Source organism: Equus asinus, chromosome 20 (genome assembly GCF_041296235.1).
Source record: "Equus asinus isolate D_3611 breed Donkey chromosome 20, EquAss-T2T_v2, whole genome shotgun sequence".
Classification (NCBI taxonomy): domain Eukaryota; kingdom Metazoa; phylum Chordata; class Mammalia; order Perissodactyla; family Equidae; genus Equus; species Equus asinus.
Window position 1 is genome coordinate 101,732,767 of NC_091809.1, and position 1,149,685 is coordinate 102,882,451.

The window sequence follows — 1,149,685 nt, forward strand, 5'->3', positions numbered from 1 at the left end:
ATAAAATCTATTGAAAATGAATAGGCATACTACCAACTGGGTAAACACTTATAATACATATAATGACAAAGGACTCATTCAGCATATATAAAAACTCCTACAAGTAAATAACTAAAAAGGGAAACACTTAAAAATGGGCAAAACTTAGACAACAAAAAAATGCAAGTGTCAATAAGCACACGAAGAGATGCTCAGTTTCATAGGTCATTTGGGAAGTGCAAATTAAAACACACAGAGGTACCACTTCACTCTCATTGGAATGACTAAAATTCAAAAGACTGGCAATACCAGGCTTGCTGGGGAGTGTGTGCAGCAACAGGAACTTTCGTACACTGCTGATGGGAATGCGAAATAGCACAACGACTTTAGGAAAGCATTTGGAAATTTCTCAGTGAGTTAAGCACACATCTTCCTTCCTATGACCCAGCAATTTGACTTCAGGTTATTTATCCAAGAGAAATGAAAACATATGTCCAGAAAAAGACTTGAATAAGAATGTTTACAGCAGCTTTGTTCACAATAACCGAAAGTGGAATTTTACATACATATCTATCAATATGAAAATACACCGTGGGCATTCAAACAATTAAATAGCACTCAGCTTTCTAAAAGGGGCAAGCTACTGATATACGCAACGCAAGGAGGGGTAAATCCCAAAATGTGATGCGGAGTGAAGGAAGGTGGGAACAAAAAAGTGCATTGTATGATCTGAAATCTATGAGGTCAAAGGTCTGGCAAAACTAATCTTTGGTGACAAAACAGGAAAAACAGTTGCCTCTGGGGCAGGACGGACGAGTGGGAGGGATGGGAGGGAAGTTTCCGAGGTTATGAAAATGTGTTGTGTCTTGACTGGAGTTTGAGTCACATGGTATATTTATTGCCGAAACTCATCAAACTATACACTTAGGAGCCATGCAATCACTCTCTCTTAATTACGTCTCCATTAAAAAAAAAGAAAAATAGAATATTTAAACTTAATATAGTATTTTTATAGAACATATAATTTAAAAATATTTTTGTGCAACTAGATGAATAAAATAAATATCATGAGCTCTTTGAAGTAAAAGGTAAATCTGACATAGATCTGTCGTCAGGGCACACGGATTCTAGGAAGAGACACTGGAAACCTGCCATGAAGCTACGACACTCCAGAGAGGGAGAGTGAGGACAAAGCTGAAGCGGCAAGAATGAGGAGGGACGCACGTGGATTCCACTGGCGGGCACGCGATAGGAAGACACGAGAAAGCCACCAAGCTCAAGCCTTAACTACGTTTTGACATTGACTCATCTGGGTATAAAACTTAACTTCGTGTTTGCAAAAGTTGAAAATGGTGAAAGAAAGAAACTTAGAGATGGTGACCCAAATCTGGTAGATGGAGATTTGGCACAGACTTGACTTCAAAGTTCACCATTTATTCATTCATTAGGTCACTTATTCCATAACCATTTATTAAGCTAGGGAGATCCTCTAAGGCCTGCCAAAATCAGGGAAGACTGATCTTTGGGGTCAGATGGAACTTTAATTCTTTTAATTTTATTGAGACAGATTGTAGGAAAGTGGCCACAAAAACTCATCAAAAATGTAATGTTCTTTTAGTCCTTATCAGGGACAGTGAGTGAAGGCATCTAAACTTTTCCTGCACTGCTTTCAGCCTCTGCAGAAGGTGGGGTTCTTCAAAAGTGGGAGCAGTCTGGGACCCCAGGGTTGGCAAAGCTCCCGTGGGGATGGGGGAAGGTCCTGGGTCAGGCGGCCTGGAGAGGCTATGCTGTCTCCCTTAATCCTCACGAGGAGGATTCTTATCCTCGCCGTTTAAGATCAGGAGCCCAGAGGCTGACAGAAATTAGTAAAACCTCCCAAACTGATAGGGACAAAGTTGGCCTTGAAAGCCGCATCAGTCTGACCAAAGCGGAGACTGAGTCAGTGTTACCGGCCACAAACACAGCCTCTCTGACCCACCACACGAGAGAGAGACCAAAATAAAAATGGGAATGTCAGGCTTGAGGTAAGGAAAGAGTTTTATCGAAAGGCAGCCAGACAAGGAGATGGGAGTTGGTTAGAACTCAGATCCACCTCTTCAGAGGAAAAAAGGCAGGGGTTTTTATTTGAGGCCTTAGGTGGGGGAGGGGGAGCAGGTGGCCTTGCAGGTCCCACTTTCCCACCAGCCTGCGTTTGGCTTTGTGAGGCTGCTTACAGGGAGGGGAATGGCATGATGAGGGAATCTGCAGGTGGATGTCCTTGGCCATCTGCCTCCATGGTGGATGGCGGATTCTGGTGCCAGGAAGCTGAGGGGTTGAGGTCTGGGAAGCTTCAGTTTCTTGATACTCTTTGGGCATCAGTTTCCCTGTAGCAAAACTTCAAAGGACCTGTAACTAGCCAAAATGTTAGCATGAGGCTACCTGGACTCTAACAATTTGTAAGTTCTATTTGTCTGTGAAGTTCAGGGATATAAAGGTTTAAAAACTGACATTTACATATGACTGTAACTTAGAGAAGCAGAGGAGGGGGATGGGCGCTTTGGGTTTTAACCCCATATATGCTGGGTTGAATGTAAGGGAACTGGTATCAGGGCCCACATCATCAGGACACCAGACTGCTTCCGGACATCTCCAGGGTTTCCGGAGGAAGGCTGCCCTCGCTTCCCTCCGCCTCGGGAGAGTCCTGCAGAGCCCTCTGGAGAACCAGCTTGAGGGTCCGCCCCCGCTGCCTCCGCCTAAAGGAGCCAACGAAGAAGTAAATGATGGGGTTGGCACTGCTGTTGACCCAGGACAGGACAGTTGTAAACAGATGAAGAAAGGGGAACACATCAACACCATGGTAAACCCAGATTAAGAGGAACCAGTACATGCCGAAGGGCAGGCCGCAGAGCAGGAAGACCAGCACCGTGAGCACGATGGTCACATACAGCCTGGTCAGTGGCACTCGCTGGGAGCCACACAGTAACCTGGTCAGTAGGGTCAGGCTGGACCCAGAGAGAAGCACACATAAGAAAATGAGCCACGTGGCAGTGATCAAATCAAGTACCCGACACCAATGGTAGTGAGGATCCCTAGACAGGAAGCCACAGTACTTTCCCTCCAGGATGCTCAGCACCAGGGACAGGGCCCAGAGCAGGGCACATACGACAGCTGATGTGTATCTGGGGCGACGGCAGCGGTACCAGATGGGGCACAGGATGGACAGGCAGCGCTCGGTGCTAATGGTGCTGAGAATACTCAGGCCTGCGATGTAGGCAAAGGTCCACACAGTGGTCAAAACGTTGGAGATGGACATGGAGACGGAGTGGAAGACGCTGCCGAGATTCACCAGGGAATACACAATCTGTAAGGAGAGGAAGAGGAAGTCTGCTCCAGCCAGGTTGAGGATGTAGACAGTGAAGGGGTTCCTCCGCATGCGGAAGCCCAGGATCCAGAGCACGGCTGCGTTTCCAGGCAGCCCGACCAGGGTGATGAAGACCAGCGAGGCCTGGATCACCGCCACCATGTCAACAGTTTGAGGTGGGGCCTGGTAACTTCCATTCACTGGTGTGAATTCTGTCCCCCAGGCTGAGGTGGTTGGATCTGCACCCAGAAACCCTCCACTGGTGACGCTGGGAACAGAAACAAGACGTGAGCACCTGTTGCATGATCACTGACTCTCACGGCCACCCTGCGATGTGGGAATTGCTGCCCCCATGTTGCAGGACAGAAATGGAGGCTTGCAGACATTAAGGTCCTTACTGAAGGCCACACAGCCTTGGAGACCTGGACCTTGGATTCAAACCCAGTTCCCTCTGACTCTAAAAGCCTGGGCTCTCTCTGCTGCACCACAGGCCCTCTACTGACATGAGAACATTCTAGGGTCCAAACATCCCCACTCACTGTCCTAGGCCATGTCACCTCTCCTGGAGGCAGGAGGAGATAAGTGTGGACAGGCGGTGTGGATGACAACAGGCCTCTGAGTCCGGCATGGCTTCTGCCCTGGGGCAGTGGGTTCTTCTCAGGGGCAGGAAGCCAGAAGCCCCAGGCACGAGCTAGGGGCAGGCTCAGAGACTGAGAGCGGTCCATCCGCCAGGGAGAGAGGAGATCATGACTTGGGTCATGAGGGGAAGGTGACCCCTTGCTATGACAGGAGTGAGTATGGCCAGACGTCTTGAGCTAGAGATGGGCCAGGGTGTCAGCTTCATGAGGACAGGACGTGCTTTTCTCCTGTCCACTGCTGTGTCCCAGGGCCTAACTCTGTGCGAGTGACACAATCAATCTTACAATGGGTTTCTTTTTAGAGCAGCCAAAATCATAAACTTAAAATATCTATAAATACCCGTGTACACCCACCTTTTAAAAAAAAGCTACATTCCTTTCTCACTGCATTTATGATGATAGTAAGAGATTATTCCAAAGAAGTGAACCCGGATAGAGAGGTGTGGACAGACAGTCGGTCAAGAAACAAACTGAGGAGATACAATGAGAAACTGGCAAGCACACTGAGGGACAGTCCCGGGGAGACTGACTGTGATGAGGCTGTGAGAAGAGCCCGGTTCTCTCCATTTGCCATCAAATCTCATTTCCACCTTCTCCACCCTCCTCTGCGTCCTGGGAGGGCACGTCTCTGTGCCTCACCAATGGGCTCCCTTCCCTGGGGCTCCTGGTCGCTTTCAGGGAAGGGAGACCCTGACGGGAGACTGGAGGGCTGGAGGAGGGGGATTTGGGGTGTCAAACTTCCTGGCGCTCTCCCTGCCAGGCTGTGGTTTGGCAGTGGTGGTGTCACTCTACCTGAGGACAGAATCCCTGTCTGGTGGCCCTTTCCTACCACCACAGTGACAGCAACAGCCACAGCCACAACCACAACCCTCCCTGAATTCTGGTAACTTCTCCTTCCCTTTCCCCTTCAGGCCAACTGAGGTAACAGCTTCCTGTTATGACCTGTCTTTGGGGGTTTCAGTATCCTTTATAGAGTTCCCTCAGCCCTGCTCAGACCTTTGTACACAGTCCTTTTATTAAACACTCCTCAAATACCCCATTAGATTGTGCTCTGTGTTTTCCACAGGGACAATGCCAGATACAAAGAAAAAAAAGATCTTTGAATAGCAAGCGAATCTGTGACACCTGAAGTTACTGACAACAGTTTAGCTCTGGAAAGCAATGCCTGCATGCCATCTTTCTCCCTACAGTAAAATTAGCAAACTAGTTCTCTCCTTAGTTGCAGATTTGAACGTTTGGAGAGAAAGGGATAGAACAGAAGCAGAGAGATCTGGTTGACCCCATTTGGCTCTCCCACCGTCTGAGCTCCCGCACCCAGAGTGTCCTTGAGGGAGCTCCACGTCTCCTGACTCTTGCCCCTGGCTCCCTGCACGCCCCACCCTAAGACGAATTCATAAGCGTGTGGACTAAGAGGGAGAAAACAAAACCGCCTTCGAAAGAAGATAGTCCTTGAGTAGACTCTTACCCTAGCACCATTCCTCTTGTTGGAGACGGTGAGTAGAAAGAAAGAACTTTCCTGGGGAAGATAAACAGCAGAGGATGCTTTTCTAACCTCTGGAAGGAGAGGTGCCTGCGGGAGCGGGAGTGAAATCTGGTGACCAAGTGGGGTTTATCAAGATGCCGGCCAGCCCCTGTGATTTCCTGCACGAGGGGCATTGGCAAATGAGATTCCGGAGATGTGCGAGATAAGAAGCCTCACGAGACGGCTCTCATTTGCTGTGACTTCAGTCACTTATCTTGGCTGCTCCCCATCCTACCACCCCAGGCCCCCTCCCTGTGAGGAATGCCTGTCCTGGAGCCTTTGGCACCCACTGTGAACCTGTGCAGGAAGCCCACCCACCAGGCAGTGTGAGCTTCCAGAACTAAAGAATAGTGTGTTCGCCGTTCAGGGTCCTGCACGGCCTGGCTCACCTGATCTTTTTACAGTTAATCACAGAAGTAATAGATGCACATGAGTTTTATTTCGTGACATCAAAATGTATAAAATGAAATGGAAAGTCTCTCCTAACCTCATTCCCCAGTAGCAACCAATGTTTGCAGTTTCCATTCTTAATTCTTTTACAAGTTATCTGACAGCTTTGCATAATAAAACTACACTTCTATTTTTGATTTATCAATATCAACGACAGAGTACATTAAGTCCCCTTATGAAAGATAAAGAATTTAGCACACCACACACACTACTCTTCACCTTTGTCCATCTACAAAAGGGCTAGATTTTTGGATCATCTAGAGCCAACCACTATCTTCAGCCTCAGCTCCTCTGACTTCCTTTCACGTGCCTACGCTGCAGGCCAAATTGACTCACTTGTCCTTTCCTTTAAAAACTCAATTATGAAGCGTTTCAAACAAGCAGAAGAATTGATTCCCTCGTTTATTCATTTACCCAACACTATCGTGTGCCTGTGCCGTGCCAGGCGCTGCTCCAGGCAGTGAAGATGCAGCGACGAGTCACACACAAGACTATGCCCCTCACATTCCGCAGGAGCTGGGTGAGCTCCCCCTGGGAGTGAGTGTTGATGAGAAGAGTTTGAGACGCAGCATTAGGTCCTCCAACCTCCAGAGACCTGGGAGAAGAGGAGGATGCAGTCAACACAGTCGTAGGAGGCGGCTACTGAAGGAGGAGTAAACTAGGAAAGCAGAGCATCCTAGACATTGAACTGAAAAACTGGTTCTAGAAAGTGGGAGTGAGGGGCCGGCCCCGGGGCTGAGTGGTTAAGTTCACGCGCTCCACTTCGGCCGCCCAGGGTTTTGCTGGTTCGGATCCTGGGCGAGGACGTGGCACCACTCGTCAGGCCATGCTGAGGTGGCATCCCACATAGTACAACGAGGGGCACTCACGACTAGAATCTACAGCTATGTGCTGGGGGGCTTTGGGGAGAAGAATTGAAAATAAAAAAGAAAAAGAAGATAGGCAACAGTCGTTAGCTCAGGTGCCAATCTTTAAAAAAAAAAAGAAAGAAAGTGGGAGTGTGCAATAGCATCAGTCCTGCTAGGGGGACTGAGTAAGATGCAGACTGAGAACGGACCTTGGCATATGCAATACAGAGTCATCGCTGATCTTGACAGGCGTGGTTCTCGTGGACGGGGGGGCTGGAAGGTCGAAGGAGTGGGCTTCGGGGAGAAGGGCAGGTGCTGTGACACTATACCTGGGAAACCCCAGAGAGTCAACGGAGAAACTCCCACAAAGAAAGCAAGCTCAGAAAGGCGGCTGGGTACAGAACTCCTCTACAGAAAACCACAGCTTTCCTAGGTATGAAAAAGCAGTTAGAAGATACAATAAAATGAAACCTCAACTACTTCTGGAGAAAAAAAGAAAGCAGTGAGGACTGACCAGCCCTACCAGATTTTAGGACACATTCCGAAGTCTCAGTGACTCCAACGAGGTGGGGCCAACACACCCCCAGACAGGGAGGTCGGTGCAGCGGGGTTGAAAGTCTTAGGAATCACCCATACATGCATGTAGAGTTCAGTGCACGAAAGGCGCTCCTTGAAGTGGGAGGAGGTGGGGACGGGCTGTCTAGGAAACGTTAACGGGCAACGGGGAAGCCATCTGGAGTAAAGGGAGGGGGCATCATGGCTCGCATCTCGCACCATGTTCAGCTTCAGATGGATGGTATACTTAAATATAAATAAGGAAAGCCTAAAAAACCAGAAGAAAACGTGGGAAAAGTCTGTAATAACCTTGGATTGGGGAAGGTCTTCCCAACTATGACTCAAAACTCAGAAGCCACAAATCAAAATATGGATTAAAAACTATTAAAGATTAAAAATAATTTTTTCCACATGGAAAAAGCCACCGTAAGCAAATCAAACAACAAACTATGAAAAATATTTGTAATGCGTGTCTTGGACAGAAACCTAAATATATATATATATATATATATATATATATATATATATATATATAGGAAGAGTTCCCATACGTTACTAAGAAAGACGCCTGACGATCAAATAAGAAAATGACCAGCTCAGTTCCTAGAAAATCCATGTTGCTTAAACACGAGAAAAAACGCTGAAACATCCTCATGATGAGAAAGGGCAACTGAAATGCCACTGAGATAATTTCACTTTTAGATTTTCAGATATCTGACAGCTCGGCACCCGTGCTGGAGAGCGTATGACGAAGGGGCTCACGTGCTCGGCGGCCCGAGCAGAACTCTGCCGGCCGAAAAGGGAAGCTGCTCCGTGCAGACTTGACACAGACCTGCACTAGTAAGAGATGCTATGGCAACCCTGACAGTTTAGTCAACAGTCATTAAAATCATCGGCTTACCAGAAACGGGTCTCTGAATCTTCCCATTTTAAAAAGATTTCTCCGAAAACGGGAGCAGAACAGGAAGTTCTTCTGGACTGCTCAGAATGTCACTGGCTTTACAGAGGATGTTTGTTTCTCCTCGACTCGTCTGAAAGTTTTGCTCTCTCTGTCTATTTTCCAGGCAGTTACTGTGGCTGTTTAACATACTTACATAAAGTCTAAAGGCAATCAGTATTTTTAACCTGTGAAGGCGGCCCCTTCCAGCTCCTTTATGCAAATTAGGAAAAGGTGACTTCTCTGAGCTGGTGCAGCCCTGATCTTGCTTTTGTGTAAAGAAAAATGTGCTACCCTCTTCCCGGTAGTCACAGTCCTGCATGACACGAGGGTTAACCAGTAGGTTGTATTTCAGTCCCCTCTCCCCTCTTATCCTTGTACTTTGTTTGGTGTAGTGGACAAATTGTACAACTGTCCCCAGCAGTCTGCCCTCCTCATGAACACCGCCAAGACCATAGAAAGCTTTAACTTCTGTTTCCTTCCTTCCATCCTATCTTTCTCCAGTACTTAATTTTGACTCTGTTTCCCCCAAGAAACTAAATACTTACTATTGTTTTAAATAATCAGTGTTTGTTCAGATATACCCCCACAATCACAGTGTTTCTGCTCACCCTCCCGTTTCGTATCTCCTATCTTCCGTTCCTCGAAGCACTTTCTTCAGAAGTTTCTGTCGTGAGAGACTGTGGGTGGTAAGTTCTCCATTTTTTCTCCATCTGAAAATGTCGTTGTTTCACCCTCATTTTCTGAAGATGGTTTTCCCAGGTTTAGCATTGTAGGGTGGCAGTTACTTCCCTCCAGCACGTTGAAGATCCCCCATCTTTGACTGCCAACATTACTGTCGTGACATTGGCCATCAGTCAAGTTGCCATCCCCTTGTAATGATCTGCCTTTTTTCTTTCTAAGAGCTTTCCTTGTTCTCGGTGTGGTATACTTTCACCAGAATGTGTCAAGTGGCTTTGTTTTTCATATCGTCTTTGGGGTTTGTGGAGTTTCCTGGATTTCAGGATTCTATCATTTAACATTTCTGGCCAATTTTCTGCCACTTCTCTTGAAATATTGCAGAGTGGTTTAGAACACAAACTCTGGAGCCAGGAGGCTTGGCATCTCGACGTGACCTTAGACATATGCCGTAAGTCCCTTGGGTTTGGTGTCCTCATCTGGAAAATGAAGATGACATTATTATCTACTTTATAGGTTTGTTGCAAAGATTAATGAGTTAATTATATAATAGCTTAGAACACAGACACATAGTAAGTACTATATACTTCTTAGCTCATATGATGATATTATTATCTTTTTCTGGAACTCTAATTCAACATATGTTAGAGTTTCTTTTTCTATTCTCCATATCTTTTAACTTCTCTTTCTTATTTTCCATCTCTTTGTCTTCTAGACAGCTTTCTGGGTAATTTCTACAGATGTACCTTCTAGGGTACTAGTCTCTTTTCCACTGCATCTCATCTTCTGCTTAATCCAGCTATTGAATTTTAAATTCAATTTTTACCTTAATAATTTCTAGAATTTTGACTTGAGATTTGTCTTTAAATTTGTTTGATCATTTTTTAGTCTCTCGATGCTGCCCACGTTGTCGTCTCTCTTTTTATGTCTTAACTCTATTCAGCATAGCAATATTGTAACTCTCCACCTGATAATTCCCATGCTAAAGACTCTGAACGTCTGATTTTCGTTCCTATGGTTTCTTCTATCACTTTCATATGATGCCCTTGTTTCTTTGTCTGTTTCTGATTTTTGACCATGAGCTCTCACTTTCCTTGGGACTGCATTTGTGGTAATTCTTTGAGGCCTGAATTATAGTTGATTCTTGTAGAGAGGACTTGTGTTTTCTTTTGATAACTGACTGGGGGAGCTTCCCATCGTGACTTTCATCTGTTGAGATGTCCGCAGAAACCTCACCTGTCATTTGAAGCTTTAGGGAGACCACAGGTGGTGTGAATTTGGACCACAATGTGATGATGACTTGTGGCTACAAATTCTCAAAAGACAGAATTTTTCTCCACCCAGAGCCAAGCTTGATCAAGAAATTTCTTGGTAGTTTTATTTATTACTAACGAGAACTACACTAAAAGTTCAGTCTTTTGAGGTCCTAACTTTTCACGGGGCCCCCCTGTTAGACTTGCTGCCTTTGGGTTGTCCTAAAGCTCTATCTTCTAGCCCTCTAGATCACGCAGGGTCTGTAGCCATAACAGGAAAAACAAACCTCCTTCTGAGAGAAAAGGCGATCCATTTAAAGAATTTAAGCAAGGAAGTAACTGGATCAGCTCTGTGTTTAAGAAAAGTCCCTCAGGCCACTGAAAGGAAAATATATAGAATACAGCCAAAAATATAAATCTCTAGTCATCCTTCTCTGTAGAAACAACTGCACAAATACTTTGGTATATGCCCACAAAGATCCAATTATTTTTGCTGTTTCGTAAATATGTACTGTGTTTCCAATCGACAATTATTAACTGTGGAACCTGTTTGGTCTCAGGTCCTCATTGATAAAATGAGATGCTTTCCAGCTGTGATGAATCTAAAACCAAGAAATCTCTGGTTTCTGTGGAGGCTTCTCTTCTTTGTGTACCGTCCCCTCCCCTTGGATATGTTTTGCCCCAAAGACAGTGGAGACCTCAATAGGGCTCCCTCTGAGGCCAGACTTGATCCCAGGATGCCTCTCGTCTATCAGGTCCTTAATGGTGTTATGAATTCTTTCCATTAGAGTTGAGAATACAGGGCAGTATCATTTAGAAAGTCCCTGGAAAGAGCAGGGTTTTTTTGTGGAATGTGTGTGTGTGTGTAGATGATTTTACTACTTGAGCTTGCACAGATATATTTTGGGAGGATATAGCACGGCTCATCACCGGGTCTGACCTCTTCTCATTCCACTCCACGTAACTATTACCAGCAGCTGAAAGCCAAGCAGATAAATGAAACCAAAAGGGGGGAACATCCTGATGACGTCGTTTGAACTCTGGATCCAATGTGCCTGGAGTGAGGTACTCTTGCAGACTCCGTGTTATTTGAACCAATAACGTGCCATTTTTTGCTAAAAAGAATTTAATTTGGGTATCTGTCCTTTGCTTACACAGCCACAAATATGTCCATATCAAAGCATTTATCACATTGTACTTTAAGCATCTGAGGACACATTTCTCTCCTATTTCACTGTGAGCTCATTGAGACTAATGAACATGCCTTTGTGGCCCGATGCCTTGAACAGTGCCTGATCCAGTGCTCAGCAAATGGTCTTCTTAAAGTGCATGCATCTATGTCTGCAAGCATGAAAGAGTTAATGGCTGAACAGATGACTTGGAGAGGTGAGGGTTGGGAGGTCATTCTGGGCAGAGAACTTGTAAAGCTTGACTGCAAGAAACATCTGCCAACCAAAGAGCGAAACGAAACGAAGGTGAAGAATATTTGACGTGATAAAGTCCATTTTCAAATTTAGTCAACATTTAAGAAGCACAGCCCTTGTGGGAAAGAGAACTCATCTGTAGTGGAATTAGATTAGCTCCTCAATTCCCGAACAAGGTGGGAGCCTGTGGATTGAGGGGATGGGGAAGAAGGCCACTGTGACCTAGGGAATCTAGAGGAGTCCAGGAAAGTGGAAGCAGAATATGATGAGGTTGGGCTGGGGGATAGAAAAGCCACTGGGTTACAGGATCCTTTCTATAAAGGCCCCTTGGGGAGTGGGCTTCACCAATCTCTTGTCTCGTCGTGACCGGGACTGGAAGGCTATGGCTGTGTGATAAGAATGACAGTTGACTTATCATGGCCCAGCTATGGGGGGCTGGAGGAAATGGATCAAGATTGGCCTGAACTGGCTGGATGGAGGGAAGAACAGTCACAAGGCTTCAGAGAGGGAAAGAGTGGAGTGGGAGAGCAGGGGAGGGCAGGGGGTGAGACCCCCCCCCAAGAGAGCATTGTGCCCCTTCTCACTGAGTCACGGTTGTCTGCAGTCCTTGCGCAGGATATCACATGGCTCCTCCAACTCTTGATAACAGCAGAGAAGGCGGCAACTTCTCCAGGGCTCTCCCCAGTCAGAGGACCAGGTTCATCTCCGAGTCGGGGCTCCAGGAAGGACCTCCTCCTTCCGGGCAGCTCTGGCTGACTCTACCCGAGTAGAGGAGAAGGAAGGTAAAGGCTGATTGAATCCTTTTCTTCCCATTCCTTTGTGTTTTAGGTCAAACTGCTCTTGCTCAGAAAAGGGATAGGTCCCTCACACTGTCAGGGGATCATGGGGACAAGAGTTCTAGGGCTCCTAGCAGCTGTGCGATCAAGGAAGGCTGCAAGCAGGTTCATGCGACTGGGGAGAGCCAGCTCTTTTCTCTGCGTCCTCCTGTCTGTCAGCCATTCAGATCTGCTGTCAGGGAACCTGAGAGGTGGGCCTGGGGAAATTCTAGGAATGAAAGAGTTGGGGAAACCAATGCTCTCGTTTTCCTAGTTGGAATTCCTTTTTCCTCCAAGGACCACATAAGTTCATTCAACAAATATGGTGAAAGTCTACATTTTGCCAGGCACTGTTGCAGACGCTGGGGATAAGGAGTGAACATCACAGACAAAAATCTCAGTACCTGTTAAAATCACATTCAGGAGGTCCATGTACGTGTAGGCATCAGGCACAGATTAATTGATGAGCCTCTGGTTGATTTGTCCTGTTTGACAGGATTGTATTCAATTCAGTGTCGGCCGACTCTCTGCCGTGAAAGGCATGCGTCCGCCCTACCTTGGTGTTCCTTCCTTTCCGGCAGCTCCCAGCATTGTATTGACCCCTGTTTGTTTCTTTCACTCCATCAGTTTCTCTCCAAAGCTCACAGGTGCCCAGATCTCATAGGTGGAGGGGATCTGGGAACCACATTACAAACGGGTAAACAGAGGCAGGGAGGGCACGTGCCATGTCAAGGTCACATGCCAGTCATACACAGAGCAGGGAACACAACTCTAGGCTCCTCCCTGGTGCTGGGCACTGCCCCCACCGCCCCCACACAAAGCCCCTCCCTTTGACCATTGGCTGATTTTGTTGGGGTGGGACTGCACTGATAATCTCACTTTTTTCAGAAAAGGAAATTGTTTTCAAGGGAATGCTGGGCACTGTCTGAGGCTGACCACAGGAGGCAGTAGGACCAACCCCAGGTTGGTCAAGTCTGAAAGACAGTAGCAGCCAAAGTGCTACTTTGACGGACCCTGGTGGATGTGTGACCAAGAAGCATCTTGCTGTCATTATCAGAGAACTGCTGGATGGGGTTCTCTCTGCCTCTGTCTGTCTCTGTATCCGCCTCTCTCTGACTCTCTCTGTGTTTCTCGCTGTGTTGTCCTCTCTCTGTTTCTCTCTGCCTGGCTCTATTTCTGCGTTTCTTCTTTCTGTCCATGGTTCTATCTGCCACCCCCCTGTCTCTACGCCCCACTCCCAGGCCCTCACACCACCTTCAGCAGTCTCTGCTGGTCTTCATTAAGGCCCCAGTTCCTTTCCCAAGACCTCAGTGTGGGGGCTCGGAGGTGTGTGCGGACCACGGGAGAAGCGGGATGGGCAGGGCTCTCCGGGTCTCTGGCTAGTTTCTGCTGGAGCCAGAGCTCGCGTCCCAGTGTCAGGCGCTTCCCTGAAGCTGCTGTCAGCTCCAGGGTGTGCACCCAGGCCCATTCGAGTTAACACACTTTACAGAGCAGCTACTACGTGCCAGGCCCTGGGAGGGAAACTGAGCACGCAGGAGCGAAGGCCTCTGGGTCTTTGGGAGCAAGAGTGCGGGGCAGAGGAAAAGGAAGGGGAAGGGGAACGGGTCGGGGAGAGCAGGTCCCAGTAGGTCTGCTGACTCGGGAGGAACCGTCCTTGGGGTTGGACCAGGGCCACCTGTTGGGACCAGGAGTTTATGAGCAAAGGATGTTGGTAAGTCTGATGTTTATAAATACCTCTAGATACTTAGTGGAGATGGTCACAAGAAGATTCTGGTGCATTTCCACATCTTTTGTGATCTAAGAGACGTCCAGGAATAACTAGAAGGTCCCTGACGGTGGCCCTAGCCACTCTGGCCACCCTAATGACGCTGAGCCTATAATGAGGGCTCTTCTGATGGCTTCCCTGGTGTCCTGAGCCTGGATTTTGCTGACTCAGCTTGTTGCTTTCTGTGGTCGGGGGGCCAATGGAGTGGGCTTCTCCCCTCCATCCTCCACGCACGCCCCTCCTCCCCTGCACGATTATCTCCTCCACGTAACCCTGAGCTCGTGGATGGGAGCTGCTCTCCTACTGCCTCACACTATTGTCCAGGCCACCTTGTTCTCCTGCACTCTGGGCCTCAGCATCCTGCTGGCTGTCAGCAACAAATGCTGCCCTCCCCCGTCTTCCTGCCCTGGCAACCCTGTCACTCGCTCCTCAGCTCACTGGCTCTGCTGTCCTGCTCGGTGTCTGTCCCTGCTGGAGGCTCTCTTCAGAGGGCCAGTTCTTTGCACACTGCCTTGTTTCTGGGCCCCAGCGCTGGAGCCCACTATGCGTGTGTGTATCTGTGTGTGTTTAGGGTGTGTGTGTGTTTAGGATGTGTGTGTGTGTTTGTGTGTGTGTTTGTGTGTGTGTTTAGGGTGTGTGTGTGTGTGTGTGTGTGTTTAGGATGTGTGTGTTTAGGGTGTGTGTGTGTTTAGGATGTGTGTGTGTGTTTGTGTGTGTGTTTGTGTGTGTGTTTAGGATGTGTGTATGTGTGTGTGTGTGTGTGCACGTGTGTGTCCAGCCTCAGCCTGATCACCAGGGTGTAGCACAGCTCCGAGTGGTGGCCGCTTGGCAAGCTCTCTGGTCACCTTGACCTGGCCTCCTGTCACCCCTTGTGGCTCAGCCCTCAGCATGGCTAGGTTCTTCCTATGCTGGATGGATATCTATTCCAGAGAGACTGGACTATGTCATCCGGCGTCTTCTGTCCTGTGCGAACAGCAGAGCCCCCCTTAATTTTTCACTGGCTCTCTTAGGCCCTGACTGCAATCCATTGAGATCCAACTATAGGCTATTTAAAAGATATTAATTTAAAACATCAGGATACAAAAAGATTAAAGTCAAGGAATGGAAGAAGATTTACCAAGCAAATATGAACCAAAAGAGAGATGATGTAGGTATATTAATATTATATGGTTATAAGATGAATACAAAAGTTATTTTTACTATAAAAATGTTAATTACATTTTCTATATTAGTAGAAAAATATGAAAAACATAATTTTAAAAACCACTTATAATATTAAAAACATAATTAGGATTAAATCTAAAACAAATACACAACCTTATTGTAGAAAAAAATTTTTTTTGAACAACATTAAAGAATATCTAAATAAATGAAGAGATAGCATATGTTCATGGATAGGAAAATTTAACTTGTAATGATACGAATTCTCTCCAATTCCTCCATTGTATATTCAATGCAACTCCAGTACAAATCTCAAAAGGATTATGGGAAACTTTGATAAGCTGATTTTTAAATTTTAAGAGAAACATCAAGAATAGATAATATGCTTCTGAGAAAGAAGCTTCAGGAGAAAGGACCTCTGCTCTATCATGAAGCTGTGCCACTTGAGTCCATATGGCACAGACCTAGGGACAGACCAACTGACCAGGAGGTTAGAAAAGACCCCAGAAACAGATCCACTCAAATACCAAACTTTGACATATGTGGAGCTAGCGTGGGAGATAAACGGGCAAAGGAGGAACTTTTTATTAAATAAAGCCAAGAAAAAAATCGTTATTGTGGCAGAGATGGTTGGCCGTCCACCAAAACCAAATAATAAAACGTCCCCCTCGAGGTCACACTTTGAGTAAATGATGATCAGGATTTTGACCCTTAACTTCTATGCAATCCTCATTATGTGACCATGAAGAAGCTGCTTAACTCCCCTGGGTCTCCATCTCGCCTTTCAGAAAATGGGAATAACACCTACCTGTAGTTCTTATTCCAGATGCTGAACCAAAGAGGAGCAAGGAGCAAACGTTTCGCATTTCGGGTTTTGGTGGATGAAGCCCCGGATCAGGTGAAGAAGGGATAGAAAAGAAAGGTGGCATTCCACACGGCGCCACTAGGTGGCAGTCACTGATTATTGTGGGGATCCTGTAACCCTTGCCCGGTCGGCAGGAGGAACCACGTCAATGAAGGTTGGGGTGAGGTCCAATTTACAGTGGGATAGTGAGGGGAGGCCACATTATTTCTGGATGGTTATTCATGGGTGGCAGTGAGGACCGCTATTCTCGCCGGTATAGGGCAGTGAGTATGAAATCAGCCTCTGGAATGGTCATCCCCAGACTCAAATCCTAGATCTAACGGGATTACTAACCAACTTACCCTTACCAACGGTTGAGTTGCTTCACCTCGCTAACCCCGGTTTCCTCATTTGTGAAGCGGTGACATCACCCTACGGCATTGCTGTGTGGGTCTCAGAGGCGCGGTGAGGGGTTAGCACGTGGTGGAAGCCCCGTGACTGTCAGGAGTGCCCTCACCTTCCTCACCGTCATCTTTCTTACCCTATTGCTTTCCTCAACTTCCGCAAGGCCTCTGAAGCTTGCTCCTGAAACCAGGTCCCCGAGGCCAGAGGAGTCTCGAGCTGTCCGGTACACGTCCGCCCCCATGAGTCTGCTGCTCTCTGTTAGAGGGGACACCTCGTGTGAACACGGGCTGGACACTGTAGAGCCCCGTAAAGACACAGAGGACCATGACAGCTGGAATAACCCTCTCAGCTCTCACAGGGGCGTTTGTTGAGGAGCAGAGTGAGGCTTGCTGCCCTCAGGTTCCAGAAGAAAGCTCCTCTCCATTCCTTCCGGCTTCAGGAGCCCAGGGACCTCCATGCCACCCTCTTCTCCCCTGATTCCTTATAAGCCTGGCTGCCAGCAGGGTAGGCCCGCCACTCCGGCTTCCTCCGGCAGCCCCCGGCCGCTGTGGCCAGGGTGGGGCGGGGAGCGCTGGCAGGCTGGCCAGGGCAGGGCAGGAGGGTGGGTGCGGACACCGTGGTGTGGCCGGCTGGGCAGCCGAGGAGGGTGGAGGTCGGGGCCCAGAGCTGGTTCAGCTTAGGCCTGCAGCCCCCGACGGCTGGCTCCGACAGAGGAGACGCGTGGGGCCTGGGAGCCCACGGGCCTCTGCACTGAACAAGCTCCTTGCTCAGGGCCGGACTGCAGACGACCAGTGCTAGGAGCTGGGCTCGGGCCCAGTTTGCAGGTGACTGCGCAGTTTGGAGCGGTGCTTTGGGAGGGCGGAGGGGAAGTGCTTGCTAGAGCAGAACATGGCCCAGAATACAAGGATCCTTAAGCATCAATCTTCTCACCCGCCTTTCCAGTGCGACACCGGCCCTGCCTCCCAGCCTTTGTGCGCGCAGGCCTCTGCTCTTCCCTCTTCTCTGCCTCCTGAATCCCCTTCTCCTGAGGCCAATCTAGTCCCCGTTTCGGAACATCTCCCGGTTCACAGGGGCGCCTTCCTCTGCCCCACAGTCTGGCACAGCTCTGCTGCTCTAGACTGGCATTTCTGCATCTGTCCCCCAGGCTGGGACCTCCCCGAGAGCAGGACCCTGCTATCCACTCCCTGGCTCATTCATCATTCGCTCAACATTTATCGAGCACCCATTGCCTGGCACGCCCTGTTTTGGGTGCTAGAATCTGTTCAGAGAGTCAGGTCTGAAATCCGGCCCCTGACTCCTGGCCCAGTGCTCTCTCCAGCAGACCCTCCTCCCAGCCCACCTCACGCAGAGCCCAGCCCCTGGCTGTAGGTCAAGGAAGCAGCGCTGAGGGCCCACCCCCTCTCTGAGCCTGACTGGTGACCCTGCGGCCTTGCAGGCTGGGACAGGGGCTGGGAGGCACCTCTGGGCTGCCTGTCTTCCTCGTGGATGCCACCAATCAGGTGATGGCAGGGACATGCCCTTCCTGTTCCTCCGGCTGCAGCCTCACAGAGTGGCCTCGGGGCCCAGGCTCAGCTCAGGGGACCCTCGGGCAAGCCCGCAACCTCTCTGAGCCTTGGTTTCCTTGTCTCTGAAAAGGAGACAGCTGGAGTACCTTCTCCCTGAGGGGCGAGACTTCTCTGAGAGGCTGCACCTTCCATAAATGGGGGCTCCACAAGGTCCTGGGACGGAAGGAACTCCCACCCATGCCGTCAGGCTCTGACCTAGCAGAGTAGGAGCTAGGAAGCCCGGTCTCCCTCCTCCGGCACCCAGCCCTAGAGTAACAATAATAAAATAACAATAACGGTGGCAGCAACCTCTATCTTTTTGATAGTACTTACTCTGTGCCAGGCACTGTTATAAGCCCTTCACATTTATCGACTCAGAGAATTTTCACTACAACCGTATGAATGGGATACCATTATCATCCCCCTTTTCCAGATGAGGAAACCGAGACAGAGAGGTGTAGCAACTTGCCCAAGATCACACAGCTAATAGGTAGCCGTTAGAAAGCAAGAGATATTCTGTGCAGTTGTTGCACAGCTGATTGCCTCACTGACGGCCAAAGTAAAGAGGTGAGCCAACGATATGTGAAGTGACGCGTAAGAGATATCCAGCACACTCAGGAACCTTCTAGAGTGCCAGATGCCCCGTGAGCCAGGCCTCTGCTGACTCCTCCTCCTAGGCTCATGGGGCTGCCCTGCCTGGCGTCAGAGGAGGTTGCAGCAATGCTCTCGAGGAGGAAAGGGAGGGGGTGGGAGTGGGAGTGGTCCATGCCCGGTCCTCAGGACACACAGCCTTCCAGGAATTCTCCCAGGTGTGGGCGAGCCCAAGTGGCACAATCGCTCACTGTGCTTTGACGTAAAAACCACAGAGCTCACCAATGCCCAGGAATGAGTCATCGGTTCCCGCATACATTTCTGCATGACATTTTTCTCCAATACACGGAACTCTGACCACCTCTGACACTGCTTCTGACGCTTTGAAACGCCATGTCCCATTGCGCCTCTGTTCCAAAGATCAGAGCGGGGCAGCTGGGGAAACCCAGGGCTGAGGGGCTGGTCCTGACAACTCGGCCACCTGCGGCGTCCCGGGTTCGGTCAGGGCCCTCGCCGCCTGGAGACAGAGCCAGGAGGGCAAGGCTCAGGCTGCTGCGTCTCGGCTCTGAGGCTCTGCATAGATTCCATTTGGGAAGAGGCTCTGTGCCACAAATAGAAGAGGACGGCTCCTGGGCCAGATCATCCCTAAGACCCACGCTGGCTCCCCGCTCCTGGGGCTCACTCATTCACTCCACAAATGTCACTCGGATGCCAGGAGCTCTGCCAGGCATGGAGGATCCAGTGGTGAATAAAAGTTATGGTCTCTGTCCTCTTGGATGTCAAAACCAACATAAAAGACAAAAAGCAAGAAAACAACGAATAAAATAATTGCACGCTCTTCTGGGTACCATGAAGGAAATCAACATGGCCTTGAGATCCAGAGTAACCTGAGGGCTTCTCTAAGGAGAAGGCTAAGCTGAGCCCTGGAGGATGAAAATGAACCAGACTTGTCAAGAACCAGAGGAAGAGCATTCCAGGTGTAGGGAACTGTAAGCGCAAAGGCCCTGGGGCAGGAAAGAGGTTAACTTCCACTGTGCCTGTGGCAGAGGGAGGGAGAAGCAGCCCTAAGAACTGAATTTATTCTGAGTGCAAAGTCACTGAAGAGTTCTAAGCAAGGATGAGACACTAACTGTTTACATTTAAAAGTTGGCTTTTCTGCCTAGAGGAGAATGCCTTGCAAGGGGTGAGGAGATCCATTAGGAAGCTGCTGCAGGAGGGGAAGACATTGGGGTGGGGTGGCTGGGGAGAGAGGAGAGTGGACGTGTGAGCCAGAGCTGGTTGGGTTTGCCGAAGGACTGCTTGGCGGGGCAGGGGTGAGAATCAGATGTCCTGAAGGGGTGAAGCAGACCCCGTGTGCCCACCTGGATGAGTGCCCACTCCTCCACCCTCAGCCCCTGGAGTACTTCTCTGTGCTCTGTGCCACCCGCCATGCTGGTTTCTCTGTGTTCAGACACTCAGAGCTCCTTCCTGCCTGGGGACCTTCCCTCTGCCTGGGACCCTGGCCTCTTACCCAACGTGGTTGGTAACTTCTTGTCCTTTTGAGCTCAGCTCAGCCATCTGCTCCCCTAGCCAGCCAGCCTTCAACATCCACCCTGTACCCCTACCCAGCCACCTCCCCCCTCCAAGGCACTCTGTCACATCGCCCTATTGTACGTTCTTTCCTTTCGTTTTCTGAGAGGACCTTGCCCATCTGTCTGCTTCTTTTCCCGTCTGCCTCCGCTAGAACGTGGGTCGCGAGGGCGGCGGTGCCCGGTCCGTCTCCTTCGGCTCCTCCCACGGGCCGGGGTGGGTGGGCGAGGCCCTGCAGCGCTACATCTGCCCACAAGAGGGCGCACGGAACTTTCCTTTTCAGTTTCTGGCTGGAAAAGCTGGGGAGCAAAACAAGTAGAAGCCTGGTTGAAATTTCGCAGTTTACCTGGTATGTGTAGTATTTGCACATACTGTCATGTTTCGTGGTCCTTTATGTCCCTGAGACTTGAAAAGTGTCTTTCTGTGGGACTTTGAGAAGTCACCTTGGGACGGGGTGGGGGGACTCACGAGGACGCTGTCTCCCTCCCACGCCTCTTCCCCCTCTGCTGTGCCTACACCGACTTCTGCTCGAGACAACCTGTGCTTATGTCTCCACCGACTGCAGCCAGAGACGGATGATCTTCAGACACATGGGACATAAATGGACATTTCCTTGATCAAAAGTCTGCATTTGGCAATGCCCAAGAGGCTTCCCAGTCAACTGGCTAACTCTAAGAAGATGTCAGTCCAGCTTTGGAGGCTGGGGAGGGCCTAACGTAACACGGGAGCAGAACGTGCTGGTTGGTTACGATCGTTGCTGTAACGGGGGGTGGCTGTGGAGGAGAGCAAGTCCTAGGCCGCCTCAGAGGCGTGGGTGTGAGCCCCGTTTTGAAGCCTGGTTCTGTCCATTTCTAGCTGAATGATGATGACCCTGAGCCTGTCTCCCCTGTGAGGATGACAGAGCTCTGTGGACATGAAGGGTGCAGGTGATGGGGTTAGAATGGGACATGATTATAGCGGCTGCCACACGGTCATGTTTGAGACCCCCTCCCACTTGGACCATGTTTGAGACCCCCCCCCCACTTTCTTCCCACCATGAAAGACGGACTCGTGTGGAGTTGAGAGGGGACCTGAGGGATGTCTGGTTGTGTCACTTAAAAAAGGAGGAGGGTCAGAAGTAGGAACTGGGAATTGGGGACAGAAGCCAGGGAGCCCCAGAGCTAGGAAAAGTAGCAGGAGAAGGGCTGGGCCAGGCAGAGGGATGATTCTGGAAACATGTTTCTGATAATGTTCCCTGCTGTTGGCACATGGCAGGTACGGGCAGGTCGCATTTAAAGGCCAGGGATGGGGTGGACAAGTTCCAAATTTCTTTCCAACAGAAAGTGTGTTGGCTTTAATATAGGAAGCTATGGACACGTATTCATCATTAGTAGGCACTTTGATACTTTTTCAAATCTGCCTGGTCATTTTTACAGTCTCTTGCTCTTGACTCTTTTTTATTCCCTCTTTTATTTCCTTGAACATATTAAACAATTCATTTTTACAGTCTCTTGCTCTTGACTCCTTTTTATTCCCTCTTTTATTTCTTTGAACGTATTTAACAATTGTTTTACAGTCTAAATCCCAATGTCTGAAGTCTTTGTGGGCCTGATCGTATGGGTGCGCTGTTTCGGCCGCTCTCGCTCGTGGTGATGTGTTCCCCTTACGCGCCGAGGTTTTGACTGTGGGCCTCCACACTGTGGAATCCTGCGATAATTCTACACGGCCTGGGGTGAGGCACGATCCTGCCAGGAGCATCTGTGATTGCTTCGGCCAGGCATCAGGACATACTCATGCCAGACCGGGTCCACTCTAAATTCACACGACCATCTTGGGGGTTTAAGAGCGTGCTACCAGTGTCATTTCAGACTCCCACATCATGCAAGGGTCAGCCAGTAGCTCGCAAATCTCAGGGGACTTTTTTCTCCCCAATTACCCCAAATCAAGGCTGACACAGACACTTTTCCTTGTTTGTTTTTTTTTTATTGATCACCCTTTTCCTCAGGGTGTAGCCCTTCCTGAGTCCTGGCTTTATGGGGACCGGCCTCCAGTTTGCCTCCCCGCCCTGCCTGAGTACAAGGATTAGTGCTGTGTCACCCTCCCATTGCTAGCACAATTCTATGCACAAGAGCTCTGGGCCACAGGACTGTGTCGAATCCCCCAGAATATGTGACCATTTCTTCTCACGTATCCACTTGGACTGGGGTCTGGCTTCACTCCTGGCCTTAGGTTCCCCTTCCTTGAAGCCTCTGCCATTGATTGAAAAGCATGTTTTTAAAGATTTTTTCTAACATTTTGATACGTTTCCCAGGCAGAGAGCCTCAGGGCAGCCACAGCATCACCTGGGAACTCGTCAGAGATGCAGAATTTCAGGCTCCACCGAGAGCCACAGAATCCGAATCAGCATGTTTACAAGACCCCACGTGACTTCAGTAGGTTGAGAAGCGTGGCTTTCCTTTACCACGTCGTTACCCGAAACGGAAGTGGGAGAGGTGCTTTGGGATTTTTTTGTTTGAGGTTTTTTTTTTTTAACTTTTTTTATTGAAGCATAATTGACATGTAACATTATGTTAGTTTCAGGTGTACAACATGATGATTCAATATTTGTGTATATTGAGAAATGATCACCACAATAAGTCTAGTTAACATCCGTCACTGCACATAGGTACACATTTTTTTTCTTGTGGTGAGGACTTTAAATATCTACTCTCATAGCAACTTCCAAATATGCAAGACGGTGTCATTAATGACAGCCGCATGCTGTACGTGACCAGGATAGCACTTCACCTGGATACTCTAGCGTAGGGACAAAAGGAAATGGTTCCTTTCCCCTCCACCTGTTTCTCCCCGGGTCCAGTGGCTCAAATGGAGAGAGAGACTAGGATTAGTAGTGACATCTCTGTCAGCCACGGCCCTTCCCAGCCCCGCAGAGACCCTGAACTGGCAGACTCAGCCCTGGGCAGTTCCCAAGCTAGGCGTGACCCCCAGGGGGAGGGCTCAGGTCCCAGTGCTTCCTAGCCTGAGTTTTCTTCTCCCACCCGCTCCCTTCCTTACGCAGTCCCCATCTACATGACAGACCTTCTGCCTTAGTTTCCCTGCTCTGAACAGAAGCTGTAGCTGGCCCTGAACCCCAGCCCTGACCCCATCTACTCTCAGGAAGGGCCAGAACTTGTCACCATACTTCTCTCTGCAGCCGAGAGCCTTCTCTCTGGAAACCCTCAGCTACCAGCCACTCATGCCTTAATGTATTTAAAGAAACTTCCTAGGAGTCAGAGACACAACTAGACTCTTCTCTGGCCGGGAGTGCACCTGTCTGGTTACTGGTGCAGTTTTCATCCGTGTGTAGAAGATTCCCATGGGTGTCCACAGCACAACAAAGACAAAGGACTTTGTCCCTCTATATTCAAGGGTCTATTTCCCTGGGAAAGTGAGTGGACAAAGGAAGCAGTCCAGAGTCCAGTTTTAGGAACCATAAAATTAAATAAGACTACTTTAAATTCCATGTAATCAAATGTCCATTGTCCTGCTTGAGCCTGGTCTTGTGTGAACTCCATCATGTACTCAACATCCCTGACCCTTTCAATATGGCGGCCCCTTATTGAGCGCTCGTGCTGAGCCAGACGCTGGGCTCAGTGCTTGATGGGCATCATCTCGTTTAATCCCCACGACATCCCTGTGCAGAGATGAGATGAGTGCGGCTCAGGGATGCCGGTGCAGAGGTAAGATGATGAGACTTCGGTCACTCCATTGTCCACAGTCACAGGGCTGGTAAATGGTAGAGTTCAGATTAGACCCCAGGGCTTTGACACAAAGCCCATTCTCTTTCTGCTCCTCTGTGCGCAGCACCCAGCTAAGTGCCTGGCACAAAGCAGGCCCTCAAGAAATGTTTTAAAATGAATGAATGTTTCCATGTACAGACTACTGTTTATTGAATGCCTCCCTTGTTAGTTCAAATCCTAGCAACAATCCAGAAAGGGGCTGATGATTCCTATCTGTTTTAAAGATAAGCACCCTAAGCTTCAGAGAGGTTAAGTAAATTTCCCAAAGTCATGGAGTCAAGGAGTCGTTGAGCTGCGATTTGAATTCAAGCCTTTCTTTCTGATGCCTAAAGCCATGCACTGTTGTCTGTCCCATCCACCCCTCTAACATGGGGAATTTAATCTTGGGAAGGGATGTCTCAGGATTGACACGTTACCAACACCAATGTGGTGTTGGAGAGGGACGTAACTGTCCCTGTGCCTCCAGGGGACAGACCCTGGAGCAGTGAGTGAGAATTAAATGGAGGCAGATGGTGGCTGGAGATATGGAACAACTTTTAGCAAGTGTCTGACAAAGTGAGGGAGTGAGCACCCCGTCACTGGGGGTGTTGGATGGCTGTCTCTGAGAGGGCCCAAAGGTTGACGGAGGGTGACTTCCGAGTTCCCTTTGGCTCTGAGAGTCCCGCGGTGCTGTCATTTTCTCGGTCAGCCCTGGAAACCCCTGGAGAGGATGACTCAGAGCCATCCCCTCTGAGCGGGGTAGTTCAGAAGAACACAATGCTGCTTATTCTAGCTTCTGGGAGGTATTTGGAAAAGTCTTGGTTGACAGAAAGTCATTGGGGAATTGACAACTCTCGGATCAGCTTCTTTCTTCCTTTGCTGGCCGCACCCAGTCACCTTTCACGGGGGCCCGGTTCTTTTGACACACACCAAGTAGAGAATGTGACCTAGCAGGTTCCGATCTTGGGACTCAGCTGGGAAAAAATTGAAATCTCAAATAAATGGAACCCATTATGATTTACAATTGAATCTCAAACGGCTGGTCCCCTAAAATGCCCTCTTCCAACCAAATAATCTGAGCTCAGAGCTGTGAATGCCCCGAACTGTCCTTCGAAGACGTCCTAATGTGTATTGTCCCCTACCTGCCAAGTGTGCCAAGTCGGTTTTCCTGAAGTCCACGGGCCTGGGACCTCTAGCCGCCTGCTTTATCACACTGAAAATCTTCTAAACTATGAATAGCAACAGTAGCAACTTACATTCGTACAGAAGGTTGCAATGGACTGAATACTTTTGTTTTCATCCCCATTCTAGCCTCAGAAGGCCCCACGTGAGAGGTAACGTGCGGAGTGTCATCCCCATTATTCTGACCAGGAATACGAGGGTCTAAAGATGGAGAGATTCAGGGGTTTGATCAAAGGCACGTAGTTTCCAGGGAGCATATTCAGGACCTGAATCCAGATTTCTTGATTCCAAATTCAGCTACAGCTACTGACTGTCCTTCTTGGGGGAGATCATTTGACTTCTTGCATCAGTGCAGCCTCTGGGAATAAATAATTTTATACGAGGAGAAGAGTTTAGTTTTCCTAACCTTAAAAGCGAAAATGCTTCAGTGGATTATCTTAGGCTACAGCTGTCCCCGACGCCCTCCATCCCTCCTCTCTGGTATCACAGTAGAAAATCCTTTGGGGGCTCCATTGTGGTTACCACAATGTTCACACCTCTTTTCACAAGAGAAGGCAGTGTTGTGTAGTGGCTGAGAGCATGGGTTCAAGTTCTGCCTCCTGTTCAGCTGTGTGGCCTTGGACAAGTTAACTAACCTCCCTGAACCTCAATTTTGCATGGCCAACCTCTGGGGATGTGGTGATGATCAAAGGAGATAGAGTGCTGGAGAGCATAGCACAGTGTTCATTTCATAGTAGATGCTCGTGAAACATGGACTGCACATGGGTATATAAAGCAAGGGCTGAAGGCCAAACCCTCGCACTGCCAAGACTCATTCTTCCAGCACATACCAGGTGCTTCTGTGACCTTGCTCCTTGTCTCCTCAAGGCAACCCTACAAGGCCGGTGTTATTATCCCCATTTTACACACGTGGAAACTGAGGCTTACTTGCCAGCTACTGTCTTCCATACGTGTCAGAGCTAGGATTTGAACTCAGCTCTGTCTGACTCTGATTCCAATGCTCCACTGTGCGGCAGAAGGTCACTAGTATGCAGAGATTGGATAGCGTGCATTACTGATCAGGAGTGGTGGCAGGAGCCTCCAAAATGGGGTGTCCAAGGACTGGCCCTCCAGAGCTGTCTCTGTCATACTTGCTGTGCAACTGTGAGCCAGGCACATCATGTCTCTGGGCCTCACTGGTTTCATCTGCATACCAAGGAGGTTGGACGATTGTCTCGGAGACTCTTTCCGGCTCTGGCCTGCTGCGACGCTCCTCAGATTTCAGAAGGACTCTGGTACCTGATCCTGCAATGGAGGGAGCATAACAGTGGGCCCTGAATCTCAAATCCGTTTTGCCTTTTGAACCCATGTGTTTCTGCGTGAATTCAGAATCTGCCAGAGGAAAACTCCCTAATTATCCTACGGGGACTAGCCCAGCCAGTAATTACGCCTATTATTTTAAATTGTATTTTATAAGATGCCTTTCATCCAAGATCTCAAAGGGCTTCTCAAACATTCATTAGAGGAGCCCCACCCCCTCCTGTGTGGATATGAAAGGCAGAGACTGATTTTAATGTCAGCAAGAAGAGGTCGGGGCAGAGAGAAGGGGAATGAGATCCCAGGAGTAATTTCACCTCTGAGTTCAAAGGAGAAAAGAAAGAAATACGCCAGGGAAATGTTCGCCTTCAGAAGGAGTTCAGGGGCTATTCAGTGAAGAGCAGACGGGTCAGGAAATGTTCCTCCTTGTCAAAAGGAGCCTACGAGAGGCACTCTCCTTCAGTGGGGCTCAGTTCAATTTGGCTTGCTTCATTTCACTCTAGAGTTATCCACCAGTTGTCTTTGGAGCTGATCTCCAGCTCACAGGCCTGTGCGAAGTGATGTGAAAGGTGTCAGTGGATCAAGGGTTTCCGAGAGCACTCACTACGGACTTGGGAACATCAGTGTAAGCGGGAGGGCACAGGAACCTCCCAGGAGGGCCCTGATGGCTGCCTTAAACAAATGGCTGAAGCCAAGGCTAAGAGGCCCCCCCATGTAGCCAGTGGCTGCCCCAATACCTCCCTGGCAGTGGGTGGAGAGAGAATGAATCTGGGTCAATATGCTAAGTCCAGGGACTTGATTAACAAATGACCTAGAAGGACCATTTTGAGTAGCTCATCATGAGGGCCGCTTTTCTCCTTCCCTCCTCCCTGTCCTGCACGATAACCAAGCCACGTGGGATACTTGTCCCAAGTTCCTTTCCTCTCCATTCCAATGGATGGATAGAAGTGATCATTATGTAGCATGAGAAGCTTCACTCTCCCAGGGCTGGGCAAGGGGCCAGCAGTCTTTCCTGCTGGTCTGTGAGCTCGTGGAGGACAGACTCTGCCTGCCTGTTCACCGCGTTCCCCAGCACGTGTTCTGGCCAGAGTGGTGGATGCTCAGAACATATTTGTTGACTAAAGGAGCAGATCACCAGCTGCCACTCTAATTCTGGCTTTGCAAGATGGTCTGATGCAGGCCAGAGAAGGATCCTTTCCTTCCTCAGCTTGGAGACGACTAAATTCAAAGGACAACCAGGGCCACACAGCTCCAGCGACTTCAGAAGCTAAAGACATAAGTCATGTTAAGCTGGGGGTGAGGGTCCCAATGATGTGGTGACTGAGGACCCCAGGATGAGATGGTGGGGGAAGCAAGGCATGTGGTCTGAAGTAGCGAAAGGGAGGACTGTCCTGGGTACTGGGAGCATGGGGTCCTTCAGGAAGAAGGTTGGGACCTACGGGGTAAAGCTCCCAACCATTCACTGCTGGGGGCTCCCCGGGCCCATGACTGGTACTCAGGGCAATACAGCCTGAAGGGATGCGAGTGACAGGAGAGGGGGACGAGGCTCGGCCTTGCCCACGAGGAGCCAGGATGCGAGTGACAGGAGAGGAGGACGAGGCACGGCCTTGCCCACAAGGAGCCGGGAGTTTTGTTGTGGAGATTAGATTTACACACAGAGCGATTAGAGAACAAGGCAAGCAGATCTGTCACTGACTAAATTGGGAGTTTCCTGTTTGGAGAGAGAGGGTCTTACTCATTGCAGTGTTTCTTGTCGGGACTGACAGAGGTCCAGGCACTTTCTCTGCTCCAGATACACTTGATGATCAGCTGTCGCATTGGATGGTGTGAAAAGTCAATGGTCCAGATTAGAAAAGGGAGGAATCTGGAGGCCGAGATGTGGGAGAAGGCTTCAAGAGAGAGGAGGAGCTGTGGCGGCTGCTAATAAACGCCCAGGGAAAAGTGTTCCCCACCACCTTGTCAAGGCTTTCATGGCATGAGAAGCTGTGAGGTGAGGACGATCAGGGGAGGAAACTGAGTGGTTCCAAGTGGCAGACGGACTTCCCATGGTTACCTAGTGAGAAGACATCTAAAGTTTTTGCCTGCTCAGCATCCATTCCCTCCTTTTCTGGGAATGCCACCCTGTCCTCACTCTCAGTTCGTGGGTTTCACTGGGGCTGACTTTACCTCTATACTCTGTGGGTGGGCCCAGGACTCAGACCCAGCCAATCAGAGTGCTCACCTCCTGGCCCCAGGATTTGTCCTGGGATGAGCACACAACCCAAGCTGGGCCAGTGGGAACCCTCGTGAGAAGTTTTTCTAAAACTTCTTGGGAAAGGCGCTCTTTCCTTTGGGGTTGCAAAGTTAGAAGAATGTAAGCCTGGAGTGGCTGATTGTGAACCTGGCTACAGGGAGGGGGAAAGACTGCAGGGGAAGATGAAGCTAACACAGAAGAAATCAGAGCTGCAAGATAAAAGGGGGACTTTTGTAAACTTTTGATAATTTTTTCAGATATACAAGTCAATGCACTTCTTTTTTTATTCCCTCTTAAGCCACTTAGATGAAGGCTTCTGTCACTTGTAACTGAAAAAATCCTGGCTCATATGCCCAGCTGGTGAGTGATATCGTGAACCAGATCCTGGACCTCCTCATCCATCATCCATCCATCAATCATCCATCCATCTATCCAAACTTCCATCCATCCATCCACCCACCCATCCATCCATCTATCCATCCATCCATCTACCCATTCATCCATCCATCCATCCAATATACATACATTTAATGAATAAAGCAGTTGCTCAATACATAGTTTTGAATGAATTGATGAATAGCTAATTTGTCATGATGTATTTGATGACAAAGATACATCCACCTCCCTTTAATCCTGGTGGAGATTGGTCAACAAAGGGCAAACCAAGTTCCGAACTCATAACTTGGAACTCAGTCAAGGACTCAGCCTCCAAGGCAATACTGAGTTTCATCAGTATCATCAGCACACAGCCAGACGTGACCCTTGCTTTGCCAAACGTGATTCAGTCATCCTGGTGCCACAGCCCAAAAAGGAGGGTCCAGAACGTCATTGACAACTATGTGGGTTTTCCTGTTGAAGCCAATGCCAATACTGTGAGCTCTGCCGTGAAATAAGTGTGAGTTGTCAAGGAAGACTTATTTGCTCTACCCTCGTTTTCGCTCCTTGTACCGCAGTGGCCGTGTTAAATGCAGAGCTGCCTGAGAACCATGGAGACAAGTGCCACCTCTTTCAGGATGACTTTGTAACCACCCACGAGTCAGAACACATATGAGTAAACCAGTCATCTCTCTCAAACTCTTGCTTTTCCAATGAAAACTGCAACTCACAGAGCAGAAAGGATGTGCCCAACGATACATAGAGAATTACAAGGAGAGACGAGATCCAGATTCTGGACTCCTAATCTGGTGCTTTTCCTACTATGCCACTCTCCGTCCTTGGGCCACTTTCCAAAACAGGTGGAGTTTGTTTCAAAGGACTCCTTTCCTCTTTGATCAGTTACTGGTATTGGTAGGTCGGGGAATACTGCAGGCACCAGACTGCATTTCAAAGACATTCTTCACATTGTCTGCCATCATCTGCTTGTGGGCCACGTGGCACAATAAGGATGGATGGACAGAATAGTCACAGAATTGGTGGGAGGTGACCTTAAAAGTTACCTTGCCCCTCCTGATGTTTAGATTCCCTCTACAGCACCTGGTGATACACTTGTCAGATTTGCAGGTGGCAGAGAATGGGGTAAAAAGAGGTGAACTCTTGGTGCCCTCTCTCTCCTGACTCCTCCAGGACATAAATCCATCTATTGCCTCTTCTCTCACTTTCCAACATCTTCAGTCTCTTCCTTCACTCTTTCCTCTGGGTCAGCAAATATTTTGGGTCTCCTTCTCTTAAAGCAAATAAACCCGTAAAAAACCAATGATTCTTTTTTCCATTTTGCTGCGTGCCTAGCAACCTTCTTATCTTTTTCTTTTCCCTCACCTAATTTCTTGACTCATTGAAGCCTGCTGTCCACACTTCTTCATGATCCAGCCATTCCTGAACTTTTGGGAGCCTGTTTTCTCTCAGAAGTCACCAAAGACCTCCTAATTATGAAATCGGGTGTCTTTTTTTCAGCCTTAAATTTTCTTGGTTCCTTTGTATTATTTGAGATGTTGGTCACCTGGTACTCGATCTCTCTTGATAGGAGGGGTGTTGCCCTGATTCTCTTTCTTCCCCTTGGGCCTCACTTCTGATTGTATCTCTGTTTTCACTTCCTTGTCTCACTTGTTTTAAGTATCTCCCCTGGAGACTTTGTCCATCCATTGATGGCTCTGTCCATTCAACACCTAATAGGGTGCAAGGTATTGTGCCAGGAACTGGAGATTCAGAAGTAACTCACAAGCCTTCTTGACCTCAGTGAGCTTATTTTCTGTTGACAGAGCTACATAAGTTCATCTCAACATCATGTGATGACGAATAATGGAGCAAATACTTCACAGATTCAAGGAAATGAACTGAGAGCAGAAAAGGACCTTGAAGATCACCTTGTCCAATTCTCACATTTTACAGAAGAGGAAACTGAGGCATAGCGAGAGGAAGCCGGTTGCCCATAGTCCTACAGAGAGTTGGTAGCATAGCTAAGAGTGGACCTGATGTCTCTTCAAATTCATGCTTGTCAGAGAATGGCCAAAGATGACTTTTCTAGCAAAGTAGGAAGTTATTGGGATGCAAAAGAGTATTTGGAGTCTGCTCAGAGATACAAATGCAAATTTCACTGAGTTCTTTCTGCAACCAAAGACGCATCTTTGGAACTTGTATTTCCTTCAAATACTCCTGCAAAAAGTCATATAGTAGAGATCCTAGAATTGGAGCTTCTTTATGGAAAAGAAGAAAAACAATACTTACTGAACACTTAATATGAGTTATAAAACTGAGGCCCAGAAGTTAAGTGACTCATGTCAATCTTGAAACAAAACCAGGATTGGAACTCAGATTTCCTGTCCCTAGTCTATTGTTCTCTTCATGAGGTCAAGAGCCATAAGCTGCCTGAGCTGGAATTCTGGGCTATCACCTGCCCAGGGCAGAGAGGCAAATGCCTGGCTGTGAGCGTTCTGAGTGTGGGAGCCCCTGAAAATCCACTGTGTGCATTTGCATAAGAAGCTACCCTCATCTTTATCCCTGGACAGAGCCAGTGACATGGGCATGCAATTGCTGAAGCTGCATGGAACTCTGTGCAGAGAAGGGCCCTATCCTTGGTGCTTGGTTTAATGCTGCCATCTTGAAATTTTTAATACTCTATGAACAAAGGGCCCACACATTATATAGTCAGTTCTGCTCCAGATGACAGCTTTTGTTGTTGCTACTCAAAGCACTTCGCAGGTCACTCCTTTGAATAGTTCACTGCTCTCCCTGACCTTATGCCCCTAGGAAGGGCTATTGGAAAGGTCTCCTGAAGATGAGCCAGAACTAGGCCACCGGTACTTCTCTGGACAACTTCCTGGGAGAGTTTATCCTCCCCGGACATCATGGAGCTCTATTCTTCCAGGTCACAGCAGAGTGCAGGATTCATCACCTAGCTTCACCAGACTCAGAAACCAAACCGCCCACTGCTTTAATCATCTCCTTCTCTGGTTCAGGAGCCCTTGGCAGCTGCCTGCCTAGAGGAGAAGCCAGCCTCTATCGCTGGCACCCAATATGGTTCCAACCTCCCTTTGCAGCATTTTCTCTCAGCGTTCGTATATACTGAGCCTCTGGTCTGACCACAGTGTCTTCTTTTCCTTCCCTGGGTCCCCCTTCGATACTCTGGCCTCTGCACGCTTCCTTTTCCATCCCAGTGCACGGCCTGATTCTTCTCACCAGCTGATATTCCCTCTGGCTTTCATGGCCCAGCTGTGGCCCTATCTCCTTTGCAAAGCAACTTCTCTGACCACAAGTCTATATCCTGTTTCCCAACAAGGCAGCACAGTTCCTGAAGATGGAGCCAGTGTCCACCTCTGTTTTCTCTTTGTAAGCCACATGCCCCACAGTGGTCAGTGAGCAGGTGCTGGTGCCTTGGTTCTCACCGGAGGAGAAAAGGCAGGAAATCCATTTCCTAGTGAAACTGGGTCACGTGTTTTCAGACCCAGGTTGCCTGCTGTTGGAAGTGAGTCAGTGAGGGCCTCGTCAAACCTGTTTCCCCAGCGGAGACTCCGGGGCCCAGGCCTGTCCCCAGTGCCCAGGGTGACCACAGATCTCACTGGGGGCTGAGCCTCAAACGTTGGGGGAAGGGAGGCAGCTTCCTGACAAGGGCAGACGTGTGTGGGGATGCTGGGGGTAGGATGTCAGCCTCCAGAAGGGGATGCTTACCGTTTTCTGGCTGATCAGACTCTCCAGAGGTCGGGCACCACATGATTAAATTAAATGTAGGAGGTGGAAGGACTACCAGGAAGAGGAAGGAAATGCCAAATGGGAAGTGGCTGTAGGAACTACAGGTGAGTAAGTTGAAAAGAAAGCTTGAGAGAATGTGACCCACATCTTGAAAATGGTCAAAGGGCTGCCGTCAACTAGCAGAAGTAGACTCATTCTGTGCGGTTCCTCAAGGCTGAAGGTGGACCAAGGCAGGGCAGTTACAGGAGGCCGGAGTTCTGCCCACGCAGGCTGTCAAACAAGGAAAGGTCACCAGCAGAGGAAATAATAAGCTGGCTCTTCCTCGTTAGGAGTATCTACATGAAGTTTCCAACCTCAGCTGATCTATCAACTCAGCCCCTCACTTCTGTCTTTCTGCACAGCTCTGTCCCCCCATTTCTCAAAGCCATCTTTAAAACCTCATCTGCGCTCCCTAATCCTCAGGTCCTGCTCTGATGTAAATACATCAACCATCCTGGTCCCATCAGCTCGCGATGGTCTCCTAACCAATGCCCCAGCCAGCTGCCTAGATTCCCACCCATTTGCCTCCATGTTGCCGGAGTGAGATTTCTAAAATACCAATGTGGATCTCTTCAGTCCTGCTCAGACCCCTCCAGTGGCTTCCTGGTGTCCTCATGAAACGGCTGAATTCCTTACCATGACATTCAAGGCCCTTCATGGTCTGACCTGGGCAGCCTCAGCCTTGCCCTTTCTCCTTGCACCTTACACACTAGCAATACTGGATGCTTTAGATCTGTGCCCCACCACCCTCACTCCCATCTCTGGGCCTTTGCATGCGCTGTTGCCCCTCACCTGGAAGACTCTTCTTTCTTACTACCACCCCCACCCCACCCATTCCACTCCACCTGGCTCTCTGCTGTTCATCTGTTAGGTCTCTGGTGCAGTGTCGCTTCTTCCAGGAAGCACTGATGGGTTCCCCAAGTCTGGGTTAGTTTTCCATGCCATAGATTCCCTCTGAATCCTATCACTAGCTTTTGGCATTAGGTGTTGTGTGTGTGTGTGTGTGTGTATCTCGACTAGCTCCTAACATATGGGAGCTGCTCAATGTGTATTTGTTGAATGAAAGATTGTCCTTCTTTACAAGAGGCTACAGAAGGGATTCCTGCTATGGACCTTTTCCACCTCTGGGACCGTATTTCCATAGGACACACGCTTTCCTACCCTCAAGAAGGATATGTTACCATGTGCAACAGGAGCTTCCAATGTTTACTTCCTGCTTCAAACAGAAATTCGCTCCAGGCAGCAATGCAGGGGCGGCAGGAGTCTCCTCAGGGACCGGTACGAATGGAATCTGGTTGCACAATATGATTATAGAAGGAAGACTCACTGGTGGAGTGTTTGGTTTCCACAGCATCGAGCTCACTCTAGATACACAGTGGCGAGGGGTGGGGTTGATTTCCTGCAAGGGACTGTTCAGACGTCCTGCCTCCCTGGGTGTCACCTTACTTCTGTGACTCCTGAAGAACCCGGTGCTGTTGTCTCACTTGGCAGAAAGAATAGGACATCAATAGGCAAAAAAATGAAGCTTGTTCTACATTTCACAACTTATACGAGAATAAACTCCAAAGGGATCATAGATCTAAACGTAAAATGTAAAACCTAAGACTTTTAGAAGGGAAATAGGAGAAAATCATCACTATCTAAAGTTAGGAGAAGATTCTTAGACATCACATCAAAAGTGCAATCCATAAAAGGAAAGAAGAAACTGCTTGGACTTCATTAAAATTAAAAACTTTTGCTCTGTGAAAGACTCAGTTAAGAGAGAAAATGCTAAGTACCATCTGGGAGAAAATACTTGCAAATTATGTCTGACAAAACACTTGTTGTCAGAATAAAGAGCTCTCTAAACTCAACAGTAAGAAAACAAACAATCCAATTAGAAAATGAGGGGGCCGGCTCCGTGGCTGAGTGGTTAAGTTCGCGCGCTCCACTGCGGTGGCCCAGGGTTCGGATCCTGGGCGTGGACATGGCACTGCTCGTCAGGCCACGTTGAGGCGGAGTCCCACATCCCACAACTAGAAGGACCTGCAACTCAGATATACAACTGTGTACGGGGTGGCGGGGGTGGTGGTTGGGGAGATAAAGCAGAAAAAAAAAAAAGATTGGCAACAGTTGTTAGCCCAGGTGCCAATCTTTAGAAAAAAAAAAAGAAAAGAAAAGAAAATGAGGAAAAGACTTGAACACTTCACTAAAGAAGATATACAGAAGGCAAATAAATATGTGAAAAGATCTCCAACATCACTAGTTTTTAGGGAAATGCAAAGTAAAACCACAGTGAGATACCATTATGCACCTAATAGAACGGCTAAAATAAAAAATACTGATAAAGCCAGTGCTGGCAAGGATGTGGAGAAACTGGACCTTGCACATGGTCTTGGTGGGCACATAAAATGGTACAGCCACTCTGGAAATCTGTCTGGCAACTTCTCAAAAAGTTAAACACATACTTGCTGTATGATCCATGAATCTCAATCCTGGGCATTTAAGTCAGAGAAATGAAAACTTACATTTACACGAAACGTTCACAGCACAGTTCACACAAAATGTCCTGTACACAAATGTCCACAGCAGCTCTATTTGCAGTAGCCTGAAACTGGAAACAACCCAAGTGTCCTTCAGTAGGTGGAGGTCAGACAAACCATGGTACTTCCATACCATGGAACACTACCCAGAAATAAACAGGAATGAATTATCGGTACGTGTGACAATTTGGACGTATCTTAAGGGTGTTATGCTAAGTGAAAAAATTTGTGATACATTATTTGTGATAATTTTATTTGTGATACATTCTCAAATTGACAAAAATATAGAGGTGAAGAAGAGATAAGTGGTGCCAATGGCTTGGGAGGGGGAGGAGAGGGGTGACTCTAAAGGGACAGCGTTGGACAGCTGCTCTGTGGTGACGGGCAGTTCTGTCTTGCTTGTGGCGGTGGTTATATGAATTATGCGTAGGTAGAGACATACCAAAGGAGTGAGTGCATGCAGAAACTGGTGTGTGCCGATCAACTGGTAGCGAGTGTAAAATGCCACCATTGCAGGGAGCTGGGTAAGGGTACGTGAGACTTCTCTATACTATTTTTGCAACTTTTTGTGAGTCTATAATTATTTCAAAGTAAAAAGTGAAAAAATGGACCAGGAAAGAGGAGGCGAAGGAATCTCATACTTATTAAACATCTAGCTTGTGCTAGATGCCTTTAGTTTGTTCATTTATTGAATGTCTTCTGAATACCAAGCACTGTGCTTGAGAATATAAAAGTAAACAAAGGGTCACTACCTCTTTGATATTTACAGTCTGGCTCAGAAAGTTTAAGTAACTTGCCCAAGATCACACACTGGTAAGTGATGGAATTGGATTCAAACGTATGGCCCCTGACCTCAACGCCAATGCTGCCTCTAGAATTTTTTAAGTGCAATGTGGCCATCATATGTTTAAGCTATTGGTTTCATTGCTTGCCAAAAAACTATCTGTAATGCAATTGTATTGGGAGGTGATTATTAATCAAATCTTTAGAGGGTGTTTTTATTCTGTTAGGGGATTTGCTACAGAGTTTCTTTGTAAAAATGATGTTGAGTTATTGACAATTAACCGGTGCCATCCTTTTTGTAGTCATGCACTCAATAACAGAGAGAGAAAGAAAGGAAGTGAAAAAAAAAAAAGAAAGGAAAGGTAAAATTTCGCTTTCTCCTCCCAGGAAGTTTCTTCTGTGTTCAGTTATCAGGTCTGGGCTCCCCTGACCTGAATGGTTGTGGGGAAGTGATAGCTTTTCTGCTCCAGCTCCAGGATGGGAGAGTAAGGTAGATGGGTGCATAAGAGAGGGGTTGGAGGGTTCAAGGGTGCAAACGTGAGAGGGGCATAGCCCAGCCTGGAGGAGCTGGGATGGCAGGACTGGGACAACGGAGGACTGGGAAGCCCCGGCACCCACCTCTTCTCACTGCCCTGGAGGTAGCAGGGTTTCTGAAGAGGGCAGAGGGATATGGGGCTGCCTGGGGACTAAGCACAAAGCACAATGCCCCTGGAGCTGCGTGAAGGCCCAGTGGCCTGAGGAGGCATGAAAGCCACCCGTGGAGCCGCCACCCTGAAATAGATCACACACATGCTGGCTTGGCCATCGGCATCTGCACGCTATCTGAGGATCTAGGTCCCTCCACAGAATCCCTGGGCTGTGCAAGGTCCACATTCCTATATAATCACAAGTGATGGGAGCAACCCTCAAAGCGACCAAGATCGCTTCTCCTGCCTGCCAACCAGGCAGGTGGGGGCTGAGCAAGATCTGAGCTGATTTAGAAAAATTTGCAAAGTGACTCATCTTCTCTTTGAGTCTTGTGGGTTACCCTGATTTTGTGTGTGTGAATATGAGAGAAAGAGAGAGAGGCAGAGATCGTGCCCCTGTGTGTTCAACCCAGCACTGGCTTGTGTGCCACCGTGCAGGGGCAGAGCAATCACGTACGATGGGGGACACGTGGACCCTGAATTTTAGCACCCGTGCCCTCCAGCATGCCCTCTATTTTGAATTGACTTAAAAATCTTCATTAAGGACCGCATACGTGTTAGAACCAGGATGCGAATCCAGGTTTGGCGGACCCCAAAGCCCATCACTCAGGGTTAGAGTGAAGTTAATTCACCAAAGAGTGCTGGACAGGATTGCCATCAGGGCTCTAACCCCAACTGAGCAACGCCCGTCGCTGCTCCTGACAGCACACCGGAAGGGGGCGTGGAGTCCCGCCTTGTCTCTACGTGTTCCCATGCTCCAGCCTCACCAATGACACTATTCCTTAAGCCCAGTGTCGCTGTGCCAGTCACAGCTGGACTGCGAGCAATGATGACTGCCATTTGCTTTCAGGCATGACACCCTGCCTCCACTGTTTGTTCCGAGAAGAGCACCGAGTCTTTTCTCTGTGAGCTGCCGCTAAAATCCGTCTCCCCAAGTGTCCTTGCACAATTAATAATCCTATTTCCAAGGGCAGGACGTCAACCCCGTCAGGTGGTGTTTTTTTCCAATTGTCCCAGCCTTTCCAGCACTGAAGCAGAGTGTATTGTGGAAAGGTTTTGGAATAAGAACAGATTTTTGTTTTCCTTTTTTTTTTTTAATGCAAGACTTTAAACAACTTTATTACAATTTTAGAATCAGTTATTATAGTCAGAAGTTGGTTTTCAACAACTATTTCTATAAGCCAAGAATGAATAATTATTTAAAAGTTTCTATGGAAAGAAAATTACCCTTGTACAAAAATAAAGACAGCGGTTTTATTTTCACAAGGGAGTTGAGCCCATCTTCTTGCAAGGCGACCTCTGCTAGCAAGTGACCTTCAGCAACTTGCTGTAACCTCTGTGAACGAGAGTGACCTGTGGTGCTCAGAACTGTGCCCTCCATTTTGTGTCCTGATTTCGGTCGGGCATACGCATGGGCCCCTCTGCTTGCATCACCTGGGAACGCCCATCTCTGTTCCTGAGACCTGCTCTTCCCATGGTAATTAAGTGTGTTGAGATATCTGAGGGCTGACGTCACCCACTCTGAGGACGGGGTGAAACCAAGGAGCCAAACTCATTATCGCCATTAGGATTTACAACAAAATAATCCAGACAGTTCCAGTCATCAGGGGAACACAGATAGGGTGTCTCCACGGCACCCTGCAAGCCTCGGCATGGTGCTCCCTTAATCCTGAAGTTTCTCTTTCTGTTTTCCTTTCCTGAAATGGTGATGGCTTTGTGATATTTTCTGATTGTAAAAGTAATAGACACTCTTATTTTTAAAAGTGTAGAAAAGTACAAAGAAGAGAGTAAAAATCAACCATAATCTCACTATATCCTTCCAGATATATCACTGTATCCTTAATTTTTCTAGACTTATGTAGCAGAAGCCTTTTTATCTGATAGTACTGGGGCCAGCATTTAGTGGGTCAATCACAAAAATTAGTTGAAATAGGGAATAATAATAATAAATACAAATATACTTTTAATCTTTTATTTTAACTTAAAATGTGTCAATGTTTTACTCTAGCCTTTTATGTGACTGCCAGTCTCTGGAGGGAGTTCACCTTTGTCTTTCTTATGTAGACACCACGGTATTTTGTCTCTGAATTCTTCTTTTGGCTTCTTTGAAGACGAAAGAAAACATAGAAACTTTTGTGAAGCATTCTGAGAGCAGAATCTTGAATTTTTATGAACCCCCCCCAATCCGTTATAGCTACTTCACCTGTCCCTAATACCATAGCAGGTGAATTCTTCAAAGCGTTTAACTTAAGTTCGTTAAATAGCTTTTTTCTGTTTTGGCTCATTTTTTTCAATTCATATAACATTTAGTTAAATGAAGTTTACAATAACACGTAAATTGGAATAAAGAGGTTAGAGAACTAGGTAACTGATACCTGCTAAGCATGTGAGCTGTCTGGTGGGAGCAGGAGTGCGTAGGTGCAAAGGCCCCCAGGCTTCCTTCCAGAACCTTCAGTGAGCATCAGCCCCGCAGGTTTTCCAGGTGGCAGGGGAGGGTTGACTCAAAGGGTGAGTCAGCTAAGTGGTTGGTGTCAATTAGGAGAGTTCACACTGAATACAAATACACACACACACACACACACTCAAGAAAGATGAGGGGCCCAGTGGCCGAGTGATTAAGTTCTAGCGCTCTGCTTCGGTGGCCCAGGGTTTTGCTGGTTAGGATCCTGGGCGTGGACATGGCACCGCTCATCAGGCCATGCTGAGGCAGCATCCCACATGCCACAACTGGAAGGACCCACAACTAAAAATATACAACTATGTACCGGGGGGCTTTGGGGAGAAAAAGGAAAAGTAAAGTCTTTAAAAAAAAGAAAAGAAAGAAAGAAAGATGAGAGAGATCATACTATATGTACGGGCTACATTTTGGGTTACCATGATGTTTATTTACATAACAATAAATTTAGCCTGACGTCATCTTTTGAATGATGCAAGTATTGCATTGTACGGATGTAGCATCTTTACCTAATCCCTTACTAAGAATGTTCAGACTTTGTTTTGTTTTCACCTTTTTTGCACTTGTTTGTATTTTTATATACTTGTTCGATTCTTTCCTCAGGATAAATTTCTAATAGTGGAATTGCTTGCTGCATCAAAGCATATCCATATTACCAAGACTTTCGATGCATATTGCTACCAACTCTCCAGAAAATGTGTACTGATTTATACACCTCTGGTAATAACCGCCCCCCATTTTCCTATTGGCCCCATAGCTGCTCGCCCCCTCACCCAGCCTCCTGGTGAGCATAAGGACTCTCAGGAGGATAAGATTTGAAGGGTGAGGCGTGGTTTCCCCATAGAGATGCCAAATGGGCTGAAGTGTGGTACCCAAGTGGTAAATCCATTAGAGACAGCCCATGCTCGGGGGAAGAGAGGAAGCGCAGGGGACTACCTCTTCCATTCCTGGAATCCCAGGGCAGCACGGTGTGGAACGGAGAGCCAAGGATGAGGCCCCGAAAGACCTGGGACATGACAGATAGCTCTGTCACTTACAGGTTGTGTGAGCTCTAGGCAAGTCATGTAAGTTCTCTGAGCCTCAGTTTCTTCAGCCTCAAAACAGCATTATCCTGTTAGAGCATCTATCTCAGTCTGCCCCGCATTACATACAGCCTGACACGTCAGCCTGACTCTCACCAGGGGACTGTGGCCTCAGTGCAGGGAGGGAGCTGACCTTGGACTTCCGTGCTTATAACCTGGGTCCTGTTTAGCTTCTATGAACAAACCCTTGCTTGCTATCACAGCTAGGTCTTTGCCTTGTACTGAATAACCACATTGTCCATATTCTTGATTCCTGTCACGCTAGGTCCAGAAACAGCTGGAGAGTGGGGTGGAGGGTGAGGGGAACAGGAGGAGCGTTGCAAACGCCTAGGACGGTTCCACCACGGGTGCTGGTTATTACCATTACCATTATTTCAATGCAACCTGCCTGATCTTGAACTTCAGACTACAAGACCCCCCTTTCCTGAGCCTGCCTGCTGCTGGCCTCCCTGTCTGGTCCCAGGCCCTTTGTCCTGCCTCGCTGAATCTTCTCTTTGACAATGCCATTTCTTTCCACTAAAGCAGTTCCTTTAAAATAACAACTCTTGCTAACATGTACTGAGCACTTCTCATAAGTCAGGTACTGTGCTGAGCATTATGCATGTATTATCCCTGCAAACAATCCTAGAATGTAGGCATTCCCATTTTACAGGTGAAAAAACTGGCTCAGTGAGGTTTAGCAACTTTCCCGAGGTCACACAGCTAAAATGTGAATGAGCTCGGACTTGACACTGTCCACCTGCAACAAAGCCTGTGTGCTTAGTCATTGCCAACAGCTCTGAGAGGCAGGGAGGGCTGTTCCGCTGTTCTCATTTTATAGAGGAGCAAGCTGGGCCCCAGAGCCTGTCAGGATCACACAGCTCATCTGTGACACAACCAAGCCGAGACCCAGATCCCAGTGAAAGCACGTCAGCCAGAGCTGTCACCCAAAAGGGTTACCCAAGTGTTCAGGGGTGGCCTTCTGACTCCAATGGTGAGAAGGAAAGGAGGGGACACTTCGCAGTGTTGGAGGAGATTTGGGGTATTCACTTAATGGCTTTTCAGCAAGAGCCCAGGAAACATCTGTGGAAGCAGGATGAGTTGCCCTGTCCCTGTCATATGGGAAGACATCCCAGAGGGGTGTGTTGTCAACAGGCCTTGAAGGGTTCATGTGCTCTGAACAGACAGAGTAGGTGGTGCCTGGGTGCCTGGCTGTGTGTAGTCCTCACTTTAGCCCGACACATACTGGACGGCTCTTGTGAGCCAAGCAGACACTAGAGCAGGACTCACATGCTTGGTGATGTTACTTTTAAGCTACCTTACTGAATGCACGGGCTGTGTTTGCTTATGTTATTTTACTGGATAAATAAAGAGATCATGGTCCTCTATGTTTCAGACCTGTGCTCACTACCCTGGACCCAACCTTCACAATCTCCTTGCCCTCAGACCCCTCTGTCTTTCTTGGCGAGGGTCTCCTTGACCTTCTCCTCATGAGTTCTGTTGGGGACATAACTTCTTTAGTCGTCTGCTTTAAGTGTTCATAAAATTCTCTCCCATCCATTAAGTCATTTCATCCTTACTGCCCTTAGGAGGTAGATGTGCAGGGGATATTCCCATTTCACACATGAGGAAACTGAGGGTTCAAGGAACTGAGGGGTCAAGGGACGGCAAATAAGCTTCAATTCACATTGACTGCAACACTGTATTGGGGATTCTCAGGTCAAGTCCAGGGGTTCAGCAAAAAATCTAGTGCTGTGATCAATTAGCAATGTCTACCCTGGACACAGAAAAGGAGGGTGATGGCACCAATGCTGGTGAGTTAAAGGACTCAGGTTTCCTGATTCCCAGCCAGGGTTTCTTCCCACTTCACCTTCCTCAAAGAGGGCCTGTGGCAGGAGGCGCAGGTGTACAGATACAGGTAGGAAATGGAACAGAGGAAACGCCCAGTGTCATAAGCTAAAAATGATGTCCCAAAAGATATCCACATTCCAATCCCGGGAATCTGGGAATCTTACCTTATATGGTAAAAAAAGGGGGGGGGGAGGGTTTGCCGATGTGATCTTGTCAAGGATCTTGAGGTGGAGAGAATTTTCTGGATTATCTAAGTGGGTCTTAAATGCAATCGTGTGTATACTTGTAAGAGGGAGGCAGAGAGTGACTTCACACACAGAGGAGAAGGTAAGTGAAGACAGAGCAGAGAGAGATTTGGAGATGTGTCCACAAGCCCAGGAATGCTGACAGCCACCAGAAGTCGGAAGCGAAGAGGCATGGATTCCTCCCCAGAGCCTTTGGAGGTTGGGCAGCCCTGCCAACACCGTGATTTCAACCCAGTGATACCGACCTCGGATTCTTGGCCTCCAGAACTGTGCAAGAGTATATTTTTCTTGTTTTAAGCCACCACATTTGTGAAAATTCATTACATCAGCTACAGGAAACTAATATGCTCAATAAATATTAATTTTCCCCTCTTCACAATCTTTCTAAGCCCTGGAGGATACATATGCACATGTCTTATAACACCAATAATACATATTTCCATCTATATTCCATTGTCAATAGCAACGACCTCCATCATGAATAGATATATTTCGAGCAGAATCCAATGCCTGTGAAGACCATGCTTAGATGTTCACTGTACAAGGATGTTTCCTCTGTGGATTCTGATTAAGAACTAATCAGTCTGCTCCATTTCTTACCAGAACAGTTGTTTGTCTCACATTTTCTTCAGTCCGTCTTCAATAGGCCAAGGATGGGACAATAGTATATTGAACAAATGTGAGCTTTTCATTTTAAGGGAAAGATTTGCCTCTACATTTGGGGGGCGCTTTTTATTTGTTTTTTTAAGATTTTATTTTTCCTTTTTCTCCCCAAAGCCCCCCGGTACACAGTTGTGTATTTTTAGTTGTAGGTCCTTCTAGTTGTGGCATGTGGGACGCCACCTCAGCGTGACTTGATGAGCAGTGCCATGTCCGCGCCCAGTATCCTAACTGGCGAAACCCCAGGCCACTGAAGCAGAGCACGTGAACTTAACCACTCGGCCATGGGGCTGGCCCCTGTTTGTTTGTTTTGAAGGTGTTAGGGCTGTAGATTGTCCTCCTTTGGGAAGAAGCTGGTGAAGATGCAGAAGTTCAGCATACCATGAAATCAGTACACAGGCAGAGCCGGCCAAGGCCGGCAAACCGGAAGCAACACATCACAGCATCTCAGCACATTGCCCATGGAGCCTAAATTAGAAAAAAGTGCATTATGGGAGATGAAATTCTTCATAATGAAATCTTATTCATGGATGGATGTGTCTTGGGAGGTTATGAAATATGACTTGGGAGAGGTTTGGAATGTTAATATCTGAGGATTCAGAAGATGAGTGTCTTAGATAATCACAAAGCAAACATTGAATGGTGAGTCACTGTGCCACTTTTTTTAATATTCTACACACGCCACGCTCAGGAGAAAGCACCTGCCATACGAAAATGCAGAAGATATGGAGCTTTCAGAAAAATCATTGTCAAAAGAGCCTCAGCGAAGATTTTCAGCAGGCTGGACATCTTAGTGGCTGGTAGTTCTGGGTGCTCTGTTTGGACTGAACGTATGTAATCCAGCCCCTCTCCACCTGAGGAGCCTGAGGCTTAGAAAACCTAAGTTCAGTGGTTTATAGGGAGTTAACGTGAGGTAGAAACCTTAATCCTAGGCCTCTGCCCCTTTCTAGGGACCGTACTGCCTCCCAGGACGCACATCCTGCTTGCCGGTCAAAGCCAGTGTGAGCCTCATTTCCAGCCTTCCTGCTGCACTTGCTGAATCCAGTTAATCCATAAGAGGCATTTACTGGGTGGAATTAAAAGCCTGACTGCTTTATACTTGGCTGGGTAAGAAAAGAGTACCGTTTAGGGTGTTAGGCCCTACCCATTACCCTTGGGAAACAAGGTTCAAGTTGTGTTGCAGCACCAGAACACCGGGGATGAGCAGGATGTCAGCAGCCCTGGAGTTAAGCCAAAGCTTCTCTGGCCTAACATATCCTCAAATCACTGCTGTCTGCATGTGCAGAAACACTGACGGAAGCCCACTCGAGCTGATGCATCGTACATCTTCATTACCACCCAACAACAGCAGACTCCTCCATCCTGAGCAAGCACAGTATTTTATCCAGCAAGAATTCCTTTTTTTTGTATTCTGTTTTTGAGACGGCAATTTATTTCAGTAGCTGCAAAGTCCTGAAAAAGATGACGACCACTTCCTCAGAGTGACCCTGACAAGCCCTGGGGACATATAGCTGATGACATCCATGCCAGCTGGGTACCGAGGAACTGCTTAGGAAGGTTCTCGTGTGGTCAAATCACCAGTTGAGGGGTCTCTCAACAAGTGATCAGCGTGCCTTGTCCCTTGTCCTCTCCGTGCTTTGGGCCTTGGTGGCAGGCCTGGTGATAATGGTTGTCTGTAATGGACAGTCTGCATCCTGCAGCAGCTCCAGGCTCTCCAACACGTGATCAAGGGGTAGATGAAGGAGTGGCGTTAGCAATATTTACTTGTTGATTCAATCATTAGACCAATCCGTTTGGAAATCTCGCCCCCACCGGCTTTTCGTTTTCACATGGAGGGAGGTTGGAGTAACACTTCTGGCTTCTCTCTACTTCCCCCTTCCCATTTCTTTCCCCATCCCCAAAAGAGGAGGAGTGACTTACCTAATCAGAGCGTTTGGGTGCCAAGCTTGGCATACTCACGCTTCTTGTTCTTCCTTTGGGATGTGCCTGCCTGTGGGGAGCACCCCTTCTGCTCCACTCCATGTGCCCTGACTCTCAGACGCCTGTGACGGTCCAGGACCACCAGGAATTCTGCCTGGGGAAGTCTCCAATTAAGAGAGTGAAGTATTCAGATGCCCGTTGGCTGGCAGACCTAAACCCTTTTCTCTCATATTGATTTTCATCACTAATAAAGCTGGCATTTTTATCTCTATGTGTCTGACTTTTGTGTGTGTCTCTCTTAATGGGTTCTGATCCTGAGTGGAGGAGGAAAAGGTGTTATTTCCTGACCCTCACAGCTCCAAAACCAACGAAGCACCTGCTCTGTGCAAGAACTGTGCAGGAACAAACACCAGATTGAGTAGGACGGGACCCCATATCTCCAGGCACTCATTGTTGGCGGAGGACGAAGAAAAATCGGGTGACAACTAGCCTCAGTTTTAGCACTGAAAGTCCTGTGTCCTCGGAAATCCCTCATTCCCAGGAAAACTGGGATGGCTGATCACCTATGAAGGGAAGAACTTATGGGTTCTTAATGTAATAATGGGGCACACAGGACTCTAAGAGAGAACACAGAAGGAAGCGCATAACTTCCTGAAGAAATCAGGGAAGCTTCTGGAAGTGCCATTGACTTGGTAGTAGCAAAGGGGAGAGATGTGGGGTTCTAAGTGGGGGAACTGGGTTGAGCAGAACCTTTTCCTGTCCTGGCTAGCTGTCTGGTATACTCAGGAGTAAAGTTCGAAGAAGGCAAGCACTTTTTTTTAAGATCGAACAGTGAGTTAGCCAATCTGGAACCTGAAACCAGACCTCTTAAGTCCTTAAGCCAATCCCCACACCCCTCAAGATGCACAGATAGTTTTCTAATTAAAGATATCCCTTCTAATTTGTCAAAAGATGATGGTGGAATCATACATTACTCCTCTGGTACAGGAGTTTCTGTTACTCTCTGGAATTAAAATACCATGACCTTAACAAATAGAGAGAAAAAAAGAAATTCCCAATAGTTGAAGTATCTGCATAACTCATACCCACAACCTTCTCTGGAGGGTTCCCTGGGGACTGACTGATGAAGATGTGGAAAGCCCAACTCGTTTGCCTCAAGGCAGGGCAAACTGTGGTATAATTTACACTCCAGAGACCCCCCATGGCATCATTGGACTTAGACCAGACTTTGCCAAAATCACATCCTTGCTCTGCTTCTTCCCTTCTCTGTTAGCCACTGTTCTCCAGAGAAACAAACCAATAGGATATATATAGACAGAGAGAGACACACACACACACACACACACATATATTTTAAGGAATTGGCTCATGTGATGACTGGGGCCAGCAAGTTCAAAATTCATGGGGCAAGCTGGGCAGATGGAGTTTGACGTAAGAGTTGATGTTGCAGTCTTGTGTCTGAAAGTTGGAATTTCCATGCTGCAGTCTGGAGGCAGAATTCATTTTTCTTCGGGAAGTCTCACTCTTCACTCCTAAGACCTTCAACTGACTGGATGAAGCCCGCCCACACTATGTAGAGTAACCTGCTTTCCTTAAAGTCAACTGATTGTAAATGTTAATCACAACTGAAAAATACCTTTACAGCAACACCTAGACTAGTGTTTGACCAAATTAGTCAAACGCTAGTTTGGTCCTTAATTTCTGCCCACCCCATTTCCTGAAGTTAGAATCCTTGCAATCTTTGACCAAGATTCCAGGTCAACTCCAGATGGTAAATTGATTTAAAAAAAAAAAAGAAAAGAAAAGTAAGTCAAAATGACACATTGGTAGTTGGAAAAAAAAAACCCCACAAAAATGTGTATTGATAATATGGACATACCATGGAGACATTTTGCAACCTAGCCTTAGAGTCTGAGGCAGAATATCAGTCTAGCCAAGGTGACACATAAGACTAACCATCCCATGTCCTCCCTCTCTAACAGGTGTCCCTGAGAGCACGCCCTTGATAAATCACTCACACAGTAATCCTCGTCTCATACTCAGCTTCTAGGGCACCTGCACGAAGACCAACTGATGCTTTGTGTCCTGCTGCATCACCCCGTTTGTTCCAAGCTTGCTTTTGTATTGCCTCCCTTCTCCTCTAGAAGTAGTCTCCTGGAGAACGGGGGTTTCTCTGTCTTGCTTGCTGCTGTAACCCCAGCCCCCCAAACAAGACCCAGCACATAGCACATTGGCTGATCTTTTGCCCAATTGCTCTCAGCTCCCATTTCCACTCTGCTTTGTTCTGCTATGGATTTGAGGGAGCCTCAGACCCTGCAATGACATTCCCCAGACTCTCTTGCCAACAGGCTTTCAGATACACTCTGTCAAGTAGGCGTTGGTGGGAGACTGCCAGTAAAAGCGGAGGAGAGGAGAGGCTCTTTTCTTGCCTTGGACTTGTGTTAGCATCCCTCCAGCAGGCGTGGAGAACAACACCTGCTTAGGGGACATCTTGTAACTGCAGGTGGAGTTTCTTGCTCAGAGCCTAGCGGCTTTCCAACATGGCCCTGACCACCATGCAGTGTTTCCACCATGGTCTTCGCACTAGCCACCTTCAGGAAACCTCTGTGGCTCAAAGCACCAGCCCAGCCTCCCTTCCTTACAGGTCTCAGACTCTGGTAACACCATGTCCCTCCTGTTGTTCCCCCAGGCTTAGGGATGGCAGCTTCATCCAGCAGTTACTAAGCTCTGGGTTAACTTAAAGACCCTTTTGTGCTCTCTTAGCTCTTTCAACGTGGTATAGTCACTTTCCTATATTAAATTCTCTCTGTTTAAAATATCTAAAGAGGCATATGTTCTCAGGGCTGAACCTTCCAACCCCTACTGATATTTAGGCCCTCAATAAATACTTGTTGAATGAATAAATTGTAATGCCAAGCTAATATTCTTAGAGCTCATAATTCAAAAGAAAGAAACATGTCTTTTGCAGTATCCGTAGACCAAATTACAAGGAAAGACTCCGGTGGGCCCTGATTGGGCCACATGCCTCTCCTCCCCTTGGACCGATCCCTCCTGACAAAGGGATGGAGCACATTGACTGGTCAGGCCTGGCTCATGGACTCAGCCCTATGGCTCACAGGACAGGAAATTGACAATCCCACCTGAACCACCTGGGGTGAGGCAGAGGCACTTCCCCAGTGGAGGAGGGAGCCGGGCAGAAGAAAACATTTTCCCCCCACAACTGACTTAAGGTCTGTAGTTAGGGAAACAGACACACTGGCAGATCAGCACACAGTGTGGAGAAGCACAAGTGTTCTGGGAGCACAGGGGAGCATTCATTCTACAAGGCGTTTTGCATACACTGCACAATTTGCTCCTCATGATGCCAGCACTATGAAGTAGGCATTTTCATCTTCATTTTAAAGAATCTTCCTCTGGCCTCCTATGAGTGATCTCTTCTCTTTTTAACTCAAAGCCCCTCTCTGCCTAGTCACCCCAGCCTCAGGATCACAGAGGGCTCTGCCCAGCACAGCCAATCTGTCTCCTCCTCCCCCAACCTCCCTTGCCTTCTTCCTTTCCTTCTCCTTCTCACTAAAACCCCCTGAGTACCTATTACTTACCAGACACCATCCTAGGTCTTAGGGGAGCTGGTCCCGGATTCCTGTGACCCTCGCTTAGTGGATACCAGACCAAGTTTTGAAATAAGTAGTCTGTCTTCCCCTGTTTCCTGATACTTTCACTTCCCAACAGCCCAGGAACTCAGTTCCCTTCACTGCTTCCTGGGTGTCTAAAGGCCCTCGTTATCCTCTGCATGCTGGCCTCTCCTTCCAGGAAGAGCCCCTAGTCTCAGAATTACCTCTAGTTCATGCCTGCCTACTCCCAAATCAAAACGGCTGTTTTCCCAGGACCTCACAGAGAGATGCACTGGGATTAAACGAATTCTCCTTACTTCCCTCACCTTCTGTTGTGAGTTGAACTGTGGTCCCCTAAAAAGAATTGTTGAAGTCTTAACACCTGGCACTGTGAACGTGACGTTATTTGGAAGCAGGGTCTTTGCAGATGCAATCAACTTAAGATGAGCTCATACTGTTCAGGGTGGACCCTAATCCAATGACTGCTTTTATAAGAAGAGGGAGATCTGGGCACAGAGAAAGACACACAGGGAGAATGCCACAAAGGAGGTGGATGTGGAGTGACGTGCCCACAAGCCAAGGAACACAAGGATTGCCAGCAACCACCAGAAGCCAGGAGGAGGCAAGGAAGTACCTGCCCTGAAGGCTAGAGAGAGAGCGTGGCTCTGCCAACACCTTGATTTAGGAGCAAATTTCTGTTAAGTCCCCCAGTTTGGTCTTTTGTTACGGCAGCCCCAGGAAATGAACACATCCTGCTGACTGCCTTGCCTTGTAAGGGCAAATGAGTCTCTGCCTCATGGAATTTCGGGTAATGTAGGTTCCCTTCTCTGTGAATTGTCCCCACCTATTGTCCTTGCTAAATCCCTTATGATCATGGCAAAAACAAGCTACTCCATCCCAGCTGACTGGTCAGGGCAGATAAGTGGCTGAGGGCCTTCTGAGCCATTGCATAATAACAGCCAAGTGGATTCTCTCTCAGCAGTTTGAATGAAGAGGCACAGAGGCAGTGACGAGCAGACAGTGGGCACCGCGCCTGTGAAATCTTGCAGAGTCAGGGCCGGAGTCATTGTCACGTGCCAGCAGAAGCTGTGGGGAAGCAGGAACCGTGAGTAAGCAGAAAGCCCCACTCTGCGGAGAGAACAGGACAGACATCCAAAGGCACAGAGGTCTGAGAGAGAAAATAGTGACTGTGGTTACCTTGGTTCTTGGGGGTGTCTCAGTGCTCAACTCCAGTCCCACAAAGGACTTTGCAGCAGGTAATAGGGAGCCACAGAAGGGGCAAGGGAGTAGCAGAATTTCACCCTATCACTTTACTCAGTGTTTTGCCTCTCCTGCCATCTCAGCTGCTGCCCCTGCTGACAATCGATATCTTCAATGGTCAGATTCATCAGGGACTCAGTGGCCTTGGGAATGACCTCAGTGCCTTCAGCTTGGGAAATCCAGATTTTGTCTGGATTCACCACTGATCCAAAGCACCATGTAGAAGTCTTTCATTTAGAAACTTGCATGAGAGTTAACCAGTTCAGCCTCTGAAGGTCCCTTCTATGTTCTTGAACAACTTGCACCACAGCAAACCAGCCTGGCCGGTTACCATGGACACCCCTCTGTCGCTATAATTGGAGCCCAACAGGCAGCCGCTAACAGCAGATGGAACCAGTGTCTGGTCCCTTGGTGAAGGCAGAGCCGAGGGGAACGCAGCTTTTCTCATCAACACAAACAGTTCAGTGTGGAGGGCAGCGTGGTGGTGGAAAGAGGGAATAATTACTGTTATCAAACCGATGTCCTTGTTGAGACAGGGAACACATTTTGGCCAGTGGAACCTTGGTCATTATATTTCCTATAAAGTCCTGAATATTTCAGAGTTGGGTTCTGATCAACGTTAAGGCTGAGTTTTCCCTAAGACCTCAGTTTTTCTCAGTTGCTTTTGTCCCTAGTAATGGCCAACATTTATAGAACACTGTCTGTATGCACTTTACATACATTCTTTCATTTAATCCCCACAACTACTCTATGAAGTAGGTTCTATTACCATTCCCATTTCATAGGCGAGAGCACGGAGGCTCAAAGTGGTAAGGTATCTTTCTAGGAGCACACAGAAAATGAGCTTCTAAAATTCTTGTCCCACCTTGATACCCCCAAGTAGGTGGGAGTTTGAAAATATCTTTGAAAAAAATACCTTTGAAGTTTTGAAAGGCCTTGAACCTGTAGCTAGTTCCTAGGCCCTGGAGTTAATTCTTGTCAGTGACTGTATTGGCAAGGCCACAGCCTTGTCGCACAGGAGGCAGCCCTGCCCTCGTCATTGTCATTGGATGCTGTGGGCCTGGGCTCTTCCAGTCTCTAGTCTGATATCCTGGAGCAAACGCTTAAGCTCCCTGAGCCACAGTCTCTAAAGTGGGATGCTAATCCCCACTTTGCTTACTTCACAGGGATGTTATGAGTCTCAGTCTAAACGAAAGCAAAAGTGATCTGCAAACTGTATAAAGCCATAGACGGGGTTCTTTAACTCAAGTCAACATTTTTTGAGCATTTATCCTGGGTTGGGAAATGTGCTAGGTACCAGGGATATAGATAAAAATGAATGCTATAGGGTTGTTTATTCATTCAACAACTGAACGTTGAGCGGTCCCACGGGCCAGGTACTGTGCTATGCATTGGCAATGCATCTGTGACTGAGACAGGGCCAGGTTCTCTGCTCACAGAACTGCTTATGGTATGCAGAGAAGATGGATGTTCAAAATGAGAATTCAATAATGTTCCATGGGAGCTGTTAGAAGAATTACAGGTACTATGGGGACACTTAACAAGGGGTCCGAACCTGGTCTAGGAGCCCAGGAAGGCCTTCCTGAGGAAGTATGATTTAAGTGTCTTCTAGGAGCACAGAGACTACGGGGACATGGATCTGTAAACCAATAAAAACAGAGCTATGATGATGGATATAGAAGCTTGAGAGGGGAGTCTTGCTACACCTGTATTAGAGTCAAGGTAGATTTATTACCCAATCCCAAGTGTTGCTGTCACAATTTGGACACATCCAGAAAATTTTCCATAGGATTAAGTATTTAAATGTGTGACAGTAAGCAGGTGACTAAGATTCAAAATAGCAACCTGCAAAAAATAGTAGGACATCTTCCTGCTTCAGCTTCTCTTCCTGTCTCCCTCTCTCCCTCTCTGTCTCTCCCCACCCCTTCTCTCTTTCTCTCTCTCTCACATGCACACACACACACACATATGAATCTGGTTAATCTTGCAAGTAAAATATAAGATGTACACCATGGCCTCCTAACTCAACTCATATTAACAGCGGGTCTTGAGAGTATCTCATTACCAGATCTTGATGATTTGTATATAAAATAAAAGGAAGGAGTCATTTCCATGTTTTAACTCTGAAGCTTTTTCATAGCTATCCGACAGGAGATCAGGCAAGACTTCTAAGCAATCCCTGCCCTGTCCCGCAACCCCCCAGCCCTGCGAATCTGTGAGGTTCGTCGTGGTTAGAAAGCTGAGGATGCTTGGGGGCTGGTGAGATAGCCATAGAGAAGATCGGAAGAGTTGCCCTAATCCTATCTTCACCACTAACTTGCAGGGTGATCTTGGACAAGCTACTTCCTTCCCTGAGCCTCTGGTTCCCCACTTATAAATAGAGGAAGTTGGAAAAGTCCTTTTGAACTAGTTTTATGGATGTGTGGAAAGGACCCTCCACCTTAGCCTATCCCCCCAGGCTAAAGCGGTTCCCTGTGATATCTTCTTGGCATTCTTCCTGGTTAGCACTTATCACTATCTACTTCTTTCTATCTATGTATCTATCTCTGTCAGTATTTGCCCTCCCCCAAGACTTGAACTGCAGAGGAGCAGAGACAGTGCTGTTCACCACTGTGCTCATGTGTTCTAGCCTGTGCCTGGTACACACGAGGAGCTCAATAAACCTTTGTTGCCCGAACTGCTTCCCGCAAGCTCTCATCCCCACGCCAGCCCTTCTGGCTGGGTCCCAGAGAGCACTGGGCTTCCTAACCGGTGTCTATGAGAAGCTCTGTGCTGATGGATGTGTGGGGTTGACATTCCAAAGGGTCCTTTTGGTGCCACCATTGAAATAATTACAACCACAAGCCCCTGTTTCAAAAAAATGCCCCAGTCCTTTCCAGGGTGATGGGAGAAATGAGGCCAGAATCAAAAGCTCAATCAGAAGTCAGTTGCTGCCCATAGTGTGACAGTGGGGATTAGCAAACCCTAATGCGGAATGTTTTTCAAAGCCAAGAATTGTTAGACATTGTGAAGTCAGCACTTCTCAGAGTGTCTTATGGAGTTGAACCACCTTATGTCAACCATTACTTTAGCCCTAATCACCCGTCTGTTCCTTTGTTTGGACAGCACTTTTTTTTTTTTTTTTGAGTAAGATTAGCCCTAAGCTAACATCCACTGCCAACTGTCCTCTTTTTTTTTTTTTGCTGAGGAAGATTGCCGGTGCATAGGTCCACGCCCAGGATCCAACCCGGTGAACCCAGGCTGTTGAAGTGGAGGGCGTGAACTTAACCAGTATGCCACTGGGCGGCCCCAACCAGGGAATGGATCTTTTGTCTTGCTCAGTGTTGAATCCCCAGGACTGAATGGTGCTTGTACCTAGTAGGAGTTCAGTACGTATTTGCAGAATGAGGGAAACAGTGTCACCTAAAACAGATCGAAAAAGTGCAATGCAGACTGCAGAGGCACAGCTTAGCCTCAGCTGGGGAAATTAGATGATCAAACTGAGAGGGACCATCGAAGTCAGCGCTTCCTGCTGCCATGCTCAGCCCTATTTTACAAAGCAGGAAACTGTCACACAGAGGGAGAGTGATTTGCCTGGGTCACACAGTGTCATGAGATGAATTTTTTCCCCCCATTCATATGTTGAAGTCTTAACACCCAGTAACTCAAAATGTGACAGTATTTGGAAGCAGGTCTTTAAAGAAGTGAGTTAAAATGAGGTGATGTGGGTGGGCCCTAACCCTAAATGACTAGTGTCCCTATAAGAGGAGGAGATCAGGACACAGACACACGCAGGTGGAAGACCATGTGAAGACACAGGGAGGAGATGGCCATCTACAAGCCAAGGAGGGAGGCCTCAGAAGAAACAACTCTGCCGACGTCGTGATCTTGGACTTCTAGCCTCCAGAATTGTGAGAAAATAAATTCCAGCTCTTTAAGTCACCCAGTGTGCGGCACTTTGTTACGGCAGCCCCAGAAAACTGATCCACACAGTGAGTGATGTCAAAGTTAGGACGAGAAGCTGGGTCTGCTGAATCTCTACCCTGAGCCCTTTACGTGGCACCTCCCAGCTGGCCACTCTGAGCTCTCCCCAGCCCGCGCTCCTAGTGAGGACGATGACGCTGATGATGACGGCTGACTCGTATATAGTGCCTATCACGTGCCAGGCACTCCCCTCGGTGCTTCACAGACATTAACTCATCCAATTCTCCCCACAGCCCTGTGAAGTAAGCACTATTATGCCCATTTGTACAGATGAGGAAACTGAAGCACAAAGAGATTGAGCAACTTGCCCAAGAGCATACGGCTTCTCCGTGCTGGAGCTGGGACTCAGGCCCAGGCCGTCAGCTCCAGGAGCATGCTCCCACCCCCGGTGCCATTCTGCTGTGCTTTGTCTAAAGGCCAAAGGCAATCTCAAAGATGAGGGGTGAGGATGGCACTTGGAGGCCTCACTGGGTTTGCTCTCGTATAGCCAATAGTTATGGAGATTCTTATCCCAGTCTGAAGGAGCTCAGTGGAGGCATAAAACAAATGAGCAGAAGGGAGCAGGATCCTTGCTAAAGACTATAGTGTTAGGATTTGTTTGTTCTAGACTCTTCCGATGTTTTAGGGCATCGATATAACAGATTTCCAGCCTCCCTCAAGTTCAAAAACATCTTCTAACTCAGTCCTCGAAAGTGAAAGCACCAAAGCACTTCAGCCAAAGCACTTTGCAGTCAGAGACCTGGGTCTGAACTCTCTCGACCACTTACCAGCTAAGGGACTTTGGGTTTATGAAACCAGTGTGAATCTCAGTTTTTCCTTCTGGGAGATGGGGAAAGTAACACCCATGTCACTGATTAGACATAATATATGCAAACACACTGTCACAGGTGCCAATAGCTGATAAGTGATCAATAAACAGAGCTCTTATTAGTTGAGCAAATGACCATACCCAAGGCTCTCTCCTCTGTGGAGCCCTGCCCAATGTCTCATCCTGGTCCGTTCACATTAATTGCTTGCTGCTCTGGCTGTTGCTATTTGTCACCCAATTTGTCCTTCCTTGTGTCATAGAATTGATGACACACGTATCCATCCACCCATCCACACAATAAAGTTGTACTGTGTTTTCCACACCCATTGCTGTGCCAGGCACTGGGAGTTCAGAAATGGATAAGACATGGTCCCATTCTCAGAGGGGTTTGGCTTCAGATGCAACTCAGGGCTGGTGTGCCCAACAGGCAGGGGCACTATAATTATAATAACAATAAAAAATTTTAAAATTTACAATTACATTATTATAGTATTTACCATGGAAAAATCCAGCACTTTGTTGGATTTCTAGACACTTTATGATTTCGAATTTTTTTTTTTGGTGAGGAAGATTTGCCCTAAGCTAACATTTGCCAGTCTTCCTCTTTTTATTTTGCTTGAGGAAGATTAGCCCTGAGCTAACGTCTGTGCCAATCTTCCTCTATTTCACATGTGGGATGCCACCACAGCAGGTCTGATGAGCAGGCTGTAGGTCTGCAACCAGATCCGAACCCTGGGCCACCAAAGCAGAGCGGGCAAACTTAACCACTACCCCACCAGACTGGGTACTAATTTGGAATTATTTTTACAGAATAAGGAAGTCACGTTTTTCAGTTCTTCTCCAGTTTAACCTCTAAAGATCGTAACCTGGTTCGGCTTGGCAACTGACAGATTAAGGAATAATTATAAAGACCGTATTAAGTGCTGGGCTAGAGAAGCTCCAGGTTTTCTGGAGGCTGCGGCAGGAGAGCCCCTTGGCCCACTGCAGCTCCCCAAGGGCAGGTGCCAAGCCTCGTTTTTCCTAGCTGTCCTTGTAGCTGAACCGAGCTAAGACGCCCACTCCTTCAGTGCAGGCCACAGGCGGGCGCGGGGCGTGCAGGTGCGGGGCTCCTACCCAGCCCTCCTGCAGCCCGAGGGTGGGACGAATCTATTTTCTGTTTTGTATGAGGAAATAGAGCCCCACATGGTGTAAGTGACTTGCCCAAGACCGCGTAAGCGGAGAATGGCAGAAGTTTTAATTAACATTCATTCACTCATTATACGTAAAACGTTGGCTGGGAGGCTTTGCATGCTTTTTCTCATTTAATCCTCCTGACAATGCTGTGAAGCAGGTACCCTTATTTCCTCCATTTCACATATGAGGAAACTGAGGTAAAGTAAGAGATTTTGCAAGCTCATCTAGCTATGAAGTAGCCAAGTCCGGACATGCTCTCAGTGGATGGTGGGTGACCTTGGGATAACAGCCTGATCCTGGGCTGCCCGAAGCAGGAAGGACAGGTGCACACCCACCTGGGCGAGCTGCGCGCACAGTCGACCTGGGGCTGGAAGCGCCCTGGGGGCGGAGCCTTTGGCTCGCGGTTCCCTCTAGCAATCCCCGAGCGAGAAGGTCCCGCCCCCAGCCAAGGAGAGGGCAGGGATTGGCTCTCCCGAGGCCGATTGACGGCGCAGGGCGCGAGTGGGGGCCGCGGCGGGGGCGGGGCCGCGAGCAGGAAGTGGGAGTGGAGGCGCTCGAGGCGGGCTGGTGCCGGGCTGTGGCCGCCACTTTGCCGAGTCGCCGTTGCCACCGGGGAGATGGAGGGGCCGGGGCTGGGCTCGCAGGTGAGTGCGGCCGGGAGCGCGCAAGCGGCCGTGGGGAGAGCGAGGGCGTGGGGGTGAGGCAGCTCCCGGAGGGGCCTCCGCGGGCAGAGGGGCCTGGACCGGGGAGGGGAATCCTGGAAACATCGAGAATGATCCCGGGATTCTCTCCGAGGCGACCGGGATGGAAAGGCGAGGACAGCACCACGGGCCCTGCAGCCTCCACCCGCGGGCGGGGCGCCCCGTGCCTGGCAGGGACGCGTGGGGCCCGGGGGAGGAGGGCGGCCCTTCCTGGGAGAGGTGTCAGGTGACACACCTGAGTAGGACCAGCCCGTCTTGACCTTGGCCTGGACTCTGGGAGGTTCTGTTGATTTCTTTTCAGCTCAGGCGCCTGGGCTCTGGCCTCCGCCCCGCCGAGCCCTGTTTTAGTCTTGTTCCCACATCCTTGCTTACTCCTTGAAAGGGTTGAGGCTGTTTAGGCTGGAGAAAGCGGGTGGAAAGGGAGGTACGCCTTAGCGATCTGCAAAATCCCGAAGGAGTCTATTGTGTGGAGGAGGTCTTAGCAGAAGCCAGGTGTAGTTCCAGAGAACAGGACGGGCCAGTGCGAGAAGTTACAGGGGTACACGTTAGCTCCAAGAGAAAAGGAATTTTGTCCTTTTTGCTTATGGCCTTTTCCCAATGCCTAGAGTACTGACTGGTTTATTGTAGCTGTTCCCCTTATGTTTGTTGAATAAATGAAGAATATCCAGGTTCAGCCAACATTTATTGGGTGCTTAGCGTATGCCAGATGCTTTTGTCTGCATTATTTTATTCCAGAATTGAAGCATCCTTGGGAAAGTGATGTTATCCTCGTTTACAGATGAGAAAACGGAAGCTGTCTCCAGATGGAGCCAGTTAGGTAGATTTTCTGTTCCTAGTGGGACTCAGGCAGGTTGAGATGATTGGATTAGCTGGCCTCTAAAACAAAGCCTTTCCGATCTTGAGAGTGTTTCGCACGCTCCCCCTTTCCCTTCCTTCTTTCAGCAGTCACCCGTGTGGGCAAGTTGTCAGGTGTTCTCTTTAGGTGCTCCTGCATTTTGACAGGAAAAAAATGTTTTGCAAGCAGACTGGATTTTATGAAAGGGTGTAGAATCTTCACATGGAAACTATGTCTCATTTTCTTTCTCAGAGAGTCTCAAGGAAAAGTTGGTGGGAGTGATTATCTTAATTACTGCTACTCATTTACAAAAGCCTTCAAGAGTTTAAAGTGCACTTCCTCCTGCTGTAAGGAAGACAGCTCTGCCCCAGTTCCAAGACAGGAGGGAGAGGATGATTCAGCGGTTGGAATTAACAGGGCAAAGTAGAGAGATCACTGTTGTTGTTAATAATAATTGCTGTTAAATTTTTCAGTAATAATGTAAAGATCTTACCTGTATATGGTCCTCTGCAGTTTGCAAAATACTTCCACATTCTTGATCCTCACTGTGACCGTGTAAGGTGGGGAAGGATTATTATTCCAGTTTAGAGATTAGAACTGAGGCTCAAAAATTGGAGTCATTTGTTAAAGGTCAAAATAGCTGCTAAGTGACAGAGCCAAGACTTCATTCGTTATTGTTCTAGGCGCTGGAGATACATCAGTGAACAGAACAGACAAAAACGTTCCTGTGCTGGGTGAGCTTGGTTCTCATTCCAGCTTCAGTCTTGATGGATTCTTGCCGGAAATTGCCCTTACCATCTGGCCCCCGGTTTCCTCTCTGACTGCATTTTTTACTACTTTCTTGCTTGCTCAATCAACCCCAGTCATGCTGGCCTCGAGGCTGTGTAACTTACCATTTGCTCTGTCTGGAATCCTCTTTTCTTACAGACCCACAGGGCTTATTCCCCCCCACCCCCTTGAAGGTCTTGACAGATGTCACCGCAGTGTGGCAGGCCACTAGCAGCCACATTCCCTACCTCACCTTCTTCCTTGCTTTGTGTTTCTCCTCAGCGTTAAATACCATTTAACAAACTTCTTTGTCTTGTTGGTTGTCTGCTTCCCTCCATTGAGCATGGATGCTATGAGGGTGGTGGTTTTATCTGTAGTGTGCCCTCCTGTGTGCCTGGTATCTAGGACAGTGCCCAGCACTGGTGGGTACTCTGTAAATAATTGTCCAATGAATGAACTTGGAAACTTAACTCTGGTACTTCTGTTAATGTCATGAAAAATCTTAATGACTGGCTGTCAGATCTCCCTGTTTCTTTTTGTTTTATTTACTAACCTGACAGGGTAGTGATCCTCATCAGAGTTTGAGTACGGTTTTCTAGATCTTGGTTTTCTCTTAAATTAATGTCCACTGTCACTTCAACAGTACCTACTTACTATTTAGAAAAATAATTTGACTTTTGATGTCTCCATGTGAGAAATATCCTAGTTATCCGTTAACTATGTTCCAGTTATCGCTGTGTAACAGACCACCCCAAGCATAGTGGTATCAGCCAGCCATCGTCACGCTCGTGGACTGCGCATCGGGAATTTGGATAGGGCACAGCAGGATGGTTTGTTTCTCTCTGCTGTGTCCGGAGCCTCTGCTAGAAAGACTCGTAAGCTGGGGTGACTCGATGGCTGGGGCTGGTATCGTCTGGTGGTGTCTTCACTCACGTATCTGGCAGTTGATACTGACTTTCAGCAGGAACACCTACGTGTGGCCTGGGCCTCTGCACAGCATGGTGGCTGGGTTCCACAAGTGAGCATCTCAAGAGACAGAAAGAGGAAGCTGTCTAAGGCCTGGGTCTGCAAACTGGTGGAGCATCACTTCTGTGGTATTATGTTAGTGAATCAGTCACGGAGCTCAGCTTGGAGAGGAAGGGGCATAGACTCTCTCCTCTTGCTGGAGAAGTAGCAAAGAATTTGGGGGCTTTGTTGTAAAAATCACCACAGATGTATCCATATCTCTCTTATAGTTTTCATAATATCTTATTCTGCTTTTTTTCCCTCAGTGGAGGAGAGTGTTCAGCTAGCAACATGTCTCTTTCTTAGTATCCCTTTTCCCCCCCTTTTTGGGATTTTGTCTGCTGTGTTCACTGCCACATCCCTGTGTCTAGAACAGTGCCTGGCGCATAGTATGCATTCAGTAAATATCTGATGAGTGAATGAATGGAGTATAGCAGGAGTCAGGTCATATGCATCTTTTATCCCTAATTACCTGGTGATTGGCACCCAGTAGGTGTTCTTTACATTTCCCTGAATGAATTATCAATGAAGACTCTTATGAGTTTGCTGGTTCATGAGGATTTGCGTAGTCTATTCTCTTTCCTTCACAGTGTAGGCAGCTGTGTAGCAGTTAAGCTTGCACTGCCATAAAGGATGTTTATGTGGTGAAGTCTCTGCCAGTGCACATGTCAGTAATGACCGTGGTGACAGCCCCTCTTAGAACCAAACAACGTGGACTTGGAGGGAATTTTGTAGCTCTGTTGACCTGCTCCTTTCATCTTACAAATGTGGGAACTGAAGCCAAAAGTAGGGTGGATGAGTAGCCACCATAGTGCCAGTGACATGAAACCTGAGACTTTGGCCCTGTTCTCAAGGAGTTTACATTCCAGCATGGTAAAAATGAAACAACTAGAGAACACTTAAAAAATTTTTTTTGATAGCTAGAAAGTAGTTTCTAAGAAGGAATTGGTATCATGACATAAACTTTGCTTTAATCTTTGTGGTGGGAATAGGTTATTTTCCTTAACCGTTTTTATGTGACTCTCTCCAAAGTTGACCTCCCCCCCGCAGGTCCTCCTCTCCCCTGTGGCTCTTCTGGTAGGATATGGGGAGGCAGCGGCGTCCGGAGTGAAGGAGGTCACTTGCGGCTGTGGTCTGTGAGCGTTTTGATCACTCACTGCTCCGTAAAACAGTTTTGAGCTTGCACCTCTTGAATAAAACCCCACTACAATGTGAACAGTAGGATCCAAAATTTTCGTTTTTGTAACCTGTTGTGTATTGTGAGATGAGCAGAATGACGAGTGGAGCCTGACCAGGAACTCGGGGCTCCAGCTGCCCCATCAGGTCATCCCATGCTGCCCCACTTGTCGCAGTTGATCCCTCTAACTTAATGTGTTAATGTGTCATGTGGTTGGCTGGGACTTAAGAAGTTCAGCTCCCCTCTATTTGATGTACGTGAGGGCCGGGGACAGAGCCAATCAGCATATTCATATTGTTGTGGGGCGTGTTATTGTAAGATTTGACAGCATGTTTCTAAATCATATTCCTTCATTAATAGCTCAATGTATACTCATGGTAAGGCTTTGAATTAAAGATAGTAGATATAAATCTGCCTCAAATCAGCATTTTTGAAGATTTTGAATTTTTTTGGCGAGAGGCTGGGTTTTTGTTGGGTCAGATTAGATTGTCTTTGTTTTCGCTTGGTGTGACTAATGAAGAGCGCCTGCTGTGAATGAGGTGTCAGCTCTGCCATTTTCTTGTTTGCTGGTACTTATGCTCTTATTATCATCTCCATTCAGGCTTCTGTGTAGGAATCAGTTTAAGCTACTTGCTCATTTTGGAAGGGGTAACTTGGCTAAAATTTGATACTGTAACTTGAAAATTACGTAACCTGATGTCTACTGTAATATGCCGAAGGTCGCACCGTCAGCCCCTCTGGGTTGTGGCACTTTTCCTCTCCCTCCAGGCTGCCTTGTAAACAGACTGTAAGGAGTGACCTGCTTGATGTACAGATCAAGTGAGGCCGCCACTGCTAAAAATTAGTAACGTGTAAAGAGCCAAATTTGTAAATTTTTGTGGTTTTCCCTTTTTTTTAAAAAAAAAAGATAAAAGTGATTATAATAGAAGGTTTAACATTTTTTCCCATTACCTAATGGGTCACTGCGTGTGTGGCCTTGAGTGCACTTGCCTCACTTTGGAGACCATTGACTTTGAAAACAGGCTTTGAGTTTACATAATCATATTTAGGTTTTACTCTGATCTGGAATTAGGCAAAAAACGAGGATGTGAACAGAAGGTACCTCCTGTTCTCTAGTCTTTACTGCCCATTTTTGACATTTAAGCACATACTGCCTTCCATTATCCCTTTAGTCTGTCTCTGACTTATCTGCCCTGTTAGACTTCACCTCCTGGAGGATAGACACCCATGTCTTCTGTGACCGTAACATAATGCTTTGTACATCATAAATACACAGTAATTAATTGCTGAATAAATAAATGCTCCTAATTGTGGATGTTCTTTACACTGAATCGTGTGATCCTCCTCAACTTTGTACATGAAAAATAAGGCTGATGTTCTTAGGGCATTACGAGAAGCAACAAATTTATATCTGTAGAATGAGTCAATTTTCTGTGATGAAAAATCCGTATATAAATAAAGGGTTGATCTCCCTAACATACAAATGGAGACAGATACACATCAACTAGAAAAACAGTAGACTATGAAAAGGTACTCCACAAAAGAGAAAATATGAGAGCCAATAAACGTGAAACGAAAAAACTCTCAGATTCCTTACAACTAGGGGCATGCAAATGAAAAACAAGATGCCACTTTTTAGCCATCAGATTGGCAAGATTGTAAAAAGATTGATAACATTCAGTTCTCGGGAGGTTTGTAGGGAAAAAGAACGCTTACATACTTGCCGTTGGGAGTGTGAATCGGGGAACAGTAATTGGTCAGTATCTATTTATGTTTAAAATGTATTTTTTTTGACCCAGCAGTCCTACCTTGGGGAATCAATGCTATAGAACACACAGAATGTTAATTATAGGGTTATTTATAGAAGCAAAGGTTGAAATCAACCTGCATCTCTGACAAGAGGGAAATGGTTGAATACATTATGCTAGATCTGTACAGTAGAAGGATAGCCCGCTATTGCTGACCTGCAGGGCTGTACGTGATGTATTGTTAGGTGAGACAAGCAAGTTGACAAATAATTACATAATGTGTGTTTTGTCAAATACAGAAGAAGAAAATGATAAAAACTTATATGTATGTATACTGTATGCGTGTGTATACATAATGAGGAAGAATACACCAAACTGTTAATAGCATCTCAGGTGGTACAGGATTAGAGGGGAAAGAGTCCAGATTGTTAACCCTTTATTCACTTCTGTATGACTAGAATCTTTAAAATGAATATGAATCATTTTATAATTTTAAAATTCCAGTAAAAAATTAAGTTTAATTAAAAAGTAGACTAATTTCTATCCATCTTAGCTGTACTTTTTGTTACCTCTGCTATTTTTTGACACTCCAGAAATTCTGAGTATAGTTCAACTCTTTCCTTAAACTCTTGTCTTCCTCTAATTGGATATGATTATAATTATTGTGACGTGATGAAAACAATCCTAGTGTTCTTATTTATGTTTTAATCTGCCTGTCTTTATTTTTAGCTCTGTGAGAGTGTAAGTGTGTGTAAAATAAGTGTCAAGTAGTGAGGTTGATTTACCAGGTAAATCAGAACTTACCTGTTCAGAAGAGCGTCTGCAGTTCTGGTTCTGGGTAAGATGGAGTAAGCACACTCCACCCTGTGTGTTCCACTGCGTACGCTGGGCAGAATGCAAGTGGGAGTTCTTTAAGGATTCTGGAAAGTAAATAGTAGTGGGTGGATTGGGGAGGAAGACCAGAATTCAAAAAACCACTGAACCAGGAGCAGAATTCCCCTTTAATGCATCTGGGTTGTTCCCTGCCCTCTCCCCAGGCCTGGAGGAGAGCATCAGTGCAGACAGAGAACACTCCAGGAGTGCTGCTTCAGGCTCAGGGAGCAGGAAGGAGGTGCCAGCACAGGCACCTGGACTGTGAGAGAGGAGAGCTTCCTGTCTTGACAGAGGACTTCTGGTCCCAAGAGAGTAGTTCTTAGAAGTGACACCAAAAGGATGATTCATGAAAGAAAATAACTGATAAATTGCATTTCATCCAAATTAAAAACTTTTACTTTGTGAAAGAGGCTTTTAAGAAATGGGAAGGTAAGCTACAGATTGGGAGCAAATATTTGCAAACCACATATCTGACAAAGGATTTGTATCTAGAATATATAATATAAAAAACTCTTAAAACTTAGTAAAAAAACAGCCCAGTTAAAAAATGGGTAAAAGACTTGGACACCAAAGAAGATACACAGATGGCAAATAAGCACATGAGAAGATGATCAGTCTCTTTAGCCATTAGGAATATACAAATTAAGACATGGTGCGATCATACTATGCATTTACTATACTGACAATACCAAGAGCTGGTGAGGATGCAGAGCATTGAAACTCTCATAAGTTGCATGTCTCAACGCAAAGTAGTACAGCCCCTCTGGAAAATAGTTTGGCAATTTCTTATAAATTTAACATATACTTACCTCATGGTCAAGTAGCAATTCTGATTCCAATTACAGTGTGGGGAGGAGTTTTTCCCACATCACCAAGCTATTCTCCAACACCAGCTACCTGGAGATAGCGTCATATTCCACAGGGTAAAGTCTCAGTCCCACGAGACTGCCCTCCACTTCAGACACCAGTCTTGAGTCCCCGTTGTCACCTGTACTTCCGACCTTTTTGTTGTTAATGCTCTCAAGTCGATTCCGACTCCTAGCGACCATATGTACAGCAGAGCGAAACCCTCCTGGTCTATTTGTGCCATCCTCTCCCTCCCAGCACTGTATCAGACAATGCTCCGCCTCTATTCATGGCCAGTTTTCATGGCCAGTTTTTTTGGAAGTGGTTGGCCGGGTCCTTCTTCCTAGTCTGTCATGGTCTGGAAGCTCTGCTGGAACCTGTCCACCATGGGTGACCCTGCTGGTATGTGAAATACCGGGGGCATAGCTTTCAGCATCACAGTGACATGCAGCCCCCACAGCGTGGCAATGGACAGACAGGTGATGGGATTCTCTGGGAAATGAACCCAACCCGTGAGCGCTGAATCTTAACCCGTAGATCACCATGCCTCTGACCTACTAGCTATAAATCAGAGGTTCCCATGACCCTCTCGTTGGGTTCCATTAATTTACTAGAGCAGTTCATGGAACTCAGGAAACCAGTTTACTCACTAATATTACCAGTCTGTTTAAAAGGTTCTAACTCAGGAACAGCCAGATGAAGAGATGCCTAGGGCAAAGTATGGGGGAAGGGCGTGGAGCTTTCATGGTCTCCCCGAGCATACTTCCCTTCCCAAATCTCCACGTATTCACCAGTCTGGAAGCTCTTTGAACACTGTCTTTTGGGTTTGTGTGGAGGCTCCATTACATGGGCATGATTGATGAAATCATTGGCCATTGATGACTGATTCAACCTCCAGCCCTCTCCGCTCCCCGGAGGTCAGGGGGCTGGGACTGAAAGTTCCAATCCTCTAGTCAAGTGGTCGGTTCTCCTGGCAACCAGCCCCTATCCTTATGTGCTTTCCAAGTCTCGTCATTAACATAATGAGACACTTTTATGACTCTCATCTCTTGGGAAATTCCAACCGTTTTAGGAGCTGTGTGTATGAAACAGTCAAGACTAAATATGTATTTCTTGTAAATCACAATGACACATCACGCAATCTCACTCTTAAAGAAGCGAAAATGTGTTCACACGAAAGCTTGTACATGAATGTTTATGGCAGCTCTATTTGTAATTGCCCAAAGCTGGAAACAGCCCACATGGATTGTTTGAATGGATAAACTGAAACATTCATATAATGGAATACTATACAGCAGGGAAGGAACTGTTAATAACCTGCAACAACTTGGATGAATCTCAGAAGCTTATGATGAGTGAAAGAAGCCAGTCTTAGAAGATTATATACTGTATAATTCCATTATATGACTTTATGGGAAAGATAAAACTAGAGAGGAAGAACAGGTCAGTGGTTGCCTGGCGATGGGGTGGAGGTAGGGTGTGACTGCACAGGAATATCCCAAGGGAGCGTTTTGAGGTGGTGTAGCTGTTCTGTATCCTGATCGTGGTGGTGGTGGTGTGACTCTACGAATGTGTTAAAATTCATGCAACTATAAACCAAAAAAGCAATTTTCCTGTAAGTTAACTTTTTTGAAAAAGGCGTTTGCCCCTTCACAGTAACCCATTGAGGGGATATGAACTTATTTCAGTAAAACTATAATTTCTTAAACCTTTTTTGGAACTCCTGGAGAGTTGACTTAGGCACATGATTTCAAATATCTTCAATTTCCTATTCTTAATGTTTTCATCCTTTGAGGATGATTTTTCTTCCCAACAGTGAAAAGTTGTTCAGAGAGACAGGTCTGGTGAATGAGGTGTATGAATGCTACTCGTTTATTTTTAAATCCATTTTAATAGCTTGTGTCTTTAGAGGTATTTGTGTGCTTCATCTAGGTTGTTGAATTTGGACGTGAAGATGTTCACAATATTCCCGTATTATCCTTTTCATGTTTGTAGAATCTTGTAGTGATGTCACCTTTTTAAAATCTATTTGTCATTGACATCTTTTTTCTTATCAGTCTGACTAGACGTTTATCGACTTTATTTATTTATTTATTTATTTTTATTTTTAAATTTTTTTTAAAGATTTTATTTTTTTCCTTTTTCTCCCCAAAGCCCCCCGGTACATAGTTGTATATTCTTCATTGTGGGTCCTTCCAGTTGTGGCATGTGGGATGCTGCCTCAGCGTGGTTTGATGAGCAGTGCCATGTCCGCACCCAGGATCCGAACCAACGAAACACTGGGCCGCCTGCAGCAGAGTGCACAGACTTAACCACTTGGCCACGGGGCCAGCCCCTTATTTATTTTTTTAAAGATTTTATTTTTTTCCTTTTTCTCCCCAAAGCCCCCCAGTACATAGTTGTATATTCTTCGTTGTGGGTCCTTCTAGCTGTGGCATGTGGGACGCCACCTCAGCGTGGTTTGATGAGCAGTGCCATGTCCACGCCCAGGACTCGAACCAACGAAACACTGGGCCGCCTGCAGCAGAGCGCATGAACTTAACCATTCGGCCACGGGGCCAGCCCCTGATTTATTCTTTCCAAATAACCAGCTTTTGGTTTCAGTGATTTTCTGCATTGTTTTCCTTTTTATATTTCATGGATTTCTTCTGTCTTTATTGTTTCCTTCATTCTATGTACTGTGGGTTTAATTTTCTTTCTCTAGATTCTTAGGGTGAAAGCTTAGATCATTTGTTTTAAACTGTTCTTTTTTCCTATTATAAGCATTTAAAGCTAAAACTTGACTCTCAACACTGCTTGGGCTGCGTCCTACACATTTTGTTACATGATGTTTTCATTTTCATTCAGTTCAAAGTATTTTCTAACTTTTCTTTGTTTTCTTCTGTGACCTGTGGGTTATTTAGAAATGTGTTGTTTAGTTTCCAAATATTTCAGAATTTTCCATGTATCCTTTGGTTATTGATTTCTAATTTAATTCCATTGTGGTCAGAGAACATGCTTTGTGTGAGTTCAGTCAACTTAAACTTGTTGAGACTTGTTTTATGGCTCAACATGTCGTCTGTCTTGGTGAGTATTCCATATACACATGAAAAGAGTATTCTCCTATTGTTGGGTAGAGTTTTATGAAAATGTCAGTTGGATCAAGTTGGTGGATAGTGTTCTTGAAGTCTTCCCTATCCTTTTCTGATTCCTCTCCTTTTCCCTATTCAGTATGGTTTTCTGTTTACTCATTTTATCAGTTACTGAAAGAAAGTTGAAATAGCCAACTATAAATGTGAATCTTTCTATTTTTTTCTCAGTTCCATCAGTTCTTGCTTCATGAATTTTAAAGTTCCTTTTGGGCGCAAACACATTTAAGATCAGTATGTCTTCTTGATGAATTGCCTCTTTAATATTATGAAATGTTCCTCTTCATCTCTGCAAGTATTTCTTGTGCTGATGGCTACTTTTATATTCACATAGCCACTACGTTCCTTATGCTTATTGCTTTTGCATAGTATACGCTTTTCTGTCCTTTTACTTTTAACCCATGTATGTTTTTATATTTAAAGTGGATTTCTTGTGGACAGCATATAGTTGTAGTTTTTGAAAATCCAATCTAACAATCTCTGTCTTTCATTTGTTTTTTATGTTATTTTTTGAATATTTGCATTTAGCATAATAATCAGTTTGGTTAGGTGTAAATATATCATCTTGGATATTTTCCTTTTTCTTCTCTGTTCATTTTTTTTTCTACTTTTCCTGTCTTTTAAAAAAATATTGAGTGTCTTTTAAGTATTTTATTTTATCTCTGCTATTGGCTTATCACTTACACGCACCTCTTTACCTTATTTATTTAGAAGTTGCTCTTGGGATAGCGTTATCCACTTTAACTTATCACTGGCTCCCTGCAAATACTGTTAGAGCATCTCTTAAACAGTGTAGCTCCCTTTCTCTGCTATGACCAAGAAATTAATAAATGAGGAAAGTCTGTTATGTTTACCATGTAGTTCTGGCCTCTTTATTCCTTTGTACTGATCCAGATTTCCATCTGTTATTATTTTCCTTTAGCCTGAAGAACTTCTTTTCTCATTTCTTGTAGTATAAGTCTGCTGGCAATTTTCCCAGCTTTTGTTTGTCTGAAAAAGTTTATATTTTACCCCCTTTTTTCAAGAACATTTTTGCTGGTGTTTCCATATTTACAGTTTTTTCTTTCGGCTCCTTAAAACTGTTGTTCTTTTGGCTTCCGGCTTGTGCTCACTGATGAGAAGTCTGAGTTCATTTGTGTCTTTGTTGTTTTGAATAATGTTTCTTTTTCCTTATGCTGCTTTTAAGATTATCTCTTTTTTTTGTTTTTTAGTGATTTGGTTATGATATGCCTTGGTGTAAGATTTTGAGGTTTATCCTGCTTGGGTTTGTTGAGCTGTAATTTTCACCAAATTTGGAAGATTTGGGGCTATTGTTTATTCAGATATTAAAAAATATTTCCTCCTCTCCTGGGACTCCAGTTATACATATTTAACAACTTGATTCATTAGAGGGTATCCTTAGCGTGTGTCTGCCACAACCCCCCAAAGCAGAGGCCTGCTGACCTTCCTACTGTGTCAGTAGCCATGACCTTCCACCTACTGCAAGTAACAAGTCCATTTGTGCCTTCGCAGATGACCTTTGTTTTATGACAAAATATGTATTTGGAATTTTCTAATATTAAGCAGCTAATTCTAGTGACAGAATTAAGATGAAAATCTTCCCTAGGATACACACCTCTAATACTCAAAAAAAATTCTAATTAATAATATAGATATTGTTGATAGTAGCAGATGCTTCATTGTGTAATTGAATGTGACATTAATTCTCTTACTATGCCTGGTCAAATTCTCTTGCTCTTCAGTGCAGGAATCACAGCCATGGCCCCCACCTGCCAGGATTTGGTCGACATGGAGTCTGTGCACATGAAAACAAAGATCTTGCCAAGGCGAGAGAAGCTCTTCCTCTTCTAGAGGACTCTAGTAACTGTGACATTGTAAAGGCTACTCAGTAAGTCTTCCCACGCACTATTTTATGCTCGTGTTCTGCTGAATTGTGATAAAGTGCGTGCAGTGCACCTGAGCTGTTTGTTACCAGGCTCTCCCACTAGGTTGGGAGCAGCTTCTTTGCAAAAGCCTGTCTTTTTCATCTTTGTAGCCCCAGTGCTTTTGCACAGTTCATGTCTTGTGTTAGGTGCCCAATAAATGCTGAGTGAATGAATGATTTAAAATAACATTAAAACTGGACTCTGAGTTTGAAACACAAATCTGAGTCTTTTAAAATGTACTACAACCTAAATATGTAGATGGGGTGGAAAAATATCACCTCACACATTTATGGATCATCTAAACGTTTATGTACTTATTGAGTACTTTCTATCTACCTGTTGTACTGGGTGCATTAGAAACAAGGCAGTGAAGTAGAAATAGGTTTTCTGACCACTTGAAACTTATGGTGGTTTGTTTTGCTTGCACTAAAAATGGAAGTATGTTTTGAAAGTTTTTCCTAAAGATCTCCATATGTGAGTATTTGCATTAAGTTATTTCTAACATTTTCATCCTCATGGATCTGGTTGATTATCGACATCCACCCCACTTTTTGCCATTGAACATATTTTAAAATTTATTGCCTATCGGATTACATTAATTAGTAATCCATTTTCTTAGTAAGCAAGTATAAATCTGCCCATCACATCTTCTAATCAGAATGAAAGGAACTAATGGTACCACACTAACTTGATGTAATTTCTGTCAAAAGCAAAGATGTTTACTGATTAATTAGCCTGTTTGGCCTTAATGTAGACTAATGTGTTATTAGGTTAGTTAAAAAATAATTGACAATTATTTGAGTATTCTAATTAGTAATTTATCTGAACTCCAGAGGTCCTGGGAACCGCTACTTTGGCTGATGTTATTTGATATTGTTTATATTATTATATGTATGTGAAGAGGAGAGTGTTCTTAAGGTAAATTTTGCTTTAATTAGAATGGAAACATTTAAATGTTTCTCTGCTACCCGTAAAGCTCTCTTATGATAAATGTGAGAAATTAGGCTGCATTTGCAGGGAATCTCAGTAAAAACTCACATTTTTATATCTTTGCTAACATTTCCTTTAGGTCTTAGACTGACTCAAGTGGTTGTGGAAATATGTTTAGATAGTATTTGGGAAGGGCAAAAGAGAGCTAGGATGTGTGTGTATGTTTCCTAAACCACCAAAAATTCTAATTAGTGTCTACTCTTATTATATTTCTCAAATAAAGGCAATTTCTTTTCCAGTAAAATGTTGAAGTTGACATTTAAAAGATGGAGGATATACATATATGTATCATAATCAACAATTCGTTCTTTTTAATATTTTCACTTAGGGTTGTCAAACAGATATCTCTAACTTTTAAAAATGCCATAAGTGGGGCTGGCCCGGTGATATAGTGGTTAAGTTCACATGCTCTGCTTTGGTGGCCTGGGGTTTGTGGGTTCAGATCCCAGGTGCAGACCTGCACACTGCTGGTCAAGCCATGCTGTGACAGCGTCCCACATACAAAATAGAGGAAGACTGGCACAGATGTTAGCTCAGGGCTAATCTTCCTCACCAAAAAAATAAAAAATAAATTAAAAATGCCATCAAGACGGACAGACACACAGGCACATGCACATTTTGGTGAGGCAGAGATTATTTAATTTACCAGTGTGGGAAACAGAGGCAGCTCTGCCATTTGGTTTGATTTTGACCCTTGAGGGCCTATTGAAACTTGCACGTCCCTCTAAATAGAAATAACTTTCAAAGAAAGTGCTAAGTGGTCTGTTGGACTTGAGTTTCTATTGAAAAGGAACGTTGCTAATAAATGATTTTAAAAAGTATTGTAGCATTAAAAAGAGGTATTTCTCTCCTGTTTTTCACTCTGATAGTCAGTCAGTAAATCACTCCCTTAAAGAACTCTCGTCTCCGTCCTTCCTTGTCCATTCCTGTTGCCGCTCTTGAGACTCGTCTGTGTTTCTTGCAGGAGCCTCTAAACTGGTGTGTCTGTCTCTGCCTCACTCTCTTCTCATTAGCTTCCGTTCTGCCGCTAAATATGATCTTTCTTAGAACTCAAAGTCTGAGTATTTTTGTCTTTAAAACCCTCAGTGGTTTCCCTTGAACCATAGATAAAGTCTAAACTTTGCAGCACGGCGTGGAAGGCCCGTGGGTCTGCCTGCGGCTTCTGCCTCATCTCTTGCCGTACCTCTCTTCTGCTTTATGCCCCTGCCGTGTTAAGTTGCTCATGTTTCCTTGAACATCCATGCCGTTTCACATCTCTTGATTTTTACGCATGCTGTTCCCTCTGCCTAAAATGCTCTCCCTTCAGCCTGGAAAACATAGCTCGTATGTTATACTTCATCTCCTTTAGGAAGGGCTCGTCGCTCCTTCCCTTGCAGTACCTGTACCTCGTCCATATTTTAGCGTGGAATTTATCCCATTCCAAGTTTGCTTTCAGTTATCGTGAGGTCATTGCATGGGCTTAGTTTGCTTCGGGGATAGGACTGTAAGTTAGGAACTGACACCGTGTATTCCTGGCACATAGTGGAAAATCAACTGAAATTTATTGAAGGAGGGCAGATGTGACTTAAATTTTATTTGAGAAAGTCATGTTCCACTCCAGTTGGCTCTGACCAGTTGGTAAACCAGGTGTACTGTTGTTGTTTGGCTTTACGATAGGTCCTGTTTGTCTATATCTTTGTTAATTATTGTATTCCTGTGTTGGTTGAAAGACAGTTTGGATAAAGACATGGTAAAGCAGGAAATTTTGATATTTGAAATTATTTTAATGGTATCAATTATGCCTCTTTTTTCCCCCTTATTCAAGATACGGGATTTTTGAACGATGTAAAGAGTTGGTAGAAGCGGGATATGATGTCAGGCAACCAGACAAAGAAAATGTGTCACTTCTTCATTGGGCTGCTATTAACAACAGGCTGGATCTCGTAAAGTAAGATGGGATATATGTGGTTAATTAAGTGTGTGTTTATAGTTCTAAACCTCTCCTTCATTTGTCTTTTTCTTCAAGTGCAAGTATGAATGTTGAACCATCTGTAATCCTTTATTGTAATGTACACCTGAAACCGTGCCACACACATCGGTTGTCATAGCGTTGAAAATGACCTTGGAAACTCATTGGCCCAAAAAGGAAAATTAAAGATAAAGCCACAGGGGCCCATTATAAAGATAAAGTTTAGGAAATGAAAGTGAACATTTTTTGGAAAGGAAAAGCATGACGTAAACTTTCACAGGATGGAAGAGAAAGTTTCATGTAGTTTGGAAAGAAACATTGAAATATTTTACATTGTGATAATGCCAGGAGGACTAGATGAGTAGGGAAAAAATTCAGCCTTTTTGTTTTAAAACTAACTATGGAATACATTTCTAAGTAGGCATGTACTAGATTGTACAGAATATTTCCCCATCATAAAGCACTACTGCCTACCCATTGTTTTTGTTTGTTTCTTTGTTTTATACCTTAGCATATAATATATATGTGTGTATCTGAATGTGTATATATTTTGTATTATACATATTTAAAATCCTCGGTTTAAGAAAATAAAAATATACTAAAGTTTAAAATATCCTAACACATTTTACTCACAGGCAAAACTCCTTTTCTGTGGAAATAAACTGGCATATTGTTTAAACAGAATATGATATATGAAGCACAACTTGGAAATAATGAGACTAATTCCTGTAAACCACAGAAGAAAATAAATCTCTTTACCTCATAGATTCATTTTATACGGTGCATCACATCTGTGCTCCCAAAATAGAGAGCAAAACACGAAATGTCTAACTTTTCTGAAAGGATTTTGAATTAATTTTTTACTACTTACTTTTAGAATTCATTCCCACATGGTAATTCTAATTTTAAACTGTTAACAGTGGTATGATTTGACCTTTCTTCTTGCAAGTTAAATAGAATATTTGTGTGTTATCTACACCTGTTGAACACAAACCGTTTCGAGAACGCTGTGGTTAGAACATGGGCAGTGGTTGTCGCGAGTGTGGTATCTGAGTTACCGAATACCCCTGACAGCAGGTGTAATTACTTACACGCTAAGAATTGTTTCATATGTTTGACACTGTGGTGTGAATCTTTCTGTAGATTTGAAGGTTATTGTTATCATTTCTGTTTTCCAACACATTTGTTCCTAAGAAAAATTAATGTCTTTCTCAGTATGGATTTCGAGTTTTAGGTCTTATTCTTGTCTATGTCTGCTTTTAACAGGTTTTATATTTCAAAAGGCGCCGTGGTGGATCAGCTGGGTGGAGACTTAAATTCAACTCCTCTTCACTGGGCTGTCAGGTAAAGGTTTCTTTAGAACTGAAATTGCTGTTCACAATCAGAAGTGACTTGAGTTCGTTTTCTGAACATTATCGACCAACACTTTCCAACAGAATTTTCTGCAATTATGGAAACATTCCCTTCTGTGCTGTCCAATATGGTAGCCACTAGTCACATGTGAAGTGTGCATTGTGAAGTGCGGCTGGTCCAACTAAGGAATTGAATTTTTAATTTTACTTCATTTTAACCAGTTTAAATTTAAATAGCCATGTGTGTCTAGCGGCCACCACATTGGAAATTGCAGTTGTAGATAATTTGAAAGGCTTTCTTTTCCTTTTTTCCCTTAATTCAAAAAAAATGACAGTTTGAAGAGTTTCCAGAGTTGTTTTTTGTGTTCAGTTTAGGGCTCCACTATAACGCTCAAACTCACATATGTGTGTTATACTTTCTTTTTTATAATCAGATAAATATCGTTTATATTTGGCCCCATGGATAAAAGTGATAGTTCGGTGAACTGTAAACTCAGCCAGTTCTTTTCTCCGGTGGGTACTAACCATCTGCAGCTGAGGTTAATGAGTACTTTTTCGTCTTCTATTTTATCTCTACTCTCTGTGGTTAGTGGGGTTGACAGGAACCTGAAACTGAAGTGAAGGATTGTTCGTTTAAGGCAAGGAATTGAATCTTTTCTCCGTAGCCAAGAGTTTTGAAGAATCTAGGGCAAATTCATCCCCTTTGAGCTACTGAGGTAACAGTGCTTTACATGGAAAATGAACCATATTCAAGTATAAAAATAGGTAGTTCCTAGGAATAATCTTCTCACGGCATACCTGCAGTCTATAAATATGCTACTTTCGCATATCTGACTCATGATTATTTTTTGTTTTTAAAATAGCAGCAGTGAAGTCTGAGTGGTTTCATAGTTTTCAGTTTTAGCATTAGTCATGCTGGGGGTGCACCATAAGGTTTCAGCGAGATTGGGAGGTTGACTGTATCACCTGCACTCAGGGACTGCCCAGAGAGTTCTAAGTTTGGAGCATCTCAGTAAAAGTTGTGTAGACAATCTTCTAGTGTTTTAAAAATTTCACTGTTAGGAAATATTCCTTATATCTAATCAAAATCCCTCATGTGTTAGGGATATCAGTTTCTCCTGGACGTTTTTCTTTTTCTGCATGCTACAGAATACAGTATAATTTTTATCCTCTGTTTACAGACAAGGGCATTTACCTATGGTCATATTATTACTACAGTATGGCGCAGACCCCACTCTCATTGATGGAGAGGGATTCAGCTGCATCCACCTGGCAGTATTATTTCAGCACATGCCCATCATAGCATATCTCATCTCTAAAGGACAGGTATGTTTTGAAATCCATCTTCAACTCCAGGTATGGTAAATCTGAGGAGATTGGGAAGGGGGTTAGTCGTAGTCTGTCCTCATTTTTAAAGTATATCCAGATATTCAAGTGTTAGCCTCAGTAAGTCTAGCTATTGAATACTGCTATTCCAACTTCCTTGGAGCAAAAGAGACAGGTCGTTTAGCTCAGTAACATATAATAGATGTTTCTGAAACTTGTAAGCCTGTAATAGTTTTCCTTATGATCCTAGTAATTTGCAGGGTTTTTTAAAAATGTGACTTCACAGCCCGTATTTTTCTTCTGGTTGGAGGTAGAAATAGTAGTCAGATTGCTAAATTAACCCATCGCTTGCTTTCATTATTTGAGTCCAAATGGGGAACCAATTTGAATGTATGCTTCTTATTGTTCTCTAAAGTAATTCCGCGAAAAATGACTTGCCTTAAGAGGCATCCATTTATGACACAGGTTAAATTACGGGTTATTGGCAGTGGGAGTTTCACTGCCTGGGATGTGCTTTCTGATAGCAGAGTAGTTTATGTATCAGCAGACTTGCCTGTAACACGTGTGGACACGTTTGCACAAATGCTGTTGGAATGATTGTACTCTCTTTAAATAAGCACTTTCTCTCACACTTAGCCAACTGAGGTAGAATAATTATAACCTCCTGGGTCTCCTTTTGGAAAGATTTATGGGGAGGAGGTCCTTTCTGCTGTTCTTTGGGCCCCTTCCCAAGGCCATAGGAGTCTTTAGTAATTGAAGCTCGCTCTTTGGGTTGCACGCCTTAGTGTACACCTCAAACCTGGACCCATTTTATTAAAAGGAGCATATCCTCGTGGAGATATGATTTCCTTTCTTTTTCTATATTCTAGAAAATAGAATTTTTCATGTTATAATATTTGAAAGATGATATGATAAGTCCGAAAATACAATGAGTTGTCTCAAAAGATAAAGAGTTTACCATTATGGAAGAGTTTAAGTAGAGACCGAGTGACTGTAAGATATCAATATGAATTAATGTGTCAGTTAGGGTCTGAGCTAGATGACTGCTAAGGTCTCTACAATTTTAGTTAATGGTCATCATCAGTGTTTTTCTCTTTCCCTTAGCTCTCTTCCATTCACATCATCAACGCTTTAAATCATATATTCAGATTTTCCCTTTAAAAATATTTTGTAGAAATCAGTGAATTTTTACCCTATGGATGCGAAGCAGAACATTTTGTTATTCAAATGATCTTTGAACACTTCTTGTGGTCACAATGGTTCTGTTGAATGTATTAAAGAGATACTTCTGTTAAGAGAGGATAGAGAATTTTAACTGCGTTCACAGTTGTGCTGGTATATTCTTCTTTTTGAACAGAGTGTGAATATGACAGATTTAAATGGGCAGACACCTCTAATGTTAGCGGCTCACAAAGTACTTGGGTGAGTTTAATTGAATTGCCTCATTCTGATTCTGGTTTCTGACAGTTTCTTTTCCATGGATATAATTTTAAGTATCTCAGTCTATGTGAGATGACACTGCATTCTAAAGAAGAAAATGGGATTTTCCACCCTGTGACTGTGATATGAACTTTTAATGTACTTGTAGTTATAAAAGCACCATTGAAGTAAATTTTCTGTTTTCTGATAGCTTTAGGGGAAAGTTTGAAAGCTACTAATAAGAAAAAATTTCCTTAGAGGACAGATAGAGATTCCATAGCATGTACTTGTTAACATGACTTACATTTCTTAGTTTACATTTTAAAAAATGGCTACATGTTTAAATGTCCTCATAATTTGAAATCTAGCTGATAAATCTGGTTTCTGGAAAACAGTAAATTTTGGTTCTCTGACGTTATTGACTGGTCTGAAAATATTAATGTAACTGATCTATAAAAAGAGGCTGTTTATATGTTCACATCAGGTACTTACATATTTAAGTTTTTCCGTGTATTTATTTTATAAACACATGATTAATGACGCCATATAGTCCACCATCTAGTCTTCTGTTCAAACGCGTGCTCCAGGTTTCCCTTTACAGGTTGTCTCCAGGGCTGTACTTAATTTCTGATTCCGCTTTCGCTTAGGACTCTTCTCCAGCGAACTGAGTTAATTCTAATGCCATTTCCTCTTTGTTCGTGGAGTGGTGGGGCTGGGGTAGAATTTTGTTAAACATTTATCGTCTTCACTGATAACTCTGAAGTCAGATCCAGTGTTTAAAGATCTTGATAGAATAAGTAAAGTAGGATATTGTTTTGTTAAAAGAGTCTCTTGAGTAGTCATGAAGGTAGGGAAAGTGTTGGTGGTAAAGTAAAAGTATTTGATTGAATTCTGTCTTCCAGTCTAATTCTAGGATGCACAAATATTTTAGGACGTTATTAACACCTGACTTATTTAATAATTGGTTAGAAGGAGGAAATGAAGTTAGTTTTTAGTTTATCTCCTCACATATAATGTTGTACATTTAGTCTTTAAATAGATAAATAACATATCATTTAATATTGGCCAAAGTTAAACTTACATTTTAAAAAAATGTTAGCCAATAGAAGAACAAGATGAAAGTAAAAAGTTTGGAAAACAAAAACTACTATTCCACCACTATGTTGATGTTAAGATAATCATCTATAGAACAGACTGTCACTTTTCTTTTTTTTTTTGGTTTCTCCTCTTAGCACAAGGAATAAAAGTCTACGCAAAGAAGTTTCTTGGTTGCTCAGAATACGTAATGATTGGTTAACTGATACATTAGCTTAAAAGAGTCATCATTTGCATTTATCCTTCAAATCATCGTCTCTGTTAATGCCCCTTGGTATTTTGTTGTTTTGAGACAGGCCAGAACCAACTGGATTTCTTTTAAAGTTTAATCCTTCTCTCAGCGTGGTCGATAAAATACACCAAAACACTCCGCTCCACTGGGCCGTTGCAGCAGGCAACGTGAATGCAGTCGATAAACTTTTGGAAGCTGGTTCTAGTCTGGATGTCCGAAATGTTAAGGTATGACCAGGTATTGATCTCCTTTGTTATGTCTTCAGTTAGAAGATGGGGGAATTAACAGAAAGATAAGCAATACATGTCTTCGGTTACCACAGGGTGGATATGAACAATAATAGCTGGCTACCCTCGGAATAAATGTGTTGAGTCTATGATTTTGGTGAGTTTGTATCAAATGTTTAACACTTACAATAGAATGGAAATATAATTGAACTTTTTCTTCTTTCTTTTTTTTTTAAAGGGAGAAACACCTCTTGATATGGCTTTACAAAACAAAAATCGGCTCATTATCCACATGCTAAAAACGGAAGCCAAAATGAGAGCCAACAAAAATTTCAGACTTTGGAGGTGGCTGCAGAAATGCGAGGTATTTTCATATGGGGCCTGTTCTTTGGGCTATAGGAGCTTTTTGTTTGTTTATTTTGTCGTTTAAGGCATCGGGGAAACCAAGGGGTTGGCTTCGTACTGCATTACGTCTGCTGATTGTGTCTTTTCCATGCATCCCACGACCTACAGTTGGACATTTCGCACTTTCATTGGCAATTTATTGTTGGTCCTCAGCCACACGGCTCTAAAACTACATGTTGCTTTGTGAATATCATGGCATACCTCCTCGTTTGTTTAGTGAATGAATTGAAACACAAATGGTTTAGATTCTTGGAGAAGCAAAAGGAAAAATACTTTGTTGCAAGGAATTTGATGGAAGCTTTTCTTAAAGAGCTTGTTCCTTACTGATTTTTTTTTCAATAAGAAAATACATTCAGAATTTGTTGTTAGAATCAGGAGGAGTTAGACTTTCAAGGCGACAGTGTTGCAAACTTCAGGCATATGATGTCACTTCATAAAATAAAAAACATTTGGAATTTGAGAGATGAAACCCACATTTTACTCAGTTTTTAACTTGGTCTTCTGAGTGGTATTCTTCTATACTTAAAAGTGAACTGAGCGATAGAAAAAGTTAGGAAGTTTAGCCTGTTCTCATGAATGGCTAACAAAATCTAAGTCGTAATAGTGAATATAATTCAAATTGTTAAAATGGGCTATTGAATTGATTCCACTATTTTTAGTGTTTTCAGATATGATGGATAGTATCATCTTATCTAAAAATAGTTAGTAATTGTACTTTCAGAATGATTCTGAATTAACAGGCGCCAGATTTCCATGCAGAGGGTCATCATGGGTACTCCACCTGTTTTAAATTTAGGTATGTGGAGGGAGAGAGGAGGAGGCAACAGTTACTTGGCAGTCCCCTCTGCCAGCTGCCCTGCTTCTCCCCAGCCCCTTCTTGGCAGAGTGCCCCAGGGTTTTGTCCTTGGACCTCTTTTCTGTCTATTCATTCCCTTGGTGATTTCATGCACTTCCATGGCTTTAAATGCCATCTTTATGTTGACAACTCCCAAATTTATCTCTAATTCAGACCTTTCCACACTTGGATATCCAATTACCTACTTGACTTACGGTCAGTGTCCTATAGGCATCTCCAACATAACAGATCTAAATCTGCCCTCCTGCTCTTCTCCGCCCCCTCCCCAACTATTCTATCCACAGCCTTCTCCATCTCAGTGGATGGCAGCTCCAGCTTTCCAGTCATCTTTGCCTTTTCTTTGTCGTGCCATGTATCTAGTCCATCAGAAAAACGTATTGGTTAGTTCTGCCCTCAGTTTATATCCAGAGTCCGCCTCCTGCTCACCACACCCCCAACGGCATTTTGGTCCAGCCACAATGTCTTTCATGTGGATTGCTGCGGTTGTCTGACTTCTCCCTGCCCTGACTCACCTCTAGTCGGCTGTCAACACAGCAGCCACATGAATCTTTTAAAATGTAAGTCAGAGCCTGTCAGTCATCTGCTCAAAACCGACAGCGTCTCCCCCTTTCTCTCGGAATAAAAGCCAAAGTCCTTACAATGGCTTACAAGGTCCTGTGTGATCCAGCTTTTTATATACCATAAAATTCACTTAGTAGGTCTGTCTGTCTGTCTTCCCCTGCGAGAATTGAAGCTCCCTGGGAGAAGACCTTCAATTCGCTGATGTTGTCCAAGTGCCTGAACAGTGCCTAGCATGTAGCATGCACTGGAGTGTTTGTTGAATGAGTAGTGTGACTCATCTGTAAGAGTGTTGTATCTGGGATTAAAATTTTGAGATCCATATTCTTATTTCTGTTCTGAGATTATGTTGCTTATAGATTCTAAATTTACTTTTTTTAAAAAAATCTAAACTTTCTTAGTTTATGTTATGCAATTAAAATTGGAAGCATTTTAAAAGTTTGATATCATTTGAAATTATCCATCCTCAGAGTATGGCTTAGGGAAGTAAAAATTTTCTCCCTTTGCTGTTGCAAAAGCCCTGCTTTACTTCCAATGTCATGTGCATTCCAGTTAAGAGACCACACAAATGTGGGGCCTGGCTTCAGTGCAGACACTTCACGCTTTTGGTTAACTTTTCCAGAAAAAGCCTGAATTAGTAGCATCCTGAGGACCTGTTTCCATCTTTGGCCTCCATGTGACATTTGACACCAAGTACTACCCCCTTCCTGAAACTCGTCCCAGGCTTCACTGGAAACCTTTTCCTGGTTCTCATCCTACCTCTCTGGTCACACTGGTCACTCTTTCTTAGTTACCTTTGGTGACTTAGCTTTTTTGCCCGTAAGTGTTTGTGTTACCCAAGGTTCTGCCCCTTTCTCCCTGCACACAGTCCTTGGGATGTTGTTCGTTCGTGGCTTTACCACCTATATATGGACTAATACTAAGTTTTCTCCTGAGTGGTAGAGCTGGTTTTCTGACTGCCTCCTGGGTCTCTCCTAGATGTCCATAGGCATCGAAAATTCCACATGCCCTAAACCAGACTCATCTGAATTTCTGCAAACGTGTTCCTCCTAACTTTCTTTATTAGAGCCTGGCACCAGCTGGTGCCCAGGCTGAAATTCTTGTGCTTTTCTCATTAAGTCTTGGGTGTATTGATTTTTGTGTGGTCCCTTTGTCTTGCTTTTATGCTTTCTGACATATAGTACTGTTTGAAAGAAATTATTTTTTAAAATGTTATCTATCGTTAGCACTTTTCTAAAAGACCACCGTTTCTCGGAGGGCAGGAAAGCAAAACAAATATGTTTAAGCAACATTTTATAAAATGTAAGGCTTTTAAGAGATTGTTTCTAAGATTTGTTAATTTCTCAAGCTTCAAATGTATCAGCAATTTTGAAGAAAAACTCTTGTGTTGTGCTTTTGTATTAATTGTTTTTCTATAGTTAGAGGTAGTTCTTGTATTACACTAATTATTATTAGGTACTTAAGAGGTAAAATCCATACAGTTCTAACCTCTGACTCTCTCGATAGCTCTTCCTGCTGCTGCTGGTCTGTGTGATGACCATGTGGGCTGTTGGATACATACTGGACTTCAATTCAGACTCTTGGCTTTTGAAAGGATGTCTTCTGGTAGCATTGTTTTTTCTGACATCTTTGTTTCCAAGGTGTGTATATTAGACTTTGCAAGGCTGGTTATTGTATTTCCAATTTGATTGCTTATTTTTACTGTTGATTAGCTGGAATCACAGATTTTTATTGAGCTATGAATGTTACTTACCACGTGGAAACGTGCTCAGTGTTGGTGGGAGAGGGCCTTTGGTGGCGTATGACTTGGCTTAAAGCAAATTGGTCAACCCAGTAATTTGACTGAATTGACAATTGGTGGAAAATAAATATTTAGCTCACTTTTTGAATTGTTAATTATGGTGGATAATGGGAAGATTTTTGTAACTGTTTTGCATCCTGAAGCATTTTTACCCATTTTTCAGAAATTTTGCTTTTTCCTTTACTAAATCTAAATGCATTTTTAGCTAGTTATTTTTGATCAATGTTTTTTAGATGAAACAACCTAATTAAATCATAGGAGGTTATGAAATAGTAATTTTGGTATAGTTCTCTTTTTAGGAAAACATTTATCCATGATTATATGTAGTCACAGGCTAAGAGTTAGATTGCCTGTTCAAGTCAAAGCTTTACCACGTCACAGTGTAACCTTGAACAAGTTGCTTTACCTGTCTGTGCCTCAATGTCTTCATCTATAAAGTAATTTATAATTGTGACAGTGTCTGCCTCATCGTTCATACATATCCAGTGGTTAGAACCGTGGCTGACACACAGTGCTCAGTAATCATGTCACACCCCAGTCTCTTCTTCTCATTTCCCTTTCTCAGTAAAATGGCATCCAGTTCCTCATGTGAGTAATGAGTGTCATCCTTGGATTACTGTCATCCATGCTTCTTCCCTTCTGTTCACTTCCCACGTCTAGCCCTTCCTGCTTTCCCTCCAGGTGGTCTGCTCTCTCCATCTCCTTACCTGGCCCCTAGACCCCAGACCCTGGCCCAGCCTCCTCCCTGGCGTCCTGGCTTCAGCACTTGTCCCGCTGTAATTCATCCCCAATTGTACCAGGGTGGTCTCTTAAAAGGCAGATCAGTCTCTGTCGTTTCTGCCTGCTTAAAGGCCCCCTCCATGGGCTTTTCCTTATACTCAGAATAAAATCCCAGCTCCCTGCTTATGAGGTGGATGTAATTCATTCTCTCCCCTCCGGCTTCGTGGTTTTCCTCTCTTTCCCTCACCGCTCTCCAGCCTTCTTTCTGTTTCTGGAACACACTACCCTCACTCACTCCGCCGGGGCTCGGCTCTTGCCTGTGTCCCCGTGTGCAGGGTCTGATACGCATCCTTGTGTGTCTGGTGGCAGCGCTCAGGCCTCAGTCCCAGTGCCGCCTCCTTAGTGAGGCCGTTCCGGTGAACTCAGTGGCATCACCCCGCTCTGCTTTCTTCGTGGCACAGTGCCGCTGCGTCCTGGAGTGCGAGGCCCGGACGAGCAGGACGCTGTCGCTCCCGGTGAACATTTTCATCCACTGAATGAAAGAAGAAGGTGGTGGTGATGATCCAGAGAACAGGATCTCGAAGGAAATGCAGCGTTGCTCCTTCAGGCTGTGATCATGTGTGTTTCTGTGCTCTTCTTTCGCCTGCCAGCAATTTCTGGAATGCACTGCTTTTGTCATAAGAAAAAACAGAGTATTAGAGGAATCTTACCACTTGGTCACTCAAAGCAGGACAGTTGGCTGGAAATGATTTAGAATTTAAGACTAGAGTAAAAGCTCAAATTTCTGAAAAATAGCAAAATGCCTGAAGTTGTCACTATGCAGAAAACTTGTAACTTAGAGATATTCATTCATTTTCCACTAATTGGATTGACTCAGTCTCCAAATAAATTTCAGGCCAAATCACCAGGAATCATAATCATCACTTTTTTGGAATTTTTTCCTAGAGAGAAAGCAAAGGCTGGCAATATCTACCCACCTAGGGTAGGGGCATTTGAGATTTTTTTGATTTAGTAGAAACCCACGTTATAAAAAATTGATATGAAATTGTTTCTGATGACTGAGTCGAGGGCTTCCTCCTGCTAGGCTTGGCGCACGGCCACATTCAGACGGGAGACAAATGCATATGGCAGTTTCATTCACACTGCTTTTGAGTCTCCCACACTCCTCGAGAGTCCCAGTTTCATGGGGGTAAGCAGCTGCAAACTTCTACAGTTGTTAGGCTCCAGGGCGGTTGCTTATTGACCCAGGCGCTGTGTGACGCCCATCAGAAGGAGACGGGTCTGGGTAGCAGGCTCTTAGAAATAGGTGGTTCGCTGCTGCCTTCCGTCAGACCCGTTTCCACTGCAGCGTCTCAGCCAGGTCGTGCCCTGGAGAAGGCGTGGGCTTCTTTTGGCCTCTTCTGGCAGCATATTGGGTGCCTGAAGTTTGGGATCTTTAGTTCTTCTCAGATATTACTTGAGCTTAATTATCCTTATGATCTTGATAGCTTTTTTAAACCCTTTTCATATCCATCATCAACCATTGTTTTTCCCTGGTATAAATTTTAAAATAGATCCAAATAAACTATATTCATGTTAGATTTACTATATTGTTTAATGTAAAAGACAGGTTTTTTCTTTTGAAGGTACAATGTTAAGCATTTGAATAAGTTATATGTGGACTTCCAAGTTGCTTGTTACCCAAGCGAGGTGGTTACTGTTCTGATGACAGTGCCACCTGTAGCCTTAATGCATCTCTTTAGGTAGAGTGTCTGCTTCTCAAGCTGGTGGGAGAGCAAGGTGCATCTGTGTGTTTCAGAAACAGACGGCCCGCCTCTGCAGGAGAGCTTGTTAAATGTGCAGGTGAATCTCTAAGGATTAGAGTCTCTGCATTTTGGAGTTTTGGAGATATGATGTGCCAGAAAAAGAAGTACAAATAGGATATATCTCAACAGAAATAAAAATGGTTCATCAAAAATGTAAACTTATATAAAGGAATGAAGTGATGTGGAAGTTAGTTATAAGAACTAGAACCTTCACTTCTTGAGGATCTGTGCTTTAGTTTTCTGTGTGTGAAGTGGGCACGTAACTGTTACCACGTGGAAAGTGCACGCTGTTGTAGTTATTTAAGGGAATTTAGAACTAAAGTTCTAAATATGAATCATGTTTGTTTTTTACTAATATCTTACATTTATCCTTTTTTCTTTCAGGTTCTTGGTTGGATATAAGAGCCTTGTTTACTTTCCAACAGTCTTTCTGCTAAGTTCCATTTTTTGGATATTTGTGACTTGGTTCATCTTCTTCCTTCCTGATATCCTTCAAGCTTAAATTTAGATGCATATTGTATCTCATTTTGCCTTAAAAACTACTAATGCGGGGCTGGCCCCGTGGCTGAGTGGTTAAGTTCGCGCGCTCCGCTGCAGGTGGCCCAGTGTTTCATTGGTTTGAATCCTGGGCGCGGACATGGCGCTACTCATCAAACCACGCTGAGGCACCATCCCACATGCCACAACTAGAAGGACCCACAACGAAGAATATACAACTATGTACCGGGGGGGTTTGGGGAGAAAAAGGAAAAAATTAAATCTTTAAAAAAAAGAAAAAAAAAATCTACTAATGCCATTGTTAGAAATTTAGATATGAGAAGAGATCCAGGCAATGCAACTCATGTTTGAGTTTAATGATTCTGGTTCATTTAATGATTCTGGTTGAGGATGTTTAGTGTTAAAAATCTTCTTGATTCTAGAGATAATCTCGGAGCTCACTATGGAAACAGTCCATGTCAAGTATTTATCGCTCATAGGAAGGAAACAGCAGGATGACTTATTGTCTTACTTGGACTTGTGGAAGTTTGTTGTATCGCCTTGAGATTCCCTTCAAGGTCGGATAGTCCTTTTCACGTGGTCAGCAGTTATAGATGGTTCATAAATCTTCTGGGTACCAGATGGGCTGTGTGGCGGGGATGTTGGGGAAATGTGTCCTCCTCAGCAATGGTCAATGCAGTGTTACTAACCACGGCAGTGGTTCTCAATCCACAGTAAAGAGAAATTTACATTGCCACCCAAAACATATGTGAAAAAGGTTTCATAAAACAATACTCCTGCTATGTGCTTTACTCTGGTGTTTTGTTATTTACCCTATTCTAGTTCCTTGTTTAAAGATGCTGGTCACAGCCCACTTAATTCTTCGTGGCCTGCTAATGGATGCAGCCCATGGTTTTTATTTTTTTAAAAACAGCTCATCTAAGGCATGGGTTTATCACTTGAGGAGCAGGGCCCAGGCCAAGTCCAGCTTAGGGGTGTGTTTTGCTCTTAGTGTTGGTCAAGTCCAGGCACCCGGAAGTGGGGAGAGGAGGTACATCTTGGTTTATCCTATTTATAGCTCCCATTAGGAGGGAGGCATTGTCTCTGATTTTCCATCTTCCCTCCTCTTCCCAGGCTCCCTTCGCCCCTTGCAAGGACCCTCGGAAGCCATCATAGCCTTGCCTTCCTTACTGAGTAGGAGAAGAAGGAATGTGGTGGAGAGAAGGGGACCTTTAAGCACATTCCTTTAACTTCTATATTATTTCTCTTTCTGATAATGGCTTTTTTGAAAAGAAAGAATAGTGTTTATGGGAGAGAGAACACACTCAATTCAAGCATATTTTTTCATAAGAATAAATGTAAAGAGAGAGGCATGTGAGTTCTGAGAGTACATACATCTACCTTCATTATAGCACGTTTTTACTTTAATGATCCTTTTTAATTCTGAGTATTATCTTGCATATTTTTCTGATTCCTTTATCTAAATGAGGTCATTTGATTTTTTTAAAGAGTTTACTACATTTAACCTTTGTCTCCTAATTACTGATTTGGGAGCAGATTTTTAAGCACTAGTCTTATTACCACCACTTAATGAAGGCTTAGATGATATCATTATGTGATATAAAAATATTTTAATTTATAAGTGACCATGAGTGCATAAAATAACAGTACAGTAAAAACCAAAATCCCTTGTAAGAGTCCGAAGGCTGGTGAATTCTAGGGTGATGACATGATGCTGAGAAGGGGTGGCTGCTGTTTTTGTTTACCAACCCACGTGGCTGTGGAGTAAATGCAGATTTTATTTATTTATTTATTTATTTATTTTTTGTGAGGAGGTTTGGCCCTGAGCTAACATCTGTTGCCAGTCTTCCTCTGTTTTACGGGGGATGCTGCCACAGTGTGGCTTGACAAGCGGTGCTAGCTCCACGCCCAGGATCTGAACCAGCAAACCCCACACCACCAAAGTGGAGCGTGCAAACTTAACCACTATGTGACTGGGCTGGCCCCAACGGTTTTTATTTTTTATTTTTTTACTGAGGAAGATTTGCTCTGAGCTAACTTCTGCTGCCAGTCTTCTCTTTTTATCTGTGAGCCACTGCCACAGCCTCCACTGACAGATGAGAGGTATAGATCTGTGCCTGGGAACCAGACCTGGGCTGCTGAAGTGGAGCATGCCGAACTTAACCACTAGGCTGCTGGGGCTGTCCCAGTCCAGTTTTTAGATGGTGTTCCTTGGTGAATTTTTAAAATTTGAACAACTCACAGTATTTCCAATTTTGCACAAAAGGTGAGATCGTTTTTATATTGAATTATTTCAAATTTGCAGAATCAATACTAACTAAAGTGTAACTCCACTGTAGTTTGAAAACCTCAGTTACAGAACTTAGTATTCAGTTGAATTTAACTATAAACTGTTCGATATTTGTGAAGATGCCATTATATTAGAAGAACTGATTTCTGTAGCTAGACAGAATCTTGAGATGCTGGAGTTGACAGGTGAGATAGTTAACTCACATAAAGCCATTTGGCCCAGGCACCCGTGGGTCTGCTGCTGGCAAGGACATTGTCGGTTAGTAGATGGCACACTTTGCCGTCAGATCAGTGTTTTCCACAGCGAATGTTAATGCTGTTTGAAGTGCGCTGGCTGTGGACTGAGGTGCTGCCCTGTAAAGACCCATCCTGAGTATTTAGACTAGTCTTGTCTCTGTGCCAAGGTCTGGTTCCCAGGTGTCTGGGTGGCATGGGACCCCGCAGCCACCTTGTCCGTCATGGGAAGAGGTTCTGGGGCCCTGTGGAAAGAGTATGGTCTTTGGAGTTAGAAGGAGTTGGAGTTTTGGCTCTTTTTCTTACTGGTTATGGACCGTTGGGAGTTATTTAATTTCACCGTCTCAGTTTTCCTGCAAATCGGGGGTAAAAGTACCAAGCTCATGCGGTGGCTGCAAGGCTTACTACGCTGTAATGTCTCTAAGGTGCTGACCACGGTTCTCAACTGCATAATCGGCATTCTGTAAATAATACATATTGTTATTACTAATTACTCTTGTGCCTGAATCTGTGTGGAAGGCTGCATGTTGAAGTTCACGTTAAGGACAACTGTGGTTTAGCTTCTCAATCAGTTTCTTTTGCTGCATTGTTTATATTCAGCAGGTAATGTGTTTGGCATTCGTGAGGTGGGATTGAGTGAAAGAGACAGGACTTTACTGATGATTTTGGAGGTAAGATTAAGACTCAGGGAAGAAATGGTGAGCCTCTGAATGTGTCATCTGTGATTCTGACTAGCGAACCCAGTTAAATTTAAGAGGGATGAATACATGCAAAGTCCTGTTTCAGAGAATCCACGTGTACACATACATGTTGTGGTGAGAATGACGGAGCTTCAGGTCAAGTGAAAAAGAACAGGAACTTTGAAGGCTCGGTCTGGGTAGTGATGCAGCTGTCAAGGAAGCCAGTGTGCTCTCCAGTAGCAGGATGAGGATCTGAGTCTCCAAGCAGAGGACGTCACTGTCGTCTGCACTGTGAGAACACGCCTGAAGTGTGTTTGCTCTCTTTTCAATGCTGTTCTTTTAAAAGAGAGTGACAAATGGGAGCACGAAGAGAGGGCCATGACCAGGCAACTGTTGAATAAGCAACAGTGTTGTCGCTTACCCTGGAGATGGGAGCACTGCCTTTTAATTTCAAGTGTTTGGAAGTCTATCATTTGGAAGCCAATGCATTGATGGCACGGGCCCTCCGTGAAAGTTGATTGCACAGGTGAGGAATAAGCTTCTGTCGGGTGGACGTGAAGGACAGCTGCAGTGCAGATCCACGGGGTAGAGCCCAAGTCTCTGCAGAACCCAAACCAGTTAGTCCAGATTACAGAAAGGCAAATTCTAGCTCCCTGTGGAGACTTTTCAACTGCCAAAGGGTCACAAGCCAGCTGGGGAGGTTGATGTGTCTGTAAGTAGCCATCGTCTCAGGTCTGAGTGCCATAGAGTAAGCTTTCTTAGGTCCAGAGAAGGGAGGGAGTCCTCTGTAGGGATCAGGAAAGACCTGCCAGGGGAGGGGGAATCCAAGTGAGGTCTGGGAGGTGGGTAGGACTTGGACCTCCTGAAAGTGTCATTGTCAAGTAGATGGTGAAGTGGGGAGCGTTTGGGGTCAGTGAACCACACGAGGCAAGGCATGTTTGCTTTTACGCGAGGGGACGTAGTGGAATTCCCTTCCCTTGGAGGGAGAGTCCAGCGATCCTCCTGGGACTGGTTTTGAAGGTTATTCAGAGCAGGAGCCCAACGTCCAGTCAGCGCAGTGCGCGGCATCATCACGTGATTCAGCCTGACATTAGTGTGAGAATGTGTCGTGTGTGCGGATCAGGATTTTATGGGGGAAAATATGATGCAGTTCTTTAACAAAAGGTCTTGACCTATGTACTCCTTAATAGTGTTCTTCCTAATTCATTCTAAGCTTTATTCATCAAAATTCAGTTTCACACAGCTTTTCTGGACCCCGTCTGTTTCTTAAAGCCAGGCCCATCTGCAGATAAACTGAGTAACTAAACCAACAAGATTTGTTGCCGTCTACCTGAACCAGATGGGGTTGTGCTGGTTTTCGTGGGATGGAGCAGCGCTCCTCAAACTGTAATGTGCGTGTGGATCCCCTAGGGATCTTGTTAAATTCCAGAGTCTGGTTCTGCAGGTCTGGAGTGAGGTCTTTCTGACAGGGTCCCAGGGAAAGCCATTGCTGTGGGTCCATGGACCACACTTTGGAGAGCAAGGGTTTAGCATCTAATTCATGGCCACCTTTTCCACTCTTAAGTTTGGCAGAAGACATCTTGGCAACACCTTGCAAATTAGCATGTCAATGATGACTTGAGCTGGGCGGGGAGAACGGGTTTACTCCTGGTGGTTGGTTTGTTCCTGCACGTTCATTTCTCTTTCTCTGGAGCATATTTTTACTTTTCATACAAAGAATTTGTAGCACTTCAAAAGCATTTCGAAGTGGGTAATGTTTATCCTTGAAACACTTATCTTCATTTATCCATAATGTCTGCTTTCCCAATTAGCGTTTGATTTATAATCACTTTGCAGGGAGAAGCGTTTCTTTTGTTTGTTTCTAAATTGATTCTTCCTAATACAGTTACAAGGATTAGTTACTAAACTTTCCAGTAGGAAATTTTTGCAAGCATTTATCTAATATTAGGGAAATATTTTTAGTTGGAATCTCTGAACTGAGTGGCTTGTGTCTTTAAATGATTTTGTTAAAATGACCAGAAATAATTTTTTTAGAAGGTCACAGGAGAGCCACGGTTACACCATTAGAGATTAATTTATTTGGATCTTAAATGTTTTTCAGTCTTCGGGATGTTTGTTCTTCGTATATTGCAACTATTGCTATCAATATTTCATATGACTTTCAACTAATGAGGGAGGAATTAATTATTGGTCAACTATGAGCAAGGTGCGGTAGGGTTAGAACGTAGGATAGGGCCAGGGATGTGAGTACGTAAGGGAAGGTGAGGCTAGGACGCAGAGGAGGGAGAGTCTTAGGCGCCAGTGATGAAACTTGCTTACATGAAATTATGCTGTAATTATTATGTATGTAATTATTATGTATAGTGTATTATGTATGTATTATGTATGTAATTACTCTTAGTGGGAGTCGGATCCGTTCCTTAACTTGGCTTTGACATCTAGCAGGCACCCCTTTCTATTTCGCTTTCATCCTCAGTATAGGAGCCTTCCTCTACTTTTTCTACAAGACTTGGGCAACCGATCCAGGCTTCACTAAGGCTTCTGAAGAAGAGAGGAAAACGGTGAGCCTTCTTTGTGATGTGACTGGTGGTGTTTGTGGGAGGGTATGTGAGCTTCAGCGTTCAGAGGGTCCTAGCCACGCTGGTTTCTGTCATGGCTGCATCTCTAGTGCCTGGCGCCTAATAGATGCCGCGTAAACGTGGAATGATTACGTCAGCAAAGGAGAGTTCTCCACTCATACTTTTCCGTTTATTTTATGAAAGTTTTAAGAAATATTTTTATTTTCTTTTAAAGTAATACCCCACCAAGACTTGGTCAGATGTAATTTCTGCTAGCAGACCGGACCTCCTGCTGCTTTATAGTAACTGTTAGATGATTGTTTAGCTTAAACCCGCCCGCCCCCGATTTAACACAGGGAGGGTGACTGAGGATCAGATGCCCTTTCTCCTCCTCAGATGTGGGTTGTCAGATATGTGGCGTGTCTTCCATTGCTCATGAATATTTAGCAGTTGGGGGGAGTTGTTGTCTTTGTTACCTAACGCCAGTGTTCCTGAAAGAGCCCTTGTGCTTACAACTGTCAGTTCTGATGTGTACTGGTGGTTTTTGTTTCTTTCTTATGAGTGTATGTGTGTGTATGTATTTTTCTCCAGATTATAACTGGGAAATGATTGCCATTCATGGAGACAAGAGTGGGTGTAACTTTTATGCATTCTCATTTATTGGCTATGGTTGAAAGTGCAGCCTTGAAAAGTCACATTATTTGTAGCGCAGAATGATCTGGTGGCAAGTCTTCCAAATTGCTTTTCTAGCTGCCTCAGTTGGAGAGACAGCTGTGAGCATGGTCCCTAACCGGGCAGCATGCGCTCCCCAGGAAAGCGTAAATGCGAGGTCAAACTTCCTGTCTTTCAGAACATCATCACCCTCGCGGAGACGGGCTGTCTGGACTTCAGAACATTTTGTACATCATGTCTTGTGAGTGAGTCTTTTCTTTATGATTTTTTTCCCATAGTTCAAGCAAATTCTTGGTTACATTGCTCATGTAAGCACTTGTCAAACCTTCCTGGTATATTTATACACCTTTGTTTTCACCAGCTTCTCATTTTGCATTACTGCCAGAGCAATTTTCTGCCTTGGACATATTGGAGGCATGATGTTTGTAATCTGTTGCAGTAGCCTGTGGTTCAATCTGTGTGTTTTGTTTGCTTTTTCCGGCCACGAGGGGCGTGTTAACACTAACTGGGAGTCAGAGGCTTGTGATGACCATAGAAGCCACTGAGTGAAACCTCGCATTTTGTAATTGAGGAATCATGGCCTAAAGGGAAGAAGTGACTTTCCCCAAGTTATTGGCAGACCAGAAATGTGACTCGGGTTTCCTTTCTCTTATTCCAGTGCTCATTCTGCTGTCTGGTACTCTCATTTCCCCTTAGTCAGTGTCAGGAGGCTCTGAATTCAAATCCCCTTTAGTGATGGCCTAATTAAAATAGACGTATGGAAGGAAGTGTTCCTAAGGCATTCCAGAACCTCCATGTGAATTGATGATCTATTTAGGATTATTTGTGCCGTTGTCTTTACGATTTGGGAATAAAATTTTGCTTGTGATTTGTTACCACTTTGAAACCCTGATTTTTGCTTAGGCATCTCTTAATTGCCCACTTAGGTAAGGAAGCCGTTGAGGTCACTCCATTGCCATGTGTGCAACTCCTGTGTGGCTCGATATGATCAACACTGCCTGTGGACGGGACGGTGCGTAGGTGAGAGACTGACTTTTTCAGTTACCACTGTGAAGTAACACTTATTTCATTATGTGTGAGACTCATGAGATAAGTGGAAGAGTATCTAAGGGGTCCATTTTGTAGCTCTTCCTTGTCAGAGAATCATCTCTGTGGTCTAACACTTTTGGCAGACTGTCGATGTTGATGATAAATGTCGTTTGTATGATATATTGTATAGCATTGTCAGACACTTTCGTATGTAGTATCCTGTTTGATCATCAGAGCACACCTATGAGGCTGCTATTATTATCTCCATTTTAGAGTTAAAAAAAATATGCAAGGTAAGATTACTTGCTTGAGGTCACTTTAGTGGTATTAGTCTTCTACTCCAAATACCGTGCTCTGACCACGTTTCATGGCTTGTTTCTGTTGTCCTCCTTCTCCGCTTGCCTCCTTCCAAGCTCACGTAGGAGCTGGAACCAGAGGCAGCGGAGGTCTGGGAATTGCCTTCCACCTGGGGCATGTTCCTTCTCCTGATCCCTCTGAGCTGTCACGGTAAACGGCAGGGATTTGTTAGGAGGGACTTTGGAGGAACCGTGGTCACTGGAGAGGCTGTGCTTTCCTAATCTTGATGAGCAGAAGGCTGCCTCAGCGCAGGCAGGTTTCCTGGGTGCCTTTTGATGTTCTCTACTCTTCTTAGAGAACAGGCAAAGAGAGAATTGCTGGGCTCCCAAGCTTTGTGGATGCCGTCCCACCGTAAAGATGAGATGATTGGCATCGTTACAGGCAGCTTTGAATGGCAGTGGAAAAACAATAGCGATGAGTCCAAATATTTTCATCACACTGCATTTAACGTAGAGTTTTCACGTGCATCACCCTGTTTGGTGGCCACAGGCCCATGAAGTAGACAAAAGGGAAATTACCCCCCTATTACAAGTGGGAGCACTGGATCAGAGAAGTTAAACAAAGTACCTGTATTCACACGAATGTCATTCATGCACCTCGGGCTCCTGACTCTAGGAGGTGCTCCTCTCTCTGCTGGGCTTTGTGGCCTCAGGAGAAGGTGGGAGCGTGGCGGTACCTGAGGAGCTTTTGTGTCATTAACATCGAAACGCTCCGACTCCAGCATCCAGAGGGCAGCGCACACAGCAGTGGGGCTTGGTTGCTGGGTGCTTCACCCCTTCCTCGCTGGTGTAGACCTTTCTCGGGCTGCAGTGTGCCCCTCTTTGGCTGTGTCCAATCTCCTGCAATGTAGCTATTTAGTGCTGGCCCTCGGATTTGTTGTCTCTGTTCCCCTGATCAGGGCAAGACTTGCTGTCCAGAAGTGGTACTTACATAAACTCATTACAGGAAGGAAGGATGAGACAGGTGTGATTTGCCCAAAATCCTGCCCGCTTCCCTCCCTCCCACACAATAAGGGCCAACCTAGAGCTGTGTGTGCTTATTAAGCTTTGTGCTATTCAAAAAAGTGTCTTTTAGGTAAGTAATGAATTAAGGTTAGTTTGGTTAATGTGGACAGTAGACCACGACATATCAGAGCTCTTTGGTTTTGCTTTAATGGTATTTAAAAGCAAAGCAACAGGTTCTCTCTTTTTCACTTTGCTGAAGGCTTTTGACAGGAAAGTGGTTAATAAGGTCTTGAGCTGGCAGATCGTTGGAAGAAAGTTTTAAATATGTTGTTCTTCTTTTTGATGTAGGTTTTGGCAACCATCACTATTACGTATTCTTCTTACTTTTCCTTTCCGTCGTGTGTGACTGGATGATGTATGAGTCTTTCATCTGTAAGTATACATTTTTCCTACAGCAAGCTCATGCCCCCACCTATGTAGCGTTTACCCTGTAAACTCTCGTATATCACATTCTGGCTGGGTGCCTGTAAGCCCTACCCTTACTACACGAAGCAGATGCCTCTAAAACTCTCCCAGCGTTGGGAAGCTGCCGGAAATGCTAGAAGAGGGTAATCGTCAGTACTTTGGAAGAGACTGTACTCTAAGGTGACCTCGATAAATTTGAGAAGTGGTCAAAAAGACAAATTCAGTTAAGGCAAGTGCAGATTGACCCCCCCCCCCCCCCAGTGAAGTGAGGAAAAAATCAACTGTTCGAATACAAAGCAAGGGAATTGGTAAGTAAATAAAACGGGAAAAGAAAGGTTGAGTGGAGAGGTTGGGGGAGAGGGGAGGTCATCACAGTAGTTGAGGAACAAAACCCTGAAAGCACATGCCATTTGATAAATATCAAATCACAACTTAGAACTGCTGGGAAAACTGTCCCAGTCATTGAAAGGGTGGAAAGAATAACTTGGAAGAAAACATTAGGTTACTTATTCTGCATCCCTGAGAGAGGAAAATCGCTCTTCAGTAGCAGTGTAAAGGGCGTCTGGAGGCCTCCCGTGTCACATCCAGCTGTTCCAAGCGGATTGACTAAGAAGAACAGAGTTTAAATTGAAGCAAGAAGGATTTAGGTTAGCTCTTGGGGCCGGCCCAGTGGTGTAGTGGTTAAGTTCACGTGTTCCACTTTGGCGGCCCGGGGTTCACCGGTTTGGATCCTGGGTGCGAACCTACGCACCACTTATCAAACCATGCTGTGGCGGCATGCCACATACAAAATAGAGGAAGATGGGCACAGATGTTAGCTCAGGGCCAATCTTCCTCAAAAAAAAAGAAAAGAAGGATTTTGGTTAGCTCTTTTTTTTTTTTGAGGAAGCTAACACCTGCCACCAACCCTCCTCTTTTTGCTGGGCAAGACTGGCCCTGAGCTAACATCCGTGCCCATCTTCCTCTACTTTCTACATGGGACGCCTGCCACAGCATGGCTTGCCAAGTGGTTCGAAGCTCCGCACCCAGGATCTGAACTAGCAAACCGCAGGCCGCCGGAGCAGAACGTGCGCACTTAACCGCTGCGCCACCGGCCCACCCGTTGGTTAGTGCTTAGGAATTGCATGACTTTGCTTTTCAAACCTTGGAATAGGTTACCTAATTGGAAAAACTTAGAGTGCTTGTAGTTTGTTTATTTTGACTTTAATTGTTTCTGTTTGTTACTTACTTATGTGAAGGCTTTAGGAGAATTTGGCTCCGGAGGCGGAGGCTTCACTGCTGATCTGTTTCCATCCACCCTCCTGTTATGTTGGTGCTCAAGTCTTGGATTTTGCCAGTAGAGTACTAAATATTAGTTTGTTCTTGAGCTAAAATCTGGAATGGTTCAGGAAGATGTTGGAAAGTTGTTTTCCTACGTTTCTTTCTTTTTCCCTTAGCGTCCCAAGCCACCTCTGCACCCCCCCCCCATCCCCACTCCTTCCCACCGCCCTCTCTCTGGCTTTCTTTAGTTTAAATTTTTAGTTTTTGAAAGATAATTCCTGGGCTGGCCCGGTGGTGCAGTGGTTAGGTGCACATGTTCCACTTCAGCGGCCTGGGGTTCGCCGGTTCAGATCCCAGGTGTGGACATGGCACTGCTTGACAAGCCATGCTGTGGTAGGCATCCCACGTATAAAGTGGAGGAAGATGGGCATGGATGTTAGCTCAGGGCCAGTCTTGCTCACCAAAAAGAGGAGGATTGGCAGCAGATGTTAACTCAGGGCTAATCTTCCTCAAAAAATAAAAAAAGAAAGATAATTCCTCCTGCACTGTTCCCCAGCCTCTCAGTCCCCCTCCCTAAAATCCAGTATTCTAAGTTTTTTTTGTTTGGGGTTTCATTTTTAGAGATTGTCAGTTAATCTCTGTGTGAGATGGTCTGTTTTTGCCCTGCCGTAGGTGTGGAGAGGGCCTGGTTACCTTGTCAGGCCTTTCCCACTTGACGCCTTGGTCGTCGGGTCACTAGGGAATGCTTTTGTAGCTCCACGTGACGGTCACCATCTCAAATGGATCTCATAGTCAGAACGTTGTGATGCCTGATCCCAGTTCTTGTCAAAGGTCATCAGTAATCCTGAGCACTGGGACTTTAAAACCTCTTAGATTATGTCCTGTGGTGTAAGAAATAAAAGATTTTTGACAGTGCTTCTTTCTGTTGAAAGAGCTGCCCTTTTAAGGTCTGACAGTAAAGTATATTCCTGGAAAACCTCTTTAAGCTGGCTCATGGTCCATCTTGTCCCTTGGACTGGATCCTAAGGGAAAAGAGCCAGATTCTACACCACTCTTGTCTCTCCCTCCACTAAAAATAGTCCCCTTTGTTTGGTGTGTATGTCCAGCATAAGACTGTACTGATAAGGACAGAAGGAATTTTCCGTCACGTTCCGTCTTTCCAGGTTGCTGTCTTAGTGCAGGCTTTGGTTCTTCCCTCCTCTCTGTCTTTATTCTCCGGCTCTGATCCAATTTTCATGTTATGTTTTGTTTCTTAGGAGCAGTCCCACCTTACATTCACTTACAACTCTGTAGGCTAGCTGAACATATTTTGTTACTTTTATCCTGTTTATATTCTGACAGCATTTCTCTGCACTGAATGAAGACATCTTGTCATTTATCATTTCACAGAACAAATGAACTTGTGCTCCATTTTTCTAATGAGACCTCGCTGTCATCCCGCTTCTTTGTTTACCATTGACGCTGCCATTACTAGAGCCCTGCTCTCTGCCCTCTCCTGTGTGTGATCCAGTGGCAGCTGCTTCTGGCTCTGCGCGGCCTCCATGCGTTTCCTCTTTTGGGGGTCTCTTTGCAGAGTGGTCAGTAGGTAACTAAGAAAGTGTCAGCATCCTACAGATCACCAGGAGAAAGATTTTGGATCACTGAGGAAGAACTTTGTAACTGTCAGAGCTCTCTAAAGATGAAAATTATTGACTTGGAGCCATACAAGTTCCCGGCCGTTAGCCAATGACCACTTGATAAGAACGTAATATTAGTACATATTAAAGTGTTATATTGCATAAGATAATGTACATGGCCATTTGCAGCCATATTTGGATATTAAATCTGAAATCAGTCCTATGAAAACTTCAGTTTGAGGTCCTGCTGTGTTATTAGGAACCTGACCAGAAGAGAGCAGTAGAAATCCGTAAGCTGAGACGAAGGAGCCATCCTTTCCCTCTCAGCGCTGTCTTCTCTGCCTGCTGCTGGAAATTATGTTTTTTTTTGTTGTGTCAGGTACATGGGATGCATCTTTCTTTGCTGTCCTAATGAGGAGCTCTAAAGAGAGAGTAATTCGCCTTAGCTTGTTACCTTGATTGTTACTCTGTGATGATTGCTCTTAGAATGCTTCTGGCATATATTCATGAAAGTTGGTTGGGGATCAAATGAGACTCAAAGAGGGAAGAAAAGAATAGATTTCAGCACTGAAATGGACAGACGGTTGATAGTAAAGTCATGGACTCATTTCCTGTCTCAGGAACTCTGAAGTGCTGCTTTGGGAAAATGTCTAAAACTACTCGTCAAGTTGTCAGAGGCATTTATGAAACCTCAAGGTGCAAATCTACAGAGTTCTCATTTCAAAAATAATTTGCCCTTTGCGAACCGTCAGGATTCCTATAGAAGTCATTGGCTTTACACAGCCTTGAAGATCTCTTCCCTGTTTTGGCTGCTTCCTGCCTGTATTCTCCTTGCTGCTGCTCTCAGCTGCTGGGGTAGGGGTCAGTATCGTGAAGGCCATAGTGAAGTTCTCTCTTTTAATTGGCATATAAATAGAGGCTCCTGGGGAGAAACTGAGCTGTGACTATATGGATCTTGCTCTCCTTTTCTTGGAGGTGTCCATCTCATGTTCTCTCACCTGGCCTTTCTCCCTCCGCGGGTAGAGTATGGTGCCAGTGCAGAAGCACCCCCAGTAACTGCATGCTGTGAGGTTCCATTGGTATCTGGGTGTGTGTAGGATTTCCTGTGCCCACAGCGATGGCCTGTTGATCTGAACCTTTAATAAGAGTTTATATTCAGTTCTGTAATAATAGACCTATATCTTGCTATAACGTGGACAATATAGAGAATTTTCTAGGACAAATATGTATTGAATATAATCATTCTCAGTTGTCGAGTCTTTGAACAGTTCTGGCCAGTGCATTTTATGCTGAAAATGCTAATTTTAGTGATGGTTTTATGGACCTTTTTTGCTTTTATTCCTTCACTGCTGACTGCAGATGCAGTGTTATCCTAGTCTTAACTAACAGTGAGGTGCCGTTTTTCATCTTTGTTAGTTGAGCTGGCATTTGGAAGATAAAATCTTAAAGTTGAGTTCTGATCTGTGCCATCAGGTCTTGCTTCCTCTTTTCCCTAAATAGAACTGCCTTGATTTTATCTTCTTGAAGAGTGATCACTAGCTTGTTGCCTTTTCAAATAATGGGTTCCTTTTTTGTGAATTCACAGATTGGTCAGATCATTGTGCCACGACCTTCAGAGAAGATGGACTGTGGACCTACCTCAATCAGATTGTGGCCTGTTCCCCTTGGGTTTTATCTGTCTTCATGCTAGCGACTTTCCATTTCTCATGGTCAACATTTTTATTATTAAATCAACTCTTTCAGGTATTTATTTCTCTTATAGTGCCTTTGAATAAAATTTCCAATAACCTGTAGTGAGATAGAAAGGCTTGAATTTCAATTCAGAAGACTTAGATTCTAGTTCTGCCTCTGTCACTTACTCTTCGGGTCCAGGCATGTCATTTGACTCTTGAATTTCAGTTTCCTTGTCTGTAAAGTGGGGATAATAATGCCTGTGTACTCTCACAGGGTGGCTTAAAGGTTAGAATAATAAATTGTTAGTGTTGGCCCTAGGAGTTACACAATCTGGCCTCTTTCTTTTACAGAGGTACAGAGAGGTGAATTGGAATTGCTCAAGGTCACCCACTGAGTGGCAAAGTCAGGACTGGAAACTTAGATCTTCTGATAGTCCCATTCAAGAGCTTTTTCCATCATACAGTTAAATTATATGGTGTGTGAACATGTGGTATGAACTGTAAAGCTTTGTGCAAATGTGAAGTGATGGTTTTCCCTCACTTTTTCCAGCCGTGTTTGTTATCCTTATTATTATGCAGTTCTTAAGTAGATGGAAGTGAGGAAAAATGAAAGACACATCGCTAATGAATGGACATGGTAATTTCACTTCCAGAGAAGGTCATGGCCATTAGAAAGTTGAAGCTCCAGGGTAGTAGTCACCTTCAGCTTTCTGTGAAGCTCCAGTCCCTTCATGCCTGCCTGCCTTCCCCTGTGAGTGGAACCTGATTCTCACTGTGGCCATGGCCTGCCCTCATGGAGTGGACACAGCCATGAGCAGTCTGAGCCACTTACTGCAAGACCTCAGATAATTAGAGCATTACTGAACAAAAGCAAGATGTAGTCCCCTTTTATGGAGAAGTAACCAATTCTACAATGATAATAATAAAGAGAACAAAATACTAAGGAAGGGAAGTAAGCTAATAGTACTGACTGAACTGAGGTTTCTGAACATTTATCCTAATTCCCTTCCCTCTGGTATCTACAGACTCAGGCAGTAAGAGTGGATATTAGCATCGGTCATTATTGATGTTAATTACCATCATGTGTAATACTTAACATTTATATATGCTTTATGTATTCCAGAGCACTTTCCCATCTATTTCCTCACAAACATTTGAGGTGTAGACAGTGCTAAAGTGGTGTCTCCATTTTATGGGTGAGAAAGCTAAGCCTAAGAGCTGTGAGTGCCTTGCTTATGGCCATGGGGCTGGTAAGAGGGGCAGTCAGGGGTAGAACCTAAGGTTCGAGACATCAGTGCTAACGCTCTTTCTTGTTTTCTGGACTCTTAGAACAAATACAAGTATATGAGACTATAATAGCCTTAATTTTTAAAAGAAGGGTTAATATGTGTGTCTATACTTTCTAAGGCAGGAAAGTGGACTCAAAGTTTTGGATAGTGTTCAATTCAAGAATTCAGAGCAAAGTTGTTTTCTTAATAAACAGAACAACCCAGTTACTTGAAGCCCTTCATTTCCTGAGGGCTGTGGCGAGTCATGGTTTGACTGCAGCGTGCCAGCCTGAGCGGGTGACTGCTGGTTGGGACCCTGGGCTCCATGGTCATGCTGAGCGAGCTGTCAGGCCCTGTTCTGCCGTTTTCTGAGCCGTGTGGCCTTGGACAGTTAGTTCCCCTCTGTGAGCCTCTGCGCTGGGTACTTTAGATGTATTCTCGGATCCTCAAACGATCTGATGAAGATGTGGTCGTCTCTGTTTGCAGATAAGGAACTTGAGGTTTGAGTTGTTTTGAGGATTAAATGAGATAACTCAGCGAATAGTAGTGGTTTCAATAATTTGGGAGTTTTTAAGTAACCTTCCCAAAATTTATGAATTTAAATGTTTTTCACTTTAGAGTAACTTTTTTGTCAGAGATACTAAGAAGCATACACGAGTTGAGATAATTGCACTAATACTGACCTTACATTGTTTTATTTATCTAAAAATTGCATGCTGAATGTGTTGGGAGCCTAAATATGGCTGTAAGCCGTGGCTTGAATTACTAAAGCAATTATTTCACGACTCTGTCAGTGCACGGTGTTTTCTTGAAGGTTAATATAAAAATCAGACAATCAAAAAAAAAATAAAATAGCCTAGCTACCAGATTTACATAGGAGAGTCTGGTTCATCGCTGCTGAGTCTTTGCGCTCACTGGCGATCCGTGGCTGGAAGGCGCGGTGGACTGTCTTTGGGGGGAGGATCGAGTGTTTGCCCACGTCCTGAGATGCACTGCTAAGAGTGGTGGAGCCTCCGTGTAGTGGTAGTTTTCACATACCTTCCAACCTTTTCCAGATTGCTTTTCTGGGCCTGACCTCGCATGAGAGAACCAGCCTGCTGAAGCAGAGCAGGCATATGAAGCAGACGTTGTCGCTCAGGAGGACCCCATACAAGTGAGTGAGATCCATCCTGGCCGCTGAGTCCTGTGGAAGGTGCTAGCCTGGCCATTGGTTTCCCTACCTAGTGCCACTGCCCACAGCCCTTCTTTTGTCCTCTCACTTGTTATCTGCTGGAGTTGAGTCTCTTCTTTCTTGGAAGCCTCAGTGACAGGAGGTAAGTGGTGAGGTCATGAGCCCCAAGCTAGTGAGAATTTGGGATTTAGTCTCCTGGACTCAGCACAAAAATTAAGTGACTTTGAAGTTTTGCCAAGATGGGGAATCTCTCCACTCAAGCCACATGGTCACAAGATTGCATGTTGCTGGCAGGAAGCCACTGAGAGATAATTAAGCATGTGGCTGAGAAAGCCAGCCACAGGGCTCTCTGTAGAAAGCGTTAGATTGTGAGCTTTGCCAAGATTTTCAACCTGGCTTTCTATTATCAGAATTCTTTGGGTTTAATTTGCCACCTGTGTCAGGGAGAAGCTGGTTTTTCAGGTTTGGGGTATGTTCTCCCCAGAGCATTGGTTATATAAAACCTGTCCCCAGTTGAAGAAGAGAGTGTTTATAGGAAGGCCTTCATCTTGGGATGTGAATGATCAGGCTTTGAAGCCTGTCTCCCTGTCACCTGCATCGGGGTCTTGGAGGCCGGCAGTGCTGCAGAGGTGACCCGGAGCCCGCCGGGGACTGGAATGCTCGCCGCGTATCTCGTGAGCAGTCTATTTTAGAGCACACTCATGGTACAAGATGAAACTGTTAGGCTGTTAGACAAGGAAATCAGAGCCTGGGATGTGACTACTGTGTGTGTTTAGAGAGGAGAGAAACTGGCTTAATTGGGAAGAGATGGCTAAAGTGCTGGAGAGTGGAGTCGTGTTAAGCTTGTGATGATCGTTTCAGACAGGCAGTGATAATAAAGTCCCTTTCTCAGTGGTTTAAGCAGAGGAATAATATCTCCTCCACTGAAGTCTGGGAGCTTTTGTGATAGAGGTGGAATTTTAAGCTGAGCCTTGAAAGTCGTGGTGGGGCATGATGGAGATGGAAGGAAGGGCACTCCAGGCCCTGGAGAAGAGTCTGGAGGAACTACTGGGAAAGCCTGAGAGCCACTTTGAATCTAAAAATCCAAAGTCCTGCCCAAACCAAAGATTTGGCTTGTTTGTCCTCCCCTCAGTACCTTGTACTCACTCGCTAGTGCGGGAGCTGGGCCCCCTGAACCCCAGCACGTCTCTGCACTTCCACCCATCCATCCCGTGTGGTCAGCCCGCGTCCTGGGGGCTGCCTTCTGAGTAGCCAGGTCCTCTCCTGACCACTCTCACTAAACAGCAGCAGCGCACGAGCATCCTCACCCACAGACATGTTTATGTGGGGGGTTGGGTTAGGTGCTGGAAAGACAGTGCATATGCGTAAAAATAAACCTTCCTCGTAACTGGACTTGATTCTAGTATTTGGGCATTTAATGGAGAAGAAATAATGCTGATGACTATTGTAGGCAGAATTCTCCAAGAGGAAGTAGATGTTGACCTGGGCTTAGAACTGCTAGGACTTAAAAGGATAAGGGGGCTAGCTGAGGTTAGTGTAGGTTCCAGGGTGGAGGAACGGCCTGTGCAGTTGTGACCCTGGGAAAAGAAAAGCCAGAGTAGCTGTAGCAGGAAGTTTGTAAAGAAGAGTTTGGGGAGCCAGCACCTGGAGAGTGTAGGGCCTTTAATACAAAGATGAGGAGTTTGGATTTGAGCCTCTGGGTGGAGAAGTGTCTGTAAAGGGTTTCGCTTGGGAGGTGAGGGGCTCTGAACGTATCAGGGCTTTTGGAGGACCAGATAGTCTCCAAAATGTAAGATGAAGTAGAAGGAATTGAGACGGGGACATCCTCTGGAGAGCTCCTTAGCAGGTTTAGAAAAACCCCGTCTTGTTGATTGTAGTTTTTCTGGCTTGTCTGGCCTTTGAGAGAATCAAAGTCAGAATTAGAGCAGTGGGAACGGAAGGAAAGAAACTTAGTGGTGGCAGTGACCACTGCAGTGAGCGAGTGACCCAGAATGAGCTTAGTAAGTTGCTGGGTGGAAGCCAGGGAATCTCTAAATAGGGATTCAGGTCCAGAAATGGGACTTGGCTTCAGTTTTAAGGTCCCATAAACCCAAGGAACTGTCTGATTCACCTCTGCATTCCTGCGGGATCTCCGAATGAAGCTGTGCATTGTAAGTTCTCAGTGAATGTGGTTGGGTGAGTGACTGTCGAGAGCCCACAGGAAGTGTTGTAAGACGTGTCCTCTTCCCTTCTTGGCAGCCTTGGGTTCACACAGAACCTCGCAGATTTCTTCCAGTGTGGCTGCTTCGGCCTGGTCAAGCCCTGCGCGGTAGATTGGACGTCTCAGTACACCATGGTCTTGCACCCAGCGAAGGAGAAGGTTCTTCGCTCAGTGTGAAGAAAAGAAGCCCAAGGTCTCACTGGGATTTGTTTCTGTTTCTGTTGCTGCCCTGAAGTCTGCAGGCGAGATGAAGATGGAGAGTTCCCTGGAGCCCACGGGGGGACGGTGCTCTGTAAGCCGTTGGTGAGAGCAGTTCTCAGTAAGGGCATTACTCTTGTTTAGGTTTAGCAAGACGGACCGTTCCTGAACAATCTCCAGACATCTGAAACAGCTTTTATATTTTTCACAAGAAAATGCAAGTTACTTTTTTTGCAGATAATATTCACCAATTATGGGTAAAATGTGGTATTTTCAGATATTTTATTGGCTGTTTCAAGAGTGCTATTCTTTAAACTTGTAATTTTTGATAAATTATTTGTCTTTGTTTTATCTATAAATATGTAAAAAAAATATTTAAATAGATGTACCTGTTTTGCTTTCACACTTAATAAATTTTTTTTTTGTTTTTTGTAGTTGAGGCTTAATTTCTGACACTTAACGCTTCTAGAATCTTAAATTGAGAAAAGGTATGTATAGGACATAAAGAAACTGATACACAACTCCAGGAATGAGTTGAGATCACTGTTGACACCAATAAGCAAGATTTAATTTAGTTTTCCATCTTACTTAGAAAATGGAACATGGGAAGATGTAAAAGATGCATTACTGTTTTTACTCAGTACCTTCACAATACTAGACTGCTGTGATTGTAATTGCTAATTTCCCTTGTTCTGAGGGAAGTGCTGAGTCAACTTGAACTCTTGGTATCGTGTATATCTGCTCTTGGGCTTGGCTCCTTCCTGCTGGTAAACCCTTCCTTCGCTTCCACTGCTCTTGGGGTAAAAGCTGAAATTCTCGTCAGGACCTGCAAGGTGCTGAATGCTATAAACTTGCTGTCTTTACCATTCTTACCATGAACCACACTTTGTACTCTGCCCACAAGGACCTTTCGGTTCCTCGAGGATCCCTGCTCCCTTCTTCCGCAGAACCTTTGCGCGTTAGGAAACTAAAGCCTAAAGAAGGTTGTATCTTCTCCAAGGTCACGTAGATACTAAGTGGGAGCCACCCTAGAGTCCCAGGCTCCTAGAATACTGCCTGACACGGAGTCAATAAATATTTGAATTGAGTGATGGGTTTTTAAGCAGGACATGATGTGATCAGAATTGTGGTTGAAGACTGATTCTCATTTGGGGACAGAAGGACTTTTTCAAGCTGTATCCTCTCTCCTTTCCTTTCTCACCAACCAAGTAAATATCCTCAAATTGTGATCATAGACCATTTACATGAGAACCACGAGGGGGCAGGGAGGGGGGCTCACTTGTTTAAAATTCAACTCCCCCCCCCCGTACCCTCAGAACCACGGTATTCCAGCACTTCTGGTTAATATGTACCATGGAAAGCATGTTTCCCTTGTTTTTAAATTATTCCACAAATGGTTATCGAGCACCATGCTAGGTCTTGCAGGTCATAAAACATTTAATTGGGCATATTGATCATGGAGCTTGTAATCTAGAGGGAAAGCTAAGATAAAAGAAAGTACAGTGTAATGTGCAAAATATTAAAAGCCATAAGAGGATACAAATAAAATACTGTTAGAGTTTGGAGGGTGGGGAGAGCCTCAGTGAATGTGATTAGGCAGGTGTCTGTGGACGATAGGGCTTTAGAAAGGGTCCTTCAGGGGTGCTCAGCTTGGAAATACGGAGTTGGAAGTGCAAGGCATTCTCCGGGAGAGAACTTTGCAAGAAAAGACAGTGGGACAGTAAAGTATGGTCAGAAGGGTGACCACCTGGGTGTCTGGGATGTTCGAAGTGGGGAGCTTGGTCAGTAAGTTGGAGAGGTGGATCAGGGCAGGCTCACCAGGCGCCCTAGTCAGCTCAGGAGCTCCTTCCGTGCTCTCCTGTCAGGAGAAGTCCTGGCAAAGGTGGGTGCGGTCAGTACTTCCAAGCCCGCTCCCCTCCCCCGTTCACCCACTGTGTCAGCGCTCACCCCATGCTCCCTGACCCTGCTCTTGGTGAGCGCACCATTGTCCTTGTTGCTGAGTTCAGGGGTCGGCTCCTAGCCTCTCTTGCAGAACCCACCAGGCCAGCAGCATGGGGAATTGGTCACTCGCTCCTCCTCAGGACGCCTTCCTCCCGTGGCCTCCAGGGGGCAGCACTCCAGAGCTCCCTCCTCGTCTCCCTGGTCGCTCCTGGTCACCTCCAGTCTCCTTGCTGCTTTTCCTCCCCTGTCATTTAATGTCAGGATGCCGCTAGTCCTTGGGTCTCCTTGCTGTTTATCTAAACTCACTTCCTCTGCCTTGGTAATCGCATCCAGTCCCACGGTGGCTTAGACCATCATTCACCGAACGCCCCAGATTTTAACCCCAGCTCAGACTTCTTCCTCAAACTCCAGACAGGGTACTTGACACCCACTCAAACATCTAATGGAATCTTAAACTTACCGCGTCCAAAATTGAAACTGAACTTCTGATTTCCACCCTACCCCACTCACACAGATAAATAAGTTATATAGCACATCAGAAGGTGGTAAGGCCACGGGAAAAAATGTAGAGTAGGGTAAAGAGGAGGCACGTAGGGCTGGCCCAGTGGCACAGTGGTTAAGTGCGTATGTTCCGCTTCGGCAGCCCAGTGTTCACCTGTTCGGATCCCAGGTATGGACGTGGCACTGCTTGTCAAGCCATGCTGTGGCAGGCATCCCACATATAAAGTAGAGGAAGATGGGCATGGATGTTAGCTCAGGGCCAGTCTCCCTCAGTGAAAACAGGAGGATTGGTAGAAATGTTAGCTCAGGGCTAATCTTCCTCAAAAAAAAAGTCTTGTGCAAGAGTAGGATGTTACAACCTTCACAACGTCGCTGAGGGTTGGCCTCATGGAGGAGCTGACACGGGAAAGCAGGCTTGGAAGAGAGGCACTTGACCCTGTGTGTTTCTGGGGTTAGAGTGCACTGGCAGAAAACAGGCAGGGCAAGGCCTGAGGCAGAAGCACGCCAGGCAGGCGTGTGGGATTGCACGGGGAGGCAGGAGCGGCAGATCCTGTAGGGCCCTGCAGGCTGCTATCAGGCCTTTGGCCCTGCCCCTGGTGACAGGAGGAGCCATCGGAGGGTTGAGGATCACTCGGGCTGCTTACCGCCGGGCGAGGGTGGACCAAGCAAGGCTGTAGTAATCCAGCCGGAGGTGATGGCTAACTGGGGACTATAGCAGCGATGGTGGCTAGAAAGATTCAATTCTGCATATATTTTGAATTAACAGCCAGTGGTAGAGAAACGTGCCAGATCTGCCCTTCCCTCCTGTGTGTGTGTTCTGGGCTGGGATTCTGAAACTACCATCTCCTTGACAGCCGACTTGCCATGAGTCCTGCCAGTAGACTGGAAGGAGGAGGGGAGGAGGGACCCGCTCCATCCTCCTGGCCGGCTGTTGCTCTCACTGGTGTTTAAACGATGGCCTGCCACCCTGACACTGGCAGTGCAGTCAATGTCTAGATTTCTCCCCGAAGCAGCTCCATCGTGTCCCCTTAGAAGCACCAGGAGTAACCAGGCAGGACTCTCTCCTCCGAGGTCTGGCTCCTGGGCGACCCCTCCTCGAGGCATCTACGTTAGGATACTGGGTGTCTTCTCTCGGCTTCCGCGGCCCCAGGGGTGGTGGCTGCCTCCTGTAGTTATTGTTTCTGTAAGTCAGTGTGTTCCTCTTTACTTTTTCAAAAATATTAGCACTGGTTTAGTCAATTCCCTCTATTATTTTCTATTTAAAAAATTCGTGTGGTTTCTGTTTTTTGACTGGACCCCGACAGATACAGAATGTTAAAGATAAGCTTTTAGAGTGGTCTAGGCAAGAAGTAATGAAGGCACGGAGAGATCCAGCAGGCCCGGATCACTGACTGGATGGAGCGGGGTCAGGGGGAGTCAGGGATGACTTTGAAGTGCTGAGCTTCAAATACTGCAGTTTTTTTTCCAGTGGTTGAGTGGGTGGCGACGCTCTTATGAGAAGTAAGGAAAACAGCGTGGAGAGACTAGGCGATGAGTTTGCTGGTTGGGGCCTACTGTTTGAGGAACTTGCAGGTGATCCAGTGGAAAAGTCTAGAAGACAGCTGGAAAGAGGCTGGGGTGTGGATGAAAGTCATCTGCACAGATGGATGAGATTGTCACAGGGGAGTGTTGGAAAATGAAAAAGGCAGTTGCCTTCCTCAAATGGGAAGATTGCTTCTAAAAAGAGACCAAATGACAGCCGATGCAAACCAAAAAAAAGCGTGAGAGAGAGAAGGGCGGGAACACGACCTTATGGAATGTGGATTTAGGGGACTGGAGAAGGAGGAGGGACCCGGAGGAGGCTGGAGAAGAGGATGCTCAGGACAGGACAGTGTCGTAGAATTCAAGGAGAAGAGTTCATTTCAAAGGGGAGGGAGGCCATGGTCAGGAGCTAAGCAGAGGCTGAGAAGAACAACTGAGGAAAGACCAGAGAGTTTGATTAGGAAGTGGGGTGGGTGGGGGCAGGAGGGACGCTTAAGCCAGATGCTGAGACACTAAGGACTCTGGAATCCAGTCTTACAGTCTGGCTTGGAAAGGAGGGGGAGGAGGCAGTGGCTTGGGGTGAATACAAGGTGTTCTGGTCTTGTTTCCTCTTAAAGCCAAGGCGAACACAATTGTGTTCGTGGGGCCACGAGGATGTGGCTGTTACGCCATCTCTCCACGACTTCATTCCTTTCCCCAAATGCCTCTATAATCACATTAGAGACAGAACATTTGAATCACTCACAGCTATTGGGCAAAATCCTGACGGTGCTCCCTGTGACTTCAGCGGGCTGGATGGACACTGAACATTGAATATCTTGGATGTGGCACATCCAGTATCTCAGGTGTGCATTAGTCAAGGGAGTTAAGGCAATAATAAACGTCCCCCCAAATCCCAGCGGCTTCAGCATAAGACTTATTTCTCCCTCTTGTCACCGTCCATTTAGATGTCAGCAGGTGTTCTTCCATGCAGGGACCCAAGCTCCTTCCCAACTCGTGGCTCCATCATTTCCTAGGGCCTCAGTGTCCACTGGACCTTCTACATCCACAGATGTGGACAGAGAGAATAGAGACTCTGTTGGAGGTCTTGGAGGCCAGGCCTCCATTAGCCAACTCGGTCACGTGTCTCAGTCACTGGTAGGAAAGCGTGGGACGTGTAGGAACAGTGTGCCCGGGAAGCAGAGGAGAAACCACAGTAATGGTATGTCTTTGTTTTGTTTTGTTTTTTCATTTCCAAGCCCCTTTACTCCAGTGCATAGTAATCTCTTCTTTTGAATTCTAGCAGAGCTTGCATGTAGTCCGGCCTTCACTCTCTCCCCTTCACTCACTCAATGAATGTTCACTAAGTGCCTGCTGTTTGCAGAGCGCTGTGACTACAAATGTGTCCCATTCTAACAAGAGGGCAGATTGGAATTCACAATTTCATTGCGATGAGACAAGTGCCAGGTTAGTCCTACACGGGCTGTGGGAACACAGAGGTGGATGGATTCTGCCCAGGTAGTTCCGGAAAGGTTTTGCAGAGGAGATGGCATTTGACCAGTGACTTGATTAGTAGGGGCTTACCAGGCTAAGGAGTTGGGCTAGGGGTTGAAGATGGAGGCGGTTCCGTCATCCAGACATTCCAAGTAAAAAGAATAGCACTAGCAAAGGCGTGATGGGGGAGGGCTCTCGGCGTATTTGGAAAGCTTCCAGTCCACGTATAGCTGGAGCTCATGTGGAAGAGATTGTCCAAAGCCAAGTTGAAGGGGTAAGTCCAAGGCCAATTCGTGAAAGTCCTTAGATGACATAGTGTTATGGGCTGAATCATGTCCTCTCTCTCCCAAAATCCATATGTTGAATTCCTGACCCCCAGGGCTCAGAATGAGACTGCGACTGGAGGTAGGGTCTTCACAGAGATAACTAAATTAAAATGAGGTCGTTCTGGTGGGCCCTAATCCAACATGACTGATGACCTTGTAAGAAGAGGACATTAGGACACAGACACACATGCAGGGAAGGCCACGTGAAGACACAGGGAGAAGGCGCCCACCTACAAGCCGCGGAGGGAGGTCTCGGGAGAAACCAACCCTTCCGACGCCTTAATCTCAGACGTCTAGCCTCCGGCATTGCGAAAACATCATTTCTGTGGATTAAGCCACCTGCTCCTCGGTGCTCTGTTATGGAAGCCCTCACTGACTGATACAGATACGCTAGCACGGGAACCGAGGGGATGCCTTCCAGGGCATTTTGGAGTCAGAAGCAGGGAGGTTTGGGGAGTGAGGCACAGAGGGGTGAGGGAGAGGGCAAGGCCAAGGACACGGAGGTTTTTAGCTTCAGTCTCCTGGGTGGATGGATGGTGGGGCGAGTCACTGTGAGATGCAGTAGGGGAGAAGTTGCCCTGTCTGTAGTCATGTCACATGTGTGTCCTACCCTTCGTCAAGCCTGGAAGTCCTAGTGGAGGGACTTCCTAGCAAAGGGCCGAGGTGGTACATTGCCTTCAAAGTCAGTGCAGCTAAAGGGGTCTTGCTTTAGTTAATTCCGTTGATGACTGGTGGTATTCCTTGTTCAATGGATGATGACGGGATCTCATATTGTTCTAGTAAGAAGTTTACAAACTAAAAACACATTGTCCTGTGCTTCCTTCCCCAGAGAATGTACAATGTACAATATTTCCATCCTCAGGCTGTTTTGCTGGAACTGAGTGGCTGAACTACCCCAGCGATTGTCTCTGGACAATCAAACCTACTCCTACATTCTCTCCTTGAAAGTGGAGTGGGACACAACCTCTGCCAGCGATTTTATTTTCTGAACCATTCTATTAATGCCAATAAAATAGAGGAAATGATCAAATATAATTGCGTTTTGAACATCAAAAAATTAATAAGTAGATAAATAAGAAATAAAGTCAGTACAGGGCCTTGTCTGAGACGGCACATGAGCAGCCCTGAGTAATGCTCATTTTCAAGAAAGCCTTCTTGGTGCGTGGAGCATAGAAAAACCCATGGTTTTGTCTAGTTTCATAACTTTTATGAATAGATTTTCATTTGCTTCCATACCCCGAACAACTCAGAATTGCACGGCAGTGGGAGAAATGCTGTGGTTGTTACAAGCAGAAGCCCAAGAAAGCACGAGCTCCAGCCGCCGGGAACTGCTGAGGAGGCAGAGCAGACATTTTTAATTGGCTGCATTTCACTCGTGAGCCCGGCAATTTGATGGAGGAGAAGTTTTAAGAAAATTGCTAAACCCTAGGGAATTGTCCCAGAATAAAAGAAAATCATCCTCATGTCGTTTATAACGCAGAAGCAAACTCCACATTTTGTTGCCATTTCTGAGTTTTCATGAAATGGGTAATATTGCAAAGCCCGTGATGGGACAAAAAGATCGACTCCTCAGCAGTTTTATTGGTTCTGATTTTCCTTTTAGGATTTGCGATCGTGTTGTCTGCCTGCTCCGGGCCGCCACGTTCTCCGTTAGCAGTAATAACCCGAGAAGCACGGCTGATGGATTCTGAAGGCTTCTCTCCTTGGCTCTGCCTTCCCTCCTCCTCCTCCCGCGGTGGACACCAAAATTCTCACAGCCTTTGCAGCTGGTGGTTCAGACTACCTCTCAATTTTTGGAAAACTTCCCTCTATTTGAAATAAAAGATCCAGAGACGACAAGGTGTGGCTAAAACATTTATTGAGGGCCTCTCCTACCCCAGGGATTGTAAATAATCAAGCGTTTGTTACAGATTCGACATCTAATAATTTTCTTCCAAGTTCTCTTCTAACTTTGGGTTAAGAGTGGTCACTTCTGAAGAGAGATGCTGTCTGCCTACTGGGGAGAGGACGTCTGGGGGAGCGTCTCCGTCGGGCAGGGGTATGGCGAAGGCTTAGGCTGATGAGAGCTGAGAGGTGGTGCCCATTCACTCTTTCTTCTCCACCTGGTGTGTAAGGCCTCCAAACCCAATCCCTGTAGGGCCAAAGTTTTTGGCGTAGCAAACTGTGAATGAGAAGGGGATGGGGGAGAGGCAAGCTGGTTAGCACCGTTGTTTCAGTCCCTTCTGTCTGGGCACGGGCCTCCCCTGTGAGAGGCAGCCTTTGATAAACGCATTCATAAGTTAACTTTTAAGTAAATGGAACTAGGTTTGTTTTCGATCTGCTAGTAAAAAGCATCGATGCTTCCTTGCACTGCACTGTGTTCAGAGGTGTTTTCTCATTTGAGTCGATGTGATCCGGCTCCCGACTGCCTGCCAGCCTCGTCCCCTCCTTCCTGGGCCTCCCCACCCCACTCCCGGAATGAACCAGGATGCCCGCGTCGGTGCCTTCACGCTCACTGCTGCCTGTTCCTGGAATGGCCCCTCCCAAACCCACAGTCTCCTTCAAGACGCCCAGGAGGCTTGTCTCCTGAGGAGCCGTCCCTCACACCCCAAGCTGATCCCTTGCCTCTCTGTACGCTGCTGCGTTGTGTATGGTCCTCTTCTAGAGCTTTCCTCACTTGGAAATGCTATTATTTATCTATGTGTTGATCTCTCTGCTGGCTGCAGCAACATTTTAGAGCTTTGTGGTCTATGAATGCTGAGGACCCTCTCCTGCCGGGAGAAGGCAACCCCTGTCAGATCGAGCGTCAGTTCCCATCCTGTCTCATAGGGCGGAAGCTTGGCAACCTTCAGTGTGGCTCAGCGATGTCCTCTCTCTTGCTCCTCTCCCACTATTCCCCTCCCCCCACTCCCACACACACACCTGGAGATGTTGAGACACCCCACTGAGAACAGACCAGGCCTAGGAGAGAACAGGCCCACTGCCACGGCCCTAATGCGTCCCTTCCTTGTGAGGCGTCAGGAAGGAGCTAAGCTCTGCTATGTCTCCACGAGACAAAGGGATCATGGAGGCAGCTGTGGGCAGAGCTGTGAGGACCGGAAGGAACACCCACCTGTCAGTTCTGTCCCTGTGACCACTAAGCGATGTGCGACACCAGAAACAGAAAGGTCAGGAAGGAAGGAGGGAGAGAGGAAGGAAGGAGGGAAGGAAAGAGGGAGAGAGGAAGGAAGGAGGGAGGGAAAAGGAAAAAAGGAGGGAGGGAAGAAGGGAGGAGGGTAAAAAGGAGGAGGGGGAGGAACAAAGGAAGGAAGGAGGGAAGGGGGAGGGAGGGAGGAAGATAGACAGTCTTGATAAACGCAAGAGAGGCCAAGCCAATCCCTCCTCCCCAGTCACCCTCTCTGCCACTCAGGTGGACAGAAGGTGTCTGGGTTTCGGAAGAGCATGTGATGCTGTTTGTCCAGGCCTGAGGCCTTTTCCATGGCCAGAGTCAGGACACTGCTTCCCCCTCGTCCTCTCTGCCCCCCGGCACCCAGCTGCCCTGAACCACTGGGCATCCGCAAGCATCGGGTGCCCACAGATGGACAGGCCCCGAGTGGGGTCAGGCAGGGGGTTTCTTTCCCTTGTAGGGTTTTGTGCTCCATCCTGAGAGCCCAAAACCCGCTCGGGCTCAGCAGTCAGGCCTCCTGGTAGACAAGGCTCTCGGCATGGACACGACGTCCCCTCCCAGGGACCCTCCGCGGGAAGACCTCTCAGGAGAGTCTCCAGAACCACTCACCTTTGCAATAAAGTTCCCCATCTTTGTCAGTGACGTTGGTGGACTCTAGACTCTTCCCACAGATGGCGCAGCGAAAGCAGGTCTTGTGCCAAGGCTGAGGGGCAGGGGAGGGCAGGAGAGTTACATGTTTAACTGAGTGGGCAGCATTTTCTATTTCCACGTGAAGTCGCCCGACCAGCAGCACCTAAGGGAGTGCCAGTGTCCTAACCAGTCACGTATCTCATCGGGCCTGGATTAGGCTTAGAGAAAATGAGACCCTATGGACTTGACCGTCAATTCTCAGAACCCCTAAAAACAAATTGATCAAGGTGACTTCCATATGTATTCCTTCAAAACAGACTAAATAGAAAAGGACTTCCCCTTTCTAGAAGATGGAGGAACAAACTGGAGAGAGGAGGACTTGCACTGGAGTCAGTGGGTAAGGTTTACGTTGAATATAAAGTGAAAGAAGAAAAAAGTGAAGAAAGGGGCCATCATGCAGGTAACTCCACCTCCTTCCCACCCTGTGCATTTCCGGCGGAAGACAGCTGCACGGCCTGGACCATCTGCCAGGCACAGCCCAGGGCTTCTCATGACCAGACTTTGAATGGCCGGGCTTGGGGTGGACGCCGCCCTCATATTTGAAGTCAGACACTCTGAGTGGCCTCCTCCCCCATTTAGGATAAACAGGATCGTCTTCCTTCGTCAGGCCCACGTCCCGTGGGGACTGCCCTGGCTTCAGGCCTGAAACTGGAGCTTGCAGAGCGAGTGTGCGTCTCTCTCAGACATTTGATGACTCTCTGGTTGCCAGCACATTCGGGAGCAAGGATGCTTCCCACTGCTGGGAGATGTGTGCTCTGTCCCTCAGGGGTGGTGCTAGCAGCAGACTGAGTTATGCAGGGATGACAGGTCCCAGGCTGACACCTTTCTGGAAGGATCATGGACACTGAGGGCAGGGGGCCTGTGTACCTTTGTGTCTCAGAGCCGCTTAGCTGGTGCCTTCCATCCAGTGGACTAATGCCTGCGGCATCGAATTGCACCAGTTCCTCTTTCCAAGGGAGCTGCAGGTGGAGTCACAGCCCAGGAATGTGGGTGAGGGACCTATAGTGGTTCCTGGGAGCTAAGGAGGATGAAGGGTCTGGCCCCACCCATCCACAGTTCCTCCTTCCTTCTCCTTTTCTTCCTAACTGATCGGGGAGACAAGCAAATCCCGTTGGCTCGTGTAGAAGTCCTTACCTTGCCACCGCCCATCACCTTCTCAGCAGCATAGACTGACTTTCCGCATCGAGGGCACTTCTCCGACTCTCCAAACTTCGCAGTGAACTTGGAAGGGTTGCTGGTGGTGGCTGAGCGTGCCGGTTTGGGGGACCTGGTGGAGAAAGAGAAATGAATGAAACCTAGAGACCTCTGTTGGCAAACAGTACTAGCTGTGTGCCGTTAGTGAGTTACTGAACTTCTCTGTGCTTCAGACTCCTCATCTGGAAAGTGGGGACAATCATGGCGCCTTCCTCAAAGAACTGTTGAGAGGGTTCAGTGAGGTAAGGCGACTGAAGCCCTTAGAACAGTGCCTGCCTGGCGTGTGGCAAGGACAGATAAACGTTAGCGGTAATTGCTGTAAGTCTGTCCTTTCTGTTGTAAGGCACCGAGCAGGTGTTCCAGGTACGTTAGCCTGTACTACTGTCATTGTTGTTGCCAGCTTGTTATTGCTCCTGTGACTGTTTAGGTTTCTACCATCTTGAAGCCCACTGGTCTACTTTCCGAAGTGAGTGGTGAAAATATTATAGAGCAAGATGGGGTCTTGACAGTTGATACTAAGTAAACCATTGTCCAATGAGCTGATGTATTCCTTGTCAAAATTCATGTTGTTATCCTGCATCCAAAGGTCACCTGTCCCCATGTGAGCAATGACCAAGATAGAGGCACAGTAATAACCAGTGTTCCCATATCTTTTGGTGTTTCCTTGTACACTTATCGCTCTAGTCTCACCATAACCCCTAAAGTAGGCAGAGCTAGCTGGAGGAGAGCAAGGATCAAGGGGTAGCTGCCCAGGGTCGGGCAGCTCATAACTGGTGGAGCTGGGATGGAACCCGGGTCTCCAGGCTTCTTCCTCTGGGTGCAGCATCACCAGACAGCCCTCGCGGAGAGGCGTGAGCTTTGAGTAAGGAGAAGCAGAGAACGCAGTTGGCAGCATCTTTCTTCTTGAAGCAGAGTATCTCGTTGGGATTGAGTAATGAGAAAAAGTAAAACAAGCCATCACACACCCTGCGATTTTCCAGGCTCTGCCATGGCTACTCGCTCTGGAAGGGACCAGATGGCTCTTCGGATGGTCTAATGCTCTCTGGGGAGGCCATCCGTGGGACCCTGCCTCAGTTGGGCTGTGCCTCCCTGCCCAGTCCCACCGCAGAGCTGGGCCCAGGTACCAGCTGGCCAGACAGCAGCTGTAGGCGAGTGGCTGGCGGCCTATACTCAGTTCAGGGCTGGAGGTCAGTATGATCGTCAAGACTGGTAGACCAGACTGGTAGACAGAGATGGCACAGCATGGTACCCCAGCTTTTCTGGGATGTTGTTGGGGCGACCCTCAGCACTGTACTAGCAACAAGCAGCCCGGGAGACCCAGAGAGCAGTCACAACTGATTGCTTACCCCTGAGGTCCAGCACATCCCCGCAGACACACTCCCCCTGCCATGCAGACATTAGTCATCTTACAACCCAAGGGAAGAAATCTTTTAGTGACAAGCGCACAGAGAATGGCCATTCTTCCCTGCCATATTTAGGTGATTTACACAGAAGCGCTCAAAGGGGAAGAAAAGAGACCCATGTAGTTTTGCAAAGGTCAAACAATGGAACATCTGTACTTTCTGGGTCTTCTCTTGACATGCAAACCAAGAGCCATGGTGTAAAAGTAATTGCCCTTTAGAAAGGCAGATAATTTAAAGAGAGTCTTCAGAGAGATGACACATTGTTAAAACTTGGTCAGACTGGGTATTCCTATTGTTGGAAGTCAACAATAGCGTTCATTCTCCCACTTCCAGAACACGTTGCTATGGAAACAGAATGAACTGTCCTGACAACCGGCTGGCAGAAGCGGGCAGTAACTCACTGTTGGAACTGGAGGCCCAGGTGTTCGCCTGTGTCCGTGCTGAGGCAGCCGGCGCCTTGTCCATAGCCGATCCCCTTGGGGCCGTACCTGCGCCCATAGCAGATCTTACAGTAGATCTCCGACTCGTGGGCTGCCACCGTGGTGCTGTCGAGAGCCTTTCTGCAGGCCACTGCCGAGGAAAGGAGGGTCAGAAGGGTGGGGTTGAGGTTCCTCCCCCAATCCCTGTACCCCTAATGCCATGCAGGGGCCAGGAGACCCAGCACGAGGGCCCCTCCGGCCAAGAACACAGCTTTGATTCCTGAGCAGAGCAGTTCTGATTTCACAGATGAGGATGTTGGGGCACAGAGAAGGGAAGTAATGTGCTCGGTGGTACCCAGCTAGAAAGAGGTAGACGGCCAGCATTGGAACGAGCGTGTGGTCTCAGACCAGCTAGGAATATCATCCCTGAATGGGAACATCCTGAATTCCTGAGCATCTCACCCCAAATGGCATGGGGGAAGTGTACGTGAGTGAGAGGAACTTACTTTCTTAATCGTATTAGAATCAAGATTGAGCAGTTTCTCTCCTTGGTATGGCATTTGAAGAGCACTGTGATTTCAAGGAGGCCATTACCACTCAGGCTAATTTTGATCCAGTTCTGGAAGCAGGGGACAGGCTGAGGGGGGCAGACCTGCCTCATCGATCCTTATCTTGTACCTGCTCGAGCCCCCTGGTGACTGTGTATTACCTCATGTTAAACTGTCTCGCATGATGGAAAGTCCCGCATGAAGGCAAGCCCCTATTGTTCCAGAGAAGATTCATAGAAAGACTTTTTTTTGCCAATTAAAAAAAATAAACTTTTAAAGATGTAAATGAAAGTGTCAAATACCTACTTATACTATTTAATTTAATAATATGTCAATAATATATTGATTTGGAGATGTTACTTTTTTCTAATCTCACGCAAATTCAGGAAACAATTGTTTTCAAATTCCTTCTCTTCCTCCTCGGCATCAGCCTCTCCTTCATCACTGAGGGTCTTTCTGAGGCAGCCGACCCAGCTCTCCGGAGCAGCTCATCTCTGCTCTGTCTGCCTCGCTAGAGAGGAAGCCGTTTGTACCTGAGCAGGAAGATGAGCAGGAGGCTGTCACCTGGAGACCATATCTCAACAAGAAGCTCCTATCAGCATAACCTTAGGGCAGCTTCAAAAAATACATAGGATTTCCACCACTTAATAACTTGTTGTACTGCTTTGTAACAATGATCCTTAAAGGTTGTTTATGGTGATACTCAGCGCTTATAATAGTGAGGTCACATCCCCTGGGACAATAAAATAATAATACATATGCATTCCATTTATTTGCCTCCTTTTTTTTTGACCGGTTCAATCAAGTGACCTCCATAAGCAATCCAGCCCTGAATGAGGTGTTTCAGGCTAATACGCCTTCTTCAAACGGTATCTTGTTAAAAACTGATTGAGTACGGGAGTGGGAGAAGAAGATAAGGTTGTAGATGAGGTCGCCCTGGCCGGGGGTTGGGGATTGGCGGTTGTGTAGCTGGGGAGATGGGCTCACAGGAGTTTATTAAACTCTGTATTGTGTCAACGTTGTGTGTGTTAAACATTCTCTCTTAAAAAAATGTTAAATAAAGTAATTGAGAGAAGGTTCTATAGCAGGAGAGACTTTATAAGGCTTTGAATGCAGGGCAAACCCTTTTTATGAAGAAATATTTTGGGGGGAAAATGCTTATATTTGAGCATATAAGGTATATATCCATTTCTGCCCTTCTCGTTGCTGTCAGCTGCCAATCTCCAGAACAACTTCTCGAATCTTCATTGGTATTCTAGATTCTGAGTTCCTTGAGGGCAAAACTGTTTTATCTTAATATCCCCAGAACAGAGCACAGGGCCTGGCCAAGAGTTAGTTCTCTGACAACACCTGTTGAATGAATGAATGAGTGAACAAATGCACACATGCGTGCATGAATGAAGATCAGTGACTTGGCCACGATTGTACAACAGTAAGTTGCAGAGCCAGGACTGGCCTCAGATCCTTGACTCCTACTCCAGTGCTCATTCCCATCGCTCCAGGACGGCCTATGTCCTGTCTTGTCCTGGCCAATTCTACAGCCGCTCCCTGGCTTCTGACCAGCTTTCACACTCGGGCACAGGAGGCTGTGCTGTCTGATACCACAGCCGCTTGCCCTCCACATGATGTGCTCCGACTGCGAAACGCGCACCAGACTTCAAACGCTTAGTACAAACAAAAGAGGATGTAAAACATCCCATTAATAATTCGTATATTGATTACACTTTGAAATTATAATTTTTGGATATATTGGGTTAAATAAAATCTTTGAAAATTAACAACCTATTTCCTTGTACCTTTTTAAAACTACGGTTACTAGAAAATTGATTACATTCGTGGCTTGTGTTACATTTCTTTTGGATAGTGTTGATAGCGAGGATGAAGATTTGTCTAGAAGTCGGGAGAACACTGGGCAGGAGACAAGCTAAGGTAGTGCCTCTCTGAACCCTGTTCCAGCACAGGGTGGCCTGTGGACAGGCAAGTCTTGTGATGATAACCCAAAAAAGTAAGCTCTTCTCCAGGATCCTTCTGTCCACCACTATAGGAACTCACCCTGTTCAGATTCCCCTCCTACTTGTGAGTTCTAAGGAAAATGTCAAAGGGTGAACCACCAAATGCTTGAATCCCTTCCAGCAAGGCTCCACCGAACAGGGCATCTTCCCGCTACCTGGGAAAGACAAGACCCCGCTCGCCATTGAAAGCTGCCCTTCCATTTCCCGTTCCCGCACAGATCTCAGAGTTGATCAAAGGAGAATAGAGGCCCAGAAGGCTGATTCCAGATCAAGAACCCCAGTTTTCTTCTTGTAACAACCAGTGTGGTAGGTATAACCATCTCCATTTTATAGATGGGGTAATTGAGGCTTGATGGCAAAATGACTTGCCCAAGGTCATGCAGTTGGTACATGGCAGAGCCCAGACTCAAACCCCAGTCAGTTTTACTCCAATTCCACTGTTCTTTCCAATATTTGTCACCCTCATTCTTTTTGAAAGAACACTGGATGTTTTTGGACAAAAGCCAGAAGGTTATGGAAAGAACTGTCTTGGGCAGTCACTTCTGGATAATTGTAATAACAATGAATCTGATGGATATGTACAATGACTTGAAAATAGCTATCCGTCATTAAAACCCAAAGTAAGTCAGCCAACCCAACCACTCAGAGCAGTATTTCCCCGTTTGAAGCGAAGTACGTTTGCTGTGGGAGGTAAGAGATCACGGAAACTCCTGTAGCAGGTAAAACATTACTATTTCTGGCAGCTTGAGGGTGGAGTGTCTTCCTGCCCTGACAGGTGGAGCCCAACCCTTGAGGTTCTGTTTGAAACAGTTTGGGGCCATGTGACGCCTTGCAGCCACTGGGCTGCGGCATGGGCGTGGGCTGAGGGACTACGTGGGGTGGGGTCTTCCAAATGCCCAGTAAAGCAAGCCCTGAAGCCAGACCCCCTGGAGGGAAGCAAAGAAGGTAGGTGGCAGAAAAGGACTGTTCCCCCAAAACAGAACTCGCTGCTAGGAAACTCCAGAAGGCAGTTGTGCCCAGGAGACTGGCCTGGGAGCCTGAAGGTACGGGTTCTCCTCCCAGCTCTGCTGCAGATGCTTGCGACCTGGGCGTAGAGGTGGGGAATGGCTGTGCAAAGTCCCGTGACTCAGACAAAGCCTGACTCCCAGGCGGACCACGGGGTCTTGAAGTTCCCCCAGTGTTAACATTTGTGAATCTGTGTCTGGTGGGTGATGGTAAAGATTCTCTTTCTTAAGTCACTGGTGCCAAGGCCCCTAAACCCTTCCCTTTCCAACTATTACAAAATTGGCACGTGTTGCCCCCTGCCTGACACAAGTTCTTTCTTGGGAAAGACCAGTTGCAGCTGGTTCACTGTCAGCTGGCCAATGGGAACAACACAAAGAGCCAGATCCATCCTGGCTGCAGATAAGTGATGGCTTCCTTTCTCTGCCAAGTCACACTTTGTAAATGTCGCCACTGGGTCAAGGTTTTCACCACTGAGAGCCGTGGCAGGCCAGATGGTTCTGACTTCAACCTGCAGGGACATGGCCTATAAGCTGGGCAAGTGGTTGGAGACAGAGTGTTCAGGGGGCGCCATCTCTCCCTTAGGTGGGGACCCAAAGCAATATTTCTAACACGTAGCTGAGGCTACTGGTTCCTGGATCATACTTTGAGAACCACTGATGCCCAGTCTCCGTGGCTAAATGTGAACTTGGAAACGCCCTCTGGAGGCCGAGGGGCCCTCATGCTGTTCACCCAACTCACTGCAGTGGAAACACGTCTTGTGGAAGCTCCTTCCATTGCACTGGATTTCTTCCGCGTGGTAGACGGTCTTCTCACACGCTCCGCATTTCGCTCCTCCGCCCCAGTTTGGCATCTTGAAGACTCTCTGACCGAGGTCAAGTCTAATAGGGTATAAAGCAAATACCTTAAATTTAGGGGGCCTCAGGAGTAACCAATCCCCAAGAACAGTGGTCTGAAGACCACGATCCAGCCCCGGTGTTTTTGGTGGGTCATTCATTCATTCAGCAAATAATTACCGTGTGCCTGTCACTGAATCACCTCAGACACTTGGATGGTTCGGAGGAAGTCACTTTGCTACTTTGAGACTCAATTTCCTCTTCTGCTAAATTTCAACAGCATCTGCTCCTGTGTACCTCTCAGGGTTCTTGAAAGGAATGGATGAGCTAATTTTGTGTATATAAAATTATACACAAATATTAAGTATTACTATTTTTTCCATCTAAGGTTTTAAAAATTATTCCACCAGAAGTGGGACTAGCCTCTGAAAATGGTACTATCTTCTTATCTAGCTCAGTGCTTCTTGCATCACCTCGGGTCTAACTACATATACAGATTCTGCTTTGGTAGATGTGGGGAGAAGACAGGCTCCAGGCCGTGCTGATGCTGCTCGCCATGGACCACCCTTCAGGTAGCAAAGCCTTAGCTAACTGTGCTGCGAAAAATACATGATATGTGAAATCTCCTATTCAGCTTTATTCCTCCTTTCCGCTAGGCCCAGGCAGTGAGCCATATTGGCACCACACTAGATTGGTGGTCTAGAAACCTGCCTTCTGCATTCAGGGCTCCCCACAACCTGCTGTGTGCATCGAGGGGAGCTGCATGGCTTCTCTTCACATCTGTTCCCCACCTGTCCTGTGAAGAGAGTCACTCTTTTCCTTGCTGCTTTACAGTGTTGTTCAGAGAACCAAAGGACACGGTGTGCCGGAAGGTACGTGACAGAGCTCACAGTGTCAGGTGTGACCACAGGAGCCAGGTGACAATGCGAGGTGTCCTCCTACGTCTTCCAGCACATTCTGCTGCAAGGAGCTGCTGATCCTGGGCCATCATTGTCTCCTTGTTAGAGAATTATGTTTAAGAGATACTAGACAGGGAGGGGCATCAGAAAAAATAATTTTCTCTTTCCCTCTGTGTCTGTGTACGTAAGCATGACTCCAGTTTTCGGCTTGCCCAGAGCAGAACTGACATAAGCCATCAATAATCAGTGAAATTTCTGAAATCCTGCCAGCCCCAGGGGGGGTCTGAATTTTCACTGGGATCCTTCGGTTTCTAAGAAGCCTGGTGTGTCATCTTGTCATTGACGCCAAGCACTATCGGGCCATTCCAAGTGGCTGCTCCTGACCTTCTCTTTCCCTTCTGGGAAGACAGTCACCTTCTTATAATAGTTAGCGATTAACACTAAGCCCTCCTGGGTCAACTGGTCCGGATTGTGTCTCCCAGCCTCAAAACAAAGACAGCTTTTGCTAAGAAACAGAAGGTAAATAGCAAACAGACGGCAGAATCTGATACTAGGACCAAAGGGAACGTCTCTATCTAAACGTCCCTGCAGAGAACTTTCCCACCACCAGAAACAGTGTGAGTTTAACCAGGAACATCCTATCATTCCTCTCATAGAAGCAGGCTCTTCTCTTTGTGCAGTAAAATTTTAGAAAATAAACTTTTAACTTTTTTTGAAAAAAGAAACATTTAGTGCTTCTATTTCTGTAGTTCAGGTTGTTTAATATAGAGGAAAGAGTAAGGGATTTTGGATTAAGAAGCTTGCGATCAAGCCTGCATTCATTTATTCATTCATTCATTCACTCACCATGCATTTACCACCTACCTATCTTGTGTCAAGCCCTACACTAGGCATTTGGTGAGGGATAAAAGGAAGGAACACCTATAAAAATGGGTACTTGGTATCCCTGCGGTTTGAGAAGCCCACATTCTAATGAGTAAGATAGGCAGGAAGCAGAACCCTCTGCCCCAGAGGAGAGCCGTGTGAGACGTGCCATGCGTGCCGTGCGTGCAAACTCCAAGGAGGAAATGGCCGCCCGAGCTTAGATTGTGGATGAAAGCAGTGAGCTGTGGGAGCTTCACAGCAGACGTCACATCAACATGGGGTTTTGAAGGGTTAGTAAGAGTTCACCAGCTAGAGAAAAGGGGGAAGGGCATTTCAGGAAGAGAAAAGAGCACACAGAAAGGCATGGAGGCCTTACTATCCCCAAAAGAGCCCAAATTGTTCATATTTTACTCCACTTCCATTTTTAGTACTTTTAGAGTTGGAACAGATTTTTAAGATTGACCAACCCCCTCATTTACAAATAAGATGAGGCATAAAAAGTAAATATTCGGTGTATTTCCCTAGCCAACTTCTTTTTCTAAGCTCCATCCTGCTCTGATTAAAGATGATACATTCTCTAGAAAAGAGTAGAATCATATCATTTTACTCATGTTCATTTTGATCCTGAGCTTCAACACAATATAATATCGAGGAGAAATGTTCTTCGAATCCGGGAATGTGACAGTGACACTTGCGAAATTAATGATGTAGAAATTTTCAATGAAAACAACCTTAGGTCAAATTTCTCATTTCAAATTTTCAGCGGAGACTTCGTTGGCATGTCCTGCAAATTAAAGAGAGAGAGATATGCCTCTTGGGGGTGTGTGTGTGTGTGTGTGTTTTCAGTAATTACCTACATATGATACCTTTCAAAGTGAGGATATGATTACAGATAATACCTTCTTCACACGGTAATGGATCCCAGCACAGGTTGTTTTTAAGTGATCATAAATATCTGACATACATTTATCAGGACTTGAAACCCAAAATAGAAATCCGTAGGCATTCTATCAAACAGGTGCTCAGTCCCGTTTCTAAAGATGGAAATGTAGCTATGGAGGCTAAGCACAGAAGACATCTCTGATTTCTTCTTCCATTGCTCAAAGGCCCGAAAGGCAGAGAGCGTTGTAAGGCATCCTGAATTGGAAGACACAGGTTCTAATCTTGACCTCGTGACCTTGAACTTGGGTGGAAAATGGTGATAATATTATCTCCTGCACGTTCCTCATAGGACTATTGTGAGGATCACGGAAATATGATGGGATTTAAAGCAGCGTTGAGAAGATATTCAAAGACAAGGCATTGTTCCCTACTTTATTTCAGGTTATCCCAATAGCACCAATCTGCTCATTAAGCTTTCAATCGCTGTGATTTGAAAGCGCAGTGAGGTCCTGGCTTGCGTGCATAACCTTTTCAGCCTCCTGCATTGCTTCGGAATTCCTCTGTCTCAACACTCCCCTGGCCAGGCCCAGACTGTGAGCTTATGCTGGCAAGATACCAAGGGATGGGCCAGTTGTTTATCAGTGTTGCCTGGCACAGGCAAGGGTCACCGAAGGTAGGACACCAAATATAGGCTTGCCCGTCACTCGGCCCCAGTTGTCACCTGGGTCACAATCTCCATCTGGCCACCTGGCACTACTCCCTGGGCCGGTCCTGGAGGTGGCTGTGTTGTTGCAGATGAAGTTGTGGGTCAGAACAGAAATGGGGGACAGTGTGGGATCTATGAGGATGAGACAAAATGCAGGGCCCTGCCACGTCAGCTAGGGAGAGGGTGGACTCCAGACTTTTGGATCCAGTGATCCCAGATCCCAGTGAGAGACTACCCATGTGGATTTCTTAACAAATAATGCTGTGGAAGGATCATGCTGTGAATGTGCTATAGTTGGGGCTGGGAAGAGCACTGGCTCAGATCCGGGACCCAGAGTTCTAGTTCCATCTTACCTCTTCAAAGCTGTGAGATCTGGGGAAAGCACTCAAGCTCTCTGAACTTCAGTATCCTCTCTCTAAAATGGGCATAACAGCCCCATTTCTTTCACTATTGCTGGGAAACTGCGGCAGTTCAAGCATGTTGAGTCACCTTGTAAACCGTAGCGTGTTACGCAATGTAAGAGCTAATTAGTTCTGCAATAACTCTAAGTTGACAATCTCAATCTGGAGTTTCAAAGCATAACCGTATGTGTATCTTGGGCACGTTCTTCTTAATCTAACACCCTTTCTGACTTTCTTTCTTATTAAACTACCATCTGTGGAGCTGAAGGTGCTATCTTAGGGGAAGAGTGCATGGGGTAGGTGAAAAGGGCACTCAGTGACCCAGTTGCTTCCTTGTGGGGTCGGTTAAAGAACCTCGGTGGGAACCTTAGGCCATGAGTTTGAGCAGAGAGTTCAAGCGACAATGCCCTTTTTAGCTTAGTGTTGGTTCATTTGGTCATCCTAGCAGATGCCTGATTCCACATAATGAGTTAAATTGTCTACACTGGCTGAGGCAAAGGTTTTGGATCATAGGAACACATATCTGGAATCTAAGTGATCATCATAATCATTACTAACATCATAATGTTATTATGGAAGCTCAAGCGTCTGGAGCCCAGCTCCTGGGCCAGCACTGTGGCGTGTCATTTAATCTTCACCACGACCCTTCAGATAGGTTACAAAATTTACTGGAGAGATGGCGAAATGGAGTCTTAGGGAATTTACAGTGCCCAAGGTTAGGTGGCTAGCATATGCCACAGGCTCGATTGAAACTTACGTCTCTCTGACTCTGAAGCCGAGTTCTTATATTAACGTTAGCTATTGATCCTGCCCTGCGCTTCAGTTGCTTTATGTACACTATCTGTAATGCGCACAACAGCTCTGAAGAGTAAATTTTGTTACCCCCATTTTGCAGATGAGAAATCTGAGGCTCAGAGAACTTAAGTGACTTGTCTGAGGTCACATGGCTGGTAAGAGGCAGAGCTGCAATTCAAACCCCAGATAAGCTGGCTCTATGTCCCACGTCCCTGCTTACGGCACACTGGAGAGGGGACAAGGGTCAGCAGCTCCACTCAGCAAATGTCCCAGTTGGTGGGAATAGAGATCATTGATCTCCTGTCTCTCCACGGGACAGAGAGGGTACTCGTGGGTGAGAGAAACAGGGAGACCGAACTCAGTTCAGCAAAATAAAGGGCTCCTCAGGCAGGGCAAGGGCTCCCCGAGGGCTGGAGGGTTCTCTCTCACTGTTGGTTTCAGCTCTGCCAAGGAGGGATGTCCAAGTGGCTGCAATGGAGTGAAGCCCCTTCAAGGGTCCTTCAAGCCCTGAGACGGATTCCCGGATCTGAACGCTGACTGGAGCCTCGCCTTGCAGAAACGCTGCTGAGTGGCACCCCTTCTCAAACATGTCTCTGCTCTATTCTCTTAATCCAGGCTAAAGAGAGGATGGAGCAGAGTGAGGGGCACAGGCTTTGGAGAGAACCAGGCCAGGGTTCAGAAAACACAATCTGTGGGACTCTTGGTGAATTGCTCAAAATCTTGGAGCCCAGTGTCCTCGTGCGTGCAAAGACAGGGTGAGAAGGCTTGTCTCAGAAAGTTGTTTTCAGGTTAAATGAGATAATAATAGCTATTATTAGACAATTATTACTAGATGATACACAGCAGATGTGTAACGATTTTAGTTGCTTTTATCACAACTTTTATTGCTAACTTTTTTTTTTTTAGGAAGATTAGCCCTGAGCTAACTACTGCCAATCCTCCTCTTTTTGCCGAGGAAGACTGGCCCTGAGCTAACATCCATGCCCATCTTCCTCTAGCCCATATTCCTCTATTTTTTTATACATGGGACGCCTGCCACAGCATGGCGTGCCAAGTGGTGCCATGTCCGCACCCAGGATCCGAACCAGCGAACCCAGGGCCGCTGAGAGGCAGAACGTGCGAACTTAACCGCTGCGCCACCGGGCTGGCCCCTGCTATTGTTATTTTATCTCTGGTTTTTAAATCCATTTTCTTAAAACAAGCAAATCTCTCCGTTTCTTCTCTGCAGCCCTTCTGATTCAGATTGTGAACCAGCTCTGTTCCTCAGCCTTTCAGAGCATGCTGCACCCAGAACAAACACAGCCAGGCCAGGGGGAGTTGGCCCCTTCTGGGGATCAGGGTGCCCCGTGGCAGGGACGGCAGGCCAGGCAAGGTCCTAAGCCTGTGCCCTGGGACAGCCACTTCCTGGCTTTGGCAGCGCTGATGCCTAACACCAGCTGACCTCCCTGGTGATCTGGGCTTTGAAGGGAACCAGCGAGCCCAAGCAGTCTCTGTGGCCCAGGGAGACCACGCCCTTCAGCCCCCGTGTAGGACACTCAAGGTCAGTGGCTTCCTCCTACGCTTCTGGACAGTGAGACGAAGTCCCCACACAAAGTTCTTTCCACGACGCCTGGGAAGCATCCGGTGCTTATTCCCAGCACAGAAACAAACCCATGTGTTAGCTCTCATCCCTTTCAAATAGAGACACGGTAGACACACCTGCCTGTTAAGCTAAGGCTCTCACACGTGGGTCATGTTACATCTTTTCTGAAATTATCTCCAAGTGTGGCTGCCTTTTACTCCTAGAAACTCACTTTGTTCTCTTTTGCCCTTTATAATTTCTTTTTAAAGACCGTGTTGCACCCCAGTTTACATCCGGGCTCTCCACTTTCTAGCCACGTTGACTCTGAGTAATTGCTTTGTTGCCTTGAACTTTCATTTCTTCCTCTGAGAACGACTTCTCGCAGGACCTTTCGTGACGGTTAAATAAGCTAATATTATTCTGTGACTGCACAGATCACAGACCGTGATCAACCCTTTCCCACCATGAGGTCCACTCGGAGGCTCAGAAAAGGCTTCCATCCTCCACGGCCCAGGAGACAGTCCCGTCTCCCTTCCTGCTTTTCTTCACTGCGATGAAGAACTGTAGTTTTTCACATTTGAAGGCATCACATGTCTCTTTGGTTGTGACGCCCAACCCTGGATACAGTATTTCGAGAAACCTGAGCAGCACGCTTATAACTGGACGTCCGCCTGCCTCGGGAGTTGGAGTTTATGTATTATATTCCTAGTCTGTGTCCTTCCTCCTGTGAAACAAATTCATCACCTTCTAACTCCTGGCCAGCTTGTGGCCCACTCTGACCTCTGGATTTCCATCACCACACTCGAGCCGAGCAGGGACGTCTCCTGTGGCTCATAATGTTGGGCTCTGTGCCGTTGCTCAAATGCCTTGTGCATTTGTGTTTTCCTACTATGGTTCTTTCCTATACTTTAGCTCATTCATGTGATTCTAACACATCCCTTTGGCTGAGTGGCTTTACCTTAATTTTACTATTCAGAAAATGGAAACTCAGAGAAGTTGTGTGATGTTCAGAGCTGCAATTTGAACTGCTTCTATGACCGAAGCTCTTTGTTTTTTTCTATTTCCTCCTTCAGGTTGCCAGGATTTCTGAATTTGTATTCTACCAAGATTCTTTCTCCACTTCTTCCAAGAGGGTCGTGGCAATTTGCCTGTTGAATGATCCTGCTCACTCTTGCCTTCTCCCTCCCTCCCTCCCTCCCCTCCTCCTCTTGTGGGCTGCAGAGCACCTGTCTGCCAGGCCAGAGAGGGCACCAGGCCCTAGGGGTCAGCTGCACTCCCTGCCGACAGCCGAGGCTTATGTTAATGATGGAGTTGTTTAGAAAGGAACCAAAGCCAAGCCAGAAGCATCCGTCGCTTTTTCTGGGTCATATAGCAATTTTACATACATTGGGGTGAATTGGAAGTACCCAGTATTGAGATTCAGTCCCCAAAGTAAACTGAGGGCACGGGCTCTCCCACACTCCCTCCCTTCTTGCTGTTCATGCCCACCCTTCCGCGTCAGTTCTGCCTCTGCCTCGCCTGGCCCCACCAGAAGACGGCCCATACAAGCTCATTAGATTGCGTTGAACTGTGCTGCAGAGAGACAGGCTTCCTCAGACCTGTCACTGCCTGCTTCCTGGGGGAATTCCAGCCCCAGCTCAGAGACGCGAACAGAGACTAGCGGCGGCGCTGGCGTTCGTCTCCAGGCAGCATCTCTGCTCAGACCACTGCTTAAAACCACTTCTCGTTCTCAGTCACACCCCTGCCTGTCATTCACCGGGATGTTAAAAAAAAAAATCCTTGCCTGAAATTGAGAGGACACACTGGGAATTACCCCTCACCCCGGGCCCCAAATCATCTTCCCATTCAATAGAGCCTTAAATGGGTTGTCAAGGTAGCAATGTCTTTTCTGGATCCTATGTTGATTAATTTAAAATTTCGAAAAGCAAGCCTGTTGCTGAACATCCTTGGGATGTAAAATCTATTTTAAACCAACAAATTTCGTTGAGTATTTGCTATGTGCAAGACAGGATGTGGTGAATTATAGAAATCTCAAGTCATTCACCCATACCTTTTGAATAGCACAATTCTTTCAATTTTGAGCATTGGAAAGCTGGCTTCTGCTGCATTCTGTCTATTACAACCACTTTAGAACCCTGCGGTACTTTACAGTTTAGAAAAATGTGCCTACATCCATACTGATCTTTGCAGAGGAGATCAAGACCCCGAGGGCATGAACTTTGTGAAAGTCATACATCCGTTCATCATGCGATTCTAACACTAGAATGCTGGTCTTCTAACTAAGACGATAGGAAACGTTATTCCACCATGAAAATAGTTTTAGACCAAAAATAATCCCTTATTCATTTCTCTGTTTGTGAGGTTCCCTTGAGCCCCCAAACCTTTTAGCGATTTTCTGAACAACTGCTAGGTCCACATCAGAATGGAGCATAACTTGAGCCTCTTCACAGAACCAGACTGGATGCTGGTGTTTGGGACGTGAAACACACCCTCACTCTCTGGGACCTTTCCTGGTCCCAACCAGCCAGCAAGCCAGCCCACCCCCAGCCGAGTGCCTACTTCACTCCACTTACCTGCTTGTGTGGTCTCTGTCAGCTCAACTGAGTAAGGGGGGCTCTCGTGCTCTTTAAATATATGGAGGCTGTCACCAGCCTTGGCCTGGAGGGAAGGGCGGGAGGGAGGCGAGGGGAGAGGGTGAATGAGACATGAGTAACACAACTGCTATCAGAGGCTGAAAATAGCCCGTGACCACAGCCCTCAGTTTTGTTCCCCCCACACCAGCTGTGAGGCCCTTGGAGAACAATATTGTTTGGGTTCTGTTTTAATTGCCAATCGCCTATGGCACCAGGGGATCAATGGGTGGAATGTAAATTTCCAATCAAGTGGTTGTAATGGAAACACGAGCAAAGACGGATTTTTATCTAAAATCATTTTTCCAGGCTCCTACTCCCCTGACCTTCCTGGAAATCAATGCAAGGTACCTGCAAATGAATCATGAGCCATATCTGGGAGCCCTCTGGAACTCCGAGACACAGGTCACTATGCTTGTGAAGAGAACTCAGAGCTAAAAATAAGAACGATGGATGTCTGAAATGATACTTACATAATCTCTTCAAAGAAGCTCAGGGGTAGAAAAGCTCAGCTGATCATCAAGCTCCTGTCACTTCATGGCCCACCATCCTGTGAAGAAAAGTTTTCTCTCAATAGTTTTGAGTTACTTTGTTCACCATCTTTTCCTACTTAAGAATTTAACATGGCGGTGCGTCATATTTATGAGAGGTTTTGATAAGTCTCAGCGGACCCACATTTTCTTAGGAGGTCTGATTTCTCTTCGCCTGGTGTGCACATATTTTGGCTTTGATCAAGCATCAGGACTCATCCGAATCATAGAATTTGATCGCTGACGAGAAGCTCAGAGATTTAATAGACTAATTCTTCATGTTAGAGCTGAGGGCACTGAGACATCTAACTTGCTCAAGGCCAGAAACGAGTCATTGGCAGGTTCCAGATTGAAATGCAGGTCATTTGTCTCTCAGGTGATGGCACTCTTCACGTGTTGAGCTGAATGTTGAGGTGTATAAGATCCAGCCCTTCAAATCAGCCATGTTAACCCTTGAGTTACATGCCACAAAGCAACTGGTTGAGTGATGCAATACTTCATTGGAAAGAAGGTTGTGGTAATTTCACCAATATGAACACACCGCAACCTCATATGAGATATTCTTGGTCTCTGTTTTCATGCCAAAGGGTGTTCATCGTAGAAATGGGGAAATGGTGAGTCCTCTGGAATGTTAAAGATAGAAGAGACTTTAGAAGTCTTCCAGGAGAACAACTTTTAAAATTTTGCAGGTTTTTTTAGAATGATAATACTTTTTTCTACAGATAATCTCAAATGGAGCATGAATATGTAAAGCAGATAAACGAGGGAGTCACTGCTTGAGATAAATAGGTGGTTTACAGTCCCACTCTCATAGCCTTTCTCTGAATCCCCAAAGAGCTTCTAAAATACTTCTTTGGGACAAAATTTAAAAGCCACAAATGCAGCCCAGCCCTTTCATTTTGTAGGTTCAGATATTAAGGTCCAAAGAAGGGATTTGACTTGCTCATGGGAAATGCAATGTTTGTAGTAGAATTATTTTGAGTCAGAAAATCTGGGTTTGACTCTAACGTTTCTGACCCTTAAAAACATGTTTTCTAATTACACAGGCAAGGCAGGAATGCATTTTCATTGTGAAAGACTAAACAATAAGGATGCATTTAGGGTAAAACGTGAAAGTTCCCTCCACAATCCCACTCTGCTTCCCAGGGTTAATAATGGACAGTATTTTGTGTTTTACCTAAATTTGGTAATCTTTTAAAAGGGGATTTTAGCCCATTCACATTTATGGTGATTTTGGATACATATGGACTTGTGCCTTTCATCTTGTTTTATGTTTTATTTTTATAATGTTTCTTTTTTCTTTTCTGGCCTTTTATTGGATTTAACAGTTTTATTTGTGCCATGTTTTTCTCTTAAGACACAATAGATATGCATTTTTGTTGGCGTCTAGATTTAATTGGTAGCCATATTCTGTTTCTTCCATGAGATGAGAAACTTATAAGAACCTCAGCATACTTTCACCGTCACCACCTCGCTCTCTTCCTTCACCTTGACCTTGCAGTTACACACCTGCCCACCGTCTCTGATGTGGAGATCATCTGGGGTTTCAGTTCCAGGTTGTAATTAGTTTTGTTCATTATGCATCAGTAGTTATTTAAACCTAATTATAAATTTTACTCCTTTCTTCATTTGACTACTGTTTCTTGTATATTTTTTGTATCTTACGTTTTAAATTCTGTGTGTGTATGTGTGTGCGATAGAATGTGTTCTTGATGAATTCATTGAGAGAGTCTATTATAAATGAACTAAATTCTCACATAATTGAATAGTTCTTTGTATTATTTTGCTAGACCAGCAGTAACAAATACCACACATTGGGTGGTTTAAACAACAGAAATTTATTTTCTCACAATTCTGGAGGCTAGAAGTCCAAGATCACGATGTCAGCAGGGTTGGTTTCTTCTGAGGCCTCTCTCCTTGTCTCGTGGATGGCCATCTTCTCCACGTGTTTCCATATGGTCTTCCCCTCTGTGTGCCTGTGTCCTAATGTCCTCTTCTTGTAGGGACACCAGTCACGTTGGATTAGGGCCCATTCAGATGACCTCATTTTACTTTCAAAGGCCCTATATTCAAATACAGTCGCATTCTGAGGTCCTGGGGGTTAGGACTTCAAAACATAAACAGGGAGAGACACAATTCGCCCCGTATCAGTCTTAATGTTGCCTTACACTTGAATGTTAGTTCAGCAATCTCTAAAGTTGTGCTGTCCATAGAGCAGCCAATAGTCATATGTAGGTATTTAAATTGAAACGATTTAAAATTAAATAAAATTAAAAATTCAGTTCCTCGGTCACAGGAGCTATATTCCAAGTGTTTAATACGCACGTGTGGCTAGTGCCTGTGTATTGAACAGCACAGATACAGCATGTGTCCGTCAGAGCAGAAGTTCTATTGGTCAACACTGTTCTAGAGCTTCTCCACCTGAAAAATGAAGCAAATCTCTTTTGGATTCTGTGAAGAATACATAATACGAAGCATGTGTTGGGCACACAGCAGGCTGCTCAATCAATCCTAGCTGAAGAGTGACTCAACAGTAAGTGAACGGTGATATTAGGACTGGAACCCCCTGTTCCTGCTCCTTTCTTCCACCAGAATGACCGTAAGTGAGTAAGACATTGCGAAAACATAGGACACAAAGAAGGCGAGGCAAGGGAGTGAGGTGGGACAATGAAGGCAATCTGAAATACATATCTTAAAACTACCTTTATACCCCAAAACTGAGTAAATATTATTCTATTTAATCCTCTCAATAACTTTTTTGTAAAGAAGGCATTATTATACTCATTGTCTGAATGAGCACTGAAATAAATGCTGCTCATGAAAGCTAAGCAGTCCCCCCGAGGCCACACAGTTGAGTCAGCGGTGTGTCAATGGCAATGTTAGGACTACACTGTACTGCGTCCTCTTCTTGGTTCCCCTGGAATGACTAAAAACTAGAAAGTCATTGGGAAACACAGATCCCCAAGGGGACAGGGAAATTCAAACCCAGATCGAACTCTAAAACCCTTCTACGACAGTGGTTCCCAAATTTGTTTGATCATGGTCCCCTCAGTAAAAGCAATGCGTACACACACGTGTATGTATATAAACTATAAACATATTCTTGTAATATTACATGCATTATGAAACGTAGTCAAAACTAGGCACTAAAAAAGATAAAAATAAATATAATAAAAGTTCTAATTCTTTTTCTCATTCCCCAGTATTGTTTCACATGTTGCCTAGGGTGCTGCCCACCTTCCACTTTGAAAACCATCGCTCTAAACCACACCATGCGAAGAGGGAATGCGCTGCAGAAGAACTTACAGCCCTGGGAATCTCAGCTTCCATCTGCGCATCCTAGCCACTCTGAAAAGAACATAATTGGACCATAATGTGTTCAATGTCAGCCACGTTCTTGGAGTAACGAGGCCTTTTCACTATTTCTATGCACCGCTGGTCTGACATTTGTCATTGGCTCTTATTTCAAAGAGAGAATTAATTTAAAACTACCATTCCGAGCTTGCTCCTGGCCATGTGTTCCATCCATGAAAGGCAGAGAAATGGGCAAAGCAACACTTAAATGCATCAAGATGGTTCTTTTTTCCCAGGAGATAAAAAGCGAATACTGTCATCGTCACTGAAATGAAGTGAGATTTGGTGAAACAAATAGTTGATTTACTTGCATCATCCAGATTTTTTATTGGTCTCCTTGTTTTTATGGCCATTCATCACTGGCTGATTATAGTGATGAAGTGTTCCTTACATAATGGTCTTCCGGTTAAAAGCACTGCCATGTGTGTGAGCCTCCCTGGGGTGTGATCTCTATCCTCTCTGTCTCTCTCTCAAGCAGTGGGAGGGTATAGGTGTTTAGTCCCCTTTTTCCAAATGAAGAACCTGGCTGAGGAGGTTAGATCACACAGCTAGTAAATGGTCAAGTCAGGACTTGAACCAGGTTCTCTGCTCCAGAGTCAACGCTCTGAGGGAAATTTTAACTGATCTGGTCAGCATTATGTAGTCGGGAGAGAGGACACTGGAGGTCTGAGAGCAACTGCAGGTCTGAGCACCTCCACAGCCAAAGCACCAACTCAATCTCATCTTGTACTGAGAGGCTGGCAGGGCTTTACATCAATGGTCCCTCGGGTTGCACCAAGGCTGTTCCTACATCTGCTATTCAGCCGATACAAAGCCTCTAGGAGAAGCCCGAAGCAGCACAAGAACCTGACGTGGGAATCACAGGGCCGGCAAATTGACAAACGGGAATCAACTCACAGAGGGTCAGAAGTGGACCAGTGACTTGTATTCTCAGGAGATATTTCCATGGGTTGAATAGAGTCCACGACTGCTCACCTGTGTCGACAACAGACACTTAAAGAATTCTCTGGAATCCATCCCTTCTTCTTAGCCCTGCTCCTCTTATTGCCCTGGCTCAGATGTCCTGCCTAGCCGTTTTCAGAAGCCTCCCTCTCAGTTTTCCCCACCTCTCCTCCACATCTCACACTGCGACCAGAGTTGTCTTTCTAAATACAGATCACCAGAGTTGTCTTTCCAAATACAGATCGGAGGACGGCGCCCTTCAGCTCGAAGACCGCTGTTAGCGCCCCCCTTCAGCTCGAAGACCGCTGTTAGTGCCCCGTTACTAGGAGATTATGTTAAAGGTTTTTGACGTGGCATTCAAGTTTCTTCATCTTGCCCCAAATTAACTTTCCAACTTTTTCTCCCACCACCCACTTTCCATTATCCTATCTGTCAGTCTCTCCAGTCTAATCGCTGGTCTCCAAAAATAGCCAGCCGTCTCATGCCTCCCTGCTTTGCTCATGCTCCATCCTCTGCCTGGAATGTTCCCCGCCTCCTTAACCTGCCCTCTCTGGCGGAATCTTCCTCATCCTTCCCTCAGCCGGTCAAACGCTGCCTCTTCAGCACCGGCCTCCACACTCACCCCATTCCAGGTGGGATGCGCCACTCTCTGCAGCCGGCCCCCAAAACACTCCCTTCACACTTCTCAGCACAGGGTACTTCAGCTGGGTGTTCACACGTCGTTTGGGCTCCTTCGATGATGAACTCCTTAGGGGAATAGAGAGCATCTTATTCATCTTTGTGTCCTCAGTGGTGGCACCTAGTAGGCATTTGAAAATTTTGGGTTACATTTATTCATACAACTGAGTGGGTTTGAGAGGTCTTGGAAGAGCTCAGTTCCTACCAGATCTGAGATAAGCAGTAAGAGAGAAAGAACAAAATTACTTATTTAAGCGTATAGCCACTCCATGTGAAATGTTGACATAAGGATTGGGCACATTTTTAGAACAGTTGGAAGACTTTTATTGGTTTTTCCAAAAAGTTCACACTGTGCCTAAAGTGGAAATAGCACCAGGTTGGAATGGACAGATATGGGTTTCTGGTCTTAGCTTTCCTATTAACCTAGCTGTGTGCCCTTTTGTTTTATTTTTTAAGGTGTGCTTTTTGGTAAGGAAGATTGGCCCTGAGCTAACATCTGCTGCTGATCTCTCTTTGTTTTCTCTCTCCAAAGCCCCAGTGCATAGTTGTATACCCTAGTTCTAAGTGATTCTAGTTCTTCTATGTGGGATGCCACCACAGCATGGCCTGACGAGTGGTGTGTACGTCCACATCCAGGATCTGAACCTACAAACGCCAGGCCACTGAAGCAGAGGGTGTCAACTTAACCTTTACCCAGCTGGCCAGCCCCAAGCTGTGTGCCCTTTGACAAATCAGTTCCCCTCTCTGATTTTTTTGTTTACAAATATTCATGCTGGACAAAATGACTTTTAAGGTGTCTTCTAATTCTATGATTTGATGATTCTTATTTTCTAGTTAGGAAGACTAAGTATTTTCCTTTGAGTGTGATGGCCCTTTGGTCACAGTAGAAGATACTCTACATTGTCATAAGAACGCCTTTGTCCTACTGTGGTCCCATTACATAAAATTTGGGTGTGAGAAAGACTACAAGATATTTTATGAAGTAAAAGTTCCTGATATAGGGAAAAAACGAAAGAAAAACTAACAAAAAACTCCTTACTGCCTGGACATCAGAGCTCCACCCCCTTAAAGTTGAAAGGCCACATGTGAGGCTAAGGAAGAGACCTTAGGAAGATGAGTTGATCCGCTGGGTTCATAAAGACGGAAGAGAGAATAAGCGGTCAGTTCACACCTGAAGATAGTTTGGAGAGGACGGAGAAGATGCTCGGCTGTTGAGTTTCAACCTCAGGCCTGTAGGGAATTCTACATTCCCTGCATTCTACAGAATAACACAGGTACAAAGAGAGTGAAACTCCTCCAGGTGGTGAGTGCAGCTGTGTTGCTGGCTCCTACTAGATACCGCAACAATTTCCTTTTGCATAAGAAGAAACCTGAAAACCCCACAGTGTGCTGAAATGCTATTCTACCTGTTTTTTTTTTTTTTAACAATAGACTTTATTTTTTAGAGCCGTGTTAGGTTCACAGCAAAATTAAGCAGAAGGTACAGAGTTCCCGTATACCCCTTCTAAGCCTCTCCCCCCACACCCCTCGACAGCCCCCCCAGTATTAACATCCTGCAGGTACATTTGTTACAATCAATGAACCTACACTGACACATCATTATCACCCAAAGTCCATGGGATTCACTCTGGTGTTTTACCTTCTATAGGTTTTGACATGTCTGTAATGACGTGTATCCACCAACATAGTATCACACGGAATAGTTTCACTGCCCTAAAAAATCCTCTGTGCTTGCCATGTTCATCCCCCCTCTCCTGAATCTCTGGAAACCACTGATCTTTTTAGGGTCTCCATAGTCTTGCCTTTTCCAGAATGTCATAGAGTTGGAATCATACAGTGTGCAGCCTTTTTAGACTGGCTTCTTTCACTTAGTAATATGCATTGAAGGTTCCTCCATGTCTTCTCATGGCTTAATAGCTCATTTCTTTTTAGTGCTGGAATGGAATAATAATATTCCATTGTCTGGATGGACTACAGTTTATTTATCCACTCACCTACTGAAGCACGTCTTGGTTGTGTCCAAGTGTTGGCAATCAGGAATAAAGCTGCTGTAAACATCTGGGTGCAGGTCTTTGTGTGGACGTAACTCTTCAACTCCTTTGGGTAGATATCAAGGAGTGTGATTACTGGATTGTATGGATTAGTTTTGTAAGAAACTGCCAAACTGTCTTCTGAAGTGGCCGTGCCATTTTGTTTTCCCACCAGCAGCGAAGGAGAGTGGGGTCACTGTTCTGGATTTGGCCATTCTAATAGGTATGTAACGGTATCTCCTTTAAATTTGCACTTCCTAATTACATATGATGTTGAGCATCTTTTCATATGTTTATTTGCCATCTGTATATCTTCTTTGGTGAGGTGTCTGTTCAGGTCTTCTGCTCATCTTTATTCAGGTTGCTCACTTCTTTATTGTTGAGTTTTAAGAGTTCTTTGTATATTTTATATAACAGTCCTTTATCAGATATGTCTTTTGCAAATATTTTCTCCCAGTCTATGGCTCGTCTTCTCACTGTCTTTTCAGTATCTTTTGCAGAGCTGTTCTCACTTTTAATAGACCTATTCAAGCAAAATTCTACTTTTAAATTGCTTTAGCAGAAATCCTACTTATCCAGAAACTTCTTCCTAGCCTATAGAAATAAATGTTATTTTATCTGTATTTCTTCCACTTACGAATTAATAGAAATGAAAGTTAGAAAAATCATCTGTGGTCAATTTGCGTGTGTGAGGAAGATTGGCTCTGAGCTAACATCTCTGCCAATCTTTCTCTATTTTGTATGTGGGACACCTCCACAGCATGGCTTGATGAGCAGTGTGTAGGTCTGCACCTGGGATCCGAACCTACGAACCCTGGGCCACTGAAGTGGAGTGAGTGAACTTAACCACCATACCACTGGGCTGGCCCCTGTGGTCAATTTAAGTTGTTACTTGCAATGTGTGTTTCAAATATCCATTGAGGGGATGTCTTGGGGTTGGCAGACTTCAACCCAATTTCTTAAACCTGCTTTTACTACATCTGAAGTCGTAGGCCAAGGGGTTTCAACTAACATTCCATAAACCCACAGGAGATAAAATTTATTTCTCCTTGAGTACATATAGTGTTATAGCAATGTCTGTCCACCGGAATGTGAACTAAGTAGATAGTGAGATGCTTCGTGAGTGAGGAACAGTTTCCTGAGAAGATTAGCTGAAACCTAAGAATGGTTTCCTGTTTCCTGGAAGATGAGAGGAATTTCCCTCATGAGCATTCGAGAAAAAGTGGTCAGGGCAACAAGGAGCTCTAGTCACAGGATGACATAGTGCTGGAGGAAGTCCAAGTATACGGTGTGACAACTGCGGATCTTTTTATAGATGTGGATCCTTTTATAGATGCTGAGAGATGGTGCTGGTGATTGTGTTATAGTTATTGTTGACTTTGGTGATATTTCAAGTCTATGAATTCCTTCTAGTGAGTCGTCCCCAAATGCTAGAATTTGAAAGTGCTCCAAGAACTCTTAGAGACTATAGAACCAGTACAATTAGACCACAAAACTCGATGATCATGAGATCCTGTAATATTTTCAGTCTGCAAAGAAAGATTTCATTATGTGTTCTCTGCTGGATGTATGAAGGCAGAAATCACGGGACCAATTTCAATTAAACATTTTTTTCCCTTATAGATCTGATGCTAATTAAAAATTAAATTTCATGTTCTATTCTGGAGATTGGGAAGAAACGTTCACAATAAAGATCATGTTCTGGGGAGTGATGAATCTTAAAAACATGCCCTGTGAGGAACAGCCCAAGGAACCATACACGTTTTACTCAGAGAAGAATTGATAATGGTGGGAATATGAAAACGTATAGCCAATCTCCAATTATCTGAGGAACTTTCATATATATAACGAGGGAGAAAATTGGTTCCAAGCAAGGGAAAAACTAGGACCACTGAGGGTGGACAGTGCAGCTAGGCTGATATTGTTTCAGTGTATAAGACAATCTTTGAGCTATCCAATACTTAGTGCATCCTTTTTCACTTTGTGGCAATGAAAGAAAATTAAAGAATTTTTACAGCCCACTACGGAAAAGTATAGTTCAATGACGCCTATGTGCTTGAGGGCTGAGACGTTTAGTATCCTGGCAACGTGTAACCCATTCACAGCACAGTGATTGGGAAGCTGTACAATAATAGGATCAGTGGTCTCTGAAAAGAGTAAATTCTTCATCACAGGAAACCTTCAAATAGAGCCTGGAAACAACCTGGATGGAGGTGTTGTCATGGTAATTTTTAAAAATTACTTTTAAGTTTATGTACTTTTTATTGTATAGTTTTTTGAGTTCTAGCAAATGCATAGATTCACATAACGACTACAACCAAGATACTGACCAATTCCACCACCCTCCAAAAATTCTTTTCTATTGCCGCTTTATAGTCAGACCCACTCCCATCCCTAACCTCTGGCAACCACTGATCTGTTCTCTATCCACATGGTTTTGCCTTTTCCAGAATGTCACGTAAATGGAAGAACACAGCATACAGCCTTTGAATCAGATTCCTTTCACTTAGCATAGTGCATTTGTGATTCATCCCTGTTGTTGACTCTACCGTGGTTTGTTTCTCTTTATTGCTGAGTAGTAAGTATTCCATTGTTTGGCTCTATCACTGTGTCTCATCCATTCACCAGTTGGAGAATATTTGGGGGACTTCCGGTCTCCAGTCCAGTATGTAAGGAGCTTGAAGTTGTCACTCCATCCAGGTGGACAAACTGCTGCCCCCCAAATTGGAGAGACAGACAGGTGGATACAAAGAATCACAATTTATGGGAGCAGAAACCCACAAGTAGAAATCTCCGTGGGAACCAATACCAGGGTTCTTTTACCCTGTACATTATGTCTGGTTTTCAACAGAAAATTACAAGGCATACTAATAGACAGAAAAACAGAGTTTGAAGAGACGGAGCAAGGATCTGAATCACACTTAGATATAGCAAAAATGTTGGAATTGCCAGTCCAGGAATTTGAAACAACTATGATTAATATACTAAAAGCTTTAATGGAGAAAGTAGACATTATGCAGGAACAGATGGGTAATGTAAGGAGAGAGATGGAAATTCTAAGAAAGAATCCAGAAGAAATGCTAGAAATCAAAGATGCTGTAGTAGAAATGAAGAATGCTTTTGATGGGCTCATTAGTAGACTGGACACAGCTGAGGAAAGAATCAGTGAGCTTGAGGATATGTCAACAGAGATTTCCAAAACTGAAAAGTGAAGAGAAAAAACACTGAAAAAAAAATGGAACATAATATCCAAGAACTGTGGGTCAACTACAAAAGGTGTTACATATGTGTAATGAGAACGCCAGAAAGAGAGAAAAGAATAGAGGAAATATTTGAAGTGATAATGATGGAGAATTTTCCACAATTAATGTCAGGCAGCAAATCACAGATCCAGGAAGCTCAGAGGACACCAAGCAGGGTAAACGCCAGGAACATGTCGGGTATTTCCAGTATGGGGTGAATACGAATAAATATGCGGCAAACATTACTATACAGGTTTTTGGATATAACTCTTCATTTTTTGAGGGTAAATACCTCAGAGTGGAATTTCTGGATCATATGGTAAGTTCTTGTTTAACTTTATAAGAAACTGCCACCTTGTTTTCCCAAATGTCTGTACCACTTTGCATTTCTGTCAGCAATGAATGAAATTTCCAGTTGCTCTGTGTCCTCATCAGCATTTGGTATGGTCGATTTTTTGTTTTAAAAATTTTAGTTGTTCTAATAGGTATATAGTGGTATTCTAATGTGGTTTAAATTTGCATTTCCTTAACTAATAATGGTGTTGAGAATCTTTTCATGTGTTGTCATATATCTTCTTTAGTTAACTGACTGTTCAAATATTTTGCCCATTTAAAAAATTGGATTTTTTTTAATTGTTGAGTTTTGAAAGTTTTTTTATATATTCTGAACATAAGTGCTTCATCAGATATGCGATTTGCAAATATTTTTGCCCAGACTGGTTTTTAAATTTTTTAAAACATATTTCAGCCTTTTGTGAGTATAACTTTTTCATTTTGATGGAATCCAGTATAATAGTTTATCGTTCATGGATCACACTTTTGAGGTTGTACCGAGAACTTTTTGCTTAACTCAACGTAACAAAGATTTTCTCCTTTATGTTTGACTGGTTTACATTTTCTATTTAGGCATATAATCTATGTTTTTATTTCTGTATAGGGTGTGAGGTGCATGTTGAGGTTCACTTTTTTATGTGTTTTGGTGTTCAATTCTTCTAGCACTACTTGCTGAAAAGACCATCCTTTCTCCACTGAAGTTCCTTTATATTCATGTCAAAAAACGCAATTGCGCATGTTTTGCGTGGGTCTGTTCCCAGACTCTCTATTCTGTTCTATTGACTCAGGGTCCTACTAAAATCTCTGGAGAATGCTAACTTTTGTTTGTGCTATTGAGCGCATCCTATGAATCTCTTTTTATTTCTAGAACTGTATTTTTTTTTATTAAGGTTATAAAAGTTAACATCCTTGTGAAATTACAGTTGTACATCATTATTAGTCATGTTGTAGGTACACCACTTCACCCCTAGTGCCCTCCCCCCACCCCCCTTTCCCCTGGCAACCACCGATCAGTTCTCTTTGTCCATATGTTAACTACCACCTGTAAGTGGAGTCATACAGAGTTCGTTTTTCTCTGTCTGGCTTATTTCACTCAACATAATAGCCTCAAGGTCTATCCATGTTGTTGTGAATGGGACGACTGGAACTGTATTTTTAAGGTCTAAAATTTCGACTTTGCTCCCTTTCATAGTTTCTATTTTTCTAGTGAGAACACTTACATTTCTGTTCACTTCAGGCGTGTTCACTTTTACTTCATGGAGCCTGGTTATAGTAGTCACTTGAAACTCTTTATAATTCCAACGTCTGGGTCCTCTTGGGTTTGGCATGTGTTGATTGTCTTTTCCTTTGAGAATTGGGCAGATTTTTCTCTTTTCTTTCTTTTCTTTTTTGTGAGTCAAATAATTTTGAATTGTATTCTGGAATTTTGAATATTATGATGTGAGACCCTGGGTCCTCTTAAAATCCTCAAGAGAATGTTAATTTTTATTTGTTTGCTTGTTTATTTTAGCAGGTAGCCTACCTGGTTAGCTCCATACCTCGAGTTGTGTCTTACCTTCTGAGAGTGGTGGTTCCCACGTCAGTTCAGTTTTCAAATGTTTTGCTGTGCTGTGCGTGTCCGTCCAACACATCACGTTGGTTCAGGTGTTAACCTGTTACTCGGGCAGCGATTTATAGAATAGTTTGGTACTCAAAGCCTTTTCTGTGCTTCTTTGGGTCTGTTTTGTGCATGCATAACCTAGAGGCAAGTCTGAGACTAGCAGTAGTTCATACACAGAATTGAGGGATTTTCTGCTCTAGGTTTCTCATCCTCAGCATTTCGCTGGCACTCTCTGGCTCCTAGCGGTCCCTTTTCCCAGCTCTCTGGCTAGAAAGCCATTGTTTCTCTCAGAGTTTTAGCCCACGCACTTTCACACCATTCTGAGCACCTGGGGTGATTTCAGGGCAATGTGAAGAGAAAGAAGAGAGAGAGGAAAATAGTAGGAATGCTTCCCACACGCTTTGGACCACTGAGACTCCTTCTGCCAATTCTTGTAAACCAAGAGGTGCTTGTCTCAGAGTTTTTGGTGCTCATGCCGCTGATGCTGCTACAGTGACGGTGAAGCTTCAGGACTAGGGCTGGCGTGGAGGACTGGGAGAAAAAAAAAGAACAAAAATAGAAAAATGAAAGGGATTCCCCTCATGCTCTTCAGCTTCAGCGGCCGCGTTTCGTCATCCTCTGGCTAGAATGGGGGTTTCTTTCATATTTTTTGCTGTTTATACCTGTAGCACAGTTCCAGGACTCAGTCCACCCTTGGATCAAAGCCAAGAGATAAAGAAAGAGAGGAAAACCCTGTAAACTCGCTGCCATACCAGTCATTCTTCAGGTTCTGACTTCCGCTCTCAATCTGTTTGCTATCATGTACTTTTCAGAGTCCTCAGGGATTTGCTTTTGTATTCTGTCTGGAGGTTTTAGTTATAATCCGTGGGAGAGATAGGCTACCTTCATTGCATCAGGAGTTCTGTAATGACAACTTAAATACTGGATGACTGCAATGATTCTCCCACACCGTGATCCTTCAAACCCAGCAACAAATCTGAATTACCTGGGAAACTTTAAAAAACATAGATGCCAGAGCCCTGCTCTAGCCCCGTCTCTGAGGATGGAGACCCGAGAATCTGTAGCAGATGCATCTGGGTTTCTGATATAGCCAACCTGGCACTGGTTTGGGGGCGCAAAATTGGAGCCCAAGCTGGAGGTTTGGGAACCCGTGGATGAGATGATCTCCAAGGTCCTTTCCAGCCCTGAGAACTTCGGGCTCTATAGAATCCAGAATATCCCATTCGTAAAGCCCCTTATTAAGTGAGATGCCAGTTTACTTACTTCCCTCAAATTTTCACCCGGAACTCTAGATCGCATGGATCATCTCAAATAATGTCACAGAGCAGACAAACAATATAGAACTGATAGGCAAATCAAGATGTTAAAACCAACAGTAGAACGAATGGACCCCCAACCTGTAAGATTAGTTTCTCAGAAATTACAACTTTTTGCAATAATAGCAGCTATAAATTGTAAATCTGCTCTGTGTGGTGATAGCCAGGAGGAAGGCCATGTATGCTCAAGTCAGAGGATTAGTGGTTTCGTTAAGAGCCTCCTTTCCTCCGTTCTCACGTATTTGACGAAATTCTTTTGGCTGAGCACGGTTTCCGCTTATGTGCTAGGAATCAGCAGCGAGTTTAAATATGCATTTCATAAAAAGTTATTTCTAAGGGACCTCAGAAATCACTTCCTTGAGCTCACTTCTATAATGAAAGAAGAGGAAACCAGCCCCGAGAGGTTAGGTACCTTTTTTAGGGGGTCAGAGCTGGGACCAGAAGCCAGACTTTGGCTCCTAGGTCAAGCATTTTCTATCTGACTGAGCTGAGTCAAGTGAGATCTTGGATGCAGTCTCCTGGCATCGAAACCAAGCTGGGTCAGACAGCTGCAGTGGGCGTGGCTGAGTTCTATGCAATGCATTTGTAAAGGGCACTTTGACCTAAAATGTTTCAGCTCCTGGATTTGTGGCTATGAAAACAGTGGCAACCAAAATGACCCACAGCTGGTAAAGCGCCAGCTTGCTGGCACATCCTATTCTCTGGGCCCTGGGAAGTAGACAGCCCCTGGCCGCCACTAGAACTTCTCTCACCCCATTTCCTCTTAAAATTGTCACAGTGTACCGTAGAATCAGGGTCTAATCAGGGAAACAGAACCACGATGAGTTATGAAGTAAAGGCTTTAGACCTTGCACAGTTGTGGGAGGAACTGGGGAAGCGACGGGGAGTCAGAGGGTCAGGGCAGTTGCCCACCAGTCCACCTGAGGAGCCGGGCAGTCCTCTTTTGGCCAACTCAAAAGCACAATCATAACATGGAGGAGTCTTGAGAAACATTGTTCTGGCTTAGGCAACGTGATCCAGTACAAATCATTACAGGTAGAGAGCCTGAAATAGAAACAGCTGTCACGCCTTGGGAGCAAAGCTCCTGAAGCTCTGTTCTCATTTGTCAGGAACAATCTGGAATCAGCCTATTTCCCCACAGTCTGAGCACGTGTGACGGCTGTAGTGTCATGATGGAGCTCCGGAGCGTGGTGGTCTGGAATTAGTGCAGGCTTTGTCGCCGGGCAGATCTGCACGCAGGTGCTGGGAGTGCACACTTGCTGTGTGGTTGGGACGTGATTCTTATGCTTCCTGAAATTAGCTTCCTCATTCGTAAAATGGGGCCAATAGTAAGCAACCAACAGTATGGTTTGGAAGTAGGTGTAACAGTAGATGCTCAATAAAAATTATTCTTTTTTTCCTCTAGTTCCACCCTTTCCCTAATACGTCTAGGACATGTCCTGTTTCTCAGAATATCTCCGTGTAGAAATGCCGTTATTGTCTCAGAGTGGATTTCGATAATGAGTATAGGTATACAATTTATATTCGGCATTCCTGGCATTCCACCATGATGGAATTCAGCATTCTATACAGATTCCTGCGTCAACAAGTTTGGATTTGTGTGGGCAGTGAGAAAGACCAGTGACTGGCAAGGGAAACACCTGCGGTGAAGCTCATGGCTTTTACCCCACAGGAGAGAATTCAGGAGTTAGAAGTCTATTGACTTGGAATGGTTTATAAAAGGAGTGGGGTGGACGTCAGTTCCCCTGGAAGCCTTCAGTTTTCCTGTTAGAGGAGATTAATCACGAGGGTAGAAAGAAGAGGCAAGTCAAAGCTGATATCAAAGTTGGAGACAGAGAACCACAGAAACAGAACTTGGAAAGCATAGTATTCTGGAACCACTCATTTTAGGAAAATATAGACCTACACATTCAATGGCCTCTGAGGGCATCACTGTATCATAAGTGGCCTAAACTCTTTGGTTGTTGAATTTGAATTTCACAAAACAATAGTGCTTATGAGTTTCTAAAACATGAAGAAGGAGTTAATTATAGTCAAAATATTCTATTTACGAATCTTGGGAGTGGTACTACCATTTTAGAAATGTTTTAATCAATAGTAACTGAAATAAAATTGTTTTCGCTAAGGATAAACTTCTAGAAGATTCGCACACACGGGATCTTTTCTTGTCCAAAGCAGGATAATAAGCATTGTTTTAAACAACCCGTGCTAAGCATATGGTAAAAACTGAATAAATTCTTTTAAAATAGAATTCAGTATACACGGGGCAAATCAGACTCGGTGCCTAACTCATGGGATATGGAAAATTCTCTTGAAGCCTTTCAAAAGTGCAGTTAACTACTTGACTGTTGGAGGACACTGATAACATATTCCCCACCTATATTTTTCTACAAAATGTTGACAATCATGAGAAGTCCTCATTTATTTACTGATTTGATCGAGCAAGTAATTGACCTGAAGGCACTCAAATAGGACATTGAGATGTAAGCCACTTCTTTAAAAGTTGATTCAAAGTTTGATACTTTTTTTCAACCTAGAATAATAACACTTTTCCTTCCAGCTTATCTTATATTTGAGGCCCTCAAGATTTGAAAACTACCAGTCAGTGATAAATACTGTAAATAATCTGCAGTCAACCCGCACTCTTCTCTATAATTAAGAGGATTGCTCAGACGGCTTATCTGCTTAAGTTCTGAAAATCTCTTTATCCTTTATCTGCAAGAACCCTAATCACTTGAAAAGGACAAAGCTGAGGGAACTTGTTTCAAAGCCAGGTTTAAAAATTTTTTTTTGCGTCAAATTCTGTTGCTCTAATTTCCTGGGTTCCTTTCATCTCTTCCTTCAATTATTTCGTTTTCAGGTATTTTGAATGGCAGTTTGCAGTCACTTGAATATAGGTGAGTTGCTTGCATTTTCTGGTGAGATAAGCATTCCTTAAGGCCTTTTCTAGTCACTCTTTGTTTGGCTGGATTTCACCGGCGCAGGGAACAGAGAAATAGCTGGTCTGGGAGTTGGGAAACCTCGCCTCTGGTTTCCCTCTGTGACTTGGTAAGAGCCCTTTGGTTACCAGGCACAGAGTGATTGACAACTTTAAGCAAAGGAAACTTACTGGAAGGATAGCAAAGGCCCACAGAATCAGCGGATGGCTAAAACTCAGGCTTGCACATGGGCGGGGGCCATTGCCTTTCCAAAGGTTGGGAAACAGGAACCCCAGCTACAGTCTTGCATCGGGAACAGAATAGTGAGAAGGCCACCGCTAGGATGAAACGGGACATCACATTCCAGGGAGGTTGGCCTAGTCTGGATGACAAGCCCACTCTTGCTAGGTATGGGTGGGGCCCCCAGTTACAGTCCGCTGGGCTCCATGCAGTAATTCCTTAGGAAATTAGCAGGCAGTTCGGGAAAAGAAATTGCACGCTGTGCAGACAGCTTTGTCTATGACTGAGCTACTGCTTGCATCTTTAAAGCTGCTTCCAGCTTTAAAACTGAGTGGACAGTGCTTCTCATGAAAGCCTTTGGGGTTACTGCAGCCCTGTGATGATTGCTTCTATGAATGCCTATAAAACCAATGAACAATAAGACAAACTGGGAGAAGACGTTTATGAGTGCTAGTGGGTCATTAGCTATCTATTGCTGTATGGCAATGGTTGTATTAGTTATCTATCATCGCATAACAGTATTTCCACATATCAGCACCTTACAACAAAACAAATTTATTATCTCACAGTTGCTATGGGTCAGGAGTCCAGAAATGGCTTAGCTGGGTTCTCTGCTTAGGGTCTCATAAGGCTGCAATCAAGGTGTCAATTAGGGCTGTGGTCTCTCATCTGAGGCCTGAATGGGGAAAGATCCGCTTGCCAGCTCCCTCAGGTTGTTGGCAGAATTCAGTTCCTCGTAGCTATAGGTAGGACTGAGGATCTCAGTTTCTTGTTGGTTGTTGGCTGCGGGCCGCCTTCAGCTCCAAGCGGCTGCCCACAGTTCCTTGCTGTGTTGGGTTCCTCAATATAGCCACTTGGATTCAAAGCCAGCAAGGGAGAGAGACCCCAGCGAGATGAGTACTATCATTTTATGTAACGTAAGCACATAATCATGTATACATGATCACCCCTGCTGCCCATCACCTGTACTGTATCCTATTGGTTAGAAGGAAGTCATAGGTCCCACCCACACTCAAGTGGAGGGGATCACACAAGGGCGCGAACACCAGGAGGTGGGGGTTAGGGGACAACCTTACGAATCTGTCAGAGGGGCAGAAATGAGTGGGACAGTCCCCAGAGCTGTCTCGAAATCTAACAGACCTCACTCTTTCTGTGCATCTGGCTTCCCCAAACCTCAGCCCTGGAGAGCGGCTTCATGTGGAGAACTGATGAGGGGGCCAGAACAAAACCTTGGCCTCCGGTCTCTCGAGCTCAGCTACAGGGGCTGGGAAGGGATATAGAGCTTCATCTCCTCAGAGCTACTGTGACTCTGTCTGGGTTGGTGTTTCTCACAGTTGTCAGAGTCCACTTCAATCTATTGGTCTATATCTTCTGTCTACACTTACCATTTGGCAACTTACCTTCTCTTTATTGAATGGAAATGCTTTCTTCATTTATTCATGTGCACATACTGCCTTCCTCAACTGTACTATTATAAGCACTTTAAAGGCAGGAGCCTTTTCCTACACCAGGAACCACTCATGCGTCCTCCAAGTGGGATAAGAGCAAAGGCAGAGGTACGCGGGAAGCAATAGCTTATACTGGTTCTCCACTGGTGTGGAGGAAGAGGGGGTCTCCAGGTCAACGTGAAAATCTGCCCTCTCTTAGCTGTACTTGGTTGTGCAAAGAAAACACAAAAGCGACGACCTTACAAATGCTCAGATTACCCTGAAACAATGTGCTTGGTTCCTACTAGAGCTGCCAGGCCTGCATCTGGAGGCACATGGGTAATGGATAAAGAGGGCCAGTAGGCGTGGGTTGAGGCCCTGCACACCGGAGCAGTTGACTCTGGATTTATTACTCTAATCTCTGTGAGCCTCAGTGACCTCCTAGTTCTGGCTCGCAGAGAGAATGCCTTTAACAGGCACAGCACGGTGCCTGGCGCATAGCAGACATGTAGGAAATAGACATTACGAGGATCCCATACGACCCTGACCAGTGAGGGCACATGTCAATTCTCAAGTTGCAATTCATCCCACAACAAGGGGGCCAGGAGACGCACACTGAACACATTGTAGCTCGTTCCTACTCTTGGAGCTCAGGGGGGTTGTGTGGCAGTTCCGAGTGTGGAGGAAACTGGAATGCCCCCTGCTGCTGTCCCATCCCCGGAGCTGGGCCACTCAGAAGTGTGGGACGAGGACTGTGGCTGCGGGCCCTCCTCTGCGGACAGCAGGAGGCCTGGGGTCGATGCTGGCCGTGCCGGGGAGGGGAGGGAGCACCCACCTCCCGCCTTCCACTCCTAATCACCCAGGGGCACCCAGGGAGAGCACATGAGACTCAGTTGTGTGTCCTTGGCCCAGCAGCAGCCTCTCCAAAGCCATTTTGCTTCTGAAAGTGGAGCCATACAGAGGATGAAAAGGGGACAAGAATGTGGGAACAGCTTATAAACTTTGCATATCTGAGGGAACTCAGGACTTCTTACCAAGAATTTGCCCCTGAGGTTAGATAAATTTTCATTTTCTCCCAACAGTGCCTTGACTGGCCAAATGAAAATGCGAAATACATTTTAGAAAAGTTTTAATTTGAACAACTTATGATTAAAAATACATTTTATAAATAATTTTTCCATAGACCTGATTGAGGATCGTTGCCAACTTTACAAAAAGACATATTGTAACAACAACAGATTAAAGAAATTACAAAAAATATAGCTATTGCCTTCTCACTTAAAAATATAACATTGTACGTCACAGCATCTTCTTTGTGCAAAGTTTAAGACAATGCTGCGTTAGGCATGTCACATATTCACTCAAGGAGATGTAAACTTTAACACAGTTACTTTGCATAATAGCACAGGCACAGTTGAAATAATGAATACTTTCCTCCCAGAAGTTACTATACCTTAGTCCAACATTTTACTTTTATTTTGCAGGACTGATGGCTGAACTTAGCTTAATACAAATATATATATATATATGCGTGTATATATATATAAGTACGAAAATAAGTGTTTGGTTTGAAATTAAGTAAACTCCCAACGTATCTACAGTATTTTCAGAGAACGTGTTCTCCAAATCTTCTCCATTAAACAACGCTTTAGAAAAGTGAACGAAGCCCAGTCTGTCCATTAATGGGCATCCTCCGTTGAGACTTCCAGTTTTCGCTGAGGGACAAAGAGTGTTCCAACAGAGGTTTTACTAGCACCATCGGAATCCGTGCAGGCTGAGCCTGTCGGCTTTGTTGGTCCACCTGGGGTTCGGAAGAAACTTTCCACCACTAATTGTGACCCTTTGGGTGTCACAGGAACAGGCTGAGTGGAAAGAAAAGAATGGAAGAAAGAAGTCAAACCCACATAGATAGGCATGCCCCGGCAGTCTTAGAAGATTGGACCAGGCACACGGCGGGAGCCTCGCACACCTTGAAATCGGCTAGGCAAGCCTGGGTGAGTTTTACATTCTCAATTATTTTTGTTAAGGCGAGAAAAAAAACCCACGATGACCCGACAATAAGGACTCCTTGGGCCCTCTTCCTGGGTTTGGGAAGACGGCAAGCCTTCAACCTCCTCACTCTTCCATCCCTTCCCAAGTAGAAAAGCGGAAGTAAGCTCCCCTGAGAGTGATACTTGGACTTGATGACCTAAGGAAAAACATGAATTGAACGGAAACACTCTCACCTGTTGTGCCCCTGTCACAGCAACTGATTGTCCATTCGGTTGGTTGTGGCCTGGCACTGGCGAGTCGTACCGGGTGGCCCGTCCTTGCTGAGTGCCCGTGCTGTCTGGGGCGACACTAACAGCCTCTATTCTTGGAGACACGGGAACGGTCCCAGGCCCGGGGCTGGCGGACACCTGCACACCGGGGGGGATGAGTCCCAAGTGCTGCAGGGTTAAGTTGACAATGGCTGAGCTTGGGTTCTGGACGGGAATGGCGTGGCTCGAAGTGAGAGCCGGGCTGCTCCCAACAGGGACAGCTGCCACGGGAGTTGGCGAGACCATTAGCTTGAAAGATGTCACAGGGAAAGAGGGAAAATTAACACCAGTGAGTTCGGATGATGTCACTGGAATAACACCTGGAAAGAAAAGCGGCAAAATATCTTACAAGCACAGGCATTTGTCCGAGAAGCTCGAAAGGCTGAAGTGAACTCGAGAGTGACCCACGTTGGAAGGGTTGTTTTCCACGCACTCACCTGCGATTGGGGAGCTGTAGATCCTGTGGCTTGGGGAAACTGTACCTGAGTTTTCCGTACTAGACAAAATGGACTCTGCCCCGAGGGATGGGCACTGGGCGAGAGGGATTAGGTATCCTGATGGGAACAAGGTCTAGAAAACAAGGAGGAAGGGCTTATTTTACACACAAATACAGAAAGAAAGGTGATCGTGTGCCTCGGCCGGGACTAATATCCCCTGGTGGTGGTTTGTCCCATTAGACCAAAGCCCCCAACGGGATGGGCCATGGGTGGGCCTTACCCCTCCCTCCCATTCCAACACTTCTCCTGAATAACACCAACCATGTGTGTCTGAAATGCCATGCATGGTCTTAGGAAGCGTCCTAAAGCTGGCACTGATCTGCTTAGGGGTAGGACTCACCAGCAAGCCCCCCGCCCCCGACACTGCCATCCTAACTCCTACTCTCAGACTTCTCGCTATGACGGGGTGCTGTCAGGACCAGGTTCAATGCAGCTGGACACCACAATGGCACTGTCCTGTCTTTATCTGACTGTTCTTGAATTATGTAGAACGGTGTTTCCCAAAAAAGTATCCTGAGGGACCCTAGTTCCATGGATGCAAAGAGGCTCTACTTGAATCACGGTCAAACGTGTTTGGGAAATGCAGAATTAAACCAAGGAAAATGGTGTCTTTACTGGGGAATTTCTGAGGGACTTTCACGAGGGTATGCATTGTAAATCGCCAGGGGGGCATCAGCATGTCGCATTTCCCAAGCTACTTGGTAACTAAATTTTTAGTCGTGTTGGTATTCAAGGAAAACATTTTAACAAATGTTGATTTAGAGAAGGGGGTTGCCAAACCATGGGCCAAAATCCACCTCCGGGCTGTTTCTGTAAACAAAATTGTACCGGAACACAGCCACGCCCATTCACGTATGTAGCCTCTAGCTGCTTTTTAATCTTTGTACAATGGCAGAGTTGAAGAGAGCCCATATGGCCCGCAAAGGCAAAAATAATCCAGTTCTTCACAGAAAATGTTTGCTGACCCTCGATTTAGAACAAAGGAATTAGACAACTAAAGATTTTTTTCTAGTACTTTAGGTTCTAATGATACCAAAGAGAACACTCTTATAATATACAAATGAAAGGGCAGGGCACCAGAGTTCAAAAACTGCAGATAAAAAAGAGAATTAATTAACTCACGTTAGAGACCCAACCGTCACAGAGAACAGTTTTAGGCAATAAAGGTATATTCCAAACAGAAATGGCCAGAACGTTCGGTAGTGTGTGTCCCCCGTGGCTGCGGGATTGCTGTACTTCACCAAACAGAGACAGCCTGCAGGGGTGGCTGTGCTGCCTGGGAAGTCGGCCTCAGCCTTACACGGGCAGGACTGAAAAAAGCTAAAAGCAACTCTTGTAAACCAGGGGCCCCTCCTCTTATCTTCCTCCAGATCTTTCTTCTCGTCATTGTCGAAACAACCGTCTACACTTTGATCTAGCTGTTAATAGGCACCATCTTTTCCTTGGGAACCAGTGAATTCAGAATCCACAATGTACCACAAACTTTTAATTTTGTTTTTTAGACGCTTGGTACTGTTCAATGCCTTTACCAGTAGGTTCCTTGAAAGCTGCAGGAATAGAGAATTTTTAAGGGGTGAATTCAGGCATTTTACAAACAGCTGCTCTTTGCTGTTTTTAATCATACTCTTGTGGTAAAAGCTTTTCTGGCTGCTGGTTAAACTCTTTAAAATCTTCAGTAAAATCTGTAGTACTCATAATTATTTTTCAATTTCCTACAAACTACATTCATCACAAAATCTTTCAACCTATAATGCCAATTCCTTCTATCTAAAAATCAGAACTATTAAATTAACAAGATGAAGGAATCTGACATATTTTGACTCGCATGTCATCTCATCTGGCCGACAGTGGCCTCTTCCTCCCTCTGCCTATCACAGCATCCTGTTTTGTTTTCACTATAGGTCTTATCATTCAGTACCTGATACCTTTGTGTTTATTTGTGTACTGTCTTCTCTCCACCCCGAGAAGTGTAGATTCTTAGTAAATGTTTGTTGAATGAGTTAACACATGCTCTCTTACTTTCTTGGTTCTGCTCGGTCAGTGCTAAAAAGAAATCGTCAAAATGAAGTTGTAGAGATGAAAAAAGAAGCAAGGGGACGTGGAAAACCTATCCGCTGGAAACCCTAACCCTGAACAGCTGAGCGAGCAACAGGAGACCATTATCAAATCATACCCCTTCGCCCAGAGATTAAGGACCTCCCAGAATATCGAATCAAGCTCGAGCCTTGTGATTTTCCCCCAGCATGTATATTAAATGCCAAACGATACTATGCTTAGATAATAGATGTTTTGAACGGTTACCATGAGGCCATCCTCAGGGAATATTTGACAAACTCTAAAGCCTCCTTAATAATAGTTACAGATAATACCCTTCAGCTTATTCGGTGCCTTAAAAGGATCAAAAACCCCTTTATGTAGATGGTCATGTAATAACCTCACAAAAGCTGTAACATGGCCCCGGGGCAGGTCCTCAAAAGCAACTGGCACCAAGGGCAGGTGCCAGGTTTGATTTGATCCAGAGCATGGTGCTTTATACCCAGTGGAGGATCTGGAAAAACTGTGGAACAAATTCTCTATGGATGTGGAAAGCAAGATGTAGAGAAGTAACATAACTGCACAGCGGGGACAAAATGAGAGATTAACTTCTGCTTCCACAGTTAGTGGTATTTATTTGGTAATAACGCCGTTCCTACGTTAACTGTCCTAAGGGAGGAAAATGAGATCATGTATGTAAACACGCCTAATGCTTCTGATGTCCAGTAGGTGGGTGGCATCCGGTAGATGCTAATTTCTTCCTGAACTAAACTCCACCCAGGAAACAAATTATCTAGAACATCAAAATCCTTAGAAACCAATGCATCAAATATACCTACAATTTGCCAAGGTCAGTTCGATTTTTCTATTTACACAAAATAGAAAGTTTGGTTTAAATCTTAGGTTAGAAAGTAAAAACACGGGAAGCAATTTATCTTCGAGGCAACAGATGCCAGTTACATGACATCAAACAAACATTAGGTAATGACTCAGAAAGCAGGAGTTACAGGAACCCTATGCATCCATCCGTTCGTTTGGGGTTATGTCTGCTTGTAAATTATTTCAGACTTTCACGACAGGTGTTTGCATTCCAGCATGTGACAGAGAAATGGACTTACGGACAACCACCCACAGTGCTTTTAAAGAAGCAAATAATCCCTTCCTCCAAAGGTTAAAAATGTCCCCGCCACCATCGCAGCCAGGGGATTAGTTGTCTGGGGCCTTGTTTGGACTGTGGATACTAAGGAACAGTTCCTCATTTCCTGAGAGGCTGCTCTTTGCTCTGCTAAATGTCACAAGCCACCAAATTCTCCTCTAATCAATTGGGGACTTTCCAAAGCTGTGCACAGTTTAAGGCTGTACTTACCGCAGAGACGTTTTCAAGTCCTTTTAGGTCTTCTTTAAATTTCTTTTTGGAAGCACTGTCCTCGAACACGCTTGCCCTCTTGGAGCCTCTTTCTCTAGCAGCCTCCCTGTCTCGGTTCTTTGTACCTTGTCTCTCTGGCACTGGCAGCAAGCTTCCAGGTCTGGTGGAGGCACTGGGCTTTGCGGTATCCTTGGCTGCCTTCTCGGTGGTGGCATCTGCAGGGTCTTTTGATCTTGTAGCTTTAGAGGAGGGAGTGGAGCAGACTGTCGGGCTTAGACCCTGGGGTGGCGTCATGCTTTGGGCATGGGCAGGCTGCAAGTAGATGGCATAGGGTGGGCCCGAAGGGGCCTGAGGTAGGATCACGGGCACCGCCGATGACAGTGGGCTGGGGAGCAGGGGGACCACCCCCAGGGACTGGGTGAGGGATGATGCCGTCAGTTCCAGCTCAGCATTCACTGGGGTGTCCAGAGGGGCCACTGGTTTGCAAGGCCCAGATCTTGCCAGTTGTACTTTCACTTTGTTTCTAGGTTCACTAAAAGACAAGATTTAAAACATGATACCACGGAAACACATTTTCTCTAAAATTGTTCTAGCACTTGAGATTTCCCCAAATTGAAGCCACGCTTTTATGAAACTAGCAGGTAGTTTCTGTAATGATTGCATATGAGTTATAGAAAGATTATCTCACTGGTTTCCAAGGCTAGTGCCTGTTCTTACATAAAGTCAGCAAGCCTAACGAGGCAAGGTCAGAGGAATGCGCCCTGCCACTAAGGAGCATTACAACCCACCTTGATTGCTCTTCTAACTGCATTTTGCAAATAGCTGCGAGGTCAGCCATTTTACTTTGGAAGGGTGCAGAATTCTGAGAACTCTCAGCTGGTAAAAAAGAAGAGGGGGGGGGTGGTTAAAGCAAAAATGAATCATACAGATGAAACATCACTAAGTCAAAAGAACAGAAACCATGCACCACCCCTCAAAATCACACAGCTATTAAATGACAAACCCCACAAATTACTTCTTATCCTTTAATTCATGTGTAAGTTAGGCTTCAAGAGGTTTGGGGATATGGATATTGAAACAATTCTCTAACAAGTCCCGTAGGGATCAAGTAAGTGGAAAAAGTCGGATAAAAAGGAATTCTTGGGGCCGGCTCAGTGGCACAGCGGTTAAGTTCGCACATTCTGCTTCTTGGTGGCCCTGGGTTCACCGGTTCGGATCCCGGGTGTGGACATGGCACCGCTTGGCAAAGCCATGCTGTGGTAGGCATCCCACATATGAAAAAAAAAAAAGTAGAGGAAGATGGGCGTGGATGTTAGCTCAGGGCCAGTCTTCCTCAGCAAAAAGAGGATTGGTGGCAGTTAGCTCAGGGCTAACCTTCCTCAAAAAAAGAGGAATTCTTCTGAGTAGACCCCTGATATGATTGAAAACATACCTTTGTTGGTCTTGACAGGGCTGCTGGGAGCAGAGTTTATCTTTCTCCGATCACTTTCTATGCTCTTTACCAGTTTGATAAGAGATTGGTGTCGGGTAAAGTTTGGTTTCCCACAGGTGGAAAAGAGGTTTTTGGCACAGTTCTCTTTCGAGGACCGCCTCACTTCCAGATCAGAGGAGGTGAAAGTAATGACTGGGCTGCAGCCTGCAGTAGAAAGGGGCAGTGTGTTAAGTGTAGTTCTAAGATGGTTTTAGGAATGGAAGTGGTCACAGTTACAGAGGACCGACTAAGTGCCTGACACTGTTTTAAGGGCTTTACATACAAAACCTTGTTTATCATATTGAATGAATTGTGAGGTAGTATTTCACACCTTAACATCTCTGAAACTACTGTCTCTGATAACCAGTGGTGTGCCATAGTGTAATTCTAAGTGGTTTTTCTTTCTGATATACAAAAAATCATGCATCTTAAAATCAGTGGAGCCTTAATCTGATGAAATATGGTGACTCTCACTGCTACGGACTGAATGTTTGTGTCTCCCCCAAAATTCATATGTTGCAACCTAATGCCCAAAGTGATATCTCAGGAGGTGGGGTCTTACAGAAGTGCTTAGGTCATAAGGGCCGAGCCCTTATGAACGGGATTAGTGTTCGTATAAAAGAGACCCCACGGAGCTCCCTAGTCCCCTTCCACCATGTGAGGTTACAACAAAAAGATGGCTGTCTAGAAAATGGGCCCTCACCAGACACGGAATCTGCTGGCACCTTGATCATGGACTTCTCCACCTCCAGATCTATGAGAAAGAAATGTCTGATGTTTATAAGCTGCCTAGTCTATGGTGTTCTGTTACAGCACTTTGAACACACTAAGACACTCTCAAGTCCACCAGGTAGGCACTTCTTAAGAAATGCACCCCCATCTCAGAGACATTAACCAATTGACTCAAGGTCTCTCAGCTGGTAGACTGTGGGCCTGGGACAGGAACCCAGCCAGTCGGGCCCTAGAGTCTGCACTGTGAATCCCTGTGCCAAAGGACCTCCCTCTGAGGTCATATCCCAAATCACAACCACCTCACAAAGGCGCCACGGTGGGAGGGTGGGCAGGAAAGGGAATGGAGAGTATCGCCAAATGTGCATTAATTCCAAATAGTGAAGCAAAGAACGAAAGGCAACAAGTACATACCACTGGGATTGGGGCTGATTTCTGGGCCTATCCACTTAAAAGCTGGTTTTCGGCCTCTTTCCTCCGTCACATGAACTTTCTTAATAAGCTTCAGGCTGCTCAGAACATTAGCTATATCATACAACCTCCTAATTTTCGCTGGGGAGAAAGAAAGCATATACACCGCTTAATGGAATAATGAAAGATCAGAGGACTTCACTTCAAAAGGACTTCATGCATATTGAAGAAGCTATCCTAACCATCAATGTCAGACAGAGAAACGTGGCTCTTCTTCAGCTATTCCAGTGATACTGCTTTCATTAAGACAAAAAATAGTTTTAAATATTGAAAAGACTCAGTTACTGCTGGTCCTGAATTTTGAAAGGACAAAAGCACATGTTGAAAAAAGAAAAATGACTTAATGAGATCACCCAGTAGAGAACCACGTCACAGATTTTTAAGTAAAAAGTCACCATTGCTGGGCATCTTCTAATGGGGATTCAGAAGAATTGTATGAATGAAAGGAATAAAGCATCGCTTCCCTGCTTGTGATAGTTTATAACAATAAGGTTACTTAATAACATAAGCATGGAAAATCCAGGATCCATCAAAATTTATAAATTTTTATATTGTTCTTGTGTAATATGCAATGCATCAATTTGTTAATTCTTCAAGTCTTACATATCTTAAAAAGTTTTGTTACAAAAAGTCTGCCTTTACTTCCAGCTTGATAGTACAAAATAACACATCAAGCCCCTTCTTCACAGAAACCTCATGCCAGAAGTTTCTGAATTACCTGGGCATGTAGCAAATTACACATATGCAGTTCCTGGAATAGCTTCTAAGGCTCTGAGTAACCAGCGAAACAGAGAGCCGAACCCTGGTGACTCTGAAAAAGTAGGCAGCCCACCAGTAGCATCAGGACGTGTGTTCTGAAGTTGCAGATCTCCGGAGCCAATTACAGCATTATTGCCCTTACTGTCTCCTTAATTTTGTCTTTATAGAGACACTTTCAATGTGGGGATGTCTGAATATACTTTCATGGGACTTGTACAGCTTCACAGGCATGGGGAGGAGTCTGTGTGGCAGCTCCCAGACGTTCCTCACAGCCTCTGCTGTTGCTGGGGGTGGTTCTTCCTCACCACACAGCCAGGTCCCTCAAGTGACCCGTGTTCAGGCTGGCCTCTGGCCCTACTGGGAGGTTTGTTAACGCTCTCAGGAGAGATGGGCGTGCAGCAGGCCCCTCCCCATCTGCTGAGCACTTCCGTCCACACCCTTTCTCTATTCCTCTTTGTGGGGGTTCCTGCAGAGTCTGTTACGGAGGCAGGGGCAGAGTCTGCGTTAGGAACCCAGTCAATGGTCCCTTCCAACTTAGAGCAGGCAGTCTGGCTAAAACCGCTCTTTCAGAATGGCAAACCAACTGTGCTGCAGGTCGCTTCTGGGCATAATTTTAGAAGTTGTTTATACCATTACATCTGAGAGTCAGTGGAAAGAGCGGAGACCTGGGTTCCAGGCCCACTTTCCAATTACTGCTCATTTAGCCTTCAGGCACCCGGGTCGATCCGCGTAAAATGTGGGCAATGTTACAGCATCAAATGAGGTAACTTTTGAGGAACTGTTTCTAAGCCAAAGTGTCAGACAAATAGGAGAAGTTATATACATATCTTTGAGTTCTATAAGTCAGCAAAAGCAGTACTATCATGGCTTCTGGGGGAGCAGTGAAGACAAAAGCATAATTAGAGATGATCTGTTTATATAGCGAATGGACTTGGAAATCAGTTTGTAACTGATTTTCTTCTTTGCGCATAGGTCCAAAAGTCCATGGCAGTCATGACACTTACTTTTAAACTTGCTTTTATCCAAATCTTCCACATGGTCCTCCCCAATTAAAATCTTGGCAGCAATTTCTAGGCTTACTATCTGAGGCGTTGACACCAAAAACAGCATCACGAATTTCTGGCTCATCACTCTTAAAGACTTCTCTTTGCGGCTGTTTACAGAAGCTTTGGAGAAGGATGAGGATTAGAGAATTAAAATTCATGAAGGGACATGCGACTTCTAAAGTAACAAGGCTAAAAATACCACAAAGTGATCATACGGTTGACAACTGCAGCGTTTTAACGTGACAGGCAGCTGTAGCTTTAGAGCAGCGTTCCCTGAGGACCCTTTTCTTTAGACCCACGAGGAGGGCCAGGCAGCCCGTGCTTTTCAAGGCCATCTCTCACCTGCCCGAAATTCCATTCCGGGGAGTTCGACAAAACACACGTCTGGTTGTCCATTTTGGCCAGTGTCGTCTTTGATGATATGATCCTCTATACTGCAACCCTTAGTAAAGTCAAACTCTTGTTCGTATTCTTTCTTTTTGATCATCATAATCTGCTTGGCGTACCTGTTCTTCTCCGCGGTGCTCTTCAAAGCCTGCAGGGTTTGGTTGAGATTATGTCGCCCGTGCCAAGTGTACCTGTTTTTGGCAAGGCGGCTCACCATGTGTAAACTCTCTAGGACGTTCACGATGTCGTAAATGCGTCGACGCTCCACCTCTACAAAGAACGAGCGATTGTACGTTACAACAGGATCAGGTTTTGTCATACGTGCAGAACAGAATAACTGTTTTATTATGCTATATATGCTGGGTGCTATAGCTTTCTTTACGCTCGACAAAAGAGTGTGAAGATGAGAAGGACAAGTCCCTGCTCTCAAAGGGGACAAACAAGGTTAATATGAATCAGAAAGGGGACATTTATGGAGGGCCTACTATGTGTCATACAGCTTTTGGAAATGTTGACCCTTAACTTGTGAAGTAGGTATTATTATCCACACTTTAATGATGGGGAAATACAGACTCAGGCCGGCTGAGGAGCTCATCCTGAGGCACAGAGCCAGTAAGTGGCAAGGCCAAGTCTTTAATACTTTAAATCCCACACTTTACAACTGTTTCTTATATTAGTCCCCAACACACACATACACACACACACACACACACACACACACACACACAGCTGTCATATGATAGGGACAAGGTGCTGAGATTTCTTGCTGTTCCTGGACCCTGCCAGATATGCCCTTGCCTGAAGGCCTTTGTCCTGGGCTGTCCCTTCTGTCTGGAATCCCTCTCCCGCGTGCTCACAGCCCTCTGCCTCGATTCTTTCAAGTCCTTGTCACCGAGTCACTGAGGCCGGACCTGACCACTTAATTTAAAATTGGAAAGCACGCCCCCAGCACTCCTGACCCCCCTGCGCCCTGGTCTACATCTTTTTCCACAGCACGTGTTACCTTCCAACATACATTATCAACACCGTCTGCATATTATCGATTGCCCCCACTAGAATGCAGGTTCCCTGAGAGCAGCGATTTGGTTCTTTTTGTTCAGGATGCTATCCCAAGCTGCTACATTTCCTGGCACCCAGTAGGTGATCAATAGATACCTGCTCAACTAAAGGGTACATCCCACATGGCTACAATGCAGTGTATGTGAATAAATGAATCTAAATGGCATGTTCTTAAAATGTAAAACAAAGTTGATGTTTATAAACAAGTATTAGAAAGGCAAAACTTTCTTCACGCCTGGTGGTTATATATTAAAACAGCCTGCATATCTCATCGTTTCAGATTATGATATTTTCATGACCCTGAAGGTACCCCCAATTTGCTACAGATCCCTTTTTTAGCTATAACTAGATTTGAGTCTATGATGTTAGGAGTAAAAGGGGGCAAGAGGACGTAGTAACTTTTGCCAAACAAAACACTCAGCAAACACTGGTCCTCAGAACAGCGCTGAGCTGCAGGGAGCGTCTGCGCTCTGCTCCCACGCACAGAAGGTGATTTTCACCATAAACGGGTCGAAACTATTCTGCAGCCTGGCTCTTCAATGAGAAACAAGATGAGCTGCAGTTGTAGCTGTTTATGAAACAAGTCATCAAACAATGTTGCCTTGCTTTAAAGCTTCAGAGCTTTTGAAACGCAGTCAGAAACAATCTCCATGGTGACGTTTTGCTTCTAAGACTCACTGGAATTGGAAACTATATGCCTTTATTCTTAAATTAACGGGGCTTTAGAGAGTTATAACTTCCCTGTGGCCTTATTTGTGTCATTACAAACACTGGCCAGACGAGTGTGGGTCTGAAGGAGTGTCTATAAAGTTCCTTTAATTAGCAACGGTTTTGGGGAGCTCTGTGCATACTTACTAAGGTCCCCGGCCACTTCGTCGAGACAAATGTCATTATTCAGAGCAAGGTTGGGATACTTCGGATAGCGCTCTAAGAACTTAAGACACAACAATCCTAAACTTTTCTCCTTTCGACTCGGTTGGGATTTCTCATATTCGTCTCCAGATAAGTGTTCCTACAAAGGAAGCGGTAAATAATGGCTTATTCTGAAATAAAGTTTGACAGATTTATTCAGGGCACCTGCAGTCGATAACTGATACATATACACGTGCTTTGCATTAATAGCTGCAAAATTTGGGGGCGGGGGGGAAGGTGGGGAGCCAGTATAAACTGCTTGGAAGATCTGAAAGGGAAGCCTGAACTGAAAACGAGCCAAAGGTTCAGAGTTCTCAGGGCTATGTTTGACGGGGTCCAAACCTTTCCGGTGCTCTGAAGGAGGCTGGTAAGTCTGTGGGTGGCGATGATTTATATTGCCGGCACTTCCCCAAAAGCTTCCAGCCGCCCCGCAACCCCAATCTCCACCGGCTCCTCTGCGAACCTACGTGTAAAGAATCTTTGGCCTCAGGTAATTCATTTCTGTTGTCAAACAACCCCCTTTTCTCGTCTCTGCTGCGGATCTCAGGGCTCGCGGCACTGATGAGCATTTTCAGGTTGGCTGTTGGCGTCCAGGGTTCTCCCTGGGCGATTTCCTTGGGTTTGGTGGGCGTGGTTAAAGGGCCGAAGTCCGGCTGGCTCTCCGGCAACGGTAAATTCACCGCCGTGGATGCTTTCAGAGGTGTTTTCATCAGTCCCCTTTTATGTGGCTCAAAAAAGAGATTTTCCTGGTTTAAAACAAGTAAATCATTAAATCCATTGTAAAACAGGATTTCTCAGATAGCTTTCGACTCTAGAAATTGGACAATAAATAGAATATTGCTAAGGAAAAAAATGCCTCATCAGGTTGTGGAGTTGTTTAAATTAGTAACTGTATTCTCATGAGCACTTGGCACTTATTGTCCATTCGAATAGCTAAACTGCCCATTTTTAATTTTGCAGCAAAGCACAGACATAAATTTTTTCATGCTCTGTTCTAAGAATTTAAAAAAAAATCTTTAAGAGATAATTTTTAACATTTTATTTTGAAATAATTTTAGATTGGAGAAGAGTTGCAAAGAGAGTATAGAGAGTTCCCAAATGCTGTCACTCAGCTTCCCCTAACAGGTCTGACAATTTTCAGTGATCCCTATCTCCTAGGAGCGACTTTTATTCATGACGCTGCAATAAGTAACTCCATAGCAGAAACCATGTCCCATCCGTCTGTGTATCCAGCTAGCACAATGGGTGCATGCAGTGGTGCTCAATAAACCAGCACTGACATGGGAGAGTCAGAGAGCCAAGGAGACAAGGGTGAGGGCTAGCATAAGGTCAGACTTGTTGGCAAAGTCCAGCAGGGAGAAAATCCAGAGTGCCGAAAAGCAGGATTTCTGACCAGAAAAGTCTATGCCTTGAATATCTAAGCCCTTCGCTTTACAGATGGAGAAAACGGAGCCCAGAGAAGCAAAATTTGTTACCCAAGATGACGAAGCTAGTTCCCGAAAGAGGCGGGGCTGCCACCGAGACAGAAGAGGGTAAATGAGCAATTCGTAAATAAGACTCACACAGATTATGTTTCTTCTACTTTTAGACACTGGGGACTTCCTTCTTCCTATCTGTATCTATTTTAAAGAAAATGCTTGGAATGGCAATAAGTGAAAGAATAGAGAGACTCACTAATTCCTCAGTGATTTTAGGAACAAAGATTAATGGGACTATTTTATATGTCTATGACTCCTTAGGATTTAGCAAGTGCTTTTCCATTTGTATTTTCACCAAATCCTGTAGCCCTATCTGCAGAAGAGGATACCCAGGCTAAGATGAGGTCGCACAGGACTTGAACCCAAACTTCCTCAGTCCAGCTACGGTGCCCTTACATGGAAGTCAGTGTGATGGAGCCAATGGGGACCCTCCTGGGCATGTGCATCTGAGAGTACTGAGCCAAAAATGGGACTATTCTAAAAGGTGCTGTCCTTTGCCTCAGACTATCAGAAACAACAGCAATTTTCCTATTTGACTAATATCTAAAACTTATAGGAAATTTGCATGTATCATTTTTTTTAACCTATCAGTAGTTGGACACTAATCAAGATACTCCTACTGTCAATTCTTCTGTAATTTTACAAAATATTTATCTCGCAAACAGTGTTTGTGCCCCCCATAGTTAAAGAAGCTGGTGATTTTGTAGAAAATTATCTTAAAAAGAAATCCAATCTCAAATCACATCAAACGCTCTTTCTGAATTCCTGCTGTTCAAGAATTCTCAGAAATATTGTAATGCAACTAATTAGTAGTATTCTTAAAAACACCTTTTCTCTCTGCTTATCTCTTTGAGACTTCCACCAAATCATTAAAAACTAGAAAGGTTACTTTAACTCTGGGCAACTCTGCCCCTCTTCAAAAATTAAATTTCCCTTCCTTCTGGGTTTTTACAGAGGCTCCCTAAAAACAGAAGCAGCATTAAAAAGATAACAGATATTGAAACTTATGGGGTTAAATCAGGATGATATTGCATTTATCACTGCAAGGATGAATACTGAAGTTAAAAAGGTACCTTTTCGTCCTCCATTCTGTAAATTTCTCATACATTTAGAGTTTCTTTAAAAATGAAAAATCTGGAGTTCTTCCCAATATTCGGATGGTTCAAGTAGTCCAATCAATTCTATTAAAAAGTTTAATATCTTTAAAGAAAAAAGGAAATGGAAAAAGTTAAAGAAAAATAAAAGCAGGAGAGCTATTGAAAATTCCTAGAGGGACACCACAGGCTACTGAAACAAAGACTAACAAATACTGACAAACTAAACGTACGTTTTATTCCCTGACCAGAGATAGCCCCGCTGGGCAGAGAACTCTATCAAAGGCCAGTAAATTCCTCCAGGAAACCGATCCGCCGTCATGAGACTTCAAGCAAACCACAGAATTTCCAGTGACAGCCCTCTTCCACCTTGAGAGAGGGCAGGCCATTCTGCGGACCCCACCGAAGGGACTGTAGCAAGGCACGAGCACCCACCTGTTCACAGATCAGGGCTCGGGACTATGCGCCTGAGCCCAGGTTCCGGCCGGGCAGACACCACCCCAAGTATCTGGATAAAAGTCTGCATCTGGATGCCTGAATTTCTCCCCTGACACACACGTGCATAGGCTCAGCAGTAAAGTTTTGGGAAATAGCTTGATAGGAAACTTCCAACTTCAGTCCTTAAGCTTCAAAGGTAATCTGGACATTTAAAGAGCGCCTTATGATTAAGTTTTCTTTCTTTGAAGACTTCCTTAAAGATGCAAAGCGCTATGTATTGGCTGTTCGGGTGGTCAGTTCATGCCACGATGTCGGACCCCTCCAGGAAGGCTGCATTTCCCTTGTAAGGCAAACAGGTACCGCCGCCCTGCCGCCGCCAGCTCCGCGCCGGGCGCTCTTCCCCCTTAGCCCGGCCAACTGCCCCTCCCCCCGGGCCGAGTGCGCGCGCCGCCTGCCAGGCAGTTCCGGACAGCATCCTCGCGGTTTCCAGGGCAACGAGCCTCGACCAATCAGAGAGCAGGCCGCGGGCCTACGATTGGTTGGCGGCGCCAGGGGCGGGTCCAGACCGTCCGCCTTCGATTTAAAAATTTGGCGCGGAAAGCCGGACCGTGGCCGGCGCCGCCCCTTAGCTGCGCGGGGCTTGAGCGCGGGCAAAGCCGCGCCCGGAACCACGACATCCCCGCCCCACCCCCTCGCTCGCCCCCTCCCTTCTGCGCGGGAGCTCAGCTCCTCCCTCCACGGCCCCCGGCGGAGCGAGAGGCGGGAAACGGCCGCCGCCGCCGCCGCCCTCCCGAGCCTTCTCCCGGTGCCGAGCCGGCCAGGCACCGCATCCCCTTGCGTCCCGCTGACCTGTCAGTCCACCTCACGGTTGGAGCCTGCGGGAGCTGAGCGGGGACTCCTCGGCACCCCTTCCCCGCTCAGGCCCGGGAGCCCGCGTGTCGGGCCGTCAGTCGGTCCCTATGCCGCGCCGAGGTGGGTGCCGGAGGGGAGCGCCTGGACCGGGACTGGCGGGCCGGCGGGCGGGCAGAGGGAGCGTGGCCGTCCAGGAGCAGTCAAGCCCCCGATTTGAAATTAACCCGCTCCCGGCGCGAGCCGATCCCGCGGGCTGGGAGGGCCGCTCCCCTCCCCCACGCCCGCTCTTCCCGGCCCCGGAACCCGCGCACCAATCCGAGCCACCGGACCGGAGCCGTCGGCGAATCAGGGTTCAGGCGCCGCCCTCCGGTCCCGCCCCCACGGCAGAGTTGGGGGAAAGTTCAGCAATTTTCTTTTCCTTTTTTTTTTTTTTGCAAACACCCCCTCCCCTCCTCAAAGTTGGGGAATGAAGTTTGGTTCGCCCGGGACGCGCAGGCTGGACGCCGGCGCCCTGCGATCCCCAGCCTGGGGCCGTCTTTTCCCTTGGCCGGCCCCAGATCCACTCACCTGCCCTTCGAACCCCAGCCGGGACGCTTTCCCCTTCCATCCGTGGCCTGCATTACTGTGCGGCCCACCGTCTGCTCCAGGGCTTCTAGAAATCGGTGTGTGGAGGCAGAATCTTGGCCAACTGGTGCCCAAACTCGATGGGCGCGGGGTCTTGGCCGAGACGTGAGAACTCAGGAGTGGGAGCAGCAGGCGTAAGGTTGAAAACTCGCCAAGCCTGTTTCGGGCGTCCGCCCGTCTTCTCTCTCCTGGTCTCCCACCCGCTCCTCCCTATCCCCTCCCTGTGGTCTTCCCTCGCTTTCCCCTCTTTTTCCGGTTTCCGAGCCTCGGCAGCTTTAGCATGGAATATTGTAGAATTCTAATTTAATAGTAGGATTGGGAGGCGTTCTAGTCCAGCCCCCTCGTTTTGCAGACGGGGAAACCGAGGCCGGGGCTGATCGTTGGTGCCCGCGTTGGCTTGCTCCGCGCTTCTCTGCCTTAGAGCATTTCTCCTTTTCTGAGGACCTGTGCTGGGCTTGCGGGACCGCATGTATTGCCCAACCGCGCCTAGACTGGGGCGCCCATCTCTCGACTGTTTGGTCTGAGCTGTTCCCCCTGTTTTGTAATCTCGCGTCTCTAAACCTCCAGCAGGGCCCAGGGCCGCGATCCCCCGGTCCCGTCTAGTACTTATGTGTCAATGAATCACGCAGTGCTGACTTGCAGCGCGGGACATTCTTAGACTCCCGCATGCGATGTCAGGGCGGGGATGCTGAGATACTGAAGCCAGAACCGCCGTGCGGCAGCGACAGGCTGTAGCGCCCGGGGGTCCGGGTGGCGAGCAGTAGCTCTTCCCCCCCCCCCACCCCGCCCCCCGCCCCCAGCAGAACGCACATAGAGTAGTGGCCCCGAACGGTTAGCGCCATGGTGTCCCAGTATACCCCTCGCTGCCAGCCGGGACGCTGGCCCTGCCCCGCTTCGGGCAAGTGTTGCCCAAGAAAGCGCTTCGACCTGAAAGCCGGCCTTCTGCGCGGCGCCGCCACCCGTAGCTCTCAGAGATAAAATACAAAGCGAGGGTCACCGGGGAGGGCCCCACCTCCCGCCCCCGACAGCACTGAGCAGCTGGTTCTTACTGAGCCCTGGGACACCTTTTCTGGAGCAAGGTGTGGTTATAAATGCATCAACATAGGGTGGGCAGTTGGTGCTCTGCTTTAGCCACTATCTGTTTCATAGTTTGTTGCCACCACCGGCCCCCGTCCCCGCCCCCGCCCCGCGTTTGTAGGAGTGCTGCCTATTCAGCTCTGCCCAACCTACCTTGAGTTTTTGCAGCTCAGGAGTCCTCTTTAAAGGGACTCTTTCCAGAAGCAGCCAGTCCGATGCCACCGTGTTCACTCTGCGGTGACATGCGTTCACATCTGTGTTCTACAAAGCCATTCATGCCCCAGGTGTCTGAGTGCCAGGTACCTGTAAGGCAAATAATGCAAGGAGCAGCCACCTCGGGTGACACTGCACAGATGGCATCTCGTTTAATAGTCAGCGCAGGTGTTAACCAGAAGGTGGAGCAGAGCATTTTTAAGTAACAAACCCCAGGTCTCAGGGTGGGCGGTGGGGCTGGGACTTGAAGCTGAGTCTGTTTCCTCGTGAGGGCTTTCCGCTGAAAGCATGTTCTGCACTGTGCTGGTGCCCGTCTTTACTCCCTTCATAGGATAGTTGTGCCCCACTTTACAGAGAAGAAAACTGAGGCACAGAAAGGTTTAAGTGATGGCCAAGTTAGCGATAGAGTCGGGATTATAATCTAGGTGTACCCGCTCCCAGTTCATACATCCCATCCCACTGCCTTTGAAAGTTCCTGTGAAACGGAGTTGGTGACACCTTAGACCAGCCCTTAACCTTCTAACCCCTCCCCCACCAGAACAAAACCTAGAAAAAGTGGGATGTGTAATTCTTATTTTAATGCCAATTGTCCTATTTTATTGAAGCATGTGAAATTATAATCCGACTCACTGACTATGATGGAAAGTGGCGCTATTAGCAGTGAAATGGTGTAGTTTTGAAGTCTTAACAACCCTTTCGTGTAAAGTAATGAAAAAAGGAAGCCAGCTGAAGTGATCCTACTCAACACAGCCTAGTGTCCATTTGAAATTCAGCAGAAGTGTAAAGGGAAGGTATGAGAGTATGGAAAACTCGTGTTTACTGCACAGCCAAGAAGGAAGGATGAGGGGACTCGTTTGAAATCTTTTTCTATTTTCCCATCAAACATGGTTTCTAGTGATTGGTTACATAATCCAAGGGAATATTCGTGTGTTTGTTTCTGGTCTTTTGCTCACTGTGCTGTGTGATCTCTGTCTCTGGAGTTAGACCAGTTTTTCGGCTCTATGCTGCCCCCCTTATGACTTACACAACTTGGAGGGCGAGATGTTGGCGAACAGGTTCAGCACTAAGCCATGAAAAAAGATATGGGAGGCAGGGGAAAGACGGGCACCGTCTGAGGTATACATCAAAGGTAACATTCAGGATTTCCGAATCTCGTCCTTTTCATCATCCCCAGAGCCTCCCACAGCGGGCGTGGAAAGCGCAGGCCCTTCCCCCACTGACGGGGGCAGGCCCAGGGGCTAAGGAAGGCGTTGCTGTGGCTGGTGGGCTCCTAGACCTTTTCCTCTTGCTCTCTCACCGCCCCCATCTCCCGCGTGTGTCTCTCACCAGCTCTACTTCCTGACCCGGTGGGGCAATGCGGGATTGTACTATTTCTGCAGCACGTGTAGGCACAGCCACCACAAAACAGCTGTCTAGAGCTTTAAATGGCACAAATCTCCCTGTGCTGGGTTGGAGGGCAGCTGTTCGTTCACAATCAGCTCTCAGCTCTCCCCGGTCCTTTAAAGTTGGCTACTCCGCCTGAAAATGAATCGTGCTCGCTCCAATGTGGGCAGGGTTTAAAGAGGGCGGATATGACAAGGGACACAGGAGGTGGGAGAGCCCGGAGCTGGCTTGTGCTGATGTGGAGCTCGACTGGGTCAGAGACTGCGACAGTGGTAGCCGGGCTGTGTGACGTCCCCAACAACTCTCCTGTGACTTCCTGTATGAAACTCTGCTCACCTGATGAGCCTGGATGCATATTTGCAGCCCCGGACTCAGCTGCAGCAGCAAGATTTGCTGCTATTTATCGAGCCATTACTGCATCTAAATTTTCAAAATGCTTGGCAATGATAGAACACAAAATACTGAGGACCTTTCGTAGAATTAGTCTGAGTTCTGTCCTCATTGTATTACTATGTCATCTGATCTTAAAATTGCCATAGAGCTGAGGATCATGTAGTCTTAGGGCTTATCTGTGGATTGGAAGAACCCATCTTTCCAGGTTCCAGAACTTTAGAAAAGTATATATAGAGATTCCTGGGCATGGGGGCAGGAATTTATTACGTGGAAAAGTCCCAGTCAATGCAAGAATCCCCAACCTCCCCTTTGCTAGAAGTCTGGTGACGGCTATCTGTGCCGACCCACTTCAGGCAGATTCCTCATGTCCATCCTGGTCATAACCGTGTGTGTGCATCTCTGTTACAGACACCCCACCCCCACCACTGTGAGCTCCTGGAGAGCCGGAGAGGGCCTTCCTTCTCTTTCTCCCCAGTGCCCAGCTGGGTACCTGGCCCAGAATGGGGGCTTGATAAATGTTGGTTGATTGAATAAGGTCCTAGTGTTGTGTGTCATCTCGTCAAGCCCAGAAGATAGCTTATCTTTTAATCTTTTTATCTTCAGGGCCAAGTTCAATGCCTGGCACATACTTGGTGCTCAATAATGTTAGAAAAAAAATGAGCTTGTAATTACCAGCTCTTTAAAAGCTTCTTTACTGTAGCTGAGTACTGTTTCCACATCCTGCCCATGGCTTCTGCTTCCCGTATTCATTCACTCTAACGTAGATTCCTGAATGTCTACTGCTCTGAATGAGGTGCTTCGTGCACACAGGTGAGTGAAAGAGGAAAGTCGTTGCCCTTTGGGAAGTCGGTCAAGCAGCAGAACAGTGTCTGGCACAAAGTGGTAACTGCTGGGAGTATTATTACTGTTGTCGAATTATTTTTTTCCTACAAATGTGACCTTTCTCTGCAGCTCTTTGATTTAGCAAACATGTCTTTTTTCTGTGTCCTACCTCTATAGTACTTTTCTTTTAGTTTTCTGTAGGTATTTTTCTTCCCTGGAACCCAAGTTCTGTGCATTCCTTTCAGCCTACATGCGTGGGTCACTTGCCCTGAGCCTGGGAACTGTGCTGGGCACCAGCTGCAGGACACAGTGGCTGCCCTTGGATCACGGCGACAAAGCCCGCCTTTCGCTCACCACCCTTCCTTCTCCCCCTCTCTTTTTCTTTCCCAGGGACATGGCCTTCATTTGGTCTGATTTTCTGAGTCTCTCAAACTGCTGCTGCAGGGTCCTTGGAGACAGCTCGTTTCTCCTGGAAGAATCGCCAAAGTCAGCTTCAGCAGGTTGGTTAAACCTCTCCAGCTCTCTGTTGTCTTAGATTCAGGAGCTGGGGAGACAGAACAGGCCTCTGACCGGTTAAGTTGGGCTGGGGCATCTCCCCCATAGGGTTACAGGTGGGCGGTCACCAGAGGCGCTTCTGCCTCTCACTTGTGAATTCCCCTTAAAGCCCCGGTTTTCAGGGTCTGATTTGAGCTAATATTCCCCACGAGACGCAGATACGTTATGGTGGCGTTTAGCTGCCCACTGCACTGCTTCATCTCACAGTAAGAGATGAATAGGATGTACAGAATTAATTTTGTTGACAAAATACTTAGGATCTTCCAAAAGCAGTAGATAGCTCTCCTCTCAGCTTTAATTGGAAATGCTCAGTAAAAGCTCCCAGGATTTTTCAGTATGGCAGTTGGTTGGAGTAATTGTATTTGAATCTGCCCACAAAACAGAGAGTTCTACATATGCTGTTTATAGAGCTAAACTTTCTTACAAATTCAATCTTTGCAATTAAAATTTGTAATTGTTTTAAAATTAGTTTGAATAATATGAAAGGACATTACTTTTTTATTAAAGAAAGGAAAGATGTTTGTTAACCAAACTTTTTGGATGCTGGTCATCTCGGCATCATTGTGATGATAATGTCCTATCTGTGTCATATCATAGATGGTTGCTTCTTAGCGAAACTCAGGGTCTGGAGAATGGAGAGGCAGCTTCTAGTCAGTCATCTTCTTTGAGAGAGGATGGAATGTGGATAAAAGTTAGGACTTTGGAGTGGAATAGACCTTGGTTCAAAGCCCACCTCATCGTTACAGCTGTGTGACCTTAGGCAAATTACTTAACTTCTCTGAGCCTCACTTTCCCCTCCTCACTAAAATGGGGATCAAAATTCCCACCTTGAGGTGTCGTTGTGAGGATTAGATGAAAAAAATGGATGTAAAGTGCTTAGCACAACGTTAAGCATATGATGGAAAGTACTCAGTAATAGTTATTATTATATATTATTATAACCCAAACAAATGTAGACAAATCAATATTCATTTTGCTTTTATTTTTTTCTGGTTTTAATCACTCTGGGGAAAGAGAGTCCCAGTAACCAGGTTGTTTGGACAGGAAATGGTTCCTCCTGACCACCGGAGTCTGTGTCGTCTGCCCCTTGCACCTCCGCCGGCCCCTGCTGCAGGTGCCCCCGCGGCCACACTCAGCTGTCGGGGGATGTCCAGTGTTTTTGGAAAACTTACAACTAGAGGCGTGTTTTATTTTTTTTCTTTTAGGACTTAATTTATAGAAATGCTTGAGAAAGATCCATTAAGAGGAAAAATACTCTAAGATAACATACTCTTATCTCTTAGTAGAATTAGTAAGTGCATCGTAATTTAAGGCTTCCCGTCTGGTTTATCGGCTCTATTAGTACATTTCGACCTTCCGGCTCTTTGCTCTCCTGTCTCTCTGCTCGCAGCTCACAAACGTCTTCATTGCTCTGAGCACAGCGCTAGGCATAGAATTGGATTCAGCTGATACTTGCCACCTGGCTTAGAGAACAAGGACTCCAGCTCCAGCCCCAGCTGCGGCACCTGCTAGTTCTGTGACCTAGGGTAAGCCACTTACCTCTTTGAGCCTCAATTTTCTCCTCTGTGAAAGGGGCTGGTAACGTCTGTGATAAAAATACTTCATTGATGGTGTGGGACCGACCGAGGCAACATAGGCAAAAAAACAATGTTTGAAAACATTAATTGCTATTGGGTTATAAGGAAATAGTCTTATTAATATGATCAAATCTCTTGCTAGCTTGTTGATTTCCTCAGTAGGAGCTGTCATGCACTGTGTGATCTTAGACAAGTCGCTCAACTGCTCTGAGCTGCAGTTGTTTCCTCGGTGATATGGGGAGAGCAGACTTAATTACTAAATCTCCCAACATCGTATGATTCTGTGCTGACACTGAGCTTCCCTTGGAAATTGGAAAAAGCACAGGCTTTGAAGTCTGACAGAGTGGGGTCAATACCTCGCTTCACAGCTTGCTGCCTTTTTGTCTTTCTGGACCCTTAAAAGTTTGTCTCGCAGGGTTCCAGGTATTTTTGAAAACTAACCACAGTCCTGCTGAAGGGCAATTTTGCCTGCAATGAGACGCCAGCTGTGAGCAGAGCTCTGCAGGACAGAAAATGGGTCAGGCCAAGGTTCGGGTCTATAATTTTCAAACTCCAGTGGCCCATGTGATAGAACCAGTTTGCTTTTGCGTGTTGAATTTTCATTGACTGAATAACAGTGCTCCGAGAGCTGGGATGGCCTTTTGGTCCCCTTGCTGTGGGTTGTGCGCTCTCCAGGTGCAGCTCAAGCACCTCAGACAGGCCCCTCGGCCCCCGGCCCAGGGTATGCCACTGGGTCAACAGGGCTTTGAAGTCCACACACTGGCTGACGGATCAGCAGCCCCTGGGGTCATCTCCACAAGCTTTGTCACTGAAAATTAGGAAAGGCACACAGAAGCTGGCATTGCCCGAGAGGTGAGAGGAGGAAAATGATGTCGTCTTTGATGAAAACAGTGGAGAAATTCACCCAAATTCACAGTCTGACTCCATCAGCAGGATGTGGGATTGTTGCTCCCTACTCTCCCTCCTTGTGGCTCAAAATCCATGCAGTGAGCTGGTTTATCTTTCACCTGAGCCGATGTGTGCCAACCAGTGCTTCTGTGGGGATCGAGCCGGTGAGAGGATGCTGGTGCTCTGCAAGGTCCAGAAGGAGCTTCTGATTCACCAAACATGCGTAGGCCACGTTCAAGAGCATTTTAGTGCTGAGTGTTACTTATTTCTTTTTCCGTATTCTCTCTTTGGGGCACTGGTTTTCCTGTCTTCAGCATTTACGGAGAGCGCCCTCTGGGACAGGCGCTTAACGTGATTGTCACATTGTCTCACTTAATCTCCACGGCATCCCTGAGGAGGATGATGTATTGTCCCTGTGCTGCACATGAGGAAAGCTCTGGGAGGTTAGACCTGGCTGAGGGGAACACAGCTGGAGGCGGCGGAGTGGGGGCCCCTCGCTGTCTGACCCTCCAGCTCGTGTTCAGAACTCCTGCTGGTAGAGTTTTGTTCGGATAAGGTGCTGGGTAAGTAGGAATCAGGATATTTGGTGGACTAGCAGGCCTCCTTTCCTGTCCTTGCTCCTCAAGTTCAAAGCCTTACAGTCACCTCCTCTTCCCCTTTATCCTTGTTCTGCATATCCTCTTGGGCACAGAGTCCTGTCAATTTGTCCTTCCCAGTGTCCCTTGCATTTCTTTTTCTTCTTACCCTCATGACTGCACACTTGGGTTCTTGCAGTAGCCTCCCAGTCTTTCCCTTTTCCATCCTCTCTGCTCACCCTGCCAGATTCATCTTCCTATAACACTGCTTTGTCCTATAATGTTGCTTTTAAAACATCCCAGGGGCTCTCTGTGGCTCACAGGATAAAGTCAGTACCCAGGGCCTAACATCGAGACCCTCCCCTTGCAGCCAGGATTGACCTCAATGCTGCCTAGAATGCCACACGTCTTTCCAGCCAGCCTCCCCTCTGTTAAGATCTCATCCCGGCCCAGCTGACGCGGCCTGTCTTCCGTGAAGCTTCCTCTCCCTGGCTGGCAGGGCTGACGCCCCCCTGAGCATTTTGTAACATTTAAACAGCCCAGCTCACTTACTGCTTCACTGCACTGACGGAGGTGCCGTGTCCTCTCTAATCCCAGCGTGAGGATGGAGCCCATGGGTGTGTCACGGTCCTTAGCTGTGCCTCGCACATGGGACCCTTGCCTGGTTGAAACAGGGAAAACCAGATAGTGAGAAATCAGTCACTTATTTTTACTATGTGCCAGACAGTGTCTTAATCCTTTTATAGGTAATAATTCCCTTAATCCTTGCAACTGTCTGAAGAGGTAGGAGATGTTATGGTCCCCGTGACAGAGATGAGGAAACCAGCACACAGCCGGCTGAACTAACTTGTCAGAGAATGAGTGATGGACCCAGGGTTCAGATCCAAGCAGTCTGCCTCCAGGACCAGGCTCTCACTGTGGCTGCCTCTCCGGGACTCCTGCCTCTTCTCCGTGGAAGGTCCCGCAAGCTGACAGGTGTACTCTCATAAGAGCTACCCCGTGGGCTTAGAGACTTATCATCTGTGGCACGTTCAGGAGGGTCTGGGAATAAATAGGATGCAGCAATTCTTTAAGCCATTACAAGAAGCCTTGCCCACCTCGGCAATGTGCGTTGGGCTAATTGGTGAGCTAATGTAACTGGCTCCAAGTGCTGGGGTTCCCGGGTGACAGGTGCTATGTAAAAACAAAGCACATTTTCTGTGTCCTGTGTGACAGGGTGACTTCATTCCCCAGTAGTCAGACTCTGGGCGTGGGACTCCTGAACACTCCGCTTCTGGCGTGAGATGATTACGCAGTTAATAATCCTAACTGGCCTAGTGCACGTGCCCTCTGTTGATCACCCCCATCTCATAATTAATTTTTTAATTTTCCCTAACTTTGCAACTCAATCTGTGCACCAGAGCGACTGCAAACCCATATTTATCTAATTTAGCAAACATTTGCATGTGCTGCAATTAGGCTCACTTGTTGTGTGAGCAGCGTCCTTTGCTAATTGCGTAATTCCTTTTGCATTTAATTGTCAGACAGCGTCCTTCACTTTTTTGTGTCTATGTGGTTTGCTGCTTGTGGAATCTCAGGCTGAGGCGCCTGCAGTCAGAGAACTAAAGACATTCTGGAGCTGGGAGGAGCAGCCTTCCTTGCCTGCAGGTGAAGAAACAGAGGCCCAAGAAAGCAGAGGGCCTCGCCTATCCAGACAGCTCATTACTGAGTTCCTGCAAAAGTGGAGGGGTGAATACATGTGCAAAGAATATGTCCCGAACCACCCCAGTGTAGACATTCCATGAGTAATTCAAGCCGGTCTTGACAATTAGCGTGGAGCTTGAGTCTGGACAAGATTAGGCTGGGCCTGAGAGAAATCAGGTTAGGGGCAAGGAAGACTTGGGATGTTCTGAAGTTATAACCCTTAGCAATTGTTTTCCAGCTGTGGGCCGCCTGTTGCCAGCAGATGCTTCATTATAAGGAAGGCTGGCGAAACTCTTTTCCCTTCCTTTTGTCTCTTTTTGTAAAATTTTTTATTCCTCTATAAAGCTAGGTTAGAAGAGGGTGGAGGGTTCATCCAGGATTTGGGGATTAGCATGGAAAGAATCAGAATATTAGAGCTGAGTGAGAACTCAAAGATCTTCTGGTCTATTAGCTGATTTGACAACGAAGCCCCCAGGGCCATATCTAGAGTCACAGAGTCAGTTGGTCGCAGCTCTGCGACTCGAGTCTGTGTCTCCTTGCCCTCATTCCAGGTCTCTCACTACAGTGCTCTGCTAACGGGGAGACCAAGAGGACAGGTGGCCCTGACTCCTCGCCCCTTCCCTCCCTTGGCACTGTTACGTAGTGCCTGGGAGAAATAAGCTGGGGCTGCAGGGATGCAGAGGCTCAGACCTTGATCTTGGCCGGGAGGAAAGGGCTGGGGAAGGGATCCACCACGTGGGGAAGGCACCTGCACCCCATGGTGGAGACTGTGAGCTCAGAAAGGATTTAAGAGAAGGCAGCGGAGCCTAATACAGTCCTGGCCCAGAGGAGGGGCTCTACGACATTTGCAGAGTGAACGTGTGTGCTGGCAAGGGGATGGGGGTGAGGCGATGAGGACAGAGGGCTAAGAGCTGGCTGGCCTTTGCCCCCTGCAGTTTCTTTGCTGGGAAGGCAGAGGAAGCCAGGAGAGGCCCGTCACAATGGACTTCACCACTTCATCGGCCCAGGTCGCGATGCGGAAGCACCGAGAATCATCGGAGCTGGAAAGTATAGTCCCCTGGTGTGCTAGGAAAGAAGAGGAGAAGGCCTTTTGGCCTCTGCCACGTCTCTTGACTTGGACACCTTCCCACTGCTGCTGACAGCAATCAGACACCTGCTCCCTGAGCCCATGGCAGCCAGCATGCCTCTTCTACAGCACTCGCCACCCTCTCTCAGGTATGCCCTCTGTCTCCTGGCTCCTAACATAGTCCCTAGGGAATAGTAGGTACTCAGTAACTGCATAGTGAATGAATGGATGCATGAATTGCACACTGTTGAAATGTGTGCCTGTCATCCGGTCAGCGCAGGGAGAACATACGCAATGACCAAGGTAGGGCTGGAAGCTTTTTTTTTTTTAAGGAAGATCAGTCCTGAGCTAACATCTGCCAATCCTCCTTTTTTGCTGAGGAAGACTAGCCCTGAGCTAACATCTGTGCCCATCTTCCCCTACTTTATATGTGGGACACCTGCCACCGCATGGCTTGATGAGCTGTGCCATGTCCGCGCCCGGGATCCAAACCGGCGGATCCCGGGCCGCCAAAGGGGAATGTGCGCACTTAACCGCTGCGCCACCAGGCCGGCCCCTGGGAACATTTTAACAGCCTATGTAGATGGGCCAGAGCAATGAGATTGAATTTACCTAGTGCAAAGTAACACAAAGTCTACCTCTAGTTTCAAAAAACCGGTTGCCCAAACAAACAGTGGATGATACTTGAAAGGGTACAGTCCATATTCAAAAAAGCCAGTAGGGGATGGGTCTTAGTGGGCCACAAGCTAATGTGAAATAAGATTGTGACAGAGATGCTAAGATGGGACCGCATTTCCTAAGTAGAAGCTGGGTCGAGATCGATGCATTGGAGCCTCCCTGTAGGTTTTGGGCTCGCTCAGGTCACATCTGGGGCGTGATGTTCATTTGGTCTAGGACTTCAGTTTACAAAGCGTTTTCCCAGGCACCATCTTGTTGCACTGTCCCAACGAGATGGTTTACGTACTGGCAAGGGCAAGCCGACTTGCTCAAGGTCCCCTAGCTGGCGGGTGGCAGAGCCCAGCTTTCTGCCCCCTTGTCCATACTCTTTCCGCTTCATCGTGCCGCGTTATGCAGACCAGAGCTCCTGCTGTGCAGCATCTAAAAGCAAGACCGGCACGACGCTTGTCAAGCGCTGTCAACAGGGGACACGCTCAGATGGGCACCTCGCCATCAGGCAGCCCGACAGTGATGGCTCAGAAACCATGTTTCCTAACGCAGGAGGGCTGTGACGGGCCAAGTCACACCCGCAGCACAGTGACGCTGCTTGTTTCAAAACTGACAGTGAGCATGGAACGTCACCTCACCTCTGAGTGAGCCCAGGAAGTGACAACTCTCCATGGCCAGGAATCTCAGCTCCTCAGATTCCGTGGAAAGGAGTAGCGAGCTGGTCCTAAAGGAGGAAGAGGAAATGGAAACGAGCTAAACTGTCAGCTGCCTAGTGAGTGTCTGGCTCAAGACTCCTCACGTTTGCTTGATCTCCTGTTTTTAACGCAGTACCTGTCTCTGCAGCCTCTCTGCTCACCCTGGTCACCATTTGACTCCTCCGCCCCCTGGCGTTGGGTTGTTATCATAATCCTTCACACCCATCTGGCTTCCCTCAACGGTTATCTTATTCACTCTCCTAAAAAAAAAAAAAATCCTGTGAGGAAAGAAGAAAACTGCACAACTCACTTTTGTGTGGAGTCTAAAAAAGTCGAATACAGAGAAGCAGAGAGCAGGCTGGTGGTTGCCAGGGCAGGGAGGTGGGGGAGTGGAGAGATGAGGTCAAAGGGGGCGGAAGTGTGGTTATGTAGGGTGACTTAAGTCTAGAGAGCTAGTGTCCAGCCCGATGGCTGTGGTTAATAATACTGTATAGATACTGGAAATATGCGAAGAGTAGAATTCAAGAGCTTTCATCACAAAAAATGACTATATGAGGAGATAACATGTTAGCTCAAATAATAATCATTTCACTATGTTTATGTGTATCAAATCATCCTTTTTATCAAAAGCGAGAGAAGAGAAAACAAAAAAAATGCAAAAAAAGCCTGTGAGATGGGAAGGGCAGAGATTATTCTCTCATTTCACAATGATGCACAAGACTGCCCTTCCGTCCTTTTGTCCATCCATCCGTCCATCATCCATCCATCTATCCATCCTTTCATTCATTCATTCATTCAAAAAATATTTATTAAACTACTCCTGTGTGCTAGCAACTTTGTAATGCTCTAGGGGAGCAAAGATGTCTGGGAAGCTCTTGAGAGAGCTATCAACGCCTGCAAGAAAAGGAGGGAGCCTATTTTGGGTTTATAAGCAGGAAGGCCATGCTGGCAAAGGAAGGGGTGGTGGATGTCATTGCAGACCACGGCCAGCAGGTGGCACTCCGGGTCCCACGAAGCCCAAGAGCCCTTCCAGCCTTCCAGGCCCAGCTTTCATTTCGTATTCATTACGGTACTTAAAATCAAATTCTAAGTCATATCATTGAAAGGCTGCATTCAATTTGATTTTAATTCAATTTATTTGCCGTTAATTGTTCCGTGCACTTCTAAAAATGGTCAAATTAAATGTGGTCGTATCAGGGCTTTCTGGGTAAGAGAAAGGCGTCCAGGGAACTCAGACTCCTGCATAAACTAGCACCTCCAGTGAGTGGTTCTAGGTCCCGGTTCTGTTCTTAGGAAATGCTCGTGAAAAGGTAATGCTATTGGGAAAAGATCCGGAAGGACATCCTCTAAGATGTTAATTGTGGTATCTCCCAGTGGTGGGACTACCAATTTTTTTTTCTTTTAAATACTGTGTGTACTTTATTTTTTAGAATGAACAGGTATTAATTTTCATGCTTGTCTTCCGTTTTTCATTGAATAAAACCTACAAATGGAAAAATACAAATCTTAAATGAACAGCTTGGATTCATATATTTATACACATGCAGAATCTTCACTCAGATCAAGATCCACATTACCAAGACCCCAAAATCTCCCTCGAGTCCCTTCCCAGGATCCTCCACCCCCCGGCAGGAGCCACTCCATCACCATGGCTTAGTTTTGCCTGCTTTTGAACTTCATATAAATGGAATCATACAGGATGTCCTCTTTTGTGTCTGGACTCTTGTTCAATAATATTCTTTAAGTTGATGTGTATAAATACACAAAAACTCACCAATCTGTTCTGTTGCTGTGTTTATGTAAGTGGAAGTCTATTCTTTTTCATTGGTGTGTAGTATTCCATTGTGTGACTATATATTGCAGGTATGTATTTTTATGATCAGAAAAAAATTTACTAAAAATGATTAAATATAGATATGGAAACTGCTTCCTTGCTGGAGGCCAAGGAGACATTTCAACTGCAAGGTAATCCTCAGAGTACATGGGCATGACAGCCAGGTAGGAATCTGCTTAGGCACAGGTGCCCAGGGTCTGCAAGAGGATGAGGATTAGCTAATTGTCGGTCAGCAGGTTAGGCTAGTTCTGGCTCTCCAACTGGCAGGTCACTTACATCGCTTGTTCTCACTGAGCCTCAATTTCCTCATCTGCAAAATGCGTAGCAGTACCAGATTTAGAGGAAAAAAAGAAAAGAGAGAAAAAAAATAGAACATCTAGTTAAATTTGAATTTCAGATAACAATGAATAATTTCTTAGTAGAAGTATGTCCTGAGTATTGCCTGGGACCTACTTATCCTCAAGAGTTACTCATTGTTTATTAGCAATTCAGATGTAGCTGTATTTTACCTGGCAAACCCCAAAACAGGTATAGTGATCATCCCTGCTTACGAGATAACAATTGTTTGTGAGGAAGTGTTCATAGGCAGAAAAGCACGTGCAGATGAAAGAATCTGGAGAGGGCCAAAAAGGCAGAGGAGGACCCCTGGGTTCAGAATTGAGCCCTGTGAGCCCCAGCAGGATGGGGACCTTGCCACCCTCGCCCGTCACTGCAACCCCAGTGCCCAGTGTGATGAGTGACTCTGAGAAGGAGACACGTAAATATCACCTGTTGAACGACTGAATGGATTAGATTTCCAGCTCCTGCACTTACTCGATTTTGGCTTTAAGTAAGCTGTTTGATTAATCTGGGTTTCTGTTTTCTTCGGCATTCATTCAACAAATCCTTCAGGGAGCCTAACTCTGTGCTGGGGAGAGACGCATGAACTGGGGAGGTTTCTGCCCTCCTGGAGTTTGTCACAAAGAGGGGGGAGAGAAAGTAAACAAGTAAACAAATGGATGAAAAGACAGCTTCTGACAGTGATGAGTGCTGTGATGGAAAGACGTAGGGTGTGGTACCGGAGAGGGTCAGAGGTGCTGTTTGCATAGGGGTTGGGGAGGCCACTCTCAGGAAGTGATGTTGATTAGAGACCCCAAGGCTGACAAGGAGCTGACCCGGTGAAGAGCCCAGGGGAAGGGCATTCCGAGCCGAGGGAAAAGCAGGTTTTCTTATCCAAAAATTAGGGGCGAGAAAACCCACCTCTCACCTCCCAGAGCTGTAGAGGGTAAAAGGAAGGAAAGCTGATTTGTGACATTTCCCAGTTCCCTGCAGGTAGAAGGGCTTAGGAGCTCTCCTCCTGGAGCCTCACCACCGGGCCCCAGACCACCTGGGGCTCTGGAACATTCCATTCTTTTGGTGCAGAGCTGCGCAGGGTGCATCTGGACTGAACTGTTTCCACCAGCTGTGGCGAGAGAAGGACAAACACTGACAGTGTTTAAAAACTTTGATGTTGCTGTGACATCCAAGCACATATGGTGTTTTATCATTTTTTCCCCATTTCACTTTTCTATTGTCAGTCTGTGATGGACCAGGAAAAAATAAAAACCAACCAGTCCTTCATCACAGATGGTTCGAGAAGCATCAGTATGGTAGCTATGGAGTCAGAAAAGCTGGGCTTTATGGCAGCTCCATCTCTTGCTAGCTGGTTGACCGTAATTAAATTGCATCATCTCTCTGTGCCTTGGTGCCTTCACCTATGAAATGGGCATAACAGTGCCCACCTGTGACGGCTGTGGGATGTCAGTGAGGGAACACGGATAAAGCACCCAGGGCGGTGAGTGTTGCAAAAGCGTTGATTCTCATTATTACTACTGCTGGTATCCGACATGACTCATTCATTCGATCGACAAATATTTACTGAGAGCCTGGTATGTGCTAGGTCTTCTAGGAATGGGGGATTAAAAAAAGTGATAAAAATCCCCTCCTCTTAGTTTGTGTGGGGAGAGATGATGAATGAACAAGTAAAACAAGTGGTAAGTCCGATGGTGATTTCTGTGGTGGAGACAAATAAAGCAGTGATTCTGTGGCTCAGATGCATCTTTTTCTCCTGAAACAGGACCAGTTCCAAAGGCGCTTGCGAAATCGGTTCTAGATTGTGTCACCTGTCCCTTTCAACGGGGGTGAGCTTTTTAGGGTCTTCATATAGACACAGTTGGTCCGCATTTTTCTTGGATCCTGTATTTGCAAATTCACCGACTTGCTGACACTTACTTGTGGCCTCCAGATCACGGCTTCTGCGATCAGCCGCTGACCTGCGCAGAGCGGGGACGCGTGAGGTGCCCATCACGCTTGTTCCCAGCTGAAGCGGAACAAGGCCAGCCCTGCCTTCTTGTTTCAGCTACTTTGTGAACAAGCGTCCTCTTCGAAGTCGACTCAGGGTCATGCTTTTTGCATTTTGGTCCTTTTTGATGGTGATTTTGCCGCTTAAAACGTCCCCCAAGCATTGTGCTGAAGCGCTGTCCAGTGTTTCTAAGCACAAGGAGGTTGCGATGTGCCTTACAGAGGAAATATGTTTGATAAACTTCTTTCAGGCCTGGATTATAGTCCCGTTGACTATGGGTTCAATGTTAATGAACCAACAATATACAGTATATTAAATAAAGTGTCTTTAAATAGAAACGCATGCAAAACAAGGTATGTATTGATCAGCTGACAACAATGTTGTGAGCAGAGGCTCCCAGTGACCTACCTGTGTGCTTCTCCCAGGATGAGTGGTTCAGAATTCGTAATGCAGTGTTCACGGTGACTTCATAAAACTTAACTACTCGGGATAACAAGAATCGATCGTAGTCGGCCACAGTGTTTTCCAGAGAAGTACGGTCAGTGTGCACGGTTACTAGCAGGGTGTAAGAATGCCTGTTTTCGCTCCATTTCTGCCAACATTAGATATTATCATTTAAGAAAATTTTTTTTAATTTGATAGGTGAAGAGAGTATCTAATCTAACTTGTGTTTTTTGACTCGTGGCAAGGTTGAAGGTTTCTCTTAGTTTGTTAATGTCCTTTGTGACTGTCCATCACATTTCAGGACAAATTTCCTCGAGTCCTTTGTGAGAGGAAGAAAGGATGGAAGTGCTTCCGGGTTGTCCCGATTGCAGGAAGCCAGCACCAGGCTGCATGTGGCGAATTATTTTATCACAGCATTTTCTTCAGGTCCCCGGCAACCGCAATTAGACTGAGTCGCAGGCGTGTACAAACATGGTGCCAGGCTGCCCTGGGGGACACAGCCAGCTCTGTCTGACACCAGTGCTTCTGCTCGTAGCGGTCAGAGAAGAGCCTTCTGGTTGGATGGCCTCGGTTCAGAAAGAAATACCATCAGCTGGGAGATCACTGGCTCGGAGATCTTGGGTCAGTTTCTTAACCCGTGCCTCAGTTTCCTCATCTGTAATGATGGAGACGATACTAGTAATACTTTACCTCATAGAATTGATAAACAGATTAAATGAGTTAGTGCAGGAAAATCGCTTAGAACAAAGCCCAACACGCTGTAAGAGCTGCACAGGTGGCTGTTGTTGTTAAGTACCACGAGCCGTGGGGAGCACACAGTCCTCGTCCCGGAGAACGTTGCTGAGGAGACAAGACGTGCCCCTGTGGGGTGATGCTGGTGGGCGTGGGTGAGTAGAAAGCGCTGGAAGAGGCGTCGGGATTCAGGTCCTGCTCTCCACTGGCTGATTTCTTGGTCTGAAATCACCTCACCTCTCGGGACCTCAGGGCCCTCGCTGTAAAAAATACAGACAAACGGCTCACGTTTCCAGTGCGTTCTCACAGCTCCTATTCAATCTGCATAGCAGTCGTGTGACACCAGCCTCAAGGTTCCCCTTTTACCCACGAGGACCTTGCAGCTGAGAGGCCCAGGTGACTGGCCTCTAGTGAGAGGAAGACCTTTCCGCTGCCCGCGGTGCCCTTCCTGCCACAGCACCGCTGTCTCCGGTGTAAGATGTAGGGTTTGGAGGCCTGTCGGGTCCTGCCAGCCAGGGGCCAGTGACCGTCTAAAGAACGAGGTGGGGTGAGGGGACCTCATTTGCTTAGCAGGCTGGTTCTCGCTTGGTGAAATCTGCAAGTTCATCGATGCTTCCCCTCCTCTCAGCGTCCCACCTCTCTCGGTGTCCGCTGAACAAGTGACTTTTGGCCACTCTCTCTGCACCGACTTGTTTTCTGCCTGCCTCCGTGAGCAGAACCATCGCCTGCTGTCCTTGTCACTCCTTCTTGCTCCTCTCTGCGTCTTTCTCGAAGCTGCAGTAAATGAGTCTTCTCAGGAGTCGTTCTGTGCTTTGAATGGTTAGGCAAGTCCTGACTTTTTGTCTGCAGCCATCTGGGCGACAACTTCTGTGCCTGCTGCCCCCCCAACCCAGCCTTGCTCCCTCCTTCACCTCCTGCTCTCACCCTGTGCAAATTGAGCTCACAGTGGCTCACACGTCCTCATGGTGCAATCCATACCCCTTGGCAAGGTCAGACACTACTTTGCTATTTGACACTTGCAAACCAAATGCCCTGATTATCTTTCTGGCTCAGTCCTAGGTGGTAAGTGTGGTATTAAGGTTTAGTCTTTTTGCTTCCCCTCCAAGTCACGGCCACTGCATTGTCACAGGCTTCCTATCCTAATCCCATAGAGTCAGAAATGAACTTGATTTGCTCATGTCGCTACCGTTCCAAGTGGCAGTTGTACACACATGGCCTTCTCAGCTCTGAGGCTGTCACCTGAGCCTGTCCCAGGGCCTTGGCTTGTCACGGGAGGAAGGATTATGTGCGGTGTCAACAGTCCTTTTTTTGCTCCATTTTTCTCATTGATTAACGCTCTTGCCCCACAGCTGGTGGCAGCCTCCTCTGCCGCCAATTTCCAGGCAAATTTAGTGCACAAACTGAGTATGTGTGGGAGTGGGGTGGAGGGGGTACCTGGACCCTTCTAAAAAATGCAGCCACTTGGAAAGCCTCAGCTGCGTCCCTCTGTTTCTTGTCAGGTAACTTCCCTCTTTGCAAACACTCTGTCCACTGCCTGCTCCGAGCCGGCCACAGGACTGCCCTGCCTCCATCAGTGGAAGCTCTCTCCTCCATCCTTTCTAACTTGCTTCCTCTTCATGACCACTTAGAACGTGCCGTGGCTCTTTGACTGGAACTCCTCCTTCCTGTCCCTTGTTTAATGAACATGTGCTGTTTATTGTTCTAGGTCCTGGGGATGTAGCAGTGAGCAAGACGAGTTCCTGCCCCATGGGGCTGATGTTCTCGTGGCCTGTGTGTGTGTGTGCACACTTGTGTAGAAAGTGACAGTCTGCTAGTAAATAAGTAAAAATCAGAATGCTGCTAAGTGTCATTTAGCTGATGAACTGCTACTCATCTTCTGAGGTCCAGACCAGGGGCCACCTCCTCCGTGAAGACTTCCCTGGCCTGCACTGCTGCCTCAAGTCTTTGTCCTTGTTCCGTTCTGTGTATAGGCCTTGACCATAGCTGTTGACCCGCTACACTGTAATTTCCTTCTCTATAGGCTCGTTTCTCACCTGACCATGAGTTTCTTGAGATCAGAGGCTAAGTCTTATCTTCATTTTCCCAGCGTTAGGGAGGGGGCCTGGCACAGTAGATGTTTAATAAATGTTGGTTGAATGAATGAATGAGTGAATGAATGAAGCAGTGGGTGGATGCTCCCTGTGTGTCTGGGTAAGTGGTTCTGCCAGCTCATTCTCTTAGTGGTTACAGCCAGATGTGAGTGCCATCCGTCAAGTGGACACTGACTTACAACATCTGAAAATCACAGTATGATGATTGTCACGTGCTCAGCCACACCCAGTTACAAAAGGCCAGGGAACCCCAAATGGAACAGACCCTAAGCCCGAACTAGGGCCAACCATCCTGCTTAGAACCTAAACTTAAGCCCAGCATCTGCCGTCTATTGGAATTTCCCACCAAATTACAGTCATCTCCCTGTGCCCCGCCCTACAAGCCACATCTCACTTGGTAAACGAGTTACGATGGAATCACACCTATGTTTCATTCCAGAACAAAGTGAAGAGTTTGAAAATATTTTCAACCCTGCTTAAGCCAAGGCTTCATTTCCTTGGCATGCTGCCCTCCCGAGAGTCTGGTTCTAAATGGTTATATAAACAATGCCTCGTTTGACAAATCATTACAGCCACAGAGGTGGGCAGGACCATGACCTTGTTTTGAGAGGGAAACCTGACGCCAACCACCCTTGCCCCAAGGCCGAGGGTGGGGTCACCAGTGATGCTGCTTAGCTCCTCGTCCTGTTGCTTCCAGGACACAGTGGAGCCACTATCTCCCTCAGTCCCCACCACGGCCTTGAGCTGGGCACACTAAGGATATTATCCCCATTTTAGTGATGAAGAAATGGAGGCCAAAAGAGGTTAAATGGCTTGCCCAAGTTCACATACACACTTATCCAGGTGGTAGAGACAGGGCTCAGACTTGATTTTGGGGGGTTCCAAGTCAACTTCTCTTATCTCTGTGACTCAGCTACACCCTCTGAGCGATGGCCAGCTGGGCACCACGAGCAGTGCTGATCACTGGCATTCACAGAATCTGGTTCCCCAAACAATTCCATCTTCCCCAGGTGAATTTGTACTCTGAGCTAAAGAAAACCGTTCACCTGGTCCAGTGGGGGACCATTGCTTCCTGTGCCATCAGTTCCCTGCTTTTCCTCCCTTCCACCGTCAACACAAGAAAACCCCGGGTTTTATGCACAGAGCCTGACACCGGGGCAGGGGGCGAGGGGTGGGAGAAACGCCGTCTGTGAGATGCTGCGGCTGCAGAGGTGTGGTTAACGCCGTCATCCTGGAATCCCTCTCTGGCAGGGGCCCACGCAGCCATGCTGGCACCCAGCCCCGCACCTGTAGTCGCTGCTGGCGTTCCCTCAAGGGCCCCCGGGGACCAGGGACAGGGGAGAATTGTCCACTGCTCCAGCGGGAGATTGGACATGCCTCCAGAGGGTTGTCTTTTGAGAAAGCAGAGAGCAAAGAAAGCCGTGAACTGGGGTGTTGCCAGCGCGAGTGGATGCGTCCGTCACCCACAGGGGAGGAGGCAAGGGAGCCATCGAAGTCCCAGGCTGCTGACAGCTGAATTCCCTGGAAGCCCTCACAGTGTGTGTGGCTGAGGGGCACTCCCATGGGCTGTAAGGAGGGTCAGAGAGGGGGAAAGGCTGTCTGCCCCCAAGCTTCTCCCTGGGAAGCCTGTAGATCCCTGGAAACGACAGACAGTCACAGTGCCATGGGGCGGGAAAAGCCATTAGCACGTCCCCTCCAGATGTCCCTGCGTGTCCCCTGGTGCGAGATGATCCTAGCAGTCACATGGAGAAATACTGATTGTTAAATTTATGCATTTTAATGTGTCTCTTCTATTTATGGCAAGTCATATAGGTTTTCAATTGATAGCCATGATATGAAGCTTTTTTAAGAAAAGAAATTGACATAAAAAAGTGAATTGGCTTAAAGAAAAATATTAAGAGAAGTAGCATCCTGTAACAGTTGAGAGAATGAAGTCTGAAGCCAGATGGCCTGCATTGGTTCCCAGTTCGGCCCCTGATGGCTGTGGGCCGAGAGGCGAGTACCTCCGTGCTGCAGTTTCCTTAGTGTAAACTGAGCCACTTCGTAAGGCTGCGTAGACGGTGAAGTGGGCCAATGCCTATAACACACTTAGACCATTTCCCAGCTCACACTAGGCGCTGTGTGAGTAACTGTGAAGTAGAATCAAGTGGATTGAAGATGGAAGGGGTGGACAGGACAAGTCATAAGGATGTGCCAGGACAACTGAAGGTTGCAAGAAAGGTTGGCTTCTGCAGCCCTTCGTGTGAGCACGGGGAGCCCCGAGCCCCAGAGAGCAGAAGGCTGTGTCGGAAGTGATACAGTGGCCCGGCCCAGTGGAGCCAGGACGGGACCCCTGCTCACCTGGCTTGCTGTCTGCTGCCAGCCGCAGGGGTGGCCACTTCTATGGGGAAAGGCCGTTTGTCCCATAGGCCCCTCCACAAACTGGCAAACAGAGTCCTCAAGGGAGGTGATGCAGACGTTTCCTCAGAGGAGTCCTAGCCACCTTGAGCCCTCAGATGGATGCAGCCCCAGCACCCCCCCACCGTAACTCCCTGAGTGATGGTAAACTGACTGCAGCTGGAAAGCCATACTATTTGAGGAAGATCCCCATAGGCTGGGGCCGGGCCGGGCTCGTTCGCTAATGGAGCCTTCTGGCCTAGCACACAGGCTGGCACAGAGAAGCCTCTAGAGGAATGTTTGATGACTGACTGACTGACTGACTGACCAACCGAATGAATGAATGAATGAATGAATGAATAAAGAAATGACCCTCCACCATCCCCCCGCATGGATCAGCTGATCAGCTGAGCAGAGGGCAGGGGCGTGATCAAGGGCCCGCTTAACTGTGTGTGTGTGTGCGTCTGTGGGTGAAGCTGTTGGGATACGAGTCTCAGGGGGTCCCAGCACAGTGCCGGCTGTGTCAGACACTGAGCTGTGCCCTACGCGTCATAGGTGTTCCCCGGGACCTTTGGAATCTCAAAGGTCAGCATTTCCCGGAGTGCTGAGACACAGTGAGGGCAGGGGAGTCTGAAGGAGGGAGTGGGGGTGAGACAGCCCCGGGGCCAGGACAGGGACAGCAGGAAGGATGGTGTTTACTGAGGCGCTTAGCTGCGAGGGCCAGAGCCTATAGGCACACTTAGCGTTGGTGATTACAATCAGCTTGGCATGAGCAGCTGGCAGGGCACAGTACTCTACAGTTTACCTGAGGCAGGCACGATGGGGGATCCTCACCACCACATGAGGTCAGCAGAGCAGTTATTATAGTTGTCACTGAAAGACAAAGACAGCCCAGAGAGGTTAAATAACTTATGTGAGGCCACACAGCTATTAAATGGCAAAGCTGGACTAGGTTCCTCTGATCCCACGTCTGGTACTGCCTCTACCAAACCAGGCTGCCTTCTGGTTGTCTTCATCTGAGGAACGGCATGTGACGGCAGTTGCCTGTGCTCAGGATTGTTTTTTGATGAGTCAGTGACCAAATAAGTAGTGGGAATGAGAGACCTTGGTGGGGGGGGTGGGATGTAGGAAGGGTGTTGGGGGGGCCAGAGGGTCCAGGAGGAAGAAGAGGCTGGAAGGAATTCTCTGAAGACAGGCTACCTATTTCATGACTATGTAGTTGGCCAGGCCAGGCCTCGGCTTGAGCCTCCCCTTGCTTTTGATTTATCAGAAAATTTCTTATTTAGTTCTTTAAATACTCAGAATAGATCCAGAGTCCTCACAATTCTCTTCTAGATGCCACGTGAGCCAGCTGCCCCTTATCCTCTCTCCCGCCACTCTCCAGCCCCTCCAGGACTTGCTACATTGGCATTTTTGCCATGTCTAAAACATTGCAGCTAGTGTGGGCCTCAGGGCCTTTGCACTTGCTGTTCCTGTGGCATGAAATACCTTTCTCTCAGGCGTTGAGCCATGCTCTTCAAATGTTACCTCCTCAGAGAGGCCCTCTCTGCCACCTTACCCCTTGTCCTGTTTTGTTTTTCTTCATCACACTGGTCACTCCCTGCCATTATATTGTAGATGTAGTTGTTTCTGTCTACTAGAAATTAAGCATCCTGGGGCAGGGAGTTCCGCCTGCTTGTTCATTGCTGTCCACTCAGTGCTCTGCCTGTTGGATGAATTCCTGCATTTTGAAGCTTTCCCTCTGCGGCTTCTAGGTGTGCCCTGTTCTCAGGAGCGGGGGTCCTGGCCGAACTTGCTGGCGCCCACGACGCGTCAGGACTGGCACTTTATTAGGTTCACTGGGTCCTTGGAGAGACGAGGCACATTTGGCAAGAAGCAGCCCCAGCCCCAGAAACCTCTGTGCAAACTGCTGTGTCCCGGTGTGGAGGCAGAGCCCAGCTGGGCGGGGGCTGGGGGGAGCAGCTTGAGGCTGGTGTGGACCCACTGGCCAGAGCAGGTGGGGTGGGCGGGCCAGGAGAGGTCAGGGCTGAGACAGGCTGGTGTCTGGATCCGGACAGCAGGGCTCGGAGAGCAGGTCGGGGCTTGGGGGTGGCCCGAGGGGAAGTAGGCCACGAGGAGACAATGGGAAGGGGTCCTTGCTGTGCGTTTGGGGGAGCTGAGTGGCCAGCATGTCTGGGACGATAATGGGGCACTGGTGCACATGGCTCCCTGTTGGCATCAATAACTTAGGGCTTCCCGGCTGGCCCTGGCTGAGCCCGAAAGGTCCATTTCCTGGCAGGAGCAATGACAACAACACTATTGAAATATGTGAAGAAATTTCTTGTCTGTTATAACAACCATGTGCAGTACATTCATTCACTCAGTCAACAAACGCTATCTGATCCCTTGCTAAGAACTAGGCATTGTAGTTGTTGCCTTAGTCACATACAGCAAACGTCTACATCTATAGGGGTAATACTTTTCGCCTAAATGGGTTAATTATTTACTAAAATACATCAATTGTTTTATCATCAGTGCTAAGAATAGAGCTCGCATAGTTAGATGCTCAATATTTTTGAGTTGCTGCATTAATATATAAGTTAATCAGTTTCACCATTTAATAAACAAGGAAGCAGCCCAGAAAACTCAGATGTGGAGGTCTGACCCCAGGATGGCCTTGCCCTGGAGGCCAAAGGGCCCTGGTCCAAAGCACAGGTTCTAAGACTTTGGGGTTTCACACTGGTACATTTCTTAGCTAAAAATGCCAAAAAACATTAGAGGGAAGAGATCAAAAGTTGGCAGCCTTTCATATTTCCAAGAAAGGAGATGGAGAAAGATGTCCTTATTTCACAAAGGCACATTTTTAACCCTTCAACTGGATGAAAGAAAATCCCAAAATTTTGAAAAAATTTGAGTACATTTTGACTCTGGAAAAGCCACTACATTGTTCTTTATTTTTCTCATTTCACTGAGGATTGGTGAAAACGCCGCCGTCATCACTGGAGGGGCAGGCTGGGGCTCAGATGGGAATCTGGGCGTCCCAGCCTGGAAGAACCAGCCGCCCAAGTTCTTGCGTCTCTTTTTCTCTCCAGGTCTTCTCTCGATGTCTCCCTCGCTTCCCTCTTTCCTGCAGGTACACAGAGGCGCATTTCAAAGAGAAGCGTGCCACGCACCAGAATCGGATCTCAGACGGAGAAGAAAGGCATTTCTCCTGTTTCAAGCATGGAGTCCCTAACTCTGCGAGGACAGGGGGAGCATCTTCCCACCTCCCCACCGACCCTCTTTATTACGCTCTCAGTATTCATTTATGAGTCCTATTAATCACATGCAATAACCGTCCCCATTATTAAGTGATAGAGACGCGCATTCCCTCAGCCAAACAGAATAATTATTTACTAAAGTGAATTAACATATAGAAAAGCCTCAGTTCTATGAAACTTGGCATAATGAGTTTATCAGGCTTACAAGAAGCCCAGACAGGCTTTTTTTCGGTGAAATAAATACACTGATTACGGCAAAGCTCATCCACGCTGGCATCGTGCCATTTGCTATTTCTTTAATAAACACAGCTCGAACTGTGTATCTGTTTTTGATATAATTTATGGAAGCTCCGCTTCGCAATTAACAGTCCTGGTGGGTGGGGGCGGGGATAACATGTCCTCACCAGCCTCCTCCAGCAGGTCCCCAAAGTTGCTCATTTGGGGCCATCTTTGTGATTTAATAGGCCTGCCAATCAGTGGGCCTGGCGCTTGGATCTGATCTGTGTTGACAATATACTTGTCATTCGGAAAAGCATCTCTGAGGCCTCAGCCTCGGCAGGGAGGGCAGCCAGTAGAGGGGAGACAATTATGCAAATTTAAACTCTCTGGAGCCCCTGCCTCGGCCTGGCGAGAGGATAGAGGTCTGCCTTCCATCCCTTTCTCTAGCAGCAATAGGTTCTCTTGCCACTGTCTTCCAGAGGGATTCCTAAGTTATTTAAGCATCTTGAAAACGGCTTCATGAGCACATGGTTGGAAAACTGGATTTATGGGTAATTTGGCCTGGAAACTCAAGTTTTCATGGCACCCACGAAATCACTCAATCTACTAAATTTATCTTTAAGAGTGATAATGTCAGATGTTCGCCAAGGGACCTTCAGATCGTTGATTCATTCATCTGACAAGCAGGTATTCTCCCGCGCGGTACTGGGAGCTCATAGAGCTTATGGTTTACCTCGTTCATCCATCTAAAAACATATACTGAACATCCGCCATGTGTCAGGCACCGGGGTGGGGAGGAGGACAAGGCAGGTGAGGTTCCTGCTGTCCTGGAGCTTGCCCTTGGAAGGGTGGGTGAAGGTGTGTGACAGCCGTGACTCCTGTAGCCACAGCCTTGTGTGGTTCCCAACTCTTGAGTTTGGGCTGGACCTAGTGACTCACTTCCAAGAAAGAGAATACAGCCAAAGTGTTGGAACGCCGCTTCTGATTAGGTCACAAAAGACAGTGCCTTCCCTGCTTGCTCTCCCCCTTGCCCTCTGGCTCTCTCTGATGAAGCAAGCCTCCGTGCTGTGAGATGCGCCATGGAGAGACCTCCTGGACAGGGAACTGAGGGCAGCCTCTGACTCACGGCTCCTGAGCAGCCGAGGCCTCAGTCCCAGCCCGGAGGGACTGAATCCTGTCAACGACCACATGAGCAGGCCAGGAAGCCGGTCCTCCCAGTCTGGGCTTGAGGGGACTGCAGCCCTGGCCCATGCCTTGATGGCAGCCTCTGAGACGAAGCCAGAGGACCCAGCGAGCTGCCCTGGGATCGCTGACCCACGGAAACCAGGAGATAGTAAATGATGCTTTAAGTCACTAAGTTTTGGGACAATTTGTTATGCAGTCATAGGTGATAATATGGGAAGGAAGTTATAAACTGATAAATGAAGAAGGAAATAGCTGGTGATAAGGCAGGGCTGAGCATTCACAAAGGGTGACCTCCTGAAGAGCGGCAGGGTGGGTGGGGTCGCGGGGTGGGACGGGCCCTGAAGGTCCAGGGCCCCAGGTGAGGCTTCTGTGTGCTCTGCATGTCCTTTCCAAGGGGCATCCAGCCTTGGTCAAATCCCCCCAGTGACGGGGCATTCACGTCTTCCCAGTTACTCTGTCCCATCTTTGGGTGGGAAAAGTATTTGCTGCTGGCTGAAATCTGCATGCCTGTCCTGGTTCTTCTCTTCGAAGCTCCGTGCCTGCTCTGGCCCTTAGAACCCCTCTCTCCTGCACAACTGTGCAGCCCTTCCCTGACGCCCTCTGGTTCTCTGAGCTGGCTCTCCTGTCCTTCCCCGACTCCCGGCTTCGTCTGTTCTCATATTGCTTCAGCCTTTATGATTTGACTGCCTTTCAGACTACCCTTCCTCTACCCCTTGGGTCTCTCTTCACAGTCTCTGCTTGCTCCTGTGGTCTTGGTGTCCCTGTAGCTTGAGTTAGAAATTCTGCAGCCCTGGGGTTGGTTGACGGCCCCCAGATGCATCTTGGCAGACCTCTCACTCACACAGCAAGCCTTTCTGTTAGCTGAAAGCAGCTCATCTCCTGGCTGAACGTGCCTGGCTCCTTGGCACTCCCCTCTCCCCGGGGATGTCCTTCCCTCCTCCACCAGCCTCAATTATCACCCTGCAGACAGCTCCCTAGAGGACGGCTCCTGTCTAGCTAGCTACCGGCTGGACATTTTCCTGTGACAATCCTTCCAGCCTCTCGAGCTCAGCAGGCCTCCCTTCCTGTCCTCCAGCCACGTCATCCGCTGTGCACTCTCACAGGCTCCGGCCCCTTCCCGGCACCATCCCCTCTCCTCCGCTGCCTGATGGGCCAGAGTCTCCTGCGTTTTCTGGTGTCTCAGGCTCTAAACTCAGGGACATCCTGGGCTCATTCTCTTTCCTCCTCCTTCCATACCAGATCTGTTCTCTAGTCTGCTGATTTTTTCTTCCCAGCAGCTCTTTCCTCTGCCCCTTCCTTCTGCCACCCTTGTGGCCCAGGGCGCGTCAGCTCACCCCTGGACTATGACAATCCCTGTCCCCCGAGAATGTATTACATGGGACAGTGCTGGGCGCTGGGAGGGCAGTAATGGGCAAAGCAGACCTGGCATCAGTCCTTACGGAACTTACAGGTTAGCTTGTTCATCCATCATCCATTCGAATATTTACTGAGCACCTACCATGTAGACTTTTTCTGGTTGACCCGGATTCCTAATAGTTGGGGGTAAGTTCTTTTCGGTTTAGTTGTACCAAGGGGAGCAGTTTCCAATAAGTAGCTTGACAATTGCTTTGATAATCGGTAGCAGTAAACGAGAAGGACTGTCAGAAAAGTCAGGCACGCTTTCATCCTCCACCCCAAAAACCATGGTTCTGAGTATTTCGGGGCTGGAGCCTTATCTACGACTGACTGACTACCAGAAGCCGCTTGGTGACATCCCAGGAACAGCCAGGACTGGGGAAGCCCCCGTAGGGCCTGCCTCTACTTTCTTCAGATAGTACGAGTTCTCTTATCCCAGCCTGTCTTCTTCCCGTCACCTGTAGCTGATCCGCCCGCATCATCCCAGGGAGCCTGGCCACTGGGGATGGGGTTGTCCTGGCTGCTGAGTGGCAGCTGAGACATGCAGGCAGCATCAGAGAGGTCTGTGTCTAGACAGCTACCTGTGGGCTCTCAGGGGAGGACTCCAGGCCGGAAGGAGGCAGGGAGGCAGTGGGGAATGACCTAGTGCAACTGCAGGCTGCAGCTGGGTGTATGCTGGCCACGTAGGCCAAGGAAGGTAACAGCGTATCAGGGTTAAGAATATGCAGATTTTAGGGGTCCCAGAGCCTTTCCCACTACTTAGTGGTGTCCTTGGGTTAGGGATGAGTTTCTCGGAGTAGCTTGTATTCCCTCATCTTAAACAGGACCAGTGGTACCTACCTCAGAGGACTGTTGGAGGTTTATGTGAGATAACGTGATGAAGCGCCTGGCACGGAAGGCCAAGACATGGTAGCTACTCTTTACTATTATGGTTGGGCTACTGTTGAGGTTGGGGTCGGGCAGAAAGAACCAGAAGATGGGAAGGATCCAGAGTCCGCAGAGAGAGTTTAAGTTCAAGCTGGGGAATCCAAGATCCTTCTGCAAATACAAAGAGCAGGGTGCAGCGATGAAAGTGGGAGAAGGCTCAGGTCAGGAGTGAGTGGGAGGTCAGAGATGTGGGGAGGCCCTCGGCAGTTGCCAGGAATTTTTCTGGATTCTCAGCAGCTGCCTTTATTGGCTATTTGCTGAGGAGGTCAGACGGAGGGGACAGAAAGTGGGGCATCTAAATTGGAGCATCTGAAGCTCGTCCCCTGGCTCGGGCCAGAATTGTTTCCAGAGCAAAGCAGAAGCTCCAGATGACAGTCAAGCAGTCCTTAGATGAGAGACTGCAGAGCCATGGGGGCAGGGAGCCGGGTAGGCCTGTCCAGACCTGGTCCGCAGAGTGGGTACCTCCAGAAAGATAGCTTCTGGGCCCACCTGGAAGCCCTGCACCCCCTCTCCTCCTGTGCAGACTGTTCAAGACTGTGCTCATCTCACCTCTTTCAAGGATGTTTGTCTGACAACTCCAGCCCTAGGCAGGACACCTCTGCCCAGACTGCTCACGGCCCTTTCTCTCCATTCCCGCAGTCCTTGCCTAGCTGCCTTAAATGCACAGCGGCATTCATTCCTCAAAGCATCCATGGGAGGTAGATGTTATCCCCATTTTATAGAGAGGAAAAGCGAGGCTCAGACAGCTTAAGGAACTTTGCCAGCATCCCTCAACTAGGAAATGGCAGGGCTGGGATTTAGAAATCTAGCTAGGTCTGCCTGGCTCTAAAAACCCAAGAGACTAAGACGTTCCTGTTACCATAACTGAGTAACAAATTTCTCCAAAATGTAGTGGCATAAGCCAGCCATTTATTTGGCTCACATAGAAATTCAGAGAAGCCCGGCTGGAAGGGCTGTTTCCGCTCCACAGTGTTCAGCGCCTCAGCTGGCAGACTCGAAGCCTGGAGGCTGCAGTGCCTGGAGGCTCGTTCAGCCCGTGGCTGCTGGCTGAGGCCGACTGGGGGTTGGGTCCTCAGCTCTTCTCCATGTGGGCCTCTCTGTGAGCTCTCTCTGTGTGGACGAGTTTGGGCTTCCTCACAGCATAGTGGCACTGCCTCCTCCAAGCCACAAGTGACTATCCAGAAAACACAGAAGCAGGCAGAAGTCATCTGTTGGTTTTTGTGACCTAGCCTGGGAAGATGGGCAGCGTCAGCTCTGTTGTGTCCTGCTTATCAAGGCCGTCACAAACGCCCATCGGGACCCTAAGACAGGGGACACAGACGGCACACTTTGGTGGAGTGGCAAGGTTTGAAAGGAAACCTATGACCAGAAATGTTGCTGTGGCTGGCTACTTTTGTAAAATACAGTCTGTCCCATGAAGGAACCTGGAGGAACACATCTGTGAGCGGCTGAGCTCATGAGAGCCAACCTTGTCCTAATCTCTGTAACACTTGGGGACCCAGCACGTGGACACACAGTCAGTTGTTGAATTAAATGAATAAGTATAGAAAATCCAAGTCAAGCTGTTCTGAGCATTTTATGATTATCCTTCCAATTTCCATTTACTGCTTTCTCTTTTGCCTTTGCAGGCGAAATGTGTCATTTCGTGGTCGTTTTGCTTGAGGGTTTGTTTCTTCCATCAGAGATTCAACAGGACGCATTTCATTGTGGGCACCTGCTTCACGCCTTGCCTGAGCGTCTGGGGGAAAGCGTTGGAAAGCCCCTAGGGCGCGTCCTCAAACTTCCATCAGAGCCTGCGGCTCTTAGGACAACATCGCCCTTTGGCTTTGCCCAGCCGTGCCTCAAGCCTGGTTTTTTTGTTTTTTTTTTCTCCTTGGGTTTTCCGTGGACCGTGCATGGAGGTGACAGGGGCCTCTGAAATTGTAGTCTTTAAGCTTGTCATCGTACTAGTTTATGGCTCGAATCACACAGGGAGAGTAGGGGTGAGACCCTGGGGGGTGAGACCCCAGGTGGTGATTTTTTGCTGGTATGTGTGTCTTTTGCTTGCTTGCCTTTCTTCCTCCCTTCCTCCTTCCTTCCTTCCCTATTCCCTCCCGCCTTTCCTTCCTTCCTTCCTTCCTTCCTTCCTTCCTTCCTTCCTTCTTTCCTTGCTTCCTTCCTCCTTCACAGCAGCTATGGCCTATTAACCCAGTAGGCACAGCCCTGGCGGCTTCTGAGGAAACGACTGGGGAACCAGGCTGACGACTGGGGCCCAGACCACGGTGCCTTTTCCATGTTCACAGAGCGTCCAGGATTTAGAAATCATTCAAGGGCCACATCTAGACAGCCATGAGGTTCAGCAGAGCTGGGAAATCTATGGTTCTCTAGGAAAAGTAAACTAGAATTTAAAAATTTTAAAATCATCAGAAAGAGTAGGCTCATTATAAAGAAATTAAAAAATACAGATAATCAAAAGAAGAAAACAAATACTCAAAAAACGCCACAAACCAACCTTGGTCATACTTCCAGCAACTTTTCTCTGTATGTATATATACACACAGGTACCAAATATTTTGAAGAAAATAAACACGTTTTATATCCTTCAAACTGGTGAAACACCCCCACCCCCATATTTCCACCTATAAACATTCCCCCTTGACGCCCACTTTGATGAGTGATTATTTGTTTTATGGGTGTACCATGATTTATTTGACCATTTCCTATTTTAGGACATTTAGATTTCTTTCTCCCGTTGGAACTGACAGTGTGATGAACATCTCCTATTGTTTCTTCAGTATATATTTCCGAAAATATATTTAGTTGAAGATATTTCAAAACAGCTTTTGAAAAAGCTGAAGAAACTGTCTTCTGAAAGTTTATACCGTCCTGTGTCGCTTAATGACCGGGATTCGTTCTGAGCAATGATCGTCAGGTGATTTTGCCGTTGTGTGAACATCACAGAGTGTCCCTCCCAAACCTGGATGGCAGCCTACTGCACATCCAGTTTATATGGTACTGTCGTATACAGGGTCCATCGTCGACTGAAGCATTGTTATGCTTAATGTAACTTGAATGTGATTTATATAATCGCAGCAGTGTTTGGGGATGCTAAGAAATCATCATCAACACCCAGTGATTTCAATGCGACAAGCATGATAAAGCTGTTACAGACGTCATCGCAATTAATCTCTCCACTGACCTGATGAGAGCGTATTACTATCCCCATTTTATAGATGGGAAAAATGAGGACCAAAGGGACTAAGTAACTTGCTCAAGGGGTATACAGCCAGGAAATGGCAGAGCTGGGATTCACGCTCAGCTCAGACGGATCCCAAAGCCCATGCTCCCGTCCTCACGCTGCCCCGCCTCCCACTTGCATATTCATAAAACCTCTCTTCTCAGAAGCACCTGAATTTTTCCGACTCCCGAGCTAAGTGTTCTTGCTCCCTTTGGCTGCTGTTTTCGTGGGCTGAAGAGGCTCTGAATGACTAACAACAGTTTTTGATTAATTAGATTTTTGTTGCCAAGGAATTAATTTGGTCCTCCCCGCGCCCCCGCCCCTCCCTTCTTGCTCCAAGAGCACACAAGAAAATGATTTTAGCAGCGGGAATAATTACAGAAAGTGTGGTGTTAACTCGAACGGAATGCAAATATTTTCGCTTTTGTATTGTTCTCCGGGACCGCCAGAGAGGAAAGAAGAAGGTGAAGTTAGCCTCAGTCCGCAGGAGGAGAGGGCAGCCCTGGAGCTGGGGACCTCACGTCCCTCGCTTCTGTGCGTGCCCCTCTGAGGACCTGAAAGAGGAGCAGTCTCGGGATTGAGCCCGGATTATAGCGGGAGGGCCGGGGCCCGCCGGAACCATTGGGCAGCGTCACGCAGAAGAGAAAGGCCCAGCAAAGGCACAGGTGAAGTCAAGGCCGTCCTTTTTCTGGCACTTGCCTTGCCTCCTTGTAGTAATTTCTCTCTGACGTGCACACGTACACCTCAGCCCCATCGCAGGTTCACACCGGTGGGTTTAAACTTGGAAGGCTGCGGGAGACGCTGGTGAAAAGGCTGGAGAGGGAGTGGCTGTGCAGGGGGCCTCTCTCACCCAGGTGGTCCAGGTTGGCAGGGAGAGGGCTCCAGCGTTCGTCCCCGTTACCGGCCTTGTCTTACGCTTTCTTGATTTACTCCATTGTGCTTGAACACCTCTGAGTTGCTTCCTAGGAAACGATTCAAGAAGACAAATTGTTTTCATTTTTGCGAGTCTCGACATTGCATTATTCTGCTCTCATCACAATTGATAGCTTGGACATAAGATTCTGGGCTGAGAACTAGTATCTTGAAGGCATTTCTGCTACCACACCGCTACTCAAAGTGTGGTCCAGGGACTGCTGCCAGTCTGCAATCTATGGCATCCATCTGTGATGAGAGAAGTACAGAAATTGAGAGAAAGCATTTCAAAACTTTTATACTAATTTGACTATGTCATTTTTTTTCTATTGAAATTGATAATAAAATTTGAGGGGCTTTTAATTTGTATGTCGTTTTTGAATTTTATTTTTCGAAGTAATTCCTTTTTAGTCTATTTTATGAAGGCAGCAGTCAGTAACAGGTTGAAAACAAAGTAAAGTCCTTCACTGCATATTTGAGAAGTGCTGTTCTAGGATACAGTGTTGTCCTAGAGAAGTCCTTTGTCAGTCCTTGCTATTTTGTAAGTAACCTATTTTTCTTTTTAAAGCTTTTTGGATTTTTCTTTTTATCCATAGGATTCAGAATTTTGCTATGAGACGTCTTAGTGAGGGCCTTTTGTTATTCATTGTGCTGGGCCCACAATGGGTCCTTCAACCTTAAGACTCATTCATTCATTCATTCATTCATCCATTCATCCATCTTAATTTCTTCCCTTGCTTTTTCCTCTGTTTTCTTTTTCTGGAATTCTCATTAGTCGGATATTGGACCTTCTGCTTCATGTGTTGAATCTTTTATTTTCTTCCCATATTTTCAGTCTTTTTCTTTTTCTTTTCTTCTAAGATTCTTCTACTTTCCCTTCCAACTCTTTCATTTATTTACATATGCTATCCTTTGTTATTTGTGTCTGCTATCATATTTTTAATTTCAAAAGCTCTTATTATTTGATTACATCTCTCGTAATACTCTCTTCTTGTTTTTTCTATGCAATATCAGATTTTTTTGGGGAAACTAACTAGATACAGGTACTTTTTCTTTTTTTTTTCCTTTCTGTCCTTGCTTCCTGACTTGTCTCTCTTTCCTTCAGCTTCCTTTTTTCTGTTGATTGAGTTTAGCGTCTCTTCAAGTTGATGACTCATCAAAGATCTCGGTTGTCCATGCCTATCCAATGATGAGGCATTGAGAAGCTGATGGACAGCTCTGTGTATGAGCATTGTTGTAGGAGTTTGTCAATTGGCAGACTTCACTCTTGGGTGATTAGGGGGAGGCTGGTACTGGGAGGAAACCCAAATTATCAGCGTGTGAAAGTCTTTCCTTTGGGACTGTTCAGATTCTCCAGAGAGGAGTTTCCTGATCTTCTCCGTGGGGAGGGTAGGGATGGGGAGGGCGGTGTGCATATCTAGATGTTGGGATTCTGCATAGCTGCTGGGAGACAAGGCCTAGGGGTGCCAGGGTTCAGACACACATGGTCTGCAGCTCTTCTTGCCCCTGACCTTCTCCAGGGACGTTTCAGTCAGCTCTTGGGTTTCTCCAAGGTTCTGTGGGGCAAACTGGCAATCTTTTCCCCTAAGCCTCCTCTGCACACATTTTAGTTTGTGCCTCTCTCTTCCCTGCTACATCATTCATCACTCTTCCAACAACTTTTCCTCTTCCAAGAATTTATTGAAATTTCTTATCCACTGATGTCCCCTTTCCCACTCTTTTTGCCTAGGAGGGAAAGGAGATAAATGTATGTGATCAATTGATTGTTTTTAACTAGAAGTCTATATCCTGTTCTATTTGAGTTAACTTGTGCATGACTGAATATGTATTCACATTCAGTTTCTTTTCATTGGCTTCAACCCATTTTGCACTCTGTCATGTGATACATAGATTGATAGTCATACCTTCCATATCTTCCTCCAACTGGTTGGTAAGAATGTTGAACAAGATGGGATCAAGGAGAGAGCTCAGGGGCATATTTGTAAAGACCTCCTCTGATGGAGACAGATACTGTGTCTGTCTTGTTTACTGCTCTAGCCCCTAGAAGAACTTAGGCACAAGAACTTAGTTGTTGTATGATAAACGTTTGTTGAATATAACCGTCAGATCAAAGAAAGAAATGAGGGTGATCCTGTGAGATTTGCTCCTAGAAACCCATGCTGGTTGTAGTGCTCACTGCTTCCCTTTTGCTCAGGAAATGTTATTATTTAATTATCCCTTTACGGGAGTTTTCTAGGGACTGATATTCAATTCGTGGGTTGTGGCTTTTGGAATATGCCTCTTCAACCCTTCTGAAAAGAAGAACATTGCCTTTATCTGGCTCCTCTCCTGATCTCATAGTTCCCAGGACGTTATAACACTGGTGCTGGAGATGCCTCTCTAGCCTGGGTTCATTGGTGTGGTTGTGGTCCATCCATCTCATTTAAAATAGGTTAAGACTGTCTTATTCGTTCTCTTTACCTTGTGTTTCAACATCTTCCTAAACATGTATATTCTACGCTTTCTAGTTTGAAGATTATTGTTGTTGATGGAGCTAAAGGGGTTAAGTAGTTTTTGCTTGCTTGCTTTTTTTTTTTCATTTGTGAACACGGTCCTGAAGCACTCAGCCAGTTGCTTCCTTATTCTTCTTCATCTGAACATTGATTTTAAGAAAGGAGGATGCCGAGAAGCCACTTGATCAGGTGCCTAAAATCTTACTACTGCATGAATTTATTTTACTTGACTCTGTCTTCTATTGGCTCCAGTGAAAACAGGTGTGTTTTCCTTGGTAGGGGAGCCTGTTGCATCGCAGCGTTTTCAGAGCACCTCCAGGACTGGCCGCACCTGATGGACGCAGGCGACCGGAGGAAGGTCCAGAGCCCGGAGTGTCCAGGTGAGTAAATGAATGAGAACAACTTTGCTAACTTTATAGTTCTCCTGTGGGTAATCCTTGCCTACTACAGATACACCCTGAGGATCTTCAGTCTGCACTCTAGACACACGGGTCTAATCTGGCCCACCACCTGTTTTTATAAATAAAGTTTTATTGGAACACAGCCACGCTCATTCCTTTCCATATTATCCATGACTGCTTTCACCCTACAACAGCAGAGCTGAGTAGTTGAGACAGAGACTATATGGCCCTTTACAGAAAAGTTTGTCAGCTGCTGCTCTAAAAGGAAGATTCTCTGGATTATGTCAGACCTTCCTTTCACGTGAGTTGATGCCATGACGGCAAGCGGCTTTGTTGTTTCCCAGCTCAGAGCCCTCTTTCATGCGAGTGTCTTCAGATGTGGAACTAAATCTTCCTGTTCATGAAATTGTTGGCCTTAGCAATCTGCTTAATTCAGGTGGAAAACTACTTTGACCTGAATTATTCAGAGAACAGAGATCAATGTATTTTGTCTAATTGTTAATTATCAGCATGCCACGTGGTATGAGCCACTCTGCTCATCTGTCTTTTTATCAAGAGGAAGGTTTTAGCGTGTGCCTTGGTGGCATGAAAGATAGACTTTGACTGTAAGATTTTATTATTTTTATTATTTCCCTTTGCTTAGATCTCTATAAGAATCATGATGTTTCCTAGGCAACACATGGCTTGGGGAAATTGGAGAGAATACTCTCGATGCAAAAGGATAACATCACAGCTACCACAACAATGCTATCCAGCACGCAGATGTCGGGTGTTCAGAGGGACCAAGTCATCTCGATTAGAATCTAAGCGGCCTGAGTTTCACAGTGGAATAGCCATGCTCATGTTCAGTAAATTTGCAAACCCTCCTATCGTGCAGTGGAGAAGGGAACATGCTTGAAACAACGCACGGGACTTGGCTCCTGGGCTCAGCCGGGTGTGGGGATGATTGTCAGGGAGCATTTCGTTACCTTGCCAGGATGCAGTAGATGCTTTTGAATCTCTTTTCTATTGTACACGTCTATTGGGAACACAAGTTTCTTTTTCTTTTCCACCCATAGTTTTAGGAAGCTTTTCAAATTGCCAGACCGTTTCTCCTGAAATGACACTCATTTCTTAAAAAAAAATCTTAAAGTATTTATTACAGAAAGAACATGTTTATTGTAGAAGAAGCAGAACATACAGTTATGTAAAAATAAAGAAGCAAAAAATCAAACTACCGCTCTGAGATAACCATTGTTAATATTTTATTATGAACCCTTCCAGACCACCCCTTATGGACTAATATAAAAAATACACATATATTTTATAAATATATAAATCAAACGTGGCAAAATGCTATGCACACTAGTCTGTAACCTGCTTTCTTTTTAACTGAATAGTATGTCATGAAAATTTTTACTCTCTGCTGGAGTCAGAATAGTGCGGTGTCGACATCATGTGCTCTGAAGGCTGTTTACTTTGTTTCACATACTGACTCTATCAATTACCAGCTGTATGACCTTGGGCAAGTTGTATAACCTCTCTGGTGCCTCAATTTCCTCATCTGTAAAATGGACATGAAAATGATGGGATCTACTTCATTGGGTTGTTGTTAGGATTAAATAGTTAATTCAAAAAAGCCCATAACACAGTGCCCAACATATGGGAACCTCTCATTAAGTGTTGGCTACGATTATCTTCCCATGTCAATACATGTATTTCTACACCATAATTTTGTCTGCACATTATACTGTTGTGCTGCTATGTGAGCGCTCTCTTCTGCTTGTCCTTTGGTTTTGCGGTTGTGTGTGTATGCTTCGATGCTGTGCGTGCTTTAGTGCCGTGTTTTTATACCCCGTGGAGCTGGAGTTGTACCATGCTTCTGAACAGAGAGCGCTGAGGAACCTGTGAGCCCCTTGCTGGTGGAGCTCCTGACAGTGCCAGTGGAAGGGAGAGAAGGAGGGGGAAGGAGAAGGTTGTGGCGCCCAGCAGATAAGAAGTGATGCAGGACTACACGTGAGCTTTATGGTGTCAGAGCATCGCAAGCAAGCTCCTTAACCTCTGTAAACATTTCCACATCTGTAGATTTCAAATTCTCTCGGTTCTACCTCCCGGGGTTCTTGTGAGTGCTGAATTAGGTCATTGATGAAGAGTTTAGCACTTGCCTGGTACCTGCCACCCTCTCAGTAAATATTAGACGCTGTTGTTAGAAATGGGGAGCTCCTATCAAACATGATGCATTCATCTTCAGAGGTCCTGCTTACATCCACATACTCCCACATACCTGTACATTCACACAGTCTATCTATGGACTAGTCATTCGAGAAATTACAAATTTCTATCTTTTCTTCCTTCTGTTTCTGTTATTTGCTAGTATGTCTCAATTTCATACCTACTTTTTATACTTGGCTTTGTGGTGCTAAGGCTGGGGCTCTGCAAACCCTTGTCTCCTTTGCCAGCTGGATCCACCTTAGGCTCTGCCAGTAGGGGGTGCCAACTGGAGACTGGAGGCAGGAGGAGGGAAGAGGGCTGCTGCTTCCAGTTTCTTCCAGTTCCTGCCAGCATCGCCCCCGCTTACAGTGGCAGTGGCATTTGATTTCAACACAGCAGCCGACGCTGGTTTCCGGTTTTTTCTCACACTCTCAAAACCAGTCTCATTGTCCCTCCTCGGAGATCCCAGCCCGGCCAGTTGGCATGCCTTCCTTGGAGGTCTGGGTTCTGTCTCTGCGGGCCTTCTTTATGCTTCTAGGTTCTCGCAGCAGTGTCCTCCAGCCACAGTGGCTTCCTGTGGTCCTCTCCGTGAAACGTCAGTCTTCCGTTTCTGCTTTCTCAGTTCTCTGATTCCTGGTGAACAATTCTCCACCCCCCACAGCAGTTTTATTGAGATATAATTGACATATCACATTGCATGAGTCTAAGGTGGACAACGTAGTGATCTGACATACGTATGCATTACAAAATGATGACCACAATGTTGTGCACCATTCTTTATATCACGGTTCTCTGTTAAAATTTCTCAGGTGGTTTCTGTTTCCTGATTGGACCCTGTCCAAACCCACACGTAAACTTCACTTTCCCTAAACGATCAGTTGACAAGGACACATGATTTTCCGAGCGAATGTGTCAACGTTGCTCTGAACAGAGGATGCTGGGAGTCTGGCCTTTCTCCTGATGCCCTGTGCAGACTCCGCAGAAGCACCTGGGCGAACAGACCACCTGGCCCGGGTGCTCTGGGCTGTGGCAGGCGTGACTGTGCTTTGTGGTCCACGGCTGCCCCCAGGGGGTTGGGGGCAGGCGGGGCTAGGGCTTCAGTGTGAGTGCCCACATTCGGGAAGCACAATCATCCTATAAGACAGGCCGAGAGGAGAAGGGAGAGGAGTGGAGGAGAGTCTGGTAGAGAAAGGAGAGCTGGGGTGACTATTAGAGTCGAAAAGAAAGCTTCTGTGGAGGAGGAATCGATGGCGGAAGGAAACTGGTCACCAGGGGCTGACAGAGGCTGGGGTGGGGAGAGGCAGGGAACCAGGAAGACTATTAGTCCTGTGGAGGACAGTGTCAGCCCTGCATTTATTTACACACAATAAAAAGGCCTGCACAATAGGCTGGTCAACACCACTTTCCTGCTTCATTGGTTTCCAAAAGGACTCGCTGCTCTCCTGCTGAGAGATTATTTCCAGGAGGCTGTTTCAGGTCACTCACCATCACCTCCTCCTCAGGGCTCCGTATAGTCTGTCTTCCTGTCTGTCTGTCTGTCTCTGTCTCTGTCTCTCTCTCTCTCTCTCTCACACACACACACACTTCTTTCTTCACAGGGAGCACTGGAAATCCCCTGGCCTCAGATGGGACACCCCTCCCCCGTCCCCAGCCCCCAGCAGTGGTCCTGCCCAGAGTAGATCCCACCAGTGGGCTTCAACAGAGCAGCGGATGAGGCAGCCATTGCCCTCTGACCCTTGGCTGCCTGGATCCATACGTGACCGTGATGCCTTTATCGAGTTCAAACTGCTGGCGGTGCTGCTGATGGGGGAAGGCAGAAGGGCTCTGGAGGGGGGAGCTGGGCGGCCGCCAGGCCTGGTGCTCTGTGGAGGGTTTTATGAGTCAAAGCAGAGAAGCTCCTGCCCTTGGCTTGGAAATTAACTCTTGGCTAAAAAATAAAATATACTCTTTACTTCTTGGGAGAAGATTCAACAGGAAGCACAAAGCATCCAGTGTCTCCAGGAAGATTTTTTTAAATAAACTTTTTATTTTGGAATAGTTTCCATTTTACAGAAAAGTTGCAAAGATAGCATGGAGCTCTCCCTTCCTCTCTCCCGGTTTGCCCTGTGAACATTGCTCATCCCCACAGTACAGTCATCAAAACCAAGGCACCAACATCGGCAGGTCACTGTTGTCAACCAAACTTCAGTCTGTATTCAGAGTTCATGAGTTTTGCACTCGCGTCCTTTTTCTGTCCCAGAATCCCATCCAGGATGCCATACTGTGTTCAGTCATTGTGTCTCTTTAGTTTCCTCTGGTCTGTGACCATTCTCAGTCTTTCCTGGTATTTGGGGACCTTGACAGTGTTGAGGAGTACTGGTGTTTAAAAGAACGTCCCTCAGTTTGGGCTTGTCTGATGTTTTTCTCATGCTTAGCCTGGGGCTGTGGGTTTTGAGGAGGAAGACCACCGAGGTGAAGCGTCCCTCTCATCACCTCCTTTAACCCTTCCTCCTCCAAATCCCCTTGCGCTTTGTTCTCAATGCTTTCCGCATCTCCTGTCATTGGCAGCAACTAGTCTGCTTTTCTTTGCCTGTGCTTTGCCTTCTCCAGTGTGTCGTATATATTGAATCATACAGTATGTAGCTTTTACCTTTTAGTTTTAAAAGCAGAACTAGTGAGGTATAATTGACATACACAGCACATAATTAAAGTACACAATTTGATCAGTTTTGACATATGTATGCATTTGTGATATCATCACCACACTCAAGATAGAGCACGTAGCCGTCACCCTAACAGCCTCCTCACGCCCCTCACGATCCTTCCCTTTCGTCACTTGGTCCCACTGCTCTGGGCACACCCTGGGGTCTCCTCACTTGTACCTGGTGCTCATTCCCACTCTTGAGTTCTCCTCCCCAAAAGCTACCCTGAAAGCTTTTGGTCTATCCAAATCCTGCCCATATTTCCGGTGTCTCCTTTAACCCCCCAAATGCTTCACGGGACCTTTAAAGTAATCCTTTGAGAATAATCCAGCCCCCACTTGCCACTTCCTTCTCTGATCCTAACATACTTACATACAGCCTCTCAATGTCTTCTTTATTCACTTGGACACAATGTTTGTATGTGTCTGTCCTAGGTGAGGTGGCCCAGTGGTTAGCAGCATGGTCTCTGGGGATGGATACTTGGGTTCATATATGTAACCTTAGGCTTCTATTTAACCTCTCTATGCCTCATCTTCCTTATCTGTAAGATAAGACAGTACCTACCACAAAGGGTTGTTGTGAGGAGTAATTGGGATTTTCCACATAAAGCACTTGGGAAAGAATCCTGTCATACAGTAAGCACTTCATAAATGTCAGTCCTCATCATCAGCATCACTATGGTTGAAACCTCTTTAAAGGCAAAAGCTACAGCTCTTATTACACTTATACGACTGTGGTGCCCAGCACAGTGGTAGGCATGTGGAAGGAGCTCAGAGAGTTGCTGGATTTTTGACCCAGGGACCACTTCGGTGAGTCAAAAGTTCCTGTAACCGCTTACCTTACTACCTGCTTGCTGTGTTCTGCTGTTAGATAAAACAAAAACAAAACATACCAGACTCCTAAACCAAAAAGCTGCGATGCTTTTGTCTGGGTGAATACAGCTGTGATGTGTATTTCCATGGTTTAGAATATCACCGGTGGAAATCTACAGTGGAAAATTGAGTACAACACTTTCATCGCAGGATTCGTTTTGGTCGTATTTGGATCTGCCACTGGCTTAGGGGCCAGCAGCTGAACCCCACACGGTGAGGAGCCCGCAGTTGGCACAGAAGGCAGGAGAGGATTCAGACATTTAGTGAGCGTCTACTTCAGTGGCATGCTAGAGCGGGTTTGATTGTTCGATTTTCGGGAATTTTACAAGCTATTTATTAAACGCAGCCATTATAAAAACTTAAATTATATAGGCTAACTAAATAAATTATATTAAAAATGAAGATAATACTCAGTTATACTCACATTGAGTATGAATACTCAACTAATTATTTTACCACAATCTATGCTCCTGAGGGTATTTGCATTTATGGCTCCTGTGTGGTGAAAATACCATATAATGGTGTGCAATTTCCCATCTCTTCCCATCCGTGTTCAGTGATGTCACACTAGTAGCTTCAAATTGGCCGTGGTAGGAGTATTTACACCACAGATATTGGCAAGCGCTTCAAATTAGGGCTTTTCATCCCCAGAGAGTTGGTTGTTACACATTTACCAGCACACCACTGATACTGCATACCAGGTGTGACGGTTGACCGTTTTTGGGTGCAAGAAGCAGGGGCTCACTCAAGTTAGTTCAATTAAAATGAAGAGGGGTTTATGCGAAGGGTATTGATTGCGAGAAAAAGGAGATGAAATATCATGGAGATTCAAGGACAGGCCTACTCCAGGGCCTTGTGGAGCTGGGGGCTGGAGGGTGGTTCTGGATCCAAGGCCACTCTAGAGACCTCAGAACAGGACGTTGGGCTCTATGCTCTGGTTCCCTGCTCTTCTCCTGTACCCACCACTTTCTTTTTTGGTCTTCACTGGTTTCCTCTCCCGCTGCCCTATGTTGTCTGTGTAGTAGCTTCTGTGTTCTTCCTTACTCCTATCTTTGGCTTGTATTGATTAATCATAGCCATTCCAGCTTTTCATTATTTGCTCCTGTTAAAGACTATGTCATGCTCTTTGTTTTGTGTCTGTAATTTCGGAGAGAGGGGATCTAATCGGTCCAGCTCATTTTTTATGCAAGGCAGTATAAGTTAGTAGCTGGCCTATGGTTCACCTGGTTTTTGGCCAAATGCTTGTATCTGGCCACTATTGGCCAGGAAGGAAGGCAGGGTCACAGAGTACAGATTTTGTCGTAGCACATGAGGGATATAGAGATGAATTAGCTAAAGTGAAATAAAACAGATAGAGAAATACAAATACTGCATGGTATCATTTGTATGTGGAATCTAAAAAAAAAAGTCCAACTCATAGAAGCAGAGAGTAGAAAAGTGGGTGCCAGGGGTTAGGGGGTGCTGGAAATAGGGAGAAGTCGGTAAAGGGTACACACTTTCAGTTATAAGATGAATAAGGGCTGAGGATCTAACGTAAACCATATAGAGTTGATAACACTGTATTATGCAACTGAAATTTGCTAAGAGAGTAGAACTTAAATGTTTTCACCAAAAAAAAAAAAAAAAAAAAGCGAGGTGATGGATGTGTTAGTTAACTAGATGGTGGGAATGCTTTCACAATGTATGCGAGTATCAAATCACCATGATGTACACTTCAAATAGCTTACAATTTTATATATCATTTATACTTCAATAAAGGTGAAAAAAAAAGACGAATTATCTATTACCAGAATGACTAAAACCAAAACAACCGACAAAGTTTGGTGAGGATTTGGTGCATTGTTCCAAACTTCACACATTGCAGGAATACAGAAAAATTTGTGCAACTACTTAGAAAACTATTCAGCTGGTCATATATATGTCGTGTGACCCAGAAGTTCTACTCCTGTAAATATCCCACAGAAATGAGTGATTGTCTCTGCGGCAGGCCCTGTACTAGGATCTTCCTAGCAGCACTCATTCTAATAGTTCCATGCACTCTCCCTAGGGTCTATCCCCGGTAAAATGGACACACAAGTTGTGGTAATTTTGTACAACAGAAAAGAAAGTGTTAGTGCTACACGCAATAGCGTGGATACATCTCAAAAACATGCTGTGTGAGAGGCTACAGTCAATGGAGTATTTACTATATGATTTCATTTATATGATATTCAAGAACAGGGAAAACTTATCTACAGTAAAAGAAGTTGGAATAGTAGCTGCTCTTATGGGAAAGTATTGACTGGGAAGTGACAGGGAGAGCCTTCTGAGGTGCTGGAAATGCTTTATCTCTTGATTGGGTGGTGGCTACCCAGATGTAAATGTTAGTAAACTGTCTTTGAAATATATGCTTAAGATATGGGCACTTTACTGTATGTAAGTTAAAACTCAAAAGTGAATAAAAAGAAAAAAAAGAAGAATGAGGTATGATCATTGCCCCCAAGAAGTTCATAGCTCACCAGTAGCGGTTAGGGAGTGACTGACATCGAAAACACAAAAGCACAGTTGAGAAAGGTAAGTGCTAATTAAATCATGTATAAAGTGCCATGGGACCTCAAAGGAAGGGGCAACTGATTCTGCTGGGAGAAAAGAAAGGAAGGAATTCACATATGGTATCTAGTATGTGCCAGGTGCTTTAAATGTTGCCTCGTTTAATCCTGCATGCTCTTCCCCTACTATAATTTTCAAGAGAGGAAAGTTTCAAATGGGCTTTTGAGTGATACATGGGTATTTAACACAAAGTAATGAAAATAATTACATCAGGTTGGTGGGACCACTTATGATAAAACCCTTTTGTAATGGCATATGAGTTTCCAGAGGCTGTTGTAACAAATTAACACAAACTTGGTAACTTACTGCAACAGAAGTTTATTCCCTAACAATTTTGGAGGCCAGAAGTCTGAAATCTGGCAGGTTCTTGAGAGAATCCGTTCCTTGCCTCTTCCAACTTCTGGTAGCTGGCCTGGTGTTCCTGGGCTTGTGGCCTCCTCATTCCAATCTCTGCCTTCGTTGTCACATTGCCTTCTCCTCTGTGTGTCTCTTTTGTAAGGACACCTGTGATGGCATTTAGGGCACCCCCAGATAATCTAGGACTGTCTCCTCAAGATCCTTAATTTAGTCTCACCTGCAAAGACTCTTTTTCCAAACAAGACAACACTCACAGGTCCCAGGGATATGATGTAGAAGTTGGCCTACCACAAATAGTTTAACTGAATTAATAATATACACAGTTTATTAAAAATGAATAAGTGAGTGTTTGCCACACACAGGGGAAGGGAAGGCAGTGTATAGAGGAGAACCCTGGAATGTGCTCCATGAGAATTATATTTACCGTATACTGTCCCCTGACTCCAAACCGCTTGGTTGGAGGAGTGTGTGCATTCATGCACATGTACACACCTGCACACACACGTGCAACTTTTGTTTCAGCTACACTTTGGTCTAGCCCGGGCTCTTGTGGAGATCTGGAGCCACCTAGAGCTCATCATTCACAGATCACGACGTGCTTCTCCCAGAGGAAAACATTTTGAACTTTCTTGTGTACCCTGAGCCTTTTTTAGCTGCAATCGCTTTTCTTTAAACAAAAGCACGTTGTGTATAACTGATGAAGAGCTAAAGCCTGGAGCCCCACTTCTCCTTGATGTCCTTGGTCCGTTCTTCAAAGGGCCCACTTGAAAATTATTAGTGTCTCAGATCAGGATTGGCGAACTTTTCCAGTAATGAGCCAGATAGTAAATATTTAGGGCTTTCCAGTTCATATGGTCTCTGTTGCAACTAATCAGCCCTACCATTATAACCCAAAAGCAGCTGTAAACAATACGAAAACAAATGGTGTGGCTGAGAGCCAATCAAACTTTATTTATGGACACTGAACTTTGAGTTTCATGTAATTTTCACATCATGGCATGTTATTCGTCTTTTGATTTTTTTCCAAGTATTTAAAGACGTAAAAACTATTCTTAGTGCCCAGGCAGTTCAAAAACAGGCAATGGGCTGGACTTAGCCTGCAGGCTGTGGTTTGCCAGTCCCTGTCTTGGATAATAGCATTTGACTTGTGGAAGTTTTCTTAAGATTTAAAACTCCCACAACACCAGCATTAGAAAGGACTGCAGAGGCTGCTAGTCCTTAATTCCCACCATAATATCCAATTGCCATCCCGTGTCTCCCTGAGTTGTTATCCTGTGTCTTCCTGAACTCCTGCAGCTGCAGAGAGCACCACCTCCTGGGCCAGCTCATTCTGCCCCCAAGACAGCGCTGATTGCTAGAGTTCTTCTCTATTCGGAGCGGCACCTGACTCCAGCGAGAGCATCCACAGGATACAGTTGGAACTGTGGAGCACGATATTAACACATCAGGTTAATTTCATGCTCTGCTTGTCTTGGGCTGATATTAACGAGAATTAAATTTTGTGCTAATCAGCCTCAGTGTTCAGCATGCACGACACAAATTTGTGATTTCTGGCAAGTGTGGCTAGATCATATTTGTGCTATGTGTGCGGTGCCTGAATAACAGGGAAATACCATCACCAACAATTAAACTCCCAGGTTGACAGATGTCACCATAAGAAGATGTAGCTGAATGCAAGTGGAGACTCTTCTTAGTAAGTTGCACGCGGAAAGGAAACAAACCAGGGAGCCACAATTTTCAATTTCCTCCTTTCCTTTGGATGGTTAGTATTGAACGTCTGACCAATGCAAATGATTTTACTCCGTGCCCTGTTCTCTCCCCCCACCACCCTTTTCTGGGCATTGAAAAGTAAAGTTTTTAGAGACCAGCAAGAGGGAGGGTTTTCTTCTTTCCTGGATGTCATGGAAAGGGGTCTTTTGAACACCTGAAAAGCATTCTTGTCAGTTGCAGCTGGCTTATTGGGGGAGCGCTATTGGGAACTTAAGGGGGCGGACTCCTATCCACCTGCTGAGCTGGAAAAAGGAGCGGATGAGTGAAACTAGTCTGCTCCAAGAGTGTCTTCCCTTTGTGGGGGAGAGATGCTTGCCTGAGCCCGTGGCCAGGGCATCTGGCCTTTTATCTGTGCTTTCTCTGTGATGAGTCGGTCACTAGCAGAGGTGCTGTGTGGATCCTGTCTCAGAGGTCTTATTTCCTAGAGAAGGTAAGAGGTGCTAAGCACACTGGCTCCTGGTGGATATCTCTCCACAATCCCTGTCCTTCATCTTCATCCTCGAGGAAGCATCAGGGGAATCGAAAGTCCTTAGGGTCTTGGGTAAACGTTTCCTAGAAGAGCCACAGAGTATGCTCAGAGGCAGGCTCTTCAGGAGCAGCCGGCACAACTTTCCATCTAAAGAGGAGTGTGTACTCCGGGTTACTAAGCTGCAGGATCAGCGCTGGGCCAGTTGGGGGCAGGCGGGGGGTGGGGGTGGGGGTGCAGGTGAGGCTTACATATCTCCTGTCAGAAGGCTGACCTGGACGACAGGCAGGGCTTTCGGAACAGCACGTCACGTGATACTGGAAGGTGCTGCTGTTCCAAATCAGACCCCACAGAGTGGTCCTGGAGGCTGCCTCTGTGCCAGGCGTGATCGCTTGAGCTGCTGGATGGTGAGGAGGACCAGGAGGTCCTGGGGTGACAGGGCCAGTGGCCAAGGCAGTAGGACGGGGAGGAGAAGTGGGGACCTCCAGGACCTCAGGACACAGGCTCTTTAACCAACCAGTATTGAGTATAATTCACTCTTTGCACAGCCAGGATGGCCTCACCTGTGTGAGCTGGCTGGCTCCTGCCCTGGCCACAGGAAGAGGTAGTGAGGACCCCCAAGTGGTAAAGCAAAGCCTGGTTTCCCCTTATGTCAAAGCCTCAGATCCCAGGGGCACCTGAGCCATCAGCACCCAAAGCAGCCGAGGATGGCACGGCAGGACTGGCTTTGGGACTGAAGTCTAAATATTGCCAGATTTTGTTTGTTTGTTAATTTTGTTTTTTAACTGTTTGGAGTTGTCCTTCTATCATCATCATCTCCACAGAAGGTGTAACCCTGCGGGCGAGGTGGGCAACTGACTCTTCAGGCTCTGAGCCAACAGGGGGCAGCAGAGAGCAGGGAAGAGCCGGTCTGGCTTGGGCAGCTGTAGACCCAGGGAAACGCTTCCAATCTTCCCCCTGGAAAGTGAATCTTTGTGGACTCCCAGTGTTGAGTCCACAACTGTCGTCCACACAGTGGTGTCGTCCACACAGTGGTGTCGTCCAAGGGTACAGCAAGAACGGCCAGAGGGAAGAGACTTTCTGTGGGGTTCAGGTGAAGAAAAGCCTTTGTTGGATGCCAAGCTGCTCTGAGAATAGGAAGGAGGAGAAAGAATAAGAGTGAGAGTTCCCATTGCCCCAGCCCCTGTAAGGTGCCAGGCCCCCTGTGAAAGCTCTTTCTTTTCATTCTCTCAAACACTACTCGAGGTAGGTGAACCTCTAGTTTACAGATGAGAAAACAGGGGCCCAGAGTGGTTAACTAACTTGCCCAAGATCACAGGACTAAGGAGGGGCTGAGCTAAAATTGAGGCTCTCGTCTGCTCAGACGTCCATGTTATGAAGCCCTTCCAGGAAGGAGGCAGGAACTTGTACTCGGTGTTAGGATGTCCTGGGGGAGTTCTGTGGGCCTAAGAGAAGGCAAACGGGCCTCCTGGCACAGCTCCTTCTCTCCTGATGGTTGCGGATGACACACCATATTTAGCCAACTCACTGGCTCACGGGTCTGTGGACCATCCCAGGCAGGGCCAGGGTCCCAGCTGGACCACTTTGAGGGTGCCCCTGAATGAGGGTGATGGATGTAAAATCTCTCAGTGAGGTGGTGTTCCCATAGAGCCGGTGGGTGGACATGTCTACCCAGGGAAGCCCTCCAGCTGGGTGAGGGGGCAGAGTGCCAGCTCGCAGACAGGCCCAAGGAAGCACTTGGCCTGGGCCAGCCATCTCTTAGAACTCCTTTTATACCTGTGCCCCATTTGAGGTTCTTATTTGCTCTCTTGTGCCCTTCATCTTGGACATCCATTTATTCTATACTCGGTGGCCTAAATAATTCATCTGCTAGGTATAGACCAGAGCCATGGCAAAGGGCAGCCCCAGAAAAGGACAGGAAGGGAGAGTGCAGAAACTTGTATGGACCTTTCCAGTGCTTGTCATGGAAGACATCATTTAACCGCCACCCTGGGAGGTGGTTAGTCATACTGGATGCCAGGGGCAGAGCAAGGGTCAGAATCCCCCTCACCCATATCAGCTCCACCCTGGACCCAAAGATCAAGCCTGGCCTCACTTAGGGGAGCATATTCAAGCATATTTGAAACTTTCAGGAGGGGCTTGGGGGCATTGGCACCAGGGGCATCTTGCTGTCGGTACTGCTCCCAGTTTAAGAACTCTGCTAATGCCACATTCTTGAATTCCAGCCTGGCTCTGGGAACTGTCCGCTGCCTCAGTGACTGCCCTGTCCCCTGGGACACTACAGACCAGGTGCCTGCCGTCTTTGCCAGCGTCTGTCTCCCCCATGCAGTTGTAGGCTCTCTGCCCACAATCTACCCATAGACCACACCCCTGCATCCCAGCTGAGGTCAAGTTGTGAGCCAACTTCAGTGCTTAATTCAATCACTTTTTTTTAAGTATTTTTCTCTGATCATAAATATAATATTTATTTGTTAGAAAATACATTAAAACATAAAGGAGAAAAAAATCCCCCCACTTTTCCTCCTTTCTTAGTTCATTTTTCTCAACCGCACCGACTAATGTCTGACACCTCGTGTTTTTCCTTACTTCTGTGATTACTGTCTGCCTCTCCCTCCAGAATAGGAGCCTGACGAGAGCAGGGATTTTCATGTTTTGGTCACTGCTAGTTATTTAGTGCCTGGAACAGCACCTGGCACATTTGTAGAATGAGTCAATTAATTCATAATGCCATGAACTCAGATCTAATTTTATTTAACATTATAGAGGGAACATTTTTCAATGTTAATAAATATTCTTTAAAAGCACCATTTTAAATGGCTGGATAATAATCTCCATTGTGGACATCTAAGCACGTGTTGACTGTTCCTGTGGTTTTGGACACTGAAGGATTCCACAGGATGCGATTCTGCATTTAACCGGCCACGACGGGGCCAGGCTCTGCTCTGTTGTGTGGCTTCGTGGCTCCTTCTTCCTGGCTGGATGCACAGAGGGGAATGTCTAGCGGCCCATGGAGGGTTCCTGTCACTGCCCTCTCAGCCTGGGCAGAGCACTGTGGCACCTCTTGTCACATTTCTGGGCGAGCAGCTGGTCTGGGCTCTGTGTCCCAAGGAGAAGGTACCCCAGGGTAAGCAGAATGGAGACTGGCCTCTGTTCTCATGGTGTCCACCTGTGTGGCCTTCGGCAGGGGATCTTCCCTTTGTCTATGTCCTCCTCTGTGAGATGCTGGGTAGGTTTCTCTTGTCCACCTCCCAAGGCTTTCCTGGGAGCAAATGAGAAAGCTGTATGTGAAAACGCTTTAAAAATTACTTGGAAATCTGACACCCCATCCTCTTTCACCTCCAGTTCCTATTCCAGAACAGTCCTTTACAACACAGAGAATTAAGTGCTGAAGTCGGAAACATTTTAGATCAGCCTCAAAGGATGCAGGAACTGTGGGGCCAGCTTCTATGTAAAAGGCATTTTTGAGTTTGTTTGGTGAGGCATGACCCAAAAAGAGCATGGGGACCGACCCCCAGCAGGCACTCCTGCCCGTGGATCTCTGCTCAAGCTGTTCCCTCGGTCTGGAGGGCCCTTCCCTCCATATCTGCCTGTGGAAGACTAGCTGCCTTCAGGACCCAGCTTCCAAGAAGATTTTCTGGGACCCTCCTCCAGTGGGAATTAACCTTGTTCTCCGGCGCTGCACATGGCTTGTGCCATTCGCCACTGACAACTTTGCTTCGGGGCTCTTGTCGTCTTAGAGCCGTGTAGCTGCTTTCTTCAATGTTTGGATTGCCTAGACAGTGGTTGTCAGCGCTGACTGCACATGAGACTCACGTGGGGAGCTCTAGACTCATCTGGCCCCGTGGAAACCAGCATCAGTGTTGTTTACAAGCTCCCCAGGTGATGCTAATGTGCAGCCTGGAGTGAGAGCCATGGACTGAGACCTCTTCCGACTTCCTCCATGGAATTTTTCTTGCGGTCTGTTCTTGCAACCCACAGGCCCCCTTCCCTCACAACCCCAAAGGAAAGATGAGTTTCCATTAAGACAAGACCTTAGCTTTGACTTGACGTCTTAAGCAGATGGTGGCAGACCTAATTCACAGTGTCAGCGGGGTCCTGAATTTCTATTCCAGCCCTTACGGCCAACTGGCAGCCTGGACTGGAGTGAGTGACAGATGTCTCCTGAGCAGGACAGACAGGTAAGCATATGTCCACAAGCTGCCCAGAGAACCAAGAAGCATCTTGCATCTAAAGGGCGTGTGGCCCCTCTTTGCTGTTGAGCCCTGTAAGATGGAGCTATTTAGCTGCGGCTGCTCTAGGGTCAGCGAGAAGCTTCTCTCTGGAATTTAGGGCCATTGGGTCACTTCAGATCAACAGCAAAGAAATCTTCCAGCTTCCACAACAAATAAGCATCTGTGTGTCTGCTGCGGGTTATAGATTAAGCTGGCTCCGTCCTGGGTCCTTAGCGAAGAAGACACGGAACTTGTATGGGTAGTTCTTTGAGAACATCATTCCCTGGTTATGACCTTCCATGACTTCCTACCACTTGAGCCTAAACCCTGCTTGAGCCTGGCACTCAAGGCCTCCTACCAGTAGAACCTCAGCTTCCCTTGTCTAGACCTAAAATAATCAAGATCTCCTAGTCTAACTCCTCAGTCAGTTTGAGCTGGTCAACAGCTCCAGGTACCCAGGGGCCCCCACCTGGCACTAATGGACCTGCCTCTGAAGTTCTCAGCTTCCTCCGAAATGTCCCCAAGCTGACTGGAGCAGTGTGCCTTTCTTAGCTGATCTTCCCGGCAGTTCTGGGTTGGGGCTGGCAGAAGCGTCCTCCGGCCTCTGGCCCCTGTGGTCCAGACTAGCTGAGGCCGGTTGTTCCAGCATTGGCTCTCCCTACATCCTCCTTAGGCCTCTGAGCACGCAGTGGTCCATGTGGGTAGGACGGTTTTCCTCCTGTGAGGGCCTTCTCACCCAGCCGTGATGGGGTCTCATGCATGCATTTTCTTACTAACATGCTGCTTGCCTTCTCTGTCCCTTGGCCTCGAATTCACCTTAATTTACAAGGTTAAATAGGGCTTTCAGGGGTTTTATTTTTAATTTTTTGGTGTTTTGGCCTTTTCCAGATTATCATCTCTTGATTACTAGGGCACTTAGCAACTTGACGCTTCATTCAATTTGCAACTCTACTATCGGTTGAACAGGTATCGTAGTCCCATTACAGACAGGGACACTGAGGCAAAAAGTCCCTTTTCTGTGTCATCCTGATGGTTAAATGATATGATGTGTACTAATGTGTGATAGATGGGCACTAACTGGATGGTAACTTTTTATCGTTGTTGTGGTTTTTATTCTTGCAAAGACTTCGCAGATTCCTTGAGGATAGGAATTATGTCTTGTACTCATTGCCCAACTGCAAGCCACCCACTCCTGGCGTTTTGGAACCGATCCATAAATCACTGGGGGCTCATCCTAAATGTGCTTTACACCAGGCAAAGCCTGCCGGAGGGGATGCTGGAGAAAATGGTCATGTGGAACCTTCCAGCTGGTCCGACTGGTCATTGTGTCTGCTCCGAGAAAGTGTGAAAGCGTCACTTCCTGGTAAGTGGCCTTCCTTTGTGAGGAGCATAACTCATTTTTTCTCAGTCCCAGGGGCACAAGCAGACCTGGTGAGAGACTGCGTTGCTGCACTGTGACTGTGGTCCCAGGAGGGGAGGAGCCAAAGTCCCAGCCAGGGTGCCCCCCCCACCGCCTCCCACGCAGTATCCTGCCGTGGCCTTTGCACAGACCCTGGGTTATGTGGCATATACTCTGGCCAGGCTAGAAGCTGGGACATCTTGGCCAACTTCTGAGCTTGAGCCCAAACCTGGGAGGCCCTTCCTCCATGGAACACAACCTGTGGCCAGTGGCACTGACTCCTCACCGGCACCAGGACAAGACTTCCTAGCTGTGCACTCTAGACTCCAAAACAGGGCTCTCTTGGGTCCCATCTCCCTTGTCCACTTCTCTCAAGCAGATGGCCCTGGGAAGACTCTATATGTACCTACTCCCCATGAACCCTACGCCCCTGCATGGGATGTCCTTCTTGCTCCTCTCTGAGCCAAATCCAACCCCCTTCCCAGTTCTTTCCATCAACTCTCTCTCAGGCTTGGCAGCTGTGGACCAGTCTGTAGGGAAATGTCTGTAGGGCAAGGGTGAATTTGGGGCCAAACTTCCTGCTCAGGATCATGGACTTTGGCGACAGACACACCTGGGATCAAGAGCCAGTTCTTCCATTCACTGACCAAGTGACCTTAGGCAGGAATTCCTCTTTTCTAGCCCAAGTTTTATCTGTAAAATGGGGGTAATAGCAGTCTCACAGGATTGTGGAGAGAATTAAGAGATGCCAAATATAAATAAAGTCTTGGGCCCGTAGCCAGCCCTTAGTAAGTGGAAAGCATTTTAATGCCAAGTCATTGGCTCATTGGTACTTCTTAGTGTCTGTGTGCCCAGGCCTCCGGCTGCTCAGGACTCCCCAGGATGCAGGGGTGTCACTGGCACCCTGGCTTTCCTGGCACCACTCCATGGAAGTACGTGGGGATTGTGGTGTGATGCTCAGCCAGGAGGCTGCACTCTGCACGCCCATTTCAGGGAGGCTGGGAAGGGAGGCAGTGTGGGTTTAGAAGTCAGGCAGACCTGGCTTCCCATGCCGTGCCAGTGTCTAACCTCAGTGCCCTGTAAACGCCGGTTGGATGTTGCGTGAGCCTCGGTCCCCTGATCTATGAAATGGGTGCTGGTGTGGACACCGAATGAGTGAGCTGGTAGAACACCTAGTGATTAGGAGCCCAGCCAGGTTCTAGAGCCAGGCTGCCTGGGTTCAGATCCCCCCTCTGCCACTTTCTAGCTCTGCAGTTTTGAACAAGCTGCATCATCTCTTGGTTTGAGTTACTCTAATGAAAAGTAGGGATAATAATATCTATCTCCTAATGCTGCCAAATATGTTTTCATACGTAAAATACAACATTGTTTGGCAATAGTTTAACACTCAACAAATCCTGGCTCCTCTCCTGCGATGGTGGAGCACCCAGTACTGTGCCTGGCGTGTATGAGGTTACTCAGTAATGAAGTGATGGTGCCTGAGATTCCACCATTAGGAATTTTTGATCTCCTGGAGTCTGACAATAATGTGGAACTACCCTAATTTGGAGATAATAATACCCTGGTGTTATTCAATTCAGTTGCACACTAGTTGGCTATTCTGTGCCAGGTGCCCTGCTTGAGCATTCTCACCAGTGACATGAACTTGACTGAGTGTAGCCCCTGCCTTGGGCTCACAGTTTAGTGGGGACTCATTTGTGGGTGCATTTGTTCACTTCCACATTGGAGCCTACCACGAGCTTGAGAGAATGAAGCCATGGAGGCACGGGGGAACGGGCAGAGAGGTTTTCCTTTGGGATGATGTTTGACCTGAGCCTTGAAGTCTGGACCAGAGATGATCGAGTCTGGGCAGGAGGTGAGTCACAGTGGGTGTGGAACACAGCGTCAACACTGGAACAAAAGCCTGCAGGCTTAGACGTGCGTGTCTTTCATGCAGTTGTCATTTACCAAGTCATCGCCACGTGCCACCACCGTGCTGGGTACTAGACACTGAAGGGACATAGGGCCCGTGTCTGCTCTCCAGAGGCTCACAGTCTGGTGGGGGGTGCACCCAGCTGTCCAGGCTAGAAGGCTGTGCATCTCTCTACAGTCTTCCTGCTCCCTCCCAAGCCCATCAATCGCCAAATGAGTCAGATGGGTTGTTCAGTGTTGACTGGCCCACGATCACCAAGGGTGAGGATGGGGCTGCCAGTGAAATTCAGGGTAAGCATGAGGTGTGGGAGGTGGGGAGTAAGGGTGTCATTGTGCAGAAAGAGGGATCAAATCAGAGGATTTAAGGGTTTGTGCCGGCCTCACACGTTGCAGCTGACCACAGCCCTCATCTCCTGGCTGCACAAGGTGTGACCACTATTGTTGGGGGGGGGAGTTGGTAGGGGTCGCTGATGCCATCATAGGCCCGGAGGGAGTCATCTGCCCGCTAGTCTGCACTCAGCCTGTGGACCCAACAGACAGGCCCACCTCCCAACCCACCCCTTCAAACAACACGCCTGGCTTTGGAGAGCAATGCGAGCGGTGATCTCTACGGTAGCTAACAAAATCCACGTTGGCCACCAGTCCCAACCATCCTGGGTCTTCATTTAGAATGAGGAAAAGACAAAGAGCAAGTCAGAACTACAGGGAGGACCAGCAGCTCAACGGAGGGCCATCAGGCTGAGTGTTCAGAGCAAATATTTCCGACCCGAATAGAATTAATGTAGGAAACAGAAAAAAAAAAATTAAATGTCTAATATTCTCAGAGGTACTTTAAAAGTTGCTGAATCAATAAAGTAAGAGAAGGCTGACCAAAAAAAATTAGAGGAAATCGGACAGCAGAAAAGAATTCTAAGAAAAATATAAAAGAAAGAAAATCAACAGTAACTAGTAGAAGGGGCTATAGCTGAGAATGAGATTAGTGAATTAAAAGACAATCTGGAGGAATTTTCCAGAATGCAGAGCACAAAGATAAAGAGATGGAATTTATAAGGATAAATGATAGGAAACATGGAAAATAGAGCTGGCAGGTCCAAGGTCCGCAAGATGAAAATCCTGAGGTAGAGAACAGAGCAAATAAAGAAGAAACAATAATCAGGGAAACAGAAAAAATAAGTGCTCCTAATAGAAGAAACACATGAATCCAAATTAAAAAGATCAATTTTATCAAGGCATAAACCCATATACCTCTGAAATTTTGGAATTCTAACCAAGATAAAGATCATAAGATCTTTTAAACAGGAAAAGTAAACCAGCTACAAGGGAGGGAGGGTCAGACCAGTCTTAGATTTCTCCTCTGCAACACTTGATGCTTGAACATGAATGAGTGGAAAAGATGGAGACCCTCTCTATAACCACTCCAGTGATCATTGTCGTGTGAAGACATAAGAAAGAAAGGTACGAGACAGGCTCAGAAAGCATCTGACCCACATAACCTTTAAAAAACAACTTCTTAAGGAAGCTCTTCAGCCAACTAGAAAAAGAATTAGCACAAGACGCTCAACAAAGAGGAGGACAAGTGTAATGAACCAGTGGTGAGCACTGGCACCCAGAGAGCACAGCTAAGGTCTCACGCAGCGGCTGAGAGCTGGCTGTGGGGGAGACAGGCCTGGCCTCAGATGATGGCTCTTGTCTGTTTGTGGTTGGAGATGTTTGGTCCCTGTGATGATGATTGGAGAGTCAGACAGCAGCTAGACCCTGACCTCTTCTTGAGGTACCCAGAAATGGGAATGAGTATCAAAGCACAACCTTATCAATATTTGTACAAGTGCTCAGCACAGACAGGCAGGCAGGGCCTTTTGGCAAAAGCTGAATTGTGTGTGTGTGTGTGTGTGTGTGTGTGTGTGTGTGTGTGTGTGTGTATTGAGAGGGAGAGAGATCTGTGGATTAGATTCCATGCGAATTGTTTTGCAAGTGCAGAAATGATAGAGGAAAGCCGTGCTCAGATTTTCCTGAGGTCAGGAAGCCCCAGTTGGAGGTGGGAAACAGCAGAGAGAGCTCTGTAAATAGCTATTGACCTTTAAAGAAGAGTAACTGCATCAAAAAATTGCCCACTGAGGATTCTGGGCTCCAGCCCCTCAGTTCGCCAGTTTAGTCCGTCTGGTGGTAACAGAGCTGACGAGGCAGTGGGCAGAGCTGGGATTCATGGGCACAGGGGGCCGAGGCGTCCCATTGCTCTGCATTCCCCTCCTTTCGCTCTGCCCTAATGCGCTGGCCTTAGCAGCCACGCCCAGGGGCAGCCAGGGCTGTCCTCGCCAGGAGGACCCTGGACTCGCCCTTGTGAGGCTGCTCGCCTGAAATCTACTCCTGCTCCTTTCTGTCCTCTGGGATGGGGGGGCAGTGCAGCCTCTGAAATGGGTCATAGCTGAGGGTTATTTTGTCACTTTGGCCTCTGTTATCTTTTACTGGAATGATTTGACATCTCTTCAGCACCTCCAAAATAGAGTCACCAAACCTCAAATTTCCCGTTTTCTTTTCCAGTCCCAGAGGTTCTGCAGGACAGGGTAACACCTCTAAAGCGAGGAAGTAGACTGGGTTGGCAGAGAGCTTAACGACCTGTCTCAGATGTGCCTACAAATTCTGTTACTTTCTGCCGTGTATCTTTTTAATAAACCGCCAAATTCCTGAGAATCCATAATTTTCCATATCGTGTTTTTCTGACATTCAAGAGAACTGGCCCCAAACGGCTACATGTGATTGTGAATGGAGACACATCAATTCTATACAGGATGTCAGCAAGTCAAATGCAGAAAAGGATGAAAAGCACAACACACCGTGACAGAGGAAGGTTTTGTTCCAGGAAAGGTGAGATGGCTCAACATTAGCAAAGCTGCTAATGAATTCATTTTACTAACAGGTTAAAGGAGAAAAACCACATGACTTACTCCACGAGTGCTGAAATGCAGCTCAGAAAGTGCAACATCTTTTTCTAATGAAAACTTTTAGTAAGTTCTGAAGAGGAGGAAAGTTTTAAAGCAGAAAGAGTATAAGAAGCGAGCCACAAACATCACATTTAATGGTACAACGATGGAAGCCTCTCCAGTGAAGACAAGGGCAGCGTAAGCATCCTGCCTCCCCTGGGCTTAGTCACGATGCACTGGAGTCCTAGCCAAAGCAGTGCAATAGGAGAAAGAAAGGAGAGGAACAAATATTGGAGGAAAAGAGACAAAAGTGTAATTATTTGAACATGGTAAGATTGTACGGTTAAACTAAGAAGATTGCGTAAAGAAGTTTTAGTCGAGGTGCTTGATATAAGAGAAATACACAAAACAACAGTAACCTTCGTATCTATTTATAGTATCTAGTTGGGCAACACAATGGGGAAAAGGTTCTCATACATAACAACATCTATGAAATACGTAGGAATGATCATGGCTGGAAAATTTCAAGACCAGTGTGAAGAAAATCATAAACCTTATGTATCCAAGAGAAGAGTTGAATAAATGGCAAAACACACCATTTTTCTGTATAGAAAGTCTCAACATTATAAAGATAATAATTCTCAAATTTGTGCATAAGTTTAACCTAACGCAAAGAACCCAGTGGGATATTTTTGGTGAAATCAGATAATTTTATTCTAGAATGTATCTGGAAGAATAAATATGAAAGAACAGCTGAGAAACTTTGAGAAAAAAAGCACAATGTGGGAGCGCTTATATTACCAAATACTAATGCAAACTGTGAAGCTCCAGTGGTTCCAACAGCAGGATACTGGTGTAGGAGGAGCTACACCAGTGGAGCGGAATGGCGCATACACAGGAATTTAGCCCATAATAGTAGCGGCATTCTAAATCAGTGGGGACAACAAGAGGTAATTTAAATATCATTATGATAATGAACTCTTAGGAAAAAAAATCAAAACAGAACCTGAAGGAAGTATTAGATAATATTTTTTATAATCTTGGTATAGAGGAAGCTTTTCTTAAAATATTCCAAAGCCCCTAATATGATACAAAAGGCTGACAGATTTGACTAGATAAAAATTTTGAATGTCTGTGTATCAAAAGACACCCAGGATGTAAAAGATGCTACCCACCAATTAGAAAACAACCTGAGAGAAAATGGCCAAAAGGCATTGGATCAGGTAAGGATATCCTTGCCAATGTAACAGATAAACCCCCAAATCTCACGCGAAACCCAAAACGCTTCTTCACGGTTCCCTGGCAGCTCTCCTCCGAGCGGTGATTCAGGGATGCAGCGGGTTATACACGTACCGCTCAAGGTCATAGGCTCCACTCGTGATAAGTCAAGGTCTTTGCTCTAAATGGTGCTTTTATTTCAGTAGGGGGAGATAGATTAAAGAAAAAACACGTACATAAACTTAAAAAGCAAGATACTTTCAAAGAGTGGCAGGTGCTGAAGGGAGAGAACCCCAAGGTGATCAGTGAAGGCCTCTGTGAGGAGGTGACATTAAGTGGTGACATTTATGAAGACTAGGAGTCACCCGTGTGAGACTCTGGGGAAAAGCGCTTCAGGCACAGGAACTCCAAGAACAAGGGCTCTGAGGTGGGACCAAGCCTGGTTTGCCTGAGTTGCATAAAGGACGGTTTGGAGCCGTGAACAAGGAGAAAGGGGTATTATCACAAATGGGGACGGCCACATTATGTAGGGCCTTACAGACAAAGTAAAGAAGCTGGGTTTTTATCCCACATGCAACGAGAAACTGAGATGTCCTGGTTTCTGTAGTATCTGCACGATGATGCCACTTGACTCTTTCCATAGAAAAATAGAGAAAAAACCAGAAGCAATGCAGACAGACTTTGAAAATACTCTCTGAAGGCCTTTTTGAACCCATCCATGTTCTCCACTTCCTCTTTAGGCTGAGCTTTGCTGACTAAAGTCATTTTACAAGATTTCAGGGGAGTGGAGTGTGTAAATGTTACGCGGAATGAATTACAGGTCTGTAGACGTTCATTTCAATAGGAATAGATTCTGTTAGCGAAGTTCACTTTATGGAGCAGCCAAAAATGATTTATCCTATGCTGGCTTCTTAAGAAACATTTCAAATCCCATGAACTGTAAGGGACGGTTGAGTTAGGAGATGTCCATTTTGGTGACTAGGGGGTCTAGCTGTGGTTTTGGAACGTGCCTTTGATCTGTCATTAAACTGTAAACCAGACCATTCAATAGAGCTCCCAACACGGGGCCTGGCCACAGCCCGCGCTCAGTGCCGATGAGGGGCTGCCAGTGTCACTTGTCAGAGTTCTCTCCCTGGCGTGGCTTGCACGTGCTCCAGGAGGGTGGGGCTGCATCCCGACACCTACAGCAAAGCTTGGCCATGGTGGCGCTCAGTCAGTGTCTCTGAATGACAGAGTGCGTGGATGATGAGATTTGATAGACTTCAGCCACATTTTCGCACACAGTGGACCATCCATCCACCTGGGACCCTTGGTTTGACATTTCTTTGGAAAAGTGGACCAAGGATAAGGACTGTTGACATGGCGCACAGGTGCCAGATCTGCACTGCCCACACCTCCAACCTCATCTCCGGCCTCTAGCCACACCCTCCTCCACTCCCCACCCCCAGGGCTGGGGTTACTGGTCGCTTCTGCTGGGCCTCCTCCTCAAGGCTTTTGCAAGTGCTGGTCCTCTGCGTGGAAAGGCCTCGCCTGTACCCCACTCTTGCCTCACTGATTGGTCTTCTTAACTCCTGCTTATCCTGCTCAGACGTCGCTTCTTCTAGGAAGTTGCTCTGACTGTGCTCTCTCCCCTCACTGCTGCATTAGTATTTCCTGCATTTTCGTGCATTCTTGTGTACTGTTTTTCACGGCACTTATCAAAGATTGTGACATTATTTTGTAATTATTTTGAGATAGTATTGTGTTGTGATTAAGAGCAGGGTTGAATCCCGGCTGGGCTCAAATATCGGCTCTGCTGTCTACTCCACCTTTCTACATCCACTTCCTCACCTGTAGAAAGAGGCTGGTAATGGTGTCCACTTCTAGGGTAGAAGTTTAATTGTGAGAATTAAACAACCCAGTAAATGTCGATGGCAGTTAGAGTCAGCTGCAGCTATTTATGAATGTGCGTCTCCTCCACTGCATCTTAAGCTCCACGAGGAGAGGGGCAGAGTCTGCAGTTTACCTGCCATGTGTCCCCGATGCTTTGCTGTATCTGGTGGGCTCTCAATGAGGAGGCCTGGTGCAAAGGGTGCAGGAAGCCCACATGACTGAGACGCCTCCACCTTGGTCTGCCCAAGTGTCTGTCACTGCTAACGTCACTAAGCTGAGAGGCTGTCCGGAGACTGCTGGGAAAGGAGACTTTCAAAGTCAACAGAGCATCCACTGTGGGACAAGCTCTGAACACCATCCAGCAGGTCCTCACAGCCTGGTAATGTTCTCAAAGAACTACAAGTGGCTCTAATGAAATGTGTTAAAATAGGGCTGTGGTTTTCAAACTCGAGTGTGCTTCAGACTGAGCTGTAGGATTGATTGGAACACCGACTGCCAGGCCAGCCCCAGCTTCTGATTCAGTAGCATGTCTAGAGTTGGCATTTCTTACAAGTCCCAGGTACAGCTGGCCCTGCTGGTCTCGGGACGACAGTCTGAGCATGGCTGAAACGGAGGCATGCTCTCTACGTGGTGGGATGGAGGGGTGATTGAATTCACCACTGAGAGAGTTGTCACCCTGGCAGCGACATTTGAACCGCGCCTTGAAGGATGAGCAGGCTGTTGCCGGATGGGGAAGGGGGTTCCGTGAGCAAAGATGAGGAGACATGAGAGAGCGTGTCTGGTCAATGACCCATGGGGAAAGGGCTGGAGGCTATGGGGGTGGCTGCATTGCAGGGGTTCCTGCTCAGTCATCCCTTGTTCTTGGTCAGCATAGGCAGAGGCAGCCTGGGGCGAAGATGGACCCAGGAGAGGACAGGATAGGCAGGAAGGGCTTAAGCTCTCCAGCTGTGGAGTTAGACAGACCTGGACTTGAATTTGACCTCACCACTTACCACCTGTGGAACTGTCAACAGGTAGTTGACAGACTTTCTCAGCCTCAGTCTCCTCATCTGTAAAATGGGACCACTGGTAGTAGTAACTGCTTCATAGAGCTTTTTGTGGATGAAATGAGCGGATGGATGTGAGGTGCCTGGCTTCATGTTGGGCCCTGGAGGATACTCAGGAGTGGGAGCTCTCAGCAGGTCAGACGAATGCAGAAGAGGCAGGTCTGGAGACCACACTGCAGCTGTCTATGCAGCTGCCTCCCTCACCAGGCTGGGGCCCTCTGGGCACAGTCTGTGACACTTCATCTGGGTCCTCCCAGCCGGAGCAGAGCCAGAGCTGGAGGGAGCCCAGATGCTCAGGAAGTGTGACTCGGGCAGGGACCTCTGCTTCTGTGCAGAAGTCTGGTGGTCTGCGGGCCAGCAGACATGAGGAGGAGCAGGATGGGGCGGGCAGACAAGCTGGGGGTGGCCTCTGCCCGTGCCCCAGCACGACCTCAGGCAGACGGCCCAGCCCCAGGTGGCTGGAGGCCCAAGCTCAGCTTCAGGCCGCAGGGACCCCTCTTTCACTGGACTCTGAAATGAAGAGGGCTTGCCCGGGTGCCGTCATCAGAGCCTCTCCAGACCAAAAATGCTGTGGGCTGCGTGCTCGTGACCCATGGTCCTCAGAAAGCAGCTGTCACACAATAAGCATGGTCCTTGGAGTCAGAGGTTTGGGTCCTAGTCTCTCACTCCTCCACACCCTGTGACCTTGGGCAGGTGGCTTAACTTCTGCGGGCCTCCGGCCTCATCTGTTAGGTAAAGATGATGATGTCTTCTCTCTTTGAAGGGAGAGGGCTGGGTCACATGCTCCCTTTAGGTGAGAGGATCAGCCCTGGAGAAGTGGGCTTAGGAAGAAAGGAGATCCACTTTCCACCTTTCCTTCCTTCCTCTCTTCTTCCCTCCTGCTGCCACTATTTATTGGCTAGAGAGTGTGCTTGGTGCAGAGGACACAGCGGTGAGCAGATCAGACGGTGTCCTGCACTCATAGAGCTTAACCGGGTGGGACTAGAGGTCGGGAGAGCTGGACCAGGTCAGAAAGCCGTTCGATATTCAAGGAGATCATAGGTAATTACACCGGGACTTTCAAATGGAAGATCTCTGGTCCTTCAGCAGTGGCTCCAAAAACCAGTCCGTGAGTCTACAGGATTACAGGCAGCCTCGGCCCAGGCGCACTGCCGCCTCAGGACACAGCGTTCCCTCGAAGATGTGAGTAGAGACTCCCTCACTCATTTATTTATTCCACAGCTATTTACTGAGTGCCCGCCGTGTGCCAGGCATGGTTCCAGGCCCTGGTGATACAGGATGCTCCAGTAGACAAAGCAAAGGCCTGCCTTCCTTAAGTTTGCATTCTGTGTGGGAACACAGCACATAAATACGATACAGTTCTTCAGGTGGTGATAGGAGCCAGGAAGAGAATAAAGCAGGTGGGGGATGGGACCGCATCTTCCCTTCCTCCCGCCCCTCCCATGGCGGGCAGCGCTGCCTCAAGGAACACTTCTCCACGGCGAGGGGCTGATTGCTCTCGGTGATTTGGGGATGAAGAAGGGGGAAAATGAGGCCCTGCTCTTCCTCCCTTCCCTTCTGCTGGGCAGAGCCTGCTCACAGCAAGCACCAGCCCGCTCCACGCCTCCAGCCTTATCTCTGTGGTGCTCCCACTGCCTGGTCCAGCAGAGCAGGGCTGGGTGGGTCCGTCTGCCTGGTCTGTAGGTTGGTACCCAGAAGCTCACTTGCCCATGGATATAAGTCTCATTTTCTAATGTCAGTTCTTTTGGAAATAAAGGTGACATTTTGCTCTCCCATCTCCCTTGTCTTTGTTTCTTATTTCGCTATTGGATCACGACTGGTGTGGGGTGAAGGGTACTATTTAGTGGCCCCTCAAACTCCCCAGAGAAGAGTTAAAGAGTGATAGGAGATGCTATTTTAAATAAGAGAGGTGAGGAAGACCTCTCTGATGAAGTGACATTTTAGTAGGAAGATCTGAATGAAGTGAGAGAAAAAGCCACGTTGAAGAGCATTCCAGGGAGAGAGAATGGCTTCTGCAAAGGTCCTGAGGCAGGCGTTTGCTTGGAGTGTGTGTGTGTGTGGAACAGCAAGGAAGCCAGTGTGGCTGCAGCATAGTGAAATAGAAGAGACATTTCTTAAGGATTCCTGGCTTTGTGCCTCAAACAGGTATTTGTCTGGATTGGATAAAACCAGCAGCTAAAGGACCTAGGACAGCTCAAATAACAAATAAACACTTTACCCTGGAACCCACAGGCTATTGTTCTGAGCAACCTGTAAATCTCTTCCCTCCTTGCTCAGTGCCAGGACTTCCCTCTGAGAGCCAAGAGCTGGAGCGATGTGCCAGGGACCAGCCTGGATGATGCGTGAAGTCTCTTGGGAGAGATGGCTGGAAGGCAAGATTCACAAGACAGAAAACAGAGATGACCCTGAAGTTGAAAGGCTTGAACCTAGCTGGGTGATGGATTACCCCGAGACCGCCCTGATTTTGTTCTCTAATTACTGTGTTTATTTGGTGCGTCATATTGGGCCTGAAACCCTTAATACCAGCCGGTGCTGTTCATTGTTACGATGTCCTAATTAAGCTTTGATTTATATGCTAATTTTATTCCAAGTGTGTTCGAAAGGGGGAAAGTTATTAGACTTTATTTTGAGATTACATTTTAATCCTGGGGTCTGCCAGGCGAGCACCGTGTTTATTCTGTTGGCTTTTGTTTCCAGGATGTTGGTGGCAATTGCGCTGATTTCCTCGGAGGGGAAAGATGATGAAGTGGGGAGGCGCTGTTTAGAGTCGGTGGGGCTTCTGCTAATTGGAATTACGGACCCTCTTGCCTTTGGCTTGACAGCTTTGCGATGAGGCTTGCTTGGACCGCCCAGCCGGTTAGGATGGGCAGCGAGGCCGTGCTGTGGGGATGTCACAGGATGGCAAACATTTGGAAGGAAGTCCATTACATGAGGAAGCGATTGGATTTTGGAATGTGAGTGGAAATTGGGCTTTACCACATGAGTCCATGAAATCTGCAAGGATCATGCAAAGACTCTGGTAAGGGGAGCGGCTGGTCTTTGCTACAGAAAGAAAGTGGGGTGTGTGTGTGTGTGTGTGTGTGTCTGTCTGTCTGTCTGTATTTTCATTACCATTTATCCTAAGTAGACATCACTTGAATTTTTGTTCAAGGATTAAAAAGTCTTGCCGTGAACCAAAGGCCTATTTCTCTCTAGACCTTAGGGGATTCACGCGGCCTCATAAACATCCTGAAATAATGTGTCAAATTGTGTATGTATCTGGACGCATGAGTTTTTCTGGGGAAGGGTCCAAAGTTTTCACTGAATTTTCAGAAGGGGTCCTGACACTCCAAAATGTTAAGAATCACAGGATTGGGAAGCATTAGGCTTGGATCTGGCATTTAATTTCCTAAGAATGGCTGTGTGGCCGGAGAAAACCAGTTACCCAGTGGCTTCTTTCTCCTGCCCATCCAAATCCTGTCTGCCGGGTCCAGGGGGTGCCTGGCGGGGAGAGCCACAGGGGCACGTTGAACTGGGGGAGATGTGTCCCCAAGCTTGTCTCTGCCTGAGTGGTGAGGGCAAGGACCCAGACTTTTTGTCTGAGTGACCTGAAAGTCCTTTTTGTCTCAACCCCTGGGGAAAGAGTTGCTTATAAAAGAGATGAGCACCTCTGAGGGAACGCCCTGTTATTCAAAACCCACTGTAACCTGGAGCTTGTGTGCTTCCCATGTCACTTCAGTAAACGGTCCTCCACTGGGTCCTCAGGTTTTCTGATCGGGTTGTATGATTTTTCATCCCCTTCTCTGCGCCCCCACCTCTCCAGCCAACAGTGAGTGTAGGAAAGGTTTAACAGGAGCATATTCGTTTCACATTCTTCCATTGTGACTAGTGCAGTGTCTTCAGCTCAGTAGCTATTGCATTTGACATCTATAGTTTATTCTAAAAAATTTAACTTAGGGATTCTGATTGCAAAATAATTGTAACAGCTGACATTGATCGAGCACTTATGTGCTGAGCATTCTACCAGCCCTATCTCACTTGCTACTCCTAACAGCCCGCTCCGGTAGGTCCTGTTACCATCCCCGTTCTGTGGATGGTGGGACTGAGGCTCACAGAGGTTGAAGGCTATCTTGAGGTCACACGTCTAGTACATAGTTAGCTGGGATCAAACCTGGGGCTGCCAGGCTCCCAGTCTATGTCAGGACCACTAGGCTGAACTGTCTCCTACTGGGCTGCGTTACTTAAGTGTTTCCTTTTCAAGATCTCCTGCAGAGACCATCCTCCCACCCCTCTGGGATGAGGACTTAGAGTATGGCTCAGCCCCTCCCACCCAGGATTCTATCTTTCAAGGGCGTGCTGAGCACTGGTTTGCAGGAGAGCAGGGCCCTGCCTCTAACCTTGGCAAGGAGGTGACCCCCAAATGGGAAAAACTGCCCTCATTTTCTTGGGGTGCCTTGGCTCTGCACCCCTGCTCAGCCTGTGAAATCTAAGCCTTCCATCTGACCTAGTTAATTATGACGGGGCCTCAGGAAGCTCCTAACACTTGCTTCTGATGCTTGTATCTTAGCACCTCTGCTGTTCTGTGCAGCTTCCCTATATTTTGAACTTTACACCTCGGGTTCTGTCAGCTTTTCCACTTAGCTCAAATACCCCTGTGCACTTGTCGCTGCTCCAGAGGAAGAATATTTACCATTTTCCAAAGATGTTGACCCTGGGACAGAGGAGACGTCTGCTTTATTAAGGCTCCCAGGTGACCCTTAACAGTTTTCTTTGAAAACGTATCCTTTTGAAACGGATAACATGGATGCTAAAAAGGTCACGTATCATCCTCTTCCCACTTCATCATATGGAACTGTTTTTCCTATTCCTTTCCCTGCCTTTGTCCACATTAATATGAATTTTACTCTGTCACGTGACGGCTTACACCCATTTTATGCTGATATCTAATGTAGTGTGCAGGAATTCCACAAGCTACGTATTCAGGTGTGCAAAGATGGTCATTTTATTTTTTCTGTCACCTAATCTCTATTTTGAGCTCCATTTACACCTGATGGCAAAAACAAAGAAGCAAACCAAAAAATCCCACCTAATTTAATCAATTCCACAGTAATCATCCTAAGGTTTCCTAGGTCTCTTTCGGGTAAATGCAGTTGATTTGGGACGTGCTGCCTCTCTCCTTCCCTGTGGGCTGGTGATTAATCCCCAGGGGCCACACACACACAGCATCAGGACCTCATTTGGGGGTCGAGGGGCATCTGATCCTGATTAGCTAAAGTCCAGTTAGGAAGCAGAAACCAACGTAACACAGGAAATTGGATACAGTGATTATGGAGGAGATGAGAAGCCAAACAGAGGAAGCCACTATCACCATTAGGGTTGGGGGGACACAGTGAGATGGTGGTGTTACAGAGCCCAGAAGCCAGGACCCTCTGGCCAGAGCCATGGCAGAGGCTGCCTGGCTGGAGCTATGGGACTGCATAGGAGGAGCCATTGGGCAGGAGCTGGAATCAAAGCAGACAACCAGAGGAGGTGGAGCTTCTCAGGGGGCCGGCAGAGAGAGAGGGAGAAATACCCTGCCCTCTCTCCTGCTCCTACACCTCAGCCCTCCCTCAGAGCCTCTCATTGGTCAAACCCGTTGGCAAAGGAGCCTGGGAGATGTAGTTCCCTGTGATGGAGAGCAGAGATGGGGTACTCTGAGCCTGGGGGAGTGCATCTGAGAATAAACAGGTGAATGGCCCAGCCTGACACCATCTGGCCAACGTTGGCATCTGCTGAGGAAGAACCAAGCCCTCACTGATCTTTGATGGCTGACATCCATTCATGCTGGCTTCCGCGGAGATGTCCCTGGGCCAGCTGAGGCCTCTGCTCATTGCTTTACAGACTCTTTACTTCCTTGCTCCCCCCGAGACCCTGTCAGATCCATCGGACCCCCTCTCAACCCTGGTGCACCCCTCTTGGAGGTAATGGCAAATTTTGGATAATTCATCATGCCCTGCGTATGGGTGGGGGAGGGGTCACAGGAGACTCAAGGGATCACCCCAGGCTTCCTCTGTCTACCACTGTCCTGCCACCATCCCTACTCCACTGCCACCATGCTGGGGCAGGGGGGTGGGGACAGTCTCCCTGAGCTTCCCTAAGAAAGCGAGGCATGGGTCTCCTTGCCTCTCAGTCCTGTTTGTAAAAATTACTGCCTCTCCTTCCAGGGCTCGGCCTTGGGGGTGGAAGGAGGACAGGGAGGTGTGGCTGAGGGCACAGGACTTCCCGCTCAGAGTACCCACCCACACCCAGCACGCTCACGTCCCTGCCAAGTCTCCAAGGAATTGTAAGGAAAAAAATAAGACTTTCGCTAACACCTCAAAATTTTACTTGGCCGCCTTTGTATGGATACATATTAAAAGCACCTTCACTCGCCATTCCCTTTTCGGGCATTCAGATGATTTTCAGTATTTTGCCACTGATCAGATGATGGGTGTGTTTAAGAAGGTGGCAGAAGACACCCACCTGACCCTGTGCCTCTACCCGCTGCTGACGCCCTCTGCCCCTGAGAGCCAGCAGAAAGAGGGACTTGGGGCACCGGAGCCCTGTTCACAGCAAAAAGGTGAGCCTTTGCTCCTTGGCTTCCATCTTGTGCTCGCTCTCCCTCCCCCTGGGCTGGCTTTGTGTCACCTTCACCCTAGATCCTGGCTGGAGGTGTGGCATCTTCTTTCCACGCTGGGCCTTGCCCCACACTCTCTTGGGTTCTCGCCCTCTGCTCGCACCACCCTTGCCGTCCTGGGTTACTTCCTCAGAGAGAGGAAGGACAGATGAGGTGGGCCTTAAATCCTAAGGCTCATGTTCCAACACCAAGCTACAAATGATATCTCCAAAGTTTATTTTTAAAATTATTTTTGCTTGCAAAGTCATTTAAAAAGGAATATCTGATCACTTTAGAGGACACGGAAAATGCGGAAAAACCAAAGGAAAAAATTAGTTACCCCAGATTCTACCACTCAAAGATAACCACCACAAATCCCATAAGGGAAAGGACGTTGCTGATCTTGTTCCTTTCTGTAACCCCAGGACCCAGGCATGTAGTAAGTTCTCAGAAAATATTGCTAAATTAAGTGATACCCTTTCTCTTAACTTTTTCTATCCATTTTGTACAAATGGAATCATACTCCACTAACTGGTTTGTAAGCTACTTTTTTGGCATAGCAATATATCATTAACATTTTCGTAAATAAATAAATATCCTTCTACGTTATTTTAATAGTAGTATGATATTTAGTTGTAAAGCAGACCATAACTAATTAACCAGTTCCTTAATGTTGTATATTTAGGGAATTTTTAAAAAAACTTTTTACTCTTCCAAACAACTTTTCAGGCTTGTACAGATATGGTTGCACGTTTGTCCACCCAAAGCGCATGTGCACACATCTTTTAGGTTTTTGATGCATCCTGCCTTCTAGGAGTTGTGCACGTTTCTAGCACGATGAATTGCACTAGAATGCACATTCCATGAAGCAGGGATTTGCCCATTTACGTACCACCCCACAGTTACTCTAGCGTGGATCAATGCCCAGCACCAAGCAGATTCTTAATAAATATTTGTTGAATTTGTTTCCCTATGCCCTCAATAATAGAGTTCACTACTACTTAAAAAATCTGTTTTTCAGTCTAATGGCAAAAAAAATCCACCCCAGTTCCCACATTTAAAAATCATAAACTCATCCCGCCTTCTATGCCCAAATGCTTAGTGAGCCCGCCGGAGCAGCACCTAAATATTTGAAAACTCTTCTCAGACCTGAAGCTAATCAGACGTAAGCTCTCAGGGAGCCAGAGTCTCTGCACTGAGAGGTTCTCTGAGCTCAGGCTGCTATGCCGGTGCCCGCCTGCACGGCACACACAGCCGAGCGCCCTGTTCCAGGGGATTTCTGCAGGTGAAGGCGGCGACGGGATTCATGGCAGCAGCCCTTACACTGATGGACTTCTCGGTGAAGGGTACATCTTTGGGTTTTTCACACAAAGCTGACTGACCGACCCAGAGAGAAGAATTTTTGATTTTCTTTGAGGATCTGGAGCATGCAGGCCTCCATCACGCCACCCCAGGGGAGAAGACAAAGGCACAGAGTGGTGGTGATGTCACCAGACTTCAAAGACGCCTGGAAGGAGGACTGGTGTGGGGCTGGGCCCTGGGGGTGCAGGGGTACAGCGCTGTGTGTGTGTGTGTGTGTGTGTGCACGCGTGTGTGTGTGAGCACTAGTCAGGAGGCAGCCAGGAACCCATCCAAAGAATCCAAGTGGGGCTTTTCTTCCGTGTGTCCTTGCTCAGCCCGCTGGCGTTGAGTAGTTAGACCCCTGGACACACTGTGAGATGAAAGGAATTTGCATGCATTTCCAGGCCACTTTCATCTGATGCCACAGGACAAAAAAAACCCTAATGGGGCCCCCTTTCCATGGAGAAACAGGACTCTGGAAATGCAAATCCTCCCAACGTGCTATGCAAAGTGGCCGAGCCAGGGGCCCCACACCTGCCTTCCCGGGGAAGGTCGTGGTCCACACACAGGAAGCTGGGATGGGCGGGCCTCGTCGTCAAAGCACAAAGCCTTCCCTTTGAAGAATAAGAGAAACAAAATGTCACTGGAGAGTCACACCCAAGAACAAACACTATCAGATAGGGAGTAACTGTGAAACTTTCACTCGAAATACGGGAGGACATGCCATTCTCTTTTAGATGGTAGAGTTGATCTAGATTTGGATGTAGTGGGAATCTCCCCACGTTCTCTTGCTGACGTGCCTGCACATTTCTGCCGCGGCTGGAGTCCGCATCCTCACCCTCTCTCGCGGGCATTGCTGCAGCCGCCTCTGTCTCCTGTCCGCAGTCTTCCCTGCTCTGGGCCACTCTTCACGCTGGTCATCAGAAACAGCTTTCTTAACAGCCTGTTGAACCGCATGACTCCTCCTTCTGCCTAGAGTCCTCAGCGGCTCCCGTGGTCTTGAGCATAGCGCTTGAGCCTGCCTGTGTCCATACCACAGGCTGGTCCCTGCTCCTCGTGTCCAGGCCTTTGGAAGTGGGGTTTTCTGTCTGGGCCCCCCAGATCTCTTCTTCCTCTAACTGGTTCTTGCTCTTTGCTCCCAAAGAATCTCACTCAATTTATCAGCCCACCTTTCCCATGGCTTCATAATGATTGTTTTACAAACGACGCCTGTGAAACAACTAGGAGAGATGTTCATATCTGTGTTTTAGATGAGAAACTGGAGGCTCAAAGAAGTTACAGTTCTTTGCCCAGATCTCAGAAATAGTAAATGGAGGATCTGGAGCTTAAACCAGGCAGGGCAACGTTTCCTCTTGGCTTCACTAGATAAAGTATTATCACGGGCCGCAGCAGTGACAGCAGCAGCAGCTTCAGCAATATCTCCTATTTTTTTCAACATCCATGTTCAAGATCCCTTCTCAGCAATGTCTGATCTAGAGCTTAGAAAATATTTCAACAGCGGTTAAGATCGGGCTTTCTATGGCTAGACGACTTGCGTTTGAACCCCAACTCCACTCCTTACCAGCTGTGTGACCTTGGAAAAGTTACTTAACCTCTCCGTGCCTGTTTTCTTTTCTGCAAAGTGGGGATAATAATTGTACCTAATGTTTCATGGGACAGTTGTGAGGATTGAATGAGTTATTATACAGAACTTAGAACAGTGCCTAGGACAATAGGGGATATGGAGGCGCTCACTAAGATCACCCCTGGGCCTGCTAATTGTTGCCTGCCGTACACACCGCCTTCCAAGAGAGACTGACCCAGCACAGGCCCTGCTGCTTCGGTGGCCCACTCTCCCCAACCTGCTCCAGGGGTTGCACCTGATCAAGAGAGAGGAGACCCCCCCCCCCCCATAGGCTGGCCTGCATGAGGACATGAGCTGGGCCAAGCAGATCCTCCTTCTGGCACCGGAACCGGGCCCACCCTCTTAGCAGTGGAAACTGAGGCTGGAGGGAGCCCCGGGCCTGGGTGAGAGAGCAGGCGAGCTGAAGTCCGAGGGAACTCACTGTGTAGACAGACGAATCTCGCTGGGGAGAGACGGGGTGGAGCAGATGTTCCAAGAAAAGCTTAAGTTGCAGGAGAGATGCGGAGAGATGCAGAGATAGTGGGTGGCTCCCAAAGCTGCTGAGGCTCCTGCTGCTTTCCTGCCCCCTGGATGCCTCCTTTCCAAATATGTTCTAAATCTGTCCTCCTCTCTCCATCTCCACTCTAAGCCACCATCATGTCTTGCCTGATGACTTCAGTGGCCTTCTAATTGGTCTTCCTGCTTCCTCTCTTACTCCCTTCAATCCAGTCTCGATGATGCAGCCAAGCAAACTTCTGGAAACTTACTCTCTTAAAACCTTCCCAGGGCTTCCTGTTGCATTTAGAGCAAAATTCTCTGGCATAATCTCCTATCACTCTCCTCGTCATTCGCACTCTCTAGCCACACTGGTTTCTTGAATGCATCAAATTCATCGTGGTCTCAGGGCCTTTGCACTTGCTGTTTGCTCTGTCTGTGAGGTTCTTCCCCCAGACGTTCACTTCGCTGGTTCCTTCAGGTCTAATTTGATTTGTCACCTCCTCAGAGAGGCCTTCCCTGGTCATCCTATGAAATGCTGCTCTCCCCAGCCTCAGTCACTGTTTATCACATCATCCTGTTTTACTTCCTTTGTGGCAGTCAACCCAATTTAAAATTATCCAGATTATTTATTTGTTTTTCTGTTTAATGACTGGCTCCACTGCTAGAATATCAATTCCTCCAGGGAAGGAAAGCTATCTGTCGTGTTCACTGTGGTATTTCCAGTAGCGAAGACAGGATGTGCATGGAACGTAGGAGGCACTCAATGAATATTCGTTGGATTTGCTTTAAAATCTTAGTTTCAACTCCATTTCCGGTACAGATATGCCCCCTCTTTCTCAAGATAGCTTGGAAACCAAAAGAGCCTACTAAAATGAACTTCTAGTTTGTATCTTGTTGCAGCTTTCCTGGAATGTTCCACTCTCTACGTTTGACTCCTCCGCAGCCCAACCGATGTGTTTGTGCCGCCTGCGGGCGTTGCTCAGCAGCCCTGTTTTTATAGCATCCTCCCATGCTTGCAGAAGTGCCAGCCACTCGGGAACCAGAGCCGGTCCACGCCCTGCCTCCCACCCTCACCCACTGACAACACCTCCCTCCCCACCTCTGTCTATTTCAGACAATGTGGCATTGTCTCCACTCATTACCAGGCGGGTAGACAGGCTCCTTCCATCTACTCCAGCCACTCAGGAGTGGTGGTGCCGAGTGAAGGATGATGAGGGGAGAGTTTGAGGAGAGCCTGCAGGGGGGCAGGAGGGAGAGAGAACCAGAACATCACAGTCCATCCACCTCCCCCTCTCCGCTGCCCTCACCACAACCACTCTGCAGATGAGGACGCTGGAGTGACTTCCATGAAACCACTCTGCAGGGAAGTCGCAGAAGGGTGGCAGCACAAGACGAGCCTGCAGGCTGCCCAGAAATGGGAGCAGGGTGGGCGGGGGCGATGACTTTTCTACACATGCGAACCTCTAACTTTACTGTTGTCCGGCACTTATTTTCTTCAGGAGTAAAACTTCAGCTGCTTCCAAAAGATCCAGAATGAGAGTCATATTTAATAGGATCACATCAAATTGATTGTTTTCAAAAGTATGCAATAGATTCATCAATTCTTCATGCTGTACCACCCTGAGCACAGGGTCTGTGTCTAGCTTACTCTCCACGGTATCTCCAGATGCTGGCAAAATTCTTGGAACGAATTTCTTGAATGAATGAACCCTGAGTCCCTACTTTGAGAACTTAATATATGCCCAGATCTATGCAAAGTGTTAAGAGGAATAAAAACCCAAGAAATAGATATTGCCTATTCTCTCCTCATCTTTTGATTTGGTTGTAAAAGATCTGCCAGTAACAAGCTTTGTGATCCAAGGCAAGTTACTCAACCCCTCTGAGCCTGTTTCCTCCTTCAGGAAGCAAGGATGATACCTACTTCATAGAGTTATGGTGGGGCTTGAAGGAAGTCAACTGTTTAAAGCAACTGGCACCACTTAGAGTTGCTCGATAAATTGTAATTAATAGTTCTGTCGGTGTAAAATATTGGCTGTCCAGAATCCGAGTCCTTTTTGACAATCGAACTTTCTTAGTATCCCTGGGTTTGTCCATTAGATTCCATTTTGCCAATTTCTATGAAAAGCTTTCTAGGCACTAAACTCTTACCAGACCTTTGCTGAAGTCAGAGTCAGTGTGATGAGGGGGTCCACGCGGTTTAATGAATGGATGCCATGTGTAAGATTGATTGCCCATTCGCTAAATGGTCCCAGATTGCCCAGGCAGCTTGCTTTGTTCTCCGTTGGTTTATCAGCCTCCTCTCGGGCTCACAGATTGTCCTCTCTTCCTTCTTACACTGGTCAGTTTGCCAGCTGTAGGAGTCAGTGCCTTCCTCCGGTTTGCTGCGGGCCCCATTAAAAGTGTGGGTAAACCAAGGGCATACAGGCTGTGAATGAGGACTGGAGAGGTGACGTCCTCTATTACAAACCTTCTTGTCATTTCTTTGGACTGCTCAGAGATCTCCTGATTCTTCGTGTGTTCTCATTGATGAGATCATCCTGCACGGACATGAAAGTTCTTGGCACACGTAGGCACTCCATAAAATTTATCAACTAAGTGAATGAAGGAGCAGAAAACATAATCATATGGATATAATATACCATAAGCTTGAGGGGTCTGTGTGGAGGGGAAGGATGAGATGAGGGAGTATAGAGAGAGGTTAGGTTTGCATGTTGGAAGAGACCATTGAGCTAAGTCTTAAAAGAAAGGAAATATGGTGGCTGAGGGTAAGCTGGTACCATGCAGGGGTACAGAAAAGAGCAGGAGTGGCACTCACCTGTCCCTGCTGTCTCCAGAGGCTTGATTCCTCAGAGGGATGTGAACGCTCTGCTTCAAGTGCACTGACCTCCTTTTTGCTCCATGAGCACACTAAGCTTGTGGTTTCACCATCTGCCTCAGGGCCTTTGCACTAGCAGCTGCCTCTGCCTGGAATGTTCTTCCTCTTGATCCTTACATGGATTATCCTTCTTATCTTTCAGATCTCAATTTAAGTTTCTTCTCCTCAAAGAAGTCACCTACAACTACCCAGTTGAAGGTAGCCACCTAGCCATTCTCAATAACACCATCTTATTTGCATTCTCTGCTAAGTTCTCATTATTCTTTCAAATTATCTTGACTGAATGTTTGTTTACGTTCCATCTTTATCCACCATCACCATGAGAGCGGGACCTTTCCTACCTTGTTCATTGCTATACCTCAGCATGTTTATTAGCAATAAAATTTGTTGCAGGATTGAGTGAGCGATCTGGGAATGAATGATTGATCAGGAGACAAACGTGAAAAGAGATGCTTATGGTTTGGTGTGGCAAATGCTATGAGAAAGTGGAGTACAAAATGTTATGGATTCCAGAGAAGGGAGCAACCAATTTTGACAAGGACTTTCGGGGAAAATTCTGCGACTTGGGTCCCTAAAGACAGTGAAAGGTCACCAATCCAAAGGATGAGGAGGGAAGGGGCATTCTCCATCTTCTTTCCCGTGCTGCTGGCCAGCTGGATCTGTGTTCAACTCAGAGACAGCTAACGACACGAGAGAAGAACATTTTCGTGCATAAGATGCCACCTCTTCGCTGTCCGGCACCAGTAAGACAGTGTCTGGGCTGAATCCACCAGGCCTGGCCTGCTCGCCAGAGGCCCAAGACCGGAGACTTTTTCCTCAAGTCTCCTTGAGTTTGGATGAAAGATTTCCCTTAATTTATAGACAAAAAGAACGTGCTTTAATTTCCTAAAGTGCTTCACAGCACACTTCCATCAGAGATTCTGCATCTCTGAAAGAGGCGACACGGACACTCTGGGTCTGAAGAGAGAAAGCGGAGGTGCAGCGCACTGGTCTCAGGAGTCAGATGCTAAATTAGGTCAGGGCCTTTGCATGTCTCCCTTTTGCCATGTGCTACAAGTGTCTGCCGTTGCCTTCAAAGGTCCCTTCCTATCTGCCACTGCTGACTGACCCCTGACCTGACCCAAAGGGTGATGACCAGCCAGGTTCTTTCCTGAGAATTTGAACTAAGTTCCAGGGGCTGCCAGTAACTGTGTTGGGTATTTGCGCTGAGAGATGCTGAGACAGACACTTGGACTGGCAGCCATGTTGGGCCACCAGGAAGGGGAGTAAGCAGCGAAGGAGACAGGAGGAGGTGCAGTCCCTTCCAGAAGGCATGGAGGGAGCAGCTATTGTTCTGGTACCCGGGAGACCTGATTATACTCTCGTTCCTGGTTTTCTAGGGCCGGTGAAACGGCAATAACCCTTTCTTTGCATGATAGGACAGATTTAGGGATAAGACCCTAAATGGGTGATTGGATATGATTTTTAAAAATTTGTGCATCCTTAATTGAGGGAAAATTCTTCTTGCAGAGGCAGTAGGTGGTAAGGCCTTTGTTCCTGCAACTCTCAATTGGGAAGCCAGTGTGCGTGTGTGTGTGTGTGTGTGTGTGTGTATGAGAGAGAGAGAGAGAGAGAGAGGGAGGGATCAGAATCTCCACAGAGCAGACGCTGTCCTCTTGGATCCTAGTGCAGAGGTGGGGATTGGGGCAGAGGGCACAGTGGCAGGAGAGAAAGGGAGCTGTTTTAGAAAAATGTTCCCCAGGATGCCCATGACTATTAGGTGAAAGGTGGTTGAATAGAGGGGTGCATCAAAACCACCTGTGAAAATAAGCCAACACTCACCTGGACGAGACTTGGGGAAACACACACACACACACACACACACACACACACACACACCAACAACTTGTAGGCTCATGGTCAGTCTAAAATCCGGCCCCCTGGTTGTTTCCTCTCTTTGGATTTGCCTGGCAGATCCTCATGGTTCTGGAAAGAGGCTGTCTTAGGGTTCTGCAGAGAAACAGAACAAATAGGATATGTATCTATCTATTCATATCTATCTATCTATCTATCTATCAACTATGTAGAGAGAGTGAGAGATTTATTTGAAGAAATTGGCTCATGTGACTGTGGGGGCAGGCCGGCAGGCTGGAGGCCCAGGGAAGAGCTGATGTTGCAGCTCGGGTCCAAAAGTAGTGTGGAGGCCGAATTCCTTCCTCCTCAGGGGACCTCAGTCTTTTCTCCTGAGGCCTTTGAGTAACTGGAGGAGGCCCACCTACATCTACTTTACTCCAAGTCTACTGATTTAAATGTTAATCACCTCTAAAAAAAAACACTTTCACAGCAACATCTAGAGTGGTATTTGATCAAAAACTGGGTAGCATAGGCTAGCCCAGTTGACACATAAAGTTAAATTGGGTCTGATGTAAAAGCCGTTCTCCTCCGCAAGGCACACGATCACTTACAAAGCCTGCACTCACCCATGATCACATCTGATCCTCAGGACAACTCTGCCAGGAGGACCATCAGCTTCCCTCCTTTACAGCTGAGGAAGCGTAGGTTCGGAGATAAGATCAGATAGTGATAAACGGCAGAGAAGGGACTCCAGCCCCGCTGTCCGACTCTGGTCTGCGTTCCTCTAACTGCATCACACTCCCACAGCTGGAGAATGAGTTACCCCCATCATCCCTCTGCTCCTCCTCCTTGCCCAGCCTGAGAGACTTGCAGGAGTTGGCTAAGGAAGTGGCGTGGTTTCATTTTTCAGTTCTGTCTTGTGACCAGCCTCAGTGGGCCCCTCTGGGGCAGCCCAGGAGTGTAACGTAGATGTGCATGTTTGAGTGAGCTCGGCCGGCACAGGTGCCCTTTGCCCCCAGCTGCACTTCCCTCACAGCTGCCGTCTTGTAGCTGAGCCCGGTGCTCTCAGTCAGAGGAGGCTCCGGCCCGCTTCCTACCACCAGACCTGGGGAGCGGTGGCTGGAGCTGCCACAGATCCGGCTGGGTACTGTGTGGGCCTCACCCATCCCTTCTGCTCTGATGGAACGCCATCAGATGGGCGCACCCCCCTTCCTGAGCTGGAATCTCCTCCCACCCCTCATCCGGGGGCCCAGCAGCAGGACCGGCCTTCTGTTCCAGCCTGTGTCCTGAGCTCCTGTTCTGATGAGTGGCTGGGCCCACATGGTCCTCTTGGGGTGGTGTAGCAAGACCTGCCCGTGGCTGTGGACAGACCCTGCAGCCTGGTGGCATCTGTGGCCTTTGGAAAGGCCAGGCCACCTTCTTTCCAGGACCGATAGGACTCCTTGCCATCTCACCTTGGACCCTCAGCGATGGATCAAGTTTTGATTGGAGGATGAAATAAGAGGGAAAGAAGAGGTCTTCACATCCAGGAGTGTCCACCCTGGTGCTTTTCCAGACATGTCTGTCTCCCCTTTTGCTCCATGTTTTGGGACCAGACTTCAGCTTAGGAGGTGAGAGGATTTTTGTTTTCACAAGTTCAGGTCCTATTTGCAGATAGCACAGGCATCCTAGGATTCCTCTCCCCTGGGCCCTTATGTACTAGCCTACCACATGAAAGAGGGGCAGAGGGACAGAGCTGAGCACAAGTTCTCCAGTTTCAAAATGGCCCTGGGGGGAGAGGGAAGATGAAGGAAGAATTTTCCGAAGAAGGGTCACCCGGAGGATAAGATGTGTTTCCTTCTAGTTTCTGAAGGCCTGACTGTCAGGTGGCCGAGGAGGCCTTGTTCTGCATGTCCAGGAGAGCAGAAACGGGTCTCGGCCTGGAGGCAGGTCAGTTTCTCGCTGGGAGGAACTTGCTTCCAGTGCGGGCTGTACAAGAGGGAAGGCGCTAAGCACTGCCTTGGGAGACTGCGAGCCCGCAGCGAGAGCGGTGCTTCCCGGCTGGACAGCTCCACGATGGGAACCTGTCCAAAGGATTGCCGGCTTTGGGGAAGGCTGAGCTAGGTGCTCTGAGTTCTTCCGACTCAGGTTCTCCAGCCATGTGGATCTTCCTTGAAGCGTCAGATACGCCTGCCCTGCAAAAGAAGGGCGCCGGCGGGAGGGACCAGATGCCTCTCTCTGCCCCCCCGGAGGCCCACCTTCGACTAGCAGCGGCTCCGGAGAGACCCCTATCTCCCTCTCCAGTCCTCCAGCCTGGGAAAGGGCTCGGGACCCTGGAAGCGGACCGGGATGACGCGGTAGCCCATTGGCTGCGAGGCGCCATGTGAACGGTGCTGGTTGGTTGGCGGGAGGGAGGCGGAGGCGGTTTCCCGGGTAACGGGAGGGCAAGGAGCGGCTGCGGCGGCGGCGGCGGCTGCTGAGGAGCGCGGGCCGGAGCGCCGTGCGAGACCGGCTGGAGGCGGCGGCCCGGCGAAGCCGCGTGCGCGCAGGTAGGAGCCCTCCGCGCCACCGCCCCGGGGTCGGCCTGGGCTGGGCTGCACGGCGCCGGGCCCGGCCGGGGGAAAGTTTGCCGCGCAATGGGACGAGCAGGGAGGAGAGGACTTGGGGATGCTCTGGGCCGGGCTCGGGGGCCGGGCAGGGTGGGGACTGCCGGCGGGGAGAGGGCTGGTCCCTCACGGAGCGGCGCGCGGGCCACACCTCGCCTCTGGGACCCTGGCGGAAGGCCGGGGCCTCGTTAGCACCGCGTCCGCAGCGCAGAGACCCGCGCACGCCGAGGCCGGCGGGCCCTTGTTCAGAGATGCGCTGGGAAAGTCTTCCCCAGCAGATGCGGCTGGGGCGCGCGGCGCGGGGCTCCGAGGCGGTTCTGCGAGCTCTGGGGCGCACTTTCCCGGGCCTCCGGCTACGCTGCACACGCCCCCATCCAGAGCGGGTGTGTGCCCCTCCGGGTGTGCGTGCCCGAGGCTGGTGTATCTCCTTGTGTGTGTTCTTGTGTTTCTGGATGTCTTCTGTTTGTGTGTGTCTGTGCATCCCCCCTCTGCGTGGTTGTGTCTCTGGGTGTATCCTCACGTCCGGGTCCCTCTGTTTGCTGTTGGCGTGGGTGTCTGTGAACGCCCTCTCCGGGTGCTTGTGTTTGAGTATTGCTGTTTGTGGATCCTTCTGTCGGCGGCTCTGTGTATTTTGGGGTTTTGTGGGTGTCTCTCTATGTGCTTCTCTGTGTATCTATGAGCGTATGTGTGTGTGTGTGTGTTTTGTTTGTGCCTCTGTTTTCTAGCCACCTCTGTCTCTGAATGTAGGTCTCGTACCTGTCTGGGTGTGTCCCTCTTGGGGTGGATGTGCATCCTCGTGGGATCTGAGCTTCTGTAGGTATCTGGGTGTGTGTGTGTGTGTGCCTCTAAGTCTGCGTGTGTGTATGTCTGGATCTCTACTACGCAGTGTCTACTACGCCTGTGTCAGTCTGCGTCTGAGTCTCTTCACTGTGTCCATATCCGTGTGTGTGTGTGTGTGTGTGTGTGTAGGTGGCTCCCAGTCGGGGCCACCAGGCCGGGCCTCGCGTCTCCCGGGCGTTCTCTCTCCCACGCTCCGTAGCCACGGGCGGGCGGGGCGGGGAGGGGCGCCCGAGCGCCGGGGGCCGCGGCGCTTCCCGGGTGTGCGCTCCGCTGAGCCGGCTCCTTTCTTGCCAGCAAAGGGACCCCGGCGGCGGCAGCGGCAGCCCGCGCCGCCCAGCTGGGGCCCTAGTGACTTATTTTTGTGTGTGATCCTTTCTTTTCTTCAGAGCAGAGGCGGGAGCAGGCTCCGCTCGTTCGCCGTGCGCAAATAAAGGCGCCGGGGTTGGCGGCTGGGTCAGCCCTCCCCCGGCGGCTCAGCAGAAGTGGCCAGCTCGGCGGGCTCCCTTTGGCAGCAAAAAGAACCCCCAAATAAAAACCCAGCCCGGAAGTCACGATGCCTCTTGGCTCTCTTTCTTAGATCTTATGGAACTTATTTATTGATTGATTAATGAAAGGCTAGGTTTCCAAGAAGCTCCGGCGTTTCCCCTGTAGGCACCAAAGACTAATTAAAGATGCTGTGTTGGCGATGAGTGTTAATTAGTCCATTCGAAAGGGGGATGCACCCGTGTAGCAGAAGCTTAACTCCAGTTATAAGATGAAACAGGTCAGGCTTCCCTTTCCCCCGTCCCCACCATCCAGTTTAAAACCAGTTTCCCCAGTCTTGGAGTCACCTGGGGGCAGGAGCAGCTAGAGAGAGGGAGGGAAGTGAGGAGAACACCAAAGGGGCTTTGCCCAATTTTGAAAACTTTGGATAATTTAAGAAGGATGTTTCTCCGAAACATATAAAGTGGGCTCATGATTCCAACACCCAGGCCGGAGGAAGGAGGACATCCCACCTTGGAAGGCCTGGCCTGTGCCTTTTCTGGCACCTGCAATCCCAAATTGGCATTTGCCAGGCAATGGGGTTTTATTGCAGGAAGGGACCTCAGTGGGCCTCTGGGAAGGATGTCCCTACATCTGAGACTGGGCCCTTTCCTGGTTCCCCATGTCCTGGGCTGTGACCCCAAATTGGTCTTTAAATTTGTTTTCCCTGGGAATTGTCCAGAAGGCAGGAAGGATTTGGGCAGATGTGGGGTGAGAAGGGAACCCTTTGGAGACTGTGTTTGGACCAGGCAGGAGGAAGCCCTGGCGGTGGGTTTGGGATATCTACGCTTCTGGACTTGAGCGAGAAGCTGGAGCTTGCCCACATGCCCCCCCTCCCCGCCATCCTACGGTGCAGTCTGGCCCGGCCCTCTCCTCGCTCCCCTTCCCTCGAAGCTGCTGCTGGCCTGCTTATTGCACCCAGAGGAAAGCTGCTGACATGTTGCTGCATTTAAGGACCAGTCCAGCAAACGTGTTGACTTCTCAACAACCCAGTTCAATGTTCTCTTAGTCCTGCCTTTCAGCTCTTCTTTATTCAAGTTTGTTTAAACTTGCTGAGATTTCTCTGGGCCGTGAGAAACCAGCACTCTTACTTCAGGGCTTGCTTTCATCAAGTCCGCCCTGCCCTCTCAGGAAGCGGATTGGATGTGGCAGCTAGCTGGTAGCATCATCCTTGTTTCTCCCCTTTCCCAGGTACCTCCCCCCCCACCCCCCCACCCCCGCCCTGGCTCTAGCAGGAGGACAGCGACAGCCCCAAAACTGGTGGAGACTGACTCACAGGAAAAAACAAAAGGCTCACAGGAGGTGTTGGACATCCTCCCACTCCCCACGGGTGGGGAAGTATTTCTGTGGTGGGAGCGTCTGTCTCCATGTGCACTTGGGGTGTGTGCACCGGCTGGCGTGATGGGATGTGACAGGGTGTCGCCGGGGAGGAAGCTGGGCCTGGTGCAGAGTGCAGGGCTGTTCTTAGAGACAGAGAGATCCCAGAGCTGCAAAGGAAGCGGCCCGTCTGGAGAAGGCCCTTCCAAGTAGGAGACCCTTTTGGCACCTGGCTTTTTCCTTTTATTATTATTCATGAGGGGAGCCAGGAGCTGTAAAAACTGTGGACTCTGGACTCCAGCTGCTTGTGAAAAGCCAAATAACAGGGATCCTGCCAGAGAGGCACGGTTATGAGCAAGGACCCTGAAGTCAGACCTGGGTCCCAATTCTAGCCCAACCACTGCATAGCTGTGTGACTTGATCTCTTTGTCTTCAGTTGTCTCATCTCTAAGTAAGAATCCCTAACTGAAGCAAGATAACTGGCACAGTGCAAGTTCTTGATAGAGACTAGTTGAACAAATGAATGTGCAAAGCAGCAGACAGCACCTGGCGAATAGCAAGCATTCAGCGAGTGTTAGCCGTTGTTATCTTTTGGTCACCTGCTCTGTGTCACTAGGTGATCTTGATCTTGCCACTCTTACGTGCTATTATTATTTCCCCTTTATACATGAGAACACTGAGGCTCAGAGAGGTTAAGTTATTGGCTCAAGGTCACACAGTAAGTTTAGTTGCAGTGTTGAGGTTCGCACTGCTCTGTCTGATCCTCTAGTTTGAAGTCTCAGTTTAGATTCAGAAAAGGGTAATTCTTGGAGCCAGTTGGCCAGAGTTTATTTGCATGGAGATATGGAGCTAGAAAGAATGGATCTGAGAGGTTTCCCTTTTGCCAGAGATCCCTTTAAGGGGCTGTGGAGATGGGGCTGGTGGGCAACCAGAGGGCTCAGCTACTTCCTGGGCCAGCAGAGGGCTTCACTGATGCCCCCTCTTGTGCCAGCCACCCTGGGGTGTACTAGATGCGCCTCTTCTGCTCTCATCCATTCTTGGCAAATTCAGAACATTGGTGAGTTGGCAGCTCACTTGCAGGAGTAAGTCTGCCCTGGCCCAGCGTCTCATGCGGTGCAGGACAAGCCTCCAGCCTTTCTGCAGCTTCTGTCCCGGGGGAAGCCCTTCTCCCCTTCCCCCTCACAAGCCCTTTGTGCCTGAGTCTCTCGTCCGCCTTTTAACCTGCTTTGGCTCCGAGCCTTGCGGAAGCCTTTTGTGATAGGGGATGGCTTCGGCCTCGTTCCGGAGTAGCCACCGGTCAGGACAGCTGCAAGGGAGGGTCTGAGGGCTTCTGTCTACTGCCCGCTGTGGCCGGATCTGGCCACAGCCCTCCCGGAGGCTGGCGCGGCCTGAATTGTGGGATGGCTAGTGCGTTGATTAGAAACGCTGGCACGAAACTAGTGCCTTTTAGTAAAGGGCTGTTTTCTGCTTTTCCTTTCTTTCCTGGTGGTGCTGGTGCTATGTATGGGACGAGGCATTCCTAATTATTTATTGGGACATCTTCATGGGGATTCTCAAATCTGTCCCCAGCTCTCGGAGGCATTCATGGAAGGGCACACTCATGGGAAATGTTTTCCTTGGTACCAAGGTCCCTCCTCTCTCCTCCCTCTCTGTCCCTCCAAGCGTCTGTGACGTCAGCCGGGAGGTGACTGGGTGCCTGCAGGTTCCAAGGCAGGGAAGGCAGCTCCGTGGCACAGTCGCGTCTCCGCCCTCAGAGGATCTAGGCAGCGCTTTTTCACCTCCCCGGCGGACCCTGGTGTCTCCCCTGCCACACGCTGCCTCCGCAGCTGTAACTGGGGGGAAAATGTGGATGCGTTTCTGCTTCACAGACCGTGGCTTCCCTATCTCATCACACCTGGGGGCCTTATTGCTATGATGCTGATGACGCCCCCCACATAGGTTTGAACAAGAGCTCGTTCCCGGCTCTAGTGTGCTTTTTGCAAGAACGGGGGCCTCTGTGTGTCTCATGGGGGAACCCATGAGGCCCCCCGGTTGCTTGCCCATGGATGTGCTCAGGGTACTGAGAGGCTTGGAGGAAGGTTGCTGGCTGCTGCCTGGTCTGGGCTGCAGATGCTGGGCAAGACAGCTCAAACCTGTACTTCTCCACAGAAGACAAATCTGACCGTGAACATTTTCTCCTCAGGTATGGGTCTTACTCCGTGAAGGAAGACGACAGCCTGGGAGGGGAGAAAGCTCTGCGATGAACACTTGCGAGAACTGTGAGGGGCGGCCTCGCGAGCAGCGTTTACGGTGATTTATGGGAGTCAGGGGCTGGCGGAGAGGGATGTGGATGCTATCAGCTTGGTGGATTAAATGCCCATTTACATTGTTATTGACATATAAATTATCTGTGCCAAGGAGACAGCGAGGGGAAGGATTTCTGGGGCAGTAATGTGGCATGTGCCCCAGGATATGGACTCGTCTTTGCCCAGATCTGTCCTCTGGGCTCTCAGGAAGCCAGCCTTCGAACTGAAGTAAAGCCCTGAGTCCTGCTCTCAGGATGCCGGCAGCAGCTGCCCTCACGGCCAAGGCAGCAATGGAGAGTGGAATTCCCGAGCGGATTTTAAGAAGTCGGGAAGACCTCTGAAGAGGTAGCGTGCATTTCCTCAGTGGGCGGGAGCTGTGTCCGGCGGCGTGCATGCATCCCTTTGGCCTGGGTTATTTTCTTCCTCTGTGGATTTGGAAGCATCACTGAAGGAGAGAGGGGATTTTCTTCCTGGGAAATGGAATCGGCTTCTGAGTCCAGCCAACAGCAGAAGAGAAAGGTGGTTAGCCACGGACTGGAAGATCAAAAGCGGGTGAGTGCAGAACTTGGTCGCTTGGCTGATGGTGCTGGAATTGCTGAGCATGACTCAGAGAACCCAGGTGGTCGTCAGAATGTTGTTGTCATCGATTGTACTCGCTCGCTGTCCTTCTGGTTAAGAAGGCAAGGTATTGGCTTGTGATTTGCTGGGTCCTGGGGCTGGGCTTGAAGCCTTGACTTGTTGGTGTGCCACGGGAGAGGGAAAGAAGGGAAAAAATTCAATCCTGGAGCCAGAAAGGCAAGGATTTATAAGCTCAGGGAGTTAACAAAAAGCGCTGGTGTTCTCTGAGTCAAATACGAGCTGATTTTTTGCGAAGCCGGTTCGGGATTCACACGCTCTTAGCACCTTTTGGAGACGGCGCTCCTGACAGTGGTGGTTTTGTTTGAGTTATTTTCTGTGTGGTCTGCTGGCTCTTGTGTTTATGGATCAAAAACATATCCCACTCCACTCTTTGGCCCCGTCTGTGAGAATGTCACAGCCATTTAAAAAGACCCGTTGAGTGTAGGTCATTGGCTGTCATCGGTCTGAGAGTTGCCGTCACCCAGGATCTGTACTTACCAGTTAAAGTTCAGCTTGTCTTTAAAAGCTAGACACATTTGGGAGTAGCATCGAGTGGCTGCTCGTCTGGGAAGAAAGTTGAAGCAGTGTCTCCTCGCTGCCCCCCCGCCCCCCGGGGGAATTGCTAGCACCAGGAGGTGGTAAGGGGTAAATATAGCTCGAGCAGAGCCAGAGTCTGTGTTAATCTGAAATGATTTCTGATAATTCCTTTGAAATGTTGTGGATGGTAGAAAAACTTCTGTCCTCTCAGTGTGGGGTGGAGGGTCCCCTCTCCTCCTGAGTCTCAAATATCCTCTCTCCCCTGTGTGAAATATACGTGGAGGTGGAAACTAGCCTTATAACTCTTCCCTATAATTTTTGATGGCTTTTGTGTGTGTGAAAAAAGGATTTTGTATGGGGTTTGCTCTGACTTTCAAATGATAAAAATAAATGGAAACAAACTGCATTTTACAAATGTAGATACTGGCTCCATTTCTTAAAAAAAATTTCCACTCCCGCAGCTGCATGCCCCATAATGCAGAGAGAATGCTGCTCTCTTAGGTGCCTGCATAAGGGGCACTTGTCCTGTGATGTTTGATTTTTTCGGTGTATAACCTACGAGACCTGTCTGCTCTCATTTCTACAGGAGCTTTCTGAGAGGTAGAGGAAAATTGGTAATTGTTTTGAGCACAACCCAGGATTGACTCTGCATTTTACTAAACGTTAGCCACGTTTGGTATCCAGACACTTAGTGGAGGAACATTTGGGACCTCTGACACTGTAGGCGATTTTAATTGGGCTGGTACTCGGAGATGATATGCGATGATGACGGCCTCTCTCTCTGGCTAGGCGTAGATGTCTGTATTTCCCATCTGTTCCTGGCTCTGGCTGTGTTGGGTCCACATGGACTACGGAGCCTCTGGAAGTAGAATATAACCCCAGCAAGGCTCTGCGGCAGCTGGGGTAGCATCAATTGGTCATGCTCAGCTGACATTCATTTTAACTTGAACTCTAGCCGTCATGGCAATTATTAAATTTATAATGATATATGTAAGATCCATTTTAATGACTCTCCATGCTTGAGTGAGCCCTCATTCGTGCTGGCAAAGTAAGGCTTCGTTGAGTATTACATTTCATCTCCTACTGAATTTTCCAGGCACTGGTTGAAACTTTGCTTGGGAGCGATTGGGTTGCTTTTCCTGATCTGCGTCGTGATCGAGTTCCATATTGCTTGAGCACAGTTTCTGGGCTTCTAGAAATACCGCTACTGCCGTGGCTTCTGTTGGCGGCGGCAGCTTCTGTTGGTGTGTCCGTGTGTGTGTTTGTGGGTAAACACGCACCCCATTTGCGTCAAGTGTGAACATAAACATGCCTGCCAGCACGCAGCCTGGAATGCCTTGTCCATGGAGCTGAAAGGCGACTCGACAGTGTTTTGGCTCAGATATCGCGGGTGAGCTGAAAACTCCTCTTCAGGGGGGATTGGCTGGAAATCCAACAAAGGCGCAGTCGAGGCATCTGCTGGGGAGCTAGGGAGGCTCCCAGCATGCCTACGTTACCAAGTGTTCCCTGGCACGGATCCTATGGCACTGCTGTCAGTGTGTGTGTGTGTGTTATTCAATTGACAATTGTGGGATAAGCTGGGGAGACAAGGCAGAGGGAGAGTGGCTGCCTTCAATTTTGCTCCATTTCCTGCTGTCCTGAGCAGCAGAGGCCACTTTGTCTAGGGGCAAATAGGTTTCATGCGCCTTGTCGTGACTTGGTCCCTGTGTGGGGTTTCGTGGAGATGAAGGCTCTAGTTCAGGGCGCCTCTGGGATTCGGATCTTTGGAGGTATTTGCCTGTGCTTTCTGCAGTGAAGAGTGCCATGAGCTGGGTTCAAAGGCCAACGGTGCTGTGTGATAGCTGTGCAACCCTGAGAAATCTACTTAACCTCTCTGATCTTTAGATTCTACAGTTTTAACAGAGGACAATAGCATTTAATTACAGGGCAGTTGTTGAAAATAAATGAAATAAAGCTGGTAAGGAATTTGGCACTTGGTGATTATTTAGGAAATGTTCTGTATGTGCTCTGGGCAGTTTCAATGTGAGATTCCTTTTTTTTCTTTTGTTCTTAGAGGGCTGATGTGATTTTGTTTTTGATCATTAAAAAAAGTGCTCAAGTAATATCTACTCATTGCACATTCAAACATTACAGAAGGATGCAGAGTGTAATTCCTCTTTTCTCTGATTCTAGCCAGCAGTGACTGCTGATAACAGTTTGGCATATATCTTTCCTGACTATTTTTGGTTTGCATTTCTTAATAAAGTAAAATCACACTCTATATTTTTAAGAAACTTGCTTTTTCACTTAATATAGTGTGGATATCTGTCTGAGTCATTACGTACGCACCTATTCACGCCTTTTAACGACTGAATAGAGTTCTTTTACAGAATGGGCCAAATTTTTTAAAACTAATTCCTTACAGATGTACATTCAGCATGTTTCCAGGTTTTTGTTTTTGCTTTGTGATTTTTTTTTTTTTGTATTACAAAGTTCTTTTATTCATCTACTCAACAAGTATTTAGGAAGTGTCTTCCACGTGCCGAGCACCATTCTGGAATCTAGGTATAAACCAGACAGACAAGGGCTCTTCTTTCCTGAAGCTTACATTTTAGACCAGCACTGTCCCACAAAGCTTTCTGCAGTGACGGAAATGTCCTATTCGTGTCCTGTACACATTGGTAGCCGCTAGCTTCACAGAGCCACAGAGCACTTGAAATGTGGCTAGTGTGACCGAGGACCTTAATTTTAGATCTTATTTCGTTTTAATGAATTTAAACTTAAATAGACACATGTGCCTAGTGGCTACCGCATTGGAGAGTGCCTCTCTGAACAGCAAATGACAGGAATTAACGACATCATCTATTTGCAAACAATGGCCTGTGCTCTAAAGAAAATAAATAGGGCAGAGTGGTGTAATGCACGAGGGAGGGGTGCATTTCATATTTATAATTGTTTTTAATTGAGGCATAACTTACATCCAGTGAAGTGCATGCTTCTTAGGTTCACAGCTGGAAGAATTTTTATACCTCTGATACACCTGTGCAGCCGCCACACAGATTGAGATGTAGACCATTTCTTGCCCCCAAAGGGTGAGTTTTCACTGGTGAAGGGGATGCCTCCCTGAGGAAGTGTCTTTTCCGCGGAGACCTCAGTGATGAGCAGCGGCCAGTCACGGGAAGATGGGTTGGCTGGCTTCAGGCATGGACATGCCCACTCTCTCCCTGCAGCAGGGGTGGGTGCCATTCAGAGCTCCTCCTGTGGTGACTTATCTTGGTGCCACTTACAGACAGCGGCTCCCTGTGTCTCCCTATGGCTTGTCAACTTCAAATTCTGTGCTGAAGTCAGGAAAAATCCAGAGAGGCAGGGGCTGCAAACTGCCACGGAGAGAAATTCAGCGAGGTAAGTTCTGCTCAGTGCCGTAAGAACCTACTTAACTAGTAGGGATGGGAGAAGTAAAATCTCCCTGACAGACGCCTATTGATCAGTCAAGGGAATGACTTTCTGATTGATTTTTCTCTACTCCTCCTTAGAAGTTTGTCCTTCACAGATGGGCTTTCCCGCAGAGGATGAACACTGTAAAATAAGAATTGTTCAGGGTCTTTTAAGATATCTGATGACTGAGTGGTGACAAAGATGGTTTAGTCTGAATATTCTCCTGCCTGTCAGCTTCTCGGCATGAAAGCCTCCTGGAGACCGTTTTTAAAATGACTGTGGAGACAGTGAACACGGGTTAGTATAACTAAGCTCCCCCGGGTTGGCTGGACTGCTCTGGATTGCCAAATCCTGCCCTGCAGGGGGGACTGTGTTATCATACTTGCCCCAGCAGCCTCTCCTCTTCGTTTTTATTAAAGGCATCCCCACTACCCTGTCACCTGTGGTTGCAGCTCAGAATCACTTGACCTTCTCCCCCGCCCCTCCAGTCCACTAGCTTTTCATCCACTCGTCAGCCCACCTGCTCCTGCAGCACGGTGGATCTGGCAGCTGTCTCTTCTTTCTAATCTCACTGCCACTACCCTGGTTTCAGGTCCAGGAATTCTTGCCTGGCTGATGGCACAGCCTCCGGGCTGGCTGTCTTGTTTCTGCTTCTCCTGTAGTCCATCCTCCACTCCTGGCCAAATTACCCTTCCTGGAGTCCAGCTGTCATCGTCCTATTCCGTGATTTCCCACTGTGTCCTCAGAAGACGCCCTCCCCAGCCCCGGCGCTTGATGCCATGTCCAACTTCTAGGGTGTAATGGGTGAGAGGTTGACTCTCGCTGGAGTCTTGTAGGCCTCAGCTTCAAACCTGGGAGAGTTCTGTTACTCCCTGAGCTGCTCCCCTGGGGCGTTTATGCCTGGGTGGTAAGGTGCTCAGCGCTGTGACTGCACATGGTAGATACTCAGTAAGTGGGAATTGCCGTGGCTGTCACAGCCTCCCAGTCTCTCTTACCCAGATCTTCTCTTCTCACCAAACTCTGCTGTTCCGTGAACAACCCTCACCTCGGCCCCACCTCTGAGCTTTGCTTATGCATCGTGTCCACCTGGAAGGCCCTTCCTCGAGCCCCCCATCCCTCCTCCATGAAGAATGAACCCTCCTCGTGTCTCTGTAGGACAGCTGGGGTAGCAGTTCACCACGTTCTCCTGTGGCCAGATGTTCTCCCACAGGTCACACCCCTGAACCAGATTGTTGGCTCACTGAGGAAGGAACAGGTCTCGTCTGTCTCTTCCTCCCATGGCACACAGCAGGTCCCAATAAGTATTGGTTGAATGAATGAATGTGACTTGTTGCTTTGAGACTGCTTTTTCCCTGTGCTCCTGAAGCTGTGCTTCCAAAATGAGTGGTTTAGTAGATTATTCACTCTCATATAAGAAGAGGAAGAAATAGGATTCAAGGAGATGGCTAGGAGCTCTCTGCACTGATGGAAACGTTTGAGTAAGGGAGGCTGGAGTGGGTCTGGTGCGTGGAATGGAAAGAAGGGGCGTGGTGAAGCAATGTTTTGAAGGAAGAGGCAGGACGACGTGGGTTAGTGAATGGACCCAGATGACACAGAGGGATGAACCTAAGATGCAGCTGATCTTCGGCACAGTGGTGGCTGGAGGGGACTTGCAGCCCTTTGGACAGAGTGACGAGCAACAGCGACACCACACCTTCTCGTGGTGGAAGTCATCTCTCACGGGTCTGCAGCAGTGGGAGCAGGGCACTTGTCATTTCTTTCCAGACAAAGAGGAAAAACAAGGCACGTATATTTTAAGGTAGTTTTTGCAAACATGTGGCTAGATTTAGTGAATTTTTCAGAAAGGACTAAGAAATTAGGTTAATAGGCTGAGGATGGGAAATGTAACTAACATATTGAACAACTGCTATGTGCTAGAGAGTACATAAGCACCGCTTCGATTTCGTCTCATTGAGATCTCCCCCACGCCCTTGATGTAGATATTACTAACCCATTTTACAGGTGCAAAAGCTGCGGTTAGGGACTTCAAGCTTCCACAACTTACTTTGTCTGCTAGACTCCAGCACCTCATTGGTTTTCACTTCGCCATTGGGATCATATCTCTAAGTTTTTAAAACTGGATTTTATTTTTAAAATTGTCTTTTCCAACTTCCTATAAGTTGTGTATGTGTGTATGCTTGGACAAGTGCACATACATGCTCCGTAGCGGGATTGGGCCGTATAACATTTTACAGGTGTCGTTCATCCGGGAACTATGGCCGTATCATTCTTCAAATCAGAGCCACAGGCCACCACCCTCCCTGAGGCCGGTCACAGGCCCTGGTGAGGTGAGGCTGCTGTGGAGGCGTTCTCCTCCACCCTGTGGTGGAGCTCTGAAGTGCTGCCGCTGTGGGTAGGGCCCTGGACGGATGGATGCTCACATGACAGGTGAGCCTGCAGCTCCAGCCCCCGCTCCCCAAGCTCTTTCCAGATGAGCTGAAATGCTTGCTCTCCAGCCTGAATCGTGCTGCTGCTGCTGCGCCTTTGGAGCCGGAGGTAGTTGCTGTTACAAGTTGATCTGCCTCCTGACAGCTCTCTGCCTGGATGGCCCACCTGTCTTCCTGGCGTGAGTGGAGGGGGTGTTAACCAAACGCTCAGGGGATGGACGCTGAGGACCTACCACAGCACATTTCACGTGTCACTGAAGGAGGATGGAAAGAGACTGCAGCCAGATGCAACTCAATTCAGTACGTTTGGAGCCCCTGCTCAGGTGTAGGGGGAGAGAGGATAGCAAAGGGGTCTGGCCAATGCCCTGCCTTCATTTCAATGCAGAGAATGTGAGACAGTGCAAGGTGAGTCTCGTTCATTCATTCATCCCACGTTTATTTATTGAGTACCTACTGTATGCCAGCCAGCCACAGCATGAGGCACTGGGGTCATAATGATGAACTTAGATACTGTCCCCGCTCTCTTGGCACTTTCAGTGTCTTGGAGGAGTCTGTGACGGTGACGTTAGGGAGGTGTGTGTCTGGTTTGGAGAGGTCGGGGGCTGAGGGGCTTCCATGGAGGAGGAGGAACTTCAGCTTTGCCTGTAAGGACGGAGTGAGAAGCACCCTGCGGGGAGGACTAAATGAGCAGCTCACAGGGAGACTGACTGTGTCCCCCTGCCCCAAATTCATATGCGAAGCCTTAACCCCAGTGTGAATGTGTTTTGGGATAGGGCCTTCAAGGACATAATTAAGGTCAAATGAGGTCATAAAGGTGGGGCCCAATCCAATGTGGCTGGTGTCCTTATAAGGAGAGGAAGAAACACCAGGGATGCGTGTGCACAGAGGAAGTGCCGTGTGAGGGCACAGCAAGAAGGTGGAGGAGAGAGGCCTCAGGAGAAACCAGTCCTGCAGACATCTTGGTCCTGGACGTCCAGCCTTCCATGCTGTCTTGAAGCCACCCAGTCCGTGGTATTTTGTTATGGTGGCCCTAGCAGACTGATACAGTGGTGGACAGTGAGAGAGAGAGTTGGCGTAAGGCATTTCACCTGCCATGCCCAGACTGTAAACTCCCAGAGAGCGGACACGAGGTCAGTTCCCCAGCATCCGATGCACTGCCTGGTGCTGGTCGGTGTTTGTAAATATTTGTTGAGTGAGCAAATGCATGAATGAAAAGGATGAGGAAGGAGAATGGAGAGACTGGACCACCCACGTGAACAGTGGGATTTTATCCTGTAGGCAGTGACACCACTGCAGGTTCGGAATTAGGGGATGCCCTGAAAGTGGAGCTTGGGAAGATTTTAGAATAAACTGAGGTGGCTAGGAAGGGGTGAGGGTAGCAGTGTAGGAGACCACAGCAGTGATGTGGGCATTTGGTAACAAGCTTCTACTCCAGGGCCAGGACAAAGGGAAGGGAAAAATGAGCAGAGATACAAGGGAATAGAATTTGGCCAGCAAGTGGATGTGGTTGACTCGGGTCCCAGGTGGCATGAGTCCCAGGAGTCCCCACAGTTTGGAGCCCCCCTTTGTGTGTCTGGTAGAATGGTGACTGATAGCCCGGGGGCGCTTTGGGTCATGACCGTCTACTGTACCCTGACGCACCGTGGTCTCCTGCACAGTCATAACAGAGCAGGTGACGCCCTCTCCATTTGGTGGATCAGGTCCATGAGGCATGGACAGGTGAAGTGACCCGCCCAAGGTCACACAACTTGTTAATGTCAGTTAACGGGTGAAGATCTCTAGCCCTCTTCTCCTCCTGTTTGGGGTCACTTTCCAGAACATCTGCCTTCCTCAGTCAACAGAAGTGAATGCTGATGTTTTGTTATTTTAGCTTAATTTCCAATGGGAAAGAAGACTTGGCATGTTTTGGGCCCCACTTTAAAGATACTGGAGAAGTTAGGTTATTTTTGGTCCTAAAGGTGCTAGAAGTTGAATTCAGGTACCCCTTGGGGGCCTCTCCCATTTATTTGAAAGATATGTATAAATTCCATGAGGACAGCTTGGAACAGAAGTAAAATGAGTTTTCTTTGGCCTTCCAGTTCTATCCAAGACTGGCTTCCAGGTGCCATATTGCCAAGTCCTCGGCACAGAGGAGGGCTGAGATTGAATCATAAGAAGTAGTCAACAGCGCCAGCTGTCCGGCTGACATCTTGTGTAGGCATCTGGGGTTGGCCTGTTTGTTAGAGCCTTTTTAGTTACCTGATCTCTTTAGACTTCACTTTTTCCTGTTGGTCTGTACCGTTTCATCATTCATTCCTTTCTTAAACGCTCTAAAGTATGGTCTTAAACTGGAGAGAAAAAGAGTGACAATGTCACTTAGGTTGTTTGGTATTTGCTAATAACACAACTTGGGAACTTTATTACATTGGATAATTTATTTGTCTTTTCTGGCCTCTGCTTCTTCATCTTGAACTTGGATGATCATAGTCAAACGTTTGGTGAGGACCGTGAGATATAACGCACTTGGAGCATTTAACACAGTACTTAGCACACAATTGACGATTAAAATGGTATCTACCATAATTCTTATCATTTGTTTCCCGTTCCTCATTTGGCAAAATCCTTTGAGTGGAATATTTGGGGAATAAACTATGGGCGGGGGAGATGGGTGACTACCGACAGTTCATCTGAGTTTACCTTTCTGGGTAAGTGAAGGCCCGATAAAATTACTTCTAACATAAACTTTCATTACTGCACATCTTCCTGAAAGAAAGTCTGCTTTTCTGCTTTAGAAGAACAGAAGCTGAAAAAAACCCAAATCTTCCTTCGTGAGGCGATCCTGTGGGAACCACCTTGACCTCATCATCCCACACATGGAATTACAGTTTACAGGGCTCTGGCGAGCAGGGATGGGGCTAAACCTTTTGTGTGATTTTAAAACATCCCCCTGCAAGTTGCATTTTTGCTTGAATATGTTTTATGAATTTTGTTCGTTACACTTTGTGGCACCCCCTAACACCTCAACACCAGGAAAACCAAATCTGGTTACCTAGAGGTGAGCTCCAATTAACCAAGGTTTTCCAAATCCACCCCAGGTGACTTTGCTCCTGAAGCTTAGATCAGATTCTTCCATGCCTGTGGTTTGGATCAAAATAATGACATCTCTGTCTCCCATCGTTAGAGCATTAATTTTTCATCCTCCTTCTCTTTGGGATAATTAGAAAGAGAAGGACTTGGGGGATGGGAAGAGAAACGGGAGGAGATGCGGATGGCAGAGCAGGAGTGAATGATTTTACAGTCCAGCCTCTTCCGAGGAGAGGGAGCCTTGGAAGACTTGCATCTGCATTTGCAGTTCACGTGGGAGGAGGCGGAGGCAAGGATTGGGATCGGGGCAGGTGGCCGATGGAGCCAGATCAGGGTGGTTCCTGATGTGGGAACTGGGAGTCGTTTGGGGAATGAGCCAGAGCTGTGTAACTGTGTGTTTGAGAGGAAGGCAGAGAAATACGCTTGGGTCACATGGGGATGTCTCCCTTGGCTAAGCTCAGTAAGCAGAGACAAGGTCACTCAAAGCCTCGTCCGTTTCCATGCTCCCTTGAGCCTCTGGGCCACAGTGGGACTTCAGGGACAGGAGTCAACATCTTGATGATAACCAGCAGGATCCCACGTCTCTCATCTCTTGTGATGCTGTCACAGAGGTGGCAGTCTAGACCCCTGGGAGCAACGTGGTGCCTTTATGTTCAAAATCCAGGTTTCTGCTAACTTCTTAGGTAGGTGAGTGAGGTTCTCTCAGTCCCGCCCCCTCAAAGGGTGGATTGTAGATGAAAGGCTCCCTCGAGTGTGTGATTCGAAGTTTAAGTTAAAATATTTCTCTTTTTTTTCACTGATATAATTAAAAAATACAATAAGTGAAAAATCCTTAAGGACATGGGAAATCTTCATGAAAGCTAAAATGTAGAACAAAGAATTGTAGTTCTTGGGGCTGGCCCCGTGGCCGAGTGGTTAAGTTCGCGCGCTCCGCTGCAGGCGGCCCAGTGTTTCGTTAGTTCGAATCCTGGGCGCGGACATGGCATTGCTCATCAGACCACGCTGAGGCAGCGTCCCACATGCCACAACTAGAAGAACCCACAACGAAGAATACACAACTATGTACCGGGGGGCTTTGGGGAGAAAAAGGAAAAAAATAAAAAAAATCTTTAAAAAAAAAAAAAGAAAAAAAAGAATTGTAGTTCTTACCTCTTGGCGTCTCACTTGTGTAAGTCTGCATTTAATCTATTCAAGTCTCTTCTTCGCTAGCCGTTCAGTTTCTTGTTTATTTCTATATTCCTAACACATATTACATTGTTTGGCACGTAGTAGATGGCCAGTACATATTTGTTGAGTGAATGAATGAGAGTCAACATTTTGAATTAGCAGGGGTGAACGGGAGAGTTAGGCCTGTCCTCTGACTCCGACTCAGTGACATAGAACGGTAACATCTTAGAAAGGAGCGGGTTTTAGTTGTCTTCTATTTTGTGATGGGAAAAAGGCTGTGTGGGAGGACTGCTTAGAGGTAAATGTCCTGCATTTGTGCATCTTTATACATGTGGGGTTTCTTAACTGCAAAGACTCAGTTTTATTATTATGAATCTATTATTTCCCAACCCCCTGGCAGAGATGTGCCTTTTTCCTTTGGGTTTCCACGGGTCCATGGTGACGGATGACCTGGAGGGTCACTTCATTATGTCTGCATGAGCTGATTATTTAGAGGTGAGATTAGAGGCGAAAACAGTGGCTCAGATGTACCCAAATGGAGATGTACTGAATAAATCAGCACAAAATATGCCCTTACACGTTGCAGCATAATGGGACAAATTATGAGAGCAAATAACGAGGAGTCAAGAGGGAGAAATGTCCTATCGCAGCCCATGGAATGTTCTGAAATGCAGACGAATGATCTAGCCATTGATTAGAAATGCCTGGGCTCACCTGGGCCCTTCTTACCCAGAAGAGGAGGTGCCTGGGGTTAGGTTTATGGTGTTATTCTTCCAGGTGATTCTTGCGGGGAAATGGGTTGACATTCAAGAGAAACAGCTTTGTGCAAAGAAGTGCTGATTAAGGTTGGTCCCTTGAGTGTCAGCCAAGGTGGTTTGCTATCAAACCATCCAGTACAACCAAATGACCTCCTTGACAGAAAGTGCCACCATTGTACCCATGCCCCTTGTTGTGGTTTAGATTATTTGACAAATAGTCCTTCCACCCCTGCCCACACCCCCGTGAGAGGAGGGCACTTTCCCGCTCCACTGATGTCGGACGAGGCCCGTGACCTGCTTGACCGGTGGAATGTGGGTAAAAGTTCAGTGTGCCAGTTCCAACCCCAGGCCTTAAGAAGCATAATTTGTCTTTCCTTGCTCTTGGGGGGCTGCTCATTTCCACCATGAGGAGAACGTGTCCTTACCAGCTGCCACCATTCCATCCTGGGCCTCAGAAACACATGGGACAGACCCAAAGCAGAGCTGCCCTAGCAAACGTGCAGACTGTGAGGGAGAAATAAAAACTTATTTTTGTATGCCCCTGCTTTTTTGGGGGTTGTTTGTTATGCAGCAAAAGCTGACTAACACACCCTGGAAGCATGTGGACCTTCACTGGGCAAAGCGTGTTTGTCACACGTGATGGTTAACATTTACCTCGTAATACGATCGACACAAAGTAATTTGAGGCAGGGTTTCTCAAAGTTTGGTTCTGGAGCATTTGCCTCAGAATTACCTGAAAAAGCAGCCCTGATCCAGACCCAGTGAGTTAGAATATTTGGGTGCAGGTCCAGGAAGCTGCATTTTAAATATGCATTCCAGCGATTCTAATGTATGCTGAGGTCTGAGAATTACTGTCACAATGGACTAAAACCTGTGACCACCTCCACTGACACCAAAATCAGGGGCTGCAGGAGTGGGTGGAGGAGAAGTGTTGTTTTAATTGCAAAGAGTTTCGCTTAAGTTCCCCTAGGGAAAAAAGGAGGTTATTTACTGTTGTTGTTGTTAATAGAAAGGACACATGTGCATAGGAACCTCAAGAAATTTCGAGAATCAGACTCCAGGAAGGGCAGGAAATAAGGCGACTCCAGGGCCTGGCCTCTCATTCCTCCTTGGCTGTCCTGTCGTTGCCCTGCCTCTCCCAGTGCACCAGTTCCTTTCTCTTCTTCTTGACACCTTTCCTCTGCTGCTGTTCATAGTTTCTTTCTCTTCCCTTTTAACTTCAAGGCTGACCCTCATCACCTCCATCTACCATCATCACCTGCCTCTTTCAATATCACTTCCACTGAGAACTTCCCTCTGTGTTTCTTAGCTCAGAATCACGAGACAGTCTGGTTGGCGTGTCTCACCTGTGGAGCTTAGAAGCAAGTCAGGAGGTAGACCAGCCTCTGGACTGACCACTCTGGGGTTAGGGGTCAGTTCTTGGGCTGATCAATTATGGCTAGGGTAGGGCAGGGTCACATGGTATAACCTAGCTTTGGAGGGTAGGTTACTCCAGGGGGAGGCAGGGAGGCATTCGTGGGCAGGCAGTGATTGACGTCTCTACCCTCTTGGGTAGAATTTGATGGAAAGAGGAGACTGGAGAGGAGGAGCCCCTCTCTGGGGTGGATGGCAGGGGACTGATGGAACCAGCTGTTGAATGTTTGTCTTTCTCACTGGACAGTCCCTGCCTTTGCAAAGCTCACAGCCCAGTGGAGCAACCAAGCATTAAATGAATAATGAAACAAATATCTATTTAGGTTCCACAAATTGACAAATGGAATATACCGGGAACGATGGAGCTTTCAGAGGTGGGAAACAGGAAGCCAAATGGTAAGGTAGAAAGAGCTTGGCAATTAGAATGATTGGGGTTTCAACCCTCCCTCAGAATGTACTGGCTTTTTGATCTTGGGAAACTTTCTCATCATCTCTGAGCCTCGTCTGTAAAAGGTGGATGCTAACAGTTTCTACCTCGCAGGGTTATATTAAATGACATAATGTGTAAAGTTCTTAGCACGGCTCCTGGTGTATTGCATAGCTGCTGACCGGAAGTGGATTCTCCTTTATCTGTTTCTGAGCTCAGGCTAAGCCATGAGAGGTTGCACTTTGTTACTGAAGTCTGAGTGGGTCTACTCTGGGACCACCATCCCTGTCTATGGAAGTCTGAGGAAAAGTCACACTTTGGAGAAGACTTGGCTTCCAATCCCCGTTCATCACCTGGAGTGACGGCTACCACTGGGCGGGTCTTGTCTTGCCTAGGGCCCCAGTTCCTGCTGGGCTCGTGTGAGATCTCTTGACTCCTTGGTCTAGCCTCTTGCTGGTATATTTGGTATGTGGGTCACTTTAGGGGGGAACCTTGTGCGTAGAAGGCAGGGCAAAGTTCCCAGCTGTAAAGTGTCTGCCCCCTGGCCGCCATCCATGATCCTGAGGCATTAAGCCAAGCCCAGGGAGCCAGCTCACTGGAATGGAGAGCAGGGGCGCTTGAAAACATGAGTGCCGGATGCGTGCACTCTCTTCTCTTGTGGCCGTCAATCACTGGCGGGGCCTGGATGGGACTGCAAAGAGGGAAACGGCAAATAAGCAGTTTGCGTTACTAGAACAACATGAAGCCCTTTGCCTACGCTAATTGAAAAAATTCTAATTTCTGCCCATGTCCCTGGAGTATTTTCCCATTTGGATTCCTGTGGCGTCTCCAAATCTTACTGTCAACGCAGTGAGAAGGCAGAAAGGATTCGCCCTCTGGAGCTGGGTTGTGAGGAGAACCCCTGGGCCCCCAGAATGGCGCCCAAAGAGATCCCGGATCTCAACCGGATTAAGGAGGATGCGTTCGAGGTGCCGGGGAAGGGCGTGAGTGAGGGCAGTGCAGGTGGGATGGTGGGAGGGGGCTGGAGAGGCGGAGATGGACTGGCAACTGCTGAGGCCCTGTGGTGCCCTCGGTTCATGATCACCTTTAATCCTTTCTTCAACAACATGTGGGAGGTAGGGCTCTTGTTACCACTTTACAGACAGGGAGGTTAGGGCTCACAGCGGCTGGGTAACTTTCCCATGGTTCCAACAGCTGGAGGCAGGAGACCTGGGCCTTGACGCCGGCTCTGTGTGGTTCCAATGCCTGTGCCCCTGTCCGTCACATACCGCCCTCAGACGTTAATACGCCACTGACCCGATTTCTGCCCTGTTATGATTACTCCATATCTGTCTTTAATTTGACTCACTTAAAAAAATTTCACCTTCTCACAAGGATAATATCAGTGACATCCTGGATTTGATGTGCTGCTCATTCCTCTTTTTAATACTCACTAAAATAAGATAATAGGTATGAAATTTTTTAAAAGTTCATCAATGTACTGCCTAAAATATGTTGTCCACCACCAGGCGTACACAGACCTCAATTTGGGAAGCACTGCCCTGTACGTAAGTAGCAGGATAGCAATGACAATAATAACATCTTCCAATTATTGAACATTCACCACATGCCCAGCACTGTCCGAAGCATCATAGAGGGTAGAACAGACCTGGGTTTGAAACTCAGATCTGCCACTTCTTTGACGTGTGACCTCCAGCAACTTACCTTCTTCGGGCTTCAGTGTCCTCTTCTGTAAAGTGGGGATAATAGTAGTCTCTACCTCTAGAGTTGTTTTGAGACTTTGACAAGTTAATAACACTTAGAAAAGTGCCTTCACATATTAAGCGCTATGTAAATATTAGCTATCATTCATTCATTCAATCATCCAATCATTTGACAATTAATTAATGTTCGAGCATGTTCTGTATACCAGACGGCAATCTATGGTCTTCTCAACAATCTGATGACGTGGATATTATTATTATCAACTACATTTTAGAGATGAGAAAACTGAGGTTGAGCCATTTCCCCCAAGGTCCCCCAGCTCATAGATGATGAAACTGAAATTCAAACCCAGGGGTGTCTGAAGCTCTACCACTCTGAGCTGTTTCTACCCACAGCACACTTCTGACACCAAATGTGAGGGGTTTTTCCCCATACCAACCAATTCTCTGATATCAGCTGGGTGTCCTACATTCAGCTCAATTCTGACATGATCTACCTGCAGTTAGTGTCAGATCCCACAAGTTAAGGGCTCAGTCCCACAAGACTGCTTCCTTTTCAGGTGCCAATCGCAAGCGCAGACCACTCGTACTTCTGACCAACTGGCTGTAAATCGGGTTCCCACAACCCCCTCCTCGGGTTCCATAATTTGCTACAATGGCTCACAGAATCTCAGGAAAACAGTTTACTTACTATTCCTGGTTTATTATAAAGGACGCAATAGTCAAATGGAAGAGATGCGTAGGGCAAGTTGTGTGGAAGGGGTGTGGGCCTTCCACGCCCTCTCTGCGTGTGCCAGACTCCCAGTGCCTCAGTGTCTTCACCCAGAGCTCCCTGGACTTCATCATTTAGGGTTTTTTATGGAGGTTCTGTTACACAGGCATGCTTGATTAAATCGTGGCCGTTGGAGACTAACTCAGTCTCCAGCCCCTCTTCTCCCTGGAGCTTAGATGGGAGTGGACTGAGGGTTCCAACTCTGTAATCACAGGGCTGGTTCCTCTGGCAACCGGCCCCCAGCCAGGACTTATCTGGGAGCCCACCAAGAGTCAGCTCATTAGCACCAACTCGGGTGTACCCAAACACTCCTCTCACCCCTGCACTCAGGAAATTCCAAGGGTTCTAGAAGCTCTGTGCCAGGAACCCGGATGAAGATCAATTATATATTGCTTGTTATGTTGAAATGTCAGAGAAGCCGTAGCTGGTTCTCTTATCCACTCTGCCATTACTGCCTTCCAGGGAAGGAAGCCTCACTTCCTGAGGGAGGGGTGCCTCCCTACTTCTTTCTCAGACACGTGGCCAGACTTCATCCTCCTTGCCTGGTTTTCGGAAAGCAGCCAGTGTCACCCTGTCTGTCCCTGTCTTCCAACTTTGCTTCTAGTTATGCGTGAGTGGGTCTTCAGCTCCTGTTAGCCTGTTGTGGCATCATTATTGTATCTCCTGCAGTGTTCACCCAGAGCCCCGGAGATCCTGCACACAGTGGGAAGTCCATGTGTGTTAGAATGCAGGACTCTAAGGGGGCACAGTGGTCTGGAACGGGGAGAAGCCACCAGGGCAGTGACAACAGCAGTATTCATACACAGATGTCTTGTTTTGCAAAGTGCAGGAGTTAAGGACCTGTTTTCCATCGTATAAAATACTGGTTTGCTTTACTGAAGATGTCATCGTGGGGTTCCTTTACATAGAGAACTTTAGAAAATTGTGATCTCTTGTTACTTTTCATGACTTTGTTCACTATGCAAAGCTAGGTTTACCCACACAGCACTTTGACTTTTGTTTTTTCTACCTTCCATAGGAAGATCTCTGGGCAAAATTTTATCATTACAGGCAACTGAGGTTCCTTTCGAGGGCGAAAAACTCACATCTCTCTTTTGGGAAGAATGAACTAGAAACGATCCGACGTGAGGTACTTTTCCAGATGTGTTTAGAGCCAAGTTCCATGGGTCTGGGTGACAGAGTGTGTGGAGACAGGAGCCTGCGTTTGGACCGCCACGGACAGGACTGGCGCTCCTCGTGGAAACACCTGGCGTCTGTCCACCTCCACCCTTTTCCCCCACCCCCAGCCACTCTTCAAGATCCAGCTCGCATTTCTATCCACTTGAAACCTTCCCTACCTCGTCTCTCTTGTTCTTTCTTCTCTGACTGTTTTCAACCCTATTTTTCCTACCTGACGCATTATTTCATCAAATCACGTGTGGGTTAAGGCATGAGCTGTGGAGTCAAACAATGAAAACCTGGCTTTGTGACCTTCAGAAAGTCACTTCACCTCTCTGTGCCTCAGCTTCCTTCTTTGTTCAATGGGAAAACAAACAGTAGCTGCTATATCCTGGGCTTCTTATGAGGATCAAATGAGATAATACAAGCACCTAGCAAGTACCCTGTGGACAGTAACTCTCCCGTAAATGCCGACCAGAGCAGTGACGGTGGTAATAAGGGGAGGTGGTCTTTCCAATTAGAGTGTAGGATGCTAGAGGGCAGAGGCTGAGTCTGGATGGGTGTCCATCCTGCAGACTCCATCACAGCGCTAAATTGTGGCAGCTGCATGAATACCCACTGCATTTAAAGAGGTGTCAAATCCCGTGCTTTCTCTTCTGTCTGCCTTATTAGAATGGCATTTAAATAAATGTAGTGTTTGGCTGGTACTTAGACCCATTTTAGAGAGCGCATGGCTCAGTGATTAACTGAAGGGTTTATTCTTCAGTGTTTGTCTTCCTAGAGTTAAGAGCACCCCCCCAAAACCTTATGCTTTTAAGATCCAGCTCTTGGCCAGCTAATGAGCACAAGTCCAAAGGGAGAGTCACCCTTGCTCTTTTAGTGTGACGTGAAAGCAGGTCTGATTCTAGAAGCAGCCAGAGAGGAAGCATTAGGAACAGCTCTGAGGATGGGGAAGTCCTGTGGGAGATGTCAATAACCAAAATTATCTCTCATTTCAGCAGCCACTAAAAAGAGCCCCACCTGGCCCCTTCCCCTGGGGGGTGACCTCTCTCCTGTGCGGCATGATGGGCCCAGCAGGGGTGATGAGGGAGCAGTCATTAGGGGTCGGGTTACCAGTGGGCATGACGTCAGGGCCGCTCCCTAAGAGGCCCAGGGTGGGCCGCTGGAGAGGCAGCAGCTGCACCGATGACCGGGCAGCCTCCATGGAGCCCTTCTGGGTCTGAAGTTCTGAGTGGGTGGAGGAAGGGCTGTACACGGCCCTCCCTCGCTTGGAGCGGGGCCAGGGCCGCTCTTGCTGCTCTGTCCTCCCAACAGGATTGCATTTCTTCAGCTTTCCCCGGGAGGCTGGTCTGCAGAGGAAGGGGGCCAAGAGCCTCTAGGTGGGCAAGGATAGGGTGGTAGAAAGGCTCAGGTCCTGGGATGGGCCTGCCAGAGCTCCCAGCGGGGGATGAGAGGCAGAGGGGTGTCCTGGGAAGAGCTGGATCTGGAATCAAACAGACCCTGGATGAAGTCCTGGGTCCAGCCCTTACAGTGGGACCATATGCAAACTGCTTCTCCTCTCTGAGCCTGTTTCCTTGTCTGTCAGATGAGGAACACTTTCGTGGATTTTTTTTTTGGAGAAGAGAGCACTGAGACTGTCTGGTGCATAGTGAGAGCTCAATGCCTGGCTGCTCCTTGCTACCTCCTGTCCCCCATCCTCTCCTCCCCAAGTATGGAACAGACAACTAGCTAGAGTCCAGTAGCCGTGGTTTAGTAGCTGCTAGACTGTTCCAACAAAGTCGTGTCAGCTCTTCACCTTTTGCTTGGGGCACTGCTACAGCGGGGTTCTTAGGTCTGGGGGCATTCTCCCTTTGACATTTGGGTCTTTAATCCATAGTCATCATTGTGTGGACAAGGACACTGAGGCCCAGAGTTGTCACACCCAGAGTGGTAGACCCAGGATTAGACCCTCAGTGCAGGTGGCACAGCACCGTTTGTAGTTTCCTGACTCCTCAGGATCTTCTCACAGCCTATGAGCATTTGCATGTGCTGTTCCCTTTGCCAAGAACAACCACGCCACTGTTGTTGTGACTGTGCTGAGCTGGTTGTCCTCCTTGAAGATTCAGATCTAGGGTCACCTCCTCCGAGATGCCTTCCTTGACCACTACCCCCTGGCTGGTTGGGGACCCCTCCTATGTGCTTCCAGGGCCCCTGGAGCTGATCTCTGTGGTGGACTTCCCACACTGTATTCTGGACAGCTGTTCCCCTGTCTGGCTCCCCTGCCTGACAACGAGCTTTTCAAGGATTTAGGCTAAGTTTTACTCAGTTTTGTATTTCTGGTCTCATGTTTGGCACATTGTAGGTGCTCCACGAACTGTTCATCCAATGAATGAATGAATGAATGAATGAAGAATGAATGAATGAACAAATAGCACAGCTATCAGGTGATGCTCATGGTAGTAGCTTGTCTAGAAAGGTTCCCACCAGCTTGGTTAAACAAGGTGGCAGAGCCCCAGCCCATCTGTTCTCGGAGACTTGTCTGCCCCGCTCTGCGACAGTCTCGCTCCCAGTGGTCCAGAGTGCAGCTTCCCGCTGCCTGAGCTGTGTGTCCATCCCACAGGCCCTGAGGACTCGGAACGCTCCCACAGTGAGCCCTGAGAAGCCGATGCTGGGGTCTTTATTTAAGACAGCCCCTGCAGCTTTCTTCTGGCCCTGTCCTTGGCGGACGTCTTTACAGGGACCGAGTTCCCGGCAGACGCACTAATGGAGACATCACTGTACTGCGCTCCAGAGCTTAGTGTAAATAACCCCAGTGTGCATTCGTTCATTCACTCACTCATGCATTCGTTCAACGTGTTCCTCCTTCCATTAGGGCACATAATCACCAAGTGACTGTATATGACCTTATCACCCACACAGCTCCGGTGTCACTCACAGCAGGCAATTAGATTTCTCCCAAAGGCCAGATTTGGGGGTCAGGAGGGCAGGCTGATGGAGCGTTGACAAGTACTCTGATGTCAGCTTTAAAATATGCAGTAGAATCCTGAAGTCCCACCCCACATCCCCCAGTATGCTCGCATCCCCAGCGTCCAGCAACAGGTTTGAAGACACACCTGCTCTCGTTCTTTCCCCAAGGCAGGGAACAGCCAGCCGGACCCTCAGTCGCTGCAGGCTTGGAAGCCCTGAGAGTGGCGGCCGAGCTAGTTTTGTTCCCGTGAAGACCCTCATGAGCAGGCTCCCTCCTGACCGCCCTGTCCATCTCTGGGCAAAGTCGAGAAGACCGGCGGGACGCTGAATGGGGCCACGCTCCCCGTAACCACCTCAGCAGGAGTGTGAGAAACGACCTGGGCTGTGCGAGGCCTGGCAGAGTCAGTCCCTTCCTGCGAACTGCAAGAAGGTGTTGTGGTTTCTCACCTGCATGATGAGGCTGGGAATCCTAGTCCTCTCTCCCTCCTGACGTTGTTGTGAGGATTAAATGAGGCTGTGTTTGTGAAAATGAAAAGGATACTAACACCTAGTGTTCCTTGGGTACTTATTACAACCAGACACTGTTACAGTTTCCGTTTTATAAATGAAGGACCCGAGGTTCAGAGAAGTTAAGTGCGTCACTCAAAGTCACACAGCAAATAAGTGGTAGAGCATGGATTTGTTGTCTGTGTGACCCCCAAGCCTAAGCTTTTAATTGCTCTACCATACACTGTTTCAGGTTTTAGCTGTGTGACATTGGATGAGCCATTTCCCTCTCTGGTCTTCAGTGATACCATCTGAAAATGTGAGAGTTGGCCTGGATTAATGCGTAGGTCCCTTTCAGCTCCAAATTGCTGATTGTACCCTAACAAAGGACGCATACACGCACCACCCTTCAACTCTTGCTTCCTCCAGTGTGTCTGCTTTGAGCGTGGAAGGACTCGAGCATTTGCAGATTCTAGCTGAGTAAGTGTGCGAGAGGAGCAGGCAGATCGTAAGGCACATCTAAATAGCAGAGCCGAGCCTTCCTAAGTGGGAAATGGATGTTGTAATACAAAGGCAGTTAGCAGGGTCCTTGGAGGCTTCAGCAGGATGTAATTATGGTTCTTTAAAAAAGGCTCACATATGTTTTTGAGCAAACTTAACAGATGCCCGGATGTCGTGTCTGTATTCTTTAGGGAGTCTGGGATGACTAATTTTCTACAGCAAGTTTGCATAGCACATTGGAACGACCCATTGCAAATCAATTCCTAGGGTGCACCTCAATGAAAACTTTCATTGATGATTCAGATTAATAATCTAAAAACCCTTATAAAATGACCACAGCTTTGTTTCTGCCTGGTCTACTCTGTGTTTGACAAACTGGGTGGATGCTCCTCTTTGTAGTCATAAATGTGATTCCCTTTACAAAGAAATCCGCGGCCACGCCTGTTTACCGGGATTGAGGGTTTTAATGCTGTGTGGTTCGTTTCTGGTGCAACCTCCTTTGCAAACTTCTGTGACTTGCTCAGAGGTTTTCTTTGAGCTGTGTGCCCTAGGGAGATCTTCTGGATGGTTCACTACCATTTTATTGTAGAATTAAATGCACATTGATTCCAAAGAATCAATGCCCAGTTAAGGCAGTGTGGGGGCTATTTCTGTACCCCAGCACACTTTATCTGGAAAAGTCTCCTGGAAACCCGTGTCCTCCTGAGGCTGTTGAGAATATTGAGCGGCCACGTCAGGAGATCGAAAGATAGCAAGCCTAGTTTCCTTGGTGGGCACCTTGACATCTCTTTTCTTGCTGGAAAACCAGTCTGATGTATCTCCTATCAAATATTCTGCACTGCGTGACACTTGTTCCCACGGCCTGGTTGCAGGCTTCAAGGTCCACTTCTCTGTCCTGGCTGCCTTGGAGCCAAGCAGCATTCCTAATAATAATAAACAGTTGAAGACACTTAAAGATGGAAGCCTTGCACATGTCTGGTTTGGCCAGAACGTCAGCCTTTCAGTTGCCTCCAACTATCATAACCCTCCATAATTTCATAGCCATCGATCCCCCTCCTCCCCAACACGCTCCCTCATTGGCCTGTTGCCCACGTCCCGTAATTGTTCCAGTCACCCCGTGACCTTGCCTTTGCTGAGCCTGATTGATAATGTGCTCGCCACATTTCCCTGTTGCATCAAATACCAATTTGGCCCGACTGGGTAAAAGAATGGCTAATGGAAATGGTTAAGGCTTCTTATTAGACCGGCCTTTTCATTGAGCCGGCCTTGGGAGATGGGGAAAGAGAGGAAGCTGCACTGTAAGATTTTGCTCAGCAGGTTTTCTCCAACTCCTCAGCAGAGTCTGACTCTAAGTACCCGGATGCAGCTCTTGTGCGGGAGAGGGCGTGTCATCTGATAGCAGGTGACCGAGCAGTCAAGGCCGCCTATGACACAGCTTTGCGGCAGGTGTTTGCCCACTCTCAAATGTTGCTGTGAAATATTTTTGACCAAGAGGAGAGTAATTCCAACATGGAGGAGAATGTTTATTTAGGAAGGGAGTAAGAAGGAGAATAGTCCTCTTTGCTCTGAAACTTTCTTTTTTTTTTTTTTTTGAGGAAGATTAGCCCTGAGTTAACTACTGCCAGTCCTCGTCTTTTTGCTGAGGAAGCCTGGCCCTGAGCTAACATCCGTGCCCATCTTCCTCTACTTTATATGTGGGACGCCTACCACAGCATGGCATGCCAAGCGGTGCCATGTCCACACCCGGGATCCGAACCGGCTAACCCCGGGCCGCTGAGAAGCGGAGCATGTGAACTTAACCGCTGCACCACCGGGCTGGCCCCTGAAACTTTCTTTGTGTCCTGAAGTGGCCTGGGAATGCGCTAAGTCAGAGATGGAGCTGGGGAGCCACAGGGCAGAACATGGCGCCCGTGCTGGCTGGCTCCCCACTGTGCACAGATACCTCATTTGCAGTTGCTTCAAAGGCCAGGCTTGCTGACAGTTAATGTTAAGGGGACATGAGCCAGGAGATGTGGCTTCCAAGCTGTGTAACAGCAGGCAGCTGGGCTCTCCAACTCCAAGTTTTGGGAAGATTCCACGACTCCCTGGGAAGAAGCATTTCCTTAAGATGCCTGTAGCCTCACAGAATGTCAGAGGTGGCCGTCCCTTGAGAACATCTAGTCCAAGCCCCCATTTTACAGATGGGGAAACTGGGGGTCTCAGATAGCAAGTTGTCCTCTATAATTTTGGCCGTCAATCAAAAAGAATTGCAGAAAAGTGGGGGCAACCACCTTAACCAAGTTTTATTGAGCACTTATTATGTACTATTCTGTATTATACTGTACTTATTAAGAATTCTACATGCATTATTTCATGCAATCTTCAGAGAAAGCCCATCAGGTGGGTACCGTTTATCTCCATTTTACCAATGGGGCAATGCAGTTTCCAGAGGATGCGCAACTTTCAGAAGAACCAGCATGCGAATCCTTCCCATCTGCGGCCAGTCCGCATCCGAATCACGGTGCTTTTCCACCTGCCCACTGAGGCTACTTTAACTTCCCTCATTTTACAGGTGAGGGCACCTGTAACGCAAAAAGAGGAGCAGCTGGCCTAAGGCCACTCAAATAATTAGTGGAAAATATTGCTATTGCTACTGAAAGTAGCTAACATTTATTGAGCTCTTACTGTATACCAGAGATTGCTCTGTGTGCTTTTCATTCTCGTATTTAATTTTTACCACAATCCTAGAAGAACGTTGGTACCATTAGGTGAGGTAACCAAGGGCTGGGGAGGTTGAGAGTAACTTATGCAGTGATTCATAATTAGTAAGTCAGGATTTAAGTGGAAGCTCCAAAATCGACTGTCATAATTCGACTTAGTGAGGCCCAATGTCTCGCAATTCCGTATACACATCCGTTTCCATATCTCATTTAATCCTCCTGGTGACCCCTAAGGCAAGGAATTGGGAAACCTGGAGATAATTCTAGCTCTGCTACTAAATGCATCGTATGCTCTCAGGTGAGCCATTCTCCCTCTGAGTGCCTCAGTTTCCTTATTTGTAAAAGAGTTGTAGCATCCTTATTTATGCCACAGGATCTTGTGAGACAGTAAATGTGCCTGTGCTTCCCTAGCTGAAAAGGGCCGAATAGGGGATTATTCTGGTTCTTTCCATCAGCTCCCTTTATCCTTTGAGGTCTGGAGGCTTTCTCTGTTGCTCCATCCCTTCAGATCACCACCAGAGGGTCCACGTTTGTTGTGAGTTAGATGACAGCTGGGTTTGTATTTGGTTCGGATGGAGCGTGGCCTGGGTATTAAATAGCTGTCAGCGAGGCCTCCTTTCTAGCTGGCTCAGACGGACGATGGGGCTGGGCTCCTTCCAGATGTCTGGGGACACCTGCAGAGCAGAGCCGTGGGGCCTCCAACGCTCAGTCCCCGTTCCTTTGTGCTTGAAGGATAGCACTTAGAAGATACTGGCTCCAACCTGAGGCAGGCTGAACTCTGCTTCAAAATCCTGCCCTGCTTCCGTGAGGCGGGAGAAAGGCCAGGGCCCAGAGGTTTTGGTAACAAATAACACTGAGAAATGGTGCGGAATCCAGGTGTCAGGACCTCCTGGCCTCATCAGCAGTGTGTTCTAATCATTTCACAGCATTTGGCCATTTGGGCTGTTGGCGTTTCTAGGAAAATTCATTTTAATCTTAACCAGTCTTATTGTGTTCTTTTTTATCCAGATAGGGAATACTGTTTCTTTCTCCGGTCTACACTCATTTCTTCCTTATTTTAAATCCCGCAGTACTTAACTCTCTCTGAAACCCAGGGGAGGAAAATGACCTTTGAGAGCTGCCTCTTTGCGGGTCCCTGTGCTAAAGCTTGTACACATGTTACCCCATATCATTCCTGCAAAGACAGGCCGTTCTCTCCTTGTGGGTCTCACTCTCTCATAATGATGGTCTCGCTTTTTCAGTCTCCTTTGCTGGCTCCCCTGAAGGTCAAGTGCCTGGGCTCTGTCATAGTCCCTTTCTCTCTTCTCTAGGGCTTTGTAGGTGATTTTATCCAGACCTTGGGCTTTACCGTCTGTCTCTGTGCTGATAACCCAAGTGTATGTCTCCAGACCCAGCTGTGCACCTGTGCCCCCCTGGAAGTCTAACAGGACGTCTGGCCTCTGCTGACCTCCCCGCCCTCTCCTTCCAATCCCCCCTTTAGGCACAATGACCTCCCTGCTGTTCACCGAACCTGTCAGTGTATTCCCATCTCAGGGTCTTCACACCCACTGTTCCCTGTGCCTAGGGAACGGTTCCCCCCGCTAATTGCAGGGCTGCCTCACTCTTCATCCAGGGCACCTCCTCTGAACGGTCTGCTCGGACCACATCATCTGAGCCAAGCCCTCCGCAGGGCCCACCTTCCGCACTCTCTGCCCTTGTCCTGCCTTTTTTTCCTTGGTCATAGCACTTACCCTACCCGAAATGACACTGCATGCTTATTTATATTCTTGTCTGTGGACGTCCCTCCCCCTTGATGTAAACTCCACAAAGGCAAACCCACTGTCATGGTCACGGCTGGACCTCCAGCGCCGGGAACATGGTGGCACATGGCCTTGGCCCAATGAGGGCTTATAAGTTGTTGGATTAAAGAATAACAGGAGAGGGAGGTACCGCTCCCCCAGTTTTAGCCGTGGGGAAATGGAGGCTGAAAGATGCCGTGTGCCCCGCACCACCAGCCATTTTTCCACTCAGAAAAGGTGTAGTAGTTTTAACCAAGATCACTGCATGAAAACAATGCATTGAGTTATTTTGATAATAATTTATAACAAGGCTAGATCTTCCTTGGCTGTCCAGATAGCAAAACTCAGTATGTGCCTGTCATAGCAATCCTGATGATGCATATTATGACCATAATTTACACGTGTGACTAGTCTGGGTTTTTTCCTTCAAAAACACTTGCTTTTCTGACTTCACACTGTTGTCATCCTGTGGTCTTGTTATTATCGTGTGTGCGGGAACTCGGCACCTATAACTCCGTCAGCTCCAGGAGATGACTGTCTATCTAGGAATCTAAATACCTGATGCATCTGAAGAAAGTCTTAGAAGGTTTGTAGAGAATGCTCTCTTTTAGAAGTTGCTCCTCGCCGTCCTCCCTGGAGGATGGTTTGTGGTGCTGGTGTGGGTGGAGGGGTGAGCTGCCATTGGCTGGGGGTCCCAGGGCCCGGCAGTGCCCTCTCTGGTGACACGCAGTTGGGAGACCCTCAGTCACTCGAGTGCTTTGGCAAAAGCCAGTTGTTTGAACATTTATGTCCAGTTATGCGAGTATACTTTCCGTTTCCATTTCTTCAGCTGCATGATAGGAAGAAACCCCAGGAGAATCCAGCCAGAAGCTGTTGACCTGGATCAACTCCTTTTTTTTAAAAAAAAATCCTTTCTCCTCTTGATTTAAGAAGCCTAAACTCTGGAAATATCATGAATCTGGGACAGTTCAGGACCTGGACATTCAGGGTACAAAACCCTCCCCCCGTGGTGTTGCCCAGCTGTTTGGCCCACCTGGCGGTTTTGCGCCCAACACGTGGCTCAGTTGCCCTGCAAGCCTTTTTCTTCTCTTTGGATTGGCGACTGCCTCTGTCTCTTTATAAGGACCTTGCCCCGCCCCCCTCTGATTGGCAGCCCTGCAGGCACACGAAGACCGACCTTGATTGCATCTGTGCCTTCTGATTGGATGCTGCCTCCCACAAAGAGGCGTTCCCACCTGGCTCGCCCAGCCTCCAGGTCAGGACTAGGACCCTGGTGTCCTCCATTCTGGCCCCATTGAAAGCTCCTCCTGGACAACGACAGTTTCTTATACTCATATGTTCCTTCTAGATTTCAGCTCAGGACTGGCCACCTATAGACACTCAGTAGAGACTCATTTGCCCAACTTCTTGGTTTATGGCAGCCAGCTGCTCTCTCCGAGATCCCCTCAGACTTTGCAGAGTCACGGTTCCATGCCTCCGGGTAGACCGCTCCTTCCATAGGCATGGCGGGAGACCTCTGCAGGGACACTGTGACCCACTGCAGTCGCTCCTAATCAGACGTGTCTCAGTTCATCCCGGAGGAGGGCGGGGCACAGACTGGGAGACAAGTGACCGCTCTTGGAGAAGCAGGGTGATGCGTTCGTGCTCCTTTCCTTCCATTCCAGCAAAATTCTTCTGGGGTGTTCTTTTCCTGGTGATTGAATTTCACTGTCTCCCTCCTCCCCGCAAGCTCAGCTCTTGCTCCACGTTGCTCTGAATTTACTGTTCTCCAGGCCTCTCTGTCCTATTAAATTAGATATTACAAATATCCATCAGCCGATGCTGTTCAGGGGGTACAGTTTCCAGTCTGTGCATGAACTGCTGGATGCCGTGGCTTGGATGGACCTGAATTTGTCTACAGAGCTACACGAAAGCCTTGTGTTTTCATCAGTCCAGGTGTCCAGGTCCTGTCACTCTACCTAATAAAACACTCAACTCCCCGGGAAGTGCTCTGGGAAAGTATCCGTGTTATGATCTCTTGGCGGGCCTGTAGCTCTTTATGTTTTATCTTCTCGTGGTGATGGTGGGGGGGTGTGTGTATGTGTGCATTTATGATCATTTTATTAGCCTTTCCTCAAAGATTCATTTTTATTAAAAACACAAATATCACTATAAATATCTTGGGAGGGAGGTTGAAAGGGATTTGGGGAGACACTAGGCAAAAGGATTGGCTGCCCAAAGGTTTACCCTCTTGCTTAAATGAGTGACTACAATATGCCCGAGGGCTTTTTCTCACAGGTAGCCTTCCTCAGTTCCCTTTCAGGTAGGGAGTGACAGCTAAGCGCACTGGCTTAAAGCCAAACGTGTCACAGGGGAAAAGGCAAGTTTATGGGGGTTGTTTTAAGAAAAATCTTGTGTTTAGAAAAATCATGTTCTACTTTGGCAGTTATTTCCTACTCAAATTTTTTTCTGTTTGTGCATGTCTGGTTATGTGGGCCAATAATTCCCGTGTTGTTTAAGCTGAGTTAAAGTGGATTTCCTTTTCCTTGCTGCTGGAAGCATCCTAATTGGTAAAGAGAGGTAACATGTGCACGAGACTTGGCAGTTTGCAAAGCTCCCGCACATCATGGTCACATTTAAATCTCACGACAGCCTTGAGGTGAGTACGCTTAGATTCCTCCCCTCGGGAGAGAGGACCGGGGCCATGAGGGGGTGGGAGACGCATCCAAGCTCCTACTTCTAATAGGTGGTGGAGCAGGACTCGAACCCAAGTCCTTTCTTCTATTTCAGGCTCCTCCTACAATCTCACACTGTCTCTCAAAGAAATAGGTTTGTTCATTTATCCATCTATCTATCTGTCCAAAACTATTCACTGAGAGCCTACTGGATATCAGATACTGTCTGGAACGCCCAGTTTGGCAGAGAAGACAGTGAGTGCGTGGGGAGTTACAGTAAAGAGCGACAAGGGCTCAGGCATCAGCACTGGGGCTCTGGAAAAACAAAGGAGGGACACCTGGCCCGGGGCAGTAGTCAGGGAAAGCTTCCTGGAGGAAGTGATGCTAAAGGTGAGTTTTTTCCCTGGGTGGCACCACTTTTCTACCCACCCCTTAGAGAACTCTTAGTTGAGCTCTTTTGTCAAGAAAGTAGTGAGGTGGAGCTAGTTCAAGAAGGAAGGGCATTCCTAGCGATCAGGAGGCCTGGAGAAGGCTGTGAGCGGGTAGTGTGGGGAAAGCCCCCCAGACAGCAGTCAGAAGATCTGGGTGTGGCCCTGGGCAAACGCTGTCTTTCTTCCAGGTCTTGCTTTCTCATCAATGATACAAAGGGATTGGATCTTAGAAGTTCTGATCACACTGTCCCAAGCAGGCAACAAGAACAGGGCAGATAGGAATGTCATCGGGGAGCTTGGGAGGGTGCTGCCCTGTCCCTTCTCATAGCCTCCTGCCTTTGCTCCAGCTCTTCCTGAGGCTTTTGCCCATCTTGTCCATCCATTAACATGTAACTCACTGCTTGCTCTGTTCTTCCTGTGTCCAGGCAGATGTAGGGCTCTTCTCGGCTCCCACAGAGCCGTGGGCCGTAACATGCTTGTCCCACTCAGCATGTTTGGATATTCGCATGCCTGACTGTCCCTTGGCCGTGCACTCCTTGAGGGGGGGCTGCAACCTTGCATCTCCACGTTCCTAGCACACAGCATCGTGCCTGGTGTATGCGTGTGTCAAAGAACGATGGCGGACTGCGGACTTGGTTTGATCATAGGTCTTCAAATTGGAAGAAGTGCCAAAAATGACTTGGGTATCAGAATAAGTGCTTCCATGCCCATTATGCAGACAAGACTCTCAAGGCTCCGGGAGGTTAAAAAGCTTATGGGAAGGAGACGCCAGGTCTCCTGCTTTCCAGGACGACGGTTCTGCCCTTCCACCAAGACTCCAGCTTTCAATTTCATTTCATTCCTTCGGGAAAACAGAAGAGGGATTTTCGCTGGTGTGAGTTGAAGGAGATGGGAGTCGAGGTAGAACAGCTTGAGGAGAGGAGAGACGTGAGGCGTGTGAAGCTTCATTTGGGTAACAGCCTTTGGAATAGATTAAGACGGTGAGGCTGGGAGGAGGCAGGTGGAAGATCAGAGGAGGCAGCATTTGACAAGGCGGAGCTGTCTGCGGCCTGAACAAACAGTTCGTCTCTGGGGAGAGAGGGGAAGGGCTGCGCAGAGCGTGTGTGCGAGACAAGCTCCATGTGCAGTGAAGTGACTCATGCCGCAAACACATCTCTGCCCTCCGCCTGGGCTGTCACAGCCCGGCCCCCCTCACGTGTCATTTATCTTTCGGCTTCCAAGCTGCAACCGACTCTTCCAGGCCATCTGAAGACAGAGGCTGGGCTTCTTGGGGGGGGCGGAGCGGTGCCTGCTTCATTTTCGGGTCCCGTCTTCATCGCTTTGGGATGTAGTTTTGGTCTTCTTTGTTCTACCCTGAGTTTCTTCCTTGGCGGCGTGCCTCTGGCTCGTTGGGCCCCCGATGCATCCTGCCGTGCTGCTGCCTGTCAGAACCTGACAAGAGGCACCTTATCAGTTCCCTGGCAGGCTCGGGTGGCGGCCGCGTGCGCGCACTGAGTCTCAGATAGACGCTGCTCCGCTGGCTCGCTCGTGGAGGCGCGCACCTTTGATGGAGGACCCCGCCTCACTACTTGCTATGATAGGGCTGCTGGTGATAAAAGCGTCTCGTGCCCATTGGCTTTTGAAACGGCTGACTGGGTGGGGGTGGGGCAGGGAGTCACTCGGGGAGGGCACGCTCCCTTTTGTACAAGCCGACTTTGTCTCTGCCAGAGCCTCTAGGTGTCCAGCCCAGGACAGGTTTGAGCCACCTTTGACTGTATTTTTACTCTAAAGGACACATGATCAAACACATCCCCGTGCTGCTGGGGGCGTTCTGTCAGGCTGTCGGCCAGACCAGCCTCTGAGCTCCTTGAGGGCAGGGCTGTCATTGCATTTTTCTGGTTCCCCAGCCCAGGCTGCATGCCAGGCATGTGTACCTGGAGGCCCGCGGGCCTGAGTTGCAGCCCTGGCGTCACCCCTTGTTAGTTGTGTGGTCTTGGGAAAATTACTCCAGCTCTCCTGAGCCCCTTCCCTAGCATGTGGGGGGCTTGGAGCAGAGGTGTCTTCTGGAGATGCTGATGCCAGAGCTGAATCTGGAAGGAGAAGGGGGCAGGGCTGTCTGGGGGACTGTTGGTGGGCACGTGAGGTTGGCTTCACAGACCCATGTAGCTGGTGGTGAGAGTGGCTGGGAACTTGCAGTGTGGGTCAGGCTCAGGCAGGCTAGATGGAGCGGGGAGGGAGGACGCTGAGGTCCTGGTGACTGAGGGGAGAGCTGAGGGGGTCGGAGAGAGACTTGTTTGGAGAGTAAAAGGAAGCCCTATTACCTGTGAGGAAGAGGGAGCAGTGGGCTGCGATGCTATGAAGCCATGACCTTGGGAGGGAAAATTCCAAGTGAGATGTGGGAGAAATTCACAGCCCAGACTTCACACTTGATTCACTAGAAAAAGTCCACCTCCTCTCCAGTTCCCTGTTGCCTCCTGAAGCAGACTCCCAAGGGGAAGGGGCAGAGGTGGGAGGACAAGAGAGGATGACGACCACCTTAGACCCCATCACCTGCTGGGCGCGGCCACCTCCACTGCCCCGACTCTCTCCCCCAGCATCGCTCTGAGCCTGCTATGCCTCTGGGGAGCTGAGCGGAGCCCCAGGCATGCTTCTCAGGGGCTTTTTCTCTGTCTCGCTGCAGACTGCCTGCTTTGCCCGGCATTCCTCCAGACGCCCCCATCCTTCTTCTCGCTGCTGTGCCGTCTGCATGCACATCTGGTCACAGCCGCTCTGCTCACCTGCCCGCAGTGCCTTCCCAGGATGCACTTCCTACGTCCACCAGCACCAGAGATCTAACAAAGCTCTTCCAAATCACCAACAGACCATTTCGAAAAACAGATGTAATTAATATCTTGGATAGCTATAGTGTCTATAATTGTAGACTTATATAATAAAGTTACGTAATTAATATCTTGTACCACAGTTTCTGGAGGGACCAATCCTGCCAGGATGGTGTTTACCTTCCAAGCTCTCCCACACAGCATCTCTTTTGTCTAACCTTCCTCACCCCCTGGCTGTTGTCTTACTTGCCATTAACCATGGAAGTGGAATCTTTTTCTGCAGACAAACAAAACTAATAAATAATAGAGTACATCTTCTCTCTACCCTGGCACCGATCTGGTTGGCCTTAATGAGATTTGAACACAGCACAGCGATGTTGATGTCTGTCAAGCTTGCGACAGTGGAGTTCTCTCCATATTGGATTTCCTTGGGCTGTGATGCTCCCTTGCATTAGATATGTCATCCCTGTCGCTCTGAAGTCTGGAAGGCACTGGCTGGAAATTGTGCTGGTCTGGGAAAATCATGGCGTGCTTGAACACTCTCTGGAATTTCCATGTTCTCTGATCTGACGGCCCCTCAGGAAGTGGAGTGCTTCTGGGTACGTTACCATGAGGTGTGTGGGTGTGGAGGAAGGAAGGGCTCCCGTCTCCAGGGATCCTCCGTGATGTCCTCCGTGACAGCAGGCCGACAGGAAGTGTCAGAGCCTTCAATTTCATGGCAAAGCATTGGTGGTCAATGTACTCGGAGCATTATAAATGGCTGATGTGCCAGGGGATGCTCAGGGAGGAGAGTGTACCCACTGTCTGCATGGTGGAAGCGCTTGTAGTGGGTTTTCTGCGTAATATTATAAATACAAATCCAATCATGTCACTTGCCTGCTTATGATCCTCCATAGACTCCTTGTCACCTTTGCAAAATAGTCAAGCTCCTTAGCTTGGAAAGAGCTCCTTGACCAGGGTGACCAACTATGTCACTTTGCCCGGGACTGGGGGTGGATTCCTGGGATGTGGGACTTTCAATGCTAAAACTGCAAAATCAGGGTAAACTGGGCTGCTGAATTGGTTACCCTATAACCATGATCCAGGCCCCCCCCCCCCCCCCCCCGCGGCCCCAGCTCCGCCCCTCTCGGCCTGGAGTAATAAGCTCTAGTGCTTCTCCACGGATTGTAATGGTTTCCTGCTGTTTCTTGCCTCTGCTGGTACCCAACCCTGGCTCCCTGTCTTTGCCTGATTCCCTGCATCCTTTCAGGCTCAGCGAGGTATCACCTCACCTCGGAAGCCTTTGTTGACCCCTCAAGGTGGGGGAGTTCCTCTCCTCCGTGCTTACCCACATCATCACAGTCATCCCCGTGCCCTTTCATTGTCTATGTCTGCGTCTCTCCTCCACTGACTGGGAGCTTTGTGAAGGCAGGAATATGACCTACTGGACTTTGTATTCCTGGCACCTAGCACAGTGACATATTCAATTTAAAGATTTATTTAATTATTTGAATGTTGATATGAATGAATGAATGAAAGGTCGATGATAAAATATGGTCCAGGGGCTGGCCCGGTAGCACAGCGCTTAAGTTCACACGTTCTGCTCTGGCAGCCCGGGGTTCGCCAGTTTGGATCCCGGGTGCAGACATGGCACCGCTTGGCACGCCATGCTGTGGTAGGCGTCCCACATATAAAGTAGAGGAAGATGGGCACAGATGTTAGCTCAGGGCCAGGCTTCATCAGCAAAAAGAGGAGGACTGGCAGTAGTTAGCTCAGGGCTAATCTTCCTCAAAAAAAAAAAAAAATATATATATATATGGTCCAGGTGCTGGTGACCTTTGAAAGCTTGTGTGTCTGTGTTCTGTTAACAAGCACATGGAGCAGCTCATGAAAGACAAGGAGACCCTAGGGGTGAGCACGGGGAGTATGCTGATAGCTTAAGGCCACCAAACTTCCTGCCCGGGGAAAAGGAGGCTGGAGATGGGGAGGGCGTATGGGATGAGGGCGGTGGCGGGCTGGGGTTCTGAAGCAAGCCTGTGTCCTGGGAGCTGGGATGGGGAGAGGGACAGGACCACTCGGGTATAAGCAAACCAAATATAGTGTCAGGGCAAATGCAGTGTCATTGGTCGTTTGGCTCTTTGGTGCCAAAGAGATATTCTTGACTAAGATACCTACACAGATAAGGGCTGCGGTCCAGGGAGAGAGAGATAGGAGATCCAGGAAGGTGACCAGGACACAGGACTCACGAAGTTCCTTGTAGAGAGGCCCTGCCTGGGCTTCTGAGGGCAGAGAGGAGCTGTGGCGGCACCAAGCAGGATCTGCTGGAATCAGGGCTGGTATGGGCACTGTGTCCTATGCCAGCCTGCTGAGTGGGGGCTGGGACTCGTCCACAGGCTGCTCAGCGAGCCCATCGCCCCGTGGTCCCTGGTGGGCACTCCGCTTGAAAGAGAAGTCCCCTGGGCTTCCAAGGAGGCTGCCTTGTGCCCTGGAATCTCTGTCTGTGGGATGAATGTTTCAGAAAGCCAGCTGGGAGAGGCAGCGCCTTTTCAATCCAAGCAGAATAGAGCCTGAGGGGGAAGGGCACGGTGTCCCCGGGAGTGGAATAATGTGTTTGCGACACCATGTTCCCGTGTACAATGGGACGGGAGGTGAGTGAAGGACGGCTTTGGTTACAGAATTCTGTTCCTCTTGACCCGTACTGAATGAGAGTCTGGAATTGTCCCCAGTGACCTTCGACAGCAGCACAGGGTGAGGCGACGGTGCCGACCTTGATGAACTGGGACATGTTGGGGGGTCTGGCAGTGCCTGCTGTTCATGGAGCAGCTCACTCTGGCCAGATGCTGGGCTGTGCTTTCCGTAAATGACTTTGCGTTCTGGCAACGGCAAGGAATTATCTCTCCCGCTTGACAGAGGAGGAAACTGTGGCCCAAAAAAGTCTGATAACTTCCTAGCACTCTGCCTGATGCCTGGCACACCATCCTCCCAGTAGTGGCTGTAATTTAGGTAAGGTTTGCCCTGTGCCAGGCGTTGCCCTAGGGCTTTTATAGGTGCAGCACATTTAATCCTTACAACCACCTCTGATACAGGTTCCGTTATTAGCCCCATTTTACAAATGAGGAAACGGAAGCACAGAGAGATTAAGGAGCTTTCCCAAGGTCACACAGCTGGTAGGTGACAGAGCCAGAATTTGAAGCTAGGTAGTCTGACTCCACAGTTTGAGCACTTAACTGTTTACAATACACCTCGTATACAGACAGCACTCAAAACTGTAAGCTGCTGATGCTCTGATTGCCCCCAAAGGCACACAGCTTGTGAGGGCAGAGCTGGGATTGAGCACAGGATGCCCGGCGCTAAGATTTCTGCACTGGATGTCTGTACCAGGCGGAGTGAGGGGTTCGTGGAGTTTCCTAGTTAACCGAGGGTTAGTAGGAAAACCCAGCTGCCTTCAACCCCTTGACAGACCCGCCAGAGCTCTCTAGGAGGTGTGTTTCCTCCTCCTGGGCTCACAGCCCCACTGCGTTTCTCTGCTTTCTTTGCAGTTGAGTGCGGCCGCGTCAATTCTAGCCACAGAATACTAGCAGAAGGGGTGTGCACCACTTCCAGGCTCACCCCCACCCCCAAAATAATCCTCCCATCCACGATCCTGGAGGACATAAAGGAGGGTGCAGGTGGAAGGAGCCTCGGTACCTGATGACTACATGGAGCAAGGCCATCCCTGCCCCCATGGGCTGTGATGTGAGCAAGAGACTGTCCCTACTGGGTTAAGTCACTGAGATATTGATATTGTTGTATTCGTCAGCTCCCTCCACCCCAGTAACACAGAGCCTTTTTAAAAAGCCCTTGCAAAGTGCCTCAGTCCACTTCTCCCCGGCAGTAAACAGAGGCTGAGAGAGGAGTTTGGGAACAGCGCAGGCTTTAGGGTCAGTGACATCTGAGTTCCGGTCCAGCTTCCACTTAGCAGCCTTGTGCCTCAGCCTCACGGGGCCGCAGGGGCCTCCTCTGTGAAATCGAGGCAGTACCCCCCGTGCTGGGTCATTTCCTGGAGTGAGAGGTGATGCGCCTACTGCCCCAGCACTGCATCGTCTGCATGCCTGCTCAGTAGATGCCGAAGGTTTCCCTTTTCATGAGAGAGCCGTTGTCCAATATGTGTCAAAACCTAAAGCGTTTGCATGGCTGTCAACTCAGCAATTCCACTTCCAGGAATTTATTCTAAGAAAATAATCTTGGATGCTCAAAGATTTAGCTATTAAAATGTTTATTCTAGTATTGCATTTAAGTGAAAAATTGGAAACAAGCTAAATTTTCAGCAGTAGGAAATTGGCTAAATAAACCGTGGTGCATCTCTTCAATTGAGAACCATCCAGCCAGTAAACATTGTGTAATAGAAGACCATGAAATGATGTGAAAAGTATTCACAGTAAAAAAATGGGAAAAGGAGATTATGAAACAGTATGCATCCCATGAACCTATTAAAAATAAAAGTAAAACCATATATGTATATGTGTGTGTGTACACACACACAGAAGAAAAAGACTAAAAGGATATACCCTAAAATATTCAAATGTTTATCTCTGGGGAGTGGGGTTTGTGAATTTTTTCTCTTCTTTGCTTATCTGCATTTTCTAGATTTTCCATCGTAAATAGGCATTATTTAGATAAAGAGCAAAAGCTAAGTTATAAAAACTCTTTATTGCCTGCATTAGCCGTGACACTGAACATCCCTTATCAGCTTATGCGGATGTTGACTCACACAGTGTGAGAGACAAAGGCAGATGTGAACTGACACAGGGTATCTGTGGAAATATCTGGTATAGGGTTGCGTTGCTGTCCTTTGTGGTTTAGTCGGGGGCTGGTCGTTGGGTGTTTAACATGGTGGGGATTATTTGCACGGAGACATGTGCACGTGGCCCTCTCTGCTCCTCCCTTGCCCGCAGAAGTGCTGCTGCTGCGAATCCTGTCCTCGGCAGGACGTGTGTCCCATGACACTGTCCGGGTGCCCAGTGATGTGAGCTTCTCCGGACAGACTGAGGACCAGAAGACGACAGCTGAAGACTTCCAGCCTTCATAGAGCAAGGCATCCAGCAGGGGAGCATTTGGGGGGGCAGCCGTCTCCGGGCTGGTCTGCTCACCACGGGGCTTTCTCAGCCCCGGGCTGGGGACCTAATGGATGTGCATGAGTTTGTTCCAAGCTCGTCAAAAACATGCTTTTGCAGGAATAAGTGAGCCACAGACTGGGAGAGAATATTCACAATGCACACATCTGACAAAGGACTCCCATCCAGAATCCATAAAGATGTCCTATAAATTGACAATAAAAAGACAACTCAATAAAAAATAGGCAAAAGACTTGAACAAGCACTTTACAAAAGAAGGTATAGGAATAGCTAATAAGCCGATACGAAGGAGTTCCACTTCATTAGTAATCAGGAAAATGCAATCTAAAGCCACAATGAAATAGCATTTCCTATCCGTTAGAATGGCTAAAATTTAAAAAAGTCTGATAATTCTCAAAGTTGCTAAGGATGCGGTGCAACTGGGGATCTCAGTTCATCGCTATTATGGAATGAGTTTAAATTTCTGTTCATGTTAAATTCTGTTCAAAATGGCTTGATTTATGTGGTAAAATAGTTTCTGGACAAATATGTTTATTCCTTCGTGTGCTTATCCAACAATTATGAATTTAGAGTTCATGATGGATAAAATAAAGTTCATGCCTTCAAGGAGTATGTGGACGGTTTGCAAAACGAAGCTTTGTCAAGTCAGCCACTGTATAGCTAGCGTTATTTACTATGTTTTCTTGATTCTCAGACACATGCATTATTTTACAACCAATTTCAAAATAAATCTGACAACTGAAAAAAAATGTGTTTTTGCACCAAAAATAAGAGTCTCGAGGTGCCTTTGTCTGCATGTCATTTTTCACACTTGGGCCTGGATCCAACAGGAAAGAGAGAATTTTCATCCTCTTTGCTTTTGCCTCTGCGTTTAAGTTCTTTGAAAAGAAACGCATGGGAAAGCATAGTATTAATAATAATCTCGTTCCATTTATTGAAACCCTTTTTACTCAATCTCTTGAAACATAGCTGCATTTTGGTCTCTCAATATAAGAAAATTATCTAAATTAATATAGTCTTAAGCCATAAGTTGGCATGGCTTTGTTTATTTGCCAAAAGGCATGAATGTAAGGCAAAGGTTACATTCATTCAACAAATACTTTTGGTGCCCGGCACTGAACTGGGCACTGTGGGGTGGCACAGAAGGATCAGCTCTGATGTGAGAAACTGGTTTCATTTTATGATGAGAAGAGTTCTGGGTTTAAAGTTAGGGGACTGGATTGGACTATGACCCTGTGATGTCTTATCTATGCGATCTGGGGCAAGTCACTTTAATTTTCTGAGCCTTTGTTTTCTCCTGGGTAGAATGGGTACAATAATACCTATCTCATATGGTTGGTTTCATGGATTATGTACAAAAACATCCTGGCATGTGATGGGTGCTCAATGAATGCCTGTCGACCCTGAGTCTCAATGGAGACACAAGGTGTGCTTGAACAGGTTCTCAGAGACAACATGACGACAGTAGGGAGCGTGTGTTATCAAGTTATCAAGATTGGGATGGCACAGCTTTTAGAATGACTTCCATCCAAGGATTTTTCTGCAGTTTTCAGTGAGCCATTGTATAACATCGGGAATGTGTCTGTAACTTTGACCTTGGTTTGGTAGCGAGAAAATGTGACTTGGCCAAACGAAAGTGAGTGAGTATTATAGTTTGGGGCTTCTTGGAGATATTGTTGGAGATATTATCTCCATGACTCCAAAGGGCAGCAGGTGAAGGGTAAGAAAAGTGATGGCAGGGGCATCATGTTTAGAAATAATTTCCTGGAAAAGAATCAGGAATGAGAAGGGCTGGGGGTAAAAATAGAGAAAGAAAAATCGAGAAAGGAAGGTGAGTGGAGGCCACTCATCCAGTGGGACAGTAAGGTTTCCTTTTGGATGAAGTGTGGGCAAAGGTGTGTGAACGGTGGTGGGAGAAGGGTCCCAAGGCCACACACGTGGTTAGTGCCCGATCCAGGATGATAAACACACTTCATCACCCAAATATCCTTTACTGTCCCATTGCAAACTTTCTCAATGATACCACTTTGTCAGTCTCTTATTTACTGAGTGCATGCACACATATGCACATGTACTTGCACACACAAGTTGGCAAGCCCTTTCTGGGGGGAAAAATGGCTGGTTCATCAGTTCGTGTTTCTAATTTGAAATCTTTATTTGGTTTGATGTGTTTTAAACGTTTGTGATCTGGGTCAGCCAGGTGCTCTGGGACGTGGTGGCTGAAGGAGGAGTAGCAATGGGAAGGTGCTGGCTGGGTGCCCGAGAGCTTTTGTGAGCTGAGATTTAGGGCTGAGCGAGAGCTCTAGACTGCGTGAGGAAAGGGAGGTGGTCAGGGTGGAAAGGCAGGTCCAGAAGGAGCTGCCTGTGGAAAGGCCTGGGTGCTGAGCAGCGTGGCGTGTTTAAGAAGTTACCTGTGGCTGAGGCTGGCCCGTGGACTGGGAGGCGGACGTGGAGGAGAGGAGCTGCCGAGCCTCACGCATCTTTGCCTCACGGGCCCTTTTCTTTCTCTTCCCACTTTTGCCAACTAAGTGGAGCAGAAGAGTCCTTTCTTGCCCTGGTGAAGTGGCAGGGAGGGGTTGAGTGGTTGATGGAGGCTGTGAGGTGGCAGGAAGCTCTGGGTCCTCGGCAGCCCAGGGAGGGCCTGACCTTCGGGCAACTTGGCCCAGAGAGCCCGGGACGCTGAGACTAGAGGACAGAAGCCTTTCTAATGTTAGGAGATGGTTGAAACCGGTTCAGAGGAACGACTGTGGAGAAGTCATTTATTTTCTTTAAATCTTGCTCTTTGCTGTCATTTGATTTAAATAGAATTCTTTAATATTCAAGCCTAATTTAAGAAATTCTTAGAAAAAAAGCTTAGTGGAGAGGAAAATCCTGCTGACGTGGCTCGCTTTGATGACGCCTGGCCTCAGGCGTCCACTGGGTTCCTCAGCCTCTTCACCACAAGCGCGTGCCCAGCCGCAGGGGCAGTGGCTGGGAGCTTCTCAGAAATGCAGAATGCCAGGGCCCTCCCCAGACCTACTGAATCGGAAGCTGCATTTTCACAGGAGCCTCAGGTGACCCCAATGCACATGATAGATGTGTAAAAAATAAAGAAATGACGATGATAGAAGGCATAACCAGCTCCCTAGCAGGTGAAAACTTGAACACTCAGAACCAGACACTTCGGACTTCGAGATGGAGGGGAACAGGGCTAAGTAATTTTAGAAACAATGTGTAAATCTCTGCGCTGCTTAGAATACTCCAAAAAGCAGCAGATTATAAATTGCATGGTGGAGTTTGTCAGGATGAAGGGACGTTGCGCCTTGCAATGCACGTTGCTCATCTCTGGCAAGCCTTGCCGGAGCCTCGCTTTCTCCAGCTCTTGCAAATCCCACCAGATCAGCTCTCCGTCCCGTGTCCCGAGTCTGGCTTCCCCGAGGTCGAGCCTCGTTGGAGATGTTGAAAGTTGGCCTGCCCATTCTCTTTCTCTCTCTGAAGATTTTAATTGCTAGGTATTAAAAACACCCATGTAATGTATATTCCGTCTGAGAGTCCGGTTTTCTAAACTTCCTGTAATGCAATCTGCACGGAAAGATTGGACTATAGATGAGTGGGGGTTGCGCTGCTGGGAGGAAGGCTGAGGGGGCGTGGCTGGTGGGGGCAGATTTGGGTTGATTTTGGTGGATTTGGAGAACAGCTGCCTTCCTAGTGACTTATCACGAAACAAATGTTAGTAGTGTGGGCACACTGGGCCAAAAAAATCTATGAAATCTTATGATTCTCTCCTTGGTATCACCCCTAAAATTCACAGTCACCATAGTTTACTGACTATGTGCCCCAGACTTTACATACATTATGTTGCCTGCAACAACCCCAGAAGGCAGGTGGCGTTGTGCCCATTTACAGGTAAGGAAGCTGAGGTTCAGAAAGGTTAAATGCTTGTCTAAGGCCACAACACCAGCTGTGAAGCTGGGATTCGAATCCAGGTCCCTTTAACTCCAGAGCTGTACTCTCTTGATGGCGCCCTCAGCTGTCCGCGAGGAGCCAGGCTCTTTTTGGGCATGACCTTCTGGTTTGTAGCCATGGAACCCACCAGCCTCTTTCTTCAGTTGCTGGAAGCAAATCTCATAAACGTGGTCACCTGTGAGAAGAAGAGGATGAGGAGTGACCTGGCCTGCTGTCTGGTGGCAGTCAATTCCACCAACATCAGATAAACAGCTACGTGCACAGGCAGGGCTCTCGGCCCTTACTCTTACGGCGCCGGGCATAAACACATTCACTGCTCGCCTGCACCTGCTAGGTGGGATGTTGACAGCACAGTGTGCTTTTACAAAGTGTCTTGTGTTCGAGGCTGCGCAACATATCAGAAGGGGCACAGAATTTGAACTCAAAATGCCTGGATTGGAATCTTGTTCTCCCACCCACCAGATTTGTGACGCTAAGCAGATCCTTTTTCCCCTCTGAGTCTTGGGTTCCTCATCTGGGCCTTGAAGATCAAGGACAGCCATCTCATAGAGCTGTTGCAAGGGTTAAATGCTATAATGTATGTGAATGGGCCAGTGCAGTGCCTGGCACACAGTCGTTGCTTTAAAGATGCTTATGGAACTCTGAGTCTTTGGTGCTTTACTGTTTTCAAAGCTTGCTCTGTCCAACATCTCACCCATGCTTCTGTGGCATAGACAGGTTGGCCTAGGCCTCTTGAACTCCCCTGAAGGCTACCTGCCCAGCCCACAGGGCTGAGCTCCAAGCAGTGAGGGACTGGCTGTGTTCCTATGTCACCTCTCAACTGTGAGCTCGTCAGACCAGGAGGACTGCGGCCTAGGGGGAGAGATGGAACCCCCATCCTTTATTCAGTGGCCCAGGCTGCTCTGTGACCCTGGCTGGCCACATGTGAAATTTTTATCCTTTGGCCAGCATTTCGTAATCTGCACCATTTGTACAAACATTCCAAGAAACAATTGTTTGTACAGGCTCATAAATTTGTGGGACAGTTTACATATGGAGCCCAATTAAATGATGACCTTCTGGCGCTCAGGGCCCATTCCAGGGCCTTCCCTCTGGTCATCATTTTCTGGGCCTGAGGCTGTGATGGTCCTGCTTTGGCCCTCTTGACTCTTTCCCCAACCCCTCTCTGAGGCCTTTCATGATAGATAGTCCTCAACCCACAGTTTTCTCTCTTGAGTCTTCCCAAGCAAGAGCTCCTCAGGCCCCTGCCTCAGCCTTCTGTCTTCGGTGGATAACTCCCAGATCTGCCCCAATGCCTAACCCTGCTTCCTGCTTGCAGAATAATAAATAATCAGTATGAATTCTGTCCTTCTGCACACATTCCCTGAGCTCCCACTATGGCTATCCCTGGGGATTCAGGGTGAACAAGATAGATAAAGCCCTGGACAGAAGGAACAAACAAGTAAAACAAAGAAATAACTCATCAAATTCCAGGTAGATAGAGAAGGAAACGTCAAACCAAATGGTCAGGAAGTGGAGAAACTGGGCTGTTGGTTTGTCGCATAACTGAGAGCTAGTGAGCACCATCTCTGGTGGGCCGGCTCTGAGGAGAGGTAAGTAGGTTAAGGGGTCAGTGGGGAGGGCTGGGAAATGGTGAGGGAAGGCTCCTCTGGGGACGGGACCACCGAGCAGACCCTGCATACTGAGAAAGAGCTGGAAGATCCTGGCAAAAGGAAGCAAGACATACAAGAGGCTCTGAGGTGGGAGCAAGCGAGCATGGTGTTTTAGGAAGGGCCTCTATTTATTGTGCGTTAATATACGCCAGGCAGTCTGCGTGGTTCTTACAGGCAGTGTCTTCACGGATGCTCTGAGGAGAGTGATGACAGTGTTCCTCCCAACTGCTCAAGATCAAAGAGCAACTCTGGGCTCGTTCCCCTTTTTAAGGATGAAGAAGCTGAGACGTGGGAGGCTGAGTAACTTGTCCAGGGCGTCTGGACCATGGAGGTGGTGGATCGGGCACTTCACCAGGCTCGCCGGACCCCAGGACCTCTGTCCTCTAGTGCTCATGGCACCACACCGCCTCCTTTCCACCCCACTCTGTCGTTCTGATTAAACCTCACCTCTTGCCTTTCCTACACTCGCTTCCAAGGAGGCACCCTCCCATGCCTTATCCGTCAGAGCCCCTCCAAGCCTGCTCTGGCTTGTCCCCACCTTGCCCCCAGCACCTGGCCAGGTCTTTCTCAGTATTTCCCCTCTGTCCCTTCCCAGCTGCTGTTTCATCTGTCCCCAGAGCCTCAGGCTGGTTTCTACCTGTTTTGTCTGCTCACCTCTCGCAGAATTGTCCTCATCTGTGACTTCCTCACCACCCTGGAGTGAAGCCTTCAGTGAATTTTGATGCTCTGAATTTCAAAGGAGATCAGGTATTTTAAACCTTATCAGTGATATTAAGAATGACCCCTTGAATTTGAGGAGGACACTGCAGTGAACAAGACATTCACTGTTGATGTGCGGCCTGAAGAGAGTCCTGTGCCTTTAAGTAGCAGAAGCAGTGGGGGATGATTTTGAATTTGGGTGTTGCTGATGGCATCGCAGTAAGAGAGGAATGGGGATTTTAATGCCTATTGGTGGGGTGTGGGGCAGAGGGGGAGGAGCAAGCTCTGGGGAGGGCGGGGGTTTGACACTGTGCGGTGGAACAAATGCTGGAGTTCAGTCTCAGCTAACTGTAACTTTTCTGTTGTATCTATTCTATGCATCTACTAATAATGAGGGACAGATACTCAGCACAGTGCTGTGCACCTGGAAGATGCTAATACAGCGTTACTTCCCTCCCCAAGTCCTGGTCCCACCCCCAGCAGCTCCACGCCCAGCAGGTTGACCAGGTCTCCTGAATATGGGTTTACTTTCAAGTTGCTCTGCCGGAGAAAATGATATTTAAGTGAAGCTAAAAAAATAAATAATGATGACAAGTGATAGTGGAGGAGGGAATACAGTAAACTCTTGACCAGAATGCCTGGGGAATGAAGAGTCTGGATTAGTGTTTTCCAGACTCTCTCTGTTTAAGCCTTTGAGTTGATGGTGGAGAGTCAGGCTGGGAAGGTAGTGTGGGGTAGTGGCTGAGGGCATAAGCTTTGCCAGCTGGGTTCCAAGTCCTGGCTGTGCCAATTCCTAGCCGTGTGGAGCAAGTAACTTCATCTCTCCAAGCCTCAATTTTCTCATCTGTAAAATGGATGTAATAATAATTTCTTCCAGGAATCTCCTGCTATATAACAAACCATCTCAGCACAAGGACTTAAAGCAATGACAACATTTGTCTTGCTCACAAATCTATAATTTGGGCAGGGGTCAGTGGGCGTGGTTTCCTTTGCTCTGTTCAGGATCAACGGGGGTGGCTGGAAGCCTGGGATCAGCTGAAGGTTCACCCACCCACTCACTTATCGGGCAGTTGATGCTGGTAGCCAGCGGGGGTCTAGCTCGGCTGCATGTGGCCTCTCCATGTAGCTTGGGCTTCATCATCGCCTGGTGGCTGGATCCAAGGGGCAGAATCCTGAGAGATGGTGCGCGCAAGGTGGAAGATGTATTGCCTTGTCTCAGAGTTCACTCAGTACCGCTTGTTCCCTTCCGTTCAGTAGAAGTGAGTCTAGAAGGCTGGCCGTTTTGCTGGGAGGAGTGGAAAATAATTTGCAGCCCTACATAAAACCACCACCTAGTTCCTCCCCCGTCAGGGCCGTGGTGAGGACTGAATGTGATCTGGCAGTAACCAGGCGCTTGCCTGGCACAAAGGTAGAACCACAACAGCCTTGTGAAGTGTATCATCTTTCTAGTTTGCAGTTGAAGACCTGAGGCCCTGAGAGGTTCAGTGGCTTGCCCGGATTCCCAACGAGCGCCAGAGCAGGGATTGTACTGTTGTGTGCGGGACTCCACGTGGCTCCTCCAGAGATGAGCGATGGCACTGGCTTCACCGGGCATTGTTTGCACGTGGTGCCTTTGTGACATATGCTGGGCCAGTATTTACAGGAGAATGGTCTGTGAATTGGGTACTCTAACCTCAGCAGTGTGAGGTCATCCTTCCCCATCTCCCAGAATGTCCATCCTTCTTTCCTCTTTGAAAAGATAGCTGGGGGTTGATTAGGTGGGACGGTAATATTTGCTGTGCCCTGTGCATCCTGCTGTGGGATTGATGCAGCGAAACAGTTAGTTTCATGTTTCCCAGGTTGTCCAGAAGGCCTTGGATATCATATTCAGACAGGCCTGTATGTCATATTCCCCCACCGCGCCCGGTCCCCAGGTACCTTGGGAGGCATCTGAAGTCTGCTGGCTCGCCCTGGAAGCTTCTGTTCCCCACATCAACCGTTAACTAGACTGGGCTGATCTGTGGCTTTAAAACACTTCCATCCTGCTCCACTCGCTGCGCTCCGTTGGTGTAGAGAGGGAGGTGTGGATCCCTTTGTCTGTTTACAGGGCTTGTAAAATAGGAGCTATATCTGTAGCATGAAATTATATGTGTCAATAAGGTAGAATGTTTTTTGGAAAAAGAAAACCTGACAAAACGTGTTTTAATTTTGCAGTAGGGATCATATCAGCTGTCAAATTAAAATCTGTTCCTCCTCCTCGAAATGAATAGTCCCTTTTGTAGATAAAAACCTGAGGAAGCAGCCGATGTAATTGGACCGCCACCTCCAGGCTTTTTAATTTGAGTTTCCCTTCTTATTCTCTTTCCTGTGTGTCAGGTTATTTTTCTTTCCCAGGACCAATTTGCTGGCTTAAAATTTGAAATGTTCTGAATTCAGAGCTATTTTGCTCCATATTATTATTTCTGTTTTAAAGAGAATTGATAACCTAAAGGGTTTTTCTTTTTAAAGTCAAATCCCACTTGTGAAGTGTGAAACTCCCGGAGACCATTGTGTCGGGAATGCCTCCTTCAGCTCGGACTGAGCGGCCCCGAGCTTTTCTGGAGGCAGCCGTGTTGCGGATCTGCTTTATGGGGGGGCGGGGGGCAGGGGGCCCGGCAGAGTGAAGCAGGAGGTCGAAGGTCACATCTGAGGTCTCCTGGAGGCTGAACTCCAGACCAGCCAGTGACCGTGTCACAGCCAGGGAAGTAGCAGGGTCCTCTTAGCATTCTGCGCGCTTTGCACAATGGCATCTCAGGATTTTACTGCTTGGGGATAACTTTGGGTGCTGGGAAAGAAGCTATTTTCCCTTTTCTTTCTATTTTCCTTTAAGCTGTAGATATTGCTTTTCTAATGGGAAAGAAAACCTCTGATTTAAACACAGAACTGCAACCCCCAAAGAATTCCTGTTTAGAGTGACTGTTTCCAGGCTCGTTGGGCGCTCACTCATCCGTTCCTTTAGCCAGTATTTTCTGAGGCACCTACTATGTTCCAGGCACATGCTAAGTAGCCATGGCACTTGTCCACACGGAGCTTAGAACCTGTGGGATGACAGCAGGAGTCACAGGGGCTCAGAGAAATGGAACATCCAGACAGCACGTGGTGCCAGTGGAGGGTAGGAAGGAGAGTCCACCCAGGAGGAAGGTATGACAAGGCTTCCCGAGCTGAAGTCTGCAGACGGAGTAGGAGTTAGCTGATGAAAGAGGAGGGAAGAGTGTTCCAGGCAGAGGGAACAGCATGGGCAAAAGCCCAGCGTCAAGGGGAAGTGAAGGCATGAGGGCCTGAAAGAGGCTCCGGGAGGCTGGGATGGAGCAGTTGAACTAGGCAGTAGGAGAGGCAGCAGGGCCTGCTCCGCCCAGGGCTGCAGACCCCATGCAGGAAGGTCGTCTTCATCTGAGAACAGTAGTGGGGGGCCTGAGGCCACCTGCACTGCATGTGGATGGAGCAGCATGTAAGCCTGTAAGGGCAAAAATGCAGGAAGCTGCTAAGCCCTGCTCGTCAGAGGCCGGCCTTTGCCAGCCTGTAAAACAGGAAAAGAAGCTGGTTCTGTTGACATGGGGATGTGGACAGCTGTCCTGTCTTTGGGTTCACACAGGATCTTGAAGTCTGCAGCTGCTGCGCTTTGGGATCAGCGGGGAGGAGCGAGGCTGTGTTTCCATGCACACACCTGTGTGTGAGCGTGTGCCTGTGTGTATGTCTGTGTAGACGTGAGGCCATGTCTGCACCCGAGTGGGCGTGTTCCTGGTCGTCGGCATGCAGACATTCCTGGGAGAGGAGAGGAAGCCCCCCCCAGATAGGCCGACCCTCTGCTCCCTTGGACAGCCGTCCGTCATTTGTTTGGTGCACATTCATTCAGTGAGGGCCCCCTCTGTGCCAGGGCCCTGGGACGGGAAGAGGATTCTTACTTCTGACAAAGCCACCGCAGGCAGGGTCCAGTCTGTGGAGGATGTCCAGACAGGGTTCAGGCCGCCTCTTGGCAGGGATGGCTGCCTCCAGCTCCCCTTTGCTCGGCAGCAGGTGCATCTGCCCAGGACCTGCCCCCGGAAGCCCCATCTTTGCAGGAGTGGAGGAGCCCGTGACTGGCTGCACAGGGGCTGGGCCCTGAAGCTCTGCTGACAGACCCCTGTGCTGGGGGCGGAGAGGGGGCGCTGAGGCCCCTGCAGGTCTCATTTAGAGGAAAACCCAGCACACCCACCGCTTTGGTTTTTATTTCAGCCTCTGTCCTGATGCTGTCTCCCTTCCCACCTCTCTCTTTTTGGTTCCTGTTCCTGTTTGCACCCCTCCTCCACCCCTTCACCCCCAAAGTGCTCCTGTAACAGAACTCAGTCTCGTTTCCCACCCTGTCCCAGCCCCGCCACACTGACCCAGATTCGCGGTTCCCCACAGTGTTGTAAGTTGGGAGAGTTTTGAGTTGACCTCAGGCAGGAATTGAGAGTGTCCTCATCTGTGTGATGGGTAAAAATACTCACGTCCTGGAGTTCTGCGAGGATTATCTGGGATAATGCCCTGCCTGGCATGTTCCTAATAAATCCCTAACACAGTCATGCGTCTCTTAATGACGGGGATACGTTCTAAGAAACGCGTCACTGGGTGATTTTGTCGTTGTGTGACCCCCATAGCATGCACCTGCACAAACCCAGGTGGTACAGCCTACTAAACACTGAGGCCATAAGGTACTAATCTTACGGGACCACCATTGTATATGTGGTCTGTCATTGACTGAAACGTCGTTGTACAGCGCATGACTGTAAACAATGTGGTTATTATGAAGGACCAATCTCGGCAGCCTAGTACAGGAGAAAGAGAGTGCTTTCCAGTCAGTAGAACAACTGGTATTTATTAAGCACCTTCTTCTACTTCTAGCTAACATTCAAGCACTATCTATTAGCTGGGCACTGGATGGAGCAGCCCTGGGACACAACAGAAGTGTGATAACATAGAGGCAGGACTCAAACCCATGCCATAGCCCAACAGTGGGCCTGTGGCACATATGAGACCAGGACTCAGCCCCAGAGGCGTCTGTGTTAGGTTGGTGTGTCATGTTTCACCACCAAGGTGCAGCCTCTGAGGCTGCATTTTCACTGCGTCTTCTGTGAGGAGACACGCATTATTCAGAACACTTGGTCGGTGTTGCTCTGCTCCTGTCCAGGGCTCACCCAAGGCCACACGGGGAGAGCTGTGAGGTCTGCAGGGTCTCCAGAGGAGGCTGGTGTTCCTTTCTTCCCAGGGCAACTCACCTGCGGGGGCTGCACTGCGCTTTCTGCCAGCACACCCCTTCTGCTGTTCACTGAGGAGAAGAATTTGGCTAATGTTAGGTTGAGGGTGGCCTGTGGGGCCTGCATTTCGTGTTTGGAGTGGGATCCAAACTCTCGTGTGGCGGGGCTGGCCCCGTGGCTGAGTGGTCAAGTTCGCGCGCTCCGCTGCAGGCGGCCCAGTGTTTTGTTGGTTCGAATCCTGGGCGTGGACATGGCACTGCTCATCAGACCACGCTGAGGCAGCGTCCCACATGCCACAACTAGAAGAACCCACAACGAAGAATACACAACTATGTACCGAGGGGGCTTTGGGGAGAAAAAGGAAAAAAATTAAAAAAAATCTTTAAAAAAAACCAAAAAAAAACCAAACTCTCGTGTGGCGATGAATGCTGTGTGATGCTACGCTCATTTCAACTCCAGCGGAGCTCTCCGTGAGAGCAGAATCTTCTCTTTGGAAAAGAATTCAAATCGTCCGAGCAGATCATCCTCAGCTGATGGTTGGGTTGCTGCACCTGGACATGGGGACACTGGAGTCTCTTAAAGCGGGGCTCATGTGTCTTCACTGGAAGCTGCCTCCTGTTTCTGTGGGGAACATGGAGGGGTGAGGGAGTAAGGAGTGTGTTTGTCCCCTGCGCTTCTCTGTGGCTCGGGCCCCTGGTGAAGTGTGTGAGGGATGGGTGGCCCTGACTACGTCCTTCAGATACTGCTGATGGAACCAGTGATGGTTGGCATGGCAACGAGAAGTTTCAGAGGACTGTGGGCACTATTCCTAGATACTTAAAAGTCCCCATAAAAAGGAAAGCAGATGTGTTTGGGTTGCCCAAAGGGCTGAACTAGGGCTATGGGTGGGCAGGTGTCTGTTCAATTGAAGGAGGAACTCTGACCACCAGAGCTATTGAAAAGGGGACAGAAGCTTCCAGACGTAATGATCTGTCTTGGTCCTGGAGGTACACGAGTCAAGACTGGGTGCCCAGCTGGCAAGGCTCTTGTAGAGACAGTTGACTTCTCTGAGGGGGGTGTGTGTGTCTGTGTCTGTGTGTGTAGGGGTACTGCACTCCTGTCTGCCTCCTGAGAGGGGGCTGTGGACTACTGACCCCTCACGTGCCAAACTGTCACAGTGGTTACCTCTCGTGTGTGTTTGTGGGTGGGTGGGGGAACACACTGTCTCACATTTTATTGTTACTTATGCGTGTTTAGTTTGAATTCGTTGCAACAAGCATGTACTGATTTTATAATAAAAATAGATTAAAATTGCACCTTGAATCAAAATTGCCTCTGAATTCTATGTCACTGAAGAAGGATCAGTGGACTGTAGGTCAGGAGGTCTGGGGTCCAGGCTCAACCCAGCTGGTCCCTCTCCATGTCACTGGGGAAGATACGTTTCCCCTCTGGGCCTCAGTTCTCTCATCTGTAAAATGGGGGGACTGGACTGTGTATGCTAAGCATGAGCCTGCACAGCTCTGATGGTCAGGCTGGGCTGCAGTGCGGGGGGCGGGGAGGAAGAAAAGGAGGAAGGGCAATATCAGCGTCTCTCTGTGGTGGGGCAGGGCTAGTGATGGCAAAGGGATGCATGTCCTTGGACAGCATCCACTTTGTCGATGCTGTTCTATTCCTGACTCCTCTTGTCAGCCTCCGTCTGAGGGGTGTGTGGGAGGTGCTGACTGCATTCTTGGTGTCCCAGCAGCTCTGTGATGCCTAGAGGGCTGGCTTTTGGAGAAGCAAGCCTGGGAGATGGCACTGCTGGCGTCCCCTTCTGTTGGCCTGTCTCTGTCTCTTTAATCACAGCTGGCTTTCCCGTCACCATGCTTCTGCCACCATGTGATGCTGGCCTTACTTACGCTTTGGCTAGTCGTTCCTCTGAGCCCCCTCTGTGCTCCACTCACCCCTCTGCTCTCCCATCGCTGAACCTCCAACCTGAGCCTCCATTCTCCAACCTTCTAGGGGTCTTTCCCTAGCTTGCCGAAACCCAGGCTTCCTCCTGACTCTCAGTTCTGCCCAGCCCCTTAATTCCAGCTAGACCCACAGTTCGGGATTAAGAGGCACCCTGCTGGTGTCAGCACATGAAACTCCCGCTCCTAGGCAGAAGCCGCCTCAGCCCTGTGGCCCCGCCTGCCGGGGAGGAGATGGACCTTCTCCTTTGGCCGCAGCCGTGCTCATAGTTGGTGGGTGAGAGGCGCTTTTGGACACAGCCTCAGCCCCTGGCAAACACCTTTCCTGAACCCCGGGTCACCGTTGCTTAAGTCACAGCTGGATGCTGGCTTCAGAGCAGTTGATTTCTCCCAGGGCTTTCATAATCCTGTGCTTCGGTTTGCCTGTTGGCCCTTTTGTAATGTATCAGCCTCATAAAATGGTCACTTTTGGTTAAAAGATCTTATTACTGCAAAAAGAGATGTTGAATCACACTTTCAAGGTCGCTGGTGAAATGTGATCTTTGAGACTCCTTGGCCCTGGTCCAGGGCATGGGGAAGTGGATATTAAGAAGATAAATTAGAAGTCAAAACACAGTTCTGTTTTCCCCTGTGTCTTAGGCTGAGTGTCTGTGATGAATTTTGCAAGAAAAAAAATGAGAGCTCCCTCTCCCTCCACCACACTCCCGCTACCTTCAGAAGTCGGATTCCGACCTGGAGAGGCGGTCAGAGGCTCTTTACTTCAGCCCTGATGTCCCCAGAATGGTAATTTCTCTGGGTGCTAACACAGGCGGCTTCCTTCTCTCCTACAAGTCTCGGAGGTTGGATTACCCCTCGGCCCAGGTATTTTTCAGTTCCGTGCGGTTCAGCAGATCCTTGTTGATGGGCTTGCTCTGTGCCAGGCACAGTATGTGTGGACGGGGTCACAGAGGAATGTGACAAGGCTCCTGCCCTCGGAGCCTCCAAGCCTCCAGGGGGAGATGGACAGATATGGTCGAGCCCCCTTCTGCTCTCAGTGTGCTGCTGGATTAAGATGGCAGACCCTGTGCTCAGCACTTTGTGTGCATTCTCTCATCCACCCTAAGCTGCAGGTGCTTTGATCAACTCCATTTATGGTGGAGAAACTGAGGCGTAGAGAGGTTAAAATGTCCAGGGCCAGTGGTGGAGCTGAGCCTGGAACCAGGTCCATCTGACTCGAAAGTCGGCTAGCCCCTTTCCCCATACATGGTACCGCCCCTCTCGGCACAGAGAAGCCCCAGGTCCAGTGGTCAGGATTTAGAGAAGCGTCTATCAAATTTGCACAGCCAACCCCCTTGAATGCCATTTCCATTTTAATAGAACATGCCATGAATGGTTCTCAGTAGCAGGTTAACGTTCTCGAATGACAGATTCCTGCGACCAGATCTGGAAGATCAGTCTGCATTGAGACAGCGTTCTGAGATTGGGGCGAGAAGGCACCGTGCTGTTATCCAACTGGTGCGTTTAGAGAAAATCGGGGTGGGTGCTGGGGTGAGTCCAGTGGCAGCTGTGAATTCAGATAAAGTCAGCCATCTGGAGGATGGGGAGGTATCCCAAAGAGCTGCCTTTCCCATATCCCTACCCTAGCCTCCCATTCCTTTGTTTTTCTTCCCATTATCCCTGCACTAAACACAGATGCCCACATCTGGCAGTTGGTACCCAGGCTGACTTGCTCTTTGTTGGACGGGGGTGATTGAGTTTTCCCTCAGGGAGAGTGGCAGAGCAGTGGGGAGAAGAGGTCATTTCTTCCCCCATTAGCCACCAACTAAATCTTTAGCCTTCTAGGGCTGTGTCTCATGGGGCATATGTGCCCAAAAGACCCACCATGGCAGCATTTCACCTCTTTGCAAAGATAGCTCTGTGGATGAGAGCTCTGTCATGAAACTGGAGATTCCTCAGGGCACATATCTGATTATTTAAAGACAGCTCCAGGGAAGATGCCTGACCCTTTTCACTCATCGCTGGAGGAACACACAGGATGGACGGGGTACTCTGGGCCAGACTGGTGGACAAAACCAGACTAGTCCTGTCCTGATGGAGCTTACACTCTAGTGAGGAGAGGGGATAATCAAAATAATGAAAATAAAGTGAGTAAAACATATAACATGTCAGATGGTTATCAGCACAGTTAACAAAAATTAAGTCAGATACAAAGAATAGAAATATGGTGATGGGCTCCTGGTGGTGTTACTCAGGCCAGTCAGGGAGGGCCTCACGGATGTGGTCTCATTTCCGCAGAGTCCTGACTTGACGGCAAGAGGCAAGAAGGTGTCTGGAGATGAGAGAACAGCAAATGTAAAGGCATTCCGATGAGGATGTGTTTGGCCTTTTTTGAGGATGAACAGGGAGCCGGGGTGGCTGGAGATGACTATGAGCCAGGGGAGTGGAGTGGGTGCTTGGGGCCTTGTGGGCGACCAGGACGTCTTTGGTTTTTACACTGAGGGAAATGAAAACCCAGTAGAGGGTTCTGAGCAGATGAAAGGCAACATACAGCTTACTTTGTAAAGGATTCACTCGGGCTGTTGTGTGCACAGTGGCTGGAAGGGGCGTGAGGACCCAAGGAGGAGGGCAATTTGAGGTGATGGCAGGAATCCCCGGGGGACATAAGGGCGACTTGAACTGTGGCTGTAGCTGTGGAGGCAGAGAGAAGTGGATATATTTTGAGTGTACAACGAACAATATTTGCTGACCATTAGTTCTGGATTATGAGAAAAGGTGAAGAGTTAAGGAAGACTCCACAGTTTTCGGCCTGAGCCAGTGGAAACTTGCAGTTGCTATTTAACGAATCCAAGAAGGCAGTGGAAGAACCAGGTGTGGGGAGAAGAAGATACGGAGATTGGGCTTTGGCATCTAAGGGTGAGATGCCTATTAGACCCCTGAGTGGAGGTGTGAGGTAGGCGTTGGGTAGGAGCGTGAGGTTCAGAGAAGTCTGGTCCTGATATATACATTTGGAAGCCATCACAGTGTAAATGGCATTTAAAACTGTGACACTGGGAATAAGTATAGATGGAAGGAGATCCGAGGATTGATCTCTGGGGCACTCACTCCAACATTAAGCTGTCCTGAAGATGAAGAGCATCAGCGAAGGAGAAAGAACGAACAGCCAGTGATGTAGGAAGAAGATCAAGAGATGTGTTCCAGTGTGATTGACTTTAGAAAAATACAATTCCTTGCCATTCTCTGCTCCTTCTATCCTTTTCCAGCCTTGACTTTGAGCTTCGCCTGCAGAGGTAACAGCGTCTAGGGCTCGGCTTAAGACCACACCACAGCAGATTCAGACATACAGGGTTCTGGTCCCATCCAGTGTTCTGAGTGGGTTTCTAGGGGCACCCGTCGGTCTTTTGGCAGGGAGGAACCCGGACTATGCTCCAGTTGGCAAGCAGCCTTAGACCAGTCTGGTTGTTAAGATGGACAGAGTTTGCTCATGAACGGAAGGAAGGGCTGAGATTGGTTAACTTTTGAATTGCAAAGCAAGAACGTGTGGACATCTTTCAGTTTTAAATCTGAATTGGAGGTCCGATCTTGGCATAAAGAGAGAACCTGGTGATGTTTCTGGGGAGTAATTATGGAACCACTTCTTCAGCGGCTGCTGGCTACTAGAAACGGAACTGCTGTGGCTTCAACAGAAAATATCAGAAGGAGGAGACCATTGTTTTGCTTTAGATCAGGATGCAGCCCGGTGTCTTGGAAAGAACGAGAGACGTGATCTTGATTCAAATTCCAGATCTGCCCCTAGTTAGTTGTCTGTCTGACTGTAGGCCAGTTGCTTTAGAAATCTGGGTGTCAGTTTTTTCATCGGTAAAATGGGCACAATTTCTCCTTACCTGCAGAGACAGTGTGGAGATTTAATGTGCAACAATATCTCGGCCATTGTAGGGCTTAGTTAGGCGTGGTTGGTTTTATTTGCTTTTCTCTCGTGGGGAACAGGTGGCACTTCTTAGGAAGGTAGAACAGTTGCCTCCAGCTCTCTGAGAAGGGTCCTCTCCCACAGGGAACTTTTAATGTATTTGGAGACATGAGGCTGCTTACATGAGAGCGTGTTTAAGAGCCCTGTGGAGTGAGAGGGCAGAGGGAAGGCCTCGAGATGACCTGTGGTCTGGGCTGAGCCCAGAGGGATGGAAGAGTGTGGATGGGTGACTTGGAGAAGGGCGGGGTCTCTGTGTAGAGTTCTGACTTGTCAAGAGGTGAAAATCTGGTTAACTTTGAACTCGTTCATTCATTCAACAGAAAATCAGCAGCACCTATGCTAGAGAAACAAGAGAAGAAGCTCTTGTCTTCAAGCACTGCCATCCTGCGGGGGGTTTGAGCTGTAATGGACATTCACCATACGGCGTGCTGAGTTCCCTGGTGGACTGGGCAAGAGAGGCCTCTTACAGTGAAGACAAACCTTACAAGCCAGGGTTTAACTCAGGAAGAGCTTCGGAGACTCTGATAGACTGAGTCAGAAAGAGTCACAAGGAAGAGGGAGATGAGTTATCTTCATGAAGGGCATGGAGATCTCCTTGTCATGTTCCAGACGGAGCCTCTGGTGAAGGGCTTGGCTGGCTCCTAGGTTCTATCTGGGTGATAAGGAAACAATGCCTTGGCTTTCCCATCTGTTCCAGTGGGTATCTTCCTTCAATCTCCTGGAGTCACAGTGGTCTCTCTTACCAGTCAGCTTGCATGTCGTCCAGGGTCGTGCAAGGGAAACAACAGCATTTGAGGCCAGGTGGACGGGGTTTGAATCTCAGCAATAGCCCTGGCTAACTGTGGCTTTAGGGAAGTCAGTAACCTGCGTAAGTCCATTTCCCCAAATGTAGAATGGGAGAATGGTCCCTAACCCACAGGTCACTGGAGGATGAGGCTGTCACTGGCTTATATACTGCCTTTCTGAGAGTTAGAATTAGAAAAGGTACCCCTTCCTCAAGACGCTTTACCGTTATCTTCTGGCCTATGATGTGAATGGTGCCCCTATGGTTACGTAGGATACACATTATCCATTCCATAAATGATAGCTGCCTCTCTTATAATCATGATTATCACCTTGATGGGAAATAGCTCCAAGCAGACCTTTTGGTGGGTTAGTCGGATCAGCCTGATGCTTGGTTAATCAGATTTCATCACGGAAGGACTATTCTCCTCTGACCAGCTAATGTATAATTGTGACAACAGGCAGGGTGGCCAGGAGCTGTGTCTTCTTATTAGAGCTTCTTTAGCACTCAGTGTCAAAAGCTGAAGGTCATCAAAATGTTGGCCATCCCTAAATTATTGTGCTGCCAAAATAACTCCTTCCACAGAGCAGACTGTCTCCAGCCATTGGAGATCAAAATAGAGCCTAATGGATTTAGGAAGCAATCAATGCTTCTAAAGACATTTGTGGGTTGTAGCCCATAAAATATTAATTCTCTCTGTTTGTCTTTAAGAATATATTTTATATGTTAATGCATTATTGAAAGGTGCTTATAATGTTAAGTGACTTAAGACCCAAGCATTGAATGGCCGAATTTATTTTTCTTTGGGATATAAATGTAAAATATAAAGACAAAACCAAATCCCATTGACCATGCTGGCAGCCAGGGGTCGACAGCCATGGAATCAAATGGTGCCCCTGTATGATGAAGTTGTTTTATTCCCATTTTGATGGGCAAATAAATAACTTATGTATGGCATTTCCCACCTAATAAAATGTTGCACTGTCAGATTTACTGGGCACTTTGATGAAATCACAACTGTGCAGCTCAGCTGTATTTGGCCTCGATGACATTAGGGATGGGGAGGGTTGTGTCTGGATTTTCAACGTACAGGACCACGCAGGTGAAGGAGGAGTGATCGCAAATCAAAGGAAGCAAGAGCGATCCGGAGGGTGCCAGGAAAACTGGTTACGACCGACTCAGAATTCATCTTCCAGACAGAAAGGAGTGTAGACGTTTGGGTTCCTCTGAGAGTGGGCATGGTATACTCGCTATGGAAGTACACAAGGTATGTTTCTTGGTATATTTCATGAAACACTATATTCTAGAAGGAATGACTTAGTGCACTTTTTAGGGGGCCACAGATCACTCTGAAAATTTAAACTACGGTGCCACACTTAAGAGTCGTGGTCACATTCACATGCACACAAAATTCTTGTGATTTCCGAGGGTCCTTCACCTGCTACATGAGAGTGTCGGGCTCTGATCTGGTCCAGCAGTCTTGTTTTTCACTCCAGAATGCCAAAGCCCAAAGAGGTGGCAGCCCCACCCCCGGGTCACACAGTCCCCATACCTCATCCCAATACCGCTCCTCTAGAGGGCAGGAGAAGATGGTAACTAGGCTCGGAGGGTTGCAGACTCTGGAGCAAGACTGCCTCGGTTCATATCCCAGGTTTACTACTTATTAGTGGTTTGACCATGAGCAGATTATTTATCTTTCTGTGCTTAAAATTTCCCCGTGTCAAATGAAGATGACAACAGACCCACTGCACAGACTTATTGTGAGTGTTAAATGGACAGACACACTCACAGCTTGGCACTTGAAACACAGTAAGGACTTTATCAGTATTGGTTTCTGTCGTTGTGTGTTAGGATCAAGGTCCCTGCAATATGCTTTCATAGCTCTTCATGTGTTTCCTTTTCAGTCTGGTTTTCCCCCCTTAGTTATGTCTGTAACATAATTTATATAACTTTGAAGTTATCTTTTTGTTTGCTTGTTTAGTTTTGGTCTGTTTGAGTGTAAATAGATACTGGTTCATCTCCAATACCTAGTGTGTGCTCATGTGATTAAGTAGTACGTGTCTTCCTCCTCGACAGAAGCTCCGCGAGAGCATCGCTGGCTGTGGTCATCTCCATCCTCAGCCTGCACCTGCTGTGTTGCAGCTTCTCAGTGAGTGTGTGGACTGCATGACGGATGCTTATATGGAGACAGGAGAGAGTGAGAATGACAGAGGGAGCATCGGGCGAAGAGAAAAAAGCATGTTATTTAAGGTCCCACATTTATGCCACTCCCCCATTCTCTTGTTATTAAGGCAGTGGTGGGGGTGGTGGTTCAGAGCCCAGACTCCAGGGCTGGCTTCAGACCCCACTTCAGCCACTTACATTCTGTGAATTTAGGGCAACTTATCTAACCTCTCTGTGCCTCTGTTTACCTATCTGAAATATGGGGTTATGTTAGCACCTACCTTATAGGATTGTTGAAAGGATGGTGAGTTAATCTCCGCAAAGTGCTTAGAACAGTGACAGGCAAATAGTAAACGCTCAATAGGTGTCAGTTATAATTATCATATATTTGCTAATTCAGCAAACGTTTGTGGAGTATTTACTGTCTGCCAGGCCCTTGCTGGGAGCTCCCTGGGGAGCTCAGCACGTCCTGGGGGAGAGAGAAGCACATTGGCAATTATGTTCTGGTGCAGGAGAAGAAGCTGGCCTGGGGTCCAGTGCTGGGACCCTCACCAGGCCTGGGTCCAAGGCACAGGGCCATGGAAGTTCCCAAAGAAGGGGGTGTTCAAGAAAAGCTGGGGTTAGCCTGGTAACAGCAATGGCAGGAAGGGCATTGTAAGAGGAGCAGCATGGTCGAAGGTAGGGAGGCACACAGCAGCATGCTCTGTTTTGGGAGCAGCAAGCAGATCTGGATGCCATTCATCCATCTAGTTCCTGCTATCGCTGTTCCCTGAGCACCAGCAGTGTGCATGGTAGGCCTTTTCTGGGCACTGAGGATAGTGCAGAGAACAAAATGCACGAAGTCCTGGTGTCATGAAGCTTCTATCCTAGCGTGAGGCACTCAGGGGTCCCCTAGGTGAGGGCGAGAGTGGCCCGAACTTCGCAGGGGGAACAGAGCTGACTGCACCATGTCTGTCTCCTTCACTGCTAGCACGTCGCCCCCCCCTCCCCCCACCTCCCACCCACACTATGGGCCTCGCTGGGAATAAGCATTGCCTCCCGAATTGAATTGTGGGTGGGAAAGACCAGAATTCAGTTTCCTAAGCCCATGAGGCCAAGTGTGAGAAAGCAACTCCCAGCTTCCTGGGGATGCTTTCGTAGACGCAGTTTCTGTGGCTGCAAGCCTTGGTTTAGAACAGTGAGACGTTTTTATATTATATACTGCATTGCAAATCAGATTATTTCTTAAAAAATTAATGGCATCTGTCATTTAAAAAAATTTGAATGCATCTTCAGCTCTGCTCTTGGAAAACACTAACTCTTAATTTTTATGCTAAATCGAGTGATCACAACCCAAGAGCTCAGCAAGCTTGCACTTCAAACATTTACTCCGTGATTTATTTCCTTCCAGTGAATTCATGATTAAATTTTAAACCCACACTCCTATTCATCAGGGAATCACTGAACAGAGGGTAAAACGACTTTTTTCTTCTTTTGTTAAGTTTTAATTTGGAAGTGCTGTCTGTCTGGTCTTCAAAATCGCATCGCTGAGCGTCTGCCTACCCTCCTCCCTCCGCCCTGCCCACTGGGAGCTCCAGCGACACTGGGCGGTGGACAGGAGCGTGGACCAAGGACAGAGGCAGAAGGCAGCTGACTTGGCCATCCTAGATGTTTTGTCCCTTGTCTCTGGAAGATAGGAGTCGGTATGAACTGTTCTAGAAGAGCCCAGAATCCTGATGCCTCTGAGCGTTCGTGAATAAGAGAAGTACTCATTGACATGTAGCTGAAGCTGCTGGTTTTAGACCACCGGGTCCCCCCAAACAAATAGGGAAGCAGATGTTTGGGAGGTGCCTGCCAGGATGTTGATAGTTTTTCACCCAAATTCTGACATTCGACTGACTCCCTCCCCTTTCCCTTTCCCACCTGGGTCTCCGGCCCCCTCTCCGTGATAAATGATCCCTTCCTTTCTGTAGTGTTTGCGTCTGTTCTCCACTGATTTCTTCCTGCAGGCGGGGCTGCATTTCCCCATCTGCGAGGGAGTGATGTGAGGGCTATCAAAAGGTTTGTTTGTCCTGAAAACCCTTCCCTTTGCATACCGCCAGCAAGTCACCGCTGACCGCCCCACATGCACATGGGTGCTTGAAAACACTACCCTGTTGAGAGACAGCTTGACACGGTGGAGGAAGCCACACTGGAGATTCAGACAGGCCTGGGTTCCTCTAGGAGCTAGGAACTCTGCCACTTCCTAGCTGTGACATCAGATGAGTTATTAAATCCTTCCAGGCCTCAGTTTTCTCATCTGTAAAATGGGCTTGAGAGAACTTGCTTTGTAATGTCTGTGTACATGCCCAGCACAGAGTAGGGGCATCAGAGAACAGTGACTATTCTCATTTTCTCTATTTTTGTTAGGTCTTTGAGTGAAAGTATTGGGTCTCCAAAAAGAGCCCTGTAAGAATGCAAAAAGTTGAGGCTGGCTCCATGGCATAGTAAAGTTTGGTATGATCCACTTTGGTGGCCCGAGTTTGTGGGTTTGGATCCCAGGTGTAGATATACTCCATTCGTCAGCCCTGCTGTGGCGGCGACCCACATACAAAATAGATGGAGATTGGCATAGATGTTAGCTTAGGGTGAATCTTCCTCACCAAAAAAAAAAAAAAAAGTTATCTAGGAGAGATGCTATATGACATTGTCCTCACCTGTAATTACCCTGGTGTGGATTGCTTATTAGATAAACAAGACAGGACCACTGGGACAGAGTGGGAGAAGGATGGCATTAGGGGGTGGGGTGGGTGTGGAAATTAATGCTGGGTACAAAGAAACAAATACCAGGAAAGAGGCGCTCGGTGCCTGGTGAGGAAGGCACAGGTGGGACATGTTTTGCCAGCTTCTGGCGGTGCCCAAGCTGGCTTGGCTTCTGTGTTCTCCCTTTGCAGCTGGGGGAAGCTTGGGCCACCTGGCCACCCTCTGGGCTTGGCGGAGCACACGATTTGCACTCATCAGATTTGAATCTGAGTTTGGGCACCCACTGGCTAGGTGAGCTTGGACAGTGACTCTATTTGTTGGTTTCCTCATCTGCTCAGTGAGAGGCCTATCTTCTAGGGTGGGGGAAGATTAAATGGTATGAATGGGGAAGCACTCCGAAGAATGACAAGGTGCTGAGCAAGCCATGGTGGCGATTGTTTTCTAGAAGAGGAAAAGGGAAGACAGAGACACAGGTCAGTGCCCTAAAGGCACAGAATGGACAGAACCAAGGCCACAGTTCTCTCTCCTCCAGGCTGGCTTGCTCAGATTCTTCTGGATATTTCTCCGGGGTCCCCCGGAACTATCCATTCCCTTGGGATGGGCTCATGTCACTGGAGTCCCCACGCAGCCTTCTTTTTTTGCAATTAGCTGAGCTTATTTTTCTCTTGATCTCTACTGTCACCGCTGCTTTGTAGAGGATTTGGGCCTCACTGCCTGATCACACTATGGCCAAGAGGCTCTGATTTGTTCCTGGCCTTTAAAACACACCTGTAAGAGCAGCAGCATGTGCTCATGACTGTTTAGGAAATTCCTTGGAATCTTCTCTTTCCCCGTCTGCTCCTGATTCTTCGGCACCCTCTCTCATCTCTCTGGCCCCAAACTTCTGCTTCACACACCAGATTCCATATCCACCTCTGCTCCCCTGTTTTCGGGTAACTTCCAAGCTCCCTCCTAGGGATTTTGTTGCTGGCGTCCTGTATGGTTTTCAACTTTGTTACCTCATTTGGTCTCTGTCTCCCTGTGCCAGATAGAGGCTCATCTGGATGGGATGGGGAGCAGATGGGAGTTCTGACCTTCCCTTGGCAGGGCTTGTGGCCCACTTAGGACTGCTGCCTCCTGCTGGTGTGAAGGGTCTTCCTCTGCATATTTATTCATTCATTTTATAGACATTTTTGAGCATCTACTTTGCGCCAGGCATGGTGCAGGGCACTGGAAATACCACAAACAAGGCAGACTCTACCCCAGTGGAGCTTAGTCTAGAGACAAGTAATGAGGCCTCAACAGTACAGCTGCACAAGGCTGTGCTGTGCGAGACCGACGAGGGCACTGAATCTCAATTTAGTGGTGGTCAGGAAAGACTTCCTGGAAGAAGCCAAGCTCAGCTGAGACATAAAGGATGACTAGGAGTTAGCCAGATGAAGGAGTGGAGAAAAGAGGGAGGCGGGATGGAGGACGGCGTGTGCAGAGGCCTGCAGGCGTGTGAATGAATGAAGTGTGGCAGGAGTGTGGAATAGGACGGGGGAGTGTGGGAGAGGAGTTAAGTGGCGTAAGCAGGGTCCAGGACAAGGAAGGGTTTGTAAGCGTGTGAAGGAGTTTGGGCTCTCTCCTGTGGACAATGGGGAGCCATGGGATGGCAGTAAACATCGGATTTGCATTCTGGAGAGATCCCTGTGCCTGCTGTGTGGAGGATGGAGCCAGCGCCGAGGCTGTTGTGGTGACAGATGACTTCTGCCCTTGAAGCTTGTGCTCTTCAGAGAACACCCCAGACACCCATGGCCCCCATGCACTCCGCCTTCCAACTTGCCACTTGAAAACGAAATCGCAGCCTTCCTTCCCTTCCGCACTGGCGTTCAGTGCGCCCCGAGCTTTGTCCGATCCTCACTGCTGGCTTCGTGCCACTCCCTTTCCCTGGCTGGGGCCTGATAATGCATGTCCTCCTTTGTTTCATTGTTCAAATATGTGTCTGCGATGTGGTGGGGACTGATAAGTAAAGAAAATTGTGTAGCTTAACAGCAGACATTTCATGACCTCAGGAGTCCCCCAAGATGCACGCTCCCAGCAAATTGTCGGCAAGCCCATTTATCACCGCGCTGACCTGGGACTTGGTGCACATTTCCCTATGAAAACAGCCCAGCGCCGTCAGTTCCCATCTGCCCGATGCCACTGTAATGAAGCGAGCTTTAACTAACCCTGGTACCCACTGAGCGGCCCCATCACAAATGGCTTTCGGGATGCAGACACCTGCATGCAGAATGCATCATCTTCCTAATGGTGGATTCATGTGGAAATCCAATACACCCTTGAAGCTTTATTTATTTTTGGTTTAGGTAATTGGATAGCGTTAATTATTTATATTTCATGTTGCAAGCGGGCAAGGAAAGGGCAGGAAGGGGGGAGGGTGGGAGAGGGACAGCTGACTAATTGAGACCATGGCAAGCAGCTAAAATACTGTGAACCTTGATGAAGTATGGGTCATTGTGTGCAATAACTCCAAATAATTTCTGCTACTAATATTTTAGGTGGTTTCCCAGAAACTCTTTGGTGACTCCATCAGGCAAAATGACAATTCGTCACTGTTTGGGAAGTCTCTTGGCCATCCAGTTCCTGCTACCCCAAAACTCATTACACTCCATCCTTGTGACCTTAGTGATCAGAGCAAACTGCAAACTTTTATTGGACTGAGCGCTACCCATGTCACACTCATCTGAACCTCATGACAACCCTGTGAATTATCTGTTTAATTGTTATCCCCCTTTTACAGGTGAGGAAACCGAGGCTCAAAGAGATGGAGTATCTTGCCCAAGGTCACAGCTGGTGAATGACAGAGCTGCGGTTTGAACCTGGGCCGGGCTGACTCAGACTCTGCAGCCTCTTTTTTCCTGAGGATGTGAATGCTCCACATTGAAGACAGGCACCCCCGGGACCCGGAGTCCCACTGGGGTTTCAGTTGCCTGGTAGGATCAGGACAGGGAAGCTCAGAGAGCTCCGTCCTTTATACTTGGCTTTCTTTATGAGTTGTGAAGCTAAAGGTTACTCTGTTAATTAAATGGGGAAGATAGGGGCTGTTGGAGGATCAGTGGCAAAGTGACTCCAATTAAACCTTTAATGAGTGTATTAAGCCATGTAAATCACACGCCTTTTTTTCCCCTTTGGGAACCTCCAATTCCCTCGGCGAGCAAATTGTCGGCCTACCCCACATCGGCTGGGGCCTCCGGGAAGCAAGGAAGATGGTGGGTTGATTCTGCGAGTGCAAAAAGCTGAATGATGCCTGCGGGTTTAAAAAGAGAAAGTAAGGAAGAGTCCCCTCTTCAAGTGCTAGTGTTTTACTAAACGTGACTTCCGGATTCAACAAGGAGACTAACGGAGGCCTTGCCTTTCCTGATCTTTCACTAACAGGCTTTGGTTTTCTCTGAAACTTTGAAGGGCTCCCATCACCCCTAAGCTCTCAGCTGTGTTCTGGGTGGTCTGGAAGCTCTCCCTGTTTCCCCAACACCTGGGTTTAAATAGCCCTGGGCTGCCTAGAGGGTCTTGGCAGGTTGAAAGGGGAAGAAGTGATGGTGTTCAGGGCTCCTCATCTGTAAATGGGATGGTGGAGGCCAGGAGCCCTGTGGGTCCGAGACTCTGATCTATGTGACCATTCATTCATTCATTCAGCAAGTCTTCACAGAGCTCCTATCATGCTTCAGGCTCCACGCCCCACAATTTACCTTTGCTGTTTAGTTTGCTCAAACGCCCTTGGAGGTGGATGTCATTACCCCACCCCCATTCTAAAGACGAAGAAACTGAGACTCAGAGAGGGTAGTTCCTTACTCAAAGTCACACACATAATCTGTTGCAGAGCTGGAATTTGAACCCAAGTCTAGTTGACTCTGAAGCTTGGGATCTTCTTCAACCTGGAGTTGGAGAGAAACGACTGAATGTTCTAGGCTGGGCCGGGGCTCAGGATTCAGTGGGGAGGGGTGTGAGCCCTGTGGCTGGGCTGGGGGCAGAAGCTTCTCTGGCAGACTCTCCAGGGCTGCTGGGCACAGGAGACCGGCCCCACAAAGAGTGCCCGGGAGGTCCACAGCACCTCTGTGCCCCAGCATCCTCTGTGGGGCTGCTTCTCTACCTCCCCACCCGTCTCCTGCCCGGTCAGGGGGTGCAGACAGAAGGGGCACTGTCCTGAGTGCAGGGACCTTCCCAGAGGTACGGAACAGTCAGGGGCGGCCTTGGCTACATCGTAAAGGTGGCAAATGTTGCCTCAGACAATTCCTGCACCCCCTCATCTGGGCCCTTTCCTCCCTTTCATCTGCTCATATGCAACCTCATCCTAACTCTCTGCTGGTCGCTGTCGGATCTCTGCCTGATTTATGCATTCAAGGCATGCTTAAATAAGGCTAAGTGTGCTGGGCACTGTTCTCTAAGCACTTTACCAACGCTAATTGGTTTAATCTCTGTAACAACTCCGCTAGGTAGATATTCTTATCCCTGCTTTACGAGTAAGGAAGCTGAGGCCTGGAGAGGCTCACTCACTTCTCCACGGCCACCCAGTGAGGACGCGGCTAAGCTAGGATTTGAACCCGGAGGATCCGGCTCCAACCTCTGTACTCCTGACCACCACCTTGTGCTGACATTTCTGATAACTCCCTGGTGGGGTATTTTCATTTCAAAGAAAATTAAAAAAAAAAAAACACTTTCAGACATAAATAGTGAAGGTTTGATGGGGGGACTGCCATGCAGTAGGGTTGACGTTTCGGGGCGCAGGCTCCATGTGCCATTCTTCACAGCGTACTTTGGACAGGGTGGGGAGAGCAGACCTCACTTAGGGCCAGGCTTCCTTGAGACAAGAAGGGCTCTTTCCTTTAATTCATCATAAAACAGACATTTCCTGAGCACCTAGTGTATACTAGGCACTGTGCTGGGGGGTGAGAACTTAAGCGGAGAGAACTCTTCACTTAGGAGTGAGTTAAGAGAGTGTGGGGGACAGAGAATGGGACACGGTGTGATGAGGGTTGGGGTGGGGGGTCAGCAGAGCTTGTGGATAAGAGAACCAGCTTTGGCACCCTTCTTACCTGGGTTCAATCTAGCTCCACCGTGGACCAACTGAGCCTGAGTTTCCTCATCTGTATAGTTGAGAATGGCATTATTTTGTTATTTAGCTCTCAGTTTTATTTTAAACCTGGCCCAGCTCTCAGTAAATGAGAGTTGAAATGGTGCTGCTGCTGCTGAAAGGCATGGATGCTGATGGAACGTTATGATTTTCCAAAGAGAGGAGAGAGTGGAAGGCCAGATTTCTAGACAGGAGTGGGTATTCTTAAGTGCCATGGCAAAGGGTGAGACGAGGTGCCTTAGCACTGGCAAACTCCATTTAGTAGTTGTCCCAGGAGGCCATAAATGTCCAGTTGGCTAGTCCTAAATTCCCCCTACATAACTGAGGTGAATTCCACCTGTCCAAAGAGGACCTGGCTGTCCTCCTTGTCACCTGACATAGTCAGAGTCATAGCTCACTCTTTTGTTGAGGGGTGTTGGTCTTTTGCACCAAATTGCTCTTTAGAAACACAAGTCCTCTGTCATTTGACCAGTTGCCCTTCATTACCAGACCGACCTCTCTCCATTCTTCCAGACCCAGGGCGATGTCTCCTTTCTGGAGAAGCTGTCCCTGCCTGGCTTGAGCAGAGCGAGTCTAGCACAGCATGTCATCCCTGCAGCTCTGCAGTAGCGCTATGATTGTCAGAGTATATGTGTAACCCTAATAAGACTAGGGAAGCACATGGTCCAGTTTTGGAGCATTGTTGTATCCAAAGATTAACAATCAAAATTAAAATTTAAAAGCAACTAAATTCAAATGAAGAAGTAACCAAAATCCACTATTTACACATCCTAGAGACACTAAAGATGCTCATCACGATCTATCACTATCCTTGGCAAAAGTCCCTTTTCTCTCCTCTCCAATGTCTTTACGTCCCACAGCTCCTCTGAACCCCTCTCCATGCCCCAAATCCCAACTCTCACTACACATAACGTGCAAGGGTTTTCTATCTATTTCCTCCCTCTGTATTTTCTCTATTCCTTTCATATGTCTATGGACTTGGCCCCTCTCCTAGCAAGTAAGAATCTTTTCTGTTTAAGAGAGGGAAGGGGGAAGACCAAGATGGCAGTGAGGAGTTTCCTCAGCAGGTGGAGGTAAATATAAACGCCAGAACAGTTAAAAGTCAACAAATTCTGGTCCTGGCACTCACCGTCTTCCCTCCTCCTGGTTGTGAGACCCTCTAGACAGAGTAGGCCCTGGAAATTCATCCCTGTAGCCAGGGTTTCCAGAGGTAATGGGGGAGGCGAAGGGCAGGCAGGCGTAAACGTTTGTCTGCTTTTGAGCCCCTATTCTCAAGGCTCTGTTTGAGTTCCGGGATCAATGGTTTTGGCAATGAAGGGAATCAAGGACACGTGCACAGAGCAACGATGTCAAATCTTCCTTCAGCTAGTCTGAGGCACCAGGGAGCCATGTTGGTGGCGCCAGAGGGAACATTCCCACACCTACTGAAGTCTCCATCCCGCATCTGGTTCTCTTTCATTTTCCCCTGGTCAATTAGCACAGCAGGTCTCAACCTGGGTGTGTAGCAGAGTCACCTGGAGGGCTTGTTCAGGCGCCACCCCCAGAGTTTCTGATTCATTAGGGCTGAGTGAGGCCTGGGAAGCTGAATTTTCCCAAGTTCCCAGATGCTGCTGCTGTTGCTCTGGGGCACCCTTTGAAAACCACTGCATTCACAGCAGAAAGTCCTCTGTTCTGGACCCCGCTGTCTACTAATTTGAACTCCTGAAGCAATTGAAAGCCACTGGGCTATAGGACGTCTAAAGGCCCTTCTAGTAACCGGAGTACATTTTCTACCACATGCCGTCAATAATATTTCCTCCCCTTTCCCACAAGTCTTTAGGGTCTTTCTCCTTCATTATAAGACCCCAGAGACGTGGAGGACCAGGAGCTATTTTGTATGTGTGTGGCTGGGGTGTTTTTCTTCTGTCTCCTGTAAATCTCTTCTGGCTTTCCTCCTTCCCGTTGTGTCCTATTTATTATTTATTAAGAGGCTCTTAGCTCAATCCCAAGGTGCCCTGAGAGTGGACTAAGGGGTGGGGAGTGGGGAGACTGTTCCTTTCCATCTGGCTAAGAAGAGGACCAGAGACGGGACCTATTCTAGAGCACAGCTATGCTGCTGGGTCTGCCCTGCTTGGCACGTCCTCATTTTGTGAAGCATCTTCACAACTGGGATCTCATTTTTTGGTACAGCATGAGACAGGAAGGGCAGGTATTACTATCAGGAATGTAAAGATGAAGAAATTGAGACTCAGAGAGGTGAAATCATCTCCTCAAGGTCGTGTAGCTTGTGACTGTAGACTAGAGTTTGGAAATGAACCAAAGTATTTGTTCCAAAACCTTCTTCTGACTTTCTGACACTGAGCTCAGTGCTTGCAATCAATCAGTCTATCAATCAATCAATCAGTCTGTCACTCAATCAACCTCTCAATCAACCAATGTTTATTGAGAGCATCCTATCTGGGAACTGCATGTTAGGAGATGAGGTTCAGCGATGGAGAAACCCTATACAGTGGCTGCTTTCAGGGAGGCTACAGTCTAGGAGGGAGGCTAGGCATGAGAGAAGAATTACCAATGGGACAAGCATTCCTAAAGAGGGATGGGCAGGTGCTGCGAGGCTTACACTACAGGATTACCGCGCACTCTGGGCTCAGATAAGGGTTCGCTGAGGAAGTGTTGACCAGGCTGAAGCTCTTATTCAAGGATGAACAGGGTTGATTTAGGAGATGAGGGACAGGGAAAAGGCATTCCAAGTAGATGTTACTATGCTGGTAGGGAAGAATAGGGGCAACCTTGGGGAACAGAAAGACCTGTGGGTCTGGAGTAAAATCAGCCAAGTGTGGAAGGGACTGAGATGAGGCTGGACAGGGAGGCAGCAGCCAGTCATGGAGGGTCTTGCAGACCATCCAAAGGACTCAGAGCATTTTCCTAAGGGCCGTTCAAAGCCAGTGGAGGGTTTGTGGCGGCGGGGTGATGTGATCAGTTTTCCATCTGTTATGCGGCTACAGGTCAGAGCAGAGGCAGGGAGACCAGTAAGGAGGCTGTTGTGGGAGTCCAGATGGGAGGAGGATGGTGGGCTGGCCTCAGGCGGCGGCAGTAAGGAGTGTGGGCGGGGGATGGATTCCAGAGGTAGATGGTTGGTATGACTTGGTCTTAATGGTGTTTGGGAGGTAAGGAGGAGGAGGAGGTAAGGTAACACCCAGGCACTGGGTGCACCTAATAGGAACTCAGAGAGTGTTTATGGACCAGAATGCGTCTGATGGCAGACAATCCTTGAATGCTGGGAGCCAAGGCCTGGAGGTGTGGTGTCAATGTTCTGGGGGGCTGGCGCTGTCTTGGAGTTTGCAGTAACTTCCCTCTTCTTCCATGGTCCCTGCCTGAACTCTATTCTGTTCATCTTTGTTGTTGAAATGCTGTCTGTCTATTATTTGCTTTTTATAAAACCTGTAGCTTTCCTGCTATCTTTAGAGAAAAAGCACTGCAGGTGAGCCTCATCAAAACCACTGCGTAGAAATCTATCATGAGATAATTAGAAAACTCAGGACACGTGTCTGAGATGGACGGAGCTCATGAATAAGGTTCTCCGGGGAATGTGGGCAGAACTTGTTTCCCAGCTCTTTGCACCCATCAGGACAGCTGAGAAAGGAGGCTGGTGCAATAGTCGCCTGTTCCTCGCTTTCTGCACTTTGGTTGGTATGAGGAAGGGACCATGGCAGGAGAAGCTCCAAGACCTGGTTCTTAGACTAATGAGAAGAAACCATAGAAATGAACATTCCAAATTCTTTTTCAGAACTCTCGGGGATTAATAGTTCATTCATCAAGTATATCTTAGCAATGCCTTGTACCAGGCTTCGTAATAGATGATTTGGGAATGACAGAGGTGAGGTACGGCCCTTGCCTTCTAGTCACTGAGAGTCTGGACAGATGTGTGTAGGATGCGACACCTGCCTGGATTGAGAGTTTCTGCAGAGCAGGGATCATTTCTGGTTCATTCTGTAGCCCCAGAAGCTAGTATGGGGACTGAGAGTAGGTGTTCAATAAATGCTTGTTGAATGAAAGGATGGAAGGATGGTCGAATGGATGGATAGATAGATGGCGTATTGGTTCGATGCATGGATGAATGGATGCTTGGATGCTCTTTGGGTGCAAGAAATCCTGAATGATAAAATGTGTCTGTAGAGCACATTTTGTCATTCCAGTGACCAAGCTGTAACCCTTATTTACTCTTAGTCTTGCCAAGTCTCTGTCATCTCCAACCACTCAGTATTCACAAAGATTCTGCTTCATTTGGCATTTGAGTCACCAGATGAGCTTGGCTCAGTTTCCTCTTAGGATTGAGAAGGATCTTCCACTTGTTTATACACTTAATGAATAAACCGCCTATACATTTAGGAACAAATAAGTCCACTGTATTTAAACTGGGAGGAACATCAGAGGTCACGCAGTTCAACACCTTCTTCTTAGAAATGGGGAATAAGTGAGTTGAGTCAGTGTAAGCTCAGTGGAAGACCATTGGACTGGAATCAGAAGAAGATGGGCATGAATTTTGTCTCTGCTACCCACCTGGCAAGTTATGTAAGCTCTTGAGAATAATTCCTTCCTCGCCCGCCTTCATCAGTTTGTTGTGGGGGTCAGATGAATGAGTGAGGGCTTGAGTAGGGGCTTTGCACAGCCCAGTGGCAGTTCTTTCCTAAAAGCATCGAGTTAGTGGATGGACAGCAAACACTGAGGCTCATCTTCCCTCAGGGTCTAGGATCGTCCGCTACAGCACACTGCTTCTTAGAAATGACATCAGCCTCGAGGCTTGTTCTGCAGTTTGGACAAAACCAAAATATGGGTGATTTGTAAACCCACCCAAATGACTGAAATTAAAAATATAAAAAAATGCCAGGTATTGGCAAGCATGTAGAGCAACCAAAATGCTCACAGACTGCTGGGGGTAGTAGAAATTGGTGCAATCCCTTTTGAAAACTGTCAGTGTCACCAAACCTGAATGTGTACATATAGCACGACTGAGCTATTCCGCTCCTATACGTGCACCCGAGAGAAATGAAGGCAAAGTCGTGGGCTAGAATGTGCATGGCAAGGTTATTCATAATGTCCCCAAACTAAGCATTATGCAGATACCAATTAAGAGTAGAATGAATAAATTGTAGAATATTTATCTATTGGACTATTACGCACCAATGAGAATGAACAAACTGAAGCTACACACAATAATATGGACGAATCTTGCACACATAGTGTTGAACAAAAGAAGCCAGACACAAGACTACCTAGGTGTGATTCCATTTATATAAAGTTCAAAATAGGCAAAACCAATCCCTGATATTGGGAATTAGGGCAGTGTTCACCCTTGGGGCAAGGTAGTGGCTAGAAAGGAGCACAAGAGGGCTTCTAGGAGGAGGCCGATATCTTATCTCTTTGTCTGGGTGCTGATTACATAGATGTGTTTGGATGTTGAAAATTCATCGAGCTGTTCACTTGTGTTTGTGCATTTTTCTGTATTATGTTGTGCTTCAATGAAAAGCTAAGCTAACAAGCTCCACAAAACAAAATTTAAGAGTGATCTCCATGGTGTGTGGCAGGGTGCTTATAGAGCCTGACCGCCATTCCCTCTGCCATAATTAGACCCCTGAGGATGCTCTGCCCCTGAAGGCATGGCCAGCTGCTCTCCCTGTCCTCAGCCATGGGAAGCCAGGCCTTGGCTTGGATGCACGGCTGCTGGTGGAAGGGCTCGTCACCCGCTGGGACTCTGCCTGTTTCCTGCTCTCCACCTCTTCCCGCTCACCCGTCTCCTGCCCCAGGCCCTCCAGCCCTGTCTGGCTGCATCCCAGCTGGAAACCATGCTCTGGGTTCTCAGAGATCAACTTCTGCCTCCTTTGTTCTCCTTATGCCGTCCAGGTTCCCATCACACACACAGCTGCTTCCATGCCAGCCCGGCATCCATCATGGAGGACCAGACCGCTTGGCTGGGAGATGACGTAAGTCCAAGTTACACATATACACATATCCACGCAGGGGGACGGGGGCAGAGACTCCCAGAGCGAGAACTGAAGGGAAGCTCAGAGGTCGTGGAGCTCTGCATATCTCCCAAGCAAGGCTCGCTTGCCTCTGATGGGGTGCTCCTAGGTGTTGCCTGGATGACAGTTTATAATTTAATTATCAATCTATTTTGTTGTGTATTAGGACAGAATATAGTCAGTGCATTAAATCCTTGACTTCATGTATATTATTGCTTAGGATCATATTAAATTTTTAAAATCTACTTGATTTAAAGACAAACATTAAGTATTAGTATATGTGATATCAGGATATGGCAGAAAATCATGAGGTGGAAGTTTGGGAGACACTAATCCAGCTCCCTCAGTTCACAATGGGGAAACTGAGGCCTGAGATGGGGGGAGGAACAGCATAATGATCCTGACTCCAAAACATTGATACCAAATGAAGTGCCTTAGGAGAGAGTTTTTCTTAAGAGAGAGATTTGCCCCAGCATGGGAGGTTGACATTATGGCCATCATCCCGTACCACAAATGAGGGAGTGGAGTCCCTGAGGGGGCAATGGCAAGAACATAGGCTTCAAAGCCAGAGCCACCTGGAGTCACATCCCAGCTCCCCATTTTCTTCCTGTGTGATGCCATACAGGCCACATAACCTCTCTGAGCTGCAGGTTTCTTATCTGTAATGAAAGACCTTATACCCACATCACAGGATTGTTATAAGGACTGAAAGAGATGATCAAGCCCCAGGCCCATGGTTGGACAGTCTCTGTCCCTAGAGAGAGGAGGGGACTTGCATGAGGTAGTGGACAGGGTTAGGGCCAGACCTGGAACACTGGGCTCTTCACTCCCAGTCCGTTCTCTTTCCTCTGAGGAGTCATCTCCCCTCATCCTGGTTCTGCAATCCTTGCTCCAGGGGCACAGTGCCAGGTGGGAGAAGAGCAGCGACATGCTTTACCCTGACCTCTGCTGGACTGGCCTGACTTTTGATGGCGAGGGCACCAGTGATTTTAAGAGGCCTTCGTGAGTGAGCCTGTGGAACAGTGGGCTGGGTCTGGCCAGCCACATGGGCTGCCAGCCAGAGAGGGAGGCCCCCACTGCCCTGGAGAGCAATTAGGGGCCACTGCAACAGGAAGAAATGCCCCTGTGATGCCAACCCGAACAGAGGGTGGCCATCCGTGCGGGGTTCTGGGATGGATGGGCGCTGGAGAGCCCCATTCCCATCCAACAGGAAACCATTCACATGGCCTTTCTGGGACTAAGTGCAAAGGAGGGGCCTGCCTGGCATTTCATACATGCCCGGGAACTGCAGGTGCGGAGACCAGCAGGTTCCCCACGGCAGCAATTATGCAGAAGATTAAATAGGAAAGATCTGGCCTCGTAGGAATTACCCAGATAGTCACAGTGTTTGCGAGCATCTTCCCTTCTCACTCCCCTCTCTCTCTCTCTTCTTCTGCCTGTTCTTTTTCTCCTTCCCTCCCCTCTCCTGTCCTTCATTGATTCTTTTCTTCAATAGGCAGAGCAGCACACCAGGGGCTTGGAGGCAGGGGACCTGTGTTTGAATCCTGGTCTCCCCTTTTAATATCAGGTTGACCCGTTTGAAAGGGCTATTGTTGTAAGTGGAAAATGGTTGGAACCAGGGCAAGTTACTTGACCCTTCCGAGCCTCAGTTTCCCCATCTGTAATTTCCATTATTTCCAAAGGTTGTAATGTTTACATTATAATTTACGCAGGGTATTTGGCTCAGTGCCTGACACAGAGTGAATCCTCTTTTGTATGTTTTTAAGGGGGGAACATAGGCAATTTCATATGGTTTATTATTTGTGCAGCCTCAGCGAAGTCGCCACCCCAAATCTCTCTGAGCTTTTGTATCCTTCACTGTAAAACAGAGACGGTGTCTGCCTCAGAGGGTCAGGTCGTTTAGAGTAGATGGTCTGATGTGTGTAAAGTCCTGGTGGTCAGCACTCAACCACTGGGGCCTATTCTTTTCCATCCTTCCGTTCATTTGTTCTACAGCCATTTCTCGGCTAACGACTGTGTGCCGCGCTCTGTGCGAGGTCCCAGGAACACAGAGGTGAATGAGATGTGACTCTTACCTTCACGAATTTACTGTCCAGTAGACTTGACAGGCAAGAAGCTTGTGGATATTTGATGTGGTGGGGAAATAAATGAAGCTTCTGAATTGCTGGACTGAATCTTTGGGTTTTGTCTTAAGAGGGAAGAGCATTTATTCAGCATCTACTCTGTGCCAGGTGCAACGTGCACGTTGCCTTATTTGGCTCTTGACACAATCCCATAAGGTAGGTGTTACATGGGGATTACGTCAGAGGTGGACGTTGCTTGCTAATGACTGTCTAACTCCAGTGTTCATTATCTTTTTACTTTACCTGACTACCCCCAGGGAGCAGTGGTTGGGGGGCAGAAGTGACGGGGACCCGAGAGGTAGGTGTCAGCTTGACCTGACTTGCCATGGGTTTCCTTCCTCTGAGTTACTCCTGTGTCTGCCGAGCTGTCTGGGACCAGGGGAGACTTCTGACAGCTTTCTCCGTCTTGCTGGAGATGGGCCATTTGTGGTTCGGAAATAACTGGGCACTTCCCTAGGGGCCGAAGCTTGAGCTGAGAATCGTAAAATAGCATCAAGTCCATTTATATCTACCTCCCCTCCCCAAAGATGACATGTTAATGGAGGACCCATAAAGCCACGGAGCCCCCATTTCCTGTGAAAAGGGGGTGATCCAAAATGGAGTTGTATGCTGCACGGTGACAAACTAATGCTCTTAGAATTTTAGCTGTTCATTGTATGAGCTGCTTTGGCAGGGACATTAGACATGCAGAATTTTGAGCTCTGGCCTTATTCAATTTTTAATTAATTTTTGTGTAATAAGCTATAAGCACATTAATATAAATGAGATACTTTCTGCAGTGTGCTAATACACAGCTTTAAGGAGCCATGGGTATTGTTTTCCCCTTTATTTGTGTTGAACAAAGACTAGTGGTTCTCTAAGTATTATTTTCTGATTCTTGGGAGGTGGGGTTGTAGGAGAGGAATTAAATTTTCCCAGCAGGCTTGGGCTGAAATGTTGCCACAGACATTTATTTGAGAGTGATGAGAAGAGCACTGTGTGTGGCACTCGTCAAAGATTTGACTTCAGAAATTAAAGATTCTTCTGCACTCTAAGAAGTGGTCAAAGGTGGGGGGGGGGGTCCATAACTAAATAAGCTTAGAATTTGGGATGGGATTATTCCAGTGCTTTTATAAGAAGATCTAAGCAAGAATTTCAAAATAAAAATATTTAAAGTATTTCGGTTAAACTGGAGTAATTTTGCTGTGTCCAGATATTATGGGATTTCATTCTTTCATCCATCTGTTCAGTCCTTCAGTCATTCTGCAGTGATTTGAGCACCTACTATGCACAAGGCATTCTGCTAGGCATTGTCAGGTACGCAAATATGGAATTCAGCCTGTGTCTAGGAGACTACAGTTCGGTATGGAATATTCCAATGTAACGCAAAATGATAAGCATCATCATAGAGGTGCAAATTCATGTTAGAATAGTTCAGTGAAGAGATTATTCATAGAAGAGAGATTAAGGAGATGACTTTTGAACTGGACCTTTAAGGATACACAGAATTTAGGCACATGCAGAAGAAAGAAAAAACTGTTCTTGGAGAAGGGAACAGCCAATCCATATCCGAGAAGACTGGGGCTAGATCACCAGATCCAAGGAAAATAACAACATGCCTTAGAACGGACGTGCCTTTAATGATGCTCTTCCCTTCCTCAAGAATGCCTTTTCCTTCTTCCAGCTGGATAGGTCCTCTGTGCCCAGCTAGTCTCTCTTTCCTTCCATCCAAGGTCAGCCTGTGCTAATTCAACCGGCTTGTCTTACAAGTAAGGAAGTGGAGAGCCAAAGGATTGGAAGGACTTGTAGCCAGTTGGTTACAGTCTTGACTAGAACTGGATATCCTGTGGTTTAGTCTTCTGTGCATTTTGTGTGGTTCTGACCCATTATGTTACAGAATAGTGGCCACGAAACAGGCCTCCAGCAATGGGAAGTTTCAGTGCCACTTCCATTAACTGCTAAACTTGGGAACAGGGATGGTTCTGGAGAATGGAGGCTCATCCAGAAAACCCTTTTGGTTTCAACCCTTGTTAGTTCTGAGTTCTTTTTCATACTCTGGTAGATAGAGTATAAGACTTATATCAAATCCTTTTCCTGGTGATTGAGGATATTAAAGGACCCCAGGCCTGTAATGCTGAATATCAGTTCTAATGGCTCTTCATTGTTGAGTCAAGCCCAAGATACCTGCTAAAATTTACTGTCCAAAGCCCCAAGGCGAGACGGTTTTCTTATCTTTTGTCTTTTTGTTTGGATGACAGAGGGAAAGAGGGACCGAGATAGCTTTTGAGTTACTGAGGGCTCTGATATGGCAAGGTTTGAAAAACTGAAGTTGCTGTATTTCAGAGAAATGCGCTATTTTGACTACTCCAGCTCAGCGATTCTGAGCAACGGTGAAAGGAAACATGAGTTTGGGGAGACTCTGGGAATGTGGTTTTCTGCAAAATCTGACAGCTTCCTGCCCACCCTCTCTGTTTCTCAGTGGTTTTAATCAGTGTTCAGAGCATCCCACAAAAGCAATTTGCATCACAGCTCTAGAAATAGAGTTGTTTCTTCCCCAAAGAAGGACTCAGATGGGTCGCGAGGGAGCTTTCTGGAATGAAGAGGTGTGGCTGGCGGTCTCCAAAGGAGCTGAGCTTTCCCAGCCCGTTGAATGGCTTTCTTCCCTATCACTCTTCTCTGGGAATTTTTGCCATCACAACCCGATACTCCATGAAGGACCCATGAAGAAATAAATCAGGGATGCTCCTTGGTTACAGAAAAAATATTGGCCTTTCACTCTAATCCCTGGTTTCCAAAGATATCCTCTTGCCAAGGATAACAACGTCTACCCAGAAGTGGTTCCATTAACGAGGAGGGACAGGTCAGCAAGAATCCTAGTGTCTCTCATGGTGAACTTGCCAAGAGAGGACTCTGATTTGGGGAACGGGGAGGGGGAAACCAAATAGGTCGTAACCAGTGAGAACCTCTTCTCAGTCTCAGCACAAAGTCTTAGCGTTTTCTGTTCTCTAATGAATTGAATGACTCTTCCCCCAACTGCTCTATCAGCAGGAAATTCGTGTTGCTCTCGAGGTCCTGGCTGACTCCCCACCTCCATCACATTGTCCGGGAACCTGATGGTTTATGCAGTTCAGAGTCCGTCATGCTTTCTCCTCTCATCAGAGGAAGCAGTGGCATGCGAGGGGCTCACCACTGCTATTTCCCTTACTCAGAGCAGCCACCTAAGACTGGTCTTGGCACATCTTCCCTGGAGAAGAGGATTAAAGAAAAGCACAGATTATATCCCTCACATGGCACGCTGTGACATGTGACTGAGACATCTCAGCAGCTCATCAGGACACCGTGAGCTTCCAGTTTCCTTTCACCCGTTCAACCAAAATGACCCATAGCAAAATAAGCTGCTCCACCACCCAGACACAAGCCATGGCTCCTTTGTTCCGCCCCTGCACATAACTGTCAAAGAAGGTCAAGTCGCACGGCTGCTCTGAGTCTGTTTCCTCCCCTACTGAAAGAGGACGGCAATGCTGTGGGGAAGAAATGCCATAATGCTCCTGGAGCTCTACAGGGCTCCTGGCGTGAAGCTGCATGTGGCTCCTGGTGTGCGAGGAGCTTGCGACGGGGCTAGACTTTCTCCTTCTCTCTGCTGCTCCTGCCCTTCTTTCTTTTAGGAAGAAATAGAAGAGCACGTGCAGCTGGGATACTGAGGAATCCCTTTTAGTTTTAGTCAGAGCCTCTGCCTAATTATAAGAGAGCAGCATGTTAGATGTCAAATGGGATCCAGACAAAGTTCTTGTTTCCATCTTTGGAATCCAGGTACGAAAATCCCAATGGAGTCTAGTCATTCGGACGCGTGATTAAAAGTCGATGGTTTCTGGACTGTGGCACAAAACGGTTGTTGTTGTTGTTGAATTTTCTGGAGGAGGATTGCAATGTCCTACAGCCCTGCCAACAGTGTGTATGATCAAGGTTTCTGATATCTGCTGTTCCCACGCATGAAAAATGGCATCTCAATCTAATTTAACGTGCTTTTTTTTTTTAAACTATGAGTGGTGCTGAACATTTTTTCTATATTTAAAAACCACTTGTATTGTGTTATCTGTGAACTGTCAGTTTATATCATTCGCATATTTCTTATTGGGTTGTTGATCTTTTACTTATTGATTTCTGAAAGTCTTTATATATTAGAGAGGTTATAGCTGTGTAATATGAGTTGCAATTTTTCCCTGTTTGTTGTTTGTCTTTTTGACTTTGTTTACGGTGTTTTTGATTTTTGTGTAGTCAAATTTATCAATCTTTCCTTTACAACTTCTGGATCCTAGGTCCAAATTAGAAAAGCCTTTTATTATCTAGAGGTTATAAAAGAATTCGCCAATGATTTCTTCTTCTATTATAATAGTTTCCTTTTTTTATATTTAAATTTTTGAGATCTTCCAAGATTTTAATAAAACCCAGAGGTCAGATTTTTTGTTAAATATTCCAATTTTTAAGTTTGGCAACTAATTCAAATAACATTCACACACATTTTATTGGCCTAACAAAACACACACATGGACTAGATTTGGTCCATGGGCCTCTGATTTGCAATCTCTGGTTTGAGACTAGACCATTGTCCTGCTTGGAAATGTCAAATAATTGGGCAACCATAGTGTGTTATTTGTAAAACGCATCTTCCTTCCCACAGTCTCTTTCCCAGCATTTCCCAGTTTGTCCTGAAGCCTCTGTCCTCTTTCTACCAGTGCCTTTGGCCTAGAAGGGGTTGTGTAGTGGCCAGGCCTTCGGTGCTGAGCTCAGATATACTGAAAGTTTTTCCAGCTGCAAATAGGGGCTGATCCGATTAGCCATCCCTGGAAATTGTCTCTGACACGTTCAAGCCCCTTACTGCCTTGGCTACGTTTAATTGGTTTTACACCCAAAGAGGTGAGTGCTTGTCCCTGATCTTACCTACATGGACACTGAGTTCACATCTGGATTACCTGATTTTAAAAAAACACGGCTCGCATCCTTCTCTAAGTGCTTTGAGGTCACTGGGGGAGGGGTGATGCTCCGTGTGAAGTTTCACACCCCAGCTGGCAGCTGAGCCTTGAGCTCTATTCGCTTTGCTGTGCTCAGGGAAGTCCTGTGTCTTACAGGCATCTTTCCTCTCTGCCTCTGACAGTCATCTTCCTGTTGTAAAAATTTATAAGCAGACGATTAGGGTGGAAAAGCAATGCTGATGGGCATGACTGTCAGATTACGAAACGAGCAGAGATGTGCAAACTAATTGTTGGCAAACTCTTCTCCGTGTGACTCTTTCTTCATCTGTATCAAGGAAGCTCTTGCCTGAGAACCTTGACTTGTGTGCAGTGTAGTAGGTACTTGGAGGCAAAGTAAGCTGAGAGAGGACTCTCTGCCAGTCTGCTTACAGAGCTGGGGAACTCAGAATTGGATGCCCGTAAAAGAGAAAGGTCTTTTGGGAGATGGGCGCAGGGGAAAATCCTGAGTGGATCTCCATCCTTCTCCATCCGTTGCACAAGCCCATGAGCCCCTCTGTGAAGCCTTTCTAGAATCCCCCAGGCACACTCAGAATCTTCTGCCTCCCTCGTGGGGTTGGAGTTCAACGAGTACAGAGACGGTGGTTTCCAGGTCCATATCCAGCTCCATCTACAGTTCCTGGCACAGGATTGGTACTTGGTGAAGATTTGCTGAATGAATGAAAATTTGTGCCAATGCATCCATTTATCTGGCGGCTCCTGGCGCTGCCAAGAGGGCCAGGCCTCTGGTCACTTCTCAATCAAGCAGTCACCAGACCTTCACTGTTGATTACGGGCGTGCCCCAGGGCTTATAGATAAAAGGCTGGGGTGGGGGTCAGAAGATTTGGGTCCCAATTTTAACTCTGCCATTAAGCCACTGGGTGACCTCAGGCAGCTGGACCCCAGCCTCCCTGAACCTCAACTTCGTCGTATGTAATGTGAGTAGGCTGGACTGCGGCTCTCCACAGGCTCTTCAGCTCTGCTGTTCTAGAAGTCTGCTGGTTCCGAGTTTCTAGGGAGAGACCCCTACTCAGCGATGCAGACACTGGCTGGCACCCCCAAGAGCCAGACACTATATGTTGGCATATAAAGTGCTTTCATTCTAATTGTTGGCACACGTGCTTTCATTTTAATTCTCATAATACCTCTCGGAGGTGAGTATTGTTGTCTCCATTTAACAGACAAGCAGCCTAAGGCTCAGGAAGATCAAGTTCTGTGACTACGCAACCCGTTTCTCCAGCGGCCTGACCTCAGGAGGGTTCCATCAGAAAGGCACATTGCCTTTCTCTCGCCAGTGCTGTCAATCTCACTTCCCTGTCGCTTAGTGACACTCATAGTCTCTAGTCCCTTCCAGCCACTAAAAAGATGAAGCCTCATCTTGAGTTATTAGAACATCTGGTCCAATCGAACTCGAAAACTTTAATTGGACTTTCAATTGAAAACTTCATCCCTTCCTTTATCAGCTCCAACCTGGTCTGGAACTCAGGAAGCAACCGTGGGGAAGGAGGGGCACCCTCTGTCCTTTCGTTGTCCTTGCTCCACCTCTCACTCGCCTCCCTCCCTTTCTCTTCCAGTTCTGGCTCCTCAGGGTTTTTCAGGGGAGGAGGGATGGGGCAGAGGCCTCTTCCTGTAGCCGATGCTCTTGGCACTTCTGGCCTGCCTATCTGGTTACCTTTGTCAGGGCAGGTTCTCAAAGTGGACTCTCTCACAGAGTGGCCTGCATGTCCTCGGAGCCCATCTGCACTGCCCCATCCTGGACTGTGCCAGCAGGTGACACCCCCCCCCCCCCACCAGCTGACCCCTCTCCCCTTGCCCTGCCATCACGGCAGCTTCAGCCCATGGGCATTTGACATACTCTTTCAAACTCCTGGAGGCCCATCAAGTTCCCGAGAACTTCCTCACTTCTGTCTGCCCCGTTAATGCCAGGGAATTGGTTTTACAAATTTCTGGAACTCAGCGCACATCAGTTAGGGAGGTGAGAAGCTGGTCCCCCCTCCTGCATGGATCCCCAGTCTCTGCATGGTTCTTCTGGGGCCCCTCAGTTGGCCAAGGAGGAAGAGGGTGGAAACCACCAATGCCCTTCTTCCCCATCCCGTTCCTCCACGTGTGTCCTCAGGGAGCTCTGCTCAGAGAGCTCCAGCCTCTTGCACAGCCTGAATGGGAGGGGGTTGCAGAACCAAATTTGCCGTCTTTCAGTAGGTGCTGCTGGGATGATGTGTCAGGCAGATCATGGGCCACTTGTCACCCATTATCTTTAGCTTGAAGCTTTAGCCAAGAGTCGGACACAACAGAAAAGCCCCTTCTATAGCCTGTTAAATCTTTATAGTGCGTGGCTGCCTTATTTTAGCTTTACTGAAGGCAACATAGAAATGCAGGTCGAGGGGCATCTCATCTCCTGCCTGGAAACTGCCAACAGCCAGTCTCACCCGATGTCCCTCGGCTCTGGTGGTCTGATGGTGCCAGGGATAAGCAGCTCGTCCCTTCAAGGCGTGCTGGACTGGGCCGGTTAAAGCCCAAAGAGGGACATGGCACAGCAGGCTGTTGCTTCCGGGAGCAAGGAGGCCAGCAGTCATGTTTCCAGTGCTTCGCCGAGTTTAATGACTGCTGGAGCAGCAACAGCGTCCCCGCCGGCTTCTATTTGCCCGGGGAGGAGGCTCGGAGGATTGTGCAAGCCCTGCATCCTGATGCACTGAAAAATGAGACCAACCACTGAGCACGGAAGCGCGAGAGAGGTCTGCCCTCCACGGTTTGCAAATTTCATTTTTTGTTTCAGGAACCATTGTTCCAATAAACCCTTACCTGGAATTCAGTTGTGTTAAACAATTTTTCTGCCCAAAGTGGGGCTGGGGGTGGGTGCTGACTCCAACCTGCTCGTTCTGCTTCCTTTCTTCACGGTTCTCACAGGGCTCTGAGGAACCTGTGGCACTTACAGGCCGGAGACAAAAAGCTCAGCGTCAGAAGACAGAATTCGGATTAAGAGAACTTCCAGGGCTGGGACCTTGAGCAGAATCTACCAAGAGGAAGCGTAAGAGGCAAAGATTTACACACCTGGGGCAGGGTGGAGAGTGGCAGCGGCTTAGCAGCAGCTGGAGAAGCACAACTCTGGGATTCTTCCACAACTGGAGGCTTAGGGTGGAACGTGGCTGTCAAAAGTGCTGATGAGCTGGATTCGTGAATGTGGTTCAGGACAGGGCAAGCCAGAATGGGCCATCTTGCTAAAGACGCTTCCGGAGTTCCTTCCGTGCAAATCGTCACTCCCGTACCCCATGGCCCACCCTCTCATCTTTGTCGATGGGTCAGAGGAGGGTATTTGAGCTAGTCTCTAGGTGGCCAACACTGATAGGGCGACCTTCTGCTAGATCTTTGCACGACTGGGTTGATGGTGATTAAGTGAAAATATCAAGTTCTCTCCCTGTGGAAGTTCTGAATTTAAGTCATTGAGAATATTATGGGAAAAGACCATGAACTTCGGCCTCACAGAGGGTGCAGGCCGGAGAAGCCAAGAGGCCTCGTGGACTGAAGAGGTGTTAGCGGGGAGTAAGCAGATGCTGAGAGACGTGGAAGGCACGGCAAGGCAGTTGGCGGGCGGAATCAGGACCCAGCAAGCGAGCCAGCGAGGTGTCGCTGCAGGGAGAGCTGCCTTCGTTCCTGAGGACCCCACAGTTTTCACAGCAGGTTCTGGGTGTAGTCCATCCCAGGGTTTCTGTGAGGCCCAAGTTCCTGCTTCCTTGTCTTTGTTTTTGCCTTCCCCGTGAGGAGAACCGCTGCTCTCCTCTGAGATGACTGTATTTCATCAGACGGGCCCAGCTCTCCTGGAACCATAACGTCCTGAACACACTGGATGTTGACCCCATTCCTCTCCATGTTGCTCACACTTGTGGCCAGCTCCTGGCACTTCAGTTTCCACAGGCCACTGATGTTCTGAGGAAGGGTCCTAGAGAGTATGCTGTAAGGAGAGGAGAGGACGTGGGACAGAGATAGAAAAAGATGAGAGTTCGGCCTTCGATTCTGTCTTCTGCTGCCTGAAGGGTCAATCTGTGGTGATGGGATTGCATCTGGAGGGAGGGACTCTCAAGGGCAGATATGGGACTGAAGAATGGAAGTTTCGTGGTGGCTTTCTCAGCTTTCCAAGTGCAGTGCCTTTCAACACTAGAGTGTGCTACTTCATCAAGTGGTGAGCTCCCCATCGAAAAGGGTGAGCAAACACAGGTTGGATGCTCCATCTGGAACGCTCCAGGGGAAATTTTTGCATTTGATTGGGTAACAACAAGGCAGAGTCCAAGAGTCCCCATAAGCCTGAGCTACCTGGATTCTTTATTCCTGTGCTTTTTCACAGAAAATGGAGGTCTGGCCCTGCTGACCTGCCTAAAGGGAGGGAATGGAACTTGTTGACTGTTGCTTTTAAAAACTGCATTTGGAAGCAGGCAAAACCAAATCTATTTTCAGAGCAGCAAATGCCAGCACAATTTATATCAAAACTCCCATCTGCTCAACTGAAAGGCCGTGGTGTGGACCAAGCCTTCTGTGAGCTGGCAATATGCTTGTTTGTTGAAGGATGTTAGCTCCACAGGGACGGCCCGATTAGACCCCTGAATCTAGTTGGGGCCTGTATATGAACTCCCTGAGGTTGTGACTGCCATTGGCACATTGTATTTCCCCCTGACTCAAAGGCAGATCACCGCTTTCCAAAATATCTCCAATCCAGCTGAAATATTTAAGCTAGCACATGCACAAATAAAATCTGCATTAGAAAAGAGCTCTCAAAAAATATGAATAGGTTAAAGTAAGTAGTGCTACCTGCTATAACAGATAAACCTTAAAATCTCAGTGACTTATCACAGTAAAGGTTTGTTTCTCACTCGTGCTGTGGTTTCCAATGGAGCAGCAGGGAGCTCTGCTCCATGTGAACATTCAAGGACCCAGGCTTCTTCCATCTCAGGGCTCTCCCATCACGTACATCACCCAGGGCCCGCTAGAAGCTTCCATGCATGTAGCTACTGTTGACCTCATTGACCCCTCTCCTCAGAGTAATTCACTAGATCTTTAGCATCTTGCCAATAGGCAAAAGAAAAGAAAGCATAAAATATTATGTGGGATGTTTAGGTTTTGGTCAATTTGCCCACACTCCATTGGTGCCAACTAATCACATGGCCTCCCTTGGATGCAAGGGGACTGATAAATATGCCAAAGAAGATAGGATAGCGTGGATATTGGTGAACAGCAGTCTGTCTCATAAGAAACAGAAGATATGACTTTCCACATGTGTCAAGAGATGGATACTACAAAATTATCCGTGAAACTGGAGCCAGGCATCTGATTTTATGCATAGTAGATGATCAGTAGCTGTTGATGATATGGACGTTAAAGACAGTAAGGCGTCTTGGTCCCTGAAGGGGAAAGTGGCATTGGGGGTCATTTCTGTGCAATTTGGTTATGGAGAAATGAAGCATTTTTCAGAGAAGAATTAATATGTCAGAATGGCCAATGCTTTATTGTTGATAATGAGTAAAAGAAGAATTAGGAACTTGGAGGGGGCGAAGGGAAGTGAGGAGTTTTGCAGTGCAGCCTTGAGAAGAAGAAAGAAGCGAGTTCCCACCAGGAGCATGGAATCCAGAACCCAGGGGGCAGCTCTTCCTGGGCTCTACGCAAAGTTACATGGTTGGATCCATCGTGGTTTGCCCCCATGGTTGCAGCATATTTCTTCTGTGGCTCCTTTAGAAGGCAAGTGCTGTTCTAACAGGTCCTGGGGTATTTTCCTATCTTGTACAATCAAATTATTCTAGACTGGAAGGTGGGAGCCAATCCCTTGGCTTGTTATGAATGATCCTTCAAATATCAAAAAGATGTTCATCGACCTTATACATGGAAATATCAATCATCATTTGAATCTCATACTTTATGGCCAAAAGAAGCACAGGAAAGAAGCAAAAGGCTTGGGGGATTTTTGCCAGGGTTCTTTACAGAAAAGTCAAAAGGGTTCTTCATGTTCCCCAAATCTGTCTCGACTTGTCACGTTGGTCGCCAGTTCTCCTAAATCTCGATGGCACCAATCTGTCGGTGGTGGAAGAGGTAGGTGAGAAAGTACAGAAGGAGCAGCAGGGTGTTCTAGCTCGTGTGATCTGCCCTGAAGGAGACAGCGACCACTCATGAGATGAGGCTACCACCATCATCAACTCTCATTGAACTGGAATGTCCAAGGTTTATAAGTTTCCGGTTACTTGAGGCTAACCAGAAAAATCTTTTGTTTCCAATTCTTGCAAACTCGTCAATAACCCAAACTCTACTTTTTGCCCCAAACACATGTGGTAAATACAATAGAATCTTTGCTTGATGACTGAGGATTTCACAGTGCCTAGGGGTTATACTTCTAAATATGTGTCCTGTCGGGATCAGCCCTGGACACAAACGATGCTCGTGCAGAATTGGCGTTAGACCATTCCACACTCTGCCTCTCCCCTCTCTTTTCCATCCCTTCCCTCTCTCCTCTCGTCTCTCTCTGCATTCTCATTTTCCAGCCAAATTAACTCTTGGAAATAGTGGGGCCATATAGGGGTGCAGTCCTTTATACTTTGGAGTGAATCCCTTCTGAAGGCAGGTAATCTCACAAATGGGTCATACACCGAATGTCTGTGAGCTGTTGTGTTTCATCAAATCTCAAATGCCGTTGATGGTAAAATTCTCTGTGATTTTATGTACCACTGAGAAAAAAGTGACTGCCAATTAAACTGGGACACGATGCATTCTCATCACTGAGAATTTGTCTGCCTATTTAGAGTTCTCTTACACTTAATTAGACATAGCTTCCTGTCCTGTCACCCTTGTGCATGTGTAAAAAAGACGTGGGCAAAGTAAATTAAGTAAGGTATTCCTAAAATGTCTCCACTTAGGGCCTGAGATTTCTGAATCACTTTCGAGTCATCCGTATGTGTTTTCCCACATATCACTTCCTGTCAATGCCAACATAAGCGTGGTGATTTCGTGTTTCTGAAATGAATTCTTTTTTTTTTTTTGAGGAAGATTAGCCCTGAGCTAAGATCTGCCACCAATCCTCCTCCTTTTGCTGAGGAAGACTGACCCTGAGCTAACATGTGTGCCCATCTTCCTCTATTTTATTTTATTTTATTTTTGAGGAAGATTAGCCCTGAGCTAACATCTACTGCCAATCCTCCTCTTTTTTGCTGAGGAAGACTGGCCCTGAGCTAACATCCGTGCCCATCTTCCTCTATTTTATATGTGGGACGCCTACCACAGCATGGCTTGACAGGCAGTGAGTAGGTCCACACCAGAGACCTGAACGTGTGAACTTAATCGCTGTACCACCAAGCCAGCCACTGAAATGAATTCTTAAGAGAATGAAATCCATTGGTGCTCAACCCTTCAGCCGCCTTGCCCATTACATAGAGTGAGCCTACTTTTGACTCCTATTTCACGTGGCTTCTGATTCACCACCGCCCCATCTGTTGTCCTGTAACCATTTGATTCTTGGGGTTAAAAGAGTACTTTGCTGCGGCATTGTGCCCTAATATGCACCACGTGCCCTTCATGGGTTATCTCGTGGACCCCTAGGAGCTGGGTACTATCGTTACCCCATTTTACAGATGAGGAACCTGAGGCTTCCAAAGGTTAAGTAAAGCATCTGGGACACGTAAGTGGTGGGTCAGGTTTGAGCCTTGTTTGCCGGCCTGATTGTATGCTCCACGCTGTGTTGGTATTGTTGACATTATTGCCCACTCTCCCCATGGTCATCCCAGCCATGATGTGGAGGAATCCAGGGGTTACGTCTCGATTCGTACAGACCTGAACTCAAATCCTGTCTCCAGCCCTTACCAGCGATGTGATCCTGGGGAAATTATTCCATTTTTCTGAGTCTGTTTTCCCGACTATAAAAGTGCTAGTGATGATACTGACCTCCCAGAGAGGTTGTGAGGTTAGGATGGGGTAATCTGTGTAACGGGCCCAACATGGTGCTGTGTTTACCTCCTGCCCCGCACATGTGCTCATTCACGTCTTTGACCCTTAATCATTCACACAATACATGATCAAGAAATATATTCTTATGAATGAACACTGTGATGGATGTAATTTCCTAGGTAACTGAGGGTTAATTAGAAATCCTCTTTTGCTCCAACCCTTGTTAAAAATCTTTATAAAATGTCAGAATCCATTTTCTTACACGCGGTGAGCGTGATTTAAGATTTGATTCATTCTGAACATCAGTCCCCATTACCCAGGCCTGCAGGTATAGCTAAGAATGATGTAGGATATTGAGAATAATACGGAAATTGGTTACAAAAATTAATTCCAAATGAGAACTTTTTAAAGAAGTAATTTACCTTTTTGCTCAGACCTTAAGCAAAATGCCTATGTGTTTGAAGTTATGCAATTGAAGGCACAATATTAGACACAGTCTGCCTTTATGTGCAATTGCCACTCAAGTATTTGTACAATCAGTCATTCAAAAAAAATCCATTCAGAGCCTACTATGTGCCAGACAAGAGGCTGGTGTACAAGACAGATAGACGTGGCTGCTGTCTGCATGAAGCTGCTGTCTGGTGGGGAAGACAGACGGTTGATCGGGAAGTCCTGTGAGCCCTGGGAAGCCATGGTGGGAATTCCTGCCTAGTCTGGGCTTGATGACTGGTGAGGGTGAAGGTAGGTGGTGACGGTCAGGACATGGAAGGAATTCTGGAAGAAGTGATGCTTAAGCCAAGAGCTGCAGGATGAGTTGGAGTTGGACAAAGGGAAAGGTTTTCCATGTAAGAGACACAGCCTGTGCAAAAGCACACCTAGTGTTGTCCAAGGTCCTGGGGTCACTATGGTTGGAACAGAGAGTGGGGATCCCAGGGGAATTGGGGGAGGGTGAAAGGGGAAGGGCCAGGTCATGCCCTGACTGATTGTCTAAGGGAGATTCATGCAGCTCCAGTCATTCTTTCTTTCATTGGCCATTTATTTGGTACCAGGCATGCTGGAAGCGTCGTGTGTGTTAAGCACTGGGTGTGCACGATAAACAGGTAATGGCCATGGGCCTCAGGGTTCACACAGTCAGTGGAGAAGATAGCTCTGTTGGTGTAGTCAGCATGGTAGTGAGTGAGAGACTGGCACAGATCACAAAAGTGGGAGCAGTAGCTCAGCTGGGGAGGTGAAAGGATCAGGAATGGCTCTGCAGAGGATGGGACACATGCACTGTGCCTTGTGCCTGGTCCATGCCTGTCTTGTTGACAGCTGGACCCTGAGTGCCCAGTGCACACATCTCCTGGCGTCAAGTGGGCATTCCGTGAGTATTTGGTAATTGCCTGAATGACTGGATGAATGGGGAAATGGTTTAACCCTTCCCACTCAACAGCAATTCAAGTTATTTTCTTTAGTCTGTTTGCATACACATCTGGAAAACACCTCTGCCCCATTGCTGCTCAGGCCACACAGTGTTCTGGAAAGCAGTACAAAGAGAATGCAACTTGACCTTGCTGCCACCAAGCTTGCAGTGGAATGAAGAAGGCAGGCATTCAATAACTAACCACACAAATAATTATGTAGTTAAAGTGGTGACACGCGATACAAAGAAGATGTCTGGGGTGATGTAAGAGCACATAAAGGGAGCCCAGGAAGGCTTAGAAATGGCTGTGTGCACAGGTTCGGAAGGGGCAAAGGAGGGGGAATAATGTCACAGGCAGAGGCAGGAGCAGATGCAAAGGCCACGAGACAAGGAGGAGCAGGGTGGGTTCAAGGACACGACAGGAGGCCAGCGTGGCTGGACTCCGGGGAGAGTGGCTGCAGATGGGGCTGGAGCTCTGGCAGCGGGCAGGGGGCAGGGCTCTCATGTGAGGTCTCCCAGCCACGTTAGAGAGCTTGATCTTTGGGCCAGGAGAACTGGGAGCCATTGAAAGGTTTCAAACGAGAGAGACGTAATCAGTCACACTGGCTGCTGTGTGGCCAGCGGATTAGAGGGGAGCAGGAAGGGACACTGAAACACACACACACAGCCTCCAACAGGCTGACAATGCCTTGTCTACAGACAGCTGTAGGTGCACAAAACTGAGCTGTGATCAAGAGAGGACTCCATCTCCACATCATTTCTTCCTGGTCTTTCTGAAATGACCCAGCCCTCAGCCTGCATTAAAGGGACACCGGAAAGAGGGCTGCTATTTATTTATTTTTTTAACCAATTTTGTGAAAAAACAGACACGGTGCTTCTCCGGCTGGTGTCATTCTCAGGGAGAGGCTGTGGGTCACGGCAGATGACGTGTTTTTATCAGAGCTCATTTTCTCCCTTGGTTTCTGGGGGAGGCCGGGGCGGGGGTGCTGAAGTCTGGCAGCAGAGGAATCCACCGTGTCAGCCGCTGGCTTGAAAGCCAGCATGAGCACGTGTCAGCTTGGTCTGGGGGCTCCCCTCGGACACTGAACCTGGTCCTTATCTCATTTTTCCCATTAATAATGAGCTGTCAAATCACATCGCTCATGCCATTTGCAGAGATAGCGCTGTGCTGCCTAATTGTGGCCGCCCTGGTGCGCCATCATCTTAATTCTCCTCCTAATGGCTTGGCAGGGGGAGCGGGTGGCTGGGAACTACTGGCTTAGACCTGCCTCTTCTCGCAAGAAATCGCCAGTTTCAGACACAGGGACCATCACTGCTGAAAGTGAGTGAGCTCTGAGGGCGAGGGCACCGGGGAGGGGAAGAGGGCAGACGTCCCCATCTGTGCTGGCCCTCCTCCCCAGGTCCCCAGAGAGCCTCTCAGGAATGCTAATGGGTTGAGAAAAGGGGGCTGGCGTGGGCGGCTGGGCCTCCTCGCACTCGCAGCCTGAGCATTTCCAGCCAGCCCCCTGGCTCCTCTCTGGGTTTTGCGGGCCGCACGGGCGAGCTGCTGACTTCTTGGGCTTAGGCCAACTGATAAGCAAGGATAATGATGTCTGTGGGTTTGGAATCCCTCAAAACCAAAGGTGAAATGATTCACCCCAGAGGAGGGCTTTTTCCAAAGCCATGACTCTCATGCCAGTGCCAGGCGTGGCTAGAAATTCTCAAACATGGGGAGAGACACGACTGTTCCCTGCTCTTGCTGGGGGAGTCCAGGCATTGAAGGCCTGGCCAGAATTAGGGTTGGGGCAGGGGTGGCCTGCAGAGATGTTGGGAGATGATGGCATCATAGCAAGGGCCCAGAGCCCTGTTCCCTCCCAGCCACCAACTGGCTGTGTGAACTTAGACAAGATGCCCTTTCGTTGTGTTGGGCCTAGAGTCTCGTCTTTAAAATGAGTGTGACAATGGGTCATATCAAGGGGATCACCCTGTCAGCCACCACCTTCAGGTGTGAGGCTCGTTCCCTCAAGCGGAGAAGCTGCCCAGGAGGATGGCCCTGTGTTCCTGATGTTTTGGTGTTGGCTGCCCCTTCCATTGTGGGGAAAAGGTGGTCCCTTATGGGGTGAGATCTGAGATACATTCCTGCCCAGAGAGGTCTCCCTGTCTCCCCCTCAAAGTGCCTGAAATGCCCGTATTTGCATCTAATTTAAGAGGGAAGTCAGGCAATGTGGCTGAAAGAGCATGAGCTTTGGTGGCGAGACACGAGCCCTGGGCAGTTTCCAGAATGCTCACACCACCTCCCTCTTTCTGAAGGCACTGCCACCGCCTAGTCCTGTGGCTACCTACAGCAGCTCCCTTGCTAGACAGTTCGAGCTGAAGTGCTGGGCCAGCACAGCCTCTGGTGGCCTCTGCATGGTGGCCCCGATCCTCGTTGCATTGCTCTTGACTTTGAGAAGTGGATGGAAGGCCATGTGGAGGGCTATGGTTTCTGGCTCCTTAGTGCCCACTGGGGCTGAATGATACAGGGTAGAAGTACAGGGAGTCAACTCTCTGCAGACTGAGATGAATGGGAAGGAAGAAATGTGGGTGGGGATGGGCAAATGCTTCCCCCTCTTTCTCCCTACCAGGGACCACTCTGAGGCACCTTTCTGTTGGAGAAAGCCCCATGCACTGAGCAAACGCACCTCCACGTGAGCTGCTGTGTGTTGCAGCAGCTGGTGGTGAGGCAGTGGCCCCCCAGCACGGTGAGCCCTCTCATTGCTTCCTCCGCCCCCCCCCCCCCCTTTGCCTCACTCTCACTGCCCTGCGATTACACTTCCCGAAGAGTGTCTGCACTGGAGTTCCTGCTGAAGCTCTGCTTTAGGACCCAGACTAAGACAAGTGGTTTGGCATTTGGATATGCCACTCATGAGCTGTGTGACCATGTGAAAATTCTTCACATCTCCTAAAATGTCAGTTTTCTTCACTTTAAAATGGGGATAATAAGATCTGTCTTTTAGAGTGTGAAAAGTAGACGTAACATAGATAAGGTACTTAGCACAGAGCCAGGTGTATATGCCTGGTGAGCGCTCAATCAAGGATAACGCCTTCTATTACCATCTTTATTATTGCTGGTGTTATTGTTTGTGGCAGAAATGGCTAGATGTCCACCCAAGATTAGTGCGTCCCCTCCACAGCGAAGAGTTATTGCTCAGAAGGCCTGCCCGGCCACAGACTTCCTTCCTCAGCCTTCCTCACATCTAGGGAAAGCCATGAGCCTGAGTTCCGGCCGATGGAGTGTGGGTCGAAGTGGTGGAATGCCCTCATCCAGGCCTGGCTCATAAAATGTTCTTGCTGCAGTTTAACCATGTGCTGAAGACAGCAGGGTATCCATCAGCCGGGAGCCCTGGACGGCTGTAGAGCAGAGACCCCCGCTCACCAGCCCCTCCTCTCACACCACCCTCAGACTGTTTATGAACTAGACATGAATTCCTCTTGTGTTGAGCCACCAAGATTGGGGATTTTATCTGTTATAACAGCTAGTGTTGCCTTAATAATTACATTGGTATTGCTGCTGTTGCTATAATTTATTATTATTCAGAGTAAGACCTTCTCTAGGAGGCCCTTTTAAGGCTTTTCTAGTGGTTAAGCGTGCTTGGATTAGAATGAATTCGTTAGAACGCTTGGATGTGGATTCCAGCTCCATCACTTTACTAGCTGTGTGACTTCTGTGCTAAATTATTTTAACCATAAAATGGGTCATATGGCTATTGTGAGAACTGGGTAGGGAAACCTAAATAAAGAAAAGGACAATGTCTGGCACAGAATGAGTTCAATAAAAGTTAACTACCACCACCACCATCTCTGCTATCACCACCATCATCTTCATCATTATCTATCACCATCACCACTACTTGTCAATGGAGGATTGGGCACTGACTGAATGGGAGGTGGAACGGTGGTCTGGGATGAAAAAGATTCAGAACATGGTGCACAGGTTTGAGAAAGGCAGTTGAGTAGCAAGAAGACGAGGTGATGTGGTTCTGAAGACAGATTGGGCCCACCTCACAACTTGGTGCAGGGCAGGCTAAAGTCTTCTGGAAGATGGTGTCAGTCCTCCTGGCTAACAGGCATCTTCTGAGAGCCTGCTGTGGACAGCGCACTGCCCTGGGCACTGTGGGAGATGCAGCAAAGAAGAGAAAGAGGATGAGAGAGGACCCGAGCTCTGAGGATGCACCAAGCATGGGACTGGGCATCATAACTTGTTAAACCTTCCCCACAAACCTCATGAAGATGCTACGATGCCCATTTTACAGATGAGGAAGCTGATACACGGGACTCAATGGAACTTGCCCAGAATCACACAGTAAATTGTGGAGCTGAGAGTTGAATCTTCACTGGGTAGAGACTCTGTTGTCTCTTGAGCCACATCCATTCACCAAGGCTAATTCAGCAGAATTTCAAGCTGTAGCTGGGAAAAGGCAAGGAGTGCCAGTAGACGGGTACTTGTCCTGTCTTTACCACTAGCTGACCTTCTGGCTTTTGCGAGTCACTTTATTGTCTCTGATGCTTTTTTTTTTTTAATAAAAGGGAAAGGGAGATGGAGGGAAGCTGCATGTGCCAGTACCATACTGGATTCTTTCAATAGAACAACCAACTCATATAATCTTTCCAACAGTTTATAAGATGGGTGATGTTAAAGAGAGATTGTCACTTGTCCCAAATCTCTGGCATATCCAACTTCCTGGGTGTGTGTCAACAATGTTTTTGTGGCATAAAATTCCAAGTCCTTGTGCCCCACCATGCTGGGCATCTTCAAGGCTTCTCCCAGCTCTTAATTTACTCAGTCTCATTTCTGTAAAATTTCTTCAGGAAGTAATGCAAGGAAAATGGCAACTTGAATCTCTAGCTCTGTATCCATCTACCCTCTTTCCCAGCCTAAGATGATGGAAGTGGAGCCAAGTAGCCCCATTTGAAGCAGAGGATCAGGATCTCAGTTCTCCTGGCTTGGAGCCCCTCTCTTCCTCCTGTCCTCTCACCCCCCAATCATAGATGTTGGCTCCTAGCTTCCTCTATTTTTTAAAGATGGGGAGGATCAATTTAAATGCTAATTTTGCATCCTTTCCTCCCAGTTCTTCTACTGTGTCTTCTGTGTCATTAACCAAGGCTCACCCAGCACAGAGAGCAGGGCCAGAGGTTTGTTTGGGTTTAACTGAAAGTTGACACAACTCAGGGTATATCGACTTCCATGGGCAGCTCTCTGGAGAATGGAGTTTTGGGACAAGTGGAGGGAGTCTTCTGCCTTGTAATGAGCTGCTTGCAGCCTGCCGGGTAAGAATCGGGAGTTAGGTATTGCTTTAGGGGATTTGATAGCAAGCTTGAGGACCGCATCTCAGACAGAGCCATCATTCATGCAAACTGCTGAACTGCTCAAGGCTCTTCGGTGCAGGGGAGTCAGAGAGAGCGCCAAGTTATTGGAAGGGTGGGTGCCCCTTGGACTATGTCCACACACATCTGCACTCTGCAGGTCCCACGACTCCCAGACCTAGATATGTGAGGACGACTGTGTAGAACAGATGTTGGTGTATCCTGGACCCGGTGAAGAGGGAGAGCCCGCGTCAGCCTGGCCCCTCCAGTGCCGTAACAGTCCTTCAGGTGTGTGTCATTCAATTTCTCTCCAAGGAGAAGGAATCAACAAGGAGAAGGAAGAACACGGCATGAGCCAGTGAGGTTATGGTGCTACCAGTTGGGCCAGAAGGGAATCCTGTGTATTCCCTTCCCAGAACCTGGATGATTTTGCACCCTCTCATATGATTTGGATACTGAGACCCACCATTCCCCAGAAGGCCTGTGGTAAAAGAGGGTTATCTCCCTTCTAGTCCTGACCTGAAGGCCTATCCCAAGGGGCGAAATAGTCAGAAGCAAGGCACCGGCAGTCTCTCTCTAGCTTGCCTCTGGCTTCCCTGAAACTGAGTGGGATGGCTCTTTTTAAGGCTTGACTAACCGATTCTCCATCAGACTGTCCCATGGACCCAAACAACCACTGACCATTGACCTTGCTTCGTGGTTTTCAAAGCAGTTCCACTCACCCTCATTCGAGCAGCCTTTGTGGGGTGGAGCTTCAGAGCCCGGCCTCTGGGGTCTGAGAGCGAAGGTTCCAGTCCAAGCTCTGCCCCTTCCTGGCTGAGACACTGGCACAAAAGTGCTTAACTTCAGTGTCCTGGCCTGTAAAGTAGAGCCAGTAATTCCTACCTCTCGGAGGGTAGGGGAGGATGGAATGAGAGGAAGCATTTCCTGCACTAAGCTCAGGGTCTAGCGTTTGGTTAGCTGCTATTATTATCATTATTAATAATTCTTACAATGCTATGAGCTATGTGGTAATAATCTATGAATTAATAGATGAAATATTAAGCATCCTTGACTTAGAATATATGTTTGCCTCATGGACAGATACCATATTTCCTTTCATTTATTAGAGTAAGTCACAGAAGGTCGATTTCTGGACCAACTGGCAACTTGGGTCAATTTGCAAAACGTCCCAGAAAGAGTGCTTTTTCTGTCTTCCTCATCCTTGATGTCCCATGAGCTGGTCTTCCTTATCCTTGATGTCCCATGAACTCGTCCTTCTGCTGGATTCTTACAGTGAGACGTGGGAGGTGAGGCACAGTTCAGAACACATGAACCATCCCACCCTCCTTCTTTCTCCTCTGACCAAACATCCCTGCATCCTGGTTCAGCCTGAGCTGCTGCCCATCGCAAATGGTGAAAAATGGTTAAAGGCAGTGAGTATGGCCTGGTGCTACTTCAGCGCCCTCAGCAGGCCTGGCTGTCTCATTGCATGATTTGGGGTATAAGCAATACCCTTGGAGGTGGCAGCCATCTCCCTCCCCCATCCCAAATCCATTTTATACTGGGATCTTGGTGCGTGCTTATCCTGGAGGAGGCCATTTGCTATTTAGTTAGGCATTTTGTTTCGTGGGACATTCTGTTGGGGAATTTGTTTTGTTTTGTACTCTGGACTATGAGTATTATGTGAACTTGAGTAAGTTGCCTAACCTCTGTGATCCTCAGTTTCCTCATCTGTAAAATGAGACAACAATCCTTACTTCACATTGTAAGTGTTAAATGCAATAATGAGGGTAGGGTGTGCTGCATATGCCCTAGCATGTAGTAAGCACTCAGTAGACACCATCTGTTTTCTGTTTTGTTCACATAGTGATTAGTTGTATAAATAAAGCCTCTTTGGCAGTGAAATTACGGTCTGTGGAGGAGGGAGAGAGGGGAGCCAGAGAGTCAATCTGTTCTTTGAGAGTGATGACTAAGGAAATAGAGCTGTTTAGAGTGTGGTTATTTATTTGTAAAATAAACCACCCAGGATTGTACATGGTGTGGGATTATTTTTTTTCAAACTGTGAAATGCAATTTGTATAACATGATCTATGGATTGCTAAATTTACTTAGCCTCGAGCAAGCCTGAAATTGAGTGATTATTTTCAGTTCTCCTCACCCCCTCCTTCCCAGCTCCAGCCCCTGGGTCTGATCAGTCATCCTGGATTTGCCCCCCCACCGTGTGGGGAGCTGGACCCCAACAGGTGGGCGCTGCGCTGATCAAGGACATGGGACCAGTGTTGTGGTGTAAGTGGAGTGGGGGCTCTTGAAACACTCCCCAGTAGAGCCTTCCAAGGAATGTGGGGGCCTGATTTAAAATGCGGGAGTTGAGTAGTTAACAGCCACAGGCAGAATGCATTGGTACCAATCCCACAGGGAGGGCTGTGAGCTCAAGGAAGGCATCACACTGACGCTGCCTCCATCTTCCCACGCAGGGCCTGTCAGCTCCCAGGGCCCATCTCCCTGCTCTTGACGGAGGGCAGAGGGGCAATGGAGGTGGAGTGCGTGGGGGTGGGTGGGGACACCGGGTGGGTGCTTTTGTAGATCCCTTATTATTACAGGCTGTGTCCACGTCTGCCTCCCCGCCAGGCTCTGCTCCTTGGGCCAGGGCAGTGCCTTCTCTGCCCCAGTGCCTGGCCTAGGGTCCTGGCCCAGCGAGTCAGTGGTCATGCTAAGAAAAACAGTTGTGGGCTGCTGTGACCCCTCTTGCTTCTGCAGTCTTCTCTGGAGGCCTGCCCTCAGCCCTGAAGATTCGTGGCTTCACTGTTATGGTGAGAAGTAACCAGGCCTCCGGAGCAGAGGGCAGCAAGGAGCCTTACTTGCTTTTCTGGGGAAAGGCAGGACAGGAAGCGGAGCTGACCTGAGAATCATGTCATTTTCAATTTACCACTGGGACCTCACAAAAAGGGTAGCTGCCTGAGCGTTTGGAATCAGGGAGAAAAGGCCTTGATAACGACAGGGAGGGTCTGGCCAGGGGATTTAGAAGTCTGTTTACTGCCCTATGGGAGCTGGACAGGTGGATGGCTGCGTGCTGTGTAGAATTCCCCTTCTGAGGCACATCGGGAGTCACCCGGCAGCTAATTTCCCTGCACAGCTTATGAAGACTTGACTCCCTGATGGCAAAGGGTCACTTGTAATCAGCAGCATTCAGAGCTGCAATGTCACCTAATTTCCTTCCCATTTCACTGCCCTCTTTATCAGTGTCTGGAGATCGGCTCCTCTGAGTCGTGGAGCATGGGAGGAAAACCATTTGGTAGCAAGAAAATGGCTTGGTCCATCAGCGTCTGGCCAGAGCCGGCCCAGGCAAATCGCTGGTTCTGAGCCCTGAAGTAATTTGTTCTGTCTTGTAGCATAAACGACAAAAAACTTTCCTAATCCATTAATGGCTTATTCAAAGCAGCACATAATTCAGAACCTTTGCTATTTCCCAGCTGACAAAAATGCCCTATTAATAAAAATATCAGAAACTGGCGCATTCGTAGTCTCGTTTTGACTTCGGAATTAAAGTCTGTCTCTTGAGTTCTGCGTTAACCAGCTTTGCCTGCATAAGCCGGGCAGCTTTGTCATTCACAGTGAAACCGCGCGCTCCCTTGGCTTGCTCAGTGTGAGGTGAGGCGGGGCTGGGCATGTACAGTTTCCACCAAGTGGCATCAATTCTCTTCTCTCAAGAATATGGTCATGGGTGTGATGGGCCTGCGCTTCACGCACCCAACGCTTCCCAGTCTAGGCTGGCTGAGCACCAACTGGGGTACCAACTGGTGGATGATTATCTGGGCCTGCCTGGGGCAGGGGGCAGGGGTGGAGGTCCATAGCAATTTCTGAATAAGGTAGGGACTTATGATCAGAGAGGGTGGAATAACTTGGAGGCTTCTGATATGAGAGGCCCTTGTGAGTAACCACACGGTAGGGTCTTCTCCAATTACCTCCCAGAACAGAGAGGGAGAGGGAGCTGTAGCTGCCCCCGGTGGACTCCAGCCTGAGCCTGGACGAAGGTGACAGGGCAGAAGGACCTGGCTCCGTCCACCCCTCGTTCATGTGTGCAGCCCTCCCTCTCCCTCTTGTTCCGGAACTGAGCCCCAAGGCTGCTGTGTGTTGTCTCTGCCTCCTCTCCTTTCCCTGCCCCTCCCCCGTTCTTTTCTTTTATGCCTCACAGATATTCCTAGAGACCTCCTTGCACCCCCCAAGCAGCACAGAACCTGTGACACCACAGAAAGGGAAGATATCCCCTCTGATGGAGTCATTGACCACCTGCACCTCTCCCCAAATGATAACATTCTCTCCTTTTCCCTCCCCCTCCCTTCATCCCTTCCTTCCTCCCAAGAGGTATTTATTGAGCACCTGCTATTGGCCGGCTCTGGGCTCAGCTCTGAGCACACAGTGTGAAGCTCAGGGTCTGGAGGGGGAGAGAGATAAGACAGCCAGTGTGCAAAGACTAAACTACTTCCAGGTGACTTGAGGGCTGCGCAGGAGAAGCTGGGATGCTGGAAGAGCAGTTCACGGTGAGACTGGGCTGGGCATCCGAGAGGCTTCCCTGCCCCGAGGATGTCTGCGCTGAGACTGAGGATAGGCTGCAGTTTCCTAGCAGGAAGGAAGGGGAGAGGGAGAGAGTTCTAGAGGAGGGAACAGCCTCACAGCTTGTTCAGAGTCCCTGAGGCAGGAAGGAGTTAAGTAAATTCAGGGACCTGGAGGTGGAAGAGGCTGGCTGGAGCCTGGAGGTTGAGAAAGGAGCAGCAGCTGCTGAAGTGGGCAAGGAGCGGAGCAGCAGGACCCTGCAGGCCAGACCGAGGGCGGGGCGAGGGCGCCATCGAGGAGGTTGAGTGAGGGAGCACCTTGCCAATGTACCCCCATGACTGGGGCAGCAGCTGTCCCCGCCTCACTGCACGGTTCGCATCACCCTCCATGTGCAATGTCTGTTTGGTCTGTTCCCTTAGGTTAAAAAGAGAAAGTGTGTGTGTGTGAGTGTCTGTGTGTGGAGCCAAAGATTCCCTTCTCTTCATTTCCTTTCTATCATTTTCCTCTAAGTGGACAGCCCTCCAAAAATCAGTCCTAAACTAGAGGCAAATTTAAGGAAATCCTTTTTGGAAACTCACCTAAGACTCTAACTAGTTACTGAGCACCTGCCCTGCTCCAGGTGCTGAGCTGGTCCCTGAGATATGAAGAAACAGCTCATGGGTTGGGGAAGTGGCCACAAACGAATGGCCATAATGAAAGGCCCGTGCCCTCCCTGTCTTCCTAAAATGCTCTCCTCTCCCCTTGGTCAGGTTCCTTCCTTGGCCACCCCTCCACCGTCTGGATGAGAAATCCTCCACTTTCTTCCAACATCCTGTATTTCCACTTTCACCACAACAGTAAGATAGCAAACAATAAGAAAGCAAAAAGATAAGTCGTGGTTACACATGTAAGATCCTTTCATGTGGGTTATTAACTCAATGGTTAGTACAACCTGATAATAAAGACACTTCTTATCCCCATTTTACACACGTCGAAACTGAGGCACAGAGAAGTTAAGTAGTTTGATCAGTATCACATAAGCCCAAAGTCTCCTGGCTGATAAGTGCCAGAGCTGGGGTTTGATCTCAGGCAGCCTGACTCTGGAGCCTGGGGTCATAACTGTGACAGTGCACTCCCCGTTTTCAACTGTGTACGGCTGTGAATTCCCCTCTATGTTTTAACAGCAGACACCGTGTCTCTTTTGTTCCCTCCAGATCCCAGGTGCTCAGCACTGTGCCGACACATCATGGGTGTTCCAGATAAACACGTGGAGACTGGCCGATTGCAGATATAGACAGGGTAAAATCCAGGGCAACAGATGTGGGGCCCGAGGATGGAGAGGCCTCTTGGGATTGGAGGCTGCTCGGAAGCAGCGCATGTCCTTAAGGAGGGCTGTGGTCCAGAGACAACAAAAAGTTCTGTTGGCCAGTGAGGGTTAGATCAGCTCTAGAAATGTGTTTGGAGGCTCCCTGGCCGTGCTAACACATGGAGTGGAGATCTCCCCAGTGGAGATCTCTCCTCTGCAGACTCCCGTGGGCTGCCTGGATCAGCCTGGAATGGGTGTCATCTCTGAGAAAACCTGTGGCTCATCCAAGTGGCCGGGGAACTCCTCACGCTGATCCCACCAGCCAGGCCCAGCAGTGAGCAGGGCTGGCCTCTCTGCTGACCAGCATGGCTCAGTCCAGAAGGCACCTCCCTCTCCAGTCTGGCCCCACGTGCCCTTCCCAGAGCACCATGAGGGCCCCAGCTCCCCGTGGGACTTGTCACAGCCCGGGCTGCTCTGAAGAACTCAGCGATGCTTCCTCCCCTTCCTGCCATGCTGATTTGTGCTAAAACACCCTGCCGTCATTTGACACCTCTCTTAACTGTGCAGATTGATTTGAGGGGCTCCCAGACTGATTGTCGTGTCTTTGGCTGAGACACCCCTGGGCCACCAGCCCCTTCTGGTTTCTGCTGCTCCTGTACCCGCAGGGGCTCTGAGGGCATCAGACGTGGCCGGGAGCAGAGGCCAGGCCTCTCTGCCCAGTCCTCAGGGCCCCGCAGCTCTCTCCTCTCCTGAAATCCTTCCACACCTCAATCTAAACCCTTCACTGATAAACCTTTATCCTTTTAAATGACTCCTTCAAGGTTTTGTCTCCTGCTCAAGGCCAGAGTCAACCCTTTAGAAACCCGAGGAGAGAGCCCATCCGGAGCCATCCATCCGCCTTCCTGTCACTATTGTGCCTTAATTGAACCCCTTTATGCGGAGAGAGGCTATTACGATCATTTTTCGTTATTAATTGCCCATCCATTTATGTCTCTGAGCAGCCTTCTTCGGCAATTTTGGACACCGTTCTCTGCCAACACCTAAGATGCAGATTCTTCTCCTGGAGAGATGCTGGCTCCAGCGAAACAGGGGGCGCTGGACTGGGGTTCCATGGCTTCAAGTCAGCACTCCCGGCCTCGGAGGCAGCACCACTCTGAGCTCTGAGAGGGCGAGGGCTGGGGTCAGACGCAGGGCCAGGAGGGGGGGTGCCTGGAGAAGCTGGAGGAGGGGCCGTGACTCCCGAAGGTTCAGCTTCAGCTCCGTGGGGATTGACTTGGGATGACACTGGGGCCAGGGGGTGTCTGCAGAGGGAAAGTGGTCCACCTGGCCTCCCAGGGTGGGGGCCAATGCCAGCTGCAAACAGCTGCCCAAGGCTGGCCGAGAAAGTAGTCTCAGGGAGCTTCGAGGACACAGCCTCTGGGTGGCTCCTATTTAAGGAGGACGGACAGCTCCTTCAGGCCCGTCGCCCTCCGGTGGAGGTTGTCAAGGATAGCTGTCGTTCACTGTGTGCTAGGCCTTGTGTCTAGGGCTTTCCGTGGACTATCCTAGACTGGGGCATCCCTGAGGGCAGGGGTCCTGTTCTTTGTTCATTCCTCGTATGCTTATTGACTGCTCACCATCGGCCAGCGCAGTGCTGAGCTGGTAGGCCAAACAGAGCCAGCCCTTCTCTGGTGGAGCCTACAGGAGAAGGGGCGGTGACAGTGATGGGAACAGACCAGGACTGTGATCACGAATTAACAGGCCAGTGTAACGGAAAACAATAAAGGAGGCAGAGGGCCAAGGATAACATTTCTGAGGAAGTGGCAATTAACACGGGAAGGAGCCAGCCAGGGGAGAGTTGGGATATTCCAGACAGAGGGTACAGCATATGCAAAGGTCCTGAAATGGGACAAACCTTGGTGTCTTCAAGGAACAAAATAAAGGGCCGATGGCTAAAGCAGCAGTTCTCAAAGTGGGTCTCTAGACCAGTAGTGTCAGCATCACCTGAGAACAGGGCAAGTTCTCAGGCCCTCCCCAGACCTGCTGAATCACAGGCCCTGGGGTGGGGACCCAGCAAGCCCTCCCAGTGGTTCTGGTGCGTGTTAGTCAGAGAACCCCTGGGGTCGAGCACAGTGAGCAGTGTGTGGGATTACCTGACATCAGCTGTAGAGCCAGCGAGGGCCTGGGAAGGTGGGAAGAGGGTTCAGATTTTAAGTGCCATTGGAAGGCACTGAAGGATGCTCAGCACTTGGGTGACATGATCTGATGTGTAATTTTAAAATACTTCTGGCTGCTATGTGGAGAAGTGATGGATGGGGGCCGACAATGGAAGATGGAAGCCCAGTCAGGAGGCTGTTTCCGGTATCCCCAGTACCTAGAACCGCAAGTGGTGCCTAGTAGATGTTCAGTAAAGATTTATTGAAGGAATGATCACATTTTAGCATCCTGTAAATTTCATTCATAGCATTTGGCACATATGAATTTAAGTGAATTGTGCATAATCATTGGTATGTCCCTCTTACTCTGCTATGATTTCTACAAGGCAGGAACCAGTGCCAGGCAAATGCCTGCCGCTTAGGTCCTCAAGGAGTATTTGTTGAATGAATAATTGAATGTAATCATAGCATCTCTATGAATGGGTAATTTATTTTGATGAGGAAGATTGGCCCTGAGCTAATATCCATTGCCAATCTTCCTCTTTTTGCTTGAGGAAGATTGTCCCTGAGCTAACATCTGTGCCACTCTTCCTCTATTTTATACGTGGGACACCGCCACAGCATGGCTTGATGAGTGGTGTGTGGGTCTGCACGCAGGATCTGAACCCATGAACCCCAGGCCACCAAAGTAGAGCCCATGAACCTAACCACTGCGCCACTGGGCTGGCCCTGAATGGGCACTATTATTATTCCTCTTTTAGGGGGGATGAAACGTGACAGAGGTAAGTCGTCTTCCTCCCAGAGCTAGCAAGTGTAGGACCCAGAATCAGAACCAGAGCTCTTCAGGACAATGTTAGTGCCTCCCTTCTTTGTCCTTTTACCTTTGTGCTATTTAAGGAAAGTCACCAGTAGAAGTCAGGGTAATGTCTGTGCTGGCGAAACGGTCCTCCCAGATTGGTTCCCAGCCGGGAACAACGCGCCAGAACCCAGGACATCAAAAGGCCGGGGTAGATGGGGGCCTGCTGGGTTGCCATGGAGTTTGGCCTATAGAAGGCAGAGGCACCCTCCCCGGCTGGGCTGGGTCCTGAGCGCATATTCATGGTGGGCCAGCCCTGTGGAGGTGGAGGGAGGAGGCGGAGCCAGGCTTTGGGGACCTGGAGGTGAGGTGGTGTTATCCAAGCAACCCAGACTGCTCCCATCAGTGCCTCCCAACCAGGGGAGGACCCAGCTCTGGAAAACATACACAGGGGGCCAGCCCGGTGGCACAGTGGTTAAGTGTGCATGCTCCACTTTGGCAGCTCTGGGTTCACCGGTTTGGATCCCAGGTGTAGACATGGACCTCTTGGCAAGCCACTCTGTGGCAGGCGTCCCACGTATAAAGTGGAGGAAGATGGGCACAGATGTTAGCTCAGGGCCAGTCTTCCTCAGCAAAAAGAGGAGGATTGGCAGCAGATGTCAGCTCAGGGCTAATCTTCCTCAAAAAAAAAAAAATACTCAGAAGGCTCTGCTTTTATAGTTAGAAAGAGGAGAGTAAAAGAAGGTGCATTTAAAGGACACCTGTGTATCCCAGGTGTTGCTGGGATTGTCCCTAACGTGATCCGCAGGTTATAACAACCATTTAAGGGCACCTACCACGTGCCAGGTGCCAAGAGAGATCCACAGGCACTATCTCACTGAATCCTCAAACACCTTTATAATAATAACAGTGATTATTAATAAGTCACATCTGTCATGTGGACCATCCCTATATAAAGTGGCTGTTATGCAGATGGAATAGCTGAGGCTTGCAGAGCCAATAGAAAGCATGCCCACCCTCCCCGGTAGAAGTGTCAGAGATGGGACTTGAACCCCGGTCTGTCTGACTGCAGAGCTCATGGCCCACCCCACCCCCATCTCCCCTGGGAGCAGTCTCCCGAGGACGGCGTGATTGTCCCTCCCCGGGACTGGACTCTGCTTCACAGGTGCCCTCTCCTGTTATGCAAGGGACGGGGCTGTGGGGGCGGCGGGTCAGAGAGGAGCTCAAAGCCCTTGGAGCAGAAGTCCCTACCCTCCCGTCTTCTGGCACGCCCCTTCTCTTGCTGCGATGGAGGCAGGGGAGGGGTCAGATGACTTACCAGTTCCTTTCATTTATTCGAAAATATTTACCGAGCTTCTGCTCTGAACTAGGCCCTGTTCAAGGCCATGGGGACGGAGAGGTGCATGAAACAGACAACACTTCTACCCTCATAGAGTTTATATTCTAATGCAGGAAGAAAAACTGTAAAGAAAATTTAAATAAGACGGAGGAGAAGAAAACAAGGCGACCACCAACGTCACTGCAGGGGGAACCGATAAACGCTGTCAAGAAACCAAAATAAAGTGATGTGATAGGAAAAGCAGGGTGGGGTGGGTAGCCTGGTTCAGATTGGGTGGTCCGGAGATGCATCTCTAGGAAGCTTTCTTGGAGGCGAGAAGGAGCCAGTCTTGTGAGGCCCTGGGGCCTGGCGTGCCAGGCAGAGGGAAGAGCGGGTGCGGATGCTCTGAGGCAGGATGGGCTTGGCACGCAGGAGGGAGAGAACGGCGGGCAGTGCCACTGGAAGGGTGAGGCGGGAGGCGGGCAGAGCCAGCTGCCCACCGACCCTGTTGGCTGTGGTTAGGAGTTTAGGTTTCATTTTAATTAGGATGGGAGGCCTTGTGGGAGATTTAAGCAGGAAATGACACCCTCTGATTTGCATTTTTAAAAGGTCACTTGGGCTGCCACATGAAGGATGAATTGCAGGGGGTGGGAGAGAGGGGGAGCAGGAAGCCGGTCATCCATGCAGGAGATGCTGGAGATGTTGGCCTGGGGTGCGCCAGGCGATGCAGAGGAAAGCAGACAGACTTCGTAAGAGTTCGAGGGCAGGACTGTCCTGGGCACAGGGGAGAATAAGGATGTGTGAGGTGAAGTCCCTGCCCTGAAGGATCTTACAGCCTGGCTGCAAGAAATCATTAGAGAGATCCCACAAGAAGTAATTAGAGAGAATCGGAGAGAATGAAACACAGGAGTGCGGTGCGGGGGCACGGAATGGTCTGCGGGGGCACGAGGAGGCAGGCAAGGGAAGGAGGTGGGCCCTCCCTTGCAGGCCCACTTGCCCCGTCTCTGCCTCTTTCCTGGCGCCGCAACCTCCATCTGGTTCCTCGTCCCTCTGATGGTTTGGTAGCAGGCTTGCCCACATGTGCCAGGCGTCAGGCTCTTGCCCAGTCTGCAAGACCAGCCAGATGAGAGCAGCTGGGAGGCGGCAGCTTTGTGGGCAGAGGAGGCCCTGAAGTGCCCCTTGGGTCTGGTGCCCATCGCTGCTCTCCAAGGAGTGGCTCATGCCCTGTCCTGAAACGTGTGGACCAGAGGTCACCCAGTGACAGCCACACTGCAGCTGGGAGCAGGCAGTGCCTGTGCTGGGGGCAGGGCAGATGCAAAGATGGCCAGCCCCCGTGGCTGCTCCCGAGCCCCTTCTCACAGGAGTCTAGTCTGAATGGAGAGGAGGAAGTATCAGACGAGGGACCCTCCACTTGTGCACAGAAGTCACCAAAGCCCTCGGGTATCTAAAGCCACACATCTGTGTGAAATACATAAAGCCCAGCCCTGCACGAGCCCCTGAAACCTGCTGAGGAACATCCCACGGCTCCCTGTTCCTGCAGATGAACACTGATAACAGCCACTACTTAGACTGCACCTCCTATGGACCAGGCACTAAGGGCTTTATCTTCGTTAACTTATTTAATCCTTGCAGTGATCCTTCAGGTAGAATCTATGATCACCACCGTGTTAAAGATCAGGAAACCAGGCAGGAGAGGTTAAGATGTCCCAGGTCCCCAGCTGGTAAGAGGAGCAGCTAGGAAGAGGCGGAGTCAGGGCTTGAACCCGGGAAGTCTGGCTCCTGAGCCCGTGTGTTTAAGCAGCTCTACACACAGTCAGTGAAGAGTGGAGCCCAGAGTCCTCTGCTGGCGTGTGGCGCCCCCGGTCCATCACGCACCTTTCCCGTCACACATCCCGTCTCTGAGAGGCAGTCTTCCCCAGCAGTTAGGAGTTCAAACATTGAGGCGGGTGAGTGTGGATTCAAATCCCGATCTGCCATCCGCTAGCTTTGTGGTGGGGGCTCACTCAGGCAGAGTGGTGTGAGCAACAGCAGGAAGGCTCCAGTGTCTGTGTACAGGTGATGCCACACAGCACTGCGGTGGGGGAGGGGACGTGATGGGAGATGAGCCTGGAAAGGTAGGCTGGGTCCTCTTGCTCAGGTCTTCAAGGTCCCTCAGGAGACTGAATTTCACCCGACAGGCGGGGAAGAGCTGCATCACTTGTAGCTGCCAGTTGTAAGTTGTAAGAAAGTCCAACCCAAACTAGCTTAGGCACAAAGGGAATGTATTGGCTTGTGTCATTGGGCTGTCCAGGGATGATGAAGGAGTTTCAGGCCAGGCTAGATCCGGGGCTGACACACCGTGTCATTAAGAGCTTGTGTTTGCATCTCTCCTCTCCAGGAGCTGCATTCTCAGCGACAGTCTCCCGTGTGGTGGCAAGGAGGCCGTCCACAGCCCTGCACTTAAAATCCCCAAGAACAAGGAGTGTTTTTGCCCGAGCCCAGTCCTGGGGTTGATCCTGAGTGGATGGCATTGGCTTGGCTCAGGTTACTTGCCCACACCTGACCCAGTCACTGTAGCCAGAGAGGTGCGGTGCTCTGACTGGCCAGGCCTGGACACAGGCTCACCCCAGGTAGACTGAGTGGAGGACAGCCAACTCTGTTACCAGGGCAAGGGCAGATGATGGCAGCAAATGTGGCAGATGTCTCCTTAGAGCCGTGTTCAAGCAAAGGGGTGGTGTAATGCAGCAATATTTTAGAAAGAATGCTTTGGTGGTGGTGTGGCAGATGGAGCGGGCCAGGGAGACGAGGGGAGGGTCTGCTTGTGCTGGAAAAGCAGCGTTGGGTGCAAACACTAGACTGTTCAGGTCAAGACTGAGGCAAGCCTGAAGCCAGGCTGAGGGATTTAGGCTTTATTTTCTAGGCACTTGGGAGCCATAGAATGTTTTTGAGCAAGAGAGTGCTATAGCCTGAGTTGTGTTTTAGGACAGTTAATACCACAGTAACCTGTAGAGTGGATTGGAAGTGGGGAAAAGCCCTTCCAAGATTCTGATCAGCATGGTGTAGTGGAGAAAGCAAGAGGTTAGACTCGGAGAAAGCAGAGTTACAGTCTGGCTCTTCCACGTTTAAATTGTGTGACCCTGGGCAACATGCCTAACCTTTGTTTATGTCAGTTTGCTCATCTGGAAAGTGGGATAATAATCTTGATCTGAAGGGGACATTATGATTTAGAAAATCTCTATACAGCACCTAGCATGGTGTCTTGGGCATCGTCAGTGTACAACAATTACTAGTTTCTTTTCTTTTTCCTGCCTTGTCCTGTGATCCAGGTACCAACTCAGCTGAAGAGTCTGAGAGAGCCGGTGCTGGCCTGTAAAGAACGCGGGCTCGGGCTTTGAAGCCAGAGATCTGGGTTAAACCTAACTTCCCTGGTTAACAGCTCTGTGACCTCGGACAACCTCTCTGAGCCTCCTTCCTTGTCTGAACAATCTCATTTACAATCCTACTTTACCCAACAAATAAAGCTCAGGATGTTTCCTGGCTGGAACACAGTGGGCAACCCCCAAATAGTCATTATTACAAATCATTAAAAAAAATTCCTGGGAGGGGTGGATCAAAGAGGACCTTTGTAGATAGGTGAATATCTCACCTGGCAGTCCTGGAGGAGAGGTGCCCCCTCACTTGATGGCGGGGTCCCTTACGCCCCTCGTTTCCTTCCACTGCCGTAGAGGGAGTTGAGACTGAGGGCATGCTTCTGCTGGGATCCGTCATTTCAGGTCCTCAGAATTAAACGCAGGTTGCTCTTCCAGGAGGGGACGATCAGCACAGCAGCGGCTTCCTTCTGCAGAGTTCAGGGGCTGCAGCTATAATTTCTAACCAGCGCCTTCCCATTTGGCTCCTTCGCAGCCATCTGGTCCCCTTAGTGGAGATCTGTTTTGTTGGCAACTACAGTGCTGCGTAAATGCCACCGGAAAGTTGAAATTTACCCGTCAGAGCTCTGGGCACCACGGAGATTCCCTTCTCAGTCCCCACAGAACGATTGTCTCCGACCCCCCTCCCCTCTCGCTGGTCCTGTGCCAACACTCCTCTGTGAGGGTTTTATAGCGCTCTGATTATTTTATTGCCAAGAATCAGAGTAATTATAAATTTCAGAGAGATTTCCTAGGAAATGATGAACTTGGGTTTATGCATAAGCACATTCGAAAGGAGAGGTTTGGGACTTGTGCATTTTATGTGGCTTCAGACATTAACATGAGTTTCATTTCACTTAAAATACTTAAGTTTCTACCTGCCGCATAATTTGCTAATAATCACGATGACGATGGGAGCTACCACTCGCTGAGGACTGCTGCGCTGCAGGTGGCATGCTAGGTATTTATAAACGTCTCTTCCCATCAGCCCAGCTCAGAAGGGACAGCTTAGATCACTGTTTCTTTGCAAACCATAGTTTGTGATCCATTCATCGGTCATGTAATCAATTGAACGGGTTGACTCTAGCGTGTAAAAAATGAAATAGGATGATATGATATGGAATGGAATATCAAGTATCAGAGAGCATTGCGGGAGGCCAGGCGAAGGTTTCATGAAACTTGTGGCTCCGTTATGAACATAGTGTGTGCGAGTACTAGGTAATGATGAAAAATAAATTCTTACTGTGGAACGTGGTGACAAAGTTTGAAGGTCATTGGCCTAATTCAGTGGTTCCCAAGCTTTTGTGAGCATCTGAGTCACCTGGAGGGCGTGTTGAAGCTGCGCATGCCAGACCCTATCCCCCGAGCTTCTGATTCAGTAGGGCTGCGTGGGGCCTAAAACTTTACCAGCAAGCTTCCAGTGCTGCTGATGCTGCTGGTCCCAAAGCACATCTGAAACCCACTGGCCTAATTATCCCCATCTCACAGGTGAGGAACCTGAGATTCGGAGAAAGTACACCCACAGGCCACAGCTGGTACAGTGAAGAGCTAGGATTCAGACCCAACCTGTCTGACCCCAAAACTGTAAACTGTGCTATCTGCTATCCTTGTTTTGGTTTTGGAAATAATCTGTCTTCCATGAGTGGGTCTGGCAAGAATTCCCCTCCATATATTTTGTGTGTGTTTTGGTAGTTTTCTCTCCAAGTCCCCTATAAATTCCATGAGAGAGTAGAAACATTGGCACTTGCAAGCCCGACCCCATTACTGTTTAGATGAAGACCCAACCTCCAGATCGGGGGGGGGGGTGACCTGAAGATCGCATCACTCTGGAGTAGCCCAGGCTGGACAAGGGGCAGGCGGTGTCCTTAGCCTCCCTCAGCCTTTATGAGCCCGCCCGCCTCCTGTCGACGCCTTTGTGCCTGGATCTTAGCTGGAGTCTTGACACTGCGTGGCTTGGTTTCATGAAGACCCAAGGCCAGGAGAAAGCCCCACTGTCCAGGAATGTTCCCTCTATCAACTGTTTCCGGAAGAGTGCTAGTAGAGGCCAAACTTTGGCACTTCCTAGGCTGGGACATTGCATATAGTGTTCAGAGGATACTTGTTTTCCTCTTTGTGTGGCTCAGTTGAAAGAGCCATAGCAATGGGATTAGAGAGAACTGGGTCAAATCCTGGGTTGGTTGCTATGTGATCCTGGGCCTTCTACCTAACTTTCTCCAGGTCTTGATTTGTCATCTTTTGTGTGGGACTAGAAATACCCATAACCTCATAGGAATTTGTTGAAGATTAAATAACGTGTGAACACTGAGCATGGCACTTGGGACTTACCGAGCCTCCATAAATAGTAGAGAGTACCGTCTTCGTTCTTCCGCTCACAAATCTTGGTTGAGCACCTGCTTTGTTTTGGGCACTGCGCTATGTATTCCAAAGCTGCAGAGCCGTCTCTGGCCCTGCCCCTGCCTCTGTGAGCTCACAGTCTATGCTACACTGGCACGCCAGCCTCCGTTCTCTGATCCCGTGCCCGGGGCAGACACGGTTGATTGATCGTTGTGTCATTTCACACGGAGCTCAATGTTCAGTGTTAGCATCCTCCTCCACGCGGCAGTTCAGGCAGTGCTGCCCAGCAGATGTGGTGGGCATAAACCACGCACTTCTCTGCTTTTCCTGGATTAGTGATTGAGGCTCAGAAATGGACAGTTCCTGTGATGTGTGTAAATGCCACGGAGGGGAAAACAGAGGTTCCCCCCCAGGAGCTGGATGAGGGTCGCTTGATTCCCTGGGGAGAACATGATATGTAAGGCTTCCAGAAAGAGCTGAGTCTGGAAGGACAAATAGGAGTTAATTAGGTTGAAAGGAGGAGTGGTGATCAGGGAGAAGGGAGAAGAGCAGACATGCACAGTACGTACATACATACAAGGCAGACAGACAGACAGATAGCTCTCTGTCTCTATCTCTATGTTCTGGAAGCAAGAGGGAGCAAGGAGCATTTGGGGAGCTGTAGGGAGGACAGAGAGTGGGAAGGGGTGCTGTTGGGATTGCAGCACTAAGGAGAGGGCTCCTGGCCATCTGAAGTCAGGGGACCATCAGTGTGGCCCTGGGAGTGGGCGGGTGAGTGTTCCCAACTCCCCGTGCAGGAGCTGAGAGGCCGCTGCCATGCTGCACCCGGAGAGAAAGCTGAACTGCTGCGGATTAACCTGGAAAAAGGAAGCCAACAGGCGAGAAATGTTCCTCCTCTGTGTGAAAACCCTTGAATCCGGCGAAAAGATTTAAGGGATGGTGGAGGCATTTCTCCATTTCATTCCGTAGTAATCCGGGTCCCTCAGGATCAGGTGCAGAACCTGATTAGTGCTGGGCCAGAGCAGCCCAGAGCACCCGTTTCCATCACGAGCTGACTGCAGGCTACACTCTAATGGGATTGTTTGTTAAAAACAGCCGTCACTGCTTTAGAAGAATGTGCTTGCTGAGCCCAGCTCTGTGGCTACTGTGAGGGATGGGGGCCCAGAAAAAGTATTTAAGGCCCCACTCTTGGGGGTGATCGGCTTTGAATTTCAGCTGCAGAAACTTCTGGTTAATAAGCTTTTGAGTTGAGGGAATAGAAAGGAAGTGGAAGTGGCTACAGGGAAATATCCCGCTGGTTAGAGCAGAATGATGCTCAGAGGCAGCAGGCCCCTGTGAGAGGGTCTGGCATTCAGATGCTCCCCGCTGGGCAACCTTGAGCAGACCCTCCCCGTCTCCAGGCCTCTCTTTTCTCATCTGCAGAATGGAGGAGTTGGAATCACACTACTGAACTTCTTCCACTTGGGATGCTCCTTGTTTAGACGGCAATCCCCTGGGAGATTTGGTTCATGGGGAGTTTGATCGGCACAGTTGCCAGGCTCTGTCTGTTCTCACGTGTCAGAGGGCTGCGTCTTGCTAACACGCCTTACCTGGGTAAACTGTTGGATGCAAAAAAGTTAGGCATTGCTGGCAGGTCCCCACTTGGATGAGGGCTGTGTTCCCACAGTTGGCTTTTAGGTCTCTTGTGTCAAACTCAGAATGCACTTTCCAGGGAATATTTCATTTGGAGGGAACTTCCTCAGCCAATTCATGAAAACCCTCTTTAGTCCTTAATGGAACTAAAGTACTATCAGTTTTGTGGGACTCAGCTGATAATGGTACTATGTTTATAGAGTGGCCCTGAGTTGGGCTTTCTCACAAGCTGGCCTGGAATAGTATGGTTTGATGGGGCTCCTATGGAATCATCCTATTTCTTTGGCTTGGGTTGGGATAGCATTGATTTTGCTGGACTGTGTCGGAATGAAACTATTTTGCAGGGGAACCTGCAAAACCATCCGTGGAATGGCATTTTCCACTTTCCTTAGGGTCAGAGGACATTGAGAGTGTCTTTTCTCCTGCAGTTTTATCAGCCGTCGATGGGAAGGGTTAGTGCTCCTGGTTGCCCAACAAAGGGGAGCCCCCTGCCAGAGGGAGGACTGCCCTGCCGTGGGAGCCACAGGCAAGCCAACATTTCGACATCAAGATTAGTCTCTATCTACAAGTAGGGTAGAATCAAAGATTTTAATTTTTCCTTAATAAAAGAGCTTTTTTCTATTAAATAACCATTCTCTCTCCAAAAAAATTTCACTATTTTAATTGTTATTAAATAAATCAAATATAATTAACCACCTCAAAAAAAGCCTCTAAAAGATTAGGTTCATAACGAAAGACCAAGACGGAAACACTGGGCTTTTTGAGTGTTGGAAAGATGTAGAAAGGGGAACTGGAGAGAAAGTCCCCTGATTAGGGCTTTTGGAAAAGTAACTGAGCCAAGTTTGTAGCTGACCGTAAGAAGGTAAGATGATACGGCATAAGACATATTCCTTTTTGGCTGGACCGTGGGCCAGCCACAGTGTAGACTTACCATCTCATTGACCCTCTAACCCCCCTGCACAGCAGGGACATTACAGCTGGGAAGACTGAGGTTTAGTTCACCAGTGATGGAGCTGCCGCTCGCACCCAGGAGTCCATTCCTTTGCTCTTTCTAATACCTTAGGAGTAGACGTGGTCTTTGTTCTGAGGGGTGAACCCAGAGGTAATCAGCAGCAATGAAATTAAACAGTTAAAGCTCTAGGTGGGAGAGCCCCAACTGGTCCCTATATAACGTGTGTTGCTCTCTGGAGAGACACAGGGGTCCAGAAATACATGCGCATGCGAGGTTCCTTTCATAGCAGTTCCCAGGAGAGCTCCTCTAGTTGGATTTCTTGTTTCCATGAGAGAGTGATGATACTATTGGTGCTGTGTGTGTTTGGTATTTTATCTCAATTTTTATGGCGACATGCCAGATGGGAAGACAGGCAGTGTTTATGAAAGCCCTGTGGCTGTGGGGAGATGGGCCACAGTAATGGGTTAGATGTTGCATTTTGTCTGTATTGGTGGGATCTCTCCTCTTGTGACCTCACCATGGAAAATGCATTTGCACCTGTCCACAATCCGTTGTTTCTTCCACAAAATGCCCGTACTTGGCTGCCCCAAGTGGTGGCTGGCGGTGGCCCTCTTGGAAGGAATCATCTCCAGTTGAAGGGATGAATGGGCTTGCCCACAGTTCCTCCTAGCTTTTGTTTCGGAGAGTCTGGGAAAAAGGTGAGAGGTGTGCAGGTGCCGAGCCAGCTGCTGCTCAGAGCAGACGAACCTTTCTTGGAAATAGTCCCAGACGATGAATTGCTCGTGTGGTGCAGAGAGATGCACCAGAAAATTGTCCATCTACTGTGCCCACTCTTTGACTCTTGAATGTACTGACACTGGCTGCTTCTACTGCTCCACGTGGGTCAGGAATGAGCGCAGGAAGGATCTGAATGAGCCGCGGGCGGAGCCCAGCGGAGTCTGTCAGTTGGGGGTGGAGAAGTGAGGTGTCCGGACATTTCACTGGGCAGACAGGGCACCCCCCCTGCAGCTTCCCCTCCAGTTATAAAACTGCTATCCCTAATCCTTACAGAAAGCTTGGAGAATACAGAAAGTTACAAAGAAGAAGAGAAATTCACTTCTAGTCTTACTACTCAAAAGAAAAGGATATTTTTATGTATCTCCTATAAATCTGAAAATGTCCTTCTCTCTCACCTTCCTAGTCCCAATCTTTCTTTTCTTCTTTCTCTCTTTTCCTTTTTCTTTCTTTCTTTTTCTTTTTCCCTTCCTTCCTTCCCTCCTTCCTTCATTGGGATCATATTGCATCTACAATTTTGTAGCTTGATTTTTTTCATTTCACGTTATAGCATTCACATTTTCCCAGAATATTGCATTTTCTTCAGACTTAACATTTTTAATATGCCAGGTATAATACTTAATTTTTTAGAAGAACCCTAATTTATCTAGTCAATAAGATGTAATATTCTATGAGTATACCATAATTTAACTAATCCATCACCTATTGTCAGACATTTAGGCTGTTTTCAGTTTTTTCAAAATAATAAATGCTATTTTAATAAACATCTTTGAACATAAATCTCGGTTGGAATTTCTGATCATTTCCTTAGGGAAGATTTCTAAAAGCGGGCAAACACTATGAAGTTAATCAAAACAAAAAACAGCTAGTGCTGTCTGGGGCTGACGCTTTCCAGGAGGTTTATACCGATTTCCATTTCCATTGGTGGCAAAAGAGCTTATTTCATTGCATGCTGGATGGACAGATTTTCCTTGAGAAACAGCATAGAATTTGGAGTAGGTTAAGGGGAGAGACCTGATGTCCAAAAACATCCGGGAAACAGCTTGCTTCTCATGAGGATCTGCGGACCTCTCGGATCTGCGGGGAGTCAGAATGGCCTCTTGCCGCCACCGTCAGCGTGCTGTCAGTGGGTGGGGCAGTCTCAGGGTGGATGGACGTGCACTGGGTGAGCTGGGGCTCCCTGCCCTTGGCTCTGGGCAGAGCAGGACACCACCTGACCTGGTCCTGGCCTGACAGAACTTTCAGTCTAATGATGGAGGCCAGGCTCGGCGTGAACTGAGGCGGGGCCACAGAGGAGGGCATGGAGAAAGCGCCACGTGACCGTGCACTGTGTGCTCAAGCCTGGGAACTGAGAGAAGGGAGAGGCTGCGTGGGCCAGAGCCGATGGGGAAGCCTTTCGAGGGGAGGAGGGCCGTGAAGTGAAGGAGACTTGGGGTGGGCTGAGGGGTGAATGGGAGGGGCTTAGCAGGTTCTCAGTCTCTTCCACAGACAGGCCGTAGGCTCCGTGGTTGACCACGGAGATGCTGGAGCCAGACATTCCATTCCCAGCTCTGCTGCTCACTCTGTGTGATCTTGGGTGAGTTAGTTAACTCCTCTGAGCCTGCTGAGTTTTCTTATCTGTAAAAATACAAAAAAAAAAAAAATGCCTAGGGTTGTATATTAGTGTCCTAGGACTGCTGCAACAGAGTGTCCCTAACTGCATGACTTAAAACAATAGGAATTTCTTGTCTCACACTTCTGGAGACTCGAAGTTCAAAATCAAGGTGTTGGCAGGGCCACATTCCCTCCGAATCCTCTGAAGAAGGACCCTTTCTTGCCTCCTCCAGTTTCTCGGAGTCCCAGGCCTTCCTTGGCTGTGACAGCGTAACTCCGATTTTTGCCTCTGCCTTCTCCCTGTGCGTCTCTGTCTTCACATGGCCTTCTCCTCTCTTTGTCTCCCTCTTTTTCTCATAAGGATCCCTCCCTGTTCTAATACGACCTCATCCTAACTGATACATCTGCAGTGACCCTGTTGTCAAAGAAGGTCACATTCTGAGATACTAGGGCTTAGGACTTCAACGTATCTTTTTTGGGGGACACAACTCAACCCATAACAGGTTGGTTAGGAGGATTAAATTAAAGGAAAACTCATAGTCCAGTGCCAGGCTGTAGAAATCTCAACAACTGAAAGATATTATTGTTATTGCTGTGTGGCTAGGCCCTTCTCTGCTGTCATTCATTTTGAGGTAGCTATTTGTCCCCTATTTTTTTGAAGAGGAGATTGAGGTACAAAGAGGTTATGTGAAATACAGATTGCATAATGGTTAAGCGCAGAGATTTTGGAGACAAAGAGCTGAGATTTGAGTTCCCACATTCTATGTCTGTGACCTTGGATCTGTATAACAGAGATACCCAAACTTAACTCATGGGGCTCTCACACATCCTCATGAGGACTGAATGAGATAATCTGTGTGATGCTCCCAGCACGGTACCTGGCATGTGGAAAGTACGCAAAAACTTGTAGTCATTTTGCTCAAGTGTCAGAGCTGGGAGCAAAACCCAGACAAGTACAAGATCCAGTCCCCACTCTCTACAGGGAAGCCACAGCCTCCCAAGATTGGGGCTGCTCCCCTGCCTTCAGTTATGGCCCCTAGAACGCCCATGTGTGAATGTGAGTCAAGAATGAGCTGAGGCAGGCCCTGGAGTGAGGCAGGAGTGGTGGGGAAGCCATCTCTTCAGGCTATGATCCACAGCCTTTGACTTTGACTCCATAGGGTGGAGTGGAGAATAGCGGGGGGCTTAGAAGACTGGCTCCTGGCTTCCAGAGGATCGAGTGTTCCCTCCCCTGCTGGACTGGGCAGCAAAGACCCACCTCTTCTCGGGCCCAGCTCCACCGACCCTGCTAATAAAGCCATCTGGTCAACCAGAGCCATTTCCCCAGTGCTCAGTGGCGCTGGTTCTTGTGTCCTCTCATCCCAGCATCTCACCATGGCCTCACCTCATCTCACCAGCTGCACTGTCACCTGCTTGCAGGATCCTGGCAGGCTTCTCCCCAGCAAATTTGGCAGGAGTTGGAAAGGGCAGGAGAAAAGAAGGAAGAAAACCATTGAAGTCCAAGTTCCTTTCTTGATCTGGCTTCATTTGTCCTGGCTGTCCTGCATTTTCTACCTGCTCTGTATTTTCTCACTGAACTCCTTTCAGTTATATTTTTTTCCTGCTGTATTGAATTTTTCCAAGCTCTGGCCAGCTGTGCTAAAGCCCCGTGAGAGGCTCTCGCTTTGATTCTCTGTCTTCTTAGAAGGAGGCAAGAATGCAAAACAGGCAGCCCCTGTGCCGTGTCTGCCACTTCTGCCTCTTTATGAACACTAAGGAAGTGGGGTTGCCACATGACTTGGATATAGCTTGACACTGAGCTGCCGCTGGCCGGAGGGTCAGCCCAGGCCATGTCAGGCAGCCCTTATGTGGCTCAGGAGAGTTTGTTTCTGCAAAGCTCCCGGATCCCTTGGGCCTGCAATAGGGGTGCAAGACACAGAAGAGCCAGTGAGTCAGTGCTGGCTGAGCCATGGGGCTTCAGAAAGCTGTTGGCTGCCCTGACAACTCACTGGAGGTGTCCGGACCTCCCCTAGATAGCCTCCAGGAGCTTTGGAAGGACTTCAGGAACGTTCCTGTGCTGTGAACTCCCTGGAACCTCATAGGCCTAGATGAGGGTCCTGGTGGGAAGCAGGTGGCACGCTGGGAAGGAGTGACTGGAGAGGGCTTCATCAAGGCACTGTTTACAAAGGCCTGGCGGGGCTGGGGCACCAACCGGAACTAGCAGAACCTGGAGCCGCTCCAACCCCTCGCCTGAGAGTTGAGGGGAGAGAGCTGTCGCCTTGGCCTAGCGGGAGAAGAATGAGAGAGCCTGGCAGCGGGGAAGCTGGGGAATAATTCTTCATCTCTCCTCCCTCCCTCCTCCTGTCAGTCACTGCCTCTCATTGCCCTGGAGGGCAAGGGAGCCTGGCCGAAGCAGTCTGCACTCAGCCTCCTGGGCCACAGGGCCAGGTGGGGAAGTGTGGAGGATGGATCTGGGCGGGGCAAGAGGAGGAACTCAGCCCCCATCCCCCAATTCTCTGCTTTTCATGAAGGTCCTCTGCACCGGTGGGCATTGAAGTTTGCCTTCTGTGTCGCTCCCCATCTCCCTTTTCTGGGTGACTTTCCTAGCACCGTGCCTACATCCCCATCTTACCAGTGCCCTTTCCAACACTGCACTAAGGGAGAAGGGCTCCATGGAAAGTGCTCACACCGAGGAGTCAGCTGCTTCCCTTGGACAAGTTACCTAACCTTTCCAAGTCTCCATGCACTCCATCTGTGGCCTGGAGATCGTAATACCCACCACCGCAGGTGGCTGGGACGAGAAAACGTTTATAATGCCCTTAGTCAGTGCCTGGCACGTGGCCAACGCCCAACAAGTAGCAGTATTAATAATAAACAATAGTGGGTCTGGCCCAGTGGTGTAGCGGTTAAGTTTGTGCACTCTGCTTTGGCGGCCTGGGGTTCACGGGTTTGGATCCTGATCCTGGGTGTGGACCTACACACTGCCCATCAAGCCATGCTGTGGCAGCATCCCACATACAAAATAGAGGAAGACTGGCACAGATGTCAGCTCAGTGACAATCTTCCTCACACACACACACACACACACACACACACACAAAATAATAATAATAATAATGATAATAATAATGATAATAATGATAAACAGCAACAACCATTTCTTGAGCACTTACTGTGTCGGGCTTATGTTATTCACTTTAGGACCGTCTGTGGGTTTAGTTCTCCCTGGTGGAGGAGGCACCACACATTTTCCCGCCACAATTTTACCTACGTGGGCCCTGAAGGGTAGAGAGATGAGCAGCTGTCCATAGTCACGCTGAGAATTTTGTTTTTTTGAGGAAGATTAGCCCTGAGCTAACTGCTGCCCGTCCTCCTCTTTTTGCTGAGGAAGACTGGCCCTGTGCCCATCTGTGCCCATCTTCCTCTACTTTATATGTGGGACGCCTACCACAGCATGGCTTGCCAAGCAGTGCCATGTCCACACCCGGGATCCGAACCAGCAAACCCCGGGCCGCCAAAGCGGAACGTGCGCACTTAACCACTGCGCCACCGGGCCGGCCCCGACCCAGGACTGTTCTTATAACTACCATCCTCCGCTACTTCTCAACAGTGGTCACATCACCATCCTCACCCTCAATGGATAGTCACCCGCGGTTTTCAACCAGCAAAGAGTAAGCTTGAAGAGGGCACTGCTTAGCCCGGTAAATGAATCTGGCAGGATTGCAGCCCCTGCTGCGCCTGGCTGGGGCTGCCCTGGCACCCCGCTGGCTTCCAGAGCCACTAGAACCTTCTCTGCCACTGCCAGCCTCACTCTGCTCCTCTTCCCGTAGATGCTGCCCTCACATCCTCCCTCCCACAGGTGCCTTCACCGACCACCGGTTGGACCTGCCAGATTCCGGAGGATGCCAGATCTGTTGAAATAAGAAACGGAGGTTGGGGTGAAGAGTGCTCTGTTTTTCAATTAGTTATGGATTTCTCCCCTCTTCCTAGATTTGGTCCTGTCCCTGGCATCTGTGTGGTATTGAGCAAGTCTCTTTTCATCTCTGGGACTCAGTTTGTCCGTCTGTAGAATGGGGAGATCAGACTACGTTCCCTGCATCCCTTTCAGCTCCAACATCCTATAGCCGGCTGAGAGTATAGAGAGGAACTGGGGTGGGGAGGCCAGAGGGGCAACGGATAAGCACGTAGATGCCAAAGCCAGGCGGCTGGTTCACATCCCAGCTCCAACTTTGACCTGCTGTGTGACCTTTATTAATTGTTTAACTACTCAGTGCCTCAGTTTCCTCCTCTGTAAAGTGGGGAAAATTAGAGTATGTACCTTCTAGAGTTGTCCTGAGAATTCAATAGTTGATATATGTAAAGTGCTTAGAATAATAGCTAACGGAGATGTGACATGTAAAATGAGCCATTAGTATCATCAGGAGTAACACTGCTGTTATTATTGAGCCTGGAGCCACACGGGGCTGGTGTGGAGCCTCAGTCCGTCAGCCCAAGCAAATTCACTAATTGCTTTGGGTCCAGATTTCCTCATCTGGAGTCAGACTCGGGTCTCACAGGTTGTCAGGAAGATTAAACAGGATGTTGTCTGTAAGTGCCTATCCCATAATAGGCCCTCAGAAAGCGTGGCTGCCTTCCTGCCTTGATGCTCTTTCTCCAAGGCCCGTGCTTCCTGGCGGTTTCAGGCAGTGCTGTTAAGAGACCCGGTGATGCCTGCTGGGAAGATGAAGCGCTGCCTGATGTTTCAGTGGGAAAGCCATCATTTATTCAGCACAGGCGGCCGGGCCTGGTGCTGCCCGCCCTCTGCTTTGGGAGCCCAGCAGCCCAGCTGGGCGGCTCATGACTAAGTGGAGGCTTTGGGGTCTGGCTGAAGAACCCACCCTTGGTGCTGCAGGCCAGTGGGCCCCATTTTCCAGATGAGAAGGCAGAGGACCCATGGGAATGTTCCCAGGACCTCCGAGAGAGCAGCCAAGCTGGGACTGGAGCCAAGGTCTCCGAGTTTACAGTGCTGGCTCAGACCCAGATCTGCTCCTTTGCTCCTGACTTTCCCAGCTGTGTTTTTTGAGGTCAGAGCCAGCTGAAGCCAGGAGCTAATGTAGCTTAGTGGGGTCTATTTGGGTTTCTTTCCTGCCAAGTTAGGCTTGCTTTGTTCTGTGAATCTGACAGAATCCTTAACCACTGCTAGAATCCTTGCAAATAGGTCAGAAATGGGCTCAGCGCAGTCATTTCCATGAAGCAGATGTGCGCGTCCTCTGCAGGGCGGCGGAGGGGGTGGGGGGCGGGAGGGCAGCAGCTGGTGCCGGCCTGGGCGAAGCCAGGAGGCCAGCTGGGACCATAGCTATCAAACTTATTTAGAAGTGCGTGCCCGATGCCTGGTGCAGGAGTCAATATATACTTTCCGCTGTTTTTCAGAGAAACTTCGAATAAAATTGATGTAAAGAGCCCTCAAGTTAACTTTCCTCCCCTGCCAAGTCGGAAGTGATCCCTTCATGGCTGGACCTGCAAGTCGCTCAGGTTTCTGCCGGGTCCCGTGGTCAGAACCTCGGCACGTGCACTCAGCTGTGCGGGACCCGGGAGCCGGAGCTGCTCTTCTGGAAAGGGGTGCAGTGGGTGCGGAGCTGCATGGCCCGGGTCCCCAGTTCAGTGCTGACATACCCGTCCTCAGCTGCTGGGAATGTTGGCTACACAGTTGTGTCTGTCTCTGCTCATCGCCCAGAGCTACAGGGGACCCTTTCGCCCAAGATTACAGCCCCTTCCAGAAGGAGGCCATTTTTGCCAATAATAGGATTAAAAGTCCTGGTCCCCTTGCCTCAATTTGGGACAACTCTGGAGGGCCATTCCAGCTCCAGAGGTCCTGTGGGGTCCACTGGGGCCTGGTTGCAAGGGCCCTGCAGGCCTGTCGTGCCCTCACTTCCTCACGGTGGCCCTCCCAGATGAACCTTCTGCCTGTGACCCTCTACGCCAGAGGTGGTTCCTGGGCCCAGACTGAGAAATCTGGACTCCAGCACAGGAGAGGTGGAGGGACGCCGGGAACAAGCAGCCCTGTCACGTGTGCACTCCCATCTCTCACATGGGCTCTGGAAAAGCACTTGCAAGTGTGCCCCGGGGGCAGCGCAGGGCCGGCTCTGCAGTGAGCGCGGTGTGTGAGAGCGAAAGCCGTGAACAGGTGAAAGAGCCGTGATGTGACTCTACATGGAGCATGCTAAGAAGACAGAAAGTTCTAGATTTGCTGCATTCCGTATTTTCCAAGAGTTCATTGAGTGTAAAAAGTAAGTTGTGGGAAGATACATACAATATGATTACCATTGATTAAAAAGTGACAAATACTACATAAATGTGTAGGCGTAAAAATATATAGTCTAGAAATACTTAGACAAACAGTGGCAGGCGACTGTGGAGGCTGCTGGCAGCGTTGCCCTTGGAGAAGGGAGGAGAGACTGGGGATGTGTGAGTGGAGGGAGCCGTGAGGAGGCGAGAAGGGTCATCTTGGGAGCTTTAAGCCTTAGCTGCAATGTTTTGTAAAAGGAATATATTAGAATACATTGTGGATTCTTTGTTCAGTTAGAAATTTATATTAAAAAAGAAAAACAGAAATCCACTCTCGTTCATGGGAATCACAATCAAAGTCGTCTCCTGAGGACAGATTTTGAGAAAAGCAGGCTTCGCTTTCCAGAGAGAACCCTTTATTGTCATTTCAAGAGGGTTGCAGGCCTCAGACAATCACTCTACCTCGCTAAGCCTCAGTTTCCCCATCTGTGAAAGAACAGTCGTAAAACCCATCTCATATGTTGCCTGAATAAGGTCAGACTTAAGGACCTGTTAGCCCAGTGCCTGGTGGGCTGTGAAAAAGTGGTGGGTGGACTTCAAGAAAGGAGACAACGGTGCTTCTGGAGAAAACAGCCTGGCAGTCCTTGACCCGGGTCAAGCTGGTCAAATGAGCAACCGTCTGGCTTAGCTGGACTGGCCAGTGGCCAGCAGCTTAGAAAATCTTCAGCTGGGCCCGGGGTCAGCAGCCACAGGGCATGGGAGGGCTCCATTCCTGGTCACAGCCTGCATCTGTGGGAGCCGAGACGGACCGTTCCAGAATGTTCCAGGTGTTCTGGGACTGGGTCTCTGTTTGTGGGATATGAGCAGCAGCTTGTGTAGCTGCCGAGGATGTTTTGTGTTGTGTCAAAGGGTTTGGGTGGTTTTTCTGTCCTCTTCTTTCTCAGAACGAGGAGGACAAAGGCTCCCTTTCAGTGAGGCCCAGCAGAGCAGAAAGGCTCTGAGATCATGAAATGCAAATTCCGGCTGCTTTTGAACTGCGATGAAGGCGGAGCTGCTGAATTAAATTAACATGGCCCATAAATACAGAGGTTACGAAATGGGAAACTCAGCGTTCAGAGGCTTTGTCCAGAGGGAAAAGAATCACAGACAGCAGTCTACTTTGTTTGGATCATAGGCGGGCTGATATCCCATCAGCCCAAACCTGACAATATTTACGTTGAAAACTGCTGTTTGCCCAGCACTGTTGTCCCAATTTCTCTCTCTGTGGGGAATCTCACAGAGCAAAGCCAGCCGGGCAAGGGAGCCCCCTGCCTCCTGCTGACCCGCCTGGTTCTGCCCACGACTGTCAGAAGGTGCCTGGCCATCGGTGGAGAGGAATGGGCAGGGGGGAAAGAAGGATCCAGCACAGACAAATTAGGGACCCACAGACAAAATTCAGCCTGCAGAAAAAATAGCTTTTCAGGAGCTGTACCGAACAAATGTATCTATCCTGCTTCTCTTGAGAAATCAAAATAGCAGTGACATTGACTTGCACATTCACATGGCAGTAATCACAGGAGCCCCTTTAGCCAGAGCACTCCTGTTAGCCCCAGTCCCCACCACTCCCTTTTGCTCCTCAACCCTGAGGCTGAATGTCAGGTGCCATTAAGAGCATATCACTCTTGTGCTATTGATTATCTTATAGTCAAAAAATATTTCTTATTTCTCCAAACCCATGACATATGAAACTGTAGGGTAATGTGAGCTACATCATCCAGAGGCTATTTTCTTAGAGCCAGCCTGCTTTCCTACTGTGTCACAACACTGGGCTATGGCTGAAACCTCCAGGCCTAGGCATTGGTCTCAGCTCTGCACCAGCCGATAATAGGCAACCAACCCCTCTACCCCCACTGTGGTCCCAGTGTCCTCATATGTAAAAAGAAAGAGCTTGATCTCCCAAACTGTGTTCCAGGTGACATTAGCTCTGTGGGACATGAATAGGGTTCCATGACCAATATACCGGGAAGCACTACGTTAGACAAAGTTAAGTCAGTCCCCAGATGCAGCCTCTCCAGAGCCCTCGATACATGGACATGCATCTCCTTCCCAAATGGATTTACCAGGAAAGACTATTTCATGGAGCGTCTTGGGCGCTAGAGTTCTCTGGCTTAGATTGTGGGAAGTGAATGATGATGGCCAGGTTCCCGCCCTAGGGTGAAGGCTCAGCACCCAGGTTCGGCGCCCCCCGTCCTCAGCCTGGGTCAGGGCATCTTCCCAGCCTCAGCAGGCCCAGTTGCCACCTTGCTGTGTAGCTTCCTTCTGTCCTTCCCTCCCCAGACCCCCCTTGAGTGTCAGGGGAGGCCTGAAGGCAAAGAATTATTATACCTTCCATGATATGGCATTCCCAGTTTGGGGGTCCTTTGCCCCCAAACTGGGTCACAGGAGAGTGAATGTGGCCAGTCTTGGGTCAAGCAAAGTGATCTTTTTGGATAAGGATATCAAAACCCTTATCATGGTGAGTCAGGCCGTCAGACAGCCCTCAATCCGTGTTGGCAGATCAACACCAATGAGGGTATTGCTAAGAAAAAGCTGCAGACCCTGTCACACCTGTCATGATTAGGGCCCTTCGGTGTCAGACTCTTCTGTTTTCTGTCTCCTGTGATGTTCACCACTTGCATTACACCAAAAATTCCTAGACAGCAGGGAGCTGTACCAAAATAATCATTTTATTTGCCTTATTTATTATATCTTACGCCTTCAACCAGTTAATCAAGAAGGATTTATTGAGTGGAGTTGCTGCCCCCTGAGGTCTGGGCTCCTACCTTAGAGCCCTAAGTCACAAACGCCCAGTGTGGGCAGAGGAAAGCTGCAGACTTTGCAGTCAGATGGAGCTGGAACTAGACCGTCTACATGGCCTTGGTCACGTCTCTTCTCTCTCAGCCTCAGTTTTCTCATCTGTAAATTGGGGACCATCCTGGGAAACAGATTTCATGAGGATTCCCAGCACAGAGCCTGGCACCTAGCCGGCTACAGGAAGTCACTGTCGTTGAGAGGCCTGAAGGCTTCCTGGGGACTGCCTTCCACGTGCATCACCTCATGTGGTTCTCATGGCCACTCCCTGAGCTGGCGAAGGCTGGGATCGAGGCCATCTGCATTTTACAAATGAGGAAACAGAAGCTCAGAGAGGTTGAGGGCCTTGCCTGAGGTTTCTCAGCCAAGAGGAGGGGAGCGAGGATTTAAAGCTTGGGCCTTGGGTGCTACACCCTGGGTGGCGTCCAGCACAGCTCCAGATCCCACGTGACAGTGCTTTGCCGGATGCGAACACCATTCAGTACAAAGGCTAATGTGTTGCTATCATGACAAATTCAGCAGTTATTGCTACAAGCAAGGATCTTTCCTAGAAAGACTTCCTAGGGCCCTCAAAGAGCCCTCATGAGGATAATAAATTCTGTCCGCTAAAAACAGTCCATCAGGTAGAACTTGGTCAAGATCAAGTAGAGGAAGTGTGTGACTGTCGGGGGAGAGACGGTGGGCACAGGAGCAAGAGCTCACTCTGGAAGGTGCGATGAAGGTGGGGTGCACCCCACGGGAGGGGAGGGCGGAGAATCTGCAGGAGCAAACCTCCACATCCACCAAGCACCAGGGTGTCTGGCTCGTTCGGGGTGAGCGGCCAGGCAGGCCCGGAGCCAGGCACCTGCAAGAATTGCTGATGGAGGGCGTCCAATGGGAGAGAAGGGAGAGCAGGGGCTGGAGGTGTGTGGGAGACGACGGCAGAGTGACAGACAGAGCGGCCAGTGCGGAGTTCACTGCGGAGGAGACCGCGAGGACCGAGCAGACCAAAGAGGAAGAAAAAGGACGGGGCTTATTAGCTAATTAATACATCAGATACTCCAATCAGTCAACAAAAGTTTATTGAGAGCCTACTGTGTGCCGGGCTTAGTACTTGCTTCAGCAAGTTCATTGTACAACCAGAAGAGAGGGCTCAATCTAAGCCCAGACCAACCAAGATGAGAGCAGTGGTCTTTCCTGCCACCGGCGCCCCGGTGCTGTGCACACATGGATGCATACACCTGAGCATGCACACACACATGCACACACATACGCTTCTCATCCCCATCTCCTGTTCCTGCTGGGCTCCCGTAAACTGACCAGGCATCCCTCCTCTGTCCCGTGGCAAGGCCCCTTTGCTCCTCAGGTCCGAAATTCTGATGCAAACACAATGGCTGCTTTGGAAACAAGGCTTTCTCTATAATGAGATCATTACAGAGGAGGCTTTGCCAGGCGTCTGAGGAACTGTTTCTCATTCCATGGACAGGTGCACATCTTTAGCACCGTTCCCAGCTTCCGGAGGTCTCTCCTGATGCTGACGGTCTGGACTGAGCCTACAGAGGTGGGTAGATATTCCCACCAGGTGGCCCCAGCTGGCTGGATGGGGCTGAGAATGGAGGGCAGCTGTGAGTTGAGCCGCAGTTCATTTGGTGGCCCGGTCACTGTGTCGGGTATAATTAACTGAGCTGAAAGGAAGCTAAAGAAACTTCTCTGACAGGGAGGTCAGAGAGGATGAACTCTGATGGGAAATTAATGATGAGAGTCTGGGAACTCCACAAGGCACTTTGCCACCACTGCTCTGGCGGCTGACTGCGGCCAGTCTCCTCTCCTCTCCTCCTGACGGAATGCAGCACCCAAAGGACCTTTTTGGAGATTGTTTCTTCTGGGTATTTCAAAGAACACTCCATTGCTGGACAACAATATTAATAATAATAACTAGACTGTCATCAACAATGTAAGCAGTTATTGAGTTCTTATGTGACAGTTGCTGTGTCAGGTGCTTTATGTATATTCTTTCAATAAACTGTCCCGTTGACCACCCCCCTGCACCTCTTATGTGCCAGGAGCTGTAACAGAGCTGAAGTCATTTACTGAAAGATTCCGAATCACTACCTGGCAGAACCGGGATTCAGACCTAACCTCTTCCCTGCTCCCTGCTTTGTTATCTGACCTTTTAGTAGGTCTTGAATAGAAAAGAAGCCTGGGGCTGGGGTGGTTCATGGTCTAAGGCAAAGACTGGCAAACTACGGCCCACCAGCTGTATGTTTAAATAAAGTTTTATTGGAACACAGCCGTGCCTTTTTGTTTGCATATTGTCTGTGGCTGCTTTCACACTGTAACAGCAGAGTTGAGTAGTTGCAGCAGACTGTATGGTCCCCTGAGCCTAAAATGTCTACTCTCTGACCCTGGACAGAAAAAGTTTGCCAACTCTGATCTAAGGAAACCCAGGGTGAAACGAAACTAGAGGTTTCTTTGCTGCATGACTTCTCAGAGCCTTTAACCTGTGAATGTGCATTGTGGAGGTCCAAAAGAAGGTTGCACTTTGCAGCATATCTTTACATATTGCACTGGAGGACCCCCTTTTTGAGGCATCCCTGAGGTGAGCTTTGGGGAACGCTGCTGGGGTCTCATGCCACTCATTGGTCAAGGAGAAGACAGGCTCAGAGAGGAAAAGTGATTGGTCCAAGGGCACGCGGCTCTCGTACGGCTGTGCTGGGCCTTGATTCTGATTCCAGGAGCTTCCCAAGGCAGGGCTGTACCCTTCACCCTCTGCCAGCTTCAGTGTGAGTGATCAGTGTGGTTCCAGGAGCTCCTTCTCCTGAGGGGGCCGTCAGTAGCAGTGGCCAGAGCAGCCTTTTCTCCGTTCCATTGCCCATTTATGATGGTGTCCTACAACCCTGTCTTTATGGGGCCTGTTTGTTCTTTAAGCCCAAGAAGAGAAGGAAAAATCGTCATCCTAATAATGAATGTCAGTTTTAATCAGCATCATCTGACATTATGAGAATTGAATTTCTACCTTTCCCTGCATACATTACATGTGGGGCTTTATCTCCTCGTGCAGAATTGATTTGCCATAATTCTCTCCTTTGGCCCTTGTCATGTAAATCATGGCATTTCTCCCCCATTGACTGCTGGAAGCATAATCTGCAGAAGCAGATTAGAGGTGAGAATCCAGCCTCCCGACCAGCTGCCGCTGCTGCTCGGCGGCGCTTTATCTGTCTGTCTTCCTTTTCGTGCTCACACTTTCCCTCCCTAGCTTCCCTCTTTGGGGCCGCTTGCTGGCGGATAGTGCCTTCTGCAGCTGGAGGCTGGGCAAGAGGGCTAGGGGATGATAGTGTGGGGGCCGAGCAGGTGGCCTTCCTGCAAATCTAGAGACCTCAGCCACGCGATCTCCAGCTCCTGCAGTGCAGACTGGTGACTGCTGGGGGGTTTGTAGCGATAGACCTTAGGGCCATTTGCAGTTCTGGGTCTTGTACTGAATCAAGTCATCAATATCCTCAAGAGTGCTACACTCCAAATACTCCCCAAGGGGCGCTGGGGAATCTCCAGCTCCTGGCATCTGTTCTGGATGGATAAGGATGGAGGTGGCTTCTGGCTGGTAGAAGAGCCAAGAGCTGGGTGGGGACCTGCCCCAGGGCTGGGCCCATGAACTGTGGCTTGAACATCAACCCCAGGGCTCCATGGGAAGAAGGAAGGTCTTGGGAGAGCTGCCTCTGACACATAGGCTGAGTCAGTCCGTGAGACCCCCAGAGTGGACATTTACATCACTGCTCTGTAAAGCCCTTAAGCCTCACTTCTGTCTTGGAACTATTTCATGCTAAATATCTGAGCAGTGGTTAAGAGATGGGGTTCTGGAGGCAGAAAGACCTAGGTTCAAGTTCTGGCTTTTCCACTTATTAATTGGGTGATCTTGGGCAAATTACTTAACCCCTCTAAACCTCTGCTTTACCATCTATAAAATGGGGGTAGTAGTAATAGCAATAGCTATGTCCATGAGGTTGTTTGGAAGATCAAGTGAAACAATCCTTGTGACACATCTTGAACAGCACCCGGCGTGCAGTAAATGGTCAGTGCATAGAGGCTGCTCTTCTTATTGTTAAATTCTCATTCTATGCCAGCTGTGTCTGGAGACGTCCCTTGTGATAAAGTGTGTTGGTCCAGCAGGTGTACCAACGTGCTCAAAGGCCATCGAATGTCTACTCTGTGTCTCAAGAGTGGCCCACAAAGGTGGGGAGGAGCAAGAAGGAATCTACCCCTTACTGAACACTTCCTGGACACCAGGCACTTAAACAGTAAATGGTCAATGACAGGTGGCTTTCCTGATATCACTCATAGCGTGCCCTTAGTGTTACTGACAAAGACAGAATCCTGGGCAGATAAACAGGACGTCTGGCTCAGGTGGGAAATTCTTAATGCTCTCCATAGAGAAAGAGAAAAAGAAAGAAAAGTACAAATTACACTTGTAATTTTAAATTTATTGCACATTTCTTGAAAGTCTGCTATGTGCAAGCACTGTGCCCAGAACTTTACAGTTATTGCAATCTAGTTATATTTCACAATAGCCCAAAAAGGCAGGTGCCATTAGTATTCCCATTCTACAGATAGTGAAGCTAAAGGCCATCCACGTAGTCACTGGGAAGAGGAGGATGTCAGCTCCAGAATCAGCTCTGAGATGAATTTCCCCCGCAGGCCCTCTGCTGCTCCTGTGGCTGGCCTCCAACTCCTGTCTTGAGCCTCTAAGAGTGAGAATGTTTGCTGAACTAGTCCCCTGTCACCTGGGCTCTCTCCATCAAAACTCAACTGTCCTGGACCAAAGGGAGCTTTCCTCAGGACCCCAGGGTTCTCGTTGCCTGTGGAGTGAGAAGGCAGTTTTCCAGGAGCCAGGCCACGGCTCAAGCAATGCTTGAGGATACGTGTGAACTCACTGTCGGTGGAGGTAGTGTGTGGACGGTGATGCCTGGGAAGGTCAGGCCTTAGAGAAGTTGGTGTGAGCCACTCTGACCGCTCAGCACTGCCCTCCCCAGCAGCTTTTGCAAGTCAGGGCCATTGGCATGGGCCAAGCAAGGTCCCAAGAAGCTAAGAAGTCAGCCTGAGCTGGCCAGGTGGGCAGTGACATGCAGGAGAATCTGTGTCAGGACCACTGAGCAATGCCCAGAATACCTTAGTGCTGTTTGTCACAGGGGTAAATGGGTGTGCTCTTTGAGGCAGGGGTGATAAACTTGAGCCTTTCCCTAAGTGTGCTGGGTGACTCTGCAGTCACATGTGCACACGTGTGTGCATGTGGGTGTGGGCCTTGGGGAGGGCGGTGCAGGGGCAGCAGCAAACGTTCGCCCCCCTGCCCCGCCTTGCTGTGGTGCAGCATTGCCTGGCCCCACACCCCATCCTCCTACAAAAGCCAGCTTCCATTTATTGAGTCCAGCTCACTAAGTGCCAGGCGTCCTGCAAGCTCGCTAGCCTGCCCTGTGTGCAATCAGATCCTCAACCCCCTGTTGTAGGTAAGTGAGTGCTCTGATCCTACTTCATTTTCAGAAGACAAGACGGAGGTAGAGAGAGGCCAAGGAGCTGCTCCAGGAAGTGGCAGAGCCAGAATTCAAACCAGTCTGTTGATTCTGAAGTCCCACCCAACTGTTTACTCAGCAAGTCTTATCCACCGGGTCCCACCCGTGTGGGGTGTCACAGACCATTGTGAAGTGGGCTGCAAGCAGCTTGTTGCCCTGCCTCCTCTGTCTCGTGAGTCTGGCTATGCTGGGCTCCCTCTCCTCCATGCCCTGCATGACCTTGACCTTGGATCTGTGACTGGTCTTACACACACACACTCACGCTCAGAGAATGAGTATATTAATGAAAGCCTGGCTCTTCCTTTTGCACTGTGCTGCCTCCTGCTTCGAGAGGTTGGCGGTACTTTGGGGTCAGTTACCTCTGCAGCATCCTCAGATGCTGGTTCCATCACTTCTTCAACCCCTCTGATGACGGGGAGGTCACTGCCGGTTCCACGATTACAAAGCCCTGGCTGCTGGAAAGCGTCTCTCTAGGGAGCTTCACAGTCCCCTGGAAACTCCCACCCTTGGAGAACAGCTCGGCCAACTGGGGTTTTCTGCCTAGAGGAAGGGACACTTTAGCCCTTGACCCTGAGAGGCCTTTGCCTGGACCCTGAGGTCTGTCCTCCTAGACCTTGGGCTGTGATTGCTCCCCGTTCCCAGGGCTGGACCCCTTTGGGGAAAGTTCCAGCTTCAGGTGTTCTTTCTTTCCCAGAGGGAGGCGGCAATAGGCTTTGTCCACCCTGACGCCAGCCCCTCCCTTGTCAGCCTGCCAGCCCCTGAGCCATCAGCCCTCCAGCCCACACCCTCTCCAGCCCCACAGCTGCCAGGCAGGGAAAGGGCTGATGGCTGGGCCAGCAGGTGCGAGGGAAACCTCCCCATGTGGAGTCTCGGCAGCTGGCATGGGCCCGGCTTTCATCTGCCTGCCCTTCTGCCCACACTCCGGCCCCAGCCAGCACCCACCCGGACAGGGCTGGGAGAGGACTTCCATGTGGGCTGATGGGAGAGCTGTGCCCCCAAAGCCAGGAAAAGTCGTGTTTCTTGCGATGCCTTCAGTTCTCCCTGTGCACTAGAGGCTCGGGCTGTGGACTCAGTTGCTCAGGTCCCCACTTTGGCCTTGCCCTAGAGCTTATCACCAGCAACTCCCCTGGACCCCCTCTGGAACTTAGCAAGGTGCAAAGGACAAGCCCAGGCCTGGGAGTCCAGAGACCCAGGCTCCTCACTTTGCTGTAAACTTGCTGTGTGACCTTAGGCAAGTCACTTCCCCTCCCTGAGTGCCGGTCTCCACATCCGCAAACGACATGTACGGGTTTCTGGAGGGGTCTTGAGGTCAGGCGATAAACAAGACTCTTTCTGCCCTGACTTTTCATCCCCAGAACCCTCTGACTCGAGATTTCTCCTGGGTTTCAAGTCCAAGTGGGAGGTGAGAAGATGAGAGAGCTGTCTCGACCCTCCCTCCTAGCCTGGGACCAGACTCCCAGGAAGTTACCAGTGGACACGGCTTGATTTGAGAGACGTTGAAAGGCCCATCTACCCCAAAGACTTTCTCTGCCCCTGTTAATTCAATAACTTCCGTCACTCCTTTGGGGACACTTGGTCTCCAGAAGTCACCTGTGAATACTTAATATGGCCCCTGGGAAGTGAATCGAGCAAACTCATTCTCACTCATTAACTCCCATTAGGTTGAATTTGCTTCCCATGGAGCAGATCGTTGCAGGAGCACACAAATAGAATCTATCAAGGATTTTTGAAAAAAGAAAGAGGGGAAGAAATAGCGTGGGCAGGCCAGGGATGGCTGCAAATGTTAGGGCACAGGGTGTCCAGGGGTGGGGCGCCATGGCGTGGGGATGCCCTGGCACAGACATAGCCTGTTTCCCGTCTGTGCAATGGCACGCTCGGTGATGCTGCACTGTGTAGGGCAGGCCTGAGCCAGGCTGCAGGGCCGGGGAAAGGAGCGACTGACCACGAGAGCCCCTCCACCACATGCCTGCAGCCTGACCCAGCTGGGGAAGCTTGGCGCTGCCTTTACAGCCCAGCTCTCTGAGACGGGTGAGCTTTGCAGCCCTCCAGGAGTGCGGTACAGCAGAAGCATCTCCCCACAGTAGCTCTGCCCAACAGGCACAAAGTACCCTTCCTGAAGTTTGCCCAGTGTCTCCTCCAGGGTCCAGGCCAAGCCAGGCAAGCGTGGGTGGCGTCACAGCAACTGTGGGTGGAGTCAAGGGTGGCTGCCAAGGAGCAGGGAGGGTTTAGATGCATCCTCATCTCTCCCCCTGGGAGCCTGTGCCTCAGAAGCCACTGGCTATTAGCCTCCCCCATCAGTCTCCCCATCTTTCTAATTCTTCTGTCTCAGGCGCCCTCTCCACCTTTCATCCTTCAAGAGTCAGCTTGGGCATCATCTTCTCTCTGAAGCTCCCTCTGAGTGAGTGAATGAAGGAATAAATGTGCATAGTCCCTCAGACTTAGAATCATCCTCAGTCTATCTGAGTACTTTCTAGGATCTTTGAGTCAATGTCCTGCAGCCCTAAAGAGCTCCCCAAAGCCCCAGAGGATGCCCAGGGAAAGTTGCAACCAATTAGGTGTTATCTCCCAGACTTGAGAGGATGATCAGGATCAAGGTGGACCCATCCACCCTAGCCAGGGGACGCTGGGCTTCGAGAGCAAAGGATAGGACTCAGGCACACTCCCTGGCAAGTCCTTTCCCTCTGTAAGCCTTTTTATCTGGAAGATGCCTCGAGGGCATGAAGACCCCTTTGAGCTGGTCTGCTCCCTGAGCCTGGATCTGGAAGCAGAGAGATGCTGACTCAGTGGTTTTAGAATGCAAAGATGTGTCACTTGCTAGGTCACCGGGAAGAGATGCTGTTGATTCAGTACTGAAAGGCATTCCTGTTTAAAATCTTCCTCCCAAGGCTTCACAAAAGGGAAGTGGAGCTGGTGCTCTGTGATAGGCAGCTTCTGACCCGTTCCCAATGATCCCTGCTTCCTGCTGTGATCCCCACCCCTAGTGACTTGCTTCCAGCAAATAGAATATGGGATGTCACTTCCACATTAGGTTACAAAAGACTGACTTCCGTCTTGCTGGACTCTTTCTCCACTGCCTTCTCAGCTTGCTTGCTTTGACAAAGCAAACTGCTGTGTTGGAGAGACCCATTTGGCAAGAACTGAGGGTGGCCTGTGGCCAGTGACCAGTGGGAAACTAAGGCCGTTGGTCCAACAGGCTGCAAGGAACTGAATCCTGCCAGCAACCGTGTGGGTGAGCTTGGAAGCAGATCCTTCCTGCTTGTGCCTCGATGTGTCTCAGTCCAGCCAGCACCTTGAGGGGAGCCTGTGAGAGACCCCAAAGCTGAGGATTCAGATAAACTGTGCCTGGATTACTGACCCATGGAAATTGCTGTTTTAAGCCACTGATTTTTGGGATAATTTGTTACACAGCAATAGATAGCTAATGCACGCTTCCAGGGTGTTGGGGAGCCATGGATGGAAGCCCTAAAAACCAGAGATACCCTAAAAATTAGGAAGCACCTCTTCCAACATCAGAGAAGCAGGGGGAGCATCGTATGGCATCCCTGAGTGCTCTCAGACGTGGCACAGCCCCTCCCCCTGCCTCAGTTTCTCTCTAAGGGGGTTGGGTTAGCACAACAACTTCGGCGAATCACAACTTCAAGACTTCAGGGACCACTGCCTTCCTCCACCTTAGTAATCTTTCTTTCTGTGTCTACTGATGGAAGATACAAAATAACAAAAAGCTACTGTAAGTACAGCAACGCTGTAACCAACTTTCTTAACCACAGTAGCATTTCCGTACATTTGAGAATTTGTCATCCCTTTTACTGACTCAATCTGTATGTGTTGCTGGCAGAGAATATCTGCGGATCGAGAGTGTTCTCAGTGAGAACAACTCAGGCAGGCCATTTTGGATCCTGCAAATACACAGGGGACAAAGTAAAGGCTAGGGCGGGGAGGCTGGGGTCAGACGGCCTTGGGTTCACATCCCAGGTCTGTTCCTTCCCAGCTGGGTACCTTCAGAGGTTTGTTTCACAAATTCTCAGCTTCTTCAGCTCTGAAGTGGGGATCGTAACACCCCACAGTGTTGTTATAAGAATTAAATTAGATAATACACAGAAGGCACTTAGCAGCTGGTTAGTGTCTGGTAGTGGTACCTAATAATAACTCTAATAAACATTCATCTGTGCATCATTGTTGACATACTAATGTACAAAGCTGCCATTTATTGAGTGTTTGTATGTGCAGGACAGGGGGCCCAACTCTTGGTGCAGTATTTCAGATGCCAACCGACAGAACTTCCAGTCTGGAGGGTGGCCCTGCCTGTCCTCACCTCTCTGGGGTAAAGCAGGCAGTCTGCTCCCCCAGGATGCTTTGGTCACCTGGATAGGTCACCCTTTCAGAGGACGTTGGGCTGTCTGCTCTCAGGAGTCTGTCATGCAGTCAGTGAGTCCTGGGCCCAAACTCCAGCATCTCTTCTGCTCTCCAAGGGTCTGGTTCTCCCTGGGCAGGGCAGGTGGGGTCCAGAAGGCTCCCCTGCCCCAGCAGGAGAGGTGGTGAGACTGTCTCAGCTGAGGGAGGGTCCCTGGGACTGTGAAAACCCACAGCCCCCATCCCTTCCCCAGAGACCACACCTGAGTTGAAGGCCCCACTGTGAATACTCCAAACCCTGAGATTCAGCAGTGGGGTCTCAAGCCTTTATGGGGGGTGAGGGGCAGGCACGGAGGAGAGTGTCCTGCAGTCTGAGAATCGTGATGCCTTTCTCCCTCTGCAGTCAGTTCTAACAGCACTTTCCTATAAAAGGAAAGGAACCCTCTACGTACGACACGGAAAAGGCAGAGGTTCTGGTTCCAGACAGAGTCATCACTCACAGGCTGACGTGAGCAACTTGCATCACCTCCCTACATTCAGTCTTCATCCGTGAAGTGGGGGTCACAGGCCCTCCTTGCAGGCACAGCAGCGGGCTGGCCGTCAGGAGTTAAAATGAGACGCAGAGACTGAGGTGTTCAGCACCTGACAGAGTCACCTGGGCTTGATTCTGAGCTCACTCCTGTGACATCCGAGATGACAGACGTATGAGAACTGTCGGGTGGAGCGTTGCGGTGTACTGTGTATTGAATAAATGTGAACTCTCATGATTGTAATGTTTCCTATGAAGACAGCTTTTCTTCCCCCAAATCGTGCCTGACTTCCAGGCCCAAGATTTTCCCACCACCTCATAAGAGGGACACGGCCACGGGATCCACAGGGAGGCTGGAACATATCTTCTTTTTTCTTCCACAGTCCCAGCACGCCAATATTAAGCTGGGCATGTATTTCCACCCTGCTAAACACTATACTTCCCAGTTTCCCTTATAGCTGAATGTGGACATGTTACTAAGTTTACTAAGTTATGTAGCAGCAGATGTTTAAAGAGAGGAGCCACACTTTTCATTATTACTTCCTTCATCCTCCGCCTGGAATTTGGATGTGATGATTGTAGCTCTTGCAGCCATCTTGGACTATGAGGATAAAAACTGTACTCTAGGGAAGGAAGAGGATAAACTGGAAGGAGCCTGACTACCTTATGTGTCGATATATAAAGTCCGTCTACCTCCAGACTTCCTCCTGTAACAATCAAACTCTGTCTCATTCAAACCACTGCTATTTTGACTTTGTTATATTTAGCAAAACCTCGTCCCAGTGAATACAGATAGAAAGGCTCACCTTTCCAATGTATTGTCTTCTAGGAATTTATCCAAAGGGTATAATCAGACAATGCTGACAGTCACGTGGACAAATACATTCAATATAATTTTTAAATTATTGTTGCAAACTCGTGGATTGCACCTACATTTCCACTCACAGAGGAGAGGTTAGGTGTGACATGGTACATAATGGAACAGTGGTTGGAGGTTCAGGCTGGAGAGTGATCGGGGTGACAGCCAGCAACCTCCTCTCCACCCCTCCCCGTCTGTTCGCCCCTCCCCCATTCTCCTTCTCCTCCAATGGGGACTGTCCTGGAGTCAAAGGTATCTGTACCAGCATCACTCATACTAACACAATAAAGGTGATCAAAGGGTATGTTAGTGGAAATTAAAAAGCACCTTACACACGCATTTGTGCAGCATGATCCCGTAAGTGTGTATGGATCTGCAGAATAGTAGGAGGGAAACACGCCAGCAGTGTTTACCTCCAAGACATGGATTTTAGTGATCTTTCTTCTTTAAGCCTCTCTATAATGTCTACATTACAGCCGTGGACATGAAATATTGTCATAATTTACAATTACGCATGACTTGTTATTTCCCTATTCTGAAAAAGCTGGGCATCCCTGAGCTATCACAAGCGCTGGAGAGGCTGGTTCCCTAGGGAGCTTGTGAGCGGGAAGCCCCCCGCTGCTGACTCATCTGCCTTGGGCCAGATGGAGCCTTCGGGGTGGGGCCGGTGGCAGGGGGGCTTGGAGCTACCAGGGAGAACTGCTCCCTTCACCATCGTCCCTCCTGCGCATTCCCTTCCAGCATCTCTGACCTGGAGGGAGGGCCCCGGGACCTGAGGAATGCCAGGCCGAGACTGAAGTTCAATTCTCTATTCTCTGTGAGGAAGAAAAATTATTGTGCCTCCAAAAAAGAAAGAAAGAAAGAAAGACATCAGCCCCGTAGCTGCATATGCTTAGTTAATGTGCTGTGTATTTTGCAAATCCTCTTAGCAGGGAATCGTTTCATCTCCCCTCTGGCTGGGTCTGCAGCTGGGGTGCTGACAGACACTGGCCTGGCCCGTGCACACCAGGCTGGGCTCCACAGAGCAGGGCCCTCCGGGACACAGGCCCTGGCAGATGCAGCTGACCCGGGTGCTGTGGTGTGTAAGCCCCGGCTTTGTCCTAAGGACGGAAGATACAGCAGCTGACGGAGGAGAGAGGAGCGCAGCGGAGGGGCCGAGCTAGGTGACCCGGGCAGGAGCACCCACCACCTTCCTGTTACAAACAGTTGTTCGTTTAACTGTCCAGGGACTTGGGTCAGGACCTCTTGGCTTCTCTGTGGTCTTGGCCCCCAGGTGACCACAGTTTGGCCCATAGATTCTTATTCTTCCTAGGCCCCAAACCTTTCTTCTTTGAGCTGAATATGTGCTCTTTGCTAAGCGATGTTGATGTGTCATTTAATGCTCATGCCTCCCTGTAAAGCCGTCCCCACTTTACAGATGAGGAGAGTAAGGCTCAGAGAGTTCATAGCACCCAGATCCTTAGCAGCTGAGCCGGGTTCGAACCTAGGTGCCTGGTTGCAAAGCTAGTGCTCTCAATGCAGAAGTTCTGGACTCAGCTCACACATCAGAGGTGCTCGTGGAGCTTGCCAGAGGAGATGTTTTGCAGGTGATTCTGAGGTCCACCCTGGTTGAAAACCATTGGATGCCCCAGAATCCTGAGCACCTGCCCTGCCCTGCCCGGCCTGGCCTACTCCTTGCTCGGGAGCAGGGTCCTGGGCAGAGCGTGAGAGCCCGTGTGGCTGTGTCTGTGGGGGACGTGACTCAGCTAGTCTTTGGGGCCCCACCACCCTCTTTCCCATCCTCCTCTGCCCACTGCTGGGTGACCTCCTGCAGACCCCAGCTGACCCCTGGGCTGTTGTGGTGCCAAGGGTCCTCACCAGGACCACTCACCCCATTCTTCCCTCTGCCCCTGCTGGGCCTCATCCTGTCCGTCAGAGGAGAGTCATGGGAACAGGTCAGGGGCCACCTGTCAGGAAAACTTGTGCCTACTCGGGACAGGTAGGTCTCCAGGGCACCTGTGCCTAACTCTGCGGCTGGACAGGTGGGAGGGGGTGCTTGTCAGCCCCGGAGGTCACAGCACGAACTCGCTGTCTGCTCAGCCTGTGGCAGCAGAGTCCCCTTGGGAAAGCTGCTTTCTCCGCATCTGTTCTTAGCTCGCCTTGGCTGTTTCCCTGTTTCCATTCAGCAAGTGAGCAGCAGGCACGTCATTAGGGCCGCTGGGAGTGAAGCAGCGTCCAGAGGCAGGGGCTCCGATGGAACGACAGGCTATCTATCGACAGAGCACCGTGCTGTGCTGTGTTTCCTGCTGCGAGAGCCCGGAGGGCCCAGGATCAAGACTGGCACAGGGAAAGCTCCCTGGAGGAGGGGACACTGGCTGGTGACATACAGCTGGTTAAATATATTGAATAACACCTCTAGGCTGCAGCACATCCTGGAGTACTTAAACATGAACAAGCTGTCATTCATTTATTCATTCAGCAGGCATTTACTGAGGGAGGAGCCATCTTCCAGGAACTGTTCTGGGCACAGCTGTATCTCTGTCCTCATGAAGCCTTAAATGCATGGATGGGAGACAATGAACAAACACACAATGTATGTTTGTATATGTATGTATGTATATAGTGTGTGTGTGTGTGTGTGTGTGTGATGGGTGATAAGACTTACAGAGAAAAAAATAAACCTGGGAAGGGAACAGGCAGTGCTGGGGGAGGGGAAGCGGCAGCTGTGGCCATCAGGGCTTCTCTGATAAGGTGATGCTTCAGCAGAGGTGAGGGAAGGCCAGTGAGACGCAGAGGGGAGGAGAGAGGACAGAGCGTGGAGGGACAGGTGTACTGTTGGATTTAGAGATTACGTTGTCCCTCCTCTCATCTAACACAGTGGATACAGCTGAGACCCAAAGAGAGCGGAATACAATATTTAGGAATAGAAAAGCTGAAAAGAGGGAATTTCTCTACAAACTAGGGGTAGAGAGAGACTAAGGGCTATGGCACTGGGTAAAAAGTAGAGTCCCTATGTGGTGGTTTTTTCCAAATAAAATATTGACACATTCCTGGGATTTTTCTGATTTTAAAAAAAGCCTTCAAAAGGTTGAAAAATTCTTGTTATGTGGTTAGTTATCTGTTGCTGTGTAATAAATTACCCCAAATTTAGTGGCTTCAAACTATAAGCATTTATTATCTCACAGCGTCCGAGGGTCGGGAATCGGGGAGTGGCTTAGCCGGGTGGCTCTGGCTCAGGGCCTCTCAAGAGGTTGCAGTGAAGATGTCAGCCAGGGCTGCATGTGTCTGAAGGCTCGATGGGGGCTGGAGGATCCGCTCTGAGATGATTCACTCTCCTGGCCGGCGTGTTGGTGCCAATAGTTGGAGACGTCCTCAGTTCCTTGTCAGGAGCTCCAGAGGGCTGCTTGAGTGTCCTGACCACGTAGCAGTTAACTTCCCCCAAAGCAAGTGACTCAAGAAAGAGCAAGCCAGAAGCCCCAATGTATTTTATGATCTAGCCCGAGAAGCCACACAATGTCAGGTCTGGGCATCCTGCTTGTTACACAGGTCAGCCCTGGTCCGTGTGGGAGAAGGCTACGTGAGGGCTTGAATACCCTAAGGCAAGGATCACTGGGTGCCATCTTGGAGACTGGCTACCAGAATAGGCAACTAATGAAAATCTATTTTTAAATGACATGAAATTAGCATTATGCCAGGAAACTTGCGATAGGTGATCACTAAGAAAACCAGTCTTCTTGATTATTTTTGCTTAAGGCCAGGTCGGCTCCCAATGACAAAGGAAGGGGCCCAGGCTTTGAGTTCATGCAGACCTGGGGCTGACTCAGAATTTCACTGGTTGTGCTTGGATGCGTTAGTTAATCCCCCTGTGCCTCAGATCCCTTGTCTGTAACGTAGAGAGTGATAATAGCCATCTCCCTGGTTGCTCTTAGCACTGGCGGTGAACGGTACCCATCCCAGTGAGTCACGGAGCTGAATCCTGGTATTCCCAGATATTGGCTATTTGAGAAAGTTTCTTCGCTTCTCTGTGCCTCTCTTTCTGCTTCTATAAAATTTCAGTAATAATAGTCTCTGCGTCACGGGGTTAAATGAGGATTGAATGAGTTAATTTTTATAAAGAGCTTAGCACTGTGTCTGGCACATTCTAAGTGCTAAATAAGCATCTGTGAATTGAAACATAGTCTTGGGATATAGTAGGTGTTTAATAATGGGTAGCTGTCTCCCCTCCATCCAGGCTTTTGCCCCATGACAGAGACTGAAGGCTCCAGAACACGCAGGAAGCAATGGTTCGCTCCCTGGTGATTGGGACCCTCCCTGGAGGGTCTCATGTGTTGGCCCTTCCTTGGCTTTTCACAGCCTCAGATTACCAGGCTCCCTTCCTATTTTTAAATTCCGCCGTTACTTTGCCACAGTTGGATGAACAGCTGCAGCCCCTGGCCTCAGGGTCCGCGTGGCTCTGAGCGTTCGGGAGTCATTAATCACGGGTGGGAGTGAATGAATTTCCCTAGCCAAACGGTGAGCCAGCCACCTGAACTTGTGACCCGAAAGCCACAGAGAGAAGATGAGGCTCCCTTTCACAATGTGTCCGTTAGCCCAGTTCTGAGCTCCAAACATCGGTTAGCAGAAAGTGCTCCACTGGCCCCTTCTGCTCACGGGCCGTGTTGAGTTGGGGGTTGCCGGGTTTGGAGCAGTGAGCAACCAGAAGGGCTTAGAGCGGCCGAGTCTAAGAACAGGCGCCAGCGTCCATGGCTTGCTTATTCTGAGCCAGATGCTATCAGAGCTCATTTAGTGCCCACAATTGTCCTAAGACCATTTTATCATTGTCCTGATCTTACAGGTAAGGAAACTGAGGCACTGAGAGGTTAAGACACTTGTGCGAGAACACGCAGTTGGGAAGCCATAGAGCGCAGGCTCCGAGCACACTGTCTGCTGCCCTGAAGGCTCCAGGCTCTCCGGGCTGTCCCCAGGCACCGTGTGGCCCCTCCAGAGAGGAGGACCACAGGTCCAGGCAGTGCCCAGTTTTTGTTAGATGCCAGCCCTCTCTTGGCTGGGGTCGAATCGCCATGCTTCTCCTGCCTCAGCGTCCTCATCGACAAAACCAGGTCCCTGGAAGTCCTCCCAGCTCCCAGTGGGGAGGGCACAGGCTTTGGGAAATGGGCAGACTCAGGTCTGAACCCTGGCTTCTTTGGCCAGGTCTCCTAAGTAACCTTTCTGAGCCTCAGTGTCCCTTTCTGTGAAGAGAGGACAATTAAGCCAACTCCAAAGACTGCAATTAGAACTAAGTGAGAAAATACGTACATTGTGTTGACATACATAAGGTACTCGATAAATGCTGTCTCCTGTTCCCACCCACCGCCACAAACATCCTGGAACTTTACTTAATTTAGAAAAATCACAAATCCTTTCATTTATTACACATTTATTCCTACCTCTTTATTTCCATGTTTATCCTGTTACATTCATTCCTTGATCCATCCGCCTGCCCACCCATCCTCCTATCGTTCATTCACTCAAATATTTGTTGAGCTGCTACTGTGTGCTGTGTTCCAAAGATGGAAGGCTAAGGTCCCTGCTCTCGCATAGCTCATAATCTGAGTTCTGCATATACGGTTGAGTGTCACGTCACAGTCGGATGTACAAAGCTTCGCTCAGCCAAGTTTAATTCACTAGGTTGACAGCTCTGTTATTAAAGTGGCTTTTCCCCAAGGTTTTTCCTCACTTAGTAGCAAAGTACTATGGTTAAACCATTAGTTTAACCTCTCATCATGTTCAAATCTGTTTTGTTGAAATAAATCCACAGTCAACGTTCGTCTGTAGCCCATTCATTTCATGTGAGCCATGCAGCCCAGCCAGCCTGCTCAGCCCACCTCTGGGCTGTGTCAGTTCTCAGAGGGCAGAGCCAGTACCCCAGGCAGGCACAGCTGCCTTCGCCACCTGCGTAGGGTGATTTCTCCAGGAGTGCTCCCCTCATCTAATTGGCCTAAATGGTGAGCAATTAATGACGCGGAACCTCTTCGAAGGCACTATAAATAAAAGGCCGGGAACCTAAGATTGAAGTGAACCAGAGGTTACAGTAATGATGATGAATTGTTCCTCCTAGAGGGTTTTTGTTGTTGCAGTTTTTTTAAGGGAGCTGGTTAGCATCTTTCAACCGTGATGACCCCACACCGGGGTAAAGGTGGAAGAGGGCAGGGGTTCTGTTTGCAGTTGGTGATGTGTGATAGATGCTGGGAGAGAAGGATTAGGAGTCATTTCTGAGGAGATGTGGACTGGTGCTTCAGTATCTGTGGACCCCTGAAGGCATGCTTTCCCCAGTGGAGCAGCATGAACCTAGGCTTTTGGAATGAGATGTAGCTCGGTGTCTTGAACTTGGGTCTGTAGACAGCTTGACGTTGCTCGGCCTTCGTTTCCCTGTCTGTTCAATAGCGCTGAGCACAGTGCGCGCCTCTCAGGGCTATTGTGTGGAGTAAATGAGAGAACGCAATGTTCACGCTGTGTCTCCAGTGGTGGCCTGGGCCTGGCACGTCGTAGGAGTGCATCAAAGGCTGTTCTTTTGCCCTGTAAACGTGCATCTTCGACATTCTATTAGAATGCAAGTTCCCAGCATTACGTAGGTTATGTTTATCTCTGTGTCCTCCAGATGAGTTTCTGGCTTACAATAGGTGCTTAATAAATCTCAAATAAAGATGACCCTGTTTTCTTTGCTCTTCTTCTGTGTGGTAGATCAACTGTATCAATTCTTCATACACACACACACACACACACACACACACACGCTGTATCCATGCCCTTTGCTATGTGTCTTTGTATTTCATTCCACTAAAGAACCAGTTACTTGGTCCTAAGGCTGGACACACGACATGCATTGGCCAACGGGATGTTAGAGGTGACACATGTAGAGGCGTGAAAAGGCCTTGGCACATCTCCACTCTTGCTCTTGCTTCTCTTCCATTGCCGTGAGAAGATGCTCACGCTAGCCTGGTGGAGGGTGAGAAGCATGAAGAGAAGAGCTGGGTCATTCAACAGCCATCTGAGCACGAGTCGTGAGCATGAGCTGAGTCAGCACTGCCCAGCTGAGCCGAGCCTAAATCACAGACCCACAGACTCGTGAATGAAAGAAATGCTTATTGTTTTCAGCAACAGACTATTGGAGTGCTTTGTCACGTAGCATTATTGTGGGACTGAACAGCTGATACGCCCCTCCCTGATTCTTATCTGGGATGGATCTTAAAAAGCGGCCAGGAGAAATGATGAAGCACTTCTTGTCATTTTTTCTTCCTTTTATCACCTCTGGAAAATACTTGGTCAGGTGGAAGCTGGCATTAATTGCTTAAATGATTTTAAACATTGTGAATTGGAGAGTTCCAGCCATCCCTGTTGCACAGTATAGTCAGCTGGAATAATAATATTAATGATATTAAAATCTTACCTCCATAATGCATCCTAAGACTTACAAAACTTTCAGATGCTTTGTCTAAATTGCTCTGATTCCCTCGGGAACACGATTTCTGATGGACGAGGTGACTCAGTCAGGGTCACACAGCTAGTCAGTGGTAGCGAGAGCTTTTGATACAAGGTGTGTTTGTTTCTATGACTGTGACGACAAATTAACACAAACCGAGTGGCTGAAACAGCACACATTTATTATTTCACCATTCTGTATGGTAGAAGTCAGACAGGATCTCAAAATCAAGGCTTTGGGAGGGCTGTGTTTTTTTCTGGAGGCTGGAGGAGGAAATCTGTTTTCTTGACATTTCTGGCCTCTGGAGGCTGCCCATGTTCCTTGGGTCATGGCCCCTTCCTCCATCTTCAAAGCTGGCCATGTTGCATCTCCCTGACCGTTCATTTGTAGTCCTATCTCCCTGACTGACTGCAGTCAGGAAAGTTCTCCACTCTTACGGATTCGCGCGATTAGGTTGGGCTCGCCTCAATAATCCAGGATCCTCTCCCCATGTCAAGGTCTTTCACCTTAATCACAGTTGCAAAGTCCCTTTTGCATGTGAAGCAATGTATTTACAGGTTCCAGTGACTAGGACGCGGGCATCTTTGCGGGTCCACTATTTTGCCTGCCATACAAAGGGTTGTCTACATTTCCAGTAATTTAGCTCGTCAGGATTAGGCAGGCTACTGAGCCCCCTCCCTTCCTTCTTTCTTTTTTCTGGACCGTGGTGCAGTAGCTATAGTCCCACAACTCCAGTGGTTGTAAACTCTCAGTATTTGGCCAAGCAGAGAGAAATGCTAAACATACTCTCCAAAACGGATCTTGAGGCAGAGTTGAGTTTGAGTACTTCGAGTCCAAGATATTTTATATTCCGGTAAAATCATTTATTGTTAGCTACAGACATGTTTCTGATTAAAATGGTCCAAAGGGTGTGTTCCTTTAGCATATGTTGCTTACTCATCTCTCTTGGTGTAGAGACCAGATCTTGTAGGAGAAATGGATTTATTTTATGGCGAGGCAGCAGCAGCAGAAATTGCTTCATGCAGATGAAGCTTGGCAGTGTGACTTCATGAATAAGAGATGAACTGGCGCCTCCTCTCCCCACAGGCGATACTGCACATGGGGAAATTAATTGTGGCGTTCGTTGGGTGGCCTCCACTTCTCTGTCAGAGTTTCAGGCAGACACAAAGATGCTTCCCTTCACCCAGCTGGATATAAAGCATTTATGTCCTTTATAGCTTGGCTCCATGTTGTAAGTGAACAATTGGTGGGTCTCAAGTCTCCTGGAGGCTTCTGGAGACCTTTCAGGACTTAAGAACTCATGGTGGAAGCCAGTATAGCACTGAGCCAGCGGCTATGGGTTCAAATCATCTCTGAGTTGCCCTAAGACGCCCTGGCTCTTTTGAATGACAGTGAGCCTTGGTGGTTAAGTGCGTGCTCCGGAGCGAAAATTTCTGATTCAAATCCTTGCTCTGCTCCTCTCTAGCTACATGACCTTTGGCAAGTGGCCCAGTCATTCTGTGCCTCAGTCTCCCTACCTATAGATTAAAGATTATGATAGCACTTACCTCCTAGGGTTGTTGTGAGGATTAAGTAAGTAAATTGGCGTAAAGCACTTTGAATAGAGCCAAAGAACTCTATCGACACCAGGCTATGGAAGTCCCAGTTAATGTCACTTTAGCTAAAATTAAAATGAATGGTGAGAGCTCTTTGCTGCTGGTAGTTATAGGTTTTCACAGTGTCATCAAAATGAGGAGGAAAAATAGGACTAAGAATGAGAAGTGTTGAGTTCCAGCCCCACTTGGTGGTGCCCAGCTGTCTAGATAATTCCTTTACCTCGCTCTCCCTCTGTTTCCTCATTGTTGGATGGGGTAATGATTGTTCCAGTTATACCTTACTGCACAACAAATCACCCAAAAATTTCGTAGCTTCAAATAACAACCATTTTATTATAACTTACAATTTTATAGGTCAGGAATTGGGGCAGGGCTCAGCTGAGCAGTTCTCCTGTTCCACATGGCATTGTGTGAACTAAGGTCACTCATGGAATTCAACCAGTGATGAGCTGGTCTGGAGGGTACAAGATGGTGTCACTCACAGGTGTGGTGCCTTGGCGGGAGGGCTGACCTGAAGGCCGGGCTCAGCCAGGACTGTTGGCTGGAGCATCTACATGTGGCTGCATCAGCATGATGGCTTCGGGGTTTGAAGTCCAATGCTCCCAGAGACAGTGTTCCAAATGACAGGGAATGGGAGCAGCCAGCTTCCTAAGGCCTGGCCCTGAAACTGGCACCGTGTCGCTTCTGCCATAGTTTGCGGGTCAAAGTAGACATAGAGCCTCCCCGGATTCAAGGGGATGGGGCATAGACTTCCCCGCTGGACGGGAGGAGTGTCAAGGAAACTTCAGTCTTATTACTCTGCCATGACCCTGGTCTTGTGATCATGATGTGTGGACACAAAGTACTGTGTAAATATGGCACTTGCTAAAGTGAGTTATGTGTTGTCTTTTTCAACGATCTCTTCTAGGCTCATGATGGTGATATACATATAGGAGCCTTCAAGGCTTCGATCCTACTATGTTATAGAAATCTGGAGCTCCCAGCCTGCCAAAGGTTCAAGCCTGATGGAGGAAGCAAATTAAATATTTTGTTCCTGTCAGAGCTATATGAAAAGGAATGTGCTGCCTTTGGGAGGGAGGGAGTTTCCTGTCACTAGAGATATTCAGGTCCAAGTTGAATGAGCACTCTTTAAAGATTTTCAGAGCAGTCCAGTGTGAAAGCTGGAGCTGTGCTCTCTGTGAGGGATGCTTTCATGATGAGAATTTAGGAGTCTTTGATTTCTGGGGGAGGCCTCGAGGTTTTGTTTCCTCAGTCTAAGATGCTGGGGCTGAGGACAGTTTGGAGTGACTAACAGAGCTTTATGAGCAAACCCGGTGGGACCTGGGGCTGAAGCAAAACCTGCCCCTACAGGTAGTCCCACCACGAACACGGAAGATGGGGAAAGGGAGTCAGCCTCGTGAGCAGACACCGCCGAGGGGTCTGTGCTGAGCGTGTGGTAACACGATCTCCTTAGATCCTTCCACTGCCTTGAAAGATGGTATTATTTTCCTGATTTCTCAGGTGAGGAAACTGAGGTACAGAGAGGTTAAACTACTTCCCATGGTCCAAAGACAGAAAGTGATGGAGTTCAAAGGTCAAACCCAGGTGTATTGGGCTCCAAAACTCAGCCTCTCCCCACTTCCGCATTCTGGCTCCCCCTCTGTGGGAAGACACTGTGCTAGCGGGGCTTTGGCTGCAAATGACAGAAACTCAATGAGACCAGGATTAGGTAACGGGGCGCCTTTAATGGAAGGTACTGGATGAGTACAGAGCACTAACCCCAGGAGGAGCAGAAGAGCAGCTGAGCTTCAGGAGACAGAAGGCCCCCCGTGGGGACACCAGGAGGGCTCGCTCTTAGCTCCTGCCACGGCCTCTCTCTGCGTGTTGGTAGAATTCCTCTCTCATGCTACAGATTGACTTTGTCCAGATGGCAGGAAGCACGGCCACTGAGCACTCCAAGATTTCTTACTTAGAGCTGTAGACACTGCGGGTGTGGGTTTGGGGCAGTGTGTGTAAAGAGAAGCAGAGACTGAGTCACTTAGGCCCAAGTTTAAAACCCCAAGGAAGGAGGAATTCATTGGTTTAACTCGGATAAGGTGTCCCCACGGGCCCAATTAACTATGGCTCTGGGTGGGATGGGAGGGTCCCTGTAAGACTAGGATGGGGTGGGCAGAGGGAGGAGGAGGACTGGTGCTGGTCAGAAGGCTGTAAATGACCACCAGGTCTTGCCAGTGGGGGCCGTCCCTGCAGCTGTGGGAGACGGAAGAACCGCACGTCACATCTCATTCCCAAGTTCGGCTCATGGAAGCTCCGCCATACTCTGGGCTGAGTGGGAAGGCAGTTTTCCTAGTTGTGTCTTAGACCAGCTTCTCTAGAAAACAGAGCCTGAGGCAAAAGTTGGGTTTGGATGTTTCATTTGGGGAGTGCAAACCCAGGGCAGCAAAGGCAAGATGAAAGGGAAATCAGGAGAGGGGATGATGTGCTCAGCTCCCTCGCAACCCCTGTTCCCATTGGTCAGTGTGCCCAGTGGGGAGTTAGCTCTTCTTCACTGATGTGTCCCCCATCCTGTCTGCAGCCTCCCACGATGTCAGTTCCCTCCCCAGCCTGGCCAGTGTCTCATCCTAGTGCGGATGACGTCACGGGAGCCAGACACTCTGAGCATGAGACTGGGAATGGTCGTTGCTCCCACAGATGGCAGAGCCACCTGGGCCCAGGCTAGACGTGGCAGCAACCTTTGAGAGAGGCCTTTGGGAAAGGTCAGAAGATTTGTGATCCACGTACTGTGTGACCTTGGGAAAGTCACTGAATCTCTGAGCCTCAGTGTGTCCTCAACTGTGAAACGGGGCTGATAATACATACACACCTTTTGGATCAGAAATAATGTCAGTCTAGGCTGAGTATGGTGGCTGGCACCTAACAGGCACTGCATCCCAAGCAACCGTGATTTGTAGGGTTATGAGTGACTCAGTTCTGGTGGCATTGTCCTGGCTGCATTCCCTGGGGGAAGACTATTGAGTTTTTTAAAAAAACTCTTGAGCTAGAGTGTTGGGTGGGTTGGCATATCTGAGAAGGAGGCGAAAAGAGGGAGAAAATGCCATCCCAGAAAGAAATGCACTATGTGCCTGTCCATCGCTCGCTCCTCACACAGGACCTGCTGTGTAGTTTGTGGGGCTCGCGGCAGAATGGATGTGTGGGGCCCCTTGTTCAAAGACTGTTAAGGACTTCAAGATGGTGTCAGCAGACTACTAAACCAAGCGCAGGGCCCTGTGAGGGCAGGGCCCCTGCTGCTCTACAGGTCACGCACCCACAACACCAGCCCTGTCCCCATGCATCCAGGCTGCCTGCGTGAAGCCTGTGCTGCTGTGGCCAGAGCTTGGCAATGTTCCCTTTTCCCTAGCAACCTCTCTCCCTGCCTGCGCCTGGCTCGGTGGGGTCTTAGAAACAGCCAGGAGTGGGAGGGATTCAGGAGCTGATCAAAAACACCTCCACCTGAGCCCCGACAGTGTCATCAGCCCTCAGTGTGTAACATAGCGACTAAGGGCAAATACAGAATATATAAGTATATATAAATTTTTTCTGTTGACACCATGCTGTGTACTTATAGGAGTGTTGCCATGGTGATTGGCAGGGCCAGCTGTTGTTTCATTTCCCCCAAAGAATTGTATGGTAATCATCGTCCCCTGGAGAGCTCTCCTGGGACAAGGAATGATATTAAAAATCTGCAAATCAATGAACAGGTAGTGTATAGCACCCCACGCTCATTAGTCGTAATTAACAGGATATTACAGAGCTTTGTGGAGAAGTGGCTAACTTGGGAAAGAAATGTGGAGAGTGAACTGCTTTGGGGGCCTGGCTTTGGATCCTCACTGTCCCTTAATAGCTGTGTCACTTAATTCCTCTGAGCCTCAGTTTCCTCATTTAGAAAATGGGGATCATTATACCAAGCTTGTGGGAGCATTCAAAATAAAGGATATGAAATACTTAGCTCGGTTTCTGGAACATTGTAGACGTGTGCCATGTGGTTGCTGTGATGATGATATTAATGAAATAATCATAATCATAATCATAATAAACCTGCTACTTATTGCGGACTTCCACCTATGTGTCCCGATGTTTACGTGCGTTATCTCATTTAATTTCTATAACAACTCTATCAAGTGAGTAAGTCGTTCTCCTCATTGTGTAGACGAGGACACAGAGAGGTTAAGAGATCTGCCTGAGGTCACACAGCTGGTAAAGGACAACCTCAGGATTCAAACCCGGGCAGTCTGACTCCAGAGCCCGTTCTTAACCACCATACACAGTGCCCCTGGGGTGAGGATTGATAATGACATGAGGTCTAAATAACTGCTGAGAGACGTGCAGTCTTCTAGATTTCGGGCTGGTTCTGGAAGATTGGCCCTTGATGAAATAAGGAGCACGTTTCCTTCCTCAGCAAAGGCAGTGGTGGGGCAGGAGTGGGGGAGGGGAGATTTACCAAGCACCTGCTGAGGGGGCTGCTCTGTGGACCAGCCTTGCTCAGCCTCTTCCTCAGGGCTCTTCCTAGGACTATCCCACTACTTCCTCTCAAGCTGCAGTTCCTCCTCGCCTGGGCTGATCCAGGGGTCAGCATCAGAGTCAGGATCAATAGACTGACTCCTTGACTCCCCCTCCAATGGTCCTTCCTCCCCAGGGCTCTGGGGCTGCTGACCTTTGTCCTCCCCCAAACTAAACAAAAACAAACAAGCGTACAAGCACAGAAGCAGCCCCTTGGACTTCTCCCTAATCCTATCTGGTTCCTCAAATATGGCAGGTAGCTTCTCTCCCCAGGGCGTTTGCACATGTTGCTCTCTCTGCCAGGGCTGCTTTTCCTAGCCCTCATTCCCAGCGCTACTCACTGCTGGACGAATTCCTAATCATCCTTCCTATGTGAGAGCAGATGTTCCTCAGGGGAGCCTTCCTTCAGGTCTTCGGGGAAAACTACCCCCTCCCCAGGCTCCAGAAAGTCCCCCTGTGACACACTCCTCTGCCACCTGTCTGCCTTTTGTATCACTTATCAGAATTTTAATGAAATAATTAGGAGTGTAATGATATGTTTAAGATCTCTCTCTCAATAACTGTTTTATTCACCAATGTATCCCTGAGTGCTCATAACAGCGGCTGACTTGGAAGTGGCTGCATCAACGGATGAATGAATAAAACCCCCCGACAGCCCTCCCGCCGTCTGCACTGGAGGGAAAGCTTGCGCCTGGGAGGTGGAGCTTCATGGCTTTCCCAGCTCCCTGGGGATTTGGGAGGGTGACTGCGGTCCTGCTAAGTGTTCAGGAGACAGCAAACGAAACAAAATCCGGACACAACAGGGCTGTGTGGGGAGGAAGGGACCACAGTAAACCTACTAAGCGTGTCCTGAAAGTCAGGGCCTGTGTCTCTCATTTAGTCCTGGAAACCCCTGTGATGGAGGGGAAGTGATTCGCGTTTGACAAACAGGGAAACAAAAGAGAGAAAGAACCGAGCTTTAATTAAGGCAAGTTCATCCTTGCTCTGGACCCAGTGCCCTCTTCTGCAAAATGAGGGTGGGATGGGGGCAGGGACAGCCCTTCAGATCCTTTTAAGCTTGGTCCTTCTCTGACTGAGGTGTGGCCCGCCGTTCTTCAGCCGTGTGTGTGCATGTGTGTGCAAAGACACAAAATCATCTGGGACAGGAACACTGTCACTAGCATGAGTGCAGGGACTTCAGGCTCTCAAAGGAGCACCCAGCCTTGGATCCCAGAGTTTGGACGGGAGTGTCCATGTGCTCTGTACCCTGGACGGGCTGGAATGTCTTGTCAGCTTTTACACCATGCCATCAGAAGGGCTTTCCTTCAAGTGGGCTGGGAAAAGCAGCCCTGGCAGGGAGAGCAACATGTGCAAACGCCCTGGGGAGAGAAGCTACCTGCCATATTTGAGGAACCAGATAGGATTAGGGAGAAGTCCAAGGGGCTGCTTCTGTGCTTGTACGCTTGTTTATTTTTGTTTAGTTTGGGGGAGGACAAAGGTCAGCAGCCCCAGAGCCCTGGGGAGGAAGGACCATTGGAGGGGGAGTCAAGGAGTCAGTCTATTGATCCTGACTCTGATGCTGACCCCTGGATCAGCCCAGGCTAGGGATGAGATGCAAAGGCATTTAAGAGTCAGCTAAATTGAGCTTGTCTTCCCAGCACTGACAGTTGGGGTATTTATTCAACCCAGGATCACAGGATGCTTTTCCCAGCTTTTTCCAGCTGAGGCGTGGTAAATGAGAATAAATAAATCAGCGGAGGAAAGATGGGAAGATAATCAGTTGCCCCACCTTCTCTTGCTGGTTCTTTGGATTTCATCAATGTTTACCCCCTTAAGACACACATTTGCTGCCCTTAGAACTCTAAGGAAGAAATGGAATTTTGTCCTGATGGGCTGGGCAGTTGAGCCCCTGACATTGCTGCAATTGCTTTAATCTTGCCCAAAACATCCAGCCGGAAAGAAATGCTATGAGCTGAACATCGCAGGCTGGGCCCCAGCCCTGAGCATAGGTCTGGGGCTGCTTCTCCTTCTGGGTGTCCTTCCTCTGGGTGTCAGTATTTTCCAGGAGGGACTAGCGAATGGTTCCAGGTCTCTGATTTTCGCGGGTGCAAACAGACCGTTAGATGGGATTGGAAAGCCAGCAGCTACTTTACAAGTTGGAGAAATACCAGAAGGACTTTTAAAATGGAAAACAGAGACAGAGAGGGTATACAGGGGACCATGTGAGAGGAAGATGCCCACAGCCGTTGTGGATCTGTGAGGGGGTGAGGATGACCTTTTGAGGAAGTGATCATAACAAATTCTTCTATGGCTCCACGTGAACTCATTGACCCTCACAGTTACACTGAATTTGGTGCTATTTTTGTGTCTATTTTAAACATGAGGAAACCGAGGCACAGAGGGGTGGTGGCACCTGGCCTTAAACCTAGGTGGGATCCAGTGCCCTCCACGGATATACTCTGCCCCGTCTCTGATAGCAGCAATAATAATTACGGCTGTGATAATACTCAAGCGGTGGCTACGATAGTTGTTGACCAGTAACGCAGCTCGGCTAAGACCTCATTGCAGGTAATCTGGCACATGCCTCATGAGGTCATGACTATTCTTATCCCGAGTTGTACAGGTGAGCAAACAGGTAGGAGGAGATTACTTGGGCTGCCAGAGGTGACAGGACAGAGCCAGCCCTTGAGGCCAGTGCCATCCCAGTCCAAAGATCCAAGTCCAGGCTCATGGTCCTCGCTTTGTGTGGCAGCCTGCCCAGTGAGGACCCATCATGCTGTTGTTGCCTTACTGGGAGCCCTGGGAAGTGGTCAGCTCTTCTTTTCCTGGCTTCTCAGGGCAGCATCTCTTGAGTTATCCTTGGCAGCTACATAATAGAGAATATTGTTGGGGCAGGAAGACCAGCTCCTTGCCTTGGTGCATAAACTCAAAGAGAGCTGGGACCGTGCTCTCTTTATTTGCGTGTGGCTCTATGATGTACAATGAACGTGTTCACACGCCCATCTTGTTTGACCCACACTGCAAGGCTGTGAGGGAGACATTTATTAAGCTCGGTTTGTGGCTGAGGAACGGGTCCGGGAGGTTGAAGTGACTTGTCGGGTTTGCACAGCCAGCAAATGGCAGAGCCTCTCGCTGCTCCCGAATTTCCTGACTCCAAGTCTGTGGGTCTTGTCGGGCTACTGTTGTCCTCGGGGGGAACAGCCAGGGCACCTGGCGACTAACAGAGAAGAAGCTCGGATGGTGGAGCCCTTGAGGGTTTGGACCAGGTTTTGGCTCCTTACCCTCAGCACAGGCAGTCCCGCCCCGCGCCACGGCCGCCGCTGGCAGACCAGCCCAGGATGCTTAGACTGGGCCCCCAGGGCGCTTAAAGGTGAGGAAGGTATGATCCCACTTATATGAAATGTCCAGAATAGGCAAGTATAGAGAGAGAAAGAAGATTCATGGTTGCCTAGGATGAGCGGAAAGGGAGAGAGTGCTAATGGGGATATTTTTTGTGTATAAACAATTTTTACCGAGATATTTCAGCTCCTTTTTTTATCAGGTTAGTCAGTTTATAAAGAGGTTAACAATTCCTCTTCCTCACAGGCCTCATTGACGAAAGTCTCACTATTCATCCTCTTCTTATTGGTCGTTTTCTGTAAAGCAGGCCAAATTTCTTATGACACCATACTGTTTTCTCTCATTTTAATTCATGTTCTCTTCTGAAATACGCAAATGCCCCCAGAGTTACTGGAACACCCGAGAAGGCGACAGCGAAGCTGAGGGCCGGGTGGCCAAGAGGGGTGCCACGCTCAGCCTCTTCACAGAAATGGATTTGGGATTTGGGAGGGGGAGGGGGGGTGAAATTGATTGTGGCGATGCTTGCGCCACTCTGTGAATACGCTAAAAACCGTTGAGTTGTATACGTTAAATAGGTGAATTGTATGAGAATGTTCAATCAATAGAGCTGCTTTATCTGCTTTATAAAACAAACAGTGCGGAAGGCATGTGGGGGCATGGACGGTGGCTGGCGGGGGGGCGCGGGGCGGGGGGAGGTGGTGTGTGCGTGAGAAGCTCCAGGCTGCGAGTGCGAGATTCTCATGCAGGCTTTCTGGGCCATAAAGCCTCTGGAAGCAGATGCTGTCGACTTCTCACCGAGCAACACTGGCTGTTTCTCTGCCGGTGTCCACCACCCTTCTGTTCAGTTCTGGGAGGGATGCTGGAGAGAAGGGCCAGAATAAGAACAGCTGCCCCATCAGCCAGGTCTCAGTGCCCTGGTGACAACTCCGCTGGGCCTGTGCCACTGTGGGGGCCCCGGAGAGCTCTGCAGCCCCCTCGCACCCTCCGCAGCAGGCCCTGCCATCTGGCGTGGACACCAGCCTCTCCCTTCTGTCCGAGGGCACTTTCCACATCAAGCCCAGACTGAAAAACAAAGGTCTATCCAAAAGATGCATTTGCCAAATTGGAATGGACGTGGCCAGTAACAACACATGCTGGGGTCTGATGGCCAGAATTCCGCACTCTGTTCTCCGGGGCCCCCCCTAATGCCTTTGGTACCCCAGCCCAGTCTTCGATGTTGCTGTGCCTGGACAGATTCCGAGGGAAATAGACAGACTCTGTTTCCCTTCCCATCAGGAAACCACCCTGTTCCCTGGGGAGCTCTCCAGCCAGGAGGTCCCGTTGGGACCCTGAGGTGCCTTCCCAAGGGAAGGAGGTGGGGGGTGTCTGGTCAACGTTGAGAGCTGGGGGCCTCAGGGAGGGGGTGGGTGGCAGTTGCTGACTCCTCTGACTGTCTCCAAGGAAAGCAGACTCTTTCATTCACTGTAACTGAGACCTCCAGCTGGCAGCTTCCTTTCTTGGGCAGCCGCTGAGCCCAGAGGCTGGGCCTTAATCACAGATGAGGCTGGCACCTGTTCTCTGGGAGAGCAGCCTGAGGAGGGTGGGGAGGATGGGGAGAGGTATGGAGGTGCCAACTGCCAAGAGTCTGCGTGGAGGGAGGGGGAGAGAAGGAGAAAGACAGATTTCAGCCCTGATGGGAGGCTAAAATCACAAGCACGTGCGGTGCATTCACATTGTGTTTTAGGTTCTTAGCATGAAAGCTCGTGCATGAGAATGGGGCGAAATGGCTAATTTGAATTTCTAGATAACTCAGAGTTAGGCAGGCACTATTTTACTGTTTCCAGCTTTGCAGAAAAAAAGTTTGGAAATTCCCTGGTCTCCTTCTCCTTGTCAGTCCTGGAGATGTTTTCCAGCAGCGTGCCTCTGTACCGATGTCCCACATGTCCCTTCACAGGTGTGCCACCAAATTGTGGTCAGACCCACAAGTGAAGCTGATTTTTGCAATGACAGAATACGCGTGCTGTTTACACTGGTTTGGGTGATGCTGCGAAGCGGGGCATGCAACCTGCAGTGGATAAGAAAGAAGTAAAAAGTTAATTCTTATGATTGACCTGAAAGATTGAGAACTTTGCTTCAAAAATACTTAGGAGAGCTCAGAAAGGGTAAGAAATAGCTCTAGTCACGCGGCGACCCAGGCTGGGGTCGGGGGCGGGGTGGGGGGCAGCCAGCCCCGTGTGACTTCCGTGGATGCTCTTATAGACCCTGCGTGCTAGTGCGAGAAGCCGGCACTTTCATAGAAAGGGTGAGACTTGGTCCTGCTGCTGTGTTGGCGACATGATTATCGATGAGTTGTTTCATGGTGTTTCACGTCTTTTTATCCCTTCGAGCGTGTCATCCACAGTTTTTGTATTTGAAGGGGTGTTATTCTCAACCAGAAAAAGTCGAAACCCACTGGTGTCGAAGAGCACGTGAATATGTAATGACCTGGTCATCGCCGTGGCTGTTTGCATGGAAAACTGTACAGCGTGGGCCGCGTCCCTGATCAAGGGCTGCTGGCTGCAGAGCGGTGGCACCCTGGGGTGGCTGCCATGCTCCTGTCACTGGGCAGCAGCCACAGGGCGTCTCCATGGAGGGGCTGGATGGGTCACAGGCCAGTGCACAGTGATGCCTGACACGTGCTATACATCCTGGCCCTCTCTGACGCTCTCACTATTTTTCTTTCATGGTCAACTGTTGTGAGTTGAATTGCATCCCCCAAAAAGATATGTTGAAGTCCTAACTCCCAAGACCCCAGAATGCAACTCAGCTTGAAAATAGGGCCACTGCAGGTGTAATTAGTTAAGACAAAGACATATGGGAATAGGATGGGCCCTTAGTCCAGTAGGACTGGTGTCTTTGTAGGAAGAGGAGAGACACGCAGGAAGGAGAACGAACGCCATGTGACAATGGAGGCAGAGATGGGAGGGATGTGCCTGCAAGTCAGGGAGTGCCAAGGCTTGCTGGCCACCACCAGGAGCTGGAGGAGGCAAGGAAGGATTCCACGCAGGGTCCCAGAGGGAGCATGGCCCAGAGGGCACCTTGATTTTGGATTTCTAGCCTCCAGAACCGTGAGACAATAAATGTTACAATTTTCAAGTCACTCAGTTTATGGTACTCTGTTACAGCAGCCCTGGAATATTAGTACACCAGCTTCCACTGCGTCCCCACCATTCCAGCCTGACCTATATTTTTTCTTTAAAAATGCTAAGACCTGCACCACAGTTAGCATGCAGGTTGCAGGCCTGGGGGCCATTCTGTCTCCTCAAGATGCTTTTGCCTCTCTGCGCTCCAGTTTATACTGTGTCCTGTTGGGTGCCTACAGCAGGAAAGTCTTAATTTGCCCATTTTCGAGCTCAGGGCTGGGACCGTTGCCCTTAGAACTAGAACAACAATTCAGTTCACTCGGAGTCTAACTTACACTCTCTCGTCAGATCCGCTCAACAATGCTTCAGCACTGCTGGTCTTCTGCCCTTCTTTTCACACGTTAGGTGAAAACATTTGTCAACTCCCAGCCCGGTTCGCCCCCTCAGGCCACAGGAGGCCCTCAGTACATCCCCCCCACAGCCCGGAAGAGCCCACCTGCTCCTCATCTCAGAGACCAGCACACTACACTGTTTGTCCCTGATATTTGATTTGGAGGCGTGTTTGATGTTTAACCCTAGGAGATGCTCTCTAAATCAATTCCACATCTACTGCCGGGAGGGAATCACAGGAGAGGGTTCTGGGCGGGAGGTCAGGCTGCCGGGCGAGCTCCCACCTCCCAGGCCGTCCCCAGGCTCCAAGCTCTCGGAAAGCCTGTCCGGGGGCAGCTGCTCCTTTTAGGAGGCGATGCTTTGGACTCCTGAGTCCCCCAGAGGAGGGCCCGCAGCCCAGGCTGGTGCTGGGCTGAGCCGAGGCTGGGAGGAGAAGTGCTGGGGCCTGCGTGCCGTTTCACTCTGCTCGTCCACCGTCCGGTTTAGATGGTGCGTGCTGACCGGGGCGATGGGAAACCCGGGTTCTCCACTCCCAGCTAAACTCAGGACTTTGTAAAAGAAGAAAAGAGTAGCCGTGAAGAGCATGGACTTTGGGGTTTGAACACCAGCTCTGAATGTGACCAGCCATATGGTTCTGGGCAGGTCCTACAGCTTCTGTAGGATGGCATGGAGTGGGAGAGGCGGCATGCCTGACCTGGGACAGCTGGTCTGAAGACAAATATTATCGTTTTTATTTCTTATAGATTGACCCTGAGCTAACATCTGTTGCCAATCTTCCTCCTTTTTTTTCCCTCTTCTCCCCAAAGCCCCCAAGTACACAGTTGTATATTCTAGTTGTAGGTCCTTCTGGTTGTGGCATGTGAGACGCCACCTCAGCATGGCCTGATGAGCAGTGCCATGTCTGCGCCCAGGATCCAAACTGGTAAAAACCTGGGCCACCGAAGTGGAGCGCCCGAACTTAACCACTCGGCCACGGGGCTGGCCCCTGTTACTGTTTTTATAAAGCACGTTGTGTGGTATCTGGCACACAGGAGTACATGAAAGCAGGCAGGATTGTTCTGGGCAACTCCCCATACATCCCTGGGCCTCTCTTTCTTTATCTGTGAAATGGGAGCTCACAGGACTTGGAGCTCACACGTTCTCTGTCACAGGGGGAACTTGCGGCCTCTCCCTCCGTTTTCATCAACCACACATTGTCTCTGCTTCTGTCTTTTTTCCCCATCATTTTATTTTTTTAAGTAGCAATTTTTTCTATTTTGAAATTTCTTTTTTAATTTTAGAAAATATAAACAAACATAGAAAAAGAAACTTTAAATCCCCATAATTTTGGAACCCAGACAGCGTTTTCGAATATAACTTTTCAGTTTCCATGTATCCTTCTTTTTTTACCTTTCAATTTCATGTGCAATTTCCAAGGCAATTCTTGATTATTCTTCAGCATCATGTTAAATAGCTGTTCAACAATCTAGAGTATGGAATTCTTGAAAATTATTCTATAAAAGGTATATGGTTGTACACTAAATTAATTTCCAGTTCCCCCTTGGTACAAATAACAGCGTGTGTTAGGAGCTCATCGCAGTAATTCAGGGAGCAGTGCTGGAGGCTCAGGCCAGTGGCCCCAAGGGAGTGGCAAAGGTGGTGGGACCGGGATATGCTGTGAAGGTGGAGCCAGCAGGATTGGCTAACTGATGGACAAGGCATGTGAGGAAAAAAGAATCAGGAATGATTCCAAGGGTTTCAGCCTAAGCAACTAGAGGGATTGGCTTGCCATTGACTGAGAGAGAGGGCTATACATGGAGCAGGTGTGGAAAAGAATAGTAGGCATTTGGTTTTAAAACATTAAGTTGGCGATTTCTTTTAGGCATCCAAGTGGAGATGTCAAATAGGCAGCAGGATATGTGTGTATGGAATTCAGGGAAGATGTCCTGGCTGGAGATACAAAGTAGGATGTTATCAGTGTGTGTCCATGGATGTAAAGACTTGAGATCCTATGACATCTCTAAGGGACCCCAGCTCTGTAAAGGGGCTGCGGAACTCAGAATAGCTGCCGCCATATCAGTGGGCAACTTTTGTCTTTTTGTCACAGGGAAAAGGTGACACATGCCCTTCTTTCTCTTAAGCCATAGGTGCGGTATCACAGTTTGAGCCTCACAACTCCAAATGAACTTCAGCTTTCACAAACAACTCCCCCCAAATCCAGAATTGCTACCCTTGCGAACAGCACCTTGGGCAGAAAACCACACAAGCCTTCCCCAGCTGTGGATGAAAGAGGCCAAGTTGGGAACTCTTTTGAGGCTGATTCTTTTCAGTCTACAGGCGTGTGCTAATTTGCACACCTGGGTTACTCTTTCTCCACCACAGCTCATCCCTGTGTTGAAAGTAAAATGAGCTACGTCTACTTTCACCATTTTGTTTTCCTTTAGCTGATATCGTGGGGCAGGGGGCAGAAGGAGGGGGGAAGACCGTGGAATCCACTTGCAATTCTGGCTGGCTCCATTCTGGTCCCTCTGACATCCGGTCACAACCTCTGCAGGGAGAGAGCAGGAGAAATGGGGAGTGAAATAAAGCCAAATGGCTCCCTGCTGGCCTGGTGTTTTCACCCAGATGAGGATCTGAGGCTCAGAGAGGGTTGGCAACAGACCAAGGTCACCGCCTACAGTGCCCCAAGCATACCTGTTAACCCGGGGGTTTAGTGGATAAATGCTGGGAGTTTCAGTGGACAAAGAAGAAAGCTACGATGACAGATGCAGTTGTCACCAAAGTTTAAATGGTGAAATTTCAAGTGGGTTTTTGCAGAAGAGAATGGGTTTGGGTTGGTGAGAAAATGGCACAAACAATCATGCTAATTCCCTCCCTCCGCCCCCACAGTCCACTCTCTCTGGCGCCCCTGGCTGTTACGTGGCCATTTCAGAGCTGCATCTTGCAGAAACTCACAGCCACCCTGGAGCCTGGAGGGGTTCCACGTGAGAGCGTGCCCTGGCCCCGGGGCTCCTCTGTGAGGTCTCTTCCCTAATTCAAGGCTTTCTGGTTCTGATCCTGAGCACTCACATGTGCTTGGGCAAATCACCAAATGTTTTCAAGTCTCAGTGTCTTCATCTTTTCAATGGGGATAATGACACCTCGTTGCAGAATTGTTGAGAGGATGAAGTGCCCACAAATTGCCCATCAGTGTCTGGCACTCAGTTCAGTATCATGCATTCCAGACTCACATCTGTCTTGCCTGCCAACAAGTGGCTGAGTTATTTTTAGCCCTGCAAGGCGGAGGTGGTTGAGCACCAAAGGCCTGGGAATCATTCCAGAATTCCAGGTCAAGCCCACAGAGGTGGGTGAGGCTCTTGACCAGGCTTATCCAGATGTTGCACCAGGAACCAGTGACACACCAAACAGCCAGAGGAGGTGGCTAAAAGAGTGGTTCTCAACCCGGGTTCTGTGGCCCCACCCTGGTTCACTGAGGATCAGACCTGGAGGAGAATGTCCTTCACCAAATAGCTCCTCGGAGGAAATGAGGCGAACTGCGGGAACACCAAGGGGCAGGTGATTCCACAAACCCCCGCAGGGCCTCTCCAGGAGATGCCGGGCCTTCCCTGGGGATGCTGAGGCTGGAATCTGGATGTGCTTTTGATAATTCAGCTGCAGCATGAACCTGCTAATTAGGGTTGTGTTTATTTTTTGCTCCATAAAGCAGATTTGATGAACTGAGCAGGATGGAAGCATTTTGAAGGAATAGCTCTTTCTCCCCGGCTAGGACTTTCTTCAGCTCTTCTCTTTGGGCCTGAGGGCCCTGACGTCCTTTCTTGGCTGGACCAAGGGAGGCAGAGGTGTCTGCCAGGGCACTCGGAGCTGGGCCCTCCCCCACGCTCAGGCAGCCTCCGGCCTCAGACTGTGGGAAGTATGTGGCAGCTTCTAATCCTCTTGCGTGCGATGCCCCCGTAAACCAGCGTGCGTGGGCACCTCACCAGTCTGTGGCCCAGAAGCCGACGCTGGCCCATTTTCAGGCAAGTATGGCCATCTACAGATGAATCAGAAAATGCTGCTGACATCTAGAAAAGCATTGAAGGACTTTCCAGTGTAGACGGGAGGAAGTCATGGGATGCTGCTGTACGGCAAAACCCTCCCTATGGCCCACGGGGCCCCCAGTCGTCCCTGCCCCACCTGTCTGGACCCTTCCTGATCCTCATACCTCACTGTGCTCCAGCCCCGTGGCCTGCTCTCCATTCCCATGACAGCTCATTCCTGCCTCAGGGTCTTTGCAGATGTTGTTCCCTCTTCTCTCCTTCCTCCTTTCTGCTCCTTTGGGGCCCCTCCCCTACTCCACCCTGTCTTTGGAGACTCTAAGCACAGGCCTCTTTATGAGAACATGAGCTTCCCAATAACATCAAAGACAGTCTGGATTTCAGGGAGGAAGAGCAGGGGAACCCAGCCGTGTGTCTCCAGGAGTCTCTGGGTACCAGGCACTCTGCTGGCTTCTGTCCTGATCTGGCACGTACAGGAGGCACAGGTGTGGGCCTTGGGAGAGCAGAGGCCTCTGCCGGCTGCCACTGACATTTCATGACTCATCTGCTAATTGTGGCAAATGGGCATTTCACAGCTCCCCGGGCCCTCATTGTGAGCTGTGGCTGTGCTTTGATGGAGGGGGGAGGGAGGCCAGCCTGGGAATCCCTTCAAGGGGCCCGTGTGCCTGCCCGGCTGGTTCACTGGCCCTTGGAAGCCTGAGTCTGGGTCCTCCAACCATTTGGTAATGAGGCAGGAGGGGTGTGGGCCTGGAGATCCACAGACTCCAAGCTGAACCCTGCTTCTCCCCACATCCTAGCAAAGTCCTCAGCTTGGATCATTCATGTTGGGTGGTCAGTGCTGACCACTGGGCTCAGAAAAGTGGCTGAATCACATGCTACTGCTGGCTGACCCTCTGAGAGGAGTGTGTGAGGCCCAAGAGCAGAGACAGGACTTCCTTCTGGAGAACCATGGGCCCAGAGGCCAGTCCACAGCTCCTGAGTGGCCGTGGGGAGGCAGCAGTGAGCCAGAGCAGCAGGGACTAGGGCCCTGAAAAGCGCGGGCTCTGGAGACTGACAGGCTGGAGCTGGCTGACTTTAGGTGACAGGTCGTTTAGTCTCTGAATCTCGGTTTCCTTTCCTGTAACATGGGAGAGTAATACTCGTCTCTCTGGGTTGTGGGAGAGAGGAAGTTAGGTAATGTGTGTAAGTGCTTAGCAGTAAAGGATGGCTTCCAAGAGCCTCACGTCAGGGAGGGAGAAGATGCTCATGCCCCGCCCAGCTCACAGTTCTGTTCTTGGCTTCTCTTACACGTTAGTGGGTCTATTTGAGGAGCCCCATCCTCTCTGCAGCTCTGTGACAATACCCATTAATCAGAGCTGCCGTCAGCGAGCACTTATTGAAGGCCAGAGGCTTAAACATCATATCTCTGATCTTTACAACCACCATGCAAGTAGGTCCTTCAAGATCCATTTTCCAGATGAGCATGCAAGAATCAGGGCAGATAAGTAACTGCCCGAGGTCACTCGGGGAATGCAAACCCAGGAGTGTCCCCCGGCCTGGCTTGGGACCAGAGATCAGCTGGTTCCTTCCTTTCTCTTTGGCCGCTACCATTTGGTCCCTTTTCTGAAGAGCTCTGGCCAACCATCATCTCTCCCACCCCTGCTCTGAGAGCTCGAATGCGGCAGGGGTTAAAACCGGGGTTTTGGAGTTTAGACAGACGGGAGTCCAGGTGCAGCCAGCCGCCTACTAGCTGCGTGGCTGGGACATATCATTTGCCCCTTTGGGCCACATTTCTCTATTTGTAAAGGGAAGATGAGGTCTCCTTCACAGCCAGGTCACGAGGGAGTAGAAGGGCTCAAGGATGTGCTAGTGCCAGAGAGATCCAGTTCCCTCTCACCTTCCTCAGGGGCAGCTACGCAGCTCAGAACCCCCACAGAACTTCCTTCTGCAGACCAGCAAGAGGATGGGGAAGGCTGGACCGGAAGCCACAGCAGGCCCCTCGCAAAGGCCTCCTGTCCCTCAGCCATCTCCACTCCCATCACTGGAGCAGGGGACCCACAGCCTCATCCTTTTTAATAAAGAGAGGAGTGGTCCAGAGAGTGCCTGTTTCTATGGTTACTGGAGCGTGGCCTCCAGAGCCTTCTGATTTGGTGATAAATGGCTGCGCGATGCTGCCTCACACCTTCAAGAGGCTCACAGAGTCAGCAGTAAGGGGCCAGCCGTGGAGACTCCAGCCTGCTCCCCTTCCTCACTAGCGGGGGGTATCCAGGCCCCCCAACCCCAGCAGGAGCCCACGAGGCCCTTCTCAGCCTCCTTGTGGCAGATGCCCAGCCTTTAGACAGTCACTCTGACCCCCCACTGGCACCACGTGGCCAGCATTTGCAGGCCTTGAAAGGGCCTCTCTTCATTGTGACACAATTGTCCCGTGCGGGAGGAAACTCATGAACCTTCTGAAGGGAGTTGCTGTGTTGTTCTGGAGGAGAGGAGAAAATGATCTAAGCTGTCATTTCATGTCTGTGCTTAAAACCTTTCATTGCGGTTCCCTGTGTTGACAAGACCACATGCCTGAGCTGGTGCTCAGAGTTCTCCAGGTGCTGGCCCCAACCTACCCCCGGGGTTTTACTAAGAGTTATTCTTGTTATTGGGAATAACGATGACTGTTGCTTAAAATCATCATCCATGTCTGAGGACTCACAAGGCGCGAGGCCATGTCCTAAGCACTCTACTTGCATTGTTTCACTGAATTCTAGTGACACCCACAAGAAGGAGGTGTGAGGTCCCCAAGTTCCAGGGAGGAAACTGAGGCCCAGAGAGGGTGAGTCACCGGTCCATGAGCTGTTGGACTCCACAGCTGCAGCCTGGGTCTCTCTGGAGGCCATCCCCCTACACACAAGGCTCCAGTCTCCTCCCCCACACGCTCTCTTCTGCTCTCTTATGGCCTCCTATGTGTCCTCCACACGTCCCCCCACGCTTGCGCACACTGTCCCCTCTTCCAGGAAGGCCTTGGGAAGCAGCCTGCTGTAATGGGTAGGGCACAGGCTTCGGAGTCAGGCACACCAGGGATCAGAATTCTGGCTCTGCCACTTCCCAGCCGCCAAACTACTTAAGCTCCCTGGGCCTCAGTTTCCTCACCTGGAAAATGGGAGGATGGCGTGGCCTCATTGATTTCATGAGTTGACACATGCGAAGCATCTGGCTGGTGACACTGCTCCCCTGTCCCGGTTCTGCCTGCAGTGGGAGGCCCAGCTCTGGCTTCCTCGCCATCGAGACCTCTGACTAACTCAGCTGCTGACATTTCTCCTTCTGAACCACTTTGTGCCACCACCTGCATCCCTTGCTCGTGTCCCTTGAGGGCAGGGCCCACATTGACCTAGTGCCCTCCCTTGCACAGTGCAGGAGCTTGGGCAAGGTTTGTGGAGTAATTGCTCTTCACCATCTGCACCCCATCTGCCTCCCCAGCTCCTCACTCTGCACCCCCAGCGTCTCCACTTTCACTCCCCCATCACACACCCGGGCCCTACCCCACTCCCTGTGCTTCCTCAGACGTTGGTGATCTCTTTGACTTCCTAGACCCTCTGTAACGCCCTCCTCTGTTCTTTCCCTGGGTAACTTCTGCTCCTCCTTTAAGATTTGGCTCAGGCATTCTCTCCTCCGGGAAGTCTTCCCTGATACCCCAGCTCTCCTCTATGTTCCCAAGCCCCTAGGGTGACCTCTCTCCTAGCACTTGTCACAGTGTATGTGCTGTATTTGCTAAGCTGTGATCCCCTGGGGACAGGGACCGTGTCACTGTCATCTCTGGAGCCCTGGCATTGGACAGAGTGTCACCATAAAGCCAGTAGTTGCTGAGTGGTAGATGGATAGATGGAACAATGAGCACCTGGCTGAAAAATTCTCAACACTTGCTATGTGGACTATCTGCCGACTGGGTTATGCATGGTCTGTGCCTGCGATGTGACTGGGCCACCCTTACCTTTGCATCCTGGAGCCCGCGCCAGGCTGTAAAGGGACAGGACCCAGTGCTTCAGAGCTGCGTCTCAATCTGCATGTGCATTTCGTGCCTCCAATTCAAACCTCGCTCGTTAGCACGGCAGTTAACAGCAGTGCCTTATGACAGATGGCCGGCTGCGTTCTGAACCCCTGGGTCCACAGCCGGCTTGGCGTGGGGCGGACACGTCTGGCGAGGTTGATGTTTTCATTGCCCTATTAAGTTGGAGCTCCTGAGGCTGCTGGCTGTGGAGATGGTGCGCTGACATAGCACTGGGGTGGTGGGTGCTGGGCATAAAAGGGCCGGCCCTTGCAAAGGGAGGGAGGGTGTCCTGCCTCCATTCTCACCTGGGATTTTCGGGTTTTTTTAAAGATCTGAATTTCATGTTGGGAAACCCAGGGCACCACTCCCAAATTTTCTTAAGCCACTTAAACTCCAGGGACTTCTCCAGGACACGGTGTCCTTTTCCTATGAATTCCTTAGAAGTTCTGGGCTTTCTACAATGATTATTTGGAATTGCAATGTCCAGGTCCCTGAACCTCAGCAAAGAGACACTCAAGTTCAGGTTCAGTGCTGTGTGAGACCAGTGTTGTAGAAACACAATTAGATTTAAGCCAATTTGCAGAGACTTTTTTTATTCCTATTAATCTCTGGTTTGAACTGGCTCCCAGGTTATTACCCCGTGAATGATATCCATATTTCACCATAAAAGAAATGTCAACCTGCATTCAAATGGCTGTCTGGGTCATCACTTCAAGCCAGAGGACAGCATCCTAAGCCAGAGAGGATTTCACAGAACTGGAGTCCATCAGAGCCAGAAAGGACCTTCTTGTCCAACCCCCACCATTGACAGATGGGGAAGCTGGAGCCCAGAGTGGTGCATGATTTTCCCGAGGACACACAGCAAGCTGGTGGCCCAGCTAGAGCCTCTTCCGACACCATGTTTCAGATCATCGGAAACGTTCAGCCTTTGCCGTGTGCCCACCCCAAACTCTCCGGCAGAAATTCTGTAAGTGGTATGGGATAGCTTCCTTCACGGCCTATCCCCAGTTCCACCTGAGTGAAATGGAGGAAGCTGAGGTCAGGCTGGGGAAGCCTGTGGTCTGTTGTCAGTCACGTGGAAACCACACGTCTTGTTCTGAGAGGTGTTGACAAGGAGCCTCGCTGGAGAAGGACTTTAACTGAGGTTGCGAAGCCCCTGTGATAGGAGACCTCTGCGACGTGGGCACTTCTCTTGGATGGGGGGCTGCGGGCAGAACTGGGGGCACAGCCTCATTCCCGCTAAGTGCTGGCAGGAGAAACACACATGGCGTCCTGTAATGGCCTGTCCCCATCCTGCATTTCTTACCCCGTGGACAAGGCCTCCTTCCTGCCCTCTCTTTGTTTTTGGGGGTCTCACCGTTGTCCCTCACTGATATGTAATCCCAGCTGTCTATCTGATGATGGCTGAGGGTGCTGTGAGGAGGAGCCTTGGTCCATAAAAGCCAGTCTTCCCGCTTATGGGCAGCTGGTCAGCAGGGAGACAGGAGAGGACATCCTGGGACAAATGTCCTAGAGCTAAAGTCCAGGTCTTGGTGACCTGAGTGCTGGTCCACCTCCCTGTCAGGGGAGGCCAAGGTTTAGGTGGCCATTGTAAACCGTTGCCCCAGAAGAAAGGTTCATTCTCTCAGCGTCACCCTGCACATGTCCATAGCCCTATTCCCACGTTGTCACCAGGGCAGACCTGTCCTTTCTGTCTTTTTATTTTTGCTCATCCCAGGGCCCTACAGTGGAAGGCGGGTTCAGGCATCCATTCCCCTCTGATGATACAAACGCACGATCAAAACTTATCCAGTCTCAGGGATATTTTCTTCTTGCGAGACAGTTTTCCTGAAACAAAGATGACAAGAGGAAATTCTAACGGGAAAATGTTCCTCCTAGACCCCATAACCTTATCGTGCTGGTTTTCCCCTCCTGTCTTTGCGTGGGCATAGATTTTACACATGATTCTAAGCTTAGTCTAAATTTTGGGGTATTTTTAAAATTCAGAATGTTCATTTAACATGCTCGATTAGGGCTCAGAATAAGCCTTTGTGGAACAAAGAGACCCTGAAACCAGTATTTTAAACAAACATTCTTCCTCTTTCATGCGAGAGTCCAGAGACCATTTCTACCTCTGCAGCTGTTCCTATTAGCGTTGTTACTGTCACCGTGCCATCTGATCCCACCACTGCTGCCACGGCTACTAGCTGACGGGCCCTGAGTATGACTATGCACCAGGTAATGTGCTCTGTGCCTCAGATGGCATCATTCCTTCTAATTGGACATTATCCTTAGGACAATTACTGCACCCACTTTACAGAGGAGGAAAAGTCATTCTCCCAAGGTCCCTGGACCCACAGAGCCAGGGTTTGACTTCAGATGCTCTGCCGCACGGTCACGGAGACTGTACGGCCGGAGGTGGGATCCAGGTTGGGGTAACCTGGCCAAATGTTCCACGCTGGGTAGGATAAAATGAGATCTGGAGTCTCCAGCTGGAAACAAGCAAGGAAGATGCCTGGGATGCTGGGGGAGGACTTGAGGCTGGCTCTGCCCACCAGTTTAAGGGACCAGGGGAAGATGGGGATATTCATCAGGGCTCCTGATTACAAGAAACAGGAAGCGCGCCTGCGGCAGTGGGAAATGAGCTCGCCGACAGGACTGGGGGAGCTCTCGGACTTGCCGAGAAAACGGGAGGTCGAGGCTTCAGAACAGCAGGCAGGAGGGGAGCTGGGGCGACCAGGACCCAGCTGGGTGCCCACCAAAACTGAGCCTTAGAACTGGTTTGCCAAGGATGCCATGGCGGCCCCTACCGCATCGGCTTGCACGGCTGCCTCCCACCGGCAGCCTGGCCACATGCCCCTGGACACAGGACATGGCTTCTGCTGCCTCTGTGACCCCAGCCGGAGGCTCCTCCTGGTTCCTGATTCCTGTGTAATCAAGCACAACTCTGGGGAGCACAGAACAACTGCATCTTTGTCTCTCAATGAAGTTTTTCTCCTGCCCCCAAATGAAAACTCGGAGGCCCTGTGACTTTGCCATTCACTGTTAGCAATATTTTATGTTACCTGAAGTCACAAAACACAGTCTCGGTTCTAGGACTGGAGCACCCAGTCCTGTGTATCAGCTCCCCCTCTGTGTCTGATTTAAACATCCATCTGCTCCAGGACCCAGGCCGGCTTCAGGGCCAGCCTTGTCTCGGGAGCAGGAAGGGTCGGGCTGGTCTCTCTTTCCGTTCCTCCTCGCCCTGGTTCACTGACCGTAAGCTCCAGGACGGGCAAGGAGGAGGAGAAGGTAGGAGAGGAGAGTGCTTACTCAGCTGCTGAGCTGTAAATCGGCTCTGTGCTCCTTGGTGGGGCAGGCACTGAAGCCAGCGCTTAGCGGAGCTCTTGCACACTCTCAGAGACGCCCATATTGCTGGGGGCTCTCCCCTGCAGGTCCCCTGACCCAGCTGATTGCACTTGATCCTAAGGTCACCACGGGGTTGGCAGCCCCATAGGAAGCCTGAAGCTTTCTTTCTGCTGAGTCCTATCTCTTCCCTGGGCCAGCTCTCTCTTCATAGGGAACCCACATCTGGAAAATGCTAATTTGTACCCACACAGCCTAGGAATAAGGCAGCAGCAGCTCTTCTTTGTGCCAAATGGTCCCCTATGGCCAACATTCCTATGGAGTCCCAGGTCCCTGAGCTTCCTGCTGGGGAGGGAGGGTGCAGTTTTTATCCAGGGAACAGCCTCTCCCTGTCTCTCTCTCTCCCAACAGCCATGCTCCCTGCTTTTAACCTGCTCAGGCTGTAGCAGCACCAGCCCAAGACGCCTCCAGTCTCCAGTGCACATGCTTGAGGCTCTCCAGCTCATTGAAACCACTTTCTCTAGGCTTGGGGTGGTAGCCCCACGGCCACACACTCCGCGCCCCCCCCCCCCCCCCCCCCCCGCCGTGCATCTCTCTCCCAATCCAGCACGCTCTTGAATTTATCAGACACTGACCATGAACTTCTGCCTTTTGGTCTCTCATTGCACTTTGCAAAGTATATGACATCTTCTTGTCTGTCTCAGGGTCTTAGCTGAAATGTGCTCTTACCCCGGCTCCTGAGTCGCGGTCTGGGGTGGTCCCTTCTGAGTCGGGGAGCCCATCTCCCACCAGAACTCCCACCGTGGGGAAGTCCACAGGCTCCCCTGAGTCTCCCCTGAGGGGAGAGTGGGCTGCGGATGCCAAGCAGTCCGGTCCCCAGAGACAACCCCCTTCCTCCCTCCAATCCTGGGAGTCAGGCTGCACTTGTTTCTCCTAAGGAACAGTGGGGGCGCGGGGAGGGCGTTCTCCAGGAGCCTCATTAAAGCACACGCGTGCGTGCCTGCTCTGTGGTCCGGCAGCAGGCAGGCAGGCATGCGGGATTAATAACTTCTGCATCAGGGAAACATCCGCACACTCTTCCTGCCTCTCCCCCTGCCAGCTGCACCTTTCTAACCTCTACAGGGCCAGGGAGGGGCAGAGGGGAACAAAAAAGCAATCGCAGCAAAAGAAAAGAGGTGGTTTGGAGGAAGACCTTTGCATAAGCCCCTGGAAATGAGTCCTGGTGGGCTCTGGCAGTTGTTGTCTTCTCACGACCTCCTGGTCTCTGCATGTCCCCCTCCCGGACAAATTTGTAACAATAATGAGTATTTTGCTGGTTAGGGGGGGACACTGCTGTGTGGGCTGTGTACAGGATGAATCTTTTTTCTCCTCCTCTTCTGAGACTGCAGATGACTGTATTTTTCATCTGCACTGTCTAACTTCCAGACACCTGGAGCTCCATCACCCACCCCCAAGGGGATCAATCTGGCAGGTGTGCAGAGGCGCTGGGGAGGAGCCTGCCATCTCCCCTCCAGAAGGAAGCCTGCTGCCTTAACCTTTAGGCTGCCAAGTGGAGAGGCTGTGAAACAGTGGTCCTCAGGGGTTTGGATTTCACAGAGCAACAAATTGTTTAAGAATGGGCAGAAACATACTTGCCAAGTGAGGACACTGAAGAAAAAAGGAGCCTAAAAAAGGAACGTCTCCTAGCCCCATCATTTTGTAAAAGAAAGGACGTTTTAGCACACACACACCAAGTAGGAAGGAAGCTGATCTCAAAATAAAATGACAGCCCTGTAAATTAAATGCATTTAGATTTTTGTGCGAAAACTCCCAGCATTGTTCTTCCTTTTCTCATTTTGTTGGCAACTCATAGAAACTCCACTGCAGCCTCTCCCTTGGATGAGAGCTTGGAAAGTACAAGCTGAAGTCACTGAATTGGTCGCAAGGTTAAGAAGCGGTCGCAGATACAAACAGCTACAGCTCCCCGCGTGTATGGATGTCAACGTTTAACACACGGGTGTGGATTGGGCACTGGGTTTGTGTGGGATACACACTGCTCCCTGACCTCAAGGGAGTGTGTACTTGAGTGAAAGATATGGAAATGTCACCTCCTCAGAGAGGCCCTCCTGGACCACCCCATCCAAAGCGGCAGCTGAGACCCCTCATCCCCAGTAATTCTCTAACACATCACTTTTTTCTTTTTCTTCAGAGCCCTTACCTTGACAGAAATTACCTTATTTCTGTCTTCGAGTCTCTCTTTGTGCCCATCTCCCCTCTCTAGAACGTAAGCCCCAGGAGCTCAGGAACCTTTTCTGTCTCAGTCACCACCGGGGCTCGGCAGAGGTACAGGGTCTCCCCGGGGGCGGGTGGGGTTGGGTGGGATCCTGGGGCTGGGGAGCGAGTAGGACGCAGCACCCAGGGGTCCCGGCCTCCTCACACAGTACACAGCCTCTTGACATCACTCAGTGTCTGGTAAGGAGATCAGAGGACACCCTGCTGTGCACGGGGTTCTGCCTTCCGAATTACTGGAGCTCCAGTTAGGAAAATAAGTTAGAGTGGAACAACAGTGTTTCTTTAGAGAAGAAAAAAACAAATCTGCTTTCCGCCATTTACCTCCTTCACTGAGAGCGTAGAGGTTGCTGGAAGCACATGCAGAGTATTTAGAAGGGAAAAGTCAAAGGCTCCCCATCGCCCCGCCCCCCGTGGAAATCAGTGGGCCCAGCAAGGCCCGCTGGTGGCAGCAGGAGATCACCGTTCCCTCCCCAGGTCACCCTGGAAAGGGCGGGGAGGTTGCAGGCAGGACCAGAGCCGGGCATTAGCATCTGGTCCCCTCGGCAAGGAGGCGGGAGTGGAGACGGGCCGGGCACGGGGTCGCTGTTCCCCAGGACATCGCTGTGGTCACAGAGAAGCAGCTGCCGGCTCCTTCCCCGGTGTGTAGCTGCAGGAAGGCAGCGCCCCGGGCTCAGGACCACGGGGAGGGCGCTCTGCGTCGGTGGGGAAGCCGGTTAGGCGGTAATCATGTCAGTTAAGAGTTACTTAGAATTTACCGTGCGCTGTGTGCGTGCGGCAGAAATGCTCGTACCGATCGCACGCACTAGAGCTGGTCATTACCTCCTCTTCATGCGTGAGAACACTGCACCTCAGGGGGCTTCGATGATTTGCCCAGGGTCACACTGCCGGTGTCTGACATGGCGAGGACCCCACTCCGTCCGCCCGCCCCCGGTGCACGCGCACCGCTGCGCTGGTGCTCTGAGCTCCCCGCCCGCCGAAATGTGCCGCGGTTTGATCAGCCCCGGAGCTCGGTGGCTCCCTCTAGAGGTGGGAGTGTCAGCAGTAATAATCGTGATGAACGACAACGACAGAGCCGCTGCTCAGCGCTGCCAGCCTGCAGACGCTTTGCTCCCATTAACTCATTTAATCCTCACGTCAGCCCTGAGAGGTGCCTATCGTTGTTCCCATTACGCAGATGAGAGACAGACTCCGAGAGTTTAAATGAACCTCACACAGCCTCAGAGCGGTAGATCAGAAATTGAAGCCAGGTTTGTCTGACTTCCCTGCTCCCTCGAAAGCATCATCCTGTGGGAAATAATTCATTCAACAAACATTTATGGAGCACCTAGTGTCTGCCAGGCGCTGTTCTAGAAGGTGGGGATCAGGCACTTGACAAGGGAGACAAAACCCCTGCCTTCATGGGGCTCATTCTGGTGGAGGAAACAGACGGTGAATGTGGAAAGAAATAAATGCATATCATTTCAGCTAATTATAAGTTACTTAAAAAATCAGACAGAGTAATGAGGCAGGGAGTGACTGTGGTGGGGAGCTGGGAGACCAGGAGGCCTGTGGCGAAGGCAGTAATGGTCCAGGAGAGACAAGGAGGCTTGGGATGAGGATGGAGGTGGTGGGTTAGGGGGAGGTGGTCGGAGTCAGGATTTATTTCTGAGTGGATCAGCATGATTTGTGGGTAGCTTGGATGTAGATTGGGAGAGAAAGGGAGGGGTCAAGGATGACTCCAAGATTTTGGCTGAATGACTGGAAGATGCAATTTCAGTTGCTGACATGGGGGAGCTGTGGGGAGTTCAATTTTGTTATTTGCGTTTGAGGTGTTTATTCCCCATCTGAAGGGAGAGGTTGAAAAGCCATTGCGATTGATTAGTCTGGGATTTAAGCGGTCTCCTGTGGTAAATAAGCACCATGTTTCATCAAATCTAAGATGCCCATTATTTTATGTACTATAAGAAAAAACCCTGCCAGGTAAACTAGGACACGGCCCCACTTCCGAGACAGTAAACTGTGTGTCTTAGAATCAATGGGATATAGTCAGTTTGGGAGTTTCCGGTGTATAGATGGTGATAACGGTGGGGAGAGTTGGTGAATTCACCAAGAGAGTGATAGAGGAGAGAGAGGAAAAAAATGCAAGTGTGAGGCCTGAGCTGGAGGACTGCAGAGTTTCCAGCGTGGACACTCACGGGCCAGCTCCAGCCCAGATGCAAACTCAGGCACTTAAGCTCTTCTTCAGAGGCAGATGCCATCATGGTGCCTCTTTCTGGGGCTTCGGTCTGAGGATGCAGAGCTTGGTGTCATCTGGCCAATGTTGTGACACGTGACATCACCTGGCAATGGCTACGTGGTGTTGTCCAGAAGGACCGAATCTTTGAGCTCACCTGGGTTCCACCCTGGCCTCAGTTTCCTCATCAGTAGCACGTGCATAGATTGTCTGCTCCCCCTTCCTCAAACCCAGAAAACAAGCCAGTCTCCTCTTTTCCTGAGCGTCAGTTTCTCCCTCTATAAAATGAGGATGTTGGGCAGAGTGATGCTGAGCTCTCTTCCGGTTCAGGCGTTATGTTGACAATAGTACTAGCTGCAGCACTTGGAGCATCTACTAGGAGATTTATATAATCATTAATCATCAGAAAGAACCATTCAAGGTAAGTATTATTAGTCCCATTTCACAGATGAGGCAACTGAGATCAGGAAGGGGGCGGGCCACCCACAGTGGTGGAGGCAGGCTGCACCTGGCTCCTTAAGGAGATTCCCCCATGCTTCCCTGCTGGGATTGACGTGTGGTTCTCAAACCAAACTTCGTAGCCTCGTGGCCAGAGCCCAAGGGCAGCCCCTTCTCGTAATACGACAAGGGAGCATCAGAGGGTATTGCCCCACATAAACGGGGAATGTAACTTGTCTCAGGGACTCCCATGCTCTCATGGAAATGGAGTGAGTCCTGGAGAGGGAGGCAACTGATGTTGGGTATAGAGGTAACTCAGACCTAATCCTGTGGACTCAGAGTCCAGTGCTCTCTTAGACCACATTTTTGCAAGTCAAGGGCTGGTGTCCACACAGAATGGTGCTGAATGGGATTCCCTTGGTCAGGGAGGGGCTGGCGAAAGCTACTCAGTCTTCTCTGTTGTCCTGAGGTTTCCCGAGCAGGAGGTGGGAGGGGAAACATGGATTTGAGTGATAGGGCAAAGCTGGCTATTGGCCTAGGCCCAATCCTGAAGCTGACCAGAGTCAGTTTCTGTCAGCGTTTCAACCAGGATTTTAGTGTAAATCTCGGTGCTAGGGGACTGTCTCATGCATTTTAGGATGTTTACCAGCATCCTCGGTCTCTACCCACTAGATGCCAGTAGCATCCCCCACCCCCAGTTGAGACAACCAAAAATATCTCCAGGCATCGTCCAGTGTTCCCTAAGGGGCAAAATTGCACCTGCCCCCTCCCCAGGGCTGAGAACCATTGGTGTAAACAATTTCCTCCCCCTCCTAAGGAGGTCAGCAGCTGGCTGCTTCCCCACATGTCCTGAGAACTGCCTTGCTGAGAACTCTCCCTGTGGTGTCTGCCTGCAGGGCTGGGTGAGAGCTGGACCCCACTGTAACCAGGTTCTCCCCACCTCCTGGAACCATCTCCTCCCAAAACCTTCTCTAGGACACACACTTTCTCTCAATCCTCTCTATCACCCTGGGCACCTTCTTATGCTCAGGCATGCCAGATGTGTTCCCACCTCAGGACATTTGCACTTGCCATCCCCCCTGCGGATGTGTCTCATTCTCGTCATTCAGGTCTCTATTCATGTGGCGCAGTCTCATGGGCCTTCCCTGATTATCATTCCAGTTTTTCCTTATTGCATCTCTCTGCTTGAGTTCCTGCAGAACATTTCCCACCGGCAGATGTCATCTTGTTCATTTATTGTTTACTTCTTGCTTTCTTCCTCCACTAGGTTGCCAGCTCCCCAGAGGAGGGACCTGATCTAGTCTGCACCCTGCTGTATGCACAGAGTCGGCTGCAGGGCAGGGCTAAAGGGTGGGGGGATGATTTTGGCGAACACTTGTTGGGCATCTGCTCTGTGCAGGCCCTGTGCTGGGGGCTGTGAATGCCAAGGTGACTAGCTCAGTCCCTGCCTCCTGGGGGCTCGGTGCCTCGTGGAGGGAGAGCAATGAAGGAGGTGAGAACAGGGAAGATGAAGCACGGAGAGGGAGCAGGCAGCCTGCCCGGCCGGTGAGGAGAGATTTCTAGGAGGTGGTTAAAGGAAGGGCAGTGCAGAGATCTACAGAGTCCCATGGAGATGCCCAGGGGACAGGAAGGAGCTTGGCACTGCAGGGGACCCCGGCAGTGTCTGAAGCAGTGGGGATGAGGGTGTGGAGGCGATGAGGCCAACTCTGAGAGGCCTGCAGTCCCTCAGGGGACCTCCCACAGCATCCTGCAAAGTGGCCATGGGGGGCGTGCGGGCTCACGGTTAAGAACAAGGCTTTGCAGTGCATTTCAGATCTTGGTTCAAATCCTCACTCTGACTCTTCTGAAGTGTGTGCCTGGCCCCGAAATTTCATGTCCCTTGAGCTCAGAGTTGTCACTTTTGCAGTGGGGTTGACAGTTGTCATTTTGGGTTGTCGTGAATGTAAAAGGAATGCTTAGCACAGTGCCTGGCACATGGTAAGGACGCCGTAAACCATTGCTACTCTGTTGGTGTGGTGACCACTGAGCCACTGGAGGGTCACCAGACAAATGAGGCGTGTGATGGGTTAGCATCAAGCAAGAGCACCCAGGCACTCATGTGGAGGGTGGCTTGGGTGGCCCCGGGAAAGCAGGTGAGGCAGGAACTGGGACAATGGTGGAGGCTGCTGGATGGGAAAGGAGGCAGAGGAGGGGGCGGGGTCCTAGGATCGGAGCTTTGACTCTGGCGAACTGCAGTGCAGGAGATGTGGCCGTGCTCTGCCCCTTGAAGGAAGGGTGCAGAGGGTAGCCGGGGAGCCCCCACGCCTGACAGGCAATGGAGAGCTCGATGAGGGCCAGGCGGGACTCCGGCTCAGCCCGCCCTGGGTTCACTCATTGCTCCCAGCCCCTTGAAGATGCAGCTGCTTGCGCATTTCACACAGCCACATGGTGGGGGGGTGGCTTGCCATTTGTATGGTGATATACTTTTAATTAAAATGGTAGTCATTTGAGCATTCCTTAAAGTTTTACTTTGGGAATTTGCCTTCTTGCTGGCTCTGCCCTAATTAGCATTCTCTTTATCCCTTATTAATAAATTATACCTCCGCAGTTTCATCTTCCTCCTTTGATCACAGAGTCCTGTCATTCCTGAGCTGAACGCCATTCCCTATTGGCATTTAGGGTGCAGCAGTCCCAAACCAGGAGTTTGAGAGTTAGGGTTCTCAACTCCCAACGACATGGGGATCCATCTTCCTGCTGTCTGGCTGAGCCCCAGGCGAGCACATGACAGACATGCCTCCTGAGTACCTTGGGGCGCACCTTTTGTGGAAGTACCTAGAATCAGGCAGACGGGCCCCAGGCAGAGGCCACAGAAATATTAGGACCCAGGACCATAATAGGAAAACAGATGCAGAAATCCAACGGGCTGGCTCACAGGCTTCAAGTGCAGGCTCAGAAAGGTTAAGGGAGTTGATTAGGGTCAAAATCTAGGTAGTTGAAGGTTAGGGAATTAATAGGGACTAACATTACTAATACCTACTATGTGCCCAGTCCTGCATTGGGTGCTTTATGTTCATGGTCCCTGTTAATATTCCAAGACACCTAATGAGATGTAGGCACTTTTGTCTCCCGTCTCCAAAAGAGAAAACCAAGTCTTAGCGAAATTAGCCAACTTCTCTAAAGCTACCCAACCAGCAAGGGGCTGGCTGGCCTCTAGGTCAAGGTCTGTCCAGCTTCAAAGAACTCTGTCTGGGACCGCACTGTGCTGGCTGGATTAGAACCAAGGTCTCCTGGCTTGAACCCTACTGACTTTATTTTGAGGCCCCATCTGGCGGGTGCATTAGACCCTTGCTACTCAAAGTGTGGTCCAGGGGCCAGAAGCATCAGCTCACTTGGGTCCATGTGACAAAGGCGGGATCTCAGACCCCAGCACATACATATGAATCAGAATCTGCAGTTTTTTTTTTCTCTGAAGCTTGGCTCTGAACTAACATCTTTTGCCAATCTTTTTTCTTCTTCTTTTTCTCCCCAACCCCCTCAGTACATACTTGCATATTCTAGCTGTAGGTCGTTATGGTTGTGCTATGTGGGATGCCGCCTCAGCATGGCTTGATGAGCAGTGCTAGGTCCACGCCCAGGATCCAAACCTGCAAAACCCTGGGCCACTGAAGCGGAGTGCGCAAACTTAACCACTCGGCCACGGGGCCGGCTCCAGAATCTGCATTTTGACAAGATCCCCAGGATGTGTCAATACCCATTGAAGTTTGGGAAACAGTACAGATTCAGTATTTGTTCAGTGCCTACTATTCACCTTCACAAGCCTTCCAAGGTCAATGTTATTCCTACTGAACCACTCCGGAAAAGTTTAGTGACTGGTCCCAGGTCTTATACCCAACTAGTGTCAGAATCCAGATGTAGTCCCTAGCCTTGGCCCTGACCTGAAGTTCTAGGAGCTGAGGTGTAAGGTTATCCCATATTCCCAGGTTGGTGTCCTTGGACTTCAGGAAAATGATAATGGGGATTGGCAGCCATTTTTCGCATTCCCAGAAGCCCGTCTGATGTCATCTACTTCATCCTAGTCAGGCTATAAGAGACATGAACTTGGGCACAAACACCTTTGCTTTTGGCAAGAGTTATAGTAGGCCCGCACAGCTACTGGTTATTTCCTGGAGTTTGGATTGGCAATCATATACACCCTTGATTAATAAAAAATGGAGACATTAATTAATTATCTTTCAAAAATTCAGCTTGTTTAGGAGACAATGCTTTTCAAATTGTGAGGTCTGTAGTGGGAAGGAGATTATAAAAGGGTCCCTGTGAGTTTAGGAACAACTCCTTAATTCTGTTGCCAGAGGGAGGGTTGGGGGTGGGCGAAATGGGTCAAAAGGTACACACTTCCAGTTACAAAATAAATCAGTCCTGGGGATGGAATGCAGAGCATGGTGACTACAGTTAACAATGCTGTATTGTATATTTGAAAGTTGCTAAGAGAGTAGATTTTAAAAGTTCTCATCGTAAGAAAAAAGATTGTAACTATATATGATGATGGATATTAACTAACCTTATTGTGGTAATCATTTTGCAATATATACATATATCAATTTATTATGTTGTACACCTTAAATTTACACAATGTTATATGTCAATTATATCTCAATAAAGCTGGAAAACAATAAAAATAAATTAAATTAAAAATTTCCCAAGTAGTAAAAAAGGGAAGCCAGTGAAACTGCCAACGAATGCTGATGGAGGCACTGCCACGTGCAGTATTGTGTTCAATGTTTATCAACCCTATAATAATAGCAACAATAACAATAACCAGTAATAATGATGGTGATAGCAGCTGGCCCCTTGGTGCTAGGGTGTGTTTTCAGCCAACTTCGTGATCTCATGAGGATGGTCTGTTAACATCTCTCCTGTTTTACAGCGGAGGGAAGCAGGACTCAGGGAGGTGGAGTAACTTGCCCAAGGCATCCCCCCTGATAAGTGATGGGGCCTGGATTCAAACCCACGTCTCCCAAGACCCTTTCGGTCCCCAGCCCCTGTCCCTCCTGCTGTTGCGTTCTCTCTGCCGTACCATTGCGGCTGGCAGTCGGCTTCACTGCTTCAGTGATGGGGCTTTAGAAGTGGCCATCCGTCAGCAGCCACCAAGTGGACTTTGTCTTTCCCTCCTGCTCTTAAGTGAATTCTGGGTGTGGTCACCTTTGCTATCTATTTCCAGACTGACTTTCCCTAGTTCTGGACACAAGCTCACAGGTACATCCAATCTAGTCCAAATGCCTTTGATAAGTCAAACAGATCTGGGTTCAGGTCCTGACTCTGCCACTTTCTGTGTAAGCTCATATCCATGAAATGGAAATAATGATGTCCCCTGCTCCTTAGGGTGTCGGGAGGATTGAGAGCTGAAATACATGTGAAGGGATTGGCCTGGAGGTCACATTTGGCAGGGAAAGCACCTGAGTCCCAGAGGAACAAGCAACTTGCCCAGGTTACAAAGCTGCTGAGAGAAGGAGGAGGGGCCGGAACCTAGGCCTGGTCCCCACCTCACTGCTCTTTCTGCAACACCTGTGCTCTTCAGTAGGTTTGTTGAGAAAGCGCCACACAGAAAGTGACTGGGACCAGTAGAGTCTCCAGTTTGCTCTTTGTTCCCACCCCTTTAAATATCGTTGACATCAGAAGGGCCATGGCGAGGTCTCATAACCCAGCCAAGCTGTGACATGTCTAGAGTGGACTGGCCCAGATGGCTATCATCCATCCTTCAGCTTAACTGTGACATCTGCTGAGAGGCCTCCTCTGACCAAGCAATCTGTGGAAGCTCGCTGCTCACATCCTAGTACCTCCTCTGTTTTATTTTCGAAATTATAGTTCTTATTTTTTAATGTTTTCTTGTCATAGTCTATGTAAGTTTGTGTTTTATTTGTGTATCTTTTTTTAATTAAACCTTTTATTTTGAAATATTTGTAGATTCACATGTTGCCATAAGAAATAATACAGAGAGATCCTATGTACGCTTTATCCAGTTCCCCCCACTGGTAACATCTTGCAAAACTATCGCGTAATATCACAGCCAAGATATTGACATTGTGTCTCAAAAAAAAAGAATTCTTTCCACTAGAAATTAGGGGTTGCTAAATCAGTGACTGTCTTATTCAACACAGTATTCCCAACATCTGGAACAGTGGCTGGCACATAGTAGGTGCTTAATAAACATTTGCTAAATATATGAATACAAAATATAATGCAAGAGTCTTGTGTCATTTTTTACCCCTTCCCTTTCCCCTCAATCTCTGAGTGGCTCTGTGATGCCCAGGCAGCCCTTTACTGTGCAAAGTCGTAAGTTTCTCCAAGTTCTGTGTACTCAGTCTCATTAAGATCAGGTAGAGCAATGGTCTTCAAACTGGGGGTACGTGAAGATTTTCCTAGGGGCACATATGCATGAATAGTTTGAAGGGAATCAACTTCCAGATCCGTACCCTGTTTTCTACTCTTTTCCAAAATCGATCTGTCTGAGAAGGAGGTCTCCCCGAGAAAAATTCGTAGGTGCTCTTCTCCCACTTAATAACAAGTAGACCTCTCCCTTATCCCAAATCTTACTAGGATGTTTTCCCCTGGGTTTCAAATCCTCTGATGTGTCAAACAAAGGGATAAACTGAAACATCAGTGTGGAGTGAGCCACCTGTAATGATTGACTAAGAAACCTGAAGCGCACAGAGCTTCCGGCCTTTCGCTGGTTGTATGTGTTCCTGGTACAGGTGAAGCTGGCACTGGAAATACAGTCTTTGGGCTGTGTCGGGATGCTCTGAGTCCAGAACAGACAATGCAGTGTAGGGTTGGTGATGCTAACCTTCTCGAGGTACTTAGAGTGTTCTTCAGGACTACTGTTTTTTCAAACTATATTGGTAAAACCCAGGGATAAAATTTGTATGTGATCTCTTTCTGATTTGATGTGCTTTATTCTGTTAAGGTAGTTCAAACTTTTTTTTTTTTAATCACATCATGAAGTATTTATTCCAATTATACCTAATCCTAATTTAATTTCGTCTTATAAAACGTCTACTTTTCCTACTTCCTATTAACACAGAGCAAACTCATGTACACGCACGGGGACAACTTTTAGATAATTAGTTTAACAACGTGCACACGTTTTCTCAAGATTGTTTTGGGGGGATGGGAGCAAGAAGATTGAAGACTACTGAGACAGCACAGCCATCGGAAAGCCATGATCAGCTGCCATTTTGACTCAAGATCTAACGTCCATGTTGAAGCCTTTTCTTTGCATCCCGAATTTGATGCAATCAGTCTACTCCCTGAAAAGTTATCACGAAGCAGCCAGGCTCCAAATGCACAGGGTTGAATAGTTCTCCTGAAAGAGGCCTCACTGTGTTCAGCTGATACGGAACGAATGGTTGCACCGAGATAGGTCGCCGAGGGGGACCCTCTGCTCCCCCATCCCTTATCCAAGCCTGGGATCTGTTTCTCTCCCGATAGGAGCTCATAATCCCATCAGCGCCAATGGGAGTTATGTGCCTCCTTTGCTGGAAACAATAGGCCAGTTGAGAGGGACGATTGTTCCCAGCAACTGAGGGGGTAAACACGATTGGCTATTCCTAGCCACCATCCATGAAGGGCCCAGCTGAGCCCCCAAAGCCTCTTCTTTGTTAGGCTGCAGTGCTGGAGGACTCAGCCTGCCTTCTTCTCCTTCAGTGGCTGCCATCCCCCACCCCCAGTGCAGCTGGTCCCTGGGGATTCTCCCCACGTCCCCACCAAGGCTGGAGGCTGCCTCAGCGTCTCCCCTCCTTGCTCCTCACTCTTTCTAAAGACAAGCCCAAGAACCCTTTTCTATTTCATTCTTCAATAGAATCATAACAGTATCAAGAATAAGAATTGTAACCATTTACTGAGCACTTACTATTTCCCCAGGCTTGAAGCCTTTATATGCAGTTGTACATTTAGCTACAAGTCCTCATGGCAACTCTGCAGGGTAAATGTAATCATCCCCATTAAGTAAGGCAAAACAGAGCCTCAAGGAAGTCCCAATCTGGTAAATTGCAGAACCCAGATTCAAACCCCCAGGGCTGTAACAGTCTCCAAACCCCATGCTCCCAGTTATGCTAGCGTTTCCCAAAGTGTGTTTCCTTCAAGACACTCTGAGACAAAGCTTGGAAAATGCTGTACAATATACCTGCTCCCCAGCCCCAATCCCTTTCTTGAAGATTCCCAATGCACTTAGTTTATTAAAAGCTCTGGCAAGTCCTGCAGGAAAGAAACTTAACTTGCTTAACTCAGTATTTCCCAAGTATTTGTCCTTTTTTTTGCACAGAACAGATTATACTTGTTAAATGCTAGTTTATATTATAACGATGGACGGGGAGGCTAGTTAGAGGAAGGTATTGATGTGACTGGCTCTTGTACTCACGGCCGCTCAAGCCAATAGTGGAGGCAGAGCCGGAGACCATTGCTTTGGCTTTGGGGTGGCTGACAAGGGTGACATAGCCAAGTTCTCTTTTAGGACCCTGGCAGCAACACAAAGCTGCATCTTCCAGCAGCTACTATCCCACTTTTTATACCAAAAATGTCACCTGCTTTTCCACAGTGGGGGAAAAAGACAAATTGTTCCAGAATGCAGGGAAAGAGAGGTAGGAGCTGAAATTCAGGGGGCAAGAGTTTTAATATAGATGAAAGCTTGGGGTCCTGTGGTCCCTCTTTGGGACTGGCAGCCCGTGGCGGAGTCCCCCTGTGAATCGGGCTGTCCCTGGGGCTCTCTACAGCAGCGAGCTGAGGCCAGGACTCCTCTGCTGTGCCTGTGGGCTCCACCCCCACATGGGCGATGTACTCACAGCTGAGACCTCTCATCTCTTTGTCCCACTGAAGGAAAGGGACACAGCCTCGGGCATCAGGCAGAGCATGAGGCCCAGGCTGATGTGGGACATGCCAAAATGACATGTCATGGGGATTTGTGGGCCTCACTGGAGCCATTTCCTCCAGGGGGCCATTTTATTTAGTTCCAATTGGACCCTGTGATTGGTCTCAGCCCTGGGCCACCTGGTGTCTTGGCTCCATATGGCAACAGCTAGGAAGATGCCATTTTTCAATTGAAATATGCTTCTGCCTTACTGTGGATCAGTCTATAATTGCCTTTGGCTGGAAAGGAGCTTTGATTTTTAAAACTAAGCAAGGAAGTAATTTCTCCACTTCTATTTTGTTGGACTGAGGGGTCAGTGTCTGCTCTCTTAATTCCAACTGAGAGTCACAGCATGGGAGTGACGGGGGGTCTTGGAGGTCAGCAAGGCCCGCCATTGACCTGGGATGCGAATCCCTCCCACCCACCCCTGACAGACAGTCTTTTAGCCTCTGGCTGAGCACCACCACAGACAGGGAGCTCACTCCCTCACTGTGCAGACCTATACTCTGTCGGCCAACTCTTGGTAAGTTTGACCCCATATGGAGCTAATAATAGGCACCCCTTAAGGAGCACACCAGCTGCCAGCCTCTCTGCTAGGCATTTTATATGCATGTCTTGCTCAGTCTTCATAATAACCCTCTAAGATAGATGCTCTTACTATCCCCATTTTGCAGAATGAGTAAAACAAGTCACGGAGGGTTAAGGAACTTGTTCAGGTCCCACAGGCAGGAAGTGATGGAGCTGGTGGATGCAGGAAGGACCGCTCCTGAGCACGGCTCTCGAGCACTTTGCTCTCTCGCCTTGGGTAGGAATAGCTAACATCCAAGGAGCGTTTACCAGGTGTTCCTTATACACCAGCTCACTTCATTGTGACCAGCTGTGAAGGAGTTCGTAGAATGCCCATTTTAGAGATGAGGACCCAAGTGCCCAGAGGCTGCGTGGTTCAACAGAGCTGTGACTCTAATCAAGGTCTTTTTGACCCAAAGCACAAGCTTCGTCAAAGCTGCGGTGCTGCTGTTCTGTAGGGGAAGAAACTGAGACTAGGGAAGTTCAGGGGTTTGTCCAAGGTCTCACGCTAGGAGTGGCCGAGTGGAGGTCGGCCTGCCTCGGACTCCAAGCTCGTCCTCTGTCTGCTGCTTACCACCAGCCCTGCCCCTTCCTGGTGCCTCTCCTTCTACCTGGGTCCCAGAGCACAAGGCAGGCCGCCCGCTGAGGCGGACCCTCCTCCCTGCCTCGCTAGTAGCTTGAATAAGCTTTCCACGTGGTGGTCAGGCCTGAGTCTAAGCACTGAAGGCTGAGAACCACCCAACGAGAGAGCTTGTGGTCTCTTCCAAACGCTGAGCGTCTAAGAATTCCTTCGTCCATCCTTGGTCACCTTCAGAAGAGGGTCGTGGAAAGCAATGTAAGATAGAAAGTCAGAAGGACCTGGGTTCAAATCCCAGCTCTGCCATTTCCTCTCCATGTGAGTTAAAGCCAATTGACTGGCGTCCCGGAGGCTCAGTGTCCTGGTCTGCAGAACGGAGATAAAAATGACTGCCTTGTGTGGGAGTCAATCCACTTTTGGAAGTGTGGGCTTCCTCCTGGAAGTGCTTCCTAATGTGTCTCTGAAGTTCCAGGAACCGTAACTTGAGCTATTGATGACATGTGATGCCGGCCACCGTGACAGCAGTCACTGCTATGGTGATAACACGTCATTGTGCCTGTCGTGTTTACTTGCACACTCCCACATTGACTACTTTTCCTTTATCCTCACGACAAACCCCACCTAATCCCACGGATGTGGTCTCTCCGACTTGTCCTCCTCTCTTGAGAAAGGTTCAGCGTGGTGGAGGAGTTAAAACCCACGGGCTCTGGGGTCAGGTGGTTTGCCATTTGGGGCTGTGCCATCTTATATGGGTTAGTTAATCTCTCTGAGCCTGGCTTCCTCATCTATAAGGAGGGAGGGCAAATCCCCACCTCCCCGCCGTGGGGCCATTCCGGTTCAAGGAGATGCTCACGGCAGGTGTGCCAATGTTGTTCCTCTGTCTCGTCCTCGCCCTCTCTGTGCTCACTTTGGCCAACTGAGGCTGACCTCCTAGCTGCCCCAGATGCTATTTGTCACCTCCTCTTCGTCTCGTATTTCCAGGCCTGTGCTCCCAGTTGGAGCTGGAGGATAGTCTATCAGGTATTATACTGGACACAAGTGTACCTCATAGCCTTATGAAAAGCATTGTTTCCGTGTAAACCACTCCCTCTGCCCTTCCAGGCCAAAGCTCATGAAGGTATTTAGCACCGTGATATGGTTTGCACTGTATTCGTTTATTCAAATCATAGTTATGGAACATCCTAAGGGTGTGTAATTGTGCCTGGCACATAGTAAGTACTCAATAAATGTTTGATTGATGAATAAGTGATGGAATGAATGAGTGAGTGGAGCCGTGATCCTTCAAGGTATCAGGGACGTGCACAGAGCTGGCGGCCACGTAACCTGAGTGATTGAAGGGGTGTGAGAAGTCAGGTGAACCCTCAGACTCTAACTTGAGTTCTTTCCACCGTGCATCTCTCCAGCACAAGCAGAATGGGATCTGTGAGATAAGCCAGCCACAGGTTTCAGAGGTGACAATGTAGACAGAGGCCACCCTAAAGGCCAGATTCAGATATCTCGTCCCCAAGGTGCCCTGGTTCCTGTGCTCTGGTCAGGCAGAGTCTGAAACCCAGCATGCTGAGTGGCAGTCAAGGCCCGAGCTGGGTTCTGCCTCCCTGGCGTCCCCGTCCTCCACCTGGGAGCTTGACAGAGGCAGGGTGGGGGGCCATGTCTCACTCTGGGGCGTTGGTCTATGTTGATGGCTCGGCCTTGGGGAGAGAATCCACTCTTGAAAAGACGCAGGGTTTACTGTGCAGCCTCTTCCCAGTTCCTCGACCCCTGGCGGCTTCCCTGGCACCTCGTCCTCCTGGAGACAGTGAGCGGAAAGCATGGCAGTTCGAGGGGGAGGTGGGGATGCAGCGGAATGAGCCCCGCCTTTGGAGCCAGGCAGAGTGGAGCAAGCCTGGCTCTGCCTCTCACCAGCTCTAAGACCACAGGCGAATCTTCCACACTCTCCCTCAGCCTAAACCCTTGCAAGTGACATAAAGCAAGGGGCTGGGAATGGGGATCCTAACACTGGCCTTGTGGACAGTTGTAGGACGGCTCAGGTCCACATGTGTAGAGCCTCCAGCACATGCTCAGACTGCAGTAAATGGTAGACTCGCCCCCTCTCTACCCGCTTGCAGCCCAGGAGGCAGTAAAACCAATCTGGGGTTGAGCGATCGCCCTGTTCCAAGACCCTTTCCCTCCCAGGAAGCTGCTCTGAGCCTATGGCTCTCATCCCTCTACTCTTTCGTTTCTTGTGAGCCTACTACGTGTCAAAGCCCTCCATGCCATGTGGGCACTGATCACCGGGAGCTCACAGGAGGGGCAAGCCACTGCCTGGACCCCACTGGCAGCTGCTCCCAGGTTTCCCACGGTGGGCGGTGTGTGTCTCCGCCCGGCCTCCAGGGAGCTGGGCTTGGGCACGGCGGCCAACGGAACTCTTCCCTCCGCATGGGCTCCATCCTCGTCTCTTTCCCTCAGTGCCTCTTCTTTGTATAAAGACTGACATTTGGGTGTGGCCTCCAGGGACAGATTCCCTTCCGGTGGGACATGTGTACCACCAGCATGAGGATGGTCAGAAGAAGGGCCTGGCTGGTGGGGTCGCCTTCGAAGTGGAGGGTCTGCCCTGAGGCCTCACTCACCTGCGGGGCTGGCACTGAGCCCCGGGGGTCTGTTCCTCGGCAGATAATTCCTCATGCAATGAACAGACCAGAGAAGTATAGCTGGGGTACCCCCCCCTTTTTTTTTCCTGAGGAAACTAAGCATTTAGGGGGGAAAAAATCTAATAGTTTTGACCTCTTTTAGGCAGAAAGACCTCTTTTGTTGTTTGTCTTCAAATAAAATTTTACGCAGTAGATAAATCTTGATTGTCACTGAAAACAGAGCTGCTCCAAGTGGTTGGCGGGACGCTGAGGAAGTTTCCATCAGGTTTCCAGGGAACCCTAGAATTCCATGGATCTCCGCTTTAAAACCAAGGAAACATTCTCCAGGAAACTACACCAAATTGCATTCAAGCAGGCAGGGGAAACACATAGATGTTTTCTTGCAAAGAACTCTCATTCCCATTTGGTCTTGATTTGGAGTCTCTAACCAGGCCTGATTGGTTTCTGACGAGCAGATGACAGGAGAGGCCGGACCCCCAGCTCACAGACTGCCTCCCCTTTCAAGCCTGGCTGTTTTGTAACTGAGGCCATGCTGCGGGCACCACTGACCGGTGGGGGTCCAGCTGCCGTGACTAATGGAGGCCCTGTGGTGGGCTCTGCGGGGGGCCCTGGGCGTGGGGCCTGGATGGCAGCGGCGGAGCCGCTGGGGGTAGGAAGACAGCCTGGCAGCTGGGCCATGGAGCTGGCTGGACTGCCTCTTCTCAGAATCCCCAGCGCTCCCAAGCCACCTGCAGCGTGGGGGACTTCATGGAGAATGGGGGGCTGTGTACAGAAGGAGGGGCTGGTTCCCATGGTTACCACTCTCTGTTGTCCCAACTCCAGCGCTAGTCACCCTGGGCTTTTGGGAGGTGTTTTCTATTATTTAAATTGCCTTGGGGAATGTAGAAAAGATGGTATTTCCCAGGTTTCGAGTTCTTGCTCTCTTGTTAAAGTTTCCCTAATGTAAATGAAACCATTTTAGACTCTTTCTTCTCCACTTCCCTCCTTGAGATGGGAATATACATCCCCAGTCCATGTCACTTTCTATACATTTCCCCATCTATACAATGAGGGGCCTCTAGGAAACTTCCAGCCATACAACTTCCGGCTCATGCTTAGATCGGGGTCTGAGAGAAGACCCGTTGAAGCTTAGGTCACAGATAACACCTGGATTCTAGAAGCTCAGCTGTAGACTTTGTACCTCCCTTCTGAATAGCAGGCAAAAAACCAGGGGTGGGTGCAGAGGGACTGTTTCGCATGTGCTGTCACAGGGGTCCCGGACATTGACATGGGGGGGTCCCTGTGCACCCACCCCTGACAGGGGCCTCCCCAGCCCTGCATGTGGGCACTGCTTCTGCCCGGAGGTTAATGATGCTACCGGGACTTTGGGGGCCAACTCTGCGGGTTGGAGAGCAGTCGTTAATTAAGGAAGTGGGGCTGCGGAGCCATCTACAGAGCCCAGCGGAGGCCAGGAGCAGGCCCAGCAGATGGAGAGCTTGAAAAATGCTGGAAACACTTGAGCTCCTCTCACCTCCCCCCAAACGCAACGCCAAACAAAGCGGTACTTCACCATGAAACACGAAACCACTGGCACTGACAGAGCTTCTTTCTGGTTTCTCTAATTGCAAACTCTGGATACGTCATTGAAACTGGTTTTTTTCCCCTTTTTCCCTTCTCCCATCACTGCTTTTTCCAGCCCCCTTGGTTGCAGGTGCCTGAAGCATGTTCTTGCTCTCACACTAGGCGGTCAGAGGAGGCCGCTGGCTTCGGGCTGTGGTTTCCGAATCCTCTCTCTCTTCTTTCGGCCTCCCTAGTTTTTCTTTCGCCTTCCCTTTCCTTGGGGCCTTTACTAAGGATGCAGTGGGGGCTGAGAGGCTGGGAGAGAAGGAGGACCTCACCCTGCACATCCTCCTTAGCTCCAAGGCTTGCCCTCCTTCCTTTTGGAGTAGTCAAAATAATAATAATTTAACAGTAATAATAATAAAGAGCCTGAGAGCTCACCTTCACCACAGGGAATGCACTGGCCTTTTGAGACATTTCTGGAGTCCAATCCCCTGATGATTAAAACGAAGCAATTGAGTCTGCTAGTAAGATTCCAGTGTCTGCAACTTGGTGGGCCTACAAGAAATGCTCAAAGGAGGGATAAAGCTGAAGTCAATATGAGCATCGCCTGTGATTTACAAGTGGAGAAGCCCAGCCTCTGGGAGGTGGGGAAACTGCTGCAAATCACCCAGATGCCGAGGCCGGGGTCGAGTTCACGCCCAGGGAGCCTCGCTCTGGGCCGCCTTCCCCCTCCCTGAGTGTCCGTTCGTGGGGTGAGGTTAGTCATGATGGATGCTGTGGACAATTTCACAGCTGTTGTTGATGGCTATCCCCAGAGAGCAGCTCACACATGAACCAAAAGGAAAGAAACTTCTAGAAAGGGCATAACGACAGAGTGAAATCCTGCAGCAGCGAAGATATGTGTAATCACAGGGGAATGAGATGACGGACGAGGGAGCGCAGGCACGACCATCAGCCCCCCACAGCAGGCGGGCCTGCAGAGCTCACTGTGCCCCGGGCCTTGTCTCAGTGACACAGCCTCCTGCATCCTAGGAGGCAGGCCTGTTCTGGTCTCCATCTTGTGGATGCAGGAGCCGAGGCAGAGAGATGTCAGGTCCCTTGCCCACACTGACAGCGGGAGAGGAGGGCTTCAGGAGCCCCGATGTCTAGGTCTGCAATCTACCCTAAAGAGTGTGCCCTTCACAATATCCTGCCAACCACGTGCAGTAGGAAATCTCAGAACATTCTAAAGGTGAGTGTTTCCATACGTAGGCTCCTCGAGGAGAAGATCATCTGTAGTAAGTGGAGGTGCTGAGCCCTGTGGAGCCTCTTTTCTGGCTGAGCCGGTCACAGACTGAAAGACAGCCTGCGTCTCACTCCGGTGGCTGTTCCCCGGCGCAAGGAGGGCTGCGGAGACCAGCTGCACCCCCAAGCAGGGGAGCATCTCAGCCTTTGGGACCCCGTCATTCTCTTCCTTCTGAATGTGACAGGGTTTTAAAAGGGACATTTCTTATTGTCTTGGGGTTTTGGCTGAGGATCCCGAGCTGAGGCCGAGTGTCCACATTTTCTCAAGCCAGGGGCTGGGCCGTCCTCCTCGGACTGGCCAAGAGTGAGCAAGACCAGTCCCAGGGCCCCTGCTCGCAGGCTGAATAAAGGAAGCCTGGGGGTGGGTAAGAAGGGAGAGCCTTCTGGAACCACCAGAGAGAACGAGGCTGCCTTCAAGAAGGCGTCTTATTCCCAGCTGGCTGTCTGCTGGTCCTCGTGGACTCCTCGTGCCCCTTCCTTCACCTTGTGTTATCTCTTAGGATTGAAGGACAAGTGTCCCCAAGAGTTTGGGGGTTCACCTGATGAAGAGAGACACTGCTGGAAGGAGACGTCCCTGACCACAGAGCAAGGAGGGCACGTATCTTGAGAGCGTGACCTTCTAGCAATGGTGTGGCAAGTGGACAGCGAATGGTGACCAGGCTGAGCCGTGTTGAAAGGACCCCACCCAAGGGCTGCCTGATGGGGAGAGGGGACTCTAGCCGCAGAATTCCGTGGGAGGGCCTGGCTGGAGGGCAGGCTCTGAGGAGGAGGAGTGACGGTCACCCCACAGGGCCTCCCCGAGCCATGAGGGATACAATGTGGAGGCCCCAGTGGGCAGACCCAAACTGCCCTCCTGAGCATCAGGTCATCTGTCCACCAAGGGCACCGTGGCCTATCAGGTCAGATCTGCCCTTTCCCCGGACCCTCCCACCCCCGGCCCACAGCTCTAGAGAGCCAGAAACAGGGGAGCCAGTGGAGGGGAGACAGAGCGAGAAAGCAGACAGCGCCCCCCTCCTCCCCCTCTGCTGTCTGCGGCCCATAGCTCGCTTCTGGGCTGGGGAGAGGACAGCAAAGGGCTGGGAGGGAGAGCCACGTTTCTGTTTAGATTGCACTGGGCTTTTAATTACCTGAACCCGAGATTGTTCTCCGGGCCGAAGGCAACCAGGAAGCCCCAGGCCCTGCTGGAGACGCCATGTGGGGACGAGGAAGGGAAACTCGGCAGGTCACCAGCTGACGGAAGAGGAGAACAAAGCTGGTCCTGGTGCTCGTTAATAAACTGGCCACACAAAGGAAACAAGGGCTGAGAAACTCCACATTTCCTTCCAGAGCCCCTTGATGCCCCTCTCTTCTCATAAGGAAAGAAAAGGGAAAGAGGATGCACACTTATTAAGCACTTAGTGTATGCCAGCACTGTGCTAGAACCCTCGTACCTAAAATGTCCCTAACCCTCCCAATAATCTCATGAGTTTGGGATTAACAATGTCTATTTTATAGATGAGGAAACTGAGTCCCACAGAGGTCAAGGGACATGGCCAAGGGCAGGTGCGCGTGGGATCTGAGCCAAGGTTAGAGCCCCCTCAACTGTGAGCTGCACAGGCAGGGCTGGGGGTGCTCCCTCCTCCGTCCTCAGGGCCTCGCACCTACCAGGCACTCAGTAATCTTTGCTTCAGGAAGGACCATGGGGCTCGTCCCTCCCCACTCGGCCCTCCAGCTCCCTCGGGAGCTGATACCAACCCACTCCGGTCACTGTCTGTCCGCAGCTTCTGCAAGACCGTGTGTAGGTTAGCAGGCTGATTTGTAATTATGATCAAGCTCCAGACAGTACGCTCCGCAAGGGTACAGACCACGTGTTGTCTTCCACAGGGACCTTCTTTAAGTCACCCCATGAGGAGGGGGTGGGAGACCAGGCTGAGCCTCAGAGAGGTCACCCTCCTTCTAAGTGACATATCCTGATGCTGAATCGTGAGCCCAGGTGGCAGCTCCTGGCATGACCCCGCGGGGCACCCCTCCCTCCCGGCTCCCAGCCCGCCAGGTGTGCGCGTCTCCGCTTCCCCCGCGTTATGCTGCAGAACATTGGAACCGGCAACCGACCACGTGGTTCAGAATAGTAGCTGAAGCAGATGTCTTGCCAAAACAGAATAAGAAACTGTGAAGAAATAGTCTGTGAAGCCCAGCCACGTCCTGCTTCCTCTCATTTCTGGGGTAAAATAGCAGTGGGGAAAAAAAATGTTTTTTAGTTCTGTCAGAATAGTGCATTTCACTCGTGAAGCAGCCATGACTTCTAGAATTGTCAGATTCATTCTCCTTCCCTTTCCTCAACCTTTCCTTCCTCTTTTCTCTGCCTCCCCCCCACCCTGCTCTCCTACCTCCCTCCCTCCCTCCCTCCTCTCTCTCTCTCTCCTCCTTCCCTCTCCTCTGCTTTGGAGAGGACGTTAGCTGCCTGACTCTGCAGCCCTGGGTGCGGGGGCTTCTGAGGCCTGCACATTCCCTTTCCCTTTGTCTGAGGAGCAGAGGGGAGGCTGGTGAATTATTGATGAGGGCCTGCACTCCAAGAGGCCCTGCGCTGAGCCTGGGGTGCCCGAGCCCCTGGAGAAAGGAGAGTGTCAGGGTGGGAGCCCGTGGGGTGCCCAGGGCGGGGATGTGGGGGAGCCCTCACGGCCTGTGTTTCCCTCTTTGCCACGCCCGGGGCCGGGGTGGCTGGGATCCACACGCACAGATGGAGCCAGGAGAGGGGAGGTGGGTGTGAGGCATCTGTGGGCACTCACAGTTTACAGCTCAGAGGCTCAGCCTCTTCACTAGGCCCCACTTCTGCTTCTCTGAATCAATTCCCGGAAACCCAGGGGCAGCCATCACAGGTCCCAGCCGGGCTGCAGCGCTCAGGAGCATGCCCTCACCGCTCCCTCCCTCCCCGCCGGAGCAGGGAGAATCTCCCCAGCCCAGTCCCATTTGGGTCCAAGAACACAGGCCATGCAACGACGTTAAGTGGAACCGCTTTGTGGCATGGAGGATGGGCAGAGCCATAAATTATTCAGGCTCACGGATATTATAGGCATTTTGGAGAGAAAGTGAAAAAAAAAGATCCTTTCTGAGCTGCATGTGACAGACCTGAGCCTCGTTCAGTGGCCAGCGCGCTGCGAGGGCGTCGGCTCAGCTTTCTCTGAGGGCTGTTTCTTGGGCAGCAGGTCCCTCCGTGGAAGAATTCGCCTATTCCTTTCACACTGACCTTGCATTGTGAAGGTGTACGCAAGTGTGTGTGTGTCTGTGTGTGAGAGAGATCCACTCAAGACAGTGAAATCAGCGTGTAAGCAGAAATTCCTCTCCTTGTCCACTGCGTCCCTGGAGGGAGACAGCGGGCCGCTTTGGGCAGGAAAATGTCATCTGATGAGGGGAGGCTGTCCCCATCCCTAGAGAGAGCCCTGTCAGAGGGACTCTGAGGGGAGGCATTTCACTGCGTGGTCCTGGCTCCAGCCCAGGAGGCCCCGCAGCCAAAGCCTTTTTCTAGAAAAGCCCGAAAACCTTTGCTGTGTCCTAGAATCTGAGATACAGGAATTCCCCACTGGACTCTGGGACCCTCACTCGTTAATCTCACTGTCTTGAGCAGGACTGTCAGCTGGGGGGGTGGGCGGGACGCGAGGGTTCTGCTCCAGGCTTTGCCAAAATTCCTTGTGGAAGGAGGAAGAGAGATGTAGGGGCCCCACCCGCTTCCCTCCATCCTCCCTCCTGGTGCCCTCCACCCAGGGCTCAGGGCCTTCAGTACACACAAATGCAGACACAGCATGCACGCACACACACACACACACACACACACACACACACACACACGCATGCGCAGTCTGTTTGTCTGTCTCTCCCCCTCCAAGCCCCCCAGAGTGAATGAGGGAAGACATTGGCCACCAGACGGTCAAATGCCCAGGAAACGGTGAGCTGGGCTGCAGGTGGCCTCAGTCTGGTTTGAATCTCCACCTCCGGGCTGGCTTGTTTGTAACAAACGGATGTGTTTAGCAGAGGAGTGCATTCAAATATGCTTTGGCATTGCAAATTGAATCCAGCCCTGGCTGCTGCGGAGCCGCGAGTCTGGCTGGTCCATTTCGGGAGAGACATGCCACAGCTGCTGGGCTCCGGGGAAGGAGAGGTTCGGGGCAGGACCGGGCTCTCCGGGCAAGCAGGGGAGGTCATGAGACGGGGGAGGCCTGCATGAGTGGCAAACCCTCCTGGGCGTTGAGCGGAGCGGGGCTGCCCTCTGCTGGCGAGTCTGGGCTAAGTCACGGCCTGGATGGCGCAATGCTCAGGTGAGGCTGGCAGGCTGAAAGGGCTTGCCCCCAGCAGGAAGGGAGGTGACTTCTGTCCCCCTGGCCATGAGAGAAGGGGGCAGAGCATTTGATCTAATTTCATACTGAAAAGCTGTGAGAATTTTCTTTGTTTGGAAATACAGTGCTCTACGCCCAGGGGGAAATGTGGGAGAAGGGTGCCCGGAGGGAAGTGTGGCAGGGTTCGCGCCTTCTAAGGGCCTGGCAGGGCTACAAAATCTACATATGGGCTTTTAGTTTAGTCAGAAAACAACTCTGACAAGTTAGATTTTAGAATTTTAATTTTAAAGATGGAGAAAGTATGGCTCAGAGAAGTAAATAAACTGTCCTGAAGCCACACAGCTAGCCAGCAGCAGACCCAGGATTGACTTTGGGCTGTCTGAGGCCAATGCCCACACTAGGATCGCCTTCCCGGGTAGGTTTCTCTCTGGATGTCAGAGTGAGGGCAGTGGGGATGCCTAACCCTTTGGGGGAGACACCAGGCCTCGGGGCCCCGCTTCTCCCACTAATGGAATAAACTTCTGTCTCGCTAAAGGGTTACCTTGAACCCAAAGCTGGTGGGCGGCAGCCTTGGCTGGATACACTCCTCGTCCTGGGTCGTCAGCCTGGTTTGAATTCTGGCTCTAATGTTCGTAGGCCGTGTGACTTCCAAGTTTCTCGTCCTCTGGGATTGTTTCCTCATCTGCAAAATGAGGGCGTCGGCGAGGATTAGGGTTGGGCGTTGATGTTTTAACCAGCAAGGATCCTTTTTTAAAAATGGTTTTCTACCTCATGGACACCAGGTTTTGAAAAGAACCTTATCTACGAACGTACATGGTAATAATTAATTCTTTCTCCATTTTCGATTGGACAATGAGATGTAACCATCTTAAGTTGGGTTCCCTGAGAGACGGATTCTGAAATGCTTCTGCAGGAAGTTGGGGTGCGCTCTGGCAAGCCAGCCATAAGGAAGTGACGGGGGAAACAGGGCGGGCGGAGCGGCAGAGGGAGAGGTTGGGCCGCACGCATTCACAGCACACGCCTCAGCCCGTCCCCGGGCAGCGCTGAGCAGAGTGGCTGCAGGTTTGTCTCCACTGGGTGAGGGGCCGGGCCTGTGCACCCCCACATCCACAAGGCAGGGCCACCACCTTGGGCAAGGTGAGTCCCTGCAGCTCACGCAGTTCCAGGGGAGGGGCTGAGCTGTGAACAGCAGTCCACACTCTGGAGCTGGGGGTGTGAGGGCCTCTGTGCTGAAAGGGGACGTGGGCAGTGCCCCACAGCATCCTCTATGATAACTGTGTGGCCCTAGAGAGCAATAGACGCAATGACCTTCAACCTGCAGAAGATGTACGTGGAAGGCCTTATTGAGGGTACGTGTTAATTTTTATCAGATGATTTCGAAGTAGAACTTGCTCATGAGCCCACTTTTGCCTTCCTAGCTCCGAGAGGCCCAGGGACTCCAGGTTGAAGATGCAATCTCTCCTTTCTAGCATTCTTTGAGGGCATGACTCTTATATCCTAGAAGCTCCGAGGAGATGCCACCACCAGGGAGCCATGATGGATTCCTCTGGTGAGCCCGCTTCTGTTCCGATGGCACCTTCAGGAGAACGCACCTTCCTCTGGGCTGCCAACCCCAGCTGGAGTTCAGGGCGTGGGAGCAGAGGCTGACCAGATGCAGCCCTGCTTATCTCCTGGGTGGGGCGCCCCCGAGCAAGGCACAGTCCGCACAGCCGTCCATGGTGGCCCTGGCCTCCCGTTTGTCTTTTCCACCTCAGCCTCCCTTTTCCTCCTTTTTGAAGACTTCTCTCCTCTCCCTCCCTCCTAAGTGCCAGTGCATTCACCTCCCAGGAGCCAGAGAGGCTGTCCTAGCTTTGAGAAGGTTCACTCTGCCACTGCTAGGAATCTCACCTAAGAAAATCATCTAAGATGTGGACCATCCTTTATGCAAGAAGATGCTCACCCCAACGTCGTTTATAAAAGTGACAGCTTCAAACCATTCTAAATGGCAAAGCATACGGGAATGGTGAATCATGGTGCATCAACAAAAATAGACTATTATGCCACCATTAAAAATTATGTGTGCAAGAAATGTCATGAAAACATGTTTATGGTTAATTAACAACACAGACTACAAAATTATATTACACAACCCGATCGCAACAGTATGAAATAAGTAAACGATTAAAGACCAGGAGGGGATAGCAGGCAGGGGCTCAACCCTTTTTGTGAAATAAAACCCCATCAGGCCGCTTGGTGAGCCTCTGGACCCCTTCTCAGCATGTTTTTAAATGCCTAAAATATAAAACATAGAATTTCAAAGGAAACCACTGATATTGAAATATGGATATCAAAATATTAAAGCAAATTTGCAATAGAGTAGTGTGTGGGCTTCTTTTGAACGCCTTAACTGAGAAGATCCAGCGGGAGGTTGAATAACTGTGATACCCTGGAGGAGTGATAAAGGCAAGTAGTTTTTCAGAACACCTGCAAAAACCTAAGCGTGGTATGAAAATGTCTGAGATTCTGGCAGTGACAGAGTCACTCGTACAGCTAAGACCGCTGAGATCTGCTGTCTGTTCACAGTGGATGCAAATGCTGCATTTTCGCTGGAGCCTGACAAAAGGGGGATGTCTTGTTCCCGTCAAGTTCATGTGCCGTCTCAGTGGGTCCTCCAGGGTGTTCATGGACCCTGATTTTAAAGTCCCTGCATGGGAGGCTTGCTTCTTTCCTTCCTTCCTTCCTTAATTTTCTTTCTTTCGATTTCCGAGTTTTATATAATAGACATGCATTACTTCTATAAGGTCAAATAATCCAGAACCTTAAAATTAAGTGAGCAAATGGATAAAGAAAATTTGATTCAGGCTTCCCTGATCACTTGAGTTCTCAGGTGCCATATCATCTACTCCTCATGTCATTCTGTGAGGGAGATGCTATTAGCATAGCGATTTTGCACATGACGACATTGAGGCCAAGAGAGGTGAAGAGACTTGTCCAAGGTCACCCAGCCAGTAAATGATGGAGTCAGAATTTGAGCCCGGATCTGTCTTTGCAAGAACACAGTCTAACCTGTTAGACCCCATTGATCCTCACAGTCTACGGCTGATGACGAGAGTGTTGAATGTTGTGCTTGTATGTTTGATTGATCGTGGCCGCTGTGCAGTAATCTCAGCGTGAATGTTTCGCTTGCTGGAGTACAGCTGCCTTTGATTAATGCTGTCTGTGCAATTGTTGGCCAACTGACGGTACCCTGGCCCCGAATGGGAGAACCGAGGGTTCCTGGGAGCTGCAGGTCTGCTGATGGCCTGAGCAGGGACCTTCTCTTGTTCCCGATTTTAAGGTTCTGGATTATTTGACCTTACAGAAGTAATGCATGTCTATTATATAAAACTCGGAAATCAAAAGAAAGAAAATTAAGGAAGGAAGGAAAGAAGCAAGCCTCCCACGCAGGGACTTTAAAATCAGGGTCCATGAACACCCTGGAGGACCCACTCAGAGGGCACATGAGCTTGACAGGAACAAGAGCCCTATCTGTTCTCCTGTGGGAGCCTTGAGGCACCTGAACGTGAACTTCCAGGAGAACACTCTTCTCTGGGCCTTGACATGGCATGCCCTGGCTAAAGTGGGGCCCAAACAGAGCAGAAGGGCTGCAGGTCCAGTCGGGAAGCATGGGGTGGTGGTCAAGAGGGTTCCTGAAGGTGTGACAGATTTCCAAAGTGCCCTGGTGCTGCCTAGGGGTGTGTCCTGGCCCATAGGAGAGGGCTTGGACAGTCAATGGCCACTGGAGGGCAGCATCGAGTCAGGAGCGCCCGGGAGCTTCTGGGTCCGGTCACTCTCGGGGGAGGCTGTGTGGTGCCTCGTCTCAAAGGAGAGGATGCCCCTGCACGACCCTGATGAGGAGGGGCAATCTCTGTAATAACTATGAGAGGTACATCCTTTTACAAAGGGGCACTGTAACTCGGTGCTTACAAACGTGGACCCTGGTGTCAACCTTCAATGTATCTAAATCCAGCTCTGCCGTCTATTGGGGGTGTGACTTTGGGCCAGTTATTTAAGCTTTCCATGCCTCAGTTTCTGCGCGGGCTTGATATGAAGATTAAATGAATTAAGACATATTAGGCACTGTTTCAGTTGCTGCAAACAGACCACCCCAAACAACGACTATCGATTTGCTCCCGGTTCTGCAGCGCAGGGAGGGCTCCGGGGTGCAGCTCTCCTCCTGTGATGTGGGCGGGGCAGTTGAGACAGTGCTGCACGACCCCCGAGGGCTTCCTCAGATGTCTGGCCCTCGGCTGGGGGCTGGCCGAATGCTTTCACGAGGCAGCTCAAGACTCCAAGAGAACAGTGCAAGAGCTCCCAGCCTCGTAAGGCCTGGGCTGGAGCTGGCGCAGGGCTACCTCCGCGGCATCCTAGGAGGCCAACCCCAGATTCAAGCGGAAGAGAAAGACACTCCACTTCTTGATGGGAGTGGTGACTCGCACTACAGCGCTGGGAGGAACTATTGGTGGTCCTCTTTGCAAACATCCCGCCACAGGTGTCTGGCACAGAGGAAACTCACTATAAAGGGTAGCTACCATCCCGGCTGGGCAGACTAGGGCTGAGAGACACCACAGAGACTTTCCCGAGATCACGCAGCTGGGGAGGGCAGAGCTGGAATTTCAACCCAGGTCTTTCAGAATCCAAAGCACATTCACTTATGACATCATCATCATAAGCTGTGTGCCCTTCGCCACGTCATTTAACCCCTCTGAGCCCTGTTTCCTCCTACGCTGTCAATGGAGATAGTAAAGGCAATCACCTCTTAGAATTACGGTGCAGACTAAACAAGGAAATGCCCAAGAAAGCGTCTTTAACCTATGAAGCATTATGGGAGCATGAATTATTTTGAGATATTAATTTGAACATCATTCATTCAGAATTTGTCTCCTGCTGGCAGGATCTGGATTCGTGTTTCCCTTCTTTGACACTAGCCGTGAAAGAAGGGTGGCTGAGGGTAGATGACAGGAGGGGGGCGTATCGTGCCTAACGCACAAGCAGCAGCCGTTTTTGAGTCTTTGGGAAGCAGCCATTGATGTGAATGTTAATGACGAGACCCTCTTCTCTGTTCAGTAAGGAAACTCCAGGAACCTCTTTATGCGAGAGGTGAATCTGGAGACAGGGAGCCGCTTTCTTTCCAAGCCTCTGGCCCGCTCCCCTCCCCGGGGCCATCTGGGTTTGTGCTGTCTCCTCTGGTGTGTCTCCGGAGCCCCCTTCACTGTAAAGCCTGCTGTGCCCTGAGTCCTTCCGCCCTCTGGAGAGCAGACAGACAGACAGCCTCCAGCCCTGCCCGTTGTACCTGGGGGCTCCACTTCCAGACCAGCCTCTCCATAGCCATTCCCCTCACGTGCCTGCTCTGCTCTAGCTGCAGGGACCAGAAGCTGTGCTTTTATTAAATTTGATCCCCATCAAAATTGCATTTGGTGGTTTTCCAAGTTATGACTTCCTAATTAGCTCTTTGTTGAAGCCGTTTTTCATTGCTTCGCTTAGAATCACTAGTAACATACCCCTCATTTTCTCCCTGATTTGGCCTCCTTTGCTTAGTTCCCCACTTCACAACAACAAGAAAAAGAGCGACAATGTGCTTCCTGAGACATCTGAGAACTAATCACGAGCTTTAGAAAAACCCTGAGACCCCCAGGTTGTCAGCTCTGCAGACGCCTCCTGCAGCAAACCCACCTCTCCTCGGGCTGGGGGGAGCTAGGAGTGTGGGCTTTGGAGTCGAACTTTCTGGATTCAAACCTTGGCCCTGCTCTTTGCCAGCTGTGTGATCTCGGGCAAGTTCCTTGGGTTCTCTGAGCCTTGGCATCTTCATCTTTGCAATGAGAAAGATGAGTACGTGCTTCTCAACTCTGCTGTGAAGGTCCATGTGGCCATGCCTGTGAGGGCCTGCCGTGGGGGGTGCCTCAGCAACACCAACAGCTGCAGTTAGGTTCTGAGGATAAAGAGAGATGCTGAGAAAGAAAGAAAGTGTATGGAAATCTCTACGGGGCCATGCAGATATTGGTTTTCATTACTATGGAGAATGCTTAGCTGTGCAGTCTTGGGTGAGCCACTGTCTTTCTGGACATCTGGGTTAGATAATGATTGCAAACCCAGGCGCCTTCAGGAGCCAGGGATGTACCGGAAATGAGTAAAGTGGACCCAATAGAAGAAATGTTATGTTAATAGGTATTACAGTTTTTAAAAAAAGTGCTTTGCGGGGAAGGGTTCAAAGTTGAATCAGTTTGAGAAACTCTGGCTTGAACAAAGTTGAGCCCGTCTCATCATGCAGGACTCCTCAGAGCCTTTGAAATGTCCACCCGCACCGTGAATTTCTAAGGGAAGGAGAGCAGAGGTGTGTAGAGTTTTCCGAACTTCTCTGACCACAGACCCCTTTTTCCACTAAGGCTAGCGCTCACTGAATGCACCTGGCAAATTCTCAGATCGGTGATCTTAACCATCGCTTCCAAGGCTGAAAGTCGGCCTTCAGTTCTGCTTGGATCTCTTCAATTAGAAAGAGGAATTTCTGATAGATGATAAAAGACAGAAAGTGTGGGGTTTTTCCTTTTAGTTGTTGATTTTCACCCAAACTAATTACAACTAATTCTACTCATATGACAGTTCAGCTCGGCGTGGTCCACTGTGGGTGGAACAGGTCTGCATGTGGACACCCCTTCCCAGGCTGCATGTTCATGGAGACGGTAGTAGGGGAGACAAGTGGGCCCAGGGAAGAGGCAGTGCTGGGGCCCATCTGTTCGTTAGTGAAAACCAGGAAATGGTGTGGACCAAGTTTGCTGGGACCCCGTTGGCCTGACATGCACGAGGTTCAGAAGGTCACCGGAGGCTGGCCCTGCTTTCATCAGCTCTGATGCCTTGAATGACTCTCTCCCCTTCAGGGAAGGGAAGGTCGCCATCAGGGAGCATTCTGCGGGCACCTCCTATCACCAGGCATCCACAGTTGCTTAATCATCTTCATCAACCAGTTTAATTTAGATCTATGTTGGGGAGTCCCTGAGATGTCAGTTGAATTGCCATCAACCCCAAATTCCACAGTCTGTGGAGAGCGAAAGCCCTTCCTGAGGTTTCTGCTTCTAACACCTCTTGGGCGCTGTGTTCCTTGAAGGGGACCTCTGCCCTGCACCCGCTTTGAGCCCCCTCGAGTCTCAGAGAGGTTAAGCTACTTGGCCAGTATCCCACAGCCATGGGTCTGGCTGAGGCAGGTTTGGCACTAAGACCTGTCTGACCAGAGATCCCGCTTCACTGCCCCAGGCTCCACCCCTGGGTGGAATGGGGGGCTCCTGGGGATGTCAGCTGAGACCTCTGACACGTCCACTCCAGTCTTCCTTGCCCTTCTGCCCTCACCCTGGTCGGGGACCACCCTATGCAGAGATGTGGGCATGCAGCCTCCAAAGGAGATGCTTTCATATTCATTTCATTTCATTGTCCAACCATCTTCCTGACAGTGGTAATATGATACCCATTTTACAGATATCCTTATAGAGGTTAAAAATAACAAAAACCACCACCACAGCTGACATTATGGAGATTTGACTGTGTGCCAAGTATTATCTATATTATTTCATGTAACTTCACATATGCCTTTATAGGAAATACAGCGCCTCCTTGTGGGGAGACCTATCATGACAGCCACCAAGTTTTAATGCCTAACCCCCAACCCTTTGGAGCCAAAGCCCCTCTTTGATGGTGGCAAGCCCTGTTGACAATCAGAGTGGCCCCTGGGGCCTCCCCACAGCTTTCAGGACATCTCTGGGGCCCCAACTGTCCTTTAGAACAAGACAAAACCACCCTCTTTGAGACATGGGCTGGGTCTTCACTTAGCCTCTTTGATCCTTGCTGAGTTATTTTTTTTCTTTTTCAATTCTAAGTTTTGGGGGTCCTGGAGCTTGGGTGGGGCTTGGGCACTACATCAGCAACAGGAGAGAATTCTAAGATGTTTGACTCAGGATTAAGTAACCAGCAGGCCAGGGCTGCTGCTTAATCAAGTTGCCACTGGGAGCCCACCGTATGCTTTGGTGGTGGGAGGGTGGGGTGTCAAGGAATCTCTGGCCATGCGTGTAATCCTATGAGTTTGCTCTGGATCCTGAAATAACAGCATCCTCAAACCCGCAGGAGGCCCTGCTAAGATGCCTTACCTACCTAGGGAAGGTATTAACAGCATTAAGAGCAAAGCCTAATTAACTTAACATCCGGACCCGGCAGAAAGCAGAAATGGAGACACTGGACAGTGGGGTTTGAGTGCTGTGAGAACTGGGCAGGAGCCAAAAGAGATACAAAGTATTGGCGTATGGGCACATGGAGTTTTCAAAATGTAGAGAAGATCGCAAATTTTCTCATTGCTTAGATGGATAACCCAAGACCAGGAGAAGAAGTGACTTTTCTAAGACCACCCAATTGTCAGGACAGTGTCCCACCAGCTCTCTGTCACTCCCCAGTCTGTCCCCTTATGTGCAGCTCTGGTGGGTACCCAGCTCGGGGCCAGGACTGTGGGGTCAGAGCCCCATCACGGTCTGGGCAGATTTGACGGATAAACCTGAGGCTGATGGTGGAATTCAGTCATTATCCCCTCTTGACACATGGGGACCTTTACAGACCAGAGTCTGTCTTCCTGCCTGTAACAACCAAAAATTAAAATGGCCACCTTGGTTGGAATTTGAGCCCTGGGCTGGGGATGCAGCCTGTGTCCTGCAGGGTATCCTGAAGTAGGATGCATGGACCAGCTCCTCAGAATGTGCGTGTTGAAATCAGATTCCTGGGCTTTACCCAAGACCCACTGAATCCAGATCTGCGGGGACGAGGCCCTGGAACTTGCATTTCAACATGCACACCAGGTGAGACCCACGTACCCTAAAGTCACAGGCCCTGCAGTCGGGCTGCCCTGGGTTCAAACCCAGCTCTGCCAGTTACCAAATGATTCTCCTCAGCACACCTGCGCTTTGGGTTCCTCAGGTAACAGGGGGAGAACGATAACAGGAAGGACCTTGCAGGGAGAGTGTGAAGGGAGTAAGGTCGGTAAACGGCTCGGCACCTTGCAAGCGCTTCTTAAATATTAGCAGTCCCTGTTGTCAGCTGTCCACATGTAACCTGCATGGCAGCCCTGGGGCCCCAGGAGCCAGTCCTGCCCACTGCCCCACCCTTCCCACAGGGTGGTGTGGGTGTAAGAAATCTGGCTCCCAGCTCGGGGCAGGGGTCTTGGTGGGTGCAGTGACAATAGCCACCTGCAGGGGGAGGCATCCGTACACCTTTCGGAGCACATCCCCGCTGTGATCCTTGAGGGAGGGTTCTCTCTGCAGCGAATGGGTTGAGGCTAGGATCAGCGTCTGTTCTGGAATCTTCCTCCCACCCTGGAGAGGAATATCTGGGATGTTCACAAGATAGGGTGCCGCTTTTCCTCTTCGTTGCTCGAAAAGTGAGAACCTGAGCTGGCTTGCTGCTGCTCTCTCCCCTGGGGCCTCAGAAAGGGCCTCATTAGCGTTGCTTTGATTCTCGCCACCCATCTGGCCCTGGCAGGCCCTCTGCGCTGTGCTGGCGGCTGCAGCGCTCTCAGGAGACTGGGCAGAGCTGAGATCCAGGCCTTGTGCTCTTTCTATCTGAAGGAGCAGACCTGGGGGTGGGGTGCTCACCAGACTTAGCAGCGCTCTCAGGAGACTGGGCAGAGCTGAGATCCAGGCCTTGTGCTCTTTCTATCTGAAGGGGCAGACCTGGGGGTGGGGTGCTCACCAGACTCAGCACCGCTCTCAGGAGACTGGGCAGAGCTGAGATCCAGGCCTTGTGCTCTTTCTATCTGAAGGAGCAGACCTGGGGGTGGGGTGCTCACCAGACTCAGCACCCGTTCTTCACCTCGGATGGGGGCTGAGGGGTGGGGTGAGGGGCATGCACAGACCTGCCCTCTGATCCCGAGCGGAGGCGATGCCCTGGCTGTCATTCCCTATGAATCAAGAGATGGGAAAGCCAACCCCATTGCTTGAGCACCTGCTGTGTGCTATTCTGCACCTCATGAGCATTCTACAGAGATGGAACCTGAGGCTCAGAGAGGTCAGGTGATCTGCCCAGAGCTACACAGCTAGTGAGCAAAGATAATAATGCCACGCACCACCAACTGAGAGCCTAGTACATTGCGGGCTTGATGGCGGTCCCCTCACGTGTGCTCAATCCTACAACAACCAAATCTGTAAACCCCGGTGTCTGGGCCTAAAGCACATGCCTTTCCCTTGACTCCACAATGACTCAAAATCCTTCAATAGATTCTCTCCTATTTCCCCCATCTTTCAAATTGTCCCACAATTGAAGTCCCCTCTTCCCCCTTCATCCAAGAGGCTCTGGTGAGAGCTGCAATAGTGGCTTAAACATATTCCACTTTTAGATTTGCTTGTGATTCCCAGGCTTGAAAGCACCGGTTCCTTGCTCAGCTCTGCTCCTGGAAGACCCGAGTCAGAACAGCGTGCAGAGGGGCGGCCCTCGTCCCCAGCAAGGCCTGCTCCCTTGTCCTCCCTCACGTGGCTCTCTGGCAGAGGCTCAAACCAGATTTATTTTCCTACGGTGATAAATTGACAACCCTCCTTTTTCGCACAGAAGTTAATGCCAGTAAAATCACTGCCTCTGTCTACTCTCTCCTCTGAACACACCATTCAAATAAACCGTGTCTGTGTGCAAACCCAGACGCCCTCATGTGTACCCAGCGAGATGGGCTTTTCAAAGCTGCTGTCGTGCAGTATACACAACACCGTGAAGACATTTTGGTTTTCCTCCCGGCTGTCTCTCCGTCTACTGACAAAACACCAGGTGCGGCCTGATGTCTAATGGCAGCTGGAGGAAGAGAACTTGTGACTTCGTGTTTCTCCTCCTGGAGTGCTGGGCTTGCTCCGGTTGACACTGGTGAATTCTGATGGAGGTGGTCCGTGGATGCTACTTCGAGATATCCTGCAGGTCACCAGGCTGCATCCCCACCTAAAGGCCAATCAAGGGGTTCCTTTTAATTGACAGTTGTTACAGGCAGGAAAATGGGCCGTGAAGCTCACTCTAAATCAAAAGGGGGTCAGTCTGAATTCCACCGTCAGCCTGAAGTTTACTCATAAACTCGAGGAGTTCTGCGAACTCAGTGATGAGATTCTTCCTGTCATTTTGGCAGCTGCTCGTGTGCCTGAGAGACAGGGAGCCCAGGCAGCTTGTGACAAGTGGTACTGCTTGGGGACTCAGGTATTTCAGAGCTGCTGGCCAAGTGGGAAGTTCATATGGTTGAGAGGACAAGGAGCAGGAGGAAGAGAACCACATTTATTGAGCACCAGATGTTATCCCGGGCTCGCTGCATCCTCACATCCATCGTGAAGATATTGTATAGGCTCCGTCTACAGCTAGGATCCAGGGAAACGGAGCCTGGAGAGGTGTAGGAACTGGTCCATGGTCACCCAAATAGCACAGGAAGGTTCTGGGAGCAACTCCAGGTGGCTCTAACTCAAATCCACGCATTTGCACCCTTGTCTGTGAGAATGTCCAGGATCACAGGCCATCTTTACGTGTTTTACAGAAAGGGGTCTACACTGCCTGTGGCTGTCATTGTTGCAGGCAGTGAGAACACCATCCTGGCGAGGGACATCTACATCAGACCAGAGACTGGACGACGGAAGGTCGTTTCCGTAATATTTATCCCTGCAGAGTAAATATTTCTGTCTCCGTCATGGTCCAGAGTTTCCCTGCTGACAGCTTCGTAGATGCTTCTTTCTCTCCTCTCTTGAACTTCTGGCCATCGCTGCAGACAGGATGGCCAGGCACCACTGGTTCTTTTCACTTTTAACTCTGAACTTCTTTCAGCCAAAGGAAGAAAGGCCTGCGAGTGAGCACCAGGGCAAGGCCTGGAGGCCGGGGCTGAGGAGGGGAGGCATCGGGGGTCCTAGATGGTGATGATCGTGGGGATGCCTCACCCACCAGAGACCAAAGCAGGGGCTTTCCGCGTGGTTTTGGACCAAGGGATCAGGTTCCCTGAAGTCACCTTCCAGACTTATTTCTAGAATGTTCTCACATCCCTTCCTTCCTCTCTTTTCTCACCAGCACCTCTCTGAGAGGTTGAATAACTTGCCCAAGGTCAGGCAGCTAGCAAGTTCTGGCTTTCTGCCTGCCCCCTTCATGGGCTTCCTCACTACTCTGTGGTTGTGTGGCCCCCTGTGAGCTTGGGGGACCCACTCACAGTCATGCTCAGCTTAAAGGCCTCCTCTTTGAGGAGTCTCCCATGACTGATGCCCCCTCGCCCACACACACAGCCAGCCTGCCCCCCGCCTCCTGCCTGGTTAAGGGCTCCCTGCACCCCCATCCTGACCCTGACCACACTGCAGTGTGACTTCTTATTTCATCTTCTGATGAAATTCCCCGGCAGCTGATGCAGCCCGACTTGTATCAGGTACTCAGCAAACGCTGGGTGGATGAAGGTGTGAGTGAGTCATTGAGGGAATAAGTGAGTGCCTGTGCCCACGGGCCTCTGTATTCCCTGGGCCTGGCATGCCCTCCTTCACGCTTCAGCACACATCACAGCCACGTTCTTCCTTTGAGCATCACTTCTCTGAAGCCCAGGATGCCACCAGGTCTGCCTTTGGGGCTCAGAGGTCTCTGGGCTCAGCCAAGGACACCCTGTACGGAGCGTGTTGGTAGAAGTGTGCTCCAGTGAACCCCAAGAGAAGCTCAGGACATGGGCCATGGGGCCGTGGAGTGGGCGGGAAGGCAGAGAGGGGACTGGAGGAGAATCCGGAGCAGGCCGAGTGGGATGGAGGCGTGGGTGCGTCCAGGACCGAGTTCTAGACTGTGTTTGTGGCTCCTGGGTGCCCGGGTTGCAGAGTGGATCTTCAAAGTGGCGATAGCCCGCTGACTCGGGAGTCCAGAGCATAACAGGAACTTTTACTGAACACTGTATGTCAGATCCTGCTAAGCACTTCTCATCCTTGATCTCATTTGCTCCTTAGGAAAGCACCTCCCCGCTGGGCCTGGCCCCTGTTCCTGTGTCACCTGATGAGCGAACAGAGGAGCAGAGAAGGTCAGGGGTACCTGGGGCAGAGCCATGTCTCGGAACCCCAGTCTGTGCCGTGGCAATCAGCCTCCCCCTGTGACATGGCCTCCCCACCCCAGCCACACCCCGGGAATGCACAGGAGAGGTCCCTCTTCAATTCCTGTCTAAGTGCATCTGATTAGGAGAATTGCAGTGGAGCAAGTCATTAACTTTCATTTCAGACGCTCTGCCTGGGGTCCCCTGTGTGTCTTCTATTCGACAGGCCGTGCTGGGGGACAGCAAGGCCCCGGTGCACCTGACACACGCTATGCGGATGCTGAGTCAGGCGGCCCTGGGCTCTGCGACTCAGAGAAGTCCCAGGGTTTCAACTTCTACATGGTCGTGAAAGTAATGGTTCTCCCTGGGTAATGGAATTCTGGGTGACTTTTCTTCTTTTTTTGGTGCTTTTAAAATTTATAAGAGTGAAGTATTCATAATCAAAGAAAAACCTCTTGACTAATAAATGAAAATAAGCAAATACACCTGCAAGATGCCCAGGAGCTGTGGTACCTCCCTGCCCTGCTCAGGCATTTCTCTTAGCCTGGAATGCTCTCCCCTTCTGTGGGATAAGAAGAAAGAGATTTGCTCCTGCTCCCTGCTTCCTGGCACAAAGCTCCTAAAACCCTTGGAATTTCCTGAGTGACTGAAGTGTCTTTTGTTATTCGTAGAGACCCTTTTGACCACACCTGAGTTTATGGTAGTGAGGTGACTTATAGCGGGGTCCCTAGATGGCCTCAGAATGGGGCTGGTCAGCAGAAAGACCTTGTCGTTACCGGGTTGGGACTTTCAGCTCCTCTCCCTGATCTCTGACGAGGGGAAGTGGGGGCTGCAGACTGAGCTCCATGAAAACTCGTGAACGACAAGATTTGATGAGCTTCTGGGTTGCTGAATGTGTCCACGTGCCTGGAAGGTGGTGTACCCCAGTCCCATGGGGACAGAAGCTCCTGTGCTCGGGAACTTGGCGTGGGAAGGGATCTGAAGCGGGAGCACCTGAGCGGGGCCCTGCAAAACGGGCAAGATGTGGACGCGTGGAAAAGGAATCGTCCAATTCGGACCTTGCCCTAAATGCCTCTTCATCTGGCTGTTCATGTGTCTCCTGTATAATATCCCTTATAATAAACTGGCAAATACAAGTCAATGTTTCTTGGAGTTCTGTGAGCTGCTCTAGCAAATTAATCAAACCTGAAGAGGGGGTTGTGGGAGCCTCCAATTTACGGGCAGGAGGGCAGAAGCACAGGTGACAACCTGGACTTGCGATTGGCGTCTGCAGCGGGGGCTGTCTTATGGGATGGAGCCCTTACCCTGTGGGATCCGATGCTCTCTGATGTGATCTCTGCTGCTGCCTCCAGGTAGCTACTGTCAGAAGTGAGTTAAAGTTGTAGGACAGGCACTGTCCTCTAAGAATTGGACGATTCCTTTTCCACGCGTCCACATCTTGCCCGTTTTGCAGGGCCCCGCTCAGGTGCTCCCGCTTCAGATCCCTTCCCACGCCAAATAAACCTCTCCTTTGACTCCTTGTCTGTCGTCTGTCTTGCCCACTAGGATGGAAGCTCCATGACGGCAAGGACCCTGTCTGTTCCCTGCTTATCCCCAGGATCTAAAGGAGTGTTGGGCACATAGGAAAAGCCCATAAACATTTTTTAGGTGAATCAGTGGATATTGTCACATCCAATTCCGACTATCCATCTGTATCTCTCCTGGGGCCCCTCTGCATCACACGGAGGCAGCTGTTTCTCCGTCTCCTCCACGGGCCTGTAGCCAGGGACGCACTTATTTCGGGGGCCCCACAGCACAGAGCTTGGCACAGGATAGGCCTCAGTGAACAACCGTTTGTTGCGAACTTGAAGCAAGGAGCCAGGCTTGCCTTACCCTAGGACACACACAGCCTCATCTCCTCCCTTCTCTGGGGAACGAGCTAGGTCATCAGGAACCAATTGCAATGCCATGCTTCCTAGGGAGAGAGAATCGCCCCTCACCGCCCCAGGAAAGGGAGTTATCAAATGAAATGGCTCAAAGAAGTTGACCCGCTATGCCAGATGTGCTGCTTTATAGGGAAGGAAAATTCAAAACACAGCAACAAGATCTACTCAGAGCCAAACTGTGAGACGTCAAGATGCCTTTCCCCTTGGATTCAGCCTGGTGGCTGCTCTCACCTAAGCCTTCCTCCCAGGCTGTGGAATGACTCCTGGTAGATAGCACGTAGATATCTGCATCCCTTTGTTGCTTCCCTTTCAGCTTGTGGGCCGGCATTTTGTTTGTGAAACATCTGTATTGTTGAAGATGGGGGATAATGGGCAACAGGATTCTGGATCTGTAGAGGCTGAATGAGATGGATCCTGGGCTCCATGGTTGAAGACACGGGTTCAAACCTTACCTCTGCTCTGCCCTGGCTGTGTGTCCTTGGGCAGGTGACCTAACATCCTATCCCAATTTCCTCATTTCTAAGATGGGGATGAGGATGGTGACTATGGTGTCTACCTCAGAGGGGTCAGGGAGATTAAATGTAAAACATTTAGCACAAAGCTCTTAGGATAAAACCCAGGTGTAAATTTCCACCACGTTGGATTTGGCAATGGATCATTAGACATGAGGCCAAAAGCATAAGCAATAAAGAAAAAATAGATAAATTGGTCTTTATCAAAGTTGAAGACTTTTGTACATCAAAGGATAACCTACCGAATGGGAGGAAATGTTTGCAAATCTTATATCTGACAAAGGTCTAATATGCAAGAATATATAAAGAGCCTCAGCAGAATACATCAAGAGCTCAACAGTCGGAAGATAAATAACCCAATTAAAAAGTGGGCAAAGGACTTGAATAGACATTTCTCCAAAGAAGATATAGAAATCATCAAGAAGCACATGAAAAGATACTCAGCATCATTAGTCATTAGGGAAATGCAAATCAAAACCACAATAAGATACCATTCACACACACTGGCATGGCTGTATTTTAAAAATGGAAAATAACAAGTGTTATTGAGGATGTGAAGAAATTGGAACCCTCATATATTGCTGGGGGAGGGGGAACATAAAATTGTGCACTGCCATGGAAAACAGTTTGACAGTTTCTCAAAAAGCTGATCAGAGAATCACCATACCATCCAGCAATTTCATGCCAAAAAGAGCTGAAAACAAGTGTTCGAAAGAACGCTTGTACATAGATGTTCATAGCATCGCTATTTACAATAGTCAAAAGGCACCAACAACCCCATATCCATCAACCAGTGAGTAGATAAGCAAGATGTGTTATATCCCTATGATGGAATATTATTCAGCCATAAAAAAGAATGGAGTACTGGTACATGCTACAACACGGATGAACCTTGAAATCATGCTAAATGAAAGAAGCCAGACACAAGGGGTCACATATTGTATGATTCCATTTATATGAAATATCCAGAATAGACGAATCCGTGGGAGACAGGAAGTGGATTAGTGGTTGCTAGAAGTTGGAGGAGGGGAGAATGGGGAGTGACTCCTTAATGGGTATGAGGTTTCCTTTTGGGATGACAAAACTGTCTCGGAACTGGATAGAAGAGACGGTTGCACAATATTGTGAATGTACTAATGTCACTGAATTGCACACTTTAAAATGGTTAGTTTTATGTTATGTGAAGTTTACCTTCATTTAACAAAACATACAGTGCAGAGAAGGCTGTCAGTAAATGGTGCCTTTGTTATCACTGATTATTAATGTGTCCTCTTCCCACTTTCCCCAAATCGGCTTTCCCCAAAGATGAGGAAACTGAGGCACAGAGAGATTAAGCGTTTTAACCAAACTGGCAGAGCTCGTAAGTGGAAGAGCTGGGTCCAAATGCAGAGGCCCTGGCTCTGGCACTGACGCGCTGACCCCCACGCTAACGACCCCCAAACCTGGAGGTGATTGTTGTTATTCTCAAGAAGGGATTGCCCTGGGCTGTCCGAGCTGTCCTGCTCTCCCCCCTCCCGGGCCACGCTGCTGTCCCTAAGTGAACACTGCAGAGCTGCTGTTTAATCTTTTGTCTCTGCAAAGATCCCAATTTTGGGTCATCCCTTTGATGTAGTCGTTCATCTGCAACCTTTTTTTTTTTTTTTAAGATTTTATATCTTTGACAAAAGATATGACAAAGTGGGAATAGTAATGGTGTACATCAAAGCTTCCAGAACTGTGTCTGGCACATGGTAGGGGCTTAATAAATGACAGTGATTATATTATAATTCCTATTGCTGATATTAATTAGTATAATCACCTGGGGGAACCTAGCTTAACATGCTGAAGCTTGCCAAGGAGAACTTCCCAGAAACAGCAAACCACCAAACCAACGGTGGACAACAGCGTTCCTTTGAAACACTGGCCACAAATTGCATTTTTACAAAATCTAATTTCCTTGTTGACTTCTTGTTTGGGAAAAGTTTGGTCTTTGAAATCTAGTGAGGTCTCTGCCTCAGCGTGTGAGCTCGGGAGGCACTGCCCTGCTTTCTGGGCAAGTGTTTGCTGTTTGCTCCGCCTGAGGTCATCCGGGCTCCAGACATCCACAGGGCTGCCTCCATCACTTCCTTCCCTTCCCTTCCCAGAAGTCACCTTCTCAGGGAGCCCGACCCTGGGCCCCTCTCCCACAGTCCAGCGCCCCCTGCTCCCTCCCCTTCCTATCCACCCTCTCCTCTTTACTTCTCCCTTCTTAGCACATGACCAGATACACCTAGTCATTTATTCCCTCACGTTGTTGACTGTCCCCTTCTGGAAGGGAAGGGCTTTGGGGTTGGGGATTTTGACCATTTTGTTCATTGCTTTTTCTCTGATGCCCAGAGCACGCCAGGCACAGAGCGCGAGCCCCAAGAATATTTGTTGTACATGTGAGTATACAGGTGGGAAGCGGGTTCTGAATTTAGAACTCACCTGATACAGGTGTGCTCAGCAGAGAAAACCGGTCTTTTCTGGGCCCGCCTTGGGCACTGCTTGACGTTTATCATTTTATCTTCACGATGCCCTTGCGGATAAGAACGTTGGGGCTCAGAGAGATTAAAACACTTAACCTGCCACACAGTTTATGGGTGACAGAGCCTGAGACCATGCCCTCCCTGCTGAACAGAAAGCGACGGCTTCGCCCTCCCTTGCCCCCCGCCTGTGGAGCAGGCCCCCTGGGTGGTTTCTGAGCTGGATGCTCCACAGGGCCAGAAGGCCCGTCCCCCCTCACCTGCCTGTGTGTGTAGGCGGCTCTTGGCATGAGCACTGAGTCAGGCGGCCCAGCAGCTTTCAGTGCTCGGAGGTGGCAGGCTAATTAACAGCTCCAGGAGCAGCCTGTGGATGCACTAGGGGTTGTTGGAACAGTCTGCTGAGAGCCACGGGCTGGAACAGAGCTCCCCACCCCCCTCCCGGGGAGAGCGGGTGCAGGGCGGGGCCAAGACAGCCAGCATCAGAAGGTGAAGGGGGTTTTCTGTCAAAGGAAGATACTAGACAAGAGTTACAAAGACTGGAGTTCTGCTCCTGGCTCTGCCACGAACTAGTTGTGTGAAACTGAGTAAGTTTACCGAGGCCCCTGCTTGCAGAACCTCAGCATTGATCGGTGCGTGCCTTCCAAACTTGTTGGGTATGGTCCATGAGACCAGAGAGGCAACGTGCTCACCCAGGTGCAAAATAAATGTGAGCTATTTCACGTTTATTCATTCTGAGCTACGGTCTCCTCATCTGTCAAATGAGAAGTTTCATTCCGTCGACACAGGCCTGGCACACAGTAGGGCTGAATAAGCTTAGTCCCCTCCGTCTTCCCCTTCCCTCCCGTCAGCATCAAGTTCCAGGCCCCTGTGGTCCCTGAGGATGCAGCGCTCCCGGCCCTGCCCTGGAGGGTGTCTATGGGCTCATAGTTAATGAGCCTTCCTCCCAGGGCAGGAGGGCTGGGGCTGGGGCTGGGACTGGGGCGGGCGTTTGGGAACTATTGTGTTAGAAGTCCCTCCCTCCCTTCCATCCTTGTCTCCCTTTCATCCTCCTCTCCCCTGTTCCCCTTCCCTCCTTCCTTCCTTCTTCCTATCCAATTCATTTTCAGTGAGTACCTACTAAGAGTCAGGCACTGTGAATACAGCTGTGAGCAAGACAAGATCCCTGCTGTCAGGGAGCTTAAGTCTAGTTGGAGTTGAGTGGGGAGAAAGAAAAAAGCAAGTACACGAGAATATAAAATAAGCACAATGAAAAGAGAAAACAGATTCATATAATGGGAGGTGATGGAGGGAGGTTGTGAAGCTACTTTAAATGGGGAGCCAAGAAGACCATCACTAAGAAAGCAATATTTGAACTAAGATGTGAAAGATCAGGATAGGTCAACCATGCTCAGCATCGGGAGAAGGGGTTTCAGGCTGCAGGAAATCACGTGCAAAGGCCCTGAGGTGGGATGAAGCTTAAGTAGAGCCCCTGCACTTTTTAGTGTGAACAGTGGATCTCCAAATGCAGCCAGAGCTCTGCTCCTCCAGCCCGGGCAAGGCAAGCTGGCTTCATCTTCAAGGGTTGGCTGCACTTAAGATCCTGGGTGCTCCCAGGATGTCCTTTCTGCTGTTAATTTGCTGCAAGTGGCAGAGGTTAATCGTGTCCACGTTCCTCAGGGTGCATACCAAAGCCGGCCCTTCTCACAGATGCTGGTTTAAATTAGAGGGCTTGTTTGCTGAAGACTAGATTTGGCAGTGGTTCATTCCAAACTGGTCCTATTTCTGAGCACTCCTGATTGGCCGGCAAAAGAACGCTAGGCTAGGCTGGCATCGAGCACAGGTGGGAGATGCCTGGTCCTGCCAGTCCAGTGAGAGGCGAGTCAGAGCCCACCAGCCTTGCGCCCAGACCTGTCTGGTCTCCCTGCTGTAGCCAGAATGCCAAGCAGACCCGCCGGTCTCCCATCTCAGGTGCTCCACGCTGGGCCCTGCCTTGCTCTCGACTCCTCTCTCCTGCATTCGCTCCTGCCTAACCCCATGTCTTTGCCTGCCTCGCCCTCTGTCCCCACAGGGGAGGTTCCTTTCCTCCTTACGGGCTCTGCTCAAATTCTGCCTCCTCGACAAGCCTCCTCAGACACCCCCTGGGGGAATTCTCCTCTCCTTCCTCATCCTCCTGGTTTCTCTTAAGCTTTTTCAGGCACTGGTCATAGTGTACGTGGTGCTGAGGAGACTGGCTTCCAAGCACAGCGTGAGCTTCTTGAGGATGGGATCCAGGTCGTGCATCTTTGCAGCCCCAGGGCCCAGCACAGGCTTGCATATCCTTCATTCAGTCGTCCACTAAGCAAATGTTTGCGGAGGGTCCACTCTCTTCCAGCTCTGCGGGAGGCTAAGGGGAAACAGCTGTGGGCAAGACCTGTTCCTGCTCTTAAGTTGCTCCTGGCCTCGTCCAGGGGACAGGCCATGAGGACACCAGTGTAACACAGAGGGCTGAGCCCAGTGGGGTGCAGACTCTAATGAGGGGTGCCCCATTGAGGCTGGGGTGGTCCAGAAAGGCTTCTCAGAGGAAGAGACAACTAAGACACATAGACTGAGGACACTGAGGCTCGGCGGAGTGAAACAACTGGCCAAGACCTCACATCCAGCACGCGGCAGAGCGAGCGCTCAAGTCTGGGTCTGCGTCCGTGCCCTGTGCACACGGTCGTTTGTGGAGTGGATTCCCCTCCATCTACACACCCCCAAGTCGACACACTCCTTTCCGCTCCTGCCTCACAGAGCCAAGAGGAAAAGGATCAGACCCACCTGGCCAGAGCCTGGGCGGCCTTCCCACATTCTGCGGAATCCTCTCTTTTGAAGCTACGTCAGGCTTTTGCAGACTCACCAAGTCTGTGGAGTCACGGAGACCGCCAGCAGAAGCCGAGGCCAGTGAGCAGACTGGGTATCAGAGCGCAGCTTTCTTCTTACTCGTGGTGGCTTTTTTCCCTATTTCAAAAATAATGCATACTAATTGTAGAAAATTGGGGGAGAAAATACAAATCATCCGTAATTCTACTACCCAGAATTAACCATTCTTAACATGTTGGTTTATTGAGGTAGCTATTTTGGGATATTATTTAGAAATTGCTGCAATGCATAATTACTGCTTATTAATTTATACAAATACGTGAATAGGATTAACTTGCATATATTTAGCTTGTTGTAAAGACTTGCGCACTCTAGTGCCTGGAAATCTCAAAGAAAGAGAGGAGAGGGGAAGGACTAGCTTTTATTGAGAACCTACTACATGCCTGGCTGTAATTGACACTCCTCATATTGATAATGCAAGAACCAAACTTATGTGATAAAACAAATATTGTCTCATTTATCCTAATGATGACCCATCAGATGAGCATCAGATTGTTCTTATTTCCATTTTACAGGTAAAACAACAACAACAAAAAACGAGGCAGGAACAGTATATCCTACAGCCAAGAGCACAGAGCTGGGCTGCAGTGGGCCTGGGGGTGAACTCCTGATCTGTGTTGTGGTTCCCACGGCCCTATCAGAGGCCTCAGGGGGGCACACCTGTTGCTCTTGGAGACGGCCAAGTGTAGACGGCTCATGGCTCATCCGCTGGGCGCTCCTATCATTTCTTTATCAAGTCCTCCAATGGGCCCAACCTGGACCAGACACTGAGGGGACTCGTAGGAGCAGGTCTGTCCCTGTTCTCAGGAGGCTCCTCTGGTCACTGCAAGACCTCAACCCTCAGAGGAGGGAAAAGATTGCAGAGGATCAGCTAAGAGCTGTGGCAGTTGCTGCATTTGAAGGAAAGAAATAGGGTCTGAGATTCCGGAGTCCCCAGGAGATGCCCGCCTGGCTGCCTGCCGTAAGGCCCCCCAGAGCAGACCCCGTGTCATGATTACAGCAGCCCAAGGCCAGCCCCTCGGTTTGTGGGGCTCAGAAGCTGACTCACACCAACCGCCTCCTGGAGACCAGTTGATCCTCCGGTCACAAAGGCATTGATTTGCAGCGTGCTGCAGGCTGGATCCTCCAGGTCGAGATGAGACGAGAGGGTCAGTGGATTCCCAGGGAGTAACACCTTGCAAAGAAAAGGGCAGAAAGTGAGTTTGTGCAGACGGAGCCATCAGATTGTGATGCAGAATGGATAAAGCCTCTGCCAGCCCAGGAAAGAGCAAGGGCCCGAGCAGGGACTGCCATCAGAGGGTCCTGTGTGGGACAAAGATGTCTGGGTCCTTGTTCCACTGCCTTGCTCAGGCATTGGCTGGGGCGCCCTGAGAAAAGCCTTCCTGAAGGCCTATCACGCTCCTTGCAGCTGGGCGCCAGGTCCTTTTCTGAAGGAGCAGGTGAGCCTTGCATCCCTGTGTCTGTCACACAGGGGAAATATAACTGCTGCAGGGTCTGCAAAGCTCACGTGGTTTCCTTGTTGAATTCATGTCCCATAGAACAGCCATGTGGAGAGCCAAATATGACCGTAAGTCTACTGGCTTAGCATGCAGTCGAGCACAGAGACTGTAAAATGCAAATTCTTAGTGGCATCAGGCCAAAGCAGCCTGACAAAGGGACCAGCTGACTGCTCTTACTGTCGGCTTCTCCTGTCACCTGTATGAGTCTGCTGGGGCTGCCATAACAAACCCCAGAGACTGGGAGGCTGAAACAACAGAAATGGATTCTCTCACAGTTCTGGAGGCTGGAGTGCAGGATGAAGGTGCTGGCAGTGTTGGTTTCCTCTGAGGCCTTGGTCCTTGGCTTGCAGATGGCCGCCATCTTACTGCCTCTTCACCTGGTGCCCCTGGGGTCTGTCCGTGTGTCCTAATTTCCTCTTCTTATAGGGACATCCGTCAGATTGGCGTAGGGCCCAACCGAAAGTCCTCATTTTAACTTAATTATCTCTGTAAAGACTCTATCTCCAAATACAGTCACATGCCGAGAGTTAGGAGTTCAGTGTATGAATTTTGAGGGGACATAATTCAGCCCATAAGAACACCCAGCCCCTCTTCAGATTGACTCGGACACAAGTCTTGCCTTGATGGGTCTGTCCTGCCTCTATGGGGCAGGCACAGTTCACGTGGGGTAGACTTTACAGAGACAGCTTGTCACAAAGGACCTTGGATGTCACACTAAGAAAGTTGCATTTTCTCCTGAAAACCAGGGGGAACTCTTGGCGGGCAGTGGCATGATCAGATGTGAATTTTTGAAAGATCACTCTGCCTGTCACTTGGCGAATGGACTGAAGGAGGCAGGACGGGAAGGAGGAAGGCTCTTTGTGAGGAGATAACTGTGCTCGTCCGGAGAAGAGATGGTGAGGCCTCAGCTGGGATGGTCACCATGGGAAGAAAGGATGGCTTTCAGAACCTTTGAACACACACCTTCCACAGTTTGGGGGCAAATGCGAAGGCCAAGGAGGGCAGAATTCAGGTGTCCAACACGCTCAGCAAAGAACAGAGCCTAGGTTGCAGGAATCACCCTTTTAACATCAGAATACTTCCTCCAGATGAAATCTTGAATGGGAGATCCATGTATAAACGGATTACAAATGGAGGTGTTTTGGCAAATGTCACGATAGTGGTCCGCGATCTCTGCCCACTGGGATGCCCCATTATCTCCCATACCCAGGGTTCCTCTCCCTCCACTCCTACCTCTATTTGGGGCAGACATTAGCTGGTACACACTGGTATAACCATACCTCTAACCCAGTTGGTGAATACCCACCACGCTGAGCTCTCTCTGTGGCCCCCACCTAAGAACCTCCAACCATCCAGCCTTGTCATGACTCCCTAGACCTCCCAACAGTCCAGCAACCAACAGGGAAGGTCCTGCCACAGGGAGGGGCTCTAGGACCCTGTTATCCAGAGCTGTGGCCAACATCTGTTGAATGTCTGGTCCCTTACCAGACCAATTACTAAATGTGTTGAATATCGCCAGTCCGTGTGTGTAGCACACCAGCCATTCCCAACTATGGACATTTTCCTCACAAACACCCTGCTGTTTATTCCTTCTTGTGGCAATGCCTTCCTCTCTTCACTGCTTGGCCAGCTCCTGCACATCCTTCAAGACTCAGCTCATGTCACCTCCTCCTTGAGCCCTTCCCTGCTGCTCCCACGGCAGCGTTCATGGTTCCCTCTTAAACCTAACTCTGCTGTGGTCCTTTTTGTGCTGGATGACGTGTATCTGTTTACCGGCCTGTCTTCTCCACCAGGCTGTGTGTTTCAAAAGGGCAGACTGAAGCTTTCTACCATTCCCTCTTCGGTGTGTAGCACAGGGTAGGCACACAGAGTTGGAGGAATGTCTCTGTGGCCCAGGAAAAGTGTCTGGGGCCACTCAATTCAGCTGTTTCAGGGCGAGCAGTGCTGGCTCTGTATTTTTAAGAGGGGCTCTCCCATCTCTGCTGCGTTCCCTAGGGAGTTAAAGCATCTTAGAGCAGGGCTTCATCTTCCTCATCCAGGTATCTGGGTTCCCAGGACAGTGCCCAACACAGAGAGTGCCCTCAGTCACTGTTTGTAAAAGCCCTAGTGACCTGCATGATGCCGCCTTTGGGACTAGCAGGCAGGTGTTGTCACCCACAGCCCTGTGACGTGGGGCTCACACTATCTTCAGTTATCACATAAAGAAATGGATGCTCGCAGAGGTTAAGTCGCTTGTTCAAGGTCACTGTGTTCCAAGTGTCAGAGCTGGAACTTGACCTCCAAAAGCCAGCTCTTGGTTAGCCTCTGCCCGCCCTCCCCTTGTTTCCCTCATGGGGCTGCTTTCAGACGCCCGACCTCGGATCCCTCCTACGTGGAGGAGCTTGCCGGCTGGCGCTCCCGCACTGCCTTGAGGCCACATGAGATAGCACAGGACTGGGGCTGCAGACCCACAGGGGAGATTGGCCATTTGGAGCCAGCCATCCTTGTGGCCATCTTGGCCTCTGGGCTCTGTCCCAGCTACTGCTGGAAGCCCTGGACTGTCACAGTCGGCCCCCTGCTCCCTCTGTGCCCTTCACCACCTATCTTTTTCACAGCTCTATTTCCCCTCTTGTCAACAGATGTCTCAACAAAATGTTTTCCGTCATTGCTGGCTATTTTTATCCCCTTATCAGAGTTATTTCCTTTGGTAAATAGCTTCCTGGCACGGGGTGGGCAGCCTAGCACAGGCGCCAGCAAGCACCGCGGGGCAGGACTCGTGGGGGGGGTGGGCATCCGGGGAGAGGGAAGAAGCTAGCGGCTCGGGCCCGGCTCGGCCTTTGGGGACTGCTTTCTGCTCTGATGGCAGTGGTGGTAGCAGCAGCAGCAAGATGTTCATTCATTCCCCACTTCAATCTGTTAAAACCGTTCTTTGAGAAGGTAGCGTGTGCCGAGGGCCTCGGAAGCAGACAATCAGCAACAGCCGCCCAAAATAGCCTCGAAATCAGCAGCATTTTGTTCTGCTCAGGCTTTTCATGCCTGCAAGGGGAGGAAAAAAAGGATCCAGAGCGTTTTCCGCTTCCAAACACACATCTATTTTACAATAAGACAAACGACTCGTATTCCTGCTATTAAATCCAGCAGCGTCCCCTCCCCACCAACCACCCCTTCTCCCAAGGCCTCGCCAACATTTCCTTTTGTGGCTGCAAGAGAAGAAAAGAGCAGCTCCTGCCGTCTCCTGCGCCGCGCGCCTCTGCCTCTGCCTGCGAGCTTGGCTTTTACAAGCTGGGGTTTGAGTCAATTAACACGGCACGTGCTGCTGCAGCTGCTGGAGGGGCTTTCCAAAAGGTGTCGTGAGAGCCGGGCCCCGCTGGAGAGGCAGGAGCCAGCACTCTGCTCCAGGAAGCCTCTGGCCCAGTCAGAGGTTAAGCCAGGCCTTTGCAGAGACCCTGGGCTCTCTGAGTGCCTCCCGTTGTCACTGCGCCTCCAGTAGGGTTGCACAGGACCCGCCTCAACTTCCGGAGAAGATTCCCAGATGGCCAGGGAGACAGCGTGTGCTGGGGGAGGCAGGAGGCCTGACCTCCAGTCCTAGCTCTGCCCTGACTCATGGGAGTACCTTGTCCAATCTGCCATCTTTGCTGAGACCAGTTCCTGGGGGAATAAACTCTCAGAGCCCCGTGACACCTCTCCTTTATAGCCCTTACACAATGGGAATTGAACACTTCCTGGTGGAAGATCTCAACCCTCTGGATCACAGGGCTGCATACTTAGGCCCAGGGATCAAACCTGGCCCTCTCCGTTCATGTGCGTATCATCTGTGGCTGCTTTCACACTGCAATGGCAGAGTTGAGTAGTTTCAGAGATTGGATGGACCCCAAAGCCTAAAATATTCATGCTCTGGCTCTTTACAGGAAGAGTTTGCCAACCCCTGGTCCAGATGCAAAGTCCCATGAGAGCAGAAACGTTGTCCCCTCTGAGAGGCTTAGGGACACTCTCTAGATCATTCAGCTGGTAAGTGGCCTAAAAGTAAGTGTGGGTGTGGAAGCCACACCATCCTCAGTGTGTCAGGACTGTCAGGGACGCTATCAATTAACTGTGCACAACTAGAGTTGGAATTTGACACAAAAGGACTCCCTCCCAAGAATCAAAGCCAAACAACACGTAGGTGGGTGAGCTCAGCGTCTAGCAGAGTGTTTCTGAGCGAGGACTCTGTTCAGGCAGGCTCTCCACGGCTTCCCGGCCACGTGGCCTCAGGAAAGCTCTTCACCTCTCTGAGCCTCAGTTCTAAATTGGGTAGAATAATACTGATTTTGCAGGACTGTTATAAGGATGTAGCATGATGATCTAAGTAAAACACTAGCACAGTGCCTGGAAAATATTGGGGCTCTCTGCAGGCCTGCCTCCCCTCACTGGTCAATCTAGCCCCCACTGGGAAATGACATGCCCTCCCTTAGGTTCCATCTGAATGTCTTTCCCAACAGAGCTGACATGGCTGGGCAGGGAGAGAGTGAGAGCCCCTGGGCCCAGGAGTGGCAACAGAATGTAGAAGTTGAAGTATTGAGTTCAAATCTTGACCCTGCTACTCACTGAGCCATATAACCTTGAGCATGTTGGTTGACTTCTGCCAGCCTCACTTTCCTATCTGGAAAATGGAAGGAAATAGACCCTTTCCTGTAGGGCAGCAATAAAGATTAAATGCAATTATGTGTGCTCTGTATTTAGCACAGGATCTGGCATTCAGGAATAGTAAATAGTAAGCACTCAGTAAATGTCAGTTGCGACTCCCCTCCGAGATGAGCTGGTTAAGTACATTCTAGCTTTTCCTGAGTTCTCACAGTAACGGTTGGCCTTGCGTGTCTCTATGGCCCTCATGAACTGCACCTTGCGGGGTGAGAGGCTCTGAGAAGTCCTCTGTCCTGTCCCACTGAAGTGGAAAGTTCTAGAAAAGCCAGAGGCCCGGCACACCAAGCTAGCCCAACTACACTCCTGGCATGGGGACTAAACAGTGACTTTGAAAATGTGTGTTTTCCTGGATAAAACCTCTAATTGGACAATTGCAGGTCTTCTGGCTTTATATAGACTTTATGACTTTGAAAGCTCTTAAGCTGGGGCGAGGGAAAATTTATGAATGGGATTTCTTTATTTCTGTAGCACTCTGACTCATGCTGTTAACCCAGCCTGGGGGCTGGGCTCCCGTTACTTGCTAATTTCTCTTTGCCAGGTGGTCCTTACTCCCTCACTGAGCCACAGCTAGCAGGTACTGAAACCCAGACAAAGGGATTCTGGCTGCTTAAAACATTGTCCTGGACCCAGACTGATTTCCCAGGCAAACAAATATGGTGCCTGGGAATTTCTCAGAGAAGCTTTACAGTTTTCTCCCAAATTTTGAAAGCTTATTTCACCGAGTTTTTATGTACCCCTCATAACCTGAGTTAAAAGCATCTGGCTTAGAGGTATGGCTAATTCCTGGCTGATGAACATTTCCTTTGGGTACCCACATCCAAGAGCAGTTTGAAGTCGGCAATGGAGCTACAAAGACGGGTCTGGACCAGTGTAGCAATGCGACTGACTTCACTTAAATGTTGTGTTAGTTAGGGTAACGTAAGCTTCGCTGACAAAAAGATCCCCAAATGGATAAAGGCTCAAACACAATAAAAATTTATGTCTGGTCCCCATAATAGTCCAAGGCTGACATTTCTGGTCCATGGGTGGCCCTCTTCCACCCAGTGAGTTAGGAACCCAGGCTCCTTCCATCCTATGGCTTCACCTTCCTCTCTAGAGCCTCGAAGTAACCTGCATCTAGCCAATGGAAGGTGAAAAAGAATGTAGAGAAGCCCCACCTGCTTCTTAAAAGCCTCGGCCCAGAAGTGACTCTCACCTCTTCTCACACTCGGCCAGTGGGGTCACATGGCCACACCTAGATGTGGGCAGGGCTGGGAATTGTAGCCATTGCTGGAAAACCCCTTCACATGGACAGCCACATACTATGGAAGGGAGAACATGAATTTTAGTGGACAATTAGTAATATTTCCTACAGAAAGGGAAATGTACCAAGACTGAGGCCATAATGGATTAAATACAGAAAGGATGCCATTGGGTCTAGCACCTGGGCCACCACGAGGGCTATCATTATCTTTGCGTGTGAATCCCCAGCCCTTAGAGCAGTGCCAAGCAGCAAGGAGACGCTCAGAAAAGGTTTGTGAAAGGAATGAATGAATGAGTATCCTACCAGTGCTATTGCTTTGTTCCTCTCTTGGGCCACCTAATAGATAAGCCAGATTCCTGGTCATCTGCTCCAGGCCATATTGAGGGTGCGTCTGTTGGGCCCAGATTCCAAGGGTTTGTCAAATGTTCCCCACGAAAGAGTCCAGACACATTTAGTTACTTATGCAATTTATAAATTACTTCTATTAAAGAAAGTAAAAATTATATAAATTTGGGACTACCCAAAACAACCTAGTGTATGGATGTTGTACCCAAAGATCCACAGGATTTCAGACCAGAAGGTCCCTTCGAGGACGTGTAGGCCTACAACTGCGAATATGACCCAGCTCACAAGCCCGCCCACTTGACAGAGGCTGCCTGGCATTGGATTCTGCAAGAAAGCATGCTGTGATGGATTAGGGACGTGTGCCTTAGGCAAGGGAAGGACAACGGTAAGCCAAGTCCCATGTTCTTGAAGGATCGTGTCAAGTCTGAGATCCCCGTATGTTATACAAGAGGGTGAGGCTCTGAGAGGAGAAGTGGTGGGCAACTGCCACTGGAGATTTTGGTTGGAAGGTCTAGAAAGGAGGCAATTGGAGCCAGGAGCTAAATAGATGGGGACAGCGAAGGGTAGACCAATCAGAAGAGGGTATGCTGGAAAATTCTCTTGGAAATTCAAGAGAGCTAAGGCCTAGGGACTGGTCAGCTATTGTGGCTACTTCTGTGAGAGAAAAGAGGAGGCAGGGCATGGAGTGTGGCGTGGTTTGGAATTGCTTCCTGCTGAGCTTGGCCAAGCTTAGAGCTTGGGCGAAATTTTGTCCCCCCCCAAATTTGTATGTTCAAGTCCTAACTCCCAATACCTCAGAATGTGACTGTATTTGGAGAAAGGGTCTTTAAAGAGGTGATTAAGTTAAAATGAGGTCATTGGAGTGGGCCCTAATCCTACATGCCAGGTGTCCTTATAAGAGATGCGGACACAGACATGCGCAGAGGGAAGACCATGTGAAGACACAGAGAGAAGACGACCATCGACAAGCCAAGCAAAGAGGCCGCGGAAGAAACTAACCCTACTGACACCTCCATCTCGGACTTCCAGCCTCCAGAGCTGTGAGAAAATAAATTTCTGTTGTTTATGCCACCCAGTCAGTTGTTCTTTGTTATGGCAGCACTAGAAAGCTAGCACCAGGGAAATGAAGTCTGCGTTCTTGCCCATGTTTCTCTGCAGGGCATGTGCCGTGAAGCAGTTGCATGAACTCACTGGGCAGTGGGCAAATGGCTCAAGGCTTGATACCCTGGCCTGTTGGATGCCCTGGAGCCCAGAGCCCCACAGGCCTCTCATGGCGACTGGGGCGCCAAGGGCAACCATGAGCACTGTGACTTGCCATCATCTGGCCTCTCCTCTGTGCCACCCTGTGCTGGCCCACGGGGGTTCTAGAGACATACAGGTCATGGCCCTCAGCCCAGGTGAGCTCAGCCTGGAGGGAGACAGAGAAGTCTTGTGTTTCCTGGATCCTAAGACAACATCGATTACAAAACAGTTTATTGATTTGATAACAGCAATTCAGCAGCAAGAAATACTCTTACATTAATCAGAAGCATGGATTGTAAGAACCATCCTGGTTTCAGTGAAGTAAAAATGGGACCATCTGCATGTCCTTGAGTCAAGCAAGTGGAGCGGATCACTGGTCAGAGCACCGGCGGTGTGTGCTGGGACAGGGAGCATGCTGGCGAGAGTGTGGTTGGTTCTGCCTCGGGAGGGAGGTCAGAGCCCTAGAGAGGGGACATCTGAGGAAGAGTATGCCACACTAGCAAGGCAAGAAGGGCATTCTCAGCAGAGGGAGCAGCATGGCAAAGGAACAGGGTGGATACATACCTGCAATAGCAAGAGACAATGGAGGGGAAAAAATGGAAGTGAGGCTGCACAGACAGATAAGTGCAGACCGTGAAGGGTCTGGAATGCCATGCCGGAAGTCCTCCCCTTCCTCTGGAGCAGAGGGTGGGAAATGAGGCTACAGGCCAAGAGAGAGCCCCAGCCCCACTCAGGACAGGGCCCCCCTAGCAGATCGGCCGTCGCAGTTCCATCTCCTTCAGCCGCTCTGGGCTGGGGAGCACAGATGCTTGGTAACCAAGGGACGGTCTACATAAAGCCACTTGTGAGTTGTCCTGGAAGGTACACTGAAGGATGGAGAGGGAGGGAGGGAAGGGGCAAGTCTTTGCCTCTCTCTGGGCCTTACCTTCCTCAGAATCTGTAGTGGACAGCTGTGCGGGCTCACGTGCTGGCTGCGTGAGTCCTCAGCCGGGCTCCATCACTTACGCTTTGTGTGCTTTGGTCCAATGACTTATCCTCTGGGCCTGTTTTCTCCTATGTAGTGGAATAATAATAATACCCACCTTTTAAAGTTGCCATGAGGATTAAATGAGATAATGCCTGTAACACGCTTTTAACAGTGTCTCACACGTGTGAAACACTCAAAATCAGCTATTGTAAAGATGATGATGATGACGATGATGATGGTGGTGTTGGAGTAGCTTAGTGGATTTTAAACCTTAAATTATGGAACCTTTCTTCCACTGTATTTGGAGCTTCGATGTATAAGAAAGGTCACAGTGAGCTCTTCTGGTTGAAGCGGGAAGAGACCCTGAGCCCTGGGCCTCAGCATCCACCTTCCCCAGGGCAGTCTCCACCCACCTGGGCACGTCTGTGGAACCCTCTGACTCCAGCCAGCCCAGGTGGAAAGCAATTGTCCCGGGGCATCTCTGAGTTCCCTCTCAGCTGCTCCCTTCAGTCCAATTCTTCCTTCCGAAGCCTGAGTGTACATCTCGAAAAGGTGCCCTGTACAGCTCAAAATCCATTTTCCAAAGCATCTACTGAGCCCGGCCCCAGGGACAGCCTGGTAGAGGCAAATCAAAGTGGACGTGGAGAGATGAGGGGGTTATTTGAGCCACAATCCTGACTGCAAAGACCCACAGATAATCAAATGCCACCTCCACGTTTTTTTAAGTCAGTAAACGTTTAGTTAAGGAATTGTACATGTTGTGATTCATTCCACTGCCCATCAGAGTCACCTTCGTTCCTCCAAAGCTTGAGTCAAGACTGCTCATCAAGAGAGGCCTTTTGGAAGACCCCGTGCTTAATACACAGTTGTCCTGTCAGTCAGCCTTGTCACAATTTTCTCAGTTGAGCCTCTTTTATGTCCACTTGAATAAGGACATACTGATGACGTACTACAAGATGTCTCTCCCCTAGAGTCTTTTCAGATAATTCACTTTAGGGCTGTAGAAGTTGAATTGCAGAAAATACATTGCTTTTTTGGCTTATGACCTAAAACGTATTATTCCTTAATACATTTCTATATTGTGCTTGTCTTACATCCAATTTTCGCTCATGACCTTGGCAAAAAGTGTTACAGAGCTCACCGTCACCACTGCCATGCATTTACTGTGGTGGGAGCATCACCTGTGTCTCTGTTTAGCGTCATTAGCAATTTCTGGACACCGCGATCAATGGCGCCCATTCTCATGGAGAAGGAGGCTTCACCTCCACATTTCTTAAGATAAGTTGCGCAGAAGTGACTATCTCCACCAGTCACAGTCCAGGGTAGTTTCTCATCCCTTTGCCTCTGGACAGTCGGCACCGCCATCGCCCGGTGGGTGCACTGTGGCTGTCTCTTCCCATGAAGGAACTGCATCTCGTTCTTTCGCCTCTGGTCCCTAGCACAGGGACTGCGTTTAGCAGGTGCCCGATGAATTGGTATTGGATCAGTCAAGTGGAATTGAATATGGACAGCTCTATGTGCCCACTCCAAGCTGGGGTCAACGACGAGCCAGAGACTCCTAGCTCCTGGCCACACAGAGGCTATCGTCGGGGAGGGAAGATAACGAGAACCGAGGTGATACAGCTCGTGACTGACGGTTGGAAGATAAACTTCCAAAGCCCACAAAGGGCAGGGGTTTGCCTTCAGGATCTGCTGGGGCTGGGCATGGGGAGGACCCTGGACAACTCTGTCTTGAGTCCTGAGATGGAAGGGCTCCTTGCTTCCTGGGACCCCAGAACCCGCGGGCTCTGCCTGGCTTTTGCAGCATAAACAGAAGGCTGGCCCTTCTTGTGCGGTTTTAACTGCACAAACAGTTTAGACACTGGTCTTCCGGCTCCCACGGCAGACTCCAATTTGGAGGCCACAGTGAGCAAAGGCTGGGGGAACAAGCCCGGTCCCCAGCCTCTCCTCAGGGGCTGCCTCTGCTTTTCCTTGTGTCTGCATCTGCCTCTGGTCACTACAGCACTCTGGCAGCTGCTTTGGCCTCCCTGGGCTTGTCACTGCTCTCCAAGCTCTGCCACCCCTTGACAATCAGGTTCCCTCTGCCTGGAATGCCCTTTCCTGCACCACTACCCCATGCATACCTATGGACCTCCTACTCGTTCTTCAAAGAATCCCAAATGTCGCCTCTTCCAGGAAGCCTTCCTAAATCTCTTCAGTTGGAATTTTTTACTCCTCCTTCTCCTGCCCTCCCATAGAACTTATACAGCATTTATGGTATTCTGCTTGGGTTTGTTATAGCTCTTACTTACCTTATTGCCCTTCCCTCTTACTTACCCTCAATGACGCAAAGATTTTTATCTTACTGGTCTTTGTACTTGCATATATGTGAGAAGACCGTGGATTTGAGCTTCAGTTCCTAGGTCTTTCTGGATATGTGAACTTAGACAAGTTAACTGCTATGTCGGAATCTTAGTATTTCAGTCTGTAAAATGGGGGTAAAAAAACTTCTCTCGCAAGCTTATCGTGAGCATTGAATAAGATGACTTGTATGAAGTAATAATGGAAATGAGATAATAATAATGAGAGCTAATGTTGATTAAGTGGCCACTTAGGCACGGATCTAAACTCTTAACAAGCTCATTTAAAATATTTTTTTAATTTTGAAATTATTATAGATTTGCAGGAAGTTGCAAAACACTACAGAGAGATCCCTTGTGCCTTTCACCCAGTTCTCTCCAATGGTTCCATCTTCCGTAATTACACAACAGTATCAAAACCAGGAAACTGACATTGGAATGAGGATGCGTGAGTATAGTTCTGTGTCCACTTGTGTGGATTTGTGTAACGACCACAATCAAGACACAGATCTAGTGTCTCTCGGCAAAGATCTTCCCTATGCCACGCCTTACGGTAACACCCACCCTTCTCCTTCTACCGTCCTTAACTCTTGGCAACCATTAGTATATCTTCCATTTGCATCATTTCATCATTTCAACAATGTTGTCTAAATAGAATGACGCAGCATATGACCTTTCAGGATTGGCTCTTTCTCACTCAGCATGATCCATCCACGTTGTGCGTATCAATAGTTCATTCCTTTGATGTTGCTGAGTAATAGACCGAGGCATGGATGTACCACAGTTTAACCATCGAAGGACATCTGGGCTGTTTCCAGTTCTGGGCTATTACAAATAAAGCTGCTAAAACATTCACATATGATTGTGTGGGAACATAAGTCTTCATTTCTCTGGGATAAATGCTCCAGAGTGCAATTGTTTGGCTGATGTGGTAAGTGTATGTTTGGGTTTTTAAGAGAGAGTCAGCTGTTTCCCAGAGTGGCTGTGCCATTTACAGTCCCACCAGCGATGTGTGAGTGATTCGGTTTCTCCACATCTTCACCAGCATTTGGTGTTATTTCAGCTGTTCTAATAGGTGTGTGGTGACATCTCATCATGGTCTTCTTCTGTATTTCCCTAATAGCCAGTATTGTGGGATATCTTTTCACGTGCTTGCTTGCCATCTGTATAGCCTCTTTGGTAAAGTGGCTCTTCAAATCATTTGTGCATTTTCTCATTGGATTGTTTGGCTTTTGAATGTGGAGTTTTGAGAGTATATGAGTCCTTTGTCAGATATGTGGTTTGCACAATTAGCTCATTTAATCCTCAGAACAACCCATGAAGCAGATACTGAGATTATTCCATTTACTAATGAGGAAGTGGAGGCACTGAGAGGTTAGCGCTGTGCCTGGCACACGGCAGATGGGCAGTGAATAACCAGGGTGAACTTTCTACAGATGGAGCTCGGACCACAGGCACGTACAGCTCATGGTGCTTTGGTGGGAATGGCGGGGCTGCTGGAGACAAGGATGGGCAGGTGAATGTTGAAGCCAGCAGTGAGTGGAGGGACTCAGTATCCGGTCAGCGGCCCCATTTAACAGGCTGAGAAGCTGAGGCACGAGCGCTGGAACAGACTTCTCTCCGTCTGGAAGTCCCAGTAAGCCTGCTAAAATTGCCTTCTTTTCACCCGCATCTGACCTCTCTCCCATACCGCAGGTTTGCTGAACAGCCGGCCAGGCTCCTCTGAGCGGATTTTTCTTTGAGGGAAGGGGTTTTGCCCATGCCTGCCCTTCGCAGGGTGCTGGGAGGCAGCCTGGGAAGCACGGAGCCAGGAGTCGGAATGCTGGATGCTGGTCCCAGCCTGGCAGCGAATAGCATGGGAATTGAGTGCTTTAGTTTCCTGAATGGTCCATCTCCGCCTCTGTCAAATGGGAGTAACGGTGGTAGCTAACTGGCAGGATGCTTGTGTGGATTCGGCGGAGTGCAGAGGGTAACCACAGGGCTTGGGTACCACACATAGGTTCAGAATGGGGTCCCCTCCTTCTACCTACGTAACTGTGAGCAGGGTGCTTAGCTCTCCTAGGCCTGTTTCCTTATCTGGAAAATGGGGACCATCACAGTTCCTCTTATAGGGTTGGAGTGAAGATTAAATGAGATGATGCGTATAAAGCATTTGCACAGATCCCATCTCAAGATGAACATGACTCACAAACTAACACTTATGGAGCACTTCCTTCGTGCCAGAATCTGCTTAAGTTGAGTTCATCCACAATAAGATTAGGCATCAAGACAAGGATATAGGTACAAGAGGTTTATTGGCGGGGGGGATCCCAGGAAGCGGAGAGAGAAAGGGGTAGGGAGATGGGGAAGGTCGTGGCTTCTGTGGGCGAGTGGGGCTCAGTCCGGCTAGGCGCCCTCTGAGAGAGGGTGGGGACGTGCCTCGGAATCCTTGCCTGTGGGGTGAGGAGGCTGTGGGGTTTATCCAGCATCTTCTCCCAGTCCTCAGAGGCTGAAGGTCACTCCGGAGGCATAAATTCTACCAGACTTTTACCTGCCCCGCGCTTAGACTAAGCTTATTCCCATGGCTTGAGATCACCTTTGAGACAGACAGACTCAGGATGCCGTTGGTGGATATAGGGAACCTGAACTGTCTCCAAGGGAACAGAGGTGAGAGCTGGCAGCCTTTGCCACGCTGCTGTAAGCACTGAAATTACTAACTCACTCAATCCCCACAGCAACTCTATGAAATGGGCACGGTTTCTATCCCCCTTACAGCCCCACTCTCAAACTCTCACATACGCACATTAAAGAAATGAAACTTCTGCAAGACGATGCTTATCCTTGCTCTGTGCAGTGCGCTCCGAAATTTTCTTTCTTTTTTATCATGTTATTTTTAAAATGCTATTCGTCACCCACTAAACTGTTTTCATAACTCAGCAATGGGCTGCAATCCACAGCTTTGGAAAAGATGGTGCCCTAATATTCTGTTTAATAGGACAATGTTGAGGACGGTGATGATGTCATAGGCCTGGCATTGGGCCTGGTACCCAGAAGGTACCCAGAGAACATTGGTTTCCTTGCTTGCCCTTCTTGGCAAACAAGAGCCCATGAGCAGCTGCCTCCCAGGTTGCAGACAGAGCCCTGGGCTGGCCCCAACACGTCTCCTACTCTGACCCAGACCTGCTCCGGTGGGCTCTGCTCAGCCTCCTCCTTAGGGATGGGCACCATCTTGGATTGTGACCTTCAAGTCACCAGCTCCCCAGAAGCCAGCCCCTCCTTGGGAGGCAAGGTTATGCCCTGTCCCCACGACGCTGTCACTTCCTTCCCCCGAGTCTTTCTGAGTGAGGATTGTTCCCCTAATCAGGATGGAGACGCAGCTCATTACAAGCTGGTGAGGCAACGGCGCTGTGCTGCAGGCCCGAGACAGGCTGTCTGGGAGCTTGGCCAGCCTCCCGCTGCCCCGGACACCAGGGCAGTAGCTTCAGAATGGAGCCAGCCTGCTGGGTTTGTTTGCCCCCTTCCCAAGGGGACACAGGCAGACAGACACTCTGCTGAGACTCCCGCTGTTGCACAAACTCTGCCATGCTCAGACGATGAGTTCCATCCAACGCTCAGTACTGCTTCCGAGGGCATCTAAACAGCATCTCTAATAATAACTGGCCTTTACTGAGTGTTTACTGTGCACCCGGCCCTGTGCTGAAGGCTTGACATGCAACGTGCTGTGTAGTCTTTATAGCAGACCTGCTAGACAGGCCTGATTGTCCCCACTCTAGATGCAGAAACTGAGGCATCGAAGGTTTGGGTAACTTGACAAGCTCACCTGGCAGCTAGAAAGTGGCCATAGCCAGCTGTCCCCACGGATCCCACACCTGTCTCACTTTGTCATGTTGACTGCAAGAACGTGACCCAGGCGCCCCCTTCCTTCTGGGTTCCGACCCCGGCTTCACTCTGTGCAGCGGCCAGGTGAGTGCCCACAGGTGACTTCACCTCTCTGAGCCAAGCGGCCTCATCTATAACGGGGTTCCTCATGGCACCTCCTTCCTAAGGCTGTTAGGAGGAGTAAATGAAATAATGTTTATAAATGCGTCTCCCAGAGTTCCTGATGCCTTAGAGGTGCTCAATAAATCTACTTATAAAAGAGTCGATTCAGCTTTTCCCCCACCGACTTGACAGTACCCTGCAGCCATTTCCCACCGGCTTGATGTCCCCATCCTGACAGGGACGGCCGTCGATCTAGAAACCTCCACAGGCTCCTGGGCTTCTCCCTGGTGCCTTGTCTCGCCCCCTGCCTGGCCACACCAGCTTCCCCCAGCGGGAATCTCTGGGGGCTAATGTCTCTCGGAGGGCTGTGCAGAAGCCGTTTACGTCCTCCAACAGCAGACCCTCCGCTAGGACGAGGGTGGTGGCGGCGGTGGCCGCGGAGCCCCGTGTGGACAGCCTCGTTAGCTGCGGTTTAATTACTGCCTGCAGTTTAGGTTTTTAATAACGCTGAGTCCCAATTAGCTGCTTGTTACTTCAGAAATAATTACTGATAGCAGCCCTTTGTCTTTGTTTTAATTCCAGCTTCGTTCCCAAGCTACAGGAGTCTAGATGAAAAGTTGGGGTTCTGGGGTGCATGAGGAAGGTTGGCACAGAACCGTGGGTCTAGCTGGGGTGCGTGTGTCTGTCTGAGATGAGTGGAGGCGTGACAATGGCCATTTCTCACCCCTGAAGACACCTCTGCAGAGACAAGCCTGGGGCCCTTATCTCGAGTGAAGGATGGAGACGGGCGGGGTTCTGCCATCAGGGGCAAGTGGGTGTGAGACCTGCCACCCGCGCACAGACCGACCACAGAGCGGCTGGCTCCCCGTTGTGAACTGTGCCTGGGACACGCCCCTCTGCTGCCCCAGGGGGCCAGGCTCCTGTCACTGACCACGGCACTGACCACGGCAGCGACAGGCACAACCAGATGGCAGAGCTGCTATGCGGTGTGAGGAGGGGGTGCCATCTCCTCTGTGAGGACAGAGCCCCCGTCTCCACCACACTTCTGATCTGCAGTCTAACAGGGTCTTTCTACCACACCCAAGAGAGCTTGGGGACGTCAGACGGACCTCAGAGTTCCCCCTGCGCTGTGGCCCACACAGCGAGTGGCGTCTGCGCTCCGACGGAGCTGCGCACAGGTAAGGTCATCCACGAATTTGTTCCGGGCACCACAGTCTCCTCCTTCAGGGGATTCTTTGGCCTGACTTGCTTTCAGGCTGCTTTGCCTTTTTAACTCTTATTCTATTGCACCTGGGAGAGTATCGTAGTGGCGAGGAGCTGTTGTCTGTTGAAGCCACGTTGTGATTACAGCTGACAGGTGTTGGGGACTTATTCTAGGCCAGACGCTTTTCCAGGTGCTTCAGGTGTATTTGCTCATTCACTTATCACAGACAACTCTCAGAAGTAAGTACGATTATTATCATCAGGCCTGATTTGCAGATGAGGAAACTGAGGGACATAGAAAGATTCAGTGATAGGTCCAAGGTTACCTAGCCTCTAAGGGGCAGAGCTGGGGGGTTCCTTCCCAGGCAGCTTGGCCCCACAGCCAAGCTTTGACTCTTCGGTAATCCTGCCTCTTACTGGAGGAACTTGAACCATTGGCAACTGGGTCAGCTCTGAATAACATATTCTTTCATGGCCAGGTTTTTTGTTTTCTTTTTTTCAAATCTTGTGTGATTTTTTTCATTCCGACTGTGTTCTCACCCTCCAGGGTGGCTCCAGCCAGATGCCCTCTGTTCTCAGTCTTTCTGCAGCTTCAGTGATGAATGAAATGTGCAGGGAAACTTTGGGACCCGGCCCAGGGGCTGTGACCCAGCCCACCCTCATTCGGAGGTGACAAAGCCCTCTTCCCCATCATGCTGGCCAGCTCTCAGCCCTATTCAAGAGCCGGGCCCTCTTCTCCCCTGACCAACTCGTCAAGGGAAGATGAGCCAGTGATTTGCTTTTTTCCACCATGTTCTTTGGTCTCTTTCCCCCTGAGAATGCTTTCCAATGAAATTGCAAAGTGTTTGGCTGGAGGAACCTGCTGAAAATTCATGGTTCTTTGTGTTTTCCATCTTGCCTCCTGTTCATTTATTCTGTCGGCCCAAACCACGATGCTGGCGGATTGTTGATAATCTGGGCTCTTCTGTGTTTGGAAGTTCATTTGGAAAATCGTGTCCACAAGGCAGAAATGCTCCGCTTCATCCCGGACACAAAGGGGCCCTTTGAAGGTGCAAAAGGTTTGGGATTAAGTAACCAAACAAGCGTGGCCTCTGAAGAGAGGCGTGCGGGAGGCTGGGGAGAAAAAGAAAACTGCCTCGTAAAGCTGGACCTCGGTGTACTTGGACAAGGGAGCTTCTTCGAGTTTGTTCTATGCTCAGGTCCCAGAGTTTGAAGGGATGCCCCTGTCGTCTACTCCAGAGGTGTGGGGGCTCTTGCCAAAACCCTTTGATGGCCAATCTTTTTGAAGCGTCAGGTGAAACGTGGGCTCGGGGGCTATCCTAGCTGAGAACCAGCATGAGGGAGACCTGGGCCATGTTCCCTGTTCTTGGGACCTTCCCTTCTGTTGGAGGGCTTGTGGAGGCCCCCCTCTCTCCAGCTCTTTCTATGGCAGTATCTGCGCAGAACAGTCTCAAGCCTTGACCGGCAAGATCTCTTCTTTTCCTCTCTCTCCAAACTGACTTGCATCCCTGCCTTAGTGTGGGTCGTCCAAAGCAGACCCCAAGGGAGGACCGTGATGACACTCAATTATGTGGGAAGCAATTCCAGGAAGCATTAGGAGGGAGTGGGGAGTGAGACAGAGAAAGGAGAGAGCTGTTGTGGGAAGCTGGGGCTTGGTCCTGTTGGGGACCCTCTGAAGGGCTGTGTGGGGCACGCCTCAGAACTGTTCCACTGATGGGGTGTTTATCCACCAACCCGCATCCTCCTTGGCTGAGGGGTGCTCCTGGGATGTGAGCAGCCCAGCACTTCTGGACCTGCCCTGTTTGCTGGTCAAATGTCTCTCTCAGAGAGAGAATGCCCCCAGGCAGAGGGCCACTGTCACTGTGTTGGGTGACCTCTAGGCCAGGCCAATGGCAATGCCCGGTATCTGTCAACAGCATCTGCTAAAGCAAACAAATGCTCTAACGTTGTGAGCATCAGACAGTAGAATAACAATGGCCAGTTTACCTCTAACCTCTAACCAGTCATGTACATGTGCGTTAATCTTATTGGTTCCCCAAAACCTTGGCGCCAGGGCTGCTGTCGTTATCTACCAGTTTAGCGTTACAGCTGAGAACGAGCTTCTGGAGCGAGAATAACTGGGTTCCCGTCCCGTCTCTTATCCTGAGCAGTTGTGTGACTCAGCCAGGTTACTTAGCCTCTTTGAGCCTCAGTTTTTGTACCTGCAAAATGGGAGTAACAATAGTACCTATTTGATAGCTCGTTTTGAGAGTCAAATAGTCACTCCATATAAACGCGCTTACGACAGTGCCTGGAGTACATGGGGGTTCCATAAACACGGCCGCCGTTGTCATTCTGCAGACGAGGAAGCCGAAGCTCGGGGAGGCTGTCATGAGCCGAAGGTCGTGCAGCCCCCCAGCGGTGGATGCAAGATCTCAGCTCGGGCTTTCCGCAGCAACAGTCACCATGTTTCCACTATACCACATGACTGTGTAATCACTAATACGTGAGGAAGCACTTTACAAACTGTAAAGTGCTCCTCAAATGCTTTGGTCATGTATAGCACATAACCTGTCCTGGTCCTTGTAATGGCAGACGCAAGTCTTGTTCTCTTAAGAGCTCCAGTCTGGTTTCTGAATTCTGCTCTCTGTCGTTGCTGTATAGCTGGCACTCGGCACCGTACCTTGTCGGACGTCAGCTCAGTGGATGAGTTACCAAAGGCCCAGGACGGGCCCCACTGACACCTCCCACCTGGAACTTCCGCTCAGGTCAGGCCCTGTCTCCACCATGGGCCCAAGTGCTGCCTGTCTGTCCTCTGCACTCAGAAGTCCTCCCTGCCCCCACTGCCCTCTGCCAACTCCAGTGAGCACTGTCACCTGCACCACGGCCTCTACAGTTTCTCCTTTCCCTCCCACCCCAGCCCTCCCTGGCCGCCCCGGGCTCAGGGCTGCCCTCTACTTGCTCCCACCCCTGTCCCGGCGACTGCTGCACGCATCACATGCTTCTTGGATGTTGCTGCCATGGTGTGGGTGAGAGCGGGCTCCCACCCTGGCAGGAAGGTCCTCGCGGGCAGAGCTGAGTGGTGTTCCTTCCTTTATTCATCTGTTTATCCACTACACCAGACACTGCACGCCATTGGGTAATTAACTGGGAAATCAGGACACACAGAACAAGATGGGTCCATGTCTGGAGGACCTCAGTCTAGGGGAGACTGGCATGCAAACATGGCTGACAGTGATGATGACTCTGGTGGGGACATGCAGCCAAGGGCACCTGGAAACTGGAGCCCTGTCTCCCCACGTGGTGGAGTCGGGGAAGGCTTTCATAGAAGTGACACTGGAGCTCAGCTGCCAACTTAGTGTTGATTGGGTTGCAAGGAAAAGCAGGCTTCTCAAGGAAAAGTCCAGTCAAGGAAAAATGGGAGGGGCTGGAGATTGGAGGAATGCAAGGGGATCTTGGGAGCAAAGAGCAGGACCTTCCCCGTGGGAGCAGGGGAGTCCTCAGGCCCTGGTCTCCTTTGCTGTCAGTGTTGCCCACCTCCTCTCCCTACGCTTCCTTCCCCACAATACCCCATGGCCCAGCTCTTAGCCTAGATGACCTCCCCCACCAATGCCCGTGACCTCTGGTACAGCTCCAATACCTGTGACCCCGCCAATGCCCGTGACCTCTGGTACAGCTCCAATACCTGTGACCCCGCCAATGCCCCATGACCTCTGGTACAGCTCCACTACCTGTGACCCCACCAATGCCCCTGACCTCTGGTACAGCTCCAATACCTGTGACGCTCTGAGGCCCCAGCCTGGGCCAGGTGTTCCTCCTGGTCCAGCCAGCTTTGGCCAGGGAAGCAAGGCCACCTGCTACACAAGGCCCCCCTCTACCGGCAGCAGGGCTGGGAAGGGAGGGCTGCGTGTCTACAACAGTTTGGGAGGGGAGTCTGTTAGTTTCCTGTGGCTCCCATGACAAATTACCACAACCTTGGTGGCTTAAATCAACAGAAATATATTCTCTCATAGTTCTGGTGCCCCTCCAAGGCTCGGGGGGTGCAGGGGGCATCTGTTCCTCGCCTCTTCCTGTTTCTGGAGGCTCAGGCATTCCTTGGCTTGTGGCTGCACCACTCGGTCTTCACAGGCCTTCTCCTCTGTGTCTTCTCTCCTTCCTTCTCTTATGAGGACCCTTGTCATGGGATTTAGGACTCACCCTAATCCACGATGATCTTATCTGGAGATCTGTAACTTAATTACATCTGCAAAGACCCTTCTTCCAAATAAAGTCCACGTTCACAGGTTCTGGATGGACGTGCCATCCTGGAGGCACCACTCAACCCCCTACAAGGAGCGTCTGACAGGTGGAGAAGGGAAGGGAGGGCGCATTGAGCTGAAGGAAGAGCATGAGCAGAAGAGCGTTGCTCAGGAACAATGACAGAGTACCACTCCATGAGCACAGGGTTTGCTGATGGCAGCAGAGGGCCTGAGGGTAGGTGGGCCCAGACTACAAGGGCCTTCTCTGCTGAACAGTAGCTTTGTCCTGTGGGCAGCGAGGGGGCTGCTGGTGGTTCTTGACAAGCGAGGGGACGTCATAAAATGTGCGTTGTAGGCAGATCGTCCTGCTACAGCGCGGAGCGGTAGGAGAGGGAGATGGGAACGGAGGGAGGGAGACAGTCATCAAATAAATAGTTATAAAGCACCTACTACATGCCGGCCATGTTTCGAGAGACTAGGACTACAGCAATGGAGCGAAGGGACTAAGACGCTACATATTAGGGCTCACATCTAAAGGGAGGAGAGAAAAAAGAGTAAAGAAACAAAGATTGATCATATTAACTGGCAATAAGGGCTAAAAAGGAAAATAAAGCAGCAAAAGGTGCGTAGCAAGTGATGGAAGGTTTGTATACAGGTGGTTCATGAAAGGCCTCTCTAACGAAGTGACATCTGAGCAAAGTCTGAAGAAGTGAAGGAGGGAGCCACGAGATTTCTGAGGGAACGGTGTTCCAGGTGGAGGGAATGGCAAGTCCAAAGGCCCTGAGGCAGGAGCCTTCTTGGCACGTTCAAGGAACAGCAAAGAAGAGAGCGTGGCTGGGGGCCAGTGAGCAAGGGAAGAGAAGTAGATGAGATAGCATCAGAGAGGAATTGGGGCCAGACCACATAGGACCGTGTAGGCCCGGGCAAACCTTGGTGCTTACCTTGAGTGAGATGAGGAGTCTTTGGAGGGTTTCAAGCAGAGAAACATAATCCGACGTAAGTGTTTTAAAAGGACTCCTCTGGAGGCTGTGTGAGGGAGAGTAAAAGAGGGCTACTGGCACAGTCGGGATGCAGGAAGCCACGGGAGTAAGGTGTCAGTGGTGGGGTGGGGAGAAGTGACTGGATTCTGAATATATTTTAAATGTAGAGTTGATGAAATGTGCAAATGGATTGCCTGCGGAGTTTAACAGGGAAAGATGAGTCACAAACGTCTCCAGGTTTGGGGCCTGAGCTGCTGGAAGAATGGGGTTGGCATGCACTGAGTTGGGTCAGCTTGCAGGAGCTGGGGTGGGGTGGGTGGGGTCTGAACAACTCACACGCACGCATTGAAGGTCGAGGCAGGCAGCCGGTGAGATGGGCCCTGGGATGGCCCATTCCCAGGCGAGGAGCCCCAGGTCCTGAGAGGTCCGTGAACTTACCCGAGGCCTCCAGGTGGCAAGCTGCAAAGCTGGGACTGAGCACAGACACGTTGCTGCCGGCTGCATGGAGCTGCCGCTGGATTTTGAGAGTTCCAGGGGAAGGGGCGGGACACGGGCTACGTATTTAGGGAAAAAGCCCCAGAGTAGATGCTTCCCCAGCCCTCAAACTCATCTAGATCTTCCCGCCTTCGGGAGGAACCCGTAGCCTCTGGCCCAGCCCCTCACAGGCCTTCTCCAGGGAAGGGAAGGAGCACTTCTCCACGCTGATGGGGAGTGTATTTACCATTTCCTCTCGCTCTGTTTGTGAAATGCCGGCCTTGTTTTTATCTACTTAAAAAAATACACCACGGGAAAAAAATGACTCGGTGGAAATGTTTAAGTTTCCGGGCCCCAAACCATTTCTAAATATTATTTTTAAAAAAGAAAAAATCATGAAGAGCAGCCTCGGCTCTGTAGCTGAGCAGGCTCGTGACAGACGGAGCATGAGGACGGGAGGGGGCGCCCCGCCCAGGGAGCCTGCCTGGCAGCGTCCGCTGCCACCACCGCCTCCTCTGCGGCATTTGTTTGCCTGGAAAGGATTCATCTTGGGGGCTGCTTTTTACTAAGGGCTCCTAGCGAGGACCCTGCAAAATGGGTCCTCTCTTTTCTTAGCTTCATCGGATTTCAGATTTGGAAGGCCGTGGGATGCAAGGCCCCAGGCCCAGGCTGGGTGTTCTCCCCCAGGGCCCTGGTCATGTGCAGCCCCATGCCACCTGCTGCTCATCTTGGCGTCTGCTAGGAGAGAGACCTGGTCAACTATCCCAGAACATCCTGGGGCTGCGGAATCACACCAGTGCAGGTTAATGGGACTAGCGAGAGGGCTGCACTCAGGGCTGGTTCTGAATTTTCTAATTTTATCTGTCTGAGTTCCGTGTAAGCACTTGGAATTATTCAGAGCCGGTTCAGCAGATCTCTCGGAGGGGCTTGCTTATGGCAGAGCTGGGAATAATTCGTGTCTGGCTTCTGGGCAGCACGAGCCAAGCTCCTTTGTTTGGCTGTCAAGATCCTGCACGGGCTAAGCCTGCTGCTTCACTTCTTATTTCAAAATGTATCGGACATCAGATGCTATGACGAGCCAGGTAATCCGCTGGATGCTTTCCCCGTTGTTGCTTTATTTAATCCTCACTCTGACCCTGAAGTCTAAATGTTATAATCCCCACTTAGAGATGAGGAAACTGAGGCTCAGAGAGGTCAGCTTGCCCACGTGTCAGAGCTGATGAGGGTCAGAGCCTGGACTCGGTGTCCAGTGCTCCTCTCTGCCTCTCTCCCTTATCTGCCCTCCCTGCCCCCCACCACTCCCAGCTGCTCCAGCTGAGCTCTGCTCCTCCCGACTCCGGTCTTTCTCCCAGGGCTGCTCCAGGCAGGCACTTGGTGTCACTCAGGTCCAAATCTCCAAGCCCTGCCCTAGACCCCATTCATTCGCCAGGAGAGCATGCAGGAGAAACCTGAAAGGCCACGAGGAATCGAGAAGGCTCTAAATGACCTCTGGCAAGAGATACAGCACCAGACATCATGGAAGTCGAGAGAAAGTTGCCCTGCAAGTCCCTGCTCTTGTTTCTGTATTGTCCTTTATTCTCTGCTCTCTCGGCCTACTGCAGTCGGAAAGGTGGGCCAGCAGCACGGCCTTCCTGAGCTCTTGATGGAAATGCAGAGTCTCAGGCCCCACTCCAGATCCGCTGAACCCGAATCTGCATTTTCGCAAGCTCTCCATGCCTCAGAGCATGCGCATTGAAGTGTGAGGTGTGCTGCTCTAGCTGGGGGTCCCAGGCCGGGAAGGGAGCAAGGAGCTTGCCCACAGCTGTGCTCCCTCCTGCCCCCACCCCCCCCCACCCCCCAGGGTTTGTGTCCCTCTGGTCTGGTGAGGACCTAGTGGAGAATAGTCCCCACCGTTTGGTAGGTGACCCCAGCCTCACAGTTGGCCCCTCAGCTTCTGCTCAGACATGCCCCTGGGGGTGAGTGTGCTCCCCAATGCAGACTTCTTTCCCAGCTCCCCCCTTGTCTGCCCTTGGAACAGGGAGCCCTCTTGGCCCCAAGCAGAGACAGGTTGACTCATCCTTACTCTCCCGTCCCAGCCCAGCTAGGCGTGGGGACCAGCTCTGCTCCCTGTGCCAGCAGGAGCGCTGGGCAAGGCAGGCCCACCTGGTGAGCAGGAGAGGTGCTGCCTTTCTGAGCAGAGCTAGGGCGGCTGTCCTTTGAGGTTGCAGCCGAAAGATGGCTGGTTCTGCATTGAAAAGTATCAGGCTACTACTTGAGCAGATACCGCCAGCCTTCTGCCCCTGCAGCAGGATTGTACTTGCCCCAGAGGAAGGCGTGAACAGGTCCTTCTCCCTGCAGGCTGACCTCCCCACCCACAGCGCCGCTCTTTTCCTTATCAGCCTCGGAGCCTCTAATGAATGGGTACAGCCCGGCTGAGAGCTGCGCGGTGCAAGGAGAGAGGAAACAGGTCCGCTGAGCAGGATTCAAGATGGAACTCAGATTACAGGCTTCTTAGTCACAGTGTGGAAGAGAAGCTTGTGCATAAAGGGAACCAAGGAGAAAGATAGTTCATGCCTTTTAGAAGCCTGTCAGCAGAGATTTCTCTAACAAGAAAACTGACTGCAGAACCCTAGTCTTATTTCTTTATTATCCTTTATGTTTATGCTTGATCAGGAAGCTAAATACAAGAGCTACCATGTGTTGAGGGCTCACTTCTCTCCAGGGACTGTGCTGTGCACACAAGAGCATTCTTTCATGGTCTCCCCAGAACCACCCCGTTCTCCCATTTTACAGATGAGGAAAAGAACAGTGACAAACCAGAGACCACAGTCAATGGGAGCCAGGATTCCAGCCCAGCTTTCTGCACCTTGCTTCACTGCCCTGACCTGCTACATACCAGCAGAGCAAATGGGCCATTTTAGGTCTTTGCAGAGCTCCATTTATCAAATAAAAGATTTGGGGTCCTTCTAGTAGAACTCATTTTAGCTAAAAATATGGTTGCTTTTGTACACGGAAGAATGCTATTGGGACCACGGCCTCTTTCCCTGGGCCCCCGCTCTCCTCCTCTCGTCGGCCCTGGTGTCCTCTCTTGCACAGAACCCAGGATGACAGCTGAAGACCAGCAGATGTCACTGTGAAAAGAAAGCACAAGAGAAGCAAAGCCAACCACCTTGTAGTGCTTGCTAGCGCGTGAACACAGTCATGACCTTGATGCTTGTCAGAGGCAGGGGTGTGCGGGCTGAGTCCACAGGGGCAGGCGGGCCTGTCTCCACACAAGGGTCCAATTGAGAGGAGGGCGTCCGCTTATTTTGAAGAAACCTGTCCCACGTGAACCATGATCTGGGGAGAAAAGACATCCGTATGCCATATGGGCAAGTCCCATCTCACACGCACACACTCTCACACACTTACTCCCGCAAAATCTGGTTGTACTGACACTAGGAAATATAAACTCTCCTGTGAGAAAGAGGCTTTCCTTCTCTTGCTTCTGAAGCCGACTCTGTTCGTTTCCTATTCCCGTAGTAACAAATTACCATTAACTGTGTGGCTTAAAACAACACAAATTTATTATTCTCTAGAGGTCAGAGTCTAAATCAAGATGTCAGCAGGTCTTCTGCAGGCCGTAGGGGAGACTCCGTTTTGTCGTCTTTTCCACTTTCTGGAGGCCTCCCGCATTCCATGTCTTGTGGCCCCCAGCCAGCCATCAGCCCTGTCATTTGACCTATGTTTTCATTGTCACATTTTCTTCTCCTTTCTGCCTCCCTCTTCCATCTTTAAGGGCCCTGGTGATTTCATGGGGTCCACCTGGATAATCCAGGATCCTCTCCCTGTTGTAAGATCCTTAACTGAACCACATCTGCAAAATTCCTTTTGTCGTGCAAGCTACACATCCACAGGTTCCCGGAGTTAGGTCGTGGGCGTACCTAGAGGGCTGTTATTCTGCCGACCACGCCAGCATAGGCCCCTGTAAAGGCAGATTACGCATGTGATTTATTAATTAATTAATAAGATTTAGGTATATTTTAATCATTTACATTACTACCCAAAAAACAGTAATTAATTCCAAATACAAAAATTGGAACAGAAGTTGAAGTTGAAAGTTGACAAAAGGGAAGGGAGGGAGGGAGAAAAAGAGAAGGCAGAATAGATCAAGGACAGGGGTATAGACACCCAAGTTAAGGAGAACTTGCAGAGCAGAGGAAGCTGGTGGGTGGAATACGAAGGGAGGATGGAGGGAAGGAAAGGTGTTGCAAGTGGAGGGAACAGCATGGGTGAAGGCCTAAGGCAAGAAAGGAGCCAGGAACAGCTCATTCCTCCTGGTGCTGTAGGGTGGTCTCCCTCAGTAGACCTGAGCTCTTGGAGGCAGAGACCGGGTCTTCGTTTCTTTGCACCCCCGAGGGCTGAGCAGAGGACCTGACCCCTGGAAGCCTCACCCAGCCATAACGGGCGGCAGGGTGGGATGGGGGGTGGGGGTGGGGGGGTTGTTAGCATTCAATGTCTAGGCTTGGTTGAACAATTGAGGCTTGGCTGTGTGAGCCTCTATGTTCTCAAAGGTTCTATCCCTGTTCTACCCTCAAAGCCTGAGAGGCCTGGAGAAGGCACCGCTCAGGCTGTCCACCGGAGCTCCAACGCAAAGGTTTAAACTTGGTCTAAGTCATGGGTAACTTAAACCCACCAGCAGTGGCAGCTCCCCCTTGCTGAGCTCTTAGCCTGCATCCCCCCAGCGGTCTTGCAGGCCGGGAACTGATATGATCCCCGTTTTACAGGGAGAACGCTGAAGCTGGGGCTGCCCCCGATCAGGTCTGAGAGTTGCTTCTTGAAGGTCTGCCATCCCTTGGCCTGAGAAAGGCAGTCCTTCATTTGACAGCAGTCACATCCCCAGGGACATGAGTGGGGTAACAGGGAATGTCGAACTCTCAGTTTGGGGGTTTTGCCAGGGGGATCATTTCAATTCCTGAAGTAAATCCACTCTTGATTCCGTCTGCATTAGTTCAATTCAATCATTGTTTAACTTCATGAGTCAACTTCATTCCAACAAGGATTTGAGGAAGCTTAAAATATACAAGCTAATACAAGGTAATAACCTCTACGTAGACAAGGAAGTCAGAATAAAGAGGAAAATAAAGAGAGGGGAAATCAGATATATCCAAGGCAATTGGCTCATGCGTGCCACATGGATGTGGCCTACGGTTGTGCCTCTGAGCTTTCTATGAAATGAACTTCCTTCAAAGTCTCAGAAATCTCTTATCGATTTATACATGTACATAACATACACAACCTCTCACAGGTGAAACGCCTGATAGCTTGGAGAGCTTTGTCACAGCCTGCCCACATCCAGTTCTCACACTGCCTTCAGTCTTAGGGGGAAACCCCAAAGGTCAAACAGAATATGAGCATTTATTCTTTGTAGTTCCAGCAGATGGATGGATGGATACATGGATGGATGGATGGATTTTGGATGGATGGACAGATGTATGATGAATGAATGGATGGATGGATGGATGACAGATGGATAGGTAGGCAGATGGATTTGGATGGATGGATGGATTTGAATGGATGGATGGACGATGGACGGATGGGTGGATGGATGGATGGATTTTCAATGGATGAATGGCTGCAGTGGCAAGAGCCTGGGCCGACCTGCCTACATGCCTGGACACTGGGCACCTCCTTGTCTCCCTCTGGACTCAGGCCAGCCCCTTCCCAGATCAGAGGGACCCTGCTGGCAAAGTTCCACAACTGTCTGAGCTGAGGATATGGATGGAATGGGAGGCTTTAGGAAAAGAGATCGTGTTTTTAATCTTGCTATTTTATTATTGTTCTGATATGCGTTTCTGTTTCCTTTCTCCGCCCCCACCCCTGCATCAGACAGGCCTTAGGTGTGGGTGGATCTCCCGGGAAGTGCTGCCCTTGACCTTCCAGCCTGGGAGGGTCCTGTTGTTTGTGGGTGGTGGGGAGCCAGCATCCCTGCCCTACCCAGGAAGTAGTAAGGATGTCTGGATGAGGTGGAGGGGATCTGAGCCTGGCCCCACAGCTCATGCTCCCCAGGACTTGGAGGGGCGCTCTCCCAGCCCAGGTTTCACTGGGTCTGAAACAACTTGTCGTGGTGGATAAGAGTCAAGTTGCCCGTTGGAATCTCTGCTGTTGACTAGCTGTGTGACCTTCGGCAAGCTAGTGAGCTTCCCCATGCCTCAGTTTCATCAATAATGTTGCTTACCTCAAAGGTTTGTAATGAGGATTAAATGAGTTAATTCGTGTGAAGTGGTTAACACGGTGCCTGGCCCACTGCAAGCAACTCAGTAAACATAACGTCAGACGGGTCAACCCACAATTGCCTCGCCCACCTCTTAGATTTGCCGTAAAGCTCAAATGAGTCATTCATTCATTCATTCATGCAATAATTATGGAGGGCACTTTCTATAGGCCCAGCCTGGTACGAAGCGAGCCTGAAGGGGGCCCTGCCTTCAGAGGCCCTTTGGTGAGAGGGCTTTGCAAACTGCAGCGTTGCACAGACGGGACGGAGGGTTGTGGTCTCACCTGTGTTTGAGCCTTCGTAACAGAGATGCTTAAAACGTGACCAGCAGCACAACCTTCTTCAAAAGGCGTTTACACAGAACCCCAGGTGATAAAGCAAATAAAGTTGGGGTAGCTGTGGCTGGGTGGGTGGGGCGTGTAGCAGGGGCTGGGCCCTGCTGGGCTGTTGTCTCCACTGCAGCCCCAGCCCCCTGAAGCCTGTAAGGCACCTCCCAGAAACCCCTTGGCTGCTCAGAACATGGATAAAACCCTCAGTCCTGGAGGGTGCTTGTGTCTTTCTTTTGGCTTCCCACCTCTCTCTCTCTCTTTTTAATTAATAAACTTTATTTTTTAAAGCAACTTTATGTTCACAGCCAAAGGAGGGGAAAGTACAGAGTTCCCATGTACCCCTGTGTCCTCACACACACGCAGTCTTCCCCGTCATCCACATCCTACACACAGTGGGACATTTGTGACCATCAATGCATCCACGTGGACACAACATTATCACCCAGAGTCCATCGTTTACATTAGGGTTCACTCTTGGCACCCACTCTCTTAAATGCACATCCCATCGGCGTGGTGGGTGCATGTCTGCATGCTGTTGGCACAGGGCCCCCGCTCTGGGGCCACATGGCAGGGCTCATGCTGGGCAGAGGTGCCTGCTCCAGCTGCGGCTCCCCGTTCTCCTCGGAGCCCCCGTCTAGAATTTCCCCAGCACCTTCTACGCGAGGGACAGTCAAGCCCTCCAGGCCACAATGAGGACCATAATCAGGACTTCCCCCGATCTCTGTGTGCCCTCTGCTTTCTGGAACTTTTCCTGAAAGACCCCTCTGGCCACCATAAAATTTTTATTTTTAACATTCGGCATGGTCCTCTCCTTTATGACCTTTGGCCCACCTCCTGAACTGTTCCTTTGCGCTCAAAATAATGTCCAAGAGAGAAACTTGATGGAGTGACCAGATGGCTGCACGCCCCGAACTGAGGAAAGCTCAGAATGGGTAACTTACGTCCATCGCCTCAGAGGCTGGGATCACTGGTGCCCATCTGACTGTTCTGGCTGAGTTCCCTCAACAATAAATATATACTACACACACACACACAGACACACGCAGTTTTTCAGCACTTAAATGGATTTACGTGCATATTCAAACTCCACTGGGGGAAGCTTGCTTAACTCCTCTCTGCCTCTGCTTCCTCATCTGTAAAATGGGCATCATAGTCGTACCTTCTCCTATTGCGTTGTGAAAGTCAAATAAGATAATATCCATAAAGTGCTTAGGACCACGCCTGGCACTGAGGGAACAGTCAATAAATGTCCATTGCTATTTCTGCACTTCTTGTTATTACAAATGCATTCCGTACATCTATTATAGAAAACAGTTCTGAGACAAACAGTGGATCAGCTCTAACAGGGGCCGTGTGGAAGGATCCATGTCTCTGTGACCTGTGGTCTGTGAGCTAAATCCTAACAGCGTCTGGGGCCTGAGTGCTGTGACGTGCCAGGCTCTGCGTGTCAAGTATTATTTCCCTGAATCTTAGCAAGGCAGCCTTTAGGGTAGGCTGCGTTTTGTTTTTCCTTTCAGGAAACTGAAGCCATCAGCCCATCAGCTGGAGGCTCCAGCTGCCTCTGGATCAGCTGTTGGGGGCCCTGCCCCCTGCGCAGCCCCCACCCCAAGCCTGTCAGCGCAGCGCCCGCCTCTCCGCCCCGTCTCCTTCAAGCTGTCTGTTTCCATGAACCCGCTTTATCTGACAGCCCACACACAGCTACTCGGCTCAGGGGCATCTCTCCAGCCTGCAAAATTTTTACAAGCAGCACACAGTGGAAACATTGGCAGGGTTTTTTCCCTGTATTTTGCAAAATACAGCCCTGCACACCATGTATGTGTCTGCATTAGGCCTACGTGTGCCTGTCCATGTCCAGAAGTCCAAGGCACGTGGCATCGGGGTACACGTGTGCGTCTATTGTAGTGTGGGCCCACCTGCTTTATCAGTATTCGAAGATAACCTTTTCTGCCTTTGGCCTGTGTGTGTGCATGTGCGTGTGCATGTGTGTGTGGTATTGTACACCTCTGAGCTGGTGGGCCTCCTGCAGGCAGTGTGCAAAAGCTCCGTCCTCCCCGTGCATGTGTGTTTGTAATCCTGGGAGCGTGCCCGCCTCTCTCCCAAGGGTGTCCACAGACGAGTGTAGACGAGCCTTCACTTCTGGTGTTGAGACTCTCTCAGGACACTGGCGGGAGGAGTGGGGGGAGCCGGCAGAGGCAATGTTTAGTCTGGGAGGCAGGCAGGCAGCCGGAGCCTCCCTGCGGAACCCCGGGGGGGGCAAGCTGGACCCAGGCTGCTCCAAGTGCCCCAGAGGGTGGGGAGGCCAGGGCTGTCCCAGCACGCCTGGCCCCGGGGCGCAGGATGCCCCTGCCCGGGCAGCACGGGCCTCTGGACGGCGCCTCTGGCCCGAGCGCTGAGCCGGCTGGCGGCCAGCCTCAGCCCCACGGAGACAGCTTCCTTATTTTTCTTGCTTTCCTCTTCTTTGTTTCTTTTTTGCGCTGAACTGAAGCTGGGTGAGCAGAGAGGCCTGTAGAAAGCGCAGGCAGCTCTGGGGTCAGGCAGACCTCAGACTGAATCCTGGCTCTGACATATGCTGATCATCACATATTGAGACAGGGCCAGTCACTAACCCTCTGAGCCTCAGGCTCCTCATCTGTAAGATGGGTGCCACACATTACACGACAGGCCTGTTCGGGAGCCTAAGCGACAAAGTCTGTGTAAAGCACCTGATAGGTTATCAGTCCCCTTTTTGTTGCCCTTGGCTCTGCGGAATTCTCTGGGTAACAGCTTTATGGCTGGACCAGCAGGGAGATGCCATGAATTTCCAGGAAAAGAGCTATTTGTTTTTGGTGAGCTGGCTGAGGGGAAGAGAGAAGGGCTTAGCTTTGCCAATGCCTTCTTTTAGCTTGTTGTAACTGGAGTTTAAACGCTCATGTTCAGTTTCGTGGGTGCCAGGGGGGCATGTGGGGAGGATGGTGGCAGTGAGGAGGGGCAGCCGGGAGTTACGCAGAGAGCGTACTCCCGCCTCCCCAGCAGGAGCGAGGTTTGCGAGCGGCCGCCAGCCCCGCGTGCATCAAGATAGTGACAGGCTGGTGATGGGGGCAGCCGTCCACCTGCTGCTCTGCTGGACGATGCTGACACTGTCAGGTGCTGTGCTAGGCAGTGTGGATTCCACACTACACTAGACATACATAGGCCTTACCCTCAAGGAACTTCCACTCTGGTGGGTGGAGATACAAAATAAATATAGGAACCAAGAAAATCCGTATTAGCTAATTTCCAGAATAGCAGGTGCTATGAGAAAGGTTAAATATGGTAGCTGTGATCAAGAGTGAGTGGTGAGATGTGGGGTGCCACTTAGATAAGGTGGACCTGGGAAAGCTGCTAGGGGAAGACAGCTTTGATCCAGACCTGAATGATAAAAAGATGGCAAAACAAAGATCTGGGTCAGTGGGCAGAGGGGGGCGGGGGAGGACCTTCTAAAGCCCTCCTCTTCTTCAGAGTCCAAGTCCCTCCACGATCACACTTGCTCCTCTATTACTCTCCCGGGCCCCTCTGCTCTGGCCATGCTGGCACACATCCACCGCAGGGCCTTTGCACGTGCTGTTTGTTCTACCTGGAGCACTCTTCCTGTGGGTATCCACATGGCTAACTCCCTCTCTCCTTCAAGTCTTGCCTAAAGATCACCTTCTCAATGGGCTCCAGAGTCTTCCTTACCCCATGGTATTTCTCCTCTGAGTCATCATCTTCTAATATACTCTGTAATTTACTTGTTTACTGTTTATTGTCTTCCTCTCCCTCCTAGATGATAAGACCGAAAGGGGCAGGTATTTGTGTCTGGTTTTCTTCTTTGATGTAAACAAGTACCTAGAGTGGTGCCTGTAACGTAGTAGATATTTAATAAATATTTGTTGGATTGATGGATATATGGATGGATGGGTGGATGGATGAGTGGATGGGTGGATGAGTGGGTGGGTGGGCCTCTGCTGACTCAAGTTTCATCGTCACCATCAAAAGCAATGGGTACAGTCTCTACCGTGGGCCTGGCCCTAGCTAAGCTGTGGTGATGGGGAGCCCCAGATTCGACATGGAGATGGGGACAGACAAAGAAAAATCAGCTAAAAAATCCACCATCAGGTTGGGGAGAACGGGACTCCAAGGGGAGTTACAGGGTTGCCCTCTGAGGACCATGAAGGGAGAGAGTCAGGGGTGGGACAGGGACCGAGATGAGTGGGGTGAGAAGGGGGATGGCCTCTCTGGAGCTGGAGGAGAGAGACCCGTCTTGGCTGGAGCTGAAGGGTTGGGGTGGCAGGAGGAGGGCAGAGAGATCCACACACACATGTGCGGACACATTCTCCTAACGTGGCCTCAGGTGTCCGTCTACAGAAGCACAGTGACAGTCCCACAGACCGGAGTTCATTTCCTGCCTCTGCTCCTTAATCCGGATGTATTCTTGGGTGAGTTACTTAACAGTTCTGTGCCCAGGCTAAATAGGCCCTACCTCCCAGGAGAATTGTGGGGCTGAAATGAGATAATTTAACTATTAAAAACATTAGGATTTGGAGTCAGGCCTAATTTCAAATTCTGGTTCCAACTTTCATGAGCTATGTGTCCTTGGGAAAGTGACTTAACCTCTCTGATCCTCAGTTTTCCTGATTGTAAAATGGGAATAATATCAACCTTATAGTATCGTTATGGAGATGAAATGAAACAATAAATGGAAAGCTTAATATGTGCCACATGTGACATGAAAGGGCTCAGCATGTGGCCTGGCACATAGTAGGCCCTCAGGTGCTAAGGGGGTGTTTGGAGAAGATGAGGCTGGCTGAGGTGTGTGGGATCAGTTCGGGTCCTGCTGTGCTGGGCCAGCATTCAGTCAGCTTGGGGACCATGCCGGCCGTGGGAGTGGACAGTTTTCCGTGGTGAAGGTCCCTGACCACAGGCCACAAGCACTGCAATTCTGACCTCATGGGGACCAGCAAAGGGGAGCGTGCCGAGGCCAGTGTGCCCTGGACCAGTACACGAGGCCTTCTCCCAAAGGGGGCTTGATCACAGTTGTGTCCAAGGTGCCCCCTGTCTCCAGGGCTTCCTAGAGGATAGCCCAGAGCAGAAGGAAGCCTGGGAAGAGAGCAGGTCCCTCCTGGTCTCAGTTTCCCTGTCTGTGCACTGGGGGTGACGGCCAGATGGGAGGTGCGAGTCCTGTCTTCAGGGTGAGAATTGGGCTCCAGAGTCGGGGAACCTGGGTCCTGCTCCACCACTGCCTGCGCCACCCCGGACCAGTCCTTGACGTGAGCCTCAGTTTCCTTGTCTGCCAACACAAGACGATGGTAATCTGAGCAACGGAGGCCCCAGGGAGGCTCGAAAGAGTTTCCGCGTGTGCCGTGCAGGGCGGACGCCCCATGACTGATGTTGCTGGAGTCGGCCCGGGGAGGATCTCCTGGTGCTGACACTCTTGGAGCCGGAGTGTCTCCCTCCCACTCTGCCCCTGGGGTTTGGCTCCCGGGATGCTCTCTGTCCTGGTCAGGAAGCGCCTCACAGCCCGCGGGGGCCGAGTTGGCCCGTCAGGCGGGAGGGGAGCCAGTGGACGTTATGTTCCTTCCCAGGAATGGGAAAGGGGGAATGTTCCTGGGCGAGAAGCAGGGCTCTGGGGCGAGCGCACCCGGCAACGTCTGCTCCCCCGGCCCGCCCGGAGCCTCCTGTCCTGCGCTGGGCCCCGCTGGGAGGAGGATGTGTTCCACAGGTGGCCAGGCCTGCCCCGGACACAGGGTGTACAGGCTCACAAATACCCCACAGCCTGACCACACACAGTGACACACACTCACTCACTCACGAGCATTCTCAGAAGCTCATTCACACATCCACACCCACATGGCCACATGCTCATCTCTATTCACTGGCACACGAGTAACCCACAGGTCCTGAAGTCCACGCCCCATATACATGCACTCACCCCCACACACAGGATGTTCGATCTTTCCTGTACACTTACCCACACTCACAACACACGCAGGTTACCTGCACAATCTCACAGGAGTTGACACTCATGGACACACTTATGTAAATATGCATACCATAAACAAGCACACATGTAATTATACTCACATACCCGGGTCCACCAATGTCCTCTAGCCTCCAGCCTCTGGCAGCATCCGCTCCTCTACTCTGCAAATCAGACAGCGCGTGCCCGGTCCCCCCTCGTCGGCGAAGCACCCTGTCCCCAGTACTCCCAAGGTGTTCTCCTGCTCCGCCCCAGGGCGTCCATCTGCCTGACCTTGCTCTGAGCACCTGAGACGACAGCCCTCTCTCCTGTACCCATCTTCGTTCCAAAATGCCACTGACACAAGGTTCTTGTGGCCACCAGGCTTTTGCTGAAAATGTAGGAGTGGGCAGAAAACAACTCTGTGTTCCCAGAAACGGAGTGGCCATCCCATCGCCATACAGTTCACCTCCCACTCTGTTTCGGGGTCCGTCTTCGTTTCCTCGTCACACCCCCCTTTCCACCATTTCAGAGCCCTTCCCCCAGCTCTCCTACAGCCCTCACCGTCGCGCCGCCAGGGCGCCCAGGGAACAGAGCCCATATGCCATTTTAGGCAGAGCAATGTAGCCCTCTCTCTTGTTTCTCCGTCCCCTTCCAGACCAGGGGCCAAAGAGGCCCAGCAAGGCGTGTTCCTAGACTAAAGATCATCATAATGCTAATAATACAGCTGTGTCAGAAAAACTCCCCAGGTTAACTGTGCCTTCTCCTAAAAGGCAGAAGTAGCTCAAACAGTATTTGATGTTGATGGTATTTTTGTCTTACCTACACTCACACACACACACACACTCTCACACTCACACACACAGAGCCTTGGAGAGTTAATTTCCTGTTACCTGCTCTCCTCCTCTTCCCCCTTCCATCTTCAGGACAGTTGCTGGAAAGGAAGAGGCTGAGCCCCAGAGAAATCCCAGGATGGCAGGGTGGGGACCGACCCTGTTAGGAACGGGGCAGGGAAGAGACTGAAGCGGGCTCAGTTGAGGAGGCCGGGTGTGCTCACCAGCTCCTGCCCTGCCCCTCCCACCTCTTGGCCTCGCTCTCCACGCCCCCCAGGTGTGGTCCCATCAACTCTCCTGATGCCGCTGCTCCAGATGCACCCTCCCAAGGCCTTTGCCCGTCCGTCCACAATGACCCCTTCCTACCCTGTGCTCCTCTCGGGCTGTCGTTGTCACTTTCACTAAAGTTTTCTCCACCCTCTGGTTTGTGGGGCAGCCCTGGGGGCCCCCGTGTCTCCCAAACTCTATTGTGAGCTTCTGAGGAATGAGGCCCGTGTTCCCCAAACTTGGTCCCCAACATACCTGCACAGCCGGGCACAGAGAGCGCTCAATAAATTCCATGTCTTTGTCTTCATCCCTCTGTGTCTCTATAGAATCACTGTCTATGTCGTCCGTATCTATATCTAGCCACATGGCAGTTTAGAGCAGGGCAGGCTGCCGGCCCAGGCAAGAATCCTGGACCCAAACGGCAGGAAGCCTGATTTCTGGTTCTGCCTCTATCACTTACTGGCTTTTTGACACTGGACAGATCATTGAGCTTCTCCAGATCTGGTTATTCATGTGCAAGATGAAGGAGTTGAACACAGACAGTGGTTTTCAAACTGGATTCCAAGGAACCCTAGGGTTCCAGGAAGATGTAATGGCAAGAGCAAGAAAAGAAGGCGGCTGATGGGCGGGCCCCCGGTTGGGCTAGGGCAGCTCCTCCTTGCTCTGTCTTATCTACCATCGCTCCACACAAGGTTGCATTTAAACAAAGGGTCCTGTTGCTAAAAAAAGAGAGTTTGTGAAACACTGGCCTAGATGCTGCCTGAAGGCCTTTCCAGCTTTGACAAGCCAGGATTTGTCATCTATTTTACCCCATAAAATGCCCATGTAAGGCAGAAAGCAAAAACAATTCTTTCTCTAGGGATTTAGGGCTATCTTTCCTTCTGTTCCTAGAGTCGCTGACCACCTCTCACCTCCCACCAAGACTGGGGTACTCACGTACGCTCCTTCCCCTCCACTTCCTCATCCAGCAAATGCGGACTCTCAGCACTTTGCTCTTGGGGTTTTAAGGAGAGCCTTGCATTCAAGGAGTGGTGGATGCAACGCCCCAGCACAGAGCATGGCACCTGGGAGGTGCCCTCTGAGTATGGCTTTGGTCCCAGGCGTCCCAGGAGACAGCTGCCTCCCCGGCGTCATGCCTGGCTCGTGGCTGGGGTTTGCAAGCCGAGGGTGAAGATTGCCCCGTGATTAGAAGCCAGTGTGCTGTGAGACATCTAATTAGCTATCGTCTTCCCAGGAGACAGCTCAGTTGTGTAATTTTTATTTCCATATTTTACACTCCCTCTGTCAGCAGGAGCGAGCTGGGCCAATCTTTTACCGGCTTCTCTGTTTGTTTGCATTCCAGCTGTGCCGACGGCCCTCTTCTCATCTTTCCACCGTTCCCACCCACCAGGGAACATGCCTGCTGGCGGGCAGCGTAGGGGTGCAGGGAATGGCTTTTACATCTTGCTTCAAAGACCTGTCTCCAAGACCAGCACTCTGGGAGCAGCTGCGTTGTCTGGCTTGGGGGGTCAGTGACTGCATACCCCCGCTTACCATCTGTTTGCAGAGAAGATGTGGCGTGGTGCAAAGGACACTAGGTTTAGCATCAAACAGGACCCACCTTTTTCCAGCCATTTCGTACACGTCTCTGAGCCTCAGCTTCCTTATCAGTTAAATCTGGACCCTAATACGTTGCATCACGAGGCTGTTGCAGGGCTCCGTCCTTCACCACCTATTGACTGAGCTCCCCCAGATGAAATAATGTTCGTGGTAGAGCTTTGCAAACTGAAAGTTCTGTCTAGATAGGAGTTATTCTCACAGTTGCAGTCTGTCCCTGATTATTCAAGGAGCTTTTATCGAGTCTAGATGATCCAGACTCATTATTATGAGACTATTAGACTGGCCTGGCCTCTTCCCACCTGCTGGTGCCTGGTTTGTGGTTTTCACCATGGCTGTTCAAAGAGGCCGGTTCCTGGGGGCAAGCCCAGGAGGGAGAGATTCCATCTGAAGCTATTAGTGATGGCAGTCGCTTCTCTCCCATCGGGATATGCATTCGACCTCTCTCTCACTTAGAAAACCAAGTGCTCAGCACTGGGCTAGAAACCGTGGATGCTACAAAAGCAGCCTAAGCCCAGGTCCCTGACTTGCACACTCTCCATCTAATCGGAAGGGTGAGGATCCACACAGCCTCTGGCAAGCACGATTGTTATGAGCAAGGTTCTTTGCTAAGTGTGTGCTTCTCATCCAAACCCTTTCAGTGGATATTATTAGTCCCGCTTCACAGATGAGGAAACTGAGACCCAGAGGGTTGGTCACTTGTCCAAGGCCATGCAGCTAGTAAGCGGTGCAGCCGGATGTAGCAGCCTCCCTTTGACATTGTCCTAAGATCGTCTGCCCTGTGTCCGCCTCCTCCTCCAGACCCTGAGCTCCTGAGGGGCAGGAGCTACATCTGTTCATCACAGGGCCTGGCAGAGGCGTCTCTTAAGATGCTGGCCACTAGATAGCTCATTCTGGGCCCCAAACTCCTCCCAGCTCCTCCCACCAACCTCCCTCCTAGTCACATCCCAGAAGGACTTCTGTCTGCCGGATCTCCCTGCCAGCAGTTCAGAGGCCTCTGCTCAACTGCCAGGTTGTTGAGGCAAGCGAAGGCTTGACCAGGGCCTGGGGCTCCTGGCTGAGCTCCTGAATCTGTCTGCCCAGACAGAGGGGGAGGTCCCTGGTGTCAGGACCCTGGGCCCTTACCTGCCAGCAGGGCTGGGGGCTGCTCAGGCCGCCAAGAGGCCGCGCCGCTGGCAGCTGCCCATGGAGACGGAGCCCAGGAGGCCTGGTCAGTGGCTGCCTGGGGTTGAGAAATGTGCTGGCTCCAGTCTGGCTCCTCCATCTGAGGAATCAGGGGAACCTGACCCAGCAGCCAGGGTTTGTTTCCCCAGCGTCTGGGGCAGCCGTGCAAATCAGGCCGCCTGACAGAGTCGGCCGGGGTAAAGCAGCCTGATCCTGCACTCCCCGCCCTGGCTCTGTTCACAGACCACTGCCAGGGGAAGCATCTGGGTGTTCTGCTCGCACCAGGACTGATGTATGGGTCTCCTATCTGTGCGAGGTCTAGGCCTTGGGGGTCACAGACAAACCAGGCATGTTTGGCTTCAGCTTCATCCCCTGAGATGCATTGGGAGGAGCCCACACTCAGAAGACAGACAGGCCCCTTTTGGATTCCAGCTCTGCCACTTAACAGCTATGTGGCCTTGGGCAAGTCACTTAACTTCTCTGAGCCTGCTTCTTTATTTGTCCACTGGGAATAATAGGGATACCTTACAGGGTTGTTGTAAGGATAGACTCACTGAAATAATATATTTTAATTGCCTGGCACATAGTAGATGCTTCATAAATGAACGTTCCTTTCTCCTTTCTCTCCATGCCAAGGTCTCCTAACATGCTTTTGGCCTCTCACCTGCGTCCACAGCACAGAAAACGCAGGGCTCTGGCTTCTACACTGACCACTGGCCAGCAAGACAGCTGCGTGGGTTTCCCTACAGCCTGGGCCACTCCACCTGGTTGTCCCCACATTGTCCTCAGCACACACATGGGAGGGAGGTGGCGTTGTGTTGATGCATAGGTTACTATCAAGGAGCAGCTCATTTGCAAATTGTGTATGAACGTACTCCATTTATTCACCTATTTATTCATTCAATCAAAAAATATTTACTCAACTTCTACTCTGGGAAAGGCCCTACTCTGGACCCCAGGACTGCAGTCCCTGCCCAGAGTCTAGATAGAGGAGATGGAGAGTGAAGAGAAAATTAAAATTCCATGTGCTGGGTACATTCATAGAAGAAAAGTACAGAATTCTGGACACTTCAGAGATGAGGCTCCTAACTTGGTCTGGAGAACCAAGGTGGGCTTCCCAGAAGAGGTGATGCCAGAGTAATGAAAGATGATTAGGTATTTTCTAGGCAGAAAATAAAGGGAAAGATGTTGTAGGGAGGGAGCGCACACACACCAAGGCCTATTGGCTAAGAGAACATGCTCATGTATTAGTTAGAATTCACTAACTGCCATCACAGATGTTCCCAAAGTGTCAGGGGTTTCACACAACAAAAGGATGTTTCTTGCTCATGCAATGGTCCAGCACTGGTGTTCCCAGTTGGATGTTCTAGGTGGCTCTCTTCCATGCAGTGATTCAGGGACCCAGGCGCCTTCCATCTATGACTCTGCCATCCTTTAGAGTCTCAGAATCTGTCCTTTCCAGCCATGTCCCTGGAGGAAAATGCGATGGCTTTTGGTGAGTACATAGCAGCATCTCCATCAATCTGTGTGAAGAATTTCTAAGAGTTGGGGAAAGTTGAAACAAAGCTATGTGACGAAGTGGCCAGGGAGGTGGTTGTCCTGGTGGGCAAGACCAGGGTGTGAGGGTAACATAAGGCAAGCTAAGGATTTTGGACTTTATCCTGAAAGTAGTGCAGAATCATCAGAAATTTTTACGCAAGAAAGTGACATAATCAGATTTGCATTTTAGACCAATTCCTCCAGCTGCAGTGTGGAGGGTAGACGGGAGGCAGAGAGACTGAGGGCAGTGGAACCAGTTGGAGAAATGTTCTAGTAATCCAGGCCGGGTTACCTTAAGGATAGGGGCGGGGGGGTTGGAAGGAGGAGGGATGGAAAATTGTCCTAAGAGGCAGGCTGGGTCGTTGACTGCGTTCTGCATTGCAGCGAAGCCTCAGATAGCTTTTGGATCCATGTCTAGTTCAATGGCTAATTGAACCTCAAGCTGATGAAATTATAGTCAATACGGAGCAGCTTATTTGAATGCTCTGTTTCCACAAGGCTGAATCTCATCTCTCAGGGACCTGGTCAATAGATTTGGTCAGCACTGTGGCTAGCTTTTGGAGAAATCAGAGACGTTTGTGCTGCTCTATGAACATCTGTGTCCTTCTCTCTGAATTATATTCTGTTCTCCATGTCTGTTTCTCAATACCTTTGTCTCCCCTTGGAGAAGCACGGACTTGCCCCTGAGCATCAGAGGGAAGATGGAGATTTCCTTGCCCTTGGAAAGGGGCTCTGAGTGTGTGCCTCTCTATGCTCACCATCTTCCAGAACGCCCCACCTGTAACTCAGGGCAGATCACCCAGGAAGGGGACCTGCTGGCCATGGATCTTGAGCCCAGGAGGCTGCTGGCTTGCTTCACGCTGGGAGAGAAAAGAGATTCAAGTGCCCATAGCAGTTCTTTTCTTGGAGTCTTAGGTAGTGAGTTCTGCAATCTTTCAGTCTTCTTTGACTTACTCTGAAGGATGGTGGAACTTCAGGCTACCTCACACCTGCCAGGTTAATGTATCAGACGTGGTCAGTCCAGATCCACTTGGTACAGACCCACACCTCATGAAACATGGTCATGAGTTTCCTCTTAGAAGAAGAGTACTGGAAGTTGAAAATATTCAGCTGGGCCAGACGTGGTCCAATTCTAATGCTTCTGTGAAGCAACTGGTAAAATTATCTCTGGGGTTTTTTTTTCTACTCCATCCAAGAGTTGGGGTTTGGCCTCCTGGTGACATAAACGGCCATGAGCTTCTACCCGACCTGATTTATGGTCTCTGTGCCCCCTGGCTCCTGGCCTTGCCTCCACCTTCATTGTCTGCACGGCTCTCTTCAGTCCAGTTTACCTCTGTGCTCGTGAACCCCTGATCCCTTCCCCCTCCCAGCCCATCCCGCCAGTGGTGACACACTCAGAGTGATCTGGGATCCTTCATAACTAGTGGGGGTTTTATCTCTTAGTTACCAGGTGCCTTCTTAGAATAGACTAGTAAATTGGCTTTTATTTCAAATACAGATTTCTGACTAAGTAAGCAAAGCTATCGTTTATTGAAAACTTACTATGTGCTAAAGATTTTACACACATTATCTTCTTAAATCTGCACAATAATCCTGAGAGGTACCTGTTGTTACCCCAATTGTAATGGACATTTGTAGGACTGTCTGCCTCAAACCCCCTTTGCTAGGAATCCCTTCCCCAAATCCTCTAGGTTTCAGCAGAAGCTACTAGATTTCCATGTGACTCCATGCCATGGGCCATGTGAGTGGTCCCGGGGTGAGACCTGACCAAGGTCGGGCCAGTCGTGCCTTTCCCTGGGGGGTTTGCTACTGGGACTGACAGAACGAGATCAGTTTCTCTCTTAGTGTCTGAACAGAAGCATGTAAAACCCAGAGACTTTCACAGCCGTGCTTTCCACCACATGAACCACAAAAGCAAGTTTCAGGCTTGAGAAAGCAGACCTTTCTGGAAGCAATAACGTGGGGGAATAAGATGGCTGTGAGGGAGTAAGATCAGAGTTGGAAGCCTCCCTTTGCCCACGAGTAGCAGTGTGGTTTAGACCAATGATACAATACACATCATCTAGCTCTTATTGAGTCCTTACTGTGTCCCAGGCCCTGTGCCCGGTGCTTTATGTTAGGCTGATACACTTTACGCGTTTGTCCTCACAAACGTAAGGCAGTTTCCATTATCATCCCTGCTTCTTACCCGTGAGGACACTAAGGCCCAAACGTCCACAGTGGCTGGGTGCATCTCTGAGCTTATTAACTTGCTCATCTGGAAGTTGATAGTATATCAGCCATTGTGCAGAAAAGAGCCAGCACAGCAAGCCAAGACTGCTGTCCTTAGAAAGGCCTGCTGGCAAGGTTAGCCCTCGTCTGGTGAATTTCTGGAGGATTCCCACCATTCCCCGATAGGGATGGCTAACCGTGCCTAAAATGTTTGTGCAGACAATGTGGCTTTAGCTTGAGGACCGCTGACACAGCTCTACTTCCAGTTTGTTGTAGGAAGTGGAGGATGGAGCGGGTTCACTGCTTGGAAAAGGGTTTGGTCACTGGGAGCACCTGTGACGTGGTGAGATCCGCTGTGAGCGGCCCCACAGCCTGCACAGCCCCGTGGGGAGGCCCCGGGAGCCCCTCCACCACCACCACCCTTACTATTTTTAACCCTCCAACAATTGCACTAGGGCTGGCATCCTATGCAAAATGGCAAAATATTTCTAGATATTTTATCAACAAAGGAAGTATTTATTTCGAGAGGTTTTCCAGTTTTTAATAAGCTTGTGCGTGGGGAGGACACTTTCCATGGCTGTATTTTTAGGATGATTCTCTGGGAAACTGACTGCCCCAGGCCCGCTGACGTGGAGGTGGCAAAATGAAACCCAGCACCGATGGAGGCCTTAGTCTGTCTCTTCGTTCCTTCAACGGCAGGGGAAATGGCGGCTCAGAGGAAAGCGATTTCCTGGGTGTCTCACAGGAGTCCTGTGCAGAGTGAGGGGCTGGCTCCAGGCCTGGGCACAGGGCTCTCCCACTGCCACCTGTCCCAGTGGAACCAGATGACCCCACACTGACTGGCCTCGCGTGTGATCAGGGAGGCAATGTAGGAAGTGGGAAGAACATGCAGAAAGGGCCCAACCATTGGCATCTCCATCTAGGAGCTGGCAACAAGGTGTGAGCGTTCAGTTCCATCTAAGGCCTGGTTGGCAGCCAAGCAATGGCTTATTTGAATTCATTAGGGCCATGCGGCAGAGTGAAGGCAATGAACAGCCTCCTGCTCGCTCGTCAAGATCAGTGTGTGTACGTCAATGAAGCCAGTCTGCAAGTGCTGATAAAGAAAGACAGAACCCATTAAATGGGGAACTGAACTCAAAAACACCATTTGGGCTTTAAAACATTTGTATGGTTCGGGGCAAAGTGGGACTTGGGACTTAAGTTACCCCGTAACAAATCCCATCTCATAACTCAGTCATCTGGAATGGCATTTCCTAAAGCAGAGCTATAAATAGTAGATGTTCGTGGAAGAAAGCTTGCTTTGGTCAAGAAGTCTGAGCAATGTCCTAGTCAACCAAGATGAATGGGTATCTTTATTGCAGGACCTCTCAGAGCCTGCTCATGCGCATTGTGAAACTCTGAGAAGACTGTAGTATAGTGTGTACCCACGTACACGTATATATCACAGGAGTATCTGTCATGGATGTGTGTATATATAAATGCATATACTATGTATTCTAGTACAGAGCGCTGACCAGACTTATTCACGTGAGGGTCCCTTTTCCCATGCAGTACCTTGTGGGGCCACCATTTCAGGGCCTACTTTGGGAAACACAGCTCTGGATGGTGCTGTCCACCCCCTAGGCCTCAGAGAACATTATAGGACAAAAAGATAGCCCCACGAGGAGAGGAATAAGGCTGAAGGGACAGGACTTGCCCGCCCAGTTTTCTCGGCCAAGTGGTTGCGTTGTGAGCTAAGAGATGTAAGTGTTGGGCTCAAGAAAGATGACATCTTGGCTTCTGGGCCTCTGGGGATTCTCCAGACCTGGAGGTGTTGAAGTCCGAGACGCACACCCAGGTGCTGTGCTTGTGAAGGACATTGTTGCACTGATGTCAAGCCAGGGGTGGCCCTAAGCAACTGTAGACAGCAGGGGTATTTGGCCTGGAGAAAAGATGACCCAGGACGCCATTAGCACTGTCCACACATCTCCAAAATCCCCCGTGTGGAAGGGGCTTGCCATTTCCTCATGAATCCAAGGGAGGAACGCAACTAGGACCGGGGGTGGGGGTTTTGGAGAGGCAGGTTCAGCACCACCCGAGGGAGAGCCATCGCTGTGTCCATCGGGCCATAGGCAGGCTTGGCCCTGTAGCTGGTCAGCTCACCATCCCGTGGAAGCAGGGGCTGATGACCTCCTGGTGGTGGCAGGGGGTAAACTCAAACTCTGGGTGAGAAGTGGTTTCGAAGGTCCCTCCTAGCTCCGGGATTGTTGACTCTAGGTAGTTTGACTTAGTAATATGGACCGACGACCACGTTCTCCAATTCCCTTCCTTTTATGTCTAATCTGTCAGCAAGCCCGTCACTTCTACCTACAAATGAATTGCAAGTCCACCCACTTGTCTCTGCCTGCACTGCACGAGCCTAGTCCTCATGACCGTCACACCTGCCTGGAGTAGCTGGTCTTCCTGCTTCCGCTCTTGCCCTCTTTCAACCCTTCTCCACAGCAGTCAGTGAGTTAAGACTCTTGCGAGAAGGGCTGACTCCTCACCGTGACCCACAAGGCGCCCCCTGAGCTGGCCCCAGCTCGCTGGCCAGTCTCACCTCCTCCCCCTGCCCTTTTACTCACGATGCTGTTGGGCCTCCCTCAGACACCTTCCAGCCTTGGCACTTGCTGTTCCTCCTGTCTGAAACACGGCTCCCCCTGCTCTGCACGTGGCTGGCTCCCTCTCATCCTTCAGGTTCTGGTCCAGATGTCACCTTCTCTAAGGGACTCCTGTGGTCCCCCTAGCTAGGTTGACACAGCCTTCCGTCCCCATGGCCTCTGCTTACTCTCTCTGTCTTTCACGGCACTTTGTCTATTTCCTTCCTAGCACTCATAACAACTTGAAGTATGGTTTTTATTTACTTAAACCTCATCCGTCTCCCCATCCCTCACCCATCCCTCCCGTTTCCCTCTAAATGTGAGCTCCTAGGAGCAGTGACTTTGTCCTCTTCATGCTGTATTCCCAGCTAGACGGTACTTGGCAAATGGTAGGTACTACAAAATGTTAGTTGAAGAAATGAAGTAACCAGTGAGCACTTTTTATGTCTGTTCGGAACAAAAGGGGTGGCAGGGCCAGGGGTTCTCTCGTTTGAACACCCCTGGTGAACGATGTAAGCCGAGAGGAGCCGTGCTGGAGCTCCCTCTGTCTCCACTTGCCCACAGTGGGCTGTGCCCATGGTGACTTCCCCGTCTCCACCCGCCCTTCGAGTCTCAGCCAGCCCCGCCCAGGAACGCTCCCGGGAGTGGCCGAGGTCTGAGGGAGCTCTGCAGCGTTTCATCAGCCCTGCACAGAGATGAAGCCCTTCGCTAAGTGTGAGAATTGCGCAGCGCCGTGTTAGGCAATCCTCTTCCCGCAGGACTTCTTTAGCAGAGATTCTTGTCTTTCCGGGGCTGCTGGGAGCAGACTTCCGTCTGGAGATGGGGACTGAGACAAGCTAGGGACCGAGGTGACCTCAGGAGTTCCTCGCTGATCCTGATGGCTGATTCCTGTCAGACCTGGAGTCCCACTGCCGGGTCCTGCCCGTCTCCCCATCATGCACTTCCACTTCCTTCTCTCCACCTGGGCTCCGGATGCGCCTGGGCGCTGCGCACTGAGTCGACGGCTTTGATTAAGCAGCTTTGATCTCTGTTGAGCATCTCCGAATAATATCTTTGCTTTCAGCATCTGTGCCAATTCCCGAAATAGTTTAGCCCAGCCGAGCAGGAGGGGGACTAGATTGCAAAGTGTATTATATGAGAGATTTAAAAAGAAAAAGCAGCTGCGAACAGTCAGGGGTGTATGTGTGTGTGTGTGTGCGTGCGTGTGTGAAGGCCGCCACCCAAGGCCCCTGGGAAATGATTACCCTGCTATCATCGTGCCCCAACCCTGTGTTCACCGCGGCTGCCTGCTGTGAGAGAGGGGCCGTCAGCCCCTTGAATCAGGTGGCAGTGCTGTAGCAGAAACAAGAACATCAAAGGCCTTTGCTTATATTTACTTGTCTTTTGTTTGTTTTCAGTAAGACATTTGGAGGCTGTGGGCCAGGGTGCGTTCTGCATGGCTGTCCACCTGGCGTGGGCCTCGGGTGTGTACGCGGAGGGGGCGTGACCGTGTTTCTGAGGTACTGATCCTACGTGCCTTGCACGTGTGCCACAGGACGGAGGTGTCAGTGCCTCTAAGGAGGCGTGTTATATTCGGGCACAGGCGTACCGTAAAGTTGGTGTTTAACCACCTCCACGTAGTTACACATGTAAGTGTCCAGGTGTCTTGGGTTGGAAAGTAGGTCCCCTGTGCTGTGCCCTGTGTTGGCTCCACATGTGCCCTCCCATTGCGAGGACGAGCATGCTGATGCCTAGGGGGGTGTGCACGCATATCCATGCATTGGCGTGTCGGGGTGGGGCACATACACACGTACATGTGCGTGGCTGTCTTTCTGTGGGCTGGGTTCTCTTGGAGGGGATGGTGCCTGCACACAGCAGAGGGATGCATGTGTGTTACATTTGGATGGGGTGACCGCCAGCAATGGACGCTGGGGAAAGTGTTTGATGTCAGGACACTTTGAACTGTAAGTCATTATTTTCTCCCCTTTGGTGCCCATGCCCTGGGAGCCTTGTCCTTGTCTGAGGCCTCTCTGCATTCACAAGGGGAAGAAGAACATCTTTCTTTGGGAGCCTTTGGTGCTCCACAGGAAGCCTTCCTTGGGGTTGGGTGTTGCTGCAAGAAGCCTGAGTGCCCAGGGTGGCCACAGGCTGGTGGCTGTGAATTTCCGCATCTCATATGGTCCCTTGTGGTGCAGGCCTTTGCAATGAAGCTGAGGGAAGTGGGGGCTGGGAGGCAGGATGGGCTCTAAGATTCTTCTGAAGCAGCCACTCATGTGGGCTCCTTTGCTCAGAGGATCCCGCAGCTGCGGGTCATGGGGAAGCTGTGGAAGCCAGGCCCTTGCTGGAACCAGCAGAATAAAGGCCTGGGGAGAAGCAATCTGTAGCTAGGACCATTAAGTGGTCTGAGCCTAGAGGAAGAGGTCCAGAGCTGGCTGGGGCGTGGACCTTAGCTTGGCGAGTTTGAAGCCAAGGGGAAAGTAGGAAGCAGAGGTGGGATCTAAAAAGATCCCAAATCAGGACAGATGGCCATCAAGCCAGGGCAGACTATGATCAGAGCATTGCGAGATAAACCGGTTTCTGGCATTACGTTGGCCCAGGGGAGCCCTGGACTGGCGGTCGCCTCTGCTGTTTCTCTGTCGTGGCTGCCTGGAGCACAGTATTGAGAAGAACCCTCAGGCCAAGTACTTGCTTACAAGGCAAGATGATGGATGTATTAGTTCTTCTGTTGCTGCTGTAACAAATTACAGAAACTTGGTGGCTTAGAACGTCGTGAATTTATTCTCTTCCAAGGCTGGAGGTCAGAAGTTCCACAGGGGTCTCACGTACGGGGCTGAAATCGAGGTGTCGGCAGGGCCGCGTGCTCCTGGAGGCTCCAGGGGAGAATCCGCTCCTCGCCCTTTTCAGATTCAGATTCCAGAGGCTGATGGAACTCCCGGGTGTGTGGCGCCTTCCTCCGTCTTCAAAGCCGTCTCACGCTGCACCTCTGTCACCGACTCTCCTGCTCCCTCTTACACTCGTAAGGACCTTTGCCATTACGTCGGACCCACCCAGATCATCCAGCATCATCCCCCTATCTCAAGATCCTTAAACTAATCACCTCTGCAAAGTCCCCTTTGCCGTGACACAGAGCATCTTTAGATTTCAGAGATGAAGCTGTGGACACCTTTGGGGGGCATAATTCTGCCCCCCACAGTAGACATAGAGTACATCTGCCATGGGCCTGGTAGGAAAGGCAGGTATTCAGCATCCCTAGTCTGGTGCTCACTACAGGAAGAGTTAGATAAGGGACAGGAGCAGGCTGGGGAAGGATGAGAAGAAAAGGGGACTAAAATTTATTGAGCCTTCTGTGGGCCAGGCACTTGTTATATGATTCAGCGCATGTCTGATTTCATTATCACCACAGCTCTTTGACTGGCTGAAAAGATAACTAGTCGTTTACAGTGGAGAAAACTGAAGCCCAGAGAGGTTAGGGGACTCCTCCAAAGTCACCCAGCTTGTAAATGACAAGGTGGACATTCAAAACCAAGTCCACCTCTGAAGCGACACTACAGCCGAGGCAGAGAAAGGGGCAGCTTCTGCCGTGGCTGTGATGTACTTTAAAGCTGAATTGGCTGCCAGGGGCTGTGGTGCTGCGCTGGGTCGATGACGGTGCCTGACACAGAGCTTTCCTCTGGAGCAGTGCCCGCCTTGCACATCATCCCCCGGCTTTGTCACTGGGGTTGAGTGAGAGGCCAGGCCTGGGGCTTCGGCCTCATCAGCAGAAATGCTAATGGCCTCCCTGGCGAATGTCAGAAAGTGCACACCCAGCGTCTCTGAGGGTGACTCCACGAGAACGTGGTTTGCGTTCCAATTGTCTTCGTCACCGACCTTGAGGGGCTGCAGAGTGACGCCGGCGGAGGGGAAATGAAGGTGTGGGGTGGGAGCTGTTTCTCTGAATACAAATATTCAGATCGACACATCGGCACCATTTGAAATGGGGCAGAGGGCCTGGCAGGCCGGCTCCTTCCTGCTTTTTGTCTTTTGTGCAGATGATGTTGGGCAGCCACACGTGGCAGGCAACCCTGTGGATTTATGGCCACATCTGAGTGGAGGCCCTGAGGTGGTGGGTGCCACGTGCCCCAGACTGCTGGAGGGCAAAAGGCAGAAGGAGAGTGGGCTCAGAAGAGCCAGAATGAAGGGCCTGGGGAGCTTCCTAGGGTGGGGTCATGTTGGAGTATATTTTAAGGTGAACGTGTTGGCCAGAAACAACTGCTAAAAGACACGTACTTGGAAGGAATCATACAAAATTTTCAAATAGCAGCTATGCTCTGGGCACTATGCTGGGTGCTTTATATATAAAATCCTTTGTCCTATTAACAACCTATGAGGTGTGTGTTAGCGATTTCCCCAACTTATAGATCTGGAACATGAGGCCCAGAGAGATTAAGGGACTTGCACAAACTCACACAGCTTGAATGTGGCAGAACCAGGACTTGAACTCAAGTCTAACTTATTCTAGAGCCCGTGTCTCCTCAAGCACTGCAGGAGGACACTAGCCCCCTCGGCCCCCAGCCTCCAGAATTCCTGAAGGATCTGCTGCAGGCAGGGGACAGGGGGGTCAGGAAATTCTAGCCCCTCCTACACCAAGCAGAGGTAGGGTAAGAGATGGCACTTTCCCTCTGGGTCTCTGGCTTGAGCTGCTATGGCTTGCCATCCTCGGGTCTGTGGTCAGAATTGCCCAGATACATTTCCCTAGGCAAGCTGCCCTCAGCACATGGAAAACCACAGCCCTGGTGAGGACGAGGCTGAGCACACACACACCTGCACACGTGTGTGTCTGTCCACTGTTGTGGATCTCACGGGCTGATGGGCTCCCAGCAGACAGGGAGAGCTGGCACCATACCTCAGTGGATGCCACCGTGGAAGAGTGCCCATCAGCCTTCAGGTCAGACCTGGGGCCAAAGCTGCCCTTTGCTCCCTGGAATGTCCTTGCAGCCCTGATCCCCCCAGGCCCGGAAATTCGGAAACCTAATTGCGATACAAAATGAGCATCTGCTGGACGGTTGGTATGTGCCCCTGTACCACCAGCAGCACCAGCACCATCCTCCAACACCGTCATCCTTACAGCTGGGTGGGCAGCACCACCTTCTTCTACAGACGAGGAAACTGAGGCTCAGGGAGGTAAAGTGACCGGTGAAGCTTCTGCAGCAAGCAAGTGGCCGCGCCAGCAGTTGCATCCCGACGTCCCAGTTCTCGAGCCTGGCCGCCTGCCCGCTCCTTGCTGTCTCTGTGGCCCGTCACTCGTAGGTGGTGAGCCATGGTCACTGATGGACGTGGGGTGGGAGCAGAGTCAGGCCTTCTGACTCGCCCTTTCCTGGGACTGAAGTGGGGAGGAGGTGGGCCCTGGGCGGCTGTGGCTCATTCCTCTGACTGCACCTGCTTCAGGGAAGGCTCGCAAGCTGCCGGTCACTGAGCATCTGTTATGTGCCCAGCTCATGCTAGGACGTTTGCATCAATCCTCCCCTCCAACTGCCACGAGTTGGACGGTGTTGGTCTCATTTTACAGACAGATGAGAACCCTGAGGGGCTCAGCCGTGTAAGAGCTTCCTTGCGCACATGTGGGGCAGGGTCCCTCCGTGAGGGGCAGTGGTGTCCTGGAGCTGGCTAGGACCTGTGCACAGGAGCCAGTTGTTAATTTTTCAGGAATTTTGTGAGCTGCTTGTTAAAGGCAGTCATTATTAAAAATTAAATTATATAACCTGACAATGAAATGCATCGTATTAAAAAATGAAAGTAATAAATACTCAGAACTCATCACTTCTTAATTACTTTCCTACTCCCTACGCTCTTGAAGTCGTTGAGGTCTGTTGCTTCTGTACGATGGAAATACTATTTAAAATTCCGCATACTGGTTTGCTGTGCACCTGTCTTCCCGATGCCACATTCAATGATGCTACAGCGGTGGCTTGAAATCCATGAGAGGACTATTTACACCACGGAAATTGGCCAACACGCTGAATCAGGGCTCGTTTTTTTTTTCGTGGGGAGCCAGCTGTTCAACATTTACCTGCACCCCCTGCCTGATAGGCCTCAGCTGTGTCATGTTGCAGGCTGGGCCCAACATTCCAGAGGAAGTGGCCCGGTCCCCATGAGGATGGCTCTTTGCTCGGCTGGGTGCTAGCTTTGGTCCCACTGTCGCTGCTGTTGGAGCCAAGCTGTGCCAGGTGGGCTGACTCCTGGAGAGTGGTTGATGATGGGGACCCCTAAGAGATTACAGGGTGTGCTCTTTCCATCCTGCCCTGGCCAGCCTTCAGAAGGACAAAGGTATGTCAACCGTCCTTCGAAAATCATGCCCTGGTGCGTACAACTCAACACTTGTACAATTATTAACTAAGTGTAGAGAAATCAGAGAATATAGGTAAGTCAAAAGGAAATAAAAATCACCCAAATTTCCACCACCTAGATATAATCACTCTTAACAATTTGGTGCATTTCCTATCTGATATCTTTTTATGCATTTTGTGAGCACTTTTAAAGGCTACTATTACACATAATGTTTTACTAACTGGCTTTTTTTTTCATTCAACGTTATATTGTAAAGCATCTCTCCATGTTAATTTTTGCGGCATCTGTTTTAGTGGCTGTGTAGTATTCTATTGTACAGACTTATGATATCTACTGTTTTAGGGCATTTAGATTAATTCCATTTTTCTCTAGTATAAACTGTTCTGGGAGAAACATTCTTGTTGCTAAATCCTTGTATATCTCCTCGGGATAAATTCTCTAGGGTAAGATTGCTGTGTTAAAGAATGTCATTTAACTTGAGATTGAACCAAGAGGTCGAAGGGCCTTTAGAAATGAGACTGTCACTCCTGTTTTTAAAATGGTCTGGACAGAATATCTTATAAAGAACACTTACAACTTGATAAGAAGATAAACAATCTAATTAAAAACTGGACAAAATATTTGAACAGACACTTGACTAAATGAGATGTATAAATGGCAAATAAGCATAGAAAAAGACACTGAACGTCACTGATAATCAGGAAAACGCAAAATAGGAGCACAGTGAAATACCGCTACACACCCATTTGATGCTAAAACACAAGTGTGACGACCGCCAAGTGTTGGCAAGCATGTGAAGCAAGTGGAACTTTCTTCTATTGCTGGTGAGAATGGGAAATGATGCCACTGCTTTAGAAAATAGTTTCGCAGTTCTTATAAAGTTGAACATACATTTACCATATGCTATGGGTTGAATTGTGTCTCCCCAAAAGGATACGTTGAAGTGCTAGCCCCCGATAGCTGTGAATGTGGCCTTATTTGGAAATGGGGTCCTTGCAAATGCAATCAAGTTAAGATGAGGTCGTTAGGCTGGGCCCCAAGGCAATATGACTGATGTCCTTAGAAGAGGAGAGAAATGGAGACACAGACACAGAGGAGAGAAGGCTGTGTGATGACAGAGGCAGAGGGAAGACAGCCAGGTGAAAGTAGACGCAGGACTGGAGTGATGCTGCCAAAAGCCAGGGCCCCGGGGCTGGGGCTCCAGAAGCTGGAAGAGGCAGGAAAGAATCCTGCACTGGAGCCTCCAGAGGGAGCACGGCCCCGCCCACACCTGGACTTGGCATTTCCAACCCACCGCGTTGTGAGGCAATAAGCCTCTATTGATTTAAGCCACCCAGCTGGTGGCACTTTGTGTGGCTAGGAAACTAATACACCCATGGGACCCAGAACTTCCCTGCCTAGGTGTTTAACCAAGAGAAATGAAAGCGTGGAGTTACACAAAAGACTTGTTTACATAGGCTGCTGGCAGTTCTGTTCATAATAGCCCTAAATTAGAACAACCCAAATGTCCCACAACAAGTCACTGAATAGCTGTGTTTGGCACCGTCACACAATAGAGCACTACCCAGTAACGAGGAGGAAGGAACTGCTCATACAAGCACTAATGTGAATGAGTCTCAAAAACATGATGCTGAGTGATAGAAGCCAAACAAAAGACCACAAACAGAATAGTTCTAGCCACATGAAATGCTAGAAAAGACAAATTTAATCTTTAGTGACCAAAAGCAGAAAGTGGAGGCTTTGGGCTCATGGAAGTGTCTAATCTTGATTGGGCTGGTGGCTGCAGTGTCACATTTATAAAAACTCCTTGAACTGCGTACTTAAAATGGGAGCATTTTATTCTACATAAGTTATTTCTCGATAAAGTTGGCCCAAAGAGGGAGAGCTGTTTGCCCAGGGTCACGTGGTTCTGACGGCCAAGATGGAACCGGACTCCCATCATCTGAGTCTTAGTTCAAGACAGCTCTTGGGAGAAAAAAACCATCCCTCCAGGTTTGCTGTGCAAAGCCATTCGGTTTGCTGTACAGACCCTCTTGACACACTTGAAGAGCCTTTCCCTGGAAGGCATTTTTCACAGCTCATCTCCAGGGAGGATGTCTTTTCTCAAGGGTCTTGTAAGAGCACAGAGATTAAGTAAGAGCTTGACTAAAGCGTTTTCAACCTGCCAGACCTCATCGGGGAGGAGAAGCCCAGGGGTACTTCCTTCTGGGACAGAGGGCTCTGTGATGCATAGTGGGATACACCGTGTGGCATATCCACAGGCCTTGCTCAGTGGACTGACCTTCACCGCACACCCTGACAGGCCACTGTGACTGCAGAGGTGACCACACACCCGTGAGCTCCCACTCATGAGAGTGCCTTTGCGAGGCGGTGCTGCCTAGAGGGCAAGAACCCTCGAAAGAGGGTGTCACCCATGCCTGCTGGGCCTCAGTTTCCTCATCTGTAAAGGGAGCACATGATCCTCACTTTGAAATTTCACTGTGAGAAATAAGTGAGATAACGTGTGTGAATCACTTAGCACTGTGTGGCACGACATAAAAGCTCAGTGCATGGGAACGGGTGTAATCATTTGAATTATTATTTCCAATCCTGCTTCATTTAAGAGGCTGCGGATGATCCAAGTGAAAAATTGAGGTGGGTGGACCAGCTGGTCATCCGCTTTAGCCCTCACAGCAAAGACAAGGCAGACGGCAGCCTTGACAGACGGCATCTGTTTCTAAAAACCATTTCTGGCAAGATGAGTCACAAAGCGTAATAGGATATTCTCTCCTTCTGACCTGGAAGAATGCTTGTCGGTTAGGCCAGGGCCCTGAGGACCCTGAGCGCCAGGGTCAGGAGTCTGCACTGTGTTCTGTGTATTGTATTGTAATGGAGGACCACAGAATGTCCTGGAGCAAGGAGGGACAAGCTGAAGATGAATCTAGAATATTCACCAATAAAATGAAGCCTATTAGAAAAAAATGCCACAAGTGCCCCTTTGACCCCAGCTAACAGAAGGCTTCATCCAGTGTCTGCACCAGCTGGGGGCTCTGGGAGGGCAAGCTAGGAAGGATCTTGGCTTACCACCAGCACCCTTGGGACCAGCTTCCTCTCGGGCTGCTCTGGCCTGAGGCGGGCATGGCTGAGCCACAGGGTGGATTCTGGCGGCACCCCGGGTCGAGGCAGCTCAGTCCAGCGCCTCCGCAGAGGTGCTGATGAAGCAGGCCGAGGATTAGCAGTGAGGGACATGTGTCTGGACGTTTCTCTGAATCAACCGTGATAGGCAGTGAGAAAACAAGGCTTCCCCCAGCCCCGGAGCATCCTTGATTGGATGGGCTTGGGTTTGTGGACAGAGTATTATTGGGTTTTCCCTCCTTTCTATTTTTTTCTTTTTCTCCTTTAACTTCCCAAGTCGTACATGTGTAGAGGATCAATAGCATAGTACTATACGTGGTAGAAAGCAATAGCGTGCCTTCGACCTCCAGGCTGCCCTGAATGCCCTTCCCCCTCCCCGGAGGAGTCGCAGTTAACAGCTTGGTGCACAGCACGTGCATTCACATGCATACATCTCCATATACGACTACAGAGCTTTTTCAGCATAAATGGAACCATCCCATACATAGCATTCTCCGCTTTGCTTTTTCACTTGGCAGCTTTCCATGGCAGCACATACAAATTCACTTCTTTCTTTCTAATGGATGCAAATTATTCCATACTTTGCATGGACTATAATTTCTTTAGCTCCCTCTTGATGGGTATTGAGGTCGTTCTCACCTTTTTTGAGACTACAGTGCATTGGTTTTTATTTGCAAACCTCCAGGGAAGGCAGAAGGTGGCCCAGCATTGAACCCTGGCTCTGGACGGGCAGCTTCTCAGTCACCGTGCTTTCTCTGAGCTCCGCTTAGGGGCCCCCTTGTCTCAGCCTCTCCTGCCCTCGGCCTTAATAACATGTGACACTTGGCACAAGAACCACGGGGCCATGGAGGAGCTCCACTCTATCTCTGATGCGCTGTGTTTCTTTAAGTGCTCTTGTTAATGTTTCATGATGGATGGCGGTGAAACCTGGGAAATGTACCAGCCTGGATTCTTAAAGTATCTGCTCACACTAACTTAATGTATTCATTTATTCAGTGTGACAGTTAAGGGAAAAAATAAAGTACTGTGAATGCAGAGACAAGCTCCAGAGGGAGGTAAAGGAGGACAAGAGGAAGGGAACTAACATTTCTTAGGCCCCTACTAAGCACTAGGCATTTTACATTTGTGTACTACCGAAAGCTCCCCGCGTACCCGGGATGTTGCTGTTAATATCCTCATTTTGCAGATGAGAAAACTGAGGGGAAGCCATTTGCCCAAAGACATGCAGACAGGCGGAGCTGGGATTCAAACCCAGACGTGCCTGGCATCAAAACCTCGCGCTTTTTACATTCAATTCGGCCGCCCGGGTTGGAAGACATTAGAGATGATGAGGCATGATAATAATAGGTAACATTTATTAGGCGCTTACTGTGTACAGGCACCCTTCTAGGCTCATCATGCAATGAACACGTTTATAATCACGTGACATAGCCAACCACTGTTACCCCCCCTTTTACAGACAAGGAACTCAAGCCTTAGAGAGCTTACGAAACTGGCCCTAGCTGGCAGAGCTGGGCCTGGACCCGGAGCAGGCTGATGCCAGATCCCCAGGAGCGGGGAGCCACTCTGCTTTCCTGCTTTTCGCCTGGATGGCCTGATAGGATAGAACTCAGGGGTGCTGCTAAGATCAGACAGCAGCCACGCACTCCTCTGGGCCCCTGGTTGGAGAAGGAAGATTGCCCAGCTGCTCCCCTGGTTTCCAGGGAGTCAGGTGTCTAATGGGGGAGCAGGGGATCATCGCCGGGGCATTTGCCTTAGGAAGACTTTTCCATGCAGGAGCTCAGCAGTGTCAGCTGGCCTTGCTGCCCTGTGGTTATCTAACATCACAGCTTCGAGCCAAGTTTCCCTCTAGATAGCAAACAGAAATGACAAAATGCAGAGCGCTGAGTGACAGTGCGTGGGGACCTCCATTTGCAGGGACAACGGCTGCCAGAAGCGCTCCAGGGTCAATTCTCAGCGGCGAAGGCCCATCCCCAGTCTTGCAAGGGACTTCGTCTCACTTGCTCTCGTGGCACATCATGCTGTCCTGGACGCCTCAGCTCAGCATTCATCTGGCGGAGGGACCAGCAAATGCAGAGCCCCTGAGCCTGGAAGCAGGCGGCTTGGTGTGTTTGAGGAACAGAAAGAGGCCCAAGGTCACACAGCCAATAATTGGCAGAAGCAGGAATGGAACCCAGGCTGTCTGACTCCAGAGTTTAGGCTTTTAGCCACTCCTCTATCGTGAGCACTTCACATGCAGAAACTCATCCAATCGTCGTGACAACCGTATCAGCTCCACTTTACGGATGAGGAAAGTGAGTCTTAGGAGGCGATGTGACTTATTCAAGGTCACAAGGCTGGAAGCAGAGGAGCTGGATTACAGACATCAAAGTCCAAACTTTGAACCACCAGCCATGGCACCAGATCCATGCACCTGGTCAAAAGTGGAGCCGGCAAGGAGGGTGTTTCATGCCGAGGCCTTTGAGAGTAGAAGTGAAACTCCTTGAATCCTCTTACTCAGGATGAGACAGGCTCCAGACCTGGAGGAGCCCAGCGCTGTGCGGGAGCAGGCTCTTGCTGGCTCACAAGAGCTAACTGCACACATTTCTTCCCAACTCTGCACTCACTGATGCCACATTGCTTGCTCACAATTAGCTACAATGGGAGCGTTTGCACCATGGAAATCAGCAAGTGCTACAAATCCAGATTCTTTTTCTCCCAGGCAGCCGATGGACCAGTACACCACTGATTAGACTTGAGCTCACATTTAGAATCCGGTGTGCTCCGCTGGGGCCAGAGGAAGGTTGTGGAGTCAGGAAACCGGGGACATCTCTCCACGGGTCCTGGGGGAGACTGAAATCAGCAGAAACATTCTACAGACACATACTTAGCAGCTCAAGTGTGCTCTGTGATCATAACATTGGGCCCTGGAAATACACCGGGGATTTCAGTAGACGTGTCCCTGACTCTGTGAAGCTTATGGTCTAATGGGGAAGATGGATAATAAAAAGAAACATAGCTGTACCATTTCAAGTTGTGATGTTATACAGGAAACAGAGGAGAATCTAGTTGTTTGAGGAGTCAAGGAAGGCAACTGTGAAGAGCGGACATTGAAACGAGAACCCTCTGGGACGAAAAGGAGGCAGCGAGACCCAGGAAGATGGAAGAATGTGTGTGAAGGCCAAGGGCTGGGAAGAAGCTTGGCGAATGTCGGAGTCCAGGTCTGGTGGAGTGGATGGTGGGCAAGGGAGGAAGGAAGTGTAAGATACAGCCAGAAGGTGTCAGGCCCGCTGGGCCATGGGAAGGGGTTGGTGCAAGGCGAGCTATTGGAGGAGGGTTTTAAGTGGGAGTTGGCTGGGGTTGGGGCGGGGCACGCGGTGACCTGCTCCCATTTCTGGATATTGAAAGATGACTTTGGCTCGTGTATGGAAAGTGGCCTGGGAGGAGAGTGCTCATAGCAGAAGCAGGGACACCTCTTAAGAGGAAATTTCAGGAAGGCAGGCAAGCGATGAGGTAGCTGCACTGCACGGGGACACATCTGAGATATATCTAGGAGTCAGAATCAACAGGATGAGCTGATGGGTTGATATGGGCTTTAAGGCAAGAGAGAGGGTGGAATCCAGGATGACGCCCTAGTGAGAGCTCAGTGTCCTGGAGACATTGAAGACGAGCGGCCGAAACAGACTTCCTGAGTTCAAATCCTGACCCTACTACTTCGTGGCAGTGTAGCCCTGGGCAAGTGACTCCATCTCTGAGGGCCTCAGTTTCCCAATCAATAAGAGGGAGTGTCCTTGCTTCACAGGGCTGCTGTGAGGTTTCAATGAGTTATTCTGTATAAAGTGCCTAGTATAATACCTGAACGTCATGAGCACTATACAAAAAAAGAACTATTTTATTATCATTGTTATTAATCTATTGATCATTTCTCTCCCTCCCATTGAGAGATTGAGGCTTTCAAGGGGAACAACTCTTGTTTTGAAAGAAAATGATCTGCAGAGGAATACCGCAGACGTCCCTCTTTTCTCTGTGCCCATGTTCCCTCCCCCACAGGAGTTTGGCAGGCGAAGCTGTTCAAAGTAAACACCGGCTCAGGGCCCCAGAAAATATCAGGTTAGGCAGCATGGCCAAGGACAGACGAACGCCGCTGCTGGATAGGAGGAAGCGGGCTGGCTTTACGCTGACCTCACCAGGCCACTGCGTCCCAGGGACTGCCCGAGCAGGGCGGGACCTCCCCGGCAGGTGGGGCCTCGTTCTGTGAGCCCATCACCTGTGCTGTCTGGTCCCTTTTCTGGTGTGGCTTGGGATGAGTTACCACTGTCACTCCCCACTTCTGGGTCTGGACATTATGATTCATAGGCTCCTGAGCTTGACATCCAGGCAGCAACAAGAGGTGGGGTCAGGAGGAAAGCAAGGGGGCTGTGGGAGACAGTAGTGGGAGGGATGTCAGGAGCCACTGGAGGTCTGCAGGGCCCTGGGGAGGAGGGGACGCAAGTGCATGGTGGGGAGGCGGCAGATCCTGACCGGAAGCAGAGAAAACCCACCACCTCCAGCCCAGGACACTCTGACTCAGGGTTCTTCAACCCTTCTGACCCCATGTGCCACCAGCGTGGGAGAGTTGCACAAGGTATATTATAAAAGTAATAAGTAACTCTGTTGGCTTTCTAAATATAAAACTTCAATATTGAACATAATTTCTAAACCACATATGTCTGTCCCTCTAAGATTCTGCTCTGAGTATCAGGGTGGCATAACCCCAGGAGAGAATGGAGGCTTGCCCTTCTAATTATAGGAGTAGTAATAATAACAGCCTTTTTCTGTGCGAACGCTCCAACAATTGAGGGAAATGGAGTTTTTGTGCAGCGTCACTCTTTTTGATTTAAGCGGTAAAGCGTGCATACATACCATGGAATTTGCCATTTCAACCATTTTTAAGTGTACAGTTCAGTGGCGTTTAGTACATTCACATTGTTGTGCAACCATCGCCACCATCCATCTCCAGGACTTTTTCATTTTCCCAAACGGACACTCCTAATAAACTTTCTACCCCCATCCCCCACCCCCAGCCCCTGGCAACCACCATTCTACTTTCTGTCTCTGAATTTGAGTACCCTGGGTATCTCACGTAAATGCACTCAAACAGTGTTTGTCCAGTTGTGCCTGGCTTATTTCACTTAGCACAATATCTTCAAAGTTCATCCAATGCTGTAGCATGTGTCAGAATTTCATTCCTTTTTAAGGCTGAATAATATTCCCTTGTGTGGCTAGACCACATTTTGTTTATCCATTCATCCATCGATGAACACTTGGGTCGCTTCCATGGTCTGGCTGTTGTTGCAGTGTCACTCTTGCTGCTGGCCTTGATGAGGTGACTGAAAATCAAAAATAGCATAATAATAAGAGACTTGGGTATCTTCTAGTTGTATGGTGTTTTTAACCTGTTAGAGGGCTTTTGAAACTAAGGTGTGAAGGTAAGAACAGGAGTTTGAAAGCCAGATAGGCCTGGATTGTAATCCTAGCTTTGTCCCTTCACTAATTGTGTGATTTGGGGCACGTCCCTTAAACATGCTGTGTCTCAGTATGTGTCTTGTGTATGAAGGAGTGAGGACGTTATGCCCAGTGTGGACAGTTATGATGACCGTAAATAAGAAAACAAGCGTGAAAATGTTGAGCAGAGTCCTACACTTGTACTTAATGGATTTCATTGTTAATTTCATGTTACTTCATTTTATCTGTCCAACTCAAAGGAGAATCTTGGGTTAGGTAGGACATGTGACATTTGTCTCATTTAATGGATAAGGAGACTAAGGCACTCAATTAATTAATGGTAAAGGTCAGATTGGAACCCAGGTCTCCTGTCTTTCAGGTGAGGCATGATCAGGGAGCAAATCACATTTAATTGACGTGCCAACCCAGTCAATTGCCAGTGGCTGCCTGGAGTGCAGTAGAAGAGTGCTGACTTGATTAGCGATGTCTGCCATGGGTGTGGGAATGGGAAGCAGGGGCACAGCAGCCACATGTCTGCTCCCTCTGGCCTAGATTATAGTTTATAGCATCTTTTAAATTATTGTTTTTAAAAAACTTTTATTGAGAAGACCTCTGCTGTGTGTGTTTTTCAAATGTTTGTTGCAAAGATAATAGAAAAATATGACTGAATAATCTTAGATTTCTAGTTTGCCTACCATCCAAGACCAGAAGTTTGTTGTTCAAAGTGGTTGAGAACAATATTATGATTGGCAGCTCATCCCAGACCAGAAGGTGGCTTGCTGTGGTCAGAGTCACTCTGGATTTCCGAGTAAAGCAGCAGCCTTCCCAAGAAGGCCTCACTGTCTGCCAGCAGCTGGACCGCTTCAAGGATGGCCTGAAGAGCCAGGCAGTGGGATCACCTGATAGGAAACTGTTTGGCAAGCTCCACAACATGCAAGATTGGATCCCTGTGTCCTTGAAGAGAGAATGGCGATTGTTACTTCTACCTGCCTTTCAACCTTTCAGACTCCAAGGGGGGCCTCATGCCCCTGTCTGTCTTCCCATTCCTGCTCACCACCATGTGCCAGGCCACTGGAGGAATGGCTGTGTGGCCCTGCACGGCTGGCGCCCCAAAGGCACCAGCAGACCTGCCCTCCAGCCTTCTTTCCATGTAACCACCTCCTTATGGTGAAGCTCTGCCCACGGCTCAGGGATTCCTGTAGCAGCATATGGCTTCCTCCAGCCGCACCCACCTATGTCACCCGTGCCTGACACACTCAGAGCCAAGGTCCAGTGGTAAGTGGACTGCACCTTTTACCTGCCTTCCCTGGCCTGGGGTGCCCTCCTCTTACTGTGCTACCGCCTGACTTCCAGTACATGGGACCTGATGCCAGCTAGGGCCTCTTGATGCAGAGCATCGCTTAACAACTAGCACGAGCCCCCCATCCCAGGCCCTGTGGAGGTCCAAAGCTCTCCCCAGTTTCAGTGAATTCTTGGTTGGGGTTGTGGTAAGAGAGCCATTTGTACAGTCCCCTTGGGTCCCACACTCTTGCCTCCTTAATTTAATGGTAATTTTCCCATTCCGCCCACCTTGACTCTGCACAGTATTGTCTGGGTTGGAAACCCAATCTCTTTCACGCAGGCAATGTGTGTGGGTATAGAGTACACTAAAGGTTTGCTGGTGAGACAAAGAGGGGTATTTCAGAAAAGCGTGTAATTTCATATTGAATATTAGATACTGTGTGTGTGATAAATAAAAATAACAAAAGCTGGTGTTTCTGGCGTACTTATTAGATGGTAGCTATTAGGCTAACAACTGCATACACGTTATCTGATTTGATTGTCCCCATGGCCCTATGAATTAGACATTATTGTTATGTCCAATTTACAAACAGAACTGAGGCTTAGAGAGGGTAAGATACTTATTGGAGGCGACACAGCTGGAAAGTAGTAGAGCTGACTTGAGCTCAGGCAGTCTGGCTCCAGAGCCCGCCGTCCACACCGCTCCTGTAACCCTGCCTCCCCCCCTGACTGGTTTGGGCTTTTCATCATCTGCTTCACCACATAGCTCCCCAGCCCCACACCATCCTAGTAACGTATTCTCTTTTCTTCCCTCTCTCATTTCTTATCCTCATCTCCTTCCTTCCAGATAAGCACGGAAACTCCAATATTTTCTCCCTCTATTATTAAGAATGATTCAAGTCTCCCCAGCCCTTTGCTCCTAACCTCCTCTTGCATCTCAGATTCCATCGAAGTTCTCAGCAGAACAAAAGGCCCTGCGTATAATAACATCCACACACCTTTGATCGTAGGCGTATGGACTCATCTTATAATATGCATGTTTTCTCCTATAGGGCAGGAATGACAGGTGTGTGGCATGTGGCTGCCACTCCCAGCTCCCGTACCTATGGCAGACACCACTAATTAATGACAGGACTCCTTCCTGCAGGGCCCAGACACGGCTTCAGCATCCACAGCAGAGCTCCAGAAAGCCACTGCCAACTGGTCTGGTCTGTTGGATGAAATGAAACCTCCTTCCTTCCCTCCCACGGGTAGGGCTATGACTGTACAGGAAGGGGACCAGACCGTCCTTCAAGGGGGAGGGCGAACCCAATCCCAGTCACTGGAGGGGACCAGAGTTGGAAGCTGGGCCTTCACCCAGCCCTTGACTCCTTCTCCGGGCCCCACTCTTGTAGCCTAGACTCTTGGTTGAAGGCTCTTTTGAGTGAAAGGAGAAAGTTGACCCTTTGTCACATGGATGCAGATCCCACAGCTGGCATGGAGGCAGCTACTGGGGACCCCAAACTGAAGACAAATCAGATTTTCCAGGTTCTTGGCACTGTGTGTGCTTCCCCGCTGCTACCCTGAGCCTGCAGTAGCCACATTGCATTCCCCAACCTGGTTATGACTGGTCTGAAGATGTTCATGGAGAGGTTGTGAGTCCAAGCTTAATTTAGAGCCATTTCGAGAATGGCTCCCCCAAGCCAATAGGATGGTTACAAGGTTGACCAGAGGAAACGAGTCTCCCAGAACAGGAGGAATGAGTGCCATCCTTAGAGCTTCGGGCAAACTATGAAAAGGAGTCAGTTATAGAACTCTGAATCTCAGTAGAAACTGGGAGCCAGATACCACCCAAATCTCAAGCCTCAGCCTGCTTGAGTGTGAGCCAGTAGCTACCTCTCGAGGAGAATGTTGAGCTGCACCTGCCCAAAGAAGGAGGGGGAATGGGTGCACATTTATTGAGCATCTACTACATGTGTACAATGTGCAAGAAGTATTTATATCCATTCTCACGTTCAAGCCTCAGAGCAGTTGTATGAAGGATTGTTTATCTCCACCTCAAAGAAGAAAAACCTAGAACACAGAGAAATTAAGAAACTTGATCAAGCCACCCAGCTGATGAGTATCCAAACTGGAATTGAGACTTAAGTGTCATGAAACTCGAACGGCAAGGAGCTCGTCACCTGAGAGGCTGAGCTAAAGGGCTGAGCACAGAGAAAGCCATCACGGGGACCAGCACCAAGTTAGGATAACAGAAACGACCACCTAAAACCCAGAGAGCGAGAGGCACACCTGTGCCCGCTCCAGAGACAGCAGCTCGCACCCGGTGGCTCCTGGAGCTCTCAGGGCTGCAGACGACCAGCGGGGGGCCTCTTTTCCTCCCCAGCTCACTGTTACCCAGCACTCCTTCTGGGTCTCTGGAGCGGATGCTGGTTCTGAGCTGAGAAGCAGATGGGGCGTGGTCCGGGGGCGGGGGCTGCCTGCCATCCCTCCTCTCGGCTTCCTCACCATGACGGCTCCAGGCAGGAAGATCAACCCAGGAAGCGCCTGTGGCTTGTTCTGTCTGAGGAACTGGCTCTTCTGTAAAATGGAGATGTTGATACTTCGCTGGAAAGGTTGTTGCTCGTATCAAAATCAATACATATGAAAACCTTAAGAGATTACAGACACTGGATCACCATTGCTATTACTATCCCTCGATTTCTGATTTATAAGATGTAGCTTTAAGGAGAAACATATCTCAAACTTCTCACCATCCAAAGTACTTATGATCTTCTCTTGGAAGAGCAGAAAAACACGATAGAATCGACTTAATAAGGAAACATTTGACAGTGTTCTTATCACTCTTCTTATAAAGAACTTTTTAAATCAACCAGAGCATAAGCTGTGAATATGATATTTATGATCAATTACAACCATAATTGAAGATGCATTCGTTCCAGGATTATGAACCACAACGTAGCTTCAAAGAATGAACTATCATCATCGTCACCATCATTACCCCATCGCCATCGTCATAGCAACCTTCTAGCTCAGGCAATTGGACCCTTCACATTGCTGTTCTCAAGTCTACCACATGCCTACCAGGGAGGCATTGTAAGTCCCCTTCTGCAAATAAAATGAAACTGAGCTTCCAGGAGGTTAAAGAACTGTACAAGTTCAAATGGCAAAGTTTCAGGGCCAGAATTTGAACCCGGCTCTCTCTGATTTTAAAGTCACATGCTTTGTCCACTACATCAGCTGGCTTCCAATATTTCACATGATTTTTTTCACTGATTCCACCAGCAGGGACTCTGATTCACTCGGTCTGGGGTGCGGCCCAACACATAGAATGGAAGCCAGATTCCCGTCCATCAGTATCTGGGTTGGTGTGGAAAGGCCACATTAAGCCTTTGCAGAAACCAGCTGTCACTCCTGGTGTCGGCAGGGTCCCCACCTGGCTAAGAGTTCTTTGCCGTGCCTCCTCCATCAGCCTGGATGCAGCAGAGAATAACCACCACTCAGCATCACTACTATCAGGGGAGACTTGGGGTGGTGGCCTCCCACGTGCGTGGCCTGCACCCTGAATGTTTGCTTTTCCCCTGTAGGCATCTTGTAGAGCTTGTGGCCTCCTGATACGGATTCGGCGGGCACTGACAGCCAGGTCTGAGATGGCGCGTCTCTCCCAGCCTTCGCCTCCACCTCCCTGTCCTGCTCTTTGTTTCTAGGCTATGCCATGCGCCTTTCCACCTCTAGACCTCCCCACATACTGACCTGGAATGCTGAGCTCGCTCACCCCACCCCTCTACCTCCATCTCCACCCAGCATAATGGGACTCCACCCTGGCGTCTCACGTTAGAATCATTTGAGGAGGCTAGAAAAAAAAAAGAATGATGTTGAGACCTCACCCTGGACCAATGGAATCAGAATTTCTGGGGGTGAGGCCCTTCGCTAGTATTTTTATATCATTCTCCAGGTTATTTTTACATGCAATCAGCATTGAAAACTGCTGCTTTTAGCTATTCTTCGCTTGATTAAAGGGTCACTTCCTCTAGAAAGCCTTCCCCAGCCTACCTCCCACCTCACCTCAACTCTCCCGCCCCCAGACTAGACTCAGCCGCCTGCTGTCTGTTCCCATTGTCAGTCCTCCAAGAAACTGTTAGCTCGTGGGCATACCGACTGGCTGCTGTGCTCACTGGCCCGGCCTCAGAGCCGGCGCCTTGCACATAGGACCCACCCGTTCCGATTTGATGGCTGATAGAATGAGACCAAACAGATATTCCGAAGTTCCACAATTACTCATGGATGGCTGCTCTGTGCCAGGCCCTGTGCTGGGCTCTGGGGATTCAGAGCTCACTAAGATGTGGCCCTTGACCTTGAGATGCTCGCAGTGAGGGAGGGAAGACAGACGTGTAAACAAATACTTACAAGGTGGCATCTGACTGGGGCACAGGTGGAAGGTTGACAACTTCTTCAGGCCTGAGGACACCGGGCCAATACCTGCAAGTGTGCTGTGGGGGCACCAGGAGGTGGGGAAAGACAGAAAAGATAAGGAGGCAGCTCTGTTGGTGGGTTGGAGGGCCCAGGGCTGGGATTAGGGGGCAGGGAGCGGCCCCATCCTGGATCCCCTGTGCCCAGCATGGGTCCTAGGACATGCTAGCTGCTTGTTAGGAGCTTGCTGAGTTAATCGATGAATAAATGATTGATTGGGGAGGATCAATGCCTGGTCTCTGAGGAACGGAAGCACTCACAGGGCAAGTACCAATGTGTGTTTTATAGATTTCTTTGCCATGAGATTAACCAAAAGCACACAGTTTGTAAAGCAGTGACTGATGGGCTTCAGGCCCAAAGCAGTGTCACAGTTAAGAGAACACAGTTCAGAAGCCAAAAGGAATTTCAACATAACTCAGGTCCTTTATGTGTATTTCTCAAACACTGTGAAAGGGACTTAAAATCCACTGTCACGCATCTCAAGGTGTCTGTTTCTTGGCGCTCCATCCACTGTCCTTAGACCTCTCGGCTCCCTTGGAGCCTGTCCTAGCCAAAGCCTCCCAAATCCCCCAGCCCAGGCCCTCAGGCCCACTGAACGTCTGTCCTCCCATCCTCCCTGGTCCAAGGGGACACCTCCAGGGAGGAGAGAGGACAGAGGACGGGGGGAATCTGAGCAGGCAGAGTAGGAAGGGAAATGTTCTAGAATGTATAAAAGAGAACGTTTTTTATCATATGTAAATAAGATCTGCCCGTCCCATAGGAAATGTTATTTCCATCAACTGCCATAAAAGTAACCTCGGGTTCTACAGCCCGGTGACGATCGCATCATCTCTGTGCAGGGTGGGACCCTTCTCTTTCCGTCCCTCCTCACTCAGGCCCTTTGCTGACCCCTGTTTCGAGGCTGGGTTGAGGAGGGGTCACTGAGCCACCCTGCTCTGCTGCCCAAGCGGTGGCTACCCAGAATCCACGCTCTTTCCCATCAACTCATCTGCTCATGGAGTCAGAGGCGAGACGGCTGGCTCCTGGCTCTCTCCCCAGGGGCATTAAATGGGCTTGTGTTGAGGCAGAACACTTGTAACTGGAAAGAATGTCTGTTTCATTCTTATCAGGTGACTCCCTCTACACTGCAGGCCTATGGGAAACTGTTCAGAAACCTTGGGTTTTTAATCTATTGTCCATCCTTTTGGGGTACCAGTAAAATGAAGGGCGACCAGATGGAGAAGTGGAGGGATGGACAAGTGACCACTGCACATGGCAATTAGAGAGGTCGATGGCTCTAGCAGGTGCATCAGCTGCAAAGAGAGGGTGCAGCCAGCGGCTAAGATTTACTGACCTATTCCTTAATGTCAGAAGCTGTACTGGGCCTTTCTGTATAAAAGGTCATTTAATTGCACAAGACATCTGCAAGGTAGGCTCCATTGCCCATTCCCCACAGGCTCCAGACGTATCAGACGCCTGCATTCACCGTCATCAATTTGATCTCATCAGCTCCATTTCATCTCACTTTCCTTTTCCTAAGCCCCAGATGACCTTTCTCATTCCTTTCTTCCTCCCTTCACTCATTCATTTAAAAGGTCTCCACCACTTACTTGCTGTACAGCCTTAGGCAAGACACTTACCCTCTCTGGACCTCAAGGTTAACATCTATAAAATGTGGATGACAATAGCACTTCTCTCATCGTCTTGGTAGAATGAATTAGTATATGGACAGCACAGTGCCTGGTGCTCTGTATACATGCTAACAATCTAGAGCACCTACTAAGTGCCAGGCATTGGGTGCATTGCAGCTCACAGCTTTCCTCTTCTTCCTCCACTGGTGACATCCTGCCTGTGATGTGGCTCAGTGCTGTGAGCAGGGACTTTGAGCCAGAGGCACCTACTGAGTGGTTGGAGCTTGGTTAGAAGGGCCTACCCTATCCTCTTCCCTTTTCTCTTGGTACATTCCAGCCCATCCAACTCCCTCTTATGGCTGGGAGCCCACGACTGAACCCTGCTTGCCCGTGATGGCCCACAGTGGGTGGGACTCCTCCTCCCCATCCTGGGTGATGCCCAGTGGGTCAGACGTGGAATCCCACTTGGCATCCGGATTTCCAGTTTCTCTAAAATGCGAATCTAATCATACCATACCCTGCATATGGCCACCGATGCACTCAGGAAAAGCCCTAATGCTTTCAGCTCGCCACAGAGTCCCCGGGGATCCAGCTCCTGGCCACACAAGTCAGGGCTCCAGGCCCTCCTCATTGTGCCCACCTTGCTCTCTCTGGCCCAGCCTCTCTGAGCCTCAGTCCCTCGAAGATGCATGCACACTGTGCCTGGCCTCTGCTCACACGTGCGTTCCCTCTGCCTGGGACGCTTCCCCCCACACCTCCATACTCACCTCCAGGAACTTCCCCTGACCATTACATCTGTGCTTAGGCCTCAGCTCCTCAGCAAACCTCAATCCCTGAGGTCTGGGTGCACTGCCTCCTCACCTAACCCTGAGCTCCCGGGGCAGTCCCGGCCTTGCTGGATTCCCTGTGAGCTCCAGAAGGAAGGGCATGGGCCTGTCGTCCTCAGTGTGGTGTCCCCAGAGTCTCTGCTGGGTCTCTATACAGTGTGAGCTCAGAAAGTGCCCGAGGACTGAGGCGCCTGCCTGTGCCACGCGCAGGGAGCTCTCAGGGAGGTGACAATGTGCTCTCCAGGAGGTGACAGTGTGCTCTCAGGGAGGGGACAGTGTGCTCTCTCCTGTCACACCCCAGGGAGGAGGCTGAGCTGCCCGAGCCTCACACCAAGGGCACCTGCCATCCTCAGGGGCCGACCTGCAGAACGGGGCTGCTGACCAAGCATCTCTCTGACTCAGCGGCAGAGGAGGAGAGGAGGCGGACCTAATTGCCTGGTCCCTCTGCACCCAACGAGAGGTTCAGCCTTTGAAGCTGCAGCTGGGCCACGCAGGGGGCAGGCGCAGCCAGTGAGGTGATGCCTTAGCTGTGGGCACCTCCGAGTTCACAGGAAATTATTAATACAGAAATAACAACCACGGAGCAGTTTATGTGGATAAATAATGACACCCTGTCTTCCCCGACAGGCTGGCCTAAGCACTTTGCAGCCTCAGTCCGGTTCATCCGGCCCCCTAGGAATGCCAGCGCAGCTGATGGAGGAGCCCTGCGTCCTCCCACCCCCACCCCACCTGGCGGGGCCAGCCCCATCGGCCCCTCTCCAAAAGCCCCTGCTGTGCTGCATCTGGGTTCTCCATCTAGTTACACCTGCTCCTTAGCTCCAAATGGGCAGAGGGGGGCCGGGGCTTGGGTTGCGAGGCATTTTGAAGCTGCATCCATGTCCATATAAAGGAGGGTGGTGACTAATTAGTGCCGTTTGCTCTGCATCTCTGGGCTAGATCTCGTGATTTGCCTCATCTTGGACTATTTGCTTTTGTCCTTGTCTCACCAACAACTTGCACGTGCTTTAAAAACTCCTTACGCGTTAACGAACACTTGCCAGCACGCAGGTGTGTGCGCACACATTCACGTGTCTAGCCTTCCACGATTGATGGCATGATTCGGTATGGCCTTCTTTATACAAGGCCTCTTATTTTGTTTTTATGTCCTATCTTTCAGCTGGGAATATCTCTTATTTCTGGTGGCTTTGAAAGTCCTGCTCACCCTTTGAAATTAGCTCCCACAGCAAAATCTCCTCTCTCTAACCATCCCCTGCTCCCACCACATGCTGGCGTTATTCACTCTCTCTCTGCTCCTTAGGGCTCCCGTCTTCTCCTGCAGCCAGATGCGCTCCTGGGGTCACAGTGGACCCCACTCATCCCAGTAGTTCTACTGGCCCCCAAGACTTAGTTTCCGCTGTTTAGAGCAGGTGTTGGCAAACTTTCTCTTTAAAGGGCCACATGGTAAATATTTTAGGCTTTGCAGGGCCACATATGGTCTCTGTCACATCTTCTCATTTTTTGGTTTGTTTGTTTACAACCCTTTAAAAATGTAAAAATCATTCTTAGCTCAGCGGCCGTACAAAAAGAGGCCAAAGGCTGGACTTGGCCTGCAGGCCACAGTTTGCCAACTCCTGATCTAGGTAAACAACCCTTCAGAGGCTCCTGCTGTGCACTTAGTTTGAATCTACGTGTGGGAAATACGAAGATGTACAAAGCACAGTCCGTGCTCATAGGGACGCCCTATCTGGAGGGACGGAGGGTCATAAATAGGCCATTTCAATAGAGCGATGGGTGTCACATGAGGACTGTGGGAAGGCACACTTCCTGGGCATGATTTTTGACCTGAGCTTGAACATCTAGGCATGAGATGGAAAAGAGGAGGAATGAGACCAAGGCAGAGGGAACAGCAGAGCGAGGGCATGGAGGGGTGAACCAGCATTGCATGTCCCGGGAACAAGTGGAGGGTACTAAGTGAGGGACCTGGCACACAGTAAGCACTCAGCTTCTGTTGCAGTCCCCAGCCCAATGCAAGTGCTGAGTCAGCGCTCACGAGATATTCGGGATTTGTTTGTTGTTTAACTTCCTCTCAGCGTTTTTCATTCTCATAAAGGCACAGAGCCTGAGTCTGCATCCCACCCTTAGTGGTGAGGCAGGTCCACTCGGGTACCAGTGCTGGTCAGAGTGGCACTGTTGTTGGCACTTATTTCCTTGACCTGGGTTTTCATTCCTGGCTCTGACACTAAGTGATCTTAGTAAGTTATTCCACGTCTCCAAATGTTAGCTTTCTACCCATAAAGTGGCCATAATGATGAGACCTGCCTCGTGGAGGTGTTTTCAGGAGTCAGTGACCCCCTGGCAAGTGTCCCACAAATGGTGACCAGCAAGATTTCTTTCCCGTCTGCTGGACCCGAGGGATGGAAGGCAGGAAGGACACACTGAGGGGTATTGGCACAGATACAGTGGCCAAGGGAGGGCATGGGGAAGGAACCTAAGAGAAGTGGAGAGCTGGCACATCCCCCACCGTCCAGCTGGGGCTCGGGATAGGCCTTTGGGCCTGCAGGGTGCCCTCCATCTAAGAGCCAGTGTGTCAGGGGCCAGGGGACCATGCAGCTCCCGGCCAGCAGCTTATGGCACCTGCCAAGCAAGAGGATTGATATCTTAGACAGGCAGACAGAGGGACCACAGAGAGTTCCCGTGGTCCAGAGCATAGATTTGTCAGTGTTTGTATATCAGTTTATTTGCTCCTGGCCTTTCTCCAGAAGGAATTTGAGACAGGTGGCAACAAATAACATGCATACAATATAGTTGGTGGAAAGAGAAAGTCAGAAACAACCATAGTCCAAGAGCTGGCTTAAGCACTGAACTTGGCTCTGAACCTCCTAGCAGCCTAGGCATAAGCAGAGGGAGAGAAAGAGAAAGAAAAAGAGCGCCCTTATCCTGGGAGGCGTTTCCACACAGCAACCCTCTGAAGACAAATGTTGTTACCTCCGTTTACAGGACCAGGAAGTTAGAGAGGCTACATTGTGTCTTATAGATATATTCCCATAGGCCTGTGTTTACTGCGTTGATACTATGTGGCTGGCACTGTGCTAGATGCCTTCCTTGCAGAATTTCAATTCTTCTAACAATTCCCAGAAATAGATCCTATCATTATCCTCTTTTAACAGAGGAGGAAACCAACAAAGATCAGAGAGGTGAGGTTGTTTCCTCAAGGTTGTACAGCTAGGAAGTTCCCAAGTCAAGATTCAACCCAGAGGAGCTTGATTTCAAACCTCTTCTCTGCCCACCCTGGTGACCCCACTTCTCTGAGAACAGGTGCCTTGGCACTAAATTCTATAACAAATTTCTCACATAGTCTTTTTTTAAAGAAAACAATTTATTTACATAGAGTCTTAAGTGGGGAGAGAAGGGGATGTTGAGTGACACAATAGTCAGTTTTACAGGAATCCCAGAAACAGGATGGAGGGGTGAAAGTTTTGTGCATTGTCTTTTGGTTTTGATTAAACAGCACGTGCCCCGAAGCCCTTGGCCTGCATCTTTCTCCTCCTGGGATTGTTACCTTCCTCCCGTGATGGGCTAAGCCTGAGCACAGCAGCGAGTGGCGGCTGCCAGGGCTCAGGGGCAGGGCCGGCATCCTTTGAGGCCAGGGTGAGCAACGGCTGTTAGAGGCAGCGTACTGGGATGATCTGGGTTCACCAGCCCCCCTTCTCTTCCCCTTCTTGGGGCTGTGCTTTTATGACACTTCAGTTTGCTGCTTTTTGGGCCCAGGCACCTCCTCCGAGCTGAGCCGGCCTTTTATGGCCATGCAGCTAATTAAGCAACAGCAGCGCAGGGCACTTGGAGAGCAGCTCTGGTCGTCGTCAGGTCTGGGCTGCGCAGCCAAGCGCCTCCGGCCAGGATGCAGAAGGCGCTCTTGGCTGAGCATCAAGTTGGTCCTTAGCAGCCCTCTCTCCTGCTGGTCCCCGGCTCACCTTCTCTGTTCCCTCTCATCAGGAACACCAGAAGCCATTTCTTCCCTGAGCTACCTAGGAACCTTCCAACACTGACCTGAGGATGCCCGTGCTCTAAACGTATTTCCATTTCTGCCCCACGGGATTTTTGTACAAGAGGGATGTGAGGACAAGCTCTCAGAAGGAGCATGTGCATAGTCTTCCTTCCCCAGGAGACAGCTCTTCTGGGCACCAGGCTTTGGCCCCGAGGGCCACTCTCGACAGGCAGGAGTGGCTGCAGCTCCAAGCCAGCAATTTTTCTCAATGGGAGCTTGCAAGCCAGCAACCCTCAAGGCTGAATTCTCCAGGAGAGAGACGGTGCATTCCTCTGCTCCCTCCTCCCAGCCTTGGAATGAGGAGTTTGTTCTCCAGAAGGCCAGGCTTACCTTCTCCAAGGACAAGGTCGGGGCAGGCCTGAAAAGGCATCTCCCCGGACACGGGGTGTCAGCGGGAGTTTCTGTGAATGAGGTCACCCGGAGAGCAGGTTTTCCAGAGCCTTGGCTTTCTGGGTATTTCTTCACTTCACCTGGAACATCAGGCTTTTCCCCCCTCGGCCTCCACCCCCAGGCCCACTGCCCTCCTTCAGACATCCCGGCTTCCTTCCTGGCTTCTTGTTCAGCCTGTAAAATGTGCTCCCTGCCCACAGTAAGATGCAGCAGCTGCCATGAGGGGAGAGAGCCAGCCTGCCTAGGTTCAAATCTGGTGTAGAATCGTGCCGAGCCTCAGTTTCCTCATCTGTGAAATGGGGGAATAGCTGGGCCGCCTTGTGGAGTTTGGGTGGAGATAGAAGTAGGGCATCCACACAAAGAGCTCAGCAGAGTGCCCGGCTGGCAGTAAGAGCCCCAGGCAAAAGGCAGCTCTTCCTCTAGTTTGTGGCTTCTAAGCTGTCCCCCACGGGCCTCTGGAGACCCCTGTCACATCCCATACACGCACGGCAGCATAGACCTCCAGGATGCTTAGTGTAGCATAAAAGGCCCACACCACTTGGCCCCAGCCCTCCTTTCCATTTCTTCTCTCTTCCTGCCCCCTCCTCTGCCCCCAACTCTATGCCACGAATATACACTTAAAAGTCTAATCGTGTTCCCAAATGCCCCGATATCTTTGGAGGTGTCATTCCTTCCCCCTAGTCTGCCCTCTCCCACTTCTTGCTTGATGAACTCCTGCTTGTCTTCTGAGGCTTAGTTTAAATGCCCTCTTCTCAGAGAAGTCTTCCCTGCCCACCGTTACATCATGCAGGCATGTGCACACTCATACACACTGCCTGTGGGGAGTGGCTCCCCCTCTCTGGACACCCCCTGCACACACCCCCCCTTTGGAGTCATCAGTCTATAGGTGAACCGCAGGGTGTATCTTTTCTGTCTCCTTCACAGCGGGGAGCTCCCGGAGAGCAGGGGCCATGTCGTATTCCTGTCTTCCTCCTGGCACAGAGCAGGAATTTGGTAAAGATCTGTGGGACTAATGCGTGCAGCGCCGGCCCCACTGAGGCATGTGTGCAGGAAGTTTCCACCCCCCAGTCAATCAGGTCCGCTGTGCACAGTCCTGTGGGTTGTGGAATGTACCATCTGCATGGCCATTGCCAGGGTCCCTCCGCTAAGTTAGCCCTAAAGTTGCCCAAGTGCTCCTTGAGTTAACTGATGTTTGCACAGCCATTCATAATTTACAAGTTCATTTCACAAACAGTACCGTTAATAATGGCAACAATAGCAAGAATGCCAACACTGACTGAGTGCTTTCTCTGTGCCATGCATTTGACATGTACAATTTCACTTAATCCACACCACAACCTGCGAGGCAGATCTGATTGTTACACCCATTGTACAGACATGGGAACTGAGGCTCAGACTGAGAGTGGGGAGAGTGGACCTTGTCCTCAGACCTTTGGATACCAAATCCTCTGCTCCTTCCATCCACCCTGAGAACCTGGTGCTGGCGCATCAGAAGAATGAGGGTCCTTGTTCCTCACCTCGCTAATGTCTGATTGAGCTCCTTCCCTGAATCTTCCCTCCTCTGTCCCATTCCCTGTTCTAGGGCCTGGCCTCATAAGAATAATCTGAATTGCAGGATCTCCTTGAATCCCACTGCGTATATTAAAAAAGAAGTAGACACTGGAGTATGACAATCTTGGGTTCAAAATTGGCTCTGCCACCTTCCAGCTGTGTGTCTGTGAGCAGGTGTCCTAGCCTCTCTGTGCTTCCATATTTTCATTTGCAAAATGGAGGTAATACTGCCAAGCCTAGTGGTTTGCTGTGAGGATTTAGAACCTGTCTCAATACCTGGCTTATAATAAATATTGACATAAATGTTTCCCCTCTTACCTCTCCCTGAAAAGAACAACAGAAATCTTTAAAAAAAAAAAAAATTTTTTTTTTAGAAAGCAATTTCTACGGCATTATGCTCAAGGAAACCATAGCAACCAGTTTCCTGCAGCTTGGTTTCCGGCCTTCGCCGGCTGTACAATAGTGCTGGGACGCAGCCTTTGTTATCCTGGTACCCCAGGGAAGATGTGGAAATCACGGGCTCTGGGGGCGGAGGCATCTGCAGGGTGGAATGGCCTGGGCTGAGGGTGATGTCAGTGCATTGGCACCTCAGCTCCCAATCAACTGAGGCTGTCCCGGTCCTGCACCTCCGTGGTCAGGCCACAAGGATGCCGGGGTTTCCCACTGGCGAGTCAATTCATCTTCTAAGGCTGCCTCGTTGTGGGTCAAGCCAGAGCAGCTGGCTCCCTTTTTTATGGGGATAAAAGCAACATTTGGTTGGGTCTGGAGAGCTTCCTGACTCTCTTTAGATCTTTAAGACGTTTCCTAGGACATAAAGGCCACAGGCGTCCCCTGTGATCCTGTGAGTGTGTGTCTGCGCATTAACCACGCCAGGGGGGAGGGCAATGCCTCTGCAGGGCAGAATAAAGGCTTCCAGCCACAAGAAGGTCTGAAGTTGGCCCCATAGAGCAGGAAGCTCCACGCCCGTACTGGCTCCCAAGGCACGCTGCAGTCTGGTCCGGTCCCCGGTGACACCGTGCCCAACCTGCCCCACCACCTTGCACCCTGCAGAGGAGTTGCCCCTGGCTGCCCGGTGGAATCACAAGTGAATCATGGTGTCTGGTGGTGGAGTGATTTCCAGGCAAGCCATGAGGGCAGGAGCAACCTGGCTGCATCACAGTGTGTGGCTAAGCACTGGCCCAGGCCACGCACACAGGTTGCAGGGCTCCCAGGTGGAGTGGAGAAGGGTGGCGGGTGCAGGGCAACATCTGGGGCTGCCCGGGGTGCCTGGGGAGTTGCTTACTCCCCAGCAAACCCAGCGCCTCCCCAGCCCCGAGGCTCCCACTGCGCACGCGGTCAGGCCTCAGCAGCTGATGCTTCCCCTTCAATTTACCAAGAAGGAGACACGGCCAGGGATGAACAGAGCTGGCCCAGTGTCACACAGCCCACCCAGTATAGAATTATGGCATTTTAGAGACAGAATGGCTCTTAAAAATCATCCGTGCTAATCTTCACAGTTGAGAGATGAGGACTGAGCTTCAGGGCAGGAAAGGAGCTCCTCAGCATCACAGCACAGAGAAGACCCACAGGTGCTGACTGCATGCATGTGATGGGTCTCCGTACGGGCAGCAAATCTGGCCTGCCACCTGTTTTTGTAAATAAAGTTTTATTGAAACACTGCCATGGCATTCATTTACATATTGTCCCAGTTGTGTCCCTGCTGCGGTGGGTTGAGTAGTCGCTGCAGAGGCCATGTGGCCTGCAAAACCTCAACTTTCCTCTCTGGTCCCTTACAGAAAAAGTGTGCTCACCCCTGGTCTAATTCACTGAGCTTTTTCCAAAGGCCTGGAACCTGCGGGCCACACTCCCAGTATCCTCCTCTGAGGAGGAGAAAAGAATCCATCCCCATTGTCAGGTTGGGGGCCTGCCGGAGACCCCGCTCCACAGGCAGAGCCTGTGCCCCAGGAATAGAGGGAGGGTACGCTGACCAAAAGAAAGCCTCCTTCACAGGGGAGTTGAGAGGCACAACTCACGCTTGAGAGAGTGCTAAACAATAAAGGTAAGATAACAATAGCTAATGTGGGTGATTGTGTGCTGGTTCTGGTTCTGTTAGAAGGTCTTTCCTTGTAGGGTTAAACCCTCAGGCAACCTGCTGAGACAGGTACGACTAGCATTCCACTTTGCGCTGGGCGCTTGAAGCCCGGAGAGTTTCAGTAACTTGCAAACCTAGCAAGTGGGGGAACCAGGGTATCAACCCAGGCCGACTTGCTCTGGAGCCCGCACCTTCCTCTGCGTCAGGATCTGGATGAAGGGAGGCGAAGGGGATGAAGGGGCGTTTCTGCCTGGATTAGGAGAGGTCAAACCCTGACCCTGTCACTTCCCTCTTCATCCTTTTGTCAAAAATTTGGTGACCACCTGTTGAGCAAGAGTCACGATGGAGCTGTGCTAGGTTCTGTGAATCAGAAGGAGAGAGGAGGAGGAGAGAGCGAAAGGTCAGGCGTGGAGCATCTGAGGAGCCAGGGATGGGGAGAGAAGAGATTAACTGGTACCCACGGTAGAGATCGGCAGTGTCGAAAGAGAAGCGCTGGCAGGATGCCAGGGAATGCAAGCTGCATCGTCTTCTGGAATATCACGTAGCCCTTCAAGGGTCCAGGAGCAGGGCTCAGGTGCCACCACCCGCACCGGCCAGGCAGGTGACATAAACAGAGCAGATCTCACTGGTGTAAGACAGCAAGGAGGAGAGGCGGGGCCTGCGGACACCCGGCTCATACATTCCCCAGCACTGGGGGTTCAGACGCAGCATTTTCCAGCACCTCCACGAGCCAGACAAAACTCTCTCAGGACGATAAGTTGTGACCTCTGTGTTATGCCAACTAACACTTATTGACGTGGAAAGATTCCATGATATACCGTTAAATGTAAAAAGCAGGTTACAAAACAGATGAACGTTTTTTAATGTATATGTCTGTACACATAGAAATACGCAGAGGAAGAGCTGGAAGGAATTACTCCAAAATTTTAACAGGATTTGGGGGCGGGGGGCTATTATTTTGCTTCTCTGGTTTTTTCTTCATTTTTTCCCCTCTTTTGTATAATAAACTTAGGTTACTTGCCTAAGTTTTTGTTTTTGAGAGTTTAGAAGAGTGATTATTCTATAATCTTCCCCAATCCAACATCTCCTGACAATCCTTACTCTTTAGGATTCAACTCAAACATCACCTCCTCCAGGGGCCTCCCCTGGTTCCTAGAGTGGGTCTGCCCCCACCCTACCCCATCAGAGCCCCTCTTTGGTGGGGATTATGGTCCAGTTACCTGTGCACACCTGGTTCCCTGCTGAAATGGGCACTAGCTAGGAGCTTCTGGAGGCGGGGGCGGGGGACCACATCTAATCCATGTTTGTATTTCTAGCACCTGCCATGGAACTTACCACATAGTACGTGCTCCATAAATATGTGAGGAATGAGGGACTGAGTTTAGAGCTGAAGGTGGAAGGAAAGGCCCCATAGAGGAGAGGCAGGCACGGGGGGCCCAAGGCGGGGGGCTGAGCACCTGGAGCAAGGGACAAGGACATTCCAGGAAGTAGAGAGCACGAGGGGTGCCTGGGTGTGGTGGATCACTCCATTTGGCCGGAGTGTGGGGTGTTGGAATGAGCACAGAGAGAAATCAGGTTGGAGAAGATGGGGGGGCTCTCAATAGGGGCTGGAATGTCAGATGGGAGTTTGGATGTTGTTCCAGGGAGCGGGGCAGGCCTGGACCCTCACTTACAGAAGCCCCTCTGTCCTGGTGAGTCATGCCTTTCCTCTCCCAGCCCCCTCGCCAGAGCTTTCTCCTGCCCTTTTGGCACTGAAAGCAGTGCTGGCTTCTGTCCTGAGCAGCGTGATCTGCTGCCCATGAGTCAGGGGCTCGGCCATTCCCAAGTGACTAAGCTGTCGTTTCCCGCCAGCTTCCCGTAACTGCCTAAGTAAAGACTCAGTCTGAATCACCGTTTATTGTTTTTAGGGTTTTTTTCCCTACCCTCCAGTTTTTAAATATCTACCACCGCAGCCAGGCCGTGGAGCTGAATGAATACTCAGGAACCAGTGGGCACACCCACACACACGAGAGGACACAGAGCCCCATTCTGTTTAGGGAAGCCAGGCGGCTGTGGCTGTGGAGCCAGACAAGCATGTCTTCCAATCCCGCTTCTGTCCCTGCCTGCTGTGCTCCCTTGGGCAAGTCACTTCACCTCTCTGAGCCTCGGTTTCCTGATCTGTAAAACAGGGATAATAATGCCCATTTCAGAGGGTTGTTGTGAGGATCAGAGGTGAATCTGTACAGAACTGGCCCATGGCGGGCATTCTGGGAAGGGTGATTATTATTGTAAAGTGCGCTCCTCTGCTCGGGCGTGAGCTCAGGCAGGAGAAAGGTGTGGGTCTCACGCCTTCTGCCTACCTGTCATTTCAGAAAGGCAGAATAATGGGCTTCCAGAAACTCACACTTTTAGGAGTTTATTTCAGGCTGCTGCTGAATCATTTAGTTCTGTTATTAATAGCCAACATTTACTGAGCGCTTACTACCTAAGCCTTGTGCATTAAGAAATTAATTTAATCATCATAAGCCCATTTGGGGTGGGTCTCATCCTTATCCCCATTTACAGATAGAGAAACTGAGGCACTTTCTAGAAACGTTAAGTAACTGGCTAGAAAAGGTGGAGCCAGGGTTCGACGACGATGTCAGGCACGGCAGCGAGGGTCTCCCAGGGACACTGCTGGCCTGGCTGTCCTTCCCTTTATGCTTTGCCCTGACTGCGTCATCGCAAACTAATGACAGCGTGGCAGGCACTGAAGTCAGCATCTTCGACTTCCAGTTGCGTTTTCACTCAACTGATAAACGATAGGTTGGACCATCCTCGTTTTACAGATGAGCGAAGTGAGGTTTTGGGTGGTGAGGAGACATCTGAAGGCGGCCAGCAGCAGAGGCAGCGTTGGAGCCCAAGTGCCTGCTCTCCGAGTCTGGGGTGCTTCCACCCCTCCGTGTGCGGTGACTGACTGAGCTGGGAGCAGGTCGGCTTGGTGGTCTTGAGGTTCATTGACTGATTATTTGGCACTATGGCCCCCTGGTCTGTCTCACTCCTCCCGAGCAGGAGACCAGTCAGACGGGTTCTGGCACCAGACTCCCCCTGGGAAGAGCCCCTTGGTCCTTCAGGCCAACCGCCTGTGGCTTGGAGAGGACCTGGCCAGCCCATGGCAAGTGAAGGCTTGGGGCCCAGGAAGTCCCTTTGCACAGCACGTGTCCACAGTGTCCACAGCCTTCACCAATGCCTGGTGGCCGTTTCCTCCGGACCAGATCACCAGGAAGCCGCCTCGGGATCTTCCCGAGACCACTGGCTCCTCTGAGCGGGATTCCTGTGGGGATGGAAGGTGTCGGGTGGCTGACCGCCGCAGGAGGCTGCCTGGTGGCTTCACGGGGGATTTAGGACGCCTCCCCCTGACGGAATAAACCAAGGAGGGAGTTAGATGTCCAGATGGTGGAGAGAGCTTGTGTGGACCATGGGACCCTGATCGAGCGCCTCAGGGACGGGCAAGCCGTGGAGCGGACTTCACCCTGCAGGGCCCTGGGGCTGCTGACCCAGCATACGGTGTACTCACCATGGTACACCCTACACATGACACTTGTCACTTATCTACATGGCGCAGTGGGAGACTTGCGAGGGAAGAAAGGAAGGCGGAGAGAGGGGCTAATGGTAATATGCTCATTGTAATTGCTTCCGTGTGCTAAGCACCGGGCGAACCCTTTTACATACGTGCATCACCTCCTACCATCCAGTTGTCACCCCCACTGCTCAGATAGGAATCCTGAGCCTTGGAGAGGTTAGGAAAGTGCCCAGAAGGAAATATGTACCGAGCACTGAAAACACGCCCAGCACGGTGTGAAGTGCTTTCTATTAATCCCTGTGGGAACCCTGCCCATTTTTCAGATGAAAACCCTGAGGTTCAGAGAAATGAAGTTTTGCACAAGGTCACACATCTAGGAGGAGGGAAGACTACACTCAAACCTAAATTTGTCCTTGGATCGTCAACTATGCCACGCTTGCTTCGCCTGGAAGTCAGAAGACCTACATTTTAGCCCCTGCTTCGCCTCTGTATCTAAAATGAGGTGTTGGATTAAAGGCTCCTTTAAGGTCCTTGTAGTGCTAATATTCTGTGATTCTCTGCAGGAGCGAAAGTGCCCTGGAGTCTGGGAAACGATCAGCGGCCTTGCTCTGGGACCTTCCAAGCCTGTCGAGTGGGGAAGGCTGGGGAGGAAGGACAGGTTTGCGTTTCCTCCATGCAGAGTGTCCTGGGGCGGACAGCGTCATGGCAGCAGCGTGGGAATGCAGGTCCAGTGATGTTTTCCTAAAAGAAAAAAGGGCGAGTGGGGTCGCCTCCCTCTCTAGCCGCTTGCGTCCCAGCAAGGGCTAAACTTTTCTGGGCTGCAATTTGGTGCAGAGAGAAACATGTGATGCTGAGCTCAGCCAAGTCCTCTGTGCTGCCGTTCCTCATTGATTTCTCAGCCGGATGGCTGAGCCCATAGAACAGGCCTGAGGGCAGGAACATCAGACGGGGTGCAGACGTACCCTGGAGAGCATCTGGGTGGAGGTGGCTCTGTGGGTCTCCTCTGCCCCGGCCACTGTGGAGCACAGCTGTTTGGGGACCCTGGGAAGGCCGGGCTTTGAGGTAGGCGTGGGGTGAGCTGGCTGTGCCCCTTCCTGGCTGGGTAAGTCACTCAGCCCCTGGGGTCGCAATCTCTACTCCACAAACCAGCACAAGTGCAGGGCCTCATCGCACAGGTCCCCAGGGAGGTGAGAAAAATAAGGATATTCGATTGGGCCTTTAACCATATAAGTTTAGCAAGTTTAAAAGACCGACATTTATTCTGATTGATTGTCTGCTACATTTTTGACATTAAAATACCCTTTCTTTTACCAAAAAGCAATAGTGAATGTGGATGTAGCAATTTTGAGGGGTTCTGTGTGTGTGTGTGTGTGTGTGTGTGTGAGGAAGATTGTCACTGAGATAACATCTGTGCCAATCTTCCTTATTTTACGTGGGACGCCCCCACAGCGTGGCGTGATGAGCAGTGCTAGGTCCGTGGCTGGGGTCTGAACCTGTAAAACCCAGGCTGCTAAAGTGCAGCAGGTGAACTTAACCACTACGCCACTGGGCCAGCCCCGATTTTGAGTTTTTTAAATTTCTTTACTTAGGAAAATTAAAGTTAGCAACCTATGTATACTCCCTCACTTTTCTTTTAACTTGCTCATTTGTGAACTTTAAAAATTGGAAATCACTGACATATCTTCTCCAAATATTAGTTTCTTCATCTCTAAAGTGGGGATAATAATTAGTTCTATTTCCCTTGAAGGGTAATTGTGGTCCAGAAGTAACGTAATATATAATCTGTATGTCACTGAACTCGGTTTAAATGGAATTACACTTCCTTTTCATGCCAAGTATTACAGCCCTGCCACCACATCCCCCCTTCATTTCTGAGGGCTTTCCCCAGGCATTGGCTCCAGAGAGAGCCCTGGGGGTTCTTCTGTGCTGTATCCCTCTTGTCCCCCCACCACAGTCTGGGTTATCAATGCCCCAAGGTCACCACCACTGGCTCTGAGACCCCAGAGGCCATGGGGAAGTGCTCTCCTGAATCCAGGGTCAGTCTTGCTCTCACCTCTCACCAGAGGGGCCGGTGCTCAGATATGCCCTGGAGCATTGCCTAGATGTTGATTATCACCCAAACTTGCGGCTTCTTTGAGCTGCTGCTGCTTCCGCATGGGGAACTGCGGCAGTGAGGTGCCGCCCGGCTCCTGGACGGCTTCCATGTAGCCAAGGGCAGCTCACCGAGATCAGGGCTGCTCAGGGCCTCTCCACACCGTGGGTCCAGAGCAACTCCCAAGGGCACCAGAGTGAGGAGGACATGTCTCCCTCCTTCAGCCCAGAGGGACCTCCAGTTTCCAGCACCCTCCAGGATGATCAAATATGGCAGCATCCACTCCCTTTGAGGGAAGAGCCTCCCCTATGTAGCAGGGCTGGTCTTGTCCCGATGGCCTAAAGAGCCACTGGTGAGGTCATTGTAACCCCTGACACATGGCAGGTGTTAGTGAGTCTGAATTCCCCACCCCAAGTCCTTCACCCATAAGAGCCCAGCCTCAGGCAGGCCTGGGACCTGGAAACCTCCCTCTCAGGAAAAGCCAAGGTTCCACCTATGGTTGATGTGGGGTTGGGGTGGGATGGGCACAAGGCCCAAATGCTGACCCCAGTCCTTACCTCAGAGGAGGCTCCAGCTATGATGCTCTCCTGGCCCCTCCCTCCACAGCAGCCCAAGCACCTTCCTTCCAGAAGGCCCAGCGGCCTCTCAGCTTGGCACATTGAGATGACCCGTCCTGCCCTCTCTGTTCAGAAGCTCTGCCATGTGGCTGCAAATCACCTTAGTTTCCAGCCTAGTGGGAGTTTTCATCTCATTTCAAAGGTTCATGACATCCTCTGTCGGTGGGGACCAGTTGAGGAAGAAGACTCAGAGCTCCCAAACCCCAGCAGTGAGGGTGGAGGGAAGCAGGCTTCGACCGCCTGCTGGAGTCGGGCTGTGGTCACACTCCTTCCAGGCCATCCTGGAGCAGGTCTGCAGCTGTGGCCAGGCTAGGGGGCCAGCTCTGCAGGCTCCGAGATCCTGGGAAGGAAGAGGAGACAGGAAGGATGGAGGGAAGGGGAGCAGATCCAGGGGCCCCATAAGAGGCCATGCACTTAAATTCCTTCATTCTGCAAAGATGGACTTAGGGCCTCTAGACATGAGACATGTTCTTGCCCGTTAAGAACCTACCGGTCTATTGGGAGTTGACAGGCTTTCCCACAGACTAGTGAGATGGTCGTGCAAGGCAGGGGGCCTCGGCCTGGAGACTCCGGAACCACACTGAGCTCTGCCTCTAAGTTGCTGAGTGACCTTGGGTAAGTCCCTGTCCCTCTCCCGTCCTCAGTTTCCCCATTTGTCAAATGAAGATGTGTCAGTCCCTGAGGGCCCCTGCTGCTCTGGCCAGAACTATGGGTGGCTTCAGGAGCCCCGCCCCTCGCTGCACCGTTGGTGCCTTGGACCTGGCCTAACTCTCAGGGCTCTGGGGTTTTCTAAAAGGCAACCCATGTCATTTCCCAACTTAAAACCCTTCTCACGACCCGTAGGATGAAGTCCAGAACTCCCAGCACGACTCAAGACGTCTTGCAGGCTCACCCTGGCTCTCTGCGCTCCAGCAACACCAGCCCCTTTATTCTCTAATTCTCCATGCACCTCCCCTCCCCCATGCTGGGCCCCAGTGCCTTCCCGCAGGTTCTTCTCTGCCCTCCTCACTTCTCTTAGGTGACCCTGTGACATGTTCCCCTCGCTTCTCCTTTGAATAACCCATCTCTTGTCAACACCGTCCTTCAACACCTCCCTGCCCGCTCCCTCCCAGATGGTGCGCTCAGGAAGGCAGGCTCCCTCCTGTTCCCCATGCTGTCCCAGCACCTGGCCTGGCCACGAGGCAGGCACTCGCGTTTACTGGACCAGAGTAAACACGTCCAGCTTCCACTTCACTTCGTCTGGAGGGTGGCTCACAGTGGAGCACTCCCGTCATGGGGCTCGCCCTCCAGCTCTCCCCGACCAGACCTGGGGACTCTGAGGACTCACCTGTCAGCAAAACTGCACCATCTTGCCCCTCTCTTAAAGCTGCATGCCAGGCAATGGAGACCACACTACCTACATGAGCTGCATGTGCAGCATGGTCCTGCCCAGGGCCCCGGTGGGCAAAAGGCAGCATGCTGATCCGTGTCATTGTCACATCCTGGCTCGGTGACCTTCAACAAGGTGCTCCCTTCTCTGGTCTCGGTTCCTCACGTAAAGTGAGGGGTTGCACTGATTATAACATCTACTCTCTGATGGGTACTTACATCTTTGCCAGGCCGTGGGCTAAACCCTTTGTATGTGGTCCAGGCAATTCCCACAGCAACCCTATGGGGCGGGCACTGTTATTAGCCCCATTTTACAGATGCGGAACCCGAAGATTAGAAAGTTTATGTAACTTTCCCAAGGTCACACGGCTAGAAAGGGGCAGAGCTAGGGTTTGAACACAGGTTTGTCTGACTCAAGATGCTCAGCTCTTAACCACTTCGCCCCTCCTCTAAGGACCTCGTGCCTCCTTATTGCAGGAGTGTGAGTCTGCACGGAGCCTGAGAAGGGGCAGCACGAGATTTAAGACCAACCTGCTCTCCCTGGAAGCAAGGGGACGGGGCGGGCCTTCAGCCCCGCATCTTTGAAACATCAGCAGCCCCAGTAGCCCCACAGCAGCTCTCAGCCGCAGGAACACTGAGAACCAGAAAAGAGCTAAAAGATTTCTTATCCAGATAGCAGGTCTCCAGGTACAGCCTTCCCTCTCAGCTGTGACCAGGTCCTGTGCTTGTTTCAAATTTGAATTTTCATTGAAGTATTACATGCATTCGGAGAAGAGCGCGTTACACATATTCAGCTGTAAGAATCACCTCAAAGTGAACACACTCATGTAACCCCAACCCGGGGCGAGCCAGGCTCCCCAGCACACCCCCTTCCAATCAGTGTCTGCCAGGCCCTGTATGTTTTGATCTGAGAACGTTCCCCAGAGCTTTAGAGAAAGACTGGAATAAGAAGTTAATTTTCACATTATCTTTTCATCTCCAGGGAAATTGGAAGTCTGCAGGAAGGAGGGGGAGGATGGGGGGGAATTCAACATAAGATCTACTGAACCCTCAGACGTGGCAAATGGCTGCAGGCTCCAGGGGAAAAAGAAGAGTGACTTGGTGTTCTTGACCCAGATGGTGTGCATGCATGGGTTTTGTCTGAGTGGAGCAGAACCCTGTTGGTGGGGCAGAAGCGCCGGGACACTGTGGGATCACAGAGGATGCGTGCCATGCCCCACCTGCAGGGTTAGGTCAGGCCAGGGGAGGTGACCTGGAGCCTCTGTCCCTGGCCTGCCTCCCATCCTCCACAGATGACGGTGCTGCAGGCTCAGCGCTCCAGGTGTGCCTGCTGGGGGACCTGCCCTCCGGTTTCTTCGTGGATGGGATGAAATGGCGGATGGGGACCCCACAGGCTCCTCCCATTTGGGGAGGTTCTCCCCCAGAGTTGGCCTGTTGTCAAGCTCAAGATTCTCTGCATGAGGGGCAAAGAATCGCTTCTAGGGCCTTGAGGTGCATAATCGTGAAGCCCCCTATGGCTCTTGCATGGGGGTTATTGGCCTTATATTTGCTGTGCGTGGAGGAACAGAAGCCTCAGTGGAGGGGGTAGACCAACGCTTCCGCCAGCCCAAACCCTGAGCCAGACCTGATCTGTGGATTCTTCGCTCCAGAAAACACCTTGGAAACAGTGGGTGTGAGCAATTTTCTGTCCGCCCTCCCACTGTCACTGGGCAAGAGGCTGTTGTAACGTCATGTTTCTCAGATGACACTCGAGAGCCAGGAGGTACCGAAAACCGCAGGGTGAACGTGTGGCGAGCATCTTCCTGCACATCAATTTTACTTTAAATTTTGAGAAAAAAATACATAAGTAGTTTTTCTCTTTAAAAGGATATATTATTAAGTAGAATGACAAAATTCCTCTGCCCTTTTGAGACTTCAAAGGAAAGTTTGCTGTCAAGAAGCTTTGGGTGGTTCCTTTACACTGTGAACCTGTCACCTGGGTCCAGGCATCAGCTCCCCTCTGCTGTGGAGGTACTTCTGTGGACAAGTCTGAGTGATAGCGCCCAGAGAAGGGATCGCTACATATTATACAAGAAAGGGATGTAGTTATTACCAGGGTTTATCGCTGAGAAGACAGGTGGGCTATGAGTAAGGGTACTTCACCCCCTACTTAGCCTGGGCCGATCGCAGTGTGTGCCTGTTGTCTAGGCATCATTATTCACAGGATCCCCTTCCACTGCCAAAACAGCCCAAGGCAGGTGAGAAATCATATGGTCATTCTAGCTGTGAAAGCCCACGAGATGAGGGAAGCAGATTCCCTGGCTGGAAGTAACTCAGCCAAGGGAGAGCCTTGTGTGACCCCAGAAGGAGCTCCTGGCGACTTTGGGAATCTATGAGGAGGGAGCATCCTGATGTGGCCACTCTCAGTGGTCCATTCTTGGCCCCCGTTGTCAAGGCAAACTTGCTGTGGACAAAGGTCATGTGACAATGCCAGGACAGAGTAGAGGAGGTCAGGCTGAGCCAGCCTTGGCCGGTCCCTGGAGCAGCCAGACAGGGATAGTCTATGGGAAGAATGCAAATTATAGCCAGGGAGGTTGGCATGCCAAAGCTGAAATAATGTGTCAGTTCCAAGGGATAAGTACAAAGACATCATCAGGAGATGAGGCAAGAAGCCTTGGAACCAGGAATGAGAGGAAAAGTTTGGGAAGAGGAGTGCAAGGTGGTGGAGGTGAGGGACGTTGGGAATAGAGCTCAGGGCAGAGGCTGTGACAACATTGGTGGCTGAGGGCTGGCACAAGAGTGGATACAGCCTGGCTGGGGAGGAGCCCTCGGCCGGGCAGGACGAGCCCTCCCCAAATTGCCTTCACATCCAGCCAACCAAACTGCCTTTTGACTTCTGGCTTTGGTGGCCTTGCTATGATTACCTTCCAAGCAGTTATTTTTACAGAAAAATGTATTCATGAGAGAAGAGAGGGATCTTAAAAAAGAAAAGGGCCTATTTTAGCATTCACCCTTTTCAGATTATTTCCTTGGGGACAAATTAATCAGCCCACCCCGTCCATTGAAACCAGCCTCGCCAGAGTGTGCATGTCCTGGGTATTGATGTCAGTGCAACAAATGGACAGACCATCTTTCCCACGAGACTTCGGTCATGTGGATGCTGAGCTGAAATAGAGACATAGTTATGGCCGCCAGATGCATGATATTGACCATCATGTGAGACTCAAACCAGTGCTACAGAAAGAAGCCTGAGGCTGGCCTTGTGCGTTGACTTGATTCACTTGTATCTACTTTAATACTTTCCTCTCCTGTTTCTGCCACCTCACAGTCTCAGGCTGGCCCTCTAGGCCGCTCCTCTCCTCACCTGTCATGACCACGTGGCCCAAGTCTGGGGTCTCGAGTCAGCAGTCAGCACACTTGTATTGAGTGCTTCCTCCCTGGATGGAATGAGAATCTGGCACCCTGGCTGCTGTGTGCAGGGCCCCTTATCCACACTTACGGCTGGGAGGCTCAGGAGACAAGGGAGATGTCCTCTGGGGTTTGCATGTCAGCAGCATCAGGGAAAATTTTGGAGCTTGGAAACCAAGAGCAAACAGGCCTCCCTGGCAGATGGAAGGCTGAACGCATGTGTGAGAAGTTTGCGAGCAGCCCGGAGGGAGTTGATTGTTCTGGTTAAGAATGAAGAGTTGGGCTGACCTGGAATAAAATCCACACTCGACCACTTACCAGCTGTATGATCTTGGGCAACTTAATTAGCCTCTCTCTTCTTTAATTGCCTCGTATGTAAAAAAAGTTACAGTGAGCCCTACCCCTTAGGGTTACTGTAAGTGTTAAAAAAAAAGAACACGCGTGAAGCATTTAGAATCTGTCCCAGCACTGTAGCAAAAATATTAATTCATTAAAATACAGTAGTCCCCCTTTGTCTGCAGGGGATACGTTCCAAGGCCCCCAGTTGACGCCTGAACCCGTGGATAGTACTCAACCCTATACATACTATGGTTTTTTCCTATACATACATACCTATGATGAGGTTTAGTTTATAAATAGGCACAGTGAGAGATGAACAACAGTAACTAATAGTAAAATAGAACAATCATAACAATACACTGTAATAAAAGTTACGCTAGATCTTAGCAACCTCAGCTCATGATTTCTTGTCTTTCCGTGGAGCACACATCTGTTTGGACTTGCTGCGTTTCGAGTGCAAGGTGGCCACATGTGACTGACTAGCGCCCACAGGGCAGTGCTAGGCGCCCACTCTGTGGATGCCAGCCCCACCCCGACGCTCCACACCAGCCCGATGTGACCATCTTCTTGGGTCTTCCTCTGGCTCTTCCCACCTTGGCAGGCCCACCTAGCCCACTCATGCACCCTCGTCATGGGTAAGGACCGTCTGCTCCAGCCTTAAGTCCTGAGGAACAGCAGCCCTGACTCCCACTCAGCCCCCGCTCCTTGTGGATACAGTAACCTAGGTAGGGACAAAGATAAAGAAGGCCAAAGGCCACCTTCCCCATTTCTAGGTAACACTGGGTTTATATGGGCTGAAAGACCTCTGTCTGGCCCTATGGTGTCGGAATAGACAATTAAATGCCTTGTGACAGCCTGTGTGTTCTGTTCTCGATTAGAGTGGGGCTGAGAAGACTCCCCCCCATGGCTCAGGCCCTGCCACCGTCTGGCCTGGTGGTTTGAAGGGTTTTGTGTGGGGCCAACCAGGACGGCGAGAGACACAGGCCATGATTCCATGGCGGAGCGCCAGCGTGACATCTGTAGGCCCTCTGTGACTTCAGGTGTGGCTCTTCTCCTGCCAAAGAGACGTCAATGGGATCATCCCACAGCTCTGGCTGTGCTCTCAGCCTCCCTGGGAGAAATCCCCACACCGGCCCAGGGCCTCACTGTGGGGGTTTCAGGTCTTGTTGGAACCAGAATGAAAGCTACAAGCTCGTTCCCCAATCTGTGCCTTGCAGGTGACTCACCAGGCACTTCTGTTCACATAGACGCCGTGGAAACCCAGGTCTGAGAAGTTGGTCATTTGGCTCCTCAACCAAACATTTGCTTTTGTCTGAGAAAGCTCATAGCTTGGTGCTACCTAATGCTAAACACATAATTATCTGGAAACATCTAAATACACTGTGTTCTATAGCCAAAACATCCACAAAGCGAGGTTCTTGGCAATGGCATTTTCTGGTAAAGCAGAAACTGCTTCTTGTTTCACTCCTTATTTTTGCAAATCCTTCTAAACTAGGAATGAGCTTTTCCTGCCTTAGTAAGTTGAATATAATGAGTGAAATCAAATTTTATCTGATCCGCAGGCATCTTTGCGTATTGACAGTATAGGCAATTCTATTTCATTTATTCAATCAACAAATAGGTATTGAGCACCTGTCATGTGCTAGGCGTTATTCTAGGCTATTGAGACGCATCAGAAAAAATCTCTGCTCTGAGGGAGCTTATATTCAGGTGTGTGTTCGTGTGTTGTGGTGAGGGGAGTGACAGGAATGGACAATAAATGAGCAAATAACGTGTAAATTATACCAGGTAGGAAGTATTCTCTATGCCGTGTACACTTGATGGGCTCCACACCCAGGTCACAGGGCAGCCAGGGCTTCCAGACAGTGGGCTGCCCCCATCCCCATCCCCACCCCGGCCAGGACAGGTCTTGCTACCTGCGCAAGACCTTCTCTCCCAGCTCAGGAGCTCCAGTTTACCTATGGCTGGGACTTGCCAATTAAGCAGGTCATCGGTGCCTGCCTGCCCATATTTTCCGAGTCATTTTCTCTTTTTCACTTCTCTGCCACCAGCCCATCTCTGTCTGAGCCCTCGGTTTCCTGCGTGTTTGGGACCATGACTGTGCGTGACTTTCACCCTCCACGGGGTCCCCTTGTGATGGGAGGGGAGGGGATGCTGTGTTTGCTGTGAGATAGTAGACAGATTGTTTGTACTGCAAACTTTTCCCATTGTCAGGAGGCTGGGGCAGTGATAGCTGGAGGAAATATAAACAACAATTTTCCGAGCACTTTTTATGTCTCTGTCAGCCGGGAGTGCCACGCTGACATGAACACAGGATTCATTTGTTCAGTGTTTGAAGCTGAGAGGTGCCGTCAATACGCCATGGCCCTTCAAAGGGTTGGTTCACAACACAGCCTGCTTGAAGAGGCCACCAAAGTCATCTTTTCAGGAAAATTAAACAAAAATATATTTACAAAACATCGCCCCTGGGGGAAGTTGAAAACGTTTTTCCTATTTACAAGCTGGTCCTTTCCCACCTGACAAATGTTGATTGCTCTCCCCCACCCTCACCTCTGCCCTTCCTCCTGTTTTAGGTGGGGCCCCAGTTCACGTGGCCTTCTAGGGAAATAACAAGGGCTTCTGTGTCCAGCCCCAACCCAGTAAAGCCCAAACACCAGCAACCAGGGGGACGTCTGAGGCCAGCGCTATTCTAGGATGGATGCTGAGCTGGGAACCCACCAGGACAGCTAGGGTCTTCATCAGAAAAATGTTCCCCCCGTAGCTGGTGGGGGCAAGTTAGGAGAGTGGACTATAAAATATCAATATGATCCATACGAAATGACCATTTTTTAGTTAAAAATGGTCATTACTGGCAATTTCATCCGATTCCATCTAAAAATCAACAACAGCTATCATTTACTGATGACTACCTGTGTGTCAGGCATTGACTCAGCACTTTCCATGAATCATGTCGCTTAATCCTCACAGTAACCCAGCAGAGTGTTGTCTTAGGTTGGGTTCCCCAGAAGTGGAATCTAAGGATTGGTGATTTATTAACAAAGTCCTCCTGGGACAAACCAGTGTGGCAGACGGGAAGCAGGTCTGGGCTAGGGATGAAGCCAAGCAAGGATGTGTGATTTGGGGCAAAGTCTCAGCCTCAGCCTGTGGGGAGTTCTGGAGCTTCAGTTACACCTCAGGGTTTGTGCCACCTCAAGACGAGCAAGCTGGGCTTTCACATGCACACAGTCCCTCCCTGGCCGGGCTGCTGCCCCTGGAGTGAGCTCCGCACGTGCAGCTCTCTGCATGCCTGGTGAGAGGCTCCAAGAGCCCAGAGGCAGGCCTCTGAGCAAGGTGACAGGTGCCGGCCCTTAGAAGCAAAGCACCTGATGGTACCTAATGGAAATGGTAACAGGGTCTATGGGCCTTGGCAGAGCATCATCTGAGTCCTGGAGGTAGGTGCTACTTTGATCACTATTTTACGCATAAAGCAACTGAGATTCAGAAAAGTAACTCAGCTCTGGTCACAAAGGAGTAGGGCCAGAACTTTTATCCTGGTCTGGCCACTAAGTTATCCTCTCAGTGTCACTCCCAATGTCCTTGGTCACTGGGGTCAAGCTGGCAGTGCCTGGCTCCCCTTTTCCTTAGAATGTGGTTTTAGACCCTCTTTGGCTCACGCAGATGGATTGGGGGGCCCACCCCAGTGACCACAGCCACAGTTTGTCTAAGTCCATTCAGCAGGAAGCTGGACTCTGCCACAGCAGCTCTCCTTTGTTCCTTTATAGGTTGGAAAAGGGGCCTTTCCTGCCCCCTGCTCTGTGAGATCTGCTCACAAGTTCCTCCACGGCCCCTGGAGCTTGTCCTCCCACTCAAGAGTCCCCAGGCACAGGCAGGTATGACCTGCTGCTCTCCATGGCCATGGCCAACAGCAAAGCACCACCCAGTGACACTGCCTGAGAAGGCTATCGTTGCTTTGATCATGAGCTCACTCCCAGCTGAGCCGGGCCAAGGGACACATGGACCCCAGGACAGCTGGTGAGGGGATCCCCTCCAGCTTCTGCCTCCTCGCTCCCTCCTCTGGGACAGGTGCAGTCACTTGCCCTTATTTGGCAGCCAAGGTGGCCTTCCTGAGGGAGCTGGTTCAGAGCTCTCCAGCCCAGGACGAGCCACAGTGGGAAGGATACAGACTCCGGAGACAGGATCGCAGTTCACAGCTCAGTTCAGCCACGTGCTAACTGAAATGGCTATTTAACTTCTTTGTACTCTAATTCTGTCATCTATAAACAGGAAATGACAATTCTGTACGCTGCAAAGTTTACAAGAGATGTTATCTGTGAGTGCCTAGCACAGAGTGGGCATTTGAGAAATGTTTGGTCCCCGCCTTTTTTCCAGGCTTTGCTGGCATTGCTTCCTGTCACGTTGCCTGTCTTAACTTTGGGTCACTGTGTGCATTTTAATACAGCCTGGCTGTGCAGGTTGATTGGGTACAAGGTGCAAGCTAGAGAAACGTGTCCTTTATTGTCATGTGTTTCGAAAGGTTTTAGCCCTTCTGGGTTACCATCTGAGTTCTGTCAAAGCCCACAGGATGGTCTGCTTTTTTTTCCCCCATCGATCTTTAATGCAAAGCCAGCATCTGGCCATCCTCATTGAATTCTATTATACTCCATATGCTAAGAGCTCCTCAGATGAGGCCCTCTTGGATGGCATACCACAAGAGAAAAAGCAAAATGCTACATGACACTGAGATGCTGGGTCACGCCCCCTCCAACCTTATCCCCCATACATAGAAATGCTGTCCTAGTTTTCAGCAGCCTAACTGAACATCAACCACATCAGAAAAAAACCCGGCTTGCCACCCACTCCATTGTGCTAAGAATAACTTCCATCCCAGCAGCAGAGCTGGTCAGGATCACTTCCCAGCGTCTCCATCTGGAATTACGTGTGAGGATTCAGACAGTGCATTTGTTCATTTCGAGTGTGAAGCTGGCATGGGCCCTGAAACTCGGAAGCTGCACAAAAACACCGAGAAACCCAGAGTAAACATGCCAACCCTGAACTACCCCGAAACCTGTCTCCCATTGAAAATCTCCTTCCCCTTTGTGGATTTCATGGATCTCGTTTGCTCTGCTCTTCCCAGCATATCCAGGAGTCGGTTTTAAATGCTGACTCTTTGCTCAGTTTGGCGCAGCATCTCATAGTGGAGTCCTCAGCCAGCAGGACCCCCTGATGACCGGGATCACGGTTTACTGATTTCAGGCTGAAATCCGGATTTCATGGTGATTGGAGGTTTGGCTTTGGGGAAAGGATTGTTTAATCTACCAAATAAATACAATCATCCATTCATTCAAAATCCACGTCCAGAATGCCACCTGTGTGCCAGGCCCTGTGCCACCTAGCCCCCGAGGCCTCGAGGCACCCCCTCTGGGAGAAGACAGTCTGATATCAGAGATTCCCAACCCTGCTGCACAGCAGAATCATCCAGAAGCTTTTCAAAGTGCTCTGTACATGTATTTTCTTCTTTAATCTTCACAGTAATCCTACAAAATAGATACTGCTATTGTACTCACTTTAAAGATGGGGAAACTGAGGCATGGGTTGATTGAGTCACTTGCCCAAGGTTACACAGCACCGCAAAAATAGAATACCACCGCAGGTGGTCCACCTTCAGAGAGCTGCGCTTACCTCTGAACTGGTCCTGCCTCTTGGCCCGTGGAAGCATGGGAGGGGGTGGCATCTGGAAATGGCTGGAGCCTGTGGCAAAAAGCCAGGGAGAGGAAGCTGGAGAGGTGGGCAAGGGCAGGGCAGGGGAGGGAGGGCCCTGGGTGCCCGGACTGGAAGACTGGATTTTGTCCAGTAGATGATGGGACTAGCTCCCACCTGTGCCAACTAGAGGAAGACGGCAGCTGCTGGGGGGCTGGGGATACATTTCCACATGACAAAAAGTAGGTCAGTGTCTCTGGAAGAGAGGGCTGAGGTGCAGTCACTCTGTGATGGCGATCGGCTCTGACAGGAGCTCTGTGCTGAGCGGGGAGGAATGTGAGAAGGGCCCCCTGGTCCTTTTCCCTACTGAACTCTTGCTTCGACATGTTATCAGGACCTCCGGGGTCGTCCCCAGAGCAGCTGGCTCTGTGCCTGCCTTCTCTGGAAGCCACACTGCCTACCCAGGGCCGGTGCCCGCTCCGGTCATAAGGCCCCAGAACCTTCTCATCACAGAGCTCAGGGCTGAGCTGATGGGGAGGCCATGGAAGAGCAGGAAACCAGGTCCCTGCCCATTAGCTAAGCCAGGAGAGAGGCTCGGCCCTCAGGGACAGCAGGCTGTAATAGTTACACACGGGAGCCTGGGTTCAAATCCCAGCCCCACTACTTTCTATGTGGTTTTGGGCAAGTCCTTCAACCTCTATAAAGATTGGTTTTCTCATCTGTAAAATGGGGGTGGGCGTTCCTTCCTTGCAGGTTTGTTTTCAGAATTGGAGATTTTATTCATAAGGTGCCTGGTAAATGTGTCTACAGCCTTCAACAGATAGCAGCTTGGATTGTACCTAATTACCTGCTGTTACTGTATCAGAAGACTCTATGGGCCCAGCGAGCCCAGGTCCAGAGCCACTGAACCCCCTTATTTTGCCCCTGAGAAAACTGAGTTCTGAAAGGGATCAGGGCCTTTCCCAGGGTCTCCTGGAATTTGAACCACAGGACCAGGAGTAGGGGGTACCTGTGAGAGGCCCCATGGCTCCCACCATGGAGCAGGGGTGAGAAGTTCAACTCCACTTGGCCATGAACACCCACAGCCTCTGCTCCAACTTCTTCCCTCCACGATGGCATGGAAACAAACCTTTTTGGAAGGGTTGTGCGGACGAATAAGCTGTCATTCCAAAGTGCTGAAAAGTACTCCACAGGTGCCAAATCATGACTCTCCATGGATTTCAACACCTCCGTTGGCATGCCTTCCTGCCAGATGCAAGCTGCATGAGGACAGTGCATGTGTGTGTGTGCGCGCATGCATGCGTGTGTGCATGTGTGTGTGTGTGTGGGGTAAGGAAAGGGAGGAGGAGAGAGAAGAACACAAGGAAGATTCCAGGTTTTCCGGAGACTATTTCCACACCTGAAGTCCAGTACAGTGTGGCTAACCCCCCTGCCCTGTGATGAAGACAGAGCGCTCTCTTCCTCCCCAGGTCCTCGGCATCCTACTTTCAGCCACCTGCTGGGGGAAGGTGTGAGCAAGGCAGCTGCCCAGGCCCCCGCTCTGTGGCCCACAGTGAGTTGGTGCCATGTTGCTGAGGGGCAATGATTTGCCCGACCTTCAGCAAACAAGAAGCAGAGTCAGGGATTCAGTCCCAGGGTGCTGATGTCAAACAGCGTGTTGTGGTGTGGATAAAGTGTGTAATCTGGAATCAGACAATTTGGGATTTGAATTCCAGTTCTATTGCTTTCTAGCCGTGTGACCTTGGGAAAATTACTACTTTATCTATCTGTGCCTCAGTTTCTTCATCTGTAAAAGGGACAAAATATGACTTCCAAGCATTATTTAGAGACATTAAATGAGATAAAGACTCTGGCGCATAACTGGTTCATTCCTACCCCAAACCCTGCTACCCTCCCAGTGCTTTCTGACTTGGATTACCATGGTGCCTGGGCTGATCCTGATGTGTTGGCTTTAATTGTGGAGCTGGAAGAGTCAGAAAGACACAAATATGGAGAGGCCGTCTCTGAGAGCAAAGCCTGTCTCCCAAGAAGAGCCATTTCCCTGGAGATGATGGCCTCAGACGTCTCAGGAGTTTGGGTTGAAAGCAGCCAGTGGTGGTGGTGGGGAAGCCTGCGCTCCATACCCGTGCAGAAGATGGCGCAGGGCCCTCAGTAGATGTCTTGGAGTAAACAGACATGCTCACAGCCTGCTCTTTCCCTCTCTACAAACGAGTTAGGCAGGAGGCCAGGTGAGGAGTGGGCAGATGTGGGCTGGGCTGCAATGAGAGATGCTGGACCTCTCTGGGCCTCTCTTTGCCTGCCGAGTACAAGGAAAGTGCTGCAGAGAGGTTACCACTCTCTAGCTTCTTCTCCCTGCCTGGTCCATTCTGGATGCCCCAGTTTTGGGGATACAGATTCCTTGCCCAGGATGCTAGATGGTGCCCAGGAGCCCCTCTCAGAGAGACAGGGGTCCCCGTGGGCTCATAGCCTCAGGTTCTGGGCTTTCACTCAATGTCTTAGCGATGGAGATTTCTACTCACTCAGATATGTCCACAACAAGGGGCCACATGGTGACTCCAGGGTAGGCGGGAAAGGAACTGTGGCTTGAACACTTCCTGTGTGCCAGGAAAAGTGATAATCCTCATGGTGGAGCAGTGACCATGGATCAATCACTTCTTAGTGCTTTACACATACTAATTCGTTTAACCCTTCCAGCAACCCTGTGAGGGAGGGACTTTATGAGCTCCATTTTATGGATGAGAAACCTGAGGCACAGAGAGGTTAAGTAACCTGTCCAAGGTCACACCGCTAGTAAGTGGCAGAACTCAAACCCACACAAACTCATGTAGTCAAACTCCGAAGTCTTCCTCCTTTTTGCCACCATATCCTCCTTTACTGCCTCTCATTTAATTTCCCCCCAAAGTCCCAGGAGGTAGGTCTTACTTAATGACATAGGTGAGGAAATTGAGGCCCAGAGAGGTTAAGTGACTAGGTCGAGACCACACAACCAGTTAAGCGTCTATACACATCTATGGGACTCTTTCCACTTCACTAAGGGGCTTCCAGAGGAGCAACTGAGACCTTGGCATTGTCTCTGACCCCATGGGTAAGAGGGAGGAGAATGCAGGGGGATGCAGCTCTTTGCTCGCTGCCCAGACCTCCCTAAACATGCGGGCAGGCAGGCACCAAAGACCCGCCTAGCCTGGTTACCCTGTTTGCCTCTCAGCCCTCACCCCAACATCCCCCAAACATCGCCCCTACTTCACCCCAAACATCGTTTCTCCAGAGAAGCCTTGGCCTCAGCCGTCAAAGGGATCCAGGCTCTTTATCTGCTAACATAGCACTTGCCTCACTTCGTAATTATGCATTCACTGATGTGATTATGTAATTATTGTTCATTTCCCTGATTACCTTGAAAGCTCCATGAGAAAAGAACTTTAGTTCTTACTAGCATTATTATATCACCAGCGATTAGCATGTTGTCTGGCATTTGATAGCAGTAAAATATTACGTAAATGAATGAATGAATGAGCATAGCACCTACAAGGTTGTAGGCTCACCCCAGGCCCTCTGCCTCCATTGTCTCGAATCCTCTCAACAACCCTGTGAAGTAGTTACCATCGTGCCCAATTTACTAATGAACAAAAGAGGGGTCAGGGGAGGGAAGGGACCATTGCTCGGCCAGTCAATCTGAGGTGAAGTCAGGATTCACACCCAGGTCCGCCTGGCTCCAGCCCTGGTGTTCTCTCTTCTCTCCCCTCAGGAAGGAACCTGGAAACCATGGGGAGCGATGGGGGCTCTGCCCAAGTTCATCCTCTGGGGAAAACAGAAGAAAACAGGGTTGTGGAGACCAGACAGGATTGAAAGTCAAGACTAAAGCATCAGAGGCAAAGAAAGAACTGAAATGGTCATGGAGGAGATTGCAGAAAACTGTCTTTGATAACTCAGCAGGAAGTCAGCCTTGCAGGCCAGCTGCTTTCCAAGACTGGATCCTCCTCCAGCTCAACCCTTCATGGTCCCTCCTTGGGAAGGAGAAAACCCGAACAAGCAGATGATTCTGAATGGGAGTTCATTCAACATCTCAAAGCTCGAAAAGATGGTCTTCGTGGAAACGAGGAAGCCAGGATGAGGACGATGATGGTCTTCACGCCGCCTTAGGGAGACTACCTTTATTAGATTCCTATTTGATGCATGTCCAGTCTGCCCTGAGGAGAGAATTCTGATAAATTTATCAGTGAGTATCTAAAATTCTTGCTCAATCTGGAGCTTCAAGAAAGTCGCCAGGAAATTTTTTTTAAAAAAATGCTTTAGCGGTGTCTTGCCCTGTTTGTAAGAACAATAGCTTTCTAAGCCAAAAAATAAAAGAAAACCCCTGTATATTTTGTTCAAGCTCTGAGGTTTTATTTGCCTTGGGTTTGCAGAGCGAGGGGAAATCAACACAGCTGTTTATGTTTAGTGACTTCGAATGATCTCAGGGCACGAAGGATCCTCATGGGTGTCTGCTTTGTTGACAGTTTTTAGACCAGCTTTGAGCTCAGCCAAGGAGCAGTGTGAACCAGAATTCCCTCTGACACACGGCCAGCAGGGTTCATGTCAGGCATTCTGGGGCCCGCTTTCTTCTCCATCTTCTCTCCTTCTGCAGGATGAGGACTCTGTCTTCAGGCCAGCACCACTGGCTCAAGAGGCAGCTCGGCAGATCAGTCAGGAAAGAACTGACTTCCTCGTCCCCCTGCTCAGGGGTGGTCTTGGCACTTCTGCAGAGAGCGACTCCGTTTAGGAGCTGCTTCCCTGGAAGGAAGGGAAAATAGGCCAGGTCTCTGGAGTGTCGTTCCTGGTTGTCTTAGGAGAGAACCCTGCTTGTCAGTGACTTTGTTATATATACACATACCTCCCTTTAACTAAAACTGGATTTTAACCTTTGATAGGTAACAACGCTTTGGTTGGTTGTTTGGGGGAGGGGCTCATCTCTCCTGCCTGAAAAGGCAGAGGACAGCACTGGATACAAGCTAACTTCCATGTCACCAACATTTGGCACACGGCTTGGTTCATTATTGGGCTTAATAAGTGTTTCCAGAATAAATAAAAGGTTAAAACAAGTAAAGATATTTATTTGAAAAATACAGAAAATTCCATGGAAAAGTAAAACCACCCACAATTCCAACCCTTTAAAAGAATGATGTAAAATAAGAAGAAATGACCAGTCCCCTAGCTTGCCTCTCAGAAATAACTCCTGTTAACAACTGGAGGTGATTCTTTCCCTCCTTTTCCTTCCCCTTATAAACATATTTATTTATACGTATGTAAACACACGTAAATATATCAGCAAATTTTAATAGTAGCCAAACATATATGTAAATAACAAGATAAATACGTCCACTAAGGATACATTTTAAATAAAGAAAAAAGAATCACAAAATGCATACCAAAGGGCTAAGCAATTTTCTCTGTTACCCGCTGTTGAGATTTTTCACACCAGCACACCCTTTTATGGGCACAGAGCTTCGAGAGTTAACTCTGCTCCAGGCAGAGAGCCTGCGCCTCTGGGAGCCCTGAACCCTGAGCATCACCCGCCTTTCCCCTGGATCAGACGTTGGCCAGGAGCGCCTGTCCCAGCGGATGCTCACCAGGCTCCGTGCCTGGGGCAGAGTCAGAGGGTAGGCATGAAGGCTCGCAGGATGATAGCGGTAACCAAAAGAGGAAATGCAGGGGCGGGTGCGGCAGGAGCATCGCAGGCAGTGCCTGGAGGCCGGCGCTGAGCAGGGCCAGGCTGCTCGGTGCAATGGCAGTGCTGACTCGGAGGCAGCATTGGGGCAATTACCTGGCTGTGTCTGGGCTGCAGGGGCAGCTAGACTGGCTGAGCGTGTCTCTCAAGAAAGAAAATCCTGCTCAGAAAGTAATAGAAGGCCTGGGTTTTTCCAGATTGGCTTTTCACTTGATTGAAATGATCCAGGTTTTTGCCTCAGTAATCTCACTCTAAAGTGTTGAGAGAGCAAAGCTTTAGTAGCATTTCCTGAAGCGGTGCTTTTCCATGTGCTTGCCTTGCGGGGAGAGCTTTACTAACATACAAATGCCTGGGCCCCACCCCCCGGAGAGTCTGATCTGATTGGCCCAGGGTGGGGCCTGGCAGCCTCAGTGTATTAATTCAGCAGGTGACCTTAAGGGACAGCCATGGCTGCGAAGCCCAGTGTGAGGACCAGCGGGTTCAGAGTCACTCGAGTGCTTGTTTAAAATGCAGCCTCACAGATCCAGAATCTAGGTCTGTTGGGGTGGTGCTCAGGGATCTGTTCCTTTAACAAGCACCCCTGGTGATTCTTAGGCTTCTTGTTTAAGGACCACCGGTCCAGTCGTCTTGGTCTCCCAGTGGACACCAGCCAGCAGCTCTGTCTCAGAGCCTGAGCATCATGCAGACAGGCCCCATAACTGCTTGGCGCTCATTCCTCGCCTCATTGTTAAGACCACTATCATTCACCACCTGGGTGGTCACCCACCTTTCCACCTGCCTCCTCGACTGTAAAATGGAGCAATTGTGCCACCAGGCAGGAGTGCCCTGGGGAGTCACCGCAATGGTGTGGAGAAGGCAAATCTTGACAGGACGTTAGTATTATCGTTTCTACCGTTATTGTCATGATGACCATTCCTTTGATAGTATACTGGCTCACGTGCAGGGTCCAGGCTCTGGAGTTCAGTGCCTGAGTTCAAATCCTGCTTTTCCACTTCATTACCTGTGGTCTTAGGCAAGATACTGAACTGTCTCTGGTCCTCAGTTTTCTCATCTGTAAAATGAAAATGACAGTACCCATCCACCTCATGAGATTGTTGTGAGAATTAAAGATAAGGTATGTACAATGGTTACCATAGTCCCTGGCACATAGTAAGAATAACTTCATAAATTATAATTTTTATCAGCATCATCATTGTTATGGGTCAACTCTGGTTGTCTGGGAAGAACGCAAAATACAAAACAAGGAATATAATTTTTTAAAAAGATCAGTTTGAAACTCAACTAGACCTCTCCATTGACAATATTTGTTCCTTCATCTGTAATAGTGAAACAGTGGGCAGAGAATTAAAAATAACAAGCAAACAGAAAGGCTTGCAGGCAGGATCCAGCCTCAAATCTGGACGTGTTCAGCTCCGTCCCCTTCCCCTTTACTTCCTGCAGGCAGGGTTCTAGATGGTCCTCACCCAAAATACAGGAAGAGCTTCAGGAAGCCCCAAGTACTGACTCGATTGTAGCCAATGGGATGGACTGGAGAATCCAGAAGTTTTTATTTTCCTCCCATCCTAATTCGCCTCTTTGCCCACACATACAATCTTGATATTCACCTTTCATTTACATTTTTCCTGGTCCTATCTCTTGATCAAGAGACCTTATTATTATTTGACAGTCCTATCGCACATCAAATGGGAAGGCCACAGTCTCCCAGAGATCACCATTGCGCATATCAATCTGCATACAGACCCACTGGAAGAAGCGAGGGGGGGGGGGTCAGGGTGAGCAGACTTTCTAAAGAGCTGTCTGTCCTAAGGGTCTTACCTTGACTTCTCTGCAGTCTGAGATGGGTGGGCTCTCAATTCAGCTGCTACCAATATGTGGGCATTTGTGCCATCTCCGAGATATGTATCATCAGTTGCCAACCCATGTCATAGAAAATTAAGGTAAAGTGTGTTTTTGAAAATAAGCCAGTGTGATTGTTTTTCACTCCCACATAAACTCATAAAAGTTTTGCTTTTTAAGAGTCTCATGCCCCACCAACTCAGCTAGCCGGGCGACCACTGTTTGGCTTTTTCTATTTTCCAGAGATTTGCAACATGCCCTTTCATTGTTTATAATCTCGGGTCTCCAAGAGGCTGTTGACTTTACCCCCAGATCCCTCCATTTTTGGTGATGGACTGGGCTTTGGATGTGTCAGCCTCCTCACAGGACCGTCTTCTTGGGAGGCCAGATGCAGCCGGGGGTCTTTAACTCAGATGAAGAATGGGTTGATGGGGCTGGTCACTTGCAGGTCAGCTCTGAAGCCTAACTCACACTCAGCTAATCACCGGTGGCTGATGTTGAGGATCCAAACGAGATGCAGCTGGTGCATCCTGATCCGAGGAGGATGGCTCTTATAGCCCGGGAATGGTCTGAATTCTCAGGATGATTCAGGGGTCCTGAGAGCTGTGGTGACAAGTTTCAAACTGGCCCATCACTGATGTGGGGAATCTTGAAAGTCAGAGGCAGACAGAAGAAAAAGAGAGAAGGGTTGTCAAAGTTGGGGTTCAAAATGGTGGGCTGCCCATAGTGCATGGAATAAAAAGAATAACAATTTTTTAAAAACCTGGATAGAGTGTTCTTTCCAAAGCAGTTTGCCATTCTCTGAACTAGTGACTTCTTTAGCCACCAATGCTTGCCAAAATATTAATTCAAAATGACTTCTCTCAGGTTAACATAGCATTCATATGGAACAAGTAACTTTATAGGACATTTTTATAATTTGAGAGGATCTTATTTAAGGAAGAATCTTGCAATTATTTCTTTTGCCCCAGGGGAAAAAAATAGGTTTTTCCCACCTTGTCTGGTTATGAAGATAAATTATTTTGCTTTAAATAAGGAAAATGAGGGTGTATAGGAAAGATATAAAGGGAGATGAAAAATGTTCCAGGAAAGAGCAAATAAAATTATTAAAGGGATGAGGCGGCAGGGGAAGAAATTTGAAAATAGATTGAAAGATTCACTTGTCTTCCATCAAGAAAGATGAGAAATTATCAGACTTGAGTTTTATAAATCACACAGGGTTAAGGTGAATGCTCATATGTTTACCAAATCCTCGAGTATTAGGAAGAGGTACTTTAAAAAAAAAAAAAAGAATGCACTGTTTTTATATTAGTACACATTTGAGGGTCTCAGAACCCAAAAAATGGCCTTGGCCACAAATGTGATTTAAATGGGAGACCAAAGATGGCAAATACATAGCATGTATGTCACTATTTCTATTCTGCACCCATGACAGACATTATTATTGATCAGGCTGCTGTTTCCAACTAACCTTGATAGACGCACCCTCAGAATTCTTTTCAGCATAGTGAAAGAAAGTCACTTAACTACAGCTTGCCCTTGACATGACACCCTTTTGCTACCAGTGGTTAAACCTTACTACTCAAAGTATGACCTCCAGACCACCAGCATGGGCATCACGTGGGAGCTTATTCCAAAAGCATAATCTCAGCCCCATTCTAGACCTACTGAAATCACAACCTGTGTTTAGCAAGATCTCCAGTAATTCTTATGTATATTAAGGTTTAAGAAGCCCCTTAGGAGCACTGAATGCCTGATTTATTCATTAGAGGGGAAGTTCTCAAATTTTAGTATGCATCAGAATCACTGGGTTAAATACTTGTAAAACCTAGATTGCGCCCACTCAGGGCTTTTGATTTAGTAGGTCTGGGGTGGGGGTTTTCAAACAAGTTTCCAGGTGCTGCAGCTGCTGCTGGTCCGGGGACCATACTTTGAGAACCACTGCATTAGGGCCATGGAATTACCTTGGAATATCTCCCTGACCCCTAAAATCGAAGACTGCAATATCTTTCCATAACTCTTGGTACCTCTGTCAGAACCAGAATTCTGGGTAGGAGAGTCCTAAGGTTTAACATAGTGTAACATCTCTTACTACCTTACGTTCCTGAATCTGAAAGGCTCTCCTCCTTGAGAACTGCTGCTAGCATCATTCACTCATTTGTTCAGTAACAATTTCTGTAGCGCTCTGTCCACAACATTACACTCGAAGCTGAGAGAATCTAATGAAAAGTTAAGGTGCAGTTCCTAACTTCAAAAGGCTTACTCCCTAAGAAGAAAATGAACATGAAACGATAATAACAAGGTGGCATCAGATGGCAAAGGGCTGGTGCCAAGTAAGGGCCATAAACTACATGTGATCTAATTTCAGCCAGAGGGAGCATACCTGAAATTACCTACAAGTCTGTATTCCAGCCCAGCTAGAGTAGAAAGTCGCTACATAGAAACGGTGGAAGATAAGGTGGGAGAGGGAGCAGGCCAGGGTAAGACAACACCTTCCCATTTCTCAGTGCTGCTTTGAGAGGTTGCTTTAAAACTTTGAAGTTGCCTTTGGTCTGGATAATGATAAATCAATGCTATCAGCATTGTACATCAGGCTATAGGGTGGACGTACAGTGAAAACCTGAGTCTCAGAGACAGAGAGACAAATAGCTTATGAACAGAGATGGCTAGGGAGAAAAGTAGCAGTAATTTAATAATAGGGATAATAATACACAGCTTCTCTTGGACTCTTACACTGCCAGGTACTTGTGCTAAACGACTGTCATAACTATCTCATTTAATCCAAACAGCACAGTATACATATGCAGTCAAATCTCCTCCTTACTCCAAGTGAAAACCCAAGCTTTGTAAGGATGCATGTAAGGTTAAAGAATTTGTCTAATTTAAATCCAGGCAGTTCTGGATAGGGTGCTCCTCATCCATGAGTCCGAGGACCCTGGCCTGCCTGGATCATCCCTTCCAGTTCTCGAATACTTTGAGTCAGCGAGGAACCCAAAAAGCAGCTGAGACGAGGGGAGAAATCCTTGGGTGAATTAAAGTCGCGGAACCTGTGGGTCCAGCGTGCCCGAGGCGCGGCCAGGGAGGGGCTCCCACGTGAAACGCGGCCAGGTTTGGCCCGAGCCTGTGGGGTCAGGGGGCCTCTCCAGCTTCCTCCGACCATTGGAATCAAGAGTCTGGTAGGTTCCAAGGAGGAGCCTTCTCGGGCGGGAGTCTTCCCTGGGTATTGTATTGGCCTATAAATACTTCAAATAGTTAAGTGAAACGTGCCGCCTTTGAAAGCTGGAGAGGAAGCTACTGAGGGGCCCCCGGCCCCCCGGAAGGGCAGGCAGGAAAGAGGAGAAATGGCTGGCGCGCCCTCCGCGCGGGAGACAGGACCGGCCCTGCCCAGGCCAGACGGGGGGCCGCGGGCGCGGCTCCGGAAGACTCGAACCGTTAAGGTGACCAAGCAATTTGAAAAAAGGAAACAAACTTCCCCTAAGCCGGACCCGCGAGGCCCCAGGGCGGGCGTTTGCGTTCGAAAGGGCATTTTTCAAAATCAGATTTGGGGGCCGGGGCGCGGGCCGCCGGGAGCGCGCGGCCGGAGCAGCGCCGCAGAGCGGCCGCCAGTCCGCTTTGTACTCGCGCCCGAGCGCGGCCCCAGAGTTTCGGCCGCGGCCCGGGAGTTGAGGCCACGCCCCCTTTGCAGTGCGAGCCGCGGCCGCTGATTGGCGCGCCGCGGACCAATGGGCGCGCCGGGGCGGCCCGGGCTGTCAGCGCGCGCCGCAGCCGCGCCGGCCGCAGCCTGTCCTCCCCCGCGCCGAGCCCCGCAGCCAGCGCAGCCTTCCCGGGAAGCGCGGCGGCCGCTAGCGAGCGCAGCCCTGCCCAGCCCGCCCGCGGCGCGGCCCGGCGCCCGCGCCCCGCGGCCACAGCCTTGCTGCGCTGTAGCGCACGGAGCATGTGCACATCCGCAGGCGCTAAGGTGCTATCTGTCCGGGGGGCTTCTGGGCGGCGGTGACCGACTGTCACGCCTAGAGAGACCTTTCGGGGGCTCTCGCCGCGCCTCTGCGTCGCGAGTGACACTGCGGTGCTGGTGATCGGGGCGGCAGCTGCCTCTCGGTAGAGGCGTCTTGGGCTCTGTGCGCCCTCTCTCTCCTTCCTCCGTCGCTCGCTCCTTCGCTCCCCTCGCTGCTCGCTCCTTCCCTCGCCGGCTCACACCCACAGCCTCCCGCAGCAGGAGGCGTGCGTCCCCGCCGCTCCTCTTCCAAAGGGGCCTCCTCACTTCGGAGATGCAGTGACAAGTTAATATGGGCTTCCAAACCTCGGGTTCCCAGGAGGAGAATCTCAAGAGGCAAAAGCTCCTGAGCGCCCGGAGGCCTTGAACAGGCCGCCCAGGAGGGGCGTGAGACCCGATTGCAGCATCTGTCCAGGTGGGACCAGCTGAGCGCCGCGACCAGTCTTCCGCCCCATCCCGACGCCCCAAAGGCGCGCTCGCCGGATTGCTCCGAGCTCCCCGACTCGGGGATTTCTTCTTTTTTTTTCCTCCGCTGGTGGTGGGCGCCTCGCGGGCCAAGGCCCGGCGCCTGCTCTGCTGCCCGCGCTGCCTTTAGCGGTCGCCTCCGCCGCCGCTGCCAGGGACGTGCTGGGAAAGCCGAAGCCCCGGGAGAAGATGCCGGCCATCCTGGTCGCCTCCAAAATGAAGTCGGGACTGCCCAAACCCGTGCACAGCGCCGCGCCCATCCTGCACGTGCCCCCAGCCCGGGCCGGCCCCCAGCCCTGCTACCTCAAGTTGGGAAGCAAGGTGGAGGTGAGCAAGACCGCCTACCCTAGCCAGATCCCGCTGAAATCGCAGGGGCTGCAGGAGCCGGCGGGGGAGGGGCTCCCGCTGCGGAAGAGCGGCTCAGTGGAAAACGGGTTGGATACCCAGGTGAGAGGCGCTGGGTGCCGGGGCACTGTTCTGGGGGGATGGGTGCATACTTTTTTGGGGGAAGGGTGGCATGGCTGGATGAGGGAAAGGGATACCTTGTGGCTGGAGGAGGGAAACGTTCTACTTAGGTCGGCGGACTGGGGGATGCGCGAGGAGAGTGGGCTGGCCGGTGGGTGTGGCCCGGGTGCCTGAGGTTTGCCTTAAGGAGCTCTTGGAGACCCGGATGCCCTCACGCCTGCGGCTTCCTTCTGGGGGACACACACAAAAAAAACGTGTGCAGCACTGGAAATGTCAGGTCCTCCGTGTTGAGGGGTTGGCCCGAAGAAGGCAGTGTCTAATGCAGCGGCTGACTGTCTGTCAGTTCTGCAGAGATTCTGTCCCTGCCAAGGAATGGTCCGAGGCCTCGTTGGGCTCAAGGCCCCCTGGCCTGACTGCCAGATCCAGGAAAAGGGGGCTGGGGGTGGCAGCGAACCTGCTCCCCTGGCTGGGAGATGCCTGCCCCTGCCCCGTTGCTGGGGCTGACAGGATTCCGGGCACGGCGCTCGGACTGCGGTAGGAGTGCCCGGTGCACCAGCTGAGACGGGCAGCTGGAGACGCCTAGCGTCTTGGCTGGCTGTTGCGGTGGGGTTGGGTGGCTGCCTCAGAATGGCGGCCCGAAGCTAAGCCCCTCCTTCCTGGGTAGTAGATCCTGGTGCTGGTAGCCTGGGTGACTAGGGGTGAGGGGTGGCTTGAAAAGAAGTGGTGACCCTACCTTTCCAGAGAGAGCCTGCATCCCGCAATTGGCTGGGTGACAGACCCTGGCCCTGCAATCTCTTTTAAGGAAACCAGCAAAGGCCAATCAGGTTCTCTTGGCCCCTTGCCCTCCCTGCTGCTTTTTTTTCCCCTCTTCTGGTAGGAGGGAGCAGGGGCATGCTGGATTTTCTTGGCAGTCAGTCAGCAGGGACTTTTGGGGACAGGCGGACCTGGCGGATGTGACTGTCCTGGTCAGGAGAGGCGGGAAGCAGAGGGGGCGGTGGTTTGGGGCTGGTGTCAGAGAAGTGGCAACAGACCAGCTGACCTTTTTGGCAATTGATTCTCGGCTGACACTGTCTCCACCTTCTCCTGGAGCTTTCGCTGATCAGAGGCTAGAACTCAACACATTCCTAGCCTTTCTGATGGAGGAACTGGAGCTGGAAGCTAATTGTAAGCAGACTTTTGGAACTCTGGGCTGGAGAAGGCCCTTCAAGCAGATTAAGCTGCCACACCAGGCTGATAAGCTTGCCCCTTGCTGCTGCACTTGCTAAACATTTTGGGAAGCTGACAGGTTTGAGTGATGCCGTGTGGGAGGAAGGCAAGATTTCCCCAGTGCTCCCTGGCCTGTCTCTGCTAGGGTTTGTGCTCGGCTCTCTTTTTCTGCAGTTAGTCAAAAGGTTTGTCCGGTGGGCTCTGATGTGGGAATGAGCTCGGGGTACACTCCTCTGAGAGTCTTCCCTTTATCCTTGGAGGTGGGGCTTCTGAGGAGTGGTGGGTGGTGTGTGGGAGGCCAGAGCAGTGACCCGGGATGTGACACACACCCTCGGGGCTGATGAGGAGGACTGGAGGAATGAGAGGGAAGGTGGACGCTGGGATTGTTCCTCTCCAGGCAGCTGTTCTGCCTTTGCTCATGTGACCCTTCATTTAACAAACATTGTCGGAGGACTTGCAGTGGGCAGGCGCTGGAAAGGTGATTCATCACCCTCCTCCCTGGATAAATATCCTCCAGCTGCGGGGGGTGGGGTGGGAGGTCTCATTCCCTCAAGCTTCTCCTCCCTCGCCTTTGGCCCACAGTTCCCAGAATGCCCCCATTCCACCTGCCCCACCCCTATGAGGATGCTTTGGATGGACAGCTCAGGAAATGGGCCCCTTCCCCGTGGCTATCCTGCTTCTCACCAGCCTGCCCTTTCCTATCTATGTCTAGGCTTCCTGGGGGCTCTTCTCTGTGGCAGGTGGCACATCCTTGTTCTCACTGCCGCACCCTGGCAGCAAAGTGACCTTGGCAAAGGGGGTTTCCCTTCTTTGGACAGAGCTCCCTCCCACTCCGCCTCACGCGGTGCCCATTCTTCCAGGAAAGTCTCTCCATAACGGCTTGATGACTGTGTCTGGCTCGACATCTGGTAGTCCCCAATCCAAAACCTGGTATTTATCACTAGAAGATACTCAGGAAATGATGAATTAAATGGCAAATGATATCCTGGGACCTCTGACTGCCCTTTTATTCCTGGGGTTTTGGCAGAAGGCTGGGTTGTACCACTGCCAGTAGCACAGGTTTTAAAGTCAGGTGGATATCCATGGTGTCCTGTCTCTGCCACGGGCTAGCTGGGTGACCCAGTCAATTAACCTCTCTGGGCTTTTGTTCCCATCTGTAAAAATGGGCATAAACAACCACACAAATTGTGAGGATTAAGAAAAATAACATATGTGAAGTGTTTTAGCCAAGTTTTTGGCAAATAAGGAACACTTAATAAAATTAACGATTTATATTGCTAACCTGAGAGATAGGGTGTGTTGACCCTAGATCTAATAGTCGCTAAGTGAGAAAAGACATAACTTACATTCTTGAGCCCTGGAGAGGATATCATCTGGTTCTCTATCTATGTTAACAGACATAACATATCTGTTATGCAGATAGTGTGCATAACAAGGATTTACAGAGCATCTATCATGTGCCTAGTGCTGTACCAGGCACGGTGGGACAATGAGGGAAGGGCATGAGTACCTGATGTGCCAGTCTCTTTACGTATGATCTGATTTCACGCTCACAGTAACACTTAAAGCAGATATGACATTTTCTGTAATATAATATAATAATGGCAAACCATTACATAGTACTTCCTATGTGCCAGAAATTGTTCTAAAGACATTACATAAAATACCTGGTTTGATTCTTACAACAGTCCAATGAGATAAGTGTTATTTTCGTTTTACGCATGAGGAAACTGAGGCAAAGACCAGGTTAGTAGCCTTGTGAGTAGCAGAAGTAGAATGAGAACTTAGACAGCCTGGCTGTGGCCTCCATGTCCTTAACCATGATGCCGTACGGAGATAACCTCAGGCTTCCTGATCACTGGCAGGCCCTGATTTAGAAGACCACTTGCTCTAACCAATGGGCTAAAAGAGTAAGTGAGACTCAGCAAGGTAGGGGAACTTGCTCCAGGTTGTCCTGCTCCACTGTGGCAGAGCAGGGAGTCTGGCTCACGTGGGTCTGGTTCAAGGTTGCTGGTCTTCCCACTCTTCTGCCCCTCTCTATCATGCTCTGGCAGATGCACAGGGTGAAGAAGACATGGCCTGGGCCTTGGGGATTTTATAGTCTAGCTAGGAGGCATAACTGATGTACGAAGGGCAACAGGGCACAACACAGAGAAGGCTGAGAGGTGTGCTTGGGGCTCAAAGGAAGGGAAGGGCCACGATGCCTAGAGAAATCCAGAGGGCCTCGTGAAGGAGGCAGGAGGTAGCTGGGCTTCAGATATGGGCAGGAATGGCTGGGTGGGGAGGGGAGGAGGTGAGATGGGCATGATAGGGAAGGATGAGGAGAAGGGCTGCGCAGTGGTGCAGAGCCGGGGGAAGCCGCACCTTCATGCAACAGGTAATCACTCTGTGTCTGGCATCTTCCTTTTAAGAGGCAATGATGAGAAAAGAACAAAGGCTTCTCACAGGTGAAGGATCGGATTTGCATGTGGCTTCCTGGTGGATAGTAATTCTGAGCGTGGGGGCTGATTATGAGAAGCTGGGGAGATAGTGTGCATAAGAGACCGGGTTCATAACAGACCCTTGGGAGATGATGGTGATTATTATCATTAGCTTGGGGTTCAGAATTTTCACCGTGGTACTTACACGGGAAAGGAGGCTATTCTCAGGGCTGCTTTTATTATGTAGCAGCTCTCTTCTGCCAGTGACTCCCCGGTCTCCCCAAACCTGCTCTCCATCTCCATCACGTGTGAAAAGACCTAACGTAACCAGCAGATAGCTCTTAGGTGCGGCCCCACCGTCTCCTCCCTAAGCCCTTCACCTTGAATCTCTCCCAGAAACCTACAGCTGGGGCTTGACCCCCGGTGTGGGGAACTGTGCTCTGCTGCAGAACATCCTCCCGAATTCCCTTCCTGGTCCTAGGATGCCTGGGCCTTCCCCCAAGAACCAACATTTATAGCATCTGCTCTGTTAACATGGTGTATAAATTATGACCATGTGCAAAGAATTGTTTTAGAGACGTGCTCTGTGTTGGTTCAGAAACCCTCTGCGGCCGACCTTCAGATAAGGAATGCTCGTGAGCTCTTTGAGGAGAGATTAGCCTATTTTTAAGAAGCAGTTGCAGGAAAAAAAATTATATATCTAGTACTTTGATATTTCCTGGTTGTAGGAGCCTGGTGTTCAACTTGCAACTCGTTTCTTTAAAGGAGTAATTCGAAGTGATTGAAATCCTCCATGGGTGTTTTAGATGTTTAAAAAGAAAGCGCAGGCGAGGCTGCTGGGAAGAGAGCGCAGCTCCAAGCTGACAACCTGTTGCAACTTTGCCCCATGGTGTTTTGATTAGAATCCTTGCTCCATCATCAAAGTTGATTATGGATTTGATTAGTGCATTTTTCTGCTATTGTGTTATCCCCTTTCTTCTCTTCCTCAGTTCTTGGAGGGGAATGTGTAGCATGGTTATCTGCCAACATGCAAGAATGTTTATAGTTCACATGTCATTGCTCATTCCATGGGTTCATCTTCTGAAGACACTTTAAGGGTGGACTGGTGGCTTATTTAGGGTATCATTACGTGTGTCTACATGTATATGAATACATCTACTGCTGGATGTGCGTATATACACACAGACACACACACATACAATTGTATACACATGGAACAGCTTAAAGTAATGAGCACATGTAAGCAGACACACATCAGAGGCCAGGCTGGAGGAATTACAGCCAACTTCCCGCTTTCAGAATAGCTGGATCTGCTTCCCACCTCTCACACTCTCTTCCTCTGTGACCAAGATTGAAGCACCCAGTCTTGGTGTCCCATTTTATTTACTTGTAAGACATAAGAGATGTAACTTTGAGAGAGGTGTTTTAATTAGGCCTTCGTGAAGCTTCTGAAGCCAGTCTGAAAAAGCCAAACCACCCAGGGAGATTTTGGCTTAAGGTCAGAGATCTTATTTCTTGGAACCAGCCTCAGTAGCCGGAAGGGAGCATTTGTGGAGCATGTGCTATGTGCCAGGTAGTCTGAGGTGCTCTTTATGTGTGTGTGTATGTATGTGTGTATGTGTAATTTAATTCGAGACACAAGAAACTAGGTAAAATGTAAGATGATCTTTTGGAAGCAGTTTTACACGGCTCATTGAGAGACAGAACTGGGTTCGAATCTAGGCTTTGGGCAGGTGACTTAAGATCTCTAAGCATCAGTGTCTTCCTCAATGAAGCAGAGATGGTGATGCGTATAGGTTGGCTGTGAGGATTTGGTGAGATAACACAGGTGGGTTGCTGAGCACAGTGCCTGGCACGTAATAAGCAAGGAATACGTGGTCTTCCCTATTTTTTATTACCCAAGGTCTGAGCCAAGTTTGGAAACCAGATCTGCCTCATTCCAAGCTCACATTCTTTCCACCCTACCTCTCTGCCTCCCAGGTGCACAGTTGGTTACATGGAAGGACAGACGGTTTGCACTGCGAAAGCAGAGAGGAGAGCAGGGCTTTGCTTATATGAACGGGGAGCAAGAGTAAATTAAGAACAATATCCCCTCAATGAGTCATATCCAGACTTGTGAAATGAAACCTCCACATTTTGGTCCCAGGCATGCCGTCTCTGCAGCACTAACCGAGTCAGGGATCTGCCGCAAACCAAGCTTATGGGAAGCCTCCTTTGTACACGCAGTCTGAGCCAGCACTGCAGAGGTGGCTGAGTGGAGCTGCCAGTCTGATGGCTCTGCTCAGGACCAAGAATGGAACGGTCCCATTGATCGAGCTTCTGAATGGCTCTTCATTGTTCTGAGGGCAGAAGGAAAGCCCTCTTTCCTCGCGGCTGGCATCATTGTGGTGGGAGCTGGACCTTGTGATCAGTTTTGGTCGTTAAGGTGCCCCAAGCCATGGCCAGCTGCCCAATGGTGTTTTACTAATGGCCACGGGGCCGATTTCAATGGTGACTCTGTCTCTTGGTCACATTGTTGAAGGAGGTGGACAGTGCGTTCCTAGAATGTCTTGGGCAGAACGGGCCATGTGATTTGGGGAACAAAACGGGGTCAGGCTTTTGTGCTTGAGTCCACACAAGACAATGGTGAGTGACACAAAAGTTTTCACAGGAACCCCAAGTCGCCCACACACAACCCAAAGAATGACTCATGACTTGGTGTTCCCTTTCCCAAGGAAAACAGGCCCTCCCTTGTGTTTTACAAACAATGGCCGCACAGCCTCAGAATATTTTGTCTCTCTTTTCAAGTGAAACCGTAATACCTTCAGTGAATTTGGGGCTGCTCCAACACCTGCCCCTCCCCCTCGCCTGGTAGGAGAGAAGATAGGGTAGAAATGGGGGCATGGTCAAGATAATTATGAGCCTACCTCCCAGGGTTCTTTCAGGGCCTTTGAACAAAATCAGTTACTCCTGGCAGTGTGACACAATAAAAATAATTATAACGATGTTTGCTGACACTGATTGCACATAGCCTCTGTAGCAGCAAAATGCATAGCACCAGACATGCATCGTTCCATTTAATCCCGCCAACATCCCGTGAGGTGGATGCTGCTTCCTGAAGAGAAATGGAAATGACAGCTCTGGGAGTCAGCAACTTTGCTTCTAGTTCTGTCTCTTTTGACACTTTGCGGCATGACCTTCCACAAGTCACATTGTCTTTCGAGCTTCACTTCATCTGTCAAAGGGAGAGAATAACACTTGCTCTACCTTTTTTGAAGAGTTATTGTGGAGCTTAATAGAGGCAATTGTTATGAATGAGACACTGGTTTAAGCATTTTACATCCTAAATACTTTTTAATGAAACCAAGGCAGAGAGAGGTTAAGCTACTTTTCCAAGTAGCCCAGCTGGTGAGTGGCAGACCCAGAATTTGAACCCCAGAGTCAAGGTTCTTAAATAGCAAGTGTGAAAGCACTTTGAAAAAAATATCTGAAAAGGTGTGGTTAATACTGAATCAAAGTAAATTGCTTTAAAGTTTCCTTTGGCTTGGTACATATGTCATTTGGTTACTCCCCTCTGCCCCAGAGTTTGGAAATATTGGAAAGAGCCCTTCAATATTAAATAAATATTAGTTGCTTCATAAGACCAAGTACCCCTCTCTGGGACGTGTAAAATTCCAAGTGCCCTGAGGACTCAAGGTCCACTAAGTGCCATCACCGAGTGTAACAGGCGGGGCTGGGTCTGGACAGAGGAAATGGAGAATTTGATCAGAATCATTTGTTGGCGTGAGGAAGCAATCAGATAAATTCAGACTACGGATCATTCTTTAAGACAACAGGTCTGGGATCTTCAAAACTGACAATGTCATGAAAGACAAAAAATTTAAAAAGGCAGACAGAGGACTGTTCTAGAAAAGGAGACCGAAGAGCTATGACAACCAAATCTGATGAGAGGCCCTCGCCTGGATCCTGGATGAGCAAAACTGTAAATGCTGGAAAGGTCGTTCTGGAGGCAACTGGAGATATTTGAATGCAGATGGTATATTAGATATTATGAGTCTATCGATGTTAATGGTATTAGAGTTATGTAAGAAAATGTCCTTTTCCTTGGAGATACATGCTGAAATATTTAGGGGTGAAGTATGCTGATGTTAGCATCTGACTCACATGATTCAGGGAAAAGAAGAAAACAAATGTCATAAAATGTTAACAACTGGTGAATCTAGGTGAGGATACATGTGCAATTCTTCCCACTTTTCTGTGTTTGAACATTGTCCTAATAAGATTTTGGGAAACAAAACCAAGCCCTGGCTGAAGGATACAGTTAGCAGTCGCCTTGACGTCTGTGGTGTGCCCAGGAGAATGTGAATGAAATAGGAGTGTGTGTGTGTGCGCTCACATACTGTAAATTGCCTGGCTGAGTTTGTTTCACTAGGTTTAGGATCTGGACTCCTTATCTCCTTTCAGATGTAGTGTGAGAATCTTGTTTAACTCTTATTCTTTCTTAAGACTGGTTGCCGACGTTTTATGGAAATCATAAGATCCGGTTTGATTTGATAATCTCTTGTAAAAATCTAAGATATTTCCAAGGTTGAAAATATAAAAGAAATTTTTAAAATGAAGACATTTTCTAAAAATATTAAAACTCTTGGTTGGGTCCTACTTGTCCTGCATTGAGAAGGTAAGGAATATGAGTGGAGGAAAGCTCCTTTCTCTGCTTCAACCCTCTTTCTCTCCCCACTACTCAGGCCTCCTTTGCCTGGCTAAAGCTTCCCCGCCCTTTACCCATTCAAGTTCAGACTTGCATCACCTCCTCCAAGAAGCCTTCCGCCACCACCATGTCTGGGTGCAATGTCTCTCCTGTGTGCTCCATAACCTGCTCTGGAGGCCCCACAACTTGGACTGTGATAGCTTATTGAGCCAGAGCATGGCTTCCGTGAGGTCAGGGATGTGTCTCTTGATCTCTGATGGTGCAGGGTCAACGCATAGTAGGTTCTTCGTTAACATTTACAGAAGAGAAAAAGGAAGGGAGAGGGAAGATAAAAGAAAGAATTGAAAAACAGGGGTCAGTGGAGATTGAGCACCAGCTGTGTTCAGGAAGCTGGGGCTAAGCCATGTGGATCCTGCGGCACTCCCTCTTGGCCTGTGACCTGGGAAGATCACGTGATGGAGGGTGGCCAAGTGCAGGAGGCACAGAGTGGGCAGCCTGAACGCTGGCTGAGGTCAGGGTCAAAGCTCTCCAACCCCAGGTCTTAGGGAATGTTTACGATGTCCAAACTGGCTGCTCCAGTGGAAGAAGATCTGTCAGGATGTGATAATGGCGGCTCAGTAGACTGGAAGGGTTGAGGGGAGAGAACACCATGGGCTTTCGAGGGCTTTGGCAGATTCCCCACCAGCAGCAGCGGCGGTGGCGGCACTAGCTTTGGAAGGGGAACGTGGGAAGGGTTCTGAAGGGTGTTAATCGGTTAAGAACAGGGCAGGGTTGAGAGTCCTAGAATGGGACAAGCCTTCCAGGAATATTGATTACAGCAACCATTTCTATGCCGTTTCTATCCAACATCTCATTTAATCCTCACCTTAACTTTCTGAGCCGATGTTGTTGATCCTCTTTTACCCATAAGGAGAACATCGAGGAGTCAGGGAGGAGACTGGCCAGTGGCAGGACTCGAACCTGGGTGTTTCTGGTTCCCAAATCTGTGCTCTTAACCATTGCCTTCTGCAGTATTGGAGGCGGCCTGTGTCCCATCCTGAGATGCTGCTTAGACCACCAAACCTTCAGACCCCTTCTTCTTGGAGCCTGCTCCCCGTTTCCCTGGCCATGGTCTCCTCCCTGTCCTTTTTGTGGGGCCTCCTGTATCCGTCCCAGCCCATCGCCGGAAGCTCCACTTGGGTAGAATGAGGAGCCCATTGCTTTTGCCCCCATCCTGCTGTAATCTGGGCATGATCTTCTCCCACTGCTGTGGCTGCTGTCCCCAGGTCACCCTGTGGTGCCTGGCCTGGCGGGGCCCATGTGCCTAACAGCTGGCAGGACCTCTTTCCCGTCCTCCTGCCACAGGCTGCTCGGCTGCGGCTCGGCTGCGGCTCTGCAGACAGCCCTCATTTCATGCTGATTTGCTTTGATTCTTTTCAGACCTGGGAGTGACGCATGTTTACGTCAAGATGTGTGGGCCACAAGTGTCCCAGAGCTGTCAGACCTTCCGGTGTGCAGACTTTGGCTGTTAACTGTCTCTGGATCGTTGAAGACAAGCCCTGGAGCGAAAAGCACCATTCGGGTGACAAAACCAGATTTAGAATAACCAGGCTCACTTGGGATGTCTGCTGAGCGATCTGTGCCTCTAAGGACTCGAGACTCGAGCCAGTGTAGACTGTGTGGGCCATCGAGTCCGACAGCTCCATAATCCAGGTGGGGAGACCATGACACAGAGCGGGTGCAACTTGCCCATGGTCACCCAGCTCCGAGGACAGAGCAAAAACTGGAACCCAGGCCCCCCGACTCCTGGCCCAGTGTTCTTTCCGCCTCACTCATGGTGATCAGATGTTGCACTCTGAAGGGCCTCATGGTTTAAAAGATTGGAACCAGCCCTAAGCTTCCTTCTTTTCCCCTCCTTCTAGCAAGTAGTTACGATAAGTATTCTTAATTCCTTCATTTAGAAAGCTTTTGCATTTGGCTCAATGAATCAGAAAACCAGGACCTCTTTGTGGGTGGTACAATTGTGGCAAGAGACCACCATTGAACACTTCCCGTGGGCCAGACACTTTACACAGATCATCTCATTTAAGCCTCACAACGATGTGATAAGACTGGTGGCATCTCATCCATTTCATGTGAGGCTCCGAGGCGGTCAGTAATTTGACCAACACCACGTGGAGTCGGTACTGGAACTCTCTCACTTCACGTCTGTGCTCTATCTACCAGCCTCTTAGACGCCCCGAGTTACAAGTCAGAGAGACCCGCGTTAAGATCCTACCTCTCCATTTATTTTCCAGGTGTCTAACTTCCCCAGTGCTGGGGGGGCCAGGGACACGGGAGGCACTCCATAAATAGTGGTTGAATTGCAGCTTGGACAAGTCGTTCCCACCAAGCCTCCGTTTCCCCAGGGACAGTGTAGCAGTTCAGTGGGTCATGTGGATTAAAGCAATTAGTGAGTGTAGAATGCCTGGTGTGGGCTGGTTCCCATCACTCTGTTTCCTGAGCCCTTACTCTGTGCTGGGCGCTCTTTTTTTTTTTTTTTTTAACTTTTTATTAAGATTATGATAGTTGACAACCTGTGAAATTTCAGTTGTACATTATTGCTAGTCATGTTGTAGGTGCACCACTTCCCCCTTTGTGCCCTCCCCCCACCCCCCCTTTCACCTGGTAACCACCAATCAGTTCTCTTTGTCTATATGTTTAACTTCCACCTATGAGTAGAGTCATACAGAGTTCGTCTTTCTCTGTCCAGCTTATTTCACTTAACATAATACCCTCAAGGTCCATCCATGTTGTTGTAACTGGGACGATTTTATCCTTTTTTATGGCTGAGTAGTATTCCATTGTATATCTATACCACATATTCTTTATCCAATCATCAGTTGCTGGGCACTTAGGTTGCTTCCACATCTTGGCTATTGCAAATAATGCTGCGATGAACATAGGGGTGCATGGGACTTTTGGAATTGCTGACTTCAAGCTCTTTGGATAGATACCCAGTAGTGGGATGGCTGGGTCATATAGTATTTCTGTTTTTAGTTTTTTGAGAAATCTCCATACTGTTTTCCATAGTGGCTGCACCAGGTTGCATTCCCACCAGCACTGTATGAGGGTTCCTTTTTCTCCACAACCTCTCCAACATTTGTCACTTTTTGTTTTGGTTATTTTTGCCATTCTAACAAGTATAAGGTGATGTCTTAGTGTAGTTTTGATTTGCATTTCCCTGATGATTAGTGGTGAGGAGCATCTTTTCATGTGTCTATTGGCCATCCGTATATCTTCTTTGGAGAAATGTCTGTTCATGTCCCCTGCCCATTTTTTGATCGGGTTGTTTGATTTTTTGTTGTTGAGCTGTGTGAGTTCTTTATATATTATGGAGATTAACACTTTGTCGGATATATAACTTGTAAATATTTTTTCCCAACTAGTGGGTTGTTTTTTTGTTTCAATCCTGTTCTCCCTTGCCTTGAAGAAGCTCTTTAGTCTGATGAAGTCCCATTTGTTTACTCTTTCTATTGTTTCCCTCGTCTGAGGAGATATGGTGTCTGAAAAGATCCTTTTCATACTGATGTCAAAGAGTGTACTCCCTATATTTTCTTCTAGAAGACTTATTGTTTCAGGTCTAATCTTTAGGTCTTTGATCCATTTTGAGTTTATTTTTGTGAATGGTGAAAAAGAATGGTCAATTTTCATTCTTTTACATGTGGCTGTCCAGTTTTCCCTGTGCTGGGCACTCTTTTAAGCATTTGCTATGGATTTTCCCACTTAATCCTCACAAAAGCAGTAACCTCTGAGGAGGGCACTTTGGTTATCATCTCCATTTGACAGGTGAAACAAGGCACGGAAGGCATAAGCAGTTGCCCAAGGTCACCTCCTGTAGCCCAAGGTCACCGCCTGGAAGTGGAGGAGCCAGGCTGGAAACTCAGCCGGCAGAGCCTGCCTCCTGACCCACCGGTGGTCCTCACTCGGTGCCCATTCTAACTCCACCCAAATCTAGTTGAGGGTGGGAGGAGGGGCAGTTACACCCGAGGACACAGAGAAAACGACTTGTTTCAGCTTCTCCAGAGTGAGAGATAGTCCGGCCCCACTGAGACTTGCCGTCTCCAGCAGCCTGGGGCTCTGGTCTTTAAAGGGGGCCGCCTCTCTAGTGGGAAAAGGCTGGCTGCTTAGTCCTGGGCAGCACTCCCACGCTGGAGATGGTCACCAAGAATCTGTGAAGCTCAACTGCCTGGGGGCCTGTGTGCCTTTCCCCTCTAATCCTTGCTTCTCTCTCAGTTGGAATCATTCTTTCTCTGGGTCGCAGAGTAGAAACCAAGACAAATTTGACTTCGTCTCTAGAAATGTTTACCTGGCTAAAAATATGCCGGCTTTGTTATATTTTTAGCCACATTTAGATTTGAAGTATATGAATTGCCCACACCCATGTATTAGGCATGAACTGTTGGTACATTTTGTAACAGGAAGCTGCTGGTTTTCCATTCCAAAGAACTGGAATTCGGTCAGAAATTTGTCATTTGCAAATGCCAACTCTTGCCACATTCCCTTGCTGTTTTTAAGAGCGTCTCGTCACCTGGATTCAGATGGAGCACGCCGTGGGTGCGGCCAGGCTGGCCAGGCTGCCTTGGAGTCTCCAGGCCTAGTGCCTCCCGAGCGACCTCAGCCTGGCTCTCCCCGGGCCCACGCCATCTGCAGGGTGTTGCCTTTGGATTCGGGTATGGGCAGACAGGGCGCTTATTTTAGAACTGGAAGGAGAGGAGATGTATCAATAAAAAAGAGCAGGGAAGGAAAAATCCATTCAGTGGTTTTAAAATATCTCTCCCTTAACAGGACGGATTATTTTTGTTTCTTAAAAACAACTGGTAATTTGCTCCTCGAAACAGAGTTGGAAAGAGAGATGTCTGTGATTGTAAAAAAAGGGTGACTGTAAATGTAGGTTTCACCACCCTGGCCCATTCACACAGGACAGGTCATTTCCCCCAACCTCCAAAGGCTTTCCTGCTCCTGACTGGCAGATCTGACCTTAGATGTCTATCACAAAGACCCTGTTTTCTTACCCTTTATTTTATAGATGAGGAAGCCGAGCCTCAGGACCTTTGCACTTCCTGTTCCTTCTGCCTGGAATGTCTTCCTCACATATTGACACGGCTCACTCTCTTACCTGCAGTCTCTGCTCAGGTGTCCCTTCTTTATCAAAGACACCTATTCTGACCACCCTATATAAAATAGCAATTCATCCTTAATATCTCCTTACCTTTATTTATTTTTCTCCAGAATCAGAGCTGTCTTCTCCTGACATGTTATATGCAGTTTATTACGTCTTCTGTTAGACTTTCAGCTCCAGGAGACCAGTGGCTTTACCAGTCTTGTTCACAGCTGTACCGCTGGCACTTGGGACAGTGTCCAGCATGTAGTAGGTGCTTACTCAGTATCTAGTGAGTAAACGACAGGAATTGTGCAAGGGTTTAGGCAGAACTGGGCCCAGCACCCAGGCCCGACTCCTGGTCCAGGGCTCTTAGCTACACTGTTTCTCCAGATCCTAAGAAGTCTACAGTGTGTCCTTTAAGAGGCTAATGGGTCAAAGTGTTGTCCCATTGCCAGTTTTGCTTCTTTGGTGGGGCTCTTAGTGCAAAGGGTGGGTGAGTGTCTTAGCGCAGAGGCCAGTGTCTTAACGCAAAGATGCGCTGGGAAAAGGTAACATTTTTGCTGGGGTTGTGGAATTCTTGCTCTCTGAGCAGACTCTTAGTTTGTGTGACTTTAGGGCTGGCTCTGAGATGCCCACAGTGGACTGTGAAGTGAGAATTGGGCTTGCCAACAGTCGCTGGTTCCATTTTGTCTCCAGTCTCTCTTTTCCTCCCTCCCTCCTTTTCCGTCCTCTTCCTCTTCCTTTCTTTCTCCTGGTAGCTTTTTGTGCTTTAAGCCCTTGTGGATAAAAGAATGGTCCGCGGACCATCAGAAATGGCATCACATCGAAACTCATTAGAAGTGCAGAACCTGGGGCCTGGCCCCCACCTTCTGCATCAGGGTTTGCAGTTTAACAAGACCCCCAGGTAATTCATAGGCCAATTAAAACTTGAGAAGCAGAGGAGCGTCTACGCCGTCACCCCCTCAGAAGCGGTGCTTAAGAGAAACCCCCTTCCTGCGAAGTGCTCAGTCGCCACCTCTGTCTGGAGGCCTCCGCCCCCTGCCTCTGAGATGCCTAGGCTGTGACTGGGATGATGGGATGGACAGGGCACCCCTAGAAGAGAGTGTCATAAAAGAGACTTCTAGCCTCTGTGGCCACTCTGTTTCTTGCATCTTTCTGTCTTTATTCCCCTGTGCACTGGGGCTTGTAACTGATGTTTGGTCAGCATGAGGGGGAGGCTGCCATCCATGTGGTCACTGCAGAAGGAAGGGGGATCTAGTCCTTAACCTGGGAGCTCAGGATCAGAGGACCTCAGCTCTCCACTCTGCTGGGCGTGCTCCAGGCTGGTCCAGAGGGCATCTTGCAGGAGCTGGAGGCAGTTCCATGCCAGCCCTTGATTTCACAGATGGCTGGGAAATCCTCTCTAGCCCCTTCAGCAAAGGCAGGACAGCCATTCCCACAGTCCAAACAGAGCCCCACTCCCATGGTCCTTTGCCGTCTGGAAGTCTCCTTCCAATTCTCCTTGAATTGCAATTGGAAATTGCATTGCATGATTCCAGCACGTGGTTGTGAAGGAAGGAGCATGTATCCCGGAGCACAAAGGGGAGGGGCTGGCTAGAGCAGCGGTGCTGGGCTCCCCATCCCGCCTAGTGAAGCCGCCTCAATGGACAGGTGCTGTGCAAATGTACTCTGTCTGCCTGCTGAGGCAGTGCTTTCAATCCCGCTGCGGTTGTGTATTGATTTGGGGAAAGCCCATTGATAAGAGCAGAGCAGATTAACTGAGCCCCTGAATCAGGCTGTTTGTGAAATTATTGTCTAAGGCTGCTGTTGGAGCTTTTTCGCCTTGTTCTGTGTAAGTCAGGGCTATTTAAAAGCTGCTCACGTGGTCACTGCTGCCATAGAAACCGCCTGTCCTGTGCACACCCCTGTCTCGGTTAGGCGTGGGCCACCGCAGGTGGAGGAAGAGGACTTGGTGGCCTCACTTGGGAGTCTGCAGGAGGAAGGCAGATGGTGGAGGGAGTCAGGGGAGCTCTCTGCCCCCTCCTTTGGCTCCCCTGGACTTGGCTCATTTAACTCCATCCAAGTCACCTGGAGGAAGGACCTCCTCAGCCACCCCAAGTCCAGACCTGGCCCTGAGTGGGGACACGGAAGCTGCCTTGTGACGGAAAGTTGATCAGTCTGATACTACAAGGTTGTTGGTGTGTGTGCATGGACGTGTGTGTGCGCATGGATGTGCATGCGCCTGTGTGTCCAGATGCTCCTTGAGAGGCTGTGCAAATCCGTTTGACTGCTGGCAGCACCATACCATGTGAAGCGGTGTGGGAGGCTGAGGGAGCACTGTTCCTGGGGTTGAGAAGCCTGCGTCATCTTTCTAGATCCTACTTTAACAGGCTGCATGACCTGGGCACATGTCCATGCTTCCTTGCCAGGAGCCTGTGGAGCTGTCAGAACAGTGCACGTGCCCAGACGTCTCCCTCACAGATGCAGGCCTGGGGCGAGGCTTCAGCGTCTGCGTCCTCAGGGCTCTGAGGGGACGACTGCTCTGGGGGAGATCTCCTGGATCGGAGACCAGCCCCCTCCGAGAAGTCAGGCTGGTGGGTGAGAGCAAGGGTCACAGCCACGAGACCAGGGCTTGCATTCTGGCCCTGAGGCCTTCCAGGAGCAGCCAAACTTGCCCTGCTTCCTCATCAGCTCCAGGGGCGTGACAGTGACGCCCCACAGGGCTGCTCTGAGCATTAAATGCCAAAAAGTGTCAGAAGCATGTGGCAAGTGCCTGGCACATGATGAGTTCCCCACAAATGTTAGGTCTTGGGCATGTGTGTGTGTTCTCTGCTGTACCCTAATACGGGGATGGAAGCCTCTCAAGTAAGTCCAAGGCAGAATGCAATCAAGATGTGAGATGGCAGTGCTCAATTACATTAGGGTAATTTGGCGATAAGGAAACCAATTAATTCATTCTTTCAGACAGTTATTCACAGGAAAGGGAGTGTGCAAAGAAAGGTCCTATGGGGGCAGAGAGAGACGCCCAGCATGCATTTCTTCCTCCACAACAGTGGGTCTTAAACTTCAGTGTGTGTCAGAATTACCTGAGGGGGCTTGTTAAATATGCAGAATCCTGGGCCCCAGCCTCCCAGACTTTGATTTTGCAGATCTGGGTCAGGCCCAAGAATGTGTATTTTTGACAAGTAGGACCAAGCGAATGTGCAGAAGATGGTCTGCCGCCCTTACTCTGACAAAGCCTGGGCTAGAGTGAAGGATCAAATTGGAGGATTGAGAGAGGGAGGGAGCGGGGTGAGTTGGGGCAGGCGAGAATGGGGGCCGAGAGGAGGTGAGAGGCGCTGAGGTTTGGGTGAATGCAGCTGCGGAGAAGACAGCACAGCGTGTCTGGGACCTGGGCTGATGAGCAGATGGTGGAGGGCTCTGCTGGACCGGAAGCCGTGGTTCTTGTCCCTGCTGCCAGGAGGTGGGATTGCCATGTGGGGTGGGCATCACACCAGGATGTCAGCCACTGGGAAGGGTGAATGGGGACTCCTGGTGACAGGTAAAGAACCCAGAGTACGTGTCCCTTCCTCCTCTGTTTAGGGCCCAAGCTGGCTGCCTTTGAGTTGCCTGACAGTGTCCGTGGAGTTCAGCATCTGTCTCTCGGTTTGCTCATTCAGAAATCAGGGCTTAGGAGCAACCTGGGGCAGGAGATCTGAAGTGTAAAGTAGATGTGGGCACTAGGGACCCCAGAGTGGAGGGCAGACGGAGCCCCAGAGATGAGATGAGGAGTTGAGTATTGACTGCCCGCGCTTCTTATTATGGCTGTGTGAGCAGAGTGGAGGCTCAGCCTGAGTCCCAGGTCTGCAGGGGCCCGCTGTCCTCGATACAGCCGGAACCAAGGTAGCCCATGGCGGTGGCCTTTGGATCTCCTGGTCACAGGAGAGCACATTTTCTGGAGTCTTAAGTGGATCAGGAAGAGCTACAAATAAGAAGGGATAGGAGAGGTGGACATTTATTCAGTCCCTACTATGTGCCAGGCTACATGCCACAGACTTCCATGCTTTATCTCATTTGGCCCCCACCTTGCGAGGTAGAGATCATTGGTCTCGTTTTCCAGATGAAGAAAGAGAGGCACAGAGAAGTGAAGCAACTTGCCTAATCTCACACAGCTAGGACTCGGCAAACCCTGGGGTTCAACACGTCTGTGTCGGACAGATCACCCCCAGTTCCTCAGTGAATGTGGGGGGCATTGCTGCTAAGTCCTCAGGTGCAGGCCCCTCGAAGGCCAGCTGGCCCGGGCAGGGCGGGGGCACAGTGTGGGCAGAGGGCCCTGAGTCCCGTGACGTGTGGGGCATTTCCGTGCCCTCTGTCAACAATCCAGCCTTCAGTGTTGCTGCCCTGGCTGCCGGCTGCTTTCCCCGCAGCCAGACCCCCACCCACACAGGCCAGGGCTGCGGCTGAGGGCACCCTGGAGGGGAGGAGGAAGTGCCCTCCAGAGGGGCCTGTCGCAGAGCCCCTGAATGGCCCCATTGAGGAGCTGGGTAGGATGACAATGGGCCTGTTGGGGCCCTCGGTCCGGCCGCTGAGGTGAGAGGCCGGGGCTGGGCAGGCTGCGCTGGCTCTGAGGCCAGACGCTGACTTCCAGGGCTGGGAGCCAGCGCCTCTGACGTGCGCTGAAATGCCAGCTCTGCTTAATGGGGAGCAGCTGGGACGGGCTCCACATTCCTCCCCTGCCAGGAAGCCAGCGTGAACCCATTTCCCCAGGCCAGCCGGGCCCTCGCTCACCCCTTCCCGGCCAGGACCTACTTCTTGGACACTGGGGCCTATGGTTGGCTCTTTCTAGGGTCTCCCTGGTCCCCAGGGGCATTCCTTTTACTCCATTTGGGGAAATAACACCTCCCTATCGATTTAGGGCACCCAAGGGTGGGGTTGCCAGATAGAATGCAGGGCGCCCAGTTAAATTTGCATTTCAGATAAAGGATAATTTTTTATTATGTTTAAGTATGCAACAAATGTTAATAAATGATAAAGCCAGAACCAAGGGATGGCTTCATTTGGTGTGTCAGGGACATACTTAGACTAAAGAATTATTGTCCATCTATCAGAAATTTAAATTTAACTGAGTGTCATCTGTTTCCAGTTGCTAAAACTGACAGCCCTAGCTAAAGGAGCCAGGGTGGGTGCATGTGTGGGGTCCCTAGGATTCAGCTGGGTTTCCCTTAAGGCCACCCAGGTGGGGCTGGGGAGGGGGCCTCTCCTGGGCCCGCTCTCCACCTCCTCCCTTCCTCGTGTGGGGTGTTGGATGCTGCATCTCAGGTCTTACTCAAAGGCAGCCTCGTCCCATTGTGGTTACTCAGACCCCCTCTTCCAGGAGCCACATCTCTCCCCCAGCTCCTCGATGGGAAGGGCAGCTCCGAGGTGTGTTTCCAGTTGGTGACTATCTACTGGACACCTGCATATCCTGCTGGGCTGAGCCCTGGCGATTTAGTGGTGAATGAGACGCATGTGGTCTCTGCCCCACTGAGGAGCTTGCAGGTGGTAGGGGACACGTGCAGCTGAACAAAAGAGCAACCGTGATGCAGCAAACCATAAACACTGGGTTGGGGGGGAGTCCCAGAGGGGCCCTTTGGAATCCCAGGAGGGCATCTTGTGCGCACCTGCAGGGCCAGGCTGACACAAGAATAGGGGTTGTGGAGTCAGAGGATCCGAGTGGAAATCCTGCGCCACCTCGCAGGGCTGACTAGCTGTGTGGCTCTGGGCAGGTCGTTGAACCTCTCTGAGCCTCAGTTTTCCTCATCTATAAAGTGGGGACAATATTCCTCACCTCTTGGGACCAGTGCAAGATTCCAAGTAAAATGATGACTGTGAACATGTCCTGCCAGCGTAGGGTTTAGCTGGAGCATGTACACCCGTGTTGGGGAGTGGGGGTAGGAGTTGAAGGAGAGGGGAAATACAGGGGGCCAGGAATGCTTGGGCCCCGTGCCTGCTCCATCCCCTCCACACTAACCCCCTCAGCATGCTGGGTCTCTGCCTCTAGTTACATCTCTGGGTGTCACTGTCAGTCTTCTATAGAATTCTTCTGTCTCAGATGAATAACAGTGACACCAGATGTTCATATAGTGTTTTGCTGTTTGCGAAGCATAATGATTAAGAGCACAGGCTGGGGATTCAGACAGGCCTGGGTTCAAGCTCCATCTCTACTGTGTGACCTCAGATAAGTACTTAACCTCTCTGTACCTGTGTTTCCTCCTCTGTAAAATGGATCCTCAGAGGCACGGCTGAGAGGATAAAGAGAGACCATTCACGTAAAGTGCTTAGCATGGAGCCTGGCATGTAGCAAGTGCCCAGGAAGTGGGCAGCTGTTAAGGGGGTCTTATTTGAATATCGTAGCAGCCTTGTGAGGTAGTAATAATCAGGTGGAGAATCAAGTTCAGAGAGGTTAGGTAACCAGCACAAAGAGGCACAGTGAAAACGGGTGGCTGTGGGAGAATATACCCCTGGCTCCTCAGGAGGCCTTTGGTCACCTTGTCTTCAGGGGATTCTACTTCTAGCTTTCAGCTGGACGCCTCCCTCGGGACAAGCTGATCTCAGGCCCCCTTGCCCGGTTGTGGTCTGGTCCAGATACCTGAGCATCTCCCGGAGATCTTGGTGTGCCTGTCTGTGCCAAGCCCTGCCCTGCCTCCTGGGAGGCGGGGAGAAAGAGCATCCTTTAGGGACCTGAGGATGTATGGTCTCACAACATCCATTCTTCCTTTGCTGGGCTTGACGTCTGACATGCAGGCGTTTTTCTGACCCTCTTACAGCTTTGTGTTAACCGGTGCCCACACAATTATGCTGTTGGCATGGATGCTGGTTTTATTGTCATGAGCACAAGGGCAGCTTTGAAAAGGGGGGCATTTCTGGGGAGAGGCTGGGGGTGGGCCTCTCCTAGGAGAAGGCAGACTTCTGCCAACCACGTCCCCCTCCTGTGGGAGCAGGTGGATTATAAATTGCTCCTTTAGGCGGTGCTCTGGTTTCTAATAGAATAATAGCCACTGACCCGTGATTGTTGCAGGGAGCTCACCTGTGCTAATCACTTGCTGTGTGCACAGCACTGTGACGGGGCTTCTTTCACAGCATCGTGTTAGGTCCCCCAGCTCCCCTCTGGGCTTGGGCCTGAGACCCATTTCGCAGATGAGTAAAATGAGCTGGAGAGGCTGGCTGATTCCATCTGGGCCATGTGACTGGTAAATGGTGCTCCAGGTTTTGAGCTCAGGAGTGCTTGGCTCCGGAGCCCAGGCCTTGCTGTCACCCAGGTGCCCAGGTCTGCGTGTTTTAGGGCCTGTGCTCACCTTCACAGTTGCAGCTGAGGACATAAGACCCTCCACCGACCGCACAGTGGACACTGAGCCACCTAGCGCCATTAGTGCCCAATTTCAGAACAGAGGACTGAGGCTTGGTGGGGAGACGGGACAAGAGCTGGTTCCTGATCTCACCTTTTTCCTTAAAGGGGATGAGGGGTTTGGATACATGGAGGGAGGAAAGAGGGCTTTTCAAGGAAGAGCCACAAGGCGCAGAGGCAGGAATGAACGTGGCCATCGTGCAGTGAGGGGTGACAAGGAGGAGACCTGCTTTGATGGAGTGCATTCGGGAGGTGATGTTGCAAGGCAGGCTTGAGGCTCGAGAATGAGGGCCTTGGAGACCAGTCAGGAACGTTGGTCTTGATCCCAGAAAGTGGGGAGCCGTGTTGGGATTCTGAGTGGGAGAAATCTGAAAATAGTGTGTCTGAAAATAGTGTGCAAGGGATTCATCTCAGAACGCCGAAAAGGGTGGAGACTGAGGCCTGAGCAGGGCCTGTTGGTGATCTTGGTACTATTATTGATGCTGGTGACGGTGACGATGGCCAGCGTTTACTGAGTGCTTACTATGTGCTAGGTGCTATTCTAAGAATTTTACACATATTAACTTGTTTAACGATTGCAACAGTCTTCTAAGGCATGTATCTTATTAGTCCCATTTTACGGATGAGCAAACTGTGGCACAGAGAGGCAATCAGGGCCTGGAATAGGGGTGGGCACTGAGGCTGGAGAGGATCAAGTAGATCTAAGAGCCATTGAAGGAAGAGTGAACACAGGACTTGGTGCCCATGTTGAGGAAGGGGTGATGGAGGGGAGGCTCTGCAGTGACTCCAAGGTGTGCCATTGCTCTTTTAGAGGAGCCCATGTGCCGGTGGTAGTTATTGGCGAAGTTACCACCTGCCTGGCAAAGGCAAGGTAGCAATTTCCTAAATGCCTGTGTTAAAATGTAAATAAGATATTTGAAAGGAAGAATCTAATAACCCAGTGCCGGATGCAGACACCTCGACACGAGTGAGATCGTCAGCTAAAGTTCGGGGAGGCTGGCTTAAGAGAAAGGTCCCTGATGGGTCCGTTTGGAGAAGGCTTGTGCCAGCCTGTTCCTTCCGTTAGGGCACGTTCACTCAGAACGTGACCCCCCTGTCTCCTTCTCTGGAACTCTGCCCTCCCACCCCTCTCACTCAGTCTGACCCAAAGCAGTTCATGCTCAAGGATTTATGGCCAACGCTGGGTTAGGTCCCTCCTTCTAGGTCACACACTGGCATTTTAACAGACTTGCAGAAGCTTGGCTAATGGAGGTAGGGGTGTGAGTAATCCCTGTGGGCTTGGCAGGGGCAGGAGAGGGTCACACATCCACTCCCCAAAAAAATGTGCAATGAGAGAGCTGAAGCCTCTACCTGAGCCTGACACCAGCAGCCCTGAGAATGCAGAGGCCTTGGCCCTGGATCCTCGGGAAAGTCGTGCACCACACTCTCTCGTCCAGGCCTGCCCTGGAGGGCGGGGTCAGGCCGGCAGGCCTCCTCCAGGCTGGGAGTGTGGAAGGCAGCCCTCCGGCCTGACCTTGGTGGTATGTAGTCATCACAAGGATGGGCTCTCCCGTTGGCCAGGCCAGAGTTGGGTCCCGGCCTCAGGCTTACTTGCTGTGTGACCGCGGTTTTCTTGTTTGCAAAGTGGGGTTAACGATAGTAGCTTCCTCATAGCATTGAGAACAGGCCTGTGACATGCTTGCCTGGGACCTGGCACATGGTACGTGCTCACTAAATGGAAGCTGCAGCTGTTGTCCCAGGCCCACTCGGAACCCCTCCTGGAGGCCCAAGATTTCTCCATGGGCTTTGGGATGAAGCCCAGTACCTGGCCACTCAATGCCACTGGTTGCAGAGGGGTAGTGAGTCCAGCCCAGGCCCCTGCCCGCTCTCCCTGGCTCTCTGAGCCGACTGCATGTGTGGTACCAGCCTCACTGTTGCTCTGGGAGCAGCCCTCTCCCCTGGCATCCTAGGCAGGGCCTTGGAGAATTCCTTCCTAACCCCGCAGAAGTTTCCATCAGAGGTAATAATAGTTCTAGCCAATACTTACCCGCCGTCTACTATGTGCCAGGCACTGGGTTAATTAATTTCATCCTCATGACATTCCATAAACACTGTTATTGTCCTCTTTTTGCATGGGGGAAACAGGCACAGCAAGGCCAGGTCACTTGCTTTGCTTGGCCTTGTACAGCCATAACCAGAGACAGGACTCAAACCCCTAACCTCTAAGCCATTCTGAACAAAGGAGTTTGAAGCCATTCCTTCTGCATGATGCATGAAATTTTAATAACCTGCTGACAGCCCAGGAGGTTTGCTGTTTCTCTGAGCATAAGCTACCAGAGCCATCTGTTGGGTGCTTTTTTGAGGGAGCTGGTGTGACTTGTTTCAGGGTAAAATGCAGAGAAATAGCATCACTTTTTTCCCCATGGTAAAAATAACCTGCAGGGATGGGAAGAGCATAGAGAGATTGAAGGCTGACATTGTGGGAAGGAAGGAGCTTGAGTGCTAGGGGCTGCCCACCTGGGTGCCATCTGCCCAATTCGGGGGCAGCCTCAGCCTAGCCCGCCAGCATCTGCCCAGCCACCAGCATCAGCCTTCAAAAACAGAGGATCTGCCCCAACAGCCTTTGACCCAAGGCAGCTCAAGAAGCAGAGAGAGGTCCATGAGGGGTGGTGACCGTTCAAGACATACTGTCCATTCATGAGATGCAGCAGTGACCATATATCTCCCCTCCTCTATGTCAACCAACTCCAGACACCAGCTGGGCATGGCTTTTGATCATGCAACATGTTTGAAAAACTGAAAGTCTTTGGTGAGGTAGAGATTATGTTAATGTATGCAGTTTCCACTGCTGCTAGGATTAAAAATAGCTTCCTTTTTGGAAAACTGGAGCTACTCGCTGTCAGTCTGCCTTCTCAGCCACTTCTTTCTGGGTTCCAGGGCTGCTGGGGCTGGGCACAGGGCACAATGACGAGGACCTCCGTGGCTGTCCCAGGCTCGGGAGCTTTGCTGAAGCAGAGGGTAGAAAGACAAGAGCAGAGTCTTCACCGTCACATTTAATAGAACTTGATTGGCTGAGCTTCAGTGAGAACTCTTGTCCGCGTGAAACACTCTGGGAAACATTCTGGCTCTTTTTAGGGAGTCTCTGTGCTTTAGGCTTGGGTCTCCTGGGGCACCTGGCATCTGTGCTAGGTATGTGCTGAGCATATATTCTGATTGATTTGGAAGTCAGCTTCAAATTCAATAACCATCATTTGTTGAATGCCTACCATGGGCTAAGAGGTTTTTCTTTTTTGGTAAGATTTCTCCTGTCTTCCTCATAATAAGATTACAAGGAAATTTCAATTATTATCCATTTCACAGAAAGGAAAACTGAGGGTTACTCTGTATCTCTGACTTGCTAAGGACCAGAGAGCTAATTGGTGGCAGAGCTGGGATCTGGACCAGGTGTCTAACTCGAAATCGCTTTGCCAGCCTGCCTTCTCCAGCCATCTGGAGTCGGACTGCAAAATGCAAGTAATTTGGAAAGATTTGGGGACCTTTAAACAACTATCGCAAAGCTCCTACACCAAAGTGCTGGCACTTTACTCCATCAGAGGGAGCAAGGAACTTGCCCGGTGTCACCCAGCCAGCAAGCAGCGGAGTCGGGATTCGAATTCAGATCTGCCGCCTCCAAAGCCCAGAGTCACAGGACGTGTTCTCCCTGCCTCTGCTGTTCCGGGTGTTGATTATGGCCGCCCTCCATCAGAGCTCATCAATATAACCATGCTGGTAGAGTCTTCCTTTAGAGACGGCACAGGCACAGCCTCTCCTGGGATATTTAGGTTCCCTGACAAATAAATATTCTTGAGGGACTCCTATCATCTAAAAAAGGTTTCACGATCCCATGAAAGAACTGGAACCCAGCCAGGAGGAGCCACTCTCTTGCTCTCCTGGAATTGAGGTCCAGCCGTGAAACCCAAGATACCACCACTCGGGTAATTTCTGGAGCTCCTTGGGGCATCTGGTTGACACCATGAGCAGGAGGAAGTTCAGAGGGGGCTCTGAAGGGACAACTGGGGACAGGAACCCCCGTGATTCCAGGTCAGGGCTAGGGGCTCCCTGGCTGGTGCCAGCCACTGGAGGGAGACTTAGAAAATTTCAAGGAAGCTACTCCAAAGCCCGATTTTAAGAGTGGTAGTGAGCACAGGGACAAGAAAATAGGAAAGGAAGAAGGGAAGGAGTCTATTAAACCCCTCCTGTGTGCCAGGTACAGTGCCCGGCAGGATGGGGAGCGAGAGGGCAGTGCAGGGGGAACAGGACAGAATTCGTGCCTTCGTGGATCTTAGAGCCTGGGGGGGAAAACAAGCATGAATCACATCATTACAAGGAGGAGGGAAGGGGAAAAGGAGGGAGGAAAGGGGCCCGTCTGTCAATAGATAATTCCAGGGCCGGGTAACATGGTGGAAGGTGGTGTAACCTGGCAGTCATGACGACAGACTTTGGGGTCAAAGAGACTAGATTCAAGGACCATCCTTGCTCCTTCCTAGCTCTGTGCCTCTGTGCCAGGTACTGAAACTTCGAGCTGTTTCCTCCTCTGAAAAATGGGGATGAGAGCTCCTCCCTCCCGGGGTGCAATGAAATAGCACGGAAAGCACTCAGCGGGAAGTCTGACACGGGTGGTGCCCAGTGGGTGGTGGCTATTGCTAGTTAGATTCTGATTTCTCAGACCTAGGCAGACCCGAAGCAACTGCTGGGGAGGGCTGGGGCAAGTCGGCACTCTGACAGCCGGTCAACAGCCGACACCTGACAGCGAAGGAACACGGGACTGAAAACCCACTGTCTTCGCAGCCCTTAGAGCAGTTACTGATGCTCATGATGCCTCTTGGGCCGTGAAGAACAGGTGAATTTGTTAGATGTACTCTGATTTTTGAGAAGGTGAGTGTGTATAATATAGAACTTCGTGGTGGGATTAAAGGGCTAAAATAAAAGTGTGGGTGCTTTGAACATCTAGCTTCAGTGATCTGCAAGGCCCATTTCTTGGGGAGGCCACGTTCCCCAGCTTGCTTGTGGGGAGATGGAGTCCTGCAGGCCTGTCTGCCTCTCTGAGGAGATTCTGCTGGAGGGGCCGCTGACACGTCTCTGGATGGGGGTCCCTCTGCCACCTCAGTGCTGGATGCTTTCCACGCCGTGTGGCCTGGGCCCAGGCGGAGCAGGGGCCTGTAGACATATGTCTGCTGAGGATCTGTCCGGAGCCTGCCAACCTTGCCAGGGCTGGATTTCCAGTTTTAGAGATGGAGATCTTGAGTGTGGGTGACAGATAAGCGAGAGGCACATCCAGGAGATGAGAAGACAACTCCATCTGCTTGGTTCTGGGGAAAGTATGAAGGCCAAGATAAGTGGATGGTGGCTTTGCCTAGTGGGGAGCTTGTGGGTGAGTGTCAAGGGTAGAGGCCATGGCTTCCGACCCCAGGCACAGTGGGGGAGGTTGGGAGACTGGGTTGTTTGTTAGGGGGCACCAGGGGACCAGTTCCTGTCTCCCTCTATAGAGGAGGTCACAGCTTGCAGTGCGTGAGCTTGGCCACAGCTCTCTGAAGGTGTTGTAACTAATGCAACTGCAAGTCTTCTGCTGGGTGGCGTTTGGCCGCCTGCAGCAGGACAGAGCTGGAGGCTGGAGCCTAGGACATCCTGGGAGCTTGGCAAGTTGGGTTCTGTCCCCTGGGCCACACATGGGACCTCTTGGGAGAAGACACAGCAAATACCAGAAGGTGCAATGTAATTAGAAACACAGATCTTACCCTCTTCCCTTATAATCCACCCATTTGGTCAGTAAAACTTAAAATCACTTATGGAACATGGATATATATTAGATGCTATGTTAGCTGCCTCTTCACGTATGTTTTCTAATTTAACCATCCTTGCAACCCTGTGAGATAGATTCTCATTTTATTCCCATCTTAATGATGAGAAAATGGGTAAAGAGAGGGTGAGGTGTCACTTCCCAGCTATGTCACCCAGCCGGGAAATGACACAGCAGGAGTTCAAACTCAGGTCTGTCCCCCTTAGTTGGTACTTCAGAGGTCATACTGAGGACCCTGAATCCCTCTGTTTTGAGGGTCAGTGGCAAATTTTTAAGGTAAGAGTTGCAAGCTGATGGCCCTAGGGCTGAATTTTGTCCGTGGGTACATTTGTTTGTCTGGCACAGTGTTTAAAAATTTTTTTTAATGACTTTAGGTAGTCTTCTCTGTTTACCACAGTCCCCACCACTCCCAATTGTCTTACACCCAGCCAGCTGCTTGACTCCTTTAGGAAGCTGAGTTTATAATTCTTGGCTAAACCTTTCTTTTGCTTGAGTCAGTGATTGAGCCAGAGGGATTGAATGTGTCCTCAAGGGAAAGAAAGTCCTCTTTTTCCTCTTGAGAGAGAAGAAGAGCTGGCAGCTCCAGACTTGGCCAAGCGGGGCCAAGGAGCTTCTGAGGGCCTTGGGTTTTGCTTTTGTGCTCAGAATTCAGCTTTCATGAATTGGAGTTTCATAGTGTATCTGAAAAGGACAATGGATAGGGCAATGCATTCTCCAAAAGGAGCATTCTCCCAGTTTACAGGGCTCCAAGCAGCAGACCCTGGAGGGCAGGTGTTCGGCCCTTGGGGAGAGGTCGTGTACACTGTGCTCTTTTGGGGGTGCCTGCTGTGAGCAGAGTACGGTGTGCAGTGCTGGGGGATGACTGCCTGCAAGCATCCAGGGCAGTAACACACTTTCATGAAGAACGAATTCAAGGCGAACAGTGCTATTTGGTGGTGGGCCTTGAAGTTTGGAGGAGCTTGTTCAAAAGAAGTGGGGTAAGTGGCATTCCAGGTAGCAAAGACACGGGGGACACAGTCAGGGAAGGAGGTTGACTGATGTTCTGGAAGATGCAGAGGGAAGGAGCATGACGGGAGAGCCAAACCACAGACTGTGCGCGCTGTGGTAGCCCAGTCAGTAATGGTAGGGTGCATTTATTGAGCACTGACTGTATATCCAGGTCATGTTATAAGCATGTCACATAGATTGTCCTCTGATCCTCCCCAAAAGCCCACAAGGTTTACACTATTATTATTATCACATTTGCAGGTGAGGAAACTGATGCAAAGAGCTGAGGGTCCCACTCAGGGTCACCAGGCAGTAACCAGGCTGTGTGCCCCAGAGCCGTTGCCCCTAACCTTTGTCCTGGGCTGCTTCCAGCTGCAGCAGCAGCCCCGGCATGGTGTACGTGAGACTGTGATGAGGGAGCAAGAGAGAGAGCGGTTGAGACCCTGTGGTGGCCCCACTGTCAAAGACTGGAATGGAGCCTTTCGTGGCATCATGGCCCTGTCCTCGGTGGCCTCAGCCTCTCTTTACAGGCTGCCTTCCCCCAGTCTCCCCCCCAAACCCTTATGTTCCTCACTTTTTTGGAAGAGTGTGAGCTTGGGAGTTGTATGGACTTAGGGTCAAATTCTGGTTTACCACTTCTACATCTGGTCACTTTGGCAAAGTTCCTTAACCTCTTTTAGCCTCAGTTTCCTCGTCTGTAAAATGGGGGTGATAATTGTACCTGCCTCCTAGGCTTCTTGTGAGAATCGAAGGAGGTAGGCGCAAGGCTCTTAACACAGGGTCTGGCACGGAGTCAGAGCCCAGCAAACAGCTGCTGTGAGCACAGTATTCACTCCACATGTGGTTACCACACAGGTCTGGGATGGGTGAGGGGTGGGGCGGTTCACCGTGAGGGCTCAGGGACCGCCTGCTACCCTCCACGTGAGGAGCTCCTGGCAGGACCTGGCGGCTGGCACTGGGTGCGTCCTTGCTCTCCAGGTGCCTGTGCACACGGATGGGGCACTGGTGCCAGGGAGGTTACAGGAGCTGGTTCCCTCCCCTGGGGCCTGGCCTGGTGTCAGCCCTGCCTGTTTCCACAGTGGGAGCAGCCATCCTTCGGTCCTGGTGCCCCAGAAAGGCAGGGAGTCAAGAAGCCACGCCTGTCCTTGTCCAGACAAATCCCCACGTGGATTAGAAGCTCCAGCTCTGGAGCGTGGAACCCAGTGGGCGGCAGACAGGCTGGCCTTCTGTCCACCTTGGCCCTGGCCCTGGGAAGCCGTGGCTGCTATTGCCACCTGCTGGCGTTTTGCAGCAACGCATGCCTGGGGACTTGTGCAACATCATGAAAGGCGACAGAGCTCGTAGCACCCTGGGATTTGAAGGTCCAATTCAATATACTCACAGTACCCGAGCGAACTGAGGTCCAGAGCGGGGACACAGCAAGGTTTAGGAGAGAGAGCACGATGAGAGGGGTCGTGTGGCCTCAGTTCAAATTCCATTCCCCTAATTGGGATTTCGGACAAACGACTGAACTCCTGTGAGCCTGTTTCTTATCTAATGTGATGAAAATCCTCCACACCTACTCGTAAGGCCATGTGAGGCTCCCGTGAAGGGCTTGATATACTGCAAAGGACTCTACATGAGTGAGAGCGGGTGGTTATGAGGTTGCCGCAGCAAGGCAAGGTCAGAGCTTTGAGCCTGTGAGTCAGGGGTCTGGCCCAGCATCCCCCCGCCTTCTTGGGAGGGGCCAGCGACCACCCAAGCCCAGCATGGAGACAGGAGCAGGAACAGATGTAGGTCCTCCCTCTTGGCTGGCCCAGGATATTTTCAGGGCGGGTGAAGTGCGCAGGTCTTTGACCCCGCCTGTGGGTCCCAGGCCCTTTCTCCCTCTGGGGTCTCGCCTGTGACCTGCTCACCTGATGGTGGCTTCAGGTGGAAATTGCCTAGTGCCTGCAATTCTGGGCATGGGAGCTGGTGTCCAGGTTTCCCCCAAGAACAAAATTCTGGGTCGGAATGAGAGAGAAGACACAGCGCTCTAAGGTGAGGCCACAGAGAAGGGCTGGCCTCAGCCCTGAGCTGCCTCTCCAGCCCCAGGAATGCGATGGTTCTGAACCTGGACTCGAGGCATGAGCTTCTCCCCTCCTGCTGATGGACAAAGGGCCGGGTGTGCAGTGTTGGTCTGTCATCCTGGCAGCTTCCTGCCTTCCTTCTAGAGCAACTGTCCAGACTGGTCCAGCCCAAGGAGCCTGGTATCTGCTTGCTCTGCCAGCAGGCCCGGGCCAGCCCCATCCTCAGGCCCTTCAGGTCTTCAGTTTGTGATGTGCTCCCTTGCCTGGAGCATCCCCTTCTCCCCCACTGACTTCAGAAACTCTTGACTTTATTGAGCACCTGATATGTGCTAGACATTGTGCTGGATGTTTTCAGAGACTGTCTCATTTCTTCCTCAGAGCAGTGCTTTCAGGGTGAGGTAAGTGCAAGACCTTGTGGAAAGAGACTTGAAATGAAGGCCCATCCTAGGGGTGAGTCCCAGGCTTCACTGAGCAGAGGGGTGATCCCAATGATACACTTTGCCGGAGACCCACGCAAACGCTCCCCTGCCTGCCTCGCCCTGGGCCAGCCTTTGGCTCTCACTTCGTCCCTCTCCCTGTACTAGACGCTTCCGGAATGTTCAATTCTGACACCACTCGTGTTGGGGCCCACATGGAGGCAGTGAGCGAGAGCACAGGGTCGGGGTGCACGGGGCTTCTTCTGAGGCCACAATCTTCTTTTTTATGGTTTCAATTAGTACTTCTAATTTAAAAAGGAATATATGCAAAAAGTTAAAGAAAAGATTTAACAACATGGGTATAAAATGAATAGAAAATGTTCGTTTTTACCCCCCAGCCAACCTCGCTCCCACTCTCTCAGCCGTCGCCTCTATGAGCAGTTGCTTGTGGATCGTTTCAGAAATTTTTGTAGAAAAACAAGCGTATTCAAACACATCTATCCTCTCCTCCCCCGTTGGAATCTCCCCATACTCACCACCCTACAGAGGTCTTTGCCGCTGTGCCATCTCCTGACCCGGAGGTCAAATGCGCTCCCTGTAACTGCTTTATGACAATCTATTGTGTGCCCGTCGGCTCTGCACGGTTTATTGGCTGTTACCCTCCTGGAGGACATTTTGGCTGTTCTGGTGTTTTGCTGTCATGAACAACATGTTCATTATACCTTTATCTTTGCACAGTTGTACACAAAGGATGGTAAGGTGGATTCCTGAAAGCAGAATTGTGGGGTCGAAGTTCATACTTCTTAGATCTTGCTAAATACTGCCAAATGGCTCTCCGGAGAGTTTGTGTCAGGTGTTCTCCCACCCAGAGTGGGAGTGGAGAGTATCTCCACGTGGAAGGCGAGTCCAGTCGTCAGCTTGGACAATGGCTTAGAAGGCACGATTCCAGAGGCCCCCAGGGACCGCTCCCTACCTGCCCGCTGCAGGAATCTCTCCTTCCAGCCTGCCCTGGTGTCTGGAATTCTCCCTCATTCCTGGAGCTGGGCATTATCTCTGGAAGACTCAGATGTCTAGGAACAGACATCAGTCCCAGAGTAACAAGTCTGGGCTCTGGGAAGAGTAACAAAGGAAGCCATTTGCATGCGTTAGCAGGGCGTATAGACTTGTCATGGCCGTGTAGGGACTTTCATGGGCCCTTGGCACTTTTGCCTTTTGGACCCCTTCTTCCATTTAAAAAAAAAGCGTATTAAAAAAATACATTTTATGACTCCATTGGTATAAGGCAAATATAATTCAGGCTAGATTTTATTTATTTTTCTCTTTTGATTAAAAAAAAAAAATTAAAACGTTTCCATGGGCCCCTATAAGTATCCTGGGCCCTAAGCACTGTGCCTAGTGGGTGAGTTGACCCTGGACATAGTCCCCAGGTTAGCCCTCCGCATGCCTGCCTCCCCACCTGTTTCCCTCACCCGGGCTTTGACATGGAAGAGTGTGAGATTCAGGCCATGCTGGGTCTAGCCGGTCATTACATAAAGCACGGGGCGACGTTTGGACCACGTCATGGCTGATGATCACTGACAGCAGCAGATACCTGCAGTTGCCAGTGTTTTCACCAACATGGCTATCTTAGAATATCCCACCCCTTTTACAGATTAGGAAGTGGAGACACTGGGACAGAGAAAAGAGAAACAACTTGTCCAAGACATACTACAGCTAGTAGGAAATAGAATCTTAGGCCCAAATGTAGGCTTGGCCCCCGTCATGGCCTCCCAGGCGGCCAGCGCTGCCGGCCTGGTTCAACCCAGATATCAGGATCCATCTTTGTTCTTTGAACATCCTGGCGTGTGTGACTTTACCCGAGACAAGGCAGTGACAGTGCCACATCCCGACAGGCACACAGTGGAACGCCACATATTTGGGTAACATATGGGAGCCAATTGCAGCCCTGCTTCCCGAATCTCTCCCTAAGTAACTGACTTCAGTTCGTTTCAGTTTTTTTAAACTAGAGTAAAATTGATTGTCACACAGGCCTGGAATCTTATTTTAATGTAGAGCATGATTGGAAATTCAGATTTAGATTGCTCAGCATTAATTACCTCTCTGCTTCACAGTTTATTTATGGAGTGGATTTACTGTCATTAACTGGGAGGATGCTGGAAGGGCAGAGAAGAAGGGTTAATCAAAAGAAGGTGGATTTAATAAGTAGCCGTGGATAGCGAAATTAAAAATGGATTTATTTCTTTTTTATTTAAATTTTATCTGATTTCCACTTTCTTCTGATTCATCTAACGCCTTTGCCACATGCCCCCTTTTGTTTCCCTTTTAGCAATCCTGCTTCCAGTCCTTCCTGTTGCCCTATCCACAGCATCACCTTGTGGGATGCTTCCCACAAGCCATGCTCCTGACTGAGAGGGACCACAAAATTAAGCTTCATAAAGCTAAGCACTCATCATGTCCCTCCCCTTTTAAGAAAGCCATCATGGTTCTTATAATTATTGTCTTCCTTTTATTGAACACTTATTGTGTCATCACTCATATTATTTTACCTCCCAATAGTACTTTGGGGTGGGAATAATTATACCTAGTTTATAGATGTGAAACCTGAGGCTCAGAGAGGTTGAGTCAGTGGTTTGAGGTCACATGGCACAGACAGGACTCAAATGAATCACCTTCCATCGCACTGACTCTGCCATCCTCACATTGGATGACAGTCAGAAAGGGCTGAATAAAGTGTGGTCACTCATTAGCCGGGAGTGAGTAGGACCCCAGGGCAAGAGCTGAACCTCTGTGCTCGGACCTTCTGGTGTCCAGGCTGCCCTTGGGGAGAGGCGCGTTGACTTTGTCCCCTTCCCGGCCTCCTCTGCTTCTCCCTGACTGTCTCCAGGCAGTGGTATTGATCTGGTTTCAAGTTATTTTGGTTTTTTAAAACTGAAAATCAAGTCGCGGTGGGGAGAGTGTTCACTTAAGCTTTCCCTCAGCGCTTGCTTCCCTTCCAGGAAGGAGCCAGTGTTGCTTTGCCCCCCGATGGCGATTCCATCTGCAAACCGAGAACTCTCGGCCCAGGTGGAGACCTGGGGAGGCCTGGAGGACTTGGCCAGGCCCCCTGCCTGCTGCCCCCAGGGCGCCACTGCCCGGGCGGTAGGGAGATTGTGCCCAGCCCAGGAAACCTGAGCGCACGGGCCGTTGAGCGTGCCATTGGTGGAGTACGCCGGCTTGTAATGAGGCCTTCTGCAGGCTTTGTGGGGAAGGCTCTGCTGTGGGAGCGGGGAGCACTGGGCCTCAGGCAGGGCTGACCAGTGGAGTGGCAAAGCCAGGGAGATTGAATTTCCCGCAGAACTCAATCGCCTCCAAGTTGCGTTTGGTTCTCCCAACAGCTGACTGCGTGTGCCTTGGGGTCTTCGCATCAGTCCAGGAGACAGCGAGGCGGACCTGTTTATCCACATTCTACAGATTAGGTACCCAAGGGTTGTAGAGTTCAGGTGAGGCAGCCTTAGCTATTGAGCATCCGTGAGAAAGATGGTAAAGCACGAGAGACCTGACCCACCACCTCCTGGGAGTCAGGGAGAGGGAGAAGTAAAGGTACCCAGACAGCTGGGAGAAACAGCTTCGGTGGGGTGTGAATCCCACCTCTGCTGCTTCCTACTCTGTAGCCTTTTCGGAGTCTGTTTCCTCACCTGGAAACTGGGTTTGATAACGCTTATGCCACGAGTCTCGGGGACCAGGACCACACCTGCCTTGTTGTCCACCTTATTCCAGGCACGCAGCATGGCGCCTGGCGCAGAGTAAGTGCAATACCTGTTAAATGAATGAAGGTTGTTGTGAGTATGGAATGTGAGGGTGTGGGTAAGATGCTCAGTTCGGGGTTCATGGGAAGCGCTCGTGAATGGTGGCTGTCCTGCTCCCTGGAGGGCCGGGCACCTCTTCTGTGGAGAGGTGCAGGCTAAGGAGCAGCGGGCTCGGAGGAGAGCAAGGGCATCTCTCAGCCTGTTTCCAAGGCGGATCATGATGCTGAATGACAGGGATGTGAGGGGACACGATCAAGGATGTTGACAGGCAGAGCTGGGGTAGAATTTGACCAAACTCCAAGGCTGGGAACTGGCACAAGACAGGATTGACACCCAGAGATTCTAATGCTCAGCCAGTGTCATTTCTGCACCATTCAGAGGTCTTCTGATACTCTTAAGTTTCCAAGGCATTGTTTAAGCATTCGCCTTAAGATGCTCTTTGAATTTCAAATGGACTCTTATTTTTAGAAGCATCACACTGAGCATTTGACAATGATTGATTCATTTCTCAGTTTATTTTTAATAAGCTTAAAGGCTGTGGTTGATGATCGTTTATAGACAGTGTTAATGCAGCATTTATGGTTCCTGACTCTACAGGCCTGGAGCTCATTGTGCCGTCATTAGCATGATGAAACCGAGATGTGAGAGTAGGTGGGGGCGTCCCTGTCCAGGTTGGTCCTCACTCTGTAAGCGTCCACTTCCCCACTGCAGTCCCTGGCCGCTGTGACTCAGTTCCCAGTTTGACTAAAATGTCATTACCTTTTATTACGACTTTATCCTTTCCGTCATAAGCTGGTCGATTAGGAGCCGGAGGCAGCCCATAATGAGGCTCACCTGTCAGAGTTCAGCTCGAGTCAGAATGAAGCGCCCTCCCGACTTCCCCTTTCATTTCCCTGGATGTCAAGATGTCCGAATTAAGCTCCTTACAGGAACAATATCTGACCCAAAAACGTTAGGACAGGGATTACTGAGATGGAAATTCAGTTAAGTTACCTACTTGTCATGACTTAGAAGAGCTGTGAGTTCTCGGGCTGCTTGTGGAGACGACTCATTGTGAGGAAAATTGAGTTCCAAACCATAATAGCCAGTGGAGGCAATTTCTGGGATCACGGTTTTCAGACTCGATATTCATTTGTGTCCCAGAGAAGAAGTCCAGGCTAGTCCAGAGAATTCACAGAGAAAAGTGCAAAGTCCACAAAATCGCCCATTGCTGCCTGTCGTCAGCCGGGAGGTCTGCCCGCCGTCTGTGGCTTTGAGGGAGCTGTGTCAGGCACTCTGTTCCTACTGAGGGGCCATGCGGGCCAGAGGCCGGATGACGCTTTGTTCTTGACTCCTGAAAATTACAGTCTGAGGTGCTTCAAAGGGATTCTAATGAGGAACTGGAGGCACAGAGAACGCGGCAGTGTGGATTCGGTTGTCAATTCCATGATGTTCGCGTCCTTGATTTCTCCAGCTAACGTCTCTCTCTCCTTGGCCGCTCCTGGGGAGGTTCATCTCCTAGGCGCTGATCAGTCCTGCCTTTGTTTTTTCCTGTGTGCCTCTGGTAAGCTCATCTTGCCCAAAGTGTTATCAGCACCTCCTTTCTGAATTCTTTCCTCTCTTTACATTCAAGGTTTGGCAGAAACAGCCTCCCTGCTAAAATGTTTATTGAGGACATTTTCTGAAAACCTGTCCATCCTGAGCCTTCTCGTTTATACGAATCTTTTTCTCTCAATCCTGCCATATGTCTCATTTCTTTTTTTCCAGATGTTTCTCTCTCGCTCCCCTTGGCCTTTCGAACAATCCTTTGGCCTTCGCCAGGAAAGAACTCACTCAGGCTTGCTGACCCAGACTCTGCACACTTTTGCCCCCTCTATCCAAGGGGCTTTAATGTCGGTGAGAATCTGGTGAATTCCTTCCCACCGTTATGGTGCCTTGGTAGCTGCAACCACTCACTCCCTCAGTGGTGCTTCCAGAACAATCCCCAAAGGAGGAAGCTGCAGAATGTCCAATCTGAAAGGGACTTTATAAATAGTTATAACGCTCACTTCAGACAGAGTTACTGAAGCCCAGAGAGGGAAAGCAACTCTCTCAAAGTCACACAGGAGGCAGAGACAGAGTCAGAACAGGGCCCCAGCCCTCCTGTTGGCCCTTTGCCGTCTCTCCTGTGAGAACTCATTTCTACGTACAAGGGCCGGACGGAATTCAACATCCATACTGAGTAGAATTGGAGCTCTCACTTATGGAGCCTTAACTATACGTCATGCATTATGCTAAGAGCGTTTTTTTTTTTTAATCAGGAGACTAAGATCAATTTGTCCACACTAGAGAGTGAAGAAATCATTTGGTCTAACAACCTTGTATTGCAGATGCGAAAACTGGGAGATTCAGTGAGTTATACAAAATACATCTTAGAAAGCCACAGAGCAGCAATCTCCTAGGCTTCGTCTGGAAAACTTTCCATCAAATCATAAACAGAAGAGCATATTCAAGAATACCATTCTTCACACTCTTCTCTGGATCATTCCACATGGACCATCCTTCACAACGACTGCCTGGGGATGGTACCAATATTAAAAGTGGTCTACTTCTATAGAATTTTAGATCCCTTTCTATTTTTTGAGACCTTCACCTGATTTATTTTCAATAATTTAAAAAAGGATTTATGATTTCCATTAATGATTTCAAGGACTCGTATGAGGATCTTATTCTTAGGAAAGTTTCATGTGGTCAAAGCCAGGGTTGGAACGACAGTTCTTAGAGCCAGACCGCCCTGAGCCCAAATTCCTACCGTGCTATTTATCCCTGTGTGACCTTGGATGACTTATGTAACTTCTCAGAGAACCTCACCCAAATGTGAAGATAGTATTGGTCCCTAAGTGCTCTCTATGTATACCTCATCTCATTCTCATCAAGCACTCTAGAAGTGAAGTCCATTGCACAGATGAAGGAACTGAGGCAATGGTATACAAGAGCTGGGGTACTGGCTCTCAAAGCCAGTTGTATGTGTCTCTTCCTAATTCTATGTTCAATGACGTCATGTTGCTAGCTGAAATTGGCCATGGTGGCAGTATTTACACCAGAAATGGCAAATGCTACAAATCAGGGCTTTTCTCCATCCCCTGCCCACCTCCCCTGGGAGATCCAGTTTACCAGCACTCCCCTGGGCTTCTTATGAGCTAAGCGGCTTGCCCAAGGGCACACAGCAGCGATGTGGCAGAGCTGGGACTTTTCCCGGGGGGTCTCTGACTTCAAAGCCTGAGCTCTCAACCATTACCCTCTACTGCTCATCAGCAAAGCCAAGTTTTCAATGTCTCATTCCCTCTTGGGCTGGAGGTGGCGGTAGGAGAGAGCAGCTTCATTGGGTCTGATCCATAGGGTAGTGGCACGGTGTGAGGGACCCATATCCAGAGGGACCACACCTGAGTGGATGGAGAGAGCCTCTCCAGGAGCATTTCCCAGATCTCACTCTGCTCCAACACCTTGCTGTTTTTAAAGTTTTCCAAGCACGCTTCCAACTCAGGGCCTTTGCTTTTGCTGTTCCTCCTCTCTTAAATGCTTTTCTACAGGTAAACGCAGAGCTTGCTCCTTCGCTTCCTTCTTCTCTGTGCTCTTCCTTGACCAACCCATCTAAACTAGCACCTGTGCAGTCTCTATTCTTTAGTCTTTATTTATTTGCATACTGCTTACCACTGCCTGTCTTCAGAGCACATGTGCATTTGCTTTTTGTCTTTTTCTCCCAGTGAATGTAAGCTCCATGCAGTCTGAACCCGTGTCTTATTTGCCATCCTAGCTCCTGAGTACAGAATAGGGAGGGATGCTGTGGATAAATTAATGAGACTGTGCTGCTATCCTACTCCGCGTGCCACCTTTCTTAGACTTGCCTTAGGCGGTCAACTCTTGGCTCCGATACTCGCTTGTCAAGACAGAGGCTCTTCTGCTTGGCTCTCTCGTCTCACGGGATCTTCGAAGCCTAAAACTGTCTTCTCTCCACCCTGGAGCTGCTTCTTTCATGTCCCTACCTTTCCCCCCAAACAGGCCAACAGTCACATCTGTCAATGCTGATTTGCTGACCAATAATTAATCAAACATTTTAAAAGGGAACCTTTGACTCCAAGAACTAATTACATTCCCATCTTGGAAGGTGGATGTGGCTGCGTCGTTTAAGAGGCTGGTTGGGGGTGACCTTTAGAGAAGCACACAGCGGGGATTCAGGTCCCAGGCAGCCAGGGGAGTGGCCACAGGGATCCCGGCTGGGCACCTGCTTGCCTATTCTGACCTGCAGGGTCACACTGAGGCTGGGTCCCTCATTTCCTGGGTAAAGCCTGGCAGTAAATACACAATTACTCACACACGTACACACACAGACCTTCCTTTCTTATTTCAAAAATCTCACGTGTTGATTGTAGAAAATTCAGAATATATGGACAGGGTGAAAGGGTAATTAAAAATTACTTGTACTCTCACCCTTGAGATAACAGTTGTGAATATTTTGGTCAATTTAATTTTAGTCTTTTTTCCTACTAATTAACATCTATGTATTTTCTGGCCTACTTTTTAAAAAACATAATACATCATGGACTTCTCCCCGTGTGATTAAATATGTTTATACACAGTTACTTTTATTAGCTGGAGAGTAGTTGTATGCAGGTAGCATAATTTATTTAACCCATTCCCATCTGCTGGACAGTTATGTTGTTTCCAGCTCTATATTTTCACAGAGAAAACTGATGGAATTTCTCATTGATACATCTTGGGCAAATGTTGGTTATTCTCGTAGTCATTGACTTTAATTACTATAAATTCAAAGCTATGGACTGAATATTTGTTTCTATCCCCAAATTCGTTCATGAAACCCTAATTCCCATTGTGATGGTATTAGGAGGTGGGGCCTTAGGGAGGTAATTAGGTTTAGATGAGGTCATGAGGTAGAGCCTCCATGATGGCCTTAGGGTCCTTATGAGGGGATGAAAGGACCAGAGCACTCTGTCTGCACCATGGGAGGGTACAGTGAACAGACGGGCATCAGTGAACCAGGCGGAGGGCCTCACCACCATGCTGGCACCCAGCCTCCAGAGCTGCAAGAAAGAAATGTCTGTTATTTAAGCTATGAGTCTATGGTGTTCTGTTGTAGCAGCCACATCACTGAATCTTCCATATACACTTACTAGAATGGTGCCTATACGGCGACCATGATTTTACCTCTGGGCCTTTGCATATTCTGTTCCCTCTGCTTGGACAGCCCTTTCCACCTCTCCCTCAAGCTTCTTCACTTGATTATCATAGGTCCTTCCCCCCTCCAAGTCAGACATCTCCTTCCATTTTTAATATTTCTGAAATGACAATGAATCTAACAGCCAGTGCATGTATTTGTGGTGGTGGTGAGTCGTGGATTTGAAGAAAAATCATAATTCCTCGTCATCCTTTGAGGCTCAGTCCAGGCAGGAGTCCTGGGTTTAAGTTCCGCATCTGGGCTATCATAACCCTGTGGGCTCCTCTCGCATCGCACTACTCACCCTGCACTGCGCTTGCCTGCTAGCTCGTCTCTGCCTGTGCGAGCACCTCCTTGAGAATAGCAAAAATGTATTTTTTGTTCCTCCATCTCTAGCTCCCAGCAGCCCAGTAGCCTGTGCTCCAGGACAGGTGCCAAGGGCGGGGGTAGGAGGAGCTGGTCCTTGGTTGTCTCCTGTCCCCGCCACTGAGGAGGTAGATGGAGTTATTTCCTCGTTCCAGCCCCGTGGAGAGCTCCTTTGCAGTTGCGAGCGCTTCATGGTGGCACAGAGCACTTCCCCTGTCCCGCCCTGGCAGTTGATGCCCGTTGTGGCCGAGCTGGATATATGTATTTGCTCTGAGGGAGGGTGGGGAGAAAGCCTGGCAGGCCGAGGGTTTGGTAATTCCTGCCCACATGGCTATAGAGAGCCTCCAAGAAGCCACGTTACCAGCACAGCAATTGTTTTCACTGTGCACTCAAGAGGCAGGGGAGATGCTTGAATTTCAACCTTACAAAAGGGCTGCTAGAAGGATCACCTTTCCCTCTGTCCCTCTTGCCCAGCCCAGACACAATGACCGTGAAAACAGTGGGCCATTTGAGCTGTCCCCTCACCCCAACTTCTCCCCCTCCCCCACTCCCTTCTGGGTTTTCCTCTTTGTTCTGAGTTCATCTTGTCTGCCTCAGCATGACTTTTTATCTTGTTTTTTATTGATTAATTCTCACTCCAGAAAGAATACAGTACCTGTTACATGGGAGCACATCCTGCAGAAAGTTGGCAGTAGGGAAGATGTCCCTTTCTGGCTAGAAAGGTGGGTGAAGGCTTCCTGCAGGAGGCAGCTGGTTCTTGAAGGATTTAAATAGGTGAAGAAGTGGTGGAGAAAGGGAAGAAGTCATTCCAAGCTCAGCAAGAGTAAGGCGTGGTTAGGAAAGACTGAGGCTGAAGCAAACACTTGTTTATAACGTTTGTAAAGCACCTGCCATATGCCGGCCACTTGCATGTGTGGGTGAACCCGATGTTCCCCAAGTCCCTGGTTCTCCTGCTCATGTGTCTGTGTGGCTCCCCCCATTTTTACCCGTGTGACAGCCCTGGCTTCAAACTTGGTACCTCTTAAGGTTCAAACGACAAGAATCGATGGTCATAAAAACGTTGGTACCCAATTTTGACTTTACTGGGTATTTATCAGGGGGAGGGAGAATGAGCTTATCTTGTGTACTTCCTTATCTTGTACCCTGGTCTTGTACACTTGTGCACTGCCACAAACAACTGGAGATATCCATGAGACATTTCTATTTTCCCCCAAAGCTCTCCTTAGCCAACCATGGTGTGGGGGGGCATTGCTCTCTACTTCCCTCACTCTCTGTTGCTGATGCTTTTTATCTTCTGGATTCTTCCCCTGAGCTTTACATTCCTCGTCCTTTATCGGCCAACTCTTACCACCCAACTTACACTTTACAATCCATCATGTTAGCCAGCAGGGCCCCTGCATTTCTTGATCCTAGCCTTTGGGATCCACCCAGCTGGGAGTGGTTTATTTAGCTATATTTTCCAATCAAGTGCATGCCTTCCCCAGGAGAAACTAGTGGCTGATCGAGTCTCCCTCTTGTTACATGTATATTTTCTCATTCAACCACCTGCCACAGCTCTTATCTGCATTTTATTATAGATTAGACAACTGAAAATAAGAGAAGTGAATTGGCTTGCCCAAAGTTATATAGCAGCCAAAATGGCAGAGGTGAGACCTGAACTCTCACTTTTGTTTTTCGTGTCTAACGGCCACCTCCCATCCATGGAGCATGAGGAGGCTGATGTTAATGAGAGACAGGCTGGACATGTAGACTGGGACCTATATTGCTTTCCTACAGCTGCCGTAAGAAAATACATTTCAACTGGGTGGCTTAAAACCATAAAAATGTATTCTTTCCGAGTTCTGGAGGCCAGGAGGCTGGAATCAAGGTGTCAACAGAGCTGGTTCCTTCTGGGGCTCCGAGGGAGACTTCGCTTCATGCCTCTCTCCCAGCTTCTAGTGGTTGCTGGTAATTCTTGGCCTTCCTGGCCCGTAGACACATCCCTCCAATCTTCGCCCTCATTTTCACATGGTGTTCTCTCTGTGTGTCTCTGTGTCTTCAGTGGCCTTGTTATAAGGACACTAGTCATTGAATTTAGGGCCCATCCTAATCCGGTATGAGCTCATCTTAACTAAGTACAGCTGCAAAGACCCTATTTCCAGATAAGGTCACGTTCCCAGGTTGCAGGAGCACAGGAATTTTTGGTGAGATACCATTCAACCCGGAACAGGACGAGTTCATGAAGATCCTAGAAGGGAATGCCGAGAAATTGGACTGTGGGCAAGAGACCATCAGGAAGGGTTTTGAGGAGGAGGAGGATGACAGGAGCAACATAAAGCCCGCCACCACCCAGGCCTGACTGGGTCAGTGGGATTTCTTTCTCCCACAGGTCTTGCGCCTCCTTGCTTTATTAGGGAGCTAAGCAGGGTGGGCTTCCGCTGGCAGGGGAGAGCTTTCTGAGGGTGGCAGCCTTGTCTTCCTTTGGGAAACTGCGCTGGTCTCCGCTGTGCCTTGGGCTGATCAGTATGCCGCGTGAAACTATTTAAAGCCTGATGCATTAGTCACAACAAATCTGCTCCCGCTGGGAGTTGAAAAGACGGAACAGAGCGCCAGTTTCTTTCGGGTGAGCGCAGTTTTTTTCTGCCTCACATCGTTTGCTCCTGCCCCTTGGATTCCTAGGACTTCGTGCACAGAGTTCCTTTCCTGAATTGCCCCTGGTGCAGGAAGAGCTGCCAGGGCTGGCCTGGCCACCTCTGAAAACCTTTCAGTCTGGGAGGGGCTGCCAGGTCGGGCTGATCCACGGGAAAGACCCCGACATCCCGTGAACACACTGTGCCACTGGAAATGCTTGACAAAGGCCCGGGTGACCGCCTCAGCGCCCCGCTCTGCCCTACCCCAGCGAACGCCGGGCTATTTTGATGTTGCTTTGAAGCTAGGAAAGCACTAGGACTTGGGGCCTGCGCTAGTGGCGGAAGCCACAGGCTCCATCTGCCTTTGTGGCTTTGCCAAACCCGCGACTGGCCGAGAAGGGAGCGGGCTTGGGAGAGACACAGTTGGCCTTGGTGAGCGTGCAGAGGCTTCTGCTTATTTGGAACAGAAACAGGCCAGCAGCACAGCAGGCTTTCTCCATCCTGGGCCTACCGTGAAGTCTTCAGATTCTGGGCCTGTCGCTTGGGCCAGGAAGCAGGCGTAGTGTGATGACAAGAAGAGTTTGAATTCCTGAGTCAATGGCTTTTCCTCCTCTGCTTCTGGTAGCTGTGGGATCTCTGGCAAGCTGCTTGACCTCTCTGAGCCTCTGTTTTTTCAGCTACAAAATAGAGTAATTCCTGGCGCTCAAAGGGTTTCAGAGGCATGGACTGAGAGGATTTATGTCAAGTGCCTTGTGGCTGGATGGTGTGTAACAGGGGATGTGATGGAAAGTCTGCAGCCCCGTGTCTGGTACACAGCGACAGCTTACATCTATCGAGGGTCCAGTATATGCTAGACATTGTTCTGAGTGCTTTTCATGGATTGTCATTTTAATCTGCACAAATGCCCCAAGAGTTCGTCCTTTCGTTGCCTCAGTTTTCCAGCTGAGGCAACTGTGGCTCAGAGGAGTTCAGCGGTTTGCTGAAGGTCAAACAGCTAATTGGTTGGGAAGGCCAGAGTCAGACCCTGGAGCCTGTGGGCTGAACGCCCCCAGTCTGTCCTACCTCCATCAAGGCAATAGCAATAATTTAAAAACTTCCAGTTCTCAGAACCTGGTCTTTGACAAACCCTGAAAACACGTTGTCTCTAGTCCTCATAGTAGTTTGTGATGTCAATATTATCACCCCCGCTTTATAAATGAGGACATTTGAGATCACATGCTTTTGTTCACGCGGTTTATCCGGCACCCACCCGTCTATTCGAGGACTGGGGACGCGCAGTGAGCGAGACGGGGGTTCCTGCCCTCATTGAACTTGTATTTAGTGCTGGGAGACAGGTGATGGGATACAGCAGCAAAATGCTTTCAAAGCGTGGTGAGGGCGATGAGGAAGATAAACCCAGGGGGTGGCAGAGGGACCGTCCTCCTCTCTGGGGGCGCTGCTGGGGCTGAGACTCAAACGGTGGCAGAGAGGCCGCTGTGTGTGTGCACGGAGGGGGCACCGCCGAGGTCTGTGAGGAGTGGAGAGGGGCCTGGGGTGCTGGAGCTGGGAGCTCTGGGAGTGAGAGGAAGCAGGTGCGGGTCAGGGGAGCAGGAGGCCGTGGTGCAAAGTGGGGTGACTGTTGTAAGAGGCAGGGCAGGGACACGTTCCCACTGACGCCGATTCCTGGTGTGAGTGGGCTGCTGTGTCATGGGCTGTGTGTCCAGTGAGGGATGATGGCCACAGAAGGACCCAGGCCGGGTAGGGCAGGCTGGTGGGCAACCTCCTTGGTGGGTGGGCTCTGGCTCGGGCTTGGAGTCTGGGGAACCCTCTCCCCTTCTGCTGCAGGGCACACAGTTGGCAGAGCTGGGGGCCTGGAGGTTCTTTCCATACCCACACGGGCTGCTTATCACACTCTGATGCTTCCAGGGGTTGGCCCAGCTGGTAATCGCCCCGTGAATGGACCCAGCCAGCTGCCAAAGTGGGAGCCAAGATCTCCCCAGAGAGGGAGAGCAGCTTCTCCTGCCCACCGTCCCACGGGCCCCAGGAGACTGTTGATCGCGATTAATGACTCCCTCTGGGGATTTTGTAGGAAACCCACTGTCTCCAGGGAATTGCTGATGGATGTCCTAAGAGCCGAATAAGATGTTTTTCCCTCCTGGGGGAAGAAGATGCTTTTGTGCAGCTGATCAGAATGAAACCATAGAACTTGGGGCCTGAAAGACACTTGAGAGACAATCTTGTCCAACGCTAGCTCACAGGAAGAGACTAAGGCTCGGGCGTCATGTTAAGTCAGGGTTATGAGAAATGGTCGGTGGAGGTCTTTCTGGGGAAGAAGACAAAAGCCAAACCAATACGCTTTTCCTGAGATAGTAAACAGAGTAATTGATGGAAGAGGGGCGGCTGCAGAGCGGGCTTCTGGTGTCGGAGAAGCGGTTGGTCCCCACATCTGGTACTTACTAGTCATGTGATCTTGGGCAAGTTCCTTAATGTCTCTGATTCCTCAGCTTCCTGATTTATAAAATACGGATACCCACCTAATCGGAGTTTTATGTGAACTGAATAAAATAACACATGTGAAGTGCTCGCCACATAGTGAGTATTCCGTAAGCGATTGCTGCTCTTTCCATTTGGGGGTGAGATGCAGAAGACGCGGATGAGCAGTGATATAGAGCAGATGAAAATGCTCAGTGACGGCAAGGCAGTCCACAAATGGCGCTGCTGTTGTCTTGAGCGCAGGCCTCCATCACATCCCTCAAAGCTGATTTTTATTAATCCCCCCTAAAGTTATTTGCCTCTATTTCCTGAAAGGTAATTTTTAAGAGAAAAAAATAGTCCCCATTAAATGAGAGTTCCAGCATATGAATTAGAGTTTTAGAACAGAGTTTTGTCTATATTTCATTTCCTGAGCTCCCCCAGCACATCTGCTAATGTGTGAGGCTGGGCATTGCTTCTCTGGGAGACAGGCTGGAGAAAGAAGTGTCCAGCCTAACCCAGCTGTTCCAGGGCCCCGTCCTTGGTCCCATCTCAACTCAACCCCAGGGCCGTACAGTAGATTTGGAAGATGGCATTTCATCTTATCGCACCAGCAGCATATATGGTTTCAGTCGAAACCATCAGTGGATGGTGCTGTCTGTAATTAGTCACTCCCTTCCTGGCTTGGGGGGGAGACTGCAGGCCCGTGGAAGGATCTGAAGACCCATGCACAGCAGCCACTGACTCACAGCTCTGAGAGTGACCATCCACCAGTGACTCAGCATTGACACATGCTTTCCGTGGGCTCTGCAGGGGCCTGGCTGGGCCTCGCCACCTCCTGTTTCTTTCCCCTCTGAAGAACGCAGCTCCCATCTTCATGTTATGAAAACAGCATCTTTTCACAAAATAAAATTAGAAGAGTAAGAGGGAAGAATCTAGAGCCCTTTCCAAGAAGGAATTTAGCTGAGAGAACCAAATCCTGTCCAATATCCTGGATTAAAAAGAACCAGTCATGAACTACAAATGCAGTTGACTTTGGCCCTGAGATCTATGGGGGAAACTAGAAAAAAAAAAAAACAGTAATGAATCAGCAGCACAAGCAGGGTTTGCTCGTGAGCTCTTCCAGCCCTGGGCATGAATAAGGAGTTCTGTCTCGAGATCCTATCGAGTTTGCTTCGTGCCCCAAGGTGTGGAGTTTGGAAAAATACCCGTGCTGATGGTTCTTCTGCTTTGGGGAATAAAGAAAAGGAAACCCTCGTGGGAATGCTGTTTCTTGGAAAACCGTTCCTCACTGGAGCGCTGTGTTCAGATGGAGGCCCAGAGTGAGTCTGAACGGCTGGTGGAGGGTCTGAGCACCGCGGCTGCTCAGTCTGTGCCGAGGCCCGGAGTCCAGGCTGCTGAGGATGTCCAGACTGCTGGAGGCGAGGGCAGTCGGGGCAACCCTGGGTCTGTCATTTATCCATTCCTCTTTTTATTGATCAGCTGCTGTGTACCAGGCACTGAGAAACAAGAATAGCGAGGATTTTGTTGTCCTGGAATTGACCTTCTTGTGGGGAGATGCAGACGAAGCACGAGTCAGCAGTTGCATTCATAAGTGTGTTTCAGAGCGGCAAGTGCTGTGAAGAAAGTAAAGTGGGGAGAGGTGTACAAGGATGGGTGGGGGCGACGTTAGACGAGGGGTCCCGGGAAGGCTGCGCCCAGGAAGCAGCTTTATAGAATGAAGCACCAACCACGTGAAGAACAGGGGCAGCCTGATCCAGGCAGGGGGACCGCGTGGGGACAGCCGCAGCTCCCACAGTGAGTGCCACAAGGACCAGTGTCCCTGGAGCCTCGTGAATTGGTGGCTGTTTCCAGCTTTACACCGGGTGTGCTATAACCTCAACTGGAGGCCACTCAAACAGCCGTCTCCTGGGGACGGGGCAGGAAGGGGTATCCAGAACTCTGGGGACAAGCAGAAATGATCGATGAGAGGACTAAGCCTCCTGTCCTCCTCGCCTCCACATCTAAGCCCTCATCAAGCTCTGTTGGTTCATGCTCCCTGTTTTCTTTAGGCGAGTCCACTTTTCTTCATGTCCCTCACCTCCACCCTGGTCCAAACTCCAGCGTCTCTCCCCATGTCTACTGAAGAAGCCTCTGAACCAGATTCCCCACGTACAATCCTGCCCTTCTCCAGTCCACTCTCCACACTGTGGTCAGAATTATGTTTTAAAACCTCAGATCTGATCACGTCACACACATACCTCCTCAGTACTTTTCCATGACTCCTCGTAGCAAGCTAAGGACCCCAATCCCTACAGTGACGTACAACCCCTATCTGCAGATCCCTAGCCTCATTTCTAGGCGTTTGTGGCTTCACTTTCCATGCTCTGGCTACACAGGCTTTGGTCCAGTTCCTCTAATATACCGTACAAGTTCTGGCCTCAGGGCCTTTGCACAAGCCCCAATGGTTCCTGATCTGCTTTCCTTGGCCTCAGCAACTTCTACTCAGGTCCCAGGATAGCTATTACTTCTGCAGGGTCGTCTTCCTCATTCTTTGACACTACAGGACTGCGTAGGGTCTTTTAGTTCCATGTTCCTAATAGCACTTTGTATTTTTTTCCATACCTCTCAGCACCCTTGTTTTACTTGTGCTATCTCCATCCTGCACTAGTCCCTAAACTCCAGGAGGGCAGGAGCCATGACTGTCTTGTTCATTACCATGTCCTCAGCACTTGGAAAGCGTCTGGAGCACAGTGGACACTCGATATGTATTTGTTGAAGCGGTGAAGGAATGAATGCTCACAGAGAGGTTGATTCTGAAATGTTCCACTTGAATGTGCTGCTTGCTTTCAGCAAAATGAAATAACAGGAGACTGTCTGTATTTTCTGTTCCATTTCTCTACCCTATAGAGATGGTGATTGATATCTGGAGTTCAAGAATAAGCATAGCGAGCAGGAATTCTGGCAGATGAACAACCTGCTTAGGAAGTCTGTTCTTGCCTTCGACTATCAGAACAGTGTTATTTTCTTTGGCTCAAAGGAATCGAAGACTGTGTGTACTCAGGGAAACGGTGTAGACCCACGGTGTGGAGTCGGGGCCAGGGGTGAGACTCAAATAATAATCAAGTGAAAGAGGGTTGTGTGAAACCTGGTGGGGGACATCGGCTTTCTCAGCAGCTGAGGAATTGGAACATTCCCCCTTGTGTCAATGTGGAAGTGAATGAATTAAGCTCCGTTTTATGCCTTGCCTGGAAAAATACCAATGCTGCACTCGCATCGTTTCTGAAAGCTAACCCCAGATGCCACTCAGTCTCAGCTCTATGAGAGGCCGCTACAGGGAGAAGGCGTCAACAGTCACAGACTATGGGAAATAGCACTGAAGTGCAAAAAGGTTAGAGCTGTGGATTTTTACCTTTTTGACGTTACATACCCCTTTGAAAATCTAACAGAAGCAGTGGACCCTTCCTCCCCTCCATGTCTTCCCCGTGTGCAATTTATCCATATAACATCCTCCCATCCACGGGGACCCCTCGAGGGCCACAGCCTCAGGTTAAAAATTCCAGTTAGCAGGTCTGATTGGAAATTGAGCACAAATAAGCTAATAAGAGATGACAAGGAAGCACAAATTAGACAATGTTCGCGCTGAAGAATAAACTAGAAGTGCGCTGTAAGTAGATTTTTCTCTTCCCAAAGTTCTTCAATTTTTAGAGCAAGTCAGTTGGCACAGGGCAACCATGCGCATCTGAGTGGAATAAGGCAGACGTCCAGTCTCCCAGGGGAAGCCACTCGGAGCATCTCCTGGATCTGGCCACCCACCGTGATCTAGCCTCTAAAATGTCAGCGCCAGGACTGTGGTCATGGTCACCACTGGTCCCCAGCATCTAGCTCAGGGCTTGCCACTCCAGGTGCTCCATTAATATTTGTTGAGTGAATGAATCAATTAGTCCATCCTGGGTGGCCCCCAGTTCACTCTGTCTTCTTCTCTTTAATTTTGTTCTGAATTTATCAGATTCTTCAGTTTTGATTTATTTGTTCAAGAAATATTCATTGAGCGCCTCCTTGCCTTCAGATGGACCATCATTGTTCTCCAGGCGCAGAGCGACATGAGATCGAAGAGCTCCTGCTTGGGGTCATCGCCCCTGGCTTACAGTGTCAGCTCTGCTGCTTGGGGGTGAGCAAAGCCTCAGTTTCCTTAACTGTAAAGTGGGGTGTGAGAATTCAGTAAGGTCAGGCAGCTAAAGCACTGAGCACACTTCTGGACACTCAGCTGCGTGTTCTTTGAATAACTATCAGCCGTGTTAGGATTACTTAGCTCCTCTGCCATACAGTTCATTGGTTCCTTTGGGGTCCTCTTCACTTGCTGAGCCCACAATTCTGAACCCCAGAAACTAATTGTTGCTGTCCACACAGCAGGTAAAGTGTAGCCTTTAAAAAAATTCTAGAATGTTTCACCATGGCTATATTCAAGGGTTGGGAGCATTATTAATTTCTCCCCTTTCTATTTTTCTGTATTTCTAATTTTAATTAATAAGCAGGTATTTAATAATTTAAAAAGTACTGAATAAGAAGAAGTATTGTAATAAAAATGTGTTTATTCTGGGCTAGCCCGGTGGTGTAGTGGTTAATTTCGCATGCTCTGCTTTGGCGGCCCAGGGTTCACAGGTTTGGATCCCGGGTGCAGACCTACACACCACTTATCAAGCCATGCTGTGGCGGTGTCCCATGTATAGAGTGGAGGAAGATGGGCACCAATGTTAGCTCAGGGCCAATCTTCCTCACCCCCAAAAAATAAAAGTGTTTATTCAATTTTACTAAATTCAGAGGTGGAAAACCAGGACATTTTATTGTCTCTGATCTGTAGAATAAATTCCAGACAGTGGGAAAACTCAATTTGTCCACTATATTGCCCAAATAAAAATACCCAACAGAAGCACCAAGAAAGGACGGTGCCTTTTTGAGTAAACATGGATGTGGTGTTGAGTTTAGGAGATGTAGGGTTCAGAACTTGACTCCTGGTTGGCCGCTCGGCTCTACTTCCATCCGACTCCGTATGGAACTTTGCGAAAACTGCTCAGCCTCCTTAAGCTTCAATTTTCTCATCAGTAAAATGGGAGAGACAAATGGAGAAACGTTTCCTTATAGATCGTTGTGAGAATGAATATCCAATACTTCACACGTAAGAGTAAGTCTTCCAAAGGTTCTTTTCTTCGAATAGCATCAGCAACATCATTCTGTACATTGTGTGTGTGCATTTTGCCTGTATGTGGGTGTAAATGTCTACGTGTTTGTGCGTATGCATGTGTTTATACGTGTCTCCACTTTGATGTCCACTCATCCTCCCAGACTGATCATGGCCAAACCAGAACTTCTGGTTTCTCACACCCCCGTCGCCAACCGCTTCTTGAGATGTCTTCTCCATGTCAGTAAATGACACCAACGTTCACTTGGTCGTTGAAGCTAAAATCCTGAGTTGTCCTTCACTCCTCTCTCTCCCGCACATCCCATATTCAGTTTGACAACTCAACCCATATGTCTCAAAATCAGTCCTTCTCACCACAGCCACTGCCGCCATCCCAGACAGAGCCGGTGTTCATCCATCCTTTCACTCCTGTGTGAGTGTGACCGCTCCACCACCACGTGGTGCCACTCTGGACCCTACAGCCACTTTCCCACAGTGGAGCCAGAGTGACTCCGACGAGTATATCCCTCGCATGCTGCTTCCTCGCTCAGAACCCCCCTCCGCCATGGCTCCCTATAAGACTGGAAATAAAACTCAGACGGGTTCCTGTCCTCAGATCTCTATGTTAGGGATAAGCAAACTTCTGTAAAGGGCCAGATAGTGACGACTTTCGGTTTTGTGGGGCACGTAGGAGTCTGTCACATCGTCATCATCTTCCCTTCATCGTCTTCATCTCAGTCATCTCCATCTCCTCCTCCTTCCAATCCTTTACAAATGTCATAACTCTTCTTAGCCTGTGGGCCAGAGTTTGCCGACCCTTGTGCCACACCAGCTGGCCTTGACCCTTCTCTCCCGCCCATCCCCCCTCACCCTCGGTCCTGCTCACTCTGCTCTAGCCTCAGTGGTGATCTTACTGTCCTTGAGCACACTGACCACGTTCTGCTCGGGGCCTGTGCACGCCTGACCCCTCGGCCCCTAACACTGTCCCCTCAGGTCTGCTGCGTGGCTCACTTCCTTCCTTTGTTCAAGTCTCTGCGTGCAGGTGCCTCCTTGGAGAAGCCTCTCGGAGCAGCCCCTCTGGGGCACTCGCCCCCCTCCCGCCCGGGCACACTGTCCCTCAGCAGCCCTACTTCCTTTGTGGTACTTGGTGTACATTTCCTTGTTGGTCGGTTCTGCCGCTCTAGAATGTAAGCATCTTGACCCGCAGCGTCTGTCTTGTTTGGCATGGTCCTCCCCAACACCCAGAATAGAACTTGACCCTCAGTGGTCCTTCAGAAACTATTTGTTAGATAAATTAATAAATGTTAGAACACTTCTGCCTTGTAGCTAGCTTCCAATCCCTGGGCCTATACCACTCGTTTGCGCCAGGCGGCCCTCTTTGAAATCCTCAGCCCTGTTGGCTATGTCTAGCAGAGAGGATCGTGAAGGCGCCAGGCTGTGTTCTGGTGACAGCGAGGCCTGTGAGAACCCAGTTCCTTGTGCTGTCAGGGTCTGAAGGATGATCCAAGTGTGAACGTGGGGGAGGAGAGCAGCGGGGGGAGGAGGGCGAGCCGAGCCAGGCTTTGCAGGAGAGGAACTGTCCAGCTCTCAGGAAGCTGATGTCATTGGAGCATCTCTGGACGATAAGTGCTGAGCGGAGCCAATGCCTGCCGTCCCTGGAGGAGAGAGAGAAGCATCTCTTGGAGCCAGAGGAAGAGCACTAAGATAAAGTGTCCTTCCCAGGAACATACTGCCAGGGCAGCCTGCAAACCAGTTAGTGCAGACGTGGAAGGGCTGGCGCTTATCAGGCCTAGGAGGGGCATGGTGGGAAAATCTGATAGGTCTGGAGCCACTGAATAGAACATGGCAACTCCTAGCCTCAGGCACAAATCTCCTGGAATCCCCTTTTAGGGGCCCCTCTGGATTGGCAAGCTAGAGGGGTGCACTGGGAGCAGCCAGGTATACTCTCCTCCCATCCTGTCTTGCTCCAGTCCGGGAGCCTCAGGAGAAATGGGCTTGGCTCTGGTCACTGTGAAAGGGAGGCTGGGTCCTTCCTGGGGTCACTGTGGAGGACTCCAGGAGGACTTGGTACCATGTACCCTGGGGTTCTGGCTCAGGATCAGACGACGAGCCTTAGATTGGGCAGTGAGCCTGGCTGTAAACTGACTCATACACCAGGCAGGGACTGGACCAACCCTGGCCCAGGAGCCAGGTCAGGGAGTGAAAAGATACGGGAATCTCTTCCTTGGATGCTCTTTGGGATAGAAACTGGAGGATGCAGGACAGGGGAGCCTGTACACTGTCCAGATTGGGGAATTTCGTGTGTAAGATCATGAGTCTAGCTCTTGACTTTAGAAAATAAGACAGCTAGATAACATGAGGGAAAATGCATTGATAGTACAAATCAAACTGTCTATCACAGCCAGGCCTCAGGAGCCCAGGTCAGGGTGTTGGATGGTCTGGGATCTGATGACGGGTGTGCCCTGTGACCTTTGACCACTCACTTGACGTTTCTGGGCTTCAGTGTTTTCACCTCTATAACGGTAATGGTAAATCTTGACATTGTGATCTCTTGAGTTATTAGGATCAAGCAAGAGAATAAATAAAGTCTTTGTAAAGTTAAAAAGGCTCTACTCATGTACAGCTTGATCCCTTATCAAGTTGAATAAAACAGTAATACCAATAGTAGCAATAAACATCTGGTGAGCACTGACCCTGTTCCAGGCACCGGCCCAGAGTTCATGTGTGTGTCTCACGTGGTCCTCATGGCAACCTCGAGAGAGGCACTGTGATAATCCCATGAGCAGATGAGCTCGGAGAGCACAAAGAAGTGCAATCACTTGCTCCAGGTCACACAGCTAGCCAGGGTGGCCCGGAATCTGAATTCAAGTAGTTTGTATCTGGAGGATGCTCTGGGACTCGAGGGCCTGTAGCCCAGATCTCCAGGCTCCCAGCCCAGCCTCCCCGGGCTTCCTTGGGGAAGGTAACCAGCAGTGTGTCCAGTGAAAACAAACCCATCACTATCTCTTCCCTGCAGACGGTTCCATCCCTGCCAGCTGCAGAGAGGCTGTGGGGCCTTGACACGGCCTCATGTTTACCAACTCCAAGAGCCAAGGGTTCCAACAGGGATGGCGGCTCCCACCGACCCTGGGAAACAGGGAGAGGTGCCAGGGAGCAGGGGCTCCTCCAGGTGATGGGGAACAGGCGTGTGTGGTGGGACTTCCCCGTCCAGGATGGGCCTCCCTCATTGCACGTTGAGTGGGTCCTGGAAAAACATTTCCTTGAGAAAGCAGAGGCAGGGAGGCAATCTCTGAAGGGCAGGCGGTTGTTTCCCACGTCCTCATCAGGAAGAAGAGGAGGAAAAGCCGTCAGCGCTCCCTGCCTGCAGCCCCTCCCTCATCAGGACAGCACGGCCGGCCGCCCAGGGCTGTCTGCCTGGCTTGCCCTAATATTGTTCCCTCAAGTGGAGTTTGATGAGCTTGGCCAACAGAAAGAGGCAGATCAGGGCTTCTGGGCACCCCTCTCTGAGACTACCCCAGAAGCCTTTTCAGAGGGACCAGGATGATGAAAGGACATGAGAGCACAGAGAAGAGGAGTTACTGAAGGAACCATGGCCTTCATCCTGGGCAGGAGGAGACCCAGGAAGCCTGAAGGGTTGCTCTGAGGTGGGCTGGTTCAGTGAGGCCTCCATCGGGTGGAGGAAGGACTGGCAGGGATAGTGAAAGGAAACACGCAGAAATCTCACAGTGTAACAGGCAGAGGCTTCCAGAAGGAAAAAGGACTGCCCTGGGGGCAGTGAGCTCTCCATCACTGCAGGGGTTCAAGCAGAGGCAGGAGGCCCCCTTGGCTGGGGCCTTGCTGAGGGGAGGCATACGCCCTGGAGGATCGCTAAGGCCAGCACAGCCCTGAGAGCCTGTGGGCGTGTCAAGAAGGAGGGTGGGAACTGAGGTGGAATGGAGTGGAAACGGCATGTTCAGTGCAGGCCAGGGCTGTGCTGGCCTTGGCCCGCCCCCACGCTGGGCCTTGGGTCTCTGTCTCTGTTCAGTCTTGGCCCTAGTGCCCTGGAACCACCACACCTTGCTATTACTTCCTTCCCAGGATGACTACTAGCCCCCACCCTGCCCTTCCGTGCTCTGCTTGCTGCTGGGTCACGCTGCTGGATAATGGGCCAGATGAGCTATCTGGGGCTGGCTGTGTTACCTTTCTCAGGTAACACGATGCCACAACCTGAGTACGAAGCCCTTGCTCCTAGAGCAGGGGTCCTCAGCCTTTAGTGGGCATCGGAATGAGCTGCAGAGACACAGACTGCTGGGTCCCGCCAGAGTTTCTCATTGGGTAAGTCTGGGGTGGTGTCCGAGAGTTTGAATATCTAACAAGTTCCCAGGTATTGGCAATGCTGTTGGTCTGCGGATCACACTTTGAAAAACACTGCTCTAAAAGACCTATAAGGCTTATAACCTTAGGTCCAAGGCTATGGATTCAGACAAACCTGTGTAGGAATCCTTGCTACATCATTATGAGCTGTGTGATGATTCGCAATTTACCTGATGCCTCTGTGCTTCCCTTATCTGTTCTGCTAAATGGTAATAGTACCAGTTTCAAAGAGTTATTGTGAGGATTAAAGATGGTGATTTATACAAACAGCTTGGACAGCGTCTGGGACTGCTAAATATGCAAATACTCAATAAATGTTAGCAGTTTTTATTATCAGAATAAAATGATGGGTATTTCAGACATCCCGCGTCCACCTCTATAGGAGAGTGGTTTCAGAGCAGACTAGGGTGCACATTCTCTTCCACTTGTGCCCCATGCGTAGGGCCAGTCCCATTGGTAATCCTTACCCATCTGCTCTGTGCTGGAAAGATGGGGATTCGTCATTAGTAGGGCCATCCTTCAATTCTTGGTTTTGTGTCGGGCCAGCCGTACATTGTGAGTGACTGGCTGTGGGGGTGACTGCAGGAGCCTGCCTGATGGGAACCAGACTGTGTGTGGGTCACAAGGAGCGGGGTCATCTAAGGTCTCATCGCATTTCTGTTGGAGCCCCAGGGCCCCTCTGTCTTGTCACTCATCTCCTGTGGTCCCTGGACTGATAGTTATAATGACTTAACCTGAAGGACGGGTTAAGTCTTCTGCAGCAGAGTCTCCAAATTAAGTGAGAAACTCTAGGGGTGACTTCAGATGGCCTCAGACTCTCTGAACGTTGCTGAGGATGGGGACCCTCTGGGAAAACACGTGCCGGGTTCTGCCTCATGGGAGACGTATCCTGAGGTGAGCTCCTTGGAGTAGTAGCTTGAGAAATGCTCCACCCAAAGGGTTCTGTAGTCAAATAAATTTGGGAAGTGCCCCATTTCCGATTTCCTGCTGGGAGCTCCGGGACGCTCCCTTGTACGTTTAAGCTTCCCGGAAGTCCTGCAGTTAAGACACATACGTAAGGTTGTTGAAGATGCTGAACTTTGTTTCCCATCCCTTCATTTTGGGAAACTAGCTCTAGGAATTCACAGTTTTCCAGGCGCCTTCATATGTAGTGTCCCACCTGAGTTTCAAAACAACCCTGAGAGGTAAGTGATCGTACCCGTTGTACAGAAGAGGCGCTGAGGCGTGGAGAGGTTTATAACTTGCCCCTGGTGACAGAGCTATTTAAACACTGTCTATGATTGCGTGACCCGAGAAACAATTTAGTTATAGTAGCAGCGATCATTAAAACCAAAACAAACAAAAAAACTAGCGCAAAAAAAAAAAAAAAAAAGCCCTACTAAATGGGAATGGCACCTGTTTGTCAAACCCTTCCCGTGGAGCACATCTACATTATTTATTGATCTCAGGCTCACATTAGGGGTATGATGTCACCACACAGAGAGGTGGAACGGCACAGGTTCAGAATGTGGATTCTGTAGCTAAACGGAGTTCAAATCCAGGTGATGTCTGTGACTGTGGGCAGGGGATTTAAGCTTTCTGTACCTCTTTTCCCTTCTGTAAAATGTCACTTTCAAGCCTATATCCTAAGGTTACTACGATGATCCCATGAGATATTACATGCAACTTCTCAGAATGGTACTTAGCACGTAGAGGATTTATTTATGAAAGTATTAGTTATTGTTGCTGCTGTGGTTTTTGTTAATAGTATTATGTAAACTCTACTTGTCTTGAGAACCCATGGAGAGGTATTTAGATAGGAGCCAATAGGTCTAAGACCTAGCTTGGCCCTCTCATTAAGCAGCTGTGCAACTTTGGACAGCTCACTTAACCTCTCTGCACTTCAGTGTCCTCCTCAGAAAATATGCCATCCAGCTTACAGTTCACAGAATGGTTCTAAGAACAACCACCTGGGTCACTGATGGGAAAGTGCTTTGATAAACATAAAACCAGGTCATCGTGAATTCTTGAGGTCCTCAACTACAGCATGCCCAGGGAGGAAGCTGTGGAAAGGGGCTGGCTCTGGAGAACCTGTCTACGAGGTCTGCTCTAGGAGCTGAGAATGCCCAGCAGGGCCGAGGCCGTCTGCTCAATGGCAGCAGTAATTATGACCAGTGTAATTTCAGGGGCCTGCATGGAAGCCAAAGGCGAGTCATTAGCAGTATGGGGAGTTTTCCTTTGCTAAACAATGGCATCCTCGTTCTGGGATTTCCCAGGTTGTCCTCTGTTGACTCAGCATCTCAGACATCTGTTTCCCCTCATCTTGTGCCCCGTGTCCCCAACCCTCCCCGCAGTGGCACTCGTCACAGGCACCCTCTCCTGGGCTGGGGGAAGGAGGAGCCCTCCGAGTGGAGTGTGTACACTGCTGGGTGTCTGCATGTGTGCATGCACGTGTGTGCGTGTACAAGCAATCTTCCGTGACATCAGGATGTCCAACAAAAGTGGAATCTGTTTACCTACCGCTTTTGTTCTAAAGGAAAAGTCTCCATCAGGGAATAATTTTTAGCCCACTTCGAGGGTATTTGTGTTCCTTTAATCACTCAATCGTGTAACTTTTCGGTGAAAAGCGACAGCATCCTCCACAGCACAAGTTTCTTAGGGAGGCGCTCCGTTCCTCAGCGGTTCCTGGGAAGCGTAGCCCACAGCCCCTTGGGAAAGCGGCTGCCTCTGAAATGGCTAACCTTAACCCCGGCACGACGAAAGCCAAACCACACCCCCTCTCCCCAACTGAACCACAACCGCCCGAAACAAAACAAACCAGCGCAACCCAGGGAGGGCTGGAGGGCAGCTCCCTCCCAAGCTCTTCTCTGAATCATTTAGACACAAAACCAGAACAGAGGACAAAAATTAAAAACCACTGAACTTTTCTAAGTGCTTCGACAATAGCTAGCTATATTCCTACGCCCACAGTTCTGTGGCAGAATTTTTTTAACTTGTTTTTTTTTTTTTGGCCTTAACCAGTTTGATTTCACCTTACGTGAACCCCTAGCCTAAGCCACTTCCAAAAAACGTCTGCAGGTCCCCACATCCTGACCCCTCCCTGGGTCAGAGCCCACGGTGCAGCTCCTGGAAGGGCGGGGGGGCGGGGGGGGGGGCTGGCAGCGTGGAGGCCCTTCAAAGCAGGGTCAGAGGTCGCCCAAAGATTGCACAATTTCAACCCTTATCTGCCTCATTGAGGGGGTGGGAGGTTGAGGAGGCTGGAGGTGGAGCCCTTAGGCCTGGGATGTTGAATAGAGCAAATAAATACCAGGGGCACCTGGCAACCCTGGGACTCGAGGGAAGCGTGGCGGCCTCCAGGATGTGTCCTGGATTGCTTGGGGCCTGTCTGGCTGCTTTGTCTAAGACAAAAACCTCTCACCCCGGAGCTGTAGTTATTCTTTAATTCTTCATGCATTCATCCTGAAACTTCTTTCTTAGCCTAAACTCCTGTTTGGCAGTGTTTGGGGGCTATAGAGAGAAATAAGACGCAATCCTCCCTGGCCAAAAGCTCTTCCGTCTAGTGATATTTAAAAGGAAATGTCAACTCTCCAGACTGCCAGCAAACAAGTGAATCTGTAGCCCGGGGAGGTCACCGCGGACTCGATTTCTTCCTGAGGCTGCCCAAGGTGCCATCTTGCCCAGCGTTGCCAGCCTCCCGATTCGGCTGGGTTTGTTTTCAACACATTTTACACACTACAGTGGAAGAAGCTCTATACAGGGGACCCCGGTTCTTCTGGAAAAGTGTGGGGGGTAGAGGGGGCCTGGATGACCTTTAAGCCCCCTACAGTCTTGACATTCTTAATATATTAATTCTGTTTAATAATACCAGTGATAAGCCCAGCACTATTTTGGGTGTACAAAGATGGATAAGCTGTTCCTAAGCATTTTATTATCCAGTGGTAATAATATTAATATCAGTAACACCCATAACAGCAAATGAGATGTGCCCACCCCAACTACAAGAGGAGATGGGCTATTAGAAAGGCAGTCTGGAAGAGAGAAACGAAGTCCTGGGGGCCACAGTGGAGGGTATAAGTAGCTCCAACCGGTGGAGGGATCTCAGAGAAGTTCACAAACAAAGTTAATTTTGCTCTGGGTCCGGAAAGATCAACACGATATCATTTGGCAGAGAATGGAAGGAAAAGCACTTCCATGCTGAGGGCACAGCCTAGGCAAAGGCATGGAGGGTGACTGTGCACCTGCTCTGGCCTGGACTGGCCTAGTCCAGGATAGTGAACCACCCACAGGGACACTGGGAGGGGCGATGGGAGACAGTGCTCCACCCAGAATTCTCTGCCACCACCTGACCCTCCTCACTGGAAGGAAGAAAGTGAATTGCCTGGAGACCCAGAAAGTGACAAATTAAACCCTATTCAGGGAACACATGAAAGGCAGTGGCATTTGGTATATGCACTGAGGAGATGCCTTTACATAATTCTTTATCTCTAGAGAAAAAAAGGGGGTGGAGGGTGGGAGAGAAATTCTTGGCTAGCCCAGCCCAGCCCAGCCCAACGCTTTCCCGGGACATATTCATTCATTTGTGGGCTTGTCAGTGTGACATTGCATCTGCCCTCCTGAAAGTCATACATCTTACTTTCAAACCCTCCGGTCGCCTTGGACCCCCTGCAGACCCTGGTGTTCCTGGGCTGACCTTTTGGCAGGGGGCTCACTCTGCTCCGAGGCTGGGGGAGGGAAGATGGCACCTCCTATGCTCAGGCCCCGGTGTTGCTGGCTTTCGACAAGAGTCCTTTCTTCTCCAGGAAGGATTTTAGTGCTTTTCTTACATTTGACTCTCAAGTCCTGAAAAGCCTGCCAACCGTGTCCTTCCACAAGCCTTTTATTTCAACTTTGATACATCTTCCTCCAGATCCAAGATCTGGGTGGGAAGGAGACTTCGAGTCAGTCTTAACGTCACCTGCAAAACTGTCTGCTCACAGGTTGTCTTCATTATCCCAGGGACAGCATTTCTGGGATTTCGTTTCCTGTATGGAGCACGACAGTAACATGGACACTGCAGACAGGGCAGGAGGACCGGCCTGAGCCATGCCCCAGTTTGGCAGCTGCTGAGCTGGTTAAACAGAGCCGATCGCTCTCCCCCTCTGAGCCTTTATCTGCAAAATGGGGAAAATGACCTATCTTAGCATTGCTGTAAGTGATGAGTAAATGAAAGGTGCCCTGTTCCATGCTTAATAAATAGCTGCTAATATGGCTAGGATTTTCATTTGACAGATGATGCTAAACACTTCTATGGAATTTTACTATTCCAGCCAAGGTATCTGGGGAAAAAATAATGTCAAGCTCTCCAGCTTGTTCCCTCCCTCTGGGTGGCACACTGCTTCTGGTCTTCCGTCTGCCATCCTCGTACCATGTAGAGGCTGACATCCCCCACCATCAGCCTCCCGCGTGGGTGGAAAGGCTTCAGCCCACATTTGGCGCAGTCTGGAAGAGCCCATTTTGTCCGACGTTCCCCTGGCCGGCCCCCACAGTGTCTGCACTTTTCCCCATTAGTCACTGCTTTGGCTGAAAGAGTGGAAGACCCCTGTTAAACTGAAATACGTTATCTGGGAAACACATTAAGCCATTAACATCTGGACACAAATTAGTTTGTCAGACGGGCTGGGCTGCAGAATTTAGGAGTGAGGAGGAACTTTGCAGATCATCAGTCCACAGCCGAGGGGAGAGGTCCGTGGATGAGCAGGTCTTTGGGGTGTCAGGCCTCAGACCCTGCTTTCTGGCCCGAGTCTCCCCCCTCTTCATTCAGGAGATATTTATCACGTGCCTCCTGTAGCTGAGCAAGTGCTGAAAATTCAGAGGAGTAGAGGAGCAGAGCAGACAGACATGGGAATAAGCAAGTGCTGAGTGACGTGGGACAGACCTCTCGATGCTGGGGATGGAAAGGTCTGGAAGAGAGGACACTGCCAGCAAAGGGCAGATCCAACCTCTGGGGGTCAGCATCACCAGGGGTTGCTCAGTACTAGGACCTAGTACCATGAGAGTACAAGAGAGGTCACACTCCTGGAGCCGGGCTAAGCCAGGGCTGGGGAGTGTCACTGCCTGCAAGGCTCAGGCTGAATTGTCATGCCGAGGGGATGGATCAGGAGGCCATGAGCTGAAAAAGAGGCCAATAGCTGGAAGGAGCCAGACCACACTTCAGGGCAGAGCTTCACAAGCATTGTTCCCACCAGCCTTGGCCCATGTGCTCAATACAGGCTGATCTCTTTCCCTTAATTCACATCAAAGGCCTTGGTGGAAGATGACAGAAACGGGAGGAAGGAGGAGAAAGGCGCCGGAAGAGGCAGTGTGGCGAAGGGGAAATCGCTCTCCAAGGTGTGGGAGGTTGGAAGGAGCCACTTCTGTCTCTGCAAACCTGCAGGGTCCTGACACCTGCCTGGGGAAACTCACACCCTTACCCCTCGGGGCCGCCCACTGCATCAGTGGACCACTGGGGACATCAGTCCTCTTCCATACACCTCCCCTTATTCAGGTTGTCCTTCTCCACCCCCTGCACGAGTCCAGCAGCCTCTAAACTGGTGTGCCTCCCTCCTCCAGCCTCCACCTTTTCAAAGCCGTCTTCTTGCTGTTACTAAGACGTCCACCTAAAACGGGAACTCGGTCAAATCACTCCCCTGGTTCATAAGAATTAAGAGTAGAATCCCCTTTGCAGGGACCCAGCCTGCCCCAGCCTAGCAAGTCACCCATTTCCTGCCCCTTGATCTCCACCCTCTGACCACACGGAACCGGCTCTGCCTTGTCACACCTCTCCGCCCTTGCACGCGTTCTTCCACCTGCCTGGGATGCATCCCTTTTGTCCAGCCTACCTTTATCCTTCCAGATGCAGGTCAGTGTCTCCTCTGTGGAGCTCTTCCAAGTTTCCCAGTCTTGTTCACAGCTTTTTTCTTTATGGCCCAGCTGTACACGGCACAGCTCTCTTTTGTAGCACCTGTCACATTACCTTGCACCTGTTAGGGTACGTGTCCATCTTCTACTAGACTGTGTGTGTACATGGTAGGGGCACACACGCACACATCAGAGAGGGACTCCTCTCTGACCTCAATACCCAGCACAGAACCGGGTAAAGGCATTGCTGTAGATGCTCAAGGAGCGTTTGCTAAATGAGCTAGCACACCTGTGGCTAGCACACCTGCGTGAGGTTTTTTTATTTTTTTGAGGAGGATCAGCCCTGAGCTAACTGCTGCCAATCCTCCCCTTTTTGCTGAGGAAGACCGGCCCTCAGCTAACATCCATGCCCATCTTCCTCTACTTTTTTATATGTGGGACGCCTACCACAGCATGGCATGCCAAGTGGTGTCATGTCTGCATCCGGGATCCATACCGGGGAACCCTGGGCCGCCAAGAAGCAGAACGTGCGAACTTAACCGCTGTGCCACCAGGCCAGCCCCCTGTGTGAGGTTTGAAAGGCAAGGCCGCAGGATTTCTTCCCTCTCTAGCCCTCCCCCGCCCCCATTCCTCTTGGCACCATGAGTGGTGTTTTCCATCTTTGACCTGCAAAGATTTTGATGGGGAACTAATTGCTCATCCAGTGACTTCCTGGAGATGTGCAGTTTTTAATGTTTTGGGTATCCTAGAGAATGTGATAAGCTGGTAGATCCTTCCCCCCAAGGGGCTGGCCCCGTGGCCGAGTGGTTAAGTTCGCGCGCTCCGCTGCAGGCGGCCCAGTGTTTCGTCGGTTCGAATCCTGGGCGCAGACATGGCACTGCTCGTCAGACCACGCTGAGGCAGCGTCCCACATGCCACAACTAGAGGAACCCACAACGAAGAATACACAACTATGTACTGGGGGACTTTGGGGAGAAAAAGGAAAAAATAAAATCTTTAAAAAAAAAAAAGAAAAAAAAAATGCACAAACACCCTGTCTCAGCATTTTCACACAGCCGGGAGGCTTCTGGCCTCCACATCCTCCCACCCAGCTCCAAGGACCCCTGGCTTAAAGCAGCTGCAGCAGAGAGCTTGTGTTTTCTTCTCCTGGCCAATAAGATTCTGTCAGTTTTATTTTCAGGAAAAAAAAGTTATTTTAGAATCTGTTTTCCAAATACATAAGATAACTTAATATGGAATATGGTTTTTCAAATGACATATGCTGTTCCCTCTCTGTGTTCCCCTAGGATGTTCCCTTCCCTCGAGGCAGCAAATATCGGTGCCTGTGTTTCATTCTCCAGAAGTAAGTGTGGAGGTGTACGTAAAAGGGTCACTCAGTCTAGGGCAGGGCCCCAGGCAGGATGTAGGATGTGCTGCCTGGGTCTGGCTCAGTCCCGGATAGAGAGGAAGCTGTGAGAACTTAGAGTAGGACATTGTCAACAGACTTGCATTCTTTCATTTGGGAAACATTTTCTGAGTTCCCACTGTGTGCCACACACTGTTCCAGGCACTTGGGGACACCGTGGAGGGACAAAACAGACAAGGTTCCTGCTTTCGTGGAGTTTATAGCCTAATGGGATGAGGCAAAAAAATAAACAAGAATACAAGTTAGCTAAGGTCACACAGTGAGCAGAAAAAGGGAGGAATGGGATAGAAGAGTGTGGGAAGAAGGTCACTAGGTTAAAAGTCAAAAGTCCTTCTGAGGCGGTCACATTAAAATGAGACCATGGGCTGGTCTGGGTGGAACGGTGATCCAGGGAAAGGGACTGTCAGGTGCAAAGGCCCTGGGGTGGGAAGGATTTCCATGTGCCTGAGGATAAGAAAGAAGCTAGAGTGCTGGAGCACAGTAGGCAGGGGAGACGGTGGGAGATGAAGTTGTAGGCCAGAGAAAAGAGTTGGGATTTTTCAACCATGAAGACAAACCACATCCTGAAAGGTTTAGGGAGGGCAACATTTTGATCTAATTGACATGTTTTAAAGATTATTTTTTAAAAATTAGGACTCATTTTATCACCTCTCCTCATTTTGAACAGTTTTGACTACTGAAGTGAATGTGTAATAAGGCAGTTCCGTGAGTTGTCATCGTCCTAGCTCTCTGTCAGCAGTGGGGAGCCAGGATTTCCATCCCAAGATGTCAGCCCAAATATGATGCAAGCCCCGAGGTCTGGGTGGCCAGTGCCATCTTGCCTTGGGGAGCCGAAGGAATCCTGAGACTTTTCAGGATTCTGAAGGTCCCCTGGAGGGTCACTGCTAGATTAAGGGGATGCTGGACCCAGGCCAAGGGTTGGGCAGGAAGGTGATCAGGTGCCCAGCCCCCAAACTCTCAGAGGAAAGCACAGGATGAAGGGGGCAGGCCCCTAGAGAGAGCCTGTGGCAGGCGGGGGAGGCAGAAGAGGAAACAAAGGGCACACAGCCTCTTGCCCTATCTGCCTGCTCCTCCCTTGAGGGCCACGGGTGTCCTTTCTGTGTTGGCAGCAGCCAGGTGTGTTTGAAAACACTTGAGCCCGGTCCTTCACGTAGCAGGAAATAAATGTTGCTAGGGGAGCGGCGTGTGGGGTGGGGCGGGGTGCAGGTGGAGGTGGAGGCGATGTGCATCCATCCCACAGTCACTAATCCCAGCTGTTGGGGGCGGGGGCCCGAGTGGCTACCGCCAGACAACTTGGGTGAGTTCGTGCAGAAAGAAAAGACATGCAAAAAGACGGAGCTGAGCACGCGTGGGGAGAGGCGCGGGCTGTGTCTGGGCTAAGGACCGAGAGGACCCGGGGAGCCACAGCCAGCGCTCCGGCAGCCCCCCCCATCACACCCCTCCATCACTATCTAAGGCTGCCCTGCCTCCCCGAAAGAGTTAAGTACCTCCCCCTCCGGCCATCGCTGCCCCTTCCCTCCCCCCTGCCCACCCCGCGATGGCGAACCGGCCCATTGAAGCGCCGGGGGCCCCGCGGGGCGGCCCGCGGGCCGGCGAGGGGCGGGGAGCCTGCCACCCGGACCCCCCCGCCGCGGCCCCAGCGGCCTGCGCGCTGCGAGGCGCGGGCGCTCGGACGCAGGGGGAGTTGTTTGATTTGGCGGAGGCGGGGACGCCAGCGGGGAGCGAGCGAGCGAGCGGGGCACGAGAGCCGGACTCCTGGTCGGGTCCCCGCGCGCGCACCGGCGGCCCGGGCCGGGGGCGGAGGAGAGGCGGCCGCGGGCGCCCGGGATGCCCGAGGGGCCGGGCCGAGACGACGACTCGGGACGGGACGGCCGGACCTGCCGGGCGCGCGGGCAGGTGCTTCGGCCCCCTCCCCTTTTCTCTCCCCGCTCCCTCCTCGCCCTGAAGTAAGATGAGCGTGATGCTGTGGCGCTGGGAACAGAATAACACCACCATGAAGCTGGTAAGAGGGCACTGCACACCTCAGTCTCCCGGCGCTGCTCTACTTTTTACCCCCCACCCCACCCCCATCCTCATCAGGAATTGTCTCCGGTGATGGAAAGCCCCTGAAATGCATTCCGTACTTGGTATTTCCCTTATTGTTTGGAAGATAGATTTCAGGGGTTTTTTTAAGCAGGAAAGTCAATGTGTGTATGTGTGTGTGAGCGATTGAAGGGGGGTGGGAATACGCTGCGTTATCCCCCGGCCCCTTCCACCTCCGAATTCCCGGGGCTCTCTTGGGGCGCCCTCGCTGGGGATCGTCTCCTGCGAGTAGGTCTGCGCTCTCCCGGCGGGTCCGGTCGGCGTGGTCCGCAGCCCCCCTCCCCGCCCCCATTGTGTTTTGATAGGGTGGGATGAACGCTGCTGTTAATCTCTGTTGCGGTTTGGCTTGTTTGCGGAAAAAAGCGTCAGCCCAGCTTGAGTACGCACCGAGTCTTGCTCTCCCGCCTCTCACAATGGCTTAGTTTTCTTTCAAGCTCGCAAGAACCATCTAGGCTGCAGGTACTTTTTCCCTCCTCCGTTTTCAAAAATAACCGCCCATCACTCCTGGGAGGGCTGAGGAGAGCGCCGTTTTCCTCTCTGCCGCAGGAAGCCTGAGTTGCTTCCACATCCGAAGAAAATATGGTCGCAAGGCTCCTCCCCGGGTTTTGCTTTTCTGATTTGTCTTTTATCTGATGGTTTCAGCTGGCGAGGACCCTAATTCCCCATCGAAGTCAGCCAGCTGTGGCCAAGTCGCTTACCCCTTTGGGTGTCGGTTTCCTCCTCGGTAAAATGGGGCAAGTTCTCACCTTGTAGTGCTGGTGGGAGAATAAGAAACCATATTTATAGATTTCCTGGCACATAATAAGGACTCAATAAGGAATAGTTATTATTAATAAACTGGAATTCTTACTGGGATGAGTTCTTGAAAGATGCTCCCCCCCCCAAAAAAAAAAATCGCAGCAGCTGCATGGGATACTAAGATGCTAAATCAACCTAAGCTGGTTCTTTATATAATGAACTTATTTGTTGGAAAAATGGCACCTTGCTTTTCATACTTCTTGTGTTATGTTTGGCCTGTCTAACTTTAAGCTACTTTTTTACAACGTCGTTTAATGTGCTGTAACATTAGCAGACGTTATGCACCTTTGCTGCACTATGTCAGGACTCCAGTTCCCTAATCCTTTCCTGGAATCTTTCTCCAGCCAGACTTGTGGGAGAGCCCAGAGTTTCACGCATTTTCTCTGTAAGCTACACCTGAGATGCCACTCCAAGATGCAGCAGAGGAAAGTTGGGCCTTGGTCTGGACTGGATAGTGTCCGGCTGCCAGACCTAAATGCTTTTAAGAAAGAAAGAACAATTATTTGCCAGGCAGGGAAAACATGGAGCATCCCTGGGGATGGTGTCCAGAGCTTGGTGGCAGGTGGCCATGGCAAAAGCTGGGATGGCTTCCCTGCTCCAGGATACTGCCCTTTTGGCTTATGGAGGGAGCATTCCCCAACGTGGGTCAAAGGTCAGCTTTTATTGGGTCTGTCTGGATCTTTAGACCCAGTCGCACTTTTCAAGTTAACTGTGAGGACCACCCAAGGTAGTTGAGGTCCACTGGGGTATCCCCCACCAGGTGGGGGAGGGGCTGGAGGCGCTCAGACAACCTGGAAACGCTGGGGGAGGCAGCACTTTCTGTCCTCATGCACCCACTCCTCCCAGACCCCAGGCAGGAAACGGTGATGGCTGCCTTGACATTCAGAGAGCCTCTGCTATCCTCAAGGATGGGCCTCAGCTTCTCTGCCGAATCCTAGAAACCACCGAGACATCGTTAGTTGACACATCATTAGTTTGCTTGTTGTTTCACCTTTTCCTGATTGACTGATTGATGGTTGGTGGTTGTGCACTTTCTCTGTGCAGAACCCAGTTGTGGTGGGAGGCTGCACTTGTTGTGAAAGGCTTTGCTCTCAGGTAATTCTTGGTTTCAAGTCCAGCCTTGGTGCTTACTAATCTCCAAATCAATTTTCCTCCTTCCCCAGGTTGTGAAAGAATGAAATGAGAATGTAGGAACAGGACCCAGCACAGAGTCTGAAACATGGTGTCTGTTAAATGGGAACAACTCTTGTTATTTTTCTTTTCTTTAAAGGTGGATAAGACACAGTCTCTGACCCCACTCTCCCTTGTGCTGTTGGATGAGTGGTTTATTCTCCTAATAAGCTGGGGGAAAGCAAACCTTTCTTACCTTTGAATCATTAGCGGCCCTCAGTAGGAAGGAGCTCTCTGGGAACATCTTGGAGGTCAATTGTGTGTGAATAACTATCCCAGAATGGGCCTGGGGCCAGAGGTGGGCGCCTGAACTTTTATCACTGATGCAGTTCAATAATCATGAAGTCACTTAACCCACAGCTTGAAAATTCACTGTTCTGATTGAAGAGTGGAACCAAAGGTTTTGCTTCGTGTTCTATTTTAAGGCTAATTGAATCAAAATAAGGCCAAGAGTAATTAGAGGCAAAACTTGCATCTTTACGTGTTATCTCTGCAGGGGAATGTCAGAAATGCACCTGCCCACCTAGGGTAGAAGGCAGGAGCTGGTAAATCCTGCTTCTATCCAAATCCCATCCGGCAGGGTCACGGGGCCTTTAATGAAAGTGACAGAAGACAGCTGCTCAGGCCAAATGCCCACTGGAGAGGGCTAAGCTTGGGGCACAGCCCAGAGTGTGATGTGGGTGGTTCTCACATCCTCATCACCCCCCAGTTCCCTTTTTTTAGATTCTTTCAGCCTGGGCAGGGTAAGGAGAAGCAATGAGGCCACTTCTGGAGCGCTTTTGTCCTCTGAAGAGTGGCAGAGCCAAAGAATAGGGGGCGAAAAGGCACAGAGGCCACCCTTGCAGCCCGTCCTTGGGCACAGAGCCAGGTGCTCCAGCCAGAGGGACTTGCAGTCAGAGCTCTGTTCAGGAGCTACCGGCCCCGTGACCTGGGGCCAGGTACACAGCCTCTTCCAGCCTTGGTTTCCCCATCTGTAAACGGGTGCCACAGCGCCTCACAGAGTTACTGTGAGAATTAGGGAAAAGTGTACATCAAGCTCTGAGCTCAGGGTCCAGTGATTAGTTGACAGGCATCGAATGGTCGCTCTGTGATTACAAGATGGTCCAGTAGTGTGTGCGTGGAGAAAAGACTCAACAGTAATGTTTCCAATGTTAAGTGGTCAGTTCTGGGAGGAGATTACCAGGGATTGTTTTTTGGTGTTTTTTTTTTTGGTCCATAATTTTCCTTATATTCCAAATTTTGTCAGTGATCGTACGTTACATTTATCATCAAGGAAAGATAAAACATATTGCTGTTAAGATAATCATATCAGTAGCTAGCATGTATTGGCCTTTACTTTGAGCTTTATTCCATTTCATCCTTGCCATAACTCTATGAAGTAGAAACTTATTATCCCCATTACTCAGATGAAGAAATTAAGACTCAGAGAGTGAAGTGACTTGCTTAAGATTCCGGAGCTAGTAACTGTAGACTCTCTACTTTGTCTGATGGCAAAGGTGTGCTCTGAACCTTTTTCTTAAGAAAAGCCTGGTGCCTCCTGGAGCAGCACACCTTCTGTGAGCTAGATGTGGATGAGTGTGTGACATACAGGCTGTGCTCGTCGCCAGTGTTTCTCTCTGTGAGTTGCTACCCCCTCTTGTCCCCTTTGATCAGAGAGATGCTGTGAGTGAGGCAGAGGGGAAAAGGAACACAGTGAGTGGGGCTGGCTCGGGTCATCGCCCTTCAGTGTCCTAGAAGACACTTACGGTGCCCTTCCTCAGAATGAAGGAGAAAGTGGCTCTGAATGGAAAATAATTGAGAATAATGATGATGAGGGAATGGGCCTCTGACCTTTGACCTTTCCCCAGAGCGGCATTGGTCAAAGACCCCCTGGGCCTGTCCACAGCCAGGCTAACAAGCAGATTAAAAGAGGTCAGTGGGTTAAAGGGCCCATCTGCCTTTCTGCAGTTAGATTCCTCCCTCCCAGAGGTGAGGATGCTATGGGTGCTGCAGAGCTCCTGAGCTCCCGGGTTCTCTGTTTAAAATACATTGGTTCCTTGGCTCTCCATTGCCTTTCTGTGCACAGACTACTTATCCTCTTAACGACTTCTGCTGTTTTCTGAAAAGCTTGTTGACCACTCACCTGAAGGTGCACCCCTCTTATGCTGGAAAATATCAGTAGTTTCCACTCTCAAGGATTTCTAGGGCTTTCTCCTGCTTTCCACTAATTGTAACTGGCATAGATTTTACTATCTCCAAGTATCTGCATGATCGATTTACAATCATGTTCCTTTTTTGTTAATTCCAAAAATCTCAAGGGCAAGAACTTCCATCCTCTCTAGGAGAAACCAGGTTGAAATACACAGGAATGTTTTCACATGTATTTGTCCTATGGGTAATGATATACTTTTCAGAGTTGAAACCGAAGCAGGTAAGGAAGGCTTTGACTCTGGTTAATTACTAGGAAAATAAAGACTCGAATATCAGGAAGGAGGAAAGAAAAACTCTGAAATTAGTGACTTCCTTCGGATGACATTCTGAGGAACACATTTTCCTCCATTTTTGTGTTAATACGTATAGAGATTTATAATTGGTCCCTGCAAGGTAACCTGGCAGTGCTCACGTTACTTAAGCAACTGTTTTTGTGTGGAGCCAGCAAAAAGGAATGTCTTTTTGGTTTTGTTTCTGGCTTCTGTCATACAATGCCAACCACCCAGAGGGTATGTGATTCAGCTTTTCTTCAGGGCCTCTAGGCCTCCAGAATGTGTGGACCAGCCTGCCGTCATCCATCCAGCTCCGAGCATAGGGATCCTGGCTGGGTGACACAGGGGCTCTTCCCAAGGGTTGTTCTTTTTGACTCAGATGTTGCAGATGTGCTGGCTCTGCTGTCATAGGAGTAGCAGCCAGGGAGTTGGAGAGGCCGTGAAAGAGCCGGACCTGAACCACCACTGAGAATGGGCAATGAGGTGAGGGGTTAGAATGAGTTGAAAGATATCATTTAAACAGGGTAACAAGGGGGTGTGACAGAGATATTTGGGAAGGCTGAGAGGTAGGAAAGGCTTGTCCTTGCCACCAAAGGTGCTAACTACATCTGGTCAGAGGACTGTGGTGTGGGACAGAGGTGAGCACCTGCATTATATGTTATCTTTGTCAGAGTGAGAGAAGGGCTCTGTGCTCACAGGGAACATGCTAGGACCCGAAGCACAAACAAATTATGGGAAGGGAGGTGCTTTAAACAGGGATTTACCAGCTCAAGTACGTGCCCTGGGCGTGAGGTGCCTGCAGAGGGTCCTGGTGAGCCTTGGTCCCCAGTTGTAGCTCCTGCCAACTTCTCTGGCATTGGTACGGTGTGAAGTTTCAGGAATGGAGACTGTAGACTAAGTCATTTCTGGTCAGAAACCTTTTGTGGATTCCTGCTTCCTAGGGGATGAAGTCCGATTCCTCCAGGCATTCAAGGCCCTCCAGATGACAGCCGCATTTTAAGTCTTATTCTGCAGGCTTGCACACACAAGCTGTTCGTTCCGGTCAGCGTGGTCAGCCCTGTAAGTTTCCGCTTTTGCTGCTCCCTGGGCCTAAATGCTTCTTCCACCTGCCCATATACCATCCCATCTTCCAAAGCTCGGATCAAGTCCCCTTTCCTCTAAGAAGCTCTGCCTGACCACACCGCCTCCTGAGATCTCTGACAGGCAGTAGTACCAGCCCGCCTTTGACCCCATGTTGCCTTAAATCCTGAACTGCTTGTGTCTGTGCTGTGTCTCTGGTCCCAGACTTAGAGTAGTGACTAGGAGCATAGACGGTCAGCCTCAGTTCCCTCCCGGCTCAGCCACCAACTCTCTGTGTGCCCTTAGGAGAGTGTTACTCCATCTCTCTGAGGCTCAGTTTCTTCATCTGTAAAATCACGGTGATAACTTTTCCACATTTGGGCTTGTTGGGGTTGTTTGATAAAATATGGTGTCTTTGGAGGAGCCCCCAGTACGTAGTAAATGCTCATTAAATGTTAGCTATTGTCACCATGATGATGATGCATTCAGTCACTCCACAGATCTTTATGAAACATTTACTACATGCTGGGGCATACACTAGTAAACAAAAAGAACTTTTTGCCTGTATATTTTAGTGAAGGAAACATGGTAAGCAAAATATATATTGCTTTTTTATGGTGATGAATGCTATGGAGAAGACTATAGCGGGTAAGAAGGCTAGGGAGTCTGGGAGTGGTCGCTCTTTGATGTGGGGTGGTTAAGGAGGGCTTCATCGCAAATGGGTGTGTAATAATCATAATTTTCATTATTGTCACTCCTCAGGGAGGCATTATAAGTAGGTGACTGTATAATTTATTATCCAAGCCAGGACACTCCTGGGAGCGAAGGGGGTGCTTTTCGTAACTGCACTGGGATACGGGTGTCGGCCAGTCCCGTCCTGGGCGGGTGAGATGCTTTCATGCTTACACTTGGCTTTTCCACGTAGAGAGATTGGCTACAGCAGAGTCTGGTGTCAGACAGCCCTGAGTTATTCAGATCCTGGGTTCTGCCACCTTCCAGCCGTGAGATCTTGGGCGAATCATTTAGTCTCTTTGCACCTCAGTTCCCTCATCTGTTATGCATCCCTAGTAGGGATTTTCTGAGAATTCAGTGAGATAATGCAAGTAAAGCATTCAGTGCAGGACCTGATACCTCATAAGCAGTCAATAAAAATTCGTTACCATCATCCTCATCAGAGCAAGGTTAGAAATTGTTCTTTTTCTTATCTCTCGCTGTGCCTGGGCAGGGTTTAAGGATATGCAAGGTGGAGTAATTAATATTAGGGTTGGAAATGTAGCTGAGCAGTGGACTTGGAATGAGCTGGCTTGATCTGCCAAGTAGTTGCTCTTCCATCCATACTTATAGAATGTAGGAATCACGCAGTGTTTGAACGCTGGACTCAATGGTTGGATGGGGGACGTCATGCCAGGGCAGCCACAGGAAGATTTGGATGGTAGAGTCCAGGAATAACAATCTTGGAATGTTAGTTCAGGAAGGGTCCCCATGCCTAGTGGCCCCCAACGATCCATTTCACAATGGCGGAAGCAGGGACCTAGAGAGATGAAATGACTTGCCCAAGGCCTCATGGCCTGTGACCAGTTTTAATGCATCTGCCATTACTCCTCCTGCAAAGATTACAAAGAGCAAGAAGAGAACACTTAGAATTCCACCTGGAAAAGCCATGTTTCTTTGGAAACGGACCGCAGATGACGTAATCCTGCCGTATCCCATTACCCGGGACTTGGCTAATCTTTGTACAAAACTTGTTTTGGTGAAACTTGAGCCTGGAGAAGCCAACTAAAGTATATTACTTTCTCACTGTTGAATGCCTCCTAGACTTGGGCTCACATTTAATCTAAAGAGTAAGGTGATATTTCCTGAGATAGCAGTGAGTTCATGTTTTGAAATTAAATGAACTGAGTTTATTGCCTTGGTTGGCTTGCTTCTTTTAGGTGCTAACTGCAGTAGTAAATGTTCTCTCCACGGAGTAACGTCTGGCTGCTGTGTGGGGAGGAGTGGAGAGCTGTAGACACCATAGTTTTCAGTACTTAGTAGCTGTCTCATTGCCTCTCTTGTCAGGCCTATTCCAGATTGATCTATATTTTGGTTTAAGGGGGCCCTTACCTGAATAAATAAATTTCTGACCCAGGACAGTTTGGGGACAACTAGGTTTGTTTTACATTATGTTTCCTGGGTACATGCTGCATGCTGTCTGCCCTCTCTTGTTCCCAGGATGCTTATTACTCAGTGAAGAATGGCTGCACACCTACCTCACATAATTAAGGAGGAGAAAAATTCTATTCATGGACCTTGTTGGACAGCAGGTTGGTCAAAAAAGAAAAAGAACATGTATGTAATCAGATAGTGCTAGGAATTCGGAGTTTGGGGCATTGTTCTTTTCACGTGATTCCTGGAAGCGTTCTGTACTGTAAGAATGTGGAGACTGGTATACAACTGAAGTAGACTTCTTCAAGGAGACAGCTGGAGTTTCAAGGCCATAGATGGTGCAGTTCCAAGATGTTTCAGCTGCTAAGCCCTATTTATCATGTCTCCACGGTAGCCATGTGGATAAAGAACCCCCTTTCCCGTGTCACCTCTTACTTTTGGCTTACCTTGCCTCTCTGCAGACACCTGCTGCAGGATAAACCCTGGGAGGGCAGCGGTCCAGTCTCCCTCATGTTCCCCAGACCCAATGCAGCACCTGGCACACGCCGCATGTTCAATTAATGGGGCCACTAGAAAGTCACCATTCTGATTTTTCAACATAATGCAGAGTGGAGTCACACGAAGTGTGGGGTTGTTTGTGGTAAGGTTAATGAAATGACTGGAGTGAATCCAAGCTGAAGCTGGCAGGGGTTCTTGTGTCTCTGTGGGTTCAGATTAGTCTTGGTCCAGGCTAGTCTTCAGTTCCTGCCCAGTAGAATCCCTCCAGATTCGTTGTTAGTTGAGGGTTTTGGGATTCTGTAGCTGCTTGGGGTGGCCAAGACACTGGTAGTTATTCCAGGAGTTTTCCAGTGTGACGGCTTCTGGGTGCTTCCCAAGGCAGATTGAGCCGGGAATACGAGGGATGTGAAGATCACCTCACACCTCCCAAGGGGGTGGTCATTTCCCCATCTCGCCTCCCATCCCCTCTACCCTTCTTCACACACACGCAAGATAAGACCTTTACCTACCCTCTGGAGAATGGGGCTCTGGACTGAGGTTGGGAACAAACTACCAGGCCCTATATATTGGAATTCAAGTTATCTTGAAGCCCAGTTCTCTCTGGGTTTTCCTTCGTGTCCCAGGCTGGGAGTTGATGGGTTCTGGGGCTCAGCTCACTGAGGCAGAGTTTGTTCCCCTCGTGCTCTATGTGAGGCGTAGCTGTGCTTTGAGAGCAGAGGGGTGGGAGTCTGATGAAGACCTTTTTCTTCTGATGTTTAGTGTCACGTTTGGAAGAAGAGAAGCTGCAGCCCGTGTGGCCAGTCCCTCTGAATTTCCGTGGCCTCAGGCTGTCAGTTCAGTAGTGTTTTTATAGTTGCTCCAGGTTGTGAACATTTTGTGTGTCCCAGCTGCTGTGTTCCATTCTGGGGAATGCAAAGATGATGGAGATGTCATAGCTTCCTCCCTGGGTTTGTATTTTGGCGGGACTCTGTAGATACAGTAAGCAAGGGCTGAGGCAGTGGCTGGGAAAGGCATTCTTTGGGTAGGAGTGCCGTTGTGGAGGTGAGGTGGCAGGGCCAGCCAGCTGATTGTCAGTGGCCAGCAGAGAAGACGGAGTTTAAAGATTCCTGAGGCTTTTAGCCTGGGACACCTGGACTATAGCACTGTCACTGAGAGAAATCAGTGTCAGGAGGAGGAGCAGGGTGGAGAGAGGGGAACGAGACATGACGGCTTAGTTTGGTAGTGCCATATTGGAGGTTATAGGTATCACTTTTCAAGTTTTATTGAATACATATCTAAACTGTGGCCAAAACCATGCAGGGGGATGTGAACGCAGCGTAAGTCAAGACTGTGCCCTCATCCCTTCTCCCTTCCTAGGCACAGAGACAAGTGGCCTTTATTAGCCTAGTAATAAAACTTTTTGGTAAGTACCTTTTAACTTCTCAAATCCAGGACTTCTGACGAGTTGTGAAGAACATGACTTAGCCTGAGTCCAAAGGAAGACTTCCTGCCTTCTCTCCCAGGAATTGGCCATAGGGTGGACATAACATGACTGACCACCTGGACTCCCAGGCTGAGACTAAATAGAGAGAGAAAGAGGGCCAGAGGTGCCTGTGTCCCAGAAGTAAAGGAAACGGCACAGAGCCCGATTCCTGCCTTTAAACACAGTCATCCCACCCGCCAGTAAACTGGGGCCCCTTGGAATACTGATCTCTGCCAGGTCAGATTAGACACAGCATCTCCTGTGGTTGTGGAGAAGGCAGGCCAGCAATACTGATGGTGCTTCCTTCTTTTGGGAATCTAAGTGGGATCTTGGATAAAGGGAGAAGGGCAGAATTTCTATTCATCCTCACCATACTTTCCTGCCATTAGACTCTTAACAGGCCAGCTGGGGAGGCCAGACTAACAGGGGGAAGAAGCTTCGACAAATTATCCGGCAAGAACCGTGTGCCAGCCACTCGCATGCATGGGAAAACTTGGTGTTGGCAAGCTGTGGTCTGAAGCAGGACCTAGTAATCATCCAGAGACTGTAGATTAAGTGCTGTAGGAGATCAGAGGGAGGCAGCCTGTAGAGCGCATTGATTTTAGAAATAAAAAGAACTTGGCCCAAATCATTGCGGCCTTAGGCAAGTTACTTAAACTCATCTGAGCTTTGGTCTTTTTGTTTTTTTTGTTTTTTGAATTTTATTGAGGTCACATTGGTTTATAGCAGCATGTACATTTCAGGTGTACATCATTATATTTCGACTTCTGTATAGATTGCATTGTGTTCACCACCAAAAGTCTAGTCCGTCCGTCACCATACGTATGTTGAGCTTTGGTTTCTGTGTCTGGAAGATTGGTGGAGTCTTTTCCTCCCAGGGCTGTCAGAATTCTTAAAGAGATATGTGTGTGACAACATGGTGGCATACCTAGAGAGGTGCCAGCACACAGCAGGGGCTGGAAAAGTAAGACTCCTCTGAATTCAGACACAGCAAAGATGGGTCTCCTTAGGGAAGCCTTGACATCCTAGGACTTGGAGCTGGCCTTGAAGGATAGGTAGAATTTGGGGTGGGAGAAAGGAAAGGATGTGAATAGGGTGAATGGTAAGTGTAAAGACTCCCATTCTCTTGATTCTAGAAATTTCTTTCATAAGTTAGCTAGCAGGAGAGAGGATCCTGAGTAGGACCACCGGCTTCTCCCAGCCCAGAGAGAGAGGACTTACCCTCTGCTCCTCGAAGAAGCCTGCGTGCCAGTCCCACTTTCTACTTTCTCCATTCTGAGCAGTATAGTTCCAAGGACAATTTCACATGAATATTTCAAATTTAATATGTGCCAGATGTGGTGCTGGGTAACCCCTCAAACTGTCATCCCTCCTCACTCTTCCCACATCTGTGAGCCAGACTTCTTAACCTTGGCGCTATTGACACTTGAGGCCAGGTAAGTGTGTGTTGTTGGGGCTGCCTTGTGCATTGTAGGATGTTTAGCAGCATCCCTGGCTTCTACTACTGTAGAATGTTTAGGAGCAACCCCCGGTCGTGACAATCAATGACATTCAATGATGTCTCCATAAATTTCCAGATGTCCCCTAGGGGGCAGAATCACCGCTGACTGACAAGCACTGCAGTAAATGGTCCTGCCCTTTACCAGCTGCTCAGGTCAGAGCTTGAGGCGTCATCCTAGGTTCTTTCTCTTTCTACACTCCTTCAGTCCAATGGGAAGTTGCTCTGTTTGAACCTCCCCAGGAGATCTAAAATCCCACCACTTCTCTTTCTCACAGTCAGGACACCATCCTCTTTTGCTCAGAGAACTACAGTAGTCTCCTAACTAGACTCTGTAGTTTCACTGTTGTCCGCTTCCCCTCCATTCTCCATACAGCACCAGGTGGTGTCAACGTAGAAATGGCACCACTTCACTCTCCTGCTTCGAGTACATTGCAGTGGCTTTGCCTTGCACAAAGAGTAGAATCAAGCTCCTCGCCGTGGCTTGAAGACCCTGAACCATCGACTCTCATGTGTACCTCCTTCAGTTGCTCACCAGGCTCCGGGTGTACCATCCTGCCCTGAACGCAACAAGTTCCCACCTGGGGAAGTTTGCCTGTGGGAACCCCTTGACCTGATGCTCTTCCCCCCACTTTTTTGCATGACTGGCTCTTTCTCGTCCTTTAGGACTCAACCTAAAGGAGGCTCCTTCCTAGAGACCTTCCCTATCCCATGTATCTCCCGTAGCTCTCCCCTTCAGAATCTCAGTCTCTTGTTTTTTCCTTCATAACACCGATCGCAGTTAGTGACAGGCCATCTCCTTCATCAGATTTCTGGCCTCTGTGAAGGCAAGAATCATGCTGGGTTGCTTTTAACCCTGTCTCCACTATCAGGCACAAGAGAGATGCTCGATAAATTTGTGTTGACTAAGTAAATCAATTAATCTTATCCTTCTTGAGGAAGAGAGGTGCCATGACTAGTTTAAAATTGGTCATCGCAGGGGGCTGGCCCCGTGGCCGAGTGGTTAAGTTCGTGCGCTCCACTACGGTGGCCCAGGGTTTCGCTGGTTTGGATCCTGGGCGTGGACATGGCACCGCTCATCAGGCCACGTTGAGGCGGCGTCCCACATGCCATAACTAGAAGGACCCACAGCTAAAATATACAACTATGTACTGGGGGAATTTGGGGAGAAAAAGCAGAAAGGAAAAAAAAAAGAAAGAAAAAAAGATTGGCAACAGTTGTTAGCTCAGGTGCCAATCTTTAAAAAAAAAAAATAGTCATTGCAGACCTCTGGAATTAGACTTCCAATAAAATAACCAATATAGCAATTTTCTTCTTTGAACCTCTCAGGACTATTAGCACATTGCCTAAGAAAGAGTAGCCTTCTTGTGTAGTAAGAATTTATGTAATAAATATTATATGAGTGCCTAATGATTAAAATAAACAGATTTTAAGCAAGTAGTTGAAATCCCAAGATGGTTCTTTGACCTTCTCAAACCTTAAAGGGAAAGTTTGATCCTCCCCGCCCTCCGCCTGGCCCCACATCTAAGACATTGATGCTATTTTCGGCTATTATTATTATATAGTTTTTAGAAGTAACTGGAATGTACAAATGGCATACTGCCTGGCCCATAGTAGATGTTTAATACATGTTTGTTGACTTGAATTGAATCGAGGCACTTAAGAAAAAAGAAAATTAGGCAGGTTGCTGTCCAGGGACGTGTACTCAGGTCTCACCTTTGAAATGAATTAGTAAGTCAATAGGTCTTAATTAGAGACAGACAAATTTCGTATCCTCTGAGACTGTACTGTTCAATGGGAGAGACAAAGACTTTGGAGAACAGGATAGTATATAATTATACTAAACAGCATGGTACCGTTTTGGATATCTTCTGAGTTGCTTTGAATTAGTATTAGGGCTTTTTTCCCTCTTTCTGGACCAGATTCAGCTGTAAGAAGCATGGAGAAGTAATGAAGATTCCTCACATTCTCAGACTGCTTTCTGGGAATCCTGCAAAGTCCCGACTTCTTCTCTGATTACTCTTCTCATGGCTGAGTTCAAGAGCGTTTTGCAAACCCGGACTTTGAATCTGGGAAAATGCTTTATGACCATTTTTATGACCTCAAAGCAACCCTCTAAGGCAAGTTATTTCCCTGTCTTTGCCAAAGGGGGAAAACCAAGGGCCTGGTAACTTGCCCAGGATCTCCCGGCCTCAGATGCTCACTCGTGGGCGGCTCTCATGCCCCCGGCCACATGCTGTCTCTCCTTCCATTAGACGTGCCTCGGCTGCACTGGGAAGGGCCTGTCAGCAACCTCAGCCCACTTTTCCATGGACTTCATAGTCTTCCTCAGGAAGGAGGAAGGCCCATTTCAGAGAACCATATACTGTTAGAGCTGTAAGTTTTCAGTGCAAAGTTCTAGTCCAAACCAATCCTTTTATAGTTGGGCCAACTGAAATCCGGAGAGGGAAAGTGATTTGCTTCAGGGCACAGCCCAAGTTCTGACTTCCAGCCCAGTGCATTTTTTATTCCAACACAGTTGTCTCTTATTAGAAAAGCGTCCTTAGCACCCATGAGGCTTCATTTCTTAGAGGCAGGATAGCACAGTGAGCAGAGCAAGGGCTTTTTGGGGTTTCTTTGAGAGGTAGTTAGGGCAATGGTTACAAGGCCTCTGGGGCCAGCCTGCCTTGGTTCCCGTTCCAGGCCAGCTGTTCACTGTGTGACCTTGCTTAACATGTCTGGGCCTCAGTTACTCTCATCTGTGATGTGGGGATAATCATAGCACCTCCCGTCTGGGGTGTGCTGAGGATTAAATAGGTTAATATGTGTAAAGATCTCAGAGCCGTACCTGGCACAGCATCAGGACTGTGTAAATGTTGCTCTCCTTATCATTGTGTGAATCCCAACTGTTGCTCACTGGCTGTGTGACCTTGGGCAAGTTATTTGATACCGCTGAGCCTCTGATTCCTCCTCTGTAGGAATAATTCTGGCCTAGCAAGATTGTTGAATAGATTAGAGATCGTGCTTCGGAGCATCTGCCTGTCAGGAGGTGCCGAGTCAATGGGCGGATCTCTACTGCCTCCAAAGGTGTGAGAAAGTTGTGTTTGTGAGTCAGTGAGCACAGCATCTGCCACCAGGTTGGTGTTTAAATTGTTTCTTTCTCTTTCTCTTGGCAAAGGGGAGGACTATAAGGTCTGGATCTGCTGCCAGCTTCAATGGTGTTCATGTAAAAAGAATATGACTTGTATTTTTTATTAGTTACCATTTGTTGAGTATGGGCTAGGCGGCCGGCACTGTTCTGTGCCTTTCTGTGCATTATCTCCTGTAATCTGCACTATAGCCCTGTGACAGAAGTGCTGTTATTATCCCCATTGTATAGATAAGGAAACTAAGTCTCAAAGATAACTTACTCCGAGTCACAAGGTTCGTGGGAGGGGGAGCCACACTATTGAACCCAAATCAATCTGGCTTGAAAATCTATATTCTTAACTACACGCTACTGGGAACTGTGTGAGGGCCTGGTTGCAGACGAGTCCTGCAGGGGTTGACATCACTCACCAAGGACACCAGAGGAGGATGGAGCACCCTCCTGGATTAACCATTACCACCTCACCAGCTGCCAGATGACAAGAGGGCAAGGTGAAGAAACTGCATCCTGGGACTCCTCCCCTCGCCCTCCGGCCCCGTTACGGCACACACCAGTGTGCTTCAGCCCGTGAGTGCGCCAAGCCCTCCAGGTTCCCCTCCCGGCCCAGGTGCGGAGCAGACACTGGCGTGGCTGGTCTCCAGGCCTGGCGCTGGGCAGGAAGAAGCAGGGCCTGAGAGCTATTCAAAGGAGCATCTTAATCTGCGGAGGAGAGAGACCCCATCCCATTGCTGTAGCACACGTTAGCAGAGTTGGGGTGCCATAGAGTTCTTCCCTTAGTAAGAGTTCCCAAGTGAGGACATCTGTGACTGGTCACCTTGCTTAAGTGAGGTAAGAGCTCTGGGCAAGCTGAGTGGTCGGGTTGGAGCCCTGCGCTGTAACCATCCAGGAGCAGGCACTCAGTCCCCCTAGAGGAGAGCCTGGCTGGGGCTGAGGGCAGCTGTAAGGTGTGGAAAGCACATGGGACTCGGGATGGACTCATTCGGATTTCAGCCGTGCTATGCACCAGTTACACGGCTCTGGGGCCCGTTTACTCCCCTCTAGTATGGAGGTGGCCATTCCTTCCCACCTAAGAGGACTTCTAGTGGGGTTATATGGTGGACCATGTGAGCAGAGGTGCAAACACAGCACTGAGCCCCAAGGAGATGCTTCGCAAAGGTTTACTACCTTCGGCCCTCTCTGCTGGGCAGCCCTTCCCACATTGGGGAAGGACAGCCTTGGGCATGCGGGCATGGAGTGCCTTTCTTCACATGCACGGCTGATTTATACACCTAAGTGGGAGTGGGAGGTGATTCAGTTCGGAAACTGAAGGGAGAAGCTCCCTTCCCGCCTGTCTCCCTGACAAATACACTTTAGGTCCAGGTCACAGCCTCTAGGAACTCCTGTGCCAGCGACACTCCTGCCTGGCCTAGCTCCCTCGGCCTCTCACTGTAAGTTCTTCTGGAAGTCAGAGGCCTCACTGCCGGGGATTTGGTTCTCGGCAGTGGAGAGCACGGCCGCCTCTTGGTGCGAAGCTCAGCGCTGTGGTCTGCTGCAGGGGAGAGCGCTCCTTGTCAAGAAGCGCCGTTTCTGGACCACTGGAGACCCACATTCTCAGCGTCCGCCATGCACAGCAGGCTTCCAGAGGGCGGCAGAAAACCTCTTCTGCTCTTTGAGGAAGCTGGGAAGCAAAGGCCTTCTCCGCGAACTCGCCAGCCCTTGGGGAGCTCAGCCTGTGCCAGGGTGCGGGCTCTGGGTTATGTCTCCCTTTGGGACATCTCTGCTCTATTCGGGCCTTCCGGCTTCATTAATCAGTACCCTCAATACCCTTATCTCAGCATGCCTTCTGGGTTTACTGAAGCATCATGCCAGTGCACATTCTTCCGTGGAAGTTACAGTTCGTTCTGGGGGAGGTTTCGGGATCTTAACTTTGATACTGCAGAGTAAGGGTGGGCGTGGGCTGTGGGGGAGGCGGGGCGGGGCAGGCAGGGAGCTCCTGACCGCGGGTTTTGAGGTTGCCGCTTTTCCGTAATAAGGCTGGAGGTGCTGCTCGGAGCTTGTCCCCGTGCGTACTGTAAGTAACAACAATTGCTCGTTGTTAGATTTGAAGGTGTTTGTTGCCCATCTCTGCTCTGGAACCAGTGGCTGTGTCTATAATCAGTTTCACTTTTATGATGATTGAGTTTAGAAAAGCCAATCAAAGCAGGTAAAATTCCAGCCAAGTTATAAAGTACTCATTCAGGAAGCTTCTGTGCAGTGCCGAAGTGTACCCAGTCTCTTTCAGGTGCTTTTCTTCACTTCCTTCAGTTTCCACTACCATCACCTGGCCCGAGCTCCTTGCACCTGGGCTGTTCCAGTAGCCGAGAGGCTGGGCTCCCTGCTTCCACTCCTGACCCCACCATCCCCCCATTCTTCCCACAGTTGGCCAGAGGGGTCTTTTGAGAACTGAGATCATGTTGCTCCCTGGTTAAACTTTCCTGCGGCACGTAGAATAAAATCGACACATACCCCGTCACGGCTTGGGGAGGGGGGTGTCCCGTGTCACCTGGCCTCCTGACATCGTCCTCTTCGAGGGGAGGCACGGGGACTCCTTTCTGTTCTCTGAGAAGCAATTTCAGGCTCCTTGCCACCTCTGAGCCTTTGTCTTGGCTGTTCCCTTGCCCAGAATTTTCTTACCTGGCTCTTCACATGATGCTTCCTTCTCATTTTATCCTCAGAGAAGCTCCCCTGAGCCCCCAACCATTGCGGTGTCCCTTCATCACCACCTCATGTCACTCTCTTTCCTTCCCTCATAACACACCACAGACACCGAAATGGTCTTGTTTATAAACGAATTAACTTGTTTATCATCCATCTCACCCAACTTGTGGGGAAGTTTCCTGACTTCAGGGACACTTCTGCTTTTCTGCGGAATTCCTGGCACCTAGCACAGTATCTGGTCCAAAGGCAGGGTCCGATTATTATTTGTTGAATGAATGACCAAACGTACCAGCAAATACTTCAGCAGGGTCCTTGGAAAAGGATCACCTGTACTTGGGGTTTTCAGGAGGCTTTCTTCTCACCTCACCTGAGCCAGCAATGCATCCTCCTTCCCCAGTCTGTTAGGATCCTATGCCAAGTGTCCTGTTGTTAGGTTGGTTGTATTGATTGTCATCTTTCTCACATTGCATTTCTTGCATCCCCTTTGAGCTCTGAGTCTTGTGGATGGGCTTTGTAGCTGCTGAAGAACCCAACTCAGTTGCCTGACACAGCAGGTATGACTCCACTCCACAAAAAACATGGAAGCCAGTGTGTTAATGACAATGAACATGATATCCTTTTCGCCAGACTTTTTCCCTTATCAAACATATTCTGGGATGTGCTTTGTGAAGTCTCTGCTAAAATTGACCATGGTAGGTCCACAGGGAATTTGGCCTCATCCTGCACTGTTAGTGGTGGGTTACTTCCTCGGCCTTGATCCCAACTTCTCTCTTATGCCCTATTATGCTGGGTCTTGGGGCATCTTAGGTGCCAGTAGCATTTTGATGAGGTGGCTGGAGATAAAATTAACCAGCTCCTTTTCCTGTCTTAATTGTGAATCTGCATCCTGGGGTTACCTGAGCTCTGCAGCCATAGCTCTGTGGCTGAGGGAGTCAGCCACAGCCTAGTGCCACTTTTATTTGGTGCCAGCTGTATGCCAACCTGGCTATTATTTCCTGACTTCTTGGCTAGTTCCTCAGAGGAAAGCTAGTGCATTTGCCTCCCCCTGAGGGCACCTGGAGTGTAGGCACTTGACCTTTTGTGGCTGCACCCTCTCCAGGTTCAGTGGGGGGAGTCTCCCCTCCATCCTGTTATATCTGGTTGGAAGAGGAGAAGCCCATGACTCTCAGAATTGCCCAGAAACTCTTATTCCCTCCCTCTACACAGATAGGAAGCGAGGTAGGTATTCATTCTAGCTTCAGTATCATTTATGTTCATGAATATTCACAAGGACCCAAAATAAATAAGTATTTTTGAGAAGGCTATATCTAGATACTAACATTTTCCCAGTTAACATTTGTTTATTTGAATAATTTATTGCAAACCTTTCTCCTCCTCCAACTCTAGGATTATGCATATCAAAAACTGCGTTTAGGTAAATAAATTCAACTGAAGACAATCATTGACATTCAACATGTAATTGAGAAGATGTAGCTGCCCCTTTCCGTCCCCCTCAGCACCCTATGGAGTAAGCAGGCACGTTCACCGGCTTCCTCTCCCAGGCCCAGGGGTGAAGGAAACGAGGTTGAGTAAGCTGCCCGGGGCTTCAGTCTTCAAAGCCTGTTGAAATTCCTGACTCCATCCAACAGTCTTCCTTAGAACCAAGTTATTCCCAAGAGCCCAAGAATTCAAGTGGGACAGAATGTTATTTAAAATGAATTGTGAACATTCTCGGAGCCACGTCAAACTATCCTGATAAGCCAAGAGATTAGATTTGAAATTCTCCAGAAAATATATTTGTAAGATTTAAGTCAGTATTGCCCAAGCTTAGTGATTCTTATACCACATTCATATTTTTGCCATATTTGTATATCACTTGGATTGCTTATTTATTTACTAGCTTCCTTCAAGTTGACTACTTAATTTGAAGAAATTTATTTAGAGAGGAAACCATATATTCCAACTATAAATGCAAAAGTGGTATCATTGGTCTTAGTAGAAAGTAATCATAAAAATAAATACATAGCTATTAAAATGTTCATGTGTGTGCAGTGTAAAATCTTACAAAGCATACCACCAGTGGTTCGTGTGCCACACCTTGTGGAACACAGATTTATAAAGGAAATCTAACTCATCTTGACCAGAGAAAAAGGAAGACAGCCCAGGGAAAGGAATCGGAACTATCAAAGCTCACAGAGTGGCCAGAAAGTTTGAGGCTAACTTTTAATGCTGAGTTTGCCACCTCGTAGTGTGGTGAAAATTTGTTTCAGTGACACATCTGCTTTTGTCACCCAGGTTTGCTCTGGGACAAATGTTGGCAGTTGTTTCTTTTCCCAGCATCCGATTTTGTAGATCCTTTGGAGCTTCGAGCCCTCCTTGGTCATGGGCACTGTTGGGTAATATACACTCTCATCTGTCAATTCCACGGACCATATTGTCTTTGAGAGGTGCTGTGGGAAGGTGCCTGTTGAGGTTGAGCCAGCTCCAAGGATGAAAATAAATCTGGATCCCTGATGGACTCATGTAGTGAGACGCTCCTAAAACCAGGGTAGGTGCTACATTGCATAGAGATAATGTGACACGTGGTTACAGAGCTTGAGAAGCTGAAGAGCAAATTTGGAACTTAATCACTTGGATTTAATCTAGCAATAGGAACTGTTCTAGGTAGCTCAAGCAGGAAGGGATTTAATACAGGGAATTGGTAACGTACAAAATTGCTGGAAGGACAGAAGTTTGGAGAGTGCACTTGGACTTTTGGTTTCAAGGCCAAACCACCAGAGCTGAGATCTAGAGGGCCTGCTATGTTAGAGCTGTTATACTACCCTGCTGCCCCCACCCCGTCTCTGACTCCCATGAAGCTGATGACCAGATGCTGAAACCTGAAGTCTGGCTTCCACAATCACTCCCATCTGTTGGAATTTGCTGGCCAGCCCCCTCTGCCTCAATCCTGCCCTCCAGACCTCATGCAGGTGCAATTTATTGGCTAAACTTAAGTCACACCTAGAGCCTCAGCTGCAAGGGAGTACAGGCTATGCTTCCAGGCTCCACAATATGGAGGAGGAGGAGAACATAGGAGGGGGAAGAAATGGATGCTGTGTGCCGACAGACAACATAACCACGGGGAGATAAAGCAGATAACTAACCACAGTAAGAGTGCAAATTCCAGCTACATGGTAACAAGCAGTGAGTTCCAGCAAAGCCACAGGAAGGAGAGAACAGTATTGGCTTGATCTGGCCCTTGCGGAATTCTGGTCAGGGTGTGTCGGGGGATGTGATAGAGAGGTCCTTGGTCAGGGAAAGTCAGAGATGGAGCAGTGCAATGCTACAATCTATCTCCTGGCATGAAGGCCTAAAAACCTCCAATCTCCTTTTTCTTGACCTCTTCCTAGGTTTCATGCATTATACTGAAAACATTTTATATGCAGTATCTCAGTTCTTCCTCGGAATGTTATTTCTCCTCATTTTAGCCTTAGCCTAAGTGACCCCCCAAAGTCACACAGCTATTAGGCAGCTGAACCACGATGCTAAAGTCAGGTTAGCCCGACATTAAGGCCAGCATGCCCAGTCACTAAGCCACACTGCCTCTCCGTGGAGGGCAGGGAGGGTGGAGTTGAGACTGGGGCCAGGTTATGATGAGCTGGAATGCTAGGCTGAGGATTCTGAACTTGATCTGAAGTGATGAGAGAGGTCACTGGAGGTTTGAGAGCAGAAGAGTGACATGATGGAGGTGTGCAGGTGGATCCAGCAGGAGACGAGGGGCTTGATTGGCGTGAGGAAGGGCCAGAGGCAGAGAGCAGCTAGGAGACAGAGGAGTGGGTGAGATTTTGTTCCTTCAGGCTCCAGCCCCTGACCCCCAACCAGCGTCTTCAATGGTTTTTCAAAGAGGATGAACTCTTTCCCTAGCAGTTCCTGAATCCCAGGTGATTTCCACCTTTCAGTTCGGGCAGGGAAGCAGATTCCTTCTGAAAAGCATTTTTCCTTCATTCGCTGATGGTTTTGATATTAGACTGTGGCCAGCGGTCAACGTTCCCACACAAATCATTCTCTTTCTTTTTTGTACAACTTTTTAGTGTGGTGACAATGACATTGATGATTTATCTTCTGCCTGAGCTGCTCCAGTCATGATAGTCATTTGGAGCGGGCCACCCTCTGTGGACATGGACGGTGAGACGTGATGGTTCGGGTTACAAGGAGCTAGTTCTAGGACAGTGGATGAATTTTTGAATGAGAAATACCTGGTTTGAATCCCTAGTCTGCTTCTTTGTGTTTGGAACGTACTGGACTTGGGCAGCATACGCAGCTTCCCTGCCCACAGTCTCCTGCTCTACAGGGTACGGGTCACGATGCTGACCTCACCAGCTTGTCGGAAGGACTCACCAGAGTCATGTGTGTGAAGCATTCATCATGGCAGGCCTGCATATGGTAGGAGTTCTGGAAATATCTGTTACCTTCCCTTTTCAGCTCTTGGGAGCTGTGGGCAGTGGTTCTCACCGGCTGGTGTCAACCTGGTCCTAATCATTTAGCTCTAGGGCTTTTCTCTCCTAGTGGCCCTGGTCTGATCCCCTCCCTCTGGTCCCTGGGAGAGGCCTCAGGGTAGACAGACATATTCCAGAGCCACACAGGAGAAGGGCCAGTGAGCCAACCCTGGATCCTGGTTGCCTCCCACTGAGTAAAAGCCCTCACCAAACGCCAGTGGATGGTGTTTGAGTTCCTCCAGCAGATGCGGCGCACCCACTGGGTCCATTGAAGATGTCTCGTCTTTTCCGTCGCAGATGAAGTGCACTCCATTCTCTGTCAAGCGAAACCCTCTGATGTGAGCTCCTTGACAACTCCTGCTTCTCTGCCAGTGCGGAGAGCTTTTATAATTCTCCAAGCATCTGGCCCGTCTTATCCAGATGACATTTGGAATTTTAATCTTCTGGTTATGGGTTTTTATAAATCTGGTTTGAAATCGTCATTGCCAATCTCCTCTGCTGTGGGAAAATGGCTTAAAAAAGATGGGGGGAGAGGGTGATCTGTGCATGTGTGAGGATGACTAGAAAGTACACGGGCATTGTTGGAAGGAAGGCTGTGGATGGGGAGCTTGTGCTTGTTTCTGGCTGTGGACCAAGCACTGCTTCAGTGTAACTGTACTTTGGCAGCCCGAGTGGGGCTTTGGGGTCCAGAACTCGCACGGTGCCAAGCACTGTGTTGGCTGCTTTACATGGGTCATCTCATAGCTCCCTTCACGTGGTACCCATTGTACAGATAGAGGAAACTGAGGTTCAGACATGTTAAGTAATTTGCCTGATGTTACCAAGTGATTGGTGGCGCGGGTATTTAAGGCTTGGTTTAACTGACTTCAAAGCCTGTAGCTTTTCCAATACACTTGACTGCCCCCTATTGATTTTTGGAGGCAAAAATCCCCACATCCAGAGATCTGAGATACTGGGACTGCCCTGGCTGGTGTTCGCTTAACCCCTACAGCACTCATCTCCTCCGGGGGTTAAGGAAAAGCACAGACTGGGCCCTGAAAGACTTTGCCAAGGTCTCGGGAGTGGGGTCTTGATCTAGAGGGCCATGGGATGATATTGAAGGTTTTTGCAGGCGATTGGCATGGATCGACTTCAGCAGTTATGGAAAGTCCACTCTGTGGCAGATGTGCAGTCCTTGTCCTTTTCCACTTGGTTGATTGGAAGCATTCTTATGCCCGTGTGAACTCTCAGAGACCCTACTGTTATACCTTCGAGGGCCCTAGGCCCCCAGATGGGAACTACTAGTAGAGATCTTTTTTTCATTTCTCCCCAAAGCCCCAGTGCATGGTTGTATATCTAGTTGCAGGTCCTTCTAGTTCTTCTATGTAGGCGCGGCCACAGCATGGCTACTGACAGATGGGTGGTGTGGTTCCATGACCAGGAAGTGATCCTGGGCTGCCAAAGTGGTGAGAATGCCAAACTTTAACCACTAGGCCATCAGCGCTGGCTCAAGATCATTTTTATAGGATTTAAAAAGGTGAGGAAGAAGAAAGAGGGCATCCTGGGTTACAGATCTTCAGTGAATCAATTCTGTAAATGCTCATAGTGTTGCGACCCTTCACTGAAACTTTGCTAAGAAGCAATGAGCCCAGGCGAGTAAAGCCAACCTCCCGGTGGGTCTCAGCATTGGGAGACAGGGTGTGGTTTGGAATCAGCTGCCCTGTACAACAAACCTGGTATCTCCCAAGACTGGTCAGCTTGGGTTCTGGGCTGTAGCTGCCAGGACATATTCTGCACTAGCATCGGGGAGAGGGAACACTGGGCCATCCCCTGGAGCTTCAGAAGGTCTGTTGCCTGCCTCTGCCAGGACAGTCCAGCATTTGCTGCTTTCCTGGCAGAGCATCTGCAAACTGTTCAGGGCATAGAGCCCCATACACATCTGTACCACCAGCAAGAAGAGAGCCGAGCTGTGAGTGCCGTTCAGAACCCTTCCTTGTCTCTTCCTTGTCTCATTCCACTTATATTAGTGAGGGCACCAGAGCCCTCAGAGGCTCTACTTTGTGTGGACTCCAGTGACTTTCAGCAGTCTGGAGGAGCCTGGAACGCACTCCTTTTCAGGGAAGTAATTTTCTTTCTTCTTTTTTTTTTTTTTGGCTGAGGAAGATTAGCCCTGAGCTACCATCTGTGCCAATCTTTCTCCACTTTATATGTGGGTTGCCGCCACAGCACAGCTGATGAGTGGTGTAGGTCCACACCTGGGATCTGAACCTGAGAACCTCGGCTGCTGAAGCAGAGCACGCCACACACTGTGCCACAGGGCTGGCCCCTTAGGGGAGTAATTTGATGGAGAAATTAAGTGCCTCACCCCTGGGTTTCAGCCCAGGGCCTCAAACTTGGACAGAAGAGTGTTATCTTGGCTGTTTCTCAGAGCCCAAGGGAGCCCCTCATCTTTTACTAAATTTACACACTTTGATCAATGCGAGTGTGACATTAGTGATGGTTTTACAGTGCCCCACCCCAAGCACCCTCTCCATCGCCCCTGCTGCACCTCTGGCCTCCCCACGGCTACACCGAAGTTCCCTCCTGGCAGGAAGTGTGCTGTCCTCGCTGGCAGGTCTGTACAGAGAGTGGCACTGGCCCACTTCTGACAAGCCTGGGTTTTGGTGGGTCCTTTGAACATTCCAGCACTTGGGGGTGGCCCATCAGCCTCACAAAGGGAAATAGAGGACCCCATTTGGCACCCCTTCCTAGGCACATGTGTAGGGTTAGATGTTCTCAGGTCTGCAGGGTTTAAGGACCAAGGAAAATTTCCATTTTCCCCATCATCTCAAATGTAAGTGAATTTTTCCCGTTTCTGGGTTAGATACCCTGAGACCTGCTCAGTAAATTCCTCTCCTGACCAAACTGTTTTACTTGGAAATTCTAGGCCCTGAACTGATCTTAAACCAAGTTATCCTGAGGTGTAAGCTTAGTGCGATTCTAGCTTGGTAGCTTGGAGATTCCTTGTCTTGTGAGAGAGAAGGAAGGAAAATAGATGTGTGTGTGTGTGTGTGCATATAGAGGCATTTGTGTGTACATGTGTGCATGTGCATATGTGCATGGGTATATAGGTGCATTTGTGTGTGTGTTTGCATACATTATAGGTGCATGTGCATATGTGCATGGGTATATAGGTGCATTTGTGTGTGTGTTTGCATACATTATAGGTGCATGTGTATGCATGCACGTATAGGTGCATTTGTGTGTGTGTTTGCATACATTATAGGTGCATGTGTATGCATGCACGTATAGGTGCATTTGTGTGTGTGTTTGCATACATTATAGGTGCATGTGTATGCATGCACGTATAGGTGCATTTGTGTGTGTGGTTGCATTCATATATAGGTACATTTCTGTGTATGCGTGCGTTTGTGTGTGTGTACTTTGGAACCTTTTTGTGCTTTCATTGCACTGTGATTAAAACATGAGGGTGTGGGTAGCAGACCTGAACATCTGGGATCCCAGCCTGCTCTCTAGCCTTGGGCAATTTATTTAAGCACCCAGCTTCAGAGAATTTCCCCGTCCTGGACAAAGCAGAGGCAAATGAACATTAGGGTCTTACCTCAGGACCCAAATGTGTCCTTTAATTAGTGTCTGATAAGTTTCTTCAGGGGGTTATTCGAATGGAGAATTTCAGAAGCACAAAAGAGAACTTTATTTTTTTAGGGAGGTTTTGTTTTTTAACCCCTGAAGTAACCTTATGGTTTATTTTTCTTGTCTGATTGCAATCTCCCAAGTTGTTGACAGTTCGCCTTTGAAACGAGTCAGCTTTGATCAGGGATGTGGGAGCCAGACAGGTCATTTGTACTGTCTGTGACAGTCCAACCAGTTTGGCAACAGCAGGGTGCCGTCCTGGTGTGGGGAGTGGAAGACGGTGGACCCAGGGTCAGCCTGTGATCAGGCAGCCTGCTCCCTGGCTCCCCAGTGGACTGGCTACTTTTCCTCCCGCACCCTTTGGGTCTCCCATAGTGCAGCTCCCTTTGCAGCCTTGGGCTGTGGCTCGTGCTGCCACCCTCTGGCTCCTCTTCCTTTGCTGTGTCTCCTCTAGGCCCAACGTTCCCCTGGTTGTTAAGTGATAAACAGTTTGTCTTCACTGCCTCCCCCTTTCCTTTCCCTCTTGCCTCTTTAAGGCTTCCTTCTCCCCAGGCAGAGTGCTGCCACGGCTGTTTGGCATCTGCGTCTTCCCAGCGGAGGAAGGCCGTTTGAAGCTCCATCGGTGGAAGTGTGATGTCCGGCTCATGGACGTCCGTAGCCCTGTGTCCCCTGAACGGGGCTGACCACATCCAGAACCACTTTAGGAAGATGTGGCTGACCTGGAATATGCCCTCCAGGCATGGTGACAAGGAGGGCAGCCTCTGCAGTGAGTCTGCCTGAGGCCGAATGCCGACACTGTCGCTTAACTAACTCTGTGACCTTGGGCAATTTACCTCACCTGTGAGCTTCGAATTCTTCAAAATGTAAAACGAGCAGAATAACAGTCCTGAATTGTTGTTGATTATTGAGGATTCAGTTAGAAGTGCTTACAAAGCACACAGTATGGTGTGTGGCACGGCACTAGTTCAATTTAGCAGAAGGAGGAGCTTTCTAAGGTAGGCTTAGGGCCGTCTTCACCCCCCGGAGTTTAAACTTGGTGTGGGGCTTGAATAAGGGGTTCGTGCATCGAGGAGGAGTGAGACTAGGCAGGAGGGCTTCCAGGCCCAAGACGGTCAGATTCGGGGTTCCGGTAGGCCCTGTGCTGCTTGTTTTTCAGGAAAGGTCACCTGCCACGCTCCCTGCATATACAGCGGCTTTTACTGTGTGGTTGCTGAGGCCTCCCCCTGACCACCTGTGGTCTGTGGATGGGCCTCTTGACATATCCTTTAAATGAGACCGTGTTGATGCTCTTAATTTTGGCCTGGATGCATGCTTAATTCAAGATACTTGAGGCAATCAGGCCACATTGTGCTGGCATGGGCACTAGAGTCCAATGTCAGTGCTTATTGGTCCTGGGGAATGGGGACAAGACGGAGTCAGCGGGGGTGGGCAGCTTGCAGGACTTCTGCTCTCTCACACTAAGAAGCCCACTAGGAAAGCCTGCATTGCACAAATTCGGAATATGTCTTTACTTGCGAGAAGCCATCCGCGTAACTGGAGAACGCCGACACAGGTGAGCAGCCCCAGCCTCTGTTTGTTATAAACAAGTCATTTTGACCACAGAGAAAGGCTTGCTTTCTACTCCTCTCCAGGTTTGTCATGTCCTTGTGCAAAGACCGCTGTGTGTTCCAGGCTGGGGTTTATTTTTACCAGCGATACAGATGTTTCTGCTCTTGTGTAAGATTTCATTAAAGCTCAGCCAGCAGTTTACTATGGCAGGAGACTGCCAAGGTTAATATTTCTGTAATACATTCCCTTCTGTTCGTTCTTGGCACCAAAAAACTCCCAGGTGGGCACAGTGTGCTGGTGCCATGTATCAGAACCATACAGCGGAGTTGCCAGTGCCTCTGTTTAACTCAGACGGAGCTTCTGATTGCACAGAGTCTATCAGCTTGGCCTTGGGAGCCAAGCCGGGGGGCGTTTCCTCTGGCGAGTGTCAGCTCACCCTTTAGTGTCTCTCTCTAGCTGCAGAGGCTGCCATAGCTACTCAGTTTGGGATGGGCAGAGGACAAGAGAGCATCTGGCAGTGTGAAATGCTACATCCTTCCAAGTTACCTGCTGAAATGGTGGGAGCCTAGCTTCATGATGAGGACAGACGTGGGTTCAAATCCTGTGTGGCTTAGGTGAGTCTCTTCCTCCTCCAGAGCGTCCGTTGGGTAGGAACCCCTGTCTCATAAGATGGTGTGAGGATTAATTGAGATGCTGTGCATAATCGATTGAGAGAAAGCAGAGGGTCCTGGCACAGGAAAGTGCTTGTTAGAGGGAACTGTCGGATGACTGCTCGGGAGCTCACCAGTGGTGGAGGGTAACCTACAGGCCAAGGGAGCCCCTTGCTCTTCTCCCTGGTGTTGCAATAAACTGTATCTCAGAACCGGTTCTCCTACCTGCCAGCACGGGAACCAAGTTAAAAAGAACAGCAGCCTGACTTGTTTGACCTGTGTTTCCTCTGCCTCACCCCATCTGTGGCTTGTGGAATTGGGAAATGGTCAAACACACCTGGGCCTTGTCTAGGAACAGAGGTGAGGGTAAAGAGAGGAGCTTGAAGGCAGGGGAGTAAGATGCTACAATGGGATCTGTGGCCAGTGTGCTTACTGACTGTGAGCACTGACTTTCTGAGTTCAGATCAGCTCATTGGGTCCGAGCGGGATGAACCAGACCTCGTGCCGTTTGTTGTGCGTGTTTTCTTCATGTCTCTGCTGATTCGTAGGGTCACCCGGTTGAAAGTATATAATGTTCATACTAGCTTTATAAGACTCCACTGAAGAAGGGAATATAGAAAAATTACTTATTTTCAATTATGGTTTCACCAAACCTGGGTCTGGTTACCTAGGATTCTTTTCATCAGCACTCTGCAAACTATGCCTCTCATGCCACAGTACAGCGACATTTGTGATTCCTAATCTTGAGTCTTGTAAGATATCCAAGTGCTTTGTGAATCATCAACAAAAGGCAGTCTTGTTTATTCCATTTGAAATGCAAGGTAGATTTTATTCCAATCTTGAGATGTCACCTATCCGTGGTCAAATCTGTGAATGGTGTTGGGAGAGGAGTGTTCTGTTAATCAGAATATTGTGATAACCTGGACATTCCATTCCCTGGATACACTGGATGACAAATGGCATAGTGGATAATGTGTTCCCTGCTGGTTTCATTGTGATCCATCAAGTCCATCCATTTTTCCTTCCGTCCTTCCTTCAGTCCTTCCTTTCTTCTTTCTTTTGTTCCTTCCTTCCTTCCTTCCTTCCTTCCTTCTATCCATCCATCCATCCATCCATCCAAGAAACACTGATTGGCACTTAGAGTTAGCACTAAACTTGCAAGGGAATCTGAAGATGCAGATCACAGATTCTGCCCTCAGAGACCTTAAGTGTGAAATAGGAGTCACGACACCTAAGTACCTGCATGAAAAGTCCAAGGAAAATTTGGGGGGACAGAGTGGTATTTGAATCAACTGCTCTTTGAGAAGTATGCGAGATCCCAGTTTGTGAAGACTGCATTCCCACTACAGGAGTAAAGGCGCAGAGTCTAGAAAGAGGTGGCTCTCTCTGAGGAATCACCAGGAGTTGCATTGGGCTAAAGTGAAGGGCAGGAATGGGAAATCGGGGTCACCTGCTTTGGGAGCAGTTCTTAAAAGTCAAGGATTTGGGACTTGATTCTGTAGACACTAGAGAAGCCTTTCAAGGCAGATCTGGCCAAGGGAAGACTTTCTGGCCCTTGCTTGAACCTAGACGCATGCTAATACATTCTGAGAGGTCTTCCACTTTTTATTTTTATTTTATTTTGTGAGGCAGATTGGCCCTGAGCTAACATCTGTTGCTAATCATCCTCTTTTTGCTTGAGGAAGATTGTCACTGAGCTAACATCTGTGCCAATTTTCCTCTATTTTATATGGGATGACACCACAGTGTGGCTTAACAGGTGGTGCTAGGTCCACGCCCAGGGTCTGAACCTGCGAACCCCGGGCCGCTGAAGCCGAGCGTGTGAACTTAACCACCACGCCACTGGGCTGGCCCTGGTCTTCCACCTTTTAAAGATTAGGTGTCATTTGAGAGGTGGGGCAGTCTCATTGACAGTGGTGGCTGATTCAGCAGCAGCAGGCGTATGTAGCACCACCTGCATTTCCTCCTTTCATGGCTTCTTTCTTTTCAAACTTCTCCTTGCTTTTCAGTTTTTCTCACTTTTATTGACAGTTTTCCCACTGTCTGCAGATGTTCCTGTAAGACCTGCTCTCCAGCCTCACCTCTCAGCCCTCTAGGAATTTGGGAGTTTGGTGGAGAGGGTTCAGCTTTTATGACCTCTTCTATCTTTGGAATCTGTCCCTTGGCTATAAATAAGGCCGTTGCTTAGTGCCAGTATTGACGGTATTTGCAGCTGTCCTCTGGGAGATGGACTCAGACGAATAACCCATTTTCAAGAGGACATGGCCATTAGGTGACAGCTATTTATGGTTCCTATTGACCAGGGCCAAACCTGAACTGTCAGTGACATTAAAATTTCATGTGCCATGAAGCCACCTCTCCTTATCAGGCTGTCTCTTTCCATTTGTTTGAAATATCTAACCATGTTGATCTAGGTTCTTCAAGAAGAGAAGCGACAAAATCTTGAGGGACTCCTGTGTTCTGGCTGCTGGGATTTTCCCTAGCGTACCTTTCATGCCCCAGCATCCCTCTAAACCAGGGCATTCACATCTCCATTTCACAGAAGAGAACGCTGAGGGTCAAAAGGCTGAATGGCTTGCCCAGAGTCACCAGGTCAGTTGGTAAGTGACAGAGCCAGAATTCAAACTGACTTCTGCCTGGAATCAAAGCCTGGGTAATTTTCATGAAACCATGCGTATCTGATTTCTGAACTTGGAATGTCACTACAGAGGGTTTTATTTATTTGATAGTTCAGGCACTCAGAGTTAAGTAGTTGATTGAACATGCGATTTTTAAAAGCTCGTTCATGCTGAATTTGCCTTAGTAGCCACAGTGTTCCGTCTTTATAGAGTTTCTTTCCCATACTCTTATATGAAAATAAACAAAGCCCTAAAATGTCAGGCAAGATCCCTTCTGGCTTTATCATGTAGTGTATTCTGTGGATGGCTGAATTTTCCGGTGAACTTCTCATTGCAAAGTATTCCTGTCCTGAATTCTGTTTCTCCATCAAAGGGATGTTCTATGGTATGTGATAACTGTTTCTTAGTGGCCTTGACGTTGAAGTTCTGTGTAGGAAGTTATCCTACACCACTAACCTCCGCTGTCATCAGATCCCTTTCATCTCAAGGACCTGCATTTCTTCACCTTAAACTGTGGAGCATGGTTGGGCCTGGAGCCAGGGGATGAACGTCTTGATCTCTACATTAATGTTGATTCTTAGAAGGAAGAAGCTGCAGTGGGTACGAACCTGGTCTTTGAAAGCAGAAGACGTGGGTCAGATGTCAGCCTTGCTTCTTGTTAATGGCTGGGCCTCAGGCAAGTAGCGTCTCTGAGTCTCAGTTCTCTTATCTTTAAAATGAAGATTCGAAGATTCGTTTCTGGAGAACAGATTTGAACATTCTCATACCGTTTTTGTATGCTACCGAATGTGAATACTTTGATAGATTAGAAACTTTCCTTTGTAGGACAAACTCAGTAACCATGCTGCCTCACTCACTGTAAAAGAGAGATTTTTTCTAAATAATTAAGAAGCAACTTGAGTGTTGATGAAATGCTCCTCCTTCCTCCTTTCAGAGATAATTATCCATATATCTATATGACAAGCATGATCTGATAGTTCTCAGGCCTGCCTGGGCATCAGAATCTTCTAGAAAACTTTGAAAAGAAAGGCAGATGTTTGGGTAATTCAAACCTACTGAATCATACTCTTTGAGGGTAGGGCATGGGCATCTGTGTTTTTAAAAGGCGACTCTAGCGCAACTAGAACTCAGACTGCTCACGCAACCAGCCTATCGGGTAAGAGTGATGTGTGGATTGTGGACAAAACCCACTGAGTTTTCTTCCCGCCATGGGATGAAGGCTCTGGCAGTCCGTGGCCTTTCTGCTCATTCACTGACAGACCCACGGTCACAATAATTTGCAAAGACAGTCTCAACTGAGAAATTAGGAAACTCCCCCCTCCAAAACTCACCAAGGCTCCAAGCCTGAATTCTGGTCAGCTAAAACTCCAGCCAAATTAGCAGCCTTCTTTGAAACTTCATTTGCTGGTGGACAGCTTAGGGGGAGAGTAAAAGCAGTCAGCCATCCTCCACCCCGGGGGGCTACGCAGAGGAGAAAGATGCTTACTCGGAGGGTGGCTTCCTAAGCTGGTTTCCCGCTCTGTTGAAAGCCGTGTCTTTCTTTCATGGGGCACTTCAGCAGCCCCTTCGTGGGACCCCAGATGAACCCCAGTGTGCACTCTCTCCAAGGAGACGTTCAAATCCCTTGCCCCAGCAATGGAGGCTGCAGGGGAATCCCAGCCTGTAACGGTCTTCACCACTTGGTGACTCCACCACTGAAACCATCAGCTGTGCCTTCTCTCTCTCCCTCTAGAGTCTCAGGGCAGGAGTCAGATCTCAGACCACAGCATCCCTAATGGTAGGAATATTCATCTTAGTCTCCCAGTGACCCCACCAAAGCACTAGTCCCCCAGGTTTGAGTGGGTGGGTAGAGGATGTGCTCACAGCACAGTGTTTTCCAATGGTGCCCTCCCTTCAAAAATCCTCTCTACACTTTCATCTCTTTTTGTATCCTCTATCTGATGGAGCAGGAAAAGTCTTGCAACTGGCTCTGTGATATTCCTTTGAAATCCTACATTTTGCACATTTGTCCCGTGCTGGCTTTGGTGCCCCTGTTTAAGCCCAGACTTAGAAGCAGCCCACTCTGTCAGGCTGAGTTACTTGCATGGTGGCCAACGGCTTGGGCTGTCAGGTCAAGCAGGCTTAGTTCTGAGACCTTAAGCAAGTGTTTTAGCCTCTCTGAACTTCAGATTACCCGGGAGTAAAATGGGACTAGTCTTGGAAACTGACTCTAAGATTGTGAGGATTAAACGTGACAAGTGCATATGAAGGGCTTAGTGCCTGACACCTAGAGGTGCTCTGTGGCACCCATTATCCATTTCAGTTCAGCTAAAACTCCAGCCATTTTAGTAGCCTTCTTTGAAACTTCATTTGCTGGTGGACAGCCAGCTGGAGGGGGCTGTGTCACTGTCATTGCTGGCTGCTCCAGAGATGCACTCCTCTGGCACAGCCATTTCCTTGACTAGAAGCCGCCAGGGGAAGGTCTCATTGAGAACCGCTCACAAAAGCAGGGTCACCAGAGCTAACTAGATGAAGTAAGTTATCAGGCAGTGGAGAATGCGGTTAGATTTGCATCTGTGAAGCAGACGGCCAGGACAAGAGGATTAAATTAGTTTTATTATGTTTGGGGGAATTAATTTGTCACTTTTTTTTCTTTTTTAAAAAAAGAGAGAGATGTGATTTTGTTACCTCTGGCAAAAGTGATTTGTAGAAAGAGTTTATCCTTCTAATGGAAAACAAGGGGAGTGGTAGGACCTTGAAAAACCCTTGTCTTCTAATTGTCTATTAATAGTCGCTACAATTATGGAGAACGTGACCAGGAGAACAGAAATGCTGCCGCCTGTTGCTGGTAAAAGCTGGCTTATATTTCCAATCATATGGAGGATTTGTTTTTTTCCCCTTAAAAATCTTCAGTCCATGGGCCATTGGTATTGAATTCATTTTGGAGACATTTTTACTCTGTGCAGTTCTTAGGATCTGGTGTTTTCTAACTTACATCATTAATTACAGTGTCTCACTTCACTTTTGATCTGGTTAACTCAAGGGAATGTCAGGCATTTTGATTCCTTCTTTGACAGGTGAGGAAGAATCAAATGCAGAAGCTTTGGGAACAAATGGGATCTTTTCGGGTAGGGCTCAGGGTTGTTGACTGGGACATTCCCAACACTTATTCTTTGGGCACAAATAGTTCTTTCATGGCCCTTTTGAAAGGATCAAAGCAAGACCTGGAGTTTTGAATGGTTTCTTTTTTGTTAAATCCTTTTATCCCTAACAGTTACTAATGAGCATTCTAGGAAATTCACTCCTGCCCGAAGAGCTTCTTGTACCTAGTAACTAGGGTATAAACTTTATACCTATACCCATGTATGTTGCGTGCGTGTGAGTGTGTGCAAGTGAATGATGTTTCTGAAATTTTGTGATTTTCAAATCTAACTTCAGCCAAGGCATTCTGCCCTTGGAATGGCTACATCCATATGCTATCCATGGGTGTTTAAGAGTTCGGTTTTCAAACCTAGCTGCACACGATAGTCATTTGTGGAGCTCTTTAAAAAATTTTTTTAACAAAGTTTTTATTTTAGAATGGATTTAAATTTACAGAAAAGTTGTGAAGACAGTACAGAGGGTTCCCATATACCCTGCACCCAGTTTCCCCTATTGTTAACTTATATTACTGTGGTACATTTGTCGCAATTAATGAACCAATATTAAAACGTCATCATGAACTAGAGTCCATACGTTATTCAGATTTTCTTGGTTTTTTATCTGACGTCCTTTATCTGTTCCAGGATCCCATCTAGAACACCATATTACATTTAGTCATTTTGTCTCTTTAGATTCCTCTTGGCTGTGACAGTTTCTCAAGCTTTCATTGTTTTTGATGACCTTGACAGTTTTGAGGAGTACTGATCAGGTATTTTGTAGAATGCACCCCCTCCCCCGAATTGAGATTTGCCTGATGCTTTTCTCATAATTAAACTGGGGTTGTGGGTTTTGGAGAGGAAGATCACAGAAGTAAAGTGCCATTTTCATCACTTCATATCAGGGCTCCATGCTCTCAACACGACTTATCAATGTTGATGTTGACCCTGACCATCTGGATGAGGTACTGTCAGGTTTCTCCTCTGTAAAGTTAATCCCCACCCCCTTCCATACTGTTCTCTGTGCAGCCCACACTCAAGTAGTGCAATTCATGTTCCACTTCTTTGAGAAGAGAATATCTACATAAATTACTTGGAATTCTTTGTGCATGGGAGATTTTTCTATTGTCCCCATTTATTTATTTATTCAGTCATTTATTTGTGTCAGTATGGACTCATGGATATTTGTTTCATACTTTGGGTTTTATCCAATGCTTCTGTCTTGCCCAAATTGTTCCAGCTTTGGCCATTGGGAGCTCTTCCAGTTAGTTCCTGTGTCCCTTTGACGTACCCCGTCAATGTGCCTTGGTGCAGGGCCACATCCATACTTTCTGGCACTATAATATGCTCCAGGCCCATCTTGAATATTTCTTGTCCCAGTCCAAGAATCAGCATTTCTTCAAGGAGCCCTGCTTCCTTATATTGGTGAATGGTATTAGAAACCAAGATAAAGGCACTGGGTGTGTTTGTTGCCACTGGGGTGTCATTGTTTTTAGACCTTTTCAGTTGACAGAACAAGGAAATAAATGTGTGTATACTAACCCCTGTCTATACACATGTCTATAAATGTTATATCTGGATTAGGCTAAATGTTAGTTTACACTGATACACTATATAGATTAGTATATTGTTTATACTGATTAACTATACTATCATTTGGTTTATAAACTTAGCTTACAATTTATATGTAGTTTTCAACTCTAATCAGTTACCACGTGGATCATTCTAGCATTCTGCCATTGCTCATCTGTAACCTCCCATGCCAACAGTTAGAAACCCCTGTGAAACTTATTAAACACACTTGTGCCTTGGCTCCATGCCCAGGTTGAGTTAGATGCCCACCTGGGACCTGGGACTCTGTATTTTAATAAGCTCCAGACAGGTCGCATTCTCTCATTATAGTTTCTCTCTATGCCATGTCCTCATCTTCGTAGCATTTGCCACAATTGCCCTCTGACATCTTTTTATAATATCTTTATTTGATATCCTTATTTGATTAGTATGTGTCACTCCCTCAAGACGATAAGCTCCATGTCCATTTTGCTCATCATTCTATCCCCCGTAAGGGTGCATAGCAGGCACTCAATAAATATTTGTTGAATGGATTAATGAAATTATATACAGCAATAACAAGGAGGAGGAAAAATTAAATACGATTTCTTGAACCCTCCCTACAGGCCAAATGCCTCTCTAGATGCTTTCAAAATATGGTCCAGTTCACAGCTTTGAGTCAGGTCTGGCTGACATCAGAATCCACACCCTTTGTGTTATAGAGTTCCTACTGGAGGAAGCCCCTTGTTTCCTGCTTTGCGTGTTGCTGGAGCCCCCGCTGGCCTGGATGCAGCTGTGTGGGTGGCCCAGGAGGAGGCCAGAAGGGGAGAATGGCAGCACCCACTTAGAGTCTCACCAAGGCCCCATTAGGAAATTGACTCCAATTTGGTTTGGGGACGGGGGTGTTTTTTTTTTTTCCTGCCTTTTCATGCTCACAATGAAGGTGACATTGATTTACAATTCAGTGGGTCGGAGCAGGGAAGAGAGGCTTCTCTGGGTGGAAAAGATCAATTAAATGATTATCCCAGCTGCCACACGCTAATGCCTTTCTTACTGAATTTCAGAATCAGGAAGCAGAAGGCCACCGCATTTAGCCTTTTACAGGAAATCTAATTGCCAGCTTTGCGATGCCAAGTTTTATTAGATTGGGAAGAGTCGATCTGAGCGGCTGGCAGTTTTAGGCACTGCAGAAAGCTTCCCACTGACCACCTGGGATCCTGAATGACCTCCCCCTCTGCCTTTGGGGGTGCTTTTGCTGAAATTTTATGACTGTAGCACTTCAGTGCTTTAGATCTCTCTGGGATTTGTATATGGGTTCTAAGGGGCAGGGATTTAAAAGCTTGGCAAGCAGTTAAAAAATATTTATTGGATTCCTACTAAGTGCTAGGAACCGGCTCGTGCCTGGGGATTCTCGCTGGGAGCAGAACCACGGATTTCTGTTGGTTAGAGTTCTGTACCTGGAATGCTCTCCCTCTAGATCAGTGGCTCCCGAATAGTAGCGTGCATGAGTCCCCTGGAGTGCTGCTCAAACCCAGAGTGCCGGGCCCACCTTCAGTGTCTGATTCAGCAGCTCCGGGGTGGGGCCTTGGAATCTGCATTTCTAACACGTTCCCAGGTGATGCTGAGGCTGCTGGTTTGGGAGAACCACTGCCCTGAGTCTTTGCATGGTTGTCCCCTTCTTATCATTAGGTCTCCATTTCACTGTCATCTTCTCAGAGTGGCCACTCTTGATTTCCCTACCATAGTCTCCCTCCACCCCTCACCATTCATTCTCTGTTGCATTCTCTTCATAGCATTTATCATTCTCTGATACTAGCTTAGCTTGCTCCTGAGTTTATTGCCATTTTGCCTCTCTCTCCCACCCTTCATCCTCAGTAGAATAGAGCCGCATGAGGGCACTTTCTAATTCGTGTTGACTCCTCTGAGCCAAGAAAAGTACCTGCCACAGAGTACGTGCTGGGTAAATACTGGAGTGATGAAATAATTACCAGCATAGTGAGGGTTATGAAGGAGAGGCCTAGGATGCGTGGGAGGGTGACAGGTTGACCTCAGGTGGGGCAGACACATTGCACTGCGTCCTACACCAGCAGTTTCTGGGCGTGGCCTTAATGCCTGTTTCAGACCCGGCCCAGCAGCGTTTTGCCTGCAGGGTTACAGGCTGTGGGATCTGTTTGAAGATCACAGGAGGCCACTCTGGATTTGTTTAATCTTTCCACTGCCTTTCCATGGTCCTGTCCGCACTGAAAAAAGGCAATCTCAAGAGCAGAACAGAATTTTGTGGGGCAGGCTGCCCTTGCTCAGACTGGCTCTGTAAGCTGTCAGGTCCCAGTCGCTGAGCTTGGCAGGAAGCGGAGCCTGAAACGGGCTGCTTCTAATGACCTTCCTCCTGATGTCTGCACTCACCCGCTTCCGGAAATCCGGAATCCTCGGCCCTCTGCGTGCTCAACTGGCCTTTTCAGAGCCTCTGCAAAGCGGAATGAAGGCTCGCTCTCTGCCTTTGCAGGAGTGGGATTTCAGGGTGGAAACATACAGATTTCCCCTTCCTCAGCCTTTTAGAGAAACAGAAGGGTGGACGCTGTTGTTCCTGCCTTTGACAGAGAGAATGTCGGGCAAGCAGTGAGGCACGTGTGGGCACCACACAACTAATAACGCAGACAGAGGTTGTCAAAACCCCACTACAGAAGATGAAAGCTCGTGGTGTTTCTGCTCCTGTGCGGCCTCAGCAAAACCGCTCGGTTCCAGTGAAGTTTGTGCAGCCGCTCGGCCTAGGGCTTCCTTGCCCAGCCTTCACCAAGCGTGGGCCGGGGAGCCTTCCCCCAGGCTCCTTTTCTTGGGGCCGCCAAAGGAACCGTGATTTATTTCCCTCAAGTGTGTCATGCAAATATCAGCGCGGAGAGTCATATTATTTTGGAGGGCGAAGAGGAGCTGGTGGGGGAGCTGGAGGTGGAAGAATTGCAGCCGCCTGGAGTCAGGGCTGAGGGCCAGAGGGCCGCCCCGCGGGTTGGGGTAACATAAGCTGCCGCTATTCAGGAGGTGGCCCGTGTAAGAAAATCTGACCACAGCGGGAGCGTGACTTCAGCTAAAATTAACCTTCGAGGCTTTGCGTGCCTCCACAGTGCTTTGAACTGGACACCCCGGGAGGGCCGGCCGCCGACCGCCGGACCACGGCCGTGGGCCCAGCCATGCCTATAAGCATCAACTTGTGGGTTCCCGCCCGTGGCCAAAGCCGGGATTCCTGCGACCATTATAAAGTGGTAAGCGACCTGGAGAGACGCTGGCTGGGTCTTTGGGGAGAGATGATGCCATTTGTCTGAATTGGGCTTGTGTTTAGAGAGGGTTCCAGTTGATTTTCTGTGCTGGGTGAGACCACGAGGGCTCTGAGAGTGTCTTTCATCTGTGGGAATGCTTCCCTGAGCTAACTGACCCCCTCATTGTTGCTTTTTGGTTCCTGTGTCCTCACGGGGTGAGGACCCAGTGGTGTATTTTTAGAGCAGGTAGAGAGGATCTGTCTGGAAGTTGTTGATGGCCTGAAAAAATTACAGTCATGTAAACCAAAGGCAACAATCAGGAGGGTCGTGGTGCCAACAGGTGTGGTGGAGCCCATCTGTTTTCTCAATTGTGGCTGCAACAGGTGCACCTGGGGAGAGCAGCGGACCTCTGCTAAGGGTTTGAGGAGCTGCACGGGAGTGCGCAAGAGCTTCACTACAGAAAGGATATGGGTGGGAGCGGTGATTCCCATCCTGTGAGGCCCAGGAAGGCACCACTGACCTCCCCCACCGCTGGCCGGGGCTGCCTGCACGGGACCTTCAAGCTGGAAGACAGCTGCCTCTGCGGCCTCCGCTTACTGTGGGGAATCTGGCAGGGAGTTTGCAACACAGAGTGCAACGGCGAGATGCTCCTGTTGTCCTTTGTGCCTCCTCAGCCTTCAGTGGTTCCTGTAACCCCGGGGCGGAGGGCAGCGCTGATGCTGGGGCAGAGTGGTCACTCGGATGTGGTTTGCTTAGCCTGCAAAAAACGATGTAGTTTGTCCTCCTCCCAAAACTTCTCCCTGCCCCTCCCCATTAACCCAACTTCCTGGGCAACGTGAGCCTCGCGAGGCTTAGTGGGGCTTCCTTTCCAGGGAAGCGTGTGATTCTCTTATTTGCTTAATGATTACTGTGTGCGACTCACCTTGGAATGATCCACTGTAAAATGTTTAAGCCCCTAAACCAGTTGCTGAGGTGAGTGGCTCTTCTCTGTTGCCCTTGTCTGCAAGGATATGAATGGCGTTGGGATGAATGAGGTAGGAAAAAGCTCCCAGGAAGGTAGCTTTTGATGCAGGTTTGAGGCCGTTTCCCACGTGAGCCGCTCTCCTGAGCCCTCTGAATGTTTCACGTCCTCCCGTGTTCCTCCATCCTCCGGGTGCCTTGTCTCATTAAAGGTGGGGGTGCTGCCAGGATATTGGACACTGATGTCTTTTCCTTTAGATGTTAACACCACCCCGGCTAAGCACGATTAATGGGGATGTCTTTGGGTTATTATTTTTTAGCTCCGGGATCCAGGCTTACTGCCCTGTGGAAGGGATTTCTTTTGAGGTAGGATGTTAAAAATACACATTTCAGTAGGAGGAAGCTATGGTATGTGATTCTGAGCTCCGATGAACACATCTCACACACTGTGCGGGGATTTCCATCTCCTGCTGAGCCTGGATGGATAGACACAGAGTTCAAATTCCTGTTGTCCCAGCAAGAGAAGACTTCCTCCGCTTTCATCCTAGATGTCCTCCCTGTCATGTCGTGGCCATCCGATGGGCTGGCCTGGCCTGGTTTTTGTAACTGCTGTGTGACACCTAGATGGCGGACTGAGGTTGCAGTGGTGGATGGAGGGCTGCGGTTCTGTTGCTAATCTTTGTGCCCTTGAGCTCTCCCTTTTCTCATCTGTGAAATGGGGAGAATGCAGCTGCCTCCCCTCTCCCCAGGATTGTGACAAGGCTCCGATCAGATCATGTCTATGAAAGAGCTTCATAAGTTGTGCGCAGTGCACATGGGAGGCAGAGGCTGCGCAGTAGGACTTTGTTCTTCCTGAGATGACTCAACCGGACCTTTCTTCCAGGACTTTGTAAAATAAATAGTATCTTTATATAGATTGTTCTTTTGTGCTCTGGGCCAGGTTGTCCCCCGGGGAGGGGAGACGCCCCTCCTTTCCTGGGTGCCAGCTTGGTATCTGGTAGTCTTCCTAGTAAAAGCCTATTATAATAATACAAACTCAAAAAACCCGAGATGCCCCGGGCCTGAGAGCTCTGACGTCTGGGCTGGAGAGGGGCCCGGGCACAACGGCCACTTCCACTGAGGCACCATCTGTTGGCTGTGGAGTTGCTGAGAAGGAATGAGGCTCCTAAATGGGGAAGGAGCAGCACAGCGTTTCCTAGTGCCGTGCCAGCCTTTGCTGGGAAATGCCTGCCCTCCAGAGATTTTTAAAGCCTTTGCCACACAACTTTCCCACAAGTGGCACAGCAGGGTCTTTGCCAGGCCCTGTGTACTCTGCCCAGCGGGCTGTAGCTCTCTGGCCATTTATGAGGCTATCAGACCTCAGGTCCCCCTGGGCCCAAGGACTTTGAGCACCTGGACCTTCCTTAATGAACATTGTTACCCTTCCTTGATGTGCGCATGCTCACAAGTGCTTCACATTTTTTCTCATTAATCCTTAATATGAGTTTATGCACTAGGTACTACTAATATCTCCATTTTGTAGATGAAGAAACTGAGCTTGCGGAGTTCAGGTGACTTGCTTGGATCTGTATACCTTAAGAGGTGAAGCCTGGCTTTAATCCCAGACCTGACTTCACACTTGTAACCACTACACAACCTTTTCTCCTTGTCACTAACATACAGTTCAGGGAAGTCGTGGAACTTAGCCCTTATGTACCACCCCTAAACCTGCTTGAAAGTGGCAGAGAACAAGGAGACGTGTGATGCGGGGTCGGTGAGCCGAGGAGTCGAAAGAAAGATTTCTTAGACTCTCAAGATCTGGCAGTAGTGCTCTTTTATTTAGAGAATAGTGTGGAATAGCATGGGGACAGGACCCATGGGCAGTCAGAGCTTCTGCTGCCCCCGCTGGCATGGGGACAGGGCCCATGGGCAGGCAGAGCAGCTGCTGCTGCCCCCACTGGCATGGGGACAGGACCCATGGGCAGGCAGAGCTGGTGCGTGGGGACAGGACCCACGGGCGGTCAGAGCTCCTGCTGCTGCCGCTTATGCTGTCCCCGCTGGCATGGGGACAGGACCCATGGGCAGGCAGAGCTGGTGCTGCTGCCCTGAGTTGAGGGTTAGGGCTAATTTTATAAGGCATGGGTACGTGACTTATTTTTACTGGAAAAAAAGAAAAGATGATGTAAAAAGTCATTAAATGATTTCAGTGCAGATGGGGTCTGGTTATTGTGCGGTCATATAACTTTAGATACGAATCTGGCCATATAGATCGGCATGCAGGTGAGGATGCCCCAGGCTTCTCTCCCTGGGGCAGTCCTAATTCATACCATAAAAAAAGTCCACTGGGTCATATAGTTTGGCATGTAGGCCAGGTCACCTTGGGCTTCTCTAGCTGGGGCAGCCTTAATCCACATCAACGTGCTCCTCCACTTACCTTCCAGGGCCCCTGAGCTATTTCACCTCCCTCCGTCTCCTGGTGAACCCAGAGCAGTACCCCAGCACCTCGCACTTGCCCTGCCTGCAGTCCTAGCCCCTGGTGCAGGAAAGGACCGCCACGCCCCGACACTTGGGGTTCTCTCTGGATCTGCCTCTCCCGGATCCATCAGGCTGCTGGTAATCTTCTCCAGAGAGCTGACCCAGGGGAGATACTTAAACTGCTATCCACTCCTCAGGTTTCCTGGGTGAGCAGCTTCGTCGGATAGTCACCAAGAGCATGCAGTTTGTTTTGGGTGTTGTGAATTTTAATAAGCAATGCATGGCTTACATACATTCACCTGCAGTGATATGAATGGCCCTAAAAACTCCAAACCAAAACCAAAAATCCTTTTACCATTAAAAAAAAGCCATCTCAAACTTGCCAGAGTGATCGCATTTCCTCCCGTCAGTCTCCGGGCTTTAAGCTTTGATGACTGCATTGGAAATGTCAGCGTTAATTGGGCACAGTGACTCACCTGGCCATCCCTGCCAGAGCTGCGTACCTGGGACCTGGCAAGCCCTGATGGAATGGAAGGAGGGCCAGGTGAGTTCACCTGGGTCCAAAGGCAGGGACTGGCCCACTGCCAGTTGGGACACCTCAGTGGGTGGTGGAGTTGGAGTAGGGGCATGGAGACACCGGTCAGCTTGAGGACCATAAACGTTTGGGAGACAAATGCCAAAACCCAGGAGGCTTGTGCAGGGAGGAGGCAGCCAAGAGGGCCCCCAGCCAGCATTCCTTGAGCAAGTGCCGTATGACAAGTACCCTGCTAGGTGCTGCAAAAGGGATGCGGCCAGCTCACCGTCTACCCACTTGGCCCTGTGGATAAACCTCGTCACTCTCTGAACCGGGAGTAACCCAGCCGTGGCTCCTTCTCACTCTCCTGTCCCTTCACCCACTGGGAAGCACTCGGACTTGGCACCTCTTGGCATTCCTAAGGGGAGTTCCACTTGCCCTAGAAAGCACCAGTAAGAATATAGACTTCATTGAGGATTTCAAAGTGGAGAGTTCAGACCCTGTACAACTTCAATAAATGCCCTGTGATTTGTCTGTAGGACTTCTCCCTCCTCCCACCCACACAGTCTCCCTGCTTCTCAGTTTTCAGCTCCAGACCTCATCTCTTTCTCTCCCTGAATTCTCTCTTTCTCATGCAGAGCATTTCCGCTAAGTCTCCACTCCCCTAAATTTGCATACTCATTCTTCGTTACAGAGAAACCTGGGTGGGTCGGGGTGGCGGATAAGTAGTAATTTTTTTTCCTGTTGCACCTGTGTGCACCCAGTAGCGTTTAGCAAGTGGCTCTCCAAGGAAAAAAGCCTGTTAGGTAGCTCGCGCTTGTAGATTTCCCTGTTAAATCACCCTCCTGAGGCCGATTTCCATCTACCGAGGAGACGTCTCTGAACACAGCTGGAAGGAGTTGTGCAGAAGGACACCATTCTATGCTATTTCCCTCGTGTGGGTCTAGTAGATGAAACCTCACGAGCATAACCAATAGTAAAATGTACTAAAATAATTAGGAAGTGCTGAGTTTTGAGTATTTATTACCACTTTTAAAATTTTTAACTTTATGCAATTCAATTTTTAAAAAATATACTTGTATTTATACACAGTTCTAGAAAGCCCAAAGGAATCTGTAATGACATAAAGCAGGTCAGTGTTAGCCTTGCAACAGCAAGATGGATTATAAAGGGTTGCGAGGACGTTCTTGGGGCTGGTAGAAATGTTTACCATGATTGTAAAGATGGTTTCATGGGTGTATATAGGTCAGAACTCATCAAGTTGTACATTTTAAGTATATGCAGGTCATTATATGTAGATTAAATCTCAAAATTGGAAAAGGAATTTTAAATTAATTTTAAATATTTTATTCCTTAGAATATTCAGTTTTCTAAGTCCGGCTTTATCATACAAAAGAGCTACAGTTTTGTTTGGTTCATTTTTTATTGTGGACACATGAGTGGCTTGCCTGTACATTTATTTTTAGGTGCATAGAATGCTGTATATTTTGATTTGGGGATGACATAAAGTAATTTAGTTTCACTTGTTCTCACTTACTTCAACTGTGAATTTAGAGTTGTGCCAGATCACCGAAGGTTCTTCTGCCACTGAAGTTCTGTAATCGTGACTGTGATTAAATTGGTCTTCTGGGATCAGAATCACCTCCTAAGAGGACGCTGTAGAGAGCTCAGGGATGTCTAATCATGGAGATCGTGTTAATCCCTTCAGAGAGTATTTTGCATAATTTTAGACCAGTCTGGTAATGCAGAATTGGACAACTAGAAAACTACTGCCCAAAGACAAAAACCCAGTCTTTGATACTTTATTCTTTTGATGCAGTTGCGAATGGGATTGTTTTCTTAATTTCTCTTTATAATATTTCCTTATAAATAATGGCTGTGTTTAACAACTGGCGTGCAAGTTTCCTGAAAGTTTATCAACTCTCAGGAGCCAGTGCTTGCCTGCTGTAGCTACCAGTGCGTGTGTATGCATGTGTATTTTTTTAAATAGCATGTTAATGTCTGCTGTCAGGTGGGTCCTGCTCCTGTGCTGCTGGAAATCGTCTCGCAGCACAGTGTTACCTACCAGGGCCTGTTCTGTGCCCTGTCCTGTGACTGGTCTAAAAGATGCATGGAACATCATCGTGATTTCATGGACTTTATCATCTAGGCAGTGAAGGGGAACAGATTCATTCATCTATCCGTCTGTCCATCCAGCTCCTCATTTAATCATTCGTCTGTTTTTTCTTCTACCCGCCCATCCATACATCCGTCCATCTGAACATTCACCTGTCTGTCCCTCTTTCCTTGCCTCTGTTTGTCCATCTGTTCTCCTTCCATCCATTCACCTGCTGGTAAGTAAGCGCTTGTTTATTGGGCCCCGATAGTGAGTCAGACATTGTGCTAGTGTTTCACAGATGTGTAAAACTTGTACTCTGCTCTGGAGAAACTCTTAATTGAGAGAGATTTGAATAGGTGGGGATAATAGCCGTGATAAAGGCATGTGCAAAGTCCTTTGGAGCTGAGAAGAAAGAACAAATAATTCTGTGTTGGGAAGGAGAGAGTGGGTTGGGAATGGCTTTACAACGATTGACACTTGACTTAGGTTTTAAGACACCGAGTAGGTGTCTGCCAGGTGGTGGGGTAGAGATAGCCGTGGTGGCAGAGGGGACAGCGCAGGCAAAGGCACAGGGGCCTGGGAACCCGTGCCACAGGGTTGTTTAATTGTAGTGGGCTTGGGTTTCAGAGAAGGGAGTGAAGCTGGCAGTCAGGGTTGGTTTCTGGGAGAAGGGGACATCCTGCTGGGTGGAGGGGATGAGGAAGGACATGCCAGACCAGAAAACCCACCAGGAGTGACCGAAGGTTAATGAGGCACAGAGCCCACGTGTGGGTGGTGGACCCAAGGAATTTGTGGGTTGGGAACGTGGAGACAAGGCAGGAAAGGAAACTAACATTGAAAGGCCTATGTGCCTTTCACCTATGAAACCTTTCATAGTTGGTTTCAACTAAGAAAACTTTCACAATGAAACCACCTATGTGCCAGGCCCTGTGTTAAGCACTTTACAGACATTTTTATTTAGTCATCACAGCAGACATACATAATAGTCCTCGCAGTAGCTAATAGATTATCCCATTTTACAGATGTGGAAACTGAGGCTCAGCAAATGATGATTTTCCCAAGATCTCAAAGCCTTGGCATACTCTGCGCTCAAACATATGCATGTCCTTTCAGTCTAATGTCTCACCCTGTCCACCCAGCAATCCTGTGAAGAGGAAACTGAGACTCAGAGAGGTTAAGCAACCTGCCAGAGGTTACCCCGGACACCAGGGTCTTGGCCGGGCATAGTGGGGCTGAAAGTTCTGGGGACCTGTGCCTAGGAGGCTAAGCCGAGGCGTTTGGGCTGGTTGGGAGTGGCCGAGAGGCATGACTGCTGGCACCCTCTGCCTGCAGAGGAGGGGGGCGGTGGATTTGGAGGACCAGATGGAGGCTGATACACAAAAGATCAGTTTATGACCGGACCAGAGAGAGGCCTGCCCAGGGTGTCACCAGCCCCCAGGCGTGGCCACACTGACAGGCAGCTCGGAAAAGCTCTTGTGGGTTTTGGGATGTTTGCTGTCAAAGAGTGTGCTCAGCAGCTGTCCCGGGCCCGCTGGGAATGGCCTCATTCCCCCACGGCCGTGGAGGCAGCACCTGGAAGAACATGTGGATTAGTCAGTACCTAATGAACACAGGAAGGGAGAGAGGATGCTTGAGAAATTCTGAGTGGGCTCTGACATTTGGTTTTCCTGGAGCCACTGAACATTGTGGTTAGAAGGTGTTCAGATCTCTCGTCGGCTGGAGTGGGTGAGAGGTGGTCCTGCTGAGCGGGACCCGATTTTATTCTGAAGCATCCAGTAACCATTCCAGTCTTCATCCCTACCTGGCCTCATTTGATTTTCTGACCATTGTGGGAGCTGCGGGCCAGGCCGCCTGGGTCAAATGGAGCGTCACCTTTGAGTAGCTGTGTAGCCCCATGCACATTTCTTAACCTTTTAGGGCCTCTGTTTTCCAGTATGCAAAATGGGGGTGATCATTTATTTGATAGGTATTTAGTAACCTATCTGCCAGGGACTGTACTAGATGTTTGGGGAAATTTGGTGAATAAGGTCAGAATTCCTGATCTCCCAGAGTTGTCACTCCCGTAGGGAGAGACTGTAGATGAGATCACAGGTCAAAAACACGTGGCACACAGTAGGGCCTCAACAGAAGCACATGCTCCCTCGCGTGTGCGTAGGTGGTGGCGATCGAGTGAGGACTGCATGGGAAAGTACTCTGTGGCTGTGATGTGCCGTGCAGAGCGTCACCTGTCTCGGGATCATGGGGGTGGAGGGAGGGAGCGCCTCATGAAAGTGGGGTAACCACAGTGTGGAGTAAGCAGGTAACTACATGCTCATCCAGCACGTTCGCCAGCCTGGCTTGTTTTTCTAAAGCACAATTTCAAAACCTCGAGTTGCTGTGCACACCCACCTGCGGCTTGTCCGTGCTCCTGACAGACAATGCCCCCATTGTGTGGCCGTGGGGCCATTCCCAGGCTGGCCTTGCCCCACTTCAGACTGCAGGAACTGGGGAGCTTTACTCCGGAGCATTTCCCCATTCGGACCCAGCCCTGCAGTGGTGACTGATGGTATATTGGCATTTTTATTTTTGCTCTAGTGACACTGTTGTAAAATTATGTTTGCTTTATGCTTTGGTGACATGGGAAAGTGTCAGCTTCCCTCTTGGATCTGTAGTCCTGAGTGACAAGTGGCCAGCGCTGCTCATGGGGGCAGGAGAGGGTGACACTGTGATGCTGTTGTGCAGTGAGTGTTGCTCTCTCTCGCTGCTTTTCCTGCACTGCCCTGGCATGTGACCTTCTGTGGCGAGTGGTTCTTGTGTGGACCCCTCAGGAGCAAAGAAGCATCATTAGGAGCCAGAGTCACTGCTTTCAAACCCTGCCTACTTGTCATGTGACACTGGAAAAGTCTTTACATCTCAGAGCCTCGATTTCTTCATCCGTGAAATGGGAGAAGTAGTACCTTGCTCTCAGGTGAGTTGGGAACTCAGAGTCCCTTGTTTGCAAAGTCCTCATGTGTCGTCTTCATGGTAATTGTAACCAGAGCAACATACAGTGCTCATCTGTGCAGCAAATGGGCCCGGCCATGGTAGATTAGCTCATTTCAATCTCACTATCACCCAAATAGGTAGCTGGTCTGTTTTACAGATGAGGAAACTGAGGCTCAGCTAGTTTAAGTAACTTGCCTGGGAAAACTCTGCCAGGAAGAGATTGAAGCATATGTGGAACCTAAGCGTCTGACTCTAGAAGGCGTTCCCTTTATCAGGTCACCAGAGACATCAGCCAGTGGTGGTCATTATCCTACAGAAGACCCCAGCAAGAGCAGAACCCAGCCCAGGCAGGGGCTCAGGCACTGTTTGCTTAATGCACCAAGACTGCGTGCGGCTCTAAGCACCTTATCTTCACTTGACATTCAGAGGTAAAGCACGAGTGAGGATGGCACCAGGATGTGGTGCAAGATGGAAACCCAGATGAGCGGTAAGCCCTGACCCTCTCTCTAGCCACATGGTAGGTGTGTATCTGTGTGTATCCCTCTGAAATAAGGTTGTACATGTGGGTAGGTAACAGCGTGTGTGTTTGGTGGCTGTGCAGGCAAGTAGGTTCCTGCAGGTGAAAAGGGAGAAAACCAGCAGTGGGCTCCTCCCCTGCTCCTGCTACTGTTTTCTGGGTCCAGACAGAAAATGGGATAATGGTATAAATGAGTTCACATTAACCATGTTATAAAACGTGTGTTGAGAGTGAGGGCCGGCAGGACTGTTCTGCGTGTGCTCACGTGGGAAGAGAGACCCCAGTCCCATCTCTGTGCTCTGGAGCCCAGCTTTCCAGCAGCCTTACCTGGCTGGAGACCAGCCGGGAGCCACAAAGCCTTCCCCACTGAGCCTCGGAGCAGCTCAAAGACTTGCCACAAAATCCTTCCACTCACAGACTGTCCAGGCTCTGCTTGGATAATACTTTCTCTCTCTCTCTTTTTTTTTTTAAAGATTGGCACCTGAGCTAACATCTGTTGCCAGTCTTTTTTTTTTTTTTTTCCCCTTCTTCTTCTCCCCAAAGCCCCCCAGTATGTAGTGGTATATTCTAGTTGTGAGTGCCTCTGGTTCTGCTATGTGAGATGCCGCCTCAGCATGGCTTGATGAGCAGTGCCATGTCCATGCCCAGAATCCGAACTGGCGAAACCCTGGGCCGCCCAAGTGGAGGTGTGAACTTAACCACTTGGCCACGCCCCCCCCCACAGTACTTTCTCTCGATTTACATTCAATTAAAAAGGACGCTGGGGAATTTTAAGAAAGGCCCAGCAACTCAGCAGGCCGTAAGGGCATCCTTGTATACATCAAAAAACTATTATTCATAGTGATGTCCCTGGGTCATCAAGAAAAAGCTAAAGGGTTAATTAGAAAAGCCGGGATCATGATAATCCATTTGGGAAGGATTCCCACTGGAGTAGTTAAAAAAGTGTGGCTCTCAGAAGTGTGAACTCTCAGCCACCTACAATGACAAAGGACCAAGTGTTTATTAATTTGCATATTAACAACCACGATTATTTAATACTGTGTGCCAGACACTGTGTTAACTGCTTACATACATGCTCTAATTTTGTCCATAAAACAGCCCTGTATTCCCTTTATCAGTTCACCGTAGACATTTGGCCAATGGTAGTTCTACACAAAACTACAGCAAGAGCAAAACACCAGTGAGGGATGCTGACAGGCAGCGTGGGGTGTGCCTCACCAAGGGCTACCTGGCTGATAAGAGGCGGAGCCAGATCTCAACCCTAGTCCACACCAGCTCCTGAGGCTGCAGACACACTGCTCTTGTGATTATTGAAATTATTGTGATTAATGAAAAACCACAAATGACTGGAGTAACGCATCGGGAGGTGGCAGAGATGGAGATGGAAGGAGAGTCATTGCCCTCCAGGGTGGGCATGTGGTGAGCACCGAGGACACTGGGCAGAACTGGATTCTTCTGGGAAACCAGGGAGCAGAGCCAGTGTTTGGTCTCAGCCCCTGCTATGCTGTGTGGTCTTGAGCAAAGGATAGGCTTCTCTGTGCTTCACCTCTTTCTCCAGTGTATAGGGCTGGGGACACAGTTTTACCTGTTGGAACATTTGTTTCCAGGTGGTGGGTTTTAATCAAGGCAGAGGTCTGCGTTGAAGGAAGATGTGTTAGATGGAGAGAGGGGAAGTGGGAAAAAAGCCTCTCACCCCACCCCATGCAGTTAAAAGGTTATGTGAACATGTGGTTACACCTGTGGGGTGAGTACCACGCTCCTTGCAGATGCCAGCGATGCAGAAGTGACTGTCTTACCAGCTTTGCCCTTGATAACAAATGGTGCATTTTGATTTTCTTAGAATTGTGAATAATTGAATAATCATTCTTTGTGGTATTCAGAAATACCACGTGCTGGGTAGACACCCCATACTATTGCTGCAATGTCATTTTTGTCCTTTAGAACAATAGGAGCTAAACCATTTAACCACACACCGCTCAGTCATGGAAATGATATTGTGACGTGTCAAAGTCTAAAGACAAACCTCTTGAACTGAAGCCCAACAGCAGCATTCCCATTATAGCTAATCGACTGGAAACCACCTCGGATGCTAATGACTGGTTTGCTTTAATCTCCACGCTAGCATTTCCTTCTGAGGGGTACATTTGACTTTCTTTCTCCTGGAACCGCGATCCTAACGCTGTTGATCTCAATCCGTCAGGCGGACTGGCATATTGGTCTGGATTTCTGGTTTGGTAGTTGTGGCACCAATTTTGGGGGCCGTTTTGTGGAATTTTTCTTGGGTTCCTTACTTAGAGTACCCCCACCCCTTCATGGAGGGCTAACTGCAGGATAAACTTAGCAACATTATTGTCCCCGTTGGTTTAACACAGTGCAATTATTACTGGTTTTCTTGTTACAACTAATAATCAGGTTCTTCAACTGATCTGTCACAATTTTCCCTCTTTGATTTCAGCCTGGGTGATGTGGAATGATGTGGAGTTATAAACAGACAAATGGCGCACTCCTTGAAATGCTGTCAGGGCTGATAAGTGAATCAAAACGAGTTCATTCTTCAGCTGTCGCTGGCTTCCTTCCTTCCGCCTTTATCTCTTCAAGCCTTTGACAGCAGCTCTTCTGCCTCACGGAGCGCCTCTGGAGCACGGAGGGTGGGGGTGGGGGAGAGGTGAACTCTGAGATGGAGGGACCAGAGTGGGACAGACTCCATCTTGGACACTCGAGTGGAATGATTCTAGAGCCTTTCTCTAGATCCTTTCTCTAGAATGATTTGACTCTTTGGAGTGAGGGGTGAGGATGATGGTTTTGTCCTTTCTTACCCTGTGGTTCTTTGTCTGGTCTGTGTCTACTGAAAGTTCACAGATGCCCTCCTGGGGTCAAACCAGGATCAAGGATCAGTGGGCTCCAGAGTAAAAGCAACAGCAGCCCAAAGTCTCCAGAATGCTGGGGGAGAAGAGGCTCTGGAGAAATTGACTCTGGCTGCCCGAGCTTTAGACAGGAAGCCCTGCACGCTTTAGCCCTTGCGTAACATCTTTTAGACACACCCTGCTCCATTGTTGCTGAGTTGCCAAACCGAGTGGAGTCTGTCTCTGATGACTGAGGGTGTTGTGAGTTTATTGGAGGGATGGTTTTCATTGCGTGAGCTACCAAAACTGCAAGTGAGGGAGATGGGACTGAGTTACGTCAATGCTTAGCATGGCCCATGAGAACTGGTTTTTAAAATAAATCTAGATGTTTTCTTGTGATTCACTTCCTCGAAAAGTTGAGGGCTGGGGACAGGGGAGGGGAGGGGAAGCTCCAGGTAATTAATGATTCTTGTTGGATGCATCCTGATTAATGAGGTTGAGCCATGGAGTGATTTATTTCCCCCCTTCTTTTCAATCAATAAAGAGATCTGAGATCCTGGTCTGACAATTCGCTGAGAGCCCACATTATTTAAGTCTCAAACGTAATCACTTCCCGAGGATTTGCCCCCTTTCTCTCTGTTCAGCTCAACCTGGCAGCCACTTCTAGACCTCCAGCCATGTGCTCCCCACTGTGAGGCGCTACTAGGCAGCGGAGCTGGGCGAGATGCGGTCCCTGCCGGAATCTGGTGGTGAGGTCGAGCAGGTGCTGTCGCTTTGCAAGTTCTCTACAGTCTGCATCGTGTGGAGCTCAGGATGCACTCAGGAAACTGAGGGCCCGGCACTGGAACTGAGCCTTGCAGAGGAGCCCCAGATGGAGGCCCTCAGGCAGACGGGGTGGCGTGAGTTCAGAGACGGAGAAGTGCGAGCTATGTCCAGTTCTCCTGAGGGTCATCATAATTATTGCTACTGGGCACTTGCTAGCTGTTGGCATATTATCTCAGGCAGTCCCTGTAGCACAGACAGGCAATTTTTTCTGTAAAGAGCTGGATAGTAAATATTTGAGGCTTTGTGGGCAACTCCTGAACTCTGGTGTCGTGGTGTGAAAGCAGCCGTAGACAACAAATGGGTGTGGCTGTGTTCCAGGAGGATTTTGTTTGCGAAAACGGGTGGTCGACTGGTTTTGGCCCAGGTCACAGTTGACCAGTCCCTGCCTTATAATATGTTTGGTATAATCCCCATGATATGGAGGATGATACTGAGGTACAGAAAGGTTCACAGAAATTCACTTGCCCTGGGCCGAGGGCCAACTTGAGTCGGTCGGTCCCAAAGCCTGTGCTCTTGACTCCCACATAGATGCACTGCCTTCCTGCAAGGGCGGCACACAGTCTGCAGAAGAGGGGTGGGTGATACCACTGCCTTGGATCGCAGTGTGAAAAGGCCGCCTTTAACTCAGCGGGGAGCCACGGACGAGTTTTTGAGTAGATGACAGGATTAGAGCTGTGCTCTGGCAAGATTAAATTGGCAGTGCTGTATCAGTAGGTTAAAGGTGAGAGAGGAAGAGCTATGGTTTTAAACAGCTTGGGGTAGAGGTTCACTTCTTTGGCAGAGCCATTTCTGCCCACTATAGAACTTTAAAATTTTCCCTGGTACCTCGGGTACCTGTGTGGCCTCACCATGGCTCCACACTGTGTGTGTGTGTACATGTGTACTTGTTGAAAGAAGTTTGCCTAACCTTGGTTTCCTGCTGAATTGTGCCGGTGCAGAGAGGGCTGGTTTTAGAGAGAGCACATCTGTGTTAAAGGACCCTCAACCCCCTAGGAAGGGAACAAGTGGACGTCCCAGCGTCACTTCCACTCAGCACATCCTTGTCCATGACCCCTTCTCACCTCAGCTGATGGTCTTGGGCCAGATGGCTGTAAGCTTTGGATTGTTTTCGTCGTCCTTCAGACGTAGCTGGTGGCATCCCTCCCGTGCTGGAGAGAGCATTGTGGGTATATCTCCTGGTTGGGGAAGGAAGCCTCCCTCTCTGGACCAGCCTGGCCCTTTTCTGGCCTGCTTTTCTTTGACAGTCTTCCACAGTTTGTGATTCCAGGTGGGCGATGCTCCAGACTCTTAAAATCATACCTTGGGAAGGAGAAGAGGAGTGAGTCCCTGAGTTATTTCAGTCCTGGAGCTTCAGGGTAGAGGCTATGGCTGGTTTTGTTATGGGTCATTTTATAATGCTGATAGACAGATATCTAATTATGACTTTTATTTACTGAACACTTAGCCTGTGCCAGATTCTGTGTCCTTTATGTATATGAGCTCATTTCATCTTCATAATAGCCTGACAATGGAGGTATTATTATCCCCGTCTTGTAAATGAGGACACCCAGGCCAAAGGGCACAGAGGTCATTGCAGCGCGTCAGCTAAGATTTAAAGCAAGCCTGTGGACTCCGAAGCCCTGCTCTTTCCCGCCCCACCGCCTCTGCTTCCTGAGCCCCTGTGTGTGTCGGGCCAGGGGCTTCTGTACGGTACCTCACTGAGTCTTCACAACCACCTTCTGAGTAGGCCTTGTCGTGGCCATTTTACAGCTGAATAATCTGAAGGTCAGAAAAGTTGAGAGACTTGCAAGGGCGCTCAGATGGCAATGGCTGGAACTAGGTTGGGGATTTTTACTTTTTGTGAGGAAGACTGTCACTGAGCTAACATCTATGCCAATCCTCCTCTATTTTATGTGGGATACCGACACAGTGTGGCTTGACAAGCGGTGCTAGGTCTGTGCCCGGGATCTGTACCCGTGAACCCCAGGCCGCTGAAGTGGAGCGCGCAAACTTAACTGCTGTGCCACCAGGGCTGTCCCCTATTTTTAATTTTTTAAAAATTCTTTCAGTGAGAACATAACTGAATAGAGGAGTGAGTGTACAGCCAGGATGTCATGGAGCGGTGAATGATGTGAATATTATTTATATTTGTATTCAGAGAAGCAGCGTTTTAGAATGTCTAAGGATTCTAGAGTTGGTCAGCTTGGGTTCTCATCCGGGCTCTGCCACTTGCCTATGACCTTGGACAAGTTACTTCTGGACACTTGAATTTTCTCCTCAGAAAAGTAGACACAATAATAGTGTCTGCCTCATAGAATGAAGATTAAATGAGTTAACATGTGTGAAGTGTTTCTACCAGCGCCTGGCTTGTAGTTGGCACTATCTGTGTTATTTATTAAGCTCCTGCTCTGCAGAAGGCACTTTTTTTCACATATGTTGTATCACTCAATCCTCATAAAAACGGACAAGTACATGGTGTTGAGCCCATTTTACAGATGAGAAGACTTAGCCTCAGAGAGGTTAAGGAGCTCACTTGGGGTCATACAGCCATCCGTCCGCAAATATGTATTGAGAACTTCTAATGTGCCTTGTGCTATTGTAGGAACTTAGGACACATGGTTGAACAAAACAGACCTAGATGCCTACCCTGGGGAGCCTCCAGAACTGGGACCGAACCTAGGTCTGCTGCTTTTCCTTTTTTTCTCCTTCCCTCTTTCCCTCTTGTCACTGATCATTTAATGAAATTATTTCAGACTGGCCATGATAATGACCAGGAGGCGCTCCACTCCCTTGGCTTTCTCAGTGCTTACAGAATTGAAAATGGGCTCGCTCTACTAGGGTTCCAATCTCTGACAACTTGGGAGTCATGGGGAAGGAAAGTGAAGTGGGTTTAAGGATTGGATACCGTGGTCTGAAGTGTGAAATAGAACCATACTGGGGTATGCCTCTTCTCTTTGGGGTCTCTGCAATGGTAGACCAAGCTTCAAGGTGGGGGTAGTGGACAAGGGTTGTCTGTTCTCAGCGCTTGATGAAGTAGAAAGTGCACCTCTGCCTTGGCCCTTCTTGGGATCAGGCCCTCATGGTCCCAGATGGAGTAGCCAGAGGTGCTGCCTCCCTAGAAAGACCCAGCTTTGCAAGTCCAGGCCCTGGAGCACCGGTCCTCATTCCAGGAGCCTTGAGGGGCAGCATCCCCTTCTGTGAGATTACTCCGAGCATGGTGTTCAGAAGAACAGGATGGAGGGTGAGAGCTGGGGTGAGGGCAGGGCTGCTGCCCCTCTGTGAGTCACGTGAGATCCCAGAGCGGGCTACTGATGGAGATACAATGATCGCCTTCATCATTTTGCTGGAGACATCATGTGGGTTAGCATGTGAACTGTTGCTACTATTATAGGGCCCAGTGGAGGTGGGATAGTTCTCTTTTTGAGAAGTCATTTGTTCATGTCACTCTGGGGGAAAAAAAAAAAAGGTGCTGATCAAGAGGTTTGGCCTACATGCGCCCCCACGAAGTCACAAATCCATGCAGGGGACTTAGTGCTCCAGCGATGGGGAGGTTTTCAATTTTGTTTGTTTTTGGCTGATGTCAGTTAGGGGGAAAGTTCTCAGACGAAAGTTTTCTGGTGCTTGTTGGCCTGTTGGGAAGAAAATACTCTTTTGTGCTGGTGATTCTGTGACCGCGAAGAGCAGATCTCTGTGCCCCCCGAGGGGGTCTGCTCTCCTTATCCCATGGGTGACCCGCCTCTGCCTTTCAGGGTGCCCTGCACACCAGTGCTGTGTTTAAATATGTTGGAATTTGCTGTTTTTTTGTTCACAGAATCCCAACAGTGAAAATGATGCTGGGCTTTTCAATTGAATGGATTAAATGTGAGATTACTGTGAGGCCATCAATAACTCCACTCACACGGGCCTAATTGGAGGGCTCTGTGTTTTCCTACTTGGCTTCTTTACAAGGGACCCAGGCTCCTGAGAACTCGGCTGACTCAATAGCCCTCCTTACCCTGAAATGGCCCATTAAAAGATGCCTGTTGGGTGGTAACCTCCCCATACGTTTTCTCAATAAAGAGATGGGAAGGGGCTGGGTGGAGGGAGTGGGGGGTACTCCTGCTTTTGGGGCCGCAGCCTCTCAAAGCAAAGCCGTCTGGAGCAGACTGTTTAGTTCCGTGTCCCCTGTCCCATTCAGGCCTCTGCGTGTTTTGAAGCTTTCTTTAGCTTTTCCCTGAGCCTTGACGGCAGATCTCTCAATAGGCAAAGGCCGGGCGATGGTTAGCTGAATGCCCCGTGGGCACAATGCACTGAATTTTAATGGCGCTGGCAGGGCGGTGGCTGCGCGCTGGCCCCAGCAGCTGCCTCAGACTCGGAGATGGGGTTCCTCAAGTCGCCTGTTTGCTTTTTTTGCAGATCTATACGGACTGGGCCAATCATTATCTTGCCAAATCGGGCCACAAGCGTCTCATCAAGGACCTCCAGCAAGATGTGGCGGACGGCGTCCTGCTGGCCCAAATTATCCAGGTTGTGGGTAAGAGCAGGTTTATGCTGGGGGTTGAGGAGTTACAGTGGAGACCAGCAGGGGTCGAGCTGGGCGAGGGGATGGAACCCTGAAATCTCTGAGAACAACGCCGTGTTTCCATCACGTGTGTTGAGAATTTATTTGCCTTAGCTTTGTGCTAGGGGGTGTGGATGCCAGCTTACTTTTCCTGATAAAGCCACCTGCACGGCAGTCTCCTTAATATCCGCTGAGAAGAAAGACCCTGTGGCTGGCGCTTAGCGGAGGGGCCCTCTGCCCCCCACTATCCTTCTTGCTCTCTCATTTCCCCACTCTGATACTCTTTTTGTAGATTATTCTGGAAATATTTCAATAAAAAAGAAAAAAGCAACATGGGGCTGGGCTGAGTCCTGCCAACTCTAATTGGCTCTGTGAAATCAAACTCACACTCCAGAGAGGGCTGGGTCTGGTTTTCATACTGGAGGCGGGAGCTGAGCGGCGGGATTTCTAATGCCTTGGCCGTGTGCTGGGGGAGAGGGTTCGCCGGGAAGGCACGTGGGCGGAGGCTGGGCACAGCATCGCCCTGGGCCTGACGGGAGGTGCCCCAGTGGGCCTGCCTCAGAGCTCAGAGCAGACTGAGGAGGCGGGAGGTCAATTAGACGGCATTAGGCTGATCGTTGTTGCTGGCAGCCTTGGCAGCTGACTCACGACAAGAGAGAAGGCACTAGGAAAGGACAGAAGCCCCAGCCCCTTGGGCGTGTGTTGTTGTGGAAAAGTTGCTTATCCTTCAAGTATGAGAAGTGGCCCTTTGTAATTGTGGGTCTGCTCATATTGGTGGGGACTTTACCTGAAAACACAGGCCAGTTGGCCTTACCTGCAGCTTTGGGACTGTCACTGCCACTCAGAGAAAGAAGCTTTCCTGCTGTCCTAAGATTGATTTCTTAAGGCGAGCGTCCGTTGGTCCTCTTTCTCTTTCTCTCCTTTCCCCTTCCCTCCCTGTGTTAGTTTCCTCTTGATGTATAACAAATTGTGACAAACTTAGCGGCCTAAAATAACGTATGTTAACGGTCTCAGTTTCTGTGCATCAGGAATCACGCATGGCTTAGCTGGGTGCCTCTGTAAGGCTGCAGTCAAGGTGTTGACCAGGGTCGAGTTCTCATCTGGAGGCCTGACTGGGAAGGGAGTCAGGCTCACTCGGACTGTTGGCAGAATTCATTTCCTTGTAGTGATATGAGTGGGTCCTGATTTCTCACTGACTGTTGGCTGGAGGCCACCTCAACTCCTAGAAGGCCCTCTCAGCTCCTTGCCACATAGGTTTCCCAACATGGCTACTTCAATTGATTTCTTCAGTGCCAGCAAGGGAGAAAGTTTGTAGACCAAGCCTGCTAGCAAGACAGAATCTTATATAACGTAATTATGGGCGTGACATCCCACCACCTTTGCCATGTTCTCTTGGCTAGAAGCAAGTCCTATGTCCCACCACACTAAATGAGGGGGAAGTACAAGGGCTTGAATTTAAGCAGGAGGCTCCTGGGGGGTCACCTTGAGGTCTGTCCAGCACACTTCTCTTTTTCCTTTTCCTCCTCCTCCCCCTACTCTTCATCATTGCTCATACCAAGCTCTTTTAAAAATTTCTCTTATTTAATTCCTCAACATCCCTATGAAGTAGGTGGTATTCTCCCCATTTTACAGATGCGTAAACTGAGGCCCAATGAGTTTCAGTAGCCCAGTATCCCATGACTAGTCTGCAAGGGGATTCTAACCTGGGTTGGCCTGCTTCTAAAGCTTCTGTTCTTTGCCCCAATACATTATACCCCTTCTCAATGCAGAAATGCGGAACCCAGTACAAGGCTGTATCTTCCTTCACTTCGGTTCAGGAACCATTTATTGAGTACCAACTGTGTGCCAGCAGTGTGCTCCTTGCTGAGAATAAAGAGACAAATGTGCAAGGAGGAGTAGCATCTTCTTGGCAAGGTCTTCCTGGAGGAGGTGATGTACATCTGAGCTGGGTTTTGACCACATCAGGCACATGGGCCTACTCTGGCTGAGTCTTGGGGCTAAGCAGAGTGTTTCCACTGGGAACTGTCTCATCTTTCGTCACAGGGAGTAGGAGAGAGTAAGACAGGATGGTTCCGAGAGGCCTTGCTCTCATCCCAGCTCCATCCCTCCCAACTGTGGGACCTTCAAAGAGTCCTCTGCTGCCTCTGTTTCCCCATCTTTAACATGGACACAGCCATGTCTGCTTTGTCTGATCCTGTGGCAGTCTTATGAAATGCAAGGTAGGTATCAGATATGTTTGGAAACTGTGAAGTGTTCCTGCATAGCACTTGGTAGCAACTGCCTAGAAAGGTATGTGTAGAAAGACGATGAGGCCTTGGTATCAGTGTTAGAATGTGTCATGATAGATTAGTTATGTCTGTCATGGGCCTGGAAGAGGTGAATGGTAGCATGCATGTCATGAACTTACTAAACACAGTGCTATAGAAATAGAAGCTAGCACAGTTTTGATCGTTGCTCAGGAGGATACTTCTCTGAATCTGTTCGGATGACATGAAGCTCCCTAGACAGTGACCCCTCTGGGCCTGAGCTACTGGACCCTAAGTTCAGAGGCTCAAGTTAATACCAGTGACCGAGGCTGTGCCTTAAGCCACCAAGTTGCTTTCCCTCACCCTTCCAGGAGAGGCTCACTCTGCCAGGGATCCCCTAACTGAGGCCAGATATCAGTACATGCATCTCTACCATTGGCTGTGCCGGACTCACACCCTCTGCTCTGGGTGTGGAGAACGGAGACCCAGAAGATGGGGAGCTGAGAAGGCAGCTAGACATAGGAGTCTCCTGCGTGACTTCTTCCCTAGATCGTCTGTCAGCCGGCCCAGAGCATTTAATCTCAGAGTGTCTTGTGAACACAGATTTCTTAGGGAGGGAGGGGGAGCAGCATTTTCTGACCAGGATGCTGAACTATTCCTCAGTTGTACTCTTTACATCTGAAGTCCATGCTTTCCTCCACACATGTGCATTGAAAAATGTGGAAAGCTATGTTTGTATGTGTACATGTATTTCATATATACGTGTGTGTATGTGTGTGTGTGTATATATGTCTATGGGTTTATCCCTCTCTCTGTTTATCTGCCTATCTAAAATTTTCCGAGAATTGGAGTCCTGGTGACTCCATTTGGTTCTGGACAGAATTCTAGTGGCTGCAGTTCTCTTGGGCTGATGAGACATACTGCCCATGCTCTGATACCTTTCTCAGCTCCCCCAGACAGCTGGAGGGACCCTCCTCTGTCGTTCCACTGGCTGCTGTGTTGGGCCTGGGTCTGAGTCATCTTCCTTTCTGAGTTCCCAGCACTTAGCATGGTGCCTGGCATGCAGTGATGTTTCAGAAGAGTCGAGAGGATTAGGGATGAGAATTTTGTGCACGGCAGCCCCTGCTTCTGTAAGCCTGGGTTGGATTGTTTCCAACAGGGGCCCAGGTGTTTCCCCTTCTCAGCATTTAGGATTCTTCTGAACATTCCTCTAAACTGTGTGTCACACCCTCCTTCTTTGCAGGATTCTCTGCTGAGCTCTCAACTGTTAGGTTTGGAAGGGACTTTTAAAAGCCCCAACCTGATGCATGAGTTGCTTCTATGAAAAGCAGTTAGCAGACTCTTAAATACTTCTTGTGATGGGCAGCTTACTGCCTCCTTAGGCAGCTAGTTCTGATGATGGGGAGTTGGAATCCTTCAAAAGTTCTTCTTTCACTACGTGAAAATCTGCCTCCCTTGGTGGTGTCTCCCTACAAGTACTAGCTCTGCCCTCTAGGGCTACAAAGAACAATCTAATCAGAGACAATCAGAGCATCAAAACAATTGAGGACAGTTGTGGATTGTAACCATGGAATAAAACAGGTATCTATAAGTCTCTACTGATAAATAAATAAGTATATCTATGGAAGAGAAGAGAGGGCTCAGGGTACAGGAGAACAGTGACAAATAACATGTTGAGGGAGCAACCGTGATGATAAAGATGGCTTAAGGCAAGAATCAGAGATGTGTCAAGATGGCAGCACAGGTGGACTCTGAGCTCACCTTCTCCCATGGACACAACAAATTTACAACTACTCTGGGAACAGTTATCCAAGAGAGAACTGAAAACTGGATAAAAAGAACCCCTGGAACAAGGGACAGTCCTGACTCAGGTGGAAGAGCCAGAAATTCCTTTCAGGCTAGAAAAAAGCCAGCTTCACAAGCTGTGGAGCCTCATGGTGGGCCAGGAGCAATCCTAAGGTACACAGCCTTCCCTGGAGGAGCCAGGAGATCTGAGCGGGGGAGCTGCTGCTATAAGCATCCTTTGGACTCAGCACAACTGAGACGAGTGTCATAATATCTGACTTTGCTGGCTACTAACAACAACTGGGAATATGCCCAGAAAAGCTGTTGGACATAAGGGGAAAAAAGCTGGTGCTTAACGAGCCCACATGCAATTTCACCTGTTTTGGAAGGCAACCTAAAATCACCAGCAAGAAAGATGCACAGTCCTTTGGTGAAAAGAGACTCACTTCATAGGCTCTGGGTGGGTGCATCTTGGTGAGAGGTGAGACCTCTCTAGAGACTGAGACATTGGCAGCAGCCATTGTGGTGACCTGGTACAGGTGTGCTGACACAGACACTGGCAGATGCCATTGGAGTTCTTCTCCTGGGCTGTGAGCCCAGGGTCTGCCCCATGCACTAGAGCACTGATTTAATCCACTTGAGCCAAGGCTGGCAGCCTGCCCTAGGGACTGGTCTCACTCAACAGCAAGCCTTCAGGCAACTTGTGGGCCCACATAGGCTGGGTGCCTGGATCCTCTGCAGCTAGATGACTTGGTTAGTCTCTGTGGGGCAGGGTGTGCATGAGGAGTGGGTAGAATGTGGAGGGCATTGGTGGGATGTGTGGGGCCTCTGCAGTGGGGCGACTCAGTCCGCTACAGGAGATTGGGGTGCATGCATGGGACAGGACTTTTTTGATGGTGTGTGGCCCTGTGGGCCATGGGGCTTGTCAGCTGCTGCAGACTTGTGCTTCTCAAACAGCAACATAGGGGATTGGCCCCACCTTCTAAAGCCTGAAACAATTGGATGCTCCTGTGTCTGAGGCCAGCCCCACTCAGCTGCAATCCTGAGAGAGCTGACAAGAGTCTTGCAGTCTGGAGGCCCACAGCAATTGTAAGTCCCTGAGCCTAGCAACCAGCCACATTGGGGGCCTACTCACTTAACAGAAAAACTACAACAGGGCTGTGCTATTAGCCCTTGCAGCCAACTGTGCTGGGGCTTCCCACACCTGTAAAGTGACTGAGGGGTCCATAGCAGCCACATGCAGCTGAGAATTACAACCGGCCAGCCAGGGGGACAGCATAGCCTCCCTGGGTACCTGCAGCAAGAGCAACCCTGCCACAGCAGAAGGACAAATGTAGCTCACACAGGGGTCACTCCTGGAACATTTGGAACTGGTGATGAGAGGGAAGCACACTGCTGGGCCTCATAGCGTATCTCTTACATAAGGCCACCTCTCCAAGATCAGGAGACGTAGCTGACCCACCAAATACTTAGATATAAGCACAGAGAAACAGGCAAGATGGGGAGGCAAAGGAATACATTGTAAGTAAGGGAACAGAATAAAACCCCCCCAAAAGAATTAAATGAAGCAGAAATAAACAATCTCTCTGGCAAAGAGTTCAAACAAAAAGTCATAAGGATTCTCAGTGATTTTTGGAGAAGATTGGATGAACTCAGTGAGGATATAAACACAGAATTGGAAAATATAAAAAAACTAATCAGAAATGAAGAATACAATACTGGGAATGAAAAATTCACTAGAGGGACTCAGTAGCAGAGTAGATGATACAGAAGAACGGATCAGTGAGCTGGGAAAAAAACTAGGGGAAATCACCCAAGCTGAACAGATAAAAGAGAAAAGAATTAAAAAGAATGAGAACAGTCTAAAGGAACTCTGGGACAACGTCAAGCATACTGATATCTGTGTTATAGATGTCTCAGAAGGAGAAGAGAGATAAAGGGGCAGAGAATCTATTTGAAGAATTAATAGCTGAAAACTTTCCTAGCCTAAGGAAGAAAACAGATATCCAGGTACAGGAAGCAGAGAGAGCACCAAACAAGATAAACCCAAAGAGGCCTACACCAAGGCACATTGTAATGAAAATGTCAAGAATTAAAGAGAGCATCCTAAAAGCTGCAAGAGAAAGGTAACAAGTTGCATACAAAGGAAACCCCACAAGGCTATCAGCTGACTTCTCAGCAGAAACCTTACAGGCTAGAAGGGAGCGGCATGATATATATAAAGCGCTGAAAGGAAAAAACCTACAGCCAAGAATACTCTACCTGGCAAGGTTATCACTCAGAATGAAAGGAGAGATAAAGAGCTTCCCAGACAATCAAAAATTAAGGGAGTTTATCACTAAGAAACTAGTTTTACAAGAAATGCTAAAGGGACTTATTTAAGTGGGAAAGAGAAGACCAAAAATAGGAATAAGAAAATTATCAAAGAAAAAGCAATAAAAGTCACTGGTTAAGGCAAAAATACAGTAAAGTTAGCAGATCAGCCACCTATGAAGATAATATGAAGGTCAAAAGACAAAAGTACTAAAATTATCTGTTTCCATGATAAGAGGGTAATAGAGACACACACAAAAGGTTAGATATGATATCAAAACATAAATTGTGGGAGGAGCGGAGTAAAAGAATAGAACTTTTAGAAAGAGGTCAAACTAAAGAGGACATCAACTTACTATAGATTGCTATATACATAGGCTATTATATATATATCATATTATATATGATATGTAATCACAAACCAGAAAGTTATAATAAGTACACAAAAAATTAAGAGAAAGGAACCCAAACATAATACTAAAGAATGCCCTCAAACCACAAGGGAAGAGAACAAGAGAAGAAGAAAGGAACAGAGAAGAACTACTAAAACCCCCAGAAAAAAAGTGACAAAATGGCAATAAGCACATACCTACCAATAGCTACTTTAGATGTCAGTGGACTAAATGCTCCAAATGCTCCAATCAAAAGGCATAGGGTGGTCAATTGAATAAATAAACAAGACCCATATATATGCTGCACACAAGAGACACACTTCAAACCTAAGGACACTCACAAACTGAAAGTGAAAGGATGGAAAAAGATACTCCATGCAAATGGCAAAGAAAAGAAAGCTGGGGTAACAATACTTATATCAGACAAAATAGACTTTAAAACAAAAACTGTAACAAGAGACAAAGAAGGGCACTACGTAATGATAAAGGGAACAATCCAACAAGAGGATATAACACTTGTAAATATCTATGCACCACACATAGGAGTAACCTAAACATATAAAGCAATTATTAACAGACATGAAAGGAGAAATAGACAGTAACACAATAATAGTAGGGGACTTTTAATATTCCACATATACCAGTGGATAGATCATCCAAACAGAAGATCTATAAGGAAACATTGGCCTTAAATGACACATTAGACCAGATGGACTTAGTAGATATATACAGAACATTCCATCTAGAAACTGCAGAATACACATTCTTTTCAAATGCCCATGGAACATTCTCCAGGATTGCTTACATAATAGGCCACAAAACAAGTCTCAATAAATTTAAGAAGATCGAAATAATGCCATGCATCTTTTCTGACCACAAAGGTATGAAACTAGAAGTCAACTACAGGAAGAAAATCAGAAAAGCCACAAATTTATGGAGATTAAACAAAATGCTACTGAACAACGATTGGGTCAATGAAGAAATCAAAGGTGAAATCAAAAAATACCTGGAGACAAATGAAAATGAAAATACGATGTGCCAAAATTTATGGGATACAGCAAAAGCAGTTCTAAGAAGGAAGCTTATAGCAATACAGAGCTACCTCAACAAACAAGAAAAATCCCAAATAAACACTCTAACAGTGCACCTAAAGGAACTGGAAGAAGAAGCACAAAGACCAAAATCAGTAGAAGGAAGGAAATAATAAAAATCAGAGCAGAAATAAATGAGACTAAAAAAAAAAACAGAAAAAAATCAATGAAACCAAGAGCTGGTTCTTTGAAAAGATAAAAAAATTGACCGGGGGCTGGCCCCATGGCTGAGTGGTTAAGTTCACGTGCTCTGCTCCTGCAGCCCAGGGTTCTGCCAGTTTGGATCCTGAGCACAGACATGGCACCACTCATCAGGCCGTGTTGAGGCGGCACCCCACATGTCACAACTAGAAGGATTCACAACTAAAATATGCAGCTATGTACTAGGGGGATTTGGGGAGAAAAGGCAAGAAAAAAATTGACAAAACTTTAGCTAGACTCACCAAGAAAAAAAGGGAACGCTCAAATAAATAAAATCAGAAATGGAAGAAATTAGAACGGACATCTCGGAAATACAAAAGATTATAAGAGAATACTACGAAAAGCTATATGCCAACAAATTGGATAATCTAGAAGAAATGGACAAATACTTAGAATCATACAACCTTCCAAAACTGAATCAAGAAGAAATAGAGAATTTGAGTAGACCAATCACCAGGAAGGAGATCAACACAGTAATCAAAAACCTTCTAAAAAATAAAAGTCCAAGACCAGATGTCTTTCCTGGTGAATTCTACCAAACATTCAAAGAAGACTTAATGATGTCATCTACACAGGAATTGAAATATAATGACATACACTTGAAATTTATATGTTATAAACCAGTGTTACCTCAGTAAAAAAAGAGAGAAGAATCATCAGTGGCTGCTGCATTTCAAAGTTTGAGGAGGACCAGACTATTTGCATGGTCTTCAAGTGTCTCTCCACTGATGGCTTGTTAGTTGCAAGGGGAAATACAATAACCACACATGGGAGAAGCCCGACACCTTGACCAGGTGATCAAAACTACATCAGTGGTAAGGGATGTCATGTGCTTCCTGATGTGATACCCCGAGAACACAGCATCACTTATGTTGAACACCAGTCAGAGATCGAAAGCCTGAAACTAATCATGAGGAATCTCAGGCAAAACCGATTGGGGGAACATTCTATGAAAAAAAACCCAAAAAAAACAAAAAACCAAAAAACTGGCCTGTATTGTTCCAAAACATCAGTGCCGTGAAAGACAGAGGCTGAGAAATTGTTCCAGAATAAAGGCGACTAAAGAGAAATGAGTAAATGCACTGTGTGACCCTGGACTGGGGAATAAAATGCTATAAAGGACCTTTTTGTTTTAATTGGCAGAATTGGAATTATATCAATGGTAAACTTTCTGTATTTCATAATTGTATTTTTAGATAGTATCTTTGTTCTTTGGAAATACAAAGTATAAGGGATGAAGGACGTAGTCTATGTAGCCTACATTAAAATGATTTAAAAAAAAAATGTGTTCCTATGCAGCAAAAGGCGGGGGAGAGGATGGGAATGGATGAAAGAATGTGGGAATTCCCTGTGCTATTCCATAACTTTTCTGTAAGTTTGAAGTTATTTCAAAATAAAAAGTTAGAAAACACATCTAAATGAAGGCCCATCAAAACTTCCAGGCAGGGAGATTGTCTCTTTTGAGGGACAACCTCTTTCCAGGCCCAGGGGGAGTAGAGAGCATGAAGATTAAGGACCAGTGGTGCTAGGAGACCTGACCCACGATGGGGGCAGGGGAGATCCAGGAAAGGTTCCTCGAGGAATTCACCTGTAAGCCAAGACCTCAAACTTGGCATTGGTCAGGTGCGGTTAGCTAGGTGAAGCGGTCAGGGAGAGTGTTCCTGGTGGAGGAAGTAGGGTGCAGAAAGTCTGGAGAGTGGAGCCAGAGGGCCAACAATGTGAAATAAGGCAGGGCTACCAAGTACAGGCCGGGGAGTCCGGGCTTTAGCCTGAGAACAAGGCCAGTGGTTGAAGAGCTGATTTTCAGGTTGGGGAGGGACATGATCAGATGTGTGGCCTGAAGAAACCCTTAAATGCTTTTCACACACACTGCTCCTAAGTCTTCATCTGGCCCAGCTAGATCCTAGGATCGATGGATCGATCCTGGGAGCTGAGCTTCCTAGATAGTGGGATTGTCTGGGGCCCGTGCTTTTCCATCGTTGCCTTCGCCCTGTTAGGCAGAGAGGGACTTTCTGCTGCTGCCTTTCAGTGCCCTTGCTTTAGAGACTGAGGGTTGGGTCTCTGTGTTCAACCTCTTATTAGTGTGATTATCTTCCTGAGTCATGAGCTGCCCGAAGCTGGCAGTTGCCTGCCAGCCCATCATGGGGCCATCACCGTGAGTTATTAGAGAGGTTTACGAGGCCAGGATAAACAGCATGAATCAAGAGGGAGAGACAGGCCTGCCTCCTCCCGCTTACATTGCTGTCACTCAGTGAGGGTGCCAGTGGGGGCTGGAGTCAGGGAAGGAGGGAGGGGGTGAGGGAGAGGGCGAAGGAGGGAAACAGCATGGACGAGAGAGGATTGGAAGGAGGAGGAGGTGAAGACGGATGGGAAAAGATGTCCCGGTAGAGGTGAAGAGAGCTGAGAGCAGCTTATTTGCCTCCACCATTTGGGCTGCCTCTGAGCACAACCAGGAAATTCAGACAACACGTAGGACTGTACCTTCTCTCCATTGATGACCTATTGTGATCCCGTGACCTTGGGTGAGTCATCGGCCTTTCTGGGCAGCTGGTTTCTCTCTCCCCCCATTGGGAGGGCTGCCAACTGCCCTGTGCACATGCAGAGATGCCACGCATAGATGCATGGGCTGTTGACATGCTCTGAACCCTTCAGAGATGATCTTTTAAAAAGTAATGAGCTTGATGCTGCTGCTCTTATATAAAAAGTGCACTGATGCCTTCCCGTCACTAACTTGTCACCTTGTGTGCAGACAGGTTACTGCATTAGTGACTAAAGAACATTCCAGAATAAATAAATTACTACTGGCACTTAGGGATGCCAGTTTTAATCGCAGTTGAGGACTTTGAGGACAAATGCCTTTGCTTCTTTGGTTATCTGTTTGGGGGCTGGAGCCAGAGACCCCCTACCCCGAGTTAATAAATTCAGCTCTGCAGTCCAAGCTCTTCTTAGCAGCAGAACCAGAGCTGCTAGGATTGCTCTAAGTATTTATGACAACCATAGAAACTCTTGAGAATTTAAGTAAAGAAGTATTTAAATTACATGAAATTGGAAATAAGGAGGTCCGAGACTTGTTTTGCATTTTTTTTAAGTATTTACTTTGAGTTTGGGCTTGGTCATTTGATTGATCTCTTCCCATGTATTCTTTAGAGCGTCAGAAATAGGTGCGCCCCAGTGGTTTATTTTGAATGCTGTAAAATGCAGCGTTAGGCTTCGTGGAGCCATGATAATTTGAATTCAGGGGACACCTGACTGTGGTTTAGGTGACAGATCATGAAAAGGAATTAGAGGAATAATTGGGACAAGCCCTTTGGTTCCGTTTATCTAGATAGCATGTGAGGGATCTTTAAAATAATTTCTTAGGATCATAGTTATTCATCCTTCACTTTAATGAGCGCTAATGACCTAATGCTGAACTGAGTATTGATCAGAATCCAATGACTTATGCTTCTAGCCATCATAAGTGTCCAATTGGCAGATAACTTGAGCGGCCTTGATTCTCAAAAGCCACATATTTTTTCCAGCATTGGATATCAAAATCCAAGGTCAGAGTGCGTGCCTGCCATAATTTCCCACGTATGAAGGAGTGCCAGTTGTCAAGGATTGTCCTTTTTTCCATCTTCAGTGTGTACATCTATATTTACAAGTGAAAGGACAGCTGCTTCAAAATAGGCAGTAAAACTTGGATTCTCAGAAATGTTCAGAATACTCATTCCTTAGTTCTGCTCTACAAATATTTATTGAGTGGCTGCTGTGTGTCAGGCACTGTCCTAAGCACTGGGGTTACAGTGGGAAATAAAGCAGATGAAAATCCGTGTTCTTGAGGCATTTACGTGCTAGTGATATGTTCTGGCTAATTGTATTTTCTGGTAACTGGGGAACAAGTATCCACGTGTCATCCCATTAAATGCCTGTCCTAGTTCTTAAGAGTTAAGAAAACTCAATTGGACCCTTACGATTGAGATCTTCCCAGATGGGTCATAAGCCTGAATGTCTGTTACTTTTGCAAATTCTAAAGAAGATGTAGATTGGGCTGAAATGTACACTGATCAGGCTGTCTCACGGTAATTAGATGTTAAAACGGTTTCTTGCCACAGTCTTGCTTTCTTATTTTCCACTCCTTGAGGTAGAAACACTGGAGAGAAAATAAACCGAACTGAGGGAATATGAGCTAAATTTAGGTTGAGGTGTTCTAATATCCTAGAGGTATGGGACACTTTAATTCTGTTATACTTTTCAGATAGTTTTTAATGTCTTTTCTCTTCATGAAACTTCAAGGCATCATATTCATTAAAATCTGATGTGATGTATTTTTTTGGAATTCAGTATTGCCAGCTTGCAGTGAGCCCTAAGGATACAAACGAGGAAAACATCTCCCCATCTGCCACTCTCACAGCATAGCTAGGGGAGGCAAGAGAAGGAGGAGTTCCACATGGGGTGATTAAGAGCAGAGATAGGTCCTGGATGCTGAGAGAACCGAGAGACCTGAGGAGGCCTCGTCCTTCTAGGGGTGGGGCATGGGTCGGGGGAGGAAGCTTATAAAGGCTTCACAGAGGACGCAAATCCTTAGTTCTTCACTGTGGAGTCCTAGCTGAGTTTCTGGGCTTAACTCAGATGGAGACATCAAAAAGGAAATTTTTATTTTATATATTTTACATAGATGATAAGAATATATATTGTTGAGTTAATAATAGCTGCCATTTACAGAACACTTACTGTGTGCTAGGCACTGTACTAAATAAGCATTTTACTGGCGCCACATAATCTTATTCTCCCAGCTCCTCCTGTGAAGTAGGTAATATTAGCTCCATTTTATAGATGAGGAAACTGTAGCCCAGAGAGGTTAAGGGGCATGGCTAAGATCACACAGTTGAGAGGCTGTGCAGCTGGGATTCATGCTGGGGTGTCTTTGCCTCCAGAGCCAGTGCCATACCCTCTACATATACTCCCTTTTTGTGGGGCTCCAGTCGCAAATTCAGCCCTTCCGCAGATGCCTTGGGGTGCATCGTGCAAGGATCCCTTCATACTTCACCATGGGGAGCCGGGCCTTTCTTCCCTGGTAATGATATTTGATTTCCAGTTAATTCAGTGCAACCTCTTTCTTTGACTTCTCTAAGTAGCTAGGTGCTATTGTGACTTCAAGAATGTGTTCCAGATCTAATTTGGACTTGCTGTGTGGCCTTGGATGAGCCAATTTTAAGTCTCCCTTGTTTTCTCTCTTTGCCATCACTTTGGGAATAGGATTATTAGTAATCCTACTAGTATCAAGCAGTGTATTTCTGGCTAAAGATGGGGTGAGATGCTGTCTTCTGTGGTGCTTGTCAACCAGGAGCTGAGTTGAGGCTGGACTGATGCACTCTGAACCACCCCATCTTTTGTGGGGAGGTTGCAGTTGCCTAAGAGCCTGAAGTGCAGTCACAGCTCAGTGCCTTTCCCAGTCTCCAGACATTTCCACGATGCCCCGTCACTGTAAGACTGTCATCAGTGCAGTTGTCTCTGCTTCAGATGACGATGACCTTGCCCCAGCTGTCCCTGGAGGACGGTGGCTTGATGAGTAAGTCCTGAAGCTTGCTAGATGCGGCTCGGTATTTCACATGCCTGCGTTGGCTGGAAAAACCCCAGCATGGGCCTTAGGACTTGGTTGGCCTCCAGGGTCTTGAACATCACTACTCAAAGTGTCTGTGGTGATTATTTATTTTTCTGACTTGTGTTTTCTTTTTCAGCAAATGAAAAGATTGAAGACATCAATGGCTGTCCGAAGAACAGATCGCAAATGGTAAGTGGTACACGGGGTAGGGAGTGTTTGTGTTATGTTAGTAAGCCCTGCCTCTAAATGATATTGACCATCTTGAAAACATTCACACCACCAGCTTTACTCTAGGGGATTATATTAATAAACTAACAGCCATTTCCAAGTATCCGTGGTCTGCTTCTCTGACATTTGTTGGCATTTACTGAAAAATGGTTGTGATTTTTACGTAGATCGTGAGACAATGAAAATGAAATATTGTCCTTGCTCTTGGAAACAAATTATGCAGAACTGGTGCAAATACACACTTGTTTAAAACTCGGGCTCTTCTGACTCGCTTTGCTTTCTCAAAGACCCACAGCAGTTTCTGTTTGTGCACAGTGCTGGGCCACAGAGGAGGGATGGTCTCTTACTGCTCAGGAACTGGAGCGTGTGGTCTGAGTGCCTATAAAGGTTGGAATGATGTGAAATGAGAACTGTGACAGGAAACGTGAAACGTATGATCATATGCATTCCCAACATCACCTTGACAAGTGGTCTTCTCTCTGGTGTGATACACTTACGCTCTGATATTATAGCTTAAAAAAAAAAAACCCAAAACAAACTTTTAAAAATCTAATCTTGTTGCATGTCCTGCACATAAATTTTGAATTAAAATTCACCATCACTGTTGAGTTCAGAAAACATTAGATTGTGATGCCCTAGGTGCTTAGCTTTTCCCCTCAAAGCGCTTTTTAATACACAAAGAATTTCTTTTTTAAAGATTGGCACCTGAGCTAACAACTGTTGCGAACCTTTTTTTTTCCTGCTTTTTCTCCCCAAATCCCCCCGGTACATAGTTGTATATCTTAGTTGCACGTCCTTCTAGTGTGTCATGTGGGACTCTGCCTCAACGTGGCCTGATGAGCCATGCCATGTCCACGCCCAGGATCCGAACCAGAGAAACCCTGGGCTGCCACAGCGGAGCATGCAGACTTAACTGCTTGGCCATGGGGCCGGCCGCAACACAAAAAATTCTCAGAATCTGTTAAGGTGATGCTAATACCTGTTTAAAATATGAAGGTGGCAACTTAAGGACAACTTTTTTTTCTGGATATTAATTTGCTTCCGGAAATCTAAAAAAAGACATAATTTGTTTTTCTAACCTCACCCACTCCCTTTGAGAAAGCACAATTTGGTAGCCTCATTCCAGAATACGCCAGAGTGATTGGCATTCCTCCGGTTAGCTATTTAATTTTCTGAATTGTTTGTTATCCCAATGAGTTGGACAGAGACCCTTTTCAGGCAACTTCTTTTTGTACACGGAAAGTTTTTTATTATAAAGAGGAGTGAGTGTGTGTGTTCGGTGGGGGGGGAATCATTTTCCAGTTTACATTCTGAGACAAGTTTCTCTTTTTCGGTTGTTCCATTGGAGATTGTCTCCTTTTTGTTTGATCCAGAGAGCGACCCCTCCTTACACAGCAAAGTCACCATGCAGACATCTCACGGCGGCTTCGCCTTTTGGAAAAGCTTGGCAGCTATTTCTGCTAGAGCTACCGCAGCTGTCTAGTGTATTAATAATTGAGAAAATTTGGAAGAGAGAAGACTTGATTTTAGTGCAAGCATTTTACACATGCAGTCATATCTTCACATGGAAGAGATGCAGGATTTCCCCTGGGATGGACATTGATGAATTTGCCCCAGCCCGTTCTAATGCATATGTAGAGCTGACATTTGAAGGCACTGAACCTTTTATTCTATTTGGTGCATTCATGTTTCATTTGCCTTCTGTTGGAGGCGTTGTTGTTAAAGTCCACTTTCAAGCTTATGAAATAATATTGTCACCTCGGATTCTTCTATGCGAATTTAGTACCGTATGCAAATATGTTATTTATAAATGCTACCATAGCACCAATGTAATTTTTGTGGTTTCTCCATAACTCTTTCAGCTGTGGAAGTATTGGGTTTTTTTTTGGTTTTTGGTTTTTTAAAAAGACACTTCTTTTTTTTTAAGATTTTTTATTTTTTTCCTTTTTCTCCCCAAAGCCCCCCAGTACATAGATGTATATTCTTGGTTGTGGGTCCTTCTAGTTGTGGCATGTGGGATGCTGCCTCAGCGTGGTTTGATGAGCAGTACCACGTCCGCGCCCAGGATTCGAACCAACGAAACACTGGGCCGCCTGCAGCGGAGCGCGCGAACTTAACCATTCAGCCACGGGGCCAGCCCCAGGAAGTATTGTTTTTTTCATGGACTATGTTTTTTTTAGAACTCAGGAATATAAAATCCTATAATTGTCTGTGATAATTAGTTCCAGCTTGGAGGCAAGGAGGCAGACATGGTCTGGTGGTAAACATAGTAGAGAATAGTTCGGCATACAGGACGTGGGTCCAGGAAAATGTAAGAACCTCTACCGCAGTCATTCCATTTGTAGGAAATGAGAAAGATGATGATAAGGACAACAGGGCCATTGTCCTTTCCTCTACATCACAAAACAATGACAAATCCGTAAGGCAGAACTTCCCTAGGGGACACAGGAAGTGCTTCTTACAGGCGAGCATGTGTGTTCTGGCTAGTGGGACACCTGTGTGTGTGTGTGTGTGTGCGCACACACACATATATACAAAGTTAAAGCATTTCTACCCATCAGAAGCATAATTTGGGAATATGGCATAGCGAATGAGCCACCATGTCGAGATTCCTAGAAGTTTAAACTCCCAGTTAGGCTTTACTTGAGGTGGCCGATGATAAAGACGTGTTGTTGTTGTTTGCTGAACATTGCCTGTTTTGGGGAGACAAGAGGGGACGGTAAATGGAGAGCCCCGTGTTGACAGAAGGAAGGTGACACACAATGAGGTGAGACCTTGGAGAGTGCACCTTTTGGGAGGGTAGCTGACTCCCTTGAAAACCATCAGCATGGAGTCAGTGTGCTCACTCCCTCAGTAACCAGAGCATCTTCAGGGGCCTTTCATAAAGGAGACAAAAGCAACCTTGTTTCAGAGCAGGAGGAATGGGTGCTGTTCCAATTTTCAAGGGGCAAATTCGTTTAGTCAACTGATTGGTGGGTAGGAACATAAGCTTTGAGTTTGTGCGTAGGAGGCCTCTCTCCCACCCCGTCACTTGTGCTCCTCCTCCTGACCCCCTAGGCTGCCCTGGATTTCTGTTCTCTAACTCCTGCACTCCAGGCTCTGCTTCAAGTCCTTCTCTCTTCCCAGAGGATGGGGAAGTGAAATCAGACACCTGTGGCATACGGACTAGAGAATTCCAGGGACATTGATGCACAAACATTGCGGGCGTGGCATTGCATACTTGTAGGTATCAATCAGCATACATTCACAGACAGCCAGCTAATGCCAGGCACAGTGCAAGGCCAAGGGAATACACAGGTGAAGATGATGTGCTCCCTGCCCGCAAGGGACTCAGTGATGAGTGGGCAGGAGACCAGAGAACAAATAGAACAACAGAACAGAGCAGCTGCTCCCACAGACATCTGCATGCACAGTGGGGACCCATTCCACCCTGGCACAAGGGGACGTTTAAGAATAACTTTTAAGGGGTGGGTCTTGAAAGTCAAGAGGGTTCACCACAGGGGAATGGTGGGTGGAAGAGGATTTCCATTTCTGGAGACTCTGTTGACCTGAGGATGTCACGGGCCTGCAGAGGGAGAGTTTGCAACATTTGTTCATTGATCTACCGAAGTGCCATAAGCTGTGTCTGCTGAGACTCTTCTGGCCTCCCTGCTATGTCAGCCCTTTGCCCTGTGGTGTCTGAGGGGAGGGATGGGGCATGGAAGAGCCCAGAGCACAACAGACCCCATAGGCACAGCTGTCTTTTCAGACCTGGGACAAGTCTTTATTCATCGTCACTACACATGTCTCATCTTGTAGAGCAACCCCCATTGGATCCCGGAGCAAAGTGTTCTAAAGGAAAATACCCACGGTCATCAGCTCCCATGGAGGGAAGTTCAGCCCTGGGATCTGGGAAATGAAATGCCACCTGGTGGGAAATGGCAGTTAATGTTTTTAACATCTGCACTAACGTGTGCTTTAAGGTCTACGAGCACTTCTGCTCCCATGAGTGCATTTGAGCCTCCTGACCCTGCTGGGGATCTGCAGGACACTCCCCTCTTGCCTGGGAAGGGACTGAGGCGCTGGGTAGTGGAGGACTGTCCCCAGGGAGAGGCAGATCCCAAACCATCAGCATCTCCCATAACCCTCTCATAGAGGCCTGTGTGATATGGGACTGTGCTGGGGTCCAAAGGCAGAGACAGATGGCAGTGACTCCCCTTTCCCCAGCATGCCTGGCCTCAGCTTGGGTTTAAGGAGTCCTTTGCCCTGTATCACTCTGACCTAGATATATTTGGGGTCAAATCCTTGGAGATGGAGCTGTAGAAACAACACTCCCAGCCCCACCCCCAGTCCGTCCATTTGGCCCTTGAATAAGTTGGTGTGTGTGCGTCAGAGCGGGTTAAAGTGTTCCATCTGTTTAGCATTGCCATGGCGACCTGGGGGCATCTTTCTGGCTTTCAAGTGGTGTGTTCTGCGGAGTTCTGCGTTGCTTTGGAAGGAGAGACGTTGCTTGGAGTGCGGCCAGCAGGTGCCGGGGCTGCGGCGCCTCACTCCTTGAACCCACTGTCCTCCAAGACCCAAGACACGGGCTCGCTTGGGAGCCCAGGAATGGCTGCCGCATGGGGTGGCTTTCTTTTTTATCTGTCACTGTTTTAAGCGGCTTGGCTTTCTGTTGTTGGTTAGGAGAGGTGCGGAGTTAGGGAGGCCTGCTGGCCCTTCGGCAGGGAGCGCAGGCCTGGTCTCCCCTGGGGCTGGGCTGGCTGCTCGCAGGCCTGGGGGCGTCTGGGGCCTCCTCCTCCCAGGAAGTCCTCTGCCTTCTTCCCTTAGTGCGGCCAGACGGAGGGCCAGCCTGGGCTGGGGACCCAGACAGGCCAAGTTGGAGTGTCTTGTCCTCTGTCTGTGGCCTTGAGCTGGTGATTTAACCTTTGGAAGCCTCCACTTCCTGTTCTGTGAAGTGGCATTGGTGATAGTACAAACCTCATAAAGTTTCTGTGAGGACCGGTGAGGCGTTCAAGGCGATAATGGGTAATAGTAATTAAAATGATAAGAGAACTGAAGCCTGTGGTGTGTTTGCCTTGTGCCCAGCGCCCTTCCAAGTGCTTCACAAGTCCCTCTTGGCTCCTCCTTGAAGGTGGGTGAGCCCGTGTTCCCAGCATGTGGTCGGCACTCGAGACACAGCAGTTTCTATGGTGACGATAGAAACAGTTAACGGTTATTCATGTGCCTGGGGACATGGAACCCTTTGGAAATCCCAGAAAAGCTACGAGCCCTCTCCTCCTCAGACGGCACGTACTCCAGAATGTTGTATATAGTCTGAGCAGGTCCTGGAGCCCAGAGGCTGGCCCCCGTGCGCCCTGGGGCTCCACAGACCCCGGCTCAGTGCCCCTGCTGCTTAGGGCACAGCTCTGCTCCTCACCGTGTCCTTTCAGGGCCCCCTGTGGAAAATGCCAGCACCTGGGTTCTCAAGACAATAGGAGCTTGCACTTAGACACAGAGAAGGACAGGGCAGTGGTTTCAAACTTCTGTTCCACGAGCAGAGCTCCTCTTCTTCCCCAGATAAAGTCTGACCTGGGACCCCCCATTAGGAAGCCATAACCCCTGAGTTGTGGCTCTAAGTAGGAGTGGGCAGCCCAGAGCAGAGCCACCTGAGCCGCTCCGTCTCGCCTGCCCCTCCCCCGCCCACTGGTGCAGCCACCCCTGCTGTCCAGGTTCAGAGGCCAGCACCTGGGAGGACAGTGTGATGAGGCCTAGGCACTCGTACTGGGCATCAGCTTCCCTCTCTGCACCTGCGTCTAGCCCTCCCTCCTGTGGTCCAGCCCTCCCTCCTGGGTCCAGCCCTCCCTCCTGTGGTCCAGCCCTCCCTCCTGTGGTCCAGCCCTCCCTCCTGGGTCCAGCCCTCCCTCCTGTGGTCCAGCCCTCCCTCCTGGGTCCAGCCCTCCCTCCTGCGTCCAACCCTCGCTCCTGTGGTCCAGCCCTCCCTCCTGTGGTCCAGCCCTCCCTCCTGTGGTCCAGCCCTCCCTCCTGGGTCTGTCCCGCCCTCGCTCCTGTGGTCCAGCCCTCCCTCCTGTGGTCCAGCCCTCCCTCCTGGGTCCAGCCCTCGCTCCTGTGGTCCAGCCCTCCCTCCTGGGTCCAGCCCTCGCTCCTGCGTCCAGCCCTCCCTCCTGTGGTCCTCCAAAGTCTCCTCTATGAAGAGAGATCATCAGACTAGGTCTTCCTTTTCACCTGTGACCTCTGGAGGTTGCAAAGCATCATGGCTAAGAGCTGGCTCTGAAGGCTGACTGCTGGTAACCCAGGGCTGTTCTTAGTCTCTTGGGGGACCAGCTTCTATAACAGGGATGGCAATAGTACCTGCCTCACAGGTGGTTTTACGGCTTACATGAGTGAGTCTGTATGAAGTGCCAGCACACTGCTGGGCACAGAGGGCCACTCAGTAGATGTTAGCTTTTCATATGATGTTGATTTTTCAAGATAACTAGGTGTTTTTAAAGAAACAGACATGTTTCAAGAATGGCCAGCCCCACCTTTGGGTGGGGAGTTGGTTAGTGCGGCCCTGGATAATCCACGTGGCCTCTCAGCGCTTCCACTTCCCTCCTGGAAAATGGAGAATGACAGCACATCACGGGCCTATTGTGAGGTTTCAGAGAGAGAATTTACCTTCACAGAGCACTCACGGTGCATGTGTGAAGAGCTTTCCCTAATTATTATGGTTCCTCCTCAAAACAGCCCTATGAAGTCGGTGCAATTATTGTTTCCATTTTGCACACTAAGACTGAAGCTTGAAAAGGTCATTTTTTGCCCCAGATTACTCATCTGGCAGGCAGAAGTGATGTTCGAACCCAAGTCTGTCTAGGTTAAGAGCCTGTGACAGTGTTCACTTCCGGGACAGAGAAGGGGTGTGACAAAAATAGTCTCCACCTCAGTGATCCTGTTCTCCATAGTTTTCATTTGTAGATGCAGCAGAATCAGCTGGGAGTTCGTGAGAAGGGAGGAGATTGAGTATTTCTGGAATGGGCCTGAGTTGACCTGTTCATGGGAACTCAAGAGCTAAAAAAGGAGCAGTGAAAGGCAGCCTCACGGGATGGCCGCAAAGAGGCCTGGCGCCAGGTACCCCTGATGGCCTTCTCCACAGAGCTTCCTGGGCCAGGGAAGGCCATTTGCAACAAGATCAGGTTTCCAGGCCTCGTGACCTTGAGTCCTCCCAACAGCTGCCAGAAAGCCGGCCACATGCCTGGGGAGTGTCTGAGTTCCTTGGGCAGCTGAGTTGCCTCTTTCCTGGGCCCCTGGGCCTATTTTTACACAGCCTTAAGGACACACATGTTACAGAACCAAGAAGGAATGAAGAGAAGTCCATGGGCCACCTAGAATTTAAAGTGGAAAGAGTCCGGGGCCAAGATGGGCAGAAAGCATCCAGTGTCACTGCTTAGGTTTTGGCCAGGAATCTTTTTCAAAGATGGCGGCAACCTCCACATCTATCTCTACCTCTTTGGTTGTGCCTCTGTTTAAAACCATCATTGGCTCCCTGTTCACCTCTCCATACCCTTGAGCATACAGTAGAAGGGCTTTCACAATCTGGTTGTCGTCATCTCCTGCCACTTGACCACTCATACTTTATACCCCAGACATATGGGGACTTGCGAGGGCATGTGTGCTCATGTCTGTGTGCTTCAATGCATGCTGTCCAGTCAACAGGGAAGACCTGATGATTATCCCATCTGGGTAGTGTGGCCTTTAATCTCCAGGTCAATTGTTACCTCAAGTAGTTGAGATAATTCAGTGCCTGTTGTCTTTTGTGCCCAGGTGTCCTGTCCCTGCATTTCTACTAACATACTTTCCTGTGGTTGTCTGTTGAACTGTTTTCTTGAAGCAGATGTCATGTCTTTCACCTGCATATCCTAAGCACCCATCACTTCAATAACTGGCATATAGTAGTTGTTTAATAAATGGTAGATGGGTGGACAGATGAATGGAAAGACCAAGGAGGGAGCTGGCCTGGCCTTGTCCATGTGGCTAGAGGATTGTACCGTTATTCTCATATTATCTACAGCTGAGCAGTGATTTGAGCACTGGGTGTTAACTTGGAAGTTCCTTATTGGATTTAAGAAATGTATATTCTAGATCACTAAATCACTATTCTAGAAGAATCTTTCCTTCTCCATTACTTTTTTCCTTGCTTTATCCAGAGGACTCAAATAGGACACGGCAGTTAATTTTTAGTTTATTGAGTTCTTTCGTGTTGCTTTAGGTAAGCATTTTTAGGCATCCTTATAACTACCAGATATTATTAACATAGTTAATAAGAATGATAATAAGGCACTGTTCTAAGCGCTCTACATATTTTAACTCATTTTCATAACAACCCTGTGGAATGAGCAGCGTATTCTGTTCGTTCCATTTGAGGGTCTGGAGAACTTAGACCCAGGTCCCATTTGCCGCACTCTGCCGGGGGCCGAATGTGAGTTATGGCAGAGAACCTCGCATCCCCCTTCCCTGCATTCTGTTGAGCCTAGGGTTGTGGCTTTTGTCCCTGATTCTGTCAGTGTCTTTATATAATAATAATAGCAAACACTTATCATGTATACTTATAGCTGGGCAATGTTTCAAACATTTTATCTGCATTAACTGATTTTATCTCCATGAAACCCTGTGAGAGCCGTTACCTTTATTATTCCCATTTCACAGCTAAGGAAGCTAAGACAGAGAGAGGTTTAGTAACTTGCCTGAGGTCACACAGCTAATAAGTGACAAGCTGGGGTTGGAACCCTGGAAGCCTGGCTCTAGCATCCATTTTCTTAACTCTTAAGCTGTGTCTACATGTAAAGAAACGGACTGAAGAAGGAAAAAAGACTGGCTGTGACATGGAGGTACACAAATTACACTTGTAATGCCAGCCCCTCAAGTAAGTAAGGGCAGAGCCTCGTGGGGAGACACTCCATCCTGGGAAGGAGATTTGGGATGGAGAAGCAGCAGCATGGACTCCAGAATCGGGCAGCCCTGGGGCTCTCACACTGGGCATGTGTGCTTGGCAAGTCACTGCATCGGGGTCTTCTCCCTCATCTGTAAAAAGGGGATGTTAACGGAAGCTGCCTCCTCCGGCTGTTGCAGGGGATGAATGAGGGATGGCAAAGCACCTCGCGTCATCCTGGCTCACGAAGACAGCACATTAGATGGCTGTTCCTTCCCAGCTCACAGGTCACATATATCCTAACTACTGACTTGTGCAGTCAAAGGTTTTTTCACACTCATGATGTAGGCACCCAGTGTGATAGGCTGAACAATGGGCCCCCAAAGATGTCCACGTACCATTCCTAGGAGCCTGTGAATATGTTATCTTACATGACAAGAGAGACTTTGCAAATGTGATTAACATTTGCATTTTGAGATAGAAAGATTATCCTGGATTATCCACGTGGGTCCTGTGTGATCACAAGGCTCCTTCTGAGAGGGAGGCAGGAAGGTGAGAGAGGAGGTGTGGCCATGGAAGCAGGTCAGAGAAGAGACCAAGAATGAGACTGGAAGATGCTATTCCCCTGGCTTCTGATGGAAGAAGGGGCTGTGAGCCAAGGAATGCAGGTGGCCTCTAGAAGCTAGAAAGACAAGGCGGCAGATTCTCCCCTGGAGACTCTGGAATGGATGTAGCCTGCCGACTCCTTCCCTTTAGCCCACCCAGACTGACTTTACTCTGGAACTGGGAGAGAATAAATTTATGTTGTTGGAAGCCACTAAATTTTTGGTAATTTGTTACAGCAGCAAAAGGAAACTAATACGCTCTGGGATTCAAACAAAATAACTCTCACTGAATTAGACAGTCAGCTATCTGGGTTTCTAACAGGGGCTCATTTTGCTGCCATGAGCCCCTTGGTTTCCGAGTGTTCTAGAAGTTGCCTCCGTGGTTAAGTCACTTCAAAATGGAATTTCTACATCCGTAAGTCGGAAGCAGGTGATTGTAGGGAAGGGTGGGGGGGAGAGAGGCCCATGTTCAGTTTCCAGCCTGTGCCCCTACTGTGGGCCCCCTCAGATGCTGAGCTGTCCTGGGAGTGGCAGATGCCATTTCATCCACTAATTAGAGGTGAGTACCGGGTCTTCCTGACCTCTTTGATGTGAATATAAACTCCCGAGTAGGTGCTGTGTCCCCCAACTAAAGTATGTTTGTCTTGTAATTAGTGACATTTAAACACATTTTAAGATATTTATCATATTTTATAGGCTATTTAATAACATCAAAGCTCCCGGTATAACCTGTTTATCATCTCTTTTAGTTCAATAAAAATCGCCATCTTGCCAGCACCTGGCATGGTGCTAGGCACATTGGAAATGCTCAGCTGATGTGTCTTAGATGAATGAGCTAAACAATTAGTGGTCCACCATCCAGGAACTTCCGGGGGGTTGGGGGGGAATGTGACACATCAAATTGTAATGTGTCATATACACTGTACTTTTAAAAGCTGTAAAGAAACTTGAGTCATCCCAAGCCAAGAAATTCTCTAAAATCCAATCTCTTGCAATTTTATATTTTAACTTAGTTATAAAGGTGTATGGAAAAGACACCAAAATAACAGATTATTTTCATTAATAAGGGAAGCCGTGTTTGGTTTGGCACAGCCTGCTACAGCAGTGTGCGTGAGAATCGCCTGGAGAGCTTGTTCAAACAAATTTCTGGGCCCACCCCCAGGGTCTCTGATTCACTAAGTCTGGGGAGGAGCTGGAGAATTTGCATTTTTAACAAGCTCTCAGGTGATGCTGTTGCTGTTGGTCTGGTGAACGCACTTTGCCAACGTCCTCTTAGAGCCAAGTAGAAAAATCAGTTTGGGGATATGCCTGGGCAAACATGCATTTAAACATGTATTAGTTTGCAAAGTTGTTGAAAATTTTTTAAATTAACAATATCTCTAAAGGGTTTGTTTAAATTTCGCTAAATATTTTGAATGAGCCAATCAGTTTGCGTTTTGGGAAAGGTTAGGAAGCTTCTGTTTGTCTGAGAACTATGGTGAATTCTACACTGAGTGGATCTGAGCTGTGTGCGTGGCCATGGTTGTGGAATTGGCCAGCGCCTTCTCTACCCCGCTCAGCCCACTCCATCTCTATGGCCCTTCATTTCCTCCATTGAAAAATTGAAGTGATAATCCTTTAGTACGTCGTACTTAACTGCCTGTGTCCCACCAGGCGGTCGCTTCTTGGCGGGCGGTGTTGCATCTGCCCATGTGCCCTGGGAGATGCTCAGAGAATACTTCCTGAAGAAATTCCCATCACACCTGCCTCGGACTGAGGCATTGTGAGTGGTGACATGGTGCTCAGTGAAGTTAAAGAACTTAGCAAATGTGAGGATAGGCGAAGGGAGAATAGCTATACATCTTGAGCCAAAAGAGAAATTGGATGGTGATTTATAACCATGTAGACTGTGGTTTGTATAAAAGCCATCTGTGCCTCGAGCTTGGACCCACCTCTCTGCATATGTCTTCATGGGGTTCTCATGTTTCAGCCATGCATCAAAGGGCTGTTTTCTGTATGTGTGTGTGTGTGTGTGTGTGTGTGTGTGTTTTATTTTTCCATGTAACAACTTAGCAGGGAATTTTTGTTTGCACTTTCAGGCATGGTTAGCCTATGGCATCTGCATGCTGGGAACTGGTCAGTAGAAGAATGCCAGGGTGCTCGCTTAGTCAAACGGTAGAGAATGGTGGCCACAAGCTGAGTTCAGGTCCCTTTTAAAACCAACCCCAAAACCGAGTAGATACCAATAGTTAGGTGAAAATCAACTCATAAAAATTGATCCTCCAGCTTTTTTTTAAAAAAAAAGATCTGAAAACCTGGCCATACTGGGTTGGCCCTCTCCAGGCAAAAATTGGCTAAAACTGGGTAGCAGCTGCCCCTTGAGGTAGGTGCAGGCTGCATTTGCCACACTCCTCACCATTCCCTAGTATATTATTCCCAGCCTCTGTTACTCATTTGTTACCTGCCTCAGGTTTTTGACCCCCAGACAATATCATGACCTCTCTCAGGAATCTTAAGCACTGGCAGATGGTGTTTTGAAAGATCCCTCTTTTAGGAGTATTTTGACTTCAAATAATGCCTGTAAATGTTGATATTGTCTTAAATAATTTCTGCTCCTGAAGACTTAAAACACCATAAAAGAACATAAATATTTTCCACAAAACGTGTCCAAAAGGATGTGGGAGAAGTCACTCCTCCCTCTGTGAAGTGTCCTTTGTCCTTGTGATGTAAAGGCGAGATTTGGTTTGGATGGACTGTTTACTGGTCTTGTCACATGGCCAAAGTCCTCGAGAGGGAAAGTGACCAACAGAGAGGTCAGGAGCAGTGGCAAAGCCCTGGCTGTTTCGTTGTTCCTGTTCCCTGTTTGTCGAGGGCTTCATAGCTTTAAAACACTTTCCACTAAGTGTTCAAGTTTCAACTCTGCCATTTCATAACTGCGATTTTAGGAAGGCACTTAAAACAATCTGTGCCTCCATTTCCCCATTTGGAAGGTGCTAATATCTACCATATCTAGTGGTGAAAATTAACGGAACTAATAATGTATGGAGAAGAATTTAGCCTAGTGCTTTGTGTTTTCTAAGATTGCAAATATTAGTTTCTTGTGAGGCCTCTATAATGCTTTCAAGAAAGGGCTAATTATCCCCATTTTACTGAAAGGAAAACTGAGGCTCAGGGAAATTAAGTACCTTAGCCAAAGATAGCCAAGAAGCCCTGAGAAATCCACAGTTCCCTAGATTCCACCTCTGGTCCTGTGACATCCTTAATTTTCCTTTCCCCCTTTAAAACGCCCTCTTAGTAATGACCTCGATCACAATGCAGATCACAGCACTTTGACAGGTTGGCTTTTCCTGTGGAGTAATGTGATGGGCGAGAGGGGTTCCCACATTGGTGTGAACACGGTAGCAGCCATGTAGACTTGGATGGGGTGGCAGAACTCCACCAAAATCTCATCTTTCTCACACTTTCCCCTGAAGGGACAGGAAGGCAACAGGAGAAGGGCGTGCAGCCTGGGTCTCCTTCACTGTTGTGACGGATAACTCGTTACCTTTCATGAAAGGGAGGTCTTGAGATGAATCAACTTGGAATGAAAGCCTTCCCCGGGCTCCCCTCTGCTTCTCTAAGGGGATGCTGCAGAGGAGACCCTAACTAAAGCGAAGGGCCTTTCGGGGTTAGCCTGCGGGTGGGATGTTTCTTTTGACTTGCTCTCTTCCTCTCTATTGCATCACCCATCTTGTGAGGCTCCTTTGAGAGAGACTTGCCGAGATTTTATTCTGAGTTTCAGAATTTACTGATGCTTTGTTTGTAAGTGGCTATAAAGTGCTCTATTTTTATGATCATCCAGGAGTTTAATTTTAGCCCTTAGGGGGAGGGTGTCTTCCTATTACCTTGACCTGTAGGTAGAACCATATGAAATGGCCAATAGTTAACCATTTTTTTACCTACGAAAATTACAGTTTTATCTGGTTCAGTGGAACATTCGGCAAGGATGGAAATAGCAACAGAGATTAGCATTATATGACAAGTTAAAAATTGTCACTGTTTCTTCACAAGTGTATTGGATATCTTGTAGCCTTGGAGAGCTCAAGGATATCCTGTAATAGAGACCTTCCTTGTCTGGTTTGTTTTTCCTCTTCCAGGGGATGTGGACCATGCCTCTGACATTCTGGCCATGGCGGTAATGTAAGCAGAATTGAGAATTATTTTAATTATTAATAATATTCTTAATTATTTTGAATCTTGTATAGTTTCTGATTGGTTGGCATATAGGTTATTGCTTTGATCACAGATTTTAGAATTTGAAGCTATGGGCCAAATCTAGTTTCTTGGTTTAAGGTATTTTGTGTACTACTTGCAGAATCTCCTAAATTATGTTTTAATGATCACCAGTGGTCTAGAATTCATGCTCAGCTCTTTAGCCATACCTACAAACAGCTTTTGAAATAAAAAGATTGAAGTAATGTATGTGGAAGGCCCTGGGGTTATGCCTGGCATAAAATAATTACCCTCTAATTGCTAGCAGCATCTGGAATTGGAGTGGAGAGAGAGGGCAATTTTTGAATTACGCCTCCTGCAGAAATGAACACTACAGGGTGAGATTTACAGGCAGAGGTGACAGAGCAATCGCCGTCATTGCAGCCGTCACCCCTATGAGAGAGCAGTCATGCAGGATTCTGAATTGACTATTAAAAGCATTCAGACTTACCTGCTGGCTTTTCTTCCCTGGTAACTGATGCTGCCAGGACTCATCTTGCCCTTACAGACCTGCTATCTTTGGAACTGCAGGGTTGAAATCCATGAATTGACTACTCATGAGCAACCCTGAAGAACCACAAGCTACAGACATCAGCAAATGGGCTGAGCCTCAAAACTGAATTACACAGGCTGGTGTGAGGGAGCTGGTCACCAAGCTGGTGAGCGAGTCCAGTCGTCAGCCTTCATCTACAGATTGTCCCATTCATCTGTTCCTTTATATGTATTGTTTTTTGGTGAACGGATATGTTCTAGTGGTATTTCTAAAGCTGAGGATTTAAAGCTGTACTCTTTTTTTTTTTTTTTTTTTTGAGGAACATTAGCTCTGAGCTAACTACTGCCAATCCTCCTCTTTTTACTGAGGGAGACTGGCCCTAAGCTAACATCCATGCCCGTTCTTCCTCTAGTTTATATGTGGGACGCCTACCACAGCATGGCTTGCCAAGCGGTGCCATGTCTGCACCCGGGATCTGAACCAGCAAACCCTGGGCCGCTGAGAAGCAGAATGTGCAAACAACCGCTGCGCCACCGGGCCGGCCCCTGTACTCTTGGAGTGTCTCGAGGATCTGCTGTTCTATTTTGCATTTATAGTCTGCCCCTTGAGGACTTTGTGGTGGCTTGTGCATTTAAGCTTGTAAATATGGCAAAGTTACCAAGCGAACCCAGACCTTGTGAGAAGAGCGTAGTCAGTCAGTGCAGGCTTTTGAGTAGGTGAGTTGCTGGGTGTAAGTTCGCCCTTCTCACAGTTGTTATCTTTGTTTAGGGGGCTGATATTGCTTAAAGTCTGCTCTTGCCCAGGAGGCTGTCTGCTCCGTGAGGGAAGGACCACACCGTCTTGACACTACTGTTTCCCCTTGCCCTTCTCCTAGAGCAGGGCCTGCAAGGGAGTAAATACTCAGTCATTATTTTTCAATGGAATGAATGAGGCTACCAAGTTCTAGTTAGTTCCTGGGTGAAATTCTCCAGCAAAAGTCCACAGTGCCACTCCTCTCTTTGGCTCAAGAGGCAGCCATGTGTTTGGGGTCCAGAAGTCAGGGTTTTCATGTTAAAGTTGGCATCTGAGTTTATATCCTTCTCTGTAGGTAAAGCTAAAGTTTTCTGCAAAAAAAAGAAAATTGTTCTTCTTAATGAAACTATTTAAGATCTTAGGGTTTCCCGTGTAACTTAGTAGAGGAAACTTTGACTAGAAAGCTTTTTGGACAGAAAGCCCTAATTCTGATAGGGTCAAAATGAATTCCAGCTGCAAGGAACCCATTCGTAGAAAGGCTGTACTACCGTCCTATAATTTAGCAAGTCTCAGAGTGTCACAACTCCAAAAGGATCTTTCACTTCCAGAAGATGCTAGTGATGGCTAATATTCTGCCATTTTGGAATTGAATGAAGAAAGAGCCTTTTTACACCTCTGACTATGTAAAGTTCCAGACCCTCGACATGTCAGCCCGTCTACTCCTCATTAACACTATGGGAGAGTTGTCAGCATTCCTATCTATGTTACAGATGATGAGCTTGCAGCTCGCAGCAGTTAATCATTTTCCTAGGGTCTTTGGGTCATCTGCAAGGGAACCAGAATCTAGTGTCGAGTCCAAAGTCCGTATTCTTGCAACAGATACTGTTACATGGCAATTGTGTTGGAAACAAGTGCTACTGGGAGAGGGAACGTGGGAAGCCTGTAGCTGTCCCTTCTGCCTTGGTGTGGATGAGTTAATCAGCATCTTTTCAGGAGACAGGCTACTGAAAGGCAGACTCAGGTGAGGGAAAAGGCCTGAGTCTGGAGAGCTGGGTGTGAGAGGAAAGCCAGAGCAGGAAAGGGGAGGCGGCTCAGATGACCTCATCTCATTCTCTGCTTTGCCGGGGGCAACCCCAGAGCCAGCTTGGGCATGGCGTGGCTTGAGAACTGTTGCCAGGGATGTTAATGTCCAAAATGACCACACAGTAACAAAAACTGCCAGGTATCGGGCACTTACTAATCACCACACATATGTCCTCTCATGTAGTGACAGCCACCACCCTGTGTAGGGGGTGTTAAAATATAGGCCCATTTTACAGATCCAGCCACTGAGGCAAGTTGCTGAAGATCATAATTGAGTAAATGGCAGAATCAGGATTTGAACCTAGATTTGTCTGACCCCCAAAGCCTGCGTTGTGTCTTCTAAATACCACCCCATGGCCCTATTCATTACTGTTTACCATTTGTGTCCAGCTCCTCGCTTGGAGGCCTCCACTTGGAGCAGTCCCTTTTGGGGCTGCCAGGAGGTTAGGGAGCGTTACCTAAAGTTGTAGCAGGAGAAATGACCTTCGGAATGTCTCCACACTGAGTGAACGCACAGAGGCGTCCGTTGGGCCTCTCTGACAATGCAGATCCCAGCAGTTTCCCCTCGTAGTGCCTGCCATCTCTAACACGGATGCTCTGCGGAGCTCAGCTGTAAGGGTTGATGATGGGAGACTCCAGAGGAAGGACTGACTTCTAGAACTTTTCGCTACAACTCCCAGGTTCCTCTCTTGTTTCAAAAGAAAGATTCAGAAGTCAGAAAATAATAGGAAAATGAAATATTCTAGGCATTTGGAAGCAGGGTAGAAATAGATAGTTACTAGAGGAATTTGAGATTCTTCTTTCAATTTTTTTTCTCCTCTAGTTTTTTTGTTTCCATATGGACTTACCCATTTGCTGTAACAGCCGAGAGCCTGCTCTAAACTTTTTTAAAGAGAATTCTTGAGAACATCTTGGAAAGCTGAAGTTATAAATACTATCGAAGATAAGGTGGCTAACAGTGCCAAATTCAAGGAGGGAGCTGGGCAAGGCATTAAAGCAGCAAGAGAAACAGACTGGCAGAGACACTCAAGTCTCATCCAGCCCCTGAGCCCCACATTCTTAAGCTTTCTGTTTCAAAGCCACCAAGAGAGCCAAGGCTGACTGGCTGGAAGACACTTGAAGGGCCGAAGCTGGAACACAGGGTATGGAGCCCCTTGTGCTACTGGACAAAGATGGCTTTAAGCATCAGCCAAGTAAGCAGCACCCCATGGGGCTTACAAGGGAAGATGCTCCCAAATATTTCCCCATGTAGGAGAATTTGAAGGGCCACCATAAATTTCCTTCATTTTGGGGGTCCCCTTCTAAAATTAAAACTTGCAGTCACGCACCACATGGGGGTGTTTTGGTTGATGACAGACCCCCATATATGATGGTGGTCCCTTTAGATTAGTACCACGTGGCCTAGGTGTGTGGTAGGCTGTACCATCTAGGTTTGTGTAAGTACCCTCTGACGTTCGCGCAACGACGAAATTGCTCAATGATCATTTCTCAGAACATATCAGAACGTTATTAAGTGACACGTGACTGGGTAGCGTCCTGGCCCCGCCAGCCCTGTCCTGTGGTGTTGTACATCTCCAGGACCACACTTTGGCCCACGAGCCATGTGATCATATGAAGATGTGGGGCCCCAACACTGCCATAGGTGGACAAAAAATGAAGCTGGGCAAAGCACACATCAGGTTGTGGCCCCTAGAAATGCAGAGGAAAGAGACAGACAACACTGACGAGACAGGCGTTTTAGGAGAGTGTTTCTCCAAAGTTCATTTTGTGTTTTGGTTTGGTTTCATGGTTGGATATCTTTTTTTTTTTTCCTCCTCTATTTTTATTTTTGGAAAGGGGCGGAGGAAGGAGTGTCAGAAGAGCATAGAGGCCTATTAGATGTGAAGCAGACATTCCTAGTACATGTGACCACAGATGCTGACATTCCCTGCCCCTCCCTCCCTGTGTCTGTGTGGAGCCCGGAAGTCATTGGAACCCCACCTGGAGGACACTGTGGAGCCGTCTCTGACACAAAATAGTGCGTCCTCGAGCTTTCACCTTGGAACCTCTTGGCCTGGCTGCTGTTGCCATGGCAACGGGTGCCCTGACAAGGCATCCCTGAGAACCTGAAGGACCCCTGCCTTCCCTCCGCCCCCTGCCCCCACGTCAGCTCCTGAACGTGGCCCCGTGTGGCCCAGCCTTTGCTCCTGCTCGTTGCTCTTCTTCTTTGCTCGCTGGCCTCCAGGCCTTTCGACTTTCTTTTGGTTCCCAGAATGTGGTATGCTGCATCCTGCACGGACGCTTTCAAGCCTTAGGTTCGCTAGGCTTGGTGTGTTTTCCTCCCCGCACTTGGTGCCCAGCTAACTCCTTAGGTCTCGGCTCAAATTCCCCCTCCATCCCTCAGTCAGCAAACATTCCTGTGTACGTACAGTGGGCTCCATGCTCTTCTGGGTGCTTGGGGGCTACGTCACTGGATAGTGGACAGAACAGACCAAAAGGCCTGTCTCTGTGGACCTAAGTGCTGTCTCTTCCTTAAACCTGATGCCCGCCCCCTCAGCCTAGATCAGGTCTTCTAGTATGTGACAGACGTCATCATGTACTTATTTATGCATTATTTTCCCTTACAGTAGCCTGTAGATTCTACGACATCAGAGATTACTCACGGCTGTGTATCCAGTACCAGTACGTTCATTGCCTGACACCCAATAGGTGCTCAGTAAATATGGGTGAAGGGATGGATAAATGAATGGATGAATGATGATTATTTTTGTTGGCAAGTAGCAATATCAGGTGTTAGGGTCACACCCTTCCAGAAAGAAGTTGCTTGAGCTGATGGATGAGACTCACGAAGGAGCTACACTGCGCTTTTAAAATTACCAGAACTTGCCAGTTCTTCCTCAGTCTTGTCTGCGGTCCTGTCTCCCATTGCCGAGGCCTTAGGCATTTCATGATTTTAAGCAAATGGCTGTGACCATACCTGACTTTAATGCAGCAGTTGTTTACCTTCCCTCCTGGTTTCCTCTCCCAGGATGGAGATCTCCAAGGGGCCTGGAGAGGAATTCTTAACTCCTAAAAGCTAGCACACCATTTACCCAGTGTGCCCGGAGCCCCATCTTCCCCTGGGCTGCGGGAGCACCCATAGAGATGGGCTTCGTTTGCGTTAGTCATTTTCGTGCGCTTTGCACTCAGCTACACTGGTAGTCAGAGAAAAATGATGCCATGACAACTGCCACAACAGATGGTATTTGATCAGTCTCTAAGCTACGGAGGAGACGCAGAGCAGTGCTTCCGAGCTTCGCATATCTTATGTTATCATGACACCCAGTCCAGCCTCAATCATGATTGAAATGTGAAGTTCTCCTTTTGCCTCCTAGCCCTCCCTTCCCTTTCCGGTTGTTTGGCATTTGTTTTGATTTCCCTCGCTCTCGGGCTGTCCAGGGTGCAGATACGCTTCTGGGTGTGGGAGACAAAGGCTATATACAACATACATAACTAGTCCATGGAAGTTGCCCTGCAAGTCTGAAGTTCAGTTGAGAAACTGTTCAGCTTTGGGGTTCAGATCTCTGCGGAGACTGGGAGAAAGGCTTTATTGCACCTTTGTTGGGCATGTGGGGACCGCACAGGGTGGAGGCCACATACGGCCCCAAACAAATGAAGCCTGGGGAAGTGCATATCGGTCTCAGTCTGTCCCCTTACTCCGCCCCCTCCTTCATCCAGCACTTTTCCTGCTCCCAGGATCTCCAAGCCTCCTTGTGGTGCCTCTTCTGGGCTTCTCACCTCCATCACAGCTAAGACTTGCAAACTCCAGGAACTTGATCCCAGAGCTCTTGGACCTGTTTCTATGGCAACAACTACATCAGCCTTCTCCCCTAGTGGCACCCCCACCCCATCAGCAACACTGGAATGTGAGACTTTTTCGGCTAATTTTGGAAAGTAGTTTATATTGGCTGTTATGTGTTAATGAATAACTTCGGTCGTATTTACATACTTTGCTAGTTAAGAGTCTTTTCCAACGCTCTGCCTCCCAACTTTAACTGGATCCTCATCTTGCACTACGATTCTGGATCACACATGAGCCACGAGCCTCGTTAAAGAGGCACAAGGGGCATGGGGACACCCTTGTGCTGTAAGGCATGCTGGCGTCCTGCCACCAGCTGTTCCCCTCGTGGGATGCGGTGGGAGTTTGCAGTTTCAACAGTGTGTGAGGATGGATTGTTTACCTGTGTAGTATTTGGAAGAAAACCTTAAGGTGAATTTTAATCACAAGGGAGCCTGGATCAAAGCACCATTCTCCCCTTCTGATCTCTTTCCAAGAGAAGCCGGGAGGTTGGAATCCACGTCTGACCCCGTTCTGCTTCCCAGCCCTGCTCTCTTCCTGGGGTGCAGATGAAAAGAGCGTGGGTCTCTGCCGCCTTGTCAGGAGTGATTTTTAGCCTTAATGGAACATTATTAAAGAGTGGATTTGAAACTTGAGGAATGTTTTTTGAACTCCTTCTGTGAGCGGAGAATTTGTAGTAAAGGGAGAAAATTCAAGGGGCTCGATGGGCTCCTGAGTCGTCTTAAATGATAAGCTATGTTCTTCGTTTCAACATTTTCTGGGAGTGTCATCCAGATGTTGCTCCCTGTTTCGTCTCCTCTTGAGGAGAAAGCATTCTTAGTGCCCTTAGGCCTCCTGTCTCCATCTAATGAAGGGAGATCCTAATGCTCCTCTCGTTTCTGTGCCGCGATTCTCCCTGAAATGGGTGGGAATCAGGGACTGTGTGTGGAATGGCTCTGTGGCCCCTGAAAAGGAGGATTATGTAGATGTGGGCTCCTGGACAGGGAGGTCTTGGGACTGACACTGTCAAAAGAATTGAGTACGGTGCCTGGCACAGAGCAGACATCCACACAGTTAGGTTCATTCAATAAATGATTAAAGGAATCATGGAACTCAGGTTTCTCAACCTTGGCACTGTTGACGTCTTGGATAATTCTCTGTTGTGGGGACTGTTCTGTGTGTTGTAGGATGTTTAGCAGCATCCTTGGCCTCTACCCCCTAGAAACCAGTAGCAGTGCCCTCACCCCCGGGGTGTGACAACTAAAATGTTGCCAGAGATTGCCAGATGTCCCCTGGATGGCAAAATCCTTGCCCCTTCTCTCCTGCCCTCTCTTGCCCAGTGGAGAACTACTGATCTAAATTAAGAAATCAGTTGAAAGAATGCTAGGGCTTTAAAAAATCAACAGGAGGAAGAACTATTCTCAGTAACCTATATATAATTATTCATTCCTTTAATAGAATTTAACGTTAAAAGAAAGCCCAGTAGATGGCTGAATTGAAATGTACCAAGGCTAGCCTTGCAAGAAGAAATTACTATGTTCTTTAAATGATGCTCTGTGCATTGAATGCTCCATGAATGTGACAAGTAAATGTACTGTATGCTCCTTAGGAGGAAATTTCTGTAGAATTACAATATTGTGTAGAGCGGTGCTTTTCTTGAATATGTTGGTGGGTGTCTTTTTATTCCATGTCATACCATTGCACTGCTGTTGAAAAAACTTACCCTACCTATGTCAGCCCACCCACGTGACACTTGCCAGGATAAATATCAAGTGTGCTATTTTTTATTTTGTGTTAACAGATTCAGGGGTGGTCAGTTTTTTTCTCATTTCCTCTGGGGACTTAATTGCCAAAGCCTCGCTTATCAGCCATGTGCACAATATTATATTAAAGAAGTAGGGTAGGATTATAGAAAGAGACAAGGGGTAGAAGAGGAATTTTATAATTTTATTATAATTTGAATACTGGTGCCTCTTTGTTGGGGCAACAGATCCTTCTGAGTGGTTTTGGTATATTACACTATGTACAATAGAAAGAGGGACGCATAGTTATTCTCTCAAAAGCAGGTTTTGTGATAGGGTGAAATAGCATTTCAAGATATAACTTTTATTGCACTTACATATAGAAGCAGGTTGCTCCAACACACCTTCCACGAGGCCCTCCCAGCCATTCTCTTCCTCCTTCCCCCTCCCCCCGCCAAGATGGTTGCACCTGGTTATCACTGTCAGTCATCCTGGGACTGGAAAGAAGAAAAGAGAGTTACCAATCTCATTTTTCCTCCTTCTTTATAGGGAATCATTTTCTGCGATGGTGGCAGGCATAACCCATAGCATCAGCATTTATTTGGTTTGCAGGAAATTGCATTCTGCTCTTTTTCCTAGAGATGAAAAAATGCCTCCCAGATGAGAACCCTTGAAGGTGGGCTGGAGGCTGAGAAAGAGACGGGAACCTAAGCTAAAAAATGCAAGGATGAAGTAACCTTAAGCTCAGGGTTGAGTGGATTCTTCTAAAATGGGTGCAGTTTGGGGCCGGCCCTGTGGCTGAGTGGTTGGATTCATGCTCCACTTTGCTGGCCCAGGGTTTTGCCGGTTCGAGTCCTGGGTGCGGACATGGCATGGCTCATCGGGCCTTGCTGAGGTGGCGTCCCACATGCCATGGCTGGAAGGACCCACAACTAAAAAATGCACAACTATGTACTGGGGGGCTTTGGGGAGAAAAAAGGAAAAATCTTTTAAAAAAATAAATGAAATAATAAAATAAAATGAGTGCAGTTTTGTTCCGGCATCCCCAAACTTAATTTAAAGCCTTTGGAAGATGCAAAGACTGAGAGTAGAGATGAAATGCAGGATGGCTGGGGAGGGTGGACATGAACTTCAAGACTTCGAGCCAGACTGCTCAAATTAGAGCTCTTAAATTGTAGATGCTTCACTCTCTTTGGCTATGAAGGAGCCATCAGGAGCTTGCTTGGGGAAGGGGAGGGAGGATGGTCCCGTGGACACTGTGAAAGATGGTCTTTCATTGGTTCAGAATCAACCCCATAGGTTAAGCACTGGTTTGAGTTCGAAAGAATGTCAACCGAGCCTGGGAAGTCAGAAAGAAGGTGGTTGTGCAGGTGAGGGGATCTCTATCGTGAAATGCAAATTGTGTGAAAGTCAAAGATCCCTGTGCCAGGTCAAAAGGAGTTTCTTTTATTTAGAGTCACCATTGACATAATCAAGCCAGAACATTTTCCTGTAGCCCAAAGAATAATTAGCCCTGACATCAGAAGTCAAATGAGACCTTCGGGAATGACCTAATTGTTCTTCTGTGAGAGCTGGACATTGGTTGGCCCTTGGCCATGTTATCAGCCCTGCAAACCTGGGAGTCTCCTGGACTCTGGTGGTGAGTCCTTTCTTGCCACAGAAAACAGAAAGGACAGAGGGCATCCGTGAGGTCACAGCCCTCCCTGGGCATCTGCAACGCCTGCCATCCTGAGAATTTTTGAGCAAACACTACCCAGATTCCAGCTGAAACTCCCATTCACTGTCTCTCCGTTTAACTACCTGCCTCCTTGGTGGCTGGAAATTTCTCCTAGCTGCTAGTAGATGGGCGGGTCTACTAACCTCGTCCCCCACCCCCATTTTTCTAGCAACTGCTCAAGTTTTCAGGATTGCACTGATGACAGTGATCAGCATATGAAGTCCAGTTCCCCCCTGGTTATTTTTGGCAGCCATGAGCCATCCAAGGCTGCATCTTTTCGTGCTGTGTGGTTGGGATATTAGATAACCTTTTCCTGTGCAAGTATAGACAAAGGCAAGTCCTGACGTGCATCATCCATCTATTCGTCCATCCGATGTTTATTTCCTCCAGTTTTTCCTCATTAAGAACCTTAGCGAATGCTCATGAACCCTCTCTCTGACATAGTCCTTTGTTCCTAATAACAAATGACTCTGGAGGAGGCTGAACATTTATTGAGTGTATATTGTTGTGTTTTTTTTTTCCCCTAGATTGAAAACATAGATGCCTGCTTGAATTTCCTGGCAGCTAAGGGCATAAACATCCAAGGGCTGTCTGCAGAAGGTGAGTCCGAGTGCCTGTTGGGAGGCAGCCTTTCCATCGGCGGAAATGCCCACCTGTTGCTTATTGATGACGATACAGCGAAGCCGAGGGGTGCTGGTGGCTCTGCTGGTTTTGTTTTCCTTCTGGTTTTGAGGCAGCGCGATGCTTGTCTAGGCTTGAGGATGTCAACTTTTTGACAACTTACAGAATCACTCCAAGATTGCAGATTCAACCATGCCGGTCGTGTCTGCGAGACAGCGAGAAAGGAGTGGAGACAGGGCTGCTTCTCTGAAGGGCTTGATCAAACAATGCCGGTTTGATTCACCTGACGAGCAGTTCAGTTAATTATCAAGCTGGGCCTTATCTCTGGGAGGGAGAACACTTAACCACAGAACATATTTAAACTGTACAGTTCCCAGGGAAAAATGCCCAATCCTTATCTCTTCCTTTTATTAGAAGAAGCAGCACTTTTCCCAGCTCAAAAAAAAAAAACCCACGTTATTTATTAATGAGATGCTCCATTTTGACATCCTGATTAGTTTTTAATTAACTCCAGTTTGGTGGCTAATTAGCACATCAGTGTTTCCTGGTGGTTCACTGTTCGGTTAGGTATTGGTCTGGAGTAAGGCTGGTGCGAATTCTCAGCCTCCTCGGGCAAAGTCTCGCCCTGGAAACGTCTGCGCTCTCCCTTGTTTGTAAATACAAGCAGCTGCCAGCTCAAAAGCTGCCATGGGCCCCGGCGTTCTCCCAAACTCATTAGGCTGCACCTGCCTCTGGTTTTCCCAGAACAGGTAAAGCAGTTTGGGCTTCAGATGACACCACCTTTCCCTCACAAGGCTGCTTTTTGAAAAGATGCCTGTTAGCATGGACTCCGGTGGTCCGGGTTGGGAGGCAGGGAGCAGGGTGGAAGGAAGTGGCCCAGCGGAGCAGGTGAGTTTACAGACGTGATCCCTTTGGGCCTGGGGCCTGCCTTCACTCTGCTCTGTGGGGAGAACTTGGTCTTTCTGAACTGTAATCTCTTCAGGTATTGGGGGTGTGTCGCCACTGTTGGTGCCTCATGGGGGTGTCATGTCTCTGAATGGGGCTGTTGAGATTTCCCGAGTGCAAAGTATCCCAGTTCAGGCACAGGCACACCGCTTCCAGAGGGCTCTAATGCACCATCAGGTGGGCAGCCTAATTCAGGCACACTGCTTCCAGAGGGCTCTAATGCACCGTCAGGTGGGCAGCCCTAATGCAGGCACACTGCTTCCAGAGGGCTCTAATGCACCATGAGGTGGGCAGCCCTCATGCAGGCACACTGCTTCCAGAGGGCTCTAATGCACCGTCAGGTGGGCAGCCTAATGCAGGCACACTGCTTCCAGAGGGCTCTAATGCACCGTCAGGTGGGCAGCCTAATGCAGGCACACTGCTTCCAGAGGGCTCTAATGCACCGTCAGGTGGGCAGCCTAATGCAGGCACACTGCTTCCAGAGGGCTCTAATGCACCGTCAGGTGGGCAGCCTAATGTAGGCACACTGCTTCCAGAGGGCTCTAATGCACCGTCAGGTGGGCAGCCTAATGCAGGCACACTGCTTCCAGAGGGCTCTAATGCACCGTCAGGTGGGCAGCCTAATGCGGATAAACAAGTCCCCACTGTGCTTCTAAGGCTTTTGTCTGCATCAGCTCCAGCTCTCACAACTGAAGTTGTAATTTATAATTGGCTGAGTTTACAGATGAAGAAACTTTGGCTTAAAGAGGTTGTGAGTGACATCCCAAGGCCTGTAGCTAGTGAGTTGCAGAGCCAGGGTCTGAACCCAGGTCTGTGTGATCTCAGAGCTCACGGTCATGGTGTCCTTGGGAAAGCAGATCGATAAGATCTAGGCATGCCACGTACAGGAGAAAGAAGTCGGAAAAGATTTAGAACCCTCTTTGTTAGCTGGAATGTCTCAGAAGAGGTTGTGTGGCCCATGGAGGCACATCATGCAAAGAGGCACTCGGCCCCAAGCCCCTTGTCAGTGTTGGGCTGTGTCCCTTGTGAGTGTGAGTATAGAAGAGCATCCTGTAACCAGTGTGTTAGGTATCAGTCACTGGGGTACAGTAACAGCCCCCACCTGTGCTGTGTTGACCCTCCATCTTTCCTGCTGAGTCGAGACTCACTTGATGATATCTTGGCCACAATAATACAGAACTCTTTAGTCCTCTTCAGTTATTAGAACAGTTTTATTCAATACTTATGACTCAGTCTTATTCATTTTTAAACTTCAATTTCAGGCTCTACTCAAAAGCTCATTTCCCCCTGGCCCCAGTGCAAGTGGCTTTGGAAGGTTGGTGGGGGCTGGGGGCATGATGGCTTGACTTCCTTTCCCTTCCCTCCTTCCTGTGCTCGAGCCCCCAGAATCGGGGCAGCAGAGAGGAAACAGGATTCTGCCGAGGCAAAGTTGCTGTCCTCCTCTTGGTAGCCGTAATTGCCACTGTCCCCGGGTGGGAGTGTCCTGCTGACCAGGGACTCGCTCCCATGGCCTTGCTGGTCTTTTGTGAGATTTGACCAGCTCCTCCAGCTCGCTCTCAGCTGGTCACATTCAAAGCCCATCCCCCTGATTCAGGTTCTTTGTCCCCACACTAAGGTGGCCAGGTGGTCCTGATAAGGCTGTGGACCTCATTCTCATCATCCCTCCATTATCCCCCATAGAACCAGCAAGAATGTGTGGACTTCATCTTCCACCTGTGGCAGGTAGAATGGGCCTCCTGCCACCTGGAAGTCCCCCACCATATCCCTCTCCAGCTCTTTCTCCTCCCTACCCCCGACTTAGGGGGCCAAGGAGCATATCTGCTAAGCAGATGTCCAAGTGGGGACTAGGATGCCAGCACCCCCACTTGACATGATTCTCTTAGAGCCTCCTCTTCTTTGACTTAAAGGGGTGCAAGGCCCCCACCTTCTTGCTCCTTGGAGAGGGGAGGAAATATCCTGTCTCTGTGGTCATCAAGCGTGATCACTCTTCCCCACGCTCAGTGACCTTCTCTCATCTAGATCTTCTTACCTAGATTTTTTTGGGGCGATGGGGGATGACGATGGTGGTGTTTGGTGGCAAGACTGATTCTGGACTAATGCAGTCTTGTGGGCACGTGACTGGCCCTAGTTGTTTTGTCCACAACTTGAACTTTTAAAGCAAGGGTCCTTAGAGCCTTTTGTCCTCAGATGGGCCTTATTCACAATTTAAGGGATATGGGAAATATCTCACCTGACATACTGTTAAATTATAGGAATAGAAACCATTTATTGGGAACCCACCACGTGTCAGTCACTGAAATAAGTGCTGTGCACATTTTATATCTCATTTAATCCCCTCTGCAATCTTATGAGGTCGGTATTTGGGTTGTCCCCATCATATAGATGAGGAAACTAAGGCCCAAGGAGATTAAGTTACATGTGGGTCCGGGGAGGCCCACGAGGTCAGCAGTGGCTAAGCTGCCACATCAGCTGACTTGAAAGCTTGGTGTCTTGTGTCATTTACCACCACTCACACTTCTAACCACCTGCACCACTACTGGAAAAGCATTATGGTGGTTAAAGAAATAATGTAGGTTTAATGCTTTCTGTTTTCCCTTTGAAGACGGTTGAGTGCCTGAGGCTCCTCCTCTGATGAGAAAACATCAGCGGTTGGAAAGCCCCACTGTCCGCCTCCACCCTCTCCCCGTGACTACAGCTGGGTTTGGAACCCGGGCGGGTGGATGCACCTGTCCTGAAGCATTGCAGCAGCCTGGGCCCTGCCCCAACCTGCCTGCTAGAGAGCCACAGACACCCTTTGTTCCCGGGCTGAGGCTGCAGGCCCAGGTGAGCCCCGTGGAGATGCTGCTGGTTTGGGGCACTTCCCCTGGATGAGGCCTGCCCACCCCCTCGGGGTTCCCCAAGGCTGGATCCATCCAGTTGCTCTCGGAGGCTTGTCAGAGTCACGTAAGCTGAATCACCCCCTACCCCGGGTGATTTTCGAGATCCCTTCAGCCCCTCCCCAACACTCCACCTGTCACAACCATCTGTAAACCTGTCCCTGTGAGGAAGGATGGCCCTTATCCCTGGTTCTGAGAACATCTGGCTCTGAGCCCATTCTCCTGTAAGGGGGAAGCCGGGGTCCAGGGTAAGCTGTGTTCTATTTGGTTCAGCAAACATGCCCTGGGCACGTCCTCTACGCCAGGCACAGTGCTTGGCACCGACAGTCACGTCAGTCCTCCAAAACTAGCCTTAATTCCAATACTACAAGAGCTGTGCTAGTCGTATGTGCAGGACCCAGTGGTGCCCAAAGAAAGACAGCACTCAGCTCTGCCTGCGGCAGCCAGGGGAGCGTCATGGAGGCAGTGACATTTCTCCTGGGTTTTACGGGATGAATAGGCATTCTCCAGACAGAAGAGGAAGGGGGAGGGAAATCCCGACAGAAGAGGGGGCATGGGAACATGATGGGGCAGAGGACTAGCTCTGTATGGAGACTGGAGAAACAGAGGCAGGAAGATCCGTTTAGGTGCCTCTGGGAAGGCGTGTGTGCTTTTGAAGTGAAATTGGTTGCTGATTTGATGGACTCACACCTGGGTTCACTCCCCTGATGCCCAGAGACCTAGATGCTGAGCTTGCCCCCCTCGTACCCTGCCCCAGGAAGCAGGCGGTCTTTCCAGAGCATTAGGGTAGACGTGGCAGGTGGGTCGTTTCCATTTTCTCCTGCCCACATCGCCTGGGTTTGGCAGTGAATGGGACCGTTTCTGCCCCCCACCAGAGGGGGCTGTGGGCTCTGCTCCCACCCCTCAAACCACTTCCCCTGTGGGGAGCCTCATTGCCAGACTTGGAGAGTGGTTCACAGAAGGGCTGGAAACTGATGTGGTGAATGTAGGTCGTGTAGACGGGCCACCTGGAGGAATAATGCACAGAATCCACAGTTCTCAATCCGAGTCACAGGCGACCTTACCCCGTGGCTTAAGGGAACTCAATAGGCATTCTGTGACTCTGTGGTCCCTTTGGCTCCAAATTCCTTCTTCCTTACAAAGCAAGTGTCTTCGTATTAGGTTGTTCCAGTGCCTGTGCCATTGTAAACGAGCCCTGAGGTTTCTTTTAAATAACGTTGAAAGAAAGTAGTTCTTCTATCTGTCCTACCCTGTGCCCAGCCTTTCCCGCAACATCTGTGAAGATTAGCACCACTGGTGGGACCAGATCACTGAGAGCCCACAGTCCTTAGGAATCGAGGCGAGGCTGAATTCTGCTGGAAATTGGCATCTGGCCTGTGTAGTTGTTCTACAGTTTGCTTGGGGTGGCCGCCGGAAGAGGAAGAACAGGGTGCCCGCGCTGGGTTAGACCCCGGCTAGCTAGTGTCTCCTTGGGCAAATCAGTTCTCTCAAGCTCTACACTTTTTTTCTTCTCTGGAAATCAAGAGGGTGAGGACAACTGATCAGATACGAAATGATAGTCTTTTTCCAAAGCCTGGGGAAATGTCACGAAGGAGACATTTTTGTGGGCTGATGGAGTTTGTTTTTCAACTGCCTTTGGAGCTGGCTTACCAGGCCTCATGGAACACAGACAAATGCCGTGTGGAAATATGGGAAGAGCACAATTCTAGCTGTTTTGGATACTGTCTGTTATAGACCACCCATGGCATAAACTGTGGCTTCCAACCCCAGTCAGAGCATCCAACACTCTTGAACTGTTGTGTTCTTAAAAGAAAATTAAATTGTCCAAATGTCCACCAACTGGTGAATGGATAAAAAAAAGTGGCATATCCCTGTCTTGGGATATTACTCAGCAATATAGAGAAACGAACTAGTAATAAATGCATTAACGTGGATGAACCTTAAAGACATTATGCTAAGCAAAAGAAACTAGATTCAAAAGACTGCATTTTGCATGATTCCATTTATATGAAATGTCCAGAATCGGCAAATCTGTAGAAATAGAAAGCAGATTAGAGGTAGTTTGGGAATTGACTGCAGATGAGCCTGAGGAAATTCTCAGGGTGATGGGAATATTCTAAACCTAGAATTTACCAAAAATCATTGTACACTTAATGTGGAGGCGAATTATAACTCAATAAAGCTGTTTAAAAAAAAAAAAAAACAGAAAGGGGCCGGCCCGGTGGCGCAGCGGTTAGGTGTGCACGTTCCGCTTCTCAGCTGCCCAGGGTTCGCTGGTTCGGATCCCGGGTGCGGACATGGCACCGCTTGGCAAGCCATGCTGTGGCAGGCAGCCCACATATAAAGCGGAGGAAGATGGGCATGGATGTTAGCTCAGGGCCAGTCTTCTTCAGCAAAAAGAGGAGGATTGGCAGCAGATGTTAGCTCAGGGCTAATCTTCCTCAAAAAAAAAAAAAAAAAAACCAGAAAGATCACCATTGAGTTTTCTCTCGTGTGAGAATATTCGGGATTGGTTTCCTTCTGGGTGCCAGTGACCGGCGTGGAGAAAATAAGCAGGAAGAATGTGCAGCTCCTTAGGCTTCCTTTAGATGACGAGCCATGTAGTGAGTTCGGAGGAGCCTGCCAGAAGAGCGACCATATTTTCCGAACCAAAAATGCAAGTACAGAGTCAGGCTGTGTCCGAGGTGCTCTGTACCCATCTTCTCATTTATCTGCACGGACTTCTCCTGACAGCCCTGTGGGAAAGGTGCAGCAGGGCATACACCCATTTTAAAGAAGGACACGGAGGCTTAGAGAGGTTGAATCTTGTGAAAACCCAAAATCTGTCAATGATGGACTGCAGAGATTCAAACCCAGATCTTTCTGGCTCCAAAAACCAGTGATCTTTACAGGAAAAATGCTGCCTTTGTGGGAACACTGTGCTCTTTGACAACAAGTAAAAGAATGTTTTAGGGGATAATGCTCAGTTACGAACAAGAAAAGACTTAACGAGCCCAGCAGGTAGAGGATATGACACCTGGGGCTCCAATTGTCCGCCCTGGCTGGGCTGCTAGGCTGTAGGGAGCTGACGTGGACAGGCCTGCTTTTTGCAGTGGACAATCCCCGAGCCCCTGGATATGCTGAATTATGAGTTCCTCCCTTCCTTGTTTTTCTTGCGTGGTTTAAAAAATTGTATTATGGAATGTGTCAGATATGTTGTCATGTGTCAAATGGTTGATACATTCCATAATAAAAGAATACTTACAGAAGAAGAATAAAGAATACTTGTGTGCCCGCCAGCTAGCTTAATAAATAAAACATTATCTGGTGTGCTTTTAAATCCGCCACACACGATGGGTGTCCAGGAAGCCAAGTTACAGCGTTGGGACATGGGGCTTTGAGCTGGACAAACCTAGACTCACATCCCAGCTCCTGCGTTCGTGACCTTGGAGGGGTCATAAACCCTTTCTGAGCCACTACAGGGGAACTCCTATTCCCTTCCCAGGTTGTGGGATTGAATGGGATCGTGCGTGTGAAGAGCTTGACCTGATACGGGCTCATTAGTGGCAGCTCTTGTTGTTATAAACAAGTCGTGTATAACCTGAAAACAATTATAAAAGGCGCTAAAAATAACTCGGACAGCTTTCATCTATCCTTGTGATTAGCTCTACTTTCTCCCTCCAGTGAATTTGATTTTGAGGGGACCTTAACAGGTGCTCACTTGCATGTCAGCTCTTGATGCCTCCTCCTGATTCTGTCCCTAATTCCCATCACTCTCCAGCTGGGGAGCACGGGTGTGTCACTTCACCCTCTCTTTTCCCACGAGCAAGATGAGGTGCCCATCGACCCCTCATGCCTGAGCCTCCCATTCTGTGACCCTGACGTGCTCGTAAGAACATTTCAAAGCACAAGCAGAACAAGCCGCAGGGCTGCACTCTCCTTTGGTTTCCTTAGGATGGAGAAGGAAGCGGAACTGAGGGTGAAACTGAGCTTGGGGGGCGGGGGAGTGATGGGCAGGTTGGCCACCACCTTGGAGCTTTCTCTGCTCCCTGCACTGCACATGGGGGTCCATAAGCATCCTTCTTTGTCCAGGTCAGTCCTGGCTTACACTTGTTGTCCTGGCGTCGTTAAAAGCTCCCCCCTTTCACTCTCAAAACTGTCATGGTTTGCATGATAAATTATAAGATCACCATAGTAAAAGCCATCATTTTTAAGGCACAAAGCTGGAGCTATTTGGGAACCTCGTTTAGGATTCTGGGGCGACAGTTGTCATACAGTAACCAAGACCAGTGAAGGACTTCACTGTTTACACTGGGCCTTCACGTGTGCGCTTATTTGATCTGCAAAGCAAACTTGTGTGATGGGGCAAACTGGGCCAATATTGCCATTGAGGCCCAGAGAGATTAAGTGACTTCCCCAGGGATGCACAGCTCCTAAGTGGTAGAGTACAGGCTGGAAATCATGCCTTAGGTTTTCCAACAGCTGTCCTGTCTGTTTTGTCCCACAGGCAGAACCTGCTGGCTCGCAAAGGAGAGAGTGAAGGCTGGATTCTAATAGTTTGTATTGTCAGTTTCCTTAGCGCCTGGAGAGAGGGGGCTCCAGCAGGAAGTCATTCAGCCTGGCCTAAGCAGCAGTCACACCCAGGAAGCTGGCAGGCTTGCAGGGGTCATCTTGTTTCTGAAAGGACCCCATTCATACCTTCTGCCCCTTACTGGTCCTTGGAGGAAACTCATTCCTTTATCAGGAGCCTCTTCCCCAGCCTGGAACTGACCTGAAGGTGTGCGTTACTCACACAGGGAGCTTCCCTTCCTCTGACCCCACCCCCTCTAGCCCACTTGCCGATTCAGAAACAGAAATGCAGCCTAGGGTGGAAGCAGGGCAGAGGGAGCCCCTGAGGTTCCTTCCTCTCCGTCCCTCATGCTGGGTGGCCCCACTGCTTCGCTCTCAGGGTCAGTTTAGACCTTGGCCGTCAGCATCTGGTGTCAAAAGAACTTTAGAAAGGAGGCATTGCCGGAGGGATTGCCCCCTTGTGGTCCGTAGCCCCTGCCTGTGAGTAAATATTTCATTCCTGCTCTGCAGCTCTTTATGCATGCCTCGAGGCAGATGCATTTTAACATCTGAAAAGTTCCATCTGGGATAAAAATTTTCTTATCCCCGCTCTGCTCTAACTTCTTTTAATATGGGAGAACTTTTGTGTGAGTAATTCTTCAAGGAAGCAAGTGCTATAGCCTGTCTCCACACCCATCCAGAATTAAAGTTCGTTATTCAGTGGACAAGCCAGACACAGAGCCACCTGTTTGAGAGAAGGCTGACTGGGTAAAGCGGGGCAGGGATCCTGGTGGAGCGGGACAGCGCCCTTTGGCACACTCAGGGTGGCTTGAAGCATGGAACACGGACTTGGCAGAGCCACGTGGGGCCCAGCGAGTTTCTCTGCCTGGAGAACAAGCACAGGCTTGCTCGGGACTCCTTTTCGGTTGTGTCCTTCCTGAGAATTTCCTCCTGGCACTTGCCAGCCCTCCAGTTGCAACTTGCCATCGTGTATCCGCTCTAATCCCCAGTGGGGAGAAGAAGCTAATTTCTTTGTCGTTTGGGCCTGATTTTAATTGACTGTGATACCAATTAAGCGTTCAGGAAATCTGTCATATCCTAGAGGGATTAAACTCGTGTGAGGGCTGAAGTAGCCCGTTGCACGGGAGCCAGAAAGGGCTCCCCAGAAGAGACGACTCTTAACAAGCATCTCTTTCCTGTCTTGCAGAGATCAGGAATGGAAACCTCAAGGCCATTCTAGGCCTCTTCTTCAGCCTCTCCCGATACAAGCAGCAGCAGCAGCAGCCCCAGAAGCCGCAGCTCTCCTCGCCGCTGCCACCTGCCGCGGCCCCGGCGGCCGGGGCCCCCTCCCAGTGCCAGGCTGGCACTCCTCAGCAACAGGTGCCAGCCACTCCCCAAGCCCCGTGCCAGCCTCACCAGCCAGCGCCACATCAGCAGTCAAAAGCACAAGCTGAAATGCAGTCCAGGTGGGGGCTCCTTGCCAAATGAGAATTCTGTTTTTCCGGGGTCCTCCTCCACATCCTCCAAATTCTAGCCTATAGCCAGCGTGTTTTTCATGGGAGCTTCTTCAGTGCTGAGAACCACTGGTAGTTAGTGGGGAGGTAGCAAGACCTTGAAATGGATGCAACGAGGCCTCCTGTGCCTGGTGGGGATGTGTACTTTCATAGGTCAGAATCGCCAGCAGCCGAAGCTAATTAGCTGCCCCTGCCTTAACTCTGCACACACACTCTTAGGCAATAAACAGTCCCTAAGATAGACCTTCGAACTTATTTTGCATGTTTGCCTGTAAGCTGGGTGTTCAGTGTTATATGTGCAAGTAATTTTACTCAGTGGAAGCAACACTTCTACTCCAGCAGGTGCCTCTGCTTTGCCAGAGGAGAAATATCGCGAGCACAGAAGAAGGATGGCAAGTGGCTCTTAGCAGGAAAAGAGGCAGCCACCTTCCCCCAGAGGGGGAGCATCCCCTGATGGGAGAAGTTTCCATAAAACGTGACTGGGTTTTGTTGACCTTAGAGAGTCGGTAGTGGTGTCTTCTGCTTTGCAGGACTAGGGCCTGGGTTTTGGTGGTGGTCCCGGAGGGACCCGTGCTTGCCAGTGGGACTCGCCATAGAGTGACATACGAGCAGAACGCCAGGGCAGTTACCGTCTAATGCGTCACCACGGGAATGGCTGCATTCCTCTACAACTCTGCAGGAGATCGCCTTGTAAAACTTTCATTTTAGTGGCAGAAAAAAAGGATTAGGAACAAGAAAGTTTTGACTCAGTAACGATCTGGAGAAAAGTCCATAGTAATTGTTTTTTTTTTTTTTTAAGCTATAAACCTTTAGCCGTCAAACCTAAATGTCACTGATCAAATTGGATTGCTTGATTTCATTTCATCTGTGCTAAAGAGTAATGGCTTTTTCTTTCCAGTCCCCCAAAGCCCCAGCGTTAATAATTGTAGGATTTCTCACAGCCCTTCCTACCCTTCCTCGCCCACTGAAGTTGGGCAAAGCACAAAGCGGGTCAGACAAAGCGGCTGCCTTATAGACGGTTACAGCTTTTTTTTTTCCCCATGAGAAGTGCTATTTCCCGACTGTGACGGTGTTAAAACCAGCAGTGGTGATGTGATGTAAATCAGATCCCCTAATTAATTATCTAATTATATCCAGTTCACACTATGGAAATTTGTGGGCTAGCAGAGATTCCTGGACTAGCAAAGAGGAATAGACAGCCGGGCAGCAGCCTCTGCGCCCTCGCCCTGCCCTGAAGAAGCCCCTGAGAGGGAGCCATTCTCTGTGCAGAGGTTCCCTGGTGGAGCTGGACAACTGAACGGTCAAGACGTCATTTCCCACAGTGCATTGTGCAGAGTGCGTGTTCCCTGGGTAGTGACTTGCAGGGGGCGGCTCTCTGGGGGAAGCACTGGGAAACAATCTGGGTTAGGTTGTTAGAACTGTTCTTGCAGTTCTGCTCAGATCCTCGAATGTGCGTTCATTTCTTTAGTTAGTGTTTGAATGCCTTCTGTGTGCCAGGCACCGTTTTGGGCCCTTGGGGGTCAAGGGTGAATGAGGTAGCCAAGGCGCCTGCTCTCTATATTCTACTAGAGGAGGCAGGCAAATAAACAGGGAAGAGAAATATCAGATAGTTGGTATTATAATAAGATGATGGGACTCAGAGGGTTTGGGTTGATAATTCAGATTGGTTGATAAGAAGGTCTCTCTGAGGACGTGACACCAAAGTGGAGATAGGAATGATGAGGAGCTAGCCATGCAAAGCTCAAGTGTGGAGTAGATCAGGCAGAGGAGCAGCTGGTGCAAAGGCCCTGTGGTGGGAGTAAGCTTGGCACACTGGAGTTGCAGAAAGGAGGTTAGTGTAGTCTGGAGCTCAGTGAATGAAGGGAGATGGGAAGTGAGAAGGTAGCCTGTAAGCAAAGAGGGCTGCCACCATTTATGTGGAAGACAGTGTGACCAGTGGCCCCTGGAGTTGTGCAGTGCTGTGGCCTTGAGGCCAGGTCACAGAGTGCTGACTAACCTGGGCAAAGAGTTTGTGTTTCATTCTAAAGGTGAAAGGAAGCCACTGGAGAATCCTAAGCAGGAGGGAGACTTGATTTGATTTAAGAAATCACCTTTGCTCCTATGTGCAAAATAAGCCTGTGGAGGAGCAAGAATAGAGGGAAAGACCGCAGCGAAGAGGCTTCCGTGGTCCTCTACATGGTAGTGGCTTGGATCAAGGTGCTGGGGGAGACGTGGAGATGAAGCAATTCAGGATATTTTGGAGGAAGAGCCGACAGGACTGCGGGTGGATGGACTCTCCGGAGTGAGGGAGAGAGGAGTCCCAGAGGAAGCCTACAGTTCTGGCTTGAGCGGTTAGGTCTGTGGTGGTGGAGAGGAGGAAGCCTGCGAGAGGGACGCGTGTGACTGTACATCTTCAGACGGGGGCCTAGAAAGCATTCCTCACACTTGGCCACAGCAATCTTCTTGTTATGTACTGCATCTCACTGCACAGTGTTCCCAGGGACACGTGTTGAGAAACCTTGGGCTGTGTCACTGAGTGTGCTAGCCTCAGGCATCCACTTCCACGGTAGGCGTTTGTCTTCTGGAAAGAACCGGATGCTCCAGTGAGGACACCCATCTCCCAGTAAGAAAAAAACATCCTACGATTAATCAACACTTTTCCTAAACACGAGCCACACTCACCTAAGCCTTGATGTTCACTTACTGCAGAGAGGCTCCTGCCGCGGCGGCCCCCCACCCTGCAAGGTGGGGACATGGACTTGGCTCTGGAGTTGCTGTGTGTCCTCACTCATCCTTTATCTCGCCCAGAGCGGGTTACTTCTGCAGATGACTGGTTTCATCCGCTGTATATTGATACTTCTAATTTTCCTTCCGGAGGAAAACCTTATTCTGAAGTTCTGGGGATAGCCCATGCTAACACTCGGGCTATAAATTTAAGAATAATAAAATCGCATCACTGGCCCAGCATTTCTACCCCTAAATTCTGACTTTGATAACCAAAGTCCCAAGGGTAATGGGTGGACCCTGGTCATCAATGTGAAATGTTGATGCAAGCCCCAGTTGCCAGGTTTGGTTTAATCCCCTGTTAGAACTCTGCCGGATACGAACAGGCCTAAATGCTGTACCTCTGGAGATAGTTAATACTAAGACTTGGCACCTTTCCCCTGGTGTGTGTTAATAAAGGAGCAGTGGAAGCTAGCCAGGGGAAGTTGAGACCTCAGTCTGAGGAAGCAGAGCAACTCTTCCCCGACGGCCAAGTGGACACTCACTTTTATCCTTTACTTCAGCTTTTTTCATGAATTGACGTCATGCCCAAGAACTTGGTCCACATCAAATTCCTCACCAGTCTCGAGTCCAGGAGAGGAGCATAGTCCCTAAGACCTGCTTCCTTTTCCCTCTGTGTCTACCTTACGTATTATCAACATTCAGACAGCTGTTTAGGGAAAATCCAGAAAATCGCTTTATTCTTTTCCTCCATTCTCTTCTCTCTTCCTCCACCTCCTAAGTCCAGTGACACCGACTTTGTATTTCCCATCTCAGATCCTTTTATAAACATGATATAGGAAGTGTGGCTGCAAGAAAGAGAAATATTTCTATCTTTCACAAGGCAGTAAATAAGTTTAACTTTTTCTTTTAAGCCCAACCATGATTTTTCATATTTCCAAATTTGTGTCCAAAGTCCATAACTTAGCAAGTTCAGAAGACTTCAAATGATCATTTCTATACTTATTGAGATAAAAAATTCCCAAGACCAGCAAAACTTGCAATTATCCTACACCCTTGTTTGAGGGCAACTTTATGGGACATTCATGAAAAGCACCCTGGTAAAACAAGCCTGTGAAATGGCAGCATCTAAATACTTTAGAAAGGTCTAAAGTTTGCTTGTCAGAGCCCCCTTGCTTCAGCATCTTACTGTGGGAACAAGGCCCTATAGTGACTGATAGCAGAGAAGATATTTGGAGTTAAAAAAAGAAAACCACGGAAGTCCTTAGACAGCCTTGATAGCAAGTTCTTCACATTGGAAATTTATCAAATCAGAAAAGTTAGACCTAGAAGGAAAGCTGCATGTTGTGGGAAAAGTGGGCAGAGGGAAAGCCAGGAGCACCCCCATTGTGACATACTCCGATTACGTATTTGTGTGTCTAATGTATCTTCTCTCTCCTCACTCATCCACTTTTTTCTTTCCTGTCATGCAGTGCATCATCCAAGGACTCATCTCAAAGCAAAATCATCCGCTTCACTCTGGGTCAGAAAAAGATCTCTAGGTTAGACTTTCTCTGTGTCCTACAAGGCATGGTTTCCACCCAACCCACTGTTCCCTTTGTTCTGGCTGCTTCCTTTTGGTGCCCCTCCCAATTTCATGTTTGCAGTTCGAGAAAACCAAACATGCTTTGGCTACTGATCCAATGTTGGAGAGTTTTGAGAGTGGCTGTGGGGTTGTTGAGGGAGCGTGTGTGTGTGTGTGAGAGAGAGAGTGTGTGAGTGAGGTTGAAGTGTATGTAGTGTTTCTGCATTTCATTGATTCTGACTTTGCTTGCTTGGTCATCAAAACCTGTTCTGATTTAGGAAGAGGTGAGTGTCGAGGTGGTCTTTGTGATGTTTGGCTCCCTGCTCTGTCCTGGCCCTGATCCTACCTCACCTGCATCTCGTGTATGTGTGTTGTGCTTTTTGTTGTTGTTGTTAAAATTACTAATGTGGGATTGGTTTTCTCTTGAGTTATAAAGACCTGAAGCATGAATCTAATTGGCCAGAGGAGACAAAGCAGCAAGGCGGCTGTCTCTCATTTTCGCTTCTGGATGCCCTTGGGTACCACGACCTCAGTTCTCTGAAAGTAGAAATTAGGCTTGCTTGCAAACTGCTACTCTTGACTTAGAGTTTGGCATCCACTGAATCCTGTGAGGACCCATTCCAGGGTATAGGAAAAAGCCAGGTACATCGTTGTATCTACTGTTATTTTTAAGGTATCGACAGCTAACATTTCTTGAATACGTATTATGCACCAGTTTGAATGCATCATCTAATTTAATCCTCGCAGCGGTCTTCATGCCGTAGGTCATGTTAATATCCACATTTTGCAGATGGAGAAACTAGAATTTAGGAAGTTTGGTGAGTTACCCATGGTCACACAGCAAGTGGAAAAACTGGGGTTTGAGCCCAGAACCCTCACTTTACCCACTGTGTTACATTTCTCCTCTCCCCCTCCTTGTGGAATTCTGGTATTTTTGTGGTCATTGAGGCTGTTCTTTAAAATCTTATGTTTCAACCATTGCTCTTGGCCTTCTGCCTCTCATTGCCCCTGAAGCATCCGAACAGACCTTGATGTTGGGGTGAATCTCCTCCTCATTCTGACTGGTATTTAGTTTTCACTGAGTTCTTACCTAAAACTACAGGGGTGCTCACACTTCATTTCTCTCTGCATCTGCCTGATACCCCACTCTTAGGCTCTAGCTGCCTTTTCTAACCGGAGTGATGTTTCTAAAAAGCTTACACATGGGGAGCCCCAACTCAAGATCTGCCTGGTTCAGGGAGGAGCCCAGGGCAGTTGCTTCTCTGTAGAACAAGTCACCGTATCACCCAGACTTGGTTCTGGGGACCCATGTCCGTCACTGTGTCTCCTGGCCGTGTGTCTTAGTTAGCTTAGGCTGCTGTAACAAGTCACCATAGGCTGGGTGACTTAGGCAGCCGAAGGTTATTTCTCACAGTTCTAGAGGCTGGGAAGCTGGAGTCAGGGTGCTGCATGTTCAGGTTCTGGTGAGAGCTCCTTGCCTGGTTTCCACATGGCCGTGGTCTTGCTGTGTCCTCATTTGTTGGAAAATAGAGAGAAAGCAAGCTCTCTCCCATCTTTTACAAGACACAGATCCCGTCACGAGGGCTCCACCTTTATGACCTAATCACCTCCCAAAGGCCCATCTCCAGACACCATCATGTTGGAGGTTAGGGTTACGAGATATGAATTTGGGGGGACACACAAACATGCAGTCCATAGCACTCTGCTAGAGAGTGACTGCTTTCCCTAAGGAAGGAATGAGACCTAAGTCAGAGCAGACACCCACTGCAGTGGCAAACTGAGTTCCAGTTTTTCTGGGTGTCATGCAGATGTCCACACCTCGGAAAGGAAGGGAGAGGGGTGAGCTTGGAGGAAACTTGAAATCTAGTGTTTGTTCCCACGATGTGCTCAGTTCTGGAAGATAAAGAAAACAGGAGCTGGCTGGGAAAATAGCTAATTGGAAGCACATGCCCATCCGTGAATGCTTTGTTATCAGTCCCAGATGATGGAAGGAAGCCGCAGCTGGGAGGCCATGGGGGGAGAGGAAGAACTGACGGATGAGGGCGTGTCTGCCCTGCCCCGAGGGCGGACTGGGCACAGGGCTTCCAGCTGACCAGAAGCCAAGGTCTGGCTTTCCTTCAGGGTCGCATCCCTCACCTAGAATTTCTTTTGGGTGCCTTTTGTCTCTAATGAAGCCAATAAAAGGATGTTCTTAGTTTCTTTTCTTTTTTTTTTTTTTTTGAGGACGATTAGCCCTGTGCTAACTACTGCTAATCCTCCTCTTTTTGCTGAGGAAGACTGGCCCTGAGCTAACATCCATGCCCAGCTTCCTCTACTTTATACGTGAGATGCCTACCACATCATGGCTTTTGCCAAGCGGTGCCATGTCTGCACCTGGTATCTGAACTGGCAAACCCCAGACTGCCAAGAAGCCGAACATGCGAACTTAACCGCTGCACCACCAGGCCGGCCGCTGAACACACATTTTTTGATCAATAATTATGTGCCTATTACTCCTCCTTGCTTCCTTTACCCCACTTCTCCACCCCCGGCCTCGAGCACAATCCTGAGGAACATTTTAGCTGAGCAGGCACCACTAGGTGTAGCAGTCAAGTTTGGTTGCCAAAAGAAATAGCCCTGCCGCCTCTGGCTGAGTAGGACACCTCTCCCAGAGCTCTGGAAATTTGTCTCTTGTTCAAGGGCAAACATTGATTGAACACCTGCTGGAGCCAAACCCCTTGATAGGCACCAGGGATACTGAGCAGGCTGGGAAGCCTCACCCTTGAATCTGGATGCGGCAGGGGGATTATGGAGGGAACTGGTACAGGGGTGAAGGATTCCCATGAATTTCTGCCACTGACCACTCTTAGTGCCCCCTGGCCTTCCTGGGGAGCCCCAGCTGTTTAGGCTTATTATACCTGCAGGAGGCTGAGAAGCATAGTGGCTAAGAGTATAGCTTCGCAGTCAAACCTAGTGAAAGCCTGTCTTCACCACTTACTGGGTTACCTGGGCAGATTATTTCATCTCCATGAGTCTGCCTTTCCTTGTTGGTAAAATGGGGTAGTTCTGTCTCACTCACAATGTCATGTGGATTAAAAGCAGTCACTTCAATCCTTTAATACGTGGCATGTAAGCAGTGCACCACGATAGCAGATATGGCCATGCTGGTGTTTTGATCTGGGGCAGGTAAGGCAACCAGCCGCCTCCACCAACTCCCGAAGTTGATCTCTGCATGACCATCTCGTAGAGAGGAATCAGTGGTCCTCTGCCCAGCTGCAGAGAAGCAGATACCTTGGAGATAAGAGATTTAGCATTTAATCATCGTGTCTGGCAAAAAGCATCTCCGATTATGACCCCGCCCCCCGAGGTCCTAAGCATGTGCACACAAGCTGACATCCTTCCTTGGAGGCCGCCTCTACTCCCGGCCTTTGAAGTGGTTTTGGGAGGAGGCACCGCTTCCTTCCCATCAGCACGTACCACGTGTGGAGCTCGGATGCGCTTGCAGGTTATGTGCCAGGAACAACAGCTTGGCTGCCCTGCCTGCTCGGCTCTGCACATGTGGAGAAATTGACCACGACTCTTTGTTACACCACTGTCCTTAAAAGTAATTTTTTTAAAAAAGCAACATATATCTATTTCAAAGAACCCATCTGTGTCCTCTGTCATTTTGTAACTGTGTCTGGACATGGAATGATCATGAGAAGTGGACTTCCTCTTGCTAAGGAGCTATTGGAACCTTCTGGTACTATAAATGATGCTTGTGTCAATGACACAGGGCTGACTTGCCATGCTGCCCTCTCGCTGCTTTTCTTCGGCGAGGCAGGTACCACGGGCAGCATCTGTTGTGGTACCTGCAGCTGTTCCACGTGAGCAAGTCCCAGCTCTTCAGCAAAGAGAGATTCTAAAGTACGGACAGCAGCTGCTTCCAGGCTGCGGCTTGATAGTTCTGGTGAGGCACATGATGTTAACAATAATGACCTTCAAAATGTTAGCCAGAGGCCTAGCGTCTGTGTCACTAAACTAGAAGACACTCTGCTTTTCAACTTTAGCTCTGCCCCTAGCCTCCCTACTTAATGTCTCATTACTGGAGGGTAGGACAAAGTCTAATATTGCTACTGTGACACACAAGGTCTTCCTCCTGTGGCTCTGCTTGCTTCTCTAACCTCATTTCCTGCCACTGCTCCCCCAAGCCCAGCACATGCCGGCCCTTCCTCTCCTCTGTATGACACTCTGCTCCCTGCCTTCTTGCCCTCTACTCACATCCAGATGCCACATCTTGCCCTGGGGTCACTTTTATCTGGAACCTTCCCTGACCATCCCACCAACCTCTGAGGTCATCATTTCCCTTCCTTGAATTACTTCTGACCTTTGCGTATTCTTTTATCAATATGTGTACAATTTTGATGTCAGCTGGGGTCCGTCAGCCCCTAAGATCTAGATAAGATTGAACTAGAACCCTGTGTTGGTCCGTTTGGGCTGCCATAAAAAAACCCCACAGATTGGGTGGCTTATAAACAATGGAAACTTACTGCTCACAGTTCTGGATGCTGGGAGTCCAGGATTGGGGTGGCGGCTTGGTCAGGTTCTGCTGAAGGTCCTCTGCCAGGTTGCATCCTGCTGACTTCTCACTGTGTCCTCACATGGCGGACGCTGGTGAGCTAGCTCTGTGGATCCTCTTTGGTAAGGGCGTTCATTTCATTCATGAAGGTTCTGCATCATGACCTAATCACCTCCCCATGGCCCCACCTCCTAAATAATACCATCACATTGAGCATTAGGATTTGACCGTACGAATCTGGGGTGACGGGGTACACACAAACACAAACAGCAAATCCCTTCATCCCTTTGCAGAAAGTCCAGTGCCTACCCCATGACTCCTCAGGTAACTTACATCCTTATGGTCACTTTTGGCTTTGAAATCCTGTACTTACAGTTTAGTCTCAATTAATTCAGTTTATGGATTGAGTCACCATCCCAAGGGGTGTTTCGGTTCCCTCATGGGAGATCTAAACCAAGCGTTTTTCCTTACTTCTCACTCACCACACATTCATTCATGGTCCTTGTATGTGAGGTGGACTTTGCTGAAAATTTCAGAGGGACAGAGGAGCCTTACTTGGGGGCAAGGAAATGTCCAACCCCATTCACCACAGAACTCAAATTTTAAAACACAGTGTTGACATAGATTCCCTCTGAAACCTGGAAGAAGTTACTTGGTCTCCATCTAGTTTTCCCATTTGGTCAAGTTAAAGGAGCTGCCCTCACTAGAGTGGAATGGTGATGGTGGTAGAGGATGATGTGAGTTGGCTTGAGCTCCGTGGTGGCTTTTGATGGCTGGGCATATGCCAACCATCCTTGACTTGCCATGTCATCTGCCCTTGAGGCCTTTAAGAACCCCTTCTCCGTGTCTCAGAAAACTTGGCACAACGCTGCAGCCGTTTGAAGGATATGCCACTCCCATCAAAGGAGCACATCTAGGTCCTGACTCAAGGAAGAGAACCTGACGATGATCACCCATAGGAAACCCAGAGCTGCCCTAGTTAATCCAAGATCAGGAGTGCTTCACTCTGGGGAGGGGGCCCACAGATGGCTCAGAGGTACCCCAAGTGTAAGGTCTCAGTCACAGGTACTTGGATGAAGCAATTTCTCTTCTGGAATGTTCCTGAGGGAGATGACAAGTCCTGTCTGCCAAAGCCTGTCTTGCCTCTTTGAAAATGTTGATTTCAGACTCTTGTATGTTGATTTTTGTCCAGCTCTCTTCTGATACTCTGACCCAGCTCTGTTTCCTTCCTTATTTGTCTGATTCTTTTTCGTACCATAGCATGTTTTATGATAACGCCCAATTCCTTTATGGATCTATGGTCAGCAGAGAAGATGGGAAGGGGAACCAACAGGCGTTGACCTTAAGTCCCATTCGAATTTAAAACTGTCCCACTGAGTACTTTATTATTATTTTAAAGTTATAGACAGAGAAGATGAATCTCAGATCGTAAGACTAGTGCAATATCATGTGTAGGGAAAAAGCCCGTATTCTATCCATTATCCCACACTGCCTCACAGAGGCCCAGACTGCCTACCTAATTCAGGGTGGTGCCCATCCCATCCAATACTTTGATTTCTTGCCCTATAGAGGCCCCTAAAAATCTGGTCCGGTCCCAGGTCAGGGCAGTGGGGCCTCTCTAGCAACTCTGAAAAGAAGGCATCTTTTCCCTCCTTGTTGCTTTTTGTCTCCCTGCTCTTTGCCACTTCCCCATTGAAGCAGACTACTGTGACCTGTGTTATCCTGCACCACTTCATGCTGTTGCTGTGACATCATCTTGGAACAAGTCCATAATCCTTTTCTAGTCCTATCTGTGAGCGTAAAGACTCCTGCAGAGTGGAGTCCACTCGGAAGGAGCTCCACGTCTGCACCTGCAGCAGCTCTGCCGTCGGCTGTGGGGACTCAGATACCCCTGCCTTGGAGGACTTGCAGGATGCTGTTTGCATTGGAAGCAGAGCCGAGAGAAACCAAGATCCTGCTGGACCTCCTCGATTGGTTGTGCTGGCGTTTCTGGTCCCCAAATACAGGCACTGGCACTGCTAGTTTTGCACCCCGCTCTGTGCCTATCCTCGTGGGGGTGAATACCTTCTCCAGACAAGGTGGGATAAATGAACAGAGTGGGGCAGATCCTCCTAGAGCAGTGGGAAGTGATGCCTTCCCTCCGCTGCTTGGTGGGGAAGGAGCTCACCCCCTTCCTTCTCTCCTAGCTCCCAGTGAGGGCATCGGGCCAGCTTCTTCTTAACTGTATAAATTTTACAGTCCTCTCACACCAGCTCATGTTCTCTGTTTACTCTACAACCATCTTTCTTGCTCGGCCAACGAGAAAAAGTTTAAAGTGATTGCTTTCTTACATCTAAAATGCTTCCAGACTACAGACTTCTTTGGTGCTCACAGATTTGCGTGGAAAGAGAAGGCTGAAAGCTTTATGAGTTGAAAATTCAGGCTTATCACTAGATCTAATGCTAGTCGGCTGAGGTTCCAGTGGCTTTTAAACACAGCTAAGTGGGTTTTAGCGGAAAGATACAACTGAATATTTCATCACTTATTCATCTTTCGACTTTAGTGATTGGAAACCGCCTGTTTAGTAGTCCCTGAACCAAAATTCTGGGGGAATCTTATCCTTAACTCTGGGGAATGGGCCATAATGTCTTTAGATCTATGACCAAGAAGTCTGCTGACTTTATTTCCCAAACTGCCCAAAATGAGGTGTTTTATTTAAAGGGAAAGTGAGTGTGTATTTGTCTTCAGGCTAATAGATTCCTTCTGCCTTTACAGAAAGAAAGTATGAGTTTATTCATCTCCCATGCAGAGAGGCTGGGCTGCAGCCTCAAAGTAATGAAGTCATGCCTGTGGAGACAGGTTGTCAGGTGTCGAAGGAAAATGTATGTCTGAACAAGTGTTTCCATCCAGACAATAAGTTTTCCTTGCAGATGTGTTGGATTCTGAGTGGTAGCACTTCCCTTTCTGACCATTGTAAATTATGTCTTTTTCTCGATGCTCACATCCCCAGATTATGGTAAAAACCATTTTCGATACCTACCAGAAGAGATGCACACGCAAGGTAAACAGTTTAGAGTCTTAACGGGCCTTTATGTTCCACGCTTGATGGAATTAGAGACGACATGGTTTGGCCCTATTGGAAAGTAAAATTGCTCATCCAAGAGAAAAAGGAAGATGAGCTTTGTGTTTTTAATCAGCAAACATATTTTCCCTCTTTGCTCAAAGGGAAACTGCTCCGGCTTTGCTGTTGGACTTTACTGGGGTCATCACGAGCCTCGATGTTTGTGGTGGTTCCACTAAATCCCTTGATGGGCAAGCCTCCACAGCCCCGGCGTCCTGAATGGTTTCTTTTACCTCCTGCATGGTCGCAGTTCCTTCTTCTGAGATACTGCTGCTCTCCTGAGACTGAAGCCGGTACTCTATTGCTTTTTGCATTTTAGACTTCCAGGTCCTACCGCGAGGGTATCCGCTGCGGGCAGTGAGGCCAAAACACGCGGAGGGCCAGCCACCGCTAACCACCGACGCAGCCAGAGCTTTAACAACTATGACAAGTCCAAGCCAGTCACCTCCCAGCCCCCACCGCCACCTCCAAGCAGCCACGAGAAAGGTGAGTCACCTTCTCGAAGGTCCTTTTTGGCATCTTCCTTTATAGCATATCCGGCTTCTTTGGGTGAGCTTGGCCGGGGCGGGGGTGGGGTTGCAGATAGAGTGGTGGAAATGGGTCACAAGGACATCCTTGGCCAGCAGGAACTTTGTTACTAGAGGCATTAATAAAGTGGGGGAAATGTTATATTCCTAGTTGCCAGCAGGAGCAACTGTATTTGTGTGGGGCCCAGGAGACACCTGGCTACACATAGAAACAATATAGTATTTGCAACTTGAAAATAAAGTTTCATAGAATGTGCTCTATACAGTAGGTAGTTTTCCAGAAATGCAAGCTGCTTGGGGTATGTGTTTTGTAAGCTGATAAGGTTTTGCCCATAAGAAGTGATGTGAGGGGAGTTAGGAGCAAGAGGGTTTTCACCCTTTGAAAAAGTCAGAAATGTGGGTTGGCGAAATGAATATCTTGGCTACATATAAGGAGTAGGCAACATTGCTCTTGGTGTTCTGATAATGTAACTTTTACCAAAAAAGGATATGACTTTTTACTAGACATAGGACTGAGCTTTTAGGATGGGGAGAGGGTGAGCAGCCCTGTGGGGGTTCTGCTCTGAAGAGAGGGAAACAAGCCTTTGCTTGCTTCAGTTTGTGTCTCAGGAGACGTTGGAGAGACAGAGGCAGCTTAGAAGGTTCCTCCGTAAGAGGCAGAGCCTCCTTCATTCCTCTGCCGCCAAGAGGTCTGGACCTCTCTCCGGGACATGCCAGGGCTCTTGGGAGCATTTCCTCCCTGGTAGTGTGGAGGCGTCCTAGGACTTGGCCTGGATGTGCTCCTCTGCTCCCCTGAGGCCCAGAAGAGCTGCCTCCTGCTCCCTAAAGTGCTTCAGGAGACTGGGCACCCCTGCCCCCACTGTGAATGAAATCAGCACCCCCCTCCCAACCCCTGTAGCCCAGAATGACTTGGTTCCATAGAACTGGGCTTCCCCCACGCCCATCCCTACTCCCACCTAGAATATTGGAGAAATTATGAAGGAAATTTATGTAGGGCTGGCATACATATAGCAGAAGGCTTCCCAGACAAGGCAGTGGGAACTCTGCAACTAGCCCCGAACCTATAACCAGGATGTCTCAACCAGGCAAGACTGTGATCCAGCGCTTGGCTTTGGCCTCAAGCAAACCATTTTCTCTTTTTCTCTTCCCCCCTCCCTTCCCTCGCCTCCTTTCCTTTTCTTCACTTACCCAAGTGTGTTCTTTTAAAAAGTGTGTTCTTTTAAAAAGTGTTTAAACTACAAAAATAATGTACGCTTGTAAAATGGTACAAGTATATATCAAATAAAAGTTCTCGCTTACATGCTCCCTGAAGGATACCAACATAAACCCTTCCATGCATATCCTTCCAGAACTTTCACAATACATTTATATATGTACATAATATATGGAAGGGTTTTTGTTTTTTATATAAATAAAAAGAACTGAATTTTATTGCGTACCTACCCTGTGCCTCATTGAATCCCCCCAAACAAGCTGTGCTGTTTTCCTCGTTTTCCGATGCGTGAAACTAAGGCAGAGAGAGTCTAAGTACTGGCCGAGGTCAGACCAGAGATAGTGAAAGCTGGAGCTGGAACTGGACCCAAGCTCTTTGATTCCAGAACCACGATGCATACCATGCTTTTCCTGGGAGAGGAAGAGAAATGCTCAGTGCCTTGCCCGTTGATGGCTGGTTAGAGATGTGCAGGTTGAACACGAGGGGCAGTTGGGGAGACGTCGGAGAAAGCCTGTGCAGGGCCTTCTGTTGAGCCAGCCTGCGCTTGTCCCATGGTCATTTGGGGAGAAGCTGTCATGAAAAAGTCTGAAGGATGGATGTGAGACCAATGTCCCAAAGATGGAGAAAATAAAGAAAAAGTTCTTCGTGGATGGAACAGTTGTGGGAGGATGCAGGATTGGTGACTGGAACAGTGTCCTAGTGCCTACCACAGACGCAGGGACACTCAGGCAGCCCAGCCAGGCGATGGCCACCAGTGCTGGGACAGCCACCAACCTTCCTCTCTCCCGGGCAGGCGTTTCCGTGTGTGCACTGAGCAGTCAGAGAGCCAGGAGGCCTCTTAAAGGCCTGGGTGTGAATTCTCATGAGGCATTACTTGAGAGTAAGACTTTGGTGTCAAAAGAAAGAGGTCGTGCTTATTTATCAATCATGCACTATTTGGCAGGGACTTTGATTTTTGCTGTCTTGATCTTCACAGATTCTGTGATGTAAATATTATTGACCCAGTTTTACAGATAAAGGAGAGGAGGCTGATTGAGATCTGGTGCATTGCCCTCCCTGGTAATCGAGCGCTGGAATTCATAAGCAGGCTCGGCTCCAGGATTTGAACTCTGGCTCTGTACTGGCCCCCAGGAAGTCTGCTGGGAAACTGTGACACCCACAAGATCCCCCACAGATTTGGAATGATAAAAATAACCAACGGTGGTTCCAGGCATGTCTGTCATCCCTCTGCTGTCCTGGGGAGCTGGAGCAAAGCAGGCTTGGAGCAGGCCTGCATATGTTTTATGCTGAAACTTTTCCACCATCCTGAGGGAAAGGGGCTGTGCGATTTTACCTTTGGAGACGTTCGTCTCCTCCTCTTTTCCTCAGGGTCCTTGTGTTCTCCTTTGAGTCTGACCTTGTTTGCAGCTTATGAGGAAGCCAGCTTACATGCAAAATGTAGTCTGTGTGGGGAATGGAAATAATCACCTGGCCTGCGTGAGACGCCACAGGTACGTGGGTGCATGAGATACCGTCCTTAACCCAGAGAAGTCTTGGCGAGAGATGCTCGTGAGCAGATTCATTGTGGTTCAGTACGGCTGGTGCTGTGGTTGAGGTCTGGACCCCTTTCAGAGGCGGTCACTCCATGATGGACGTCATCGCCTCACTGGTCCTTCCTCGAAGCTTTCTTGTGAGCGAGTCAGGCCCTGAGGATGTTGTGTTCTGGGAGTTCACTCTCGGGTAAACCAAGTTGTGGGCTTTCATATGTGACCCATTGACCTAGGAATCGATCTAATCACATCGATCAGTTAAAGGAGAAATTGATTATTCTGTCGAGAAATGACAAAAATATTTCAACACCTAGTCCCCATTTTTAAAAAAGACTAAGAGGAATAAAAGGAAGTTGTAACAGGCAACTTTTCAAAATCCCCAGAGCGCTTGTTACTTTGTGGGGAAATACTAAAGGATTCCTCTTAAAATCGCATCCAAAGAAGCCAGTCCCCTTTTGCCATCATCACTGAATTTGGGTCTGATTATACTGAATTATCAACTGAGATGTAAAACAAAAGAAAAGTAGTAGATAATACCTCATAGCCAGAAAAAACCTGGGGACTCGCACAAAATTCCTTAGCTCTTTCCATAGGTGACCAAGTCCACAGCTGGGAAATAAAAACCAGAAGTGTTCCTGTACAGCGACGTAACCCACTAGACCCAGAGCTCAGAGTTGGCCTGTGACGTTTGAAGGAAGGTCTGCGGATCCTTAGTCTTTAAGAGAACCTGTAGTTGTTCATCGTGTCATTGTTGTTGTCTTGGTTAGGTCTGCCTTTGGATTGATTCATTGTCTCACTCCTGCAAGCGACAGCTGGGGACAGCCTTGCTTGGCCTGCGGACGTGTGAGCAGGTCCCGCTGTGAAACGTCTGTTGAGGGGTGGCTGGGGTGCATGGCGGCTCCTCGCTTCCTCTTTGGGCTCCGAGTGGCTTGAGGGCTCCAGAACAGAATCACAGATCTTCAGGAGGGAGGAAACAGCTATCTTTCTCAACATTTGTGACATTATCTGTTTTCTCTTCCTTTTATCCCCTCGCTGACATCCCCTCAACCTCTGAATGGGTTGACACTGCCAGAAATCAATACACTTTTTATGTATTTGGTCCGTCATACAAATCTGAAACCCTCAGTATTCCTAAACTGACTTCTGTGCCTGTGGAAGATGTTCTCTTCTGAATAACATGGTTTTCTTCATTTTATAGAAGGCACATCTTTATTATATCTTCATTATAAAAATCATCATGTAAACAATAGTCAAACCACACAAATTTGTTGAAAGAAAAAGAATGCTCCATAATCCCACCTCCCAGAAATAGCCACTGTTTGGCCACTTAGTTTATATTCTTCTGCATTTTCTTTATGCATGTACTACCGCGTTTAGATAGACAAATTTTTTCGAATGTTTATTATTTGCCAAGTCCTATTCCAAATGCTTGATAGGTAATAGTTTGTTTAATTCTTACAGGAGCTATATGCACACTCTGTCACACACAAACACACATATATTAGACTTTTAAAATCTTATAAATCAAAAAATCATGGACAGCCTTTTTATGACTCATTGTCTCTTCATAATAGTTATATAGTACTCCATTGTATGAATTTATCTTAATATTTTTAACCACTTTCATTTAGATTGCTTCTAATTTTTTGGCATTATTAATAGTACTGGGATTGACCTCCTTGTGTGTCTTTTTTGCATGTATACAGCCATTTCAGGGGAACCGCTGCATTAAAAGGTACGCACATTTACAGTTGTTTTAACTTTGCCAAATTTTGCTTCCGAAAGGTTATAACTATTTATGCTACCATCCACAGTGTGTGAGAGGGCTGCTTTCCCTGTACACCTGACACCACTTTTATTTTCATTCTCTTAGGCAAAAAATACTCTGTCTTTGAAATGAGGCAAATTATTTTGAGAAGTTGAAATAACAAGACCATTTGCTAGAAACTGGTCCTTTTAACTGACACTTTGCTGTGAGGTGCAACCAGTGACCTTGGCATAGTACGAAAGCACTTGTGTCTGAGGTCATGTTCTCTACTGGCTAATGTGACCTCTCTCAAGACACTTACCCTCTCCAGGCCTCAGTTTCCCGTTCTGCAAGGTGAGTCTGAGGTCCTCCATCACTAAGCCACTGTGAGTGTGAGTGGATTCTACAGCTTTCACTGGCCATTTGGCCTTGTCTGATGTGGTCCCCATCAGCCCTTTCTGGTGGGTTCCTTCCTCTGGTCTTCATTCTCTGGGTCACTTTCTTCCTCTTTGTTTGTTCCTGCCTGTCTTGGGCAGAAGAGAAGAGCCAGACATGGCTGGAGACAGAATTTTACAGCCTTCAGCACTATACCACATCTGAGTAACATTGAGGCCGTTGATTTAGAATCTCTATAAACTTGTCACTTCATGGTTGGTGAAGCAAGTTATTTATCTGATTTAGAGATGGGGGATATAGCCGTGAAGAAGTTGCCCATGTCCTGCCATGAACCAGGATTCTGACATAAAATTACAATTTAGCCTAGATGGAATTAATTCACTGGTCCAAGGCATGCAGAAAAGCACATGGTTGGGGTGCCTCTGTTTCATGTTGTTTCTTTCCTTTGTCAGTTTCGTCACCATCGATGTCCAGCATTGGGCTCATTGTAGTGACAGGACTGGGACACAAACTCTGCTTCCAGGGGCCCACGGCCTCTGGGGAGGGGCGCTGCTCATATGTCCCTTTAGAGAGAGATGCTCAGAGTTGTGCGGAAGAAGGTGAACTTAGCCAGAAGGCTCGGGGAGGGCTTAGAGAAGTGGTATCATTTGTGATGACTTCCATCCTTGACTTTTGCTGAGAGGAAAGGGAGGGGAGGCTGGGAAGGAGGGAGTTATCAGACTCTTCTGGTCCAGGTGTTAATCTGAGAGGACCTCTGCTGGGTCACTGTGTTCATAAACTCATGTCCTGTGGCGAGGAAACTTCTGCAAGATCATTTCAGTGGTCGGTTGGGCTCCTCTGGTCGTCAGGAGACCCTGCCATTCCAGAGCTGGAACCCTGGGCCGGGGAGAGCTTGGGTGCCCACTGGTGCTCACAGGTGATAATCGTCTGTGTTTGGGAACCAGCTGTGAAGTCGCCATGACCCTCCAGCCAGAGGCCATAATTGTCTGAGGGCTGAAGAAGCCAGCTTAGAGGTTAGAACCAGGGGGCACCGTTGAATTTAAAGAAGTATCTGGGGATGGTCTGGAAATGGAACTCAGTGAACCGTTAGACCAGCCATGGAGGCAAGGCAGGCAGGACAAAATAGAAGCTACCAAAGTTAGGGACCTCACATGGCACTGGAGGGGGGGAAAAAAAGGCTGGCATGTGTTTGAGAAGTTGCACCAGTCTCTTGGGCGAGAATACAGTTATCCCAGGAGGAAAGGTTTGGAATGAAAGAGAAAGTGCTTACCTTGAAAGCAGACTATGGAGTCTGGGTTCTGGCTGCCCCTTCCCAGGAGTGTGGCTTTGGGCAAGTGCAACACTCACCAGGGCATCTGCTCAGAAGACCATCATCGACCACACGTGGCAAATTCTACTCAGTAGGAGGTAGGCAGGAATCACAGGTTGCTGGCAGGGCTGTGCCGGTGTTTCTCTTCCGTGGGAGTGGTCCTTGCAGCAGTGTAGACAGCAGCCCACACAGCCGTCCAGGTGCTATTGCTGCCTGCCCCCCGCCTCAGATGGAAGGTCAGGTGTGTGGGTACAAGACTCGCCTAGGGCAGGTGCAGGAGTCACTCTACCTTAAAAGCCACATGCTCCACGGGAGCTAGTATCTCTTACGACAGCACCATATGCATAACTTCTAGGGTTCCCACAAAGATTGGGCCCAATCAGTAGAGTCATAGCACTCAGAGAAGACCAAAATATGCTTCATTTATCGCTCTTGCCAGTCCAGATGTGGTTGGACTATCAAGGGTCATTTTTACCATGAGCGATGTTGCTTAGTAACATAGCTGACATTCTATCTGTATCAAGTTTCCAGGGGAACAGAGTTACAAGGTTAACCCAAGATCAAATTCTCATGCAGAAGAGGAAGAGATTTTGTTAATCCTTTTCCAACAGCAAGTCACCTCACCTCTCAGAGATTCAGTTGATTTATCTGTGAAGTGGCAACAGGCTGCTCGAGCCCTCGTGAAGGGAGAAAGTGAAATGTGAAGCATTCTTTCCAATTTCTTGTGTAGCCCAATTCAGATTTTCTGTCCTGTTCTCTTCTTTTGGTTGTAGATATTTCTGTGAAGGGTAAGATTTATTATCATTTCTTGATCTGGAGATTATTGACATCATGAGTTTGGTTTGCATGGCGTGAAGCAATTGCCAAGTTCTGACCTTCTGAAACACTGGGTAGCCGGCTGCTTGCTGTCGGTCAGTGGTGCCCTTTCCCGAGTGGACAGGTGGAGGTTATGGCTCCTGCAAGAAAGGCAGGTTTCATTGTTCTAGTTTGCATTTCACACCATAGTTTTTCTTTTTATTCTAAACAAATTATTGACATTGTCTAATTGAATAGTTGAAAAGTCCAAAAACATGTGGCACCTCTCTCCAAAATAATGCCTAAACAGTAACATTTTTCCACTCTAACATAGTATATGCAAATTGCCCAGGTGTAATCGGAGGGGGAACTGGTCCAACATGGTAGCTGTCTGTTAAGTCAGAAGCACACAGCTTCAGTCCCATGATCTGGCGAGATGGTAAATTCAAGACTTTGGACCGTTGTTTCTCAAGGTAGGTGTAATGGGCCCTCTACACGAGCATCCTTTGAGGTAACTGCTGAAAACACAAATCAGAGGCTTTACAAACCTAGTCCTTCTAATTCAGATTTCTGAGTGAGAGCCCAGAAGTCTCCATATTACACTCTTGTTATTCTTATGGCACTGGAGTTTGAGACCCTCTCTCCTGGGGGGACTTCTTGGTCACCTTTGAAAGGACATGCTGCCTGCTAATTGCCTTTCAATTCTCAGCAACTGATTTATGGGGAATGGAGATAATGTGGTAAGACACTCGACTAGAACCTGCCGTATAGCAAGAATTCAAGTGGGAGCCATTTAAATTTGCATATGCATTTTGTCGTGTACGTGTTTAAATGTACTCTCAGAGCCTGCCATGTACATGGGTAGACTCGCCTGCTCGCCCAGGTCTTTGTATCTTCCTTTGGTTTTGTGCTATTGCCTTACTAATCTTTAGTAAAGTTCTTATTTTAATTTTGTTTAAAAGATTATTCAATGCTACCTTGTTTCCACTGAGCTAAGAGAAAATAAGGAAAAGGGTTTTGCTCCCATCCTTACGCTGGAACTATAAAAAATGGAGTGTCCCTTCGGGGTCTAGAGGTGGTGGCAGAGGGAGTACAAGATAAGGAGGGCTCTGATGGGGAGTCAGCTCACCGTTTCCCTGATGGGAGAACCTTCTCTGGCTGTCTCTCTGCTCCGCACTTGAAGGCCTTGGCGTTGGGTGATGAGCCTGAGAGCACGGTCCTGTTCAGAGGAAGGTGGGCTCTGGCAAAGCTGGGAGAGAGGAGGCTGAGTGATGCTCCCGCCTTCCCATTCTCCATCCTCCTTTTGTCCTTAACCTCCAGCCTTAAACCAAAGTCAGACACGAAAGGGAAAGAAAATGGTGTCTGCTGTAGTCCCTGCGACCGCCTTTGGGAGCCATTTTCTTGATCTACTGTGTAATTCAAAGGAGCCTTCAGAGGGGGGAGGCGTGTCAATGCCTCCGATATGTGTGAATCTAGTCACCTTGAATGCTAACGCCTTCCTTTGCACAGAGAACAAGAAGGGTATGACTATGTTTGCTTTTCTCTAAATAGGGATGTGTCTCAAAGCCACTGTGTGAGCTTGTGGTTTTGCTATGAATCTTTTCTCCAAAATACAGCAAACTTGGCTTTTTGTAACAGGAGGAATGAGAGGGGAAAAAGAGAAAGTGAATCATTTAGGAAGGTGAAATATCTATTGGATTAGTCTTGCGTCAGGAATAGAAAATGGCTAGTTGATGTTCATCTGATCTTCAGGTGATAAATCTCAGCATTTCTTTCGCTTGCCTCTCTATGTGGAAAGCATCACATTCACAGGAATTCAATTTAATTTCAAGGCTCATTGGTGGAGGAAAGTATTCACATTTCTGGGTGCTTTCCTGGCCATTTTTATCCAGGTGTCACCTGCAGTCAGGGCTTAGTTTCATCATTTATTTAAACATTCTTTTTTAAAAAATATTTTTCTTCTCCAAGGCAGGTAGTTGACAATATTCATTAGCATGAGAAGATAAATAGGTTTTGGGATAAATGAAATTAACTTTTCAATGAGCACGAATGGCCCATATTCACAGTGCCGAGTACGCAAACAGAATGCTGGTCAGAACAAGGGAGAGCTTCTGCACGATGAAATTGACGGCTCATGCGGCTGCAGCGATGCAATGAGGATTTCTCGGGCCTCATACACAGCTGCCTCTCTGTGCTGAGGACACAGCAGCCTCAGGCTTAAAGGAACCAGAAAAAATGCCTATTTCTTTCTTGCCTTCATGATTCTGTCGGTAGGTGCATTTCATTAGAATACAAACACATAATCTGTGTGCCAGGGAACTGGCTTCTGCAGAGGAGGCCGTCAGATGAGGGGTCACATTGAGAATGTTCGTCTCCAAGGTGTAATGGTCACCACGTATCTACGTTGCGATGCACGGGCCATCTGCAGGTGTCATGCCATGGGGATAGACGGTTATGCTGCACAGCGGTTTGTGCCAGGGCACTGTGGGCACAGTTCACATTCTTAGTGTCCTCGGGGCTCCTGCCATGATCCCTCAGTGGCAGCCATGCCGGTTCATGTGATTGGCGAAGCTCCTTGAACTTTGGGGACATTCCACACATACTGGCTGCTGGTGGAAATTGGGGGCCTGCCCTGCTTCTCTCGTAAAAGCAGTTAAAGAAGTCCTCTCAACACCTCATGCTCCCTTTGCCTTTTTCACAGTGGGAGCATCACAGCATTTTTATGAAATATGAAAAGGGTTGGGAATCAGTGAACTATAATAACTCACCTTGAGTAAAGCAAAGTTTAAAAAAAAAAAAAAGTCCCCTGGCTCAGGACAGTGAGTCTCTGCTGCCGCCTACGGGCCAGGCGTTGCATTGTGTCTCCAAGCAGAGCCTTGGTTTCCAGCCTGGCATTCTGCAGGCGCTCTGCTTGGGAGGATAATGACTTCAGACTGTCTAAATGTTTTCTTCCACACAGGGCCTACCCACATTTGTTTCCTCAATTTGGAAGAATGTATGTGGACTGAAGAAAACCCACATTGTGTTGTGGTCGCGATCTGGTTCACACGGCATAGAGAGGAACTGACAGCAGGCCTGAGCTAAAATCGGTCTTCACAAGGCCATCTACCCCCTCTCCAGCCAGCGGCCAGCTGGTGGACTCAAGAATCAGGTTTAGCCTAAGGATAAGGATCTTTGAAGGCACTAGTTGATTTTTGCTGCACGAAAAGTTATGCTGGATTTGGCTCTGTTTTTAAGCAGCAGATAATTCCAACCAGACTGTACAGTGTGGGGTAAATGAGTCTGTCCCTTCACATTATGCCTTCCTGTACGGGGAACGCAATCTCTCATCTATTCGGCACGTTATCAGTGCCTTCCAGGTCTCAGGAATCATGCTAGTCACTAAATATTTAAATGCGGAAAGCCGATAGCGATCCTTGCCCTTGTGGAATGTATAGTCTGGTGGGAGAGAAAGAGATTAAACAAAACACGAATCATCTCATTCCATTTGGTGATGACTGCTCTTCAGGAGAAGAGTAGGTGCTAGGAGGGAGGACCCTCATTCTGTGGACACGGCAGAACCTCACCTCGTCTGCGTGAGACCCGGAGACGAGGTCTGTAGGGTCTGCTTTGCTCAGAATACCCCTTCTCCCAACCAGCGGTTAGAAACAAAGGATGTTTTAGAAAACAGTTTTGTGGAGAGAAGCCAATTTCCTTTTAGAAATGAAGGTCTGTGTCTTGGGCCAGCTTTTTTTCTCTCTCTCTGGTCACAGGGAGTAGTAGAACTAAGGAGTTACAAAAAGGGCACACTTTGGCTCCGTTTAAGAACTTATCTTCTCCCAGTTGAACAAGCTGTCTTGGGAGTTAGGGCATCCCCTGACCCTGGAGGAACAGAAACAGGCTAGACCACCAGCCACTAAGGTTACGAGAGGCGCGGTTTCTTATATTGGCAGGCAGGTTGGCAGAGATGCTAAGATCCCTCATGAATGTGGGATTTGATGATCCCAGGCAAAGGGTGGAGTCGGTGTGATTTTAGTGGGTCCTGGAAAGGCCTGGTAACAGCACGTACCCCCACCGTTCACTGGAGATCTCAGAGCCCTCCCTCGAATGGGCTCCTCTGAAGGTATTCGTTCATTCCGGGAATGTGCTTCCTTCTCGACGGTGCTGCTCACGCTCCAGGGTTCATTTCTGTACTGAACCAAAGCTGCGTTTCCTGCAGGGAACGGCCTGGGTACAGTCTGTGATGACTTCTCCCCTCCCTTCACGCACTTGGGGAAGATTTCTCCTTAGCTTGAGGTAAGTTGTCGTGAAGTTGCCAAGCTCAGGCTCTGAGGCCATCAGAGAGGCCACAGGCAAGGATCCCTGCCACGCAGAAGTCACAGCTGCCGAGTGGGAGGTTATTCATGGCTGGTTTCAAGCGTTTAGCACTTGGATTCATTCCTCTGCCTTCTCCTGAGGAGAGCCGGATGTGACTATCCTCAGGCCGTTGTCTATGCAGAATTATTTTTTAAAATCAGTTTCACACATGTGCTGTAGGGGGCAGCATTCATTGGGGAAAAGTTTGTAGAGGAGAAACCTTTTGGGCCCTATTTGTAAAGATTTATCTGCACAGAGACTCATTCTGTCCTGTTCGTGTATGAATGGGGCTCTGGCTCTGGAGTAAGGAACCTCCTTGGGGAACCAGGATTACCTGGGTCATATTAAATTCACCTGGTTCCGAGTCATGCCTGTGAGGACCTGTGAGGGAGAGTGACTTTTCCTCATAGGACGTATGTTCCAGGTGAGGATTCTAACCCGCGTCACCTGACTCCAAGCTTTTGCTCTTAGCCAAGTTCTGAGCCAATTGGGTCTTGCACCTTCCAATCGGAAACAGTGATTATTTCTCCAGGACTGTCTTCAAACCTATTACTGCCTAAGAGATAGTAAATAATAGTGAAACTTGTGGGAAAGAACCTTTTTCTGGCCCCTCCAGCCTTGATAAGGTTGGGGAAGCAGGTTCTGACTTGTTGACTCCTGTCTCCCCAGGCCCCAAAATTATAGTTTCTAATAATAGACATGTATTATTTCTCACGAGCTGACAGGTGGACGGGACAGCTCTGTGATGGATGCCAGGCTCGGGTGATCTCCAGTGAGCTTGCTTATGTGTCTGAGGTGCTCTGGAGGGTTGACTGAATGCTGGTTGGTCTGTACTGGCTTCAGCTGAGACAACTCAGCTTTCTCTCCCTGGTCTTTGATCCTCCAGCACGCTAGTCCAGACTGTTCTCATGGCGATGCCCCAGTTCTGAGACAGAGGGTTAGTGTGCGAGGCCCTTGGAGGCCTAAGATCTGAGAAGGGACATCAGTTCTCTGCTTTATCCTGTTGGCCACAGCAAGTCACATGACCTGCCCAGGTGCATGAGGGTGCGAAACGTATTCTGCCTGTTGAGAAAGATGCTACAAAGTCAACATCACGAAAAATACGTGATAGAGAGAGGAGTGGGGACTTAGAGCTGTTTGCCGTCCACCAGTATGTCAGTTGGACCCAATAAATATGTATTGATGGATTGATTTCACTTGTCATGGTCATAGTCTATTTTCACTGCATTCACGTGAAAATGAGAATACTCTGAGCTCATAAAATGTTAGCTGAGACACACTTGTAGTTTCCTGCAAGTGTGGGGGCGTGTAGCTCTGAGAACTCTCAGTGGGGAGAGTGGCTGAAGGATCCTTGGTTACTCCAGTCCCACAGAAGCTGTATCTCTGAGTAGCAGACACAAGCCATTCCTTGAGGGGACACAAGCCCCCCTTGCTTTATGAGGCCCCTCTTGGCCAAAGTAGGAGCTCCCTGCGACAGTCGCACCCTGCAAAAGAGGTCTGGCTCTCCTGAAGCCTGTTCTTAGGCCTCTGGGATCCTTGGTCTCAGAGACTCAGGCTCCTCTGCTTTCTCTTTTCTGTAGCAACAGACACGAATTGTTGTGTCATGAAGATGGTCTGAATGCCAGACTGGGACACCAGGGTCTGGTCCCAGCAATTGCGCTTGATGGCCTGGTGACTTTGACGAATTGTTTACCATCTCTGAACTTCCAATTCCTTGTCTTTAAAATGGAAATAAGAATAGCACAAACTTCATGAAGTTCTTATGAGGACGTCACAATAGCAGATGGGGCAACAGATGTTAGCTCAGGGCCTATCTTCCTCACCAAAATAATTAAATAAATAAAATAAAATAAATAAAAATTCAGTTCCTCCTTCTCACTAGCCACATTTCAAGTGCTTACTAGCCACATGTAGCTAGTGGCTATCATAGACTGATGATGAAGTGAAACACTTGGGAGAAGCACCCTGAGTTATGTGTATAAAGTTTGTTGACTGCGTGATTCATGAGTCAGAAATGACTGCAAAGGGCAGAGTAAGCCTAGCGGCTGAGCTGAGCACCCCAGAGAGCCGCTCGCTGCTCCTGGTTTGTTGCCTCAGGTCAGAAGTCTGAAGCACCCCGTAACCACCTCTTCTCGCTTAGCTTCATCTCTTGTGCATAAACCATGGGAACGGATGCTTTTGAAAACCAAGGGAATGAGAAACACAGTGACCTTCACAAAAAGAATAACTTATGAGCGAATGAACCCTTGTCATAGTCTGGTAAATATCCACCTGGTTATCTTTTGCTCCTGGTATCTTAGCAATGTAACCTATTGATTCTTCAAGCCCCCCACTGCCACTCATTGGGGGAGGGGGAATTCAAGACAACAGTATTGATTTAGACAAGCAAACATATCGGAAGACGCATTTGTTAGGTTGTCTTTTTTTTTTTTTTTAAATAAGTTGGCTACTGAAGTAGAAAAAAGATATATCTTTCAGCAGAGTTTTAAACAAAAGGATGTGAGCCAACATAGTTATACTCCTAAAACAACTTTAAAAGGTCGTGATTGATGATTTTTGCAGTGTTGTGGAACAAAGGACCCTTTGATTAGTAAAGGGTTTTTTTCTGGATGTGCTTCTGTTTTTCCTTTGTTTGTCCGTCATCCTTCAGTCTGGGTTCTCTGATCATCTTGATGTATCTAAACCCCAAATTTGAAATAACCTGCCGCCCCGCTCCTGGGAGCTGATGACTGGAGCATCTTCGGACAAGAAAGACATTGCAGCTAAACTAATAAAGGGCCCAAGGAGAGGGGTGGAGCGCCAGCCGACCCTGGGTGTGGCAGCCTCTGGGCTCCCTTCTGCTGAGCATGCCAGGATGCATGGCTCTGGCCTTGGGGTGTCGGTCCGCCTTCGTGGTCACGTCTTGGCAACCGAAGTCGCCGCCACTGGCCGGAAACTGATCCGGCCTGTTCAGTCTCATTAATGAGCCCCTCAGATCACCTTCTGGCATGACATGCCTCAGCAACCATCAAACGCTGAGGTGGAGGCTGGTTCCTTGAAGTGCTTCCAGGGGCTTTGGCTTGTCTGCCTTTTGGACAAGTTTAACTAAACAGAGAGCCTTTCAGGTCCGGGGAAGGGGCACTGAGATTAACACGGAGGAGGGGGCGGGAAGGCTGGGAGGAGAGAGTTGGTTTTTCCCAGCCCTCCCTCCTGCCGTCCCTCCCTCTACATCCTCTCTGCTCCTCGCTCTCATCTCCATCTGCTAAGGTCCCTTCCCAACAACAGGCTGAGTAGTCGTTTCTCAGAGAGCCGGTCTGTAGTTGATCAGCAAATGCCTCATACCCTCCGGGTGAACGCTGTCCCATAGGCTCTCTATGGTGACGGTAATATTCTATATCTGCGCTATGACAGCCACTAGCTACTTGTGGTCATTAAGCCCTTGAAATGTGGCTGGTGAGAATAAGGAACTGAAGTTTTACTTTTTTGATTTTTTAAATTTTTTTGGTGAGGAAGATTGGCCCTGAGCTAACCTCTGTTGCCAATCTTCCTAAGCACTGTGCCACCCGGCTGCCCCAGGAGTGAATTTTTAATGTGTTCAATTTTAATTGATTTAAATGGCCATGTGTGGGCGGTGGCTGCAGTATCTAACAGCACATCTCTGGATGACAATTCAGTGATCAATCAGAAGTTCTGCCACTGAAGTCTGACGTTGGAAAATGGTTTCCTAGTCACAGAAGACTGCGTGTTGTATGATTCCATTTATATGAAATATACAGAGTAGGCAAATCCATAGAGACAGAAAGTAGGCTAGTGATGCCAGGGCTGGGGTCATGGGGTGGGTAGAGGGACATGGGGAGTGACTGCTAATGGCTACAGAGTTTCTTTTTGCTGTAATAAAATGTTTAAAATAGGGTGTGGATGCCAGCCTGGTGGCACCATGGTTAAGTTTGTGAGCTCCACTTCAGTGGCCTGGGGTTTGCAGGTTTGGATCTCAGGTGCAGACCTGCACGTCGCTCGTCAAGCCATGCTATGGCAGCATCCTTCATACAAAACGTTAGCTCAGTGATAATCTTCCTCAAGCAAAAAAAAAAGAGAAAGATTGGGAACAGATGTTAGCTCAGGGCCAATCTTCCTCACCAAAAAAAAAAAAAAAAAAGTAGGTTGTGGTGATGGTTGCACAACTTCATGAATATACTGAAAACCATTGAATCATATACTTTAAATGGGTGAATGTTACAGTACATGAATTAGATCTTAATAAAGTGGTTTAAAAAATGATTTGCTGTCATGCCATATTCAAGTAGACATCCTGACTCTAATTCTGCTCCTACCTAATAGTGTTCCTGGTTAAGCACCTCCCCCTCCCGGGGCCTCAGTTTCCCTTTGATAAAATGAGCGTATTGCCTTAGCCTCCAGGGTAGCAAAGAAGAGAATTTCTGGTCCTCCTCTCCCTCTATCTATTTAACTTTAATTCAGTTCAGGTGGAATGGTCCCTGGGCTAGAGAAGACGCCCCCTTTTTCTGCAAACCCAATTTCAAAAGCTGCCCCAGTTCCAGGAGGGCCCCAGGTGGTAAACAGAGCTTTGAGGCAGGTAACACCGCCCTGCTCTGTCCATCCCCTCCAGAACCACGGTGTGGAGAGCCTTCGTGCCAGCCTCTGAATTTGAAGTAACGGCTGAGATATTATCTTTTGCCTTTGATGCAGATAAAAAAATCAGGTTGTAACTTTGAGTTGTCAGTTGATCTAATGTGCAGAAACAGCTCTCCATACCCTCAGCAAGCAGATTCCCGGGGTGCGAGGAGGAGATTTCTGGTTGTAAAGCGTCCTGTAGTTTTCCGTGGTTTGTGGTTAGGAGATTCTGTGGAATCTCCGGGAAGTATGTTCCTTCAGGAGCAGGCTTGAGCGAGTCCTTTTCTTCTCCTGCTTCTCATATGGGCTTTTGGAAAACGAAGGCCTGTCAAGGGGTCACAAAGCAATGGCATTAGAGGAGGTAATTATTACCACCGTCTTCCTCTTCCTCCTCTTCATCACTATCATAAAGCCTTACGTGTGTGTCAACAAGCAGACGTTATAAATGCCTGCCTTATAAATAACTTTAGGGCTTGCTTTTAATGTAGGTGAGGTGATGGGCTGTGAACAAAAGTGACAGTTTGCCACTAGTAGTGGAGATAGGGTAGTGGTAGCCGCGGGTTGTTGAGGTAGTCTTATGAGCCCAGAAGTGTTTTGCATGCATAGCCTCATTTAATCCCTCACACTACTACCAGGGCTATCTGTAGTATCTTCCCCATTTTACAGATAGGGAAACTGAGGCTCAAAGGGATTAAATAAAGTTGCCTACGTCATGCAGCTGGCAAGGGCCAGAGTTGAGATTGGCGCTAGGATCTGCATGATTCTAAAGCTGGTATTTTGCTTTTAACCATCACACTATCATACAAGCCAGCTTTGACTAAATTCACTAATCCTTGAGCCCCTTTTGTGTGTGAGGTACTTTACAAATTACGGGAGATGTAGCTGTAACCAAAACCAGCAAATGCCAGATGAGAGGTGAATTAACTACGCAGAAGAAGGAAAGAGTGTTCTAGACCGAGGGAACAGCGTGCCCAAAGATTAGGTGGGAGTGAGGGCTGGCAGGATCAAGGAAATGCAAGCTGGGGGCGTGGATGTGTCTGTCTGAAGCGGGTGAAATGCCTTTCTCAATTTTACCCAGCAAATCAGTGTAGACTGAGTTCTGTGAGGGCAGGGAGCGTGCTGTCATGTTCAACAAATCCTTGTTGAAGGAACAGATGGTGGCCAAAATGGAATTAGAACCCAGGTTTCCTGAGTCTGTTTATGTTCTGCCTACTCACTCACTCTGAGAACTCTCGGACAATTCCAAATTGGCCTTGGATGGTGGATGACTGTGATGCTGTGATTTATAGTAAGAAATATATCTTTGGTCTTCATTCCATTCCTGGCACAGAGCTTCTAAAACCCTTGGAACTTCCTAAGTGATGACAGTGAGAAAGATGTCTTTTGTTCTGTTAATGAGGTGAGTGTTGGAAAGCACCTAAGGATGGGGCTGGTTGCCAGTGGAGACAATCATGTGATTAGAGGGTTGGAACTTTCAGTCCCCTGCCCCTGACCTCCGGGGAGAGGAGATGGGCTGGAGATTGAATCAGTTGCCAATGGCCAATGATTTAATCAATCGTGCCTAGGTAATGAATCCTCCATAAAAACCCAAAAGGACAGTGTTTGGAGAGCTTCCAGCGTGGTGAACACGTGGAGATTCCCCATATCTTGCCCTATGCATCTCTTTCGTCTGGCCGTTCCTGAGTTATATCTTTTTATGATAAACCAATATCCAGTGAGTAAAATGTTTCTCTGAGTTCTGTGAGCCACTCCAGCAAATAATGGCACTCAATGAGGGGATCATTGGAGCCTCTAGTAGGTGGCCAGTCAGAAGCACAAGTGATCATCTGGGCTTATGATGCTAGTGCCTGAAGTGGGGAGTGGGGGACAGTCGTGTGGGACTGAGCCCTTAACCTGTAGGATCTGATGCTGTCTCTGGATTGACAGTGTCAGAATTGAGTTGAATTGTAGGACACCCAACTGGTGTCCGGAAATTGCTTGGATGTGTGGGGAAACCCCCTACACACATGTGTTGGAATTGGTACTAGAATCCTTTTAATGACTTAGTATGCCCACACAGACGAGTCAGGGCAGAAATCAGTTTCCATAGCACTGTGGAGTGAGAAACCCCAGCCTGGCCACAAAGCTGCAGCAAGGGTGGAGGGTGTGCAAAGGTCTGCCCAAGGAGCTTCGTTGACTTGGTCATCTTACAATAAAAGGGGAGGCACATTGTGAGCCAGTGGCTGGTTTATTTGTGGATGCAAGAAACCTGACAGCGTTCTGTGATGGTGAAGTCCTGAGCCAGCTAAATCCCAGTGAGTTTCAAGGTCTCTTAACAAAGAGCAGCTCTGCCTTGTGCGCACACATGATGACTTCGCAGCCATTGTGGAGGTTCTCATGGGTTAGATGGCAGGTTACAGAGCTTTCATCATTGAACCTCTGCTGCATTAGATCTCAACTGACTAACTTCTTTCGGTGCTTCTAATTTTTAAGCAAAATGTCTATGTGTGGTGGTAATTTTTAAGCTGTATCTCATTAAATAAAAGATTAGTGAACTGTCAAGAGCAAGATGACCTAGGGCCAGTGCTTTTGAAATAGAAAAATGTGGAGATGGAATTTATATCTGGACTCAAGGACTTGTTTGCCTTTTCACTTGCAGAAAAAGTGCCAAAAAGTGATTCTTCTGCATTTCTGTATCTCTTGAGAAAGGCTGCTTTGCTTTCAAACACCCGCAGCTTTGAGCAGATGTTTATAGTCCACTTAAACACATTTGGACTTTAATGTCTGTGCTACTGGTTACTAAAATGGTAAATAAATGAAACAGAAACCAATATTAAATGTAATATTTTAGAATGCCTTACCCCCCATCCACCCCAGAGACTGGTCACCACTGATCTTTGTGTCCCCATCAGCTGGCACAGAATAGACATTCATTAAATGAGTGAATGCATTCTTCGGAGTCCATTTCAAATGCCCATCTTGATGTAGACTGCCTCACTGGTTTAACTGGAAATCCTCGCCCATGGGAATGTGGCCCTGTGGGTATGGTCTCTTCCCAACCCTGGAATGAGTTTCCTAGGGACCCAGACCGTGTCTTCCTTCTCTGAGCATCGGGCACCCCCCTCCAGGGAACATGGCCCTGTGCATTGGCTCACCTGGCATGTTTGCCTCCAGACTGATATCCATGAGCTGGAAACACTGGCAACACAGAGAGGAATCAGATTAAACAGACACTTTCAGTGCATACTTTTACTCAAGGCAGAGACGGGGCATGTAATCTGAGTTGTCCGAGGGAGCTTGTGCATTCCTGCCTGCTATTTTAAGACTCTCCTCCTCAACTGATATCCTTCAGGTTTATTTGGTTTAACTGCTGCTCTGGAAGTTGGCTTGTTTCTGTGCATCAGAGTTGTCATGAAAGCAACTCCTCCAGGATTCCGGCTGGACAGCTGCAGAATAGCTGGCATTTTTCTTTCCTTCCTTCTGTATTGACAGCAGGTTTGAATCATCCTACCCTGTTTTCTGTAACATAACCAGGCCAGAAATCATTTGAGAAACATTTAGGGTGCCTAATTTGATCTTCTTTTCAATGAGAGGGAGGCATTGCCTGGTACATTGGTATTTTCGTGTTTGGAGGTTTATTAAGAACATGAAAGGACCTCCCTCTTTTGCCCCTGCTGTTTCCTGCTGCTCCTGTCTCGGTCAGGAACATCCCATCGGCCCGCTGCTTCCACCTACATCCTTGGAAATTCTTGGAGCAGTCTGTCCGCTCATTCCTTTGCTGCGGGTCACTCCAGCTGGGTCTCTTCCTGTCGGTTGGGTCTCTGGCTGACTTTCGTAAGCTCATACCAATCCCTGGGAGAGCTCTTCCCCTTCCTACAGAGAGAGTCAGAAGTTCCCCAAGTGGTAAGCTAGTACACAAAATGCGAAAGCTTAGCCAGAGCTGTCAGTGTGTGCCCCCGCCTGCCTTTCCCTGCAAGAGGAAGTTGGGGGCACAAAGGAGAGGGAGGCAGGCAGCCTCAGCCCTAAGTCCAGATCTGCTGCTAATGAGCAGTCAGCACACGCCCTGGGCCTCGGTGTCCTCTTCAGAAGGGGCGTCCCACTGGCTGACCTGAGAGCTTCCTTTCCGCTATAGTGTCTGTTGACCACATGGCAGCTCCCTGATGGATGGTACCCACTTCTACCCGTCTCTTACCTCTTTGCCTTCCCTGCCTTCCTGTAGGTATGGCCTAGTCTCCCAAAGCTAACATAACTCTGGATGAAACTACTTTTTGTCAAAGCCGAAACAAGGACTTAATCTATGGAAACTGCCCTTAACCTAGATTCTAGCCGGGGACTCCCTGAGCGTGGGATACACTGAGCCGGCTTGTTACCAGCTCATGAGAGCCAATTAAAAATTTTTAAGAATTTTTCAAGATGGTCGATGTCATGTTGGTAGCTTGAAACCTTACATGGTGGGGTTATTTACACCACAGAAATCAGCAAACTGTAGATCAGAACTTTTTCTTCAGAGACTCAGTTGTTAGACATTTACCAACCTACCAGTGAGATTCAAATGAAATTGATCCACCAGTTCGTGGGTGGAAGAGGACCCAGTGTCCTTTCTAATCTTTCTGGAAGTGTTTCATTTGGTTATTTTGTTTTGTTGGGGTGAGGGTGGGGTTACATTGCTCTGGTCAGTATTCATTCCTAGTTCCTGTTTTGCTGAAAAGACTTGAGCTTGTGGACCATGTGTCTTACCGTCCTACATGCAGTCTCTCTCTCTTACCCCTGGAACTGCCCCAACTCGTTCTCTCCTCAAAAGTTATCTAAGACTCTGGGCATAGTAGGTTTTTCCTGAAAGTTTCTGGCCAGGGAGGGGTTCCAGGGTTGCAATACAAGCAGCTTAAAATTGAATATTGAATGTTCCTATTCTTTCTATTTTTTTAAAGATTTTTTTTTGGGGGGGCGATGAAGATTCACTCTGAGCTAACATCTGTTGCCCATCTTCCCCTTTTTGCTTGAGGAGGATCAGCCCTGAGCTAATATCTGTGCCAGTCTTCCTCTGTTTTGTATGTGGGACGCCACCACAGCATGGCTGATGAGCAGTGTGTGGGTCTGCGCCTGAGATCTGAACCTGCGAACCTGGGCTGCCGAAGAAGAACATGCAAACCTCACCACTATACCACGGGGCCAGTCCCTGGGTGTTCCTGTTTCTTAAGGTCTCTCAGCTTCCCTGCCACTGGGAGTTTCGCAGTGGCCACATTCTGTTTTGTTTTTAAGATCCCAGCTTCCTACTCTATTGTTCAGTTGTCCTGCCCCTCTCCCGCCCTTTCTTGTGCAGACCAGTTTATCTCTCTTTTCTTGTCTCCTTCCAGACCAGGGCCTCAGACCCTCATCTTCCACACTCAGAGTGGCCTGTATCTAAGGTATTTCCTCAACAGAGGAAGCGTCTTAGAAGAGCTCTGGTACTGGCTGATAAAATCATGTTTTTTTCCCCATTCCTCCATCTTCAAGGCTTGGTAGCTGACTACCTCCAGTTAATTCGTTTTAACTCAAAGATGGTGGGCGGCTTTGTGGCACCAATCTGGAGCATTCACTTATGCATATTGACTGACTGTTGACTTTATACCAGCCATTATGGTTTCAAGGGGGTAAGTTCATCATGGAGTCCATCAGGAGCCTAGTTTTTGATGGGCGGTGGGGAATCCCCGTGAAGTTAATCTGATTTTCATAAAGAAGAAGATGACTTTTGTTGAGAAAGTGGAAATTGTAGTCAAGCAAACCTCTAGCACATGGACCTTGGAACACCTAAGTACCATTTCTCCTCTGCCTTAGGCCATTTGGTGGGTGTGGACTCAACTCCACGGCCTGCCAAACCCCCGTGAGCTGGTCTGGTCCGCCTGCCCACTTGAAGCTTCTGCCACATGGACTCGTTGGCAGTTGCGTGCAGAGCTGTGTTCTATCATATAGCCAGCCTTTGTCAGTGCCGCCCTCTGTCTGAAATGCTTTCTGCTCTCCTCATTCCTCTTTCTCCTTCCCACCATTTCTAATTCATCTGTTCTGTTTCACATTAGACTTTGTTTCCTGTAGAAAGCCTTTCCTGACCCCAGGCCCTGAGTTTGAACCCCTTCTTTGAGTTCACACAGCACCCTGCCCTCATTCTCTGGTCGTCCACACTGTGCACTGTGGTTATCTTGTCTGTCCTTCATCAGCAGGCGAGCTCCTTGAGATCAGGGATGGGGCCTTATTCTCTTCTCTCCCCACTACCATCACAACATGTGGTGTGATGGTGTATAGAGACTTTAGATACATATTTGTTGGTGGAATGAATAAATGAATGAGTGAATGAACTTTGGAGCAATGATTTACAGGTCAGACACTGGAGCTAGCAGATGTGTACCTGTCATTTGACGTTGGACCAGCTACTTAATCTTTCCAAGCCTCGGTATTCTCATCTGTAAAGTGGGAATGTAGAAATGTCTACTACTTAGGGTTATTGTGAGGAGTAAATTAGGGAGTGCAAGTAAAGTACTTAGCACAGTGCCTTTTACACAGTATATGCCCAATAAAGTATTGTACTATTATTAAAGAGCAAATGATAGGGAAATAACCTGATATTTTGGTATATGTACTAAAACAGCAGTAACTTAACTGGAAGACAATTTATCCTCTTCCTAAACAGCCTCTGAAGCCGTATCTGTGATTTTTAGTGATGGATGCGAATGTTCAGAAATGCAGCCTGAAGCCTCACACAGTTAGACCCAGGTATACTAAGGAGGAGAAATGGACTAACATACTTTTGAGAAAAAACAAACTAATTTACATTAAAACAAAGTTGTTATTATTGTTGTTGTTAACTGGCTTAACCAGAAAATACAGTTAGCTAGAGTATCTCTTGCAGTTCTTTAAAGCATTTCTAATTAGCATCTTTGCAGTAACCACTGCATTAGGTTCCTAACCAGTGATGTTTATCTAACCCTCATGCATGCATTCATCCACTTAACCGAGCAACATTTGTCCTGTATCAGGTACTGGGGATAAAAAGATGAATGAAACACAGCTCTTGTCTTCAAAGAACTAATATTCTAGAACAAGGGTTGGTAAACATTCTTTTAAATGGCCAGATGGTAAATATTTGGGGCTTTGCGGGCCATAAGGTTTCTGTTGCAACTACTCAATTCTACCACTGTAGTGAGAAAGCAGCTATTGACAATTCGAAATGAACGACCATGACTGTGTTCCAATAAAACTTTATTTACAAAAATAGGTGGTGGGCTGGATTTGGCCTTCAGGCCCTGGTTTGCTGACGTCTGTCCTAGAGGAGGAGATATGCACTTAGAGTGAGCTCAGTCTGTACCAGGCTAGTAGTAAGCACAAAGGGCTAAGACCTATGAAAGGTAGAGATGAGAAGAGGATGAGTTGGGCTGTGACCCTCACAGGGAGAAATGGGTTAGGGAACTGGGGGGCTATGCGACGGGGAGGAGAACAAACTGAGGCCAGGAGGAGGAGATGCATGGCTGGCCCTTGATGCGGAAATAGGCGATGCTGATGGAACAGAGATCAGCTGTGCTGGACCTGCCCAGCCAGGCTAGATGCCTGCAAACACCTTCCCGTTCTTGGGAGATCTCACTGAACCATCTGGAAGCCACCTCAGGATTTCTGCGAATTCCCGTGGACCGCATCCCCCAGCTGCTCTCTGTGAATGTTGTCTCCGTTCCACCCCAATGCCCTCAATACAGGAGCCTCCGTCCTTGCTGGTTTCCAAGAGATATCCACTCCCAGCGAGCACGTCTTGTTTTTAGTAACTTTTGAGACAGCGTATTGTGGTGTCACAGGGAGGGAAATGGTGCCTGTCACAAGTGCCCCAGCTTCCCTGTCCCGCCCACTTCTTTTCCCTCTGTTCGATGTAACCAAGCACTTCTTTGTCATATCTTCTGCAAGACAGTTGCCCCCATTCAGGTTGCCCTAGGGCTTCAGCTTCTGGTTCAAGTGGCTTATCAAGGAATTCTCCTACCAGGCACGACTCTGTCATGCTAACAGAAATTCTGGTGCTCTCGTTACCCTAACACACAGTCGCTCCCCAGAAATATTCTGCTACCTTCTTCTCCTCCCACAGCCCCTCCACCCCCAGCTTTGGTCCCACAGGTCTATTAATTTTTACGAAAGAGAATGAGGCTGAGGCAGCAAGCATAGCCTCTGTGTTGGACAGACCTCTACCTGAACCTCACCTTTGCGTGTACTAGCTGTGTGATCCCAGGCCAGTGACTCTCCCTCCCTGAGCCTGAGTTTACTGTTCTGTAAAATAGGCTTGATACTGCCCTCCTCAGGGAGTGGCTGTGAAGATTCAGGAAGAGAACTTGGCTGTCAAGCTTAGTCCTAGTGGGTGTGGGACTAATACTAGCTGTCTTTTCCTGCCTTCATTTCCTCCTCGAAGTCCCAAACTGGGAGTATAAAATTGCATTTTGGTCTCTGTCACGAATTTTCATCTTTGTTATTGAGATGCTTGACTCTTGAAGGAGGAAGTTTAGTCATTTGCCTTGAATACGTGGCATCTGCATTGACAGCTGGGCATGACTAGATCAGTAGTCAGTTTGATATTATTTGAAACCATCAACTTTGCTTTTGGCTTAACCAGGTTCGGGAAAGAATGAAAGTGTTGAGTCTGCACGCCTGGGAGGTGACTCGTAAGGATTCTTCACTGTGGAAATAAATTCAGGACGTGCGCTGAGTGAAGAGTGTGTGTGTGCCAGGCGAGCAGGGAAGAACGACATGCTGAGTTAGACATCCCATTTTTCATTAAGCCTGGATGCAGTGGATGTGCCCCAGAGTTCCTGGTTGTGATTAGTATCACGATTGCATTTAGCTGACCAGATTTTGCCCTGATCGAGTAGAGAAGCTACGTAGTTTATCCTTCTGAATTTAATTTCAGTTGCTAGGTTTGGGTGTCTGGACACTTCATTTCCTTTTGATTCTTTGCAAAGAATTAAGTTCTGGACGTTCTATGCAGGGATGGTCAAACAGCTTGAATGACTTCTTTGGCTCCCATGTGCTCCCAGACCGATTAGATAACCCACCTTGGGATCCACAGCCCATAAACATTCCCTGTCACAAGGGTTTCACGCTTTGTCGTTACTTCTGCTTTCTGGTGTCTCACCACGAGACTTAGAACCCCTTAAAGGGATAGGCCATAGATTCATTTCTGTGCCTCCAGCCCCTGGGAAAATACCCTGAACACAAGAAGTGTCCAGAATGTTGGAGGGACGGGATACGATAGGATGATGGCAGAGCAAACACTAAATGTTGTGGTGGTTTAATGGATTCCAAGGAGAAACATCGCTGAATAACTCTGAGCCCCAGTCATAGCCCTGGTTACTGTACCTCCAGAATTCATTATTCAGGATGACAAAGATCGCCTGGCACAACATTTTAGAAGCTTTGGCACATGTAAGTGTGCATTGAAACCTGCAGGCTGGTTCGTGAGCAAGCCTGGTTTCCACGTTAGGTCTCCCAGCCCCGCACACGCGTGAGAAGCTCCTCGAATCTCTCTTCACTGTCTTTCATGTGACGAGCCCTTTGAGTCCTGGAGAAACAGAGCAGATGTGGCCAGGATGGCCTGAGTCATCACGGCCGACGGTGAGAGCCGCGTTCACTGGACTGCCTCCAGCGAGCCTGGGGAGGTGGACGAGGCACAAGGGCCAATGCCTGCCCTGCATCGGGCACTGGGTCAGAGAGGGACAAGGGGCAGCGCTTGCTTACCAGTGATCCGCAGTCAGCCTGGGCGAGGCCATGGGGGCCTACTTGCAAACTGTGGGTACTTTAGAACGCACAGGGCCTCAGCGAGGGCAATTCTTCTTTTCTCTATAGAGTCGGGTCTGAGGGGGCTTTTGGGCTGTGCCCTGGTCCCACTCTGCTTATGGAAGACAACAATTCCACCAATATTTGGTACAGCTGTCCTTCCCTTTAAGAAAGCCCAATATTAGTAGGGGAGTGAAAACCAGTCTGCCTGCAGAGCTTTCTGCAGGATGCTCTCCCATTACTGTTGCTTTGTTCTTCACGGCAAGAAAGCTTTGGTCACCATCACCATGTAGTGGAGGGCCTGGATTAAGAGCATGGACTTCAGTGCTCAGATTCCTGCACTGCTGCTTCCTGACCTGCCCTCGGGCGAGTAGCTAACCTCTGAGCTGCATGAATCCACTTCTTAACATGCGTATGTGTGAATTAATGAAATCATGAATAAAATGAGTTTGTTAAAGTATTTAAAGCACTTAGGATGGTCCCTGGCACCTGGTTGGCACTCAGTAAATGGTAGTTATTGGTGTTAGTTTAATTTTCATTTATGAATAAACTGGAGCTCAGCTAGACTAAATAACTAGGGCAAGGTTACCAAGCTGTTAAGTTGGGCTTGAACGCGTCCTCGAAGTTCTCTGGTTGCACACTCCTAAGGGGGGTGTGAACGGCACAGAGCAGGGTGAGACAGTTACCTTGGCATTCTTCCCACCACATCATGATTGTCTTGTGTTTAAAGATGTCTTACCTTACAGAAGAGTTACTAGGATTCATCCAGATGAATGCTCCATTTACAAAAACTCAATCTACCCCCAACTTGTCACAGCCAGGCCTGTTACATAAAACAAAACAGACACCTGGAGGAAATTGCTTCCTGATTTGGGTGAGTGAAGCCGGTGAGCAGTCTCTGGGGGCATTTCCTACCTCAGTGTATTTTGGGTTTTTTTCCAGAAGAAAAACTGTTTTTTTCCATTAAGAAGACACTGTCAGGTGAAAAGGCTCAGAAATCTGGTCGAGCTGTGTGTGGATCAAGGACGGCCAGGAGCCCTGAAATTATTTGATCTATCTGATACCAAGTGTCTGCATACTTGGCAGAATCAAGATAAATGACTGCTTTTTTTCCTTCTTTTCCTGCACATTTGGCATAATACAATCATAGATAGTGAATAATAGTCCAATTCAGCTCTCAGTTTCTGCGTTGATTCCCCCGGAGAAATACAATAAGCTGGTTCTTTGGTTGGCTTCTGATTTTGATTGGCAGAAAAAGTAACAGCAGAAAGATTGCATTTTGCCAGCATCCTAAATTTTGAAGAAGAAAAACCATACTTAAATTGTAGCTCAACTGTTTGACGTTCCCGTTTTTGAAAAGAGCCTCTTGGAGGGAAAAATTCTCTTATTCCTCAGGGAAGGAGCTAAAGGTCAGAGAATTTTGCTGTAGAGTATCTGAAAGCTGTTGACAGAAGACTTGATGAAAATACTCTCTTGTACCAAGAGAGGGGCATACGCTTTGAGAGTCCAGTTTCTTGTCTCTTCTCAAGGCGGGTAGACTAGGAGGGCAGCTAAAGTGTGTGGACTTGAAAGAAAGTTGCCTGGCACTAATCTGTTGATCTTGGGAACCTACTAAAGCTCTGTGCCTCAGTTTCATCATTGGTGAAACAGAATCCTCCTCCTCCTTCTTCTTCTTTTTTGCTGAGGAAGATTAGCCCTGAGCTAACATCTGTGCCAATCTTCCTCTGTTTTATATGTGGGATGCCTGCCACAGCATAGCTGCTGCAGAGTGGTGTAGGTCTGTATCCGGGAACTGAACCCAGGCTGCTGAAGCAATGCCTGCTGAACTTAACCATTAGGCCACAGGGCCAGCCCCAGATGTTATTGTTATTAATATATGATTATTAATGTTGCCAAAGGGGTTTTTTTGCATGGAAAACTTTTGTCAAATAAAATCTCAGGTGTGCAGAGAACTCCTCTGGTGGAAGTGGAGCAGGGAACACGGAAGAACACGTTGGCTCAAATCCCCTTTCCCACATTTGCTATGAACCCTCCCCCCACCAACCCCAGTGCTGCAAGGGGTCCTGGCTCCCACCACTGCATGCTCTAGTTCAGAGTAGGCCTGAGTCCTGGGCCTGCCCTGACAGGTGCTGTTTTCGCCCTTTTTTAATTCTCAGTGTCCATGGGCAGAAAAAATCAAAAAGCGGAAAGCCGCCTTGGTGATAAGAGTTCTTTCTTCCACTTTGCTTTCTCCCAGCTCCTCTCTCCTCCAAGCCGAATGTCTCACTCATCTCGGTCACTCCTCATGGAGAGTGGTTTAGGGTCATCCCCAGATTCTGGTCCTTTTTCTGGGCAAACTACAATTTCTTGGTGTTTTCTAGTAAGACTCGAATTCTTTCATACCTGGTTCTCCACTTCAACATGGACGACAGTGAATGCCAATTGTGTGGGTCCATCCCCAGAGATTCTGAATTGGTAGGTGTGGGGTTAGGGCGAGCAAAGCTACCTTGCTTGACAAGCTCCAGAGTCCCAAGTTCAGTAACAGCTGTGCCATTTACTGGCTGCGAGACCTTGGAGAAGTCATCACCCGCCCGAGCCCCTGTTCCCTTTTTGGGAAATGAGTGACTTAAAGTAGTGGGTCGCTAAGAACCCTTTCCAGGTTTCCAAAATTCTAAAGGTTTCTCCGTTCCAGCTGTGGTCTGGGCTGTGCACAGCAGGGCAAGAGCCTCCCCTCCTTTGTTCTGCATGTCATTCCTGTCTTAATGCAGGCCAAGATCCCATCAGTTTTCATGGCCATGTGTCCCAGGTCTGAGCCTAAGCATTCATAGGAATCTTTTTCGGCATACCCGCTGCACAGCCCTGAATCCCACTTCCTGTTCGCATGTAGGTTTTTGGCTGCAGTGTAGGGCCTTATACTGGTGCTTTTGAAATAAAAGGGAACAGATGGACATTAAGGATGTTCAATACTCACAATGTGTATCATGAAAGCATTTTGCAGTCTGCCAGATTATAACTTCACAGGGGAAAACAAGGGGCATCTTCTTCCTTCTCCCTTACATAGCTCTCCTGCTTAGTGACTGGTACCTGTTGGACAGCCATCTTGTCTGTCTTACCTTATTTGGCTTGTGTGCCCGTTTTCTGCTCCCTCAGTTAGGGCAGTGTTTACCAAAATGTGTTCCACGGTGGGCTGTTTCCATAAGCTATCCCATAAAATCAGTTCTATGGCCAAAATACGTTTAAGAATCACACTAATCCCATTATCATTTTGGATATTCCCAGTACAGGTAAGCATATTAAACGCTCTGAGAAGTCATGCAGGCAAGAAAACTGACTACTATTTAGCCCTCCGTTTTCCAAAGTTACCTAACCCTGGAACCCCTTCTCTCTGTTACTGCCTGTTTGTATTATTCAGTGGAAAGCATTTTGGTCTAACGCTGCATTGGAGCCTCCTGTTTTGGGGTGTCCATCCTTTGCCCCAAGAGAAAGCAGGAAGATTGGGCTGGTATCTTAGAGGAGCAGGCCTGGCAGAATTTCTTAACAAACTCTTAGAAGGGTGTATTTACAATAGTGACAGCCATTGCACTCTGCCAAAGAGCTTTAGCTGTGGACAGTGACCTCCTGCAAGAATGAGGGTGCCCCCTGGAAAGTGTTTATACTCTCTCTCTGAAACTTCATACGCCCTTGAAAAAAGGGCGGAGGGGATCCATGGCCACTTTGGTACTTTGTCACAGCCATATATGGTACAAGATAGAGAAATGGCTTGACCAGTTGAAACAAAAGCTTTCTCCTGAAACATATTGCTTGAGATTTTAAACAAATAAGTTCAAGAGGAGGAAGGAGATATTTTGAGGCTGATATGCCTTCGAGAAATGAAAGATAAAGAATAGGAACACTTTTGGTTTTTAAAATGTCTTCCTTCCAGTGTCAGCAGTCAAATGATTTGTCTCCTTATCCAGCTGAGGGGGAAGATTTGGAAAATATGTGTAGGAGATCTTTTGATCTAAAGGGATGTGGGAGGGAGAGAGATTTGAAGAACTTTTTCTCTTTTTAAGGTGTTATCCAAGGTCAAATGTCAGCCCAACTGTATACTGATATTTCCAGCAAGTTAACCTTTGTTTAGGTTTTCCAGGTCTTTATGACATTAAGTGAGATTTGAAAATATATCTTGTAAAACTGGAGAAAATGGAATGAAAACTATGTAGGAAAATGGTACTTCCATATTTTCTTTAACTGGTTTTTAGCTACCAGCAGAGAAACAAATGACCTCATTGCCCATGGTTTCACTTGGTTTTATCCAAAATAAGCCACTGAAGAAAAAGAATTATTACCTTGTCATATATTAAAAAGAAGCAGCTGTGATTGCTCCAGCTGTTGAGGGCTGCTGCTTCCGCCTCCCCTGGGGTGGAAAAGTCACTGAGAAAAACTGGGGACTTTGTGGCTCCTGCGGGACGGAGATGACTATTAGGGTGATGCACTTTTGCATTCTGCACATTTTGGGGGCTCACTCCATCACGAGATGGAGTGTTTGTACATGACCTTTTCAGTGACCCAGTACAGCAAAATTTCCACCATTCATAGAAGAAAAAGCATTAAAAGCATCACCAAGGTTTCTAGTCTTTTGAGGTCACTTATCTTTAGAGAGAGCTGGCATGGTTAGCCAAGAGGGGAAAGCCAGGCAACCTGATCTTAATTTTGAGTCATGTGGAGGGGTCCAATGTGAGTAATAGTTTTTATTTGTTTATTGAGTTTTCCGGGAATCATTTTTGGCACCTAGTAGTGCATCAGCCATTCTTATAAGTAAGCTGAGTATAACTGCTAACCACAGCACAGGGCAGCAGGTAGCGGGGACCCCAGAGAAGTCCCAACAGAGCCTTATGGCTCTTTAGATGGAAAGAGAGGGCCTCTGGTTTGGGGGTTCTGGAGGTTTCCTAGAGGGAATGGCATGGGAGGTAGACTGGGGGCCAAGGTCCAGTGTGGATGGGAGGCAGTGAGGCATCCAGTCAGAGGAAGGTGCTAGACCAGAGAGTCAGTGATGGCCAGTTTGGGGAGGAAGAAGCAAGTGGTATAACTTGCTAGCCTGCTAGAGTTTGCTGAAAAGGATCACTATTGCTTCGAAGCAGAAATTGCTTTTTTCAAGCTAGAATAAAATAGTACAAAGAAAGTAATATTCAAAACTATATAATTTCATGTGATTCATTAACCATCAAACTAACAGAGAAACTTTTTTTATATAGATTTAACAAACATTTATTGAGCCCTAAGTGTGTGCCAGGCCCTGTGCTAAGCACTGGAAATAAATAGTGAACCCCTCACCTGTTTAGGGCATGGGGTCAGAATTCTGTTACTTGCAGCTGAATACAGTCCTTTTGTAAAATTGGGATAATATATGCATAATACAATATTTACCATTTTAGGCATTTAAAAATGTACAGTTCTGTGACATGAACTACATTCACATTGTTATGCAACCATCATCATCCATCTCCATCACTTTTCATCTTCCTCACCTGAAATTCTATACCCATTAAACACGAACTCCCCATTTCCTCCTCTTCTCCCCAGCCCCTGACAACCGCCATTCTACTTTCTGTCTCTGTGAATTTGACTACTCTAGATACCTCTAATGAGTGGAATCATACAATATTTGTCCTTTTATGACTGGCTCATTTTTCTTAGCATAATGTCTTCAAGGTTCATCCATGTTGTAGCATCTGTCAGAATGTCCTTCCTTTTGAAGGGTGAATTAATATTCCATTGTATGCATATACCACATTTAGTTCATCCATTCGTTTATCCAAACAATAGCCATTGTTTATCCATCCATTGATGGACACTTGGGTTGTTTCCACCTTTGGCTATTGTGAGTTACACTGCTATGAACATGGGTATACAAATATCCGTGCAAGTCCCTGCTTTCACTTCTTTCACTGCTTTTGGGTATTTACCTGGAAGTGGAATTGCTGGATCATATTCTGTTTAATTTTTTGAGGAACTGGCATTCCATTTTCCACAATGGCTGCACCACCTTACATTTCCACAGTAGCACACAAGGGTTCCATTCCAGTTTCTGCACATCCTCACAAACACTTATTTTCTGTTTTGTTTTGTTCTGTTTTGTTTTAGTAATAACCCTCCTAATGAGTGTGAAGTGGTATCTCATTGTGGTTTTGATTTGCATTCCCTAGTGATTAGTGAAGCTGAACATCTTTCCATGTGCGTATTGGCCATTTGTGTAACTTCTTTGGAGAAATGTTTATTCAAGTTCTTTGCCCAGTTTTTAATTAGGTTGTTGTATTGTTGTTGAGTAAAGGAGTTCTTTATATATTCTGAATATCAATTCCTTATCACATATATGATTTACAAGTAGTTTCTCCCATTCTGTAGGTTGTTTTTTCACTCCTTTGATAGAGTCCTTTGCACAAAAGTTTTTGATTTTGATGAAGTCCAACTTTTCTATTTTTTGGATTTTTTGCCTGTGCTTTTGGTGTCATATCCAAGAAATCATTGCCAAATCCAGTGTGATGAAGCTTTTGCTCTGGGTTTTCTTCTAAAAGTTTTCTAGTTTGAGCTCTTATGTTTAGATCTTTGGTCCATTTTGAGTTAACTTTTTTATATGGTATAAGGTAAGAATCCATCTTCATTTTTTTGCATGTAGATACCCAGTTTTCCCAGCACCATTTGTTGAAAGGACCATCCTTACCCCATTGAATAGTTTTGCAAATCCTTTGACCATATATGCAAAGGTTTATTTCTGGGTTCTGTAGTGAAGTCCACTGGCCCATATGTCAGTCTTAATGCCGGTACCACACTGACTTGATTACCATAGCTTTCTAGTAAGTTTTGAGATCAGGAAGTATGAGACCTCCAATTTTGTCCTTTTTCAAGGTTGTTTTGGTTATTCGGAGTCCCTTGAGATTCCATATGAATTTTATGATGGATTTTTCTATTTCTGCAAAAAAACATCGCTAGGGTTTTGATAGGGATTGCATTAACAGAGCAACTTTCTAAAAACATTTGTTTATATGAGTCATCATCCTTATTCTAACTTGGATCTCCTGGGATCCTGTAGAATTGTAGACACAAGAAGATTCTTAGAGCATTTGTGAGCAAAGCCCAGCTCGCTCTCCCTCCATGCCCTCTCACTCTCCTTGGTGGTTCTCATGCCTTCTTCTCCCTCTTTCCATACCTCCAAGGATCCTCTCCAGGAGGGTGATGGAGAGAAGACTAGGTTTAAGCCCATGCCCTTAATATTAGACACTGATCACAACAGTGCAGAGAAGGCTCCTCCAGCCAGGCTCAAGGAATGCTGCAGAACCACTGATAGATGGAGTGAGGTTCACATGGCCAGCAGGGCTGTAGAGAAATGACCTGAGCAACTCTGAAGACAAGCTCCAGCCTGTGTGCTTGGAGTCCACGCACTGTAAAAAAAAAAAAAAAACAAAAACTGGTTTCAATTATCCTAACAAATTTGAGTGCACAAGATTGACAACTTGACAAATTATAGGAAATTGCCAACATTTTCCCAGGTCCGATTATCAGGCCTTTTCATGAAGACCCTGGAGAGGATTTAGGTGGGAAACTTCCCCAGGGCAGGTTTGAAGTCACAGTAGCGGTGACAGGGGCTGAGATCAGCCAGCCTGGAACACACTCCCTGAGTGTCTGCTGGCATCGGGACCAGACCACCAACGTTTCCCTAACCAAGAGACTGGGACAGAAGGGACCTGTGGCCAGTGTTGGCCTTCCTGGAGGGAAAGAGGAAGAAATGCTTATTTATCTGCCTTAGACAGTATTTTCATTTAGAAAGTATTTTGGTTACTGTCAGGGAAGGTTAAGGCTGGTTGCCAGAAAAACCAAACTTTTCCCTCCCCACTGGAGGATTAATGCTCTCCCTAAACCCTTAAAAAAAAAAAAAAAAAGCCCTTTCTCTTCTTCAAAGGCATCCTGTCTGCAGTGTTTCAAATGAGACTTTTTCCTCCTTGCCATGGTTTGTCGGTTGGTGGTGGTTGAGCCTTGTAAGCTGATCTTTGAGAACTGTGATGCTCAGTCTGGGGACATAGAATCTGTTTAGGGGCCCTGATCAGCATTTTAAAAAACGGACTTGAGTCAAATGTATCAGAGCTTATTGCACCTATAAATATATACAATTATATATCTAATTATATGTTTTACAATATAAAATGCATATATTGCATTTTTCAGTTTTACGTATGGATATTTGAATGTTAATTGAGTGTGACATACTGTGTCATTCTTACTGTGTTTAGTAGTCAAAAACTTGCTAAAGCTATTATTTTTTCAATTATATTTTGCTAAACAAGGCCTGGTCATATTGCCAGATCTGTCCATTCTCAGCAACATGTCATGCTGAAAAAATACACATGAATAAAGTTCTAAAAAGTAGCCATTTCACCTTAGTTTGGAACCTGGTCCTTATGTGGGCTTTCTGATTTGATTTCTATCTGGTTGATTACATTTTCCAAAAGAATAGATTTCATGTAAAGCAAGTATTTCTAAAATACTTATTATATGTTTTATATGTAAAATAAGTATTTCTTGATTTAATGCAACAGTGTTTCCACAACTCAGTCTTTCACAGACTTTCTGCGTGATTTTTGCCAAATCTGTGAACCAGACTTAATTTTTTTTTGTTTTTATTTATTTTATGTTTTCCTTAAATCAACTCAAATTTTAATCTACATTTAATATCCACGAAACTGTTAATTTATATATGGACTAGTTATCTGTTCTAATATGCAATAAAATAAACATACAACTTTTAAACTATAAAAATGTCATCCCTGTGCCATCGACAGTAATCTCACCGACTTCGATGGCATTGTTGGAGGAATACAGATGTTCGGAGCATTCTTGATGCTTTTCTCCTTTCTCCCTCTTAGATTCCTTTGCTCTAACAAAGGTCCATATGCAGGAGAAAAGAAATGAGGGCTGTTAGTTATTAGGGCAAGAAGTGCTCTTAATTTTAAAGAACTCACCCCCACACCCCCAGCAACGTGCACAATTGCACACTTATTTTCCTAGAATATTAGCATTTCTGAGTTCACTGGTGACTCATTCAAGGTTGACTACAGCTTGACTCAGCCAGGTTTTCTCCTGCCTTTATTAGTAAACATCTTAAGAGAACGGTGGAGGGGGACTGCTTGAAGATAAAGAAACACCTGTAAGTCACAGCCCAAAGTAAGGACAGAACTTAGTGAGTGAGAGCTGTGTTCTTGGCCCAGCCTCATAGGGTCTCTCAGAGACTCACTGAGATTTGAATGGAAACGGCTGAAAGGACTCTAGAGAAAGAGCTAATCCTCTTTCTTACAAATAGGGCGACTGAGGCCCAGAGAGGCAAACGGCATATCTTGGTGACAGAGCCTGAGGCTTGGCCTGCCCATCCACACCCCTTCTGCATTTATCTGACCATCTCAGAAGCCTTGTAAGGAAAGTCTCTTGCTAGGAATCACAGAACCCTGGCATTAGAAATGGCTGCTTCCCAAAGAAAAAGGAGCAGCCCCGAATATCCGCTTCAGCCAGGGTCACTGGTATGATACCTTAGAAAGGACAGAAACGTGTCAAGTTGACCTGGACAAGACCACTCATGACTTGGAGCCCCCTTCACTATTAAGGGGATTTCTGGCCATGGTGTAAGCACAAAGGATTGACGATCTGATCCTCAGATGCCCTGTCCCCAACTCAGGAAAGTTCTGTTCTAAAAACCAAATTCAGAATCATCTCCAAGTGCTGGAATGAGTAGCCTTGAAATGTCCCCATGATTTCACAACCAGGGAGGCCCTGTAGTGAAATGCCAAGTAGAAATTCTGAAGCTCTGAGTCCCTGTCCTGGTTTTTTTCCTTGAGTTTAGGCTGAAAAGTTTTAAGAAAACCCTAAGGACTAATCGCAAATCTTGTGTCTCTGTTGCCTTAAATGTGACTTGCAAAAGTCAAAACTGCCAACCAACAATTCAGAAACTGTGTACTGAGTATTTCCTATGTGCTGACAGCTTTGGGACACAGAGATGAATCGAGGAGTGTGTGTCTGTCCTGGAGGAACTCACAGACCTATGGAATAACCAACCAACCCATAGCAGAAGCATGGCGTGACAACCAACTCAAGGGTCACCTCTTCCATGAAGGCTCCCCAGATGGGAGAATCAGTAACGCCTAATCCTTGGGTCTCGTGGTGCCTCATACAGCCCTCCACAGTCCTCTGCGTGATCCTGTGCTCTGTTTTGAGGTCTGTTGCCCCTTTGGACAGTGAGTTCCTAGAGGGCAGGAGCTGCATTTTGTTCATCTCTGTGTTCCCAGTGCCTGGTGTAAGGCAGTGGCCCTCCAGAATCTTTCTCCGGGAAGGTATGGACAATGTCCTAGGAAAACAGAAAGTTGGGAAAACGTCATATGATGCAAACAGACAGTCCATTCAGCTTGAGGGCCTCAGATAGTGTAACAGAGGAGAAGGCACTTGAGCTTGGGTTTAAGACAAGTAGGAGGTGCTGGCCCCGTGGCACAGCAGTTAAGTTCACACGTTCTGCTTTAGTGGCCCAGGCTCCCCCCCGGTGCGGACCTATGCACTGCTTGGCAAGCCATGCTGTGGTAGACATCCCACATATAAAGTAGAGGAAGATGGACATGGATGTTAGCTCAGGGCCAGTCTTCCTCAGCAAAAAGAGGAGGATTGGTGGCAGACACTAGCTCAGGGCTAATCTTCCTCAAAAAAAAATTTTTTTAAACACAATTAGGAATTTCTGGGAGCCATTTGGCACAGCCTGAGCAGTGACAGTGTGCGTGTCCGTCCTGCCTGCATTGTGTGGACCCCTTCCGTGCACCTGCACCTTTTATCTGAAGGAGACACGTCTTCAGTGAGTCTGTGCATTTCGCTTATGACAAGCCCGGTGTCTGTTTAACTCTGAGTCCACATTAGCTGGTTAGTTGTTGGTTAATTTCCAGCTGTGTAATTAATGTTAAAAATACTCAGAAATGCTAGGGAGGGGCATTTCTTGTCAGAACCATTTCAAGCAAGCTTTGTAGGAGTTCGAAGGAATGAGTGGGAGCAGAGGGTTGTGTTGATCCATGTTCTCATGCTTAGTGGGGAATATGCCCAAAACTTTTCTAGGAAAGAGGGGTGTCCCTCTGAACATGATGTCATAGCTCCTGTAAGGATGTTGTTGCAAACTGGTCCCCCAACCCCCCTTTTCTTTAGCACTTACTTTCTAACAAATGGTGAAATTGATCAGCTCCTTACTGTCTGTTCCTCCCTGCTGGACCGTCAGCTCCACGAAGGCAGAGATCTTTGTTTTGTCAAGTGCCTAGAACCACGTCTGGCATATGCTAGGTGCTCACCGAGATATTATGGGAATGAATATACTGAATGCATGAATGAATGACTACTTCTGCCCCAGATCGGAGCCCAGGTAACAGGGAAGGCCGTTGTCCTAAGAGAAGGGGGACTCGGGACTGGAGGGTCAGCAGTATTCCACCCAGAGCCTCCTGTCCCGTGGCCGCTGTGGATGTCATGAACATACCCTCGCAATAGAAATGCCTGAAAAGCACCCTCATCATTCAAGGGCCTGTTGTTTAAATGTATTCTTCTTCAAAGGAGGTACCCGTGGTGCAGGCCCAGGGGCACTGTGTCAGGAGGCCTGGGTTCAAATCCCAGATATGTCCACATCTAGCTGTGAGATTGAGGGTCAGTCATCAGCCCTCTCTGCCTCAGTTTCCTCACTGGTAAACTGAGTATAGTCAGCCCCTCTTCACGACGTGCCTGGCACTGCACCTCCTGACACCCAGGGGGCCATCCGTGGGCAGCATCAGGGTGAGGAGACCCTCTGAAAGGCAGGTGGTGTGGGCGGCTGGGTTGCAGGAGCCCGTTTCCAAGCTCTCCGCAGGAAGAGCTCCAACAACGCCCGGCCAGTTTCCTTAGGGAGGGCTGTGCAGCAGCCCCCTCCAGCCCAAATCCCCAGTAAGTCAGGAAGATGTATGTGTTTTAAAACATTGGGAGGTCTGCTTTGGATCACCCTGGCTCTGCGGCTTCCCCGAGCCGTTGAGGGTGAAGGGAGGCAGTCCCGCTGCCGGGAGCTCTCTGCACGGCGCTCGTGTCCCACACAGCGGCTGCCTTCACTCCGCCTGGGCGGCCGTTGACGTTTAAATCATAAAAAGCCGCTCTATATACAGTTTACTCTGTTGCTAGAAGGCAGCGGAACATAGGTATTAAAGAAAAAAAAAAAAGGCAGAAGAAGCAGCCGTTAATCCCGCCAGGCTTCTGGGCACTGGAGCAGTTGCGGATGACAAAAGTTAATTAGAAACATGAGCAGTTTAACCGAAAACACTTGTGACAATTGGAAGGGCAGCCTCTTCAGTTGGAGGATTCTTCCTAGGGTGTCGTTGTGGGAGAAAGTGGCTGCCTCTAGGTAAGTCGTGGCATCGTGACTTTGCAGATGGGGACGTGCTCTCTGGGGGCTGAAGGGCTGCCTCCTGTCTGTCACGAGCACCGGGTGGGCTCGGGGTGTGGGTGGGGGCGTGTGCCTCCCCTGCCGCTCTCTCTGGCAGCTGCCCTGCCGTGGGATCGCGCTGCACAGTTCTGGCACTGCCCGAAGCAGGGAGCTGCCGATTGCATCTCTGTGATCTGGGCCTCCTGGGTGGCTAGCAGAACTCCAGTTTGGAACCCACTCTTCCCAGAATAGCTCTGGTTCTAGTTTGGACATATTTTGAGGCTTTTCTGAGAAAGGAGTCTGGCTGGGGAAACACTCCTGAGCGCCAGGGGAAAGGCTTGACTTTCAGATAACCTGCGTGTTTTCCTGCCTACAGTGAAGCCACGTGCACAGTTTACACTCTTAAGCTGAGAAGTCTATTTTAAGTCCAGCCTGAATCATGTTTGTAACTCTTTAAAAGTGCCAACACAGAAAAACTTCTATGCTTTGATAGCGTGTAGCAAGTTCTGTGGGTAATTATTCTTCTGTAAAGATTATATATGGTCTCTCTTCTCTATTTTGTTGTCTCTTTTCTTTTAACGTCTCTTTAATGTTTCTTAAAGTTGGATAATGCTCGATTGTTTGGCATAACTGGGAAATGGGGTTGTGGGTTGAATAACTCAAAACAATAGATATTTCCTACATCTTTCTTACACCACCATGGTGGCAGTGTGAACTTTTGTTTGTTTTTCCATAAATTTACGTGCTTAGTTGTGCTTCATGCCTGTTGATGTTAAGATCAGTGTGCATTTGCACAGCACACCCCAAAACGTGATTGGGGTGGGGGGGATGTGAACTGTGTGTGATAGAGAGCAGGAGGAAGTCAAGGTAGAATTTAAAATTGAACCACAGAGAATGCACCAAGTGGGTGATGGAGCTGTATGGCGTTCCGGTTGGGAGTGACTGGCTGTGTGACCCCAGCCGACCCTCCTTGGTCTTCAGTGCAGATCCACAGGTGTAACTCAGGTTCCCTTCTCTTCCCCTCTCTGCAGAGCCATCGGCAAGCCCAGCCTCCCCCCACCCCGGAATGAGCGAGCATGCACCTGCCTCTTCCGAGAGCGGCGGCCCCTCGGCTCCGGCTAACGTGGGCGCCGCCTCAGCCATCCCCCAGCCCGGCGCCGCCTGCAAGCCTTGGCGCAGCAAGTCGGTTAGCGTGAAGCACAGTGCCACGGCCGCCATGCTCTCGGTCAAGCAGCCCGTGCCTGAGGCCCCCAGGCCCAGCCCCGAAGCCATAAAGCCAGCCCCCAACAGTCAGAAGTCCATGCTGGAAAAGCTAAAACTTTTCAACAGCAAAGGGGCTTCCAAGGCGGGTGAGGGCCCGGGCTCCCGGGACACGAGCTGTGAGCGGCTCGAGATGCTGCCCAGCTTTGAAGAGAGTGAAGAGATGGAGGCGGCGGGTCGCCCGCTCACTGCGGCCGGGCCTGCCTCCAACAGTCCCAAGATTGCGCTCAAGGGCATCGCCCAGAGAACGTTCAGCCGGGCGCTGACCACCAAGAAGAGTTCCCCGAAAGGCAATGAGAAGGAAAAGGAGAAACAGCAGCGGGAGAAGGAAAAGGAGAAAAGCAAGGACCTCGCCAAGAGAGCCTCTGTGACTGAGAGGGTGGACCTCAAAGAGGGGCCGAAGGAAGACCCCATTGGGGCGGCCGTGACCGAGATGCCAAAAAAGTCCTCCAAGATCGCCAGCTTCATCCCCAAAGGGGGGAAGCTCAGCAGTGCCAAGAAGGAGGCCACGGCCCCTCCCCACAGTGGAATACCAAAACCAGGGATGAAGAGCATGCCCGCGAAGTCCCCAAGTGCCCCCGCCCCTCCCAAGGAGGGGGAGCGGAGCCGGGGTGGGAAGCCGAGCTCGGGGCTTCCCCAGCAGAAGCCCCAGCTGGACGGCAGACACTCCAGTTCCTCCTCCAGCCTGGCGTCCTCGGAAGGAAAAGGCCCAGGCGGGACCACCCTGAACCACAGCATCAGCAGCCAGACTGTCAGTGGGTCCGTTGGGACCACCCAGACCACAGGAAGCAATACTGTCAGTGTCCAGCTACCTCAGCCCCAGCAGCAATACAACCACCCCAACACTGCCACAGTCGCGCCTTTCCTGTACAGGTAGGAGCGGCCACCCGCCTGCCCTTTCTGGGCCGTTGGGCACAGGAGCCTTCCCGGTGGATTCTAGGTCTTTGAGGGCGGGCTCAGGGCTGCCCTCCAGGAATGTTTACGCAAACAGCTAAGGTACCATGGGATAAGCTCCTGTCAGAGGTGCATGCAGTGTACTAGAGGGAATGGTTAATACAGTGTGGCGTGAGGGAGGTCGGAGAAAGCTCAAGAGGACGTAAATGTGAGCTGACCCTGGGATAAGTAGGATTCCAGGGGCACGTGGGGGCCCGGGGGTGTTTGGGAAACAGCAGCATCTGCAGGAGCAGATGCGTGAAGGGTGGTTTGGTATCACTCAGCTAGCTCCAGCATCAGTCCCAACACATCTGAATGTACTGTAAAAATGGAAGACACAAAGACCGCTTTGCTGCATGACCGAGGCTGCTTCTCTCAGAGGCATGCATCTTGAGCTTCCAGAGCCTCACAGTTTCTTACCATGTCACACGTATAAAGTATCTTCCCAGTCCCTGCTGTGTGCTGGGAGTTTCTGGGGGGAGAGTGGGTGAGGGAGAAGAGTAGTGGTAAGGACGGATCAGCTCTGGAAGAACGAAAGAACTGAGGTTGTATCGAGGACAAGTCTGGGTGTTTGTGGCTGACTCCATCCTTCTGTCTATTACCGGTCCCTCGGTCTCTGTCTCTGATGACACATCCACAGGACCATGGAGCCCGTGTGGAGCCAGGTGCTGCTTGCTCTGCGGGGTTCTGGCCTGTGAGGGGTGCTCAGCCTGCACCGCCCACCTTTTGCAGAAAGGAGGACCCTGGCTCCAGGTGCTACTTGTTGCATGAGGATAAGTCCTCTCCAGGCAGGTGGAAGCTCCCCGAGCACTGCTCCTGAGGGGGTCCCAGAGCTTTGCTCACAGTAGTCAGCTTGGTCGTGTGCTGGACACGTGTGGTGCGTTTGGCCACACTGCACAGTTGAATGACAACTGATAGCTCTACGTAGCAAGAGGGGCCTAAGACTGAATGTCGTAGTCCGGGCACTCATTTTACACCTCTTACCCTAAGTCCCTACACATGCGCAGTTGTGTACACGCACTCATACCACCCTAGGTGTGGACATACGTTGACAGTCACATGTAAGTATGGACACAAGTACACATTCAGATTTAACATGCAGACGCCCATATGCACATACACTTATAGGCCTGCTCGTATGCACAGACTCATCCCCAGACTCTCAGCTTCTGCTTATGTTGTTCCCCAAACAATTAGCTATCCCCCCGCTCCCTGCCTGAGTTGTGTTCTAGTGGGTTCTGTTACCATTCCTGCCAGGAGCTGGTGGAAAGTCTGGCATGAAGGATTTCAGAGTAATGCCCACCAGGTCCAACCTGTGAAGAAAGGACCCTTCTCCCTTTTCCTCTGCTCACACTCCCCTTCAGTGAGGGTCACACCCAAACTTTTTAATTGAAAGACAGTCATCTTTTTATTAAATCAAGTCATCAGCTCAGCTCACAGTCCTGAGAATAGAGCCAAGGCTTGGAAGTGACTCAGTGCCGGCCACGTGCAGGGCGTCTAATGCGGTTGTTCGAAGCGTGGAGGCACCCAATTGCTCCCCGTGAAGTTCTCATCGTTCCAAGAACATTAATAGTCTTGAGGTAATGCATATTCAAATGACTCTTCACAGATTCTTGATTTGCATTTTCAAAATTAAAATATATGACAGTCTTTGATCAATCCTACTCCTTCCTCCCTTTTTTTTTTTTGGCTGTAACCATTTGAAAGATTGTAAAATATTTAATCCCTGTTTTTTTAAAAAAAAAAAAAAGTCAAGTTTTTCCGTGAGAGGAAAATTTCTTAATGATAAAGAGCAAATGTCTGACTAATAGGAGGAGGGAGACAACCGCCAAGCTGCATTTTAACGTTAATGCTCACCTGGTGTGATGTCCTTCTGGACCCTCTGAAGTTCCTTCCTCTTTAGGTGAGCCAGGGGAGAGCCTGGAAAGGGGAGCACTGGGATAGGAGTCAGGACCTCTAGGCTCTGTCTTTATTAGCTGGTGACTCCCTGCGTGGTCCGGGACCTGGCTACAGGAACAGCTGGTGAGCATGCACTAGGTGTGTGCAGAGACTCAGCTAAGGGCTGTTCATGCCTTCGTTCATTTAGTCATTCCACAACTCCATGAGCTAGCTATCTTTTTTGAAGAAGAAGATTAGCCCTGAGCTAACATCTGCCAATCCTCCTCTTTTTGCTGAGGAAAGCTGGCCCTGAGCTAGCATCCATGCCCATCTTCCTCTACTTTATATGTGGGACGCCTACCACAGCATGGCTTGCCAAGTGGTGCCACGTCTGCACCTGGGATCCGAACCAGCGAACCCTGGGCACCGAAGCAGAACACGTGCACTTAACTGCTGCGCCACCTGGCCGGCCCCTAGCTGTCTTTTTTATCCCCATTCTGTAGGTGAGCAAACAGTCTTAATTAAATAACTTGCTCTAAGTCACAGAGCTAATAGCTAGAAGAGCAGTGTTGAAACCCAAGTCTATCTCACTAGAGGGACCGAGCTGTTAACCATGAAACAGTCTTGACTCTAAATCTCTGCCTCTCTCTGAGCCTTATTATCTTCATCTGTGAAGTGAGGAGGTTGGACTAGATTAGAGGGTTTAAAAAAATGGTTTAGACTCCCTCTGTGCTCTAAAATTGATGGCTCACTGTATGTAACTTACAATGCTCCCCCCCGAGTCTCTCCATGTTAGCGATGTTACCAAGAGACAAAAGGAAGGTAAATCATTTTTTTAAATCACGCAGAATGAATTCTATTTATGGGTTCAGAAGTAACACTGAGCACCTCTATCTCTACATGTTACTGAGTGCTTTTGTGTCGTATCATATGTGATTTCTGTAGCAGCAAGGGGAGGTCGCTGTTGTCGTCCCCTACTATATGGAAGAGGGCCCTGAGGGTCACAGAGATGAAGCAGCTAACGCAGATGTGCACAGCTGTCAATCAAGTTCTGGGCTCCAGACCTGCAGCTGGCTTGGTGTTCAGACTCCACCTCTAATGTTCCTTCCAGGACCCAGCATCTTTCTAGACTTAAAAATTTCTCACCTATCTGTTCACCTTGCCTTGACTGAGTGCCTGCTTGGCGTGTGAATTTGAACGGACCGTGTTCTTATGTGCACACGTCCAAAGAGCCAGTCTTTGCCTTTAGAGGTCTGTCTCATTGAGGGAAGATTTGTTAACTAGGTCGTATTGTAATAAACAGGCATTGGAAAATAAGGAGAGTGCTGTGGAAGCACACCAGAGGTGGGGCGGTCAGCTGGCAGACTGGGGGAAGGCTTCCAGGCCAAGGTAGCATGGGAACTGTGTCTTACAGGCAGAATAGGAATAAATAAAGGAAGAAGAGAGAAGGGCCTTTAGGCAGAGGTCTAGTAACTACAAAGACGTTTCTGCTAAGAGCATAGTATGATCTGGGAGTGGAGAGAAGCTACATGTGAGTGGAACGCAGGTAGGGCTGTGTATACAGGGCAGGAGTGGAGGAGATGGGGCTGGAAAGGAAGGAAGGTAGAATCCCATAATGTAGGGCCTCTTCTACCACAGTGAAGACTTTAGACCTTATTCTGTGGGCAGGGGGAACCATTGAAGCCCTTTAATCAGAAGGTCAAAGAGATCAGTGGAGGATGGTGTGGGGGGTGGACCAGACCTAGGAACAGCCTAGAGCAGAGATCATGGGTTCAGATGCCTAATTGAGCCCCAAAACGCGATACAAATGAGTAGCTCAGGATGCGTGGGACTGTGGCAGAGGAAACTCCTCCTCTCTAGAGGGAGCAGCCACCACTTAACACCAGCAGGTGGCACCCTGCAAGAACGTGAGCTCAGTCTTTCTAGACTTTCTCATTTTTCTGAAAGTAAAGAAAAGAGAAAGAGAGAGAGCAGGAATCCAGATATTTCTTGTGAAATCTCCAAATTTTTAAATGCTGAAACTGATTCAAAAGCTTTAAAATACTCCACAGACCAATGAGAATGAATCTGTGGGCTGGTCCCCACACCTAGCTGCCATTCCCACCCTCCAGGCTGGAGGCAGCGTACTTGGAGGGCCTTGGCAGAGATGGTGAGAGCGTGGATTCCGGCCAGGGCATGGAGAGGAGCACTGGGAGGATGAAAAGCCTTTGTGGGTAGAGATTACAGGAATTGGAAACTGATGGCTGCAGTAGGAGGGCAAAGCGGGGAAGAATGGATGGATGACGAGGTTTATCAGTACATCCCCCACATTTAAGACAACACACATTCTTGGCAAATGCTTTCTTAGAGAGTGCAATCTGGTTGAATGAGCTCAGGATGCTAATGAATTAATAATGATACACCCAGGGTTCTGCATCTGAGTGTAATTATGTATTTGCATGCCGTGCCTAAGTGAGCAGAAGTAGTTGAGGCAAGAACCCATTGCATGAAGCAGTTGCCTTGATTTGCTTGACAAATAAGGGCATGGAGAAGGTTTGGGGAAGTACAGATTTCAGTCAAGTGTTGAAAGAATGATCAATGGGACCTTTCATGTCAGAAGATCTGAGCTCTGAATCAGAGACCTAGAGGGCAGACACACCTGCTTGGCACCCACTCCTGACTAGTTTTACAGTCATCTTTTTCAGAGAGCCGTGTCAGGGAGGTTGGCGGGAGCCGTGGGGGCTGTCAATGGAGTCATCTTTATGCTTGACTTGCTGGCATTGCTGGTTACTTAGAATTGTGCTCTTTGGCATAGGTTAAATGATCCAAACCACCCAGTCCTCTCCAGCATTGTTCTGGCTGGACCCAGCTCCCTGCTGGGGAATCAGAGAAGCACTCCCCAGTGAGGGATTGCAGACCCTCCATTTGGGCGATGAATATTTCATCTTTTACACTTCGATGGCTCTCTCTGTTTCTAGGACATTGCTTCACGTGCGCCGATGAATTATTTAGCATCAGTCTGCTGGTCTGCTCTGTTCTGAAGCTTCTTGCTGAAGGAGGTGGTGGTGGGTGCTGTGGTCAGACCACAGTGGTCCGGATGTGGTAGGTGCTGCTCGTGATACGCTGTCTGTTTGGTTTGTGTGAAGGTCCCAGACAGACACCGAAGGGAATGTGACTGCCGAGTCTAGCTCAGCGGGTGTGAGCATGGAGCCCAGCCACTACACCAAGAGTGGACAGCCTGCTCTGGAAGAACTCACCGGTGAGTATGGAGCCCAGAAGTTCCGTGTCTACTGGTGACGAGGCCTCCTGTGCAACCGCCTGCTGGAAGGCACCGACCCAGCTTGATTTGCAGATGTTTTACTGTTGCATTGATTGATGAGCTAAACCAACTTATTTTCCCTTTTTTCTTACGATTTTCCTTCTTCTCTTTCTTCCCTGTTTTTTTCTCACACACAATCTACTCCCCAGAATTGTAAATGGGTCTCTTACCTGTTGGCAAACCCTGTTTTAAGATAAATTCCATTTTGTTCACGTAGAGGCTTTGGGCCGCCCTGACGCTTCACTTTGAATCTCTTGTTTACTCTTCAGATAAGTTGCTTTCCAACAAGAGGTGGAGCTCTAAAATATTGACTTTTTTATGTCCTGTATGGAAGCACTGATTGAAAATGTGTTCTTAACATCCTCCATTAATTGGGAAGATTATAGCATGCTTCTTTTACCAAAAACAAACAAACAAAATCTAAATTTTAAGTATAACCTACATAATGGTGACTGAAGGGGGCATGGTATAAAAACATAACATCCACAGTTGTCATATAGTTAATTCCACAAATATTCACCTATTAATGTTATCCTGTCACGTTCTTAATTTAAAGAATGAAAGCTGGCATCTGAGTTAGAATGCCTCCTGCAGTGCATTCTGAGTTAGCACCTTCTCTATCTCTTTTCCCCGTTCCCCATTGCTGTGCCCTGCCTTCCAGCAACTTCTAATCAGGGAGGCGAGTGGTAAACCACATATTTAGCAGTGGCTGCATTATTCTTCTCATATCTTACCACTTCCAGAGTTGGGTTAAAAATTGAATTTGTGTTTAAATTCCATTTATTAGACTCAATATCCATGACCACACCATTTTAATGGCCACGTTACAGTTGTGGAATTGGTCTGCAGCCCTACGATCGAATCTTACCCATCTCCCTATTAGCTCTGAGTATTAATTTCAGAGCATCTGAGCGATTTAACTATTTCCTTCTGGTTCTGCTGGCTGGCACAGCACCGGGGCAGAGAGGTTCCAAGCCATTTGTAAGTGATCCATCTTGCACTCGTTCAGGGCCCCACATTTGGGATTGATTTTATGTTTCCTTCTCTCCAAGGTTTGTAGCTCTTTGCATGTGAGGACATGATAGCACAGGAAACAGGCCAGCTTTGAGGAGAAGGATGTGGAGTTCAGGTGACTGCTCAGGTCTCCACGCACATTCCAGGTCGTGTTCTTATGTGCACACATCAAAAGAGCAGGGCCGGTGCTTCAGAGCCCGCCGAGTATCAGATGTGTGTCCTCCGGAGGAGTGTGGATTCGTGTCTGACACTGAGGCTCAGCAAAATGCACATTTGAAAAGCACAGGCAGCAGCCAGAGAACATTCCGCCTAACACTGAACTTCAGAGTGACAGATTGCAGCCTATGATCTTTCACTAGTTTTTCTTTTTCTCCCGTGTCTCTTCTGCATCAGGACTCTAAGCGAGTCAGAGCCCAGAAAGCCTGGGATGCTGTCCGCTGGTTTGGGGGAACAGACTGCAGTCAGTTGTGCCTGATCAAGCACTCGGTGGTATTAAGTCAAGTGGTGTTGGTTGCTAATGAAGACTTCTTAATTGGGATGACTTGTCTTGACGTTCAAGCAGTAGAAACCACATGTGTGATTGTACTGTCAATTATTTTATGGAGAGACTACACAGTAGCACGAGGTTGAATTTAACTTGTCTGCAGCCAACCCCTTGAAATGACAATGAATGGTGGGTGTATTTAGAAATGGACATTGGTGAGACTGTCTGATCAGTTCCTTAGTTTTTCCCCTTGCTTATGCAAATTAGGTGGATTTTCCCATGGTGCTTTGCCACTTACATGGCATTACAGTGGAGATGGTGCAGTTTGGAGTGTAGAGTTAGAGGGAACCACATGCTCCTGTTTATTATCTGGGCCATGAATCCTTTCTGTCCTTCACTGGCGTATCGTCTTTCAGTCTCTGCTGGAATATTTCTTATGACAGGAAGGTTATTCCTTTGTAAGACAGCTCTTCCATGTTTTGTTGGCTTTAACTGGTAATGAAGTTCTTTATTCTTACATATCTAGTCACTGGATATAATCCAGCCTCCTGAAGCCCGCAGACAACTTCCATTCTTTTCCATGTGGCAGCATGTCCCTTAGCCTCCCTTAGCCTCCCTCTTTCAAGTGAAAATCCCAGGGTCTTTCTTGTTTCTTTTGTAACACCCTGACATCTCCACGCCCAGCCCTGTTGGGTCAGGATAAGGTGTTCTCTTCATCATGACCGGTGGTGGCTCGAGGGAGGGCTGCCCTTGGCCAAAGGCAAGAGAGCCGCAGGTAGACATGGGAGCGCTTACTCAATTCTCACCAACTCAGCATCTGAGCTGAGAGGGCCCTGCTGTGTCCGTCGGAGCATGGTTGTGATTTTATTTTGTTCAGCTGTGAGTTAGTGGGAAACTCTTACACTCAGTCCATCCTCCAAGGAAGCAGACTTGACAGTTTAGAACATAATCACCTAAGCAAGGCAGGTGCATTACTGACTGCATTTCTACATTGGAATCTGGTGTATGTAGGACTCTGCGGGGAGCAAACGTCCCCAGCGGGACCCCAGGACGCTGGAATTCAGCAAGCCTTCACTTCCTGCCAGGCGTATCACGTGTCCTTGCATCTGATCCTCCTCCCAGCCCTCTGAGGGGAAGGTTTATCCCCATTTTACAGATGAGGTTCAGCGAGGATACGTGACCTATCCCAGGTCAACTGGCTAATGAGTGACAATGCCACGATGCAAACTTCTATTTGCCGGCATGCAAAATCCATGCTTTTCCTTCAACCCTGCGCAGACCAGATGTCTTTTGAATGATAAATATTTCTTGGGCACCTATAAAAATGTGTGTGTGGCGAGGGGGAGTGTTAGCAAAAGTGAAGGTGAGATACCATCCCATCTCAGAGATCTTTGAAATTCTCAAGGAGGGTTAACAGGTAAATACGTCATTAATAGAGACATGGGTAAAGAAATATAATCATTATACAGCTTGTGTGTGATTTAGTTAACGAAGGTAATTTGAAAACTTGTGCCTAGATCCAGTTTCCTATAAACATTCACTACAGGTCCTAGAGCTGTCAAAGGTCGGTGCCTTTTGGGCAGCCTGACACAGATGAAATGTGGCCAAACTGGCAGTAAAAGATATTTAATTGATGGCGCAAGAGATAGATGTGATTACGTTCCTCCAAGGCCACTAAGGGGAGGTAAAGTAGACATTCATCACTGCTTTCAGTTAAAAACACATACGTACCTGTATGTGTTTTAAAGAATTGGGTGGGAAATGCAAGTTTGACCACATTTCAGATAAGAGAAAAATGCCTTCCAAATTTCTTTTGGTTGAAAAGAGGGGTAAAATTGAAAACACTTGCATTTTCAAGGATGGCGACTTTGCTATAGCCAGTTTCCTCCATAAAATGACGTATCTATTGTTCAATCCGGCCCCCAGCTCCTACGCACCAGCATGCCGAGAACAACCTAAGGAAATTATCTGTCTCAGAAGGAAAGTGAATCTATGACATTTCTTAGCTGCCTGTTTTCCTATTAATGACAGTTGCTGCAAGTTCTCCTTAGTGTCCAATGTAAGTTTTACTTGCTGTTGCCCATGTGTACTATGTTCTGTGTGGAGATTTCTTTAAAATTGTTCCTCAACACTCGAAATAGTCACACGCTTTTAAAGACCCTTGATTATGGTTCTTCGGTCTTCTCAGCCCTCCCTGAAATGGCTCTGAGAGAAAGATGTTTGATTCCTTTAATCGTTACTGTGGTTTGTGCTCTTTTCTTCCTCCCTGGGCAAGCCCGTCAAAACAGAATAGCTGGGGAATGCTAGGCGAGGCTGCTCTGAGAGGGCACATGGCTTTCCTGGCTTGGTGTGGCCTGGTTCTCCTGGGACGTCTGCCGGCTTGACCTCTGCTGAGCCAGATTTTGTGGAAAATCTTGCCCAGGGAATGGAAGTCCCTTGTTCCACAAAGAGAAACCCTGAATCTTGGTGGTGGCTCTTGCTCTGGAGCACCAGCTGGTGGGAGCCGAGTGCTGTGGTGGGCGCTGTGCTCAGCACCTCCAGGCCCCGCCCACTGAGTCCCTGTGGCTGCTGGCATCTTTGAGGTCGGGACTGTCACTGTCCTCGTTTAAGCTGGTGGGAGCCGAGTGCTGTGGTGGGCGCTGTGCTCAGCACCTCCAGGCCCCGCCCACTGAGTCCCTGTGGCTGCTGGCATCTTTGAGGTCTGGACTGTCACTGTCCTCGTTTTAGGACTGTGGACTCTGGAGGATGGAGAGGGTCAGCACCTTCCCCAGGGTCACACAGCCAGTGAATAAAGGAGCCAGAATCTGAGATGACATGATAAATCTAACAAGGACGAACCTCTCTATAGAAATGTTTGATTATTAGGTACACATCTTTTAGCCACTGCAAGTTCCATTTGTAAAGCAGGGCTGGTCAAGGGCAGCGTGTATCACCAGTGGATGAGAGAACAGAATGCCTCACCCACTTTTCCGTGTGCAGAAAATGATTCCTGGGAAGTGGTCAGCCCGTACGTGTGTGTCTCTGTTGGAAACAGTGTGAACTGTGCTTACGTCTCTGATTAGGCGCTTTGCTTCTCCACAGGCTGGACTTCACTGGTGTCAGGAGGGACCTGGGGGGAGAAGACAGCCTTACTCTCCTTTGGGCATCCACCCATCCATCCATCCATTCCTTCCTTCATGCTCAGATCCTTTGTAAGCACCCACAGGGTTCCAGGCGCTGAGCATGGAACATGGTTGTGGTCATGGACGTGATTACTCCGCCCATGAAGCTCACGATCCGTCTGAGAATTAAGATAATCGTAACCCTTGACTTTCCAGGGGAAGATCCTGAGGCTCGGCGCCTGCGGACAGTGAAGAACATCGCTGATCTGCGGCAGAACCTGGAGGAGACCATGTCCAGTTTGCGGGGAACTCAGGTTACGCACAGGTACCTCCAGTGTGGATTTCTCCACTGAGCTAGCTAGTCGCTTGATTTTCACATGGCTTCTCTTGGGTTCGTTCATGCCTCTAGGCAAGTGATTTGGTTAGTAATGGAATAAATAACACTAATCCTCAAATGTGCTGGAATTCACAAAGAATGCCATACAGCGTACAGAAGAAAAGTGTCAGGAGCAAAAATTAGTATTAGGTAGATTCCTCCCAAAAGCAGAAGGTTGCTAGATCCACTCAACAGAGGATCCTGCAGTCCAGCTCCACTGAAATTTCATTTTACGTGTATTTTCCAAAACTCTGTTGTGCCGTTGAAACAAGCAGGTGAACTGTATTTGACCTGTGCGATAAAGTGAATAACTTGAATTCCTACCCGGTCTTCTGATACACAACACTCTGTAATGCTGTTAGTCATGCACGTGCATAAAACACGTAAGGAAAAATTTGTAAGAACTTGTGAGCATGTTTAAACCGTGATTTAGTTGGATGAAATCTAGGATTACATTGGAAGCATTTGTCGGGTTGTTTCCATTGTTGAGTGAGAAGTTGAAGGGGATGCGGCCCTGGTGTTCCCATCACGATCGGGGCAGAGCCACGTTTTATGTTTCTGTCTTGCTGTGGTAGTTGAGGCCAAGTTCTGGTTGTACCACTGAGCTCCCAGGAGTCTGCCTTGCTTCTCCAGTTTCCGTCTCTGTGATAAATGAATATGGCAAGGAGACTGCAGGGCTTTCCTGCTGCCAGTGGTCTTGGCAAATCAAGGTTAACCTCCGTGGGTTCTATGTTGAATAAGACCGGGCCCAAACCTTAGGGGTCCCCAATAAGAGGAAAGTAAGGCCGCCTGCAGGGGAGGAGGGAGACAGAAACAGTTGAGGCACCAAATTGTTTCTTCCAGAGCAGAGTAAACTTGGGAGTGTGATGTGGGGCTCCCCAAACCTTTAGATATTTGATGGCATGGAGCCAGAGGCTGGACCCTGTGACCCTGTGATGGGTGATGAAACATCCCCGTTTCCACCATCATCACTGAAACGGCCTCCGTGTGGGTTACAGCAGTCTGGTGGATTTCTCAGCTTGGACGAGGGTGGTCATGATGACATTACCTTCTTCAGGCTTCTTCCGCAGGCAGAACCCTTGCTCTCTGCTCAGTTAGGAACCCGCAGTGCAGCTGTGCGGAGGTACACTGGTCACCTTCACCCGGCCGCATACCTGCAGGGCCGGGAAGACAGTGGACTGCAGAAGAGTCTTTCTGTTGGCCGGGGGAGTGCTCAGTCTCCTGGCAGATTCAGCCACTGTAACTTGATTTGTTATGGATCTCAAGCCTAGGCATTTACCACTCTCTTCCAGCCTTTTGCACCCATTCAGTTGTCATTGTGGACAAATGTGGGAGAAGCAAAAGTGTGGGGGAAGTGGACCCTTCAGAGTTAGAAAATCAAGGCTCTCCCCACCTGCTTAGTCTGGAGGGAGCTGAAGCTGTGAAATGTGATGTTAGGAGCTCCAGAGTGGACGGTGCCTCCTGCCGTTCCAAAGGAAAGCTGGGACGCAGCCTGCCAGCACGAACGGGCGGGTGGGAACCTTGCTGCCTCATTGTTGTCAGGTCAGCATTTTCTCCTTCCTTCCCTGGGTTGGGAAGAAGATTCCAGTGTTAAGATCGCTTACTTAAAGTAGTCAGTAGTGGGTATCTTGCACAATGTTTTAGGGGAGGAAGTCTCCGCTGGGCTTCTCAGAATGTTACATAGTTGTGCAGCTTCGTCTTTTCATTTTTAACAGAGGAAATACACTGGGTGGAACATTGGTGCCTATCATTTGATACTATTTTGTATGTGGGAAATACTTAAAGAATATGGACACTGCAACAAATACTAGGCACGTTAGGGTCTAACCCAAGGCTGGCCTTGTGTTTCTAGCACGTTGGAAACCACATTCGACACCAACGTCACCACGGAGATAAGCGGGCGCAGCATCCTCAGCTTGACAGGCAGGCCCACTCCTCTCTCCTGGAGACTTGGCCAGTGCAGCCCTCGGCTCCAAGCAGGGGATGCCCCCTCTATGGGCAACGGGTACCCGCCTCGAGCCAATGCCAGCCGGTTCATCAGCACCGAGTCAGGCCGCTATGTGTACTCTGCCCCTCTGAGGAGGCAGCTGGCCTCTAGAGGCAGCAGCGTCTGCCACGTGGACGTCTCGGACAAGGCAGGAGATGAGCTGGACCTGGAAGGCATCAGCATGGACGCCCCCGGCTACATGAGCGATGGGGACGTTCTGAGCAAGAACATCCGGACGGATGACATCACAAGCGGGTGAGTCCCTGGGGCGCCTCTCTCTTCACTGCGTGGAGCAGGCTGGGCCCTGGGTTCTCTTTGCAGGCGTTTAAGTCCTCTGGGGGAGATCGAACTGCCTCCTTCACTTTCTGCTGTCCGCGTCAAGGACCGTGCGTGGAGGGGTACCTTCTGGGCTGAGAGTCGCAAGACCTAGACTGCAGTCCAGTTTTGGCAGGAACTCGCTGGGTGGTTCTAGCAAGGCTCCACAGGCAGCCAGAATGACACTTGACAATAAGCCATATTGTGTCCTTTAAACCAAACCTTGCACTTAGGATGGAACCCTGCCTCCTTGGCATGATTTCCTCGTTGCATGGGATCCGGCCCTTACCTTATCATTCTCTACCCTCCTCACTTCCCTGCTGCAGCTGTTCATTCTAAGGTCTCATCAAGCTTTTTCCTGCCTCAGGGCCTTTGCACTCGCTGTTTCTTGACCTAGATTTTGTTCCCTAGATCTTCGCTTGGCTGCTTCCCTCTTGCTGCTCATCTGGAACCTCTGTGGAGGGCCCCTGCTTGACAATTCGGTTGAGGTGGTTTATGCGGCCTGCCCCATGCCTTCTCCTCTCCATCACCCCGCCTTATGCTCCTTTGAAAGCTTATCACTATTGGAAATTGTCCTGATGATGAGTTTATATTTTATTGTCTCGCTGCCCACCGCTGCTTGCAGCAATAAGCACTGTGAAGCAGGCACATTGGCTTGTTCACCGCCAAATTCCCCATGCATTGTACATATAGGAGCTTATAGATATTGCTGAATTAATGAACACATGGATTGATGGATGAAGGAACAAACCCAGTCTCCCTGTTTCTCCATTTGTGCGCACATGGTATTCAGGGGGATGACCCAAAGATGTCTAAGCAGGGCCATGACCGTGTGGAGCACAAGACTTGGCTTTCTGTTTCTGGCTCGACTCCCAGAGCCCTGTGTAAACTGCAGGTGCATCTCTTTATCCCACTTGCCTGAGTCGCCTTCATCTGTTAACTGACTTGCCCAGAAGTTCTACCATTCTAGCAGTCAAAATTACAGAGGATAAAAATTGGGTGTAATAATCATGCCACTCATTTCTATGAACATAGTGATCCAGAAGCCCACGGGTGGGTCAATATTTTCATAATTTTAATAATAGCTAATTCTCCCACTCTGTGCTAGGTGCTTGATGTATGTTATCTTATTCTGTCTTCACAGCAACCTTGGAGGGAGGTGATGTCATAATCCCCATTTTACAGATGAGTAAACTGAGGTTCAGGAAGGCTGAATAACTTGCCCAAGGCCCCATAGCATGAGGAGACAGAGCCCAGGGCCAGGGGCTCCAGAGCCCTCTTCCTTAAGCACTGTACTGAACCATCTTGTCCAACGTTTTGTTGCTGCATTGAAACAGCACAACTCCTGGGGTTTATTTTAAAATTAATTTACTTCTGCTTAGTTCTAGCTGTCTGACTAGAAATGTTCTTTTATTTAATTAAAAGCCTAGACGTGGAGGTGCTTTGGTTTTCTGCCTGTTACTTTTAGAACCATCCTGTACTGAAATCTTAGAAGACAGGAGTCACCAAACCCTTACAATATCCGGAATGCCTGGGAAAGTTAATGGAATGATAAATACACTAAATGGTCCAGTTAATTTAGACCATCATTTTCTGTTTCTAGTTTTCCGTAAACATGGCAAGCAGTAACATACACCTACTACTAAAATTGCATGTAATTTAGTCTTTTTATTGTTATTCAGAAGACTTGGAGTATCTAGTATGCCCTCAAGGCTATCATTATCAATTCCCACTGTAATATAGCACCAAAACAATTCTTGGCTAGTCTGAGATTTTTGTGTCCTGTAGTAGTTTAATTTACTGTGGGATCAGGCTTTTAATCTTCAGTAGATGGTGGGCAGTGCCTTCCTCTGGATGTAGTGTTGACAGCGTCCACAAGGTGGAGACATTGGCATGCTCTAACCTGAACTTAGCGATGTCCCGTGAGAAGTTTCTAGTTTCTTTAGCCACTCAAACCGGAGCCTTTACCCTTGCTAAAAAGCACAGATGTTTACATTTCAGTTCCTGCTTTGAGAAGCTTACATTTTTAGCAAGTGAGAGAGCGTTTACAGCAAGTGTAGATAAAAGTGGGGAAATGTAAGCAAACCACCCAATTAGTGAAATGGGAGAGCTCTGGTCTGGTTTTTCTTCCCCCATTCCGTTGAATGTAGAAATTTACCTTCCGTATGAAGAGAGGTAGCCCAAATGGCGTTTGGTACTCCTTCTAGTTGTAAGGTTCTAGAACACTCGCTGAGCAGGACTCTGCTCCATGGAAAACCCAGGTGAGCTGCTACTCTGAGGCCAAGGCATCAGATGCCTCTGCGTGACTTCAGGGCGAGTTGTTTAATGTCCTTATACTCATTTCTTCTTCCTCTTATAAACTTGACCAGGCTGGGGATGCTGAAGGACTGGTCATTTAGTCTGTGCTGCAGAATCTGCTACGTAAGTTGTGTTTCTGAGGGAGTTGGTGCAGTGGAAAGGAAACAGCAGAGACAGCAGACAGAGAGAGCGTAAGCCTGCTGTGCCGCCCGGGAGCTCTGTGACGTTAGGCACGTCATTTAACTTGCCCGAGCCTTGAAGCACGACAATTAAAATGCTTTGTAACCTTCTACGCTGAGGTTTCTCTTTGAGGTTGTGTCGGATGAACGGCAGCTGTCTGGTAAAGACATGCGGTTTCGGACAGGGTCTAGATGTCTGATCCACCGCAAACATCCAGGCACCTGGAGACAATGAAATGATTCGAGTTTTTATCCAGATGTTTGGCTTAGCGGGAGCAGCCTGATGCGTGAGTAATATATAAATCTGTACAGAGGCTCTCCGAGGAAAGTGCTTGTAAAAGTTTACAGCAAGTTTATTTAGAAAGCCTAATATGGAAGTAAATTCTCGTTTCTGAAAACCTCTGATCTTTGTTTTTAAAGTGGCGCTGTACCTCTGTGGCACAGCAGCTGTTCTCTGATGTCTACAGTTCATGTCTTCACTGAGTGTATACCACATGCACCTGTGTGTGTCACGCAGGTCTCCCTGAAGTGGGGCTGAAAGTGCATTCTCTCCATGGAGTTTAGCCAAGAACCTAATGGCACATGCCTCGTCTGTGTGTGTGTGAAACCCTTCTATCATACTTACTGTGTGCCAAGCACATCCAAGTTGTCACCCGACCTCACCACTTCCTCTTGTTGATAAGTTGGACTCTGGCTACAGTTAGTAGAGAAGAATTTAAAACAACAGATGAAGATGTCTCTGTAAGTTTTGATCTGTGGAGTCAATCCATCCACTCGTCTTCTAAAAATTCGGAGTGCCATGTGGTATAGAGTAAAATTAAAGGGAGAGACTTTCCATCCATATGTTTGGGAAGATGATTTTTTTCTTTTCAAAGGAGGCAGTGAGTCATATAATCTTCCGAAGTATGAATATACATTTCTTCCTGGAAAAAGAATGACTATTTATATGTATAAATTTAATATCAGAAATTTCTCTAAGAACCTTTGGTGGCTTCCCGTTGCCTGTGGGACAGATCTCAACTTCTTAACTGAACAAGCGAGGCTCCTTATGGGCCCTCCCTGCGTTAGCCCAGGCCCACCCCCCACCCCATTGCTCTCGGCTACCTGCCATTTATTACCTAAGGCTGTTTCCTGCGCTTGCAAAGCTCTGTGCCTCAGGACATGCTGTTTTCTCCCTGGAATTCCTTTCCCCTCTAGCCCATCTGACTGATCCTAAAAAAAAAAAGAACACCTCCTCCGTGATGCCCTTCCAGATTCCCCTAGTCAAGGTTAGCTCTCTTTTGTGTGTTTCTCGTGAGCTTGTTTCACACCCAACCTTGTTTGTGAGCCTTTTACTTTGCATGGGAAGTGTTTCAGAGAGGCTGGATGGTGTCGAGCAAAGAGTATGGTCTCAAGAGGCAAACAGATTTGAGATTTAATCCTGACTCTGCCAAAGGAGTTAGAAATGGAGCTTGAAAAGCACTGGCAAAGCCTGGGATGCTTAAGAAATGTCATGTACAGGGTGTGTGTGTGTGTGTGTGTCGTTTCTCCACCAAACTTGGGGCTCCTAGAGGGTGTCCAGTACCCATTATTTTTCTAAGCTCAGAGACTCAAACAAGCAGGTGTTTCATGAATGTTTTGTGAATGGCGTATTCTCCATGCCTGTCCTCACAGGGCCTTGGACTTACAGAACTTGCTGCCACCAGCTGTGAAACTCAGTGATTCTACTTGCAGAGCACGGAGACAATCTCCTTGCCCGTGGTGTCTTTTTGATGCGATGCATAGCTCCATCTAGTGGCCAAGGTGGGATGCGATGCTGTGGGTTTGATTGCTTTTAACTCTGAGTCATTGTGTCAGTTTAAGGCTCGGGCTGGTGCTGTTTGGGGCTGAGGAAGAGGAGATGTAGCAGTTGGCTGGTCTTTCCGATGTGGGCTGCGCAGTAGTCCAGTGTGGGAGAGGAAGGCGGCTTGTAAGCCAGCTGGTCTTCAGTGTTGCTTTCTGAGGGCTGAGGGCTTCCCCTGTTGGGTGGCAGGGGTTGCTCCATTGGCAGACACACTGTGTGCACAGGTGCCTGCTGGGATACCCGCCTCCTCAGCAGCTGAGGAACCCCTCCCTGCTGATGAACTTATAGCTCCATAACTGTGTCGGGCATGCCGTAGTCAGCTCGTGCTGCTGTAGGAAAGCACCACAGACCCAGAGGCTTCAGCAGCGAACGTTCATTTCTCACAGCTCTGGAGGCTGCACATCCAAGGTCAAGGTGCCAGCGTGATTGGGTTCTGGCGAGGGCCCCTTCCTGACTTGCCGTTCGTGTCCTCACATGGCCCAGAGAAGAGGCTCTGGTGTGTCTTTCTCTTAGGAGGGCACTAATCTCATCACAGGGGCCCAGCCTTCATGATCTCATCAAGCCGTGCTCCCTCACAGCATCACACTGGGGTTAGGGTGTTAACATATGAATGGGGGGCGGGGCATGAACATTTAATCCACCATGGGGTGTGCCATGCTTCCAAGCATCATTTGCATGTGCCATACCCTGAGCTTAGATTGCCTTTCCCATCATAGCCTGCCTGATCACCTCCTCTCTGAAGCCTTCCCTGATTCTATCCAAGCAGGGGTGCTGTCTCTTCTCTGTTCTCTCATGGTATTTGACGTATCCGTAATAACACTACATCAGAATTATTACAAATATATATGTATGTGTGTATATATATATATAATCAACGCATCCAGGTAAAATGCTTTATTAACTGCTTCAGTGTGCTAATTATGAGGAAGAGGTGGAGCTTGGTACAAGCTCTGAGAGGTCAAGGTCAAGTCCGTCTTAGATGCTCTCATCTCTTCATTGGCTGGCAGTGCCAGTTCCATAGTAAGGAGTCAATAAATGCTCAGTGAACAAATGCTACGCTGACCTTCGGCAAAGCAAGTGCAGTCACTTGCCTCTGAATGAAGATGTGCCTCAGATGGAAGCCACTTGAGCTTGAGCCCCCAGGGGCGTGGTCTCCCCTCTCCTCCACCCTGTCTCCTACTGTCTGATTATTCCAGACCTTTGACCGCTTCCATCCCAGTGAGCTTGAGTTGACAGTACAGGAAGAAAGAGACAGCTCAGGCCCTAGGGCTGGAGCGGGAAGGGGTGGAGGTACCCCTGTTCTTCTCTTCCTCCCTCCCTTGGCCATCGTGGGACAAGTTCGGGAGGTGTTGCTCACTAAGTCAGCCTAGAACGCAGCAGGCAACAGCACTGCAAGTCAAAAAGGCAGCGTTGATAGCGTGAAAGGCTCTTTCTTATCTGTCAAGTGTTTCTCATGGTCCTTCCAGGCCAGACCTGAAGCGACCTTGACAGGCTGTTGTTCCCGGCAAACTGATAGGAGAGGAAGCCAAAATACTCCTTACAGCCAGAACGCACCCTGGAGCTGGAGCCAAGGTAAATGATTTTAGGGGAGACCGCCCTGAGAGGCAGCGGTCAGGGCAGGTTCCAGCAGGGCGCGGCAGGCACCTGGGATTCGCAAAGCGTAGGCTCTTGTTTCTACGGGTTGATCCCTCTGAAATGATCTTGGCTTGGGGGGCTTGGGAAGTCCGGTTGCTGGTGAGCCACTGGGCGAGGCTCAGGGGGGTCAGGAAGGTTGAACCATCATGGAAAGGTAAGGACTCACCTCTCTGGGCAGACACATCTTCAGGGCCTTGAGCAAGTCCCTTGCCCATAATGCACTGCTCTCCTCTTAAAACACACACACACACGCACACACGCACTTACTTAAGGAATACAATGGAGCTCCAGCATGAGGCCACAGGCCCAGAGTAGCCCCATGGGTTGTTTCCTTGCTGACAGGTCTTAATGGTTATGAGTTCACAGAAACCGTAAGTACTTTCCCTGTCTGACATTTTCCTTGATGTTAAGTATCCCAGGCAAATACAATGCCCCTGTTTTCATAAGCAGCTCTCTGGGTGGAGTAAGTGAGCACAGAGCTGTGCCTGGGGCAGGATTAATTTCTCCGAGTGTTGCAGAACGAGTGACAGCCTCCCCGCGTGGTTGTGATGTCATCTGACACGGGCCCTTTGGCTGATGGATGCCTCTGGCTGCCAATATCAGTTGTCCCTGACGGCTGGGGAGACATCAGTTGTACACTCCCTCTTCCATCCACAGGGGACCCACTTGATTTACCGAGTGTGGGGAAGCTGTCAGCCCTTATCAGCAGCTGGGTAGGCAGTCTTATCAGAGGAGAAAGAACAATTGAGCTAACAGCATGCTGAAAGAGCGGAATGCTCCAGCGTTCCCAGGCCCACTCTCGCCACTGTTGGTGACGACGGATTTAGCAGATGGACACCCAGGGTTAAAAAAAGAGTTACTGGAGAACAGCCCCGGGGAGAACAGAAGCGTGGTCCAACTTTGACGCGGGCAGTCCAGCCTGCCACTCATGACTAACAACAAACATTGGCCTAGCGATTTGTGGGGAAGAGAGAAAAAAGGGGATGTCTTGTCTAACCAGGAAACTGGGCTTAGGCCCTGACTTCTTGGGAATTTCCTAGCTTGCTTTGAGATTTGAATCCCTTCCCACCTCCCCCCAGCATCCTGCGGGGAAGTAAAGCGGGGAGGGAACAAAAGTGGGTGCTTTGGGAGAAGAAAGTGATACCTCCCGGATGGGGTTGCTCCTTGCCCGCCCGTCCGCCCTCCCACCCTTAGTGACATCAAAGCTTTCCAAAGCACAGCTCTCCTGGGTTGGAATCTGGAAACCTTTCCTTTGGCCTGCCTTCTAGAGAGGTTCCAGGAAAAAGGCAGTAAAATCCCATTTAAAGAGTGTTTATTGAGTTTGCTGTGTGCTAGAGACTGTGCTAAAGGCACTGAGGCCAAGGGAAATGAACAAGACGCAGTGCCCTAGATCCTAATACCATGGAGGAAGCCCAGGGTACAGGGAAGTAGGTGGGTCGGTGTAAGAGTGGTGGGCTGTGGAGACCCGGGGAACCAGTGGATCGTGTGGGGACAATTAATGGGAAATAAAGAGCCTACTGTGAGATAGAGCAGTGGGAAGAGTGTGAGCTATGGAGTCCGACCTGGATTCCGGGGCTGGCTCCAGCTTTCTTAGCTGTGTGTCTTGGAGCGAGCTATTTAATTTCCCCGTGCCCATCTCACAGGGTTGTCGTGTGGCTTCAGTGAAATTGTGCATGCACAGAGCACTCAGCAGGTGGTCACTACCATAGTGTCCACTGGCAGCGGCAGCTGCAGCATCTTCAGGACATGTGGCTTTGAAGGATAAAGAGTGGCCAGGCAGACCAAGGTCAAGAGCAAGGGCATGAAGACATATGGGTATGGGGTGTGTTTTTATGAGAATGGGGCCTGGGACCAGTTGGAGATTCAAGACAGGAGGAAGGTGGACTCAGGTCAGAAGCTGTTAGAGTCCAGAGAGCAGTGGCGTGGCTCTGGGTGAGGCCGAGGCCTTGGGAACAGACGTGCAGAGGGGTTAGTAGAGGGACTTTCCGCATTAAACTCAGCCTGACATTGGGGCCAGTTGGACAAAGGGCCTGAAGGTGCCAGAGAGACAAGGACGACTCGCAGGTTCCAGCCTGTGCTGAGACTGGCTGGGAAACAGTTGACATTTGTCCTCAGCACCCTCCGTCCCTTTCCAGCTCTCCTCTGTGCCTGTCGTCATGCACCCAGTGCCCTCGGTTTGTCTCAGGCCTCCCCCAGCCCCAGACCAGGGCCAGCTGAAGATCTTAGCAGAGGATGGGGTAGCCTATAGAATGTAGTGCCTGGGCTTTGGGAAAACCCCAACCACGCAGCCTTCCAGTTCTTGCCCTGGAGAAGCCCAGGGCCCAGTGGGCGAGCTGGCCCTGGGCAGAAACACCCAGTCCTCACACAAGGCAGGTGGTGATGAATGTCAGCATTGAAAGGCAAAACATGGGGGCTCAGAGGTGGATCTGAGAGCAGGGCAGGCCTGTGGGGGCCTTTTATGTTCTCCGTTATCCTTCTGGGAAGCCAGCTTTCCCTATCCGCAAATGAGAATAATAACCCCCAGAGCTGCAGTGATGATGGAATGAGATAACACAGGCGAGGTGCTGGTGGTACAGTGCCTGGGGCCTCGTACATCCTTCCAAATCATCCTCAGAATAACGATGCTGTTGCCAAGATTAAATGGGATACGATATGCGTGTAATACGCGCTTCAGTGCCCAGGGCAAAGTTCAACTACTCAGCGTGTTTCATTCCCTTCCACCCTTACTCGTCACCAAGACCCTGTGAGACCTCCTGACAGTCAGTGGGGTTTGCAGTGAGACCTTGACTGATATTCATGTGGGAAATATGAATACCCCTAAACCCTACAGCCACTGTGCTGGGTTTGAGAACCCTGCTGTGATGCATCAGGCAGAGCAAGGCGCTCCTTCCTTTCCTGCCCGCCGTCTGGGCTGTCTGCCATCTTCTTGGAGCAGACTTTGCCTTCCCAGGACTCTTCACCAGTGAGCAATGTCAACAAAACACGGGGCAGTGTTTGTGCGGTACTCAGACTAGCCCAGGTGCTTAACCCAGGGAACTTCCACCTCAGGTCCATTAATCAGCACTACAGAGGGACTCCGTGTTTTAATTATTTCAAGTTGACAGATATCTCACAGGTGTCCTCCGTCCCAGGCCTGTGGCAGCACTCAAGGTCTGACTGACAAGAGGAGGCAGGCAGTGACTTGTTCTCAGGGTTGAACCATTTGGTACTCCTTATTTTGGGCTCACTTTTGGTCATTATAGGTCCTCATCAGGGTAAGCCTGGAATCCATGAGCTCACACTTACCAAGGGGTACTTACACATCCAGGAGAGGTATATTCCAACTCTAGCTCTCCGTGGGTGGCAGGGAGCAGGGACTAACGTGGATTGTACCCTTTCTGTGTGCTGGGTACCTTACGTAACCCCCAGACTCTGGCTTTAGCACCTTGCTGTGGCTGGGCATTCTGTCCTGCATCAGGACCACCCTCTTTGCTGGAGTGCGCTAGTCTGCAGGCTTGTCTTGCTCTCCTCGGTGCTTTGCAAATGTGTCATGAATGGAGAGAACTGAGCTGTCACAGAGAGACTCTAAGGTCCCTCATTTTTCCTGTTAAGCTTTCCTATAGCTCTCGTCTAGAAAACCTAGTCCATATTTGTTTTTATCTTAAGCATATAGATCACTGAAAATACCCTTCCCAGTTATTGTTCGAGGGTCAGCATCTACAGAGTGGCTCAACAGATTTATGATGGCAAGGTTGGAGCAAACCAAGTTCGAGTTGAGGTGAATAGGAAAAGAAACATTTGGATGAGGTTGAGAGTATTTTGGCCCTGAGACAGTAAGCGCATGTTGAAAGACTCAGAAAAACGGGCCACATGTGCCTGTACTCAGATCAAGATAAGAAACTTAAGTTTTGTCGGGAACTCATGTTCCTCTCATCATGCTGCTCTGGAGGGCACGGGATAATGGAGGAAACTTTATACTTGGAGTCAGACGACCTGGCTTCCTGTTCCTGGCTTGCCAGCTGTGTGGCCTTGGGGAAATTGCTTCCTTTTCTGAATTTGTTCCCCATCTGTCAAATGGAAGCCTACCTCTTAGGTGTGTGGTGAGAAAGAAGGGAGATGGTGTTTAGAAGTGCTTGGCACGGAGAACATCGTAGTTGCCTTTGGCCTCTCGGAGTTATCACGTCTGCTTGCCTTCCTAGTCGTTTATCCTACTTAGAACGCTCACAGAGATGATGTTGTGCTGTTTCTTTTCCTTGAGCACGATGACTGGATATCTGCTCTCTGGGTTGGAGGTGGTCTATGTACGAGTCAGCCTTCTCCAGAGGCAGAGCTGTTGTTGCCCAGGCAGCCAGGGGGTGGAGCTGCCTCTTCCTTAGAGATCATCAGTCTCTTTCCTCTTAAGGTCTTCAGCTGATTGGATAAGGTGCGCCCGCATTAAGCAGAGTAATCTGCTTCCCTCAAAGTCTTCCCATTTAAATGTTAATCTCCTCTGAAAAGTACCTTCATGGCAACATCTAGACTAGTGTTTACGCAAATATCTGCTGTCATGGCCTAGCCAGTTGACACACAAAATTAGCCATTGTAGTCTGTAAGCAGGCCTTGCGGTAGATCAGTGGGAATGAGTCGTCTCAGGCACACACAGCTCACCTGTGGCCCAGAGTCAACGAGCAACACAGCAGCTTGTAGGAACATCGGCGAGGTCTCAAGGTCTCGCGTCCCACCTGAGATATGACCGCACATCAAGCATCTGTGCAGGCTTTGGAAGAATTATTCCATCCTTTCCAGAATCCTCAGGGGTCTGGTTGGAAATCTCCCTGAGAAGTGGAGGTTTTGACCTTTGCTCTCAGTCCCAAAATCACTACAGAGTGAGACAGACACCCTGCCATGGACACCTTAGAGGGCTGACGATTTTTGAGACCCAAAAGTGAAATGAGATTCTGAGTCTAAAGAGAGGCCCAAGTGTGTCTTCAGGGCCTTCTAGCTATAAATCGAGCGCACATGCACTTCATGACCCTGGGACAAGCGGGAGACGGGTCTGTGGCACTCTCTCCTCTATCGTCAGAGTCCATGCCCCAGTTCCCAGAGCTTTGTGCTTGTAATTGCCCAGTCATCTGTTTCGAAATGAGGAATCTCACATACTTGAGCAGTGAAGTTGAAAGGGTGAAGTCAGCTCAAGTTGTCAGAAACATAGGACAGACTCAGCCTGGTGTTGGCTCTGCAGAGAAGGGCGCAGCAGACCAGCGGTGCCTGCTGACAGGGGTCTTTCTGCCTGTCCTGCAGCAGGGGTACCATAGTTCCTAACAGCCAAACCGCATTTGAGTCTCTGTTATGTGCTAGGCACTGTGTTGAGCTGTTTCCATATATCGTCTCACTTTCTCTTTACATGACTTCTTTGCAATCGAGGCTGTTTTTCCATTCCCTTTTTACAGTTGAGGTTAAGTTACTCGAAGCTCAGAGAGGTTAAGTTACTTGACCAGGTCACATGGTAGTAACTGCCAGAACTCATGTTCAACAGGGCTGAATGCAAAGCTTGTGGTCCCCAGGACTCTGCAGTATGGCTTTCCACCGTAGCTCGATGCCATGCTCTGATAGATGGCAGGCGAGACCAAAAAGGAGGAGTGGGCACCCTCTGGACACTGGAAGCCCTGGATACCCCGTGCCATTTTAGGGCACAATAAGAGAGAGCTGGAAGCTGGTGTTTGGAGCGTGGGGCTCCGAAGGCTGAGTTGTCCAGGACCTTGAACCTGCTTGGAGAATGCTTGTGCAAAGACCCTGGAGGCTGGCAGGGGCCAAGGCAGCTACTTTTCTTTGCCTCGAAAGCAGTATTACGTGTTTCATTTCAATTCAGTGTCATAGGTCTTTACTGTAGTGTTAGAAACGCTTGTGTCAACATCCCCAGGCGCTTGTGCGGAAAGCGAATGGGGCAAACTGGTCTGTGTGTGTTGGAAATGAAACCCAGCGAGGTGGCTGGAGGTGGGCGGTTCGGATCCCGAGCCAGCTCCGTGGTGATTTTCTGACGCACTCACCGCAGTGTGGTTTCTGCTGTGAAATCTTGTGAAAGGGGGCATTTTAGTCGCCTCTGGTTTCCAGCCTTCACAGATGTGATCCCTGGATTTCTCTGAGGAAACTGTTCTCGTGCCCCCCCCCCCCCCCCCCCCGCGAACCCAAACAAAACCCACAATTACAAGCTCAGCACCACGCGGAGACCTCAGAACCATGCACGGCAAGTGAGCGCTTTACTAATCAAGTGACTTGGGGCTTCCTCTGTGGGAGTTGTTAATTAAAACCACTCAACCATTGAGTTGGGAGAGAAGGCAGGAGGCAAAGGTGGAGGACACCTAACAGACTGGCTCTCCTCCCTCCTTTGCAGGCTGGTGTAGCTATTTTAGTAGTTGACGTGGACTCTACGGTTGAATAAACCCTTCCGGTGCGTGAGATTCCTTGGGAACAGTTTTCATTTAATGCCCTGTGGCCAGGCTCTCCAGGTACAAAGAACCTGCCTTGCCTCTGACCAAGTATGCATAATAGTTAATAATAATGGTCACTGTGATCATATTAATAATAGTGGCTGCTATTTATTGAGCACCGCTCAATGCCGGGCACTGTGTGCAGCTCTTTATTTATATTCTGTCTTTCATCCTCACTTTAATCCACACGGTCTCTTCCCATTCTCCTGATGAGGACACAGGGACTTGGAGAGCGTGAGTATCTTGCCCAGGGTTGCGGAGCTGGTGAGTTAGGGAGCCTGGACTCAAACGCCAACAGCCTAACTTCAGAGCCTGGGCACTGTGTCTCAGGGTGTCACTGAGGCCGTGTTAACACGTCCACAGTCTGACTCCTCTTCCTCCCTGCAAACCTGTTTCTCCTCTTTTGTTTCCACATCCATTTCTCTTCCACAGTCGGAACCTAGAAAGAATCTCAGACTCCTTCTGCTTCTGGAACGCCAGTCGCTAAGTTTGATGGATTCTGTCCCTTCAGCATCTTCGCCATGGTTCTCTCTAGTCTCGCCGCTCCTGCTTCTCCCCCAGATGATTACATTCATCCCTTCATTGCTTTCCTTGCCTCTGCTCTCAATGCCCATCCCACAAATCCATCTTAGACTTTGGTAAGAAAAATCTTTCTGGAGTATAAATCTGGTTACATTATCACCTGCTTGTCCTTCCTCGGTGGCTCCCCATTGCCTGCTGGGTGAACTCTGTGTTTTAGCTGCTGTGACTATAAAACAAGTGACTACAAAATCTAGCTGCTTGAAGCCACCATTTTATTATGCTCATGGGGACTCTGCATCTGGAATTGGGACAAGGTACAGTGGAGATGGCTTGTCTCTGCTCCACCACATCTGGAGCCTCAGCTGGGAAGCCTCCAGAGCTGGAGCTGGCTTGACAGCTGGGGTCCAAGTCATTCCAAAGCTTGTTCACTCATGCGACTGACACTTGGGCTGGGGTGACGTAAAGGTTAGGACGTCCACACCTCTCCAGGTGGCTTGGCTCCCTCGCCACATGGAGGCCTTATGGTCGGCAGATTTCTCACCTGGGAGCTCCCGCCCCAAGGCAAGTGTTATAGTGGGCAAAGCGAAGCCGCTTGTGTCCCCTTTCATCATCTAGCCTTGGAAGTCACAGAGCATTGCTTTTACCCTACTGCATTGGTCAAAGTAGTCACAGCCCTCCAGATTCAGAGGAGGGAATGTGGACCCCACCTCTCATTGGGAGGGCGACAAGGTCACCTTGAAGAAGAGCATGTGGGATGGGAGATGTTGTCATGGTCATCTTTGAAAAATACAGTCTGCCACATCCCACCCCCTGTCCTCGCAGCATGACGTACAAGGCCCTCCGGGTCCTGCCGCTGGAGCATAAGCCCTGTGAGGCACAGACCTTGTCTGTCTTACCACAGCTCTCCTGTGCCTGGCACATAGTAGGCCCTCATTTACATTCTGAAAGCTAATGAGTGATTTTCCCGCCTGGCCTCATTTCTTTTCATCTCCTCCAGCCCCTCACTGCCCGCTCCCTCCCTTTTTGCATCCTGGTCCTGCCACTCTGGACCACTGACCTTATCTTTCATATGGATACCATGCTCTTACACCTCTGTGCCTTTACACATGTCTGTGCTCTCTGTCTGTAAACCCCTCCCCACTCCATTCCTGCCCACCTGCCACAGTCCTGTTTGAGTCTGCTGAAGCTAAGAAGCCTTCCCGGGCAGCCCCAGCAGATACTGAGCCTCCCTCCTCTGGATCCCCAAACACCTAGGAATGCCTCCCAGGTGGCTTCGGCTCCTTCTGGCGTTGTCTGTCTGCATAACCGTCTGTCTTCTAGAGCAGGATGTCCTCACACAGAGGGATTGTGAAGTCTTACTCCTGCATTTCTACTACTTCTGCCAGACCTGCTGGATATGCTCAGCGGTGTGTGTGGAGTGACAGGAGAGAGCAAGGGGGTCGTGGGAATGGTGCTGCTGCTGTTAACGGTAACCATGGCAGCCAGCATTTGTTGAGGACTTTTCACGTGACAGGTGCTTTCCAGGTATCATCTCATTGAATTCTTATAGAAATAACATTGTTGTGCCAGTTTTACAGATGTGGAAATTGAGGGTGAGAGACATCCCTTGTCCAAGGGCACACGACAGCTAGAGGGCGCAGCCACTTTCTGGAAGCTCGGACTCAGCAGTCCAGATCCAAGCCTCTTCCCTTTTGGTGCTGCCACCTGCTGGGTTTTACGCTCTGAGACCCAAAGATTTTTCTAGGTTTTAGAGAGCTCTGTAAATCCTAACCTTCAACTGGCTTAATAGAGTAATAATGTGGGAAGCAACAGCCTATCTGCTCGCTCAGGAGACAATGTCTGTTTTGTTCTTGTGCCCGGTTTTAAGGGATGTAGAGTCAGGCAGAGGCTTGTTTAAGGGGGATAACAGGGGAGGCAAAGGGTCCAAAACGTAATAGAAATGTTTGTGGAAACGAGATCTGCTTGGCCTGGAAAATACATAGGAGAGCAGTAGGTTCCAGAGGACCAAACTTGGACCATCGGCGGGAGTTAGACGGCATTCTTCATTTCCTAAACACCAAGGTGACTGTTAATCAATTGAAGGAAAATGTGCTGAAAATTAGATCTGTCAGAAAGTGGGCTGGGGGGCCAGCCCAGTGGCGTAGTGGTTAAATTCGCATACTCTGCTTTGGCAGCCCAGGATCTGCCTGTTCGGATCCTGGGCACAGACCTACACACCACTCATGATGTCCTGCTGTGGCGGTGTCCCACATAGAAGAACTAGAAGGACTTAAAAGTAGGATATACAACTATGTACTGGGGCTTTGGGGAGAAAAAATAAAGGAAGAAAACTGGCAACAGATGTTAGCTCAGGGCCAATCTTCCTCACCAAAAAAAAAGCATACCTAAAAAACAAAAAACAGAAAACTATACTCCCAACACACGTGATTTCATTAAAAAACAAAAAAAGGGCTGGACTCCTTTGCAAGGACATGAGCCTCCTGTACCTGAGGGTAACCAAGCAGGATCTGGAAAACTGTGTCTGTGTGGTGCAGAAGGGATTCCTGCGTGAGGTGAGAAGCTGGGAAAGAGGATCTGTAAAAGTTCTTCCAGGTAGGATGGAGGGTGCCCAGGGTCCCCTGGGCGCACTGAGGTTCTGTTACAGATGGAGCAGAGCTGGGCATTGTGTCCACAGGAGGGCTCTTGGACAGCCAGGTTTCCACAGGTCATGCCAGCCTGGGGGTGGTAGCCGGGCACCAAGGTAGTTTCTTCTGAAAATGTTCTCACCCGCACCCCTTCTAATAAACGCAAAACTTGTGCATATCTTCTCCCGCTGGCCTGGAAGGTACAGGAGTCTGGAGGCAGAGCGGACTGTGGCTGTCCAGAGTCACTGTAAGCTCAGGGTCTGCATGCCAGCCAAGATGTTAGTGAAAGTTACGCTCTATAGGTTGTATGAAGAAAACAATAGATGTTTAAAGTGTAAAAATGTCCTAATATTGAGTACGCTCACTCTGACTATGCAGGGTCTAGGGGATTCAGCCTGGCCCAGCGCCGTTTGAATGACCGCTTCAGCTGATCTGTCTCCCACTCTTGTGAAAGTGGAAGCATCTGAATAAGTTGAAGAGTGAGAAAAGAAGTCAGAGACCCTGTTCTTTTGTCTGTGTCACACCAGACAGCTGTTATGACTACGTTCCCACTGCACTGGTGGGAGGTAATTTGAGCATCCTGTAGGCAGCCAGCTTTTGCTTGATCCCTGCGCTGGAGGTCACCGGCCTGTGTTTCAGCTCCCTCTTAGCCTGCCCTGCTTGCCAGAGCCTTCCAGCTGCAGCTGGGGCCCCCCTGCCACTCCCAGTACATGACACCCTGTGCAGCTCCTTCTCTGGCCATTTACCTGGGTGCTGGGCCCCTTGGCTTCTGGGTGCTTGTATCCAAGTTACTGCGAGAGCTCCGCAGCCACCTTGCTAGGGAGAGACATACTCGTCAGCACAACTTGTGCTGCACCTGTCCCTCTGTCCCTCTTGTGGACATGCCTGTGGCACCGTCCAGGCCCGTACATGTGGAGATTCTGGGGGGAACACAGTTTTTGCCTTTCAAACAGTTTTGCCTTCACTTGTTACTCCTTTTTAAAGAATCCTGGACAATGGGGAATTTAGCCATGGGCAACAGCCTGCCTTCAGCTCAGGTCCAGGATGCCACAGAGTGTGGCGCTGACATTGTTGCCTATGCGGTGGACTGCTCGAGCCATGCTGTCCCTTGAACGGGACCTGTGGGTCTTCCCTCCAAGCTTCTCTTACCAGCCTCCACTGCCTGGGAGGCCCTCGTCTTCCCAGAAGTCTTCCTTGGAGCCTTTAGATAACAGAACCTTCTATTAATAGTATTTGACTCATTTCTAAATAGATGCAAGGATGTCTCAATTCTTCTTGTATTCCCCAAATGTTTAACACATACCTTATACATAAAAGCAATTTAATTCTTGGTTGTTATTCGTCCTTTCATTCGGTCCCCCGAGAACGTTTCTTAGACCCTTATCTCAAGCGTTCCAGGCACGGTACTAGGACTCAGGGATGCTGAAGCAAAAATACTGGTCCTAAAATAATAACACTGCTCCTACCTTTGTTGAACCTGTTGGGTGAGAGGCTGGAACACAGGGAGATAGATAAGTAAACAGTCATAATAAAATGTAAAAGAAAGGAGCCTAGCTTCAGTTTTATATAAAAGACAGATTTATTGAACACAATCAATTTATTGAACACAAAAACGTATTAAAATGAACATATCAGTGGCTACTCCCTAGTTGTGTTTCCTCGGGCAAATCACTTAAACTCTCTGGGTCTCAGTTGTGCATCTGAAAAGTCATTAGACCAAATAATCTGTGAAATCTCACTCCCCCGCCCCCATCTAATATTCTGTAGTTCCGTGAGCCTGCGTATGATTGATGTTTTTCTTAATGCTCAGTTGCATTCAAGGTGCGGTTTTAGAGGTACAGTCTCTTCAGTCTGGTGTCCTAAGAGGGAGGTTGGGGAGAGGATCTTAAAAGGCAGCATGTGGTTCACCGCTGGCGTACTAGACGCAGCAGAGCGCGGCGGAGTGAGGACCCGCGCGTCAGCGTGGCGGTCAGCGTGGAGTTTCAGCCACTGAGAAACGCATCACATCATCTGCGTTTTGGAGTTGTGCCGTGTTGGACCCACAGGCATGTGCTTTTTCCAGCCTTGGTGGAAAAGAGCGTGTTTCTGCGGCTTACCTGCAAGGGACCGGGCCTCTCTTGGGGTGTGTCCAGCTGGAGACTGGCCTGGTTCTTCTCTCTTCCAGTGGCCCTTGGTTTGCATAAGATGCCTTTCCACTTTAGGATTTTGTTTCATTTTTTAAGATTTTAAGAATTTCTACCGTGGCCTATTTTACCAGGATTATGCAGGGTAGGTTTTTGGGGGGTGGGGAAAGGACCTCAAAGAGGCAGCCGTGAGACCCACCTGTCGTGTCTCAGGGCACAGACAGACCCCCTCTGCGCTCTCTCCGCCACAGCCTGTTCCCTCCTTGTGGATATATCCTCTGCCACTTTTGTGGATGCACAGCACATTTTTGGACAGTCTCCCTTGATATGGAGGCGGGGACTTCAGTCGTTCCAAATCTGAGCTCTCCAGAAGCGAAGTGGCTGGTTCTTATCGTCGTGTATTTTAACCGAGTATTTTTTCAAACTTGTTTTTTAATCTCATCCCCCTTTCCACTTCACATAAAGACATCACACTCTGGATGGGGGGGAAGTATAGTGAGGGTGAGAACAGGTGTGACTTTTGAGAATTACTGTATCTTTAGTAATTCAACCAACCAAAATTTTGTCAAATTTTATCTATTGAACACATTATAAAAACACTGGGCCTCTTTGTTTGTTTGTTTAAAAAGGCAAATTTATAACATCGAACATGCTTTTTCAAACTCCTGCCCCACGCCAGAGATGGGCCCACTCCCTGAGAACCAGCGTTCCAGGCTGCCTGGGGCCCATTGGTGAAGGTGACCCAGTGCACGTGAGCACCTGGGAACGTGAACAGGGTCAGGCATCTGTGTGTTGGCTGTCGTGTCTACTGGTCTTGCTGGATTTAGTGGCAGGCAATTTGAGCATCCCGCAGTCACCCAATTTTGGCTTAATCCCTGTGCTTGAAGGCCAGAGGCCTATAGATGTTTTTCTTTGTGTTGGGAATACATTTATCGAATCCCACTTAGAATGGGTGCCTAGAATAATGATTTTGTTCATGGAAATGTTACCTAGGAGAGATTCAGCATCTAAGACCACACAGGGAATTCATTGTACATTTTTGATCCTTTGTGGTAGCGCATGTGTGTTGTTGAACTGTCTAATTTCGTTGCTCCAACCCAAGGCTGTCTGGCAGACACTTTCTCATTCTTCAAGATGCCACTCGAGGGTTCCTTCCTCTAAGCCGTCTCTTCTGGGCCCTCTCCTGCCCTGGCCCTTGCTGAGCCCCATGCAGACATCTACATGTCTATTTCCCCCACCTGGCCATGAAGCCTCTCAGGGTCAAGTACTGAGTCCGAGTCTTGTATCCCCAAGCACCCAGGTCAGTGCCTGCCTCACGGTAGGGGCTGCATAAATGGTTATTGAACGAACGACACCACCTCAAAACATGGACCACCTCTATGGCTCTGGTGCAGCCCTTCCTGCACACCGCCCAGCTGCTTCCAGAAATCTTTGCTGAGGTCAGGTGCTGCTCCCAAGGCCTGCTTTGTGCCCAGGTCTGTGGAAGGGGTTGTCTCCCAGTTACAAGTTCGTCCGGTTCTCACTCCAGCTGTTCTCAGCTCACCTTGACCTTTCTCTCAGCTGCTGCCCAGAGAAGACAAGGGGAGACTCGCACAAACCTAAACCAGAGCACCAGCTGGCTTCTCCCCAGTTTGATAGTGACCATGGTTATTACCTAAGGGTGTGACACTAGAAGAGAAAGAGACCCCGGGTGTCTAGTTCCCACCCCTAGTGGGGTCTTGTCATCTTCGGGAGGGAACACGCAATCCTGAACACATCCGTTCCGCTGACCTGATGTGAAAAGTGAGCTTGTTTTGTGGAGCAGTTTGGGCGTGGGGACCCGTGTCAGAAGTCCCAGGCACAATGAGGGGTGGCAGCATCTGGAGATAGGCAGTGTGTCTTAGCATCTGGAGTGTCTGGGAGGAAGGGTTCTCATGACAAAGTGGAAGGCTTTTCCAAGGTAAGTGCGTCTCGTTATGACGCCCCTGCTGGGCCACCACACATTGCCCTCAGCGCCCTGGCACTGCCCACTCATGTCCCCTCTCGGTCCAGGCTTCCACGGTTGACTGTTCTGAGGCTGGTGGGCCTTTAAGTCCGAGACCATGAGTTCACTGATATTTTAGAAGAAGCTTGGCGTTCTAACAACTCTTATCAAGCCTGTTCAGGCTTGTTAAGAACAGGGATCAGGCACTATTAATGTGCACATTGTCCCCTTAATGGGGGGCCAAGACTAGTTATTATGAGGATTTGAAATTTAAAGTACTGTTACACTGTAGTCTCGTTATGGTGCCTCTTTAACTCTTAGGGAAAGTGAAGCCAGTCCAGCTCACAGGTCTTCCATCCAGGTCTCAGGATTTAAGGCGGCGTTTCTCCCTGCAAGTAAATTACTTACATGTTTTAAAAATGCAGGTTTGGGGGAAGGGGTGAATAGGAGGAGGACAGGGCATTTTTAGGGCAGTAAAACTGTATCTGTATGATACTTTGATGGTGGATACTGTAGGGGAGGAGGACATTTCCTCTCCCCAAATGTGGGTTCGTCTGGCCGGAGAATGAATTAAATTCACATGAGACAAAATAGCAAGAGAAAATTAAACAAAGCTTTATGAGGAACCATGGCCCGGGGCCTTTCTTCCCGAAGGAAGAAAGGGCACCGAAGAAGTGGGGTGCACACAGTTGTTATATACCCCCAAACAGGGTGTTTCACATGTGATTGAAATGTCCCTTTTACAACAGTCATGAGGCCGCTCTGTCAGCACAGTGCTTGATGGAGGCAGATAGGTCTGCTGTCTCCGTGAGCGCCGCAGGGTGGCAGGTGTGTTGCCTCGGGCTGCGGGGGGGGGGGGGGGGGGGGGGGGGGTCACAGATGAGCGCTGCAATCGGTTCCCAGCCTAAAGAAAGATGCTTAATCTTTAAGGAGACGCCAATGTTGGGAGGGGGAGGGAAGTCAGTTATAGGAAGTTACCAGAGAAGCACAATAAAATGCAGCTTTAAGTCCTTGCCTTTGGTATTGATTAAGAGTTTTTAGAGAGAAGGTCATCACCTTTCTTCTTCCTGGTACAGAGAGGGAGGCACCTTTTACAGATAGAGATTTACCTTACAAACGTAAATGTGTCCTAACAAAGGGCGAGTTCCATTCCTCAGAGCCTCCTTGCCTGTCCCAGTTTATCAAAAGCAATGAGCCTCAAATAATCCTGATGCCAAAGAGACATATCTTGGGGTGGCCAATTTCAGGTCCCCACAATACATAACTTTATGCTTAGTTTATCAAAACCCCTAGAGCTACACAACACAGAGTGAACCCTAATGTAAACTGTGGACTCGGATTAATAATGATGTATCAATTTGTTAGTGCCATCCAGTCGATTCCAACTCCTAGCGCCCCTGTGTACTGCAGAGCAGAACCCTGCTGGTCTTTTTGCACCATCCTCTCACCTTCCCACACTGTGTCAGACGGTGCTTCGCTACTATTCGTAGGGTTTTCATGGCCAATTTTCTTGGAAGGAGGTGGCCAGGTCCTTCTTCCTAGTCTGTCTAGTCTGGAAGCTCTGCTGAAACCTGTCCACCATGGGTGACCCTGCTGGTATGTGAAATACCGGGGGCATAGCTTTCAGCATCACAGCAACATGCAGCCCCCACAGTGTGACAAACAACAGACAGGTGGTGTGGTTCCCTGACCAGGAGATGAACCCAGGCCTCAGCGGTAAGAATGCCGCATCTTAACCACTAGGCCACCAAGGCCGGGTAATATATCAATATTATTAACAATGTTATTAATAATAATTAATAATGGTAGTTATCAAATAATTAGTAGTATCTAATAATAATAATGTATCAATATTGGTTCATCAGTTGTAACAAAGGTGTAATGCAAGGTGTTAATAAAAGGGGAAACTGGTGGCTGGGGAGAGGGCTATATGGGAACTCTACTTTCTGGGCAATTTCTCCATAAACCTCAAAATGCTCAAAAAAAGGGTCTATTTAAAAATTCAGGGATTTGGGCCCCACTAATGCCATTCTGCATCTATGAAGCTGGTGCCTTGGAATCTGCATTTTTTCTCAGGTTCCCCAGATGAGTCAGGTTTGAGAATTCCTGGACATCAGTCGATCTTCTCTCACCATCTGTTTCATTCCAAGAAGGAGCTTAAGGGGGCTCTGTCTAGAGCACTGTCTCCTGTGTGTTAGAGTGTGTTTCATCTTTCAGTAGGTGGACAAAAAGCTTCCTGCTAATGCTAGAAATAGTTGCTGCAATACCACACTGACAGTTGAACCACAATAAAGAGAATTCAGGCCAGACCAGATTCCAGACATGGGGACTATCAAGTTTCCAAAACGTGCGGCCTTTCTTCAGAAGGGTGCCTTGCCAGCTCCCGTTTGAAACCAGCGTAGTTATGGATTATAATGAAAATTTTACATCTGTGTATTTCAATAGCAGTGATAATCCACTATTGTTATAATCCTTGGCTCTCCGTGTGACTAAGTGTGTATTTTGTTAGCCAAATTCTGGATTTTTTAAATTAAAATACTTGTGGCATTTATATGTATATAGATCCTAAAGTAAGCTAAACCAAAATGCTCTGGAAATCGATGCTACACGGAATTTCGTTGAACTTGTGAGAATTCACATTGCATCTTGCAAAAGACGCAAGGACCTCGGCAGCGTGCTTCATCACCACACAGGAAGTTTCCCAGTGGATCAACCACTCCTCTGCTAGGAGTTTGGTGAGGGCAAGCCCAAACCCAAAGCAGTGGCAAGATGGAGTGTGTATGCTTGAAATTCAGAGTGACATGAGAGCTACAGCAATGCCACGTGCCGCTTCGGAGTCAGTGTATAGCAACACAAGCAGAAGCCCTGCTGTGTGGGATCTGTTCCAGAGTACAATGAAGGGACCAACGCAGCCAGGGTCCACCTCTGCCCCGACTCAGCCGTGGGGCGCTCACATGGGGCCTGCGAGGGGGCCCTGGGAGCCGACTCACACAGGATGCACATTTTGCACATACGTGAGATGAGGTCCATAGCTTTTGCCTGTTTTTCAAAGGGATCCACAAGCTAAGAAGAATTTCCAATTTAGACAGTCATCTCTAAACTGGTTTTGGTTGTGTAAAAAACAACTTAGTCCTCCATTAGACGTTGTATTTGTGTTTTAAATATAAGTATGCCACGTTACTGAAATATTGTTGTACACTATAAAACCTCCACAAAACTTGGGAATCAAAAGGGACATGATAAGAAATATAAACAGAAGCCCTTTAGTTTTCACCCCCATGGGTCATCTTATGTCCCCCTCGGCACAGACCGCTGCCCGAGACCAGTGCTTCCCTTTCTTTAATGTGCGCTAGAGCCTCCTGGGGACTTGCTGAGCCTCAGAGGCTGATCCAGGAGGTCTGGGGTAACGTAGTTCTGAAAGTTGCCAGGTGATGATGCTGAAGCTGCTGGTCCATCGCCCATATTTTGAGTGGCAGGTAGAGGGCGAGGCATGTGCCGAATTTTGTTGCAGTGACCCCGCCGTGTGCCGTCTGTTCTCTTCAAGCAGCTTTGCAGCACCTAGCTTTAGGAAATGGAGTCTGTGGCACCAGTTTCCCCCAGGGAGGCTTAAAGGGGGCCCCTGGGACCCTTTGACTTCTCCTTTACTCAGGCCTGCCTTTTCCTGCTGCTGCCTCTGTCCCCATGGCCTGTTGGAGCTGAGCTCTTGTCTGACTAGCTTAGCAACGTCTTTGTAGTGCTCCCCAGGGAGGCGTCTCTGGTGACTAGGCTAGCCAGAGGAGGCTCCAGACCTGAGCCCGCTTCACTTCTGCAGCAGCCTTGACTTCCTGCCACACCAGAATCAGAGAACCAAGCCAGGTTTTCCCAGGCTTCTGGCTCGCTTCACAGCCAGGACTCGGTGAAATGCAGAACGGCCAGGGAAAAGGCTGGTGCCCCTGGAGCGGTTGGTGACTCATGGCCATTGAAGCAACTTTCCTGCATTGATGTCTGTTTGTCATGGTCGTGCTCTGTGCTCTGAGCCAAGGCGTCTCATGGTGTGGCCTCAGGTGGCTGCTCCTGAGGGAAATAAGGGAAGACTTTGCTAGAGATGAAAATTGAACTCCCACGTCCTCCTCAAAAGAGCAAGATGCCAGCTTGGCGATGTCCTGAGGAGCCGGTGGTCCTAGTCCATGGCGGGCAACGGTGCTGAGAGCTGCCCCTGCCCTGTGTCCAGCAGAAGGTAGGAGCCTGGTGGGGTTCTCTGGGTCACATCTCCCCTCTGCAAGCAGAGTCATTGGAGGAGTTCCCCAAAAGACATGAAAACCAAAGAAATGTTTCCTGATTATTTGTGTTGTCTAGTCCGGGTTATCTACACTTAAACTCCTTTTATTACAGGGAAACCTAACTCAGAAAGACATTCTCACCTTAGTCTTTCTCTCCAAAGGCTGCTGTTGGTTTTGTCTCACTATGGGTCTATTTGGGCTGACCCACCAGGGAGAAGCAGCAGCCCGTGTTCTTTGTTTGGAACTCACCTTTATTTAATTTTAAAATATTAAGGATCTGCTGTGAGTTAGGGAATGAGACCACTCTGATACGTCCCTGCACTTGTCACTGGACGTGCAGGTGGGGGTGGGGTGGTAAATGAAACAGACCATATTTGCCTCAGCTTTTGTGCCTAAAAACTCTGAGGGAAAAGTGGTTTCCAAGTGTTTCCTTAGTAAAATTTTAAGTGTTTGCCTAAATTTTAGGGCTGCAGTTTTATAATTAGCACTGAAAAATTAAATCCTGTTTTTTCCAAACACATTTTCCCATTTCAGATTTCTTCTTAAGTCAAATGCAGGGGCTTGTTTTCTCTCATTAAGATCACCTTTCTTCAAAAGGATTCAGGCAGCATTGTTAGACTAGCCTGTGGGTTTGTCCTTCTGTGACCCAGAGTGAAGTTTATTCATCTGACTTCTAAGAGGCCCTCAACTATGGGGATCCTTTACAGGTTTGACCAGAAATTCAGTTTACATCCTAATAAACTGGAGATCAAATGTCATGCCCTGTGTCATGGGGTAGACGAGCACTGGGAGAACATAAGTTCTTGAGAGACACACGTTAGTGAAACTCACAACTCCAAGAGCTTTTCATCAGCCCACGTCATTGTTTTTAACAGAGCATGTGTTGACATACATGTTCATAGTTTTATATTGATATTGGCAAGGAATGTTTTTATGTATATAATCCTTTCATTCCATTTTTCTTTGCTGTGTTCACATTTAAACCAAAAGTGTGTCCAAAAACTATAGACAGGTTGAGATGTCTTTGAAGAAGAGGAATCGCCTAGACTTGAATTTTTTTTTTTTTCTGTTTGTACTGCTTTCATGTCTTGCTTTTGAGGGTTTTTGTTTGTTTGTTTGTTTATGTTGGTGCTCTATTAGAAATGCACCTAACTGGGTCAGGTCAGTACATACGACTTTCACTTCCTGTCACCTCTCGCCTCCCCCAGTTCTTGACAGAAGATGGTTTCTTTTGAGTTTAGTTGAAAGTCAGTTTGTGTTACTTATACAGCCATGTTGAACTGTGAATCTGAGAATGAGGAGCCAGGCTTCCTCCTTCAGAAGGTGACTCACAAAGCCAGTTTCTCTTGTTCCACATCGTTGCCTCATTACAGTTAAAGAAGGAGAAGAACTCCATTGACTAAATGTTGGACTCAGAATCCGGCGTATTTGTTCGAACAGGTCCTATTAGATGCCAGAGCTTTTTCACAGCTGGTGTCAGTTACATAGGCTGTACCTATTTTGTTGAGAAAGTTCCTTGTAATAGGCATATTGCCCTCACAGGCCTCTCTTGGCTGGAGGCATGGTGAGGTCTACCCTACAAGTCTGGTCATTCCCCGAAGGTCTGGGATGACTCAGATTGGATTCAGACAAATGGTGCGTCCTGAAAAATCTATAGAAGGAAATATCAGTGAGAAGGTGCTCACCACAAGTGGAGTATTGAGTGACAGAAGTATTGACAAGTCAGCGTTCTCTTTGAAACAGAACCCAGAGCCCATTACTCATTCGCTTAGTACTGCCGTCGCTCCCCTGGCTTGTAGACAAGTGTGTCAACCCTACCGGGCATGCAAGCCCTTCCTGACTGTGCCCCAGGCCCCGTGCAGTCCAGCTCCTGTCTTTGTACTGATGCTCCAGCAGCAGTGAACTACTTACCCTTCTTGTAACTTACCCTCCTCTCATTTCTCTCTGCTTTTGTACACATTATCCATGTGCCTGGATGGATCCTCCTCCTTTCACTGGCAGACTCCTTTGCACCCTTCAAGAGCCAGGTTAAATGGCCCTCCTCTGTGACTCCTTCCCCTGTGTGCTCAGAGCCTGTCATACATCCATCTGTAATACTGCTCTTCGTGTTTTTGTGGAGTCATCTGTTCGATGTCTGTGTCCCTTTTAGATGTTAAGCTCTGCCAGGGCAGGGACGAGGTCTTTTCATCTCTGTAACTGCAGCCTGGCACAGGGCCTGGTGTGTGATATTTGTGGAAAGGAAATGGAAGAAGGAAATGCAGAGTCACTGCTCTGTGATACGGGCCGGCACTGCTGCTGATAGTAACAGCAGCTGATAAATTACGTGCCCCAGGTGTACCGGCCCTGGGCTTTGTCCGCACGGTCTCATTTAACCCAGCACAGACATGTGAGGTTAATCTGGAGGGTCACCTGTCTTGCAGGTGAGGAAGCTGAGACTCAAAGGAAACTACACTAAAAAGTGACAAAGCTGGGATTTGAACCGTCCTACCTGCATTGTGGTCTTGACCTCAGTTTCATTTTCCTCATCTGAAAAAGATAGTAATATACTTGATAAGATCCTTTTGAAGAGGAAACATCATGACTTATGTGACAGCCTTGGTACAGTGCCCAGCTAGCATCAGAAACCATGAGGTATTAATAATGACACAGACAGGGTCCCTCAGCTGGCAAGGGGCAGAGGAGACTTTGAACCCAGGTCTCTCTGACAACAGAGCTGTGTTCCTAACCCTGCTGCTCGTGGGCCACTCCAGGGCCCCAGCCTTGAAAAGAAAGAAAAACACCTCACAGAGCCCCTGTTTCTTTAGCAAAGGCTCCCACTCTCTCCCTCCAGGGGCTCTGGGGAAGCTGCGGAAGGTGGAGGTGGAGCCTCCTCCACCTGTCAGTGTAGAACTTGGGAGGATAATGTGCACATTGTTCAGTTGTTTGGCAGCTTACTCAGGACCCCACCAAGCAAACATTAGGATGTCACCAGCACCTCATTAGGCTCCAGCACTAATTATTTATTGCCCCAAAGACAAGGAAAGTGTGGCCCCGGTGCTCAGGGATTCAGTCCCTCAATCAGCTGGTTCCTTTCCTTGCGACTTCAGGCAGGTCACCGCATCTCCATCCAGCATGAGCCTCTGATACTGCTCCCAAAAATGGGGCTCAGCCATCAGTGCCTGCCTCCCAGAGCCTCCGGATCTTCGCGCTTTGAGAACGCAAGCCTTTTAACCCTCTGGTCAAGGGCTGGTGTTTGAGATCAGCACACCAGTGACTGCTTCCTCTGTAAATTGTGCTTTCTAAGGGATTAACTTGATTAAGGCAGTCTGTATTAATGTATTCAGTAGCCAATTCATATACAAATTTGGGTTGAACAAAAAAATGTATGTTTTTCATTGAGACTAGAAGAGTTATTAAAATATATATGGAGCTTTTTGTAAAGCAGACTATTGTAATTGGTAGATAATGACTTAGAAATAAATATTTTGAATTAGAGTTTTGAGTGTGAGGCTGGTTCTAGTGACAGCTCTCTCCAGTGCTGTTCTCTCTCCCATAAAGATGACATTCAACAGAATTTGTTTTGAAGAATATTATAAAAAATATATGATTGAACACATGTTTACAAATCTCTGAAAGAAGATGGAAATTCCCCATTTTCCTAACCACTCATCCCTACTCCCTCCCTCTCTCTCTCTCTCTCTCTCTCACACACACACACACACACACACACACACACACACACAGAGTAAATGAAATAGATCTGCAAAGAAACTGGATCATTGTCAGATAAGTTGCATTCCATCCCTGGCTGTCAGTTCCTGGTGCGTTTGAGAAGGCAGAGCACCCTGATTTATCATTGCCCTTCCCCTCTGCCTAAACAGAATCAGAATTCCCAGCAGCAGTCGACAAGCCATGTTGGCACATTCAATCCATCTCTCCAGGGCCCTCCCACCTTTATTGGTTGTCATTTTTCGACAAAACCACATTCCGCATGGGGGTCACCAGGCTGTGGGCTGCAGCCCGTGTCAGCATTCCATCTCTGACATGCTTATCAGGCTCTGCTCGCCGGCCTTCACAGAAAGCCAGGGCTGTGTATGTGTGGGCCTCGTCTACATGCCTGGGTGTGTGTAATTGCCCAACTGTGTGTGTTGTTTCACCAGCAATAAAAATCCAGCAGGGAAATGAATGCTAAAATTAGTTTGTTTGTCCTTTGACAAGATCTCCCCAGTTGAAAAATTTCTGTTTATCTATATGACTGGGCAGACTTTGCCAAATCAAAATTAACTGCCTTGCTTAATAGTGGAACAGATTGTGTTTTGAAGAGTTTCCACTGAATTCTCCTTGAAAGGACATTTGATCTAGAAACTCCAGCAAAGTCTGGCAAAGTTACTGCATTTGGTGTAGGTGATTTTTTTCTCCTTGTGCTAGTTGTAGGATGCACGCGTGTAGCCCACCGCTGGACCCTGGCTCACTACATCTGTTGGATGGGAGGATGGATGAATGGGTGGTGGGTTGGCAGATGGTTTAATTTGCCTTGCCACGGGTCTTAGATGTCAAGTCTGCTGATGCTTAAGAGGAAGGAAAACTCGTAATTGGTATTGTCATCCCAAAAAGTTTTTGCTAAACTCCACCCTATGACTGTGTCTTTGGCTTCGTTCACGGAACAAAAACAATATTTAACAAGCACTTAGTATGTGTTAGGCACATGGGATATAGATTTGAACAAAATAAGAATAGTCCTCGCCTTCAAGGAGCTTACTGTAAAGAATGGGAGACGAGCATTAAAAAGTAATTATGCAAATAATAACTATAGCTGTAATCACTGTATTTGTTTTTCTGGTTTTTTTAGTTGAAATACTATTCATATACCATGAAATCCACCATTTTAAAGTGTAAAATTCAGTGGTTTTTAGTATATTCACAGAGTGCTTTTTTGTTTTTAAAATGATGTGGTTGAGTGAAACGTTCAGTCTGTTCTGCTGTTTTCTTGGCACAGCCTCAAACAGTTGGTCTGACTGACTCCAGCAGGCTTCCCATTACTTGGCTGTGCATCCATCTGTGATCATTAATGTCATAACTAGGGGGTGGGGGACCTCAGAGAAGTTCAGTTCAGAATGGTCTCCTGGAAGCTGCCCTAAGGGGACGTTCGTCTGACCAATATGAAAGCTCCTTCTCACCCAAGATGGCTCCAGCGAGAGCTTCCTTCTCTGCCACTAACTTGAACTTACTGGTTCTGGGCGACCGCCACAGCATCTTTTTTTAATCAGTAAAAATGCTTTGAATGTGAAATAAAAATTGGGGTACAAAATTGCACGTATTTTGTAATACATAAAAAAATAGCAAAATGTTACATAATACATTAAAATAGAAATATGTTATTGGAGGAAAGAATAGACTAAAACTGGCCAAATGAAATTGTGGTTAAGATAATAAGATAACATTATGAGTGACTTTTTTTTCATTTGCTGGATGGAGCATTAGTTTCTTCATCTTTTTTTTTTTTTTTAAGATTGGTACCTGAGCTAACATCTGTTGCCAATCTTCTTTTCTTTCTTTCTTTCTTCTTCTTCTCCCCAAAACCCCCCATACATAGTTGCGTATTCCACTTGTGGGTGCCTCTGGTTGTGCTGTGTGGGATGCCGCCTTAGCATGGCCTGATGAGCGGTGCCATGTCCACACCCAGGATCTGAACTGGTGAAACCCTGGGCCGCCAAAGCGGAGCGCACAACCTTAACCAGTCGGCCATGAGACCAGCCCCGATTCTTTATCTGTTTGAGTTTGTTTTTTTTTCCCACAGCATCTTATAATTCCATTTTCTTAAGAGTATACCCCAAGAAGGTCCCAAAGAAGTCAAGGAAACTCAAGGATTGGGAACCCTCAGGATCTACGCTGTAGATTCTAAAGCTCAAATACCAGATGCAGTGAAACATTCCTTGATGTAGCTCAGCTGACTGTTGCAGGAAAATAACCACTCACTGGTCTTCTTACTCCATGTTCGTGACTTGAAATGTAAGACACTTGCATTTTCAGATACCTGACAGGTCTCTCTGTTGGGGCCCATGGGGGAAGAGAGGTATCCGAGTTCCCTGCCCCAGTTTTGCTTTGCCTTCCTGTTCTCTAAAGATGGGAGTAAGGACACGAGTGGTCTCCTTTATGGGGTATTTTGAAGGAGCCATGGTAGATGAGATGAAGCTGCTTTGAGCCTGAACTACCTCCTGCTGGTGGCTAAGCTCTCAGAAACCACTCTGGTTGGTGGACAGTCAGCCATCTATCCTGAGAGTTCCAGAAGTTTCTCCTCCCCTGGACAAAACTGATTACATCGGAAAATCGCTTTGTGGCGTCACCAAGAGATCTGAAAAAGAGTAAATTAGTGTTACTCAGGGAGTTTTCTGACAACCCCCTTAAAGACATGAGTATTGAAGGTGAAATTCACTGTTGTGGGTACTTGAAGACGATGACAGCCCGAATCATGTCTTCCTTCTATAGGGTCTTATACAAATTGCAGAGCACTTTCATATTCCTAGTCTCACTGATTCTCTTGTGCACCTTGTGATGTGGAAAGACTGTGATATTTCCGTAGTGTAGATGGAAAAACCCAGGGCTGGAGAAGCTACTTGTGCGTGATAACGAAGGCGGCTCTTCTATCCTCTGTATTTTCTTTCCACCTCTCTTAAAAGCTTGCCTACTTCCTCCACTGTTCTGTAATATTTTTCCCTATGATTTTCTAATGACTTGTCAGTTCCATTCACATTGCTTAGGTGAGACACCTGCTCGTGTACTGGCTGACATTAAAAAGAATGTCATGAGTACATCTGACAGTTAATTTTATTCACTAGTTCCCTTCTGCTTCATAGATTCCTGTGAGTTTGGGTTAATTAAGCCGAGTTCTATTTTTGCTAGCAAGCTGGTGATTCTTTGGGTTGAATCAGTGACTGAGCTACCCCTGGGCTGTGATCAGTGACGGAGCCTCGGGAAAGCCTCGGTTCCTGCCTCTCAGAGCACATAATGGCCACGCGGGGCGTCTGGACGTGAACGACAAGACTGCACGCGACTTGCTTTCGGCCACACATGTGCATCGTGCTCTTCTCCTTTTAAAGGTACATGACCGATGGTGGACTTGGCCTCTACACCCGCCGCCTGAACCGGCTCCCAGATGGGATGGCTGTGGTGCGGGAGACCCTGCAAAGAAATACCTCCCTGGGCCTCGGAGACGCTGACAGGTAAGCTCCCTCCGCTTGGGGTTGGCCGGGTGCAAAGGTCATCCCAGCGTGGCCTGAGGGTTGAGGGTGGTGATGTGGAGAGCGGTGGGCACTGCTTTAGCCAGGCGGAGGTTGGGAGGCCTGGAAGCGGTGCCCCGTTAGGAGCCGGCACAGCAGGCAGGGGTGCTGCTCAAGAGTTCTGGAGTCCTGCTTCTGCTGAGTGGGGTGCTTCTGACAGCAGGACGAGGGAGTTCAGGCTTGGATGGTTTCTGTTGTTGTTTTGACTGTTGCTGCTACATCTTCATCAGTTCAGCAGGCCCCAGGGAGCTGCTCTGCTTCCCGTTAGCCGGCTTTCTAGGTACTGCACCTTGGTACAGAGTCCCTGGGGATGCACGGAAGGGAGCTCTCCTGGCTTTGCCTGAGCAGGCTTCACCGTAGCCGCCTGCTGCCTGGCAATAGGAGGCAGGGCTGAAGGAGGTAGGTTTACATGGCACATGCTGAGCAGTTGACATTATACTCACAGGTCTTCACTGCTGCCACCATCAGAGACAGAGAGAGTTTCAGAAAACACTACAATAAAGAGAGAGGATTACTTGGCCTCCAGGTTTCTAGTCCTTACTCTGACACACACTGCTTCTATGACCATGAGCAATCGATTAAAAGGGGCTTGGACGGTATGATTTCCAAGGTCCCTTCCAGCTCTGAAGTGCTGTATTTCTAGATGCCAATACCCTTTAATGATCTGACTGTTGAAGGATTTTTCTGCATACTTGACCTCTTGCTACATCTGGCTTGATGAGACGTGGAATTAGATGGGAGTGGTCTGAAATCACTACACTCTTTTGGGTGCTAAGCCTTATGTGTCAGAAAGCCAAATATTTGTAGCCCAAGTCCAGCTTCTTGCTGTCCTCTTCGCAGGACATACTCTTCACAAGGAGCTAAGTGACTTCTGTAGTTCTCTGGCTTCAGAGAAACAGGGCAGGATGCTAAAGAGACAGACCCTGAGGTTACCCCCGGAAGTGGAATTTGCTGAAGAGGAATCTTCACCTTCTCTCAGGGAAGCTGGGACGCTCGGGCTGGTAAAGAGCAATGAATTCATTGTCAGGAACTTGGGATCCGGCCCAGGCTCTGCCACTGACTTGAATACATCCTTCTCAGAGTCCAGGGCGGTGATTTATGCCAGAAGTGACAAAAGGCTTGCCACTACAGTGCCAGCTCAAGTCAGCTTTTCTCCTGTAATTAATTTTTTTTAAAGTATTGGTTTGAAAGTTCCATAGAAAGATGAACCATTTGAGAACTGCTCTTTCTAAGGCTAAAACTCTAACTAAAATCTCTAAAGCAGATATTATCAGGAGAAAAAAAAATCAGTGGTCGTAACACCCCACTGGAGATTTCACAATTTATCAAATTATTTTGCTCATTTGGCTTCTGCTGTAAACATGTAGTTGGTTAGTAAATCTACTAGCATAAAATGCAGGCCTGACAAGGTACATTTCCCCATGTAGCCAAAGAAAAATCTGCGCTCGGCAGTTTAATTTAACGCTTCCTTGCAGGGTTAATGGAATTATTATAGATCACAGCTGAGCTTGTTTCTGCTTTTGGAGGGGGAGGGTTTGGGTGGGAGCTGGAAAGATGGATAGCATTTGTGTTGTTCCAGTTCAGCCTCTATGGTGGGAACAAATGGAGGGCAGTGTCTTCTGGTTCTCCCCAGACAAAAATGCTCACTTGTGACTGTTTAAGACTGAATGGATAGCTAACAGGCTTTTAAAGAAAGAATTCAGGTGGCTTTTGAAAAAAATATAGGATTTAATAATGCTTATAAATTTCCTATTTTATATAATTTTTGACTTGTAGGCAGTGAGATATTTTGCATTGTTCTGGAATATGTTAAATTTCTTCCATCTCCGAAGTTATTGTAAACAGACCATACTAATGCTTCATCTTTGGCTAAGTTGAAACGGCAGTAGATTTGTTTCTATAAGTTCTTCTTGTAAATCTCTTCCAAAAACTATATTCTGGATGAGTGTTTCCCAAAGTGGGAGGCTAACATTAGTAGTATAGGAAATAATTTTAGATGGTAGACAGCAAAATATTTCTTTTCAAAAATTACATTTTTATTTTAAAAAACTTATTACTAGCGCATCAAACCCGTGATTTTACAAATATTGCTGAGGGTAAGGATAGTGTAGGCTTGAGACAATTTAATGTGACATATCAAGGAAGAATATCACAGATGGTGTGCAGGTAAGTTAAAAGAAAATGATAATATACAAATGGCTACAGGTTAGGTAATCCTGTTCTTGTCCCTGTAATTGAAAATATGTTCTTTAAATAATTTAAATTAGACAAGTGAAAAAATGCCAAGAACCCAGCACCTTTCCAGAATTCTTCCTTTTTAACCTAAAAAGAGAAGGTGGCAGAGCTATTTCCAGAAAGTTCTCTTTTTATTTATTTATTTTTTTTTGAGTAAGATTAGCCCTGAGCTAACTACTGCCAATCCTCCTCTTTTTGCTGAGGAAGACTGGCCCTGAGCTAACATCCATGCCCATCTTCCTCTACTTTCTATGTGGGACGCCTACCACAGCATGGCTTGCCAAGCGGTGCCATGTCCACACCCGGGATCCAAACGGGCGAACCCTGGGCCGCTGAAGCGTAAAGTGCGCACTTAACCGCTGCGCCACCAGGCCGGCCCCTCCAGGAAGTTCTTTATAAAAAGATGGCCGTCCTTAAGGACTCACACACAAAGAGCAGACTACCTGGGTTCCACACAGGAAGTGGAAAAGTACTGAGAGGTGAGACCCAGTCAGACCTCAGCCAAGGGAAGCCGGCGTCAGAAGGGCATGTGGCCTCCTAACGCGAGCAGAGGGTCATTACCTCCCAGGGCAGCTGGGAGAGCAGCTCTTCGGGGGTAGGGCCTAAAGGATGCTGACCTACCAGACCTTGGCTGTTCGCGACAGGACGTGGCTGGGCTATCTTCAGGGTTATTAAAAGTAACTGATAGGAATGTGTACCTTCAGAGCCTGGGAGATAGGGACCCTGTCAGTTTGTGCGTCTCGTGTGTCACCAGCCGGCTTCTGAGAATAATAAATGACGATAGTAAATTCAAGATGCCGAGGCTGCCCTTGATCTCTTGTCACTCTCCAGGGTTGCCACCCCTGGCTCCAGCTTTTCCCTGATAGTCATCAGTGGCTACTTCCAGCAAACTAGAGCCAGCCGGCTGAGAAGGGAGGATCAAAAGGGACAAATGGAGGTGGCTTCTTACAAGTCATAGGCCCCAGATAACAGACAAATAGAGCTTTGGCATGGACTTCTCTGAACTGGCAGCCTGGGAGGGAGAAGCACTATGACAAGAAGGGCCAAGAGCCTGGGCTCACAGACAGTCATGTGGTTTGTGGAGGTCCTACAGTTCCTCCGTGCACTGCTGTCCCCTCAGAACCCATCGAAAGTTCTTGAATTCCAGTGAGTTGAGTGCTTTCAAACGCTTAAAGCTCAGCTCTGGGAAAGTTTCTGCTCCCAAGTCTCTCTCTCTTTTTTTTTTTTTGGCTTGAGGAAGATTTGCCCTAACAGCTAACATCTGTGCCATTCTTCCTCTCTTTTGTATCTTTTGTATATGGGTTGCTGCCACAGCATGGCCGCTGACAAATGGTGTGGGTCCACGCTCAGGAACCAAACTCAGGCTAGCAAAGCAGAGCACACCAAACTTAAAAACTAGGCTGTGAGGCCAGCCCCTTCAGTCCCTTTCTTTGTCCCTGCAAAGCATTGCTGTGCTCACAGCCCCTCCGTCGTCCCCCTCTGCTTTAGCACGAAGTGGCCAGCAGTTGAGTGCTTCTCCTACGCGGCATCCTGGGTCCTGAGTCAGTGAGAGCGCGAGGAGGACAGAAGGCAGGTGCGCTGCGCACGTCATCAGGAGGACGGCTTCAGAATTACTTGTCAACTTCCCTAAACCATTGGAACTCTTGTGGAACTCCAGTGGCTTTTATTAATTTAGGTAGCGATAAAAATAGCAAAAAACGAATGCCTCGTGGTGAGGCGTCAGCCTGAGACTTGAACAAAGTGAAAATCGCGCTCTGATGTCATGCCGAGAAAACAAGCAGGAAGGAGACACTGTTTCTCTCCTCGTCTCAAGGTTTTCGTTGCCCTCCCAGCTCCGACTGGCTTAGGTGTTGAGACAGCACTTTCAGTTAAGATTCTGAGTCACTGCACACGCTCCACTGTCTGCATTTGGGGCCCTGACCTCGGTGCTCAGAGCCGTCCTAGTTTCAGCTTGAATTGGGAGTCCCATGGGGTGAGGGCGTAACTATGCAACCTGGTATTTGACCAGCCTGCCAAGCCTGCCTTCCTTCCTCGCCGGGAGTGTCACAAGATCTCTGAGAGCCCGGGGCACTGCTTGGCTTTGTGATTTGTGTGGAACAAGGTGGCCTCCTGGCACCATGCAGTGCATTCACAGATTCAGGCCCGACCTGGAGAGAGGAGTTTAATCCAGGCCAGAGGTCCCCAGCCAGCAGATGGAATTGGTAGGAGCCCTTGCCTGGTGTGAGGTCCCCAGCCCAGTTATTTCTTAGGCATAGACCCTGCTGGGATATGCACACGAGAGGGAGCACAAATGGAAATGACTCTTCCCTTAGCACCCCCTTCCAAGCCTGTGGTAGGCAGAATAATGGCCCCCCAAAGATGTCCATGACCTAATTCCCAGAACCTATGGATATGTTATGCTATGTGGCCAGTAGAAATCAAGGTTTGCTTATCAGCTGACCTTTAGATGGAGAGAAAACCCTGGATTATCCAGGTGGGCCCAGTGTGATCACAGGGTCCTCACAGGTGGAGGAGGCAGGCAGGAGAGGAGGGCACAGTGATGAGATGGGACAGGGACCCCACCTGCCCTTGCTGGCTTTGAAGTTGGAGGAAGGGATGCGGCCAAGGAAGGGGGCAGCCTCTAGAAAGGGGAAAAGGCCGGGGAACAGATGCCCTTCTAGACCTCCAGAAAGGAAGGTAGCCGTGCCGACGCCCACGGTTTCAGTCCGTGAGACCCAAGTCAGACTTGTGCTTCGCAGAACTGCAAGAGAGGACATTCTGGTGAGTTTTACCCACCACGTTTATGGTAATTTGTTATGGCAGCGATTGAAAACTAATACAAACCCTTATCAGAAAGTAATAAAGACAATCATAGTTGCCATTTCCTGACGGATTGCTATATACCAGGAACTGTGCCAGGCACCTTACAGACATTGTCATTTACCGCTAATCCTGACCCTTGAGGGAGATGTTATCCTAGTTTCATGGACTTGAACAGTGGTGCACAGAGAAGGTCAGTAAATGGGCTGAAGGTTACCCACACCAAACACGTGTCCAAGCTGGGAGTGAGACCTAGGCCTGCCAGACGCCTCCCACACCCCATGCTCTAACCACCTAACACACTGCCTGCTTAGGGAGCCCTCCTACAGAGATTCTTCATTCCCTAGCTCTTATCCCATCATTGATCTCAAGCCTCGAGGAGAAGGCCCTTTCTTATTCAAAGCTGGGCTGGTTTACTCCTTGGCCTCCTTGCCAAGGGGGGAGGAGCTGGGGAGATGCTTGTTTGTGAATTCTGACAGTGCTGCAAACTTGTGCTGTTAGCTGCGGGAGGAGGCCACGATTTCAAGATCCCGGCCAGGGCTCGTGCTTCCCTTTAGTGGTCCAGGAAATCCAGGGCCCCCAGAATCTGCAGAGATCCTGCACCCATTTGAAAAATTCTCTTTCCTGGTTCTGGCTAACCACTCTGTGGTCCCTGAGGCATTGCTGGGGTTTCTGTTCCCAGAGTCTGGGGTCTGCAGGCCTCCATGGCTGGGCCGTGGTTGAGGAGGACCCCCCAGAAATCCCTGCCTCCCCTCACTGTCTCCCTCTGTGTCTCTTGTGGACTGTGAGCTCCTAATCTCACCGTCGCCAAGGAAGGTAAGGAGGAGTTCCCCCCATGTGGTGGGATGAGAGAATGTGGATCTGTACCACCCAACATCAGAGCCACCAGCGAAACATGGCCATGGAAACATAAGATCAACATATGTTAAAAGCTCCATTCCTTCGTCACCCTAGCCATATTTCCAGTGCTCCCAGGTCCCATGTGGTTCATGCTTCCCCATCGGATGGTGCAGAGAACATTTCCATCACTGCAGAAAGGTCCTCAGAACAGCGCTCATAGAGACAGCTCCGTTGTATTTCAGAAGGCAGCTGTGGAAGAGAGAGAACACGTGGGGTTTGCTGTAGGGAGACCCTAGTGCTGGTCCTCACGCTCTCGGGCCAGTTGCTCAACTCCCCGAGTTCGGGGTTTTGTCTCTAAAATGAGGACGGTGTTCACATGCATCTCTCGGGACCACTGTGAGGCACACACGAGGTGCAGGTGGGGAAAGGGGTTTGTAAAAACCAAACAAGGAGGAACACTGGGGTTATTCTGCGGTCCTGCGAGCCGTGCAGGGCAATCTGGGCTCCACCCCTCTGCAGCTCCCTTTTCTTTATATTTAATTAACTAATTGGTAGTTAAGCCCTCTTCTTTTTATAATAGCTTAGAGTAACTACATATAATAAAAGAACAATTGTGGATTAAAGGAATGAAGCATTAGGACGGGGGGAAATGTAAGTTAGAATATGACAGGTAGAAAATGGGGAAAATTGAGAATACACATGCACTAACCATAAGGTCCTACATGGTTGCATGATTGAGCGGTAATTCAGCATTGAGCTCCCTACTGGCCTAAGTGAAAATGCACTTTGCCTTGCTTTCCCCTCCCTTCCTGACTTCTCCCCTGTGCTTTTGTCTTCATCTTTCCTTGTGTGGGTCAGTCAGTCGATGTCTCTCTCTCTCCTTCTTGCCTCTCCTGACTACCTTACAACTGCCTGTTATACCCACTGGTGCCCCTGAGCGTTTTCTCAGTCCTGCCTTCAAGGTTGTACTCACTTTCTTGGACAAGACGATGCCTCTAGCTCGGTACCCAACAACGGTGATCTCTCGTTTCCTTTTGGCCCTTTCCACTATCTTCTCCTGTTTGCATATAGGGAGGGAAACAAAGGAGGAGAGAGGGAAAGTCTCTTTCATTTTCAAGCTCGCAAAAGGAGCCTTGGAGGCAAATCTCTATTTCCGAGGTAACAGGGTAATAATTATTGCATTGGCCTTTCCCGGGGGCCTCTTATCTGCTGGTACCACTGGCTTCCTTTTTAAGTAAGAGCTGCTGCTTGTGGAATGCATTGGTGGGCAGGGGCCACCTGTGCTGAGCAGGGGGGTGCTGACAGGAAGCAAGCCATCTGCACCTTAAGCCACAAAGGAATTCTCCCAGAGGCAGTAAAGAGAAGAGAAAGAATAGTCTGCGGAGTATCACTTCTCGTGCAGGCGGTGTTTTCACTTAAAAAAAAGAGAAAAAGGCAATAAGTGGCCCCATGAGACTCTCCCACTCCCTGATGTCACCCAACTTCATAACTTTGTTCCAGGTTATACTGTGTGTGTGTGTGTGTGTGTGTGTGTGTGTGTGTTGGGGAGCAAGGAGCACAATCTCCCCCAAAGTACGTTTTCCAAAAGTGGGTCGTTTTCAGTAGTTGTTTAAAGGTAATTTGTAGACTTGATGGTGGTTCAAAGTATGGATGAGAAGACGTTCAGCAACATGAAAGCAAGAATGAGAGGCCAAAGAGAAAAGGCAAAGGGGCACCTTATTCTGAGCTTACTCCCCCAGCAACCCAAAACATAGGCCCAACCACAGCTCAGAATCTGACTACACCTGTGCCCTGCAACAGGCAATAAACACCATCATGTGCTTTAATCCAGGTACCTGGGCAAGTCTTTGCATTGGCCAGGAGAGGATAGTTTGTGCTGTGTAACAAACAACTCCAAAAACCCTGCCCTCACTCTGGCCATTGCAGCTCAGTGGGAGGCGTGTTGTCCATCGCTGTCACTTTAGGACCCAGCGTGCTAGAGGGACTACAGTTGAAAGCATTGACAATCCCCATGACAAAGAGAAAGAGCATGGTGAGCCACACACTGTCTCTTAAAGCTTCAGCTCAGAAGTGGCCCATGTAACTTCCACTCATCATTGGCCAAAGCAGGTCACATGGCTGCACTTAATTCAAAGGAGAAGAGAAGTACAATTCTACCACGTGCCCGAGAGAACAGAAAATAGATGGCGAACTGCACTGGTGACTCTCATTGTTTTATTACATCCAAGTCACAGCCTGAGCTTAATGCCACCCCTCCCCATTGTTTAACCAACTCTGTATCATTCAGTTCATTACATATTTACTACATAGCTATCAGATGCCGGGCAGTGTGCCACCCAGTCTGACCGACGGCCTCTAGCAGTTCCTCCGAGTGGGAGAAAGTGAGTGAGTGGATGAGGGACTCGAAGACTGAATTGGTTAAGGAATTTTAACCAGTGCTATGGGTCAGTTGTAGTTCAACAAAGTATTTGGACTGTGTTTTGATATGTGACAGCTTACAGAAGATGCTGATGTTTGTTTAATGTTGACTGAGTGCCTACTATGTGCCAGGTCCCGGGGATCCAAAGATGAGTAGGACATAGTCTCTGCTCCCAAGAAGCTTGCAATTAGACACAGGGGAGAGAGCCTAAATAAGCCGTGCTGTAGAGCCTGTCACCGCTTGCTGTGGAAGGAGGAAGGGCCGGGAATACCCTTGTGGGCGGCATGTCATCCCACATTGGGAACTTGCAGTCCTTGTAATAAAGTGCAGGAGGTTTCTTTTCCTGTCGGGGATGATTTGAAAAATCCTTTAGAAACATTACCCAAGTGTCAAAATGGGCCCGCTTATCTCATCTTCCGTTTGGGATTTTCTTTTTGTTTCCTTTAATATCTTTTGTCGCTTTGAAGAGCATCCTAGCCGTGATTTCTGTCACTGAAATGTAAGATGTGATTGAAATAAGCCCGGTGTATAAGGCCGCCCTTACACTGGCCTGTGGAAGTGTCCCTGGTTACAGTGTAACCTTTAGCTTGGTCACGCTGGACAGCTGCGCCAGCCTGGAGTTTTTCTTCAGTTACCTGGCGTGTAAATGTGTTTCCCAACGCTGCCTCTCCTAAGCCAGTTCAGGTCAAACAGAAGCTTACAGTGCAAGGCCGGGTGAAGGAGACCTTCAGAACCACCAGTTGCAGCCCTCTCACTCTGCCAGTGAGCAAGTTGAAGCCCAGGGTGATCGCTGGTGGCGCGATGACCACTCCGTCCTCCAGGCTTCAGAGAGCAGGGTCATCTCAGTGCGAGTTTGGAAAGCACGAACTCCGAGTAACTCTGATGAAAGCATGCGTTCTCTCTTTGGTGATGATTATGCATGCAGCGTATGCAGGGTGGGGAGGCGTGCACTAGGAGCCAGGAAACCTGGGCCTGCACCTGGTTCTGCCACTGTTGAACACCTTGGGCAAGATGCTGCCCCCCACACCTCCCGCTTCTTCATGTGTGTGGTCAGACCTGCTGATGTTTGAGGTCCTGCAGCTCCTGTGAGTCAGTGTTCTTGTTTGTCACTTGAAGGGCAGAGCTAACAGAATGACTCAGGAGTGTAGCTCATCCGTGCAGCGCAGGGGCCCATGAACTTTCCGTCTCATAGTGGTGATGACGAATGTCGTTGTGTGATGGTGTCTCAGGAGTGCGATTCTCGCGCAAGGCCCCTGGTGTGCACAGATGCAGCGGGCCGAGGGGCCCCATCTTCTGCACGCGGCAGACCTCTTCCAGAGGAGAGCGAGCCTCGAGGTCTGCCCTCCCTGTGCTGCAGAGCGAGGCCTGCTGTTGTTGCTGATGGCAGAGACGGGATAATGCCCAGGGCTGGGAGACCAGAATGCAATCCTCCGAAAGGGAAGCAGGGCAGACAGAGCTGCGATCGAGAGCAGTGGGCCCTGTACCTTTCTGATACTTTGGGGAAGATCTATCCTGTATTGCAATGGGTTTTGCTCAAACTTGGAGCTTCACCAGAATTATTTTAGGAGTTGAAGCTCATGGGATTGTAGTCTTATTTTCATCCAGATAAAATTCCAAGTGACTCATAAGCAGTGAATTGTATTTATTTTGGTGGGGGTTTTGACTTGGGGTTTAATCAGACTTGGATGTGCGTTATTGCCTAAATCAGCACTAACAGTGGGCGCTGCCTGTGCGGAGGTGGGGGTCAGCCTTGGGAACGGACCGAGTCGGGGGGCTTGGAGGGACTTGTGTGCTGTGGGTTTTCATGCAGTTGGCAGGCTTTGCATGGTGCACCCGAGTCCTGGAGGGCAAAACAGCACTTGGAGTGGGTTTATACAAGGAGACCATGACTTGTCCAGATAAGAGAACAGGCTCCAAATGGTGACATTCCTTCCCCAAAGCCAAAGTGCTGTAAGGGGCAACGATAGAATTTGAATTCACATGTCTCTGGGCACAAAACCTTTGCTTTCGATCATTGTGCTTGCCTCCCTCTTTGTTCAAAGCCTTGGTTGCCGTCTCTGCTGAAGGTGAACCTCACTTGGAGCTATGTGAGTAATCGGTGAGCATCTCCTTAGAGCTGTGCACCACCTGAGGTGCTGGCCAAGGTGACAGCATCTCATCTGGGCCACTGATCTTGAGGGCAGTCCCCTTCCTGGGTCTCATTTTCTCCCTCTGGGAAGCTCAGCAAAAGGAAAGCCCAGGAGCGCAGCCTCAGCTCAGACTAGGCTCTCTGTTGCTAAGGGAACTCCATCTCTTACTTAGGAGGACTTTAGGGATCCTCGAAGCTGTGGGTGTAATAGCTTCGTCTTAAGAACATTTAACTACGTCAGTACCAGAACCTCCAACAAAGGCTTCAGAGTGGCCTTTGTCATCTTGATCACACCTGGTGGCCTTCAGGCTCTGCCTCCACCAGGGTCTGTCTTTTCCGGCGAGTGGCCCTTGTTCCAGACCCCTGTGGCTTTTCCGTGTCTCAGTACTACAGGAAGAGGAGGCTGGCTTTGTCTGTTCCGGCTGCAGCCCCCTTGTTTTCCCTTGTCCGCTGTGTGCTTTGATTTATCTCCCTCATTAATTCCTGGTGCTCAGGACTGTAAAATTGCCTGAAATGAGATCTGAAGAGAGACTCTGACATTTTGAGGGATGTTGCGAGATAGTGGGGAGGAGATTAAATAGGGACTGAGGGAAATGAAGTGGTTGCATGGCTCAGTGGGCTCAAACCCCCCACTCAAGGATTGCTATCGTCGCCCTGCCCTTTAGCGTGCCCTGAGATTTGGAGAGAGGAGCTCACAACCCTAGTTTCCAGTGGCAAAATGAAGCTTAAAAAAAAAATCCTCCTAGAAGGCGAGTGCAGGAGCCACTTTGGGTGCCCTACAGTCAGCCAGAAGCTGGCTTCACTGGCTGCGTACTATGGGAAGATGAGGGTAGATCTCCAGGTACCCTCTGCCTTGTGCTGTAGGAGTTCTCGTTGGGAGAAGGGGTCCATTTGTCCATTGCCGGTGTGGGAACAGCTCAGGAGAACTCTGACTACACCAGAGATGGAGGTCCCTGGAGAGGCTGCCTGGACTCCTCCACAGGACTCTTGGCGGTTTGCAATCTGTGGTCCTAGTCTCTGAGTCTCATTGTCAGCAACAACTCTCATTTCTTGAGCATCTGCTGTGTTCCAAGTATTCTCCTAGATGCTTTGCATATTCACTTTAACCTCCCCACGGCCCCAGGAAGACAGGAGTTATTCCTGATTCCCAGATGAGGAGTCCTGGGTCAGTGAGTCTAGGTGACTCGCCCAGGGCCACGTAGTCAGTGAGTGGCAGAGCTCGAATTCCAACCCAGGTCTGTCTGACTCCAAAGCCAGTGTTCTCTCCAGGCTGTCATACTGCCTGTCTCTAGAAGGAGAGGGTGTGCCAGTGATGGTGAGTCCATGGACCCAGCTATCTCGGATTAATCAGGAATAACCTCCTGGCCTCCCTTACCTAAGTAACCCCTACTCATGCTCCAGAACTGGCTCCAGCCCTCCTTCCCTGGGAAGCCATCCTGCCCTCTCCTCTTCTCCCCTAACCCCAGAGAGGATCCTGTGGGGACCTCATCCACCCCAGGTCTCCCGGTAACCTGTGCTTTGCCCTCTGGTAGCACTTAATGTGCCTTTGGAATCATCCTCTCCTAGGTGTGGTCTCCCCAGTGAGACTAAGAGGGAGGAACCAGAACAATATCCTGCTCTTCTGGGCATTCCCAGGCTTTGCACAGAGCCTGGTATATAGAGCAATAGATTTTTATTATACCTTTGATTAATGAATGAATGTTATCCTAAGAATGATGAATAAGATCTACTGAATATTTAGGTTCCCTCTCCCTTTTCCATCCAGTCTATTGGCAAGTCTTGGGCATAGTCCCTCCAAATGATCTCTCAAATCTCTTTGCTTCTCTCTCTCTCACCTAATGTACAAAATATTTTAAACGGATGTGATGTGTGCACCAACCAACCAGAACAGGGCACTGACTAATCAGAACAGGGCACCAACCAATCAGAACAGGGCATTAACCAATTGGAACAGGGCATTGATCAACCAGAACAGGGCACCAACCAATCAGAACAGGGCGCCGACCAACCAGAACAGGGCATTAACCAATCAGAACAGGGCATTGACCAACCAGAACAGGGCACCAACCAATCAGAACAGGGCATTAACCAATCAGAACAGGGCACTGACCAATCAGAATAGGGCATTGACCAATCAGAATAGGGCATCAGCAGCCACAAGCAGAAATCAACCCTGGCTGACACAAATCAGCCCTGGTGCTGTGGTTTACGGTGAACCATCCCACTCAGTCCTCATCTAATCCTCAAAATAAGTTAACTGTGTCCCCAGTCTGCCTTCAAAAAGTGGTTTTGTGGGTGTCCAGGAGCTTCTCATGCGGGAGACTGAATAGTTTGACCCAGCCCACTACCTTTTTTGGAAAAATGATTTCAAACCTATGACACCCTGACAGGTTCAGACTCCAGCTTTGCCGCTTCCCAGCTACGTGACAGAGGTCAGTTAACTTAACCATCCTGAGCCCTGTATCCTCATCTGTAAATTAAAAGTAATGAGCCCACTTCATAGAGCTGCCATGGAGAGTAAGTGGGAGGAGTGAGGGACAGCGTTAGCCCAGGGCCCAGGCCCAGTTCATCGACTAAATGCCCTCAGTCGATGGCAGCGAGTTATTGAGTAAAGGACTAGAATGCCATTGCACAGAGACGGAAAACGAGGCACAGAAAGGTTCAGGTGCCTAAATTGGGGAACCAGGGTGTAAGGATGTGTCCTTCCAGCTCCCTGTCCAGCGCTGTGGCCACTGGCCTGCATCGCCTCCATGCCACAGCATACCCTCGTCTTTGTGATTCTGCTCTGGGTGGTGGTGAGGGGGGTGGGGGTGGTGTCTCCCTCAGCTCTTGCCCCCCAGGCAAAAGCCAGAGCCATCCACACACTTCACGTCCTGGCAGGAGGTCCCGCTCTTTGGAACCAGCAGACTAACCACCGTATAACAACGTCAGAGGTGCAAACCTGTTAAAATCCCCAGCAAAGGTCTTGAAACAGAACTTGAAAGGGTTTATGACCCTGTGGATTTGAACTTCTCTCTGAGCCAAGCTATAATTCCAGCTCTGCTTTTGGAAGTAAAGATCAGAGCCATAATTTGAGGAGGACCACAGAACACACACTGATTATGTTTCAAGACACAAGCTGTGGGATGAAGCTGCCGTGGGAGGGCCTGGGCTGCTGACTGGGCAGGGGGCGTGGAGGTGGGTAAGGCAGGGTGTCTAGCTGAGGCAATTAAACGTCCTTGCTTCTCAGTTTAAAGAAAAGCCTCCCAGAGGGCTGTGCTCTTAACGATCTGGAATAAAGGCGTAGAGAGCAGAGCCAGCAAGCTGCTGAAGCTAATTCAGGCCCTGGCCTTGAGCGTTCCTGCAGGAAGTCTGTAGGGGAGTCCCTCTGTCCACAAGCGGCACTTGTCATGCTAATGACCCAGCCACTCTGGTGCCACCGGGGTTAGCTCCCAGATTTCAGATTTGAGCTCCTTTGGAGCGGGAGAGCTGGGACTCTTTCCATCCCTCATTCAGCTACTTCATGGCGTGTTCTCGTGTGCTGCAGTCCTGGCACAGTCCCTCTGCTCTCGCCACCATGTCCCGTTACTGCATACCTCATCCCCAGCACAGCCACCGTGACCTTCCCCAGATACAGATCTGACCGTGTGCATCACTCGCCTGTGGCCCCACATTACAGACCGGATAAAAGTGCAGACCTCTAAAGTGGTCCACCCAGCCTCGCACCTGCTGCCACGCCGGCCTCACCTCCCACTGCACTACCTGCCCCACTAAACTCTTCACTGTCTTCAGCACACGCCATGGTGTTCCAAATCTCTGTGCCTCTGCCCCTGGAATGCCCTCTCCTGACTTCTCTTTGCCAGGCTAACACATACCTCTTTCAGCATTCAGCTCCCACATCTCCTTGAGAGCGTCTCAGACTTAATAAGCTTCCTTCCTTGGAGTTCCCTGTAACTTTAACAAAATCTTGACTTTTTTTTCTACTTTCCCTCTACCAGGCTCGAAGACAGGGATTATCTTATCTGTCATCAGGTTTCCAGGACCTATAATACAGTGTCAGGCACACAGTAGGTGCCCAGTCCACTCTTGTTGACTGGACTCCCATTTTTGCTGATGAGACATGTCTCCCCAGCAGGAGGTCTTGGCTGTTTTGCTGTGGTCACAGTTCTTTTTCTCACTCTCAATACTATTCAGCCCTTAGCAGGGTGGGTGGCACAGAGTAGGTCTTCAATGAAGATCAGACACAAGCCTGACTGAGAGGACAAGGGGGTGGCTGTGTTAGCGCTGTGGGGACAAGGGATCTGGAGTGGAGCCTTCCTCAAAGACACTGAAGCCCTCTCCATCATCTCAGAGACTGGGTCGTAAGCAGCTGAGGCAAAGGGCAGTGCAGGCAGGGGAATGTCGATGCCTTCCGGTTCAGAGGTCAAAACGAGAGTGCTATAGCATAGAACCGAAAGGGAAGTCTGCCTGGAGGAGGGACCTTTCAAGTGGACCTCGGAAAACAAGGGAGATTTAGAAGGGTGAGGAGAGGAAAGAGCGGTCCAGGTTTCGCAGGGAGGAAAATGGGATGGAGGGAAGGAAGAGAGCCTGGGCATTTCGTTCTCTGGGAAAGAAGTCTCGTCTCTGAGGACGGATGGTGGGTGTTCCAGGCTGGCAGGTGCTTCTCTCTGATACTTAATGCCCTACCTCCAGCAGCCATGTCCCACTGTGCCCTTCTGAAGTCACCTCCCCCAGCTCCCGGCAGTGTCAGGGGTCATCCCTGTGTCCTTGGAGAGAAGCCTTCTGAAAACAGACATGAATCGACTGAGGCAAACAGCTCACTTATTTGTAGATGCCTCGGGGCTCACAGTATTAGAATTAGCCACCTCCTAGTGATTAAACACTACACAAACACCCAGCCACCAGGGTGTCCGCCATAAACAGGCTGTAAGCCAGAGGGGGTGGCAGCTGTCCCACCAACTGGAAGCAAGCAAGGCTGGAGAAATGCTTTCTGTCCTTAGCAACGAGCCGTCCAGCAGAGGACCAGAGAACAGACCCAGACCTTTACTGCAACCAGGAGGGAGGTCAGGGAGGGGAGAGGTAGGGCTCTGAGGTCACCCAGAGTGGAAAATAACAAGTCCCGCCCTCTCCTCCCCTCCCCTGTGCTCGGTGCTCTAAATATGCTGCGTGTTACTGTGCTGCTCAACCTGGTGAGTTCGACATTGCGGATGGGGAGATAGAGCTAGTAACTCATGGGGCTGGATTCAAATGAGGTCTGTACTGATGTTCCATTTCACCTGCATACCCACCTAGCAGGGGAAAACTACCACTACCACCCTCCAGTTAGAGGATGCAACTGACTGGGAGAGGCTAGGTCATTTGTCTGGAGTCACATAGCAAGCAGGGCTAGAACCCCGGTTGTCTGACCCTCCAACACAAGCCCTTTCTGTTATATCAAATGACTACACTCTGCCCCCAGCCACTCGCAGGGGTCAAGTGACTCACAGGGCCAGGTGTGAGACCTTGCCTCTCCTATTCCATCTGTACCTTCTTCCACCATCTCTAAGGTGGCTCCACTTGAGTCTAACGTGGGAAAGAACGGCAGCTGCTTCTGCCTGTCGCCGCACTGCTGGGAAGGGCCAGGGGTTCGCATGCACCTGCTGCGCGTACTCTTCCTAGTGGTGTGGAAGGGCCAGACCAGGGCTGTGGGCGGGAAGCAGACCCTCATGAGCCTCTGGGAGCCAGGAATGAGAACACAGCCCTCGCTTGTCACCAGCCATCTTGCATTAGGATCCACTGCTCCCATTCTTCAGTGAGAAAAACAACCATTCCATTAATTGGATTTGGATTTCTAGCTTCTGCTTTTGTCATATTGTTAATAATAATAATATCTAGTGGCTACTAGAGAGCATGGAAGGCTTATGTGGAATCAGGAAATTTGAGAAGAAAACACCTAGAATTCCATCCAGTCTGAGGGAGCCTCCAACCTTGCTTGCTGGTGACCCCCTGGGGCCCCTAAAAAGTGGTCCTCAAGCACCAGGGCTCTTTGAACTCCAGGGGTGGAGACACCTTCAGGCCATCCAGAGGCTCACCTGGGGTTCCCAGCAGCAGTTGTCCCTGCTTTCTCCTCCATAGCACCTCAAAAGGCTTAATTTGTCCCTCTGTGTGTCAAAGGGTGAGCCTGCCAGGCTAAAATGTTCTTAAGAGGAACCTTGAGTTCCAGAATCCATGTTTCTAGTGTAATCCACCCCTTCTTTGTGCTTCGGTCTCCCTACTGTGGGATGGGCATGTAAAGCCCTGCTCTCTCCTCTCCCATGGAGCTCGCTGCTCCCCTAGGAGCCTGGCAGCACTGCAAACGCACGGCTGTGGCCAGAGAGCCTGGCCCGCCTTGCCGCCACTGGGGAAATGACCACCCGTGCGAATGGAGCATAAAGCAATGGGCCCAAAGGCTGGGCGGTGTTGGTGTTCTGATCAGGTTACAGTTAATTCTCTCAGAACCTCCTTCCATGAGAGCCACATCCTTGCTAGTCTCGTAAATTCCCTGTCGCTGCCAGTGCCTGAGTGTAACTTACCGGTGGTGCTGAAAGAAGATAGCCTCTCAGTCGGCTGGGTTATGGGTTACTTTTCAAGTTACGAGCATTAGCCGCCCCCCCCCGGTCCTGGCCTGCACTGGCCGCAGCTCTTGTTCCAGACGCCAGCACGTGGGCTTTGGGGAGTGGGGGTTTCTCATCTGCCTTTCTTTTATTCTCATGCTTTTTTTGATGCAAGACCTTGAACCTGAGGCAATATAACACAGTTAACAGCAGAGGCTCTGGAATAGCCTCTTACCCAGATAATTTGGCTAGGGTGGCCAAATCGCAGCTCAGCCGCTTACTAACCAAATGACTTCGAGTAAGTGAATGCAGAGAATGAGAGGCCCTTCTTGGTGGCGTTGGAGGCCCCCCTGCGATATTGCCAATAAATGATGACTGTTGTGCTGAAGGAAGATTCGGCTCCAAGGCAGGGTGGAAACAGAGTGTCTCCCAGTCATTCTCACTAGACCACGAGCTTTCTGGCCATAGAAACCCTCTCTGTCTGTCTTAACACCTTCATAGCCAGGGCCCAGGAAGCAGCTGTCACATACTAGATGCTCAATAAATGTCTGTGAATGATTTCAATCCCAAGTGGTTCTGCTTATTGTTATCATTTTTTAAAGACAACAGGGGGAAGCGGTTCCCATCTGGAAGGAGGGGTTTTCAGTAAGGAGAAGAAGGCAGAGAAAGGAAACTGACATTTCTGAGATCTTGCCGTGTGCCCAGCCGTGGGCTCAATGCTGCAAGGATTTCAGCTTAGTTCATCCCCATTTCATCCCGACTCCTTCCTGCACTGTTGGTGCGGCCTTTATTTCTCACATCAGGAAACTAAAAGGGGGCTCAGAGAAGTGAACTTGCCTGAGGTCGGACAGCTGGAGAAGCTTGAGTAATAACCATCGTAGCAGCAACAGTAATAATAGTAGTCGTGGCAGCCACTAACGTTTGTGTGGTACTTACTATGAGCCAAGCCCTTTACCAGCATTTCCTCCTTTAGTCCTCCTGACAGCCCAGTGAGGCGTCCTCATTCTACAGAGGAGAGGACTGAGGGATGAAGAGGTTAAATAATTTGCACATAGTTGGAGCTGGTCTCCAAAGATCATTTGCCTCTAGTCCCCCAGAAAGCCTCACAAGGACTTTGTAGGAGCGAGCTTTCTGAAGCAGAAGAATGAGGTCATTAAGTAAAATAGTGGCATGTCCTTTCCTAGGAGTCTTTAATTAAAATGAGACTTGCTGCCCATAAGCCCAGGCTGTGTGAAAAGAGTTCTTCCTGGAGTAGCACAAGGATGAGAGAACCCGTGAGCACCCCGGGGCCCAGCCTCATCGCTCCACATTGACTGGCTTGGCAGTATTATTTTCACTGAAGAAACTGATCTGCCCTTCACTGGAGTGAAATGACAGGTTAGAAAAGGCTCTCAACGTCTAAATTTAACCAGCAGAGCATATTCATGGTCACCAGGAAAAGATAGGTTTGACAGGTTGGCCGGAGGACAAAAGCCAGTCCTTGAAGAAATCAGTCCCCTTTGAAAGGTAGGTCATTTATCTCCATGGAGCCTGGAGTGTGAGCCTGTCCATCAGCGGCTGCCGCAGCAGCACAGAGTTGTGGGAACCAGGAGACAGAACTCCCGCCTTGCTTGGGCCTCTTCTGTGGCTGTGTCCCGAGATCAGCCAGCGTCAGAATGGCTGCCTACTGCCTGCTACACCCGGCCCCACACCTTGGGTCCTTTGTCTTATGGACAAAATACTTTCTGTCCACAAAATGGGAGAAGAGCATCCTTATGCTCCCCGCTTTGTGCAAGTCTTGTGAGATGGGTCAGTGCAGAGCCCTGTCTTATGGGGGCAGGGGAGCGGAGCCCGAATGTTTAGAACCCTCAGCCTGTGTGTTTTAGGCTCAAGAAACTCGCTCTGCTTTCCCATCACTCGGCCTCCTTATTTAAATTTGTATTGGCCTTTTTAATGTTCTTTCCTAGTGAATTTTCTTTTTCACTAGAATGTATGTGTCCGTCTTCATCTATATCTGCGTCTTTTCTCTCTCATCTTTTTTGTCCTCTTCTCAGCTACTTCTTGAGGCCCCTAAACTTCCAGAGCTTTCCCTGCCCCCTGACAGCCAACTGAGGTTTCAGGGACACAAGCAAGAGCACACCTGCAGTTGGCACCTTCACCCTGACCCTTTGGCCTCTGCTCTAACAAAGACAGAGGCTCAAATGAAGACCATTCACACCACGGCTATGTCCATGCCGTAGCCGATGGGCTCTGGGAAAGAAGTTACCCAATGTGGGGGATGACTGAATTTAGCCTTGTGGATTTCTTTTTTGGCTACTTGTGTCTTTGATCCACTTGGCAGTTGAGAATTGAAGTTCCTTAGATCTTTTTTTTTCCCCTGGTTATTTTGCTAGAGAAACCATTTGCACAGAGCGGTACGTGTACCTGCACATGCTTAATTTCGCTGGCATCTGATAAATGTTTTGAAATGGATAATGCTGGAAGCACTCCTCGTTACCTTGAGTGCTTTGCATAAATAGAGTTGATTTTCTCCTTGGCTGCTGTGATGTCACTGCTGTTTTAAATGGATGGAATCACTCTAACAGGCTTTCCTGCTCTTCACTTCCATCCCGTCCAGCTATGTCTTCCGTTCCTTCCTGGCGTGTTTACTGACAAATGAGGCTTCTTGTCCCCACATGGCTGCACACTTGGCTGTGAGGCCTCCCTGACTTTGGGCTGGGAATTCGGGGCCCCTGGTCTGTAATGGAGAAAGGTGGGGGTAAAGCAAAAGCATGGGGTGGGGTTTGGAGGTCTGAGGTCTCACCTTGGATCTGCCACTCGACTCTGTGACCTCCTGCAGGGTTCTGCCTCTCCACCTGAGCTTACCCATAAAAAGAGGGAACTGAGCCAAATGGCCTCTAAGTTTCTTTCCAGATCTGAACTTCTAGGGTCACCTCGGTTTACCAGATGGCCAACTCTGTATAAGATTTGGGATTTTATTATTAAAAATGATTTGCATGGAGGTGGGTGCTTGTTGAACTCAGTGGTATCTGAACCGAGACTCTGGAACCTGTGACAGATGAGCTGGAGGTGGTGGTGTGACTCGGAGCTTCACATGGGGTGGACATAGTCATTTAAAAAATGCCGAGTTTGTCAAAGAAATTAGATAAAATGCAAGCAATGGAGAGAGGATTTCTGAACTAGGAAACAGAGCTGGGTAATTTTCCTTTGGTATGTCCGTATCCCAGCTTCCCACGGCTCCTCCAGAAGCAGTGAATGTGTCTGAGCTCCCCAATGCCCCTCAGGATAAAGTTCAAACTCTCTTGATGGGCTTACTATGAGACCTGACCCCCGTTATTTCTGACCCCCATCATTTTCTTCCTCTCTCTATAACCACACTGAACTACTTGCCACTCCCTGAGAACTGTCCTCTCACTTGCTTCATAGCCTTTGCAGGAGCTGTTCCCTCTACCTGTACCTACAATGCTCGCTCCCCCTTACCCCATCCCACCCACAGCTCGGCTCTTATCCTTCAGAGCTCACAGTAAATGTCACCTCCTCCAAGAAGCTTCCCTAACCACCCCAACCCCCAAGACCAGATTGGGTGATCCTCCTATTTGCTTCCATAGTATCCTGAACTTTTCCTTCTTGTAGCACCAAACACATCATATTATAAATGTCTGCTACTCGCCTGTCACCTCATCTATACTCTAAGCGTCTTGAGGGCAAGGACCTGTCCTATCCATCGTATCCTCGTTATCCAGGCTGAATGAGGAAACTGCTCACACGGGCAACCAGCCCCAGTTCTTGCAGCTCAGCTTGTTCGAGGAGCCAGAATTTACTGCCAAGTCTGCCTTTCTCCAGACCCTACCCCTTTTCCACTCTAAGACTTCTCACCTTGACCCCATCTTCTCCTAATTGCAAAAAAGTCTTCTCTCTTGAGACACCTTCTCTGATCTCAGAAGAAGCAGTGGGAAAAAATGGAGTTTGTGTCTCTGACATTTCATTTAGAGCCTCATTTACAAGCCTGTCTGCCCTGCATGAGACTGACCGGGGGGCAGCGCGGGGCCTGCCGAGCCGATGGGGCTCAGTGACAGGGAGCCTCCTTCTTTTCTCCCCAGAGTCTGCTGCAGCCTTCCCTTCCCAGATGCATTAGTGAGATAAGTGTATCAGGCTCTTTTTTTTTTTTAATTTTTGAATTATGAAATCCAAACACACATTGTGCCTCTTGGATTCCAGCAGCTTTAAATATCCTTGGATTCTGTAGAAAGGGACCCAAGTCTATAATATGCGGACAGCTGCGGCTCTTATCAGAATGCAGGCATGCCTCTCATTACTGTTAATTGCAGTTCTAGCACTGGGGGATCTGGGCCCAAACCTCCTAGTTCTGCGACTAGGAACCTATTTCACGGCGTTGGCTGCATAGGATACGTTACAGTGTCTTCCAGGCAGCTGCTCTTTAGGTAAATTAATACCTGGGGGTCTTTTTCCTTCTTTAGGAAACTTTGAGTACTGTAACAGGCTTTCATTTAAGGCTGTGCAAGGCTTATTTCACCAGATTGCTATTTGGAGGTTCTAACAAAACACCTTTATGAATAGCGACTGTAATACCCTTAATCCGGTAAACTTCCTGACATTTTAAACTAAGTGGATTGCTACAAATAAAATGAGGCTTTCCTGTCTGTCTGCTCTCCTCCTCTCCCCAGCCCTGCCAGGGCATCTTCAGGACCACGGTGCTAGGCTGCAAATGCTTTCTTGCTGTTAGGATACTGAACTAGAAAAGACCCGGAAACACCATGCAGTTTCTCCAGACTCTGGGTTTTGTAATTACCTGGCCTGACTCACAGGTTTTTAAAAAACAAGTTTTGGTGAGGTTTCTGTTTCTCATTAAAGCTTAGGATTTAAAGAAATTAAATGTGTTTTTCCTCCTTATTAAAGAAAAAAACCAACATATGTTTTATTATGGAAAAATAGAAAATACAGATAAGCACACAGCAGGGGAAAAAGTAAAAGGTTGTAATATCGTGATACCCAGCAAGATCCACTGTTAGCACCATGGGGCCTTCCAGACTTTTCCCTATTCATGTGAGCACTTATACGTTGTGTTTTTAGAAAGATCAACGAGTTCTTGAGCACTTGCTATGAGCCAGGCACTGTTCTAAGCTCTTTTCATGTATTGATTCATTAAATTTTTACAGTAACTCCAGGAGTAAGGACCCATTATCCAGATGATAAGACTGAGGTGTGCATTGCTTAAGCAACATGTCCAAAGTCAGGCAATTAGAAGTGGCAGAGCCAGAAAGCGTGACTCTGTAGTTCTTAATTTTAACTGCTACACTATTCAGCCTCTAAAAGGTGAGAAGTGTTTTGTAATCTACTTTTGTAATGTGACACTACAGCATGGACATCGTTTTATATCAAGATGCATCAACATCCTTTTTAATGGCCACACAGTTTTCTGTTCTGTGGACGAGCTACGGTTTGGTTAACTCTTGCCCTACAGATGGATGTTCAGGGTGTTCCACTCCTTCTGTTCTTATAAACGACAATGCAAAGACCATTCTTGGAGCTAAATGTATGCACAGTAGCGTGGGCTGCCAAGAAAGCCCGTGTTCTATATTTTCCTTCTAATTCTGGCATTTGTGTGTACAGATGACGCTCTTGAGGCTCTGTAGAAGAACATAGTCTCCAGTCTGTTCGGGCTACTGGGGATGGGGCTGCCCTGAACCATTCACACACTTTTCGTCTCCATACTCCATTGTTCCGCGTACCACGTTTGGGAGAAGGTTGGCTGAAGAATGGAGTTGCTGTGTAGGTCCAGCTAGCTGCCTGCAGCTGAGCCTGCACAATTAGTGTCAGTTTGCATTGCGCTCTGAAATGAATGAGAGTTCTTATCTTTCTTTGTGAAGTTAAATGAAAGTATGGAACTGGCACTGCCGTGACCTTACCTACCATGGAATCACTCACTGGAGGAAGGGAAGAAAAAAGGCCCAGTGGGTAAAGGTGGTTGTCAATGCACTGCTAATGCTCGACTGGTGAAGTGCCTATTGGTGAGGTCAAGAAAATCGTGCCCCCTGTGCCAAGTACCAGGCTGAAGGAAGAATTCAGAGGTGGTGAAGGAGGCTTCAATCAAGGGCCCTGCTTAGTGGGGTCTTACCAGCAGCGTGACCTTGGGCAAGTTACTTAACCCACTGCTTCTTAATATCCTCAGGTATATTGGGGATGGTAACACCTACGTCACAGCGGACGGTAATACCTACTACACAGGAAATGTCAGAAGGATTAACTAAGACCAGAGAATTGAGCACAGTAACCACCATGATAAGAACTCAATAAAAGTGAGAGCTTAAAAAAAATCCCAAGAAGGACACTGACTTATGACTCGGGCGGACTGGTTCTTTAGCGCTTGTGAGCTCTGTGACCTTGAGCAACTCACCTAACCTCTTGGAATTGCAGATCATCTGTGAGTTGGGGATAAATATAATCTATTTTCCTGGAGTATTGTGAGTTTTGATATCGGCGGGGTACGTCCCCACACACAGTTGGCCTTCAGTACCCGCAGCGAAATTTGTAAGCACTTACTCTGCCACTCATTATGCTTTAGTTCTCTTCCCCCATTCAGAACGGTTTTCTCTTGGAGACTAATGGTCAGGTGGAAGGAGTTTAATTCTTAACCAGTCTGTGACTTTTCAGCTAGCCTCCCCACTAGGCAAATACCTAGAATGAGTCAGGCTCTTGGCCAAACTTTTTTTTTTTCCTTTTGACTTAGACAAGATTATGGTTTAGAGATTGTGGAAGATTTTGTGAACCTATTTTATAGTGACTGTAAACTCAGAAGGGGAATAATGAAATCCCAAAGCTAGGGTACAGAACAGGTTTTCTTACGAGACCACTACCTCAAGGGGTTCTCGGCAGGGTTCTGTGGAGGGGGTCTCTACAGCGCTCATCCAGAACCTGACACCTAGAGAGTCTACAGTAAAGCCAGGGGCTGGCCCCAGCAGGGGACAGATGGAGCACGAGTCAAATCACAAGACAGAGGAATTTTCCTTTGAAAAGGGATTTCAGTAGGAGATGTAAGGGTGTAGACTTACAAAATGTTCCTGCCTGGAGGGGTCTTAGAGACCCTCTGGGGTGGCGTTCAGCTCCCTGAACAGACAAGCCATCTGAGACAGTGTCCTCTCCCCCGCTCTGCAGCGCGCCTTCAAGTGTGAGAGCTGCCTGACCTGAGCCAGCACGAGAACTTCAGCTGCTTGAGGCGAAGTGAGACCAGACTCCCCTAACCGTTGGCTTAACTCAGTCTGCTCCAGGCTGCCCCTGATAAGCACCTGCTTGCTTCCTCTCTGATCCCCGCCCCCGCCCCCTCCCTCATTATCTCACCCTGCAGTGGACACACTCAAGGATGTCCTCACAGCTGCAGCCACATTAGAAATGCCAGAAAGCGGCTCTGGCCGCTTTTTTTTCATTACCCATCCATCTTAATAGAGATAACAGTGCAGCTGCAAAAATAAATATTCAAACTCTCAGAATTCTCCCTACATATCCACAACACCATTATAAAAATACTTCTTATAGCCAGTGGTATTATTTTTAGTTTCCTTTAATTTTTTTAAAAGACCAAATCACCACGTGAGTTCACCTCTTTGAGTTTTCTTGGTAGTTACTTGTAAATACGCAGTCTTGTTAACATGACCAAAGACGCAGGACAGCCCAAGTCTGAATTGTTCCCTGAAACGCCTGCTGGACCAAATTCCTAATCCACTGCCACTTCTCACCGGCTGTGGGGACAATGACAAAGGAATTTTGTGGCTGCTGTTGTTAGCCAAGGGTCTTGGGATGGGGTTTTATGGGATAATCTAGATTTTACTATGTAGAAACCTACATCTAGGCACAAATTTTAAATTTTCCACCAAATTGTCAGCTTTCCGCCTAGCACAGCATTCCTGGGCACAGAATTTTCTGACTTTATGGACAGTAATCTTCCCTTCTCCCCTATAAGATGTGCTCACACCTTTCTCTTCTTTTCTTTCATGGCATGTATCCTGCTTTGCGAGTAAATGTTTTTTTGAGGAAGATTAGCCCTGAGCTAACATCTGCTGCCAATCCTCCTCTTTTTGCTGAGGAAGACTGGCCCTGAGCTAACATCCATGCCCATCTTCCTCTACTTTTTATGTGGGATGCCTACCACAACATGGCTTGACAAGCGGTGCCATGTCCTCACCCGGGATCCGAACCGGTGAACCCCGGGCCACTGAAGCAGAACGTGCGCACTTAACTGCTGTGCCACCGTGATGGCCAGCTCAATTAAATATATTTATTTTCGATTTGACTGCCTGACACTCCCACACATACCAGACTATAAGCTTCATGAGGGGAGAGAGAGACCTTTTTTGTATCACACAAGCACCATGCCTGGCACATGCTAGTCAACACCTGGCTAATATTTTAAAGAGAACAGTCACTGGAAATACAGGAGAATCCATTATATCATGCAGTTTGGTGAAAGGGTGTATCTAAATTAGACTGAGCCCAAAAGTGTTAGAATCAGCTAAAGGACTCTGAGATAACGGTAATGGCTCTGGCCACTAAATGTCTTAGTGTCGTCCATTAGCATAGTGACCTGAAAGTGTTCACTACCCTAAACACTGTGGTGTCATAGAATCCAGGATTTGGCATCTGAAGTCATGGGCTTCAGCCTGACCCTTAGCAGTTGTATGACAATGAGCAAGTCATCTAAATTCTCTGGGTTCCAGTTTGTTTTCCTGTAACGTAAGGATAGTAATACACATTAGCACAGTTCTGAGAATTAGATGAGATTTATAGGCAGTGAAGTCTATAAATCTGAATTATTGTTATCAATAAAAATAATTTTGGCCTCACACGTCCTTTGTTTGGAAGTGCTGCCATTTTGGAGCTGGTTTGTAGTCAACTGGCACCCTGTTAGAAAAGGCACCTCTGATGTTGCATTGAGGATGGAAAGTCTGGGTTCGAGGTTTTCTGCGGAAGATGCTGGCACCTGTGGTTGTGTTCTCCAGCCTGCTCTGTCTGAGGTTTTGTTAACAAGCCTCGGGTTTCAGATTTTGAATGGGAGGGGAGTAAACACGGATAAGAGATTGGATGCTCTGCCTGATGAATGAAGCCTTTTGTTTAAGGATGGAGGAGTGTGTGTGTGCTTTCACGTGCGAGTACCCACCGTGTGGGCTGCAGACAATCCTAGGAATTAACCAGTTGAAGGTAACAGAAACTGCAGCTCCACAAGATAAGACACTGAAGCTGAAACACAGCTTATTGTGTCTTTAGAATAAGATTAGAAGACAGTATCGCCTCCTTTCTGGAAAAGGAGGGCAGGATCCACAGTCTGTGTAAATGTGAAGAATAAACCAGGCCAAGACCAGTGGAGCAGATTCTGCATGAGCCCCTCGACAGGAAAGGGGGATTTCTCACGTTTCCTGTAGGTCCTGAGCCCCAGAAAAGAACTGAGGAAACGGGGAAAGAAGGCAGGAGATGCAGGGTCACCCTGACTGGATCCCCAAAGCTCTTTGTTGACGCCTCTCTGCATCCCTTGTTACTGAAGGATTTGGAGTTCTCCAGAGGATGACTTTCTTTCCCGTTAACCTCCCCCTCACCCCAGGCTCCAAGTGTGGGAGCCACCTTCAGTTCCTCAGACACACAGCTCTTCACTCCCTCCGGCCTTTGCACTTGACGTCCCCTCCACCTGGAACACTCCTGGCTTCCTTCCTTCCATGGCTGGCTGGCTCCCTCTCATCTTTCACATCTTAGCCTAAGTGTCGCTTCCTGAGATGCCCTTCCTGACCGTTCTCTCAAAAGGAAGTGTCTCCCATGACTCTCTTTCTCAGCACTGTTTATTTCCTTCATCACTTTTACGTAACATCCAGAATGATCTTCCTTGTTCGGCTCCTCTGAGGAACCAGTTCCACCAGGTCTGGGGCGCTTTCTTTTACTCATCCTTATGTTCCCAGTGTCCAGTCTGTTGTCTGGTGCAGCCTAGGCACTAAGCGGCTATTTTTAAATATTGTTGATTTTCCACCCCAAAGATGCATAGTTTCTTTTAATTTTTGTTAAAAAAACACAAACTCCCAAGTGTTAACTGCCGTACTTTGAAGACTTTGCTAAAGACTGCTGGAGTGTTTCTGCCCTTCCCACCGCCTACTACAGACCACACTTCGTAAAATTCCACGGCAGCAATGTGATGCTCCTCATTGTCACAGATCTTCTTTAAATCCCTTTTCTTCCCATTCTTGTTCATCCAGGAGAGCCTTCTTTCCTTCTTTTCCCTCTTTGTTCTGTTATTAGCCAGTCAGAAGAAAGCGACCTCAATGAGGGTCAGACTGGCTCCCAAATTAAGAAAACAAAGAATCATGGTATCAAAGTGAAACTAGATCTTGTATGAAGTTAATGCCATAAAATTCAGAAGCAGCTGCCCTTACCCTCGGGTTTCTGGATAGGCTTCGGGAGGCCGGTGAATCCCCTGAAACTGTGTACAAAATGTCTGTACAGTCATGCTCGCTTAATGACGGGGATAAGTTCTGAGAAATGCATCGTTAGGCAATTTCGTCACTGTGTGAACATCATAGAGTGTGCCTACGCAAACCTAGAGCCTACTGCACACCTAGGCTATTGGGTACTAATCTTATGGGACCACCATCGTCATTGACCGAAACATTGTTATGCAGCACATGACTATATACATTTTTCTACAGGGAGACAGACCTGCATTTCTGTGAGGTTCTCAAATGGAAATGGATCTCTGACCAAATAAAAAATTAAGAACCATTGAGCTAAAGTCCTTGAAAGCACCAAAAGTCCCCAGGAGACTACACAGAACATTCAGTTCCCTGTTTTGTCCTCCTCTAATCACTTGGTCCAGGACCACCTTAACGGTGCCCTAGGCACTGGAGGAGATCGCTCAGAACGAAAGCAGACAGCACTCCTGTCCTCAAGGACCTTGCTGGGTTTTTTTTTTTGGAAAATGCAAACAATAAACACCACCCCCCTCCCCCCCCCCCCCGATCTAAAAAAGATAATGTGCTGACTGGTAAGTTCCATGAAGAAGATCATGTGGTGGAAAATTACTAGGCCAGAGTCTAGGGAGACATCCCTGAGGAGGTGACATTCCAACCAAGACCTGAACCATGGGAAGGAGGCAGCCATGGAAGATGTGGGGAAGAACCTTTCAGGTAGAAGTAGCCACAGCATAGAGCCTGTGAAGTGGGAGGAGACCTGGTGCCTTCGAGGGCCCACGAGAACCCTGTATTTGACCATGATGAGGGACAGGGCGGAGTGGCAGAGGGAGTGGGCAGGAGCCGGATCTCTTCTACGCAAAGGGAACAAATGTAGATTTTATTCTAAGCTCCTGGGCAGCTATTGGAGGGTCTTAGGCAGAAAGGTAACCCGATCTGAGGTCCACTTGAGAAAGATCACTGTCGTCGATGTGTGGATGGTGGATCCAGCAGGCAAGAGGAAAGCCGAGTGTTGGAGGAGAGAGATGATAACCAAGGTTATCTTACTGTAGATGGTGAGTAGTGATCAGGTCAAGGTGTGTTGGGGAGGCATAGCCAAAAGGACTTGGTGATGGATTATATAGGAGGAAGTAAAGAAAGATAGTCATGCGTTGACTGAGATGGCGAGGACTTTGGGAGTAAGGGTGCAGACAGACTGACAGTTGGAAGCAGTAGTTTTATATCAGGTGCTTGAGATTTGAGATGTGTTGAGTACTCACGGGGGCCAGGCTAGAGCAACAAACTTCAGAGTTGTCCACATATGTCTAGTATTTGAAGGCATGGATGAGACCACCTAGGAAAAGACTAGGTAGAGAAGAGAAGGGAACTAGGGACAGAACCCTAGAGGTCTGGAGAGGAGAGGAGGATGAGCAAAGGCGACTCAGAGGCACAGCCAGTGAGGGGGAGAAACCAGCTGCAGATGATGGCATGGCCACCAAGAAGAGACCCATTCAGGAAGCAAGAAGCTGGGGGTGCTGGATGCTGTTGAAAACTCAGAGTAAGCGTAGAGAATTGACCATTGGCTTTGGCAAGAAATAAGCCACTGATGTTCTCAGGAGAAACAGAAAGTGGTTTCAGTGGAGTAGCGGGGACACAAGTCTGCCTGGTGGGTGGGAGAGAGTGGGCCATAGGTGTTGGAGTGCAGACAGCTGTGTTGAGGTGTTTTGCTCTAACATGGAGCACAGACTAGCATGTCACGGAGGAGAATATGGGCATGGGTCAGAGCAGATTTTGTTGTATTTCATGAGATGGCTGATACATTTCTCAGTAAAGAGGGAGAAACGGATGATATTGGAGGGGAGGAAGTAAAGTGTCTTCATGAGTCTTGTTTTAATAAAGTGCTCGTTATTATAAGTGAACATCTTTTTAGGTTCATTTCAGTGGTTTCTGTTTCTTTAATTACATACTCTATTTCCAAGAATAAGGTTTTCTTCTACTCTTCGATACCTAGGTAGACTTTCTCAGCTACTTTTTGGTTAAAAAAAAAATGACTCAAAGTTAACCTGGGAACCTTAACATCATTGATAAGATTGTTTTTATGGAGAAAACTGTTCTGAGTTCTAGAAGGTCTTTGGAATTTGGCCTGTTTAGAAATCAGGTTGAGAAACGACAGGGCAAGACGGGCTCTTTGAAAAGCACCAAAGGGCATCTGCCTACCTGGAGCGGATCGACCTACCTTCCTTTTTTCTCTCCTGCTGTTGCTGGGTCTCTTAGCCTCGCTGATTGTTATCTCTCCTAGCGTGGAAAAGCCCTAGCTACATTCGAACCTGTAGCTGCAAAGAATTCAGTTTTTCCTATTAAAGACAGGATTCTTACTTTTAACCACAGAAAGCGACTGAGAGACCCTTAAAGCAGATTGTCTTGTGCAATAAACTCACCCTTGTAAAAATTGTGCACAATCCAAATGATATATTTAGTGTTGTAGGAGATTTACACGAACTTTTATACAAGGAGAAACTTCCTTTATTCACCCTCTGGTGCATCTTGTACCGGAGTAAAAACCAAGATGCTTACAGTGACTTGCCAGGCTCCCCTCAGGCACCCTCCTCCCTCCCTCCCTGTACCCCTTGTCCCTCTGACCTGACCTCCTCTAGGCTCCCTTTGTTTCGCTGCTCACTCTGCTCCAGCCTTACTGGGCTCTGGGTTCTTGGAATGAACGTGCAAGTTATATCCTGTCTCAGGACCTTTGCAAGGACTCTCTTGGAAGGCTCTTACTCCCAGAGATCCACATAATCAGCTCCCACACTTCCTTCGGGTCTATAGTAATAATCATCCCCTCAGCCGACCTTCCCTAGCTCCCCTTGACAAGTCACGTCTTCTTCCCTACATTACTTTTTCTCCTTAGCATTTATCACTAACATACTGTATGATTTACATTTGTCTCATTTATTTTATAGTTCTACCACTAAATGCAAGTTCAAGTAGAGTATGGAAATTTTTGTCTGTTTTGTTGACTACTGACTGTATCTTAGCACTTAGAACTGTGATTAACAGGTGCTTAGTAAGTATCAGTTAGTTGAATGAATGAATAAATGAATGGATAGACATCCCTTAGTTTATCTTGGCAGTTAATCTGGCTTTTTACGTTAAAAACAAAGAACAACTCTAGCAACATTGGAATTTTTTAAAATGTATATATTTGTACGTCTGTGTTTATGTATATGTCTCCATATACATAGTCACCATCCCATTCCACCCAAATTAACCCAGAGGTCAGCCAGATTTTCAAACAAGTCATGACGTAAGGTTAAATTCAGTCCAGGGACAGCGTAGAAGGGAAGACAAATGGCTTAGAGCAGCTTTGTCAGCCAGAGCTTGGGTCCATCCTGACTCTTGTCTCTCAATAAATCTGGACTAACCACCCACCCCCCCAAATGCACCCCTCCCGGGCCCTGGCCTCGCATCCCGCTCCCCTTGCAGATGCTGGCGGGGGAGGGCCTGAGGGGTGAGATGTGAATGATTAACATCGGTTGGGACCCCTTCAAGATTAGAATCTCTGCTCCTGGACACGTTTGCATTGCATTCACCTGGGAAGCCCCCTAGACCCTCGCTTCCTCCCCAGCTGACCTTTTATACTCTCTCTCGGTGGGGGAGGAATGGCTCTTCATTCCCCTTTGAAAGGCTTCTGTTTGCTGAGCAAATGCTGACCACACAGAGACCCTGCTTGGAGCCAGTTATTGCTTCCTTCCTAACCTCCCTCCCCACCCAACACACACAACACCCTACTCCCCCGTCCTGCTGGAGAGGCGGCCCAGGCCAGAGGGAGAGCCTTACTCAAGGAAAGTCTTTGAAAGCTGCCAGGAGCCAACTGGTAGGATTTTTGGAGAGGGAGTAGGGGGTTTGGAGAGCATCTTAGTCCTAATTCATTTTGAAATAAAAGCTTGTGGCTATAACATAATTTTGCTTTTGAATTCTCAGTAGTAAAACAGTTGTTCATTGTTAGAAGCATCTGTTTACAAGGTTCCTTCTGAACTCCTTGATTGCAGGCTTTAAGAGGGATTAGTGGTGCAACCCCTTCCCATCCCAGTGCTGGGGCTCTCACGTCCCACCTCCCCTCCCAGACGCTGTACCATAATGTTTAGAGTAGCCATGCACAGACGGAGAGTCTTTAACAATTATAATAATAGGTAGCATGAGGAATTAATGCATATTTTCGTTGGCATTGCATCAAAATTGACATCACCGGAAACAATGTATGTCATTATTAACTGTACAAATAGATGTCTTTTCTCCTTTTGGGCTCAGAAGTTCTCTGGGCTAAATTGCAGTCAAGCGCTTTGCAGTCAGTAGTCCATGGAAAGAGCTAAGAAGTGTTACTGTCAATGCTTTTTGTGTCATGATTAAAAGCAGCCCTTTGGGCTTAAAAGACTTCCTCCAGCATTTTAGCACAGTCCGTGGGAATTCAAAATATTTTTTCACATTTAGCTTTTACTCACCTTGCCCTGCTCTTACAGACTCCCCTGGGACCATGGCGAGGGCCCTCCCGCTCGGAGCTTTACGGTAACGGCTGCAGAGTTTGCTGTTAGCTTTTGCTTTGCTGAAACTTTTCACAGCTGACTTGATACTGGCACTCAGGCCTGACCTCTCACTCCCTCAGCACTTCAGGGGTTAATTTTGTTGGCGGATCGGATTTCTTTCCCTGGCAGGGGGATGGTGATCCCTCTCCAGCGGGTCCTTTAGTCAAAGAGTTGTCGGGTGGGCGCCTGGGATTCCCTGGTCCGGCGTGGGCTGGCTCCGGCTCAGCTCTGGCTCCCTGCGGCTGACGAGTTGCCATCATGAGATCCATTCAGCTTCTTTGTCCGCTTTCTCTAAAGACCACGATATAGTGAAATGCTCTGGCCTAGGAACCTGACAAGGTAGGACGATTTCCTAAAATTTCTGGGGCCTGGGGCAGGGTGTGGTGCGGGTGCTGCCTTGTTCCTTGGATGGTACTGGAAAGCTGGGCAGAGCAGCCAGAGGTGCAGCTGCCACAATCCCGGTGGGCTCTGTGCTAGGGGAGTTGCTGGTCGGGAAATTCAGCATCCTCCTCCGTCCTACCTTCATCCCCTTTGGTTCTAACCTTGCTAGTGTCAGAGGAAGCTGGAGCGTTACCCAATGTCCTCGGTCACCTGGACGTTGAGGAAATGGCAGTATTTTCCAGACCATCTTATCAAATTAGGCTGCTGAGCCTGAAATACTGAGTATTGATCACCCAACTGTCTTAGGTTCTTCTTGCAGGTTTTTAGGGGGAAACTGTGCTGTTTTGGGGAGGAGGAGCTGGAGAGAGGCAGTGTGGGCTCCAGGCAAGGGCTGCTTAGTGGTTCAGAGGGCTCTGATTAAAATGACTTGCAGTTGGAGGTTTCGTTTGGAATCTAAGAAGCCGGGTGAACTTGCGGTTGTGTTTCCTAATACTGCAAATTACCGGGTGGGTTTTTTTCTGGAAACTAGGCTCCAGGAGAGATGGCATGGGAGATGCAAGTATGAGTACTTTTCTTGTTTGTTAGGGCTGCTATCCAGCTGCCCAAAGAGGAGCGTTTCTATTTTTTAAGCCAGACAAGGGGAAGAGAAAACAGTGTTCATTACCACCTACCACTTGCCAAGCATCTAACAGACATTGTCTCATTTAGTTTTCGTTGCAAAGCAGTAATATTCTTCGCAATTTTGAGGCGAGGCAGTGGGAGCTGAGAGAGGTTAAGTAACTTGGTCAAGGTCACACAGCTAATAGGAAGCAAAGCTGGGATTGGAACCCACGTCCACCCCACCACTCCACCTTCCTTGTTGACCTTGGCAGATGGCTCGAGACGGTTTCATCTGTGAGTTTAAATGTGTGCGCCACTGGATGAAAGGCACTTCTTGTTGTGGAGGACTCACGAGAGTGCCTGGGCTTCTCAGATTCTGCTTGTTTCTGGGAGAGAGGGGCCGGGCATTAAGAAGCACCTCTGCTTTGGCAGCAGGACGTGCCTGGGAGTTCTCTGATCTCTGTGAGGCGTCTGGGCAGGTGGATGGATCTGTGACTGGATTTGTGCTTGTCCCTGGCTCAGGGGGCAGGAGCTCAAGTGACAGTCACATCTGGGCAGGTGGAGGGCCTTGGAGCTGGCCTGGGGCGGCTGGGCCCTGGCCTCTGGGCCTGCCTCTGAGAAGCTGGATTTATTGAGTCCTGGAGGGAGAGGTTGCACACCCTCTGTGTTCATGCTGACCCATGCTTGGTTCTAGCTGCTCACAGGTGTGCTGCGGGTGGCTCATTAGCCAGGGCTGAGTGGCTCCTTGGTTGCAAAACTGATTTTGAGTGATTGTTTCTCGACCTGAGTTCGCCCTCCCATTACCCCAGAAAGGGTAGCTTTAGGGCCGGCCCCTGACAGGCTGCAGAGTGAGGCCGGCTTGGTTTGTGGGGACAGCCCTCTCTCTGCTGCCCTGAGGCAGTTGTTCTGTTTTGTGCATTCAGGTTCCCAGACCCCTAGGATGTATTGGGAGGTAAATATGACGGGATGGCGTTGAGGAGGGACTTCGCATCCCCTCTACCTCGTGGACCTACGGCAGCCAGCCGGTGCCCTGGCTGGGATTTGCTGCCTCCTCCTCCCACTTTTCTTTAACTACTTGGAGGTGTTTTAAGAATAATTTGGTTGCATTAAAAAGTGTCCTGAGCTTTTTGGATAACAGGTGGGAATTCTGAGTTCTTAGGTGACTGTGATCTCCATAGAAGCCTCTTCCCTCTGCTTAGGTTGAATTAATGTGTAAGAAGAGCTTGGGGGGCTGGCTCGGTGGTGCAGCGGTTAAGTGCACACGTTCTTCTTTGGCGGCCTGGGGTTTGCCGGTTCGCATCCCAGGTGCGGACATAGCATCGCCATGCTGTGGCAGGCGTCCCACATAGAAAGTAGAGGAAGATGAGCACGGATGTTAGCTCAGGGCCAGCCTTCTGCAGCAAAAAGGAGGATTGGCAGCAGATGTTAGCTCAGAGCTAATCTTCCTCAAAAAAAAAAAAAAAGAGCTTGGGATTTAGAATCTGTCAGATCTGTGTTCAAATCCAGCTCCGTTTATTTGCTCCAGCACCTTGGGCAGGTCACCTGGTCTCTGTAAGCCTTAGATGCCACCTCTGTGAAAAGGGAACGTTAATAGTCTGTGCCTTCCTGAGTGATGGGGAGGAGTGTGTGGGATGATGTATGTAAGTGCTTAGCAAGGTGCCGGGAGCCCCCTGGTACAACTTGTCCTCTTGTAGGGGTCAGTGTTCCCTGTTATTTCCATCAGCCGTATGTAATATGCTGAATTCTGTTGATGTTTAGGGTCCAGGTGTCTTCTGGTAAACAGAACACCAGGATGGGCTTGTTGAGGTCTTTGGCAAAAGCCGGCTGGCAGTGGACCAAATGTCAGCAGCCCTCTCTGGAGGAGCCTTGGAGGAGAGAGGGCTTTGTGTAGCTGAGGTCAGCAGACACGCTGGTGCCGATTGTGAAAATGAGGGTATGAGGCATCTGGAGGGAGCCCCGGAGCCCCTGGGGGGTTTCTAACCCGACCAAGCCCTGGAGCCAAAGGGAGGAATTTCACGCCTGCTCAGAGGACCACCTACTTGTTGGAGGAATGAGTTACCAAAACGGGACAAAGGTGCTATGGGGTGAAACTCAACCCCCGGGCCTTCTGAGGCAGCTAAATCCCCCTGGAGCCCTCTTTATGGGTTCGCGTTTCCCTCTCTCCACCCCGAGTGATTGGCCTTGCACCTGGCACCGTCTGTAGAAGCTGCTTCTCCCCTGGGACACTGTCCATTGACGGCAGCAGGAAGAAGCACGTTCTTGCACTAAAACTTTATCATCTATTTCACAGCGTGGGCCTGCATCTCCTTCCTGCAGTCCCGGCAGGTCCCCTGCATCCTGGACGGCAGCTGACATGAGCTGGTTGTGTCCTGTGTGCCTGGAGAGCCGGTGTGGTCTGTACCGAGGGCTTATGAGGACTCGTGTTCTTAGCACTGCATTACACAGGAAGTACCTGGGTCTCCTGGAGGTGAAGGTGCTCTGACCAAGTGAAGGGCACGGCCGGGCATCAATCACAGGTCTCTCTTACTTTTTCTCCAGAGCTTGTGCTGCCTCCATCTGGAGCCTTCGGGGCTTAGTGGTGCTCTGGCCCACTGCTAGAGGAGATGAAATTTGCTGGGGTTAGTGTCTGACTCTGCCCTTGCCTTCATTCCAGCTCAAGTTCTAGGACGTTTTGCTCCAGAACTAGAAATCATGTAGGCTGATCCCAGAGGTGAAACCTGGGGAGAGGTGGCTTGCTTGTGGCTTTTTTCGAGTAACTGTATCTTTTTTTGGTGTGGAAACCTTTGACATACTTGTCATACACATGAGAGGTATTCATTAAATTGCCTCAAATTAATAAACAAACGAGGTGGTTGAACACTCTTGGATTTGTGTTTGAGTCCTAGCTTCAATGCTTCTTAGTTATATAAGCTTTGGGCCTTTCTAAGCCTCAATTGTCTTATGTCTAGAATGGGTATAGTACTAGTATATCCCATGGTACCCAGGGGAAAACTTAAGTAACAGGGCCTGGCGCATAAGTAAGCCATCAATAAGTGTTGTAATTATAGAGTTGTGAGGATTAAATGAACTAATGCATGCAATGTAATTAGCACAGGGTCTGGGACAACTTTAAATTTCAGTTACAGTTGATAGACGGTGAAACATAGGATTCTGCAGGAGCCCTGCTGCGTTCTTTGAAGGTGGGGTTTTCTCCATAGGCCCCTGCAGTGCTTAGAGGAGATGATGCTCTCTAGCAAACCTCCTGGGGAGGAAATAGTTAACATACCTGTGTGGTGGGAAAGGTAGGTCGCCAGGCCATTCTCTTCCCCAGGAGTTCCTACCAGGCCTACGGTTGGGCTTGCTCACTCATCCACACCAAAGGATTTCATTCCGCCTGGGCCCAGGGGTTTCACAGGAACAATTGCCTTGAACAATAGCCAGAAAACAAGTTCCACCAGTCTGGGCTTTTGCAACTGAATACAGCTGTCTGGTGGGGGCACAGGGCCTGTGAGTGGGCTCTGCTGTGATTCTGCAGAGAGCTGGAAAAGCGAGCACATGAGGCCTGGACACAACCCTTGCTGGCTCTGCCGTGTGGGTTTAGTCACCAGGAGAGAGAGGCAGAGAGCGGGGCAGGGCCGGCCCAGACTGTTTCTGAGGACCGTGAGGGCCTTCTGGAAGTAAACCCGGTCTTTGGGGCTTGTGAGGGGTCAGGATCCATTGCTTTATGAAGCTTGCTTTTCAGAACCACAGTTAATAGCTCTTCATCTGGCTAACGTGCTGTGGCTTATTCGTGAGCAGAGAACCAGTGTGTATCTGCAGTCTGGTTTTTTTACAATGTTATTTAGCATGTCTTTCCCCTGAATAAACAACGTTATCTCACAGGGAGTCCATTTGAAAAGTGTAATGACCTTCTGGATCCTTCAGTAACTCCTTTCTCAGAGTCAGTCTTTTGCTGAAAGCCAAGATTCCTCATGCCTGGGCGTGTAAATCCTGGTGGAAAAATCTGTTTAATCATCCCTCCAACCTTGGGATTCTGTTTTGCCTTTTTGCTTCGTGGGAGATGAACTTGTAAATATACTTATGCGTTAATTCAGAACCATCGCAGATTCCTGCTCCATCTAGATACTGCCAGGAAGAGCTCTCTATTAACAATTGACCAAATTCGAGGGCCTGGTGAAAGCGGGTTTCCCGCCTCACTTCTGTGGAATGTTCCCTCCCCACAGCAGTGAGGAAAACACAGTGTGAGAAGCTGGAATAATTTATGATTCTTTCACCTGCAGGTAGCCTGTGTTTGGGCTGTTAACACTGTGCTCTAAGCCCGCCAAGTGGCATTTGAATTCCTGACACAGGGATGTCAGCATCTCTTGTAAGACTCTGAAACTGGATCTCCTGGTTTTCTGGGCCTTTTCATTTCTGGATGGATTTTCTGGTCATTCTCAGAGAGGCTTTTGTCTTCACGTCTGTGTTTCTCCACGAGGTAGTAGAGAAACAATCGAGGCCTCGAGAGCCTTGCTTCTGGCTAAAATGCATTGTCTTGACCAAGGTGGGTCTCTCCGTGATACCCTTGGCTGCCATCAGCAGCCGGAGGTGCTGTTGTGATTAGGCTGGTTAGCAGACAGATTTTGAAGCCCATCTGTATGTACTCATGCTGAAGAGCTGCGAGGCTGCATGGAGTCCTTAGACCCTGGCTTGAATCCTCTCCTTCTGATGAGCTCTGGGCCCTAAGCCTTCATTTCATCCAGTGGAAAAGGAGAGCGGAATAATGTGTGTAATGTGGCCCGTACAGTGCCTGGCATTTGGTAAACAGGGTCAACAGTGGCTATAAGTATTAAGTAAGGTTGCATCCTGTGCTTTGTGGATAAATAGCATGGTCTAAGGCAGACTCTCTCTTGTGGATCGGGTTGGAATGCCTCTATAAGAAGGTTTGCAAACTCAAATTGCAGGGCCGAGCAGGTAGCATATATGAGCGAAAAGGCTGAGATGGTGATTGTGTCAAAGGGAGAGCACATCTCTCTAAAGAGGGCAGTTATTATCTCCTATGCGTAAGATATTGGCACCAATTCCAAATACTTCAAAGACTTTGTGTGGGCTTTAAAAAAAATAATCTGAGGGGTGAAATCAGCAACGAGGAAGCCCAGAGACTAGAAGGTGCGCTTGCCTGTTTGGCAGCTGTTACTGAATGGGAGGAGATGCTCTTCAGTTTGCCCACTTGGCTTTATCCCAACTGCTCTGAGCCTAAACTCACAGGATGTCAGTGAGAAAGCGACCTTTGGCATGGCTCCGTCCAGCTCCCTCATCCAGGAGACTGGGGCCGAGAGAGGAAGTGACATGTCTGAACTCTAACAGAAAGCAGTCCTGGGGAAGACTGAGGCCAGGGCCTGGCTCTCCTGGCTCCTTGCCTTTGCCGCTTCCATGCACTGAAGGAGAGAGAGCAGCACAGCAGAGCGCATTGGTGGCCCTGGGTCTTGGCACATGGCAGACTATTGCCTTGTGCTGGCTCTTGGCTGGTGGACATATTGAAGGCTGTAGAAATATCTCGAACCAGTGCAGTTTCCACTTGGTACCCTATTTTACATTTTCATTTGTGTCTGAGCTATATGTTCTACTGGTCACTTCCACTGGCTTTTCTGCCAAGGGTAGGGACAACTCTGAGTCATCGCTGTAACCCCACTGCCTTGCACCCAGAGGGCACTGGCTGACTGGATGCCTGGCACGTAGAGGGCACTGGCTGACTGGATGAGATGAACATCTGAGTTCAGGGCCTCAGCTTAGGATCCAAAAATATTGAGTTTAGAAGTCTTGAAGTCAAATAGTAAATATTTGATGAAATTCCTTCCACCCACCCATTGGCTAAAAGCAGGTGAAAGTCGTTTTCAAATCTGATCACCTGTCTCCAGTTGTGCCATTATCTGATTAGATCGATAGAGGACATGTCACTGAGTAGAGAAAAAGGGACCTGGCTGTGATCTGGTTAGGAAATGATGCTTTTGTGTTGATGGTTCTGAGGAATCAATGGAAGCATCTTCTTGCCATTTCTCTAGATGTCTCAGCCAAAGGATTCATAGGGCGTAGCCATGAAAGTGCTGTCTTGAAATGCAAAAACACTTAAAAAAAAACAATCACAGGGAAGCCAGCCAAGCTCTCTGTCCCACATCCCTTCTAGTTTCCTGTCATAGAACCTGAGGCAGGGGAAGAGGCTGCTTCTGCTTGTCTCCCAAGGCTGTTGACACAATGCTGTTTTCACTACAATTTTTGCAATAGTTTGGAGTAGCTTTGGGGGTCTTACAATGTAGAGTGAAGGTGAGCCGGAGTGGGGAATACTGGGGAAGGGAGAAGATGCTCTCTTGGGTTCATTTATTCTTCTGGCCATTCATGTAAAAATCATTCATTCATTCACAAAATGAAATCTGCTTTAGTATTTTCCCAGATGTCAGAGGAGTGCTTTTGTGCCCCAAAAGAACTTCTCAGAGTTAATTAGGTTTTCCTATTCAATTATTGAAGTGTTAATTTTTAAACCTAGGTTTTCTTACAAATCTCATCTATAAATCAAGTATTTTTGTATAAATTAAGATCATTTCCACTTGTTATTTGATGAGTACTTTATTAATTCAGACTTAACAAGTTGAATTTAACTAAACAATCAGTACTGTTTGCAAACTTGGGTAAAGAAGTATCCTTAAATATTTTAGACTGCATTAATAAATTTCACATACCTGGTTTCCTTGGGCTCTTCTAATATCTGACAGGGCAGACTTACCAGCCCAACAAGCAAAAGCTTTCTAAGCACTTAACAACTCTTGCAAATCAAATAAAGTTACAAATGTCATAAATTAGGTTATCTTAAACACTCCAATTTTTTTCATAGTCTGAATCCAATTCTTAAATCTTTCGTCTTTAAAATCTCAAGCCAGAAGTAAGTGCTCAGTTAAAATAGAAATCACAAGACTGTGTTCGGATTCTCTAATATGTCGTATATTCTTTTCAATATTAGAAATATACAGAGATTATCCCAGTGACCACAGAACTTTCATCCTCAACTCAAGTATTAATATTACGATTTACTTCATCATCTCCTTTCATCTTTTTAAACCTTTCCCAGGATTTAAAGGCATTTACTCCCAACTAAGGGGAGTAGGTTTATCATCTCTGGTGGGCTCAGGACCATCATATAGTTCATTTCACTCAGATTCAAGACCGGGACACAGGAATGACCAATCAGTATTCCAGAATGATTGTTCCAGAGCCACTGTACTTCTTTCTGCTGTATCATCAGGGTCCCTTGAGCATCTCAGCTGGAATTTTGTTTCACCACACAGTAAACACACATTCTCTGGGTTTCTTTCAAGTTCCAGTCGTAATCAGTTTTCGTAACCTCTTTCAGCACTTACCGCCTGATTTGGGTCAATGGACGTCTGTACCCCATCCCAGGTTGTACCTAATTTCCTTTGCCACTTGATTGGATTCAACTAATGTCCTTGCTGCCTGAATGAATTCTGTGTGCTTTCCACATTTTTCCTGTCTGACTCGCAGCCACCTGTCTGGAGTCATTTTACAAACCAATTGTGATTCTCCATTAGTTAGCACAAGTATACCAAGTGACAAAAACCTACTAAGCAAACTAGATTTGAGCAAAAGAAAGGAATTTCTCAGTTCTCCCGGTTGGGCCCCCCAGGGGTGCCTCGAGGTTCCATGTGCATTTCTTCCTGAGTTGTGTTTCCTTCTTTGCCCTGTCTCCTGTGTGGTCAGACAAGTTTGGGGAGGGCTATTTTAGGCAAAATTAAAGAGATCATTGAAGCACGTCAGAATTGTTAAGAAGTTCGCAGATGACGTGAATCCCTGAGGGATAGAAGAGCGTGTTAGGGCAGCCTTGTTGTCGCAGAGCATCTCATGGAACCAGTTTTCCTTAGAATACATCTTGGAACTCACTGGCCTTGATCTTGGCGGCTCATGACCATTTACACCCTGAATCTGGGGAAAAGGACAAGTTGAAACTAAGTGATTTTATATGCAGGTAGACTTGTCGATGTCCCAAAAGATCTAGACGTGAAGGAGACGTGGTGGTTTGCCACATGCAGGGATGGCTTTGGTTTGGGGCACACAGATGGTTCTGGGGGACACCGAGGCCATTCTTGCTCAGCATGGGTTTCCTCGTGTCACTGCCCCTTCATCCTCCTTATCAGTTTTCCCACCCTGCTCCTCTGTGGGGTCGATCACTGGTTTCTCCCTCCTGGGCCGGCTCGGTTACAAGGCCTTCCTATAAACTCAGGGTGGCCCCACGATGCTCCTGGCGCCCGTGTGGGAAGAATCGCATGTGTGGTAAGTGCCACATGCCCCTCTGGAGCAATATCTTGGTGTTGAAAGGCCACAGGGGAACAGTGATACAATTTCAAAGCCAAAGGTCTGGGGTCTGGATTTGTGGGCATCTGTTGTGACTTCCCTCCTTCCTCCTGCCGGCCACACTCCTCTCCCGTCGGCCCTCTGTCGTCTTCGTTGGATTATAGGAAATTTTAGATACATTAAATTCCTAACCCTGGAGAGCAGATGCAATTAAAGACTCATGGGATTTTCTTTTAATGGTGAGGGCAGATTTCAGGCCTTTTCCATCTGTTAGGTCATGCTTTCCCCAGCAGAGCCTTACATGGTTGCCAGCCTAGGTGGGATCATCCACCTGTCACCCCTAAGGAAACTGAGGCACGGAAGTTGTGACTTGTCAAAGAACGAAGTGGGAGGGAGCTGGGCTCAGAATCCACCGCAGGTGGTTAGTTTGCATCAGAACTTGGCCCGTCTCCTCTGCATGTGAGTTCGGTCAGGAGGCGTTTAGTAAATACATACTGTGTGCCTGGAAGTGGAGTGGATGCAAAGTGAGGGGACATTGCTGCAACACTGCCCTGCAGGTGGGGTTGGGGCGAGAGGTGGGCTGAGGGGTCAGGTAGCGTCTCACTCACGGCTCTGCCATGCATTTGCAGTGACCTTGGACGACAGTTCTCACAGCCTCAGCCTCCTCACGAAGGAGCAAGGCCACCCGTGAGTGAATATGGGAGATGGGGAGAAAGTGCGCAGGCACTGGGTAGCTGGCAGGTGCTTAGCGAGAGGCCGTTGGTGTGAAAGGCAGCGTGATTCAGGCCGGAGGGAGCACCTGTTCGACACTTCTGCATTTGAAACCCGATTCTAACATTGACGGAACAACACTGGTCAAGATGCTTGTTCCTTGAGCCTGGATTTCTTCATCTGTCAGAGGGGGAGGGTAATAGGTACCCAGCAGGTGTGATATGCGGATTGGAGAAATGTCTATTTCAAGCACGATGCCTGACACATGATATGCACTTGGTGGCTGTCACTAAGCAGGTCCCTGCATATATTCGGAAGGTAGGACAGACCTTCCTAGAGAGAATAGCTAGAAAACTGTGTAAGAGCCTATGGAAGCGAATGCAGATGCACGAGACTGTGTGAGAGTTCAGAGGAGGGTGGCCTGGAGCATTTGGAGAAGGCCAGAAGGAGAAGTTGGAGGTCGATGGAGGCCGGGCCAGAAGGTGGAAATGGAGCAGTGAAGTTTACTGAGCCCCTGCAGCCTTGGGCCCCTCTGGACCCTGGTGAATTCATCCACAGTAAACCCCTTTCTGAGCCCTCACACTTCCTGCCTTTATCGTCCCTGCTTGGGACCCGCCTTCCTACTTTGCCCTGCGCGCGCGCACAGGACCCTCCAGGTTGGCTTCTGGGAGCCAGACTGGCACGCTGATGGGAAAGCTGATGAGCACAGGTTTTCACTGAGCTCAGCAGAGCTCAGGCAGGCGTCTTACAGGCTGTGGGGTGAACTAGAACTTCTTTGGGTTGTTTGAGGGGAGTGGTGCTCAGCCCCCTAGTGTTGCTGAGGCATCAGGCTGCCGCTCGGCAGGCCTTTCAGGAGGGCTTCATGGTGGAGGGATGTGGTTACATCGGTGCTCCGTTATCAGGCAGGTCTGGTGGGAGATGCTGCCCTGCCGCCCCCGCTGTCTGACATTCAGCTGGCTGTGCCTGACCTCCCGAGCCTCAGCCTCCTCCTGGGGAAGTGGGCCGTGTCGTGTTCCCGTGTGCACTGAACGTGGATGCAATGGAAAGCCGTCTGGTGTCACATAAAGAAGGTGGCTCTGGAGTCAGTGGCTGGATCCGGCTCCTGTGCCACCTCTTGCTGTGTGGTCTCCTGCAAGGCATCTTACCTTCCAAAGCCTCAGTTTCTCCATGTGTACAATAGAGAAACAGTAATACTTACCTTTTTCCAGTGTTAATGATGGAAGCTTACTTTATAGCCTGCTTGACTTCTCACTCCCATGAATTTAAATCAGCAAGTATTTATTAAGTACCTGCTATGTACCTGCAACCAAACAAATGAGAACATGCAGCAGGCTCAATGGGTAGTGGGGGCAGGGACACTGCAGAGAGAGGGACCAGGGAACGCCTTCCTGAGGAGATGACTCTTCAGATGAGGAGGAGGCAGAGACAAGTGTCCAGGAAGGGAGACAACAAGTGCAAAGCCATGAACACAAGAGCCCTGTTGGCTTAGAAGGAACAGAAGCCCATGTGAGCAGAGCCAGTGAGTGATGGAGAGGCTGGCGCGAGGCAGGACTGGAGGGGGAGGCGGGATCAGAGGGTCTTGAGGGCCAAAGGAGTTTGGGTTTAAGTCCCTGAGAAGCGACTGGAGGGCATCAAGCAGTGGTGCAGCGGGGTCCGATTTGTGTTTCGGAAGGATCCTTCTAGCTGCTGTGGGGAGGATGCATTGTTAGGGAGCAGAAGTGGAACACAGGGCTCAGCTGGCCTGTTGGCTATAACCTAGGCAGAGTTGACGGCCACTCGAATTGCAAGGGCAGCAGGAGATGTAGAGAGTTGTCCCCATTGGGATGCTTTTGACAAGTAGAGGTGGCGGACCAGGTGGTGGGTTAAATGTCTTGGTGGCACTGGGAGGTGGGAGATGCTAAGGAGGAAGAGGGCTCATTGCTTGGAGATTTAACTTGAGCACGGGGGGTAGTCTCAGTGGGTCTGAGGGTTGGGAAATGGACTCTATTTTAGGTGCATCCTGGGATATTGTTAGACTTCGAGCTATTCATAGAGTTGACAGTTTTCTGCCACTTTCCTTCCCTTGGCGCTGCGGTCCAAGAGTGGAGTCCAGAGAATCTGAACGTCAGCTGTTCTTCCCACTCCGACCCCGAGGGAGGTGCCACTGTTGACTCTTTCTCTGCATGGCTCTTGGCGCTAGTCTCCAAACCCACTGTTCCTACTCTGCCGCTAGGCCTGGGAAGTAGCCATTGGCTTCTATAGAGTTCCAGAGACGATGTTGAGGATGGGGTAGGGAGTGGGTGGCGTCTTTAGCCACCTCTGCTCAGAAATGCACCTGCCCTTTGGGGGAAGGTGCGTATCAGCCACCTCACCCAGCTGCCAGTCCAGAATGGTACAGGTGGATGGTCCCCTTGAAGGTAAGTGACGTTAGAGGCAAAAGAACTTTCTCTGGGGCTTCATGACCCAAGGATCCTTCGGGGAAAGGACTCGTTTGTCTGTGTCGTCAGCCTGAGCTGGCACAGCATGAGGTTTGGGTGGTCAGGATGTGTTTGTCTTGACAGCTGGGATGACAGCAGCTCCGTCAGCAGCGGGATCAGCGACACCATAGACAACCTCAGCACTGATGACATCAACACCAGCTCCTCCATCAGCTCCTATGCCAACACACCTGCCTCCTCTCGCAAAAACCTGGACGTGCAGGTAAGGAACAGGGTCCCTCCCAGGCTCCTCCGAAGGCCCCTGCCAGCAGGGGCCCTCGGGCTTGTGGGTCAAGGGGGCCATTTGGAGTGAGCAGAATCCCCAGGTCTGTGAGACGAGGCCCGACCTCCTGCTTGCCGCCTGCGCTCTCGTCTCCCGACTGTGGCCTCTGCTTGCAGGGAAACGGGGTCAGGCAGCGGGGCCTGGAAACTGGAGTGGGGGGACCTCGCCCACTCTCACTGGGGTGGCCCTGGTAAAATGTTTCCTTCCTGGACCTCAGGTTTATAATCTGCTTGAAAAAAAAAAAAAAAAAGAATGTCGGACTCAATTGTCTGTCTTTAGCCTGGAGTATGTGTCCCCTCTTAGCCACAGTGACACCCCTGTCCACAGCACGTGTCTGATCCCTGGGAGGGATGGGATGAAAACAAAGATGGAGAACTCTGGACGGAAAGACCAGAGGTTGGGGACTGTTTATCTGTAGGTCACAGCTCCCGCCAATGTGTTTTATTTGGTCCACAGTATTACTCTTCTTTTAAACTGGGTTCCATGTCAAATTTTTAAAATACATTATTTTACATGAAAATGAGCTTCTGGTTTCTCCTGAAAAATCAAAAGATGTTGCCTCCTCGAGGCTACTTTCTCCACGTGTCAGACCCCTTCGGACAGGGACCCAGGCCCCCGTGTGCCACAGCTGCCCCCTTAAAAATCCCTGTTTGGCCTGAGGCCCCTGAGCTTTCCAGCCCTACTTTACACTCTCAGATTGTGTGTTTCGGATACGGTGCGGCCTCATCTTTGCTTCCAAAGCTGTTCCGTGGGGGCGTGGTCACTTGCCCTCACAGCCTTCCTTAGTGGTCCGGGGTTCTAGTAAGTGGTTGGTTCTGGTAAGCCCATTTCTTAGTGGAAAACCGAGGTGTCGTCCTCACAGCTGGCCCCCAAGTTGGGACTGATGGGCGTGACGACTGCTCAGCCATGGTGGCAGCACTGGCATGTGTGGGCTGGGATGTTTTCAGGATGGGTCCCTCCCACCTATGGGGCTGCTGCCTTGGATGAACCCACATGAAGGTCTGATGGGGACAGAGTCTCCCAGAGGGACCTCTGGAGGGCAGAACTGACACTGCCCCCTTCTCTCCCTCCCTCCCTTCCACATCCGCTTCCTTTCGCAGCTGTTTCTCACTCTCTACAGACAGGAGCTGCTCTGGAAATCTCTTTGCTCTCAGAGGTGTCTTTTCTTGGAGGACAGGCCTAAATAAAGGACATGTCAGAGTGGGAGTGAGTCTGTCCCACGGAAGTGTAAACATGGCCTGATGAAATATCAGAGGTGTTGCCTCTGGGATTGCCTGTGACTTCTTGAGTTTTCATTTTAGTCAGAACTTCTAATTATTGTTGGGGAGTGAGGGTGGGTGGTGGTGGTGGTGGTGAAGAAAAAAAGTTACCCAAATGAAGCGGACACAAAGAATTTGAGGGTGCTGATAATGTTCTGTATCTTGATCTGAGTGGTAGTTATGTAAGTATGTTAATTTTATAAAATTTATTCAAGCTATCTACTGAAGATTGTGTATTTAGTATATGAATGGTATACCTCAATTAAAAAGTTGATTAATAAAAACCCAAGGCCATGCTGCCTGAGAGTGATCACTGTTTCATCAGTGACCCGGCACGAGTTAGAAACACCAGCCGGCTTGGGTCTCTGCCACCTACCACTGGCCAAATGTCGCCATATCCACCAGTTTCCTTTCCTATGGACACTTTTTTTTTTTTTCTGAGACATTCTAATTTCAAAGTAACAACCACCAAGCTTCTAGACTGTCCTTAGACACCAAGGTGGGGAACCTGGAGGGAGAGACAGACAGAGAGAGATCAATAAACCAACAGGTGTCTCTTGTTTGCTTGTGAGCTAGGAAGAGCCTTGCCCCTAAGATGCATGTTGAGCCGACAACGTGCTGTGGGAGTGATCTCCTTGTCTTTGCTTCCTTCCTGCAAAGCTGGAGTTGGAGTCTGTTTCCCACCCTGATATAGAGTAACATCTGGGATTTACAAATGACTTCCTGTCTGATGCACTTGGATTTGGTTAATGCCAGGGCCCCCTCATCTTTGACCAGCTCTTTGCTTCATCTCGCAAATGTCACATCAGACAAGGCTCAAGAATATTACACAAACATGTCTTTTGATCAAGGTCAGAAAGTTAATTTCAAAGGATGTAAAGGGTTTAGTACTCATTGGATTGTTTTCTGCTACAAAACTACCTGAGTTTAAAATATTTAAATAAAAACTAGGCAAGCAGGTCTTGGAATAAAATAAATGCAGACTTGCACCGATAGTTACTGAGATTCCTACTGAGATGATTTCTTTGGCATCCCTTTGTTCCTGTCTGGGAGCATCTCCAAATATTTGAACAGCATAAGTCACAGCCTCCTCCCCCTCCCCTGTACCACCTGGCAGAACGCTAAAGGAAGTTACTCCTCTCTGAGCAGCATCAGGCAACGGGAGGATGTGCGCAGCCGTCCTGCCCCGGGGCTCATTCCACTTTCCATCACATGCTGGTTTCTCCTGGATGACGGGCAGCACGCAGTGTCCTGAGTACACACAGAGAGGCAGGAAGAAGGGGCTCAGCATGTGCACCAGAAAAACAGGTTGAGGACAGGCTTCCTGCCTAGGGTTTCATATTTGAAAAGCTGCCATGGAACAGCTAAGGGAGCTACGTCTAAGAAACCGGGGAGTTATTGCCTGGACCGCCAAGGAGCAGCCGCATTTAGCTGGTTGAAGAGAAAGAGCGGGTAACAGAGGAGCAATCCTTGGCAGATGGAAGACCCTGTGTGTCTGAGTGACTTGCCCAAGGAAGTTGAGGAGCCCTGAGGGTGCCCTCGACGGGCACACGTGCCCAGAAACCCATCATCGGGCCTCTGTGCTCATGACTCCTCTGCATGCTGGGCAGAGAATCTCCCTGCTTGAGGTCTGAGAGCTCTTGACCCGCTTTCCCCAGAAGAGCTGGTGGACCTGGTTGGGCAGCCACACTAGGCTGCCATGTTGGGTAGAAGGACTTTGAAGTCAGAGCCTAGCTCCTCACTCTGTGACATCCTTGGATAAGCTAATCATCCTCTCCAAGCCTCTGCCTCCTCGTCCGTAAAGTAGCAGTAACTGGCCCTATCTTGAAGGGTGACATGGAAATACTCCATCTGAACACTCTCTCTCGGTGTCTGATTCCCGGTGGTTGCTCAGAAGTTACCTTCTTTCTGTCTCAGTTTCCTCTGGATTCGCTGTCCCTCTGCCTCCCTCCTCCATTCGCATCAGGAATGAAAAGTTGACTGTGTTCCGCATATATTTTGTTTGTAGTTTCAGAGCAGCTCATTGTGTATTTTGCAGCATTTCATATGTAAGACAGTGTACTGATGGCAGAGGACTTTAACAAATACATCTCTCTCCCCCACATATTCATCTATCCGTGCGTGTCCTTGGTCATTTAGTATTTCCTCTCAGTTCCATGGAAGTTTCCATTCCAGATGCCGAGATGCAAAGAAGCACATGTCAAGGTTCCTCTTATTTTCACCTCCTGTGAAATTTTTAATAAAGTATACAGGGAGGAAAAGAAAATTCCATGTGAGTTTATTTTTTGCTACTCAAGAAAATAAAATTGTGAATTCTCTGGCAAGGATTCCTGTCCTGTGTGGCCTTGAGTGAGCCTGGAGCTCCCTAGATCTTCTCTGGGTGTTGGTCTGGACGTAGGGATGGCATTTGGCTGGGGGCGACGAGGGGCGCCTTTCTGTCCACCTGCTGGGAGATATTGCTCATGATTTTAGGCAACTTATTTTCCTCTTCACACCTGTGCTTTCCTGGTCTCTAAACTATGGATAATAGTACAAACTCAGAGGCCTAGATGAGCTGATAAGGTACGTATAGGGACACAGTGCCTGGTGAGAAAAATGGCAGGTGCTGATGCTGATGCTGTTAATTATTTCTGTTATTACTGGCTCCAACTTCAACCACTTCAGCCTCTCGATCTGCAGGGGATATGGGCATGAAGAGGACAGTGTCCCCTGCTTCTAGAGGCTTGTGGCCCGATAGCAGGAAGGACAAGTACCCTGTTCACCCTAATGCAAGAGGAAGTAGCATAAATGTTGAAGTGCTGGTTATTTTCAGAGGTGTTTGAGTTCCTCCACATCAAGCTCATTGAGTCCACCACCAGCTCTCTAAGGCACTCATCTATCATCGTCCCCATTTTATACACAAGGTTGTAAACTCAGAGAAGTAAGGCGCCTCCACCAGGATCACACACAGCAAGGAGTGGCAGTACCCGGTTCTTGAACTGAAGTCAAACTCTACACTGTGCTCTTCCACCACATCATACCACACAGCCCCCTCCTCACTCCTCGGGCCCCTCCTTAGACCCACCCTCTCACACTCCCTTCTGCGGTCCCTGAAGAACCTGGGCCCTCAGGGGTGAACTCCCCCCCTGCATACTTCCCGCCTTCCTTCTTAGATGTTGCATGAATACGTGGTTTGCAGGTAGGGGCAGCAGGAAAGTCCTTCTAGAAGGAGGTGCCATGTGAGATGGGAACCACTGACAAGGGCATGGAGAGCGAAGGGGAGGGGACGGCTCTGTGTGCATCCCCATGTGGCTGTCCTGCTGCCCTGCTCTTGTAGGCTCTGGGGACACACAGGCTGGGACCTCTTCATCTTCGATTCCTAGTGGTGCTACCACATGCTCTGGCTCATAGCTCAGGAAACGTTGACTAGGGAGATGTGAACTCGAAGCCAGTAGAGTGTCCCAGGGTGGGTGTCTTGCTGTGCAGAGCGAGCTGGGAAGGCTACCACCCTGGACCAAGTCGTGGGGGTCTGATGGTTAGGTGGTTGTTCTGTCTTGGGGGGAAGGGCGGTTCAAACCACAGTCCTGGACCAGGGCCCTATGTGCTCTCTCTGCCGTTGGTGGAATCAGAGTTCTGGGGGCCCCCAGCCAGCCAGTGTGGAAGGAGAATCTGCTGGGTGTAGGTATTGTGTTCGGTGCTGCTGGGAATGCAGAAGTGTCTCATGTCCTCAGACTTCTTCTCCAGGAAGGCGGCGTGGCAGAGTGGTTAAAACGTGGGCTCTGTTGGACTCCCTGGAATCCTTGCATCTCCGCTTCCTTGCTGTGTGACCTTGGGCACTTTTCTTTTCCTCTCTGCCTCAGTTTTCTCATGAATGTTGAGAATACGAACTGGGTTTTGGTGAGGATTAAATTAAATGATCCCTGTAAAGCACTTTAGCCCAGCACCCAGCATATAGTAAGTGCTCAATAAATCTGCTTGTTACTTCTGCTGTTAGCACCACTACAGTTTGATTGGGGGAAATAAGGAATAGGACCCTTAAAAAAATAACTAATGCAGTAACCCAGGATGAGATATACTTCTCGGAGTGGATTAGAAAGTGTTGGGATGTACCTGAACATAAGGTCCGGAAGGTTAATGATTTGTATTTGTTGTGGTATTCCCGGTGCCCATAAGCTTACCTGGCACATAGTGGCAAATATTTGTTGGATGAATGTTTCCAAAGCCAAGCTCTTTCCTGATTCAGGGCCTTTGCACATGCTCTTCCCTCTGCCTGGCATGCTCTTCCCTAAACTCATCTCTTAGTGTCTTCTCATTCTATCGGGCACTTCTTCAGAATGGCCCTACCTGACAGGCTCCCACACCTCCATCATCATCATCTAAATTACATCAGTGCCTGTATTTCCCTCAGACTCCTTGTCCTTTTCTTTATAACTTTCTTCATAATTCACAATTGCACATGTATTTGTATTTATTTATCCAACCTCTGCCTCTTTCACTGGATCGTAAATTCCATGATGGTGCGAACCAGTCTGACCTGCAGATCCTCAGACCCTCCATGGTACCTGGCAGATGGCAGGCATGAGTCAGTCTGGTTGAAGGAACATCCTGGGAGGGTTTGGAGGAAGGGACCGCCAGGCTGGGGTGGCTGTGAAGGGGGTGGGTGACTTGAGTGTCGGTCCTTCTGTGACACTGAGGTGAGGCAGTGCTGCTCACCTGCTAACCCTCATGAGCAGATGATGGCCGGGATTGGGGGCACCGTTTTGTTAAAGTGTGCTGTAGCCCCAAGGCTGTGTTCGTTTGTTCACTCACTCACTCATCAAGCCTTGGCTGCGCTCCTGTCTGTGCCCAGAGGTAGGAAGGCCTCTGTCTGTTTCCCTCACCACAGCTGAATGAGGAGCTTCGAGGCGTGTTCGAAACTCGGAAACTCCCTAGCCTGGTGGGGACTCAGCATGTGTGTGCAGTATGACTGAACAAGTGAAGGCACCGGAAGGTGGCTGTCATGGATGAGTGGACTTCATAGTGCGTGGGGGCGGGGAGGGGGAGCGTGCTTGTGATGGACGAGATTGAACTTGACCTGCTTGCCCTGTTTGGCCAGTGTGCTCGGCGCAGGAAGGCATTCGTCCTCTTGGACGACAGGCATTAGGCCAGACTCCTGCCAGGTGTCCTTTCGGTTTCCTACCTGGCTGCGGTTGCGCACACCTGCTAGTTAAGCAGAGCAGACAGGGGACTTGGGTCTCGCATAGCCGCCCTAACTGTTGCTGACCTCCACCCCCAATCCCTGTGCTGCTGCTGCCTGCTGGGATCTCCTCGGACTGGCCCCGGCCCCTGGGGAGGCCCCCGAAGCATTCTGCTTAGCTTTCTGCCTTTTCACTGCAGCAAATCATTAACATCACACTTCTGTCCCCTCCTGGGTTCCAGGCCAGCAGGTCAGGGCTCTTCCAAAGAAAGCTGGCTAATTATATCCCTTGTCTGAACAAAATCCCACAAGCAGAGCAAAGGGGTGGTATATAAATGGAGCTGGGGCGGGAGGAGCCGCCGTTGGCTTCTGGCACCGCGGGGAAGTAGCTTCAGGGTTTGTCTTCTCAGCCCCTCTCCCAGATTTGAGTGGAACTAGCAGCCGCCCTGCTCCCTTACTGACTCGCTCAGTGTGTTAGACTGTGGCGCTGTGCTGGATCCAGAGATCTCGCTGCCAGTGCAGCGAGAGGGAGCCGGCAGAACAAAGAGAAGGGAGGCTGGAAGCCGGATGGGGATCAGACCGCCCGAGTTGGGGAGGCTTGCCACCAAGAGCAGAGAGTTGGTGGCTGGACTCTCCCCCGTCTCTGTCTGCTGGTGGGTCTCCTCCCAGAGGCTCTTTCCCCCATTGCCCCTGGTCCCTGTTACCCTCTCCCTCACTCCCTTCTAGGACCGAACTATAATCTTTGCTTTCCTTGAACGAAAAACATCAGGCTTTCTGACAAGATAACCAGAGTACAAAGGCCCAGACATTTCAAAGTGCTTATCTCTTGTTTTTCTCTTAACTCTTCCATCGCATCAGCATTTTTGCTCTGGGGTGAGGGGTTCCCCAGCCTGGATCTGGGAAGGACTAATTCAGAGAGTCTCGTCCGCAGACCGACGCCGAGAAGCACTCGCAGGTGGAGAGAAATTCCCTGTGGTCCGGCGATGATGTCAAGAAGTCAGACGGAGGGTCAGACAGCGGCGTAAAGATGGAGCCAGGGTCCAAGTGGAGGCGGAACCCCTCGGACGTGTCCGACGAGTCCGACAAGAGCACGTCCGGCAAGAAGAACCCCGTCATCTCGCAGACAGGCTCGTGGCGGCGCGGCATGACGGCTCAGGTGGGCATCACCGTGCCCAGGACGAAGGCGGCCGCCCCGGCAGGCACGCTGAAGGCCCCAGGAACCGGTGAGTGCGAGGAGGCGGGCGCTGTCTGCCATCCACAGCTGCCTATTTGAAAACGAAAACCTTAATCACTCTAGCAAGGACTTGACATGGTTTTTCAGTCCCCATAAATGCTCGGGTATTTCTTCTTAGGGTTTAGTCTCTGCTAATAACCAGCTTTCAGAAAGGTTCCCGTCCCTACCCTTTTCCAAGTGGAAATAGGTAAGCGTATGAGCCTCTTAAACTCTGAAGACGGTTCAGCTGCTGAAGTGTATTGAATTAGTATAACCACGTGCTGGGTGAGAGCTCACACCCCGGGCAGGCCGTTCCAGGGCATGTGTCTACGAGCTGTCGGGGTGTTGGGTTGATGTTGTCTGTGATTTAGGGATGTGTGTAAACAAGTTTTTGCAGGAAGGCAGGGGAACCTCCTGGAAATGTAAGGGGATGGCTCTTTAATGCACAGAGGGAGAAAGGTCAGTCAAGGGCAGGCTCCCTTTCCCAGGTGTATCAGTGACGGGCTGGCTCTGCTTTATTCTGGGTCAATTTAGACTGCTTTGCAAGTAAGTAAAATCATCGACATCTAAAAGCCTCACGGTGACAGTAGTAGACGAGATTATCTTTATAAAAAGCTCTTTCCTTCTGCCTCCCGAGGGTACACCTTTCCCCAAGGAGAAAGCGAGCCCGTTCTTCCAAGGAGGGGAGAATTTTAAACAGACGGAGCTGCCTGGCTTCTTGGTTTGCAGGCTAACCCTGCTGATTTCTCTTAGGAAAAACGGACGATGCGAAGGTGTCTGAGAAAGGCAGGCTGTCTCCCAAAGCTTCTCAGGTGAAGCGCTCCCCATCAGACGCAGGCCGCAGCAGTGGTGACGAGTCCAAAAAGCCCCTCGCCAGCAGCTCCAGGACGCCCGCTGCCAATGCCAACAGCTTTGGGTTCAAGAAGCAGAGTGGCTCGGCCGCCGGTCTGGCCATGATCACAGCCAGCGGGGCCACCGTCACCAGCAGGTCAGCCACGCTGGGCAAAATCCCAAAGTCGTCTGCGCTTGTCGGTCGGTCTGCTGGTCGGAAGACGAGCATGGATGCGGCTCAGAATCAGGACGATGGGTACCTGTCTCTCAGCTCCCGGACAAACTTGCAGTACCGGAGTTTGCCAAGGCCCAGTAAGTCCACCAGCCGGAATGGGGCCGGAAACAGGTCTAGCACCAGCAGCATAGATTCCAACATCAGCAGCAAGTCAGCGGGCCTGCCGGTGCCCAAGCTGAGGGAGCCTTCCAAGACGGCCCTGGGCAGCTCTCTGCCGGGTCTGGTCAACCAGACAGATAAGGAGAAAGGCATCTCGTCGGACAACGAGAGTGTGGCTTCCTGTAACTCAGTGAAGGTGACGCCGGCAGCCCAGCCTGTGTCCAGTGCAGCTCAGGGCACTCTCCAGCCAGGGGCCAAGTACCCTGATGTGGCATCTCCCACACTCCGCAGGTAAGTGGGTAGTGGCATTGAGCAGAAGTGGAGTACGTGGCATGGCATCCTAGATTAATAAATTCCTGATTCTTAGTTAAAGCAGCCTCTGCTTTTCTCCACTTTGGTCCTAGGGTAAAACTGTTATCCTGCTGGCAATTTTCTTGTCGGTGATTATTTTCCCTTGTTGGGATGAAAATCATAAGCCTCTGGAATCAGTCGTCCTGGGTTCAAGTCCTGGGTCCACCTTAGTTAGCCACCATGTAAGCTTTAACAGTGCTGCCTCCACTTCCTCATCTGTAAGCTGGGCGTGATGGGGACACCCCCTTGAGAGCTCTCATGGAGACTAGTCCACGCGGGCAGGTCTGCCCACCGTGAGTACTCCATAAAAGTTAGCTACCCTCCGAGATGAGAGCTTCACGCCCCTTGAGATCTGGGTGGGTAGCCCAGGGGAAGCAGACACATTTTTTTTTCTTGTCTTGCTAACTCTGTGGCTGAGATTCTTCATCATTATGCCAGACAGTGATCTTGGCTAGATCCTTTTCTCAAATAGTCCAATATCCCCTATATACCGTTTTTTACTGCAGACTTAATTCTAAATTAGTCTCTGAAATTTTAACTTCCTTCAAAAAAAAAACCTCTTAGAGCAGGAAACTGATTTCCTATGACCTTAAAAAGGCATTTTCCCTGAGTGGAAATTTTTACATGAAAATATTGTTATTTGCTGGTTTTTCAACATGGTGTCTTTTAAATGGATACAACTGTTGCCTGTTCCTCTTATCTCATCATGATATCCACGGGACTGTCCTCACACTGCAGCTGCCTAGGACAAAGCTCGTCCTACCTTCTCAGGAGATTTCTTGTCAGAGGGAAGAGTAAGTCCCAGGAATTGAAAATGAGGTGGTGAAAAAAGAAAAATTATGTGCACATGTACATATTTGGGGATGAATCGGAATGTTTGAAAAGACTTCAGAAGAAGCATTCCACATGCAAGGTGTAATGAAGCCGCTCACTGTTCTTTGTCTAGACTTGATTATTAGAATTTCAGTAATGATTATTTTCTCAGGGGGAGGTCCTATTGGGCTGCTCTTTGTTGTTTTAACAGATCGCCTTGTAAATGAAAATTTTCTCTTCTTCTTGCCTCAAGTATTCTATGTAATATTCGCTTTTTGGTATTATAGATTTCCTTTCGTAACTACAAAGGCATTTTACGAGACCCTTAGGCTAGTGGAATAGAAGACTTGAAAATGCACGCAGCTTCTTCAGCTCTGCATTGAGCGCCTTTCAGCCTGTTCCTGGTGATTACGTTTCTCCTAAAACGTGAAGGTGTTCTCAATTCTCTCGTCGTACATTAGTATGGAGAAGAGAAATCTTAGGTGAAGCGTGATAGCTGTTTTCAGACGATCTGAAGGACTACCAGACAAAAGACTGGGCTTTTTCTGTGTAGTTACTCATAGCAAGATTAGGAGCGAGGAGCACAAGTCAGAAGGAGGTGGGTCCGATTTTGGTTTTCTAACAATTGGAAGTGCTTGGCGATGGAGTGAGTTACCCTTCGAAGCAGTGAGGCCTCTGTCACTGGAAGTTTGTAAATATTCTGAAGCCGAGATTCTGCACTAGGATATTTCACTCTCTGATTGTCATCAGGCAGAAAGTGTTTCTCATCTGTCACCAGACATTGTAGTAAGGGTTGATGATGTGTTTGTTTGTCTGTTCTTACAATAATTGAGATTTGTAAGGACCGTTTGGAGAGGACAGAGATCAAACACCACCTCGAGTAGCGGGGTGAAAGGCACCCTGCCATCATAATAGGCAGTGGTTTCGTCACTTTCCAGAGGGACCTGTTCCAAGGGGTTGTAGTGGGTAGAAGAAAGCCCTCGCGTTCCTAGAGCTTGTACCACCCCCCGACTTTAAGACAATTCTGCCGTTCTACCAGCAGCCCCTGTGCCAATGGGAGGGGGTCATGTTTGTGCCATTCCTATATTCTGACATTGGTGGTCACGAGCAGTGGGGAGATGACAGGGAGTGGCATTTCTCTGTATCTGCCACCAAGACACAGTTCACACCCAATGTGTCTGGTCTAACGTCTTGTGAAGCCAGCAAGGATTCTGTGCACATCATTGGGTAGTGCCAGCCCCCTGGCCCTCGAGGGCACATCTTTCAGGCTGGGCTTTCCCTTGAGTATAAGTCCCTGAAGATACTTTTCTCAGGCCCCATCCAGATCTAGACTCATGTTCTTGATTCTACATGTTGTGCTTTGAGATCAAAGAAAGCAAATCCCTTGGAGTTGAACTGTCATCAGCTGAGTGCCTGCTTTGTGCCTGGGGTCATGCATACAAAGATGATGAAGACAGCTCTTTTCCATCTAGATGTTTCCTGGGCCAAGGCAGTTTTCTAGTTACTCTCTTTATGGGAAGAAAGGGAAGCAAGATCTGGGCCAGTGTGGATAGACCTGTAGAAAATTGTCCCCCGTCCCTGTTTGTCTCAGAGCCAGAGTCTCAGCTGCAGCCTAGAACTTGAAGCTAGAACCTGTGCTGCGCCAGCGTCCAGGCCCACTATATGGCAGCCTTTCCCAATGGAGGGCCTGTAGCCACTTCTGTAGGAGTGGCTGTGCCTCCCTCCCCAGGGGCTCTCCCACTCCTGAACCCGTGCCCCACCTCCTTGAACAGCCCAGTGCCCCCGACTCCGGGTGTCCAACCTGCACAACCCTTTGTCTCTTCACAGACTCTTTGGTGGGAAGCCTACCAAGCAAGTGCCCATTGCCACAGCTGAAAACATGAAAAATTCAGTCGTTATCTCCAATCCTCATGCCACCTTGACCCAGCAAGGTAACTTGGAGTCCCCCTCCGGCAGCGGCGTCCTGAGCAGTGGCAGCAGCAGTCCTCTCTACAGTAAGAACGCGGATATCAACCAGTCTCCTCTAGCCTCCAGCCCCAGCTCAGCCCACTCAGGCCCCTCCAACAGCCTCACCTGGGGCACCAACGCCAGCAGCTCCTCAGCAGTGAGCAAGGACGGCCTGGGCTTCCAGTCCGTCAGCAGCCTCCACACCAGCTGTGAGTCCATTGACATCTCCCTCAGCAGTGGAGGGGGCCTGAGCCACAACTCCTCCACCGGCCTCCTCGCCTCCTCTAAGGATGACTCCCTGACTCCCTTTGTCAGAACCAACAGTGTGAAGACCGCACTGTCGGAAAGGTTGGTGCTCTGCATTTGGCTGCCTGTGTATCTCTCAGGAAGCCACGCTGCCAGGAGTCAGAATATTGTGTTAGGAATCCCAAGTGTTAATTCACCTTTGCCTGGGAGATTTCTCTTTCTGATCACTACTGTCTTTGCATGGGGAAGCCAGTTTGGGGTGGAATTAAGCTCCACTCTGTTTCCTGTTATCTTTTTCACTGTGGTTGTTCTCAGTGCTGGGGGCTGCTGGAAGCCTCTTGGGGGCATATTCAATGCTTCCATTTTAAATGGCGTTCTGCCTTTGAAATCCTTCCATTTTGTTCTGTTTGTTCATCAGCTGCTTCTTTCGCTTCCACTGGTTATTGTGCAGGCAGAGTAGGGCTGGCTGCAGCCATGGACTGTGTGGTAGCATGTGCTCGATTTGGTGGTCATCATGGCAAACCACCCCCACTGAAGGGCTGCGGCCAGAGTGATAGGAAATCAAGGACCCAACAGCGTCCTTAGCTCTGGATTTCACTGCAGGAGGGATGAATACAATTTCTGCACGTAGGGAAGAAAGCCTCGGGATGAGAAAAATGTTCTAATCATTATATATAACAATCCCCATCCCCCCTTTCTTCCAATCTAATGTGCCTTCTCTTGTTTTCTACCTGCCTGGACTTCTAGCCCTCTCTCTTCCCCTGCCGCTAGCCCTAAGTTCTGCAGAAGTACTCTGCCCAGGAAACAGGACAGGTAATGCCATTGTAGGCCGCGGACCCCACCAAGCCCCCGGGTTCCTCTGCCCGTCTGTGTCAAGCCAGATGTTGTTTGTGAGGCTGTTGGCCTGAGGCTTCCGCTTGTGTTCGTGGCTCCGGTGTACCTTGTGACCCCCAGACATGCCAGTGAGGGTCTATTCCGCCGTCCGCTAAAGCCCTGGGAGAGGTGGCACAGGCTGACACCCACTTCCCAGCTTGGGAAGGAATCTCAAACCCCGCCACTTGACCTGGGGTGGCGTGGGGTGGCGGCGGGAGCTCTCACTTGCATCTCAGCCTTCCTGTGGCATGCTTCTGCTTCCCACCCTTCCCACCCCCGCCTCCCTGTCCAAGACCAGAAATGACCTACCACCCACCGTGCAGCTTGGCCCTCACCTCCATCTCCCCACCCCCACCCCCCACGCAGCTGGCTCTGCTCCCTTCCCTGTCAGAGTCCTTTGCTGCAGTTGGCTGGTTCTGTCCTGCAGGCTGCTGTTCTGTGTGCCCATTTCCTGTGATGATGAGGAGAGAGAATATGGGGAGTGTTTAGACTTTACAGAGACGCTTGTTTGCCCCCAGCTGCCTATGGGTGGGCCTCAGAGATGGATATTGACCTTAAATTTGTCGGGGAGCCATGGCTTGGCCAAACGTAACAAGCAGATGTTGCTTCATGCTAGAAAAAAAAAAAATTAATGAAAACGCTCTTCACCCCATCAACAGCAAAAACTCTTGACTCACAGACCAAGCCTTTAAACCCTTGTTCTTTGGAGATCTGAATGTCGTGACTGTGTCAGGCAGCAAGTTGTAACATGCCCCAACCCGGGCCAGGGCTCCGCTCCTCGCGACACGCCCACCAACGGCCGCAGAAAGGGAGAGGGACCTGGAATTCACTTCGTTACAGATGAATTCCAAATATGCAGACTGCCGGCCTCTTGAAACCCTCCGGCAAGTCCCTTCTGTCACTTGAAGTCATCGCCAGTGGCATCGGGGGGTGGGCCAGAGTCAGGGTGCAGGGAAGCTGGCATCTCCCTCTCTGATACGCATTGGTGGTGCAGAGATGGGCGACTGGGCAGCAGAAGGCACGGGCTCTGCTTCGAGGTGGGGCAGGCTGAGTTTTGCTTTGAACTCGTGGAAAAGGAGGAACAATTGGGATTGAGTGGTTCAGGTCCCCCGGCGACTCCGGACACAGTGTGCACTGGTGTCAGGGCAGGCCGAGGACTGGGTTTCTTTTGTTTCCGTGGGCGTGGGTGTGTTGCATGCACTGCTGGATGAGGGAGCACTCCCGGTGCGGTGTCTCTGCCTCCAGGTCTCTCCGGCCTCCTCCACCTCTCCCCGCCCACACTGTCTGCCTTCCCTGTGCGGCTCGGAAGTTCTCACTGTTGTTTTGACTTTCCTACAGTGACCCGCACCTTGATAGGAATACTTTGCCTAAGAAAGGACTCAGGTATCTGTGTTTCCTCCTTGCATCCGTGCCCTCTAGTGTGGCTTTGGGGCTTGGCTGTGTGACTCTCTCATGGCTGGGGGATCGGGCTGGGCTGGGGTCCCCGCTTTGGCCACCACAGCAGGACCCTTTGGACGACGGCTCCCCTCGCCCCCTCTCCTTCTCATCTCTCCATTTGTTGGCTTATTTGCTTGAGCAGAGGCTGTGCTTCTTCAGGCTTGATGTGGTGAAACCATCTCATGAAAAGCATTCCTGGGCGAGCCCCGAGAGCAGTTACTGCTCCTGCCAAGGCCAGTGGGTTAATCGCTGAGCACTTCACCGTGACCATTCTGTTCATGGGCTGTCTTCCAAGCAAAAGGACATGACTTGTAGCATGTTGATTTGTTAGCCAGGGCAAGATCAAAGGAGGAGGGAAATATTTCCCCCCAATTTGAAAATATTTAACTTTTCGGCCCATAGAAAATTACTAAAGACAGTCGCTTTGTACTTGTCTAAATATTCAGGTAAAATCAGCTCAGTTTTCAGTGCCCACAAGACACGAGTGTGATCACTTTTTGGTGAAAAGAAAGAAAAGAGTACAAGGAAGGAATGCCCTTTCGTTCATTGCAAGTCATGGCCTGGGCTCATTTTTGGTGCTAGTCCTGGTAAAACAAGATGCTACAAGTCGCCATTGCTCACATCATCTCCTTCACTTTGCCGCCCAGAGGAACTTCCGTTCTGACGCCTGCCCCATGGTCTCAGTGTCTGACGGTTGCAGCTGTCATTTCTCCTGCTCTCTAAACACCTCCCTCTTTACAGCATCGGCTTCACCCTGCACTGAGCATTAAGTGCTTTTGCAAAAAATGGAACTTGGAATGAAATGTTTCATTGCTGTCATGTGTGTCTGTAGTTAATAACCTGCAGCTCTTAAGGCTGAGAGCATTTTGAACAGTGCCGTGAGGTGGGTATCAATGCTCCCTTTCAACAGGAGCTCCGAGTGAAAGCCAATTCTAAGAATCGAAGAATAAAAGTATTGAAAACCCCCCCAACAGATGTCCTGTGGGAAGAAGTTCAGCACTGTGGCCTGAGAAGGGGGAGCTGGCAAGGCCTTTTGTACCTAGCAGTTTTCATCCTGCCTAGGAAGGCTGCTTGTCTGCAACCGTGCTAGATGCTGAAGTGATGGCCACTCTTAATATGAGTTTGAAAGTGATGTCCCACTGTTGCCCCAAGAAGAAGCTAAGCTCTTTAAATAGGAACATTTCAAAATGCTGTATATATTTCTGGAACAGGTCTGTCCTATCAAAATTATGTAGCTCTGACTATTTAAAATTGGTTTTTAAAAGAATTCAGAATAGGGTTATGTGACAGGCTGCCTTTAGGCAATTGATGGGATCTAGAAAGTTCATATCCGTCATCTAGAGTAAAGACATTGAGAAAGAAACATTTTTAGGTTCCCTCGCACCCTGACTCTCCCTTTGCAGCTCCCTCTCTCCATACACACACGTATCCAATACCAACACCCCAATAACTCCTGTTTTTAAGCCAAAGGAATCCCACTATTTAGTTAATCAGTAGTCACCCTTTGGTAATCTGTTTATAAGTCCAAGGGGGGTGCTGGCCCAGTGGCGCAGCGGTTAAGTTCGCACATTCTGCTTCTCGGTGGCCTGGGGTTCACTGGTTCGGATCCCGGGTGCGGACATGGCACCACTTGGCACACTATGCTGTGGTAGGTGACCCATATATAAAAGTAGAGGAAGATGGACACGGATGTTAGCTCAGGGCCAGGCTTCCTCAGCAAAAAAGAGGAGGACTGGCAGTAGTTAGCTCAGAGCTAATCTTCCTCAAAAAAAAAAAAAAAAAGTCCAAGGGTACTCTGGCCACTTGGGCACTTGAGAAATTTGAGATGCTGCCGGTGGGCATAATGAGAAAAGCATGGATTTTGGAATCAGACAAATATGGATTGAAATCTCAGCATGTGACCCAAGGCGGCCCTCACTTTCCCTGAATCTAAAACGGGAATATTAGTAGTGTCTGCGTGGCCGGGTGGATCTGAAGGCTTCAGAGAGAGAATGTCTATGAAGGCACCTAGCTCCTTGGAGACGTTCGATAAATCTCTACCAAATACGTTTCAGAAAATGACGAGGTGGGCCACGTGACTTCTGAAGACCCCTCCCCTGTGTGAACCCCAAAGATTTGGGTTCCTTTTGTGAAGACTCATTTATGCCAAATGGCAGCCACCGCCATAAGCATCAGTGTCCTCCTGCCTTCCTCTACGTGTCTGCTTCTGATACGCCATGCTTCATGGCCACTCCTTTTTGCTGCCGAATGCAGAAGCCGTGAGTTATCTGTAAAACGTCCTCAACACCCTAACAGCAGCTTGTTTCTGTGCTTCGGTCCTGTCACGGTGGGGGCTTTGACATGATACCGTCATGAATCAACATGTTACAGCTACGCCCAGGGCCGGCTCTTTTCACCATTTACCAATCTTGCTCCCTTTATGTATTCCCTCCAAACTGAAAGGAATTGCAATTTTCCCCAAAGGCAGCCAAGTAGCAAAAAAGGTTTTGAGAAACTTCGTAAGTTTCGAGATGTCTAGTGATCTGATTTTTTTAACGTCATCTGTGGATATGTATATTTTTTCTCTATGTTTATCATCAGCGCCACGGAGTTCCTTTTCATAAGCGTTGTTCGTAGTTCATCCCAGCTTGATTTCCGTCTGTCCAGGTATGCCCCCACCTCCCAGCTTCGCACACAAGATGACGCAAAAGAATGGTTACGGTCCCACTCCGCGGGAGGCCTGCAGGACACCGCCGCCAACTCCCCCTTTTCCTCTGGCTCCAGTGTGACTTCCCCCTCCGGAACGAGATTCAACTTTTCCCAGCTTGGTGAGTAGCCACTCGTCACTAGCTGTGATGATCAGCTCCCCAGGCAGAGGTACTCTGTATTTTGAAAGAGACATGTGGTCTTATCACTCTCAGTATCTGACCAGCCCTCAGCAATGTGGTTTGATTACCGGAGATTAATAGCAAAAGAAATAGAGAAAATAGAAATGTGTTTGGTACTCTAATCAGTAGTTTTCTGTACACGGTTGATATAGGTGGGGTTGTAGCAAAGAGCAAACCCTCCCATTCTTGAGGCGAGGCTCTTCTAGTTCTAAGACCCCTGAAGAAGTAGGTTTCACAGCAGATTCCTTGTTTGGTCATCCTCAGGGCTTTATTAAGCTGGAAATAAGAATCAGGTTAGGATTGAACAAGTATTCTTGGAAATGCCTGCTGCTGACCTAATGCTGTGCCTGGCACAGTGGGGAAAGGAAAAGTCTTTGTAACACGGCCCCTGCTGACATGTCAATGGAGTGTTTTCAAGAGACAAACACGCCCACACAGACTCATAAATAGGGTGAAAGGAACCATCCAAAGCTTTATAGGAAACCGTGTAAAGACTGGTATGATCAGATAGCAAGTACTGTATACAGTTAGAAAAAGGGGCGATCAGTCTTGGCTGGAATGACTGGGGAAGGTCACGTGAAGGTGGCAGGATGAGAGCTGAGCCGTGGAGACTGGTGGGCGGCAGAGTCCTTCCAATTTTTGGCCGAGGTAGACGTGCCCCCTTCGTGTTGAAGCTCTTTAGGCGCCATTATGAAATGTTCCCCATCTCAGGCAATGAGCCCTGTGCTCATATTGTTCTTTCCCAGCCGTAACTCTTTGAGGCAAGAGTTTCTTGTCATGTACAAATGCTTCCCATCTGATCAAAAGCCCAGTTGGACTATTTTGGGCTTTGGGCTTTAGGGAGAATTGTTCCAGATGAGCCCAGGGAGTAATTAGCTCATGCCTGGAAGGTGACACGAGCTTGTCTGAACGTGCCAAGTTGGAAAGCTGAGGCCCAGAGCCCTGCTTTGGAACTGACCCACCTTTCCTCCCTTATTTTTAGCTCTAAGCGTGTTAACTCAAATGCTGATGTGACTACCTTTTAGAAAATAGACAAGGGAGCGAAGTTGGCAGGGATGGATACGGCTGATGATAATGCCGTCTCCTCTGCGTCCCCATCCAGGATTTGAACAGACATGAATTTCTAACCTCTTGATTCCATTCCTTTCATTCCAGCGAGTCCCACCACTGTCACTCAGATGAGCTTGTCCAACCCGACCATGCTGAGAACCCACAGCCTCTCCAATGCCGATGGGCAGTATGACCCGTACACCGACAGCCGCTTCCGCAATAGCTCCATGTCCCTGGATGAGAAGAGCAGAACCATGAGCCGCTCAGGCTCGTTCCGGGACGGGTTTGAAGAAGGTAAGCAGGGAGACACACCATCGCCAGGTTTCGCGGTGTGGTTAATGTTCCTCTGTGCCGAGTTCACCTCGTTGACCTGAGAGCCACCTGTCCACCTGTAAGTGCTTCCAACTCTCCCACTTACCCTGGGGTCAGGCTGGGGAGCTCTGAATAGTAGGGTCTGACTCTTTAACCTCACAGGACTTTAGGGAAGAGGCTGCCCGTAAAACCCTGGTGAACCTAGGGCTGACCAAGTTCCGCTCTAAGCTTTTCTCTCGCGGACTTGGGCCATAGCTATTGGCCTGTGCCCCCGTCGTGATGTTCAGCCTCCTGCTCACCATCCTGGCACAGTGAGTTACTACAGAGTTCATTTTTCTGGGCTGATGCACTCCTATGGCTTTGGGGAGCTGTGGGCAGCCCTCCTCTCGGCTCCACTCCAGAATTTTCTATTTCTTTACTCAAGCATTAGGTTTTTAAGTTTACTGTATTTAGTTATGACCTTTTCCTTCTTTGCTTGCTAATCATGAATATTTTGGGTTGGATTTTTATGTTTTGTTCATTTTAATCAGAATTTTGGGAGAAAAATACTGTGGGCAACTTTGTCAGCCATCTTCCTAACTCGGTTCATTTCTCTTGCCCTTTGTTCCTTCACTCAAGGTGTGAGTTAGGGGAGCAAGCACTCAAAATGCTATGCAGGGACATCCCCACCCCCCACCCCCCCACCAGAAGCTCCCAAAGATGGGCAGGTAGCACACTGGAGCCGGTGAAATTAGGCTACCAGGGTTGAAATTCCAGCTCCACCACTTCTTAGGCATATGACCTTGGGCCATTGCTTCACCTTTCTGTGCCTCTGTTTTTTTACCAATAAAATGGGAGTAATAATAGTAGCCAGCTCATGAAATTATTAGAATTAAATGAGATAATATATAAATATTATATAAATATATGTAAATGTTAACCCAATAATGTTATTACATGTCACAGTCTGTGGACTCAGCTTCAGCATTAGTGTCCTGGCAGGTAGAAGTCCCCAACCAGAGGATGGGGACTCTTGGTGAAGTGGAGCCTGGGCTAAGGGCAGTGTCTCTATTTATGCTTTTTTTTTTTTTTGCCAGCCACAGGACAGAATGTGGGAGGGGATCGTAGGGGCTTCCCTCTGCTCCCGGTTCCTCCCTGTGAGACTGGGGAAATATGCCCAGCATCCTCTGGGTAGAAAAGAGCAAATAAATTTGTCATTGATAAGGAAGTCCCGAAACAGTCAAGAGGGAGAGAAATGCAGGATAGAGGCTTCTGCTTACCCCGTGTTCTTTTTTGCAGAAGTTTTAGTTGAGTTACAGAGCAGCTGCCCCTAGTTAATCTGCCTAGCAACTTCGTTCTCTCCGCCCTGATTTATGTATCGTTTGCATCCAGTGACATCCAGTGAGCGGACGCAAGTCCGTAAATCCATATATGGGAACCTGCCGGACAGAGGATGGAGGAGGGGTGGAGCCTGAGTTACTGAGAGGCTTTTGCTGGACTGAAGAGCTAGGAAATAGTGCTGTAACCACTCAGAGCAGGAGTAGTGCAGGCTGTGTCGACCCTAAGATGAAGGAGTAGGCCTTTTTGTCTTGCTCTTTTTTCCCGTCCGAGTGCTAGCCAAGTATGGCCATGGAGCGTTTCCGAGCCTCCTGGTGACAACTTGCATATGGAGTGTGGCTTGTGCCCTATTCATCTTGCCTGTCATGTGTGTACCTGAGTGAACCACATTCAGCACTGAAACTTGTCCAGACAAGCACACTTTGCCTCGTAAAGGTGCAGGACTGTCACAGCAGCAGCAGCAGATAGCTTTTATTTACTCCATCTGGAGTCAAGCTGTCAGGCAGCACGGTGTGGAATATCCAGGGCGTCCCATGACATTGATAAGAAGGGCTTGCCCACGAGCAATGTCTAGACTTCTGTAAACCTGATGATTCATGAGGATGGGGAACTGAAGTGCAGAGGTAGTAATCAAATTTGGGGCGAAGGGGTAGGGACTGCTGTTGATACTCTTATGAACACGTGACATTTTCATCTCTTGGGAAATTTGGCATCAGATTGATTTTATTTTTTCCAAGGGTATTGTGTTACGCAAGCAAAATAGGGCTTGTGCAATTAGGTGTTTGCAATGCCATTGGGTGAAGACATTTTTTTTTCCTTTTGAATTTATAAACTCCCAGCATTGCAGAAACAGCTGGGGAAAAAATTCATATTCCATGTTTGGACCAAATAGAACCTCCTTGTAAGAGTCAGGTAGGTATATCATATGCCAGAAAGCAGGATAGAAACTTAGGAAGTGGGGCCAGCCAGGTGGCATAGTGGTTAGGTTTGCGCACTCTGCTTCGGCGGCCCAGGGTTCGTGGGTTTGGATACTGGGCGTGGACATGGCACTGCTCATCAAGCCAAGCTGTGGTGGCATCCCACATATAAAATAGAGGAAGCTTGGCACAGATGTTAGCTCAGGGCTGGTCTTCCTCACCAAAAAGAAAAAGAGAAGAAATTTAGGAAGAATTAGAACAAGTACCTGTGTGAGGTTTTTGTTGGATTTAATTAGCACTTTCTATTTTGAAGGAAGCAGGAGTCATAAATATGTAGATTAGGTGCAGGCATGGCCCAGATGCAACCTTCAAAGTTATTTCAGGTAAATTAATTTCCATCAGGTGCATTATGCAATCTTAAAGTCAACTTTAATCACATACATGTAGGGAGATGCTTAAGGCATTTTTAAAATGGATGTCTCTGGAGGAAAACACATCCAGCGACTTTACCAATTATCCCTAAGAGCTGGTGCGAACTGAATCAGTTCATATGGCGTCCACAGGAGCAGAGCAGCTTGTTAATAAGTAAATCTTGTGTTGCAGCTCCCTTGTGTTTCTAGCCCCTGAGTTAGACTTGTGTTCACATCCTGGCACTCCCTCTGTGAGCACTGTGACTGGGTAAGGGGCTTGACCCTGCTCAGCCTATTTCCCATCCACTAAAATGTGGAAAATAATTGTCCCTGCTTCAAAGGATAAAGTGCAGATAAGGTGCGATAAATCCTGGAAAGCATTTAGCAAAATGACTTTTAAAGGGGTTTGTAGTAAGTATTTGATCAATGGTAGCTATTGTGATAATTGTCTTATTTTGTTTTGTCCTTCTCCCCAAGGGCCGTTTCATCCCCATTTTGTTTGTGGTAAAATTGAGGCAGACGCAGTGACTTGGGATTTGATGCACCAGGACTGGGTCCGGAGCCCTTGATTCTCAGCCCTCTGTCTGTGCACTCAGTCCTTCCTTGCTCACAGCTGGGCTTTCTTACCTGTCTGAGGCGAAGCCTGCTCCTTCATCCACGTGTTCTCTGTGTTCGGTTCTGCTTCCTTTGCTAGTTCAGAGGGCGATCTGTTAGCATCTCATTCTCACTGGCTGTGGAGGCCCCCTGTGGTGGAGTGAGAACCGCAGTGCAATGCCTGGATTCACTGGCTCTCCTCCTGCTCCTGCCCAGCTGTGTGTGCCTGGCCACGTCACTTAGCCTCTCTGGGCCTTAATTTACTCTTTCGTTGATTAGGGTAGAAAGTCCTGCCCTGTCTGGGCAAATTACATACAAATTCTCTGTGGTGATGAGGATCGCTTCAAACAGTGTTATAAATGAGAAAGCGCTTTGAGTTTTGAAGCTGAACATGTGTATGAGATGCCCAAGTGTGACAGCAGAGGTGCCGGGTGGCTTTATTGGCTGGAATATGCCCCGTTGTTTCATTCTGCCTGGTGATTTCACCCTGTACTTTAGGTAGGGGTGAAATCAGGTTCTTCTCAAATATGCATTTTTTGCTTCTTTGGTCCCAGTTTATACCTGTGTGTAGATTCAATGAGGGGCTTAGAAAACCATTCTAAAAGATACCAAAAGGCTTTAAAAAAAAAAAAAAACCCTCAGAAACCAGTAAGCCACATCACTCAAGGGCAAAGCAATCTCCAGACTCCTGGTCAGCAGATCCTGTTCCTGAATGCTTTGTGACCTTAAGCAGGTCATTTGACCTCTCTGGGTTTCGGATTGCTCAATGGCAGAGATGGCCTAGACATTCTTGTGGTTCCTTGTACCTTCCACATTTTGAGGAACAGGTATAGGGAGGAAAATACATAGCATGCTTTCGCTGTTCTGCTGTTGCAAGTCCCGTATACATTTTGCTGTCCAGAAGTATCCAGGCCACATAACCCAAGCTCTGACTTGGCTCAGTTCACTTGAAGGAGAGCCAGCTGCAAGGGTTCAGGCAAGCCACATTCAGCTTAGGGTTGACTTTGGAAATCAAGGAATCTTTCTTTGGCCCACAGCCTTGCTGTGGCTGTTTATCAAGTGAGCGGCGTTAATTACAGAGAAAAATAATTGCCTTCACCCAAAGCCGGCCAGATGTGCTCTTCCCTGCTGAAGCCCCAACTTACACTGAGATATTGCTGAGGGCAGTGTCACTTAGTCTATGGGAATGAGAGAGAGAAAGAGAAGAGGAAGAACTTGCATCTTCCAGCAGCCATAGGCCCTGGAGCAGCCGTGCAGGCCCCTGGGCTGGGGTCTGGCAGGGCAGTGTGATTGAAGGGGGCTGCCTGTTACCCACATCTCCCCCGCCAACTTGGCCTCCAATATAATCTCCCCACTCCTGTCTGCGTCATAGGGCTGTCTCTGTTACCCCTTGGGAACAGCAGGCCACTAGGTAGGGGCATGAGAGGCCTCTGTTAATGTGTGGACATCTTGACACTGAAAGCTATTATTGGCTGTTAACACCTTAAACTGATTTATGGGGCACCAACCAGATGAGTCCTGGATGGAGGAAGAACGGAGGGAAAGCGCTGGAACCCCACGCATTGCTAAGGAAGGTAGATGTGAGAGATGGTGCAGGGCCGGCCTCAGGGCAACAGGTGCCAGCTGAGAGAGGAGAGGGCAGGTGGGGCAAGCCGAGAGCTGTGTGGGCTCAGAGAAGGAAGGAAGCCCGTCTGGTGGCAGTCAGAGAAATGAGGAAAGGCTCCAGGGAGAAGACAGCGAGCTGACCTGATGTTCGCACAGGCAGAGATTAGAAGCATCCTAAACAACGGGAGCTGCGTGGGCAGAGGCTCTGGGGGGGAAAGTACCATCTGGGGCATGCTTGAGAGCCAAGTGCAGGGATCAGAGTGTGATGGGAATTCATAAAGGAAGGATGGGGCGGTCAGGAGCTTCACTGGCAAGACAGTGTAGAGGCACCTGCGTGCCAGGCTGAGCTGCTCGTCAGACACCTCATGGGCAGGTAGCTTCTGCCGACTGCGGATCTGAGTTGAGTTCGCTTCTTGGGTGGTAGGTGAAAGCCGTTGAATACAGTGGAAAGTGGGCCTCCCACTGTCAGACCACAGGCGATTGTGCGGTGGGAGGGGAGGCATTCCACGCGTGGTCAGGAAAGCTGCGCCCAGTGCAAAGGCCTGTGCTGTCCCCACAGGCACGTTCCTGTCTTTCAAACGGATACTGAGAAAATGTCACTCAAGAATCTCATTCCCAAAAAGAGAAGTCAATCAGAATACCTAGTCCTAGAAAAGACCACGCTTTGAAATTACTTGAAACCAAATCATGAAATGTCTCCACTGGCTGGGGGCCGGAGGGGGTGCTAAGAGGATGGCTCTAAGTCAAAAAGTACCCGTCACACACAGAAAGGAGGACACCGCTTGCTTGTCACTTTGTAGACGGGATAGAAATCGAATGAAAGAATCTGTATTCCAGCCAGTGGAAATGTTTTCTAAACAAATGTCCTACTGTGTGGACATCTAGAATGAATTTACCGTGGCCAGCAGCCTCCTATGTTCAAAATAATCAGCTCAGCTTTTTGCATAAACAAGTGACAGATGCTAGCAGGGTATAAAATATATATGCAACACAGTTTCAACCCGAAAGGAACACAGTTGAAAACAGAATGGAATAAGAGCTGCTGGGCGGCACCAGGTTGCCTCTGGGCAGTAGAATGATGAGTCACGCAGGTTATGGCAATGAGTGTGCTTCTCAACACTTATCTGCACTTGAAAATTCTTATTCAGTAATCAGGTATTATTTTGAAAGTCAGGGGGGAAAATTATTTAGAAGGTTGTAGAAAAAAATGTGGTCTAGAAAGGTGGCTCCCTTAGCATATTAGTCCTTATTTGACACTGACATATCACCAAACCAGGAAAGGCTGGGTGAAGGTGCGATTAAGTTACTGAGAGCCTGGTTGTGTCCTATAATGCTGATGCTTTCCTCTCCTCCCCCTTTTTGGCTCCAAAGCAGCTAACCATGCAATTCACCTTTTCTCTCTTTTTTGTGTTGTTTTCAGTTCACGGATCCTCGCTCTCCTTGGTTTCCAGCACATCATCAATTTATTCCACAGTGAGTATGCATCAGTGCTGTGTGGCTATGATCACACGAGCTGGGGTTTCTTTATCAAGTGTGTCAATGATAAAATATAAGCATTTCTCCTAGAGAGAGTACATCCATCATAAGGGGAACAATTGATTAGGGAACAAGATTTGAAATTCACAAACAGCTATTGATTATAACGTATCAACCAATAAATCAGGAACTGGCAGCTTTGTTAAAGTGGCATTGTGCTTTGGGTGGTCACTGGTTAGAATGTGTGGGAATCCTTGGCCACCTGCTAGTAGATTTGGAAAAGAAAGGCCTTGAACAACGTATTAATCTTCTCTCGGCCTCATTTTATCTGTAAAGTAGAAAGAATAGTAGTTCTTGCCTTATGGAGTCGTAATGAGATTAAATGTTATAAAGACTACTTTTGGCTCAGTATAAATTCCTGGAGGACAGGACTTTTTTTGTTTGTATCCTAGGGCCTCGCCCATAGTAGGTGTTCAGAAAAACTTGAATGAAGTAAGACAGGGCATGTAAAGCGATGACTGGTGCACAGAGGAAGCCGTCGTAAATGTTAGCCATCATCAGTGAGAGGCCTACTGGACGAAAGCCAGATGTGAGCACATATGGTACCCGGTTTGTGCAGTGGGGCTTACCTTTTGTAGCTATATGCATAACTATTTCTCTTAACTTTAATTTGGGAATTCCTATAGAAAAAACATCATTTTGTTAATTGGGAACTGGAAATTCTTTAGTTCTTAATTCCATGGAGACAGATGTTTTAATAATTCAGTTTTGGGTAATGCCAGGTTGCTGGGCTCTATAGCAGGACCAATTGTATACAGCCCCTTGTAAGTAGAAGGTCATCCGGGCACCAAGGTAAAGAGACCGGGGACTGACGTTCTTTCTTAGGCCCGTGACGAGCAGACTTCAGCGATTGTTGACATGGTCTGATCTGAAGAACCTAGAAAAGCTGCTCCTACCCACCTCATTCTGCCAATTCCAAAATAACTCTTCCCTCAGCAGTTATCTTGTCTGAAATTTCATCACAGAGTCCTGGCCTTCATTGTAAAGGCTTTAAATGTGGTCACCTTGGGGAGGGGTTATTTAAGCTGTTATCTACTAAGAACGCATAGAGATGACCTTCTAACTGCCAGCTGATGCACACACTAAGTCCCTTCTTCTGGAAGGAAACCCTGTGATGTGGGTACCCGAGGTGGTACTTCAAACCTAGATTCACATCTTGGACAGCGTTGACTGGCACTGAGTATGTGCCAGGCTCTGGGCTAAGCCCTGAGGATGTGGTTGTGGTGGAGAGAAGGGGGCCTGCTGTTGACAGGAAGGCAGAGGCACCAGAGGGCACAAGGGACGCGGGGCGCTAGTTCACAGGGTTGGTGCAGAGCAGCCGTAGCGACACCTCAGTGCCTGAGCCCGTGTCTTCCCAGTGGGTTCCCTGTCATCTCACAGGGGGTGAGCCCTTCTCAGAAGAGTGAAAAATGGGGACTGGCCTGCATCCGCCAGCCTTAGAGGGAAAGAGCGGGATCTTGTCCACCTGTGACAGGTCAGGTGCCGGAAACCATCACATGCCGTTCCCGGCTGCACCTCCTCACGCCAACCACTGAAAGTTCTTGCAAAGGCCTCTCTTCTAATAGCTCTTGTTCTGGGTGTGTGGACACGAAGCTGGTATTTTCATGAAATTTGAAATTGTCCTTTCTGAGTTGATATAAATTCACATATTACCAAAGACCTAATAATAATGATTTTTAATTCCATGTTTTTTGGAATAACAAGAGACCTAAAGCCTCATCTTAGTTTTTTTCTCACTATATGACTTTGGACAAATCACCTCATTACTCTGGGCGTCTCTCAGTTTTGCCCTTGGTGTCGGGGAGCTAGGCAAGGTGGTCTCTGAGCCCCCCACCACCTCTGACATTCCACCAGGCATGGAGTCAAAGCTTCCCATTTACTGGCCTTTACATGAGCCTTCTATGAGAATATAGGTCACTTTTGCAGACTTTAAGAAAAATATAGTCTAACATTTGAAGATTTTCATGCTAGAGTAGTCTGCTAATTCCAGTGAAAACTGCAGGTCTGGCCAGACTCTGCTCCCACCAAGCCCTGATGTGTGGTTCCTTGTCTATTCTTAGTGACATGGCGAGGATGAAACTCTGAAATGAAGGCTCAGGCACCCTTGTAAATGTTAAGGTGAACAAGTTCTCATTTGTTGTCTATAAAGAGATCTTTGGATTCTCTTAAGTTGCCACCAACCCAGACCAAGAGTCTGTTTAATAGCTGAGTGTTTTATCGGCTCTTGTTGGATGCTGCTGATAACAGCTTTCCCCCCTGAAATCTCTGTAATTCTTGGATATTCAAGAATGCTCATTCTGGCTGAAATTTGGCTGTAATTTTAATTACAAAGGAAAGACAAGGCAACACGATGCTAAGCTGCTAAGCGGGGAGAAGCCACTGCTGCCTACCCTTGGAGTAGAGCGACTCTAAGAGGCCACCTCTGGGATCAGACTCGCTTTCGTGGGTAGGAGGGAGCACAGCTGAGTTCCCAGGGGAACTGCAAAGAGTAGGGAGGCCCAGAGCCTCGCTTAGGGTTTCCAGATGTCCAGAAGAGCAGTGACAGCTGGGGGGGCGAGGCACAAAACACAGGATTCCTCCAGGCTGCTGTTGAGAATAAGGGCCCAGCCCAGAGACAGGCGGGCACAGTGGCAGGCAGTGTGGAGGCCTGGTGAGGGGGTGTTGAGTAGGCCTGTTGGTAGAAGTGTGTAGATATGGGGCTGGACTGACAGGGAGGGCTCAGCCTGCTCAGGGGCCTCCACGAGCCCCACAACTGTCAGATGGCTGTGACATTCTCACCATCGACTTCTCTCCTTGGGGTCAGACTCAGAAGACAGGGGCCTTATTTCTAGAAAGCCGCCATGAGAATGTGACTATAGTGGAAGAGCAGGAGAAGGGGCTGGTTAAGATCGGAGACCCTGGAGCCAGACTAGCTTGGATCCAATGCCAGCTCCTCCACTTACCTGCTGTGATCTTGAGCAAATGATTTGACCTCCTGTGCCCCAGCTGTCTCATCTGCAGAACAGAGGGCGATAATATTAGTACCTGTTATGAGGATTAAATGAACAACGGAAGTAAAGTGCTTGGAGCAGTCTCTGGCTCGTGGTCAGCCTCCAATAAATGCTGCTTATTGCTACCAGAATCTCAACAGCAGGAAGTGAGGGACTGGCTCATGTTCACAGCTGTATCCCAGGTTCTTAAAACAGTGCCTGGCACAGAATAGGAGATCAATAAATGTTTCATTGGTGGTGGTAGTGGGGATGGATGGATATTATCAGAGAGGGAAGAATAAGCCCTGAGGACATCTCCCAACCTTCTCCTGGAAGTGTTCCTTCAATAAGGAGATTGTGCAGCTGTGTGACTTTAGGCAAGACTCCTTCCTAACCTCTATGAGCCTTAGAAGGAATGCAAACCTACAATATGGAGTTTGTGCGAGGATTAAATGATTTGGCCCCAACGTACCTAAAATTTAGTTGCTGCTGTTGAAGCCAGCCTGAAGGGGGGGGGGGCCCTCTAGGGCAGGATCAGGAGTGAGGGCAGTGGGGAGCAGGGGGTGAGGCGAGATCAAACTGGCGCAGCCACCCATCTGCCCCCGCTGATGGGTATAGGGCCTCTGGGGTCTGGTAAATCATACTCCTCTGCATTCTAAACTAATAGAGAAGTAGACACCAGAGTCAGATGCTAATTTTAACAAATAATGGGTTTCTCACTAGCAAAATTGGACTAGGACACACACCGAGGACCCATGGACAGAACAGTGGCCTTCCTGACTTGCACTCAGTGCTCCGCCCGGGCTGTGTGAGTGGCGGGTGCAGAGCAGGGCAGTAACGCTTCCAACATTCCAAGCATGGGGGCCGGGGGCTTCTTTTATGGGCCCCCTTGGGAACCCAAAGAGAGAGAGAGAAAGGTTCCCCTGCAGCAGGTTCCCCCATCGCATGTGGGTTCCCCTACGGGAGGAGGGAGGTGGTCTTGTAGTCTCTGGCTGCAGCTAGCTGTGTCACCACAGACACAGGGCACAGCATGGAAGGCTCTGCCAGTAAGAGGGCCCACAGGCTTTGCCGTTCATCCCCAGGGTTCTAGGTAAGCGGGGGACTCGAGGTGAGCCAGCAGGAAGGTGAAGGTCACTTTCATCCTCATAATCTGGGGTTCACCAGGGGGGCCGACAGGGGCTCCCAGCTGCCCTCGCTCTGGAGGCCTTCCTGTCCTGCTGCAGTGCCCGAGGGAGATGCGAGGGAGGATAAAATGGGGCAGGACGAACCTAGGAGCAGCCCTTCCCGCCCCCACAGAGCTGCCAGGTTAATGCAGAATGCCCAGTTAAATTTGAAGTTCAGATGAACCACCAATACATTTTTAGTACAAGTATGTCCCCAATATGGCATGGGGTGTACTTAAACTAAAAAAGTTCAAATTTTCCTGGGTGTCCTTACCTTAACTGGGTGTATTCTTTTTTTTTTTTTTTTTTTTTGAGGAAGATTATCCCTGAGCTAACATCTGCTGCCAATCCTCCTCTTTTTGCTGAGGAAGACTGGCCCTGAGCTAATATCTGTGTCCATATTCCTCTACTTTATAAGTGGGACACCTGCCACAGCATGGCTTGCCAAGCGGTGCCATGTCCGCACCTGGGATCCGAACCGGCGAACCCTGGGCCACCAAAGTGGAACATGCACACTTAACTGCTGCGCCACCGGGCCGGCCCAATGGGTGTATTCTTATTTGCTAAATCTGGCAGCCCTGCCCTGGCTCTTAGCCTTCCCATCACGTCTCCTGAGCCCGTTACCCTTCAGCCGTCTCCACACGGGAGCAGGGGCTCCTCACAACCAAAGGAGCTGGGGTGGTGTTCTAGCTCTTCCTAGTTTCTTAAAATAACGCTGTGTGCATTTGGCCTCTCTGATTGGCCAAATTAATTGAACCCGTTTATCCAGAAAAATACACCAGGAAAGAAACTGATAAATCTTCGGTCCTGCCGTAAGTGTCCAGATGTGGCGTTCCCCACAGGCTGGGCTGTGCTGTTCTTTGTTCCTCAACTGGTCTGATTTCCCTTGTGTTCTCTTTACAGCCAGAAGAAAAATGCCAGTCAGAGGTAAGGAACAGGGTGCCGGTGGGTGTTCCTCTTTCCCTAATATCAGTTACTTCGTCCAGTTCAACCTGGAGATGGACTCCCAAAGCGAGTAACTGGGTCCCTTGTCGTCTTTAGATTCGCAAACTCCGGCGGGAGCTGGATGCCTCTCAGGAAAAGGTTTCAGCTTTGACCACCCAACTGACGGCAAATGTGAGTGCAGGCGCAGGGCAGCGGCCGAGGGGAGGGGAGGCGGCCCTGCTACCTTCTGAGCATCGAGGCCTCCTGCCCTGAGCCCCGTAGAAGCTGTGCCATGTAGGAAAACAGATGCAGGCTTGAGTCTCGTGGGTGTGAAGGTCGGCCCTGTACTTGGGACTAATTCTTGGACGTCTGAGCCTGCATTTACTCATCTGTTCACTGGGGGATGCTGGTACTTACCTCTCAGGGTTCTCATGTGCCCAGCACCTGGAATGCATGAAGTGCTCAGAAATGTTGATTTCCCTTCCCTTCTTCTTTCTGAAAGTTTTCATCTCAAGGGGAAAAAAAAAAAGGAAAAAAAAAAGAGAAAAGAAATGTAAGGCTCTGCAATAAATAGCTGACTGCTCTGTAATTATAGTATACACAATGACGTGTTCAGGAGGCCTTGCCAACCGGCATTCAATTCAGCAACTGTGTAAGTGCCAACTCCGCCCCGGGCACTGCAAGGTCAGCAGGCAGGCGAGCACAGTCACTGTCATCTTCGTGTCCTTTCTCTGGTACAGCAGAGACAAAACAATTTTGCTCCAACATGATAACCATTAAGATAGAGATAAAGGGAGGTGGTTGTAGAATGTATAGGAGGAGACCCTAATTCAGTCTTGGTGGGAGGGGGGAGGTCAGGAAAGGCTTCCTGGAGCAGGTGACATCTGATGGCTGCTGAGTAGGAGAGAGCAGCATTCTAACCAATGAGAAGAATTTGTGCAGAAGTCCAAGGTGAAGATCTTGGTGCACTTGGAAGCTCTGAGTAGCTCAGCGTAATTAGAATCTATGGCTTGGATGTAGCAGGGAGGCACGAGTGGAGGGGAGAAGGAAGTCGGGAAGGAGGAGACATCAAGCAAAGGCAGGGGTCAGGTCACCTCACGGAGGCGGAGCGTTTGGGCCTCCTACTGAAGTCAGTGGAGCCCATGAGTGCGCCTACAGCAGCGCAGCGAGGCGGTGAGCTCACTCCTTAGAAAGCTTCCTGCCTGTGGGGTGGCTATAGGGTCGGAGGAGGCACAGCCCAGCCCGAGACCACAGCTGCAGTGTGTGAGCCCGGCAGAAGGCAGCCTGCCTGACCCCCGCATGCTGTTAACGTGAAAAGCAGCTTCCAGCCCTTGGCTTCCTTGGCCCAAGAAGCTGAGTCAATACCCCGAATTAATATTTACCTGGAGCTTTTGCTTGGGGAATTCCCAGCCTGAGCCTGAGTCTGCTGAAGGAAACCATTTCTCTTTAAAGTCTGCACATGGTGTGCCTGGCGCAGCGCTCGGCCTCAATTTCGAGTTCAGTAATCCGTAACTGCTCTCGCTATTGTTCGTTCTCCTGAGCTCCCTCACATTTCTGGAAATCTTTGATTTCTTTCAGAACCCTGGCAACATAAGCCACTGTGTGTTATAATCCTTCTTTATCTTTCCCACTGTCAGTAACACTCTCAAAAGAACGTCAGAAATTGATGTGACATCTGAATTTCGAGGCTTAGATCCTATTCAAAGAAACAGCAGAGAGGCCGGTCCAATGGTGTAGTGGTTAAGTTTGCACACTCTGCTTTGGCGGCCCAGGGTTCATGGGTTCAGATCCCAGCCGTGGACCTCCCCACAGCTCATCAAGCCATGCTGTGGTGGCATCCCACATATGAAATACAGGAGCGCTGGCACAGGTGTTAGCTTAGAGACCATCTTCCTCAAGCAAAAAGAGGAAGATTGGCAACAGATGTTAGCTCAGGGCCAATCTTCCTCACCAAAAAAAAAAAAAGAGAGCAATTTTACTGTGGGTAGACTTTTCATCTGGGGAACCAGATGCATACATTTAAGTCTAGAACTGACCCCAGCCCCGGTGAGCCAGGGTCTCCTGGTATAATCCAAAGCTGTGAGGTTTGACAGCAACCGCCCTCCCGGATTGTTTGGAGCTTCTCTCCTAGTTCTGAATTACAGCTGTTAATTGCTGCCCCTTACTAATCAAAAAATAGTAAGTAATTTACTTACTAGTGAACTTGAGTTAATTCCTCCTGTGACCTTACGTTGCCCCAAGGGACCTTACATTGGGCCATTTGGAAGTCTGCTGTCTGTTCCGGAAGAGTCAGAGTGAGATCCTTTACATTCTTATTGTTATTCCAAAAGTGTATTTTGTTCCTCACGAAAGCCATTGAACCCAGTATTGTTTTCAAGTAAATATTTAGTCTTACCACACCTTACCGGCAGTGCTAACGTGTTTTATTGTCTGCCATCTTTCTCGCGGGCCAAGCCGTGTTTATTTTCCTAGAACAAACTACTCAAAGCCACCTTCTCTGGTGTTTTTATACCACTCGTGTTTGTTTTCCCTGGGAACGTGAGAATGGTGCTTGACAAGAAGGCGGTTGTGTGGCTGCGAACCAGGCTCGGAACGGCCCCTCGGCCCGTATTTTTATAGTTCACTCATGACCCGAGGTCAGTCTTTTCACTCGGCAGCAAATGTGATCCCTGGTTCTTCAGAGCAAATGCGGTTTCTTCCTGAGCTTGCAAAACACTCCCAACAGCCGTCTTCATGGGCTCAGGATTTCATTTTTGCTTTGAATTGAATAGAAAATATGAATGCCCACAAATAGAATCGTGGGTGGCAATCAAATGCAGAATGGGAATAAATGGAAACATAATCATTTAAACCTTGGAAATGCGAAGGTAGCAGTCCTTGCTTTAGACGTCCACGTCCTGACCTGTTTCCCTCATCCGCTACGTGATGTGAATTGATTGGCTTTGGTTTTGCCACATTCTCCAGGGCAAACTAAAGCATAACTCTTTATTTTACAGTGCAAAGACATTTTTCTCAATTTTTAATCAAGAGAGGGCATGTAATCAGAAAGAAACTAGCTAGTCCACTTGAATTTCTCTTCCAAGTGGTCCGTCTCCGGGCCAATTCCTAGGGCTGTTGAGAAAAGACTCCACAGTCGGTCCAAGAGGTATCCTGTCCTCATCTATCCCTGTTGGATGAAGCTAGTCAGAGAGGCCTCTGCCTCACTCCTCAGATCGCTCCTCCTTCAATTGAAATGTCCGCTGACCTTCCTGATCTTCCACATAGCTCACGGTCACGGCTCCTCTTCCACCCAGTTCTTGTCCCGCTTTTATTCTTTACCGCGTGCATCCTTGTCTTTTCCTCTAGAATTTTACAGCATGATTGAATCTCCCTTCTCACCTCTTCCAAGATTCCCAAGTGTCCCGCTGGCCCTTCTCATTCCTCCTGTAGCTCGCTGGGTATCCACCCACCGTCTCCCAGAGACCTTTTTTGATCTCTCTACACCTGTGTTCTCACGATGTCCTTTGTCACTTTCTCATTGCCAGACCTCTTCCTTTCCCCGCAGTGTCCATTCATTCCTGTGTTTTGCAATTCCCTAACAGTTTATAGGCTATTTCCACCTATATTATTTCATTTGATGCTCACAGTGACCCTGGGAGGAAAATAGTTATTGCTCCCATTTTATTGATGAAGAAACTGAGGCCGATAGAATTAGATGACTTGTCCAATCTTTATGCTTGTTTTTAACAATATTATCAGGATCCTCTGTCAACCAACCGGTCTTTGACCTGCTGCCCTGTGGAGGAAAGGAGAGGCCTTAATGTTGGGATGCAGAGTTGTATCTTGCCCTTGAAGAGGATTGCAGAGAAAGGGGCAGACAGGAAAACATCACGTTTCTCAGTTCTAAGATTCTTTTTTTTTTTTTTTCAGATTTTTGTTATTTCTGAAAATTGGATGCATATTTTCATTATAATTGGCAGCGTTTTTAAAAATGTCTTAGTAATATATAAAATAATGGTGCGTCTGATGTTGTGTTCTAACAGAGGTATATAAAAGTGTAGGGAAACCCAGGGGGAAGTCATAACTCCATGGGGACACTGGGGCAGGCTTCTCCGAGGAGGGAGCAGATGGCCTTTCAATGGCTTTTTATTAACTAGGATTATAACAAGCAAAATATGCCAACCACTTTGGTCATTCATTCTGCAAACACGCTCAATATGAGCCTCTGCTGTGAGCTTGGCACTTGGCGGTCCTGCAGTGTGGTAGAGACAGGCATACATCAGCGGTCACAAGGGCACGTGCATGCTTGACCGTGATGCCACAAAGCACGCATCAGTGTCCAGTTGAGCGTGAATGTGAGGAAACCAGCCCAGTCTGGGCAGGTCACAAAGGCGTGAGCTGAGATCTCTTAAGAAGGATGTGGAAAAATTAGTTAGGGAGGCAGCTGGGGGAAGAACATATATGAAGGGCCTGGGTAGGAAGAAGCCCCGGGTATTTGAGGACGTGAGAGACTAAAGAACCCGCTTCCCAAAGCTTGGTGGGGAGTGGGGCTCAAGAGGCTGCAGAAGTACCTGGGCTGACTCACGTGGCCCCAAGAGGATTTCAGTCCTTAAGACCAGCACCCTTAGGCACCCTTGCCTGGCGAGGTCATGACCTGAGGCTGTGTCTTTCCCCTCCAGGCTCACCTTGTGGCAGCCTTTGAACAGAGTCTTGGAAACATGACCATCAGGCTCCAGAGCTTGACCATGACTGCTGAGCAGAAGGTAAAGCAGAAAGGATGCTCTTTTCCTCCCTGCTTGGCATTAGCAACAAACCTAAAGATTTTATTCTCTTTCATTCCAGATAGTTGTTTAGATTTTATTGTGCTTTCTGAACTGTTGGAATTGAATCGTAAAGAGTAGGGCTGTTGAGTGAAAATATGACCTCGATGGGGTGCTGGTAACCACATCAGCAACAGCTCCCATTGCCATATGCCCACCGCTTTCCTGTGCTCACGATGCCCTTTGAAAATTGATGCCTCTTCATGTTTGAGGCAAAGATTCTGTGGAACTCCTTCATTCCTGACCTTCCTCTGTTGAAGCTAAGTTGCACTTTAGCTGAACTCTGTGCAGAAAGATTTTGGGATGACCAATATTTTTTTTTCTGTTCCTTAGGATTCAGAACTGAATGAGTTAAGGAAAACCATTGAGCTGCTGAAGAAACAGAACGCAGCTGCCCAGGCTGCCATTAATGGAGTAATTAACACCCCGGAGCTCAGCTGCAAAGGTAAAGGAAGAGAAACCACCTTCAGACCAGCAACCTGCCTGCCTGCCCTTAGGACCCTGCCTTGACAACGTGCGAGGTGACCTCCCTGCCAGAGGGTGGGGGTCCTTGTCAGCCAGGCTGGGAAGCAAACATGTTGCCAGCTATTTCTGGCTTCCATCCTCTTCTCTCATGTATCTCAAAAATGGAAGAAAACATATTTCTATTGGCAAAGTGACAGAGTGTTTCCCAGCCCTTAACTTCACTCGTGCTTTGATACTTACATATTGATGTGGGATAAACTGAAATGAGTTTGTCTCTTATTTGTCCGGGAAAATATTTAGGAGTAAATTGATTTGCCCTTGTGTATCTTACTTCAAGAGAGAGAGGAGGTAGGCGTGAGGATGAGTTACCTCCTGCACCAATGATGTTAACAGTAACGATAGAAGCACTAATGGTAGCTGACACAGACCACTCACTGTGTCCTCAGCACGTTGCTCAGTGTTGTAATTAATTAATCATCTCGTTTTCTTTCCACGACACCCTGTGAGTGCAATACTGGCCCTCTCCGCATTGTACTGATGGAAATACAGAGTTTCAGAGGCGAGAGTCACTTCCTAGGTCACAGAGTAGTGAGAAGCAGAAGTGGGACTAGAACCTGAGTCTGTCTGGCACTGAAGCTGTTGCTCCTAAAGACCAGGCTGCGGGTGTAGTTCTGTGCTCATGAGGAAAACTGTCTGCAAAGTTTATCTCAGGATCACTGCAGTGTTGTTTCTGGTATCACGGTTACTTCCGATATCGGGCTTCCTGAAAAAGTGGTGATAGAGTTGAAATGGGAAGGATTAGCAAGAGCTGGCCAGGCAACGCCGAGGGAAAAGAGCATGGGAGGGACTTGGCTTGTCTAGGGGGCCGAGAGCAGGCTAGTGCAGTGGGAATGTCGAGGGCAGAGGGCAAGTGGGGGGCTAAGAACAAGCGTGACCATTCCCACAATTCAAAAAAACATTTGAGTGCCTATCGCAGCTCGAGAGAGCCGGTGTTGGGGCATTCTCTCTAAGCCTCCTCTGACTTCTGTTTTGTAAAGTGGAGAGAGAGAACCCTCATTGAATTGACCAAAGAGGACATAGCACCCATCTGCTCAAGGACCTTAAAGCCAGCGTTGGGGAACAGAAGGTGACGTGTAGTGGGAAATACCACTAGTCCTCGGGTGTGTGGATTTAGGTGTAAGGGTCATTCCCTGGACAAGGAATGGGCTCACGGCAGCAGCTGCTGACATCCTGCCTTGGCTCTCCAGGAAACGGTACCTCCCAGTCTGCAGACCTGCGCATCCGCAGACAGCACTCCTCCGATAGCGTCTCCAGCATCAACAGCGCCACCAGCCACTCCAGCGTGGGCAGCAACATCGAGAGTGATTCAAAGAAAAAGAAGAGAAAGAACTGGGTGAGTGAACATCCAAAGACTCTGGGCGCTGTCTAACAGAGTCAGCCTCAGAACCAGTGTCCCCCTGATACGGCCCAGTCCAGCTCCTAGTTTCAGAACACAGACCTTTGGGAGTAGATCCAAAGACGCGGCTTGTGGATAGATTTCTACCAAGTCAGTGTTGTGCTCAGCCAAACATTAGGATTTATGAAATAACTACCAACTTGTAGTTTTTCTGTTTCATGAGACTTTATGTGAAGTAGTCATCTTTCGTTTCATATATGTGTCATTTCTTCCTCATCATATGTTGGCCACAAAGTTCCAGGTGCTAGAACGAAGTTACTTTTAAGTGGTTTCTTCTTAGTTCCAAAGTACTTTTTTGGAGTGTGTATTAGTGTGTGGTTATCCTATCGTTAACTAAAATTCTTACCTATCTATTTACACAATTGCCTCTGATAGCATTAAACCAACCTTCTCTTTGAAAATTTTTTGACCATGACCTGTAAATAAAAGTTTAATAATGTAGATATTAGTACTTGGGGAATGGTTCTAAATTGGGAAGTGTTCCTCAAAGTGGTAAATTTATTAGACCCACTCTCCAGTGCAGTGTTTCTCCATGTTTCCATAATCCCATTGAGCTACTGAATTTCTGTATATTGGCATCTTAAACAGATTTTCCCATTCTTCTGGAAAATTCCAGCCCCCTCTCCCCACCCAATTTTTGGTTCTGCTGTTGAGGCTGTGGAGTTCTGATTGACATTGCCACTCCCTGTCTTCAGTGCAGGGACATCCCAAGTTGATCTGAAGTTGGCCAGTGTTCAGAGGGCCCCATTTGTCAATGCTGACAGCATCGTCTTTTCACAGTAGCATCAATGTCTTCATTCATTCCATGCACTTCTCACTCATTTTGTGTATCTTGGATGGGTGGCGAGGTCTAGTGATGGCGGAGTTTTGGTAATTGATGACTTGCACTGGAGGCAGGCTAAAAGGACAGTTCAGTGTGATGCTCTCATCATTCTGATTAAATTTTTTCTTTAAATTACTAATGGCTTTTAGTCAACTCATTTGCTATGACTTAAACAAATAGAATTGACTCATGTTGCTGTCTCTAATCTGCTGTTGATAAATATGGTCTGATTTGATTATCAAAGTGATGAGAGAATTATTTTCTGAGGAAAATCATGATTATCCATTTCTTCAAGAAATAAAACTTGTTTATTTTGCTTTAAGACAACTCGTGGTTATCAGTGCAATTGGGGAGGATGGATAATTGGCATCCTCAGATAATCCCAAAGCTTGATTATGTTGAATCTTTGTAATCTCCTCTTCCACCTGGCATTTTACCAGAGGTAGAGACCAGGATTTAAGTTGATGGTTTGTGTGCCAAATCCTTCTGTTTCTATGACTATTTTCTGGAAATATGATCAGAAGTAGGAAATGGGAGGGAAGTGGGATCTAGATTCGCCCACAAGCTGAACGTGCAGTTTGCTATGGATAAAACGTTGATGGGAGAAAAATCCCATTAATTATTTCAGAGCGGCCCATTTTCTGAATTTTATCAATGGATAAGAAAACCTCCAGAATATGTCTTCAGAAGGAAAAAAAGACTTTTGAAAAAGGAAATTTCTTTTTAAAAGACCTTTTTTCAAGACAAAACTTTATTTTTCAGCCTAGAAAAATAAGTGGTTTTCATGGCTTTCAGAGAAGACGTTGTACTTTAATTCTTTATGGTCTCATTAGAATTTTCAGATCCATCTCATGGTCTGGGGAATTTGTGATATACCAGTTCCTTTTTCCCAATATGATTAATAAATTTCTTAAAATTATCCATTTTTTTTTTTTTTAGTACAAAGTGAGATGACTGATTCCCTGCTTGTGTTATATTATCTTATGTGTACCCCAGGACAGCAGGGACTCCTAAGCAGGTGTATTAAAGAGCTAGAGAGCTGTGTTGGGACCAGTGCAGCAGTGAAGCTACCCTTGCTGAGAATAGAAGACATGCCAATAATAATAATAATAATAAGGCACAGAGAGACGTCTGAGAAGAGGCAAGAAAAGAGAGAAGCATAGGAAGAGGGGGCAGTCATTTCAACCAGACAGAGAAGCTGGAAGAGCTCAGATTGCAGGAGACGTCCAGACTCATTATTCCTTTACTTTCACAATGGAGGAAGATGCCCCTAATGCTTTGCAAGATTGGTGATCCTACCAGAAACCTCCTTTGTGTGTGCTGTTTATTATTAGCCATGTCGTGTCTGAAAAGTCCGAAGCGTTCCCTGTCACTGGCTTTCTCTGTTAAAAATTTGTCTTTTTTCCTTCCCCTTCCCCATTTTTGCTTGCGTTTTCTCTGGCAGGTCAATGAGGTAAGCAAGACCAACGTTAATACCAGATACCAAGCTAACCCATCCATTGATATGACTAACCTCATCCGCATCCGTCACCGTGTCTGAGCATCCTGCTTTGTTGCTGTGTAACCTCATCCTCCCGACTTCCATCTGCTGAGCAGGCTCTGTCTTGCTGTTGGCATCTAGTCTTGAACCAAGAGTAGGCATGGAATGTTACCCACAGGGCCAGTCCTTTGAGCTGTCAGCACAGGATAACTCTTCTTCCCTTAATGCACTGATTCCAGAGAGCTGTTGGGAACTGTTTCATTGGGTGGGGGACAACCTCAGAATTAATTACTTTTGTCTGCATGCCTCTGTTTTGCCAAGGCCTGAGCATGGGTTGCAGCCCTGCCAGGCTGACGGTCTTGCATGTTCAGTTGCGCAGCTCCTTCAAGCAAGCTTTCGGAAAGAAGAAGTCCCCCAAGTCAGCGTCCTCTCACTCAGACATCGAGGAGATGACAGATTCTTCTTTGCCGTCCTCGCCCAAATTACCACACAACGGTTCCACGGGCTCCACCCCGCTGCTGAGGAACTCGCATTCCAACTCTCTGTGAGTCTGTCTGTCGGGTCCCCCTGGTCAGCCGGCATCTTGGGCCCCTAGAAACCCTCTCAGATTAGAATGGCTGGGAGTCCCGTTATGCTATACAGCTCCTTGGGATCCTTTCTGTCCTGCCTTCATAGGACCGGGCATGTTCTTTCAGGGTTTTAGGACTGGGGAGGTGGAACGAGAAAGGAAACTTAGGTTTCTGTTCTGGTGGCGTCAGCATGGATTAGAGCTGGCTGGCCTTGGGCAAGTTGCTTAACCTCTCTTTGTTTCCATTTCTTCATTTGTCAAAGTGGGATAATGGCTGTCTCCTCATCCTCTTCTAAGGACTGAACAAGATAAATGGATGTGAAAAAGCTGTAGCCGTCTTGCTGGGACAGGAAGATGGTGTTAGAAATGTTGGCAATTTTTGCTGGAATTCTGGTTCATTTGGGTGACAAGGCTTAGAGAGTTACGCTTTTCTTCTTTGATCAAAATTTGGTGTTGACTCCTTCTCTGAGGTCAGCACTCAGAAACTGGAAGTTTAAAAAATGGGGAGATTCGGTGTCTGTTCTCTTTACCCAAGGGTTCTCTGCTTCGTGAAATGATTCATCCCCGTGAACTCAAGTCGATTTGGGCAGAGCTCGTCAGGAGCACGGCTGGTTCTGTTGAGTGAGATGCACATTTGCTCACTTGGCGTTGATTTAAGTGCTGTTCCCCTTGGTGACTGATTCCATAAACAGGAGGCGTCGTCTGCTCTTGCCCAGCCGACCTCCGTGACTTCTGCTGAGTACCCACTGATCCTTGCTCCATCAGGGGCCTAGGGAGACAGTCCTGTGCCCCATCAAAAAACTTAAGGCCCAGACGCTAGAGGCAAGACAGGTCAGGAATGGCTTGGAATGGACAGGTGAGGATCCAGGCGTCAGCTCAGAAGGGGCCACGGCCGGCTCCCTGCAGCAGTGCAAAGGTTGCTCCTGCCCCACAGGGCTGAATTCCATTAGCGACCTTGGTTTGCCAGGCCACGGGTGAAAGAAGAACGGAGCTCAAGTCGTCTGCAAGGACAGTTATCAGCAAAATGAAACAGTGCCTGGGAGAGGAGGGCCACTGTGCCTGGGGTCCAAATAGCCTCTGAGCTAGGGCAAGACAAGGGAGCAGTGCTGGCAGACACCTCAGTTTTCTGTGTGGTGCAAATGGGATTAATTACATCTGTTTCACTGGATTCTTGTAAGGGCCGGGTCAGACGCTGTGCGCGAAGGGCCTCCTTCTTCCTGTCCCGTCCTCCTCCGGTCTCAGGAGCTGTAGAGCTGTCCTAAGTCCTCTTACCCGGCCTGCCCTCCTGCTGAAGACGGCAGCCTGTACAAGGGTCCCAGGCCGGCTGACCAGATGGGTGCGGGAAGTGTGAGCAAGAGCATCGGCCAGGTCTCTGTAGCCCACCAGCTTCCCAGACCACATGGAAGACAGAAGTGGAAGAGAGGGAGCAGAGAGAGGGCCTGACTCTGAAGCAACCCTGCTCACCGGCGAAGCACGGCCCTTTCGGGATCTCCCTTTGCTTAATTAGATGAGCAGGTCTTCTCCTCTTGGGGAGCACCCCAGTAAGAGGGGCCACGGGGATGTGCACTTTGTTACGGACAAGAGTAAACCCTGAGCAGAGGAGGGAGAGGCGCGCTGAGGCCTAGATGGCAGTGCCCGCCCAGCGCCGTGTGTTCTGGCGTGACGACTGCGAGTATGAGTCTGTCTGACCTGCAGGGTGCCGAAGGGACAAAGAAAGCACAAGTCGCCTGTGACTCCCATGGGCCATGATCCCAGAGCATCCCAGTCCAGCTGCTTCCTGACCAGGGATAAAGGAGCTCCTTGTCTCTTCTTTATTTATTGATGTAAACATTTTATGTAACAACTTGTGTGTGCAGGGCACTGCCCTAAATGTTCTGAAGAGACCAAAGAGGACATTAAGCAGAGTCCCACCCCTGGGGATCAGGGACGTGACAGTACAGCTCACTCTGCCTCTGAGCTGCTGCTCTGTGCCCGGCTCCGTTCCTGGCCCCAGTTATGAAATGCACAAGACACATCAGGTTCCTGCTCTTGCAGACCCCATATAGCGGGAGGAGATGGACGTTAGACAAATAAATCTGAATTAACTAGAAAAATTGGATGGTGCTAAGGGTTAAGACTGGGAAGTCAAATAGTGTGTTGGGGTACAGGGTACCTTGGCAGCACCTTTGGATGAGGTGTCCAGGACAGGCCCCTCCGAGGAGGGGACATTTCAGCTGAGATCCACATGACAGGAGGAGCCACAGGTCAGTTCTGGTCAGCAACACTAGCTGCTGCGACAAACTCGGTCCCAAAGCTCGGTGGCTTTACTTATGACCGTTCTTCTGTGGTTCACTCCAAACCTGACACAGATGTTCCTCGTCCGCAGGCGGCCTGCCGGGTGGTGATACAGGCTCCGTCTGTGGGCCGGCCTTTCCACAGGGCCTGAGTCCTCTGCTGGGAGCTCTGTGTCCCCCGCAGGTGGGGAGTGGACAGAGCACAGAGGATCCTGCAGGAGGGCCAGGCCCAGAAGAGATACATGTCACCTCTTCCCACAGTCCACTGAGCAGGACTTGGGGCCACACCACCTGCAAGGGGAAAAATGAAATCCACGCACCTGGGAGGGAAAGGAAATGGGCCATGGTGACCACATAGCGGCCTCTGCCACCCCAATCTCACAAGGAGCAGGGCAGCCTTCTTGACCCAAGAAATGAGTAGCACAAGGAACCTCGAGTGGAAACGGGCCTGTTGTGTCTGAGAAAGAGGGGGATGGCCAGCGTGGCTACCGCTTGATGGGCAAGTGGTCAGAAATGGGGCCAAAGAGGTGGGCAGGGCCTAGAACACGTGAGCTTCGAAGTCACAGTGAATCTGCGTCTGATTTCACGTGTGATGGGTAGAGGTTGGAGAGTTGTAAGCAGGAATGTGAGATCATCTGAATTGGTGTTTCACAAAGATCCGTCTGTTCTATGGTTAAGGCGTGTAGGGGAGCATGAAGGGAGGGAGATCACGTCAGAGGCGGACAGCAGTGTCCCCCTTTTCACCCAACTCCAGCCCCCTTGCTGTTCTTGGAACATTCCAGTTGCACTCCCCACCTCTAGGCCTTTGCTCTTTCTGTGTCCTCTGCCTGGTACCCTTTTCCCCCACATACTCTCACTTCCTCAGGTCTCCACCTGTGCGTCTTGCATAAAATAACCACCCCCCACCAGCCAGCACTCCCTGTCATCCCCTCGGCCTTGTTTTATTTTTCACCACTGCAAATATCACCACCTGTCATGTAGGTTTTCTTTGGTTATTTCTTCTTTGTCCCCTAGCCCCACACCACCAGCCAAAAATCTAGAGCATAAGCTCCATGAAGGTAGGACTCTGTTGGTCTTGCAGATATTCACACGTTAGCTGGAGTGGATGAATGGCTGCTGCTGGAGGGATTTCAGATATATTCTAGAGGGAAAGTTGACAGCACGTGGTGACGTGGAGTTAGGGAAAGAACAGAAGAATCCGTGAATATTCCTAGACTTGCAGCTTGAGTACCTGTGTATGTGGAGCCGTCGTTCCTGGGATGGGGGCAGATACAGATGGGGCCGGATGGGGTTCAGGAGCTCTGGTCAACCATGTTAAGTTTGAGATGGCCCAGAGACATCACCTGGAGATGCCAACCAGCCTGGGGGGCTTGGAGGTGTAGATTTGGGAGACATGGGCCCCTGGGTGGTGTTGAAAACTGGGAACCTGGAGGGGTTTTCCGGGAGGTTGATTGGGGGCAGAGGGGAAAGGACTGAGCTCTGGGTTCTTTGAAGACAAGTGGAGCAACCAGTGAGGTGTGGGAGGAAAGCCAGGAGTCTAGAGAAGAAACTGTGTGAAGACGGGACTAGTAACTGGGCCGGATGCTGCTGAGCAGCCAAGTGAGATGAGGAGAGAATGGCAATGATGCACTCAGCTACACAGGACTCTCAGAAACATGGGGAGAACTCTCCCTCCAAACTGCTTTCCCCATGGGGATGGGGCGGGGCGGACTCTTGGCTCGCCAGCCCTTTTCAGACATTCCGCAGCGTCCGTGCACACTGGAGATGTTTGTTTTTGGTCTAGCTTTCCAAAGGGTGGGCAGAGGGCAAATGCTCCTTTCCAACCTTGAAGGGTTTGCAAGAATGTGCAAATCTAGATGTGAGAGGCAGTTCAAAGAAGAAACCAAAGACAGAGGAGTCAGGGCTCAGAAAAGTCCCTGCCCTGTGGGCGAATGGAATTGTGGTGTGGGAAGGCAGCGTTTCCCACACTCGAGGCGTTTAAAATTAGAGATGCCACCAGCCCTGCCTTCTGGACAAGACAGTGGGAGTATGCCACAGTAACCTGTTAGGGACCGAGTAGAGAAAAAGAGACGTCAGTATGTGCCCCGTGCAGTGGCCCAGCACGTCTTGAGCGCCCACTGAAGATCGTTCAGGAGCCTGGGCTCTGGAGCTAAGCAGACCTGCCAGGTTTGATCCTGACTCTGTCATTTTTAATGGGCATGTTAATCTCTCTCCGCCTTTGCCTCCCCATTTTTAAAATAGAGATAATTCTAGTACCTCTTCATGGAGTTAGTGGTGCATGGAGTAGATGAAATAATATGCTGCAGATGCCTAGCACAGTTGTTCATGTAGTCGGTGAGCGTTGGCAGAGTCTGTTCCATGGTCAGACGCTAGAAATGATGCAGAGAAGACCCTGGTCCTAGAAGGGCCAGCAGCCACGCAGAGGGTAGCCTGTTAACTACAACCAAGTTCTCGGTGATGTACCAGAAGTCTGGTGTGGGATGGAACCAAGGGTGAAGGCTCTGTCCTGGGCAGGAGGGAGAGGGACTGACTCTTACTTGGGCCGCTGCAGACGAGCTGTTTGAACAGCATCTCTGTGTTGTAGCGCATCCCTCCCATGTGGCCTCGCAGTTGTGTGTTTCTGAGAACTGGCCACTTTGGGGGAGCACAGGAGGGCCTCGCACTCTTGATCCAGTTCCTCCTGACACAAGCTTGCTTCATTTTGGTTTGCTTCCCTTTGTAAAGTCATTGCGGCCAAGCTTCGCAAAGTAACCCACGTGATGTTTTCCATAAAGTAGGTGCTGAGGAAATATTGTCTCTCTTGCTGAGAAACCTTTCTGGGGAAAAGGTGCAGACCCTGTAAGGAGGCTGGAACATACTGCCTTGCCATGGAACACCCGACAGAGCGGACTGACAGTGTGGACCGAGGCCCACTGTTGTCTGCCATGGATTGGAGCCGGCGGGATCTGTCCAGGGCATGGTTTGGCTAAGACCAGAGTGTCACAGTGGAATTTTGTTCAGACTTTACACTCCATTTAAACCAGGAAACCATAGTTCTCTCTCAAGAAAGAACCAGTTTTTGCAAGCTCCCCCTGCAAACCTCCCTCGCCAAAAGTTTCTCATAGGTATGAAATGGGAACAATTATAGTATTTTTCAGGAGTCCATTGGAGATTTCAGAAGATTTTGAAGCAGAGAAGCTCCCTTGGCTGCTGGCAGCTCCTAAAAAGAGGAGGCAGTTTTCCTCTCTTTGTATCTTTCAAATTAAAACAGTTCAGGTGCAGGTCAAGAAAACAGCAGCAAAAAGATTTGGCTGTTCAGGTGTTAAATTTTTCTTCTAGTCCTTTCTGCCCCCAAAATACAATTACATCTCTTTTAACAATTATAAATGGTTTTCCTTTGGCAGTTAACGGTTCCGCGCCCTCAGCCAGTTTCACGGTCAGGTTTTGCTTGGCCTCACGTCCGGGACTTGGGTTGTGGACAGCAGGCTCACGTGATTGTTCTGCAGAGACCACAGGCTCACCATGTCTTTCAGAGATAATCGGCTTCAGCTTTGCAATTTTGTGAACGTGGGATTTTTTTCATTTTCTTTTTTCTATCTTCAGTCCAAGAAATGTCGAAGCTTTCTATTCTATCACCCCTCCTGCCAGATCCTATGATCTTTGAAACCAACAGAACTTCTAGCAGACTGCTGTTTCTAACACTGCAGTTCATCCTGGGTTTTATGATCTTGCACTTTGTGCTAACTTGCCAGGTGTCTGAAGAGTGAACCTAACTAATCAAATAAGGAGCCCAGCCTAGAAGGACCACCTCATAAGAAAGGGCCTCACCTGGGTGCCATGCTCACAGGATCTGGCGTACAGCTGGGAAAGGAAGACAACTAGCCACACTGTTGTAGTTGTCAGATGAAAGTTTGGCTTCCATGTCATGCTATCCTCTCTGTCTCTAGCTGCCTGAGATGTTTCTCTTCCATGCCATGAGCTTCTTAAGCAGTGTTGGGGGGGGGGGGGCAATGGAATAATGTTCCTCTCTCTAGACACTTTCAGAAGAGTGGGTTTCAGAGTTTGTTTCTGTGACCAGAAACAGACTAACTCCTTCCACACGTATCTTTAGGTAACTTTTCCTTTTTGGCAAATAAAAATCACCACTCATCTGTTTGACCCTGGACTGTCTGCTCTTTGAAACAGATAGTTGACCTCGTTTCTCTGAGTGGGTTTAGATCTCAAGGGGTTGTGGTGTTGTTATAGGGGCCAGGCTGTGTACACATTGCAGGGGGTTCAAACCCCCAAGGTCACTGCACCCTTTTGCCAGCTCCTGTTTATCCTTAGATTATTAGAATTTTGCTGAAAGCTGCACCAAAGCCATTGTCATTCTCAGAGCTCTGCAGAGAAAGAGTAAAGAGAAGCAGTAAAATCTGTAAATTTCAGGTGCTCTTGGTATTGTCACCTCCGGGAAGTACTGGGCAGCTGGTTATCCAAGGTCACTGCTGCACAAATCTGATGATGGACATGGCCCAGCGGTCACTGTAGGACTGAAAGGAGATGAACTTGGAGCTGCTTTCATCAGTAACGTTCCTCTTTCCCTAGGATTTCAGAGTGCATGGATAGTGAAGCCGAGACGGTCATGCAGCTCCGAAACGAGCTGAGGGACAAGGAGATGAAGCTGACAGACATCCGCCTGGAAGCCCTCAGCTCTGCACACCAGCTGGACCAGCTCCGGGAGGCCATGAACAGGATGCAGGTGAGAGCCCGGGAGCAGGAACTGAGCCCAGGCTATCTGGAAGGGGCGTCAGGAGGCTTCCCTCCACCACGCCCCAAGGGCTGCATCAGAACCTGGTGGCAGCCCTCTGCTTTCTGAGCCTCTCTCTCTTTTCAGGTTTTCCCATTCATTGCTCCAAGATCAGTGTTTTGAAAGCGTAAGAGCACCATCCCCTCCTTCGCACAAGGCTTTCAGTGGCTCTGCCTTGGCCTCTTGCATGTGCTGCAGTCTCGTCACCTGGCCTTCAAGGCCTTCTGCAGCATCTTTTCAGTCTTAATCCACCGCCCACACCCCCCAACTCCACCTTCCAGACTCGACTTGCGAGCCAGAGGGAGCCGCTGACTGCTCCCTTTGTGTGCCCCTGGAATTTCTGTCGTATATCCCTCCTCCACGGGCTGTTCTGCACATCCAACTGGCCCCTTTCCTCCAGGCTCAGCCCGATGCGTCTTCCTCTGCAAAGCTTTTCCAAGTCCTCCATCTGGAAGAATATTCCTATAGTGTTGTTCTTACTGCCCCTCACCTTCTGTCACGGATTGAGGGTATTTGGGTCTGCTGGCTATTCTTTTTTGCTTTCTTTCTCTGGATATAGCATCAGTGTTTTGCACACGGCAGGTTTTTCCTAAATATTCCTAGAATGAAAGACCCCTGTGAGCTCTGCCGTGTGGGGCCTCAAAGAGAACAGCATTTCCCAAAGCAGGCTCCATGGAACACTCATTCCATACTCATTCCATGAGAGGCTCTGTGAGAGGAGAGCTCCTCGTTCAAAGATGTCTGAGAAATGCAGCGCACAGTGCACCCCTCCGACATCCACAATGCACGGCAGCTCATTAAAGGCTCTGAGCACTCCCACAGTAAAGAACCCTGTCAAACCCAGAGCTTCCCAAACCTCTTAAATTATAAGACACTTTTTCACTTAATGCTCAGGCAGCAGACTGGGAAACATTCTGAGGTCTTTCCAAAGACCAGTTCTCTGAAAGGGTGGACGCTCCCTTCCAGACGGGTCTTGTGTATACCGCAGAGGCCGCAAACGCTGCCGAATCTCTGTGATGGTGGGACTCCCTCTGCCTTGCCTAGGATACCCGCTTGATCCCTGCAGGGAACTTTCACATCCCTCCTCCAGGAAAGGTTTGTCGGCATCACATCCACTTAGTAAGGGGGCGTCTCCCTTACTCTTCGCAGAGTGAAATAGAGAAGCTGAAAGCGGAGAATGACCGGCTGAAGTCGGAGTCTCAAGGCAGTGGCTGCAGCCGGGCGCCGTCCCAGGTGTCCCTCTCTGCCTCCCCGAGGCAGTCCATGGGCCTCTCCCAGCACAGCCTCAACCTCACAGAGTCGACCAGCCTGGGTGAGTCCATCACAGGGCTGGGGCAGGTCAGGGCCCTCGTCTGGCACTCCGCGCTCCAAGCGAGAGCCCCGAGACAAGCAGACAGACCAAATGCAGAGGCAACAGGCGTGTGTGCACTTGGGGTGTGCGAGTGTGTCTGCGTGTGCGTCTGCTACCAACATGAGCCCAGCCGTTAGACTGCTGTCATGCTTTGCTCCAGCGCCCCAAATTCTCCAAGCCATGAGCTTGGATTCCCCTCACCCACCACGCTGAGTTCTGTTTGATCCATTTTAAGAGGCTGACCTGCAAGCTGAATGCTGCCAACCAACCCCGTAGTGGCAGGTCCCTACTGGGGCAATGGCTTGGTCCATGACCTTCCTGCCTTTGGGATGGACTCCAGGCGGGCACAGTCATTAGCAAACGTGATCCAGGTTTTCTTTGTGAGCATACTGAGGCTGGCGCTTTGATTTCTTATCCATGATGCTGCTGTTTGCTCTCGTTTTGGTTGAGTCTCCCTCGCACTTCCATCTAGCAAGGTGCATCGTCAGCCCGCTGGCTCCTTGGTTGGTCCACCGTTGGTTTCTGTGGTTGCACTCGCCATTCTGCCCTTCCCCACCCCACTTCCCCCGCACCCCGACACCTGGTTTGTCCCGCTGCTGTGCCAGTGAGCAGCGGGGGTGTCAGGAAGCCGGCTTTGCTGTCCCCTGTGCCTAAGGCTGTTGATGTTTTCCATTCGCAGACATGTTGCTGGATGACACTGGTGAATGCTCGGCTCGGAAGGAAGGAGGCAGGCATGTTAAGATAGTTGTCAGCTTTCAGGAGGAAATGAAGTGGAAGGAGGTTAGTTGGATCCTTTCCCTGCTCGGCCTGTCCCCTCCCCAGCTAGAACTGCCTAGCGTAGTGATTTCATCGTCAGACCGAACCACCTCAGCGCCTCAGGTGGTCTGGTCATACTACTAACACTTTCCTGACTAACCGTCACCCCCAGCAGCATTTTGACACAATCGAAGTGACCACCTGCCCTCCACCCCAGCCCGCCCTCAGAAAGTCTGATAAGGGGTACTAAAGTGGCCCCACTTCGCACTGTCATGTAACCGTCTAAACACTAACATCAGTCAGAAATGGCTTTTCTGAATTTAATATATTCCCAAAGCACTTCAAAGGCCGCTAAGCACATTTAGCGAGGAAGATACAGAAATAAACTGACCAAGAGCACCAGTTTTATCCAGTCGTCAGAGGCTGCCAACGAAGGAGATGCTGAGAGACAGAGGAGGCCAAGCCCGGGGTCACATAAGGGGCTACAATTGAAGCGGGGGGTGGGGAGGAGCATCCTGACTCCCCAAGGCTGGGGACCCGAGTTACCTGATGGTTTCTTCGTCTACCAGAGGCTAGAGGCCGTATCCCCACGAGAGACTACTTTGGGGTCGAGGTGGGGGTTGACAATTAAGGTTGATTTTTAGTTGTTGATTAAATCCAAATGATGCTGTGAATGACCATCTGTCAGAGAAGGGAGACTCAAGACCTCATGAGTCACTATTTCAAGTCCCCTTGAGTTTTTTATTTATTTCTCAATATTCTCGCCGACATGCTGTTGTAGTCTCGGGCAGCTAGGGAGCCCGTGGTGCCCACCAAAACACAGCATTTGCAGCTGTACTTTTCTCTGCCGGGGGTTCCCACTCTGTGGGTGGCTCTCTAGTCTCCCTGGAGGGGGCAGGCCCAGAATTTTGGAGCTGCCAGGGGTTTTAGCATCATCTAGCCTAGAAGGATCCAAAAAATAGCTCTGTTTTCAGAGCTTTGCTAGTAGAGTGATGGACTATCAAAGGGGAAATCCATTCCTAGAACATTCTCATAATTAATGTCAGTGATCCCTGTGAATGCGTTTTATCTAGTGATCATCAGCACAAACAGATAGATCTTACATTTTTACAAAAGTCTGTGAGTCACTTTCAAAAATTGTATTTTCCTGGATCACCACAGCAGCCAGATGAGCTTGGTTGACCAGATGTTATCATCTCCATTTCACAATTGAGAGACCCAAGACCCAAACATCGCTTACCTAAGGCTACAGGGCAGGTGATGCGGCCAGATCATCTCACTGCACGACTGGTGCTCTTCTTGCTGCTGATGTTGCTTACCTGCCAGAGACACCCCTCCCCACCCGACCCCCACTCGCCTAATTCTGTATCCTTAGCAGCATGTCAGATATTTAAAAACCCATCAGAATGGAATGTTCTATTAGCTTTTCTTTAATCAGTATGATCAGTTAACCCTCACTATGCAGAGCCCTGTGGGCAGAAGAGTAGAAAAACATTATTTTTTGTGAACTTCCTGGAGTTTTACTGGTTTTCTGAATTGAGCATGTTTTAACTTAAACGAAAAGCAACAAACAAGAAACAAAAAGGATGAAAAAATTTAAAACATTTTTTATCCTTGAAGGAGTTTAAGGTCTAGCAAGGAGATAAACTTGATATTCAAACAAGACAGAAGTACCTAAAAAATTGACAAGTACAGAATATATCATTATGTAAGTTGTGTACAGATCTACTGAAGCAGTGTGAGCTCTGAGCTGATCATTGAAGGCTGCCTGGAAGAGGTGAGTTTGTAAGGTTTGGAAAGGGAAAGATGGCAGACGGGAGAGGGGAGAGCATTCCAGGCAAGAGTTGTGTGATCTACGCACTATATGAGGTACACACTGAGTAGAAGGTTCTAGATTCCAGAGAAGAGGCCCTCTCTTCCTGATCCACAGCTTGCTGTGTTAGCGGTAGAGCAGAGAAAGGCTTTAAAACTGTTGCATTCAATCTAAGTGATACCTGGTGTTAAGACGACAGGACTTTAATTCCCCCTCAAACCATTGGGGGAGTTCTAGGACAGTCTGAGTCCTTCTAAACTGTCATAAAAGATCCACTTGTTTTTCACCTGCATACATTTCCTTACCCTTAGGATTCCAGACCACACCTCTTTCTTATTGGCTGCATTGGAGTTAGTGGCAAGACGAAGTGGGATGTGCTCGATGGGGTGGTTAGACGGCTTTTCAAAGTAAGTGTTTCAAGAAGATGGCTACGGCAATACACCCGAAGGGGGGCCTGGACTTGGGGAGGGAGAGGGCGGTTTGAGTCCTGAACTTGGCCGCTTCTCAGGCGTTTGCCCACATCCTTATGTTGCCGGGACTCTTCCCCCAGCCCTCAAGGGAACAGAAGGAAGATGGTAAGTACAGACTGGTGACTGGCCAGTCTGTTCCCATCTGCCCTTGGCAGTGGTTGGCCAGCCAGCGAGAGTCATTTCCCCAGCCTTGATCATTTATTTCAGCCTCTCACTGTGGCCTGCTAATGTCCAGATTCTCCCTTCGCCTCAGAATGTGTTTATTGAATATGCTTTGGAATGTGTGCTCTGTGGCTGGGGCTAAGAAATCAGAATTCCATCCTTCATTTTGGGGGGATTTGATCCAATTTGCCTGACATCCTTGCTAACACTGTAGAGTCTGTGATTTGTGCTACAAATGACATTAATAATCTGATCAGGGCCTGGCCCAGTGGCTTAGTGGTTAAGTTTGGTGTGCTCCACTTCAGCGGCCTGGGATTCATGCGTTCGGACGTGGGCCTGCACCACTCATCAAGCCATGCTGTGGCGGCGACACACATACAAAAAGTAGAGGAAGATTGGCACAGGTGTTAGCTAAGGGTGAATCTTCTTCACCAAAAAAATTAAAATAATCTGATTAATGGCCAGTGTCAAGGATGTTGGCATAGTTATTTTTCTAGTTGTTCTAATGACATCATTGGAGTGAATGTTCCCACAGGAGAAATAACTTAGAGGTACCGAGTTGAACCTGAAACACAAGGTGGTTTGAAATTGACCTGAAGTCAGTCAGTAACCATCAGTGTTCATTAATCGTATCCCTGGAGTAGTAATAGCCCAAATTTTTTGTGCTAGAGACCATGCTAAGCTCTTTTCTTACATTACCCCAGTTTATTTCCAGGCCTATGAGGAAGATCCTGTTATTTTCCCTTTTAAAGGTGAGGAAAGTGAGGCTCAGTTTGGGTCACTTGCCTACAGTCATGGATCTAGAACTGGACCATATTGGTCTAGTTGAGCTGGTCTGACTTCAAACCTGGTTTGACTAGTACACTGTAGTCTCTTTCTAACATCTAGACTCAGGTGGCTTCACACAGAGAAAATTCTGTTCTTTGACCAAAGATCTGTCACCATCTTGACAGGCCCATCTGTAGAAATGTGACTAGGCGAGAGATGTGAATGGCTCAGGGCAGACCAGTCCTGCCGCCCAGGCCAAAACCTCACGTTTGCTGATGGGCAGTTAGCGTCCTAGGCTCAGAAAGACAATAGTTTGGGCTGAAAAGAGCCTGTGGGGCATCACAGGTGAGGCAATGAGACCATTAAAGGTAGAAGCTTGTTATGGGTCTCCACCTCAGTCATTATCCAGCCACCTCAGAGCCCACAGACTTTCATCCCAAGTTCACTGACCTTAGACCTGTGGGTCATTCACCTAGGAGGGAACACTTTCCAAGTTAAACATACGTTTCCTGTTGAAAGATCAAGAGCTGCTTTTTTCTGGCAGCTCTAGATTTTGCTCCCTTTGTCATCAGTATGGTCTTTGAGCCAAAAGAAGGGGCTAGTGGAGAGATCTCTTGTCAGAATTACTTCTTTTCTTTCTTTTTTTTTTTTTTTGAGGAAGATTAGCCCTGAGCTAACATCTGCTGCCAATCCTCCTCTTTTTGCTGAGGAAGACTGGCCCTGAGCTAGCATCTATGCCCATCTTCCTCTACTTTATATTGGGACGCCTGCCACTGCATGGCTTGACAAGCAGTGGGTAGGTCTGCACCCGGGATCCAAACCATCAAACCCCCCAGGCTGCTGAAGCGGAACATGCAAACATAACTGCTGCACCACCAGGCTGGCCCCCAGAATTACTTCTTCATGAATTCTCCGGCAGCATTCACAGACCCGATATCTTCAGGACTTCAGTCGAACTTAGAAAAAGCAGCCTAACTTTCCATGCTGGGTTCATCCAGACTAAACGTTCACAGTCTTATTAGGGTTCCCCTCATGGCTAACCAAATAAATCTGTATTTTAAGAGGGCTGTGATGCTCGGGCATCATCCCCATAGGAAGTCAGCTCTTCTTCCCCTCGTTCCACAGCTCAATTTCAACTCAGGCGTCAGCTGGGAAGGAAGAGAAGATGATCGTAAATCACCCAATGAAAACATGAGTCATGGGCAGATTTTTGGCCACATCTTTGATGGGGTCTTGCTTTTATTTTTTCCAGGAATACATCATTCACGTCGACCCGGTGAGTCAGCTCGGGCTGAACTCCGACAGCGTCCTGGGCTACAGCATTGGGGAGATCCGGCGCAGCACCGCCTCTGAGACCCCTGAGCTGCTTCCCTGTGGCTACCTGGTTGGAGAGAACACCACCATCTCTGTGACCGTCAAAGGTAACCTGGCACTTGCAGAGGCAGGAGCTCCCAGGAATGGCAGTCTCTGTTTGGGGACTTGGCGTAGGAAGCCGTGGCCACGGTTTTGTTTGTGCATATGGTTGTGGATTGTTTGTTTTCCCTTGCACCAGTTATTCTTATCTAAGCAAGTTGAACAGTCTTTAGCTTTTGCAACCACCGTCGGAAGCAAATAATTTTAGTTGATTGCTAAAATTATATAACAGCAGGTCCCATTAGCCTTATGACTCTGAGATGATGGAATCTTAATAACCCTGTCGACATGGGGCTCTACCAGTACCAGTGAACTCTTCTTGCCAGGAGGCCTTGGACGTGCTCCCGTTCCACAGCGGGGAAAACCACGATTTGCTGTGGGTTTGGAGGAGTTCGATGAAGCCGCTGAGGCCCCTGCCCACGCACGAGGCTGCAGGAGCTTCCATTGCCTCATCGCCCAGAGTTAAACCCCAGGCCACAGTGTGTCCCATGGAGCTCTAGGCCCACAAAGTATATTGTGGGGGGAAAAAAGTTTCATGGCCAAATAAGTCTGGGAAACTGCATCATGATCCCCATTTGGGTTTGAGGGCAGGATGACAGAAGTGTACTGGTGTGCTAACGGCTCTGACCTTTGTTGTTGTAACTCCTGCCATTAAAAAGGCTGTTTAATCCAGTCTGACACAAATGTATTTGCCTGCAAACCCCCTTTTCCTGTATTTTCTGAACCACCTGAAGGACGGACTAATAAACACTGTGCTGGGCTCACCCTTCCCGTCATCCCGTTTCCCCTGGAGGCGCTGGTCTTGACTGTGGTTTACAGTGCCGTTTTGGGGCTTTTTGGATGCGGATTTTGTTTCCTGGTTGGTAGGTTTTCCAGAAGCACCACTACGTTCCTCATCAGTAGGAATCGAGGCCTCGTGGTGGGCATCCGTTACTGCTCGAGCCTCACATATAGCTTTATCCTGCTGGCAAGTGCAATTCCATGGTTGTGGCCTCGGGCTGCAAGTGACAGAAACCTACTCAAAACAAGCTTTAGCGAAAAAGGAGGTGTGTAGGCTCACGTACCTGGAAGATCCAGGAAGACACTCCAAACCCAGCTGACTCCAGGTGCTCCACCCGTGCCGTCGGGACCAGGCCCATCAGCCTTGCTCAGCACTGCTTGCTTGTCCTTGAGCTCTCTGCACATGGCTGATGAAGGGGCCCTGGTAGCCCTCAGCCGTCTTTCCAGCTTAGGAACCTACAAGAAAGAGAATATCTTTCTGGAAAAGTGAGACAGAGAATTCTTAGAGGTGATTCTGGCCCACCGCAAGTCAAATGCTCATCGCTGAATCAGTCATTGGGACCAGGAAGAGGCTTTGGCCCAGTCTGGTCACAAGCCTACCCAGGGGGTGGGTGAAGGTGCTGGGTCAGCCCCACTGGAGCCACCTGGAATGAGCTGCCCATAAGAAAGAATTTTCCTACGAGGGGGAGGAGGAAGGGGTACCAGGCACATTGAAACGACTCTCTACTCCGAGAAGCCTTTGAGGAGGGCCTTATACATCATTGACTCAGACTGCATTGCCTCCACGCTGGCAAGCGTGCCTTGTCACTTACAGGTGGGCATTACAAGTACCGAGGGGTACAAGGAGTGCCCTGTCACTGAGACCAACCCAGCCCTCTGTGGAAACAGGGACGAGATTATCTGCCTCTGCTGGAGCAGGCCACCCCATCACGGAGCCTGATCTGCTGCTCTCTCAGCACATGGCGTTGTTTTACCATCTCGAGGGATCAGCGTGGGTTTATTTTTAAGTGATACCTAACTCTTCTATTGTCCTATAGGGCTTGGAACTTAGGCTTTCAAGGCACTAAAACCACTCAAGATTCTGAGCGGAAAGAGATCCGTGAGCTGCAGATGATTCACTTCAGTGGTCCTGGGGGATGGGGTGTGACCACGTGCTCCGAAGTGAGGTCGTCCGCAAATCAGTCACTCCTGGGGGTCTTATGGCAAAAGACAGAAATGGCAACAGATATGCAGAGAGAGGTGCTTTAGTGTTTCCCCTGTTGCTGCTTACAAGTTAGACGTGAGACCCAGTGCTCCATGCTTTGCATCACGGTTTGAGCCGTGTAGGCCGTATCGAGCCCAGTAGAGGAAGGTCTCAGGCCTGTGTCCGGAAGAAAAGTCATTTGAGAACCTTCATCATGGTCATTCTGGAACAGTCACTGCATTTAGGAGCTATTCTTGCTTGGGATGTGGGAGGGGCGGATCAGAAACAAGCATATAAATGCATTAGGTGGGTCTGTTTGCAGAAAATAATTATATGGAAGAAAGATGTTCTTATAAAACAGAATGAACACTCTCCAATTTATTTTACCTACATGTACTGGTTTTCTTGAGATGAGTTTTTAACGGAGTTACCTTAGGTTCTGGACGTGTAACCCTGGATGGCTCTTTTCTGGGGAATGATATCAAGAAAACAGCTCTTTGAAAGCCCACAGCCGTGACAGTGAAGTTGGTCCGGGCGAGAAGGGGGAAGGTGTTTCCTCGATATTGTTGAGGCTCCAAGTCTAACAGTATTCACATCCCAAATCAGATGGCCTCACCTTGCGTTCTTCCTCTCTCTAAAGATAAAGTGTTGATACCTTCATGGTACATCTGAGAGTGGGCAGCCGGGACACCTGGAAGGTTCACCTTTGGTTTGAGCAAACACCATCTAAGGTGACTCCAGACAGAAAGCCGGCACCCAGAGTCTTAGGGATTCAGCAGAGGACAGACAAGGCCCAAGGGCCCAGATGGGAGAGGTGAATCAGAGTCTGGGAGAGCCAGCCAAGCCGGGGGCCAGAGCACATGGTGCTGATGCATGGGAGCAGCGGCAGTTTGCTCTCAGCCTCCGGTGCACCTGGTGGGCAGGGGTCCCAGGTCGGCAGGCTCCGAGGAAAGGGTGGCCTCCGGTCTTGGCTGTCCTAGTCAGGCACAGATGGCTCCCCTTTCCACGGGCTTCCAACGCCCCCATCTCTCTGACACAGGGCTCGCGGAAAACAGCCTGGACGCGCTGGTGTTCGAGTCCCTGATCCCCAAGCCCATCCTGCAGCGCTACGTGTCCCTGCTGGTGGAGCACCGGCGCATCATCCTGTCCGGCCCCAGCGGCACCGGGAAGACCTATCTGGCCAACCGGCTGTCGGAGTACCTGGTGCTTCGGGAGGGCCGGGAGCTGACGGACGGGGTCATCGCCACCTTCAATGTGGACCACAAGTCCAGCAAGGTGAGGAGGCCACTGGGCGGCTGCTGCCTTTCGGAACTGTTGATGCCGCCACCGCCCTGATGGGAAAGCAGCATTCCCCACTTGCTCTCCGCTGGTGTCTTTAAAAGCCCAGCGAAGGAGCTCAGGAAGGGCATAGCAGAAAGGACAGCTTTGACCCAAAGCTGCCTGGCAAGAAGTTCCATCTGTAAGTCAATCTAGTCCATTTCTTGCTTCCCCCCATGAGCTGGGCATGATGCTCAGTGCTAGGAGTTCCTTAGGATCACCTCAGATGTGCCATTTCAATTTACCAAGAATTTTTCATGAGCCTGCTGGATGCTATTGTTTTTCCAAAATGAAACCTCCTTTTGTGAAAAATAATAATAATAACAGCAGCTTGCATTTATAGACTGCTTGCCCTGTGAGCAGCAAATCAGCCGCCTCACAGCTCTACCTCCAAGAGAGTCGTTGCCACTATCCCATTTTACAGAGGGGGAGACTGAGGCTTGAGGCAGATGGTCCTGTGCCATGGGCCAGAGCTCCAATCTAAGTCTTGGACTCCAGAGCCTGCCAGTGGGCTCGATCCTACTTCACAGGGAGTGATGGAAAGTTTGGACAGTCTGACCTAGTCCCGGCCGAGGGTTGTGAAGTGTTTCCTCAGACCTGTTTGCTGTTCACGTGGTGGGAGTTGATGGATGACCTGCTCTGGCTGGCCCTGTGCAGTCACGGTGGATTGCAATGACTCCTCCCCCTTCGGAATCACCTGGTGTGTTTGAAGATGCTGATTCCCATTCCCTGATGATCTAGTTCAACAGGTTGGGGGGTGGGGAGCAGGAGTCTGTGTCATTCACTAGCTCCCCAAGTGACTGGTGTAGGGGCGGGACTAGAGAGAAGCGGTCAGAGCCTCTGGGTGAGGAAGCTAAGGGAGGCTCCCTCTCTTCTGGGACCAGGGAGAGAAGGACTCCAGGTGAGATTCCAGCCCCTGCTCACTCTCCTGGTCGGGCCCCCTTGTGCAGAGCACAGCTCCTCCACCGCACCCCGCAGGCCTGAGGAAGGGAGGCAGGCTCCCGGGCTCAGAAGCCACAAGTCCTGTCCTTGTCAGGTGCCCGAGGCCAAGAACCCACAATGGAAAGGAGTTAAAAGAAAGAGAAATTACTAGAAGTTGGGTATTTTCTATGCTAGCAAGTCACATTTTGACTTACTGGGAGGCCCGGGTGTATGTGTTCGTAGGAAGTGGAGGAAAGGTCGCCCTCTGAGCAACCAGGCTGGCGTGCAGGACAGTCTGGTGTGGCGAGGAACATGTGCTGGGGCAGGCGGCACATCTGGGTCCAGCCCCACTGCTCACCCTCTGTGCCATCTCAGGCCACTCACCTGAGTTTGTGCCTCAGCTTCCCTACCTGTGAAATGGAGGTGGTCACAGTACCCACCACAGAGGGTCACTGTGGGCTGCAGAGGTTCGTCTGCATAAGGCCCTCAGAGTGTGCCTGGGCTGAGCCATGCTGGTTGCGTGACGATGAGATCATCGGGCAGTCATTCTGGGTTCCCTGACCAGCCCTTAACTCACCGTTTCAGCCTGTCCCCGATTGCACCATTATTCTTCCTCTTCCTTTCCTGACACGCATCCATAACCCAGCCACCCTGGGCTGCATTCTGGCTCCAGCTCCAGCCAATCCCCACCTGTTCTTCACAGTTAAATTCAAAGCTTACCCTTCCAACCAGACCCTGCAAGGCCCCCCGTGCATGTCGACCTCTCTCCCTTGTACTATTGGTTTTCTGCCGCCCAGCACTCATCAGCTGTGCTTGTATGTGTGTGTTGGTGGGGGGAGGTCCTTTGCTATGTTAATTCATCCCGAGCTGCCATGTAAACTGCTCTCAGGCACATGCTCTGGAAGTCCAGAGATGTATAAGGTGCCTGCCCAGGGAGCCTATTGGGAGGTTGGCATAATAAGAAATATCAAGAAAAGTGACAACACTTGTAGAGAAGTGGCACAGCAGGGATATAGAACCGTGCCTACTGTGCTCTTGCCCAGGCTGAAGGTTTTCTATTATCCAGTGAATGCCAGGAAGCAGGACCCAGACCTTCTGACCCCTGCCCACCTCACATCTCCTGAGACCCAAACTGATGCCCTGTAGCAGGTGGTCACTCAGCACGTGTTCCCCACATGGCCTCCGGAAGGGCCTTTCCTCCTACGTTGGCGGCTCAGCATGTTCATCTTCATCGGGGTGCGTTCACTCGCTTGTTCTTCCCTTGGCCCCACAGGAATTGCGCCAGTACCTGTCCAACCTCGCCGACCAGTGCGCCAGCGAGAACAACGCTGTGGACGTGCCCCTCGTCATCATCCTGGACAACCTGCATCACGTCGGCTCCCTGGGCGAGGTCTTCAATGGGCTGCTCAACTGCAAGGACCACAAATGGTAAAGGCAGACTCTGGACCCCCTGGCCCTGGGAGAACGGCTGCTCTGGGACCGGTGCTGCATGGGGAGCTGTGCACACCCATGGCGGGGTCGGCATCAGCAGGGGCAGGCAGCCGGCGTCTGCCCGGCCACACAGACTCCCCGGGCGTCTGTGAGCGCCTTCTTCTCGAGCGTAGCTGAGACTCACAGTGTCTCTTCCCTCATTTCCCCACAGCCCGTACATCATCGGCACGATGAACCAGGCTACCTCGTCCACTCCCAACCTGCAGCTTCATCACAACTTCAGGTGAGGGGTCACTTGTTGGCGCCTGTTATATCCCAGGCATTGTGCTGAGCTTTTTTCCCAGCTTAGCTCATTTAATTCTCACAACAGCCTCAAGTAGGTAAACGTATCATTCTCAGCTTACAAATGGGAGACTGAGGCTGGGAGAATTAAGTGACTCTTGTGAGGTCACACAGCCAGTCACTGGCAGAGCTGAGACTTGAACCCAGGTCTCTGAGTCCTGGGGAGGCAGTGTCGAGGAGGCAGCTTTGGGCAGGGCCTGGAGGCTCGCTTGCCTGCCCTGCTCATCACCAATGGCGCATTTCTCTCTTCCAAGTGAACCCCAGCCATGAAAGCTCTTGCTTATGAACCTCCCCATGAGGCTGGTTCTCCGGGCCTCTGCGCTCCAGCTGCTGTGAGCCCTCCACGCCAGCATGGGGCCGAGGCTCTCCCACTGCTGGGTGTGGGAAAGACTGTGCAACACTGTCTTGCTAAGTTGTGTGGCCACTTGCCTGGCCATCACTAAATGCCCTTTGCTCTGCCCTGATTCCCGGCTGACTCCTCCACTCCTCCTCTCCCGCCTGGGCCCTTAGATGAGGGTGAGAAGCCATTTCCTGGGGTGGGATCCCCTGTCATTTTCACTGGCCACTCTGCAGGCACCTCTGAGGGAGAGCTACTGAAAGTGGACCTGAATTGTAATTATCAGGGAAATGTCAACTCCTCCAGGCCACTGGGATCGTGCAGGCTGCATCGCGCTATCTCTGCATGCATGCTGTCCCAGCCTTGTCCATGCCTTCTCCTGAATATCCCTCAAGTCCTCCTTTCTCCTCCTTCGTCCTTGTTCACTGCCACATCACCTCCCAGCACACTGCTGCAATCATTTTCTCACCACTCTGCCTGCCTGGAGCTTGGCCCGCGTGCAGGCCATCCTCTGTGCCGGTGGCAGCCAGCGTGAGTATTCTAGAATTCAGCTATGACTGTAACACCTTCATGCTTCCAGTCCTTCAGTGGCCTCCAGAATGAAATCCAGGCTCCTTGGGTTGGCAGGTCAAGTCTAAACTCTGGTTACACTGACGCTCTGGCGGTTTCCCCAAACGCTCCACGCTATTTCTCCTGCCTCCTCAATTGCTGCCAATTGCTCTGCACCCACCCACCCTCCATCCCCCGCAGCCCCTGCTCCTGCCTTTCCTTATGTGGCTGCTCCGTCCCTCCCCTCTAGTCTCAGCTCAGACGTCCCCTCCTCTGAGGAGCCTTCCCCAACTGCCCAGGCTTTGTCATGTCTCATTTCTCTGCTTGCTGGTCTGCTTCTTCCGCTAGACTGTGAGGTCTTGGGGACCAGGGACTGTGTCTTAGTTCTTGTTAGAGCTCTGTGGCCCAGTACAGGGCCTGACGCAAGCACAAGAGGCAGTTAGCTCAGTGGTTAGAGCTCAGGCTCTGGAGCTGGACTATCTTGGTTCTAAGCTCTTCTGTTAACTGGCTGTTTGATCTTGGACAAGTTACATAACCTGTCTGTGCCTCAGTGCTTCTATCTGTAAAACGGGGGTGGCGATCATATTTATGTCACAGGGTTGCCATGAGGAATCAGGAGTTAATGTCTGTGCAGTGTTCAGAACAGTGTTGGCACATGGTGAGTCCAGCTTTAGGATTAGCATACATACCTTCCAGTTCCCGTCTGCTTTGATTTGAGAGGTTGCCCACCATTTTCATCCCCGTCATCATCGTTGAAAAGCATTCCCGGCTTCCTCCAGGTGGGTGCTCTGTGCCAACCACACGGAGCCTGTGAAGGGTTTCCTTGGCCGGTTCCTGAGGCGGAAGCTCATGGAAACAGAGATCAGTGGGCGGGTGCGCAATGTGGAGCTGGTAAAAATCATCGACTGGATTCCCAAGGTCTGGCATCACCTCAACCGCTTCCTGGAGGCACACAGCTCCTCGGACGTCACCATAGGTAGGTGGGAGGCCAGGTGGCAGCTGGCAGGCAGGTGGGGCGGGAAGCAGGGGGGGATGCTGCTCCCGGAGCTCTGGCCTCCTCGGATCACTCTCCTCGGGGTCCTGACCAGGATAGCACTTTGCAGGCACAAGTCAACTGGTTGCTGCACTGTCCATACGGATAGAGAAGGGGTCAGGGGGATGGCCCGAGAGAGGCCCCAGACCGCCAGTCACTCAGTTCCGGGGCTGTGTCTCTGCCCTTCTCCCCTGCCGGGTGCACTGGTGCTGGTCAGCAGCAGAGAGATGTGGCTGGCCCGGGCTGATGCAGAAACTGCCAGCTCAGTGAGGAGCCCCCATCCCAAGGCTCTCCCAGGTGAAAACAACTCTGCCAGATTGGCTCTGCTTTCAAAATAAAATCTGATCAACATGCCTGAAGCTTTGGGTTCAGAGGAAAATGGGTCACTGATCACCCCACCCTCCTGGCGTCCTCATTTTAGTTTGAGCTTCTGTTCCTGTCCTTGTGCAGACGCACATACATGTTTTATGAGTTCAGTCATGGTGTGCACACAGGATGTGCTGTTCTTTCTAATCTCGCGTTGTCTCGTGAGCATTCTGTGTGGATGCTTGTTTTTTATAATTCTTTTTAAAGGCTGCAAGGTAATCAAATCATCATTTCCTTAACCATCTCTGTTCTTTCCGACATTGAGCGTGCTTCCGTTTCCAGGATTCATGATACTGCAACGAGCCCCTTTCTCCATAAAGCCTCTCCTCTCTTTTGGGTGATTTCCTGGAGGAGAGACGTCCCGGGTGGTGTTAGGTAGCCCGGGCATCCTGGTCTGTGTCCTCCACTCGCAGCTGGTATTCCTCCTGTTGCTTAGAAAATCCAGGGGCCCTGCTGTGAGGGATGCAGACTGGCTTCTCCTGACCCCCCATTTCGGGTCTGACTGATTTTCACTGTGGTCCCCAGGCCCCCGGCTCTTCCTGTCGTGCCCCATCGACGTGGATGGCTCCAGGGTGTGGTTCACTGACTTGTGGAACTACTCCATCATCCCCTATCTCCTGGAAGCCGTCAGAGAAGGACTCCAGGTGAGGAGCACACTGACCACTGGCCTCCTCAAAGTTGGGGGGATGGTTGGGGCTGGCCTGGTAGCACAGCAGTTAAGCTCACATCCTCTTGCTTTGGCAGCCCAGGGTTTGCTGGTTCAGATCCCGGGCACGGACGTACGCACTGCTCAGCAAGCCATGCTGTGGCAGGCGTCCCACATATAGAACAGAGGAAGATGGGCGCAGATGTTAGTTCAGGGCTAATCTTCCTCAGCAAAAAGAGGAGGGTTGGTGGTGGATGTTAGCTCAAGGCTAATCTTCCTCAAAAAAAACAAAATGTTGGGAGGACTGTTTTGGTGACCAGATGAGTTGTCTTTATCTCCTCCTTCAGAAATCTGCCTGAAATGGGGTGACAGCCTCTCACCTGTGAGGCCATCACTCTAGCACAGTGTAGGACATGGTTGGCTGCAAATCCTGGCTTGACCACTGTTGGCTGTGTGACCCCAGACAAGTCATTTAGCCTGTCTGTGCCAAAGTGCCCTCATTGGTAGAAGGGATTAGTAATAATACTCTGCCACAGAGTTGTTGCAAGGGTTAAACATAATCAGAAGTGCTCGGCATAGTGAGCGCATAAGAAATGGAAGTGTACTGGGGCGGATCACTTCACAGTTTGCAAAATATTCTCATGTCTGCTATTTGGTTCAAGCCTTACCTCAGTCCTGGCACCTGGACAGAGACTTTTTTTTTTTGTCTCTGTCTTTCAAAAGAGGAAAATTGAGGCTCAAAGAGAATATATGAATTGCCCAAGGTCATAAAAGTGAATCTTGAGGCATCTGGGATGTGAGTCCAGCCTCTGGCTCCACTTCCAAGTCTGAGCCCTGGGGCTGTGGCACTCACCACCTGCCACCAGGCCCCTCACAGGTGATCCTGGGGCCCCTGAGGCTTAGGTCCCTCCTGCCGCGCAGCAGCTGGAAAGTACAACTCTTCCCTTCTCATCCAGCCCAGAGTAACCAAGCCAGGGGCTTAGCGGTAAATAGGGTCTTGCCACGGTTTTACTGTTGAGCCTGGAGCAGCCTGAGCAGTGCGTGGACTCCCAGCACCCACACTGATCAGCAGACATTGTGCACGGTTGAACATCCAGGAGCCGGTCTAGCAGCCAGCTGTCCGAGAGCTTCTTTGTCTCCTTGGTCCCGCGCAAGGGAAGACGCGAGATGCTGTTGTAGGCCTGTGGAGGGTGGGAGAGGGCACGCCCATGTGTACATGTGTGATAGTGCCCATTAATGGCTTTGGTCGGTGTTTGTCATTTCTGTCCATTTGGCTGAGCCTGGTGAATACTTGGCTGCTTTGTACCATGTTGCAGCACTGATGGTCTGCAGAGGCGGTCGGACCAAGGACTCGACAAGGAAGGTGTTGTACCTCTTACAACTGGTGTTTCATTGAACTGGAGCATGTAGGCTGCAAATTCAAGCCACCATGTGGAAACATAAGTGTATTGTGAGGGCAGAGCGTAGCAAGAAATGAGGCAGTCCCTTGACCAGCCCCAAATCATTAGTTGGCAGTGTCTGAAGATCATTAATTGATGGGAGCATTTCCATTCTCTCTAGTGAATGTGGCTTTCAGAAAAAAAAACTCAGAAAGGTTTCAGATCTCAGCAGTGGAATCTCCCTCAGTAGATGAATTTCCTCGCCTGGGTAAATTGACCATAATTTAGTCTTTTAGCAAATGGATTTCTTAGTACCGCAAACCCCAACAGCCACCCAGTCGTTCCTATTTTCTCAGGCCACTGGTAGCATCTCTCCCTGCTGGATTGTTGCAGTCTGTTTCCTTGCAGAAGCTGCGCCCCTCTGTTCTCCATCAGTGGCTTCCCAGGACTGTGGAATGCCCAGCACCCCAGGGAAACCCATGCTGCTCAAAAGCAGCCGAAGGAATTGCAGGTGGAAGAGGCGCACTGTTTCCTCATCATTCTGCCTTGCCTCTGCGGTCACCCACGTGCTTCTTTGCTCCAAATATATCTTCTGGTGAAGGACAGGGAGGAACAGGAGAGTATGCGTGGAAGGACTCACGGGCTCCTTTGAATAAGGGTTTCCCCTGCCCAAGGAGGCACTCTGGGGAGGGGGAGACTGTCTGTGCTCCAGCCTCAAACTACACGTCAGCAGGCGCATGGGTCCTCACCAAGGATGGACAGCGCTGGCATCCTAAACTTCACAAAGGCCTGTGGGCATGGCTCTGAAAGGGGGTCTGAACCCCGCTTCACGTCCTGGAGAGGTTGCTGATGGAGTTCATTGTGAAGGAACTTCTTTCCCACAAGAGCAAGGCCACAGTTTGAAAAGACTTGAGGATGGCTGTGGAATAGCCCCTCTGGGGCAGGGGACAGGGACGTGCCCCAGTCTCATGAGACGTACCAGTTCCGTGTGAGGCAGGAACAGGCCTTGCTTCCTGGTGCTGCCAGGTCTTTTAAGGCTAATTTTTCAAGAGCGTGGGAGCCGCCAGGGGAGGCAGCCAGAGTTAGCATTTTACCAGGTTGCTTAAAAGTGAGCCCCCCAGTCTCAAATCTGTGACCTCATCGTCCTGATGAGACCAGGAGGCCCCAGAGAATCTGCTGATTCATGAGGAAAGCTGGTGTGTACTTCGTGCCTCTGGTTTTGAAGGGAAGTTTGCTGACTTTTATTGGGGGCCTACTCCTCACCAGCGCCGTGCGGGGGGCCTGACACACATTGTTGCGTTCAGTTCTGATAGCTTGGTGTGCACCTGGTGGACGAAGGGACCAAGGCTCACGGGAGGTTTGACCCCTTCCAGGTTCACTCAGCGGCGTGTGATGAGCTGGCGTCGGTGCCCGGGTCTAGCTGACTCCTCAGTTACTTCTGTGAATCTCAGGTTGTCCTGAGGACCCCATGTCTCCACCCAGAAGCCTCAGGTGGCTCAGGGAACCAACACTTGTCTTTCATATAGTGGACTTCTACATAGGATTTCAGTTGACAAGATGATTCCTGTATTTAAGATCCTCTGCTCTCCTTCCTCTTACTTTGAGTCCATGACTACTGTGTGCTGGGCCCTGTGCAGGGTCATTTACTCCTTGCCTGACCCCGTGAGGTGAGTGGTGTGGCCATGAGGGGAGCACCCTGCGGTTCAGAGCAGGCAAGCCCTTGGCCAAGGTTCTAAGCTGAGAAGAGGCGGAGCCCGCAGAATGGGCTCTGATGGGGCTGCCTGTGGGGGTGGGCAACACACAGACCCTGCTGCCATCAGCCCTCAGAGGTGCATCCTTGCCTTAAGGAAGCGTGGCATTGCCCCCTAGTGGCTACCAGATACCTTTGCAAGTTTTGAGTCTTCCCAGTAAGATTAGAGGGGGTATGTGTGTATATAAGGACCTTGATGCCTCCATGTGTGACATACATGTGCATCCTGCAGAGTCTGAAGCCTCACAGTGGCCCAGGTTTTGGTTTCCAGTGTCTTGGCCCCGTGTTCCTGATCCAGTGGTCATACCAGGCTCCTCCTGGCTGACTGGCTGGCTGGCTGCCTGCCTGCCTGCCCGCCTGCCCACCTGCCCACCTGCCCAGAGCTGCCTCACGGCTCTGCAGTGGGGCCAGAGAGCTTTGTGATGTTTCCTTTGCTCACCACAGTCCTTACCCAGCCTCTCGTCACCTGCACTTGAACGTGTCCGGCAGCAAGCAGGAGGCTGGTAAAAGTACTTTCTGTTCTCGCAGGTGATGTTGGCATGTGCCTGGTGTACGTTTGTCTTATGACTCAGTCCCCAGGCCTGTTCCCCTCGGAGTTGCCGTTGTAAACAGTTGCCAAAGTGTCTCAAGTCTGCAGCGGAACTCAGAAGGCTCCTGTCCCCCTGGTGGACAGATCACCCCACCTACTCTGAGACCCTGGGCGAGTCTTCCCTCCCTAGGCCTCAGGTTCCCCATCTGTAGTCTGAAGTTTCGACTAGAAGCCTGTTTTATCAAGCTGGCTTCTGTGGAGCCCCAAAGTTCCTCAAACTACTCAGTGGTGGGGTCTGGAGAGAAGAGCAAATATCTGGAAACCCCTGGGCCAGCTTCTCTCCAAGGACTTGATGAGCTCTGAGTTCCAGCCTCGGTTATTCTGCAGCCCTGAGCATCCCCTCCTCCAGGTGGAGGATGGAGACAGAAGCAGTAGCTGTCAGAAATGAGGGCTCAGTTCAGCCTCACATGCATGAGGTCTGGCTTGGGATAGGCAGCTCCATTCCGTCAGGAATTCCCTTGGAGGGAGAAGCTTCTCAAAGTTGCAGGAATGTTTCTAATCTGGAACAGGCCTCTTCAGTTCTAAGTGTCCCCACATGCTTGTGTTCCCCTCCTCCCTGGCACGCACCTACACATGATCCCTTCCTGCTCAGACTGTGACATGCCTTCAGAATGCCAGACTGCATTCTCCGACCTGAGACTCACCGCCGCCCCAGGTTGGGGAAGATTTAGTAACAGACAGAGGCAGAGCGCTAGACGGGAGGGGTGCTGGTGTCTGAAAAAGCGATGAGGTCATGGGAGGCTGTGTACATCTTGAGTGGAGGGGAGGCAGCCTCAGTGGAGGGAGATGGGTGGGCCCATCTGCAGAGTGGGCAGGGGGGCAGCTTCCCTGATGAAAGTCTATGTAGCTTAGGCAGTCATGAGACCGCTGGAGGGGGCAGCAAAGCCAGCCTGGGTTGACGTGTCCTCGTCTGGAGGGCAGCCTGGTCTGCGTCACCCTGCTCCAGTTCCGGCTGAGTCCTGTGGCTCTTGCTGGTACCAGGTGATTCAGAGCAGACTCAGGAGGGGGAGAGAGGAAAGGTCAGACAAGGAAATTGGGGTCCTAGTGTGAATCCAGCTCTGCTCTCATTCTAGTTCGAATCCAGCTCTTTTCCCACTGGCTCTTCTCTTTAGGTCCTAACTTTCCCATCTGGTAGATGAAAGGGCTGGGATAGGTGACCCCAGTTCCTTTGAGCTGAGGCAGCCTGTGACTTGGAAAGACGTGGTTTCATCAGTTGTTGCTCAGCCCTGTTCTACGTCAGCATCTTGCCCTCACTCCCTGCTCAGCTGCAGGAGTCCCAGGAGGGCAGAGGGAGCTGACAGACAGACAGACGGTGGGCCAGATGTCATTTTACTGTAGAAGCCCCCTGCAGCCACTGTGGTTCAGGAGCTTTTGGTCTTGGTACCCCGTGGTCCCCGGTGGAGGGGGTGCCTCCCAGAGCCACAGCCGGCACTGCCCTTGGGTCATGTCTTGGCCTGGCTGTGAGCACTTCCCACCACACATGCTCGGACCCCAGCGGGGTATGGGATTCCAGTTCTGCCTCATCTCGTCCCTGCGCCTGTCTCCTCGTCTGGGAAACTCGGGGAGCAATGCTTCTCGGAATCACTGCTTCTCACATCCCCGGCGCACAGTGAGCTGTCAGGTGTGGCAGCAGTGGCGGCGTTAGAGGGGAAAGAGAGAGAGACTGTGCCCCGCCACGTAATGCACAGAGCCTCGCCATGGGGAGTGGGGCAGCCTGGGTTTTCATTCTTTAAAGAACGTGCGTATTTCTAGAACTTGCCAGTAAGATTCACTAAAATCATTTTATCATTAGATATTTAAGGCTTAAGAAAAGGAGCTTGGAGGCCTGGCACTGGTCTTATCAAATTAAGTGATAAAATAGTTTTCTGTTTTAAGAGCAAATTACTTATTAAGGGCAATTTTGAGAAATACGTGAGGGAGGAGAAGTACTTATAATTCTACTTCCCACATGTAACCTCTGGTAACAATTTGCCGTCTTAAGTAACCAGTGCTTCTAGAGCGGGGCTCTGAGAGTCAGACCCGCGTCAAGAAATGGGGTTTTGTGGGACTAGGACCATTCGTGATGCCCAGCACCCGATCTGTGTGCTGTGGGCGGGAGCACCAGGTGGGATACTAGAGTCCGCTCATGTGAGCTGATAGTCAGCACCTCTTCCCAACTCGGCATCCGTGACGTCATGGGGATAGTTTCCAATCGGCCCTGGTGGGAGTAGTTACACCGCAGGAACTGGCAAATGCTTCAAATCAGGGGTTGTGTGTCGAGCTGGATCAGCAAGGCTCAGAGTTCAGGGTGACACAGTGAGTCAGTGGCAGAGCTGAGGTGGGAACCCAGGTCAGCCTGACTCCAGAGCCGGAGTCCTGACCCTCAGCTCATGCTGCCCTCCGTCTTGGCACATCAGGCTGTGTGTGCCTTGGATGACTTCTTTCCCAGCATGGGGTTCTGGAAGTGAAATGACTCTGTCGGGGGACTCGTAATGCTGGGTTTGGGGAGTTTTTCAGAAGGCTGCAAAATCAGGGCTGCAGTAGAGGTCTCAGCCCACTTTCTGAGTATTCTTGCTCTTCCTGTTTTCAGCTCTATGGGAGGCGGGCCCCCTGGGAGGATCCCGCCAAGTGGGTGATGGACACCTACCCTTGGGCAGCCAGCCCACAGCAGCACGAGTGGCCTCCCCTGCTGCAGCTCCGGCCTGAGGATGTCGGCTTTGATGGCTACTCCATGCCTCGGGAAGGGTCAACGAGCAAGCAGATGCCCCCCAGCGATGCTGAAGGAGACCCGCTGGTGAGTTCTCAGCTCCCAGAGCAGTTCAGCATTCATTAAGCGCCTACTGTATAGTGATGCAAGGCACGCTGGAAATAGGGAGGTGACTGAGCCCTGGCCTTGCTTTGGAAGGCTGGACCCATCACATGCTTGGGGACTTTTTTACCAATATATTCTCCCATGGTTCTAGTTTTTCACTAAAGCCTTTAAACCCTCTGAAATTTGTCATAGTATAAGGGAAAGGTTAGGAGTTTTATTTTTTCCCCTATATGTCCCCACACCTATTGTCCCTACACCCCTCTTTGCCCTCTGATCTGGGTGCCACCTTGATCAGGTGCTCTCCTGGTCCACTGAGCTCTCCACTAGCAACAGAGCAGAGACAGAGCTTGCTAAGGAGCAGACACCCATGCCAAATGACCAGGGCACAGGCCGGGGAGGCTCGAGAGCACGAGGGACTCACGGAGGCCAGGGCGACCTGAACGTGGGTCCCACGGCCAGCAAGATGAGTCTCTCATGCTGCCTGAGCTTCCTGGTCACTCCACTGTTGCTAAAGCAGCAAAGGCCCTTTCAGGGGGACCTGGGCCAGTGACGCTAACACTGCAGTCATAGAACTGCCAACATGAGGCCCGTTCATAGTCATACCGCAAAAGTAGACCTAATCAATCACGGCCCTGTAAGAGAGGGCGGAAGCACGTAGACCAGAACCTCCCGTGGTTAATGGACCATTATCGTGCCTTAAGTTTAGGCCTGAGCTCCCTTGGCAACTAAAGCAAAAGGAAAAACACAGCAGAGAATATTACTTGCATTACCTAATGAAAGAACATCTTCATAAGAGATGCAGCAGGATTAACTGACAACTGATTTGCTGTCCTAGCCCTAGTGACTCATTGATTTGCTAGATGAAAAATAATAATAATAGGTGCTCTGGGCTGTCTGCCATCCTCCTGGCTGGTGTGCTGGAGCTGGGTCCTGTTGGGGCTTTTTGAACAGAAGCTATTTTTAAATGCATTTGTTGTTTGTGTTCCTCTGCACAACCTGATTTGCAGTGTCTACAGCAGCAGTTTTACAGAGGAAAGGATTAAACTGTAAAAAGCCATTTCTAACACTAACCGTGGCTAAAAGCCAAAGTCATGGGGTGCAGGCTCATGAGGTCTTAACTTACATCAAAATAGAATTTAGGATATCCAGAGGAGGAATGGCCAGCTCATCCCCAGACACTCTCTTCTTAACCAGGAATATTTGAGTCACTCAATAAACACAGAAGGTGTTTAGATAAGACCTGGGGTTCTCGGAACAGTTACATAGGATTCTCCTTCCAACCCCAGGCCCCCAGAAAGAAGCGAGCTGTGCCAGCCCCACAAACCCTACTTACCAAGTTAGCTATTTGGTGTTTCTCCTGAGTCCCCTTCTCTCAGGCCAGGGCCACAGGTCTCTGTTGTAAGCTCTCTCGTTTGCTAGTCTGTCCCCATCATGGGACTGAGAGCTCCAAGAGGACAGGACCTACTTGTTTTTGTTCCAGATTGTGTAGTGTGGGCACACTGGGAATGTTTGATGAGTGAATAAATAATCCTGGCTGTCAAGGATTTTCCATTGTACTTCAGCCCCACCTCTTCCCCAGGTACAGCTGTGCAGATGGGCAGCCGCTGATGGTGCCTCTGTGGTCCGGCTCCCGCAGGGAGACTCTGCTGGGCATCCTGAGGGGCAGCTGGCCAGGGCACAGCCGGATTTCACACCCAGCTGCACCATGTCTTAGCCTTAGCTCAGAAAGACCCTATCTTCCTAGCTTACTTACCAGATAAAATATAAAATACTTATACAACTTAAAGTTATAAATAAAATAAAAGTAGCTTTTAGTTTCCCATCTCCACTTTGAAAAAATGACTAATGGACCGTAGACCAGGGAAGAATCAAGGGCACCATCTTCAGACTCTTTTCATTACATCAGATGATGAGGATGATGATAGCAGATCACCTCTATTGAGCACTTTCTCTGTGCCCGGCCCTGTTCTGAGGGCCTGATACACATCATGTCATTCTGTTCTTACTTCATCCCTAAGAGATGTTCTTCATCCCTCTGCTGCTGTTCTCTCTCCATCCTGTAGATGGAGAGCTGGCGGCTCAGATAGATTAGGTAATTTGCCCAAAGGTTCCTGAATTGGAATCCACGAGGCCTCTCTGGGGCTCTGCTTGTGGCTGGTGCTGTCCCTCCCCTCCCTGGGAAGGTTTGACAGGAGCTGGAGCCAAGGGGCTCCAGGCTGCCCTCTGGCCAGAGCTGGGTTTGCTTGATGCTCATCGAAGGGGCAGCATGCGCTTCGGATGTCAGCCGTGCTGATGCGTGGGTTCCAGGAGCGGGGACACCCACCTAGCACCTTAACCCAGGCTGAGGGCATGCTTGAGGAAGGTGTGCCCCTCCCAGATAAAAATAAATACCATATTTGTAGCGGACTTTCTATGCTGTTTTCAGCACTCTGCATATATTGACTCAATCCACACAGAATGTAGCAAAAATACGATTATCACTCACATGTGACCCGTGAGGAAACTGAGGCACGAAAAGGTTAAGTAACTTGTCCAAAATCATGCAGCTAGTAAGTGGTGGAGCCAGGATTTGAACCCTGGAAGCCTGGCCCAGAGTCCATGCTGTGGTCCACTTCCCCATGGCAGGGCCACAGTCCCAGGTGAGCCTCCAGGAGGCAGAGATGGGCGGCTGGCGGGACTGAACGCTGCTCATCCTGTCCACTCTTTCCCCAGATGAACATGCTGATGAGGCTGCAGGAGGCAGCCAACTACTCCAGCCCCCAGAGCTACGACAGCGACTCCAACAGCAACAGCCATCACGACGACATCCTGGACTCGTCCCTGGAGTCTACGCTGTGACAGGGGCCCGGCCGTGGAGCCGGCTCACCTCCTCCCCTCCTCACCCGGCTCCACCTCGATCCTCTGCACCATCCTGAAGATGCCCTCCTGAGCCAGCCCCCGGCCGCAGCCTGAAAGCTGCAAGGGACCCCAAGACCCCTCGTCCTGCAGCCTTGACCTAGGTGCAGCATCCCGGGCCAGCCGCTCTGGACCACGTCCTTCCACAGTGAGAACTGCACTATGGTCTGTTTTGTTTTCGTTGTTGTTTTGCCTTGTTGCTGTGACCTCCCTAAGACACTGAAGATACTTCTCGGGAAAGGATCATCACCACTGAAACGAAAAGAATTAAAAAAAAAAGACCCCACCTGAAACTTGGAACCAAGAAGTATCCTGCCATGAGCTGCCCAGAGACAGAAGGGGCTGGAGCGCAGGTGGAAACGTAGACAGCATGGCTTCCCCTCAGCACAGACCCTCCAGACCAGCTCTGCCGCCAGCACGCCCACTTCCACGCCAACCCGCCTGTCCACCCAGCCAGCCACAGACTGAACTGGTGCTAGCTAGGACACTTGCTTTTGTCACTCAACAAACCACAGAGCTACAGTGCAGGGAAACCTTAGGAAAAAGTAAATCGTGCTCTCTGTTCTGTTTTTAAATGGTGCTCTCCTTGCCCGAGAGGTATTTTGCCTGTTCCAGTCCAACCACACCTTTCAGATCCGTCAGCCTCCGATGAACCCACGAGAGTTAGTGTGGGGTCGTGCGAATGTGTGCGAGCGGATGTGGCTGCCATGCAGAATAGCCTGTGTCTGTTTCCTTCTTAGAGACAAGTGAATCAGGTTTCCTTTCTGACAACACTGTGTGCCGTGAGAATTGGTCTGCTCTGGAGAACTGATCACCCCTTTGAAAATGAGGTTGAGTTTCTCCCTTTCGGACTGTTTGATTTTGAAGATCCTTCTCCTTCCCCTCTCGGTCGGAATCGATCCTTTGGTGAAAGTGAGAACCACAGGAGTTGAGTTTTGGTTTGGTCCTGCTGAGTTTGGATTTTCAGTTGTCCATCCTCACAGTTCTGCACGCTCACCTCCTCCCCCTGGGGTAGGGGGTGGTTGCGTCCGTAACGTGGACCAGGACCCCATCCCCAACACGCGGGTAAGCCCACCTTGCCTTTCCTTCTCGTCCTCGAGGCTTCAGAACGTGCGTCGACACCTCGAGCGCCAGCCCCAACCTCAGCCGGGGTGGGGAGGTCACCTCGTGAAACATTTGCACTTTCCTCAGAACCAACGGGACGCAATTCAACACGGGGGGGCGGCCGCTCCCTTCCAGAAGCCCCAGCCCTGGCCTCTGTCCGGACGAGCCTTGCCTGACCTCTTTGGTGCTGACCTTCCCAAAGCGATGCCTTACTGGTTTTGTACTAACCGTGTCCATTTATGAGTGTCGTGCCTGCCTGGGGTCTGTTTTTTTGTTTCCCCCTCAGAGCAAACAGGGCTAAGAAGTCATCTACTCCTTAGAAGAACTCAAGTCGCTGTGACTTTTCTCATCCAGTAGACTCGTTTGTGTGGATGCGTGACTATGGGAAAAAGAAAAAAAAGATCCATTTTTTAGGTTCTTATCAGCCTGCAGCTAACACCCTGACTGGACAACGATCTGTCTTGTGCAGGAAAAGGCAGAAGTTCCTACAAGTCTATGTAACATTGCTGAGACATGCCTGCTCGTGTGTGTCTTCAACATGCTGGTTATTTTCTTTACAGGGTGTGGTAAATCTTTGAGTTGTTTGTTTCTGTCTTATAAAGAGAATCTTTATTGGACCCCAGTGGGGGTGTCTCTGTTAACGATCAGGGTTTTTATTGCATCTTTTACATTTCTATTTCTGAAGATCCATCTCTCTGCATTTTTTTCTTACTTTCTTCCCACAAAAGCTTGACCTGAAACTGCTCACATTACGTTGGATGACACCGTTTTCTTCCTGGAAAGGAAAAGGGGAATGTGTCCCACTAGCTGGGGAATGGAAAACCTCTCGTCCTGTCTCTGCTTTAATCTCAGTGGACTCAACCCCCTGCCGAGCCTTCCTTAGTCATCTGGGTGTGTGAGTGTGGCTTGTTCTGTTCTGTTTTTCATAACGTTTTTGATCCATATATTTAGCCTGTGACCACAGGCCACACCCTGAGCCTTCTGGTAAACCTGAAGAGTGGTCCTTCTCAATTTATCTCCCAGCGATGACCTTACACGCTTATACTGTGAATTTGGGAGGAGGTAAAATTGACTTCTCCTCTTGGGCAGTTTTCCCAGCCACCTGGTGAGTAGACACCTGCAGTATTGTTCACAACTTTTTTTTTACGACACCCTCTCTTCACTTTCTCTTCTCCCCTCTCCCACAGACTTCCCTCCCACTGGGTCCAGGGCAGAACCGAGACCTCTGTCCCTGGTGCTGCCCGACTGGCGACCGGTGACTTTAAGTAGTGTAACCCTTGTACGATTCACAGCTCGGTGTCCTTCCTACAGTTTCGGGAAGCAGGGTTGTCTGACATGCACATTTCTTATTTTGGTCCTCTTCTACTTCAGTGTCACTCACCTTTGACAAAGTGACTTTCTACTCATTTAGGGCTCTGTCCGAAATGCTTCCATTTTGCCTTTTTTTACATTTAGGCTAATTTTGAAATATATGAAATTCTATGCAACATTTATGTTGAGTTACCAATGGAAGCCAAAAGTTTTCTTCCCAAACTGCCAAGAATTATACGGGCCATAAATGAGATGGGGGTACCGTTTAATTTAAGGGTGGGGGGGGTAGGGGTGGGACAGGAACAAGAACAAGATTTGCCTAGACCTTTGTGGTATCTTGGGGATGTTTTTTATTTTACTGTTGATGCTTAAATTTCAAAATTCTGTGTATTCAAATTTGATCGTGGCGAATCTACTTCAAAAGAAAAAAATAATCTGACTTTGTGGATACTAAATGGAAGGTTTGCTGTTTTGAGCTAGTTGTTTCCAGTGGAGCAGTTTATGAAATATGTTCTATAAGATGTACATTTTTTCATTGTAACATAGAAATTGTAAATAATTGATTAAAGTGCTGCATTTTGATGAATTTTTTCTAGCCATTTTTAAAGAGAAAACTAGGAATTGAGTATTTTGTGTACGGTATGTTTCCATCTTCCCTCCCTGCCTTTGGCCCTCCCCCCACCACCTTCTGCCTTCCGCCCCCCTCCCTACCTTCCTCCCTCCCCCACCTCCCCACCCCCCCCCGCCTTCCTCCCCTCCCCCTCCTTCTTCCTCCCTCCCACCCTCCTTCCCTATTTAATTTTCATTTGTCCTGAGGTTTTTGGATTTGCCAACGATCTGCTGGAGATCATGCCCCACGTCATAGAGAATAAAGCTGATGATTGTACCAGTCTTAAATTATTCATGATTCAATAAAATTTATGCTTATTTATTCAGATTGGCGGTTTGGCTTTTCTGTGCTGGAGCAAGTCCCCGTTGGAGTTCCATTTCATGCCAAGAGGAAGTCATTCTTATTTGGATGCAGCAAACCTAGGGAGAATGCAAAACATTTGCAAACCCGTCATTGCCACTATGTCACCAACATCCCACCTCTTCTGTTTCTCATCTAAGTTATTGCTGCTCACGTGGAGCTTGTTAGAAACGCAGAACTCCAGGCTCCTCTCGAACTGTAGGAATCACTGAGGATCTTGTGGAAGTGCAGATTCTGATTTAGCAGGTCCAGGGCAGGGCCTGACACTCTCAGTTTGTAACAGGCTCCCTGCCGATGCCAGTGCTCTGGGCCCAAGACCACACAGAGTAGCAAGCCGTGTCAGCATCCGGCCGGCACCCTTGTCAACCTCTTGGCATAAGGAAGATTTTTTTTTTAACCTATTGAGTACATACCAATTGCCACATGCTTTCCCAAATGCTCCAGTATAATCTGCAAATGACCCTGAGGAGGTAAGTATTCTTACTCCCATTTCACAAGTGAAAAAAACAGGCTCAGAGAAAACAACTTGACAAGGATCCTAGAAGAGGTGAGGGAGGTGGAGTGACATGAAGTGTCCAGCTTATTGTGGTGCACAACAGTGGCCCAGCCCGGGGAGATGAGGCATCCCGATGCATAGCACAGGCAGTTTTTAACGCCTGTCAACAAACGAAGAGGAGATAGTCCAAATGTTTTGACAACTCACGTCACATATTCTACCCCCTTGCTATACAGAGTATGCTGATGTTATCTAGGAAATATGACCAGCATGGGTAAAGGGCATGATGGGCTAGGTGGCTTTTTATTTTAAATGTTTATTTTTTTATTTATGCTGGGGGGGGGGGTGGTGAGGAAGATTGGCCCTGAGCCAACATCTGTTGCCAATCTTCCTCTTTTTTTTTCCCTCCCCAAAGCCCCAGTACATAGTTGTAAATCCTAGTTGTAGGTCATTCTAGTTCTATGTGGGACACCACCACAGCATGGCTGATAAGCGGTGTGTAGGTCCATGCCCAGGATCCGAACTGGTGAACCCCAGGCCACTGAATCAGAGCACATGAACTTAACCACTCGGCCACGGGACTGCCTCTGACTTTTTAAAAGAAGGGAGGAAGGCAGGGAGCTGTGCATTTAAGTACTTACTAGGTGCCAGACACTGTACCAGGAATTTCACTTTGTCCTGATCACAGCACTTCTCAGAGGTGGGCATGATCATCTCCATCTTACAGGGAGAACATGGAGCCTGAGCAGTGAGTAACTTACTGTAAAGTAGAAATGGAGTTGCACTTTATCTGGTTCTAAAGCCCACATCCTTCTGTCACTTGATGCTACAGGGACCCTAGGATGGACTTTGAGGGGAGGATCACACATCCCTTCTGTATTAGTTATTTGCTGCTGTGTAACAAACTACCCCCCAAATCTAGCAGCCTAACGCAACAAACATTTTCTCTTGGTTTGTGTGTTTGAGGAGTCCAGGTGTGGCCTACCTGGGCCATCTGCCTCGGGATTTCTTACAGCACTGCAATCAACACATCTTAGATATTTACAAGGAATATTTAAAGCAAGAACTATGGAAAGCATCATATTTAATGGTAAAATCTTGAATATTTTCCCTTTCAGATTAGAAGACAAAGATGCCTCCTGTCACCACTTAGCATCATAGTAGAGACTTTAGTGCAGAGAAGAGACCTAACTCATGAGGATGGGGAAGGAAGAAATTAGACTGTCTTTATTCACAGATAACATAATGTACTTAGGGAATCCAAAAGAATTCACAGGTTATTAGAAATAAGTTGAATAAATTTGCTGGATATGAAATCAGTACTCAAAAATCAACATCCGTATGCAGCCAAAAGTTTAAAAGATTTAAAAATATCAATTTAAAAGCATCAAAAATATCAAATGCCTAGGAATAAATGCAATGTAAGATGTGTAAAACCTCTACACAGAAATCTATGAAACATTATTGAGAGAAATTAGAGAAGACCCAAAGAAATGGATGTATTCTGTTTATGTATTAGAAGACTCAATATTGTAAGGATATCACTTCATCCAAAATGGACTATAGGTTTGATGTAATCCCACTCAAAAAGCCCAACATGGTTTTTACGGGATTGACAAGATGATTTGAAACTGGATATTGAAATGCAAAGGGTGCAGCACAACCAGTGAGGAAGAAGAGGAAGAGAGGGATTTCTCTACCAGACCCCAAGACGGATGGTAAAGGTCATTAATGAAGACTGTGGTATCAGTGCCACCACCGACAAAGAGTTCATGAAGACAGAATAGGACAGACTTTCCCAAAATAAACCCAACGCACGCTTGCCTTAATACATGGAATGATGAATATGTTGTTTCAGACCAAAGGACCTATTTTATGGAGGAGCGAACGTGACAAAGGACAGACTACCATGGGGTCCACTGCTTCCTTCTATAGAGCTGGAGGTCAGACTGTCCTCTCAGAGGCTGAATTAAGGCAGCAGCTTGGGACAGACTCTGTGTGTTGGAGCACAGTTCTCATTTTCAACCGCCAGCCATTATTTGCTGCTGGGTGCCCCACGGCCAGAATACAGAGGTGTGGGGACCAAGGAGTGGAAGCAGGAGCCACCTGCAGCGACCCACCTTGGGAATTCTCTGCTTCCTGTTCCTGCAACTCCAGGCTCTGCGGAATTCGAGGGGCTGGTCCCTGGCGTGGGGAGGTGAGAGGAGGGCTTCTTCTCTTCTCCCATGGACTTTAGATCTCCACCTGCTCCCTGGTCACTTGGGACTGTCCGCGCTGGCAGCGACAGGAGTTACTCTGCTGGTGGGGTAATCACCGTGATTGTGCTGAGGAGCTGGGGCTGCATAACGGGAGCGGTGAGAGGTATGTCTGGAACGTGGAGAGCTCTCAGGGTCACCTCTTGGCAGTGCCGTGCCTGGCGATAACTGTGAATGGGCATTTGCAGCCACCACAGCCCGACGAGGCCAAGGTAAACCGTTGCTCAGATCCTTCAGGAAGGAAGGTCTGGGTCATCCAGACCTTTGGAAGTGCTGGCTGAGGGTGAGAGGGACCCGGAACGGAAGACTGAGACAGGAGGTGCTGAATCTCAATTACGGCCCTAGGACTAGCTGTAGCAGTGGAGACGGTAGCTTGATCCACCAACCCTCCCATTCTGGGTCTCTCTTTAGAGATTGCCACCAGCCACCACCTTGGAGAATGGACAACAGAGTGGACTCAGTGCGCTGAGTGAGTGGTCTCAGCACTGCAAGGTGTGGGCTCCAGCAGACACCACTGATGCCTCAGTCCACACCCTGACTTCACCGAGCCTGCAGGGGGCAACTGGTGTGCTGACAGCTTCCCACCGTAAGCACCCAGGTCTCTTCTCTCTGAGAACTTTCTCCAAGAGCAGAGCAGCCCACCAAGGACTCAGTGCCCCCATAGACCCTACAACCAATGCAGGACAGGAGCTGGGGGACGAGTGCCCAGCTTTCTATCCTTCTGTGGGACAAGTGTGGGGCACATCCTACAGGGCTCCTTAGGGGGTCCCCAACGGGACTGAGCCCCAGTTGCCCACAGTGGCAATTAAGGACCCTTTATTGGCTTTCTCCCTTCCTCGTCACACTTTGTCTACTCCCTCCCTCAGAGCTGGCATGAGGATGAGGCCCCTACGGCCCAGCCCCGAGAGGGACTCTGCCTTAAGTTTTGTACCCCAGAAGCCTCACTCACCTCACCCTGGTCCCAGCTCTACCCTCAGTTGCGCTTCCTGACAGCACAGCACAAATCAGCTGTCTGCACCCAGGTCCTTTCCCAGGATCTGATCAGACAGCTCAGCAATTCCACTCCTGATTGTTGTAAGGGGTTGAACCGTGTCCCCTAAAACATTATGTGAAGTCCTAACTCCCAGTACCTCAGAATATGACCTTGTTTAGAAATAAGGTCCTTGCAGATGCAATGAATGAAGATGAGGTCACACTGGAGTGGGGTAGGCCCTTAATCCAACATGACCGGGGTCCTTGTAAGAAGATAATGCAAAGACTTGAGGGAAGAACGCCACGTGCGGATGGAGGCAGAGAGAGGGCTGTGTGGCAGCAAGCTGAGGCCACCAAGGACTCGTCGCCTCCACCAGGAGCTTCTAGGAAGAGGCAAGAAGGGATTCTGCCCAGAATCTCCGAGGGAGCACAGCCCTGCCGACACCTCCGTGTCAGACTTCGAGCCTCCGGAACTACGAGAGAATAAATTTCTGCTGTTTGAAGTCGCCTAGTTTGTGGTCCTTAGTGATGGCAGCCCTGAGAAACAAACGCGATTATGTAATGAGCAGAAATGCGTACACACACACACACACCAAGAAATACATGCACAGTAGCCAAGACACGGAAACCATCCAAGTGCCCATCATCAACTGAGGATTGGATAAAGAAGATGTGTATATACACAATAGAAGACTACTCAGCCAGAAAAAAAGACAAATTCATCCTATTTGCAACAACATGGAAGGACCTGAAGGGAATTATGCTAAGTAAAATAAGCTGGACTGAGAAAGACACACACTATGTGACTTCACTCATATGTGGAAGACAAACAAACACATGGACAAAGACAACAGTTCAGTGGTTACCGGGGGGGTGGGGGGTGGGCACAGGGGGTGAAGGGGAGCACTTATGTGGTGACGGTCAAGAAATAATGTACATCTGAAATCTCACATTGATATAAACTATTATGACCTCAATTAAAAAAAAGAAGAAAAAAAGGAAATTAAAAAAAAGAAATCTGTACACAAAATGTCCACAATAATCACAGTGTTCATTATAACAAAACCTGGAAACATTCCACACATCCACTGACAGTCAAATGACAAACGAAACTGTGACATGTCAATGTCAGACAGCAGTGAAAATGTTTGTGGGTGGACATTGGGTGAATGTCGAGTGAAAGCAGCCAGAGACAAAAGGATCCAAATGTGTGGTCCCATTTCTGTGAAGTCCACGCTGCCGTTAGGGGTGGGTGCACGCCTGAGTCGTAAAACTATAAAGCAATGTGCTGGGCAGGGGCCGTGATCGGGACGGGTAGGTTTGGAGGCTGGCAGTGTCCTGTTTCTTGACGTGAGTGACGATTACACAAGCAGCCGCTCGTATCTTTGTTTTGTGCGCGTTTTTCTGTGTTATACTTCACAATAAGGTGTTTAAACAATGAACGCTACCCCAGGCTGCCCGCCCAGTCACCAGTCCCCATGATGGTGCAGGGCAGCTGAGAATGCTGCTCTCGAGAGGGAGGACATTGAGGCTTTGACCCCCATCCCATCACTAGCTTGAGGTTTGAATTCTCAGGAATTGCTTTCCAAATCCATAAATCGAGGACACTGTTGCACCCACCTTGACACTGCTGTGTGAGCCTGGACAGGCTGACCCACTGCCCCACGCCTCCACCCCTCTGGAGTGAACTGAGGCTAACCGCTCCTGTCTTGCAGGACTCGGGGAGGCAAAGCATCCAGAGTGTGCCGATGCCGTGAAGTCCTCCCTTGATCTTCCTCGTCCTCCCAGTTTTGACTTCCCTGGCCGTGCAATCTCTGTAGAGTGTCAGAGGCTGGAGCTGCCAGGCCTCAGAGGATGGAATTGGGTCCAGAAGGGGAGGAGACAGAGAGGTGCATCTGGGCCCCAGACAAGGGGAAATGTCCTGAGGGTCACAAATAGGGAATAGGCTGCTTTTTAAGATAGTGAGCACCCAGTCGCCATGGGAGTCCAAGCAAAGGCTGGAGGACCCCCTGACACAGTAGCAGCAGAGGGATCCCTGCCCTGATTGGCAGGTGAGTCCAGGTGGTCTCTGGAGCTCTGCTCTGCTGGTGGGACTGCTTCAGGCAGAGCAGAGTGGAAAGAGCAATGGGGTCCGGCTGCCACCCCAGCTGCCTAGCTCGGAGAAGTCTCATCTGCCCTCAGGGCCGTGGTTGTCCCATCTGTCTGATGAAAGGACTGGATGAGCTCAGTGGTACCCTAATGTGGCCGATCACCACAAGCCCAGGAAGCGCAGTAGAAACACCCTGCAGCCTCTTCTTAGCACAGGGAACCTGAATGTGCTAGGGACCGCCCGCCTCTCCCAGCTCCCGCAGGCCAGGCTGCAATCATGGGCAGCCCAATATACCTCACACTGGCCATGAGGGGGCAGCAAGGCCCTAGCAATGCCAATCCTCCATCATGCTGGACTCACCTGTCTTGGCAAAATTCTCTCCCTTTAATTTAGGTAAAGTATTAAAAAAAAAGAATTAGGGGGCCAGCCCCAGTGGCCTAGTGGTCAAGTTCAGCATACTCCACTTTCGCAGCCCAGGTTCAGTTCCCAGGTATGGACCTGCATCACTCATCTGTCAGTGGCCACACTGCGACTGTGGCTCTCATACAAAATAGGGAAAGATTGGCATCAGATGTCAACTCAGGGTGAATCTTCCTCAGCAAAAAAAAAAAAAAAACAAAAACAAAACAATTGGGCATGACCCTTAGAAGATTGAGTGTAGTATTTTTCCCTCTGCCGCATGCTTGGAGGACAAAGCTGCATTCCTTATACAGGGACTAGGAGAAGGAATTAATGTGTGGCAGGCATCTTCTTCAGCCACGTAATTTGCCTTCATGGATTCCTGTGATGTGCATAACAGTCGTGGGAGGTTGATGTCACCCTCACTCTATAGAATGACTGGTTAAGGGACTTGCTCACTAATCAGGGACAGAGGAAGGATTTGAACCCAGAGCCTGCCAGATTCCAAAGCTTGGAGTCTTCCTCCTACACCGCACCCTCCACCTGCAGCTACCGAAGCACTCACATCCCTAACCTCGTTTTCAGTCCACCTGGGCCCTGCAGCTTAGGCTCAGAGGCATTATTGCCCTTAGAGGAGGAAACTCAGGCTCAGAGACGGGCAGGAAATCGTCCCAGAACACACCTGAGCTGATGGTGCCGCCAGAACAGGAACCCAGGTGTCCTGGCTTCCGTTCCTGGACAACTAGGGAGGCAGCTGGCCGCACAGGCTCTGGAGTCGTGCGGAACGGGTTCTAATCCCAGCTCCGCTGTTTGCAAGCTGTGACTCCCTGAACCTCCGTTTACTGATCTGTAAAATGAACGCGAAATATCCACCTGTGATAGATGCTGTAAGTGTCCTTCTCAGCACCCTTCATCTGCTTCTTCCTAACTAAACCCAGATGTTGAGCCGATATCTACCCTTCCCCCACAGGGCAGTGTGACTCGAGGAGGCTGACCCCCCCCCAGGTCCAGGGCGGACCCGATGGTCTCATGTAAGACCCAGTCCATTTCCCAAGGCTTTCGTCATGGATATACGATGTAGTTCTCGGGAAAGTCTTCGGGCTGGGAGCGACTTCTGGGACAGTTTCTCATCTGCTAATAGATCCTCAGCGGAGAAACGCTTCCTCTTCCTCTGACTGTTGTCGCGTCCGGAGGTGACCTGGACCAGGTGCTGTCATCTTGCATTCAGCCCGGGGATGAAGCAGCACAGAGTGGGAGCAGAGCAGAAGTGGAACCAGAACCCTGCTCCTGTCGTGGAGCCACGGACTCCTCCTGGCAAGAACCTACCCTCCTTGGGACGGCCAGTGAAATGAGGTAATGCACGGAGCCCACCCATCAAGCTCTCTGTGACCAGCCGTTGGGACGAGCCTGGCGGATGGATCCGCTGCCTGAGGGAGGCGCCCCCTTGCTGCCGCGGCGCCGGGGAACTGCTCAGCGCAGCGCCCCCAGCGGCCACCGCTGGACCAGTGCAAGCTGCGGCTCCCGCTCTTTGGCTGCTCGCGGGCTCTGCAGCCAGGGGCTCGGACGCTCTGTGCGGGGCGGAGTGCTGGCTAGGATCCCACGCCTGGCAGCCGCCCTGCCTGGGCTTAAATCCCAGGTCTGACCCTGGATGTGTGACCTTGGGCAAGTCGCATAACATTCTCTGCCTCTGTTTCCCCACCAGTAAAATGGAGATGATAATAACAGAACCAACTTCTTAGGGTTATCACAAGTCTTAAATGAGTGAAGATGGGAAGCTCTGACAACAGTGTGTGGCACATTATAAGCTCTCAACAAATGTTGGCTGCCATCATTATCATACCTGTTTTTAAAAGGTTGCCAAGATCTTGCCAGGCTGGAATTTATTTTGGCCGCCTGCCTAGTCAGGATCAATGTAGTTACTTGTGATGAGTGCCACTAGGGGACCTGGGTTCCAGTTCAGACACTGCCGTGAACTTGCTGCGTGATCTTTGGGGAAACATTTGCATCTCTGGGCTCAGGATGGTCAGGTGTGTAACAAAGGCAACAAGATCTCTTTAACTGCTCGCCTCTTCCATTGCTCCCTTGGCTTGTCTTTGGTCTGTACCCTGACGTGAGCCCTGGGCCCGCCTCCCGCACCAGGGCAATGGAGGAGCTGGGCAGGTGTCTGTGGGTTGGAACCCTTCCTCGCTCTCCTGTCTGGCAGATGCCCAAGGAAGTCCTGGGTCCACAGTGAGGAGCACTTTGATGCTCTGCTCCCGCCATCTTGAATTCTTCATAAACTTTGAACAAGGAGCCCTGCGTTTTCATTCTGCACTGAGCCCTGCACATTAAGTAGTGGGTCCTGGTTTAGATTCGTGAGCCTGAGGCTGTGACCATTCCCCGAGCTGCGGGGTGGGGATGATTAGCCACATCCAGAACCATAGCAAGTGAGAGAGGGAGAGAGCTGGCTCACCAAAGGAAAATCGAAGTGCTGTTACCAAACAGAGGGAATGGCTGCCATCTGCACAGAATTGGACAGATGTCCATACAGATATGGAAATGGGGCAGTTCCGCGTATTTGGGGGAACCCTAAACTGTTCAGTCTGAGCTCTTTCTTACCTTAGACACCCCATGGTGTGTGTGGAAAGCGTCACACAACTGTAATCATAGTACTCAACCCGGCTGCGCTCCTTGGGTACTAGGCACTGGGCTAAGCTTTTAGTGTGCACGATCTGACTTTGCCCTCACAGGGACCCCATGACAGGAGTACCATTAACCCTGCTTCATGACAGGGAGACTCAAGCAAGCGTCTCTTCTGCCTGTAGCGGGAGAATCAGCTAAGGAGTGCCGCCCGTGGTGGAGTGAGACATTCCCCCGTGTTTGCCCAGCAATCCCGTGCCCCCATCGCAGTCCCCATCACTCTGCTGCAATGGCCTGCTCCCGTCTCCTCCACGGAGACCAAGCCAGAGGCCGATAATCCCACAATGTGCAGCTAGTGCCTGGAACAGAACTGGGCGCCTGGCAGTAAATGCGATAGGGACAGAGAATAAAGAAAAGCAGAAGGCAGCTCAGAAGTTTAAAGGACTCGATGTCAGGCAGTGAAACGAGGAGGAAGTTCGGTGGAAGGAAGGCCAATGTGGAGAAGTTCAGAGGGTCAACTCCACAGGTGCGCGTGGAAGATAAAATTCTGTCAGCAAGGATGGAAAACTATCCTACAAATGAATAGCAACAGAAGCAAGCAGACCTAACTGTGTATCAGACTCATAGCAGAACTTTGTATAATTGAAAGGAATTTAGTTTTAGTGAAATATAATCTTGTATTGACTTTGTAGCTGAGCTGATGGTGGTGGGATTGACGTAGTGATTCTATTTGTGAGTAGTGTGGGTTAAAGCAAACATATTGTTTGGGATAACAATAATTCGTCCACGCTATGTGAGAAGGTAGATAAAATGCGGAGTGGGCGACAAAAGGAAGAACACTGTGCTGCTGTATTAAATTGGAAATTATTAGCATGACACCTCTCTCTCTCTTACTTTCTTCCTCTCTCTCCCTCTCCCTTGAAAGGGCATAGAAGCAATGATATTATAGTACAAATAAGCACACATAGCAGCCAGATTTTGATTTCTAAATGCCATTCCCCACTAAAAAAAATAAACCTGGGCTTCCTGGGGAAGTGGCTGATTCCAGGCATGGGGCAGAAAAATTTCCAGGTAAGCCTGGAGCATCTGGTGGTGCCAGAAAGCACGGAAGTGCTCGGGGACTGTCGGAGACACACTGAGGGACACGGGAGCCAGCTCAGAGGGGCTCCCATTGGCTAAGTCGGAGATAAATGAGTATCAGAAAGAATAATGGTGGTGATGCATCATAACGTAACAGACGAAAACAAAAGTCTGTGGGGGCATGGCGATAACAAAGGCGAAGGGTGCCACTGTTCAGAGGCACACTGCTCTGCTACAGCCCTTTCTCCTGCCAGGCGGGCATAAAGAGGACCATCTGAACGAAGCTGGGGAGGCGAAGGGGTTCTACACACATCATATTTGGAGTAGAGACTGCAGTGTGAGAGAGGAGGCGTTGCTAAACAAGAATGTATTTATCTTCCTTATTGTGGGTTAGACCAGGTCTCAAAAGCCAGTGGCTTAAAGTCCTGCTACGACCCACAGAGATTTTCACTCACCAATTTTTTTAAACTGGGGAATTGTACTTAGATTCCAGATTTCCAGCTTCTCTTAAAGACCAGGCAGTCTGACCAACATTCCCACAGGGAAACAGTCAGCAAGGGCAAGCAGCAGTCACTCTGTTCAGTGGCCCTGCAGCCTTCAGCTCACCAGAGTCCCCACCAGTCCCGGCCCCTTCACTGCGTCATGCCACCTGCCTGGCCCCCGAAGGCATTAGCATTTATAACGACTAGTTTAAACTGTACCACCTCTGAGAATCAGCATCTGTCGTGAGGAGACAGGTGTGTGTGTGTGTGTGTGTGTGTGTTTAAAAAAAAGACTGAATGTTTATGTTCCCCGCGAAAAATCATATGTTGATACCTAATCTCTCCCATGTGATGGTATTAGGAGGTGGGGTCTTTGAGAGGTGATTAGGCTCCACCCTCATGAATGGGATTAGTGTCCGTATAAAGGGGGTACCTCCCACCCCAAGAGCTCCCTTACTCCTTCCTCCATGTGATGACATGATGGGAAGACGGCCATCTGCATCTGAGGAAGCGGGGCTTGCCAGACACTGACTCTGCCAGCACCTTGGTCTGGGCCTTCCAGCCTCCAGAACTGTGGGAAATAAATTTCTGTTCTTTACAAGCCACCCAGTTGACGGCATTTTTGTTACAGCAGCCTGAACAGACCACGGTCTGCACTGGCCTGCCCTTTCATTCCACTTCCTCTTCTATTAAATTTTTTGGCATTGAGAAATGTTTCAATATATTAAAATAAAGTTTAAAGGACATAATAATAACTTTTGTTGTTACCACTTAGAATTTACAAATGTTAACACTGTCATATTTCCTTCCGATTAAAAAGGGACAAAATTCACCTGCCCTTCGCTCTCTCCACGTAGCCCCATTTCCCTTCATCCTTCTTCCGAGGCAGGAATTGGGTACGTGTGCTGTCTCTGTTCTTAAACTTCTACCAAACCTATGTGTAGCGACAACAAGATATATTTTCCTAATTTTTGAAAGTTCTGTGTTTCATGTTTAGATTTTTGGGTTTTCAATTCATTGGGGGTGAATTTTTGCACATACTGTGAGCTCAGGGTCAAAAGCATACGCAATTTTGGAGAACCAGTTGTCCCAAGATCCTTTCTTGAAGGGCGTGTCTTCTCGCCACTGATCTGAAACGCCCTCTCCATCCAATAGCAAGGTTTCGTGCACACTCAGCTCTGTTTCTGGGGCATTTATTCTTCAATTCATTTCCTTTTGCCTTATACTCCCATTCCTCAAGTAAGACTGTCTTCTCAGGATCCCTGATGATTTTGGTCTACTCAAGTAGTTTCTAGTCTCATCTCTGTTGCCTTTCTAGAAATTTCAGGAGAACTGGCATCCCCCTGTTCCTTGAAACATCTCTCTTCTTTGGCTCTATGACAACATCCCCTCCTGGTCTTCCTCCTACCTCCAGGGCTGTCTCCTTTCTGGTGCCTTCTACTCTACCCGCTCCTGGCACAAGCTCCTCCCCCTCCTCCAACCCTACTTTGGCTTTTAAAAAAAACAGTGCACAAATAATATATGAACATGTTCCCAAAGCGGACGAACGAAGCAAAACATAACCTCAGAAGGAACATGACATGTCTTTTCATCACTGCTTCCACACAGAGGCCCTGTAGACAGCTGGCTGGGGTCAGAGAGTGGAGTGGCCCCACTATCCATTCTCCCCTTCACCTTCTGGAGTCAAACCTCCCAGAAGTTAGGTTCCGTTTCCAGCCCCTGCAGCTCTGTGCGTGCGGTTCTGTGACTGAGTTCTGGCTCTCGGTGGAGAAGCGGAGTTGGTGTGTACAACTGCAGGGATGTTCCCTCAAAGGAAAGGACGGGGCCTTCTCCGTCTCTTCTCCTTCCCGCTGTTTCACACCCAGAGCCAGAGCAGCCACCTGGACCCTCCAATAGATGGGGGCTTTTCCACAGCAAGCAACTCTGAGACCAGCTGGGTATCCTACAATCGAACTCAATTCTGACAGTGTCTCCATAGAGAGAGCGTCAGATCCCATAGGTTAAGGGCTCAGTCCCACAAGACAGCCCCCACTGCAGATGCCAATCGCAAGTCTGCGTTGTCACCTGTGCTTATGACCTACTAACCATAAATCAGAGGTTCCCACAACCCCATCTTTGGGTTGGACTAATTTGCTACAGCAGCTCATAGAACTCGGTAAACCAGTTCTCAGTAATCTACTCAGTAGATTACCATTTTATTATAAAAGGATCGAACTCAGCAACAGCCAGAGGAAGAGACACATAAGGCAAGGTATGGGGAGAGGGCGCAGACCTTCCATGTCCTCTCTGAGTGCCACTCTCCCCAAATCGCCACGTGTTCACCAACCCAGAAGCTCTTCGAACCCCTTCCTTTTGGGTTTGTATGGAGGCTCCATTACGTGGGCATGGTTGATGAAATCACTGGCCTTCAATGATTGATTCAACCTCCAGCCCCTCTCTGCTCCCCGGAGGTCAGGGGGGTGGGACTGAAAGTTCCAACCCTCTAGTCACATGATCGGTTCCCCTGGCAACCAGCCCCATCCTTAGGAGTTTTTCAAAGGTTATTAACATAAACTCCGTGTGGTTGGAAGGGGTTTGTTATGAATATCAAGACACTTTTATCACTCTTGTCACTTACAAAATTCTAAGGGTTTTAGGAGCTCTGTGCCCAGAACAGGGAGGAAGACCAAAAATATATTTCTTGTTATAAATCATAGTATCACAGATCTCAAAGTGGGAGCTGTCTATTGAGGAAGACAGAGAAAGGTGGAGAAGGCCTGAGATGCTGAGGCTTTTGGAGCCACCCCTCTGACCTTATACTTGTATCCAGGAGGGAAATGTGCATATTTTTGTAAACTGTTGTGGATTGGGATTTTCTCTCACTTATACCCAAAATGTATCTGACTAACTCAAGCTGTATATCCTTTAGGATCTTTATTAACAAATACATCTTTCTTTCCCATGAATGAATCCATATGTGGTTCTGTGGCTGGCTTTTTTACTGAGCCATACATTCCTCCCTTTCCATCACCTCCCACATTTAATTCATTCCCACAACCTGTTGATTCTCCTTTAATCCCTCAGCCCCTCTTGCCCCTCACCGCCACTCCCCTAGGCCAAGCCACCATAGTTTCTAACGAGTGCCAGCTGACCATTCTGCTCCCACTCCTACCTTTAGATAGAACCAGTTCATTCTTCAATCCATTCTTCATCCAATATTCAGGATGATTTTTAAAAAAAAAAAAACAAACCATGCTTAAAACTCTTCTGTGCTTTCCTATCCTACAAAGAATGAAATATAAGCCCCTTAAGAGGCCTACAAAGTTCTGAGGGATTCGCTCTTTGCCCATTTCTCCAACTCCTCTTTGATCCAGGCTATCACTCTCTCTAACCACATCGCGTCTCTTAGTTCCTTTCAAGCATTTCCACCTCATCACACTCTTTGCAGACTCTGTAATAGGCAGCCTGGAACATCCTTTCCACAATCAGTGCCCCACTGGCTCCTTCTGGTATCTGCTAAAGCACTACCTCCTTGAGGAGGCTTTCCCTGGCTCACTTTGCACCCTATTGATTTCCCTTATGGCCCTTATCACAGTTTGTAATTATAGATGCCTCACATCATTGACTTGGTTATTCTCTTCCGCTCCTGTTGGACTGTAAGCTCCCTGAGACCAAGGGCCCTGTTTATTTCGGGTATCACTCCATCCTTGGGAACAACCAGAGATCCAGACAGAGAAGGCACTCAGTCCATGCTTGTTAAATGAAAGAGCCGTGACTTAGAGCTCAGAAGGCTTGGTTCGAGGAGCAGCTTCACTGCTTACCGGCTGTGCCACTTTGGGGAAATCAGTCAACCTTTCTGAGCCTATGTGGAACATAGGGAAAATGAAGCCTGCCCTGATTATCTCACGGGGTTGTGAAAATCAAACAGAAATGTCAAACTCTGAACAAATGTGAGGGGTTAATTTACTATTGAGACAAGGAAAACTTAAGTGAGAACTTAGTATAAGAACCTACTTTCTCAAATTCTTGTACATAAAATAGGCCTCTGTGAACTACGCTAGCCAAGGCCTTGTCAATAATTAGTAACTGTTTTCGCCTGGTCATTTCCCCCTATAACTATAGCTTTAAAAGGAGAGTTTTCTTGGAATATAAACTTTAGCACCGCTTACTTCATCAACCCCAGTAAATGACCCTTTTACTTGAGAACGAGGAGTTTAGTGACAGCTGCTGGTTGAAATGAGACCGTTTGCTAAGAACAATAAAAACTCAGCTCTCCCACCCCTTGTCTGCTTGGCTAAGTTTGTTGGTGACTGCTGGGGTCCGGATGTACGGACAAGGTTACTCATGTGTCAGGGGTGTCTTTTCACATTGGGGTGCCTATGTGGTGTCAATAATCCTCTTTTATCACAGTCTAAACCTGGTCCTAAAACAAGATGTTTGTGCCAGCAAGAGTTCCAGGAGGCCTTACCCTGATGGGGGGGGGGGGGTTATGTGGGGAGGGGGGTGTTGCTGTGGGGGAGTAGGGAAGAGCGGATTAAATAAGAGAATCATCAGCCCCTCGGAGTTTGGGCAAGAGGTGGCGGGGCATATCTTCGTGGCTTTGGATTACCAAAGAATGAATTGAAACTTGACTTTTTCTTTTAATAAGCACCTTATTCTAGTAGTATTTTTGCCATTTAAACTATAAAGAATGTGTGTGGTGTTTCCTCCATAGCAACACTTCTATACAAACACATTTGGATTTCTTTAAATAAACCTTTTATTTTGGGATAATTTTAGATTGACAGAAAAACTGCAAAGGTAGCCCACAGAGTTCCTGTGGGCTCATGGTTCATCTTCCCTCCTGTTAACATCTCTCCTGACCTGGTACATTTGTCACAATTATTAAACCCGTATTTTTACACTGTTATTAACTAATGTCATTTCTTTCTTCAGATTGCCTTAGTTTTTACCTAATATCCTTTTTCTGTTCCAGGATCTTATCTGGGAAATTATGTTGCATTTAATTGAGCTTGTTTTTGCATCAGCATCAAAAAGTCATTTTTTTCCTTTTAAAGTAAAACCATCAACTTAAAATCAAGGAAATGTTTTTCTTTTTGGAGAGTGTCAAACTGTAGAGTGACGTAGGTCTTTGCCGAGAAAACCCTTCCTGTTGTTAATTAGTACTGTCTTTTTCCAAATTCAGATTCGGATTGTGTGCCTTCAACTGAAGGCTGAAGGCACCTTTTAAAAGAAAGAGGGTAAATCTCTACCAAGAGGGCTGCTTGGAGAGACTGAAGTTGGTAGTGGGGTGGCGGGAGGGGTGGAGGTTTGGGTTCTACGGTGCCTCTTCCCTTAGTGGAAAGACACTGTGCTCAATCTTGGCCACCTGGGTAATGGGGGCAAGTTACCCAGCTTTAGTTTCCCACTCTGTCACATACTTCCAGGCAGGGGCGTAGTAAGGGTTAGACGCAAAGTGAATGAAGGCTTTAGCTTCTGCTCAGCACGCTAGGACCCGGTAGCCATTATGGTTATTCTTTTATATTTAAAGGAAGGGAGAGAGAGGCACTTTGGAAACATTTTCTTCTCCACTTGTTTCAACTTTTTGCCTGTGAGTGAAAACATCTTACAACATCACTGTCCACAAACAAGTTCCAGAAACAGGCTCCCCTCTGCTCTTTCTTGTGCGTCTTTCTTGAAAGAATATGGCATATGGTTTTCTCTTCCTACACCCTAAAATCATACCATCCTTCAAGGCTTTGGGCAGATTTCTCCACAAAGCCTTCCCAGATGCTCTCAGGTCTGGGAAAGGGGGTAACCAGAAGAGCTCGGAATCTGATCCCTCATCTGTAAAATGGGATTAAAAACAGGATAGTGCAGATTAAAGGAAATAATGTATATAAAATGCTAATCATCGCATCTAGCACGTAGTACATTCCTCAAAAAAAAAAAAAGCTTCTCTTTGAGATGGTGGCAGTGAGAGCGGAAAGAAGAGCAGAAACTCTATTAAGGAAAGAGGCAGCTGGGGCTGAAGATAGACCCCTGAGAACCATCAATCGGGGAGGGAAATACAGAGATTGGAGAGTCCAAGGATGAGGCTGAGACAGGTCCGGGGGCCGAAGAGACGTTCAGCAGGAGCCAGAGGGGAACAGAAGGGCAAGAGACTTTCTAGGGTATGTGTGGGGGGAAGGACAGAGCTGGTCATGTTCAAATGCTGGCAGGAAGTTGCCAGTGAGAAAGATGGGCTGCAGATGGATAGAGAAGGGATCGCTGAGGGGAGGAGAAGAGCTGGGAGAGGAGGGGGTGACAGAGGACGTGTGCAAAGCAGGGGTGTGGCTGCAGCTAAATTTCTAAGTTGGGGGGGGGACTTGGCCTGATGGTGCCCTCCCATCTCTCCCCTCATAAAGCACTTAATTGTTTACATAAGTGGTTCTCAAAATGTGATCTGGGGACCCCTGGGAGCCCTCAAGACCCTTCCATAATTGCACAGTGGGGTTTTCCAGAGGCTGCATGTGTGATGGCGTCTCCTTCTGACAGCTGATGGAATATGCGTTTGACCGTTCTTGTGTTTCCTGGAATTTTCTACGGTAGTGCATTTAAATTTATGTTCACTTTTAGTGATTAACTCACGTTTTTCTCGTACTTCTACTGTGCTCTTACTTGCTCTCTTCAATCGTACCTGCTAGAACATCTGTAACCTCGTTGTCATCCAATAAATCATTATTTTCAAATTCCCAAGTTTTCCTTGAGTCTATGCAGAAACAAAAGAAGTACAGATTATTGTCTTGTTTAGCAATAATATTTTTAAAATTGTTCAAAATGTTCTGTACTGCAAGATTTTACTGCCATTGTTTGAGAATTTTATATTTTATTTTAAAGTAAAAGAAAATGTATTTGTCATATATTTGTCTTATATTTAAGGATAAATTGTTGGCTTTTGAAAGGGAGACTAGAAAACTCACTTTCTCAACCCATAGCTGCACTGTCTACTTGTAAAGATGCTAAAACAGATGAAGGGATGTATCAGAGAGTTCTTGACTCGTGGAAGGGAGGATGATACCCCCTCCAAAACAAAAACAAAAACAAAAACTGGGTGAAACTATAAATAAGAAAGAAAATACTTCAAAAGTTACTTTTCCCTCAGCTTTATTGATGTTAGCAATCTCCCTTATTGTCTTACACAACAAACTTTTTGGATAGTATTATGTTCCAACTGAATTGTACCATCATTTTCAGACCAATGATTCAGAATTTAAGGAAAGGAACTGAATTGAATTTTTAATACATAGACATGATGTACTCTTTAAAAACTAAAAATTGGTACAACCTTTCAGACTGAAATGAAAAGGCCACTAAAGCGTCTTACAGGGTAAGTTGGCATGTTGCATTCACTAAGGAGGTACCCTCAATAGCTGAGAGACTAATTAGAACCCTGTGCAGCTGACCTTGCCGAACGCCTGCCGGATGAAAAGTCAGTAAAAGAAATCACAACAGCGCCACTCCCCTACGATAGAGTAACTTCTCAGAGACTGAGTTAATAAATCATCTGCAGAATTGCACTTTTGTTTTGAAAATGGACAAAACTACAGAAATGCCTGGACTTCCTATTCTGCTTGTATTTGTTTAGTATTCATGACAACTAGTCATCAAAGAAGTTACATGAACGCTTGACAAGGAACATAAGTGTTGCTGAAATATTTAATGTGTTGGATGCCTTTTTGAATTTCATGTTTTATCCTGGAACAACTGTGTTGACATTTGTATTGATAGCGCAGAAGCAATTGTCAGTAAGACTGCTGACACCTTAGCACGAGTCAAAGCAATATCCTAGTGGTCACCGCATTCTCTACTGCCTCCCCCCGCAGACAGCCATTGTCACTGAAGAATGTGCTTGAGGAGGCAGTAAAAATTATTAATGCTATTGAACTTCAACCCTTAAGTATTTAATATTTAACTCAATATTTGCACGATGAAATGAGAAGTGTGCATGAAGCACTTCTGCTCCATATGGAAGCATGATGACTATTTCAAGGAAAAGCACTTGTGCAATTGTTCATATTAGCCACATTTTTCATGGAACCCCATTTTTACTTGAAAGAATGACTGGCAGACAAACAGGTTTCAGACTTGGGTATCTCACAGACATTTCTCGAAAATGAATGAAGTGAGTCTTTCACTTGAAGAAAAATTGGTATCATTTATCTCAATAAGAAAATGTGAGTTTTCAAATAAAAATTTAAATTTTGGAAAACTTGTATCTGCCACCATGAGCTTGACAGCTTCTCAATACTTAAAGACTTTTATGATGAGATGGGGGGTGATATTAACAAATGTGTTGTTTGATAATTTATGAAAAGTGCCAACAGTTAGAATATTTGCATAACGCAGTGAAGCAGTATTTTCCAAACAACCAATGTGTGATGTTAAAAAATCATACATGGGTAAAATATCCATCCAAAATGCAAGACAGGGGGCCTGCCCAGTGGTGTAGTGGTGAAGTTCACACACTCTGCTTTGGCAGCCCAGGGTTTGAGGGTTCAGATTGTGGGCATGGACCTACACATTGCTCATCAAGGCACGCTTGGGGGCGTCCCACATACAAAATAGAGGACGATTGGCACAGATGTTAGCTCAGGACCCATCTTCCTCACCCCCTCCAAAAAAATGCAAGACGGACTAGTAAGCTTTAATGTAACAGAGTTGAAAAGTTCATTGATAGGATTTTAGATTCCAAATTGCAACTAACCTTTTAAAAACTACCACTTGTCAAGTTTTGCTGTTGTATCAAAGAATAGCCACAATCATCAAAGAAACTACACAAATACTCCTCCTTTTCCAAGGCATATCTGTATGAAACCAGATTTTCTTCACATCACGACAGGTTGCAGAAACAGATAAGAGAATCCAGCTGTCTTCTATTAAGCCAGTCATTAAAGAGCTTTGCAAAACTGTAAAGCGATGCCACTCTTCTCTCTAATTTTTTTGTTTCGTAATATATATTTCACAAAACATGGTATTTATGTGGATACATAACGAAATTATTTTAAAGGAAGTAATGAATAAATATTTAAAATTTTTCTCAGTCTTAATTTCTTATATAGAAAATATATATAGATAAAACCCACAGAAACAAAAGACCTTTCAGACAGTCAATGATTTTTTAAGAGTGTAAAGGGGTTTTACTCAACAGTTTGGGGATCATTGGTTTCGCCCACAGGGAGCAGGGCTGGTGGCACAGTGGGAGATTTAGGAGCATAAGGAAGATTTTAAAAAGCCATTGAGTTTTTTTTCCTTATAACTTCAGAATATTAAAAAACATAAAGTTCTACCAGAGAGTTTCTATAGGTTGGTTTGGGTAAATGGTTTTTTACCAGCTTAGCCAAGGGAGCAGGATGGCATATTAGAGTTAGATGAACCCACACTTGAATTCTGGCTGCGGTAACCACAGGGAAATCACCAAAATTCCTACCCTCAGTTTTTGGATCTGAAGAGATAATAATATCTTAGACGAGTTACTGTGAGGATAAAACTTCATGTAAATCGTTGCCTCTTAAAATGTGTTCCGTGGACCGACAGGGGGTTAGCAATGCTGAAAGCCCAGAGCTCTGAATCATGATCTGCATTTTGATGAGATTCCCAGGTGACCTTATGCACAGCAAAGCTTGAGAAGCACTCCCGTAAGACGCCTTGCAGAATGCTTGCCTGTCGCATAATAGGCGCTCAATAAAAACTCTCTTTCTGTTCCAAAATTTGTTTATTATTCTTCAGCTTATAGATACAACTATTTCATCCTCTTCGACTAAAGGAATTGGTTTGATTTTTAAAAACACATCTGACCAGTTAATTTAGTTTCTTTTTCTTTATTGTCAGCCTAAGTAATCCTTCAACTCATTTGAAAGATTTGTAACTTCTAGACCTCTGGTCTACACTCTAGACCTGTTAATTTGTTTACTCACTCAGCACACATCAAGCACCCAATATGTGTCAGGGACTATGATGACACTAGGGAAACAGAATGCAAAACTGAGGTGGTCCTCATCCTTGTGACGCTGGGCTAAAAGAGACACTAAAATGAGCCAAAATGTGGCATTTGTAGTTCTCAAGAAGTAAGACTTTGTCGATATAGGGGAGTAGCATACACCTTTTAAAAATCTCCAGAGTTTTTTTCCTTTCTGGGGTTTTTCTAAACTTTTATTAATGTAGAAAAACCTTACTTACACCATATAATGCTTCTTGCTTTGAATGCTACCTTGTCTTTTGATAATATTGCTGACCTCAAATTTTTTTACTCACCTGCCAAAATTTTGACCATTGCTGGATTAATTCTTCTAACACGTGAGTTACTTTTCCAATTTACTTCAAAAAAATTTTTAATTAAGTTTAGAAAAACACACAACGTGCCATCTTAACCATTTTTAATTTGCAGTGCAGTCGTAACTATATTCACATTGTTGTGAACAAATCTCTAGAACTTTTTCATCTTGTAAAACTGAAACTCTGTACCCACTGAACAACAACTCCCTGTCACCCCCTCACTCCAGCCCTTGGCTGCCAAAATTCTTTCTGGTTCAAGAGTTTGACTCTGTTAGATACCTCATATAAGTGGAATCACAGAGCGTTTGGTTTTTTATCGCTATCTTAGTTCACTTAGCATAATGTCCTCAAGGTTCATTCACGTTGAGCATGTGACAGGTTCTTTTCTTTTTAAGGCTGAATAATATTCCATTGTGTGAAAACCATCTTTTCTTTATCCGTTCATCCATCGGTGGACATTTGGGTTGCGGAAGCTATTGTGCGTAATGTGGAGGATGTGACTGTGAATACCTCTTGGCTATCGTGAAAATGCTGCAATGACGGCAGGTGTGCCTCCAGGGTCCTCTGACTCCAGACGTAGACACTTATCTGTCCCCGTGCCTGAAAATAGTTCCTGACTGCACATCAGAACTGCAGGCTAGAGCCGGCAGGGAGGGAAAGGGGGCCACTTCTGGTCAGATCCCATCTCTGGCTGTTCCGGGTGCAGCAGAGGGAAGGAGAAAATAGCCTGAATCACTCAGAGCAGAGAGTTTCCTGTCTGAACAGAAGGCACTAACTTGAACTGAAGGCCAACCACGTGCAGGACACCAGGCTAGGCACTTTGGTGTGTGAGGGAGGATATGCGGGAGGTTTCTTCAATTAAGATAATTATGACAATAAAGATAAATTTTTTCAAATTCCCATGATTATGTATAAACAGGAACGAAAACAGTGACCACCAACATCATGAATGGGCCCAGCAGGGGAGGATATCAGATCCTTAGCATGGACGGGGCTTGTGTTAGTGGAAAAGAGTTAGTTGGGAATGGAATATATTCAAATTTCAAATATAATACAAAGTACTGAAATTTAAGCTTAATGAAGAAATGTGGGTCTGTGTGGCTGATGCAGCAGAGGTCATCTCTGAAAGGACACAAGAGCCCCGGCCAGGGTCCTAACTGACGCTCCTCCCTCCCTAGGTTTCCGGATAAACAAACCACTTCTGCTGAAAGCTGGTCTTTAAAGAACTGTAGTTTCACCTGGGGGCCCCAGAGTCTGTATCTGGGCTCCCAAGTCGCACCTGTAGATGACATTCCTAAGAAAATCAGTTCATACACAAAAGTCAAGACCAACTTTGAGCTTCCCTGGGGACTAGGAACATGCCTTCCAGGAGGCAAAGGAAACCATTGCAAACTGGAACTGTTTACCCTGACTTCCACTGCTTTCTTTAAGTCTATCATCTCAGTCCTTAGAGAAGGGAAGGATTACTGCAGACTCAAGTTGTTGGTACCACTTTCCTGGAGGTACTGTTTTTGTTACCGCAGCAAACATGGTTATTTCATGGTCCAGGGAAGCAGAAAAGGCATTGGCCCGACGGTGTGAGATGGGTTCTAGTTCCAGTTTGGCCGCCAACTAGCTGGGTGGCTTCAGACAGGTGCCTTCCATCCTGGGATATGAGCTTACCTTCTGTAAGTTCCAGCAGCACTGGCACGAGCACAGCTCCAGCCCTTCCAGCTCCAACATTCTGCGAGTGAACGGTATCATTTGACCACTACATCCATTCTACCTTTTATTTGGCCTTTGTTCATTTGATACATATATACATATATAAAAATCTGTACATGGTAAAAATACAAAATAAGTATGTCTTTATAAGTTATGCAAATAAAAAGCTAGCTTTTTAAAGTTTAAAAATCATTGCAAAAAAAAGGAGAGGGAAATCTAGTCAGTCCTTTATAGTCATTCACAGTAACCTTGGTATAAAATATCCATACAACACATGTGTACAAAATAGTGTACAGTTCATAAGAGCTGTGCAAAGACAGCAAAGTTCAGTAAGGGAAAACAATCAAAGAGGCTTGTGGGTCTGTCTCTGTTCGCATCACACCCAGTGCTCAGGAGCTTTCCAGCTCGATGAAACTACCCCAGAAAGAACGAAAGGGCACAAGGTGGAGTGCTTGGTGCATATACGATGGGTGCAGAAACTATACAGAAAAAGCTTTAGAACACACATACAGAAATAGATACTGACTCTTCCTCCCATTCAGAGAACTCACTTCTTTGCCCAGAAAACATTTGGAATATGACAGAAAAGACTCAGTATTTATGTTCTGCCTGAGACCAGAAGGCACAGAGAGATATTTTTCCTTTTCTGAAGTTCTTGAGCTTTCTAAGGGCACTGCTCTGGGAGGACTGGGTTACCGCGGCTGGAGTGAGATGGGAGGCCCTTGCTACCCACGACAGGGAGCCAGAGGGATCCAGGACGTGAGCGGTCTTGGAGTTCACGCTTGATGGTTTGACTCCTAGCTCTCCTCCATAAAAAGGTTTCCTTCCTTAGAGGGTTGTGGCTGCTTGAGACCAGCGGGGCCTGGTTCACCGCTAACCCCAGGCTGTGGGCGTGGAGACCCCCCGCTGTGCTTACATTAGCTTGCAAGAAACAAGACTAACTCGGGTGAAACAGTTGCGGCTGGGACCAAGACCTAAATTTAACTTAGGTGGACAGGGCTGTTGGCAGGTGGTGTGGGGGAAAGAAATGTCATTTTGGGCAATGCAAGGGGCTGTGCACCCTTGACGAGGCGACAGTTCGACAGTGGGCAGCGGCGGCGTCTGGGCAGCGGGGACTGAGTGAACGCGCAGACTGGATCCCACCTCTTCAATTTCAAAGCACTTAGCTACAGCACCCGGGGTGCGGGAGGCTTCTAGGACACGGTGATCTCCTCCTCCTCGCCCTCCTCGTCCTCCTCGGAGTCGGAGAAGTCCGAAGGTTTGCCGGGGCTGCTCGAGTGCGCGGGCGAGGGGGACAGCGGCCCTTCGAGCCGCGGGTCCTGCAGGTGCCGAGGGTCCAGGGACGCGCGATAGGCCATGCGGGGGCGGGGACTGCCCCGGCCCTCGTCCTCCTCCTCGTCGTCCCCTGGGCCCTTCTGGCCCACGTCGCTGAGGTCCGGGTGTGGATTGAGTTTGGTGGGAAGGGTCTGCTCGCGGCAGCCCCCGCTAGACAGTAGCTCCCGCTCCTTGGAGTTCCGCCACTTCATGCGTCGGTTCTGGAACCAGATTTTCACCTGCGGCGGAGGGAGAGAGCGAGCAGGGCAGAAGCCGAGGTTAGCGCGGACCCTCCCCGCAAGACCCGGGGAGGGGAGCCGGCAGGACCACGGGGCTGGGAAGGAGGCTCTCTCCTGTTTCCCCTCCTTGCCCGCTCCCCACCCCCTGAAGTGACTTCAGATGGGTCACCCCACCCTCACCCCCAGCTCCGCTCCTCGCACACTTGCCCCATCCCCCCATCCTCCCGCACCTGGCCCAGACGGGCGCGGGTGGCGGGCGCTGAGCCGGTTGTCCTGAGGAGCCTCGAGGAAGCTTGCTAGTACATTCATTCCCTCTCTAGGCCTGCCTTTCCCCATCTGCACAATGGGACCTAGGCGGTTTCAGAGAATTCTCCGGATTGTAGGATGCGTGGGGGAGGGGTGAACCGTGGGGGAGGGGCTGGGGGGAACTGCCCTCACCTGTGAGTCTTTCAAGCCCAACTTGGCCGCCAGCTTCTTGCGGTCCGGCTTGCTGATGTATTTCTGCTTCTGGAACATCTTCTCCAGCGCCTTGCGCTGCACGTCGGAGAACACGGCTCGACGCAGCATGCCCCGGCGAGGCTTGCCGCGGGCGGCCAGCGGCCAGGAGAAGGTCCCGGGGATGGGCACGACGCTCGAGGACGCTGCGGGGGCGGGGGGTAGCGAGTGAGGGGGGCGGTGGCGTCCTCCCCGCCGCCGCGGCCGCCCTCGGTTTTTCTCTCTGATCCCTTCATCTCTTTAAAGCTCTCCTTTTTCTCCCCCTGGAGAATAGGCCACGAACCTACAAACCTGCGAGACTGAAAGGCGCTTTCCGCCCAAATAACTTTCCCTTTCAACCGTGCAGACCCGGATTAGGTAAAACCACCGACACTCAGAAAACAGCCCCCACAATAGGCGGTTTCGTTTTTTGCGTTCAGCGGTCTCTGGGAAACAAACCTGCGTGCATTAGCTAAAATAGCAACAGAAAATATACGTTAAAAAAATGAAAATATCCAACTGAGGCCACTGGGTTCCCCCTTAAGCTTTTATCACCTTAGTGGCTTTGCATTCTTCAGATGAAAATGAGGTGCTTTACTGGTTTGGTAGGGAGGAGAAAATCCGCTTTGGATTTTTTTTTTTTTGAAAAATCCAATTAGTATTCATCTTTTTTATATTAATCTTTCCTCCCCTCCCCCACAAAACGTAAAGAATTCGGCCCGAATACATGAAAAGTGGCAGCTAATTAGCACATTGACCGCTTCCCAATGGGTATTGGCATGATAAAAAGGGGGAAGAGTTTCGCTTTAAGGGAGGGTAAAAAAAAAAAACCCAAAAAGAAACAGAGACTCTAATGAAGCGTGAATGGTAATTGTGTAGTAATGAACTAACAGAAAAAGACTGAGGACAAGCAGCGAAAGCCATATATTACTGGAACAAAAGAGATTTACACTTTCAAACTAAACACAACTGCAGGCTAAGACCATTGGGAGAATACTGATGGCAGAGGCTTCTCCTCCCCGAGTCGTTTTCATTAAATGGACATGAAAAGCTATTTATAAAGCTCGGGTTGTTTTTGTTAGAGCATTGAGATGAGGGAGAAAGGAAGCAAATTCCATTATCAGCAGCAGCATGAATGGTGGAGGTGGTGGGGACGGTTGGTGAATTCTCTCCTTTCAAAAATCAATTGCTGGTTTCTTTCGCTGATATTTGGGAGTGCGCTCAGTGGTTTTACCCATCCCCCACCGACCATGCCCAGCCTCTCTTCTCTTTATGGGGTCTCCTCTGTCTCCTTCTGAGTCTTGATCAGTTGCAGAATTTTTGAGTCATAGTTTGAGTCACCACTGGGATTCCAGGATGAAAACCTCGTGGAACCTGTTTAAGGTGCTTCTCCTTTAGACTGGACCAATTACGGGCTTCCCTCCGACTTCTTATTTCACAAACTCTACGATCCTTGAAAAGTAATGGCCGTGGGGGGGGGGGCGGGGAGGGGGATGGCAAGCGAAGAAGTTGGGAAATCAGGTTGCAAATCGAAGGTTGGGGTTGTGGGAGGATCTAGTCTCCCTCCCCCTGGGCGACTCCAGGCGTCCCACACAAGAGGGCACCCCATGTGGTCTTGTGAAAAGCCCGAAGCCCTGAATGGGTCTTAAAGAGAAATTAGCCCCGGCTGGTAGGTGTCTCTTGTGGGCTTGGAGGGACGAGGGCTGGTCTGTGTGTGGTTGCCCGGAGGAGCTGACCAATTGGTCATGGTGCTGAAACCTTTGTGGGGAATCGTGGCCAAGTGCACTGACTCTGTGGGAAAACGGCGTCGTGAAGGGATGCCAACAGCTCCTCGCCGGCAAGGGAACCGCCTCAAATTGGGACCATGACAATTCCTGCTAATTTGTAGAGCAGGGAATTGGTGCAAAGTGTCAAGCAGTCACTGCTTGTGCTAAATAGGGCATCAAATTGGCGCGACGGATTCTTGAATGTTGTACGCCTCGCAACCTCTGAACCAGAGCATAACCTCGAGGGTGGACGGAGAAATATGGCTTTGGGGCAGGGAGCGATGGGCTGGGACGGGGGCGCCGCCCAGCCTCGTGAAAGGAATGGGACGAGACCTACCTGGGAAATAAGAAGATCTGATGAAAGGCTGGAAGGACCCTTCAAAGTAGGGAAAGGCGAAGGTCTTGGGAGGGCCGCTCTGGAGCAAGGCGGGGGATGCTTCTGGGAGAGGGAGAGAGGGAGGGAGGAGAAGAGGGAGGGAGACAGAAAGGGAATTTGATTACGGACTTGATTATTGTTCAGCACATTGAATACATGATATGATTAACCCTTCGGCTGGTTTCAAAGGCATCTTCCTCAATGTATTGAGAGTAAAATAAATGTTTTCCTAACATTGTCTCGTCTGTAGAAATCCTTCCCCCCACCCCCCAAATAATCCTCAGAGTCGCCTCCACTCGCCAGTCTTATCCTAGGCGCTAACGAGATAGGTAGGACTGAGGCGGCGAATGAAAGAATTGTAGATCCATAATACTAGTTAAGCTAGTTAACTATATTGTCTTGAGTTTTAAAAACCGGCTCCCAGAAGGTGGAGGGCAGAAACCCAGACGCCCGGGGTCGCGCGCTCAGCTTCGCCGCGCCAGGGAACCGTGGGCTCTCTCGGACTGCAGGTGCTCAAGTTCATCCTGAAGGTGGGGCGAACCTGGGGGCTTTTCTTTCCCGGAATCGGCTGGACCTAAGTCTCACCCTGCGCGGCGTGGTGCCTCGGGGTCGTGCGTAAGGGCGTGCGCCGCTGCGTGCGTGGGTACCCGTTGCATACAGGAAACTGAAGCCAGAAGGACTCCGCACCTGGACCGGCCCTCAGCATTTTGCGCTTACTTACCGGTTCTGGGCGCCGATGAGAGGATGGCGTTTACCCCAAACTTCAAGAACGTGGGCTCGCTGGCAGGGGAGACGGCTGTCTGCGGAGAGCCGCCCCGCCGGGTGCCCGGACGGGGGGAGCCCAGGTCCGAGGCTCCGGTGTCGGTGAGAGCCGCGGGGGCCCCGTGCCTAGGGGGCGACATGCTGCCGGTGGGTACGCTGCGGGGCAGGTAGGCGGGGGGCCGGCTGATGCGGATCAGATCCTCCACGAGAAAGCTCGAGTGGCCAGAGAATGCCGACTGCAGGGACTGGGGCAGCGTTAAGGTGGGAGTGGGGCGTAGGAGGCTGGAGTACCCGGCGGGGGGCGCGAGGAGGCCAGGGAACATCATGTTAGGCGCAGGGCGGTCGGAATAACCCTTCTTCCAGCGGACGGAGGGTAAACGCCTCGCTTCCCGCCCCTCCCGCCCCCGCGGCGCCCTCTCTCTTGGGTTTAGCAAGCGTCTCCAAGTGACGGTCCCACTTGGGCATCTGCGAGTCCTCCGTGGTCCTCCCGTCGAGGTGATGGTTTTATAGTGGCCCGCCCGTTAAAGCGCTTTGAAAAGTGACAGCTCTGACAATGAAGTTCGACAAAGTTCTCCACTCGAGCTTCATTCGCCGGAGGCTCTGGGCGCTCTGATTGGCGCAGGGGTGCAATTTATGACTGGATTAGTCTTCATAAGCATGGCCCGCACAATGGGCCAGCGACAAAGGCTGGCGCGCATCAATTCTGCATATCGACCGCCTCTTTGCAATACAGTTTCACCCGCAAAGCTCTCGCCAGGAGTTTTTGTTCCGAAGCAACACCCGGGCTAATTAAATGGCTATTTAGAAGTTTCAGATGACATCTTGCCCCATAGAAAAGGAGTTATTTAAAGAACGCACTAAATTTATTTGCAGCTCCCCTGCTGAGCCTGGAAAATAAATCAATAAATATTCATAGAAATTCATCTTCAAGCAATCAGTAAAATAACGCCCCCCCTTGGTGGGGAGGGTAATGGAAAATTTCAAGTCAGTGAACGTGAAAATATACTCCCTCTTCAGTCTCTAGCCCTGTAGTTACTCCAGCTGAGGCATAAAGCAGATGTGAGGGGTGGGTTAAATTAATGTGTGTTGGGGGGTGGGGAGAAGTGCCATTCTAACAACCTAGGGAGACTTGGAGACTGATGCTTTGGGGCTATCGGATGTGCGTCCGGCGGAGTAGGGGAAAGTCTTGACTTGAGTGATTTCATGCCGGGAAATGATTGTCTGAGAGTCGGTGGACACCTGAACAGTCAAATGAGTCTCCTGCAAATTTCCAGCAACTTGGAAAACGATTTTCAGCGACGTTTTCCTAGAAGCGTCACCCAGGAGCGCTCCGCTGCTCTTCTGAGGGAGGGGCGGAGCGGAGCATCTCACCCGGGGAAGGTGGCGGAATTCCGCTTGCAAAGGGCTTACCCCTGCGGACGCTGCCTCGGACAAGGAGACCTGAACTCTGAGAGTGCAACGCTGGCTCTTTTCCAACCTCTAGGAACCCTCGGCAGTTTCAGTTGAAACTCGCAGCCTGAACTTTTAAAGTCATAGCGGCGAAGGTTGGGATTCGTCCTGAGAGAGCCCTACCCACGGTGGGGCGCTAACTTGGCCAAGCTGTCGCAACTTCTTAATTAACTGCAACGCGTACAGAGGGGTGAAGACAGAGCGAAGGACGAAGTGCCCGAAAATGTTGGTCCACATCAGGAAAGCCTATCCTTAATTTGGGGCCTCAGACGAGAATCTTTCTCCATACAGTCCTTGGCTTTCCTCTGGGTTGGGGCTGGGGTGGCGCTGAGCCTTGATTCTCCCGTTTCTCTGCTCGGCGAGATAACAGATGTGTTAAATGTCCCATTCATTTCTTTAGTGTGGTTGAACCTCCCCAAAGAGAAGTGTGCAGCCCCGCCAGGCCGCCCTGATCCTATTAACCATGAACTAACTGTCACCTTCAGCTGGTTTTCCTTTTTGCTTTTTAACACAAAGCTTTCTCAAAAATCTTATTAACCAGCTTTATTTCTCTCGATGGTTTTGTTCAGGGCGTTTTGTGTTGGTGATCTCCATGTCGCTGCTTTAACCATTCAGTAAAAGTGCATCTGCGATTTATAGCACATTAAACCAGAAACGGAGCCGCTAACACTCCCTTGATTCAAATTAAAAAGTTATTTAGGGCCAGGCTCTGGAGCTGAATTCACGCTTGAAGATGACGCAGGTATGGAGTTTCTGAGCCCAAGACTGCTTACGGACGCATCCTGGGCGGCAGGCGGTGGAACACCACTAAGGAAAGGAACGACTTTTGAATAAGTGGCTATTTAAATATGGGAAAGGCATTGCTCCAGTTAATTGGGGAACCCTGAAAACCGAAGAGGGAGACCTGTGAAGAACTTCAAAAGTTCCTCTTTTTGAAGTTTTGCAATAAAATGGGGGAGAAAAGTCTAAACCATGGATCTGAACACTTGTACTTTAACCTTGCCACAATACAAAAGTTTTCCATGGCAATCACCCCCTCCCTAGGGGCAGCTGCTTTCTGGAAGCAGGAGGACCAACTCTGGTTTTTGCATTCTCTCCTTCCTTCTCTTCTCTTCTCTTTTTTCCTCCTCCACCTCTTCCATCTCCTTCTTCTGTTTCACCTCCTCTTGCATCTCCTCCACTCTGTTCCTCCCTCTCTCCCTGCCCGGAGCAGTTGCCAGTGCCCAGAAGGAGAGCGGCCACCACTACAGGTTTCCTCAGCGAGGAAGCCCTTGCCCAGTCTTCTGGAAGATGAGAATGGAGCTCATGTTTGCAGGGTTTTGTTTTGGGGGTCAGTAAGGACTCAGAGCCAGCCTGGGGCTTTCCTAGTGCCCCCTCCCTTCCGTAGCCCTCCTCTCCTGCTGGGGCATTTCCCTGGGTGTAGTTTCTAGTTATTATCTGCCCATTGACACGCTCCATAACACCCCTCCTACAGGCACACCGGCCATTCTGCCTCACTATAGACTAACTGCTGCTAACTTCTCTTCTTTAAAAAGGGGCCTTGACATTTTCTGGAAGGTAGGTCAACCCCTTGCTGCGATCCACGTGGACCCCGCTTCCAACAGTCGGTCTGCATAACCTCCTAAAGAATTCCTAAGGCGCCAAAGAGGAAAAACGAGGGCGGGGACGAGGGTTGGCCGCCCGTGAAAAGGCAAAATAAATCCTAAGGAAGCAAGAAATCGGACGAAAGGATCTAACTTGAAGCGATCTTCTTGAACGCGTCTTTTCAGACTCTGCGATAGCTTGAGGGGCTGGCGGCGCGGCGGCCGCAACTAAGACCTGTGACTAATGCCGTTTGACCTGAGCCCGTGGGGTTCTGTGCGTCCTGCCATTCATTGTAATGTCCTTATCTTCAAGTTTATTTCGGAGAAGTCACCCGCGTTCTCTATCCCAGAGCTGGGCTTTCTATTTCTCTTTCAAGGGAAAAGAGAATCGGAGGCCCCGGTTGGGGTTAAGATCCCTGGCTGCGCCGCGGGCGCGACTGCTCCCTGGGGGAGGCCGGGGCTCTTGGGACCTACAAGGCCTTTCTGGGACGGCAGGAAGGGCTCTCGGAACCCGCTCTGGAAGTTTCTTTCCCCCGGGGCGGTGGAGAGCGGGCGGGTCCCAGCCCCACGCGCCGCGCTCTCGCCGTTGCGCGCCCCCTCCAGTGTGGGCAGAGCCCGGAGCGCACCGGCGAGCGCAGGCCGCCGAGAGAGGCGAAGGGCGCTGCAAACCCCGCCTTTCGAAAAGATAACGAGCGTAAATTTAGGAAGATTGTGACCCCAGGGTCTCACTTTGCAAGAGTTCGAGCCCCGAGACCTCGGCGCTCGCGGCTGGAGCCGCCAATAGAGAGCGCTCTGCAAGTTTAGCAGGACGCCGAGGGGTGGGGACGGGAAAAAGCGCCCGCCGCCTGGCTTTTACGGTCTCAGGAAAACACAGGAAGCCGACGGGCTAGGCAAAGGAGGAAGGCGGCGAGGCTAGGGCTGAAACAGCTTTCCTGCGCCCCAGCCCTCCAGGCAAGACGCTCTATTAAGACACCTCTAAGGGGTTCACCTTCAGAATAGGCCACGAGGAGCTACCGGCCGCCCCAGCCCTTTCTAGCGGCTCCCCCACCCCTCGTTCCTTTCACACTCACTCCCCCCTTTTTCCTTGAAAATCCTTCTATTGTGCCAATCAAGCAGATGGTTTGCAGGAAATATAGCTTGGCCTCGCTGACCGAAACTAATTTTAACTAGCTTTCCAAGCCTGAAACGTTTGTTTTGCTCTTACAAAATAGCCCCCAAAACAGCTGGCAAGGGTGAATTAAACCCATTAAAGACACATTTATAAGAAATTATATTCACATAGATTGCCTGAACCCCCTTGTGCAGCCTAAGAGGGGAGATGAGCGCATTTAAATGAAAATGTCGCCGAACGCTCCCCTCCTTAACGTAGCCTGAGTGTCTCAAAACATTTTACTAAATAGATTAACTTGACTATTGTTTTGCGTCACATTTATCAGCTTCATTAAGTGAATAGCTGAACAAATATATTACGCATGCATGAAAAGCTCTTTTTGGAGGAGCCTCATTGTATCCTCAGCCCTGACAGGTGGTTAACTGTGTGTTGTGTTTTTTTGTGGGTTTTTTGTGTTTTCTTTTTTTTCTTTTTTTTTCACCCGAAGAAAGAGGATCTCTGTAGAGCAGCGCGGCTCGCAGTGCCGGCCTGGCGGGAGTTGAACGGGCTGCTTGGACCCTGCGGCCCAGCGATGTTAACACCGTAAGGTGTCGGCAGAGGAGATCTGAGCTCTTTCAAAATAACCAAAATCAAATTGTGGAGAGCGGGACCTCGAGTGCTTTTTCTCTCCATAGCTCCATCCCCCCCGCCTTGTCTGAGAAGTTAATTTTATATTGCTTCTTTTCAAAGCAGATGTTTCCCCCTCACTCTCCTTAAAAATAAATTGCCTCTGCTTTTCCTCCTTAACCGGCTTTCCGCAGACCGCGGGGTTAAAGATGCTTTTAACTCACATTTGGATCCGTTTCACTTTACTGTGTGTCTTTAGGTAAGGTCCTTGTCTCCTGGGCCTCAGTGTCCCTGTGTGTAAAACGAGAGATCGTCCTAGAGAGCTCTCTAAGGGCCGTTTTAGATCTGACTTCTAAGGTTTGAAAACTCGCAGCTCTTTGTCGCCCCACCGCGGGCCCCAGCGACAGCCCCCCCACCCCCCCACGACCCGAAAGACCGCGTTTCCGGGTGCCAGGGGCGCGCCCTGAGGGGCAGGACGGAGCGTGGAGTGAGTCGGGGCTTCAGGACAGATCGCCGGGCCCGGAGGACCGCGCGCGCGGCGTCTGCCCTCCAGGTTTCGCAGTCCACTGGGTGCGGAGAGCAGAGCCCTGGGATGGCCGGGCCCTCACGTGCAGCCCAGCATCCTCCTTGCGCGCGGCTCCTCTTCAGTCCTGGTCCCGGCCTGGTCCTGGGGCTGGCCTCCAGGTGTAAATCAGGAGGTGATACTCCCAAGCTCACTCCCCTGGTCCTGGCCTCGCCTTTCTGCAGCCTTAATTACGGTTGTGGCCCCATAATGAACCCCTTCCTGGCCGCCTGCCTCCTCCCCCCCTCCGTCACTACCCCCCACAGCTTTTTTCCCCGTTCCCTTCGCCCCGAGCTGCAACTGTTGATTTCCTGTACAGAGTCTTTCTGGATAAAGAGGTTGGACGAAGGTGAAGTTGGGTGCTGGGCGCTGGGTGGGAAAGGATACACGATCTTTCTCTGGGCCTGAAAAGGCCTCTTTTGTCGACGGCAGGAGGGAGAAGAGAGAAGATGAAATCTATTCTGCCTTCTTTGACGTCCCCAAGGACTCAGGGATGGGGAGCAGATGCCTCTTAGAGAGGCTGGTTTTGTGTTCTGGTAGCAGTGGCCCCTGGGGTGCGTGGGTAGTTGACGTCTAGTGAGTTGGGTGGCAGATCCCGGAGAAAGGCAGGCGCCCGCCCTGCCACACACACACACTTCGAGAACGGGTCTCTGCGAAGCCTCGTCTTGTTCACGTTGATTGGGTGTGAGAAGTCAGTGCTGCGATGTTTATACCAACCTTTCAAGCGCTTGTTGTTTTTATATTAAAACTTAATTTTGTCCGACGTATGAGAGCCGGCAAGGGGAAACGATGTTTGCCTAAGGACAGACTCTCTTCTCTAAACCAGAATCTTGCTTCACCTTCTCCTTTATCTTTCTTTCTTTTTTTAATGTTAAAAAACCAGATGGTGTGGGGCTGGCCCCGTGGCCGAGTGGTTAAGTTCGTGCGCTCCGCTGCAGGCCGCCCAGGGTTTCGTTGGTTCGAATCCTGGGTGCGGACATGGCACTGCTCATCAAACCACGCCGAGGCAGCGTCCCACATACCACAACTAGAAGGACCCACAACAAAATATACAACTATGTACCGGGGGGGCTTTGGGGAGAAAAAGGAAAAAAAAAAAAAAACAACCAGATGGTGTCTTTTAAAGCATAGAAGGAAGAGGAGTCATTGTTGGTCTAGGGTCAGTTCCTAGGAGAAGGAGCGGGGAACATACTTGTCTGTAAACATCTCGAACATTCTTCAGCTCATTTTTTTCTCTGTTTGAAATTTCATAAAGAGGTATTTGGGACAAAGAGGTATTTGGGACAAAGAGGTATTTCTCTAATCCAGACACCCATGGGAGGATTAGATGTAAGACTACTAGTTCTTTATAAAGTAGTGAAAATTAGTTTTAAGAATTATTTTTCTTCCAACAGGTAAGGAGTCTTGATTTGGTCAGAGGAAGGGTCTATCAGATAGGGAGGCTGTTTTGAGCCATGAGTGAATACTTGAGAGGGAAGTACTCTGAAGCGCGAGCGCCTCTAACTTGCTGGTTTGTTTGCCTGAGGCCGAGGTGCTCAGAGGTTGTGGCAGAAAGAGGGAAGGAAACGTCCTTGTGCCTGCTCTGCACCTCGCTTAGGCAGTGCAGGGAAGGGGGAGGGAGGCACAAGAGAATGTGACGTTCCTCTTACACTGGGAAGGGATCGAGGGGATAGCCTCATCTTAGGGTGTTACCTAAACTGCGCAAAGGCCTTGGACCAGCTGCCAGCTGCCGGCTGCAGGAGGCAAATGAGAACATTCCCTTGTCTGCTCATCCTCATCCACTATCACCTTCCCGTTTTCCTGCGGAGAGAAAGAGAGATGGTCACCAGGCAGAAACACCTTCCATCTCCTTCCTGCCAACTTACTCTCCATTCTGTTCACATCCCCACTGAGTCAGGTCCTCCTGCCTCCTTGGGGACAATATTAGTTATTTATTCTCTGTTTGCCCTTCCAAATCTTCTTCCTATCCCTACTCCCCTTGATTTTGCACCAAGAGGCTGGCCTCAAGGGAATGCATTGACCTCAGGATACCTTGCTGGCTGCTTTCTTCTAGTTGGGTTCAGTCAGTGGGAGGCAATGGGCAGGAGGAGAGAAAGGTTGGGGTATTCATTCCTCCCATTCCCTTTTTGCTTTGCTGCATTTCTGTGACTTTCTGCAGCCTCAGCTGCCAAGCTCACTGGGCTCTGGCAGTGTTGTCTGGCCAACCTCCTGCGGTTTCAGGGCTAAGGACATAGAGGGACATATTGGCTTCCCATTCTTGCTAGTCTTTGGGTGCATAAACATCCTTTATTTATTCCCTCACCCCTGCCCACACTTCTGTAAGTGGTCTCTTCATTGGAAATATTTGCTGCTGAACTCCTGACTGATACAGGGAACTTGTTTTCATTGTTCTCAGTCTCTGGCTTCAATATTCCCTTCACCACAGGTTCTTTCAAACTGTGCTCATTTTCAAGAGGACCCTCTGTTGGCCTTATGTCCATCTCTAACTAAATCTTCTTACAGATTTCCTCTAATTTTTGTGAGGCCTGAGACAAGACTATAGATGGAAGCCTGTGGCCCACCCTACTTCACTTCCCATCCTGACTCCATCCTCCATCCCCAAGGGCCATGCATCCAAGAGTGTGGATACCTGGTCCACATGTTGGCGATCCATGCACACACACACCCCCCCCCCCCCCCCACCTTCCAAACAGCCATCCCTGCTCCATGCCTCAGGTTTAGGGATGAGCACACTAGTGGCACGGTCCACCCTTGGGGAGAGAGACATAGGAAGAGGCTTGTGTAGTCTTTGAAACAGGCCTGGTTCCATTTGGGCAACGAATTCCAGAGCCAAAAAGGGAGTGTATAGGCTCCCGGTGAGCATGTCCCCTTGGCCGTGTGGACGTGGGTGGAGCTGGAGGGGAGCTAGACGGGGCCCCTGTCTAGAGTTCAGGGCCCAGGCTGGTTCCTTGTTTGTCCAAGTCTAAGCATGGTTCTTCTTTCACAACCAAACTTTGGGAAAGCAGCATCTACCCTTGCTCTCTCCTAGTCTTGCCACCTCCATGACCTTTCTCAGCCTGCTGCTATCACATTGCACTGAAATGGCTCTTGTCAGTGTCACTGATGCTGTCCCTGTTGGCATAGTCAGTGGACTTCTCTTATCATACTTGGCCTGACTACAGTGTTGGTCACTGTGGGCTTCCTCCTTCTTGGCTTCATGGTTTTCTTTTTCCTTCTCAGACCGCTCCTTCCTGCTCTCTTCACAAACTCTCTTTTCTGTTTTTCCCTTCATGGTCATGTTATTCTGGGCTCTGACTGTAGCTCTGCTCCCATACAGTTATTGAAATTCTACCTATTCGTTATTCTATTTCAGATGACCTACTTGCTCTTCCCCAAATATGCCCTGCTCTCTCAAACCCCAGTACCTTTGTACATGCTGATCCTTCTGGACTCTCTTCATCTGGCTAACCTCTATTTGTTGGGAAAGATTTAGTTTAAGCCTCACCTCCTCTGTGACCCTTCTCTGCAGTGTACCCTTAGGTCTATGTCCCTTGGATATTTTCTTGTAGTACCTAACACTCGCCTGTATCATTGCATATATTACCCTATATTTAGACTTGCCAGGTAAAATACTGGATACACAGTTACATCTGAATTTCAAACAAACAAGCATTATTTTTAGTATAAGTATGTCACAAATATTGCATGGGATATACTTACACTAAAAAATTATTCATTGTTTCTCAGAAATTCAAATTTAACTGCATAGTCTGTATTTTTATTTGCTAAATCTAGGAGCTGTTACTATTGGAGCAATTTACCTGTTTGTTTCCCCTGTGGACCATGGACTGGTTGTGGGGAGGCACTGCTGTGTCTTTGTCCCCATGCCTGGCACGTGGCAGGCATTCAGAGAATGTGAGGAATCCTTCAAGTTCGGGGAACACTCTTCTGCCTCATCTGAATGGGCCTTTCCTGGGTTAAAGTTCAGTGTGTTTAGGTCACTGGTCTCTCTTCTAACCTCTTCTAAAGTCTCGTCGTTATTAACTCTCCATTTTATACTATTTGGTTCTCTCGATGGTAACCAGATGACAAAGTTCCCAGATTTTGTCAAAAGACTGTCTAATCTTCATTTGTATCCCCTAGGCCAGTCCTCTTTGGTGACTTGAATGATTAGGTGATGACTTCTGTTGGTATTGTTGGCCATTAGTGGATATTACAAGTGAATATGCTTGTATTTAGTCGACTAAATACTGCTTAACAGAGAGTTAAATTCCATAGCCAGGGAACCAAGCTCGAGGTAACATATCTCTACTTACTCCTGGTCTCACAGCATTAAATGAAGTCAATGTTTAAGTTTTACAGTGTGATTAATGAATGCGTTGGCAGATCCCCACCCAACACTCACTTACGGTCTTAGACAGAAACTATGTGTATAAATATATATGTTAATGAACTCATCACTAAGCGGAATTATGTGACCCAGAAAGCAAAAGGTTGCTGCTCTGAAACCTGGTGCTTGCCAAAGAATGGTATTCCAGCCAATCTTTAGGTCTTAGGTACTGAGTCAGCTGACATGAGACAGAAGGCCAACCCAGGGTGTGGGGTATCGAAATTGGTTAACTCTGGCGGAGAGGAAGGCAAGGAAAGTGGGACACTCAGAGAAGATGCAGATGTCCATCTTATTACCAAGGAAAAAGAGTGTAAAACTAGAGCTACACTGTCCAGTTCAGTAGCCACTAGCCACGTGGGACTATTCAAATGCAAACTAGATAAATAAATAGAATGCACATCATTTAAATGAAAATAGAAATTAAATAAAATGTAAAAATGTAAGTAACATTTAATATCTAATTCCTCAGTCACCATAGCCACAATTCAAGTTCTCAATAGCCACATGTGACTAGTGGCTACCATATTGGATGGCACAGATATAGAACATTTCCATCATTGCAGGAGGTCTTTTGACAGCGTTGACTAGAGCTCCTGAATATGAGAAACTCATGCCAAGAAGCTGAGGCTGTTGGCCTGGGGCAGTTGAAACCTGGAGGGATATGACTGCCGCGTTCAAGTATGTGAAGGGCTGCCAAGAGAAGACAATAAGTAGTGAGGTCTATATTACTAGAAGGAACCAAAGAGAGGCAACTAGAGATTTTAAAACATAAATCAAGCCTTAGCGCCCCATCCTCTCCTTCAATCAATAAATATGTATTGAGGTCCCACCATGTGCCAGCAGACACTGCTCCAGGTCTGGGACCACTGGAGAGAATAAGTCAGACATAGCTTATGCCATCCCAGATCTTCCCATTCCACTTGGGGTGACATAGGAACAGCCCCTGCCCAGTTACTTAACCTTTCTCTTCCTTAGTTTTTTCGACTTCCTCATCCAAAATGGGTATAATAATACTCACCCTAAAATTTGACTGCAAAAAATGTATATTGCCCAGAACAGTGACTGGCTTACATTTATACATAAGAAAATTAGTACCCTTTCCTTTAGGAAACTAAATATCTTATTCCTGTACCTGATTTTCTTTTAAATGTCAGTGAAGGACATATAAAACAATATCAATGACAACAGCCTTATGAAATAGCTATCATTGTTATCCTCACTTACCTAGAAGATGCGGAAACTTAGAGAAATTTAATAACTATGGTAGCTTTGTACTATGTCACCCTGGCTAGGCTTAACTCCATTTTTAAGAATTCATTTCTTACATCATTCCAGTTAGGGTGGGCCACAATAGAGTCTGGAGAGTTTCAGAGGGTGGAAGGAAAGCAGTAACCATTTTGTAGCTGATCAGCTGGCTCACCCCATTGGTGTGGGGCAGCAGCTGGCCCTGTAGATGCTCCACCATCCCCAGCGCCTCTGACCCCTGCGCCAGGTATGTGTGTTTACCTCCCTGAAGAAGGGCCTTGGCTTTTGCAGGACGTCCACACCAACAAGGTCAGAGGCAGCAGGGACTGACGCGGGTTTCAGTCTGTTCTTGTGGGGTTCCAGCTTGTGTTTGTGGGTTCTAGGTTGCTCTTGATGCATATGTGAGATAGGTGTGAAATATATACATATATAGATGGTCCCCGACTCACATGGTTTGACTTAGAAGTTTTCAACTTTATGATGATGCAAAAGTGATGTGCATTCCTTGGAAACTGTGCTTTGAATTTTGATCTTTTCTCAGGCTAATGTCTCCAGACACTGCCAAATGTCTCCATGGGGGCCCAGATTACCCCTGGTTGAGGACCACTGGGCTGGCAGAAGGCAGGCCCTCCATTTGGAGCAATTCTTGTTCTGGGTAGGCAGGTGATCTGGGAAGACACTGAAGAACAAAAAGACAAAGGCTCCAGAGGGGAACTTAGGGAGCGTGAGGTCTATCAGGACCTCCTGGAAGCCTTTGTCGCAAGAAGGTACAACAGTGAGGGTGACTGGAGGCAGAGCGCCGGAGGTTCATGAACCAAGGTTCCTAGGTTTTTCCTATTAAGGGGTGGGACTGAGTAGGGCTGAGTGTACGGGAGAAGATTCCTGTGGCCCCAAATTGTAGGCAAAGGAAGGCTGTGGAGTGAGGATTTTAATGGCACTGCTCATCCTGACTGCTCTCGAGAGCCTGCCACCGTGGACACGCCCAGCAATCAGTAGTTGCTGAATGAGCGTTTGTTGAACGAATGGTGAACAACCAGGCCAAGGAAGGGAATAAAGCGATGGCACTTATTTCTGAGTAAAAATATGGTATAAAACAACATTCCACTAAACCTGCTCCTGGAAGATGCTGAGCAGCAAATTTTAGATGTTTGGGCAAACGCACCAGTGTTAGGATGAAAGCAAAAGAGAGTGTCGCCTTTAGTGACAATTCATTACTGAAACCTAAAGTGTTGGCTCAGTGCCTCTTCCGCTTTTAAGTGGAAGTCCACTTTATAGGAAAACAGAGATATTCTCCTCTGGCATGACAGAAAGAAGGTTGCCTAAAAAAAAATGAGTGGTATTTGGCAAAACTATAACTTTCCCTGTAGCTGGCTGAGGGACTGTTCACGTGCTTCAATTCTTACTACTTATTTTGCTTTCTCTTATGTCTAAAAAGTGAATAGCTTCTTAATATACATGTTTAGTCAGAGGATGTTTCAAAGGGTTTCTCAGATTCCGAGCCTGTGGTTACAGGGGGCATTCCTGCCTCCGCCGGCTCAGAGAGACAAGCCCTATCTATGGGGTCACTGTCCTCTATTCAGATAGTGCAAAGGGAGGCACAGAAATATTTAAATTAATGAACAATGCTAACAGTCATACCAATAGCCCCAGTTTATCATCCTATGTAACTTCTGCCCCTTTCTCAAAAAACCAAGCACCACAATGGCTCTGGGTTGCTTTTTAAAAATAAAGCTTCCATTGTTTTCTTCCTCTCTCATCTTCAGCGCAGAGCTGTTCGCAAATCCATATTTTTTTCTGCCACCATTCAAGACATTTTTGGCATCAGTTATGTCCAATAAGCGGCATAAAACATGAAGGGAGCGGGGACTGCTGTGCTTGCCGCTATTCACATGTTGCCTGTTAATCTAATTACCAAGGTGGGGGCTCCAGAAACCGAGCTGCCCACATAGAAAAGCCTTTCCCCCACCTGGTGAGTTGTTTAGCCAAGCCTTTTAAATGGGCAGAGTTTGATGGGGGGGGGGGGGGGCGTGTGGGGGGAGAAGTGAGTCTTTTTTTATCTTTAAGTTTCTATGCAGAGCAACGGGAAGAATTTAGTGGTTGTCAACATGAGTTTAGTACAAAGGTATGGTTTAAAATGTACGTTCAGGTCACGCCAGCCCAGGGAAACCTGTGCCGCTATTTGTTTTTTGTGTGCTTTAAAAAGAGTTCATAAGACATAAGGGAGGGAGATGAAGCGGAGGGGGAGAGCGTCCCAAGGGGACGGCGTCCACTGAAGGGTGGGTATTTCAGGGGTGTTATTCCAGAGGGTCTTAGTGACTGACTGTGAAAGGGCAGCTTTGAATGAACAGTCCCAGCCAGGCTTGATTTTCAACTGTTTTTTAGTCCTTGATTCCTACAAAAAAATAAAATACCTTGTCGAATAGAGCCCATTGAGTGAGGATGATGGGTGAAGAGTGGGGAACGAGGTGGCAGCGTGGGTGCTTGTTTATCAAGGAGGAGTTGTCTGTTGTTCCTGGAGCCGGTGAAAGGAAAGACGCCAGAATCTGATGGCTGGGGTAGCGTTGATGTGAGGTACGGGGTAATCGGATTGAAAGGGAGCCATAGTATTTATGTCAGTTCACATCTCGTCAAAGGAATAATATGAGGTGCTACCTAGCTGAGGCTTTGGCCTAGGGGTTCAGTTAGCGAGCATCCAGGCCTCATTGGATTCCAATATAAATTAATTCTCACAGGAGCATTGCCTGATTAATCTATTTGCATAATAGTAGAAAAACTGCAGAGTGGTTACTTTTTTTTTCTTCTGTAGGGATTTGGACAAGAAAAGGTTTAAATTCATTTGAAAGAAGGGTGTGTGAGAAGTCAGAGCGACAGAGCCCCCTCTGGGGCTCCCGGAGCCGTTTTCTGGAGAGAGAAGGGTTGGAGTCGAGGCAAGGTCCCGTTCACTCAAGAAGTTTAACTCTTCCGGGGAAAAACCCCCTTTTTCAAGGCCCTTTCCTGGCACCTGCAGCAGGGGGTTTAGCTCTGGGCTCAGACGGTGAATCAGGTTCAGAGGACAGAGCATCCCCGCACGTGAAATATCCCCCTTGGTTCAGGTTTTGGTCAAAGAACATTAGAGTTTCAGAAAATATATAGAAAGTTTCAGTTCCAACTGACTCAGGTTGACTGGTGCTTCGGAAGAGAATTTTGAGTCTATTTGCCATTCCATAGAGAAACAAAGGGAGCTGGTTTATAAAACTCATGCCGTTCGTGACCTATTTGACTCAGTACCTGCTTAGCACAGCCTGGTTCAGTGTGTGATGGCGGGTGTGCCGATGGGATCAGTGTTATCATTTTAAGAAACCATGTTATAGAAGCAGAACGGAAGAAAAGGGGCTAAGGATTCGTGAGTCTCAGATTTTCAATATCAAAGTTGTTTTTCCTGCAGACATTTCAAAGCAGAAGTTTTAAATATTGTTATAAACGTTCCTTAGCAAATACAGCTTTCATTACTTCCAACCTGTGCTCAAGAATAAAGAGCTTTCTTTTCACAGTGCTATAGACACTGTCTTTCGTACTTCTTACTCATTCTTATTACTTTTATCCCTTCATCATCCATTGTTGGCATAAATAAAGCCCAAAGCCATTCAGATGAAGCTGCCATGTTGGTTCAAATTTCTACAAGTTCCAGATGGAGATACTTTAAAACCAAGAGCAGGGCAAATCCTATTTTCGAATTGATTCTGTGGTTAATTCCAAATTTTATCATGAAAACTTCCTGCTATAAAAGAAATGCCTATGGTAGATGCTCAGCAAATGTAGCTGTCACTTTCTCTTCACTTGGATACATCCAGGATGACGATCAGAAAATGCCCTCGTTACTTAGAAACATCAAGGAACAAGAGCTTAATAGAGCAGAGAGGGAAAAGCCTGTGCTGTCCAATTCGGCTGTTTTACGGGTGCCACCCAGCCTAGGACCCCCTTTCTTTGGAATCTGTGTTCCCTCATCTCCTGTTAACAAGGGTGTGCCTCCAGCAGCTTTTTTTTTCCCCTTAAGACTATTATTTTAGAGAAGTTTTAGGTTTATAACAAAATTGAGAAGAAAGTTCAGAGATGTGCTCCCACGCGTGCATAGCCTCCCCCATTATCAACATCACTCACCAGAGTGGTACATTTCTTAGCAATGTACCAATGGTACATTTTTATATCTCATTGACACATCACAATCACCCAACGTCCATAGTTGACCTTAGGGTTCACTCCTGGTGTTGCACATTCTATGGGTTTGGACAAATGCATCAAGGCATATATCCATCATCAAAATATAGAGAGAGTATTTTCACTGCCCTGAAAATCCTCTGTGTTCTGCCTGTCTATCTCTCTCCCTCACCCGCCCCCAGGCACCCACAGATCTTATTATTCTCCCCATAGTTTTGCCTTTTCCGGAATGTTATAGCTGGAATCACACAGACTGGCTTCTTTCACTCAGTAGTATGCATTTAAGTTTCCTCCATGTCTATTCACAGCTTGATAGCTCATTTCTTTTTAACACTGAATAATATTCCATTGTCTGTATGTACCACAGTTTATTTATCAATTTACCTCTTAAGGGACGTCTTAGTTGTTTCCAAGTTTTGGCAATTATGAATAAATACTCGTGTGTTCTCACCAGTTGCATATTAGTGGGAAGCCATTATGACGGGGGGGCCAAAATGATTGTCGTGCTCACATTGTGAAACAGATCAGATAAGAAGCCATCAGGGGGAATAGGGCGCGGCCCTTGGGAGCAGCAGCAGCAGCAGCAGCGTGAGGAGAATGGAGGGTAGCTCATCCCACAGCTGCTCACGGGCAGACATGGACCTCGGTCTCCAGGCACGGAACCCGGGACACTCTAGTTTTGCTCTGGTTGGGTCTGAGCTGTGACAGTGCACTCAGTCCTGGATAAGTGCATGTGACAGGCACTGAACAAAGTGGAGGGGTTCTGAGGACAGTATGGAGCCTCGAGGAAGGAAATCAGGCTCGTTTCACCTGACCCCAAGCAAGTGGAACTGGGGCCAATCGAGAGACACTTGTTTGGCTGGATCCAAATAAGACTTTTCTAATAGTTCACGCTCCGATCCACTCAGCCTCCATCTGGAGTTACAGTAGGGGCCCGCGTCCCCTCCCTGTTCACTAGGCTCCAGCTCCCTGGACCTTTCGGTTCCTGGAACCAGCCAAGCTATTCTGTGCTTCAGGGCCTACACACAGGTTGTTCTCAACCCTGGGTCATTCCTACCCATCCTTGAAATCGAGCTTAAAGACAGAGAATCTTCAGGCTTTCCTCTCCAAATGCATCTGCAAATCTGATCCTTTCTCACCATCCCCACCACTACCCGCTGGTCCCCACCGCTGCGTCTCTCGCCTGTTTTACTGTAATAGTCCCTCTGCTTCTAACCTGGGACAACAGTCTGCTCAACACTGAAGCCAGAGGGACGCTTTTAAAATGCAAGTCAGATCATGTCATTTCTCTGCTCAAAACCCTCCAGAGCTTCCTGTCTCTGAAGAAAAGCCAAAGTCCTCACAAAGGCCCACGGGCCCTCCACCACCTGGGCCCGTCTCCCCCACCGCCCCATTATGCCTCAGACTGCACCTCCTATTACTCTCCCTGCTCCAGACATACTGGCCTCCCTGTGGCTCTTTGAACTTGGCAGGTGTATTTTCATCCTAGTGCCTTTGCCTGGCTGTTCCCGCTGTCTGAAATGCTCACCTTCCGATACTCACATGGCTCACCCCTCACCTCCCTCAGGTCTATGTTCCAATCTCACCTTCTTAGTGAATCTCTCCCTGAGCTCTCTATTTAAAGGGGAGCACCCCCACCCCCTGCCGGAATCCCCAGGGTAGAGGCTGGGAACTGGCTTGACGCATTCAGGGGCTTGTGACGGTGCTGGTGTGGCTGGAGCCCAGGGCTGAGCTTGTGGGATGCAGACAATCACTTTGGATAAGTTGGCTACTGTCAAGTTGTGGAATGTGTTCAAAGCCGGACCAAACAGTGTGGACTTCAGCCCATAGGAAGCTAAGAACCTTTGGAAACATTCAGGTGAGGAAAGTCTTAATGAAATAACTGTTTGGGGCAAGTTAATCAGTCAGTGGGGAATAAACCAGGCAAATGGGATGTCTTCTGATAAAGACTGGAGCTAAGTCCAGGGTCCTGTGAAAAGCTCTTTTAGAGCTTCTATGCCTCTTAAATCCATTTAAATTCACTATGAGCAAGTTGGGTATATGTTACCTAAAAACTGCTCTCGGGCATATAAAGAAAAAGACGAGGCCTCTCCTTTACAGAGATTGCAGTACAGCGAGGATTTTGAAGAATGAGGAGTCCTGGCTTGGTGACAGTGTTTTCCATGTCAGGGAAACATTCTCCTGGGGTCTCCGAGCCTCCCTCCGTGCTGGGCACTGCCATTACCTTAACTGCACACACACCACCCGAGTGTGGTCCCGGGCCTCGTACCAAAGAAGAAAATCTTCAGTGGCTGTTGTTTCTAAAGTAAAATTATTATTTTTTGCTATTCATAGTTCTTATAGGTGAATTTGGGTCTGCAGGCCAGCCCTTCAGGGACCAACTGATTACTTATTTCCGCCAGGCTCACGGTTTCCTCTGACCCGGATCCTGCCTCCACCAGACCAAGGGTGAGTCGTGGCTCCAGCCGTTCTTTGAACTCCCCGTGACCCTGGGCTGTCACTGAACCCTTGCCCTCCGACTTTATCATCCATAGAGTAGGGAAGTTAGTATCATTTCTACCTTTCTCAAAGGGATAATGTTGGGGAGAAGTCAGTTAGTGGATTTTTAAAGGACTTAAAAGAGTATATATGAATATTAGTTGTCATTGGTATGACATCACTACCCCACAGCAACTACTAAAAGAGAGCTGGTACTCCCTGCTACTACTGTTTTCGACATTCTTATTCTCTAGGTGTCTTTGTGCTTCTTTTTCCTTTTACAACTAGAACTGAAAAGCTGAGAAATATCAGACCATGCCAACATCCCTGGCAGCCAAGTTTGTTTTCTTTCAGAGAAAGAGTCCTCTGCTCTCAGTTTGCTCTCAGTTGGTCCTCCAGAGCTTATCGCCTTGTGCACAAGTCACCCGCATGGGACGGCCAGGCAAACCACTACGTGTTAACTAACCCGGCGGTTCTCAACTGGGGGTGGTTTTCCCCTCCAGGGGACATTTGGCAATGTCTGGAGACATTCTTAGTTGTCCCAAATTTGTAGGGAGGAGGCCCAGGAGAATGCTCCTGGCATCTAGCAGTAGAAGCCGGGGATGCTGCTATTCAACGCGCAGGACAGCCCCTCAGAGGCTGGCCCCCAATGTCAACAGTGCCGAAGGTGAGAAACTCTGAACTAACCTAACAGCTTTCATTTTCTTCTGTTTATTTTAGGCAGATTTGCCCTTTTTAATTTTTTTTTTTTTGGTTGAGGAATAATTTATACATAGTGAAATGCACAGATCTTAAGTGTTACGGCTTGATCATTTCTGGCAAATGCAAACATCCATGTAACCCAGATTCCTATGAAGACATGGACCATTTCCATCACCCTGAAAAAGTTCTCTTGTGCCCCTTCCCAGTCAGTTCCCACCCCACCCACAAAGGCAATCACTGTGGGTTTTTTTCACTATAGATTATTATGTCCATTGTTTTTAAATAGTAAAGATGTCATATCTGGGGCATGGTAGGTGGTAGGGTTAGATCAGAGATGATTAGACCCCAGGGACCAGGGAGGTGGGCTACAAGAATGGCGCTTGAGAAATACAAAGGACAAGTTCTATGTAAAGAGCAGGCGAGCAGTTGGCTGGCGTCAGAGAGATCTTGCAGCAGACAGTGACAGAGATGCCGTCAGGTGGGCAGAGGAGAAATAAGGGAGAGCAGGGGCAAGAGCAGAGCCCTGCCAAGGCCCTGCAGGCGGAGGGGCTGGGCCAGGGCTGTTGGCAGACCCAGGCAGAACCAGGCTGTGTGGACAGCAGCACATGTTGAGAACTTGGTTAGGGGGAACGTATTCATTTCCTAGGGCTGCCCTAACAGATGACCACGAACTTGGTGGTTTAAAATAACAGAAATGTATTCTCTCACAGTTCTGGGGGCCAGAAATCCAGACTCAAGGCATTGGAGGGCTACACTTCTTCTGGAGGCTGTGTGGGGAAGATAAGTCCTTTGCCTCCTCTTGTGTCTGGTGGCTATCAGCGTTCCTTGGCTTCCTTGGCTTGTGGTCCCACCCCTCCAGTCTCTGCCTCTGTCTTAACATTGCCTCCTCCTCTTCTGTCTGCTCTCCTCTGTGTGTCTTTTATAAGGACACTTGGCACTGGATTTAGGGCCCACCTGGATAATCCAGGATGATCTTGCCACAAGAATCTTAATTACACCCATAAAGACTCTTACCAAATAAAGTAACATTCACAGGTTCCAAGGATTTCATGTGGATATCTTGAGGGAGGGTATTTTTCAGCTTACCACAGGGAGCCAAGTTGAGAGAGAAGTTTCCAGAACTGGGCTGTGAAGTCAAGAGGGGTCCAATGCAGGGTGGGCTGAAGGCCAAGCTGACAGTCCACCAATCTCCTTTTATCTCTGGTCTAAGGCTGGAAATAGTTCCAGGGAAGGGAGGACATTAAGGTTCATTGAGCATAATCTAATAACAGCTCAACAATGGACAATACTTGCGCTCTTGTAGTGGAGTAACTGTAAGGTGATTGCACCAAAAACAGGCGTCTGATCACTGGAGGAGAAGGAGGGGGGAGCATGGTGCCAGAGGGGCAAAGCTTCACTGTCCATCACAGAGTCAACAGAGGATGTCTAACGTATGCAAACCGGTGAGTAGACCCAGAAGCAAACTATTTAGAAATATGGAGGCAAATACCAGAAGAAATTGCTAAAATATCTATGAAATTTTTCCATCTGGGGTGTCGGAGGAGAGGAATCAACATGAAGGGAGGGGACTGAGGGGTATTCTTATAAGTTTGCAGTAGCATCGGACATTTAAAATTGTGTGCATGTACTACTTTGATATAAATAAAAGTGAACAAAAATTGGTAAAACAGAAGGAAGAGAGGGAGGAAGAGGCAGAAAGCAAGAGGTAGAGAGAGGGAGGGAGAGAGGCTGAGTTGAGTTTTCTTTACTCTGCCAGCCTGGAGGAAAAGAGGATAGATAAATTAGAATAAACAAGGTTGCAGAAAAAACAGGCTCAGGGGAAGACAAGGACAGGAAAGAGGCTTTGATCATTCACAAACTGGATAATCAGACTTTGAGTTATACGAATTAGATGTTCCAGAAAGAAGGCTGTGTATCCAACAGAAAACAAGGAACCAATATACTCTTTAATGCTGAAACCAGAGCATCTGTCAATCAGGAATTCAGAGTACCTCTTTTCATAGGAGCTCTTAAGATTGAATTGTTCTGAAGATACTTACATCTTGAAAATTTAGTGTTTTTTTCATTCCTAACTTTTATAATAATTTTCTTAAGTAATAAGTATAGCAAAGTATAAATGAACTTCCAGATTAAGTGTATTTCAACTTTTTAAAGACTTGGTAGTCCATCCAAGATTTTTCCAAATGCTTCTAGAACTTTCCAGAGTCTAGAGATAAAAATGTAAATAAGGGGGCCAGCCTGGTGGGGCAGCAGTTAAGTTCACACGTCCCGCTTTGGCGGCCCAGGTTCATGGTTGAGATCCCGGGTGTGTAGCTAATCAAGCCAAGCTATGGCAGGCGTCCCACATATAAAGTAGAGGAAGATGGGCATGGATGTTAGCTCAGGGCCAGTCTTCTTCAGCAAAAAGACGAGGATTGGCGGCAGATGTTAGCTCAGGGCTAATCTTCCTTTAAAAAAAAAGTAAATAAGACCTCAACATTGCCCTTGAGAAGTTCACAGTCTCCAGGCGATTTTTAAAATATTTTGTTGAGTTAGGCCACAGGGCATATTATATTTTTCTAGATTCTATTTGGCTTTCCAAGGCAACCCATTTTGTATTTTTTAAAAAGTTAACATTCCTAATTAACACTACATTTGTTATATTGGCCTCTATTTTTATTTCATCAATAATGTTGCATGCATTTTCCAGACCTTTCCCTGCAGGTACATATTTAATTTCCAGGAAGGATTTCCTGAATCATTTTGGTTATAAATATTCCTGAATTTTATTTAGAAGTATTGACTTACTGCTTTTTAATTTTCAGCCTTTATTTGCCCACCCCCAGTTATTCTGCTGAGCGTCACCACAGTTGTGATATAAACAAGGCTATTTCCTTAAGGTCTCTTCTAATAATTTCCTGTGCTTTACTTTTTAACCTGCCTTAGATTTTCTGTAGAATAAGGGAACCATTTCATATAGTCACTCCCCTGAAAATTTCCCTTGCACGTGGTAGGTAATAAATATCTGAGTGAACAAATTTAGGATTGATGTCTGTCCTTCTTTGGGGTCATAACAGGAGCTAGTCATTTTGAACATCGGTAGGATTTTAGCATAATTTGATGGGAAACCTGCTCCTCAGTGCCCTCCCTCAGTCCAGCACCAATTCTTTCAGCCGCCATTTGAGCTACTTTTGAATTGTTTGCCGAATGGGGGGTTTAGAGAAACCTTCCCCCTGGAATCCAGTCTCCTGGGTTTTTTCGCTATTATCTCCAATGACTGAATCAGATCCAGAGAACCTCAAACTGGCCTTCTTTGAAGTTAGACTTTTGACTCCACCCAAGCTTAGGATGTCAAGTGAGAGTAACAACCATTACTAAGTCAGTAATAGGGTTAAAGAAAGAAAAAGGAAGAAAAGAAGGTAAACTATAATTTAGACTATATCAAGTTTTAGATTCATGAATATATAACTGAACCAACCTGAATAGCCCTAGTCCTCTAAAAAATTTTCCTACTTCCATGGAAGTTGCTATAAATCTAGAAATTTTAGTACTTGGATTTCATCCATTTAACAAAGTTGGACTGAATTGTATGAAAATGTTTGGTCTGCCTTATCTACCATAGTTTGATGATGCTACATAATGAGATAGAAACATGGAAAATATGGTTTAAATTAATCTGGGAAAATATGTGAACAAATGCTCCCCCTGCCCCCCCATTCTAGACTATCATTCTCTCTTTCCTGTGCTGGGCCGACAGCCTCTACGTGGTTTCTCCCCATTCTCTCTGACCCAGACCAAACCCTTCTCCATTCTTCCTTAGACAGAGGGATCTTTTGAAAATGCAGATCTGCTTTTTGCACTTTTCTGTTTAAAAACTCTCAACAGCTTCACGTTGAATTTAGGATGAAATCCAAATGCCGTTACCTGGCCTGTAAATTTTCACGTGTTTTTTTGTTCCTGGCAACTTCTCCAGCCTCAACTTTCATCTTCCCCCACACTCTTGCTGCGTGGCGTATAATCTAGGAGCTTCAGTTCTTCCCAACAAGCATGGGAGGCATTTTCTCCCCCTACGGCTGTTATATATGCTGCTCTCTCTGCCTGGGACACTCCACCCCGCCCCCTCCCTGTCACATCAGATCTCAGCATTGGATGCTTAAACAGCATTTCCTCCAGGAAATGTTCCCTAACCACACTGGCCAGAAAAATTAGCTCCTATGGCATCTGGCATTTCTCCTTTATAACGCATTCCTCATGTAAACCTGCAACCGCATTGAATGCCTTCCTCCCAGGTTCTAGCTCCACGAGGGCAGTGACGATGTCTATCTTGGTTTTCACTTTATCCCAAGTGCCTGATGTATCATGGTAGAATAAATGGATGGACGGCTGTTCTGGCCACAAGTATAGATGTTAGAACCATGAATACAATACTTCAGTTCTCATTTCCATCCCCATGGGAAATAATTCTTTTTTATGACATCAAATTTGTTTTTCCCATTGTAAATATTTACTCATTCGTTTGTAACCAGATGAAGGGTTGTTTGAACGTAATCACAGAAATGGCTCGTGATCACAGGCTGTCTCCGAAAAAGCAGGGGACGTAGAGCTCCGATTTTTAGATCCTTTTGCACAGGACTGGGTGGTATACGGCTCTCCAGGTCGTCTTGCCTCACTCTTGCCCTCATGAGTTTTCCCCCCAATTTTCACAGTGGTCTTACCCCAGTCTGGGCTGCTACACATGCGACTTATAATTCACAATCAGAAGATCTGGTGAACAGTATGTTGATTGATTGATTAGACAGCTGCCACACAGGTTAGTCTGGAAATAGGAAATTTTTTATGCTGGTAACAACAAGACTATAATTATAACATCCTCAGGGTACTTTCGGTTATAAGCAGCAACTTAACCATTGCATTAGATCTGTTTATGCACTTACCTTTTAAAAAAAATTGTTCACAATAGTTTACTGGAACGCTGTGACAGTTACGCATAACCTACAATTGGCACTTAAACATGGTAGGAAATTCAGACTCACACCCAGAAAAGGTGGGTGACTATGGTGTGAAACATGTTGCTTCCCAGACAGAAGCACATCCCTGGGTGCTCTTAGAGTCGAGGTCCTCTTCACAATGAAAGAATCACTAAGGTGAAAAATTCGGTGAGGGTTTTCCCCCAAAGAGGATTTCTTTTTCTGACTGCCTTCTTATTTCCAGCCTCCTTGCATGTCAGTGGCTGTTTTGATGGTTTCTGAGTTAAGAATCATTTCACCAAGTTTTATCCCAGATGAGAAATTTTTCGTGAGGTTATAATCCTTAGGAGGGATTGGAAATTCCAGGTGTAGCTCATCAATAGTAGCTGTTTCAGATGAAAACAGTCACGGTCTTGTTGCCAGAAGAGAGACTGAGTTACTGCGAAACTCGGAGCCGTTTGCTGAGCTGGAGCGAGGAAGTAGGTGTCTTTTCTTTTTAACTCTGTCGTGCTGTATGGGAGGCCTTGGGTGAGCAAGGCTAATCTTGTCATTTGAGTTGGGTTTTTTGATTATGAACAAACATACAGGAAAAAAATTATGGAGAAGATCATGGTTTAATCATTCTATTACTTGACACCACAATAAAACAGACTCGATAATTGTGAATTGGAATACTTTTTACATAGCGCCCATCTTTCACCTAGTGTCGGAGGACCTGGGAATGTGTCTTTCGCTAAAAAGAGAGAGAAAGAAATTTTACTTCCGAGTTGCCAGTAGCCTAAACAGCTGCCCGCAGAGAAACCAGGCTGTTTTCTTTCAAAAGCCTAAAACAGTTCTAACCGCTGGGCGAGAGAGCCAGAGGGCTGCTGGGAAGCATGCTCTGCAATGGACATTTTTCTCTCTGCAAACATTCCTTTCTGACCACACATCTCAGCCCCGACAGTCTCTCTGCCCGGAATTCTGCCAGCCTACCCTTCTCGCCCTACTGGTTCCTCTATAAAAACAGCAAAGAATACCATCCCTGCACAGGGGGCACAACTGAGCTGATTATTTTAGATTTGGTGCAATTAATTTTTAATAAATTAGACAGAAAGTAATTGAGTAGAATTTCCCCCATTTCACAGATGGGCAAATTGAGGCTTTGAAAAGGTCCTGCTTTCTCATTTTCACACCAAAAGAGTGTCTTAACTCAGAGTCCAGGGAGGCTCCTTGTTCTTAGCTCAGCACCTGGGCATCTGCCTCGTGGGATTTAATGCGAGGGAGTCTGCACAATTCGCTGTCGGGCTGGAATAATCAGCTGAGTAACAGACACTTATTCAGCACCTGCTGAGGCTCCACACGTTGGTACTACACAGAGACTAATCGTGGAGCACACACAGCCCTTCAGAGCCTGTCACCTGAGTGGGGAGGCGTGGCACCCTACCCTCTATCATAGTCTGTTGGAGACAGCAGGAAGGTAGCTCTCTGCCTAATGCAATCCAGACAATCGTCTGGGATAGAAATAGCTCTCAGTGGGTGCTCAGAAGCCCTAAGTTCAAGGCCTGACTCGGCAGCTGTTGGCTTATGCCTGGCAAGGCTCTGCATGGTTTTTCGCCCGTCCACCCCTCTGGCTGCATGTCAAAGCAAGCCCATTCTACTCTCTACAATCCGCTATATTCCCCTCCCTTCACCACAGGGCCTTTGCACCAGCTTCTCCCTCTGCCTGGAGTGCTCTCCTACACCACCCCCTTCCCCAGCCTCTATCTCACTCCTGCTCATTCTTCAGGTGTCATTTAAAATCTCATTTCCTTAGGGAAGCCTTCCCTGACCTCCAACCTACATGATGTCTTTCCATCATAGTGTTGATCACCATGGTAAGCCATTTATTTTATGATTATCTGGTTATTTTTCTTCTCCACTAGATGAGACAGAGATCATGTCTGTTTTGTTTACTGTTATTCCCCTCTGAGCACGTTGCCTGACAGAAAGTAGATGTTTAACATATATTCACTGAGTGAATGAACAAAAGCTGTTATTTCTATGCCCTGAGCCTCAGTTTCCTCTGTGATAGGGATCATCGATCCTACCTCTCATGCTTGTTATAGGGGTGGAAGGAGATCCTGCGCTTGAAAGTATCTTGGAACGTGCCTGCGTTTTGTAGACGTCAATAGATACGAACAAAGAGAGTTTAATGATAATAGCACTTCTTACCTCTGTGAAACAGCACTTAAGAGGGAGCCCTGAGCGTTAGCAACACCATTCATACGACGCTTTATGCTTAATAAAGCTGCTTCCTATACGCGAAGTGTATTTTCCAAAGATGGCTCATGTCTTATCCCACGTGGTCCCCTTACAATGTCACTGATGCTCCTCCTGTGGAGAGGTTGGGTCTATGTTCCCTCCTCTTGAATCCCCGTGGGGCCTGTGGTTGCTGTGACCAAGGGAAAATGGCAGAAGTGATGCTCTGTGACTTCTGAGGCTAGGTCACAAGAATGATACAGCTTGGGCCTGGCACTGTGCGCGTCTTGGGCACTGGCCCTTTAACCTGCTACCGTGTCGTGAGGAAGCGGAGACACTCAGCCTGTAGCCAGCATCGCCTGCCAGACATCTGAGTGCCTGAGCCTTCTGAGACTCCCGTCCCAGCAAGTGAGTGCCCCAGCTGATGCCAAGTGGAACAGAGACGAGCTGTCCTCACTGAGCCCTGTCGGGGCTGCAGATTGATGAACGAGATAAATGTTGTGGTTTTAAGCCTCTATGTTTTGGAGTCATTGTTATGCAGTGATAGATAACCAGATCACGTGGTCATCTCAGACGCTGCTGCTCTATGCAGTAAACAGAGTGGCTATTACCATTTATTCCCATTTTTGAGATGAGGGAGCTGAAGCTCACAGGGGTTAAGTGACATCCCCAAGGTCACATGGCTGGAACATGGTAAAGCCCAAGCCTCCAGATTTCTGGGATTTGTCTTCCCAGTACCCCAAAGGTCCTGGCTCTCCTTACGTGGGAGAGTAGTTTTTATGAGTCACCATACACATGTGCCCCTTTACCTTTTTCTCTCTCCCCCCCACTATTTAACTGGGCCTGGGAGGCTTGGGGCTCCCTTCTCTTAGAGCTGGGGCTCTTTCAGATTTTCAAGTGTCCTGATCACACACCCCAGACAGGAAAGAAAAAACTGGAGAAAATTATAGCCTTGGATGGCACTTAATTTTTCAAGGCGCTAGCCATCCCTTGTGCCCCGAAACTTCTACACGGAGGCTTGGCAGATGTCATTCACACACACACCAGAGAGACGGAGAAGGGGTCAGAGAGATAAAGAAGCCGCTTGGAGGTGGATTCACGCTCTTGACCCCAGACACGGATAAAATTTTTCAAAAGATTTAGCCGCCAGCCCCCTTTCCCACACGCAAACTCGGTTCACGATTTTCCATCACAAGGAACCAAGTAGAAAGTCAGCTGCCATGGTGACATCAGCTTTGATTACTTTCGACTAGAGTAAGTGGATGGCAGAGATCAAGCACAGCAATGGTGCAGAATAAATGCTCAATGGGGCAGGTGTGTTTCACAGGCTCCTTGTGGTTGCAGGATAAAATCTAAACGCCTCGGCACTGAGCATGCACAGAGCTCTTTGTGGGGTGCGGTCCTCTCCCTGCTTAGCCTTGTCTTCTGACACACGCTCCTTGCACATCGTACTCCAGCAACAGTACGAGCGCTCTCCCTTACCCCTCTGGGCTTGCTGTGTGCTGGCATGCCTCCTCTCTGCTGCCCTGCTTGATAAATTTCTCTTCCTTCCCGTCTTGAGAGCTATCTTCTTTGAGTGCCTTCCTTGATTCTTCCAAGCCAATTCAAAGAGTCAAGTCTTGCATTGAAGCAATTTTATTTTCCATTCTAACTGGACACACTAAAATCCAAGCTGGAGATCTTCCCCCCTTCAAATATTTTCATTTCCCAGTCCTAAACGCTATGCCTACTGCAGAGAAGGCACTCAGAAGAAGACTTATTGAATGAATAAATTATCTCATTTGATCCTTATGACCACCTTATAAAGTGGGTACCTTTATATCCCATTTTACAGATGGTAAAACTGAGCTCAGTAAGTTTACGGGACTTAGGTTACCATGGCTAAGAAGTGGAGCCAGGTGTCAAATCCAGGAATGTCTACTGGCCTTGCTCTTTCCACCATGCTGCAGCTGTGGCTGCCTCTGCATTCAGCCAAGGTTGCATTAACAGCTGGAAAGCAATAGGAAAACCCTTCGTAGACCAAAGCCACACGGAGCTCTCTGCACTGCTCCCGGGGAAGTCCCCCACCTGCCATGTGAGCCAGCACAGCTGAGAATGCGCCTTTCAAATGGGCTGTATGATTAAGGGTGCAATGCCCTTTGCCCCTCAAGTGATTACTTTTTTTAAGTAGAGACAGTTTCCTGATCATATAGTCTCTTATTTCCATGCCCCAAACTCTCTAGAACAGCCTTAGGACTTGGCCACACCTGGTTCTCATCAAGGTTTTAATGTTCATATTGACCCCCCGTCTCTCCTTCCAGATTAACCTGAGTTTGAAGTTTCGATTCATTTCATTCTGCATTGATGGGGGATTCTGAACGCTCTGCTTCTTTGAAACAAGCCCTCCTGGGTCTGTCGGTTACGTGACCGCAGAGGAAATGATCTTCTGCCACACAGCTATAGAGAGCCGGGCGGCAGAAGTAAATTAACCTACCACTTCCACAAAGGGATATGCTGAGAATTGCCAACAATATTTATGTGGGCATTGTGCTCCCAGATACACTTGGATGGCAGTGAATTGTCAGTTACTATGACAAAATGACTGAAGAAATCAATCTGCCAAGTATGAATAGCTCTCAATGGGCTTCAAGGTTCTCAGGTTAAGGGACCCGCAAAGCGGACAGAGGTTGGGTCCCATATCGATATGACCTCCATTGGAGAGCATGTAAATTAGCTAGAATGTGGGCAAAGAGGTCTGTTCCCCCTGCCCACCCCATCCCCCACCAAGAAGGGCATTTTCCAATATTCACATGGAAATGAAAGACCATTTTAAAAGGCCTGGAAGTCTAACCATGCTAATGACATTTAAATCAGACTTTTTCTCCAGAAGAAACTTGAAGGCCTTTCTAAAACCCCTCCCTGCCCAATTCCAGAGAGGAGGTGAGAATTTCACCTTTTCTTATGACCTCTTCTTTCTCTCCTCTCCCCAGCTAAGTCATATTGGATTGCACAAAAAGTACTATACTGTGGATAAACCAAATATGAGCCTCTCTGTCTCATATATATATGAGAATATATAGGGGGATATATGTATAGTCCCCTTCCCATAAGAATTGATTTCTCGGGGGCCAGCCCAGTGTTGTAGTGGTTAAGTTCGCACATTCCACTTTGGAGGCCTGGAGTCCACTGGTTCGGATCCTGGGTGCAGATCTACGCACCACTTGTCAAGCCATGCTGTGGCAGGCATCCCACATATAAAGTAGAGGAAGATGGGCACGGACGTTAGCTCAGGGCTAGTCTTTCTCAAAAAAAAAAAAAAAAAAAGAATTGATTTTTCAGATTCCTCTCTATTGGACTCTAGGCCGTCCCTGGGTCCCCTCGATTTTGGAGAGAGTGCTGTTTAAAGAAAAGCTTTTTTGTAGGTGAGTACTGGGTAAGTCCCCATTCTAACGAAAAGAAAGATACAGCCATTCATTCAGAACACGTGAATGATTTGAAAAGACCTGGCTTCTGGAGCAAGATTTGGGAGGAATAAAATGTTTCAAGCCATAGGCTATATAACTTCATTTCTATTTTCATTGCTGATTTGTGCTGTGATTTGGGGATGACTCATATAAATCTTTTACACATAAACAACCCGTAAAATCACACGTTGGGAAAATTTGATATTCTTTAAAGGCAAAAGATCATTAAAGTAATTGTGACCCGAAAAAAAAATTCATTTTTCTTTACAAAATGCCAGATTTGGTTCCATTTGTTTCCAACTAGGCCTCCTTTGAGCTCTTTGAATGATGCCTCCTACCTTTAAAATAAGACAAGAGAAATGCCAAAACAAGACAGCTGGCAGGGGCACTGCAGGAGGAGTCAGAGAGCCTGCTCAAATACGAGGATGATGAAGCTGGGCTGAACTCCGGTTCCATCACCTGTTAAATGGAGAAGGTTACAGCTGTGTCATAGCTAATGACACTGAGAACTCAGAGACGTCAAGTCAGTCATCTTTGCATTTATTAAAAGATACGAATTCTCCTGTGGAAAGTTATTTTGAAGGACAAAAGAAAACACTCTAAATGATTACACACGGTATAATTCAGTACTGAGTATCGTATTAGGGTTTTAGAAGCTGGAGACTTGAGTTAGAGGTTGAAGGAATCAAGAAAGGCATAATGAAAGATGCGTCATTTGGTCTGGGCCTTGAAAAACACGTCCAAATGTAGTCTTTTGTTGGTGTTTTTTTCTTTTTTTTTTTAAAGATTGTCACCTGAGCTAACAACTGTTGCTAATCTTTTTTTTTCCTGCTTTTTTCTCCCCAAATCCCCCCAGTATATAGTTGTATATTTTAGTTGTGGGTCCTTCTGGTTGTGGCATGTGGGACCCCGCCTCACTGTGGCCTGATGAGTGGTGGCATGTCCACGCCCAGGATCCGAACCAGCGAAACCCTGGGCCGCCAAAGCGGAGCGGGCGAACTTAACCACTCGGCCACAGGGCCGGCCCCACGTTGTTGTTGTTTTTAACTGGGGCAACATTGGTTTATAACATTATATAAATTTCAGGTGTACATCATTATACTTTTCCTTCTGTCTGGACTGCATTGTGTTCACCCCCGGAAGTCTAGCTGCCGTCTGTCACCATACAAGTGTCCTCCGTTACCCTTTTCACACTCTTCCCACTCTCCTTCCCCCTGGGAGCCACCAATCTGTTCTCGGGATCGATGTGTTTGTTTGTTTGTTTGTTGTTGTTTTATCTTCCACGTAAGTGAAATCATACAGTATTTGGCTTTCTCCATCTGACTTATCTCACTTAGCATAATATCCTCAAGATCCAGCCATGTTATTGCAAACGGCAAGATTTCATCTTTTTTTACGGGTAGGTGGTATTCCAGTGTATCACATTTTCTTTATCCATTCATCCATTGATGGGCACTTAGGTTGTTTCCAAGTCTTGGCTAGTGTAAACACAAACGTAGTTTTATACAGTTATTTAATACTCTTAATATCTAAAGGGCTCTGTAAGATCAAGACAAACATACCAATAGCAAAACAGGCATAAGGCATAAAAGATAGTTCATAAAACACAAAAATATCAAGAAACATTAAAATATTCAATCTAATAATGAAAGAACTTCAAATAACAACATGCTTTCCCCTCTCCATTCAGTTGGTAGAAATTTTAAAACATATGTGTATATATATATATATATATATCTCTAATTATCCAGCAGTGAAAAAATTGTTTTTGTATCTTGTTCCTGGAAGGGTAAATGAATACAACCATTCGGAAGATAATATGGCAATAGGTATCATGATCCTGAAAAGTGTTGTTTAATTTTGGTGAAATAATCAGAGAGGCTTGCAAAGATATATTTGTACAACATGGAGCTACTTATAGTGGCAAAAAATAGAATTACTAGACGCCCAACTATAAGGAATTGGCTTAATAAATTATGCTATATAATATTAAGAAGAATGTTTTCAATGACTTTTTAATGGCATGGGAAAATGTATCTGGCATCATAATAAGTAATTAAGAAGCCAGATTAAAAATTATATATAATAAGATATTAATTCTATTTAAAATGTACCTATACGTAGGTAGATACACGTGTATATTACAAAGAGAAAATGGTGACTATCTCTGAGTGATAGGACGATAGATGATTTTTCTTTTAGATTTCATAATTAGTCTATATTTTCTAAATTTTCTATGTGAACAGTAAGTGGTATTTGTTGCTTTGCATGTACGGCAGTTTTCCACTTATTCTTAATCTAATAGAGAAGTACTGATGTTATTGTTTTGCTTTGTAGGAAGTCAATCCCATTTCCTTGGATGTCTCCATCTTTGTTGTTATCATCCCACTGAGCCAACAATTTATTCTTGCTATTCTAGAATCTTACCCAAATGCATATTCCCCATTGAGTTAAGAGGCACACATCCTCTTGTCGGATCGACTTTCTGCAATGTACATCTTTTGGCCAGATCACCTACTTTGCAAGACTATGGAAGAGACAGTCAAGAACTGTGCTTAATTAAGAACGCGGACTCTAATCTAATTGCCTGGGTTCTATGAAACCTTAGGCGAGGCACTTAACCTGTACCAAATGTCTTTTGGGGGTGGTGGAAAGTAAAAGATGCTTAATAAATATTTATGGACTTATTGAAATGAATGATGCTATAACAGACAACAGGAAGAGACAGAGCCCTTAATACCTACTTCTATATATACTCCTCTCTATGAACATTTAAAATGTACCTTCCTGCTCTTGCGTAGAGAGGCAGCATAGCATTTTAGAAAGAGTAGGCTTGAATCAGAATTTCAGCCCCATCAAGTAGTTGCTGTCCTCCTGTGCAAGAAACTTAAACTTTCCAAACTCACTTTACTCATCTGTAAAAATGGGGATTGCAATACCTACCATAGAGGGTTCTTGCGATGATTACCTGTATAATAGCTCTATTCCATAAATACTACCCTACACTTCCACCCCCAAAGCTGTATTTCTCCCTCCCCAAGGGAAATGAAGTGTAAGTTTCCAGGCACTTCGTCCCTAACTGCAGAAGTGAGGACTCTAGGGTTCCTGGTAGCTCCTGCAGTGTCTTCTATGGGGCTTGGTTAACCCACTCCTAATGACAAACTCCCTCCTCACCAGCAAAGTTACAGTGACTGATGCTACGTACAAAGAGTTCCCTTCTATTCATTCATTTCCAGCCTTCTTTTTCTGCTGTTACACTTAAATATTTCCCTCTTGCTCTCCATTTGAACTTAATCTACAGAATCAGCTGCTTTTAACACTAAGCTTCCTTGTCACTGAGAATGTTTCTCTTTTTCTCTATGGTTCTGGGAAAACTAAGCAAACATTCTTTTTAGGGAAATGATTATTTGGTAAGTGGTTATAACTTTATCCTAAATGTGGTCATAGTCTTTTTCTTTCTCGTGTCTTCCTAAAAAAGGAGTAAAACTAAATAAGCCCTCTTTCAATGAACTTGACATAGGCGATTATGAATGGCTTCAGAAATAAGCCCCGATGCCGTATGAGCCAAACGTTTTTGAGCCCACCCCGTGTGACGTCTAATGTTTACAGCTTTTAAGAATATGAGGGATCTGGTTTGGGAGGTGATTATAAGAAAGCCAGATCATTGCAGCAAAAGAAAGTAAGAAAGAAACCAATGGTATTGAATCCTAAAAGTCTGCCAGGCAAGAAGCCAGGGTAGGAGCTATCCAGTTCAGAAAAGGGTTCGACTCCTTTTGAACCTTTATATCCTCTAATCCTTAAAACAGGTTTGCTCTCTTGTTCAAATTCACTAAAGATCCAAAACAGCTGGGTACAATCTGGAATAATATAGGGTTACTGTTAACATGTTTAAATTGAGATCAAATCTTAATCTTTTTCTTTTTCTTTTCTTTTCTTTTCTGTTTATTTGCTTCAAAGGGTTTCAGGAGCAGTGATGTGAATTATTCCGCATGTGCTTGATAGATACTAGGCTTTCTGAGAGGCAGGATGCCTGCTGACTCTGTGAGCATGAAAAGACCACTCTGAGCGGGGTTTTCAGATTCGGTTAGTCTGAAAGCAGTGACTCATGTGGGTCATTATTCCCACAAAGGCAAAAGCCTTGTCTAACTGGACGAGTGGCTAGCTCAACAGGCGGTTGATACCAGGTTGTCTCTTTGCTTTAAGAAGAAGAGAAAACATTTAGGTGAGAAATATTATTCTAGTTTGTAACAAGGTTTACAAATTAATTTTCAAATTGCTGCGTTCTGAAGGAGAGTTTAGTGTTAGAAGATAAAAGCTCAGATATACCATATCCTATAAGTTTGTTCCTCTTCCATCTCGGCTTAACTGAAATTGATAAGCAATTGCATTACTTTTTTCCAATTTCCCCTTCTCTAAAATTTCTGGAGAAAGCATCAAAATCAAATGAAAATGTTCCCTCAAAGAGCCACATTAAATTGAGTTGTGTAAAAGATACATTACTGATAATTCAGCTAAAATGTAGGGTAATTAACTTTGATTATCTTATTTCCTCTTTATGAAGATGTAAATTTGACACACAATTATTTAGTGGAGGAGTTAAAAATAGTTTTATCTTCTCTGAGTGATTTTTCTTCACTGCTCAAAAAATAGCCCTAGGTTTTATATCTCATCATTTTTCCCAGCAAGAAAGGGTGTCAAGTTTCTTTAAAAACATGTCTGATTTTAAATTCCAAGACACAGTTGGACAAATGACATTTAGACTCCCTTCTTTTCTTGTTTACAAAAAAAGAAATGCCACCCAACCTATTCAGTTTGTATTCGGTTCTGGAGAATTGTTAATTTGAGTATATTAGGAATATAGCCACCCTTGTGATGAGAAGGCTATGCCTGGTTTTTAAAGAAATCCAGTTTAAGAAAAATCAGACATACAAAACAAATTAATAAGAGAGTGTCTATTCCCATTAGAAAAGTCTTTACAGAATAATGTGCACTAGAGTTCCTTTAAATGCAACAATCTTGTGCATTTGAAATATGATTTTGTAGAAAAAGATTTTTTCAGAAGTGTGTACTTATGAGTGTTTAAATCAGTACTTAAATTTTACCGCATTAGTCTAATTATCCAAATAATTATGGTTTTTAAAAAAAGATATGCTTTCACTTGAACTCCTGAGAAATTGAGAAATAATGTTATTTGTGGCACATTAAAGAGAACTCAGAGACGCTTGAATGAAGCTGTGCGTAGATTCGGTTCTTAAAGTTGAACTTGCAGTTAGAATGCAGATCAGCAGAAGCTGGTCAGCATTATCAATTTCCTCCTGCTCTCATTTTGGAAGTATGTATGTTATGTGTGTGTGTATTTGCTGTAAAAAGTTGGCTAAAATTTCACAGCCGAAAAATGATCAAACGAGCATTTTCTACTACCTGTTATCCAGTAAGTGGCAAATGAAAAGAAACGAATCTTAAAGTCGTTCTAAGTGCCTTTTATTTTACAAATACAAGCCATTCAACATAGATATATGTAATAATTCTAAATGCTATTTGGCCTTTGTTTACCTCCGCCCTACCGCTTTCTCATCGCTATTTCTTCAAACGTCTGAATTTGGGACATCTTTTAAAACTATGCCCCCGCCTCTCCCTGTCCTGAAGACTACACACACTCGAAGTCACGCACACCAAAAAGAACTGGTCACCGAGAGAAAGGGCGGCAACAGATTTTAAAAAGAAAAATCAGTCACAGGCAACTTTGCCATAGACAGTGGCAACGTATCTACCAGCCTGTCTATGACCCTCAATAAACATGTTCAGAAATGGTGAAAAGGCTAGCGAAGCAGACTGTCAAACAAGAGACAGAAACGGGGCGGGGGGCGGGGGGCGGGGGTCTGATGACCCGCAGCGGCTGCTTTAGAACCGGCTGGGCCGTCCCGGGCCGCAGCCCGCGCAGAAAGCTGCGCGCGCCCTTAGGACCTTTTGAACTCTGGCCGCTCGACAAAAACACCCTTTTGAAAAGGTGGCATTCACTGGGCTGACAGAATTAAGCAACACCAAATTAAGGCGCTAATAAAAAGCGCGTTGGGCTCAGAACTGCGCCTCTGGTGTTAATCCCGGCTTTTTGGATTAATATCAGGTGCTAATTTCGAACATTTAGGGCAGCTCTTCGGAGGATATAAAGAAGGGAACGGCATAATTATTAAACTTTTTCTTTTATGCTAGAAGAGCTGGGGGTGGGGGTGCGTTTCTTGTTAGGAGCACTCTGGTAGCATTAATTACGTGCAAAAGGAGTAAATTTGAAGGCAAACACCGAAACATCGCTCGGCCTTCCTCCAGGTCCTCTTGGGAACGGCGGGTCTGCGCGGGAGAAGGGAGGAGCGCTTTGCACGCAAAGGCGTTTTGCACCGGGAGGCCAGACCCCGCTCCCGGGGTGGCCCCAAGTCCGCGCCCAAAGGTAGGCACGTACAGGCAGCCAAATCTGCTTCTCCGCAATTAGCCGGGGTCTTGTGAAGATCCCGGTCCGAGGTTCCGCCCAGAGGGTGACTTGGAGAGGGCTGAACGTGGAATTGTTCTTTTTCCTTCCTTTGAGCGCAGCCTGAAGGCAGAGGTCCTGATTAGGCCTCCTGGTGTGCGGCTTGGTGCGTTTCAGACCAGTGGCCTGGTTGGGAAGTCGTCCACCCTTGTCGCACTTCCAGCCCAGACTCCTCGGTTTTGAGAGCCATGGGGCCCACGGCGTGATCACTCCCGTCCCATTAGGTCCATCGGTGGAGAAACCTGAGCCGGGCGTCTGCAGAGCCGCGGGCACCGTCTGCCCCCGCGCGCCCCTGGGGTTGCGGCTGCTGCGCCGTGGGCTCGGGCCGGCCGGCCCTTCTTATGTCCGCACAAAGGCTTGGAGGTGCGTTGCTTTCTTTGGCGTAAAGCCCTCGCCGGGTCGGAGTGAAATCTCCGCTGTTTTCAGGAGCATTGCAACACAAAAGGTTTAAGGGGGGAAATTGTTAAAAGGAAGCCCTTTCTCTTTAAGCTGAATGCAGTGGGGAGATTAAAACTTTCGTTGGAGGTTTTGCCGTATTCATGGTGGTGGGGCCGTGAATAGGACGGAGTCAAAGCCCCCAGCGCTGTGTGTGCCCTTTTATCTCGGGCACATCTTCAGACGCAGGTTGTTTTGCACTTGAAAGAGGGGAGAGAGGGGAATGTGGGATTTTGACAGCTGATATTGGCCTCTGAACTCTTGATGGGGATTTTCTAATTAACCCCAAGTACCCGTCAGGTGGCCAACACGGAATGATTTCTGTCAGAGAGGGCAAAAATTTCACATTCTGATCAAATGGCTGGGGAGAGTTTTTAACACTGAGAGTAAGGAAATGTAGGAAGAGTCTCTGCACACGAAATTTGATAACCAGATGGAGCAGGTTGTGTTGGGAGAGGCAGCCGACAGGACGTCAGTCACAGCGGCTGTGTAAGTACAGACATCGCCAGCCTCCGTAAATGTGGTCCAGAAGAAATGACTCCGTGTGCTTTTGGAAGCTAAATCAGCTCAGAAATTTGGATGGAGAGCTCAAACTTGTAGTTTTCCTGTTATGTCTGGACCTGGAGATTCCCATTTGTTTGCTAGGTCTTAATTTAGTTCAAACCTAAGACTCTTTGCCAAGACCCTAACATGCCACGCATGTGCTAAAATCAATTCCATGTGGTTTTAGTGAAGGCACCTCCAGTCTGAAAGATGGTAGAAATAGTCTATCAGACTTTGTAAATGAAGAGAGAACTGCCGATTCATGGGCTCCATAGCAAAACTGGGTGGATGGTTTTAGAACAAGTCCCAAGAAGAAGTAATAAGTTTGGATGATGAACTTCCAAATTCTGGGGTCTTGGGGATTCAGGTCCAGTGTATTTGGGATTGAGGTCCCTGGAAAGTCTGTTTACACAGGGCCCCAGGCAGGTGATTCTTCTGACTGGGCCACGCTGTAGAGCAGTGCTTCCCAGGCTCCTCTGGTGAAAACAAGACTAGGAGTGCTTGTTTAAAAAAACAAACAAATTCTGGGCATCTTCATACTGAAAATTCCAGCGTATAGTTCTGAAAGTGTGTATTTTTAACAAGCTTCTCAGAGGGCTCCTAAGGCTTCCAGATCTCCGGGTTCTTCTCCTATGCCACTGGCTGCTGCCTCTGAGTCCCCATTACAGGTTCCTGTACATCTCCCTGGCCTTAAAGGTTGAGAGAGCAGCACAGCCCGCCTCCAGCCCTGTTCTCTTTCTCAACTGACTTCCATGATTTCGTCTAGCCTTGTGGCTTTCTCATAGCCTCCCAAAGGTGTACCCTGAGCTCTAGACTTAGATCTACCTAATTGCTTGCCTGGTATCTCCCCTTGGCCTTGACCTTTGGCCTAGAATATTCTCCCCCCAGGTATCAGAGAGAAGACCAATGTGGCTGGAGTATTACATGCAAGGGAGGGAGGGCAGTAGAAATGAGAGGATGGCAAAGACCAGATCATTAGAGCCCTTTAGGCCGTAGGAAGGAGTCTAGGTTTTATTTGAAGGGCCATTGGAAGGTTTTGAGTAGGGAGCTGGGGAGACATACCATGATCTAATTAGGGTCTTACAAGGACGCACGGGCTGCCATGTGGAGAAGGAAGTGCAGAAGGTCAAGAAATGCAGGAATTGGGGGCCCAGGCAGGAGTCTTTTGCCATCGTCCAGGCAAGAGATGATGGTCCAAGTGGAAGCACTGGAGATGGAAAGAAGTGGGCAGAAAGGGGATGATTTTGAAAGTAGCCACACTGGGGTGGCTGAAGGATTGGATTTAGACTGTATGAGGAAAAAAGAGAAATTGGATTTAGGCTTAGTAATTTCGATGGTGGTACGTTCATTGAAAGAGGTAGAAGGCAGTCCTTCTGGACTTTTCTCATGTTATGACACATATAAAAATGATGACATTTGTAAGATACAGTGAGTAAACTAGAGGGCATTTGCAGTGTCTATATGAGGCTTGGTGAAATTATTCATTCTATATTCTTCATATATTATGTAATTGTGATAAGAAAAATAAAATACAAAGTGTTTGGAAGATATATCAAATATATTTTAAAAACACCTCTCAAATAAAATCTCCTAAAAAATTTAAGGGGGAAGTTGCTTCAGAACATTGCTTGGGAACAGTGAACAGCATTTCTTCAGTGAACATGACTTTTTATTTATTTATTTATTTTTTTTTGAGGAAGATTAGCCCTGAGCTAATTGCTGCCAATCTTCCTCTTTTTGCTGAGGAAGACTGGCCCTGAGCTAAGATCTGTGCCCATCTTCCTCTACCTTATATGTGGGACGCCTGCCACAGCATGGCTTGCCAACCGGTGTCATGTGCGCACTCAGGATCCAAACCAGTGAACCCTGGCCCACCAAGTCGGAACGTGTGAACTTAACCACTGTGCCACTGGGCTGGCCCCATGACTTTTTATTTTGTATAATTTTTTTTTTTTTTTGGCGGATGAGGAAGATTGGCCCTGAGCTAACATCCATTGCCAATCTTCCTCTTCTTGCTTGAGGAAGATTGTCACTGAGCTAACAGCTGTGCCAGTCTTTGTCTATTTTGTTTGTGGGATGCTACCACAGCATGGCTTGATAAGCACTGTATAGGTCCGCTCCTGGGATCCAAACCTGTGAACTCTGGACCAGCAAAGCAGAGTGAGCAAACTTAACCGCTATGCCACTGGGCTGGCCCATGACTTTTTTTTAACATCACGTTTTAAACATGAAGTAGCTACTCACAATTCTGATCAGGGCTGTTTAATGATAAGCTCTTCAAATTCCTGAAAACTTTTTTTTTCACACAGGAGAAAAAATTAGAAATATTTTCCAGCTATTCAAAAATTTCAAGAGCTGCAATTAAACATAAGGACTTTTAATGTTGAAATCTCAGGTAATATTTCGAATGGATTTCAAATCCAATTGAATATTTCCATTTATTTATTTGTTCATTCAACAAACATTTATTGAGGCTTACTAAGTGCCAGGAACCGTTCTGGGCCCCTAAATGCCAAGTATTTCAAAATAATGTTGAAGCTCTAAATGGCAAAATCTGCTTGCCTGCCACTAGCTCTTCTGTCACAATGTATCGTCTGATATATGTGAAGGGAGAGGGTAGAAGCCACCACCTTGAGCCACTTCTGCGTGGCCTATCCCTTTGGCCTGTGGTCTGTGCTCCTCGGGTGCCCAGAAGGCCTCCAGCTGCTCTGTGGATGCTCTGCAGGTGTCTGCCAAAGGAGAGATTCTTGGCCGGGCTCAATTCATCAGGCGCATCAGTGAGGGCCCAACATGGCTCATTTTGTTTGCTGATTTTGGGGTCCATGAGACTGCTGGGCATGGCATCTGGCCCTTCTCGGTGGTGCTGCTTTCACAGGATGCTTGGGTAGCTGGGGTGGGGCCCAGGGCCTCCGAACGCCCCAGAATCCAACTGGCCACACTCACAACCTGACGTCTCATGACACACAGGGGTGTTACAACACTTTGGGTGACTCAACCCATTCTAGTCAGTGAACAGAACTGTTATGGACAGAATTGTGTCTCCCCTCACCCCCAAATTCATATCTGAAGCCCTAACCCCCAATGCGACTGTGTATGGATATGCGAGGTAATTAAGGTTCAATGAGGTCATAAGAGTGGGGCCCTCATCCAATATGACTGGTAAGGAGAGAGAGAGAGAGACCAGGACGCGCACGCGCAGTGGAAGGACCATGTGAAGACACAGTGAGAGGGCCGCCATCTGCAAGCCAAGAAGAGGGAACTTGGGAGAAACCAAACCTGCTGACACCTTGATCTTGGACTTCCAGCCTCTAGAACTGTGAGAAATAAATTCCTGTTGTTGAAGCCAGCCATTCTGCAGTATTTTGTTACGGCGGCCCGAGCAGACTAATACAGAAACGGAGCCAAATGAAGCAGTTTTCAACCTTGGCTCCCCATTGGGACCGCCCGAGGAGATTTAGGCAATGCTAATACCTGGGTTCTACCCTCAGAAATTCCACTTCGATTGGCCTGGTATGTAGCCTGCGTATCAGGACGTTTGAGAAGTTCCACAGGGGAACCTAATGTTCAGTCAAGGCGAGAACCACTGAGGTTATGGGTAGAAGTTCCAAGGAAACATATTTAACTCTACTGGAAAACAAAGATAGAAACCTTTTGTTTTGGGTCTGCTTAATGAAATAGTGAGACCCCCATTGCTGAAAGTATTCAAGCAGAGGTTGGAAATAGTGCTAGGGCTTTCTGGGAGGGGCTGGACCAGCTCACCAGAGTACCGTTCCTACTGGCGCATCCACCCCGTCACCCCTCAAATGTCCATCCTCATCTTCGCCTGACCCCATGCGTTGTGGAAGTTTACCAGAGCACCCAGGATTGATCTCTCTGTGTGGTTTCTGATCCCCACCACTCATTCTCTGTGGCGTTCCAGGTCCTCTCCATCAAATGAAGGGGTTAAACTTGATGTATTCTAAGGGTCTTTTCAGATCTCAGATTTCCTAATTTTAATCAAGTAAAAATATAGCTTCCTGACTGTAACAGGAGATGAGAATTAAGTTAGCAACTTCAAGCCATATCGAGTTCCTCTCCAAGAGAAAGGCAGATCTAGTCAATGAGCTATGCTTATTTCTACACAAATTGAATTAGTGGAAAATGAAAGGGTCACCTGCTGGAGCTGTCCCCGTGGCCCTGACAGATAAATGCTTTCTTAGAATGACTGCTTGGGAAAGCTTAAATTTGTCATGGGCACACCTGTCAGCCTCGTTCGTCATTTTTTGCTGCTAGATGCTTATTTTCCCGTAAGTCAGCACAGAGGGAGAGGCGGTGCTGGGCATTCAGACGGTCTCTGTGTGCCCCTAACCCGTGCTGGACCCCGTGGACTCTTGGGGAAGGCGCGACCGCAGAGGCCATCCTGCTGAATCGCAGGCCCTTGCTTGAAGTTTGCCTGCCTGTGTGCTTTCTCCCCTTGGCGTGGATCTGGGGGCTCAGCCTGCTCTGTGACTCTGCGTGCTGCTCCCACCTCTCCCCTGTGGGATTCTCCCCTTGCTGAGTGCAACTAGAGAGTGGGGTGCCCCTGCTCTGCGGCCCCTTTATGCCGCATCTGAAACTATCTGGCACACTCTGGCTTTGGATGGTTTATGACTGATGGTGTGGGGAACAGGCAGGAAGCAACAGAAGGAGTCAACCCGAGGATGTTACAGTGATTTTAGGCCCCACAGAATTGTAGTCAAAACCCCTGGCCTACTTTTCTTGCTCCTTTCTGATTGGAAACTACAAACCTATCATGATAATGGACATCATCAAATTCTCCCTACTCCCTGTGTACATGTGTGTTTACATGTATATATAACTATATATGTGTACATTTATAATTTATTTAAAGAATTGGCTCTCACGATTGTGGAGGCTGGCAAATCTGAAATCTGCAGGGAAGGCTGGCAGGCTGAAAACTCAGGCTGGAGTTAATGCTGTAATCTTGAGGCAGAATTCCTTCTTCTTCAGAAAAGCTCCGTTTTTGCTCTTAGGGCCTTCAACTAATTGGATGAAACCCACCGCATTCTCGAGGGTAGTCCTGAATTAAGGTCAACTGATTATAGATTTTAACCACATCTATAAATCACCTTCACAGCAACACCTGGATTAGGGTTTGATTAAATAATTGAGTGCTGTAACCTAGCTAAATTGACACGTAAAGCTGACTGGCACAGACAGTAAGAGGCCAGCAACCTCTGGGCCACTAAGTCCAAAGAATAATTTCTTTCCAGTGAGCATGTTAATATTTTATCTCATTTGACTTCCCAGCAGCACTAAGCCCCTCTGAGCACACTCTCCTTCTGAAAGCAGTCTCTCCTCTTGGCTTCCCGGGTAGAACGTGCCTGCTTTTCCTCCGCTCTCTGACGGCTCCTTCTCTCTCTCCTGTCCTGGCTCATCCTCCCCCACCAAGTCCTGGCCTTCCGTTAGGTTCTTAGCCCCCTTCTCTTCGTAGACTATTCTCTCCCCTAAGTGAGGCCGCGTCTATGCCACGGCTTCAGTTTCACAAATGACCCTCCAGGATGAACGTGCAGCACAAAGAACCCTTCTGCGCTCCAGTCGTGTATGTCCAACAGCCTGCTAGCGTCTCCATTTAGATGTCTTCATGCTGTCTCAGACTCAGCATTTCTAAGTTTGATCCCGTGCATCCTCACTTCCCCTGCCCTTAAAACAACAACAACAGCGTCAGCGAACACTGATTTGGTCTTCCCCCGGTGTCTTTGTTTTCTCTGAGTGAATGGTGTGCTATCCATCAAACTGCACAGTGTGGAAATTTAGGAGACCTCCTTCACAACCCTGCTCCCCATCATCATCTCTTAAAAAGCTCTCAAATCACTGACTTCTCTACATCTCTTTATAAGTATTCCTTAAACGTACACTTCTCATAGGTGTATAACTCAAAGAAGTTTCACAAACTGGACCCACCCATGCAACCAACACCCAGATCAAGAAACGGAGCATTACCAGCTTCCAGAAGCTCCCTCAGGCCCCATTCTGATCACTAACCTCCCCTTCAAGGTTAAGCACTAGTTATGAAATGGTATCGTTCAGTATGAACTCTTTTGTGTCTCAGACAGTGCGATGGAAAAAAAATCTGAGCACGTCACTCTGTTGTTTAAAACTTTTTCGTTGCTCCCTATTGCTTGTAAAATAAAGACTGAATTTCTTAGCATTACCTACAGGACTGAATGAGCTGCTCCTACCCCCAGGCCCCTCTGACTGCAAGGCTGCTCCTCTTACCACACTGCCCCTCTTTCCTTCTCTGATTCTGTCACCTTGCTCTTCTTTCAAATACCCAAATGTGTGTGACCTTTCTTGTCACCAGGACTTTACACATGCTGTTCCTTCTACTTGGAATGCTTTTCCTGCCCCCATCTCCTCACCTGGGCTGGTTCCTACTCATTCAGTCCCTCTCTTATAAGTTCTCATAGCACTTTTCCTTTCCAGCCCCTATCAAGGTGCATTTGTATAATTCGTTGATAAAAGTCATTTTCCCTGCCAGCCTGTAACCTCAGTGAGAGGTGGCAGTGATGGCCTGGGCTCATGGGGGCCCAAATGGGGAAGACCACAGGATAAGGTGGACAGAGCCTGCCCCGGGGACGGACGCTGCTGCCGCTGGATTTGCCTGGCCCAGCTGAGCGTGGTTGTTTCTCATCCCCTGATTTTACTATCTGGGGAAGGGATTGCCTTGCTCTTTTATTTATTTTTTAATTACAGAAGTAATAATCTCTGTAGAAACATTCAATCATGGAATTATATAGAGGGTTAAAAAATGTGAAATTCACTTTCTACTCCAATCTTAAATCTCTTATTGCCCCAAAAGTAGCCACTGCCGGGAATGCGGTGTGCATCCTCCCAGACTTTTTTCTATGCGTCCACAACATGTGGCTAGATAGAGATTTGTTTGTCTTCAATTAAGTGGGGCATACTATACTAAGTGTTCTGCAACTGTTATTTTTCATCCGGGGTTTTTAATATCTTTCCATGTCAGTGCCTATAGATCTAGAGAAGCTCTCAAACAATTGCCACTTGACTAATTTAGATAAACCACTGCTTTCCGTTGTCTCTGGTAAACATACAGACCCCTGCTCGAGGCCCCTCCAACACTCTTGGCTGGTGGCCACTCTGTAACACACCTGTGTGTCTGCCCTCATTGGTCGAGTTGTATGCTTGCCGAGAGTGAGTTGTCTGATCCCAAACCCATTTATGCCAGTCGTTCTTGCTACTGTAGTGATATAATTTAATTAAATATGAGATAAATCAACAAAATTTAATTGCAGAATGAAAGAGAGCTGTTGTTTCTCTAAAAACTAAGTTTGATGCCTTGGGACTAAGCTCAAAGCTGACCACTAAAACAAATTGCTATCCAAGTAAAGAAAACCGGGGATTTGGGGAAAAATAATAAAAATCTAAAAGATTTTGTGCTTGGATTACTTCCCAAGTGCCTTTAAGTTCTCCTTACACTTAAAAAAAGCGAAGCTGGAAATTGTCAGTGATGCCTTATGGGTGTGGTTTGTGTAAGAAGGACGATTCAGAACACCGGTGGGAAGACGTGTCTTCAAAGACAAGCATGGGCCCCATTGCAGGAGACTGACTGGTGTCCATACACGTGTTTTAGATTAAAATAACATGCTTCAGGTAAGTGTGTGGTATTCGCATGATCCTCCGCCTTAAGTGCACTTTGAACTAGCTGACTAACTACCAGTCCTGGCTGCAGGAGCTTCCACTGTACGATAGGATGGGATGGGGTAGGATATCGTTCCACACCACACCACACCACACCGTACTATAACATGCATACCATACCATATCACACTACACCATACTATAACATGCATACCATATCATACCACACACACTACACCATACTATAACATGCATACCATATCATACCATATACCACACCATACCATACTATACTGTAGCATGCATACCATATCATGCCACACCACACCATAGTATAACATGTATACCATATACCACACCATACCACACTATACTGTAACATGCATACCATATCATACCACACCACACCGTACTATAACATGTATACCATATACCATACCATACCACACTATACTGTAGCATGCATGCCATATCATACCACACCACACCATACTATAGCATGCATACCATATACCACACCATACCATACTATACTGTAGCATGCATGCCATATCATACCACACCACACCATACTATAACATGCATACCATATACCACACCATACCACACTATAACATGCATACCATATCATACCACACCACACCACACCACACCATACTATAACATGCATACCAACCACACCACACTATACTATAACATGCATACCATATCATACCACACACCACACTGTACTGTAACATGAATACCATGTCATACCACACCACACCACACCACACTACACTATAACATGCATACTATATCATACCACACCACACCACACCATACTATGATGTGCATATCACACCATACTATAACATGCATACCATATCATACCATACCATACCACACCATAGTACAATATGCATACCACATCATACCATATCATATCATACCATATTATAACATGCATACCATATCATACCATACATATCATACCAGGCCATATCATACCATACATACCATACCATACCGTACATAGCATACCATGCTATAATATACTCTATCATACTAGAATATACTATTTATGTTGTTACCTCTTTTTTCAAACTAGATAGTAAGAGCCACAGTGTCAGTACATCACATGACTTTTTAAGGTCATTTAGTGACTTTCTTTCTCTCTCTCTCCCTCCCCCTCTCGAGATGGGCACTGTGGCAAGCATATATGTTTACACACTATTTTATAATAGATGGCATTGTTCCCATTTTAGAAGTGGGTAAACTGAGGCTTACACAACTTACATAACATGCTTCCTAATGGCAAGGCTGAGGTTCCAATCCAGGCCTGCCTGATTGCACGTCTGTGTGGTTCCCTGCGGCCCTACTGCTGCCACGGTCCTTGATTTCAAGACGCTGAACTCCTCCTGCTCAGACTAGATCAGAGATTCTCAAAATGTGACCTCGAAACCCTGGGGGCTTCCAAGAGTTTTTCAGGGGCTCAAAGTTATTTTCATAATAATACTAAGATGCTGTTTGATTTGTTCACTCTTGTTCTCTCACAAGTATATGGTGGAGCTTTCCAGAAGCTATATGACATGTGATATCACCACAGATTCAATGCAGACGTAGCTATGAAAATCCAGCTGTCTTCTATTAAGCCAGACATTAAAAGAGATTTGCAGAAATGCAAAACAATGTTACTCTTCTCCTTAATTTTTTGTTTTTGAAATATAGTTATTTTTACCCAAATCTGTTAACAAGTTATAGTTTTTCAGAATATTGAATTAATAAATATTTTTAAAATTTCTCAATTTTAGTTTCTAATAGAGTAATAACGGACAGATATAATGCAGATAAACGAAATCTCTTTTTGTTCTCAATAATTTTTAAGATTGTAAAGGGATCCTGAAGCCAAAAGTGGGAAGGTATATGTGGGTATCTAGGTACTAAACGATGGGCAGGATCCAGCCATGAGAGTAGACCACAGTACCCAGAGGCCATGGAGTCAGATGTGGGATAATCCAGGAGAGAGATCAATGTTAAGAAAGTCCAGCTGGTTTTGCCATCATTTGCCTATTTCTGTTATAGGGCCAAGATCCTAAAAGGCTGTATGCCTCGCTGGGGAGGTGGGTCTTTATCCTACAATCACTGGGAAGCCAATGGATGATTTTAAGTTGGAGTGACACAAACAGAAGCTTAAACCAGGGCAGATGTTAAAGATGTTGGAAATTGGGGTGGTTGAAGAATGAAGAGAGGAAGAACTGCCCGCAGACTTCTGGCTTGGAAACCAGGAATCAGAAGGGTGAAGGGACTTGCCTGTGGTCACACAGCTTGTCAGTGGCGGAGCATCTGTGCTAAGTGTCCCTAAGCTCCTGCGCTTTCCACTCGACTCTATAAGGTGTTTCTCGTCCTCCTTGCATGGTCTCCTTCCCTCTAAACCTCAACCAAGGAAAGACAAGAGAGAAGTGGGCACGCTCTTTACGACTCTATGCCCTCCCTGTCAAGGGTGCACCACTGGGATTCAAAAAAACATTTCTTCAAGCAAAACTCATTGGTAGGGCTCCTTAATCAATTATGATGGTGCTGCTGTGTGATGTTTCGATTGTACAGGCGTAAATGGAGCCTAATGAGGCTGGTAATAGGGCATGATGGGCAGCAGGGTCATGTTGGAGGGAGAAGCAGTTGGCAGGGGCTGAGCTGGGCTGGGCTGTCTCCAATGGCCCCGGCGAGAGTGAGTGTTACTGGCTTGCAGGGCTGACAGGTTCTGGCTGGTTACCACCCCCAGTCCACGCTGTAAGAGGAAGGCAGTCACCGTGGTTCTGATGGATGCTGGAGCCTGTGATAAGAAGTCTAATCAATCTTGCTGACACTTCTTGTTTCAGCTGCTGCTGTGACAAATTGTTTCTTTGCTGAAGTTCAGCCCAAGTATCAGTATTGTGTGTGTGTGTGTGTGTGTGTCTTGGAGGGTTGGGGCTGGTTAAGGAAGCATGCTAAATTTTAGGAAGCCATAGAGTGTGCGGTGGAGGTCATGAGAGAAGCTAGTTTTCAGTTGATCTTAGGTTGATCTTCTCATTTAATTTTAAATCCAGAATGAGGAAAGTGGTTTGTAATCACAATCTGTGAACATTTCTACTTTCTGTTTTGGGATGTTTTGGTCTCAAATGACTAGATGAAAAATTAAAAGTTCCTTTATTGACTTAGTGTGTATAACTTAAATCCCTTCTCTGGGAGCCTAGGGGTGCTGACACGTCTGTGAAATATTCCCGTCCAAGGCAGGAGGGTTTCCACTGGGAAAGGATTTGGTAGCAGAAACCTAATTCCCTTGTCAGTGGAAATCGGTAAAATCCATTGGTCTTGCTCTCTGCAGGTGTCCTCAACTTTCTATCAATGACTTTGCGTTTCATGTAGAGCCGCACACATTTGAGGATTGGAGGAAAATTCTAGGGGAAAGAATTGTGCAACAATGACAGGTGATCCCAAAGTCTCTTAGGGTCTTTCAAGTCACAACATTCTATGTATTATATTTTAGTATATTTTAAACTATTTACTGGATAATTTCATCAAAATGTCCCACAAACATCTTAAAGTCAGTGTGTGATAATCTTGTTATTTTCTAGCCCAAACCTGCTCCTTTTGTACTCTCTACACTCGTGACTAGAACCATGAAGCTCGTGGTTGTCCAAGCCAGATCCCAAAGGACATCCTAGACTCTTCTCTCTCCTTCATACCCTACCCTGAGGGTAAACATGTAACTTATCCTCAAATCAGGACACTTCTGTAAGTGCAAGGGCACTGTCAAGAATTAAGCCAGGACAACAGATGTAAACTGAAATTGTCTTGGGCAAACAGGGACCTCTGGTCTCCAAATCATCTCCATTGTCCTCCTTAAACGTCACTCAATCTGTTTCCTTATTTCAGTCGCCTTGGCCACTGCTTTGGTCCAGACCCCCACCAGCCCCGACCTGGACTCCTAACTGGGCTCCCTGTTTCCAGGCCTGGCCTCCTCCAATCCATCCACCATCCCAAACCAGGACACTCTCTGGCTTAAATCCCCTTAGTGGCTCTGTGGACCAGAGGATGAAGACCAGACTCCTAAGCTTAGAACACAAGGCCCTCCTTGATGGCGTCTTCCCTTTCCAGCATCCTTCCCACCCATTTCTTCTCTACACACACTTCTCTAGCTTTTCTGACCTGATTGCCGTGCCTGACACAATCCACAGTGCACGTGCTCACACCTTGCCCTCTCTGTCAGCATCTCCCTTCTCTCTGAGGACACCTTCTTACCTGCTCCCTATCATCCTGCCTCATCACTCTGGACTCTTCCCAGTCAATCCTTTGGTCATTTATTTCATTTTTTCACTGTCTTTTTTGGCTGGTAAATGCCAGTTCAGATTGTCAATGATGTCTTTTTTCAAAGTGACATTGACATGTCCACTTGCTTAACATGACCTTCTTGACCTTCTCACTTGATGGGCATAGCAATGGATAGCCATCATTTATCCATGTGACTTTTTGACCAAAAATTTGTGCTTTTTTGGCATTTTTAAGGTTCCAAGTGAGAGAAACTCAATCTGAATAAACTTAAGCAAAATGGGTGTTTAGTATGTGGATTCTGCTGTGTCGAGTAGATGCCAAGGACAGGGCTGCAGCAGGGCCTCAGAACACCTGGAACCAGGCATGAGAACGCCATCAGGATGCGCTCTGTCTCTTGAATTTACTGCCCGTATGCACATCTGCTTTATTTATCTCTCTGCCAATTTATTGTCCCTGTTTTTCTGGGCCACATGATGAAAAACAGTCATCGATAGCCCCTGAGTTTTATGGTGCAATTTTATCTACCTGAGAGGGATTGAATGACTCTTTCTCAATCCCAGTTCCAAAATCCAAAACTGAGGAGAAGCTCAGAGTTTCCATGGGAGCCAGCTGTAGTCTCTTGGACCCGTGGGGGGGTGTCATGTAAGAGTGTGCAGCTTTTGCAGGAATCATATAGATGCAGAGCAGGAGGGGAGAGTCGCCTAATTCACTCTCACCAAGGATTCACACTGTCCAATGTGTAGGCACACTGTGCTGGTCACTGAGATGCAGGCGTGAACAAGCAGACCTGCTCTCCTGGGGCTTACAGTATAATGAGGGAGATAAACTATTAACTAAGAGCAAGTAAACACTGCAATTGTGAAGTCCATAAGGGGTATAAATAGGGTCAAAGAAAGCTGCTCTGAAGAAGTGACATTTAAAATACAAATTGAAGGGCGACAGTGAATGAGCCCTTGCAAAAGCTGGGGAAAGGCCATCCGGGATCCTCTGGGATGAGGAGAGGGCAAGTGCAAAGGCTCTGAGTAACTGGGGAAAGGATGGGGTATCTGAGAATCAGAAACAAGCCCTCTGCAGATAGTAGAGAGCGATGAGGATGGGAAGTGTTCTGAGATGACACTGGGCAGGAAATGCGGAGGCTTGCAGGCCGTGGTAATGATGCTCCGCAACTGGAAGTCATTGAAAGATTTTGAGAGGAGTCAACACCAACTGATCCAGGGGCTATGCCGGAGGCATGAATGGGAGAGACGGATGCCAGTGCTGGGAACCTGGGAGCTTTTGGCACTGGATGATTTGAACTAGAGTGATGCTAGTGGAAATCCCGTGGGAATTACCTGAGTATGAAGAGCGAAGGAAAGGGATGAATTGACAATGTCACCTGGAATTTGGCTTGAACAACTGGATGGAGAGCGGTGGTGTCATTTACTGAAAAGCCTGGAAGGAGGCCCAGGCTGGGGTGGATCGGGGGAAATCAATAGGCCCATTTAGTGGATTAATTTTGAGATATCTGCGGGACATCCAAGTAGAGTTGTCAAGCAGCCACTCCAATATATTAACATGGAGCTGATGAGAGAGATCTAGACCGAAATTTGGACGTGCATACGTAGATCAGTATTTCAAGTGGTGGCTTATGTAGTATTCTTAACACCCAAAGTGGATCTTTTTTTAACACTCCCTCCTTTATACAACAAAATATTTTTTGTGTACAATCATGTAATAATTGGCAATTTTCAAATGTTCTTGATAAGTTCTTTAGTTTTAAAATTAAAAATTAGCAATTAAAAGGAATACATTTTCATTTTAAAGATATTCAAATTTAAGAAAATATTTAAGTATAAACTATATTTTACACTTAACAACAAAAATATTACATCTTGTAGTTCACACTGAGTTTCACTGTTTTAAATTTTGGAGACAAAAAACTCCAAATGTTCACATAGAATGACAAGATTGAAATAACTCGAGTATGGTTTTTGTCATTTTCACAATCACTGTGCTGTCATTATTTATTTTGAATCTACTGCCTAAGCACAGGAAGATATAGTAGTACAGGGCAAGAGACATACACTATACCTGATACGACACTGGACAATTTCAAACTATTACTAACCTCTCTTAAAATGAATGCATAATTCTGAGTCTGCGTGTGTCCTGTGGGAGAAGGGAACGGCTGACCGCATAAATGGGCGTTTTCCAAATTAACTTCCATGTAGAATACAATGCTTATTACACAATAAGTAATAAAAAATGTGCTAATTTGAAGCTTACATATTTTTATTAAAACTTTTATTTAAAAGTTTAGAACTTAAATCAATAAAAGATCCACCTCGCTTGGAAGGAGCATTTTATGACTGTCCAGACTTGGTGATAATAAAAATCAGACCCCTATATAGTTGGTCTTGTTGTTTTAAAAATCTTGACAGACCATGCTCTGCCTTATTGCCTGGAGCAGGGATGGACAGCTCCCGCTCCCCTGACGTTGGTACTCCTCTGATCTGAAGCCATGGGAGTGGCTGAGATAACCTGGGAAGAAAGTACAGCTGGAGAAAAGGGACGAGGACCAACCTTGAGGCATTCTTATATGCAGGGAGTTAGGGAAAAAAAGATTAGCCAGCAAAGGAGACACAGAAGGAATAGCCAGTGAAGTAGGAGGAAAATCAGGAGTCTAGTTTCACAGAAGCAAAGGGAGAAATATGTTTCAAGGAGAGTGCGGTTGGTGGGGTCCAGTGCTGCTAAGAGATCATATAAGATGATGACTAAAAAATGGCCTTTGAATTCTGCAGCCCAGATCTGATGACTTTGACAGGATTAGTTTCGGTGGAGTGGTGGGAAGTGGAAGGCAGATGACGTAGGCTGAAAAGTGTTTGCGAGATGAACAGGGAGGGACAGTGCGTCTAGACAACTGGTTTGAAAAGTTTTGCTCTAAAGAGGAACAGAAAAACGAAGCATACACTAGCAGAGAATTTGGATCAAAGAATGTTTGAGGTGGCATGTGCTTGTATCATAATGGGAAAGATTTAACAGAGAGGAAGATTCGGATGACGCAAGAGACGGAGGGGATGACTAAGGGATGCAGTCTGGGAGAAGGTGAGAAGGGAACGAATCTGCAACAGTGCTTCTTAAACAATGATTCTCAGATGATGTTGGCGCTGCTGGTCCGTGGACCACTTTTTGAGTAGCGAGGAGCCAGGGCAGCAGGAAAATTGCATTTGATAAAAATTAGGGAAAACTTTGTTGCATTTGCCTGAATACAAATTTTAAAATTCTGTAAGACAAAAATACCGTAAACTTGGTCAAAGGCTAAATGTGAAAGAAAAATATTTGCAATTTATGTGACAAATGGTTAATTAGATTCCTGTTGAGTGCACAAACCTATAATAAAAAAGAAAACATGATAATAAATGGACAAAAGATATGAACAAGTAATTCACAAATGGAGAGCTCAATAAACAAACAAAAAATATTTTACCTCCCTAGTAATCAGGAAAATTAAAATAACAGTGAGATATATTACCATACTTATCAGGTTGGCAAAATGTGAAAAACTGACAATTCTAGAGGTCAATCAACATGAACTCCTGAACACAGCTGGTAGGAGTAATTTGGTAATATTTAATACAGTTGAAGATGCTCAGACACTAAAATATAGAAAGTGAAATACAGAAAGACATATAAAATATAGAAATATGCCACTTCTAGACATGTATGCTAGAGAAATTCTTATATATATATTGCATAAAATATGCACAAAAATATTAATTAAAGTATTGTTTATAGTAGAGAAAATGACAAGCAACTTAAATGTCCATCAACAGGAGAATGAATACTTCCAGCTTTGTTCTTTTTTCTCTGGATTGCTTTGACTATTCAGGGTCTTTTGTCATTCCATATAAATTTTAGGATTCTTTGTTCCATTTCCATTAAAATGTTGGAACTTTGGTAGGAATCGCATGAATCTGTAGATTGCTTCAGGAAGTATGGATATTTTAACTATGTTAATTCTTCTGATCCATGAGCATGGGCTATCTTTCTATTTCTTTGTGTCTTCTTTGATTTCTTTCAATGATGTTCTATCGTTTTCAGCGTACGGGTCTTTCACTTCCTAATTTATTCCTAGGTATTTTATTCTTTTTGTTGTGATTGTAAATGGGATTGTATTCTTGACTTCTCTTTCTGCTAGTTCGTCTTTAGTATATAGAAACGCGATTGATTTTTGTATGTTGATTTTGTACCCTGCAACTTTACCATATTCGTTTATTATTTCTAATAGTTTTTGGTTTTCTATATGTAAATGATGTCATCTGCAAATAGTGACAGCTTTACTTCTTCCTTTCCCATTTGTATTCCTTTTATTTCTTTTTCTAGCCTAATTGCTCTGGCTAAAGCTGTCAGTACCATGTTGAATAAGAGTGGTGAGAGTGGGCACCCTTGTCTTGTTTCTGTTCTCAGAGGGATGGCTTTCAGTTTAATACTGTTGAGTATGATGTTGGCTGTGGGTTTGTCATATGTGGCCCTTATTATGTTGAGGTACTTTCCTTCTGTACCTATTTTATTCAGAGTTTTTATCATAAATGGATGTTGTATCTTGTTGAATGCTTTCTCTGCATCTATTGAGATGATCATGTGATTTTTATTCTTCGTTGTGTTAATGTGGTGTGTCATGTTGATTGATTTGCGTTCCCTGATTTCAAAATATACTACAAAACTATAGTAATCAAACCAGCATGGTACTGGCAGAAAAACAGACACACAGATCAAAGGAACAGAATTGAAAGCCAAGTAAAAACCCCACAGATCTATGGACAGCTAATTTTCAACAAAGGAGCCAAGAACATACAATGGAGAAAGGAAAGTCCCTTCAATAAATGGTGTTGGGAAAACTGGACAGCCACATTCAAAAGAATGAAAGGAGACCATTATCTTGCACCATACACAAAAATCAACTCAAAAAGGATTAAAGACTTGAATGTAAGATGTGAAACCATAGAACTCCTAGAAGAAAGCATAGGCAGTACAGTCTTTGACATCGGTCTTAGCAGTATCTTTTTGAATATCATGTCTCCTCAGGCAAGGGAAACAAAAGAAAAAATAAACAAATGGGCCTAAAACAAACTGAAAAGCTTCTGCACAGCAAAGGAAACCATCAAAAAAAAAAAAAAAAAGGAAAGACAACCTAAATATTTGGAGAAGATATGTTCAAATCATATATCTGACAAGGGGTTAGTATCCAAAATATATAAAGAACTCATACAACTCAACAATGAAAAAACACAAACAACCTGATGAAAAAATGGACAGAGTATCTGAACAGACATTTTTCCAAAGAAAATGTGCAGGTGGCTAACAGGCACATGAAAAGATGTTCAACATCACTAATTATTAGGGAAATGCAAATCAGAACCACAATGAGGTATCACATCACACCCATCAGAATGACGTTATTAAAGAGACAAGAAATAACAAGTGTTGGAGAGGATGTGGAGAAAAGAGAACCCTCATACACTACTAGTGGGAATGTAAACTGGTGCAGACACTATGGAAACAGTATGGAGATTCTTCAAAAAATTGAAAAGTAAAAATACCATATGATCCAGCTATTCTACTTCTGAGTATTTATCCAAAGAACACAAAAACACTAATTTGAAAAGATATACGCACCCTTATGTTCATCACAGCATTATTCACAATAGCCAAGACTTGGAAACAACCTAAGTGCCCATCAAGGGATGAATGGATAAAGATGAGATATATATATATATAAAATGGAATACTACTCAGCCATAAAAAAGATGAATCTTGCCATTTGTGACAGCATGGATGAACCTTGAGGTTATTATGCTAAGTGAAATATGTCAGACGGAGAAAGACAAATACTGTATATTTCACTCATGTGGAAGATAAAAACAACAACAACAACAACAAACAAACACATAGATACAGAGAATAGATTGGTGGTTACCAGAGGGGAAGGGGGAAGGGGGATAGTGAAAGGGGTAATAGGGCACATGTGTATGGTGACAGATGGTAATTAGTTTTGGGTGGTGACCTTGATGTAGTCTACACAGAAATTGAAATATAATGATGTACACCTGAAATTTATATAATATTATAAACCAATGTGACCTCAAAAATTAATTAAATAAAAACCATTTAAAAATAGGAGAATGGAAACATACATCTGGTGCAGGTCACACGATTGAAAACTATTTAACCCTGAAAATTAGTAAACTAGAGTGTTGTGTTTCAACACAGAAAAACCTTTTTAAAATGTTGAGTGAAAAATGTGCAGATTTATAGGTACAATACGATAGCAATTTATATAAAGTTTAAAACTTGTAAGACAAAGCTGTGTGTTGTTTATGAATACACACACAGGAAGAAGTATAAAATATTCATGGGAATAATAAATGACAAAAAAAAAATTCCAGTTAGTGGTTACTTCAGAGGAGGAGGGGGAGAGAGATGCATGATGGGAAGGATGCGATCAGGGAGGGACGCACAGGCGCAATTGCATCAGTAACGTTTTATTTCTCTGAAAGAAATATACAGCAAACGTCACCACCATTTTAGGATCTCATAGAGCTGAACGGTGGTTACAGGACTGTTTGTCATCTGATTCTCTGTATTTTTCTATATGTGTGTTTGAAATGTGTCATAAAAAATAACTTTCAAGAAAAGGCATAAATGAAATTAAGTTCTAAGCACCTGAAAATGAACAGAAGTTCTTTCCAGAATTATCACAAAAAATCTTCGTTGGAATCAAGGCTCCAGCCTAAACGTTTCTACGATTGCCTGAATCTCGCAGTACTACGTACAAGAATGAGATTGGCGTGGGGTGGGGGTTTAGAATCCAAACCACGTATGTTTGGTGGGAGGGAATGGTGGGGGCAGTAGACAGTGAAGAAGACCTTGGAGACAAGGCTCTCCTAATTTTCTCACAGGTCACCTGCTATCCCAGTGACTCCAAATATCCATGTAGTCATCCTCTTCTAACAACACTTGCTTTTCTAGGCACTTTTATCTAAGAAATGAAAAGTCATTTCTGATTTAATACTGTTGATTTCCTCTTTGTCGTTGTTTTCCTAGCAATGACATTATTATTATTTTTTATTTTATTGACATCATCATAGTTTATAACATTGTGAAATTTCACTTGTACACTGTTATTTGTCTGTCACCATATACATGAGCCCCTTCACCCATTATGCCTAGCCCCAACCCCCTTCCCTTCTGGTAACTGCTAATCTGTTCTCTTTGCCATGCATTAATCTTCCACATATGAGTGAAATCGTACAGTGTTTGTCTTTCCCTGGCAACGACATTATTTTTGTGTTACATTGCCATGGTGTAGTTGTTTCTTCAACCTTATGGATAGTAGACTCATTCATTAACTTGGGAACCTAACCTAACATTTGTCACCTTAGGAATATGTATCCCAAGAGTCAAACAATGGAGTACCAGTGCACTTTGGGATCTAATCTGTTTATAAATTGGGGGCAATCCATTTCTAATTAGAAAATTATAGTGGGCTTCCATTCTCCCCCATGGTAATGTTATTTTTCAGGTCTTCCCATCCAGAGATGGACTCTATTTCCCCACCCTTTGACTCTAGACTGCCCTTATGTCTTATTTTCTGGCCAAGAGAGTGTGGTAAAGAGACCGTGGGCCAGTTCTCAGCCTAGACCTCAAGAGGCCTTGATTGCTTCTACTCTTTCTCTCGGAACTTTGCCATTGCCACAAAAATGAACTTGGACTAGCCTGTTGGAGGATGAGCCAGCATGTGGAAGCAGAGCAAAGTCATGCCAGCCAAAGCCATCCTAGACCAGTCAGCCCGCAGTCGACACACCAGCTGACCATGTGAGGAGGCCCAGCTAAGATCAGCCACTTCTCATCCAGATCGGCATAACTCGTGAGAATTAATAAATGGGTGTTGTTTAAGCCACAGAGTTTTGGGTTGACTTGTTAAACAGCAGAAACTAACTGGTGCACTTACGTAGCCTTGAACCTTGGGAGATGACACTTAAGATGGAAGCTGAGTACTCTATGATTAGGTACGACAATACTTTTTTTAGTTGCTTGAGACTTCAATATAGCCTATGCCAGAAAGGCAGTCCTCTGATCTTTGAGTTGTGCCTGTTCTTAGCTCATAAAGAAGTGATTTTTTAAATGTATTCTGCTGAAAAGCATTCATGGGAAAGGGCCAGGTTAATTTTACTTAGATTCTTTAACTCTGACTTTCTTCATGCCCGTCACATGACCGTCTCGAATCTTAATGTCATGGCAACATAATCACATTCTTTTGCTTATTAAGTAGAAGGATATGATTTCAATTTGGCTGCTTCTTTGAGAGCAGAAAATTGCCGAAATGATCCTAATGAAATGCTCACTGACTTACAGGCCCTCAAAAATATCTCAATTATTTGTCATTCTCTTTTTCCCTTTGACCTTTTTCCACAAGCATCTGCTTGGCGTATCATACAAAGGGATGTTTTCCAGTAGAAGGGGAAGAAAATGTTCACCTGTTTCAAAAAGCTGCCACTGGGATCCTGACACAGGCAAAGACTTTTTCTCTCATCACCATATTATTTCCCTGAACAGACTGTAATTTCATCAATTTTCCATGCTTATGGTCATGAATGCTTGGCATTACCATATCTTAACGTTAACAAAAAAGGAATTTCATGGCTTCAGTTTTCATTTGAAGACAAAGAAGGCATGAAGACCTCATCAGAAATATGGTGTGTCTCATGTTGGTCGCACATGCCTCTGAGTGTAGCTTTCCTGTGCTTTCTCTTTGCTCCGTGTCGACGCCAGTGGCAGCCGTTACTCCTCACCCTCCATGTGCCTCACATCCACCCCCTCGCCCAGTCCCCTCAGGTAAAAGGGAGGTCAAAATCTTTTCCAAAGCTAGTTTTTGTGATAGCTACCATGTTGGTACTTAAAGTCTGGATTCTCCTATCCAAAGAACTTGAAAGCAGCAGTTCCAAAAGTCCCATGCACCCCTATGTTCATCGCAGCATTATTTACAACAGCCAAGACGTGGAATCAACTGATGATTGGATAAAGAAGATATGGTATATATATACAATGGAATACTACTCAGCCATAAAAAAAGATAAAATTGTCCCATTTACAACAATGGATGGACCTCGAAGGTATTATGTTAAGTGAAATAAGCCAGACAGAGAAAGACAAACTCTGTATGACTCCACTCATAGGTGGAAGTTAAACATAGAGACAAAGGGAATTGATTGGTGGTTGCCAGGGGAAAGTGGTGGTGGGGGGAGGGCACAAAGGGTGAAGTGGTGCACCTACAACATGACTGACAATAATGTACAACTGAAATTTCACAAGGTTGTAAACTATCATAATCTTAATGAAAAGTTAAAAAAAAAAAAGTCTGGACTCTTCTCTCTTTCCTTCCGGAATCAAAGTAGAAGTGATTTATGGGGAAACATATGTAGCACTTATAAGAATGGATTTATTTCCCCTTGCATTTCCTTGACTACTCACGAGGCTTTGAAATAATATAAATGCACTTTTTCTTTCAAAATTTGTAATTGTAAATTATGATAGAACCTACTAACTGTTGAAAGAACTCTCACGTGGGGAAGTTGTTACTACTTGAAGTTGTTTCTGACTCTCCTGCTTACTGGCTGTGTGACTTTGGGCAAGTTGTGTAGCTCTTCTGTGCCTCTGTTTTCTCACGTGTAAAACGATAACATAATAACTACTTCACAAGATTGGTATGAGGCTCAATTTTGCTAACACCTGTAAAACGCTTAGATCAGGGCTTGGCACACGTAGACATTCAATAAATCTTCATTGTGATTCCTAACTTTTATTTAAAAATTATTTATACATATTTTTAGGATTGTAGTCTCCCTCATAAAAGCTTTCTCGTGACTTCTTACATGAATGTGATGTTTAACGACTTATAAAGGGGTTTTGTATTTGGTTCTCATAGCCCCATGGGTGTGGACAGAACAGAGATGATCTTACCCATTTTACAGATGAGGAAAAAAAATTAAACAGGATAATCATCTGACCCAGCAATCCCAGTCCTAGGTCTATACCCAAAAAAACTGAGATTCAAGCAGATATTTGTACAACAATGTTCCCAGCGACATTATTCACAATAGCCAAAAGATGGAAACAACCCAAGTACCCATGGATGCTTGAATAGATAAATAAAATGTGGTATATACAGACAATGGAATAAAAAGGAAGGAAATTCTGATGCATGCTACAGCATGGGTGAACTTTGAAGACATTATGCTAATGAAAGAAGACAGACACAAAGGACACATATCATTTCCACTTATATGAGGTGTCTGAGATGGTCAAATTCATACAGAAAGAAAGTCAATTAGTGGTTGCCAGAGGCTGGGGAGAGGGGAGAATTGAGAATTGTTGTCTGCTGGGTACAGAGTGTATAGCTGGGGAGGCTGAAGGAGTTCCAGAGGCGGATAGCGGTGATGCTGCTCAACGATAGGAATGTACTTCATGTCCCTGAACTGTGTGCTTAAAATTGGTTAAAATGGTAATTTTCATGTTATATATATTTTATTGCAATAAAAAAGTGGAGGTTTCTACACATATCATAAGTATGAATAATAAAAATACTCAGAAAAAATAGATGTCCTCCTATTTTATTGTATTTTAATTGTATCATTTAGAGAGCAGAAAGCAGGTCTTTGAGGGCATTAGGGTTTTCAAAATCACTTTATTTTAAAACTAACACAGGCTCATTACAAATTTGAGAAACAGAGAAGGGCATAAAGTGGAAATAAAAGCCCCCTCCCCTGTCTGATGCTCTGCAGAGTAACCACTGACTTGCTTTGCTCTGTCTCCGCTCTCTCTGGGTGTATAGAAACTGTATATGTGTGTATGTGGAGAGAGAGAGAGAAAGGGTCTACTGTTTAAAAAACACCTGAGATCAATGGCACTATTCAACAACTTTCATTGTTCACTCAGTATTATATATCCTTAAATTCGGAAATATTTATCTACCTTATTCTTTTTCATAGCTGTATAGTGTTCCATAACTTTTTTCTTCTTTTCCTCCCTTTCCCTTTTATTTTAAGAAAACCTTTAACTTTATTGAGTTGTAATTTAGATGTAATAAAACACACCCATTTTAAATCTTCAGTTCATTGAGTTTTGCCAAATATGTAACCATCCTGCCATAGAACAGTTCCATCCCCTCCAGAAAGTTCCACGTGGGTCACCAAGTCAATTTCCCCACCTCATCCCATCCCCCTCCAAGCAACCACTGATCCAGTTTCTGTGACTATGGACTCAGGTTGCCTGTTCTAGATTGTCATGTGATGAATCACACAATACGTACTCTTTTTTGTGGCTGACTGCTTTTGCTTGGCATATTGTTTTTGAGACTTATCTGTGTTCCTTTTTATGGTTGTATAGTATTCTATGATATGAATATACCACAGTGTGTTTATCCATTTACCTGATGATAACATCATTCAGGTTTTGACAACAACATTTGGTTTGTTTCCACTCTGGGGATATTGTGAATGAAGCTGCTATGAACATTCATATGTAAGTTTCTTTTTTTCTGGACGTATGTTTTCGTTTCTCTTGAGTAAACATCTAAGAGTGGAATCATTGTATTATATGTCGAGTGTATGTTCAACTTTATAAGATACTGCCAGATTGTTTCCCAAATGGTTCCACCACCCATCACATGTGAGAATTGTGGTTGTTCTATGTTCTCATCAGGACTTGGGAGCTGATTTGGTTTTAATTTGCATTTCCCTGGCTACTGAATAATATTGAGCAACTTTTCTTGTGCTTATTGTGTGGCCGTATACATATATATGTATGTATATGTATATTTACATGTTTTGTTCTCTTGTGAAGTGGCCGTTCAGATTTTTTACCCGTTTTTAAAATGGCTTGTCTTCTTACTGTTGAGTTGTAAGTGTTCTTTGTGTTTGTTCTGGACACAAGTCCTTTGTGAGATCTGTGTATTGTGAATTTATTTTTTCCTAGTATGAGGCTTGACTTCTTTTTCTTAACAATGTTTCTTGAAAATTAGAGTTTTTAATTTTGATGAAATCCAATTGGTCAACATTTTTCTCTTATGCTAGTACTTTTGTATTGTGTCTAAGAAATATTTGCCTATCACAAGAAGGTGAAGATTTTCTTCTAGGTTTCTCCTAGACATTTTGTAGTTTTAGTTTTTACGTTTAGGTCCATGTTCCATTTTGAGTTTATTTTGTGTAGGTGAGAGGTAGAGGTTAAGATTCATTTTCTCCCCTGGGGATATCTAGTTTTTCCAGCACATTAACCCTTAGCTGAAATGACTTCCTTTCTTTCTCCCCTGAATTATATTATTGGTACCTTTTTCAAAAATCAGTTGAACACACACACAGACACGCTCATGCACACATACTCTCTTTTCTCTTTCATTCGTCTTTATGTCTATCCTTTCTATAATAGCACACTGTCTTGATTCCTGTAATTTTATAATGAGTCTTAAAATAAGGTATTCAAAGCCCTCCAAACTGGTTCGTTTTCAAAATTGTTTTGGCTATTCTAGTTATTTTGTATTTCCACGCAAGTTTTAGAATCGGCTTTTCAGCTTCTTTAAAAAAAAAAAATAGCTGCTTAGATTTTCATGTGTATTGCTTTGACTACATAGATCAATTTATGGAAAATGTACATTTTATTAATTGTGAGTACTCCAGTCCATGAATGTTTGGATCTTCTTTAATTGTTACCAGAACCAGTTTTTTTTTTATTTTTACCATACTGATCCTAACTATATTTTATTAAACTTATCCCTAGGTATTTCATATTTTTTATGCTTTTGTAAGTGATTTTAATAATACAGATTTAATTTAATAATACAGTCTTTAATAATGAATTTAATAATACAGTCATTTTTTTCTTTCCATTCAACATTTAAAAAATGTCATTCCATTATCTTTTGGCATGCATTGTTTATATCGAGAAATCAATGATTAGTCTTATCTTCATTCCTCTATATGTATTGTCTTTTTTCCTCTCTGACTGCTTTTAAGATAGTCTCTTTATCATTGTTTTTCAGCAATTTGATTAAGATATGGCTTGATGTGTGTTTTGTGTTTATTCTTCTTGGAATTCATTATGTCTTACGGATCTGCAGATTGATGTTTTTCATTAAATCTGCAAAATTTCCAGCTATAATTCAGCAAATTTTCTCCTCGCCCACCACCCCATCTCCTTTCCTTCTGGGAGTGCAAGTATCACTTGATGTTGTTCACTGAGGCACAGTTGAGTTTCTAAGCCTTTTTTCTCTATTGCTCTAGTTTGGGTAATTTATCGTGCCATGTTAAAATCACTAATACTTTCTTCTACAGTAGCTAATCTTCTATCAAGCCCATCCACTGAATTTTCCGTTTCAGAAATTATATTTTTAAGATCTAGAGTTTTCTTTTATTTCCATTTTATAGTTTCCATCTGTCTTCTCATCGTATTTGTGTTTTCCTTTAAATCCTTGAACATATTTATGATAGGTATTTTAAGGTCTTTTTCTACTTCTTCCATCATTTGTCTTATTGCTGGGTCTATTCTAATGATTTATTTTTCTACAGATTGTGGGTCATATTTTCCTGATTCTTCATAGGCTAGTAATTTTTAAATTATATTCTGGACATTGTGGATGCTAAATCTTTGAAAGTCTGATTCTTGTGGTCTTTCTTTAAAACGTTAAATTTTATTCTTACAGGTAGTTAATTTTCTGGAAGATTAGGTTTATTCTGTAAAAGCTTTTTCAAAAAAGGCTTTATTAGTGTGAGACAAGGAAAACCTTTACCCTTAGGCTAATTTGACCCTACTTTTAAGGTCTGATCCTTCTGGAGTCTCTATTAAATATCCTTGATATTGTGTCAGGTCTCAGCACTCTGGAGAACTCAGATATCTCCCAGCCCTGTGCAAGCTCCTGTAGCTGTTGAACTAATAGCGCTCCAGCAGTTGTTCTTTGCCTGGACTGTGGAGTCTTGTCCTATGCGTGTCAAAGACTCATTGGCCCCCATGCAGATTTATAGAACTCATTCACCATGTAACATTCTTCTTTCCAGTACTTTCGCCTACAAATTCTGGTTGTCTCAGTCTCTCTGAAATCTGACCTCTGTCTCTGCTCAGTGAGACTACTGTGCTCTGTCTGGATTCTCCATATCTGCACTGAGGTTTGGAAAATGCCTATGGAAGGAAATCTGGGCGATCATAGTGCTTACCTCACTGTCCTGAGCTGACTGTTGTCCAGTATGTGTAAATAGTTGTTTCATCTATTTTGTCCAGTTTTCATGGTAATTTATGATAAGAAGGTTAGTCCAATATTCTCCTTCTGTTTTTTAATTTCAAAGAAGGTAGGAAATTTTCTTTACCCCCATGATTTATTGGTAGGGTGGCTGTATAATTTATTGTCCAAACCTGGACCCTTTTGAGAGTAAAAGAGAGTGTTCTTAATAATTACATGGGTACAAGAGGGTCATATTCTGTTGTAGGTGTCACAGGCCCCTGAGAGTCTGAGCACAGAGATAGCAAACATCCTGAAAAATGCCTGCTGTTGAATGAGCTCAATTAGCTTCTGGGTGCATAACAGAAATTTGGGGCCAACATATTTATTAGGGGAATAAATGTCCACCACATTTCTTTGATTTAATTCTCCAAAGAATCTGAAAGCTTTCGATAATTTTATTATTTTGGGAAGATCTTATTTTTCCTACTGAATTTCAAAAAGTTTGGATCTTAGAAGAGATCCAAAGTTACAGACTGAGTGAAGTGCCAATCGGGTGATATTATGTTAAATTTTTCACATATAAAATTCAGGATTGCCCCTACAACAGCCCCAAATGACATGGAGACAGACAAAAATCCTTTGATGGTGCAGTTCTTAGTGGCACAGTGAAAAGAATGGATTTATCTTCTAGAACTGGGCTTTGCCACGTATTTGAAATAAGGCCTTCAGCCAGTTATCAGCTTCAAAGGCTTCATCTGTAAATACCTACCTATTGGTTTCCTGTGAATTAATTACATAATATTTGCAAAATACATAGGCATTCAAATAAATTAGCTATTACCGTTTATAAATTGACCATCTAATCCACCGTAGGCACTCTGTTCATAGCTATTGTTAATGTTATTTTATTCTTAGATACCACGTAAATTATAGTTCATGTTAATTTAATCAATAGTAACAATAGTAATAAACCAAAGAAACACAGACTGTAAACTCCAAGTGTGCAGCCACCATGCCCATCTTATTTCCCACAGTCAGGGCCTGGCACACGCCATAAATGAGCTGAAATAGGAACTTATGATTTAACGACAATGTTGCTGACAATAATGCGTTTCCGGAGCTTTCCCTGCTGCAGCGCACTTTCACGTCCTGGATCTCGTTTGATCCTCAGAAGCACGCGTGGGATAGGAAAGGCCGGGTGTCTTCATTCAGGCCCATTTTGCAATGGAGGACAAGAGGAGCCGACAGTGCCTCTTAACCGAGAAACAGAAGGGGTGCGGGGGAACCGGTAGGGGGTATGGGAGGAGGCTGCTCTTCCTTTTTCCTGATCCCCCATGGGCCTGAGGGTGCATTCAGAAGAGGGCAGCAGGTGATTCGCTTGGGCACTGCCCCGAGAAGGCCCGATCTCATGAGCCCTGGAAGAAGAACCAGGCTCCCTGGACACGCAGGTGCTCCCACAGAGGCTATGTAATAAGGAGAAGGGACTATATTTAAAACACTCATTTCCTCTGGAAAAAAAAAATGTGTTTTTTCCTGATTTATAGGTGAAGGCAAACAAAAAGCTTTAGGGTTAGTGGGTCTGAGTACACCAAGCAGAGCAGGTTGTTAAGCATATTAAAAAACCACACGTATCAAGTGCTTACTACATACCAGGCTGATGTTAAATGTGTGACTTGCATTATTTCATTTAACCCTTAAAACAACCCAGTGAGTGGGAACTATCCCTGTTCCTTGTTTACAATGAGGAAACTGAGGCTCGGAGGGGATGAGGGGGATGACATCACATGGGTCCTGTAACTATTAAGAGTAGGAGTCAGGGGGTGTCCGTCTGTGCAATTATTTGCGCAAATACCAGGAGGTTGTCCTTGCCGCGTCCTACTTCCCAGGGAGGACATTCCCTGTGCGGCATCAATGTTAACCCACAAGAGAAAGGAGAATGAGGAAGATGCTGTAGGTGGCCTTTCTTCCTCGAGAGAAGCACTGGCTTAGGTGCTGTGCTACCATAAGCACAATTGCTTGACCTCTCTGGATATTGATTTCTTAATATGCCAAATGAGAGGACTGGGTTAGATGAGTCCTTCTGAAGATTATTTTCTGTGTTTCAATATTCTCATCTTTCCATAAAGTCAGATCCTAAAAACTTCTTAAGACTTCCTGCTTCGAAACTCTTATGTTACCTGCCACCAGAGGGCTCCATGAAGGGAAAATGAGCGAGGTTTTCATTTGGCACCTAAAATCCTGCTATGATTTTTCTGTTAAAACTCCCAGGAAAGCCTGAGGCTTTCCTCAGTCTTATAAGCACAGCTTCTGTGGAGTGACTCTCAAGTATTTGTTGGTGGTGAGGAGAAGGAAGCTGGATGACGAAGTGGAGGACCGATCAAGAGACTGGCGTCTGGGTGCTCAGCTCTCTCCCAGGGGGCTGTGAGGTCTGAGGCAAAGCCACACACACTCTCTGGGCTTCTGTAGCTCTTTCTGTAAAACAAAAATAATGGGGTTATTGGGGAAAATGAAATAAAATGTTTAAAAGCACCTTGAAAAGTATAAAAATGCTGTATAAACATGGTGGTTAAGAAATGCCCCTATGAAAACAAAGCAAAATTTTTTTACTCCCTGGTACGTTGTCCCTTTTAATAAAGTCTCCCGCAAACCCTCACACCATACGGTTATTTATTACCAAGGGCCTCTGAATGTGTTTCCCTTCCCCGCTGTGGGTGGGAGGCGACTTTTCTCCTGGTTAGCACACTTCTGGACACAGCGGCTGCTCATGGGTTGCGTGGCAGTGGTGTACCATGGATGGGCCTGAGGTGTATCCGAATTCTTGCTGTGATGGAGAATTACATACACCCTGAGGAATGGTTCTTATCCACTTAGTTCCTGGCATTCGACACGCACCAGAGATCTTGCACCTCACTCTGGGGAAAACGGGGAATTTGGTCTCACTCCCTCGGCCAGGGTCTGCCACAGTTCCTGGATGACCTGCATGTGCCTTGGTGGCACCTCTTACTGCCTTTCCAATTAGCAAGACATGGCAGTCTTAACGTTTAGAAACACATAACTCACAAATATGCTTTCAGCACTTTCTAGCCCAAGAAGACAAGCCTCTACATTTTTGCTGTCCTGAAATATATTCTGCTGAGATTGTGTTTTCTTCTCCTCTTCTAGGTTGCCCCACACACATTAACTTTCTCCAACATCTTTAGCATCAGACTATTCCTGGGATCCGAAAACTCCAGTGGTTTCCTACTTTCCGTAGAGTTAAGTCAAACTCCCCTGGTCCCACGATGTCACCCCATCTCCCTCACAGCCCACACTGCTCCTGTGTAGGTGGACTGCACTTCCGGTCAATCTGCAGTTGTCTCTGACTTCTGCACATGCTCCGTGCTTTCCCACCTCCAGGCCTTCCCATCGCCGCCTGCCTAGGGCCAAGTCCTGCCCCTTCTTCCGCGCATAGTTTAAATGCCATCCTCTTTATGGAGTGATTTCTTGTACTTTCTGCTTTGTGCTCTAGGGAGCTATGACTTTCTTCCTCTGGTGTCTGATTTATCTTTGTATTCGCACAATATCAGCTCATGATAGACCCCCTGTAAATATTTGTTAGGCAATGGGAATGAATGGGAATTTAATCTAAGGGGTCTTTAGGGAGTATTCCATTGGAGTACATATTTATCCAAAATTAAAGGTTCCCTTTTCATCGGAAGTGGCTGTTTGTGGCTATTCTCCTGTCCTTTTCCTTGGCTGAACCTTTACTGAGGTCTGCGCCTGCTCTTGCGAATTTTTTGCTTTTTTCCACATTAAATTTATGGCTTATACCAAGCCTGCTTGTTTAGATTTTTTTTTTCTGTTCCCACTGTTCTCATGTCCCTTTACAATGTATGCAATTACATGAACCGCCTTTGAAAGCAAGATTAGATTTTAAATCTTGTGATTAGCCTTTCACATTGCGAGATTGCCGGCTCCATGTTTCTTGTGTAGTTCTCTTGTTTTGCTGGGGACTGATTTCTCTATTTCAGCTCTTCTGTTTTGTGTTATTTTGCAACTCGATTCTTGGCTGTATACGTCCAGCTTGGGAGAATTTCTTGCCTTGCTACATTTATAGAATGACTCTTCAGCACACAATCAAATAAATCTATAAGTGCTGGAAAACAGCCTACATAAATCTCTCAGTCAAGAACATTGAGGTGGCTGCCAAAATCGCAACGGTTTTTTTTATTTTGACATTTTGAACAAATCATAGAAGGGGAAGTTTTGAAAATTTACTGAAAATACCAATTACATACATTCATGCATGGAAAATTTTCCTGAATGGAAAATGACTTAGTTTTCATTTGGAATTTTAAATTGGAAGTCTTTTTGAACCCATAAATGCTGAGTTTTTGGTCTATATTTGTTGAATTCTTGTTTTTATCCAATTTTTTAATTAAAAAAAGAAACTATTTTGAGCCTAGAAGAATATTTTAACTTTTTAAAATTCAGTAGAAAAGTATTTTGCCAGTAGCTCAACAAAAATGATAAAAGTGTGTATTTTTAAAAGTACACACAATACATTCCTTCAGGAAATAACTAATGTCTGGCCTGATAAGTAAACAAGATCTTTTAGGTTTGAAAGTATTTTTCTTAAGATAATTGGGTAACTTCCAATAATTCTTGATTTCCTGGCGGTTAAAATGAAACTAACATGAATAAATAATCAGTATTTAGATCCATAAAAGAGATTCATTTATAGTAATTGGTTATAGACAACATCCTAGGCATGAAATTAATTCCGGCCTGATCTGAAAACCCTGATAGTGTTAAAATGGATGCTTAATATGTTATTAGTTAATGATATTTCATCTGAGGACCTTATCAAGTTGCACACGGCAAAGCTCTTGTCATTATTTTTTACTCTCCCAAAGTGACACTTTAATGAAATGTGTCAGCACACCAGTGTTAGGATACGTTTCATTAATGCCCAGCACTTTTGTTCTATGCTTTACACATGGAAACAGATTTAAGTATTAAGTGCCTCTAATGTCTGCAGCCGGGGAATCCTTTCCGAATTTGTAACAGTGACCAGAACAGACCGCATTACACTCTCCAAATGGTGCGGTTTTGCATTTGAATGTCTGAATTATCCCGGTTTCTTAGAGACGACCACAACACCAACATCTTAAATCCTCAAAATACTGTCCGCTTCATTGAATGCTCGTGATCTAAGCATATGTGTAATTATTCTGTAATTCTCCCCAAAATGTGATTCCTTGGAAATGCATACTAGGTTTCCCCTATTGTAAACCCAATGACTATTTCTTTGTGGCCACTTCTTTAAATACGGTAACAAGCAAGTCTGTGTGTCTGGGTGAACCGCCTTGGTAATGAGGATTTCTTCCCAAGCTGTCCTTGGGACACCCATCAGGGAAATACGCCCCGCATTTGTTTAAGGGGAGAGACCGTGCTCACAAAAAGACCATTTAAGATGGTATACATTACAACTAGAGGATTTCTTGCCAGAAACAGGTCTAATGTCACCCACAATGGCCTTAGAAATAGTCTTAGATGGTAAGTTAGAATTTGCAAATGTTACCAGAGGCAGCTGTGGTAATCCACGGCTGCATATAGATTTTAGAGAAGAATAGAATCCGTGCCCCTGAAAACAGCTTTGGATGTGGTCAACCGTGGAAAATTAAAACATACACTTTAAAAACTGACAGCTGGAAAGAAAGGTGAAGTCGAAGGGAAGCTTAGGGTTATATTTTAACCTCAGTTTTTCTTTTAAAGTTTTGCACATTCTTTAGGAAAACTCTTCACTGGCGACTTTCCCAGGGAACCGCCTCAGTGTGCAGTGATTTTCAACTGTAAGTGAGATGCTGGGTGTGCAAGTCCTTTGCAAATGGTTAATGCCCCCATCCGGCGTTGCTGGGCTGTTGTTATTACAGCCCTCATTAACTCCGCGTGAGTCGTTTCACTTGGCCTTTTGGTTTAGCAGAGTGCAGTGGGTTTGCGGGTGTTTACTGGTAAATACAAACGACCGTGGAGTGGGGGGAAAGCAAAGTCAGCTTGCAGGGTCAGAGTTACACTGTGGATAATTTGATAATCACTCCGGAGCAGGTGTCCGCATTCGTAGTTCTTCGTCTTGGCGTCATTTTGCAAATCGCTTGCCTTTTACAGCCCATGCCGCCCCCACAGCACCATTTCCAGTGGTAGCTTTGAAAATGATTTCAGCGTCACGTGAGCTGGGAGGTTAGCTGTGCACTAGTCCATCTCATTTACTTGTTGATTCTCGGTGAGTGTCTTTTCAGAAATTTAGAATCTGGGAGAAAATATTGTGACCGAGTGGGAAAATCAGTCTTATTGATCGTTTAAGAGAATGTTAAAGTTCGGATGGAGGGAAATCCATTTGAATCTTTTCCAAAACATGCAAGCAACAAGTGAAGACGTTGGCAACTTTTGTAGTTCAGAGGAAAGCGTAGCAGCTGCCGGGGAGCTGGCAACCCTGCTCTGGGAGACCCGTCCTGCAGGGCCCTGAGTGAGCTGGGCTCACTTTGCTCTCCACTGGAGTCTAGAAAAGACCAATTTTATGTTGGAAAGTGAATTTAGAAACTTAAAAGAAATAAAACAAATAACCGAAGAACCCAGGACCCACGCTGTTGCTTAGAAATTTGGATCTCTCCCCAAGGGAAGACTGATGTGTGTAAATAAACAAAGCACATCTGAATTCTTCACGTCTTTTTATGTCTATTTTTTTAAGTACTGCATCGTTTATCTGGACATTATTTATTCTCCAATCTAAAGAGAAAACAAACTTGAAAAGGCTCCTGAGCCATCAAAATCGATAACCCTCTTGATACTCACTCACTCTGTGCCTATTTACTCGTACATTACAAATACTTCTAACAAGCATGGTGTCTGCTTCCCCAGCACATAACAGATTATAAGCAGCAGAGCAGATGGGGAACAAATGAGCACAGGATCTCAGACATAGTGGGGGCAGCAAGAAATAATAGCTGACAGCTTGATTGTGAAGGGGGAGACAGAAAATCCATAAGAGGAAAGATAAGACTATGAAAGCTTAGCAGTGTGGAGCCATTGAGCGCTTTACAATTACCGGTTGTCCCCCTGTATTACAGCAGAGAATAAAAACGGGTGCTCATAATTATGACTTCCAGTCCTCAAGAAGAGATTGTGTTGTCAAATGTGCCTGTCTTTCCAAAGGTAGATTTAGAATGATTTCCACTGAAATTGGCTAAAATTAAGATAAAAATCTTTGTGCTTAAAAAATGGGCCTTTGGTAGTTTGGAAGTTTGTTTTTATGTGGAGGTTATTTCTGTCTCCATAATGCCAAATATGAGGAATTTAGTAAAAATTCCTGAGGCTTTGAGTTTTGGCATAGCCAAATGTTCTTACTCAAATTGAATTTTCTAAGTATAATTCTTTCTATAGTGAGACAGCTGGTAGCAGTGGGGAAAAACACTAAAATGAGAACCAGAAGATTGGCCTGGTCCCCGTTCTACCCCTGACAGGCCAGGTGCATGGGGAAGTCAGTGAACTTTCTGGGGCTTGGTTTTCTCACCTGTTCAATGGGATTCTCAAACCCTGTCCAGCTTGACAAACTCAGATTTTTTTTGAAACAGTAGCTCAATAGATTATAGGCGATTCTCCGTGCTTGATGCAAAGCTGAACCACACAGCTACCTTCCCCCTGTGGGCACGAGAGGGACCAACCTCGAAGTCTGTGTCACCAGTGTCTTGTTACAGTGTTTGAAAATGACTCTAAAAGGGCTCGGAGCCTAAAATGTTAATGAGCTTTATCTCTTCCTGGTCAGAATATAGGAGATTCTATTTTCTTCTTCATGCTCTTCTTGTATTTCCAACATTTCTAAAACAAATATGTATGACTTTTTACAAGGAAAAAAATCAATAAAAGCTATTTTAAAAATATAGACACAAAAGAGAAAAACTTGAGGCTTGAGGCCTTGCAAATGCTTCGAGAAGCTCAGCCGTAAAGGCAGAGCATGTTTGAAATAGCAGCGGATGATGTCCCATCCTGGACGTAGAACACCCACTTTGAGAGACGCCTCTGCAACGATTATCTGTGCCACATCCAGACCTCTCAAAATCGGGCAATTTTTCAGACTTGGGAGTAAAAGTAGCATCTAGCAAACCAGAGGAATATGGCATTAAAAGAAAAATCCTGTAACAGACAACTGCTTGCAACCCTGGGCTCCCAGCTGCCCTCTGCTTCTGGATCATTATCATGGCAGAGCTCCTCCTTGCCAGGATCAATTCATTGTGACTTGTCAAATGCTGACTGATAAGGAAGGAGTGTTTTTCTAGACTCTGAGGCTGTCTGGTCCTTGTCCTGGGATCATTTCCTTGTACAACTGTTAGAAAATCTGCAGCCTACCGGAAGCCCGTCTAAAAAGTTTTGCAGAAGTAGAAAAGAATCCAGAAGGCTGAGGAAGCTCTGAATGTTCAGTGTCCCAGGAAACTGGCCGCCCGGATGCTGCCAGCACCTTGGGAACAAGTGGACTGTAGCTCAGGAAAATGGGCCTGGCCTGGACAGCCCCAACCTGGCAACAGCTTGTGGGGAGTAAATCCTCTCACTGAAGGTTTTGCTTAATCTGAATGAATTCAATTTCAAAATCTGCCCTTGATCTAAGCCCCTTAAGCTTTTGTGGGGGACTAAGGGCCTTCAGGGTCAATGCCAATAACAAAAGGTAGGAAAAGCCACCTTTGCTCGGCTCTCGCTGCTGCATTCTATGAATGTTAGCTCGCTGCAGAAAAGGTTTCCTTTCAACACAGTCATCCTCGGAGAGCCTCCTCCCTGTTTATTGTGAAGACGACATTCAGTGCTCTCCTTTTAGATGGTCAACATGTTTGGTAGAAGGAACGCCGGACGAACCCTCAGGAAGCCCGGGTTACAACATGAAAGTGCCCCTTCCAGCAGTGGCACCTTGGCCACGCAGCTGGCTGCCCTGGACTTCAGTGTTATATACTCAGTAGAGCCAGGAGGTTGGGCTAGCCATGGTTTTCTCCTATCTGTGCTCTTTGCAACGCTTGTCCTTAGAAGTGCTTTCCTAGGGGTGGGATGAGTGTCATCGAACAAGCTTGGTGAACACTGACAACCACATCCCTACTTAGAGAGTCAGTGTCCAACAGCATTTCAAAGGCTCTGAAAAGTCCTGTAGTAGAGAAACTTTTTCAAGTATTTTCAACCCAGTATTTCCCAAACTTCCTTACTAAACCACAAAGCCCCTTCTATCTGGTAATTCCTACTGTGAAACCAGAGTCCCACTCTGACAATGACGTAGGCGGTCCTGTGTCTGGTCTACATTTTAGCAGTTACATGACTATAGATGTAGAGGGCGTGATCCAGATCTTTTTCATTGCTGACGGCTTAAGATTGGGAGATATAATTTATTCATTGGTTTGGGGAATTACGATGCCAAACTACTCAGCAGTTGTGTTAGTTTCCTGCGGCTGCTGTAACAAACTACTACAAATTCAGTGGCTTAAAACAACAGGAACATATTTTCTCATAGGTGTTGTATTGGTATCGTGCAGCCACCTGTACCCATGCAGTGTGCTGCAGTTATTACCCACGTTCCTGTGCATAAGGTAAGGCCCCTTGCCACAGGCTATAATAACAGTGTTACATAGCAGTGAATTGGGTATGAATTCAATCAGATCAAGATATGAGTCCCAGACCTATCACGTACAATCTATGTAACCTTACGCGACTTATTTAACCTTCGAAGCCTCAATTTCCTCATTCGTAAAATGGAGATAACAATAGTAACCACCTCCTAGCGGGTTGTTGTGAGGATTAAATGAGATGAGGCCTGTAAAGAGCTTAGCACAATGCCTGCCTACTAGTAAATGCTTACTCCGTCTTGGCTATTATGGTCATGATTATATTATGGGGTGAGAATGTGTGCTATGAGGCCCCCAAAGGAACAGGAGCAAGTGATAGTGGTCTGGAACCACGGCACGTGCGAATGACTGTCCCTGGGCACAAGGGATCCGTCCTCGAATGCGGATGTCATGAAGCATCCTCATGAGGAAGAGCAAGCAGGCTGGTTCTGTGTGGCGGGGGCTGACTCAGAGCCCATCTGTAGAAGGGGCAGGATCGGGGAGAGATTTCTGCTCAGCAGGAGTGTCTGAGTCTGCCAGCTACGGATTAGGTTGTTTCAGGAAGTGGGTTTCCCATCACAGAAAGGGTTCAAGCAGGCCTGGGGCCGCTGATTGCAGGAGTGACGTGGAGTCCATTGCTCAGCTCAGAATGAGCTTCTTCGAGAACATCCCAAGACTGGGTTCTATAGCTGCTCTTGCTTTCGCATCTATTCTCAAGGGTCTTACGTCAAAAAGGTGGCGTTTTTGCTAATGTCCTGATATTAGCTAGGCTTGTCATTGTTTTTTTCTCAAGAGATAGAAATCCAACTTAAACTGGATTAAGAAAAAATTTGAAAAGGAAATAACTAGTTTACTGGCCCTAACTGAAAAATTTAGGGAAATGCTATCTTCGGGCCTTGGTGGACACAGGATTTAAACACTGCCCTTAGGGTTCATCTCTTTCTCTCCCGCTCTCTATGTGGATTCTGTTCTTAGGCGGGCTTTCCTCTCACAGTGGAAAGATTATTGCCGGCGACACCAGGCTTTCACTTCTCCGCAATCCAACCAAGTTCCAAAATATCTTGGAGTTGATTTTCAAGGTTGTCAGGCGTCCTGTAGCAGAGAAATTTTTCCAAAAGTGGCAATCCAGTGTTGAGCTCTAGTTGGCCACGTTTAGGTCACATGCCCATCCCTGAACCAAGCCCTGTGACGAAGGCTTTGAAATGCTGTGATTGACCAGCCCGGGTCGCATGCTCATCCCTGAGGCCCCCTGGCTTAATAGTGAGGGCAGTGGGGTTTCCTAAGCACAGTCAAGGAGCTTTCCCAGAAGGTGTGGGAAGGAATAATAGACAAGTAAAAGCAATAAATGCCACTAGGGCTGTGTTAGGGACCTGGTGACAAATAGTGAGTAGAGTCTTTCCTCCACCTGGCTGATCGCTGGTCTGCTATTCTGGCTGGCTCCCTGCCTCCTAGACAGAGTCTAGGTGGAGAGAAGCTGATATTCATTCCGATACCACCCTTAACATGCACTGGGCCTGGCCTTCTCCTGTGGCCTATGAATCCTAGAGCTCCTGAGTGTATTATGTTTATGTAACCTGGGACAATCGTGAGAGTGAAAGAGGATGCTGTGAACAGTTATGCTGGGACAACAAGCATAAGCCAGGGCTGTCCTGGAAACTCTAGGACCTGTAATTATCCTATTGTGAGCCAACCCAACGCAATTCCACTCAAATCTACCAGTTGACAGAACCCTTACTGTGCTGTCTCTGGGGCAACGAAGTGAAAAGATAGCAATTTGGGACGTCCTGGTGTTTGTTCCAGCCATAGAAGCTCTACCCTTCCTCTCCCCTTCCCCAGCTCATCAAACCCTGTTCACTGGCGGAGGTGTACTGGTCTATCATGTTCCTCAGCATGAGAATGAAAAGCCTCTGTGTTGACCCTCTCAGAGGCTGCTCTTTCACTGGAATATCAGAGCCTGGCTCAGCCTAAGGAATTCACAGCATGAGTGAGTAGATGGGTGTGATGAGTTGGAGACAGAGTCCCTCCCTGGCCCTTGAGACTGCATCCCAGTTTTCCCAACACCATTTATTGAAGAGACTCTCCTTTCCCCATTGAGTGTTCTTGGCTCCCTTCTCAAATGTTAGTTGACCATATACATGTGGGTTTGTTTCCGGGCTCTCTCTTCTGTTCCATTGGTCTGTGTATCTGTTTTTGTGCCAGTACCATACAGTTTTGATTACTACAGTTTTGCAATAAGCTGGAAATCAGGGAATATGATGCTTCCAGCTTTGTTCTTCTGTCTCAAGATTGCTCTGGCTATTTGAGATCTTCTGTGATTCCATACAAATTTTAGGATTGTTTTTTTCTATTTTTGTGAAAAATGCCATTGGAATTTTGATAGGGATTGCATTGAATTTATAGATCACTGGGTAGTATGGACATTTTAACAATATTAATGCCTCCAATCCATGAACATGGGATTTTTTTTCCATTTATTTGTGTCTTCTTCAATTTCTTCCATCAGTCTTATAGTTTTCAGTGCACAGATATCTTACCTCCTTGGATCAATTAATTCATATGTATTTTATTTTGGGAGATGCAATTGTAAACGGAATTTTTTTCTTAATTTCTTTTTTGATTAGTTTGTTGTGAGTGCAAGTTTGCATCTTGCTTTGTTTTTACTCCTTACTTTCTAGTACGAGCATTTTCTCAGTCATTAAATATTTTTCCAAAACACCATTTTGAATGGCTACATAGCATCTCAGTGATGGCTGGATCATGATTTACTCGTGAACATTGGATTGGTTTTAATACAGGGCTTTATAAACAGTGCTTTGATGAACATCCTTATGCAAAAACAGGATACATAATTTGACTTAGAAGTAAAATTTGTTCTTAGAAGTAAAATCATTGTGCCAAAAGTTATGAATGTTTTAAAAGCTTTTGATTCACACGTCTACGGTTCCTTTCCATTTTTCTCCATAGGTGTCCGAAACAGTAATTTATTAGATGGCACTTTATTCACAATAGTGGTACAGAGGAGGACCAACTTCTGAGCAGCAGCAGTAGTGTAATAATTATAATAAAGATAATAATAACAGCATCGGTACAACGTTGCAGTTTAGAAAGTGCTTATCTCCTCGCTTACCTCCTTTTGTACTTAAGACATTTCCTTTTGTACTCAAGCATCTTACAGATGTAAAAACTAAAACTTGAGAAGATTAAATGATTTGTCCAAGATCACACCACTCAGCAGAAGTCTTATATGTCCTTTCAACCCTACCAAGAGGGCTAGAGAGAAAAACGAAGAGGAGGTGGGGAAATGGAAAGGCAAATGCCATGAATGTAACGAAAAGAACTTTGGAGATTGGAAATATGGTCTCAAAGGAGAGAGTGGCACATTTGTGAATAGATCAATAAAAAACTTTTGGAGCTAGAAGTATAAATTTAAATTTGAGCAACATTTCACAAACGGTAGTCCCTTACGCTCCTAAACCTCAGAAATTCTTTCCTGAGTTACCCTGATAAGTTTGTAACCTTGTGGACCCCCAATTGTGTATGGTTGGAAGTAATATTCTAGGCTGGAGGTGATTTTATCAGAGAGGAAAGGTTGTGTAGAACTTGTTTGAGATGAATGTTAGAGCCAGAGGGGCTTTTAGAAGAGACCATCTTCTGTCTCCCTCATACAACCTAAGTCTCAGAGAGGAGAAGTAATTGACGCAAGGTCACACAGAGATTCAACGTCAGGGTTGAGGCCAGACCTGAGAGATGCCATGTAGATCTGGACAGAATACAGAAAAGAAACTAGGTTAAAATAAAGCAAAGCAATTTTTTTTTAAAGTTCTGGATCAAAGGAAGTCTTAATTCATTTAGCATAATATGAGTATTCCTATTGTGTTACATCCCAATGCAGTTTCAATTTACACATAATGCAAGGAAATGTCGTGTAAATCACTCAGATAAGCTTTCCTGTTTTCTTTGCTCATTTTGTTATATTTGATTTTTTTACCTTTAGCTAAGTAATGTAGTTAAGAGGATCATGTGAGTCGTACAAATAAGAAAGCAGAATCAGGCGGTACAAGGCATCTTAGTAAAGTGTAAGTAAATCAGACCAATTGTTTCTGAGCCCGGTTGATTCTCAAAATCCTTTGAAGGACTTTGTGAATATACAGATTCCCGGAGCCCCACCCCACAGACTCTGATTCAGCAGGTCTGATGAACCTGGCTACTTCCTTCCAAACTTGCTTAAAAAAATAAAACGAGTATGCAAGCATTTTCAAGTTTAACTGAAAATTTTCAATTTTATCCTTGAAAATAAGTTAGTGAATTCTCAAGAAGCCTTAAGATAACACAGAATGATTTTTTTGAAATGTCAAAGTCAAGTGACCATTCCTGCTTAGAAATTAATTTGGGGAGGTAAACTTCTAAATGTCTGTTCAAAATGACCCTATACTTAGAAATGTCTGAGAAATTAAGTGAAGGAGGCAGTAATAGTCGATAAATGGATTTTCTGTTGTGTAAATGTTTATACAGATGTTGTAAGTGAGACTTTTTCAAAAAACCCAGAGGCTGCTGACAGCGGACAACTTTGCATATGTGTGTTAACAGGAGAATGTGCTGTGTTTCAAATGAATGGGGAAGCGGGGCTAAATGACTTTCAGATTAGCTGGAACAGATGGAAGGGTCACAGTTGAACGACTTGACACACTAGCATAAAGGCAACGCTGAAGTGGAGTTCATTGCCTCTGACAGATACTGTCAATCAACCCGGGCACTCTCTCAGTTAACCGACAGCCTGGACCTTTAAAGATTTAAAAAAGAATTTTTTAAAAAAGTATTTTGAAGCAAGAACTGGAGTTTAACTGTTTGTTTTGTTTTTTAGGAATGAACTCCATCCCAGACTGACTAAGATTTTAAAAACAAAACAATAGGTTATAGACATCTTGGGAATTAATATGAGATAAACTTGGCATTAGGGGCTTTCAGTAACAGATCATTCTGTAAAAATTTAGTCCACATGATGGCTTTTGAGGGTCCTATCATCATACTAGTTAGAACACAGTGCAGAATACCAGAAGGAAATGCAAGGTTTTTTTTTAAAAAACTATTCAACTTGAATTTCGATCAGCAGTTGTCATAACGATATGTACAAGCAAGTATAAAATGTACTATATTTAGTTATTTTTTTCTAGGTCTGACTTTGTAGCTTGGTATGTGTTAAACTTTTGCATGTGGCCCAAATAGTAAAAAACAATTAACCCAATTCTCTTCCCTTATAAGCTACTCCTCAAGAATAAGAGGGCCTTAGGGAGGTAGCTTTGCCCTCTCAGGCCACTAGAGGACCCTTGAAGAGTCTAAAGACCCTTCCACACCACCAATCCCAGGTGGGCTCCCTGCAGAAGGCTACTATTTTCTTTCCTGCCTCGACACAGCTGACGAGTCCAAATTAACACATTGGTTGCTGTGTGCTTCTATGCATGTTGCTAGGTCAGAGGCTGGAAAGTTCAGAAAGGGGGTTGCTATTTGCACTTCTCCATCAGGGAGGGACTGTGATTTTGGTCATGGCTGACTGTGGACCCTAATAGTTCATCTGAGAGTGCCCATGGGTAGCAGAGAGAAGCCTCCAATTATTAGAAATGTAGGGAATCTTGTAGAGTATGAGTCATGACTAAGTGGTTAACCTTACAGCTTGATCTCCTTCCTTGAGGTTAGCATGCATTTGAAATAGTGGCTTGAAAAACAGATTGATCATTGGAGCATCTTGCTGATGGTATTTCTATGGCTATAACGGCATTTCATATCCTAAAGGCATTTTCATAGGAACATGGACTGTAGCCCAAACCTTCAAAGGGTGGAAAGCAATCTGCTTAACACTGTGCTTACCCATGGCATAGCATCACCATTTCCTCCCCAACAATGTCCCAACTTAGAAAACCTGTTTCTCTCACAGTCTGTAACCAGAGCCCAAAGAACTATGCAACTCCAGCCTGGTCACAGCTGCTTAGACCGAGGTGGACACCCAGCCCAAGATTTGCCATGTAGAATCTCCTTTTCTCATTGTTTGTTCCCTGCCTTCCCATCTTCAATCTTCCTTCTCCTTGTCCAATTTTCATAGGTCCCTGCTAAGGAATAACTATGTATTAATGAATGGCAATGGTTTAACATGGTATTTGTGTCACTTATCTATTCCCAAGGGGAGAAAAAAACCCCATGCTTAGTGGCTTAAAACAACAATGATCATTTGTTTTCCTTAAGAATCCGCTCTTAGGACAGGACTTAGTAGGGACAGCTCCATCTATACCTCAGGTGGCATCAGCAAGGTCAACTTAACCTGGGACTGGAAGGCCCACTTTCAAAATGCCTCGTTCATTTGGGTGGCAAGTTGATGCTGGTTGTCAGCTGGGGCTTTCAGTTCTCGTCTACATGGGCATCTCCACTAGCTGCTTGGTCTTCCGTACAGCATGGTGTTGGGTTCCAAGAGCAAGTGTCCCAAGACAACAAGACACTTCTATGACCTAGCCTTGGAAGTCATATAGTGTCATTTCCACCGTGCTATATTGGTCAAAGCATCACAAAGACCCACCCAGTTTCAATGAGAGAGGACATAGATTCCACCTCTTAAACTGAGAAACAACAAGGTTCCAGAAGAGTACATAGTATGGGAGAGATTACCATATCCCTCTTTAGAAAATACAATCTGCCATAGTATCTCACCTAGATAAATACGCATCTTATCCAGGCCCCGTATTAATCAGAGCTCATCCAAGAAACAGAAGGCCACCCAAACCAGTGAACGTTAAAGGGAGATTATCATAAAGAGGCAAGGAAATCTCATGGTAACAAAATATAGGAAATACAGTTCAGCCTCATAGGAACTGGAAATTGATCAGACTGCTGTCTCCCCATCTCCTTTTCCTTCAGGAGCCTCAGGGTGTCTGACACTGCTTCTCTCCAAGCATTTGGTTCAACCTCCCACAGGCTGTGTTGTCAACATTCATGTGGTCAGAAATGACTGCCCAGTGTAGACTCCACATAACTTTTTCATACAAGGGCCCACAACTCTCTAATGTCTCTGTGTCTCCTGGTCAACATATATAAATGACTCAGCTTAATCTATGGATTGTAGCCCTGGGTCAGATGTCCAGCCCTATTCCCATCTGCTGTGGCAAGGGAAAGATGTCACACTACGTGCACGTGACCTCCCAGCAGGGGATAGAAGGAGACGTTGCCAAAGAAAGAAATGTGGGGTGAGGTGTTCAGAGTCAGGGAATGAAGTCGCGAAGGATGTCAGATCACCATCTTTTTGTGAGGATTAAATAGTTCAGCGTTAAGTAAGGTTTTTAAGGCAGATCTTAGCACGAAGAGAATGATGATAAATATTTGGTATCTTTAGTTTTTATTAGGCAGGCACCAAAAACATTTCCATTCCACTATCTTTTCCCCAAAGACTAAATAATGTATGTGTTTTAGACACCCTGATTGGACACTACATGCAATATCTTGAGGCAAAATTAAACTTAGAATCAATGCTGAATAATTCTCATGAAAAAGTTTAATATGAACACTGAAAACAATTGCAAAAGTAACCTAGAAATAAAAGAATTAGTAAAATCATGCTATCTCCCTTGTCTGGAGTGAGTTCAAGGTATAAAAAATAATAATGAAATAAATAGGATAGTTAGTATTGATAAGTTTAATTCACAAGAAAGAGTTAATAGAACTTTTCTGGGTCAACTAAGGAAGTATCAAAAACATATAAAGCCAAAATTGTTTGAAATATAAAGAGAAATTGACAAAGACAAAATTATTGTGAAAGAATTGAAGTTTTTATAATATTATCTTTTATAATATTATCACTTTCTGATATCAAATAGACAAAAAGGAAGATTTGCAGAATCTAAATAGAAAAATGTATATAAGAAACCTTTTAAAGCATCCACAGATCATATAACACATTGAAAATACAGAAGTGTCACCTATTTTTTGGGGGACCATGACTGGGACAGGAGATGACAGGTGATATGGTCCTAGTGGAGGGTGAGAAATTGCATGATTTTTAAGAAAGTGGGTAATTGATAATCTGCATGGAAGGACTCGCCAAAGAATGAAGGGGCAATAATATAGGAGAGAGAGGAAGAACAAGGTCCTGATCTTAGAGAAATCGGAAAGCAGGCGATCAAGGATGGAGATGAAAAGATTGGCCTTAAAACGGGAAAATATACATCTTCCTCTTAGATGAGAGGCTTTTTTGGTGAGAGTGCAGCCAATAGAGATGAGGTGGAGGTGTATAGAGAAAAGTCTGAGGGATTTCAGACCCAGTAGACAATATTGTTAGTGAAATAGGTTAAGTCAGGTTGGCGAGAATAGGGTGGATTTTGTAATTGTGTCATAAGCTTGAGGAAGCGTCGTAAAAGCCTGGGCTGTGCGAGGTAAGTAAGCAGGGGCACCCGGATTTCTGCAGGACTCAGTCTGCTGTTTATTGCCTTCATTGCGTTCTAAAGTTTGTTGGCTATGCTTCACTCATTTAAGAAAACTTCTCTACATAGATTTTTTTCCCTTTTTTTTTTTTTTTTAAAGATTTTATTTTTTCCTTTTTCTCCCCAAAGCCCCCCGGTACATAGTTGTATATTCTTCGTTGTGGGTCCTTCTAGTTGTGGCATGTGGGACGCTGCCTCAGCGTGGTCTGATGAGCAGTGCCATGTCCGCGCCCAGGATTCGAACCAACGAAACACTGGGCCGCCTGCAGCGGAGCGCGCGAACTTAACCACTCGGCCACGGGGCCAGCCCCTTTTTCCCCTTTTTTTTAACCAATGGATCCTGTTTTATAGATGCAATACTTCTGGAGTTTATTGACAGTACAATTTGGAGATGTTTCTATAGTTCTCCTTTGTTTCTTAGGGCTATGTATCTTCTCATACCTCCTATTGGCCTTTTCTTTTGAATTGCTGAATTTTTAATTATTTTATTGAGATCATACTGGTTTATGACATTGTGCAATTTCAGGTGTACATTATTATTATTATTTTTTAAAGATTTTATTTTTCCTTTTTCTGCCAAAGCCCCCCAGTACATAGTTGTGTATTTTTAGTTGTGGGTCCTTCTAGTTGTGGCATGTGGGATGCCACCTCAGCATGGCTTGATGAGCGGTGCCATGTCCGCACCCAGGATTCGAACCGGTGAAACCCTAGGCCACTGAAGCAGAACACTCGAACTTAACCACTGGGTCACAGGGCCGGCCCCCAGGTGTACATTATTATGTATCAGTTTCTGTATGGACTACATTATGCTCACCACCAATACTCCAGTGTTTATCTGTCACTATACATATGTACCCCTTTACCCCTTTTACTCACCCCCTCTTCCCCTCTGGTAACCTCTAATCTGTTGTCTTTATCCCTGTGTTTGTTTATCTTCCACATATGAGTGAAATCGTATGATATTTGTCTTTCTCTGTCTGTCTTATTTCACTTAACATAATACCCTCAAGGTCCATCCATGTTGCTGCAAATGGGATAATTTTGTCTTTTTTATAGCTGAGTAGTACTCCACTGTATATAAATACCACATCTTCCTTATCCAGCCATCCGTCAATAAGCACTTGGGTTGCTTCCACGTCTTGGCTATTGTGAACAATGCTACAGTGAACATAGGGGTGCATAAATCTCTTTGAATTGTTGATTTCAAGTTCTTTGGATAGATACCCAGTAGTGGGATAACTGGGTCATATGGTATTTCTATTTTTAATTTGTTGAGAAATCTCCACACTGTTTTCCATAGTGGCTGCACCAGTTTGCATTCCCACCAGCAGTGTATGAGGGTTCGGTTTTCTCCACATCCTCTCCAACATTTGTTATTTTTTGTCTTCATAATAATAGCCGTTCTGACAGGTGCGAGGCAATATCTCATTGTTGTTTTGATTTCATTTCCCTAATAATTAGTGATGTTGAACATCTTTTCATGTGCCTGTTGGCCATCTGTATATCTTCTCTGGAGAAATGTCTGTTCATATCCTCTGCTCATTTTTTGATTGGGTTGTTTGTTTTTTTGTTGTTGAGTTTGTGAGTTCTTTATGTATTTTGTAAATTAACCCCTTGTCAGATATATGATTTGCAAATATTTTCTCCCAGTTGGTGGGTTGTCTTTTTGCTTTGTTCATGCTTTCCTTTGCTGTCCAGCTTTTTAGTCTGATGTAGTCCCATTTCTTTTTTCTTTTTCTTTTTTTTCCTTGCTTGAGTCGACATGATATTCAAAAAGATGCTTCTAACACTGATGTCAAAAAGCATACTGCTTATGTTTTCTTCTAGGAGTTTTATGGTTTCAGATCTTATGTTCAAGTCTTTAATCCATTTTGAGTTAATTTTTGTGTATGGTGTGAGATAATGGTTGACTTTCATTCTTTTGCCTGTGACTGTCAAGTTTTCCCAACACTATTTATTGAAGAGACTTTCCTTTCTCCATTGTATGTTCTTGGCTCCTTTGTCAAAGATTAGCTGTCCATAAATGTGTGGTCTTATTTCCAGGTTTTCAGTTCTGTTCCATTGATCTGTGTGTCTGTTTTTGTACCATTACCATGATATTTTCATTACTGTAGCTTTGTAGTATATTTTGAAGTCAGAGATGATGATGTCTCCAGCTTTGTTCTTTTTTTCTCAGGATTGCTTTGGATATTTGGGGTCTTTTGTTGTTACATATAACTTTTAGGATTCTTTGTTCTATTTCCGTGAAGAATGTCATTGGGATTCTGATTGGGATTTCATTGAATTTGTAGATCGCTTTAGGTAATATGGACATTTTTCATATTATGGAAAATAATGTGTTTATTCTTCCAATCCATGAGCATGGAATATCTTTCCATTTCTTTATGTCTTCCTCAGTTTCTTTCAATAATTTCTTATAGTTTTCAGTGTATAGGTCTTTCAGCTCCCTGGTTAAATTTAGTCCCAGATATTTTATTCTTTTTGTTGTAATTGTATGTGGGATTGTATCTTTGACTTCTCTTTCTGCTAGTTCGTTGTTAGCATGTAGAAATGCAACTGATATTTGTAGGTTGATTTTGTATCCTGCAACTTTGCTGTAGTTGTTGATTATTTCTAAAAGTTTTCTGGTGGATTCTTCAGGGTTTTCTATATATAGAATCATATCGTCCGCAAGAGTTTTACTTCTTCCTTTCCAATTTGGATACCTTTTATTTCTTTTTCTTTCCTGATTACTCTGGCCAAAATCTCCAGTGCTATGTTGAATAGAAGTGGTGAGAGTGAACATTCTTGTTTTGTTCCTATTCTCAGAAGGATGGCTTTCACTTTTGCACCATTAAGTATGATATTGGCTGTGGGTTTGTCATATATGGCCTTTATTATGTTGAGGTAATTTCCTTCCATGTCCATTTTATCCAGGATTTTTTATCATAAATGGATATTGGAGCTTGTCAAAGGCTTTCTCTGCATCTATTGAGATGATCGTGTGATTTTAATTCCTCATTTTGCAAATGTGGTGTATCACATTGATTGATTTGTGGATGTTGAACCATCCCTGCATTCCTGGTATAAACCCCACTTGGTCATGGTGTATGATCCTTTTAATGTATTGCTGTATTCGATTTGCCAGTATTTTATTGAGGATTTTTGTGTCTATGTTCATCAGCAATATTGGCTTGTAATTTTCCTTCTTTGTGTTTTCCTTGTCTGGTTTTGGTATCAGGATAATGTTGGATTCATAGAATGAGTTAGGATGTGTTCCATCTTCTTCAGTTTTTCAGAATAGTTTGAGAAGGATAAGTATTAACTCTTCTTTGAATGTTTGGTAGAATTCTCCAGTGAAGCCCTCTGGTCCTGGGCTTTTGTTTTTTGGGAGGTTTTTGATTGTTGTTTCTATCTCTTAGCTTGTGATTGGTCTATTCAGATTCTCTATTTCTTCTTGAGTCAGTTTTGGGAGGTTGTATGAGTCTTAGAATTTATCCATTTCTTCTAGGTTATCCAATCTGTGGCCATATAGTTTTTCATAGTTTTCTCATATAATCCTTTTTATTTCTGTGATATAAATTGTAATGTCTCCTCTTTCCTTTCTAATCTTATTTATTTGAGTCTTCTCTCTTCTTTTCTTAGTGAGTCTGGCTAAGGGCTTGTCAATTTTCTTTATCTTCTCAAAGAAGCAGCTTTTAGTTTCATTGATCCTTTCTATTGTTTTGTTTCATCTCTATTTCATTTATTTCTGCTCTAATTTTTATTTCCCCGCTTCTGCTGACTTTGCGCTTTGTTTGTTCTTCTTTTCCTAATTCTGTTAGGTCTATTTTAAGATTATTTGTTTGAGATTTTTCTCATTTGTTGAGGTAGGCCTGTATTGCTATAAATTTCCCTCTTAGCAGCACTTTTGCTGCATCTCATAAGAGTTGGTATGTTGTGTTTTCATTTTCATTTGTCTCCAGGTATTTTTTGATATCTCCTTTGATTTCTTCATTGATCCTATGGTTGTTCAGTAGCATATTGTTTAGTTTCCACATATTTGTGACTTTCCCAGCTTTTTTCTTGTAGTTGGTTTCTAGTTTCACAGCATTGTGGTCAGAAAAGATGCTTGATATGATTTCAGTCTTCTTAAATTTATTGAGGCTTGCCTTGTTTCCCAATATATGGTCTATCTTTGAGAATGTTCCATGTGCACTTGAGAATAATGTGTATTCTGCTGTTTGGGGATAGAATGTTCTCTATATATCTATTAAGTCTATCTGGTCTAATGTTTCATGTAAGGCCACTGTTTCCTTGTTAACTTTTTCTGTCTGGATGATCTGTCCATTGATGTAAGTGGGGTGTCGAGGTCCCCTTCTATTATTGTGTTGCTGTCAATTTCTCCCTTTAGATCTGTTAGTAATTGCTTTTTGTACTTTGGTGCTCCTGTGTTAGGTGCATATATATTCATAAGTGTTATTTCCTCTTGGTGGAATGTCCCTTTTATCATTATATACTTCCCCTCTTTGTCTCTCATTGTCTTTTTTACCTTGAAGTCTTCTTTGTCTGATATAAGTATGGCAATGCCTGCTTTCTTTTGCTTGCCATTTGCTTGGAGTATCATCTTTCTTCACTCTGAGCCTGTGTCTGTCTTTAGAGCTGAGATGTGTTTCCTGAAGGCAGCATCTTGTTGGGTCTTGTTTTTTAATCCATCCAGCCACTCTGTGTCTTTTGATTGGAGAATTCAATCCGTTTACATTTAGGGTGATTATTGATATATGCAGGCTTAATACTGCCATTTTATCTCTTGCTTTCCAGTTGTTCTATATTTCCATTGTTTCTTGTCTCTTGTCTCTTGTCTCTCTGATTGCCATTTCATTTCGGTGATTTACTGTGATGGTTTTCTCAGTTTCCTCTTTATTCATGATTTTTCACTCTGCTCTGATTTTTTGTTTAGTGGTTACTATGAGGTTTGTAGAAAAGCTCTCATAGATGAGATAGTCCGCTTTCTGATAGCCTTTTATCTCCATGAGCCTGAGCAGGTTCCATCCTTAACCTCTTTCCCTTCTGAGTTATTGTCACAAATTATTCTTTCTTGTGTTGTGTGTTTGTGACTGAATTGAAGTTTTTATAATTATTTTTGATGTTTTCCTTCCCTTTATCTTTTATGTTATTAAGTATTTGCTAACCTCTTCTCATAGAGAGCTGCAATTTTCTGATTTTATCTGTCTATTTATCTCCCTGCTCAAGACTTTGTAAACCTTTGCCTTTTTGTTTCAGGTAGAAGGAGGGCTTCCTTTATCATTTCTTATAAGGGAGGTCTAGTGGGGATGAACTTCCTCAGCTTCTGTTTATCTGGAAAAGCTTTTATGTCTCCATAGTATCTGAAGGATAGTTTTGCCAGATAGAGTATTCTTGGCTGAAAGTTTTGTCTTTCAGTATTTTGAATATATACTTCCATTCTCTCCTAGGCTGTAAGGTTTCTGCTGAGAAATCTACTGAAAGCCTGATATGGATTCCTTTGCAGGTTATTTTCTTCTGCCTTGCTGCCCTTAATATTTTTTGTTTGTTATTGACTTTTGCCAGTTTTACTGTTATGTGCCTTGGAGAAGGTCTTTTTGCATTGAAGTAATTGGGAATTCTATTGGCTTCATGTACTTGTAAGTCTGGTTCTTCCCCAGGTGTGGGAAGTTCTCAGCTATTATTTCTTTGAACAAGCTCTCTGCTCCTTTCTCCTGCTGGAATACCTATAATCCTTATATTGATTTCCTAATTGAGTTGGATATTTCTTAAAGAATTTCTCATTAAAAAAAAATCTTAGTTTTCTCTCCTCCTCTACTTGAAGCATTTCTATATTTGTCCTCTAATTCACTAATTCTGTCCTTCATAACATCAGCCCTATTTTATATGGTTTCTAGATTATTTTTATCTCATTGTGTTCTACATATCCAGAATTTCCATTTGGTTTTTTTTAGAGTTTCAATCTCTTTGGTGAAGCATTCTTTCTGCTCATTAATTTTATTCCTGAGCTCATTGAATTATCTTGCTGAGTTTTCTTGTAACTCATTGAGTTTCTTTATGACAACTATTTTGAATTCTCTGTCATTTAGATTGTAAATTTCTGTGACTTCAGGATTGGTTTCTGGAGACTTGTCATTTTCCTTCTGCTCTGAAGTGTTACTGTAGTTCTTCATGGTGTTTGATGAATCGATCCTTTGCTGACACATTTGTGGTACTATCCAGTTGCAGATTCCACCTGCCACCACTTGAGGGGAGCAGCAGCTGTGTTTTCTGATGCCCCCCATCTGCTGGAAGTTGTGCAGGTAGGGCTGCTCTGCATTTTCCTGGGCTGGCTACAGCTGCTTTGCAGATTGCACCCATGTGGGCACGGCCTCTGTGCTGGGTGGAGGGGTTGCAATTGTGTGGGCAGGCCACTGTACTCAGCAGGGGACCAGCTGAGCTGATGTACTGGGCAGAAAGGGTGCCTATGCGGAGGCTGAGCCACCACTCGGTGGGTCCCACGGGCCACTGTGCTCTGCAGGCAGGGTGCTTTCTGAGTGGTTGGGGCACCTTCTCGGCTGTACTGCACTCAGTGAGTGGGTGCCTTCATGGGGGCTGAGCTGCTGCCACATGGTGTAGAGCATTCCCACCAGTGGGGCTGCCATGGCATGGTGGGCACCCCAATGGCTGAGCTACAACTCCTAAAGCATTCACACACAGGCCAGGCTGCCCTCGCCTCCTCTTACGGTTGCGCCAGCTGCTGTGTGAGGATCTGTGACCTGGCTTGCTGCCACCAGGGAGAGAGAGAGGTGTGCTCACCTAGTTTCACTGCCTCCCAAGGATCCAGTCCACCACCTTCAGATGCATGGCTGCCTGGACCTCTCAGACATCCTTTTGTGCTATGCAGGGAATCCTCTGCTGATTAATGAATGTCAGTTTCATTGGAACTTAAAGGGGAGAGACAAAGGGAACAGCTCACTGTGCCATGATGCTGACGTCACTCCTCAAATTGCTGACTATGTCTGTGTATCCAGGAAATTCTCTCCTTTTGCTCATCCTTACATTAGAAAGTCTATTTTATTTGTCCAGTGTTGAGGTTTCTGTGATAGGTTATGTTTGACCTTTGTATAACTTCAAACTCAGATGAAGGGACAAGTGCCCACTTCAGATTTACGATAGTGGTACTTTTTGAATCAGTTAGAATTAGGATTGACTGTATCAGGAATATGAAATAACAGCATTTTAAATGAAATAGAAATTTGTTTATGTCTTCAATAAAAATCTGGAGATAATTTAGGGCTGCTCTCTCCGAGTCCTCAGGAATGCAGATTCCTTCTAGCTTTGGCACATAAGATAGAGTTCCAGCTTTTACATCCACATTCCGGGTAGCTTGATGGAGGAAAAGGGAAAGAAGAGACTGAGAGAGGTTTATTGGGGGTGGGGAGGAAGCTGCCACATGATACTTCTACTTACATTCCATTGGCCAGACCTTAGTCACATGACTGAATCCTACCTGCAAGGAAGGCTGGGAAATGTCCTTTTTCTTCTAAGCAACCATGTGCCCCACTAAACATTTCACTACGTAGGAAGAGGATAAGAACAGCTATGATGGGTGACCCTATGGTATCTGTCACTCTTTCACTGATCAGAGATACCTTCATCTCCTGGGGTAGAAGGAAGCAGCCACCAGAGGTGTCAAAGCAGGGATATTTACTTTTATGTGTGAATTGCTTCTTCTTGAGTGTAGTTGTCTGCATTAACCTCACTCATGCTCCTCTCTAATTTGCAGGACAGCTCTTGCTGCTCTTTTGGCAGGTCTTCTGTGTGTTTTGATGGACCATCCATCCATGTCAGGTATGGTCTGTTGCAACGTGATCTCAGTTCCTTTTGGATTATAGCACTCTGCCCTTCTACATGCTTTAGGAAGCTTGAAATCTGTCTGTTCACTGATTTCCCTCAAGAAATGCTGTAAGGTAGGGATTGTTGTCTGGGTTCCATTGGGGTTTCTTCCATTTACAACTCAGGCAGTCTTCTTTTCCATGTGGCATATTAGTAGTCCCTCCAGAAATATGGTACTGCTTGTGCTATAATCTGCAGAAATTCCTGAAAATTGCTGGCATGTCAGTGGCACTGTTCCCTAGTTTCCAGTGATAAAATGGATTTTTCTCTATAACGGTTGATATGGAGAAATTACCTTTGATAATTTTAGTAGAAATTTTATTGGAAGGACATTAAGCATAAGGCTTATTATCACCATCATCAATCAGAATCCGTTCTTTGTCTTTCTTATAGTGTCATAGATTGTAACTTGGCATATCCCTTCCATGACTAGGCTACATGCAAAGTTGAGATATTAATATGCATAAGAATTTTAATATATTGGAATCACTTTATCCAGGAACCTCCAGAAGAGATAAACACTGCTGTGCTTAGAGCAGTTTGGGCAACTAGAATAATAAATCCACTCAACTAACCTTCAGCGAAGGGAAATTTTTGTAAGGATGCACATAAACTGACTCTAGAACCAGAAAACCACCTGTACTGCAGGTAACTACTCTCTTGGTCTCTCTCTGCTAGGCCACATGGTTTCTCATAATGCTGCTGCTGCTTCTGTCCATGTCTGATCCAGTCTCCTAGCTTTCTAGCAGCTGGCTTCCTCCTAGCTTCAGTGCGCCCCTGGTCCCAAGTGGATACCAAAGTCCCAGGTCTGCCTTGAGCTCTTTCTGCTCAGCTCTAGCAGCTATTGTCTTATTCTTTACACATTCCCAAAAGAAGAATCTAATTGGCCAAGCTCAATTTTTCAAGCAGGCTTTTTAAGCATAAATCATAGGTCACTGGACAAGCTTCTCTTAAGTCCAAGGCCACCCCAGTTCACATCAGCTGAGGTGTAGAGCAGTGTGAGAAGCATGTGGTATAGAACATCGCTGTTTAGAGCAGCAGGGGCTGGAGCTCTTGCTGAACTTGTCTGCAGTTGGCTCTGCCCTGGGTGTCATTAGGACTGCTCCACATTCACTGACTCCCTTAGCCAACCAGAGTCAGTGCCAACCTCCTTATCAAGCATTCAGGGCTTCATATTCTTAAATGTGCCCACTTGTCAATCACGCCTCCCACGTTCACCCTCTTTGCCACTCTGACTGAACTATTTACTTTGCCCCCAAACCCACCATAGACATTCCTGCCTCCAGGCCTTTGCTTGTTCTGTGCCCACTTTGCCTTCCCTCCTGCCATCCTTCAAAGGCCAAATGAAGTTGCTCTTTCTTTATATCAATGACAGCTACTATTTGCTGAGTGTCTACCATGAACCAGGTATTCTCCAAGATACTTTACATATATAATGCCATTTAGGGGCCGGCCCCGTGGCCGAGTGGTTAAGATCACTTGCTCCACTTTGGCGGCCCAGGGTTTCACTGGTTCGGATCCTGGGTGCGGACATGGCACCACTCATCAGGTCATGCTGAGGCAGCGTCCCATATAGCACAACCAGAGGCACTCACAACTAGAATATACAACTATGTACCAGGGGGCTTTGGGAAGAAGAAGAAGGAGGAGGAGGAGGAGGAGGAGGAGAAAAAGAAAAAGATTGGCGACAGATGTTAGCGCAGGTGCCAATCTTTAAAAAAAAATTTCATTTAATCCACTTTACTTATCTTTCAAAATAGGTATCATTTCTCCCATGCTACAGGTGGGCAAAGGAGGCTTGGAAAAGTTAAATTGCTTACCCAAATTCACATAGGGAGTAAGTGTCAAAGTTGGGATTCTGAACCCAGGGCCTGTCTGACTTCAAAGTCTATATGCTTTCTTACACCATGCTTAATTATGAAGCATTTCCTGGTGACTAAAACCCATTGTTTACTTGCCTTCCTTTGAATAGTACTTAATGTCTATTCTGAACAACTGATTTGACATTTAATGGATGATTCCTCATAATACTGGTTGCCCTTTGGCGTGTAAACTTTCCCTCTGAGCTAGACTCCAAGCCAGTGGTTCTCAATGGGGGTGGCATGGCTCCTAGGAGGCATTTTGTAAATTTATGTGTGGGGACTGGTTATCACATTGATTGGGGAGGACCATTGTCACTTACTGTGCAGGGAATCATCCCACAACCCACAATGCTTTGTGATGTTCCACTAGACATCCAAGGTTAAAAACTTGTTTGTAATTATCTAAAGTTAGGTCTCAAACCTAACTTTGTATTACCTACAGACACCAAGTAATCTTTGCCCAGTTTTAACATACAAAGAATTGTCCAGGGGTACAATGACTGTTGTTAAAAAATAGAAAAGCACAATTATACTTTGTTTACTTGCCTTTGCCCAAGAGTTTTTCACCACTTCAGAAAATTACATCCACTGATGGCAACACTACTTGTGGTATTTGAATCTCCAACAAAATACAGTTGTCAGTCAGCTTTATAGCTATTGCATTTACAATGATTCTATACGGAGATGAAAACTTCTGACCTCTCATAACTACTAGTGTAAGCTTCCTCAAGCATTTACATATTGAAATACATGCTGTTTTACTACAAACTCTTTTCCTTTTCTTTCTCTTATATTACTGATGGGGCATCACATTGCTTTTTGTGAAATTATATGTGTAGGTAGGTTCTATCACGTGTGATAATATCTAGAGATGATTTCAATATAGTGAGGGGGATGTTGACACTATGTGTTGGGAGAGGAGAAGACTGAGAAGCAGGGCTCGAGCCCCCGGAGGGCAGGGACCAAGTCTCATGCTGGGTTGACTTCCCAGAACTCCTGGTGCAGCTCTATGTCCTTTGGAAACAGGGAAGCATTTGCGGAATCTAACCAAGGGCAGGAAGATGGCTCCAAACGAGCCCGCTAACTGCGAAGGCTGTGGGTAAGAAAGGTCCCTAACTCTCAGAGTTCATGCCTCTTTGACAATTGGATGGACACATGCTAAGACTCCCATTCGTGAACGTGCCCCTCGATCCCACACTTCTGAGCTTTGACTGTTTCTCTCTCTGGAAGCTCGTTTCCTCCCCCGCCAATCTGCATGAGGACCAATCCAAGTCTATCTTTTAAGGCACAAGTCAAGAGGATTTTCCTGATCCTATCCTCTCCCCTCCCCACTCTTCCAAACTGAACTAATCTCTCTTTCGGACTCTCACAGTATTTTATCTGTACCTCTTTTGTGGCAAAGTGGATTTTTTAAAAAACTTTGTCTTAGAGTTCTTTATATATAGTCTCGTTATCCCACCCAGACAGTGAATTCTTGGCCATAGGGATCTGTTCCTGACTCACTTCTCTATCCCCACACAGAGCATGGGACCAGGCACAGAGTAGATGTTCAATAAAGAGTTGCTGCATGAATAAGTGAATTGCTGAAAAGCAGTCCTTTATGAAGCTGGGAGGAAAGATGCTTCAGAGGAATGGATGCTTTACGGTGGGTTAGAATGGGCCAGAATTTCTCTTGAACAGCTTTTCCTAGAACTTTGCCTCAAGGAGCCTTGTGCTAATCCTAAAGGGGGAACAACTGGAATGGTACACAAATGCATTTATTCCTGTTCAGAGAAACAATGTTAATGTGCTCAGCGGGGCAGCCTCCTCTCTAACCTCCAGCCTACTGATTTTTTTTTTTTTAAAGATTTTATTTATTTATTTTTTTCCTTTTTTCTCCCCAAAGCCCCCCAGTACATAGTTGTACATTCTTCGTTGTGGGTCCTTCTAGTTGTGGCACGTGGGATGCTGCCTCAGCGTGGTTTGATGAGCAGCGCCATGTCCGTGCCCAGGATTCGAACCAACGAAACACTGGGCCGCCTGCAGCCGAGCGCACGAATTTAACCACTCGGCCACGGGGCCAGCCCAGCCCACTGATTTTTGAAGATCCATACGCCAGTCAGCGTGTTGATCAAATCGCTTGTGGTTTCACCAAGGAAGTATGGCTCATGCCTGATGTTTCAAAACTGAGACCTCAGAGATGGGTCTCCTTGAAGTTTGTGTATTGTATCAATGATGGGCCAGTGAAAATCCTGGGTGGATAGGGCTGCCCCTGCTTTTTGATTCGTTTTTGTTGCTGAAAGGACCTCCTGATGTTTCTGGAAGAGGAGGGCAAAGCGTTCACTTTGTTTATTTCATACAATGAAATAAAAGGTGAGCAAGAAGTACAGAATAAAGAGAACAATAAAAAAAACTTTCGTATAATTTCCCTCCTAAGCATTCTCTTGCCTTGATGACCTTAACACAGTCCTTTGAGGTCTGGGGATTTTCACTCGCATTATTTGGATGAGGAAATATAACAAAACGTGTCTACCTAAACATTTTAAGGAGTTGGGTTATAAGTATTAAGGAGGAAATAGTATCTCCTTTTCTGAGAAGCCGGTTTAGAAAGATCTGAATGGCAGGCGGGTAAATGTCCTTCAGAAGCCAAGCACTGGCCTGAAAGGGCTCCTAAAGTCTGATAAATCACAAGAATAACATAAGAAAAATAGTAATAGAGTAATAGTATAGTAATAAAATCTACCTTTTACTGAACTCTGTTTCCTACTGGGCCCCATGCTAAATGCTTTACATACGTGGTCTATTCTAACCTTTGGAAGAAAAGAGCCTGTGAGGTCGGGTATCGTTAGCCCTATTTTATAGGCGAGAAGACTGTGGCTCAGAGATGCAGGGCACTCGCCCAAACCCCCGTGAGTTAGCAAGCAGAAGAGCTTAGATTCAACTCCAGCTTGGTGCAGCTCTAACGCCCATGCTCTTCTAGGACGTTCTGAAGACAATCACGTCCCTGGAGTCTCTTTGCCCTGTAGGGACGCCCTTCTTTTACAAAACCAAAAGACACAGGGCTCAGGCAGCAAACAGAGGCCTTTTTCCTTCACAGGATAAAAAAGTCTCCTGCACCCCAGATCAATAAACCCACAAGAAGAGCAGGAGGAAGGCCAGGGCCTCTGAGTCCGCCTTCACCTGCGGAAGAAAGTGCAGAGATTCCTCCTGGGGACCGTGGGCCCTGTTTTTTCTCTTGTTTTGGAAAGAGGCTTGTCTGTCAAGCTTTGATTCAGAACAGGAGTGCATTCAGAAGCATCCTCTGGCGAGGCTGGGAAGCTGCTCACATCCCCGGAAAATTCAGTGGGAGAAAAAGTTTATGGAAGCGAGTAGGAGTTTATTCAACAGTGTCTGAGGCCTTTCAGAAGCATGAGTGAGTGTCTATAAAGGGGCAGTCAAGCATAGGCTGGGAATTATCTCTGTTGGGTGCCTACCTGTGACAGGCCCTCAAGAGCTGCTAAGAGGCTCATTCAGTGCCCACGGGACAATGGCCAGCGGGGACAAACAATTCGAAGGAGTCTATCATTCTGGTGGTGTTATCTTTAGTACTGAATAAAACCGGAGTTCCCCCTTTCTGCCTCCTAGTCAGCACTATTTTTAGGAGCCAGTGGTACTTTTCAACTCTCTTTCACTATTTTCAACAGGTTCACAAGGGCACGAAGTGCAGTATATAAAAAGAGGATAATGACTTGACTCGAGCACAGGAAAAGGCCCAATGAACAGCGCAGCCAAGCTTGCCAGGACTAGAATAGATGAAAGTTTGGAGAAGAGTCAAGAAGAAATGGCTTTGTCTGCCTGGAGAAACTGCCCATTTTAGATACAGTACTTCTGCAATGCTAAAGCAGACTTTCTGAAGTCCAAAGTTTAGAGGAGAAAGAGTGAACTTTGAAGAGTAATGAGTGAGAAGTTGGAATTATGCTAGGTGGCTCCTTGGCTGAGCTGTTCACAGTTGTCTCTTGTGGGCCGTTACTACATGGATGCTGAAGCATTAGCTTTCTTCGCGGGGCTGGCTCCATGGTGTGTGAGCTGTGCAGCCACACAGGATCCCAGACTCAGAAGGGCCTGCCCTTGGTTTAATGCTCTGCCGTAGCCCTCTGGAAATTCTTAATAATTTTTGAACAAGGGACTCCACATTCTCATTCTGCGCTGGGGTCAGCAAATTATGCAGCTCGTCCTGGATTAAAGAGACAAAGGACTGTCACATCACTCAGTCCCAGACACCAGGCCTTTGCTGTGTCAGAATGATATGACGAATTAAAAATATAAATTATATTATATAAACCCCCAAATTGTGTAGCCAGTCCTGTTTTTCGTTTTAGCTTGTGTTTTCATTCCCTGTGTTGTTCCTGTAATAGGGAGAGAATTGCTGCTGAATTTTTTATTTTTTTAATGCATGCTATTTAAAAATTTTCCCAAGGAGGCAGCGTCTTTGTCCAAAACTGTGTCTGTGTTTTCTGATTAATTCTGTGCTTCATATTCCACAATGGATCCCTCATTCACGATTCCCTTCTGTGATTCCATGGCCAGAGGCTCAGGAGGAAATGAGGTCCTTATTGGTCTCTAGGGGGAGCTGGATTCATTTTGGGGAGCCTTTTGCTTGGTCTGCTGGGTATGGAGAGGGACAAAAGAGAAGTCAGCCTTCTTGTCGCTCAGAGGACAAAGATCATACTGCCTGCTATTTCTAAGCCCATACACAGCCCCAAAGTTGGTGATGGCCAGAAGTAAGACGACATTCACGCAAGTAGGGGAGAAACTAAATTTAACACTGTGGGGCAGTGTCTCCCACATCAAACTCAGAGTGGGGCCAGGGGCACACCCCGGACAATGCCCTGCTCAAATAAAGATTATGTATTAATGACCTTTAACTCCACTGACTTTGCATCTGAGGGTTGAAGAGAGATATTGCTCCAACTATGTTATGTAAACTTTCCACCCTTCAAAAATTTTCCAATTCTAAGAGGAAGTTATTGTGAATATTAATAATAATAACAGACATAGGAAACACCGAGATAACGATCACAGATGTGGCTTCAAATCTTGATTCCTGCATTTCTAACTGTGACCCTGGGTAATTTCCTAACCTCCGTGATCCACGGTTGCTTCATCTCAAAAAGATGGAGGTGATAAGGGCCATCCTGCACCCCAAGGCTTTCGTGAGTCTCAGACTTGGCTAACGAGTATATTAAACTGCTTGAAAGTGGAGAACTTTGTCATAAATGGTTAAAGGCAATTCTCAGAATTCCAGACTCCATTATTGGACACAGAGTCCTTCCCACCTCTGCCCCCTCCCCCTATTCTTCCTTCTTAAGCTTCTCAGTCTTACCGTGCTCACGGAGTGTATCGGGGCCCCACATCTGGACCATCCAGGCCGCCTGCAGGAGCCGGAACCTCTGTGGAGGGAGGGTCCTGGGGGTCCCACTCCCAGCCTCAACACCCAGTCATCTTCATGGGGTGACCATCCCGATGGCCATCGTTCCCGAGCCACCGGGGTGTTACCTCACAGATGGAGGACCCGGTCTGTGGGAAAGAAGAGACCATGACTTATCGGAACATATGGTTTCTTAATTCAAGTTAAAATGTCTGAACCCTGTTGCATCTGGTGCCATTTTAGTTTGTTAAAAATGCCACACAAGGCTGTGACTAAAGGGGAAGAAATGGAGAAAAATACAGTTATTACACACTCAAGAGCTGGGTTTTGCGGCTCATTACCCAGTGGCCTCCGTGACTAATTAGGTTTTGTCACTGTTGCTGGGTCATTATGCCTTAATTTTTTTGCATAGTTATTCAGCCGTCACTTGAGAAAAAATGAAGTAGAGAAATACCCTTCTCTGTCTCTCCTCCTCTGAATCACTCAGGCTAAAAAACTCTCCGGGCAGAGTGTACCCGAAACTGATGAAATGATCATTTTGCCACAAAGGGACAAAGAAGTGTTAGTGGATTAAAGAGGCGCTTCTTTATCTGATGGCAAAGACCTCATTGAGGAGCGGAGGGCACGATTCAGTGGGGAAGATCATTAACTTTGAAGTCAGTCATCCAAAGATAATGTTTGTCCCTTTGCTGCCTTTGTTGCCCAACTGGCCTTAGCAACCTCTATTTTTTAACTCATCCTTGAAAAACTGGGGGAAAATGCATAATAAAATAAAGGGCTTAGGTCTCCTACAGGCCGGAGGCCTAGGTTAATTTTTGCTGGCAGCAGAGGAAATTGAAGACACCATGGTATTAGCACAGGGGGGCTTGTGTTGGGTCCAGGATAGTAAAAGGACCCATGGTGAGAGGGGAGACATTGGTGTCAATCATGGGGTGGGACACCACAATGGCTGGTAATTGGCGTGGGTCCACCTTCTACGTCTGTCCTGCTGAGCCCGCAGCCCCCAGCCCACTCTTGAGCCCCACTGCTAACAAGTAAACAATTTATCAGGGTTAGGTCTCCTGCGGGTTGCCCCATCACACGCTCCATTCAGCCCCGGTACCCCCCCAACCCCCGTGCCAGCCCCACCACACACACAAAAATTTACGTACACCATGCAATTTGGGGCAGACGCACCATGTAACAACAAATTTACAACAGGCCTACCATGAAAATGGCTGTGTCAATATAGCTGCAAACTGGGGTGGCAGAGCAGCTGTGTCAGGCTAGAACTGGTGGCCCCCAGAGGATGTCAGGGGGAGAGGGTCACAGGCAGTGGATCATATCCGAGCTAATTATGACCCCTGCGTTTTTGACACAGTAACTCACACAGATGTTCACTAGAATCAATCAATGTCTTATAAGTAGCCTAGCCATTTTCATGTCATTCTTGGGATTTGTTTATTCTGAGCTTCATTTTTTTAATGAGTCGTGGCTCTTCAAGAACCAAAGTACAGGACTTGGGGCCTGCGATGAGGATTTGGATGGAGTCGGCTGTTATATAGAGAATGGGACACTAGCCTATTCGGCAACCCCGGCTCTGTCTCCTTCGCCAGCTGTGTGACTTTGCTCAGGTCACCAGTTCCTCACCTGATGGGCGCATTTTGCAGATTGCGTAAGGTTTTTTGGAGCTATGTGTCCTCTGTATAAAGAGCGAGGTAACTTTCCTTGAGCGTCTCCTCCATGCGGTGCTTCCCCTCATTTAATCCCACGACAACTGCAGGAAGGAAATGTCATCTACCTTTCACAGATCAGGCAAGTGAGGCTTCAAAAAGGAAAGGGCGTAGGAGGTACCACAAATGGAATGGGAGCCAGGGCTGTCTGACTAAAGTGGGTTCTGTTTCCCTGCAGTTTTGCTAGGAACCAGGTGCTCTTGGGGAATTTTAAATACACACGCTCATGTTCAAATTGAAAAAACACAATTCTGCCTCCCAGAAAATATTTCTTTGGACGGTTGGGGTCGGAAGAGACATTCCTTTGAGATGGGCAGATCTGGTCAATACAAGGCTTTTTTGTTTGTTTGTTTATCAATTTCGAATATCCTGTCATTGACTTTCACTGTGAGATTTTTATCCAATCCACGATGCCCTCAATTACTACACACACATTATTTCACGTGCCACCAAGAAACACAAATTCCTGCCATTTATATTTTAGTGTATTATTAATTTGGACTTCGCCTATTTAGGAGATATTAAAATGTAGAAAATTGTGCATTTAAGATTGCACAAAAAAGTCAGCTTCCTGACTTCTTATACGTATCAGGAGGGATGTGGTCTTTCCCTCCTGTTGAAAGGTAAACTGAGGCATATTAAAAAATTCCAGAGTTTATTTGAGCAAAAGTCCATTTGAATCAGGCAGTGACAAACTTGAAGTGGTTAGGACGGCTCCACCAACAGGAGCTGGGGGAAAGCCTTTCACAGAGAAGAGGCGGAAGCAAGGTGAGGAAATTATTTGATTGGCTCAGCTTAAAGTCTAGTTGGATTTTCTGATTGGTTGTCCTTAGGTTTCAGTTTCATAACCTTGAGGCCTTTACAGGCTTGGGTTTTGGTTTGCTTACATAGTCAGTCCACCATGGCATTAGAGCCACCTCAGGCTAATGGCCTCCTCGTTTAATTAACTTAACACTCGTTTCCACCCCGGTGGCACTGTCTTAGAGCTCCCTTGTGCCTGTGTGATAGTCATGTGGTGTCATTTCATGGATATGGCATAGGACTACCCAACAGCAGGTTGCCATGGCCTGCAAAGAACCGTGTCTGGGAAAAGACCCTCCACTAGGCAAAGTAAGACACTAAGAGGACGGATGCAGACATAGACACTTCGAAGTACAGTTCACCAGGCTGAACACAGAGCAATTTTATAACTTTCTTAAAATGAAAAAAGGGCATTGTTAATGTTAAAAGATATGGAAAAGCAAAAAGAAGTTTTTAGAAATTGCCATAATTCCTCCATTCAGAGATGCTGAAAGTTAACATTCTGGACTTCTTCCCTTTGTTTTTTTCCAATGCATACTTTTTTTTCTTAATGATATAAACTGCTTCCACTTTATTAAATTTTCTTCTAGAGATAACTTTTTTCATTTTTTGATTATGGACAATTTCAAACATATACAAATATAGAGAAACTGGCATAATGAACTCCAATAGTATAATAAAGAGTATAATGGATGAGTACTATAATGAATTAACATATCCCTCTGCCCTGTGTATTTCTTGTGAATTGGCATGTATATCTTGAAGTGTGGGCCAGTAGCATCAACGCCTAGGAACTTGTTATAAATGCAAATTCTTGGGCCCCATCCAGACCTTTGAATCAGAGACTTTGGTTGAGGGTCCCAGCAATCTGTGTTGTAGCAAGCCCATCTGGTGATTTGAATGCACACTAGAGCATGGGAGCCACAGAGCTAGAGGCGTGGTCAGACTGGGGATTGATTTTCTGGCATGACTGCTCCGCAGGAGGTGCCGTGTACTTCCATCAGGAGGCACATGGTGTCTGCGTGTCTTTGTCTTGTGGTGGTTCTAACCGTCAATGGTCATCCCTACATCAAGGCTTCTCATCCTCAGCGCTATTGAAATGTTGAGTCAGGTGACTCTCTGTGGTGGGGACTGTCCTGTGCATTGTCATATGTGTAGCTGCATCCCTGGCCTCTACTCTCTCATTGCTATAAGCACCCCTTCCCCAAGTGTGACAACCAAAATTGTCTTCAGACCTTGCCAAACGTCCCCTGAGGGGCAAGATCGCTCCATTTGAGAACCACTGAGCTAGACTCACGATTTCCTTTGGGGTTGCAAAATACTGATATTCTAAATATATCACTCAGTCTTCATTTATTAGCTGGTGTGCTTTTACAAAGACAAATGTCCCCTCAGCAGCTAATGACTTAGGGTGAGGGCCAATCAGTTCCACGAGGAAGGCAGGATCAATGCTTAATTTTTGTCCTTTATTTGTCCAGTTCTTAAAATAGTGAATTCGTTCTCTAGGACTTTCCAAAGATCACAAATGAAGTTTCATTTTGGAGTCTTTTGATTATCACCTTGAGTTATGAATGTAACCATATTTAATGTGTTCACCCCTTGATGTTATTATTCTCGCTGATATTCAGATTGTCCCAGCTTTGGTCAGTAGAAGACTCTTCAAGTTGGCCTAATTTAAATGGCTGTAGACAATGTAATGATGTATTTGAAAGGCAAGGCAAGTAGTGTTTGCAAGTCAGATCAGCAGTAGTACTATCAGGGAAGACTGGCCCCAGGTAACACATTGTGACATATTCCTTCTTTTATTCATTCGTTCCTTCAGCAAATATACCTTGAACCCCATCTCCCTGCCAAGCCCGGTGCTAAACACTGAGAATGTGATGCTGAAGAAGAGAATGCTCTCTTCTTTCATAGGTAGAGTGACCAGGTAATTTCCTCTTTGAGCCAGGGCCCTTTAAGAGTGTAATAATTACACTGGGTCAATAGGCATAAACTGGGACTGTCTTGGGCAAACTTACGGAGATTATACTCTCCTGGCCAGACCCCAGCTGCTGGGCTGTGTTTCAAGAGCAGAACTCAAACCCCAGGTTTGGTCTGACTGTTGAGGAGGATCTTCATCCAGGCAGCCAAGTTGCTGGTCCAGTTACCAAGCTCCAGGGAAGAAGACAGAAGCCAAGTTATCAAAACCTCAGCAGCCCAAGGTCAGCCCAAGCCCAGACAAGCAGGAACAGAGATGATGCTCAAACCCCAAACTTTAGACTAAGCTCCCTTTGATTCAGAATTTGAAGGTCAGAATTTATCCTGCAGACTGGGGCAAAATTAAAGCCAGAGATAGGCACTAAATGACCACAGTGGTGAGTCTGCGAGGGCCTGATGGATTGCGTGCTGTCTTCTACCCCTTCTCGAAGGCAAGTTTCTCAGGGTCTTTGGACCTCTTCCCCTTTGCTAAAGGCTTCAAAATATAGGCCTCGGTGGATTCTTATACCTTGTTCATACGAGGATGGGGAGGGACCCTAACTACTTTAGCCCATCCCTATATCTTGAATGCCTCTCACTTCAGCAATGAGAGCCCATTTTCTGACATTTATACTATTTAACAGGCTACTAGTTTCACTAATAACATCCCCTTTTTGACACCCAGTATACCAATTTACAATGAGTGAGTTATTGATCAAGAATGACTTGGCCTTCTCTGGAGAGTATCTTTTCTGAAATAGCATCAGCTGACCAGTCCTGGATAGTGTGTTCTTGACAACATGTGAGCAGACTACTCCTAGAGTTAACAGTTGAAGCCCATCCATACTCTCACATGGTTACACTGAAGTATTTTAAAGCACTACAGACATTTGTAACCCCTATACTGGTGACCACTATACTGAGCTGTCAAGAAGAAAAGTCCCAGGATCATAGAAGCAGAGAGGCGAAAGTCTTTCCCTAGCAGTTTTATATGCTAGCCTCTCATTTCACCTCTCAGAACCTCAGTTTCCTCATCTAAAATGGGGAAACTAACACAAATACAGCCAAAGCTAACACAATACAAGATTGTTGTGAGTTCAAGTGAAATCTAAATTGTCATCCTCTCATTATGTTTCTGTCTACTGACCTGTCCCCAGATTCTTGGAATCAATTATTTAAGTTAACTTGATGATTGATAAATCCTAAAAGTGAGAAAATAGGTTTAATCTCCAATTCAGACTCTCTATGATAACCTGCATGTTGTAAAAAGTGAAATTTAGCCAGTACAGGACTAAACATCCCTATATTTCAAACATCCTGAAGTGTTCCTGATTTTTTTCAGATTTCATGTGAAGGTTGAATAGGTCTGGTCTGAGCTTTGGTTTGGAAATTAAGCCCTACTAATTAACATTTGCCTAATCCCCCCTGTGGATCCAGGGTTGTGTTCTCAAAAAAGGGAAAACCAGCTGATTATTAGGGCTTTGATATGAGATTCCAGACATCCAGAGTTGTCCCCCTATTTCACTGTCTTTGGTGGTGAGAGACAAAGCGCTTGGGAGATTAACTTAATGTTTCAATACCACCTTCTATCCTTTGTTGTGCAAAAGAGAAGATTCTGACTCTTTTTCCAAGAATGGAAACCTCTTTCCTCTTTGCAGGAACGCCAGGTACAAATGTGAATAAAATAGTCCCCGCCCTTAATGAGCCCCCAGTATGCTGGATACAGACTCTTCTCTGCACGCCCCCCACCTTTTTTTTTTTTTATCACTTTTTAATCCTTCGTGAGTCTCAGCAGTGTCTGCTCAACGGTGACATGAGCCCAGACTGTGTCGCCGGGTCTCAAGATCGAAGGAGTAGAGACCGGCTTAAGCTGCCCAGTGATTACTGACTATGAGGGAAACAATTGGCGAACATTGCTGATTCTATTCATTCCCCGATGAATGGTTGAAAAGTAAACCATTTCAATTGTTTCAATGCTTCAAATTTTTGTGAAACAAGGATGGTATAAATTCATACACAGGTTTTTCAGTTTAATTTAACTCATAGTTACTGCGATTCTCCAAGCTCTCGAGTACCGGCCCTGGCACGGCTCCACCATCGTCTTCTTTCACAAGGCAGTGGGCAGTAGACGTCGAATGGGCTGGTTAATTCATGCCCAAGCGCCTGATGTCCCGCCGACAAAATCCTAATCGCATGTATTTGGAAGGCACTGTGCATATTTGATTTCCTATTAGCAATATATCTGGGCTATTCGATTTTGGTCTTTGATTCAGGTAAACCAAATAAAAACAAAACAACACAACGAAAATAAAGGAAAGGATGTTGTGATTCAGAAATTGCAGCTGTGCCCTGTAAGCCACTCTGCCCCGGAATGCTGTTGCCAATAGGATGCTGATGATATCTTCGTTCATTATCTGGCTTCCAGTGTTGCAAAGTTGCCGCCTCTGGGCCTCTGTTCCGTATGTAACTGATGTCTAAAATCTTCCTATTGTGAAAATATATGGTTCTATTTCTGTGCAGTCACCAAGTACAAATGAAGAACTACTCTATTGTGGAATTGTCATTTCTAAAGGAAACGTCTGAAGTGGCTGTTAATACTTACTCCAGAGTCTGATATGCAAGGGGCTAATTTCTTCTCCCGGAGGCAATGGCTGTAGGAGAGGGCATGAGGTTTGGAGTCAGCGTGTCCTCATCGTCTAATATCTGCGGGACCTAGGAAAATGGTTTCTCCACGAGTTCTCAGTCTCCCCGTCTAAAAGGGGTAATAAAATGTGGAACTTACAGTTTGTGTGAGGATCAAGAGAGATGATGTATGCTATTGTAATGTGTAAGGAGCAATCCAAACGTTGATTGCACTTAACACCTTATTTCTAGTTAGTGACCTTCATTACGCTCTCTGGTGCTAGTTGCCACATTATATCACCTCGGGTACTTGCGGCAAATTGATGTTATTGTCACAGGATTAAAGCTTGAGTTCTTGTTTTTTCTGCTCCCTCTTACAGCTCTGCAAGTGCCTAGACCGTCCCAGATTCCGTAAGCTTGCCTGGAGCTCTTTCCATGGCTAAGAATTGCAGTCCCTCTTGCAATCACATCCGAGGGACATCTGCTCAGAGAAGCCAGTCAATATCGTGGAAAAGTTCAAAGAATGCAGACCATTAGTAGTGTCAGCTTTACAACCGGGAGGTAATGGCATTAAAGGGAATGGTCATAATACCCAACAATAGTGACCTCATTAACCAGTGATTTATCATGATGAAAAGACCTGTTTAACCTTTGGTCTCCACAAGCTTTCTCCTTTTAACAAAAAGGTCTATTATTTCAAGTTGTCAGGAGATAATTTGTGAGTTGTTAAAGGACAGGTTCAATTACTCTTAAGACAATTATATGGAAACTGTATTCACTGCAAGGTGCCTACACAACAATTTTTGTTTTCCTTGGTCACTTTTCTGGGAACAAACAGAAAACACAGGAGTTCGATGACTTTTGCCATAAGAATCAGTTGCCATTGTACCTTCTTATGGCCCTGCTGTAGATGTCTGATTACAAATTGGCTTTCTTTGAAACCAGTGTAAGGGAGACTTGAGTTAAATGGGTTCATTGGCATTTAAGGCACCATGTCAAGCTCCTCTGTCAATTCCATGTAACATTTATGGAGGGACTAGTGTGCTATCAACCAGGTTGGACCCTGTAGAGAGATACAATGGATAAGGCTGGGCTCTGCCTTCCAGAAGCTCAGAGACTTCTGGGGGGATGTTCTCTCAGCTTCTATCCTTCAGAGTCCTTCTAATGGTTCATGACATGATCGCGCCCCTGCAGGTCTCCGCTGGTTGGGTCTGGCAATGGCTGGGGGGCTCTCATGCTAAGGAAACTGATCAGGACAATATCAGAGAAATAGGAAAAAAGAGATTAAAAAAGGTGCTTGTTGGGGGTTGTGCAGATTGCTTGGAATTATTGACTCTGCCAGGTGGATTTTGTCCCTGTGGTCCAAACCGAGGAAAGAGAAAAACTATAACATCTGTGCCACTCCAAACCTGGGCCTCTTTAGAACAGAAACTGTCAGTTGTGACAAATTGAGCCCAATTGTAGGGAGGCTTTTGTGAGGTAAACAAATGTCCATCAGGGTCTCAAACGACCACCAAACTCAGTTCACTTGCGCCTTCTCTCTAATTTACGCCCGGGGGCCCTGAGGTGAGAGACCCCGCTACTGGATCGCCTGACCACAGTAAATAACACCAACTGAGCGACTTTTAACTGAAGATGTTCGGAAAAAGCTCAGCTCTCACAACGTGACGGCAGGCATTTCAACCGCTCACTCGCATTGTTCTGTCCTAGATGCAGAGCCCTAAGAGAGGTTGGAAGTAGATCATCCTTGATGAGACTTGTATTCAGGGGTAAACCTGAACCCCAGCTTTTGGTTGTAGGTCAACATTTTTGATGCTGTCTTTAAAAAAACACGTTACTTGCTATTCGTGTTGTCCAAATATCTTGCATATTGTTTTGAATTTTTGTTCTTAAAGACTAATTTCAAATTTTTATGGTAGTATTTACTTGGAAAACACCATTACTCACTACCTGGTTTTAGTTGCTTTCAAAATTTTTTATTTTTGTTTTAAAAAATTATCTTCTTCAGAAACCTAGTAAGTTATTTCTGGTTTTATTAGGAGGGAAAGAATAAATAATATCCAATTTTACCTTAACAAATATTTCTACCTGCTTATATCATTACATGGATTTCCTTAATAGAATATTAAATAGACTTTAAATCTAGGGTCTTGAAAGACCTCAACATCTAAGTAATTAAGCAAAATATTAGTGAAAAGAGAGGAAGGCTAATAGAACTCATTCTTAAACTGCCATGCTTAATTTAATCAGTTTATTTTTGAGCTCTGTATACCCGCTACACCTAAGGAAGAAAACTCATTTGAATGTTTCCAGATAATTCTGGATCTTCCTGACTTTGGCATCGTCATTTTGAAGCGCACTCCTTACTGTAAGATAAGCTATAAATCCTTTGAGGGCACACACTCTACCTCTTTCTTCTTCCCTATTACAGAGCTGGGCAGGGGCCCGGTAGAGAGTCGGTATCTGTAACCGTTGAAGGCAAGTATCCCGGACTGGCAAAAAGGACGAGAGTCAGGAGACTTCTCTGAGCATTGACCCTGGCAAACACCCTGAGCGCTGTTTGTAGAATATTTCATCATCCCTGAAAGTTCTCTTGTGCCTTCTTGTAATGAAACCTTTCTCACTACCCCCAGTCCCTGCCAATCACTGATCTAATTTCTGATACTACGATTTTTCCTTTTCCAATATGATATCTAAATGGAGCCATATATGACGTAGTCATTTGTCTCTGGCTTCTTTCATTTAACGTAATCCTTTTAAGATTCAGCTGTGTTGTTGCATGCATCCATAATTAATTACTTTTCATTGCTCAGTGGTGTCCCATTTGTATGGGATATAGTACAATTGTTTTATCCACTCACCAGATGAATGGACATCTAGGTAGTCTCTAGTTTGGGTCAATTATGGATAAAATTGCTGTAAACATTTGTATACAAGTCTTTGTGTGGACACGTATTTTCATATCTCTGGAGTAAATATCTGGGATTGCTGAGTCTTATGACAATTGTATATTTAACTTTATAAGAAACTGCCAAAGTTTTCCACAGTATCTTCCTATTTTGCCTTCCCGCCAGCAATATATGGGGGTTCATTGCTCATCAGCACTTTGTATTGTCATTAAAAAATTTTTTTCAGCCATTTTAATAGGTTAGAAGTAGTATATCATTGTGGTTTTAATTTGTATTTCTTTAAATAACCAATGAAATTAAGCATCTTCACGTGTGTTTATTTGTCACTTCAGTCTCGTTTTGGTGAAATATCAGTTCAATATTTTTGAATTTATTCCAATTTAATTCCATTTTTTCCAATTTAAATATTTATTCATCGCATATGCCAGATACTGTGTTACATATTGAAGATGAATTACCCTGAAGAACATTATGGTCTACTGGAGACAGATATTTAACCAAAAAGTTAGAATACAATACGATAGGAACATAACTTATCTTGACATACAGAATCACATACCTGTGAAGATTATTATCACTGTTACTCTGCAACATAAGAATGACACAGGCAGGATAAACAATATAAAACCAACTGGGTCATTTTTAAACGAAATTTTTCACTTTAGAAAATTTAGGTAATACAGATAAAAATAAAATAAAAATCACTGTTCATATGTTGGCCCATATACTTCCACTCTTTTTTCTATATAGATATTTTTTGTTAATTTACCAAATGAGATCACACTACACCTGCTTTTCTGCTCGAATATCTTTCTATGGTATTAAATATTCTTCTGCAGCATCGTTTTAATGGCTGCAAAGGATGCAATTGTACAATCGAGTGTGCATTCATAAACTTTTAAAACCAATCTCCTATTATAAGATCTTTCAGCTGTTTGCAAGTTTCCATAATTACAAACAGTGCTCTAATGAAAATCCTTGCAAATTGCAATGTTTTCTTCTAGATAAATTCCTTGCAGGGAAATTGCTGGGTCAAAAGATATAAATATTTCTGAGGTTTTGGTGGGTGTTATCAAATTCTTTCCCAGTAAAGTTGTATAAATTCATATTTACCATCAGCGTAAGAAAAATGAACACTGGGGGACAATATCTTTAAAATTTTATGCAATTCCAACTTCAAGTTGAATTTATTTGATTACTAGTGAGGTTGATCACTTTTTCTTTTTCTTTTTTTTGAGGAAGATTAGCCCTGAGCTAACATCTGCTGCCAACCTCCTCTTTTTGCTGAGGAAGACTGGCCCTGAGCTAACATCCGTGCCCATCTTCCTCTACTTTATATGTGGGATGCCCACCACAGCATGGCTTGACAAGTGGTGCCATGTCCACACCTGGGATCGGAACTGGCGAACCCTGGGCCACCGAAGCAGAACGTGTGCACTTAACCGCTGTGCCACCGGGCCGGCCCCCTCACTTCTTCTTGTTTGTATTTTCTATTTCTATGAATTCTATTATGATTTCCTCATTCTTTTCTTGGGCTGTATTTCTAGATAATTATTTGTCTCATTAATTTCTAAGAACTTGTATTTCTTTTGGTGAAAGAAACATGTTGCAAATGTCTTTTCTTTTGTCATTTGCCTCTTGTAATGATATTTATAGTTTTTTTCTCATTAAAGTTTTAACTGAATGTATTTTAATTTTCAACCTTTCCTTATAGATCTGCATGAGAAGTCAACCATGTAAAGTCCTTTCTACTCTACGGCTATTTGAATATTTACCTTTTACATTTAAATAGTTAATGCATTTGGAATATATTTGGACATATCATAAGGAGTTAAGATTTAACTTTTTTCCCCAAATGATGAGGCAGTTGTCCTGGCTCCACTTTATTGAATAGTGGACCTTAGACCATTTCCTCTCTATTTTGAAACGTCACCTTTATTGCATATTAAATACGTTATATACTTAGGTATGATTCTGAACTTTCAGTTCTGTTCCAAAAAGATTTCTTGTTTTTCCTGAAAATGAAAGTCTGCAGTGCTACACTGATGTAATTACTCTAGTTTTATATGTTTGACTATCTAATATCTAGCATAACAAACACTGTACCCTTCACACAGATTATAATACTTTTTCAGAATGTTCTAGACTGTTCTCAGACCTTCACATTCTGGATGTGCTTAAAATTAAATTTGAATTTTAAAATATCCAGCTGGAATTGTTATTGAAATTTCATTATATTTATAGATTAATCTGAGAAGAATTTGCATCTTTCTAACAATCAGCCTTATCATTCTATTTCTCACCATTTATTCAAGTTTTCATTTATGTCTTTCAGTAAAGTTTTGTACTTATTTTTAATAGGTTCTGCATGTTTTGGTTTATCCAAGGTATTTTTTGTTGTTCTTATTTACTATTAGCACCTGTTTTCCATTATATTTTCCAGCTGGTTGCTACTTTTTTGTAGCCTTCTACTCATAGATTTTTGTTAAAAGATAGGCAAATATTCTACTTAGTGCCAATAGTATTTTTGATTGTAGTAATAAGAAACATAACATAAAATTTACTATCTTAGCCAGTTTTACATGTACAGTACAGCAATGTTAACTAAACGCACGTTGTTGTACAGTGGATCTCTAGAACTTTTTCATCTTCCAAAACTGCAACTCTGTATCCGTTGAAGGAATTCCCCTCAAACCTTCCCCCTTGCCCCCGGCCCCAGGCAACCACGTTGTGCTTTCTCCTTCTGTGACTTTGACTACTTTAGATACCTCATATAAGCGGAATCAGGCAGTATTTATCTTTTTGTAACTGGCTTATTTTGCTCAGTACCATGATCTCAAGCTTCATCTATGTTGTAGCCTATGACAGGGTTTCCTTGAGTTTATTTTCTTTGGACAAGTATATAATCTGTAAAAAATTATAACTTTATTTCTACTTTTCTGACTTTTTATTTCATTTCTGCTTCTGGTATTTCATTGTTTAGAAGGATTTCAGCTGATAATTTCACATAATTCTTCATAATGTTATATTTTAGTTGCATATGAGGTTACATTATTACTTTTTTGTTTACTGAGGGTTTTTTAAAAAATCAAGAGTAGATTTTTTTTTTTAATTGGCCCTGGGCCTGCCCAGTGGTGCAGTGGTTAAGTTCGAGCGTTCTGCTTTGGCGGCCTGGGGTTTGCCAGTTCGGATCCCGGGTGCGGACATGGCACCGCTTGGCAAGCCATGCTGTGGTAGGCATCCCACGTATAAAGTAGAGGAAGATGGGCACGGATGTTAGCTCAGCGCCAGTCTTCCTCAGCAAAAAGAGGAGGATTGGCAGCAGATGTTAGCTCAGGGTTAATCGTCCTCAAAAAAAAAATAAATAAATAAAATAAAATTGGCCCTGAGCTAACATCAGTTACCAATCTTTCTTTTTCCTTCTTTTTCTCCCCAAAGCCCCCCCAGTACCTAGGTGTATATTCTACTTGTAGATTCTTCTAGTTCTGCTATGTGGGACGCTGCTTCAGCGTGGCTTGATGAGCGTTGCTGAGTCCACGCCCAGGATCTGAAGTGGTGAAACCCTGGGCTGCCAAAGCGGAGCGCACGAACCTAACCACCCAGCCATGGGGCGGCCCCAAGAATAGATGTTAATAGATTACTTTATGTTGAAACATTTTTTAAATTTTTGAATAAACTCTATTGGCTATAGTGCATTATTATTTTAAAATATTGCTCAAATAGGCTTGCTAATATTTCATATGATATGTTTACATCTATAATCACAATCCTGGAGTTTTCTTTAATTGCTATCTTTGTTAAGGTCTGCTGTCAGTTTTGGGCTATTCTTATGGAACACTGGGAAACTCTTCATGTTTTCCTGTTTTCTGGAACAGTTGAAACGCATAAGCATAGCTGTTGCTTAAGAGGTGAACTTAACTCATCTATAGATTGATTTCATTCCAAAGCTTTTATAGGAGACGTCAACTATAATACTTTTCAAAAATAAATCAGGTTTGTTGAGGTATAATTTACATAGAGTAAAATTTGTTCTCTTCAGATCTACAGTTCAAAGGGTTTTGCTATATATGCGGTCATGTAACCACCAACCAATCAAGATATAATATTCCAATTATCCCCCCAAAATTACCTCCTGCTAGCCCCTGGAAACTCTGATCCTGTAGGTTTGCCTTTTTAAAAATGTCATGTAAATGGAACTGTACAGCATATAGCCTTTCGTGTCTGAGTTTCTTGACTTAGCATAAGGCTTTTGAGATTCCCCCATGTTGTTCCGTGAATCAGTAATTATTTCTTTTCATTGTTGAGTGATGTTCCGTTGTATGGATGTAACAAAATTTGTTTATCCATTCACCAGTTGACGAATATTTTGGTTACTTCTAGTTTTTTTTTTTTTAAAGATTGACACCTGAGTTAACATCTGTTACCAATCTTCTTTCCTTTTTTTTTCTCTTCTTCTTATCCCCAAAGCCCCACGGTACATAGTTGTATATTCTAGTTGTGGGTGCCTCTGGCTGTGCTGTTTGGGGCGCCGCCTCAACATGGCGTGATGAGCGGAGCCATGTCCACTCCCAGGATGCGAACTGGTGAAACCCTGGGCGCCGAAGTGGAGGTGCGAACTTAACCACTAGGCCATGGGGCTGGTCCCTACTTCTAGTTTTTGGTGATTATAAATTAAGTTGCTATAAACAGTTATGTACAGGTTTTGTGTATATATATATATATATATATATATATATATATCTTCATTCCTCTTGGGTAAATAGCTAGGAGTGGAATTGCTGGGTCATGTGGTAAGTACATTTTTAACTTTATAAGACACTGTTAAGTTGTTTTCCAAAGTGACTGTACTGTTGTGCGTTTTCACCAGCAATGTGTGAGAGTTCCACCTGCTCCCCGTCCTCATGAGCACTTGTTATCGTCAGTTTTGTTTTCTTTTAGGCATTCTAATAAGTGGCATCTCATTGTGGTCTAAATTTTCATTTCCCTAGTGACTAATGATGTTAGCATACTTGCAGGTATTTATTGGCCATCCAAATCCATTCTTTGGTCATATGCCTGTTCAAATTTTTCACCAACTAAAAAATTTTCTTATTACTGAGTTATAAAGAGTTCTTTAGACATTCTGGATATAAGGCCTTTATCAAAAACAGTTTTTTGCAAGTATTTTACCCCAGTCTGTAGTTTGATTTTTGATTTTCTTAATAACGTCTTTTAAAGAACAAATGTTACATTTTTATTAAGTCCGTTTTATCAATTTTTTCTTTTATGGCTCATAGTTTTTGTGTCTTAAGAAATATTTACTTAATATGAGATCACAAAGATTTTCTCTCATGTTTTATCCTTGGAATTTTAGAGTTTTAGGCTTTACGGTTAAGTCTGTGGCCATTTTAGGTTAACTTTTGTATATGTTGTGAATAAGAACTGAGATTTTATTTTATTTTGATTTTTTTGGCATGTTGATATTCCACTTTTTCAGCACCATTTGCTGAAAAGACTACACTTTGTCCATTGAATTACCTGGACACTTTTGTCAAAAATCAATTGGCTATGTATCTGTGGGCCTGTTTCTGGACCCTCTATTGTATTCAATTGATCTGTATGTCTACATTTACTCCAATACTTCACTGTCTTTATTATTGTAGGATCATAGTAAGTCTTGCAATCAGTTGATATTCCACTTTTTCAAAGTCGTTTTGGCTATTTCAGGTGCTTAATTTTCCATATTGATTTTAGAATAAGCTTTCAATTTTTAATTTATGCAAAATATCCTACCAGGATTTTGATTGAGATTGACTTAAATCTATAGATCAATTTGAGGAGAGCTGACATCTTCCCAATATTGAGCCTTGTAATCCACATATGGTATATCTATTTATTTCAATATTTAATTTCTCTCAGTGTTTTATAGTCTCAAGCATACAAATCTTGCATGTATTGTTTAGATCTATTGATAAGTATTTGTTTTTTGATGCTATTGTAAATGGCATTTAAGAAATTTAATTTCTGATTGTTCATTGCTAGCATATAGAAATACAATTGATTTTTGTATATTGACTTGTATATTGCAACCTTGCTAAACTCACTTATTACTTCTAGTAGCATTTTTTAAAATAGATTCTCTGGGATTTTCTACTTAGATGATCATGTTGTCTGCAAATAAAGACAGTTTTATTTCTTCTTTTCCAGTTTGCCTTTTATTTCTTTTTCTTGCATTGTTTCACTGGTTGCAATCTCCAGTACAATGTTGCATAAGAGTAGTGAGAGCAAAGATCCTTGGCTTCTTCTTGATTTTAGTTAGCAGAGCATTCAGTTTCTTACCACTAAGTGTAGTGTTAGCTATAGGTTTTTCATAGACAGGTTTTAAAAAGCTGAGGAGGTGCCCTCCTATTCCTAGCTTGCTGAAAATGTTATTGTGAACCGACATTGGATTTTGTTAAATGCTTTTTTTGCATCTATTGTTATGACCATAGGGCATTTTGTTTTCAGTCCATGGACTTGATTGATTAACTTTCAAATGTTAAATCAACCTTGCATTTTTGAGATGAACTCTATTTGAAAGTGATGTATAATCTTTTATAAATTGGTGGGTTGAATTTGATAAAACTTTGTTACGGATTTTGTATTAGTATTCTTGGAGGATATTAGCTTGTCGTTTCCTTTTCCTATAATGTCCTCTTCTGGGTTTGCTATCAGGGTAACGCTGGCCTCATAAAATGACTTAGGAAATGTTTTCTCCTCTTCTATTTTATTTACGAGTTTGTATAAAATTGGCATATTTCTTTCTTAAATGTTTGGTAGAATTTACCAGTGAACCCATCTCGGCCTGAAGTATTATTTGTGGGAAAGTTCTTGATAATAAGTTCAATTGCTTTAATAAATAAAGGACAGTTCAGATCATCTATTTCTTCTTGAGTAGTTTGCATCTTTCAAGGAATTTGTTCATTTCGCCCAACTATCAAAGTCTTTGGCATAAAGATGTTTACAATATTATCTTACTATCCTTTTAATTTCTATAGCGTCTATACTGATATCCTCTCTTTTATTCCTAATATTAGCAATTTGTGTCTTACCTCTTTTTTTTTCTTAATCAACATGGCTTGAAGTTTATCAATTTTATTGATCTTTTCAAAGAACCACTTTTAACTTTATGGATTTTTCTCTATTATTTTGTTTTTAATTTTACTGATTTCTGCTATCTTTATTATGTCCTTCCTTTTGCTTGACTTAGCTTTAATTTGATCTTCTTTTTTTGGTTTCATAAGACGGAATCTTAGATTATTGATTAAAGGACTTGTTTTTCAACATAAACATTTAGTGCTATACATTTTCCTCTTGCCTCCACCAGTGTTTAGAGTTTTAATGTGAAAAAGAGCTTGCTTCATGCTTATTAATTTATCTAGTCTAGGTTGGGTTGACAGATTTCTAAATGCTTAGTGACAACATCCACATTACTTAGCATGGATTAGTCATAAACATTGTGGTCAGCAGGTCACATATGAGTATCTCTGCTTTAGAAGATGGGACCAGGGTTCTAACCCAGGTTTGCTCACTGCATGGATGAAGAGGTGAGGGCTGCAAGGAGAATATTGTATCTGTGGCCTCTAGGCCAGCCAACCAGAAAGACAGAGGGACAGGCCTCATGGAAACAGCAGCCTTTAACATCCCACACCACCCAGGAGAGAGAAGTAGCTTCAAGAAATCAGACTCTAGCCTTCTCCCAACTTAGGGAGGAGTCAGCGGGAGGAAGGGCTAGCAGTGCCATTCTAATACCTAAAGAAAGTAGAAATTCCCATTGTTCAGACTTATATAAGTAAGGAGAAAAAGAGACAATGGTCCTACTCTATTTGTCACCTCCCCATTACTGTCCACTTCCCCAGCTTACACACCTTAGAGATAAACTCCATTGAATACAGTTTCCTAACTAAGCTCACAGTGCTTGAGTGAAAGGCCTAAACGCAACCAGCCCGTTAACATTAACAAGAGAGAATGAAAGGTTTCCTGACTTTTAGTCTATGCTCTCTTCCCACAATGGTAAATGTAATCATTTTTTCCTTGCCTGTTAGCTTAGAACCAAAGTGTAGGAGTATGTGTGTGTATGTATATATAGAGAGATGTAGATTTTAATTACTTAATGGTTTTGATTAATCAACTTCTACTTAATAGAGATAAACGTCACATCAAAGATTTCTGTTTCAATAAACAGGAATTTTGGTACGCCATATTGTTAGTAGTGAGTTATGTCAAAGTCTCGTAACTTTGGAGGCTAGCTCTGTCTCACTCAAAACTCTGTTGTCTTTTCGCTTTGTCTCATTTCTTCTCACACGTGAGTACAAGCCCTAAATCATAAAAGCACTTGGCTTTTGAGTCCCAAAGGCACAATTTTCTCAGTTGTACAACACTTGTCCCCAGAGTACTGACTCCAGGACACAGGGCTCTAACAAACTGCCCTTATTTTCACTTTACAAGAGGAATGAAGGCTTCGTGGAGTAGAGGCTCTGTTTGAAGCTGAAACTAATGTTGAGAGCAGTTGCTCCTCTTACTAAGTCACCCCAAGAGCAAGGAGTCAGCCTGCTCTCTCTCTCCTCCCAGCCAGCCTCCCACCCCAGCCCACACCCCCTTTACCAAAGCAAAGGAGTATGCATCTATCTGCATAGTCATTAAAATGCACCAAGTCTAGGAACTGGCTTTCTCTCCCCCCTTTCTACTGCCTGACAAAGGCTTTGTGACAAAAGACCTTCTTCCTGGTTTGTAAAACAGTTGTGTAAAACTCGGACTGTAAAGTCACAGTTGACTGCTTTAATGTGGAACAGCTGGGAGGGTGTAGACGCGCTGGCAGGTTGAGACAGGGCCTGGGAATGGTCCCCCATTCTGCGAAGGGTCGACTTAGTCACACCACCTGCTGCCCCTATTATTTCAAGAGCAAACCAGTCATGACAGCCTCAACAGACGGACACACGGCACCAGACGGTGCAAGGGAAGTTAAGAAAAGATAAATTAAGTGATCAATAAAGATAAGCGACCTACTCAGCAGTAAATGGTGCTGACAGACCAGACAAAACATGAAGCAAACGGGTGTTCAATGACGTGGGTCTGCGGAGCTTAGCACCAACCTTCATAGCATTGACATTTTGGAGACCACTGGGACATTGGCTGTGGGTTTTCCTGGCGGGGCTCACTTGAGTTGGATGTGGTTGCCTTGATCTTTCCATTGTACGTGTAGGAGGGTTCGGGGCCCAGTTAGGAAGTGTAGTAAGCCACATATGTGGAGGAGGTCACTCCTGGCATTGACCCAGGCCAAACTGGACAGTGCATATGAGTGAAATCTGAGGTTAAGGTCCACAAAGCGGCCTCTTTCTTTTGATTTATTTGTTGAACATTCATCCATTTATTCATTCTATCTAATCTTTAATGAGCATCTCTTACAGACTAGGCACAGGGATGGAGATATGGTGGTCATAGTAGTGATGATGGCACAAAATTATAGTCATTTCCTGGAGGACATTACAGACTAATAAAGGAGTCAGCCCACCCCACTCCCAACATCCCTCCCCCGAAACCAGTTTAGATATAACCTCGTAAGTACTATAGTGGCTGTATGTACAACACACTAGAGAGTGACTATGTCTGCTTGAAGGAATCAAGAATGTTTTTACAGAGGAGGCTAAGAGGGAGAAAGTTCAAGGAAAGACATTTCTGGCAGAATAAACAGCATAAAAAAGCACAGATGTGGCAAATTTGGCCTTCCTTCCAAGTTCTGGATCTGGGGAGTTCTCAAAGCCACAGGCTACCAAGGGTGAGTGACTTAAACAGTATAGTCTCATTAATGTGAATGCCAGTATATAGTGGTGGAGAATGAAAATTCAAATTAATTTTTTGAGATAAAATTGAGTACTTCCAAGAAAATTTGGAGCTTTTCCGTAAGGCTGCTTCAGGTTTTGTCCCCAGCTATTCCTAGAGTTTGTGCTTATTCTTCTCTGCCATCTGTAGAAAGATTTGAGACTTGTGTGCGATGAGGTGTTCAATTTGGTGTCACTGGAAAATGAGGTGTATGGAAGGAGAGATTGGGATGGGCCAGAGAAGAGAGCAAGAAGAAGGCTGGTCAGAGAGGGTGTGACCACAGTGGGAAGGGTCTTGATGCCCCATTTAGATAGAGTTTTCCAATGTACAAAGTACTTTCACAGAATTATTGCATTTGACCTTCACCGTGACTCCATCAATGACTTTGAAATGGGGATAGCGTGAGCCCATCTGTGGCATTTGTTCTTTAATATTTGAATTTAAAGCACTCTGACTACATTAAGAAGAATAGACTTGACGGGAAGAAGAGAGAGAGAGACTATAACTGCTGAGTGCTGCAATGTGCCAAGCATTTGAACGTTCATTATCTTACCTAGGTTTGGCTGCAGGAGACAGAAAAGTCAAAGTAAGATTAGTTTAAACAGGTGGATTATTTTTAATCATTCATAAGAGATGTTCAGAGGTAGTCATTACAGGGCTGGTATAGGGGCCTCATTATCTCAGAATTTAGGCTCCTTCAACTCTCTGTTCAATGGTTCCCCAGGAGCCAAGTAGTTTGTTGAGTTCCAGCCATGATATCTTCGTTCCAAGACATAAGAAAGGTTAAAGAAGGGCCATGAAACTCCTAATTATATCTCATTGGCCAAAATTCAGTCATGAGGCCACAGCTAGCTGCAAAGGAAGCTGGGAAATGTAGTCTTCTAACTAGGCAGCAATACACCCAGATGAAAAGGAAGAGAATGGATCCCAGGGTCAAGAACTAGGAGTTTGCCACAGAATTATTATCTAGGTGAGGAAGAAGTTCAGAGAAGGTAAATGATTTGTCCCAAGTCACAAAACTAGAAAACCGTAGAGCCCAGGTTCAGTCTTGCTTCTTCCTGAAACTGAATCTGATGCTACTTCTATTACAGTGCTCCACCTGGCCGTGTGGGGTATGGGGGTGGGGTGGGAAGCGGCAGGGAGGGAATGATGAACTTACAGCTGAAAAAATGAGAGTACACTGAACAGCATAATACAGATCAGAATTGATGGCAAAATAATCTTATACCATATATTTGATAGTAGTAATAAATTACCATTTCTTGAACCTTAACCACATACAAACCTTTATTCCACCTTAGCTCACGAATTCTCCCAACTTGGGAGACAGTTATCATCAGTTCTTATTTACAGATGAGGAGACTCAGACTCAGAGGGTTAAATAACACGCCCAAGTGTGTCTCTCTCTTAGTGTTCTATTTTTATGCCACAGGCTCTCTCAATATCTCCTTAGAAAACAATGAATTTTGATTTATAGGTTTTTATTTATCTGCAGTTTTTCTGAACTATTACCATCGTTAAGTCAGAGCCGAAAGGAAACTTAGTCCTCGCTATTCAATTTCCTTTTCACTACTAGTAGTGAGGGCACTGAAGCATAGGAATGCAACAGTAGCAGCAATGACAATGACAATAATGCTGGTCTCAGTGTACTGAGTGCCTCAGGGCAGGTGAGGTTTCAGCCTTGTCTCCCAAGGCCAGGCCCACCTCCACTCATCTTCTTCCACAACCCTTGTCAGGGAAGAAGAGATGCTAATTTGGGCCGGCCCGGTGGTGCAGCGGTTAAGTTTGCAAGTTCCGCTTTGGCAGCCTGGGGTTCACTGGTTCAGACCACGGGTGTGGACATACACACTGCTTATCAAGCCATGCTGTTGCAGGCGTTCCACATATAAAATAGAGGAAGATGGGTATGGATGTTAGCTCAGGGCCAATCTTCCTCAGCAAAAAGAGGAGGACTGGAAGCTAATGTTAGCTCAGGGCTAATCTTCCTCAAAAAAAAAAAAAAATCTGAATAACAAGAATCTGAAACATTGAATGGGCCACTAGTTGTCAACAGACAGGGTGACTGTGTTAAAAAGCCCCTGCCATCTCCTCCTACCTCTGTGTGGTGAGCAGACAGGGCCAGCACGTCAAGGTGGGCCCAATCATCTCTCGGCCTCTTTCTCTTCCTCGCCCATCCCCCCTCCTCCTCCTTTGGCTGCTTCTTCCTCTCTTTCTCTCTTTTTCCAAACCTGGTGAACTTTTTCCCCCTCTTTTCTTTGACCTCCTTACCCTGTGAATTCACCGGAGGGTAGATGATTCTAAGATTGAAATTCAGGAGGAGAGTGTGAAGGCTCTGCCCAGTCCTCAAGCTGAAACCGTGTGCTCCCCTACAGCTTTTCCAGAACTCAGGACAAGGCTGTGCAAGCTGCTAACACCCAAATGGGACCTTGATTTCCACTCTACTTTTGTTCCTCCTGTGTTTAGCTCCCTCAAAAGGAAGGAGATTACAGGGCAGGATTCGGGCATGCCTGGGTTCCTCGCTCTCCTACATTCAATTCATCCTTCACCCAAAGAAGGATTTTCCGTGTGCCAGGCACTGTGCTCAGACATTACGAGCAGGACCTCACACAGTCTGCACAACCGTCAGCTAAGGCTGCTCTTCTTACTGATGAGGACCCAGGAGTCACAGAGCAGGACTTGCCCAGTGCACAGCAGTGCCACCAGGATCAAATTCCATTTCTGTGTGGCTCCAACCCTGCTCCTCCTGATGGCTTCTGTTGGTCCCTTCCAATGTGCAGAAGGAGCCACATGTGCCAACCTAACCTTGACTGGGAGCTCTGGCAATCCTAAATTAAGTGGTGGATCCTGGTTTTTCTAAGGCTGTTCCAGTGGTCACCATCCTAGTCTTTGACTAATGCTTTGCATCTGTGAGCTGATGCCAAGCCAAGCCGGCTGTGAACTGTTTCCTTTTATGAACGGGCTCTATGACTCTAGTCCTGAGGAGGCCGTGGTACATTAGTTTTGCCATATCTGCTTAATAGACGTACCGCATCCCAAAATGGTCTCAGCAAACACCCGGAAGTGTTCTGACAGGGTGTGGAGTGCAACAGCGCTAGCCATCCTATGCTTCATCGGGCTGTTCTGCCTTCATCTGGTCAAGTTTTTCTTAGCAATTTCTGGAGATCTTTTTCCTCCCCACATCGCAATCACTGATTCAAGTAAGAGAGACATTGGGAGCATGATGGAAAAGCCTGTAGCAGAGCGGCTGAAGACACAGTCCTGCTCCAGGCTCTTCTCCATACTAGCTGTGCGCCTCTCTGATGCTTAACTTCTCTGCACACCAGTGCCTTCAGCTGCTCAGTAGGGATGGCAAAATACTGCTGAGCTCCAGTGAGTTAATAATGTGCAGGAGTGTGTTGTGAAATAACCAAACAAATGTCATCTTTTGGGTAACATTTTCAACACTAGAGTGTGAGCTTTTTGAGAAAAGAGACCATGTCTTATTCACTTTAGTGTACCTGTAACCAAAGAGAATAACACCTACCCTACTGGCTTCTTACAAGAATTAAATGAAATACTCTATGTAAAGTACCCAGCAGGGAGCCTACATAAATAGGTGGTAAATTAATATGAAATCTTTCCCACCCACCCTCTCTGTTTTATGTCCCCAAATCTTAGTACACATAAAACATTAATAAATACTGAGACAGGCAGTATAAGATACAGGACAATAATAGCATAGTCACTAATACTTGTATTGTGCAGACTCTGTACCAGGCTTCTAAGTGCTTTATGTACACGCACCCACTTAATCCTCATAACTACCCTTTGAGGAGGGTCCTGTAATTACCCTTGTTTTACTGATGAGGAAGGCATCACGGCTAACACTTAGCAAAACTAAGGTTTGAACACAGACTGGCTGGCTCCAGAGTTAAGAGCCTAGACCACAGACGTGTGTTCAATTGAAAATGGCCACAAATTCTCTATAGCTCCACCCATTGAAAGGCAGAGTCTGTTTTCCCTCCGGTGGAGCCTGGGCTGACCTTGTGACTTGGTTTGGTCAATAGAATGCAGGGAAGTTTGAGTTCTGAGCCTAGACCTCAGTAAGCCATGCAGCTTCTGCTCACCCTCTCCTGAGAGGCAGCCGCCAACGGAACAAGTCTGCATTAGCCTCCTTAAGGACGATGTGGAGGGAGGGCCAGCTGTCCAGCCATCCCAGCTCAGGCCCACGTCTGTCAGTGAGGCTGTTCTGGACCGTCCTGCCCTAGCCACACCAGCCGAGACCAGCATAACCTCCCAGCCAAACCACAGAATCATGAGAAATAAAAAATGGCTGTTGTTTTAAACCACGAGGTTTGGAGTGGTTTGCTTTATAGCAAGAGATCAGAGCAGGAAGCTGACCTGCTTCGAACTGTGTGTCCTGGGGCAGGCTGCTTAGGTTCCCTGAGCCTCAGCTTCCTTATCTATAGACGAGAAAATCATTGCCACTCCACAAGATCCTGCATGTTGGGCGCCTGCCATATGGTAAGTAGGTGCTCAGAAAATGTTAAACTCCTTCCCCGTGAAGAATGTAGTGTGCAGACAAGCCTGAGAGAAATGCAAAAAGGCCAGAAGATCAACTTATAGATCAGGATTACAAAAGTTTAAGAACATGATGGGTCACAAATGCTTGGAACAGGTAAGGGGGTACATTGAAGTTCTGCTAAGAGGGCATGTACATGCTGGTCGATGGCTGGATTGGAGGACCTTTAAGGTTCATTCTACTCTTGAGATTCAAGGAGTCTCTGGCTCCAAAAATCATTGTATGAGCCAGGACCAAAGCTTCTCCTATTGTCTTTTCCTCTCTGTCTTTCTAACCACACTTCTCTGGATGTCCCCTGGCAATGCCGGGTTGGGGCTGAAATCTTGCAGGCTTTGTTGGGTAAGCCTCTTTCTAACTATAACTTAGACCCAGCAGAGAGCAGGAGCTCAAAAACGTCAGCTGAATTGAGCATCAAGCGCAGGGCATCCAATTGCTTTCACCAACGACGTTACCAGGAGTGGAAAAAATAATTAAAATAATAAAGGCAGAGGGAGATAGAATTGGAAAAGTTTCCTTTTTCTCATTGATATAACACACAGAAATGTGCCCACAGGATGGTTAGTGTGTGGTGTTTTATTTATTTGTCGGTTTTTCTGGGTGGCTTGCTTGGTTTTTTGTTTGTTTTGTTTTTAAAGATTTGATTTTACTGTGGGAAGCCTTTTATAATGACTGGTATTGCTGTGTCTGTCTATGGCCTATGGGGGTCTCATTGGAATCCCCTAATCTCTCTAAATAATTTCACTAAAAACCCTGCAAATGACCTAACTCAGACACTCTGACCTGCATTTGGTGAATGCTTTTGTTTGTCCCTTGATTAAAGACATTTAAAAACATAACCCCAACTGAAATGGCATATTTCAGCAAGTGATAAAGCTACTTGCACGGTAAGTCTCATATCAGAATTTTGGGATGGGGCGGGGGTGCGGGCTGTGACTTTTAATAAGGAAATCTGAAAATATAAAATATAAACCTTCACAGAATCTGAGTTGAAATATTCCCCTATACTTCTCTGCTGTCTTTAAGGAAGAAAAATAAAATTCCCAAACCTATATTTTTTTCCCCTGTATTCTCTGGCTTCAAGCTCTGGCCCGTGACCAGTCCACCTCGCCCTTCTCCGCTCTTCCCTGGTGTTAGTCTTCATCTCCCAGCTTTGCGAGCCCCAGCACTGCTGATGAATAAACATCATTCTGCCTGTGGCGCCCCAGCCACTTTGGAGACAAAGTTCAGCTTCAAAGTTTTCAAAACTGCTCGGTCCGGTTTTTTCACGACTTTAGTGAGACCGCGTTGTGGGGGTGAGGGGCGAGACAATGGCGCATCTCTTACATCGTCAAGCACAAGGAGCTCTGCCTCCAGCTGTACAAACAGCACAGGAAATGGATTTTTTTCTTCGTGTTACTTTTCCTGTATTAAAATTATGCAAACCCGGCAAATACCACAATTGCTTTCTTAAGTCTCTGAAATGTCTAGCCATTCATTTCCCACGTAAGGAGCCTGCGGTGCGTTTGATGCTGAGGATTGTTAATCCCAAACGTGGAGAACTAATAAAATAATCAAAAAAGGGCCACAGAAGTGTTGATAAATTTCAATTATCTCTCGCTCTCTCTCCCAGGATTGGACCAGGCGGGCGGGATGGGGCTGCCTTCAAGTAGTACTTGAGTCGGGCTGCATTTTCTCCTCCCGGGGCCCTAGTCGCCAACGTCTCTCCTTTTGTGGCGAAATCGCCTTAGCAGGGCTGGTGTTTGGAGGTGCTCGGGGCTGAGCAGACAAAGCAGCCCGCTTCACAAAGGCGAGGAAGCCAAAGGAAGCAAAATGGAATCTCTAGCACCCTGCTCCTGAGTAAACACACAAAACTAATGGGTCTGCCGTTTCTCCTCCCATCCAATTACTGGGCTCCAGTGGAGAGAATATGGCAACATCAGCTCACACAAATTCTAACACTCTTAATCCCTTCCATACATATAAACCTCACATCCACCCGCATGACTTCATTACCCAAACCACCCAGGCAGGCAGTGTGAAGGAATGGGCCCACCAGCTGCAGAAAACTGCCTTCTTCAAGTTTTAATCAGCTAATGAGGGATATGCAAATGAAAAGCTTATGGGATTATGGCTTGTCCGACAGCAGTCAGTCCTGGTGATAGAGGACTAATACAGGTGTTAGAAAACGGGTTATTAGGCCCGGCCTAATTTAGGCCTATTCACGCTGTGCTTGCCCTCTTGGCCTAACCATTTGTCCTCAGACTGGGGGCCCAGCAGGAGCCATCTTTAGGCCTGTGGTAGGTCTGACATGAACCCTTCGCTAGAGATATGAAGTTAATAAATCCAGCCGTCGGGTGTGCAGGCATGCACAGCAACAGCAGAGTGGCCTCTGGCAGAGGCTCTTCTCCCGCAGGGGAAGGGCCTGAGAAGCTGCTGTGCAGCAGTGCGAGGGGGCTTTAGTCAACGTGCTTCGCCACTCTCTTCTGCCTTTCCAGGCTCCGTCAGGCCAGCACCATCTAGGAGTCGCTCCTAGCCCATCTTTTTTGTTTTTTCTTGTGGCCCGAGGCAATAACTGGGGTTTCCTCCTACAGAGGATGAGCCCTATCCGGCCTGTCTGGGGGACGTGCAGCTGAGGAGAGGTGTCAGAGGCTGACCGGCTTCAACTGGGCAGTTTCCTTAGTGAGGTCACTGCCAGACAGGGCCCGCTTCCCAGCTCTGTCTGCCCAAAGCCTGATGCGGGGCCACGCTCCTTCTCCGCAATTCTGAAATCCCCAGAGCTCAGAAAACCAAAGGGTTCTTTTTCATAATTCATTTGGCACCAAAGCCTGGTGTGAACTCATGTGAGGCTTCTTATAAGCTTTATGTCCCACGGAGCGGCTGCTGAGGACACTGCTGAGGGTTTTATGTAATATGTGCTATATGTTCCATATTATCATTCTCAAATTTTTTATAAAAATCTGAATCCTGAAACATATGTGCCCCAAGGGTTTCAGAAAAGGAGTCATGGAACTGAATAATCGGTTAACCCAGAGGCAATCAAGCATCAGGAGAATATCTCACCAAAAAATTAGTTTATGAACCTCTGCCAAAAGGAGGAAGCATTTCCCAGTGACTAGAATACTGGTAAACTATACAAGTTAATCCCTTTATAGTCATCAAGATACCAAAAAAGCAAAATAGAACCAGAACTTAAAAGGTAAGCATAGAGTATGTTCGAACAGACAAACGATAACCATAGCTAATATTCATAAAATATTTTATGTGCTAGGCTTTGCAAACACCATGTCATCTGTCACACACAAAACCTTTGAAGCAGGTGCTATTATGATTCCCATTTTACAAATGGAGAGACTGAGACTCAGCGATGGCATCCCGAAGTCTTGCAATATCCTGAGAGAGAGTCCGTCCAGGCTCAGGCAGAACGTGGCCACTTCTAAACGGCTCACCATCGAACTCCCTGCTCTTGGTCCGGAATCCTTTCCTCTGTGCCTTGGATGACGCAGCAGAAACCTGGCCCAAGTGTTACTGCAGCTTCTGTGCTAAAAGTCCTGTTGCCTCACTATTTCCTCCAGCAGTCAATCGATTGCTTTCCTTTTCTTTTCATTACTCTCACTTTCCTTAGAAGACGTCATTTCAATTTTACCACCTTGTGGAGCTTTCCTCTCCCTTCCTTTCTCATTATCATTGAGATTAGAACTCCAGGGGTAACTTATCCTCACGTCTCTAATAGCAACTAGTACAAGGCTTGAAACATGGAATTCATTCACAAAATATTTAATGAACATCTACTCTATGCCAGATGCCAGGAAGACAGGCAGCGTGGATGAAGAAAAAGATGAGGTTGAACAGTAACATTTATTGAGCATTTACTGTTCTCATTAATAGACATGTACTAATCTGTTTAATTCTCCCAAAACTCCCTGGAAGGAAGAGCTAATGTGCTCTCTACTCTGCTCGTAAAGTCCAGAGGCTAAATGAATTGCCCCAGGCCTACAGTTAGCATGTAGCAAAACTGAGATTAGAACTCAGGCAATTTAGCACCAAAGGACCAGTGTGGAACTATTTTGCCTTCTTGCCACTCCACAAGAAATAGTCTCTTGAGATGCTCTCAGACTGGTGGGGCAAAGTGACCTGGAGAATAATTACAGTTCACTACAACCAGCATTAGCAAGTTAAATAGTGAGGACACGATGAAGGAGAGATTGCCTGGGCCTGGACCGCCTGGGAAGATCGCCCGCAGGAGGCAGCGTCCACAAATTGACTTAGTCACTTACTCTTGTGTATTTAACAAATTTTCATTGCATATCTGTTTGTGGCAGGCAAAAGGCAAGATGCTGACTCACAAACAAGTGGGGACTAGACGGTGGTATGTTGGAGGGTATTTAACAACCAGCTCTCCAGAAAAGAAAAACCCCTGATTTGTAACGTCTGCTGATTTCTGTGGAGTAGACGTTCCTACCCTGGGTGATATCAAGCACCCAATGTGAGGTCAACCACCCAGCAGAAATTCCTGAGAAGTTAACAGTCAGCTCTTGGGAGCCAGTATGAGCTGGCTCCAGCACACTGGACACAGGCCTTGCCCTCACGCACTTACCATTGGGCACAGCTGTAGTCAAAGGGGGTGTGTGAGGTCAAAGCTGTTCCCTTTATCCTAAGGTGGGCTCCGCCTTTTCCACTATGCTGACGTTTGCACTGGTGATGCACAAGTCCTGGTGCAAAACTGGAGGCCTAGCACAAGTCAAGGGATGGCGCTGCTGCTACAACTTCGTGTTCGTCACCACCGCACACTTGCAGGCAAGCAAACTTGCAGGCTCTCTTAAGAATTTCCTTGAGGAAGCAGTAAAACTTACTAATTTTATTAACTCTTGACCCTTGAATGCACGTCTTTTTAGCATTCTGTGTGATGACATGGGACTGTTCAGGCTGTGAGCCAGACTAGCTGTGTTCTCATGAGACGTGATTTTTACTTAAAAGGGCAATTCATGGACGAACTAAACTTATTCGAACTTGGATATTTGACAGATATTTTCTTGCAAATGAAAGAGGTGGGCCTGTCATTTCAAGGAAAGCAACTGTCAGCATTTGTTGCTAATGATAAAATTTGAGATTTCAAGCAAAAATTAAAATTTCAGAAAACCGTATCGCCAACCTCTGTCACGAATTTGACACGTTCCAGTATAAAGACTACTTCAGTGAGATTAGCGGTGATCTTATTGAAAGTGATGCTCCAACATGGTGTAAGGAAATGTGTCAACATTAGGAAGATCTGCTTAACTTAGTGAACCAATATTTTCCACATGACCAATGCATGATGTTTCGAAATCAGGAGTGGATAAAAGATCCACTCAGAGCGCCAGACGGACCAATGGATTTTAATTTAACAGAGTATGAAAATTTCATTGAAATGGTTTTACATTCCACGTTAAAACTAACCTTTAAGAAATCACCCCTTGTCTAGTTTGGATATAATGTCAAAGAATAAAATCCACAGTTATCTGAAACGGTTATTAAAATATTCATTTTTGGGGGGCTGGCCCCGTGGCTGAGTGGTTAAGTTCGCGTGCTCCACTGCAGGCGGCCCAGTGTTTCGTTGGTTCGAATCCTGGGCGCGGACATGGCACTGCTCATCAAACCACGCTGAGGCAGCGTCCCACATGACACAACTAGAAGGACCCACAACGAAGAATATACAACTATGTACTGGGGAGCTTTGGGGAGAAAAAGGAAAAAAAAATAAAATCTTAAAAAAAAAAATATTCATTTTTGGGGTTGGCCTGGTGGTGCAGCGGTTAAATTCATGTGTTCCGCTTTGGCGGCCCGGGATTCGCTGGTTCGGATCCCAGGTGCAGACATGGCACTGCTTGGCAAAGCCATGCTGTAGTAGGCGTCCCACATATAAAGTAGAGGAAGATGGGCACGGATGTTAACTCAGGGCCAGTCTTCCTCAGGAAAAAGAAGAGGATTGGCAGCAGATGTTAGCTCAGGGCTAATCTTCCTCAAAAGAAAAACAGAATATTCATTTTTTTTCGAACTACATGTCTATAAGGCCGGATTTTCTTCATACACTTCAGCCAAAACAACATATCCAAACAGATTGACTGCAGAGGCTCAAAGGAGAATTCAGCAGTCTTCTCCTAAGCTAGACACTAAAGGGATTTGCAAAATTGTAAAACAAACCATTCTCCTTACCAAATATGTTTTGTTTTGGAAAATCATCATCTTTCATAAAAAAATGTTACTTATGTTGCTATTTTTAATGAGCAATAAATATTTTTTAAGCTTTTCAGTTTTACTTTTTAATATTGCAAATATCAGGAGATTTAACCCTCATAAGCAAAAACCTGTGGAGTTTTCAATAATTTTGAAGAGACCAAAAAGTTTGAGAAGCATTGGTCTAACAGAACGTTATTCGTTGTCTTGAAGAAAGAGTAGGAGTTTGCTTGGTGAAGACGATGGGAAGGGAAGGCCAAACAGAGTGTGTGCAGCCAAGAGGGCAGGTGCTTGGGTTACCATCAGAGGCTCAGCATGGCTGGACTTGGGCAAGGGGGACAGAAGGGGAGTGAGCGGGGGCAAGGGACAACTTGTGGAGCCACAGAGCAGGCAGGAGCCTTGTTGGCCTCGCTCAGAGTTTGTATTTATTTTGTGGGCATGCCAGAGCCCCGAAAGGCTTTAAGCAGGGTCAGGATCTGATCTGATCTGCAATGTGGAAAGATTACTGTGGGCTCTGGGGTCTGCACCGTATTTATCCAGGGACCGAAGGCTGATGAGTGAGAACCCAGCACCAGGATTTCTGCTCAGCTGGCCCTGTGCTTTAAAACTTTAGAATTTGACAGCCGGCTTGTTCCAGGCCTCACCATTCCATTTTGTCTTACGCCCCTCCCCCCTCATTTATGCTGGCTTCCTAGTCCTTATGATGTTGTGAACTTGAGAACACTGCCAAACGGGGAGAGGGGGAGGCCCTCCCCAGGGGAGCACCCTCTCAACTGGGCAAAACTGGAGACTTCCTGGTGCCTCTGTGAGGGTCCACTTTGGCCTAAGGGCCTTTGAAAGGCATGTGATCTTTGGCACAAAGAAAATAAGGTTTTGTGTAATGAGCAAAATAAGGCTTGAAAAATTTTAGATCTAATTTTTAGATTTCTCTGATTTTCTTTTATTGAAAATGGACTGTTACATGTTATGATTTGATTTTGTATAAAGTTCTCTTCTAGAAAATAGCAAATTTACAGGCCCATTATCGTAAGGGGTATCTCTTATCCTCCTGGGGGCAATCTTACAATAAGTTGGACTTTTAAAAATTGTGACTGTAATTTATTTTCCAAGGAATATTGTGACATAATAAAAAGCCTAAAAAGAAAAAGAGGGAGAAAAAAAGTCACCTCCAATCCCCTCTCCACACTGTTTTTATTATTTTTCCATGGTCTCTCTCACTGTTGGCCCACAAGCATACATAATTATTACACAGTTGTTACTGTAGCCTGGAAACAATTTTCTATTCTACCTTTACTTTTCATTAAAGCAAGGAGAAAAGTGGACATAGCTGAGTTCCAGCTGAGTGCTAGAGATTGCTAGATGCCATAAATACTTTATCTAAATAATTTTTTAAATTGCCTAATAAAGTGGATATTATTCAGAATTTTACATGGCGGTTAAGTGACATAATAAAAGGTTAGACTAATATTAATCTGTTATCAAGTTAACCCAGCTTATGAACGACAGAGGAAGGATTCAGACCGGGTCTCTCTGGCTATAAACCCCCTTCCTCTTTTCACCACGTGTTCCCCATGTGTTTCATTGTTTCCATTGCTATAACTTGTGTTGGCTTCAGTATAATCTAGTAGATCATAAACTGCCTGAAGGCAGGAACTGGGTCTTCCTTGTCTTGATCCCCTTTAGCGTTTAGCACAGTGTCCGCCCAGTCACAGGTATCCAACAAATATTTGTTGAATAAATACAACCCCAGCACCCACCCTTTCCCCAAACTCCTGAAGAGCTCAGGGCTCATGAGGACCTCCTCCTGGGTTTCCTCCCTCTTTCTCCTTGCTTACAAGGGATGACAGCATTTGATCAAGCTTCTATTCTATGCTGGGGCCTGGGCTAGCTACAGGGAAACAAAGACCAAAAGCCGCTGCAAGGAGGCAGGAGCACCCTGGGAAGGAAGTGCTCCGTGGAGGCCTGTGGACCTGGAGCAAGGGAATGGCTGGGAGGAGCAGCTAATCCCCCCAGGGCTGTGGGATCCTCTGGGACTTTCCAGGAGAGATGGCTTTGTCCAGTCTACAGATAGCACCTAAACCTCAGCTAGCCATCTTTTGAATACGTCCACTTGGTCACAAGAGGCCTGAGATGAGAAGGATTTCACGGAACTAAGGATTGGGGTCTCAGGCTCATCGTTGCTATTGTGGCATTTTGTTTTATCTTGCACAGAAGGTGCATGACTCATGTTTTTGTTTTCTGTATACCGTATCATTTAAACCCATTAAGGCATCTTGCTATCTGAAGGAATTCTATTTGTAATTCCTTCTATAAATTGAATAATTGCCACCACCACTACCCCTCCCCCCAGCGCCAATTTCCCTTTTATCCATACCCTTAATTTCCTAAATTTTGTAGTTTATAGAGTTTAGAGTTAGTTTCATGTACAGTAGCTTAGCTTTGGTTTTTAAATTTTTCTGCCCTGTCATTGCAAAATCAAGGTAAATTTTTACTTGATTGGTGCCAGTTTCATATGGATTTCCTAATGTGATCCTTTGCAATCTTCAGGATTTGGAAAGGTGATATGAGAGTTCTGGTCCTAGATAAAATTGACCAGGGGCCTTTTCAGAGTAGGTTGTACAAATGTCTAAAGAAATGCCTTTTCTCTCCCGTCAAAATGCCATTTCCAAGGTCTGTGACCTCCTTGCTATAGAATTCCATCTTTGGATAACAACGTAGCCAAAGCCAGTGCTTCAAGTATTTTGGAGGATAACGGAAAAAAATTTTCTGGCCCTGGAGTGTGTGGGGTAACGGGGTGGTGGCTGCTGTCCAATTATACTTCTTTCCTCAAACTCTAAAATTGTCTCCTTCTTCCTGCCCTTGCCCCAAGCCTAGATTTCACTGGAGAATTTGTTGCCCTAAAAGTAAAAAAAAGATATTCGAAGTATCTAGATGCCGGAGTACCAGGCAACCATATGTACTTCTTGGTGGTTCTGCGTGGTCTCAGTTGGAAGAGTAATCCTAAATGAAAGTTATCAAGCAAGGAGTCTTACAATAGATGTTGGTTCTCAGGAACAAAAGAAGCTTCAGTGTTTTATTTCTGTAATGGTCTTCCTGAAATAGGGGGGAAATTTTCAACCTTTTTGGTTCCCTTGGAGAAGAGAGGACTCAACTGAATTTCTTGAATTCTTCCACACAAAAGTCTTTTTTTGTTCCCTAAATACTTTTGCTGTTGGAAATAAAGAACTCAGCAGACTAAGTCCTTTAGCAAATGTTCTAAACACCTCATTTGGGCCAACACCTTGTCCTGGGATTGGTCTGTTAACCTTTCACCCTTTACCCAGCCTGCCATGGGACAGTGATCCTCTTAGAACCCTCCCCTGGCAAGGCCACAACACCGGATGCTTAAGTCTATTTGACCTGGGGATTTGGGGAGGCAGCTTTTCCACACCGCATTGTTCACCATCGCCATTTGTTTTCTATAGTTCCTCCCAATTAGCCAGCCAGGGCTTTGAAAACACATGTGACCTCTCTCGATGCCTTATAGACCATCCCTCTGTTCTGAGCGGGAGAAGCAAGAGCAGACTCGTGACACTTTACATGATGTCATCATGCTTCCATATTCAGACATTGTCCACAAAGAAATAGGTGTCCCACATGTTACAACATATGTGAATAATAAAAACGGATATTTGTGACACCCTTTAGAATTTACAAACCATTTTCTATGTCTAAGTTCCTTAGTTCCTTATACAAACGTGTGGAGCAGGTGGCAATTATAAATGCTCATTTTACAGAGGAGCAAACCGAAGCTGAAGGAAGTAAAGGACATTTTCAAAGTTAATTAGAACTGATCCGTTGCCTATTTCCATTTGTTTTTTTCATCTGAATAATAAGCTTTTTAAATTTAAATTATTGGCTTTTTCACTTGATTAGTTAATTTTTATTAATAAACAACAACTAACCAAAGAAAGTAAGACTCACCATGAGTCTACTGTTCTCACAGTATGGGATTGGCAAGAGCATAGAGAAATAAAAGAAAAATAAAGCGTTGGAGCCAAATAGAAAATCTAAGAAAAGACCAAGTACATTTGAGAACTTAAAAAATATGAGATGTGGCATTCTATTTCAGTAAAAATAGATGGTTCATTTTATAAATGGTATTGGTTATCCTCCTAGAAGAAACAGATTCCTTAACTTACATCTTATGTAAAAATTACAGATGGATTGCATTTTTAAATATTTTAAAATAAAGTTGAAAATTTAGAAAAATATTTGTAGAAAACTGTTACATGGGAGACCTTCCTAATGAGAGGAAGCCCAAAAGCCATGAAGGAAAAGAGATGTCTGTTAATATGGCAAGATACACCATGACAAAATCAAAAACCAAGTGATAGCCTGGAAAAAAGTATGAAATATATGGCAAATAAAGACTTAAGATTTCTACTACACTAAATGCTTCTACAAATTTTAAAAGGCAAACTTTAGAATTGGGCAAATAATTTAAATTTTTTAAATTTTAAAAAAGTAAATTGGGAAATTCACACAAGAGAAAACCCAGAAGTCCTAAAACACAAGAAAAAAGGCTTAGCCTCGGTAGTCAGGGAGATGACAAAAATAGTAACAATGATGTGCCATTTTGACCCATCAAATTGGCAAAACATAAAAAGAGCAATACCGTTGTGAATTGGAGAAGATGCTAGAAAACTGGCATTCTCATAAATTAATAGGATGTGGGAATTTGTCAATTACTACAACCTTTTTGGAAAGTAATCTGGCAATATATATTAAAATGTACTTCGTTTTAATGTATTAAACTTCCATTTGGCCTAGCAATCCTACTTTAGAAAAAGGCATTCCACAGAAATAAAAATATCAATAATAAGGTTCTAAATTTAAGGGTGCTTATTACAGCGATGCTTACAGTAGTAAAAACAAAGACAAAATAAAACTGGAAGTATTCATTGGCAGTGGTGTATGGTAAATGGTAAAATCAATGAGTGTACTCTAGAATATTTTTCAGCCTCTAAACAAACTAAGCTATATCTTTATCTCTTAACCCATGGAACATGATGTATGTATTAAATGAAAAAAAATAGATGAATCTAGTACAATACCTTTTTACTTCTGTAAACTTTACAAATGTGTGTGTGCGTGTGTTGTGAACTTACCTAAGCCGTGTTAGACATGTACCGCTCGGAGGGTCACACTGATAGATAATATTAACCTCTGAAGTTTTAGGTCGGCGAAGTTAGCTGCTCGCCTACAATCTCACTGCTGGGTTATAATAAAAGCAAGTCTCTGACAATGCTGCTGCATGTCTGAACATTTATTAGCAAACAAGCACAAACCGGTCACATCACCAGTTCTGGAAGCTCAGGTAAGTCCAGCTCTGTCCTTTAGTTGCATTACTCACTGTCTTCCTGACAAGTTCCCTTGAGCCAGATGAGACAGAACTGCAGAGGCAAGATTCTACTTCCTTTATGGTCTATATCAGGCCATCAGAAATCCCCCAAAACAAGCTGGACCAGTACCCTTTAGGATCAAGCCTCAGCCACCCTCCCTAAGGGAGCAGGCTAGAGAACTGCTAGAGTCTTAAATCCTGTCCATGTGAAGAAGCGCAGCGTCTTTAGAAGAGTTTAGATAAACTGGACCTGATTGAATAGCACGAGTTTCCCCAGTGAGAGCCCACTTTTAACGTCTATCAGACTAACAAGCCACTTATTTCACCTATGAAAAACCCATTTCTGCCATTCATTCTACAAATCAGCAAAGTGTCCTCATGTCTATCAAAGATGAAGATTGCTTACGCGGTTATGGCAGCCACGTCTGGATCAGGGCTGCTCACTGGTCTTGGCTTGTGACTTAAACAAGTAACACACACGTAATATCACGCTGTCTGGGTCCGAGCAGTATAATACAAATTACCTACATCGTAACAGTAAAATAGGGAGGAAGAGGAAGATTCTACACGAAAGCAATTCATATTGGTTGGGTAGAAGTGGAGTGAGAATGGAGATGAAGAGAATATTAACTTGTCCTTTATGGACCTTTATACTATTTCACATGACACAACACATTCCTATTATCTTTGTGCTTTAAAAATCTTAGACACACATTTTAAAAGAGGCACTAACTTCACAAAATCAGAAGGAGGACTGCCTTTGCCCCTGCTCTTCTTCCTAGCCGGAACATCTCCCTGCTTTCAAACTGCCAGTGATCTCCTCTTCCTCCAGTTCCCAGTGCAGACCCTACGTCCTTTGGGAAGCCTCCTCTAACTGCTCCAGAGTCACGTGCTTGTTCTTCACGCTCCTAGCACCCTAAGCACTTCCTAGCAGAACACTCATACCAGTTCCTACTGTCTATTTTTCCTGTTCGATTATACATTTTATCAGAGCAGGAACTTGGTCTTATTCAATGCTGTATTTCCTAACACCACGCCTAGCAATAGTAGGCGCTTGACAAATATGGGCTGAATTCATGAGTGAATGCATGGATGGATGATGGACGGATGGATGGATAGATGAGTGAATGTTGAGATACAGCATTTAAGGTTTTTGTGGGACTTTTGCCTTCACAATGCTTATGAAATAGGCCCATTAAGATTTCAAACGTTCCTGCTCCACCAGTTTCTTAACGCTGTTTCATGAGAGAATGTATGGGGTACCAGGATAACTTTCCGCACAATCATCTGCAATCCATAAGGTGGGAATACAAATCTATTCCTATAATCTAAGTTGTCAGATATCATGGAGGAGTGGAAATTATACTACCCCCAACCTATGAGTCCTGGACACACCATTCATTAAATGTGGAATTTTGGAAGAGACATTTAACCACTCACTCTGAGTTTCAATTTCATCATCTTGTAAAATGGAATAAAAATCGCCACTTTCAAAGATTTATAGGGGGGCCAGCCCCATGGCCGAGTGGTTAAGTTTGCGCACTCTGCTTTGGTGGCCCAAGGGTTTGCTGGCTTGGATCCTGGGCATGGACATGGCACCGCTCATCAGGCCATGCCGAGGTGGCGTCCCATATAGCACAACCAGAAGGACTCACAACTAGAATATAAAACTACGTACTAAGGGGCTTTGTGAGAAGAAGAAGAAAAAAAAAATGAAGATTGGCAACACATGTTAGCTCAGGTACCAATCTTTAAAAAAAAAGATTTCTAGGAGAGATCAAATGAAATAATATACGTAAAATACTCTGTTAACTATAAAGTGTGAGAGACATATTTTCAATTATAATGAAGGTAGGATGAAGTCTCACATTTCCTTTTGGAGCATCAAGTTTTATTTAGGTGCATTTAATCATTGGGGCATCTCAGAAGGGAAGAATTATAGAATAATAAAATATTAGAGTCTGAAGGGATCACAAAATCTAGTCCACCCTCCCCATTTTGTAGCTAGGAAAACTGAGGTCCAGAGAAATTTTGTGGCTTTACTCAGGCCACAGGGCAAGTCGATTCAACTGAGATCACCATATCCAAAGGATCGTCTTAGCATCTTTTTCCAACTCACTTTTTTGTGCCGCAAAAAGAAAGTCACTTCAGGCAGAATTTGCCTTGCTTTGACAGAAAGACATCCCCTTAATCCCAAGCACAACACAAAGACCTCTTTGAGGATTTTACTCATGTGCTGAGCACTGCATTCAATTATTGCAATGACGAGTGCAAATTTCCCTGAATAAAGTCAATCATCTGTTGGCCAATTTATAACCAATCTTACTGCACAGTCTTCATGAGCTTGTGCAAGTCTTGTGCAACCCCAGTGAAATAAATATTAACAACAACGAAGAAAACCCACAGAAACTGTAAAGTCTGACACAATGGAAAGAAAGACTGTGAACCACACGCCCTGCCTTCCCAGTGATTTTGTGTTTGAGGGGATTGTTTTGGGAAAAGAGCTTGGGGTTTTGTTTTTCGTATGGTGACAATAATGATCCCTCGCCTTTCCGAAGGCCTTCAGAGTTTTCAAAGCGAGATCACGCACATTCTCACTTTGATCCTCACAATAGCCCTGTGACGGAGGCATGCAATTTTCTAAGAAAATCCACTCATGTTTTTCAACGGATCTTCTCTTTTGTTTCAGGCATATTGCAACTCAAGGAGCTACAAGTCTCAAGTGTGAAGAGTCGGAATAATTCAGAAAGACGAACATAATGGTTGAGTTTTTCTAAAGGAGCTGTGTGTGTGTGTGTGTGTGTGTGTATTTAAGTGCATGATAAAAAAATAATAACAGAAAATGTGGGAGTGGAATGGTGGAGAATAAGAATTCCAGGAGCCTATAGAACAGAATGCCCACAGCAATTGGATTTACTGTTTCAAATTTTCTATTTATATGCTTCTCTTAAGATAAGGCTGAAGACTTTTTGTCTCCAATTTGGGGGAATTTTTAAGTTTGTCATGGCAGTGGCAGTTGTGGTTGGATCACCTTTTTAGTAGCCAACATCACCAGCTAGGTGACAGCAAAATATGGGACAATATAGTAGGTGGGGTGATCACGGACTCTGGAGTCTGACTACTTGAGTTCAAATCCCAGATCCAACACGTACTAGTAGTGTATAATGTTGGGGGAGTCACTAGACCTCTCTGCCTAGTTTCCTCTTCTGAAAAAGCAGTTATAATAGCCCCTACTTCATAGGCTTATTGTGAAAATTGAATGAGTTAGTATGTATGAAGTGTTCAGAACAGTGTTTGATGGAAAGTACCGTGTGTGTTTGCTATCATCATCACCATTATCGTTTCTGAATCTATGTTCCAGCCTCTCTTTTCACTAGGTATTAGAGTGCTAGGTACGTGTCTTATGATGCACAAGGCTTCATAGTTTGGGATCAATATTTGGGGAACCTTTTGACACAATAAGTTGGAGTGAAAGTATTTTGCAACTCATTTTGGAATTATTTCACACAAGGATTAAGAGTCCCAGCTCAAGTCGGACTATGTGCACAGAATCACTCCTCTACTACTTGCCAGCTGTGTGATCGTGGGCAAGTTATTTCATCTTCCTGGATGTTGGTCTAATAATGGCACCTGCCTCGTTGGGTTGTTCTGAGGCTCAAATGGGGTCATGTATGCAGAGTGCTTACCAAAAGGGCTGCCACAGAGTTGTGGAATTACCATTAGGCAGCATAGGAGGACAGGAGGAAGAAAAGTACACTTGCACTTAGAAACTGAACTTCTATTTTTTAAAAGAAGGAATAAAAGAATAGCTAAAATGTAATGGGGAGTTACGATTTGTGCCGAGTCTTATACTAAGCTCCATATGTTCATTATATCATTTAATTACATCGTTATAATAATGTTATATATCATATACATAGTAATATATTATTGATACATATCATCTCTGGGATATTTTTCTCATCTTTCATTCTTTTTTTTGAGGAAGATTAGCCCTGAGCTAACATCTGCTGCCAATCCTCCTCTTTTTTGCTGAGGAAGACTGGCCCTGAGCTAACATCCGTACTCATCTTCCTCCACTTTATATGTGGGACGCCTAGCACAGCATGGCTTGCCAAGTGGTGCCATGTCCACACCCGGGATCTGAACCAGTGAACCCCGGGCCACCAAAGTGGAACGTGCGAACTTAACCGCTGCGTCACCAGGCCAGCCCCTCATCTTTCATTCTATGACACAAATTTGAGATCACTTTTTTCCTCTGTCTTTTTCTCTAGCCAATCTCTGTCAGCAGGCCTGGACTTATGACATTTTAGTAAGAATGCTAGAAAAGTGAGAAGTGTGTCAGTTTCTTCAACAGTTCTCATCAAGACATCAAAGGCTCCATCCCACCATCCTCTGAGAGGAAGGACATTATGCATTGTCCTTCCAAAATCAGCCATGTGTTTACTTGACATCCTTCCCTCCTTCACTGGTTGAGTGGAAAAAATACACACGGGGAATGAAAATATAGAAGGGTTTTTCATTTTAGGTGGTAATATATCTTGGACTGAATTCTTGAGAAGTTTCTGAGTTACAATCTCTAGTCCCCTTTGAGAGCCAAAACTGACTTAAGTAGATACACTGCCAGCCTGGAAAGTAATTTGCTTGTTTGAAAGCACTGATCTTCTTTTTGCTCCAAAGCACACCCTGGGTTGTATATAGGCCTGTTATGGGTGATATGTGTATTTAATTTAATAATTAGATATGAAAAATTTGACATAGGCTTCATGCTTCATTTTCACAAGCAAAGTAATTTAGATAATGCAGGCACTGTTTGGTTGAAAATTTCTAGGTCAGCACTGTCATGATAGAAATGTTTCCTTTCTGTAGTGTCCTGTATGGCTGCCACTAGCCACGTGTGGCTATTGAGCACTTGAAATGTGGCTAGTGCAAACGAGGTATTGGATTTTAATTTTGTTTATTTTAAACTTAAATTTGAATGGCACCATGGCTGCTTCTTGGAAGGTCTGACCACTGAGAGGAGCTGAGAGCAGTGAAAGGGTCTAGAAGAAGTCAAACGCTCGAGCTGTAGCAATAGCAGACAGCGACGTGGTGCCCGGATCCTGGCTTCTAAATACCATTCTCTACTAAAAGGAGCCGGAGCTCCTCTGAGAAGTGACTGACTCAAGGGCTGGGGCGAGGAGAGTGTAAGATGAGCCTGGAACGTCTGGTTGAATCAGAAACCAAGGATGTGTTCCAAGAATAATGGAGACGTGTTAAAAAGACACGGCAGAGTTCTGGTTTCGGTCAAGATGGAATAATCATGCTACACCCTATTGCTCCTGCTGACTACAACCAAAAACCCTGGACAGAATGTGTGAGGCAACTTTCAGAGGACTCGGGGAGGGGACGGGAGCAGGGGACTGGGTAGTTGAGGGACAACCCCTCGGTGAACCTCTTGGGTTGCTTCTCTTTTTCTCTCCTAGACATCGTGTCTCGGGCCCTAGGGCAGCCTGGAACCTACAACTACAAGTGGGTACAGACAGAAAAGGCCTTGAGATGCGCCCACACTTTCCAGCCAGAGGACTTGGCAGGGAGAATCCTGTGAGACAGAGGTCTTTTACCTTTCCCGGGCCCCCTCCAGAGGAGAGCCAGCGAGGAATAGCAGACTTCCTCCCCCATCGGTGGCAGCAGCAGTGGTGGAGGTGGCCCCTGTAGGTGAAGCTCTTGGCATTCTCCCCACCGCATACCAGGTGAGCTCCAGCAGTGAAGAGGCATCTCCCCCACCAACATAGGCGTGGTGGAGGTGCCCACTGCAGGGTGAGCCCTCCTAAGTTTCCAACATCCACCAGGTGAGCACCATCAACAAAGGGCCTCACTGAGGTCCTCCTGTGGCCGACAACACAAGATGGTTATATCTACCTGAGTTGGGAAAGCGGACTCCTTTCTCAACCATATAGATAATACAAACAAAAGAATGAGACAGAACACAGTATAGAAAATAATAATGAGATCTGGGTATAACCATGGAACAGGGAAGCCTGACCCTGCCCGTTCCTCCCAAACACCCACCGCTGTGGACTCCCTATCTGGCTCTGTGTAGACAGCCATCCACTGGGATGCAGCCCAGAGGCAAGAGAGGGTCAACGGTTTCCCACCTCAGGCCATTACTTTGCTTAGCAGAGGCCAAGGTGGCACCTAGTGATCAGAGTGGGAAATAGAGTGGCAAGACTGTTGCTAAGAGACAGAAACCACAGGAGTGGTGTGTACGTTCAAGGATCATGAACAATTTCCAGCTTTGGACATTAGTCCACCGTCACTAACAGCATGCTAAGACACTAGCAGCCTGCTGCGGTTTTAAGGGTTGTTGTTGCCAGAGAGGTGCCAAGCTTGCAAAATAATGGCTTGAAATTCATCAGCTTCTTTCGCAATCCCTGGATGCCAGAACTCAAACCCAACAGGAGAAACTGCTAAAGCTGTATAGCCTCCAGAGTAGGAATTTTCCTAGAATATACCTCCTGGAGTGGCCACGAAGGCAAAGGACAGTAGGGTTTCTGTCATTTGCAACCTAAAAAGCCTTTACTAATACAAAGAGAACTTTGGTTCTCTCTTTTCCTGGCTAGGCTGTCTCATGATGCCTTGTATATATACTCCTCCCACATCTTCCCAGCCCCAAGGTCCCCTCCAAGGGTCATCCTTCCAGGTTCATCCCAGTCCTGAGAGTAGAAATGAAAGCAGAGTCGGAGAGACCATGTTCCCTTTGGTCCCAGCTGACATCTTGATGTTCCAAGCCCGGCCTGGCACCTTTCTGTCATTCTAAGAAACACCCCAGCTTTGATAAACGTCATCACTATTGATTGCAACTTCTTTATTATCTGTTAAAATGAGAATCTGAACTACACGAGTATTCAAGTTTTTTCCAGATTCCTCTGAGGCATGGGGCTCAGGCATCTCCTTAACTAAAGGGCACCCTATTTATGGAGTCCTGGCATATGACTGGGTCCCTCTAATTCCCTGGCACAGTGCCATGCTTGTAGTAGGTTTCTTAGTGACTACTCCGGTGGTTACTAATCTGGGGCAAAGCCAACACAGCCAACACTTTCTCCATATGGGTTCATTTTGCCTTACTCTTCTTGCCTTGGGCTGTTGTAGTCTTTTGATGAAGGTCTTAAATTAACAAGCTCGTTTTGCATCTAGAACTAAGACAACCCTTCCTGTTCTCCTCATTCCAAATGAGGACAATTTCACCCCTATCACTCTAAGATCCCTCGCCCCCAAAAGCTCAGATACCAATTAGCCTCCACCGGAGATTAATAAACAATACAATAATGACAGATAAAAAGACTAATTCTTTGGCCGAGAGAATCACTTTAATTGATTTAATCCTGGCTGAATGATCAGCTGTGCTCAGGCGTGCTCACCAGCAGGGCCCATTTATCCCAGTCTGTCCCTTCCTCGAAAGCCAGGGTGCGCGGGGAGCTGGCACTTAAGCAACAATGAGAACCAGATTGTACTGTCAGGCTTCATTAAAGGTCATCATTAGTATTCCAATTCGAAGACGGCGGCTCTAGCTCAACCTTTTACCAATTCTTCCCCAGTGCATTGTGAAGTTTGGTTCAGCTGTGAAACGTAAAAACTCTCCCTGGGCTCCCAGTGTCCAGGATGGGTATCATTTGGTGCCTGTCGCTCTGCAGCTTAAAGGGCAAATCCCGAGGGAAGTGACGGTCCCGGGACTCGATTTTGAAAATCAAGTCATGTGCAACTGCCTGGGATCTGGACATTTCAAGGAATGGAACTTTCCAGGACTCAGCCATAGCAATCAGAAACAAGATGGCTTTGTCATCTTCCCCAGGACCCTATTCCAACTGTTCTCTTGCAAAAGAGCAGAAAAAGATTTTTTAGTGGAACCAGAACTGGTGACCAATGGGAATCACCATCCCAGTGGGAAATTGCTCTGGGCCAAAGGCTCAGCAGAGGGGCAGGAAGCCACTGGGTTGGCCGTTAAAGCCCGCAGCCCTCAGAGCACCATCTCTGGGCTCCGGGAAGACGATTTCCAGCCTGCCCACTTTACACGGGATATGCAATTGTGATTTTCTTTCCCTGCAAGCTGCCAATTTTTAACTACTTTCCCTCTGCTGAAGCAATTTTCACGTTTAGGTGATTGTGTGCACAAGAGTAAAATTATGCATGCTTTTTACCCTTTTTCCTAGTAAGCAGAGTGACAGCTTAGTCTCTGCCTGTTGGCGGAATTAGGTCATCTCTACCATTGCTGCTCTGTCACCCTTCTTTTCCGACTTATTCCTCTCAGGGTTTTTCAGCCACTTATATGGTAGTTATTCATTTGACTCTTTCAAGATGCTTGTCTCACACCTCATTTGGCGCCGGGCCATGATCTTCCTTTTTAGAACTAGTGTCTCTTTTGCGCTGGATTCGAATCTCCAAATGAATGTGCCCCTGGGAGCGATCTCTATTCTTTCCTTCCCTCCACCCCTCCTTTCTTTCCTTCCCTCCTTCCTTCTCTCTCTCTCCACTCTCCCTCTCTGTCTCCCTCCTCCCCTCCTTTCTTCGTCCACTTGGTTCTTATTCAGGTTGGTAAACAATGTCTCAGAGAGATAAAGTGAAAATTGGGAAATAAGTGGAAAAGTCTGTGCACCAGCCACACTTGTCAATAGACACCTCATGCCCAGAGTGGTATGTTACTTATGATGAGGTCTCACCGGGGACATATTAACAAAATCAGGGAGAAAACTAATTTTTAAATAACTGTGCTTGTCCATGAGCCAGATTAAGCCAGAATCTACTTTGGTGCAGTTGTTTCTGTTTCTGCTTGAGTGTTTTCTGAAGATGTATATTCTGAATGATCCAGGGTTAACCACAAGGATGAAGTCTTAACGCAACATTCACGGATCCGTCTGGTGACTCCACTCAGTCCTTGCCAGCTCAGCCCATGTCAGTGTCTCCTCGTGGCTTTCTCTGGCTCCTTCCTCCCCAGTTAGAAGCAACAGCAGCCCCGTCCGTGCCCTGGGGCTCTGCAAGTCCCTCTTGGCTGGTAGGCATTTTAACACGTCGTTCCAGCTGCTTGTTTACTTGTCTGTGAGTTCCCTACAGGTAAGGGTGGGTTGTTGTTTGTCTTTTAATCCTTGGATGCCTAGCACACGCCTGGCACAGAAAGAACATTCGGTAAAGGTTGACTCACAGAAATTATCATCACCGCATGACCCTTGGCCCTCAGTCCACTGGGTCGTAAGTTCCACGAGGACACAGAGGGGTCCCTCTTGTTCACTGGTGTACCCTCAGCACCTACCAGGGCCTGGGGATACAGTAAATGACCAAATAATCAAAAACTCGTTTTGGAGTGCCTTCCTCATCCCGCAGGCTCCATCCTCCTGGAACCTGAAGCAGGGATCGTATTTTAAGTCCCTCATCCCTGATCTGTAGCAGTACCGATAATAATGGAAATCCCCGATATTTGCGTGACACTCTACAGTTCACAGCCTGGCCTATAACCCATCCCGGTGGATCTATGGTACCATTGCCTCTCAGAAGGACGGAGTGCACAAAAAGGATGATGATCTCTTGGAGCTGCTGCTTTGCTAGACCGATCAATCAGTTGACAAGTACCTGCCACCTGAGAGATAGCAGGTGCATGAATATTTACTGAATGAACAAATTAATGAAGTATTTACTGAGCATGGACTGACTACACAGCTCTGTGTTAGGGGCCTTGGGAAACGTGTTTTTAAAAAGTATAAGATATAGATCTTTGCAAAATAGGCTGAGGCAGCCCTCAGCAACCCTGGTTGTGTCCTGCCCTTCTGCCCAATGGGGCCCTACTGCTTCCATCCACCTGGACATCTGTGCTCTCTGTGGTTACAAGTCCTACTAGTCAAGTGGAGAACAGGTCCAATAAGTCATTTACACTTTAGTGTAAATTAGTGCCAAAGCTCCCACCATAGGTTGAATTCTGCTCCTCAAGTGCCAAGGATAGGGTCGAGCGCTTAGTAGGCAGTCTATAAATTTGCAGAATTTGATCGAAATAGGAGTGGAGGAAGAGGACCCAAAGGAGGGTATTATCGATGGAAGGATTTGCCATATATAAGGCGGCAGGGCCTGCTTGGCTCCACCTAAATTCTAAACAGCTACCCTTCCTTCACCTAACCCTTACAAGACCCCGAGAATTCTGCAGAACCATAAGAGATAAATGCCCTTTGGTAAAACAGTCGGGTTTGAGAGTGGTTGATTATGCTGCTTCATTGCAGTAATAGATGACGAACGCAGTGTTGCACAGGTGTCTCAAGGACCTGTCTGGTGGGTAGGGAGGGTGTGGATGAAGTGGGGGAAGCTGAACAGGTGGCACAGGTCTGAGCCCCATTCAACCAGAGCAGTGGTATTTTTACCTACTTTACATATCAGGCTTTTTTTTTTTTTTAAAGATTGGCACCTGAGCTAACATCTGTTGCCAATCTTCTTTTTTTCCCCTTCTTCTCCCCAAAGCCCCCCAGTACCTAGTTGTATATTCTAGTTGTAGGTCCTTCTGGTTCTGCTATGTGGGATGCCGCCTCAGCATGGCTTGATGAGCGGTGCTACATCCGCACCCAGGATCTGAACCGGTGAAACCCTGGGCCGCCCAGAGCAGGAACTTAACCACTTGGCTGTGGGGCCGGCCCCCATGCCAGCCTTTGAAGAAGGGCATCAGAAGCAAAGACATTTTCAAACCAGTGTGCTACCTGCTTTCTAATGATTTTTACAGATTCGAGTTTCTAGGATTCTATGAAAACTCCAAAGTTCTGATTTTAAGTCTCACTGGAAATAAATGTGAATCCAGAAATAAATACTACAGGGAAGTACAGACATCCCTACCCACCAGACCTTTCCTGAACTACTCAACAGAGGCCATGCACGTCATATAAGTGAGAGGAATGGGGAGTTTGGAACTTCAGTGGCTCCTTCCTGGTCCTCAAGGATGGTGCTGTCTGGCTGCCCACATCAGGCTGCCTTGCAGACCCAGGGAGGTCTTTTCCAGACGGCAGGCTCAGTTTTCCTTGGAAAATGCTTTAGTGCAGAACACCCTGGAGAGGGCATTTGGCATTATTTGGCTGCCCAGAATCTAGTCTCACTACTTTTTTTTTCAGTGACTTTAGTGACATATAATTGAGATACAAAAAACCTGCCCGTTTAATGTATATAATTGGATGAGCTTGGACATATGTGTACACCATGATGCCATCTATCACCACAATCAAAGCAAAAAACATATCCTTCACCTTCTAAAGTTTCCTTGCATCCCCCTTTTTTTGTGGTAAGAATGTTCAACGTGAGATGTACCTTCTTAAATTTTTAAGTGAACTATACCGTGTTAGCTATAGGCACAATGTCGGACAGATCTCTAGAATTTGGTCATCTTGCATAACTGAAACTTTATACCCTCAGAATAACTCCCCATTTCCAGCTCCTGGTGACCACCATTCTACTCTCTGCTTTTGTAAGTTTGGCTCTAAGTTTCACTATTCACATAAGTGGAATCCTAAGGCATTTGTCTTTCTGAGATTAGCTTATTTCACTTCGTATAATGCCTTCCAGGTTTATTCATATTGTTCCAAATGGTAGTCTTCCTTCTTTTTCAGGCCGCATAATATTCCATTGTATGTATATAGCACATCTTCTTTATCCGTTCATCTGTTGATGGACATGTGGGTTGTTTCCATGTCTCAGCTGTTGGGAATATGCTGCAGTGAACATGGGAGTGCAGATAGCGCTCAGATCCTGATTTCAATTCCTTTGGCTATATACTCAGAAGTGAGATTGCTGGATCACACGGTAGTTCTACTTTTCATTTTTTGAGGAACCTTCATACTGTTTTCCATAGGAGCTACACCACTGCGCATTCCCACCAACAGTGAACAAAGATTCCAATTTCTCCACATCCTCGCTGACACTTTTTTGATTTTTTGATAATAGACATCCTAACTGGTGTACAGGGAGATCTCATTGTGGTTTTGGTTTGCATTTCCCTGATGATTAGTGATGCCGAGCACATTTTCATGGACCTGGTGGCTGTTCATATGTCTTCATTGGAGAAATTTTTGCCCATGTCTTTATCACATTATTTGGTTTTTTGCTACTGAACTATAGGTAGTCCCACTTATTTCCTTTCTGGACACTTCCCTTTCGTGTGCAGTCTTGGTAGGAGGTAGTAGCTAGCTCTTATCCCAGAAGCTTAAACTGCCAGATTTCACTCTGCCTCCATGTGCAACAGAACAGACATGTGACTTTCATCTGGTCAGTCAGAGACCTTCTCCCGGGACGTTAAACCTTGAGCAAGTAGCGCAAAGGTTTGGGAGAGTTGGAAGTCATCTGCACTGCAGAGCAGACTTTGGACTAGATTATTGGTGTGGCCGGGCCCATGCTCTGGTTCCTGCTGCTTAACCTTCCAGATCTCTCATCCTTCCTTCACTGTCTCCAAAACTGGCCCCTCAGCCTCCTGTCAATCAGTGAGCACCTAAGATCTCTCTAATGAACCCCTTTTTTCCCTAATACGGCAAGAGTCCGCTTTTGTTCCTGCAATAAAAAATCTTAATAATACCCTCTGCAAGTTCACTTTCCATCTGCGTCTCCCTCTGCAGATTTCTCTGTGAAGACAATGGTGTGTGTGTCAAATGTCTGAAGGGAAGGACACACGCAAAAGCGACCTGCGCTAACACCATGTGTATAGAGTCTCAGACCTCAGTTTCCCCCTGAGTGCCTTGGGAATAAGAATAAATGGACTCGTGCTTTACCAAGTAGTGAGCTGAAGCCCCATAATCATTACAGGCTGCAACTGGGAAATCTGGAACGTGCTATGTCCTTTCCACCTTCCTCTTTCAGGGCTATCCAATGGCTCCCAAGCTTTAGTGTGCCTAAGAGTTACCTAGAATATTGTTAAAACAGAAGATTCCTGGCCACCCTCTAGCCCCTCTAACCCAAGGTTCCAGTTCAGTAGGAGATTCTGACAAGGGTGGTCTCAGGACCATGCACTGAAAAACACTGCAAGCCAGCCTGCAGATGAAGACATTACACAAAGAAGGGGAAATTAGAGAAATTCAGAGAGAAACAAAAGCAGAGTCCTAATTAAGCCTTGCCTGAAGCTTGATCCACCTATGGATTTAAGAAAGAGAATACATCCCTTGTGTTATTTAAGCCAAAATTTCAAAAACACAATTTTCTGTTACTTAACAACTGAAAGCATCCTGACTAATACAAAAATACTTTCCTCTCATCCATCATGTGACTGGATAATCGCAACGACCCCATGAAGAATGGTTTGGTTTTATTCCTATTTTATGCACGATGACGCCAGCTAAAAAAACTGGAATCTTTGCTTAAATCAAGCATAATTTAGATCCAGATCCGTGGGGGTAGGTCTGTTGAGTATAGTGACTCTCTATTAGGGAAAATAGGATTTTGGCCCCCTTCTGACTGGATTCATGTCCCCCTACCTTCCAGAAGTTTTTCTGAAAACTGGGCCCACACTGGTACTCGTTATGTGGCTCCCAGTTACAAACAGATTCAGCACTACAGACAGAATTTAATTGTTCTTAAATAGTTAAATGTTTCAATATTTCTCCTTTTTTCTTCAACTCTACTGGGAGCTCCTCAAAGGAAAAGACCACATCTTAAATCCTCACATTCCCCTAGAAGAAAGATGCTCCATCAATAATTGCTAATTATTGGCTGACTGAATTAAAACAAAAGGACAAGTAAACCCAAGGGTAGAGTAAACTGTGGTTTCTTCCTATGTGTAACTGAGTTCTGGTAGTTTCTGACACATAGTTTGTCCTAATAAATTTTTGCCGAATGAATGAATGAATGAATATCAATTGAGCCTTTCTATTACAATGAGACTCCACACCCGTGACATTGGAGAACAGGACTTTCCAGCGAAATACCGAAAAACAAACAACAGGTTAATAGAGTGTCTCATCTTGTCTTCAAAGAACAATGTTTTGAAATTGACAGCAATTTGAAGACTTCCACTGGATGTTCTCAACATCAGTGCCAGCAGCACCAACCATGAGATATTTATAAGCCACCTTCCTATAACTTAAGATCAATGTTTCTGCCTTGTTGTATAGACAAAACAGAGCAAGAGCTGCAATACACTCAGTGAAAGTTCCAGCATACTCAGACCACAGGCTGTGGCCCATGTGGCAAAAGACTAAAAATTAAGGAATCTAACCACCGCTAAAAATCAAAGATGGAGATTCTAAATTTTGTAATATGTACCTACCATGTTTAATAATATTAATTAGTACACAATCTCATGTGTTGCTTAGGTCATGAAAGTTCAAAAATCTCCCCTTAATTTGCATTTCAACATGACATGGTAGAGTAGAAAGCAATTGTGTTAGACTAGAACACTTGATTCCATATCTGGCCCCAACATTCACATGGTATGGACCTTAAGAAGGTCAAGAACCTATCTGAATCTTCTTTCCTCTTCTGTAAAATGGAGATGACATTAAAACCCACTCCACTGAGTCATTGTGAGTGTCCAGTTATGCAATACAGGGTGCAAAAGTACTTTATATATTAAATATGTCATTTAGGATGATTTGGGTAGCAAGAACAGAAAATCAATTTCAAAGTAGCTTAAATACAGAGAGAAGGTATTGGCTTTCATAACTGAGAAGCCCTGGGATGGGTTAGGCTCCACCTCTTTTCTCTACACACCTCTGTTCTGCTCTTCTGTGTGGGTGTATTTATCATCGGCTTGGCTTCATTCTTAGTCTCAAGGTGGCTGCCAGCAGTACGCTAGGCTGTGGACTTTCTCATTCACATCCTGGGAAGAAAGATGCTTCCCATATTCTCCAAATAAAAGTTTTAAGTTTTTCTGTGATTCACCACTCCTGAATATTGACAGAGGTCAGGATTATCCAGATTGGCCTAGAGCAATCAGGGCCAACCCCAAGACCAAAGGATGAGGTCAATACCACCCAGAGTACATAGATGCTGGACAATGAGTGATATTTTCCCAAAGGAACATTAGGAATGGAAAAAAAAGAAAAAGGAAATAAATGGCACAGATCTCCACACCATTGTATAAACGGCACAGCTTTATATTCTGATGGATGTTAGTTTTGTAGCTCAGTTTGGGATACGTCTATGTATTTAACCTATTTTACAGTTTTGCTTTCAGATATTTAAGCAGTTTAATTCATGATATTACCTTCCTTACTTTTTGTCGCCACCTCTCAAATTTCTGAGATTACTCCCATGATGAGAGCCACATTACACATTTGGTTTGTAATACACGGAAGAGCTTAGAAAACTGCAAAGCATTTTGAAAATGGTAGATACTTTCTTTGCTACTTTGCTTGTCAATATGGTCCTTTGACTTTGGGGATGCTAACTAGCATGAAAGGATTGTGGGGTTCTCTGGATAGCCAAGTTCCGTGGAAACTAGATTTATTCATGAAGGATAAGCCTTATAGGTTCCAAGAAAAAACTCGTCAGCCAGCCCTTATACACAATCTAGCCTCAGGCTTTCCTGAAACAGGTGGCTCATTGGCTCTTAGTATAATAGCACTAGTCATTTTTGTAACAGCTTAATGTGTAATGATTTACAGTTCACAAGCTGCTGGAAAAGAGCCTGAGAGCAATGGATGGATGTTAAAATTTCGTAGATTTTAGGCCTAGGGGTCAGAACCCTGAGTGAGTGGTATGTCTAATGTAGACTGAAAATAATCAGAAATAAAATTCCTAGTAGCATAATTGTTTAAGATCTAAACCCTAGGGGCTAGCCCCATGGCTGAGTGGTTAGGTTCGCATGCTCCACTTCGGTGGCCTGGGTTTGCTGGTTCAGATCCTGGGCATAGACCTGTGCTCCACTCATCAGGCCATGGTGTGGCGGCATCCCATGTAGAGGAAACAGAATGATCTATGACTAGGATATATACAGCTGTGCACTGGGTCTTTGAGGAGGGAAAAATTAAAAAGAGGAAGATTGGGAACAGAAGTTAGCTTATGGCCAATCTTCCTCACCAAAAAGCGTACCTTAAAAAAAAAAAAAGATCTAAACCCTAAATCTTTATTTCTTTCTAACCTTCCTAAATATCATAAGGCTCAAGCTAAAAGTCTGCAGTTTTGTAATTATTGCCTGTTTGCACATACCTCAGTTCATTTGAGGCTCACAATCTTCTTTGACATAGATAAGGATTATTAACTTTTCTTTACAGAAGAGGAAACTGAGCCCCAGAAAGGATAAAGGAGTTGCCCAAGGTCAAGTAGGAAGTGTCAAGTTCAGGTATTTTGGTTCCAAGTTCAATGCTCTTTCCACAACAGCATGGCGTATATACATTTGGAAACTTATGGAGACCACTACAAAAATATCAGATTCACTTTGGGCTCTAGGAAAGGACTTAGCCATCTGTGTTAGTAAGCGCTTAGAATCAATTAGTAAGATAGGACTAGAATCTTCATCTTTGGGGAGTTTTACAAGGTCAGAAGAGTCTCCAGCTTAATCCAAACAGAAGCTGCAGGGACAGCCAAATGACTTAAAGGCTCCTCCAACTCTTAAAGGCTGGAATTCTGGGATCTATATTTCAAGGGCGGATCATCATTGCAAGAGCTTCGATTACATCGTCAAGAATGACGTACCCATGAAAGCATCTGTTTCTGACAATTAGCGGGTTTTACTAACAGTTAGGTCCACTTTTGAACCATGACCACAGAAGGAGCTAATGTTCTCTGGCAGTCCATGGTATCCAACCAAATGAATTCATGTTGGCCTGTGGACAGGGTGTAATCTCCTCCATGCAGACCCAAAGGAAAGGGCCATCCAATTTTAAATTGAGGAATTTGGTTTGCCTGATGAAGTCATTCACGTGACCACTAACCAGTTATCCGGTTGATAATCATTCCTCTCTTTGAATTAGAGTAGGTTTGATTTCAATCACTGGCTAGTTTTCCTACAAAGAGCACATTTTCGTTTTTTGTTGTATAGTCCTATATATATATAGTCCTTGCAACTCAGAGACTTGAAGCATGGATTTCACTACAAAAGCACAATACATTGAAGACAGTAATTTTGATATCCATTTTTGTAGCGTATTAGAAAACTGAATGATTTTGTAATAAGCAGAGCTAATTAAAGTAGATGCTTTTGAAATTACAGGGAAAGATGGTGAGTCATCTCCAATATGGCACGGATATATGGGATTACTTTTTGTCGTATTAGCATAAAACTATTGCCAAAATTACATTATCTTCAAATAAATGCTTGCATTTTAGATGTTTTTTCTTAATAAGCATGGGCAATTATTTTAACACAACTAGCACATGTTTATTTAAAAATTTAATTACTACGTTTTCATTTCATTTCATTCATTAACAGTTAGCTGGATTTATACCAAAAAGGACTTAAGGCAGAATGCTACATTTTAATTAAAAAGTAAGATTTTTAAAATGCGTATACATAGAGTATCTCAGATGAACAAAAGAAACAAAATACTAGCAGCTAACTTTCCTCTTTTTTGTTGTTTATATACAATTTAGGAATCAATGCAGGTCTTTCCACTTTTCAATTCCCAAATGAATTCTTGATTCAGATTGAATTTGTCCATGCCATTAGTGGTGGTAGAAATCTTTCTGAACCTGCAGAATATTTACTGCTATCAAATGTTAAATTCTCACGTGATAATTTCCAGGGGACCAGGGATCTTTAGTGACTCCTTCCAGTCTTTTATGCTCCTTTCTTCAAACTCTCACCAGCCCACACTTACTTGCTGAGGGATTTATCTGTAGCACAGTGATTTATTACGACTGACATCATGGCGGGATGACTGTTGGATGCCCAGGTGAATTCTTTTCATCGATTAAGCCTTGGCAATCTTGTCGATTGGAAAAATAAAGACAACCATTACTATCATTACTATTGTTATTGGATCAAGTATTGGGATTTGACAAGAAAAATGGGATTACGAATTCTTGGCTTGCTGGGTTCTACTCATAAGCCTTTCACATCATCTTAACACATAATAGGACATTTTCATCTGTTGTGGCTCTGCGGGAGCTCTAATGTCTGTGTTCGAATGGGTTATAGTATACCGATCTCCCTACTCATTAAGCGGTTTTTCAGCATGAGAATGAATGTGGCAGGGCCAAACTAATTATACTTTTCACCCATGACAAGGATGAAAATGAACTGTCTGCTCTTGTCATCAGATGGTATATTACTCGTCTTGTTGGAAATGGTAAGTATTATGAAAATAAAATATGACGGTAATAATCGTTCTCAGTTAGGCTGCAGCTATTATGTCTAAGGCGCTTCACATGCCTCGTCTCATTGAATCCTCTCAAGAACCCTGTGTCCCAAGACATCCGTTTTATAGAAGGTTTGTACCCTTTTACCATCCTTGACCGTTCCCCCACCTCAGCCCCTGACAAGCACCATTCTACTCCGTTTCTATGAGTTTCGCTTTTTTCCTTTCCTTCTTGTCGTGATTTGAGATTTCCAGCAGTGAGAGCTGATATTCAGCTCCGCACTGCCCCCTTGTGCCTGCCACCGAGTTTACAGCATCAAGGCCATTAAAATCCCTCTGGCCACTACTCCCGCCTCCCCCGCCACAGTCTTGCCTCTTCCACTTCAACAGTTGAGTTCGCCCGCTAGTTTTCAATTTAAATTGAGGTTTTAGAAGGCTCTTAGCAGATAATGGTGTCTTTGTCCACGCTGGAATCCTGAATGCTTCCTCTCCTGCACTCAGTATTTTCTCCCCGTTCTTTGCTCTCTCTTAATAGTAAATTGCATAAAAGTAGTAAAAAGACCCAAAAGTAGCCAGTTTCCAAGAGCTCAAATGTTTGAAAGGGAAACTGCAATATTTATCGAGCTGAGAAGTTGACTGTGTTCTGGTAATTCGTTTTTACAATTACTCAATTTTGAATTCCCAGTTATAAATAAATAATCAATGTTAATCACATCTCCTGAGAGGAAACACGTTTGACAAGTGTCCAAACTGATGAAAAACCCAACTCAAAGGCCTCCTCACAATGACTTCAGCAGGAAAAAGAAACTCTGAGAAATTCTTTAAAATGACAAAAATGCTAAAATAGGTAAAAAGACTCTCTCCCCAAAGTAACCCAAAATAACCAATTTCTGTACAACCAATAACTAAGAAAATTAAGGTTTTTTGTCACCGAACTATCACTTTGACCAAATTGTCCTCTGAACCAACTTAATTTCAACCAAATTGCTTTCTTCCAAATCATATTTGGCTAAATTGCTTCCAATTTGCAGTTGGCCAAACCCTGTCCTACCCACACAAGCCAATCAATATAAGAAATTCGGTCACCAAAATGAGATTTTAAGGGGCCAGCTGGTGGCATAGTGGTTAAGTTAGTGCACTCTGCTTCAGCGGCCTGGGGTTCGCCAGTTCAGATCCCAAGTGCAGACCTACATACTGCTTATCAATGTAGCTGCCCCTGACACAGGAAGGGTTAGTAATCACTGGAAAAAGCTTGCCAACAAACTGTGACCCGGAGGTGAGAAGGCCGGTTAGCCAATGACGGGCAAGACCTCCAGGGGGACAACCTAAGACAGGCATTGGCCGCCCGGGGGCACAGATGGAGAAACAGTATCGATATTGGGAGCAGGAGGGACCGTTGCCTAAGAGACCTTGCCTGCTCTGAGATAAAAATATACGAGCATAGCAATAACATAATATGAAAACAGACGCCAAGGGAGGGCTCCTTGAGAAATCACTAAGAATTCTTGGCATTCACTAATTACTTCATCCAGAACACCTGTGTATGTCTAACAGATGTAAGCTATGTATATATTGAAACGCTGGTTACAATAAACTCAGAGTGGCCATCAGCCCTCTCTGCCTCTATCTTGGTGTGTACATTGGATCGCGACACCGACATATGGTGACCCCGACGTGATCCAAGATCGGCACCACGCCGTGAGAACGATGGGCCAACAATTGACGACCCAGCAGAAATTATACTTTAAGACACTTCAGCAGCTGCTGAAGGCAATTTCAGTTTCGGTTTCTCCCGCGGAGTTACAGAAGCTGTTGCTGGCAATATCTACACATTGCCCCTGGTTCCCTGAGGATGGCACCTTGGACACTGAGTTGTGGGAAAGGGCTGGCAAGCCACTAAAGTCTTGCTTTGAGCATGGCCTTTTAAAGGATGTACATATCTTAACGACTTGGGGAGCAGTACGTACTGCGCTGTTCCCTTTGTCAGATCTATTGGATGAGGAAAAATCTGCCTCTTCACCCGAGCACCCTTCAGGCAAAGCTGAGGAGGCGCCGCCACTGACTCCTCCACCTTGCTGGCCACCAAGAGACTCTTTTAAAAAGGCCGTTAGTAAGTCTCAGACAAATTTTGAACAAACGTCCTCAGACGATGACGATTTACCATTCCCCCCTCCTTTAGAGAGGCGTTTCGCCTTCAAGAACCCTCCTGTCTTGCCTACTGCTCCTCCTTGTACTCCACCCACCCCGTATGTTGATTCCAGGCAGTATAGTGTGGTTCATAATTGCCTTCGGGAAGGATTAAATCGTGGAGATCCTGATGTTTTTTCCTGTGCCTTCCCCATAATGGTCAATCATGGGCGAAGAGAACATGAATCCCTTCCTTTTGGGGTGTTTAAGGAGCTGAAAAAGAGCATTAGAGAGAATGGAGTGCAGTCACCTTTCACTGTTGGGATGATAGAGGCACTGGGAGCCAGTTATCGTATGCTACCCTGTGATTGGCTTTTGCTCGCAAAGACTCTTTTGTTGCATGCTGAATATACTCTTTTCAGGTCTGAGTATAACGAGATATCTGTATCCCGATCTATGGATAATCTATCTTTAAACCCCCCTCTCCCAATCATCGCCGACATGTTACAGGGGGTCGGCCAATACGCGACACCTCAAGCACAAGCTGAGGCAAATGGAATGTTGCATAGACAATGTTCAGAGGTGGCATTAGCAGCCTGGAAGGCAATTCCCCCTTCAGGGGCAGACAGAGCCACCAATTCCTTTGTGAATGTCCGACAAGGGCCAAACGAGCCATACATAGAATTTATTGACTGTCTCCAGCAGGCAATTGAGAGACAAATAGCTCATCCTGAAGCAGCTCAAATTAGCCTGTTGAAAATAGCCTTTGAAAATGCTAATGCTGATTGCAAGTCTGCTATGTCTCACCTCAAAGGGCGAACTCACACCTTAGGGGATATGCTGCAAGCCTGTCAGGAAGTAGGAACTCATAGTCATGTGGCCAAAGTAATGGCAGCAGCGTTTTCCCAGCTGCCCGAAGGTGCTTTTGATAATGCCTGTTTTAAGTGCGGAAAACCTGAACATCGTGCAAAACAATGCAAGTCCGGTCCAAAAGATATCCCTGGTAAAGGGGGGCCAGCCGCTAATAAGAAGCCACCTTCTAAACCATGTCCTCGGTGCCGAAGGGGATTCCGTTGGGCGAATCAATGTCGCTCTAAAACTGATGTAGATGGTAATCTGGTCAACCGTGACTTTGCATCGGGAAACTCGGGAAACTGGAAACGGGGCACACTCCCCAGTGCCCCAAAAAACCAAGTTTGGGGAGCTCTCAATCAGCAGGCCGACTCTATGTGAATGATTTAGTGGCGGCCTCGTCAGGAAGTGCCAGAGTGGATCTCATGGCTTCAGAAACAGTCGTCATAGATTGTGCTGACAAAACCTTTCTTGTTCCTACCAATGTATGGGGACCTTTACAATCAGGATATTTGGGGTTATTAATGGGACGCTCTAGTTCAGCTTTGAAGGGCTTAAACATCATTCCAGGGGTAATTGATGCTGACTATCAAGGTGAAATAAAAATCATGGTCCGTTCATCTAGTTATTATGTGATAGAAGCTTTTACGAGGATAGCTCAGTTGATGTGAATACCTTACTTGTCCCCTGCTCACGCCTCCACTGCCAAGAGGGGGGCCAGTGGCTTTGGCCACACTGGCAACGGTGCTTTCTGGATACAGCCATTAACATTAAATCGGCCCATTCTTACAGTATACATACAGGAGATTCCCTTTGAAGGGCTCCTGGATACTGGGGCCAATAAAACCATTATAGCCTCCCCCACTTGGCCTCCCCATTGGCCAAAAAGACAAATCTCTGCATCTGTACAAGGTGTAGGGGGACTTATGACGCCTGAGGTAAGTGATCACGTACTCAAGGTCAGAGGACCTAAAAACAGAATTGCCCTAATTACACCCTACGTTGTGCCAATTCCATACTCCCTATGGGGGCGAGATTTGCTTTGTCAGTGGAAACTATCTCTAAACGTTAAGCTTTTTTCCTAGGGGTCACTGATGTTATTAACATTCCTCCCATACCTATTCATTGGAAAACTACCATGCCTGTATGGATAGATAAGTGGCCCCTTCCAAAAGAAAAATTACAGGCTTTAAAGATGCTAGTACAGGAGCAACTAAAATTGGGCCATATTGAACCCTCAGTTAGTCCCTGGAACACCCCAGTATTTGTGATAAAAAAGAAATCTGGAAAGTGGAGATTACTCCAGGACCTGAGGGCAATTAATGCTGTCATGCAACCTATGGGGGCTTTACAGAAGGGATTGCCAAACCCTTCTTTAATACCTGAGAATTGGCAAATTGTTGTTATTGACGTTAAAGACTGTTTCTTTTCTCTACCTTTGTGTGCCGCTGATAGGGAAAAGCTCGCATTCACTGTCCCAGTTTATAACAAACAAGAGGTCCCCCAGAGATATCAGTGGAAGGTCTTGCCTCAGGGCATGAAAAACAGTCCTACCATATGCCAACAATTGGTAGGAGATGTGTTATTAACTTTTTGAAGCAAATACCCTACTATACAACTTTACCATTATATGGATGATATTTTATTAGCAGCGCCAACTAAAAATTTATCATTAATGGCATACCAACAATTAATTGAATTGCTAAAAGGCAAAGGCCTGCTTGTGGCGCAAGATAAGGTACAGTTTACCTCCCCCTGGCAATTTCTAGGATTGATGATTGATAGACACCTGGTAAAGCCGTGCATTCCCTCTATTTCCATACCCAATACTTTAACATTAGTTACATTGCAACAGCTTTTAGGAAATATCAATTGGATGCACACTTTTCTTGGCATCCCGACACATTCTCTGAGTCACTTGTTTTCCTTGCTACGTGGTGACTCTTCCCCCTCTTCTACTCACACTCCTACCCCTGAGGCAAAACAAGAACCAAGCCTAGTAAACAAGGCTCTAACCTCCCAATTTTTAAATCGCTTTGATCCAGAAATTCCTTTCCGCCTGTATGTGATAAACACACCTAAGAGTCCTACTGGTATCGTCTTTCAAAAAGCGGGCAAGGTTATAAAATGCTTGGAGTGGATATACTTGCCCCACACACCAGCTAAGGTACTCTATACACATTTTGATGGAATAGCGGAGGTTATTCAGAGGGGACGTTTACGGTGTTTACAATTGCGAGGTGCTGACCCTCAGACCATTTTTTTACCTTGCACATCTTCTCAATTTGATCATGTTATGATGATCAGTTCACAAATACAAATGGCTTTGCAATCTTATGTGGGTGAGATTTCTTTTAAATCCCTGTCCCATCCACTCTTTCGTTTTTGTACACAAACTCCACTTACCTTCTCCTCGGTTGTCTCTTCCCAGCCTATTCCTGATGCATTAACTGTGTTCACTCACGGCTCTGGAAAAACTGGAAAAGCCGGTATAGCTTGGTTTGCTAATAATGACTGGCAGACCAAAGTCTCTCAAGGACATTCAACTACTCAAATTGCAGAACTGGCCAGCTGTATATCTAGCCCTGTGCGCCTTTCCTTCTGTTCCTTTGAATATTCTTACAGATTCTGCTTATGTAGCTAATGCTGTCCCGCTTTTACCCTCCGTTTTAAACTTTCATCAAACCACACAAGATATTTTCACTCATTTTCTGAAAATCAAGCAATTATTGTCCCAGCGTACTCACTCCTGCTTTATTGCACACATACGCTCTCACACTCCTCTTCCTGGTCCTTTATCTCAAGGGAATGCTATTGTTGATTCTGTTGTAGCCAATGTTTCACTCCTGCGTTTACAGCTGCACGTTCGTTTCACGCCTTACATCATTGCAATGCTCCAGCCCTGCGCTCGTGCTTTCACTTAACAAAACGACGCGCTGCACAAATAATTGCTGGTTGCCCAGCCTGTCAACAATCTTCCCTAGCTACCTCTCCCTTCGCTGCTGATGGGGTTAACCCTCGTGGACTATACAGCAATGACCTTTGGCAAACGGACACAACAATATTTCCGCCTTTTGGACGTTTCAAGTATATTATCGCTTCTGTTGACACTCACTCTCGATTTCTTTTCACATTGGCACATACAAAAAATACCGCTAAACAAGTCATTCGTCATTGGCTTGCTATATTTGCTTTCGTGGGGTCTCCTACATGCATTAAAACTGATAATGGTCCCGAGTTCTCAGCGCGAATTATCCGCCAATTTTGTGCAAATTGGAATATTATCCATAAAACTGGCATCCCCTATAATTCTACGGGACAAGCTATTATTGAGCAATGTCATAGAACGCTAAAGGCTGCTTTACAAAAAATGAAAGGGGGAAATGAGTATTATAAGAATGATCCGCAAGGTATTCTCAATCATGCCTTATTTACTTTAAATTTTTTGAATCTAGCGGAGGATGGCACATCAGCTGCAGAAGGATATATGGGTCAAACTCAGAACCATATGGCCCAACAAAGGCCAGCATTACACACATCTGTTTTGACACAAAATCTTGGCAAAGTGTGGATTAAACGTCCTTATACGGATATCTGGGAGGGCCCTTTTATGGTTAAGTGTTGGAAGAGAGGGGCTTTTTGTGTTTTGACAGATAAACGTTGAGTGGATTCCGTCAAAACGTGCACGGCCTGCTCTGGAATTACCAGAAAATGGACAAACGGATAAGTAAATCAGTTTTTTTCTTTTTTCCTTTTCTTCTCTAATGCATGTTGAGGTGATTTCAGAGAATGAAAATCTCACATATTGGGCCTTTATTCCTAATCCTCCTCTCTTTACTCCAGTTACTTGGTGGCATGCCCATCCCCCTTTGTCCTCTAACGATTCTGATTGGACAGGAGGAACCTGGGTACCCCCACAACAACATACAGGCCTGCACCAAAAGGGAGAAGAACCTCTGGTGATGTATGCTAACGATTTACCTTTTTGTATGGTTTATCAAAACAAAAGCACAACATGTGTCACCTTTCAGGAACAAATGTATTTGTATTACCAACCTAAGAAAGGACAACAGGCAGCCAATCTGACATACATTACTGCTATATCAACATCTTACGAAGACAAAAGTAATGTCACACAAGTTCCTTCCATCCCAATTTGCCGTCCAAAAACTGATTGGCGTTACAAACATTACTCAGTACAGTGGTCCCCTTGCCGTACAGCATATCCAAGGTGGGGCAACATCTTTGGGGCCAACGTGCTGGATTGGGGACCTTATGGACATCTTTTGAGTGACAGTTATACTTGGGCCTTCAACAGATCAAGTCAGAAACCTATAACATGGAGCGAACACGGCCTATATGGACCCCTTTTACAACTATCTCACAATGAGACAGTGTGCAGCCCACTTCACAAAGGAATATGGAGAATTGGGTTGCCTTTATATCACGACGATTGTCCCATGGTAAATATGAGAATGCAAGTGGCAATTATTCATTGACTCTGATTCAAAATGTTTCTGATACCGTTATGATCTGTACCACGCATCCTTATGTGTTATTATGGGGAAAAAATGTCCCCACTATTGAAGAATCTTCTAGTATGTATGTAATTAATATTTCTCCCCCATATTGGTATTCTGCTTGTTTAACACATTATAATGTAACCTCATTGAATGTGACCTATGTAATGGTGTTAAAAAGAAGAGCACATATTTGGTTACCTGTTTGTCTAAATCGGACATGGTCCGAAGAGCATGCTCTACATATCCTCCTTGAGTCCATGAGAAAATTATGCCCTAAGCGGTTTATGGCTACGCTAATCGCGTTCATTGTGTCCGCGGTGATTATCATTGCATCAGCTGCTACAGCTACTACTGCCTTGGTTAACAGTGTTCAAACAGCCCATAAGGTGGAGTCCGTCTTGGTAAATGTCACTCAAGAATTACAGACACAGGTGGATATTGATAAAGGGCTAATGTCACAATTGCAGGCATTAGAGGCAGCAGTAGAGTGGCTGGGAGAGCAGCAAAATGCATTAGCTATGCATATGAAATTAAAATGTGACTGGCAATTTACCATGCAATGCGTTACCCCCCTACCGTATAATAGCTCCCTGACATCTTGGCAAGAAATAAAAAACATTTACAGGGGGCATTTAATACCTCCCTGGCCAATGACATCACTGGGCTACAAGCTCGGTTAGAGAGGCAGTTACAAGAAGTACATAAGGTGTTCTCTCAACAAATATTTCAAGACATTGAGAATGGGTTACACTGGCTAGAGCCCTCCAATTGGTTCTCGGGCCTCAATTTATGCATATTTGTTAATGCTGGTGTGATTTGGATATTATCCATGTCAATAGTTTATGTTTTACATCTGCTGTGCTCCCTGAAAAAACAACAAAGTCAACAAGAGCAAGCATTGGTTATGATGGGCCTTCTGGCCTCAGCACAACATGACGCCTTCCTTGCTTTAAAAAACAAAAAGCAGGGAAATGTAGCTGCCCCTGACACAGGAAGGGTTAATAATCACTGGAAAAAGCTTGCCAACAAACTGTGACCCGGAGGTGAGAAGGCCGGTTAGCCAATGACGGGTAAGACCTCCAGGGGGAGGCAACCTAAGACAGGCATCGGCCACCCGGGGGCACAGATGGAGAAATGATACCAATAGCAGGAGCAGGTGGGACTGTTGCCCAAGAGACCTTGCCTGCTCCAAGATAAAAATATACGAGCACAGCAATAACATGATAATATCAAAACAGACGCCGAGGGAGGGCTCCTTGAGAAATCACTAAGAATTCTTGGCATTTGCTAATTATTTCATCCAGAACACCTGTGTATGTCTAACAGATGTAAGCTATGTATATATTGAAACGCTGGTTACAATAAACTCAGAGTGGCCATCAGCCCTCTCCGCATCTATCCTGGTGTGTACATTGCATCCTGACACCAACAATCAAGCCATGCTGTGGCTGCATCCCACATACAAAATAGAGGAAGATTGACACAGATGTTAGCTCAGGGATGATCTCCCTCGCAAAAAGAAAGAAAAAAAGAGAGATTTTATAAACTATTTTACCCAGGAATGTTATGAATTCAATTTATGTCTTTCCTTATATATCTTGCTTGGTTTTCCAGTCTTTTTATTACCATATAATTTGATCCTCACAAAAAACTGGGAGATTATTTCTATTTTACACCTGAGGAAATGGAGGCTCAGTGAGGCTAAAGGATTTGTCCAAGGCCACATGGCTGGGAACGGGCAACGCTAGGATGAGACCCCAGATGTTCTAGGCTCCATGCTGGGGCCAATCCCATCACAACAGTGCCGGGAATGTAGACCCCACCTTGTCCTTAGGGATGGAGACTAGAGCGGAGTTTGGAAACATTCACACTCAGTTTCCACGTACTAACCAGGCACTCTTACGATCCTGCTCCGGAATCTGAGGGAACGACTCATGTTAAAGGTAGAGTTGATGTGTTTATCAGTCAACACACACGTGTGTGTGTGTGTGTGTGTATGTGTGTGTGTGTGTATTTAGCTCCGACAGTGTGACAATGTGGAAGAAACAAACAAATAAAAAAGGATTTTTGACCCATGTTATCAAGTGTGCAATGTTCTCAAGTGTGCTGATCTCTAAGTTGTACAAAGTGGTCAAGGAAAGCTAAACCCATGTTTGTTCATTCATTCATTCAGCAAATATTTATTTAGCTCCTACACTGTGTAAAGCTTTGTCCTAGGTGTCAGGGAAATAACAGTGAGCAAAACAAAGTCCCACCTTCATGGGATGTTCATTCTAGAAGGCAGTTAGCAAATAGGACAGCATAGTAGGTCATTGGGGGATAAACTTAGTGGCTCTGATTATAGTGACCCTGGCCAATACTCAGGAAGGAGAAGGAGAAGTCAGTGTAGGTTCGAGTGGTGTGGATATGTGCCACCGTCACCTGGAGCCACAAATGATAGAGGTCATCCTTTTTTTTTTTTTCTTAGGAAGATTAGCCCTGAGCTAACATCTGCTGCCAATCCTCCTCTTTTTGCTGAGGAAGACTGGCCCTGAGCTAACACCCGTGCCCATCTTCCTTTACTTTATACGTGGGATGCTTACCACAGCATGGTGTGCCAAGCGGTGCCATGTCCATACCTGGGATCCGAACTGGCGAACCCTGGGCCGCCGAAGTGGAATGTGCGAACTTAACCACTACACCACTGGGCCGGCCCGAGGTCATACTTTTTAAACGTGTTATGCCAGGGAGTATTTGTATCCTTTCTGGGAATATCAGTTTTATAGTAAGAGTAAGACTAGAAATGGATTCAGATCTTGAGTCTTTCATTTATCAGTTGTGTGATCTTTGATGAGTCGTGTGGTGCTTTCTACTCTGTTTCCTCATCTGTAAAATGGGAATAACATTAGTATCTATCTCACCTCTGCCTCATAGACCTATCACGAAGATTGAAAGATAAGACAGGTAAGATATGGAAAGCACTGAGCACAGTAACTGACACAAATTAAGAAATAAATCGATATAGCTGCTGTACCAGTCAGGATTCTTTTAGTTGCAAATGATGGAAACAAAGAATCTACTGGCCTGCATAATTACGTTAAAAAATGCCTTGGGACCCAACCTCTCAATCTATGATCAGCTGGACTCCCAAGGATGGGCAGTGTCTGAATGAGAATTAGACTCTGAGCCCTTAAATGTGACACGGCTCCACGCACTCTGCACGGATTATCTCATTTAATCTTCTCCGCACTCAGTGAAGTAGGTGCTATAATCATCCCATTTTACAAACGAGGGGACTAGGGCACCAGGAGGTTAATGCCAGAAAGTGGAAGAACTGAGAATCAAGCCCAGCCATCTTACTCCAAAGCCTTTGTGCTTAACCATTACCCAGACTTTCTCCGAGGACAATAATGAGGGAAAAGGCGAAGAGGATAATGAGAGTTGCAAAGAAAAAAAATAAAGCATTATGAAAATTTTGACTTTTGATGTTACCCATGGGTTCAATGGAAAATTGTAGGTTCATTTATCTCTGTACCCACAGCACCTAACACAGCACCTAACACACACCCAGGCAGACAGAAAGCTACTAATAGGTGTTTGACAAATGAATGAATTCATCACTAACAGTCTCCTTTACCTCTGCATCTCCAACATGGTCACTTATTTCAGCTTTTCACTTGTGAACAACCCACGTTGCCCCAGAGTATTAGCCAATAAACTTATGCTCATAGTCATTTCACTTTTAAAAATCAAGAGAACTAATAGCAAGCATCCTTCTATATAAAGATCAGAAGGATTTTCTAACACTGAGTGGTTCCAGGAAAACAAACATTTCCACCTTCTCTGGCGCCCTCTGGTGCTTCGAGGCCGAAACTTATCAAGAGTGCCGATGCTTCCGGAAGTTGAGAGACGTGAAACTGAATCTGGATTTACTTTCTACATTGTACACACACTGAACACACACATAGACGCAAACACACAGTCTCTTACGGATTAAACTCTGTTTTCCCTCTCTGCATGTTACTTCAATCAGTGCTTGCATGGGTTTCTCTAGTCCTGCTGGGCTGTAATTTACCTTAGTTTGAATTTCCTTCAGGTCCTCTTCCTAGAGACTCACAGGACCTGTAGAATGTGTGTCTGTGCTTTCTGGAGGGGTCACGAGTGTTATCTGGCACCACTGCCTCACTGACCTCTCTCCCTCTTTTCCTCAGGCCATGGCTCTGAATGCCTGGAGCAGTTACAGGGCAGGAAGCTCTCCCCGGAAGAAGAAAGCTCACCCTCTGTTCTCACTTTTCCTTTCCTTAAAGGGGCCCTCGAAGCCTGCTGCTCCTTCTTCAATGCCTTGCAGAGCTAGTTGCTTGTTCACTAGAGAAGTAGGCCTTTTAGCTTTTCCAGTCCCCCTGGTCGCCATCAGACTCTCTCACGTGACCAGGGGAAACAGACGGGGGTGGGTGGGGGGGGGGAAGTGCAGGTGGCAGATCCCACGCTGTCTGGAATCAGGAGCCCTGTCCCAGCAGCTGGATAAACAGGCTCAGATTCGCAGTTGGGCTGAAGTTGCAAACTGCATTGTATTTCCATGAAACTGAATAACTAGTGATAATGTTTAAATTATTGATCATAATGGCCGACTTTTAGTGCTTAGTGGGTACTAAATACATTGCTGAGTGCTTTCCCTGCAGCGTCTCACTTAATTTCCACGAGTCCCCTGTGAAGTAAGTAATGTCACAATCCTCATTTTACAGATTAGGAAATGGGTTTAGAGAGGTTACATGCTTTAAGGGACACTGTAGCTTTGAGAGAGTCTGTTTGGTGTAGTTGTTTGAGCCAGAAGACTACAGTCCCAATGCTGGCTCTACCACTTTCTAACTGGGTGACTTGTGCTGAGCTGCTTAACCTCTCTGTGCCTCAGTTTGCTTATCTGTAATAACAATAATTCATGCTTCATAAGGATGCTGTGGGTACTAAATGAGTCAATACATACAAAGTGATTAATGGTATTTGGCATATATTAAGTGCTATATGAGTACTTTGAAAAAAAAGAAGGAGGGGTGAGGGGCAAGCCTGGTGGCATAGCGGTTCAGTTTGTGTGTTCCACTTCAGCAGCCTGGGGTTCGCAGGTTCAGATCCCAGTCGTGGACCTAGCACCACTCGTCAAGCCACACTACGGCAGCATCCCACATAAAATAGAGGAAGATTGGCACGGATGTTAGGTTAGCGACAGTCTTCCTCAAGCAAAAAGAAGAAGATAGGCAACAGATGTTAGCTCAGGGCCAATCTTCCTCACACACAAAAATCGGAGACATGGAGCCCAGGTCGCTTCAGGCCACTCTATGATCTCCCTGAGGTATAGACTATGTTTGGTCTCCTCATGGATGTTGTTAGGAAATGGCTCCCACTAACACATCCTGCCATGGTGAATTTCTCTTTGTGCAGCAGAATCATCTGAGAAGGTTTAAAAACTATGGATCCTGATTCATTTAATCTAGGGCAAGGCTCAGGCATCTTTATTTTTCCAAAGCTTCAAGAGATGCCCATGTGTAGTCAGAACTGTGAGTCACTGCCATAGAACTTAGATGTTTACAAAGCTCTTTCCCATAATAGGATAATATTTACTCAGTGCTCACTATGTGCTAGATGTAAGTGCTTTATTGGGATCATCTCATTTAACCTTCCAACAAAAACTCCATGAGTTAGGTCATTATTATCATTCACACTTTATGCATGGGAAAACCAAGGAATAGAAAGGAACTTGCCCAAACTCACTTAGCTAGCCCGTGGCGGAGCCAGGATTTCAGATCAGGCGGACGGAGGTCATGGCCTGGACACTCAACTACCAGCCTATACTGCTTTCGATATGGTGTCTAATTTGAACTTTGCCATAAATCTGTGCAGTAAGCTTGTTTTGCCATTACCCCCAATATATAGATGAGGAGACTAAAACTGAGGACTTGACCAAATGTACACAGCTAGTCAATGTACAAGCTGGGGCTTATACCTGGTGCTTATAACTTAAAATTCTGTGCACTTTCCATATTGTTGCAGAGAACTTCAAATAACCAAGGATGATAGCTATTGTATAAGGTCTTTCATATGCATTGTCTTCTCTTCTTTCCTGCAGTGAATGCTTTGGTCCATGCCTTCATCTCATAGGTTATTCTGGCAAGAGCTTCAACCAAAAGCCCTCTTTCTGTCTTTATCGCCTCTCTGCACACTGCTTCCAGCTTCATCATCATACAGGAAATGAAGAGCTCAACAAGCAATTCTTTTGCTTAAAATCTGACTAACATTTGTACTGTGTGCTATCCTATGCATAGTGGGTTGAATGGTGGTCCCCAAAAGATACATCCATAGCCTAACCCCTGGAGCCTGTAAATGTGTCCTTATTTGGAAAAAGGGTCTTTACAAATCCGTAATTAAGACTCTCCAGATAAGATCATCTTGGATTATCTGGGTGGGCCCTAATTCCAATGACAGTGACTTTATTAGAGAAAAAAGAGAAGATACATATACACAGAGGAGAAGACCATGGGAAGACAGAGGCAGAGATTGGAGTTCTGTGGCCAAGCCTAGGAAAGAAAGGCTGGAGCCACCAGAAGCTGGAAGAAGGGAGTAGAGATTCTCTCCCAGAGCCTCTGGGGGAGCATGGCCCTGCCCACAGTTAATTGCAGACTCCAGAACCGTGAGAAAATGCATTTCTGTTGTTGTAAGCGACCCAGTAGGTAGTAATTTGCGTTGGTAGCCCTAGGACAATAGCACATGATTGCATCACCTCTTCTTGACTTTCAGGGCTCAGGACATCCATGGCTTCCCTGCTCGTCCAGCCCTGTCTCAAATAAACCCTGTCCCCATGTGGCACTCCTTCACTGTCTTCTGCATGGGACCCTCAGGCCCTCTCTGTGCCTTCCCTCCTGTTGCCTCCTCTTTGTTGGAAAGAAGACATGCTATCTAACAGAATCCTCCCTCAGAAGGGAATGTCTTCTGAGATGGGGTGACAAGGGGAAGGAGATGGGCTCTGCAAGGATGTGGGGTGGGGGCAGAGCACCCTTGGCAGGGACTCCCTTGACCTGTTTTCTTCCCTTTTTTACCTTTCTTGTGTTTCCTCCATCAAAGAGCATGTCTGAGCCTCGCTACCTGCACAAGTCACGCCTTATCCTTGGGCATCATCTGCAAAGAAAGAATGTTGACAAGTTGATCTCTTGCAGTCCTTCTAGATCTCATTTATAAGGTATAGAGAAATCTATCTATGCAAAATATTTTCTTGAGCACCTACTAAGTACTAAACACTGCCCCAAGAGCTGGGGCTATCACGGTGAGATAGATGTGCCTGACCTCCCAGGGTAGAGTCCTTCTGGGGTGATGACTACTGTGCTTATCTACCTGGACTTGTCCAAGGTCACACAGCTAGTAAGTGGCTGGTCAGGATTCAAATCTACTTCTATCTGACTTCAAAATTCATGCTTTCCACCAGATCAGGTATATCGGTCAGAGTCCTGGCAGGAAATGATAGTGTGTTCAAATGGTATAACTGAGGAGAGTTTAATAAAAGAAGATTTACGAGGGTGTGGGCAAGGTTAAGGAAACCCAGCAAGGGATGGGCTGTGTCCCAGTGCCAGCAGCAGGAGGGAGGTATTGCCACACCTGGCTCTGAAGAGGTGAGGCGAGGAAGGGGTTGCTGGAACCTGGGGAGACTACCTGTAGCTGTAAGGGAGGGCTGCCAGCGGGAGCTGTGCCCTTTGGCAGAGGGGGAACCCACAGGAACCCTGTAGGGAGGGAGGTGGGGGAGTGAAGGGCCTACTCTCACACTCCTCCCCCTTTCCATCTCCTGCGGTGCCTGCCATTGGCCAAACCCAACCTGAAGCCAGGGGACAAGGGACAGCACACCAGTGTTCCCCAAACTTTACACCTTCAAATACCACCTCCATGAATTTGTCACGTCCCATGTGTACTATACACTCACCTGTACTTACTATTTAAAAAAAGGTTTTTAATAAATTTGAAAATTTTCCTCACTTTTACACACTTTATTAAATATGTTAATACTAATAAGTACTAATAAATGTGTTAATAGCAATTAAGGTAATATGCTACTACCTTAAATTGAAGAAAACCACTAAAAAATACAATGAAAAGAAATCAAGTTTACAAAATTTTAAAAATTAAGATTAATAATTATATATTGACAAGAAATTTTCACACATTTAGCTATATGGGGGAACTATTCAAGTTCAAAACTGATTCAGCTTGAACTAAAAGTCCTGACTTATGGCCATACGTACATTGTACATCTACTTACCCCTTAAAGTAAAGAACTCACTCTCTTGAGAGAAGAATGCTGCTTCCCCTCCAATGCCCCATTGGTAACACCCAGGCTAGGCCCTTTCATGACATCAGGGTCATGTTGACCTGCTAATTTGCAACTGAATATCTCTTTGAAATTTTGATGAAAATGCATTCTGGATGTATTTAATGTATCTTCTTTGTTCTAAAAAGATATAAGTCTGTACTGAAACCCATGCTTCTCCAGAACGCCTTCTAAGGCCTTCCTGGTTTATAATCCTCACTCAGGCTCCTAATACTTACCCCAATTTTGATTCATAGGTTGGTTATGGATTATTTGTGTGGACAATATGATAATTTATAAGGTCCTGTATAGTCTGGCCCCTAACTGCCTCTCCATTGTCCTCTCCCCTACCCCTGACCCATGCTTTCATCCCTCTGTTTTAGCCATCTTGGTTTTTTGGTCCCTCAAAACCAGCCATACTCCCACCCACCACAGTGCCTTTGCATAGGTTATTCCCTCAACGTAGATCAGTGAGAGAACACACTAAAAAATGTTAGGGAATCTGGATAATACAACAAATATAGGATAATCAGTTAAAAACAAGAGGAACTATGTTTTCCTGAAGAAGATTCTAGAATTGCAGTGGAATCACAAAGTATTTTGTCATCCAGGTTCTTGTCCTGGCACCAAAGTTTAACTCTATAATCTTAGATCAAATACTTACCAGATATGTGATTCAGTTTCTCCAACTATAAAATGAAAAAATATTAGCATGGAGGCAGGAAACACGTGGGCACATATGCCAGCACCTCTCCACTCCCACAACTTTCAGAAAGGGAAAAAAATTACTGTCAAGAACATGACAGGGGCCGGCTCCGTGGCCGAGTGGTTAAGTTCGTGTGCTCGGCTTTGGCGGCCCAGGGTTTGGCTGGTTCGGATCCTGGGCACGGACATGGCACTGCTCATCAGGCCATGCTGAGGCAGCGTCCCACATGCCACAACTAGAAGGACGCACAACTAAAATATACAACTATGTACTGGGGGACTTGGGGAGAAAAAGCAGGGAAAAAAAAAAGATTGGCAACAGTTGTTAGCTCAGGTGCCAATCTTTAAAAAAAAAGAACATGACAGATATACTAAATCTGTTGAATGCAATTCATGGTTGTATTGTTCTGTGATGGGAATATGGCAAAATTTTCTTCCAAACACACACCACTACCAAATCCAAACTCTCTGTGCCCAGCTAGATATCTTAGTCTTGCTACATTTATTTATGGCTCTCCTGTGCAAATGCATTATCCAGCATACATATTTACGAATAAATGGGATAATAAATGGGGAGGAAGTATGGCCATTTTAGATGCCATTTAACATCCATTCTTCTTTGTTTTTATAGGAGTGACTTCTGCTTTCCTTGGGGCATTACCTCCTCACCTACACTCAGGTGTGTGGGAAGAGTTGGCCCGACCCAGGTTTCATTCTGTGGGCCACGTGACGGCCAGGAGACACAATCAGAACCAAGGAGACACAGCTGGGGACTTTTGCTTACAATTGTGCCCTTTTCTGCTGGACTTGAATCTGGGAGGATGCATTTGATCCCTTGAATAATCCACTCTCTCCATTTCTCCCCCTTGCTCTATGCCTTAAAGAAAACTGCACAATCTAAGGTCCTCTGGGTTCTAGGGGAAATCAGTCCATGTGGGGAATCAGCAGCAGATCAGAGGGAGGGAGAAGAGTGAGGCTGGGGTATTCTTCCCCGACTCCTCCCCTGGGGGGTTGTTGCAAACTGGCTGCATTTCTCTACTGAAGATCCTAGTTCCAGTGAGACAGCCCTCTCTAAGTTTTGGTAACCTATCCCCTCCCCGCCCTTTGCTCTTTAAACATCATCCATTTACTCCACTTTCCTCAGATTACCCACTTGGGGTGCTGTCTCTTTCGTACCTTTGACCCTGACTGAAACAGAGGGTGAAGGGCTGGACCTGCACAGCCCTTGTCATCTCGTGGGGTCCCAGAGTAAGATCGACAAGAAGGAGAGCAGAGCCAAGGGAGGCAGAGGGACAGAGTCCTAGCCCCCTGGGCTGACCGCCTGACTCCGCCTATGCCCTAGGCTGTTACACACACTGATTTTTCAGTCTTGTGAACAAATATATATATATATTTTTTGCTCAAAACATTTTGAGTTGATGTTTCAATTGCTTGAAACAGAATAAGTCTTTTTTTCTTTTTAATTAAAGAAACATTTATTGAGTGCATCCTATATGCCAGGCACATGCTAAGTAGAAGGGTTAAAATAGTGCAGTCATTCTCAAAGTGTGGTCCCTGGAGCAGCCGCATCAGCAGTATCTGGTGTATTAGTTACCTATGGCTGCCTAACAAATCACCCCAAAACTTAGTGCCTAAAACAACAATAACCATTTATGATCTCTCATGGTTTCTGTAGGCTCTGGCATAGGGTCTATCATGAAGAAGGAGTCAAAATATTGGCTGGGGCTGCACTCATCTGAAGGCTTGACATCCACCAAAGGATCTGCTTCCAAGGTGGCTCATTCACATGGCTGGCAAGTTGGTGTTGGTCAGAAAGAGTCTTAATTAGGGGCCAGCCAGGTGGCGCAGCAGTTAAGTGCGCACGTTCCACTTCTCGGTGGCCCGGGGTTTGCCGGTTTGGATCCCGGGTGCGGACGTAGCACTGCTTGGCAAACGCCATGCTGTGATAGGCATCCCACGTATAAAGTAGAGGAAGATGGGCGTGAATGTTAGCTCAGGGCCAGTCTTCCTCAGCAAAAAGAGGAGGATTGGCAGTAGTTAGCTCAGGGCTAATCTTCCTCCAAAAAAAAAAAAAAAAAAAAAGAGTCTTAATTAAGGTGTAGCTAAAAATGCAGCTCTAAAGTGAAGATTGTGGATCCCTGATCCTAAAGACCCTAAATTTGACCTAATTACAGAACTCTTCCCATTCCCATCTCCATGAGGTCCGATCCTATTTTCAGGTTTCTCTGAGATTCTGTCTCCCTCACATATTATGTGCATCCTTAACTGTATTCACCATCTTTACTCAAGTTAGCATGAGGGGCCTTGGAGCAAAATGAACGTAATAAAACAGTTCCCATTTTACAGAAGAGCAAATGGAGGCCAGGATAAACAAAGGGACTTCATCTAAGTCCCAGGTACCATCAAACTTGGACTTGGCAGCACGTCTTCCATGCTACCCAGCTTCCCTGTGTTTATTTTCCCTCTTTCCCTCATGTTGTTCCCTTCCTGTTTGCCCTTCCTGAATTTTTGTTGCCCTATTGACTTAGTAGCCTAGTAAGTGTCACATTATCTCAGAGCTTTGCTGCCAGCCCATTGTCAGAGAAGAGAAGCCATGGGTTTGTCTTTCTCTGAGTTCCATCTCTGGTCTGCTCACTCATTTGGCATTTAGCACGTGCTATCCTATGAAAGTTTCGGGCATGTTTGACAATGTTAACGTGTGCTTTTATTGAGCTCCCCAAGTATTCATGACTTGCCTTCTCACGTGAGAGTAAATTTATCTGGTATCTGATTCATCTCCGAAAAATCTATAGTGCCTAGCACAGTATTTAGCTCACATTAGATAACCAGTAAGTACCCATTAACAAGATTGACTAAAAGGAGCTTACATTCAGCAAAATGCTGGCTAAGCTTCTAAAATTACAGTGGCTCCACCAGGACAGAAGTTTACTTCCCTACCACTGCCTGGCAGTGGGCAGGCAGTCCAGGATGGGAGGGTGGCTCTGTTCTGTGAAGTCATCCAGGACGCAGGTTCCAACTTCTTGCTCTGCCATCCTCTAGGTGTTTTCCCCTCATGGTCAGAGCTAGCTCCCTAGTACCGCATTCACGTTCTGGCCTAAGGAAAGGAGGAAAGGGAAAGTGAAGGGAAAACAAGTAGCTTCCTTATTAAAATGTGATTCAAATATGCACATATTATCTCTGCTTGCAGCTCATTGGCTAAAACATTGTCCCATGGTCACATCAGCTTGCAAGTGGTGCTGAGAAATCTAGAATCGAAATGGACAGCCATGTGGTCTGATAAAACTCAGGTCATTGCTGGTAAAAGAAAGACAAGGAGCCGTTTGACCATCTAACATTCACTGTAATGACTAAAAATAAAAAGATTAATGATACCAAGTGAGTGGGAGAATAAAATGGTACATCCACCTTAGCAAACTCTGTGGTCATTCCTTTTCTAGGTATTTACCTAAGAGTAATGAAAACATATGTCAGCAGAAGGACTGGTACAAGAATGTTCATAGGAGCCTTATTCATAGCAGCCCAAAACAGGAGACAAACCAAAGGTCCATCACAGGAGAATGATCAATCAGATCAGGGATAGTCATACAATGCAATGCTGCTCAGCGCTAAAAAGAATCAAACTCCTGATACACAAAACAACCAGGGTTGACTTACCCATTTGGCACAGTAGGCACAGTGCCAGGCTCACGAAGATGTTTTAATTTCTTTTAAAATCAGAAGGAAAAAAATGAACTTTTAGGTTGAAGAAAATGTTTTATTATGTAATATGGATATATTTGTCTTTAAAGTAACACAGTTATAAGATATAATTTTTAACTTTATTTTCTAGGAAGGAAGGGGCCCAAGAAGTCCCTGGGGCCCACGAAGGTCATAAGGCAGCCCTACAGACAATAGGGATGAATCTTAAAAAACATCATGTTGAGCAAAAAAACTTGAGACACAAAAAGAGTACATGCTGTATGATTCTATTTAATGAAGTTCTGTAACAGCAAAACTAATCTACATTGATAGACACTAGAAAGTGGTTGCCTCTGGGTTGGGGAGCAATTGCCTGGAAGGAGGAAGGAAGGTTCTTTCTGGGATGACAGAAATGTTCTGTCTCTTGCTTTAGCTGGTGGTTATCTAAATCATGGAACTGAATCTTTAGGATCTGTGCATTTTTTTTTAAAGATTTTATTTTTCCTTTTTCTCCCAATGCCCCAGGTACATAGTTGTGTATTTTTAGTTGTGGGTCCTTCTAGTTGTGGCATGTGGGATGCCACCTCAGCATGGCTTGAAGAGTGGTGCCATGTCCATGCCCAGGATTCGAAGCGGCGAAACCCTGGGCCACCGAAGCAGAGCGTGCGAACTTAACCACTTGGCCATGGGGCCGGCCCCGGATCTGTGCATTTTATTGTATATTAATTATGCCACAATTTTAAAAAAAGAAAGAAGGGGACGGTGGACACGAGTACAATCGATCATCTCTGCAACAAATTTGATGATTGAATTCTTGAGACAGTGTTAGCTGACAAGATTTTAAACTGCATTTTAGTAGAAAAGCTTTAGAAACTCAAAGGGAAGAGTCCAAGCACCGTAACAGGCCAGTGGAGGGGTTGGGGACCACTCTGGGCTCTATCAGTCAAGGGTTTTGACTGCAAGCAACAGAGAGTAACTCTGGTTAGCTTAAGCAGAAAATGCAATTATTGGAAGAATAACAGGAAGTATAATGAACAGGTTCCGACAACAGGCAGGAATTAAAGGAGGAAAAACACAGCAACCATCACACCATCAGGTCACTGGCAGATCATAGGATGCCACTATCCAATACCTCTGCCCCACCCTATCTCAGGCTTCCACTGCATCTTTTTATTACTCTCTTAAAAGAGAAAAACCTGGATGGGAGTGTCTGATTGGCTGACCCTAGGTCTCCCTACGTGTAATAATTCCCAAGGAGATGGGAGAAGGAACATATGATTCACTTGGCTTCTAGGGAGGGAGGTGGGTCCCTGTTTCCTACTTATTTTGGAATTCCCTAAAATAAGACTAGTGTTTGAATGCTGGGCAGCCAAAAATGACCAATGTTCGTAACACACTTTATCTCGGTTGTTCTGATCCCTGCTTGTGATTCTTACTCTTGTCCAGGAATTCCAAGATCCAGCACAGGCCCAGTGTAGACAGTTATGTCCTAAACTGTCCATCTGGGCTGCCGACAGCGAACCACGGATCAGGTGTGGAAAGTCACCCTGGCTCAACCATCTAGGACCTGGGCAGGGGAACCAGTTATACTGGTGGGGAATGGTGAGAGCATGACTTACACAAGAGAAATATTTGAAAGGCAGCTGGGATGACAGGACCCGATTAATCTGTAACGTGGAAAGCCCAAGAGAAAGGAGTCAAAGGTGACAGCCCAAATTTCTGGCTTGAGAAAGGAGGGGTGAGGCGTGTGCGAAGGCATAGGGACAGTGACACTCAAAAGACGCAAAGAGTAGGTTCGTTTTATTCCCATTTGGGGCGGTGGAATGGGAAGGGTTAAGTTTTTGACGTGGTAAATTCGAGATGAAGATCGACATTACAGGTTTTAGAAAAGGACCAGCGAAGGTCAGGTCCCTGGGCTGAGGTCTTGGATATGGGCGAGCTCAGCCCACGTGGCGAGTAAGAACGCGGGGAGAGCGCCCCGGACTTTCCCCCATCTCCGTGCATCCTCTCCAGCCGGGGCTGCGCACGTGCTCGCGGGCCGCCTCGCCCGCCCCCAGGCGCCCGCCGCGCGCCCTCCCGGAGCCGCCCCTCTGGGCGGGGCGAGACCGCGGCGCCAAGTTCCCAGGAAGACCGGGCTGGGAGCGCGGGCCTGGCCGTTTCCGAGCCGCGGCGGACCCGGGAGGGCGCCCGGCGAAAGGGGCGAGGGGCCTCAGGGAGGGGGGATGCCCGATGCCCGGGCCTGCGGCGCTGAGCGCGGCTGCGGCGGTGGCGGCGCTGGTGGCTGCCCTGCTCTTGCTGCGGCCTGAGGACGCGGGGCCAGGGTCTGGCTCCAGGTAACCCCTCCGCGTGGGGACCGAGCTGGGCCCCCGCACCCCTATGGGCGGAGGAGGGAGGGGTCGGACCGGGGATACGGTGGGAAACGAGGCCCTTGGTGCCAGCAGTTTGTTTCACCGGGCGCAGTCTCCTGTTCCGGCCCCTGCCGAGGTGGGGGTTGTCAGGGACTGGGGGCGGCCAGGGCGCCCAGCTCCGCAGGTGACTCAGCACTTTCCCCAGGGCGGAGGCTGCGGGGAATAATGGTATCTTCCTCCAGAACAAATAAACAAACCTTGTTCCCAGGGGTAAGCACGGGCCATCCCTTAACCATGCTAAGACTAGCCCCTGTCAATGTTATATCTGTAGGATGGCAGAGACAGAGGCGCTGCCCAAGCTTCGGGAAGACTTCAGGATGCAGAATAAATCTGTCTTTATTCTGGGCGCCAGCGGGGAAACCGGCAGAGTACTCTTAAAAGAAATCCTGGAACAGAGCCTGTTTTCCAAAGTCACGCTCATTGGCCGGAGGAAGCTCACCTTCGACGAGGACGCTTATAAAAATGTGGTGGGTATTTGAGCTGGGACTAAAAATGTGCCAGCAGCGGTTCTGCGGGGAGAATTTATTTCGTGCCTAAAGCATGGACGTTGCCCGGGCAGTGGTGGAGACGGGGAGAGGGGATCGGAAGTGGCCAAGTGGGTCTCTGAGAGCCCTTCCTGGAAGCTGGAGTCCTGGATTGTAGGTGCTGGCCGGCCTCCCCCGCACTGTGTGGCGTTGGGCAGCCCTTCCCTCAATCTAGACTGCTGGAAGGCCGTCCTGGGCTGTACGGGGGCTGCGAAGGCAGAGGAGAGCAGTGTTTTCAGGATCACTCAAGCTGGGTGCTAGAGACAGTCTCATGACTTGGGCACTTTTCTCTACCACTTTGCTTCTTTTGTCCACCTGTCCACTCCACACTAACGTGTCAGTGAATCAGAAAATGCTCTGCAGAGCATGGCAAGGTCTATGGCGGTGAAAGGTGGGGCTATTCAGTTTCTGGAATTTGCCCTGCCTGACTCCCCAGGGCTGCAGGCTTGTGTCTGTAAGTGGAATATTCCCTTCACTGTCACTTACACTTTTATGGT

The 1,149,685-nt window shown here is 47.9% G+C and overlaps 7 protein-coding genes, 3 long non-coding RNA genes and 1 other non-coding gene across 33 annotated transcripts in view; 3 read left to right on the top strand and 8 right to left on the bottom strand.

Moving 5' to 3' along the window:
• Nucleotides 1-1,056: 1,056 nt before the first annotated feature.
• MRGPRX2 (MAS related GPR family member X2) lies at nt 1,057-3,576 on the bottom strand. Its single transcript, XM_044752579.2, has one exon. It carries the CDS (start codon nt 3,479-3,481, stop codon nt 2,579-2,581), a length of 903 nt encoding a protein of 300 aa, XP_044608514.1. The 5' UTR covers nt 3,482-3,576; the 3' UTR covers nt 1,057-2,578.
• A 52,836-nt stretch (nt 3,577-56,412) lies between these two features.
• Nucleotides 56,413-103,212, top strand: ZDHHC13 (zinc finger DHHC-type palmitoyltransferase 13). Of its 3 annotated transcripts, none has more exons than XM_014863255.3 (17): nt 56,413-56,569; nt 68,749-68,894; nt 71,726-71,848; nt 73,136-73,213; nt 74,403-74,547; nt 75,905-75,969; nt 77,358-77,520; nt 77,759-77,884; nt 80,846-80,979; nt 84,050-84,150; nt 89,803-89,927; nt 90,775-90,837; nt 91,523-91,616; nt 93,275-93,358; nt 97,853-98,010; nt 100,264-100,361; nt 102,618-103,212. In XM_014863255.3, the coding sequence occupies exons 1-17, from the start codon at nt 56,543-56,545 to the stop codon at nt 102,754-102,756; spliced, it is 1,869 nt and encodes a 622-aa protein (XP_014718741.2). In that variant the 5' UTR covers nt 56,413-56,542; the 3' UTR covers nt 102,757-103,212. The 3 variants fall into 3 exon arrangements, with proteins under 3 accessions (XP_014718741.2, XP_014718742.2, XP_044608245.1); XM_014863256.3 differs by having other exon boundaries at nt 56,453-56,569; nt 68,754-68,894; XM_044752310.2 differs by lacking the exon at nt 68,749-68,894 and having other exon boundaries at nt 56,453-56,569.
• A 7,168-nt stretch (nt 103,213-110,380) lies between these two features.
• On the bottom strand, nt 110,381-128,962 carry CSRP3 (cysteine and glycine rich protein 3). 3 transcript variants are annotated; one of them, XM_070491333.1, is made up of 7 exons: nt 128,878-128,962; nt 128,470-128,554; nt 119,694-119,833; nt 115,373-115,541; nt 113,509-113,641; nt 112,294-112,387; nt 110,381-110,700 (listed from the first exon to the last, which is right to left on the bottom strand). In XM_070491333.1, the coding sequence occupies exons 3-7, from the start codon at nt 119,803-119,805 to the stop codon at nt 110,624-110,626; spliced, it is 585 nt and encodes a 194-aa protein (XP_070347434.1). In that variant the 5' UTR covers nt 119,806-119,833; nt 128,470-128,554; nt 128,878-128,962; the 3' UTR covers nt 110,381-110,623. The 3 variants fall into 3 exon arrangements, with proteins under 3 accessions (XP_070347434.1, XP_070347435.1, XP_014718740.1); XM_070491334.1 differs by lacking the exon at nt 128,878-128,962 and adding an exon at nt 122,283-122,335 and having other exon boundaries at nt 128,470-128,549; XM_014863254.3 differs by lacking the exon at nt 128,878-128,962 and having other exon boundaries at nt 128,470-128,573.
• Nucleotides 128,963-130,875: 1,913 nt separating this feature from the next.
• LOC139041280 (uncharacterized) lies at nt 130,876-133,797 on the bottom strand. Its single transcript, XR_011496126.1, has 2 exons — nt 133,308-133,797; nt 130,876-131,477 (listed from the first exon to the last, which is right to left on the bottom strand). It is a non-coding gene; the product is annotated as an uncharacterized lncRNA (long non-coding RNA).
• Nucleotides 133,798-148,248: 14,451 nt separating this feature from the next.
• E2F8 (E2F transcription factor 8) lies at nt 148,249-164,163 on the bottom strand. 7 transcript variants are annotated; one of them, XM_014863251.3, is made up of 14 exons: nt 164,027-164,163; nt 162,719-162,845; nt 160,635-160,913; nt 160,111-160,267; nt 158,152-158,466; nt 157,768-157,929; nt 155,948-156,085; nt 155,508-155,558; nt 154,766-154,969; nt 154,122-154,209; nt 153,334-153,865; nt 149,874-150,006; nt 149,362-149,756; nt 148,249-148,998 (listed from the first exon to the last, which is right to left on the bottom strand). In XM_014863251.3, exons 2-14 carry the CDS (start codon nt 162,731-162,733, stop codon nt 148,816-148,818), a joined length of 2,652 nt encoding a protein of 883 aa, XP_014718737.2. In that variant the 5' UTR covers nt 162,734-162,845; nt 164,027-164,163; the 3' UTR covers nt 148,249-148,815. The 7 variants fall into 7 exon arrangements, with proteins under 7 accessions (XP_014718737.2, XP_014718735.2, XP_070347436.1 ...); XM_014863249.3 differs by lacking the exon at nt 164,027-164,163 and adding an exon at nt 163,175-163,607; XM_070491335.1 differs by lacking the exon at nt 164,027-164,163 and adding an exon at nt 162,973-163,549.
• A 78,554-nt stretch (nt 164,164-242,717) lies between these two features.
• NAV2 (neuron navigator 2) lies at nt 242,718-948,772 on the top strand. 11 transcript variants are annotated; one of them, XM_070491341.1, is made up of 40 exons: nt 242,718-242,820; nt 247,739-248,393; nt 684,876-684,993; nt 698,769-698,821; nt 722,667-722,739; nt 732,316-732,574; nt 736,798-736,866; nt 744,846-745,012; nt 784,176-785,277; nt 790,341-790,453; nt 795,329-795,437; nt 797,341-797,730; nt 828,738-828,860; nt 873,430-873,568; nt 880,974-881,265; nt 882,009-882,711; nt 885,412-885,879; nt 886,525-886,590; nt 887,989-888,033; nt 890,734-890,894; nt 892,110-892,298; nt 898,580-898,632; nt 903,731-903,754; nt 903,869-903,943; nt 908,410-908,493; nt 908,884-908,995; nt 910,263-910,408; nt 913,146-913,318; nt 920,179-920,332; nt 921,530-921,692; nt 922,411-922,511; nt 924,612-924,707; nt 926,953-927,121; nt 930,116-930,351; nt 932,588-932,742; nt 932,957-933,028; nt 934,753-934,949; nt 935,898-936,016; nt 942,306-942,509; nt 945,240-948,772. In XM_070491341.1, the coding sequence occupies exons 2-40, from the start codon at nt 248,319-248,321 to the stop codon at nt 945,363-945,365; spliced, it is 7,173 nt and encodes a 2,390-aa protein (XP_070347442.1). In that variant the 5' UTR covers nt 242,718-242,820; nt 247,739-248,318; the 3' UTR covers nt 945,366-948,772. The 11 variants fall into 11 exon arrangements, with proteins under 11 accessions (XP_070347442.1, XP_044608445.2, XP_070347441.1 ...); XM_044752510.2 differs by lacking the exons at nt 242,718-242,820; nt 247,739-248,393 and adding an exon at nt 564,199-565,318; XM_070491344.1 differs by lacking the exons at nt 242,718-242,820; nt 247,739-248,393 and adding an exon at nt 629,361-629,554.
• LOC123279210 (small nucleolar RNA SNORA1) lies at nt 469,984-470,118 on the bottom strand. The gene has a single exon (XR_006517127.1). It is a non-coding gene; the product is annotated as a small nucleolar RNA SNORA1 (small nucleolar RNA).
• LOC123279011 (uncharacterized) lies at nt 485,558-496,733 on the bottom strand. Its single transcript, XR_006516791.2, has 4 exons — nt 496,584-496,733; nt 495,903-496,366; nt 495,441-495,540; nt 485,558-485,976 (listed from the first exon to the last, which is right to left on the bottom strand). It is a non-coding gene; the product is annotated as an uncharacterized lncRNA (long non-coding RNA).
• Nucleotides 948,773-972,368: 23,596 nt separating the features above from the next.
• DBX1 (developing brain homeobox 1) lies at nt 972,369-976,432 on the bottom strand. Its single transcript, XM_014863238.3, has 4 exons — nt 976,066-976,432; nt 975,306-975,407; nt 973,167-973,369; nt 972,369-972,728 (listed from the first exon to the last, which is right to left on the bottom strand). Exons 1-4 carry the CDS (start codon nt 976,430-976,432, stop codon nt 972,369-972,371), a joined length of 1,032 nt encoding a protein of 343 aa, XP_014718724.1.
• A 60,921-nt stretch (nt 976,433-1,037,353) lies between these two features.
• Nucleotides 1,037,354-1,137,858, bottom strand: LOC123279091 (uncharacterized). Of its 2 annotated transcripts, none has more exons than XR_011496127.1 (3): nt 1,137,608-1,137,844; nt 1,071,819-1,072,012; nt 1,037,354-1,041,160 (listed from the first exon to the last, which is right to left on the bottom strand). It is a non-coding gene; the product is annotated as an uncharacterized lncRNA (long non-coding RNA). The 2 variants fall into 2 exon arrangements; XR_006516944.2 differs by lacking the exon at nt 1,037,354-1,041,160 and adding an exon at nt 1,068,364-1,071,100 and having other exon boundaries at nt 1,137,608-1,137,858.
• A 10,482-nt stretch (nt 1,137,859-1,148,340) lies between these two features.
• The window catches only part of HTATIP2 (HIV-1 Tat interactive protein 2), a 14,976-nt gene continuing 13,631 nt past the window's right edge, over nt 1,148,341-1,149,685 (top strand). Inside the window, exons 1-2 of one of the 2 annotated variants that reach the window (XM_014863244.3) lie at nt 1,148,341-1,148,589; nt 1,148,936-1,149,131. In XM_014863244.3, coding sequence (XP_014718730.1) covers nt 1,148,486-1,148,589; nt 1,148,936-1,149,131 — 300 coding nt within the window. In that variant the 5' untranslated portion in view covers nt 1,148,341-1,148,485. The remainder of the gene's footprint in view (nt 1,148,590-1,148,935; nt 1,149,132-1,149,685) is intronic. The other variant, XM_014863242.3, reaches the window with a different exon arrangement.

Bases quoted from the DNA above. Each gene is read 5' to 3' on its own strand.
- DBX1 (XM_014863238.3), bottom strand. From the start codon at position 976,432: ATGATGTTCCCTGGCCTCCTCGCGCCCCCCGCCGGGTACTCCAGCCTC. The intron at 975,408-976,065 runs GTAAGTAAGCGC...TCCCTCTCCCAG, and splicing joins CTCATCGGCGCCCAGAACCG to AAGCATCCCCCGCCTTGCTC. The intron at 973,370-975,305 runs GTAGGTCTCGTC...CCGCCCCCGCAG, and splicing joins CAGATCTTCTTATTTCCCAG to CGTCCTCGAGCGTCGTGCCC.
- ZDHHC13 (XM_014863255.3), top strand. From the start codon at position 56,543: ATGGAGGGGCCGGGGCTGGGCTCGCAG. The intron at 77,885-80,845 runs GTATTTTCATAT...CTCTCTCGATAG, and splicing joins GGTGGCTGCAGAAATGCGAG to CTCTTCCTGCTGCTGCTGGT. The intron at 100,362-102,617 runs GTGAGTGAGATC...CCTTCTTGGCAG, and splicing joins CTCAGGAGGACCCCATACAA to CCTTGGGTTCACACAGAACC.
- MRGPRX2 (XM_044752579.2), bottom strand. From the start codon at position 3,481: ATGGTGGCGGTGATCCAGGCCTCGCTGGTCTTCATCACCCTGGTCGGG.
- E2F8 (XM_014863251.3), bottom strand. The intron at 155,559-155,947 runs GTATGTACTTGT...TCTTTCTCATAG, and splicing joins AATCAGCCCCAATCCCAGTG to ATCTGGAGGTGGAGAAGTCC. The intron at 149,757-149,873 runs GTGAGTGCGTGG...TTTTCTTTCCAG, and splicing joins CTACAGCTCCCCAATCGCAG to GTGTTATTCCAGTGACATCA.
- CSRP3 (XM_070491333.1), bottom strand. From the start codon at position 119,805: ATGCCAAACTGGGGCGGAGGAGCGAAATGCGGAGCGTGTGAGAAGACC. The intron at 113,642-115,372 runs GTGAGTTACTGC...TTTCTCCACCAG, and splicing joins CTGGGCCTCCAGTTCCAACA to GTCCCCCAAACCGGCACGCT. The intron at 112,388-113,508 runs GTAAGGACTTCT...CCTGCCCCTCAG, and splicing joins AGGTGATGGGCGGTGGCAAG to CCTTGGCACAAGACCTGCTT.
- NAV2 (XM_044752510.2), top strand. From the start codon at position 565,061: ATGCCGGCCATCCTGGTCGCCTCCAAAATGAAGTCGGGACTGCCCAAA. The intron at 886,591-887,988 runs GTAATGCCATTG...ACTTTCCTACAG, and splicing joins CTGCCCAGGAAACAGGACAG to TGACCCGCACCTTGATAGGA. The intron at 892,299-898,579 runs GTAAGCAGGGAG...TGTTGTTTTCAG, and splicing joins CCGGGACGGGTTTGAAGAAG to TTCACGGATCCTCGCTCTCC.